This window comes from Typopeltis vanoorti, chromosome 21 (assembly GCF_054136105.1).
Source record: "Typopeltis vanoorti isolate ZY-2024b chromosome 21, IOZ_Tvanoo_1.0, whole genome shotgun sequence".
Taxonomy (NCBI): domain Eukaryota; kingdom Metazoa; phylum Arthropoda; class Arachnida; order Uropygi; family Thelyphonidae; genus Typopeltis; species Typopeltis vanoorti.
Window position 1 is genome coordinate 32841834 of NC_143569.1, and position 1046585 is coordinate 33888418.

The window sequence follows — 1046585 nt, forward strand, 5'->3', positions numbered from 1 at the left end:
CAAATCAAAAAAGCAATAGCATTAGTAACGCAAACCACAGTCTTTCACCCAAGTGGCCGGATCCTTGAAGAAACCATTCACCTAATAAGAGCAAAAAACAAAGCCAGAAAGAGATACCTCAGTACAAGGGCTCCACAAGATAAAACAATTCTGAATAACTTAAACAGATAAGTCCGTGAAGATCTTCAAAAACGTCGCAACCACGATTGAGAAACCAAACTGACTAACTTAACCACAGAGAACAACTCAATTTGGAAATTCATCAGAATCCTCAGAACTAAACGCTAACCTACACTCCCAATACAGACCAAGAAAGGAATTGCTCACACATACAAAGAAAGAGCTGAAGTTGTAATTAACAGCTCTTAGAAACACAATATAACCCTTCCTATGAAAATTTAAATATCAGTCTTATCTACAAGATTCACCACAGCGTCAACCAGGACTAAAGACAACAAAAGGATAATTCAGAACCTATCACACCCACATCTCGAGTAGAAATTTCAAATATCATAATCTATCTGAACAACACATCCACTTAGCTCAGTGGAAGTGACGCTTGCATCCTCTGCACTTGGTCGCTCGAAATTAGACTTAGATTCGAGTCTAGTCGCATACTGGTGGAACTTTTTCTAAGCCTATCCTCGACCAGTTCCAGAGTTAGTCGATCGAGCACAGGCAAGCGGGTTTTCACTCCCGGAAACTCGGATTTTTCGTCCCATAAACTCAAGAAAATCGACCGGAGTACTCACATTATTTCAGACAGTAACATATCCTGTTAGGATTAGGCAACAAGAGATGTCAGCACTTGTTTGCTGGTCTCTTCATCAGTAGCGACCTATAATTAGTGATAGACATGGGCAAGCTATCTCTGATTGGCTACTGGTGGAGATTGAGCTGCCCACTCAGTCTCCAAAAGCTAGATAGGGTATAAAGGCCTCACCTACTCCCTATAACGGAATAAAAGGCGTTAAAAAAGGAAAAAGCTGAACCACAATAACGCTCCAGGTCCAGATGGAATCACAAATAGAATAATCAAACTACTCCATAGAAAAGATATACTGCATCTAGTCAACATAATCAAAGCCATCCTCAGATACCAACACTTTCCCATAACTTGGAAGTCGGCGGATATCACACTAATCAAAAAGATTAGAAAGAACCCTCAACTCCCCAAAAGCTACAGACCTATCAGTCTTCTATCTAGCCTTGGAAAGGTTGCTGAAAAAATCCTTGTAACAAGGCTTCAATCAGCAATGGGTAGATTAGGAATTATTCTGAATGAGTAGTTCGGATTCATAGTACTGTACAACAAATACACCGACTGGTCGAAATCTCCACACAGCTGCGGTCTTCATAGATGCTGCGAATGCTTTTAATAAGGTGTGGCATCAAGGTCTTCTCAACAAACTCATCAAATTCAATATACTAATCAAGCTAATAAAAATAACTATGCATATTTCAAAGGCAGATACATGCAGGTCAAAATAAATGAAACTGAATCAACCAGATGAAAAATCCTAGCAGGTGTGCCACAGGGATTACTTCTCGTCTCCATACTATTTTCCATCTACATAGCTGATATCCCTCTAAACCCAAGTACAACAATCACTGCATTATATGAAGATGATACTGCTTTATTAGCAAGATCTCTCAGCCCCCAACTGGAAATCAGAAATTTCCAAAGTAGTATTCATACACTGGAGAAGTGGTTGATGGACTGGAGGATCCAAGCAATCTCCCCCCCAAATAAAAACGTTTAACCATAATTTTTCCCAAAAGAAGGTCCAGATGAAGGAGGACATACACCTATTCCGAGTTAAGATTCCATAAGACTAAAGTCAAATATCTCGGCGTGTTGTTGACAAAAAAATCCAATTCAGCAGCCATATAAAACACATAGGCTAGAAGAAAGCCAAAGCAATCGAGAAACTCAACCCCATGATCAACAGAAGAAGCAAACTGGATACTCGGAACAAACTACTTATATACAAGATGGTAATACGCCCAGTCATCACTTAAGCATATCTTGCATGCAACCATACATCGAATACAAATAAGCAAAAACTGCACAGAATACAGGAAAAAATGCATGATGATGATTCTGGATGTCCCATGGTTCATTAGAAGCTCTCAGATTTACAGAAGAATCAACATTCCCTACATCCCTCCTCCATGATCAAGCCGAAAAGTTCTTCTCCAAGTCAAGCAATCATCCAAACCTGCTGATCAAGCAAGCTTCAGTCTACAATGAAGCAGAATGCTACAAATACAAAAGTCCCAAGTTAATCCTATGCTCAGCTGAACACAGCTAATCTCACAGCCTTTCCAGGGCGAGCTTAAAGCTCATAACTCTCCACTCAAAGAATATCTCTATCAGACAAATGGGAATATGAAAAGCATATATGCCTCTCCCATCAAACCAGTAACGTTCTGCGTTCTGCATGCACAGAGCTTAATGTTCTTAGTTGGGATCTTTACTTAAGCATCTCTATTCGACAACTCCAGGAACTTTTTTCTAAGGCTTTCTTCGACCGGCCAAGTTAATCGATCTGACATGGAAAAGCTATTTTTTCTTCACGTAAACTCCAGTGTTTCTTCTTCTAAACTCAAGACAATCGGTACTATTTCAGATGCCATATTGTGTTAGGGTTAAAGACCAAAGAGATAGCTGGCCCAAGGCTTAGTAATTCAATCAGCATCCAATGAATAGACGGCAGAGAAGGGAATGCTGATTGAATTATAAGCCTTGGGCCAGCTATCACAGATGGAATGCCATTAGAGACTGAAACACTAGTTGAAATAATGAAATACCATAAGTTGGCATATTGAAAAGAATTATAACATCGGAGGAAAAGTAACATTAAAAAAAAATTCTATTTCGCACTATTTTGTGCATTTCATCGACTTCATAGGTAAAAGATTTTAATTTTTCTCGTGATAATAGTTTTAATAATACTCGTGATAAGCTACTCTAGAACTAGTACTCATAATGTCTGTAATAAGAATAGACAAGTCATCAGTGGTTCCGGCCTTCCTCTAACAGAAGATGAACTTTTTGTTTTACCAGAATGATATAATTTTGCTTTCTCTTCCAATAAGTTACACCTTATTTCCTTTTCTCATAATATATATAGAGGTCTTCGATCCATATCTCAAAAAAGAGATAATATGGATCGATGACCTCTATCTATTCTGATCAAGCAAGATTACTAATTAATACCCCTTATTGACTTTTCTAATAGCATGGATAGAGGTCTTCGATTCATATCTCAAAAAAAGAGCTAATAGGACTCGATTCGAATATGCAAAATTATCTTTAGAGCCATGTCTCCGATTCTTAATCTCTCTTTCTCTAAATTGAAACTAATGAAATCATTGAAGAATAATAATAAGTAATATCACTAAGGCTGACAAAGAAAAGAGTGTTGTAGTTGTTCAAGATAGAAACCAATATGAGAGAAATATGTCTTTATTACTTTGAAACTATTCAACTTACAGGCCCCCTCACATCTGATTTTTTTCTGTTGTAAACTAAACAGACTTGATAATCTTACCGATGATGTTTCGATTTGGGATGGAGGACAAAAGAAAAAGCTTAAAAACTTTCGTTGGTCATCCTCCTAGATTGTATGGTCTTCTCAAAGTTCATATATCAAATAGGCCATTAGTCGTAGACTGTATAGGACGTCGCACTAATAAAATTTCTAAATTCTTATCAAATTTACCTGCTATATTTCAACTAAAAAGAATTGCTACTCACACACACACACACACACACACACACACACACACACACACACACACACACACACACACACACACACACACACACACACACACACACACACACACACACACACACACACACACACACACACACACACACACACACACACACAAAAAACACTTTGGATTTAAAAATAAAATTTCTAATCTTCATTTGAACAATTCAGATATAATTATTTTGGATGCCGTATCCTTGTTACTAATGTTCATTTATCTCACACCATTGAACTACTTCAACAGGAATTTCCTTGAGATGTCGTAAAATTATTTGATTTTGTAACATATTCTAGTTATTTCTCTTTTAAAAACAAATTATATAAACAAATCGAGGGAACAGCCACGCAATCCTATTTCTCTTATTATTGCGAAATTCTCCATGGAACACTTTCAACAATGTATTTTTCATACCTTTTCACGTAGACCTAATCACTGGTTTAGATATGTGGATGATATTATTGCAATTTGGAACGGCACTCCTTCCGAGTTACTTCAGTTTCTTTCTAAATTAAATGCGCTTCATTTCAGGCTCCAATTCACAATAGAAGATGTAAAGAAGCAATTAGTCTTTTCAGATCTTTTAATTCTTCGTCAACCAAATCGTGGACAATATTTTTCACTGTTTTAGAAGAAGACACATACAAACCATTAGGTCACTGGTGAATCTCATCACCATCCTCGTGCTCAATTTTTATTCTTCAGACCAAGAGTTACAATGTATTAATTCCACCTTTTTAATCTAATCCTTTCAAGGACTCTATCATAAAAAAGAGCTTTTAACAGATATAGTATCTCTATCTCTTCAAATACAGAAGAAATAATTAGCATTCCTATCCCTTATGTGATAGACATAGTGAGGCAATGCAAAAGTTTTAAAACCAATAAATATTTGTTGCCTTTCACCCCATCAGAAAAAATCCACCTTTCTCGTTTTTCATAAGGAAATGCTTCCGAATTTCAATTATCCAGCATCAGCCAACCAGATTCCTTGCGCTTGTGGGTTATCCTATTTCAAACTAACAGGAAGGTCCGCTCTTACAGAGCATGCTATAAACACTAAACACAGTCATTGGAACAAGACAAGAGTCCATAAATGTTGATTTCTCATAGAACGCCGTCTTAAAGAAACGTGTGAAACTTTACTTCACCATCCTAACTTAATCAGATCCGATGGTCTATGTCTAACCCCTTTATGGGAGATAGATTTTTAATGATAGCAGACCAAACTTTGTGCAAGATTAAGCCTTGATTTTTGTTACATTGTGTGGGGATCCGTACATTTCATAGACTTCCTTGAACTCTCTTTTGAGATTGAACTGCCCGCTTAGTCTCAAAAAGTTAGATAGAGGTAAAACGGCCTCGCCTTCTCCCTATACGGGTATAAAGAAAGGCGTTAGTTGAATGTTTTTTAACAATTATGATCAATATAAGGCATTTTTGTTTGTTGCCAAAGGACTTGATGGCCTGTGATGGCCTTGATAAGCCAAACTGGACTTATGCTGTATAGCTTTTTTTCGATGTCTCTTACATGTTCAGACATACATCTCCCCCAACCTCCCCGTTTGGCCCACATAGCAAATTCCACAAGAGAAATGGATCGCATAAAAGTCTCTTGTTTTTTTTTCTTGGGATGATGTAGAGGATTTAGTGGATGTAAAAATCTGGAGATTTATGTAATGGTAAAAAAAAATCCTCTTTAATGTTTTACTCATGGAGTAACTTTGCCACGTTGTAGCATTCTTGATGTAGTCTGATTGCTTTCTTAAAATTTTGTTCAATTACATGAGTTGTAGGAGATGTATTAAGAGTTTTGTTGGTCGTCTTGGATTTATAACCGTTGAGGGAGAGGTGATGACTCAGGTAATGTAGTGTTTCATTCCTGTTAATTGACGTAGAGATTATGTTGTATGCTCTATCTCGTACTACTTTAATCATGAATATTTTTTGTAATGGATGATGGTGTAAAGCATCATGTAAAAATATTCAAATTGCAGCTGGTTTGAGGTATGCTGAATAGGATAACATTTTCCGATAGTCTTCAGATATTATTTTAAATTAATTAAGTCATCCATGGTTCCTGATCACATAATGAACATATCATCAATCTACCGTACCCAAATTTTTATCTTATTGTAATGGCAATGAATAGCATTCTTTTAGGAATTTTTCATAAAAATGTTGGCCACTGAGATCAACCTTGTCAAAATTCTCTTGCGGAATTTGCTATATAGGCCAAACCGGAAGGTGGGGGAAGATCCACATGCCTAAAAAAGTAAGAGAGGGCGAAAAAATAATAGAGCATAAATCAGGTTTGGCATCGCATACAATTACCACAGATCAAGTCCTTTGGAAAGGACTTGATGATCTGTGGTAATTGTATATAAATTTTTAATTGTATATAAATATTTTAGTAAATATAAGAAAAGCATGCCTTATATTTACTAAAATAAAGCGCCAAAGGCGTCATTTTTGCGATCCAAAATTATATAAATTAAGGGGATATTAAATCCGACATCATTTCAAAGCCGAATACAGAAACTATAAAAGTTTCGGGCGAAAATTGACACCAGAGCTTGCGGGAATACACCGCCGTCCTACGACGAGTTGCCCTAACCGAACCCTAATAGGAAAAGCACGAACGCTAAACCCCCCCCCCCCTCTATATTGTCTACTGTTATGATGTTGATTTAATATCCACTTAATTTATATAATGCCTAATATTGATGAAAACTGCTATACACGAAATTTCAAAGAAGCCTCTGAAATGCTGCGAATTCCCACACAATGTAACAAAAATTAAGGCTTAATCCTACACCAAGTTTGGTCTGCTGAACTATGATACGATACGCGCGATGGTACAGAACATGACAGCTAGTGTTGCCAAATGTAAATGACTAAAAACAGCTAAATCTTTAAAAAAAATGAGCTAGAAAGAGCTAAAAAGGAGTTAAAAAATAAAAATTTGAAGCTAATATTTTAAAAGTAGTAGCTGATACTTTTAATTTACTAACTTTATTCAAGCTGAAGTGATACTTGCATATAAGTGGCTAAATACATCTTCAATGTGGTCTTCTGCGCTTAATTCATCCACGTTTTCACTTAGATTTTCAGCTTTATTATATGTGGCAATTGTTCCAATATTACTCAGTGTAGATGCTGGTAAATGATAGTCTGTACAGTAATTGTTACGCCTAAGACTATACTTGACTGACAAAATAGCTGTCAGCATTGACAATTCCATCTTGTTTCTTAATTTAGTTTTAACCACATTCATAGAACTAAAAATTCGTTCAATTTCCGCATTAGAATTTGGCAGCATTAATAAATTTATTGCACACTGAGCAATTTCTTTAAATGGATTTATTCCAGATGCATCTTTATATTCTCGTAATTTAGTCCAGAATAGCTCAGTGTTTTCTATATTTGTCCATTTATTTAAGTGGATAGTATTATACTGGTATTCAGCAATAGCGACATCTTTTTCTGTTTACAGCATTATTTCTAAGATGGAAGTAATAGGTTCTTTTATATGTTTTAGGGCATTGTCAACAGAAAAAGAAGAGCTCATTCTTAAAATATTCAAATCTTCAGGCAACCTTTGCTTAAGCTGTTTGAAGAAACCAAGAAGAAACTGTCTTGCTTTACTTCTAAGATTTCGCTCATCATTTTGCGTTATTTTCTTTTCTATCATCAACTCTGAAAATTTTCTTTCAAATCTGTAACAAAGATTTGGATCCAAATAGTCATCAATCTCTGACTCTAGAGGATCGACTGTGATGGTAGTAGAACGAATCAAACGAGAAAAGTCTTCAAATAATCTCATGTTATCTGCAATGTTAGATTCAAAAATTTTGTTAACTTGCTAAACTTGAACTAGAACAGGATGCAAATATAAAAGGCACAACAGATTCCTTTCATCTTTGTACATCTCCCACAAAATTTGAGCATTGTAATATTTATCAGTCACACTCACAACTTCTCAGTGAGTTTTTAATTCCAACCACTGGGTGAGAATTCAGTCTACTGCAGGTTCAATGGAGAGCCACCTTGTTGCACCATTGCTCATAATTTTCAGAGGAGTATCATTTTCGTTGATAGCTTGATTAGGCTCTTTGTATGCTGCTTGTCTTGAAGAAGAATGTGAAAACCACTTATACGTTTCAGCAACTAAAAATTCTAATTTTCTTGGGAGAGATTCTGCACAAGTGTGAGACATTGTCAGTTGTAATGAATGGCATACACATCTAATTAAAATTATGGAGAGAATATATGCCTTCAGTAGTTCATAAACGCCATTACTGACATCAACCATAACACTAGCGTTGTCTGTACCAATTGCAATGAGATTTTTAATGTCCAGTTTTTTGGTCAAGAGCTCGTTTTTCAATGCAGCCACAATACCACACTTTTCTAGAACCATCATGCTCAGAAATGTATGCATAATTTTGTTGAATTTCTTGCTATAATAAAAAGCCATTCCTAAAATCTTACTCACTGTGATATCATTCGATTCGTCTATTAGAAAGCTGAAATTTTCATCTCCAATGTCCACAATTAGATCTTCTTCAAAATGTCCACTTAGAATATTCTTTAAAATTGCAGATCGCTTAGTTTGGTGCATTTTTACCATTGGCATAATTTGACTGTCTGGGATAATATTTTTGCAAAGTTCTACTAGATGATTGCAACTGTCGAATGATGAGTGACAACAAAGAAATAATGCTAACCTACCTTCAGAGTTTCATCAGTCTCATCAGACTTTTTCACAAGCATATTTGTAATAGGAACAGCCTTATATGGAACTGCAGCTAGATGTTTCTTAGTTTAGCGCTACAAAAGGCTACCGTAAGTTTTGCAGATGTTTCACATCTGCAAAACGTATAGCGGGCGTTTGTAGCGTCACCAGGAACTTCACACAACCACTTACTAAATATTCCTATTTGCAACCACTCCCTCCTAAATATTTGCTTGTGAGCTTTATTTTTCTCTTTGTCATTTTTGAAGAAGGGTATATAACTCTATACTGCAACGAATTACGATCAGTCTTTGAAAACCTCCCACTCGCTATCGTAACTACCAACCAGAACGCTTATCAATTTTAAGGTGACAAAATGGTAGGCTGCTTGGGCCACATGACTGACTGACGTCATCATGCATTTAAAACGTGCACGATGCTCGCACCAAACGTACAATACAAATCCTTATCAAATGAGAACATCTGGAAACCTTTCAAAACAACTTCTTTAATAGTAAGTTATAAAAAAACTAAAAAGAACTGAAATTCCTTCCGAAGGAGCTAGATTTGGAACTAGGTGCTAGATTAAAATTTTTGGAGCTAGGGAAGGAAAAAAAGAGATAGATCTAGCTCCAAAAGAGCTAAATTGGCAACACTAATGACGGCAGCAACTAGCATTGTTTCAACTCATATACAGCAACTAATTTAACGTTTTCAGCAGTAGTGGCTCGTGGTCTGTAATCGTGGGGTGCTGCAACTTTCGAAATATACATACACACTGTAATTCCAGTGTATACGTGTTTGGATAAAATATAAAATTGTGATAAAAATTAAAAAAAAATTAAACGTGAAAAAATATTGTTTATTATCGATAAAATTATACAGTTTGGTATAATTCAAAATTACTTAAAAATAAAATATATTCTTCTTTTTTTGTTTCATGAAAAGATATTGTTTATTATCAATAAAATTATACAGTTGTATAATTCAAAATTATTTAAAAATAAAATCCATTCCTTTAATTGTATATAAAGGAATGGATTTGCAATTTTTGGACATTACAATTAAATTCTTTAATTATAATGTCCAAATATTTAAAGAGACTTTGTAAACACGATAAGCACTACGAACACTCTACTACTGCTGCAAACTGCATATAAACAACAGTGGAACTGCGCGACGGACAGCGCGGCATTACGCTAAAAGATCGCATCTCACTATGATGTGCATATGGTTGCGTGCATATCAATATGACACTGTGGTAAACACAGTGCTGCTAGTGTCCTTCACTCTCCTAAGTGCTACAAGATGGATTTTTATTATTTTTTGTACAAAATAAAAGAATTGTATAGGATTGTTGATGATAAAATTAAATATTACAAGCAAATATAAATAAATTAATAAATATAATTATATATCGAGAAAAATTGGGCGTGCTGCGGTTTCGCAGTGCCTATGCACGATTCGCCCCTGGTTTCCATTCTTGTTATTTATTTATATGCATGGACTCAGAAGTTCTCATAACATCTGATATCTGTAATTAACAGTTTATAGTTAATTACAACGTTAGATGTTATTATTTTATTTTAGTACAATATTACAACTTTTCCTAATACCCTAACTATGTGAGTCTCACAACTTATGAAACTTCAGGGTTATATTTTATTAAGCTCGTTGATTATCTTAAAACCTGTGGCCTCGATACTGGAAATTATCCACAGAACTGCTAAATTTCAGAAACTTACGCAATCATTGAACCAGATTATTCAGGGTGGCCATAGTTAGACAGGACGCGAAATAGCGAAAAATGTATTGGACAAAATTCAACCAAAATTGTTTTAAGTATATTATGGAACATGTGGATTTTATTTACAGAATATAAAAAATAGAAAACATCTGGTGCTATAAGCCGGGGTTTGGGATTAATTAAACCGTAATGGCTAGACGAGACAAAACAAATCAATTTTCTTGTTCGTATAACTTACAGATGTCGTTGACGTATCATCCTTTCAGTTGTTCTAAGAATTGAATTCTGTGAGTGACATTTTCTACAGCGGAACGCAGCATATCTGCATCGATCTGCCTCACATGCTATGTTTTTCTGTCTTTGAAGGTTGCAAAATCAGGAATATGTCCTTTATACACCACGAGTTTCAGATGTCCCCACAATCTAAAGTCATAGGAGTTGAGTTCAGCAGACGAGGTGGCCATGCAGTGTGGAACGCATAGCATGGCCACCTCGTCTCACCAAGTTCTTTGAAGTGTTTTCGTAATATTCGCACTACTGGCAATCCAATGTGAGCTGGTGCTCCAGTCCTCCATAATTATTGCAGAGTGAAGGCATCCTCGCTGCTGCAGTTGTGGAATACCGAAAGTTGCACAGCATCTCTCAATACCAAACAGCGGAGATGGCACAAGTCACTGGTCCTGCTGGGCACAGTTTTTCGAAAAAGTACGGACGACAATAAACGATGCAGGAAACGCATAGTACACTGTCACTTTCGGTGAATGTAAATGGGTTTGATGGAATACGTGAAGGTTATTTGCAGCCGAAATGAAGCAATTGTGTGAGATAACACTACTGTTCAAACAAAAATATGTCTTGTCACTCCACAAGATCTTCCATGGCCATGCATCATTCACTTCCATTCGAGCTAAGAAGATTATGGCAAACTGTAGTCCAGTTTGGTTCATTATCATGAAACAAAGCTTGAATATGCAGATCTTGAAGGGGAAAAACCTTAGCATCTGACACAGGATTTTCCACACAGTTGAGTACAGCATGTCCAGGTGCCTTGATATTGCCAGAGCACTGCGGGATCATTGTGCGTTTATTAATTCTGTGTTCCACAACGGCAGTTGCATCTTTCTCAACTTGTTTAGGAATAATCCGTTCTGCTAAAAATCCGCTATTTTCAAATCGTAAAATAATTTTTTCTAAAGATTTGTTATTGTCAGAGAACCTTTTCTCGTATACTTCAAAATCAAGGAATTCGGCATTAGTTACCATGTTGTTGATAGTACAGCTTTACTAGTAACGCACGTTCTAGTATAATGAGATCCATAGCACTTCAGTCTTCGTCATATCCACCAACTCGTCAGTAGAAACAGTGCGATTGTTCGATTCCCGTTGCAGACGTGAGGAATTTGAGGATCTTCCTCAGGCATAGCCAAGTTAGCCGGTCTTGGGTGCGGTCAGTAGGGTTTTTTCCGCCAGTTTAACTACTGGCGTTTTTCATCCCACAAGCAGGCAAACTGGCCCCGTGAACATACGCCTCTATAGTCAAAAAAATATATCCCCCCCCCAGCGGCAGACCAGGCGACAGGTCGGTTGGGAGTAGTACTAACAAGAAGTCGCATCTAAGTAACACGCGGACCCTGCATAGGAAGCGGGAATAACGCGTAGAAGAAGAAGAAGATTGTGCATATAGTACTAAATGTACCCTGGTGGAAGAAATTTGTGCTATTTTTGTCTTCGGTAAATAAAAACTCCATGTTCCAGACTGTACTTACAGCAACTTTGGCTGAACATCGCACAATACATTTTTCGTTATAGGGCTCTGAACACTTCTTCTTTAATTATGGCCGCCCTGTATATCAAAGAACAGAAAATATATTAAGGTACGTAGTGAACCATAGATTAATGTGATCAAAAATTGTTATGAACAAAAGATAAGAAGAAGAGAAACTGATTAAAAGTAAAATATTCTCTAGTAATTTAGAAATGTGTGGAAAACAAAAAGTTCTTCAAAAAAATAGATAGAAGGAAAGTTTGATAATATTGACATGCATGAAGCTTTTATAAAAGCTACCAATTAATAACACACCCTCCTAAATAATACCAGTGCAATTGATGGAATTAACATAAATTAGAATGTAAGAAAATTATTCGAAGAAGCCTTAAGATTGCTCTGAAAGACGAGAGAAATCAAAACGTGTCAAGATCAGTTAAGGTGGATAGAATTCTATAAGATATGTTAAACAATAAGGAAAGGATGACAAGAAATTAGAAAGTTTTTAGAAGAAGAAAAATCGGAATTACAACAGAAAACTACATGAAGCCAACAGGAGTTAGAAGAGAGTTCTACCTAGAACAAAAATAAATTAATAGCAATTTAAGTTAAAAATGGGGAATAATTAAAGACATTGAACAGATAATAAAAAGAACATTATCATTCTTGGCCAAATTATAAAACTTCTCACAAACTTTAATCCAGTATGAAATCAAAAATGTAATACTCGAAATGGAAGGGAACATTTACCCTGAGATTAAGTGAATAAGTTCAGTATGCAATGGGTATCATGTAAAAAGCCTCGTTCGAACAGTACAAACTTAACAAAAATCATTAGCAAAACAAACTATATATTTTCTAAATCCCAGAACAAACAGCATGCAGAAAATAACTACAGCTCTATTGATCATATAAATGTAATAAGATAAGTAATTGAAAAAGAATATCAAATGAATACCAACACCTCAGGACTGGCATTTATTGATTTCGGAAAGACATTTGTTTCAGTCTCTAAGTTAGCAATTCTAAAAGCCCTAAGAATAGAGGAATTTCAAAAAAAGTCTATAAAAAGTGAAATATGAAATGAAATATAAAAATGAAATTTCCTATGATAAAGGGGGTTTTAGAATGAATGTTTTCAGAATGAAGAATGTACTTCTACCTTTTAATAAATATATTAAGCACCTTAACAGGGATATCATATCCAAGAAAACCAACAGACTTGAAAAAGGTTATTTGCAACATGACAAAGTATTGGCCAGATTCTTTTTTCTTTCTTATAAAACTGGAGAAACACTAATATTAGTCCCAATTTTGCACATCAAGTTTATCTTAAAGCGAGTCATTCTATCGCACGAAATTAATTATGGTAGTCTAAAAAGAAAACTTCACCATATTATCCGTGACATTTTACATTAGAATCAGATCTATTTAATGCACTCAACGAACAGTTATGTAATCTGAATATCAATAGTTCTAAACAGTCTGGAAATTCTATTCTACATAAACAAACTCAACATATTAATGATAAATTCAATAATCTAAAGAATGAGCTTGCTAACAAACAAACAATAAGGGGATTATTAATCCCCTTATTGTTTGTTTGTTAGCAATAATCCCTCTCCACGATAAGGGGATTATTAATCTTTAAAATCGTTCACTAATAGAAGATGAATTAAATGTTCTCGCTAGAGGCCAAAATTTCTGTAGTAACAAAACGCTTCCCTGATTTTGGATTTCATGCATATTAATGAACATAACATCTCTCATTTAACATATGATGATAGAAATTAACAACAATTTGAAGTTGCAAAAATTATTCATAATCCTAAACTTTCACCTTTAATCCCATATGGAGAGCTGAATGGCTAACATGATCTTCAAAAATTCTTGTTTTAATTAAAGACAAGGGCAATATTACTATTATATCTGAATCTCCTTCTAAACGGAAAATGAATATATTACTAGGAGATATTAAAACATAATCTTTAATCGGCAGAGACCGTACCAAGCGTCAACTGAATAAACTTAACTCTTTATTAGATATATTTTTGCTTGATCTAGATACATCTCAAAAACTAAAAATATACTCTGGAAGAACACTTAAAATGTAATACCTTACCAAAGATGCATTAACCAGGATATCTTTTCATCTAATCGTGGAGTGCATAGGTACACCTACGTAGAAAATCCCGAAGTTTATTTCATATCTACGCTCTCTCTCTCTTAACTGGACATTCCTTTTCTTATAAAGAAAATATAATGAATTCATATCAATAAAAATGTGAACCATCACTCCACACTTTTTTTTTAATATTATAACACGATGAAAGGCAGAAGAGTCTATAGCAAACAGATTCCATGTGGGGGTTGGGTCAGGAATACAGCAAACTATTGATATTATTTTAAATTGTTGAAGATTGTAGTCTATTGGAAAGGCTTCATAAGAGAGACTGCTCCAAAAAACTGAGATGGAAGGAATGAAAGTTAACTGGGAGAAGCAGGTTTGGCAAGTATGCAATTCGATTGTAAAAGGATGCTGAGCAGCTGTAGTATGAGTTCCTGTAGTTCTAGTAGAAACGTGAGGCATAATGGAACACATTTCTGAAATATGAAACATATTGAATCATAATGGGACTGAGAATGGGCCATGGAGATATCTGTAGAATAGACACAATGCAGAAATTGATCTATGGGACAGTGACTGAAGATAGCCTATAAGAGAAGTATAATTTACCAATCCGATTGCCCTTTTCTGAATGGCATCAAGAATTTTTAGGAATGCTTTAGGTGAACCACATAATACTATATTCTAGATTTCTTCAATGTCATCATGAATTCTAGATATTTCATCTGGAATTGCTGCTAACTTCAATTTAAAACATTAGAAGAGAAAAAGTTTATGATTAATCTAAACTTTCAATATGGGTTCGCTATATGGACAATACCTCTACTGTGTGAAAATTAATCAGGTGAACAACTTTTATAAAAAAGTCTTGTTACAAAAAATTAATAATTTTCATCACAGAATCATTTTCACTATGAAACTTAAATGTATTGGAAGTATATCTTTCCTTGATATTCTTAGAAACAGAAAATTAGATGGTTACTTATCAAATATATTTTTATCATAGCACCTTCTTCGTGTCGATGTATGCATCGGACATCAGCTGATTATCTCTCACAAAAATACGGCATTATTAAATGCCTTCTTTCTAGAGCGCTTACTACTTGTTTTTTGTTTGATCTATTACAGAAAGAAATTTCTAAAATTAATGAAACTGTTATTCTGTTATGATCCCGATATCATTGAGAAGTTCAACCATTTTCCACCACCATCTGTTAGAAGAGAGGACTCACACAGAATTGACATCCTGATTTCTTACTGAATTTCTCATCTTATAAAAGTTTTACGATTACCATAATTTTCAAGTCTATAACTAGCTCGTGGGTACTATCTCCAGAAGATAAAATTCCATCTCAACTGCGACCTGGAGTCACTTCATTTAAATACAACAGCAAATTATTCTACTTTGATCAAATAAATCGAGCTGGTCTGCTACTATACGGCTTTCTGAACACCAATCCTACATTTGCTCTAGGAAATGGAAAAACTTGGGTCGAATAGGACACAGAATTTCTAATACTAGCCGAAGTATCCTTTAGAACGACATCAAATTACTAGATACATGTTCCTTTAAATAAGAGGGTTTCTTTAAAGAAAGATCCGAAGTACTTGAGCTTTGTACAAATTCCAACCTTAATGGTGGACTCTTTATGCCAAAAATCGGGGCATATTTTTATTCAGAAATATAATGTTTAATTATTAATTATATAAGTTTTCATTAGAGGACTCATATGCGCTTCGTTATATATATATATATATATATTTTTGGGTGCTGTAGGCGCCGGGGGGAAGAGCCCCATAGTGTGTGTGTGTGTGTGTGTGTGTGTGTGTGTGTGTGTGTGTGTGTGTGTGTGTGTGTGTGTGTGTGTGTGTGTGTGTGTGTGTGTGTGTGCGTGTGTGTAAAATAAAAATAAAGCAGTTAATGTCTTTTATTTCGTACTAAAAAAAAAAAGGCATTTTTTTTATGTGTAAGAAGATATACATTCGAAGACTTTGTTTCGTTTCGAATCTAGTCGACGACTAGGAGAAATTTTTCTAAGCCTTTTTTCGACCGGTTCCTGATTTGGTCGATCTATAGCACGTGCAAGCGAGTTTTTCCTCCCTGAAACTCGTATTTTTATCCCGTAAACTCAAGAAAATCAACGGTAGGACCCACACTATTTTCTGATATTAAATATAGTGTTAGGGACCACGACATGGCAGCACTTGTTGAGACGTCACTCTTCTCTGCGACGCTTAATTACTGATAACCTTGGACCATCTGTCTCTGATTGGGTACCAGTGGAGTTGGAACTGCCTACTGAGTCTCCAAAAGTTAGATAGGGCTAAAACGGCTTCACCCATTCCCTATATGGAAATCAATTAGCTGATTTATTGATTTTTTTGTCTTTTATTTCATAATAGGGAGCAGGCAGGCCTATTACCCTATTTCACTTTCTGGAGGCTGAGTAGGCAGTTCAATCGCCGCCAGTATTTAATCAGAATTAGCCGAGACTGGGAAACAAGTGCTGTCATCTCTTGGTATCTAACACTAACAGGATATGTTCTCGCTTGAAATAGAGTGGGTTCTACGGTCGATTTTGTTGAGATCATGGGAAGAAAATCCCGAATTTCAAGGGAAACAACGGTTGCCGGTCCTCGACTAACTCGGGAACCGATCGATGCAAGGGTTAGAAAAAGTTTCTTTAATCGGCGACTGGACTTGAATTTAAGTTTCATCCACTGACTTAATGCAGAGGATGCAAGCGTCACTTTCACTGATAAACACAAGCTAACGTTTTTTAATTATTTTTTAATAATGTCCGCACACTTCAGTTAATATTAACAGTATTGTTTCTCATATGGTTATTCCTCTACTGCATATAAGAAGAGATTAATTTATCCGAACTTTTTCTACGTCTTTCTTCGACCGCTTCCCGAGTTAATTGTACTCTGGCAGTGGAAGTGGTTTTTTTTTTTTCCTGGAGACATTGGTTTTTCGTCCGGTGAAATCAAGAAAATCGGCCATAGAACCCATATTAATTCAGACAGTAATACATGCTGCTAAGATTATGTACCAATTGATAGCAGCACATGTTTTCCAGTCCCTTTATTAGTTGCCTCTTATAATTAATGATGCTCTTGGGCCAGCTACTGGTGGTGAGTGAACTGCTCGCTTAGTCTTCGAATTCTCGATAGGATTAAAAAAAAGGCATCACTTACGAGGATGGTCTGAAACGTTCTCGGCCTCGACCATAGATGGAAACACTATCGGAAAGATTTTTTTTCCTAAGTTGATACATCTGTCATAAGCATCTATGTGAAATTGCAAATTATTCTATCAAGCAGTATGTTTTATACAGCGGTATGAAACAAAAATTTTGTCTGTATCCCTTGAAATGGATAAAATTGAGTATCGTGCGACTAGAAATTCTTTGTAAAAGGAGGTTTAATGGCGTCCAAAGAAATTCATTCGAAGTTCACAAAAGTTTATGGGCACTCTTCTTCGTTTTTGACGATTAGGAAATGGGCTGTCGAGTTTAAACGTGGCCGTAAAGCCTTGAAGATGATCCACGTGAAAGACGTCCAAAAAGTGTAACAACACCAGAAATCATTGATCAAGTGTACGATATGGTATTGAATGACTGGCGAATCAACGTGCGTGAATTTGAGACTATAGGCATTTCAAAAGAACGTGTAGGATATATTTTGCATGAAGAATTGCAAATGAAAAAAGCTTTCCTCAAGATGGGTGCCGCACTTGCTCACAGCAGATCAAAAACGCACTCGCATGAAAATCTCTGAAGTGCTTGGAGCGTTTTAAGAAGAACAAAACTGATTTTGTGCGTTGATGTATTACTATGGATGAGATATTACACACCAGAATTCAAACAGCAGTCAAAACATTGGACAGAAGCCGTTTGTTCAGCGCAAAAGAAGACAAAGTTGGTTCCATGAGCAGGAAAGATCATGACATCGGTGTTTTGGGATGATAAATGCATTTTATTTATTATCTTGTAAAGGGTAAACAATATATTGAGCTTTGTTAAAAGATCGGAATATTATTCCTATCTTTAAACCAGTCTAGACGAAAAAAAGCGTGAGAAAAGACACTGTTTGCAGAAGAAAAAAAATCATCTTTCATCAGGACAATGCACCTACCCACAAAGGTGTTTTGGCGATGGGAAAATTAAGGAATTTGCATTATAAATTTTTGGAACATCCACTCTATTCCCCAGATTTAGCTCCCTCTGATTTCTGTCTCTTGCCAACATAAAACTCTTCCTCGCTGCTCAGCTTTTTCTTCGAATCAAGAGGTGAATGCAGCTGTAGAGGAGCATCGCTGGAATAAATTTATTAATCTTAAGGGAGATTATGTTGAATAATGAAAATAATTTTGAAATTAATAATTCCTTTTTTCATTGTTAGGCCAAAAACTTTTCAAACCATCCTCATAAACCCTGGTTCTCCAAAAGATGTGCCAAGGCTGTTCAAATGAAAAACCAAGCAGACCATAACTGGCTCACATCAAAAATGCTATGCTTCTTTAAAGCTCATATTCAAGGCGAAAATAAATGGAAATAAACTATAATTGTTCCATTACAGAGTTCTAAAGAACGAAAAGCAAGAAACAAGCAGCCTGTCCAAATGGCAGCCAAAGCAATTAGTCATAAATTCTATCCAACATTATTGCCACTGCTATCACATCCTGATGGCTCTATTGCATCATCACCCACAGAAAAAGCCAGTCATTTGGCTTTACACTTTGCTTCCAATGCATGCATAACAGACAACAGTAAATTCCCCCTAACCATTCCAAATGCTGAATGTACAATGTTCCCTATATCCTTTTTGTCAGAAAGAGATCAGAAAAATATTGTCCAAATTAGACAGAAAGTCTCCTGGCCCTGATGGCATTCCTCCAATTGTTCTGCAAGTTTGTGTACCAGAACTGACTCCTGTCCTATGTCGCCTGTATATACTGTCTTACTCCACTGCTATCTATAATATAGCCTTTAAATTGGCCTATATTCAACCCATTCCGAAGAAAAGCAACAAAGTACTGCCATCTAATAAAAAAAAAAAAAAAAAAAAAATCGGCGAACGCCTATTTTTCCCCGTATAGGGAGTAGGCGGGACCGTTTACCCTATCATACTGCCATCTCACTAACACCATATCTCATTCACCAGAGTCCTGTCTAAAGTAATGGAAAAAATCATCAATTCTCAACTCCTACACTAACTTGAAGGCACCCACTAATAATCAACCGCTGGCAGTAGCGCACTCGGGATTTAATCTGAGGGGGGGTGGCGTGTTGAGCAGACGATTTGAGAATACACACTATGCATCGCATACGATCTATGACTGAGCATGTGCAATTATCGCTAATTCATAAGCAGCGCGGCTTAACACGGTAAGTAGGCGATGAGTTGCATCGGGACCTCATCGCCAAGGGATGCTTAAGTGAGTATAAAAAATGAAATAAAAAGACGTTTTAATATCAGCGTTTATTAAATGTGGATATTGACTAAATACATTGTAATACCTACTGTGATTTTAATAACATTTAGCAAAAACTGTAAGTTGTTTTTCACTGTGTGGTAGAGAGCTGTCTGAAGAACTAAACGAGCCGGGCGCTTGTCAGGGCGTCATTTTACGTGTGGGTGTGTGTGTGTGTGGGGGGGGGGGGGCGCTTTACATTACCGACTTTCTTTTTTACATACAGCGCGCATTGATCAGTTAGCAGGTGAGCCACGCACGTGTATCCAGCTTAAGCTCTATTACGAAGTGACATTTGGGCATTTTTTGTGAAACAGACCTCACATGTTGTTCGTAAATAAATCATCAAACTGTTGATTCTACACACAATGAATGTGTAGCTAATTCACACTAAGGTAAGTAGACTCAAAATTTAACCTAAGCCTTTACAAATCAGCGAAAAACTTATTCATTATTTATTTATGCAATTATTTATGCATTAAGCGCCTCCTTAGCGCAATTGGAAGAACGATGGTACATTGCGTCCCTCGATTGGAATAGGCCTAAGTTCGATTTTGGTCATGACGGGAGGAATCTTTATGCGGACGTTTTCAATCGAAGGTGAGTTAGCCGATCTCATACGGAGGTAGCAGGGTTTTTTCTCCCGGAAACTCGGGTTTTTCATCCTGCATACAGACAAATCGGCCGTTCCGAACACACGCAATTTACAGACAAAAAATACTAGTGTGGTGGTGGGCGGTAGATGGCGGTGATGGAAATGATTGGTAGTAGTGGTGGAGACAGTTGTATAGTGGGTGTCCTCCCGCGATGAGTGTCCTCCTTGGATGTGTCACGAATAATAATAATAATAATAATTTAAGCATTTATTTTCATTTTTTTACATTTAGTTTTTATGTCTTACCGAATTTTTTGCTCAATAGATTTTTTACTTCAGAATAAATTTGGCCATAATGGAGACGAAAAAAGAATTATCTGGAGCTGCAAATAAAAATAAAAAATAAAAGGGGCAAAAGAACTTGAAAAAGGATACAAAAAGGGCAACTAAATTTCTCAAAAAGTTTGAAGGTTTATCCATGTACCTCTTAGATAAATTAAAAGATTTAAATTTAGATATTAAAAATTTGCAGGGACAAGGATAAGATAACGGAGCGAACATGCAAGGAAAACAGCGGCATGTTCACACCCGTGCACACACATTAAATTTGGTTATCGCTGATGCTGCTGAAGTTACTCTTGGGACTAGTCCCAAATCTAAACAGTGTGGTCAAAGACACTGCCAATTCCCTAGCACTTAATGTAATACTGAAACAGTGATTTTTTTTAGCACTATACAAAAATTTATAATTTCTTTAGTGCTTTGACTAAACGGTGGGATGTACTGCAAAAGTACACCTAAAATTGCACTTAAAATTTTATCTCATGTTGGATAGCAAGGATTGATGCTCTTCGTTCTCTGAGATATAATACTGGAGAAGTTTTAGATTATTTTAGAAATATATCATAATATTTAAATTGACGACAATAGCACAAAATATGAAGCAAAAACATTACATTTGAAAATTAAAGGTTATGGATTTTGGGGTTCATTTATAATCTGATATGAATTTTGTGCAAGATCAATGTAGTGAGTAAAATGCTTCAAAATCCAAACACAAATTTAAGTGAACCTATAAACGCCCTAAATAATGTAATCGACTTTACTGAAAAATTTAGATTGCGTGAAAATTTTAATGCTATACTTGAATCGGCAAAGGAGTTAGCATTAGATTTAGAAATTTCTCCTGAGTTCAAAATTAGTATATTATGCAGACGTAAGAAAAGATTGTTCTGTTATGAATGTTCGGACTAAGTGCCAGTTGATCCACAATCTAACTTTAAAGTTAGATTTTTTTTTTCCAATTGTGGACACTATTATTAATTCTTTGGCTGAAAAGTTTGATCCCTTGACAAGTCACTTCAACATATTTCAGTTCTCATGAAATATGTTAAAGTTGCTCTGACTGATGGTAAAGAAAAGGATATTTGTGCCACCGAATTACATAATGAAATACAAATTGTAAAGGACATCATACAGGACAATGACAACTTCGACCCACTGAAAACATTGCAAATAATTTAGATAACATTTTTGTTAATTTAACAATTTTGTCGAATATTTTTGAAACTTCCAGTTTCAGAAGAAAGTGGCGAATGATCATTTTCAAGGCTGAAGCTAATTAAAACATATCTATTTCACAGGAAAGACTGATTGGACTGTCAATGACCGCAACAGAAGGTGATATCTGTGAGAAACTCGAAACAAGTGAAATTTTGGATGATTTGCTTCTATAAAATCAAGAAAAATTAACTTTTAAATTATTTAATTTTTTTTTCATACATTTCTTTTTCCATTAAAAATTAAATTATTCTTATCATTGCACAATTTTTGTGGTCTGCATTTCTAGTTATAATTGCTTATAGTCCAGTAATCGGCATTTTATGTATCTGTAATTCTAGTCTGCGTTTTTGTGTTTTGTGATTTTTGTTGTGTTGTTAATATATGTATTTTTAAAAGTGCACGATTTTTCATAAAATATGTGATTTGAGTTTTTAATCTTTGAATTTTAACTACATTTTTTAAAAAAAGTAAAGAGCGCTCAACTTAAATTTGCATCAGAGGGAGCCAGAACCTTTAGAGCCTGCACTGTTCATAAGTAGTATAGAAATAGAAGACACAACACAACATAAATAAATAACTAAAAATGAATTTTAATTAGGAAAAGATTTTCGGAAAATTTTCTAGCATTTTTTTTTCCCTTTTTCTTTGGGGTGCCAGGGCCACTGACCACTGGTATGGATACCGTCACTGCTGATTAACAGGATATCTGCTAACATGTCATCTATCTCTGGACAAATGCCATGGAGAAGTTTGATGAATCCTATGTGGTAGCACTTGATATCTTGAAAGCTTTTGACTTGGTCTGGCACAAAGGCTTACTAAGCCAACTACCATTGTTTGGCCTGTCTCATGATTTCTATAGTTGAATTGTCAGCTTTCTGTCTGGATACACAGTGTGTGATGGTGGGTGGTTTCTTACCCTCTCAACATTCAACTAATGCTGGGGTTCCAAAAGGTTCTGCCCCCTCATCAACCCTCTTCCTGCTATATATATCAATGATCTACCCCAGTTGACCTTCAAATCAATACAATTTTGTAGATGACAGCACACTGAACTCCTTCCTTTCATTTAATAAAACTTACTCCATGCAACTCACCTTAACCACCACTGCATTCAATTCTGATCTCCAAGCCATCCACCTATGGGACTCAAATAACCTTCTCAATTTCAATGTTTGTAAAACTTCTCTCTTATTTCTCACAAAAAAAAGAACAATTTTCTCTAAAGTATTATTTTTGATAACACTCAAATTTCCAGACAAGATGAGATTTCTCTTCTTGGAATTACCCCGACATCAAGCCTCTCCTGGCATAAATACATCACAACTAGTGTTTCCAAATTACCGACATTTTGGAACCTTCGGGAATCGAGAATGGGAAATCGTATTTCCCGAGAATTCCTGAAATAATCTTTTTTATTTAATTTTCGTGGATCATCTGTAATAATGGCTATTACAGTAAATGTTAATAAACAGAAAAGCTGTAGAGAAGGTGGGGCAACCTGGGTTCGTGGCCCCGCCTCAGTCTTTCAGAGGTTTCGAGACACTCCTATATGTAAAAGGTCGAAGCAAAAAATGAGTAAATTAAATTTCCTAAATGGAGGTCGACCGGAATTTCATGACTAGTGCATCTCTTGCCCTGAGCGCTAAACAGGGGATCACTACGGTATCAGTTTGGCTAGGTTTCTGTTATATTTCAGGTTTTCTCAAAATATATACAATGTAATTAATGCAAACTTTATTTAAAGAAACCTTATAGTATACAGTGAGTTTTTACATATATCACACAATGTATTAATATTCCCAATCTCATTTAAATGTTTTATTTATTAAATTAAACATTAATAGAAAACAAATGCAAATATCATTCGTTTGAAAGTAAAAAATATTTCAAATAGTTTTTATTTGTCATTTTAAAAATGAAACTTTAAGAAACATAGAGCATTAATTGCCCGATCAGACAATCGTGATCTTCGCTTTGTAACAAATATACTTGATGTGGAAAAATTTCTTTCATTTTCTGTAGATGTTGCTCGAATTGCTAAGAGTGCGTCTAAAAGTATCTTTAAGTTGGGAGTGAGAGAATGCGCTGCTTCATATAAGCTCATTTTCTTCCTTAGAGAAGCAAATATTTTGTCTGCATGCATAGGGCTAGGCTTTGATGTCGAAATTGATATTGCTTTAGTCAATTCACTCTTCAGATCAGATTCTGATTTAATGTCAGAACTCTCTGTAAGGATATCCTTTATTTCTTTTATTAAAATTTCTTCTCCTGTAAATGTTCCTTTAAAAAGTCTTTCCATTAATGACTTCACCAATCGTGCAATTTCATTCTTACATGGCAAGGCAAAACATTCATCCTCTTCCATCTCACATAAACAACTAACGTTGCTCACGTACATTGTGAGAGACACAAGATCTCTATTTCTACGTTAACCAATTCAAATTTTATTTCCTTTAAAAGCATTTGGTTCATTGAAGAATTCTATTTTTCTAAATTACTGAACAGGAACTTTAAAATTCCTTCACCTGTGAGAATATTAGCTTCTCTATTGCTTAAGGCTTCAACTCCTAATCTTACAGGTTGTAAGTGGGGTTGCCACTTGTCCCGAAATAGGCTTGACATCCGGAATTTTAAGAATATTTCCAGCTTCCCGAATTACACCTAAGCGGGACAACTTATATGGCGAGACGCCAAATTATCCTAAAGACTTACAAAATATGCGAAAGAAATTCTTAGTGAGCGTTAGCGACATTTGTAAATTTGTATCCATAATGTGTACCATGCAAAAATATCTGTGTTTTGGAGGTCTCATTGGTCAAATTCTGCTCAGATGACATAGATTCCCGTAGATTGTAACGCTTGTTGTGATTCGATTAACTTATAATCTTTACTTGTAATATGAAATAAGCGCGTTCATGTCCTACGTAATGTGTTTTTCTCACCATAATTATTGCATGTTATGTTGGCAGCAGTGAAATCACTGTTAGTGATGTTATACATTATCATAGTCTTCTAGAATCTAGATACATATGACTTTGCTCAACGTCAACGAATGAACGCTACGAGTTAGTTGTTTTTTACGTCGAGTTTGATATGAATTTTCATCGTTTAAAGGAGTTGTGACATTTTTTTCAGAGGAAGAGGTAAGTTATTATTATGATCGATGATTGAGAGGTAGCGTGTTCTTAAGTTGCGTGGTGTGAGATAATACTATTTTTTTTTTTTTCCAGAATTGCTTTCCGTACAAATTTAGTCACCGATAGTGAACTGGAGTATTGAACAACATTAGTTTCACGATGTCTAGTTCCTGAAGCGAAAGTGAAAAAGAGAAGAAAAGCAAAAAAAAAAAAAAAAAAAAAAAATTAAGCGCTGATGTAAGTACACAAATGTTTGGGAAGGGAAATATCCATGGTTGAAGCCATGAGGAAGAAACTCTTTTAAAGCATTCTGCAATATTTGCTTCCGCGAATTCAGTATTGCACATAGCGGAGAAAATGACGTTTAAAAACATTCAAACAGCGATATCCACACAAAGAAAGATAACAAACAGTAGCAAATAGGGAATGAAATTAGAAAGTTTTTTCGTATCATCCGAAACGGAAAGAAAATCAGTAACAGTCTCATAATTAGGTTTGGTTTATCACACAGTGAAGTATAATTTTTCATATTCAAGTATGGATTGTATCAATAAAATGTGTCCTGTTATATTTAGTGACTCTGAAATTGCTTTAAAGGTTCAATGTGGTAGGACAAAGGCTGAAATGCTTGTCTGCAATGTAATGGCCCCTGAATCAGTCTCCGCAGTTACCAGAGATTTAAAAAAAGTAGGTTACTTTTCTGTAGCTACTGATGCAAGTAACAGAAGAAAAAGAAAGCTGTGGCTTCTGTGTGTAAGATATTTCACAGCTGTAAAGGGCATTGAATGTAAGGTTCTTGATTTTCATGAGGATCCAGAAGAAACTTTAGATTCAGTTTTTTTAAATATCAAAAGTAGGCTTCAAGAGCATTCCCTGAGCCTAGACAATGTTACAAGCTACAGCGCAGACAATGCCAGTGTTAATTTTGGGAAGAAACATTCACTGTATCAGTTATTATCTAAGACAAATAACAAAATAATAAAAGCCAATTGTTCAGCCCACATCATACATAACACGTATAAGCAAGCATGTGATGCACTAAATATAGATATAGAAACAGTTGTTCTCAAAGTTCACAACCACTTTTCTTGTTCCGCCAAAAGGAAAGAAGAGTTGCAGAGTTGTTTTGAGTTTGTTGATTTAGAATAGCAAGTGGTTCTGAGGCATGTTTGTACTAGATGGCTTTCCTTGAAACTTGCAGCTGATAGACTTTTACTTAACTGGGATGCTATTGAGAGCTAATTGAAAAGCATTGAAGAATGTTATGTTTTTCTGAGGAAAATATTTGACGACAAGAAGGACATCCAGCAAGCCAAACTCTACTTTTTATTTTTTTTCAAATGTTTCAATAATTTTTGAAGAATGTATTAAACTCCTAGAAAAAGAAGATTTGAGTGCATCAGAGGCATTTGAAGTAGTCTGTTTTACGAAATAAACTTCTTAAAAGACAAGAGGACTGGTTCTTTGGAAATGCCACTGAAGAGGTATTAGAGGCCATGATCCCTCAGCGCAAGTCAGAATTTCTTAAGTTCAACAAGAAAGCTTTAAGCCATTTGGAGAAATCATTTGACTTCACAGAAAACAATCTTTTTAGTCTGCTGAAGAACTTAAACCTCCAAAGTGAATTGTCTTTCAAGCATTTGAAAGAGACTGTGAAGGCACTTAATCTAGAATCCGACATTAACCTGGATGAGTTATACGATGAATTCTGCTTGAGTTGTGACAAAATAAATACCACTAAAGTGGACTACACAGCAGGCGAGAATATTTAAATATTTTCATAATTCTCGTACGCTGCTAGTTGCTGAAGATTGATCATCTCGCAAATCATACTGACCAGCTCGGGCCACACCATCTAACTCAGATTCACTGTTATCATCTTTATCGTATTCAGAATCTGTATTGAATTCACTATCACTGCTACAAGTCACTGATGCTTCACCTTTCAACTTTTTAACATAAAATACTTTTGTTACAGCTAGATGTAGTGCATGGTTGTAGCAGTACTGTGGAATCGGTGATAATCTTTCGAATTTTTCCATAACAGCTGCACCGTCACTTGCAAATGCAACCGCATCACTTTCAAGTTTTAACTGAAAGTTTTCTAATCTTTCCTGAACCAAGGAAAACACTTTTTTCTCCAGGACAGTTCCCATGTATTCTTATTAAACCAAAGTTCATAGAGCTCTCATTGCAGTATACGTGAACATTCATGTATCTGCGATTCTTGCAACTGGTCCACTCGTCCATTGAAATGTTCAGTTTTTTATTATCACATTTGAATACTTTCACTTTCTGGATGTACAGTTGTTTCACTTTACAACAATAATTATGTATTAGTGTCATAACTGAAGATGGATTACTTGGCAACTGCATTCCTTTGCTTGTGAAACTTTCCCTAATAAACTCACTTTTTGTGATGGTGTTGACTAACATCTCATCCAAGGCTGCTAATTTGCTTACGGTTTCTTCTAATTCCAGTCCCTTGACATAATGTAAAATTGTCGTTTGTCTCTTAGAAGATGAAAGCATTGGCTCATCATTATTCAATTCAGACTATTTTTTCACGTTCATTCCATGAATGTATACCAGGTGCCTATGTAGAGCGCTGGTTGCTGATGCTTTGCATTGCAAAGTTTTGGAGCATATCTGGCAACGATCTGATTCGTTATCTTTATCTTTTCTAAAATATTCCCAACATTCGTTATACTCTTTACTCATTGTGACGGCAATCTATAAACAAATATTAAAATATGATTTATGATTTAATAAAAAATAATTTATTAAATATTTTCCCGGTTTCCCGAATAAATTTTCTCGGGATTCGGGAACGAGAAAACGAAAAAAATTCCAGAGAACGAGTGGGAAGGAATTCCAGCCAGGAAACCCTAATCACAACCATTGCGTCCTCAGCTTCTAAAAAAACTAGGATTTCTCTTTCACTAAAGACATTAATTCACCTCTGAACAGCTGTTAACTTATACAAATCACAAATCTTCCCAGCTATCGAATATTTCTCTTACATTTTGCATATGGCCCCTAAAATTTCCCTCAAAATGCTTGACTCAATACAAAGGAGATCAATAAGACTTATTAATGACCCATCTCTTACCAACTCACTCCTCCCATTTTCGCATATATGTTTAGTTTCTGCAATGTGTATTCTATAAATATTTCCATGGGAAGTGTTCATCTGAAATAGCATTGATAATTTCCCACTTAGTACTAAGCTTGTTGGAACACATGCAGATGCTGCTGAACATCCCTTCACAGTACACCTTGAAATGCACAAAACAAGTTTCTTTTCCTCCTACTTCTTCATCCCTGCAATATTGCTGCATTGTGAAAGTCTTACGCCTGATGTGTTTCCCAAGGAATATAGTATAGTGTTTTAAATCAAATGTTCCACTTTTCCCAACCCCACTACCCATATATGGTACTAATGTACTATAGGTTGATCAACAACTTCTCATGTATGGATTCAACATATATATATATATATATATATATATCTTAAAGATACCAAGCAATTTTATAAGGTAGTTTTTTTAATCCTTTTTCCCAAGTAAGCAAACAGACAAGTAAGTCAAGTTTACGGTTGCACGTAGTGCAACACTAGGCAACTCGTGGTAAAGGTGGAGCAAGCTGTGATCACTTTCCTTAGAATTTTCCCCTAAAGCAAAGCACATTTCCTTGCGGAAATGTATGATGCTATGCATTAAGGTAATAGTCACTACCCATACCGGTTTCGACCTTTATTGAGGTCTCGTCAGTAGGTGTCAGACTTAAAAATTGCCAAGAGTGAAGTAATACAGAGCTTATTTTACCTATACAAGTTAGCATTAGGTGCTTTGACCTCATTAAATAAAAATCTCAGTATTAGAGAAATATGTAGAAAGTTCTTTACCTTGGGTATATATTATGTTAAAGATACCAAGCAATTTTATAAGCTAGGTTTTTTAATCCTTTTTCCCAAGTAAGCAAACGGATAAGTAAGTCAAGTTTGCGGCTGCACGTAGTGCAACACTAGGCAACTCGTAGTAAAGGTGGAGCGCGCTGTGATCACTTTCCTTAGAATTTTCCCCTAATAAAAAGTACATTTCGGTGTGGAAATATACTTGAGGTGGTACGAAAGAAGACACAGAGAGGAAAGGTAGTGTGTGTTGCCTAGTTATGATAATGACGAATGAGCAGAAGAGTGGTAATATTGAATGACATAATAGCTAGAGTGTGTGACAAGAGAGGACTGGAATATGTGGATGCTTGGAGTGCGTTTGAGGACAGAGAGGAATTGTATGCAAGAGACCACTTACATTTAAATGAGGAAGGACGTAGGCATCTGGAGAGAGAGATTGCTGTTCTGAAAAAGTCAGTGTTTCCCCGGGAGAATGGTAGCAGGGGTGGCCTCTTGTGGGAATGGGTACTTGGGAGAAAGGGGATAACATCAGGTAACACTGAGCCCAGTGGAGTCTAGAAGGGGATAATGCTGGGTATAGAAATGATATTTATATGCTATATACTAATGCCAGGAATATTCGAATTAAAGGAGAGGAATTGATGGTGCAGATAGTATCAGCCTGGCCAAAAATTATTGGGATCACTGAGACGTGGTTGACAGAAGAGGATATAATAACAGGAATAGAAGTCGCTGGGTACAGCATTTTTCGGCAGGATAGGAAGGGAAAGCGTGGTGGTGGAGTACTGCTTATGATAAGTGACGACCTATGTCCTCTGAGAGTGGAGACTTTGGAAGGCAGTGACACTAATGATTTTGAAAGCATATGGTGTGAGGTAGAGGTAGGCAAGACAGGATATTTAGTGGGGTGTTGCTACAGACCCAGGAGCACAGAGGGTGGGGACCAGGAAATGTTTAGACAGTTGAGTTTGGCAAATGCAAGAATGATTGTTATGGGAGATTTTAACTACAGTAGTATAAACTGGGGGGAGGAAGATGATATAGCAATAAGGGAATGGAATTTCTAGAATTCTTGAGGGACAAATATCTTAGGCATCATGTAATAGAGGGAACAAGAAGTTCAAGAGTTTTGGATTTGGTTATAGCAATAACTGAGATGACGTCTCTCAAACCAGTTGGAGAGAGTGACTATATGGTTTTCACTTGGAAAATGAATCGGCATGCAGAAGTATTAAAGAGACGGGAACGTATGTGGAATTATAAGGCAGGTGATTATAATAATCTAAGATATCAACTTGGGGAAGTTTCATGGAGGGAGGAATTGGCTGGGATATCATTACTGCGTGGGAAATTATGAAAGAATATCTGTTAGCAGCAATGATAAGTTGTACACCACGAGTGAACAAGAGGACACAATTTGGAGTAAAGTGGATCACAAACAATATTAATCAGGAATTGCATGCGATAAAGAGGCTGTGGAAGAGATATAAGGAGACAGGAGGAGAGAGCATGCATGAAGAGTATAAGACACAGGCCACGAGAGCGACTAGTATGGTAAGGAAGACGAAACTGGAATATGAGAGGAGATTAGCCCTAAGATCCAAGAAAATCCTAGGGATTATTTTAAATATGTGGCCAGTAGCAGGAGAAATAACTGTGGAAGAATGATATTGTAGGATAAAAATGGGAATAGAGTGACTGATGCAAAGGACATAGTAGAATTGTTCAATGAACACTTTATTGGACTATTTCATCCTGGAGGAGTCAGTTTTAATGCTAGAGGGATAGGGCAGGTTCGAGGTTTAGAGGTACAGGAGGAGAGTGTGTTTCAAATACTGAGGACTCTGGATGTCGGTAAAGCTGTGGGACTGGATGGTATTTAACTACGTGTTTTGAGAGAATGTGCTAGGGAACTGACAGTGCCTTTGACCGCTTTTCAATGAAAGTCTGGCTGCTGGAAAGGTGCCCATGGAATGGAAGGAAGGTAAGATAGTGCCATTGCATAAGGGCGGTAGCAGAATGGAAGTGTTTAATTATAGACCAGTTTGTGTGTGTCATCAGTAGTTAGTAAGATCTTGGAGAAAGAAGTGAAGGACAGTATACAGCATTGGGAAGATGAGGGTAATGTTATCTGTGAGAGTCAACATGGATTTGTGAAGGTGCACTCTTGTTTTAGCAATATGCTAGCCTTTTATGATAAAGTTACAAGACATATACTGCCATTTTCTTAGACTTAGCGAAGGAATTTGACAGGGTGCCACATGACAAACTGATATTTAAGTTGCAGCACATCCATGTGGATCTGACATCCAGATCCACATGGATCTGGATGTCAGATTGGTCAACTGGATTCAGAATTAGATGTCCGATAGGAATCAGAGTTGAGTATGATGGGGAAGTTTCAAGGAAGCAGAGCGTTACAAGTGGGGTCCCACAGGGCTCAGTACTGGGTCCTATATTGTTTAACCTTTATATCAATGACATTGTCAGTGGATTGCAAGGGGATATTCAGTTGTCTGCAGATGATGCGAAGCTGGGAAGGATTATTAGTAATAGTGCAGATGCGGCAGCCCTGCAAGAGGATTTCAATAAGCTAGATAGATGGGCAAATGAATGGGGGTTTCGGTTCAATGCAGCAAAATGTAAGGTCTTGAGGTTTGGGAAACATCGATGAGACACTGCATACTCTATGGGAGGAGTTATAATGAAGGAAGTACGGGAGACAAGAATGGGGTTGATGATTGATAGAAACCTGAAATTTAGGGGAGATATTGCAAAAGTGGTGAAGGTAACAGTGAGGGTTGCTGCAATAATGAGAAGGACGCTGCCCTGCAGACATAAAAGAGTTATCATTCCATTGTATAAGACGCTGATCAAACAGATTATTGTTCTCAGATTTGGTCCCCAGGATTTGAAGGGGATAAATTAACTGTGGAAAGGGTACAAAGGCAGATAACAAAGATGGTTTCAGGACTGTACAATGTTAGTTATGAGGATCAGCTGAGGGAATGTGGACTGCAGAGTTTGGTGGATAGAAGGAGAGGTGATATGATTGAGACTTTTAAACTGTTGAGAGGTGGTTACAGGGTTGACACTGGGGAGTTCTTTCACTTGGTTGAACAGCGTGAAGGAGTGATGACAAGGGGCCACCCCTGGAAGTTACAAATGGAAACTGTGAGCAAGAGGGTGAGGAGTGGTTTCTTTGTGTGGAGGGTGGTTGAACCATGGAATGCATTGCCTGATGGAGTTGTGAGAGCGAGGACGGTCAATGAGAGGTATGATAGACTTTGTGTTTCTTAGGAAGGATCTCCCACAATGAGTCTTTTGACTCCATGGAGGCCTGAATAATAATAATAATAATAATAATAATATGATGCTATGCATTAAGGTAATAGTCAATATCCATACCAGTTTTGACCTTTATAGAGGTCTCATCAATGGGAGCTAGACTTAAAAATTGCCAAGGGTGAAGTAATACAGAGCTTATAAGTATTTTAGCTATACAAGTTGCCATAAGGTGCTTTGACCTAATATACCCAAGATAAAAAACTTTCTACATATTACTCTCATCCTGAGATTTTTATTTAATGAAGTCAAAGCACCTTATTTCAACTTCTATAGGTAAAATACTTATAAGCTCTGTATTACTTCACCCTTTGCAATTTTTAAGTCTGGCACCTACTGACGAGACCTCAATAAAGGTCGAAACCGGTATGGGTAATGACTATTACCTTAATGCATAGCATCATACATTTCTGAAGGAAATGTGCTTTGCATTAGGGGAAAATTCTAAGGAAAGTGATCACAGCTTGCTCCACCTTTACCACGAGTTGCACTACGTGCAGTCGCAAACTTGACTTACTTGTCTGTTTGCTTACTTGGGAAAAAGGATTAACAAACCTAGCTTATAAAATTGCTTGGTATCTTTAACATAATACATACCCAAGGTAAAAAACTTTCTACATATATATAAACAACCTGCTATCAAGCTTTGCTGACAGTAGACTTAATTCCTCCTTTTTATTTGACAAAGCTGTCAGTGCTCAGGTATCAGAATCCTCAAAATCTACCACGACCAGGGACCTGAACTTAAATCTTCTAGCTATGTCCCAGTGGGGCAAGGACAACCTTGTAAACGTCAATGCCACCAAAACTCAGTTCTGTCTGATCTCTCGAAAGAAAGAGCTTGTATTATTAATACTCTCAGTATTACTGACATATCCAAACACAATCAGATTTCTCTTTTTAGACTGACTTGCATTTCCAATCTTTCCTATCATAACCATATTTCAAGTACAGGTGAAAAAAACTTGGTGTACTTTTTCACAAGACACTACTATACTCCTTCATAGCTGCTAACTCTATAGAAAGCCCAAATCTGCCCAGTCATGGAATGTTGCCCCCATATTTGGGGTGGTGCACCAAAATCCTCTAAGATTGCTCAGTTAAATCCAGAAGAGGGCAATCTGGCTAATTAATGATCTCTCTCACACAGATGTTCAGTTTCTGGCTTATGCTTCTTCTACATATACTTTCATTGACAGTGCTGTGCTGAATTGGCCACTGTTATTCCTAAAATCATTGAAACAAGAGCTGTTGCTAACCAACATCCTTTTATAGTCCGTCTTAAAACGCTGAACCAACTTTGCTGCCTTCTCTATTATTCCTCCAACTTCTGTTCTTTGGAACAGTTTGCCGCAAAAGATAACCACCATCAGCTGTTCAAGAAAAATGTGAACAGACACCTTTCTTCTCTTCAGAAACTGTTTTTGGTCAAGATTTTTCCAACGTCTTTCTGACAAGGTCACAGGGTAAATGTGATATGTTTCAGGTAAAGGAAAAGGAATGTGTTAATTATGTAGACTTGGGAGAGGACTCTATCTGGACAAAAGTTGCATCTAACAGCTTTTGTGGAGTTTCTATATTTAGCTATTTCAATGTGAGACTGTGAATGAAGAATTTTCAGCTCTGCAGACTTCAGTATAGGTATATATATATATATATATACACGATACACGAGGGCTGTTCAATAAGTAATAAGACTAATTTTACTGTCGCGAAATCACTGATCACAATATTAATTTTCAGCCCTGCAGACTTCAGTATATATATATATATATATATATATATATATATATATATACATATATATATACTGAATAAATATTTATCATTAAAATCTTTATATGTTATCTCGGTCTTGGAGTCATTAAATCTATTTTTTGAAATATATATATACATATACATACATGAGGGCTGTTCAGTAAGTAATAAGACCAATTTTACTGTTGCGAAACCACTGATCACAATATTAATTTCTGTGGAATAAAGAAATGTTGCTGTCTGTATTAACAAAAGAGGTTGATAGATGGTGTATACGGGCTGATGTGCCAGAGTGTCACGTGACTAAACGCAAGCTTGTTTCGGCGCGCCTAATTCGTGACCAGTCGTCGAAATGGAAGAGTCCTTGGAACAGCGTTATGCGATTATAAATTTTGTGCGCGTTTACAAAAATCGGCATCGGACACTTTTAACATGATACGCGAAGCTTTCCACGATGATGCAATGTCGAAGGCAAGTGTTTTTCGCTGGCATAAAACTTTTAAGGAAGGCAAAATGCGGAAGATCTTGAACGTAAGAGAAGACCTTCAACGTCCATCACAGAGACAATGATCAAAACAGCAGCGATTATCATCAAGGAGGATCGCAGAATTACAGTACGCCAGCTGCATGTTGTCCTGAATATTTCTGTGGGAAGTGTTCAACTCAATCATGGCTGAACATTTGCCACTGAAACGTGTTTGCGCTCGATGGATTCCCAAACTCTTGACATCGAAGCAAATGCAGCATCGAGTGGATGTGCACACAGAATGGAAAGAAAGACTGGAACAAGAAGGCGACAACTTCTTGAAACTCATCATTACAGCAGATGAAGCTTGGTTGTATCACTATGACCCTACAATGAAATAACAAAGCAGTGAATGGAAGCATCCGTCTTCGCCTACTCCCAAGAAAGCAAAAACTGTAAAATCGGCTGGTAAAGTTATGACCATAATGTTTTTGACTACGAAGGCATTGTTTACCAACACGCAGTAGAACCTGGGAATACTGTAAACGGCTCATATTACGCAGATGTTTTACGGACAATGTTACAGCATATCAAAAGGAAGCATCCATTGCTGAAGAATGGCTTCTTGTTGCACCACGATGATGCAAGGCCACATATTGCTGGTTGTATAGTGGACGTTTTGCAGAAGAACAACACAGATATCCTACCACACCCTCCATATAATCCTGATCTCGCACTGTGCGATTTCTGGCTGTTTCCTCAGCTCAAGAAACCACTAAGAGGCCGCCATTTCGAAAGCAACAAAGCATGTCTAAAAGCTGCAGAGGTGGTTTTGAAAGAACTCCCAAAAAACAGACTGTCATGTGTTTAAGAAGTGGACGCAACGTTGGGACAAATGCATCGCTTCTCACGGTAGTTACTTCGAAAAAGACCATGTAAATGATGACGATTAAAGGTAACCTGTTTTCTGTATAAATATAAATATAGTCTTATAACTTATTGAACAGCCGCCGTATATATATATACACCTACAATGAGTGTCTTAAGCCATTTACAATAAGCTGTTCCTTCTTGGACCATCTTGCTCTTTTTTTGGAAAACCATGGCTTGGATATATAGGACAAGAATTTTGAACTGAAAGGAATGAAGACCTTTGTTCAAACATGGATAATTTCTTTAACAAGATCACAAGTATCTGGATCTGGAGAATTGAAAACAATAGTTTATGGAAAGGAAGAGCAAAAGTCAAGAGGATATCTTCCAACATGACACTATTGTCAAAGTTCATGGGATTGTGAATGGAATGTGTTCCATTACAGATGAAACTTAGATGAGATTGTGATCTGAATTACTAAGAGCAGTCATCTCAACATTGTATCTGGAAGGGGAAACTGGTTAAGAAGATCTAAAGTATTTTGGCTGAGTGGAGAGGACTGTCAGATTCTGGTCTAGAGATGAACATTTTCAGTTATTGCTTACCGAAAAATCTTTGCTTCTCTTCTATCTTGGTCAAGAAGAACTGGAAAAAAAGGAGTCAGGTGTAAAGTCACTAAGAAAGATGAGATCACTGTTAGGGAATGTGGACTGAAGGAAATCAAGTGTAAAGGAGATAGCAGATGAATGCTACATAATGAGTCAAGGAAATTTAAGCCACAGAAGGTGAAAAAGGAAAGATTCAAGTATTCTTTTGCAAGGAATACTGGATCACACAAAAGTACAAGTACTACCCAAGTCAGCAGATTTCAGGTTCAGTCAAAAACAGAAAATTAGGTTTGAATGTCTGCAGATAATAGTGCAGATCATTTATGAGGGTGATCTGAAAAGTTCTCAGCCTAACAATGAAAAAACAAATTTATAATTTCAAAATTATTTTTTTTTTTCAACATAATCTCCCTTAAGACTAATACATTTATTCTAGCAATGCTCCAGCCATTATCGCGTCCCTGTAGTGGTTCTCAGTAAGATCTGCAAAATAACCCTCTACAGCTGCAATCACCTCTTGATTCGAAGAAAACCACTGACCAGCGAGGAAGAGTTTAAGTTTTGGCAAGAGACAGAAGTCAGAGGGAGCCAAATGTGGGGAACAGGGTGGATGTTCCAACAATTCATAGTGCAGATCCCTTAATTTTCTCATTGCTAAAATACCTTTGCAGGCAGGTGCATTGTCCCGATGAAAGATGTTTATTTTCTTTTGGATTCCGGTATGTAATGGTGAATCCAGGTCTCATGCATAGTAATAAATCGATGCGCAAAATCAGTTTTATTCTTGTTAAAACGCTCCAAACACTGTTCAGAGATTTTCATGTTAGCATTTTTCATTTGCTGTGAGCAAGTGCATCTTGTGCAAAGCTTTCATTTGCAATTCTTCATGCAAAATATATCCTACACATTCTTTTGAAATGCTTATAGTCTCAGCAATTTCATGCACTTTGACTCGCCGGTCATCCAATACCATATTGTGCACTTGATCAATGATTTCTGTTGTTACACTTTTTGGACGTCCTTCACGTGGATCATCTTCAAGGCTGGTATGGCCATGTTTAAACTCAGCAGCCCATTTCTTAATTGTCGAAAACGAAGGTGACGAGTGCGCATAAACTCGAATGAATTTCTTCTGGCATTAAACCTTCTTTTATAAAGAATTTTATATAACTGCATAATAATCAATTTTATCCATTTCAAGGGATACAGAGAACTTTTAATTCAGACAGCTGTATAAAACAAACTACTTGATAGAATGCTTCGCAATTTCACATGGATGCTTATGACAGATGTACCAACTTAGAAAAATAAATAAATCTTGCCGATAGTGTTGCCATCTATAGTCGAGGCAGAGAACGTTTCAGACCACCCTTGTAGGTTGCTGTTTATACCACAAATGTTGGTGATATCAATACAGAAGAAATTTAATTTTTTAAAGACTTTCTGAGTAATTTTTTGAGAGCGGTTTGTGTTTTATTTTAAATGCAATGATGAGAAAAAGAACAGCAGAAAACAATGCGGGAGGAAATACTCTTAAGATATGTTGCCCAAACAGAGGTGCCTTGACAGTGTCTCTCCCATAATGTTACACAACTTCCCTACAGGCATGACTGGCAGTAGATGACAAGATTATGTACCAGACAATCCAGAAAGCCTCCTACCAACGTCAAAATTTTGTTCTGTCCTGGTAGCGAGTCTACAGAGGTCTGTATCCTTGAAAATTGGGAAGATCTTCACAGTATGTTTGGATTACTGCAATGCAACTTGACGAATTTGGGGGAGGGATGGAGGGCAAAAAAAAATAATGGAACCCTTACTCTATGAATTAAATATGGTAACAGCCACTTCAGACCTCCAATGAACAAGGCAGTGATTTTTCAATGGGTGATGGTCATGTAACACCTAGTAGGTGTAATTAGTATTTCCTCCAACTAAACAACATATCTTAAATTAAAGATACCAAGAAATTATATTCTTGGTTTAATCCTTTATCTAAATGTAGGCAAACAAAGTTTGCATGTGAGGTAACTTCTTGACTGAGCTACTTGTATATAGAGGCTAATGAATTCACATTACTTGCCTTAGTATCCCATAATGCAAAGCATATATCGTTACAGACATGTATAGTGCTGTGCATTATGGGAAGGGTTATTATCCAGACCAGTTTCGACCTTTGTATAAGTAAAGCGGGCTCTAAAAATAAGACGATCCCAAAATATCACCCAACTCAGCACTGTTCCACTCAGTGACAGACTCACCCTGTCACCGAGAAGAACTTTTCAGCATTGGTTCTACCCCCACCACCAAGCAGAGCCATAATCTCAGAGGTGGCCCCCACTCAGAGACAGGCAAAAATCTACCTCCAAGCAGAGCCTCTCAGAGCCAGACCCAGATGGGTTTCGACCTTTGTTGAGGTCTCGTCAGTGGGAGCCAGACCCAGAAGTGATACCAAGATTGAGGTAATGCAGAAGTCATATTTCCATATACAAGTAGCCAAAAGGTGTCACACCTTATTACTAATGTATTCTGGATTAGAGATAATGTTGAAAGTTTTTCACCTGGTTATACTATAAATTAAAGATGCCAAGAAATTATATTCTTGGTTTAATCCTTTATATAAATGTAAGCAAAGTTTGTACATGAAGTAACTTCACAACTGGGCTACCTATATATATATAGAGAGAGAGACCAATGACTTTGTATCACTTGCCTTCAATCAAATAATGCAAAGAACATATCTGTATGGACATTATACATGTCCATACAGATATGTTCTTTGCATTATGGGATACTATGGCAAGTGATGTGAAGTCATTAGCCTCACACACAAACTTTGTTTGCTTACACTTAGATAAAAGGATTAAACCAAGAATCTAATTTCTTGGCATCTTTAATTTATAGTATAACCAAGTGAAAACACTTTAAACAGCATACCTGGTAAATGTTTACTCAATAATTCAACTTTTTTTTCTGCTGACAATTTCATCTCCATTCATTAGTTATCCTTACACAAATTCCTTTTCTGTACTTGAGATTCCTGTTGGTCAGTCCAGCTAATTTCCTCTCATAGTCTGATTCTGCCTTTCATACCATGCTTGTTAAGTTTTGTAAATATTAAACAGCCCGAAGAAAAAACTAGTAATGCCTATCGTATTGATGATTTCACAAGCCAAGTCTTAAAATCAAATGTAATAATTCTATATTTAAAATATATTTATTACATATTAATTTTTTTTGTTACTGTAACACATTATAGTAGCTGGTCTAGTTTGCTGAGTGGTTGGCATATCTGTTCTTCAAATCTGATTGCAACCATGGATATTTTGTGAATGTATTTAGGTGATAGATGAATTTCATTATCCAATGTGAGAATACAGCTCTACTCTACAGTGACTTGAAATTCTGATGTACTATAGGCAAACTACCTTTCATGGGTGTGATTCATAAAAAAAAAAAAAAAAGAAGTATTATTTTTAGCAGAAATAGTAACGAATGGCAAGTAAAGCATTAATAGGTTCAGTTTGATTCAGGATTTTGGTTCAGTTCACACATATTCAAGCTTAATATCCACACACACACACACACACACACACACACACACACACATTAGGGCTAATACTTTTGGATGCATTTATTCTGGAGAACCAGTTTGGGAGAAGCCTTTGCCATTTAACAAAATTTTAGTCTTGTCAGTCTAGTGTAGCATGACTCGACTATTTTGCTTTAATATATTATTATTAAATTATTTGACACCTCCACGGAGTCCAAGACTCATCGAGGGAGGACACCTATTCTACAGTACTCCACCAACCGCAATTACCTTCATCATCTACACCAACGCCATCTACCGCCAACCACCACCACTACTATTTTTACAATCACAAACATCCATGCCCACAGCGGGATTTGAACTCGCAGGCTGGAGAGCAGATAGGCTAACCACTTGGCCAACCAGGCTGGCAATATTTATAAATTATATATACATACATACATAAAGTTTCTCTCTCTCACACACACACAATGTTCATGAACCATATATGTTTAAACAGTATTAAAGAAAAATAAAATTCAAAACCTGGAAAAAATTGCTACTGCATTCATGACAATTGTTTCTTATCTTTGTTATCAATGACATATTTGTTAGTTGCATTATATTTACTGCAAAATTAAAATAATAAAGACAAATACATTTAGAGACAAATATTTTAGTGTGTTTTGTGTCTAAAATTTTATTTTCAACTCAGATAAAGCACATTAATGTGCACATTGCAGTTCTGAGATGCCGAAGATAGTCTCTGATTTAAGAAGTGAAATATATATTAAATAACAAAAAAGTAGCAACATGAAATATAAAATTAATTAATGCTTATAGTACAATAGTATAAAATACCTCTATTAAAAGTATATTTACAATTAAAAGTATGTTATATCCATATTCACATATCATAGGCTTCTCCAAAGTGTTCATTTTTTTTAAACATTGACAAGAACAAATTTATCCTTTTTTTTTTTTTTTAAATTGCAAATTAGATTTCTCAAGATTGAAAAAGAAATGCCATAAATTTAAAACTATCATTATATATTTCTTTATTTGAGGTGATGTATTTTATAGATACACATCTGGATTTTTTAAAAATAATAATCAGCTGAACAGCTTTAATGGTCAGTATCATAAAGATTTAGTTTAGCATAAATTTGTTTTGTAATGATGATATAGGAATTTTATCCATAGTGAAGCTTAAACTCACTATTGAGAATTTTCACTATAAATGTCATCAAACATCTTAATATGTAGCACCAGATTTGCACAGTCAATTTTATAAATAAAAATTTACAAATTCTGAAGACAATACTACTCCTTCCATTTTTTTTTTTGCCATTTTATGCCAATATAAAATATCAGATGAAGCACCATTTAGTAAATCTGAGTGATCTGTTTCCTTTCAACATGTAACAAATATTTGTTTTCTAACACTTCTTATTAATAATTTAAAAATGTGGTGTTTCATACAAATTCATAATTATGTGGCACATAAAGAAAGGTAGTTTAAATTCTAAGGAAATATACTGAAAACTGGAGTAAGGATTACTGTCACACTTCTGAGAGGCATCCAAAATTATTTATACATCTCAGACTTATGAAAAAGAAAGGGAACTTCATTTCCATTGTTTTCAGTGATAATTCAAGATACAGTGTCTGAACAAGAAAAACTCTGGCATGACAATATTATTTACAATGTACATTCATGGAATGAGTATTTCAGCTTATATTTAATACAACAACGAGAACACAGATTTCTCTATCAAAGACTAGCTTCTGAAATATCTACAAGACTTGGGTAATACTCTAAAAGTACCCCTTAGCAATTTTCAAAATGTACAAAAGTTCTTTCATCAATGTAGCAACTTTTATAAAAATCTACAGCAATTTGCGATTATGCTTGTACAAGTAGTTATGGAAGTAAGCATAAAAAGCACCTGTTCTATTAATAAAGTTGCTCTTAGTCCTCTATATTTAAATCCACATTTGTAATGACTAATTTTGGAAATGTAATCATGTTAATATACATTATGAATAAGAAGTACATAAAAACTTCATACAGCATAAAGAAAGACTAAAAATTTGAATTTATCATTCGTTCCATATTATCACCTTGACTTGAAAAATTTGCACCACTCACATTATGAATTAATAATTTATGTTACATATTTCTACAATCCTCATTAACATATCATGAATAAAATAAAAGGAACAGGAATTTTTGATATAGCAACAAAATTATAACTTTGTGCTTCAAGCATATACCATTTTGCCACTATAGTTCATATGAGGAAGTGTGGCATGTTTGTTATATCTTAAATGATTAAAGAATTATGCATATTTCACTCACAGAAATGAAGACAGCTGACTAGTAAATCCAGGCTGGAAATGCTGCCTATTTCATTATTGTGAAAATATTATGATAAAGCTTCTTCCTGATATTCTGTTGCTTATTGGTCACTTCTGCTGAATGTATATCATGCTGATAAGTAAATTTAGGTAGACTAGCCACAGAAGGTAACAATATAGTGCAATATTTGATACTACACATAACTAGTCACTGGCAGTAATGCATATACTGTAGGTAGAAATAAGTTGTTGCGGTGTGAGCTTTGAGCATCAGTTTTCAAGCACACTGTATAGAAAAAAGCAGGTGAGGATACAATAGAGAACACTGCTGCATCCTTTAGGTACTGCCATGTCAAGTGGAAGACCTCACATAGGACTTCAACCCATCACAGGGCAAAAGACCAATAAAATTATGTCTAGATAATGCTTCGTTCACTTGGTTTTTAAGAATTATTCTTTTAAAACATGAACAAAGCTAGAAGGAAAAACACCTTGTCTTTCTGGTTGTCCATCAATTACACCCTCCATCCAATCTTCATCATCTGTTGTCTCACTAATAATAATAATAATTTCTCCTTCTTTAAAAGACAGTTCATCTTCCCGATCTGCTTCACAATCATAGAGAGCACGGCAACGTCTAGGTTTGATACTGTCATGCCGCTATAAAAAAAATAATAATAATATGAAAGAAAGTCATATAGATATTATACTTAGTACATTCCTCTTAATGGTTTAATATAACCAAATTAAATTAAAGCTTGTAATATTTAAGTGGAATTTAAAAATTCTAATTGTGATTTTTGTATTATACATAAGAATTTTAAAAGTGGACAGTGTGCTCAGGTAATGTGTATCAAATGCTCATTAGTGTGAAGTAATGACTCATTTAGTTTGTTTGTTTTTTTAAATTAAAACTACACTACTGAAGGATGCGAAACTGTAGTTAGTACCATGAGTGGGATAATGGTTATATACTCAGGGTATCTGCTCTTTAGGCCCAACATTGTCAAACCATTTCAGGCCTCCAATAAGCAGTATGGTAGTCTCACATTGGATGGTGAGAATCATTTATCCCTGAAAGGATAAATAAAGAAGGATTGCATGTGTGCATGCATAAAGCATGGCTAATTCTATTGTACAGATGATGATGTTTTAAAGACAAGTGCATAATTTCTAACAAATTGCACTATTAAAAATGTAAATTAGCATGTCATAAAAGAAACGAAGAAATTATGAAAGAATTAAACCAAGAATCAATAATAGAAAAAATTAAAAAATATAAACATAAATGGATGGAACACGTTCAAAGAATGAAAACAGAAAGATTATCAAAACAAGCCTTAAAATACAAACCATTAGGAAAAAGAAAACCAGGACATCCTCTTAAATGATTCAACGATGACTTCTAAGGCCGGAACAGGCCACGTTAGGCCTAAATCCTTGATATACATGATGATGTTTTAAAGAACATGTCAATGCATCAAATTCAGCCCAAATATTTGGAAAAACTGCTTCTGGAATCTATGAAATGTATAAGAGAGTTATTATCATCACCACTACCAAGACCTCCATGCCTGTCAGGATCTCTCACATTGAGTAGAAGATCCACTGTGAAAGGTCCTAACAGGTTCATAGAATGCTCACAAAACCGAACCTTACACTCTTCAATGTTTCTGTAGTCACTATGCTTCCATTCCCATGTGTCATCTTCTATCTAGGAGGTTGGCTACCATGATGTGACTCATGGCTGACTATGGGTGTAACGACATGTGGTGGGAACCCTATCTCTTCCATGTATTGTCGTATGTATTCATGGCTGTAAATACATGTGTGTGTGTGTAATAAATTTAGTTTAATCCTTTATCCAAGTGTGAGCAAACAAAGTTTGCACCTGAAAATATCTTCAGGACTGGGGTAAGGTAGTATAACACTGGGCAACTCATAGAAAAGGTGGAGCAAGCTAACATCACTCCTGTCTCAATATCTCTCATAATGCAAAACACATCTCCTTGCGGATATGTATAATGTTATGCATTAAGGGAAGGGCCATTACCCAGACTAGTTTCGACCTTTATTGAGGTCTCTTCAGTAGGAGCAAGGCCCAGAAGTGGATATACCAGGCAGAAGCAATGGCGAGGTCATCTTTACCTATAGGAGTTGCCAAAAGGTGTGCCACCTTTTTATTAAATTACTCTGGATTTAGAGAAAGATGTTGAAAGTTTATTAACCAAGTGAAAAATAAACTTTCAACATGTGTGTGTATTCACAGAGCCAGTTTCACGAGGGATGAAAAATCCACCTTTTCGGGCGGAAAAAAAAACCTCTACCTCCGTATGAGACCAGCTAATTCACCTTCAGTTGAAAGAGACCAGATGAAGCTCTTCACGTCATGGACGGGAATTGAGTCCAGGTTTTCCGACCAAAGGGCTTCGTCTATACCGACTGAGCTACAGAGGCTCTACTCACTACACTAAGGCAATGTAATCAGCTCATCACTCATTTTCCATGAAAAAAAAAACAAAAAAACATGAAAAATGATGCTCATGCCATTTTATACTGCTTCTAGAGTTGGCTATGTGTTCTATTTACTTCATTCTACAAAACTTTTTTTCTACATCAATCTTGGAACACTTCTTACCAATTAATATCATAATGTACACCAGGCTCTAGAAATGGCATTTCTCTGTTCTCATATGCAACATTTCGGAGACCTAATACTACTTTAGTTACTTTTCTCTCTGGATGCTTTCCAAGAGATCTTCATCCCTTTGAAAATCAGGTGACCAAATCTGTACACAACAATTGATATGTGTGCCTGATTAAGGCTTCATACAACAGAACCATAACCCTAAAAATTACAGCATCATTATTATTATACAGGTATCTCCACTGAGTCAGAAGACTCCATGACATACATCCCCTCTGTCCAAAAAGAAACCGAACTCTTCGAAAATAGAAGAAACTAGTGGCGCCATCTGTTGTATCTTTTTGTTGTCAAAAGCGGAAATCTTCATTAGTGTTGTGTCAACTGTTTATGAGATTTGTTTCATTAGAAGCTGAGTTATAGTGCTAAGAGTGGCAGTGTGTTTTGACGAACGGTTGGAAAATGAGTTTCAAACAGAGAGCTGCGATTGACTTTTGTGTTAATTTTGTGTTTGAAGCATCAAATGCTTCAAAAAGCATACGGTGATGAATGCTTATCCTGTACTCAAGTTCACGAGTGGTTTAAGTTATTTCAAAGTGGTCGTGAGACGCTTGAGGACGACGAAAAGCCGGGCCGTCCAAAAACTAGACTGAGCGAAGTTAACATCCAAAAAGTACGTGATTTCATCAAAGAAAACCCGAAATCGTCCATGAGATTGATTGGAGATGAATTGGGGATTCCAAAATCAACTGTGCACAACATTTTGACCGAGAGTTTGGGCCTTCATAAATTGAATTCACGATTTGTTCCCCACAAGTTGACCGACAACCAAAAAATGTATCGAATTAAACACTGCAAGGACCTCATTAAAACCCCTTGTAAGGACTCAAACTTCCTTGAAACGATTGTTACTGGTGACGAAACGTGGCGTTTTGAGTATGATCCCGAAACAAAGCGCCAGAGTGCTGAGCAGAGACCACCAGAAGAGGGACATCTGAAAAAAAGTTTCTTGGAGAAGTCAAAAGTAAAGACAATGCTGATTTCTTTCTACAATTTCAAGGGCATTATCCACAAAGAATAGGTAGAGATGACCTGCTAATGCTTCTGCCTGGTATCTCCACTTGGGCCTGGCTCCCACCGAAGAGACCTCAATAAAGGTCGAAACTAGTCTGGGTTGTGGCCCTTCCCTTAATGCATAACATTAGACATGTGTTGTGCATTACGGGAGATACTGAGATAGGAGTGTTGGTAGCTTGCTCCACCTTTGTAAGGAGTGCCCTGGTGTTGTACCACCTAACCCCAGACCTGAAGATACTTTCAGGCGCAAACTTTATTTGCTCACACTTGGATAAAGGATTAAACTAAATTTATTATACTCTAACCAAGTGAAAAATAAACTTTCAACATCTTTCTCTAAATCCAGAGTAATTTATTAAAAAAGGGTGGCACACCATTTGGCAACTCCTATAGGTAGAGATGACCTGCTAATGCTTATGCCTGGTATCTCCACTTGGGCCTGGTTCCCACTGAAGAGACCTCAATAAAGGTCGAAACTAGTCGGGGTTGTGGCCCTTCCCTTAATGCATAACATTAGACATATCCGCAAGGAGATGTGTTTTGCATTATGGGAGATACTGAGATAGGAGTGTTGGTAGCTTGCTCTACCTTTGCAAGGAGTGCCCTGATGTTGTACCACCTTACCCCAGTCCTGAAGATACTTTCAGGCGCAAACTTTGTTTGCTCACACTTGGATAAAGGATTAAACTAAATTTATTATACCACCAATTTTTGATCCCCAATAAACCTAGTTGACCAAATCTGTGCACAGTACTCAAGGTGTGACCAAACCATACCTTATAAAGAGGACAATAACCTCTTATCTCATCATGAAATTGCATGAAAAACACACCTATGCAATGTTCATGCAATTAATTTAATTAATTGCATGAACATTGCATAAGTGTGTTTTTCTGCAATCCAGTACCATCAATGCAGTACACAGTATATAACCTTTTCAACCCACATACATTAACCTTACATTTTGCAACATCAAATTAACAATCTTTATCTTTTGCCTACAATGGCAATTTATTTAAATCATAATGCAGGATATCTGCATCACCTTCATCAACTATTGTCCTTGCGAATTTTGCATCATCAACAAGCAACTGAGTATTCTTACCTTCCTTAAACTTTCCCCTGTATCATAAATACATATATTAAACAGCACTGGCCCTAGAACAGCACCCTAAGGCATTCCACTAGTCACCTTTGTTCTCCCAGATTCAACTCTACCATATATTACTTTCTGGTGTCTGTCTGTCAGCAACTAGCTTTATATCCATTCTCATTTGCTCCAACTTTTCTAATAGTTTTCTATACAGTATTTTGTCAAATGCCTTTGCAAAGTCCAGCAGTATCATGGTGTAGGCATTTCCCTTATTTAATTTCACTGTCATTCTATTGTAAAAGGTGAGTAAATTACTATGGCAAGACCATACGAGGAAGAGGTATACGAGGATTTATAATGCTTGTCTTCAATTCCATCTAATGACTTGCAAACACAGAATGAAGAAAACAAACAGTAGACCAAAAACTACTACAAGAATAATCTTTCCAAAATGTGCTACTATTTATCCTCTACGAAAAAAAAACAATATTGTACTTCAAATATTTCATGATTAATTTAACTGTGTAGTAGTAATAACTTGTTAAGTTACTATGAGTAACCTTTCTTTTAGGCTTGCACGGTGATCCGAATGCATTTTTGGAAATTATGGAGACAACTACCGTGTTTGAATAAAAACTTTAGTTTACTATTACTAAAATTTTACAATTCGACGTTTCGACCTTTATGTTAAGGTCATCTTCTGGAGCGTACAAATATACACAGGAAACAAGCTATACTACAATCATACTGGTTCATTAAAGACACTGACTAACCGCTACCACAATTGTTGGCCTGACCTCTGGTGTGGAAAAAAAAAAAAAAAAAAAAAAATTTATACATCAACGCTAAAGTCCTATTATTTGTGTTGTCTACTATATACATATATTAACATTATATTAACATCATTCCAGCCAGTTGGAGTGGAATGGTTTCTAATAATAGCAGATTGGCTAGAGTCCTGACTTGTGTTGAATCTTTCAAATTAGGTTGGCTGAATGTGTGCCATCCAGATCCTTGGAATTTTCATACCATCTTTATTGTTGATATTTGGGTGGTTTATCAGGATTTCGCAGGATTCTTTAAATTTTCTTTCGTACCATGTTTTTGTACGGTGTAAGGAGCAGGTGCTTTTCCAGTTGATTTGGTGTAAGGTGTTGAGTGCGTGGTCTGAGAGGCCTGCTTCACCATAATGGTTATATTTAATGTGTCTAATGTGTTCTTTTTTGCGTATAGGGATTGTCCGTCCTGTTTCACCAATGTACGGTAAGTTACAGGTGCAACGGATGCAATAGACTCCAGGATGTGCTAATGGGAGGAGAGGGTCCTTAGAGGAGCTGAATATGGTTTTAAGTTTAGTGGGTGGTTTAAAGGTGGCATTAAGGTTATAATGTTGTAGGATTCTGTTGATTTTTTCTGATAACCCTTTAATGTATGGGATGGCTATGGTTTTACTGTAGTCTAGATTCGTTTTTGTTGTGATTTTATAGAGTATTTTATTGACAGTATTTTTGTTATAGCCATTGTTTATGAATGTGTCACTAATGATTTTTAGTTCTTGTTTTAGGGCCTGCTGGTTAGAGCAAATAGTTGTGGCTCTGTTTTTAAGGGTGTTTATGACTCCATATTTTTGTGCTGGGTGGTGATATGAATTCGCATGTGTGTATTGGCCCGTGTGTGTCGGTTTTCGGTAGACCGTGAAGGATAGATTGCCTGAAGGAAGACGTGTAACTAGTGTGTCTAGGAATGGGAGCGAATTTCGGTTTTCGATTTCGATGGTAAATTGTATGCGTTCGTGTTGTTGGTTTAGGTGGCTGAGGAATGTGTTTAGCGTTTGTCGACCGTGCGGCCAGATCGCGAACACGTCGTCAACGTATCTGAGCCAGATTGTCGGTCAAAGCGTGGCGGAATCAAGAGCCCTTTGCTCAAAGGTTTCCATGTAGAAGTTCGCGATTGGGGGGGATAATGGTGAGCCCATGGCCGTACCTTCCTTTTGTAGGTAGAATTTGTTTTGCCACACGAAGTAACCGGACTTTAGTACGTGGGCAAAGAGGGCCGTAATGTCGGGAGGAAATTTGTTCTGTAGTAGGAGAATTGTGTCATTGATGGGGACATTAGTGAAAAGGGCAGAAACGTCAAAACTGACTAATAATTCGTCTTTGTCGAGTGTTATGTTTTTGATTATGTTTATAAAGTGTTGTGTGTTTTTTTATATATATAAAAAAAAAAAAAAAAAAAAAAAAAAAAAAAAAAAAAAACCACAACACTTTATCAACATAATCAAAAACATAACACTCGACAAAGACGACTTATTAGTCAGTTTTGACGTTTCTGCCCTTTTCACTAATGTCCCCATCAATGACACAATTCTCCTACTACAGAACAAATGTCCGGTTACTTCGTGTGGCAAAACAAATTCTACCTACAAAAGGAAGGTACGGCCATGGGCTCACCATTATCCCCCCCAATCGCGAACTTCTACATGGAAACCTTTGAGCAAAGGGCACTTGATTCCGCCACGCTTCGACCGACAATCTGGCTCAGATACGTTGACGACGTGTTCGCGATCTGGCCGCACGGTCGACAAACGCTAAACACATTCCTCAGCCACCTAAACCAACAACACGAACGCATACAATTTACCATCGAAATCGAAAACCAAAATTCGCTCCCGTTCCTAGACACACTAGTTACACGTCTTCCTTCAGGCAATCTATCCTTCACGGTCTACCGAAAACCGACACACACGGGCCAATACACACATGCGAATTCATATCACCACCCAGCACAAAAATATGGAGTCATAAACACCCTTAAAAACAGAGCCACAACTATTTGCTCTAACCAGCAGGCCCTAAAACAAGAACTAAAAATCATTAGTGACACATTCATAAACAATGGCTATAACAAAAATACTGTCAATAAAATACTCTATAAAACCACATCAAAAACGAATCTACAGTAAAACCATAGCCATCCCATACATTAAAGGGTTATCAGAAAAAATCAACAGAATCCTACAACATTATAACCTTAATGCCACCTTTAAACCACCCACTAAACTTAAAACCATATTCAGCTCCTCTAAGGACCCTCTCCTCCCATTAGCACATCCCGGAGTCTATTGCATCCACTGCACCTGTAACTTACCGTACATTGGTGAAACAGGACGGACAATCCCTATACGCAAAAAAGAACACATTAGACACATTAAATATAACCATTATGGTGAAGCAGGCCTCTCAGACCACGCACTCAACACCTTACACCAAATCAACTGGAAAAGCACCTGCTCCTTACACCGTACAAAAACATGGTACGAAAGAAAATTTAAAGAATCCTGCGAAATCCTGATAAACCACCCAAATATCAACAATAAAGATGGTATGAAAATTCCAAGGATCTGGATGGCACACATTCAGCCAACCTAATTTGAAAGATTCAACACAAGTCAGGACTCTAGCCAATCTGCTATTATTAGAAACCATTCCACTCCAACTGGCTGGAATGATGTTAATATAATGTTAATATATGTATATAGTAGACAACACAAATAATAGGACTTTAGCGTTGATGTATAAATTTTTTTTTTTTTTTTTTTTTTTTCCACACCAGAGGTCAGGCCAACAATTGTGGTAGCGGTTAGTCAGTGTCTTTAATGAACCAGTATGATTGTAGTATAGCTTGTTTCCTGTGTATATTTGTACGCTCCAGAAGATGACCTTAACATAAAGGTCGAAACGTCGAATTGTAAAATTTTAGTAATAGTAAACTAAAGTTTTTATTCAAACACGGTAGTTGTCTCCATAATTTCCAAAAATGCATTACTATGAGTAACATGTTCAATGTCAGGTTAAATCTCATGCAAGCTGTACATCAGGCAGGAATTCACTTGACTTTAAAATTATTAATGCCTCTGATAAATAGTAGAATCCAGGAAAATATGTTTAGAAAATGCAAATAACAGAAATTGAGCAAGTGTGTGAAAGAGAGTGGGGTGAATTATTCATCAATCTAAACACTCTTATGAACTAAGTTACATATTTTTAGAAAGCTGTTACGGGCACCACACCAAATATGAGAACAGTATTCAATGGGGTATAGAATTAGGTTTGTGTATTGCAAGGCTTGAGAAAGCCTTCTACTACACAAAAAGTGGTAAAGCAGGTTATAAATAGAATTCAGGAATGAAGGAATGATACTTAATGGGTTGGAAAAAGACACCTCAAATAAAGGTCGAAGCCAGTCTGGATAGTGGCCTTTCCCATAATGCATAAAATTAAATAAGTGGTCTGTAATGCCAGCCTGGCTGGCCGAGTGGTTAGCAGGTCCGCTCTCCAGTCAAGAGGCTGCGGGTTCGAATCCCGCATTGGGCATAGATGTTTGTGATTCCCTGTGGAAATACTAATGGTGGTGGTTGGCGGTAGATGGCATTGGTGTAGTTGCGGTCAGTTGGTGGATTGTGAGTGGTGGAAGCAGAGTTGTAGAGTAGATGCCCTTCCTCGACGAGTCTTTGGACTCCCCGGAGGTGACAAATAATAATAATAATATGTGCATTACATTATGGAATACTAAAGCAACTGATGTAAAGGCATTAGCTTCCATATACAAATAACCCAGTCATGAAGATACTTCACATACAAACATTGTTTGCTTACACTTGGATAAAGGATTAAACCAAGAATATAATTTCTTGGCATCTCTAATTTATAGTATAACCAACTGAGCAAACTTCCAACATCTCTAATCCAGAGTATTTAGAAATTTTAGAAATAAGGTGCAACACCTTTTGGCTACTTGTATATGGAAATATGACCTCAACCTTGGTATCAGTTCTAGGTCTAGCTCCCATTGATGAGACCTCAATAAAGGTTAAAACTGGTCTGGATAGTGACCCTTCCCATAATGCATAGCACTTGGATAAAGGACGAAATCAAGAATATAATTTCCTCGCATCCCTAATATTCAATTAATATTCAATTTCTGTAATACAGTGATAGGTGACTTGGATAAAGGAAAAAAAAAGAAAAAAAGGCAAGTGACCATTGGAGTGCTACAGGGCTTTGTAATTGAGCTGCTGTTATTTAATTTGTACAGTGATGATAAACAAAGGTAATTTCAGGTGGAATATCCAGTTATTTTCTGATTATTCAAAAATGAGGACAGTAATTAATAAAGGTAGTGTAGAGTCCTGCATGGAGGCTGTGTAGCTCACTGGAAGTGGTGTTTACACTCTTCAGTACTAAACTGCCCGAAGAAAGAGCATCACAAATTTGATTCTAGTCACTGGCTAGAGGAACTTTTTCTAAGCCCTTTTTTTTTACCAGTGCTGGAATTAATCAATCTCTGGCATGGGCAAGCAGGATTTTTTCTAACAGAAACTCGAGTTTTTTGTCCCTAAACTCAAGAAAATTGACTGTAGAACACGCAATATTTTCAGACATTAAAAATATTGTGGTAGGGTTAGGTACCACAAGATGGCAGCACTTGTTGTCTCTTCACTGCATGCCACTTAATTAGTGATAGCCTTGGAAGTTCGGGCTAAAATGGCATCACCTACTCCCTACAGGGAAATAAAAAGGCATTAGCTCTTTTTTTTTTTTTTTTTTGAGTGCTGATTGATGATTCAAACAGGCTGACAGTATGAGCAAAGGATAACAGATGCAGGTTTAAAGCATGAGGTTGTGGGATGTCAATATTACAAGCTGTGTAGTATACTCATGAAACTGGATTGCACAAATTTGGAACAGTAAGAGAAAGGAACATATTGAGAGGATATAATGCAAAAGTGAGGAAAATTGCATTCATTATAGAAAACGAATTCTTACATTAGTTATTAATGTTATAACAGATAATCTGAAAGGATTATATCAATTTTAATACACACAAAACTACTGATGATTATACATTTTTACACACCAAAAAAATCTGAAGATGATGAAGAAATTGAAGAATTTTATGAGAAAATAGAAACTATTCAAGATATTTGAGGAGTAAAAGACAGTGTTAATCGTTTTGCAACAGAATTTATTCTGTTGCAGAATGATACAGATTGATCATTTATTATGATCAATAAGCGGTATATGAGGGTGGTCTGAAAAGTTCTCAACCTCAACCATAGATGGCAACACTATCGGAAAGATTTTTTTTTTTCTAAGTTCATACATCTGTTGTAAGCATTCATGTGAAATTGCAAGTCATTCTATCAAGTAGTTTGTTTTATATAACTGTCTAAAGCAAAAGTGTTGTCTGTATTATCCCTTGAAATGGATAAAATTGAGTATCGTGTGGTTATAAAATTCTTTGTAAAAGAAGGTTTAACGCCAAAAGAAAGAAATACGTTCAAAGTTAATAAAAGGATGACTGGCAAGTCAAAGTGCGTGAGATTGCTAAGACTATAGGCATTTCAAAAGAACATGTAGGATATATTTTGTCATGAAGAATTGCAAATGAACAAGCTTTGCGCAAGATGGGTACCACGCTTGTTCACAGCAGATCAAAAACGTACTCGCATGGGAATCTTGAACAATGCTTGGAGTGTTTTAACAAGAATAAAACTAATTTGTGCATAGATTTATTATTATGGATGAGACTTGGATTCACCATTACACACCAGAATCCAAACAGCAGTCAAAACAGTGGACAGAAGCCGGTTGTTCAGCAGGAAAGGTCATGGATTCGGTGTTTTGGGATGCTAAAGGCATTTTATTTATTATCTTGAAGAGGGTAAAACAATAACCAGGGAATATTATTCCGATCTTTTAACCAGATTAGGCGAAAAAATTCGTGAGGAAAAACTCAGTTTGCAGAAGGAAAAAATCATCTTTCATCAGGACAATGGACATGCTCACAAAGGTGATTTGGCAATGGGAAAATTAAGGGATCTGAACTATGAATTGTTCAAACATCCAACCTATTTCCCAGATTTGGCTCCCTCTGACTTCTATCTCTTCCCAAAACTAAAACTCTTCCTCGTTGGTCAGTATTTTTCTTCGAATCAAGAGGTGATTGCAGCTGTAGAGGGGTATTTTGCAGATCTTACTGAGAACCACTAAAGGACAGAATAATGGTGCTGGAGCATCGCTGGAATAAATGTATTAGTCTTAAGGGAGATTATGTTAAAAAATAATTTTAAAATTATTAATTCGTATTTTCATCGTTAGGCCGAGAACTTTTCAGACCATCCTTGTAGAAATGGAATAACAAATGCAAAAGTTATGTCAAGTGCCAACTGACAGTGGATAAGACCACAGACTTGTATGAGAATTACAATAAAGTTATAAAGATTATTATGATTCAGGTCTCCATGGAGTCACAAGATTCATCATGGGAGGACCAGCTTAGAAAACAAAGTCTATCATACCACTAATTGAACCTACTGACAATTTGTGCTCTCCACTCTATCAGGCAATGCATTCCACAGTTCAGTCACCCTCCATGCAAAGGAACTAATACTTACTCTCTTCCTTTCATAACTTCCAGGGATGTTATGAAATGTCCTCACTCCTTTCTGCACCCCCCCCATTCCACGCAATAAAAGAATTCCCCAGTGTCAACCCTGTAACTACCTCTCAACAAGTTCGAAAGTGTCAATCATATCACTTCTCAATGTAGTGTTTGTTATTCAAGGTCACAGTTACACCACCCTTTTCAATGAAGTAGGGTCCAATTATTCTGTGGTTGGAAACCACAGGCCATGAGGTGACCTTCTCAATGCGAAGAGGTTTCTCTTGAACAAAGATCTTGAGAAACCAAGCACCTGCATCATCATCAAAGTGATGGATAGAAGACATACAAGTGGTATGATTGAGAACATTTAAACTGATAAGAGGTGGTTAGAGGACCGACACCAGGGAGATCTTTTGTATGGTAGAACAATTAACCTACTACTACTTGTCAGTGCTCCAATATTGTCATATCTAACATTTCAGTCTTCTAAGGCACTTCTGACCAAATCAATGACTACTATGCAGAGAAAGGATTCAGAGATGAGTGACAGGTTTTTGGTATGCTCCCTATGAGTACAGATTGATGGTGTGTGGGTTGCAAAGTTTAGTTGATAGGCAGAAAAGAGGACATGATAGAAACCCTAAGTTAATCAAGGAGTTCTATAACATATGACAAATAAAGAGAGAGACAGAACCAGGGGTGACCACTGGAAGTTGTTTAAGAGTGTGGTTAGTAATGTATGTAGATAGACTAGATTTTTTCCTTGGAGAATGGTGAATGAGTGGAATGGATTGCCAAAATTAGTTGAGTGCACTGACAGTGAATGAGTTTAATGAGAGGTATGATGAATATTATATGTATAATGGCTAGTGTGGGTCTCATGTGATGAGTCTTCTGATTCCATGGAGATAACTGTGGAAAGAGTACAAAGACAGATAACAAAGATGGTGTCAGGACTGTACAATGTTAGTTATGAGGATCAGCTGAGGGAGTGTGAACTGCACAGTTTGGTGGATAGAAGAAGGAGAGGTGATATGATTGAGACTTTTAAACTGTTGAGAGGTGGCTACAGGGAAGTTGACACAGGGAAGTTCTTTCACTTGGTTGAACAGCAGGAAGGGGTCATGACAAGGGGCCATCCCTGGAAGTTACGAAAGGAAACTGTGAGAAAGTGGGTGAGGAGTGGTTTCTTTGCATGAGGGTGGTTGAACCATGGAATGCATTGCCCGATAGAGTGGTGAGAGCGAGAATGGTCAATGCGTTTAAGGAGTGGTATGATAGACTTTGTGTTTCCTAGGAGGGACCTCCCTCGATGAGTCTTGATAGACTTGTGTTTCTTAGAAAGGACCTCCCACGATGAGTCTTTTGACTCCACGGAGGCCTGAATAATAATAATAGAGACTGCAAATATAACTCAGAGGATAATTTTAATGCTGAAATGAATCTTGATGAATAAGGAAGTTATTTTGGCTCTTTACAAGACATTCATACGACTTCATTTGGACACTCTGTGCAGGTCTGATCTGGTTTCTATGGTGATGCTGATACAATGGATAAATGCAAACGAGAGTGATCAAGATGATGTGAAAGATAGTGGGAGCAAGAGGAGTGACATGATTGGGACTTACAGACCTCTGAAAGGATCATACAAATTCCAGTAGATGGCATTTTTCATTTTTTGAAGGGTGGAGAGAGAGGACCAAAGAATATCCATGGAAGTTAAGAATAAATGCAATCAATAAGGTAGTGAGAGATGCATGATTGAAATGGAGTGTGTGTGCACTAGCCACACAGGTAGTGCAAATAAATTCAACAAATGGCACAACAGCCAGAATGAGTGTGTGTGGCTTCCCCTCAATGAGTTTCTGACTCTCTGGAGGTCTCTCTTAATAATAAGTGTGAAAGAAAAGGGTAAAAAAGAATATGTTTATATACAATGATTTTATTAGTGATGTGATAGACAAACAGACAATGAAAGCATGTTTTTGAGTAATAAAGGTTCATGGCATGGCTGAGTTAAGTGTGATATGTGAAAGCAGGTAGAATAAGTGGAATATATGATAATGTTGGATGGAACAAATGACTTGAAAGTAGAAAAGTATATGGTATAAGAGAAGATATTGAAAGAGCAGATGAATGAGACAAAAAGAAAAACAAAATGTCAAGACTGTTGCTAAGGTATGACATTAGTGAGCTGAAATAGAGATCTGTAATTGCAAATAATTCAATTCACAGACTGTGCAAGAGAAAAGGTGTAAGGAATGACGATATCGATATATACTGTTTATATATATATATATATATATATATATATATATATACATATATATATATATACATATATACATATATATACATATATATACACACACGGAAGGATTTGTATTTATATTCAACTAGAATTGGTGTTAGCTGCTTGGAAAAACTACTGTGCAATGAAAGAGCAAACTCAAGTTGTAAAGGAAACAGGTATGACAGTGTAGCTGTATGACAGCTTGGACTTGTGCACTAAAGTTGAGAGACTGAGAAAGCCATGAGAAAGAAAGGGCTAGAATGGGAGGAATGATCCTGAGTATAATGGTGGGACTTCTTTAGGTAGACAGGAAAAGCAATGACAGAAATGCAGTAAGGAATGTTGATGAATCAACTCAGGTTTTAATAGTTATCTGAATATGCATTAGTCTAATGGTTGGTTATTATTCTTATTAACTAATAATAGGGGCATTAAAACAAATTTTAGCCTTAGTCATGAAAAGAGATAAAAACTTACTGACATGAGTTGTAAGTTTTTCCACTTGGTTATACTATAAATTTAAGATACCAAGAAATTATATTCTTGGTTTAATCCTTTATCCATGCGTAAGCAAACAAGTTTGCGCCTTAACTATTTTCAGGACTGGAGCAACTCATATAAATTAAGATAAGTGATGTGAAGTCATTAGTCCTAAAAACACTAATTCACAGAGCCAGAGGTATCTGTTCCAATGACAATGCTCTTACTGCTGAACTCACTCATGTCACACCTTCTTAGCCAATGGCTATAATCCCCATAGGATAGAAAAAAATAGTAAATGCTCCCCAGAAATTCCCCCCCCCCTTCACCATTGCCTACCACACAACACTACAGCAAAACTGTTACCATTCCATACATTCAAGGCACATCTGGAAAGATATCTCTAGAGTGTATAATAAATATAAGTTTTGCACCGTATTTAAGCCTTATGTCAAATTGGCAACTCTCATACGTTCACCTAAGGACAAACTATCTTCTTTGTTAGAGTTTATAAAGTACCCTGTTCTTGTGACCTGGCTTACTACTATGAACAGACAGGAAGAACTGCTGACATCTGCCTTGGTGAACATAAAAAATATATTCAGCACTATCATTATGGCAATTCGGGTCAAGCAGACCATGCCTTGGATACCCCTTCACACAGGATCAAATGGAAGAAAACAAAAATGGTACACAGAAGTCATTATAAATCAGAGAGATTGTTTTTGGAATCAACAGAAATTTTGAAACATACTCGAAACCTCAACAAGTAGTATAGCTGTATAAATTTACCAAAAATCTGGGAGACAGTCATTGTAAGATCTAATTGTTTTATCTTTTTTTTCAACATAGATGGCACTTAATTAGGACTTCAGTTCCTTGTGTTGTCTATTACAATTTTTTAAACAAGTCCCACTGTTATACCAAACTGTTGTTGTGTTATTACCTACTATGATAAACTGTTTTTGTGCTTGGAAGATACTGGATATGATACCAGCAAAATATCAGCAAATAAATTAGTAAATATTAATTATTTTCTTATCATTCTGTGTTATCATCAATATTGTGAAAATAAAATAACAATCAACTTTCTCAAAAACTTCTTACTTCTTTCATTATCAACTGACCCAAGTCTGCTAATTCATAATTATTTAATGGATAAATGTGAGAATAAAGTAAATTTACATCACCATCTTCAAGATGATTACTGCAAGATCTACAATTCTTTATGCATTCACTGCTTTATGAAGATATGTGTGTGTGTGGGGGGGATGCAGGTGCATAGGCATACCCAGGGGCAAGTCAGTGTAAGAATGACTAAATAAAAATGCAGAATATAGTCTGTCAAGTAACAAAAGTAAATGGAGTAGTCAATACAAGGTATAAAGGTAGTTATAGGCCTAAGGAGATGCCATAGTTTATGGATACACATGCTAGAACAGCATTAGGAATAAAAGAAAGAAATTTCTGGCATGGGCTGGTTCAGATGTTATTATGACGGCAGAATGAGGGATACAGTATCAGAATGGCAGAGAACAGAACAGGGTGTGTGTGTGGGAGGGGTATCTACTGTTGATGATAGCAGAAAGATTGCAAAAAGAGTCTAACGTCCATGAAATCAGACATGTAGAAACCAGTGCATATGAGGCGATCTAGTGGGAGAGACCCCGAAAGAACAAAATATACAGCTAGTGGCTACAACAGGTCTGGAGTGCAGGCCAAGTAAGTATTATAGAGGATTTCAACTATGAAAAACAATCTGAAGGAAAAAATGTTACATGTCAGGAAGGTTGACAAATGTAGAATTTTCAGCTAAAAAGAGGTATGTGGAACAAGCTTAGGAAGTAACTCACAGTGGGGACATGCCATAAGAAGCTGAAAAGGAAGGATGTTTGCAGGAAGAAATATCAGAATGTATACTCAAAGCCAAGAAAAGATGGGGGGGGGGGAGGAGAGTTTTGATAAACACGAAGAACAAAAAATAATATTAAAGCAACTGATATAACCATAAGAAAGAACATGTCTTAAAACTATGTTTCATCAAATTGTAATAATTTGTTCTTTTTTTCTTTTAGGATATATATATAAGAAGACATGTCAGATGTTTTGAAAAAATTCAAAGATGCAGAAGTGCAGGCCTTCATCAAATTTTTCGTGCTGCAAGAAAAGTCCACAACTGAGATTCATCAAACTTTATATGAGATTGTAGGGGAATGTACCAAGAATATCCAACAGTTGCCAGAGGTCAGGAAGACCTTCCACAGCGATCACACCTGAAAACATCAAGCCATGATCCTTGATGATAGACGAATACCAGCCAAAAAAATTACAAAGACTCTGGGGATATCCAGGGAATGAGTTGGAGTCATTATCTGATGCAGAAGCTCTCAGCAAAGTGGGATCCCAAATGTTTGAATGCTGACCAAAAGAGAAAGTGTGCTATTATCTCAAAGGATTTTGGGTAATTTTGAGAAATCAAGATTGTATTATTATTATTATTATTAATATGTGACACCTCCAGGGAGTCCAAAGACTCATCGAGGGAGCGCAACTATTCTACAACTCTCTGTCTCCACCACTCCATCCACCAACCACAACTGGGTTGCCTTCATCATCTACATCAACACCATCTATCGTCGACCACCACCACTAGTATTTTCACAGACAATCACAAACATCCATGCTCATGGCAGGATTCGAACCTGCAGCCGTTTGGCTGGAGAGCGGATACATTTACCACTCGGCAAACCAGGCTGGCTATTGATGAAACATGGCTTCACCGCTATGACCCATAGACACCAAATAACAGTCAGTGGAGTGAAGACACAAAAGGTTCTCCAAGGCCAAGGAAGTTCTGAATCTAAAAGTCAGCAAGGAAGGTTCCCATCATTGTCTTTTGGGACATGAATGGTGTAATCTTTACCAAGTATCTCAAAAAAGGTGAAACTGATACAGCAGCAGTTTATTCAACAGCTCTGAAGAAACTGAAGGAGATATTGAAGGAAAAATGAAATGGGAAACTGAGAAGAGAAGTGCTGCTTTTGCAGGACAAGGCACCAACTCACATCGCTCATGAAACCCAACAGACAATATACAACTTGGGCTTTCAAAGTCTGCCTCACCCACCCTATTTCTTCAGGCCTGGTCCTATCGGACTAGTTCCTATTCCCAACTTTAAAGAAATAGTTGAACAAAATTTACCACAGGTGATGAAGTCATAACTGCAACTGAGGAATGGGTTGTGCAACAAGGGAAAGACTTTTTTTTCTCTCAGAAGATTACAAATGATGCAGCAACATTGCAACAAGTGTATAACACTTTGGGTGAATTGTAGAATAACGTGCAAGTATATGGTTCTACCCCAATTCCTTCATGGTGATAATCACAACTTTTTCAGCACACCCTTCTATATCACATAGCAGTTAGATGGATGAGTAGCATCATTTATCAGGAGGTGAAAAAGAGATGTTGTTGAGGGTATATATAACAGAAAATGTGAATATTAAGCTTACAAGCAGTACAAGGCTGAGATAAGAAGGAGGACCAGCAATGTAAAGAAAGCAAATCAGATTATGAGAGGAAATTAGTTCAGCATGCTAAAGGAAATCTCAAAGAATTCTATTACTATGTGGTGAGTAAAAGGTAAAATGGCAACAGAAGAATAACCTTAATGAATGCCAATGGTAGGCATGTCAAAGAAACACAAGTAGTAGTTGAGTTATTAAATGACCACTTTGCAAGGATCTATCATTCAAGCAAAGATATTGCCATGACTGTTATAATAGGAAGTCATGTGGGTGATGATTAGTTGATTAGCAAGTTATTTCAGATATTGCAGAATATCAATTCAAGCATGGCCATGGGATTAAATGGGATATAAGCCTATGCATTTTCAAAATGTGCAGAGATGCTGATTTTAGAGTAATTATAGACCGATAAGTATATTATAGTGATAAAAGGTATCAGAGAGAGATGTTAGTCTAACACAGAATTAAGTGAATAAGAATATGATACTCTATGGGGAAAGGGAGTCATCTTGGTTTTGTGAAGGATAGCTATGTCACACCTTAGTAATTTACTGACTGCTGAACTGCAAAAGGGGTTCTTAAGGGTCAAAGCTGTATAACTGAGAGGAGACCTCCACATAGCCTTTAAAGGAATTCAGAGAACCAACCAGGGCTTCTAACCTAATATCTAATCCTCACCTTCTCGTGGATATCCAGTTAGGTATCTAACTGGATATTGAACAAACGAGAATGGGCTGACAATATAGGATTTAGCCAACCAAATTGTATTCTTATTGGCTTAAATCAAAATATAAAATGATGGTACAACATGACAGAATTTCATGCTGACTGGGGCATCACCAGCTTTAAACAAGGCCCCCCCATTGTTTTTCCAGGGAACCAGGATGAACAGTAAAAAATCAACTACTGGAACAAATCCTAAAACACACTCAACTCAACATCAGAGTTCAAGATCGGTACTATCAACATAAGAAACATGAATGGCAAAGAAATGGAGCTAGCTGAGAAAATGGATAAGTACCAACGGACATAATAAGAGTGACTGAAACAAAAAGACAAAACTGCTGAGATCTTTATGAGCAATAAATATAAAATGTTATATTCAAGCAATGACAATCAGGGAAAAGGAGTAGCAGCTATAGTATTCAACACTAAATATGAGGCTAATCTTATTGAATGGCAGGCAATATCGGTACTATCAACATAAGAAAGAGTTCAAGATCGGTACTATCAACATAAGAAACATGAATGGCAAAGAAAAGGAGCTAGCTGAGAAAATAGATAAGTACCAATGGACATAATAAGAGTGACTGAAACAAAAAGACAAAACTGCTGAGATCTTTATGAGTAATACATACAAAATGTTATATTCAAGCAATGACAATCAGGGAAAAGAAGGAGTAGCTATAGTATTCAACACTAAATATGAGGCTAATCTTATTGAATGGCAGGCAATATCAAGTAGAATGATGTGGTCAAATATCAGAATGGGAAACTGGACAATGAGATTTATTTGTGCCTATGGTCCCCCACAGAAGGTTCTACTAGGGTAGAAGTGGAGGGATTTTTTGAGAAATCAACTGACACAATGAAAAAGGAAAACTTGGTCCCTGTTGGGAATCTAAATAGCAGAGTAGGAAATGATTGTCAGACATATAAAAATATTTTTGGGAAATTTGGAGAACAGAGCAAAGCTAATAATAATGGCAAATACCTGTCTGCTCAGGACGTGGACTGGTTATTACTAACACCATGGTCCAAAATAAAAATGTGCACAAATTCACATGGAGAGAAGAGGCAAGGAATAAGAAAAGTCTTATTGACTATGTAATTGTTGATAGTGATGTTTTCTCATTGGTGCAGAACACAAGAGTGTACAGAGGATTTAAAATTGGAACCTATCACAATTTAATGTTAAGCAAGATAAAATTGAATTTCATATTGAAAAGAAGAACATGAAAGAAATTTTAAAGCAAAAAAAAGTTGAACAGCTTTCAGATGTGAACTGTAGACTAAAATACACAAATATGATTGAATCAAAAATGAAAGAGTTTCAGAACAGGAACCAAACCTTGAAGATTCAGTGGCAAATCTAGAAGAAAACATTGATTGATTAAGCCAGAGAGGCATGTGGTGAAGTTGTCTGCAAGGGTAGAAAAATCAGAACTTCAAGGTGGACACAAGAGGTTAAAGATGCAGTGAAAGAAAAGAAGAAAGCATATGAAAAGTTCCAGGTAAAATAAACCAGCTTGTGCTCTTAGAGAATACAGAGGCAAATGCAAGAAAGCTAAACGCTCTGTAAAACTTCATGTTAGCAGTTTAATGGAATATTAACAGCACTGAGAAAGGATTAAAACTAATCTTAATACTTCCAATATTTCATCTCAGTCACAGAGACATCTTTGGGGATTACAAAAACTTTTTTGTAACAACACACACACAAATACAATACAAAGTGAAACTAAAGTCCTATCTAGGTGGTGCGCCATCTATGGGCATTTGCAGGTAGCCTGGGATGTAAAGATGGATCTCTGATAATTAAAGTTTCCCAAATTTTGGGAAGTTTAATCCAACCGTATTTGTTTAAATTAGGTTGATTCCTGAGTGCAGATGCAGATTCAAAGAATAGTCTTTCTTTTTTCAATTTACTATGGTGGAGCATGGTAGTTTTTTTCCCAGGAGATCCTGTGGGATGTATCCAAAACATGGTCTGCAAGGCCAGACTGACCATAATCGTGTTTGCAGATGTAAGAACTGTGTTCTTCTAACTGGATGGATGCTGACCTGCCTGTTTGTCCGAAGTAGGCAAGTTTACAGGAACAAGGCTCTATATACACCAGATCCTGAAAGAGGACGGAGCTGGTCTTTAGTGGAGCGGATAAGGGTAGCAAGTTTACGGTGGGGCTTAAAAGTTGTATGGAGGTTGTAACTTTTTTAATGATCTGGTTATTTTTTCTGAAGTCCTTCTGAAGAGATGGTCGGGGAATGGGGAAGGACTTGATTATTTTTTTAATTCTGTAGTCATTATAGCCATTGGAAAGGAAGGTGTTGTGTATGTGTTTGAGTTTGGTTGAAAGAGCAGTTTTACTAGGAACAAAGATTGTGGGCCCTATTGGCCAGAGTTTTAATAATGCCATATTGCTGGGAGGGGTGGTGGTGGGAGTGTTTGTGAATGTATCTGCCTGTATGAGTAGGTTTTCTATATACAGAGAAAGAAAGGCTACCGTTAGGAAGGCATGTTACTAAGGTGTCTAAGGAAGGGTATGATGGAAAAGGAAAATAACAACAGTTTACCCTTTCTTAGCCTTTCTTTCTCTGTATAGAGAAAACCTGCTCATACAGGCAGATACATTCACAAACTCACCCACCACCACCCCTCCCAGCAATATGGCATTATTAAAACTTTGACTAATAGGGCCCACAATCTTTGTTCCAGTAAAACTGCCCTTTCAACCGAACTGAAACACATACACAACAACTTCCTTTCCAATGGCTATATAAGTACAGGATTAAAAAAAAAAAAAAATCAAGTCCTTCCCCATTCCCCGACCATCTCTTCAGAAATGCCCCATTCCTTATATCCATAGTACTTCAGAAAAAATAGCCAGATCATTATAAAAGTACACCTCCCCCACCCTAAACTTGCTACCCTTATCCGCTCCACCAAAGACCAGCTTCTTCCTCTTTCAGGGCCTGATGTATATAGAGTACCTTGTTCCTATAAACTTGCCTACTTCGGACAAACAGGCAGGTCAGCATCCATCCGGATAGAAGAACACAGTTCTGACATCTGCAAACACGATTAAGGTCAATCTGGCCTTGCAGACTATGTTTTGGATATATCCCACAGGATCATCTGGGAAAAAACTACCATGCTCCACCATAGTAAATTCAAAAAAGAAAGACTATTCTTTGAATCTGCATCTGCACTCAGGAATCAACCTAATTCAAACAAATACGGTTGCATTAAACTACCCAACATTTTGGGTAACTTTAATTATCAGAGATCCCCTCTTTACATCCCAGGCCACCTGCAAATGCCCATAGAGGGTGCACCACCTAGATAGGACTTTAGTTTCACTTTGTATTGTATTTGTGTGTGTGTGTGTGTGTGTGTGTGTGTGTGTGTGTGTGTGTGTGTGTGTGTGTGTGTGTGTGTGTGTGTTGTTACAAAAAGTTTTTGTAATCCCCGAAGATGTCTCTGTGACGGAGACATCTTCGGGGATTATATTCAGACGAAATATTGGAAGTATTAAAATTAGTTTTAGTCCTTTCTTAGTGCTGTTAATATTCCATTAAACTTCCATGAATTCTTCACAGCACTTAAGCCTCAACACACGTACTCTGTAAAACTAGCTAAACAAAAGTGACAGGAAGATTTTGGTAAGAACATTTTATCAAGAAGATGACAAGATATTCTGGAGGTTGTTGAAAAAGCTTAGAAAGAGGAAAGAGTGCTGTGAAAGGAATTAAAGATGATAAAAATGACATGAAAACTGCTAAATGAAACAAGCAGTGATGACAGTACAGTAAAAAAAAAAACACTCAACATGCAAGCAGAAATACATATCCATATTTGAAGTAGAAAAAAGCCATCAAAAGCCTGAAATATGGAAAGGCAGCTGCAGTAGATGATAGTGGCTGCACTGCATAGTTCAGAAGGCCTGGACAGTGTGATGAATTCCAGATGACTGGAATAGAGCTCTCAGAGTACCCACATACAAAAAGGGAAATAAAACTGAATGTGAGAATTACAGAACTAATTCCCTACTGAGTGTTCCTGGTAAGATATATGGAAGTATATTTGAGAATCAGTTGATAAGGATTGTGGAAGGGAAGCTTGGTGAAGAAAAAGCTGGATTCAGGTTAAATAGTCTGTCAGGATCAGATTTTCACTTTGCGACAAATAGTTGAGAAATTACGGGAATATAACGAAGACCTGCATTTGAGTTTTGTAGATCTGGAAAAGGCATATGACAACTCAGTAGTTAGAATTGAAGAACGTACAGGAAGATGATTTGATGTTAAATCTGGTGTCATACAAGGATGTACATTATCTCCTCTGTTATTTATTATCATTCATAATCCTTGCTGAGAGCAAGGATTATGAATGATAATCCTTGGCTCATGATAATAAGGCTCAGGGTGGACAGGGGTACACAGCGTGAGAAAGGTGGATGCTCCAAGATGAAAATGAAGCAGCACAAAGGGAAATGGCCCCAGTCCAGCATGGAGAGATCACATCGAGTGAGTGGTATCAGTGGAACTAGCTGTAGATCCAGAAATGAGCTGTTGTGTTTGTATACCAATGCTAGAAGTATAAGAAACAAGGTGGATGAAATGGTTGCACTAATTGCGTCTGTTCACCCAAAGATTGTCGGAATAATGAGACATGGTTAGATGAGGACGACAGCCTGACAGGAATAGAGATGGAAGGGTATGATATGTTTCGTGAGGATAGAAGGGGTAAAAAGGGAGGGGGAGTGCTATTGATGATAGAGAAAGAGTTATGTCCATACAAGGTAGAGATGCAAGAGGGAAATAGGGCCAGTGGTTTTGAGGCAGTATGGTGTGAGATAGAGGTGAATAGAATCAAATACTTTATATAGAAAACCTATTTATATAGGCAGATACATTCACAAACTCTCCCACCACCACCACCCCTCCCAGCAATATGGTGTTGTGTCGGAAAAAGTGATGCGTCATCCCTTTTTCCCATCCAACATTAAGTTACCTCAAAAGCAAGGGATAAGGACATGCTTGTGCCTCGGATGGGAAGTATACTGTATAATATCCTGAGAAAGTGTAAACAACCAAATGTGTAAATTCCAAACATTGTTAAGATAGTCCATGAGTTTATTAAGATAGTAATTATGTATGAATTAAATTAGAAAGTTATGTAATATTAACAGATAAATGTGCATAAGCTTAGTACAAGTTTAAGGTTTGTAAAGGCAGTTTGTAGCGAGGGCATCCAATCGGCTGCCGCCGTATGCGTGATGACACCGCCGAGTGAGGGAGCTGTTCCGATGCATAAAAGTTTCGGCAGGAGTTTGAATCGCCCTCTTTTCTCTCGTCTCTTACCCCTGAGGTTAGTCGACACCAAGTTTCCCGTAGGAGAGCTATGTAGTGCTTGCCGCCACCTGTAGCAAGGATTTCCCCTTGTTACGCATGTTACATCGGTCAAAAGCAGCAACTACAGGAGAAAGAGCCGCTGATGAAATTCACGTCAGCGTACAAATCTGTGCATGAGTGCTTTCAGTTCGTGTAGAACAAAGCCCGCCATCAGAGAAGGTATAGTGAACAGATCAGAACACCCAGTCAAAGCAAGAATGGTAAGCGAAGATTTTCTTATATTAATGTAGGATTAGAGTATCAATGGAGCAAAGAACTAGAAGTTAAGAACACACACTATTTATGTTGTGCCACGAGAACAGTCTACAATTTTGGACACTTGTGTCTACTGTTAAGAAGAGAACATACTAGGCTCCAGGCAGATAGGAGGCCGAGCTCCGAACTGCTTATGTGTTTTAAGAAAAATAATGTCATATGCTCAGGAAGTAGTTAAGTGTTAACAGATATTTTGGGGGAAGGAATTAAGTAGAAATAAGTATTATTGTCCCAGAGAATTACATGTCAGATTTACTGAATTGTCTAGTGCAGTGCTTCCCAAACTTCTGGATGTCAGGGCCCCCTTTGCAAAAATTAAAATATTTCATGGCCCCCTCGAAAAGAAATCGTAATAGAGATATATTATTATAATATTTATTGTATTTATATTCAATACAAAACACACACAGCGAATATTGCAAAAATCAAATGCATATATTACATTTTTTGCCTCTTACCATTTGGTTCTGAAGACGATGCGGGGGCAGTTCTGATAAAATATGAAAAACTGTCCTTTTTTTTTTTTTGAGTCTGTTTCTGCTTCTTCTGATTGTTCGCAGGAATTTTTTTTAATTTTTTTATCAGCCACTTATCCATCTCAGGGTTAAATTTTTTAACGTAGAATAGATCAAATAATAGCACCACTTACCGATACTGGCACACCACAGACTGATAACATGAAATTAGTGAATATTACCTGAATAAGGGAATCCCCGGAACAGGAATATTTTTCTTTTTTGTGACTTTTCTCCCTTTACGGTAATTAAGCCTAACGCGAAGCAGACAGCAAAGGCAGGTTATTAAAACGCACATATGATTGGTGCAGTATTAACAAAAGATCGCGCAACCGAAAGATAAAAGCATAGCTGACAATTGAGTTGAAATGCTAACTCACTTCAACCGAATTCCATATGTGAAACTGCCATGACATTCATTATATATATATATATTACTTAGTTTTAACACTTTTACGAATTTTAACACATTCGGTTGAATTTTATTGCTGCTTGGGAAATCGAACTCACACACATCTAATTAATAACAATGGTTTTTAGTTAGATATTGTGTTTGCCCATGCAACATATGGTTTTGTTTCAGTCTATACAGCATAGTTTCTGTATGAGGGGACATGTGATTCATTAATTGGTGTGTTTTTATCCCAGTTGTCTCTAATTGCACTATTTGTTGAGAAATATATTACACAGACTCCTCATACCTTATTCACTGGCATAATAAAAGTACTTGTTTTTATTACCTCTGCAGTATAGTGGCTGTTAGGGAGGGCGTGTTGTTTACCACTGCAAGCGAGTTACTATCTCCCCACATGAACTTGTTTAAGCTTTTTTTCATGTGTGAAGTATATGCGAAACTTTTATTGGTAACAGAAAACTAGCTCGGATGACAATGATAATATAAAACGAGTTTTGATATGTATATAAAGTCAATATCAACAGTCCCTGATTACGAACGTGTGATGAAAGGGACAGGAAGAGTTGGAGCTTCCCTGGAGAGCATTCGAAGTAAATACAATTAACCACTGCTTTGAAATGAAACATATGAATAAGCAATATTTACTAATATTCATTAAGCACTGAAATACGCAGGAAGCAAAGTTTGTGAACCAACACCAATGTGTGAATTTTTGCATTAAAATATAAAAAATAACAAAAAAGAAATAATAAATAAAAGGTAAATGCATTTCTTTTAAAATAAAAAAAATCTACTTAGTCTTAAAACATTTTAAATTTGTTTTCATTCTTTCACGGCCCCCTCAACAAAACCTACGGCCCCCAAGGGGGCCGCGGCCCACAGTTTGGGAAGCGCTGGTCTAGTGTTTATGTATAATGTTTCATGTATGATATTATCAAGTAACTTAATTGTGAGAGTCTGAGGATAGATATGTACAGAAGTGAGGAATTTATGCCCAGTAAGAGATCATAGTGCAGAAGTTTAAATGTGTGAAATTAAGTAAGGGGAACCCAGACTCTCTTAACTCTTTTAAGGTTTAAGAATTTAAATAACATGTATACTTGTCTTTGGGAAATAATAAATGTGTTTTCTTTTACATAATCAATTGAGTTTGTCATATCTTCTGCGGATTTGAATTACCGTTTGGAAAAACTTCGTACCTTGCATTTTAAGGGGAAACCATTAGTGATATGTGAATAGGGACCACGACTGCATACATACCCTGATCCCTACATTTTCGTTGAGTAATGGATATTGTATCAGAATTTAGTTGCTGGCTGGTGCAACCTTTAACATATACAAATTTGTCAGCAACCAAAGTCTGAGAGTAAGAGATACAAAAGTTTAATGTTAAAAGTAAAAGGAAGTAAAGTAAAGTAAAATAATTATAAATGTAAGAAAACGGGGACATAACAATGGCATTATTAAAACTCTGACCAATAGGGCCCACAATCTTTGTTCCAGTAAAACTACCTTTTCAACCGAACTCAAACACATACACAACACCTTCCTTTCCAATGGCTATAATGACTACAGAATTAAAAAAAATCAACTCCTTCCCCATCCCCGACCATCTCTTCAGAAGGACTTCAGAAATGCACCATTCCTTACATCCGTGGTACTTCAGAAAAAATAGTCAGATCATTAAAAAAGTACAACCGCCATACAGCTTTTAAGTGTCACAGTAAACTTGCTACCCTTATCTGCTCCACTAAAGACCAGCTCTCTCCTCTTTCAGGGCCTGGTGTATATAGAGTACCTTGTTCCTGTAAACTTGCCTACTTTGGACAAACAGGCAGGTCAGCATCCCGGTTAGAAGAACACAGTTCCTACATCTGCAAACACGATTATGGTCAATCTGGCATTGCAGAACGGTTGCATTAAACTTCCCAAAATTTGGGAAACTTTAATTATCAGAGATTACTCTTTACATCCTAGGCCACCTGCAAATGCCCATAGAGGTGCACCACCTAGATACGACTTTAGTTTCACTTTGTATTTACAAAAAGTTTTTGTAATACCCAAAGATGTCTCTGTGACGCAGACGAAATATTGGAAGTATTAAAATTAATTTTAATCCTTTCTCAGCGCTGTTAATATTCCATTAAACCTCTAACATGAATTCTTCACAGCACTTAAGCCTCAACACATGCTTTTAGATTTATTATGCTATAAATGGCACAGTTTTTCCAAAGTGCTGGTAATTCCTATATAGATTTTTAAAAAAAATCACAAAATGTCAATATGACGTATAGGGAAATAAATTAAAACACTATGTTTATTTTTTAAGTAAAACTTTAATTCCAACATTCTGAAATGTTATTTTTTCTTGCGTTTCTGTTCGCAAAATCATCGATGACATTGTCGAAGTCTATTTCATCACTCAGTTGCTGTTTTATAGACAGTATCGCAAGATTTCTTAAACACCAAAAAAAAAAAAAAAAACCTGCTGCCAGGAGTGGATTTACCCCCCCCCCCCCCCCCCCCCCAGCCAACCCTCAGTAACTTAGCGGTCCGTAGAATTGTGTTAGGCATTTTACTGGTCCTTAGGTTTAGAAAGGTTGAGAAATGTTCATCCATATGGTCACATTATGAAGGAAAGTGGTATTAAACCTGATATCAAATTGCAGATTGATCTCAGCTCTTTACTTTATGCAGATGATGTTATATTTCCAAATAAATCCGGTACAAGTGTGCAAAATTCCCTGACTAAATTGAATAACTGTTGTACTAGATATGGTATGAAGATCAGCAATAACAAGACAAAGACAATGAAATTAGGCAGAAGCACTGAAAATATCAACTGCATTGTGAATCGAGACCCCATAGAACAAGTAAAAGAGTTCAGCTACTTAGGCACGATTTTTAGTGAAGATGGTAAATTAAATATGGAAATAGACAACAGAATCAACAAAACTTTTATGGTAGGAAGTCAACTAAATAAATTTATATGGAATAAGAGAGACATTAGTAAAAACACTAAATTACCTGTGTGCAACACTGTGTTTAAGTGAATTTTAACTTAGATCTAAGAGCTGGGTTAGAAATCAAACACTTGTCCAAGACATGAGAGTCTGAGAGCCCACAGATATGAGAGTCCTGAGAAAGATTAGGGGTGTGAACAAAAAGCATCAATGTCAATATCATATTAAAAACAAGGATATTTGGAAAGAACTTGACATTGTTAGCATCCAGGAATGCGTTAGCAGAGCTAAATTTCAGGTGTTATGGTCATTTAAACAGAATGGGAGAGGAAAGATTAGCAAAACAAATGTTCTCTGCCAGGTTGGCAGGAAAAAGAACCAGAGGAAGACCAAGATGGACTGATAAAGTAAAAAGTGCCCTAGAAGATAGAAATATAAGATCTGATTATGTTGGAGTCTTGACTGGTAACACATTGATATGGAGGAACATTGTAGATAGAAAGTTAGTGATGATGTAAATATGATGTAAATTTTTCATGTAGTACTATCATATTCTGTACATCCATCCCTTGAGGGTACATGTCAGGAATTTGATGATGATGAACTGCAAAGAAAATGGCTATCTATATATATATATATATATATGATAATATTTCTGGAATTTGCAAAAGGCATTTGACATGTACCACATGGAACTCTACTGAAGCAAATGAGGATGGATATGAAGAATGGTGATATGAAAATGGAGGTGACTGTGGGACAGTTACCAAATAGTATATAGGAGTAGAATCAAGGAAACGGAGATGTTGTTGGATGTTGGTTGGACTAGTCATATTTGATTCATACATCAGTGATACAGGACATGATTTGAAGGAGATCCTGGAGATTCCTTACAAGGATTGAGTTGTCTGTCAACAATGCCAAAATTGGGAAGTGTAGTTAATTAAGGCAATGTAGAGTGCCTGTAGAATGATTTATATTGGCTGACAGTACGAACAAAAGGTAATGTAAATCAGTCAGTTTAATGTGAAAATGTGTAAAGCTATGCATTCTGGGATGAAAACATTTACGCATTGCCCTACAATGATGGAGCTGTACTCTAGGAATCTGAAAAAGATAAGGATTTGAGAGTGCGGATGGAGTACAGAGGACATGCTGCAAAAATATCCAGAGCAGCTTATAGGATTAATTGGTTACTGAAGAACAAACTAATGTTTAGAAATAATGAAGTTATCATTCCCTTTTTTGGCTTTGATATGACTATAGATACATCTGGATTTCTCTGCATAGGTTCTGGTCACCTGTGTTTCATGAGGATGATAAAGTGGTGGAGAGGATTAAGAGGTAAGTGGTCTGTGGAATGTTCCTTAAAAGCAGGGGCGACTTGTGCATAGGCACTACAGAACTGCAGCACCTCCAATTTTTCTCAATATATAAATATATTTATTAATTTATTTATATTTGCTTGTAATATGGATGTGAACTTGGATGTGAGTTCCATGTTGCAAAATGTAAGGTTTTAAAATTTGGAAAACAAAGATGGGATGCAGAATTTATGCTTGGTGAGGATACATTGTTGGAGGTGGAAGAAATAAGAGATCTGGGGATCTGGGGATAGTGGATAAGGATCTGAAATTTAGGGGACACATAGCCAAAATTGTAAAGACAACACAAAGGCTTCTGGGAATGATGCAGAGGACACTGACGTGTAGAAGTAGAGAGATTCTTGTTCCGTTGTATAAGGCTTTGATTAGGCCACACATGGACTATTGTGCCCAGATTTGGTCACCTGGTTTTCAGAAGGATGAAGAGATGTTCGAAAGGGTCCAAAGGCGACTGACTAAGGTGGTTTCTGACCTCTGGAATGGCGAGTATGAAGAAAGACTGGGGATATACAATTTGCAGAGTCTGGTGGACAGGAGGAAGAGGGGAGATATGATAGAGAGCTGCAAGTTGGTAAGGGGGTTGTTAGAAGATCAATGCTGGAGAAGTTCTACAGAAAATAGTGAGAGATCGGGGGAGAATCAGAGGTCATCCCTGGAAACTGTATAAAGAAGGTGTGAGTAGGGGAGTGAGAGGCAGGTTTTTTCCACGCAGAGTTGTAAATAATTGGAATGCCCTGCCTGAGAGTGTGGTGTCTGCAGGGAGTTTGAATGTGTTCAAAGCACGGTATGATAAGCTGTGTGTGTGTGTGATAAAAGGACCTCCCAGATGAGTCTTTGACTCCGTGAGGTCTTGGGTAATAATAATAATAATATTTAATTTTATCATCAACAATCCTATACAATTCTCTTATTTTGCATAAAACAATAATAAAAATCCACTTAGGAGGGTGAAGGATGCTAGCAGCACTGTGTTTACCACAGTGTTATATTACTACGCATGCAAGCATACGTATGTCATAGTGAGATGCAAGCTATTAGTGTAATGCGGCACTGTCTGTAGTGCAGTTCCACTGTTGTTTATGTGCAGTTTGCACCAATAGTAGAGTGTTTGTGCTTATCATATTTACAGAGTAAACACGACATATCCGATGGCCGACAAAAAAAAAACTTGAAACTGAACTTCAAGTATTCTACAGTAGACCTGACATGCATGATTATCGTAAATTAATTGGCTTGTTAAAATTTATAACAGAAAATAATTTATATTGTGTTCTTAGTGAAATTACATTATTGATAAAAATTCTGACAATTCCTGTGACTACATCAGAGCCTGAACGCTGTTTTTCAACATTAAAGAGAATAAAAACATTTCTAAGGAGCACTATGAATTAGGATAGGTTAAATGCACTTGTGATGCTTTCAACAGAGAAAAAATTCTTCAACAGTCACACAAACACGAAGGAAAAAGTTATTGACCTGTTTGCTCGAACAAAAAACAAGAAGAATGGATTTTATTTTTAAGTAATTTTAAATTATACCAAACTGTATAATTTTATCGATAATAAACAATATTTTTTCATGTTTAATTTTTTTTAAAACAATTTTACCATAATTTTGATATTTTATCCAAACACATATGTTACAGTGTGCATATTTCGAAAGTTGCAGCACCCCCAAGATTTCAAGCCATGAGTCGCGATTGTTACAAGGATAGATTGATTCTGTGGGCTTCACAAGGAGGTTGATAGGCAGAAAAGATGGAATATGATATAAACATTTTCAGTTACTAAAAGAGACTGGTGAGTGAGGGAGTGGAATGACATGCTAGTCTGCTGTCAGTCCTTTCTCAGGGAATGTGCTTAATGAAAGGTAAAACAGGTATTGTGTAGGGAGTCTGGACCTCCCACAATGAATCTTTGGGACCCCTGGAGATTCCATGTAATATCATATTCATTATAAGTTTGTTAAATTCTTCAAAGTCTAGCATACAGATTCTGAGTATAAATTTTTCCAGCAACTATTCATTAAAAAATAATATATATCACCCTAATATTCACCAATCATCAAAATACTAAAATCTCTCCAGAACCGCTGCACAATATTTTTATTTTTGGCAATCAATTTTCACAACACAGTAGCATAAATACCAGGCTTTGAAAACACTAATGATACAATGGTCCATTGGTTGCATACCTGAGGGTGTAAGAGGTGAAAGAAACACTGACATTACGGTGCCAAGGAAATAAAACCAAGCTGTATAACTGAGAGGAGACCTCCACATAGCCATAAAAGTAATGCGGAGAACGGACCAGAGCTTCTGACCTAATGTCCAATCCTCACCATCTCGTGGTGCACCCGCTTGGGTATCTACTTGGAACGACGATGGGCTGGCAATTTGGGATTTAGCCGACCAAATTGTATTCTTACTGGTTAAACCAAAATAAAAAATGATGGTACAACATAACAAAATTTCATGACGGCTTGAGTGTCGCCCACTTAAACAAGGGCCCCCGTTATTTATGCCAGGGAACCAGGGCAAACAGCGAAAAGTCAGCTACTGGAACAAATCTGAAAACACACCCTAACTCAACATCACCAGAGTTAAAGATCACTACTATCAACATAAGTATCCTGAATGGCAAAGAAATGGAGCTAGCTGAGGAATTAGATAAATACCAGATCGACACAATAGGGGTGACTGAAAGAAAAAAGATAAAAACTGGTGAGATCTTTCTGAGCAATAAATACAAAATGTTATATTCAAGCAATGACAATCAAGGAAAAGAAGGAGTAGCCATAGTATTCAACACAAAATACGAGGCTAATCTTCTTGAATGGCAGTCAGTCTCAAGTAGAGTAATGTGGGCAAATATGAGAATGGGGAACTGGACAATGAGAGTTATTTGTGCCTATGGTCCCACAGAAGGTTCTACTAAAGTAGAAGTGGAGGAATTTTTTGAGGCTTTAGAAAAAGCAACTGACACAATGAAAAAGGAAAAGTTGGTCCTTGTTGGGATCCAAATAGCAGAGTAGGAAATGATTGTGAGACATACAAAAATAATTTGGGAAAATTTGGAGAAAAGAGAAAAGCTAATAATAATGGAAAATATCTGTTGGATTTCTGCTCAGGACATGGACTGGTTATTACTAACACCATGTTCCAACATAAAAATGTGCACAAATTCACATGGAGAGAAGAGGCAAGGAATAAGAAAGTCTCATTGACTATGTTATTGTTGATAGTGATGTTTTCTCCCTGGTGCAGGACACCAGAGTGTACAGAGAATTTGAAATTGATCACTATTTAGTGTTGAGCAGGATAAAATTGAATTTCACATTGAAAAGAATAACATGTAAGAAAGTTTTAAAGCGAATAAAAGTTGAGCAGTTCTCAGATATGAACTGTAGACAAAAATACACAAAGATTATTGAAGAAAAAATGAAAGAGTTTCAGAACAGGAATCAAACCTTTGAGATTCAGTGGCAAGCTTTGAAGAAAGCCCTGATTGATTCAGCTATAGAGGCATGTGGTGAAGTTGTCTGCTAGGATAGTAAAATTAGAACCTCCATGATGGACACAGGAAGTTAAAGAGGCAGTGAAGGAAAAGAAAAAAGCATATTAAAAGTTACTGGCAAATAAGTCAGCTTGTGCTCTTAGAGAATACAGAGACAAATGTAAGAAAGCTAAACACTGTGTAAAACTAGCTAAACAAAAGTCATGGGAGGACTTTGGCAAGAATATAGAAAATAAATATCAAGAAAGTGGCAAAATATTCTGGAGATTGTTGAAGAAGCTTAGGAATGGAGGAAAGAGTGCTGTGAAAGGAGTTGGAGATGATAAAGGTGACATGAAAACGGGAGAAAAAGATATCCTTGAAGTATGGAGTAATTACTTTGAAAGACTGCTAAATGAAACAAGCAGTGATGATAGCACAGTGTTAAAAACACTGACCAGGCATGCAGTCAGGAATACATATCCATACTTGAAGAAGAAAAAGCCATCAAAGGCATGAAATGTGGAAAGGCAGCAGGAGTGGATGATAGTCGACCAGAAATGCTGAAGTATGGTGGTATAAGAGTCTTACAGTGGCTGCACTGCATAGTTCAGAAAGCCAGGACAGAGGGACAAATTCCCGATGATTGGAGTAGAGCTCTCATAGTACCCATATATAAAAAAGGGAAATAAAACAGAATGCGAGAATTACAGAGGTATTTCCCTACTGAGTGTTCCTGGCAAGATCTATGCAAGTATACTTGAGAAGCAGTTGAGAAGAATTGTGGAAGAAAAGCTTGGTGAAGAACAAGCTGGATTCAGGCCAAATAGAGGCTGTCAGGATCAGATCTTCACTTTACGACAAATAGTTGAGAAAGCATGGGAATATAACAAAGATCTGTATTTAAGTTTTGTCGATTTGGAAAAGGCATATGAAAAGGTGCCAAGAGAGAAGCTATTCAATATGCTACAGTTATATGGTGTCAATGGGGCATTATATCAAGCAATACTTAGTCTTGATTTGAGTTGCAAGTCAGTAGTTAGAATTGAAGGATGTACAGGAAGATGGTTTAATGTTAAATCTGGTGTGAGACAAGGATGTACATTATCCCCTCTGTTATTCATTATCTATATGGATCACATTATGAAGGAAAGTGGTATTAAACATGATATCAGAATTTCAGATATTAATGTATGTTCTTTGCTTTATGAGGACGATGTTATACTTCTAAATAAATCCGCTACAAGTCTGCAAGATTCTCTGACTAAATTGAATAACTGTTGTATTAGATATGGTATGAAGGTCAGCAATAAAAAGACAAAGACAATGAAAATAGGTAAAATAATTGAAAATGTCAACTGTGTTGTGAATGGAGAACCTGTGGAACAAGTAAAACATTTCAACTATTTAGGCACGATTTTTACTGAAGATGGTAAATTCAATATAGAAATAGACAACAGAATCAGCAAAGCTGGCATGGTGGGAGGTCAATTGAATAAATTCTATGGAATAAGAGAGAAATTAGTCGGAACACTAAATTAGCTGTATACAAGACAGTGTTCAAACCAGTTTTAACTTATGGATCTGAGAGCTGGGTCAGAAGTAAAACACTTGACCAAAGACTAGAGACCGCAGATATGAGAGTCCTGAGAAAGATTAGAGGCGTGAACAGATGGCATCAATGGCAATATCATATTAAAAATGAGGATATTAGGAAAGAACTTGACATTGTCAGCATCCAGGAATGCGTTAGCAGAGCTAATCTCTGGTGGTATGGTCACTTAAACAACATGGGCGAAGAAAGATTAGCAGAGCAAGTGTTCTCTGCGAGGTTGGCAGCAAAACAACCCAGAGGAAGACCAAGATATAGGTGGATTGATACAGTATAAAGTGCCTTAAACGATAGAAATATAAGATCTGATAATGTTGGAGTCTTGACAAGTAACAGACTGATTTGGAGGAAAATTGTAAATAGGAAGTTAGAAATGATGTAATTTTTTTCATGTAGTACTATCATATCCTGTACACACCTTGAGGGTACATGGCAGGAATTTGATGATGATGATGTCTTTTTTTATAACATTTTTTTGTTTCATTTCTGGAACAAGAGTTAACAAACTAGTCATGAAAAATGTACCAGGTTACCCATGCATTTCTGTGTGTAATTTCCATATCGCTAGTAAGGAAGACCGATAAATTTTAATGCACAAGAATTTTCACGTTAATAGTACACTAGCATCAATCATAACTTCTTATTGCCATTTGTATTCCCCAAACACAAAATGCAAAGTAATATTTTTTTTGCCTTAAAAAAATTTGTTAGAGTCGAAGATATTCCAGACATCATCAGAGTCGAAGACATCTGATGATGTCTGGTACAGCACAATCTGCTTCTATAATCTTAAATCCATCTGAAACTTCAACTACAGTAGTATTGACACAAGAAATCCCTCCCTGTATCTTTACTCTTGAATCCATAAAAATTTGAATTTGATGAAACCAACCTTTTGAAGCAACAAATTTTTGTTTTTTCTTCTTCAGCCTATTTCTGTACATCCTCATGGAAGCTTAAACTTTTTTTTCCTGGATGGGGATCTCTATCTACACTGTATTTCACCTTCCTCAAGTAAATTTTACTTCAGAAAGCATCATTCTTTACTTCATAATCTAGCATTCTTAAGAACAGCATGAACTGCCATCTCTGAGATGCAAAGGGCACAGAACACATCTTTTATTTGCTCATCACTTTGCTTATGCTAAATTATAATATCTATTTTAACATACAGTCCACTACTGGTGTGCTTTCTTTTATGGCTGCCTTACCTTTAAGATCCATAAATATGGATACAATAATAATAGGCAAAATAAATCGCCATATCTAAATGAAACTGTAATATAGTAATCAATTTATCACAGATCCAAAGACACTACATGGCTCAAGTAAACAGTATTAGGAGGGGTTGAGGTAGTGTGGGGAAGGGATACATTGGAGGGATGTAAGGAAAATATTTTGGCATGCATTGTCATGAAAATCACGAACACGAAATTGTGTATTTCTTCAATTTCTAGGCCTCATAGGGGAGAGAGTTAAGGAAGGCTCCTTGAATGAGGGTAGTACAAATGTTTTTCCACTTCAAGGCTCTTTGAAGTGGGAGAAATACCCATATTACTAAATAATAATATGTTAGATTTAGGCAAACAGTGATCATGGAAATTAAGTAGATATAGTATTCAACATTAAACAGAAACAAACTTCTTGAATGTTAGGTAGTTTCAAGTAAGTGATGTCGACAAATTTCAAAATTAAAATTTTTATCTGTTGATTATATGAAGAGCCAAAGGCTTCAATTCGGCAACATAAACTTTCTCATCTTTCTCAGGACTCTCATATCTGCAGTCTCTAGTCTTTGGTTAAGTGTTTTACTTCTGACCCAGCTCTCAGATCCATAAGTTAAAACTGGTTTGAACACTGTCTTGTATACAGCTAATTTAGTGTTCCGATTAACCGCTCTCTTATTCCATATAAATTTAATAAAAAGACAAAGACAATGAAAATAGGTGGAATCGTTGAAAATGTCAACTGTGTTATGAATGGAGAACCTGTGGAACAAGTAAAACATTTCAGCTACTTAGGCACGATTTTTAGTGAAGATGGTAATTTTAAATATGGAAATAGACAACAGAATCAACAAAGCTGGTTCAATTGACTTCCTATTGTACCAGCTTTGTTGATTCTGTTGTCTATTTCCATATTTAATTTACCATCTTCACAAAAATCTTGCCTAAGTAGCTGAAATGTTTTTCTTGTTCCACAGGTTCTCCATTCATAACACAGTTGACATTTTCAACAATCCTACCTATTTTCATTGTCTTTGTCTTTTTATTGCTGACCTTCATACCATATCTATTACAACAGTTATTCAATTTAGTCAGAGAATCTTGCAGACTTGTAGCGGATTTATTTAGAAGTATAACATCGTCCACATAAAGCAAAGAACATACATCATCATCATCATCAAATTCCTGCCATGTACCCTCAAGGGGTGTACAGGATATGACAGTACTATATGAAAAAATTACATCATTACTAACTTCCTATCTACAATTTTCCTCCAAATCAGTCTGTTACTTGTCAAGACTCCAACATTATCAGATCTTATATTTCTATCGACTAAGGCACTTTGTACCGTATCAATCCATCTATATCTTGGTCTTCCTCTGGGTCGTTTTCCTGCCAACCTGGCAGAGAACACTTGTTTTGCTAATCTTTCCTCTCCTATTCTATGTAAGTGACCATACCAACTGAGATTAGCTCTGCTAACGCATTCCTGGATGCTGACAATGTCAAGTTCTTTCCTAATATCCTCATTTATAATATGATATTGCCATTGATGCCATCTGTTCACGCCTCTAATCTTTCTCAGCACTCTCATATCTGCGGTCTCTAGTCTTTGGTCAAGTGTTTTACTTCTGACCCAGCTCTCAGATCCATAAGTTAAAATTGGTTTGAACACTGTCTTGTATACAGCTAATTTAGTGTTCCGACTAATTTCTTTCTTATCCCATATGAATTTATTCAATTGACTTCCCACGATACCAGCTTTGCTGATTCTGTTGTCTATTTCTACATTTAGTTTACCATCTTCAGTAAAAATTGTGCCTAAGTAGCTGAAATGTTTTACTTGTTCCACAGGTTCTCCATTCACAACATAGTTGACATTTTCAATGAGTCTGCCTATTTTCATTGTCTTTGTCTTTTTATTGCTGACCTTCATACCATATCTATTACAACAGCTATTCAATTTAGTCATGAATCTTGCAGACTTGTAGCGGATTTATTTAGAAGTATAACATCATCCGCATAAAGCAAAGAGCTGACATTAACATCTCCAATTTTGATATCAGGTTTAATACCACATTCCTTCATAATGTAATCCATATAGATAATGAATAACAGAGGAGATAATGTACATCCTTGTCTCACACCAGATTTAACATCAAGCCATCTTCCTGTACTTCCTTCAATTCTAACTGCTGACTCACAACTCAAATAAAGACTAAGTATTGCTTGATATAATGCCCCATTGACACCATATAACTGCAGTGTATTGAATAGCTTCTCTCTTGGCACCTTGTCATATGCCTTTTCCAAATCGACAAAACTTAAATACAGATCTTTGTTATATTCCTGTGCTTTCTCGACTATTTGTCGTAAAGTGAAGATCTGATCCTGACAGCCTCTATTTGGCCTGAATCCAGCTTGTTCTTCACCAAGCTTTTCTTCCACAATTCTTCTCAACCGTTTCTCAAGTATACTTGCATAGATCTTGCCAGGAACACTCAGTAGGGAAATACCTCTGTAATTCTCACATTCAGTTTTATTTCCCTTTTTATATATGGGTACTATGAGAGCTCTACTCCAATCATCGGGAATTCGTCCCTCTGTCCAGGCTTTCTGAACTATGCAGTGCAGCCACTGTAAGACTCTTATACCACCATACTTCAGCATTTCTGGTCGAATATCATCCACTCCTGCTGCCTTTCCACATTTCAATCGTTTGATGGCTTTTTCTACTTCAAGTATGGATATGTATTCCTGACTGCATGCCTGGTCAGTGTTTTTTTATCACTGAGCTGTCATCACTGCTTGTTTCATTTAGCAGTTTTTCAAAGTAATTACTCCATACTTCAAGGATATCTTTTTCTCCTGTTTTCATGTCACCTTTATCATCTCTAACTCCTTTTACAGCACTCTTTCCTCCATTCCTAAGCTTCTTCAACAACCTCCAGAATATTTTGCCACCTTCTTGATATTTATTTTCTATATTCTTGCCAAAGTCCTCCCATGACTTTTGTTTAGCTAGTTTTACACACTGTTTAGCTTTCTTACATTTGTCTCTGTATTCTGTAAGAGTAAAAGCTGACTTATTTGCCAGGAACTTTTGATATGCTTTCTTCTTTTCATTCACTGCCTCTTTAACTTCCTGTGTCCACCAGGGAGTTCTGATTTTTTTATCCTTGCACACAACCTCACCACGTGCCTCTCTGGCAGAATCAATCAATGTTTCCTTCAGAGTTTGCCACTGAATCTCCAAGGTTTGATTCCTGTTCTCAAACACTTTCATTTTCTTTTCAATAATATTTTTGTATTTTAGTCTACAGTTCACATCTGAGAGCTGCTCAACTTTTATTCGCTTTAAAACTTTCTTACATGTTATTCTTTTCAATATGAAATTCAATTTTATCCTGCTCACGAATAAATAGTGATCACTTCCAATTTCAAATCCTCTGTACACTCTGGTGTCCTGCACCAGGTAGAAAACATCACTATCAACAATAACATAGTCAATGAGACTTTTCTTATTCCTAGCCTCTTCTCTCCATGTGAATTTGTGCACATTTTTATGTTGGAACATGGTGTTAGTAATAACCAGTCCATGTCCAGAGCAGAAATCCAACAGATATTTGCCATTATTATTAGCTATGCTCTTTTCTCCAAATTTTCCCAAAATATTTTTGTATATCTCACAATCATTTCCTACTCTGCTATTTAGATCCCCAACAAGGACCAACTTTTCCTTTTTCATTGTGTCAGTTGCTTTTTCTAAAGCCTCAAAAAATTCCTCCATTTCTACCTTAGTAAAACCTTCTGTGGGACCATAGGCACAAATAAGTCTCATTGTCCAGTTCCCCATTCTCATATTTGCCCACATTACTCTACTTGAGACTGACTGCCATTCAAGAAGATTAGCCTCGTATTTTGTGTTAAATACTATGGCTACTCCTTCTTTTACATTAACATCTGAAATTCTGATATCATGTTTAATACCACTTTCCTTCATAATGTGATCCACATAGACAATGAATAACAGAGGGGAAATATACATCCTTGTCTCACACCAGATTTAACATTAAACCATCTTCCTGTACTTCCTTCAATTCTAACTGCTGACTTACAACTCAAATAAAGACTAAGTATTGCTTGATATAATGCCCCATTGACACCATATAACTGTAGTGTATTGAATAGTTTCTCTATTGGCACCTTGACATATGCCTTTTCCAGATTGAGAAAACTTAAATACAGATCTTTGTTATATTCCCATGCTTTCTCAACTATTTGTTGTAAAGTGAATATCTGATCCTGACAGCCTCTATTTGGCCTGAATCCAGCTTGTTCTTCACCAAGCTTTTCTTCCACAATTCTTCTCAACCATTTCTCAAGTATACTGGCATAAATCTTGCCAAGTACACTCAGTAGGGAAATACCTCTGTAATTCTTACATTCAGTTTTATTTCCCTTTTTATATATGGGTACTATGAGAGCTCTACTCCAATCATCAGGAATTCGTCCCACTGTCCAGGCCTCCTGAACTATGCAGTGCAGCCACTATAAGACTTTTATACCACCATACTTCAGCATTTCTGGTCGTATATCATCTCCTGCTGCCTTTCCACATTTCAAGCCTTTTTCTACTTCAAGTATGGATATGTATTCCTGACTGTATGCCTGTTGAGTGTTTTTTTTTTTTTATCACTGTGCTATCACCGCTTGTTTCATTTAGCAATTTTTCGAAATAATTACTCCATACTTCAAGGATATCTTTTTGTCCCGTTTTCATGTCACCTTTATCATCTCTAACTCCTTTTACAGCACTCTTTCCTCCTTTTCTAAGCTTCTTCAACAACCTTCGGAATATCTTACCACCTTCTTGATATTTATTTTCTATGTTCTTGCAAAAGTCCTTCCATGACTTTTGTTTAGCTAGTTTTACACAGTGTTTAGCTTTCTTACATTTGTCTCTGTATTCTCTAAGAGCACAAGCTTACTTATTTGCCAGGAACATTTGATATGCTTTCTTCTTTTCCTTCACTGCCTCTTTAACTTCCTGTGTCCACCATGGAGTTCTGATTTTTCTATCCTTGCAGACAACCTCACCACATGCCTTTCAGGCTGAATCAATCAGGGTTTTCTTGAAGGTTTGCCACTGAATCTCCAAGGTTTGATTCCTGTTCTGAAACTCTTTCATTTTTTCTTCAATAATCTTAGTGTATTTTAGTCTACAGTTCACATCTGAGAGCTGCTCAACTTTTATTCGCTTTAAAACTTTCTTACATGTTATTTTTTTCAATATGAAATTCAGTTTTATCCTGCTCAAGACTAAATAGTGATCACTTTCAATTTCAAATCCTCTGTACACTCTGGTGTCCTGCACCAGGGAGAAAACATCACTATCAACAATAACATAGTCAATGAGACTTTTCTTATTTCTTGCCTCTTCTCTCCATGTGAATTTGTGCACATTTTTATGTTGGAACATGGTGTTAGTAATAACCAGTCCATGTCCGAGCAAAAATCCAACAGATATTTTCCATTATTATTAGCTATGCTCTTTTCTCCAAATTTTCAAAACAAAGACCAACTTTTCCTTTTTCATTGTGTCAGTTGCTTTCTGTAAAGCATCAAAAAATTCCTCCACTTCTACCTTAGTAGAACCATCTGTGAGACCATAGGCACAGATAAGTCTCATTGTCCAATTCTCCATTCTGATATTTGTCTTAAACAAATTTAAACCTCACCATTCAAGAAGATTAGCCTCATATTTTGTGTTGAATACTATGGCTACTCCTTCTTTTCCTTGATTGTTATTGCCTGAATATAACATTTTGTATTTATTGCTCAGAGAGATCTCACCAGTTTTTGACTTTTTTGTTTCAGTCATCCCTATTATGTCAATCTGGTACTTATCTAATTCCTCAGCTAGCTCCATTTCTTTGCCATTCAGGCTTCTTATGTTGATAGTACCAATCTTTAACTCTGGTGATATTGAGTTGGGGTGTGCTTTCAGATTTGTTTCAGATATATACACACAAGGTGTGAAAATCAAATTCCCAGAATGCACAAGTAAAAACTATATTTGCTTAACTATAGACTAGTGGCTGTTATCACCTTCAAAGAAATTTCCTTGTGCAGCAATGCTCTTGATTAGATGATGCTACTCTTGTTTAAATCATTTCTGGAACTCATCTGGAATTTTTTTTGTTACACATAAAGTTGTGATATTAGAGATATAGAGGATAAATATAGAGGTATGGGGAATGGTCCAATTTTGTGATGTCATCATCATCATCAAATTCCTGCCATGTACCCTCAAGGGGTGTACAGGATATGACAGTACTATATGAAAAAATTACATCATTACTAACTTCCTATCTACAATTTTCCTCCAAATCAGTCTGTTACTTGTCAAGACTCCAACATTATCAGATCTTATATTTCTATCGACTAAGGCACTTTGTACCGTATCAATCCATCTATATCTTGGTCTTCCTCTGGGTCGTTTTCCTGCCAACCTGGCAAAGAACACTTCTTTTGCTAATCTTTCTTCGCCCATTCTGTTTAAGTGACCATACCACCTAAGAATAGCTCTGCTAACGCATTCCTGGATGTTGACAATGTCAAGTTCTTTCCTAATATCCTCATTTTTAATATGATATTGCCATTGATGCCATCTGTTCACGCCTCTAATCTTTCTCAGGACTCTCATATCTGCGGTCTCTAGTCTTTGGTCAAGTGTTTTACTTCTGACCCAGCTCTCAGATCCATAAGTTAAAATTGGTTTGAACACTGTCTTGTATACAGCTAATTTAGTGTTCCGACTAATTTCTTTCTTATCCCATATGAATTTATTCAATTGACTTCCCACAATACCAGCTTTGCTGATTCTGTTGTCTATTTCTATATTTAGTTTACCATCTTCAGTAAAAATTGTGCCTAAGTAGCTGAAATGTTTTACTTGTTCCACAGGTTCTCCATTCACAACACAGTTGACATTTTCAATGAGTCTGCCTATTTTCATTGTCTTTGTCTTTTTATTGCTGACCTTCATACCATATCTATTACAACAGCTATTCAATTTAGTCAGAGAATCTTGCAGACTTGTAGCGGATTTATTTAGAAGTATAACATCATCCACATAAAGCAAAGAGCTGACATTAACATCTCCAATTTTGATATCAGGTTTAATACCACATTCCTTCATAATGTGATCCATATAGATAATGAATAACAGAGGAGATAATGTACATCCTTGTGTCACACCAGATTTAACATTAAACCATCTTCCTGTACTTCCTTCAATTCTAACAGCTGACTTACAACTCAAATAAAGACTAAGTATTGCTTGATATAATGCCCCATTGACACCATATAACTGCAGCGTATTGAATAGCTTCTCTCTTGGCACCTTGTCATATGCCTTTTCCAAATCGACAAAACTTAAATACAGATCTTTGTTATATTCCTGTGCTTTCTCGACTATTTGTCGTAAAGTGAAGATCTGATCCTGACAGCCTCTATTTGGCCTGAATCCAGCTTGTTCTTCACCAAGCTTTTCTTCCACAATTCTTCTCAACTGTTTCTCAAGTATACTTGCATAGATCTTGCCAGGAACACTCAGTAGGGAAATACCTCTGTAATTCTCACATTTAGTTTTATTTCCCTTTTTATATATGGGTACTATGAGAGCTCTACTCCAATCATCGGGAATTCGTCCCTCTGTCCAGGCTTTCTGAACTTATGCAGTGCAGCCACTGTAAGACTCTTATACCACCATACTTCAGCATTTCTGGTCGAATATCATCTACTCCTGCTGCCTTTCCACATTTGAAGCCTTTGATGGCTTTTTCGACTTAAGCCAGAAACTCCTCAACAGTCATTCCATCATGTGCAGGGGCATTGTTGTGATGAATGATCTAATTGTCCAGCCAAAGTTTGGGTCTCTTCTTATAAACAGCTTCACATAACCTTGATAGCATTTCTATATAACAATTGTGGTTCACTATTTGTCCTTGTACTAAAAGAACCAAACACAAAAAAATTCTAAATATCATTTCTCAAGGTAAGTTTACACTGACAAAAACATCTTTATTGTTTTTCTCTATCTTTAAATCTTCATACATATGCACAGATGAACTTGATTTTTTAAATCAGTCAAACCAACCAACTTTCTTTCTTTCACTACGCATGTCAAACTAACCAACACTTGCATTAAATGTTTTTTCTGATTTATTATTTTTTCTTTCACTCTCTTAAACAAATTTAAAGCTTTTGTCTGAATGGTTTCTCTGCTAAGGGGAATGAGTTTTTGATTGTAATCCTCAATCCATACATTTGTAATAATACTTAACGGTATAATCAACACCAAGAGGAAACATGCATTTATTTTCTACTCAGCATCATCAGAGCACAATGATAACTGTGACGGGCATACAGTACTAAATCAAGTAATCGTAGAAACAATTTAAACTGTTACTGACAGGTATCTGACATACAGAGTGCACCATGTAAGGACATTAGGTGTCAGTTACAATTAAAATTGTTTCTACAATTACCTGATTTAGTACACAGTTATCATTGTGATCTGATGATGCTGGGTAGAAAACCAGTGAAATATTAGTGTTTAATAAATGCATTTTTCCTCTTGGTGTTGGTTATACTGTTAACCATTATTATGAATAATGAACACCCAAATGTTTCTTTACATATTGAATCCATAGTTAGAAGATGCTCTATTTTTATCATCATAACACTTCTATATCTTGATGTTTGCAAACCATAAAAAACTGGCACAACTTTATTTTTTATTTCCCATGAATGTTTTAAAACATTCCACACCATAGATTCAGGCATTCCAATATCTCATCCTATTTTAGAGTTGCTATGACCATGTTAATGTCACTCAATCATATCAAATTTTTGCTCTAATGTAATAACCAATCTCTTCTGTTTTGTGATTGTAATGTTTTTATATAAGGAATTTTCCTTTTGTCCATTTTGTTATGATTACTTCTTAAAACGATTAAAACAAATCCAAAAATGAATGTATATTACAGCAGGGAACAGCTCAAGCACACAGAAAGATAAACAAGTGTAAACTGAAGTAGCAGTGTCTAAAACTCTAGTGGTAGCCTCAACTATGCATGTGCATATTAACATGTGCATATTATATTAACTGAATTTTGGTTCGCATGAGGAACAACCTAGTATCATCATACAACTTGCACTAAATCGAATATCACATTATTCAAACTTGTATTAATTGCAGCCAAACTGTACTTAACTGTCTGCACTCTTTCCATATTTTGGCATGTTCAATGAGTTTGTGGTTTCCCAGTTCTATTGTCACCTCTATATTTCCATACCTTTTTGAACCTTTTATGCCGCTCAAACTACAATTGTTTCATTTTTGATAACTTTGCATAAAAGTTTATATAAATGTGCTGTTCTATATTCCATTTGCTATTATTTTTTTTTTACCAAAATCAACAAGAATGCATGCATGCATGCAAACTCTATCAGAGCTTTTCAACTAATGGGTTGATTGTTTTGATATAGCTTGAGGCAAAAGCACAGATCTGTCTGAACACGGAGTCATGTGAATCTGCCTAACTTTTCATATATACAATAGTACGAAGCCATTCCAGAAATTTAATTGTCACAATTAGAATGTGTATGCATTCTAATTCCACTGATCATCTTAATCTCAAAACTAACAATCACTAATATCCTTATTGACACTCTTTTTTGCACTGTCTCTACACTGTAGCAGAATCGCAACAGAAACTAGGAGACCAGACCTAAGCACAATAGTCCAAGTGAGGTCTTATCATGGCCTTGTAAAGAGGCAAAATGACATTCTTATCTTTATATGTGAAAATTCATTTCAGCATTGCAATTATCTTTTGAGTTGTATTTGCAATCTTTGCTACATGGCCCCTGAACTTCAACTTCCTATCTACTAACACTCCAAGATCCCTAGCCTGATCAGTTTCTTCTAGCATAACACCAATATAATACGACATTGGATATCTAATCATGCCAAAGTGCATGACTTTGCATTTACTGACAATGAACTTACATCCATTTTTCCATGCCCACATTTCCAACCTATTCAAATCATTCTGCAAGTACTGCATATCAGCAGCATTCCTGATTACCCTACTTATCCTGATTACCTTTGCATCATCAGCAAATAGATGTATGTCGCCTGTCAAATCCTTCCTAATATCATTAATGTATAGATTGAATAACAGTGGAGCAAGGAGTGAAACTTGTGGTACACCACTAGTTACCTTAAATCTTACAGACTCACATCTCCCGTATACCACTTTTTGATATCTGTCAGTCAGCCATCCTCTTATCCACGCAGGAGTGTTCGTTGAGAGCTCCTGATAAGATACGTGTTATTTTAAGTTATCATTGACAGACTTACTTGAATATTACGTAGTTTTGTTTGCTTTGCGTATCTTAGTGTGTCTGTTTTTGGTGTTTCAATTATTAATTTGATAAAGTACAATAGAAGTGAGTATGGCTCCCATAAGAAGGAAAATGGCGGCTAGTAATAATGGTTCGTCATCTTTATTCAATAACTGTAACATAAAGGAAATTATTCAGTGTACTATCTGTGAAATGTATGCTTTGCGGAGTGCAGTTGGTGTATGGTTAGATGATAATAAAAGAGTGAATGTGTGTAGAAAATGTAAGGAAAATGAGGAATTAAAGTGTATTTCAGGTCGTGAGTGTGATATTTTTGTCAAACTTCAGAATGAAGAAAATAGTGATATGACAAGAAATGGAGAGGTTGTACCAGAGAACTGTGAGGGCATGAATGTAGAAAGTGTGAATGATGGTATTAATACAGAGCAAATTAATGGTTTAACAGAAAATAAAAAAGATGAGAAAGATGCTATGAGTGAGATTGCGTTGCTGAGTGGAGTGATACAAAGAGCAAAGCAGCAGCTAGAGCGTATGAACAAAAGTCTACTGAGTGTACCAGCCAATAATAAAAATATGATAGGAAAAATAAGAGTATGAGTGGGAACTTAAACAAAATGAAGGAGAGAGTGCTGTATGGAGATTCGTTAGTACAAGGTGTGTTAGGATTTGACAAAATCGTACCAACCTGGTGCGACCATCAAGGACATAACTGAGTCTATTAGAGAGCAAAAGGAAAGAGTGAAAGAAATGATTGTTGTGGCAGGTACGAATGATTTGAAAGGAGATAAAATGGAAATGATAGAGGACCTGAATGAATTGTTTGAGATAGTAAAAGAAAAGAGTGAGAGAGTTAGGATGATTAGTCTTTTGCTGCAGCATGACAGTGAAGTGTTTAAAAGGAGGGCCATAATTGCAAATGACTTTATGCGTGGGTTATGTATGATGAGTGGTGTGGAATTTGTGGACGTGTGGAGTGAGTTCGATGGGCAAAAGGATCTATATAAGATGGATGGCTTGCATTTTGAATGGATTTGGTGTAAGGAGACTTGAAAAAGTGTTGTCGAATGAAGTGGATGTGCAGAATCAGGGAAACTAGATTTATTAAAGGGGGGGGGGAGAGTAGATATGCAGATCTTAGGGAGGCAGTTGAGTGTATGAATGAGTATAATATGCCCGAGCGAATAAGGACAACAAATCAGAATGGGATAGTTAGTATAAGGCATTAAGGTAGGGGTGGGGCTAATGGGGGTCTGAAATTCATGCACACTAATGCTAGGAGTATTAGGAACAAGAAGGAAGAATTTTTGGCCATGATTGGCACTTCCAGACCACAGTTTATTGGCATTACCGAAACATGGCTGACTATAGATGATATAGCTAGTGGGATTGAATGTGATGGGTATAGTGTGTTCAGGAATGACAGGGAGAATAAAATGGGAGAGGAGTATTGTTGATGATAGATGATGAGCTGCAGCCAAGGAGAATAGAAGTTGAAATGCAGGATAGAGAAAAGAGCACATTTGAGGCCATTTGGTGTGAGATGGTGGCTAGCAGAACAAAATATACAATTGGGTGCTGCTATAGACCAGGTGATGGAAAAGATGGTGGTGACAGTATGCACAAGCAAAAGAAATGAGTGGAAGGAGGGTGATTATTATGGGAGATTTCAACTATGGTCGCATTGATTGGAGTGAGGAGAGGTCACACGGGAGGAAGGAATTGGATTTTATGCGGTTATTAAGGGATAACTATCTGCGACAGCATGTAATGGAAAATACTAGGGGTCAGAGAGTGCTTGACCTAGTAATTACATCTGAGGATTTGGCTGTAACAAATATGACCACATTGCCACCAATCGGTGAGAGTGATCATAGGGTCTTGACTAGGGAGGTGGCTAAAAGTGTGGAATTTACAATTAAGACAGGGTACATGTGGAATTATCAGGCTGGTAAGTATGACAAGCTTAGCAGTTTGATTGGTTCAGTGCCATGGCATGTAAAACTGCAAGGGCTGTGTGTTGATACTGCATGGGAGGCGGTTAAGAAGTGTTTACAGAAGGCAATGGCTGACTGTATACCTAGAGTACGAATAATATATCAAGTAGGTAAAGAGTTTTTGCTGTGAGGCCAAATAGTAAAGATGTCATCTATATATCTTACCCAAAAAGATGGTTGAGGGAAAATGGATGAGAAGAGGACTTTTTTCTAAATGTTCTAAATACAAGTTGGCTAAAGCAGGAGAGAGAGGACTTCCCATGGCCGTTCCTTCTACTTGGCTGTAAAATTTATTTTGACATACGAAATATCCAGAATGTATTATGAAATCGAATTGTTTTATAATGTCTTGAGGAAAGATGTCAGCAAGTAATTTTAAAGTTTCCTTGAGAGGTACATTGGTATATAAAGATTCTATAGCAAAGCTAACCATAAGATCTGTAGGTTGTAATGAGACATTTTTTAATTTTTCTAAGAAATCTGAGGAGTTTTTTAAAATAGAATTAGAGTTGCCAATGTAAGATTTCAATAATTTAGCTAGATATTTGGCTATACGGTAAGTAGGAGAATCAATACAATCTACTATTGAACGAAGAGGATAGTCAATCTTATGCATTTTTGGAAGGCCATAAAATCTAGGAGGTCTTGCAAAATGAGTTTAAAGTCTTTCAATTTTGTTCCCATCTAAACCAGGGGTCGCCAAACTTCTTTGACCGTCGACCCCTTGAAGAGTTTCTTGCTGTTTTATCTATTTTACTATTACGTAATTATAATAGGACAAGCGAAAAAGACGCTTATGTGAGATTTTAGATTGTTTATTTTATAGTTACAGTGTTTATTGTATGTATAATATAGTATATATTATTATATTACTATCACTAGTAATATCACTGGTGTTACTAGTGATATTAATATACTGGTATTAATATCACTGGTATTACTATCAGCCGTTCTCAATTCTTCAACATAGAGAAGTTTTCGTGAATGAATAATGATTGAATTATGATATTTATGTTGATTAATCACTTGTATGTCGATGGCAAAAATGAGACTGGGATCGAATACGTGTAAGTATAAGTAAATAAGCAACCGCGCACGTGTTGCCATCTCACTCCCACCACGCTGGCCGGGCGGGAACCACCGACATCCGTTTATTGGTAAATACGTCATTTTGGCCTGCTTGATTGGCCTCCGTAATTATTTTCATGACCTTGCTCCATCTTACAGGTCTTACTCATGTCACTGTTCCTACTATTCACTCTTAATTGCATTGTCATTCAGGATGGAGATAATCTAAATTAACCGAATTAAATATTACCCATATAATGATGTCTTATATTTTTCTGTCGACCTCTGGGGGTCGATATCGACCACTGATCTAAACTGATGACCTCATCTAAGAGAGAATTTAATTTCTTTAGTTGTCTGTTGGTTGGATTACAATCAATTTCTTGATATGTGGAGCGATCTCGAAGCAAAAGAGAAAGTTTTTTTCTATAATTTGCGGAGTCCATAACTACTGTTGCTTTTCCCTTGTCAGCTTTGGTGATAATGAGGTGATTATTTTTTCTCAAGGACTGTAATGATTTCATTTCAGAAGGAGATATGTTGGAAGGAGGATTACTGAACTACTAAATTATTGAAATTGGCAACTCTAATTCTTTTTTAAAAAACTCCTCAGATTTCTTAGAAAAATTAAAAAATGTCTCATTACAACCTACAGATCTTATGGTTAGCTTTGATATAGAATCTTTATATGCCAATGTACCTCTCAAGGAAACTTTAAAAATTACTTGCTGACATTTTTCCTCAAGACATAAAACTATTCAATTTCGTAATACGTTCTGGATATTTCGTATGTCAAAATAAATTTTACAGCCAAGTAGAAGGAACGGCCATGGGAAGTCCTCTCTCTCCTGTTTTAACCAACTTTTATTTAGAACATTTAGAAAAATGTCCTCTTCTCATCTATTTTCCCTCAACCATCTTTTTGGGTAAGATATATAGATGACATAATAAATTTAGTTTAATCGTTTAAACTAAATTTATTTAGTTTAAACACATTTCCTATGCATAACATTAGACATATCTGCAAGGAGATGTGTTTTGCATTATGGGAGATACTGAGATAGGAGAGATAGTAGCTTGCTCCACCTCTGCAAGGAGTCACCCTGGCGTTGCACCACCTAACCCCAGTCCTGAAGATACTTTCAGGTGCAAACTTTGTTTGCTCACACTTGGATAAAGGATTAAACTGGGATTAGGTGGTGCAACACCAGGACGACTCCTTGCAAAGGTGGAGCAAGTTACTATCACTCCTATCTCAGTATCTCCCATAATGCAAAACACATCTCCTTGCAGATATGTCTAATGTTATGCATTAAGGGAAGGGCCACTACCCAGACTAGTTCCGACCTTTATTGAGGTCTCTTCAGTGGGAGCCAGGCCCAAATGGAGATATCAGCCAGAAGCATTAGCAGGTCATCTCTACCTATAGGAGTTACCAAATGGTGTGCCACCTTTTTAATAAATTACTCTGGATTTAGAGAAAGATGTTGAAACTTTGTTTGCTCACACTTGGATAAAGGATTAAACTAAATTTATTATATTCTAACCAAGTGAAAAATAAACTTTCAACATCTTTCTCTAAATCCAGAGTAATTTATTAAAAAGGTGGCACACCATTTGGTAACTCCTATAGGTAGAGATGACCTTGCTAATGCTTCTGGCTGGTATCTCCACATGGGCCTGGCTCCCACTGAAGAGACCTCAATAAAGGTCGAAACTAGTCTGGGTAGTGGCCCTTCCCTTAATGCATAACATTAGACATATCTGCAAGGAGATGTGTTTTGCATTATGGGAGATACTGAGATAGGAGTGATAGTAACTTGCTCCACCTTTGCAAGGAGTCTCCCTAGTGTTGCACCACCTAATCCCAGTCCTGAAGATACTTTCAGGCGCAAACTTTGTTTGCTCGCACTTGGATAAAGGATTAAACTAAATTTATTATATTCTAATCAAGTGAAAAATAAACTTTCAATATATAGATGACATCTTTACTATTTGGCCTCACAGCAAAAACTCTTTATCTTCTTTTTTAAACGGCATTAATTCCTTGCATCATCGTATAAAGTTTACTATGGAAATAGAAGAAAACAACCAGTTATCTTTTTAGACATTCTCCTCATCCAGTCACCTTCAAATATTCTTACAACTACAGTATACAGGAAACCAACGTTCGCAGGTCGTTATATTCTTAAAGAATCAGCCCATCGTCCATGTCAAAAAACAGGAATTATAAAATGCCTCATCAGAAGAGCCCAAACTAATTGTTCTACTTTTGATTATCTACAGAAAGAACTTTCTACTATCCAACAACACATGAAACTCAATGGCTTTTCTAAAAAAAGTACTCAACATCTTCTCAATTCTTATAATCTTCCACAAAACAACAAAGTTTCAATACGTCGAGTGACTATTCCTTATATCTCCAGTATTTCAGAACCTATCGCAAGAATTTTAAAGAAATATGATTTAACAACTACGTATTCACCTATTAACAAATTGTCTTCACATTTTCCTTCTCCTAAAGACAAACACTCAACTTTATCTCTTCCTGGAGTTTATCAAATTCCTTGCAACTGTGATCTCTCCTATTTTGGACAGACTGGACGTTCTCTTGAAAAAAGAATCCAAGAACATCAATCCTCCATTCTTCACAACAAACCTGAAAAGTCTGGATTGGCTCAACACGGGATTGAAACTGACCACAGCATCTTTTGGTCCAGGACTCGCCTCTTAAACAGATCCCGTTATAGGTTCGAACGCTTGTTCAACGAAAGCGTGGAGGCCTTGCTCCATCGTCCCAACCTGAATCCTAATGATTGTATATCTATATCAAAAATCTGGGAATGTCTAATCAAGATTACTCATTAATTTTTTTTTTTCATATTTTCTACTATTGAAATATTTTCTACTTCAAAATATTCTGTTTTATACTTAATACTTTGTGATATAACATCACGCGCCATGTTCTATTTTTAACAATCTATTGTTAGTATTCTAGATTGTATTTTTTTAAAACTGTTCTTGTAATACCACTGAGGATGGTCTGCTATTTCCAGACCGAAATAATTGGTTAATTAAATATCTTTCTTGTGTTTACGTGCATATATCATTCAGTATATCACATTGGTGGAACCGTACTCCAGGAGGTTGATGAGGCCAGGGATTTGGGAGTGTTGGTGGATAGGGAATTGAAGTTTAAGGGCACATTGCAAAAGTGGCTAAATCAGCTCATCAAATCACTTGGCTTCTGAAAAATACTTTAACAAGCAGAGACAAACAAGTTATTGTTCCTCTGTATCGAGCCTTGATAAGACCCCATCTAGACTACTGTGCTCAGATATGGGTGCCAGGGTTTCTTCTTGCTGGGGAGGAGGTGGAGAGAATCCAGAGAGACGAGTGACCAAGATGATAGCAGGTCTGTGGAATGAACCTTATGAGAACAGGTTGAAGATCTGTGGTTTGCAAAAATTGGTCGATAGGCAGAAAAGGGGTGATATGATTGAGACATTCAAGTTGCTGAATGGTTTCTATAAGATTAATCCAGAAGATATTTTTGAGAATAGGACTGGTGGTGGGAGGACTAGGGGCCATACATGGAAGCTGGGCAAGAATGTGGTTAGCATGGGTGTTAGAGCTAGGTTTTTTACTTGGAGAGTGGTGAATGAGTGGAATAAGCTGCCAGAGTCTGTTGTGGGTGCTATGATCGTGAATGAGTTCAAGGCGAGGTATGATAGATGCTGTGTGAATGTCAAATAATGGAGCAGGCCCTAACATCATGTTCTTGATGCTAGGGCCTCCCTCAATGAGTCTGTGGACTCCTTGTAGTTGCCTGGGATGATGATGATGATGATAATAATAATAATAATAATATTTTATAATCCAAACCCATATTCTCCAATTTATGCAACAGTATTCCATGATGTATTCTGACAAAAGCCTTAGTAAAATCCAAAAGTATCATGGTGTATCCATTCCCCTTATCTAATTCAATGGTAACATTATAGAATGTGAGCAAGTTGCTAAAACATGGCCTTCCCTTAGTAAATCCATTTCTGAATTTGAGCCCTATCCAAATTTTCCAAATCTTTACCACTACTCTTGAGATACTTGATTGGTTGATAGTTGGATACATCAATCTTTGCACAACCACCCTTGTGCAATGGGATTGCCATACATTCTTTCCATTCCTGCAGAATTTTCCCTGTTCTGAGACTTTAAATTATATAGCCTGATCAAAGGAACAGCCAATTCAGCTGAACTCTCTTTTAGCACCTGTGCCAATATCCCATTATCAGTCCCTATTGCTGAATTGTTATTCAGTTTGTGCAACAGCTCTAATACCCCCTCCTCCTCCTCATACACCTGAGTTTCTTCATTCAGTGAAGTGGTAGCAGTGAACTCAATGTTGTGCACCAAGTTCATAGCTTTTAGCAAAATGGGCACTCATTAGTTGTAAACCTCTTCTGCATCTGTCACCCTCACCGTCTTCATTCAAAAGAGTTATACTTTCTTTCTTTCTTTTACTTGCAGTATATCGATAGAATTCTTGTAGGCTGTCTTTAGCTTGCAGAGCAAGTTTCTTTTCATACTCACACTAAACTCACTTTACAACAGTTGTGACTATTCTAGCCTGCTGCTTATACTTTTCATAATGGACATCATCTTTATGCACACGGTATTCCTTCCACATCATCACTATCTTCTTCCACCTTTCTTTGTCGTACACATTGTCTCAGTTTCTGTACACCGATTCCACACCAGTCTTTTATGTCATCTATCCATTCTCTGTATGGTCTATCTCTTCTGTTTACACCATCCATAATACCAAATATGAATGTCTATCTTCTGGTCCTCACTCATTCTGCGGATGTGTCCAAATAATTGCAGCTTCTGTTTTATAATCTTCTGCATTAGATTCTTCTTTGGTTGTATCTTCCGATAGAGCTCTTCATTTGCAATCTTCTGTACCCATCCTATTCTTAGAATCATCATATAACAAGTTCTTTAAAATGTCAAAATTCTTTCTTGATTATTTATCACTCACGTTTCAGATCCATACAGTACACCACTAAAGATGCATGTTTCCAGCACTCTTAGTTTTGTTTGCAGGCTGATCACTTTACTTTTCCAGATGTTATCCAGAAGATTTGTTCTTCCCTTTGCAATCCTGATCTTTATTTCTTTTTTACAGTCCAAATCATGTCATTTTACTTCCCAAATGCATGAATTGTTCTACATTTTCTATATCAATTCCATCTGCTTGTACCTTTTGTTTCATGTTCTTCTCACCAAATACCATTGCCTTTGTTTTTTCCAAGTTCATAATAAGTCCAAATCTCTTTCCTTCCTCATTTAACAGTTTCCATGTTTTTTGTAGTTCTCTTTCATATTCTTCAATAATAACAATGCTTGTTCATTTTACTCTGCTTTTGTAGTTCTCTTTCATATTCTTCAATAATAACAATGCTTGTTCATTTTACTCTGCTTGTTAATTTTACTTCCCAAATATGTGAATTGTTCTACATTTTCTATATCAATTCCATCCACTTGTATCTTTTGTTTCATGTTCTTCTCACCAAATATCATTGTCTTTGTTTTTTCCAAGTTTATAACAAGTCCAAATCTCTTTCCTTCCTCATTCAACAGTTTCAGTTTTTTTTTTTTGTAGTTCTCTTTCATCTTCTTCAATAATAACAATGTCATCTGCAAATCTCAGATTGTTAATTTTCATCCCATGTATTGTTATTCCTTTTGCATCTGCCTTCATTTTATCCATTGCTCTTTGTAAATGTGTGATGAAAATGCTTGGTGATATTGGGTCTCCCTGTCTACTACCTATGCCCTCTACTTGTTCTAAACCATTTCCCCAAATCATCACCTATTCTAACTGCTGCAACTGCATTCTTGTACACATCTTTTAATATAGCTATTAGTTTTTTTATCAATTCCATAGGATTCTAGCACTGCTAATGTCACTTTCTGGTTGATACTGTCAAATGCCTTCTGAAAATCAACAAAGCAAGTATATATGTTTATGTTTTTTCTCCTAGCTTTCTCTGCTATTAACTGCATTGTCAAAATCTGTTGAATTGTACTTCTATCTTTCCTAAATCCTGCTTGCTCATCTGCAAGGTATGCTTCCAATTGTGTTCTCAATCTTTCTGTTAGTATCATCATCGCCACCTCACCAAGGTGACTTGTCAAAGGAACTGTACTTCAGCATGTTCACTGAGCATGCTAAAGTAAAAATTCAGGAAAACTTAAGAAATTAGGGTGGAATCAGATGAGTTTGTGTGAAGGCACCCACGAGGTGAGTGAGTGAGAGAATAACCAAATGCAGAATCTAGTCTATCGAGCAAAAATATATTAAAAAAAAGGATAGTCAATTCAGAAAGTAAAGGTGGATGGAGGCCTGAAGTGATGCTGCAGTTTGTGTATACTAAATCCAGAAGTATCAGGAATAAGAGGGAGGAGTTTTTGGCAATGGTTAGTGCAGCCAAGCCAAAAGTTATGGGCATTAGTGAGACATGGCTAACAGCAGATGATGTACTTACAGGGACAGAATGTGAAAGGTTTACTATTTTCAGGGAAGATAATATGGGGGAGGGATTGTGCTGATGATAGCAGATGAACCGAAGCCAAAAAGGATAGGAGATAGGCGGAAGGGTGGCTGTTCATTTGAAGCAGTTTGGCATGAGATCAAGGCCAGTAAGACAAAATATACAGCTGGTTATTGCTATAGGCCAGGGAGTTCCATGGATGATATGGAAAACATGCGTCACCAAATTAGTACGAGTACAAGTTGAGTGATTATTATGGGGGACTTCAACTATGGAGATATAGACTGAAAGGAAGCAAGATCATATGGCAGGAAGGAAATGAAATTTATAACCTGCTGAGAGATAATTACTTGAGGCATCATGCGATGAAGGGGACTAGGGGAATGAGAGTACTGGACCTGGCCATAGGATTACAAGAGCTATCCCATAACCAAAATGATCACATTGCCTCTGATTGGCAAAAGTGACCATTAAGTCTTGACTTGGAAGATTGTAAAACACGAAGAATTTTCTGTCAAGAAGGGGTATATGCAGAAATAGAAGGCAGGTGATTATGACAAGCTTAAGAGGAAGCTTAATTCTGTGCCATGACATAAAACAGTGCAGATAAGAATGTTAATAGTGCATGGAAGATAGTCAAAAGTCTTTATATCTAAAGGATGCAATAATAAATTGTATACCTAAGGTAAGGAGGGTTAATCAGGTAGGAGTTAGATGGATGAGTAATATCATTAAAAGTGACATATAGAAGGAGAAAATGCTGTGGAGAGTATATGAGGAGAAAGGTGACCAGTATGGCAAGGAAGGCAAAATCAGTTATGTGGCAAATAAAAATTAGAATGACCATGAAAGATTAACCTTAATGAATGATGATGATGCTCATGAGGTGATGACAAGATGATGATAAAATAGTTAAGTTACTACGTGATCACTCTGCAAGGGTATATCATCCAAGTGAGGTTACTACTTTAACATATGTGGGAACAGAGGTGGATGAATTGGAGGTTCTTAGGATATTGCAGAATCTCAATGTGATTAGATGGGATATCAGCTTAGGATTTACGAGAATGTGGAAGGGAACTGGTAATGCCTCTGACTAAGCTCTTTGAGTCTCAGCTCAGTTACAGTTCCAAGGGAATATAAAGAGGACAAAATAATTCCCTTGTATAAGGGGGGTTCTATGACTGCAGTAGTAAATTATAGATAAATTCGTGTCTCAGGCATGGTGGTGAAGATACTGAAAATGTTCGTCAAAATGAGAATTCAAGAATGGGAATATGATACTGCATGAGGGGCAGCATGGCTATGTAGCAAATTATTAAGGTAATGCCTTAGTAATTTGCTAACTTTTTATAATGGGGTAACAGCTGAGTTGGATAGGGTAACATGGTAATTCTTCTAGATTGCACAAAGGCATTTGACAGAATATCACATTGAACTCTGTTATGCAAATTAGAACAAATGGGAATGGATGTGATACTGGTTATGTGGATAAGAGGGTGGCTGCTGGACAGTTATTAAAAAGTGGTATATGGAGATGCAGATTCAAAGAGAAAACAGGTGACAAGTGGTGTGCAGCAAGGTTCAGTGCTGGGACCACTACTGTTTAATTTGAACATAACAGATATAGGAAATAACCTGAAAGGAAATATTCAGTTGTTTGCTGATGATGTGAAATTAGATAGAGTTAATCAAGGCAATGTGGAGAGTTTGCAAGATGATTTAAATAGGCTCTCAGTATGGGCAAAAGATAATAGGTGTCAGTGTAATGTAGAGACATGTAAAGTTATGCATTTTGGGATAAACAGATTACAAGCTGTGTACCACAGATTGTAATCTATTTATCACCTAAAGATTAAGGGGTGGTGATAGAGAGTTAAAGGTTAGAGGACATATTGCTAAGATTGCTCAGGTAGCGCATAAGATAACTTGGTTATTGAAGAACACATTAACAATTAGAGATATGGAAGTCATTCCTCTTTACAGGGCCTTGATACATCTGCACCTAGATTACTGTGCTAAGATCTGGTCTATAGAGGAGTAGAGGCTATACAAGAATACAGAAAAAGTAGAACATAAAGAAAAATACAAAAAATTAAAAAATCTGATACCAAGAAAATGTAAGCAAGCAAAAGAAGAATACCTCCATGAAGAATGTAAGAAGACAGAACAATTGTTTAATAAAGGAAATCTAGAAATAGCTTATACCAAATAACAAAAATCAGCAACAAACTGAAAAAAGGCCACACATAGCAGGGTTTTTTCTCCTGGAAACTCGGGTTTTTCATCCCACATACAGACAAATCGGCCCTTCAGAAGACACCCAATTTACAGACAAAAAATACTAGTTGTGGTGGCGGGCGGTAGATGGCGTTGATGGAGATGATTCATAGTAGAGGTCCGGTGTAGTGGTTGAAACAGCTGTAGGTGTCCTCCCACGATGAGTCTTCGGACTCCTTGGAGGTATCAGGAATAATAATAATGCCTTAATAAATGAGAATGGTAAACTAATTATTTATTCTGAAGAAATATTACAAGAATGGAAAAAATATCTTGAACACCTGTATCAAGGAGAAGAACAGGAAGAAAATGACACAGAAGCTGAAGACAATAGTGGACCATCAATAATAAAAGAAGAGTTTGAAAAAGTACTTAAAGACTTAAGCCAGAAGAAAAGCCCAGGAATCGATAACATCCCAAGTGAAGCCCTTCAAAATCTGGATGAAGAAACAAAAAATTATATATTTGAACTAATAGCTAAAATATATGAAAATGGAGATCTCCCAGAAACTTCACAAGATCCCTGATAATACCAATCCTCAAGAAAGCAAATGCTCTCCAATGTAACCAACACAGAAACTGAATATATAAAATAATAGATTCACAACTAGAGGAAGACCAATATGGATTCAGGAAAGGAAAAGGAACAAGAGAAGCAATACTGATCCTGAGAACTATAATCAAGAAAAGAATGGAGCTAAACCAAAAAAGATATATATGCTTCATGGATATAGAAAAAGCATTTGACAAAGTTAATTGGAAGATGATGTGGAATATTATGAAGAAAAGTCACATTGACTATAATGATAGAAGAATAATCAAACAGATATATGTAAGACAAATGGGATACATAAGAACAAATAATAAGGAAGAAACTGTACATATTAGATGGAGTAGGACAAGAGTGCATATTATCGCCCTTGCTCTTCAACATATATATTGAAAATGCCATCAGAGAAGTTATTAAAAACAAGCAGTAGCATAAAGATTGGTGGAGAGAGAATATTTTGCCTCATATTCACAGATGATATTGCATTCATAGCAAAAAAGCAGAAGACTAAAAAAGTTAATCAAAACAACAAATGATATTTAATAAATACCAGATGAAAATAAATGTTGAAAAAACCAAAATTCTACTGGCAAGCAAGAAACCAAAGACCATAAAGAAAATTAAATTAAATGGGAAAGAGATAAAACAAGTAAAGAATTACAAATACCTAGGGAGTACAATAAATGAGGAAGGAAGATCAAAAGAAGACAAAGATAATAATTGGCATAGTAAAAAACTAATTCAATAAAACGGAAAAGGTATTAAAAGAAAACTTAAGTCTAGAACTAAGGAAAAAACTAAAAACTTATATATATAGAGTATAGCACTTTATGGCAGTGAAACATGGACAATGGGAACAGGAGATATTAGAAGACTGGAGGCATTTGAAATGTGGTGTTGGAGACGAATGCAAAAGATAAAATGAACAGACAAAAAATCTAATGAAGAAGTGCTTAAGGAAGTAAATGAACCCAAAACACTATCAGTGTTTTGGGTTCATTTACTTCCTTAAGCAAAGACATCTTTACTTCCTATATCAAAGACATTAATAACAAGAAGAGACAGATGGACTGGACATCTCTTATGACATGAAAATCTGATGAGAAGAATAATAGAAGGCAAAATCAAAGGAAAAAGAGAAAGAGGGAGACCAAGGTTATAATTACCAAGGAAAAGATACTTTGATCAAATAAAACAAAGCACTGGACTTGAAACATACTATGAAATAAAGAGGAAAGCAAACAGAAGAGAAGAATGGAAGGAAATGTTGCTGAGCTACCAGTCATAAGACTAATGCAATAGAAGATATATTAGATGGAAGATATTTTCCCCTCCATCCTAGCATTCAATTAATTATGGCAGTCAATTTTATTTGGCAGATACAAAGCGTTTTAAATATTTCAGAGGGTTTTAAAATTAAACACAGCCTATTTCCAGATTGTCCAATTTTCGATTTTTTACTCCAGTTTTAATGCTAAAGGTTGCATACCACACTTTTTTGATTTCTGATGAATTCCCCCCCCCCAAATTGTAGCCGTTCTTTTTTATCCATTTTGAAATCTACCCTGCAGGTCTTAGGTGAATCGACAAGCCTGATTTTTCTGCATTTCATTTAGATATGTAGTTGAATGAGCCTCTGTAGCTCAGTCAGTATAGACGAAGCCCTTTGATTGGGAAGACCTGGGTTCGATTCCTATCAGTGATGTGAGGAACCTTTATCTAGTCTCTTTCGATGAAAGGTGAGTTAGCCAGTTTCATACAGAGGTGGTGGTGGTGGGGGGGGGGGGGTTCACCTGGAAACTGGGGTTTTTAATCTCCCAGAACTGGCACACCAGTCGTGTGAACATGCACTTCTACAGACATAGGACACCTCCAGGAATAAGGAGTAACCAACCTATTCCGCAGGATTTTAGTTCCAAATGCCTACACAGTAAAATGTGTAGGTCTACGCATGAGCATAAATTAGAATAGGATGTAGTTGAATATATGTGCCCAAAATACATTGACTGAAGCCTTTATTCTATGAAAAAATATACCTCAAAGTTGACAAAAAATTAAAAAATGAATGACTTTCTAGCTCAAAAGAAAGTTACTTCATAAAAGTTCAAAATTTTTATGGTAGATAGGTAGTTTATACCACCTATCAAGGGCATCTGATTACATTGTTATTTTCATCCTTTCAGTTTTTTTTTTAAACAGCCTTTTGAAAATGAAGACAACCATAATTTTTTTTTTTTGCATCAGTGTACAGTGGTGCCTTGTACTTCGAACGCTTCTACCTTAGAATGTTCCAGAGTTCAAATGCTTGAGAACGCAAGAAATTTGATTCACAGTTCGAATGGCATTTCTAAGTTAGAACTATAGTCCAGAAACTCAAAGTCATATAGCATTAGACAGATTGGGCATGCTTCTCCCAGACTAATTTCTCTCACTCACTCACTTCCCCATGCCTGTGCAATGGGTATCAGTCTCAGTCTGCTGTGCATTGTCCCTTACTTTACACAGCCCAGTCATTGCATGATACGTTTCTGAGAGAATTTTCAACTGTTTTTGGCATTTTTTTATTGCCCATGGCATCAAGAATGTAGAAAGAACAAAACCTAAAAGAAAAGTTGTATTATCGACAATTGAGATGAAAAAAGAAATTATCATGAAACACGAAAGCGGTACAAGTTTGACGGATCTGGCGATGATGTTTAAAAATGTCAACAATAAGTAGCATTCTTAAGAATAAGGAAGCAATAAAAGCAGCAAATGTGGCTAAAGGTGTGACAACATTGACCTCAAGGAGATCACATGTTATTGAAGAGATGGAAAAACTCCTTTTAGTGTGGATAAACGAGAAGCGATTATGTGGTGACGTTATTACTGAGAGAATTATTTGTGAGAAAGCCAAACATCTGCATAGTGAACTTAAGAAACGCACACCTGAGATCAGTACTGAAAATGGGGAGTTTAAAGGAAGTAGAGGCTAGTTCGATAAATTAAAAAAACGAACTGGGATCCATAGTATTGTCATGCACGGAGAGGCGGCGAGTGCCGATGTAAAAGAAGCAGACAAATTTGTAAAAACCTTTAAGGAGTACGTGGATAGTGAGGGATTTGTATCTCAACAGGTTTTTAATTGCGATCTTTTTTTTTGGAAAAAATACCTAAAAGGACCTATATCATAAAAGAAGAAAAGACGGCACCAGGATATAAACCTATGAAAGATAGAATTACTTTGCTGCTTTGTGGTAATGCTAGTGGAGACTGTAAGATAAAGCCTTTGCTCGTTTACCATTCTGAAAATCCACGTGTTTTTAAAAAGAACAATGTCATAAAGAGCAAATTTGGTGTTATGTGGAGGGCCAACATGAAAGCGTGGGTTACCAGAGAGTTTTTCACTGAGTGGATTTATCAAGAATTTGCTCCCACTGTAAAAGCTTATCTTACTGAAAAAAATCTACCATTAAAAGCTCTTCTAGTGATGGACAATGCTCCTGCTCATCCCCCAAATTTAGAGGAGGATTTAGTTGGTGAATTCAGTTTCATCAAGATAAAGTTTTTGCCGCCCAATATCACGTCTATCATACAACACATGGACCAGCAAGTGATTTCAAACTTCAAAAAACTGTATATTAAAGCTATGTTTCAAAAGTGCTTGGAAATAACCAATGCCACAGAACTGACTCTTAAAGAATTTTGGAAATAGCATTACAACATTCTTCATTGCTTAAGGATCATCGATAAGGCATGAAAAGAAGTTTCTATTAAAACAATGATTTCTGCTTGGAAAAAAACCATTATGTGGCTCCCACCCATGAAAGTTTTCTTGTTGTAAACGTATAGCATTCGTACTGTGGATGGGCTAAGAATTATTTATTTTATTTTATTTATTTATTTTTTTTACCTAGTCCAGAAACTGCTCTAAAGACAACATGAACTTTTTCAAGCCACTTCAGGTCTCCAATAAGTGGGATGTGGTCTCATAATGGGCACTGAGATTCATCTCCTACCTAAAGACAATCACAAACATCCATGCACTAACATAAACATGGATGTTTATGGCTGGATTTGAACTTGCAGCCTGTTGGTTGGAAAGTAGGTACACTAAATACTTGTTCAACCAGGCCAGCTGAGTTCACTCCCCTAACTTTTCTCATAACTCTCATTCTGTGGTCTCTATTTATTTCTAACTCATCTCAGATCCATAACTTAAAACTGGTTTGAACACTGTCTTGTATGCTGCTAGCTGGTGTTTTGGTTAATTTCTCTCTTATTCCATATAAATTTATTCAGCTGGGTCCAATAAGAACTGTGCCTAAATAGCTGAATTATTTTACTTGTTCTATAGGATCTCCCTTCAGAATGCAGCTGAAGTTTTCTATGGTCCTGTCTATTTTCATAGTTTTGGTCTTTTTTATTGCTGATTTTCATGCCAAATTTGTTACAACTGTTATTCAATTTAGTCAGAGAATCCTGATGACTTTCATCCGATGTGTTAAGGAGTACAACACTATCTGAATAAAAGGTATCACTTGCATAAATCAAGGTATTAAATGCAGAATGTATAACTTTGAAATTTTTTAATTTCTTAACAGCTTGAGTATTATTTATCAGTACAGTAATTCTGTGTTTTTATACTGGATTTAAGTTTGAGAATTTTATAACTTGTTTCTTTTACTTCATGAAAAACAGTTACTGCTTCTGTATTAAACAAAATGTAACACATTCATGAATTAAGCACTAAAAAACATTTCAAACCACATGCTGCCGGTGAGATTTATACAGGGTGGAGGTTTTGAAAATGAGTTAAATGAAAATGATAAAGAAATGCAGTTAAATTATTGTTAATTTACTACTAATAATTCAATGGCAACAAAAAAGACAGATATGCTTACCTTCCTAGGTGGTGGAACTGGTGTTTGATTCTGATTACTATCAGTATCGGATGTTAAGGATAGCAAACTTTCAGTAGACTGGCCATTACTTAATTTGTCCTGCTGATTAGTAAGAGGTGCTGAAATAATAGGAATTACATTTATCATTATTCATATAACACTTTTGTGCATTAACAATACAAAGAAATTCTCTAATTTTCTTCTTTAATGTGTTAATCTCAATAAACTATCACAGGCATCGTTTATGCCAGGTATAACAGTGATGAGTTTGATGCAGAGATCATGAATTGTATATTAGTGGAGATGTGTAGAGAAAGGAGTGAAGTTTGTGAATGTGTGGGATGAGTTTGAAGGATGAATGGAACTGCATAATGATGGGTTGCATCTGAATGGTTTTGGTGTGTCATCTGAAGAGGTTGTTTCTGGAAGGAAGATGGTGCCACTGCCAAGAATGGATCTGAGCAAGTAAGAAGCAATGTGGAAAAGCAAAAAAGTAAGGTGGACGGGATTAAAGGAATGCTTATGAATGGAGAGGTGAATAGCATGAGTGAGGAGAATGAGAGGAGTACAAGACTGACAGGAAAATTGGGGGGGGGGGGTCAGAGTGGACATGGAACTCAGTGTGAGAAATGCTGATGTTGGAAGAGAAAGGAATGAGACAGTCTAAGATGTGGGAGGGGACATATAGGTCTAAGGAGGATTCTGATATGGAGAGACAGAGAGAAAGAACTAACTGAGGGGGGGGGGGATTAAGGAGTCAATTCGAGAAGAGATATCAGCAGAACTTATAATAGAGAAAGAAATGAACTATTATGTCTGTATACAAATGACAAGTATCAGAAATAAGGAGAAAGGAATTGTTACATTGATTGTGTATACAATCACCAAAAATCGTTTGAGTTAAGTGAAATCTGGTTGGATGATGTTTTTCCTGAAGACAGAAAAGGCAAAAAAGGAGGTGCAGTGCAGCTAATGATAGAAAAGCAGTTGTGTCCATGCAAGGTAGAAATAGTGGCAAGTTCTGAGGTAGATGTGGATAGAATGAAATACTTAGATGTTGCTACAGACTTAGAAATGTGGAAAGTAATGACCCTGAAATGTATAAGCAAATTAGCCAGGCAAACAGGAAGAGGGTGATCATTATAGATGATTTAATTACAGTAATATAGGCTGGGTAGCATCCAGAAGTACACAAAATGAAATTCTTGAGTGTTTGTGAAACAACAACCATACAGTACATAAGAGAGCAAGCGAGGATTGAGAATTTGATCCCATCAGAGGCTGTCATTATACACGAGGTGTTATCTTGCTCCAGTTGGTGAGAGTAACCATGAAGTGATTACCTGAGTAGTTGTCAGTTATATGAGAACTTCTCTGAGGAAAGTATATATACGGAACTACAAGGCTAGTGATTATGAAAAGCCCAGGAGACAGCTTACAGAAATATCATGGAATGAGGAGTTGGGTGTAAACGAGATCAATGCTACTGGGGTGCTATTAAACTGGCAGAAGTAATGTCTGAATGCATTACAAAGGTCAGAAGGCTAAATAAGGTAGGTGTGAAATGAATGAACAAAGGGATTATTAGGATATAGCCTGGAGAAAGAAGGCATTATGGGGGGGGGACATAAGTGGTAATAATTAGTTACATGAGGGGTACAAAGAGCAGGCAAGGTCAGTTGCTTGTTAAGGGTAGCAAAAGTGCACTATGAGCAGAAGATAGTTAATGAAGCAAAAAAGTTAGGGAGTTCTTTTGGTATGTAGCCAGCAGAGGAAAGGGTCAGTGAAAACAGTAAAAGGATAACCACTGTGGAGGATATAGCTGAGACATTAACTGAGCAGTTCGTAAAGGTATTTCATCCTTGTGAATATGCCATCATGAAGAGTCTGAGTGTAGCAGCAAGGGAAGAGGAGGGACTGACTGTGAGTGAGCAGAAAGTAGTTTTACATTGGGCCAAGTTCCAAAGTGGAAGGAAGGAAGGCAAGATTATGTACTGCTTGTACGTAATCTTGTACAAATTGCAGGCCGATCATTGTGTCAGGTGCTCAAGAGGTTAGTGAGGACCAAAACTGTTGTCAACTGGATTAACAACAGTGACATACTCTCTGATGACCATACATAGAAATATATGGGTTAGCTAAAAGAAAGATCATGTTTTAGTAATCTGCTTACTTATTACAATAACAGCTGCATTGGAAAAGGAAGATGCATGCATATACAGTGATATAGTAAAATTTTACAAAGGTTTTTGATATTTGATAGATGGCCAAATAAGTTGATTGTTAAACTGGAATGGACAAGGCTGAATAACAGATTAGTACACTGGACTGGAGGGTGATAAATATCAGGAAGTTGTGTATTATTATTATTAATATAGAGAGGCCTGGTTGGCTGAGCGGTTAGCATATCCACTCTCCAGCCAAAAGGCTGTGGGTTCGAATCCTACTGTGGATATGGATGTTTGTGATTGATTGTGAAAATACTAGTGGTGGTAGTGGGCAGTAGATGACGTTGGTGTCGATGAGGCGGTTCGATGTAGTTGGCAGATATGAGTGGTGAAGATGGAGAGTTGTAGAGTAGGTATCCTCCCTAGATGAGTTCTTGGACTCCTTGGAGGTGTCATGTAATAATAATATTTGACCTCCATGAAGTCAGACTCATTGAGGGAGGTGCACACTATCACACAAAGCTCATCCAACTGTGCCTTAAACTGATTCAATGTGTCTACATTCAAAACACACTCAGGCAATGTATTCTCCCTCCTCCCATTCTATGAAAAATTTCTTTCATGTCAACCTGGCAACAATCCCCACCAATTTATGTGTCTCAGTCATACCCCTCCTCCTATTCATGAGGTTTTGCAAATTACATTCTTTCAATCTGTCTTCATACTCCACATTCCAAAGACCAGATACCATTTTTGTGATTCTTCTCTGTATCCTTTCTAACATATCCTCATCACCATGAAAACCAGGTGACCAAATTTGTGCACAATAATCCATATGAGGCCTGAACAAGGCCTTATGCAATGGAATCATAACCCCTTTCTTTCTGCATGTCAAGATCCTCCACATCATTGCTATTATTCAATGTGATGACTTACAACTTATGCAATGTAGCCTGAATTTTAGGTCCTTGTCCACCACTACTCCAGGATCTCTCATCTCTTCTATCGCCTTAAATGTTTCCCAACCAAGTGTATACTTTGTATCCCATTGCTGCTTACCAAATTTCAAAACTTTAAATTTTACAACACTGAACTGACAGTTCCATCTATCTGCCCATTCATACAATTTATTCAAGCCCTGAAATGCCATAACATCTGCTTGACTATGCATTGCTCTCCCCAGTTTTGCATCACCTGCAAATAGTTGTATATATATATATATATATATATATATACCAGTTAAACCCATCCCAATATCATTAATATACAAACTGAACAACAATAGTCCAATAAGACCCTGCACCACACCACTAGTGACTTTCTTCTTTTGAGATGCTGCCTCCCAAATACAACTTTCTAATACCTATTTCTGACAGTCAGTGACTGATCCAACTCACTGCTATGTTATCCAATTCCATCTGTTTCAGCTAATTTAACAACTTGTTGTGTGGCAATCTATTACAAGCTTTTGCAAAATCTAAGTATACTACTGTATATGTCTCCCTTGTCCAAGTCATACGGCACCTTGTTGCAGTACATAAATAAGATGGTAAAATATCTCACTTCAACAAACAATGCTGACAATTACAGAGAATACTGTTAACTTATTTCTGCATCCTAGTTCTCACTAATCTCTGATACCTTAACCACAACTCCAGATATACAGATTGGCCTATAATTTGTAGCTACAGCCTTATCACAACTTTAATGTGGTGGAACAGTTTTACCTTCTCCCCTTTTGAGACCTGTGCAGTTCTAAGACTTATTAAACATGCATACTAATGCTACTACCAATTCCCTTAAGACATGTGGTGATATATCATCAAATCCTAATACCTTATTGATATCAAGTTTATTTATTTACTCATGTATTGTACCTCCTGTTCACACACAATTAAGCCATCCTCTTTTATTTCCTCAAGTTTCTCATGATTTCATCCTGATGAGGATGAAACACCCTTATTAATTGTTCATTGAATACTTCAACTATGTCTAAGTTCAACTATGTCCAATGGTAGAATGGCAGTTACCATTCTACCTTTTTCACTCATTAACATCAATTTTACTATAATCATTTCTTTCTTCTAATTGCCACATATCTAGAAAAAAAAAAAAAAAACTCTCTAGGGTTTTTCGTGGCCTGATTTGCTAATTTCTGCTCATGTGGTTTAGCTGTTCCAACCAACTGAATTACCTTCCTGGCCTGCTCTTTATATTCTACATGCAATTGATTGCTACCATTATTCATCTTGGGCTGCCTCCACAGTATCCTCTTCGTCCAAATTTCATGATTAATCTCTTCATTCATCCATTACTTTATTCAGTCTTCTGACCTTCTGAATACATCCGCACATCAATGTTGTTAAATATCTTTTGGTCACTTCCCATGCAGCATTTATCTCTTTCGTACTTAAAACCTCATTCCATGCCATAACTCCAAGCTGTTGATAATCACTAGCTTTGCAATTCCACATGTATCCTTTCCTCACAAAAGTTTTCATATGGCATCATCCTTCCCTTGTTCACTAACCCATTGCTTATATATTTCTTCATCACCATCCACCACACTCCCTAGAGTATGGAGGGGGGTGATGAAGAAACTAGTGTTTCTCAAAGTGTGGTATGTGTACCCCGGAGGTACGCGAAAGGTCTTCAAAGGGGGTACGTGGCAATTTTTGGCTATTCATCATTAACGCACGAAATCATTATTAAGAAAAAAATAATTATTTTAAATGTATATATTTCTCAATAAATTATATATTATGTATGAATTCTCCTACTCAAATTGCGAGTAGGAGAATTAGTAACTCGCTCCCTGCGGTAAACAACATGCCCTCCCCAACAGTGTCACTATACTGAAGATGCAAGAAAAACAAGTAGTTTTTATTGTATCACTGAATAAGGAACAGAGACATCAGTCTGTGTAATATATTTCTCATCAAATAGTGCAATTAGAGACAACTGGGATAAAAGCGGCACTAACTAATGAATCACATCTCCCTCCAACAGAAACTGCTGTATAGACTCAAGCAAAACCATATGTTGCTGATGCAACATATGGTTTTGCTTCATGACATCCCCACCGTGAAAGTGTTAAAACTAAGAAATATATAGTGAACATGTTTCAGATATTATGGAATTCGGTTGAAGAGAATTAGCATTTCAACTCAACTGTTGGCTTGCCTTTGTCTTTGGTTCATGTGATCTTTTGTTAATACCGCACCAATCATATGCACTTCTTCATAGCTGCTCTATCTTTACTGGCCATTGCCGTGTTTCGCACTCTGGTTTTACTTCTCATTAGTCATTTGTGAAGGATTGTTCATTGCATATCTCAAATCTTATAAACTACTGGTAATTTTTGCTTGAAATAATGTGAAAGAAGATGAAGCTATTTGGGTAGATGACTTTGACAATGCACACAAGGAAACTGTTCTCGATGCCAAAAGTAGCGATAGCAAATAGGAACTTCTTGGTAAGTCACACTATTTTCAGTTTTTTTCTGAAAAAACTTTATTTTTCGAAAATCTCCGCATATACCTCGCACCTCGATTTTTTAGCTTTAATTTTGGGAAAAAAGTGCGAGTTATATTTGAGTAAATATGGTAATTTTTCTTAGCTTTCAAATTCTTAAGTATGGATCATTAGCTAAAGACTGGATTTATAAAACACACAAAGAGAGCAAAATAGCAAATACAAGTAGCTGTAAGCAACAAGAAAATGTTGATATCGTATCTGGATCAAATGAAATTGATAAGGGTATGTCGCCTGACATCTCTAGAGAACCAACTAGGAAGAAGATGAAAAATCTTCGTATGATATGAATTACTTGAAATGTGGATTTTCATGGATAGGAAATGAAGAGGAACCTATTCCAAATTTTGTTCTATTAAAAATAAATCATATTTTTTGTTTACATGAACATATAAATTCAAATAAAATAGACATTTACAATGAAATATAGTTTATTTATTTATTATTCTGATAAAGGGGTACTTGGTAATAATGAAAATTTAAGAAGGGGTACACAGATATCTGAAGTTTGAGAAACACTGCCCTAGACTATAGCAGCATCTGACTAAATATCTTTTCTTATCAACCTCCACACTATACTGACTCAAAACCACTGCCACTATTTATATCTCATATCTCCATTTTGAGCAGATATAATTTGCCTGCTATCATCAACAGCACCCCACTCTCTTCTTGTCCTTTCTATCCTCACATAAAACTTCATACCCTTCTATTTCTATTCCTGTCAAGATATGATCTTTATCCAACTATGTTTCACTTATTCCAACAATTTTGGGATGAATAAACTGTCAATGAAACCATTTCATCTCCCTTATTTCTGATGCTGCTGCCATTTGTGAACACAGAAATTCACTCTTAGGTCTATAACCAGTCCTATCCATGCTACTTGTAGCATGGGTAGGACTGGTTGTGGGTTGTGACAGACTGGTTGTAGGTTGTGATTTCCTCACCCCAATTGTCTTTATCACCACTTATCCTATCTATCTCTTCAGACTCAACTACAACCAGTCTGTCCTTCCCATTCCATTCCTATACTTACCATCCTCATATATGCACAATTACTATTCCAACATCCATTCTCCTTATACTGTCTCCTATAGAATATATGAGACAGTATAAGGAGAATGTATCCTATATAGTAGTATCCTATATTCTATAGGATACTACTATTCTCATTTACAACCACGTCAGTCAGTCAAACTAGTTCCTCTCTCACCTGATCTTTTGCTTCACTTCTTACTTCCTGTACTCTTTCTTGATCACATCAAATCTATTTAAATGCAATCTGTTACTTTTGCACATTTCCATCCTTCCCTCAAATACATCCCACACATTTATAAACTCCACTGTCCTCTTCACAGAGCTCTGTCAACATGCCATTCATGATCCTTGCTTTCCATCTCAACTCACCATTATCATACCTCGGCAGCACACTGATTACCAGTACCATCACACCGTTCTCTTACACTCTCCTCAACAACCTCTTGATATCCATCCTCAGTGTATAGGGTAGCAATATCTCAGAAGAGTAATATCACTAGTGGTATGCCTCAAGGGTCTATTTAAGGGGGATCACTGCTGTTTAACTTTTATTTTAATGATAATGGGGAGGATCTGAATGGGAATATTCAGTTGTTTGCAGATGATGTAAAGTTAAGAAGAACTCTGAGTACATCAGACATGGCTTTACAAGAGGACATGAATAGACAGAGTGAATGAGCATGGGGGTGGGGTTGCCAGTTCAATAACACAAAGTATAAGGTTTTAAAATATGGAAAACAATGATGGGATGCAGAGATAAAATTAGCAAGGGTATATTGGAGGAAATGAAAGAAATAAGAGACCTGAGGATGATGGTGGATCCAGATAAATTGTGAGGATATCACAATGGATTCTAATGATACACAGGATGTCAACTTGTAGAATTAAGGAGATTATTGTTCCATTGCATACATCCTTAATTAGCATACAGAATATTGTGCACAAATTTTGTCATTTGGCTTTCCAAAGGAAAGAGACATTGGAAAAGATCCAGAGGCAACTGACTAAAGTTCTGGTCTCAGGAATACAGAGTATGAAGAAAGGTGAAAAAGTCTAGTGGATATGATAGAGATGTATAAGTTGGTTAGGGGTTCTTATCAGACTAATGGGAAATGTGGGGGAGGTTATTACTGAAAACTGTACAAGTAAAGTGTAAGTAAGGGAGGAAGAAGCAGATATTTTGCATGGAGAGTGGTAAATTTTTATTAATACATTACTTAACAGTGTGGTGCATGAATGCATGTGATGCAGAGAATGTGAGTGCATCAGATGGAAGGGCCACTACCAAGAGTAGTCTTTGAGTGCATGAAGGTTTGATAATTTTATATATACTATGTGCAAGGGAATTGGCAATGCCTTTAGCTATTAATTTAAATCACAGCTATGGTAGAGTTCCACGAGAGTGGAAAGAGGACAAAATAATTCCTTTGCATAAGTAGATTCTAAGACTGCAGTAGCAAATCCCAGACCAATCAGTATCTCAGGCATGGGGGTTAAAGTACTAGAAAAATTGGTAAAAACGAGAAAGAATGGGTAGATAAAAATATGATACAGCGTGAGGGTCAACATGGCTTTGTGAAGGGTTATATATGTAATTTACTAACTTTTTATAATAACAGCAGAGCTGGATAAAGGAAATGGCTACATGATGATTTTGCAAAGACATTTGACAGAGTGCCACATGTAACTCTGTTACATAAAATAAACAAATGGAGATGGATACACCACTGGTTAAGTGGATAAGAGGGTGGCTACTGAAGAGATATCAAAAAGTGGCATATGGAGGAGTGGAATTGAGGCAAAAAAAAAAAAAAAAAAGGTGACCACAGTGGTGTGCTGCACGGTTCAATGCTGGGGCCATTGCTGTTTAATTTGTATATAAATAATATAGGAAATAATCTGAAAAAAAATATTCAGTTCTTTGTTGATGATGCAAACTTAGGTAGAGTAATAGTTAATCAAGGTGATGTGGAGAGCTTGCTGGATGATTTAAATAGGCTGTCAGCATGGGCAAAAGATAATGGATATCAGTTTAATGTGGAGAAAAGTAAAGTTAAGCATTTTGGGATAAACAGATTACAAGCTGTCTATCACATTGATGGACTATACTCCAGAAAATAGATGAAGCTAAAGATTTAGGAGTGGTGGTAGACAGAGAGCTAAAGTTTAGAGGACATACTGCTAAGGTGGCCTATAAGATTACTTGACTATTGAAGAACACATTAACAAGTAGAGATAAGGAAGTTGTTGTTCCTCTTTATATGCCCACATCTGGATTGCTGGGCTCAAGTCTGGTCCTCTTGGGGATGAGGAAATGGCAGAGAGGATTCAGAGGTGAGTGACCAAGCTGGTGAGGGGCCTGTGAAATGTTCTCTATGAGGATAGATTGTGTGGATTGCAGAAGTTGATTGATAGGAGAAAAAGAGAGGATATGATAGAGACATTTAAGTTGCTTAGAGAGTTTTATAGGATGGATGCAAGAGAAATATTTCAGCATTTGGCTAAAGGGACCAGAACAAGGTCATCCCTGGAATTTGAATAAAGGTGTGGTTAGTATGGGTGTGAGGACTAGATTTTTTTGCTTAGAGAGTTGTAAATGAGTGGAATGGGTTGCCATAGTCATTTGTGAGTGTTTTGTCATTTAATGTGTTCAAGGAGAGGTATCATAGATTGGCTCTCCCACAATGACTCTTTGGACTGCATGCAGTGCCCATTTAATCTCATCTCATTTTCCTTTTATTCTCTTTTACCTTGCAGTGTCAATGGTTTATTAATCATCAGCCCCTTCAACCATTCACAGGATAAGGTGGTCAGCCTTATTTTACTATTATACCTGAAGAAATAATATGTAATTAGGATTTCTTCATTTCATTAGTATATTGTATTTAATTTTAGGAATCATGTGAAGTCAGGAAACAATTAGGGGAGTCTTGAATAGGAACGAATGCAAAAATATAATATCAATGATACTGCCATTCCATGAATGTGCACAGCACACCTAGCACATCCAGAATAATTTTATAATTTACCGTATTTGCCGGCGTATAAGAAACACTCCCTTTTTTGTACATATTTTTTAGGAAAAAAACTTTATCACTGAATATTATAATGAATTTACAGCATTTCAAATATAAAGTAATAAGTACCTAATCTAATTAGGAAAGAGTACCCACCTTTTAATCGTCAAAACCCAGAAATTCATCTCCAGAGCTAAATGAAGAGACAATTGAAACCTCTTCTAAATCAGAATCTGAATCCTCATACAAAAAATTGTCCTCTGTACCATCCAGTGCATTACTAATTCCACACTTCTTAAATGATTTAACCATTGTCTCAGTTTTCACAGCATCCCATGAAGCTTTGACCCACTGACAAACTTGCAAAATGCTAGGTCTCTTCCTTCTTCCTGATGGCGTAACCTCAAAGTCTGAAGACTGCATCCAGCTGTTCCACTTCTCCTTTATAAATCCCTTAAATGGTTTATTAATACAGACATCTAAAGGTTGAAGCTGACTAGTTAGACCTCCTGGAATTACAGTTGAGTTTTCAATTCCTTGAGTTTATTTGTAACATCGTCTGTTCTGTGAGAACAAAACTGATCCCCTAATAGCATGGCAGGATTCTTCAACAGTCCACCACGGCACCTAGATGAAATTTTATCTATCCATAACTTCATTCTTCCTACATCCATCCAGCCTTTTGTGTGAACATGTACAAACACTCCTTTAAGCAGCTTTTCTTTGGGTAGCGTCTTCCTTTTAAAAATCAATAGTGGTGGCACTTTTGTCCCATCAGCGCAGCAGGATAAAACAACGGTGCAGTGAGTTTTTTTTGGAATCTACAATTTTTTTTTGAGGGCACATCAAATGTCAGTGGAACCTCGTCCATGTTTCCTATTTGCGCAAGTTCAAAATTTTCACGTTTCCTTGTTTTAATGATGAATCGATGAAATTCAATAATTTTTTCTTCATATTCAGCTGACATCTTTTGTGATATTTTTGTTTTAGTCCACACACATAGCTGATTTCTCTTCATGAATCTTGAACACCATGTTGTTGATCCAGTAAAGTTGGTGATCCATCTTTTAGTGGCTATTGCTTTCGCTTGATGAATAATCATTTTTGTAGACAATGAAAGTCCTGCTTTTCTGTGGTCTAAAATCCAAGTATTCAGTTCTATCCATTTTGTAGTTCCACTTCGTAGTTTATATTTACTGTGAGTTGCCTTTTTTTAGACCCTCTTCCTGATTCCGCCAAGTTCTTATCATTTTCTCAGTTGGGGTAGCCCGAAATGCCTCTCTGCAACCCTGTTTCCATGTTCTTTAGCATACGCAATCACACGTAGCTTATATGCAATACTGTAACAATGCCGACATTTTTCAGCCATAATTTGCCAAGAAACTTAGAGAAAATTAAACTGCAGAAATTTATCACCATTCACAACTGCGACAACAACTGGAAAGTTTAAACGAACAGGACACAGCTGTGATCGTCGATGACAGTGCATGCGCATCCACTGAACTCTACATTAGTGTTTCTCAAAGTGTGGTGCATATCCAGGGTACATGAAAGGTCTTCGGGGGGGGGGGGGGTCTGTGGCAATTTTCGGCTATGCATCATTAATGCATAGAATAAAATTCAATGTATCCGTGAAGTTCAAGATCGTAAAACGTTCCTATTTTATCACTGAATAAGGTACAGAGACATCTGCAGGCTGTGCAATATGTTTCTCAACAAACAGTGCAATTAGAGACAATTGGGATAAAAATAGCACTAACTAATGAATCACATATCCCCCTCTCACAGAAAATGCTGTATGACTCAAGCAAAACCATATGTTGCCGGTGCAACATATGGTTTTGTTTGAGTGAATGTGTTAAAACGAAGAAATATATAGCGAATGTGTTTCAGATATTATATAAGGAATTTGGTTGAAGAGAATTAGCATTTCAACTCAACTGTTGGCTTGTCTTTGTCATTTAGTAGCACGATCTTTTGTTAATACCGCACCAATCATATGAACGCGGATGTCTGAAGTTTGAGAAATACTGCTCTACGTAACTGGAATGCTCTCACACACACCGCAAGGAAGCAATAAAGAAATTGCATAACTCAGAACAGAGAAAATTTCCAGAAATGAAAATAATAAAAAACTGAGTATTGGCGTATAAGACGCACCCTGTTTTTCAAACCTATTTTCAAAGGAAAAAAGTGCATCTTATACGCTAGTAAATACGGTAATTAAATAAAATAAAAAAAAAAAAAATATATATATATATATATATAAGGCAGAAAATTGGAATAATATGTTGTTTCTTTAGTTTTAAATTAAATTATATAAAATTATTCTATATATATATATATATATATATAATTATTCTGGGTGTGCTAGGTGTACAGTGCACACCCATGGAATAGCAATATCATCAGTGCACACCTATGGAATAGCAATATCATCGATATTAAATTTTTGCATTTATTCCTGTTCAAAACCTCTAGCTTCACGTGATTCCTAAAATTAAACACAATATACTAATGCTTCATGAAGAGGACACTTTTCAACGTATAAGCAGTGCATCACATTTGTGTTAAAAGCCCAAGTTTGCAGTCACAATTATGGACATCTTTAACATACAGATAGCACAGAAGATCAAATTCTTAGCGTTCCAGTGGTTTTAACCACCCAGAAGGTGCACTGAGACAACAGCACTCAGAAATCAGTGGCTGTGATTGGTTATTGTGTCAACCAATCCAATTGAACTTTGTCATTTGTCACGAGTTGCTGTTTATTTTCTGACTTTCATCTGTTTTGCGTAACTGAAGTGTTTAAGACACCGATATAGACAGGTTTTTAATATATAATTTTCTATAAATAAGTTATATATATATATTTTTTTTTGCACATATTTACAATGGGAAACAGTGGTGACAATGTTAGTTCAGCCTTTCTTTGGGTCAGTTCCAAAAAATAATAATTTCCCAAGTGATTACTTTTTCTGATTTCTGTGTGTGGCTGTATTTAAAAATCATACGTTTGTGACATGCAAAATTGTAGGCTGGATGATCTCCCTGACAGTCGACACATTTAGCTCATTTTGAAGAGCAAGATTTGTCATCATGCTCTTTACTACAACACTGGGCACAGGTGGTAGTGCCACGAAAGGCAGTTTGGGTATACCCGTATTTCTGACATTTAAAGCATCTTAGTGAATTAGGGATGTACAATCTAACAGGATGGTTGAGATAACCTACTTTCACAGATGTTGGAGACATAGGTATACCAAAAGTATAGAACCAGGTGACTATCCCTACATATCAGGATGTGCCTCACACCTGTCACTCCTTGATCTTTAAGCTCTGAACATATTTCCTCATCAGGGACATCAAAGAGATCAAATTCTCATATCACTCCTCTACAAAAATCGAGTGTTTTATGAGGTGTCATAGTATGCCCATAGTTTGTAGATCTCTGCTTGGTGACTTGCCAAGAATAGTCGATTCACTGAAGAAAGTACGAATTGGATGCCAACATGCGAAATCACGTGCTTTATAGGTAAAATTTTTCAACTGTTATACAAGCAACATAGTTAACAACAAGGATCATAAAAGAGAAGTTAATTTTCCGACGTGTAACAATAAATAACTCATCCCACAATACGGACTGATTACCCTATTACCAAAATGGATCTGTTCACAGAAGTGTCGAAGGGTCTCGCATCTGTGGGTGTACTATACTGTGATTGGTATTCCACCCATTAATGCACCCAGAAGTTTCTCGGAATGTTGCTGACAAGTTTCCATAAGGATATCACCAGAACATAATTTCTTAACAGTTTTGAGAGATCCTGCCAGTCCTAAACCCTTTTGAAAAAAGAAGGATGATTAAAAATACTGGTACATTTATACTAGTATCATATATCTTTTGTTTCTTACTTCTGTTACCAAATGCTGTATCTACAGCATCAGTACTTGGTTTGGACTTTGTTAGGGCCCTTGAAATGTTAGAGAATGAAGAATTCATGCTCAAGGGGGGGGGGGTTGGTACAGTGCCAGAGCTCCCCCAACCAACAATGACTGGCAAGCAATAACTGTGTTTATTATAGAGGGAATGCCAGGGCTACTATGGACACTATACCAGCACCACATCAAGCCTTGGATCCTGATCCTAGACCATGGGGGGTGAGAGACACACACTGTAACGCTACTAACCCTTGCAGGCAATCCCACTAGCTGATTGATCCTGGTCAGACCATCCAGGACTGCCTGTCTCGCTGAAGCAAAAGCCAAAGTAGCGCAAGACAACCTGGATCCTCCTGTCTGGATATCCATGGGTTGTGCTGCATGGCAAACACAGTGGCATGGCATTGGATTCCATTGATGATGGTGGTCTGGAAGAAAGGATATGGGGAAAAAAAGCAAAGAAAAAGAAGGAAGAACGAAAAGGGCCGGTACGATTACTGGGAGGCGGTCCCCTCCCACAAATTTCTCCACAGATGACATCAATGACAGTATCATATCAATAAATGAGGATATTAGGGAGGAACCTGCTATTATTAGCATTCAGTAATGTTAGCAGAGATAATTTCAGGTGACATGATGACTTATGTGGACTTGCCTCACTAGGGAGTGAGGCAAGTCCATGTCCCTGTTGTGCTCCCTGGGACCTTCCATAGGGTGAAATGTGCAGAAGAATCTTCAGAGTAAACCTCTATAAACAACCTGGGCTCAGCTGGCTCTAGCTGTCGGTACCTGGTTGGGCCCCCCCCCCCCCTACCTAGGAAAATCAAAGGATTCAATCCTCTGACAAAGGGAAGCAGCTTTGCCAGTACTGATAAGGTTGAAGTCTCATGATGACGGGAAAGCTTGTGAGTAGAAAATTGCAGATGGTAATACAGTTTATTGTGTAAGTTTGTAATAACGTGAAGCAGAAAGCAAATGGAGAAACTACTGCTCTATTCTTTCCAGACTAATCACCATTGAGAGAAAATCTACAAAAATGGCCCTGAGTTCCTGGCATCCCTTAAATAGGACAGGAGCATGAAGAATCTCTGGGCTCAAAATGGTGTGTCCATTAAAACTAGGAACCTGGAATGTCAGATCCCTGTATGAAACAGGTAAGCTAAGAAATGCTATCCAGGAAATGAAAAGACTTGGAATTAGGATTTTAGAAATGAGTGAAGTTAGGTGGCCAGATCAGACAAAACTCAAGATAATGACATGACAATGTACCACTCTGGAATTAGTGAAAACAACCATCAAAACAGAGTTGGAATAATATTAAATAAAGATGCCAACAACTGTTGAGCTTCATCCCTACTCAGGATGATGTCATTAAAACTGAAAGGTCAACCACTAGATATTAATCTTATACAGATCTATGTCCCTACTGCTGACAAGAATGGTACCGAGATTGAAGAATTTTATGATCAATTAAAAGAACTAATGAAAAACACAGAGAAACATGATATTAATCATCATGGGTGATTTCATTGCTAAAGTTGGGAAAGGCAGAAGTGGAGATATAGTTGGAAAACATGGACTGGGAACAAGGAATGACAGAGGAGACAGTCTTATTCAATTCTGCCAAGAAGAGGAACTAATAATCACAAACACAATTTAAGCTACCATCCCAAAGGCTATATACTTTGTGATCACCACAGGATAATAATACAAATATAGTCAGAAACCAAATTGATTAGTTAATAAATCAACAATTTTGAAGTTCCATAAAGAGCAAAAACCTATCTTAGTGCAGATATTGCTTCTGATCATAATCTACTGGTGACAGAGTTAAAACTTAGAACTGAGCTGTTAGAACTAAGCTGCAACCTTAACAAACTAGAGAAACTGGCCGTCAAATCCTTAAAAAAATAACAAAGACATTGTAATCACAAAAGCAGATAAAGGTAATGCTACCATTGTCCTAGATCAGACAGCCTACCTAGAAAAAATGAACCATTTGTATCAGACCACAATACTTACCGAATGGTGAACTAAAACCCCACTAAACGCATCAAAAAGAAAACAACAAAATTAAATCCGTGATCCAGAAGAAATAACCAAAAAACTAATACCTCATTATGCCCACGCTCCCAGAATTTATGACATGCCAAAAATACACAAAACAAACACACCACTATGTCTGATAATTGAAGGAATTGACAGCCCAAATTACCACTTAGCCAAGAAATTAGTGGCCACACTCAAGGAGTTGGTAGGTCATTCCCCCTCTTACATAAAAAATACACATTTTATAAACTTTGATTTTTTAACGATACTTGTGACATAATGATTATGATTAACTGTTGTTATTATAATAACAACAGTCAACTCATCATTACTAAAGCTGACAAGGGGAAAGCGACAGTAATTATGGACTCTTCAAACTATAGAAGAAACTTTCCCTTTTACTTCGAGATCGCTCAACATACTAAGAACTCAATTACGATCCAACCAACAGACAACTGAAGAAATTAAATTCCCTGCTAGATGAGGTCATAAGTTTGGATGTAGACACTATCGAAAGACAAAAAACTCATTTTGCAAGGCCTCCTAGGTTTTATGGTCTGCCTAAAATATGCAAGATGGATATTCCTCTTCGCCCTATAGTGGATTGTATTGATTTTCCTACTTATCGCATAGTCAAATATCTATCTAAATTATTGAAATCACACATTAGCAACTCACGCTCTTTTTTGAAAAACTTTTCTGATTTCTTAAATAAATTGATAAACATCACTTTACAACCTACAGATCTTATGGTTATCTTTGATATAGAATCTTTATATACGAATGTACCTCTCAAAGAGACTTTAGAATTACTTGCTGACATCTTCCCACAAGATATTATAAAGTTATTTGATTTCGTAATGCACTCTGGATATTTCTTATGTCAAAACAAATTTTACAACCAAGTGGAGGGAACAGCCATGGGAAGTCCACTCTCTCCTGCTCTTGCCAACTTTTATTTAGAACATCTAGAAGAAGTCCTGTTCTCATCTATATTCTCTTAACTATTCTTTTGGGTTAGATATATAGACGACATCTTTGCTGTATGGCCTCACAACAGAGACTCCTTACATTCCTTTTTAAGCAGTATCAATTCCTTACATCCTCGTATAAAGTTTACCATGGAGATCGAAAAAGACAACAAGTTATAATTTTTAGATGTCCTTCTCATCCGTTCACCTTCAGGTAGTCTTACAACAACAGTTTACAGAAAACCAACTTTCACAGGTCGTTATATTCTAAAAGAATCTGCTCATCATCCTTGTCAAAAAACAGGAATCATAAAATGTTTAATCCGACGAGCCAAAACTAACTGTTCAACTTCTCATTTATTACAGAAAGAACTTTCGACTATCAAACATCACATGAAACTAAATGGCTTCTCCAAAAAGGGTACACAACATCTTTTCAATTCTTACAATCAAACAGCAAAGATTCAATACGTTGAGTTCCAATTCCTTAAATTTCCGGGATTTCAGAACCAATTTCAAGAATTCTAAAAAAATATGATTTAACAGCCACTGATACACCTATTAACAAATTATCCACCCATTTTCCTTCATCTAAAGATAAACGTTCAACTTTGTCTCTAGTTCCTTGTAATTATAATTTGTGTATCAAATTCCTTGTAATTGTAATCTTTCCTACTTTGGGAAATGTTCCATAGAAAAAAGAATTCAAGAGCATCAATCATCAATTCAACACAACAAACCCAAGAAATCTGGATTAGCTCAGCATGGATTAGAAACAAGCCACAACATCCTCTGATCCAAGACTCTACTCCTATACAGATGTCACTACAAATTTGAACGTTTATTTAAAGAAAGTGTGGAGGCCTTACTTCAACGTCCTAACTTGAATCGTAATGACTGTATATCTATATCAAAAATTTGGGAAAGTTTAATCATGATAACGCATTGTTTTTTTTTTTTTTTTTGTAAATTTCCTATATTAGTCTAATGTTATTTAAGATTATTATATGCATTTCTGAATTAGTATCTTTAATTATGACTTTAAAAATGTTTACTCTTCTAATACTTAGCGATATGACATCACGCAGCTCGTTCTGTGTGTGTGAATGATCAACTGTTTGTATTCCACCTTGATTTTTTTAAAACTATTCCTATGTAGCCACTGAAGATGGTCTGTAATATTCAGACCGAAATATTTGGCAAATTAAACATTATTCTTGTGTAAACGTGTATATATTTCTAAACATTTCATAAACAAAACCAAAAACATCACATTCAATGACCAAGATTTATTAGCTTTGACATAACTGCCCTTTTCACCAATGTCCCGATCAATGATATTATTATTCTCCTACAGAACATATTTCTGCCTAACATCACGGCCCTCTTTGGCCATGCTTCGGGTATTTCATGTGGTAAAACAATTTTTACCTACAAAAAAGAAGGTATGGGATCACCACTTTCACCCCCAATAGCTAACTTTTACATGGAAGATTTTGAGCAACGAGCTCTAGATTCGGCCAGCCTAAAGCCAAAAGTCTGGCTCAGATATGTCAATGATAATTTTGCCATTTGGCCCCATGGCTGCGAAACATAAATACATTCCTCAGCCACCTGAACAAACACGAATGTATCCAATTCACCATTGAAATCGAAAACAACTACTCTCTTATTTTTCTAGACACTGTCGTCACACGTCTTCCCTCTGGCTGTCTTTCCTTCTCTGTCTACTGCAAACCTACACACACACACACACAGGCCAGTACATACACAAAAATTCATACCACCACCCAACACAAAAACTAGGAGTCATAAGCACCCTCAAACACAGAGCACTAGCTATTTGCTCAAATGAGCAAGCTCTAAACCAGGAATCCGAGATCATTAATCATACATTTATAAAAAATTGCTATAATAAAAAAACAATTCACAAGATCCTCCACAAAATCATCACTAAAAACAAAAAAGATTTTAAGAATGCCATATCCATACCATATGTCAGAGGCATTTTAGAAAAAATAGACAGACACTACACAAATACAACATCAAGACTACCTTCAAACCAGCAACAAAATTAAAGAAGTCTACTCAGTTCTTTCAAAGATCCTCTTCCACATCTGGCCCACCCAGGGGTTTACAAAATCCAGTGTACATGTAACCTATCCTACATAGGAGAAACAGGACACACTATACCAATCAGGAAAGAAGAACACAAATGACACATTAAATACCTCCATTACAGAAAAACAGGCTTATCAGACCACACACTCCATACATAACATAGAAATGACTGGAAAGGCACCAAGTCCCTACACAGCACCAAAACCTGGTTTGAGAGGAAATTTAAAGAAGCACGTGAAATGATTAAACACTTTTAAAATCTGAACAAAAATGATGGACTAATCATTCCAAGAATGTGGAGGACCCATCTGCAACCAGAACAAACTCAGAAGGAAATCTCAACACGAGAGGACTTTCTTCTTCTTCTATTGGCACTACAGCCCCCATATGAGGCTTGGCCTCCCATTTTTGGGTTTCATAACTCAAAAGGTGGGGTCATTACCCCCATGCTCAACCATTATAGCAACTGGAACAAACCCAGAAGGAAATCTCAATACGAGAGGACTTGCTTCTTCTTCTATTGACATTACAGCCCCATGTGGGGCCTTGGCCTCCCATTTTTGGGTCTCATAACTCACTACGAGGTGGGGTCATTCACCCCCCCCCCCCCCATGCTCAACCATGTGTAATTGTCTGTGAAGAGTTGTGTTCTTAAGACTGGTTTGCCTGCTTGAGGTAGGAAAAACCCCAGATAAACTGGGGAGAAAAACCCTGCAGTTCACGCCCAAGACTGGCTAACTTGGCTATATATGAGAAAGATCTTTAAGCTCCTCATGTGAGCGACGAGAATTGAATGCAGAACACTCCTTTCCCAGGCATATGGTTGCAGAGCACGTAACCACTCGGCTAACCGAGTGGATGCGAGAGGACTTTTATTGTAGTTCTGTTTGTAATTTTTTTTAAACTTCATTTTTATTTTATTTTATTATTATTTTTAACTTCTTTTTTTTTTTTCACTAGAGGTCAGGCTAGATAACAGATTGATAAGCAGCTTAAATTATTTTTACCTTTGTAGAGTACAAGCGCATGTAGCTGGTTTTCTTATACACATGCATTTTTCTGATGATGACCTCAATACAGAGGTCGAAATGTCAATTGTTACTTTCTTAGTATTAAGTAAAGTATTTATTTTAACACGTGTGTTTTGTCTCCCTAAATTCTCGTTCTCAGGAATGCTGATCACTGTGTAACCTTAAAAGAAAGAACTACCCTATTTATTCTTTGTACTCTTGTTACATACTGTGATATCGCATCATTTAAGTATTGTTCCCATGCAATGTCGATATTCTTCCCATCCATCAACCGATCCCATTCCACTGAACTTAGTATATTCCTTAGCTTGTCATAATTTCCTGCTTTATAGTTCACAGCATGTAACCTTTTCTGAATGAACATTCATAAACTTAGTCACTTCCCAAGTGAGTACTGCATGATCATTGTCACAAACTGGAGGCATAAGAGATGCATCTTTAACTGAAATGCCGTCTGACACTATAATCAAATCTAACACTCTTTGACATCGAGTTCCTTCTGTCACATGCAGCTTGAGGAAGTTGTCCCGCAACAGCTCAGTAAAGGCATTTTCATTCTTCTCACGAGATTCTACTGCTACCCAATCAATATATGGATAATTAACGTCTCCCATTATCATGACTCTTTTCGGGCTCATCTTGTCTATTTGGTGATGCATTTCTTCATCACTAGCAACCGATCCATTACGTCTGTAACAACACTCCACTATGTAATTGATCTTGTTAGATTCCACCTCACATCAGATGGCTTCAAACTCCCTGTCACATGAAATGCTGTTAGTAGTACTATAATCATAGGTATCAACTCTAACTGGATTCAAGTCATCCGATATCATTAGCAGCATGCCCCCTCCTCTCCTATCTTTCCTAAAAATAGTGTACCCTTTAGACTCAATACTAGTTAGTATGTCTAATTTTGATAGCCAGGTCTCACTAATGCCTACAATCTGAGGTCCCAACATATTGACTAAGGCAACAAACTTTACTTCTTTGTTTCTGATACTCCTAGCATTCATGTACAGACATTATTATTATTATTATGTGACACCTTTAGGAGTCCAAAAGCTCATCGAGGGAGGGTACCTACTCTACAACTATGTTTCCACTACTCAATCAACAAACTGCAACTACACCAATGCCATCTACCACCCACCACTACCACTAGTAGTATCTTCACAGAAATCACAAACATCCACACCCATGGCGGGATTCGAACACGCAGACTTTTGGTTGGAGAGCAGATATGCTAACCACTCGGCCAACCAGGCTAGACATAATAATCTACCTGCATATTCTTTTGTATACTTGTCTGAATCAAGGTAATTCAGGGTATATTATCAGTTTGGTTGATCAAGTAAATAGCATATCTGCCCTCCAACCAGTAGGCTAGGTTTGAATGCCACTGTAGATATGAATGATTGTGAATACTTTTTAGATGGTAAATGAATTTCACTGTTTGATGTAAGACTAGCAGCCTGCTTATTTTGAGGACAGAAGTGGCTTAAAAAAAGTTCATATTTGGTCTCTGGGGCAGGGTTTTTCTAAATTATCTTCCCTTTAGTCTGCCTATGGTACTGCATGACAGGTTTACATTTTGTGGGATTCATATATATTTAGAAATATATATGAATGACATAATTTTGATAAAAAAATATGAAATAATCAGATTATTTTTTACTATTTTATGCTGAAAAATGACTTTTCTTTCTTTTGACACAAACGTGATCACAGCTTCTTGATCCAATTCTGCAACACTCCTCCAATATATCTTTTACCTACCCTTGATGTAGGTCTATCCTTGTATTGGCCTCATTCCAACAATAAGGAAGCATATACATTAAAATTTTCAAAATTCTGATTTAGTTTAATTATTATTATTATTATCTAAGACCTCTAGGGAGTCAAGGACTAATCGAGGGAGGCTGTAAAGTACCCAACCCAGCTATCATACCTACCCTTGAATTCATTCACACTAGATGCACTCACTACCCATAAGGGCAAATTATTCCACTCACTCACTGCTCTCTGGGAGAAAAACCTAGCTCCTAACCCTTTCTTGACTGAGAACAACCTTAACTTCCATGGATGTCCCCATGTTCTCTCCCCGCCTTCCATATAACGAAAAATTTCATCAGTTGAAATGCTATAACACCCATTCAAAAGTTCATAGACCTCTATCATATCACCCCTCTTTCTCCTGTTAACCAGAGTATGTAATCTGTCCTCATAATCTAAATCCCATAATCCGGATATAATCTTTGTAACTCTTCTTTGCACCCTTTCCACAGATTCTTTATCCCCTTGGAACCCGGGAGACCAAATCTGTGCACAGTAATCCAAGTGTAGTCTAATCAAAGCCTTATAAAGAGGCAAAATTACTTCTTTATCCTTACATGTCAAGGTTCGCTTCAACATAGCAATTATCCTCTGAGTTGTATTTGCAACTTTTGCTATGTGACCTTTGAACTTTAATTCTTATCTATCAATACACCAAGATCCCTTGCCTCTTCAAGGGATCTTGGTGTATTGATAGATAATACACCAAGATCTCTTCAGTTTCTTGTAGCATAACCCCGCTAATATAATATGCTGCTGGAACTCTAATCATGCCAAAGTGTATAACTTTGGCATGATTAGTGTTAGTAAGTATAACTTTATACTTACTAACATTAAACTGACAGCCGTTTTCGTTAGCCCAGATTTCCAGTCTGTTCAAATCATTTTGTAATTTCTGAATATCAGTAGCATCCCTGATTGCCCTACCTATCTTTGCATCATTAGCAAACAATTGCAAATCTGATGATAGACCCTGCTTGATGTCATTAATGTATAGATTGAACAATAATGGCCCAGGGACTGAACCCTGAGGTACACCACTGGTTACCTTAAATCTGGAAGATTTACACCCCTGTATACCACTTTTTGATATCTGTCTGTCAACCATCCCCTGATCCAAGTCAATAGATTATGTTTTAGTCCCATTTGATAGGATACCACACAACAGCCTATCGTGTGGTATCCTATCAAATGCCTTAGAAAATTCCAACATTATCATAGTGTATCCATTCCATTTATCCAACTCTGCCATAACATTGTTATGAAATATGAGCAAATTGCTAAAACATGACCTTCCTTTAGTAAACCCATGCTGTTCCCTACATAGTATAGAACGCTGGTCTACCCATTTCTGTATGCGAGTTCTTACCAACTTCTCTAACATCTTCGCTACCACACCAGAGATACTAATAGGTCGGTAGTTAGACACATCAGTTTTTGCACCACTCTTGTGCAATGGAACTATCATACATTCCTTCCATTCCTGTGGTATCATTCCTGAGCTGAGACTCAAGTTATACAAATGTGTGAAAAGCCTAGCCAATTCAGTTGAACATTCCTTTAACAAACAGGCAGATATTCCATCTGTTCCTATTGACAAATTCTTATCCAGGTTATGCAAGAGCTCTTCAACCTCATTTTCATCAACCCGTAACTCTTCATCTAACGTAGCAGTAGCACCATGCTACATACACCTGGTTGATATATCTTAGCAAAGTGAGCACTTATTAACTGAACAATCTCCTTAGCTTCCGACACTTGTGTAGCATCTGCATTCAATAAAGTTATTTTCCACATTCATTCTTTCATTTGCTTGAGACATAACGATAAAATTCTTTTGGATTGCCTTTAGCTTGCATGGCCAATTTCTTTTCATACTCCGTTTTAGCTTTTCTCACAATACTCGTTACTTTTCTGGCCTGAGAGTTTTATATATTTCATAACTCCTCTCATTCTCACGATATTCTTTCCACATCAACTTCTTTTTGTGGATCTCTAGTTGAATAAGGCTGCCTTGCATATCCATTTCACTCCCAACCTATTTATTCTTCGAACACTAGGGATACATTAAGATACTGCCTCATTCAAGCACTTTTTCAAAGATTCCCATGCATTGCTGACATTTTTTCCATTCAGTAACTGATACCATGGGACCAAAGATAGTATTCTTCTAAGTTGATCATAATTTCCAGCTTTGTAATTTAGCATGTAGCCTGATTTAATCGGAGCTCCAATACAAGTAGATACTTCCCAAGAAAGAACAGCATGATCACCGTCACCAATTGGTGGTAAAATAGCCATATTCTTAACAGAGATCCCTTCTGATGCTATGAGCAAATCCAACACTCTTTGACCTCGAGTTCCTTCTTTCACATGCTGCTTGAGAAAGTTATCTCACAACAATTCAATAAATTCCTGTTCTTTCTGATCATGAGATTTCTCTTCTACCCAGTCAATGTTTGGAAAATTAAAGTCACCCATAATGATCATTCGCTTGGTTGCCAGTTATGCATCGACAATTTAGCCATAAGGCTAAATTAGTGATGCATTTCTTCGTCCACTACAACTGAGCAGCCAGGTCTGTAGCAACACCCCACCATATATTTCATTCTGTTAACCTCCACTTCACACCAAATAGACTCAAACTCATCGCTATATGGAACATTGTTATCCTCATTGTTTTCTTGTATTTCTACCCTAACTGGACTTAAGTCATCTGATATCATTAGTACATAGGTTGCCAAACTTTTTCGGGCCACCGCCCACTTTGCAAGACATAAATTTTGTAACACCCCCCATTATAACAGTTTGAATAAAACCATATTTCAAATATTTTAGACTGAATAAAACCATATTTCAAATATTTTAGACTGAATAAAACCATATTTCAAATACTCAGTACTGTACTGTCGACATTTCTTCTTATAGTCAGACATAATGAAGAAATAAAATTTGCAAAAATATTCACAAAATAAAATATTTAATTTACACTTTGTATGACTCCACTTATCTATCACACGTTCAACTGATGATTGTTGGCAAAGCACACAAAAAATAATGAAACTTATTCCTAAACCACTGGTATTTATAGATTTGAAATCTAGCCCAAATCGACTTGCATGCATTGCCATGTTTGCAATACCATCATACTCATGCTTTGAACAAGTCACTGCACGCACCCATATTCCTATAATAAATTTAGTTTAATCCTTTATTCAAGTGTGAGCAAACAAAGTTTGCACCTGAAAGTATCTTCAGGACTGGGGTAAGGTGGTACAACACCAGGCGACTCCTTGCAAAGGTGGAGCAAGATACCAACACTCCTATCTCAGTATCTCCCATAATGCAAAACACATCTCCTTGCAGGTATGTCTAATGTTATGCATTAAGGGAAGGGCCACAACCCAGACTAGTTTCGACCTTTATTGAGGTCTCTTCAGCGGCAGCCAGGCCCAAGTGGAGATACCAAAAATCCCAAAATCACGAAAATAATTAATTTTTAAATATATATTATTAATTTCTTCTATCAAGAGCCACTGACACCTAGACTGCCTGAATGCCCCCAAATGCTTCTGATCCCACTATAGCTCTCCTAGAAGGCTTCAGTGCCCACTGGGGGGGGGGGTACCACCCACTTTGGGAACCTATTCATTAGTAGCACTCATCCTGCTCTCCTATCTCTTCTGTCATTCCTAAAAATAGTATATCCGTTACACTCAAGCCCACTTATCATATCTGATTCTGATAACCAGGTTTCACTAATGCCAACAATCTTAGGCCACATCGTATTCAATAAAGCAACAAACTCAACCCCTTTGTTTCTAATGCTCCTAGCATTTGTGTATAGACATAATAAATTAAGACCTAGCCTATTCTTATAATTAGATATGCAATGTATTTGGTTTTGTTCTAGAATCTTCTCCTCCACAGATATACTTAAAAGGTCTGAACCCAAAGCATTTTTTCCACTCCTTCGCCACATACATAGCCATGTTCAAAGGCATTCATATCTTTATCACGTTTGTATACCATAGTTGAACTTTCACACACATTTTCCCCATTCCTCCCTTGATGATCTAGTTTTCCTGACTCTCTGCATTAAGTATCATATCAAGAAGTAATTTCTCCAGGCTTCTGATGCCAAATAAATTCAAGTGCAGGCCATCATTCTTATACAAATCTTTTCTGCCATCAAACACACCCTACACATCTAAAAACTCACATCCATATCTTCTACATAGCCTGTGCGTGAAATCATTTGCTATCATCACCCTCCTTAACTTAGTACTATCATATCTAGGTAGTAATTCCACAATTTTTACTCTTTCACATTTCTTTCTCGCTTCTTCAAACAGACCTTTCATATCTTCTCTCATACTATGTTTGTCACCACTTAAATTATTTGTCCCTACCAGCACTACCATTTCTTTTACATTTCGTTTTCGGTTTTCAATTACATTTGTCATATTTTTAATTTTTGCTCTCGGGAAACTAGAAGTGGTGATTCCTTCGACAACTGCAAATTTTAAAATTGAGTCACCATACCATATTACCTCTTTTTTCTTAGATATTAACGGACTTACCTTGTTGTTTTTATCAATATTTTGATTACCAAGTTCAGTATTTTCCTGCCTGTTGTTGTTCTCATCCTTTTTCTTATCCTGTCAAAGTTTAAACATTTTTCCATCTTTTCCAATTCCCTGGTCGATTTCCTAATAATTTCTTTTAACTGAGCTATTTCTAATGTCAGCATATCCTGAGATAAATTATCATCATCACTGCAGCAGTGTTTTTATTCAGGACAAACACTCTCCTTAGTAGCAACTTTAGCTTTAGTCACTGCCTTGTTACGACGAGTTTTTGGTGCCATTTTCAAGAATAGTAAAAACTAATAATTTCTCTGAAATTATGTTATAAAACACTTTAGTACAATAACTACACTAATAAAACTACAATAATATACTAAAAATACACAATTAAATCTAAGAAAATACTTAATAAATCAACAAAAATCACAAATCTCTCAGGAGCTCTCTGACAGAACGTCTTTTCACCTGCTAGCCTTGACACCAGAATTAATAAATAAGTAATCATTCTAATTTCGGTAATTTCTAATTAATAAGCTGCAGCACACGGGGATGGATATAGCGTTGGTGAGATGGATAACAGGGTAGTTGATGGAGAGATATCAGAGAATAGTTTATTCACGAGCAGTCCAGAAGAAGGCTTGTGACTAGTGGCATGCTGTAGGGCTCAGTTCTTGGATCATTACTGTTTAATTTGTACATTAATGATACAGAAAAGGATCTGAGAGGAACTGTTCAGTTGTTTGCTAAGGATGCAAAGTTGGGTAGAGCAACAGTTAATACAGGTGATGTTAAAATTTTGTGGGATGATGTTAAAATTTGCCAGATGGATGTCAGTTTAATGGGGCAAAGTGTAAGGCTAAGCAATTTGGAATGAAAAGATTACCACTGTATGCTACTTTGATGGAACTGTACTTCAGGAAATTGACAAAGCCAGAGATCTGGGAGTTCAAGTTTAGAAGGCACATAGCAAAAGTGGCTAAAGCATCTCGTTATATTACTTGGTTATTGAAGAATACTTTGATGAGCAGAGACAAGCAGATTATTATTCCTCTTTATCAAGCCTTGAGAATAAAAACAGGTTGGAAATTCGTGGGTAGAAACTGGTTGACAAGTAGAAAAGGGGGATGTGATTGAGACATACAAATTACTGAAGGGTTTCTACAAGATTAATTCAGAGGAAATTTTTCAGAACAGGTCTGGTGGTGGTGGTAGAATGAGGGGCATTCCTCGGAAACTGAGTAACAGTCTAGTTAGCAAGGGTGTTAGAACTAGATTTTTTGCTTGGAGAGTGGTGAATGAGTGGAATAGGTTGCCAGTCTCTTGTGGGTGCCATAACTGCGAATGAATTCAAAACAAACATAGTGAAGAATTCATGGAGACACAATGCATGTGTTAGAATAATTATTTTACTTATAATAATAATAATAAAAATAACAACATTAAAAATTAAATCACAAAATAACATAACCTTTTCATACTAATATACAGATACTTAAAAAAAAAATTATAGTGGAACTACATTAAACATTTCTAAAGCCCTCTCATATTAGAGAGGGCAAGAACTCATACAAGAACAATCAGAAGAAACAGAAGAAAACCCCAAATGAGAGGACTTCAGAATTTGTTTAATGTAGTTCTACTATAAAGTTTATATATATTTAGAAAGATATTTAATGACTGAAAAACCGAGAATTAATTAAAAGCTTTAATGATAAAAAAACACAACTAGTTTTGGCTTTTTACAGCCTTCATCAGGTATCTTTTTAGGAAGAGGAAACAATAATAAAAACTGAAGATTCTAAAAAACTGAGAAGCACAGATAAATTGCAGTACATAATTGAAATAAAAAATGCTGTATTAACATTCTTGTTCTATTTTACATGCCATTGTTTGTTGTATGCGTGGTAGCAGACTCTTGAGAACGCCAGTAGTGAATAACAGCAGTATGGCTATCAGTGATGTTATAGCTTAAATTGTTGTTTAAATGTTCAGGATTAAGGACGATCTCCCTGGATTCCACTATCTTTCTTTCAAATTCATCATGGCAGCGGAAAATGTTTTCAGATCTATTCCAGGAAATTGAGTGACCTTGAAAATTACCATGAGGATTCTTAGAGAAGAGAATATGACTGGATAAGGCACTAGCATGTGATTTTTTTATAGGAGATGTCTTTTATGCTACTCCATACGAAGTTCAATAGACTATTAGTCTGACCATAATAAGGAACATTACAGCCACACCATAGTTTATATACAGCAGGATATTTCAGATTGTGATGCTTAGGCTTAGGATGGCTTATAAGAGATCAAATTTTTAGAAGTGTAGTGAATAACGTCCTGATGTTGTACTTCTTAAGGACTTTTGCCAATTTTTGGGAGACCGAACTGATGTATGGAATTGGGATGCTACCTTCAAAATTGGTAGTTTCTGTATTGCAGTGCCTAGGAGGATCTATAAGAAATTTCTTAGTAATTTTTTTTAAATATCCATTTAGTTCAAAGACATGCGAGAGGTGATTAATTTCTTTTTGAAATTCATCTGGATCGTTTAAAAGAGAGCGTGCTCTGTGTCCCAAGGTGGAAATAGTTCCGAGTTTTAAAAGTAGCATCTCAATCCCATACATCAGTTCGGTCTCCCAAAAATTGGCTAAAGTCCTTAAGGAGTACAACATCAGGACATTATTCACTACACTTCCAAAAATCCGATCTCTTATAAGCCATCCTAAGCATCATAATCTCAAATATCCTGGCGTATATAAACTATGGTGTGACTGTAATGTTCCTTATTATGGTCAAACTAATAAGTCTATTGAACTTTGTATGGAGGAGCATAAAACAGACATCTCCTATAAAAGATCACATGCCAGTGCCTTATCCAGCAATATTCTCTTCTCTAACAATCCTCATGATGATTTTTCAAGGTCACTCAATTTCCTGGGATAGATCTGAAAAACATTTTCCGCTGCCATGATGAATTTGAAAGAAAGATAGTGGAATCCAGGGAGATCGTCCCTAATCCTGAACTTTTAAACAACAATTTAAGCTATAGCATCCCTGATAGCCATACTGCTGTTATTCAGTACTGGCGTTCTCGAGAGTCTGCTACCACGCATACAACAAACAATGGCACGTAAAATAAAACAACCTCAATGTTAATACAACGGATTTTATTTCAATTATGTACTGCAATTTATCTGTGCTTCTCAGTTTTTTAGAATCTTCAGTTTTTATTATTGTTTCATCTTCCTAAAAAGATACCTGATTAAGGCAATAAAAAGCCAAAACTAGTTGTGTTTATTATCATTAAAGCTTTTAATTAATTCTCAGTTTTTTAGTAATTAAATATCTTTCTAAATGTATGAAAGTAACCGAGTCAATGCTCATGAATACACACACACACACACACACACACACACACACACACACATATATATATATATATATATATATATATATATAGAGGTGCTTAATGGTCAAAGCTGTATAACTGAGAGGAGAACTCCACATAGCCTTTAAAGGAATGCGGAGAACCGACCAGGGCTTCTGACCTAATTCCAATCCTCACCTTCTCGTGGTGCACCCTGTTGGGTATCTACCTGGATACTGAACGAACGAGGATGGGCTGGCAATTTGGGATTTAGCTGACCAAATTGTATTCTTATTAGTTAAACCAAAATAAAAAATGATGGTACGACATGACAAAATTTCATGCCGGCTGGGGCGTCGCCCAGTTAAACAAGGCCCCCGTTGTTTTCACCAGGGAACCAGGGCGAACAGCGAAAAGTCAGCTACTGGAACAAATATGAAAACAAACCCCAACTCAACATCACCAGAGTTAAAGATCGGTACTATCAACGTAAGAAGCATGAATGGCAAAGAAATGGAGCTAGCTGAGGAATTAGATAAATACCAGATCGACATAATAGGGGTGACTGAAAGAAAAAAAAAAGATAAAAACTGGTGAGATCTTTCTGAGCAATAAATACAAAATGTTATATTCAGGCAATGACAATCCAGGTAAAGAAGGAGTAGCCATAATATTCAACACAAAATACGAGGCTAATCTTCTTAAATGGCAGTCAGTCTCAAGTAATGTGGGAAAATATGAGAATAGGGAACTGGCCAACGAGACTTATTTGTGCCTATGGTCCCACAGAAGGCTCTACTAAGGTAGAAGTGGAGGAATTTTTTGAGGGTTTAGAAAAAGCAACTAACACAATGAAAAAGGAAAAGTTGGTCCTTGTTGGGGATCTAAATAGCAGAGTAGGAAATGATTGTGAGACATACAAAAATATTTTGGGAAAATTTGGAGAAAAGAGCAAAGCTAATAATAATGACAAATATCTGTTGGATTTCTGCTCAGGACATGGAAAGGTTATTACTAACACCATGTTCCAACATAAAAATGTGCACAAATTCACATGGAGAGAAGAGGCAAGGAATAAGAAAAGTCTCATTGACTATGTTATTGTTGATAGTGATGCTTTCTCCCTGGTGCAGGACACTAGAGTGTACAGAGGATTTGAAATTGGAAGTGATCACTATTTAGTCTTTAGCAGGATAAAATTGAATTTCATATTGAAAAGAATAACATGTAAGAAAGTTTTAAAGCGAATAAAAGTTGAGCACCTCTCAGATGTGAATTGTAGACTAACATACACAAAGATTATTGAAGAAAAAATGAAAGAGTTTGAGAACAGGAATCAAACCTTGGAGATTCAGTGGCAAACTCTGAAAGAAACATTGATTGATTCTGCTAGAGAGGCATGTGGTGAGGTTGTCTGCAAGGATAAAAAAAGCAGAACTCCCTGGTGGACACAGGAAGTTAAAGAGGCAGTGAAGGAAAAGAAGAAAGCATATCAAAAGTTCCTGTCAAATAAGTCAGTTTGTTCTCTTAGAGAATACAGAGACAAATGCAAAAATGCTAAACAATGTGTAAAACTAGCTAAACAAAAGTCATGGGAGGACTTTGGCAAGAATATAGAAAATAAATTTCAAGAAGGTGGCAAAATATTCTGGAGGTTGTTGAAGAAGCTTAGGAATGGAGGAAAGAGTGCTGTAAAAGGAGTTAGAGATGATAAAGGTGACATGAAAACAGGAGAAAAAGATATCCTTGAAGTATGGAGTAATTACTTTGAAAAACTGCTAAATGAAACAAGCAGTGATGACAGCACAGTGATAAAAAACACTGACCAGGCATGCAGTTAGGAATACATATCCATACTTGAAGTAGAAAAAACCATCAAAGGCTTGAAATGTGGAAAGGCAGCAGGAGTAGATGATATTCGACCAGAAATGCTGAAGTATGGTGGTATAAGAGTCTTACAGTGGCTGCACTGCATAGTTCAGAAAGCCTGGACAGAGGGATGAATTCCCGATGATTGGAGTAGAGCTCTAATAGTACCCATATATAAAAAGGGAAATAAAACTGAATGCGAGAATTATAGAGGTATTTCCCTACTGAGTGTTCCCGGCAAGATCTATGCAAGTATACTTGAGAAACGGTTGAGAAGAATTGTGGAAGAAAAGCTTGGTGAAGAACAAGCTGGATTCAGGCCAAATAGAGGCTGTCAGGATCAGATTTTCACTTTACGACAAATAGTCGAGAAAGCATGGGAATATAACAAAGATCTGTATTTAAGTTTTGTCGATTTGGAAAAGGCATATGACAAGGTGCCAAGAGAGAAACTATTCAATACACTACAGTTATATGGTGTCAATGAGGCATTATATCAAGCAATACGTAGTCTTTATTTGAGAGTCAGCATTGAAGGAAGTACAGGAAGATGGTTTAATGTTAAATCTGGTGTGAATTGAAGGAAGTACAGGAAGATGGTTTAATGTTAAATCTGGTGTGAGACAAGGATGTACATTATCCCCCTCTGTTATTCATTATCTATGTGGATCACATTATGAAGGAAAGTGGTATTAAACATGATATCAGAATTTCAGATGTTAATGTATGTTCTTTTTTGTCATGTTGTACCATCATTTTTTATTTTACCAAAATACCAAAATAAAAAATGACTGTACACCCCTTGAGGATACATGGCAGGAATTTGATGATGATGATGTATGTTCTTTGCTTTATGCAAATGATCTTCTACTTCTAAATAAATCCGCTACAAGTCTGCAAGATTCTCTGACTAAATTGAATAGTTGTTGTAATAGATATGGCATGAAGGTCAGCAATAAAAATACAAAGACAATGAAAATAGGCAGAATCATTGAAAATGTCAACTGTGTTGTGAATGGAGAACCTGTGGAACAAGTGAAACATCACAGCTACTTAGGGACGATTTTTACTGAAGATGGTAAATTAAATATAGAAATAGACAACAGAATCAGCAAAGCTGGTATGGTACGAAGTCAACTGAATAAATTCATATGGAATAAGAGAGAAATTAGCCGGAACACTAAATTAGCTATATACAAGACAGTGTTCAAATCAGTTTTAACTTATGGATTTGAGAGCTGGGTCAGAAGTAAAACACTTGACCAAAGACTAGAGACTGCAGATATGAGAGTCCTGAGAAAGATTAGAGGCGTGAATAGATGGCATCAATGGCAATATCATATTAAAAATGAGGATATTAGGAAAGAACTTGACATTGTCAACATCCAAGAATGCGTTAGCAGAGCTAATCTCAGGTGGTATGGTCACTTAAACAGAATGGGCGAGGAAAGATTAGCAAAAGAAGTGTTCTCTGCCAGGCTGGCAGGAAAACGACCCAGAGGAAGACCAAGATATAGGTGGATTGATACGGTACAAAGTGCCTTAGATGATAGAAATATAAGTCTGATAATGTTGAAGCCTTGACAAGTAACAGACTGATTTGGAGGAAAATTGTAGACAGGAAGTTAGTAATGATGTAATTTTTTTCATGTAGTACTATCATATCCTGTACACCCCTTGAAGGTACATGGCAGGAATATTTGATGATATATATATATATATATATATATATATATATATATATTATTATCTGTATATTAGTATGAACAAGTTGTTATTCTGTGAATTAATTTTTAATGGTGTATTTTTCTCCCCTCACCAGAGGTTGGGCTAGGATAAACGATTAACAAGTATTTAGGTTCATCTTACTTTTGTGTAGTGTAGCATTATGTAGCTTGTGTCCTGTACATGTCTGTTTTCCTGATGATGACCTCAATACAGAGGTCAAAACACTGAATGTTACTTTCTTAATTATAAGTAAAATAATCATTCTAACATGTGCTGTGTTTCCATAAATTCTTCACTATGAATGCTGACCACTGTGTAACCTTAAAAGAAAGAATTCAAAGCAAAGTATGATAGATATTGTGCAAATGTTGGATAGTGCTTGACATGAAGTGAAGTTTAGGGCCTCCCTTGATGAGTCCAAGGACTATAATACTATAATAATTCTATAAACAATACTATAATAATTTCTCTTCATAGTAGCAAAGAATCTATACACCAACAAAAATCATTTCTGTGTTACCTCAAAGAAATTCTTTTTCTTCATGAATGCAGTCAAAGAGAAGCATAAAAACCATTGACAATAACTTGATTTAGGAAAAATTTAGGTTTCTCACATCTGAACAGTTCATTGCAAAATATGATACTTTTTGCCCATCCAGCTACTAACTTTGTACAATTCCCAAATCAGCTCATTCATAATTCTTCTGCTTTCTGTTGAGACTGTTAAAACAAGAATAGCATCTGCCCAACATCTCGTTTCAGTCCAACTGTAAACACAATAAATCAGCTTTTTATCTTCCTCAACACCCTTCTTTGTGAAGTCTTTCCCAACAACTACAACATCAAATATTTTACAAGAAAATATCCATAGATTTCTTCTTTCCCATTTCTCACCTGTACCCTATAAATGGCCTACGACAGCATTGTTAGAGGTTCTTCCGTGTCTAATATTTGGGGAAAAAAAAAACAAAAAAAAACATATGTGTGTGTGCCATGAGAGAGAGAGAGTTGACTAATACATAGTGTTAAGGACTAACAAGATGATAGTAATTGTATACTATATTGGATGTCAAAACTATAGATAGGCAGTTCAACTATCTGTGCTTTCTATATGCAGGAGACTACTGTTTACCTCTTTACCCTCTCCTGTTTACTAAATTTACCTCTCTTTAAAGGTACTGAATATCAAATGCACGGGGTGCTTAAGGGTCAAAGCTGTATAACTGAGAGGAGACCTCCACATAGCCTTTAAAGGAATGCGGAAAAACGACCAGGGCTTCTGACCTAATGTCCAATCCTCACCTTCTCGTGGTGCACCCTGTTGGGTATCTACTTTGATACTGAACGAACGAGGATGGGCTGGCAATTTGGGATTTAGCCGACCAAATTGTATTCTTATTGGTTAAACCAAAATAAAAAATGATGGCACAACATGACAAAATTTCATGCTGGCTGGGGCGTCGCCCGGTTAAACAAGGCCCCATTTGTTTACGACAGGGAACCAGGGCAAACAGCGAAAAGTCAGCTACTGGAACAAATCTGAAAACAAACCCAAACTCAACATCACCAGAGTTAAAGATCGGTACTATCAACGTAAGAAGCCTGAATGGCAAAGAAATGGAGCTAGTTGAGGAATTAGATAAGTACCAGATCGACATAATAGGTATGACTGAAACAAAAAAGACCAAAACTGGTGAGATCTTTCTGAGCAATAAATACAAAATGTTATATTCAGGCAATGACAATCAAGGAAAAGAAGGAGTAGCCATAGTATTCAACACAAAATACGAGGCTAATCTTCTTGAATGGCAGTCAGTTTCAAGTAGAGTAATGTGGGCAAATATGAGAATGGGGAACTGGACAATGAGTCTTATTTGTGCCTATGGTCCCACAGAAGGTTCTACTAAGGTAGAAGTGGAGGAATTTTTTGACACTTTAGAAAAAGCAACTGACACAATGAAAAAGGAAAAGTTGGTCCTTGTTAGGGATCTAAATAGAGTAGGAAATGATTGTGAGACGTACAAAAATATTTTGGGAAAATTTGGTGAAAAGAGCAAAGCTAATAATAATGACAAATATCTGCTGGATTTCTGCTCAGGACATGGACTGGTTTTTACTAACACCATGTTCCAACATAAAAATGTGCACAAATTCACATGGAGAGAAGAGGCTAGGAATAAGAAATGTCTCATTGACTATGTTATTGTTGATAGTGATGTTTTCTCCCTGGTGCAGGACACCAGAGTGTACAGAGGATTTGAAATTGGAAGTGATCACTATTTAGTCTTGAGCAGGATAAAATTGAATTTCATATTGAAAAGAATAACATGTAAGAAAGTTTTAAAGCGAACAAAAGTTGAGCAGCTCTCAGATGTGAATTGTAGACTAAAATACAGAAAAATTATTGAAAAGAAAATGAAAGAGTTTGAGAACAGGAATGAAACCTTGGAGATTCAGTGGCAAACTCTGAAGAAAACATTGATTGATTCTGCCAGAGAGGCACGTGGTGAGGTTGTGTGCAAGGATAAAAAAATCAGAACTCCCTGGTGGACACAGGAAGTTAAAGAGGCAGTGAAGGAAAAGAAGAAAGCATATCAAAAGTTCCTGGCAAATAAGTCAGCTTTTACTCTTACAGAATACAGAGACAAATGTAAGAAAGCTAAACAGTGTGTAAAACTAGCTAAACAAAAGTCATGGGAGGACTTTGGCAAGAATATAGAAAATAAATTTCAAGAAGGTGGCAAAATATTCTGGAGGTTGTTGAAGAAGCTTAGGAATGGAGGAAAGAGTGCTGTAAAAGGAGTTAGAGATGATAAAGGTGACATGAAAACAGGAGAAAAAGATATCCTTGAAGTATGGAGTAATTACTTTGAAAAACTGCTAAATGAAACAAGCAGTGATGACAGCACAGTGATAAAAAAACACTGACCAGGCATGCAGTCAGGAATACATATCCATACTTGAAGCAGAAAAAGCCATCAAAGGCTTGAAATGTGGAAAGGCAGCAGGAGTAGATGATATTCGACAGAAATGCTGAAGTATGGTGGTATAAAAGTATTACAGTGGCTGCACTGCATAGTTCAGAAAGCCTGGACAGAGGGACGAATTCCCGATGATTGGAGTAGAGCTCTCATAGTACCCATATATAAAAAGGGAAATAAAACTGAATGTGAGAATTACAGAGGTATTTCCCTACTGAGTGTTCCTGGCAAGATCTATGCAAGTATACTTGAGAAACAGTTGAGAAGAATTGTGGAAGAAAAGCTTGGTGAAAACAAGCTGGATTCAGGCCAAATAGAGGCTGTCTGGATCAGATTTTCACTTTACGACAAATAGTCGAGAAAGCATGGGAATATAACAAAGATCTGTATTTAAGTTTTGTCGATTTGGAAAAGGCATATGACAAGGTGCCAAGAGAGAAACTATTCAATACACACTACAGTTATATGGTGTCAATGGGGCATTATATCAAGCAATACTTAGTCTTTATTTGAGTTGTAAGTCAGCAGTTAGAATTGAAGGAAGTACAGGAAGATGGTTTAATGTTAAATCTGGTGTGAAACAAGGATGTACATTATCCCCTATGTTATTCATATATGGATCACATTATGAAGGAAAGTGGTATTAAACCTGATATCAAAATTGGAGATGTTAATGTCAGCTCTCAGCTTTATGCGGATGATGTTATACTTCTAAATAAATCCACTACAAGTCTGCAAGATTCTCTGACTAAATTGAATAGCTGTTGTAATAGATATGGTATGAAGGTCAGCAATAAAAAGACAAAGACAATGAAAATAGGCAGAATCATTGAAAATGTCAACTGTGTTGTGAATGGAGAACCTGTGGAACAAGTAAAACATTTCAGCTACTTAGGCACGATTTTTACTGAAGATGGTAAATTAAATATAGAAATAGACAACAGATTCAGTAAAGCTGGTATGGTGGGAAGTCAATTGAATAAATTCATATGGAATAAGAGAGAAATTAGTCAGAACACTAAATTAACTGTATACAAGACAGTGTTCAAACCAGTTTTAACTTATGGATCTGAGAGCTGGGTCAGAAGTAAAACACTTGACCGAAGACTAGAGACCGCAGATATGAGAGTCCTGAGAAAGATTCGAGGTGTGAACAGATGGCATCAATGACAATATCATATTAAAAATGAGGATATTAGGAATTAACTTGACATTGTCAGCATCCAGGAATGCGTTAGCAGAGCTAATCTCAGGTGGTATGGTCACTTAAACAGAATGGGAGAGGAAAGATTAGCAAAACAAGTGTTCTCTGCCAGGGTGGCAGGAAAACGACCCAGAGGAAGACCAAGATATAGGTGGATTGATACGGTACAAAGTGTCTTAGACGATAGAAATATAAGATCTGATAATGTTGGAGTCTTGACAACTAACAGACTGATTTGGAGAAAAATTGTAGATAGGAAGTTAGTAATGATGTAATTTTTTCATGTAGTACTATCATATCCTGTACACCCCTTGAGGGTACATGACAGGAATTTGATGATGATGATGATGAATATCAAATGCACAGCTTGTGCATTTGATATTCAGTTTCTTTAATGAGAGGTATGGTATAACAGAATGCATTTAAAATCTTCTATATAAATCATTACATATAACCATCTGGTCTCAAATGCCTATAAGACATTTGAGACCAGATGTCTTATAGGCATCTGGTCTCAAACAGTATTGAACAGACCAGTTCAATACTAACATTTCATCCACTATGTCATGTGCAATTATATAAGAGGCAGTTAAAAGTTCCACATGCCCAAATTAACCAAGTCCAAGTTTCTGATTTCATATCCATATATGGAATAGTTTATGTTCCTTACATAACTGATAAAAAAAATTCCCCCTAATATTCTTCATAATACTGCTTTGTAATTTTTCCTTTCAGAAATTTAAATAGCTTTTAGCTTGGCTGAATGAGAAGGATGCAGTTTTAATCAGTGGAATGTGTTGCACTTTGGTATGCAGATGCATGTGATGTGTACTGTGTTGGTGTGAGAAGTAAGGATGAAATGTTCATGCCATTGTATAAAGCATTAATCAAGCCATGCACAGCATATTTTGTCTATGGCCACCTAATTTCAACTGTGATTTGGAAACTTTATAGAGGTGGGGGGGGGGGTATCAGAGAATTGTAACTAGGACGATATCAAGCCTCTGGAACGATGGTTATGGGATAGGATGAAGGAATATAAGGAATGAAGGATGTAAATTTCTGGGATAAAAATGTCTTACTATCAGTTTAATACATCTTTCTGAAAGAACAGATTTTGTAAAAGGTAAAATGTATATTTTTTTTGTACATTCTACAATGTAAAAAGATATGTAAAAACAAAAGAATTGATATTAATGATATTTCAGTTAGTAAAAAAAAAAAAAAGATTTTACCAGAATAATAGAGATTATGCACAGACTGGAAGGTGGGGGGGAGGAGGTAGCACTAAAGCATCCAAAGAAGATGCATATAGGTAGAATGAAGAGACAGAGAGAGGTGGGTAAGCAGAATACATTGCCAGAACAACTGTGAATGCTAGGTGTGAAAGAGTTTAAGGTTTAATTCAACAAATATGCTGTTCATGAAATAAGACCTTCAGATATCCCATGAAAAGTTCATTGTTTTATGTTATTTTCTATTAGTTCAATATATCTTTCTGAAAGAAAAGATTTTGTGAAACATAAAATTGTGTATCTTTCTTGTATGTTCAACTAGATATCAACTTACCTGCTGGGGTAGGAGGTGGAGGACATTTGGGTCTTTGCAATGTACCATAGGTCTGTACAGCTGTTCTTTCTGCACTGAAAGAAAAATAAAAGTATCATATCATAACAGGGACTAGAATGGCTTATGTTTTAGATTGCAAAGAAAATAATGTACCAATATGAAAAATAGAAAGTCATATCATTTCTTATAGCTGAATACATAGAAATAAGGATTAAAAATAAGTTTCTCACAGAAATCAGATATATATAATAAATATATTTAAATTAAGATGCAAGAAGAGAAATACAAAAAATAAAAATATATCTTAGGAATTTCTTTTTTAGCCAATGACTATCTTTTTATGAAGCAAGATGTACATTTCTGCCTATTTTCAGTCTACTTTCTCACAGCATCAATGAAATTCATTTATATCATTCCAATGGCTCTTGCTTTTAAATGAAGTATTGGAGCAATTTTTTCAAATAATTATTGCATATTTAAGATTAAACTTTTTTTCAGAGCAGTCTGCACTGTGAACTTCAATATTCACCAATCAACACATTAACGAACAACCTAGGTCAGCCCATAATCCACCCATCCATGCGGTATACATTCATTGCTGGGTACCAGAAATACGATGATTAAGAATGACTCATACATTGCTATAAAACATTATCCTAGATTTATATATCTGTTCATTTTTTTAATGTGAATTGTTTTTAATTTATTTGAGCAATGTTGCATTTGTAGATGAAAGGAAAAAGGAAAATAAAAAGCAAATTTTATAATGCTAAATTAAATGTAAAAAAATAAATGTACTATTAAAATAATTACAATTATTAAATATTTATTGGCCTATGGTTTGCCTTCTACCTGTTGCACTTAAGTAATCAGGTTCTTCTCTAGTCACTTAATACCTATTAGGGTTCCTTTTCCTCAGATTTTCCTAGAACCTCTTTAAGCAACTCATTTCGTTACATAAATGACTTCACATAGCAATGCTGATGAAAGCACTCCAACTTTTACATCTGACCAACCTTGTAGTGTTCAAACATTCTAAATTTTAAGATCTTCCATAATAATTAATGATATGAAAAGTATGCATCAGCAAATTGAGTAATTATTATGGAGGCCTCAGTAGATGTACATTGGAATGAGGAAAGATCACATGGCAATAACGAAGTGGAATTTATTCAGCTACAAAGACAGATAACTACTTGAATCAGCATGTGATAGAGGGGACTTATGGTTTGAGAGTGATGAATCCGGTCACTGAACCAGATGATCTGTCCATAATCAAGGTGGCTGCAGCATTGTCTTTGATTAGGGAAAGTGATTATGTGATCCTGACTTCAAAGGCTCTGAAATGTGAAATTTTTAGTTAAGGAGGAGTATATATGTAGAACTACAGGTGAGAGGAAGCCTGAAGCAGTGTCATGGCATAAGAATTTGGAAGGAAAGGATGTTATCAATGCATGGGAGTTAGTTCAAGTGTATCTGAAGGAAGCAATATCAAATATACCCACGGTCAGGAGGATAAATCAGGTAGGTGTTAAATGATGAGTAGCATCATCGAAGTAAGAACTGAAAAATAAAATAACACTGTGTTGAGTATATAAGCGAGTGATCAACTGGGTTGTGGCTAGCCATATGAAGACTTCTGTGAGGAAAGGATATATGTGGAAGTACAAAGATGGTGATTTTGACAAGCTTAGGAGACAGCTTGGAGCTATAGCATGGAATGAGGAGTTAAGCAGTAAGGAAATAAATGCTGCTTGAGAACTGACAAAGAAATACATAACAGCGTCAATGTGTAAATGTATTCTGAAGGTCAAAATGCTGACTAAGGCAGGTGTAAAATGGATGAATGAGAGGGAGGGGATTAAGCATGAAATATGGACAAAGAAGGAACTTTGAAGGCAGCACACTATAAATAATAATAATTATTATTATTATTATTATTACGTGACACCTCCAGGGAGCCCAAAGACTCATCGAGGGAGAGCACCTACTCCACAACTCAACGAATTGCAACTACACCAAAGCCATCTTCCACCACTAGTATTTCTACAGACAATCACAAACATCCATACCCATGTCATGTTGGAGACTTAATGGATTTTTTACAACACTCAGAAAGGATTAAAACAGAATTTAATGCTTCCTATATTTCATCCTAGTCACTAGGACATCTATGGGGATTACAACAACAACTAACGTAACATTAACACAAATATCATACAGTACTAAGCCCAACCACGTGGGTGACACTAAAGTCTTATCTAGTTGAGTGCCCTCTAAGGGCGGTGTAGGTGGCCTGGAATGTAAGGTGGGACCTCTGGTGATGAGTGTTTCCTAAATCTTCGGAAGTTTAATGCAACCATATCTATTAAGATTTGGTTGATTTCTGAGAGCTGCTGCTGCTGCTTCTAAGAATAATCTCTCTTTCTTGAATTTGCTGTGGTGGAGCATGGTGGTTTTCTTCCATGATATCCTGTAGGTGGTGTCCAAGACATGGTCAGTCAAGCCTGAATGACCATAGTTGTTTTTACAGATGTAAGACTTGTGTTCCTCCAGGCAGATGTATGCTGATCTGCCTGTCTGTCCAAAGTACGCCAGCTTACAGGAACAGGGTACTTTGTAAACTCCAGGCAGAGAGAGAAGAGGGAGCTGATCTTTTGTAGAACGGATAAGGGTATCAAGTTTGCGGTGGGACTTATATGCTATGTGTAGGTTGTACTTTATTAGAATCTTGGCTATTTTTTCGGATGCGTCACGGATGTAGGGTATGGTGATGGCATTTTTAAAATCTTGTTGACGAGAAGGACAGGGAATAGGTGAGGAACTGATTATTTTTTTGATACTGATTTTTGATACGGTGGGGCTTATATGCTATGTGTAGGTTGTACTTTATTAGAATCTTGGCTATTTTTTCGGATGTGTCACGGATGTAGGGTATGGTGATGGCATTTTTAAAATCTTGTTGACCAGAAGGACAGGGAATAGGTGAGGAACTGATTATTTTTTTGATACTGTGATCGCTGTAGCCATTGGAGAGGAAAGTGCTGTGTATGTGGTTAAGCTCAGTAGTGAGGGCGGTTCCACTGGAACAAAAATTGCGGGCTCTCTTGGTAAGAGTTTTAATAATGCCATTTAAAGCCCTCATTTTCTATGAGGACTTTAAAGTGGGTTGAGTTTTTTTTTATATAGGAAGTGGACCTTCCAGTGAGGGGGGGGGGGGTCAGAGAGTTGGCCAGCTGTTTATACAGTCTGTAGCAGATGCATTGGTGGCATCTACTATAGGTCTGAGAAGGGAATTGGGTTTGTGGATTTTTGGTAAACCATATATTCGGGGGGGGGGGACAGGAGCGGAAAGGTTTAAGTTTTTTTGTAATGTCAGGGGGCCAGGAAGATACTTTTTTAAGTAAGATTTATAGTTTCTTAACTTGTGTTCTTGTGGGATCGTGTTCTAGCAGGATGTAGGTAGGTCCACTTCCTATATAAAAAACTCGACCCACTTTAAAGCCCTCATAGAAAATTTAACCTTGGATAACGCAGACATATTGGTAAGCTTTGATATTTCCTCTTTGTTTACCAATATTCCCTTAACTAAAACCTTATCTCTCTTAGAAAACGTTTTTCTGTCTGACATCTTAATCTCTTTTCCTTTGCCATCAACTCTGGGTATTTCTCTTGGCAGAACAAAATCTACAAGCAGATATAGGGAACCGGCATGGGTCTCCCCTCTCACCAATTTCTATAAGGAAGATTTTGAAAAATGAGCCATAGACTCAGCCCCACTCAAACCTTGTATCTCGCTAAGATATGTAGATGATGTGTTCTCTATTTGGCCTCATGGCCCAGACACGTTAGACTTCTTCCTCAGTCATCTCAATAGCCTACATCAAAGAATCCAATTTATTATGGGGAAAAGAACAATTGTTTACCCTTCCTGGACACCTTAGTTACATGCCTACCTAATACACTTGCCTTCACTGTATACAGAAAACCCCCCCACACACAGACAGATACATTCACAAACTCTCCCCCCACCACCCCTCTCAACAATATGGCATTATTAAAACTCTTACCAAGAGAGCCCACAATCTTTGTTCCAGTGGAACCGCCCTCACTACTGAGCTTAACCACATACACAGCACTTTCCTCTCCAATGGCTACAGCGATCACATCATCATCATCATCATCATCAGCATACGTATCAAGGATTTAGGCCTAGTATGGCCTGTTCCGGCCTTAGAAGTCATCGTTGAATCGTTTAAGAGGACATCCTGGTTTTCTTTTTCCTAATGGCTTGTACTTTAAGGCTTGTTTTGGTAATCTTTCTGTTTTCATTCTTTGAACGTGTTCCATCCATCTATGTTTATATTTTTTAATTTTTTCAATTACTGGTTCTTGGTTTAATTCTTTCATAATATCTTCGTTTCTTTTGTGATCAAATAGGGTATACTTTGCAGTTTTTCTCATAAACTTCATTTCTGCTGTTGTTAATCTTTGTTTGTCTTTTTGTTTTATTGTCCAGAATTCGCTTCCATACATTAAGACCGGTAGGGCTGTATTGTATACTTTTAGCCTGGTTTGTTTTTGAACTAGGTTTGGTTTAAATATAGAGTTAATTACTCCTGTTATTTTTAAATATTTTGCAATTTTTATGTTTATATCTTTTTCATTTTCATAAGTGATCATACATCCTAGGTAGTTAAATAAATTCACCTGTTCTAAGATCTTGTTATCTAATACTATTTTAGTTCTTGCTGGATCTTGTCCTTTAAAGGCCACAGTTTTTGATTTTTCTGTTGATATTATCATACCATAATCTTTGGATATCTCATTTAGATTTAAAATAGCTTTCTCTAAGTTATCTTCAGAATTTGTAATTATTATTTGGTCGTCTGCAAAGAGGAGAGTGTTTAAGTTAACTGTAGGTGAAAGTTTAATTCCTTGATGTAAATTTTTACTCCATTTTATTATTATTTCATTTAAGTAGATATTAAAAAGAGTTGCTGAGAGGGGACATCCCTGTCGGACCCCTTGGTTTATCTCTATTGTATATGATAGCTCGTGATTTAATCTTATTTGTATTTGATTATTTTCATATATCCTTGTGACAGCTTTTAGGATATTATTTGGTATTTGTCTTTCTTTTAATATGTTAAATAATATGTTTCTTTTAACTTTGTCAAATGCTTTTTCAAAGTCAATAAATGCAATATGTGTTTCTAAATTATATTCTCTTCTTTTCTCTATTATTAATTTTAGGCAGAAGGCTGGGTCTATACATGATCGTCCTTTTCTAAATCCATTTTGTACCTCTAGAATAAAGTTTTCGGAATATTTCATTAGTTTGTTATTTAAGATTCTGCTGTATATTTTGTAACATGAATTTAGTATACTGATACCTCTATAGTTTTTAGGGTCATCTCTATTACCTTTCTCAAAGATAGGAATCACAATTGCTTTTTTCCATTCTATTGGGGGGGGGGGGGAGGATACCAGTTGAGTAAATTTTATTTAAAAATAATAAGAGTCTTCCTTTGAATCTTGTTCCTGCATATTTATATAGTTCTGAACCTAGCTTATCTTCTCACAGCAATCATCTTCTCTACATCTCTTTATCTTCTCTACAGCGATCACAGTATCAAAAAAATAATCAGTTCCTCATCCATTCCCTGTCCTTCTCGTCAACAAGATTTTAAAAATGCCATCACCATACCCTACATCCGTGGCACATCCGAAAAAATAGCCAAGATTCTAATAAAGTACAACCTACACATAGCATATAAGCCGCACCGCAAACTTGCTACCCGTATCCGTTCTACAAAAGATCAGCTCCCTCTTCTCTCTCTGCCTGGAGTTTACAAAGTACCCTGTTCCTGTAAGCTGGCGTACTTTGGACAGACAGGCAGATCAGCATCCATCTGCCTGGAGGAACACAAGTCCTGGAGTTACACAAAGAGACAGGAGAGTGACTCAGTTGATAAGGGTAGCAAAAGTGCAGTACAAGCAGATTAGCTGATTGTCCTGATGAAAGATGATTTTTTCTTCTGCAAAAACAACTATGGTCATTCAGGCTTGGCTGACCATGTCTTGGACACCACCCACAGGATATCATGGAAGAAAACCACCATGCTCCACCACAGCAGATTCAAGAAAGAGACTATTCTTAAAAGCAGCAGCAGCAGCTCTCAGAAATCAACCAAATCTTAATAAATACGGGTGGATTAAGCTTCCGAAGATTTAGGAAACACTCATCACCAGAGGTCCTACCTTACATTCCAGGCCACCTACAACCACCCTTAGAGGGCACTCAACTAGATAGGACTTTAGTGTGACCTACGTGGTTGGGCTTAGTACTGTATGATATTTGTGTTAATGTTACGTTAGTTGTTGTTGTAATCCCCGTAGATGTCCTAGTGACTAGGATGAAATATAGGAAGCATTAAATTCTGTTTTAATCCTATCTGAGTGTTTTAAAAAATCCATTAAGCCTCCAACATGATGTCCTCACAGCACTTAAGCCTCTACACTCGAAGCCATGTCCACGGCTGGATTTGAACCTGCAGCCTTTTGGCTGGAGAACTTGGCTCCAGCCAAAAAGATGTTTAACCACCTGGCTAACCAGGCCAGCTCAGTTACACAAAGAGTAGGACAGGAGAGTGACTCAGTTGATAAGGGTAGCAAAAGTGCAGTACAAGCAGATTAGCTGATTGTCCTGATGAAAGATGATTTTTTCTTCTGCAAACCGTGTCTTTTCTCACGAATTTTTTTGCTTAGTCCGGTTAAAAGATCAGAATAATATTCCCCGGTTATTGTTTTACCTTTTTCAAGATAATTAATAAACAAAATGCCTTTAGCATACCAAAAACACCGATGCCATGACCTTTCTGCTGATGGAAGCGACTTTGTCTTCTTTGGTGCTAAACAACTGGCTTGTGTCCACTGTTTTGACTGCTGTTTGGATTCTGACATGTAATGGCAAATCCACGTCTCATCCATACTAATAAATCTATGCACAAAATCGGTTTTATTCTTGTTAAAATGCTCCAAGCACTGTTCAGAGATTTACATGCGAGTGCTGACCAGCGAGGAAGAGTTTTAGTTCTGGGAAGAGATAGAAGTCAGAGGGAGCCAAATCTGAGGACTAGGGTGGATGTTTCAACAATTTATAGTGCAGATCACTTAATTTTCCCATTGTCAAAATATCTTTGTGGGAAGGTGCATTGTCCTGATGAAAGATAATTTTTTTTCCTTCTGCAAACTGGGTCTTTTCTCACGAATTTTTTCATCTAGTCTGGTTAAAAGATCGGAATAATATTCCTGGGTTATTGTTTTACCCTTTTCAAGATAATTAATCAACAAAATGCCGATGCCATGACCTTTCCTGCTGACAGAACTGACTTTGTCTTCTTTAGTGCTCCTACTTCTGTCCACTGTTTTGACTACTGTTTGGATTCTGGTGTGTAATGGTGCATCCAAGTCTCATCCATAGTAATAAATCTACACACAAAATCAGTTAAAACTGATTTTGTGTGTTAAAACGCTGTTATTCTTGTTAATGCTCCAAGCACTGTTCATAGATTTTCATAATTCGTTTTTGATCTGCTGTGAGGAAGTGTAGCACCCATCTTTTGCGAAGCTTTTTCATTTATAAATCTTCATGCAAAATATATCATACACGTTCTTTTGAAATGTCTATAGTCTCAGCAATTTCATGCACTTTGATTCACTGGTCATCCAATACCATATTGTGCACTTGATCAATGATTTCTGGTGTTGTTACTTTTTGGACTTCCTTCACATAGATCATCTTCAAGGCTGGTATTGCTACGTTTAAACTCGGCAGCCCATTTCTTAATTGTCGAAAATGAAGGAGAAGTGTGCCCATAAACTTTTATGAACTTCGAATGAATTTCTTTTGGCATTAAACCTTCTTTTACAAAGAAATTTATAGTTAGAGTTCCACACATTACTCAATTTTATCCATTTCAAGGGATACAGACAACAATTTTGCTTCAGACAGCTGTATAAAACAAACTACTTGATAGAATGACTTGCAATTTCACATGGATGCTTATGACAGATGTACCAACTTAGAAAAAAAAAAATCTTGCCGATAGTGTTGCCGTCTATGGTTGAGGCCAAGAACCTTTCAGACCACACTTGTATCCCATGCTCTAGCTTGATGTTTTTTGGCTGCTTGGCACTCTTGGTTCCATAATGGCTTTGGATGGAGTGAAAATCAGATGATGTTTTTGGAACTGCTGTGGTTGCAGCATGGACAATACAGTCTGTTACATGCTTCACTGCTTCATTAGTGAGTTTTTAGGTGACATCTTTAGTATTCAATTTCTCATGATATATATTCCAGTCAGTCTGATCCATTATCTACATGGGCATCCATGTAGGAAGAAATGTTCCTATGAAGACAGTGCTGATAAGAGGAAAATGATTGTTTCTATATATGTTTTCATCAACATCCCATGTGAGCAGTGGAAAAAAGGCATGGGAGCAGATTGTAAGTGCTAAATAAGGGTACGTAGGTATGTGTAAGAAGATATTTGCTCCATTATTAATAAGGGTGAGATCATGGTTGTTGAGCATTCGCTTAATGATATGACCTTGTCTATTCGTGTTGGCACCACCTCACCGAGTATTATATCCATTAAAGTCACCCAGTAGGAGTATGAGCTGAGGTATTTGCATTATGAGATTATCAAGTTCCATTGCATTTAAATCGCAATCTGGTGGTAAATATATTGTGCATATTGTGATTGGAATCTTCACACATAGGTGAATTGGTACTGCTTCCAGAGCAGTATAACGCTGAACATGACGGAACTCAGTATGACTGCAAACAAGAATATCTACTCCACCATGTGCAGGACCATATTCAGTTCTGTTCTTGTCTACAAGAGTGCTATTCCTGAGGCTAAGATCCTCAACTGGGTTTTAAATAAGTTTCCTACTGACAGAAACAAAAACGTTTGCGCTTCTGTAGCAGTTCCATTGTAAAAATTTTCTCATGGCTTTGTCTGATTTCCAGGAAGTTGAGGACTTACTTCTGTTAGGTTTATATTTCTCATTACATTTTGGGGAGTATGGACAATCAGTGTCCATCTCTTCCTCTGGAAAAATATCCAACACATCAGATGTGTCAGGATCACTGGGTAATTTCAAGTTACTTTCATTGGATACTGAAGTATCCATTTTTTTCTGTAAAAGGGTCTGGTGGTTTGTCTTTAAGCGATACCCTTGCTATAAATTTTTGAACAAGTGGGTTCTTATCGAATGGAACCTTTATTGGAGTGGGATCATACATCATGCAAATATCAGCATAAGAGGATCTCAGAGGCTAACTTTCTTTCTTAATCCTGATATGTTTTGTTCTGTTTTTTACTGTTTGTATTTCTTCCTCATCTTTCCACTTCTGATATGTGTGGGAGTATGCTGGATGATTTCCCTGATAGTTAAAAATTTAGCAAAATTTAAAATTTTGTCAGAGCAAGACTGATTACCATGCTTTTTATTATCACATCAAACACAGGTGGTAGAGTAATGATAGGCAGTTTGGCTATGTCTGTATTTCTGGCATTTGAAGTATCTTAATGGATTAGGGATATACAGTCTAACAGGACAATTGAGACACCCTGCTTTAATAGATGTTGAAGGTTTAGGAGTATCAAAGGCAAGGATGATGTTCCTGGTTGGAACCAGGTGAACTATCCCTACAGATCAGGTTGCATCTCACACTTGTCACCTCCTGATCTTTCAGCTCTGAACATATCTCCTCATCAGGTACATCTAGGGAATCCCATTCTGTGATCACTCCTCTACAGGAATTGAGTGTCTTATAGGGTGCAACTGTTATTGGTATTCCACTCACTGATGTAGCTCTGAGTAGTTTTTCGGAATGTTGTTGACACGTTTCTATGAGGACATCACCAGAACATAGTTTCTTAACTGTTTTGGGAGAGCTTCTCAGTTCTTGTAGACCCTTTTGAATAAAGAAAGGTGACATGTTCCCTATTGGCTCTTCACATGTTGCATGGATGGTTAGAAAAACTGGTACATTTATACTGGTATCATATTTTTTGCATCATTTCTGTTACTGAAAAGTGTATCAATGGTATCGTTACTTGGATGGGACTTTGAAAGGGCTCCTGAAACAATTGAAGATGAAGGATTCATTCTTGAAAGTTTTTTTTTTTGTTTGGTGCCACACATGGACACTCACTCACTGGCAAGCAATGACTGTGCTCAGGAGTAGAATACCAGGGTTATGCCAGATGCTATACGAGCACCACACCATGCCAAGCTTTGGGCAATGTCCTCAGACCATGGGGAAGGAGACTTACTGTAGCACTCTTGACCCTTGCAAGCAAGCCTACTAGCCAACTGACCCTGTCTAGGACATCCAAGACCACTGTCTTGCTGAAGCAGAGGCCAAAGTAGTGCAAGACTACCAGGATCCACTTTCCCAAACATCCAGGGGTTGCACCACATGGCCAACATGACAGCAAGGTGTTGGATGCCAGTGATGGTAGTCTGGAAGAGGATAGTAAAAAATTACTCAGGAGCAAAGAATACTGAAGGAAAAGCAAAGAAAAAGAGGAGACTTAATGGTGAGCAAACAAGAGGTATGTGAGGAGTAAGCAAGCTAGATGTTAATAAGGCAATAGGACCTGATAACATATTACCATGTCTTAAGGGAATGTTCTAAGGAGTTAGCATCAGCCTTGGCCTAACTGTTTAGAAAGAGTCTTGCAACAGCACAAGTCCCCAAGGAGTGGAAGGAAGGCAAAATTGTTCCACTTCACAAACGTGCTGAAAAAGCTAAGGCAACAAATTATAGGCCAATCTGTATATTAGGAGTTGTAGTTAAGGTATTGGAGAGGTTGTTGAGAGATAGGATATAAAAACGTGTTGATAACAGTAGCATTCTTTGTGCTTATCAACATGGGTTTGTTAAATGGGAGGTCGTGTTTTGCCAACTTGCTTATGTTTGCAATTTTGCATTTCGGCGATGCAAAATTATATAAATTAAGTGGATATTAAATCCAACATCATTTCAAAGCTGAATACAGAAACTATAAAAGTTTCATGTGAAAATTGACCAGAGAGCTTAATTTATATAATTTTGCATCGCTGAAATGAAGCCTTTGGCTCTTTATTTTAGTAAATACTTTACGCACCGACCGAGAGTTCGCTTATGGAAAATACACCTCCTCGACACTTCAAGTTCCCTGATACGAGAGTTTTTGCTCTCTTAGGTTTCTGCCTAGTCTCTGATGAAAATCAATGAGTTTGAAACAGCTGTCAGACTAGTGAAAACTATCAAAATGAACCAATTGAAGGCAATATACAGGCGGTTTTAGCGTTCGTGCTTTTCCTATTAGGTTCGGCTAGGGCAACTCGTAGTATGGTGGCAGTGTATTCCCACAAGCTCTCTGGTAAATTTTTGCACGAAACTTTTAGTTTCTGTATTAACTTGTGATATACAAGTATTTGTAGATGTTGCATCCTTACAGGAGAACGTGAATAGATTGTATGAGTGGGAAACAGGGAAACAGTAAGGAAATGTCAATTCCATGTTACGAAGTGTAAGGTTCTGAAATTTGATAGGCAACAATGGGAGGCAAAGTTCTTAAACGAATAGTAAGGCTTATGTGTTGGCAGTACATAACAGTTTATTTAACTTATTTGCTAATATTTGCTGGTATTTATCTAGTATACCTTCACAGCACAAACTCAATTTGTCACAGTAAATGAAACCACAACAATTTAGTATAGCAGGGGGAATAGTTTTAAAAAAAAATAATAACAGACAACCAATAAAGTCCTAATTGGTGCCATTTGTTGTTGTTGGATAAAGAGAGAAAAAAAAACAAGTTAATTTGATCTTAAAATAACTGTCTCCCAGATTTTTGGTAAACTGATACAGCCATACTTGTTGAGGTTTGGAAAATGTTTTAAAGCTGCTGCTTATTTCAAAAATAATCTCAAAAACAAACAAAAACCAAACACTGGCTTTTTAGCCAATGGCCATAATTCCCAAAGAATAGAAAATATACTAAATGTTCTCTGGAAATCCACTCTACTGCCTAATACACAAGGCTACAGCAAAACTGTTACCATCTCATACATTCAGGGCACATCAGAAAAGATATCTGGAGTGCTTAATAAATATCACATTTAAACCATATGTCAAACTGGCAATTCTTATCCATTTACCTAAGGATAAACTCTCCTTTATCACATTCAAGAGTATATGAAGTGCTCTGTGCTTGTGACCTGGCTTATTATGGATAGACAGGAAGAGCCTGTTGATATCTGTCTTGGAGAAGATAAAAAAATATGTTCACCACCATTGTTATGGCAAGTTGGGACTAGCAGACCATGCCTTGGATACCCCTTCACACAGGATCAGATGGAAAAAGCAAAGTTGCTACATAGAAGCCATTACGTGTATGTGTGTGAGAGAGAGGGAGAGAGAGAGTGTTTTCGGAATCAGCAACAACTTTAAAACATTTTCCAAACTTCAAGAAGTATGGCTTTATCAATTAAAAGACCAAATTAACTTGTTTATTTCTCTCTTTATCCAATTACAGATGACACCAATTAGGATTTTAGTTCCTTGCACTGTCTATCCTACTGTTATAAAAAAATGTTGTGGTTTTGCTGTGACAAACTGAGTTTGGGCTGGGAAGATGCTGGATATAATACCAGCAAAATATTAGCAAATAAGTTAAATAAACAATAATTATTTTCTTATATTTTGTATTGTTAATTAATACCATTAAGTAAATTGCCATAGGATGCAAAGTGTATAAACTTAGTGGGAAAATTTTGCAGGAAGTTGAGGAGATAAGACCATGAAGTGGTTGTGGACAAGGATCTGAAACTCAGTAGTTGTATTGCACAAGTTGTGAAGATATCCCATCAAATTATGGCAATGTTGCAGAGGACCACCTGACTTTGTAGAAATAAAGAGGTTCTGGTTGCACTGTACAAGGCCTTGATCAGGCCTTGTATGGATTATTGTGCATAGATTAGGTCCTCAGGTTGTCATGGTGATGAGGATATATTAGAATGGGTTCACAGAAGACTAAGGTCTTAACTGACCTAAAGAGTTCTTTTGCTATATGACAAGTAAAAGGAAGAATGATTATGGAAGGATAACTTTAAAGAAGGCTGGTGGTTTTAAAAAATATGACCAAAGCAAACAAAATACTTGAGTTATTGGGTAATACTTTGCAAGAGTCTATCATCAATAATGATAATGTGTCCTAACAAAGAATGCAATACCACCTCTTTCCTTACCAGGTATCTATCAAATACTCTGTTCATGTCATCTTTCCTATTTTGGACAGACTGGCTGTTCTGCCTTGATTAGAATTGAAGAACATCAAGACTCATTTTTGGAATCTGAAAATTCTGTGCTTGCTTCTCATGCTATTGACACTAGGCACAGAGTTCTATTGAACCAAACAAAACTTCTTCATTCTAGCAAGTTCAAATTTGATCATCTTTTCCTTGAAACGCTATGAAATTGTCCGAACCTAAACTGATCAGACTGTATGCCAGCATCCAAGTTTTGGGAGGTGATCACTATTAATTGTTCATAATTTTAATTTTTTTACTATTTTTCATTTTTTATAATTAATAAATATTTTAAATAATTTGTCTATTCAACTTACTACAACTGTTCCTTTGAATTCTGATAGCGTCATATACTTCAGCTGCGATCAAGACATGAGCTAATATGTGCATGATTTATGAATCATTATTTTGATTCATCTTTTGAATGTGTTGGCTTGTTGCAAATGGCCGATTTTAAGGACGATTGAAAAGAAGAGAATAAAAAGAAGAAGAATACCTGTTTAATCAAAGTAATCTCCAGTAGCATCGATGCATTGTTGCCAACATGTGGCAAGGTCATTTATACCACATTTGTAAAAATCGGTGTCTCTGGAAGTGAAGTCCTCCACTGCCTGATAAATTGATGCATCGTTGGCAAAGCATTTCTTGGACAAAAAATGGCTCAAGTGCTGGAAAAAATGGTAATCTGTTGGGGAAATGTCAGGAGAGTATGGAGGATGAGGCACAATTTCGTATCCCAAATTGTTGATTTGCTGTATGGTTGACACTGCCATATGTGGTCGGGCGTTATTCTGAAGCAATAGGACTCCATGTCTATTCACAACTGGTTGCTTAAGGCACAATTTGTCATGCATTTGCCGCATATCTGTACAATATTGAGCTGCATTTATCGTTTCACCTGGTGGAAGGAATGAGCAGTGAATAACGCCAGCAGAAGACCCATACAGTAAACAACATCTTCATGCAGAGGTGCCTTTAGAGTCCTTCCTGGAGCGTCTTTCACTCCCAACCACTGCGACGAACGTGTACAATTGTTGTAGAATATCCACTTCTCATCCACAGTCACAATTCGTTGCAGGAACCTTTCTTCTTTACTTCTTAAGAGAGAAGAGCACACTTCCAAATGCCGTGCTTTGTTTTCATCAGTGAGTTCGTGGGGCACCCACTTGTCGAGCTTCCTTACTTTTCCTATTATTGCCAGGTGCCGTGAAACAGTTGAGAAGTGTACACTTAGTCTAGGCGATCTCTCGTACAGTTTGTCGTAGATCTGATTTGATTAAATCCTTTAATTCATTCGAATCAATGGAGGAAAGACGATGGCCACGGGGTTCGTTTTGTAGCTTCAAATCTCCTGAGCGAAATTTTGCAAACCAATGATGAGTGGAACTCTCATTAGTTGTTCCTCCACCGAATGCATTATTGATGTTTTTTACTGCAGCCGCTGCAGAATTTCCCAATTTGAACTCGTAAAGGTATAGCAACCTTAATTGACTGGGTTCCATGATTGACTTGGTGTAGGTAGTATTCAATGTTTAATGCTCATTGAATGAAACAAATACTACAATTGCATCACCCACATGCGACGCTGTCACATGACATAAAAAATCTGCATATACCTCAGTGCTTGCTTTCTTCAGCAACCAGTAGAAACCTGACACAACGGCCATTTCATTTGCAACAACTCAATAGTTAACGGTCTATCTCCCTGACAATGGTCATGTAATGTTGGATAAAATATACTGAAGTTTCTGAATAAATTCTATTTAATTTTCATACATGTGTAAGCTGTGAAAGTTATTTTAATAATGGCATCTTTTGTGCATCTATTTAACATGAATCATGCAACAAGGAAAGTCCAAAAGGAAAGGAAGGTTGGCAAAATTGTTCCACTTTGCAAGGAGGGGAGGAGTAGAATAAGACAAACTACAAATTTTAGGCCAATCTGTGTGTGTGTCTGAGGTTGTTGTTAAAGTGTTAGAGAAGTTAGCACTACAAATCAGAAGTGGAATGATAATAGTAATGTTCTTTATGATGGTCAACATGGGCTTGTTGGGGGAGGGAAGTCATGTGTCAGCAATCTACTTATGTATTACAACAAGGTGACAAATTCACTTCATAAAGGAGATGCATATACAGTTTTGTACTTGGATTTTTCAAAGGTCTCTGATAGACTGCCACATAACAAGCTAGTAATTAAACTAGTAAAGTAAAGAATCTAGTAAAGAAACAGATGGGGATTAGATAACAGACTAGTGAGTTGGATAGCTAACTGGCTGCCAAACAGGTATCAGCAGGTTGTGTATAGAGGAGTGGTATTCAAAACGAGGAAGGTCACTAGTGGAGTGCCACAGGGATCTGTTTTAGGACCATTATTGTTCAACGTTATATTGGGAAGGCTTAACTGGTGATGTACTGCTGTTTGCTGATGATGCAAAGTTGAGAAGAGCTATGAGAAGTAGAGCAGATGTAGCCTTGCAGGAGGATCGCAATAGAATATGTGAGTGGGAAAGGAAGTGGAGTCACCAGTTTAGTGTTACGAAGTGTAAGGTCTTGAAATTTGGCAGGCAAGGTTGGGATGAGCAGTATACAATTAATGGGGAAATTTTGAAGGAGATGAAAGAGATGAGATATCTGGGAGTGATGGTGGACAGAGATTTGAAGTGTAGTGGGTCACACTGCTGACATTGTAAAAACATCCCAAAAGATAATAACAGCAATATGAGGACATGACATGCAGAAGCAAAGAGGTTATGGTTCCCTTGTATAAGGCTTTGATTAGGCCACATGGTTTATTGTGCACAGATTTAGTTGTATCGAAGAAGGTCCAGAGATGGTTTACTAAGTTAGTGTCAGGTCTATAGAATGTCAGATATGAGGAGAGATTGAGAGAATGCAACTCACAGAGCCACATGAATATAACTAAAAGAAGAAGATAGGATACAACTGAGACATAAGTTCGTGAGGGAGTGATACTAGATTACCCTGGAAGAGACTTTTCATAGAGTAGAGGGGGACAAAGGTAGAACTAGAGGCCATCCTGGAAACTATAGAAGGTTGTGAGCAGAGGAGTGAGAATACCTGACAAGGAATGCGATGCCTGAAAGTTGGTAAGTGCAGAAACTGTGAATGGGTTCATGGCATGGTTCGATGATTTTTTTGGCATGAGAGAGTATGGACCTCCCATGATAAGTTCTTTGACTCCATGGAGGTCAGATAATAATAATAATAATAATAGGATGAAGAAAGTTATTATGCATATGGCTTTGATCAGGTCACAATCTGGTCTAGTGGGCATAGATATGGTCATGCAGCCATGCAATAGTCTTGGGAAGTAGAAGTGGTGGAGAGGATTAAGAAGTAAATGACTGAAATGGTGACTGGTTTGTGGGTTACAAAGTTTAGCTAATAAGCTAAAAAAAGAGGGTACGATAGAAACAAACACATAAGTTAGTAAAGATGTTTTACAGAGGAGATGCTGTAAAAATACTGAGTAGATGACAGGATGCGAGAAAAAAAGGAGTCACCTCAGGAAGGTCTGTGACAATGTGGTTAGCAAGGGTGACTGAATAACTTTATCAAGTTATGTGACTTTAAAGAGATGCTCATGCAATAATAATAATAAGAACAACATTTAGTGATAACTGATAACCTGCATGGAAACATCAAGAAACTAGTGTGGGGGAGTGAAAATGTTATAAGCAGAGAAGGCAAGAGGAAGTTTGTTTTTGATAGGAACTAAACTTGAAAAGTACAATGATATTATTTAAAATAAAGAGCCAAGAGGCTTCACCTATTGGTACACCTTCTTGGCAATTCGTATAGCAGAGTATATGCAAGTTCTGTTCACTACCATCTTAGTATTATTCAGGTCTACCTACTCACTGATGAGACCTCAAAAAAAGGTTGTAACCGGTCTGGGTAGTGACCTTCTCTCATAATGTAGAACAGTAATACATCTCCTAGGATCTGTTGTTTTACATTATGGGTAAATACTAAGAACAGTGATCAGAGATTGCTCCACCTTTGCAACAAGTTGCCGCTGGCTTTGCACTACCAGGTGTTGGCTCACGCTTGGACTCGCCGAACTTTATATAGTTTCTATATTCGGCATGAAACTCTTAGATTAGATTTCTATCTTTGAGTTTCTTATTTGCCTTTGAAATAATGTGGGATTTAATATCCCGTTAATTTAAATAAGTACAATGATATAATATTTACAAAGACTAAGGACACTGGTTGAAGTTTAATTATGGAATAAAAAGACCAGTGGCCAAACAGAGCTTAATACTGTTTCATAAGGACATCAGTTTCAACTCTTTATGAAACTAATTTCACTAAATTCAGTCTTTTATGCTCTGTTTGGCCACTGTTGGCCACACAAGGTAAGAGCGGTTTTTCTGTACTTAACTGCAAGTGACGGCAAATTGAACTGATTTCTTTTTAATGGCTACATTAAAAGGGAAGAGTGAATGCTGACTTTGTAAACTAAGATTATAGGATTTATTATCATTTGGATGTTTGTAAATTAAATTTATTTACAAATGTGCCTCTTTCTTAAAGCATTGAATTACTACAACAGGAATTTCCTTCAGACATTGTAAAAGTATTTGATTTTGTAATACATTCTGGTTATTTTTCCTTTAAAAATAAGTTGTATCAACAAATTGAAGGAACAGCAATGGACAATCCTCTTTCTCCTGCTATCTCCAATTTCTTTATGGAACATTTTGAACAACATATCTTTGACATCATTTCTCCCAGACCTACTCATTGGTTCAGATATGTCGATGACATTTTTGCTCTATGGAATGGCTCTTTGGATGAACTTCAACAATTTCTCACTAAGTTAAATGCACTTCATCTTAGGATCAAGTTTACCCTAGAAGGAGAATCAAATAAGCAGTTAGCCTTTTTAGATCTTCAAATTCTTCGCCAACCAGATGGTAACCTACATTTCTCAGTTTATAGAAAGAAGACTCATACAGGCCATTATATCCATGCGGAATCTCATCACCATCCCAGTCAAAAGGTAAGAACTATTAAAACACTGGTTCATCGGGCCCACTCCTTTTCTTCAGACGATCTTTTTACAGAAAGAACTACAATATATAACTTCTTCCTTTCTATCTAATGGTTATAAGAACTGCTTCATTAAAAGAACTTGGAGTAGTTTTAATATGTCTTCCTCTTCAAACACAGAAGAAATAATGCGCATTCCTATTCCTTATGTAGAAGGCATCAGTGAACGTATAGCAAAAGTTTTAAAACCACTGAATATTTTTGTTGCCTTTCGACCGTTTAGAAAAATCTCCACCTTTCTCACTTCTCCTAAGGACAAGCTTCCACATCTTAATCATCTAGGTGTCTACCAGATTCCGTGCTCTTGTGGATTATCTTTTTTTATTTTTTACTATATAATTTAAGGAAATTACGTCAACTAGGATATACTAAAATAAATTTTAATATACTTCAATATTTCAGCAACGTCACAATGCCATTTTCAAGAAACTTAAGAACAAGATACGTGCACGCAGGCACAACAAACAGTAAGTGAAGAAGAAGCAGGAAGCTATTATTTCTCCTAAAGTCCTGATGGTGCCCCCTAGTGGGCAATATTGGTATTCTTGGGCGATTGAAGGTCTTCTTATGTAGGTTTCCCAAATTTGAGGCAGTCTCATGCAGCCAAATTTGTTGAGGTTCCTAAAGTTCTGATGGTGCCCCCCCTAGCGGGCATTGGGCGATTGGGTTGAAAGTCTTCTGATGTCTGATGTAGGTTTCCCAAATCTGAGGCAGTCTCATGCAGCCAAATTTGTTGAAGTTTGGATTGTTTCTTAGGGCTGAAGCTGATTCCATGAAAAGCCTTTCATATTTGTATTGACTATGGTGTATTATTGTGGCTTTCTTCCACCATATTCTATGGCAGGTATCCAGCGCATGGTCAGCAAGACCAGAGTGGCTGTATTGGGATGTAGTCCTTGTGTTCTGAAATTCTGATATTTGCTGTCCTGCCTGTTTTGGCCAAAGTAGGACAGCTTACAGCTGCAAGGGACCTGTTATATACACCAGGTAGGTCTGGGGGGGGGGGGAGCTTGGTCTTTAGTAGAGCGGATAAAGGATGCCAATTTTTTATATGGTTTGTAACAAGAAGTTAAGTCATGATTTTTTTAGGATTTTTTCCCGAGGTGCCTCAGATATAGGGTATGCTGATGGATTTAGAGTAATCCTTGTTGTGAGTGGTGGTGGGGGGGGTTGTGGTTTACTGGTTTCAATATTTTTTGGATTTCTTTTGGGGGAAGGGTAGCCATTGGCTGAGAAAGTGTTGAGAATGTGGTTTAGTTCTGTGGTTAGGGCATTGTCATTTGAACAGATAAGTTTAGCCCCATTGCGTAGTGTCTTAATGACTCCATATTGTTCCGAGGAGGGGTGGTGGGATTGTTGGTGAATGTATCTGCCTGTATGGGTGGGTTGTCTATAGACTGAGAAAAACCAGGTTCCATCAGGCTGGCAGGTGACTAGTGTGTCTAAGAAAGGAAGGCAGTTGTTTTTTCTTCTTCCAGGGTGAAATTGATTCTGGGGTGTTGGTTGTTTAAGTGTGTTAGGAAGGAGAGGAGTGCATCGGAGCCATGTGGTCATATAGCGAACACATCATCAACATAGCGAAGCCAAATGGTTGGTTTTTGTGGGGCAGAGTTTAAGGCTTTCTCTTCAAAAGTCTCCATATAAAAGTTGGCCAAGGGTGGGGAGAGTGGAGAACCCATGGCTGTCCCCTCTATTTGTTTGTAGAATTTTCCTTGCCAAACAAAATAGCCCGAGTTCATTGTGAACTGAAATAAGGCTGTGATATCGGGAGAAAATTTAGCTTGGATTAGCTCTAAGAATTCTTTGAGTGGGACATTTGTGAATAAGGAGGAGACATCAAAACTGACCATTATGTCACTGTGTTTGAGTGTAAGGTTTTCTATGCTGGCTTTGAAGTGGGCTGAGTTTTTTATGTGTGAAGGTGTGTTGCCAGTATAGTGTGAGAGAGCTTTAGCCAAATGTTTAGCTAGTTTGTATGTGGGGGAATCAATGCCATCCACTATGGGACGTAATGGTACATTTTCCTTATGTATTTTTGGGAGTCCATAAATACGGGAGGGGGGGAGTTAAATGGTTTTATGGTTTTAATTTGTTAATGATTTCCCCACCCCCCCCCCCCCCCACCCCCCCCCCCCCCCACCCCCCCCCCCCCCCACCCCCCCCCCCCCCCACCCCCCCCCCCCCCCACCCCCCCCCCCCCCCACCCCCCCCCCCCCCCACCCCCCCCCCCCCCCACCCCCCCCCCCCCCCACCCCCCCCCCCCCCCACCCCCCCCCCCCCCCACCCCCCCCCCCCCCCACCCCCCCCCCCCCCCACCCCCCCCCCCCCCCACCCCCCCCCCCCCCCACCCCCCCCCCCCCCCACCCCCCCCCCCCCCCACCCCCCCCCCCCCCCACCCCCCCCCCCCCCCACCCCCCCCCCCCCCCACCCCCCCCCCCCCCCACCCCCCCCCCCCCCCACCCCCCCCCCCCCCCACCCCCCCCCCCCCCCACCCCCCCCCCCCCCCACCCCCCCCCCCCCCCACCCCCCCCCCCCCCCACCCCCCCCCCCCCCCACCCCCCCCCCCCCCCACCCCCCCCCCCCCCCACCCCCCCCCCCCCCACATTAATCGAATATAATAACCTATGGGAAAATGTATAATTCGTTCCTCAAATTTCTTTTTTGACCCTTAATTTTTTTTATAAAAGAATTAGGGTATGTCTCACGGCCTAGTTAAAGTCAAACCATGAAGCTGAAAGACAATAAAACATATTCGGAATATAAATTTTTTATTCTGCTTCTTAACAAAGAATTGAGCTATTATAGTTTGGCAGACATTCTGTTTCTTTTTTTCATACAACTGACGGTACGGCCCTATTGCCTCTTCTGCAAATTTTTCTGGTTCTCTCTTCACCAGGGTCATTCTCTAAGCATTGCTGCTTAAAAACTTCGATTGTACGAAAACTGTTTTCAAATTGTTTCTGTGAAACCTCTTTGGGCTTGTCAGTGATTTAATTTTCTTCATATTCTTCAGGATCTTCCCGCTGTGCATCTAAATTTAGCAGGTCAGAATCACTCAACTTCTGAGAATGAGATTTAATTAACTTAGATTCATTTCAAAAGCTTCTAAAATCATTTGCACAATGTGGAAGAATGTGCTTCCAAATGGCTCACAGATTGCTAGCAGTAATTTCATTTGACTTTATAACCAGGCTCAGATTTCTCTGATTTGGCTAGAAAAGTCTTGGAAGACGTTCACTTCCAAAAAAAGGCAGGTTTCATTGACATCACAACAGTCCCCTTTCTTACACAATTTTCTTCAAAATCTCTGGATATCTCGTTATCTGCACTTGCAGCTTCTCCTGTGATTAGAACATTATGTAGGTTATTTCTCTTTTTGAAACACCCAAATCACCCAGCACTAGCATGGAATTCTTCTTCTTTTCCATCATTGATAGCCCTTTCTTTCTAGGTTACAAAGAGACTTAATGCTTTTGATTTAATAAGGCCAGTTTTTAGCGGGATCCGTTTTTTGTTACAATGTTCGACCCATGTAAAAAGAAGTCTCTCTAATTCAATCATTATAATACTTTGATTTTCAGAGCATGCATGATGAACTTCAAGCAACCTTACCTTTCTCTTTGTATTTAGCACTCGATTCATCCATTTTTGTGTTCTTGTCCTATCTTTGCTCTGGACTCGCCTTTTTCATTTTGCTTTATTATTTCAAGTTATTCTTCCAATTAGATTACTTTTCGAATAATTTTCACACTTCTGTTTTTCGCTCACTAATTCTTTTACTGATGATTAAAGGTTAGGAAAATAATTTAAAATAAAAAAGTAAGGAAAACAATTGCGAGATATGATCAGCAAAATGCTATGTAAAGCAGACGACATAAATTTTGGCGATAAATTTGAAACATAGCATGCATCGAAATAGTGTAGCATGCGATTAAAAAATAACTCTGTAAAATGTTTCAAATCAGTAATAAAATTATTTCATCCTGGTGAGTGATTTTTTTAAAATAGTTAGCCATAAAAAACGTATAGATCAAAATATTTTAAAATCCGTAACATTTATTTTTAAGATGTATATAGGTGCACTAATCGAATTTGGGTATCGAAAAAAAATGATGCACTAATCAGGGGCACATTAATTGAGGAATTGCTGTAGATAACAGAATAAGCAAAGCAGGGTATGCTGGGAAGCCAGCTGAATAATATATCATATTTATATGATATAAGAGAGAAATTATCGAAAACACTTTCTAGCAGTCTACAAGACAGCATTCAAACCATTTTAATTTATGGAGAGCTAGAAATAAAACAGCTGAACAAAGATTAGAGACCACAGACATGGAATTCTAAGAAAAATTAGGTGAATGAGCAGATCGCATCAGTGATAGAATCATCAAAAATGAAAAGAGTATAAAAAATTTATATTAACAATTAGATGAATTTCATCACTTGGTGTGAGACCACCTCCCTGCTTATTAGAGACCTGATATGGCTTGAAAAAGTTTCATGTTTGGTCTCTAGAGCAGGGTTTCTGGACTCTTTAAAAAATAAATAAAAATACAAAAAATATATATATATGTAGTAGTATACCATGATACTACTCTAGTAGTATCATAGTATACATTCAATGGAAAACTGTCATATCCCACACAGAGTGAAATGTATCCAAACCAAATGAGGAGGTCAATAGGCAGATGTCAGGCTTCCCAACGATGTATCGCAATCGACAAACATGGGTAAATGTGGCAATCTTAGGCAACTTTGATTGTGGATGTATTATTGGCACACAATAGATGGATCATTCTATCACCCAAGTGGTAAGAACCCTAGGGTTCTTTAGGGCAACTATCAAGAGTCACACAGACCAACTGCAGGGCAATGGTGGCACAAATCACATCCAGTTTCAATACTGGAGGTTCAAGCAGCATCAGCAAGAATGGTCCAGTGCACCCTGCATACTATGAGATATAGGAGCTGACACCCTAATTATGCATTACTGTTGCCAGCTCGTTACTGGGCATTGCATCTCACCTGGTATTGGGACCATCAAAACTGAACCTCTGCAGAGTGGTCTAGAGTTGTGTGGTCTGATGAATTCCGTTATCAGTTGTACTGAGCTGATGGGAGGGTGCAGGTGTGGTGCTGACAACATGAGGTCATGGCTCCATTGTGCCAGGTCGGCTCAGTTCAAGGAGGTGGTGGCTATGTGATGGTTTGGGGAGCCTTCTCATATGACACATTAGGTCCCTTAGTGTGTCTGGAGAGGTCCTTAAATGCTGCATGCTACCAGAATGTGCTGGCTGATCACCTACACACTTTCATGGTCTTCACGAATCCTGCAGCCAATAGTCTGTTTCAGGAGGACAATACAGTGCTCCACCAGGCCACAATCACCCAGGTATGTCGAGGAACACTCATCTGAATTTGGGACCATCCAGTGGCCACCAAGGTCCCCAGATTTAAATCACATTGAATCACTCTGGTATACCGTGGAGCAAGACATCAGATCCATGTATCTAAGACAGATTTAAGGTGCTGTTGTGGACAATGTTGCAGCAGGCATGGCTGGAAATATCTCTTGAAACTCTCCAGCATTTGATGGAGTCAATGCCTCAGAGAGTACAGACTGTTATTCATGCGAGAGAAGGACTGACATGCTGTAAGATAGGTAACTTTATTGTTTTGTCTATTGAGTGTACTGTACTACTACACTCAATATATCACCTGGTTTCATCCGTTATTGAAGTGTAAGCAAACAAAATTTGCACAAGAAGTAACTTCACAACTTTGTTTGCTTACACTTGGATAAAGGATGAAACCAAGAATATCATTTCTGGGCATCTGTAATTTATAGTATAACCAAGTGAAAAAACTTTTCAACAGTGGTATCAGAGTATACTGTAAATACCTACAGAATACATATTTTCAGAAATTTGACAAAAATATAAAATATTTGCAATTAATTCCTTTAGTTTTTTAATTAAAGTGTTATAATATTGAAATCTTTCCACATTCAAATTTTTAAGGAATAAAACTTGTTTAAAAAAAAAAAACCGTATACTCACAAGAAAGAAAAATATTTTATCACTGAAAATTTATGCTTTGTGGTTACTAAGATATTTTCAAGGTCAGTCACAAAATAATTACAAAGGCACGAAAAATTCCATGCATGTCATCTGACGTTCTGACTACTGCTATACAATGAACAATAGCTAGTTTTTCCCCCCTCCTTGTGGCATTTTTTTACAGTCAAATTTATTTAAATTCAAAAGTATTCTGTAGAATATATGCTGATTCCAGAATACATTTCTGTTTTGAAGCTGAGTTTCTTTAGGATAGTGATTTTTCTTCATCTTACTGTATGAAGAACCTAGCATGGCTTAAAAGATAATTTTCACTTATGTTTTTGCTTCAAGAAAGAAATGAAAAGTAACTAAATAACTTTCTTTATTAAATTATTAACTGACATTTCACCTTGGTCACCAACAAACTTTCATATACACAATAATATATGCATGTGCACACATGCATAACCCACAAGGCAAACACACACATTTTATTCAAAATGAAATAAATGGCTAAATGATGCCCTCTATGAGCAATGTAAGGATATCTCGATTGATCAGCTGCTGGTCTCATGTTGATAATTTTGGTAGGTGAGGCAGCCAAATTTATTTAGATTAAGTGAGTGTTGTACAGTTGTGGAAGATTACAAAAACACTGTCATATTTGTATTTACATCTGTATATCAGTGAGGTTTATTTTCAACAGCATCTGATGACTGTGTCAATGGCATGTTCTCCAACATGTTCTCCATTGACATGTTGGAGAACATGCCAATGGAGACGAGACATCATCATGTGTCATCTCCATCCAGGAGGCTGATTACTATGTCTCTCCACCAACTTAGTGCCTCTTTGCATGCCTCGTTCTCTCTATCATTCCTTCCAGGACCACTTTTTGTAGGCTATCATGTCTTAGCAAATGTTCGAAGTATTTAGCCTTTCTTCTTTTGACAGTTTTTAAGAAGACTTCTTTTTCCTCTCATCATTTGTAGAACTTCTGCATTCGTTTTCTACTGAATTCATGATATCTTCACAATTCTTCTTAAAATCCACATCTGAGAAGTTTTAATTTTATCTTCTGCTTCCTTTAATATTGTCCATGTCTCAGCCCCATATAATAGTACTGACCATATATAGTATTTTGTCAAACTTATCATTTTTATACTCAAATCTCTGGATGTCAGGACATTTTTCATTGTATTGAATTTCTCTCTATTTCAATTCTTCTTTTTATTTCTCATACTTCTTCCATTCTCTGTTATTAAGGTGCCAAGATACGTAAATTTGTCTACTTGCTGAATAGGTATGTCATCTACTTTTATATCAATTTTAGGTGTTGTTTTTTCCTAGTTATTGCCAAGGTCTTGTTTTCTTGGGATTAAAAAGCAAACCATATTCCTTACTCATAACTCTTACTTTGTTGATTAGATTTTCTAGATTTTTTTTATTTTATGCCAATAGAACTGTAACGTCAGCATATCTTAGATTATGTTCCTTCCTCCTATTGATACTCCTTTTATGTTTTCAACTTCCTTGTATATTTCTTCAGTATATAAATTACAGAGTATTGGAGATAGTATACATCCTTGTCATACACTTCTTTGGATTGTAAATTCTTTAGACATTGCATTGTCAACTCTTACTGCTGCTGTTTGTTCTCGGTACAGATTTGTTAACAGCTTTATATCTTTTCCATCCATTCTGATTTTACTGTACATTCCAATTTCACTGTACTATGCAGATGTAAATGCAAGTTTCAGAGATTGCTTTACTATGTGCTATAGGTCTGCACCACTTGGCTAATCTATATAAATTTGGCTGCTTCACACTACTAACAATATGGGAAATTATCAACATGAGGCCATCAGCTGAACTATCAAAATTCCCTTGTCTTCTGGCATCTGAAGTGATGCCCATAGATGGCACCAGTAAGGATGCTAGGAATTACACTTTTAATTCAGAGCATGTGTATTCTCTTGTACCTTCAGCTCTAGACAACAATGGAAACACAAATCCTTGTCTACAGCAGGATTCAAACCAACAGCATGCTGAGTGGAGTGTGCTATCCACTTAGCCAACCAGGCCAGCAAAGTTATTTAAGCAACACTTTTCTATGATTCCACTAATTTTACTTTCTTTTCAATGTCATCCAAAACTTACTGCCAAAAAACTACACTATGTTGTGTTGCAATTTCTTCCCCTATATGGTTACCATATTTTAATTCTTCCTTTAAATTTCCCGAACATACAGTTTTTTTGGTGGTAAAATGAAGTATTCAACCAAAATTGATATGTAATAATGAAAATATTTACTTGATATTTTTTAAAATCTTAATGAATAAAGAATATCCAGTAAAAAAAAATGAAATATTGGAGGGGAAAACTAACCTTTTAATATATAACTGAGAAATTTCTGTTGTTTTTGGAAGCACCAGTTTAGCACCAGCTATAAAAAAAAAATCCAATAAACTGCACTGAATATAAAAAAAGGAAATTCATTTATCAAATATATAAATATATATATATAAAAAGCATAACTTCATTGCATATAGCAAAATTAGCAATAATTTCTGTTTAAATTTAATATGAATAAAAGTAATCTTTAAATTCTTTTCTTTCTGAAAATAGCACTGAGTTATCACAAAAAAAAAGTGTTCAGTATACATTTATTCAGTGTAACTATAGTGATCGCTCATAACCTATTAAGTGTCAGTTACTTGAGGGTCAGTAATCTGACCCTCAAGTAACTGACACTTAATAGGTTAGTGTATCAACTGACTTCTCGTGTACTCCAGGTACATTGAAAATGATGAGGTCAGGATTTGGGGTATTAGTGGATAGGTAGCTGAAGTAATGGCCCAATGATGACAGACTGAGGGTTTGTGGGTTGCAAAAGTTGGCCGATAGGCAAAGGAGGGAATATGATAGAAACATACTAAAAGAGGTTTTATGAGATTGATGCAGAGGAAATATTTCAGCAATTGGCTAGAGGGAACTGTATAACGATAGCTATGAGGATTGAGTACATGCAATTGCAGAGTATGGCCCATAAAAGGAGAGGTGATATGATTGAGACAATTAAACTGTTAAGAGATAGTTACAGGGTTGACACTGGGGAATTCTTTCATATGGTAGATCAAGAGAAAGTGGCAAGGACATAGTGCCCCATTCCTGAAAGTTACAAATGGAAGTGATGAGTAAGAGTGAGAGTGGCTTTTTTGCATAGAGGATGGTTGAATTGTGGAATGCAATGCCTGATAGGGTAGTGAGAGCAGGAATAGTGAATGAATTATATTATTATGCGACACCTCCAGAATCCAGCTAATGAGAGAAAAAGCAAATAACAATCTGTCTTTTCTAGATAATAAACATGTCTTTCTCTCTACATAACAATGCTCTTTCTTCTTTTTGAGATCTACAAACTTTTCAATCTTCCAGACAACTATATGATATGATAATCCTTCTGGAGAGACAAACCTCTGTTCAAACTAAGCATCCCTGATAGAAACATACTAAAAGAGTTTTATGAGATAGATGCAAAGGAAATATTTCAGCACTTGGCTAGAGGGAAATTAATGTGTAACATAAGTGTCCACTCTACTTGTCAATTGCTATTATCATTCCCTATAATCAGGACTCATCAGAAAATATAGCAAATATAACTTTAAGAACAAATAAGCTTTGCACTACTTTTAAACCTCATATGCTGGCTGCCCTTCACTTAGGGCCACCAGCCTTCAACTCCCTCCTTTCCCTTCTCTACTCTATATTCCAGGTGTATTCAAGATTCTTGTTCTTGCAACTTGTTTTATGGACTGGAAGTTCTGCCAACATCTGTCTTGAAAAATGCAAGAAATATATCTGGCACTAGAATTATGAACAGTCAGGTCTAGCTGACTATGCCTTGGACATCTTACACAAATTCAAATGGTAAAAAAAAATTCATGTTTGTATTGTATTTCACCAAAGCAAATGCAAACATGAAAGGTCATTTTTTTTAAAATTTTTGGAATCAGCAGCAGATTTAAGATTGTGTGACACTTCTCAAGATTTGGGAAACATTCATTTTTAGATCACCTGGCTCAAAAACCAAGGCTGCCAACTGGCACCACTGCAGAGTGCCTCTCTTAGGACTTTAGGCTCCCAGTTTAATAATTTCCACTTATTTTTTCTGTAGTTTGTGTGCATTAACCCAATTCTTATATTGTATCCCAGATGATATCTGTGTGAAAGATGAAATATTGGCACCATTAAACCTGAACATGAGTCATCAGGATCAGAAGACTTCTTTATATCACACCTACACACAAGAAGCTGCCAAGGCTATATAACAAATAAATGCGGTGTGTGAGCTGGGGTAATAAAAAAGTAATCTGTTAATATTCCTCTTGAAGAGCTAAAAGTTGTAATTTCTGTAGAAGGATGTTCCACAGAAATGAGAGAGAATGAAAGACAACTGGAAGTAGCTGGACTGGTGAATATGTAGTTCAGCTGTAAAAAGGCTGTTGTACAACTGTTGCTCATGATGCAGTAGGTTTAGCAGAAATGGGGGACATAGATGTTAGTTCTGATGAACAGTGCAGTGCCAATGGAAATATCTGCAGAAGAGACATAATGTAGAAATTGATCTGAACAGCATCAAGAATTTTTAGAGAGGTCTTAGGTGCACCACAAATGTGAGAATAGCATTCCAAGGTTGGGTGGATTTGGAATTTGTACAAGAGTAAATCATTTACCAAGTCTGTCTATACAATAATGCAAGAAGAATAAGAAACTAGAAGATTGGCTTTTTTTCTGTGGGAAATAGTGCACACAATGCAAGTACTATTCAAGTGTAACTACTGCTAAAACCAGTAGCTTTGGCAAGAGGTGAAAGAATGAATGATGGTTAACTATGCAAGTTAGCTGCTTTTTAGCCCATTCAAAATTAGTTTTGAATGTGTTAATAGTTTTCTTCATGCATTAAATGTTTTAGTAGCTTTGGTATAAAAAGAAAAGGAAGAATGACTTTTCTATTTATTTAGTTTTAATCTTAATGAAAGCCAATTATGATATGACCCATTCTTCCCTTGTACAGTCTTAACACAATTTTTGACAAACTAAAACAAGGGATACATATTTAAAGTGGATGGGAAATAAAATTTCAATGTCAATAACAATTGCTTCTGATATATCTTCACTGCAAATGTTTGGATCAAATGACTGAAAACAAGAATCCAAGCAAAGAACTGAGCACAAATATCATGAAGTCGCACACCAATCTGTTTGACATTCTTATAATGCCAAACCAACATACAGATGATGAGAGTGGCTGCATAAGTATTGCTTTATGGGAGAAAAAAATCAAGACTAAACTGTGGTATAAATTGCCTAGAAAACATAGATCCACAGTATACTGAGAAAAGTTGCTAGAGTGTTTGGAGATGTGGTTAGGGTTATGATAATATTCTGGTAGGCAAGTAAACATCTCATCTCATCTTCTTTATAGGCAAGTAAACAATATGTGTAAAATAATGTGCTGGTAAATGTTCCCTTATCTGTACTACCTGTTTAATTCATGTGTTTGAGAGGAAAGTCAGCTGTAGCTGTAATCATTAAACCTCAAGAAAGATAATCTTGCTATTAGAAAATGGCACTGGAGAAAATTAATGCTGAAAGAAAGGAAGTCATAAAAGTTTTTTTTTTCAGGAGAAATTTGTTTTGTGGGTTTGGAGTTGAACTGTGAGAGGGTTGGTTAGCTGCTGCATGCATTTGGATTGATTTGCAAGAGGGTGAGGGAATTATTGATGCCAATTCTGATGAACAGCAGCCATAGAAGCATTTATAGAAAATGCAGGCTACGGAGACTGAATGTGCATGTGCGAAAGTGAGTGAGTGAGTGGTGTGTATTAGTGCATATTAGCCAATCTAACTGCTCTTTTCTATATAGAATCCAGTATTTTCGGGGAGCTCTTAGGAACAGACCTCAGATATGAGAGTATTATTTAATGGTTCGGTGGATTTGTATAGGTAAGGAGCTATTTGGAGTTAAAGTAATATCTCAAGCAAAAGAGAAAGCCTAATGTTTTGAATGCAGAGGAGGCAATATTTGTGATACGTTTGCAGCAAGAGAGAGATTTGAGGTTAGAGTTATTCCAAGAAGGTGAATCTCATCTTGAATAGAGATTTGAGTATTGTCAAGGGTAAGACTGGAACAAATGGGTTCCTTTTCTGTGGGAAATAATGCAGAGCTGTGTTTTGCTAGCACTGAAGTTGATAATGTTATCCAAACCCAATATTTGTGATACATATGTGCCAAGAGAGATTTGAGGTTAGAATTATTTGAAGAAGGTGAATCTCATCTTGAATAGAGATTTGAGTGTTGTCAAGGGTAAGACTGGAACAAAAGGGTTCCTTTTCTGTGGGAAATAATGTAGAGTTGTGTTTTGCTAGCACTGAAGTTGATAATGTTATTCAAACCCCACTGATGAATGAAGATCAAAATTTAAGGTAATAAAGGTCAGAGTTTTGGAGGTTGTGACAATTTGTGCTCTGCAGAGTTTGTCAAATGAAAAGGAGGAGTGCAATGTGCTATCATCAGCAAAACTGTGTACTGAATTGGCAGTCAGCTGGAGTACATCATTTATGTATAGAAGGAAGAGGATGGGTGATGCCTTGTGGGATCCCAGTATTAGTTGCATAGATAGAAGATAAGGAGGCAACTACCATCACTAGAAGTGAGTGACCTGCCAGAAAGCTGACTACTCAATTGCAGAAGTCAAAGGAAAGACCGAATTATGGGACTTTTTTTAATATCTTTGTGTCAAACTCAGCCAAAAGTCTTGGAGATATCAAGAGCAGCTACTTGAGATTTGCCAAACCTTTCCATGGTGTTTGTCGAGAGATGGGTGACGTAGGTTAGTAGATCCCCTGTTGATTGACAGTGACAGAATCCATACTGTCAGTCATTTATTAGATGAGAGTCTTCAAGGTAATGTAAATGGCTGTTGATGGTTCTTTCCATAACTTTAGAAAGAATTGAAGTGAGAAAAATTGGATGGTAATTTGAAGGTAAAGATTTGTCACCCTTCTTATGAATAGGTTGTATATGGGCTACTTTCCAGACTGCAGGATAGATACCAGTGCAATAAGAAAGTGTAAGTAAGCAGCATAAAGTAGGAGTCAAATATGGGATATAGACCTTTTGAACAATTGGAGGGATGCGATCAGGATCAAGAGATTTTTTTAGTATCCAGTTTGAGCAAAATTTTGTGATCTCTTTCCGGTGAAAGATCAAAATGGTATTGAGTGTTTGGAATGGTTGGAGGGACATTTACCATGATCAGATATACAAAAATTGGAGAAGTAGGAAGCAAGGAGGTTTCCTTTTTGTGAGTGATGATGCAATAGCGCTATCTGGGTGTAATACTGATGGAAGTAGTGACGGGCAGAAGTTATAGGCAATAGCTTTAGCTAGAGCTCAGAAGGCATGGCTGCCGTTGGGGAAGGATGCACTGCTCCTGTTTTTAGCACTCTCAAAATGTTTTCAATGCAGTGATAATTTTCTTGCAGCTGTTTTGCACTTTGGTATAGGCTGTATAGGAAGATGGAATTTTGGATGCAAGCCAGTTGTGGTATGCCAGACTTCTTTTGTACAGCCTTGGCACACCTGTGAGCGAACCAAGGCTTAGATAGGAGACAAGAATTTAGGGTGGAACGAGGAATAAATATTTCCATGCCAATAAAAATTATCGGCATGGCTCAGGTGGCTAGAAACAGTAATCTGACCAAGAAAATGAGACACAGAAGTTGAGAATACTGTCCCACTTGGCTTTCTAGTAATGCTGTACAATGTGTGAATGTGATTTGTTGCATATGTGTTGCTCTGTGGGGGAAGAGATCTACAGAAAGAATCAGGTGAGATCATTTATGAATGCAAAAGTCTCGATCACTCTGTAATGCTTGTTTGCCATTTGGAGAGTTGGATTGTAGAAAATAAACATTTAAAGAAAGGTGATTTGAGGAGTTCAGAGTAGTTGTTGGCAGACTGAGGTAGGGTAATTTTTAGCCAAAGGAGGTCAAAATTAAGAGAGATTCCAGGGTGGATACTCTCTAGCATGGTATATTAAAGTGAATATATATAAAAAGTGTGTAGTTGGGAAAGTAGAGATGGGTAATGTTTGAAGAGGTTGAGATTTGAGTTTCTGTCAGGAAGAGTAAGTGGGGTTTTGAAGACTGGGTGAATATCATTAAAGTTAGAACTGAGACCACATATTTGTGAAATGGATCTGGAAGGTTCTGTGAAGTTTGCTTTTGACCACATGGGTCCCAGACGTTCCCTATGCAGTATTTATTTGGGATCAGGTTTCCACACTGGTTATTTACAGAATTTTATTTTTTCACTAGTACCTTTTCTTTATAATTGTTCATGGTTCATCTTCATCCTGATGTTTTTCTTCCAGTTCTTTTCATAATTGCCATCTTTTTTTTTTTTTTTTTGCAATGTGCATACGTCACATCTGGTAAGCCTTGTAAGTGTGATACAGGGCTGGTGCCTGCCAACATTCATGGCTGATGAATGATGATCTGATTATCAAAGTATTGCAGGTCACTTTTATTAACCCTTTGATCATTACAAATGCACAGAGTGTTTGTTGATATCGTTTCTTTAGTGTTACAAATGCTCGGAGCATATTTCCATAATCCTTTTCATTTTATAATCGTATAACTGCACTAGATGCATTTATGATTTAGTTTTCTTGCTTACACATAGATGCCGATAGTTGCCTGTGAGAAAAGAAATTTGTTTACTTCGTTAGAGACGAAAGTATGTTGAAGGACGAATGTGGTGTTAAAAATGGCTTCAACATTGGGTTCAGAAGTGAAAGAAATCTGGCAGTTTTATTTGGAAGAGATTCTGATAGTGAATAAGATGAATATGTTGAAGCATTCTTTTCAGATGTAAGTGATGACAGCAATGTTGATGTTTCATTGGAGAGTTCTGATAGTGATGAAGACAGTTTTAGTTTGTCCCAAGCTAGGAGATGATGATGTATACTGGCTGAATTGGTATATGTTGTTATTGCATTTCTTTTATGGGAACACCTGGTATTTCTAAAGATATCCCAGTTCCCAGTAAGTAACTGCTCATTGGAAATGTTTGAATTATATTTTGATGAGGATATAATGAACATTTAAGTTGAGGAAATGAACCACAAAGCTATTCAGTTAATTGCTGCTACAACCTTCAAAAGTTTTTTTTTTTTGTTGTTGTTGAAAAGGCACAAACAGAAGTGAACTGAAGGTGTTTTTAGCATTATTACAAGGCATAGTTCAGAGATCAGAAGTAAAAGTATTGGTCTAAAAAAAACAGAATGATTGAGATACCAAAGTTTGCACCTGAAGTATCTTCAGGACTCGGGCAGCTTTGTTTGCTTACACTTGGATAAAGGATTAAACCAAATATATAATTTATAGTATAACCAAGTGAAAAAACTTCCAACATATTTCTCTAATCCAGAGTAATTTAATAATAAGGTGTGACACCGTTTGGCAACTCTGGGTCTGGCTCCCACTGAAGAGACCCCGATAAAGGTCTAAACTGGTCTGGGTAGTGACCCTTCCCATAATGCATAGCATTATACATGTCTGCAAGGAGATGTGCTTTGCATTACGGGATACTAAAGCAAATGATGTGAAGTAGTCCCTTTGCCAAGAGATGCCCCAGTCCTGAAGATACTTCAGGTGCAAACTTTTTGCTTACACTTGGATAAAGGATTAAACCAAATATATAATTTCCAGGTATGGTTGTGCATGCATCACCATACTTCAAAATCTTCCATACGATTCTAAATGTCTGAAAAAACGTCACTGCATGTAGTTATCATAGTTATTGTTGCATGTATAAAAATCATTTATTAGATAAATATTCTTTTTTAGTTACTATCATTGATAGCTTCTCTATAAAAAATAGTAAATCTTAGGAAAAGTTTAGAGAAACTTATACTTTTTTTATACCTAGTTAATCACATAGTCTTGAAATTAGGGAGAAAAAAAAAAACCTTGGGGAAGAGCACCTGAGACTGTAACCTAATGGTCAAAGGGATAAGCATGAGAAGTTCATTCTGTCTCTGTGTAATTGTGGGCCCAAAGAAGTGACACCTGACAATTTTCTTGGGGTAAAAGTTGCATTGTTCAGCAAGTGCAAATGTCATCATTTAGCATTGCATCGGTTTCTGAATGAAAATGCAGGATGATGGCATTGTATTTTTTTATTTCTGTCTCAATCGTGTTTCGAACTGATGAAGCAATGAGATCGTGAAGCATGTTGGCATTGTCTATGGTAGGCATGTTAGCTTCAAGATGCACATTGTGGACTGCTTTGAGCTTTTTCTTTTTGATTGTGACAATTTTTTAAGAGAAGGTTTCATTGAGCATAATAAGGCGCTGTTCCAGGCTATGCATGCACTTGCTGAGGTTTAGGAATTGTTTAACAGTGGGGAGGCACAGGGAACAGAAAATTGGTTGACTGAGGTTGCTGAGGAGTTTGAGCAGATTTGTCTATTTTAGCACGATTGCTATGCATCCACTGGCAATGAAATTTGCAAAGTAAACCCTTTTTAATATCCATTATGTCATGTTTGCAGCTTTGATATTTTAAAGCTTCAAGAAGTCTATCTGCAGTAGTAAGACTCAAAGTGTATTTCCATCATTCTGTTTCATTCCCACCATTTTTGCTTCATGCTGCAGACCTACACGTTAGCTGCTAATGTTTGCTATGGCTTGTATTAAAGAACAGGAAAACTTTTTTTTTGAAATGTTGAGTACTTATGGTTAGTTTAGTGACCTTCAATCCCTCAAGAACTATTGCTAATTTACATTATTGTTACTGGCATTAGGAGAGTGACAGAGACAGAATATCAATTCTATAAAATTAGGGAGGAAGATTTTTTTAGAGAAAATCAAAAAACAGGATATTCTAAATTGGAAAGTATGACAGCATATCAGAGTGAATATGTGAACAAATGACACCTCTGAGATGAAAAGAATCAAAGTGTACAATTGCAACCACAACAGTGAAGCTATCTTCCTCGATGACTTGAATGTCACTAATACCTACAAGTCCCTTTTTCCAACTCCAGTGACCAAACGGAAGAGAATTAGAGGTATTTGCAGTAAGCAACAACCTAAGGCAAATCATTTATCTCCCAACCAGAATTCCACTCCGCTCAGCCAACACTCCAGATCAGGGATCGGCAACCTTTTCAGACTCACGAGCCACATCCAACTTTTATTTTTAATAATCGGGCTACAAGCCTTTATTTAAGAGAAAATAGTGAGTGAAAAAAAACAACTTAAGTTATTAATTTTTATTATGTCAATCTTAAAAGACAGAAATATTTAAAGTACGAAATATGAAACAAACATTAAAATGAAAAACAACGAAAAATTATTATCACGTAAAAACAAATTAATATAGTGTATCCATCACAATATGTACGTATGTCTCCCTACTTAATGAGACTTTTGTGATTGTTTTCCCTTAGCCAGATTATCTAGATCCACTTTATAACCTGAGGTGCAAATTCGAATCGAAGCATGCAAATATTCATCAGTCAGTCGAGAAGTTTTTCTTTACTTTTTCTAAAACTCGTGGCAGAAAATGCTTATTCACAAATGTAGTTGCTTCCAAATGCGACTATCATCTTTGTGAAACTGATTAATCCTTCAAATTTTTTTTTTTTTTTTGGTAAGCATCGATCAATGTCGACATTAAAAGTGTTCAAACATAATTGCATTTCGATGCTATTTTTTTATGAAAATTCACAAATCTTGTTGAAAATTCTGTTTGTAAATCTTGAATAATACCAGCAAAAGTTTCCTTTTGTTGGTATTTCCAAGTTGCATGGGAGATATCACAAAGTATATTATTCATATAATTCAACATATGGGCCACATGCCATGTAAGTATGGTCAACCTTTTATGGGCTGCCAAAAATGCACGTTTGGGCCGCATGCAGCCTGCGGGCCGCCAGTTGCCGACCCCTGCTCTAGAGCTCTCCTTAACCAATTCTTCTAGATACACTACTGAGATGACTACTCCCTCTTGATAACTGAGATAACACTCTCATCTCAAGTGGAACATCCTCCTCTGAGCCACTCACAACCTTGTGCACTTTGGCACTACAAAAATTCTAAAGAAGTGGAAAGATCTGAGATTTTTATTCTTTCTTTCTTTCCATGGTCAGAATACTATTTCTCTCTAAGTGTAGATAATTAATTGGCTTATAAGTGGTTTGAGGCAAACTCCAGCTTCATTAACAATCTATACTTAATGTTGCAATTTTTTTTCACTTGGTTATACTATAAATTAAAGATGCCAGGAAATTACATTCTTGGTTCAATCCTTTATCCAAGTGCAAGAAAACAAAGTGTTTGCGTGTTAAGTTACTTCACAACTGCGCTACTTATATATAGAGGCTAATGACTTCACATCACTTACCTTCTGAGTAGTAAATGCAGATCTCACCTATATTATCTACTTCTGGCAAATCTTAGGAAAAGTTTAGAGAAACCTATTCACACAACAAACATTCAATGCCAAAAACATCAAGATCTACCATAAATTCAATGAAGATAACAAGATGGGGCAACAACAATCTGGTCATCTTCAGTGTTTGGAATACTAGAAATACTGCATTCAAAATGTGAAAGCAGTATTCCAAGGTTAGGCAAAGTGATGCCTTGAGTGAAAGACGATGCTATAGAAATGACATGATTATGCCAGGAAAGGCTATAAACAAGAGTCAGCCCAAGAAGAGACATCTAAACTGTTAACTTGAAAATACCTATATATATATATATATATATATATATATATATATATATATATATATATATATACAGGGTGTTCGGGATAAATTTGACATATTTATAATTAATTATATTTTTCCGTAAGTTACATGTATTAACACACACTTCTCTTCATTTAAAAGTTTGGACCCTTCTTCATTCATATACAAGATGTCAGAAAGGATGGATAGCTGGAACCCACCTGAATCATGGAAGAGAATAACTTGTATCATGATGATTCGTGCCCGCCATCAAAATAAGGATATTACGACTGCTGCGCAATGCTCCCTGAATACAGTAAAAACAATCAGGCATGAACTAGAGACTTGCAATGGTGACTACGAGGATGTAGCAAGAAGAAAGATCCCTAGCAGACGATCTGATTGCATTCGTACAGCAGAATTCCTCGCAAATCTGCAGGAACAGGTGTTGAAGAACCCTGGCATTGGAATTCGGGCTTTGTTCGTGGAGTTGCTAACTGTAGTCAAGCCCTGGATAACAAGGGTAGCCAATGGTAGGTCGTATGTATGGCAGCAGGATTCGGCCCCTTGCCACACCTCTGGGAAAAGTCAAAAATGGTTGTCTGAAAATTTCTACGACTTCACCAGTCCAAATGTTTGGCCTCCAAACTCCCCAGGCCTTAACCCCATGGATTATTTTGTATGGGGCGCAGTTGAAAAAGACACCAATCGCACTTCCAGTAATACAAAAGCCCAGTTAATGGATAAAATTAAAACAGTTTTTGCGGCCCTTCCCAGGGAGACTGTAGCATCAGCTTGTTCGAGGTTCCGAAGCAGAATTGAAGCTGTGATCGATGCTAATGGTGGTTATTTTGAGTAAATCTTGTTGATAGTATTGTAATTAACTCTGCCTGTAATGTTTTTTTGTCAATTCATTAAATTTAATAGATACAAAGAAGATTTTCTTTTTCCTTACGAAACTGTCAAATTTATCCCGAACACCCTGTATATATATATATAAAAGACAATGTAGAAACAGGGTATCTATGAGACATCAAATGAAGGAAGTCCACAAGAGAAGCATCAATTATCAAGTGGACTGCCCTCTTCTGAATTCAAATGAGCATTCTTAGGAAATTTTAGGTGCCCACACTCCAAGTGTGAGAATAAAATTCCCAAGTTAGGAGATTTGGGATTTATAAAGTGTTATGAGTTGTACAGGAAAGTAGTGTTTTTGTATTTTGAATAAAAAAGAATACCAAGTTTTTGGAGCGTAAGGATGCCTTGGACGTGATTTGCATGTGCTAAGATATACCAAATATGAAAGTAAATGCAAGAAAAGGAAAATATTCTTGACTGAAGGTTGAAATATTATCAAAAGTAAGGAAGGTGAAGAAAGATCTTTCTTCCAAGAAACAAGATAGGCCCATCTCCTGAAAGCAGTGAAATTCACTAGATTATCTGCTTTCACTTCACAATGGTGTAGAGATCAGTTTTAAAAGCACTGGCCATGGAGAATTCTCAAGTCTGAATCATTTGCGCACCACAATGTGTTGTGAATGATGAAGAGCAATGGCATGCACGGCCATCAGCAAAGTGGATAGGATTTGTTGTTAGTAGAAATGTCATCAGTGTGTGATGGGGAGAGTGCAGGTAAGTAAAGCACTGGGATATCCCAGTATTAACTGAGAAATCTGAGGAAGCCATTCACCATGACAGGCACTAAATGACTAGAGAGAAGATAATAATCTAATCATACCCTTTTCTGTGTGGCTTGTGTCCAAAAGTGGTTAAGGCTAGCCAGGAGATCAACTGTGGAATGAGAGCAATGTAATCCACAATGGCAATAACCAATTGACTGATACCTTCCCCCCCCTGCTCTCAAGCAATGAAGAAATTGGTTGACAATGACTTCATTACTTTCTAGAGTAATGAGGCAAAGGCAACAAGACAACAGACTAATGGTCGACTCCACTTCCTTTTTTTTGGGGGGGGGGAGTGGAGTGGAAAGGCTGGATAAAGGCATGTCCCCACAACACTGAGCAGATGACTAATAAACATTACAATCTATATGTTTGTTAGGCATACAGGATGGACTAATTCTGGAGTACAAGTTCCCAGCAGAACAGGAGGGGCACCATTTGTTTCCCTTAGATATTACTTGACATCCTTCCCTTGCAACTTCTTATGCCATGACATTACTATAGTAAACATGTTCAACCAACCTATAGTTTTTTCACATAATCACTGACTTTGGAGTTACACCTCTTCTTAACTGAAACTTCCAAGTGCTTAGCAACTTCCCTGGTCAAGAGTGAATGATCACTGTTTTCCAAGTTAAGTTACAGTGATTAACTTGGTTTACACTGATTATCACCAGATTATCAAACCTCAGGACTCACGGTGTTTCAAGTAATTATCATGTAGTAATTTCACACACACTTCCATTTCCTTAACTTTACCATGTGCTCTTTCCTCCTCCTCCTTCAATCTATGGCTGCAAGAGTTGATGTCCTTCTACAACAATTACTTGCCTTTGTGCTCAGAAACTAACTTGCCAATGCATGTCATCCACATCCTTTTGCTTTACCTGGCCATATTGGCAGCAATCATATATTTTTTCATGGATTTTAACCCACACCATTTTAACAGCCTCAGATGTACTGTTTACTTCGATCCTTCTACCTTCCTGCTGAACATCTAAATCTTGTTGGTTACATCACAGGAAACACTTTTCTTTCCATTCTTTTTTATATCTTCACTGAAAATATAATATTTCACACATTCTAACTGCTATAACTATATCCTTCTTTTCTGTAAACAAAGGTTTGCCAATACCTATAATTTTTGGCTGAGTCAAGCTAATTAATGCTAAACACCCCTCATGATGTTGCAATATTAATACCTGCACTGCAATATCCCCTTGGGCCTACAGTACAAGTACTTGCATCTTTTAATCACTTGCCCATCCAGATTTGAGACCTATCTGAGGAATTGCATTCTTTTATCTTTTTCATTATCACACTCACTCACGTCACAAGTTTCTGCAGGTGATCATTTATGCAGGCACCTAAAGGAACAAAATGAGCAAGGAGAAGTATTGTCCAAGGGTGTCTGTAAACATGTTCCTCTGCATCTTCTGCAGTCACTACCCCTCAAATGTTTCATTTCTTGAAAAAGACACTTAGATATGCAATTTCTTCTTTTATGAAGATGATGCATAAATATGTTGTAGTGCAAGAAATTTTAAGCAATTTCTGAGAGGATGAGGGCAATATGAGAGAGTATCATTTCTCAATTCAGCAATAATTTGTCTTCCTCCCAAACTTAATTTTTATAATCTTTTTTTTTTTTTTCCATTTTGGAAATTACTGAAAGAGTTAGGTACACACAAGACATCACATCCTAAAGCTGAGTTGAATCAAATAAAATACAAAAAAAAAAAAATAAATAAATTCTTCAAAGTTTTTTAAATCCTCATAGGGAGTAGGCAGAGCTCCTTTAGCTCTACTTTACTTCTTGAAGGAGGCATTTCCCATCCTTAAGCTTTCCCTGGTAGTAAACTGAAGTTATCAATGAATCCAGACTTTGAATTCAGGAGAGATTATGACAACTGTCCCTATTTCATGGTGCTAAACCCTAACACTCATATTAGTCTGCAATAGTGCAAGTTCTACAGTGGATGTGTTGGAGATGTAGGGTGCAAAACTTGAAATTCAGAGAGAGAGAAATTCCTACTTATGCCAAAAGTCAACTAACTTGGGAAATGGCCCAAGGAAGGCCTAGAAAAAGCTCCTGTAGTCGGCAACTATCAGGTAACCAAAAAAGTTTGTGTGGTTTTTGGTAGAGTTCTCTGCAATGATTTGTTTTATTTTGTAGTGGTTTGCAGAGAGCAATTTTCTATGTGCATCATAAGCAACAGAGGAATTGGTATTACTTGGATGTGCACTTTTTTTCTGCAACTTTGAACCCTTTTAAAAGGGTTATTTCAGGCTTATTTGCTTTACAAATTTAAACTCATTTCGAAGGCTTCAGAAGCATCCTGTAAGATATGTGTGGCATTTGGAAAAGATGCAGTAGCAGAATGTACCACGCAGAAATGGTTTAAAAACTTTCTTTCTGGTAATGAATCACTTGAAGACGCATCATGTTATGGAAGCCCCTCCATTATTGATAATGAAGAATTGCGTGCCGCTCTTGAAAATAATTCAAGATTAACATGTCAAGAACTTTCACAAATGTTTAATGTGGGTGGTGAAATGATTTGTTTATATTTGCATCATCTGGGGGAAAATCATGGGAGCTAAGTAAATGAGTCCCACATGCATTATCAGATGACAATAAACTTCAAAGGCTATCAATTTGTTCTTCACTTTTTTTCACGTCATAAAAACAAGCCGTTTTTGGATTACTTGCTCACTTGTGATGAAAAATGGATTTATACTCTACCAGGAAGCAAACTTTTTTTCCATTCTTTACATTCATTTGTTGTCACCAAACAATCCAGTACTGCACACTTCATCTCCACAAGACTATGCTTTGTGTGTGGTAGACTGTAGCCAGTATTGTCCACTACAAGTTTCTTGCTGCAGGCCAAATAGTTATGGCCAAGATCTACTCTATGCAACTTGAGCATGTGCAGGATGTATTACTTCAGAAACAGCCAGGATGAGTTAATCAGAAGAAAGTGCTATTCTTATAACACAACACAAAACTTCATACTGTAAAACTAACCCATGAGAAGATTTATGCTTTAGGATTGGAGATACTCCCTCATCCTCCATATTCTCTTGACATTTCTTCTAGTGATTATCACTATTTTTTTTTTTTTTTTGCATTAGACAATCACATGCGAAATAGACAGTTCTGCAATAAAACAGAGATTGAAGCAGAGGTTGCTAGGTTTATTACTTCTAAAGACAAAATGTTTTATAAAAGCAGAATTTACAAACTTGTATCTCGTTGGGAAAGAGTTGTAGATTGTGAAGGTGCTTATTTTAATGAATAAAACATTTTCTGAAATATTCTGCAGTTGATTAATTTTTATTATTAAAAAAAGCATGAATTTTTTTGGTTACCTGATAGAACTGAACCTATAAGTCTTTCTTTGATAAGCTAACATTATGGAAGCAAAATCCATTTTCACAAGACTACACAGGAATTATAAAATAAGACAGATTATGGAATCTGCTACTGCTGTCTAAAACAATATACTGTTTAATGTAAGAAATAATGAAAAGTTTAAAATACATATTAGTTATGGCAAATGAATTACACATAATGAGCACATAAAAGATGAAATTTTTAAGCAACATGGCATGTTGGGCTTCAGCATAATAAATACATGCTTTCATGAGCCATTTGTTTGCTTTATTTCAAAAATCAAACACAGATTGTCTACCCTCTATGCTGACCACACTGAAAAAAAGCCAGAGCTACAAGGAATGATCCTTAGAACATTCCCTATAGAGATGGTAGATAAGATGAAATGTTAAATGCTACACATATACAAGAGTGGATGATATTCAGAAGGCATAAGACAAGAAGTATTGCAGTAATGAGGACAAATGAAGAAATTTATTTTTTATTTATTTATTTTTTTCCTGTTCACAAATTTAGTCATCTGTATTTTGGAAAATGAGAAACAAAATTCGGAAGTTTTTAAAGAGTAATGCTTTACAAAAAAAGAAGAAATGGCAGTTAAATGTAGCATATATACAAAAGTGGGAGATGATAGGGCAATATGTTAATAAAAGGTTGTTTTGTCAATATATATATATATATATAGAAAGTTTTTTACCTTAGGTATACTATACGTAAAAGATGCCAAGCAATTTTATAAACTTGAATTTTTCACGAGAATTTATAAACTTGGTTTTTATCCTTTTTTCACAAGCAAACAAGCAGGTAAGTCAAGTTTGCGCATGAAGTATTTTCAGGTCTGATATATATATATATATATAAAATATATAAACAGTAGCAGTGGCAGCATGCTGTTGACAATTTGAAATTGCAGCCAAAGCAATGGTATAAGGTGAGTGCGGTGTCTGTTAATTGCATGTCTTCTCTAGCAAGATGCTTGCTTTGAAGATGAAAAACCCTCTCACTTTCACATGAGACTGGATAAATCACCTTTAGTAGAAAAGACCTAAGGTTCTTTACATTCCAGATGGGTTTCAAATATTGACAGGATCTTTACAGTAAGAAAGGAATTATTTTTTTTAAATAGCATAGTGCATGAGAAAGGAGTTAATACACTTGCTTCACACCTTACTTGCTAAAGCAACTAAAGTATGAAGCAAGAGCATTAACTCTCCTTTCAAGTGTATTATATTTGCAAATTGCATTTGTTCTCATGCTGGTTTAAAATTAATGTACAGTGTTTGAAAATGCTTGTCTGTAATGTGAGAATTTTTAGTTGACAAGTAAAAAAGGAATCTAATTGTCAGTTTCATTTATGTAATGCTGATTACGTCATCAGTATATTGTACTTTTACTGTTCATCTTCATCCTTTGGACATACTCGTAATCAACAACCATTTTGTTGATTACGAGCGACTGATTTTGTCATAATGGAGTATGACCAATAAGAGGTAGGTATGCAGCCATCATAAAAATATTTGAGAGAGCTTAGGTATAACACAAAATAACCAACTATTTGTGGTATGGTGAAATGTATTTTATTAAATTTATTTTTACAGTAATATAAAATAGAAATAAGCCAATTACTGATAGCACTTATTTTGTACTCAATGATGTTATATGGAAACTGAGCAAGAGTGCTAGAACTAGGATTTTTACTTGGAGAGTGGTAACTGAGTGGAATAAGCTGCCAGAGTCTGTTGTGGATGCCATGACTGTGAATGAGTTCAAGGCAAAGTATGATAGATACTGTGTGGATGTTGAATAGTTGTTCTTGACGTGATGTTTAGGGCCTCCCTTGATGAGTCTAAGGACTCCTTGGAGTTGCCCGTAATAATAATAATAATAATATTGCAAAATTTGAACCTTTAATAGTGGATATTAAAACTTGGAAAGATGAGAAAGAAGTATTACAGATTTCTTATGTTTTTCCAATATATAATTTCTATATATATTGATTCTAAAAACAATTATTTTTTTACTTGAATGTTTCTCAATTCCAATTTGTGTTATATAACAATGGCATCAACATTATCAATATTTTGGAACCAAGCAGAATTTAGAAAACAGACTCATGCACTTAAATCTGTGTGCAAACATAAGATATATTTTACTCAGTGTTTTTATATTGATTTCAAATGCTTTTAGCCTAAACATCATTTGTTTAATAATATCAGAGAAGAAATTATTTGTCTTGAATAACTTATATGAAAAAAAAGACAAATTTCTTCTGTGATATTAACTTCAACATTTGTTTATAATATCACAAAAGAAACTGTTTGTCTTATACCACTTCTGTGATATTATAAATAATTGTCAAGGCTAAAAACATGTTAGAACTGTGTGACAATGATCATATCATTAATAAATACATAAGTGGTTATGTACCACTGATAAAATTTCTGAGTATTTTGTTTCATATCTCACTGATTGATAAACACACCAATATGAAAGTGGTTGACACACTGGCTTCAATACAGGTAGTTACACAGGTTAAAAATTAACCACAGCGTTAAATCAAAATTAAAATTAAATCATCAAAACCACAGCCAAAAACTTTTAAATTGACTACATCGATGATTCAATTGTTCACATGCAACTACATCAGGCAATCCAGATTGAAAAATTACTTGTGACATAATAAATTTAGTTTAATCCTTTATCCAAGTGTGAGCAAACAAAGTTTGCGCCGGAAAGTATCTTCAGGACTGGGGTAAGGTGGTACAACACCAGTGCACTCCTTGCAAAGGTGGAGCAAGCTATCAACACTCCTATCTCAGTATCTCCCATAATGCAAAACACATCTCCTTGCGGATATGTCTAATGTTATGCATTAAGGGAAGGGCCACAACCCAGACTAGTTTAGACCTTTATTGAGGTCTCTTCAGTGGGAGCCAGGCAGAAGCATTAGCATGTCATCTCTACCTATAGGAGTTGCCAAATGGTGTGCCATCCTTTTTTAATAAATTACTCTGGATTTAGAGAAAGATGTTGAAAGTTTATTTTTCATTTGGTTAGAGTATAATAATTTTAGTTTAATCCTTTATCCAAGTATGAGCAAACAAAGTTTGCGCCTGTAAGTATCTTCAGGACTGGGGTAAGGTGGTACAACACCAGGCACTCCTATCTCAGTATCTCCCATAATGCAAAACACATCTACTTGCGGATATGTATATATATAATGTTATGCATTAAGGGAAGGGCCACAACCCAGACTAGTTTCGACCTTTATTGAGGTCTCTTCAGTGGGAGACAGGCCAAAGTGGAGATACCAGGCAAAAGCATTAGCAGGTCATCTCTACCTATAGGAGTTGCCAAATGGTGTGCCAATGTTTTTTAATAAATTACTCTGGATTTAGAGAAAGATGTTGTTTAGACATATCCGCAAGGAGATGTGTTTTGCATTATGGGAGATACTGAGATAGGAGTGTTGGTATCTTGCTCCACCTTTGCAAGGAGTGCCCTGGTGTTGTACCACCTTACCCCAGTCCTGAAGATACTTTCAGGCGCAAACTTTGTTTGCTCACACTTGGATAAAGGATTAAACTAAATTTATTATACTCTAACCAAGTGAAAAATAAACTTTCAACATCTTTCTCTAAATCCAGAGTAATTTATTAAAAAAGGGTGGCATACCATTTGGCAACTCCTATAGGTAGAGATGACCTGTTAATGCTTCTGCCTGGTATCTCCACTTGGGCCTGGCTCCCACTGAAGAGACCTCAATAAAGGTCGAAACTAGTCTGGGTTGAGACCCTTCCCTTAATGCATAACATTAGGCATATCCGCAAGGAGATGTGTTTTGCATTATGGGAGATACTGATATACTAGTGTTGGTAGCTTGCTCCACCTTTGCAAGGAGTGTCCTGGTGTTATACCACCTTACCCCAGTCCTGAAGATACTTTCAGGTGCAAACTTTGTTTGCTCACATTTGGATAAAGGATTAAACTAAATTTATTATACTCTAACCAAGTGAAAAATAAACTTTCAATACTTGTGACATAATTTCTTGACAGGTGAACAAGTATACAATTTTCAAGCCTGCTTATTATTATTCAGGCCTCCATCGAGTCAAAAGACTCGTTGTGGGAGGTCCTCCTAGGAAACACAAAGTCTATCATACCACTCCTTGAACTTACTGACTGTTTTTTGCTCTCACCACTCGATCAGGCAATAGATTCCACGATTCAACCACCCTCCATACAAAGAAACCACTCCTCATCCTCTTGCTCACAGCTTCCTTTTGTAACTTCCAGGGATGGCCCCTTGTCATCACTCCTTCTCGCTGTTCCACCAAGCAAAAGCGCTCTCTAGTGTCAACCCTATAACTACTTCTCAACAGTTTAAAAGTCTCAATCATATCACCTCTCCTTCTATCTACCAAACTCTGCAGTCCACATTCCCTCAGCTGATCCTCATAACTACATTGTACAGTCCTGAAACCATCTTTGTTATCTGCCTCTGTACCTTTCCACAGTTAATTTATCCCTTTCAAATCCCGGGGACCAAATTTGAAAACAATAGTCTAAGTGTGGTCTGATCAGGGTCTTATACAATGGAACGACAACTCTTATCCCTGCAAGTCAGCATCCTTCTCAGTATTACAGCAATCCTCTGGGTTACCTTCAATACCTTTGCAATATGTTCCCTGAATTTCAGGTTTCTATTAATCATCACCCCCCCAGATCTCGCCCCAGCTGCATCCTCCAGTACAGCTCCTTCAGTATGCGGCCTCCTATCGATGTATCTCAAACTTCAAGAATATATTTTGCTGCATTAAGCCAATACCCCATTCATTTGCCCATCTGTCCAGTTTATTCAAACCTCTTGCAGGGCTGCCACATCTGCACTATTACTAATAACCCTTCCCAGTTTCACATCATCTGCAAACAACTGAATATCCCCTTGCAATCCAATGACAATGTCACTGATATAAAGGTTAAACAATACAGGTCCCAGTACTGAGCCTTATGGGACCCCACTTGTAACCTTCTGCCTCCTTGATATTGCTCCACCATACACAACTCTGATACCTATCAGAAATCCAGTTGTCTAACCCCACATCTAAATCCATGTGCTGCAACTTAAATATCAGCTTAGCATGTGGCACCCTGTCAAATGCCTTTGAAAATCCAAAAATTTCTTCCATTCCTTGGGTACCTTTCCCATAGCCAGACATTCATTGAAAAGCCAGGTCAAAAGAGCTGTCAGTTCTTTAGCACATTCTCTCAAAACCCGTGGTGAAATACCATCCAGTCCCACAGCTTTTCTGATATCTAGAGGAACACACTCTCCTCTTGCACCTCTAAACCTCGAACCTGCCCTATCCCTCTAGTATTAAAACTTACTTCTCCAGGATGAAATCCTCCAATAAAGTGTTTAGTGAACAAATATGTTCACTAAACACTTTAGTGACTGATGCAGAGGACTGTTATGTCTAAAAATGGAAATAGAGTGACTGATGGTCACTCTATTTCAATTTTTATTTCACAATGTCATTCTTCCACAATCATTTCTCCTCCTACTGGCCACAGCTAAAAATATTCTCTAGGATTTTCTTTGGATCTTAGTGCCAATCTCTTCTCATATTCCAGTTTTGCCTTCCTTACGATACTAGTCACTCTCTTGGCCTGAGTCTTATATTCTTCATGCATCTGCTCTCCACCCATCTCCTTATATCTCTTCCATAACCCTCTTTTTCACCTGCAGTTCCTGTTTGATATTGTTTGTCATCTACTTTACACCAAATTGTGTCTTCTTCTTCTTCACTTGTAGAATACAGCTTGCTATTGCTGCTAACAAATATTCCTTCACAATTTCCCAAGCACTAATGATAACCCAGCCTTCCAATTCCACCCACCATGGAACTGCCCCAAGTTGATATCTAAGACTATTATAATCACCTGCCTTATAATTCCGTGTGTGTTCTCTTTTCTTTGATACTTCTGCATGCCTATTCACCTTCCAAATCAAAACCACATGGTCACCTCTCTCCAAATTGGGGGGGGGGGGATGTCATCTCAGTTATTATCAGCTCTTCTGAAGCTATGACCAAATCCAAAACTCATGAACCTCTTGTTCCCTCTATTACATGTTGCCTAAGACATTTGTCTCTCAAGAATTCTAGAAATTCCATTCCCTTATTACTACATGCATTTTCCTCTTCCCAACTCATACTGCTGTAGTTAAAATCTCCCATAACAATTATTCTTCTTGCACTTGCCAAGCTCAACTGTCTAAACATTTCCTGCTCCCCGTCTAAACATTTCCTCGGATCACCCTCTGTGATCCTTGGCTTGTAGCAACACCCCACTAAATATCCTGTTTTGCCCACCTTTACCTCACAGCATATGCTTTCAAAACTATTAGTATCACTGCCTTCCAAAGCCTATACTCTTGGAGGACATAATTCATCACTTATCATAAGCATCACTCATCATAAAAAAGAGCCTGTGTAGCTCAGTGGATGTGGCGTTTGCACACCACCGCGCTAGGCCGCACGAAGGAAGTCTTGGTTTCGAGTCTAGTCGGCGACTAGAGGAAATTTTTCTAAGCCTTTTTTCGACCGGTTCCCGAGTTAGTCGATCTCTGGCACGGGCAAGCAGGTTTTTCCTCCCGGAAACTCGGGTTTTTCGTCCTGTAAATTCAAGAAAATTGACCGTAGAACCCACATTATTTCAGACATTAAAAATATATTGTGTTAGGGTTAGAGACCACGAGATGGCGGCACATTTGAGCCGTCTCTCTTCACTGCGTACCGCTTAATTAGTGATAGCCTTGGGCCATCTGTCTCTGATTGGGTACCAGTGGAGATTGAACTGCCCACTCAGTCTCCAAAAGTTAGATAGGGCTAAATGGCCTCGCCTACTCCCGTATATACGGGAATAAAAAGGCGTTAGCTGATTTTTTTTTTTTTATCCTGCTGAAAAATGCTGCCCCTTGTTACTTCTATTCCTGTTATTATATCATCTTCTGTTACCGCATCTCAGAGATCCCAATAATCTTTGGCCAGGCTGATGCTATCAGCATCACCAATTCATCTCCTTTATTCCAGATACTCCTGGCATTAGTATAAAGCATAAAAATGTCACTGTTTCTATACCTATCATTATCCCCTCCAGACTCCACTGGACTCAGCATTACCTGATGCCATCCCCCCCTTCCCACAAGCACCTATAATATATAATGAAAAATCTGAGTTCCTGGGGGGGGGGGGAGTGAGGAGATAAGTATACATAGAACAGTCAGTCAGCTCTAGAAGTTGAGAGAAAAAGTGTAGTCAACAAAGATGAAAAAAAGCAATGAATACAATCAGAATTATGCATATAATCATATATTTACATGACATCAAAAATAGTAAATGGATGAAGCACACCAATGTAGTGTCTTGAGAATTAAAAATAGTATACAAATGAATAGAGAAATTTATGCTTTATTATTTTCAGTTGGTAACAGGTTGATTTAGGAAAATACGCACATAACTTTAAAGGCTTATAGCAGAGGATGTTCAAAATAACTTCATACAAATATGATTTGATTAATATAATTAATTATATTCTAATATAATTCATTATAATAGAATTTCAAAAATACCATCTCAGCCTTAATATAGCTCATCTGCGAATGGTATGATATAGCTAGTATTCCTAGCAGCTGTACTTTTGTAAGGACAATAGCACCCAGATGTGATCAAGAAACGTATACTGTATTCTTACTTTTGTGAGTGGATCAGCCAGCTGGTATTATACTGGCTGTCTGATCCACTCATAGATATATTGTAACTGGAGTTTGGTATTGAGCCAATAACAAAATTCCATCTGTTGTGCCTGATCCCTGTGGTTCAAGATGCTGAATATATTATCAGATCTTCATGGAATCCAAAGACTCAATATGGGAAATCCTGCTCTCACACACACATCATCATCCTCACATTGAACCTTAAATGCATTCACTATCTCTGCACTCACCACATTCTTGAGCAATGCATTCCAAACACCACCACTCTATGCAAAAAAAAAAAAAGAAACCCATCCCTCACTCCTCTCCTTATATGGCACTCAGTGATGGTCTACTGCCCTCCCTGTTTCTCCCATTCATAACCTCATCCAAACTGATATGGTAATAACCCCCTTACCACCTTATATGTTACAATCATACATTCCTTCTCCTCCTATCCACCAGACTGCAAATTGCATCCTTTAATCTCTCTTCATACTCAACATTCCAGAGACCAGCAATTACTTCTGTCAGCAGTTTGAAAGTCCAAAGTTTTCTATCCTATTTGCAGAAACAGAATGGATGAAATCTTTTGCATAGCTATGTGAGTTACTTGATATACCACTGCTTGATGAGGTATCAAGTAACTCACATAGCTATGCAAAGGAGTTGATCTTTTGTGTGTGTTTGTTTTTCTTGTTTGATAACTGTTCTTAGTCAAACACACACAAAAGATCAACTCCTTTGCAATTTCTGGAAAACAATATTTATAATTTATGATAATGATACTGTTTCCATTAAAAAAATCACAAAGAGAAGACCACATCAGCACATTCAGCATTAGAAAATATGGAGGTTGATATCCTATAAAATTATATGTTTTATATGATCTATAAAAACGGTCTAGGTATAGTGAATAAGCAACTTTCAGTGTTTCAAGGTGGTTGCAAACTACACCCTCTGTCCAAAAAGAAACTGAACTTTTTAAAAATAGAAGAAACTAGTGGTGCCACCTGTTGTATCTTTTTGTTGTTGAAAGCAGCAACCTTCATTAGTGCTAGGTCAACTGTTTATGACATTTGTTTCATTGGAAGCCAAATTATGGTGCCAAGAATGACAGTGTGTTTTGAGGAACGGTCGGAAAATGAGTTTCAAACAGAGAACTGCGATTGACTTTTGTGTTAAACTTTGTAAAAGTTTTAACGAAATGCATCAAATGCTTCAAAAAGAATACGCCGATGAATGCTTATCCCATACTCAAGTTTACGAGTGGTTTAAGCGATTTCAAAGTGGTCGTGAGATGCTTGAGGACGACGAAAGTTTTTCGATGACGGGTCGTCCAAAAACTGGACTGAGCGAAGTTAACATCCAAAAAGTGAGTGATTTCATCAAGGAATACCCGAAATCGTACGTGAGATTGATTGAGGATGAATTGGGGGGATTCCAAAATCAACTGTGCACAACATTTTGACTGAGAGTTTTGGCCTTCGTAAATTGAATTCACGATTTGTTTCCTACAAGTTGACCAACGACAAAAACACATATCAAATTAAACACTGCAAGCACCTCATTAAAACCACTCGTAAGGACTCAAACTTCCTTGAAACGATCATTACTGGTGGTGTCATCAAAACTTGGTGTTTTGAGTATGAGCCCGAAACAAAGCGCCAGAGTGCTGAGTGGAAACCACCAGAAGATGGGCATCCAACTTCTAAGATTCCAAGGACATTATCCACAAAGAATTCATTCTGCCTGGCCAAACGGTCAATGGAGAGTTTTTTCTTGAAGTTCTGAATCGATTGATAGTGAAAATTCGTTGCGTATGGCATGAATATTGTGATGCAGACAGCTGGTCACTTTTGCACGATAATGCACCATCTCATTGTTCGAACATTGTTAGACAGTTTTTGAGCAAAAACAAAGTTTGTGTGTTGGATCACTTGCCGTATTCACCTGATTTAGCATCCTGTGACTTCTTTCTCTTCCCCTGATTTCATTTGCCGATGAAAGATAAGCAATACGACACCATTGAAAACGTTCAAGTGGCAGTAACCATGACCCTCAATAGTATCCCAAAAACCGATATAAAAAACTCATTTAACAAATTAAATGATCGTGCCAAACGCTGTATCGAAGCTGAGGGAGAGTATATTGATCGAAATAAATGATTTGAATAATTATAATTGGTCTGTGTTTTATTTTCTATCAAAAGTTCTTTTTCTTTTTGGACAGAGGGTGTACACACAAATATATACCTGGGTACACTGTACTACATATTGAAGCCAAGTGTGTCATTACAAGTGTTTTACAACAGTATTCTCAAACCTACTGCAAGTAAGAATTGAAAATTGTTGGATAAACATTTTACAAGGTGTGTCTACTTGTTCTTACATTTTTATCATTAAAAACTTCACAATTTTTCTTTTGATAAATTGAAGCGAGCCATAGATCAGTAACTATTCACTATCAGACCAATACTTGTATCACTGAAAAAGAGCTGTTCTAATCACCTGACGTTATGTGCATTCATTCCCCTCTTCACTCACTTGATATATTACACATATATGCAAGCGAATCAAGCAGGTACTGTTTTAGTAAGTGATATCAGAAGAGAAAGTTTGATAGCACTGCAAATACTATTTATTTTTGATTTTTACAGAAGGAGAATCAAACTAATTTTGAGATAACTGGTACTTCAATTTATTCGACACCGAATTAACCTGACTTTTATAAATATAACAATATTTGATTACTATTCTGTTTTACTATTTCTCATTTAATTATTAATTATACATTGTAATTATAAAGCAATGTTTTAAACTGCATTATACTTTGTCTTGCATGCACATGCATTCATGCACACACGCACACAGTTAAAGAAACTTAACTTTCACAACTGATAAACAGCAGCCTCCTACCCAGGGTAATCCCGGATGACAGTACCCGCACAGGCGCATTGCCATTACTGTTAGGGTCTACTGTTCTGCCAACAGGGGTGACTCCACCTGAGGAGCTTGAATTGTTGTTACAGTGAACATTACCACTAGAGATAAGATCTGTGGAGCGATTTCGTCGATGAACAGCTCCTGAAGGAGACTGAGAAAGCCCTGGGTCTGAGGGTGTTCGGGAGTGACCTGAGTTGGCAGGACCATGAGAACTAGCAGCATGGGTGGGAGGTGGGGGTGCAGCTCGCTTCTTGATACTGCCATGGGAGTTGAGCCCAGGGACTGCAGGGAAGAAAAGCAGGGGACTGGTTAGAACTACAATAGTTAGTAGGTTTCAGAGATTAATGGGATAAATCTTTATTATGAGCAGGGAAAGCAATTTAGAATTAAAAACAGACACTTACTATATATTATAAATCAAAATTTATTTATGTGAATAACATATAAAATGATTCACCAAAAGGATAAAAACTAAATCATATTTGAATATTTACAAATAAAGTATTCAATATAGCAGAAATAAGAAAAAATAATAAAGTACTTACAAATCTCTTTAATTCACAATGTAATTAAATGAACATTATCCATCTGAAATTAACTCTATATTTTATATATGAAATTAAAACATTAAAAGTCCAATATAATGCAGTTCACTACACCACATATTGGAGTGGTCTATGAGTAAAGTTATATGCCTCTTGGACATGTGACATAAGAAGTTTGTTCAAACACCTCAAGCTTAGTGTAATCAGGAATGAGCAGCTATCACTGACATGAGTATATTCATGATTAATCACTAGATAACAATATGAAAAAGCTATCGGTAATACTACCAGAAGAATCAGTTGCTGTAAAATTTTGCCATTTCCATGCAACTTAGGCACTAAAAGTATATTTCAACTACTTATGTTATAACGATTCCTCCTTATTTGCAAGTTATCAGGAGTAACTGACATGAATGTATAACAATGAAGAACGAATTCCTTAAATTTCCATTAGTTGCTCAACTGGTAAAATGCAATGGCAGATGCCAATGAAATCAGCATTAAAGAAGTCTGTTTCTTCTTTACTGATAATACACTAATAAAACAAGGCTGTATAGGTTAACTTACATGCAGTGGCAGCTGGTGAAATTTTAAGTGGGGGTGCTGCCCATACAAAATAAAATAAAAAAATTCTTTTTTTCCTGATCAGTAACCAATTTATTAATAAATTGCAGCACCCCCATTTAAAATTTCACCATCTGTGGTCAATGCCAGTTCTTTCTTAATATTGAAGTATTGGAAGGAAAAAAAAAAAGACATGCATACCAACATGAGTCATAAAGATCTACTCAGTTTTTTTTTCCTTACTTTTCAGAATTAAGAATGATACTTGCTTCTCTAATTCCAGGAGTCAAAACTTTTTCTCTCTTAATGAATCTCTTAAGGTGCACCATTTCAACACTTTAGCACAGAAATGAAATATATTTTTCAGTAATGGGTTTTTTAGCAAAAGCCCAATTCCTGCTTAATTATGTATATATCTTTAACCAGCTATCTGGTGCAGGTAGTATTGAACAACTATTTTTGTGGATGCTGAAAGATTTTCCCTTATCTTCTAGTAAAAGTAGCCAATGAGTCATTAAAGAACTGAAATGGTTAAGATCCAGAAGGTAAAATTTTTCTTTTTTGGGGGGGAGGGGGAGTAGGGAGGGAGGGAGGAATGAAACAAAGTAACTCACAAATAAAATCAAGTTATGTTCATTACGTAAAAATTATGGAACCACCATGTTGATGTAATAACTTTGCTTTACATTAAAATAATTGCTTGAAATTTTAGCTTTCATATTGAGGTTATCATCAGTACAAATGCATATATCATATACACATGGACACAGACTACATAATGATTCACTACAGCATTACCACTTTGGTCAACCACTGACCATAGCCTGACCTCTGTCAAGAGAAAAAAAAAAAAAAAAAAAAAAAAAAAAAATCAGAATACTAAGTTGTGCCAGACCAGACTTTTGAAGTTTCATGTATTCGATATAATATCAATGTTCTTTAATTCTTTTTTTCTATAGAATGAATGTAATATAACAAAGTATGTTAGATTACATTCATAGTATTGACACTAAACACAATATCCAGTGGGATAAAGCTTATCTTCTCCATAGATGCAGGTTTAAATATGAACGCCTTTTCAAAGAAAGTTGTGAAGCCCTTTTACATCAGCCAAATCTGAATTGGAATGATTGTCTCTCTCTGCCAAAGTTTGGGAGATTCTTATCTTATGTAACCATCAAAAATAGTAGATTAATAATTTTAATAAGATTATTTATTAATACTAATTTCCAGCATGTGGCAACAGTTTTTAATTGGTAAACCACTGACTGCTGTATATACTTTGTAATCAGTTCCTTTGATTGCTTGTTTCTACACACTGATGATGTACTGTTATTTTCAGTATGAATATCTGCACTTTCATTTCATTCAAGTTAATTACTGTGGTTATCATGTAATTTATTATTTAAAAAATCAGAATAAGAATCATAAACAGATAAATACCATTTATACATATAAGTGTAATGGTATCAATAGCTCTTGGCTAGGACTATTTTTCAGTCCTGGTTTTGTGTTCTATTTGCTGTCTGATGAACTCTGGTTAAGTCATTTGCCCATAGTTGCATTTTTGCTGGTTTCTGTATCCAATATATAGTTATTTTGTGCTTGGAATTCTGGTCTTTAGGAATTGCTGAAATCCTACAGTCATGTTCTTTTATTATCTTTTTTAACAGATGTTAAGTGGGTTGCAGATGGACCATCCATATCCCTGGGATTCTTAAGCCATCATTCTTGTTGCATTCATACTAGGTTATGGTAGTACAATGCAAGGAATGGACATTTTGCCATTCAACATTCTTCAGCATTTCTAGTGTTCCTCAGACAAAAACAGAACTTAAAAATAACAGGATTAGAATACAGTCCTAGCCAACAGCTATTAATATAGTTCACTTATATACAAGTTTTATTTATTATTATCTTTATTTTGTTTTCTTCTGTCCCTTGCCAGAGTCAGTCTAGAGTCAATGGTTGATCAAAGTAGCCATGCTGTAGTTAATCACTGTGCAGTTTATGTCCTTGTGTGTGTGTATATACATGAATTTCTGATGATGAACTTAATATAAAGGTCGAAATATCAAGTAATTATTATATTTTAAGTTACTGATAGTGAAGCAACTGCACAGTTTCTGAATTCAGTTAATAGGAGCAACAAGAGAATTGCTGAACAGTCATAACTAGAGAAATGGGAGAAGACTTCCATGTAGCCTATGTATGCCACTCTATCTTAGTTTGTGATAGTGTAACATAATCAGATATGATGGCTTAGGGTATAATGAAAGGCAGATAACGGACCAACAACAGAACTGGAGTATTAATAGGCAAAAAGTAGAACTAAAATAAGATTGTAATGGACTGGGTGGAATTTACAGGTAAAGCATCTAAGCCAGTGTATTATATATATGTCAGTTCATTGCACCTGACAAACTAGGAGAAACCTTTGCAAAATGAAACAGCAGAGATTCTTAATACACACACACACACACACACACACACACACATGCAACTTGATTAAAATGATTAAGATTTAATCATTTTGTAATAATATCCTAAGCCATCATATCTGATTATGTTACACCATCACAAACTAAGATAGAGTGACATACATAGGCTACATGGAAGTCTTCTCCCATTTCTGTAGTCATGACTGTTCAGCAATTTTCTTAAAAAACATAATAATAGAAAACAATTTCTTGGAAAGAGTCTCTTCATATACATACTTAGGTCATCTCATTGATCTAAACTGTGGACTCCAAAAGGAAATAAATAGGAGAGTTCAACTTGCCTGGGTGCATTCAGAAAATTGAAAAGCATTTTTCAAAACAATGATGTCCCACTCTGTTTAAAATCGAAGATATTTAACCAATGTATACTTCCAGTCATCACATATGGTCGTGAAACTTGGTCACTAGCAAAAGCACTGGCAAATAAACTAACAACAACTCAAAGAAAAATGGAGAGGTTGATGCTATGCATCACATTAAAAGATAAGAAGTGAAACACCTGGATAAGAAGCCAGACTCACATCACTGACATCATTCTTCACCATAAGCGACTAAAATGGAAATGGGCCAGACATTTATCCAGGAGAGAAGATGCGCAATGGACCACTATAGTAATGAACTGGATTCCAAAAGAAGGAAAACAAGGCTGATGATGTCCTAAAAGAAGGTGGAGTGATGAACTCTCAAAATTTGTTGGGAAAAATTGGTCAACCATTGCCAAGAACAGAGAAAGGTGGAAAGAACTGGAGGAGGCTTTCATCCAGCAGTGGACAGAAAATGGCTGAAAAGAAGAATATGCAACTTATATGATACAATCTACTTCACCCTTCAGGTGGGAAAAAACCCTCAAGTCCTAGACAATATGTAGGCTGACCATATTTCCTTGAGACCAAAACAGCTCATTGGGATTGCAAAAATGGGATGGGGGATTATGTTCTGGAGTCTAAATTGTTTACAAGATTTTCAATGTTTATGGCTACTTCTGTAGATGAAATATTATCTTTTTCAATTAAGCTAATGTATGTTTGTAACGTAGACACTCGATCTCTGGCAAATGACAACCACAATTTCAAACAGGGGTCTTTGAATAATTTTCACAACATAACAGGGCATTTTTTTTTGAGAAAGAAAATGAATATACATAAAATGAATAAAGAATATACACAGTCTGTGTATATATTGGTAAACAGTCGACAGCACACTGGAGACAACTGTGTATAATGTGTGCACCACAACCAATACTGATAATCTGCCTCTTCAGTTCGGTTTCAAGTTTTTGCCACACATTATTTTTGTCAAGTCTTTTGCAACCACCAAAGTTGGTGTTCGTGTTATCTGCACACAAAGCAACAATTTTGTTTTGTAAGGCAAATTTGTCACTTAGTTCCTTCAACATAGTACACTGTAAGTCAGATGTTTCACCAGGTAAGGAAATAAAGTATAATGTTGTCTTGAACACCACAGTTTGGCAAAAAGTACCTCACAACGATTTGAAAAAGTTTGATGTCTTTTTTTTTGTTTGATGCATCTAAACTGACTATAATGCTTTTTTTGTTTTCATTCAAATTCTCTATTACTTCGCGCAATATGTATGGTGATAAAACATTGGTAATTACTGCTTCTGATTAGGTACGCGCTGAAGAAAATTTTTGTCAACATTGATAAATAAAATTCATAAATTTTATTTATCAATGTCGACAAGCAATCATCTGCGTGAAAATTTTGGCCGTGATGCATAGTATGATAAGCAACAAGAGCATCAATTGCAATTTTATCACTTTTGCTATCACCATCACGTCTACCATAAACGAGCTGATGTTTTTAACTGAAGCCAGAGTCTTTATAGCATCCTTATGTTTCTGGCTACATAGAGGTTGTTTGATGTTGCTTATACCTCCATGAGCAACAGATTAATGGACATTACAATGTTAGCATACCACGTTTGTTCCATCACTACACACCTTGTCCAGTTAAATAAATTTGAATTCTTTCAGGAGATCGTCATTAAAACTGCAGTTTTGCCTCTTTGACATTGTAAGGACAGACTTAAAGCTTTCAAAAATAAGATTAAAACTTAAAAAAAAAAATCAAATTTAAACCACCGGCATTGAACAACCAGGCCACCAGTTAGCATACAGGCAAAACAAAAACCTAAGGCTACAGCAGAACAGATGGCATGTCTGAGACATGCAAGTGTTGCCAAACATGTATTTAAAAAAAAAAATTTATTTTTCTCTGAATAAATCACTGCAGATATCGATATTTAGTATCGAACAATGCGACTCCATGGTTATACAAATTACTGGTATCCTTGATATTGATATACGATTATAGGTTATGAATAATAATTTATGATTGACTAATATTAAAGTATATTTATAGTTTTTATTAAAAACAGGACAAAAATTGACATTTTGTTAAAACGACGGGATGGCCGAGAAATATGAAAAAATGGTACTGTCCCGTTCAAAATGGTATGTATGGTCACCCTACCTATCTGCTAGTCACACATTCTCATGACTCTTAGAGAAATTAGAAAAATATGTTGACAAAATCAGTGTTACTGAAACTAAGAATCCCAAATCGACATCATTCTAAAGAAGTAAAATATAATTCATCTGGACACTAGAGATCTGGGAAATGAGGAATTACTGTCTTTAATGTATTCAACATTAAATGTAAAGATAAATTTCTCAGATGAAATCAAACTCCAAGTAGGGCAATTTTGGCACATTTCAAAATGGAAAATCGGAATGAAATTTATTTGTACCTAAAAAGATTCTGGTAGGAAAGAAGCAATAGTAGAGAAGATCTAGTAAGGCAGCAAAAGAGGAACTTTTCACATCATAAGGGAGCGAGCAGTTGATATGAATTAAGAACTGGTTCTTGATGAAGACCTAAATCCATTCACCAACCATTCTCCATGCAACAAAGCTGTTCCTCAAGCTGTTACTCCCTTGCTCACCCCACCTCCTTATACAGTTTTTGAGAATGGCCACTTGTTCCATCCTCCACTCCTTTTCTATGAAAAATTTCTTCCCCATTAATCCAGTAACAATCCTTTACCAATTTAAATATCTCAATCAATCCTCTCTTTTCTATTTGCAAATTGCATTCTTTCAATAGGTCTTCATACCATACATTCCAAAGACAAGCTACCACCCTGATCAATCTCTTCTGGACCCTTTCTAATATCCTCATCACCATGAAAATCAGGTTACCAAATCTGTGCACAATAATCCATAACCTCCTTCTTTCTGTATGGCTAAGGCCCTCTGCATTATTGCTGTAATCTGATGTGATGACTTCAAAAGTTGTGCAATGCAATCCCCCAAACTCCAGATCCTTGCTCACCACTACTAGATCTCATTCCTATAACTTCCTTGAAAATTTCCATGCCAAGCATACAGTTCCACTCATTTACCCATTCATACAATTCTATTCAAGGTAAGGCCCAATATCTGCCTGATTTCTCAACCATTCTCCCTAATTTTGCATCATCCACAGACAGTTCTATATCTCTAGTTAAACTTATTCTCAATATCATTAATATACAAGTTAAACAACAATGGTCTCAAAACAGATTTTTGTGGCACACTACTAGTAACTTTCCTTTTTTGGGATGCTGCATCTCCACACACACTTTTATTATATCTAATTATACACAACTTTCCGATACCTATCTAACAGCCAATTACCTATCCCACTAATTTAGCACCCAATTCCATCTGCTCCAGTTTAGTTGCCAACTTATTATTTCATGACACCTCCAAGGAGTCTGAAGATTCATTGAGGGAGGACACCTACTCTACAGCTCTCCGTTTCCACCACTACACTGAACTTCTACTACCCTCATCATCATCAACATCAATACCATCTACTGCCCACCACTAGTATTTTTTGTCTGTAAATTGCATGTGTTGTGAAGGGACGATTTGTCTGGATGCAGGATGAAAAACCAGAGTCTCTGGAAGGAAAACCCTGCTATCTCTGTATGAGATTGGTTAACTCACCTTCAATTGAAAAAAAAAAACGTGTAAACATTCATCTCGTCATGACGAGAATCAAACTTTTTCAATTAAAAGGAATAACAATCCGTTGTTCTTCCAATTGTACTGCAGAGGTGCTATATTGCGTGGTATCTGAGGTTATTGCGTGGTAATCTATTACGGTTTGCAGTAATGTTTGTTTGTTGTTATGTTCCATCTAGTCGTTAACTCCTGGTGATTCTATAATGTACATTCTTCATTCAGATCTGCTCCTGACCATATCTTTCAGAATTTCCAGCAGCATTCCAGTTGCTTCTTTAACCCATCTAATTCTTGGTCTTCCTCTTCTTCTGCTTCCATCAACTTTAGCAATCATCATCATCTTCTCCAGACTGTCATTTGTTCGCATAATATGTCCAAAGTATGATAATTTTTGCTTGATGATCATAGCTTCGAGGGAGCAATTTGGCTTTATTTTGTCTATCACTGATTTATTGGTTTGCTTTGCAGTCCATGGTAGATGCATTATAGAAGATAATGCAGCTATCTTCCAACTTTCGCATCCATACAGTACCACAGGTAATACTATTGCTTTCACGATTCTGATTTTTGTTGCGAGGCTAATATCTTTATCTTTAAAGATCTTTTTTAAATTTGTCATTGCTTTCCTTCCAAGTAATAATCTTCTAACTTCTTCAGTACAATACCCATCTTTATCAATTCGGGATCCTAGGAGCACAAAATTGTTAACTACTTCCATTTTCTCCCCATCTACTTCAAAATCATTAAGTTTACATTGTCATAATTTTTGTCTTTTTGAGGTTAAGTTTAAGGTCATATTTAGCACTTTCTTCTTTAACTTTCATAAGTTAAACAGGTATTTTCATAAGTTAAACAGTAGCTTCTTGATCACAATAAAGATTCCTCAGAAGGATACAGAAATGCTCTGGTACTCCCATTGTTCTTAACACATTCCACAGTTTCACATGATCTACAGAGTCAAAAGCCTTACTATAGTCAAGGAAACAAAGGTAGACATTCTTTTGATATTCCTATGCTCTTTCTATTATCCATCTCACATTGGAGATCTGATCTCTTTTGTCCTCTGCTTTTTCAAAATCCGGCCTGTTCATCTGGCATTTCTCTCTTCATGAATGGTTCCAATCTTTTCTGAATGATCTTAAGTTAGACTTTACTTGCATGAGAAATCAGTGCTATAGTTCTGTAATTTTTGCACTCTCTTGCATTGCCTTTCTTCAATAAAGGTATATAAATTGATTTTTTCCATTCCCTACACCATGTAGTTGTAATCCAAATTCGTTGACATAAAGCTGTTAAAATTTTAACTGCCTCTTCTTGTAGGGCTTTGAGCAGCTCAATAGGTATTCCATCCCCTCCTGGTGCTTTCTTACTGGATAGCTGTTGCAATGCCCACCTCACTTCACTCTCCAGTGGTAATAGCTCCTGTGTATAATCCTGCTCTTCAAATTTTTCAGTAATTTTGGAGTCCTTTCTGTAAAGGGCTTCTGTATATTCTTTCCATCTTTTTTTGATGTCTGCTGTTTCTGTAAGATATCCTTTGTGATTACTTTTCAATATTGTCACCTTGGCACTGAACTTCTCTGTCAGTTCCCTGAGCTTTTTGAAAAGATATCTTGTTTTTCCTTTCTTGTTTTGGCCTTCTATTTGTTGGCATTCCTGGTTAAAGTATTTTTCCTTGTCTCTGATAGCTTGTTGTTGAAACTCTGTATTGCAATGCCATACTTCCTGCAAATTTCCTCCTTTCCTGAGCAGATTTGATGGCATCCTCTGATAGCCATTTGAACTTCTTCTTACAAATTGTTGGAATATTCTTCTTTGCTTCCATTTTAATTATATCTTTAATTTCTTCCCATAGTTCATCTGGTTCTCTTTCACACAAATTGAGCATGTTGAATCCGTTCTGTATACTAATATTATATTCGGCGGGTATGTTTCCAAGATCATATCTGATTGGCATTCGTGTTGGTATCAATTTCCGTAATTTTACATGTATCGTATCCACTAATAATTTATGGTCTGTTCCACAGTCAACACCTGGAAAAGTCTTGACAGACTGAATTACACTTCTTCATCTTCTTTGTCCAACTATATAATCGATTTGATTTCTGTATTGCCCATTGATATCCATGTGAAACAAAGAATTCTCAGTACAAAACTCAACTAGTCTCTTCCCTGCAGTGTTACGAATACCTAAACCAAAATGACCTATTATTCCTTATTCCTCGGTTTCTCCCACTTTTGCATTCCAATCTCTGATAAGTAGCCATAAATCTTGCTTTGGTGTTGCAATAATATAGCTGATTGTAATATTTATGTGCTCTGTGATCATCATTCTCATCACTCTAAATATAACAGAAATCAAGGCAACCAATACTTGTATAGTGGATAAAATTGATTTTTTTTGTCTAAACAGTTGCAACTGATTAACAAAAAAAAAAAAAAAAAAAAGTTATAAATGTGTAATTAACATTGAGCCTACTCATTTTTAACAAAAATAAATAAAATAAAATAAAAACTCATCATACTTATCATTCTTAAGGTTAATAAAATGCTGGTGCATGTTTAAGAAGATTTTATATCCTTATAAATTAGTTTTATTTTTCTATTCTTAGTTTGAAAAACAGTTAAATAAGGTAAGCAGTGATGTGTAGGATATCACTATTAAAATTCAGATATCATCCCACACAATAAATTAAAAAATGAATTCAGTGTTATGCACTTTATTATAATATGCATTATTTCATAAATATAAATTTTATTTAAAGCTATGTTTCTTTTTGTATGCTATGAATCAAATGTTTTGGGATGTAACATTTTTGTGTTTTAATCATCTTTGGCCACTTAGGTATAAACACATTTTGATAACTTTAGTGAGTAATTGTATATTGGATTTCGAAAGAAATGAGAATAAAAAACCTGTAATATACATAGTAAGCAAGCAACAAAGTCTGTTTCATTAAAATGTCATGACATTCTTAAAGCCAAAAACTAACTGTTAGCTAGCTGCAAATTCCTCCTAATGTTTTTTGTGAAACATTAGGAGGAATTTGGTTGGTCCAAGATTATTTGGGAATTGAGCTGGTTTCAGAGTACAGAGGAGTGACTTATTTGGTTTAATTGCCATGAGGGAGATAGTAAATAAGGTCTTTTAATGTTTATATCACACTGGGTAGTTCTTATTGCTAGCAAATAAGAACAATGTAATTTGGATTCATTCTCCAGGAAATTGATAATGATAACTTATTCGATTTCAGGGATATGTTTAGATTGTATTGCATGCAAGGATATTTCTGGAGTATAATTTTTTTGTTTCTGGTATGTTTCTGTTTTTCCCTTTTTTTTCTTTTTTTGCAAGGATTAGGATTTTTGTTATTTCTGGTATGTTTTTGTTTGTTTTTTCTTTGTGGTTTTCTTTTTCAAAGTAACATGTTTCAAAGAAAAAAATCAAACAAAAAAACTTATCAGAAACAACAAAAATCCTTGCATGCAATAGAATTGAAACTTACCCTGAAATCAAAAAGGTTATCATTATCAATTTTTCAGAATGAATCCAAATTACATTGTTCTGAATTGCTAGAAATAAGAACCATCCAATGTACCATAAACACAAAAAGACCCTATTTATGATCTCTTTCATGGCAATTAAACAAAATGATTACTCCCCTGTACTCTCAAACCAGCCCAACTTCCAAATGCTCTCAAACCAACCAAACTCCTAACACTGTGATCTTGGACAAACTGGATGCTCCCTTGAAAAAAAAAAGAATCCAAGAACATCAATCCTCCATTCATCACAACAAACCTGAAAAATCTGGATTGGCTCAGCACAGGATTGAAACTAACCACAACATCCTTTGGTGAAAAACTCGCCTCTTATATAGATCCCACTTTAAATTTGAATGTTTATTCAAAGAAAGCGTAGAGGCATTACTCCATCGTCCTAACCTGAATATCTGTATCAAAAATCTGGGAAAGCCTAATCAGGATAACTCATTAATTCATATTAATTTTATGTTATTTAATATTATTAATTAATATCTTTATTTCAATCATGTGTCTGCTTAATAATATTCCCTTTAATACTTAGTGATATAACATCATGCAGCTTGTTCTATTTTTAAATGATCTATTGTTAGTATTCCACCTTGTATTTTTAAAACTGTTCTTGTAGTGCCACTGAAGATGGTCTGCAATTTTCAGACTGAAATATTTGGCTAATATTTCAGTCTGATTTGGACACTTTGTGTTTATATAAGCATGTAAACACAAGAAAGATATTTGGCTAAAATATCTTTCTTGTGTTTACATGCTTATATTATTCAAACTCCTAACACATTTCACAAAGAACCATGCTAGCTCACAGTTCTCAGCTTATTTCATCTGATGATGTTTTAACAAGATGGCCAGCACTCGTCATGTTTGTTGCTGCTTAGTATGCATAGAACAGGTTTATTTATTCTCACTTCTTTCAAAATCTAAAATTTACATAATTCATCCTTTTCGGTGTTAACTTTTTCATTATTGGTTTTTAAGTTTTTTATCTTAATGTATTTTCTGCACTCATTTGCTGCTATCTTGTGCTCACCATTTTTAACTGCATACCGTCGTGGCTCTAATCATGTCTATTGTGAAGTTTTCACCATCTTTACCTTCAAGGTATGTTAATTAATATCCTTCGATTAAAACCATATTAAATTTAACCTTTAAGCCCAGTTGTTACATAGGATATTCTCCATGGCCATAAAAGGTTAGATTTTATTTTCTACTATAAAAGAATAATTTTCCTGCGCTACAAAAAGAACTTTATCATCATTTCAAGAAATATGATAGAACCAGTAATGAAGATGCATAGTAGGAATGGAGTGAAAGTTGCTTTGTGGCTCTAATCATGTCTATTGTGAAGTTTTCACCATCTTTACCTTCAAGGTATGTTAATTAATATCCTTCGATTAAAACCATATTAAATTTAACCTTTAAGCCCAGTTGTTACATAGGATATTTTCCATGGCCATAAAAGGTTAGATTTTATTTTCTACTATAAAAGAATAATTTTCCTGTGCTACAAAAAGAACTTTATCACCATTTCAAGAAATATGATAGAACCAGTAATGAAGATGCATAGTAGGACTGGAGTGAAAGTTGCTTTATTGTATTTCTAAGCATTCAGATAAATGAAGAAATGCCAACAGATGCCACAAATTATTAGCTGTTTTAAGAGAATTGTGGTGGTGGTGGCTATAACTTAAGAATATGAAGGCTGAACAGAAAGGTTAGGATTTATGGATTTTAAACCCTATATGACTATCTCCACTCTATGAACTCCTATAATGATCTCTGCCAAACTGCACGTGTGCTGCAATGACGGTTAAAGGAGGTCCAACAAAGTATTAAATAAAAGTTTCTAATTCAATGGTTGGTATAGAGTCAGTCACTGTATACTGAGAAATGCATGCTCTGTCTAGCTACCTCTGTAAATATATTTAATATGTTTTGTACTCTTTTAATACATATTCAATTCCTTGAATTTGAATAAACAAATACTTCGCAAGTGTCCCACTTTTTGGTATGATCACAGTATATTCCATTCCTGTTCTAATTTCACTCTGCCTTAATTTTTCACTGAAAATATTAAGGTTGTTTATGTTATGCTAACTGCTCCACAATTTTGCAAGCTCACCTCTGATGGTAAAATATTACCTATCAGTAAAGGCATGGGACCTAGTGGGTTAATGCCAGTAAAGTTAAAGAAATGCTGCTCTAGACTGCAGGTTAAATCCACAAGTCCGGTTTTTTATTATTTTTTATTTTTTTATTGTATCTTATATGTACATGAGTAGAATAAGAAGTATTTCCAATTTCCATAAAAAAAAAATGAATTAAAAAAAATTAAACAGCTGATTTGAAGCTCAAAAACTTTGTGGTGACTAAACAAAAATTTTATTTTTTTTGAGATATTCTTTGATAAATGACTATAAAACAAATATGGTATTATTCAGTTATTTTCATCTTATCAACCTAGATAGCCTTTTGAAAATGAAGAAAAGTGCTTTTTTTGTTGCACCATGTTGTGCATGGGTCATTTTGTGAAATCATCAAATTAAATGAAAACCACATAATTTCACATTTTGATGAAATGTTAATTAATTATCCTACCATTTCAATGGAAGAAAATATTATTATATAATTTTTTCCTATCATCTGGATTATTAATAAATACAAATAAACAAGTTTAAAAATACATATATATATTATCAAGTAACAAAATTTAAACCAGTATATATAATACTATAAAAGACAAACATAAATAAATTACAATTATGTAAGATTTTTACGATATTACAACTGCACTAATTTCTCCCTTGGACTGAAGCATTATCTGACTCTTTGATGTCAGAATTTATTTACAAGTACTACAAATCCTAATTCCAAGTGTATGATTCTCGAAAGTAGTACTCCTGAAAGTTTTATCCCAACACTTCAGTCAATACAAAAATATTAAAGAAATATGCTGATTAAACACAAGAATGGCGAGGACAAGAGAAAATTCTGTTTAGAATGTTGTTCAGTAATACCCAAGTTCCAAAAAAGGAAATTATTCATCATCTTAACATAAACATATGCAGCTCTGCACTTAAATAAAAAATAAATAAATAAAATTAAAAATTAATAACATTGATTTATCAGGTGAGAATGGAAAAATTCCCGAATAAGCAAAGGCTATATACAAAATATATAGTTGATTGCTGCTATATGCCAGGAAGTCATGGATGATGCACAAGCCATGCATATCAAATTAGTACACGAGTGCTGGTCGAGTAATTATTATGAAGGACTGCTCTAGTGAGAGAGAGAGATTGGAAGGAGGAAAGATCACATGGCAGGAAGAAAATTTAATTTATACACCTACTGATTAATCACCCAAAGCAGCATTGAGATGGAGGGGACTAAGGATATAAGAGTACTGGTTTTGGTCACAGGATCAGAAGATTTGTCCATAGCAAAGGTGACAACACTGCTTTTGACTAGAGAAGTGATCATTGAAAATAAGGAATTTTTAGTTAAGAAAGGGTGTAGGTTGAACCTCAAGGCAGATGATTATGATAAGCTTAGGCAGCTTGAAGCAATGTCAAGGCACAAAAATCTGCAAAAGAAGATGTTAGCAGTGCATGGGGGGATAGTCAAGTGGTATCTGAAGGAAGCAATATTACACTGTATGCTCAAGGCCAGGAGTATAAATCAGGTAGGAGTTAGAGGGATAAGTAGAATCATTTTGAGTAGGCAAAATATGACAGGTATTGACAGTTGATATTTAACTGTGTTGATATTTAACTGTGTTGATATTTAACAGGAGGTCCATTTTTTAAATGGACCTCCTGCGACGAGTCTACAAATTCCATGGAGGTCTTCACATGTGATAATAATAAATATTTACTAGATGGGGGAGGGGGGGATTGTTATGGAGTGTGCATTAGGAAAAGGCAATCAGCAAGCTAGTGAACAGTGCAAGGGTCAATAAGGGTCAGCATAGTAAGGAAGGCAAAATCTGATATGAGAGGAAATCAGCTAAGCAGGCTAAAGGAAATCCAAAAAAGAGGTTAATTTATTAGGTTGAAAGTAACAGGAAGAATGATAGAAGATAAATTTAACGAGTGCTGATGATAGTGAGATTGCAGAAGAAGAAGAAGACGACGACAAAATAATTGATAATTTTTGATATATCACTCAAATGAGGATATTGCTATGACAGATGAAAAGGGATTAACGAGAGAACAGAGATTGATAATTTGGAAATAGTACTTATGATATTGCAAAATCTCAATGTAAATATGGCCTGGGATTGGATGAGATGCTAACTAGCACTTTATGAGAATATGTAAAATAACTGGCAATGCCTATGACTAGGCTGTTTAAGTCTTGGCTATGGCAAAGTCCCAAAGGAGTGGAAGGTAAAATAATTCCTTTGCATAAAGGAGGTTCTAAGACTGCAGTAGCAAATTATAAATCGATCATTATCTCAGGAGTAGTGGTAAAAGTACTGGAAAAGTTATTTAAATAGAGAATTTAAGAATGAGTTGATAAGAATATGATATTCTATGAGGGGCAGCACGGATTTATACAGAGTTGGTGATGTGTTAGTCTTGTTATAATTGAGTGACAGCTGATTTGGATAAAGAGGGTGGCTACAGGATTTTGCAAAGGTGTTTGACAGAAAAACACATGGAAGTCTGTTAAACAAATTAGAACAAATGGGGATGGATATGAAACTGATTCTACAGTTACAAGATTGGCTGATGAATAGATATCAAAAAGTTGTATATGTAGGAGCAGAACAGAAGAGAAAGCAGGCAACTAGTGGTGTGCCATAAGGCTCTATGCTTGGATCACTACTGTTTCATTTGTACAAAAATTATGCTCTTTCTTTTAACACTTATGTGTAGAACAACACCATACTGTGCAGGATTTCAAAACTAGATCTGATGGAATACAGTGATTAATCTTTATTCCTGTAGTCTTCTATGTTTGTATATTGTGTACACTCTTCATAAATAATAAGCATAAATTGTACAGGTAATGCTTTGAAGAGAAATATTCAGCTGTTTGGTAATTATGAAAAATTAATGGTAAAAGTTAAGGCAATGCGAAGGGTATGCAGGATGATTTAAATAACTGAGAGTGTGGGCAAAAGATAATTGCTGTCCATTTAGTGTGGAGAAATGTAAAGTTAATGTAAAATTCCATCGATGTGATACTCTACTCCAAGAAATTGATGTAACTAGGGATTTAGGGGTGAGTGATAGTAAATAGAGAATTGAAGTTTAGAGGGACATACTGCAAAGGTAGCCCATATTATTACTTGGTCATCTGCAGAATATACTGACCAGCAGAGATAAGGAAGTTCTTATTTCTCTTTATAAGGCCTTGATACCACCATCTGGATTACTACAGAGTTATTTTGCAATGTGGCAAGTAAAAGGGTGAATGACTATGGAAGTATGAGTTTAAAAACTGCTGATGATGGGAAGGTAATAGAAGCAAACCATAGAGTTGAATTACTGAATGATCATTTTACAAGGGTGTACAATCTAGGTGTTGATGCAATGCTGGATGTGCCATTGTTTGATGGGATAATAGAGGTTGAAGAAATAGAGTGCTGTGCTTAGAATATTGCAGAACCCTGACGTGAACAAAGTCATGATATTAGGTGGCATATTGGTCCATGTTTTACAAGGATGTGTTAGGGAATTATCAGCTCTTCTGACCAAACTGTTTAATTTAAACTGCGGTACTGAGAAGGGGAAAAACAGCTCAGCCCCACTGCATAAAGTAAGCTATAAGACAGAAGGAGCAAATTATAGGTCAATCAGCATCCCAGGAGTGGTAATTAAAGTACTGGATAAATTGGTAAAAGAGAGAGAGAGAATTCAGAACTAGATAGATAGGAATATACTTAAAGTGGCAGCATGGTTTTGTGAAGGGTAAGTCTTGCCTTAGTAATTTGCGAGGAGGAATAGCTAAACAAGCATTCAATAGCTAAACAAGCATTCAAGATGACACCAAGTGGAAAGTGATCTAGAGGAAGACAACATCCAAAAAAAGGCTTAACCATGATAAGTATCCTAAACTGGAATGGAAGAGCTAAAGACATAAAAGAGTGGAAGAAGACTGTGCTTGTAGCAAAGAATATTTAGGGTTCAGCGAGCCTAGAGAGAGATATAGGAAAAAAAAAAGAGATTCTGATGAGGTAAATAACATAAGAGATGCTCTTTTCCGATTATAAATTTTTTTATGATTGCTTTTTGAACTTTCATACTTTATTTTGTAATTACATCATTCTACTGTAAGCTCATATGAAAATCTTTTCCTGTTCATTAAAACTAATTACAACATGGATGATATCACATACTACAAGAAAGTGATGAAGATTTCTTTAGAGAGTGCTCAGATAAGTAGGTGGACTTATTCAAGATAAGCCATGCAGTGTGTTCTGACATGGATCAAACTATATTGAGTTTATATAAATTAAAGATGTCAAGAAATTATATTCTTGGTTTCATTCTTTATCCAAGCATAAGCAAACAAAGCTTGCATCGTCACCTTCCTCTTCTGGGACACTGCACTTTCATTTACAACTGGGCTACTTGTGTATATATATATGTATAGAGGCTAACTGCCTTAGTATTCCATAATGCAACACCCATATCCTTATGGACATGTATAATGCTATTCATTATGAGAAGTCTGGTCATCTGTTATGAGGTTTCATCAGTGGGTGACAGACCCAGACGTGTTACCTAGTTACTGTTAACTTTTGTGGCTGGATGGATGACAATCCTGTGGATTTTATCCCTTCGTTGCTAAAGGAGTTCGTTAAATGAATAAAAGATTATTGAGCACCTGGCTCACCCAATTTAGGGCGGTGTGGGAGCGCTTAGTTTTACCAAGACTGAAGTAGTGGAGAAGCCATATTTCCATATACAAGTAGCCAAAAGGTGTCACAACTTATTACTAAAATACTCTGGTAGAGATAGATGTTGAAAAGTTTTTCACTTGGTTATACTATATATTAAAGATGCCAAGAAATTATATTCTTGGTTTCATCCTTTATCCCATAATGCAATGCACATACATCAAAGTGTATGTGCATTGCATTATGGGATACTAAGGTAACTGATGTGAAGTCATTAGCCTCTATATACAAGTAGCCCAGTGGTGAAAACAGAACCCTGTGGTACTCCACTCGTCACCTTCCTCTTCTGGGACACTGCACTTTCATACACAACATGCTGGTTCCTATTAGTCAACAATCCCTGTAGCCAAGTTACCAAATGACCATCCCCATCCTGCTCAATTTCAAAAGCAGTTTATTATGTGGTACTAGATCAAATGCTTTGGCAAAAGCCAGTTAAATCATTGTGGACTGTTAGAGTGAACAATAAGGAGAGCATTAAGTTACTAACCTATGACCTCCCCTTAACAAACCCAAGCTGCTCTCAAAATGGAAATCTTTTGAGATTTCCATGCTCATCAATCCATATTTATATTCTGTTTCCAACCAGCCTCTAATACTTTCACCATTACACTCAATATACATACAGGCCTATAGTTTGATGCTATTGACTTGGATTTTCCTTCATGCAGTTGCACTATTTTTCCCCTCTTTTGGAAGTGTTCCTGTTGCCACTTTTCCACTGAACAACAAAGTCAATGACACTACCAGCTTATTCGTACATTCCTGTTATACATGGTGATATTCCATCCATTCCCACAGCCTTATTAATGTCAAGGTTACTTAATATTCTAAATACTTCCCATTGTTAAACTAAGTTTTCTGTTCTCCTTCCTAATGCTATTCAGCACCACTTTTCAACTCCCTATACGAAATACATTAACAAAATATTCATTGAACATTTCCACTATTTTCATTATTAAACTTATTGAACATATCTCCACTATCTTTAGTAGATTTGACCCATTCATATTCACCCTTTCTTCTACTACCAACATAACCGTAGAATTTTCTAGGGTTTAGGGTGAAGCTTTACTGCTTCTCCAATTTCTCTTTCCTTACTATACTCATCACCATCCTGGCCTGCAACTTATACTCTTCATGCTGCTAAGGGTTATCCTGTTCTTTATGTTCTCCATAATGTCCTCTCTCTCTCTCTCTCTCTCTCTCTCTCAGAAGCTACTGCAGTGTTGCTAGTGAACATAGCAGTATATTTGAGCTGTGATAAGAAAAGTGTTTTTAAATAGTGTGACTTTTTATCATATAATTCTGATTCATTTTTTAGGCTGGATACAAGTGCCCTTCAGTAGGGGTTTGTTGATGGAATTTTGTTTATTTATGTTTTGCTACATATTTGTTCCTATTGCTTCTACTTTGTGAAAATGACATCTGTAAAGAAGTGCATATTTGTGACATAGTAAGCTTTGGCACAAAGATTGAGTTCTGTTCTGGATTTTTCTCAGAGTGTGTGTGTGAAAATTGCTTCAGGTATGCACTGAAAAATGAAACATTTATGAACTGTTAGAGTGAACAAAAAGAAGGAAAGCATTAATGTATGTGAAAAGTGTATTGAAAGGTTCCAGCATTTGGAAATGGGAGCTAGAGTTGGGGTTGTAGTAGAAGAGTTTAAGCAAGAGTTGATGAAAACGAAAAACGAAATGAAGCATCCAGAGGATAAGATTAAACACCTAAAGAAGAGATTGGCTGATGTAAATGAGAAAGAGTTAAATGATAATCATATATTATTGTACGGAAGTCATTAGAGGTGTGATGATTGATAAAGTACACAAAGTACCACTGTTATTTAACTTATGCTTTCCTGCTGGAACAAGGAAACAAATAACTGATGCTTTGCAGAGAGGGAAAAACAGAGTTGATGATTAGCAAGATGGCTAAGTAGTATAAAGGATGTTCAGTTTGGGAATCTGTTAAGTGAATCTGAAAAAAAGTTGGAACGGTCTGAATTTAATGGATTGAATTTCAATGGGTTTGACTTTGGGCATTTACAGGCTACTGTTTGCTGAGAAGACACAGAATCAAGAAGTCAGTGTAGCTAAACAATCAAAGAACAAGTGACGCAGGACAGTACAGCCAAACAGGTTGTACGAAATGAGGAAGATGGATACAAGGTTGAAGATGTGGAATGGAATGCATATAGGAGATGAGACAGGTATGAATGGCAATCACAGTCAGGTGAGGTACAGAGGCTAGAGTAGAGAATGTTGATATTGGTGGAATGGCATCAAAGACACAGGGATTATTATGTTTATACATATGTAAGGAGTATTCAAAATAAGAGCTGAGTTTGTTGCAGTAATTAAGTAAGTTTGTCCAAAGATAATTGGCATAAGTGAAACTTAGTTATCTGAGGATGATGTGATGTCGGGAATAGAAATGGAAGGATATACAATTTTCCAGAAGGATAGGAAGAAGAAAAGAGGAGGGATCACCTTCTAGTGATCCTGATGGGAAACTTTAATTACAGGAATATAGTACTGAAGGGGGAGATAGGGTAGGATAGGGAAATATGGAGAGTGAGTGAGTTGAATTTCTGAGGGATAAATTTCTTAAGCAGCATGTCACTGAAGCAACTAGAGAGCTTAAGTGTTATGCGTTTGGTAAAAACTTCACAAGATGTACTTGTTAATGAGGCATTAACACTGCCACCAATAGTGAAAATGATCATGAGGAATTTGTTTCGGAAGTGATGAAACAAGAAAATGCTACTACAAATGGGATATATGTGGAATTATAATGTGGGTAATCATGAGAACTCTGTAGTCAATTAGCATCAATGTGTTGAGTAAATGAGTTGTGCAGAAAAGATGTTGAGCGTGAAAATTAATAAGGCAGTATCCGACACAAGTAATATATAACTCATGTCAAAGGATTAATGGAGTGAAACAGAACATAGAAAGGATTAAAAATCATATTAAATTCTTCCAATATGTCATCTCAGTCACTGAGACATCGTCAGGGAGTACAACATGAGACTTTTAACACACACATAAAGAAAACCAGTGGCGGCTTGTCGCTTGAAATCGTGGGGGTGCTGCAACTTTTGTTTGGATAAAATATCAAAATTATGGTAAAAATTAAAAATAAACATAAAAAAATATTGTTTATTATTGATAAAATTATACAGTTTGGTATAATTCAAAATTACTTAAAAATAAAATATATATTCTTGTTTTGGTTCATGAAAAATTGCTTATTATCGATAAAATTATACAGTTTAGTATAATTCAAAATTACTATAACAAATGTTATGTCTTTAATCGTAATGTCCAAATATTTAAAGAGACGGAGTAAACACGATAAGCACTATGAACACTCTACTACTGGCGCAAACTGCATATAAACAGTGGAACTGCGCAACGGACAGTGCTGCGTTACACACGTAGCAATATGACACTGTGGTAAACACAGTACCGCTAGCTTCCTTCGCACTCCTAAGTGCTACAAGATGGATTTTTAGTATTTTTGATTTTTATAAAATAAGAGAATTGTAGAGGATTGTTGATAAAATTAAATATTACAAGCAAATATAAATAAATTAATAAATATATTTATATAACAAAAAAAAAATTGGAGGTACTGCAGTTCTGCCCCTGAAGGAAACACAAAACTAAGTGAAACACATGGATGAAAGACCAGAGTCTTCACTAGGTCGGGCACTTTGTGAGCAGCCAAGGACGTAAACTGGGATCTCGATGTATCAGTGTTTACCATATTTTGGGAAGTTTAATGCAATCATATTTATTTAAATTAGTTGATTTCTGAGGGCAGCTGCAGATTCCAAAAATAGTCTTTCTCTTCTAAATTTACTGTGATAAAGCATGGTGGTCTTTTTCCAATTGATTCTATTTTTTTTTTACTAATTGTATATAAATAAAGCAAGGTCTGCAAGACGTGATTAACCATAGTCGTGACTGCAGATGTTTTTTTTCGTGTGTGTTCTTCTATGTAGATGCTGTGCTGATCTTCCTGTCTGTTAATAGCAGGCCAAGGAACAGGGAACTTTTATATACTCCAGTAGTAGTAGTAGAATGTTTACACATTCTACTACTACTGTAGTAGAATGTGTAAAGGTAGAAAGCTTCTGTTGAAAGCCAAGCAGAGATCACATTTTTAAAAGACTTTGGCTTTTTTTTTTCTGAAGTGCTTCGGACAACAAGGAATGATATCATTCTCTGGATGACAGCATTACTAAAATCATTCTGAAGAAAGCTAAGCATAGGGGAGAAGGATTGATTATTTTTTTGATACTATGGGAACTGTAATAACCATTAGATAAGAAGATGTGGCATATTGTTAAGTTCTGCTGTAAGAAAGGAGTCATTGGAACAAAGGGTATAGGCTCTATTGGTTAGTGTTTTAATGATACCATATTGTTGAGAAGGTGGGCGATGGGAAAGTTTGTGAATGTATCTGCCGGTGTGTGTAGCTTCCAGTATGCTGAAATGGAGAGGTTACAATTGGGTAGGCATGTCTATAAAGGCTAAATAGTATATAGGAAGACCACCCATATAGGCAGATACATTCACAACAATGTGGTATCATTAAAACACTAATCAATAAAGCCTATAATCTTTATTTCAACGAGTCCTCTCTTGCAGCAGAACTTAATCATATACACCACCATCTTATCTACAGTTCTTAGCCATCCTTCTTAGCTACAGTTCCCACAATATCGAAGAAAAAAAAAAAAAAAAAAAAAAAATCAATACTCCTCCCCAATACTCAAAATTCTCTTCAGAAAAAATAGCCAGTCTTAAAGAAATACAATCCCTGCATAGTTTTCAATCCAAACTGAAATTTTGTTACTTTTGTACTGATTGTTACTTTTGTACATTTCACTAAGATCAGTTCCCATCTCTCTCTCTCCCTCCCTGTGCCTTTAGTATAAAAAAAGTGCCCTGTTCCTGCAAGTTGGCCTACTGTGGACAAGAAGAAAGATCAGCCAACATCCACGTAGAAGAATACAAAAAAATACATCTGCAGTCATGACTATGGTCAATCGGGCCTTGCATACCATGCTTTAGATATGACTCACAGAATCAACTGGAAAAATTTCACCATGCTCAATCGCAGTATTAGAATTGAAAGACTATTTTTAGAATCTTAAGCTGTTCTCAGAAATCAGCCTAATTTAAATAAATATGGTTGCATTAAGCTTCCCAAAATATGGGAAACATTAATACTTTGAGATCGCAGTTTACATCCTAGGCCGTCAACAGGTGTCCCACATAATTAGAACTCTAGTCTTTCATCCATATGTTTTATTTAGTTTTGTGTTGCCTGTGTGTGTTACACGTCTAATATTGTACTCCCTGATGATGATGTATCACTGACTAAGACGAAATACTGGAAGAATTAAATACAGGTATCCCTCGCTTAATGCTGGATTTGATTAACGCGGTGAAATTAATTGTGACAGCCCCTTTATATACGCGGTAAGAGTTTTAATTAATACGCCTATAAATTTACCAAAATTCCACCAAATACGACATCATTGCTACAACCCATGGACATGAACATCATTGCAACTTTCAAATCTTATTTTCTTAAAAAGACATTCTCAAAGGCAGTAGAAACAACAGGAGAAATGCGATTAGGCTCCAAGAATTTTTGGAAAAATTTTAACATTAAACATGCAGTTGAAAACATTCATGGCTCATGGGAGCAAGTATATTCTAGCTGTATGAGAGCTGTTTGGAAAACCTTTTGCAGAATGAGCTGATGACTTAGGTGGTTTTCAAAATTCTGTGAACAACGTGGTTGAAGAAATTGATGAAGACATTGGTTTTGATGCAGAAGATGTTAAAGAATTATTAGATTCAAACTGAAAAGATTTCAGTGACAACAATCTTCTTGAAATTGAATAATGCACATATGAAGACAACAAACAAATGAAATGTGAAGGTGAAGTTCCAAAGGAGATAACAATTAAAGAACTGGATGGATATTTCACAGTTTAGAATCACTTAAGCAGCAAGTAATGGATATGGATCCAGATGTTAATTGAACAATGCTTGTTTGCTGAGTCTAGAGAGTCATTTTGCTTATTATCATAGAACTTATGCTGACAGGAAAAAACTAAAACTGTTCAAACGACTTTTGATAACTTTTTTTGATAAAAAAATTGCACTAACTAATGTAGGTACAAACATTTATTAAACATTTACTTTGCATTCATTTTTTATCTTTTATTAAAAACAAATTATTAATATAATAACCGATCATGGACAAATTGTAATTTTTAGCACTGATTATTATATTTGATTAACGTGATTTTGATATACGCGGTAACATCGAGGGATTAATTAATCGCACTAATCAAGGGATACCTGTATTTTAAATTCTTTCTCAGTGCTGTGTCACTTCATTAAGCCTCAAACATGAGTTTCTTCCAGAAATTAAGCCTTAACGCATAAGCACATACCGAGGGATAAGTGAATGTACACAGTAAGAGTGAAATGAATGAACAATGAAATCAAGTAAGCAGTGTTGGTAAAGAAAACATTCTGGAGGAGATACAAGACACCTGGTGGCAATTGGATCCATGAAGAGTATAAAGTGCAGGCTGGGAAGGTGACAAGCATGGTAAAGAAAGAAAAGGTACAGTATGAGTCAAGATTGGCTGGTCAGGACCAAGGTTAATTCAGCAGAATTCCTCCACTATATGGCAGACAGGAGGAAGAATAATTATGGCAGGTTGACATGGGTGAAGTCATGGCAGCAGAGTGACTATTGCAAAGGATATATAGTGGAATTATTGCATGAGCACTTTATCAGCATATATCATATGGTGCAAATGATGTAGTGCAATACGTAGAAGGAACACAAGGATTAGGAGAACTGGAAGCGAGAGAATCAGGTGTTGACTAGGTTAGATGTTAATAAAGCAGTGGAAATGGATGACATATCACAACATATTTTTTAAGGAATGTGCACAACAGTCAGTTATACCTTTGACCTGGTTATTTAATGAAAGTCTTGCATTGGGTACAGTTACTAAGGAGTGGAAAGAAAGTAAAATAGTACCACTCTACAAACATGGTTCTAGGACAGAAGTTTCCATATCAACCAGTATGTATAACTGCAATTAAAGTCAAGGTATTAGAGAGATTGGTTAGGAATAAAATACAAGGTGAGGTTGATGGATATGTGATTCTTTATGATGGTCAGCATGGATTTTAGCAATTTACTTGCATTTTATGATAAAATAATAAGTATGTTAGATAAGAGATAATCATATACAGTGATATTCTTGGTCTTGGAAATGGCATTCGAATAGATTACCACATGATTAGTTGGTGTACAAGCTGCAGAGGATGGAAATAAATAGAATATAGAATAAAAATAGAATTTTTAGATGGATTGGTGATTGGCTCTTGAACGATACCAGCAAATTGTGTATGATGGGGCACTGTCTCAAAAAAAAAAGAAAAAAAAAGTCACCACTGGCATGAGCAATGAATCTGTTCTTGGGTTCCCTACTGTTTAACTTGTTTGTAAATGATATATCATGTGGGCAGACTGGGGATCTTCAGTTGTTTTTGATGATGCAAACTTGGGGAGAATAATAGATAGCACTGATGATGTTATCCTTCAGGAAGATTTGAGTAGACTTTTTAATTGGACAAAGGAGTGGGATTGAAGTTTTAATATTAATTAGTGAAAGGGGTTGCATTTTTGAATGCAATAATAAAAGGCTGTATACTATATTGATGGCACTGTACTGCAGGAAGTGGATGAGATTCAAGTAATGGTTGACAGTAGACTGAACTTTAGAGGGCATATTATAAATGATGCAGACTTCATGTTGTAGTGCTGCTAGTATGCTAATGTGTATGTATAAGGTGGTTGCACCACTGTATTAACGACTGGTCAGATCACACTTGGACTACTGTGCTCAGATTTAGTTACCTAGTTTTCAATGATTATATAGAAACATTGGAGAGGATGCAGAAAAGAGTGACTAAGAGAACATCAGGAATCTGGAATGCTGCCTATGGAAAGAGAGAGGTAGATTTCAGAGTTTTGGGAATAGAAGGAAAAAAGGTGATATGATAGAAATGTTTAAGTTGGTGAGGAGATTTACAGTCCTTCTGGATTAATCCAGAAAGGATTATAAAACAAGTAGAAGGTGAGAGCAGAAGAACCAAAGGCCATTTCTGGAAGTTATATAAGAGTATGGTGAAGAGGGATGTGTGTGTGTGTGTGTAGTAGTAGTAGAGTTTTTACATGGTGAATTGTGAGTGAATGGAGAGCATTGACATAATATGTTGTTAATGCAGGGAGTATTAATGATTTTAAGATTCAGCATGGTAAATATGTCATCAGTTGACTGAACCACTCACAATAAGTCTGCTGACTCCTTGGCAGGTGTACTACTACTAATAATAATAATTTGATGATTCATTCATTTTACTCTTACTTTATTTATCCTCTGAACCTTAGAAATACAATTTGACATGGCCATAAGTAATTGATTCTGGACCAAGTTCCATGCACTGCTGATTACTTTCTCCTTCAACTGATTAAGCGACTACACATCACCAATCATCTCCAATTTTGATATCAAATTTAATATCACTTTCATTCATAATGTGATCCATATAGATAATGAATAACAGAGGGGGGGGGATAATGTACATACTTGTTTGTAACTGACACCATACAACTGTAGCATTTTATTTAAATAGCTTCTCTCTTGGCACCTTGACATATGCTTTTTACATATCTATAAAACTTAAATACAGATCTTTGTTATATTCCCATGACTTCTCAACTATTTGTCATAAAGTGAAAATCTGATGCTGACAGCCTCTATTTGGCCTTGAATCCAGCTTGTTCTTCAGCAGCAAGACAAAGACAATGAAAACAGTCAGAAGCATTGAAAATATCCACTGCATTGTGAATGGAGAACCTATGGAACAAGTAAAACATTTTAGCTACTTAGGCATGATTTTTAGTGAAGATGGTAAATTAAATATGGAAATAGACAAAAGAATCAACAAAGCTGGTATTAGGAAGTCAACTGAATAAATTTATATGGAATAAGAGAGAGAAATTATTCAAAACACTAAATTAGCTGTATACAAGACAGTGTTCAAACCAATTTTAACTTATGGATCAGAGAGCTGGGTTAGAAGTAAAACACTTGACCGAAAACTAGAGACTGCAGATATGAGAGCTCTGAGAAAGATTGGGGGGGGGGTAAATATGCAGCATCAATGGCAATGTCATATTAAAAATGAGGATATTAGGAAAGAACTTGACACTGTTAGCACCCAGGAATGTGTTAGCAGAGCTAATCTCAGGTGGTATGGTCACTTAAACAGAATAGGAGAGGAAAGATTAGCAAAATAATTGTTATCAGCCAGGTTGGCAGGAAAAAGACCCAGAGGAAGACCTAGATATAGGTGGATTGATATGGTAAAAAGTGTGTTAGAAGACAGAAATATAAGATCTGACAATGTTGGAGTCTTGACAGGTAACTGATTTGGAGGAAAATTGTAGATAGGAATTTAGTAATGATGAAAATTTCTCATGTAGTACTATCATATCCTGTACACCCCTTGAGGGTACATGCCAGGAATTTGACAATGATGACTTCACCAATCTGTTTCCTTAATTTATCATTGTCTCTTGCTCTGTAATTCCATGTCTCTTTTGCTGTGCAAACCTTGCACTTGCCTAGCTACTGCCCATGTTTATTCTACCTAGTTGGTCACATCATGGCAACATCCTCCTATGATCACTGTATGAGACAATATTAAGTCTAACACTCGTCTCATAACTTTGTTTGACTATATGCCTCATAAGATATTATTACCAAATAGCTTAGGGAAATAACAACATAGACTAGAATATACATTAAAATAAATTTTTAATATACTTCCAATATTTCGGAAACGTCACATTGCCATTTTCAACAGGAACTTGTGAGCAAGACACATGCACTCAGGCACAGCAAACAGTAAATGAGGACGAAGCAGGAAGCTATTCTTTCTCCTAAAGTTCTACTAGTGCCCCCTAGTGGGCAATGTTGGTATTCTTGGGCGATTGGGCTGAGGTCTTCTGATGTAGGTTTCCCAAATTTGAGGCAGTCTCATGCAGCCAAATTTGTTGAGGTTCGGATTGTTTCTTAGGGCTGAGGATGATTCCATGAAAAGCCTTTTGTACTACGGTGAATGATCATGACTTTCTTCCACCGTATTCTATGGCGGGTATCCAGAGCATGGTCTGCAAGACCAGTGTGGCTGTATTGGTGGAACCGGATGTAGTCTTTGTGTTCTGTAATTCTGATATTGGCTGTCCTGACTGTTTGGCCAAAGTAGGACAGCTTTGGACAGCCAATATCAGAAACAGATACCCCTTTTCGAGTCATCAGAATTCAAGAAGAACAGGCCTACCAGTCCGGAACTTGGGGAGGGGGGGGGGTTGAGTGCCGTAAGCGTCAGGGGGCAGAGCCCCCAAGTATAAATATAAAAGAAATGTATAGATGGATTCAGTTTTGAGAAAGTCACACACATACAAGTACTGTATTATATATTAATGTATATACAATAACATAGTTCAATATACAGTATTATAACCAGGTTTATATTCTTAGTCAGACATATAATAAAGCTCACTGATAAGGATCCTTTTCCATTAACAATATTTTCACATCTTTATAGTTAGGAAAGACCATATTGATATAAATATTACATTATTTTTGTATGCACACATAGTCATTCCTACCTCCCCTTTCCCCAACAACACTACTTAAAAAATGAAGTTCAATGCTTCTACTTACTAACTGGCTTCTTACTCTGAGGAGGTGGTGGTGGTAATGGGCGTGGAGTCAGATGTGGACTTTGCTTTGCTCCTTCACTAATGGAACTTGACCTGCTAGTTGGTGATTCATTACCTACAACACTTGATGGGCGTGATCTAACTCTGCGTTCAGGAGTCACCTGACCACCCTGTTTAAAAGTTGCAGCACAATTTTTAATATATAAGTACACTTTCAATAATTCTTATGATTATTTAAAATATTTTGGAAACATAATTTTAACATAATAATAACTAAGTTCTGATCTAAACTTCCATAAGTAGCTAAAGATATCATAAACATCTGGTTGTTCATATTTCTGTACTAAAAAATTTCAAAGAATGAAAATATCAGTAAACTAAACCTTGCTAAGACAGTTCTAAAGTACGGATGCTTTTTTTTTTTTTTAAAGCTGAGCCCATACACGAGAGGTTGGTCGATCAACCTATAGTACATTAGTACTGTATATGGGTAATAATGCGTATATTTACAATAATAATAATAATAAAATTAAGCTTCAAAATTGACCTAAACAAAAATGATGAGTCAAAAATGAAAAATAAAATAAGATTCATTTTTTTTTATATATAGCCAATTTCACTCAATAGCACTGCTAAAAAGAGACTATTGCATCTTTTTCTTCTAGTAGCACTACTTACTTGAATACTTTTGAATCTTTGCCATCCAAGTTGGTGAAGTGGATGGTATACCTGCTCTGACCAACAGGATGTGGGTTTGAATTCCAAAGCCACATGGATGGATGTTTTATGAGTGTCTTTAGGTGGGATTCACATAAAAAGTTTATAGATGAATTATGTTGGCCGTGGTAAGCTGGATTTAGATCCCATAGTGTCATAGATATTTGCAAAACTTTACAGCTTGGAAAATTTATTGGAATTGCTTCCTAATTCCCCCCCCCCACACACACACAAAAATCACTAGGTAATAGATGATTCTTACTGTACCATGACAATGTACCTTTCTTAATGGGGGACCAGAAGAAACATTAAAGAAAACTGTGCAAAATATTTCTAGTTTTATGCTGAATAAACAGATGTTCATGTGAGAAGTAATGTACATTTGTCTCTGGAACAAAAGATATTATAAGTTGTGGTTCCTGAGATGTGGTGAGCATATGCTAAATGTTCATATATATTTTCAATGGAACAAGTTGGAAAGAAAAAACACCACGATGCATCATGTTTAGACGGAGATGAATTTCATTGCCCAGTGTAAGACCATTCTCCCTGCTCATTGGAGGCCTGCAGTGGCTTGAAAAAGTTCCATGTTTGGTCTCTAGAGCAGAATTTCTGGACTATTTTTTTTTTTTGGTAATTTTTTACAAAGTATATATAAAAATCATAAAAATGGCAAAAAAAAAAAATTCCTTTCTCCCACTTACAGTACAAAATGTACTATAGGTTTGTCAGTGGGAACCACACATAAAATAAAAAAAATACATACAGTAATGCCTCAATTATCCAACCACAAGCAGGAGATCAATTTAACAGTTGCATAATTGACAGTACAATTATATGTTGCAGCCAGATGACAGTTGACACATTAACCCATTCAAGTGCCAGTTAAATAAAGATAAGTTCATTTGAAGGCTGAATACAGAGAGATGAGAATTGTAATGAGAAATATGAGACTAGCTGACTCACTATTAGTTGCAAGCCCTTATAAATATTCCTCTATTACAATGCGAAATGAATCCAGATCCGAACCAAGTGGCAATTTTACTACTGAATGGCTTCAAGTTATCTTACACCAGAAGAATATTAGAGAAAGAGGAAAAGATACCTTGAACAATCAATTTATACAACATCTGAAGAGTTTCTCTACTGGCTTCATATTTGCCTTCTATCAAAGATCAACTGAATCTATCTTAACAGGTATTTACCAATCTCCAGCTCATCTAATTTCTTATACTTTAAGTAGACTTGCAAATCTAGAGCAATGCAAATACATAAAAGTATAAAAATCAAGACTACATTAACTATCTTGAACTAGAAAAATTACAATCACTTCTATACCATATGAATAAGATTTACATAAGATGTACCATATAAAAGTAGGATTTTTTGTTTGAAAGTCGTGGAACCTGTGACACAGTAGGAAAGAGAGAGGGATCATCAGTTAACTAAACTACCCTATTCTAGACAGCATCAAGAATTTTTAAAAGGGTTTTAGGAGGGCACCATCCCAAATGTAAAAACAGTATTCCAAAATTGGAGAAATTTGGGATTTTTAAAGTTACTAGCTAGACAAATGAAAAGTAAAATCTTGAGTGCAAAAGGATGCCAAGTTTTCCTTTTTTTCTTTTTTTTATTTAAACCAAAGATATTAAAGAAATTATGTGTTATCAATTGATGAAGAGAAATCTGGTCTTCACTGTTGAATAAAATCAAAGGTAAGCAAGAGAACTAAGGTATTTTTTGTGGAAAAAAAAAGACAAAATTATATTTTGGAAGTACTGAAGGTGACTGGGTTGTTATCAAACCATTGAAGAATGGTGTGATCACTGTTTAGGACTCTGATTCTAGATAATCTTGAAGCTTGAATTTGTCATGCAAGTAATGCTTGAGCAAAAGAAGAACTACAAATTTTCTGGATGTCAAGGAGACAAAAGATATAACGTGTTTATGCCAAGAATGGCTTGGTATCAGATAGAGTTATTTCAAAATCTCACCTTGTCTAGAAATCTGTGATTGTCAAAAGTAAGAGAGAAGATTTAAGGAATTATGGCAGAACTTTTCACTAGTGTTGAAATTGACATCTGACCCACTGAAAAATGGTTTGGAGATCAGAATTAGGGAAGCAGAGGTTAATGCTCTGTAGACTGTGGTGATTTGTGTAGTACAAGGTTTGTCAAGTGAAAAGGAAGAGTGTAATGCACTGTCATTAGTAAATCTGCATTTGATTGGTCAACTGGAGCAAGTTATAATAAAGAAGGAAATGGATGGGTGGGAGAAAAAAGCCCTGCTAAATCCCAACATTACTTGCAGAGATAGAAAATAAGGAATCACCCACTATTATGCAACTGGGCTGCCAGCTTTCTGGCAGCCCAGTTGCATGAGACAGACCAAATACAAGAGCTTACTCAACAGACCCTTGAGCCATACCCAATCAGAAGCCATGAAGATATAAAGAATCCCCTTTTGAGATTCATATTATAAGTGACATAAATAAAAAAATATTTATATTGGCAATCATTTATTAGTTGAGAAAATTCAAGGTAGCACAAGAGTTTTGTTGGTTTTCTGACCATTACTTCGGAGAAGATTGAGATAAGAGAAACTATGCAGTAGTTAGATGGTAAGGGCTTGTAACTCTTCTTGGAATTACATACATAAGCTAATTTCTAGGCTGTGGTTAAAAATACTAGTGGAATAAGAAAACATAAAAAAAGGCAACACAGACCAAAATTCAACATTCAGAGTGCAAACCTTCTAAACATCAGGACCAGGAGAGTTTTCAGTATCTAATTTGGACAAGATTCTTTCAATCTCATTATGGCAAAAAGTCAGATAGAGCACTGTTAATCTTTCAGGTTGAATCAATGTAGAAGTCATACAGAAAATATGACTTGTACATTGATTCAACCTTGGTATCTTCCTGAAGCTCTCTCCTACTGGTGAGACCTCAATAAAGGTCAAAACTGGTCTAGGTAATGACCATTCCCATAATGCACAGCAATATACATTTTCAAATGAAGCATGCTTTGTATTATGGGATGCTAAGGCAACTGATGAGAAGTCAACAGTCTCTACATACAAGCAGAATGGGTGAAGTTAATTCACATGCCACACCTGGGTGAAGATTAAAAAAAATATATATAATTTTTTGTCAAGTATGATATAAGGCTATGTGGCTAGTGTATGCCTGTTTTACAGGATGCAAAAACCCAAGTTTCAACCACCTCCATATGAGACTTCAGCTAATGCACCTTCAGTTGAAAAGCTCTTAAGCTAAATTAAACTTGTGAAGAAATTATATTCTTGTTTAATTCCTTATCTAGGTGTAAGCAACTAGCACTTATTAAGATTCTTTACATCCTGGAGAGCATCTGAATTCAGATCTTTCCAAACAAAGAAAACATTATTATCTTTACCACCAGAAACTTCTAAGGTCTCATCAAGGGAGGCCACATATCACCCACACCAGCTGTCATACCTTTTCTCCATTTGTGCACAATATTGTTGTTGATGAGGTCATATCAAGGCTTTGTAAAGGGGCAAAATGACATTCTTACATATCAAGATTCATTCCAGCATTACAATTATTCTTGGAATAAAATTTGCAATCATTGGTATATGGCCTCGGAACTCAACTTACTGTCCACTGTTTGGACTTCAAAAAAAAGCACACTCCAATATTAGTTTCTGATCAGTTTTTTATATCATAATTCCACCAAATATGATACACCAGTGGATACATTATACTCAAGTGTGTAACTTTACATTTACTAACACTGAACTGACAGTCATTTTCACATGTGAGCACTAACAGTTTATAATCTAATCCCATGTTCTCCAATTTATTTAATAGCTTTTCATGCTATATCCTGTAAAAAAAAAAGCATTAGAAAACAAACATGGATTTCACACTCATTAGCAAAGTAATATAGTATGCAATTGAGGGAGAAAACAAAAACAAAAAAAAATTGACAAAACCTTAACCTTTGCTTGAAAGCAATGCAAAGCTGCATGCACAACATGTGACAGTGGGGATCTGTCTATGAATAATGTCTTGCCTATTGAAAAGATGAATATTCTATTACAGGTATACAACAACAACATACCCTGTAAAGGAGACAATGCTAGATTCTGAGGATACTTCAGATATCAAATAGTACGAAGTCTCATCACTTTTCAAAAACAACCTTGTGCATGCAGAGTTCGATATAGATGGAATTATGGCCAAAGCGACCCAAGTTAGGAGTCCACAACAGCATGTCTATTAATTCATGTAGTATCTAGCTAGCTGCTTGCTTTTAAGTACAATTCCTATGCATCCACAGATTCTTGTGAGTTTGTGGAGGCATGGAAATAGTACTAAAAGCAAAACTTATCAACAGAACTCTACAGACCACAATGCATATCATACTTTAGCTCAAACACATTCAAAGTATCTGATAAGCTCCAATCATCAACTTATTCTGTATATAAGTAACACACGGTGTTGAAAAATTTAATTAAGATAGATTAACTATAGATATATCGATTCATGCATTGGCAATCACCATCAGTACAATACAACTGGAAATCAAAAATTATTCATATCACAAATTAAATTTTAAAAAATCAAGCAATAATGAAGGTAATATGAAGAATGCTCTCTCTCCCTTTATATGCAATTGAAAGACAGCCAGGTAAAAAACCAATACTATTAGGATCAATTGAAGTGTGCATGTCTACGAATAAAAAAAAATGAAGTGCATGCATACATGTAATAAAAACTTACAAAATCAAACAGTATAGTTCTTAACAATAATTTCCCCAATTTTTCACATGGAGAGTCATTGTTAAGGTTGAGATCTGGATGATGCCAAAGTATTACAGAACTTTCTTTAGAGACACACTCATATTTATGGGAACATCAATGTTGCAATTTGGTGTCATTCTAAAGGATGCTGTGGCTAGTATTAGTAATCCCATGTTCTTCTAGACCAGAATGGTTCCGTTTCTTGCTGGAAATGTAATGTTTTCCAAAGTAGAATAACTTGCAGTCGTGTGTGTGGGACTGAATAGACTTCCAGCAGAGATGGAATTTTATCTTTTGCCTTTCATAGTTGGTGATATCAGGAATCTGATTATAGAGCAGATGCAAGTGGTGAGTAGAGTAGCACAGAAGATCTAAAATGAGGGTTCTCACCTTTCTTAATTCTAATAAGTTCATGCGAGAGCATTTTTAAATTTTCATTTTTTCAGTATGGTCAAATAACTTAAGTTTTTTATAAGTAATTAATACTACATGGCTCTTGAACTTCAACTTCCAATTTACTAACACTCCAGGATCCATAGCCTGATCAATTTCTTCTAGCATATCCAATATAATACGACACTGGATATCTAATCATGCCAAAGTGCATGACTTTACATTTACTGACATCCATTTTCCCACTGCAATCTGAATTGTTTTCATAAGTGCATAGTTGAGCAAGAGAATTTCTTAGGAGGTATATAAATGGCAGATGATTAAAAGGAACTGTTACATTTTCTTAAAAACTTCATAAGAACAAAATTCTCTGGTTACAGTGTTCAAATTTCCATAATCTCCTTGTTTTTCTTATTACCATGCCAAACACACTCTCTTTCAGCTGTCAATCACCCATCAATCTCCTCGGTGAGCATGTGCACTTCAAGTAAATGTAGAGTTCCCATAATGTTTTACTAAAATCTGGGACATTCCGAAATTTTTACTTAAAAAAACTGGGACGTTTTGTAAAAAAACAGGGCATGTTAAAAATTAAGAAAACCAAAAATAAAACTATTATATATGTTGCACTTTAAATTAAATACTGCTATAAACATACATTAACATTAAATCCAATTTAAAAAAGGATTATTAATCACAAACATATTTAATTAGAAAAATATTTATCAGATTTATGGACCTGTTCAAGAATTTTTTTTTCTTTTGATATTTGATCATAGAACTCAGCACAAGAGAAAATCTTAAATCTTAAAATATGTCTTTACAATAATTAACACTTTTACAGTCTCAATTTTAAGTCTGTTTTTTTCATCTGTCCAGAGTGCATTTATTACTGAAAAAACATGTTCAACGCTGGCATTAATTCCTGGCAGTGCTAAACAAAAAACTAACTAGGTATTTAATACACCCAGAATTTATTATTATTATTATTTAGGCCTCCAAGGAGTCAAAAGACTCATTGCGGGAGGTCCTTCTTAGGAAACAAGTCTATCAAGACTCAACGTGGGAGATCCCCTCTTAGGAAATACAAAGTCTATTATACCACTCCTTAAACTCATTGGCTGTTCTCGCTCTCACCACTCCATCAGGCAATGCACGGTTCAACCACCCTCGGTGCAAAGAAACCACTCCTCACCCTCTTGCTCACAGTTTCCTTTCATAACTTCCAGAGATGGCCCCTTGTCATCACTCCTTCACGCTGTTCAACCAAGCGAAAGAACTCCCCAGTGTCAACCCCTGTAACCACCTCTCAACAGTTTAAAAGTCTCAATCATATCACCAGTCCTTCTTCTATCCACCAAACTCTGCAGTCCACATTCTCTCAGCTGATCCTCATAACTAACATTGTACAATCCTGTAACTTTCTTTGTTATCTGCCTCTGTACCCTTTCCACAGTTAATTCATCCCCTTCAAATCCTGGGGACCAAATCTGAGAACAATAGTCTGTGTGGTCTGATCAGGGTCTTATACAATGGAATGATAACTCTTTTATCTCTGCAGGTCAGCGTCCTTCTCATTATTGCAGCAATTCTTTGTGCTACCTTCACCACCTTTGCAATATGTCCCTTGAATTTCAGGTTTCTATCAATCATCAACTCCAGATCTCTTCTCCTCCCCTACTTCCTCCAGTATATTTCCCTCAATAGAGTATGCAGTACCCCATCGATGTGTCCCAAACCTCAAGACCATACATTTTGTTGCATTAAACCGACATCCCTATTCATTTGCCCATCTGTCTAGCTCATTCAAATCCTCCTGCATGACTACCACATCTGCACTATTACTAATAACCCTTCCCAGTTTCACACCATCTGCAAATGACTGAACATTTCCCTGCAATCCACTGACAATGTCATTGATATAAAGGTTAAACAATATAGGTCCCAGTACTGAGCCCTGTGGGACCCACTTGTAACCCTCTGCCTCCTTGAAACTGCACTATTACTAATACACAACTCTCTGATACCTATCGGACAGCCAATCCTGAATCCAGTTGACCAACCTGACATCCAAACCCATGTGCTGCAACTTAAATATCAGCTTATCATGTGCCACCCTGTCAAATGTCTTCGCTAAATTCAAGAAAATGGCAGTATATGCCTTTCCCTCATCTACTGCTCTTGTAATTTTATTATAAAAGGCTAGCATATTACTAAAACAACAGCACCCCCTATATCCTGTTTTATAAAATGAGCAAATATTTCACACCATTTATCACTGACACTTTGATCCTTCTGTTCACTCCACACTTCAAATTTGCTTTCACAATATTTTTTCACACATACAAACTCATCAAATAAGTCCTCTTCATTCACAGTAGTATCCTTTCCCTTAAAATTAATCCAATCCATAGACTGAAGAGGTGTGAGAAATGATGTACACCACTCCTGAATATATTCAATACAGGTGCAGTAGAAATCTACTGCATAGCTTTCAAACTTTTCAACTGTTATGTGTCCTTCTTTTTCTAATTCCTGCAACTGTTTTCTCAGAGTAGTTGTAAAAAACTTTTCTGCCTTCCTATAATTTAATCTTTCCACCAGTTTGTTTGTTTCATCCTTCACTTCAATTACTGTTATATCCTGCGTTTCAATTCCATTTAATGATATCATAAAAGGTTTTTAACTGGCTGGCAAGAAAATGCAGGAGTGTAATTGAAAGTGGATTTTCAAAGAAATTTTTGCGACTGAAAGGACATTTGTCAATAGAAAGAAAATATGACTCCAATGAAGGGAACATGTCAATAACCCTCTGGATTGCAGGCAAAAGAGAGAGCCATCTTGTCTTGTTGTTACCTAAAACAGTTTTATACTCTGTGTTTGTGAATTCACAAAATGATTTAAGTTCCTCAACTCATACATAATATATATGGAAATGTTGGTAAATCTTGTTAATTATTAACTGAAGATCAATAGGTAAGCAATCTGAAGCAGTCTGCACAGCATTATGTATCACATCTGCAGGACAACCAATTCCAATTAAATTGTTCACAGTGCTTTCTTGCATTTTGAAGTGCAGATTATCCTTTCCCTTTCTCTTCTTTCCACCAAAGTTTGTATTTGTATTATCTGCTAATATAGCAATAACCTTTTTCAGGAGTAACTTCCGTAACACTTCCAACACATAAGAAAATAAAAGTTCTATAGTTTCACCACCTAAATTAACGAACTCCAACACATTCACCTTCACACCTTTTTCTAGATGATAGTATCTAATGACCAGAGGCACTAATTTTAATCTTGGAGGGGGGCGAGCACTCAAGATTTAATCTTGGGGAGGGCGAGTTGAGTAGACTATTTGAGAATACACACTACACATTGAATACGACCTATGACTGATTATCTGCAGTGATCGCCAATACATGATATCCATCCTCTGGCAAACTAGTGCTTGGTCTGCCAGAGCACTACTTCGTTCGCCTTGCGTTCACAGCGGCCGTGATTCTGAGCACTATAGGGTATTCTCACCTTATGTGACCGCTAATTCATAAGCAGTATAGAAATAGAAAACACAACACAACGTAAACATAAAAATGAATTTTAATTAGGAAAAGATTTTTGGAACATTTTTGAGTATATTTTTCCTTTTCTTTTAGAGGGGCCAGGACCCCTTGGCCCTCCCCCTGGGTGTGCCACTGAATCGATCAGTACTGATATAAAACAAACTTCTTTTAGCTCTTCCCCAATCTGCTTTCTTGCGAATGGCGCATATTGCCTTGGACTTTGTTTGCGAACACCTGAATTTATCATTGAAAATTTTTTTCACAATGGTTGTTGTGCAGTCCTTGCACAACAACAAGCTGTGGTTATGTACCGCTGTGTGATACGTGAAGGTAGCTTCCTGCACTGCCAGTGACAACTCTTTTTCCCTTTCACTCATGGTTTTCACAATTAAATAATTACTTATACTGCAGTTGGAAGCCTTACTTCAAACAGCAGCTTTATTTTTTCGTTTTCATGTGGTTGACTAAATCTGACCGACCACCATGCGAAATGCAAAATTTACAGTTACATAAAGTACATTCCACATTTTCATCTACACCTTTAATGAAAGGAAATTCTCTTCTAATATTATCATTAATACTGCACTTACATTTCAGCATTATAGGGATAGAAAACAATAAAAATTATAACACACAAAGTATTGATCAAGTAAGATACTGTTATAACAGAAGCATGGAAAAAAAGAACATCACCGTTAGTTACTATTAGTTAGTTATATTATTTATAATACTAATGATTATTATTATAAATAATAAATAAAATATATTATTATTATCAACACTGTAATAGAAATTGCTACTAAAAACGAGATAAAATCCGTTTATCCATTTTTTCCAAAAGGATACTTAAAAAAAGGGACTTTTGGAATTAACTCAGGACATTTTTATAAAAAATGGGACTGTCCCGGGAAAAATGGGACGAATGGGAACCCTATGTAAATATCAAGTGATGAGAAGTTACGTAGTAATGGTTGACACGTTGTCTTTGTCAGCATAAACAGAATGTCTTCACAAAGAAAAAAAAAGATATCTCAACACTTAACAAATATGAATTACAATAAAAAAAGACTGAAATTATTACAACTATCAGAATATAGCAAGTATATCAAATCTCAAATGCTTCACATTCATTTTAACAATAATAATATCAATAACAGACACATTACAAGTGCCAATCATACATGATACAAAACCAAAACTAATAATATATTAGGATAGAGAAACAATTGTGAAAAGATTCGTAATTTAAAATTATGATTATTTTTACAATATTATATGAACGATATTGACTTCTGAAAAAAACGTAATTAAATTTTCCTTGTTGTCAAAATGCAAGTAAACATAGCATAACAAAATAAAAAAATAACAGATATGGTACATTCATGTATATTAAGCATAATTAATTTAAATAGTACTTAAAACTTAAAAAAACAAATGGCAAATAATGGGCTGAAGGCCAAATTGGACTGAAGTTGTTTTTCCCCCATACTCTTCATATATTATCAGTATGGCATCAATGAGTAAAATGGTGACTAAAATGTCTTTTGTTGGGGAAGTTTAACATGAAAATTTTTGTTCAGTGCTATGTATGTACATTTGTGTGAAATGTATTCACTACGAAAGGCAAAAAATTTGTGGAAGGAGTATGACTGGTGCACAAATACAACAGAAGCATTTTGAGAATGACTGCCATTTGTGTGTGTGTGTGTGTGTGCAGTGAGTAGGACACCTAATGTCTAATAGAATTATGGATGAATGATTGTGTGATTAAGAAAGTTTTTAAAAGAACCAAAGTTCAGCAGCTTTCAGAGGCAAATTCTAGATTCAAAATTTATAAATATTATTCAAGAAAAAATTGAAGACTTTGAAAACAAGAATCAATCCTTTGAGAATCAGTAACTCAGACACGGAAGAAAATACTACCCAATTCAATTAGTATTGGCATGTGGTGAAGTAGACTGCAAGGACGAAAAAATCAGAACAACTCCATGGGGGGAACTCAAGAAGTTAAATATACCGAGTTGTGGAAAAGAAGAAAGAATACCGAATGTTTCTAGCAAGTAAATCAGCATATGCCCTGAGAGAGTACAAAGAAAATATAAGAAAGCAAAGCAACGTGTAAAAGCAGCACAATTAAGTCATGGGAAGATTTGGTAACAACATAGAAGAGAAATAATAGGAAGGCAGCAAGTTATACTTAGAAATGCAGTACTGATAATGGAGCAAGAGTCAGGACCATAGTAGAAGAGCTTAGGCAAGAGTTAGTGAAAATGAAAAGTGAAATGAAACATCTGGAAGAGGTTATTAAACATCTAAAGAAGAGAGAGAGAGAGACTGGCTGATGAGAATGAGGAAGTCAGTATTACAAAGAAAGAATAGTCATATATCCTATACAATGATATATGACTATTCTTTCTTCATCTTTATTCATCACAACTCTAATGATTGAGTTGTGATGACAAAGTATACAAAACATGCTTTCCTGGTCGAACAATGAAACAAATAACTGATGTGTTGCAGAAAAGGAAAGACTGAGCATCAAAATTATTGGTAGTCGTGGGAATGAATGACTTAGTTGGGGAAAAGAAGAATGTCAATAGAGACTTGATGAAGCTGTTGTGGCAGGTAAAGAATAATACTGTTGTTGGAAAAGTTGTCAGTGTATTGCCTAGATATGATAATAGTGAATTGAGAAGGAGAGCAGGGATAATGAATAGCAAGATGGCTGAGTTGTTTGAGCCAAAGGGGGGGGGGGGTTCAACTTAAATCTATGCAGTGAATTTGAAGGAAAGTTGGAATGGTTAAAAGTTGATAGACTGCATTTGAATGGGTTGGGTGTTGGGCATTTAGAAAGGCTTTTGTTTTCTGAGAAGGCACAGAGTGAAGAAGTTGATTTAGTAAAGGAACAGAGTTTACTTGTGAAGCAGGATAGCATAAAGTGGGACAGTGAGAAGCACCTCTCCTGGCTGCCTGTTCTAACTAACACTGCTCCACCACACATGTGGAGAAGATAAGCCTCGATTAAGGAATTTAATAAAGCAATGAGCAACCCACTACCACCCCTACACCAGACTCTCATAAACCCACCTAGTCTTCGCCTCAAATCTAGAAACCCTCTCTGGTCCATGGACGAACTCTCTTCAGCTGCGCTGCCATCAATATCTGACTTATGGAGAGAATACTGGTCCAAATCTCCCAACAAACGGCTTCCTGGTAGAAGATCCCTGTGCTCCGCAGCCTGTTTCTGATCTTCCTAGGAAGATTTGGTCATCCATAAATAGGATCAGAACTAGTCAGGGCAGATGTGGCTATCTTCTACATAAATGGGGGCTGTCGGATCACCCTTATTGTGATTATTCTCCCATGGCTCAGACGATTACTCATATTGTGTACGACTGCCCAAGGTGCCAATTTCACGGTGGTGGCCTACAGGATTAAGTCAAGGTTAATTCAAGAGAATTCTTGAACTATATGGCCAGCAAGAGAAAGAATAACTATGGCAGGTTGACACTAATGGACAGCATTGCAGCAAAACAAACAGTTGCAAAGGATATAGTGGAACGAGGATATTATTGAACGAGCACTTTATCGGTGTATACCAAACTGGTGTAAATGATGCGGTGCAATATATAGAAGGGAGGCAAGTATTAGGAGAACTGGAAGTGAAGGAATCTGAGGTGTATCAAATGTTGATTGGGTTAGATGTTAATAAGGTTGTGGGAATGGATGACATTTGACCACGTATTCTTAAGATAGGTGAACAACATTTGGCTATGCACTTGACCTGGTTATTTAATGAAAGTCTTGCAGTGGGTAGGGTTCCTAAGGACTGAAAATAAGGCAAAAATAGTACAACTCCACAAGCATGGTTCTGGGACATATGTTTCCAATTATAGACCAGTCTGTATAACTGCAGTCGTGGTGGTCAAGGTGTTGGAGAGATTGGTTAGGAATAGAATACAGGATTGGGTTGATGGACATAGCATTCTTTATTATGGTCAGCATGGATATGTAAATTGTAGGTCCTATCTTGGACTTTGCAAAAGCATTTGATAGATTACCACACAAGCTGATGTACAAGCTACAGAGGATGGGAACAGATAGTATAATGGTTAGATGGATCAGAGATTGGCTCTCTGAAAGATACCAGCAGGTTGTGTATGATGGAGCAGAATCTCAAAAAAGGAGGGTAACCAGTGGCATGCCCCATGGTTCTGTTCTTGGGGCCCTGATGTTAACTTATTTGTAAATGATATATCATGTGGACTGACTAGGGATCTTCAGTTGTCTGCTGATGATGCAAAGTTGGAGAGAATTATAAGTTGCACTTCTGATGTTAATTCCCTTCAGGAAGATTTGAATAGACTTTTGACTTGGACAAACTAGGGGATTATAGTTTTAATATAAATAAGTGGAAGATGTTGAATTTTGGAGTGCAAAAATATAAGGCTGCATACTATACTGATGGTGCAGTACAGTAAGACGTGGATGAGATTCAAGATTTGGGAGTGATGATTGACAGTAGATTGAAGTTTAGAGGGCATATTGTAAGTGCTGCAAAGACTGCACATCATAGTGCTGATATGATAAGAAGTACTCTAACATGTAAGGATAAGAAAGTGGTTGTGCCACTGTATAAAGCACTAGTCAGATCACACTTGGACTATAGTGCTCAAATTTGGTCATCTGGTTTTCAGTGTGATGTGGAAACATTGGAGAGGGTCCAGAGACAAGTGACTAAGACAATATCAGGACTTTATAAGGCAGGCTATGGAGAGAGGTTGACGAAATGTGGATTGCAGAGTTTGGTGGATAGGAAGAAAAGAGGTGATGTTGTAGAGACATTTAAGTTAGTGAGAGGATGTTATCGGATTAATCCAGATGGGATTATTAGTGAGAGGGGAAAAACTAGAGGCCATCTCTGGAAGTTATGTAAGAGTGTGGTGAAGAGGAGTGTGAGGAGTAGATTTTTTACATGGAGATTTGTCAGTGAATGGAATGCATTACCGGAATATGTTGTTAATGCAAGGAGTGTTAAGTACAGTGGTTTCTCGCTAATCTGAACTAATAAAAACCGTGTTCATTCGGATTAACGAATTTCCCCCAAGAAACAACAATAACTAGCATTTAAGAAAAAAATAATCAGATTCTAATGGTAAATCAATTTAATTCCATAAATAAATTAACCTAGAGAAAAAAGCTACTGTACTGTAATGTAAAACAAAAAAAAAATACAGTATACACAAGTTTATTTTAGTAAAAAATTTAATTTGTATGTACCTGTATTGTTGAGGATTCGGATTTAATAAAATTGCATAGTTCAGTACGTAACTTAATTTGTGTAAAAAATATCACTTTCTTGTACACAACACAAAAAAAAGTTTCACAAAATAACACAAAAAAAGTTTTTTATTTCTTTGTTTAAAAAGTCACCGATTTTCTTTTGCTTCTTGGAAAACTTTATTCGAATGCTTCTTCTCAGAGTTGCATTAGCAACAAAATTTTGTGGAATGGCGTATCACTCTGCTTAGCACATTCTATACACATATTAAACTGTCAGCTTCCTCTTCATGTTTACTCATTTTTCTTTGAGTTCTTCATCATCATCATTGTCTTCTAATTCATTCTGTAGCATCATATTTATAATTTCAGCATCTGATTTGATTTCGAATTCACTTTCGGTTCTACCCATAATCCATTCCGTAACATCTGTTTGTGAAATTTCAACATCTGGATTTATATTTTTAACCAGATTATGCACGTTTTGAATTTCCTCTTTTTTGTGTATATTCATGATTCATGCCAACAATCTAGTACATACTGTACAGTATAAAAAAGCAAACGTGAAAACATAATAAATCAAAATAGGCCTCCAGTATAACTGTACAATAGACAGTATGAAAAAAATACTCTACTGTAATAATAAAAAAATAAATAATAATAGTTAAAATAATAATTCTTAATTAAAAATAATAGTATGTAATAAATAAAAAAACACAAAATAATAATATGTAATAAATAAAACTTTTCTTTCAAACTGCAGCTCGGATTACTGGAGGGTTCAGACTAAAGAGGTTCGGATTAGCAAGATATCCCTGTATTTTAAGATTCAGTATGAAAAATATGTTATCAGTTGAATGAACCTCCCACGATGAGAGTGCCAACTCCATGGAGGGCGCAATTATAATAATAAAGGAACCTGAGAGAGAGAAAATTATAATTGACATGGAAACTGAAAATAAGAATAGTCTGGAGTAATTATTTTAAAAGACTTAAATGAAACAAGAAGTATCAGAAAGTGGGAAATATTCAAAAGGAATGTAATCAACAGTATATCAAAAATCTAATTTTAGCAGGAAATAAGCTATCAAAAATCTAAAATGTAGAAAGGCAGCTAAAATAGATTATATTTGACAAGAAATTCTCATATATGGAGGTATAAGTTTTACAGTAATCACATTGAATAATTCAGAAGGCCTGTTCAAATGGTCAAGTAATGGATTACAGGAGTAGAGTTCTCATAATATGCATCTATAAAATGGGAAATAAAGCACCTGAGCATTTTCCTACTGAGTGTTATGAAAGCACATTTGACAAGAGGCAAAGAAAAATTGTGGAAGTGAAACCTGGAGAAGAACAAACTGGGTTCAATCCAAATAGAGGTTGTTTGGATCTGATGTTCACTTTAAGACAAACAGTTAAAAAATCATACGGATATAACAGGATATGTATTCAAGCTCTGTACATCAGGGAAAGGCATATGTTCTAGGAATGAAGGGACTTGTTCAACAGCTTCAGTTATATGGTGTAATTGTGAAATTATATCAAGCAACATATAATGTATAAGTTGAACAACAGCAAGGAAAGAAAAGTAAAATCAGACAAAATACAAGGGTGCAATGCTATCTTCACTGTTATCTATATGGATTACATTATGAAGGAAAGTGGCATTAAGTCTGATATCAAAATTATGTTAATTTTAGCTTGATACTTTATGAAGATATTAAACTCTTAACTAAATGCAATCCAAGGTCTGCATGATGCCTGAATTAAACTGAATAACTGCGATAATGAATTTGGTATGAAAATTAAAAATAAAAAGACAAATGCTATAAAAATAGACAGAAACCTTGAAAATATCAGCTTCATCTTGAATGGGAAAGATATAGAGGTAACATATTTTACTGTTTAGACACTTGCAGTGAAAATGAAAATTAAATACAGAAAGCAGAAATAGAATTGCCGAAACTGGTATGGTAGTGAATCATCTAAATAAATTTATGTGGAATAAGAGAGTCAGTCAAAAAAATTAAAGCAGTTGTAAAAAAGAAGTAAAGTGATCAGTAATGTGGGTAATAAATAAGGAATCAAGAAAAAGAATTTTGGCATTTGAAATAACTCGTTACAGGAAGATTCTAAGAATAGGATGGGTACAGAAAATCACAAATGAAGAGATCATTCAGAAGATACAACCAAAGAAGAATCTAATACAGAAGATTATAAAAATGGAAGCTGCAATTATTTGGACACATCTTCAGAATGAGTGAGGACCAGAAGATAAAGACATTCATGTTTGGTACTATGAATGGCATAAAGAGAAGAGATAGATCATACAGAGAATAAATAGACGACATAAAGGAATGGTGTGGAATGGGTTTACAGAAACTGCGACCGGACAAAAAAAAAGTGGAAGAAGATAGTGAAGGAGGCATCGGAAACCAATAGGCAGTGAGCCCATGATTTGTGATGATGATGAAAGTAGCAGTGTTCAAAACAGTGGTGCCATGTTGTGCCCATTTCTTGGCTTGACTTGGTTGGTACAAATGATATGAGAGGCAAGTAGTGTTCTATGAGGGAGGATGTAAAGGAATTGTTAGAAGAGTCAAAACTGAAGAGTAAGAGGGTGAAGATTGTAAGTCTCCTACCATGGAGGCAAACTGAGAAGGAGCAGGAGGGTGTTAATAGCCAATGTGTCTATACATAGATTGAGCAAAAGGAATGATATAGAATTTGGATCTGTGTTTGATGGAAAGAAGGATTTGTGCAATGCTGACAGACTGCATCTAAATGGTTTTGGTATTAGGCATCTGGATGTTCACTAAGCATGTGGAAGAACAAATTCAGGGAAACTTAAGCAACTGGAGGAGTATTTATTGGGGAGTATTTATGGATTACCAAAAATCCACAAAACTAATATTCCCCTACGCCCCATAGTTGATAGCATAGATAGTCCCACATATAAACTGGCCTGGCATTTAGCCAAGTCGCTTGCACCCCTTACTGGCAACTCCTCTACTTTTGTAAAAAAATTCAATCCATTTCAAAACACTGGTTAAAAATCTAATCCTAAAAGATTTAGACATAATGGTTAGTTTCGATGTCACCTCCTTATTTACCAATGTACCACTTATAGACGCTCTTGATTTAATTAAATCTAAATTTCCCCCAGATATTTTTGAATTATTCAATTTACCATGAATGCAGGTTACTTTACATGGGGGGGGGGAATTCTACAAACAGATTAATGGTACTGCTATGGGTTCTCCCCTCTCTCCCCTGTTAGCAAAATTTTTACATGGAACACTTTGAAAACAAAGTACTTACCACAGCTACATACAAGCCACAAGTGTGGTTACGCTATGTAGATGATGTGTTTGCCATCTCGCCCCATGGACAAGATGGCAAACAAGGTGACAAAAGCATCCAAAGGGATGCTTTTGTCACCTACCTAAACAGCCAACACCCCAAAATTCACTTCACTGTAGAAAAAGAAACAAATAACTGTTTACCATTTCTTGACACATTAGTCACCCGCCTTTCAGATGGATCACTATCTTTTCTATTTACAGAAAGCCTACACACACAGGAAGATACCTACATAAACAATCACATCATCATCCAGTCCAACAGTACGACATTTTAAAAACACTTACACACAGAGCCAGAGCCATTTGTTCTAACGATACAGCTCTGACCACTGAACTCCAATACCTGCGCCATACGTTCTTAGCCAACGGCTACAATCCCTACAAAATAGATAAAATACTACATAGGCCCATTACTCTGCCCTCCCCTAATACACAAGAATACAACATGACCATTTCTATTCCCTATATCAGAGGTACATCGGAAAAGATAGTCAAAATATTGTTGAAACATGGCCTTCTCACCACTTTCAAACCTCATGTCAAGCTGGCAACTCTGATTCGCTCGCCTAAGGATAAACTTCACCCTTTAGCACACCCAGGAGTGTATGAAGTTCCGTGTGACTGTGACTTGGCCTATTATGGACAAACAGGAAGATCAGTGAACATCCGCCTGGAAGAACATGAAAGATACATTCGCTACTATTACTATGACAAGTCGGGACCGGCAGACCACGCTTTGGACACTCCTTCACACAGGATTAGATGGAGGAAAACGAATGTGCTATTTAGGAGTCGTTATAGATCTGAAAGATTATTTTTTGAGTCAGCAATGGCTTTGAAGAATTCTCCCAACCTTAACAAATATGGTTGCATTAATTTGCCAAAAATTTGGGAGACGGTTATCCTAAGAAAAACTCCTGGATAACTGTTTTTTTTTTTTTTTCTTCTTTCATTAGAGGGTGGCAAAAAATAGGACTTTAGATCTTTTGTGTTTTGCAATTATATTGTTTCACTCACTCACTGTCGCGTTTACATGTGTGTTGTGCTCTGATGATGCTGAGTTGAAAATCAGCGAAATATAAACATTAATAAAACATCTTTGTTGATAAAAGTGTTTGTGGTGTTGTTAATACTGTGAAAAATAAGTCATGAAAAGATAAGCAAAATGTTCCGAGGGTTACTGAAAATGCTTAGACATAAAGAAAGCGTACTGTAAAAGAAATAAGAGATGAAGAGGGTAACATAAAAACTGAAGATAAGGTTCTGGATGTCTAGAGTAATTACTTTTAAAAATTTAAATGAGATAAGCAATATCAAATCTGTCATAGCAAATATTCAAAAGGAATACAATCAGAAGCATACATCAATAGTCAAGGTAGAAAAAAGCCATCTGAAACCTGAAATGCAGAAAGGTGCTGAGTGGATGATATCTGGCAATTAATGCTCACATAGTGGCTACACTGCATAATTCAAAATGCCTGTTCAAAACTCAAATTTCAGATGGGGGGGGGGAGAGAGAGATATCTCATAGTAAACAATCTATTTAAAAAAATGAATGAGAATTACAGGATTTTCCTATTGAGTGTTTCATATAAGGTTTATGTAAGAATATTTGTGAAAAAGAAAAATTGTGGAAGACAAACCTTGTAAAGAAACAGCTGGGTTTAGGCCAAATAGTTGTCAGGAACAGATTTTTGCTTTTAAGAAATAGGAGAAAATTCATGTGAATATAGTAAGGATCTGGATTTAAGCATTGTAAATTTCATAAAGGCATATACGATAAAGTGCAGGAAGAAAAGCCATTCAAAATGCTAAAATTATGTGGTGTAAATGGAACATGATACATTGTGATGAGTATTTCTATGAGCTTGTTATGGGAGGTCAATTCTCAATTTGTTACAGCAGACAGTTTGCTATATGGAATTTCCTTTAAAACAGCATTTTATCTATGGATTTTGGTTAGAAATTTTCAGTAATATGTTATGGATACAGTATGTTAAATGGAGAGAATTTGTTACAGTAGCATTCGTCAGAGTTAACTACATAGACGATACTTAAGTTATAAACAAGCAGTCAGAACTGAAGGAGAAACAGAAAGATATAAGTAGTTTGATGTAAAATCAGATGTAAGACAAGAATGCACATATTTCCACTGTTAATCAACATCTTAATAAGCGCACATTTTGATGGAAAGTGGCGTTACACCTAACATCAAAATCAGATATATTCAATTCAGCTCTTTATTTTATAACGATAAATAAATCTAGTAAAAGTCATCAAGAGTGAATAACTGAATAACGTAACAAATTTGCTACAAAAAAAAAAACTGGCAATAAAATGGAAAAAACTACGTAAACATGAGGGAACATGGAAAAATTGCATTATCAATAGAGAATCCAAGAACAAGTTAAAATAGTTCAGATACTAGAGCACAATTTTTAGTGAAGTTGACAAATTAAACTTGGAAATAAAAACTAGAATAAGCAAAGCACATGTACAGCAGAGAACAAAACTAGAAGTATACAACAGTGTTCAAAGCCAATTTAAAGTCATGCATCTTTGAGAACTGAGAAGTACAAGCTAATCAAACACTACAGATAACAGATAGGAAAGTTTTGGAGAGGTAAAAAAAAAAAAATGTATATATATATATATATATATATATATATATATATATATATATTAGGGTTGCCAGATTTTGGAAAACCAAATACAGGACATGGGTGAACCAAAAGAATGATGCTGCTGCTGCTTAATACCATGAAATTCCACAGTTATTTTAGCAGCATTAACTTTTTTTTCATTGCTGGTATTTGCAAATGCAATATATGTACAGAATTATAAAATGCATATACTAAATAAAAAGCGACCAATGAAAGGGACCGTCGCTGCCGTAACTGTAAACAATTGTGCAATACTAAACATTCGTCTACAGAATTTTATTTCAAAAGGAAAACATAACAACTTCATTGTTATGTTTTCCTTTTGAAATAAAATTCCATTCTTTTGAATAATCATCATTAAAAATGCACTTTCATTTTGGCATTGTTAAGGGCTTAAAGAAAAGAAACAAAATTTAATTTACCTTTAATTATATATTTTATGTATTAACCAAATATCACACATTCGAAAGAGGTGAGATATTTTTTAACAATTACTGAAATAACATCCACGTACTGTACCAATGTCGCACTGCACAATGTCCAAATAAGAACTGTTTGAAAATAAGCAAATTATAAATAAAATGCTTATACTAAATAAAAAGTGACCAATGAAAGGGACTGTTGCTGCTGTAAACATGATTATTTTCCTCGAATTGTCAGTTTTTATGGCTTACAAATAAATTTAAGTTGGATTATTCGAAAAGAATATTGAAAATTATAATTGCTTAACATAATATCTTTTCATTAAAAGTGCGGGACATTAGGCTGTCCCTACAAGTATAATACAGAACAGAAAAATTCGACATAAAATATGGGACAGTCCCATATATACAGGACGTCTGGCAAGCCTAATATAATATATATACACTCAGGTCTCTTTTTCTGCATATCTTTTTTATGTGGTTTTCAAGTTATGCACTGCATAACTTCAAAACTTATGTACCGTTGTACATAATGATCAGCATGTTGCAGCACATTCTGGCGTAATGTGAGTAACGGGCAAGCAGTGAGTGTCTGTGAAGTTTAATTTTGCATGTGAGTAAGTGTCTGTCTTTTCATTATTAAGTCTAAATTTTGCTAATTTTTATTTTAAAGATTTAATTTGGCCCAATGGAGAAAAAAAGCACCAAAGAAAAGCAATTTCTTTGGAAATGAAAATTGCAATTTTAGATCGCTTAGCAAAAGGAGAGGGATTTACAATTACAATTGATAAACATTTAATTCAGGCAAATCTACTATAAGAGCAATTAAAAAGAATGGAGTCGCAATAAGAAAATCTGTCCTTTCTGGCACAAAACTAAGTGTCAAATTATCATCGTACTCAAGAGATGTGTTATTAGAAAAAACGGAACGAGCACTCGTAATTTGAATTGAAGAATTAACTCAAACAAGAATTCTATAGGTGGTTATTTAATTAAACAAAAAGCACTTCGGTTTTATGAACAGATGAAGCAATTGGAGCCATCTACTTCCGCTTCCCAGGCTGATAAAAAACTTTTGACTAGCAGAGGTTGGGTAGCCAGGTTTTTAGAAAGGAATGCACTTCATAATGTGAAGATTACAGGCTATGTTGCAGCAGCAGATGAAGCAGCCACCAAAAATTTTCAAGAGAAGTTAGCCAAAATTATTGAAAATAGTGGATATTGTCCCAATCAAGTTTTTAATGCTGACGAAACAGGATTGTTTTCGAAGAAAATGCCTAGTCGAACTTGCATCGCAAAGTCTGAGAAAAAAGCAAGTGGGTTTAAAGCAAGCAAAGATTGAGTAATGTTGTTACTTTGTAGCAATGCATCAGGGGATCAAAAGTTGAAATCCCTCCTAGTAAATCGATCTCTAAGACCACGTGCTCTAAAAGGCAAAGATCTAAGATTTACAAAGCAATTATTGAACCATTCAGTAAATACAGCAGTTATTACCCAGGCCTTTGTATTTACTGAATAGTCAATAATTGCTTTGTACAAGCAGTGGAAACATATATGAAGCAAAAATCTGTAGATTTAAAAGTTTTATTAATTGTTGACAATGCACAAAGTCATCCACATTTAGAATATCCAAATGTGCAGGCAGTGTTTTTTCCGCCCAATACAACTAGCATTATTCAACCATTAGATCAAGGCATAATTGCTACTTTTAAAAAAATATTACGTTAAGCACACTTTTCAATTTATATTGGATAAACTAGAAAATGAATCATTAACAGTAACCAATGTTTGGAAAAAATTTTCTACTTTGGACTGCTTAAATCATGTTGCATCTGCTATTGCTTAAATAAGAGCGCAAACTTGAAATGCCTGCTGGAAAGCAGCTTGGCCTGGATGTGTTGCAAACAGTGCAACTATTCAAACATCTACATTATCAGCTGAAATCATTACTTGGGCACATGAAATTGGTGGAGAAGGTTTTAATACATTTAGCCCGAATGATGTAGACGAATTGCATGTGGATAATGCCTTAAGTGACGATATTATTGGATATCAATTAACTTTAGATATCGTCGAAGATCCAGAAAATGATAGTGAAGAGGAAGAAAAACCTGTCCCCCCCCCTTTGCAAATATAATTCAAAAAGATTGAATTATATTTTATGTTTTGAATTGTGCAATAAATTGGAAAATCATTTTCTTGTTAATGACACAAATTCTGAAAGAGCCTTTAAATTCCAATGTGAACTGAAGGACTGTATGTCTGGATATCACGAGATGTATAAAAAATTAGTAAAATCATCATCACAAAGTTTAATCACTGATTACATTGTCAGAAGAAAAAAATCAGCACAGAACGAGGGTGAAGCTAACTCTGTTTGTGAAGAATCGTTGCCTTTACCAAACAGTTCTGATGCGCTGACTATCTCTTCTGCTGAGCGACGATAATTCTGATGAAAAAATGTAAAAAAAATGTTACTTTTTAATAAAATTAAATGAATAAAGCTTAAAACAAACTTAGGCATTCTTATTTTCCTGTTTTATAAATCTTTTAGGTTCATTTTAATTTATTGGTTTTAATTATAGGTTTTAGAAAATTATGGAACGTATCCATAATTTTTCAATGTAAGTTAGGTCTTTTTTGTGCAATTTTTTTATATGCGGTTTTCTGTGGAACGTATCTACCGCATAAAAAGAAACCCAACTGTGTATATATATATATGAAGGTGAAAACAGATAACATCAATGGTAGAATCATACTAAAAACAAAGATATTAAAAATGAACTTAATGTTAGCATTCAGGAACATGTGAGAAGAGCTAATCTAAGGTGATATGATCACTCAAACAGGAGGATTAAAACAGGTATTTGATGCTAAGGTAGCAGAGAGAGAGAGAGAGAGAAAAAGAGGGTGAATTAATGCAGTTCATCATGCCTCAGAAGAACAAAATAAAATCTAATTAATGGCATCAGTGTTCTGAAAAATAAGAGAATCGTTCAGGTTAAAAAAAAAAAAAAACTGACAATAAGAAGCTGGTAAAAATGATGGTTCTGTAGTAGTAATATTTTATTCTACATATCCCTTTAAGGGACATCCCAGGAATATGATGAAAATGAATGCACTAGAATTAACCTATATTAATTTTTATGCATTACCGTTCTTTGTATATCTTTATAGAATGATAATTCTTGACGCATTAATTTATTACATACAGATTGATAAAACTGATAATGATTTTCATCTACCATAACACTGCCACAGTGGAATAATCTAGCCCCACCCAGTTTAGAGAGTGGAACCCTGATCTGCAGAGCAGAGTTCCGATTATTTAATCCAGAATCCACCATCCATGTATTAAATGTATTTGAGGTTTACAACCTTTGTGGATGGGAATGATTTAACAAAAGACCCCCCCACCCCACACACACACAAAAGGCTGCAGAACCTATCCCACAATGATGCCACATGTAGGCAAGAATTAATGGATGAGTATTTTTTTTAAGAGCTGGAAAAGTTGTAGTTCATGGGAACATTCGTGGAAAAGGACAGGAAGTTTTCTTATTATACAGGTATCTCAATGGAGTTGGAAGACTCATCGCAGGAGACCCACACTAACCATTATTCACACAATACTTATCATACCTCTTCCTTAAACTTATTCACTGTCACACAGCACTCACACCAACATCTGGCAGTCCATTCCAGTCATTCAACACTCTCCCAGAAAAAAATCTACCTCTCAAACCCTTACTCACTCCTACACAAATATCATGGGTGACCCTTAGTTCCCTAGCTACTTGTCATGTATTGAAAAATTTCTTTTATATCAGCTTAGAGAACCTCATTTAGTAATTTACAATTTTTGATCATATCCCTTCTTTTCTGCCTGAACACTGCAATCCACACAAGTTCAATATACCTTCAAGAGACCATTCCAGTGACCTGTCACCAGATTGATCACTTGTCTGTAGATCAACCACCTTCTGATCCCCAAGAAAACCCAGGTGACCAAATCAGAGAACAGTTGTCAAGATGTCATGAAATCATAGTTTTTATAAGACTATGACTTGGCCTATGACTATAAAATACCCCTCTGAATTTTAACTGTCTACCATCACCAATAAATCCCTACCCTTGTCAAAATTACAAAGTACAAACCTTTACATTTTGCAACATGAAATTGACAATCACTATCCTCTGAATATTTTTGAATATGTTGAGTGCTTCCACCTTCATCTACCTCAATTCTCACAACAGTCAATGTCACATCAGCAACTGCAAATGGATCAGAGATCCTTGCTAAGTGATCACTTAGTAGCTCAACCATTCTTCTGTTTCTGTCACTTTCCTATCATTGATAGTGATTAAAGTTATCCTTCCATAATCATTCCTACTCTTAGTCATCTACATGGTGAAAGAAACCTGGATTATTACTTTCGCCTGCTTAGCTAATTTTCTCTTATAGTATGATTTAGTCTGATAAACTTTCTAGCAGTAGTGCATGTGACTAGGTTATCATCATCTCATTGAAGAACAACATCAAGGCTTGTGTTTAAAGCATTGGTTGTAAGAAACATTAAAGTTTGGAATGTCGGAATAACATGATGTTTGTCAGGTAAATAGAAAAAATGAAGTGTATAGTGATCAGAGAAGCATGGCAAGAGATAATTAGTTGGTGAGAAAAGACAAGAGAAATAAAGAAGGAAGGTAACAGAACAGAGACATTCTTGCATTGGCATGAAAGGGAAATCAAAGGGTGGCAATTTGCTGAGAAGGTCTTGAAAGACTCAATCAAACAGAAATAGATCTGGAGTAGCAGAATGCACATTAATGATTAATTGGTGGGTTTCCAGATGGTAAAGAGGTTGATAATTGATTACTCTCTCTCTCTTCATTATTTCAAAAAGAACTGAATTGACAACAATTGATAATTTGCCATTTTAGAACAGGCTGAATATAAGAGTGCTTCCATATCCTGGAATAGATGCTGGCTTTTTTTTTGAGTTGGGTGGCCTTTTTGTACCTCCAGGCTTCCAAAGGTTTTGGAAAACTTGATCATACTGTGGGTGGTTTCAGAGATTTTTTTTTCTATTATTATTAATTTTTTAATACATTTTTTGTATTTTTATTTATTTTTTATACAGGAAACCCTGGTTTAGTGACAAAACATGGAAATTTTTTTCCAAACCATTTCCAGCCCTCAAGTAAGTGCTCAACTCACACCAGACACTGGAATTCATTTACTGCCTAAACACAATCACAGACATCTATGCCCATGGCAGGATTTAAAGCCATAGCCCAACTTTTGAATGCAGCTGGAAAGGTATTATCAGGACAAGTGGACTTTGGTATCCAAGTTATTTGAGATTCTTCTAATGTCCTTCTGGAAAGATCAAAGGGAGACAGTGGTGCACTATTTCTGATATTGTTCTCCATTTGGCCATTTCAAAATCAGATTTCAGTTTTTGATGGTTGTTTTCAATTTGTTGTGCTTCAGTAGAAGATGACAATGTGGCTAAGCTTGTCTATTAAGTCACTTACAGAATGTTGAATTTTTTTCTCTAGGACTGCCCTGGAACACTTGATGTTAAGCCTTGGCTTAGACACTGGGTGGGAATTTTAAAACAAACAAAGGCTTTAATTCCAGCAGAGAAAATTTCAGTAACTCATGCAAAACAAATTTTAGATCAGGAGACTCGGAGTGGTAATCTGGCCATGGAAAAGAAAAGTAGAAGTGACAGAAATCATCCCATTTGGTGCTATTGTAGTGCTAAAGAACAAAAAAATTGTAAATAACTGAGCAAACTGCTAGCCTGGTTGGCCAAGTGGTTAGAGCATTTAATCTCCAACAGGCTCTGTGTTCACATCCTGCTTTCGGCATGATGTCCGTGATTGTCTTTAGTTAGGAGACAGACAGTATCAGGTGTGAGATTACTGCCTCACTTCAGGGAGGTCTGAAGTGCCATGTTTGGTTTCTAGAGCAGGATTTATGGACTATACAAAAAAAAAAAAAAAATTCCTCAGCCCATCCACAGTACTAATGCACTATAGGTTTACAACCTCTCTTGAGGTTGGGAGTTACATTTAATATTTTAAAAAAACATCTTGTGAAAGAGGAAGCTTGTAGAAGATTATGGTCTGAGTGACCTCTATACTTTATTTGAAAGGAGATCTGATTAAGAAGAGATCAGAAGTGTAGGGATCGTTATCTGTTATGAGTGATAGATGAATTGTGTTAGATAACTGCAACCACTTCAGCATCTCTTCAGAAAAGGAAAGCCAGTTAGAATAAAGGACACTGAAGTCACCTAAGAAGATTATTTCACTGTTGGGTAGTTGGACTGCAGATAGTTGAACACCAATGATATAAAGTCAAAGAGTTTAGCATGATTTTCAGAATTTTGAAAACAATAGAGAAAGTAGACTGATGTAACAAAGTAGGACATGGAAACTTTGAGCCACCCCTTGAGGGTACATGACAGGAATTTGATGATGATGATGATGAACTTTGAGCCAGAGAAAGTTAAAAACAGATGTCCAAATTTGGTATTTTCTGGCTTTGGACATCAGAATGAATATAGGCACAAAAGCTGCTCTCGTGTAAAAAGAATTACACAAAGTGTAGTTTGGACAATTGAGGGATACAATGGTTATCAAGGTTAACATTTGAGACTATTAAAAACAGGTCAGATCTGAATGTCTGTATGTGGTGATGAATGGTTGTGCTATTCTATGAACATTGATCAGGTGAATGTGGAAAAAACATTTATAAGTCCATCTGATATTTTTCAGGGAGTTCTAGTGACACTATAGAATGTTTGATATTCTGTTCATTATGATGACTGGGTGGGGAGGGGAAAAAAAAAGCAGGGGCATGTAATATGGAGAAATACTCTTGAATGCACTCTGAATGAACATGTCACCCATAAAGAAAGCATCCAATATCCTAGCTTTGACAGTGACTCAAACACCTATCTGGATTTCCTTCCACCACGTAGCATGCTACCATCAGGTGTTGTCAGTGTACTATGCTATTTGGCATCCAGCCTGCAAAATGATTTTAGTGCTGTAGTCTTGGATAGAGATGGTTTTAGATCTACAAAGTATGTGTCAGGCCTTTGAAAGATATAATTCATACAGCATGGAAAAGAGGTAGATAGAAACTAGATTCTTTGCTGTGGTACCAAACATATCATCAATCATTTTTAAACCATTAAAGGGATATGAGGTGGAAAGTACTGATATACATCAAAACATTTGTAAAAAAAATAGCAGTAACAAAACTACTTAATCTAAACATATGGTGCAGTTATTATAACACAAATACTGATCTCTCACACATTGGGATGTTAGAGATGGAAAACTGTAATCCTCAATATTTTGGCTATATTTCAGTATCTGTTCCAAAGTGGTTGTAAGTTCATGATAGGAAATGAAATAGGAATAAAGCCTGTACACACTGGGATGGTTACAGTAATGCAACTAGTCTCATATCAACAAAAGTCACTGTTACTTCTGTGTATGGTGGTGTGAATAGGAAGCAGTCTTGCAAAATTTCCACATAACTGCTGATTTCTCCCCATCCCAAAACACCACCATACTTTGTCGATATAAAAAGGCATATTATATATATCTGACAATTTGAAATGATCTGCTGATGATCAAAACAGAAAGAAAGTTATCCTTTCTCCATATACAGAAAACTATTTATACAGAATGTGCTAGGTCATTTCATCTGGCTCAAAAACGGGTATGATCAAACTCAAGATTTAAAATCAAACTACATTACTGCTTGGAGAATAATATATCAGCCATATACAACACAGACAAAAGGAATGTTACCAATTTAGGCCACATAATAATGGCAACTATGAGAGGTTTTTAAGGAGCTAAGTGAATCACATTTCAATTTGAACAGGAACAAGTTACATCTGGAATAGCATAAAAATGAAATAAAATAGAAGCTGAATATGTGAAAAACTGTACAGTGATATTACACACAAATGACATTGCAAATACAACATTCCAAAGTTATTCCTAAACACAAAGAGGGATGAAAATATAAATCAGACAACTGCAAGTGACTTTTACAGTAACAGATTATGAAAATTCCTTAATGAATCTACCAGCATAAAGTAGTAAATAAAATGCATAAGATTTAAGGTAAAGTAAATTAAATAACCTGACAGTTGTATAATTTTTTCTAGCTGATGACTTTTACTAAATCATAATGGTTTTCTCTTGCACTGAAAATTGTACATAAGTATGACCAGACACTACATACTGCAGCAATTTGTAAAGCTTAAATTAAATATACTGTAATACACAAAAATAAGTCTGATGCATGCAGCTAAGGCATGCTAAGAAACTGTCTATAGTTACCACAGCTGATATGATTCTTTCATTGCTCTCTCTCTGCTCCATCGAGCAGAGAGAAAGCTTCCTGACTCGAAGAGTATGGCGAGAAGTACCATTTACTGGGGCTTTATGTGTACTAGTTCCCATTCCCCAGTACTGGAAGGAAAAATATCCCATGTGTAAGTGGCAGGAGGGAGATATTGGTGAGTGAATACAGGATACTTAGTGTTAATATCACTCACACAACTCAAATTAAATGCTAGTACTTGAGAAAGTGTATATGAACTAATATGAAATTCAAATGCAGTACATCCATTCATTTAATAGAATAAACACTAAATACAAGTTTAATTTGTATAATAACTAATGTGTAATGTACTATAATTAGGAAATTTTTAAATATTAATGATTATTTAAAATACTATAATTAAGCAATTTTTCCTGCTTTTCCCAAATTATAACTTCTTTCCCACTGCAAGAATCCTCATAACTTAATATGCAAGGATGCTTTACTGTTACTTACTGACTATTTGAATATAAATGAAAGAGAGAGAAAAATAGGAAACTTATTTGAAACAGTTTAATCTAATAGAATTTCCCTTTTTTATTCTTTGGTAGGCAGCATAAGAAAAACGTGCAAAACAAGACAGGTAGACAACCATATCATCAAGTGAAATAGTTCAGTCAGATGCTATGCAGTGGCAGATCCAGATGGGTGAATGTCCTCTCCTATAGAAATCAATCTTCATTACATTACTGAAGAAATCTATATGCATGTTTGTTTTTATTTATTTATTTATTAATTAGAAGGATGATTAAGAACTTGAAATGCAAAATAAATTCATCAGTGAAAAAAATGAAATGAATTGTATTAATAAAATATGAAATATTAAAAATCAAATAAGTATTTTTGAATCATCTCCCAAGTAATATCTGAATTGCCTCTCCTAAAAAACCTAAAGTTTAGATCTGCAACTGCACATATTTTGGTGGAAAAATTAAAAAAAAAGGTTCAAAATGTTTTTAATTAAAAGCTAAAAGGAGACTGCCTCAATTAAGTAACATAAAAGCAAGTGTATAAAAATTATATACATAACTTTACAATTTTATAACAAAACCATTATTATGCCTTGTTCAGTACACTTTTTATGAAATGAAAATTATAAAACAGTGATCTAAAAGTTTTTGGAATTGGCTATTTATGATCTATTTTAGTTTTTTCTTGTGCTAATGAACAATTATATTCTGTTTTGTATAAAGTGCTTGTTCTTGCAACACAAGAACACTAGAAATCAAATTATGCAAAGTGAACTTTTGCATTCCAAGGACATAATCGCTAGCATCATTGTAAAGTCAACAGAAGCTTCTAAATGTTGAAAGTACTGATTTGCCAGGAAGAAAAACTTTTCTGCTTCCATATGAGATTGGTTAACTCATCTTTAACAGAAATGTCCTTATAAAGGTTCCTCACATCCTATGCAGTAATACAGTTTATATTACTGCATAGTTTGAATATATACAGTAAGAAACATATAGGCATTGTGTGTAAAATATGGCACTGTGTTTTGGCGGCACTAAAGGTGATTAGGTTATCTCATCCCATTAAACTCATATTGAGAACTGATTTAAGGCTTGGATGCAAAAGGTATTGATGCCTGAGATACTAGAGAACTCTAATATGTTTATCAAATGAATAGATGAGAGTATATCCTCATAATTAAAACTGTGGATAGGATTGAGGACAATAAGATAAGGTCATTTATGTATAGGAGAAAGAGTGGAGAAAGAGTGTAGATGACACACCTATGGGGCATTCTGACATTGGTAGAAAAGTTTCCTTTTCAGACTTATCTACCAATGCCAGAGTTCTTTTGTGCTATGTCAAATAGCACAAAATGATGAAAGTGGTGGTGGCTGATAATCGTTAATTTATATTTCTTTACAGCCAAAGGTAAAAGTGATGATTTGAATAGACTGATATGGTTGACAAAGGATAATGGTTACCAGTTTGAGATACAAAGTATAAAGTTATGCACTTTGAGATGAAAATAATACAAGCAGTGTACCATGTGTATTTTTGGTTCCTTTCAAGTGTTTAAATTTATTTAATCATAGTAATCAATTCCTGATATGTTAGCTAGAGGGGTACACAGGATACTATAATAGTTCTAGAAGATTAAGATTATATTACTACTAATATCTTCTATCAACAATTTCTGTCCAAAGTAGCCTATTACTTGTAAACATTTCATAAACTGTCACACCTAATATTTATCTTCTAGGATACTTTTGAATGAATCAATCCCCATGGATCTTAGTCTTCCTCAGTCTTTTTCCTGCCATCTTGGCATCAAGCACTTGCTCTGCCAATCTTTCCTTTCAAATTCTGTATAAGTGACCATACCACTTGATATTAGTTCTGCTCACATATTCTTGAATGCTAGAAATCAAGTGCCTTCCTAATATTTTAATTTTTAATATGATTCTGTCATCTGTTCACTCTCCCAATTTTTCTCAGAACTTTTATATCTGTAGTCTCCAGTCTCAGATCAACTCTCAGATCCATAACTTAAAACTAGTTTGAACCCTGTCTTGTATACTGCTAATTTAGTGTTTCTGCTGACATCTTCTCTTATTCCATATAAATTAATTCTAAATTAATTCTCCTGGCTACACACCATATCAGCTACACTTATTTTGTTGTCTATTTTCATATTTAATTTACCATTTTCACTAAAAACTATTCATAATTAGCTAAAACATTTTTCTTGTTCTATAGGTGCTTCTTCAAGAAGGCAGTTGAAGTTTTTCTACATTTTTCTGCCTATTTTCATAATTTTGGATTTTTTTATTGCTGATTTTCATGCCAAATTTGTTACAGCTGTTAGAGTTAGAGATTTAGTTCTGGAGACTTTTAATATATTTAGGATTACATGACATCAAATGCACAAAGCAAAGTTTTTGATATCTCCAATTCTACTATCAGGTTTTATGCCACTTTCTTTGATAATGCAATCCATACAAATGCTAAATAAGAGTGGAGATATATATTGCTCTCTACAATGCTCCATTTACCCATATAATTGCAGTTTTGAAAAGCTTTTCTTTGGACATCGTCACATGCCTTTTTCCAGAACTACAAAAGTTTGGTACAGATTGTTGTTATATACCCACAATTTCTTAACTATATGTCATAAAGTGAAAATCTGATCAAGACAACTTCTATTTTGGTGTGAACCCAGCTTGTTCTTCTCCAAGTTTCTCTTTCACAATTTTTCTTAGTCTCTACTCAAGTATTCTTGCATAAATCTTCCTGGAAAATTTAGTAGAGAAATTCATTCCTCTGTAATTCTCACATTTCTCTTTTTACAGATGGGTACTATTAGAGCTCTACCCCAAACATTTGGAATTAGACCATGGCTAATATAAAACCTTTATACCTCCAAATTGATTATTTTTGGTCGAACAACACTCCAACTGTATTTTCCACATTTTAGGCTTTTGAAAGCTTTTCTATCTCAAGTATTGATATGTACTCCTGTTTGCATTTCTCCTGAATAATATTTTCTACTAGTGTACTGTTGCTACTTGTTTCATTTAACAGTCTTTTGCAGTAATTGCTCCAGACATTTAGAATTTTTTTTTAGTTTTTTTTTCTCTTTTACCATTATTATCTTTGATACCTTTTACGAGGGTGGTCTGAAAAGTTCTCGCCCTCAACCATAGATGACAACACTATCGGCACGATTTTTTTTCGCTAGGTTTGTACATCTGTCGTAAGTACGCATGTGAAATTGCACGCCATTCTATCAAGTAGTTAGTTTTATACAGCTGTCTGAAGCAAAAGTGTTGTCTGTATCCCTTGAAATGGATAAAATTGAGTATCATGAAGTTATTAAATTCTTTGTAAAAGAAGGTATAATGCCAAAAGAAATTCATTCGAAGTTCATAAAAGTTTATGGGCACTCTTCTCCTTCATTTTCGACCATTAAGAAATGGACAGCCAAGTTTAAACCTGGCTGTTCTACCAGCCTTGAAGATGGTCCACGAGAAGGACGTCCAAAAAGTGTAACAACACCAGATATCATTGATCAAGCACATGATATGGTATTGGATGACCGGTGAGTCAAAGTGCGTGAAATTGCTGAGACTATAGGCATTTCAAAAGAACGTGTAGGATATATTGCATGAAGAATTGCATATGAAAAGCTTTGCACAAGATGGGTGCCATGCTTGCTCATAGCAGATCAAAAATGCACTCGCATGAAAATCCCTGAATAGTGCTTGGAGCGTTTTAACAAGAATAAAACTGATTTTGTGCATCGATTTATTACTATGGATGAGACCTGGATTCACCATTACACACCAGAATCCAAACAGCAGTCAAAACAGTTGAAAGAAGCCGGTTGTTCAGCGTCAAAGAAGACAAAGTAGGTTCCATTAGCAGGAAAGGTCATGGCATCGGTGTTTTGGGATGCTAAAGCATTTTGTTTATTAATTATCTTGAAAAGGGTAAAACAATAACCAGGGAATATTATACAGATCTTTTAACCAAACTAGATAAAAAAATTCATGAGAAAAGACATGGTTTGCAGAAGAAAAAAATCATCTTTCATCAGGACAATGCACCTGCCCACAAGTGTTTTGGCAATGGAAAAATTAAGGGGTCTGCATTATGAATTGTTGGAACATCCACCCTATTCCCCAGATTTGGCTCCCTTTGACTTCTATCTCTTCCCAAAACTAAAACTCTTCCTCGCTGGTCAGTATTTTTCTTCGAATCAAGAGGTGATTGCAGCTGTAGAGGGCTATTTTGCAGATCTTACTGAGAACCATTAGAGAGATGGGATAATGTCGCTGGAATAAGTGTATTAGTCTTAAGGGAGATTATGTTGAAAAAAAAAATAATTTTGAAATTATAAATCCATTTTTTCATTGTTAGGCTGAGAACTTTTCAGACCACCCTTGTACAGTACTCTTTCCTACATTTCTAAGTTTTTTCAGTAACATAATTGTTGCCACCTTTTTTGATATTCATCTTCTCTATTCATAATAAGTCTTCCCATGATTTTTGTTTAGTTATTTTTACAAATAACTTAGCTCTTTTATATTTTTCTCTGTTATTTTAGGGTATCTGTTGACTTATTTTCTAGGAACTTTTGATATGCTTTTTTCTTTTTCAGGAATACTTCATTAACTTCTTTGTTCACCGTAGTATTTTTACTTCCTATCCTTGCAGACAACGTCACTAGAGGTTTCTCTATCTGAATCAATCATTGTTTTCTTCAGGGTTTGCTAATGAGACAGACTCCAAGGGTTTGGGTTGGTTTTCAAACTGTTTCATTTTCCTTGAATTATGTTTCTTATTTATCTCACCTATAGAAACATAATTCAAGGAAAATGAATACATTTTTAATAGTTGCTCACCTTTAATTATTTTTAAAACTTTCTTACATATTCTTCTTTTCAATGTGAAATTGATTTTTATCATACTTAAAACTAAGTAATGATCACTTCCAGTTTCAAATCCTCTGTATATTATTATATCCTGAATCAGCATGAAGATATTGCTATCGACAATAACATAGTCAATGAGGCTTTTCTTATTTTTTTTGTCTTCTCTCCATGCAAACTTATGCACATCTTTATGTTGTCTCATGGTATTAGTAATGACAAGTCTGTATTCTGATGGATCTTCATGTTTTAAATTAATCAATTGTTCACATTCTACCTTGTAATTAACTATCACTGCCACTGACGATGGCCTGTAATATTCAGGCAGAAGTATATGGCTTTAAATAAATGTTATTTACTTAATTCCTTGTGTTTTCTTGTGAAATAAGACAGAGAAAGTAAAACTTTGTGAAATAACTCGTCACCTCATACATGCAACAGCATTGTTTCTGTTATTCTGAAAGCTGAAAATTTGGATTATAGAAATGTTGACTTATACGAGAGATGAGAGTTAATAAACTATTTAAAAAAAATGCAGCTATAAAAGGAAAACTATTTCTTCTTTATAGACTGTATTACTTAAAATAAAGACCCATGTCACAAGTACAGCAAGCAATGAAGGAGAAGATGGCTGTTGCTAATTATCCTGCCATTATGCACAGTGGACTGTACTGGGTGTTACTGTTATATGTTATATTATTGTTGTTAGTGCTTTATGCTGGATTTAAGTTTTTGGAATTCATAGGAAGTTATTTTAGCTGGGGCGAGTATTTAGTCAGTATTGCATAAATCACAACTACCTTTTATTTCCTTATGAACAATATTATACTGCCTTAGTATCCCACATAAAGTAGGCAATTCAATCTCCACCAGCAGCCAATCAGAGATAGCTAATCTAAAGCTATCACTAATGATAAGCAGCAACCAATGAAGAGACTAGCAAACAAGTGCTGCCATTTCTTGGTACCTAACCCTAACAGGATATGTTCTTTTTTGAAATAGTTAGGTTCTACGGTCAATTTTCTTGAGTTTACGGGACAAACAACTTGAGTTTCCAGGAGAAAAAACCTGCTTGTCCATGGCAAAGAGTGATTAAATCGGTAACTGCTCAAAGAAAGTATTGCATATTTCAACAATAAAATTTATTATTTTTATCTCATGCATTTAAATTAAAAATGCCAAGAAACTATATTCTTGGTTTCATCCTTTATTCAAGTGTACGTAAACAAAGTTTGTGCATGAAGCAACTTCATGACTGGGCTACTTGTATATAGAGACTAATGACTTCACATCAACTGCCTTAGTATTCCACATAATGCAAAGCACATATCCTTGCTAACAAGTATAATGCTATGCATTATGGGAAAGGTCACTATCCAGACCTGTTTCAACCTTTATTGAGGTCTCATCAGTGGGAGCCAGACCCAAAAGTGATACCAAGGGTGAAGTAGTAATGCCAAAGTCATATTTCCTTATTCAAGTAGTCAAAAGGTGTCAACACTTATTATTAAAATACTCTGGATTAAAGATAGATTGATGTGAAGTCATTAACCTCTATATACAAGTAGCCCAGTCATGAAGTTACTTCACATGCAAACTTTGTTTGCTTATACTTAGATAAAGAATGAAACCAAGAATATAATTTCTTCACAATTTTAATTTATAGTATAACCAAGTGAAAAATCTTTCAACATATATCTCTAATCTAGAGTATTTTAGTAATCAAAGGAATTACACCTTTTGACTACTTGTATATGGAAATACGATTTTGGCATTACTTCAACCTTGGATCACTTTTGGGTCTGGCTCCCGCTGATGAGACCTCAGTAAAGGTTGAAATTGGTCTGGATAGTGGCCCTTCCCATAATGCTCAGCATTATACTTGTCTGTAAGAATATGTGCTTTGCATTATGGGATACTAAGGCAATTGATGTGAAGTCACTAGCCTCTATATACAAGTAACCCAGTCGTAAAGTTACTTCACATGCAAACTTTGTTTGCTTACACTTGAATAAAGGATGAAACTAAGAATACAACTTCTTGGCATCTTTAATTTATCCATGCATTGAAATTTATAAAATATGCATAGTATTTAGATTCTTTATGACAGCAAGTATCTGAAAAGAAGTAACATTACCATAAGTTATGATTCCTGGAGGAATGAAATATCATATTAAATATATGCCCATTTACATAAACAGTACTAATATTTCTCGATCAAAAAGAACTAGCAGCTTTATTCTACTTCAGACACGCTTCAACGTACATTCCAATCACTTAAGTCAAAAGACGTAATTGACAATGAATTAGTGTGTACCTTTTAATTTGTTTGAAATACGAATGAATATTGTGCACTGCTGCAACTGTTATCATCTACACAAAGATATTTACACTGGTTAAGTAGTAGTAGTAGTATGATTTCTCCCCTGCCCTGTGAAAAGTGAGGGAAAATTTTACATCTGTATAAAATTCATAATACTAAATCATGGTATGCAGTTTGTTTCAAGTGAACATGCAATGCTTGTCGCTGTAGTCAAATAGAAGTTTTAGTAGTGCTAATTCTTAAAATAACTGAAAACAGTAGAATGAAATAAAACTGAAATTCCAACTAATGTTGATGACCTTAAAATTTATTAGTGTAACAATAAAAACAAAATTAATACATTAAATTTCTGCCATTTTCTTTAATGTTAAATATCCACACTTATTGGTCCTCACTCAATAACATATCTTTTGTTTTCTTCTTTTTTATCTAATCTATTTTGTCTTTTGGACAAGTTTCATCTGCATCTATCCTAACTATAGTACTTGCATAATGATTTAGCCTAACAGCAATATACTGGAATACAGTAAGTTTTTTCTCCCTCACAGCCTTGAACTCATCAGTAGCACTAGTTTACTGTAAGCAGACTAGTAACATCTACTTTCAATATCTGAGATTATCATAAGTTATATTATGTAAAAGAATTTCTAGAATGTGTCATCCTTAGAATGATATGTTTATCATCTAAAGCTGTCATTTTAGAATGATTAACAATTGCCAGAAATGAACAGGTTATTGCTTTTTCTTTTTTCCTATAAAAAGAATTCAAATTTCATTGATGTGTTACTGAAACAACTGAATACTCATACAAAACAAAATGACAATGTGATTCCATCAAAATATATTATATATATATATATATATATATATATATATATTATAGGAATTTTTTCAAATCAAAAAAAAGTTAAAAAAAAAGCTAGCTCACCTTTTCATCAGCAAATTCTTCATCACTAAAATCAGTTAAGCCATCTTCTTGTGATAATCCCCAGTCAGTGCTGACATTTTCAAATAATGTTTTTTTATTTTGCAATGCATGCTCCAACTGAAGAAGAAAAATCAAAGTCACATAGCAGACTTAATTATTATTCATGTTATTTTATTTTTTTAACAATTTGTCCCTGTATGGTGTAGCGAGTGTTAAACTCAGAACACCATATAACAATCAATATAATATAATATTATATTGTTTTTAATATCATAAACCAGGTCCAATGCTAGCCTATATGACACCTTTGTGTAAATTAGAAAAAGGTGTACTTTTCTCAAGTAAGATTTTTTTAAAGTTACTATATTATTTTTTCCTCAATAATAAAAATTAACAAACAAACTTATTCTATATAAATTATGGTTGGTTGGTTTATTGGCAAAAGGACATAAAATGTCATACGGCACCACCGTAGCAAAGGTTACAGCAGTACACAAGGTATTAATAAATAGTGAAAGATAAATCAGTAAATCATATGTATATATAAAAGTTATGTACATATAAAAAAAATTATAATCAGGTATGTTTGTATAAATTAATAATTTTACCTATCTAGCCAAGCCATGTATATGGCTTGGCTAGATAGGTAAAAATTTCATTCCAAATCTCTTATGTTAAGTGCTGGCACTCCATCAGAATATGAGAAATGGTAATACACTCGTTGCATTTTTCACATAGATGGTCTTCAGCCCTCAGTAGATAATAATATGTAAGATGACTGTGACCTATGCAGAGCTTGGTCACAGTCATCTTGCAATGAAGCAATATTTTTTTAGAACAGTGCAATTAAAATAACATTTTGTTCAAGCCCACATGGGAAAATTTTAAAACAGAATATTAACAGTTCTTTGCACATTTTATCAGATGGTCCACAAGAATAGATGTAATAAAGACATTTGCAATTCATTTACCTGGGATAAAAAAAAAAAGCAATTGAAACACTTTTGTGTCTATTGATTTAAGTGTAGAAACTAGGTCAGATTTGAAAGGAATTTTAACATATATTAATTCTATTTAAATTAAGGAGATCCCTTAATTTAAATAATGTTACATCGCCAAAGTGAAGCCTACTGGCTCTTTTATTTAAGTAATATATTAATTCCTTTGAGTAATGTCTGGTTTAAAGTGTCGATGGCAATACATTATAGAAACAAAATTTTGCAAGAAATGAATGTAACAACTGATGTGGAAGAGCAAATCATCAAAAGTTTACTTTTGAATTAAAAAAGACTCATTTAAAAAGAGAAAAAAAATGGAGTGATATATTTACTGAAAGCAAACTTATTATTGATTACTAGGAAATAAATGTAATGAATTTTTCAGAAAAATGGTGCAAAAAGTTATACATTCAGCAAATGTTGGAGAAAATCACTTTCTCAGTTGTTAAACAAAATAAGAAAATTACAAGCAGAAACAGAATTTTCAAACATTTTATTACTTTAAGAGTATTTTGCACAGCACTAGCAATTGTGGCCCAAGTAGACCATTCTGTGCAATTAATGTCTTAATGTGCCAGAATTTAGGTATTCTTGAAGCAGCTGTATAAAGGCAATTAGATCTGGATGATGCTATTAAAATGTTCGTTAATAAAAAAAAAAGTAGCAGAGCACCATTGTAAAATATGTATAAATTTAAAAGTTACCAATCACTCAAAATATTTTTGTTATTGTGAGGAAAATTGCATGACAAAATAAATACAATATTAATGTATCAGAGATGGTCGTGGTTTCCCACCCACCTTATCACTTCAGAGGACCTGGTAAGTTCTGTTCCCTAGACCTAGCATTAGTTGTCAACACCTCTGTGTCCAGAGCTGTCATCGTCATAACCCACCAAGAAACTACAGCAATGCCTAAGAGTGACAAAGTTTGGAGGGTAGCAAAACTGTAACTCAAACTTAAAAATGGCTTTTTTCTTTTACTTGAATTTAGGGGCAGGATCATCAGAATATCATCTTTATCCAACCATGTGTTGGATAAAGTACTTATTCCAATAATTTCTGTGCAAATACGTGAACAATTTCATCTCCCTCATTTAAAAAAATTTTAAAGATACCAAGAAATTATATTCTTGGTTTCTTAGTATCCTATATTGCCTTAGTATCCCATAATGCAAGGCACATATCCTTATGGACATGTATAATGCTATACATTATGGAAAGGATCAGTACCTAGATTGGTTTCAACCTTTATTGAGTGGGAGCTAGATTCAGAAGAGATAACGAGGTTGAATTAATGAAGAAGTCATATTTCCCATAAACAAGTAGTCAAAAGGTGTTGTCACACCTTTTGACTACTTGTTTGCATTTGATAAAGAATGAAACCAAGAATATAATTTCTTAGCATCTTTAATTTATAATGCTTATTAAATTACTTAAGGAATTTACAACATACAAATAATATAAATTAAAATTAAACTTTAATCTATATTCCAATAATTTGGCAACATCACGTAATAAATTTTCACAGGAACTTAAAATAAAGACACGTGCACGCAGGCATTACACACAATAATTGAGGACGAAGCAGGAAGCTGTTGTTTCTCCTAAAAGTTGGGCTATGTAAGTATTCTCAGCCGTTGAGCTGAAGAAGCTTCAGCCCCAACGGCTGAGAATACTTACATAGCCCACTAGGGGGCACCATCAGGACTATTAGGAGAAACAACAGCTTCCTGCTTCATCCTCAGTTACTGTGTGTAGTGCCTGCGTGCATGTGTCTTTATTTTAAGTTCCTGTGAACATGGGCATGCCAAGGGTATTTGCCGCCCCTTTTACTGGCCATCCCTAATACTGCATTGTATAATCCAAATTAGATATTAGCTACATAAAATGCCGCCCGGGTGCGGTGCATCCCTTGCACCCTCGCGTTGGCACGGCCCTGCCTGTGAAAATGGGAACATGACGTTGCCGAAATATTGGAATATAGATTAAAGTTTAATTTTAATTAATATCATTTGTAGGTTGCAAATTCCTTAAGTAATTTAATAAGCATGTATAACCAACGTCTAAGGCTTTCTACGAGAATTTAATTTATAATATAACCAAGTGAAAAAACTTTCACCATCTAGCCCTTATTTTTGATGTTTCTGGCATATGCAAACAACACAATTTCATTTTTAGGATTGTAACAGTACTATCCATGCAATCTCACAGATGTGATTTTTCCAGATCTACCCATGCTCAATCAACGTATATCATTGTTTACTCCAAATATTTCCTCAGACTCAACTACTCCCTTTACTTCTTAGGCTAACCCATTCCTATGCTGGCCATTCTTATTTTTAACACTTTCACTGCCGTTTCCAATATCAGTTCTCCTCATTCCTCGTCTCCTTTTACCCCCCCCCCACTCTACATCTATTCACAAACACTTAAGTGACCTGTTCCAATCTCCAGATCTTTCACATTACCTCTTACCTTCTCTGATCTCTTGTTCGTATCGCTCTTTTACTTTATTCTGGCAACAGCCTCTCTAAATGACTTACAATTTCCAAGCACTGCAAACCTGTCAGAAAATTAAATGAAAAGGCACCAAGTCTGTATCTTGCATCAAAACCACAAAACCTGATTTGAAAGAAAAATTCAAGGTAAGAACTTGGTGCCTTTTCATTTAATTCTCTGATTATCTGAGATGCTGATTCATCATCAGAATCTCAACAAGAACTATAGATTAGCAATTCCAAGAATCTGGAACACCCATCTGCAACCTATATAGCAGAACCCCAAAAGGAAAATCCTAAGACAACAGGACTATAAAGATGCATTTGATGCGTATTTTTTTTTATTCTCTGTAAAATAACATAAAACATGTTATTTTATTTTATTTAATTATTTATTTTTTATTGTATTAATTTTTTTCATCAGAGGACAGGATTGTGTTAACAGTTAGCAAAGCAGTTACATTTAGTGTACTTATGTGTTGTGTAGTTTGTATCTTAATTATTATTTTTTCAGGAAATAACATATACTAAACTATTAATTAAATAGTTAATTAAATATTAATATAAATTTTGAACACTCCAAAATTAATTATAATTTCAACAACATTACATTGCCCTCATCAAGGATCGCAAAAAACAAATGATATGTGCACACAGGTACCAACACTGGGCAAATGAGGCTGAAGAAAAGCAACCAAAGTTGGGCCTAGTGTCCTAAATAGTTCCTCCTCCTAGTGGGCTAAATTGGGCGGTCTTGGTAGTTCGAATGAAGATTTGAGGATGAGTGCTTCCCAAATTTGGGGAGTCATGAGTGGCTGTAATACTGCAGCCGTATGTAGTCCTTATGTTTCAGAAATTCTGATATTGGCTATCCTGACTGTTTGATCACAGCAGGACAGTTTGCAACTGCAAGGTCTAGGTCTAGGGAATGAGGTTGGTTTTCGGTGAAGCAGATACCAATTTTTATGTGGTCTGGCCTGCAAGCGGTAGTAAGGTTGTATTTCCTTAGGATGTTTGTTAATTTTTCAGATATGTCCCGGATATGTGGAACGATGATAGGTTTCGTGTAATCTCTGTTCTGAAGGGGGAAAGAAGGTGGGTTATAGTTAGAGGAATTTTTTTTTTGGGGGGGGGGATTGTAGCCATTAGCTAAGTAAGTGTTCAGAATATGGCCAAGTTCAGCAGTTAGGGCAATGCTTCAGAACTGATTAATTTTACCCTGTTATATATGGTTTTGATAATCTCATAATGCTGAGAGGGGGTGGTGGTGTGACTGCTGGTAAATGTATCTATCAGTATGTGTGGGTTTTTTGTAAAAAGAGAATGCCAGAGATCCATCAAGCTAGCATGTAATCAGCGTGTCTTGGAATGGGAGACTATTGTTTTCCTTTTCTATATTAGAAGAGATACTGGGCTGTTGATCATTTAGAACATCATCATCATCAATTTCCTGATATGTAGCAACAAGGGATGTTCATTCAGGTCACTATGACAGCACTAAATGATTAAGTTTACATTATTATTAATCTCCTATCAACAATTTTCCTCCAAATCAATCTATTACTTGTGAGCACTCCAATATTGTCATATTTAAAAGTTTGTGCATCTAAGGCACTTCTGACAAAATCAATCCACCTAGACCTTGGTCTTCTTCTGTGTCTGTTTCCTGCAATTTCTTCTTCTTTTTAGCACTTCCATGGAGTTCAAAAACTCATCACCAAAGACCCAATCTATCATACCTCTCCTTGAACCCATTAACAGAAGAAGCACTCACAACAGACTCTGGTAACCCATTCCACTCATTTACAACTCTCCAAGCAAAAAATCTAGTCCTCACACCCCTACTAACCACAGCTTTATTTTACTTCCAAGGATGATTCCTCATTCTGGTCCCTCTAGCCAAGTTCTGAAACATTTCCCCTGCATCTATCCTATGAAATTCTTTAAGCAACTTAAATGTTTCTATCATATCCCCTCTTTTTTTTTCTCCAATCAACCAACTTCTGCAATCCACACATACACACCCTCAATCCATCTTCATAAGGAACATTCCACAGGCCATTCAACATCTTGGTCACTCAGCTCTGAATCCTCTCCACCACTTCCTCATCTCCAAAAAACACAATAGTAATCCAAATATGGGTATATCAAGGCCTTATAAAGAGGAATAACAACATCCTTATCTCTATTTTTAAGGTGTTCTTTAGCTAAGTAATCTTATGGGCTACCTTAGCAATAGGTCCTCTAAACTTTAACTCTGTCTACCACCACCCCTAAATCTCTAGCTTCATTTATTTCTTGGAGTACAGTGCCATCAATGTGATACATGGCTTGTAATCTATTGATCCCAAAATGCATAAATTTACATTTCTCAACATTAAACTGATAACCATTATGTTTTGCCCATACTGACCTATTTAAATCATCTTACAGGCTCTCCACATCACCATCATTAACTATTATTCTACCCAATTTCACATCATCAGAAAACAACTAATATAGCAATAACCTTTCAGGTTATTTCTTATACCATTTATGTATGAGAGAAGTCTGAAAATTTCTTGGCCTCGACCAAAGATGGCAACACTATCCGCAAGAAATTTTTTTTTCTAAGTTGGTACATCTGTCAATAAGCATCCATGTGAAATTGCAAGTCATTCTATTAAGTAGTTTGTTTTATATAGCTGTCTGAAGCAAAAGTGTTGTCTGTATCCCTTGAAATGGATAAAATTGAGTATCATGTAGTTATTAAATTCTTTGTAAAAGAAAGTTTAACGCCAAAAGAAATTCATTCAAAGTTAATAAAAGTTTATGGGCACTCTTCTTCGTTTTCGACAATTAAGTAATGGGCTGCCGAGGTTAAATGTGGCTGTACCAGCCTTGAAGATGATCCACGTAAAGGATGTTTAATAAGTGTAACAACACCAGAAATCATTGATCATGTACACGATATGGTATTGGATGACTGGCGAGTCAAAGTGCATGAAACTGCTGAGACTATAGGCATTTCAAAAGAATGTGTAGGATATATTTTGCATGAAGAATTGCATATGAAAAAGTTTTGCACAAGATGGTTGCCGTGCTTGCTCACAGCAAAATGCACTCGCATGAAAATCTGAAAATCTCTGAATAATGCTTGGAGTGTTTTAACAAGAATAAAACTGATTTTGTGCATTGATTTATTACTATGGATGAGACTTGGATTCACTATCACACACCAGAATCCAAACAGTAGTCAAAACAGTGGAGAGAAGCCAGTTGTTCAGCACCAAAGAAGACAAAGTAGGTTCCATCAGCAGGAAAGGTCATGGCATTGGTGTTTTGGAATGCTAAAGGCATTTTGTTTATTAATTATCTTGAAAAGGATAAAACAATAATGAGGAATATTATACAGATCTTTTAAGCAAACTAGACAAAAAATTTCATGAGAAAAGACATGGTTTGCAGAAGAAAAAAATCATCTTTCATCAGGACAATACACCTGCCTGCAAGTGTTTTGGCAATGGAAAAATTAAGGGATCTGCACTATGAATTGTTGGAACATCCACCCTATTCCCGAGATTTGGCTCCCTCTGACTTCTATCTCTTCCCAAAACTAAAACTCTTACTCGCTGGTCAGCATTTTTCTTTGAATTAAGAGATGATTGCAGCTGTAGAGGGATATTTTGCAGATCTTACTGAGAACCACTACATGGACAGGATAATGAAGGTGCAGCGTTGCTGGAATAAATGTATTAGTCTTAAGGGAGATTTTTACGTCGAAAAATAAAAATAATTTTGAAATTATAAATTCGTTTTTTTCATTGATAGGCAGAGAACTTTTCAGAACACCCTTGTACAAGGTAAACAGCAATGGTCCCAGCACTGAACTTTTGCGACACGTCACTAGTCACCAGTTTTCCTCTTGAATCTGCCCCCTCCATATACCTCTTTTTGATATGCATTCAGTAGCCACCCTCTTATCCAATTAACCAGTGTCATATCTATCCCCATTTGTTCTAATTTGCATAACAGAGTACCATGTGGTATTCTGTGAAATGTCTTTGACAGAATACCACATGTAGCCATTTCCTTTATCCAACTCAGCTGTTACCCCATTATAAAAAAATAGTAAATTACTAAGGCATGACTAACCCTTCCCAAAGCCATGTTACATTGAGATGCTGCAATATCCCAAGAATCTCCAATTCATCCAACTCTGTTCCCACATTAATGTTTGTTACATATGTTAAAGCAGTAACCTCACTGGGATGATATACCCTTGCAAAGTGGTAACTCAGTAACTCAACTATTTTATCTACTTCTGTCACCTCCTGACCATCACTCATTAAGGTTAATCTTCAATAGTCATTCTTCTGCTTACCACATAACGAAAGGACCCTGTGGGATTTCCTTTGGCAGCTTAGCTAGACTTCTCATAATCTGATTTTGCCTTTCTTGCAACTGTTCATGAGGTTACTGGTGATGTTTCTCTTTATATACCCTCCACAGCATTTTCTTCTTCAGCAGCTCATATTACTATAAGTTTCAGTAAGGAAATACCGTGAGTAGACATATTACTAACTATTATAATAAAGGAATTAACTCGCGTAAATTATTCTTTATTCGTAGAATTTTCACCTGAGTATCACAGGCATCATCAGTACAGGTATAAGGTTAATTAAACGATAACTGTTATGTTCACAAAGCGCCACCTAAGTAGCTAAGGTTAAATTTCCTAAATTTATTTAATTATTATTATTATTTATTTATTTTTAATAATTTAAATTTAATTATTCATTATAATAATTAAAAAATAAAAAATAAAATAAAATAAAAATAAAATAAATATTTTTTTTTTCTTTTCTTTTTTTTTTTTTTATAAATATATATGTGTGTACAATTATATGTTAGGAAAGATTTGCTGCTTTATAAAGTACTATCTCCCACAAGGGGGAAAGACGTAGACCATTGGATCTGTTTAGGTTAGGGGAGTGAAGTAATGTTTCACATGTTTCTTTGTATAGCCGTTCCATTAGGAACAGACTTTTGTGAATGACTTTTGTCTTGTTCCACTTAACTCTATGTCTGGTGTTGATGGCATGTTCTGCAATTCCAGACTGTTTGGGTTCAAGGTACTGGATGTACGACTGGTGTTCTTCTAACCGGACCTGAGCAGATCATCTTGTTTGTCCGAAATATGATAATCCACATGAGCAGGGAATCTGGTAGACACCTGGATAGCTGAGATGTGGGAGCTTGTCCTTTGGAGACATTAGGAATGTAGAGATTTTTCTGATGGGTCGAAAAGCCACACAGATATTTAGTGGTTTTAGCACCTTAGTTATGCATTCACTAAACCTATGTACATAGGGGATAGGTATACGTGTAGGTTCTTCTGTACTTGAAAAGGATGCTGGAGCACGACTACTTAAAGCTCTTTTTATGAAGGACTTCTTATAGCCATTGGATATGAAGGAGGAATTAATATACTGTAATTCTTTTTGTACAAGTTCTTCTGAAGAACAAAAGGAATTGGCTCTATGAACTAGTGTTTTTATAGTACCTGCCTTTTGGCTGGGATGGTGATGTGATTCAGCATGGATGTACTGGTCTGTATGAGTCTCTTTCTTATAGACTGTGAATTATAGATAACCATCTGGTTGGCGAAGAATCAAGAGATCTAGAAAGGCTAACTGCTTATTTACTTCTATTTCTAGGGTGAACTGGATCCTTGTACGAAGTGCATTAATTTTTGAGAGAAACTGTTGTAGTTCTTCTGAGGTGCCCTTCCATATGGCAAAAATGTCATACACATATCTGAACCAAATGTTAGGTCTGGGTGTAATGTTGTCAAAGATATGCTGTTTGAAATGCTCCATGAAGTAGTTGGCAATAGTAGGAGATATTGGATTACCCATTGCTGTCCCTTCGATTTGTTGGTATAACTGGTTTTTGAAGGAAAAATAACCAGACTTTATTACAAATTCAAAATAATTTGATAATGTCTGGAGGAAATTCTTGGTGTAGCAATTCTATACTGTCCGCCAATGGAACATTCGTAAATAGCAAAACAACAACTAGACCATAGGTTGCCAAACTTTTTTGGGCCACCGCCCACTTTGCAAGACAAATTTTGTAACACCCCCATTATAACAGTTTGAATAAAACCATATTTCAAATATTTGAGACAGAATAAAACCATATTTCAAATACTCAATACTGTACTGTCGACATTTCTTCTTATATTCAGACATAATGAAGTAATAAAATTTGCAAAAATATTCACAAAATAAAAGATTTAATTTACACTTTGTATGACTCCACTTATCTATCACACTTTCGACTGATGATTGTTGGCAAAGCACACAAAAAATAATGAAACTTATTCCTAAACCACTGGTATTTATAGATTTAAAATCTAGCCCAAATCGACTTGCATGCATTGACATGTATGCGATACCATCGTACTCATGCTTTGAACAAGTCACTACAAGCACCCATATTCCTGTCAAAACATGCTGAATTGAGTGAATTACCTACGTAATAGTTGACCGACATACTACTAATTAAGACTCGTCTGCTGCGTGGATAGACTAAAGGCTGTGTGGCATGATCAATTTTTACAATAGCAAAATATGAATACATTTTTTAAGTATATAAAAAATGGAAGTTAAAATATCCTGTATGACATGTTCAATTTTTTATTTTGCACGCAAGCACATTTTGTTCATCCAACCACGACATTGTCCGAATAATTATAAATAATAATTAATAAATAAAATAATTACACAAGTTATAAACAACAAACCTACAAAACATAACCACAGAAAACAGTACAATAAGTTTCGAATAATATTTGCTATGTTTTTTCCCTCTAGTTAGCAATATAAGTTAGTGCTAACTAGGCTAACTAAAATTTACGATTTTATTTCTTTCTTGCCATTATTATTTTTTACTCGTAATATTAAATTACATAAAATTGGGTTTATTTTTGTACAAATCAATTAGAAAAGTGGTTTTATATATTTTGTATATATTTTGAAATGAAATATAACGAATATATTTGCTACTGTAAACATAACCTATTATACACACATAGATACATGCTCTATTTTCTCATTGACATAGAAAATTGACATCTATTTCTATCTGACATGGTAAATTTTCAAATGATTAAATAGTTGAAAGAAAATTGATAAAAAAATTGATCGTGTAAGACGGGCATAAGATGAATTAAAATGCAATTGAATTTTAAATGATTATCTAATCGCAAAATCATGAAAATAATTAATTTTTAAATATATATTATTAATTTCTTCTATAAAGAGCCACCGACCCCTAGACCGCCTCCAAATGCTTCTGATCCCACTATAGCCCCCCTAGAAGGCTTCAGCACCCACTTTGGGAACCTATGATCTAGACTAATCATAATCTCCGAATCGTCTAGATGCAGAGCAGAAATTTTATTTCTGAAGTCCACAGAATTTTTTATATATGTAGTAGTTCTTCTAGTTGAAGAAGTGAGTAAATTTGACAGAAATTTTGATATTTTGTGGTGAAAATTCAAGAATAAAGAATAATTTACGTGAGCTAATTCCGTTATTATAATAGTTAGTAATGATATTACTCATCTATCTAACTCCTAACTGATTAATCCTCCTTACCCTAGGTATACAATTTAATACTGCTTCTTCTAGATGACCCTCAGCCATATCCAATGCACTACTAACAACCTTACCCTACAGTGTTTTATGTCATGGCACAGATTTAAGCTTCTTCCAAAGCGTGTCATAATCACCTGCCTTGTAGTTCTCCATATATTCCTTCTCGATAGAATATTTCTCATATTTTACAATTTCCCAAGTCAAGACCATATGACCACTTTCACCAATTGGAGGCAATGTCACATTGGTTATGGATAGCTCTTCTTATCCTATGATCAAGTTCAATACTTTCCACCCCTAGTCTCCTCCATCACATACTGCCATAAGTAATTATCTCTTAGCAGGTGTATAAATTCTATTTCTTTCCTGTCATGTGATCTTTCTTTCTTCCAGTCTATATCACCGTAGTTGAAGCCCCCCCAAAATAATCACTTGACCTGTACTCACTGTAACTAATTTGGCGATGCACATCTTCCAGGCCTATAGCAACAAAATATATATATATTTTGTCTTAAAGGTCTTATAATAAATTTAGTTTAATCCTTTATCCAAGTGTGAGCAAACAAGGTTTGCACCTGAAAGTATCTTCAGGACTGGAGTAAGGTGGTACAACACCAGTAAACTCGTTGCAAAGGTGGAGCAAGCTACCAACACTCCTGTCTCAGTATCTCCTATAATGCAAAGCACATCTCCATGCGGATATGTCTAATGTTATTCATTAAGGGAAGGGCCACTACCCAGACTAGTTTCGACCTTTATTGAGGTCTCTTCAGTGGCAGCCAGGCCCAAGTTGAGATACCAGGCAGAAGCATTAGCAGGTCATCTCTACCTATAGGAGTTGACAAATGGTGTGCCACCCTTTTTTAATAAATTACTCTGGATTTAGAGAAAGATGTTGAAAGTTTATTTTTCACTTGGTTAGAGTATAATAAATTTAGTTTAATCCTTTGTCCAAGTGTGAGCAAACAAAGTTTGCGCCTGAAAGTATCTTCAGGACTGGGGTAAGGTGGTACAACACCATTTATTATACTCTAACCAAGTGAAAAATAAATTTTCAACATCTTTCTCTAAATCCAGAGTAATTTATTAAAAAAGGGTGGCACACCATTTGCCAACTCCTATAGGTAGAGATGACCTGCTAATGCTTCTGCCTGGTATCTCAACTTGGGCCTGGCTCCCACTGAAGAGACCTCAATAAAGGTCGAAACTAGTCTGGGTAGTGGCCCTTCCCTTAATGCATAACATTAGACATATCCACAAGGAGATGTGTTTTGCATTATAGGAGATACTGAGACCGGATGGCTGGTAGCTTGCTCCACCTTTGCAACGCGTTGCCCTGGTGTTGTACCACCTTACCCCAGTCCTGAAGATACTTTCAGGTGCAAACTTTGTTTGCTCACACTTGGATAAAGGATTAAACTAAATTTATTATACTTTAACCAAGTGAAAAGTAAACTTTCAACATCTTTCTCTAAATGCAGAGTAATTTATTAAAAAAGGGTGGCACACCATTTGGCAACTCCTATAGGTAGAGATGACCTGTTAATGCTTCTGCCTGGTATCTCAACTTGGGCCTGGCTCCCACTGAAGAGACCTCATAAAGGTCGAAACTAGTCTGGGTAGTGGCCCTTCCCTTAATGCATAACATTAGACATATCCGCAAGGAGATGTGTTTTGTATTATAGGAGATACTGAGACGTAGTTTGCTCCACCTTTGCAACGAGTTTCCCTGGTGTTGTACCACCTTACCCCAGTCCTGAAGATACTTTCAGGCACAAACTTTGTTTGCTCACTCTTGGATAAAATATTAAACTAAATTTATTATACTCTAACCAAGTGAAAAATAAACTTTCAACATAATGGTCTTAATCTCACACCAGATTGTTTCAAATGAGCAGTAACCCTCCCACCTTTCCCACCTCCTCTCCTATCATCACCAATGCTCCTCCTTCCACCCCATCCTATCTTCCCTGAAAATACTAAACCATTCAAATTCAATCCTTTAACTTTTGGTGAGGTGGCATGAACCCAGAGGAGTGGGGAACGTCTCCCCCATGGGCTGTATAAGGCCCACGAAATCATTTGGTCTGGCCTTGCCAAGGCAACTGCAGGCGAGACTCGAAATTCGATAAATCTAGGATCTTTTTTCATCTTCCTTCTTGAATATTCTGCAATCGATTAGGTTCTTCTCTTAGTAGCAAAAACTTTCTTCCACTCTCTTTTGTTCTGAGCCTTCTTTTTCAAGGTTGTGTACTTGTCTCCATTCAGCATGTCATCTAGCATTGTTTTCCTTACTCTTCCTCTGGGTCTTTTCCATCTATTTTTCTAAGATATCATCTCTGATGATTCCATTCCCTCTCAGAATATGTCCGATCCAGTTTCCCTTTCTTCTTTTTATCCTTCTTAACAGACTTCTTTATTCTTCTACTCTTTTTAGGACTTCTTCATTAGTTATTTTATTTGTCTATTTGATTTTTTCCATCCTTCAAATCCACATCTCTCCAAAATCTTAATTTCTTCTTACTTCAATGTCCAAGTTTCAGCTGCATAGAGGGCAACACCCCACACACATAACATTTTATTAGTCTTTTCTTTAAGTTTCTATCCATTTTACTTCTGAATAAATTCCATTTTCTATTAAAGGCATCTCTTCCCATCACTATTCTTGCATTTATGTCACTTTTACATCTTCCATCACTGCCAATCACACTTCCTAGATATTTTAGATATTTAAATGTCTTTACTTGATCAATTTTTCCCCATTTATTCTGATATCCATATTTGCCTCTTTCCTTGCTATTTTCATTACCTTTGTTTTTCTTATCCTTTCTTTTAGTGTTACACAGTGATCAGCATTCATTTTCGCAATTATGAATTCTACAACCGTGTTATGTTAAAAACTCTTTTTATTATCCCAACATTTTGTTCTTCATATCAAGATCATCATCTGGAGCATACATAAATATACAAGACAAGCTACATTATATTTCAAACAGTAAGCTAGAGAAACAATGATTTGATCACATACTACTCACTGGCATGACCTCTGGGGGGGGGGGAATTACATTAAGCTAGATTTAATTTATGATTACATGAATAAACATTCTTGCTTACAGATGGTTTTCCTTCCTGTAACAGTGATGTCCTATTTCTATTATTACAATTGTTATGTTTGATTTAAAAAAAAAAAAATTATAAATTAAAACATGAATAAACATTCTTTCTTATAGATTTTTTCTTTAACAGTGATGTCCTATTTTTTAGTATTAAAGTTGTTATTTTAGATTTAGGATCCTGCGTAGATTTTCTATAGTCCTATTTATAGTTGTTCTTAGGGAGGAAGGATTCATAGGATGAATATATGCCTTCCATATGCATGGGATTTTTAGACCATCATTATTGTTTAGATTGGGGTGGTTGATTAACACTATTAACACCAAAACAGTATTAACAAAATTCTCTAAAAGACCTCAATAAAAAACAAAGACAAACCAGGCTACAGTAAAACTATAACCATTCCCTACATTAAAGGGACATCAGACAAAATAAACAGAGTACTACAAAAATACAACCACAAAGCCACCTTAAAACTCCTGCAAAATTAAAAAGCTTACTCAACTCATCCAAAGACCCACTCCCTCCGCTGGCCCAACCTGGAGTATACCGTATTTACTGCACCTGCAACATACCATACACAGGAGAAACAGGACGCAAAATTCCGATCAGACAAAAAGAACATAAATGACACATCAAATATAATAATTATGGTGAAGCTAGCCTTTCTGATCATGCCCTGAACACCTTACATAGAATTGACTGGAAAAGCACTAGTTATCTACATCACACCAAAACATGGTATGAACGCAAATTTAAAGAGGATTGTGAGATCATTATCAACCACCCCAATCTAAATAATAATGATGGTCTAAAAATCCTGTACATATGGAAGGCATATATTCGTCCCACGAATCCTTCCTCTCTAAGAACAAGTATAAACAGGACTAGAAAATCCAGTATCCCAAATCTAAAATAACAACTTTAATACTAAAAAATAGGACATCACTGTTAAAGAAAAAATCTATAAGAAAGAATGTTTATTCATGTTGTAATTTATAAATAATTTATTTATTTTTTAAAATCAAAAATATCAATTGTAATAATTAATAGAAATAGGACATCACTGTTACTGTGAGGAAAAACCATCTGTAAGCAAGAATGTTTATTCATGTAATCATAAATTAAATCTAGCTTGATGTATTTTTTTTTTTTTTCATTAGAGGTCATGCCAGTGAGTAGTATGTGATCAAATCATTGTTTCTCTAGCTTACGGTTTGAAATGTAACGAAGCTTGTCTTGTGAAGCAGATGATGTATGCTCCAGATGATGATCTTGATATGAAGATTGAAATGAAATGAATTGTTTTTCTTATGTTAATTTTCATTCCATAACTGATACAGGATTCCAGTAATCTGTTCAACAGATGTTGTAGTCCTGTTTCAGTATTTGATAACAATGCCTTGTCATCTGCGTATCTTATTGCAAATATCTGTAGACCTCCAATCTTTGTTCCTTCTTCCGAATTCTCCAGTCATTGCTTTGGAATACATGTTAAACAAAATAGGTGACAGAGAACAGCCTTGTCTTACTCCTCATCCAATGATACCTGGTTCTGTTGTACAATATGCCTCTCACCATGGCAGTTTGTCCCATATATAGTGAAATAATTAGCCTTCTGTCTTTCCAATCTATACCAATCTTTGGCATTACTTCCACCATCTCATCCCATTTTACAAAGACAAAAGCTTTTTCAAAATCTATATAACAGATATTAACTTCTTTATTCATAGCAACATAAATTTATATTACATTTTGAAAAATTATGGAGACAACTACCGTGTTATAGAGTAAAACTTTAATATAAACCAAAATCAACACTCAACGTTTCGAACTTCATATCAATGTCATCATCTGGACCATATACATTATATTCAGAGAAACAAGCAGAACTATAATCTACATGGTTTGCTACAGTTACTGACCAATCGTTACTGCAATTTCTGGCCTGACCTCTGTAGGAAAAAAAAAAAAACACGTTTACTACATCAAAGCTCGAGTCTTATTATTATTATTATCTATTAGGTTACAAAACTAAGAGTTGGGCTGTGTATATATATATATATATATATATATATATATATATATATATATTTTATATATAGGCTATATATATTTTATAGGCTATGCCCTGGTGTTATACCATCTTTAGACTTGAACTTTGTTTCAGGCGCAAACTTTACTGTTTGCTTACTTGGGATTAGGAGTTCAATAACCAAGCTTATAAAATTACTTGGTAACTCTAATATATATATATATATATATAAAACAATGTGATTATACATATAAACTTCAACCAATTGGTATAGAATAGTTTCCTAAAGTATGCTAAATACCAAGTGGGCTGAATATGTGCCATCTAAATTCTTGGAATTTTTATGCTACCATTATTTTTGAGATTAGGGTGGTTAAATCAGAATTTCATAGACTTCTTTAAATTTTCTTTCATACCAGGCTTTTGTATGATGTAAAGAGCGGGTATTTTTCCAATCAATTTGGTGTAGGGTGTTGATAGCATGATCTGAGAGGCCTGCTTCACCAAAATTGTTATATTTAATGTGTCTTTTGTGTTCTTTTTTATGTATAGGGATTGTTCGTCCAGTTTTACCAATATAAGGTAAGTTACAGTTCTGCTTCGGCTGATAGATGAAAGAATAGATAGCCCTAATTATCACCTAGCCAAGAAATTAGCATCTACACTCAAGGAGTTCGTAGGTCATTCCCTCTCCTATATAAAGAACACACAACACTTTCTAAACAAAATTAAAAAACATAATACTCTGCAAAGATGATTTATTAGTCAGTTTTGATGTTTCTGAGATTGTCATAAATGTCATAATCAGTGACACAATTCTTCTCCTACAGAACAAATTTCTGCCTGACATTATGGCTCTCTTTGTCCACATACAACGTTCTAGTTACTTCGTGTGGCAAAATAAATTTTACCTACAAAAGAAAGTACGGCCATGAGCTCACCACTATCCCCACCAATTGCTAACTTTTATATGGAAGCGTTTGAGCAAAGGGCTCTTAATATTCCATCTCTAAAACCTACACATTGTGGCTTAGATAAGTTGACGATGTTTCCATTATCTGACCACACGGTCAACAAACATTAAACACATTCCATAGCCACCTGAACAAACAGCATGAAGGCATGCAATTTACTATCGAAATTGAAAATCAGAACTCGCTCCCGTTCCTGGATACACTGGTCACGTCTTCCCTCAGGAAGTCTATCCTTCACAGTTTACCACAAACAGACACATACTGGCCAATACATACATGGTAACTCATATCACTGCCCATTGCAGAAATTTGGAGTCATTAACACACACCCTTAATAACAGAGCTATAACAATTTGCTCTAATCAACACGCTCTTCAACAAGAATTAAAAAATATTAGCAACACATTTATAAATAATGGATATAAAAAAAATACTATTAATAAATTTCTTCATAAAACTTCATCAAAAAAGAATATAGATTACAGCAAAACCATAGCCATCCCAGACATTAAAAGGTTATCAGAAAAAATCAATAGAATCCTACACCATTATAATCTCAATGACACTTTTAAACCACCTATAAAATTATAAAACATATTCAACTCCTCTAAGGATCCTCTCCTCCCACTGGCACATCCTGGAGTTTATTGCATCTACTGCACCTGTAACTTACTTTATATTGGTGAAACTGGACGTACAATCCCTATACGTAAAAAAAGAACACAAAAGACGCATTAAATATAACAATTTTGATGAAGCAGGCCTCTCAGATCACGCTCTCAACACCCTACACCAAATTGATTGGAAAAGTACCTGCTCTTTACATCATACAAAAACCTGGTATGAAAGAAAATTAAAAGAAGCCTGTGAAATTCTGATTAACCACCCTAATCTTAACAATAATGGTAGCATAAAAATTCCAAGAATATGGATGGCACATATTCAGCCCACTTAGTATTTAGCATACTTTAGGAAACTATTCCATACCAATTGGTTGAAATTTATATGTATAATCAGGTTTTTTTTTTTTTTTTTTTTGAAAACGCGAAAGGGGGAGGGGGTTCCCCCTTTGAGTTTTAAAAATTCGAGTCATCAGAATTCAGGGAGAACTGGCCTAACAGTCTTGAACTCAGGGGATTGGGTGCCGCAGGTGCCAGGGGGCAAACCCCCCACCCCTTTTATATCTTTCTCTTTATTTTTATGACATATGCCGACTTATTTGCTAAGAATTTTTGGTATACTTTCTTCTTCTAGAACTGCTTCTTTAACTTCTTGTGTGCATCATGTTGTTCTTATTTTTCTATCTTTGCAGACAACTTCACCACATAGTTCCCTAGCTGGATCAATCAAGTCTTCTTCAGAGTTTGGCACTGAGACTTCAAGGTTTGGTCCTTGTTTTAGATTTGTTTCTTCAATAAAATGTTGGTATAGTCGAGCCGACAATTTACATATAAGCTGCTCAACTTTAATTCTTTCTAAAGCTTTCTTACGTACCGTGTTTTTTTTTTTTTTTTCAATGTGATATCCATTTGTACCCTGTTTAGCATTAAGTAATGGTCACTTCCAATTTCAAATCTTCTGTACACTATTGTATCTTGAACCATCATGAAGATATCATAATCAACAATGGTGTAGTGAATGAGGCTTTTATTTCTTGTGTTTAGATTATTTAGATGTGTTAAGATAATGTTGAGCATATCAAGGCCATGTGGCCAAATGAGAGAACACATCATCTATGCAGCATAGTCAGACAGTGAGTTTATTATTATTATTATTATTCAGGCCTCAATGGAGTCAAAAAGACTCATCGTGGGAGGTCCTTCCTAAGATACACAAAGTCTATCAAGACTCATTGAGGGGAGGTCCCCCACCCTAAGAAACACAAAGTCTATCATACCAATGCATTGCCTGATGGAGTGGTGAGAGCGAGAAGGGTCAATGAGTTCCATGATTCAACCACCATCCATGCAAAAAAACCACTCCTCTCCCTCTTGCTCACAGTTTTCTTTCGTAACTTCCAGGGATGGCCTCTTGTCATCACTCCTTCCCACTGTTCAACCAAGTGAAAAAACTCCCCAGTGTCAACCCTGTAACTATCTCTCAACAGTTTAAAAGTCTCAATCATATCCCCTCTCCTTCTTCTATCCACCAAACTCTGCAGTGCACATTCCCTCAGCCGATCCTAATAACTATCATTGTACAGTCCTGAAACCATCTTTGTTATCTGCCTTTGAACCCTTTCCACAGTTAATTTATCCCCTTCAAATCCTGGGGACCAAATCTGAGAACAATAGTCTAAGTGTGGTCTGATCAGGGTCTTATACAAAGGAATGATAACTGTTTTATCTCTGGTCAGTGTCCTTCTCATTATTGTAGCAATCCTCTGTGTTACCATCACCACCTTTGCAACATGTCCCTTAATTTCAGGTTTCTATCAATCATAAACTCCAGATCTCTTGTCTCCCCTACTTCCTCCAGTATAACTCCTCCCATAGAGTATGCAGTGTCTCATCGATGTTTCCCAAATCTCAAGACATTACATTTTGCTGCATTAAACCGACTCCATTCATTTGCCAGCTTCGCATCATCTGCAAACAACTGAATATCCTCTTGCAATCCACTGACAATGTCATTGATATAAAGGTTAAACAATACAGGTCCCAGTACTGAGCCCTGTGGGACCCTACTTATAACCCTCTGCTTCCTTGAAACTTCCCCACCACACACAACTCTCTGATACCTATCGGACAGCCACTCCTGAATCCAGTTGACCAATCTGACATCCAGGCAAACTGAAATCAGCTTATCACGTGGCACCCTGTCAAATGGCTTCGTTAAGTCTAAGAAAATGGCAGTATATGCCTTTCTGTCATCTAATGCTCTTGTAACTTTATCATAAAAGGCTAGCATATTGCTAAAACAAGAGCACCCCCTTCACAAATCCATGTTGACTCTCACAGATAACATTACCCTCATCTGCCCAATGCTGCATACGGTTCTTCACTACTTTCTCCAAGATCTTACTAACTACTGATGACAAACAAACTGGTCTATAATTAGACACTTCCAGTCTGCTACCAGCCTTATGCAATGGCACTATCTTACCTTCCTTCCATTCCATGGGCACCTTTCCAGCAGCCAGACTTTCATTGAAAAGCCAGGTTAAAGGCACTGTCAGTTCCCTAGTACATTCTCTCACAACTCGTGGTGAAGTACCATCCAGTCTCACAGCTTTACTGACATCCAGAGTACTCAGTATTTGAAACACACTCTCCTCCTGTACCTCTATAACTTGGAACTTGCCCTATCCTTTTAGTTAAAACCAACTCCTCCAGGATGAAATACTCCAATAAAGTGTTCATTGAACAATTCTACTATGTCCTCTGCATCAGTCACTCTATTCCCATTTTTATCCCACAATATTATTCTTCCACAGTCATTTCTCCTCCTACTGGCCACATATCTAAAAAATTCCCTAGGATTTTCTTTGGATAAGGCTAATTTCCTCTCATATTCCAGTTTCGTCTTCCTTACCATACTAGTCACTCTTCTGGCCTGTGTCTTATACTCTTCATGCATCTTCTCTTCACCTGTCTCCTTATATCTCTTCCACAGTCTCTCTTTCACATGCAATTCCTGTTTAATATTGTTTGTCATCCACTTTACTCCAAATTGTGTCCTCTTGTTCACTCGTGATATACAACTTACCATTGCTGCTAACAAATATTCTTTCATAATTTCCCATGCACTAATGATATCCCGGCCTTCCAATTCCTCCCTCCATGAAACTTCCCCAAGTTGACGTCTTAGACTATTATAATCACCTGTCTTATAATTCCACATACGTTCCTGTCTCTTTCATACTCCTGCATGTCTATTCATTTTCCAAGTCAAACCCATATGGTCACTCTCTCCAACTGGTGGGAGAGATGTCATCTCAGTTATTATCAACTATTCTGATACTATAATCAAATCCAAAACTCTTGAACCTCATGTTCCCTCTATTACATGTTGCCTAAGATATTTGTCCCTCAAGAATTCTAGAAATTCCATTCCCTTATTGCTACATGCATCTTCCTCTCCCCAGTTTATACTACTGTAGTTAAAATCTCCCATAACAATCATTCTTCTTGCACTTGCCAAACTCAACCATCTAAACATTTTCTGGTCCCCGCCCTCTGTAGTCCTGGGTCTGTAGCAACACCCCCACTAAATATCCTGTCTTTCCCACCTCTACCTCACACCATATGGTTTCAAAATGATTAATGTCACTGCCTTCCAAAGTCTCCGCTCTTAGAGGACATAGGTCATCACTTATCATAAGCAGTACTCCACCACCACGCTTTCCCTACCTTTCCTGCTGAAAAATGCTGTACACAGCGACTTCAATTCCTGTTATTATATCCTCTATGTGAGGCAGAGCTGAAGGTTTTTTCTTCAAAGGTATGAAGGTATGTTGGCAGTATATTGCTTGAGAACTTTGGTTAAATGTTTGGCTAATTTGAATGTGGATGAATCAGTGCCATCTGCAATGGGACATAATGGCACATTTTGTCTATGGCTTTTTGGTAGCCCATATATCTGGGGGGGGGGGGGGGAATCTACAGTTAATATGGTTTTGTTTGTTTGCGACTTCCACAAGTCAAGAGGTGAACTTTTGAAGGAGCCTATGGAATGTTCTGACCTACAGAAAGGTAGGTAGAGCTATCTCGAAATAAGGAGTAAAGCTTACCTGTGTAATCTTTTTTGTTTTAAACCACAGTGGCATTTCCTTTATTACTATTCTGTTGTTGTTTTTAATTTCTTGCAGAGATATTCACAGCAGACTACCAAAAATATTATACATATATAAAATAATGGAAAAAGAAGAATCGGAAGACCAAGAAAGAGATGGCATGAGACAGGGGAAGGCCACCTGGTCTAAAATCCATGTTAGGAAGAAGAAGCTTCATATTCTTTTCTAGAGAAGTAGCTTTTTGGTGGTTTAGCATAAGTACACTGGCTGCATCCAGTTGGATGTTGTTGGGGATATGGTTGGGAATTGTGAGGAACATCATTTTACTTGGATCATTATTTCTTCAGCAGGAATTTTCTTAGGTACTAGTGCATAGCTGTGGCTATGAGCAAGTGCATTAACTGCTTCTGGCTTCAGGGTGAAGGACAATAAGTTTACCACTGTGTTAGGAGGTAGCTGTGCCTTGAAAGCTGAGTTTTTTTTTTAGTAGATTTTTATATTTCTTGATGTGCCAACATGTTATTTTTGGAAATTTATTGTCTGCTGAAGCATTCAAGATGTCAAAAAGGAACATCCAAAAGATCAATGTTTAGCATATGGATAGCTTCATTAGCATTGGCATGGAGAATGCAAGATAGTGGTGCCAATCTGTTTCCATAAAAGAGCAAAGCTAGTGTGTCTGAAAATGCAGAGAACCTTGGGTGAAGTAAATCAGTGTTTCAATTTAACACAATTTGAAATGACGTTATTATCCCAGCAGCATTTTACAAAGGCTAATCTATTCAGTTGTCTGGATATCTTCAACTTCAGTTTACTGTATTGATGAGCCTTGTGTGCAATGGAATCCATGGGAGAAAATATGGCTTGGATGAGGTCTAAAGTGTCTTTGAATGAGACATTACTGAGTAGAGAGACAATATCAAAACCATTATATCATTATAGAGTGTGAGGGTTTTCTATACTGGCTTTAAAGTGGACCACAGTCTCATGTGCCCAAATTTGCTAAGGTTTGGAAAGTTTCTCAGCACCCAAGGCAGATTTGAGGAATAGCCTCTCATATTTGTATTTGCTACAGTATAATAGAGTGGTTTTCTTCCAGTGTATCCTATGGTGGATGTCCAAAAGATGGCCAGCAAGTCTTGCGTGGCTGTAATAGTGGAAATGGATGTAGTCCTTGTGTTCAGAAATTCTGATACTGGATGTCCTGCCTGTTTGGTCATAGTAGGAAGTTTATATTATAATTAATATTTTTGTTATATGTTATTTCCTGAAAAATAATAGTTATGAGTAATCAATGTATAAGGCTGTCTACCAGAATTAGCTTGTGTGTTTTTGTTTTTGATATATATGCTTTCCTGATGATGACCTAGGTATAGAGGTCAAAATGATGTGTTATTTTCTTAATCGTAAGTAAAATAATTGCTCCATAAATAATACAGAATGATTCCTTAAATGCAATCCATCAGTTTTGTACAATTCCATCCTTCATTCAACACATCCAAATAAATCCAAACATGATTGACACTGACTTCTCTGATGCCTGTGCCATTTGAATGACTTAAACGCTAACAGCATAGATTTCAGGTTGCAGATTGTCCATAATACCAGAGTTTACACTGACAGAAAACTCCTAACATAAAAAAATGGATAAAAAGAACTTGATAACATCTATAATTGTGTTTAAATCAATAAAAAAAAAATTGGCCACCTCTGAGAGGGCACAGTCAAAGGTAACCCAGTCACTTCCTAATATACTTTCTATTTCTGTCTCATACTTCTTGTATAGATGTTTTCCTGCAATGTTCGGCTGAACTGTCTACCATCATTCCCCTTTTCTTTAAGTATGTAACAACAAAAACAGCTGCTGTATATATCCATATGAGGTTTAGCATCAAATCTGCTGAACTAACTTCCCATCCTCCTCTTTAATTCTATCCTAGTATTATAAAGTAATTTTTTGTGTGTGGGCTTGATTAAACACACATATATATAAATATATATACACATATATATATATTAAAGATATCATTCATATATATATATATAAATGATATCTTAGTCCTCATTTCAAAAGTGTGAAAACAGAAAATCTTTTTTCATGAATTTTGCATTAATCAGTGACACATAAAGTATGTGCAAATTTCAAATGCCTTTAATTTATTCTAAAAAATTCTGAAAATATTTTTCTTTTGGAATAACCTTATACTGAAGATAATTCTCTCTCTTCCTGGATTTATTGTTGATGTGTCACTATTCTAAACATGTCATCTTCTGTTAAAAAACACTGCATCTCTTCACTCCTGTTTTTCCAGGATAAATAAATTCTCCTCTATTTAAGTTTTTTATTTTTTATTTTTTTAATAAATTCATCTATGAGTGAGTTTATCTTGGGCATCTTGGAAGTACAGGTAGGCTTTCTGTATACCAAAGAACTGAGTTTGTTTTCTTTGGAGACCTCTAGGAGTAGGTACAGAAATGATAGAGTTTAGTTGTTTCCAAGTTCCTTCAGGTATTTATTCTGTGAATTCTGTTGTTCCATTAAAACTTTGCCAGATGACGAAAATATCATCTGCACGGTGTATCCAAATTTTGGAATTTTGACTTTTTTGTGCCACCAGAATAATTCCATGAATAAATAGGCTGGAAGCAAAGCGTGATCTAGCACGACTCTGTTACTATTCATAGTATTTTTCTTGAAACTGGAAGAGTGACACTCAGAAAATTCATGAGACAAAGAAAACTAAAATGTGAGATCCTGCTAAATAATAAATTTCGAATTTCTATGAAAGGTTTGAAAAGCAAGTAAGAAAAAAGATTTTGAAGTAAGTTTCCTCTTTGAGGACATATGAAAACATATTTGAAGATGTGGTGGTTCTATTTGTCATCCCCCTCACCAATGAAATGTGAATTTTTTTTAACATGCAGTGCTATTAACAATGTTGGAGAAATTGGGTGAATTTCTAGTATTATATCTACAATGGATCTCAAAGCTTTATGCATCACTGGGATGCTGTAAGGACAAGCAAAAAATGAAATGATTTTTCATTTATATAGTTGAGCATTGTTTATATACACAACATTTATACAGCATGCTAATTTTTAATGAAGTGAATTTACTTATTTTAAGTTGGTGTGTCCAAAACATGAATTCTGAATATGAATTTAATATTTTGATGTGTTTAAAACATATAAGTAAAAAAATGTAATTATTTCATTGAAAGTCTGAGATTTTACCACTTTCAAATAAATTGCCATGAAGATAACACATAATGGTGGTTCCTTTTCTCATTTCATGACTGAAGCAGAACCCATGAGTTGTGTGTCCTGGAACATGTGAATGAAAAAAATATGGTAACTAGGTAAACAGATTGGGCAGCTGTATGCAAGATTTGATTCCGATCTTTGAGTTTCTTATTCGGTTTGAAATAATGTGGGATTTAATATCCCCTTAATTTAAATAACGTTACATCGCTGAAGCCTATTGGCTCTTTTATTTAAGTAATTTATGGGTGCCCCTTTTTGACAACTTGTATAGCAAAGTACATAAGTTCTTTTCGCTATAATGTCAGTATTATCTGGTCTACCTACTCACTGATGAGACCTCAATAAAGGTTAAAACTGGTCTGTAAAGTGACCTTCCACCATAATGTATAATATCATACATCTCCTAGGAGATGTGTTTTACATTATGGGTAATACTAAGACTAATGATCAGAACTTTACCCACCTTTGCACCGAGTTGTCCTATGTTGAACTACGTGCTTTAGCTTATGCTACAATCTGCCGAAACTTTTATAGTTTACTATATTCGGCATGACACTCTTTGATTCTGATCTTTGAGTTTCTTATTTGGCTTTGAAATAATGTGGGATTTAATATCCCCTTAATTTAAATAATGTTATGTCGCCAAAGGGAAGCCTATTGGCTCTTTTATTTAAGTAAGATATGGAAGAATTTTTGGAGCAAGTTAGAGGAAAGTTCCATTAATAACAGTCGTCTTATATACAGAAAGAAAGATGTTTAAATGTTTCAGCTGTTATATTGCACAGATAACTGGAAAAACAATGATGAAAAAAAAATCAAAGAAATTTTGGAACTCGATATTTACATTAAGTTATTTTTTATAGGAGGAATGTATAAATGATATTTCAAGTTCTATAGAACAATAATGGCTCTGTGACTGTTTTTTGGAGATTAAACATGGAAGTATATTTTTAAATATTTGATAATTTTTATAGGGATTTCCAAGTAGCAAATTCCTCATAGGAAAACATTATGAATCTTGAAGAACAAAGGGGGAAAAAAACTTTCTTGTGACTTTTCTAGACAGCATTAAAATGGAGGAATGCTGTAGTATTTGAAATTGAGGATTTATTGTCCCAGTCTGAACTTTCCTATATCTAACTATAAATAGAAATTTTTTCTGCCAAAAAGTAAAGAAGTTGCTTCATTCAATCTTTTTGAAGTACAACTGAATTTGAGAGAGAGAATGTCATTTTTAGCTGGCACATTTTGGGTCCAGATAAGATGCTATTTACTTAATTATATCATAAGACAAGTTTCTGTTGTTGTTGTTAAAATTTATTTCAGAATGTCAGATATTTCTTTTTTTTATATGGAAGAGTGAAGTTTATTTATTTAATTATTGGAAGATGAAATTTTAAGAAGGGAATTATTATAGCAGTATACACATAACTTGATAGCAAAAAACATCAGGGGAAAAGCATTTAACATTTAACACTAAACACGAAGATAAAATTTTTGATTATTAAGCAATTTCAAATGTTGGAAAATTTCAAAATAGGGAACTGGACAATGTAAATTTTTTGTGCTTATGGTCCAACAAAAGGTAAAGAAAAAAAGTGAAGGAATTTTCTGAGTCATTAGAAAAGGCAGCTGACGAGGAATATCTATAGGCTGGTCCTTGTTGGTGATCTAAAAAGTAAGATAAGAAATGAATACCAGATATAAAGGAAAATTTGAAGAAAAAGACAAAATTAATAATAATGGTCAATAACCATGTTTTACAGTATAAACAACAGAAAGAGGAAAAATATACATTTATTAAACTCAGTAATATTTCACTAGTGTTCCACCCAGCATCATCAGAGCACAACGATAATTGTGATAGGCCTACAGCACTAAACTAAGTAATTCTAATTCAAAGAAAAAAGTGCATATAAGATGCACTTTTTTTCTTTGAATTAGGTCTGAAAAACAGGGTGCGTCTTATATGCCGATACTCAGTTTTTCATTACTTTCATTTCTGGGAATTTTCTCTGTTCTGAGTTACGCGATTTCTTTCTTGCTTCCTTGCAGTGTGTGAGAGCATTCCAGTTACATTAGTTATGTATTCCAGTTATGGATAGATAACATTTGGTCTAGGGGGGGCCATGTTGAAGAAGCCTGCCCTGCTAGTATGGGATCAGTTTCGTTCTCACAGAACAGATGTTAAAAATAAACTCAAGGAATTGAAAACTAAGTTAGCTCTAATTCCAGTAGGTCTAAGGAGTCATCCTCAACCTTTAGATGTCAGTATTAATAAATCATTTAAGGGATTTATGAAGGAGAAGTGGAACACTGCATCCAGAAGCATGAAAATCTGAAGACTGCATGAAAACATGCAGTCTTCAGATTTTGAGGTTATGCCATCAGGAAGAAGGAAGAGGACTAGCATTTCACAAGTTTGTGAGTGGGACAAAGCTTCATGGGATGCTGTAAAAACTGAGAAAGAGAGAGTGGTTAAATCATTTAAGAAGTGTGGCATTAGTAATGCACTGGATGGTACAGAGGACAATTTGTTGTATGAGGACTCAGAGTTTCAAGTGTCCCTTATTTAGCTCTGAAGAGGAATTTGGTTCTGACAAAGAAGATTAAAAGGTGGGCACTCTTTTCTAGTTAGATTAGGTATTTGTTGAAAGTAGATCTACTTATTACCTTATATTTGAAATACTGTAAATTTATTATAATATTCAATGATAAAGTTTTTTTCCTAAAAATGTGTACAAAACAGGGGGTGCATCTTATAGGCCGGTGGCTCTTATACGCCAGCAAATATGTTAATTGTAGAAACAATTTAAATTGTAAGTGACACCTAATGTCCTTACACGATATCCTCTATGGGTTGGATAACTACAAAATTAATTTAGCGAAGTCTGGCTATCAGGTCTTGAGAGTCTCCCAAATTTTTGATAAATTAATGCAACCAGATCTGCAATGGCTTCTATATAATACAGATTGTTGGAAGTTTTTCCACTTGGCTATACTATAAATTAAAGATACCAAGAAATTATATACTCGGTTTAATCCTTTATCCAAGGGTAAGCAAACAAAGTTTGTGTTTGAAATATAATCAGGACTGGGCAGCTTGTATATACAGGGTGTTCGGGATAAATTTGACATATTTATAATTAATTATATTTTTCCGTAAGTTACATGTATTAACACACACTTCTCTTCATTTAAAAGTTTGGACCCTTCTTCATTCATATACAAGATGTCAGAAAGGATGGATAGCTGGAACCCACCTGAATCATGGAAGAGAATAACTTGTATCATGATGATTCGTGCCCGCCATCAAAATAAGGATATTACGACTGCTGCGCAATGCTCCCTGAATACAGTAAAAACAATCAGGCATGAACTAGAGACTTGCAATGGTGACTACGAGGATGTAGCAAGAAGAAAGATCCCTAGCAGACGATCTGATTGCGTTCGTACAGCAGAATTCCTCGCAAATCTGCAGGAACAGGTGTTGAAGAACCCTGGCATTGGAATTCGGGCTTTGTTCGTGGAGTTGCTAACTGTAGTCAAGCCCTGGATAACAAGGGTAGCCAATGGTAGGCCGTATGTATGGCAGCAGGATTCGGCCCCTTGCCACACCTCTGGGAAAAGTCAAAAATGGTTGTCTGAAAATTTCTACGACTTCACCAGTCCAAATGTTTGGCCTCCAAACTCCCCAGACCTTAACCCCATGGATTATTTTGTATGGGGCGCAGTTGAAAAAGACACCAATCGCACTTCCAGTAATACAAAAGCCCAGTTAATGGATAAAATTAAAACAGTTTTTGCGGCCCTTCCCAGGGAGACTGTAGCATCAGCTTGTTCGAGGTTCCGAAGCAGAATTGAAGCTGTGATCGATGCTAATGGTGGTTATTTTGAGTAAATCTTGTTGATAGTATTGTAATTAACTCTGCCTGTAATGTTTTTTTGTCAATTCATTAAATTTAATAGATACAAAGAAGATTTTCTTTTTCCTTACGAAACTGTCAAATTTATCCCGAACACCCTGTAGAAGCTAATGACTTCACATCACTAGCCTTAGTATCCCATAATGCAAAGCACATATCCTTATGGGTATGTATAATGATATACATGATATAGAAATCTTGTCAGTGGGGGCCAGATCCAGAGGTGATACTAAGGTTAAAGTAATTCCAAAGTCATATTTTCTTATATGAGTAGCCAAAAGGTGTCACACCTTATTATTAAAATACTCTGGATTATAGATAGTTGTTGGAAGTTTTCCCTCTTGGTTATACTATAAATTAAAGATACCAAGGAATTATATAATTGGTTTAATCCTTCATCCAAGTGTAAGCAAACAAAGTTTTTGCCTGAAATATAATCAGGACTGGGCAACTTGTATATAGAAGCTAATGACTTCACATCACTTGTCTTAGTAAGAATGTGTGCTCTGCATTATGGGATACTAAGGCAAGTGATGTGAAGGGATGAGGGGGGGATGCATACAATACTTTATATATTTTATATGGACTGTAGCCATTGGCTAAAAAAGGTGTTGCAAAGGTCCCTGAGTTCAGTTTCAAGGTCTATGTCATTGGAACAAATAGCCTTGGCTTGAAGAATAAGTGTTTTCAGGATGCCATACAATTGGTATGGCATCCTGAAATGGGTAGTGGTATGATTGTTTATCTAAATACCTTCCAGCATGAGTGAGTTGTCTGTAGATGGAGAAGGATAATAAGACATTACGAAGTTATGTCACTAGTGTATCTAAAAAGGGGAGATTATTATTATTTTCTTTATGTACTAATAATAGCAAATGCCTACCAGATTTCTGTTCAGAACATAGACTAATCATTACATAAAGAAGTGTACAAATTCACAGAGATAAATAAGAAATAAGAAAAACACAAGAAATAAGAAAGAAAATTTTATCACTTTGTTATACTATAAATTAAAGATGCCAAGAAATAATATTCTTGGTTTAATCCTTCATCCAAGTGTAAGCAAACAAGGTTTGTGCCTGAACTATTTTCAGGACTAGGCAACTTGTATAAAGAAGCTAATGACATCACATAATTTGCCTTAGTATCCCAAATAATGCAAAGCACATATCCTTACGGATATGAATAATGCTATACATTATGGGAACAGTCATTACCCAGACTTGTATATGGAAATATGACTTCTGCTTTTCTTCAACCTTGGTATCACCTCTGGGTCTGGCTCCCACTGATGAAACCCCAATAAAGGTGTGTGAGACCTCTCTCGCACACTTTTTTTCTGCTACTTCTAGTAACTTTTTCATATTATCTATCATACCATAAAGACTAATCATTACATAAAGAAGTGTACAAATTCACAGAGATAAATAAGAAATAAGAAAAACACAAGAAATAAGAAAGAAAATTTTATCACTTTGTTATACTATAAATTAAAGATGCCAAGAAATAATATTCTTGGTTTAATCCTTCATCCAAGTGTAAGCAAACAAGGTTTGTGCCTGAACTATTTTCAGGACTAGGCAACTTGTATAAAGAAGCTAATGACATCACATAATTTGCCTTAGTATCCCAAATAATGCAAAGCACATATCCTTAAGGATATGTATAATGCTATACATTATGGGAACAGTCATTACCCAGACTTGTATATGGAAATATGACTTCTGCATTTCTTCAACCTTGGTATCACCTCTGGGTCTGGCTCCCACTGATGAAACCCCAATAAAGGTGTGTGAGACCTCTCTCGCACACTTTTTTTCTGCTACTTCTAGTAACTTTTTCATATTATCTATCATACCACTTGTCATCTTTGAAATTGTTATTTATCAGATGATAAACTCCTTCACCTTACCTCTTTGCATCTTAATATGCTTACCAACAGTGTTAATCTTTGTATGGAGAGAGAAGTACTGTAGAAGGGGACAGGAAGTGATAATAGTGACAAAAATTAAAGATATTCTGGATGTCTGAAGTAATTACTTTGAAAGACAAATGAAACTAGAAGTGACAGAACAGTCACAGAATATCTGGCCTGTGGTCAATTTTAAAGGTTTTTACTTGAACTGATTATTTAACTATGAAATTATAAAGGTATAACTCTAAAATGCAAACTATAGCTGTAATATGCCTGTCTCTCCAAATAGTGCATCACTTATTTCATATTTTATACATTTAAGCCCCCCCCTGCATAGTATTATATTTTTACTGAGAAAGGGGACATGGAAGAAAGCAGTTGATTTCCAACTGCTTTCTTCCATGAAAATTTTCTGTTTCATAATCATACATATTGTGTGATTTATGTCACATTCAGTTTATAAGATGGATTTACCTAGGTGTGTATTGTGTGTGTTATTTAAATTTTTTTTTTTTTTTGGTATTGCAGGTAGGTATCAGGTATTACATATATCCGAAAACATAGCAGGGACAATGGCAGCAACCAAGATATGTGCAGGGAATTTAGGAGGGATACTGTGAATTGCATTCATTATTGATGGTGAGAAACTTTGGATAGAAAGTGTGCTGGAAGTGAGTGCAAAAAGTGTTATTTGTGTCAAAGTAAGAGGGAAGTGCAGCGAATGTTGGTAGCGAAAGTCAAGAGTAAAATGAAATATGAATGATGGTGAAGAGGAAGGAAAGCAACAAAAAAGATGAGCAGAATAGCAAAGTGGTCATAAATAAAGAGAAACAGAACACTTTAATACAGTCTTTCATAAGTCAATGCATGAGAAGAAGAGAAGCATTTGGTTTGGTGTGCATGTGTGTGTGTGTGTGTGTGTGTGTGAGAATTCCATGATTGGGAGGGGTTGCTCAAGTATGTGATGGAAATATTTTCCTGAAAACTAAAGGTATTAGTGCTTATTAGAATGCAAAGATATAAGAGAATTGAGAAGGACAATGAATGAAAATGATCAATGCATAGGCTCTGCAGAAAGAATAACTTGCATCTCTAATTTAACACTCAACTTGCAAAGCAAGTTGAGTGTTAAATTAGAGATGCAAGTTGGTTGTCACCTGTTTGTAATACCTCTTCATTCATATTCACAGATACATAGATAAATATTCCTAGCTTCCTCATGGAGTGAGAGATATTTTCCTTTCTGCCACCAAACCAGAGAAGCAGTAGCAGCTACTCAACATATACACTAGTGATCAAAATTGTGGAAACCTTTTGGGAACTACTGTATTTTTGAGGTTTCATGGCTCATAACACCACTTTTTTTGGTGTAATATCATAAAATTATATAACAATGGAAAGATAATTTAATCAAGAATGCAACAAAGTTTGTTCAATTATCTGTATTCTGTGAAAAGTTATAGCCAAATAACCAGAAAAAAGAAGCACAACTTGCTTAGGTTGATATGAAGTAGCTTTCCTTCATTTGAATGTAGCCAATGAGCATAAGTGTTTAGAGAGCCAATCAGGTGTCATCTTGTTTTGGCAATGAGCCAATAAGTTCACATTAGGATTCAGCTATTAATGCCATGTCTTGGAGTTGAAAGGAGGGCATTTGTCAGTGTGTTATGTGATTGCTGTCAAGTTGGTTGGTTTTTTTCGTGTTCTTTCATTTAGTGAGCTTGTGAAATGTAATAAAATTAAAGAAATGGTACAAAGAGTCGAGTTTGACTGGTCACCCAGAAAGCGATGTAAAATAGCACTATTAAGTGAAAAGGCTACAGTTATGAAGAAATTAGAAGAAAAATTGGTGGAAACTTAACCAAAGGTGGCATTTCTAAATTTTTGAAGAGGTATAAGGAGACTCAGTCACTCCAAAACCAGACTGGTAAAGGCAGGAAAAGGTGCACAACAGCAAGTGATGATAGAATAATTGAGAGACTGCCTACGTGAGAGCAGAAAATCATCGGAGTGTATACAAGATGAAATGGCACAATACAATGTGAAGTTGAGTGCAAGGACTGTTCATAGCAGACTGCAGGAATTTGGTCTAAATGCTAGAATTCCATGAAAAAAGCCATTTTTATCTCTCAAACAAAGGTTGAAAAGATTAAACTGGGCTAAAACCTATGTTAACTGGATAGCAGAACAATGGGACAGCATTATTTGGGGGTGGTGAGACCAAAATCTCCTTGTTTGGTAGTGATGGCATAAAATATGTAAGGAGAAGAATCGGAGAAGATTTGCATCCTGATTGCATTACACGTACCATGAAACACCCACTTAGTGTTATGATCTGCGGTTGCATGACATCAAAAGGTGTGGGCAGAATTTGTGTGATTAATGGGAATACCCCAAAATACATAAACGAAATACTCGAGACCAAACTGAAGCCTTCCGCACGTGATCTTTTCCAAGATAATGAAGCATTTATATTTCAACAGGATTCAGCTCCATGTCATGTTGCTGCTGTGTGCAAAAAGTGGTTTCAAGATAATCATATTCCACTGCTGGAATGGCCTGGGAATAGCCCAGACCTTAACCCAATAGAAAATCTATGGAGCCGACTAAAGAAACTTGTTAGTCAGAAGCAACCCACCAATAAAACCCAATTAATAGAAGCAATAATTCAATCTTGGTTTCACATTATAACAGCTGCAGAACTAAAAAACTTGGTTCACTCCATGGGAAGGTGTTGTAAGGCCGTAATTAACGCTAAAAGTTACCCAACTAAGTATTAACTGACATTGTGAGAATTTTTGTATATCTCGATTTTTTTCTATGAGTTTCACTTTTCTTCTTTATAACTACAGTTCTAATAAAAAATCCTTCATAAAAGTTATTTCATTACATTCTTGATTAAATTATCTTTTCATTGATATATAATTTAATCGTATTACTCAAAAAAAAAAGTGGTGTTATGAGCCATCAAACCTCATTCTGAGGTTTGATGGCTCATAACATCACTTCCACAAAATTGTGGAAACCTTTTTCCAAAAGGTTTCCACAATTTTGGCCACTAGTGTAACAAAAAGGAGAGACTTAAATATGAATAAGTAGATAGTCTTCAGTATATTTCACTAATGGGTAGTCTTGTATTAAAGAAGTGCAAATTACTGAATTAGAGCTGATACTTTGTGCAGTTTGATAAATACTATTATTATTTTGCTTGGCAGCAAAAGAACTAAGAATAAAAATAAATTCTACATACCTTCCTGCAAAATTGCTAGCATAAAGAGAGGGAATGTACATCAGACAACTAATTCTCTTTGTATATTTTCCAGTTTGACCATAATATAATAAGTTGCAAGAACAAGGAACCCTAAAAACACTAATGCCAAGAGTATTCGGAATAAGGAGGAATTTTTTGCTTTGGTTAGTTCTTCCTGGCCACAGGTTATTGGCATTAGTGAGACATGGCTAACAGAAGATGATATAGTTAGTGGGATAGAATGTGAGGGGGTACAGGGTGTTCAGGAAAGACAGAGAGAAAAGAATGGGAGAAGGAGTGTTATTGATGATAGCTGATGAACCGCAGCCAAAGAGAATAGAAGTTCAACTTCAGGACAGTGAAAATAGAACATTTGAATCTATCTGGTGCGAGATTGAGATCAGCAGAACAAAATTTATAGTTGGGTGCTGCTACAGACCAGGCAATGAAATAGATGATGGAGACAGTATGCATAGGCAAATAGACTCAATGAGTGGAGGACAGGTAATTATTATGGAGGATTTCAACTATGGTAATATTGATTGGAGGGAGGAGAGGACAAATGGGAGGAACGAAATGAATTTTATGCAGTTACTAGGAGATAACTACCTGAGACAGCATGTAATGGAATATACTAGGGGTTCGAGAGTGCTTGACCTAGTAACTACATCTGAGAAATTGACTATTATGAATATGACCATATTGCCACCAATTGGTGAGAGTGATCATAAGGTCTTGACCTGGGAAGTGGCTAAATGTGTGGAATTTTCAATTAAGACAGGGTACATGTGGAATTACTGGGCTGGTAAGTATGACAAGCTTAGTAGATTGCTTGGATCAGTGCCATGGCATGTTAAACTGCAAGGGTTGGATGTTTATAGTGCATGGGAAGTGGTTAAGGAGCGTTTGAAGGAGGTAATGGCTGACTGTATACCTAGAGTCTGGAGGGTAAATCAAGTGGGATTAAATGGACGAATAACACCATTAAGCTTGAGCTGCAAAAAAAAAAAAAAAGAAACAATTGTGGAGGGAATTTAAGGAGAAAGGTGACCTGCAGGCACACAAACAGTACAAAGCACAGGCCAAAAGGGTAACTAGTGTGGTAAGAAAAGCAAAAGCAGATTATGAAAGGAAATTAGCAATGCAAGCTAAAGTGAATCCCAAACAGTTCTTTCGATATGCTGCAAGTAAAAGAAAAAATGTATACGGTAGAATGATTCTAAGGAATGCCAACGGCAGGGAGGTAACTAAATCAGCTGGAATAGTAGAATTACTAAGCGAACACTTTGCAAGAGTATATCATCCAGGCTGTGATATTGCAGGAATGAGAGAATGAATGGCTGATACAAGAATCGAAGTGAATGAAATCGAGGTGAATAGTATATTACAGAACCTTAATGTAAATACATCTGTGGGATTGGGTGGTATACCAGCTCGAGTCTTACGTGAAGCGGCAAAAGAATTGTTAGTTCCCTTGACCATATTGTTTAATTTAAGTCTCAGCTCGGGGTTAGTCCCGAGGGGTGGAAAGAGGGGAAGATAGTTCCATTGCATAAAGGAGGTTCCAACACTGCTGTTGTAAATTACCGACCGATCAGCATATCAGGAATTGTTGTTTTGGAGATATTAGTCAAGAGCAAAATACAGTAATGGATAGATGGAAATGGGATACTGTATGGAGGACAGCATGGTTTTGTGAAGGGTAGATCATGCCTCAGTAACTTGCTCACGTTTTATAATACAGTGATACTGCTGGACTTTGCTAAGGCCTTTGACAGGATACCACATGGAATTCTAATTCCATGTGGTATTATTGTGTAAACCGCAACACATGTGGATGGATATAGGGTTGGTGAGCTGGACAGACATCAGAGAGTAGTTTATTCAGGAGTGGAGTTCAAAAGAAGGCCTGTTACCAGTGGTGTGACGCAGGGTTCTGTTCTTGGACTACTGGTATTTAATTTGTTCATTAATGATATAGGAAAGGATCTGAGAGGAACTGTTCATTTATTTGCTGATGATGTAAAGTTGGGTAGAGCAATAAGTGAATGCACATGATGTCAAAATTTTGCAGGACGATTTGGCTAGATTGGCTAGATGATTTGGCTAATGAGAATGGATGTCAATTTAATGTAGTAAAGTGTAAGGTTATGCATTTTGGGGTGAAAATATTAGCAGTAGTATATTACATTGGGGGAACCGTAGTCCAGGAGGTTGCCGAAGCCAGATATTTGGGAGTGTTGGTGGATAGGGAGTTGAAGTTTAAGGGCACATAGCAAAAGTCGCTAAATCAGCTCATCAGATCACTTGGTTACTGAAGAATACATTGACGGGCAGAGATAAGCAAGTTATTGTTCCTCTTTATCGAGCCTTGATAAGACCCCATCTTGACTACTGTACCCAAATCTGGGTCCCTGGGTTTCTTCTTGATGGGGAGCAGGTAGAAAGGATCCAGAGGCGAGTGACCAAGATGATAGCTGGTTTATGGAATGAACCTTACAAGAACAGGTTGAAGATCTGTGGGTTACAGAAATTGGTTGATAGGCAGAAAAGGGGTGATATGATTGAAACATTCAAATTACTGAAGGGTTTTTACAAGATTAATTCAGAGGAAATTTTTCAGAACAGGTCTAGTGACAGGAGAATTAGGGGCCATCCATGGAAACTGAGCAAGAGCATAGTTAACAAGGGTGTTAGAACTAGGTTTTTTACTTGGAGAGAGAGGTGAATGAGTGGAATAAGCTGCCAGAGTTTTCTGTGAGTGCCATGACTGTAAATGAATTCAAAGTAAAGTATGATAGATACTGTGCGAATGCTGAAAGTAGTTCTTGATATGATGTTCAGGGCCTCCCTTGATGAGTCTAAGGACTCCTTGGAGTTGCCTGTAGTAGTAATAATAATAATAATAACAACAACAATAATAATAATAAACACCTGGAAAAGAGAGAGAGAGAGAGAGAGAGAGCAAGCAGAGGATCCTTAGGGGAGTGGATGGGGACAGCCAGCTTCAGATGAGGTTTGAATGAAGTGCAGAGATTGTATTTTTAATGAAAGTCTTGCAGATGCTTAAGAAATATATACTATATGTGATACATACTTTAAAAAGAATTAAATTTGAGCAGCATTCAAATATGATCTGCAGACTCAAATATACAATTATTATTGGTGAAATTGTTAAAGAGTTTTGAAACCCGTAAAGACCTAATATCAAAATAGAAATGTATAAAATAACTTCAGATCTAATGTAAACAATGATTGAATCAACCAGGAAACTTATTTTCCTGCCAATATCAATATCTATAAATTGTGCCCTTTGTTTTTAAAATAGTGCTTTTAAATACACACTTTTTCCATAACTAACATTTTGCATTTTGTTTACTTTACTTGTTTTTCTGCCATTACTGATTATTTTTCGTGTACCCCTGAACAGCCCAGCACGTACCCTCGGAGGTACGCGTACCACTGGTTGGGGACCGATGATCTAAGAAAATACATTTGCTACCATAAGTATGGTCAGGTCTAGCTGATCATGTATAGTATACCTTGCACAAAATCAAATGGAACAAAACTATTATCCTTTACCACAATATATACAAATTTGAAAGACTTTTAGAATCGGCAGCAGATTTAAAAAACCAATCTAATCCTAAAGATTTGGTACTCTTTAATTCTTATACCTCCCACACAACAGCATCCAAGGAGGGCAACCCTCATAGAACTTTGGCTTTCAGTCTAATCTTTTCCACTTATTGTTTTGTGCATTTTTGTGTGTGTTTTTACAATTTTAATATTATTTCTCTGATGATGTCTCAGTGACAGAAGAAACATAGGAATGATTAACCGCGTGTGTTTAATTATTTATTTGTGCTTTTTTTATTCCATTAAACCTTATAATGAATTCCACCCAGCAGGTCAGACTAAATAGTTGGAAGTTAATGATTCTCACTTTCCATGTAGTACTTATCATAATATCCTATATATCCTCTGAGAATACATATCAGCAATTTGATTATGTTAAAGAAAAGTCATGGAAAAAGGATAAAAAGAAAGATACAAAATTTTCTGAAAGTTAAAGGAAAAGTTAAGAGCATAGTATAATGGGTATCAGAGATTATATATATATATATATATATATATATATATATATGTTTGTGTGTGCGTGCACGTACAACAAAAACATTAGTAAGGATATTCTGGAAGGATGGAGTAATTAATTATTTTGAACAACTGCTAAATAATATAAGTAGTAACAGAACATTGGTACAAAATATTTAAGAAAAATGCAAAATTTGGAAAGCCAGCTAAAAAAGATGAGCTATCTGATTTAAAATGCTCAAATATGGAAGTATAAAAGTTTGACAGTGATAACACCATATAATTCAGAAGACTTTGTCAGAAGGTCAAACTCCAGATGACAGGAGCAGAGTAATAATAGTACCCGATTATTAAAAGAGGAATAAAACTGAATGCAGGAATTACAGAGGAATTTCCATCCTGAACATTCCAGGTAGCATTTATGCAAACATAGCTGAGAAGAGGCTAAGCAAATTTGTGGAAGATAAATGCAAGAAAAAACTACATTCCAGCCAAATATGTAAGCCTGGTTGACAAAGTGGTTAGCATATTCTGGCATGGATATTTTGTTTATGTCTTTAGGAAGATGAATCTATTGCCTACCATGAGAACAATATCATGCTTATTAGAGGTCTGAAGTGACATGAATGGGACTCCCACGAAGAAGATCCTTCCTCCATAATGTCTGGTTCTCAGATAAAGCACATTTCCATCTAAGTAGCCATGTAAACAGGCAAACCTATTGGTTACTCCAAACCTGAATTTGTTCACCTTCTCTTCACAGTGAGAAGGTCACCACATGGTGTGTGGTTTCTGGCCATGGTATAATTGGAACCTACTTCATTGAAGAGGGTGACGTGACCTTGAATAGTGAATGCTGCAATGAGAATGCAATGTAGCATTTGCTATTCATCATCCAGCCCAACAGTACAGTTAGGTTGGATGATGGCTTATGTTAATATTTCCCAGACTGTGCTGGCATTCTATAAACAGAAAAAAAAAAGAAAAAAATGAAACAGATAATATAAATTAAGCTGCAGAAATACAGATGAATAACGGCTAGCACCTAAGCTTCTCTAATATCAGATTAATATATGCATATAACCTATAAATGAAGAACCCAGTGTAGTCCCATTTCACTAGTTTATATTCTTCCTTTCCATGAAAAGTAATCCGAGTATATAGTGAATATAACCAGGCCTTGCACAATGTAAATTCGATTAACATGCTTTTCAGTGACCATGATTGGAAAAAAATTATACCACATTTTACTTTACTTATGATGCAGATTTCCAATCAAAGTGATCTTTTTTATGTGAAATAGGAAAAAAGATTTGAATTGCATGCTAAGCTCACTGTATGTTGGGAGATATTAACACAAGCCAGTGTGTTCCACCAATCACTGGAAGCAGTGATTGATGGAACACACATGCTACTTGCTTGTCTTCTGCTATTAAATTCATGTGAGCTGCACATTGAGCTTACTGCACAGGACAAGAAATAATGAAGCATTTGCTCACTGCCTGTGTTAGTTTCTTTCATCAACCATCAGAAGCAGGGACGTTACTTTTTTTTTTTGTCTCTCACTAATAAAATTGCAGAGAATCCCAAACAAAAGGTAATGGATGTTGATTTTAACACTGAATGAAGCATCATATATCACTAGAGCCCAGAAAGGTTGCTATCAGCTATCAGAAATTGTTTGATGAAAAAAAAAAAAAAAAAAAAAAAAAAAAAAAAAAAAAAAAGGAAATCCAACACTATTCAAATGAACATGCTAAAATATTTTTGTAACAAAGTTTCTTCATTGCATCTTTTATTCAATAAACAATTAATTCTATAATTAGCTTATTTTCATTATCTTTAACATGATATAGAGTGAAAATATCATTTAAAAAGTATTTTTTAAATTCTTTATGGGCATATTGTTCTTGATGCTCACAGACCAATTATAATTTTTTTTTCCCACTGATTATTATATTTGTTTAACACATTTCCATTTTGTGCAATATGCTTGCAAGACAAATTGCGTAAATCAAGGCCAGCCTGTAATTTACATATGTCAGAAGGGAAAAGTGGCTTAAGAACAAAGGTATTTGTCAATGGTACACTGGTGAATAATGAAGTAATAACAGATCTGATCATGATGTGTGAATTTTTAGGTTAAGACTGGCGGTAAAGTTTTACAGTCGACAGAAATAGAATAGAAGAGGAAGAGTTGCCTGTGAGGGGAGAAAAGCAAAAACGGATCATCAATGGTATCAACTAAAAGATGCAAGATATTGGGCTTGCGAATTTTTAGGGCTCATACATCCTGGGTGGTTTTTAACATGGTAAGGTTTTTATGTTTTGATAATTTCTCTGGGCATAGCACTCAAATGAGGTTGTTGCCTGGAACTTCTACATACAAACTGTATATAGAAGTGTATATAGAAGTTACAAACCCTACTATCATGTGTTGTTATTGTAGTTGTGGCTGGAATGTTTATCACTATTGGAGAGAAAAACCAAAAGTGTCAACAGAAGGCACCAAGTGGCAGAATCATGTTAAAAATAAGGATATTAGAAAGTAACTCAATATTTTTAGCACCCAAGAATGGGTGAACAGAGCTAATCTAAGGTTAAATTTAAATTAAAATAAGCAAAATAGATGTATAATGCCAGGACAGAATGAAAATTATCCAAAGGAAGAGATATATGGGCTGATGCATTTAATAATACCTTATAAGACTGAAATGTAAGATCTAATAATGTTGTAGACCTGAAAAACAGATTAATTTACAAGAGAATTGATAGGGAGATGGTAATAACATGAATTTAAATTATGCAATACCATCATGGCATGGTATTATGCAATATCACAGCTAAACCCCCCCCCCCAACACACACACTACACCCACAAGGATACTAACACATAAGGAAATAATAAAGATAGGAATTATTGTCTAAATCCATGGAGAACAATATTAGTTTTGAAATCATGTTTTGACTTCTCAAACTTGTCATATAACTCAGAACTTGTAACAAATTGTTGGATTCTGATTATGTAGATATTAGAGTAATTATTATTTGCTTCAGAATCCAACATGATCTTCCATCACAAAGGCTACATTTGTAAATATTATTTAATGTAAATAACTTAAATTATAATTTGATATCATGTAATTACCTTAATTATATCTAATATTTAATTGTTTAATCAAAGATATGTGTTAATAGTAATAAGATTCTGTATTAAATATTATTAAGCTATTTTATTTATTGTTATGTCAATATTATAAGAACTTGTATTTGTAATTTAACTACGCATTTATTGAAATGCAAATATTCTATTTATTCTTGTTTGTGAAAGTTTAACGTTATGTAATAACTAAATGTAGTGGTATAACCTTATGTAACGTTAGCGAAAATGTTTACGTTTATTTGTTGTCATGGAAACACGTGAAATAAACAAGCACGAGTGGAACAGAGCGAGGGCTGGAAAAAGAATAATAAAAAAATATAAGAGGTAACAAGAGAGAGTTGGGAGGGAAACTTGGAAGTGAAAGGAAGCAAGGACATAAACTAGAGAAGTAGAAGTAAATGAAAGGTTCTTAAGGGCAGGAGTTAAGAGGATAATTTTTATAAGTAAGCAAGGACGAAGTGAATTTTATAGTTAGCTGAAAGTAAAGCCAGCAGTAATAATAAAAGGGAAATTGATGCTGTAATCGGATAATATAAAAAGCTGGACGTTCAAGGAAGAATTCTGAATAAACCCAGCTGGTCTAGAATTGCGGCTTATTTCCGATTTGCCCTAAGGAGAACCGCACAGTGTTTTAATTAGTTTATGAGTGGTAACAAGGATAGTTGAAGTACCCTGCAGTCGATGTCTGGATTTCTGAAGCGCGATTGATAGTGTTTTAATTATAACTGTGGATAAGTCTTGTAGATGTGTTCTTAAGTGAAATAAAAATAATTTAAAAGTTTGCTCACAACGTATTTGATGTACTAGGAACTATTTCCGGTAAGGACTATCTTAGTGTATTATTTCAATGCTTGAAGAATTGAGTGTTAATTACGCTACGCTTAACCTAACCTCAACTGTGGAAACTCTTCGTGATTGAGAGTTGAAGTTAAGAATTGTTAGAGAGATATTTTCAACTATTAGTGCCTGCGATATTTTGAAGTGTGTGAAAACTGATTAGATAGGAAGTTCTATTATATTTATATATGTGAAGGAACTTTGTAACTCAGAAGCTGAGAAAGTGTATGTGAAGGCTTGGAAGGTTGAACTAATGTGATTGACTTGGCTTAATGTTTGACTTGATTTTATTGTTTAAATTAGAAGTAGAATTTATGTATGTGTTATATAGCTTATATTAAATGTTTGTTTTTGTTAATCAAAAGTTGTATTTTGCCTGAATCTCTTTTACTGGACCATTCATAAAATATTCGAACCAAAGTGGGTAAATTAAGTAAGTCAAATATACTCGGCCAGTATATATATTAAGGAGAAATAGTTGAGGGTTGATTTTTCTTCAATTCTTGAACTAATTCAGATATAGAGTGGCGCAGTCTTTAAATATAAATTTTCTCTATATTTGAATTAGAAACCAACTAGCAACTATTTTTAGGTTAAGAACATCGTAGTAAATAACATGTCGGATCCAAGGTACAGATTAAGACGAAGTAGGATCCAACAAAGTGCTTGTATACTGGGGTCTTAGTTCTTTAGACAGAGAAATGATTTTTTGGCTTGTACAAGCTTTGTTCACTCACACACACAAAATTGTTTCCAAATTGACATCTCTCAAGGATTTTAGTTAAAAAAATAATACAACATCATAATTGGATTTTTGAATTTTTATTATCCTAAGCTTGTGAGAAAATTTTCAAAATATCAGATAAGAAACATTGTTTCTAAACCAACCTTCTAAGTGAAATAATGCTTTTTAAAATTAGCTGCATATATAAATGTTTATCTCTAGTGTTTTAGCCTATCCTAAATTCATGCATTCAGATATATACATAGAAGTTCTAGTCTTATCATGATTGCTTATAAATGACCTAATTACTTTCTTTTCAATTTTATTTTTATTACTATGGATTTATTTTTTACAACTTCTGTGTGTCACTCAAATTTAATAATTTGAAAATGAATCCATCATGCTCTGTACTTTTTGTAGTGAGCAAACAAAAGAACAGATATTAGCTTTCAATAGCCAGAAGACTACAGATGAAATAAAGGACTAAAACATGATTATCTGTTTATGTCAGGGCATTGGAGTAAGACAGAGTGTTTAAGATGTACAGTGCAAAAATCTATGTAATTATGTATGGAAGAATGAATATGATGAAAACAAAAAATACTGGTATAAAAGAGGTAACGAAAGACCCGCAAGTGGTTGTATGGTGATTCAATTATTAGAAGTGTGCTGGATGAGAGGATGCACAAGGTTTGTTTTCCTGGAGGTAGAATGAGTAGAGTGATTGAGGCATTGGATATGAGAAGCAAGCAAGCAAAAAAGTTCATAGTTGTAACAGGGACAAATTACTTGACTGGAAACAAAGAACATGTCAAATTGGATAACAGGAGGTTGTTGAGACAGATGAGGTGTCAAATCATGAGAATAGTGTAATAGGAAAGGTAATAAGTGTGTTGCCCAGGTATGACAGTGGTGAGATGAGGCATAGAGTAAGGATTATCAATTATATGCTAGCAGAAATTTGTGAAGAAAAAGGAGTGCAGTTTGTTAATGTGTGGAATGAGTTTGAATGATGAAGGGAACTATATAAGAGTGATGGACTGCATCTGAATGGTTTTGGTGTATGCGAGTCATTTGGAGAGATGGGAGGCAGAGGATGAATCTGATCAAGTGGGAAGAATGGGAGAGTAAGACTGGAGAGACTGAAGATGTAATATGAATGAAGAAGTGAGCATGAATATAGAGAATGAGAGAACAGGCGTGCAAGACGGGGAAACGGGGAGGCTCAGGGTAGATAGGGGGAATACAGCGTGAGAAGGGTCGATGATCCAAGATGTGAATGCATGCATAGACAAAGAGGGTAGGGGATAACTTGGAATCGAGGAAAAACAGTTGGATTTGAAGAAGGTTCTAAGATGAATAAGGAGAAAAAAAACAAATGGCTCAAGTTAATCATGAAGAGGTCACATCAAATAAGTGGTATCAGTGGAACTAGCTATAGATCCAGGAATGAGCGGTTATGTTTGTATACAAATGCTAGAAGTGTTAAAAACAAGGCAAATGAAATGTTTAATTGGGTCTGTTCACCCAAGAATTGTTGGAATAAGTGAGACATGGTTGGATAATGATGACCTCCTGACAGCAGATGGAAGGGTATAATGTGTTTCGTGAAGGTAAAAATGAAAGTGAGGGATGTGCTATTGATGACAGAGAAAGAGTTATGTCCATACAAGGTATAGATGCAAGAGGGAAATAGTGACAATAGTTTTGAGAAAGTGTGGTGTGAGATAGAGGTGAACAGAATGAAATACTTAGTTGGATGTTGTCATAGATCTGGTAATGTAATGCGGAAGGCAGTGGCCATGAAATGTATAATCAAATTAGACAAGCAAATAAGAAAAGGGTGATCATTATGAGCAATTTTAATTATGAAAATATAGACAGGGATGATGAGATAGCAACTGGATGTAAAGAAAATGAATTTCTTAAGTTTTTGAGGGACAGCTACCTCAGACAGTATGTAACAGAGGACACATGAGGACGGAAGGGTTTGATCATCTCATCAGAGGATGTAATTATAAATGAGGTGTTAAATCACCCTCCAGTTGGTGAGAGTGACCATGAAGTTTGATTTTTTAACGATACTTGTGACATAATGTCACAAAATGTTTAATCCGACTAGCCAAAATTGACTGTTCAACTTCTCATTTATTACAGAAGGAACTTTCGACTATCAAACATCACATGAAACTAAATGGCTTCTCCAAAAAGAGTACACAACATCTTTTCAATTCTTACAAACCAACACAGCACAACCAAGATTCAATATGTCGAGTTCCAATTCCTTACATTTCCGGGATTTCAGAACCAATTTCGAGAATTCTAAAGAAATATGATCTAACAGCTACTTATACACCTATTAACAAATTATCCACCCAGTTTCCTTCATCTAAAGATAAACGCTCAACCTTGTCTCTACCTGTGTGTATCAAGTTCCTTGTAATCTTTCTTACTTTGGACAAACTGGACGTTCCATAGAAAAAAGAATTCAAGAGCATCAGTCATCAATTCAACAGAACAAACCTGAGAAATCTGGATTAGCTCAGCATGGATTAGAAACAAACCACAACATCCTTTGGTCCAAGACTCTCCCTCCTACACAGATGTCGCTACAAATTTGAACATTTATTTAAAGAAAGTGTAGAGGCCTTACTTCAACGTCCCAACTTGAATTGTAATGACTGTATATCTATATCAAAAATTTGGGAAAGTTTAATCAGGATAACACATTAAATTTTTTTTTTTTTAAATGTTTACTCTTCTAATACTTAGCGATATGACATCGCATGGCGTGTTCTATGTATGAATGATCAATTGTTCGTATTCCACTTTGCTTTTTAAAACTATTCCTATGTAGCCACTGAAGATGATCTGTAATATTCAGACCGAAATATTTGGAAAATTAAACATTATTCTTGTGCTAACGTGTATATATTTCTGACCATGAAGTGATTACTGGGTGGTTGCCAGCAGTGTGAGAACTTCTGTCAGGAAAGCATATATGTGGACAATACAAGGCTTGGTGATTATGAGGAGCTCAGCAGACAGTTTGTAGGTGCAGCATGGAATGAGGAGTTCCATGGGATATGGAAAGATAAAGGGATATTCAAGAACTGTTTAGTAGAAGCAATGTCTAAATGTATTCCAAGGGTCAGGAGGTTAAATAAGGTAGGTGTGAAATGGATGAATGATGAGATTAAGCATGTGATACAGAGGAAAAAGGCATTATGGAGGCAGCATAGGAGGAATGGTAATTATCAATTGCATGAGGATTACAAAAACAGGTGAGGAGGGTGATTAACTTGATTGGTAAGAGTAGCAAAAGTGAAGTATGAGCAGCAGTTAACTAATGAAGCCAAAAAGAATTGTAGGGAGTTGTTTTGATATGTAGCCAACCAAAAAAAAAAAAAAAATGAAACTACTGTGGAAGATATAGTTGAGATATTTAATGAGCAATTCATAAAGGTCTTTCATCCCTATGAATGTGATATCACTGAGAGTATGAGAGCAGTTGATGATGAGAAAGAGGGGCTGATTAAGTGAGCAAGAGGTATATGAAGAATTGAGCAAACTTGATATTAATAGGGCTGTGGGACTTGATAATATATCACCACATATTTTGAAGGAATGTGTCAGGGAGTTGGCATCTGCCTTGATATATTTTGTTAATATGAGTCTTGAACGGGGTCGAGTTCCAAAAGGAGCGGAAGTAGGGCAAGATTGTTCTGCTTCATATGGGAAGTGATAAAACTCGCACATCAAATTATAGGTATATCTGTGTGTCAAATGTGTAGTTAAGGTGTTGGAGAAGCTGGTGAGAACCAGGATCCAGAATTTGGTTGACAACAATGGTATTATTTTTGATGAACAGCATGGATTTACTAAAGGGAGGTCATGTTTTAGTAATCTACTTATTACAATAAGGTGACAGCTTCATTTATCAGAGGAGAGGGATACATAGTAGTATACTTAGATTATACAAAGGCTTTTGATAGATTACTGCATGATAAGTTGATAGTCAAACTAGAACAGCTGGGGTTTGATATTATATTAGTGCACTGGATCAGAGACAGGCTATCTGATAGGTATCAGCAAGTTGTGTATGGTGGAGAGGAAATAAAGAGAAATATCCCGTTAGAGGAAAATCCCTAGTGGTGTACCTCAGGATCCATTACTGTTTAACCTGTATGTTAATGATATTGGCAAAGATTTGGATTGGGATATTTAGTTATTTACAGATGATGCAATGTTAGGAAGAGCTATGAGAAGTAGAGCAGATGTTGTGGCCTTACAAGAAGACTTTAAAAGAATGAGTGAATGGGCACTAGAATGGGGGATGTCAGTTCAATGTTGAAAAATGTAATGTTTTAGCATTAGGGAAACAAAGATGGGATGTAGAATTTATACTTGGTGGGGATATATTGTTGGAGGTGGAGGAAATAAGAGATCTTGGGGTGATAGTGGATAAGAATCTAAAATTTAGAGGACACATTGCCAAAATTGTGAGGACAAGACACGAATTCTGAGAATGATGTGGAGGACAAGGACTTGTAGAAGTTTGGAGATTCTTGATCCACTGTACAAGGCTCTGATTAGGCCACACATGGACTACTGTGCATATATTTGGTCACCTGGTTTTTCAAAAGGATGAAGAGATATTGGAAAGGGTCCAGAGATGACTAACTAAGGTAGTTTCTGATCTCTGGAATGTCAAATATGAGGAAAGGTTGAGAAGATGCAATTTACAGAGTTTAGTGGATAGGAGGCAGAGGGGTGATGTGATAGAGACATACAAGTTAGCAAGGGGTTCTTATAGGATAAATGCTGAAGAGGTTTTATATAAAATGGTGAGAGAGAGATCAGGGAAGAACCAGAGGTCATCCCTGGAAGGTGTGAGAAGCAGTTTTTGCATGCAGAGTTGGGAATGATTGGAATGCCTCGTCTGAGAGTGGTTTATGCAGAGAATTTGAGTGTGCTTAAGGTGCAGTATGATGAGCTATGTGTGTGTGTGTGTGACAAGATGACCTCCCAGATGAGTCTGACTCCATAGGGTCTTAGGGTAATAATAAAAAAATAATAATATTAGTAATAAATCTATTTAAGATTTTTAAAAAAACTATTTCCTTTTAAATTAACAAAATAATAATTAAAAAACCTACCAGTTCTATGCAAGTGAAAAAATTTTTTTCACGGGCAATATCCAAAGGAGTTTTCCCTTCTCTGTTTTCGATTTGAGGATTAGCTCCACTACGCAGAAGTAGTTTCATGCACTCCATTTGGTTGTGTAATGCACATACATGTAAAGTGGTACATCCATCTTTAGTCTGCTTATCTAAACTGGAACTGTTAAATAAACATTGTCACTATTTACCCCTAGCACAACATACATCTACAGCCAAATAATTGGAAACACTATTGATTTTAAATATATTAGTGTGCAAAGTGCTTTGTTTCAAATTGCAAAATACATTTTAAAAGGTTAAAACAAATCCAGAGTTATCTATCTGTAAATATGTATGTATGAGAATCAACTGAAAATTCTGCCCACTAATTTCCCATTGTTAAGCTAAACATTCATTTACCATAATACATTTACATCATCAATATTATCTTCATTCTGCCTTACGATGGTTGTCCAAAGTTTGGACAAGTCTGGTATTCTTTCCAGCAAACCCTTTTATTATTATGTTTATTTTATTTATTTTTCTTGTTCATGCATTTGTGATAAGCTGCATTATTACAGCAAATCACTCCTCACCAATGTTAGTGAAGCACTTTCTATAGTGTGTGTGATTCTTGCAACTTAAGAAAGATCAAAATGGGTCTCGACTTCATGTGAGGTGTTCACAGAACTCTATGGGAGGGGGAGGACAAAAGGGTTTTACTGAAGGGTCTGGCTTACAAGCCTTGTGATGGCCAGTAGATAATCGCATCACCACACTGGCTGAATATGAAGAGAGCAAAAGTTTTAAAATGACCCTTGTAGCATCCACGTCAATGCAATTAATAAACTACGTAATCTGAAATAATTATATAGATAACAGAAATAAGATGATGAATAAAAAAAAAGCTTCCTCACACATGATTTTAATAATGTTTTTGAATACACACACTATTACATGTTATAAATATACACTGGTCATTGCAATACATAAATTCAATGTCCTTTTTTCCTTATTCAACTTTGTCCAAACAATCTATTAACTAAATTGTTTGGTCATTGCAATACATTTGCAGTATGCAAAATTTGATTATCGCTATAATATCACTTTTCATACCAATCTTGTGAAGTGACTATGGTTGTTTTGAATTGCAGGCAAAGCAAAACTAAGGTCAGTGTGCCTGCTATCACTGTTTTCTCATGCATCTCCATGGAGTCCACACTAACCATTATTCACATAAGCAATCATACTGCTCCTTGAACTCATTCACTGACAAATCAATAACAACCTATGTAAAAAATGTTAAAAATAAATAAAAATTGATAAAAAAAAAATAACAAAAAATTTAGCCCATCCATAGGTTTATTATAGGTTGACAACCTTTTGTGAACAAGAGCTATATACAAAAATCTCCTCTATTGCAGCCATTCACCACTTTCTAAGCAAAATCTCATTCTAACACCTTTGTTAACTGCAATTTTAGACAATTTCCAAGAAGGAACTCTTGTTTTCTCCCCTTCCTGTTATCTACTGGGGAAGAAAAAAAAAGTCTTCAGTTTTAATCTTATAAAACTCTTTTAATACCATTTATCTAATATGTCTCCTCTTTTTTTATTTATTCACTAGTCTGTAATCCATAAGTCTTCAATCTGCCCTTATAGAGAATTCCAGAGATCTGCAACAATTTTGGTCACTCACCTCTATCCTCCCCCCCCACCACCACTCCATCTGCATAGAATCCAAGATGGAATTCAAACCTAGTCGTTTCATCCATAACTCATCACTGACATCAGCTAAGCTATGGAAGGCCCTTTCAGTTTAAGGAAAAAATATTCCATGATGGCTAAATAAACAATTTGAATCAATACATGCCAAACGCTTGTTTGGCATGTATTGATATCTATGTCTGAAAATTATAATGATGGGGGAAAAAAGCACAACATAACTTATTTTTTTTATTTAATGGACCATTTCAATGTTGGAAATGGTAAAATAATTCTATTATTTCCTGTTATTAGACAAATAAAAATAAGAAATAAATAAATAATAAACTTTTAATAATAAAAGTTTATTATTAAAGAATTTCTGATCATATCTCATGACCATTATCAATGTAAGATAGGGTTAAAAAAGAGAACAGAATGACAAATGAAAAAATAAAACATGTATCTTACAAATATAAGGAGAGTTCTACTTTCTACCATTAGAGTGTAGATTAAAAATATTAATTTGTTATAAGGCTTGATTAATCATAGTCATGATTACAGATGTATATTTCACATTCTTCTATGCAGATTACTTTGTTTTTATTTATACAATTTTTTTTTTTTTTGACTAATATTTAAAGTGAATTCTCATGCTTAAAAACCACCTTACCCCAGTCCTGAAGATACTTTCAGGTGCAAACTTTGTTTGCTCACACTTGGATAAAGGATTAAACTAAATTTATTAGTTCTCATGCTTGTTACTTTATGATTTGGCATAAGAATCTCATTTTTTAAATTGTTATTTTCTTCCCTTTTTATCCATAAATAACACTGATAATAGCCATAAAACAACTGAATATTCTGTTGAAAATAAAACCTATTATTTCCCTTCCATGTTTTTATTTATTAATGTTATATCTGTCATATTTCCTGTTATGCACATTACCAACTTATTACCAGTTTTCGGACTAATTGGTGTATGTATTAATCATCAGATCTGACATGAACAACTTTGGATCTGAAAACACTTTTTACTGTATCTGTTCATCCACAATTCAACCTTCCTCGGGCTTATCCATTCTCAATTTTGCCAGTCTCACATTCTGTTTACATTGCCATAGAATCTTGATTGGTATGCAGGTACATTTTTAATGTGATACAGCCATTCAACCCATTGGTTCACTTCCCTGATTTTCCTAAGAAATCACATATCAGAAGTCACTATTCTTAGACAATGTTTATTTCTAACTTAAATCTCGGATCGATATGCTGGCTTGAGTATTTTATTTTTCTTTTGATATAATTCTATTCAAGTGAATATAAATGTTTATTGCTTTCTATCACATAAAATCTGTGAAAATTGATAGAAAACATGAAAAAATATATATATAAATATATACACATGTATTTAAATATGTATATTATCATCAAACCTCTATGAAGTCAAATGACTCATCGTGGGAGGTCCAGTGCTCACAGGTGCAGCACATCATACCTAGAGGTAAATGCATTCACTGTCTCTACATTCACCATACTAGGTGATGTGTTTCAATCACATACCACTCTGCATTCAAAACATCTACCTCACCTCTCCTTATACAGCTTCCAGGGAATACCTCATGTTCTCCCCCGTCTCCAGATATTTTATGAAAATCTTATCCGCATTAATCTAGTAATTGTCTCTTACGAATTTACACATCTTGATCATGTCTACCCCTCTCCCATCTATCCACTAGGCTCAGCAATTTGAATTCTCTCAATCTGTTCTCATACTAATCATCGCAGAGATAAAAAACAGACTATCATCTCTAACCCTCTCCAACAATTCATTACTTCTTGAAAACTAGGCAACCAAATGTGTTTACAGTAATCCACATCAGCCTTATCAAGGCTGCATATGAATTAGAGGTGCAGAAGGAGAGTGTGTTCCAAATATCGAGTACGCTTGATGTCAGTAAAGCTGTGGGACTTGATGGTATTTCACGAGTTTTGAGAGAATGTGCTAGGGAACTGACAGTGCCTTTGACTTGGCTTTTCAATGACAGTCTGGTTGCAGAAAAGGTGCCCATGGAATGGAAGGAAGGAAGGCAAGATAGTGCCATTGCATAAGGGCAGTAGCAGACTGGAAGTGTCTAATTATAGACCAGTTTGTGTGTCATCAGTAGTTAGTAATATCTTGGAGAAAATAGTGAGGGACTGTATACAGCATTGGACAGATGAGGATAATGTTATCTGTGAGAGTAAACATGGATTTGTGAAGGGGTGCTCTTGTTTTAGCAATATGCTAGCCTTTTATAATAACGTTACAAGAGCATTAGATGAGGGAAAGACATATCTGTCATTTTCCTAGACTTAGCAAAGGCATTTGACAGGGTGCCACATGATAAGCTGATATTTAAGTTGCAGCACATGGGTCTGGATGTCAGATTGGTCAACTGGATTCAGGATTGGCTGTCCGATAGGTATAAGAGAGTTATGTATGGTGGAGCAATATCAAAGAGGCAGAAGGTTACAAGTGGAGTTCCACAGGTCTCAGTACTGGGACCTATATTGTTTAACCTTTATATCAATGACACTGTCCGTGGATTGCAAGGGGATATTCAGTTGTTTGCGGATGATGTGATGGGAAGAGTTATTAGTAATAGTGCAGATGTGGTAGCCCTGCAAGAGGATTTGAATAAGCTAGATAGATGGGCAAATGAAAGGGAATGTTGGTTTAATGCAGCAAAATGTAAGGTCTTGAGGTTTGGGAAACATCGATGGAATGCTACATACTCTATGGGAGAAGTTATACTGGAGGAAGTAGGGGAGACAAGAGATCTAGGGTTGATGATTGATAGAAACCTGAAATTTAGGGGACATATTGCAAAGGTGGTGAAGGTAACACAGAGGATTGCTGCAATTATGATAAGGACACTGACCTGCGGAGATAAAAGGGTTATCATTTCGTTGTATAAGTCTCTGATCAGACCACACTTAGACTATTGTTCTCAGATTTGGTCCCCAGGATTTGAAGGGGATAAATTAACTGTGGAAAGGGTACAAAGACGGATGACAAAGAAGATGGTTTCAGGACTGTACAATTTTGGTTATAAGGATCGGTTAAGGGAATGTGGAGTGCACAGTTTGGCAGATAGAAGGAGAGGTGATATGATTGAGACTTTTAAACTGTTGAGAGGTGGTTACAGGGTTGACACTGGGGAGTTCTTTCACTTGGTTGAACAGCGGGAAGGAGTCATGACAAGGGGGCCATCCCTGGAAGTTACAAAACAAAACTGAGAAACAGGGTGAGGAGTGGTTTCTTTGCGTTGAGGGTGGTTGAATCATGGAATGCATTGCCTGATAGAGTGGTGAGAGCGAGAACGGTCAATGCATTTAAGGAGTGGTATGATAGACTGTGTTTCCTAGGAGGGACCTCCCTCGACGAGTCTTGATAGACTTGTGTTTCTTAGAAAGGCCCTCCCATGATGAGTCTTTTGACTCCATGAGGCCTGAATAATAATAATAATCAAAGCATTGTAAATTGAACCATAATATCCTCACTCTACAAGTCGGTGTTCTCCACATCATTTCCATCTTCTGCTGGGATCTCCTCACAATTTTAGCAAAATGTCCATGAAATTTTATGTCCCTATCCACCATCAATCCTATACTCTGCATCCCATCTTTGCTTCCCTAAATTTTAAGACCTTACACTTTGCTACATTAAACTAACATCCCTACACACTCACCCATTCAGAGAGTGTATTTAGGTGTTCTTGCAAAGATCTATCTGCTCTACTTCTCATAACTCTTCCCAACTTTGCATCTGCAAACTATTGTATCACCATTTAAGCCCTTTGTAATGTTTTTACATAGAAATTAAACAATAGCCTGAAAACAGATCTCTGGGGCACACTACTAGTGATATCTTCTGGGATATCACTTCCCCCCCATACACAACCTGCTGATACCCATCAGACAACCAATCTCCAATTCAACACACTAATCTACTATCGACCCCATCTGTTCCAGTTTAGCTACTAGTTTGTCATGCAGCAATCAGTTGAATGCCTTTACAAAATCTAAATATACTACTGTATATGCATCCTCTTTTCCAATGTACTGGTCACCTTGTTATAAGAAGTAAACAGACTGCCCAAACATGATCTTCCTTTAGCAAACCAATGCAGTCCATTAAAGAGAATTCTGCTGCTGTCAACCTAGTTCTGAATCCTTGTCCTCACTAACTTCTCCAACACCTTTACCACAACTCCATACAAGCTAAGACTTTGAACCTATAATTCAAAACCTTACTCTTATCACCACTTTTATGAAGGGGAATAATTTTGCCATCATCCGACTCCTTTGGAACTTTGGTCAATCTAAGATTCATGTTAAAAAGGTAGTTAAAGCTGTTAACTTCCCAAAACATTTCCTTAAGACACATGGTGACATACCATCAAGTCCCATGACTTTGTTGACTCAATTCCTCATATGCCTCCTGCTCACTGACCATCATTGGATCCTCCCCATTCCTACTGTTCTTAAGTTCTGCATTATGTTACAATCACATGGATTAAATGATTTAATCAACTTATTTTACACCTCTACTATATCCTCCTAAGTGTTTATTTTCCCATTATCACTGAGGTGACTAACACATCCCCCATAATCATTCTTTTTTTTACTAGTCACATATCAAAAAAAAAACTTCCTAGGATTTCTTTCAGCCTCACTCAGTAGTTGCTACACTTTCACTACCTAGCCAGTCAACTTCCTTTGCTTACTCTTTGTATTCCTCATGTAAACGATTATTGCCACTCATCTTGTGCTGCCTCTAATGCCTTTTTTCTTCCAGATTGCATGCTTCATCTCTTCAGTCATCCATTTTACACCTACCTTATTTAATCACCTGATCTTTGGAATACTCTCAGTCATTCTATCCGATAGTTGCTGAGTAGGGGCCAAGTAGCACTGCTTTCCTCCCCATCCAATTCCTCATTCCATGATATCACTACAAGCTGATATTCAGAGGATTAGGAATTTGTCATAATCACCAGCCTCATAGTTCCACATATAATCCTTTCTTGCAAAAGTACTGATATCGCTGACTACTACTGAAGTGATCACTTCATGGTCACATCATCAACTGGAGGAAGGTATGACACTTCATTTACAACAGTATTTTCTGATGAGATAATCAAATCAAAGACTCTTGATTGATGTGTAGCCTCTGTTACAGATTGCTTAAGATGGTTGTCCCTCAAAAACTCATGAAATTCATTCTTTTTGATATCAGATACTGTCTCTTAAATCCAGTGTATTACCATATTACCATAAATGAAATAGACTACATTGATCATACTTTTCTTATAAGTCAGACCAATTTGCCTAAACAATTGCATCTACAAATACAAATCCCTCTGCTTTTCACATTATGAGGTCTACAGCAACATCCTACTAAACATTTTATTCTGTATACCTCCACATAACTGTACGTACATATGTATGTACACACACAATTTCTATGTATATAAACTGCTTGGAAAGAAGTCAACCACCACCATAATGTGAGGAACAAATAGCCATAGCACCCACCTTAACACAATGTAGGACCCTCCTTTCACTGCAATGACTGCAGCAATCCTTTGAGCATACTTCACACAAGAATATGATAGCAATCAATGAGAATTTTGGACCATTCTTCCTGTAGACATGTAACGAGGTTCTGATCCAATGCTCCAGTTCATCCCACAGATGTTCAATAGGGTTGAGATCAGGGCTCTGTGGAGGGCAGTCAAGTCTGGCGACATTCATGTTCACAAACCATGCAGGTACAACAGCAGCCAGACACAGTGCATTATTTTCCAGAATGTTCAGATACTTCTTGGAGTTCAGTGTTCATGGCACCAAAAACAGCAGTTTGAGGCCAGACCAAGAAAAACACAACCATACTATCAAAACTGCCACTTCCAAATTTTATAGTTGAGGTTACACTGTGGTAAGATGTTCACCAGGTATCCACCACACCCTTCCATCAGCTCAGTAGAGGGTGTAGCATGATTCACCAATCCATAACACAGCTTTCCAAGCTTCCATGTCCCACTGTACGTGCTCTTTGCACCACTAAAGACGATGCTGCATGTTGGTTCAGATAATGTGGGCTTGCATATTACAGTTCTACATGAAAACTCATGCTGTAAGCGTTGGTTCTGAATGGTTTTGTATTTGTGTTCCAGTTGATGCCTGGAACTCTGCATTCAATGTGTCAGTAAACGAATGGTGAATTTTGCATATTATTCTTTGTAGAACCCTATAGTCATTTTTGGCGATTGTGATGGATCATTCACTGCAGGTAGCACTTGCACTTGACTCCCTGCCATTGGTGCACCCAGGGAGAGGGCCAAGGGGCCCTGGTCCCTCTCCAAAAGAAAAAGGAAAAAAAAACACTAGAAAAATTTCCAAAAATCTTTTCCTAATTAAAATTCATTATTTTTTAAAATTTATGTATATTGTGTCGTGTCTTCTATTTCTAAGCTGCTTATGAATTAGCGGTCACATAATCTGGGAATACCCTATAGCTCTCGAGAATCCTGGCCGCTGTGAACACAAGGCGAGCGAAGTAGTGCTCGGGTGTTACTTGTTTGCCCGAGCTGGGCCAGAGAAGATCACGAGTATCATGTACTAGCGATCACTGAAGATGCTCAGTCATAGCTCGTATGCAATGAGTAGTATGTATTCTGAAATCGTCTACTCAACTCGCCTCCCCCTCCCAAGATTAAATCCTGAGTGTGCCACTGCTCCCTACACCTTCATTTTATATGAACTGGCCATTCCTTTGAACCAGGCTGTTTAATATGAGTCTCAGAACAGGAAAAATTCCACAGTAATGGAAGGAATGTATGGTAATTCCATTGCACAATGGTGGTGCAAAAACCGATGTATCCAATTATCGACCAATTAGTATCTCAGGAGTGGTGAAGATTTTGGAAAAACTGGTTAAGGCTCGCATTCAGAAATGGGTTGACAGTGAATCTCTATTTTGTAATGAACAACATGGGTTTACTAAAGGAAGGTCATGTTTTAGTAACTTGCTCACATTCTATAACAATGCTACCACTGAACTAGACAAGGGGAATGGATATACCATGATAATTTTGGATTTTGCTAAGGCATTTGACAGAATACAGTATGGAAGACTGCTGAATAAATTGGAGAAAATGAATTTGGGTTACAGAACTTACGCTGGATAAGAGGATGGCTGAATGACAAATATGAAAAAAGTGGTCTACGGGGGATGTGAGTCTACGAGATTTAAATTATCAAGTGGTACCACAAGGATCAGTGCTTGGTTCACTGTTATTCAGTCTATACCATAGGTTCCCAAAGTGGGCAGTACTGCCCCCAGTGGGCGTTGAAGCCTTCTAGGGGGGGGGGGGGGCTATAGTGGGATCAGAAGCATTTGGGGGCGTTCAGGTGGTCTAGGGGTCAATGGCTCTTTATAGAGGAAATTAATAATATATTTAAAAATTAATTATTTTCATGATTTTGCGATTAGATAATCATTTAAAATTCAATTGCATTTTAATTCATCTTATGCCCGTCTTACACGATCAATTTTTTTTATCAATTTTCTATTTCAATTATTTAATCATTTGAAAATTTACCATGTCAGATAGAAATAGATGTCAATTTTCTATGTCAATGAGAAAATTGAACGTGTCATACAAGATATTTTAACTTCTATTTTTTATATAGAGCCTCTGCTACTAATGACAGTTAAGTAAGTTTGAGCACAGTTAGTAGTTGGAAGGGTTCCAATCGTTCAATGCTGTTGGCACACTCTCCCTCGATTAGTCTTTGGACTCCCTGGAGGTGTTAAATAATAATAATAATAATAATATACTTAAAAAAAAAATTTATTCATTTTTTGCTATTGTAAAAATTGATCGTGCCATACAGGCTTTAGTCTATCCACGCAGCAGACCAGTCTTAACTAGTAGTATGTCGGTCAACTATTACGTAAGTAATTCACTCAATTCAGCATGTTTTGACAGGAATATGGGTGCTTGCAGTGACTTGTTCAAAGCACGAGTACGATGGTATCGCAGACAAATCATTGTATGCAAGTCGATTCGGGCTAGATTTGAAATCTATATATATCAGTGGTTTAGGAATAAGTTTCATTATTTTTTGTGTGCTTTGCCAACAATCATCAGTCGAAAGTATGATAGATAAGTGGAGTCATACAAAGTGTAAATTAAATCTTTTATTTTGTGAATATTTTTGCTAATTTTATTACTTCATTATGTCTGAATATAAGAATGTCGACAGTACAGTACTGAGTATTTGAAATATGGTTTTATTCTATCTCAAATATTTGAAATATGGTTTTATTGAAACTGTTATGAGGGGGGGGGGGGGCGTTACAAAATTTATGTCTTACAAAGTGGGCAGTGGCCCGAAAAAGTTTGGCAACCTATGGTCTATACGTTCATGATATCAGGAAGGATTTGACAAGTGATATACAGTTATTTGCTGATGATGCAAAGATAGGTAATGTAATCAAGAATGCTGCTGATATGCAGTACTTGCAGAATGATTTGAACAGGCTGGAATTGTGGGCATGGGAAAATGGGTGTCAGTTTCCCCCCCCCCACACACACATTTGACATCTGTAGACGCCATATGGTCACTGCTGTATCTCACATGGTTTGGAAGATGTCTTCTGCTAGAATAAGTGGAAGGGTCACAGATTCCCTTTCCACACACAAAGTTTGTAGGACAATCACAAACATCCATGCCTACGGCGGAATTCGAACCCCGCAGCCTCTTGGCTGAGAGTGGACATTCTAACCACTCTGCCAACCAGGCTGGCTGGTGTCAGTTCAATATCAATAAATGTCAAGTCATTCACTTCAGTGTGATTAGATATTCAATGTCATATTATATTGGTGGAATTAGGCTAGAAGAAACTAACGAGGCTAGGGATCATGGAGTGTTAATAGATAGGAAGTTGAAGCAAATACAACTCAAATGATAATTGCAATGCTGAAACAAACGTTCATATGTAAAGATAAGGATGTTATTTTGCCTCTTTACAAGGCCTTGATAAGACCTCACTTAGACTATTGTGTGCAGGTCTGGTCAGTTGTGATTCTGATATATATTGGAGAGAGTACAAAATAGAGTGTTAAAAATGATATCGGGATTGCGGAATACTGATTATGAAGACAGATTGAGAATTTGTAGGCTGCAGACACTAGCAAACAGGAGAAAGAGGAGTGATATGATTGAGACTTATAAACTTCTGAAAGGGTCATATAAGATTAAAATTGATGGAATTTTTCAATTTATGGAGGATGGGGAAAAGACGAGTGGGCATCCTTGAAAGCTAAGTGAAGGCAGCTAAGAAGAGGTGAGGACTAGATTTCTCTTTCTGAGGGTGCTGCATGATTAAAATGGATTGCCATCGGATGCGAGTGCAAGCAGCGTGAATGAATTCAAGAATAAGTATAATAGCTGGTGTGTTTGTAGCATGTGGCCTCCCTTGATGAGCCTCTAACTCCCTGGAGGTCTCTCTTAATAATTTCAGCATGGCATCACTGATTGTTAATCTGGAACAGTCCAATTTGTCAACAATTTGCTGAACAGATAGGCATGCAACATGGCATCCTATCACAAATGATCAGTTCCCTTCTCATAGCTATTTCATCTGGAAACAGTTGCAATGACTTGGAAGGATAATATTCCTCCAATTTATACTGGCTACAAACATGTCACATAGTATGATGTACCTTGCTCATTGGGGGGGGGTGTCTACTGACTTCTTTCCAAGCAGTGTGTGTGTGTGTGTATGTATGTATGTATGTATGTATATATATATATATATAAATACATGTACAGTAGTATTACAATCAACACTGTAATATTCCAAGCAGTGTATATATATATATATATATATAAATGCATGTACCTTAAAAGTTTTTGAAAGGGTTGCATTGAACTACTGCCCTATTATTAACTGACCACTTACTTTTATAAGCATCTTTTCTGATGGAAAGCAACTGTGTAAATCTATTTAAATATGATAAACATAACTGCAGTAAAGATATGTTAATAAGATTATACTGCAAAATACAGATATCTTGTTTGTGTATCACAGACCATCTTCCATGCAGAATAAATAATAATGAAAAATTCAAATAAATAGATTAAAACTGCTATGATGTTATGAACAATAGTTTTTTTTTTGTGTGTGTGTACAGTTACATTTGATAATATTTGGCTGAGTAGCATTAACAAGTACCGCTTAGCAGAAGGAATTGTTCAAGATGTCGTCATCATGCATATCAAAGATTTAGGGTTAGCGTGGTCTGTTCCGGCATTAAAAGTCATCGTTGAATCTTTTAAGAGGACGTCCTGGTTTTCTTTTCCCTAATGGTTTGTACTTTAAGGCTTGTTTTGGCTTTCTATTTTCATTCTTTGAACGTGTTCAAAGAATCCATTTATGTTCATATTTTTTCATTTTTTCTATTACTGATTCTTTGTTTAATTCTTTCATAATTTCTTTGTTTCTTTTGTGATCAAGCAGGGTATACTTCGCAGTTTTTCTCATAAACTTCATTTCTGCTGTTATTAATCTTCGTTTGTCTTTTTGTTTTATTGTCCAGATTTCACTTCTATACAATAAGACTAGTAGGGCAAATGTATTGTATACTTTTAGTCTGGTTTGTTTTTGAACTAGGTTTGGTTTAATATAGAGTTAATTACACCCATTTTTTAAAATTTTTTGCAATTTTTACATTTATATCTTTTTCATTTTCATATGTGATCATACATCCTAAGATCTTGTTATCTATTACTATCTTAGTTCTTGCTGGATCTTGTCTTTTAAAGGCCATAGTTTTTGATTTTTCTGTTGATATTATCATACCATAATCTTTGGCTATCTTATTTAGATCTAAAATAGCTTTCTGTAAGTTATCTTCAGAATTTGTAATTATTATTTGGTCATTGGCAAAAAGAAGAGTGTTTAAGTTCACAGAAGGAAAAAGTTTAATACCTTGATAAATATTTTTATTCCATTTTATTATTTCATTTAGGTATATATTAAAACGAGTTGCTGAGAGGGGACATCGCAGTTGGACCCCTTGGTTTATCTCTCTCGTATATATAATAGCTCATGATTTAATCTTATTTGTATTTGATTATTTTCATATATACTTATGATAGCTTTTAGGATATTATTTGGTATTTGTCTTTCATTTAATATGTTAAATAAAATTCTTCTTTTAAATTTATCAAATGCTTTTTCAAAGTCAATAAATGCAATATGTGTTTCTAAATTATATTCTCTTCTTTTCTCTATTATTAATTTTAGGCTGGGTCTATACATGATCGTCCTTTTCTAAACCCATTCTGTACTTCTAAAATAAAGTTTTCTGAATATTCCATTAGTTTGGTATTTAAAATTCTGCTATATATTTTGGAACAGGAATTTAGTATGCTTATACCGCTATAGTTTTTAGGGTCATCTCTATTACTTTTTTTAAAGACAGGAATCACAATTTCTTTTTTCCATTCTATTGAGGGGTTACCAGTTGTATAAATTTTATTTAAAAATAATAGGAGTCTTTCTTTGAATCTTGTTGCTGCATATTTATACAGTTCCGAACCTAGATTATCTTCTCCAGGTGATTTTCCGTTTCTTGTTTCTTTCAGGCTGATTTCTAATTCTTCTTTAGTATTTCCATTTCATTTTCATTAAGTGTTTGCCAATTGTCTTTTTTAAAATATTTATCTGTCCACAAATCTGTGTAGAAATTCTTCTAATTTCAATTCAGTGTTTAATTTTATGTTTTCTTTAGTATCTGCATTTAGGCACTTCAAAATCTTATATACATTGGGTCTTATTTTATATAAATCATGTTCTAAATTAGAAACAAATTTGATTCTGTGTGTCTTTTTCTGACTTCTCTTTTAGATATGGCTCTTATTCTTTTATATTCTATTTCATCTTCTAATCTTGTACTGCTTAACCATTTATGATAGGCTTCTTTTTTCATTTTGATTATTTCTTCGATTGTATCATCCCATATCTTCAGTTTTTTTCTTTTATTGAATTTTTCAGTCTTTTCTAAGCTTTCATTTGTGCTGCATTTAGTATCGTTTTTATATTAAGCCATTCTATTTCTATTTCTTCATTTTGTTTTATTTTATCTAGATATTGGTTAATTCTTTGTTCATATAGCCAGTGTATATTTGTGTCATTTAATAGTCTAGTATTATAAACAAATGTTTTAAATTTTCTTTCTGTTCTTGTTACTTGTAGCCATTTAGGCGGTAATCTTAATTTTATTTTAACGAGGACGTGTTCACTGCTTATTTCACATCCTCTGTGAACTCTAACATCTAACGAAAACTTTGATGTCTTTTCATTTAAGACAAAATAAATAATTTAATATTGATTTCCATTCTCTTGCTGCCCAAGTATATTTATGTATTGCTTCATGTTTATAGAAAGAATTCATTATTTTTAGGTTATTATAAACTACAAAGTCAATCAATTTTTTACCAATTCCTGTTTAGAGTATGTTCTCCATATATTCCTATATTATTATTAATTTTCATGTTTTCAATTCTTGCATTTAAGTCTCCTGCTAAAATTACATAATCATTTTTATTTATATTATTATATATATTTTGTAGCTGCTTATAAAATTTAATATTATATTATTCTCTTCCTTCTTCTGGGGCATATAAACCAATTATTGTTAAATAACCTCTATTTTTATTCTAGCTTCTATTATTCTTTCATTCCATAATTTATAATGTTTTAACAGTTTTGAAAGGGAGTTATGAATCCAAATCATGACTCCTGCTTGTGCTCTTTGGTCTCTGTCAACTCCACTGTATATCACATTAAAATTTTCAGTTCTCATTGTTCCTTTTAATTTCTTTTTTGTTTCAGTGATTACTGCTATTTTAAAATTTCCTTCATTTAATATTTGGTCTAATTCCATTTCTTTATATGCTATTCCTCTTACATTCCAGTTTGCTATATGTATTATATTTTGTTTTACCTTTTCCATTCCAGGGTCATTTTCCATAGATTCATTCCAATTATCTTTTTCTGTCAACTTAAAAGTAGAATTATGTTCTCCATGTAAGGTGACTAGACTGACGATGGATAGTTCAGTGGTAAGGCTGCTACCTTAAGGCTTCTGAACTAGCCTTCTTCTAAATTTAAACCCATAGGAGGAATAGGGTATATTGAAGGAGAAAGAGTAAATTATAGGAGAATAGAGTAGAATTATAGTAAAGGTTTATAGAGGGGGCATAGTTGTAAGCCCAGAAATGAAAACACCACATGGCCCTCGAGTATTCTAATAGCATAAGGGTCATAAAATAAAAAGAGTTGGTTAATAGGCCTTATAGGAAAGATTAAAGTTAGAGGTTCTTCCTCAAAGTAGAAGAAGAAGAGGATATATCCAGCTAGAGGTCCATGGGAGTGCCACTTCCTTTACAATCAAGATTATGGCCCTGTTGGTCCACGAGTCCTTATTCAGTATATTCGGACCACCCCACCATATATACATATACACACATGTACATGGTGGGCTCCCCCTATCTGCCACCCAGGGGATGCGCTCTCTAGGGGGTTACAGGGTCCCTCTGAGAGTTGTTCAAAATGTAGTTTGAACAAATCAGAAGCAAGTGAAAATAACTGGCATGAGTTATTTTCACTCTCTTCTAAGAGATTTAGAGGAGAACAAAAATAACTTATGCCAACTGTGATGAACAATGACCTTAGGAAATATTTGTAGAATATGCAAGCAGCAGAAGCTGAACTTATGCAGAAAAGAGAATCTAATGCACTGGTGAGAGACATGCCATTAATCTAACTGCAGACTTTGCAAGGAATCAAGAAATTTTAGGGAACTCTTAGGGACACTGCTCCATATGTGAGGAGAATATTTAGTTGGATGTATTTGCAATTTATGTAGAGTTAAGAGTTGTTCAGAGGTAAAGCAATACCTTGAATTAAAAGAGAAAAGCTTATTTCTTGGATGCAAAGGAGGCAATATTTGTAATATGTTTATGCAAAGAAAGACTCTCATAGACAGGCTTATACGTTGGTTATGCATTATTAAAACACTTAAGGAATAGAACAACGTAGTTAAGAATATAAATTAAATTAAACTTTAATAAATATTTTCCGATATTTCGGCAATGTCACATTGCCATTTTCTAAAGGAACTTACAAAAAAGTTACATGCACGTAGGCACTACAACACAGAAACTGGGAATGAAAAGATGAAGCTATTGTTCTCCTAACAGTCCTGATGGTGCCCTCTAGCGGGCTAAGTAGGTGTTCTTGGCCGTTGGGCTGAAGGTCTGCAGATGTAGGCCTCCCAAATTTGGGGCAGTCGCATACACCCAAATTTGTTGAGGTTTGGAGAATTTCTCAGGGCTGAGGCTGATTCCATAAAGAGTCTTTCAAATTTGTATTTGCTACGGTGTATCACTGTAGCTTTCTTCCACCGTATTCTGTGGCGTGTATCCAGAGCATGGTCCGCAAGCCCAGAGTGACTGTATTTGTGAAAACGGATGTGGTCCTTGTGTTCCAAAATTCTGATATTCGCTGTCCTGCCTGTTTGGCCAAAGTAAGACAGTTTACAACTGCAAGGGACCTGGTAAACACCAGGTAGGTCTAGGGAAAGTGGTTGGTCTTTAGTGGAGCGGATAAGGGATGCTAATTTTCTGTTAAGGTTTGTAACAGGAGTTCAGGTCATGTTTTTTTAAGATTTTGGTAATCTTTTCCGAAGTGCCTCAGATGTAGGGAATGGTGATGGATTTAGAGTAATCCTTGTTGTGGGGGGAGGGAGGGGATCTGTGGTTTGTAGGTTCTAATATTTTTTGGATTTTTTTGGGGGGGTAGCCATTGGCTGAGAAAGTGTTGAGGATGTGATTTAGTTCAGTGTTTAGGGCCAAGTCGTTTGAACAGATTAGTTTAGCCCTGTTGTATAGTGTTTTCACTACTCCATATTGTTGTGAGGGGGGGGGGATTGTTGGTGAATGTATCTGACTGTATGGGCGGGTTTTCTGTAAACTGAGAAAACCAAGGATCCATTAGGATGGCGAGTGACTAGTGTGTCTAGGAAAGGGAGGCTGTTGTTTTCCTCTTTTTCCAGAGTGAATTTGATTCTGGGGTGTTGGTTGTTTAAGTGTGTTAAGAAGGAGAGAAGTGTTTCAGAGCCATGTGGCCAAATAGCAAACACATCATCAACGTAGCGAAGCCATATGGTTGGTTTTTGTGGGGCAGAGGCTAAGGCTTTTTCTTCAAAGGTCTCCATAAAGAAATTGGCCAAGGGTGGGGAGAGTGGTGAACTCATGGCTGTCCCCTCTATTTGTTTGTAGAATTTTCCCTGCCAAACGAAATAGCCTGTGTTCATTGTGAACTGAAATAAGGCTGAGATGTCGGGAGAAAATTTAGCTTGGATTAGCTCTAAAGTTTCCTTGAGTGGGACATTTGTAAATAAAGAGGACACATCAAAGCTGACCATTATGTCAATATGTTGGAGTGTAAGGTTTTCTATGCTGGCTTTGAAATGGGCTGAGTTTTTTATGTGTGATGGTGTGTTGCCAGTATAGTGTGCGAGCTCTTTGGCCAAATGTTTAGCTAATTTGTATGTGAGGGTATCAATGCCATCCACTATGGGACGTAATGGCACATTTTCTTTGTGTATTTTTGGGAGTCCGTAAATACGGGGGGGGGGGGGGTTAGAGTTAAACGGCTTTAATCTGTTGGTAACTTCTACAGGCCAAGAAGTGACTCTCTTAAGGAGCCTGTGAAGTTTTATAATGTGAGAGTTGGTGGGATTGTAATTGATAGGGAGGTAAGTGGCCCGATCTAATAGAAGAGCATTCAGCTTACCTGTGTAGTCCTTTTGGTTAAGTAATACAGTTGCATTTCCCTTATCCGCTTTGGTGATAACTAATTCTTTATTATTCTTCATTTCCTGTAGAGCTTTATATTCCTTGTTTGATATGTTGGTTTTTGGTGGTCTTGCTTTGGAAAGGACACAGGCTGCATCCAGTCTTACATTGTTGGCGACTTGATGTGGAAGGTGGCGGATTCCGCACTCGATCTGGATCATAATATCCTCACTAGGTATTTTATTGGGAGCAATGGCGAAGTTGTGTCCACGTGCCATTGCGTTGAGTGCTTCAGACTTCAGGGTGACTGAAGAAAGGTTGATTACCATGCTGGTAGCAGGTTTTGGAAAGACGGTAGAGTTCTTTTTTAATTTTTCAAACTTTTTTATCTGTCGGCCTCGTATTTTTTTAAATTCTTTTTCGGCAACGGTACATGAGACGTCATGTAAAATCGACCAAAGTTTGTGGTTCAAAGTGCGCGAAAGACAGCGAATATCAAAATTTTGGAACACAAGGACTACATCCGTTTTCACAAATACTGTCATTCTGGGCTTGCGGACCATGCTCTGGATACACGCCACAGAATACGGTGGAAGAAAGCTACAGTGATACACCGTAGCAAATACAAATTTGAAAGACTCTTTATGGAATCAGGCTCAGCCCTGAGAAATTCTCCAAACCTCAACAAATTTTTGTGTATGCGACTGCCCCAAATTTGGGAGGCCTACATCTGCAGACCTTCAGTCCAACGGCCAAGAAAGGTGTTCTTGGCCGTTGGGCTGAAGGTCTAAGTAGGTCCTGATGGTGCCCTCTAGTGGGCACCTACTTAGCCCGCTAGAGGGCACCATCAGGACTGTTAGGAGAACAATAGCTTCATCTTTTCATTCCCAGTTTCTGTTTTGCAGTGCCTACGTGCATGTAACTTTTTTGTAAGTTCCTTTAGAAAATGGCAATGTGATATTGCCGAAATATCGGAAAATATTTATTAAAGTTTAATTTAATTTATATTCTTAACTACGTTGTTCTATTCCTTAAGTGTTTTAATAATGCAAAGAAAGACTAGAGGTTAGAATTATCGCAAGAAGAGAAATCTCACCTGCTGCTGGTTACTGTAAAAAATAAGACTGGAACAAATGGGGTCTATGCAAGAAATACCATAAAACTGAATTTTTAATTGACTGAACGCAAGTAGGTAGACATTTATTTTAATGGTATTGATTCACAATATAGAATAATAATTAATATTTATTAACTTATTAGCTGATATTTCGCTGGTATTATATCCGGCATCTTCAGTGCACAAGAACAGTGTCACAGCGAAAAAGATTTCTATTTCTGCTTACAGACATCCTGTAAGGATTTCTATAAACAGAAAAGAGAATGAATCATCAGGAAGCCAGTTGATTAATATATCTAGGAAGGGCAGACAGTCGTTAGTTTTCTGTTCAATTGTGAAGTGAATTTCAGGGTATTGGCTATTTAAATGCATTAAAAATGTATCCAATGTGTCTGGACTGTGAATTCATGCTCCTTTTTCTTAACTGGTGGGGATCATTATCAAATAGGGGAGACATAAATGAAGAACAGTAAGATATAAGTAGGATATAGAAAATTTGTATATACATGTTTCTATGTACAGTTCACCACTCGACTTATGTCGGAGTTCCACTTCATCAGGCAGGAAGTAAGTCGATACATTAAATCAACAGAGTTATAGGGGCTAGGGACTTAACTGTAATAAGTATACTATCATTTTAATTTTTAACCATATTATAAAACTGTACTATGCATTACTGCCACTATTAAAAAACAGGAGAATAAACAACCAAATCTTCCTCCACATCTTCATTACCTTCCATATGTGAAGAAGACCAGGCTGTGGCTCTTCTAGTGTAACTTTTTTTTTTTTTTTTTTTTATGAAAATGTCCAAAGTGTTTTGCTTATTCCTCTTCTTCTTTTCATCATAAATTTGTTTATAGCAAGCAAACACATAATAAAATTTCGTTTCTACTAATAAGTAACGTTCAACATTGGGGTCCATGTCTTTAGCCATTTTGAGAACATCACTAACTGCAGAGAACATTTCTGCAAGATCCTTCACTGTAAATTGTTTAACTACCTCTTCTTGTTTCTTTTTTCCCTCTTCCTTTTCTTGTTCTTCCTCTTCGGCAACACGGTTCCTCCAGTTATTATTATGTGACACCTCCAGGGAGTAGAAAGAATCATCGAGGGAGAGTGTGCCAACATCAAACAAGCGCCCCTTCAAACTACTAACCGTGCTCAAAATTGCTTAACTTTTTGCATAAGCCATTAGTAGCAGAGGCTCTACCAATCGACCAACCTTTGCTGGTGATCGAGTGAAAAGACTTGCTACAACTATCACTCATTCAGAATACTTTAATAATATTGTGAAACCTGAATTTGCTAAATATTTAAGGAAAATATGATTTTTGACATCAATTTAACTCTCTGTATCTACAAGAGCCTAGCTCCCATGGATGAGACCTCAATAAAAGTTAACACCAGGTCTAGGTACTGATCATTCCCAGAATGCATGGAAATATTCATGTGTGAAATGTGCAGTGCATTATGTGAAACAACAGTAATATGATGTATTGCCAAGTGTCTCTATATACAAGTATCCTAATTATGTGAAGCTACTTCTTATGCAAATTTTTGTTTGCTCATGCTTGGGAAAAGGATAACAAAATATAATTTCTTGTCAAGTAAAAATTTCTAACAACATCAGTCTACCTAGATTTTGGTTTTCACCTAGATCTTATTCATGTTATAAAAACACCTGTTTTGCTAACATTTGTCTCATGCTGTTTTAGCTAATCATACAACCCTGGATTACTTGTGCTCACACACTCTTAAATGCTAATGTAATGTTCCTTCCTAATATATTCATTTTTAACATGATTCTACCATTGACCTATTAGTTCATCTCTCTAATTTTTCTTGGAAATGTCACATCTATAGTCTGGTTGTTTAGCAACTGCTTTACTTCTAATGCAAATTTCTTATCAGTTAAATGGAAAAGTTGAAATTGATTTAAATATTGTCTTGTAGTAGAGCTGGTTCAGAGCTCTTGCTAAGTTCTCTTAAGTGATTCTCCCCTTTTACATAACTCCCAGGGATGACCTCTGATTCTTCCCCTCTCACCTTCTACTCTTTTTATAATCCCCTCTGGATTAATCTGATAAAATCCTCTCACTAACTTAAATATTCATTTGCAAGATCACTGCCTCCACACTTCACCAGCTTATTATTCTTATTCTGTCTATTCAATATTTAATTTATCTCCACTAAAAAGTGTGTGTGTGTGTAACAATTTACTCATTGTGGATTCTTCACTGACAATGCAATTGGTTTTCCATTTTTTCTACTTAACTCCATAGTTTGTCTTTTTGCTGATTGATGTTTTCATGCCAACTTTGTTTCTTCTTCTTTCTCATCAGTTAGATGATGGGTTTAGTTCCCCCCCTGCCCCCCTGAACAAATCTTTGCTATCTGGCCATTTCTGTCATCTCTTTGAAGCTCGATAATTGTGCCTTTCCTTCAAAGACTGTAGCCAATCTCTTTCTGGTCTTCCTCTTGATTGTCTTACTTCACTGATTCAAGACTATATTTGATAATCTCTGAGGGTGTCCAAACCATCATAATTGCTCTTTAAGAATTATAGCTGTAATAGTTTCATTTGCGTTTGATTTGCCAATTTGTTTTGACCAATGAATCTTATTTCCTTTTAAATGCTCTGATTTTCTGTATTTCTTTCTGATTGAGTTTCCATGTCTCAGGCTCTGGTTGCTGTTGGCAGTGATTCTTAACCCGGGGAGGGGGGGGGGGGAGCACAGAAAACTTACAGAACGTTTCTAATTATTACAATTTTGAAAATTTCTTAAAATAATTTTTTATTTTGATAATCTCCAATTATTTCAAACTTGTATCATTTTGTATTAGTAAACTGATTTATGAAGTTTAATGCAGTAGTTTCTTTTGTGATGGCATCACAAGTCGACTTTTCGCTGCTGGCAACACTGCCAGTCGTAACATCTACCTATTGCAGAGGTCGGCAACCTTTTCACTAAAAAAGCACCCCGAATGGCTGGCTTATCACAAAGGGCACTTTACCTTAATTTTTCTGGAGGGGAAGTTGTAAGCTTAAAGTACATTCAATACATATTTATTTTAAATGAATTTATTATTACAAAATTCCTTGCAATCTCTAATTTAATTCATAAATTTTCCTGTTAAATCAACAAGAAATCCAAGATCAAGTAACCATGCTTTGTCTTCTAACTGTAAGCAAGATTCATTCCTCGACATTAGAAACTCATTCACTTGAGGTAATAAATTTAAAAACCTCTTGAGTATTTTTCCTCTACTAAGCCATTGCACTTCTGTATGCATAAGTAGATTGTCAAATTCCGCATCCTCTTCTTGTGAAAGTAATTTAAATAATCTGTGTTGCATTGATGCAGCTCTTATCGAATTTTGTATTACACATCGAAAAGGTATTACTTTTGCACATAACATTTCTTGGTGGATAATGCAATGATACAATGTAAAATTTGGGAATGAACGGTCTTGTTTACATAATGCAATAAATCCATGTTTTGTTCCTTTCATTGTCGATTGTAATTGTGGTCAACTCTTGCATTGTATAACAAGCATACATATTTTCCCTTAAAATAAATAACACCAAATTGTTCTTCCACTCTATGTTAAAGTTATAAATCCTTTTCTTTTTATGTTATCCATCATGGGTTGTAAAATATCTAATATAAATATATAATTTGAAACACATCAAATAAACAACTGATTGTCACTTTGTCGCTCTAGAAAAGAATTCAGGTTACTAGCCTAACATGACAGAAATGCGTAACCCATAACTGGTGATGTGCAGTTAGCATGTGCACTAAAAAATTTGAAGGTTGTTCGATGCTTTAATATCTGGCACAGTGACGGGCACTTTAAAAATGCTTCGAGGGCACTTGGGTGCCCGCGAGCTCTGTGTTGCCGACCCCTGGCCTATTGAATTTGTAAGCATGTGATAGAAGTGATTCTCTGAAGTTTTAAACAATACTAGTACAAATGCACAGAACTTAGTTAAGTGCTACTTGAGGGCAATTACTTTTCGAAACTTTCAGTGCTGTAATACTGATTTGTTATTTCTTAAAATTTACCCCCCCCCCTTATAAAATGAGCAAACAAAGTACATTATTTGATTTCCTAAATATAAATACACCTGGTAGTTCAAAAAGAATACGTGAAAGTAGTGACAGTGATAATTCCACTGATGATGTAAATGAGTGTGAAACAGAAAATAATGCTAGTCGCAAACGTAAATAAATAAGTAAAAGTAAACAAAGGAAATTTGATATGAATTATATAAAATTCGGATTTATTAGTGTAGAAATGGGTGAAATTCAAAAACCGCAATGTGTTGGATGTGTTTGTGATATAGTCCTCTCAAATGGATGTCTGAAACCAAATAAATTAAGAAGGCATTTAGAAACAAAGCATCAGCAATATAAAGATAAATCAGAAGAGTTTTTTTAATAAGAAAAAAGGATGAACTGAAAAATCAGAAGTTCTTCATGACTGCATTAACTTAGAAAGAAATCGTCAGTTAAAGCTTCGTTTATAACAGCTTTGCATATTGCAAAATCAAAGAAACTGTTTATGATAGGCAAAAGTTTATTGAAGCCATGCATGATTAATATTTGCGTTCAGCTATTTGGAATATCAGAGGTTACTAAAATCAAAGAAATACCTATGTCATAGAACTACACTACAACGGTGGTCTGAAAAGTTCTCGGCCTAACAATGAAAAAAAGGAATTTATAATTTCAAAATTATTTTTATTTTTCAACATAATCTCCCTTAAGACTAATACATTTATTCCAGCAATGCTACAGTGCCATTATCCCATTATTGTAGTGGTTCTCAGCAAGATCTGCAAAATACCCCTCTACAACTGCAATCACCTCTTGATTCGAAGAAAAACATTGACCTGCGAGGAAAAGTTTTAGTTTTGGGAAGAGATAGGAGTCAGGGGAGCTAAATCTGGGGAACAGAGTAAATGTTCCAACAATTCACAGTGCAGATCCCTTAATTTACCCATTGTCAAAACACCTTTGTGGGCAAGTGCATTGTCCTCATGAAAGATGATTTTCTTCTTCTGCAAAACGGATCTTTTCTCACAAATTTTTTCGTCTAGTCTGGTTTAAAAGATCGGAATAATATTCCCCAGTAATTGTTTTACCCTTTTCAAGATAATTAATAAACAAAACGCCTTTAGTATCCGAAAACACCGATGCCATTACCTTTCCTGCTGATGGAACCGACTTTGTCTTGTTTGGTGCTGAACAATCGGCTTCTGTTCACTGTTTTGACTACTGTTTGGATTCTGATGTGAAATGTGAATCCACGTCTCATCCATAGTAATAAATCGACACACAAAATCTGTTTTATTCTCGTTAAAACACTCCAAGCATTATTCAGAAATTTTCATACGAGTGCATTTTTGATCTTCTGTGAGCAAGTGCACACCCATCTTGAGCAAAGCATTTTCATGTGCAATTCTTCATGCAAAATATATCCTACACATTCTTTTGAAATGCCTATAGTCTCAGCAATTTCACGCACTTTGACTCCCTGGTCATCCAATACCATATCGTGCACTCGATCAATGATTTCTGGTGTTGTTACACTTTTTGGATGTCCTTCACGTGGATCATCTTCAAGGCTGGCGGCCACGTTTAAACTTTGCAACCCATTTCTTAATTGTCAAAAATGAAGGAGAAGAGTGCCCATAAACTTTTATGAAATTCAAATTAATTTCTTTTGGTGTTAAAACTTTCTTTTACAAAAATTTTATAACCTCACGATAATCAATTTTATCCATTTCAAGGGATACAGACAATACTTTTGCTTCAGACAGCTGTATAAAACAAACTACTTGATAGAAGGATTTGAAATTTCACATGGATGCTTATGACAGATGTACCAACTTATAAAAAAACAACAACTTGCCGATAGTGTTGCCATCTATGGTTGTGACCGAGAACTTTTCAGACCACCGTTGTAATTGCGGACGATCTCCAAAGGCATTTAATTCAAAACATTAACAATTCTCTGTGGTTTTCACTACAAATAGATAAATTAACTGATGTTTCCAACAAGAGCATCTCTTTGAGATACGTGCGATATATTGACCATAATAAGGAAGATACATTTGAAAAAAAAGGTTTTGTTTAGAATTAGAAACTGATATAACAGGTATCAGTATATTTAACAAAATAAATTTTCATTTTTCACATCCAATGACTTACAGTGGCAAAACTGTGTTGGAATCTGGATAGTGTGCAGCCACTATGACAAGTCATCATATCGGTGTTGTCTCTTGAATAAAACAAATTGCAAATTCTAATATAATGATGACTCATTTTCACATACAGAGAACAACTAGCTTCTATAGAAATAAGTCTGGAATTACACGAGATAATGACGGTTGCTGTAAAAGTTATAAATTTTATAAAAAACAAATGCTCTTAATTCAAGACTGTCTTCTGCTCTTTGCATAGAAGTTAGTGGCAATCATATATCGTTTCTACTTCATACAGAAACTAGATTACTGTCGAGAGGGAAAATTCTTGCTCATTTATTAGAATTAAAAACAGAAGTCAAATTATTTTTAAATGATAAAAATCCAGCCTGGCCATTTATTTCGATGACAAAAATTGGATAGCAAAACTTTCATATTTGGCAGATATTTTCTCTATTCTAAATGAGCTAAATTTATTTTTACAAGGAAACCAGTCTAACATTTTCTATGCAAGATAAAATAGAGGCAATGAAAATCAAACTGCATAGATGAATTCAAAGAGTACATCCAGATGTTTTTGTTATGTTTCCGAACAATTCGCAAATGATTTCAGAATACAATTTTAAATTTGATAAACTACACATAAATTCTTTAATTATATGTCATCTGCAGAGATTAATTGAAAATTTCGATAAATATTTTCCAAATAATGAACTTGATTGTAGAAAATTGTGGATTCAAGATCCATATAATAACTTGAAAATACAAATTAATCACCAATGGACGATCACACGCTACTGAAATTGACAAAGGATTTAAGTCTGATCTACGTTTTCAAGAAGAAAAATTTGGTCCAATTTTGGATACATATCCAGAGGGAATATCTGCAGCTGTTTACTGTTGCCATTCAAAATTTGTTGTCTTTTGTTTCAACATAGTTTGTTTGAAAAGGGATTTTCCACAATGGTAAATATTAAAATGAAACAACAAATCCGAATCCAAATAGATTCTTGCATGTGAATAGCAATTGAGTAACAGAACTGAAGCAAGAATAGACAAGTTAGTAAAAAAAAAAAATCAGCTAATGCCTTTTATTCCCTTATAGGGAGAAAGGGAGAGGCCTTTATACCCTATCAGCTTTTTTTGGAGACTGAGTGGGCAGTTCAATCTCCACTGGTAGCCATCAGAGATAGCTGGCCGATGTCTATCACTAATTATAGCCGCTGCTGCCGATGAAGAGACTGGCAAGCACGTGTGCCATCTCTTGGTACCTAACCCTAAAAAGATATGTTATGTTACTAAGAAAGATTCCGGTAATTTAAACTTTTTTTAAAGGATGATGTGGAAGTTTTGGGGGGGGGGTAGAAAAAAAACCAGGTGTATATAATATTCATTGTTCCTGTGGCATCTGCTATGTAGGCCAGACGGGAAGATCAGGGGAAATTCATATGAGCGATCACCAAAAAGACGTGCAAAAAAGAAGAGAACACAAATCAGGATTAGCATATCATACAACTTCCACCAGCCCTAATGTACTCTGGCAAAAAAAAAAAAACATGCTTTACATTGAAAAAAATTGTTTCATAAGGAAATTTAAAGAAGCTACAAACATGCTTAGAATTCCAATGCAATGCAACGAAAACCAAGGCCTAATTCTACACCAAGTTTGGTCAGCATTGATAAAACACACCCAAGTCAGACCTCAGACAATGTGAACGCGAACAACAGAATGTGACAGCATCCAGCATTGTTCAAACTTCGCATTGCACTAAATCTACATTCGGATATTCAATTTAATGAACAGCTAGACAACTGCATAGAATGAACTATTTTGAGTAATTTCTCATTTTTGTGTTTTAACTTTTAGTTACCTTTGACCCCTGAAGATGTAAGTCATACGACTTACGAAACTTGTTGTGTTGTGATTTATTGTAATAAACATGTGGTCCAATTAACGGAATCTTTCTTATGAACTCCTTTCTTTTAGTGTTACACGGTGATCAGCATTCATTTAACAATTTTATGGAATTTACAACAGTGTTAAAAAACTTTTTTCTTATCCCTCTTAAAAAAATTTTCTTTTTTTTATCACAGTTGTAAATTCCATAAAATTTTAAAATGAATTTCTTATGAACTGATAAACCACAGAAACCTTCACATACAAGATATGTTACTGTCTGAAATAATGTGGGTACTACGGTCGATTTTCTTGAGTTTACAGGATGAAAAATCCGGGTTTCCGGGAGGGAAAAACCTGCTTGCCCATGGCAGAGATCGACTAACTCAGGAAACGGTCGAAGAAAGGCTTAGAAAAAGTTCTTCCAATCAGCGTCTAGACTTGAACTTAAGTCTAACTTTGAGCGACCAAGCACGGAGGACGCAAGCGTCATTTCCACTGAACTACAACAGAGGTCTCATTAAAATCCATTTAAGTTAATTTCTGTTTTCTGATTTTGTTTGGTCATTATATTCTGTAAGTAAAACCACTATTTAAAAAAAAAATGTTTAATTATTACTATTATGTTACTACAAACTAGGAGCCACAAAAATATTTTAGGATACTTAGGGGGCCATGACTACTTAAAGGTTAAGAACCACTGGCTGTAGTTATAACAATGGTTTTATAGAGTTTTAGTTTGAGGCTTTTGAAATGCTATTATTTTCCCATATTTTGTTTAATTTATTCATATTAGACAATCCAATGTTAAGTCTGTATTTTACTGTTTCTGTGTTGTCAAGACAGCCAAGTAATGAGTAATGAGACTGCCAAGATAAGTAAATTGCTTTACTTGTTCAAGTATATGATTTTCTAAGTTTACTGAAATCTTTTCCTCATCTCTTCCAATTTTCCTTGTTTTAGTTTTGTTTACACTGACTTTCATTCCATAAGATTTGGACTTTTCCTTTAAAATTTTTATTGTCTTTGCCAATTTTGCTTTAGATTCTGGAAGAATAATAATATTGTTTGCACATTTAATGAGGCTGATATTCATGTCATTTATGTGTATGCCTGGTTCTTCAGCTATGGATTTGCATATTTCTTAGAGACAAACAGTAAATAAAATTGGTGAGAGTGGGAAACCCTGCACGACTCCCTTTTCTACTTTGAGCTTGTCTTTTTCTTCTTCTCTTCAAGAATTAGGTATTTGCCTGTTCTGGCTTCATTGGTCTTTTCATCTTGCAGCTGAATATCTATTCATCTCTTTTGGTAATTGATATCTATCCATTTCTTTTGGAAGTCAATGTTTCCATCCTAAAAAGTTTATTAAATTTGAAGGATGCTTTGGTATCGTTATAATAATTTATAATAAAGGTGTATAGTTCTGAATCTAGCATCACAGATTTTAAGATGTTTATCATTATGTTCCCGTCAATGGAATCAAATGCTTGTTTGAAATCAATAAAACTGCAGTATATAGGCAAGTTGCATGCCCAGTACTTTTCAACCATGCTATTACCTATAAAAATGTGATCTATAGTAGATCTTCCAGATCTACTATAGACCACAGCATTTCCCAAACTATGTTCTGCGGAAAGTGAATAAGTGTTCCGTGAAAAATTATCAAAAATAATATGAGCCTGGAATGGTCTTAAATGCTGCGACAAGTTCAAACATGTTTGTAAATCAGGTGCTCCTCACTTTGCGTGTGGATTGTGCTATTAAGGCCAGTGCATGCTAGCCTTAATGCACAACCTTAATAGCCTTTGAATAATCAGAGTGAAGATTTTCAAGCTATGACTCAGTGGGTCTACAATTTTCACACGTTCATTTATCTCCCTTTTTGAAAATTGGTATTATGATTCCTGTTTTCCCATCACCTGGAATTTCAAAGTGTATAGTATTTGGTTAAAAAGTTTAAGCAGGAAATTGATGACTATGATGCAAGTATATTTCCACAGGTCAGTATTTAATTTAGTATTTAGTTAAAGAATGCTGATGATCTTGGTACATCATTATGTCTATGAAACAGAAAATCAAATTAAGATATATCAAATTTAATGCCACTTTCCTCATAATGTGATCTATGCTGGCAAATAAGAGTACATACAGCATGCACCCTTATCTTATACCCGATTTTATGTCAAACCATTTTCCAGTACCATAATCAACCATAACTGACAACTTGAGTATTTGCAATATATTCATCCATTATTGCCAATAATCAGTTATATGATTTATGCACCATATAACTGTAGCATTTCAAAGAGCATTTCTCTTGGTATCTTAATCCTTTTTTTAGTTCCACAAAACTTGGGTACAGATCCATAATATATTTCTGTGATTTCTTGACTATGTATCTTAAAAAGAAAAATCTGATTCCTGACACTCCTGATTTGGTACAGAAAACGGCCCACATTTTTTTTTTTTACCAAAAAGGAAACCTCTCCTCAAGTATGATTACATAAACCTTACCAGAAACACTTAGTATGGACATTAATCCATAATTACCACATTCATTTTTGTCCCCAATAGTCTCTTTATTTATTATTTTTTAAATGGGTATTATGAGAGCTCTATTCCAATCACTGGAGTAGCGATCTCATGATACCCATTTTATGCTGTGTTAAGATTAAGAGACAAGAAGTGTACTGATGTTCTGTTTTGAAGAGATGGAAGTTATAGTCATTGGACAACTACTTCATGGAGAAGGGTCTTCCAGAAGACAAACGTATAAAGAAAGATTCATGGAGTACCAGGTTAGATGGATTTACAATCAACTGTAAATGGATATTCAGCAGCTGATCTTTTTTTGTAACTTTAGCAAAAACGGAAATTGCAGAATGATGGATTCAAGTTCTCTCAAAGAGTGCTTTAAGAGGTATCTGTAGAAAAGATCACATGAAAATACACTGTATGAGACAGTGCTAGAGAAAGTTCCGTGAGGTCAATATTTAGATGAAATGCCTTCTGGCAGCATCTTTATCACCCCAAATGTGATAGAAGCATTCTAAGATTAAGAAGATTGGAGATTTGTAGATAAAAACAAAATTATGACTACCAGCAGTTATTACAAGAAACTGGGTATTTTAATTGCTCACTTATCATCCTTAGGTTTCATTTACCATGAAGAAGCCACAAACACATCTATTGGTGGTGAAACTAAGTATAACTGGGAGATGCCAGTAGTAACAATAGAAGGTACAGTAGTGAACAAATTAATCTGAACAAGCAGAAGTTATGTCAAGTTTTTAGATTTGGTTTGGTTTGGTTTTTGTTTCACTTCACAATAATTTTGGTTTCAGTTTACTATTTTCGGCTTTGGTTTTAGTTTACTATTTTGGCTGAGTGCTGCATGTTTTAATTGTCTCAACGATGTTTATTAATAGTGTAAACAAGTTGACATTTGTAGTGTTTTATTCATTTTGTGTAGCTATGAAATGGATATATCTCCAAGAAAGCATTCAAAAATATGTACTCTTTCTCAACACACATCCATGCCTCCAAGACAAATTGTAAATGAGTGTGGTGTTCATTTTGGTACTGTTAATGTGATTTTAAAGAGGTTTAGGGAGACAAATACCTACGGCTGCCGCCTGTTAGATCTCACCCTGAGGCAAACAATTAAATATCGCCCCTGATGGATTATAAGACAAAAATATAAGAAAATCTCCAATTGCTATTTCGATTTTATTACAAGAGAAACATTAATGCAAAATGATTACATAATATTAATTAAATGTTTGCTCTATGGGGATATCACACAACAAAACCGTTTATAAGCTCTTCTAAAATTTCTATTATAAGCTATGTCCGTCTCTATCGATATAGTTGCCAGACCACCCAATCTTTCTTGGGTCATTGAAGTTCGCAAATAATTTTAATCAGTTTAAGCTTGGGAAAACTTCTTACCGCAATTGCTATGCTTAGCAACGGCACCTACTGCAATTTGGTTGAATGAGCACCCTTATTACTCCGTGCTGTGAGGCAGACTGCCTCAATGCTACACCCTGTCGACAGTATACTGCAAATACCTTTTCTCCTGACAGAAAAGGAAAATGTGGGTGAAAAAGGAAAACTACACTTACTCAAAGTTATTTACTAGTTCGGAAAAGCAAAATGAATCGAAGGTTCCATGGGAATCTTGGATTCATTTTGGATTAAATCTCCAACCTGATGTCCTCCCAACAGCTTAACTGCTGGGAGGACATCAGGTTGGAGATTTAATGAAATATTTACATGCTGTAAATATTCCACTTATTTATTTATTTATGCTTATGGCTACATGAAAACTGGTAAGTGAAAAGTATGATCGCAATTTCCAGAAACAAATGATGAAAATCTTAACATATAAAAGTTCATTACATAAAAGGCACAACCTGCTTTCTAAGTCTTTCCTTTTTTTTAAAAATATAAAGCAAAAGTAACCTGTCATAATTAAGCTAGGGATAATTATCGTCCTGCTGCACCAAGTATGACAAAGGCTGCATGTTCTCACAACATTTCACAACATAAAAGTAGCTGTATTCCGAGGTTTAAGTAGAGAGCAGTTGTGTCTTGCGTGAGAAAACTTGATCTATTAGAGGAGGCCCATTTCACACTGTATCATCATCTTCTAACATGAGGAGGAGCTCTGCTGATACTATGACGAGGACTATGAGAGTAACTACGAGAATAACGTCTTCGTGGTGAGACGGGACCATGATCTTCTGTTTCCTCCATAACCGGTGGTTATGGAGGAAATCATACCAACTACAGGTCAAGGTCCAGGCTGGAAAGCCAATTCAAGGCCTCATCTGTCACCTTATGGATGTCCTGTAGGCCACCACCATGAAATTGGCACCTTGGGCAGTCGTACACAATATGAGTAATCGTCTGAGCCACGGGAGAACAATCACAATAAGGGTGATCTGACATCCCCCATTTATGTAGAAGATAGCCACATCTGCGCTGACTAGTTCTGATCTTGTTTATGGATGACCAAATCTTCCTAGGAAGATCAAAACCAGGCTGCGGAGAACAGGGGTCTTCTACCAGGAAGCCATTTGTTGGGAGACTGTTGAACCAGTATTCTCTCCATATATCAGATATTGATGGCAGCACAGCTGAAGAGAGTTTGCCCATGGACCAGAGAGGCTTTCTAGATTTGAGGCAAAGACCAGGTGGGTTTATGAGAGTCTGGTGTAGGGGGTAGGAGTGGGTTGCTCATTGCTTTATTAAATTCCTTAATTGAGGCTTATCTTCTCCGTATGTGTGGTGGAGCAATGTTAGATAGAACAGGCAGCCAGGAGAGAGGGGTGCTTCTCACTGTCCCACTAACTGTGCGCATGGTAGAGTTCAGCTGGGTGTCTATAATGTTAGTGTGTGTACTTCTTTCCCAGACAGGGGCACAACATTCTGCTGCAGAGAATGCGAGGGGCTAGTGCAGACGACCTTAGAACTTCTGCACCACAACCCCAGGTTGTTCCAGCAAGCCTTGAAATGATGTTATTTCTGGTTTTCATTTTATTTGAGAGATTGATGATGTGCCTTTTATAGGTTAGGCTTCTGTCCATGCTTACTTCTGTCCTTCTACCATTTTTCCACAGGAAAGGCTGAGTTGCCGATTCGCCTCTGCATTGTACAGGTGAAATACCGAGGACACTGTTTTCATTGGGTTTGGCTTCAAGTACCACTGCTTGAAGTACTCTTCCAGGATGTTCAGGTCTGTATTCAAGGTTGATTCTAGGTTCGTAAAGGAGGTGGATTGATGTAAGATCGCTAGGTCATCGGCGTACATATACTTGCTTGATCTGGTCTGAGGTAGATCATACATATAGATGTTAAAAAGTATAGGGGATAACACAGAGCCCGAGGAAGACCGTTGTGAAGGAATCTGGGCCTGCTCTTTATTTCGCCAATAGGACCCGGATCTTTCTGTTGGAGAGAATAGATTCAAAAAGTTGTAGATATTTTTTTACACTTTATAATATTCCCTAGTTTTAGGAGGAGGCCCCTGATCCAGATAGTGTCATAAGTAGATGTTAAATCAATGAAAGTGGCTCCAGATTTAAGTTTCTTCTGGAAGCCATTAAACCTCTAACATGGAAGTCTCCTACAGCAGACAATCTTGGATTGGCTGCTGTAGACTTAAATACTTGTATTTAGTTAACGTGTATAAAAGGCTATGCAGAAAAAGAGGCTCCAGTGGGCAAAAGATCACAAAGATTGGACTGGTGAGAAGTGGAAGAAAGTCGATTCTCAGATGAGAGCCATTTGTCCAAGGAGAGAGAGAGTGAGTACCCTATGTTTGCAAATCAGTGGCTCCCTTCAACAAGCACCCAAACCAGTTAAAAAGATGGTGGGATTGTTTTATACATGATGGTCCTGGATCACTTGTGCCTGTTGATGACAAGATGAAAAGTGGCCAATACATAAAAACATAGGAGAAAAGGGTGGTTCTACTAATTCAGAAAGACAAAGAGCTCACCTTCCAACAGGATCTTGCTCCATGCCATACTTCAAAAAAAGTGAGACTTCCTCAAAAATCACAACATTCAGTTACTTCAGTGGCCAGGTAACTCTCCTGACATTAACCCAATAGAAAATTTGTGGACCATGGTGAAAAAAAAGACTTGGAAAATTAAATTGCGATACAAAGGATAAAGGATAACTTAATATAATCCATTATTAAAGTATGGTTTCAAAATGCATAAATAAGAAAAATTATTATTATTATTACATAACACCTCCAGGGAGTCTAAAGACTAGTCAAGGGAAGGTACCTACTCTAAACTCTCCATCTCCACCAACCGCAACTACCTTCATCATCTAAAACAGTGTTTCCCAACATGTGGTCCACAAGTAATTCAAAGGGGGTCCACGGGATAGCTTATTTTCATTAAACTTTATCTTATCATGTTGCTCACACCTGGGATATTTGCAAAGTATATCTCTGGCTCAAGGCCCTGGTTTAAGTAAAATTTAACACGAATGTTGGTACCGTTACTGCTTCCCTTTGTAAAGCAGAGGTGAATAACCACCCCTTTGTAATTTAATTTAATTTAATAAATTATAATTTATAATATTATATTGGGTTTGAGATAATTTATAATATTATATTGGGTTTGAGATTTATATTATAATTTATATTAGAAATAAATTTTATAATATTATACAAGTGTGTTTTTCTCAGTTTAATATTCAGTTTTTCTTCTTTTGGTCAAATAATTGAGTTCACAATGAAACTTCTGATTTTCAATTTGTTCATGATCTTATTTAGATATGGATCAGTGGTTAAAGTGTGGATCGTTGAAATGCAAGACAGACAATAATCCAAGTGGATCTAGTGTTGTCGAAAATAGTACTAGTGCAGATAAAGTTCCTTCCCTCAAAAGATCATGCAAATATTGTCCATCCTATTCGCAAATGGGATTTTCCATTTTGAATAAAGATGATGAAGACAGACCACATAGTGCTCTTTGTTACAAAATGTTATCAAATGAATCTATGAAACAGTCGAAGTTGAGACGCCACCTTGAAACAAAACATGGCAAATCAGTTAATATGCCAATAGAATATTTTCAAAATAAAAAACTGCAACTTTGTGGTTCACAGAATTTAGTTAACGACATTGTGTGTGGAACAAAAAATGAAAAGGCTGTTCTTGCCTCTTACGAAGTCGCCCTTCTGATCGCTAGAAATGGACAACCTCCATACAATTGGGGAAGGTTTAATTTTGCCTGCGACAAAAGCTATCACAAACAACTTCTTTAGTGAAAAAGATGTCAACAAGGTGTCTCTAATATCGTTATCTGACAATACTGTGAAAAGAAGAATTGACGAGATGGCTCAAAATGTGAAAGATATTTTGCTAGAACGTCATAGTGAATATTTTGTGTTGCAGTTGGATGACAGCCACAATATTTCAAATGATGCTAATTCGCTAGCTTTTGTATGATATGAACACGAAAATAAAGTTTGTGAAGAACACTTTTTGTTCTGTGAATACAACCTCTTCATACAACTGTTGAAGCCCTTTTCAAAGTTGTCAATGACTTCATAACTACAAATAAACTACAATGGCAAAAATGTGTAGGTATCAGCACAGATTGTGCTCAGGCAATGTCGGGAATACATAAAGGTGTGGTCACACATATTCAGAAAGTTGCACCTCTTGTGAAATGGACACATTGTTGTATACACCGCGAAGTACTAGCTACACGCCATATGCCCTCCAAAATGAAAACCATTCTACACGAGGCAATAAAAATTGTCAATTTTATTAAAGCCCATCCTCTTAACAGCTGGTTATTTACTGCACTTTGTAATGAAATGGGAAGTGATCATGAACACTTATTATTGCACTCAGAAATCTGATGGCTGTCCCATGGTAAGGTTCTGATGTGGTTGCTTGAGCTTCGTGATGAAGTAAGGTTGTTCCTCGTAAACTCCAAATTTGAGTTAACACACTATTTAAATGATTTCACATGGCTCTCATCTCTTGATTACTTGGCAGACATTTTTAACATCTTGAATACTCTTAACTCGAGCCTTCAAGGTACATCTGTCGGCGTGTTTTCTGTGCAAGACAAGATAGAGGCAACAATCAATAAGTTAAATTTGTGTTGCAACCGTATCAAAAAAGGAAAATACAATTCCTTTCACACCCTGAGTGATTTCATTGATTTCAGTGAACAACACCTTTTTAGCGATGTTGCTGAAAGTATGATTGAACATATGAGGTCATTGGCATCTCAACTACGTCTGTATTTTCCGGTTTGTCTTGAAAAAAATGACTGGATGAAAACTCTTTCTAGACTCCGAATATGAACTTCCTTCTGTCAAAGCAGAACAATTTATTGAGCTATCCCGTGATTCAACATTCAAAATGCTGTTTCCTTTGTTACCGTTACTGGAGTTTTGGTTCCAAGCTAAGTCTGTTTCCAAAAGGGCTGTAAGACATCTGCTGCCATTTGTCACTACATATCTTTAAGAGACAACATTTTCTCATCTTGTATATATGAAAAACAAATACAGGAACAGAGTTAACGTTGAGCCAGATCTACGTCTGAAATTATCAAGTTTGTTGACGTCTGAAAAACAGCACCAGCCATCACATTAGGTGAGTATTAAATTTATAATATTAAGCCTAATTGATATGTTCATATTCTTCCGAATATCTTCATTTATAACAATATTGCATTGTCATAAATGACAAATTTAGTGATGTAAAATTGTAATTTATTACTTCATCTTTATGATATGTAAAATATAAAAAATTTCCATTTCGGATTTTATGGGGCCACGGTGAATTAACGTTCGCCACGGGGGGGGGGGGTCTGCGCCATCAAAAAGGTTGGGAAACACTGATCTAAACCTACGCCATCTACCGCCAACCACCACCATTAGTATTTTCACAGACAATCACAAACATCCATTCCCACGGCAGGATTCGAACCCGCAGCATTTCGGCTGCAGAGCGGATACGCTAACTACTCGGCCAACCAGCCTGGTTGGCCGAGTGGTTAGCGTACGAACTTGTTACAAACAGAGGAGCATGTAAATTATGAGGTAAAGTTGGAGCTTAATTTTTGGTATTCATTTTCTTGAGAAATTAAAATTTTTCTTTAAAATGTGAGTGTTTGGATTAATTTGTTCGCTACTGTATATAATGTACTGTAGGCAGAGCAAAAGGTGATGTGCTTTAGTCATCTATGTGAATCTATTTATCTATGGAAAAGAACAATCGTATCAGACAATCAGTCAATATTGATTGTTAATACCAGAAAGGTTTTTCTTGATGGGGAGGGGTATGCGAATTTTGAAGACTCGAAAGCGGAACCCCCCCCCCCTTTCGAGTCATCAGAATTCAAGGAGAACTGGCCTACCAGTACGAAACTCGGGGGGGGGGGGTTGCAGGATAATCTATTCTGAAATGTGATCTTGTCACATTTCAGAATAGATTATTTTCACACATGAAATTCAATTTTTTTTATTTTGGGGAATAGACAATAAATAAACTGTGCAGCAACAAGTTCAAATCTTGGAGCTCTCAAATCTCAAAGAACAATGAAGGAAAAATAGTATATTTTAAGTCAAGTGACACAAAGGTCATTATAATTAATTCACTAATGGCTCTACAATCATCATTAAAGGATTAACAGAGAAGGCCAATTAGATGCCAACAAGGCAGAATGCCACTCATACCTTGATCCATGAAAAATCCAAAGATAGTCTGAATATTTTATCCACTTCAACCAGTTGGGTTAATACATAGTATTTTTATATAATATATTTTATTTATAGTTAATATATAATATTTTCATTCCATTCATAATCCTTTACCTAAACGGTGAGTTTATTTAACATCATCCTACAGGATATACGTATCACCTGTATTAGCTACTATCCTCCACACATTGCACCCTAACAACTAGATAATATCACCCTCCCAAATTATTCAAATCATTAATCTACAAATTAAATTGCATAAATCCAAATATAGAGTTCTATGGCACACCACAGCCACAAGCCTTCTCCTAGATTCAACTCCACCATATAATATCCTGATGTCCATCAGCTACTCTTTTATTCAGCTTTATATCCATCCCAATTTGTTCCAATTTATATAAGGATTGCATTATCTATCCTGTCAAATGCCTTTGCTAAGTCTGGAAATATCAAAATATAGTGCTACTTTATTGTAGAAAGTGAGTAAATTACTAAGATGAAATTAGATGAAAATAAATTACTAATTTTTTCCAAAGATCTCCTTCAAAAAGCTATACTGTTCCCCACAAAATATAATTTATTCATCCATTCCTAACTGTTGCTCTTAACCAACTACTTAAATAACTTTACCACCAACTGCCCTGCCAAGATAGTGATTGGGATATTTTCTACCTCTATCTTTGTGCCTCCTTCATATAAGAGAGTTTTTATGTCTTTCAGTTTCCTTTGGGGCCTTACCTATGTTGAGACTTAAAACAGAGACCTGGTCAAGGACACTGCCATTTCTATTGCACTTTCTCATAATACATTGGGTGAGCCAATATCTCACAAAAATCACAGCTGTAATCTACACTTTTATTGTCATATTGATCCTGTCAACTTTAGTCACTGCATTATCTCTAAATGGATGCTATTATGCAAGTGTGTATAGTGATAGTTCAGTAACTAATTGCTTTGATTTTGTCTACTTGCTAACATCAGCATTTATTAAAGCTATGATTCCAAAATCATTTTTGCTTTCACCTGCTACACAGTGAAAGAACTCCTTTGGTTTGCTCAGTTAATTTCCTTCCATAACTTGAGTTTGCCTGCATTATGTAATGAGCTTGTCAATCACACTTCCCTTCATACTCATTCCTTTTTTTCATAGCTCCTACTGATGATAATGCTATTCATTCATTCAACAAAACATGATTTATCCTCCTAATCCTGGGAATATAGTCTGAATGCTTCTCTCACCATCCTCCACCTCTCATAAATTTCTGATGTATTGCTAATATCTGTCCCTTGCACTTTATGTAATGACACTGCTTCAAGCTGTGCCGTTATAGTGGTGATCCTATCAGGTCACCACTAACAGCTAAGCATGATCACTGTCTTGTCAGTCAGAGACAAAGTAATTAACTTTGCTAAGAAAAACCTCTAGGACCTATCAGAATCCTCATGCTGAAACTCTAGGTTATCTCCATAATGTTTTTTTGATAATAATTCATCAGCAGCTGCATATATTTTATTTTCTTTCCTCCAGTTCATATAATGGCATCTTGCTGCCAATGTTTTATTCATACTGTAATATTATGCATGTCTTATTATCTAATTATTTAATCAAACATTACTTTTTCTGTACTTCAAACAACTAAGTTAGCTGCTTAATATCCTGAAAATAGTTTCAGACAAGAGAGAAATACTGATAAAGAATTATTATTTTTTAATCCATAAGAGATTATTAAAATGCTTCATTCAAACACTAAAAAAATGAAACCTTGCTTTGTATGATGCAAAAGGCATCCCATTCACAACTGGTTTTTAGGTTTTTATTTCCTTCTCTGACATTTTTTTAGAAGTTTACAATGTATAGTGAACTTCCATCTTCTTGGGCTACAGAGAGAGAGAGAGAGAGATTAGTGAAATGCTTCATTCAAGCATTAAGAAAATGAAATATTGCTTTATATGATGCTGAAGATATGCTACTGAACTGGATGTTTTTATTTCCTTCTTTGTCTATTATTATTTAATAGTAATATATTTAATTATATAATTCAATGATAAGATAAGCACCCTTGTTGTGATACAGGATATTTCATTTGGATCATGGAAACTGCAGAAAATATCAGAGAAAATTTTTCTTTTTAGTTATGTAACAGCTATGCCACAGCTGTTACATAATCAGAGAGAGAGAGAGAGAGAAAGATTATGTGATACCCAGCAAATGGGCTCAGCAACATTACACTACCTAATTTTGAATTTAGTGTAATGCTGACGAGGTTATTCCTGATGTAGTTAATATATAAATATCATCGACTTCTGTGGTTTTCATTACTGATACATTCAGAGACTTTTAATCTACCACTGAAACAAACTACAGTTGCCTCAGATCACAGCAAACTTATGGAATGCTAGACTGTACCAATGAGGTTTAGGTTAAACTTTCTAGAAGTTTGTTATAGTGAGCAACTTTGTTATAATAGTGTTTGCTATACCAAGGATTGCCTGTATTATTAGCTTAATAGTACCTGTTCTGCACTAAGAAGTCTACAATATGTAGTGAACTTCCATCTTCTTGGGCAACTGCTACATGAAGACTTGTTTCGCCATTTAGCTGTAAAAGTTAGTTAAGAGTTAAAAACATGAACTCCTAAAATACGAATTGAATTTTCCTAACAACTTTATTGTTATTAGCATTTCATAACTACATTTATGATCAATGAACTTAAAAATGAAACAGTTCCTGTTTTAACCTAAGTGAAAAAGCTGAAAATTATAAACTGGCTTGAAAGTAAAATGCCATCCTTTTTAGACAGTTAAAAAAATCTTTTTCAGACATAACAGATAATGGAACATATAATTTAATTATCTTACAATCAGGAGTTGATCATATTCAGTTAATGATTATAAGATAGAAAACTGATAAGACTGATTCTATAATATAAAATAGAATTGCTTATTTTTTTATTCAAGATATAGTTAATATTGAATTTGACCACAAAATTATATACTATTATTAATGCTATGGAGTCAAAAGACTCATTGTGGGAGGTACACACTGTTACATACAAAGCCTATCAAACTGTGTTTTAAACTCATTCAATAAATTTGCATTCACCATAATGTCATTTCACTTACCAACCACTCCCCATGCAAAGAACCTGCCCCTTATGCCCCTGCTCACACCTTCCTTATAGAGCTTTTCAGGGATATTTGTTCCTCAATTCAATGAAAAATTTCTTCCACATTAACCTGGTAACAACCCTTCATATCCCCACTCTTCCTCCTATTCACAAGGCTTTGCAAACTGCATTGCTTCAATCTGCCTTCATATCTTATATTCCAATAGTTATCATTAGTCAGTCCTCTGGACCTTTCGAATATATCATCATCACCATGAAAACCAATCTGTCAAAAATAATCCATACGAGGCCTGATCAAGACCTGATACAATAGAACCAGAACCTCTTTATTTCTGCATGTTAAGGTCCTCTGCATCATTGCCATAATCTGATGTGATGAAATCACAACTTGTGCAATGTTGCCTCTTAACTTCAGATCCTTATCCACCACCACTCCAAAGGTCTTGTTTCTCCCAACTTCCTCCAACATGTGTATACTTTGTATCTCATTGTTGCCTACCAAATTTCAGTAACTTACACTTTGCAACATTGAACTGACATGTTCCATAGTGCTGCCCATTCATAAAATCTATTCAAGGTCTCCTGTAAGGCCACAACATCTGCTTGATTCCTCATCATTGAACTGACATGTTCCATAGTGCTGCCCATTCATAAAATCTATTCAAGGTCTCCTGTAAGGCCACAACATCTGCTTGATTCCTCATCGCTTTCCCCATTTTGCATAATTTGCAAACAGTTGTATATCACCAGTTAATCCATCCCGATATCAATTAAATATGCAAATTAAATAATAATGATCCCAAAACAGGTCCCCGTGGCACACCACTAGTGACTTTTCTCTTTTGGAATAATGTACAACTTGCTGATACCTATCTCAGGGCCGGCTTCCTATCCAACTCTTTATTATCCAATTCCATCTACTTTAGTATAATTAAAACTTGTGGTGTGGCAATCTATCAAAAGCCTTTGCAAAAATCTAATTATGTCAATGTGCATGTCAATCTCCAATCTCCCTTGTCCAATACATTCATCATGTTGTTATAGTATATAAGTTTTAAAACAAGACTTCCTTAAAAAAAAACAAAAAAAAAACATGCTGACAAGCACAAAAGAATACCAGTGTTATCAACCTATTTTTGTATCCTGTCTCTCACCAACCTCTCCATACCTTAACTCCAGATATACAGATCAGTCTATAATTTCTAGCCTTATCACCACCTTTTTGAAGTGGAACAATTTTACCTTCCATTTTTTTGCGATTTGTGCTGGCGCAAGACTCTTGTTAAATGGGTAGGCCAAGGTTGAGGCTAACTCCTTGGAACACTCCTTTAAAACATACGATGATATGTCATCAAGTCCTATTGTTTTATTGAAATCTAGATTACTTATCTCTGTCTATATTTCGTCTTCTCTAATTACATTCCCTACACTCGCGTCTGATTTCACACGGAGGATGAAACATCTAAATGAAATGTTCACTGAAGACCTCTACTATGTCCTCTGTAGAAGTTAGCAATCTCCCAATTTTACCCATTAACATTATCTTACCATTATCATTCTTCTTTCCACATTGGAAATTTTTTTCTATGGTTTTTATTGGCTTGATTAACTAGTTTCTGCTCATACTGCACTCATAATGAGTCACTCTCCTGGCCTACTCTTTGGCAATTTACTATTACCATTATTCCTCTTTTGCTGTCTCCAAAGTACCTTCCTCCATATTTCATGCTTAATTCCCTCATTCATCCATTTGACATCTATCTTATTCAGCATTCTGATCTTCAGGCTACATTCACACATTGATGACTTTTTTTTTTGTCAGTTCCCTAAGAGTATTTATTTCCTTTCCACTCAACTTCTCATTTCATGCTATAGCTCCAAGCTGTCTCCTAAGCATGTCTTAATCATTAGCCTTGTACTCGAATATCCCTTTTCTTCACAGAAGTCTTAAAATGATCAGATCTAAAACCCTCGATCCTAGCATGCCCTCATTTACATACTGCCTAAGATACACTGTTTGGAAAGAAGTCAGTAGACACCATAGTGTGAGGAACAAACAGACATGGTGCCCAGCTTAATAAGATATAGGACCTACATTCACTGAAATGACTATAGTAAACCCAGAGGGCATATTTTATACAACTGCGATACATGGGAATTTTTGGACCGCTCTTGTGAAGGAATGTAATGAGCTCAGTTCATCTCACAGATGTTCAATAGGGATGAGATCAGGGCTCTGTGGAGGCCAGTCAAGTGTGGTGACATTCATGTCCACAAATGAGCAGCCTTATGATACAATGCACTGTCTTTGTCTTGTTGAAAGAGATAATGGTCATTTCTGCAAAAATGCCACAAAGTAGGAAGCATTGCTTTTTCCAGAATGTTTGGATACCTCTTGGAAGAGATACCACTCTGAGTTCAATGTTAATGGCATCACAAACATCTAAGGACAAACCAGGAAAAACAGAATCATACCATCACATCAACACATCTGAATTTCAAAGTTGGAGTTATGCACTCTGGTAAGAGATGTTCACCAGACATATGCATATCAGTCCATCTGCTCATTAAAGGGTGTAGTGTGATTCATCACTCCATAAAGCAGATTTCTAAACTTCCACATCCCACTGTAGATACCTTTTGCACCACTGAAGATGATGCTGCATGTTGGTTCAGATAATGTGAGGCTTGCATATTGCAGTCCTGCCATGGTAAACCATGTTGCAAGCCTCAGTTCTGAATGTTTTTGTGCAGATTAATGTTCCAGTCGATGCCTGAAACTCCACTTTGACATGTTCGGAGTTTTGGCAATGAATGGCAGTTTTTATATATGATTCTTCATAGCACAATACAGTAATGTTCAATGAGTGTGGTGAGCATTCTACTGTGGGTAGCAGTTGACTCCCTGCACTTCCATCTCAGAATGTTATTATTATTATATTAAGGGCAACTCCAAGGAGTCCTTAGACTCACTGAGAGAGGCTCTAAACATCATGTCAAGAACTATTCAGCATTTGCACAGTCTATTACTCTTTGCTTTGAACTCATTCACAGTCATGGCACACAACAGACTCTGGTAGCTTATTCCACTCATTCACCACTCTCCAAGTAAAAAACCTAGTTCTAACACCCTTGCTCAGTTACCATGGATGGCCACTAGTTCTCCCACCACCAGACCTATTCTGAAAAATTTCCTCTGAATTAATCTTGTAAAAACCCCTCAGTAATTTGAATGTCTCAATCATATCATCCCTTTCCTGCCTATCAAACAATTTTTGTAACCCACAGATCTTCAACCTGTTCTCATAAGGTTCATTCCATAGACCAGCTACCATACTGGTCACTCGCCTCTGAATCCTCTCTACTTCCTCCCCATCAAGAAGAAACCCTGGCACCCAAATCTGGGCACAGTAGTCAAGATGAGATCTTATCCAGGCTCGATAAAGAGGTACAATAACCTGCTTGTCAAAGTATTCTTCAGTAACCAAATGATCTGATGAGCTGATTTAGCGACTTTTGCTATGTGCCCTTAAACTTCAACTCCCTATCCACCAACACTCCCAAATCTCTGGCTTCGACAATTTCATGGAGTACAGTTCCACCAATGTGGTATACTGGTGCAAATCTTTTCACCCCAAAATGTATAACCTTACATCACATCAACACATCACATCTTACCACACTAGTTAACCTTACACTTTTCCACATTAAACTGATATCCATTCTCCTTAGCCCAGTCTGCCAATCTATCCAAATCATCCTGCAAAATTCTGACATGATGTGTAATTACTATTGCTCTACCCAACTTTGAATCATCAGCAAATAAATGAACAGTTCCTCTGCTATATCATTAATGAACAAATTAAATGGCAGTGGTCCAAGAACAGAACCATGCACAGGCCTTCTTTTGGACTCTACTCCTGAATAAACTACTTTCTGATATCTGTCCATCAACCACACTCCTATCCATCTCACCAACCCTATATTCATCCCCATGTGCTGCCGTTTACCTATTATTATTGCATGTGGTATCCAGTCAAAGGTCTTAGCAAAGTCCAGCAGTATCACTGTAAACCCATTACCCTTATCCAGTTCAACCGTCACTGTATTATAAAACATGAGCAAGTTACTGGGGCATGATCTACCCTTCACAAAATCATGCCCCCCCCCCATCTATCCATTCCTGTATTCTGCTCTTGACTAATATCTCCAATATCTTGACAATGACTCCTGATATGCTGATCAGTCGGTAATTTGCAGCAGCAGTCTTGAAGCCTCCTTTATGCAATGGAACTATTTTCCCCTCTTTCCACTCCCTCGGGACTAACCCAGAGCTGAGACTTAAACAGCATGGTCAAGGGCACTTTCATTCCTTTGTTGCTTTATGTAACACTCGAGCTGGTATACCAGCCAATTCAGATGTATTCACATTTAGGTTATGTAATATACTATTCACCTCCATTTCGTACCCCTCAATTACTGTATAAGCCATTGGTTCCCTCATTCCTGCAATATCACCACCTGGATGATATACTCTTGCAACCTGTTCACTTAGTAATTCTATTATTTCGACTGATTCAGTTACCCCCCCCCCCCACCACCATCAGCATCCCTTAAAATCATTCTGCTGTATAAATTTTTTCTTTTACTTGCAGCATATCAAAAGAATTGTTTGGGATTTTCTATAGCTTGCGTTGCTAATTTCCTTTCATAATCTGCATGTGCTTTTCTTACCACACTAGTTACCCTTCTGGATGTGCTTTGTACTGTTCGTGTGCCTGCAGGTCACCTTTCTCCTTAAATTCCCTCCACAATTGTTTCTTTTTTTTTTTTTTGCAGCTCAAGCTTAATGGTGTTATTCATCCATTTAACACCCACTTGATTTACTTTCTGGAACTCTAGGTATGCAGTCAGCCATTACCTCCCTCAACCACTTTCCATGCACTATCAACATCCAGCCCTTGCAGTTTCACATGCCATAGCACTGAACTAAGCAATCTCCTAAGCTTGTCATACTTACCAGACCTGTAATTTCACATATACCCCCATCTTAGCTGAAAATTCCACACCTTTAGTTATCTTTCAGGTCAAGACCTTGTATGATCACTCTCACCAACTGGTGGCAGCATGGTCATATTCGTTATAGTCAAATTCTTAGATGCAATTATTCAATGTTATTCTCTCGAACCCTTGGTATATATTCCATTACATGCTGTCTCAGGTAGTTATCCCTTAATAACTGCATAAAATCTATTTCCTTCCTCCCATGTGTCCTTTCCTCTCCTCCATCCAATCAATGTTACCATAGTTGAAATCCCCATAATAATTACCTGTTCTCCACTCATTGAGTCTATTTGCCTATGCATACTATCTCCATCATCTACTCCATCACCTAGTCTACAGCAGCACCTAACTGTATATTTTGTTCTGCTGGCCTCAATCTCACACCAGATAGCCTCAAATGTGCTATTTTCACTATCCTGCAGTTGAACTTCTATTCTCTTTGGCTGCAGTTCATCAGCTATCATCAATAACACTCTTCCCCCCAATCATTTCTCTCTGTCTTTCCTGAGACCTATCTTGATGCCTTATACTAACTATCCCATTCTGGTTTATAATTCGTGCTAACTCAGGCATATGATACACATTCTTACACACAACTGCCTCACTGATGTATGCATATCCACCAACCCCCCCCCCCCCCCCCAAAAGCGCTGGTTTCCCTGATTCTGCACATCCATTTTCACTTCATTCAGCAACAATTTTTCCAGTCTCTGAACACCAAATCTATTCAGATGCACAGCACCCTTCTTGTATAAGTTCTTTCACCCATCAAACTCACTCCACACCAATCCTCTTGCATAACCTAAGCATAGTCATTCACAATTATGGCCCTCCTTCCTCAATTCTACTCTGTCATATCATGGCAACAGACTCACTATCTTAACTCTCCCTTTTCTTTTGCCACTTCCTGTAATTCTTTCAAATCCTCTCTCATAGCATACTTTTTGCCTTTTAAATCATTCATTGCAGCCACAACAATCATTTCTTTCACCCTATACTTCTGTGCTCTAATAGCCTCACTTACATCATCAATTTGCTCTCAAACCAAACTCCAGCCACTCTCGGAAAAGCATATATTCCACGGACCTTACACTGGATGAAGTTCCTTTGATTAAATTCTTTAAACAATGACGATGATTTGGACATCATTGTTCTACTTCGCAGTGGTGCCATGTGCTACGCATCTTATTGTATCTTATCAAAATACTAAATTAAAAGGCATTTAAATTAACACTATTGATAAACTTTTTAAGCTAAACTAATTAACTCCACAATATACTCTAATTCTAGCACAATTTTTAAACTAATAACGCTATTTTTTTAAAACTAAATAACTTATCTTTTGGAGCTCTTCAAACACAGTCCCACCATCAAACATGCCACCTGACCCTATCACTAATCACTGACTGTTGACCTGTAATGACAAAATTTGTCAGCAATTTGCTGAACAGATATGCCTGCAACATGGCATTCTATAATAATGCCTCTTTCAAACTCTATCAATACCATTCTTGCAACAATTTCACCCGGACACAGTTGCACTGACTTGGAAGCATCATATTTCTCCAATTAGCGTGTTTGTAGCTGGTATAAATTGGCAGAATATGATGCTGTGATATCTCCACCACACCTGCTTAATCACCTTCATTGCTGATAACCCCATATATCCACTCAGTCACAAATTTCCCATTCACATCCTGATCCATTTAATGAATGTATGCATAAGAATTGATATTTCAATATCCATTCTCCCTATTGGATAATGGAAGGAGATGTACATGATATTGAAAGTAGATGTAGATATGTAAATGGCAGACATGAAGACATTGCCATATCTCCATGTCCATCATATACATATATGTTAATTCCATAATCATACTCTACTATAAATTAGGGACCGTAATGACACACAAAAATATTTCCCTAAGGATATTCAAGTGGTCTTGATATAACATTGGGTAAAAAAAAACAGAAAAAATTAAAAAAAAAATCCCCATGGAATTATAAAGATGAACATAATTATAAATTATTTTTACAGTTCTTTAAAGAGGTGGTCTTGAACCTCTCACCTGCTGCCAGGAGCATATATTCACTACTTGAAAGACTTTGTGGGCCACAAACAAAATCTGTTGTCCCCCCCCCCCTTTTTTTTTTAAATAGAGAGAGTTAGTCAAATTATGCCCTCAGTGTTGGAGATGGAAGCAGGATAAAATACTTGAAAATGTACTAGTAAACAATAAAATTTAGGGAAAATGGATATGTTGCGCCCACTGGAAAATTGAGATGGTCAGTAGATATACAAAACAAAAAATAAAATGTCATAGTCAAAAGATAAAATTAAACTTATGAAATTAATACATTAATTTATTAAAAGATATACATACATACATACATTCAATGTGATATTTGAGGCTGCAAATTATTAGAAAGTTCATTAATATTTACTTCAATGTTCGTGACATGTAATTTTAAAATATTATGCAAATGATCATTTGAAAGTCTTGTTCTACACTTTGATTTGACTGTTTTCATTTTTTAAAATTTTGATTCACAAATATATGTGCTACCAAAAATGAAGATAATGGCTGCAGCAAATTGCTTTATTATTATTATTATGTGACACCTCCAGGGAGTACAAAGACTCATCGAGGGAGGTGTCAGCAGAATCAAATGATTGATCCCTTCCAACTACTAATTGCACTCAAACTTGCTTAACTTTTTGTGAGCCATTAGTAGCAGAGGCTCTACCAATCAACCAACCTTTGCTGGCAAAGGTTGCTTTAGATTTGCAAACATAAGAATATACTGAACGAGAATTTCATAGACATTATTTACCAAACTATCTCATTTGCATGCAGAATAATAATAATCACTTTGAGTTGGACTCTTAAAATAATGAACTCTGATTACCACAGTCTATAATCACTACCACTGGATACACATTAACTGATAAAAGTAATAAATAAAAAAAAAACCAACAAATCACCCATACCTAGACCCAAGACATTATGGAAGAACTCAAACACTTTGCAAAACGTATCTGGCATATGTCTCTATGGGTACTGACTGAAAGAGGGAGGGGGGGGATGAATTTGCACTTATGATTGGCTTCATTTGGCCAGTTTTGACCTGTCTTAAAATCAGCTGTTTCTCACAGTTTTTTACCTCCTCTCATGTGCAATTTTCTTCAGAATGGCAATGAGACTGCGTGACATTCCATAGGTTGTTATAATGTTTTTTTCTTTTTTTTGTGAACATCAACCATCCTTTGTGCTTATAGAATAATTTTATGTGGGGGAGAGGGGGTTGAGGAAGTACCGTAAAGAAAATGTTAAAAACTCTTCTGTGCAATTGAACTTTAAAATATGCTGTAGCATTCTTTGAAGACAATGATAATACTGAATATGCTTATGTCAGCTGTGGCAATTTTATGAAAGCTGATCTGATCATGCTTATCATTACTGCAGTTTAAAAAATAATTTTCACTGTTTGGTGAAAAGGATTTGAAAAACACAATTCTTGAATAGTTTTATTACTATTATCACATTAGGCCATTGTTCTCCTACATTTTTATGTATTGATATAAATTCATTATCTCAATTATAGGATAAGAAAAAGTAATCTTTTACTCTCACATTATACTATTCCAAATTCCATATTTAATGAATGGGAAGAAATAAAATACAAAATTTCACCCAAAGTTTTAATTATCTAATCTGAGTTTGAATGAGATCTAATAGTTAAAAGTTAAAATTAAAACTTTTGTTCATTGAATTATGATTATGAGATTTAAATTGTCTTATGTACTTTGTTAATAATGTACTATAATGAAAAGATCACTAGAAAAGTGGAATGGAGGCATTAAATTAGGTGGCCAAACAATCACTAACCTACAATACGCAGATGACAATAGCAACAAATCAGCAGGAATTAAAATCCATCCGAAATCAATTAGAATGGGAAAGCTTAAGCCATGGTTTACGAATAAATCATGACAAAACCAAAATAATGGTTTTAAACAATGCAGAAGAGATAGATGTAGAAGGAATTGAAATTGTCGACAATTTCAATTAACTTGGAGTGATAATAACAAAAAAAGATGGATGTAAAAAAGAGATAAGAAGAAGAACAGCACTAGCAAAGAAAGCAATGACTGCTTTAACTAAGATCTGGAAAGACAGGCACATCTCCGAAAAGACCAAAATTATGCCTGTAGAAACCTTAGTTTATCGATATTTCTCTATGCTTCTGAATCTTGGACAATGACAAAATATGACAGAAGAATAATTGAGGCATTCAAGCTCTGGTGCTGGAGAAGATTGTTAAAAGTGTCTTGAACAGAAAAACAAACAAAAGTATCCCAGAAGAACTGAATATCCACACAAGATTGATAAACATAATTGACAAGAGAATAGTGCAATATTTTGGACACATATGTAGAAGGGAAGGCAACTGCCCGGAAAAAATAATCATCCAGGGTAAACTGTGTGGAAAAAGAAAAAGAGGAAAACGACCCTACAGGTGGATTGATCAAATATCAAGAATCACTGGACTTAAACTAGAACAAGCAATAAGAGAAGCACAGGACAGAAAGAAATGGTGACGCATCATCAGGAAGGTCATGAGTCCTCAAGGCATGAGGAGATCCAAGAGAAAGAGAGAGAGAGAGATGTACTTTGTTGATTTTAAATATCAACTAAAAGTTATGAATCAAAATTCACATATACAATTTATTTCAATCACAGATTTGTGTAAATATATTAAAACTATTAATACATGTCTGGTCACCAGGATTCTGTGGTGAGGATCCAGAGATAAGTGACAATGATTGTGGCAGGTTTATGGAAAACTTCCTATGATAATAGACTGAAGGTCTTTGGGGTTCAAAAACTTGCTGATAAGCAAAAATGGGGTGATGCAACACAAGCATATAAGTTATTAAAGGGTTTTTATAGGATTGACATAAACCTGACAAACATTTCACCCAGACCAAAAAATTATGGAAAGTTCAAAGCTATTAGAAGATCTGCTACCAGGAACATTCCAAGAGGCTGTAGAACATGTTACATTCCAGGTTTGACAGAGCACAACGTGGAAATATATGAAAGATATTGAGACCTATATGATAAAGATCCATTTTCATCAGAAACAACTGATGCAGGAGAGGAACTTATAGCAGCACTGTCTGAAAAAAGAAGTCAACAATGGGCAGAGAAAATTAAAAGCTTAGATATGAAGCATAGTAGCAGGGAAGCCTGGCTCTTACTCAAAAAATTATCTGGTGACCCCCACAACAGCAGGTAGTGAAGTTAATATAAATGCCAACCAAATTGCAACTCAGCTATCTCTGAATGGTAAACCAAGTACTGAAGGAAAAATACCTAAAGATTATATTAAAAAAGTAAGGGATTCAGAAAATAATCTCCTTGAAGCACCATTTAAAAACTGCCGATGTAGATATCAGAAACGAGATACTAAGGAATCTGGGAGAAAAGGCAACAGAGTGGTTATTAGAATTTTTCAACTTTTGTTGGAAATTTGCTAAAATACTCAGCATATGGAGGAAAACGAAAGTAATACCTATCCTGAAACTGGGTAAACCTGTTGAGGATCCAAAGAACTATAGGCCTATAGCTCGGGGTGCTAGCCGTTGGCTCACACCCCATCAACCCTCTCCCTGGCCCCCTTTTCCCATAAACCCTTCCCCTTCCTCTAAAAAACCAGTTACTATTTTCAGCCCCCTTTTTCATCATTTTCCCACCCTACAAAAAAGGGCTCCGCTCACCCGTAAAATTAATATATGTATATATTATACAAAAAAAAATGGTATTTTCATATTAATTCTCCCACATTGCCCAAGACTCCCCCCCTTTCAACACCATAATAGCAAAAGGATGTTGTTGCCTGTCATCTACCACAGAAAGATGACAGGCAACAACATCCAAGAAAAGGTATGTGTGAATTTTCTTTTATCATGCTAGATATATTTGTCTCTAAAATACATCTGCAATGCCCTAAGAATTCTGGAGTAAAAAGCCAATGACATTAAAACAGAACCACTCCTAAACAAAAGCAGGCAAAATAGCCATAAAATTAATAGTTTTTAAGAGGAGTAACATGGGAGTTTTCCCAGAAATAATACCTATAATTTAGAAATATTAGAGATGATTGGAGAAGATGGGAATCTATTGAAAACTATTAAGAAAAGGAAAACCACCTACCTTGGTCACATACTAAAGAATGAATCCATACAAAAAACACTTCCAGAAGGAATGATACAAGGAAAAAAGAAGAAGAGGAAAACAAAGAACAGATTGGATGGGAAATATTAAGGACTGGACCTTTTTGTACTATGAAGAATGCAAAAGAAAAGCACAAAACTGTACATGGTGGAAGTCCATGGTAGTCAACCTCCTGGAAGGAGATGACATCTGACAAGAGACAAGTATAATAATACTTTCATCTCTAAACCAGATATGGGAGCGGCCTATATTAATCATACAGTATGGTGCAAAAGAAGTACAGAGTAACACATCACATAGTGCATGTACTGAAGGGAGTGCAAAGTTCACTATGTTTTTTTTTTTTTTTTGTGTGCGCGTGCAGGCATGTGCCATACTGCACTTTAAAAATTCGTTCTGTTTTATTTTCATCCCAATGAAGAATAATCTTCTTCCTTTCCAGTAACTGGCCTAAGGCAGTAGGGCAGTTATCACCTGAAGTTCCTTTAAGATATCGCTATTTCTTTTGAAGTCAAATCTGTTGTATCCAGCTGTTTTGCATATGAATCTCAATTTCAGAGAAAGGTTGTTTCTTTTAAAATAAAATAAAAAAAATAAAATTTCTCTCTTTCATAAGATAAGTAATAACCTAGATATTTTGTGTGCTGTTCTATAATATCAACGTTGATGCAAATTATGCTTCTTATTGGATCTCGGCCTTTACATGTCATGACTTTAGTTTTGGAAGTGGAGATATCATTACTGTGTGTTTTTGCTATTTCATTTAATGAAAGGCTGCTTGCTGTAGTGAATCTTCATTATCTTCAATTAGAACCTGATCATTGGCAAATAAAATTGTATCAATGTTGGTGCAGTCATTTATTTCAATGCCTAAACTGGTTGGTTCCCTCCACTCTCTTATAATATTATTAATATAAATATTAAAGAGTGGTGGTGATAGACTACATCCTTGTCAGACACCTGCATTTATGTTCAGTGATTCAGATTTTTGTGCAGTTTCTTTATTTTAATTTGGTTATTATTACATAAATTGAAAATTGCTTTAATTAACTGGTTAGGATTGTTTTCGACCCTTAAAATTTCCAGTAGCTTATTACAATTGACTTTATCAAAAGCTTTTTTTATAACTGATGAATAAAATATAAAACAATATTGAAAAAATTGAAAAATAATAAACTGGTTAAATACTAGTGTTGGAAAGAAACCTTACAAAGAAATTTAATTTATGTAGCTGATTTGTATCAACCTTTTTTGTTTGAAATGTCAATGTCTAAGTAAACTGAATGTGATAAATGATAAACCATGAGAGGTTTCTTTTAATTAACATGAAAAACAATAAATAAGTAAAAGGAATTCTACTTATTTAAGGCCATATATTTTTAGCCTGAATATTACAGGCCATCATCAGTAGCAACAATAGTTAATTATAAAGTAGAATGCAGACAATGGATTGATTTGAAAAAGTAAGAGCCGTGTGATATTATACATGCAGCAATGCAATGGTATAACTGAGGAATATTCCAATATTGATTATTCACTAGCTATTAAAAAAATAAAATATTGATGTGCGATTAGGATAAGACCTTCTCACATCTTATAGCAAGGGTCAGGAACCTTTTTGAACCAAAGAGCCATTCCACCAAAAAAATTAATTGAAACAAAATTTTTGGAGCCGCAACTTCAATTTGATTTTTTTTTCCTGGTAGCTCAAAGTGGCAGTAAGTTCAAACTTAGGTAAATTTGTTTTTAATTCAGTACTTCCAGATATCAAATACCACTTTTATGTTTGCATATAAATTTTTTATATGTTCAATAAATAACACAACATTAAGTTGGATTAAGGTTTTAATCACAAACATGTTTAAGTAAGTATAATATTGCAAAAAAGTCAGAAATTGTATTGCAAAAAGAATTAGTCCGAACAAAAATACAATATTATATATTTTAATAGATATCTGATTGTTTTAATTTAAAATTCACTAATGAGACTTTTGATGTTGCATCTTCTCAGCCAATTTACTTAAATCTGGATTGTATGTCGTGTACTTTAATAGTAATTCGGCTTTCAAACTTTCATCAGTCAATTTGTTCCTATACTTATTTTTAATGTAATTCATTGAAGAGAAAAATTGTTCGCAATTGTACATTGAACCGAAAAGAGTTAAAACCTCAAAGGTAAGTCGTCTGTCATTTGAATAATTAGTTGGGAAAGAATTCCAACATTTAAATATAACTTCCTGTGGTGTTTCTTCCATAGTTTCCTAATTTTCTTCAATTTGTGCTACCATTTGCTGAAGTTTTTGTACCCAGATGCTTTTATTCTGAATTTCCGGAAGTTCCATTTGAAGTTCTGCAATTGATATTCCCGAAAAATCTTCAATATCTATTAATTTTAAATTGCAATTTAACAGATGTAATATAAATTTTATCATCTCCTGATGTTTTTTAAAATCCTGAAATCTGTTTGTAAATGAATCTAAAATTAGAGTAATCATTTCAGTGAATATTTTGCAATCAACTTTTTCTTGATTTAAATTCAATCTATAATTTTTTATATTTTCAAAATATATAAATTTGTCTTCAGTAACATCCTCAAAAAACACTCTTAGTTTCTGTTCAAAAGGTAAGGACTTCTTCTAGTAATTGTAAGGCTGTGTTTCCCTTCCTTTGCAACTTCAAATTTAGCTTATTAAAATGTTCTGTCATATCAAGCAAAAAATAAAAATTTTTTATCCATTCCAGATTACTGAGAAGTTCCACATGATTTGCGTTATAATTTTTATTGGTTAAGAAAACTATTACTTCTTTTAAACACTGGAAAAACGTTTTAATGAATTTCCTCTTGATAACCATTGTACAAATGTAAATATCACTAAATCTTTATGTTGCCTACCTAGTTCCTCTAAAAATGTGTCAAAAACCCTGTGATTCAATGCCTGAAATCGGATGAAATTAATCATTTCCACAACAACATCCATCACTCATTTTAGTTGTGGTAATAATCCTGAAGAATTTGCAACTAAAGCTTCTTGATGCAAAATGCAATAACTCCATGTGGAATATGAATGGAGAATAATTTAACAAACCCCTTATTTTTCGCAATCATATAAGGTGCGCCATTGGTCGCAATTCATACTACATTATTAATATTTATATTTTTTTCTGTAAACTTGTTAGAAAGTTTTCTCAAATATTTTGACCTGTAGTGTGTCCTTTAAGTGTTAGCATATCAAGAAGTTCTTCTTGAATACCGGAAGATGTGATATATTTAACTATCACACAGCATTGTGCCATATTGAAAATATCATTTGATTCATCTACTGCAATAGATATAAAATTGGCAGAATAAATATCCATAATTTGCATATTTGAAACTTCTGCAGAAATTATTATAATCCATTCCTTGACAGTTCCAGTGAAAGAGGTATATCTTTAATTTTTTTATATATCACGTCCTTATTTTTCATATCTTTAAATAGAATTTCAGGGACATTATACATGCAATTTTTTTAGAAATTCACCATCGGTAAAAAAAGTTTTCCCGCTTTTGCTATTTCAAGGGATAACAAAAAAGTTACTTCAGTAGTATTCGATGAAGATTTCATCCAAGTTGACAAATTTCTTTGCTGAAGCAATGTTTTCTTTTGTAATTCTTCAATTGCCTTTTTTCTATTATCACCCTCAGGATATTTTTTTACTGAAGTCTAAATGCTTTCCTCGAAAATGTCATTCGACATTATGCGATTTGTTATTTTGAAGTCGTAGATGGCAAACTAAATATTGCAGATTTCCAGTAACTTATATAAATGCAAATTTCTCTATCCACATTTTATTGAATCCACTGTTTTCTTTGATTATTTTTCTTTTTTTTGAACTCATATTAGGAGGGTTATTATCACAAACTGATCTGCAAGTAAAACACAAATTCAACATAATAACATAATAAAAATTATTTTGTGCATAACATTACCTATCTATCTATCTATATGTTCACTGAGCATCTACAGATGCTGTATGTCCACTCGATGCTCGGTGATGTGCCACACCAGGCTTCGCCATGTAGTCCTGTTGTTTGCTTTTCTGGTGGCCTCAACCCTCTGAAGATCAGTCACTCCACACACACACCACCGATCCATCTCATTGATGGTCAACCCATTCCTCTTGTTTCAGGAACTTTACCTTCTATTACTATTCTGGGAAGTCCCTCTTCTATCCTTTCTATGTGTCCAAAATATTTTAACTTTCTTCTGTCGATATCCTTAAGGAGCCTTAAAGTTCTACTGATCTTTTCTAACACCCATTCATTTGTACACCTTTCAGTATATGATATCCTCAACAGCCTTCTGTAACATCACATCTGAAAAGTAGATATCCGTTTCTTATCCGACTTCTTTAGGTTCCAAGCCTCGCATCCATAAGTCACTGTTGGAAAAACAACTGCATCCAAAATCCTCAACTTTGTTCCCAGAGAGAGAGAGCTATCCTTCCAGATTTTTGACAGGTCTCTGACTGTTGTTTTAGCCATTCCTAACCTTCTTCTGATGTCTTCCGAACAGCAATTCTTCACATTAAAAACTTGTTTCTCAAGAGCTTCTCTGTTTGTATTTCCTTTGAGAATCATAATCTTTGTGTTGCTAGGATTGCATTGAAGTCCTCTGTTATTACTGATCTTGTTAACTTTGTCAAGAATTAGTCCTAGTTCTTTCATGTCATTATAATGCTGATGATACAGTACAAAGGAGTACTGTATCATCAGCATATGTCAGATTACTGATCAATCTACCTCCTATCCTAATTCCTGTCCTGAGCTCATCTAATGCGTCACTCATGATGTCCTCCGCATATATACTAATCAAGTGAGGAGAAAGTAAACATTGTTTAGTTGAAAAAAGTTGTCAGTTGTTCATGTCATAAAATTTCATGCATAACACACGTCACATGCATAGTATCTAGCGCCACGAAAAGGCCATATCAAAACACAATATTTAGTTGTTTGTATTAATTATGCATTCTTTAATTCAATATAAAAGAGCCGCACTTTGTTCAGCCAAGAGTCGTATGTGGCTCCGGAGCTGCCGGTTCCCAACCTGTCTTATAGGAAGAGGCAGTTGTTCCAATTTAAGTTCAGACAGTGAAATAAGCGTGTTTCAGACTATAAGATATTGCAGTCCTGAAATCTGGCGCACAGTACAGAATAGATATAGACCACAATATCCTATGGTCTGAAACATGCTTACTTCATCTATCTCACTATAAATTTGACATCACACATCAACTATTTTTTTTTTTAATAGTTAATAATTACACTTAATTTTGTCCATTGAGTGTACTATGTAGTACACTCAATGGACAAAGCATTAGAGATACCTACCTAATAGCATGTAGGTTATCCTCTGGCATGAACAACAGCCTGTTATTCATGCTAGAGGAGCACCTACACGGCTGGAATTACCTCTGGCATCTAGTGGAGTTAATGTCTGCCATGCCTGTTGCAACATTGTCAACAACTGTGCTTTAGACATCAGTCAATCTAGATACATGGATCTGATCTCTATGGCATCCCAGAAAAATTCGATTGAATTTAAATCCAGAGACCTTAGGGATCACTGGAAGGTCCCAAACTCAGATTAGTTTGGGACCTTCCAGTGGGACCAACTCAGACGAGCTGACGAGGTGGTTGTGGCCTGGTGGGGCGGCTCTGTTCTGCTGAAACAGATCATCGGCTGCAGAATGTACAAAGGCCATGAAAGTGTGTAGTTGATCAGCCAGCCCATTCTGGTAGCTTACAGCATTTAAAGACATTTCCAGACACACTAAGGGACCTAATGCGTCACATGAGAAGACTCCACAAACCATCACAGAACCATCACCACCTTGAACAGAACTGACCTAGCACGACAGGCCAAGGCCTCATACTGTTGACACCACACAGCACTCTCTGGTGAGTTCAGTACAACTGATAATAGGATTCATCAGACTACACAACTCTGGTCCACTCAGTGGAGGTCCAGTTTTGATGATCCCAACACCAGGCAAGGCACAACACCTGATGATGAGCTATCAGCAGTGCCATGTAATTAGGGCATCAGCACCCATAGCCCATGCTATGCAGGGTACATGGTACCATTTGTCTGTTGACACTACTTGGACCTCTGATATTGAAACTGGATGTCATTTGTGCCACTGTTATCCTGCAGTTGGCCTGTATGAGCCTGGACAGTCTATGTCAACCTCCAGTCATCAATGGTGTGTGGTCAGCCACCACTTGCTCACTGGGCACTGGTACATCCGTTGATGGTATACTCATGATAGATGACCCTTGATACGGTTGTCCTGGAGAACCCCTAGGTTCTTACCCTGGATGACAGAATGACCCATCTGTCTTGGCCCAATAATACATCCACGATCAAAGTCGCTAAGATTGTCACATTTACTCATTGAAACATTCCTCAGTTATACCATTGTCTGCATTGTTTTGTGTATAATGTCACATGGCTCGACTTTCTCAGATAAACCCATTGATCAAATTCTATTTTGCATTTAACTATTGTTGCCACTGATGAGGATGATATTCAGGCTGAAATATATGGCTTTAAATAAGCAGCATTACTTATTCCTTGTGTTTTTCATGTTAATTAAATTAATGTGATAAAACTTATTTTCATGTCTGGTTTAGAAGAATACACATGCAAAAATTAAAGATGCCAAGAAATTATATCCTTGGTTCAGTCCTTTATCCAGAGGCTAATGACTTCACATCAACTGCATTAATATCCCATAATGCAAAGCACACCCCCTTTCAGATGAGTATAATACTAAACATTATGGAAAAGGATCACTACCCAGACCAGTTTTGACCTTTATTGAGGTGTGTTAAAGTGCAGGGATATCTCTCCAAAAACTCTGAGTGATCTACAAGATAACTCTAAACCTCACTGAGTTCTTTTAAAGGATCACTGCTAAACTCATTACTCCTGGCCTGAATCACTTCAGGACAGAAAACTCAGCATTGGCTCCACTCGATAACAAGCAAAAAACCCCACTGAGCAGATTCTTTCTATCCCTCTAGGAATCAAGCAAGTCCAAAGATGAACATCACTAAATGCATCAGCGGGAGCCAGACCAAGAAGAGATGCCAACGTTGAAGTAATGCAGAAGTCATGTCTTTCTCATATACAAGGAGTGAAAAGGTGTATCACCTTATTATTAAAATACTCTGGATTAGCAATAGATGTTGAAAGTTTTTTTTCACTTGGTTATACTATAAATTAAACATACCAAGAAATTTATATTCTTAGTTTAATCTTATATCCAACTGTAAGCAAACAAAGTCCAAAGATGAACATCACTAAATGTCATCAGTGGGAGCCAGACCGAGAAGAGATGCCAAAGTTGAAGTAATGCAGAAGCAGCAGCGTTGCTATAGCTTTTGCTGTCCAGGGTGGTCCCCGAGTTTGCTGCCCCTCCCAATACACATCAAAAATACTACAGAAAGTCAAAACGATGTATAGCGTAAGGTTTCAAAATGCTGCCCAGGGCAGACCCCCCCCCCTAGCTACACCACTGTGCAGATCATATATTTCTCATAAACAAGGAGTGAAAAGGTGTATCACCATATTATTAAAATACTCTGGATTAGCAATAGATGTTGAAAGTTTTTTTTCACTTGGTTATACTATAAATTAAACATGCCAAGAAATGTATATTCTTGATTTAATCCTATATCCAAGTGTAAGCAAACAAAGTTGGCATGTGAAGTACCTTTATGATGAAAGTCTGAGTAGTGGCCCTCTCCCATAATGCTTAGCATTACACACATCTGAAGGGGGTGTGCTTTGCACTATGGGATACCAAGACAACTGATGCAAAGTCATTAGCATATATATATATATATATATAAAATGAAACATGTTTCATCGGATTGTCCGACTTTTTCAGGTGTGGGAACTAACACTATAAGAAACATTGTATCACTATAAAAACGACTATTATAAAATTCAGTTAGCTTTGAACTGTAGCTACAGTCCGTGTTGAAGTTCTATTGTTGGGCATCTGTGTGCGTCTGACTTCACGAGTGTGCCAATATCTGATAGCAGAGCTAGTGTTTTTTATTTGCTTTCTATGTTCCCATGTCTGAAGAAGCCAGACAATCCGATAAAACATGTTGTGTTTTGAATAAATTTAATTGTTTTTTCTAGTTCTCGGATCTAAGTCAGTGTGTGTGTGTATATATATATATATATATATATATATATATATATATATATATGTGTGTGTGTGTGTTAAAGATTAAAAGCTATTTTAAACCTGGTTTTACTCCATTTCCCAAGTAAGCAAACAGACAAGTAAGTCAAGTTTGCACCTGCAAGTATTGCAAGTCTAAGTGATCCCACACGTAGTGCAAGGCAACTCATGGTAAAAGGTGGATAAGCTCTGATCACTATTCTTAATATTTACCCTTAATGCAAAGCACATCTCCTGGAGGAGATGTATGATGCTATTAATTAAAGGCAAGGGGCCACTATCCAGACCGGTTTTGACCTTTATTGAGGTCTCATCAGTGGGAGCCAGGCTAGAAATACCAAGATTTTAGTAATAGAGAGCTTAAGTGTTTTACCAGAACAAGTTACCATAAGGTGTTTTAACCTTATTAAGTAAAAATCTCAGGAGGAGAGATAGATGTAGAAAGTATTGTACCTTGGGTATAATAAATGTTAAAGATACCAAGTGTGTGTGTGTGTGTGTGTGTGTGTGTGTGTGTGTGTGTGTACACACACACACACACACACAAGTAGTTCAATCATGAAGACACTTCACATGCAAACTTTGTTTGCTTACACTTGGATAAAGGATTAAACCAAGAATATAATTTCTTGTTTCTTGGCATCTGTAATTTATAGTATAACCAAGTGAAAAAAAACTTTCAACATATGAGCAAAATAAACAACAATGAAATCCAAATAAGAACCATTAACCACACTACCGGCCAAAACGTCTATAAACATGAAGGTTATCATGGATGCATATTAAAATTGTAATACCATTGATATTACATTGAAATATATGTGGATACGAATCATATGAGGATGCGTATTTTATCCATAGTGGCCGGTTAGGTGGTTAAACTGAGACAGGGGGAAAAAAAAAAGTACAGCATTAAGAGTGCAAGAATATTTAAAATAATCATGGAATAATGAACTCACTCGAAATATTATACGTGATACATTATTAAAGAAATTTATTTTAAACACAAGTTACACGCGTGCACAAAAAATAAATAATAAAAGAATTACACATTTACTTTCACGTGTTACTTCCAAGGCATATAAGTGCTAAAAATTAAAGCGGATGATTTTTAAAGTAAAATTAAGTACACCAGATTTTAGTTTTATGCATATAAAGCAAAATTTCAATTATCTGACTATAAATTAATGATGGATTCACAGTATCCACTATTTCTATTCCAAAATTTAAGTTAATAAAAATCAAAGAAGTGCCAGTTATCTACTAGAATGGAAGCAGGTTTCTAATTTTATCGTGATCTCGATGGAGTCAAAGCCTCATCAAGGAAGTCATCACTGTTATTTAAAAAGCCTTATATCATGTATTAGCATCTTGTTCTACTCAACTTCCATATTCTACAAAAAAATTTCCTGATATTAATCTAGTAACAATGGTTACCAGATTAATATCCTTATACCTTACAGGGGTGCTTAAGGGTCAAAGCTGTATAACTGAGAGGAGACCTCCACATAGCCTTTAAAGGAATGCGGAGAACCGACCAGGGCTTCTGACCTAATGTCCAATCCTCACCTTCTCATGGTGCACCCTGTTGGGTATCTAATTGATACTGAACGAACGAGGATGGGCTGGCAATTTGGGATTTAGCCGACCAAATTGTATTCTTATTGGTTAAACCAAAATAAAAAATGATGGTACAACATGACAAAATTTCATGCCGGCTGGGGCGTCGCCCGGTTAAACAAGGCCCCCGTTGTTTTCGCCAGGGAACCAGGGCGAACAGCGAAAAGTCAGCTACTGGAACAAATCTGAAAACAAACCCCAACTCAACATCACCAGAGTTAAAGATCGGTACTATCAATGTAAGAAGCCTGAATGGCAAAGAAATGGAGCTAGCTGAGGAATTAGATAAGTACCAGATCGACATAATAGGGGTGACTGAAACAAAAAAGACCAAAACTGGTGAGATCTTTCTGAGCAATAAATACAAAATGTTATATTCAGGCAATGACAATCAAGGAAAAGAAGGAGTAGCCATAGTATTCAACACAAAATACGAGGCTAATCTTCTTGAATGGCAGTCAGTCTCAAGTAGAGTAATGTGGGCAAATATCAGAATGGGGAACTGGACAATGAGACTTATTTGTGCCTATGGTCCCACAGAAGGTTCTACTAAGGTGGAAGTGGAGGAATTTTTTGAGGCTTTAGAAAAAGCAACTGACACAATGAAAAAGGAAAAGTTGGTCCTTATTGGGGATCTAAATAGTAGAGTAGGAAATGATTGTGAGACATACAAAAATATTTTGGGAAAATTTGGAGAAAAGAGCAAAGCTAATAATAATGGCAAATATCTGTTGGATTTCTGCTCAGGACATGGACTGGTTATTACTAACACCATGTTCTAACATAAAAATGTGCACAAATTCACATGGAGAGAAGAGGCTAGGAATAAGAAAAGTCTCATTGACTATGTTATTGTTGATAGTGATGTTTTCTCCCTGGTGCAGGACACCAGAGTGTACAGAGGATTTGAAATTGGAAGTGATCACTATTTAGTCTTGAGCAGGATAAAATTGAATTTCATATTGAAAAGAATAACATGTAAGAAAGTTTTAAAGCGAATAAAAGGTTGAGCAGCTCTCAGATGTGAACTGTAGACTAAAATACAGAAAGATTATTGAAAAGAAAATGAAAGAGTTTGAGAACAGGAATCAAGCCTTGGAGATTCAGTGGCAAACTCTGAAGGAAACATTGATTGATTCTGCCAGAGAGGCATGTGGTGAGGTTGTGTGCAAGGATAAAAAAATCAGAACTCCCTGGTGGACACAGGAAGTTAAAGAGGTAGTGAAGGAAAAGAAGAAAGCATATCAAAAGTTCCTGGCAAATAAGTCAGCTTTTACTCTTACAGAATACAGAGACAAATGTAAGAAAGCTAAACAGTGTGTAAAACTAGCTAAACAAAAGTCATGGGAGGACTTTGGCAAGAATATAGAAAATAAATATCAAGAAGGTGGCAAAATATTCTGGAGGTTGTTGAAGAAGCTTAGGAATGGAGGAAAGAGTGCTGTAAAAGGAATTAGAGATGATAAAGGTGAAATGAAAACAGGAGAAAAAGATATCCTTGAAGTATGGAGTAATTACTTTGAAAAACTGCTAAATGAAACAAGTAGTGATGACAGCACAGTGATAAAAAACACTGACCAGGCATGCAGTCAGGAATACATATCCATACTTGAAGTAGAAAAAGCCATCAAAGGCTTGAAATGTGGAAAGGCAGCAGGAGTAGATGATATTCGACCAGAAATGCTGAAGTATGGTGGTATAAGAGTCTTACAGTGGCTGCACTGCATAGTTCAGAAAGCCTGGACAGAGGGACGAATTCCCGATGATTGGAGTAGAGCTCTCATAGTACCCATATATAAAAAGGGAAATAAAACTGAATGTGAGAATTACAGAGGTATTTCCCTACTGAGTGTTCCTGGCAAGATCTATGCAAGTATACTTGAGAAACGGTTGAGAAGAATTGTGGAAGAAAAGCTTGGTGAAGAACAAGCTGGATTCAGGCCAAATAGAGGCTGTCAGGATCAGATCTTCACTTTACGACAAATAGTCGAGAAAGCATGGGAATATAACAAAGATCTGTATTTAAGTTTTGTCGATTTGGAAAAGGCATATGACAAGGTGCCAAGAGAGAAGCTATTCAATACGCTGCAGTTATATGGTGTCAATGGGGCATTATATCAAGCAATACTTAGTCTTTATTTGAGTTGTGAGTCAGCAGTTAGAATTGAAGGAAGTACAGGAAGATGGTTTAATGTTAAATCTGGTGTGAGACAAGGATGTACATTATCCCCTCTGTTATTCATTATCTATATGGATCACATTATGAAGGAATGTGGTATTAAACCTGATATCAAAATTGGAGATGTTAATGTCAGCTCTTTGCTTTATGCGGATGATGTTATACTTCTAAATAAATCCGCTACAAGTCTGCAAGATTCTCTGACTAAATTGAATAGCTGTTGTAATAGATATGGTATGAAGGTCAGCAATAAAAAGACAAAGACAATGAAAATAGGCAGAATCATTGAAAATGTCAACTGTGTTGTGAATGGAGAACCGGTGGAACAAGTAAAACATTTCAGCTACTTAGGCACAATTTTTACTGAAGATGGTAAACTAAATATAGAAATAGACAACAGAATCAGCAAAGCTGGTATCGTGGGAAGTCAATTGAATAAATTCATATGGAATAAGAAAGAAATTAGTCGGAACACTAAATTAGCTGAATACAAGACTGTGTTCAAACCAATTTTAACTTATGGATCTGAGAGCTGGGTCAGAAGTAAAACACTTGACCAAAGACTAGAGACCGCAGATATGAGAGTCCTCAGAAAGATTAGAGGCATGAACAGATGGCATCAATGGCAATATCATATTAAAAATGAGGATATTAGGAAAGAACTTGACATTGTCAGCATCCAGGAATGCGTTAGCAGAGCTAATCTCAGATGGTATGGTCACTTAAATAGAATGGGAGAGGAAAGATTAGCAAAACAAGTGTTCTCTGCCAGGTTGGCAGGAAAACGACCCAGAGGAAGACCAAGATATAGGTGGATTGATACGGTACAAAGTGCCTTAGACGATAGAAATATAAGATCTGATAATGTTGGAGTCTTGACAAGTAACAGACTGATTTGGAGGAAAATTGTAGATAGGAAGTTAGTGATGATGTAATTTTTCATGTAGTACTGTCATATCCTGTACACCCCTTGAGGGTACATGGCAGGAATTTGATGATGATGATACCTTGCAACACAGAATTTTTTTGAAAGTGAATTGGAGCCCAATTCACTTGCAAAATATGAAATTTCTCATTTAGAGCCTTTAACATCTGCTCTGCTCCCTAGAGTTCACTCCAACATTACATAATCTACAAATTCATTTATTTATTATGCGACTCCCAACCACAAAAAGTTATAAACTTATAGTACATTAGTACCATTGATGGGCTAAAGATTTTTTCTATTTTTATTAATTTTTCTAATTTTTTTTTATGTTTCAATTAATTTTAACCAGGTCTAGCAACCCTGCTCCAGAGTAACTTTTTCAAGCCATTTCAGGCTTCTAATAAGTGCATGTGTTGGGGGCAGGAGTGGTCTCACACCAGGCATTCATCTATGGCTTACAGAATATCAAATACATCTGTGTTCATGATGCTACTGGAACTCACAGTCTGTTGGTAGGTTGGAGAGAAGATATGCTAACAACTCATTCAACCAGGCCAGGAAACAACTGTATATTCTCATTCAAAATTCCTAGAGAAACGCATCCAGTATTTTTTTGATATCCAATTTGGACAAGGATCTCCTGCAATATGAAGAACACACAACCAGAATTTTAGACTTCTCTAGATTACTTCTCATTAATGGGAAACCATGCAACTTCCCCTTAACGCATAATCATAAACCATGTGGCAACTCAGTTTGTACTCTTTATACCTAATCATGATTCTCACAGAATGGCTAGCACAGCATTATATTGCCGGGCCAGTGTATCTTTTATTAGTTTTGTTCCTTTTTTTTGTTTTCATTACTTAATTCTTATTCTTTGAAAACCTATAGTCCATTTGATTGCTCATCTTTGTTTACTAGGTTTTTTTATTCAAGTTTCTTTTTTGGCTCTTGAATATACATATTTATGTTCACATAACTGTGCTTTATTCTCAACACTCTGTCTTCTAAAAATATTGAACCAGGTATGTCCTTTTAATTATTCTTAATATAAATTTTAAGAAATCTATATTATATTTAAATTAGCCTTTGGTTAGAAAGTATAATAGCTTCACAAACAAATAAGTCTTGCTATATCTTGATATTGCTTCAAATTAGGAGCAACGTTAAATAACATTTCATAAAATTTCTTATTTCTCTAATTAAACATTCAAGAACTAACATTTCTGTGTCTCACAAAACATTAGTATGTAATGAACAATGGAAATTCCAAACCTAACAGATTACAACTATGTGCTATAACAATGATCAACTCTTTCTGATGCAGTCAGGTGAAAACAGTAAACTCTCATTATAGCAGACCCAAACAAACCAGAGAAATAACTTGTCATTGTGCAATGTTCACTATGGAGAATTTTGAGCAAACAAGACTGCCTCTCTTATCCATTCCTGGAAAATAAATACTAAGAAGGTATTGAAATTCAGGTTGATGGGTTTTTTTGAACTTATCTCACACCAAGAGTTGAGCTACTGGAAAATTATAACCTCCAATCTTACTAGATATGAAAGTGATAGAATTATCATACAGTTTTTCATTATACTGCATTAATATTAACTCTATTCAATCACATATTCATCTAATGATAAGTGCTCAATCCTTGATTCTGCATAGACAAAAGGATTTGGGTTGATTAATGACTTATTTATTACTGATTCAGTCTACCCTTTAAAAATGTGGTACCTGGCTAAGATTATTACCAACAGTCAAATGGACAAAAATAATACCTACAAGTTTATCATCTAATCCTAGTAGTTTTTAGAGATACAGGAAAATAGTATCAGAAATAACACAAATGCAAAGAGTACTGATATATTACATGCTATATGTAACTGCAATGTTTTTCTTTCTTCCTTCCTTCCCCCTCCAAATCAGCTATTTCGCAATAATTGCTGACAAGTGTTTTTATCACTCCTACAGAAAAATAATTGAGATATGAAGTATTACAAGCTAATAAGTGGAATCAACCTTGGAACGCAATTTGCATCACTTGACCAAGAACCAAATTGATGTTTTTGGAAAAAACATCGATTTGGCGATTGGTGAAAAAGGAACTTATTCCATTTGGCATTTAGTTCTTTGAAACAAAACTGTGAAAATATAGACTCATGCTTAGTCTCAATTATTTTATAGGTAGGTTACATCATTCATTATACATAAGATGGCAAATTAATCTCTAAATTTGGCGCTTGGTAAAGTGATGCATAACACGGTTCCATTTAAATGAAGACATAAAACAATGTTATTGAACTGTCTTTCAAATATGACATAATAAACTGAGTTTCACTTCATGGTGTAGTTTATAGACATGGCATAGATACTTTAACATCTCAACTGCTCATTTATAAGCTACATTACCATGAAATTCAAGCTTTCTCATTTGGGAGAACAGTAATATTTTTGCAGGGAAAAGTAGATTTTGTAGACAACAGGGAACTGTTTTAAAAATTGCCACCTTCAGGTTTTGGGCTGATTTTCGATGAACTATAACATTTAAATCTTTCTAGTAAGGAAGCAAAATGAGTAGAAATCTCATCTAGGTATGGTTAGGGAGAAAGACTATCTGAAATCTGCATTTGATTTAATGCCTTTTGTGTATAAAATAACTTATATGCAGAGATAATGAAGTCAACTCTCATTATGGCAAACTTGTAGGAACCACATGAACAGTTTGTTATAGTGGATTTCTCTTTTAGCACAGCATTGTGCATTGGTCAGAACTTTTCAGTAGCTTAATAAATTGAGAGAGCTTGTTAAAGTGAGAGTCAATTGTGTGTGTATGTGTGCGTGTATACACATACAAACACAGTATACTTTTTAAATAAAAAAAATAATAATAATAACTAAAAATAAAATAAGCACCAGTACTCATTTTTTGCTAGCAGGAAAAGTTTAATATTCAAGGATATTATTATTATTACATGACACTTCCATATGAAATGAAAACTAAAAAATATTTACTAATACTGCTACTTCGTAGTGTGATAATGTTTTTGGAATAAGAAAAACAAATTAAGTAGATGACACGTGTTATTAATTATAAATCTATTGTATAAGTATTTAAAAAAAATAAGTAAAATGAATATGAATAAGAAAATAAAAGAGTTTTAAGAAAAAAAACGTTTTAATATAGCACTAAATACAGTACAATGAGCTTATAACATAGTGCAAAATATCACATTTACAGGAAACTGGTTCATTCGTATGTACTTCACTAGGTGCAGAAACTGACTGGTTAATTTACATAAAGAAAACTTTCAAAAAGTAAAAAATTTTTATGACTTTTGCATTCAAGATTCTATATAATATTAATTTGTAATTTGTAAAAATGTGCTTGCCTTATGGGAAAATGCAATTAAGCAAGTTCCTGCTTGAAGTACAATCACTTGAACATAACCTTATTATCATTACTTGCTATATAAAGTTTTATATAGCAAGTAGTGATAATAGATACAGTTCAAAAAATGCATATTTCATTAAAACAAGCTTATTTGAATAGTAGGTAAATGTCTAAAAATTAAATGAATATTAGAAATTTCTAATGCACAGCATGTAGATATATTGTGTCACTATATATACAAATGTGTATATGTACATATATATATGTGTGTATTTGTGTACACACACACACACACACACACACACACACACACACACACACACACACACACACACACACACACAGAACATCCATATCAATTTATGACCTTTTAAATAAGTGAGATTATCATGAAAACACTGTACACAAAAAGAACTGTGAACAAATTTATGTTAAGAGTGACCATATTTACTCGAATATAACTTGCACTTTTTTTTTCCCCAAAATTCAAGTTAGAAAATTGTGGTGCAGATATATGCAGGGATTTTTGGAAACTAGTTTTTCAGGAAAAAACTGAAGATGGGTATGACTTACCAAGAATCTACTATTCACTATTGCTATTTCCTGGTGTGCACTGTGAAAGTCATCAACCCAAATACCCATCTTCTCTCCCATCCAGGACAATTTAATGAGAAAACTGAATGACCAGCAGGGCATGAAACGGACAGCAATGGTAGACCAGTAGAGATAGGGCAGCTATGAAGATGTGCATATGATTGGTGAGGCATTAGCAAAAGATCATGTGACTCAACGACAAAGGCAAGTGACAACTGTTGAGTTGAAATGTTGATCCTCTTCAAATGAATTTCAAAATATCTGAAACTATCTTAACAACATATACTACTAAATGGACGAAACACCACCATGCTGGGGTGGTGTTTCGCCCATTTATCAGTCTGATGTTAATGACATCAAAAATTTTAAATGCAATCAAACAAACACTTCTTTCTTTTAGGGTTAATATTCTGTATCATAAATATTCTGTAACACAATTTTACAGAGTTTATAGATAAGATTGTTTTAAAAATTGTATCCCACAAGAAGATTTAATTAAGATATTAGCAAATATCACATATAGTAAAATCAGAAAAACTTACACTGTTGGGCAAAACAGAAACACTTATTTCATGAAAATTTGGACAAATGTTTGGATGATAGTTTTTAGTTAGATACTGTGTTGTTTGGTGGTACAACATATGGTTTTGCTTGAGTCTATACAGCATAGTTTCTGTGGGAGGGGACATGTGATTCATTACTTAGTGTTGATTTTATCCTAGTTCATTAATTGCACTATTTGTTTTACTTGCATCTGCAGTATAGTGGCTGTTGGGAGGACATGTTATTTACCGTGGTGAGCAAGTTACTATCGATCCAATGTGAATGTGTTTAAACTTTTTTCATCTACAAGGTGTATGCAAAACTTTCCAATTTCTTTCTTCATGAATTAAAATCAGGGGCATGAGTTATATTCGGGTAAATATAGTATTCTTATAAATAGAACATACTGAAGTTGAAATGTTAATTTACTGATTAGCATGTTATGTTTTGTTATCTCATCTCAAGGATATGGTAACAAGCCAAAATTTCTTTTTCGGAATTTTCAACAATAAAAAGGAACTTACTATCTGCTTTTATCCTATAACCATCACCTTTTAAAACCTTGAATTGCCATTACATTTTTTTTTTATCATTATATTAGTGAATGTAAAATGTTCATAAATATTCTGTAACACAATTTTACAGAGTTTATAGATAAGATTGTTTTAAAAATTGTATCCCACAAGAAGGTTTAATTAAGATATTAGCAAATATCACATAGAGTAAAATCAGAAAAACTTACACTGTTGGGCAAAACACATGTTAGATCTACACCTTCTACAAATGCCTGAAGTAACTGATAAAGGTGCCTGGATGTAACTGCATGTTCTAAATCATTTTTAAGATCATTTTCATCAGAACATGTCCTCAATGCAAACTTCTTTTCAAGATATTTTGCCCTGATAAATTCATATCTTTCCTCCCTAAATTGGGAAGAATTTTTCAGTCTATATTAACATTTCAAAAATTGTACATAAAAAAAATTTATAATTTTTTTTATATGTATAATGAGATTTAAAGCGAGACAACAACTCACAATATTTAGATAAAATCACCTGTTTTAATAGAATAAATGTAAATAGGCAAAAGGTCTTCAATAAAGCTAAAGAACATTCAGAAATGGGGAGGGGCGGGGATCAGAATAATTATAAAATACGGAAATGTAATATATATATATACATATTGCAGCTGAGATTTGAGGTAATAAATGAACTATTCATGACTACTAATGTAGAAAAGCTTAAGCATTGGTTATATTCATTAACCTTTTAATGGTATTAATCTGCAACATTAAAAAAAGTATGTAGAGGTTGTTATAAATTTAATAGGCAATTTGTTATTATCCTAAGATCACAGACTCATCTAGGAGGTTCCTTTCATCATACACACAGCTCATTATACCGTGGCTTAAAACATTCATATTCTATGCAGATACCATGCTCTCATGAAATGCATACCAATCATTCACAACTCTCCATGCAAAAAACCTACTTTTTCACTCCCTTGTGCACACCCTCGTTATACAGTATCCAGGGAAGACCTCTTGTTCTCCCCAATCTCCCACCATTTTATGAAAACCTCTTCAACATTGATCTCATAACAACCCCTTATCAACTTATATGTCTATCATATCACCCCTCTTCCTCCTATCCACTAGACTCTGCAAATTGCATCTTCTCAACTTCTCTTTATATTCAACATTACAGAGATCAGAAACTATTTTGGTCAATCACCTCTAGACCCTCCACAACATCTCTTCATCATTTTGAAAACCTGGTGATCAAATCTGTGCACAGTAGTCCATATGTGACTTAATCAGAACCTTTTACAAAGGAACCAGAATCTCCTTACAGTCAGTGTCCTCTGCATCATTATCAGAATTCATTCTATTGTTCTCACAGTTTTGGCAATACGTCCTCTAAATTTTAGATCCTTATCTACCATCATCCCAAGATCTCTTATTTGCTCTTCCAACAATATATCCCCACCAAGAGTAAATTCTACATCCCAACTTTGTTCCAAATGTTGAAACCTTACATTTCACAATATCAAACTGGCATCCCCACTAATGTGCCCATTCACTCAGCCTATTCAAGTTTCTTGTAAGGACAGAACATCTGCTCTTCTTCTTCTCATAGGTCTTTTCAACTTTGCCTCATCTACAAACAATTAAATATCCCCATTCAAGTCTTCCCTATCACTAACAAATAGGTTAACCTCCCTACTGGCGAGGTGGATCAAATAGTGAGACCAAATTGAACTTCTTATCCATGTTATACAATGGGTGTCACAGAATCGTATCCATTTTTAGCTAGATGTCTATAGACGTCATGGTCAGTTGAGGGAGAGGGGGGGGAGGTTAAACAGCAATGGACCTAAAACAAACCCCAGAGGCAAAATACTAGTGACTTTCCTCTTGTGGGATATCGGTGTTCCACACACAACTTGGCTGACATTATCAGAATGTCAATCTGCAATCCAATGCACTAATCTAATATCAAATCCCCATCTGCTCTAGTTTGATTATTAACTTATCATGCAGTAAACCATCAAAAGCCTTTGCAAGGTCTAAATATATTACTATGTATTCATCTTCCACTTCCAATGCTGCTATCCAGGGAAAACCTCTTGTCCTTCCCCCAAAGCATGTCCCACAATATTGCAATAAGTAGAGTACTAAAACATGACTTCCCTTTAGCAAATCTGTGCAGCCCACTAAAGATAAGACCATTGTTGTCAATCTAATTCTGGATCCTGATTCTCACCAGCCTTTCCAACACTTTAACCACAATGTCTGACACACAGATTGGCCTATAATTTGATGCTATTCTGTCACCTCCTTTATGAAGAGGTACATCTTCCCTTCTGATACCTGACCCAATGTAAGCCTCATATTAAACAAATATGTCAAGGCAGATGTCAACTCCCTGGCATATTCCTTCAAAATATGTAGTTTATTTCTGCATGCAAAAAACATGCTTCTCACTGCCTTGTTCACACTCTTCTCATACAGCTTTCAGGGATGACCTGTTGGTTCCCATTAGACTCTGTAAACTGCATCTTCTCAACCTTTCCTCATATTCAACATTCCAGAGATCATACCTCTGGAGCCTTTTCGAACATCACTTCATCCTTTTGAAAACCAGGTGAACAAATCTGTGCACACTAGTCCTTGTGTGACTTAATCAGAGCCTTATACGATGGAACAAAAATCAGCTTACTTCTACAAGTCAGTGTCCTCTGCATCATTCCCAGAATTCGTTGGGTTGTCCTCACAATTATGGCAATTGTGTCGTCTAAATTTTAGATCCTTATCCATCATCACCCCAAGATTTCTTATTTCCTTATATTCCCACCAAGCATAAATTCTATATCCCATTTTGTTTCCCAAATTTTATAATCTTACATTTTGTTATTGAACTGGCATCCCCACTCCTGAACCCATTCACTCAATCAATTCAAGTATTCTTGTAAGGCACAAAATCTGCTCTACTCCTCGTAGTTAATCCCAACTTCGCATCATCTGCAAACAACTGAACATCTACATTCAAATCTTCCCCAGTATCATTAACATACAGGTTAAATGGCAATGGCCCTAAAACATACTACTGAGCCACACCACAAGTGACTTTCCTCTTCCAGGAAATTGCCCCCCCCCCATACATACACAATTTGTTGATACCAGTCAGACAGTCAATCTCCAATCCAATGCACTAGTCTATTACCCAATCCCATCTGCTCTAGTTTGACTCTAGTAATCTATCAAAAGCCTTTTCAAAATCTAAGTATATTACTGTGTATCCATCTACTTTGTCCAATGAAGCCATCACCTTACTGTAATAAGTACGTAGATTACTAAATCATGACCTTCTAGCAAATTCATGCTGTCCATCAAAGATAATACCAATGTTGTCAACCCAAATCTGGATCCTGGTTCTAACCAGCCTCTCCAACACTTGAATCAACAACAACAACTTGCACAGAGATAGGCTTATAATTTGATACTTGAGTTCTGTCACCTACCTTATGAAGTGGCACATCACTTCATAAGGTAGGCTTGCCTTCTTTTGAAATGTGATCCAGTGCAAGATTCATATTAAACAAATACGTCAAGGCAGATGCCAATGCCCTGGCACATTCCTTCAAAACCCGTGGTGATGTATTAGCAAGTCCCACAGCCTTATTAACACGTCCATTGCCAAGCTGAAAATTGGAATTTCATGTGGTGGCCAATTTTTTTTTACTTGATAGGGACGGTCACGCGATAATGCGTGTGTGGCCGACCGGTGAGAACTCACATCACACGATATCGCGTGATCGGCAATGAACGTCCTGGGGTGCCGTTTACTCAATTCTTCATATACCTCTTGCTCACTTACAGTGAATCTCTCCTCTTCCTCATCAACTGCTCTCAAACTCTCACTGATGTCACATTCACAAGGATGAAAGACCTTCATGAACTGCTCATTAAACTATATGTTCTGCAGTAGTTGTTCTTATACTATTTTCTCCAATCAATGTCATCCTTCCATAATCATTATTTATTTATTTTTCTGGCTACATATCAAAAGAACTCCCTTGGATTTTTTTTTTTTTGGCTTTATGAGCTAACTGCTATATTTCCTCCATAATGTCTTTTTTTTGCTCTCTATTACATGCTTAATCTCTTCATTCACCCATTTTGCACCTACCCTATTTAACCTTCTGAATACATTTAAACATTGCTTCTACTAGATAGTTCTTGAATATCAAATAAGCAGCAATGATCTCCTTACCATTGTTATGTCCTATTCTTCTTATTATATAATTATGTGTTGTATAGTATACCTTGGATGTCACGTGGTACTATTGAGAACACAAAGGAATTGCCTCAGGGATGAGCCAATTCCTAGGTGACAAAGCCTCTGAAATATGCCTCTTAAAGTTCTGTGAAAATTTGTTTTTTATTGCCAATGATCCTTTATACTTGTTCCTTCAATTCTTGATTCTTTTTCTCCAAACTATTTCCTTTCTGTCGGTTTTACAGCTGGGATTCCTGCGATCGTTGGTTGGTCTACACGTTGCTAGTATATCGAGCCTATGTCAAGAACGTTCTTGGTGAAAGGTGATTCTGCATTCATGTAGCACGCTACCGAGTCGCTGAATTTACACTCCTATCTGTGTAAAACGTCCATCCTTTCATCATAGGGCTGAGACCCCAAACCTTTTCAACTACTATGCGGCATCTCCGACTGCTACTACTGGGAGTGAGAGCAGAACTCCCTGCGAATTGCACGTCCAGACGATCAAGAAGAGAATACCACAAAAAAGCCTTGTGGGGGAGGGGGTTCCTAACCCTTTTATACTAACCCCTTACCAGTACTCTCTGTAACCTAAGTTGTTCACCCATCACGATTTTATTTGTACACGTGGGTCTCGCTTCCGTATCTTCTCTGAACAGTTTAGGTCTCCACATGCCGTATGCGCGTGCGATACCGCTTGGGGAAACTTCTTAATCCAATGGTTTAACCCTTGTAATATGACAGTGGTGTTCAACCTTTTTTACTACGTGAGCTACTTTTCTATAAAAAGTTATTCGGCAATCTACTCACTTATATAGATCATGTTCCCCCAACCTGATATCTGATTATGCACAAATAAACAACTAAAAAAAAATACACAACTAAAAACTTTATTTGTGTATTTAAAAATTTATTTATCACTTTTAATTATTTTAATTAAAAAAAAAATATTGGAATAAAATATTTATTTCTCTATTTTGGAAAACCAAAGTTAGAAAAAACAACAGATTGATTACAAACTCATAAGTTACAGGAAATGCTGGTTGATTAAAAAAAAAAAGAAAAATTAATGTGGAATTTGGCATTGTTTGGACCTTGCAATATTTTCATAGTCAAAGTTTATTTTTCACTAGGTTAGAATATGATAAATTTAGTTTAATCCTTTATTCCAGTGAGAGCAAACAAAGTTTGCACCTGAAAATATCTTCAGGACTGAATATAGTGTTGTACTATCTTACCTGGGTAAGCAGTACAACACCAGGCAACTCGTTGCAAAGATGGAGTGAGTTACCAATATGTATACTGTTATGCATTCAGTGATTGGCCACTACCCAGACTAGTTTCGACCTTTATTGAGGTCTCTTCAGTGGGAGCCAGGCTCAGAGTTGGAGATACTAGGCAGAAGCAGTAGCAAGGTCATCTGAATACATAACAGTATACATATCCATAAAGAGATGTGTTTTGCATTATGGGAGATACTGGGATAGGATCCTGGTAGCTCGCTCCACCTTTGCAACGAGTTGCCTGGTGTTGTACTACTTACCCAGGTAAGATAGTACAACACTATATTCAGTCCTGAAGATATTTTCAGGCGCAAACTTTGTTTGCTCTCACTGGGATAAAGGATTAAACTAAATTTATCATTTTCATAGTCAAGTTGATATGAAGAAGTGGCCAATCGCAGACAATCATCCAAATGATCATTTGTAATTTGGTTTCTTAATTGATTTTTTATGAAGGTCATATTTGAAAAGCGGATTCTCACAAGTAAGTCGATCCGAAACACGACAGAATTTTTCACGCAATATCAGTCAATATTAGGAATTTTTTATATGCATGCTTCCAAATGACTTCATTGTTTATTAATTTTAAATGTAAACTATTCTGAATATTTATTATCTCAAGTTCTACTTCAGCTTAGTTTATATCAAACAGCTCACTAATTTTATTCGAAATTTCTGTAATGTTCAAGTTTTCTTGAAATGGATTATTGATAAAAGATACAATCATTCAGTTTTATTAAAATCTTTAAATCTTGAATTTATTTTTTCCTCAACTAATTCTATTTCACAAATAAATTCTTTTAAATCATAACGAAGCATTTCTTGATTTTGTTCAAAAAATTTTAATAAATATGGGAGATGTCTAAATTCGCGGTCATTTATATTTTTCTTCAATAAAAGTATAAAAATAAACAATAGCAATACACTTAAAGCAAATTAAAAATAATACAAAATAATGATAAATAAAATATTATGTTTTCAGTTTTAATTAAATTTGTAAGTAAGGAGGAATACACAAGATATCGACCAAAAATCGCTCCACGATCGGCAGGTTGAACACCCCTGTACTATGTATGACCTTGTTTTCTTACTTTGTTACATGCAATTTATACAGCAATTCATTGTGTATCAATCTTAACAAGCAATATAAAATTTACCAAACTTCACTATCAAATATATAATCTAGTAGAAATTCTTTTACAGTGAAATATACATCATTTTTCTTCTTAATCACTGTATCCTATATTTGTCAAGATATATATAATATATACTAGGATGCAAGCATATCCTTTCAGGGTTTAACTTGTTAAATTGTGATTGAATAAATTCCTAATGAATTTTATTCATTCAAAATTCAACACCACCCAACTCCTCATTCCATGCTACAGCTACAAGCTGTCTCTTGAGTTTTTTATAATCACCAGCCTTGTAGTTCCACATATACCCTTTACTCAGAAAAGTCCTCACATGGTTGGCAACCACCAATATAATTACTTCATGGTCTCTCACACCAACTAGAGGTAGAGTCAACACCTCATTTATAATAATATCCTCTGATGAGATGATCAAATCCAAAACTCAAGTCCTTGTGTGCTCCTTGAGGTAGTTGTCCCTCAGAAACTCATTTTCTTTAATTCCAGTCGCTATCTTGTCATCCTAATCTATATATTCCCATAATTAAAATCACTCATGATGATTACTGTTTTCCCATATAGCAGAGAGTTCTCTGCTATACTCAATCCTGAACTTTGGTCTATTCTCCTTAGTTTTCCCATATACTTGGCTAATTTGCTTATACATTTCCTGGTTACTATCCTCCACATTACCATGTCTATAGCAACATCAAATGAAGTATTTCATTCTATTCACCTCTATCTCACACCATACTGCCTCAAAACCACTACCACTATTTCCCCCTTGCATGGATATAACTCATTTTCTGTCATCGATAGCACTCCATCTCCCTTTTTACCGTTTCTATTTTCAGGAAATACAGCATGCCCTTCCATCTCTGTTCCTGTCAGGATGCCATCCTCATCCAACTATGTCTCAGCTATTCCCACAATTTTTGGATGAAATAACTCAATCAATGCAAATCTTTCATTTCTCTGTTTCTCATACTTCTAGCATTCGCATACAAACATAACAGCTCATGCCTGGATCTATAACAAGTTTCATTGATACAACTTATTAGATGTGACTTTTCCATACTTTCCACGAGTCACTTCTTTTTCTCCTTGCTCATTCCAGAACCTTCTTCGAATCCAAATTCCTTCTCTACATTCCAGGTCATCCCCTTCCCATTTTTATCTACACATATGCTACCCATTTCATCATTCGAAAGCACCCTTCAACTCTCCCCTTCTTTACTCTCCTGCTCATCACTCCTTTCTTGCTTAGAATCATTCTCTGCACTCATTAAACTCCCTTCCAGCAGTCGCTGCAGATGACTCGCACCAATACCATTTCTGGAGTTAACATCTGTAATGAGCCATTTATGTAATTTCAACATGTATGCCTGTGTTAATTTGTCCAAAATTTGGTAGAACATTATCATAAAATAACCAGCCCTCCATTAATCACATGCTAGTCTGTGCAAATTCAGCAAAAAAGCTGTTTGACTGAAGTCTTACTTGACTGCTAAGATTTTAGTTCTCTCTTAAGAGGTTCCATTGCAATTTAAATTCTGCCCATTAATTGTCTGTATTCCAAAAATGGTTTGAATCCAGCAAAATATCAGAGCTTAACGAATTTCCATTATTTTTCCTTTCTTTTAATTCTAATAAAGGGACAGAATGAGTATTTATGACTATTTTCACTTTAATCAGTGAAGACTGATTATCTATCAAATATTTCGTTATCCATTCCGAATACCAAAACAGTGAGATCAATTTTCTTGGGGGAAAATTCAATATTCACAACTAAGACAAGCTTATCTTTTTGAACAGCTTGGATATCAAGACTTTTCATCCTATGCTATCACCACTTCAAATGTAAAACTGTGTTTCAAAATTAATATCCATCCAATATCATTTTTACAATCTTTCATACTCATCTGGTCTACCCTACAGCATGGAACAATCAATTTAATGATAAAGACACTGAAACTATGCATTAACTCCTTCACAAAATAACAAGCCAAAACTTGTTATTTTATACCTGTTTAAGGCAGCAAGAGACAAATTGGCTGGAATGTCACAACAGCATATTGTTAAATTGTGAATGAAGATATTCTGTATATTATAATACTTCATTCGTATTTAACATAATCCACCATGTCATAAGCAAGACCTGTATTATTTGTTATTAGACTTTTACTTGTAATATATTATTCATATAAATGCTTTGAGTTTTGTTTGTTATTAATTAATTGTATAACCTTAGGATATGTAATAGTAATAAAAAGACTCTGTATAAAAATGACATTCAATTTATTTACTCAATTTTGTAAAAATTTATTATAAGAAACTGTGTATATGTAAATTTAAATGTACCTTATGTGAACCATGATATATATTTTTTGTGATTTCTATAAGTAAAGGTAATTTTATGGAATTCTACTGATGGGATTTGATTGGCTACTGATGGAGAAACAGAGTTTGTTTTAGTTAGCTCATGCTGAGAACGTGAGCTATTGTGTATAAAGAGAAAAGCCAGTTGATATAAGCTGAACGGGTTAAAACCGGATTTTGGCAGGAAAAGAAGAACGTAGTTGACTGGAAAGAAAAAGTAAAGAGAAGCCCTGGAGACAGCACAGAGATCAGTAGTGAGTGGCAGAAGGGGAGTTGATATATGCCGAAAATCGTCTAGGAAAGGACAAGGAATTAATAGGCATTTGGAATTACTTCTATAGGAATTCTGATACTTCAATAATTTCCTAATGGTTAGTGGAAGAATAGTGGTGCAGAACTGAAGTCAATACATAGAAGAAAATAAGGAATCAGTAAATAACTTAAACCAAGTGCATCAAGTCTTATGTATTTCTGTGTCTATAATTCAGTTATTATACTGGAAGATTTCTTTTAAATTGTGTTGCCATAAAGTAAAAGTCAATAAGAAATCCAATTGTGCCTATGCGAATTCAATACTTAGAAGTGGTAACCTGGTAAGAGAGTTGTCCTTTCTATGACTTGTGAAGCAATATCAGTTAATTCCGTCAGATATATTTTGACCTTAGCTGTGGTATTATGTCAATCAATGGTCAGATGTTAGATGTACTGAAGTACTTTCCCTTCGAAGTAATAAGTGTTATGGTGTTCTATTAAGTGTTAACTGACTGAGAAAGAATACAGTGTAGCCTGTCATAAGATTAGTTATTGTAACATTTGGAAGCTTAAACTTTTAAGAACTAATCTCAACTTGATTGACTGAGCATAAAGAACTGAGAAATGAATTTTTGATAGTTAATGGATTGTAATTATTCTGAATACTTTAAACTGAGCTAATATATTTATGATATGATTCATCCAATTGGATAGAGAGAACTTTGCAAAAGAAATACTAAAGCTTTAGAATTAAGAAATGTTAACATTAGTCCAAATCCACAAACCTAACTTAGAAGTTACTAATATCTGAATATGTATTCTTGTAAATTTTAATTGGATAACTTTTTGCAGATAGTTATATTTGTATGTTTATGTTGTACCATTCCACATTAAATGTTTTCTTTTGTTGAATTAAATTTGGTGTTTGCCTGATTTTCTTTCATTGCGCCGCTCATAAAATTATTCGGACCTTTGCGGAAGCCTTAAATGCTATTAACAACCTCAGCCTGAAAATAAAGTGATAATATAAATATAGTTGATGATTGATTCTTCTATATTATTTGGACTAATCTGAATATAGGGTGGCACAGTATAATATAAATTTCCTTATATTCAGATGAACATCAATCAACAACTAACAAAGAAGAAGAACAGAATTTAAAGAGGTAAAAATAAGTTTAACAAACAATCATAATTGGAACAGTCAGTTAAGTGGGATGTTCCAACAATATGATATAAAACATATCATGTGATATTAACGATCATTTCAAAGATGGAAAAATATACTTAAATGAATACTTGATTGTAAAGAGGAAACACCTACTGTATGCAACCAAGAAATATAACCAGGAAAAAAACAATAAGCATCTCTGGTCAAGGATTTGGTAAACTCTTCATGAGAAAACATTACACTCTGCACATATGATAGATAAGGTGTGAAGAATATCTCTAAAAATTGTTTAAAATAATGAAATACATAACTGATTAATGATGATGTTAAGAATACTGATCTAATATAATTAAGAATTTGATTTCCAGTAATGAGCCTACTCCAAAAGTTTTGAATTTAAATATTATTATTACGGACAACTATTAGGTGTCATTAGACTCATTGAGGGAGGCCCTGAACATCATGTCAAGAACTATTCAGCATTTGTGCAATATCTATCAAATTTTGCTTGGAACTCATTCACAGTCATCGCACCCACAACAGACTCTGGCAACCTATTCCACTCATTCACCACTCTCCAAGCAAAAAGCCTATTTCTAACACCTTGCTCACTACGCTCTTACTCATTTTCCATGAATGGTCCTAATTCTCCCACCAACACACCTGTTCTGAAAAATTTCCTCTGAATTAATCTTGTAAAAACCTCTCAGTAATTTGAATGCCTCAATCATATCATCTTTTTTTCCACCTATCAACCAGTTTCTATAAACCATAAATTTTCAACCTGTTCTCATAAGGTTCATTCCAAAGACCTGCTAGCACCTTGGTCACTTGCCTCTGGATCCTCTCCGACTACTTCCCATCATCAAGAAACCCTGATGCCCACATCTGTGTGCAGTAGTTAAGATGCGGTCTTATCAATGTTCAATAAAGAGGAACAACAACCTGCTTGTCTCTGCTCATCAAAGTATTCATCAGTAACTTTTGCTATGTGCCCCCTAAACTTTAACTCTAACTTATTGTAAAACTTGAGCAAATTACTCATGATCTACACTTCACAAAACCATGCTGCCACCCCCATACAGTATCTCATTTTCACAGATAAACTGACACATTTAAGGCTAATATTAAACAACTTAGATTATAATGTAGACATCTCTCAGTTCTTACAGAAATATGTATTAAAAGGACAAACTGACCAAACAACTCAGAAGGTTATAAAAAATATTGCAAATGCAGGGATTATAATAGCTCTTAGTGTAAGAAGATGTTTAAAAGTTAATCATATTAGTAATTCCATAAAGAAAACAGCCAAGAATGTTAATATTTACTTAGGGAATTACAATTACTACATAATGGATATTTACAGATCTCACTGTTACTTGCCTTATTATTTCACATAAAAACTACATAGCAGTCTGCATGACATCAATTATAATAATGTTATTATAACTGGTAACATAAACATTGATTTGTTGGAACAGCCATTATCTTCTGGATGACATTTACTTATGTATGTCTTCAGCAATATGTGAATATCTCAAGAAGAGAATTCAATGGCTTTGCATTGTGGCTGGATCATACCAGTCAGGAAAGAATGCAAATTATATCCAAGCTGCATGTGTTAAATCAGTCCATCACAGATCCCTTTGCAATGACCACCAAAATCACTATGATTTAACAGCCTCCGATTCTAAGGTATTGCAGTATTTGATATCCTAGAATAAACTACAGAGTATTAAAAAACTAAGTGCCAATTCCTGAGAACAGATGGGAACCCAATGTTGATGAGGCCAAGAAACTTATTAATACATTATATATTAAATGCTGGAAAGGAAACTCGAATGTACTTCATGGAAACAGATTCAGACCAACCAATCAGAATCGGCCATGGATAACTCAAGACATACCACCTTATATAAAGTTAAGGGATAAGATGCATAAAAAAAATCAGAAAATATGTTCCTGTTAAATAATAAGAGCATAGCTTGAAATATTATATGAAATAGGTCAGCTATACATATGAAAGAAGGAAGAAAAAACAATTATACTATAATAAATTTTTTAAATGTAAGGTAATACAAAAAAACAGTGATTTGTAAACAGCTACAGTATACTTAAGAATCCATCAGAAAGAGCATGATAATTAAATCATTTAGATTTAAATGGACAAAGAACTTGAGCAGATAAACTTAATAATGACTTTGAAGCAGTCAATGAAAATTCTGTACATAACCAGTTGGTAAACTGTCCTGTTCAACCATGTTGATGTTTAGTAGAATAAAAAATGCATTTATAAATGCTGACTAAGTTTATTTAGTTAATAAATTATTATGCCAATATTTTGTCTTGGTCACCAGAGTACACTGGGAAGAAAGCAAACAGACTGAGTATTAATGGTAGGATCCTACAATCCTAACTTATATATATATATATATATATATATATATAGCTAATTCTCTTTTTACAAGGCTTTTTTTTTTTTTTACATGATTTCGAAATAACACAGTTTAGAAAACAAAAGCAATTCTATTTTTATACTGTATTTTTGATTTAACACTGTTCAAATGGCACTTATTTTTAAAATTTCTGTTTGAATTCAGTTCTGCTAAAAAGGGTATTTCCATTATAATTTCCTAGTACAATACATATATATTTAAACTTGAATTTTGGAGCATCCCCTCAATGTATTAAATATCAGGGATTACTCTACAGTACAGAATGTAGACAAATGCCAAGTAGAACTTATATAGCAAAATCACAAAAAAGTGTTTGTGGCTTTAAAGCAGCTAAAGATATATTAAAACCATTACTCATTAATCGATCCCTAAGACCACGGGCAATGAAAGGTGTGGAGTTTAGCACATTACCAGTGCACTGGCAGGCAAATAAAAAAGGCTGGGTTACAAAAGAAATTTTTAATGAACGGTTCCATTAATGTTTTGTTCCAAAAGTTAAATGCTATTTGATGGGAAAAAAATCTCGACTTTAAAGTTTTATTGATTATAGACAATGTGCCTGTCCATTAGAACACTCGAATGTGGAATTTTGTTTTCTGCCACCTAATACAACATCCTTAATACAACCACTAGACCAGGGTGTGATCGCTACCATCAAAACTTTTTTACATAAGAAGAACATTCCAATACATTTTGGATAAACTAGATAAGGATAATTTACTGACAGTTATTGATGTGAGGAAGAAATTTTCTATTTTGGATTGCATCAAACTTGCTAAGTTGGCATTATCAGAATTGAAACCATCAACTTTAAGTGCATGGAAAGCTACTCGGCCAGAATATGTGAAAAAGAAAAACCTGTACCTTTGTATACAATTGAATATCCCAATATCATCAGATTAGCACATGCAGTTGGCAGAGGATTTGATGATTTTTTTTTGTCTGTAGATATTGAAGAATTGATGGCTGAAAGGCTGTTGGTAACGATGAAATAATAGAAGCTGTCCTTGAGAATCTCAATGAAAAAGAAAAAAAAAATGATGAAGAGATTCTACTTACAGCAGAATTAAACAAAGAAGAGCTACAAATGGCTAGTAAAACTGCAAAGTCATTTTCTTACACATGATCCAAATACTGAACGAGCTGAACAGATTAAACATGAACTGAAGTCATGTAGGATGCGTTATGAAGAATTATACAAAAATCTAGTCAAAACAGAATTGCAACAATTAATCACAGACTTTGTGGTATTAAAAAAAAAAATCAACCTTCAGAATTATTGGAAATTAGTGCTAATTTAGTTCCTTTTACTGAAGAAAATGTTTTGCCATTGTAGTATGAACAGGATGGCCAAAGTGTTTCAAAGTGATGGAAGCGATTTAATTCCAGTCTCACAAAAGAATGCGGATACTGGCAGAAAGTGACTGCAAATAAAATTTAACTAATAACTATATGCACGGGTGTATTTGGACCTTTTTGAATTCCTGTCTTATTAGTGACACACTATTTTCTTTAAGAGATGCATATATACTGTATGTATGTTTTGTTTGAAAATAACTTATTGTTCGTATCGGGTTTTCACATCTGGAACAATTCTTCTATTTTATATGCACTGTATTCTTTTTTTACAAGGTTTTCATTTACACAATTTTTATTGGAACCAATCTACCGTATAAATGGAGAATTGGGTGTATATGTATATATATAAAATCTGATCACACACATGAAAGGTCAAAAGACCTATAGCACATTAGTGCCATGTGTGGGCAAGAGGAATAGAAGAAAGGAGGAATCTGTTCACATTTTGCTTGAACAGCTGGCATTTATAATCTTTGGAGAAAGTAGAGTGGGAGAGACTGTTCCAAAGTACAGATGCAGATGGAATGAAAGAGGAAGCAGTGAAGTGTTTTCAGCGAGTTTCAAGATGAACTGTAAAAGACTGTTAGTTAGCAGTGGCTTTTGTTTCAGTGATTTTGGAAGAGACTGAAGGAATAATAGTGGCCAATTCAGCAAAACTGTTCCCCAAATATGGAAGCAGTATTCCATGGATGGGAGGATTTGTATAGAGTTAGGAGATGTAAAGTAGTGTCTTGTGGGAAAAATTACATCAAGTTTTTTGGTGGCTGCAGAAGCTAAAGTTAAAATCTGGTTGTGCCAGGAAAGATAAGAGGTGCAGGTCAGTCCAAGAAGAGATATTGAAACATGATCAGATTTCTGTATTACTGAAGTTAAGGGGAAGAGATGCAAGTTCTCTCTTGCAAGCAATCAGACAAGACTGAGTTTTGGTGGCAGAACTCTTACCAACTCTTTCCTCCAAGATAGTAGCCTTATCCAGTTTTATAATGAACTATGATATTTTACATCGCAGGAAAAACCTACAAGTAGACTAAAGGTACAGCTATGGGATATTTTCCCCTCCCAATCTCTTTATCTGCTTACCAAAAGATCCCCTCTATCATCCAGACCATCCTGGGATATACTGCATTTCTGCTGAGAATAAACAGGAACAGTTAATAGCTGCTTGGAAGAACACAGGAATTATGTTGATTAACTGCATTACAACCCATTTTGGAGGTACAGACCATACCATGGATATGGATCACAGGATTCAGTGGGGGAGAAACCCACCCTCTTATACAGGAACAGATAAATCTGAGAGATTCTTCCTAGAATCTGTCTTAGCTTACAACATATGACAAATCTTAACAAATATGGCTACCTAACTACTTTGCAAAACACTGGAAGACCATCATTGTGAGACCTTCAGCAAGTTTCCATTATTGGATCCATAGAGGGTCAATTAAAACTGTAGGATCCCCACCATGAACACTCAGTCTGTGCTTGCTTTTGTGCCAGTGTGCCTGACTGTATGTGCTCAGTGTTTATCTTTGTGCCCATGAAGATGCCTTGGTGACCAATGCAAAATAATCTACAGACATGTTTATTCCATTCAACATCAATATGAGTGATAATCAATGTAAGCATCCATATCAGATTAGAAAACCAAACTTCCCCTGTTAGACAGAATCCCATATACTCCTTGTCCATTTGCAATCAAGAAATAAACATTATAATCAGAGTTTAAAATTCTTCTAATTCAGGTCATGTGATGGTATAAATCTCAGCATTGTGCACCAGTGTCGAATATATTTTTAGATCCTTGGATAGTTAAGTTGAATGAAGGAATGGGATAATGATCTTAAAAATTATATAGTGATTTCCTTTCTTTTGGGCTTTTCTGAAATATTACAGAAATTGGTAAAAAAAAAAGTAGATTAAATTTCTTTATTTAAAAAACACTGTCTCTCCAAAGAGTTTGGATACTGAGAGAAAGTACAGAATACCCAGTGCTGACCTTCATAAACTTAATTTATTCATTACAAGATCAATATAATCTAAATTCCTAAATTTACAGGAAGCTTTTGACAGTGTATTCTAATATATTTTGATTAAAAAACTGGAAACTATAGCTATTAGAGGTAATGTTCTTGACTGGTTGAAAAGTTATATTTAACTTTCAGATCACAAACAGTAAAATAAACAAAAGCAACTGCAATTTACTTAAGCTAAATAACTGAGTTCTCCAAGACTCTCTGCTCAGACCACTTTTGTTAATAATATAAATCAGCAATTCTGTAGTCCAGAATTGTGTAAAATAAACACTTTGCAAATGACACTGCACTAATCTTTACTGAAGATTCTGTAAACAAGAAGCAAAATATAGTAAATAGAGATCTAAAAATAGGTACTAGTAAAAACTATGTTCTCTAACAAACTTACTACAAATGCTGAAAAAAAAAAAAAAAATTAACTTCAAACAAGGGAAAAAAAATAGTGAGTATATGAATGACGGAATTCATTCATATACTCCTACACAACCGGAATTGTAAACGTAACTTAATTTGTAACTTCATGGAAATTGAAAACATTAATATTAGTAACATATTTAAACCATTTTAACAAACCAAAGCAGTTACAATTTGAAGTCAATTCAAAGTCAGGTCAAATTTGAAACAATTGAAACTCAGAGAAATAACTGGGCAAAAAAATATTACATATACTTACATAGAACTTGAAGGTGTAAGCTTTTCACTTAATGTTGCCTCCATTACATCATTAAAACCTACATTAGTCATCATTCTAGCCAACTAAAAGAAGAAAAAAAATAGAACCACTCTTTAAAATATATTAGTATACTAAATTAAGAGAGAGTTCATACAAAAATTACAGATAATGAAGCTCTGGAAATGAACAAATTATTATTACTACAATTTATAAGGGTGTCTTGATGGGGTCAGAAGACTCTCCACGGAAGACCCATACTAACCATTATTCACACAATACCTACCATCCCCTTCTTATACTCTTCACTGTCAGGGCACTCATAACTACCTCTGCAATCTATTTCACTCATTCACCACTTTCCAAGCAAAATATCTAGTCTTCACACCTATACTAACCAAACTCATACATAACTTCCAGAGATGTTCTCTCTCTACTCATCATATATTGAAAAAAATTCTCGTGTCAATCTTATACAGTAAGGCCCCACTTTACAATGTTTTGCTTTATGATGCTCTGCTCATACAACCATTTTCGATTATAGACGTTGCCCATTCATAGGATTGTTTCCATGATATCACACTATTGTGAATCAACCGATGAACACTTTTCATGGACTTGGTTTATGATAAAGTATTTAGGCTTAAGTGCTGGTTTACATTCATGATGCACTTTAATTGAATAATTTACAGCACAAAGAAAAATATAAATAAACAACATGTTTAATTGATTTCAATACTTCATCTCAGTCAAAGAGATATCAGGAATACAATGTTAAAATTGTAATAACACACAGAAAAACATAAAAGTAGCAATAAGTGGAAGAAATTAGGTAAAATAAATAAAGGCTAAATTCCTATGAAAGACCCTCTATGGGTACTGTTGGCTAGCCTTAGATGTTGCACAGGAGGTCTAAGAATTAAAGTTTGCCAAATTTTGGGAGGCTTAATGCAATCATATTTATTAAGATTAGGCTGCCTTTTTAGGTCTGCTGCAGATTTTAAAAAGTCTTTCAAGTTTGTACCTGTTGTGATGGAGCATGGTGGTTTCCTTCTGTCTCATTCTGTGTAAGACATCCATGCATGGTGCTAGACCTCATTGATCATAGTTGTGGCAGCAGATATATTTTTGTGTTCTTGTAGGCACATGTTAGCAGATCTCCCAGTCTAACTATAATATGACAATTTGCAAGAACTCCGTTAGGAACCTTGTAAACACCTGGAATAAAGAGGGGAGGAAGCAGATTCTTAGGAGAGGAGGGAGAAAGGAAGCCAGCTTGAAACGAGGTTCAAAAGCAGTGCAGAGATTATATATCTTCAAAGTTCTGGCTATTTTTTCTGAAGTGCCCTGGATATAGGGAATAGAAATGGCATTACTGTGGTCTTTATGTTAAGAGAGATGTGAGCGAGTGGAAGGGGCAGATAATTTGTAACTTTTTAGCATTGTGACCATTGAATAGGAAGTTTTGGCAATGAAGGCAAGTTCTGTGTAAATGAAGCTTCGGTGGAACAAAAGTTGGAGGTTCTGTTGATGAGGGTTTTGATGACACCATGCTGTTGAGAAGGGAGATGATGGGAAAGTTTATGTATGTATCCACCTGTGTTGGTGGGGTTTCTATATATGGTGAAAGAGAGGTTACCATTTGGAAGGCGTATCACTAACATGTCTAGGAAGGATAGACTATGTTATTTCCTTATCTGTTCCACTGAAGATCAACTCCCTCCTCTCTCAGTGCCTGAAGTATATAAAGTACCCCTGTTCCTGCAAGTTGGCTTACTTTGGACAGACAGCTGGATCAGCCACAATCCGTATAGATGAACACAAAACTTACATCTGCAATCATGACTATGGTCACTCTGGTGTTGAAGACATGTATTGGATACCACTCACAGGATCTTCTGGAAGAAAACTATCATGCTCCATCACACAGTAAATTTAAAAAAGAAAGACTGTTTTTGGAATCTGCAGAAGAAGAAAGAAATCAACCTAATTCAACAAATACAGGTGCATAAAATTTTCCGAAATGTGGGAAACAATAATTATCAGACCAATTTACATCCTAGGCTGCCTAGAAACACCTATAGCGGATGAACCACCTAAATAGGACAGTAGAGTTTTCACTACATATTATGTTGTCTTTGTGTGTCTGTTACAAGTGTTATTTGCATTCCCTGAAGATGTCTCAGTGACAAACAAAATATTGGAAGCATTAAAATTACATTTTAATCCTTTCTTGTTGACTAAACTTCCAACATGACCAAACTGTTATACATGGAGACATCACAGAAGAGGAAACAGAAAAGCAAGTAAGACATCCAAACTAGTATCCAGATAAGATCATCAAACAGAAAAGATGCACCGATAAAAAAATATTGATGATAAACAGAATACATTAAAAGACAAACTAAAAAAATTAACAAAATCTAAAAGGAGAAGAAATGATAAAAAATGTACAGATGGAAATCATGAATCATCATGATTCCCATCTGTACATTTTTTTATCATTTTCATCACGTTCATCCAAAATCTAGAAGGCAAAGACTTACCAAATATATTTCACACTAATCATATTATTTCTCTTTCCAATGTCTCATTAAATGTAAGGATTCCAGTTAAACAAGCTGTATAGAAACTTATGCTATGTTATAATATCAGGTTTTTATTTTCCCAAGAAACATATTTCTGCAGATATAAAAAAATAAAAAAAATTAAACAGACATATCTACTTCTTTCTTATTGGAGCTTTTAAAGGTTTAACAGGGATGGAGTAGACGGTTCTTATTCTTGCCCCATTCTGTAATTATCCAAATGTATGCAGAAGGAAAAATCTTAACAGACTGGAAATACCATGAATGTACAACAAGGTTAATAAGTGTTTATGCTCCATCCAACGCAAGTTAGACAACACTTTTTCCAGGAATTGCAGCCCTATTTATATGGTGCCGATACATTATAGCAGCTGGTGATTGGAACATTATGGAAAACCCAACATTAGACAAAATAGGAGGATACCATCCTATTATAAAGTGGAAAAAGTAAGATATGTATGGTAACAAATATCGTTGTTTAAGAGATACATGTGTCATGAGAGGTTTCTTTAAATTAACATGAAAAAACACAAGGAATAAGTAATACTATTTATTTTATGCCATATATTTCAGGCTGAAATATATGGGGCCTGTAATATTCAAGCTTAAATATATGGCCTTAAATAAACAGCATTTTATTCCTTGATTAAAATATATATCTTGACGATACTCAACTAGAAGACATATAGAGGATTCACAACTGTTAGTTATTTAACAGATTAATTTATTCTCATTCTAAAACTTAACAGATATCATACTAAGCTTAATTAACAACTGTAGCCTTATTTCTCTATCTAATACTGACCACAATATATTTTTCTGCATTATCGATAATAGGCTCAAAGTATGATGAGATACATAAGCAAAAGCAAACAGGCATATGGAATACCAGGCTCAGCAATTGTATTTAATCTGTTTCTGCTACACAATCTACACTGCCTAGATTATGTGAAAAAGCAACCATTTTGAGTACTTTCGATGAATCTCTCAAGCATTTGATGATGTCTGGCATCCCTTTCTGTTCCGCATCTTCCAGCAAACTGGTGTTGAGCAACAGGCTACTATCCCTCATTAACACAGCTTATATGAATACAATTACCTACCTCCTAGTTAATGGGTTCCTATCAGACCTGGTAAAAATTCAAAAATTAGTGAAGAAAGATTGTTCCCATAGTCCATTGCTTTTAGCATTGACTCTTGAACCTTTTTTTTGGAGGAAGATGACAATTCGTATGCTGTACAAGGAATAACAGTTCCCTCAAGCTATGAAAGGAAAAGTATTAGTATATGCTGACAATGTTGTAGGCACTTTACAAAATAATGATTCTATATACATCTTTTTAGGCATTTGGAAAAATTCAGCAAAATCAATGAATTAAGACAAAATTAAGTTTTTGGAAAGTGGGATCTTGGAGGCATTTGCTTTCAACTAACTCCTAAGAGAGAGAACCCTTGGCGACTTATTTTTAATGGTATTAACAACACCAAACGGATCAAAAGATGATTTATTAGCTGTTTATATTTTGCTGAATTTCAAATCAGCATGATCAGAGCACAACAATGGACAAAAGATCTAAAGTCTTATTTTGGCACCCTCTAATGTTGTATTAAAAAAAAAAAAGCTTACAGCTATGGGAGTTGTTCTTAAGATAACAGTCTCCCAAATTTCTGGCAAATTAATGCAAGCATATTTGTTCAGGTTAGAAGAATTCTTCAAAGCCATATCTCACTCAAAAAAATAATCTTTGAGATCTGTAACAACTTCTAAATAGCACATTCATTTTCTTATGTTTAACCCTGTGTGAAGGGATGTCCAAAGCATGGTCTGCCAGTCCTGACATGCCATAACAATAGTAGAAAATGTATATTTTATGTTCTTCCAGGTGGATGTTAACTGATCTTCCTGTTTGCCCATAGTCACAGGGAACTTCATGCACTCCAGGGTGTGCTTGGGGGTGAAGTTTATCCTCAGGCGATCAGATCAGAGCTGCTAGTTTAACATGAGATTTGAATGTGGTGCATAGGCCTGTTTCATCAGTGCTTTGGCTATTCTTTTCTGATGTACCTCTGACATAGGGAATAGATGTGGTATTGTCATGTTCCTGTGTATTAGAGGAGGGAGGAGTAATGGAACTATGCAGTATTTTAACTATTTGTAGGAATTATAGCCACTAGCCAAGAACGTATGACACAGATATTTGAGTTCTGTAAACAGAGCTGTATCATTAGAACAAATGGCTCTGGCTCTGTGTGCAAGTGTTTTTAAAATGTCACACTGTTGGACTGGATGATGATGTGATTATTCATGCATGTATCTTCCTGTGTGTGTGTGTGTGTGTGTGTGTGTGTGTGTGTGTGTGTGTGTGTGTGTGTGTGTGTGTTGGCTTTCTGTAAATGGAAAAAGAAATAGTAAACAATTATTAGATTCTTTTTCAACTATGAAGTGGATTTTGGGGTGTTGGCTGTTTAGGTAGGTGACAAACGCATCCAAAGTGTCTTGTCCATTGGGGCAAATGGCACATCATCTATATAGTGTAACCACACTAGTGGCTTGTATGTAGCTGTGGTAAGTACTTTGTTTTCAAAGTGTTCCATGTAAAAGTTTGCTAAAGAGGGGGAAACCCCATAGCAGTATCATTAATCTGTTTGTAGATTTTTTCCTCCTCATGTAAAGTAACCTGCACACACAGTAAATTTGAATAACTCAAACATATCGGGGGGTGGGGGAGGAGATTTAGACTTGATCAAATCAATAGTGTCTATAAGTGGTGCACTGGTAAATAAAGGGGTGACATCAAAATTAACCATTATGTCTGAATTTTTAAGGATATGATTTTTAACTAGTAATTTGAAATGGACTGAATTTTTTTTGTTTTTTACTAAAGTGGAGGAGTTGCCAGTAAGGGGGACAAGCAACTTGGCTAACTGTTGGGCCAGTTTATAAGTGGGACTATCTATGCTATCGACTAAAGGACATGGGGGGGGGGGATTATTAGGTTCGATTGTTTTTTAGGAATCCATAAATTTGGTGTGGTTTAACTGAACTGGTTTTATTTTTTCTTTTGGCCAGGAAGTCATTTCTTCAGTAATTTGTAGACTTTTTCCTTTGAGACATAATGTAGTCTTGATCTATTATTTGGCATGTGAAACTGTCACATAGAAGATCTTGCATTTTTCTGTTATAATCTTCTTGATTCAAGATCCATCCAAAAAAACTAGGCATTCTATTCTGCTCAAGATGCTGTTAATATTCATAGCACTCAATATAATAAATAATATTATTTACTTTCATCACAGTCTCACTGCATCAATGTGATTTAACTCTTAAATGGATAAGTGGGGTTATACTTTTCCATTTTTCTATCATCATGGCAACTGCTTCAGTACTATTTTATGAGAGAGTCTAATGCAGCATTGCCATATTGGATACTATGCACCAGATTTGGTACAATTTTGACTACTGAAGTATGGAAATGGTCATAATACATGGTAATAGTAACAAATCTGGGGTTCAAACTCTACTCAAAAAATATAATTCTAATCTATTTGTTCAAAGTTTCATTTGGAATTCGACACATATATGTGCATACATAGGAATACAGAGTTAGCAGCTTACCTGATATTTTTTTTTATTGTATTTTTTAGTCATTAAGTCTGGTACATTGAAAAGAAAAATTTTTTGGCAATGCTGATCTAACAGTTTATTCGTCAGTATACAATAAATATTTGCTATGTATGTATAGGTGGTTTTTGCTTAAATGTTTTTTTTTTTTTTTTTTTTTTTTTTTTTTTTTTTTTAGATATAGGCCTAATGGGGTAAAATATTACCCAATATTATTATTATTATTTTCAGGCCTCCATGGAGTCAAAAGACTCATCGTGGGAGGTCCTTCCTAAGAAATACAAAGTCTATCATACCACTCCTTAAACTTATTGACCATTCTCGCTCTCACCACTCCATCAGGCAATGCATTCCATGTAAAGAATGCCACTCCTCACAGATTCCTTTTGTAACTTCCAGGGATGGCTTCTTGTCATCGCTCCTTCCTGCTGTTCAACTAAGCGAAAGAACTCCCCAGTGTCAACATTGTAGCCACCTCTCAACAGTTTAAAAGTCTCAATCATATCACCTCTCCTTCTTTATTTCCACCAAACTCTGCAGTCCACGTTCCCACAGCCGATCCTCATAACTATCATTGTACAGTCCTGAAACCATCTTTGTTATCCACCTTTGTACCCTTTCCACAGTTAATTAATCCCTTTCAAATCCTGGGTACCAAATCTGAGAACAATAGTCTAAGTGTGGTCTGATCAGGATCTTATACAATGGAATGATAACTGTTTTCTCTGCAGGTCAGTGTCCTTCTCATTATTGCAGCAATCCTCTGTGTTACCTTCACCACCTTTGCAATATGTCCACTAAATTTCAGGTTTCTATCAATCAATCCCAGATCTCTTGTCTCCCCTATTTCCTCCAGTATAACTCCTCCCATAGAGTATACAGTGTCCCAAATTTATCTATCTATCTAGCTTATTCAAAAAACCCCATTTATCTAGCTTATTCAAAGATCAACTTTGAATAAGTTGATCTTTGAATAAGCAATAGGATTTGATATTCAAATCCTATTGCAGGGCTGCCGAATCTGCACTATTACTAATAATCCTTCCCAGATTTGCATCATCCGCAAACAACTGAATATCCCCTTGCGATCCACTGACAATGTCATTGATATAAAGGTTAAACAATATAGGTCCCAGAACTGAGACCTGTGGGACCCCACTTGTAACCCTCTGCTTCCTTGAAACTGCCCCACCATACACATCTCTCTGATACCTATCGGACATCCAACCCTGAATCCAGTTGACCAATCTGACATTCAGACCCATGTGCTGCAACTTAAATATCAGCTTATCATGTGGCGCCCTGTCAAATGCCTTCGTAGTCTAAGAAAATGGAAGTATATGCCTTTCCCTCATTTAATGCTCTTGTAACTTTATCATAAAAGGCTAGCATATTGCTAAAACAAGAGCACCCCTTCACAAATCCATGTTGACTCTCACAGATAACATTATCCTCATCTTCCCAATGCAGTATATGGTTCGTCACTACTTTCTCCAAGATCTTACTAACTACTGATGACATACAAACTGGTCTATAATTAGACACTTCCAGTCTGTTTTCTGACTTTCATCTTATGCAATGCCACTATCTTATCTTCCTTCCATTCCATGGGCACCTTTCCTGCAGCCAGACTTTCATTGAAAAGCCAGGTCAAAGGCACTGTCAGTTCCCTAGCACATTCTCTCAAAACTCGTGGTGAAATACCATCCAGTCCCACATCTTTACTGACATCCAGTGTACTCAGTATTTGAAACACACTCTCCTCTTGTACCTCTAAACCCCGAACCTGCCCAATCCCTCTAGCATTAAAACTGACTTCTCCAGGATGAAATACTCCAATAAAGTGTTCATTGAACAATTCCACTATGTCCTCTGAATCAGTCACTCTATTCCCATTTTTATCCCACAATATCATTTTTCCACAGTCATTTCTCCTCCTACTGGCCATATATCTAAAAAATTCCCTAGGATTTTCTTTGGATCTTAGAGCCAATCTCCTCTTATATTCCTGTTTCACCTTCCTTACCATACTAGTCACTCTTCTGGCCTGTGTCTTATACTCTTCATGCATCTTCTCTTCACCTTTCTCCTTATATCTCTTCCATAGCCTCTTTTTCACATGCAATTCCTGTTTAATATTGTTTGTCATCCACTTTACTCCAAATTGTATCCTCTTCTTCACTTGTGGAATACAACTTACCATTGCTGCTAATAAATATTCTTTCATAATTTCCCACGCACTAATGATATCCCAGCCTTCCAATTCCTCCCTCCATGAAACTTCCCCAAGTTGACGTCTTAGACTATTATAATCACCTGTCTTATAATTCCACATACGTTCCTGTCTCTTTCATACTCCTGCATGTCTATTCATTTTCCAAGTCAAACCCATATGGTCACTCTCTCCAACTGGTGGGAGAGATGACACATCAGTTATTACCAACTCTTCTGATGCTATAACCAAATCCAAAAGTCTTGAACCTCTTGTTCCCTCTATCACATGTTGCCTAAGACATTTGTCCCTTAAGAATTCTAGACATTCCATTCTCTTATTGCTACATGCATCTTTCTCTCCCCAGTTTATACTACTGTAGTTAAAATATCCCATAACAATCATTCTTCTTGCTTGCCAAACTCAACTGTCTAAACATTTTCTGGTCCCCACCCCTGTGCTCCTGGGTCTGTAGCAACACCCCACTAATTATCCTGTCTTGCCCACCTCTACCTCACACCATATGCTTTCAAAATCATTAGTGCCACTGCCTTCCAAAGTCTCCACTGTTAGAGGACATAGGTCGTCACTTATCATTAGCGGTACTCCACCACCACCATGCTTTCCCTTCCTATCCTGCCAAAAAATGCTGTACTCAGCAAGTTCTATTCCTGTCATTATATCCTCTTCTATCAACCACATCTCAGTGATCCCAATAGTTTTTGACCAGGCTGATTCTATCTGCGTCACCAATTCCTCTCCTTTATTCGGGATACTCCTAGCATTAGTATACAGCATATAAATGTCGTTGTTTCTATACCCAACATTATCCCCTCTAGACTCCACTGGGCTCAGTGTTAGCTGATGTCGTCCCCCTTCTCCCAAGTACCCATTCCCAAGAGGCCACCTCTGCTACCATCCTCCCTGGGACACACTGACTTGTTCAGAACAGCAATCTTTCCAGATGCCTACGTCCTTCCTCATTCAAATGTAAGCGGTCTCTCGCATACAATTCCTCTCTGTCCTCAAATGCACTCCAAGCATCCACATATTCCAGTCTCACACATTCTAGCTATTATGTCATTCAATATGACTGCTCTTCTGCTCAGCTCGTCATTATCATATCTAGGCAACACACACACACACCATCTTTCCTCTCTGTGTCTTCTTTCGTATCACCTCAAGCAAGAATCTCATATCTCTCGCTGCCCTATTTACACCACCACTCAAGTCATTTGTTCCCACCATCACAATCATCTCATCCACCCTTTCACCTCTCTTAACTGCCAAAGCCACACTTTCTATTGTTCCTCCTGGCAAACAATCCTCACGCATCCTATCTTGAACATCACAGATCAATGAGCCCCCCATACATTATATCTCTTACCATTCACTCTCTCAATTCTCTCTTCTCGTATACCATTACAAGTTACGTGATTATTTTTTATAATAGTAATAAGCAAAATTGAAATAGCATAGATTTAGAGGTTCAAATTATATATATATATATATCTCCCTTAGTTTTGATATCACAACTTTATTTTTTTGTCTTTTAGGTAATATTTACTATTATTTTGTCTAATAAATTAAAATAAAATTGCTTGTAAAAAGATTCTGAAGGACAATGATTGGTTATTTTGCCTTGAACACAATTTACTGGCTCTTTTTATTAGATAACTGATAACTAATATGTCAACTCTGCAAAGATCACCTTTATAATATTACTCATATTATTATTACCACTACTACTACCAGTACATCTAATACTACTAAATTATTAGTATATAATATTTTTTGTCTTATTGTCTTTTTTTTTCCTTTTTTCAGATATAAAAGTATAAATTGTAAATCATCTTTCCAAAATGTATTCTCAGAAATCAGGAGTCCAGAACAGAAAAGACAAGAAAGAACGAGAGGAAGAAAAAAAGGAGCAAGATCAACAAACATTCATTCGATTTGGATTAAATGAAGTTTCAAAATTTTTTTCATTGACCTCACCTATAGAATTAAAACAAGAAGAAACTGGTGGAAACGACATCCCCAAACAAAGAGCAGGTTGATTTGGGTAATCATGCACAGTATTTTGATGAAGAGGCAAAGGCAGAAAATGAAAAACAGAAAGAAGCAGATATACAGATGAATGTGGAAGTGAATTTAGAAGATTAGAGGAGTAATCATAATGTAGGCCTTGATATTAGATGTATCACAATCAAGTTTCTATCTCAAAAGGAAACAGAAGAGTATGTTATGAATGGTCACATTTCTAACAGACACCTGGAATGAAGTTTTTCCAGAAAGCATACTGAAATTTCAAAGCACTAATGGAGAACTGCATGTAAAAACTGGCTGGTCTGGAGGTCAAAAAACAAGCTTTATATTGCTTTCTATGTCGATTATTTTGACACAAGACAGTCAAGACTACCATTTCTGTGTCTAAGTTTGCACTGGTATCTGCTGAAGGATGGGATTCTACTAGGAAGTGGCAGAAAATTGTCTATAGGATCCCAAAACATGAAAAGGCAAGTCACAGAGAATGTTACCTAGCTTGGTGAGAACTAGAAAGGCACCTGCTGTCTAGGGACAGGAGTTGACATCACCTTAGAAGTGTCAATCAAAACTAAAGCTGTGAAATGGTACAACCTTTTAAAACACATCATTGATTTTGTAATCTTCTTGGTAGAATGTCATCAAGCATTTATTGGTTCATCCCATCAAACTGGTGATTCAAATAATGAAACTTTTTGGACTCATTGAACTACTCTGGTCAAGTCCAGGTGGGACCCAATCCTTTAGGAACATGTGCTAAGTGTAGCAGAGTCACAGAAAAGGAGTCATTGGCTTAAAGTTCATCTGTCCCCTAACTCACAAAATAAATTTATTGCAGAATGCTTGAATCTTGTGAAACTACACATTTTGCTTGAGAGGTAATCTGCAAAGTACTTTGTAGTAATAGTAGATTCCACACTAGATTCTTCTCATATTGAACATTTAACATTTTGTTTGCAATATGTATTTTAAAAGAAATGAAGTATGAGATTATTATTATTATTATTATTCCTGATACCTCCAAGGAGTCCAAAGACTCATCGCAGGAGAACACCTACAACTGTCTCAACCACTACGCCGAACTGCTACTACGAATCATCTCCATCAATGCCATCTACCGTCCACCTCCACCACAACTAGTATTTTTGTCTGTAAATTGCGTGTGTTCTGAAGGGCCGATTTGTCTGTATGCAGGATGAAAAACCCGAGTTTCCGTGAGAAAAAACCCTCCTACCTTCGTATGAGATCGGCCTTCAATTGAAATCGTCCAGATAAAGATTCCTCCAGTCATGACGAAAATCGAAATTAGGCCTATTCCAATCGAAGGGCGCAATGTACCGTTGTCCTTCCAATTGTGCTACTGAGACATTTGTCCCTCAAGAATTCTAAAAATTCCATTCCCTTATTGCTAGAAATTCAAGAAAGATTTCTTAAGTTTGCAGATTGTAGCAACAAAAGAGAGGAAGAGATTGCTCAGTTGATAACTGATGTTCTTTCAATGCAAGTTATTCCTCTTAGTGATTGTAGAGCTCAAGCCTACGATAATGGGGCAAACATGGGCAGAAAATATAAAATGGCACACAAGCAGAAATAAAAGAACAATGCCCAATAGCAATTCTTTCAGCTTGCAGTGGTCACACATGCAACTTATGTGGAAAATGCTGCTTAATGCATACCTGAAGCAATAACCTTTTTTGGAACAATTCAGACTGTGTACCACATGTTCAGTTCCAGCCTTAAGAGGCGAGAATGACTACAAAACAGTATTGGTTGTTGTCTTCATGGTATGTCTAAAATAAGATGGTCAGATCGTGTTGAATGTGTAAAGTCTTTTGCAGTTCACTTGCCTAGCATTAAATTACTCATAGCACTGGAACACCTCCTAGAACTAAATTTGATGGCCAAACAAGAAATGAAGTTCATGGAGTTTTATTATATGAGACATCTTTTGCCTGTATGTTAATGTTAGCTGCATGGTACAAAATATTTAGCTAGCATAGATATTTGCAACAAGGTCATTCAAGCTAGAGATGCCACACTGGATGTTGAAATAGCAAACATAGAACTCTCCTCAGAGCTGAAAAAAACTTCAAAACAATTGGAAATGCATGTGGAATGAAGCCACATTGCTTGTGTCAAACCTAAGTATAGAAATAAAACTCTTCCATAGATGTGATGGAGTTAAGTGCAAGAAGGTAAGGTCACATGAAGACAGCAGACCTAATGTTAACTTGGAAGAAATGAATGGAACAGATGATACTCCAGAAGAGGCCTACTTCAGAATGTGCATGTGTTTTACGTTTTGTTAGACAATGTTATAGCAGGATTAACTGTCTGCTTGAATGCTGTTAAGCATTTAGCAGAAAAAGTTGATTGCTTGGAAATTATCTCACCATGTGTGAAAACAATGTGGAGAGAAAAGATCTTAATCAGAGCAACATTGTGCTGACTTTAATGGTGATGCTTTTGGAAAAGAATTACAACATTTATCCTTGGTATATAAAACAAATGAGTCTCCACAGCTCAGTCAGTATAGCCTAAGCCCTTTGGTTGGAAAGACCAGAGTTTGATTCCTGTCAGTGACGTGAGGAACCTTTATCTGGTCTCTTTTGACTAAAAGGTAAGTAAGTCAGTCTCATGTGGAGGCAGGGGCTTTTTCGGCCTGGAAACTCAGAATTTTCGCCCCCCAAATCAGGCAAACCGACCCATAAACACAAGCTTCTACAGACATAGGACACACCAGGAGGCATCGGGATAACCACCTTATCATTAATATGGTAGCGATTAAATGTAGAAAATCCTTAATACCACAAGGTAAAAGAGGAGGGAAGGAATAATGTTGGATCCTACTTTCTACTCCGATGTGTATTCTAGTTGTTGATTGACTCCTCATTCGAACACAGAGAATGTTTATTTTATACTGCGCCACTCTATGTTCAAATTTTGCATGAGCAACATTGAGGAATCAACCATCAACCAATCGCTATTATTACTAACTTAATTTTAGGCCGAGGTTCTCTTTATTATATAGGGTTCCCGCTAAGATTTGAATTATTTTAACGAGTGGTGCAATGAAGAAATTAGGCAAATACAAGATTCAATTCAAATAAAATTATTTAATGCAGTGTCGCATAAATTTACATCAAAGCAAAGATTTCTAGTTGGGAAAATACAGTTAAACAATAATTAAGTTTTCATTGAGATACTAGCAAACTACTCAGCTGAGTATAATAATTACGATTAGAACTTATGCTTAGAGATTATATTCTTCTTATTATCAAGGATTCCTATCACAACTTCACTCTTATCAAAGTTATTACTATTCAATATAGTTTAAATATCAACTCAGTTTAACTATTCAGAACAGTTATAAAATATACACCATCAGACATTCATTTGAAGATTTCAAAGTTCAATCAACCCAGCAAAATAGTTTACAGAATTTTCAGTATCCAATATTACATTAAGTTTCTTACAACAGGCTTCTCTATATCACACTTTCAGTCTTGAACTATTAATCCAAATGGAACAATATTTAGGACGTCAAGATGGAAATGTCTCACTATATCATACATTTGATCTTGAATAGTTAAATACAGCAATAAGGATTAAATATGTTCCCTGGAAATAAGTTCACTACTTCACACTAGGCATAGAAAAGATAATCTTACTGGTATAAGCAGTATAGCTTCTTCACATCGAAAATCCTATGAACACACTTAAATTCTTGTTGACTTTGACTTTGAGACTACAGAAACTTAAAAGATTCTTCTGTTTCTGTAACTGATTAATAGACTCGGGAGAATATATCCTTTTTCACTAGTCCAACTTAACTTCCAATCAAAGTGTCAAGCAATTCCCAGTCCTTATTTCCATTTACACCATGTTAATCGGCCACCTTCCTTGCCTGCTTCCCTACTCCCATGTGTCTAACTTTCTCATGTACTGCTTATCAAATCCTACTCTCCTTTCCCGCCAAAATCTGGTTCTAACTGGTTTTGTTTATATCCAACTGGCTTTATGCATCCTGTACAGTCACACACTAGCTAAAAGTAGCATCATATCTCATAGCAGCCAATCTTAAGGAATTTCCTGGATACATTAAAAATTCACATATTACAGTTTTTAACATTATATTAAAGGAAATTAAATTCACAAAATAATTGATATTTTTAATACAGCTTTTCATAACTAATTTATCCCAAAAATTTATAAATAAATAAATATTGATTAACATAACTTAAAAGAAATTACATAAAGAGCATATTATGAACATGAGACTATTAGTTATAAAAAAACAAATTTTGCTTAGGGAATGGTATTGGACTCTGAATGATGTAATAACAATTTCCATTTACTCTTCATTCAGAATCCAACAATAAGATATAGAGCAAATTTTGGAAATGCATAATTAAAACCATTAGATCTGTTGAACTTGTTAATGGATTACAGACTTAGTGACCTGTTTCCAAATGTTTGTGTTAGCTTAAGAATACTATTAACAATATTTACTGCACTGCATGCCTCTCTGGCTGAATCAACATTTTCATTCATTTGCAAATGAATTTCCAAGATTTGGTTCTTGTTTTTAATCTTTCATTTTTTTCTGGAACAATGTTTGTGTATTTGAGTCTAGTTCACTTCTGAAAGAAAGATGCTCAACTTTCATAAATCTTAAAAGTTTTTTATGCACTCTTCTTCTTCTTTTCAATATGACATTCAGTTTTATTCTGCTCAAAACTAAATGATGATCCCATCCAATTTCAGATCCTCTGATATTCTTGTGATCTGAAACAGTGGGAAAACATCACTATTAAAATATCATAGCAAGAAGGTTAAAAAAAAAAAATTTTTTTTTAACCTTCTTGCATCTTTTCTCCATGTAAATTTATTCACATTTTTATGTTGGAGCATGGTGTTAGTAATATTTATCCCATATCCTGAAAAGAAATAAATCCAGCAGGTGCTTATTATTCTTATTAGCTTTACTTCAAATTATTCTTCAAATTTTCCCAGAATATTTCTAGATATCTGGTAACCATTTCCTATTCCACTATTCAGATCTCCAACAAGGCCCAACTTCAATGCCTCAAAAAAAAACATTCTCTGACTTCTTAGTAGAACCTTCTGTGGAGCCATAAGTACAAATAAGTCTTGTTGCAACCCATTCTGATATTTGTCCACATCACTCTACTTGATACTGCTTGCAATTCAAAATTATCCTTATACTTAGTGTTGAATACTATAGCTACTCCTGCTTTACTTGGATTTTTATTGTCCAAATATAACATCTTGCATTTGTCACTTAGAGAGATCTTACATGTTTTTGTCTTTTGTTTCTTCCTTTAAGAAATTAAAAGAGTGAAGGCATACCTATACATATACTTGTATATCTAAACAAAAAGGTTTTTTCTTTCATGATCAAAATACAACAAAAAATAACTGATAATATGCATTCAGAATAAGAATTCATAAGAATATTTTTTGTTTCTAATGATCTACATCTCTTACAATGTCCCCTCCCCCTTTTTTTTTGACAAGGAGGTATATACAATAAGCAAAAAAATAGCAGTGCAATACTTTTTTTTTTTTTTTGAATACTGCTATGCATGAACAAACAAATTAACTTATAATGGATCCATATATCTAATTAAAGCATCTGCTTTGCATATTATATCCAACTTATGGATATAAATTTTTTATTTCACTATTCAAATATCACTGAACTATTGTCACAGAAAAGGCAACACATATTTGAACATTTCAAGTAGTCAAAATGTAAAGATTAATCAACTCAGTAGTCTTACAAACTTACCAATAGCTGTGATGTTCCTATGTTATCTAGAGTGAGAGACTGAATACGAGAAATGTGAACCCCTAAATCTCTGTGGATACCTGAACATTCAATGCATGTAAGAATTCCATAATTGGTAGAAAGCCATGTGGGATCTGGAAGGATTGTTAACATAATTTTTTAAATGGTTACTATTGTAGATCAGTTTCCAATAATTAAGATAATAATGCGATACACTTTGAAATTTCTACGGTGGTTTAAATTTTCCTTAAAAAAATTATGCACCAAAAAGTAGTAAACAATAATAAATGAATTTCTACCATCAATTAAGCTAGAAAAAGGTTTCAGGTCACTTTTAATTAAATCAGTGATGAACAAATATTGATTGTAAGGATCTGAATCAGGTCTTGATGGAACCTTGGTAGCTTGATGGAATCTGATAGCTGAGCTGCTTGATATATTTGTTCTAGATCAAAGTGTGTCAACAAAGGACTTAATATTTTCATACTTAGTAGTGAAGAAGCCGCTTTTATTAGCAACAAATCTCTAGTTGGGTCAATGGTCATTTAGTTGCAAAAATCCCCATTCCCATGTTGAAATTAGTATTATTCTCAGAGTCCAAATGCTTTTTTTTCCTGACATCTTTTCAATTACTTATCTTCAAAATCCCTGAAATTACATTTTGTGGATTTTGGAGATAAGTAATCGAATTGTATTTTGACAACTTATTAACTTCACTCCCATCAAACATCACATAACAATTGATATCTTCAAGCCACTCTTTCCTATTATGTAATTATGTGACATTGCTAAAATCATCCTGCTTTCTATTGATTATTTTGAAGTTCTGCTATTGGATAAAATGGAAGATAATTTGTTATCTGTCTTGTAAAGTGACAGATCTTTGAAATCACAGATTTTTGGCAGCTATGACAGCATCTTTGTAGTATCATACCACCCAAAACCATTTGATATTCCCAAAAAAATTTACAAATTTTGCATATTTTATTAAATAACTTTTATTAAAAAAATAAAAGTTGATTTCAATACTAGATATATATGTAAAAAAAAAAAAAAAAATTTTGGATATTACAAATTTCTAAACGTACCCCATTATCTGTAGGTGACACATCACTGTTAATAAAGATGCCATACTCTTGCATGCCATTTTAAAAGAAATGCCCAAAGGTATACTCTCACTACACATGCAACTATTAATATAACACTCTCCCACTGCAAAAACTATTGAAAATTTCCAACTAAAGTCCAATGCTACTAAAGAAAATTCACTACAGTAAACTATTCTTGTGGTCTCTATGAGTTCTCTGCATTCCTCTTCAGCCATTTACTGTCCACTGCTGGATGAAGGCCTCCTCCAAATCTTCCATTCAGTCTTATTTTGAGGCTTTCTATGCCAATGAGTTCTAGTCTCTTTAATCTCATCCTCCCATTTCTTTGATTGTCCTGTATCTGTTTTTTCATCTCTGGGAAATGTAATATAGCTTGCCTCTGTATATAATGTGTATACTCCAGATGACATTAACATGAAGGTCAAAACGTTGGGAAATAAAAGTAATTATTTCTAACATAGTTGTCTCATTAATTTGTCTGAAATTAATGCTAATCACCGTGTAAAACTAAATGAAAGAATAGTGCCATTTTTTTTTTTCTGAACCCAGCTTGTTCTGGGGTTGGCAAAATCTAGTCTGTTTTGCATTCTGTTACTAATGATTTTTGTAAAAAAAAAATTGTTGAAATGGGACTGATAAGGCAGTAATGTTTAATATTTTCTTTGTCTCCTGTTTTTTAAAAACCAACAATAAGGATAGTATTATTCCAACTCTTGGGTATTCTCTTCTGTTTTAGGCAGCATGTATAAATTTTACTTAACATAATCATGACTGGTATGCCACCAGTCTCTCTCTCTCTCCCTCCACTGCTCATCATGCTACCTATTGCATACTGAATTTTTTTCAAAACTCAGGGCATATTTCCTTATATTCCATTTGGGATATTGCATTTTGTTTTCATATTGGCTTCAAGTCTTAGGAATCATCATATAATTGGTATAGAAGGATTCTATTCTTATCATCTGTCCTCAGTTAGTACTTCGTTTTCATCTTTAACAGATATTAATGTATTTTGTTCTATGGACAATTGTCTTCTCACTGCTTTTAGGTGCATACTGTTATCTATTGTAATTCTCTGTACTGAGAGTTGATAATTCCAAATTACTTGATTGAAACTGTTATGAGTGGTAAACAAGCACACATGGTTTAGAAATTGCAAATGGAAAGCAATCTTGAGATTTTTTTTAATAACAAATAATAAAATAGTGATGTGAAAGCAGTCAATTCCATCTGCTTTATAGGATCAAAATGGAGAAAAACATACTAATAGAAAAAGGATAGAAGAAATTGTGCAGAATTTTATAATGATCTCTATGCAACTAAGTGCCAAGTCTCAGAACCTATCATTCCAAAACCAAGCAATATACCAGATGTACTTCCAGAAGAAATAGAACATGCCCTTAAAAAAATGAGTAAAGGTAAAGCCTCAGGACTTGATCATGTTAAGGCTGAAGAAACCCAACAAGGTGGACCAATTATTTTCAAAGCGTTGGCTGCCAGATTCACGTGGTACTTCAAAGAAAGAAAGATTCCAGAGGAATGGAAGACTTCAAAAACCATACTTCTATTCAAAGAAGGGAACAAGGAAGACAAAAAATTATCGTCCAATCTGTCTACTCTCTCACATATATAAAATCATGAACAGAGTAATACTGAACAGAATCCAAAACACTCTTGAAGACAACTCCAGTAGAGAACAGGCAGGATTCAGAAGAGGCTTCTCCACAACTAACAGAACAATGCAGAGAATACCGAATCCCTCCATGTTTCCTCTTTATTGATTTTAAAAAAGCATTTGATACCATAGAACACAATGCAGTCACATCAGTGCCTTACTGGAAATAAATGTGGATCCTACTTACATTCACATGATAAAAGAAATTAACAAAAATCAGACCACACAAATAACCCTATTTGATCAACCTATAAATATAGATATAAAGAGAGGGATGTATCAAGGCGATGTAATCTCCCCAAATCTATTTACCAGCACTTTAGAATACATTCTGAAAAAAATAGACCTAAAGAGAGGAATAAGCATAGATGGTGAAAAACTATAAATCCTTATGTTTGCCGATGATCTAGTACTGATATCCCACAACCCAAAAGACCTAGAAGAAATGGGTGAAAAAATATACACAAACAGCAGTAAGATAGGCTTAGAAATGAATCTAGAAAAAACAAAATGGATCAAAAACATTTACACAAGTGACAGTCACCTATGTATTGATGGCATCCCTACAGTACGGGATGACTCCTACAATTACTTAGGACAAACAATAAAAATGAATAATGATTTATCTGAAGAACTAGCAAAAAGAAAGAAAGCTGCATAGCTATCATTCAACAGACTAAAAGAAACACTTACTGATCCAAATCTCTGTGAAGGCAAAACTATTTAATAGTGACATTCTTTCATCACTCACATATGGATCAGAAACATGGAACACGACAAGAAAAGAAGAAGAAACTCTCAGAATAACTCAGCGTGCAATAGAACGCAGGATTTGTAACATCAGCAAAATGGAACATGTTAGAAACACAGAACTAAGAAAGAGATCAGGCATAAAAGATGTGGTAACTGCAGTATATGAAAGCAAGATGAGATGGGCAGGTCACATAGCCAGACTCAGGGATAACAGATGGACGTATAGAATACTCAACTGGCAACCAAGAATAAAGAGAAAAGCAGGAAGACCACCTACAAGATGGGAAGATCCACTAATGAAATCTATGGGTATAAAATGGAAGAGAGGCTCAAGATAGAGATTGTTGGAGGCATCTTTGTGACCTGCACTCATGGAGAAATCTTGAGTGAAACACAGGTCCATCAAGGTAATCAAGTGATGTGAAAAAGAAATGAAACTAGCAAAATAAAAAAAATCAGGTTTGACAGTTGATTTCTGCAGTAATAATACAGTACTATTGTACTGTATTATTACTGCAGAAAACTTTAGCTGCATTCTGAATGGAGATCCTATAGAACAAGTCAAGCATTTCAGCTATTTAAGCATAGTTTTTAGTGAAAATGGCAAGATAAATTTGGGAATAGACAACATAATAAGCAAAGCTAGGGCGAAGCTAGCTGAATACAGTTATATGGAATAAGAGCGAAATTAGAGCCAAAACACCAAACTAGCAGTATACAAGGCAGTGTTCAAACCAGTTTTAAATTAGGGATCTGAGTTGAATAAGAAATAATGCACTTGATCAACTAGAGACCAAAGGTATGAGGAGTTCTGGAAAAATTAGGGGAGTGAATGATGGCATCAATGGCACAATTATATTAAAAACAAAGATGTTAGAAAAGAACTTGACATTATTAGCATTCAAAAATAAGTCAGAAGAGCTAACCTAAGGTAGTATGGCACTTAAAAGAATAGGCGACGAGAGATTAGCAAAACAGGTGTTTGATGCCATGATGGCAGGAAAGTGGCCCAGAGGAAGAGCAAGGTCTCAGTGGATTGATTCAGTCAGAATTGCCTTAGAAGCATGAAATGTTAGATATTACAATACTGGAGTGCTCATAGGTAATAGACTTATTTGGAAGAAAATTGCTGAAAGGAGATTGACATTATTGTTAATGTCAACTTAATCATGTAGTGCTGTCATAGTAACCTGAACATTCCTCAATTATTGTACAGGAACCTCCTTGGATCCCATCATGGGAGACCCAAACTATCCATACAATCTATTATACCTCTCCTTGAACCCATTAACAGACAAAGCACCCATAAGTGACTCTGGCAACCCATTTCACTAATTCACAACACTCCAAGCAAAAAATCTAGTCCTTATACCCCTACTAACCACACCTTTATTCAACTTCCAGGAATGATCTTTGTTCTGGTTCCTCTAGCCAACTGCTGTATTATTTCCACTGTATCAATCCTATAAAACCCTTTATGCAACTTAAATGTTTCTAATATATTCCCTCTTTTTCTGCTATCAACCAACACATGCAATCTACACACTATCAATCTATCTTCATGGGCAACATTCCACAGACCACTCACTGGTTTGTTTGCTCCCTTCTGAATCCTCTCCACAACTTCCTCATCCCCAAGAACTCCCTAGATGACCAGACCTGGGCACAGGAATACAGATGTGGACATATCAAGGTCTTATAAACAGGAACAACAACTTCCTTATCTCAAACAAGCTAGTGTATTCTTCAATAGCCTAGTAATCTTATGGACTACCTTAGTAACCCTAGTAATATGTCCTCTAAACTTTAACTCTATCTACCACAATCCATAAATTTCTAGCTTCATCTCTTTCCTGGAGTTGAATTCCATTAATGCAGTACACAGCTTGTAATCTATCCCATAATACAAAACTTTCCACATCGCCTTGATTAATTATTACTCTACCTAATTTTTTTATTACTGGCAAACAACTAAATATTTCCTTTCAGGTTATTTCCTGTATCACTTATATACAAATTAAAGAGCAGTGGACCAAGCACTGAACCTTGTGGCACACTCTCCTAGTCACTTGTTTTTGCCTTGATTCTTATATGCCACTTTTTGATATCTGTCCATCAGCCACTCTCTTATCCACATAACCAGTATCATATCCATTCCCAATTTAATCTAATTTGCATAACAGAGTTCCATGCGGTATTCTTTCACGTCTTTGAAAATCCAGCAGAATCATTATGTAGCCATTTCCTACATCCAACTCAGCTGCTACTCATTATAAAAAGTCAGTAAATTACCAAGTCATGACCGACCCTTCACAAAGCCATGTTGTCCCTCATGTCAGTATCATATTTTTATCCAATCATTCTTGAATTCTCTTTCTGTACCATTTTTTCCAGTGCTTTAACCACCATGCTTGACATACTGATTGGTCTATAATTTGCTACTGCAGTCTTAGAACCTTTCTTATGCAAAGGAATTATTTTGCCCTCTTTCTACACCCTTGGAACTCTACCAGAGCTGAGACTCAAAGAGCCTAGTCAGAAGCATTGCCAGTTCCCTTGCACATTCTTGCAAAACCTGAGTGGATATTATCTCAATCTAATCCCACAGCTGTATTTACATTGAGATTCTACAATATCCCAAGAACCTCCAATTCATCAACCTCTGTTCCCACATCAGTCTCTATCACATAAATTACAGCAGTAACCTTACTTGGGTGATATACCCTTGCAGAGTGATTACTCAGTAGCACTACTATTTTATCTGCTTCTGTTCACCTTTTGACCATCAGCTTTCCTTAAGTTCATTATTCCTCTTACTTGCCACATAGTGAAAGAACTCTTTAGGATTTCCTTTGGCCTGCTCAGCTAGTTTCTTTTCAATCTGATTTTCCTTCATACTGGTCACCTTTCTTGCCCAAGCTTTGTACTGTTAATGAGTTTGCTGGTCATCTTTCTTCTTAAATACCCTCCACAGCATTTTCTTCTTCAGCAGCTCATGCTTAATGATATTACTCATCCATCTAACTCTTATCTGATTAATCGTCCTTACCCTAGGTATACTATTTAATATTGTCTCCTGTAAATGACCACCTTAAATATCTCCCATGCACCACTAATAACCTTAATCTGCAGTGTTTTATGCCATGCCATAGATTTAAGCTTCCTCCTAAGCTTGTCATTGTCACCTATCCTTTAGTTCCACATATACCCTCTTCTTGCAGAATATTCCTCATGTTTTACAATCTCTCTCTCAAGTCAAGACTGCATTGTCAATTTTGCCAATTGGAGGAAATGTGGCCACCATGGTTATCGATAGCTCTTCTGATCCTATGACCAGGTCCAATACACTGACCCCTAGTCCCTTCCATCACATCTCTCTCAAGTAGGTGTATAAATTCCATTTCCTTCCTGTCATGTGATCTTTCTTCCATTCAGTCTATATCTCCATAGTTGAAGTACACCATAATAATCACTTGAACTGCACTCATTGTATTAAACTGCCAGTGAGTGTCCTCTAGATCATTAGTGGAACCCCCCTGGCCTATAGTAACAATCAACTATATATTTTGTGTTACTGGCCCTGATATCACACCAGACTCGCCCAATTATCTCCAATTCTTTTTGGCTGCAATTCATCCTCTATCCTCAGCAGTAACCCCCCTCCCTCCCTGCCATCCTTCTATATTCTCTATTTTTCCTGAAAATACCAAACCCTTCACATTCTATCCCTGTAACTACATTATCTGCTGTTAGCCAAGTCTCACTAATGCCTGTAACTTTTGGTGAGGTTGCACTAACCAATGCCAACCATTTGTCCCTCAGGAACCTTTTGTTCCTGATACTTCTGGCATTAGTATATAGAAACTACAGCATTCCTTTAGCCCTCCCCCACCACCACCCACACTTACTTCCTGAATTGCCTGTCCTATTCAATATTTTTGCTTGAGAGACTAGATTCTGCACTTGTTGGTCATTCTCACACCCATTTATGCCATGGGTGCCTTCACAAAATCACCTGATTCAACCATAATTGCTTAAATTTTCTTCAATTTGCACTTTACCATGCTCAGTGAACAAAGCTCTCTCTCTAGACACCTAACACCAAAACCATTTAAGTGCTGTTCAACAGCATTATACAAATCCTTCTTTCCATCAAACACAAACCACAAATCCTACATCACTCCTTTTGCACAACCTACATATTGATTAATTTGCTACCGATGCTGCCCTCCTCAGTTCACCTCTCTCTTAGTGTAGGAGACTTATCTTTGCCTTCTCACTCTTCAATTTTACTTCTTGTCCATGACTGCTTTACATCCTTTATCTTCTCAACCCTGCTAATCTCTTGCTGCTGCTTCAAGTTTTCAATTTCACACTTTGTTGTGTGAAGGATAACATTCAAGCCTAGTATTTCTTTATTGAGTTCTCCTCTATTTCCACGATACCACATTCAACATTAATTCCAATATTTTCCAACTTACCATCAATATTTTCCACTCTACTAACATTTGCTCCATTCTCATAACTTAATAAGCACTCACTCTCTCCAGTTTCAATTTCCTTTCACATATCCTTTAATTTCCATTACGAATATATTTCACACACAATGCACTGCACAAAATCTCGCAAATTCAAATCACCCAACAGCATGGTCTTTGCTGCCACTGTTCTACCATGCACTGGTGTCATACCAACAATATCATATTTAAACACAAACTACAAGGTTTACTTAGAAACTAAATAACTCAGTCGATAACACACCAGTTTAAAACTAAAGCTACAAGTTAACCTAATATTATCAATTAAAATTACATCCATCTGGAGTGCTAATAACCATACATCACACACAATGTGTCCAATAAGACAAAGATTAACTTATTAAAAAATGAAAATCATAGTGCTAGACAATGTCAATTAATGCAATCACTCATATCATGTTATACCTTGTATTGTCATTTGCTATTGGGTTTTGAAGGATAGTTTGTTAAAAATTTCAGAAAGGATATGATAAAAGCTTGGAAATTAAAACAACTAAAGTCAGCCCACAGTTGTGAGAACCTTAGCTGGCACAGTGCTAAAAAGAGTCAATTCATGTTGAAGGAGAGAAAGGAATAAGGCGAGGTACGAATTCGTCACCAACATGCAAAATCACATGCTTTATACTTATCATTTTCCAACTGTTATACAAAAAAATAGTTTACTTTAATAACTAGAATGTTCATAAAAGAAAAGCTAATTTTCAGAAGTGTAATAATAAACAGTCATCCCACGAAACACATGGATTACCCTATTATCAAAATACATTTGCCTTATGACATGCACAAACGTGTTAAAAGGTCTCGCATCTGTGAACAAATTAAAATATTTTATTATTCCAATATTTTGTGAATGTCAAATTAGCATCTTCAAGGAAATACATACAGGTAGTGCTAGTTAACATGTTCAATGATTATAAGAATCACGTCATATAAAAGGCACAATAGGTAGATTAAAATATTCTAAATCTATATTATTATTATTGATGCTTTTTAAAATCAATTTTCAGATTAAAAACGAAATCAACAAAAATAAAACCGAATGGCTGAAGGATATATCCTTCAAAAGGTAATAAAACTGCCTCTTTCATCTTCACTTTGGTATTCCATTGACTTATCCTACTACTATATATTATTACTGCTCAAATTTAATTGATTTAGCATAACAATTTATATATGTATACAATTTCATTATCATTTTTCTAGTATTTATCAGAGGGATGTAATAAATATGACAAGTGCCACAATTATAATTTCTTCGTTAGTTTCAGATTAATAACTTTCTTTAATGTTTTATTTTATTTATTATGTTTTTTTATGGTCTCTGATTTCATCACTTTTTTTTATTTATATTTTGATCTCTAAGTCACTACTAACTGCACCAATTTACTTGTTGTGATCATCCGAGTCCTTTTCCTGCCATTTTACTTTCAAATACTTTCTTCATTAATCTTTACAGCTTCCATTCTGTTTAAGTAACCATAGTACCCCATTGTGCAAATCGCATCCCCCCCCCCCAGATGTGTACAATACTGTGCATTATGGGAAGGGCCACTACCAAGAGAACTGATCTTGGTAGTGGCCCTTCCCATAATAGTGTAGCCCAATCGTGAAGATACTTTAATGCACATTATGTTCTGAAGGTGTACCATAATGATAATATCATCTAAAGTAGCTCTGTCTTCATACTCTACTCACTATCGATAGTTTGGTATATACTGTACAAACTGTAAAGAGCTAAAGGTATGAGAATATCTCCTGTCTGTGTGTTGCAGGAATTGAAAAGAATTGCGATAATATAAAGGATTTCAAGGCCTACTCATCTTGGGTTTTTGGATTTATGAAGAGAAACAATTCAAGTGTGCGCACCTCCACTAGTGTTGGACAAAATTTGCAGTGCAACTGGGAAGCGAAAGTAGCTAAATTTCATTTGTTTCTGAGAAAAAACTTGTGTGTGTGTGGGGGGGGGTTGATGCTTGCCACTTTGGGAATATGGATGAGGTTCCCGTAAGTTTTGACATGACTAGTTCTAGAACTGTGAAGCTGAAGGGAATAACTGCAGATGGTTCCAAACTGCCACCGATGATGATTTTCAAAAGAAATACTATTCCAAAAGGTTGTGATTCCAAATATATTATTGTTACTGCTAATGATAAAGGTTGGATAAATTCCGAGGTTATGAAATTTTGGTTGGAGAATGTGTGGCGAAAGAGAAAAATGGCAGTTTTCAACCCAAAATCGTTGTTAGCGTTGGATTCGTGTAGGGCACACACGACAGCAGAAATTAAAACAATTGTAAGTAAGTATTCCAAACTGGCCATCATTCCAGGTGGTTTAACAAAAAAACTCCAACCCCTTGATCTTGCAATAAGTAAACCATTCAAAGACAATTTGCAGGCTAAGTGGGAAGACTGGATGATGAATGGCATCCATGAATATAACATAACAGGGCAGATGAAAAGAACGTCATATAAAGATATAGTTACGTGGATTGTAGAAAGTTGAAAATTGATTCTTTCAATATTGAGTCTGATAAAGAATATTTTTGATTTGAATAGTGTGATGTTCAATAAATATTAAGTAATACTTCTACCTTCGTTTTGTTATTATATTTGATTTACCTCTCGTACCTTTCAAATGTATACTACGCATGTTCATTTTTAATGAAGTTATACTTTTTTGTATAGATAACGCACGCATTATCTATCTAAAAATACAGTAATTGTTTTTTCTCTTGGTTGTGCAGTTTAGCATCTGTTGAGGTTGCCAAGTTTTTTAACAGTATAGAGACATTTTTATTCTAGTATTCGGAAACAACAGACAGTTCAAAAATATCTAAAAAAACACCTGAATAAAAATGAATATTCTGTGTATTATAAGACATTGTTGATCTACAACAAAATACCAGCATATGCGAGTTTGATAAGACTCACATATGCTGGATTCCAGAAAGTGTGGATAATTCTGATGTTATGTATACTAAGTCTCAGTAAACAAAAGAAAATTCTTGGAAAATGGAGTGAAACATACACAAACCATAGAAATACACATATGTGCAACAAATTTTACAAGATGATTTGCTGCTCAATCAAACCATATTTATTCCTACCATACTCTGTAAGTTTTTTTGTTTTTTTTAATTATGCCATCATAAATTTATTTATTCATGACTAGACTTTATAAAATCGTGCTATTCACTCTACCCAGCAACTTATAGGACACAGATATCACAAATGTTAATTATTAATAATTCGTTTACCATTAATGAAAGTATTTCAACTCACACTTATTCTTTCCTTTCATTTCCTATTCTTACGTCTTATAAATGATGGTCCACATATTTCCATCTTTGAGTATTTCAAATATACCATTCTCCTTCATTGTTTTCTAATAAATCCTAAAACAAACAGATTGTTCCCCCACTCTACAGAAGTATTCAAAGTTATCCTGCAATTAATTGCATTGGATCAATTAAGATGAGCTCTGATGTGCTATGCACTCTCAAAACTTTCATATATCGATAAAAATGCAATCACACAGTCATGGGCATCCGCAGAGGGAGGGAAAAAAGGGCACTACCCCAGGATTGAGTAAAAAATTCCACAAATTATAATCATAAAAGTGATTGAGATATGTAGCCTTACACCCTTGACCATGGGATGCTTTGTCTGTCTTAAAATTTTATTATGGGTTGGCATGTTTTGGCCCAAGTCGGTGTACCCATAGAACACGTTTTATTGCAGCAATAAAGTACGTCTTCCTGTTTTTAGTTGATCTTTTTCTGATTTGTGAAAAACATTTTCACTACTGTGTGAACAGCATCCAGTTCATTTTCCCTCTGTGTCTAGTGAGTCACTGAGTGAAGTGTGAATTGTAAATTTATAGTGAAACAAATTTAAACAGAAAAATTATTTTTAAAAAGTAAGTGTATGTAATTTAATATTATTTTACTCGTTAGTTTTATGATTTTTTTTGCTTTTAAATTGAAATAATTTAATTTAGGATTTTGGGATTAATTAATTAGTTGATTTTTAATAAAATATGCCAATCAATTGTTTTATATATGAAATTGTGCTAAAAACTATTAATTACAAATACTTCCCCCCCCCCCAAGAATTAAAGATCATTAAAATCAGTGTAAAATGAAAATAATGTATTTATAGTTTACATCGACATATAATTACATAAAAAAAATGCTAAAAGACGTTAATTGATGTAATTATTTAATTAAATCAATAATTTAAAAATTTATTGATGTAATTATTTGTCTCCAAGTTTTGTCCCCCCCGCCAGGAAAATTTTCTGCGGACACACTCGGTCAAAATTGACGAGAAATTTGTGCGGGTTATGCAACTCATGCTACAACAGCCCAACAGAAATGGGCACACGATACCATTGCATTTTATCATTTTTTTTCGCCACAGGAGAAAAAGAAATACAGAAATAATATTGTTGAATTTGTCGAACTTTATTGTAGTGCAGTTGGAATTTTTTTCGCTTGATTATACTGTAAATTAAAGATATCAAGAAATTATATACTTGGTTTAATCCTTTATCCAAGTGTAAGCAAACAAAGTTTGAGCCCGAAGTATTTTCAGGACTGGGGCAACTCGTATATAGAAGCTAATAACTTCACATCACTAGCCTTAATATCCCATAATGCAAAACACATATCCTTACTGACATGTATAGGACAGGTCACTATCCATACTGGTTTTGACCTTTATTTAGGTCTCTTCAGTGACAGCCAGATCCAGAAGTGATACTAAAGTTGAAGTAATGCCGAAGTCATATTTTCATATACGAGTTGCCAAAACATATCCCAACTTATTATTAAATTACTCTGGATTAGAGAATGCTGTTGGAAGTTTTTTCACTCGGTTACATTATAAATTAAAGATACCAAGAAATTATATACTTGGTTTAATCCTTTATCCAAGTGTAAGCAAACAAAGCTTGAGCTTGAAGTATTTTCAAATATTTTCTGGGAAGTGACCCTTCCCATAAAGCATAGCATTATACATACCTGTAATGATGAGCTTTGCATTATGGGATACTAAGGCAAGCGATGTGAAGTTATTAGCTTCTATATACGAGTTGCCCCAGTCCTGAAAATACTTCAGGAGCAAACTTTGTTTGCTTACACTTGGATAAAGGATTAAATCAAGTATATAATTTCTTGGTATCTAATTTATTGTAGTGCAGATGCAACCTTTATGACCTCTTGACTTGAAAAACATTGAAAACGCTAAATGAAACAGATTATTATTATTACTGGTATTTGTAGAGTGTACATTTCAATAATAAGAATTCTGCTAATTAACCATTGTAAAATACATACATGATGACATTATCTGAGCCCCTGTCCTAAACAAATTTCATTTAAATTTTATGTTCAATTTCAAGTATTCCAATCACCCGACCATCACCATGACTGCCAACAGTAACTGAATTATAAATATATACTTTTTTATTCTTCGTATTTCATACTTTGTGCAGCTTGTACTTCACATTTCAGTATCTGAAATCTACAACTTTATCTTACCTATTGAGAAATGAAATAATTATTCTCTTATTTGTCTATATCAATACCATTTCTGTATGATTATTAGTTCAACCACTACTTTACATTCTTTCTGAGTCCCAGTATTCAATAATTTAGAGAATAGTGATAAGCTAAAATTGTTGTAATTTTTACTAATACATTACATGTTATTGTACATTCTTAAAATGTCTTATCTTTATCTCGTGAAAGTTAACGAAGGTTAATATTTTTGGACCTTAAAAAAAGGAAGGAAGCTGAACTGCGTGAAATAATTTTCCTGCATTTCTGTTCCATCCAGTCATATTTGACTCTTGGTGATGCTGTGAATAAAGGCTCTCCATCCCACTTCGCTTCTTGTTCATTCTTTCAGTAATTCCAAGTTCAAGTTGGTAAGTTCTTTTATGTTGTCCATCACTGCTGTGGTCTTCCTCTTTTTCTCATTCCCTCAATTTATTTAGCAATCATTGCTTCCAAAGAGCATTCTGTCTTTATATTTTCTAATACCTTATTCACCATTCTTGCAGTCCATGAGATTCTTAATAGTCTCCTTCACACCCATCATTCAAATGAATCAATTCACTTAATATCTTTCTTCTTAATAATCCAACTTTCACATCTATACATCACTAATGGACATATCACTGCTTTGACGTCTAACTTTTGTGGTCTTACTCCACTTCTATCCTTCATAATTTTTGTCAGGTTTAAGATCGCTTTTTTCCCCAAGACTATCCTTTTAATTTCATCTTCACATTTACCATTGTTTCTGATTCTGGACCTCAGTAAAATTGTAACTTTTAACATTTTATCTCTCTCTCTCTCTATTATGCCAGCCTGGTTGGCCGAGTGGTTAGCATATCCGCTCTCCAGCCAAAAGGCTGCAGGTTCAAATACCGCCATAGGCATGGATGTTTGTGATTGTCTGCAAAAACAGTAGTGGTGGTGATAGGAGGTAGATGGCATTGGTGTAGATGATGATGGTAGTTGCAGTTCGTTGTAGTTGGTGGACTGAGTGGTGGAGACGGAGAGTTGTGGAGTAGGTGTCCTCCCTTGATGAGTCCTTGGACTCCTTTGAAGTGTCATGTAATAATAATAATAATAATTAGAAACCCTCTCTCTATTATAAATTCATTTAAATTGCCAGAAGCCATCACTTTTGTTTCGTTGAGGTTTCAATTAAGCCCGGCTTTGTTACTTTCCATCTTGACCAATAAAATCAACTGCTCCAGATCTTCCTTAGTCTGCTATGAGGATTGAATCATATCTTAAATTATTTTTTTGCCACTGATGTTAATTCCAGCTCAAAACATATTTACTATAAATATTAAACAAGGTAGAGTGACAGTATACAACCCCGCTGCATCCCTTTTCCCACTTGAACACTGTTTGTTTCTCCAAATACTGTTTTTACTGAAGCTTCTTGGTTGTCATATAGCTCTCTTATTAAAATAGATTCAGGTATTCCCCATTGATCTTATTACAATCCACAGTCTGTTGTAATCCACACAATCAAAAGCTTTCTTATAATCAATAAAACAGATGAATATTTCCTTCTGAAATTCTTTCATTCTTTTCATAATCAATCTCATGTTTATTATTTGGTCTCTATTTCCTCTACTTCTCCTAAAGCCTGCCTGTTCTTCTGGCATTGCTTTATTCACATGAGTTCCAACCTTTGATTGACCACTTTCAGCATTACTTTACTTGCATGTGAAATTAAAGTGATTGTTCTATAATTCTCACAATCTCTGGCATTTGATTTTTTTTTTTGGATTCGGATGAATACTGATGTTTTCTGATCTCTAGGCCAGAATATTTTCTTCCAAACCTGTTGACAAATTTCAGTCAATATATTCAGTACTATCTCCAGCTGCTCTCAATAATTCCACTGACACACCGTCAGTTCCAGGAGCTTTTCCTTTTGGTAACTGTTCCATTGATGATATCACTTTTCATTATTCCCTCATTATTCTATTCAACAAATTCTCTCATTTCAAGTTCTCATTCAATATTATTATCTATCTTGCAAATCCTCTACATACGATTTCCATCTCTTTTTTTCATTGCTTCTTCTCCCATCAGACATTTACCTGCATTACCTTTTACAACTCCTGATCTAGGAATAATGAGCCTCCATGGCTCAGTCAGTATAGACAAAGCCCCTTGGTCGGAAAGATCTAGGTTTGATTCCCATCCATTACGGGAGTTAGGCACTCTCATATGGAGGTAGAGGGATTTTTTCATCCAGAAAACTCAGTTTTTTTTTGTCCTTAGAACAGGCAATCTGGCCCCGTGAATGCACATTCACGGAGCCAGATTGCAGAACCCATCCTAAAGGGATGGATAAGAAGAGGATAGGAATAAACTTCCCTGTAACATTATTTCTGTTTATACAGAAACAAATATTAATGCTACTTTGAAAATTTTTAATATGTGGGACACACTGCTATGAAAATAAAATTTAATAGACAGTTTTACTATGGCAGACTGTATTCTTATTTACTAAAAGTCTTATAATAGGCAAATTTTAAAAACCAGTTTCATTAGGTGGAATTGTGGTACACGGAATGTCTCAAAAATTAAGAAATAAAACAGCTCAGATAATGATTTAGTCTATTATTCAGAAATGTTTGGAATATAATTAAGGTATCACACATACACACACACATGAGAAATCTGGAACCAGTATCACATCAGTGCTGTGTGGGAACAAGGGAAAAATGTTCACATTATTTTTGGGTGAAATAATTTACTTTTCAATTTAACATGTTTTTGCCTGATAAAAACTGAGATTTCACGAAAAACAAAAATTGGAGTATTATGAGATAACATGAGCATCTTCTGTAGAGGTTGCTCTGTAGGTATTCAGAAACTTGCATGTTCTAATAGTAACTGTTTTTTTTTCTTTTCCATTAGAAATAAAAATTTGACAATAACAGTAATGGTTAAGCTTATTTTATTTGTTTTTAAGAAATGAGCGAGAATAACAGAATATTATTGTTATGTAACTACTGTTATTATCACTATGCTCTTATTATACAATACAATTTACATTATGATAGCACAATACATTTTCTGATATAAATTGATATGTACATAAAGGGTTCCTTTATCCCATTTTAAGTAAAATATTACAACAATAATAATAATAATAAGGGATGCTTAAGAGTCAAAGCTGTATAACTGAGAGGAGATCTCCACATAGCCTTTAAAGGAATGCGGAGAACCGACCAGGGCTTCTGACCTAATGTCCAATCCTCACCTTCTCGTGGTGCACCCTGTTGGGTGTATTTAATTGCCAGACCATCCTCATTCATTCATACTGAACGAATGAGGATGGGCTGGCAATTTGGGATTTAGCCGACCAAATTGTATTCTTATTGGTTAAACCAAAATAAAAAAATGATGGTACAACATGACAAAATTTCATGCAGGCTGGGGCGTCGCCTGGTTAAACAAGGCCCCTGTTGTTTTCGCCAGGGAACCAGGGGAAAAGCGAAAAGTCAGCTACTGAGAAAAATCTGAAAACAAACCCCAACTCAACATCACCAGAGTTAAAGATCGGTACTATCAACGTAAGAAGCCTGAATGGCAAAGAAATGGAGCTAGCTGAGGAATTAGATAAGTACCAGATCGACATAATAGGGGTGACTGAAACAAAAAAGAACAAAACTGGTGAGATCTTTCTAAACAATAAATACAAAATGTTATATTCAGGCAATGACAATCAAGGAAAAGAAGGAGTAGCCATAGTATTCAACACAAAATACGAGACTAATCTTCTTGAATGGCAGTCAGTCTCAAGTAGAGTAATGTGGGCAAATATGAGAATGGGGAACTGGACAATGAGACTTATTTGTGCCTATGGTCCCACAGAAGGTTCTACTAAGGTAGAAGTGGAGGGATTTTTTGAGGCTTTAGAAAAAGCAACTGACACGATGAAAAAGGAAAAGTTGGTCCTTGTTGGGGATCTAAATAGCAGAGCAGGAAATGATTGCGAGACATACAAAAATATTTTGGGAAAATTTGGAGAAAAGAGCAAAGCTAATAATAATGGCAAATATCTGTTGGATTTCTGCTCAGGACATGGACTGGTTATTACTAACACCATGTTCCAACATAAAAATGTGCACAAATTCACATGGAGAGAAGAGGCTAGGAATAAGAAAAGTCTCATTGATTACGTTATTGTTAATAGTGATGTTTTCTCCCTGGTGCAGCACACCAGATTATACAGAGGATTTGAAAGTGGAAGTGATCACTACTTAGTCCTGAGCAGGATAAAATTGAATTTCGTATTGAAAAGAATAACATGTAAGAAAGTTTTAAAGCAAATAAAAGCTGTGAACTGTAGACTAAAATACAGAAAGATTATTGAAAAGAAAACGAAAGAGTTTGAGAACAGGAATCAAACCTTGGAGATTCAGTGGCAAACTCTGAAGAAAACACTGATTGATTCTGCCAGAGAGGCATGTGGTGAGGTTGTGTGCAAGGATAAAAAAATCAGAACTCCCTGGTGGATACAGGAAGTTAAAGAGGCAGTGAAGGAAAAGAAGAAAGCATATCAAAAGTTCCTGGCAAATAAGTCAGCTTTTACTCTTACAGAATACAGAGACAAATGTAAGAAAGGTAAACAGTGTGTAAAACTAGCTAAACAAAAGTCATGGGAGGACTTTGGCAAGAATGTAGAAAATAAATATCAAGAAGGTGGCAAAATATTCTGGAGGTTGTTGAAGAAGTTTAGGAATGGAGGAAAGAGTGCTGTAAAAGGAGTTAGAGATGATAAAGGTGACATGAAAACAGGAGAAAAAGATATCCTTGAAGTATGGAGTAATTACTTTGAAAAACTTCTAAATGAAACAAGCAGTGATGACAGCACAGTGATAAAAAACACTGACCAGGCATGCAGTCAGGAATACATATCCATACTTGAAGTAGAAAAAGCCATTAAAGGCTTGAAATGTGGAAAGGCAGCAGGAGTAGATGATATTCATCTACTCCTGCTGCTGAGAGAAATGCTGAAGTATGGTGGTATAAAAGTCTTACAGCGGCTGCACTGCATAGTTCAGAAAGCCTGGACAGAGGGATGAATTCCCGATGATTGGAGTAGAGCTCTCATAGTACCCATATATAAAAAGGGAAATAAAGCTGAATGTGACAGTTACAGAGGTATTTCCCTACTGAGTGTTCCTGGCAAGATCTATGCAAGTATACTTGAGAAACGGTTGAGAAGAATTGTGGAAGAAAAGCTTGGTGAAGAACAAGCTGGATTCAAGCCAAATAGAGGCTGTCAGGATCAATCTTCACTTTACGACAAATAGTCGAGAAAGCATGGGAATATAACAAAGATCTGTATTTAAGTTTTGTAGATTTGGAAAAGGCATATGACAAGGTGCCAAGAGAGAAGCTATTCAATATGCTGCAGTTATATGGTGTCAATGGGGCATTATATCAAGCAATACTTAGTCTTTATTTGAGTTGTAAGTCAACAGTTAGAATTGAAGGAAGTACAGGAAGATGGTTTAATGTTAAATCTGGTGTGAGACACGGATGTACATTATCCCCTCTGTTATTCATTATCTATATGGATCACATTATGAAGGAAAGTGGTATTAAACCTGATATCAAATTGGAGATGTTAATGTCAGCACTTTGCTTTATGAGGATGATGTTATACTTCTAAATAAATCCGCTACAAGTTTGCAAGATTCTCTGACTAAATTGAATAGCTGTTGTAATAGATATGGTATGAAGGTCAGCAATAAAAAGACAAAGAATGAAAATAGGCAGAATCATTGAAAATGTCAACAGTGTTGTGAATGGAGAACCTGTGGAACAAGTAAAACATTTCAGCTACTTAGGCACAATTTTTACTGAAGATGGTAAATTGAATATAGAAATAGACGACAGAATCAGCAAAGCTGGTATGGTGGGAAGTCAATTGAATAAATTCATATGGAATAAGAGAGAAATTAGTCGGAACACTAAATTAGCTGTATACAAGACAGTGTTCAAACCAGTTTTAACTTATGGATCTGAGAGCTGGGTCAGAAGTAAAACACTTGACCAAAGACTAGAGACCCCAGATATGAGAGTCCTGAGAAAGATTAGAGGCGTGAACAGATGGCATCAATGGCAATATCATATTAAAAATGCAAATATAAGGAAAGAACTTGACATTGTCAGCATCCAGGAATGCGTTAGCAGAGCGAATCTCAGGTGGTATGGTCACTTAAATAGAATGGGAGAGGAAAAATGAGCAAAACAAGTGTTCTCTGCCAGGTTGGCAGGAAAACGACCCAGAGGGAAGACCAAGATATAGGTGGATTGATACGGTACAAAGTGCCTTAGACGATAGAAATATAAGATCTGATAATGTTGGAGTCTTGACAAGTAACAGACTGATTTGGAGGAAAATTGTAGAGAGGAAGTTAGTAATGATGTAATTTTTGCATGTAGTACTGTCATATCCTGTACACCCCTTGAGGGTACATGGCAGGAATTTGATGATCATGATAATAATAATAATGCTATTTTCTCTGGTCTATATTCTGAAAGTAGCTATATTTCTTGTTTTTCCTTTCAAGTAATGTTAAACTTGAAATTTGGTGTGTGCTAGGAACTATTCCAAGTCTTACTTTTGCATTTGCTAGTTGTGGAAAAAACTAAGAATTTCACAGCTCACACAGAAAACAATGCTCTGTAAGAACTGTGACTAACAGATTTTGATTTTATGAATGCTGTTTCTAAAACAATAGAGAAATTATCCCAATTTTATTCCTTCTTAATTAGGACTCTTTCCCATGCAAAACAAACAAATCAGTCAGCAAAAATGTGTTTCACAGATATCAGGTACATAGTTATTCCTCTAAAGCAGATGTGAGGAGAGTGTAACAGATTTCTTTGGTTAGAAAACCTGGGTTTGAAACATATGTAGTACTATGAGAGCCTTCATCAGATCTTCTTATGTGAAAATAAGTCTCATATTGAGATGATGGTTTTCCCCTACCAGGAAGTTGTTTTTCAGCAAACAGGCAAAGAACAGGAAAATATCAAGTACACAGTGTACTTGCCTCATAGTTACTTCTGCCATAATTCCAATCAAAACAAAATCATAGCCATAGTCGACTCAACCATTTTCCCGATTGAGATAAGCAGGCTTTGGTAGCCAGCTGGAGAAGGTTGTTGCCTTTTTTTTTTTTTTTACTAAGTTGCTGCAGAGTAGTATCTTCAATACTGACATGAATGCTTATGAAAATATTTAGTTGGGAAGATGAATTTGGTTCTGTAAATAGCATAGTGCAAGGCCATCACCCAATTTCTTGGAGACTTGAAAAAACATGTTTAGTCTTATCTCTGATGTTAATTACCTTACCTATAGCATTAACGTATTACAGATCTACAAACTTTGTGGTTTTGGACATAAAAAAAGTGTTTGCACCTAGAATGCATGTGTTCTGATGGTCCTTCTTATTTTTATTTTATTCCCTCAAAAAAACAAAACAAAAAAAAAAAAAGTACTGTTATTAGCCACTCTGAGAGGAACAATAATATACAGAATAATATTATAAAATTCAATAAATTCCTCTTTAAGAGGAATTGGAATCAATACAGTCAAGGCATCTTTCTATCAATATTTGTAATCAGGAAAAGGCCTGTTTTGATGGCCCTGAAAGGGATCATTTTTGTTTTCATACTGTTCTAAATGGGAGTGGTTGAGGGTCAAAACTGTATAACTGGGAGGAGACCTCCACATAGCCTTTTAAGGAATGTGGAATGACAATCACTCATCTTCTGCATGAAGACAGAACTACAGGAAAAATCACTTTCTTCGGAGATAGAAAAACTTCCTTGATCACTGTCAGTAAAGTAACAGCTACTTGCAAGGCAAAGGCTCCAACTTTTCTGCATCTCCCATACTTTTCATTTTTACCCCTAATGTTACTGCTATTTCCCATCTCAGAAATGAATTGCGTCTTAGATATACTTGCTAATGTTCCTTTCTGCTCGAGTAACAATCCGTAAGCTAACAGAGATTACTCAGAGAGGAAAGAACATGTCCACCAAAACCGCAACATCACCCCATGAAAAAACCAGGCATCTATGATATTCATTGTTCTTGTGGCTTGTTATGTAGGCCAGACGGGAAGGTTGGGAGAAGTCTGCATGTCTGAGCTTGTAAAAGATGTCGAAAAAAGAAGAGCGCACAAATCAGGTTTGGCATTCCACACAGCCACTACTGGCAATCAAGTACTCTGGCAACAGACAAACATGTTATACAGTGATAATTGTTACAAGAAAATTTAAAGAAACTGTACAAATACTTAGGATCCCTACACAGTGCAATAAAAATCAAGGCTTGATTTTACATCAAGTGTGGTCTAACTTCTTCAAAAATTTAGCTGCCACGGACCTATGATATAGCACATGTGGAGCATGGAACGTGACAATAACTGGTAATGTTTCAGCATACATACAGTAATGAATATATCATTTGTATTCTGGTTTCTCAATTATTTAACAGTTGTGAAGATATTAAAAATATCTAATATGTGTAATTAATTGTCAATAAGCTTGTGTTGTATAAAACTTTTATGTACCATTACTCCTGATGATGCAAGTCTTACGACGTACGAAACTTGTTGGGTGTTTTAATTTTTAATAAACTTTTTATATTAATATGTGGTCTCAATACCAAAAACTACCTACAAAACTTGTTTTGTGGTTGATTAACAAATATTCAAAACATTTTATTCTGGTATTGCTTTTGTAGGATGTCAGCGTCTTTTAAACATTAATTTCCTTAGTTACCAAATATCACATAATTTATAATAATCAAGAAATAATATAAATGAGAAAATATACAAAATTCACTAATTTATATTGTGTGTGTTTTAGCAGTTTTAACAGGGGGGGGGGAGCCATTAAGGCTGAAATACAATTTTAATTCTATTATGAATATTTTGGAAATGAAAACTTTTGAAGCATGTAACTGTTTTGAATGATAAACTATAGGGAACGTATCGCTACTTCAAAATTGCTGTATGAAAAATGTGTATACATAGTTTACTTCATAACAGTCATTTATTTCAATTTGTAATGAGCAAATCGTGGAATCAAGAAGTTGAAGTGAAAAGAAGTGCTACAGCTTACGTTATAAAGATCATATATTACATGATATAATTCATGATTTATGTATACGAGTAGTTCTCTATAAAGCAAAATTGTAAAATTGGAAACCTTTACACAATCAGTCAAGTAATCTTCCGAACTAAGATTATGAACAAAAAATAAAGAAAACAAAAGTGGGCTGTATTTCTTTAAGATGTGAATTTTCATTAATTGTTTGACAGAAATAATTACCTTGAATCAAGTTCTGAGAGAATAAAATGTATTGGCGACTAAGAAGATTAGCAAAAAAATTTACATTAACATTGGTTTTCCAAGGTGATACAATAGTGAAATAATTATCAAAGGATCTTTTATTTTGCACTGGCATTAAAACTATAATTATATGATAAAAAAAAATTGAAAAAACAAATAAAACTTGTAGGTATTTAGTCGAATATAACTAAGATTTCGGTTACCAAGCAAATGTGAAGCAACTGTGTTTCTTGCTATAGGTAACTAAATGTAATTATGTACGTGAGGTAATCTGGTTAAATGTTTTCGTCAACATGAAGGATTATCACACCCATCCAGTGGACATGATAGCCAAATTGCACTTCTTATCCATGTTATTTCAATAGTTAGTATGAATTGTATCCAGGATTTGCTAGATGTATATATACTTCTTGGCCGGGAGGGAGGTTAAGACTAATAAGTGTTAAAAGCGAGAATGTAGAGGGAAAATAGTATTAATTAAAAAGATATAATAATAAAGGGTCATGTATCACTTATAAAAGGCATGAATATTTCAAACTAATAAACAATATTTAAAGAGGTAACATGTCTGCTTCAACACTGGTAATATAGGGTAAAAATTGACCATAGCATTAGCAAAATCTTATAACGGTGGGCCAAGCTCTCATTACAAGTAGTGATGAGAACTTGGTTCACCTTTACCATGAATTGCCTCAGTCCTGAAGAAACTTCAGGTGCAAACTTTGTTTGCTTACACTTGGATAAAGGATTAAACTAAATTTATTATAGTTTAACCAAAATGGAAAAAAATTCCAACATCTTTCTCTAAATCCAGAGTAATTTAGTAATACAGTGAGACACCTTTTGGCAATTTGTATAGGTAAAGATGACTTCTCCATTGTTTCCACCTTAGCATCACCACCTCTGGGTCTGGCTCCCACTGAAGAGACCTCAATAAAGGTCGAAACCGGTCTGGGTAGTGGCCCTTCCCTTAATGCAGAGCATTATATATGTCCACAAGGAGATGTGCTTTGCATTATGGGAGATACTGAGACAAGGAGTGATGAGAGCTTGGTCCAGCTTTACCATGAGTTACCTCAGGCAAGTTACTTCAGGCACAATACTTTGTTTGCTTACACTTGGATAAAGGATTAAACTAAATTTATTATAGTCTAACCAAATGGGAAAAAACTTCCAACATAACGAAACCAATCTGGTGATGAATGGATGAGAAGAAGGTATCTTCCAGATTGTTCAAAAAACAGTGTGCCAAAGGTAGAGACAGAGGGCTACCCACGGCAGTGTCTTCAACTTGTCTATAGATCTTGTTTTTACAGCTGAAATATCCTGATTCTATAACAAATTCAAAAATCTTTGCAATATCAGGAGGGTAATCATCACATGTAATAAATTAACAACGTCAGATAATGGAATGTCGGTAAAGAGGGAAACAATGTCAAAGCTGACTAACAAATCAGACTCTTGTATTTGAATATCCTTGATTTTCTCAAGAAAATGTGTGGAATTCTTGATGAATGATTTGGATTGTCCAGTATGAGCAGTTAATAAATGTGAGAGAAATTTAGCAATTCTATAGGTGGGAGAATCAATACAAATCACAATGGGTCTTACTGGATAAGATTATGAATTTTTGGGAGGCCATATAAATAAGGAGTTCTTCTGAAATGAGTGCACAACTTTTCCAAAGTATTTTGATCCCAACTAACAACTTCATCAAGCAGCTTATTTAACTGTTTAATATGTGTTTTTGTGGGTTATAACTAATTTCTTGATAGGTGGAAGTATCCTGTAAAAGGCAGTCTATCTTCCTCTCATAATCGGCCTTATCCGTTACCACTACAGCTTTTCCTTTATTTGCTTTCAAAATAGATATATTGCCCTTTTCTCTTAATGAAAACAGCACACTAGTTTCAGTACTGGATAAATTACATGGAGGTAATTTGCTTTTAAAAAGTGAAGCAGCAAATTCAAAGAGTAGTTTATTAGCATTTGTGCTGGAAAGTTCTAACAGACTGTGGTCAATGTTATGCAAAAATCAAGATGCAGGATGCATTTAGGTATCAGCAAAGTCATCGCCCTTTAGCCAATACAATAGTTTCAGCATCAGACAACAGGCACCCAGAAATTTTCACAATCCATTTATTAGTAGGAGTGTTACCAGAAGTAATTTTTTGGTTATGGTATAAAGATTCATATTTTTGCATCAGAATGCAGAAATGTCTTTCATAAGAATGGGCTAAAGATTGTTTAGAAACACGTAGAACGATATCCAGTAATTTATCATCCAGGGTAGCTGAAATCCTTCTTTCAAGACTAAAATAGACTGAATATTACATGCTAAATCTTTTTTTATTCAAAGTTGGTTCTGTATCAAAGAAAAACTTGTGCAAATGTAAATTTCATGAACTCCAGGTGACCAAATAGTCCCTCTAAATCTACCAAACATAGGAATAACTTTTGTATCGCAACATTTTTTGAGAAAGGCAATCCAAACGCAAGGCTTACCTTGTAAAACTGATAATTTTCCTAATTTGCCTGTTTGTTTAGTGAAATATCTGTACTTTCATTTCATTAAAGTTAATTACTATGATTATCTTGTAATTTATTGTTTATAGTCATGCCACAGGTACCTTTAAAGATTAGATATAAGCTTCTATATCACTTTCTTTAATAATATGGTTCATATACCATCATCAGTCACTATAGAGAACTCCAAAAAGATAAAAGGAATAGTTTATTATGGCAAACAGCTTAATATATTGGATTTCATTTAGAATACCAATGTGTTCTGACAAACTACAAAAGGTCTTGACTGTGTCTTGACAAACTACAAAAGGTCAAGACCTTTTGTAGTTTGTCATAGCAAATGAGTGCTATAAAAGTGCACAGCAGAGTGAGAGTCAATTATGTATTGTAAGTAACAGTGGTAATAGCATATAACCCAGCCTTATACCTGATTTAACATTAACCCATCTTCTTAACCTCAGCATTCAATTCTAATTACAGAGCCATAACTTTACCAGATATGCTTAACTCTGTAGATGGTTACATTTAGAATATGTAAATTCAGTGACTTGAACAATAACATTTAATTATTAATTTATTAATAATTTTTTAAAATTAATTATTAACAATAGCATTTCAATGACTTTTATGCTTGCTAATACTTAGATCAACAAATCTTAGATAGTTCCTTATCATATTCTCATAATTTCTTCACTATCTGCCATAAGTTAAAGTGATCTTGGCAACATCAATTTACAAATTCTTCACCAATTTTCACTTAAATATTTCTTAGCTTTTTCACAATATATTTGCATAAACACTTCCTTAAATATTCATGTAAGTAATTCCTCTATAATTATCACATTGTTTTATTTCATTTCTTTCTATTTTTAATAAAATAGTATGATGAGAGAGATCTGCTTCAATTATTATGAATTCAATGTCACACCAAACCTTCTTCTGGATTCTATAAGACAGTCATGCAAAAATTCATACTACCATATTACAGCATTTCAGGTCTTATCTACTTCAAGGTTCCATTTCAGATTTTACATTTCTAATTGCATTTACTATCATCATCAATACCGATATTTACTCCTCATTGTATTCTACCAGTGTTTATTACCTCACTGAAATGTTATTGAAAAGAATATCACGAATATCCTTAGCTTATTAATATGACCTTGATGATCTTACCTTGTTGTACTCTATCCTTCATTTTTAGGCAAATATTTTGCAAAAGATTTTGCCACCTTGATATTTACACCTTCAATATGTTTTTTGTAAAATTTTCCCATGACTTTTGTGTTAGTTACTTTTTCACATAGATTTCCTACATATTTTTCTATGTCTACAGACAGTATATGCTGATTTATTAGCTAGGAACTTTTTATTTGATTTCTTTTCATGGACCTCTGTGAAGGAAACAATAACACCAATTTTAGAAAACTTTCCCATGTCATTCAATCCTGAATCAGAATATTAACTGGATTTTCAAACATGAAACTGTCACCAATTTATATGTTGCGCAGATTAGATATTTAAAAAAAAAAAAAAAAAAAAATCCAAATATATGAATGAGGACGCCATAGCAAAGCATATACTGTTTCTAGATGTAACTTCACATGATAAATGCTGAGAACAAAATTACAGATTACCATTATGGGTCAAGAACTTGAATTAAGGCATTCTGAACAAATCAAGACATTAGTTACAAGATTCAAGATACAAGATTTAATTGTGAATGACTTTATGCGTGGGTTATGTATGACGAGTGGTGTGGAATTTGTGGACGTGTGGAGTGAGTTTGATGGGCGAAAGGATCTATATAAGATGGATGGCTTGCATTTGAATGGTTATGGTGTAAGAAGACTTGAGAAAGTGTTGCTGAATGTAGTGGATGTGCAAATTCAGGGAAACTAGATTTGTTAAGGGGGGGGGGTAGATATACAGTCCTTAGGGAGGCAGTTGAATGTAAAAATGAATATAATATGCTAGAGCAAATAAGGACAACAAACCAGAGTGGGATAGTTAATATAAGGCATCAAGGTAGGGTTGGGGCTAATGGGGGTCTTAAATTCATGTACACTAATACTAGGAGTATTAGGAAGAAGAAGGAAGAGTTTTTGGCCATGGTTGGCACTTCCAGACCACAGGTTATTGGTATTAGTGAAACATGGCTGACTGTAGATGATATAGCTAATGGGATTGAATGTGATGGGTATAGTGTGTTCAGGAATGACAGAGAGAATAAAATGGGGGAGGAGTATTCTTGATGATAGCTGATGAACTACAGCCAAGGAGAATAGAAGTTGAATTGCATGATAGAGAAAAGAGCACATTTGAGGCCATTTGGTGTGAGATTGTGGCTAGCAGAACTAAATATACAATTGGGTGCTGCTATAGACCAGGTGATGGAAAAGATAGTGGTGACAGTATGCACAAGCAAATAGAAGAAATGAGTGGAAGGAGGGTGATTATTATGGGAGATTTCAACTATGGTCGCATTGATTGGAGTGAGGAGAGGACACATGGGAGGAAGGAATTGGATTTTATGCGGTTATTAAGGGATAATAACTATCTGCGACAGCATGTAATGGAAAATACTAGGGGTCAGAGAGTGCTTGCCCTAGTAATTACATCCGAGGATTTGGCTGTAACAAATATGACCACATTGCCACCAATCGGAGAGAGTGATCATAGGGTCTTGACTTGGGAGGTGGCTAAAGGTGTAGAATTTTCAATTAAGACAGGGTACATGTGGAATTATCGGGCTGGAAAGTATGACAAGCTCAGGAGTTTGATTGGCTCAGTGCCATGGCACATACAACTGCAAGGACTAGAAGTTGAGAGTGCATGGGAGGTAGTTAAGTGCTTGCATGAAGCAATGGCTGACTGTATACCTAGAGTCCGAATAATAAATCAAGTAGGGGTTAAATGGATGAATAACACCATTAAGCTTGAGCTGCAAAAAAAGAAACAACTATGGAGGGAATTTAAGGAGAAAGGTGACCGGCAGGCACATGAACAGTATAAAGCGCAGGCCAGAAGGGTGACGAGTGTGGTAAGAAAAGCAAAAAAGGATTACGAAAGAACATTGGCCATGCAGGCTAAAGAAAATCCTAAACAGTTTTTTAGATATATAGCAAGTAAAAGGAAAAATGTACATGGCAGAATGATTTTAAAGAATGCCGATGGTAGGGAGGTAACTGAATCAGTTGAGATAGCCGAGTTACTGAGTGAGCACTTTGCAAGAATATATCATCCAGGTGGTGAGATTGCAGAAATGAACAAACCAGTAGATTATACGGGAATTGTGGTGAATGAAGTGGAGGTGAGTAGTCTATTGCATAACCTCAATGTCAATACATCTGTGGGATTGGATGGTATACCAGCTCGTGTAGTACGAGAAGCAGCTAAAGAATTGTCAGTACCCTTGACCATTTTGTTTAATTTGAGTCTCGGGTCTGGGTTAGTCCCGAGCGGGTGGAAGGAGGGGAAAATAGTTCCACTGCATAAAGGTGGTTCCAAGACTGCTGTTGTAAATTACTGACCGATTAGCATATCAGGAATCATTGTCAAGGTCTTAGAGAAATTAGTCAAGAAAAGAATACAGGATTGGATAGATGAAAATGGGATATTGTATGGGGGACAACATGGTTTTGTGAAGGGTAGATCATGCCTCAGTAACTTGCTCACGTTTTATAACACAGTGACGGCTGAACTGGATAGGGGTAATGGGTTTACAGTGATACTACTGGACCTTGCCAAGGCCTTTGATAGGATACCACATGGAACCCTAATCAGTAAACTGGAGCAGATGGGTATAGATATAGGGCTGGTGAGATGGATAGGAGGGTGGTTGAAGGAGAGATACCAGAGAGTGGTTTATTCAGGAGTGGAGTCAAAAAGACGTCTTGTGACTAGTGGAGTGCCGCAGGGCTCTGTTCTTGGACCACTGCTTTTCAATTTGTTCATCAATGATATTGGAAAGGATTTGAGAGGAAGTGTTCACTTGTTTGCTGATGATGCAAAGTTGGGTAGAGCAATTGTGAGTGCACAGGATGTCAAAATTTTACAGGATGATTTGGATAGTTTGGAGGACTGGGCTAGGAAAAATGGATGTCAATTTAATGTGGCAAAGTGTAAGGTTATGCACTTTGGGGTGAAAAGAATAGCAGCAGTATATCTCATTGGTGGAACCATACTCCAGGAGAATGATGAGGCCAGGGATTTGGGAGTGCTGGTGGATAGGGAGTTGAAGTTTAGGGGGCACATTGCAAAAGTGACTAAAACAGCTCACCAAATCACTTGGCTTATGAAAAATACTTTAACGTGCAGAGACAAACAAGTTGTTATTCCTCTGTATCGAGCCTTGATAAGACCCCATCTGGACTTCTGTGCCCAGTTATGGGCACCAGGGTTTCTTCGTGATGGGGAGGAAGTGGAGAGGGTCCAGAGATTAGTGACCAAGATGATAGCAGGTCTGTGGAATGAACCTTATGAGAATAGGTTGAAGATTTGTGGGTTGCAGAAATTGGACGATAGGCGAAGGAGGGGTGATATGATTGAGACATTCAAATTACTGAAGGGTTTTTATAAGATTGATCCAGAAGATATTTTTGAAAATATGACTGGTGGTGGGAGGACTAGGGGCCATGCATGGAAGCTGGGCAAGAGCGTGGTTGACAAGGGTGTTAGAGCTAGGTTTTTTACTTGGAGAGTGGTGAATGAGTGAAATAAGCTTCCAGAGTCTGTTGTGGGTGCTACGACCGTGAATGAGTTCAAGGCAAGATATGATAGATACTGTGTGAATGTTGAATAGTTGTTCCAGACACGATGTTAGGGCCTCCCTCGATGAGTCTGTCGACTCCTTGGAGTTCCCCGGAACAATAATAAAATAACAATTCTGTACACAAGCCTGCTAATATAAATGAACAAGCATTTAAGGAGTAGACAGATGGATATACACTGTCCAGGTTAGTACAATATGAGATAAAGGTACTGTTTAATCTGTCTCTAATAATTCCTACAATGAAGAAGGTGGTATAGACAATGATGAAAATGAAATTAGACCAGAATGAATGCCATCAGAAAAATAATGTATGAAGTGACTATCATAAAAGTTACTAATGGGCACTGCTGAGTATTCTTGGCTGTAGGTTTCACACTGAAAACATCAATTTAATCTGTTCATTAGTTGAATGAAACCTGATTGTAGTCAGTAGAATCCATTACTTGCCATAAGGCCTCAGCATTCCCAAGTGATCATCAGGAATAAATAGATCAGTGACAAAGGAATTTTTGATGCTTATTAAAGGATATCCTTTAATAAGCATGTTCCCTCAAAATGTCAATTTGATTTTGATGAAATGTCAGAATTCAGGTGTTTAGTAACATCCAATATCTTATACTAGCATTGCAGTAATAGATAAAAGAAAGTAATCACATGGATTAGGAAAGCTTTACCATCACAGCACAAATTAAGAGATAAATAGATCTGGGTATGATATGATGTAAGGATAAAAGATAATAACAGATAGTTGAATTGATTGGTTATCAAGAAAACTGAAGACAGAGAAAGAAGAACCAAAAGAAGATGAGACAATGAACAGTGAAAAAATTATCTGGAGAAATGCTGGAAGATAGTTTTGCAGATGATAAAAAAAAAGGTAGATAATGATATTCAATGGCGATCTGCCACTTCTTTAAAATAACAGAATAGTTAATAACCAAAATACAAGTTTATGCATGGGAATAGATTTTTTTTTTTTTTTTGCATGTGTATATGGTGTGTGGACAGTATAGCAGAAAACTGTCATTTCTGAAAAATCAATACTACTTCCAACTGCAGTGTAATTTGATTAGTTAACTAGGAAATACTCATGCAGTTATTAATGGGAAAAGAGGAAGAAAGGGACTATATAGTCACCTTTGGTAGAACTACAGTCACAACAACGATCATTGCCGGGTAACCTTTGTACATGCCGAATTATGCTCTGCTGTAGTTCAAGAAGACTCTGATTTAATTTATCTCCACCTATCTGACCTGAATCATCAAATGCTTTCCTCAATGCTCCTTCTTTACAGTTTACTAGCACTGACATCCAACTGCAAAACAATCAAATGTCTGTTAATCAAAATGAATATAAATAATTTTTTTTCTATTTTCACAACAAAAATTACATCGAATAAAATGTTTCTGATGAATTAACAAACTATATATACTTCAATAAATTTCTATAGCACACTCAGTACAATAATTACATTTAGTTAGAAAGAGCTGGGTTCATATTTCATTACAGATAGAAAAAAATATAAAGCTAATAAACCTAACATACTATTTGGATAAGGTTACTTTAAGTGCTACACCGATTCCAGGTTTCTGCATAACTGTCAAGACGGGGTTGGTTGGTAAAACAATTAGACTGACAATTAAATGCAAAAACTGGAATAGGATAATTGCTGTTTGACCAACAGTGAAGACTTGACCATTGTGACAAGTGTTAAATTCTGAATGAGAACATTTATAAGACAATATTATCTCATTCAGATTTTAACAAGATCTCCCATTCCCAAAGCCAATTTTGTCATTCAGAATTAATGTGAATTATTCCTTACTGTTGTGTGTGTCACAAAATTGTAAAATAAGTACAAATATTTCTAGTTATAAATTGTGCAATTCTTGCAAATGCCTGGTAATACACATACACACCATGTAAACTATACACGGAGACCTTGAAACTTAATCCTATTATTGCCTAGGGCAGGATACGTAAGCTTGTAAGCTAGTCATACAGGTAACAATCTAAATTTTCACCAGTCCTATTTGGCGTTGATAACCAAACGATGCTTATGGAGACGTCCACCAGCGCACATTTTGCCGCCAGAAGTTAGGGAGACATGCGGTGTTGAAAAAGAAATGAACCAATGGGAAATTAGAGCATGAGATACAAAACGGAATTGCAGGGCCTACATCGTTCTCTTCTCTCTTGTTTACTGACTCATGCCTCCGGGCTCGTTCCCTTGATCTTCTATGATTCCGTAGTCGTGGAAGCTCAGCGGAAGCTTTAGAAGTATCCAGCATTATGGTCATCAATTTTACCAGATATATCCGTTCCAGAGCCAGTCAGATGAGATGTGGCAATACAGGGCCATGCTGTACTACGATGACCAGAAAACTGAGTAATCTTTTCGTTATGCTGTAAAAGACAAGCCTTCTTATAGATGCAGCCAGAGCCGACTGAATGTTTCAAGGTAGAAGTCCTAGGAAGAAAGATAGGTGCCATCCAAAGCACATGACGTCAAGAAAAGTATGTCTACTGTTCCGGTAAGATTTCCAATTCTCTATCTTACGAGCATGTGAAAAGGGAAGTGTAATGTATATGAGAATATTCTTAATTGAAATTGTAGTGATTCAGAAATTGTTCCTAAGGAACATATTCAATTTAGATTAGGATATTAGGATATTTGTTCCAAGAGAACGTGTGTAGTATTGACTTTTGTTCATAGCGGACATGTAAGAATATAACAATAGTTCCTAGAGAACATGTGTATATGAATTAATAATTGTTCCTCAGTATACGTAAAAGATATCAATAATAGTTCACAGAGAACGTGTGCGTAAGAATTTAAGAGTTAATGTTAGTACCTGAGGAATATGTTCTGATTTAGATGATTTATGTAGAGTTATGTGACAAGATTGAGGAACCTTAGGAACTCTGAATGTTAGATTGTATAATGTGCTGCATATTGAATTGAAAGTTAAGTAAGGCAGCAGCTAATTAATGTAGGGTTCCGATTTTTTTATTGCCAATGATTATTCCTTAATAGAAAAGTCGTGAGCAGAGTATGATCTTATGTTTTAGATACTTAAAAATGTGTTTGATAATTTAAGTGTAGCTATATATCCATTGAAATCAATTGAGAGATCTTAATTCATGTTTTATTCAAGTTTCTAATTTCTTGTCTTAGTAAAATAAATGTCCTTGTTTGATTGTAATCACGTGCTTGCATGTTTTATTCTCATTTCACCACTTGCTAAAATAGAATCCGAGTGTGAAACTGAAAATTTATATAGAAGTATTGAATAGAGGACCATGATTGGTGTATGTTTAAAAGTAATTATTGATTTAGAGAACCTATATTAGGTAAAAGGTGACATTATACTTACTGATTGTTATTTCGCTGATGGTATGCGTGCAACTGTCTAGATGAGGAGTGGTGTAGCATGAACAAATAAATTTCTCTGCATTGAAAAGGAATTAATAATAAGTGAGAATTAGAGAACTTAACCCTTTTCAGAGATTACTTCCTTACCATCCTCGTATAAGTATAATGTCAATTTGATTCAAGAGTAGGCTTAAAGACGATTGAAGACTGCATGTTTAAGATATATAAGAGAGATAAAGTAATAAGTAAAGAGGATACCTTGATATAAGTTATATACGAGTCATTACGGAAGCATCACAAAATAAAGTACGATTAAAAGTTAAAATAAGAAAGTAACGATGTAACACAAGGATGTTTACAGTAGTCTTGTGGGACTACCGTAAACATATTTGCTATCTGGTTTGAGTTGATCATGATGTTCCAAAGCAGACTGAAAAGTTTTATGTTTGGTCTCCAGATATTTGGTCTCTTCAGTCCTATCACATAAGTCCTAACACCTATAACATATAAGTGCCATGTGTGGGTAGATGGTGAGAGAGAGAGAGAGATGAACGGAATTTGTCAATGCATTTTTTGATAAGTTGAAGGTTGTAATCACTGACGAAAACAGTTTGCAGACGATTTTTACAAAGAGCAGAGATAAAGAGACTTAAGTTAATTTGATAAGACTGAGCTAAACTGCATATAAGTGTTTTGTGAGCAGCTGCTTGTGTTCATATATGATTACAGCAAAGTGAAAGAATGGTAGCTCTACATCACTACAGTTCAGAAGAACAGTAGTGATGGAAATACTCATTGAAAAGATATAATGGAATAATAGAGCCTCTATAGGAAAGTGACTGAAAGAAGTGAGAGAGAGAATTAAAATGCTTCAGTAATGTTTTTATACTAAAGTTAATCACTTTTTATAAATAAGTGATAGCTGAGTTAAATGTAAACACTACACTGTGATACTGTTGACTTAAAGGCATTTGATAAGATTCTACATGAAATTCTGTTATATAAATTGCAGCAAACTGGAATGCAGATGAAGTTGGTAACATGAATAATAGGGTAGCTAATGGGATGGAGAGATATCAGATTACAGTTTATTCAGGAGTAGAGTCCAGTAGGATTGCAACCACAGGGCTCCATACTTGGGCCAGTGCTATTTAATTTGTACATTATTAATACAGCAAATGATCTGAAGGGAAATGTCAGCTATTTGATCATATATGTAAAGCTGGGTACAGCAACAGTTAATAAAAATTATGTAGAAATCTTGCAAGATGATTTAAAAAGACTATCAGTATGGGTAAAGGAGCTGTCATGGAGCAAAGTGTAAGGTTATGCATTTTGGAATGAATATTTTGTTTTCTTTTGGATAAAACTGCAGCTGAAACTATTGTTATGCTTCAGCAAGCCTTTAAGGACGCTTTAGGTACAACACAGGTCTACACTACAAGTGGCTTTCCCATCTCAAAAATAGGAATATGTAAGTTGAGAACAAACTGCGATCTGGTCAACCTACGACAAGCAGAAATGATGAAAACATCAAAAAGGTTTGCCAGGCAATCAACGAAAATCATCAAAAGACCATTGAGCAAGTTTCTGAAGATATGAATTTGTCATGGAGTTCATGCCAGTGAATTTTAACAGAAGATTTGCAAATGAAATGTGTGTCTGCTAAATTTGTGCCTCATTTGCTTACAGAGGATCAAAATAAAATTAAAAAAATTTTAATTAAATAAATTAAATTAAAAAAAGCATGTGAATGTTTGCTGCGATTTGAGGGAGCAAGTTCTTAATGACCAGAAATTTCTTTCAAAAGTTGTAACTGGGGATGAGCCTTGGTGCTATGGTTATGATCCAGAAACAACACAAGAATTATGCCAATGGAAACATGCAAACTCACTGAGATCCAAGAAGGCATGTCAAGTTCGATAAAACTTGAAGACAATGTTGATTTTTTTTTTAATTTGATGTGAATGGAATTATACACAAAGAATTTATTCCTCCTGGACAGACAACAAACCAACATTTTTGTCTCAATGTTTTGAGAAGACTATATGACAGTGTGTGTGATGAAAATGAAAAGTTGCTGCACCACAACAATGTCCCAGCTCTGTCCAAGAGTTCTCGATGAAAAACGGCCGTTCCCCATCCTTCCTACTTGCATAATCTCTCTCTCTCTCCATGTGATTTTTTTTTTTTTTATTCCCATGAACAGTATTCCAGTTGAACAGTTCCAGAACTGTTTCTAGCAGTGGAAAAAACATTGGGACAAGTGCATTGACTCACATGGAGAGAACTTTGCAGGAGTTTAGAATTGAGTATTATAAACTTTCATAATTTAAAAAAATAATAATAATAATTCTGGTTATTTCTAGGTGCCCCCTTGTATATTATTTTGGAAATCACTCTTTAATGATATTTCTTCTAAACCTACAATACGATACATATATTTCGATATATTTGTAATATGAAATGGTTCTCCATTAGATTTGAAATTGGCTCAAAAATAAATAAGATTCATCATAGAGTTCAGTTCACTCTAAAAGACTAGAAAAACTGTCAGGCTGACAAAGAATCAATAAATCCAGAAAGATCAGATGGTATTACATTTATATTGGAATGTTACTTATTATCCCAATCAAGAAGCCAGAACCATTAACAGTTGATTACACTGAAGACCTCCTACACAAAGAATTGAATTACGGCTAAAGATGCTAATTTTTTTTTTTTTTTTTTAAACTAATAAAGCATTTAACAGCTCTAGGCTCCTAATCTCTATATCTCAAGAAGAAATCTGATTCCTCTTCTGTATATTAAGAGAATATCTGAACACACTGTTAAAGTTCTAAGGCCTCTCAACATTGTAGTATCCTTTTGTCCTATCAGGAAGATTTTTACCTTCCTTTCCTCATGTAAAGACAAACTTTCTCCACTCAAATTTCCAGGTGCCTATTAGATCCTTTGATCTTGCAGCTTATCTTACTTCAGGCAGTCTGATAGATCTGCATCCATGCATTGTGAGGATCATACATGATTAGTCAGCACCATGAAACTGACTAATCTTGCTTAGAAGTATTTTGAGGAAAAAAACAAAGTTTTGACACAAAAGAGAATTTCCTGTAGAATGTTTATATACCAAGAGCTGTGAAACCTTTCTACTGCATCTGAATTTAAACATAATCAATGGCTTTTGGTTATTCCCTTTATGGGTAACATTGTATTAATCTTCTGTAAATTCCTATATTTTTCTTTTTCCCATACTTATGCTACATGGTTTTTTTTTTATTTTTTTTTTATTTTTTATTTTTTTTAAATACTTGTTATTTGCGTTTTGATTGTTTTCCCCTGTCAATGAAGATGCTTTAGATACTAATGCAAAAATTTTACATCCATTAAGTTTATTTCCATGGAAGTGTTCATCTTTAATTTCTACAAACATGATAGTTTGCGTGTATTTTGAAACAATGATATGTATGTAAGCCATGAGTAACAGAGGAGTCCTCTCATGAGTCAATAGCCTTCTTGAGGTGTTCACATAATAAGTGATCAAAAAGTACATGTTGGTTTTCTAAAATGAACTGTTACATTTTATCTATATGCATTTTTGTATTCAGAATCCCAGTGACAGTATTGTTCTCATCCGCTTTGGTGATCGTTATCTCTTTAATCCTATTTAAAGACTCAATACAGCTGAACTTCTATGCTGCATTATTAACTGTACTACTTGTAATGCATACTGAGCATACTGAATACTGCTGTTAAATGGTAATAATTCTATATGGTAGACTAATCTGCAAGTGACTGTCTATTTCTATGTGGTATATTACATTTATATTTCAGAAGATCATAGGATTACTATCAAACTATTACTATATACAAATGATGTATTACACACAGAAGTTTACAATCACCCTTCAATTAACCGAACCATGGATATCAACTGAATTCTAGCACAACATCGTGTAATTATGCTTCAATTATCTGATCCTTCAAATATCAGAATAACAAACTGCCTTCCTGATATAATGGGAATAACAGTAATTACAGTTATTTATTAAGTAAATTAAATTTACATTTAAGTTCTGACATGAAAGATGGGCCATGCAAATTCTAAATGATGCTTGAATTGGGCTTTTGATTTTAAAGAAGTTGAATAAACATTTTTTTTTTTTTTAAGTAAAGAAATTTTAGGTTAATCCAAACTCCTACATCCCCCCCCCTTACCCTTCTCCACATACATACACAATCACCCAAGACCTGGTATGTAATGCCTAAAGTTATACTTACGCTTCCATTTCAGTTTCATCATCAGCTTGAAAATGGTATGTCCGACTATCTGTAAAAAAGATTCACAACATTTGTATTTGATTCAGTTTCTATATCTTAAGAAAAAATACACTTAAATTAGACAAACTTTTTTTGACACTTAAATAAAGCAGGAATACAGGAAAAAAAAATTAAAATTGAACCAAATAAATTCAATTCCAAACGAAATTAATTTCTATACAAGATGAAGGTGGAATGCAGTACTGAGGGAGAAAGATGGAGAGGGAGAAAGGCAAAGACAGATGTCACTTGCATTTCAAGAACAGAATAATATGACCACCCACTTACATAAGAAACACAAAATATTATTATTATTATGTGACACCACCAGGGAGTCCAAAGATTCATCGAGGGAGGACACCTACTCTGCAACTATCTCCACCACTCAATCCACCAACTAATGAACCGCAACTACACCAATGCCATCTACCGCCCGCCACTGATATTTTCAAAGACAATCACAAACATCCACGGCGGGATTCGAACCCACAGCCTTTTGGATGGAGAGTGAATACACTAACCACTCGGCCAACCAGGCCAGCACCATATTTTAGAATTCTGAGTGGTGAGGAATTTTAAATTTTTAGTAATGTATTTAAAAATAAACTGAGTAATAACAGGTGTAAAGCTAAAGAGTGTAATTAATCCCCTCATCACTCAACATTCTACAAATATTTTAGAATGCTAAGTGATGAGGAATTTCAAATTTTCTATGATGTATTTAAAAATAAACTAAGTAGTAATAGGTGTAAAGCAGAACAGTGGAATTAAACCACTCAACAATACATAATAAAAAGGAATACACTGCAATAAATATTTCCTATTTTGATGAAGAAAGCAGATGTAAAGTGAGCATATCAAATTTCGATGGAAAAGAAAATTTAAAGAAAGAAGTAACATCATTACTTATTATTGCAGCCTGAACAGAAATGATCCTCAAGAATCAGGAATGATAGTACCTAACCTGTACTACCATAACTGTCTCCTCAGAGCACAGAATTACAGCAGCTAGTGAGAATTAAGAAACTAGTGTTTTAGAATGATTCTAAGATGCTAGTTTTGGCTCTTAGCAAACAACTGGATCATTGAAAAATTACCTAGTTTCAGCTGAGAAGAATTCAGGATTACCTACTTTTCTGGGGAGATCCTATAATCAATTGTAGTTTACAATTCAAAATGAAGAAAATTCCCAACTCAATGTTATGTCATTTTCATCAACAAACTACACTGCTCAAAAACAATTAGGGGATATTTTAGTTTCTGTCGGATAATTATAAATTTCTACAAATAATTAGAACAATTGGGTATTTTATACATGAATAAATATTTCTTACTTATGGATAGGATGTAATTGATGAGATATTGTTTAAATAATTGATATTTATTACAAATTTAACAAATTATACATTTTAGCATGAAATAATTTTAACAAGAATAGCCAAAAACGCTTTTTTAAATTTTTAATAGGGCATATGGACTCCATTAACAGTGGTACATCTTGATTGAATGGGCCAGATAAGATGATCAAACAGTTCTTGTGGGATATTTCACCACTCTTCTGTGAGAGCATTTCAAGCTCGTGAAGCAATTGTGGTGGCACCAGTTGAGCAGAAACACAGCTACCTAAAGCATCCCAGGCATGTTCGATTGGATTACAAGGTGAACAGGCAGGCCAGTCCATTAGCTCAATACCTTCTTCCTCAAACAACTCTTGTACCAAATTTGCATGGTGTGAACAAGCATTGTCATCCATAAAAATGAATTCTTGGCCAATTGCAGCAGCATATGGATGAACTATAGGTTCCAAAATCTCATCGCAATATCTTTGGGCTGTTAAGGAACTGTTTCTGATAAAATAGAGATCAGTATGGCCACCTATACTTATCATCTATACCATCAAACTCCCACCTTGATGTTGGGGTCTTTCACGAACAAACTGTGGATTAGTTCTTGTTCCACTTTCATGCCATATCAAGATACATCGGTTATCTGGTTGCAGACTGAACCTGAACTCTTCACTATAAACTACATGAGCCCAATTCTTATTTGTCCAATTGCGGTGTTCCTGTGCCTAAATTCTTTGGGCTCTTTGTGATTTGCAGTAAGTGGAATGCAAACCATTGATCTTCAAGCATATAAACCTATGGCATGAAGACGATTTTGAACATTTCTCGTCTCCAGAAAGCAATTCGAAAGTCGCGAAATAATGCTTTGAGATACACAACATGCTTGAGCTACAACTTGCTGTGTTTGTCCAGCTTCTAATCAATAAATGGCTATCCAAGCCATGGATTCCAGGATATCATGTTGCTCTGCCATTTTTATCAAAATAATGAGTGGTAGGTAACTTTACAAGTTAACAATTGAAGTGATAATTATGCACTGTGAAAGTGAGCACAACAAGTCATGCTTTTATACTTCCCAGATGCTAATACGGCTAAGGCATGTTTTGACAAGTCTTAACATGATTTTATATGCAGTTGCGTGTTCTACACTGCTGTATATTAAGAATATTTTAAAATATGTGTTACATTTGTAAATTATTTTTATAACTATAAATTACAAGAAAACCAAATTATCCTCTAATTGTTTTGAGCAGTTTATAAGACTAGGAAAACTTCAAGGCCATTCTATACTTGTAAACAATTGTGCTTGCAGGAGAAGAAAGACCCGAAGAAGATGATAGATTAGACTATTAAAGTATTTATTTTTTTTAATACATCCACCAGACGACAGGGTCTTCCACTGCAAGTAAACAAAGAAATCTTATTAGGGTTCTGGGTTGCTATGCCGATAACTTATGCTGCTGCACACAGATTATATATTTACTTATGAGGATGGCCTAAACACAAATGCTGAAATATGATTATTATTATTATACGGTACTCCATGGAGTCTGGAGACTCATCGTGGGAGACCCAAACTAACTATTATACACACAAAAGATATATCTCTTGTTAAACTTATTCACTGTCAGGGAACTCGCAACTAATTCTGGCAACTGATTCTACTCATTCACCACTCTCCATGCAAAATATAGAAAAGCTTTATTTGTAAAAAAAAAAAAAAAAATGGTAGTGCTCTGTAAATCATACACAACTGCTGAATAGAATTCAAAATATGTGCAAAAAGAATGAATTCAAACTTCCATTAATAAAAGACAATCAAAATTCACAGGGACCAGAAAGCCAGTTTACTGCAAAGATCTGTGGAATGCTCCCTATGATAACTGATTGAAAGTATGTGGGGCTACAAGTTTAGTTGACATATGAAAGAAATGGGAATTAACAAACTTGTGTTACTAAAGTGATTCTATAAAATTGACACAATGGAAATTTTTCAATACATGAGTAGGGATAGAACCAAGACCCACCCTCTGAAAATTGTGTAAGAGTATGATCATTAAAGGTGCAAAGGCTAGATTTTCTGCTTGGAGAGTGGTCAATGTGTGGATTGGATTGGCAGAGGTAGTTGTGAATAAGTTTAAGGAGAGATACAACAAATTTCGTGTATAATGGTTAGCGTGGGTCTCCTGAGTCCATCAATATAACCATATAATATAATAATACTTTGGAAATAAAAAGATTTTTCTTTGACCTGCTTCTTTACAATAAATTTTCTTAAAAGTATGTTTGATGAAATAACCTCAGCTTTCCAGGTTTTAGTCATTAAAGCTCCATCTAATGCACCCTCTGTGCACTTTAATTAGGCCTGCAAAACTTTTTTTCTAGCTGCATTCTTGCAGACTTTTGTGACATGGTAGTTATACATTGTGTTGTCATCATTATTATTATTAGCATTAACATCTGACCTCCATGCAGTCAGACTCATCGTGGGAGGTACACACTATCATACATAAAGTTCATCCAACTGGGTCATAAAATGATTCAATGTGTCTACATTCACAACACACTCAGGCAATGCATTCCACTCACCAACCACTCTCCATGTGAAGAACTGCTGCTCATGCCCTCTTCATACAGTTTCCAGCAATGACTTCTTGTTCTACTCCTTCTCTCCCATTTTATGAAAAATCTCTTATGTGTAAACCTGATAACAATCCCTAACTAGCTTATATGTCTCCATCATACTGCCTTCCTTCTTCCTATTCACGAGGCTTTGTGATTTACATTCTCTCAATCTGTCCTCATACTCCACATTCCAAAGACTGCTGACAACCTTTGTGAATCTTCTCTGGACCCTTTGCAACATATCCTCATCAGCATGAAAACCCAGCAACCAGATCTGTGCACAATAATCCATATGAGGCCAGGCCTTATGCAATGGAATCATAACCTTTCTTTCTTTCTGCATGTCAAGGTCCTCCATATCATTGCTATTATTCAATGTGATGATTTACAACTTGTGAAATGTAGCCTGAATTTCAGGTCCTTGTCCACTACTACTACTCCAGGATCACTCATCTCTTCTATCTCCTTTAAAGTTTCCCCACTAAGTGTATACTTTTGCATCCCATCATTGTTTACCAAATTTCAATACCTTAAATTTTGCAACTTTGAACTGACAGTTCCCCTTACTTGTCCATTCATGAAATCTATTCAAGTGCTCATGCAAGGCTATAACATCTGCTTGAACTCTGCATTGCTTTCCCCAATTTTGCATCATCTGCAAATAGCTACATATCACTGGTTCTTTATACTCTTCATGTAACTTATTATTACCATTATTTATCTTGTACTGCCTCCAAAGTGACTTCTTCCAGATTTCATGCTTAATACTCTCATGCAGCCATTTTACACCTATCTTATTCAGCCTTTTGACCTTCAAAATACATTCATACATTGATGCTGTTATGCATTTCTTTGTCAGTCTAGCAGCATTTATTTCTTTTCTGATCAACTCCATATTCCATGTTATGGCTCCATACCTGTCATAATCATCAGCCTTGTACTTCCACATATATCCTTTCCTCACAGAAATTTGCATATGCCTAACAACAACCTAGGAGATCACATTATGATCACTCTGACCAACTGGTGGAAATAGTGAAACCCCACTCATAATTATCCTCTGATGAAATGATCAGATCTAAAACTCAATCCTCATGTGTCCTGCTTTACATGCTGCCTGAGACAGTTGTCTTTCAAGAAATTCATTTTCCTTATTCCCAAATGCTGTCTCTTCATTCCAATTTACACTGCCATAATTAAAACTGCCTGTAATAATCACTCTTCCTTTGTTCACTAACTCAAGTTGTTTATACATTTCTTCATTAACATTCTCCACATTTCTTGGCCTATTGCAACATCCAACTAAATAAGTCTTCCTGTCCATCTCCACACCACACTGCTTCATAACCATCACCACCATTTCTCTCTTTCATGTCTACATGTGGACATAATTTCTCTGCTATCATCAGAAGCCCCCTCTTCCCTTCTTGTCCTTTTTATCCTCATAAAAAATACTGTGCCCTTCAATTTCTATTCCCATTAGGATATCATCTTCATTCAACAATTTTGGGACAAATAAACTCAATCAGTGAAACCATTTAATCTCTCGTATTTCTGATACTTCTGACATTTGCAAATAAACACAGCAGTTCACTTTTAGGTCTATTACCAGACTTACCCAAGCCACTTGCTGATTGTGAATTTCCTACCACACTTGCCCAATCACCTTTATCTCCACTTACCACATATCTGCCCAGTCAACTTGCCACCCTCAGCCCGATCTATTCCATTTCTATGCTGATCATTCCAATACATACATACATTCAATTCCTATGCCATGTCTCCCTGTTTATCTTGCATTCCCATTCTCTCTTCGTCTCTCACATTACTACTGTTACCTTTACCAAGCACTCGTGTCTCTTCAGTACCACTCTTTGAATCTTTCACTTCATCTCTTACTTCTGATCTTTTGCTTGCCCTCACACGATGCACTTCCATTTAGCAACAGTTTCTTCAGTGCACGAGTGGACAAAGCCATTCATATTCAATCCATTACATCTGTATAATTCCATTCTTCCCTTAAATACATGTCATACATCTACAAACTGTACTCCCTTCTCTTCACACAGCTCCACTAGCATGCCATTCATGATTCTGGTATTCTGTCTCAACTCATCATTGTCATATCCTGGCAACACACACACTGACAATCCTTCCCCACTATACTGTTATCTTTTACTCACTTCAATAACCTCCTGATATTTGCCCATACATTCTCCTTATGTCCACTTAAATCATTTGTCCCCACAACCACCACTAATTCTCTTGCTCATTTCTTCCTCATGTCTAAAGCATGAATTATTTTGCTCATTCTCCCTCCTAGATAGCAGACCTTATGGCCTCTCTCATTAACCAATATCCTGACAATGTAATCTCCATACATTGCCATTCTTGAATCACTCGTCACTTCTTTTACCCTTTTTTCTTTCATTCTATTCTTTTGCACACTTTCATTTGTTTCCGTTACACATCTAATATCACTCTGCATATTCTTCGTTTCATTTTTCATTTTGAAAAACTGCTTCATGAAATCTTGCATTCCAATAATTTCACTCTCTGTCACATCCTCATTTATACTTCCTTTAGCTCCTTTATCACTAATTTTTGCTTCTACACTGCGTTTCACTCCCTCAGTCTCGCTAGCTTTTGTTCCATTTCTTTCATTTCTTCAGCCTGTTTTGCATTTGTTAACTCATAGCCAAACAAAATATCATGCTTCCTAGAAATCCATACTTTCATCTCCTGTTCAATCTGTCCGAATACACATCTATCAAAATTTGCCACGCATACATATTACACTCATGACATCAAGCCATTTTTGAAAAGTTTATTGTTAATGGCACTTTATTTTCACGACACTCACATAGTCGTGCTGGTCGATGCCTGCATGGTTGATCTTATGAATACTGTCACTGTGTTCTGTTCAAGAAGGCAAGATTCAAAATTTTAATTAATAAAGTCAGTAATAATTTTCCAAGGCCGAAAATCATGCTGACACACTATATTATCGAAAATAAATGAAACTATAAAAATTCAAGCAGCATTGCTAATTATTACACAAAATAGCACTTATCTTTTGCAGAGCTCTTTTCCAATATTACGCATATTGCTGCCCTCTAGTGGCCAACTGGTGCATGTATTATTTAAAGCTTTGTACACATTCTTTACCATCATTTCATTTGATATTCAGCAGCATTTCAGTATTTTAATATATTCAAAATTTATTTCTTTACTCTATGTTTGGTGTAAACAGTTTGTACAATTTTTGATACACTATTGCCAATCCTTGATTTGAATTTTAATAGATGTTAAGCAGAGATCCTAGAGAAAGTAATTAAAGATCCCCTCCACCTTCTCTCCTTTCTCCAGAAAAAAAAAGAAAAATTGCTCTATAGTAGTGACATAAAAAATAAATGCCCACGAGTAATTTTCCGTTTAGGCAGTGTATGATATATGTTGTCAATTATGAGTAACGTTTTTATTTTGAAGGCACAACACTTTTCATCAAAACAGCAAAAATAATTTTTTTTTTTCTGTGCAATCTTCATGTAATGTGATATGCAATCTAAGATTACAATTCTGACAATTAATTATAGTTAAAGATCACAATTATTTCACCCTTAGCTTCACCCTTTCACTTCTATGTAAGATGCATTGGTACAATAACACATCGCAGTGTTATAGTACCAGAAATCAGACAGCATACAATGTCATATTCAGTTCATAACACTACCATATTAGTTTTATGCATTTCTCTTTCATTTCTGGCTGCTTCTTCCTTAGCTCTATTCATCACTACAAGACTAACATTCTGCATGTCATAAAGCCATGCTTTCATCTGATGTTTTGACTCTGTACTATTTTACCTGATAACATTGGGGGGAAATAGTATAACATGCTATTTGAAATGTGAAAATAATTTGCACTTTTAATTAAAAATCACTGCACATGTCAAACATGAATAGTAGTGACCTGGCTAAATGGTGATATCATCCTGTTCTGCAACCAACAGGCACTGACTGAGCTATATGGGAATGTCAGTTTGGAGTTTCATTTTTATAAAAGCATATAGTAAAGTTGAAGAATAATGGTAACTAATTCATCAGAAAAGTGCCCATAAAAATATTACAGAAAAGGAGAAAAAAATCCTTTTCACAGATATATTCCACTCACTTCCTCACACAATACCTGAGGAAATGAGTGAATCTAAGATTGCTTAGATTTAGATGATGGACAAATGCTTTGCAGGATTCTTTGAATAAATACTGATACAGAAGATTGACCATGTCTCACTTATAGGTCATATGGTTTCACTTGATTATATGAACTCTAGCAAAACTATTATAATTTCATGAAATTACATATAGTGAATATTGAAATTTCGTGTAATTATAATAACTTTAAACTTCCAATATTTTGGAAACTAACACTTGGTAAATGAAGCTGAATAAAGAAAACGAAAGTTGTGCCTATAGCTCTAAATGACACCTGTAGAGGGCCAAAATAGGTGGTCTTGGCTGTTGGGCTGAAGATCCAAGGATGAGTGCTTCCTAAATCTGGAGTAGTTCATGCACCCAAATTTGTTGTGGTTTAGAAAGTTTTTCAGGGCTGAGGCAGATTCCAGGAATAGCTTCTCATATATACGTATATATTTGCCGGAGTGGAGTAGAGTATTCAAGCATATCCTGTGGTGGGTATCCAAAGCATGGTCAGCAAGTACAGAGTGGCTGTAACAGTCAAACTTGATGTAGTCCATATGTTTAGAAATTCTGATATTGGCTGTCCTGCCTGTTTGGCTTTTGCAACTGCAAGGGACCTGGTAAACACCTGGCAGGTTTTAGGAATGTGGCTGGTCTTTGGCAGAGTGTATAACTGATGTCAATTTGTTGTTATGTGGTCAATAAGCGATTATAAGATTGTATTTCTGTAGGATTTTTGTTAATTTTTCAGATGTGACCAAGATACATGGAATGGTGATAAATTTTGTGTAGTCTCTGTTCTGAAGGGAAAGGAGGGGGTGCTTTTAAAGGGAGGAGGATAATATATTTTTGGATTTTGCAGTGGTTGTAGCGATTGGCTTAAGAAGTGTTGAGAATGTGGTCAAGTTCAGTAGTCAGAGCACTGTTTTCAGAACTAATTAATTTCCCTGTTATATAAGGTTTTTATAAGCCCATATTATTTAGTGGGGATAGTCCATTTTTACTAGAAGTACTTTAGCAAAGGAATGATCATCTAAAACAAACTTAAACATTGAAGAAATCAATACCATACACTTTTCTCTTCATGCTTCAGATGATAGTCCACTCAAGTCTATAGTAGTTAAGTTTACAAGTTCATGAGATGCTGTATACAGAAAAAAGCAAAAATGAATTTTACCCTTTAAAAACAGGCAACATTCAGAGAATCATCAAGAAAATGCCTGAGTACTCTACATACATAAGGATCATTTCAATATTTTCCCATAACACTTTCAAAAAAAAAAGTAAAGTTCAACTCGTGGAAAGGCTTATACACTGACTGCCATCATCAGGGAATTACACTAAGTAATGAAGATAAAGCATGTCAACTGAGAGTAGGCCTAAAGTCCTAAACAGTGCCCTTTAATGGGATAAATTGGGCATCATCCTTGGCTGTTGGACTGAAGTGCAGAGAATGAGAGCTTCCCAAATTTATGACAGTTTCATGCAGTCAAATTTGATGAGGTTAGGATAGTTTCATAAGGCAGAAAGCAGATTCAAAGAAAAGTCTTTCATATTTATATTTGCTGCAATGGAGTAGAGCAACTTTTTTCCAGTGTATTCTATGGTAGGTGTCTAAAGCATGGTCAGTAAGTCCTTAGTCACTGTACTTCCTTATCTCTAGTCACTGAAACATCCTAAAGTTGCTGCCTTTCAAAGTAACATTTGGACTGCCACACTTGTGTCCAAAAAATACCGAACAAGTCCAGATACATTAGCATCTTCCAGATTTTCATTTGTTGAAAGTTTCCTTGACAAATTTCTCAAACCATCACCATGAAATTTCTCTTTGATCACTTGTCCCTGTGGATTGTTCAATCACACAATAAAGGCCAATAACTTAACCTTGGTTTACTACCACGTTCCTGTGAATGTTTATTATTATTATTATTATTGTTCCGGGAAACTCCAAGGAGTCGACAGACTCATCGAGGGAGGCCCTAACATCATGTCTGGAACAACTATTCAACATTCACACAGTATCTATCATATCTTGCCTTGAACTCATTCACGGTCGTAGCACCCACAACAGACTCTGGAAACTTATTCCACTCATACACCACTCTCCAAGTAAAAAACCTAGCTCTAACACCCTTGTCAACCACGCTCTTGCCCAGCTTCCATGCATGGCCCCTAGTCCTCCCACCACCAGTCATATTTTCAAAAATATCTTCTGGATCAATCTTATAAAAACCCCTCAGTAATTTGAATGTCTCAACCATATCACCCCTCCTTCGCCTATCGTCCAATTTCTGCAACCCACAAATCCTCAACCTATTCTCATAAGGTTCATTCCACAGACCTGCTATCATCTTGGTCACTCGTCTCTGGACCCTCTCCACTTCCTCCCCATCACGAAGAAACCCTGGTGCCCATAACTGGGCACAGAAGTCCAGATGGGGTCTTATCAAGGCTTGATACAGAGGAACAACTTGTTTGTCTCTACATGTTAAAGTATTTTTCATAAGCCAAGTGATTTGGTGAGCTGTTTTAGTCACTTTTGCTATGTGCCCCCTAAACTTCAACTCCCTATCCACCAGCACTCCCAAATCCCTGGCCTCATCAATCTCCTGGAGTACGGTTCCACCAATGCGATATACTGCTGCTATTCTTTTCATCCCAAAGTGCATAACCTTACACTTTGCCACATTAAACTGACATCCATTTTTCCTAGCCCAGTCCTCCAAACTATCCAAATCATCCTGTAAAATTTTGACATCCTGTGCACTCACAATTGCTCTACCCAACTTTGCATCATCAGCAAACAAGTGAACACTTCCTCTCAAATCCTTTCCAATATCATTGATGAACAAATTGAAAAGCAGTGGTCCAAGAACAGAGCCCTGCAGCACTCCACTAATCACAAGACGTCTTTTTGACTCCACTCCTGAATAAACCACTCTCTGGTATCTCTCCTTCAACCACCCTCCTATCCATCTTACCAACCCTATATCTATCCCCATCTGCTCCAGTTTACTGATTAGGGTTCCATGTGGTAATCTGGATTACCACATGGAACCCTAACCATATGGAACCCACATGGATGAATCCATTACAAATTATCTTGACGATTTCCTTGTTGCCCTTCTGTTATGAAAAGTTACAGAAATATGAAACTGCCAAAAAGTTATGATTTTATCTGTATATTATTAGGGTCATAGTTTAAGGGAAGGTAGGTTGAGCGATTTTTGAGTAAAGAAGTAAGTTTACTTCTTTACTCAAAGTTTACAATTATAATAGTTTAGAATTACTGCAGCATTTTCCTTATCAGATTACTAACTACTATCTTATTTTTATTCTTGATTTCCAATAGTGCTTCGTGTTCTTTAGAGGAAAGGTTACTTTTTGGAGGTTTTACTTGAATTAGTATGTTGGCAACATTCAGTTTGATGGCAACATGGGCAGGAATGCTGAGAATTCCATATTCAGTCTGTATCATAATTTCTTTGGTAGGAATTTTTATAGGTGCAAGAGTGTTGTAGTTGTGGCCAAGAGATAGTGCACTAATTGCTTCTGGTTTGAGGGTGAAAGAAGTTTTTTTTTTTTTTTTAATGTTGGGCCCAACGAGAGGTTGGCTAGTCAACCTATAGTACATTAGTACCGTATATGGGTGGTGGGTTGGGAAAGGAAAAACTTGTTTACATTTGATTTAAACGCCTGTATGTTGTATTCCTTGGGAAATATGTCAGAGGGAAGACAGTTCCACAGTACCAGGGATGAATGAGGAGGAAAAGAAACTTGTTCTGTGGGTTTCAAGATGTACTGTGAAAGGATGTTGGGTGGCATCTGTACGTGTTCCAATGGGCTTAGTACAGAGTGGGAGAATTATTGATGCTGTTTCAGATGAACATTTCCCATGGAAATATTTATAGAATATACAAATTGCAGAAACCAAGCATCTATGTGAAAGTGGGGGGAGTGAGTTGGTGAGAGATGTGTCATTTATTAGTCTAACTGCTCTCCTCTGTATTGAGTCAAGCATTTTGAGGGAGCTTTTAGGAGCCCCACTCTAGATGTGAGAGCAGTATTCAATAGCTAGGCAGATTTGTTATTTGTATAATGTTAACAGCTGTTTAGAGATGAAGCAGCGTCTTGAGCGAAAGAGAAAACCTAGTTGTGATGTGTTTATGCCAGGAGAGGCTTGATGTCAGGGTAATTCTGAGAAGAGAAATTTCATCTTGTCTGGGAATTTTAGTGTTATCGAAAACAATGCTGGGGGAAAATGGTTCTTTTTTGTGAGAAATAAGACAGAACTGGGTTTTAATAGCATTGAAGTTGACAAAGTTATCTGAGCCCATTGGGGGATGGCTTGGAGGTCGGAATTAAGGGCAGTGGTGGTTGATGTTCTGTGGGTTGAAGTGAGTTGTGTGGAGTAGGGTTTGTCAAATGAAAGGGAGGAATGTAATGTGCCGTAATCTGCAAAACTGTGTATTAGGTTAGAGGTAAACTGAAGTAGGTCATTGATATTTAGAAGGAAGAGGGTCAGTGAGAGAACTGAACCTTGTGGGACCCCAGCATTAGTTGGATGGTGAGAGGATAGAGAGCTGTCTACCATCACACATAGTGCGCGTCCAGACACGAAGCTGGCAATCCATCTGCAGAAATCCTGAGGCAGTCCAAATGATGGGAGTTTGCTTAGTAAGCCTTTGTGCCAGACTCGGTCAAAGGCTTTAGAGATATCAAGTGATACTTGGGATCCACCGAATTTCTTCGTGGCATTTGTCCAGTGATGGGTGATGTATGAGAGTAGATCGCCTGTTGAACGGCTTTGACGGAATCCATACCGGTGGTCGCTTAATAGCCGGGTATCTTCGAGGTAAATTAGGAGTTGAGAGTTGATGGTTTTCTCCATTACTTTAGATAGAACTGAAGTGAGCGAGATAGGGCAGTAGTTAGATGGCAGTGATTTGTCACCCTTTTTTAGGAATGGGCTGAATATAGGCCAGTTGCCAAGCTTTGGGATATATACCAGTGGAGTAAGAGAGTGTGTACAGATGGCATAGGATAGGAGTCAGTTCCAGTGCACAGACCTTCAGGATAATTGGAGGAATGCCATCAGGGCCAGGAGACTTTGTGTCTAATTTAGACAACAGGTTTTTGATATCTTTTTGGCAATAGGATACAGGGGGCATTGTATGTTGGGTAGTTGGAACGACTGGATGGCATTTACCATTGTCAGTTGTGTGTGCATTGGAGGCAAAGTGTGAAGCCAGGAGGTTAGCTTTTTCTATGGGTGATGTTGCAATTGAGCCATCTGGATATTATAGATGGGAATAGTGTAGGGCAAAAGTTACAGCCAATTGCCTTGGCAAGGTTTATTAGTGTTTACTTGATATTATTGAAGCTTGACAGCAGAGTCTTTTCAGAAGTTGAGCAAATTTGTTGATGTTCCCACTTTTTCTTTTTAGAAATTCTTTGGCAGCTGATGTATTTCAGAAAAGATGTCTTAAAGGACTGTCCAAAGGTCAGTAATCAACTTTGCAGAGAGCACTTCTACTAGTGCATGAATAGCTTCATTAGCTTAAGCAAGTAAATTGTAAGTAGTGTCAATCTGTTCATGTAAAAGAGTGAAGCTAGTGCATCTGTATATGTGGAGAGCCTTTGGTGAATTAAGTCGGTGTTTCAATTTAACATAATCAGGGATGATGTTATTGTCTCGGCATTGTTTTAGATAAGCTAATATATTTAGTTGCCTAGAAAGCTTTAATTTCATCTTACTGTAATGATGGGCTTGTACACTATGGAATCTTCATGAATTATAGTAAGTCTGATGGCAAGACATATTCACAGCTATATTTTATTTAAGGAAATCACAATGTAGACTACAAGAGTCTCCAACGTAGACTCTTAAGACCAAGACTCTACTGTGACCAAGCAGGACTCCAGGTGGCTGATAGGGAAATGGCCATCAGAAATGGAGGTTAGCTGCAAATACCCAATAAGCAGTCCTGGGCCAAAGCTGGCATGTCTGGAGGCCCTACGATGGCAGCCACATCAACAGACTAGGCTGCAGATGGTTGGTAACCAGTCCAGCTGACAAATTCTTATACTTGCAAATTTCAAGGGAATGAAAACCAGACAGCCCAATCAGATAATGAAACGAAATTGGAAAAAAGGACTGTGAAATGGATAAGGATCAGAACAGTAAACATAAGAGGTATCAATCACAAGATCGAAGAATTACAAAAAGCCCTAACAGAGATGAAAATAGAAATAGCAGTAATGTCAGAAACAAAGAAAAAATCAAAAGGCTCTGCATAACTTCAGGACTAGAGTTTAATATACAGTGGAGTACCCAACAAAAAACAAGCAGCTGCAGATATAGCCATCATGATCAGTAATAAATGGAAAGACAAAACTGAATCATATAACTGGATCTCTGAAAGAATAATAAAGGCATGACTTAATTTAAATAAGAAATTTATTACAATCATAGGAATATATGCACCCAAAGGAGGGAAAAAATCTGAAACAGAAGAATTCTAGAAAAACCTCCAAAATTAATTCAGAACATAAAGATTACTTAATCATTGCATGAGATTTCAATGCTAGAATTGGATCAAATACATTTAAAGATTTAATCTCCCAACTGGCTGAGGTAGATGAAATAGCCAGACCAACCTAGTTTTTTCATGGATCAAAACTTCATCACTATTCTACCTTTTATCGTGACATTACCTCTCTCCGCCGTTGATCCTTTTACGGCTATTCTAGAACCATTAGTGAATTAACTGTTAGTGAGTGACCTTTGTGTCACCTGTCTTTACCTCTACTGTGTTACTTGGAATTTCCTTTACTATCCTAATATATTTGACCCTTTTTGACTCAAAATTGATTTATTGCATCTCTTCCCAAAAATTGAAACAAATTTCATATGTGCAAAAATAATCAATCCTGAAATGACCACTGATCAGCCATTACAATGAATCTATTTAGTAATAGTAAATTTGCAGTATTTTATTCTTCAAATCAATGCAATGGAACAGTTGCACTGATTGTTCTATCACTTTATTTATAATACAGAAACAATTTTTTTTACAAATTTTCAATGTTTGCATTGAAAATATTATGTGAAATATTTATATTTTAAATAAGTATGACCTTTTGCTTTCTTTCTTAGCAAGATACCTTTATATAGATCATCACATTTCAGGTTTAGAAACAAAATTTGTTTTTGTTTTGTTTTTATGAACAACAAATGTTAAATTTCATTACTCAGTTTCTGATTGCGAGTCTTTTTGGTATCAGAAATTTATATCCAATGATAATAATAAATTTAGTTTAATCCTTTATCCAAGTGTGAACAAACAAAGTTTGTGCCTGAAAGTATCTTCAAGACTGGGGTAAGGTGGTACAACACCGGGAAACTCGTTGCAAAGGTGGAGCAAGCTCACAACACTCCTATCTCGGTATCTCCCATAACGTAAAACACATCTCCTTGCGGATATGTATATATATAATGTTATGCATTAAGGGGAGGACCACTACCCAAACGAGTTTCGACCTTTATTGAGGTCTCTTCAGTGGGAGCCAGGCCCGAGTGGAGATACCAGGTAGAAGCATTAGCAAGGACATCTCTACCTACAGGAGTTGCCAAATGATGTGCCACCTTTTTATTAAATTACTCTGGATTTAGAAAAAGATGTTAAAAGTTTATTTTTCACTTGGTTAGACTATAATAAATTTAGTTTAATCCTTCATCCAAGTGTGAGCAAACAAAGGTTGTGCCTGAAAGTATCTTCAGGACTGGGATAAGGTGGTACAACACCGGGCAACTCGTTGCAAAGGTGGAGCAAGCTCACAACACTCCTATCTCAGTATCTCCCATAATGCAAAACACATCTCCTTGCAGATATGTATAATGTTATGCATTAAGGGGAAGGCCACTACCCAGACTAGGTTCGACTTTTATTGAGGTCTCCTCAGTGGGAGCCAGGCCACATCTCCTTGCAGATATGTATAATGTTATGCATTAAGGGGAAGGCCACTACCCAGACTAAGTTCGACTTTTATTGAGGTCTCCTCAGTGGGAGCCAGGCCCGAGTGGAGATACTTTCAACATCTTTCTCTAAATCCAGAGTAATTTAATAAAAAGGTGACACACCGTTTGGCAACTCCTATAGGTAGAGATGACCTCGCTAATGCTTCTGCCTGGTATCTCCACTTGGGCCTGGCTCCCACTGAAGAGACCTCAATAAAGGTCGAAAGTAGTATGGGTAGAGGCCCTTCCCTTAATGCATAACATTACACATATCTGCAAGGAGATGTGTTTTGCATTATGGGAGATACTGAGATAGGAGTGTTGAGCTTGCTCCACCTTTGCCACGAGTTTCCCAGTGTTGTACCACCTTACCCCAGTTCTGAAGATACTTTCAGGCGCAAACTTTGTTTGCTCACACTTGAATAAAGGATTAAACTACATTTATTATAGTCTAACCAAGTAAAAAATAAACTTTCAACATCTTTCTCTAAATCCAGAGTAATTTAATAAAAAGCTGGCACACCGTTTGGCAACTCCTATAGGTAGAGATGAACTTGCTAATGCTTCTGCCTGGTATCTCCACTCGGGCCTGACATCCACTGAATAGACCTCAATAAAGGTCGAAACTAGTCTGGGTAGTGGCCCTCCCCTTAATGCATAACATTATATATACATATCCGCAAGGAGATGTGTTTTGCATTATGGGAGGTACTGAGATAGGATTGTGTGCTTGCTCCACCTTTGCAACGAGTTGCCTGGTGTTGTACCACCTTACCCCAGTCCTGAAGATACTTTCAGGTGCAAACTTTGTTTGCTCACACTTGGATAAAGAATTAAACTAAATTTATTATACTCTAACCAAGTGAAAAATAAACTTTCAACATCTTTCTCTAAATCCAGAGTAATTTATTAAAAAAGGGTGGCACACAATTTGGCAACTCCTATAGGTAGAGATGACCTGCTAATGCTTCTGCCTGGTATCTCCACTTGGGCCTGGCTCCCACTGAAGAGACCTCAATAAAGGTCGAACCTAGTCTGGGTTGTGGCCCTTCCCTTAATGCATAACATTAGACACCTGCAAGGAGATGTGTTTTGCATTATGGGAGATACTGAGATAGGAGTGTTGGTAGCTTGCTCCACCTTTGCAAGGAGTCGCCCTAGTGTTGTACCACCTTACCCCAGTCCTGAAGATACTTTCAGGCGCAAACTTTGTTTGCTAACACTTGGATAAAGGATTAAACTAAATTTATTATAGTCTAACCAAGTGAAAAATAAACTTTCTATATCCAATGATACAAAATTTTTGCTCATTTTGAAGATTTTCTAATGCTTAACCACCCCTCCCTCCTCTTTTGGAACTACATTTCATAACTACTCTAAATTTCTACAGGTTTGAAAACTTTTCTAGACAGTATTCAGAATGTTGGAAGTTTATTTTGCACTTGGTTAGACTATAATAAATTTAGTTTAATCCTTCATCCAAGTGTAAGCAAACAAAGTTTGCGCCTGAAAATATCTTCAGGACTGAGGTAAGGTGGTACATCTCTCGGCAATTAAATAATACCTCTCCATGCCTTGTAAAAATGTAAAAAACCATATTCCATTGGCAAAAAACTCATTAAGCCTTCTTTGACTGCTGCTTGTAATGAAGTATTAGGCCAATATGCGGCAAGTAAAATGAAAGACATTCCGTTGTCAAATGACATAGATGAAAGGCGGATATCTGATATGGCAGAAGATACAGCAACTTAACTCATTGAAAAAAATTTTAAAAATCGAAATTGTTTGTATTACAATAGGACAAATCTACAGAACAACAGCACTTTATTTACCATATTTGCCGGCATATAAGACGCACCCCCTTTTTTGTACACATTTTTTAGTTCCTCTTCCTGATTCTGCCAAGTTCTTATAATTTTTTCAGTTGGGGATGGCCCGAAATGCCTCTCTGCAACTCTTTTTCCATGTTCTTTAGCATACGTAATCACACATAGCTTGAATGCAATATTGGCCTAATACTTCATTACAAGCAGCATAATATTGCTACAATATTGTAGCAATACAGACGTTTTTCAGCCATAATTTGTGAAGAAATTCAGAGAAAATTTAACGGCAAAAATTTATCACCGTTCACAACAACCTCGACAACAACTGGAAAGTTTAAATAAACAGGAACACAGCTATGATGTCAATGACAGTACATGCGCATCCACTGAACTCAACGTAACTGGAATGCTCTCACACACTGCAAGGAAGCAAGAAAAAATTACGTAACTCGGAACAAAGAAAATTTCCAGAAATAAAAGTAATAAAAAAACTGAGTATCGGCATATAAGATGCCAATACTCAGTTTTTTTTATTACTTATATGCCGATACTCAGTGAAAAACAGACCTATTTTGTTTGAAAATAGGTCTGAAAAACAGACCTATTTTCAAACAAAAAAGTACGCCTTATATGCTGGCAAATATGGTATATATATACAATATATTGACCATGATGAAAGCAACACAAAGGAAGGCATTTCAAGTGTTTCTGAATTACCTATGCACACTATTAGAAGTGAAATTTTCAAATTTTTAAATGGTTTCATTGAAAAGAGAGGGTCTTGAATGGAAAAATTGTGGAGATTTTACTGATGGTGCTGCCTGTCACACAGGAAATTCAGGTTTAGTCACTAAAATTAAGGATATGGCAGGCAATACCTTATTGTCAACGTATTGCTACATTCATAGGCAAAACCTGGCCTCCAAAAAAATTGAGCTTAATGAAGTCCTGTCTCAATCTATTAAAATTATTAATCATATAAAAAACAGTGCTTTAAATACAAGACTGTTAAAAGCATTGTGCAATGAAATGGGCTCTAATCATCAAAATCTTCTTTTCCATTCGGAAGTTTGTTGGCTGTCTCACAGTAAAGTACTCAAGAAGAGGTTATATGAATTTTAAAATGAAGTTGAGCTGTTTCTAATTGATAAAAAAGTGATCTGTCCCATTATTTCCAGGATAAGAAATGGGTAGCCAGGCTGACATATTTTCTTACATAAATGAGTTGAATTTAAAACTTCAAGGTCCAGATGCAACAATATTTAATGCTTGAAACAAGATCGAATCATTCAAAAAGAAACAAACTCTGGCTTAATATGATTGAAGAAAGAAATAATGAAATGTTTCAGTCATACTCAGATTATATTATGGAAGCAGATGAATCCTATTCACAGAATTCAGTTTCAAATATTATTGCAGATGTTGTTGAACTTGAAGATGTTTTGTAAAAGTATTATCCTAAACATGGGGACCCCCTGAGTAAAAATATGTGGATTGTGAACTCCTTTGTTGAACACAAAGAGACAGCTCTTTTCCATGAAGAAATCCTTCAATTTACTGAATTATCAGACAAAGGACTGGAAAGTACTTTTAATTCTATGAGTGATTCGAAATTCTGAATAAAAATGAAAACTGAATATCAAATTTACACGAAATAGCAATGAGATTTCATCTTTGATTTTCCACCATGGCTTGCTTAAAATGAAAGTGGAACCGCCTGCAACTTTCCGACTGTCCCTGTTTGGCTATCACTTCAATTCATCCCAAAATTACTGTAAAATCTTGTATAGAAAGAATTTTGTGCAAATTTCTTATATACCAATTTTACTTGAGAAAGAAAGTCAATACAAAAATACTTGTAGTTTAATTAACATTTCTCATAAGTGTTTTATGTAATTTGGTAAAATATTAGAATGAATTGCTAAATTATTTGACCCCCAATATTGTACAACCAAAGCGATAGCCCAGACAGGAATTAGAAATGTAGACCTGAGGCTATCGCCAGTGAAGAACCCAATGGTAGAACATCCAGGGAACTCGATCTGAAGTCCCAAGGTCATGAAGGTAGAATAAAAAGGAGACAGGAGCTCTGCTCCTAGTTCAGGCTCTCTGTTCCTGACTTGTTCTGGTGTTGTTTCGAAGAGGTTCCTGGGTCCAGCTGTTCCAAGGATGGGGGAAGGATATCCCGCTAACAGTATTTTGACAATGATAGGAGATTTTTAACGGCGGTGTCGTCCTGTTGGAAAAGTTCCATCGCGAAGTTCTTTAAGTGATCTCCGAGAATGCCGTAATGTCATATCCGTGAAATAGTGTCTGTTTGCAGTTCTAATGGGAAAGAAGAAGATTATATTCGTGATCTCTAGGATCTTGAATGCTGAACTGGCTGAGACAGGTTTCAAGTAAGATTAATGTAGAACTGTTATGGACTGTGAACCTTAGAGCAAGGAATATTGATAATATAGTTTAGTTGCTAACATATTATAGTTATGAAGTTAGAAAACCGTACTTCTAAATTATTGTGAGATTGTTATCTGCAGAGTGATGAGCATTTGTTAATGTTGGAAGTGAGATTGGATATGAAGCTTAGTTAAGCATAATTTTGTTAATGATCTAAGTTAAATGGAGTTGAAGTGTGTGTGAAATTGACCACATGTCTGATGTATATGTGAATGTATAAATTTGTCTTTGTTTTAAGCTAAAGGCTAAAATCGTTGATTTAAGTAATTTGAGAAACAGACACGTGCATAGCGTTGTTACTTAGCTGAATTGAAAGGAACCAAATAATTTTGATATGTGTGAAATCCTATCTCCTTTATGTTGTAATTACGATGTCTCAGTATGAATAAATTGTTTTATTTGTTAATAAGTTGCCTGATTTCGACTTACCAATGCACTTCTCATAAAAATATAGAACTTGTATGTCCTTAAAGTTAAAATTAGCCACGACTGACAAAATTTAAGTATCTAACATTGCTTGAATTAGAATTGAATATTAGAGATAATTCCATGTTCCACTGAGCATTTCTCTTACATGTATAGGAAAGACAAACAATTCCTTTACGCAATCTTTAATGGCACAGTCATTATACAAATAAAAGTTTAAAGATCATTGTAAGAGAAAGCCAGCTAGTTAGACAAAGGAATTGGATCCAGCCAGAGGCAATTCCTGAATCTATACTCCACACACGTGAAAGTAGTGTAGTTATGACCTTGAGAGGGGGGGGGGAATTGTTGACTAAAGGATTAACTAGCTCAAGTAATGATTACAACTCGGAGTTACAACTGACAAGAAATTAATAAGATAAGATAAGAAAAAAAATTTCGAATAAATTTAGAATCAAGAATAGATAAAAAAATTAAAGTAAAAAGTCTTTATTTTTACATTACTAATGGACAGAAAGCAGCAACAAAAGTCTCACTAGCCTCACTAAAACCTTCAAAAACTCAGTTGTAATAAAAGAAACTAAGTTTAACTTTTTCAATAACTTATAATTGCTGTATTAAAGAGCTGCATTTTTAAATTCAAAACATTAATTAGTGTTGGAACTAGTGTTTAGAATTGAGAGATTCATACATTTTGATTTATTAAATTACATACTTTCCAAGAAATATTTGGCATGTGTATGTAATAATAAGTGTTTCACCAACAAGTTGATATTCTTCTGCTGAATTCTATAGAGAGTTACAATTCAGTACAAATTAATTTAAAGATATTGCCCTGCAATATGCTACAAAATTTCATTAGTCCAGTGACTGATAACTAATTTAAATGTAATTTTATATTTGTCAACATGCCACACCATATACATAAGTGTATTAATACTCTTTATGATTATGTCATAATTAATTATTAATACTTATATTAGTTTAATGTGTGAACTTTCAAAAAAACTGGAAAAGTATTTATGAGTAAATTTGTTGGGATGAGGCCCTTCGTCATATAACGAAAGAATTTACCGGGCTGCGGTCTCTAAAGGTTGAGAACCACTGACCTACAGCATCCTGTGACCCATAGAAACTAAACTTTCTGAAAGTTTTTCCACTTGGTTATCTATAAATTAAAGGTGTCAAGAAATTATATTCTTGGATTAATACTTTATCCAAGTGTAAGCAAAAAACATTTGTGCGTGAAGTAATTTCACGACTGGGCAACTCGTATATACAGGCTAATGACCTCACATCACTTGCCTTAGTATCCCATAATGCAAAGCACATATCCTTATGGACATGTATAATGCTATTGATTATGAGAAAAGTCACTACCAAAATTGGTTTCAACCTTATTGAGGTCTTCCAGTTGTGAAATTACTTCACTTGCAAACTTTGTTTGCTTACACTTGGATAAAGAATTAAACCAAGAATATAATTTCTTGGCATATTTAATTTCTAGTATAACCAAGTGGAAAAATTTTCAACATCTATCTCTAATCCAGAGTATTTTAGTAATAAGGTGTGACACCTTTTGGCTTGGAAATATGACTTCTGCATTACTTCAACCTAAGTATCAACTTCTGGGTCTGGCTCCCACTGATGAGACCTTAATAAAGGTCAAAACCAGTCTGGGTAGTGACTCTTCCAATAATGCATAGTATTATACATGTCCATAAGGACATGTGCTTTGCAAAATGGCATTATAGAATACTAAGGCAACTGATGTGAAGTCATTAGCCTCTATATACGTGCAAACTTTGTTTGCTTACACTTGGATAAAGGATTAAACCAAGAATATAATTTCTTGGCACCTTTAATTTATCCCATTCTGCAACAGCAGATTTCTAAGCTTGGAAAGAAAGGATGTACTCCACATGTTCTGATCACCAGATGTCTACAATATGACCTGTCTAGCCAAAGTAAGATAGACTGCAGGAACAAGGAATCTGATATACTCCCAGATGAGCCAAAAGAAGAAGTTTAGAAGCCAAGATAGAACAGATCTTGCTTACTGGTAATCTTCTTTAGTAGGGTGTAATTCTTGAAGAAAATCAGTAAACACCTCTAACAGAAACAATTAAGAGTCAGTTGAAGTGACTGGGACACTAATATTAACATTCAACCTCACTACATCCAGTGCTCTTGCTCTGTACAGCCAAACTAATAGACACAGAGACAGGACAAGAAAACTGTTCTGGCAATAAATGAGTAAAATCTTTTTTGAAGATGATACTCATGTTAAATGATACTCTTTAAAGTGGGCACATAACAGCAACTTCACTCATTTTCACTTAATAGACTATTTCCATTAGATGTGATACATATTTCTTATATATTTCTCTATTCATACTTGAATAGATGATAACGATAAATAAACAAATATATATATTTATATACATATATATTTTTTGCATATACAGAGTGTGTCCATTAAGTAATGAGACAATTATTATATCAAAACAAAGAACTATATTTGGAATTGTCAATTAGACAGATTCAAAATGATCTCCCTCCAACTCCATACAATGTTTACACCTATTGTACAGGTGTTCCAAAGGCACAATGGGAAGTCCTGAACAGGAGCCTCCTTCAGTCTCTGAGCCACACTGCATTGGATGGCTTCAATGTTACTGAAGCACTCCTGTTTCAAGGCATACTTCATCTTTGAGAAAAGAAAATGTCTGTCAGGGCCAAATCTGGTGAATACGAGAGATGTTCAATCACATAGATCAACTTCGAAGCCAGAAACTGCTTCACAGGCAATGCAGTGCACAAGTGCATTATTATGCAACAGTTCTTTCCTGACGTGTCGGCATACAGACATTGCATTATCATTAACAATACTGATCATTCACTGTGGTGGCCTCAGGAACAAACTCAGAATAGATAATTCCAGCAGCATTGTAAAAAACAATGACCATTGTCTTGAAAGGCGATTTTTGCAACCCGACTTTCTTCTTCTGAGGAGAAGATATTCCCCACCATTCCATTCCATGCTCTGGCATTTCATTTCCAGATAAAACTGAAAACAACAACTTTCATCACCAGTGGCAATTCTTTGCAACACATCACGATCAACAGCATGGATGAAATTTTGACAACATGCAACTTGGAGCTTTCTCTGTTTGTGCATCAACATATGGGCACAAACCTCAAACAAATCTTCCTCTTGTGCAAATCTCTTTGCAAGATTAATCTGGCCATTTCCTTACTGACACTAAGCTGTACATGGGCAATACTTTTCCTAGCTTTCACCACATTTTCACTTGTCTGTGCAGAAACTGGCCTTCCACAGTGTGGCACCACAGGTGAACACCTGCGCATGGCTCAGTCAGTCTTCAGTGTAAACTTTTTTTTTTTTAGGTCTTGGTACACTTCTGTAGCAGTTTTTCCTCATTTACAGTAAAATTTTATCACAGTTCTTGTTCCATGACATGGCATGCTCCATTGACACACATTTACTTTAATGGCTGCCACACAAAAACTGCTGCATCACCCAACTTCTAAGTTGCAACTACAATTACAACACACTAGCAGTCAAAACTATAAACACAATTGTTAATTTTATTGAAAGCACTGCCGTGTAAAAAAATCAATCTCATTACTTAATGGGCATACTGTGTATATGTCTACACTTCACATATACATGCATTAGTAATAGAAAATTTTCAAGAGGAATGCAAACAGAAGTACATATCAATACCTGGAGTAAAGAAAAGCTACCAAAAACTTGAAATGGGGAAAGGCAGTGAAAGTGGAAGATATTTAATCAGAAATGCTCAAATATGGAGGTATTAAAGTTTTGCAGTGGTTTCAGTGCATAATAATCAATGGGCCTGGTCAGGGACCAAATTCCAGATGACTGGAGTAGAGCTCTCATAGTTTCCATCCATAAAAAAAAAGAGAAAGTTGAATGTGTGAATTACAGAGGAAGTTCTCTGCCAGGTAAGATTAATGCAGCAAGCATACTTGTAAAGAGATTGAGAAAATTCATGGAAGAGAACTTGGAGAACCCAGCTTGAAGTAATATTTATTACTTCAAGCTGGGTTCAGGTGAAACATGTTGTCAATATCAGATTTTCACTTCATAACAAATAGCTGAGAAATGATGGTAATATAACAAGAATCTGTAATTAAATTGTGTAGATCTGAAGCAAGGCATATAAGTTCAGGAACCATACTGCAAATACAATTTAGAGGATAACAGTAATATCAAAAATGAACATTGGTAAAAGAAGTCATTTTACTTCTTCACAATGCCATGGTACGACCTCACCTGGAACTATTGTGTGCAGGTCTAGTCTCGTAGATTCCAAAGTAACACAGATATGATGGAGAGGATGCGAAGGAGACTGATAAAGATTGTAGATTATGAGAACATATTGAGAATTTGTGGTCACCAACAAACAGGAGAAAGAGAGATGATATGATATGATAAAGAAATAAAAACTTCCAAAAGTGTCATAAGAACACCAACAGATAGAATTTTTCATTTTATGGAGGGCAGGGAGAGGGTGAAAATGCATCCACAAATGCAATCTAGATTATTTTTCTCTCGTAGAGTGGCAGACAATTAGAATGACTTCAAGAAAAGATGTAACTGGTGTTAGTGATATGTGACCTCTTTCTGTTAGTAGGGTTTCTAATTCCTGGAGCTCTGTGGCAATAATAATAATAATGTTCCTGGTTAACAGTTAATGCTCAAAGTTGTCTTTTTATAGCTATTTTCATAACGATTTCATTAATGATAAATATTCTGAATGTATGGAATATCATTCAATTTAAATAAAAAATCCTGAAGACTTGTGAATATAATGAGGAGTATAACAATGTGCATAGAGTAAAAGCACTGAGCTTTATATCTCCAATTGCTGCTTTTCTTCATAATGTGATTTGTGTAGAAAATAATGTTAGCACCCAGCCCTTACATCCAATTTTACATCTGCACCACAGTAAATTCCAACTGATGTATTACACTGCTGGAATGGTGCCCTCTAGCGAGCAATGTTGGTATTCTTGAGCGATTGGGCAGAAGGTCTGATGTAGGTTTCATCAGACCTTCAGCCCAATCGCCCAAGAATACCAACATTGCCCACTAAGGGGCACCATCAAGACTTTTAGGAGAAAGAATAGCTTCCTGCTTCGTCCTCATTTACTGTTTGTTGTGCTTGCATGCACGTGTCTTGTTTTTAAGTTCCTGTGAAAATAGCAACGTGACGTTGCCGAAATATTGGAAGTGTATTAAAATTTATTTTAATGTATATCCTATTATACGTTGTAATTTCTTTAAGCTATTTAGTAAAAAAAAAAATAGACTTAAATTAAACAAGTTGAAGCTTGTTTTAGTTTAACAATTAATCAAGAAGAGAGAACTATGTCAGAAAATATTCATTTGTTGTATAATGAAACTTGTGGAGCATTCATGGCTAATATACACATGTAACCACAGTAATAAGATTTTTTTAATAAGTAAATATTTCGTCCTAAGTATCATAGGACATCGTCAGTACAGTTAATTCAAATATTTAATGTAATGTTTTTTTTAACATTAAAAAAACATTACATTAAAATGAGATAACATATATAAAAATTATTTTACACAATTTAGGATGACAATTTCCCAGATTTTAGGAATAGTAAGAACATCATCATGGTTCAAATTAGGTCTGTGACGTAGGGCTTCAACACTTTCTTTATATAAACATTCATGTTTATATGAAGATCTATGTAGAAGTTTGGTCTTCTTCCAATTCGATCCTATTGGTTAGGGTTTTCAATTCCATGTTGTGCGAGGCCAGATTTCTGCGGTTTTGATAAGATATGATTTTGATGTTCTGAAATGCGCTTGCTAATGGACCTACCTGTCTGTCTGTAGTAGTAGGACAATTTACAGGAGCATGGGACTTCGTACATGCCAGGTAACATCAGAGGTGAGAGTTTGTCTTGAGGAGAAGGTAACCAATTGTAGATTTGGATGATTAGTTTGTAGGTAGCATCCAATTTTTATTTCTTCATTTTTAAGATCCATTCAGAGATGCCTTTGACATAAGGTATTGGGAATCCTAAATGTCTGGGGAAATGACAGATGATTTTTTGAGTTGTGTTTGGATTGCATCCATTTTGTATAGCTGTATTTTTGATTGTTTCCAATTTTTGGTTTAAGGATTCTTTGGAGGTGCAGAATCTGTATGCTCTAGATACTAATGGTTTAATGATGCCAAATTTTTGAGATGGATGATGAGCCGAAGAATTGTGAATGTAGAGTCCTGAAAAGTTGGCTTCCGATAGACAGAAGTGGAGATGGAACAATCTTCTTTTCTTTGGATGTGTACATCCAGGAAGGAGATACCCTGTGGAAATTCTTTTTCTAGCACGAATTTTATGCGAGGATGAAGGAAAAGGAAGTTGATTTTTTCTGTGTAGTTCTTGTTAATAATGACCCCAGACAGCAAAGACATCAATGTATCGTGGCCAGATTTTTGGTTTTGAATTAAAACGTGATTTACTTATTTATTTATTTTTTTTGGAACACCTTGAAGAAATAAACATGAACATTTTTTCTTCAAGGTTTCCAAAAAATAAAAAAATTTTATTACTGTGGTTACGTGTGTATATTTAGTCAGAAAATATTCAAGAGGAATGCAAGCAGGAGTACATACCAGTACTTCATTTTGAAAGAACCATCACAAACCTGAAATTTGGCAGGCAGCTGGGCGGGGGGGTACATGATATTTTACTATAAAATGATTAAATAGTCAAATATCACGTGATAAAATGTGGATTTATTTATTCCATGTTTTACAGTGGAATAGAATGGAATCTGGAATGTTAGAAGTATGGACCAAGGTAAGCTGGAAATAATAAAGATGGAGTGCAAGAAGGTGGATATATTGGGAATAAGTGAACTCAGATGGACAGGAATGAGCCATTATCAGTCAGAGGACCATATGGTGTATTATTCAAGACATGAGACAAGTTGTAAAAATGGAGTATCTTTCTTACTCAAGAAAAATATGGCTAGGTATGTATTAGGCTATAATCCAGTGAGTGATAGAATCATATCCTTCAGAGTCAGTGGACATCCAATGAATATGACCATCATAAAGGTTTATGTATCAACTACAGAGGACCAGAAGAATTTTATGGCAAGTTATTATTTATTTAGTTTTGGGCTAAGAAGAATACATGCATATGCTGCCACCACCAAACACACACACACACACACACACACACACACACACACACACACACACACACACACACACAAAGGATGCACAAGACAATGAAATGCATAAAAGATAAATAAAAGAATACAATAGTGTGAAGTGACACTAGTCATATACATAAAAATATACAAATAATCATAAAATTAAAACTGAATGTCAAAGTTTGACAGCCAATCAATAGCATCCATAGAAACTGTTATAAAGTCAGTTACAGGTCCCGTGTAGGCTCTGTGAGGATATTATGAGCAATGTGCTCTAGATTCCTCTCCTTTAAAGCCCAAAGACTAGCTTAGATAAGGTGATGTTTTTGCTATCTGGTCCCATGGCCACCAGACATTAGACACTTTCTTCAGCCACCTAAACAAACGCAATACAATTCGAAATTGAGATTGAAATGCAGAACACACTTCTAGATACGCTTGTCACACATCTTCCTTCTGGACCAGAAACTGACACATAATGGCCAATATATAAACTCCTACCACCACCCAACACAAAAATTGGTGTCGTTAATACTCTAAAAAACAGGGCTTCGAAGATCTGCTCCAATGAACATGCGCTGAAAGATGAATTTAAAGTTATCAGCAATACTTTTCTAAAAAATGGTTACAGCCAAAACACTATTAACAAAATTCTCTACAAGACCTCAGTAAAAAACAAAGATAAACCAGACTATAATAAAACTATAACCATTCCTAACATTAAAGGGACATCAGATAAAATAAACAGAATACAACCTCAAAATAAACAAAAAACAAAATAAAATACTATCAACAAAATTCTGTACAAGACCTCACTTAAAAACAAAAATAAACTAGACCACAATAAAACTAACTATTCCATACATTAAAAGGGATATCAGATAAAATAAACAGAATACTACAGAAATACAACCTCAAAGCCACCTTTAAACCTCCTGCAAAATTAAATAACCTACTTAACTCATTCAAGGATCCACTCTCTCTGCTGGCCCACCCTGGAATATACCTATTCATTGCACCTGAAATTTGCCCTATATAGGGGAAACAGGACTCACAATTCCTATCAGAAGAAAGGAACATAAATGACACATTAAATATAATAACTATGGTCAAGCTGGCCTTTCTGATCATGCCCTGAACACTTTACATAGAATTAACTGGAAAAGCACCTTTGTTTACATCACACCAAAACATGGTATGAATGTAAATTTAAGGAAGCCTGTGAGATTCTTATCAACTACCTTAATCTTAACAATAATGATGGTCTAAAAATCCCAAGAATATGGAAGGCACATATTCTACCCACTTAATCTTTCTTCCTAAGAGTTAACTATAAATAGAACCAAAGGTAATCCTAGATCTTAAATCTAATATAATTGTCATGTTAAATTACATGATTACATCATTTTTACTGTAATAAAACTATCTACATGAAAGAATGTTTCTCTGATGTTGTGGTGTAAATAGAATACAGCTTTGATGTAATTATTTTATTTCTTTTAATTTAATTTTATTTTCACTAGAGGTCATGCCAGTAGAATAATCATTGATCAAATCATTGTCTCTTTAGCATACTGTGTGAAATGTAATTTAGCTTGTCTCTATATATATGTGTGTATACTCCAGATGATGACCTTAACATGAAGGTCAAAATGTTGGGAAATTGAAATAATTATTCATAACACGGTTGTAGAGTTCATAATTTGTCTAAAATGAATGCCAATCACCGTGTAACACTAAAGGAAAAGACTCAGTGAGGACACTCAAATGTGATATGTTGTATAGTTTGGGTATCCTCACCACAGTCACAAGATGAGTTTGGTCTTATTTTCCAAGTAAATAAAGAAGTTCTGCACCTACCATGGTTGGTGCGAGCACTGTTTAGGGAGGTCCATATTTTTCGAGGTAGGTTGAACCCTGATGGAGAGTTGTTTGGATTAAAGACAGTCTGCCAGATTATTGGGGCTTGGGAAGTCCATTCTGTCTGCCATGTTATGGCAAGTTACAAGAAGTGATAGATGCAACACCAGGGCAAGATTTATGACTACTTATTGGAGAATGGAGCGCAAAAGTGAGAAAAACCGAGGAACAAGGAATAATAGGTCGTTTTGGCTAAGGCATTCGTAACACTGCAGGGAAGAGACTAGTTGAGTTTCATGCAGAGAATTCTTTGTTTGTTGCTAACACCTGTTTTAAGCAACAGAAACGGAGATTGTACACACTTGATGGACAATACAGAAATCAAATTGACTATACACTATATACTTATCCAAGTTATCAGTTTATACTCCCATCCTATTTCCATGTTCAAATTTCTGTAGCTGTGCAAATTATCACGCTGAAGTTTCTGGAACTACATGAAACATAAATGCAAATAAATTATTTATTGATTAAAATTAATTACTTACAAGCTGCAATTATGGCAGCTCAAGCTAGCATTATTAAAGGCATTTAAACAATACACAACTGGTGAAGACAGGGAATGATGACGTGAGAGCAAGGACAATCGTGCATGAAGGGTGATAGTGGTGCTCTCCATGGTAATTTGTGTTATTAATACTAACAGGAAGATAGGGGAGTGCACCAAAATTTATTCAAGATCTCACTATCAGTTCTAATGCAGTTCATCTGATTTTGTAGAACTTGTGCTACATCCAGGAACAGTCCTTGATTTGTCTCTGGAAATTGGAAACTTTGTTCAGAGGTGTGTATACTGTTTCAGGAGGGAGTGCAGTTTATCTATTGTACCTTTAATATAGGTTAAGATATGATGTACATATAGTCTGATTAAGGGTGGGGGGGGGGATTCTTTTTAAGAAATGTACCAACATGTGTACAGTATCCCCCTATTAAAGTGGAACTGAATATTTTGGACAGAATGGATCACCTTGGTCAGAAAAAAAAAAAAAAAAAAATATATATATATATATATATATATATATATATATATGTAACCAGTATAGACAACCAAAGAAACAGACTAGCACAATAAGTTTTGAAGGCTGAACAAAAGCCAGGCTACTTCCCAAATCCTAGTTTAAATCAGAGACTGTTCCTGGAAGCAGCACAAGTTCTACAAAACCCAGTTAACTACAATAGAATTGATTGTGTGAAGGGATAAACTCATTGGTCAAGTGGTTAGCATACCCATTCTGCAAGCAAGAGGCTGTGGGTTCGAATCCCACCATGGGCATAGATGTTTGTGATTGTCTTTGAGCAGGAGATGAATTTCATTGCCACATGAGAGACCACCACCCCACTTACTGGTAGCCTAAAGTGACTTAAAAAAGTTCCACATTTGGATTCCAGAGCAGGGTTTCCAGTCTATGTAAAAAATAAGCTAAAATATACAAAAAATAAATAAAATAATAATAATTATATATATATATATATATATATATATATATTGTAAAATGAGTTGAATGACTTAAACCGAGAGTTAGGTTAAAAAAAAAAAAAAGGAGGGGGGGGGGGTTAATAGTAAAACACGACTAGTTTTGGCTTATAACAGCCTTTATCAGGTGACATTATAAAAGAAAAAACACTAAACACTGAAGGTTAAAAAAACTATGAACAACATAGAGAGTCGCTATACATAATTAGCATGAAAACGTTGTAGTTGTATTTAAAGTTGTTCTTTCATTTGTTGTATTGTTGGGAGAGTGCGTGCTTGCAGCATCACATGAACGCCAGTATATGATTACAGTTGAATGACTATCTGGGAGGTTGTAGCTCAAGTTATTATTTAGATGTTCAGGGTTGAGGATGATTTCCCTAGATTCTGCGATTTTTCTCTCCAATTCATCATGGCAACAAAAGATGTTAGTAGATCTGTCCCAGCGGACTGTATGATTTGGGTTTTCATCATTAGGATCAGCCGAGAAAAGGATATGGCTTGATAAGGCACTGGCTCGCTGTTTCTTGTAAGCAATGTCCCTCATGTGTTCCTCCATACGTAATTCAATAGATTTGTCTGTCTGGCCAAAATAAGGAATATCACAATCACACCATATTTTGTACACACCAGGAATATTATTAAGATGATGATGACATGGTTTTGGGTGGCTTATGAAGGAGCAGATTTTTGGAAGTGGAGTGAACAAAGTTCTGATATTGTATTTTTTTTAGAACCTTGGCTAATTTTTGTGAAACTGAACTTATGTAAGAAATAGATATATTGCCTTTAAATGTATTTATTTCTTCTGTGTGATGACTAGGAGGAATAAGAAGGAATTTTTCAATAATTCTTTCAGAATATCCATTAAGTATGAAAGTAGTTTTGAGTTGATTTCTTTTTGAATTTCATTTGGGTCATCAAGAAGAGAGCGAGCTCTATATCCCAAGGTAGAAATTATTCCAAGTTTTTGGGGAGGGAAGTGATGGGATTGACTATGAAGATATCTGTTGGTATGTGTAGGCTTTCTATACATTGAAATTATAAGTTTACCAGAAGAGCGGGTTGGTTTTACATCTAGAAAAGGCAAGGAACTATCAGTTTTAAGCTCTGCTGTGAACTTTATACTTGGATGTTGACTATTGAGATGTTCCAGGAAATCCATTAGGGAATCATGTCCATGGCTCCAGATGAGGAAAATGTCATCCACATAACGTTTCCAAACTTTAGGTGTTAAAGCAAAGGAAGAGATAGCCTTGGCTTCAAAATCCTCCAAGTAAATATTTGCAAGAACAGAGGATAAAGGATTACCCATCACCAGACCATGATTTTGCTTGTATATAGTATCTTGGAATCTAAAGTAACTGGACTTGATGCAATGGGTAAATAAGGCCAACATTTTTTTGGATAACTTGTCTTTGAGTAATGTTATGACTTCGTCTGTTGGGATATTAGTGAACAAGGAAATTATGTCGAAGCTAGCCATGATTTCATCTTCATTAACTGTCACATCCATAATGTATGAAACAAAGTCTGCTGTGTTTTGATAAAGGATGAGGACAATTAGGATTTTGCAAGATGTTTAGAAAGTTTGTACGTTGGAGAATCAATACCTTCCACAATAGGACGTTTTCCTTATGGATTTTTGGAACTCCATATATGCACGGAATAAGAGGGATGGAGAGAGCGTAGAGACAGGCGAACGTTTCGAGACAGTTCAGAGGTAGTTTTTAATAAGTTGTTGGTATGATTTTGAAGTTCTCGAGTTGGATCTCTCTCAAGTATTGAGTAGGTATCACTTTGTAGTAATTCAAGCATCTTATTTTAGTAATCTTCAGAGTTGAGGATAACAGCAATGCAACAGTTATCCTCAACTCTGAAGATTACCAAATAAGATGCTTGAATAATAAGAGAAAATCAATCGTGAAAGGATACTGGAACATTACCAAAAATAAATGGGGGTTTAAATTAGGATCTTTCTTGCAGGTAATAAGACAGGTCTGAGTTTTAATAACATTGAATTTCACTAAGATTTTACCTCATTTGAGAATGATGAAAAGGATTTTAATTTAAGCCATTAGTCAGAATTTAAGTCGTTTAGCTGTTGAAGAGCTTGAGGTTTTAATGTTTGAGTTCAAATTAAGAAGAGGCACAGTACTGTCATCAAAAAAATTAGGAACAGGATTTGAAGCCAGAGAGAGAGAGAGAAAGCTGGTCATTAATGTAAAGGATGAAGACTGTGTATAAGAGTAGAACCCTGGGGTACTTCAATGCTGATGTAGAAATCTGACGAGGGGAAGCCATCTGGCATGACTTGACATGCAGCGAACAACCCGAGAGGATGCCGGCAATTGAACTACACAGGGCATAAAGGAGACCATAGGATGGTAACTTGATCAGGAGGCCTCAATACCAGACATCATATGTCTTTGAAATATTGGGAATTACTACACTGATTTTGCCAAATCTTTCCATGTCCTGTGTACAAAGGTAGGTGAGGTTAGTGAGGAGGTCCACTGTAGAACAAGAATGGTTGTTCCAAGAATTTGGTATCATTGGTGATCGCTAATTAACTGATGAATTTCCAAGGTACTAAGAAAGCCGGCTGGTGATGATCTTCTTCATCAGTTTTGAGAGTAACTGAGGTGAGAGTAATGGAATAATAGTTTGAGGACTGATTTTTATCTAACATTTTAGGTACAGATTGGATAAACGCTTGCCTTCCATGCTACTGGATAGATGCCAATTGAACATGACAGCTTACATGAGCGATACAGATCAGTTTTACTTCTGGAGAAAAAGTTTTAAGCACAACTGGAAGAATACCAGCTGGACCAGGAGCCTTATTGGCAACAAGATTAATAAGGTTTTTTTGTCGTTGTTGTTCTGGCAAAAGATCAGAAGAGACGCATGCAGTGGGCAATTTATGGTAATGCAGGAGGTGGTTTGCCTTGGTCATCTAAACAACAGTTGGAGCAAAAAACTAATGCCAAGGGATCTGATTATCGTTGGGTAATGTTACGGTGGTATCATCAGAGTATGAGAGAGGTGGAAACAAGATGTCTAACAACTTAGTAATGGACCAGATTGCTCGATGGTAAGCTTATTGCATTTCATTCATATGTTCAGCTTACACTACAGCTTTTTTTCAAGCTGTAGTGTAAGCTGAACAAGAAGCTGGAGTTCTGATTTAAGCCATTAAACAGATGCTGCATTTTTATCATGGAGTGCAGTGGCACAATTTTATATATCTATGGTTTAGATAAAGGAGAGGGTTATGCAGTGGAGTGGGGAGTGCAGGCAGTCATTCCAATTCAGTGCAAATATTTAGATCAGGAGAGCAAAAACAGTAATCTAACCATGGAAGAGGGCTTAAAAATTTAAGAAGTCATCCAAGTAGGTACCCTTGTAATGCCATACGATAAGAGGCTTAGACTGGATGGAAAGAGAAAGATCTGTAAAAAAGAAGACGAATAAGATTATGGTCAGAGTTGACAAGAGGAAATCAGACATCCATAGTGTATTTGGAGGGAGAGAGATGGTTAAGAAAAGGTCCAGAGTAATGAATTAATGATGAGGATCATCTGGTATTCTGGTCAGTAGGTTAAGTATTTTTGATAGATCATGACTGGTGGCAAATTTTTCAGCTTCCCTTATGACTTCATCTGTGAAGTTATAGGAGATGAACCGGTTTGTGTTATGAATGCCAAGGTCTTCTAGGAAGACAATTTTGCAATTTGGATAATTAGAATGTATGAAATAAACTTTTTAGTGACAGTAAAAAAAGTTTGCATAGTTGTCCGAATTAGGGAAAGACAGCAATTAGGATATAGAGTGAGGTAAAGAAATCTTGAGCCAGAGTAGATTAAAAAAACAGGGATTCTAGGATGGATACCAGAGAAGTATCCGATTTCAAAAACGCGCATATTCTTCCATTTATGTAGAATGCATCATACAGCATGTAGTTTGAATAGTTAAGATGGATTGTAGTCATGAAGGATGACAACTGAGGTTCAGTTAGGAACAGGAGATTGTGTTTTGCTGTCTATAAGTGGTAGTGTATATCATTCATGTTTGTACTGATGCCTAGAATGTTGGTGAAATAGATGTGAAGCGTTTGTTTTTATAGAAGGAATTTTGGAATTAATTGAGGAAGAGGATATTTTGATTTTTTTAAAATTTTTTTTTTTCATATTTTTGTTGCTTTTTTGTTCTTTTTGATGTTTTTTTTTTATTCAAAGATTTTATAATTTATTATTATAAAGCTCAGGCATTAAACATTGGTAACAAGCACAGCATAGCAATATACCAAAAATAATTAAGTAATAACTGAATCAGCAAAGAGAAGAGCATTAATATAACAGGTTTTAGCACAATGCATTGAAATGATGTAATGAAACCATTTAATATGATCAAATGAATTGACATAACCTACTAGTTCAATGCCAAGATGCATTTCAAACAGACCACAATCACAATTAAAAATGAAAACAAAAACAAAAAAAAAATTAGATAATTATCTTTACATTTTTTTTGTTTTTTTTTTTCATTTCTAATCCTTTTTATTTTAATTGTGACTGTGGTCTGTTTGAAATGCTTTTTTTTTTTAATTAAAACTTATGTACGTGGAGGTTTTTATTTTTTTTAGGAAAAATAAAATTTTGTTTGCACATTTCTTTCTTTGTTGATCTGCATACATGTCTCTGTAAGAACTGAATAGTAGTCACTTAATCACAATTACATCAAAAGTATTTTTCACTAAACAAATGGATATTTGTTTGATAGAGAATTCTTTTCGAGACACTATTCAGCATCATTGTATCTAAATTTTTCTTCCTCTTCTTAGTACACACATGTAGTTACTCAAGATATTTTGCCATCAAGATCATTTGAATGAGTTAAACATTTATGGAATCCAAAGTTTTGAATCCTAGATCTTTTCCCATCATCACAATGTCTTTTACAACTATATGAATCTGTGATTTAAATCCAGTGAAATCATTCCCACCAATAGAATAAAATATGCTGCCACACAGATCTCATTGCTGGCTGTTACTTCAAGTCATGATGTACTACATGAAATATCTAGAAAATAGATTTTTATTTATTTTTTTTTTTTTAAATACATACATTTTTGTAATGCTAATGCTCAGAAATGCAAAACATCTGAGACTCCTTTTGCAATGTTCAGAAATGTTCACCTTAATATTATAACACATTGATGCTCCAATGCAATAAATAACTATCAATGTAAAATGCAATCATATAACTGTCTTTCTGAATAAATTACAGTAGAGTACTGTAATGCATTTTATGTTAATTACAAACTGCATTACAGTGAAATTATGCTGTTTGAAAGATGTTTAAAACTGCATTATACAGGGTATTGCTGTATTTGATGGCAAAATCCAAAATACTTTTTTTTATCTATACGTTTGGCTGCAGTGTACCAACAGTTCCTAAAGTAGAAGTGATCTCAGTACTTATATATATATATAAACAGATTCAACACTACTGATGATAACATTACAATTCAATTAGCGGAAATCACATGTACACAAATTCAGTAATGAATGCAGATAGCCATACATGCATGCAGATGTATTCAAATATATCTGCAGTCAAAATCAAGTGAAAATAATATTGTGTTGGAATTCTTCTGAAAGACAATATAATATGAATAAAAATATATACAAGTACACATACTTATTGCAGGTTTTAACTTAATGAAAAAAATTATACATACATGATATTAGATCAAAACACCGTTTTTCTTCTGGAACAACCTAGTAGAGAAAGGGGGGGGGGGATTCTGTTAAAATATCTTTGGAATGAGTATAAAACACATAAATCACTGACCATTATGTACAAGGCTAAAACTAAATATTTCTATACATACAATCAACCAATCCAGACAGCCCTGTTATTTGAAGTTATAGAACATTCTAGGTTTGTTAATAACATAAAAACCTGTGAACAGATAGTAGGAAGCAGAATTTCATAGTAGCAGTTGAATATAAGTGGTATGGCAACTAGACGGGAACTCACCGACTTCGAGAAAGGTGTCATCATGGATGTCACATTGGTGGCAGCCCATGGAGCAAATGAAGCATCCAAAATCAACAGTTGGCAATGTGATCAACAAAAGGAGACGTTCTGGCATCACTAGTGCAGGAAAACACTCAGGGCAGCTGCCAAAAATGACTGACAGGGACAGAAGGGTGTTAAAATGGGTGGCATGCAAAAACCAGCTACAATTGGTGCAAACCATTCGCGATGAGTTCCACAGTGCCAATAACATCACAGCAAGCATGAATACTGTAAGAAAAGAGTTCCATTTATGGTTTTCCATGGAAAAGCAGGATCACACAAGCCGAGCATCACAACAACGAACAAGACAGCTTGTATCACCTGGCGCAAGGAGCATGTGAACTGGACAATTGACCAGTGGAAGATTGGAGCGATGAATCAAGAGCCTAGTGAACTTTTGCGTTACCATAATTTGGTGGTGGAGGAGTAATGGTGTGGGAGTGCATAAAATGGGACCGATGGTTGTTGAACGTGGTTTCATGAAGGTAGCTCAGTACCTTGATATTCTGGATAATCAGGTGCTGCCTATACTGTGGAGTTTTTATGGAATGGACCCCGTGTTACTATCAAGATGACAATGCCCCATGCCACAAAGCTGCAGCTGTTATGGAATGGTATGAAGAGATGGGTGTTAAATGACTATCCTGGCCTGTGCAGCACGTCTTCAATCTTTTGCTGAACTCAGTGCTGCTCTGATGGAGAAATGGAGACAAATTCCACCTGATGTCCACCACACATTGGTGGAAAGCCTTCCTTCAAATGGTGTAGAGGTGATCAAAGCCAAAGTTGAACATACCCAATATTAGGGTTCACCAGTTGGTGTCAATTGTAAATTGCTGAAGTGTCCGGACAATTATTGGTAGATAATATATATGTGTGTGTGTGTGTGTGTGTGTGTGTGTGTGTGTGTGTGTGTGTGTGTGTGTGTGTGTGTGTGATTTAATATTTACTTTACAAGATATTGTTTACCAGATACATAATAATGCATTACATAAGAATGTATTACACACTTGTACATGCAGTTTAGAACTAACATATGCAACTCGAACAAATAAGCAAAAGAGCAGTTATGGTTGTTTATGTTTTGAAATGATGATTTCACAACGGTCAGCTATCAACAAAATATGAACATTTTTCACAAAGTGTCTTAAAAAAATTTCCTCATGAAACTATTAACAATACTCTACATCCTTTGAATACATCTAGATGTGAATCAAACACAGACAGTAAATTTAAAAAGAAAAATTGTAAGGCATCCTCACAGTTAACAAAACAAAACTTTCAGATATTTGAGATTAAGCATTTCCTGTCTTCGACAATTCCTTGGTCTGATATAGAATTAGTGACAGTGGGTGGTGGTGGTGGGGGGGGAGATGGTAGACATTTTAAAAGGAATCCAAATTTGCCTCAACACAGAATATATTTCAAATGTGAATATAAATATCAAAACAAAAGGAAGAATGAAGATAGGCATCCCTATTTTCATTTGACAACATACACTTCATTCCATCACTCGGTTGGTTGGTTTTTTTTTTTATTTGATGACCTGTCGAGTAAACAACAATTCCATTATCTGAATTCATATCAAACAGAACCAAAAACATTTCTAAATAAGATTAGCTCCATCAGCAGAGCATCCAGTTTATTTTTCAAATAAATTTAATAATTGAATTCCATTCCTAGACCTGCTCAGACAAACAGATTACAGCCTTCAATGATGAACTTACTATATATGTAAATTATGCAGAACAAAATAAATCATATTTTGTGATGAGTATCTCACCATGCAAGAACGAAGACACTATGGACAGACAGTTACATGAAACGAGAATGGAATAACAACAAACAGTACTTTCTTTCAGCTGATCTCCAGCCTGTCCATACTATAAACATAACAAACTGCAATAAACTGCAAGGTTTGTTACAGGAATGTAAAAACATATGTAAAGAGGTTTAAAAAGAATAATTTATTAAAATATTTATTAAAATAAAATGAAATTAAAATCTTAAAATTGTTTACAGATTATAGAGTTCATAAATAGAAAACTCGATCCAAATATTGTACAAAAAGAAACATGCTTGCAAATATACAATACTTGAGCAGTGCCTACATTATTATTTGGCACCAAAATTTGGACAATAAAGAACAAAAGAATGAAGACATTTTAAAAAAAAACTAAAAATAAAATCAGCTGAATTAAAACTAAACAGTTACAAACAAAATTGGACAGAACATGTAAACTGAAGGGCCAACACCCAATATCCTAAACAATTAATAAAATATAAACTAATTGAAAAGAGAAGGCTAGGTAGACCTAAAAAAAAAAAAGGGATATTAGATGGATAATGAGACTGAAATAGACCAATATGGTCTATATCTATAATTAACATTATGATGACAATTAAATCATAGCAATTGCATATACAATAAGCAGTTTTCACATAAAGTAGATATAAAAAAGTTATGTAAAGGAAAAAATTAATGAATAAATAACTAACCACCTTACTCCTTACACCCTTCTTTATACAACTTCCAGGGATGGCTCTAAAGATATTATGATGGCAGTTCTTCCCATCTTAACATCCACTCTTATGTTTTGTATTTAAGTTATGTGTGTTTTTTAAATTAAAATAAGACATGCTGTGTTCATTATTCTGTGATTATTAGAAAAAGATGATTTATTAGTCAGTTTTGACGTCTCTGCCCTCTTTACGAATGCCCCAATCAATGACACAATCCTTCTTTTACAGAACAAATTCCCTCCAGATATCATGGCACTCTTTGCGCATGTATTTTAGGTTCTGGTTATTTTGTATGGCAAAATGCTTAATACCTACAAAAAGAAGGCACAGCCATGGGCTCGCCATTATCCTCCCCCCCCCTCAATTGCTAACTTTTATATGGAAGATTTTGAGCAACATGCTCTAGATTCCTCTCCTTTAAAACCCAAAGTCTGGCTTAGATATGTTGACGATGTTTTCGCAATCTGGTCCCATTGCCGCCAGCTAGACACTTTCCTTAGCCACCTAAACAAACAACATGAACACATACAGTTCACAATTGAGATTGAAAAACAGAACACACTTCCGTTTCTAGATACACTTGTCACACGTCTTCCTTCTGGCAGTCTTTACTTCACTGTTTACCGGAACCCAACACATACTGGCCAATATATACACATTAAACTCCTACCACCACCCAACACAAAAACTAGATGTCGTTAATACTCTAAAAAACTGGTGTTTGAAGATCTGCTCCAATGAACATGCGCTGAAAGAGGAATTTAAAGTTATCAGCAATACTTTTCTAAAAAATGGTTACAACCAAAACACTATTAACAAAATTCTCTACAAGACCTTAGTAAAAAACAAAGATAAACCAGACTACAATAAAACTATAACCATTCCTTACATTAAAGGGACATCAGATAAAATAAACAGAATACAACCTCAAAGCCACCTTTAAACCTCCTGCAAAATTAAAAAGGTTACTCAACTCATCCAAAGACCCACTCCCTCCGCTGGCCACCCTCGAGTACACCGTATTTATTGCACCTGTAATATACCACATATAGGGGAAACAGGATGCACAATTCCTTTCAGACAAAAGGAACATAAACGACACATTAAATATAATTACTATGGTGAAGCTGGCCTTTCTGATCATGCCCTGAACACTTCACATAGAACTGACTGGAAAAGCACCAGTTGTTTACATCACACCACAACATGGTATGAATGCAAATTTAAAGAAGCCTGTGAGATTCTTATCAACCACCCCAATCTGAACAATAATGATGGTCTAAAAATGCCAAGCATATGGAAGGCACATATTCTACTCATGGAACCTTTCTCTCTAAGAGTTAACTTAAACAGGACTGTAGATAATTCAGAATCCTAAATCTAAATTAACAATTGTAGTGTTAAAAATAGGACATCATTGGTACTGAATAAGAAAGAATGTTTTTCACATGTATCTTAAATAGAATTTAGCTTTGATATAGTTTCTAAATAATTAATTTGCATTTTTTTTTTTCACACTAGACGTCATGCCAGTAGAATAATCGGTGATCAAACCATTATTTCTTTAGCTTACTGTGTGAATGTAACTCAGCTTGCCCTTGTATATTTGTATATACTCCAGATGATCTTAATATAAAGATCGAAACGTCGAGAAATTAAAAGAGTTATTTATAACATGGTTGTAAAGTCCATAATTTCTAAAATGAGTATAACAGATATTATTTAAGCACAATCAATGCTTTAAGATTTTGCCATCATTGACAATGTCTTGGTAATTGTTTTCAAACTTACATTTTTTCATTTCAAAGATGCAATGTCCATACACATTTTTCTTTTCAATGTGGTACTCATTTTTGCTCTGCTCAAAACTAAATTACATTATTATTACGACACCCTCCAGAGAGTCCAAAAACTCATCAAGGGTGGACACCTACTCTACAACTCTTTCTCTCTCCATCATTCAATCCACCAACTATAATGAACTGCAACTACACCAATGCCATCTACCACCAATCACCACCACTAGTATTTTCATAGACATTCACAAACATCCATGCCCATGGCGAGATTTGAACCTGCAGCCTTTTGGCTGGAGAGCAGATACGGTAACCACTCTGCCAAAAAGGCTGACTAAAATAATCGCTTTATATTTCAATATCATAATAAAACTTATTTCTTGTGCACCTTCACTCTGTGTGTGTATGAATTTATGCACATTTGCATATACACTGGATCATAGTGTGATGAAAAAAATTCCAGCAGCTACTCATACTACTGTTATCCCTGACTTTTACCCAACTTTTTGCAGAACATTTTATTGGTTTACTATTTAGACCTCTAACAAGAACTGTCTTTTTTGTCCCCCTTTTTGTCAGGGTTCCCTCTAATGATACAAAAAATTCCTTTACTTTTTCATGAATAGCATAATTCAGGGGAAACAAACATTTTCAAACTGCCCATTCTGAAATATATTCACATTACTATTTGATTCTGACTGTCTTTAAAATGTGATGAGTGTTGAATATTATAATACTCTTTCCTTTCTCTGATCACTATAGCATAAATAAATCATATTGCTGTTTCACCTGTCTTCATCCTGGTGTAAAATACTTGCACAATAAGTTAAATAAATTAACTTGTAAATATCGAATTTTACAGATGTTTTCAGACATTTTTATAATAAAATTATGAAGTAATTGAACAAATATTTATTTTATTGTAATATGCATTCATTAAATCCCCTGAAGGTCGTATGTAAACCCAAAGAGAGGGGATTAACTGAGATTAGTATGATGAGTAAGCAAAACAAATGTTCACAAAGTCTTGCGAATGGTAAATAAGCACCCAAGAGGGAGATACTTGAATGGAGGGTGCCGATGTGACGTCATCTTGTTGACGAGTAATCCTGGATACTGTAGCATTGGGACAAAGGATTGGAAAAGATATTTAAGAGGACTAAGACTTGGACAAGACTATCACTTTTGGCTCATAGTTTTCCTACTTTGAGGGACCCAGTTCCAGGTGTGTGGAGATAAGGTTGTAATTTGGATGCATGGACGTGCCAGGAGAATGCAACTACCCACAGACATAATGGAGACTTTGGCAGACCTTTCCCAGTAACCCGATGAGGAATCGCAATGGCTGTGTTGATGGGAAATCACCCCGACTGTATTGGCAGTTTCCATTGGAAGAACCAGCACATCGTCCAAGTGAAAATTGTAGCCTAGGATGAAGACGCAGAGTCAAGCTATCCATGTTGAAGCTTTGTTCAATTGACTGGACTGACAATCTAAAAGAATACTGTAAGTGAGCACATTTTGTTAATGTTTAAGATATGTATAATCGGAATTAGCATGTTTAACAAAAGTGCTTACAGAAAAGTGTTAGTGCAATGTTTGAAATAGTGTTAAGGTTATGTATCAGTGAAATAATTGTATAATTGAACATAAGATTGAAGCATTTACTGTAAGTTGTAACTCAAGGGACAGCTGACCATTTATTGTATATAGTTTATCACTATGATGAGGCTAAGTGAATGTTATATGTAAAATAGTCAATTGTGTATTATACATACTAAGTAATATTTTCCCCTTTTGAGTATGTGTATTGTAGTCTCTTTTCAATCAAAATAAAATGTTATGTTTGATTAATAACCTTGCCTGATCAATTGCCATTGGACTATCTCTAAAAAAAATTTAGCAAACCTGTATGCCAATTGAATAGGGAACTGCCATGACCAGCTGCATGAATATATATTTTTTAACTGTGATCTTGCCTGTGTTCCTTTCCTAAATTCTCAGACCATAATTAAATTCAATCAGAATGGTGCAGTCATAAAATCAAATAAATTTTTCTGATTGAGAAGTGTGAGAGTTTTGGTGACATAGATAGGCTAAAGCATGAAGTCTGTTTACTTATTATTATTATGTGACACCTCCAGGGAGTCCCAAAGACTCATTGAGGGAGAGTGTGCCAACAGCATCGAACGATTGATCCCCTTCCAATTACTAACCGTGCTCAAACTTGTTTAACTTTTTGTGAGCCATTAGTAGCAGAGGCTCTACCAATCGACCAACCTTTGCTATTTACTTACAATAAGAACAAGGGATAAGATTAAGAAGGATTAACAGAGATATATGTTAGGTGGATTATAGTTACTAATATAACTATAATCCACCTAAGATCTATATATTATGGATTAGGTGGATCTATAATCCACCTAATCCATCTATATAAAAGTAAAACAGAGTTAGATAAGGCATAAGGAGCTGGACTAGTAACGCATATAAGTTAACAAGCTACAATCGAGTCTTAAATAAAATCAATAATTAAGAAACAAATAAAAATATATGTAAAAGAAAATAAAATAAAGAATAACAAAAATATTACAGTGGTACATCCAAATTATGACCAAGTATTAAATATTTCTGCTAGTTCTACCTCTTTTCCACTGATGCTTTTTAGATTACCTAAGTAGCGGATTTTTTTTTGTCACCCGACAAACGTCACAGGGAGGGAATAACTTGGTGGCAATACTAAGTTAGCACAACATCTGATTATAATGTACCACATGCTGTGTGATTTAAGCAACAGAGAATACAAACAGGGTAACTAAGTCTGTCAGTACTGGTCTGTCTTCATTCATTCGGCATCTATGTGGATGCCTACTAACAATTGCACCACATGAGAATAAGGAACAGATACTGGGTTAGAAGCTTTCAGTTTTTTTGCATTCTTTACAAGCTACATGAAGGTCTACCTACTGTCAGTTAATATCTGACATTAAATTGCTTAAGCAATCTAATATAATTAATTTATTTCAATATCTCCTTAATACTTATTAAACTCTAATAATAAGTCAGATCTAACTCACAACCTATGATGTTACATGAATCACAGGTCATATTTCATCTATTTTGAATATCTCTCACTGCATCAGAGATGGCCTTGATCCATCGTAAAAATTTTTCTGATCAAAGAATGATCTAAACGATATCTGTCAAATATAAACTATTACACTTTTTTTATAATGTTAGTCAAGTGGCTTTTTATTTTATCGTCCTACATGTTTCGCCGATTTTTCTATCGGCATCTTCAGGGAATACAAATTAGTAAGCTATATGACGGTAACAGACTAGGTTATAACTGATGGTTCTAATTCATACAAAAAATTAGTATTGTGCGAGACAATGCGCTTGTCTCGGGAACGTGATTTATTTGTTATGACACACGATGTAATTGGCGTGAAAGTTCATTTCCTTGATGTTTAATGATCTGATTAATGCTTTCCAAATTTCTGGTAGGGTTAGACCTTGATTCTTGTTTAGGTTTCCAGTTGTGTGGGCAACTGTAGCTGCTTCCTTGAAGGTTCTTGAATGGTAGTTCTCTTCTATATAGGGCGTATGGCTCTTATCCCACTCAACGAGATGGTTGGTAGAGGCAAAGTGGCAAGAAAGGTCTGAAATATCTTGTCTGTTGTTTCTCACATATGAAGAAAGAAAGAAAAAAGAAAGAACCCTATGTGTCCTTTCTTTCTCGTTTCGAAGCTTCTAGAGGGCTGACCAACATAACTAATACCACATGAGCAAGGTATATTATATACTCCAGAGTACTTATAGAATGGATGAGAGTCTTTCGGTGATTTTAAAAATTTCCGAATAGTGTTGACCGGCTTGAATGCTACTCTGATATTATGTGGTTTTAGAAGGTTAGCCATTTTTTTGGAAATGCTGCTGACAAATGGAATAGTAATAGTACTGATGTATTGAACATCATCACGTTGTCTTTGTGGTATATCAACTACAAACCGTCTCTACCAGATAACCAAGTGATAATTAACCTATCTAAACAGGTTTTAACAAAACCTGAGATCTCAATTCTCAAAAAAGGATTCAATTTTGCCTTAAAACCTACTGCTATTCCTAAAATAGAGTTCATCTGCAACTTAGCAAAAGCCATCTCATTGTTACCACACCCAATAGCTAATGACTTACGACTAAAAAGCAGCATAATCCTTTCCACTCCATCAAGATCTCCTAACTCCAACTCTAACCAAATGGAAAGAAGAACACTGCTCAAATTAAGGAATAATAAAGACATCATCATACTTAAAGCTGACAAAGGCAACAATACAGTTATAATAAATACTAAAGATTATGAAGAAAATATTAAAAATCTATTATCTGACACGTCTGTCTATGACATTCTCAATACTGATCCTACCCTAAAAAACCATAACGACACCAATGAACTATTACGTGGAATGACTAACTGGCCTAGAAAAGTAATAAGAAAGCTAAAATCAATGCACCCACTAACTCCAAGATTGTTTGGAGTTCCTAAAATCCACAAAGAAGGTATACCATTACGTCCAATAGTTGATGGAATCTATTCTCCTACTTGCCAACTGTCCAAGTACCTTGCAAAGATTATACAACAATACATTCACATCTCAGATACTTATATTAAAAACTCACAACATTTTATAGAAAAATTAAAAAAATCCCTATCTATGAAGATGATATATTAGCAAGCCTGGACATTACATCTTTGTTTACAAACATTCCAGTTGTTGAAATCATCAACATCTTAGACAACTTGTTCCCAAGAAACATCACTGCTTTGTTCAATCACTGTTTAACTTCTATTTCATTTGGCAAAAAACTGTCTACAAACAACTCACCGGATTAGCCATGGGTAGCCCCTCTCCTCCTTGTGCTGACTTATTCATGGAAGATCTAGAAGAAAAAAATCTTATCCCAAATCACCCCAAAACTGAAAATTTGGTACAGATATATTGATGACATCTTTCTCATTTGGAATCATACGAAAGAAGAACTAATAGATTACCTCAACCAAATCAATAGTTTCCACCATACCATCAAATTCACATTAGAAATTGAAAAAGATGAAAAATTGCCATTCCTAGACATCCTAATAAAGAAACAAACAAATAACAGTATCAACCTATCTGTGTATAGAAAACCTACAAATACTGGACGTTACCTCCATTTCAACTCGTCTCATTATATATCCCAGAAACTTCACATTATCCATATGCTCAAGAAAAGAGATATACAGTACACAACAGACCAAGATGACCTACAAAAGGAATTAACTATGATATCCAGAGAGCTATCTTTAAATGGCTATCCAAAAAGACTCTGCAACAAGATTCTCTTTACTGATATACCACAAAGACAACGGGATGACATCCAATACATCAGTACTATTACTATTCCATTTGTCAGCAGCATTTCCAAAAAATTGGCTAACCTTCTAAAACCACATAATATCAGAGTAGCATTCAAGCCGGTCAACACTATTCGGAAATTTTTAAGATCACCGAAAGACCCTCATCCATTCTATAAGTACTCTGGAGTATATAATATACCTTGCTCATGTAATATTAGTTATGTTGGTCAGACCTCTAGAAGCTTCGAAACGAGAAAGAAAGAACACAGAGTATGTCAGACACAACAGACAAGACATTTCAGGCCTTTCTTGCTACTTTGCCTCTACCAACCATCTCACTGAGTGGGATAAGAGCCATACGCCCTATATAGAAGAGAACTACCATTCAAGAACCTTAAAGGAAGCAGCTACAGTCACCCACACAACTGGAAACCTAAATAAGAATCAAAGTCTAACCCTACCAAAAATTTGGAAAGCGTTAATCAGATCATTAAACATCAAGAAAATGAACTTTCATGCCAATTACATCATGTGTCATACCAAATAAATCACATTCCCGAGACATGCGCATTGCCTTGCACAATACCAATTTTTTGTATAAATTAGAACCATCAGTTATAACCTAGTCTGTTACCTTCATATAGCTTACTAATTTGTATTCCCTGAAGATGCCGATAGAAAAATCGGCGAAACATGTAGGACGATAAAATAAAAAGCCACTTGACTAACATTATAAAAAATTGTAATAGTTTATATACATTATAGTCAAGAAAGAATACCACACAATATCTGTCAAATATTTCATTACATCTTCACTTGATGTTTCATTAAGTTCCTGCATATAAGCAGTAGAGTAATGCCACAGAGTTTTAGTAACAACATGTTTCAGAAGGGAAAACTCTGTGCCACCTCCATATGAAACAAATACTTATTTTCAGATGATCAGCCCTTTCAAATGTTTCACAGATCTTAAATGGAATTAGAAGCAAAGTCTTTATAATTATTCTTTTTATTGACCTATGGAGAAATGTTAGACATAGGAAAAAGTGTGGGTTAAATTAAAGAAAATAAGAACATAATGATATTCACAACTGATGAAACTAACTCCACCATTACTCTTGGCAATTTAAACAAAAAATCAATTTTACAAGATACTTTAATCTATATAAAGTTAGACAATGAGTTTATATAAGTGGAGTATAGACTGAAAAACTAATGAATTAATCAACAATATCGGCATCTGGCTACAGAAAGCTTACACTAAACTACACTAAAATCCACTTGTTTCTTCATTGATTTTATTTTACAGGATGCCTGAAGTAAATAACAAAATATACATAGCAAGGGCATCAGGCAATATGTCAATGCACATAAAAACTCAGAACAGTTAACAGAAAAAAAAAAAAAAAAATTAAAAATAAAGATAAACATTACACATACTGTCTAACTTAGATTCTTTATTGTTCTTTATAATTATGCCAATGGATAAAGTCCTGGGAATACTAAGTGATTCTTCCCATGAAACATGATCTCTACAAATCATTTATGTTCTAGTTGCTAGAAGTACAGGATGGCCATAATTAAAGAGGACGTGTTCTCTGTCTAGGGTTGAAAACTTGATGTTACACCAAACCTGATGTAAGTACACTCTGGGTTTTTATTTACAGAAGATAAAAATAGTACAAAATTCTGCCACCAGGGAACATTTGGTGCTATAAACATGTGATATTTGCATAATTTCACTGTTTCTACAGACGAGGTGGTGGAAATAAGAAGACTTAAACGTATTTGCATCATTCTGATAAGACTGAAGTGTTATGGATAGCACTTTACTGGAACATATGTTGCCAGTCGACCTTTATCATCAACAATGAGGTAATGCTAATACCACCTTGCAAGAATTCTGGCATTTGAAGTATAGGAGAAAAGGTCCAATGACAATAACAAATCTCATAAAAATGATTTTACAATTTGAAAATAGCGGATCTTTGGCAGTGAGGCCAGGACAAGGGCACAAACAGATTATTCCTCAACAAGTTGACGAAGTTGCAGCTGCCGTTGTAGATACAGAATGAATAACACACAAGGGTCCATCAGTGCTCAGGCAACATCAAGGCAACTGGACATGCTGTACACAACTGTGTGGAAAATCCTGAGTTAAATGCTGAGATTTTTCCCCCTACAAGATCTCCATTAATCAAGCTTTGTTCATTATTATTATTGTTCCGGGAAACTCCAAGGAGTCGACAGACTCATCGAGGGAGGCCCTAACATCATGTCAAGAACAACTATTCAACATTCACAAAGTATCTATCATACCTTGCCTCGAACTCATTCACGGTCGTAGCACCCACAACAGACTCTGGAAACTTATTCCACTCATTCACCACTCTCCAAGTAAAGAACCTAGCTCTAACACCCTTGTCAACCACGCTCTTGCCCAGCTTCCATGCATGGCCCCTAGTCCTCCCACCACCAGTCATATTTTCAAAAATATCTTCTGGATCAATCTTATAAAAACCCTTCAGTAATTTGAATGTCTCAATCATATCACCCCTCCTTCGCCTATCGTCCAATTTCTGCAACCCACAAATCTTCAACCTATTCTCATAAGGTTCATTCCACAGACCTGCTATCATCTTGGTCACTCATCTCTGGACCCTCTCCACTTTCTCCCCATCACGAAGAAACCCTGGTGCCCATAACTGGGCACAGAAGTCCAGATGGGGTCTTAACAAGGCTAGATACAGAGGAACAACAACTTGTTCATCTCTGCATGTTAAAGTATTTTTCAGAAGCCAAGTGATTTGGTGAGCTGTTTTAGTTACTTTTGCAATGTGTCCCCTAAACTTCAACTCCCTATCCACCAACACTCCCAAATCCCTGGCCTCATCAATCTCCTGGAGTATGGTTCCACCAATGCGATATACTGCTGCTATTCTTTTCACCCCAAAGTGCATAACCTTACACTTTGCCACATTAAATTGACATCCATTTTTCCTAGCCCAGTCCTCCAAACTATCCAAATCATCCTGTAAAATTTTGACATCCTGTGCACTCACAATTGCTCTACCCAACTTTGCATCATCAGCAAACAAGTGAACACTTCCTCTCAGATCCTTTCCAATATCATTGATGAACAAATTGAAAAGCAGTGGTCCAAGAACAGAGCCCTGTCGCACTCCACTAGTCACAAGACGTCTTTTAGACTCCACTCCTGAATAAACCACTCTTTGATATCTATCCTTCAACCACCCTCCTATCCATCTCACCAACCCTATATCTATACCCATCTGCTCCAGTTTACTGATTAGGGTTCCATGTGGTATCCTATCAAAGGCCTTGGCAAGGTCCAGTAGCATCACTGTAAACCCATTACCCCTATCCAGTTCAGCCGTCACTGTGTTATAAAACGTGAGCAAGTTACTGAGGCATGATCTACCCTTCACAAAACCACGTTGTCCCCCATACAATATCCCATTTTCACCCATCCAATCCCGCACTCCCTTCTTGACCAATTTCTTTAAGACCTTGACAATGACTCCCGATATGCCAATCGGTCGGCAATCCACAACAGCAGTCCCGGAACCACCCCCATGCAGTGGAACCATTTTCCCCTCCCTCCACCCGCCGGGGACCAACCCAGACCCGAGACCCAAACCAAACAAAATGGCCAAGGGCACTGACAATTCCCCAGCTGCCCCTCATACCACACGAGCTGGTATACCATCCAATCCCACAGATGCACCGACATTGAGGCCATGCAATAGACCACTCACCTCCACTTCATTAACCACAATTCCCGTATAATCCACTGGTCCATTCGCCTCTGCAATGTCACCACCTGGATGATATACCCTTGCAAAGTGCTCACTCAGTAACTCAACTATCTCAACTGATTCAGTTACCTCCCCACCATCAGCACTCCTTAAAATCAATCTGCCATGCACATTTTTCCCCCTACTTGCCACATATCCAAAAAACTGTCTAGGTTTCTCTCTAGCCTGCATGGCCAATGTTCTTTCGTAATCCTTTTTTGCTTTTCTTACCACACTCGTCACCCCTCCGGCCTGCGCCCCATACAGCCCATGTGCCTGCCGGTCACCCCTCTCCTTAAATTCGCTCCATAGTTGTTTCTTTTTTTGCAGCTCAAGCTTAATGGTGTTATTAATCCATTTAACCCCTACTTGATTTATTATTCAGACTCTAGGTATACAGTCAGCCATTGCTTCATGCAAGCACTTCTTAACTACCTCCCATGCACTATCAACTTCTAGTCCTTGCAGTTGTACATGCCATGGCACTGAACCAATCAAACTCCTAAGCTTGTCATACTTTCCAGCCGATAATTCCACATGTACCCTGTCTTAATTGAAAATTCTACACCTTTAGCCACCTCCCAAGTTAAGACCCTATGATCACTCTCACCGATTGGTGGCAATGTGGTCATATTTGTTACAGCCAAATCCTCAGATGTAATTACTAGGTCAAACACTCTCTGACCCCTAGTATTTTCCATTACATGCTGTTGCAGATAGTTATCCCTTAATAACCGCATAAAATCCAGTTCCTTCCTTCCATGTGTCCTCTCCTCACTCCAATCAATGCGACCATAGTTGAAATCTCCCATAAAATCACCCTCCTTCCACCCATTTCTTCTATTTGCTTGTGCATACTGTCACCATCATCTTTTCCATCACCTGGTCTATAGCAGCACCCAATTGTATATTTAGTTCTGCTAGCCACAATCTCACACCAAATGGCCTCAAATGTGCTCTTTTCTCTATCCTGCAATTCAACTTCTATTCTCCTTGGCTGGAGCTCATCAGCTATCATCAACAATACTCCTCCCCCATATTATTCTCTCTATCATTCCTGAACACACTATACCCATCACATTCAATCCCACTAGTTATATCATCTACAGTCAGCCATGTTTCACTAATACCTATAACCTGTGGTCTGGAAGTAACAACCATGGCCAAAAACTCTTCCTTCTTCTTCCTAATACTCCTAGTATTAGTGTACATGAATTTAAGACCCCCATTAGCCCCAACCCTACCTTGATGCCTTATATTAACTATCCAACTCAGATTTGTTGTCCTTATTTCCTCTGGCATATTATATTCATTCTTACATTCAACTGCCTCCATAAGGACTGTATATCTACTCCCCCCCCTTAACAAATCTAGTTTCCCTGAATTTGCACATCCACTACATTCAGCAACACTTTCTCAAGTCTTCTTACACCGTAACCATTCAAATGCAAGCCATCCATCTTATATAGATCCTTTCGCCCATCAAACTCACTCCACACATCCACAAATTCCACACCACTCGTCATACATAACTCACGCATAAAGTCATTCGCAATTATGGCCCTCCTTTTAAACATTTCACTGTCATACCGTGGCAAAAGACTAATCATTCTAACTCTCTCACTCTTTTCTTTTGCTACCTCAAACAATTCATTCAGGTCTTCTATCATTTCCATTTTATCTCCTTTCAAATCATTTGTACCTGCCACAACAATCATTTCTTTCACCCTTTCCTTTTGCTCTCTAATAGACTCAGTTACGTCCTTTATGGTCGCACCAGGTTGGTACGATTTTGTCAAATCCTCTACTAACACACCTCGTACTAACGAGTCTCCATACAGCACTCTATCCTTCATTTTGTTCATGTTCACATTCATACATCTATTTTTCCTGTCATACCTTTTATTATTGGTTGGTTCATTCAGTCTACTTTTGTTCATGCACTCTAGTTGCTGTTTTGCTCTTTCTATCGCACTATTCAACAACGCGATCTCACTCAATTCATCTATCTCATCTTTTTTATTCTCTGAGAAACCATTTATACTATCATTCACACTTTCTACATTCACACTCTCACAATTTTCATGTACAACCTTATCGTTTCTTGTCTTTTGCTTCATAGTGATGAAGCAAACTCGATTGCTGTTTGCCTGATGTTCTTAGCTCAAATGTAGGTGGATGATGCATGGTTGTGGAAGATCTTGTGGAGTGATGAGGCACATTTTTATCACAAAGACAATCGATGAAACTTCTCTCATGGAAGCAAACTATAAGCTTATTGTATGGCTAGTTAAAGTAGACACTTCAAGAATTTACCAAAAACATACCACTTTTGTCAGAAGAAATTAAAGGAAGAAAAACAAATGGATTTCTCATTTAAACCACTAATCCTTAATGAATATGCTAAAGAGTTCCAGGAGAATGGATAGGGGATGTGCACTGGGTTCATTAGAGTTTTAATATTTTAATAACTGTTATTGGAATACTATTTGTTTTATCATTAGCATCTGCTGAAGTACATTAGTGTTTGATGGACAAGACACATCCATCCACCTATCTGCCATAAAAGGCAAAAAATGATGTGTGTACACATATGCCATATGAGCAAGGAATAACTGATGCATACCTATCAGCATTCTGACCCATTACTTATCCTTTTGTGCCTCATGATACATAAGGCACGAGCTCCATTTTTTTTCAGATACCTCGGTCTTGTGCCACTCATTCAGCTTCTTTCCTCATTTCCCAACAGCCCTTCTTCTTTCCTTTTCAGTCATTCCCTGAAAATTTAATTAAGGTCTTCTACTTTTCCTTTTTCCCTCTAGAATCCAGATCATAGCTACTCTTAGAATTCTCTCTCTCTCTCTCTCTCTCTCTATGCTCTTCATTCTTGGAATGTGTTCAATCCATTTCTATCTGCATTTTTTTTTTTATTTCACTGATGATATTTTTTTGCTCAGTCAGATTATATAACTCATTGTTATACGTTATGGCCTAAATATTTTTAACATTCTACGCAGACATTTTATTTGAAATCTTGAATTCTGTTCCATTAGAAAACAATAAATTTGCATATAAATGCCTCGATTAATTTTGGGAATATTTAATATGATTACCATATTAAAGAGTTTATATGTGAGTGAGGATTAATTTTGTGTGCTTTAGAAATGGGAATCATTTTTGTAGCAGAGTTTATAGTTACACTGATGATGTCGGCAAAGTTCCCTCCTCCCCACCAAGAATGGCTCTCTCAATGTGACCCATAATCTTTCATCAAAAAGAAATCTTAAGAATCATTGACAACCTGAACACAAAAAAGGCATCTGGTCCTGATGGTAATCCACCTATTGTGCTAAAAAATTGTGCCCCAGAACTAACATCTATACTGTATCAATCTCTCCTATTCAGCTGGCACCTAGTATAAAACAAGCAAAGAGGCCAACGTCCAGTCCATCCCAAAGAAAGGTGATAAAAGTCATCCAACAAACTACAGTCCAATTGCTCTCTCACTTCTGTTTTCTCTAAAATTATGGAGATCAACAACCAACTTTTGAACCACCTAGAGACCTAGCAACTAATCACTAATTGCGATGTACAGTTGATCTTCTTGCTTTCACCACCCACCTATGAAATAAAGCCATGGAAAAATTTGGAGAAACTCACGTGGTTGCTCTCAACATTTCAAAGGCATCTGATTGGGTTTGCCACAGGGACTTACACAACAAACTGCCATCCTATGGTCTGCCTTACACACACTGCAACTGGATCGCCAACTTTCTCACTGATCACTCGCTACATGTGCAATGGTGAATAGTTCCCTCTCCTCAGATTTCCCAACGAATGCAGGAGTACTTCAGGGTTTTGTTCTTTCACCCGCTCTCTTCCTCTTGTACATAAATGAGCTGCTCTCACAGACTTCCAATCCTATCCATAGCTTTGCTGATGACGGTACACTCCATTCCTACTTTTCATTTGACAAACCTTGTAATACTCAAGTATTAGAATTCTCAGGATCTACCATGACCAATGACCTGAACTCAGATCTCCTACTATATCCCAGTGGGGGCAAGGACAACCTAATATACTTCAATGCAACCAAAACGTCCTGTCTGATCTCTCGCAAAAAAAAGCTTGCATGCATCCTCCCCCCTCTTACCTTCACAGTGATACTGAGATATCCAAACACAATTAGATATCTCTACTTGAAGTGACCTGCACCTACAATCTTCCCTGGCACAACCACATTTCAGCTATAGCTTCTGCAATCACCAAAAAACTTGGTGTGCTTTTTCCCACAAGACACTACTACACACCTCTACAGATGCTAATTATACAAATCCCAAATCTGCCTGGCCATGGAATACTGCTCTCATATTTAGGGTGGTGCACCAAAAATCCTCTCTAAGATTGCTCGATTATATCCAGAAGAGGGCAATCCAGTTAATTAATGATCTCTCTGCCACACATGCACTTCAATCCTCTCTCACAGATGTTCAAGTTTCTGTCTTGTTCCTCTTCTATAGATACTTTCATATACAGTGCTCTGCTGAATTGGCCAGTATTATTCCTCCACTCCCCCTCCAAAATCATTAGAACAAGAACCACTGCTAACCAGGATCCATTTACAGTTCCATCTTGAAACTCACACACAGCACTAATGTACTATTGGTCTTGTGACCTTTTGTGTGTAGATCAGATATAAAAATGAATAAATAAATATAGCACCTTTGCATCTAAGGACATAAGAATATCTTTTTAGATATGAAATGGAAATATGAGAACAGTATTCATATATCCCTTACAAATTTGGTTTCTAAGGAGTCTGATTCAAAACAAATTTTTACTAATGGAGAAGTAGTTGTATTTATCATAATAAAGCTTATTCCTCATTTTCTCTTCATTTATCATGCTATATTTATTAATGAAAAAAAAAATATTTTTTTTTCATTAATAATTCCCAGTTACTGAAGTCTGCAGTTGTGTAAAGCAACTATGACTTTTCTTTTATCCCTTTGAACCTCAGTCAACTCATAAGGCAAGAGTACCAGAAGTTTTCAAACTTTAATAGGTGGATACTCAATGTAAAATAATTCACTTTCCTATAAAATATGCATAAGTCTATCAATCAGTTCCTTAAAAGTACTCTACTATTTTTATGGGCAACTCATCCTGCTTAGGTTACAAAATTTAAGCTTCTTCTACAACTGAATTTCATAAATATTCTGAATTGAGATAAATTTTAAAAATGTATAATTTGTTTATGCAGATTTATTAGATATATCAGCATCTATTTCCAGAGATACAAAATACCATCTTACCTTAACTTGACAGGTAAGCAGATTGAGCTTTGTGGGTGGTTTGGTTTCCTTGAAGAAAAACAAAAAAAAAAAACATGCTTTAGTAAAATAAATCCATATCAACTAACAATTTTTAAAATACTTATTGTAATTTACCATAATCCAGGTTTCAAATAAGGAGACTTGCTATTCAGGCAACTTGTAAAACAACTGCTCAGAAATATAATACTCATAACGTCTTTGTTTAGCTGTTAAAATTTCTAAAACCTCTCAGTTACTTGCATGATATGCTTTTTATATTATGATATAAAAACTTTTATATTATTATATAAAATTTCTAAAACCTGGTCTCAGTTACTTACTTTCATGATAGGCCTTTTATATTATTATATAAAAGGCCTATCACACATAATTTCTTTGCTATAACCACAATAAAATAACTTACTCTTAACTAATGCCCAAGATATTTTCAACAAACTTTTTATATGAAGGCAATACCTATCTTATAGATAAACTGATATCTTTTCATGGTGGAGAGGTTTGCATGTTCTTATAAGAGAAATGGTACTGGGAATTTGTGTATATGGGCAAAGGGAGGTAACTAAATGCAATCCAAGAAGATACAGGAGAATGGGAGATCCATTCTTACCTATAAATGCTGCTCAACTCCAATTCTTTTTAAAACTTTCTTACATATTGTTCTTTTCGATGCAATATTTCATTTTTCTACTTAAAACTAAGTGATGATACTTCCAATTTCAAATCCCCTATATATTCTTGTATTGTGAAGCAACATGAACATATTGGCATAAATAAGTGAATGAGGCTTACCTCATTATCTGATATCTTCTATCCAAGTGAATTTGTGCACATCTTTCAGCTGGAACATGGTGTTACCAATGATCCATGTCATGAACAGAAATCCAGCATGTCCTTACCATTATCTGCCCTTTTGCTCCAAATTTTCTCAAAACATTTCCATATACCTAGGATTAATTTCATACTCTGCAATTTAGATCTCCAAGAAGGAACAGCTTTTCCATTTTCTTTATGTCAGATGCATTGTCTAATGACTCAAAAATTTCCCGCATTTCTTTCTTCAGAGATCCTTCAGTGGGACCATAAGTAGAAAGAAGTTTTATTTTGCGATTCCTCATTCAAAAGTGTCAACATAACTACTTGAAACTCTCTTCCAATCAAGAAGTTTATCTTCATGTTTGATACTGAATGCTCACTACTCCTTCCTTTCTTTGATCATTATTGCTAAAATATAACATCATACATTTAATATGTAGAAGGATCTCATTTCGGTCTTTTTTGTCTGGGTAACAACAATTATGTCTACGTCCACATGGTACTTCTCTAATTCTTCTGCAAGTTTAATTTTGTTTCCACAGAAAATGCCTGATAATTCATATGTTGATGGTGCCTATCTTCAATTTTGCTAACTGAGTTTTTTCAAGATCAACCTTGATATGGGAATATATTAATTAATCTCACTGTTGACATCCAGATATGATTATGATTAAAAGATGGATAACATTGGTACAGCAGTGTTGAACTTTTCAAGGATTGAATATAAATTCGGATCACAGCTTAGTGATTGCAAACATCAAGTTGAAATTAAAAAGAAAATATAAACCCCATCATCAGAAACAAAGAGATACAGCAAGAATAAGTACAGCAGAATTAAGAAGGTACAGAACAGTGTTCAAGGAGAAACTAAAAAGAGTGGACAAAGAAAAAATTCAAATCTAAGAGTGAAAGGATATTGATGAATAAAGATAAAATTGTACAGCAGTGGAAAAGATACCGTAGTGAGCTATATGAAGAAAAACTAAATTTAGATGGAGTTGGAAAATTGATTGAAGAATTGAAGCACATATCAACCACCAGGTAATGAGTATGACATGCACATTTTAAGAGGAGAGGTAGAAAAAAAGCAATAGGATAGCTAAACCCCAACAAGAGTCCTGGTAATGATAACATCACAGGAGAAATGACTTAATAAGATCATTTTAATCATTGGTTAAAAAAATGCACCACCTATGTAATATGGTATGGAAAGAAGGAAAAATGGCAGAGAAGTAGGTGAAATCGATATTAGTGACATCATACTTGTACAAGAAAGGAAATAAGCTAGAATGTAAAAATTATAGAACAATTGCTTTGACAAGTCACACTGGTAAGGTGGTGATGATATTGACAGAAAGACTGAGAACACAATTGGAAGCATACCTTGCAGATGAGCAAGCAGGATTTAGGAAAGAAGCACAATTCAACAGATTTTGATAATGTGTTAATAGTAGAACAAGTCGACGTACTAGACAGGAGGGAACCAATACCACCAAGCATTTTCATCATACATTTAGAAAAATCAATAGACAAAATGAAGAAAGATGTAAAAGGAATATCAGTACATGGAATGAGAATTAACAATCTGAGATTTGCAGATTACATTGTTATTATTGAAGAAGACAAAATAAAACTACAAAAAAATCACTGAAACTGTGAAAAGGAGAAAGGGAAGAGATTTGCACTTGTTATGAACTTGGGGGAAAAAAACAAAGACAACAGTATTTGGTGAGAAGAACATGAACTCCAATATACTGAAGAGGCTAAAGACTTGAGGATGCTAGTGAACAGATAGTTGAAGGTCAGAGGGCATAGTGCTAAATTCCAGACTCATACATTTTTGGCATCTCTGAACCAATCACAAGAATCCTTAAAAGCTACAATCTAGTAGCTGCATTTTTTCTTTCAATAAACTCTCCTCACAGTCCCACCTTCTAGACATAAACAATCTCTACTTTCCCTCTCCCCTGTTACTTGTGATTGTTATGTTCCTACTGTGGACAAACTGAACATTCTTGAAAAAAAGATTACAGGAAAACCAATCTTTAAGAAATCTGACCTAGCTCAACATAGAATTGATACTGACCACAACATCTTCTGGTTTGACACATGCTCTCCATTGTTGCTTCCACAATTTCTACCATTTATTTAAAGAGAGTGCCAAAGCATTATCCATTATCCGTACTTAAATTGGAATGACTGCCTCTCATTCCTAAAGATATGGGAAAGTCTCATTCAAATTGAACATTAATACACAGACACACACACAAATATATATGAGGGTGGTCTGAAAAGTTATCTAGGCCGATAACTTTGAAAAAGGCCTAACAATGAAAAACGAATTTATAATTTTAAAATTATTTTTTATTTTTCAACATAACCTCCCTTAAGACTAATACATTTATTCCAGCACCATTATCCTGTCCCTGTAGGGGTTCTCAGTAAGATCTGCAAAATACCCCTCTACAGCTGCAATCACCTCTTGATTCAAAGAAAAACGTTGACCAGCAAGGAAGAGTTTTAGTTTTGGGAAGAGACAAAAGTCAGAGGGGAATAGGGTGGATGTTCCAACAATTCATAGTGCAGATCCCTCAATTTTCCCATTGCCAAAACACATCTGTGGGCAGGTGATTTGTCCTGATGAAAGATTTTTCATCAGGACATGAAATTTTTCTTCTGCAAATAGGGTCTTTTCTCAAAATTTTTTTTCGTCTAGTCTGGTTAAAAGATCGGAATAATATTCCCCGGTTATTGTTTTACCCTTTTCAAGATAATTAATAAACAAAATGACTTTAGCATCCCTAAACACCAATGCCATGACCTTTCCTGCTGATGGAACCGACTGTCTTCTTTGGCGCTGAACAACCAACTTCTGTCCACTATTTTGACTGCTGTTTGGATTCTAATGTGTAATGGTGAATCCAATTTTCATCCATAGTAATAAATCTACACACAAAATCAGTTTTATTCTTGTTAAAATGCTCCAAGCACTGGTTCAGAGATTTTCATGCGAGTGCGTTTTTGATCTGCTGTGAGCAAGCGTGGCACCCATCTCGCACAAAGCTTTTTCATTTGCAAATCCTCATGCAAAATATATCCTGCACGTTCTTTTCAAATGCCTACAGTCTCAGTAATTTCCCTCACTTTGTCGCTGATCATTCAATACCATACTGTGCACTTGATTTCTGGTGCTGTTACAGTTTTTGGACCTCCTTCATGTGGATCATCTTCAAGGCTGGCGCTGCCACGTTCAAACTCGGCAGCTCATTTCTTAATTGTCGAAAACGAATGAGAAGAGTGCCCACAAAGTTTTATGAACTTTGAATGAATTTCTTTTGGCTTTAAACCTTCTTTTACAAAGAATTTTTATAAGATGTATAAAACAAACTACTTGATAGAATGACTTGAAATTTCACATGGATGCTTATGACAGATGTACCAACTTAGAAAAAAAAAAATCTTGCTGATAGTGTTGCTATCTGTGGTCGAGGCTGAAACCTTTCAGATCACACTCGTATATGCATATTTTTTTAAATATCTAATGCTTCTGTAAACCTGTTAATGACTTGCACAGTTCTATTTATACTGTTATGTGGCTCTTACTGTTTTAAATAATCGACTGTTCACATTCTACTTTGAACTTGACTAGCTTTATGCCATTGATAATGACTGATTTTCAAGTTAAAATATCTGGCTATTAAAGTTTAATACTTTATTCATCCTTATCCTTGTAGGATAAGGATGAATAAAGTATTAAAACTCTCAACCGGTAGGGACTTCAGGAATAGTTTGCTATAATAAATTGTGCAATGCTCTCTCTCCCTCTCTCTCTCAAAACCCATGGTAAATGAAAACCAATTCAGATTAATGTATATCTCTATGTACTGGCCAGATAAAAATAAACTTAGCTTTGAACAATTGCTCAATGTATAGTATACTGAAAGTTTTTCCTTTGGTAATGCAATACTATAATTTAAAATTTAAAAATGTAATATTTAATATTAATTAATATTACATATCATAAAACAAACTAGAATGCATATTCAATTCATATACATCATTAGGCACAAAAATTACACCAAGCCATTAAATTTTTTACTAAGAAAGTTAGGAGAAAAAAACAGAAAAAGACTGAATAAATGAGCTCTCACCGATCTCAAATCTTATTCTCAGTTTTGCTGATGCCAATATAGACGATATATTTATTTCACAAAATATAGCTCAAAATGATACAAGATAATCGATAACCAATGTTTTTAAAAATCTATCTCCCTAGCCAATCTCTAGAATAGTAAGGAACAAATTAATGAAAGTCAATGGTGCCAAAACAGCTATTTCTGTTAAAGTGTTTCAACTTTACTTCTCCTTACCTTCAATAACACTCCAGTTTCCAATCAAAATCTTATTACTTTTTTGGCATGACTTACACCGCTAGCCTTCAGTGACACAAACACATTAGTCCATTATACAATCTTCATAAAACTAAGCATCTTCTGTTCATGATTACTTCTCTCACCTGTATACCTATGAACCCCAAATCTGCCTCACCTGGGAATGCTGGTCAGACATGTAGGATAAAACACAAAAAAAGCTTCCTTAAGAATGCTAGATGTTATCTAGAAGAGAGCATTCCTATTAACTGATGATCATCTCTCTCTCTCTCTCTCTCAATCTCACATATTTACTAAACTCATACTTGCATCATTTCTTATACCTCTTCCATAGGTATTCAAAAGAAGAGCAATTAACTATCATTTTCATAGAAACATCCTGCTGAACTAGCTGTTATTATTCTCCCACTTCCTTTCAAGATTATAAAAATTGAGAAGCTGTTAATTGACATTGATGTCCAGCTTGAAAGCTACTGAAGGAACTTCTCTTCCTCCTCTCTTTCATTCCAGCTATCTCCATTGTTTGGAAAAGCCTCCATCAATCGTTCTTCATACACTATGACTCCAGAAAATCATAAAACATTAAGAGATTGATATTTTCCTTTAACCTTTTTGTGTATACATAGATATGCTAAATGCCTTTCAACTTTTTATATGCAAGACTGATATCTTATATATATATATATATATATATATATATATATATATATATATATATTGAAAGTGAAGGCTAGGAAAGAATGATTTGAACTCAAAATGAAAGAATGGTTTGTAAAACTGGTCTTTTTCAGGATGAGAAGCAAAAGACTCAAAGAAAAGTCAAGATCAAGGAGGACTGATGGAGTTGGAAATGCAGTAGAAGATATAAATATTATGTACTCCGATATTATCAGATCTGATAATATCACCATCCTGACAAATAACAGATTTCAGAAAACTTGTCTTTGAAGGAAGATGGAAATGATGTAAACCTGAATAATGTGGTACTATCATAGTATTCTATAAACCCCCAAAGGAAATAACTTGGTGATTATAATATATATCTTTTATTTCAGCATTTTCTAAAAAAGAGATGAGCATTATATTTAAAGTATTAGGATTATCAGCTTTGATATACATATTACAACATATTTATTACTTACATCTGAATGTGAAATATACAAGTATCCTTCTCGTATCTCGCATCGACGCTTCTGCCATACTTTCCGCATTTTTCCATCAGATTTCTTAAGAAGGTGACCGATTTTGTTATAACCATAATGTTTATTTCCCTGAAGTTGATGAAGGCTATAACCTGACTGTAATGTAGATATGGGCTACAAGTGGGAGAAAAAAAGAAGTTTCTAAGGAATACTGAAAGAAGGAAAATAAATATTTCAAAAGTTTTAAGTACAACAGATTTTTTTTTCTTGCCACATTTCTAATTACAGCCTGAAATAACATGAGCATCATGCTTTATTTCCTCAAAATGAATCCAATATGTGAATACTATTCACCATAATATATTCTTTTAGAATATATTATGATGAATAGTATTCACCAGAAGTTGAGTGTTATTTTCTTATAAACTTCAAAATCCAAGAGAACATCAATATTCAAGAGGAGTCTGATCAACATCACTACAAATAAGAACTTTGTTGCATTTGTTACCTTAATAAGAAGTCATATTATCTTGGTACACACGAAGAACTAAACTAACATAATTGCTATTGCTGAAACAAAGTCTTACCAACTATTATTGTTGGACAGGATTATCGTAATGAAAATTCAAGACGCAATGTTACTGAAATAGAAAACAATCACCATTTAGCTTTGAACAGCATATAAAGGCAAATTTCATACTGAAAAGAAAAGTATGTGCAAAAGTTTTAAAAAGAATTAAATAATTTAATTATTTAATAATTGAATAAATACTTAATTAAATAAACTGAGAGGTGCTTAAGGGTCAAAGCTATATAACTGAGAGGAGACCTCCACATAGCCTTTAAAGGAATGCGGAGAACTGACCAGGGGTTCTGACCTAATGTCCAATCCTCACCTTCTCATGGTGCACCTTGTTGGGTATCTACCTGGATACTGAACTAACGAGGATGGGCTGGCAATTTGGGATTTAGCCGACCAAATTGTATCCCTAGTGGTTAAACCAAAATACAAAATGATGGTACAACATCACAAAATTTCATGCCAGCTGGAGCGTTGCCAGGTTAAACAAGGCCCCCGTTGTTTTAGTCAGGGAACCAGGGCAAACAGCGAAAAGTCAGCTACTGGAACAAATCTGAAAACACACCCCAAACATCATCAGAGATAAAGATCAGTACTATCAACATAAGAAGCCAGAATGGCAAAGAAATGGAGCTAGCTGAGGAATTAGATAAGTACCAGATCGACATAATAGGGGTGACTGAAACAAAAAAGACAAACTGGTGAGATCTTTCTGAGCAATAAATGCAAAATGTTATATTCAGGCAATGACAATCAAGGAAAACAAGGAGTAGCCATAGCATTCAACACAAAATACGAGGCTCATCTTGTTGAATGGCAGGCAGTGTCAAGTAGAGTGATTCAGGCAAATATCAGAATGGGGAACTGGACAATGAGACTTATTTGTGCCTATGGTCCCACAGAAGGTAATCCTAAGGTAGAAGTGAAGGAATTTTTTGCGGTTCTAGAGAAAGCTACTGACACAATTAAAAAGGAAAAGTTGGTCCTTGTTGGGGATATAAATAGCAGAGTAGGAAGTGATTGTCAGACATACAAAAATGTTTTGGGAAAATTTGGAGAAAAGAGCAAAGCTAATAATAATGGCAAATACCTGTTGGATTTCTGCTCAGGAAATGGACTGGATATTACTAACATTTGAATTTGTGCACATACAAATATGCACAAATTCACATGGACAGAAGAGGCAGGGAATAAGAAAAGTCTCATTGACTATGTTATTGTTGATAGTGATGTTTTCTCCCTGATGCAGGACACCAGTGTACAGAGGATTTGAAATTGGAAGTGATCACTATTTAGTCTTGAGCAGGATAAAATTCAATTTCATATTGAAAAGAATGACATGTAAGAAAGTTTTAAAGCGAATAAAAGTTGAGCAGCTCTCAGATGTGAACTGTAGATTAAAATACACAAAGATTATTGAAGGAAAAATGAACGAGTTTGAGAACAGGTACCAAACCTTGGAGATTCAGTGGCAAGCCTTGAAGAAAACCCTGATTGATTCAGCTAGAGAGGCATGTGGTGAAGTTGTCTGCAAGGATAGAAAAATTAGAACTCCATGATGGACACAGGAAGTTAAAGAGGCAGTGAAGAAAAAGAAGAAAGAATATCAAAAGTTGCTGGCAAATAAGTCAGCTTGTGTTCTTAGAGAATACAGAGACAAATGTAAGAAAGCTAAACACTGTGTAAAACTTGCTAAACAAAAGTCATAGGAGGACTTTGGCGAGAACAGTGAAAATAAATATCAAGAAGGTGGCAAAATATTCGGGAGGTTGTTGAAGAAGCTCAGGAATGGAGGAAAGAATGCTGTAAAAGGAGTTAGAGATGATAAAGGTGAAATGAAAACAGGAGAAAAAGATATCCTTGAAGTATGAAGTAATTACTTTGAAAATTTGCTAAATGAAACAAGCAGTGATGACAACACAGTGATAAAAAACACTGACCAGGCATGCAGTCAGGAATACATATCCATACTTGAAGTAGAAAAAGGCATCAAAGGCTTGAAATGTGGAAAGGCAGCAGGAGTAGATGATATTCGAACAGAAATGCTGAAGTATGGTGGTATAAAAGTCTTACAGTGGCTGCACTGCACAGTTCAGAATGCCTGGACAGAGGGACGAATTCCCAATGATTGGAGTAGAGCTCTCATAGTACCTATATATAAAAAGGGAAATAAAACTGAATGTGAGAAATACAGAGGTATTTCCCTACTGAGTGTTTCCTGGTAAGATATTTGCAAGTATACTTGAGAAACGGTTGAGAAGAATTGTGGAAGAAAAGCTTGGTGAAGAACAAGCTGGATTCAGGTCAAATAGAGGCTGTCAGGATCAGATCTTCACTTTATGACAGATTGTGGAGAAAGCATGGGAATATAACAAAGATCTGTATTTAAGTTTTGTCGATTTGGAAAAGGCATATAACAAGGTGCCAGAGAGAAGCTATTCAATACGCTACAGTTATACGATGTCAATGGGGCATTATATCAAGCAATACTTAGTCTTTATTTGAGTTGTAAGTCAGCAATTAGAATTGAAGTAAGTACAGGAAGATGGTTTAATGTTAAATCTAGTGTGAGTCAGGGATGTACATTATCCCCTCTGTTATTCATTATCTATATGGATCACATTATGAAGGAAAGTGGTATTAAACATGATATCAAAATTGGAGATGTTAATGTCAGCTCTTTGCTTTATGCGGATGATGTTATACTTCTAAATAAATCTGCTACAAGTCTGCAAAATTCTCTGACTAAATTGAATTGCTGTTGTAATAGATATGGTATGAAGGTCAACAATAAAAAGATAAAGACAATGAAAACAGGCAGAATCATTGAAAATGTCAACTGTGTTGTGAATGGAGAACCTGTGGAACAAGTAAAACATTTAAGCTACTTAGGCACGATTTTTAGTGAAGATGGTAAATTAAATATGGAAATAGACAACAGAATGAACAAAGCTGGTATGGTAGGAAGTCAAATTAATAAATTCATATGGAATAAGAGAGAAATTAGTCGGAACACTAAATTAGCTGTATACAAGACAGTGTTCAAACCAGTTTTAACTTATGGATCTGAGAGCTGGGTCAGAAGTAAAACACTTGACAAAGACTAGAGACCACAGATAAGAGAGTCCTGAGAGTGGCATGAACAGATGGCATCAATGGCTATATCATATTAAAAATTAGGACATTAGGAAAGAACTTAACATAGTCAATATTCAGGAATGCATTAGTAGAACTAATCTCAGGTGGTATGGTCATTTAAACAGAATGGGCGAGGAAAGATTGGCAAAACAAGTTTTCTCTGCCAGATTGCCAGGAAAACGACCCAGAGGAAGATCAAGATATAGGTGGTTGATACGGTACAAAGTGCCTTAGAGGATAGAAATATAAGATCTGATAATGTTGGAGTCTTGACAAGTAACAGACTGATTTGGAGGAAAATTGTAGATAGGAAGTTAGTAATGATGTAATTTTTTTTTCATGTAGTACTATCATATCCTGTACACCCCTTGAGGGTACATGGCATGAATTTGATGATGATGAAATAAATTAAAAAATATTATTCAAGAAAAAATTAAACATTGAACTGAAGTTATTTGCAAAGAGAAAAAAAAAAATCAGGACTCCATGGAAGACTCGAGAAGTTTAACTAGGCAGTCAGGGAAAAGAAGGAGGTTGATCAAAAGTTCACAATAAGTAAATCAGCATATATATGATTTACTTATTGTACCTTACCGCAGTCCTGAAAATATTTTCATGACTGAGGTAAGGTACTTTGTTTCCTCACACTTGGATAAAGGATTAAACTAAAGTTCTTATAGTCTAACCAAGTGCAAAAGAAACTTCCAACATCCTTCTCTAAATCCAGAGTAATTCAATAATAAGGTGGTACACCAGTTGGCAACTGGTATAGCTAAATATGACCTCTCCTATTGCTTCTGCCTTAGTATCTCCACATTTGGGTTTGCTTTCCCACTGACGAGACCTCAGTAAAGGTTGAAACTAGTCAGGGTAGTGGCCCTTCCCTTAATGCATAACATTATACATATCCGCAAGGAGATGTGTTTTGCATTATGGAAGATACTGAGATAGGAGTGATGCTAGCTTGGTCCACCTTTGCTACAAGTTGCCCGATGTTGTTACTACCTTACCCCAGTCCTGAAGATATTTTAAGGTGCAAACTTTGTTTGCTCACACTTGGATAAAGGATTAAACTAAATTTATTATAGTCTAACCAAGTGAAAAATAAACTGTCAATATATAACTGTATCATATTGAATAGCTTCTCTCTTGGCATCTTGTCATATGCTTTTTGCAGATCTACAAAACTCAAATGCAAACCTCTGTTATATTTCTATGATTTCTCAACTATTTATTGTAAAGGGAAGATCTGATCCTGACAGCCTCTATTTGGCCTGAATCCAGCTCTTGACCAAACTTTATTAGTTCTTCACCAAACTTCTCTTCCACAATCCTTCTTAACCATTTCTCAAGTATACTTCCATAAATCTTACTGGGAACATTCAGTAGAGAAATACCTCTGTAATTGTCACATTCAGTTTTATTTCCCTTTTTATATATGGGTACTATGAGAGCGCTACTCCAATCATCCCAAATTCATCCCTTTGTCCAGGCCTACTGAACTATGCAGTGCAGCCACTGCCAGATTTTTATACCTCCATACTTGAGCATTTCTCGTTGAATATCATCCTGCTGCTTTCCACATTTCAGGTCTTTGATGGCTTTTTCTACTTCAAGTATGGATATGTATTCCTGACTGCATTCCTGTTGAGTGTTTTTTTTTTTTTTTTTTTTTTTTTACTACTGTGCTATCACTGCTTGTTTCATTTAGCAATTTTTATGAAGTAATTACTCCATACATCAAGGACATCTTTTCATCAGTTTTCATGTCACCTTTATCATCTCTAATTCCTTTTACAGCACTAGTTCCTCCAGAACATCTTGACTAAACAAGCACACGTAATAAGTTTTAATAAGTAAATATTTCATCTTAAGTATCTTAGGACATTGTGAGTACAGTTAATTCAAAGAATACTAGGAATAACATACAGTTAGGGCACATGGTTACAATGCAATCCCAATATACGCACCGTAGTATGTTATAGAATTAAATTAAAATATATCTGGAGGTGGAAAAAAAATAGATTACATTAAAAATAAGATAACATATATAAAAAATTACTTTACAAAATCTTGTATGATAATTTCCCATACTTTAGGAATAGCAAGAACGTCATTATGGTTTAGATTTGGTCTGTGAAGTAGAGTTTCAGCACTTTCTTTATATAAACGTTCATGTTTATATAAAGATCTATGTAGAAGTTTGTTCTTTTTCCAATGGATCCTATGGTTAGGGTTTTCAACTCAGTGTTGTGCGAGGACAGATTTCTGCAGTTTGATAAGATGGATATGGTCTTGATGTTCCGAAATGCGTTTATTTATAAATAGATCTACCCGTCTGTTCATAGTAAGGCAATTTATAAGAGCACGGAACCTCATACACACCAGGTAGCATCAGAGGTGAGAGTTTGTCTTCAGTAGAAGGTAACAAGTTATAGATCTGGTTGATTGGCTTGTAGGTAGCAGCAAGTTTGTATTTCTCCATAATTTCTGAAAGACATTCAGAGATGCCTTTGACATAAGGTATGGGAATCCTATGGGCTTGTTCTTGTCTAGGTTGATGTGTGGGAAAGTGACTGATGATTTTTTGAGTTGTTTTAAGATTGTATCCATTTAGTATAGCTGTATTTTTCATTATTTCCAATTCTTGGTTTAGAGATTCTTCAGAGGAGCAGAATCTGTGTGCTCTGGTTACTAATGATTTAATGATGCTACATTTTTGAGATGGATGATGAGTAGAATCCCTGATTAAAATCCCTGAGGATTCTAGACAAAAGAATCCACAGGGTATCTCCTTTCTGGATTTACACATCCAAAGAAAGAAGATGGTTCCATATCCTCATCAATTTTTAATTGATAAGGCTGAGTGGCCTATATGAGGACAGAGAATGTTAGATAAAAATCTTGATAATTTGTAATTTGGCCTGCTAATACATTCCACGACGAGTCTGAGTGGAACGTTATTCCTTGTGAAGCTTAGGTAATCAATATATTCTAGGAGACCTAGCATGGTATGCCCTGGGTTTTATTTATTATTTCTTCATCTAAGGAAGTGGTTTCATCAAGTAACTTGTTGAGTTTCTTGAGCTGTCTTTTTGTAGGATCATAATCAAGTTTGGTGTATGTATTTCGATCTCGGAGAAGTAAATTCATTTTTCGGTCATATCATATGGTATCTAGAACTACAATGGTATTGCCCTTGTTGGCTCTGGTGATGATTATGTTTTTATTACATTTTAAGGAGGTAATAACTTTCAATTCTGATGGTCAATATTCAAGTCCGAAGGTTTGGTATCATATATTATTTCCAAGAATTGGAAATAATCAAAAATACAGCCATACTAAATGGATACAATCTTAAAACAACTCATCAGTCACTTTCCCACACATCAACCTAGACAAAAACAAGCCCATAGGATTCCCACATCTTATGTCAAAGGCATCTCCAAACGTCTTTCAAAAATTATGAAGAAATACAAACTTGCTACTACCTACAAACCAATCAACCAGATCTATAACTTGCTACCTTCTCCTAAAGACAAATTCTCACCTATGATGCTACCTGGCATGTACGAGGTTCAGTGCTCCAGTAAATTGTCTTACTATGGACAGACAAGTAGATCTATTCATAAACACATTTCAGAACATCAAGACCATATCCATCTTATCAAACCGCAGAAATCTGGCTTCACACAACACTGAGTTGAAAACCCAAAGCATAGGATCCATTGGAAAAAGACAAAACTTCTACATAGATCTTTATATAAAGATGAAAGTTCATATAAAGAAAGTGCTGAAGTCTTACTTCAGACCAAATCTAAACCGTAATAATGTTCTTGCTATTCCTAAAGTATGGGAAATTGTCAAACAAAATTGCGTAAAATAATTTTTTATATATGTTATCTTATTTTTAATGTAATCAAATTTCCCCCCCACCAGATATATTTTAATTTAACTCCATAACATGCTACTGCATGCATATTAGGATTCCATTGTAACCATGCGCCTGAACTGTGTTATTCCTAGTACAATAGTATCACGCTAATCCGAACTAATGAAAACCATGCTCGTTTGGATTAGCAAATTTCCCTCCAAGAGACAATAACTAGCATTTAATTAGCGTAAAAAATATCACTTTCTTTTACATAACATAAAAAAAAAATAAATAATACAAAAATAAGTTTTTTTTATTTCTTTGTAAAAAAGTCACTGATTTTCTTTTGCTTCTTGAAAGCTAAACTTTTTAGAATGCTTCTTCTTGAAGCTGCATTAGCAATAAAATTTTGTGGAATGGCATATCATTCTGCTTAGCCCATTCTATACACATATTAAAACTGTCAACTTCCTCTTCATGTTTTATTTATTTATTTATTTTTTTGAGTTCTTTATCATCATCATCGTCTTCTAATTCGTTCTGCAGCATCATATTTATAATTTCAGCATCTGATTTGATTCCGAATTCACTTTCAGTTTTACCTGTAATCCATTCTGTAACATCTGTTTGTGAAATTTCGACATCTGGATTTATATTTTAAACCAAATTATGCAAAACGTTCCTGTCAAATAAGTCAGCTTGTGCTCTTAGAAAATACAGAGACAAATGCAAGATTGCTAAACACTGTGTAAAACTAGCTAAAGAAAAGTCATGGGAGGACTTTGGCAAGAATATAGAAAATAAATATCAACAAAGTGGCAAAATATTTTTGAGCCTGTTGAAGAATCTTAGGAATGGAGGAAAAAGTGCTGCAAAAGGAGTTAGAGATGATAAAGGTGACATGAAAATGGGAGAAAAAGATATCCTTGATGGATGGAGTAATTACTTTGAAAAACTGCTAAACGAAACAAGCAGTGATGACAGCACAGTGGTAAAAAACACTGACCAGGCATGCAGTCAGGAATACATATCCATACTTGAAGTAGAAAAAGCCATCAAAGGCTTGAAATGTGGAAAGGCAGCAGGATTAGATGATATTCGACCAGAAATGCTGAAGTATGGTGGTATAAGAGTCTTTCAGTGGCTGCACTGCATAGTTCAGAAAGCCTTGACAGAGGGATGAATTCCCAATGATTGGAGTAGAGCTCTCATAATACCCATATATAAAAAGGGAAATCCACTGGCAAGACTGAATGTGAGAATTACAGAGGTATTTCCCTACTGAGTGTTCCTGGCAAGATCTATGCAAGTATACTTGAGAAACGGTTGAGAAGAATTGTGGAAGAAAAGCTGGGTGAGGAACAATCTGGATTCAGGCCAAATAGAGGCGGTCAGGATCAGATCTTCACTTTACGACCAATAGTCGAGAAAGCATGGGAATATAACAAAGATCTGTATTTAAGTTTTGTCGATTTGGAAAAGGCATATAACAAGGTGCCAGAGAGAAGCTATTCAATACACTGCAGTTATATGGTATTAATGGGGCATTATATCAAGCAATACTTAGTCTTTATTTGAATTGTAAGTCAGCAGTTAGAATTGAAGTACAGGAAGATGGTTTAATGTTAAATCTGGGGTGAGACAAGGATGTACATTATCCCCTCTGTTATTCATTATCTATATGGATCACATTATGAAGGAAAGTGGTATTAAACATGATATCAAAATTGGAGATATTAATGTCAGCTCTTTGCTTTATGCAGATGTGTTATACTTCTAAATAAATCTGCTACAAGTCCAAGATTCTCCGACTAAATTGAATAACTGTTGTAATAGATATGGTATGAAGGTCAGCAATAAAAAGACAAAGACAATGAAAATAGGCAGAATCATTGAAAATGTCAACTGTGTTATGAATGGAAAACCTGTGGAACAAGTAAAACATTTCAGCTACTTAGGCACGATTTTTAGTGAAGATGGTAAATTAAATATCGAAATAGACAACAGAATCAGCAAAGCTGGTTTGGTGGGAAGTAAATTGAATAAATTCATATGGAATAGGAGAGAAATTAGTCAGAACACTAAATTAGCTGTATACAAGACAGTGTTCAAACCAGTTTTAACTTATGGATCTGAGAGCTGGGTCAGAAGTAAAACACTTGACCAAAGACTAGAGACTGCAGATATGAGAGTCCTGAGAAAGATTATAGGCATGAACAGATGGCATCAATGGCAATATCATATTAAAAATGCAAATATAAGGAAAGAACTTGACATTGTCAGCATTCAGGAATGCATTAGCAGAGCTAATCTCAGGTGGTATGGTCACTTAAACAGAATGGGCGAAGAAAGAACAGCAAAACAAGTGTTCTCTGCCAGGTTGGCAGGAAAACGACCCAGAGGAAGACCAAGACATAGGTGGATTGATACGGTACAAAGTGCCTTAGACGATAGAAATATAAGATCTGATAATGTTGGAGTCTTGACAAGTAACAGACTGATTTGGAGGAAAATTGTAGATAGGAAGTTGGTAATGATGTAATTTTTTTTTCATGTAGTACTATCATATCCTGTACACCCCTTGAGTGTAGATGGGAGGAATTTGATGATGATGATGATGACCAAATTATGCACATTTTGAATTTCCTCTTTTTGTGTATCACCCATAGTTATACTGTACTGTAGTAATAATAAAATAAATTATAATAGTTAAAATAATAATTATTAAATAAAAATATATTACACAAAATAATAGTACGTAATAAATAAAACTTTTTTTTCTCTTTCAAACCGCAGTTCGGATTACTGGATAGTTCGGACTAAAGAGGTTCAGATTAGCAAGATACCACTGTATTGTTTGAATTAACTGTACTGACTATGTCCTATGATATTTAGGGTGAAATATTTACTTATTAAAACTTATTACTGTGGTTATTGTGTGTGTTTGTTTAGTCATGAATTTTCCACAGGTTTCATTGTACAATAAAGTCCAGAACATCTTGCCACCTTCTTGATATTTATTTTCTGTTCTTACCAAAGTCTTCCCATGACTTTTGCTTAGCTAGTTTTACACAATGTTTAGCTTTCTTACATTTGTCTCTGTATCTCTAAGAGCACAAGCTGCTTTTAGAGAATACAGACATTATTTGCCAGAAACTTTTGATATGGTTTCTTCTTTTCCTTCACTGCCTCTTTAACTTCCTGTGTAAACCATGGAGCTCTGATTATTTCTATTCTTGAAGACAACCCCACCACATGCCTCTCTGGCTGAATCAATCAGTGTTTTCTGCAGGACTAGCCACTGAATCGCCAAGGTTTGGTTCCTGTTCTCAATAATGTTTGAATAATGTCTACAGTTCACATCTGAGAGCTGCTCGACTTTTATTCGCTTTAAAACTTTATTACATGTTCTTCTTTTCAATATGAAATTGAATTTTATCCTGCTCAAGACTAAATGGTGATCACTTTCAATTTCAAATCCTCTGTACACTCTGGTGTTCTGCACCAGAAAACATCACAATCGACAATAATATAGTCAATGAGACTTTCCTTATTCCTTGGTTCTTCTCTCCATGTGAATTTGTGCACATTTTTATGTTGGAACATGGTATTAGTAATAACCAGTCCATGTCCTGAGCAGATATCCAACAGGTATTTGCCATTATTATTAGCTTTGCTCTTTTCTCCAAATTTTCCCAAAATAATTTTGTATGTCTCACAATCATTTCCTACTCTATTTAGATCCCCAACAAGGACCAACTTTTCCTTTTTCATTGTGTCAGTAGCTTTCTCTAGAGTCTCAAAAAATTCTTCCACATCTACCTTACTAGAGCCTTCTGTGGGACCATAGGCACAAATAAGTCTCATTGTCCAGTTCCCCATTCTGATATTTGCCCACATCACTCTACTTGAGACCACCTGCCATTCAAGAAGATTAGCCTCGTATTTAGTGTTGAATACTCTGGCTACTCCTTTTCCTTGATTGTCATTGCCTGGATATAACATTTTGTATTTATTGCTCAGAAAGATCTCACCAGTTTTTGTCTTTTTTTTTTTTTTCAGGCCCCTCTGTTATGTCGATCTGATACTTATCCAATTCCTCAGCTAGCTTCATATCTTTGCCATTCAGGCTTCTTATGTTGATAGTACCAATCTTGAACTCTGGTCATGTTGTGTTGGAGTGTTTTAGGATTTGTTCCAGTAGCTGACTTTTTGCTGTTCACCCTGGTTCTCTGACGAAAACAACGGGGGGGAGGTCTTATTTAACCAGGCAATGCCCCAGCTAGCATGAAATTCTGTCATGTTGTACCATCATCTTATATTTTGGTTATATTTTGGAAAAGAGCAAAGATAATAATAATGGCAATAAGAATACAATTTGGTTCGCTAGATCCCAACTTGCCAGCCCATCCTCGTTCATTCAGTATCCAAGGAGATACCTAATAGGGTGCACCATGAGAAGGTGAGGAATGGACATTAGGTCAGAAGCCCTGGTAGGTTCTCTGCATTCCTTCAAAGGCTATTGGGAATCTCCTGTCATTATACAGCTCTGATCCTTAAGCACCCCATAGAGAGAGAGAGATAAAGGTAGCATGAAAACTAAAGATATTATTTATATAGTAATTATTTTGAAAGACTTAAATGAAGCAAGTGACAAAATAGTGGGAAAAAAATAGTGAAGGGAAATGTAAGGATTAGAGTCCCTATTGAGAATGCCAGTTAGATTTATGAGAGCATAAATATCTACGAGGCTAAGAAAATCTATGAAAGAAAAACTGGGAAAACACGCTGGGCATCAAAGAGTTTTTGGAATCAGATTTCCATTTTAAGATATATAGTTGAAAAATCATGAGAATATAACAAAGATCTCTGGAAAATGAATATGACAAGGTGTCATGATAAAAGCTGTTCAAAATCCTACAGTTCTAAGTTGTAAATGGGACAAGAGAATTGTATTCAACAGTACTGCATACATTCAAGTTTCAGTCAGCAGTTAGCATTGAACGAAGTACAGGAAAAAGGTTTGACATAAATCACATGAAAGACAAGGGTGTACGTTATATCCATTGTTACTCATAACCTGTGAATCACATTATAAAGGAACATGTCATTAAACCTGACATAAAAATGGGAGATGTTAATCATGGATGACTTAAATAATCCAGCATGTCTGGAATTCCTTAAACTGAATAACACTGTAATAAATATATGACATTTAGCAATTAAAAGAAAGGCAATGAAAATCAGCAGGAACATTAAGAAGTCTCATTGCAGGAGACCAACATTACCCATTATTCACACAATACTACCTCTCCTTAAACTCATTCACTGTTGTGGGACTCAAAAACTACCTCTGGCAATTCATTCCACTCATTGGCCACTCTCCAAAAAACAATCTGGTCCATACATCCTTACTAACTGCATAGAAGTTAAATAATATAGGAGAAAGAACACAGCCTTGTCTGACACCCTTCTTTACTGGTAATTCCTCCAAGATTTCTCCTGATATTTTTATTGAGGCAGTTTGCTCCCAATATAGATTTATCAGTAATCTGGTATCTTTATCATCTACTCCTAAATTTCTGATGCATTTGATTAGTTGTTCATGTTGTATATTGTCTAAGGCCTTTGTGTAGTCAATAAAACATAAGTAGACTTCTTTCTGCTTCTCCAGATATCTTTCTATAATAGTTCTAATGTTGAAGAGTCCTTCTCTAGTTCCTTTATTTTCCTGAAAACCAGATTGTTTCATTAATTTCCATTTTGATTTTATGTTTATTTCTTTCTAGGATGATATGTAACATAACTTTTGCTATCTGACTGATCAGACTGATTGCTCTGTATTCTTCACATTTGATTGTCTAAGATTTTTTTACATATTGGTAGGAAAGTTGAGTGCTTAAAATCTTTTGGTAGGTGTCCAGTTTCGTATATTTTGTTACATATGTCAGTCAGTGATCTTATAGCCTTATCATCTAAACCCTTTAGATATTCTGCCATAATTCCATCCATTCCTGAAGCTTTTCCTGGTTTCAGTTTCCTAATGGCATTTGTTACTTCCCAGGTAAGAATAGTAGGCCCCCTCCAAATCTTCTTGCATTGGATTATCTATTCTATCATGATTGTAGAGTTCCTTTGAATACTCTACCCACTATCCCTTATTTTTTCTTTCTCCATTAGGATGTTTCCACTGGTATCTTCAATGCAATGAGAGCCTACCCTTTTGCAAGATTTGTTAGTTAGCTCCCTAACTTTTTCATGAAGTTCTCTGGTTTTGTGCTTTTTGGCCAGAAGTTCAATTTTCTTGTATTTGTTGTTGAGCCATAGTTCTTTTGCAATTCTACATTCTTTCCTGATCGCCTTGTTTAAGTTGTTGTATTCAGGACGATTTTTGTGTTTCTTTCTTTCCTCCATCATTTTCAGTATCTTGTCATTCAACCATTTACTCATTTTCTTCTCAAATTTGGGAATTGTTTGTTTTACTGCCTTTTTTATGCCCTCTTTAAATTTCTGCCATCTATCCTCAATCGCATCTTTAGAGTAAGGATACTTGGTGGGATCAGGAACATTAACAGCAGCGGATTGTGCCGGTTCCTTTAAAAATTTATCTTGTATTTCTTGATTTTTAAGGGAGCAGAGATCATATTTTTCTATGTTTAGAGGTTTCATTGTTTTCTTTAATTTTATTGCTGCTTTAATGACCACAGGGTTGCGGTCTGATCCAATATCAGCCCCTGGGCATGTTTTGGCCTTTAAGATGTTATTCCGGAATCTTTCTTTAATCATTATATAGTCCATCTGGTTTCTACAGCTGTCTCCGGGACTTTTCCATGTGTAAATCTTCTAGGAGGGTGGCTAAATGAAGTAGCTAAATGATGAAGATGAGACTCTCCTAAATCAGGTGAAAGAATGCTTATCTTGACAATGGATATCCAGTCATTGCAATTTAAGCATAAGCAGCATAGAAGTACTTCAGCACTTTCTTTAAATAACCATTCATATCCAAACGAGCACAGATATAAAAGGTGAGCACTGGACAAGGGGATATGGTGATCAGTGCCCATTTCAGGCCTTGCTCGGCCTGAAATGGGCACTGATTTTTACTGTTAAGGATAGATATTGTTGTAGTCTTATAATCTTCCATAATAATGTTTAATAATATAATAATAATAATAATGTTTAATAATCTTTACTGTGTCACAAGTGCCATTAAAACTCAAAAATGACCTCCTGGTTCTATCTCTATACATCACATGTTGAAAAATTTATTTTTTGTCAACCTTATAGAATCCCTTTAGTAACTTAGAAGTTTCTATCATGTTCCCTCTCTTCTGCCTGTCAACTAAACTCTGCAACTTACATACTCTCAATCTATTCTCATAAGGAGCATTCCACACACCATATTATTATTATTACACGGCACTTTCAGGAAGTCCAAAGATTCATCGAGGAACGGCATCTACTCTACAACTCTCTGTCTCTAACTATAACGAAGCAAATACGCCAACACTACCTACCGTGCATCACCACCACTACTATTTTCACAGACAATCACAAACATCCATGCCCACAGCGGGATTTGAAACCTTAGCCTTTTGGCTGGAGAGCAGATACGCTAATCATTCGGCCAACCAAGCCGACAATGTTGGTCCCTCCTCTCTGAATCCTCTCCACCTCCACTTGACCCCACCCCCAAGAAGCCTAGGTGACCAAATCTGTGCATAGTATTCAAGAAGTGGCCAAATCATACTTAATCCTGTATATAAGACCATTCAAATCATACTTAATCTTAACTCATCAGTGTTCATCAACATTCAAATGATCCTTTAAGCTATTTTTATAACTTTTGCAATATGGTCTTAACAATTTCCTGCAATGTAGTACCATCAATATGATACAAAGTATGTAATCTTGTCATTACAAAGTGAATTACCTTGTATATTGCAACATTAAATTGAGAGCTGTTCATTGTCCTTTGACCATGCTGCCAATTTATTTAAATCATCGTGCAGGATATCTACATCACCTTTATTAACCATATTCCTCCCCAGTTTTGCAATTTCAGCAAACTGAATACCCTCCTCTAAATTATTCCCTATATCATTAATGCACAAATTAAAGAGTAGTAGTCCCCTAGTACACAGTCTTAGGTACTCCATTAATCATACTTGATTCCACTCCACCATATATTATTCTCTGGTGTCTGTCACCTGATTCTTATTCATTCCCATTTGCTTTAACTTTAATACTTTTCCATGCAGTATTCTGTGAAATGCCTTTGCAAGGTGCAGAAGTATAGAATAAAAAAAGCTGGTATGGGTGCAGAGTCAACTAAATACATTCATATGAAATAAAAGAGAAATTAGTCAAAAACACGAAACTAGCCTGTATATAAGACCATTCAAATCAATGTTATCTTATTGATCTGAGAGTTCAATTATAAACAAAATAATTGATCAACACTAGAAAGCATAGATGCAGAAGTTTTCAGAAAAATTAGAAGATAAACAGATGGCAAATAAAGGGTAGAAATAATCAAAAATGAAGAATATTAGAAAAGAACTTGACACTGTTAGCATTCAGAAATACACGGACAGCACTAATCTTAAGAAGAATGAGGAGGGTCTGAAAAGTTCTTGGCCTAACAATGAAAAAACGAATTTATAATTTTACAATTATTTTTGTTTTTCAACATAATCTCCCTTAAGACTAATACATTTATCCCAGTGATGTTCCAGCACCATTATGCTGTCCCTGTAGTGGTTCTCAATAAGATCTGCAAAATACCCCTCTACAGCTGCAATTACCTGTTGATTCAAAGAGAAATGCTGACCAACGAGGAAGAGTTTTAGTTTTGGGAAGAGACAGAAGTCAGAGGGACCCAAATCTGGGGAATAGGATAGATGTTCCAACAATTCATAGCGCAGATCCCTTAATTTTCACATTGCCAAAACACCTTTGGGCATGCATTGTCCTGATGAAAGATGATTTTTTCCTTCTGCAAACCGGGTCTTTTCTCATGCAATTTTTTGTCTAGTCTGGTTAAAAGATCAGAATAATGTTCCCTGGTTATTGTTTTACCTTTTTCAAGATAATTAATAAACAAAATGCCTTTAGCATCCCAAAACACCGATGCCATGCTCTTTCCTTTTCATGGAACTGACTTTATCTTCCTTGCCACTAAACAACTGGCTTCTGTCCACTGTTTTGACTGCTGTTTGGATTCTGTTGTGTAATGGTGAATCCAAGTATCATCCATAGTAATAAATCGATGCACAAAATCAGTTTTTATTCTTGTCAAAACGCTCTAAGCACTGTTCAGCGATTTTCATACAAGTGCATTTTTGATCTGCTGTGAGCAAGCGTGGCACCTATCTTGCACGAAACTTTTTCATTTGCAATTCTTCATGCAACATATATCCTACATGTTCATTTCAAATGCCTATAGTCTCAGCAATTTCATTTTGACTCGCCTGTTATCCAATACCATATTGTGCACTTGATCAATGATTTCTGGTGTTGTTACAGTTTTTGGATGTCCTTCACGTGGATCATCTTCAAGGCTAGTACAGCCACATTTAAACTTGGCAACCCATTTCTTAATTGAAGGAAAAGAGTGCCATTAAACCTTATTTTTCAAAGAATTTTATAACCGCACGATACTCAATTTTATCCATTTCACGGGATACCGAAAACACTTTTGCTACAGACAGCTGTAAAAAAAAACTACTTGATAGAATGACTTGCAATTTCACATGGAGGCTGATGACAGATGTACCAACTTAGAAAAACATAATCTTGCCGATAGTGTTGCCATCTATGGTTGAGGCCGAAAACTTTTCAGACCACCTTCGTATACCCTCTGAGAGTTAGTCTGTTTTGATGATGCCCTTTAGTTAGAAATACCTAGGTTCAAATCCCAACTAGAACATGAAAAATCTCATGAGGCTAAATGAGCTGGGTTTGTATGGAGGTGGGAGGGTTTTCCCTCTTAGAATTATAGGTTTTTCCTCATTAAGTACAGACAAACAGACAAGAGCAAAATCAAATGACAGCCGTAATATAGTATGCAGCAGAATAAACTGTCCTTTCAGGACATTAATAAGGTTTCAAAGAAGTCAAGTTATGTGGTCATGAAAAGCCACTAAGCATAACAAACAAGGGAAAATGTGCCAGGATTTATAAATTAGTTTTTTTGGTGTACAATTCATATACAACTGGAAAAAACTAGTCTTTTCTAGTAATTTCATTATCTTCTTGTCATTCATAATATTTAATGACTCCCTCTGAAAATTTCATCTGGACATTCACAATAACTACAATACATACCATATTTTAAATTCATTAACAGCTTGCAGAAGTGCCCTGCTATACTTTCTGCAACACATTTTACATAATTTCAACATTCTCCATGCAAAAAAACATTTCATTAATTTATGCAACACACCCAGAGCTATATAACATACAAGATGAATGTATGAATTCTAATTTTATTGTGCAATATTTTAAAATGACTTTGGAAGGTACTTGAAAAAAATCTTATTTTTTTAAATTAAATTTTAAATTATAAAGAAGCCATTTATTTTCATTCACAGCATAAAAATTGTGCAGACAAACTTCCATATTATATATAAAAAGTTAGAAACATCTAGTGATATTTTATCTTAAGTTTTAAGTAAAGTAATTCCTCCAACATGGAAGTTTGTCCCATAATTGCTACACAATACTACTGATCACTGTGTAACTATAAAATAAAAAAAAAGCTACTTTATTATGGAAAGATTGCTAGGATTATGTATCCATAAGATATTCAAAGTGAGATAACCAGTCTTACAACACATTTTAAGGATAAGAACATCTTTAAAAGAAATTAGTTCCATAACAGAACAACTTAATTACAAACCTTCAGTGGAATTAGAATGTATAGCTATTAAGGAAATACTCAGATATAATTATGAAAGGTTTAAATAATGATTATGATAAAGTGTTAAATAATATTTTAATATTTTACAATATAAATGCACAACCACATTGAAACAGATCATTCCAAGAGAAATAAATCAGAAAGCTGAAGACTGCTGCAAAATTTTTGGAAAAGGAATAATTTTGTCACTCTGAAAGAGAATTTTTTTTCCCAATAAATATTAAATATCTTAATGCTTTTTATGCCTCAAAGGGAGTAACACAAAGTTATGTTGTAGCATTAACATTTGAAAACTATTTGGGGGGGGGGGGGGCAATCTTCACCCTTAACCAAAGATCATCAATGATCCTGTGACCCCTAACACTATATTACTTTCTGAAATAGTAAGTTCTACCAGAAGGGCGTATAGTAAATAAATGCCACGTGTAGACAAAGTTGAGGAGCAGAGTAATCTGTTGATGTTCTTCTTCAACTGCTGGAAGTTGTAATCATTTGGAAAAGCTTCAAGGAGGAGCTGATCCACAAAATTGGAGTGGGATCGAATGAAATATCAAGAGTAGCAGGTTTGGTGAGTATGCAGTTTGACTATAAAGGGATGTTGAACAGCTGCTGCGTAAAATGAAAGGTATAACAGATGCTAGATCTGCTGAACTATGGGCATGGAAATATCTGCAAAAGAGACGATGCAGAAATTGAGCTTCTATAGGAAAATGGCTGAAGAGATTCTCTAAGAGTCCAATCCCTTTTTCATGGTTACAAGGTGGTCAGCTACACAAAAGTGAATTAAATCTAATTCCATTGTCAATTGTTTATGCTAGCCTCACCTCTGTTGAAAGAAACCAAGAAAAAATAAAATAATAAAAAATATAAATAAATAAATAAAAATAAACTAAAAATCAATAAATACTTTTTATACATAATAAGCATAATCACATACCAATAATTATATATATATATATATATATATATATGTGCAGATTGACTTGGTTTATGAACATGTTCAATAATTTTAATGACTTAAACCACCGAGATAATTAAAATAAAGTTTAATAAGGATACTACTAGTTTCGTTGGTAAGCCAACTTCATCAGGTGTCAAAGTACAAAGGTATATACAAAAAAGACCAACAGAAACATTACACACTAACAACAACAGAGTTATCAAAAACTGTAGTTAAGTTTAAATTGGAGTCCGCACTTCAGTTCTAGCTAAATTTATATGCGTGTGTGTGATCTCACGAGAATGCCAGCACTGAACAGCAGAGTTATGCGAATCTGGCAAATTGTAGCTGAGGTTGTTATTCATGTGGGTAGAATTGAGGACGATTTCTTTTGACTCCAGGATACATCTTTCAAGTGCATTTTATTTTCCCCAGTGCTAACAAACATATTTCTCAAAGACTTGGAAGAAAAAAGCAATTTGTTTGGCCACACTGAAACCTAAAATCTGGCTCCGTTATACTGACGCTGTTTTTCTTATATGGGAACCGGTCCAGATAACCTCAAAGTTTTCTTGGAACATCTAAATAACTTTCATCACAACATCAAATTTGCCTCTGAGCTAGAAGTTAACAATTTTCTTTCTTTTTTAGACATAAAGCTAACCAGGAGTTCTGATAATATTAAAACTAAAATCTTCAGGAAACCAACACATACAGATAGATACCTTCATGGGTTCATCACTATCCTCCACAGAAATATGGCATTATATCTACTCTTGCACATCGGGCCAGATCCTTATTATCAGACAACGAAGAACTTCAAAATGAACTTAATTTCCTCAAAAGGACCTTTATCGATAATGGTTTCGCTCCAAAAAATATTGAGTAACTTCTTTTTCACCATCGTCAACAAATTAATGAAGATTCTACTACTCCCATAGCTTATATCTTGCCTTACATTAGTTCCCTCTCCACCAAACTGGCTAGAATTTTAAAAATTCACCTAAATTCCAATCTATCCTTAGTCAGCCTAAAGAAAAACATCACCATCTTCAGTTCCCCAGAGTATACAGAATTATTTGTAGTTGTGGTAAACCTTACTACGGACAAACAGATAAATCAATCCTTCTCCGTCTTGAAGAGCACAAAAGAGACATCTCCTATAATAGAATCCAAGCCAACGCCTTCGCTAGCCAAGTCTTCTTCTCTGTAAACTCTGATGAAGGCCGCCAACACCAAATAGACTGGAATCAAACTTCTAATATTCACAAATGTTATGATGAACTTGAAAGACGTATCCTGGAGTCAAAAGAAATCGCCCTCGATTCTATAGCGAATACATCATCAACATAGCGAAGCCATATGGTTGGTTTTTTGGGGGCAGAGTTTAATCTTTCCTATAAGGCCTTATCAGCCAACTCTTCTTACTTTATGACCCTTATGCTATTAGAGTACTCGAGGGCCATGGGGTCTTTTCATTTCTGGCCTTACAACTATGCCCTCTCTATAAACCTTACTATATTTCTTCTATAATCTACTCTTTCCCCTTCAATATACCCTATTCCTCCTATGGGTTTAAATTTGGAAGAAGGCTAGTTCAGAAGCCTTAAGGTAGCAAACCTTACCACTGAACTATTCCATTGTCAGGCTAGCCCCCTGACATGGAGAACATAATCCTACTTGTAAGCTGACAGAAAAAGATAATCGGATTGAATCTATGGGAAATGACCCTGGAATGGAAAAGGGAAAACGAAAATGGAAACGACAAAATATAATACACATAGCAAACTGGAATGTAAGAGGAATAGCATATAAAGAAATAGAATTAGACCAGTTATTAAATGAAAGAAATTTTAAACTAGCAGTAATCACTGAAACAAAAAAGAAATTAAAAGGAACCATGAGAACTGAAAATTTTAATGTGATATACAGTGGAGTCGACAGAGATCAAAGAGCACAAGCAGGAGTCGTGATTTGGATTCATAACTCCCTTTCAAAACAGTTAAAACATTATAAATTATGGAATGAAAGAATAATAGAAGCTAGAATAAAAATAGATAGAGGCTATTTAACAATAACTGGTTTATATGCCCCAGAAGAAGGAAGAGAACAGGATAATATTGATTTTTATAATCAGCTACAAAATATATATAATAAAATAAATAAAAATGACTACATAATTTTAGCAGGAGACTTAAATGCAAGAATTGGAAACACAAAAATTAATAATAATATAGGAATACATGGAGAACACACTCTAAACAGAAATGGTAAAAAATTGATTGACTTTGTAGTTTATAATAACCTAAAAATAATGAATTCCTTCTATAAACATAAAGACATACATAAATATACTTGGGCAGCAAGAGGATGGAAATCAATATTAGATTACTTCATATTAAATGAAAAGACATCAAAATTTTCACTAGATTTAGAGTTCACAGAGGATATGAAATAAGCAGTGACCACTTCCTTGTTAAAATAAAATTAAGATTACCACCTAAATGGCTACAAGTAACAAGAACAGAAAGAAAAATTGAAACATTTGTTTATAAAACTAGACTATTGAATGACACAAATGTACAATGCCTATATGAACAAAGAATTAACCAATATCTAGATAAAATAAAACAAAATGAAGGAATAGAAATAGAATGGCTTAATATAAAAACGATACTAAATGCAGCAGCAAATGAAAGCTTAGGAAAGACCAAAAAATTCAATAAAAGAAAAAAACTGAAGATCTGGGATGATACAATCAAAGAAATAATTAAAAAGAAAAAAGAAGTCTATCACAAATGGTTAAGCAGTAAAAGATTAGAAGATGAAATAGAATATAAAAGAATAAGAGCCATAGCTAAAAGAGAAGTCAGAAAAAGTCAGAGAATCATGGAATAAATTTGTTTCTAATTTAGAACATGATTTATATAAAATAAGACCTAATGTATATAAGATTTTGAAACACCTAAATGCAGATACCAAAGAAAACATAAAATTAAACACTGAATTGAAATTAGAAGAATTTCTAAATTACTACACAGAAACTGTGGACAGACAAATATTTTAAAAAAGACAACTGGCAAACAATTAACGAAAATGAAAAGGAAATAACTGAAGAAGAATTAGAAATCAGCCTGAAAGAAACAAGAAACGGAAAATCACCTGGAGAAGATAAACTAGGTTCAGAACTATATAAATAAGCATATAAATATCACAAGTATATATGAAAATAATCAAATACAAATAAGATGGTTCAGCTCATGAGGAGCTGAAGGATCTTCCTCAGCCATAGCCAAGTTAGACAGTCTTGGGCGTGGACAGCAGGGTTTTCCCCCCAGTTTATTCTGGGGTTTTTCATCCCGCAAAAGCAGGCAAAGTGGCCTTGAGAACTTAACACTACACGCCATAGGACACACCGGGGCATAGGGCTAACCACCTTATCCTGTTAACGGAGTGAGGTCCGATGATCAATGGACCCTCGACACTGCAAGGTAAAAGAGGGTAAAAGAAGATGACATGACACACAAATAAGATGAAATCACGAGCTATCATATACAAGAGAGATAAACCAAGGGGTCGGGTCCGACAGGGATGTCCCCTCTCAGCAACTCTTTTTAATATCTACTTAAATGAAATAATAATAAAATGGAGTAAAAATTTACATCAAGGAATTAAACTTTCACCTACAGTTAACTTAAACACTCTCCTCTTTGCAGACGACCAAATAATAATTACAAATTCTGAAGATAACTTACAGAAAGCTATTTTAAATCTAAATGAGATATCCAAAGATTATGGTATGATAATATCAACAGAAAAATCAAAAACTATGGCCTTTAAAGGACAAGATCCAGCAAGAACTAAAATAGTAATAAATAACAAGATCTTAGAACAGGTGAATTTATTTAACTACCTAGGATGTATGATCACATATGAAAATGAAAAAGATATAAACGTAAAAATTGCAAAATATTTAAAAATAACAGGTGTAATTAACTCTATATTTAAACCAAACCTAGTTCAAAAACAAACCAGGCTAAAAGTATACAATACATTAGCCTTACCGGTCTTAATATATGGAAGTGAAATCTGGACAATAAAACAAAAAGACAAACAAAGATTAACAATAGCAGAAATGAAGTTTATGAGAAAAACTGCAAAGTATACCCTATTTGATCACAAAAGAAAAGAAGATATTATGAAATAGAATTAAACCAAGAACCAGTAATAGAAAAAATTAAAAAATATAAACATAAATGGATGGAATATGTTCAAAGAATGAAAACAGAAAGATTACCAAAACAAGCCTTAAAGTACAAGCCATTAGGAAAAAGAAAACCAGGACGTCCTCTTAAACGATTCAACGATGACTTCTAAGGCCGGAACAGGCCATGCTAGGCCTAAATCCTTGATACGTATGATGATGATGATGAGAGTTTAAGGCTTTCTCTTCAAAAGTCTCCATAAAGAAGTTGGCCAAGGGTGGGGAGAGTGGTGAACCCATGGCTGTCCCCTCTATTTGTTTGTAGAATTTTCCCTGACAGACGAAATAGCCTGAGTTCACTGTGAATTGAAATAGGGCTGAGATATCGGGAGGAAATTTTGCTTGGATTAGCTCTAGGTACAAATAAGGAGGAGACGTCAAAACTGACCATTATGTCAGTATGTTGGAGTGTAAGATTTTCTATGCTGGCTTTGAAGTGGGCCGAGTTTTTTATGTGTGATGGTGTGTTGCCAGTATAGTGTGTGTGAGCGCTATGGCCAAATGTTTAGCTAATTTGTATGTGGGAGAATCAGTGCCATCCACTATGAGATGTAATGACACATTATCTTTATGTATTCTTGAAAGTCCATATAAACGGGGGGGGGGGGGAGTATAGAGTTAAATGGTTTTAATTTGTTAATAACTTAAGACGGCCAAGAAGTGATCTTAAGGAGCCTATGGAGTTTTCTAATTTGTGAGTTGGTGGGATTGTATTCAATGGGGAGGTAAGTAGCCCGATCTAATAATTGAGCATTAAGCTTACCTTGTGTAGTCTGTATGGTTGAGTACTATGGTGGAGATTCCCTTATCCACTTTGGTAATTACTATTTCTTTGTTTTTCTTCATTTCCTGCAGAGCTTTATATTCACTAATGGATATGTTGGTTTTTGGTGGTCTTGTTTTGGTGAGAACACAAGCTACATCCAATCTAATATTGTTAGCGATGTGGTTCGGAAGGTGGCGGATCCGGCGTTCAATCTGGATCGTTATATCCTCGGCTGGTATTTTTCTGGGAGTAAATGGCGGAGTTGTGGCCACGTGAAAGAGCAATGAGTGCTGCAGGCTTCAAAGTGACTGAAGAAAGGTTGACTATAATGTTGGTTGGAAGTTTTGGTTTGGAGGTTGAGTTCTTTTTTAACTTCTCAAATTTCTTGATATGTTGACTCCGTATTTTCTCAAATTCTTTATCTGCCGCAGTGCATGAGACGTCATATAAAACTGACCAAAGCTCATGATTTAATGTGTTAGAAAGCTTTTCTTCAAGCGGCCAAATAGCTTTGTTTGCATCAGCTAAGAGAACCTGCGGGGCAGCAATGTTCCCGTAGCAAAGCATAGCTGGCACAGTTATAAATATGAAGAGGCTTTTGTGAAAAGAAATGGGACTTAAATTTCACACAATTTGGGATTACCTGATTATGGCAGCAGCGTTTTAGGAAGGTCAGACGGTTCAGTTGTCACGATAACTTCAGTTTCATTTTACCGTATTGGCTGGCCTTGCGTGCAATGCAATCTCTGTGGATGATAGTTAGGCTTATACGTTGATTATACATGATTATTAATTAACTTAAGGAAATCACAACGTACACTAGAATATAAATTAAATAAACTTTAATATATATTTCCAATATTTTGGCAACATCACATTGCCATCTTCAAAGAAACTTAAAATAAACACATGTGCATGCAGGCACTACACACAGTAAATGAGGAACGAAGCAAGGAAGCTAATGTTTTCCCTAAAAGTCCTGATGGTGTCCCTCAGGGTTATTTAGGTATTCTTGGCTGTTGGGCTGAAGGTCTCCTGATGCAAGTCTCCCAAATTTGAGGCAGTATCTGTGCAAACAAATTTCTTGACGTTTGGCATGTTTCTTATGGCTGAGGCTGATTCCATGAAAAGTCTTTCAAACCTGAACTTGCTATGGTGTATTATTGCAGCTTTCTTACACCATATTCTGTGGCATGTATCCAGAGCATGGTCTGCAAGATCAGAGTGACTATACTGGTGAAAACGGATGTAGTCCTTTCTTACATCATTAATAACTTCCTATTTACAAATTTTCCTCCAAAACAGTTTGTTGTTTGTCAGGACTCCAATATTATCATTATCAGATCTTATATTTCGATCGTCTAAGGCACATTGTACCGTATCAACCCACCTATATCTTGGTCTTCCTCTGGGTCGTTTTCCTGCCAACCTGGCAGAGAACACTTGTTTTGCTGTTCTTTCTTCGCCCATTCTGTTTAAGTGACCATACCACCTGAGATTAGCTCTGCTAATGCATTCCTGAATGCTGACAATGTCAAGTTCTTTCCTAATATCCTCGTTTTTAATATGATATTGCCATTGATGCCATCTGTTCACGCCTCTAATCTTTCTCAGGACTTTCATATCTGCAGTCTGTAGTCTTTGGACAAGTGCTTTACTTCTGACACAGCTCTCAGATCCATAATTAAAACTGGTTTGAACACTGTCTTGTATACAGCAAATTTAGTGTTCTCTCTTATTCCATATGAATTTATTCAGTTGACTTCCTACCATATCAGCTTTGTTGATCCTGTTGTCTATTTCCATATTTAATTTACCATCTTCACTAAAAATCGTGCATAAGTAGCTGAAATGTTTTACTTGTTCCACAGGTTCTCCATTCACAATGCAGTTGACATTTTCAATGATTCTGCCTATTTTCATTGTCTTTGTCTTTTTATTGCAGACCTTCATGCCATATCTATTAGAACAGTTATTCAATTTATTCAGGGAATCTTGCAGACTTGTAGCAGATTTATTTAGAGGTATAGCATCGTCCACATAAAGCAAAGAGCTGACATTAATATCTCCAATTTTGATATTATGTTTAATACCACTTTCCTTCATAATGTGATCCATATAGATAAGAAATAACAGAGGGGATAATGTACATCCTCCTTGTCTCACACAAGATTTAACATTAAACCATCTTCCTGTACTTCCTTCAATTCTAACTGATGACTTACAACTCAAATAAACACTAAGTATTGCTTGATATAATGCCCCATTGACACCATATAACTAAGGTATTGAATAGATTCTCTCTTGGCATCTTGTCATATGCCTTTTCCAGATCGACAAAACTTAAATACAGATTTTTGTTATATTCCCATGATTTCTCAACTGTTTGTTGTAAAGGGAAAACCTGATCCTGAGCCTCTATTTGGCTTGAATCCAGCTTGTTCTTCACCCAGCTTTTCTTCCACAATCCTTCTCAACCGTTTCCCAAGCATACTTGCAGAGATCTTGCCAGGAACACTCAGTAGGGAAATACCTCTGTAATTCTCACATTCAGTTTTATTTCCCTTTTCATATATGGGTACTATTAGCGCTCTACTCCAATCATCGGGAATTCGTCCCTCTGTCCAGGCTTTCTGAACTATGCAGTGCAGCCACTGTAAGACTTTTATACCACCATACTTCAGCATTTCTGGTCGAATATCAAATACTATACTCCTGCTGCCTTTCCACATTTCAAGCCTTTGATGGCTTTTTCTACATCTAGTATGGATATGAATTTCTGACTGTATGCCTGGTCAGTGTTTTTTACCACTGTGCTGTCATCACTGTTTGTTTCATTTAGCAATTTTTTGAAGTAATTAGTCCATACTTCAGGGATATCTTTTTCTCCTGTTTTTATGTCACCTTTATCATCTCTAACTGCTTTTACAGCATTCCTTCCTCCATTCCTAAGCTTCTTCAACAACCTCCAGAATATTTTGCCACCTTCTTGATATTTATTTTCTATGTTCTTGCCAAAGTCCTCTCATGACTTTTGTTTAGCTAGTTTTACACAGTGTTTAGCTTTCTTACATTTGTCTCTGTATTGTCTGAGAGCACAAGCTGACTTATTTGCCAGGAACGTTTGATATTTCTTCTTTTCCTTCACTGCCTCTTTAACTTCCTGTGTCCACCATTAAGTTCCGATTTTTCTTGCCACCGAATCTCCAAGGTTTGGTTCCTGTTCTCAAACTCGTTCATTTTTTCTTCAATAATCTTTGTGTATGTTAGTCTACAGTTCACATCCGAGAGCTGCTCAACTTTTATTCGCTTTAAAACTTTCTTACATGTTATTCTTTTCAATATGAAATTCAATTTTATCCTGCTCAAGACTAAATGGTGATCACTTCCAATTTCAAATCCTCTGTACACTCTGGTGTCCTGCACCAGGGTGAAAACATCACTATCAACAATAACATAGTCAATCAGACTTTTCTTATTCCTTGCTTCTTCTCTCCGTGTTAATTTCTGCACATTTTTATGTTGGAACATGGTGTTAGTAATAACCAGTCCATGTCCTGAGCAGAAATCCAACAGGTATTTGCCATTATTATTAGCTTTGCTCTTTTCTCCAAATTTTCCCAAAATATTTTTGTATGTCTGACAATCATTTCCTACTCTGCTATTCAGATCCCCAACAAGGACTAACTTTTCCTTTTTGATTGTGTCAGTTGCTTTTTCTAAAGCCTCAAAAAATTCCTCCACTTCTACCTTAGTAGAACCTTCTGTGGGACCATAGGCACAAATAAATCTCATTGTCCAGTTCCCCATTCTGATATTTGCCCACATCACTCTACTTGAGACTGCCTGCCATTCAAGGAGATTAGCCTCGTATTTTGTGTTGAATACTATGGCTACTCCTTCTTTTCCTTGATTGTCATTGCCTGAATATAACATTTTGTATTTATTGCTCAGAAAGATCACACCAGTTTTTGTCTTTTTTGTTTCAGTCACTCCTATTATGTCGATCTGGTACTTATCTAATTCCTCAGCTAGCTCCATTTCTTTGCCATTCAGGCTTCTTATGTTGATAGTACTGATCTTTAACTCTGGTGATGTTTGGGGTGTGTTTTCAGATTTGTTCCAGTAGCTGACTTTTCGATGTTCGCCCTGGTTACCTAGCGAAAACAACGGGGGCCTTGTTTAACCGGGCGACGCCCCAGCCGGTATGAAATTTTGTCGTGTTGTGCCACATTTTTTATTTTGGTTTAACCAATAAGAATGCAATTTGGTAGGCTAAATCCCAAATTGCCAGCCCATCCTCGGTTGTTCGATATCCAGGTAGATACCCAACAGGGTGCACCACAAGAAGGTGAGGACTGGACATTAGGTCAGAAGCCCTGGTTGGTTCTCCACATTCCTTTAAAGGCTATGTGGAGGTCTCCTCTTGGTTATACAGCTTTGACTCTTAAGCACCCCCCCAACAAAATCCAACTAGTAGATACCATTATTATTAGCTTCACACTTTTCTCTAAATTTTCCCAACATTTCTGTGTCTAGTATCCATATCCTACTCTGCAGTTTAGATTTATTTATTATTTTATTTTTTTGAACTACCTGAAATTCAAGGACGTTATGTTTGTGTTCAGTGTTTAGTATTATAGCTATTCCTTCCACTTACTCATCACTGTTGTCAAAATATAACTTGTAATTGTTTCACCAGCATCCATTATGCAAATATGGTTCTTCTCTAATTCTTCTGCCACTTCTATTTTTTTTTCCACTGATGCTCACTTTCAGTTTGTTCCAGTACAAGGGTTGTTTGGTAAATTTCCAATAGACGGTGACACAATTCGTTCATTCATACCAGTGTCGGCAGGTATCATCTTTTTCATGATCCTGGCAAAATTTTAGCCATGTGTGATGCATAGTTCTCGTTTGACATACATGTAAAATGATCATGTTCACATTTTTCATAAAAATGGAGAAAAACGAGTTTCGTGCAGTGATAAAACACTTTTATTTGAAGAAGTGGAAAGCCATGCATATCAAAGCCGAGTGACATGCAGTTCATGGGGGGGGGGCTCTGCACCAGCATTAAAGACTTTATTTTTGAATAAATGAGTTTAAATGTGGTCGTAAGTCCATAGAAGATGAAGTGTGCTCCGGATGCTTGACTGAGGTCACTACGAAGGAAATGATTGACAAAATCCATGGTATCGTTATGGAAGACCACCGAGGAAGGTGCGTGAGATTGCAGAGATTGTAGGCATCTCAACCGAATGGGTGTATAATATCCTCCATGAAAAATTGCACATGAAAAGCTGTGTGCACGATGGGTGCCACGATTCGATTGTTGACTGTCAATCAAAAATGCACGAAAAGACATTTCAACGCAGTGTTTGGCAATGTTTAATTGCAATTCTCAGGAATTTTTGCATCCATTCGTGACTGTAGACAAAACTTGAATCCACCACTATACACCTGAGTCCAAGCAGCAGTCAAAACAGTGGACAATGCCCAGTGAAAGAGCAAAAAAGCGAAGACCATTTTGTCAGCTGGGAAGGTGATGGCCACTTTTTTTTTTAGGATTCCCAAGGAATTATCATAATAGACTATTTGGAAAAGGGTAAGACAATAACGGAATCTATTCTTTGTCATTGTTGGACCATTTAAAAGAAGAACTGAAATAAAAATGGCCAAGATTGGCACACAAAAAAGTGCTCTTTTATCAAGACAATGGATCGTCCCATACATTGGCCGTCGCAATGGCAAAATTGCGCAAATCAAATTGGTTCTACATCCACCGTATTCTCTGGGCCCCCCCCCATGTGACTTCTTGTTCCCGAACTTAAATATTTGGCTCGATGGGAAAAAATTTTCTTTGAACGAGGATGTCATCAAGGCTGTCAATGACTATTTTGCACAATTTGACAAATCCTACTTTTTAGATGGGATGAAAAAATAGGAAACTTGCTGGACCAAATGTGTAGACCTTGATGGAGACTATGTTGAGAAATAAAGGTGATAGGTGATTTTTTCCAAAAAAATGTGTTTAACTTATTTTTTTTTACCAAACTTTTCAAACAACCTTCCTAGTTTACGTTTTACTGTCACATCCCTCTCCCATTTCCTTAATGACAAGGCCTCAGGGACTTGTTTAAACAAGTAATATCTCATCCAGTGTGAAATTCTATCAATTTGTACTATCATTTTCTTTTGGTTTTAGCCAATACAGAATACAGTTCAGTTTGCTAAATCTCAAATGGCTAGCCCATCTTCATTCTTTCATTCGGTATCCAGTTTAAATATCTAATATTTGTGTACACCACAAAAAAATTATGATTAGACATTAAGTCATAAACATCAGCTAGATCTCCTCATTCTGTAAGTTGACAATATCTCATGGGTGGAATACACATAAAAAAAATCAATTCTGACAAGGAGTAGTACAAGTTGATGAGAAAGCATGAGTATTAATAAATTTTGAAATCAAACACTAATAACATATTTAATGTAAATTAATTGTAAATAATATTAATTCTGCATCTTCTTCAAAAGCCTTAACTGACCATTTAGCTCTAATGCTGCCATAACCAGATTTAACCATCTGGAGTAAAGTGTTCATCCAGTTGATTTAGGTCTTTCATTACCAGATCTGTCCATTGTGCAAAGAGTCTTCCTGCAGGTATTTTTTTCAAAAAGGTGCTTATTTGATCAATTAGCTATCTGCCCTCAATTGTATGATTTCTTATAAATGATAGAATGTAGGGATTTTGAAATAGGTTCTGTAGTTCACTGTATCCCCATTCATACAGTTCAGAATTTTCATTTTAAAATGGTCCAAAAATCATTTTTCTCAATACTTTTCGTTCTAATATAAATAACTTCAATTAGTGATATACACCTGGCAGGGGATTAGTGACTAGTTTCAATACTAAAGGTGCACTATTTAATGGCCGTATATAAATGCTAGAGTTCTGGAATAAAGCAATGCCAGAAAATCTGAATAGATTTTCACAAGTGCATTCTTATTCCTAATTCTTTAATGTGCAAACTAATGCAAAAGTATAATCTCCCCATGGATATTTGTGTGTGCTGTTAAGTGGTAGATGAATTTCATTACTTTTTTGTCTGACCACCTTGCTGCTAATCTGAGGCATGAAGTGGCTTGAAAAAAGTTCCTGATCTCAAGAGCAGTTTCAAACTATGTAAAAAATAAATGGTTAAATCTAACTACAAAATAAATAAAAGTATCAAAATATTTTAAAACATTCTCAGTCTGTCCACAATATACTGATGCACTATAGGCTGATAACCTTTCATGGATAAGTTACACATTAAAAATAAATAAGTTTGTGTGTGTGTGTTTTGAACAGGATAGAAGCATAGGCCTGAAAGAGTTCTACTATATGAGATTGCTTCCTCAAAATTGTTGTGAAATCACAAGTATACAGAATTATTGAAAGCAAATTGTAAGATTATTCTCACTGCTAATTTTCAGTCATTAAACACTTAATTCATTTAATGAAGATATAAAATGATTTGGTTCTCATTCAAATTTCATTACATAATCTAAATGATATGAAGTGCATTACCTCTCTGCCGTCCAATGATGGAGAACTACGAAGAGTATTCCGAAGCTCAATAAGTTTTTTCCTTTCTTCATCCTGTTTTTGTCGAATTTTCTGTAACTTAGTTGCTAATTCTGTTATATAACCACTGAAGTGCTCAATTGTTTTCAGCCCATCTTGGAAATAGCTGTTAAACACAATTTTATTATCATCACAAATACATTCTTCCAAAGCATCTAATTAGCATAAAAATATCATTATATTACTGAAATTTTCATTAACCAAATTAAAAAATGCTTCACTGACATTAACTTTTTTCTTTTAAATCAATATGTAGGAATTCAGTTATTCTAAACTATACAAAAACTCTGTTGGTGTCTATATGAAAAAAAGAAAAAAAAATGAAGGTTTTTGCCCCACGTTCATTAATCACTATTTTACCTCTTCCAGGAGATAAAGAGTTAAAACAGAGTTCAGAATGCCTCACATGAAAAGTGCACATTTGATCATGGATGAGTTACTGTTTGTGGAGAGGAAAAAACACCACACTACTACATGGGGAAAAAATGCACTGTTTCAAAATGCTAATTTTGCCATAAAAACCGATACCCCCCCCCCCCTAAAACTGGAATATATATTAAAACCATCAATTAAGCTGAACACAGAAACCATAAAAGTTTCGTACCGAATACAGTTATACACTATAAAAGTTTCGGCAAAGTTTGACCAGAGAGCTTAAGGGAATATACTCGCCGCCATACTATGAGTTGTGCAGAGTATATTTCCATAAGCTCTCTGGTCAAACTTTGCTGAAACTTTTATAGTTTCTAACTATATTTAGCACAAAAATTTTATAGTTTCCATATTCAGCTTTGAAATAATGTTGGATTTAATATCCACTTAATTTATATAAACTAAAATTTGTTTGAACACTAATATTTAGCTAGATACTTTAGCATATTGACTAATTTTGCTAATATTCCATATAAATTTTTTCAGGTAGCTCCTGACCACATCACCTCTTCTTGTTCTGCTGTCTATTTCCATATTTAATTTGCTATCTTTGCAAAAATTCCTGCCTAATAGTTAAAATGTTTTACTTGTTCTATGAAGCCAATGTTCATATCTAAATAGTTCATTATGCCATTACTTACTTTCAAACCATACTTATTGTGGCAGTTAATCAATTTATTTAAGAAATCCTGCAGTCATTCATAGGCTTCATTTAAACAATATAACATTATCTACATAAAGTAATGAGCTAAGATTAACATCTCCAATTTTGATAGATACAAATAACGGAGGAGATGATGTGCATCCTTATCTCCCACCAGATTTTATGTTAAGCTATCTCTTCCTGTGCCATATAATAAATTTAGTTTAATCCTTTATCCAAGTGTAAGGAAACAAAGTTTGTGCCTGAAGTATCTTCAGGATTGAGGCAACTCGTGGTAAAGGCACAAACTTTGCTTACACTTGGATAAAGGATTAAACTAAATTTATTATAGTCTAACCAAGTGGAAAATAACTTCCAACATCTTTCTCTAAATCCAGAGTAATTTAATAATAAGGTGAGACACCTTTTGGAAACTTATATAGGTAAATATGACTTCTCCATTGCTTCCACCTTAGTATCAACACCTCTGGGTCTGGCTCCCACTGACGAGACCTCAATAATGGTTGAAACCTGTCTGGGTAGTGGCCCTTCCCTTAAAGCATAGCATTATACATGTACGCAAGGAGATGTGCTTTGTATTATGGAAGATACTAAGACAAGGAGTGATAAGAGCTTGGTCCATCTTTACCTCAGTCCAGACCAAGTTGCCTCAGTCCTGAAGATACTTCAGGAGCAAACTTTGTTTGCTTACACTTGGAGGATTAAACTAAATTTATTATAGTCTAACCAAGTTGAAAATAAACTTACAACATCTTCCTGTGCCACGTTTAATTGCTGAGCTACAACTTAAACATACACTATACATTGCTCAATATAATGTCCGATTAACACCATATAAGTTTAGTATTATGAATGGTTTTTCTCTTTGCACCTTGATAAATGCATTTTCCAGATCCTGGAACAAAACTTAAACAGATATCCTTATTATATTTCATAATTTCTCAATTGTTTGTCAAAGTGAAAATATGATCCTTGTTCTTTTTCATGTTTGTTCTAAAATTTTTCTTAGCCTCTTGAGAATGTTTGTATAAATCTTATATGGAAAGTCCTATAATTCTTATATTCAATTTTATTTCCCACTTTCATAGATGTGTACTATGAGAGCACTACTCCAATCATCTGGAATGTGATCCTCTAAACCAGGGGTTGCAACCTTTTCAGACTCACGGGCCACATTCAACTTTTATTTTTAATAATTGGGCCGTAAGCGTTTAAGAGAAAATAATGAGTGAAAAAAAAATACTTAAGTTATCAATTTTTACTATATCAATCTTAAAAAACACAGAAATATTTAAAGTACGAGATATGAAACAAGCATGAAAATGAAACTCAATGAAAAATCATCACATAAAAACAAAGTATTATAGTTTATGCATCACAATACGTGTCTCTGCTTAATGTGACTTTTGTGATTGTTCTCCCTTCAATATTAAAACTTCATCTGCAATTTTACGTTTTATTTAACCCATTTTTGAAATTATTTTTAACAAATATATATCCTCTGAAAATACTAGTTGATGTTATTGAATTATATTAAAAGATGGACCAGGGAACGCGACTGCAAAAGTGCACCAAAATCTCAGTTGTCATCGGATGAAGTCGCCTTTGTTATCCTCACTTGATGACTCACACGGTTGACTCCCAACAAGATGCACAGTGATATCACGAAGTATAGGTATAAAATTATTTTTCATTTATTATTCATATTATAAAATGTATTATTTAAATAATTCAACATATGGGCCACATGCCATGTAAGTATGGTCAATCCTTTATGGGGTGCCAAAAATGCACGTTTGGGGGTGCATGCAGACTGCAGGCCATCGGTTGCCGCCCTCTACTCTAAACCAGACCTTCTGAATTATGCAGTGCAGCCACAAAAAAAATTTTATGTCTTTGAGTATTCCTAGTCACATATCCATTCCAGCCGAGTTTCTGCATTTCAGGTTTTTGACAGAATTTTCAACTTTAAGTATTGATATGTACTTCTCATTGCATTCTGCTTAAACATTTTGTACTATTGGTCTGTGAAAATTTTAATTTAGTTAATTTTTTTTAAGAAATTTTTCAAATTGCTCCCAACATTTAGAAAACATCTTTATTTTCTGTTTTCATCTCACCTGATCATCTCATTATTTTTTTCAACAATCTTTTTCAATAGTCTTCAGAATATTTTCCCACCTTCCTGATACCTTATATATTCTTACCAGTCTTCTCATTATTTTTGTTTATTTACTTTTAAAGATATTGAAAAAGGATAGGCTCTCATTGCATTGCAGATGCTAGTGGAAACATCCTAATGGAGAAAGACAAAATAATGGATGGATAGTGGAGTATTCAGAGGAACTCTATAATCATGATAAAATAGATAAACTGTTGCAAGAAAATTCGGAGGAGCCTACTATTCTTACCTGGGAAGTAACAAATGCCATTATGAAACTAAAATCAGGAAAAGCTCCATGAACGGATGGAATTATGACAGAATGTCTAAAGGCTTTAAATGATAAGGCTATAAGATTAGATCACTGACTGACATATGTAACAAAATATATGAAACTGAACACTTGCCAAAGATTTTAAGCACTCAACATTCCTACCAATAATACGTAAAAAATCTTAGACAATCAAATGTGAAGAGTACAGAACAATCAGTCTGATCAGTCAGATAGTAAAAGTTATGTTATATATCATCCTAGAAAGAAATAAACATAATATTAGAAATAGCTCGGTTAAAAGAAATTATTAGGAAATCGACCAGGCATCAGAAATCTGGAGAAATTACTTCTTGGTATGAGACCCAATGCAGAGAGTCAGGGAAACTAGATCATCAAGGGAAGAATGGAAAAAACGTGTGTGAAAGTTCAGCTATGGTATACAAACATGAAAAACATATGAATGCCTTTGAACATGGTTATGTATGTGGCAAAGGAGTGGAAAACTATGCTTTGGGTTTGAACCTTTTAAGTATGTCTGGAGAGGGAAAAGAGAAAATTCTAGAACAAGACAAAATAGATTGCATATCTAATTATAAGAATAGGCTAGGTGGTAATTTATTGTCTATACACAAATGCCAGGAGCATTAGAAACAAAGGGATTGAGTTTGTCGCTTTTTTGAATACGATGTGGCCTAAGATTGTTGGCATTAGTGAAACCTGGCTATCAGAATCAGATATGGTAAGTGGGATCAGTGTAACGGATATACTATTTTTAGGAATGACAGAGGAGATAGGAGGGGAGGAGGAGTGCTACTAATGATATCAGATGACTTAAGTACAGTTAGAGTAGAAATACAAGAAAACAATGATGGTAACAATGTACCATGTAATGGTGAGTTTGAGTCTATCTATTGTGAAGTGGAGGTCAACAGAATGAAACATATGGTGGGGTGTTACTACAGACCTGGCGACTCAGTTGTAGGGGACAAAGAAATGAATCGCCAATTTAGCCTTCTGGGTACTAAGTGAATGATCATTATGGGTGACTTTAATTTTCCAAACATTGATCGGGTAGAAGAGAAATCTCATGATAAGAAAGAACAGGAATTTATTGAATTGTTACAAGACAACTTTCTCAAGCAGCATGTGAAAGAATTAACTCGAGAAAGAGTGTTAGATTTGCTCATAGCATCAGAAGGGATCTCTGTCAAGAATATGGTTATTTTACAACAAATGGTAACAGTGATCATCCTGTTCTTTCTTGGGAAGTATCTACTTGTATTGAAGCTCTGATTAAAACAGGCTATATGCTGAACTACAAAGCTGGAAATTATGATCAACTTAGAAGAATACTATCTTCGGTCCCATGGTATCAGTTACTGAATGGAAAAAAATGTCAGCAATGCATGGGAATCTTTGACAAAGTGCTTGAATGAGGCGGTATCTGAATGTATATCCCTAGTGTTCGAAGAATAAATAGGTTGGGAGTGAAATGGATGCGCAGCCTTATTAAGCAAGAGACAGAGATCGACAAGAAGTGGAAAGAATATCAGGAGAGTAAGAGTGAGAGTAGTTATGAAATATATAAAGCTCAGGCCAGAAAAGTATCGAGTATTGTGAGAAAAGCTAAAATGGAGTATAAAAAGAAATTCGCCATGCAAGCTAAAAGGCAATTCAAACGAATTTTATCGTTATGCCACAAACAAAAGAAAGAAAGAATGAATGTGGAAGAATAACTTCATTGAATGCAGATGGTACACGAGTTTTGGAAGCTAAGGAGATTGTTCAGTTAATGAGTGCTTACTTTGCTAAGATATATCAATCAGGTGTATGTAGCATGGTGCACAGTGCTACTGCTACATTAGATGAAGAGTTAGACATTCATGAAAATGAGGTTGAAGAGCTCTTCCATAACCTGGATAAGAATTTGTCAATAGCAACAGATGGAATATCAGCCTGTTTGCTAAAGGAATGTTCAGCCAAATTGGCTAAGACTTTCACATGCTTGTATAACTTGAGTCTCAGCTCAGGAATCATACCACAGGAATGGAAGGAATGTATGATAATTTCATTGTACAGGGGTGGTAGAAAAACTGATGTGTCTAACTACCGACCTATCAGTATCTTTGGTGTGGTAGTGAAGATTTTAGAGTAGTTGGTAAGAACTCGCATGCAGAAATGGGTAGACAAACATGCTGCACCTTGCAAGGAACAACATGGGTTTACTAAAGTAAGGTCATGTTTTAGCAATTTGCTCATGTTTTATAACAATGTTATGGCTGAGATGGATAAAGGGAACGGATACACTATGATAATATTGGATTTTTCTAATGCATCTGATATAAGAATAAGTTGTAGTACTGGAAAAATGCATGTAAGAAGGATATTAATAGCCAGAATAACTTTTAGAGACTAGTTCTGTCTGGATTTTGATGATTGCATCTAAGAATGAGTATAGATTTGATGATTGCATCTGAGAATGAATATAGCTAATTCCAAGGAAATATTTTAGGTTATGATTTTTATCAACGCCTGTATATAATCTTGTATGAATTTTCTTAACTAAGTTTACAATATGTTGTATTAATCGTAACATGTCCTTAATACCAATTATTCAAGTATTAAGATGTTTGTTAATGATATTTCTTTAAGCTAGAAAGATAACATGATGCGTGCCTTATATTAATTGAAGAGGAATATATGCAGGTATTAAGAAGTTCGTTAAATGATAATTCTTTAAGCTAGTTAGATAACATGATGTGTGCCTTGTATTAATTGAAGAGAGATATATGCAGGTATTAAGAAATTTGTTAAATGATAATTCTTTAAGTATTTCTAAATAACTTAGGAATTGAAACAACGTAGATCCGAATATAAATTAAATTATATTTTAATAGATATTTCCGATATTTCGGCAATGTCACATTGCCATTTTCTAAAGGAACTTACAAAAAGGCAGGTGCACTCAGGCAATAACAATACAGTAACTGAGAATGAAGATTTGAAGCTATCGTTCTCCTAGAAGTCCTGATGGTGCCTTCTGGACGGCTAAGTAGGTGTTCTTGGCCGTTGGGCTGAAGGTCTGCTGATGTATGCCTCCCAAATTTGGGGCAGTCGCATACAAACCAAATTTGTTGAGGTTTGGAGAGTTTCTTAGGGCAGAGGCTGATTCCATAAATAATCTTTCGAATTTATATTTGCTCCGGTGTATTATTGTAGCTTTCTTCCACCGTATTCTGTGGCGAGTATCCAGAGCATGGTCTGCAAGACCAGAATGGCTATACTTGTAAAACCGGATGTAGTCCTTGTGTTCAGAAATTCTGATATTCGCTGTCCTGCCTGTTTGGCCAAAGTACAACAGTTTACAACTGCAAGGGACCTGGTATACACCAGGTAGGTCTAGGGGAAGTGGTTGGTCTTTGGTAGAGCGGATAAGGGATGCCAATTTTCTGTAAGGCCTGTAACAGGAGGTGAGGTCATGTTTTTTTAGAATTTTGGTAATTTTTTCTGAGGTGCCTCGGATGTAGGGAATGGTGATGGATTTAGAGTATTCTTTTTTGTGGAGGGGGGCTGTGGTTTGTAGGTTTTAATATTTTTTGGATTTTTTTTTTTTTTTGGGGGGGGGGGGGGGGGGGGGGTTAGCCATTGGCTGAGAAAGTGCTGAGGATGTGATTTAGTTCAGGTGTTAAGGACTATGTCGTTAAAACAGATTAGTTTAGCCCTGTCGTATAGTGTTTTTACCACTCCATATTGTTGTGGGGGAGGGGGGGATTTGTTGGTGGATGTATCTGCCTGTATGGGTGGATTTTCTGTAAACTGAGAAAACCAAAGTTCCATCAGGCTGGCGTGTGACTAGTGTGTCTAAGAAAGGAAGACAGTTGTTTTCCCTCTTTTTCCAGGGTGAACTTGATTCTGGCGTGTTTTTGTGTCGCTTTTTTGCGACACAAAACGGTGCTTCAATAATCATCCACGGAGATACGATCGCACGGAAGGCTCGCCAATATGGTAAAATGAAGTTGAAGCTGTCTAGACAATTAAATCGTCTGACTTTCCTGAAAACGCTGCCGGGATGACAAGGTAATCCCGAACTGTGTAAAATTGAAGCACCGTTTTGTGTCGCAAAAACCTCTCCGTATATACAACCGCGCTAGCTACGGGTTTACTTTCGCGAACAAATCACCGCCACGCGGTTAGGCTTAGCCGAAATTAACGAAGCTATTCGTACCTCTCGAAGATGAACTTTCAGGCACTTTGAATCAAGAAACTGTGGTCAATTTTACATGACATCTCGTGTACCGCTGCAGACAAAAGAGTTTGAAAAGATACAAGGCCGAGCAGATGAAGAAATTCGATAAATTAAAAAAGAATTCTACCGTCATTCCAAAACTTGCTACCAACACCGTAATCAACCTTTCTTCAGTCACCCTGAAGCCTGAAGCTCTGAACGTGCTTTCACGTGGCCACAACTTCGCCAGTGCTCCCCAGAAAAATACCGAGTGAGGATATTATGATCCAGATTGAAGAGAGGAATCCGCCACCTTCCACATCAAATCGCCAACAGTGTAAGACTGGATGTAGCTTGTGTCCTCTCCAAAGCAAGACCAACCACCAAAAACCAACATATCCAACAAGGAATTTAAAGCTCTACAGGAAATGAGGAATAATAAAGAATTAGTTATCACCAAAGCGGATAAAACCCCCCCCCCCCCCCACCCCCCCCCCCCCCCACCCCCCCCCCCCCCCACCCCCCCCCCCCCCCACCCCCCCCCCCCCCCACCCCCCCCCCCCCCCACCCCCCCCCCCCCCCACCCCCCCCCCCCCCCACCCCCCCCCCCCCCCACCCCCCCCCCCCCCCACCCCCCCCCCCCCCCACCCCCCCCCCCCCCCACCCCCCCCCCCCCCCACCCCCCCCCCCCCCCACCCCCCCCCCCCCCCACCCCCCCCCCCCCCCACCCCCCCCCCCCCCCACCCCCCCCCCCCCCCACCCCCCCCCCCCCCCACCCCCCCCCCCCCCCACCCCCCCCCCCCCCCACCCCCCCCCCCCCCCACCCCCCCCCCCCCCCACCCCCCCCCCCCCCCACCCCCCCCCCCCCCCACCCCCCCCCCCCCCCACCCCCCCCCCCCCCCACCCCCCCCCCCCCCCACCCCCCCCCCCCCCCACCCCCCCCCCCCCCCACCCCCCCCCCCCCCCACCCCAAAATTGATAACTTGGGGACGATAGAGAGAGAGATTCTGTTGTGAAAGATTTAATAACCTACTGGAAGTACTATATTTCTTGCACCATATCGAGGCATGGATGGCGCAGTCATAAAATCTAAATAAATATTTCCATTGCTCTCGGGTAGAAGGAGTATAGAATACAGAAGGTAGGAATCTAGAGTATTAAAAGGGGAAACGTATAAAATTAAGTGCCGACAATACTATACTGTTGCAGCATCACTAGAATATAAAAGAAATAAACTACGATATATTACAATATCGCAGCATCAACACCTGGATATAAAAATGAGTAATAGAAAAACTACAAGATATTACAGTTCCATGGACGCCAAAAAAACTAATTTAGAGATGTTAGAGATGACTAGAGAAGAAAGGACCATTGAAAACCACCTATCTTGGTCACATACTAAGGCATAAATGATGAATCCATATAAAAAACACTTAAAAAGAATGACAAGGAAAAAGAAGAGAAAGACAAAGAACAGATTGGATGGGGAAAAAGGACAGGACCTTTTTCTCTTATGAAGAATGTAAAAGAGAAGCACAAAACTGTACATGGTGGAGGCTCATGGTAGTCAACCTCCTGGAAGGAGATGACATCTGACAAGACAGACTTTTACTGATTACTTTCTTTATTTCAGAGTATTCTTTCAGAGTATCTATTACTTTATTTCAGAGTATACGCAGTCATTTCAGAGCACATGCTGCTTGCTAGAACTTTCGATACTCTTTCTTCTTGTCCATGACTGTCTCTTTAACTTCCTAAGTCCACCATGGAGTTTATTTTTATTATTATTCTGGCAGACAAATTCATTATATGCCTCCCCAACTGAATTAATCAATGTTTTCTTCATAGCATGCCAATAGGTCTCCAAAGTTACTACAGTGTTGAAGTTAATTTTTTTTTTTGAGTAACATTTGTATATTTAAGGTTTTACACACTCACGGAAATATCAATATCAATATTACTGATATATTTTTGCATTTATTCCTGTTAAAGACTCCCCTAATTGATTCCTGGCTTTGCATGATTATTAAAATTAAACACAATATACTAATGCTTCAGGAAGAGGACACTTTTCAAGACTTGAGCACTGCATCACGGTCACATTAATAGCCCAGCAGTCATAAATACAGACATCTTTGATCCCTTTAAACAGACGAAGCAGGTCAAATTCTTAGCATTCCAGTGGTTTTAAAAAACCCAAAAAGCAAGGCAGGATGTGTGCCGAGACAATAGCACCTAGAAATCAGTGGCTGTGATTGCTTATTGTGTCAACCAATTCAATGTTTTGTCATGAGTTGCTGTTTTTGTTTTCTGAGTTCCTGTTTTGCATGGGGAAATGTGAACTAACATTTTTAGGACACCAATATAGACAAGTTTTTGATATATAATTTTCTATAAATAATTTTATAATTTTTTTTTTTTGCTCATCTTTACAATGGGAAACAGTGCTGATGATCTACTGATGACCCTTTTTCTGCCAGAGCTTTGGCAAAGTATATGATTATAGTTGAAGAAGCTTGGAACTTGTGCATAAATAAGTAAAAAAAAAGGAGTTATTTCAGCCTTTCTTTGGTTCAATCTGGAAAAATAATAATTTTCCAAGCGATTACTTATTCCGATTTCTGTGCGTATTAAAAATCATATCAAAATTCAAATTATCCATGTCTCACTCTAGTATTTGCTAATGATAACACAGTCCAACACAATTTTTGCTGACTTTTATATGAGACTTGTTTTTTACTATGTTGTTTATTATTTTAACGGTATAATAGAACACAGAAACTAAGTAAATAATTAATTTATTGACTTGATGCTGATATTTCGCTGGTATTATAAATCATAAAACCAGCATCTTCAGAGCACAAAAACACTGTTTGTCACAATACGCGAGACTAAAACAACATGGTGTACTTAACCAAAATTGTAGCAGCAACACAAAGACTAGAGTCCTGATTTTGGCGCCCTCTATCTGAAAAAAAAAAAAAAAAAAAAAAAAAAAAAAAAAAAAAAAAAACGCTATCATATATTACTAGAGTCCTAGAAAAGTGCTAGTTTTTTCTTAATATGACTGTCTCCCAGATCTTCGGCAAGTTAATACAGCCATATTTGTTGAGATTTGGAGTGTGTTTTAGGGCTTCTGTTGCCTCTAAGAACAATCTCTCTGATTTATATGGGTTTCTGTGTAGTACTTTTGTGTTTTTCCAGTTGATCCTGTGTGCAGGGGTATCCAGAGCATGGTCTGCTAGGCCCGACTTCCCATAATGATATTTCCGGACGTATCGTTTATGTTCGCTGATGCGGATATTCACAGTTCTTCCTGTTTGACCGTAGTAGGCTTGATTGCATGAGCAGGGTACTTGGTAGACTCCTGGATGTGATAAAGGAGGAATGCTGTCCTTGGGTGAGCGGATGAGGGTGGCTAATTTGCTATATGGTCTGAATGTAGTGCGTAGTTTATGTTTATTGAGAATTCTTGAGATCTTTTCGGATGTGCCTTTAATGTAAGGGATGGTGACTGTTTTGTTGTAGTTCTCTGTGGTGGATGGTGGGAGGGGTTTCTTGGGAGTGTTCAGTATTTTGTTTATTTTTTGTGGATTGTAGCCGTTGGCCAAGAAGGTGTGGCGTAAGTGAGTCAGTTCAGCAGTCAGAGCCTTGTCATTTGAACAGATTGCTCTCGCTCTATGGGTTAGCGTTTTTAATATGCCATATTGTTGAGAAGGATGATGGTGTGATTGTTTGTGTAAGTATCTGCCTGTATGTGTGGGTTTTCTGAAAACTGAAAATGATAAGGAACCATCTGGGAGACGTGTGATGAGTGTATCCAGGAAGGGCAGACAGTTGTTGGCTTCCAGTTCCATAGTAAAGTGGATTTTTGGATGTTGGCTATTTAAATGTGCTAAGAATGTTTTCAATGTCTCAGGGCCATGTGGCCAAATAGCAAGCACATCATCAACATAGCGTAGCCAAAGTGTTGGTTTGAGAGTGGCTGTATTGATTGCTTGTTTTTCAAGGTGTTCTATGTAAAAGTTGGCTAGGGGGGGAGAAAGGGGGGAGCCCATGGCTGTCCCATCAATTTGTTTGTATATTTTCCCTTTCCATGTGAAATATCCTGCATGTATTGTGAATTTGAATAGTTCAAATATATCAGGGGGGAAGTGTGACTTCAGTAGATTGAGGGTTTCTATTAGTGGTACATTTGTGAATAGTAAAGTGATGTCAAAGCTTACTATTAAGTCTGAGCTTTTTAGGGTGAGGTGTTGTAAGATGCTTTTTAGGTGTGCTGAATTTTTGATAATGGAGGGAGAATTGTTAGTGAGAGTGGCTAGTAGCTTCGCTAAATGTCTAGCCAGTTTGTATGTGGGACTATTTATGCTGTCCACAATTGGGCGTAGGGGTGTGCCTGGTTTGTGAATTTTTGGTGATCCATAGATCCTCGGTGTTTTAACATGGAAAGGTTTGAGTTTGTTAACTGTGTCTTTGGGCCAGGAAGTGACTTTTTTTAATAATTTTCGTGCCTTATTCTTTTGTGTGTTGGTAGGATTGCGATCTATAATTTTGTATGTTGACTGATCTTGTAATAGTGTGTGCATTTTGTTTTCATATTCAGTTGTGTCCATCACCACGGTTGCATTTCCTTTGTCTGCTTTTGTTATGGTAATCTGGCTGTTGTTGTGTAGCTCTTTTATAGCAATGAATTCCTTATGTGGGATATTATTTTTTGGAGGCTTGGACTTGATTAGGATGTTGGCCACATCTAAACGTATGTTGTTAGCTATTGTTGGAGGCAGGTCGTAAATTCCTCGTTCGATGGACGCCACTATTTAGTAAGCTTTGACATCACTTCACTATTCACAAATGTACCACTAATAGAAACCCTCAATCTACTGAAGTCACACTTCCCCCCTGATATATTTGAACTATTCAAATTCACAATACATGCAGGATATTTCACATGGAAAGGGAAAATATACAAACAAATTGATGGGACAGCCATGGGCTCCCCCCTTTCTCCCCCCCTAGCCAACTTTTACATAGAACACCTTGAAAAACAAGCAATCAATACAGCCACTCTCGAACCAACACTTTGGCTACGCTATGTTGATGATGTGCTTGCTATTTGGCCACATGGCCCTGAGACATTGAAAACATTCTTAGCACATTTAAATAGCCAACATCCAAAAATCCACTTTACTATGGAACTGGAAGCCAACAACTGTCTGCCCTTCCTGGATACACTCATCACACGTCTCCCAGATGGTTCCTTATCATTTTCAGTTTTCAGAAAACCCACACATACAGGCAGATACTTACACAAACAATCACACCATCATCCTTCTCAACAATATGGCATATTAAAAACGCTAACCCATAGAGCGAGAGCAATCTGTTCAAATGACAAGGCTCTGACTGCTGAACTGACTCACTTACGCCACACCTTCTTGGCCAACGGCTACAATCCACAAAAAATAAACAAAATACTGAACACTCCCAAGAAACCCCTCCCACCATCCACCACAGAGAACTACAACAAAACAGTCACCATCCCTTACATTAAAGGCACATCCGAAAAGATCTCAAGAATTGAATGATATAATCACGTAATCACAAGAAAGATATTTATTTAACCAAATATTTCGGTCTGGAAATAGCAGACCATCGTCGGTGGTATTACAAGAACAGTTTAAAAAATATACAAGCTAGAATACTAACAATAGATCGTTGAAATTAGAACATGCCGCGTGATGTTATAATTTCAACGATCTATTGTTAGTATTCTAGCTTGTATATTTTTTAAACTGTTCTTGTAATACCACCGACGATGGTCTGCTATTTCCAGACCGAAATATTTGGTTAAATAAATATCTTTCTTGTGATTACGTGATTATATCATTCAGTCTTATGTCGCAAGTATCCTTAAAACAACAAATTCTTATCTCAAGAATTCTCAATAAACATAAACTACGCACTACATTCAGACCATATAGCAAATTAGCCACCCTCATCCGCTCACCCAAGGACAGCATTCCTCCTTTATCACATCCAGGAGTCTACCAAGTACCCTGCTCATGCAATCAAGCCTACTACGGTCAAACAGGAAGAACTGTGAATATCCGCATCAGCGAACATAAACGATACGTCCGGAAATATCATTATGGGAAGTCGGGCCTAGCAGACCATGCTCTGGATACCCCTGCACACAGGATCAACTGGAAAAACACAAAAGTACTACACAGAAACCCATATAAATCAGAGAGATTGTTCTTAGAGGCAACAGAAGCCCTAAAACACACTCCAAATCTCAACAAATATGGCTGTATTAACTTGCCGAAGATCTGGGAGACAGTCATATTAAGAAAAAACTAGCACTTTTCTAGGACTCTAGTAATATATGATAGCGTTTTTTTTTTTTTTTTTTTTTTTTTTTTTTTTTTTTTTTTCAGATAGAGGGCGCCAAAATCAGGACTCTAGTCTTTGTGTTGCTGCTACAATTTTGGTTAAGTACACCATGTTGTTTTAGTCTCGCGTATTGTGACAAACAGTGTTTTTGTGCTCTGAAGATGCTGGTTATAATACCAGCGAAATATCAGCATCAAGTCAATAAATTAATTATTTACTTAGTTTCTGTGTTCTATTATACCGTTAAAATAATAAACAACATGTTCGACGAACACATAAGTCTGTCCACACGTTTGTTTTTTACTAATTTCAGTGTGCTGATTTCAAATATCAAACTCATTTTTCTGTATCACGTCAGGTTTTTCCTCTATGGCATTTTCTTTTTGCTAATTTGTAAGTTTTTGATAGTTTTAAGGAGGCAGTACTATTTAGAGAATCAAAAAAATCGATTTTTTAATATTATTTTCTGAAAGTATGTACTTTTAAAAATCTGTTCCTAACTTTTAATCAAGAATTTCGAAAAATTCTCAAAGATATAGCCTATTATTCAAAGTGGTGCGCAGATCAGAATCGGAGCGCTCACCGCTCTTGCTTGTTAGTAAACGAATAAATGCGTAAGAACCTGCAATGGCATGTACTGCCGCTCTGAATGCGAGAGAAGCCGATAATTAGATACATAACTACTTAACAATATTCATTAAAAATTACAATAAATTTTATAAAAAAATAACAATTTTACTTACACGAGTTTCAGGGAATAAATTTTTGTTTATAGCAATTTCTGCTGTGTATTCTGTTTTGGCAATCCCTTTGAATACTCCAACAGTAATCATCCATCATGTGAGAATCCCATCTTCCTTGGTACCGATCTTCCATAGTTTTTAAGTCTTGATGAAATCTTTCGCCTTGTTCATCGCTTACAGCACCTAAATTCTCAGGAAATCTATCAAGATGACTGTATAGGAAATGAAGCTTTATGCTCGTGTTGCAACCTAGGTGCTGGAAATTTTCAAGCATTGTTTCCACTAGATCTTTGTAATTGCATGTTTTTTTGTTTCCAAGAAAATTATTCGCAACCATCGTAAATGAAGTCCAGGCCTCTTTCTCAATTTCATTCATAGAGTTGATGGAATTTGGATCCCTCGTTAAAGTTCTAATTTGCGGTCCATCAAATACACCAGCTTTAATTTTTTCATAACTAAGTCCTGGCAATTTTTCACATATGTATTGGAAACAGTCAACTTGTAAATCTAATGCTTTAACATACTGCTTCATAAGACCTAATTTGATGTGTAGAGGTGGAAAAATGATTTTTTCTCTGTCGATTAAAGGTTGATTTATAACATTCTGTTCTCCAACATTTAAGGATATTCTAAGAGGTCAATGTTTCTGATTTCAGTGTTGGTTTCTAGCTCCACTATCCCAGATGCATAGAAAACACGGAAACTTTGTATATTCTCTTTGAAAGCCAAGTAAAAAGTTCAACATTTTAAGATCCACACAGATGATCCAGTTATGGTCTGTATATTTTAATAACTTCAGAACCTTTCTAATGTCCTCATATATTTCCTTTAAATGGACTGAATAGCCAATAGGAATTGAGCCATATACATTCTCATTGTGTAGTAAGACACACTTGAGACTTCTGCTTGAACTGTCGATAAATAAACGCCACTCATTTGGATGATATTGTACAACACTCATTTCAGTTAGTAAACCTGACACATTGTTACAGTAAACAAACCCACACTCGTGTTTAAAATATTGTACAAGATTACTTTCCCTGCTACGATAAAAAGTTATCTTCATATCTTGCTCCAGTAAGTTTTTTTCATTTAATCTTGAAGCTAACAATTCCGATGATTCCTTTGACAGGGTCGTTTTCCATATATTCAAAATGAATCTATGGAAAACGACCCTGGAATGAAAAAGGTAAAACAAAAATTGAAACGACAAAATATAATACACATAGCAAACTGGAACATAAGAGGAATAGCATATAAAAAATATAATTCAATATTAAATAAACTAAATTTTCAAAAAGCAGTAATCATTGAAACTAAAAAGGAAATTAAAAGAAACCAGGAGAAATGAAATTTTTAATGTAGTATACAGTGGAGTCAACAGAGAACAAAGGGCACAAGTAGGTGTTATGATTTGGATTCATAATTCCTTTTTAAAACAGTTAACATATTATAAACTATGGAATGAACAAATTATAGAAGCTAGAATAAAAACAGACAGAGGTTATTTAACAATAACTGGTTTATATGCCCCAGAAGAAGGAAGAGAAGATGATAATATTGAATTTTACAATCGATTACAAAATATACATATATATTAAAATAAATAAAAATGATTATGTAATATTAGCAGGAGACTTAAATACAAGTAATGGAAAATGAAAATTAATAATAATATAGGAATACATGGAGAACATATTCTAAACAAGAATGGTAAAAAACTGATTAACTTTGAATTTATAATAATCTTAAAATAATGAATTCTTTCTATAAATATAAAGCCATACATAACTATACTTGAGCAGCAAGAGGATGGTAATCAATATTAGATTCCTTTATCTTAAATGAAAAGACATCAAAGTTTTCTAAAGATATTAGAGTCCACAGAGGATATAAATAAGTAGCGATAATTTCCTCATTAAAATAAAAATTTAAAACATTCTTTTATGAAACTACATTAAATGACACAAATATACAATGGCTATATGAACAAAGAATTAACCAATATTTATATAAAATAAAACAAAGTGAATAAATAGAAATAGAATGGCTTAATATAAAACAATACTAAATATAGCAGCAAATGAAAGCTTAGGAAAGGTCAAAAAATTCAATAAAAGAAAAAAAATTGAAGATATGGGACAATACAATCAACAAAATAATCAAAATGAATAAAAGAAGCATATCATAAATGGTTAAGCAGTAAAAGATTAGAAGATGAAATAGAGTATAACAGAGTAAGAGCCATAGTTAAAAGAAAAGTCAGAAAAAGAGAATTATGGAACAAATTTGTTTCTAATTTAGAACATGACTTATATACATTGGGTCATATTCTATATAAGATTTTGAAACATTTAAATACAGATACTAAAGAAAGCATAAAATTAAGGGAGATAAATCAAGGAGTCTGATAATGATATCCCATTTCAGCAACTCTTTAATGTTTATTTAAATGAAATAATAAAATGGAATAAAAATTCCCATCAAGGGATTTATCTTTCTCCTACTGTAAACATAAACACTCTCCTTTTTGCTAATAATCAAATAATAATTATAAATTCTGAAGATAACTTACAGAAAGATATTTTAAATTTAAATGAAATAGCCAAAGATTATGGAATGATATCAACAGAAAAATTAAAAACAATGACCTTTAAAAGACAAGATCCAATAAGAACGAAAATAGTAATAGATAATGTAAAAATAATCATAATTTAAAATTATGAATATTTTTACAAATTGTTTATGCTAGTATATTATTAGCTTTGGTTTCATAACACATGTCGACACTTGCAATGTGCCCATTATCAATATTATTGTCAAAATAAAATGTAAACCATTAGAAAATTGATGTACTTACCAGATCCTGAGAGTTGTGTTATTTTTTATCGTCATTTAAAATTATTCAGTGTTGTGTTTTGAAAAGACATTTTTGTTATGCTAAGACACAACACATGTTAGCCTTAGCTTCTCGCTTGCTATTTACGTGGAGTGCACATGCTCGCTGAAGAGTTTGATGGATGATTGACAGCTGACAGAGAAAGCATTCAGTATCTGGTAACAAGAATAACAAAAAAGAGAGCTAATGGAAGTTTAAGAACACAGATCAGAGAAATTTTGTTCTTAGGAACTTTTTTTTAAGTTTTATATGACAGCTGGAAGAATATTAATACAAGATTCCAAAAAGGAATCTTAAAACTGTAAGACTTTAAACTGGAAGAGTTGAGACTGTCGACAAGCATTTAGTAAACAAAAGAAGATATTGCAGTCAATGTTCTAATTGAATGTTCAAGGAAACGCTGATTAAAAAAGTTTTATCAGTTTTAAGGATGTGGGATCTATTTATTATTTCTACTGGAAAAGGCGACAAAATTAGTTCAACTTAGATATGTAGTTTATGAAATAGTAGAAGAAACTTTTTTTTCCTCCAGTACAAAAAAAATAATAAATTGCGCATCAAACTGAACTGCAAGAGGTAAGAGTATTTATACTTCATGAGACAGGAGAAATAATATTGTATGCTGCATAAAGGTGATAAGAAAGGATCCCACAGAAAAGAAGAAATTTTTTATATTTTTGGAAAAGGCCCTAACAAGCAAAATGACTCTGATGAACATTTTTATTATTGTGAAAATACGGTGTTTAGTCCATGGAAGATGTGATTAAGTATATGTCAAAGAATCCAATAATAAAAAGAGTCAGAGAATGAATGATTTTAATATTTTTGGATAAGAAAATCTCTCAAGTGTAGATTTATTTTAGAAAGCCTTAGATCCAGTTTATTTTGTAGTTATGTAATTTTATTTAAAGTGTATATGTTTTAGTTTTATTAAATGTGTATATTTTTTTTGTATTTAGTCTTGAGTCAGTGATTTCCTGATTCTAAAAGAAACAGTTAAAAATCATTGCACCAATTGGAATTGAACCCAGGCGTAATTAACACTCCGAGTATAATAAAAATTTTCTTTATACAGACAATCTCTTTACAGATTATGGAATTATACTTTCTCCTGCTGTAAATGTAAACACTCTCCTTTTTGCTGATGATCAAATAATAATTAAGAATTCTGAAGATAACTTACAGAAAGATATTTTAAATTTAAATGAAATAGCCAAAGATTATGGAATGACAATATCAACATAAAAATCAAAAACAATGGCCTTGAAAGGACAAGATCTAATAAGAACTAAAATAGTAACAGATAACAAGATTTTAGACAAGGTGAATTAATTTAACTACGCAGGATGTACGATTACATATGAAAATAAAAAAGATAAATCTAAAAATTGTGAAATGTTTAAAAATAACAGGTGCAATTAACTCTGTATTTAAACCTAATCTAGTTCAAGAACAAACTAGATTAAAAGAATATAATACATTAACCCTACCTGTCCCATTTATGGAGGTGAAATCTGAACAATAAAACAAAAAGACAAACAATAAAAAAAATAATAATAACAAAAGACACACAAAGATTAATAACAGTTGAAAAAATTTATGAGAAAAAGTGTAAAGTATACTTTATTCGGGGATCAGTAATAGAAAAAAATAAACAAATATACACATAAATGGATGAAACAAGTAGAAAGAATGAAAACATAAAGATTACCAAAACAAGTATTAAATTACAAACCATTATGGGGAAAAAAAACAAGGATGTCCTCTAAAGAGATTGAATGATGACTGAGGCTGGAACAGGCATTGTAAGAATTGAACCTACAATGCCTGTTTTCCTAAATCCATGAAGAGTATGATGATAATGAATTCTTTGTAAAAGTTAAAAACATCATGCAATTTGTCTGAGTTTGATAACATCTGTCAGATTGTATATGGCTTGGCTAGATAAGTAAAAAATTCATTCTTCTTGTGAAATGTTGACACTTCACCAGAATATGACAAATAATAAGATGTGTATTGCATGATTCACACATAGATCGACATTCACACATGAATATAAGGCACTAAGAAGAATAGAGATCTACAAGTTGTCCAACTGTGTCATGCAGACTGTAGACAAGAGTATACAAAAGAACATGCAGGTAGATTATTATATCTGTACAAGAATGCTAGTAGTATCAGAAACAAAGTGGTAGAGTTTGTTGCCTTAATTAATATGTTGGGACTCAGACTGTAGGCATTAATGAGACGAGACTAATGATATCAGAATCAGACATACTAACTGGTATCGAGTGTAAAGGATACAGTATTTTTAGGAAGGATAAGAGAGGAGGGATCATATTGCTAATGATATTGGATGACTTGAATCCAGTTAGAGTTAAGATCTATGATTGTAGTAGTAGTAGTACTACTACTAACAGTATTTCATGTAGCACTGAGTGTGGAGCCACCTGGTGTGAGGTTGAATCTAATAAGATCAACTACATAGTCAGGTGTTGTTACAGACCTGGTGGATCAGTTGCTAGTGATGAAGAAATGCATCACCAAATAGAAAAGATCAGCATGAAAAGAGTAACCATAATGGGAAACTTCAATTATCCAAATACTGATGTGGTAGCAGAAGAATCTCATAAGAATGAAAATGCATTTATTGAGCTGTTGCAGGACAACTTCCTCAAGCGGCATGTGACAGAAGGAACTCGAGGTCAAAGAGTGTTAGATTTAATTAGAAGAAACACACATATAAACCACAGGGAAAATTATTTAATTGTAAATATTTCATCCTAAGTATCTTAGGACATCATCAGTACAGCATTTAAACAAAAATTAGGAATAACATACAGTTAGGGCGCACGATTACAATAGAATCTCATGAAAATGTGCATAACATGCTAAAGTAGTACAAAAAAAAAAACGTTAATTATTTAACACAGTTTTGTATGATAATTTCCCATACTTTAGGAATAGTAAGAACGTCGTTGCGGTTTAGGTTTGGTCTGTGTAGTAGGGCTTCAGAACTCTCCTTGTATTGCAAACGTTCATGCTTATATAAAGATCTATATAAAAGTTTAGCCTTTTCCCAATGGATCCTATGGTTTGGATTTTCAATTCCGTGCTGAGAGAGGCCAGATTTCTGCGGTTTAAGAAGACGAATGTGGTCTTGATGTTCCGAGATGCGTTTCTGAACAGACCTAACTGTCTGTCCAAAGTAAGATAATTTGCATGAGCATGGAATCTCATAAACACCAGGTAACATCAAGGGTGAGAATCTGTCCTTAGGAGCAGGTAATAAGTTGTAAATTTGGTTGATAGGTTTGTAAGTAGTGGCAAAATTGTATTTCTTCATAATTTTAGAAAGACGTTCTGAGATGCCTTTAACGTAAGGTATGGGAATCCTATGCACTTCTTCCTGTCTGGTTTGATGTATGCAGAAGTAACTGATGATTTTTTGAGTTGTTTTGGTATTATAACCATTTAGGATGGCTGGATTTCTGATAACTTCTAATTCCTGGTTTAAAGATTCTTCAGAGGAGCAGAATTTGTGTGCTCTGGAAACTAGTGATTTAATAATGCCAGATTTCTGAGATGGATGATGAGCAGAAGAATTGTGAATGTAGCGACCTGAGAATGTAGGCTTGCGAAAGACGGAAGTGGCGATGGAACAGTCTTCTTTTCTTTTGATGTGTAAATCCAAAAAAGAGATACCCTGTGGAGATTCTTTTTCTAACGTAAAGTTGATGCGATGATGAAGAAGGTTAATTTTATCTAGAAACAGTTGTAATTCATGTTCGGGATGATCCCAGACTGCAAATACATCGTCGACATATCTTAACCAAATTTTTGGTTTGGGTTCAAAAGTGAATATTTTTTCCTCAAGGTGTTCTAGAAAACAAGTTTGCTAGGTTTGGTGATAAAGGAGATCCCATTGCTGTTCCTTCTTTTTGCTTGTAAATTTGACCTTTCCAGGTGAAGTAACCTGATGAAATAACGAACTTGAACAATTCAACTATATCAGACGGAAATTTTTGAGTTAGTAATTCTATTGTTTCTTTATGGGGAATGTTTGTGAAGAGGGAGACAATGTCGAAGCTGATTAACAAGTCAGTTTTTGATAGTTGAATGTCTTTAATTTTTGTGTGAAACTCAGTAGAATTTTTGATTGAAGAGACTGAGTGGCCTATGCGAGGGCAGAGAAGGTTAGATAAGAATCTTGATAACTTGTACGTTGGACAGCCGATACAGTCTACGACAGATCTAAGTGGAACATTAGTTTTGTTTAGCTTAGATAAGCCATAAATTCTAGGCGGTCTTGCATGGTATGTCTTAAGTTTTTTGATTGTTTCTTCATCTGAGGAGGAAGTTTCATTAAGTAGCTTATTTAATTTTCTGAGTTGACGATTCGTAGGATCAAAAATTCTACTGAGTTTCACACAAAAATTAAAGACATTCAACTATCAAAAACTGACTTGTTAATCAGCTTCGACATTGTTTCCCTCTTCACTAACATTCCCCATAAAGAAACAATAGAATTACTAACTCAAAAATTTCCGTCTGATATAGTTGAATTGTTCAAGTTTGTTATTGCATCAGGTTACTTCACCTGGAAAGGTCAAATTTATAAGCAAGAGGAAGGAACAGCAATGGGATCTCCTTTATCACCAAACCTAGCAAATTTGTTTCTAGAACACCTTGAGAAAAAAATATTCACTTTTGAACCCAAACCAAAAATTTGGCTAAGATATGTCAATGACGTATTTGCAGTATGGAATTATCCCAAACCTGAATTACAACTGTTTCTAGATAAAATTAACCTTCTTCATCATCGCATCAACTTTACGTTAGAAAAAGAATCTCCACAGGGTATCTCTTTTTTGGATTTACACATCAAAAGAAAAGAAGACTGTTCCATCGCCACTTCCGTCTTCCGCAAGCCTACATTCTCAGGTCGCTACATTCACAATTCTTCTGCTCATCATCCATCTCAGAAATCTGGCATTATTAAATCACTAGTTTCCAGAGCACACAAATTCTGCTCCTCTGAAGAATCTTTAAACCAGGAATTAGAAGTTATCAAAAATACAGCCATCCTAAATGGTTATAATACCAAAACAACTCAAAAAATCATCAGTTACTTCTGCATACATCAAACCAGACAGGAAGAAGTGCATAGGATTCCCGTACCTTACATTAAAGGCATCTCAGAACGTCTTTCTAAAATTATGAAGAAATACAATTTTGCCACTACTTACAAACCTATCAACCAAATTTACAACTTATTACCTTCTCCTAAGGACAAATTCTCACCCTTGATGTTACCTGGTGTTTATGAGATTCCATGCTCATGCAAATAATCTTACTTTGGACAGACAGGTAGGTCTGTTCAGAAACGCATCTCGGAACATCAAGACCACATTCGTCTTCTTAAACCGCAGAAATCTGGCCTCTCTCAACACGGAATTGAAAATCCAAACCATAGGATCCATTGGGAAAAGGCTAAACTTTTACATAGATCTTTATTTAAACATGAACATTTATACAAAGAAAGTTCTGAAGCCCTACTACACAGACCAAACCTAAACCGCAACGACGTTCTTACTATTCCTAAAGTATGGAAATTATCATACAAAACTGTGTTAAATAATTAACGTTTTTTTTTTTTTTTTTTTTGTACTACTTTAGCACATTATGCACGTTTTCATGAGATTCTATTGTAATCATGCGCCCTAACTGTATGTTATTCCTAATTTTTGTTTAAATACTGTACTGATGATGTCCTAAGATACTTAGGATGATATATTTACAATTAAATAATTTTCACTGTGGTTTATACGTGTGTTTCTTCTAATTATGAACGCACCACAGGTTTCGTTATTTAAAAAAGTGTTAGATTTGATTATAGTGGCAGAGGGTGTATCAGCTAAAGATGCAACTATTCTGCCTTAGGTTGGTGACAGTGATTGTGCAGTACTCACTAGGGAAGTGACTAAGTTTATGAATGATCAATTCATAACCAACTGAGAAATATACCGAGTTCAGTAGAATGTAATTGGTTGCTGAATAGGAAGCATTTAAACAATACTTATATGATGCATATCAGAATGTGTCCCAAAAGTTCAAAGAATAAACAGGGTAGGAGTCAAATGGATATGTAACGGATTTGTAAGAAAAGGATGATGTGGAAGGAATACTACGTGCAGCATAAAGATCATGTTGGTTAAGAAACTTATAAGCAGCAGGCTAGAATAGTCACCTGTTGTACAGAAAGCAAGGTCTGAGTATGAAAAGAAACTGTCTCTGCATGCTTAAAAAAAAAAACAAAAAGAATATGAAAGAATAACTCTTCTAAATGCATATGGTGTGAGGGTTACCAATGCACAAGAGGTTGTTCAACTAATGAGGGCCAATTTTGTTAAAAGATATCAACCTGGTGTATTCGACATTAAGCTCATTGCTACCTCTTCACTGGATGAAGGAGTTCAGGTGTATGTATTAGAGCTGTTGCACAAACTGAATAAGAATTCAGCAATAGGCACTGATAGGATATCAGCATGTGTGCTAAAAGAGTGTTCAGCTGAACTGGCTATTCCTTTGACTAGGCTGTTTAATATGAGTCTCAGAACAGGAAATATTCTGCAGGAATGGAAAGAATTATTGTAATTCATTGCAAAAGGGTGGTGCAAAGACTGATGTATCCAACTATCAACCAATTAGTATCTCAGGAGTGTGGTGGGGATTTTGGAAAAATTGGTTAGGGCTTGCATTCAGAAATGGGTTTACTAAGGGAAGGTCATGTTTTAGCAATTTGCTCACATTCTACAACAATGTCACCATTGAACTAGACAAGGGGAATATAAATATTGAGAAGGATTTGACAAGTAACATACAGCTATTTGCTGATGATGCAAAGGTAGATAGGGTAATCAGGAATGCTGCTGATATGCAGTACTTGCACAATGATTTCAATAGGCTGGAATTGTGGGAATGGGAAAATGGATGTCACTTCGATGTCACTAAATGTAAAGTTATTCACTTTGGCATGATTAGACAATATCCAATGTCATATTATATTGGTGGGATTATGCTAGAAACAACTGATCATCATTATGCATATCAAGGATTTAGGTCTAGTGTGGCTTGTTCCAGCTTAGAAGTCATCATTGAATAGTTTAAGAGGACGCCCTGGTTTTCTTTTTCCAAATGGCTTGTACTTTAAGGCTTGTTTTGGTAATCTTTCTACTTTCATTCTTTGAAACAACTGATAAGGCTACGAATCTTGGAGTATTAATAGATAGGAAGTTGAAGTTCAGGGACCATGTAGCAAAGATTGCAAATACAACTCAAAAGATAACTGAAATATGCTGAAATGAACACTTGCATGTAAAGATAAGGATGTCGTTTTGCCTCTTTACAAGGCCTTGATAAGATCTCACTTAGACTATTGTGTGCGGGTCTGGTCTCCTGATTTCCGTTTTGATTATGATATATTGGAGAGAGTGCAAAGTCAAGTGTTAAAAATGATATCAGGATTGTGGAATATTGATTATGAAGACAGATTGAGAATTTGTAGCCTGCAGATACTAGCAAACAGGAGAAAGAGGGATGATAGGATTGAGATTTACAAACTTCTGAAAGAGTCATACAGGAGTTCAACTGATGAAATTTTTCAATTTATGGAAGATAAGGAAAGGACAAGAGGACATCCTTGGAAGCTGAGAATAATGCTGCTAAGAAGGGGGGGGGGTGAGAACTAGATTTTTCTCACATAGGGTGGTGCATAATTGGAATGGATTGCCATTGGATGTTTTGAGTGTGAGTGGAGTGAATGAATTTAAGAGTAAGTATAATAGTTGGTGTGGCCTCCCTCGATGAGTCCCTGACTCCCTGGAGGTCTCTTTTAATGATAATATGTTTTATTGTCTTTCAGCTTCATGGTTTTCTTTAACTAGGCCCTGAGACATACCCTAATTCTTTTATAAAGGAAAATAAGGGCCAAAAAAGAAATTTTGAGGAATGAATTATGCTTTTTCCCCATAGGTTATTATATTTGATTAGTACACCTATTTTAAAGAAATATGTCGTCTGTATCATTAAAACAGATAATAGTCTGATAGAAAAACCTCCTGTTTGTGTATTGGATAGAAATAGAAGATGTAGCATATCCATATGTTATACGCAGCACCAGTACCAGAACAGGTCTTGAGAAATTCTGTAGCATGACTGCGTAGATTCAAAAAAATTAGAAATGGAAGAATAAGAAAAGAAAACATCTGAAAAATAGAGCTGTGAAGTATATTATAATCATATGTATCCATATCATGTGATCAAAAGATGCAAAAGAGATTAATTTATGTTGCTGTTATACAGATATGAGTAGTTTCTAAGTCAATGCTTTTCTGCATGAATTCGAGATAGTGTTATTGGAAGAAAATAAAAATTTCACTATTTTGTAAACAAAGAATACAGACTGTTAGATTATATAACTGAAAAGTGGTATTTTAGATAAAGTGACTTTCATTTCATTATTTTGTTATGATGTAAAATATATGCTCATGACTGCATAGTTAAGTACTGATGATCTTATGTTATACATAGGGTTTTTGTACATTAAACTTTTTCTAGAGAAAATTATAAATATGTCTGAAGTCTTAATTTTTCATCATCAAATTCCTAACATATACCCTTAGGGTATATGTTAGGATATACAGGATCATATGATAGTACTACATGAAATGATACATCATTACTAACTTCCTATCAACTATTTTCCTTCAGATTAGCCTGTTATCTGTCAACATTTCAATATTATCAATCTTATATTTCAGTCTTCAGAGGCACTTACATCTTGGTCTTTCTCTGGCTCTTTTTCGTGTCATCCTTGTAAATGCCTGTTTCGCTAATCTTTCCTCTCCCATTCTGTTGTGGCCATTCTGCCTGAGATTAACTCTGCTAACATATTTCCTGAATGATAACATCAAGTTCTTAAATAAGAGCCTTGTTTTTAATATGACAATGTTACTGATACCATCTGTTCACTCTTCTAATCTTTCTCAAAACCCTCATATCTGTGGTCTCCAGTCTTTGATCAAGAGTTTTATTTCTAACCCAGCTCTGAGATCCATAAGTGAAAATTGGTTTGAACACTGTCTTGTATACAGCTAGTTTAATGTTTTGACTAATATCTCTCTTATTCCATAAAAATGTATTCAGTTCACTTATACCATACCAGCTTTGCTAATTATGCTGTCTATTTACAAATTTAATTTACTATCTTCACTAAAAAAGTGTGCTTAAATATCTTAAATATTTTACTTGTTCTATAGGTTCTCATTCAGGAAGCAGTTGAGGTTTTCAATGTTTCTGCCTATTTTCATTGACTTAATTTTCATACCAAATTTATTACAGCAGCCAGAACCCTGCAGAGTTGTCCTAGATTTATTTAGGAGTATAACATCATCGGCACAAAGTAAAGAGCTGAGATTTAATGGAAAGTAAAGGGCTAATGATATCAGAAAACTTGAATCCAGTTAGTGTTGAAACCTATGATTGTAATACTAGTAACAGTTTTTCATATGACAGAGTTTGCAGCCATCTGGTGTTAGGTGGAATCTAACAAGATTTAATACATAGCAGGGTGTTGTTAAAGATCTTGTGGATCAGTTGCTAGTGATGAAGAAATGCATCATCAAATAAAGATGATGGGTGCTAAAAGAGTAATAATTATGGGGGACTTTAATTATCCAAACATTGATTGGGTAGCAATAAAATCTCATGTGAAGAATGAAACTGAATTTATTTAGCTGCTGCGAGACAACTTTCTCAAGCAGGATGTGAAAGATGGAACTCTAAGTCAAAGAGCATTAGATTTGATTATAGTATCAGAAGATGTTTCAGTTGGTGACAGTGATCATGCAATATTCACTTGGGAAGGATGATGTGGAAGGAATACCATGTGTATAAGGATGATGTCGGTTTTGCAAATGATAAGCAGCAGCCTAGAATAGTCAACTATTGTACAGAAAGCAAAGTCTGAGTATGAAAAGAAGCTGGCTTTGCAAGCTAAAGATAACCCCAAAGAATTCTATTGATATGCTGCAAGTAAATGAAAGAATGAATATGACGCAGATGGTGACAAATGCAGATGAGGTTGTTCAACTAATGAGTGCCCATTATGTTAAAAGCTATCAATCTAGTGTACACAACATTGAGCTCAATGCTATCTATTCATTGGATGAAGAAACTGAGGTGGATAAGGATGAGGTATTAGAGCTGTTGCACAAACTGAATAAGAATATCACAATAGGGGCTGATGGGATATCAGAACAGGTGCTAAAAGTGTCCAGCTGAATTGGCTATTTCATTAACCAGGCTACATAATTTCAGTCTCAAATTATGAGAGACTCAAATTGAGTCTCAGGGTTGAGTTCGTTGTTTTATTGAATATATATATTAACGTAGTCTAAGATTGTTGGCATTGCTGACATCAGAATAACCTGGTATCAGAATCGGATATGGTAAGTGGGATCGAGTGTAATGGATATACTATTTTTAGGTATGACAAGAGATAGGAGAGAAGTGCTACTAATGATATCAGATGACTTAAGTCCAGTTAGGACAAAAACATGAGAAAACAATGTTGGTAACGATGTCCCATGTAGCGGTGAGTTTGAGTCTACTGATGTAAAGTGGAGGTTAACACAATGAAATATATGGTGGGGTGTTGCTACAGACATGACAGCTCAGTTGCAGGATGAAGAAATGCATTGCCAATTCAGCCTTAGGTATCAAACGAATGATCATTATAGGTGACTTTAATTTTCCAAACATTGATTGGATAGAAGAGAAATCTCATGATAAAAAAGAGGAATTTATTAAATTCTTGCAAGACAAGTTTCTCAAGCAACATGTGAAAGAAGGAACTCGTGGTCAAAGAGGTCGAATTTATTCACAGCATCAAAAGGGGTCTCTGTCAAGAGACCCCTTTTGATGCTGTGAATAAATTCTGTGAACTATTTTACCACCAATTGGAGAGAGTGATCATGTTGAACTTCCTTGGGATGAATTGAATTGCATTGATGCTCTGATTAAAACAAGTTACTTGAACTACAAAGCTGAAAATTATGATCAACTCAGGAGAATATCATCAGCCCATATCTTTGGTCCCATGGTATCAGTTACTGAATGGGAAAAATGTCAGCAATGCATGAGAATCTTTGAAAAGTGCTTAAATGAAGCAGCATCTGAATGTATCCCTAGTGTTCGAAGAATAAATAGGTTGGGAGTGAAATGGATGTGCAACCTTATTAAGCAAGAGATCCACAAGAAGATGATGTGGAAAGAATATTGTGAGAATAAGAATAAGGAAAGCTAAATCTGAGTATGAAAAGAAATTTGCCATGCCAGTTAAAGGCAATCCAAAAATCCAATCCGGTGTGACCAGAAGGATCGTCTGAGAAATGACTATGTGAGGGGAACAGTGAAAGTTACGAACTTAGGAGTGAAGATACAGGAGGCAAGGTTGAGATGGTTGGGTCATGTGATGAGGAGGGAGGACGAATATGTGGGAAGAAGGGTCATGCAGATGGATGTGTAAGGAAGGAGGACGTGTGGACGGCCAAAGAAGAGATGGAGGGAGCTGGTAGAGGAGGACTTGAGGAAACAATTGATGGTGTAGAAGAGGACTTGAGGAAACTTGGATGTGGTGACAGCCCAAGACAGGAGGATGTGGAGGAGACTCATTATCAACAGTGACCCCACTTAAGTGGGAGAAGCTGCAGAAGAAGAAGAAGTTAAAGGCAATCCAAAAGAATTTTATTGTTATGCTGCAAACAAAAGAAAGAAAGAATGAACGTGGAAGAATAAGTTTATTGAATGCAGATGGTACACAAGTGTTGGAAGCTAAGGAGATTGTTCAATTAATGAGTGCTTACTTTGCTAAGATATATCGATCAGCTGTATGTAGCATGGTGCACAGTGCTACTGCTACATTGGATGAAGAGTTAGAGGATCATGAAAATGAGGTTGAAGAGCTCTTGCATAACCTGGATAAGAATTTGTCAATAGCAACAGATGGAATATCAGCCCGTTTGCTAAAGGAATGTTCAGCCAAATTGGCTAAGACTTTCACATGCTTGTATAACTTGAGTCTCAGCTCAGGAATCATACCACAAGAATGGAAGGAATGTATGATAATTTCATTGTACAGGGGTGGTGGAAAAACTGATGTATCTAACTACCGACCTATCAGTATCTTTAGTGTGGTAGTGAAGATTTTAGAGAAGTTGGTAAGAACTCGCATGCAGAAATGGGTAGACAAACATGCTGCACCTTGCAAGGAACAGCATGGGTTTACTAAACTATGGTCATGCTTTAGCAATTTGCTCATCTTTTATAACAATGTTACGGCCGAGTTGGATAAAGGGAATGGATACACTATGATAATGTTGGATTTTTCTAATGCTTCTGATAGGATTCCACACAATAGGCTGTTGCGCAAACTGGAGAATATGGAATTGGAATATAATCTATTGCCTTGGATCAGGGAATAGTTGACAGACAGATATCAAAAAGTGGTATGCAGTGGGTGTGAATCTGCCAGATTTAAGGTGACCAGTGGTGTACCTCAGGGTTCAGTCTTTGGGCCATTATTGTGTGCAGATTTGGTCTTTTGGGTTTCAAGGGGATAAAGAAGCTGTGGAAAGCATGCAGAGAAGAGTTACAAAGATTATATCCGGATTATGGGATATCAACTGATGAATTTTTTCGTTATATGGAAGGTGGGGAGAGAACACTAGGCCATCCATGGAAGTTAAGTTTGTTCACGGTCAAGAAAGGGGTAAGTGCTAGGTTTTCTTGCTAGAGAGCAGTTAGTGGGCGAGTGGAATAATTTGCCCTTAGGGGTAGTGAGTGCACCTAGTGTGAATGAATTTAAGGAAGGTATGATAGCTGGATTGGGAGATTTATAGCATCCCTGATGAGTCCTTGACTCCAAGGAGATCTCAGATAAAAGATTCTGCAGGAGTAGAAAGGATGTATGGCAATCCCATTGCACAAGGATGGTGCAAAGACTGATGTATCCAACTATTGACCAATCAGTATCTCAGGAATGGATGTGAAAATTTTTCGGAAAAGCTGGTTAGTGCTTGCATTCAAAAATAAGTTGACAGAGAATCTCTACTTTGCAATGAACAAAATGGATTTACTAAGGTCACGGTTTAGCAACTTGCTCACATTCTATAACAACATTATCATTGAATTAGACAAGGGGAATGGATACACCATGATACTTTTATATTTTGCTAAGGCTTTTGAGAGAATACAGCATGGAAGACTTTGCATAAACTAGAAAATATGGGTTTGGATTATAAAATATTAACATGAATAAGAGGTGCAATAAGAGGGGGGCACATAGTGGAAACGAGTTTACAAAATTTAAGGTAACCAGTGGTGTACCATAAGGATCAGTCCTCGATCTATTGTTATTCAATCTTTACATTAGTAACATTCATTAGGAAGGATTTGACAGATGGATCACGTTTGTGATTCTGATATAGTAGAGAGAATGCAAAGGAGTGTATTAAAAATTATATCAGGATTGTAGAATACTGATTATGAAGACGGATTGAGAATTTGCAGACCACAGATACTAACAAACAGGAGAAGGGGTGATATGATCGAAACTTACAAACTTCTGAAAGGGTCATACAGCATTTCGGTTGATGCTGTCAAGAAGGCAGTTAATATGTGATTTTTCTCTCAGAGTAGTGCGTGATTAGAATGGATTGCCATTTGGTGTTGTGGGTGTGAAAGCAGTGTGAATGAATTCAAGAAAAATTATGATAGCTGGTGTGTATAGTATATGGCATCCCTTAATGAATTCCTGATTCCCTGGAGGTCTCTCTTAATAACAGTAATAATAATAATTAACATCTCCAATTTTGATATCATGATATCAAGTTTAATACTGCTTTCCTTCAAACATGATCCATATGGATGATGAATAACAGTATAGACAATGCACACCCTTGTAGCACACCCGACTTAACCTCAAACTATCTCCCTGTACCTCCATCAATTCTAATTGCTGATTTACAATGCAAATATAGACTAAGTATTGCTTGATATAATGATGAATTTATAATATATAACTGTAGCATTTTGAACAGCTTTTATCTTGGCACTTTGCTATATGCCTTTTTTTTCAGATCTACAAAACTTGAATACGAAACTTAAACTTAAATTCATGAAAAAATAAAAGAAGTCAGTCTGTGCATATGCTATGCAAAAGAAATACTTACTTGTTTTGTGCGTGATAATATTCCACAAGGTGCTGTAACAATTCAACTCCTTTCTTGGTTTTTATTTCGTTAACTTTAATCAAATACTGTAAAAAAAGTGTACTGTATTAAACATTACACTGAACTTTTAAATGTACCCTGTAAATAAACAATGCATAAATATAAGAAAAAACTGGCAATAAAAGTTAAACTGTATTGATTTTTTAATGATACTTGTCACATAATGATTAGAAATACATACACGTTTACACAAGAATAATGTTTAATTTGCCAAATATTTCGGTCTGAATATTACAGACCATCTTCAGTGGTTATATAGGAATAGTTTTAAAAAACTATTTAGACAGGAATAGTTTTAAAAAACTATTCCTATGTAACCACTGAAGATGGTCTGTAATATTCAGACCAAAATATTTGGCAAATTAAACATTATTCTTGTGTAAACGTGTATATATTTCTTAAATTGTATTAGATTAAATAGTATGTCAATATCCACTCCAGGAGTAGAGTATATTAAGATACTATACAATATCTAAGTATCCTCTACTCCTAGAAGTGATCATCAGAATACTGATATGTAATAAATATTCTGTTGATCAATTAACATTAAAGCTCTGCTCGATTCACTTTAATCTTCAAAGAGCTGGTGATATTACTAGTGAAATGGTGAGTGGTCTGTGGAATGCTCCCTATGAGAACATGTTGAGGGTTGGTGAACAGGAGAATTTCATTGATAGGCATAAAGGCAAGGGATATGATAGAAACATTTCATTTACTTAAAAGCTTTTATAGAATTGATACACAGAAAACGTTTCACACTTGGTTAGAAATGAGAAGAATAAGCAGTATCCCTGGAAGGTGGGTAAGAGTGTGGTACCAAGAGTATCAGGACTAGATTTTTCTCTTGGTGAGTGGTGAATGGAATGGATTGCTGAGTCAGTTTATCTGTTAATGATTTCAAGGAGAGGTATGATAGATATTGTGTTGATAATTTGGGTCTCCCACAATGAGTCTTATGACTCCATGGAGGTGCCCATTCAATAGCAATAATAATAATAAATTTTTTTTTTTTTTTGCAACTGTTATTGTTGTAACAATCTCTTGTAGTAATTTAACTTATCTAACTCTAATCCAGAGAACTAATATCCACCTAGAATATATACCTTACTAAAGTAAACACTTATTTCAGCTATGTCTTGTGCATGTGACAAAGTATCTGCATTCACTAAAGTCATTCTCCAATTGTCATTTCTTCTTTTTCTTACTACATAGTAATAAAATTCTCTTGTATTCCCCTTTGACCTGTTCTTCTTTTCATAATCCAATATGGCCATCTTTCTCCTGAAATCTCTTTATAGTGCTCCAGAACTTCTTTATCCTGTTTTCACAATATCAGATCCAGGCATTTCAATTACTGATTGAAGATAAACAAGGCATAAGATAAGGGGATGTAGTTTGTCTCCAAATGTATTTAACACATACGAGAATGGTCTGAACAGTTCTCTGATTCAACCATAGATGGCAACACTATTGGCAAGATTTTTTTTTAAGTTCATAAATCTGTCATAAGCATCCATGTGAAATTGCAAGTCATTCTGTCAAGTAGTTTGTTTTATACAGCTGTCTGAAACAGAAGTGTTGTCTGTATTCCTTGAAATGAATAAAATTGAGTATCGTGTGATTATAAAATTCTTTCTAAAAGAAGGTTTAACTCCAAAAGAAATTCATTCAAAGTTCATAAAAGTTTATGAGCACCCTTCTCCTTCGTTTTTGACAATTAAGAAATGGGCTGCCGAGTTTAATGTGGCCGTACTAGCCTTGAAGATGATCCACATGAAGGACATCCAAAAACTGTGCAACACCAGAAATCATTGATCAAGTGCACGATATGGTATTGGATGACAGGCGAGTCAAAATGAAGGAAATTGCTGAGACTATAGGCATTTGAAATGAATGTGTAGGATATATTTTGCATGAAGAATTGCAAATGAAAAAGCTTTGCACAAAATGGGTGCTGCGCTTGCTCACAGCAGATCAAAAACACACTCGCATGAAAATCTCTGAATAGTGCTTGGAGCATTTTAACAAGAATAAAACTGATTTTGTGTGTCGATTTATTACTATGGATGAGACTTGTCACCATTACACACCAGAATCCAAACAACAGTCAAAACAGTAGACAGAAGCCAGTTGTTCAGTGCCAAAGAAGACAAAGTCGGTTCCATCAGCAGTAAAGGTCATGGCATCAGTATTTTGGAATGCTAAAGGCATTTTGTTTATTAATTATCTTGAAAAAGGTAAAACAATAATCGGGGAATATTATTCCGATCTTTTAACCAGACTAGCCGAAAAAATTTGTGAGAAAAGACCCGGTTTGCAGAAGAAAAAAAAAATCATCTTTCATCAGGACAATGCACTTGCTCACAAAGGTGTTTTGACAATGGGAAAATTAAGGGAACTGCAATATGAATTGTTGGAGCATCCACGCTATTTCCCAGATTTGGCTCCCCCTAACTTCTATCTCTTCCCAAAACTAAAACTTTTCCTCGCTGGTCGGCGTTTTTCTTCAAATCAAGGTGATTGTAGCTGTAGAGGGGTATTTTGCACATCTTACTGAGAACGACTACAGGGACGGGATAATGGCATTCGAGAATAGCTGGAATAAATGTATTAGTCTTAAGGGAGATTATGTTGAAAAATAAAAATAATTTTGAAATTATAAATTCGTTTTTTCATTGTTAGACCAAAAAACTTTTCAGACCGCCCACGTACTGATCAAATTATAAAATGGAAAACAATAAAACATGGTATCTAGCAAGATACCATGTTTTATTGTTTTCCCATACAACTAGAAGAACAATGCAATACAACAAAAGAAACGCCTATATGTTGGTAGTGTATATTGAGTTTTTATTATTATAGTTTAATTCACAACATATGGCGCTAATACGAAAAAAGCGTATATTTATTTAATTATCTACTGATATTTCACTAGTTTTCTACCCAGCATCTTCAGACCAAAAAAGTATGCATAGAGCAACAATTAGTTGATAGTGGGAAACAGTTTAAAATTGCAACAGATAATAAAAAGAACTAAAGTTCCTAATTGGCTGCCATCTACTGTTGGAAACAGAAGTTGACATATTAATTCGATCTTAAAATAACCATCTCCCAGATATCTGATAAACTGACACCTTATTGAGATTTGGAGTCAGTCTCTGACTGTTTTACGAATCACCAGCTAATTTAAAACATTCCGCAAACCTTAATGAGCATGGCTGTATCAGTTTACTAAAAATCTAGGAGACAGTAATTTTAACAATAAATAAATATCTGTCAACCTCTGTTGTCAATGACAGATAGTAGTAATTATAACTTTATTTTAATCTGTTCCCCAGTATTAATTAATTGTTACTGCTTGCATACTATGACAAACTGTTTTTGTGGTCTGAAGATACTGGTTAAAAACCTAGCAAAATATGAGCAACTAAGTAAATAAATATTTCTTTATTTTCTTAGCAACACCCAATGGCCATTTCCACTGTATGATATGGTTCAGAAATATAGACTGTTAAAAAGAAAGACCAAAGTAGAATAGATGCAGCAGAAATGATATTTTTACGAACATTTAAAGGATGCACAATATTAGACCATATAAGAAATGAAGACAACTCGAAGAGAGCCAAATATCTAGAGTTTATATGAAAAGATCAACGAATATAGGGATACAGAAAGAGCATTTATATAGGATGGAAAGATTGGCTGCTAAAAGAAATGATAAATATAAAACAAATGGAAAGACAGAGAGAGGAAGACCATTTTAAAAAAAAATCGGAAAGACCTAATGACATCAAGACAGACAAACAATCCTTCATGAGGAGAATCTCCAGGAATTTATTGCAGGTCTAGCTTTAAAGTGTTATTCTTCCATTTAAATCAAAAGCCATTATTTTCCTGAGTGTAAAGATGCAATCACATATAGCAAATATATCTATTTAGTTGATATTTGCTATATGTGATTTTGCAAATTTGAGTTGAACATTATTCACAACTTATTTTAAAAGTATTTAAAATAAGTTGTGAATAATGTTTTTGGTCGTAAAATGTTACAAAATGTAAGACTTATTGTTAAACTGACCATAGATTTTTAATTCATACGTATGTTCGTACAATATTGCCTACCGGTTTCGCTAGTAACTGACTAGCTTTCTCAAGGCTTGGAAAGACTTTTAATGGGATTATATTGATCAAGTGCATATAATAAACAACTATGTTATACCAACTAGTTTCACCAACTAAGGCTGTTGGCATCTTCAGGGTACATAACTGATGTAAGTCACTAAAAAGTAAAAAACTGTTACAACCTATAATCAACCGATTCCAATTATATTAAACAAAGAACAGAGCGCGTACAATACATGCATAGAGCGGGCATGATATCACTTATTATTTAGAAACGTTCTATAGTTGGCACTATAATTCAGTTCTGGTGAGTTGAAGGATCTTATAAGGGGGGGGTCTTCAAGATCATGGGCAAGATTAGTCCTTGGTTCCTGATAAGGTTTTGTATACAGCGGGCAACTGTTGTGGCCTCCTTAAAAATTCGGGAGCAGAAGTCCTCCTCCATGTAAGGAATTGTGCTTCTATCCCACTCTATGGTATGGTTCGTTCTTGAGAAATGAAAAGCTAACCCTGATTTTTCTTCTATGTTATTATTGTGTTCTTTTTGCCTAATTTCAAGGCTCCTTGAAGTTTGGCCAATGTAATTCAAGCCGCACGAGCAAGGTATGTTATAAACTCCAGCATATTTAGAGAAAGGATGGCTATCTTTTGGAGATCTTAAGAATTGTCTAATCATTTCTGTGGGTTTAAAGGCCACTCTTATTTTATGTGGTCTAAAGAGTCTAGCAATCTTATTGGAAACTGTCCGTAAGTATGGAATGACGATGGTAGAAATATAACGTATATCATCTTGTTGTCTTCGTCGGGGTTCAGAGAAAAGTATCTTGTGGATGAGTCTTCGAGAAAATGCATTCATGGTAAGGTTGGTGAATATCAGGGATAGTTCTTCCTGGAGGTCTTGTTGATCTGTTGTAAGGAGAGAGGCACGGTTCTTCAACACGTGTACAATACTAAGTTTCTGAGAAATGTGGTGGCAGGAAGTGAAATGTAAATAACGTCCTGTGTTGGTAGGTTTGCGGTAAACTGAGAGATTGATACCACTTTGGAAGCTTCTTAATTAAAGTGTTCAGAAATGATAATTGGTTATCATTTTCAAGTTCTAGAGTGAATTTGATTGTGTGGTGTAGAGAGTTGATTTTGTTAAAAAAGTCGAACAGGTCCTTTTTTGTGTGGTTCCAAACGATAAAGATATCGTCCACGTATCTCCACCATACTGTGGGTTTAGGGTCTGTTTGAGTTGAGATTTTACTTTCAAAATCCTCCATAAAGAGATCAGCACAAGATGGAGAGAGGGGACTATCCATTGCAAGGCCAGTCAATTGCTGATATATGGTTTTATTCCATAAGAAAAAGTTTGATGTTAAACAATGACAGAACAGAGAACTAATGTCTAGTGGGAGCAAACTTCCTAAAATGGTGATGACTTCCTCCACAGGGATGTTAGTGAATAGAGATGTAACGTCCAGGCTGGCGAGTAAATCCACATTGGAGATAGAGATGTTGTTCAGTTTCTCCAACGAAATGTTGCGAATTTCGTATATAAGTATCCGAATTATGGATGTGTGGTTTGAGGAGGCCTGCCAGGTGTTTAGATAACAGATAAGTTGGCGAATTGATTCCATCCACACTCGGGCGTAGTGGTATTCCATTTTTTTTCTCAAGGCTTGCAGAGTACAAAAAAATGGTAAATGCAAAAAAGGTTTAAGAATACAAAAAAACGTTATACATGTTAGGTAGCTAAGGTAACACGTTCGCATGACATTTTTACTCAGTATCATGAACATGCGTTACATGCAAACGCCTAATATGATTATTCGCATACTGTAGTTCTGTTGAACTGAGGGAATTAATTAGATTTTTCCAAGTATCGTTCGTTCAGTATGGCCCCTTGATTTCTGTTTTGGTTGCTGCCTGTACGTAGCACTACTGCTGCATCTTTAAATAATCAATGTCTGTAATCTTCGTCTACGTAGGGCATAGAGCTGTTATTCCAGTCTATAGTGTGGTTCGAAGTTGAAAAGGGATGTGCCAACCCGGAGGTGATCGTTCTGTTGTGATTTACATCGCCAACATGTTCTTTCTGTCTTATTTCCAGGCTTCTCGAAGTTTGCCCAATGTAGGAAAAACCGCACGTGCATGGAATATTACACACACCTGGTTATTTATAAAATGGAACACTGTCTGTAGATCTTAGAACCTGTCTGATGCTAGTAGTTGGTTTAAATACGACCCTAATGTTATGGGCCTTTAACAATCTCACAATTTTGGTGGAAATTGAACCCATAAAGGGGATGACTGCTGTTGAAATTTGCTGGGAGACTGTTCTTTTTTGTTCGTTATCTTGGTATAGAAATTTGTTGATGACGTTTCGAGGATAACGATTTTGTGTGTTATCTTCAAAGAACCAATCTTCAAAGTTTGGTTCTTATTTTCAAAGTCTTTCAGTGTTTATTTATTTTTTTTTTTTTTGAAAAACTGAATGATGATCCAACATGAAGGGTAAATCAAAATTTCTAATTTGACATGCGATTTGAATGGGTGTAAAGGTTATATTATATTAGTACTTTGGCTATCTTTTCAGATGTATAATATATGGAATAGTGGAGTTTTGTTCTTGTGTATTTGAGAGGAAGGAAGTAAAAGCACCATGTAGTATTTATCTATTTTGTGAGAGCTGTAGCCACTGACCAGAAAATATGGTGAAGATAGTTGAGCTCTGTGTGTAACTGTTTTTAGAATTCCATGTGTTGGACTAGATGATGTGATTATGTAGATATCTTCCTTTGTGCATGTACTGACTTTCTATAAATGGAAAAAAATAAAAATAAAAAATAGCGAATCATCTGAAAGGTGACCGACTTATGTGTCAAGATAGGGCAAACAGTTATTTGATTCTTTTTCAACTGCGAAGTGAATTAATGGGAGTTGGCTGTTAAAGTAATTTATAAAAATATCCAAAGTATCTTGCTATGGGGCAAATGGCAAACTCATCATCAAAGCATAATCATACTAAAGGGTTTGTAAGTCATTGTGGTATTTTGTTCTCAAAGTGTTCCATGTAAAAGTTAACTCAAGGGGAGACCCACTACAGTATGGTAAAGATAGTTAAGCTCTGTGTGTGTAAGTGTTTTTAGAATTCCATGTGTTGGGCTGGATGATGTGATTATGTAGATATCTTCTTTTGAGCATGTACTGACTTTCTATAAATGAAAAAAAATCTGTTTGTAAATTTTTTTCTTGCCAAGTAAAGCAATCTGAATACATAATAAATTTGAATAATTCAAAGATATAAGGGGAGGAAAGTTAGACTTTATAAAATCAGGAGTGTCATTAAGTCTGAATGTTTAAGGATATGCTTTTTAACTAGTGATCTGAAATGGAAAATTTCTTTTTTCTAAAAGTAGAGGAGTTACCAGAAAAAAAATAAAGGGGGGGGGGAGAGGAGGGAAGGAAGTGACTTAGCCAACTGTTAAACAAGTTTATGAGTTGGACTGTCTATACTATCAACTATAGAACGTAGGGAATATTCTTCTTCTTCAACCTTCTGGTTCTGTCCACTGGTGGACGAAGATCTCCCCCATGATTTTCCAGATCACTCTGTTTTCTGCCTCTCCCATCCATCTCACTCCTGCAATTTGTTCCAGTTTATCTCTCCACCTTCTTCTGGGTCTTCCTCTTTGTCTTGCTCCATCCATTGGTCTCCACTCTGTTGTTTTTCTAGTCCATCTCCCATCACTGCATCTGGCAATATGGCTAACCCATCTCCACTTAGTCTGTTTAATGTATTTTACAATATCCATGACACCTGTTTGAGATCTTATCCAGATATTTGTCTTCCTATCTCTTAATGTTATTTTTAGCATACTTCTTTCCATGCGATGTTCTCAGCTTTTTGTTTAGGGCTTCTGTTAAAGTCCATGTTTCTCCTCCATATGTTAGGACAGGAAGTATGCACTGGTCGAAAGCTTTCCTTTATAGACTCATAGGGATATCACTTCTGAATATGTCTCTCATTTTCCCATAAGCCATCCATCCAAGGTGAATTCTTCGTTCAATCTCTTTTCTTTGGCACTCCTCAAAGGATAACAATTGGCCCAAAATATACATATGAAGTAACTTGTTCTCTTTCATGGTTTTCAACTTTGATAGTTGTATGGTTTATGAATTTATTCATCATTATTTTCTTTTTTTTCTCTATTTATTTTTAATTTATTTTTCTAAGGGAATATTAGATTTATGGATTTCAAGTACTCCATAAATACAGAGTGGTTTGACAATTTTTATTTATTTATTTTATTATGTAGTTCCCACTCATGAATAGTGGTGGGAACTACATAATTCTGCAATCTATAGTATATATGTACTGGCATTTTTTATTTATTTTTTACATAGTCCAGAAATCCTACTCTAGAGACCAAACAGGGAATTTTTTAAGCCCACTTCAGGCCTCCAATTAACAGGGTGGTGGTCTCACACTGAACAGGTTTAATTTTCTTGATGATTTCTTCAGGCCAAGAAGTAAATTTTTTCAATAATTTAGGAACTTTTTTCTTTTGAGACAGAGTGCGATGTTGGTCTATGACTTCGTAAGTAGCACTGTCATCTAGGAGATCCTGCAATTTTCTGTTGTAATCCTCTTGATTCATGATAAAATTAGCATTACCCCTATTGGCTTTAGTGATAACAATATTTTATAACTTTTTAAAAGCAGCTGTTTCATTCTTATGGTATTTTCGGTGGCTTACATTAAGTTAGGATGCTTATTATGTCTAAAGAAACATTTCTGGCAGTTGAAGGTGGAAGATTGTAGATGTCCCATTCTGTGTTCATCATATTTCTAGTGTTGAAACTTGTTTAGGCAGAACAGTGAAGTCATGACCTTGACTAAGCGTTCGTAGTTTTTTTCCCATAAGCACTTGTGAGTATAAATTCGTAACTGATATCTCAATGAAGTTGATCACAGAGCGTAGTACATAGTGAGCTGAAACTAAAATAGGCCAGACCAGGAAAACTAAAAGTTAGCCTTCCTCAAATGTTTTTGCAGGATAGCATTACAATTCCTGCTATCCAGAAGAAGCTAAGCAGAGTTTCAGTCAGGGTCATAACTTTGCTATTACACCTAAGAAAATTCCAAATTATAATATGGGATAGTAATACATTCCTGCTTTTCTCAAATTCAAAGAAAGTTTTATTCGGCTAAGGCACTGTGTTCACAGAGAGGCAATTTAGTGCTGCTAAGCAAACAAACTGCTACTATTTACAGAGGCTTACCAAATTAACAGCATTATAATGGCTCTACATGAACTATTTAATGTTTAAATTCTGAACTGTGGACTTTCCTATATCAAAGTGTCAAAAATAAAATAAAATAAAATAAAATAAAATAAAATAAAAAAATAAAAATTTGCAAAGATTAAAAGCAAGCATCTGAAAAAATTTGAATTCCTCCAATGCTAGCATTTTTTATTTCAAGTTTGGTGCTGTAATACCATTAAAATATGTATAGCACATGTACTTGAATTCCTCTGCTATGCAGTTTCTCATGCCACCACTTTAAGCTGGCTGCCTGATCAGTTTATTATAATCCCTAACTTTATAGTCTCAGATACAGATTTTCTGATGTTATTACTAGATCCAATATCCTTGTACCAATGAGTCCTTTCCATCTTGTGCTGCTTAAGGTAATTATTACTGCATAATCCTATAAATTATTATCTCCCTCAACTTGGAGGCTTTCTCCTCCCACCAATCTATAACTCCCATAGTTGAAATCACCAATAATGGTAGTCCTCTTTGCATCCAAATTTTTGACTATTATGGATGCAAAGATGGATGCATATTCATCTAAAATTCTATGCAGTTCACAGTGCTCTTCAGATGAGCCTAGTCTATAGGCAGTACCCAAATTATTGCTACTATTAATTTCAATCTCACAAACAGCCTCGAAACATATTGCTTACATTACTCATGCTACCACTGCTAGTGGATATTTTTTCACTGATTGGATTTATCTTTTGTAATCTATGTTAAACTTTTCCACCCTTTCTGTCTTCGCAGAGTGCACTAAATCTATCACATTCCATTCCTATAACAATATCCTCCTCTGTCCTAGGTTCACCAATTTCAATCTTTAGTTTCTAATACGTCTACCAATGTAAAGAACTACTCAACTTTATATAACCTAAACCAATGATTTTCAACCTTTTCTTGTTACCAATCCATGATAAGAAAAAGATTTTACATCATGACCTAGGGTACATGCATGCACAGAGTTTAAATAAATTGATTAAAATGTTAGAAATGTAGCAAACTTGAAAAATGTCGCACTTGATAATGACCTCTCCCAAAAATGTACTGATGATTTGTAACTGGCATAGGACTGACAGCCAAATATATATATATATATTTTTATTTTTTTTAATGTTTATAAGGACAGAAACCATGAAAGGTCTCTGGTGAAAGCAAATGTCACACACATTAGCAAGTGCAAACACTTAAGTGTGGTGTCCATTTATGTTTTACAGATAATTTGAACATTTGTACGAAATCAAATCATAGTGTTTTAAAGATAAGAAATGTGTGAAATCCACTCTGATATTTTCTATTCTATTTCATTTTAAAAAAATGCTGATAGCAACCCACTAAACTGATTTCATACCCCACTAATTGGTCACAAATCACAGTTTAAAAAACACGCACTAAACAAACTTAATGGTATGGTATTATTATCATTTCTTAAACTTCTTAAACAGTATAATGCAATAAGTTTAACCACTAACGGCTCGGCCATCCGGCCCGAGTGGTTAGCATATCCGCTCTCCAGCCAAAAGGCTGCTGGTTCGAATCCCGCCATGGGCAGGATGTTTGTAACTGTCTGTGAAAAAACTAGTGGTGATGGTCAGCAGTAGATGGCATTGGTGTAGTTGCAGTCAGTTGGTGGAGACAGAGCTGTAGAGCAGGTGCCCTCCTTTGATGAGTCTTTGGACTCCCTGGAGGTGTCAAATAATAATAATAAAAAAGTTGGTGTTATGAGAGAAGCGCTAAGATGTACAACCTTTGCTTTTCCATTCTGTGTATACATGGTTCAATAACACATAAAAATATACAAAAATTATAAACATAAAAAATGGACTTTCATATTTGTTTTCCACTCATGTAATTCAATACATGATACACCTAGTGTAATACCACTAAATTTTACAGTTATATTCTGAAAACAGCAAAAAATTCAAATGAATTAAGTGAACAGAATTAGTTTTACCTCACACATTTGAAGCTGAAACATTTTTCTTTCTTTTTCCATTTCATCAGCAATCTGTAAGATGAAATAAAATAAGCAAAGAAAATTTCAAGACTATTGCAAAAACAGAAATAAATAATTATTCTTAATACTAATTTTAAATAGCATATATGAAAAATACTACAATATTCACTTTAAGTTATGAATTATTCAAGTATCACATCAAGTGACATAACGAATATGGCTGGTCTGGTTGGTTGTGGATGATCGCCATTCTCAAAGCAACAGCCTGAGTTTGAATCTAATGATGTGGATGTGCATGTGCATGAAAGTTTTTAGGTGGTAGATGATTTTTGTTAACCAGAGTGAGACAACCAGAAACCTACTTAATGGAGGGCTAAAGGGAATGAAAATTTTCAAGTTTGGTCTCCAAAGAAGGAATAAGAAATTCTGGATGATTTAATCCTTACTTTCCTCACAGAATTAAATATGATATAGTTTACCAGTTTATAAAATTTTTGTGGGATTCCAAACAAAATGTATGGAGTCCAAAGATAAATTCATTCTGGTAGTAGGATAATTGCAATTCATTTACCTTTCTGCTCTTTTTGATGTTACTCTCATCTATAAAATGTTGACAACCTATAATACATTGGTACTGTGGATGGGCTAAGGGTCTTTTCCAATGAACTTCAGATCTCCAAGAAGCAAGGTGGTGATCTTTCATCACGTCATGAAATTCATCTTCCACCAAAAATATTGACAAACATCCATGCTCATGGAAGGATATGAATCCATGGCCAGTTGGAGAATGGAGAAGCTCTTAACTTAGCCAACTAGACCAGAAAATACTTGGAGTTTGTGTTATTCATTCAAAACATCATATGGAAGCTAATGTAAAATAATTGTAAAATAATTTCCCCACGTAGAACCTAAGAAAACTGTGAGACTTCAATGTTCATAACACAAACTAATTCCCCCTTCTTAAATGCCCAGATCTAGCCAGAAGAGAAGAATAATCAAGCAAGTTTCACTATCAAATTACAAATTTTGAATTTATCCACATAGCTACTTGAAATTTCATGATCATTTTTGTCTAAAATATAGCATCCCATATTTATTATTGGCTTAAACCAATATACAAAATGATGGTAAAACATGACAAAATTTCATGCCGGCAGGGGGTCACTCTGTTACACAAGGCCCCCCGTTGTTTTCACCAGGAAACCACGGTGAACAGCGAAAAGTCAGCAAATGGAACAAATCTGAAAGTACATCCCAACTCAACATCACCAGAGTTAAAGATCGGTACTATCAACATAAGAAGCCTGAATGGCAAAGAAATGGAGCTAGCTGAGGAATTAGGTAAATACCAGATCGACATAATAGGGGTGACAAACAAAAATGACAAACACTGGTGAAATCTTTCTGAGCAATAAATACAAAATGTTATATTCATGCAATGACAATCAAGGAAAAGAAGGAGTAGCCATAGTATTCAACACAAAATACGAGGCTAATCTTCTTGAATGGTAGGCAATCTCAAGTAGAGAAATGTGGGCAAATATGAGAATGGGGAACTGGACAGGGAGAGTTATTTGTGCCTATGGTCCTACAGAAGGTTATACTAAGGTAGAAGTGGAGGAATTTTTTGAGGCTTTAGAAAAAGCAACTGACACAATGAAAAAGGAGAAGTTGGTCCTGGTTGGGGATCTAAATAGCAGAGTAGGAAATGATTGTGAGACATACAAAATTATTTTGGGAAAATTTGGAGAAAAGAGCAAAGCTAATAATAATGGCAAATACCTGTTGGATATCTGCTCAGGACATGGACTGGTTATTACTAATACCATGTTCCAACATAAAAATGTGCACAAATTCACATGGAGAGAAGAGGCAAGGAATAAGAAAAGTCTCACTGACTATGTTATTGTTGATAGTGATGTTTTCTCCCTGGTGCAGGACACCAGAGTGTACAGAGGATTTGAAAGTGGAAGTGATCACTATTTAGGCTTGGACAGGATAAAATTGATTTTCATACTGAAAAGAATAACATGTAAGGAAGTTTTAAAGTGAATAAAAGTTCAGCAGCTCTCAGATGCAAACTGTAGACTAAAATACACAAAGATTATTAAAGAAAAAATGAAATAGTTTGAGAACAGGAACCAAACCTTGGAGATTCAGTGGCAAACTCTGAAGAAAACATTGATTGATTCAGCCAGAGAGGCATGTGGTGAGGTTGTCTGCAAGGATATAAAAATCAGAACTCCATGTTGGACACAGAAAGTTAAAGAGGCAGTGAAGGAAAAGAAGAAAGCATATCAAAAGTTCCTGGCAAATAAGTCAGCTTGTGCTCTCAGACAATACAGAGACAAATGTAAGAAAGCTAAACACTGTATAAAACTAGCTAAACAAAAGTCATGGGAGGACTTTGGCAAGAACATAGAAAATAAATATCAAGAAGGTGGCAAAATATTCTGGAGGTTGTTGAAAAAGCTTAGAAATGGAGGAAAGAGTGCTGTAAAAGGAGTTAGAGATGATAAAAGTGACATGAAAATGGGAGAATAAGATATCCTTGAAGTATGGAGTAATTACTTTGAAAAATTGCTAAATGAAACAAGCAGTGATAGCACAGTGGTAAAAAACACTGACCAGGCATGCAGTCAGGAATACATATCCATACTTGAATACATATCCATAATCAGGAATACATATCCATAAAGCCATCAAAGGCTTGAAATGTGGAAAGGCAGCAGGAGTAGATGATATTCGACCAGAAATGCTGAAGTATGGTGGTATAAAAGTCTTACAGTGGCTGCACTGCATAGTTCAGAAGGCGTGGACAGAGGGATGAATCCCCGATGATTGGAGTAGAGCTCTCATAGTACCCATATATAAAAAGGGAAATAAAACTGAATGTGAGAATTACAGAGGTATTTCCCTACTGAGTGTTCCTGGCAAGATTTGTGCAAGTATACTTGAGAAATGGTTGAGAAGAATTGTGGAAGTTGGTGAAGAATAAGCTGGATTCAGGCCAAACAGAGGCTGTGAGGAAGCATGGGAATATAACAAAGATCTGTATTTAAGTTTTGTCGATCTGGAAAAGGCATATGACAAAGTGCCAAGAGAGAAGCTATTCAATACTCTACAGTTATATGGTGTCAATGGGGCATTATATCAAGCGATACTTAGTCTGTATTTGAGTTGTAAGTCAGTAGTTAGAATCAAAGGAAGTACGGGAAGATGGTTTAATGTTAAATCTGGAGTGAGACAAGGATGTATATTATCCCCTCTGTTATTCATTATCTATATGGATCACATTATGAAGGAAAGTGGTATTAAAAATGATATCAGAATTGGAGATGTTAATGTCAGCTCTTTGCTTTATGCGGACGATGTTATACTTCTAAATCAATCCGCTATAAGTTTGCAAGATTCTTTGACTAAATTGAATAACTGTTGTAATAGATATGGTATGAAGGTCAGCAATAAAAAGATAAAGACAATGAAAATAGGCAGAATTGTTGAAAATGTCAACTGCATTGTGAACGAAGAACCTGTGGAACAAGTAAAATATTTCAGCTACTTATGCACGATTTTTAGTAAAGATGGTAAATTAAATATGGAAATAGATAACAGAATCATCAAAGCTGGTATGGTGGGAAGTCAACTGAATAAATTCATATGGAATAAGACAGAAATTAGTCGGAACACTAAATTAGCTTTATACAAGACAGTGTTCAAACCAGTTTTAACTTACGGATCTGAGAGCTGGGTCAGAAGTAAAACACTTGACCAAAGACTAGAGACCACAGATATGAGAGTCCTGAGAAAGATTAGAGGCGTGAACAGATGGCATCAATGGCAATATTATATAAAAAACGAAGATATTAGGAAAGAACTTGACATTGTCATCATCCAGGAATGCGTTAGCAGAGCTTATCTCAGGTGGTATGGTCACTTAAATAGAATGGGCGAGGAAAGATTAGCAAAACAAGTGTTGTCTGTCAGGTTGGCAGGAAAACGACCCAGAGGAAGACCAAGATATAGGTGGATTGATAGGTACAAAATGCCTTAGACAATAGAAATATAAGACCTGATAATGTTGGAGTCTTGACAAGTAACAGACTGATTTAGAGGAAAATTGTAGATAGGAAGTTAGTAATGATGTAAATTTTTCATGTAGCACTATCATATCCTGTACACCCCTTTAGGGTACCTGTCAGAAATTTGATGATGATGATGATATTTATTATTTACAGGATCTCACCTATATTAGTATTCTTCATCTCTTCATTCATTCATTAAGGAAAACTGCAATTAAAACAGGGTAAGCTACGAGCTAGAATATCTTTTTTAAAATAGTGCAGATGTGATAATCTTATTCCAACCTTTGCAAAACTGAAGGAAGCCATCAAATCTCCAGGCACCCATAAAATCTATCAAAAAGCAAGTCATTCCTTACTACTCAATCAGTTACGAGTGTCTAAGCATGAACTAGCAACAAATAATTTAAATATTACAGAACTAGAAACAGACTTGTCAAATACGTTAAATCGAGAATTGCTACAATTAATTATAACTGTCTCAAAGAATTCGGGAAAAAAAGCTTATGATAAAAGCAATAGTGCTCTATATATTAAATACCTTAATCTATTAAATCGATCAAAAAAGAGCGATAACAAATTACCAACGGAAAAATGGGTAGTCAATTTATCTAAACGTCCACTAACAAAAGATGAATTAAATGTTCTAGCAAGAGGCCATAAATTTGCGATTTCACCAAAGTGTTTCCCATATTTAGACTTAATACATAATATAGAAAGAAATGTCAAACATCTCTCCAGTATTGAAGCCAACAGACTTCAATTCGAAGTAGCTAAAGTGATCCACAATGCCAAACCTTCAGAATTAAATATCCCACCATCAGAATTGAAAGCTATTATTTCCTTAAAAACGTAACAAAAATATAATCATTACTAGAGCTGATAAAGGAAATACCACCTGGTTCTTGATACCAATTCATATGACCGTAAAATGAATTTACTTCTTTGAGATCTTAATACTTACGCCAAATTGGATTATGATCCTACGAAACGTCAACTCAGAAAATTAAATAAGCTACATAATGAGTAGCTTATTTAATGAGTAGCTACTTAATGAGTAGCTTATTTACCTCTAAGGAGGAAAAGTAACCTCAGGTTACTTTTCCTCCTTAGATGAAGAAACAATCAAAAAACTTAAGACATACCATGCAAGACCTCCTAGAATTTATGGCTTACCTAAGCTACACAAAACTAATGTTCCACTTAGACACGTCGTAGACTGTATCAGCTGTCCAACATACGAGTTATCAAGATTCTTATCTAATCTTCTCCGCCCTCACATAGGCCACTCAGTTTCTTCAATCAAAAATTCTACTGAGTTTCACACAAAAATAAAAGACATTCAACTATCAAAAACTGACTTGTTAATAAGCTTCGACATTGTCTCCCTCTTCACAAACATTCCCCATAAAGAAACAATAGAATTACTAACTCAAAAATTTCCGTCTGATATAGTTGAATTGTTCAAGTTCGTTATTTCATCAGGTTACTTCACCTGGAAAGGTCAAATTTACAAGCAAAAAGAAGGAACAGCAATGGGATCTCCTTTATCACCAAACCTAGCAAACTTGTTTTCTAGAACACCTTGAGGAAAAAATATTCACTTTTGAACCCAAACCAAAAATTTGGTTAAGATATGTCGATGACGTATTTGCAGTCTGGGATCATCCCGAACATGAATTACAACTGTTTCTAGATAAAATTAACCTTCTTCATCATCGCATCAACTTTACGTTAGAAAAAGAATCTCCACAGGGTATCTCTTTTTTGGATTTACACATCAAAAGAAAAGAAGACTGTTCCATCGCCACTTCCGTCTTTCGCAAGCCTACATTCTCAGGTCGCTACATTCACAATTCTTCTGCTCATCATCCATCTCAGAAATCTGGCATTATTAAATCACTAGTTTCCAGAGCACACAAATTCTGCTCCTCTGAAGAATCTTTAAACCAGGAATTAGAAGTAATCAAAAATACAGCCATCCTAAATGGATATAATCCTAAAACAACTCAAAAAATCATCAGTAGTCACTTCTCCACACAAACCAGACAGGAAGAAGTCCATAGGATTCCCATACCTTATGTTAAAGGCATCTCAGAACGTCTTTCTAAAATTATGAAGAAATACAATTTTGCCACTACTTACAAACCTATCAACCAAATTTACAACTTATTACCTTCTCCTAAGGACAAATTCTCACCCTTGATGTTGCCTGGCATTTATGAGATCCCATGTTCATGCAAATTATCTTACTTTGGACAGACAGGTAGGTCTGTTCAGAAACGCATCTCGGAACATCAAGACCACATTCGTCTTTTTAAACCGCAGAAATCTGGCCTCTCTCAGCATGGAATCGAAAATCCAAACCATAGGATCCATTGGGAAAAGTCTAAACTTTTACATAGATCTTTATATAAACATGAACGTTTGCAATACAAGGAGAGTTCTGAAGCCCTACTACACAGACCAAACTTAAACCGCAACGACGTTCTTACTATTCCTAAAGTATGGGAAATTGTCATACAAAATTGTGTTAAATAATTAATTTTTTTGTTGTACTACTGTAGCAAGTTATGCACGTTTAATGAGATTCTATTGTAATCATGCGCCCTAACTGTATGTTATTCCTATTAATGTTTAAAACTACTGTACTGATTATGTCCTAAGATACTTAGGATGAAATATTTACAATTAAATAATTTTCACTGTGGTTAATACGTGTGTTTCTTTTAATTATAATTCATTCACTCAGTATGTAGTGAATGCCCTGGATAGTTTTCTGCATTTATTAAAGGTTATGCAGAAGTGTCTTCACAGTTAATCTAGTTCTGACTTTTAAATTATATAATATATAATTCAGTGGATCTGAATTATATATTATAATTAGTGTAATAAAAAACAAATTGATTCTTTGCTATATAATCATCTATTTAGAATTATTTAAGGTACCGTATTTTCTGGTGTATAAGATGCACTTTTTTACCTTAAAAATTCATCTTAAAAATGGGGTGCGTCTTATATAATGAAGGTAAAGATTGTTTCCTCTTTTCAAAGTCATACACACTCCCTTTTATGTTCCAAAATCTTTGTAGGTGGTTAATGGTGCAATCAAATTGATGCGTGACCTTCACTTGACTTCTAGCGGGTCATTGGCTAAGAACTTGGCATGGTCAGAAGGAGATTTTGTACAATTTGCATAAAGAAAAGCGCGCGGAACGTGGAAAAATTGCAAAGTGGCCAGAACTAGAGACCGAAGTTTTGAAATGGGTGCAAGAAAAATCAGCAAAATGGCATTGCCATTTTGCCGATTTTCAAAAATGAAATAAATGAAACAAAAATGATTCATACACATGCAGTCAAAGTAGCCTGTGAGCATAACATTGAAGATTTTAAAGGTGGTGCGTCATGGTGTTACCGTTTCATGAAATGCAGCGGACTTTGTATGCGTACAAAAACAAAAATCAGTCAAAAAATGCCAAAAAGAATATGAAGACAAAATTATTTCTATATTATAAGAAATTAATGATAATAGAGAAGAGTCAGATAACAGTGACATGGTTTTTGCAGGTTTCTGAAAGGTCAGTTTACTATTAAAAATTACCTATTATTTTATCCATTTTTTTTTTTTTGAATCATACTTTAAAGTTTAGGTTTTTTCCAGAAAATTGTATTAAATTTCTTGGGTGTGTCTTATACATAGGAGCGTCTTATACACTGGAAATTACGGTAAGTGGATTGTGCTATATTCAGCCTTTAAAAATTAATTAAAGTAAGTGTATTATAGTTATTGCATATGTGTCAGCCAGTATGAGTAGCATGTATGTGAAAGAGTTCAAAAGATAGTTTTAAATGAGAGTGCAGTGATTATTGAATTAGCCTGTGTTATTTAAATCTTTATTAATAGTTATATTATTATATTGTAGCTAATGACACCAAGACATACAGGGACAATGGTGACCAAAACATCATTATTCAGGGAATTTAATATGAGGGTCTTGTGAGATGTAACCTGTGCAATGTATTCCTTATCAAAAGTGAATAAAGGCTTCAGATTTCTTTTACAAAATCATTTGTAACAAATTTTTAAATTGTCTAGAACTAAATTGTATCCTTAGGTTGAAAACAGCTTCATCACCATTAAAGCTTTGCTATTTTTTTTTGTCCCTTGTGAGATACAATCCTTCACAGGATAATGCTTCGCCAGATAAAAGGAGAAGCATCTTGCAAGTGATAGAGCAGAGAAGAGGAAGAAAGGAGAGGTGAGAAAAAAAAGAAAGAGATGAATGAGCAAAACAGAAAGATAAGACACATTTCATGGTGATTCCATTATCAGGATGCACATGGTGAATGTGCAATAAAATTATGTATTCCTAGTGTTGAAGAAAGATGTTAGTGATGTCATTAATGAAAGTGGAGTGTAAAAGAGTTAACAGCTGTCATAGGCATGGTTTTAAAAGACACATATGAAATGGGAGAGAATATAAAAGAGTTACTGGAAGATGCAAAAAACAGAGAGAGAGAGAGAAAAGAGTAAAATCTGTCAACTTGTTGTGAAGATATGATACAAGCAAACTGGGGTGAGGGGAGGAGCATTTATGAGACAAGTGTGTTAGAATGGAAGGTATCAAACAATGCTGAATGCAAGTTTCCAGGTCTCAAATCTGACACTCTTTAAAAGATGCAAGGTTACACATAAGGTTAAGAGATAGAAATTCAAGAATGCCAGAAGCATATAAAGAATTACAGGCATTAGCAAAACTTGATGGAAGAGGATATGCAGTTATAGAACAATATAAATGAAATTGCATTTTTAGGAAGGACAGAAAGAACAGGAAGGGAGAAGGTGCATTTCTGAGGCAGCAAAACAGAGATGCATGAATATCTGAGGCAATCTGATGAGATTGTGTCAAGATATTTATTTTGTGTGTGAAATATTTATTCAGTTGTTGTGATAGGCCAAGGTATGAAAAGGAATAAGATGATACATCAGCAAGTTAACTGAGTGAGCACAGGGTATGCAATTAGGATGGCTGACTTTACATCAAAATGATCAAGAGTGGAAAGATGAAATGACTATGGGGAAAATGAAATTTATACTGAAAAATGACCTTAAACAGCCATTTGATGGTAAGGATGCAGGATTTGAATATAGTCAATCAAGTATTGTCCACAACCAAGGTAACCACCACTCTGCTCCAAATGGAAGAGTGAGATCATGATTTGATAAAAAAAGGTTGCTGTGCATTTGGAAATTTCCATTAAGAAGGAGTTATATGTAGCACTATAGAGGCAGTAATTGTGAAAATTGGAAGCCACTCATGGGAAGGATGCTAGCAGTGCAGAGGAAATTATAGGGATTTTTGATGAAAGCAGTATCAGAATTCATGAGCAGGGTCAGAAGAATAAATTGGGATAAAATAATGAGTAACATAAAGGCAGGATCTGCAAAAAAAAATGCTGCATAGGGAATACAAAGAGAAATATAACCAACAAGCTCATGAAACAAGGTAAGCAGCATGATTATAAAAGAAAAATCAGGTTTTGAGAAGAAAAAGGAAATCTCAGAGTTCTACTGCTATTTAGTGAGTAAAAGGAAGATGATAATGGTAGTAAAACTTTAATATAAATGGTAAGCAGGTGACAGAAACAGAAAAAAATAGTTGATTTACTACATCACAAGGATTAAGGGTACATCAGGGAAATAATGCAGTGGCTCCAAACTTAAACAAATTCAGCTGCATCACACTGCCAAAATCTGGGAGACCGTTTTGGGACCTTTGGCACGACTCCATCCATCATTGCACTCAAAAAGGGATCAGTTAGGACTCTAGAAGTCTATCTTTTACTATTAGTCTGTGCTGTGCCCATAAAGATGCCTCAGTAACCAAGGTGAAATACTGGCTTAGTAATCTAATTAGCTAAACAAATTTAATTAAGTATAAGATTTAGATGTGTTTTCTCAACTAAGCATCATGAGTGACAATTAACATCCAAGCATCCATACCAAAAATCCATAGAATCCATACTGTAGCAGTCATTTGATAGCATGATAAATATGTACAACATTAATATAATCCATATTTTATATATCTACTTGGAAGCAGTTTTACAATGTGAATAATGTACAATTTGCTATAGAGGTATTTGAATTTGATACTAGTGTAGAGTGTATAAGTCATTTTCCCCAACACAATATGTTTAAAGAACAATTATTTAATTAAATAAAATAAATGTACAGTTTCAGTACTAATACAATGTTTCCATTATGAAACACATTACAAGTTAACAAACAAAATGACAGCTATTAACTATTAAGACTGCATATACATCTCTCAAAAGATCTGAACATGTTTATTTGAGGTGAGTAACTTCTATATTAAAACAAGGACATAAAAGAATACAAATGGTTTCTAGAGCCAAGTGGGTATTTTCACAGCAAGTAACGGCAAACTATTTAAGACAGTGTGCACTCGATCATTACAAAAAAGTGTGCAGTGCAAAGGTGGGCAACTGTAACTGGTATTATAGTTGCAAGTTTAGAGTAATAATAGGTTAACTGAGCAGTTGCAAATTATTAGTGTGTTGTTTGATATCAGTTGAAAGCATACAAGATATTGTCACTTTCCATTAAAATATGTTTAAGGAATGAAAAAGGACAAATTTCACTGGTGAAATTATGTCTTCATTATGTAATGCATTATATGTTAATTAAAGCATTTAACAGCTATTAAATAAACTATCACATGCAAGCGCACACACACACATTTCTATAATTGGTTTTGTGCAGTTTGAAAGTCATAATCATAGCCAAGTTTACTATCATGATTACTATCAAACTGTGGAACTAAGTGGTGATAACAGTAGGTACCTGCTTTCAATATTTTAATTGAAGATATCAATGCAAATTGAATATATACTTAAGTACGAAGTATCTATATGGTAAATTTCTTCATCAAGTAATTTGAAAAGTTTGGTTTTGTGTCAGTACTATGTTTCATTAGCTGAGTGAAACCTCACTGGAGTGTATTACTGGCAGTAAAAAAACATCTGAATCATTTCAACCTTCAGAGGACACAATCCATGCTTATCTCCATATCATCATAAAAAAAAATGTAGGCAATTTCTATGTGAAATAGGAACTCTAACTCTGGGTTGTGTGTTCTTTCTGAGGAACTGGGTAAATATACAACAATTCCAGCGAAGAAAGGTTGTAAACCTATAGTATATTATAGTGTTATTAACAAATGGATGATCAGGAACTCTATTTATGTAAAAAATTAAATTGTGGAATAACAACTTGCACTGGAAAATATTATTTAGTATTAGCATAATTTTAGCCATATTTTGCAACCATTCTTAATGCACACAGGAAAAAAGATAAACAGGAATACCATGATATTAAAGCATGTGTTGTAATGCATGATATTAACTGTGGAGGCAAGAGTTCATCTATAAATAAACTATCAGAATTCACAGAAACAAAAAAATAAATCACTTACACAATAATGAGGAATATTGCTAAAGATAGCCTCCCAAAATTGGAAAGAACTCAGTCAATTTTTTTAAGGTGCAGCCAATAGATATTGGGCTTCACAGCATTCTTTACAGAAATGTTCTTATTAGAAAGACTCTATAAAGATAATAAATATTAATTTTTACCAACCTAAGTTCTTCCAAGTATGTGTCAATTAGGAACAATGCTTCAGATGACATTAATTTTTCACGCCACTTTAGGCCTCCAAATAAGCAAGGTGGCATTCACCAACCTTAATGTCGCGGGTGAATTTGTATCCACAGTCTGTTAGGAAGGCACAGATACTTTCCACTCAATATACTAGGCAAGCTGTATAAACATTCTACTCTAAAGACAGTCATGGATTTCTTAATCTTAGTCATACTATTATATGGTAGTGTAATGATAACAAGTAAGAGTAGTTGCATATTACAAATTATAAAAAATGGTCAGTTAAAGTCATGCTTATCTATAGAAATAACTTTATCAGTATACTAAATATGATTTAAAGACCTTTAGAGATTGTTGAGAATTTCTCTGTGCTCTGCATAACATGCAGTCATATCTGGTTCACTTCAAGTTCCATTTAAAAAGTAATGTATGCTTTTTCAACATCAAAGTGAGCTCAGCACAATATTTTTGGTTTCAGAATTAAATAATAAAATAGTATACTATCTAATTATGTGAAGCAATTTAATATAGTCAATGCTGACATGTATCTCTTCAATATATTTACACTTTTTATTTTTTTCAATAAACAGCATTTTCCTTATATTCATAGAAATCAATTTTCTGAAAACTAATTTTCTCTCTCTGACATACATGCACATCAAAGGATCTGACTTCAGATATATATGAAATAATGAAATTACACAATCATATGTGTTTGTATTACCTCAGCTGGAGAAATTTCTGTTCGTATTAATCCTGCCTCTTTTGCTTGTTGTTTTTTTTCTTTTTCAATTTTGGTCCTAAAAGAAAAATAATTTACTTATATGAATTAAATGAATGAACAGCCAGAAATATTTGTAACTCTGACATCTGTTTGAAAAAAAAAAAAAAAACTCCTTATAGAGTATGTTTCTCTGACAGTGTCTTAGATTTTTTTTAAACCAACTGATGTCTGATTTCAAGAAAGGAATCTCAAGCAACTCAAACAACTAAATACAACAGACAGTTACAAACAATTTATTATTAAGATTGGTTTCATTTTATACAGATATTAAATATTACACATGAAAGTTGTAGACCTATACAGTGTATTGATATTATGGGTAAGCTTAGGATTAGATAGTATAGACCTGCTTAAGGCCAAATATGGTAGGTTTTTCAACACCCTCTAGGACTTCTAATAAGCAAGGTAATGATCTTTCTAGGCAAGAAATCATCTTTGTCTTCCTCTGGATCTTTTTCCTGCCAACCTGGTAAAGAACACTTGTTTTAACCAATGTTAAGTTCTTTCCTAATATCCTCGTTTTTAATATGATATTGCCATTGATGCCATCTGTTCATGGCTCTAATCTTTCACTTGTTTTAACCAATGTTAAGTTCTTTCCTAATATCCTCGTTTTTAATATGATATTGCCATTGATGCCATCTGTTCATGGCTCTAATCTTTCTCAGGACTCTCATATCTGCGGTCTCTAGTCTTTGGTCAAGTGTTTTACTTCTGACCCAGCTCTCAGATCCATAAGTTAAAACTGGTTTGAACACTGTCTTGTATACAGCTAATTTTGTGTTTTGACTAATTTCTTTCTTATTTCATATAAATTTATTCAGTTGACTTCCTACCATACCAGCTTTACTAATTCTGTTGTGTATTTCCATATTTAATTTACCATCTTCATTAAAAATCATGCCTAAGTAGCTGAAATGTTTTACTTGTTCTATAGGTTCTCCATTAACAATGCAGTTGATATTTTTAATGCTTCTGCCTATTTACATTGTCTTTGTCATGTTACTGCTGGCCTTCATACCAAATATATTACAACAGTTATTCAATTTAGTCAGGGAATCTTGCAGACTTGTACTGGATTTATTTAGTTTTCATTTGAAATGAAAACTCACTTTATAATTTTCAAATCCACCCAACTTTCCAATACTTTTTCCATATTAGGGACGCTGCATCAAAACCTCGTAGAATGCTAAATTATATTAAGAAAATAACTATTCACTCAACAAATGACTTCTTCACATTTGGGATGATGCATCAAAATCTCCCTTAGAAAATGAGTATATCAAGAAGAGAACTATTTACTTAATAGCTGAACTTTCTCACTCACCATTCCATCTGCTTTCCCACAGATGCTATTTCTGCATTATGTCTTTTCAACAGATATTTCCATAGATGCTGCGCCAATGAACTGGCCATCAACAATATTCTCCCACTTTCCTGTAATCACCAGGAAATTGCTAAACCTAGTTCTCACCCACTTTTTTTCAATCCATATACCTTTCTCCTTCCCCACAGCGTTTTTTCCAATGTAAACACTTCCAGTTGTTCAAAAGAACTGGAAATGAAAAATATGGCTCTTTAAAAGAATAGATAAAAAAAGATAGCTGTTTCAAAAAATATATATAAAAAATTTAGCTGGTCCTCCTAAAGAATATGCATAAAGAATTTTGCTATATTCTTTGGAACAGTGTTGCTTAACTTTCTTTTCCAAAAAATTAATCGTCAGCAGTAAGAAATAAGCCCAGCAGTTTCATTCTTTATTATCAACTCTCCTGATCATACATAGCACTAATAGGCTATAAGTATTGCAACTATTCCTGTGTAGGTCAGATATAAATAATTAAATAAAACACTGATTCAAACAAACCTTTCAGGATTCAATGTTTCTCTGCATTTTTTAGAGTAGTCTTCATATGGTCTGTTCTACTTAGTTGATGGTACAGCTATTTTATTTAATAATTGATGCTTATTTACCAATGTCATGGTGGAATAGCAACCACCATCCTACTCAGATGAAATCTGTAATGGCTTGAAAAATGACAACAGGAACCAGATTATTTTAATTTTAGCCTACTCATCATCCCAATTTTCTGAGTGGTGACCTAAAGGGATATTCAGACTACTATAAGAGCACTAAATTGATTAAGTTTACATTGTTAATTTTGCATCAACAATTTTCCTCCAAATTAGTTTATTACTTGTTAACACTGTTTAAGTGAATCAATTCACCTAAACCTTAGTCTTCCTCTGGGTCTTTTTTCTTGCCATCTTGGCACCAAATACCTGTTTTGCTAATGTTTCGTCTCCCAATCTATGTAAATAAACATACCACCTTCTTAGAATAGCCCTGTTCGTTATATTCTTGAATGCCAACAATATCAAGTTTCTTCCTAATGTCTTCAATTTTAATATAAGTCTGTCATTGATTTAAGTCTGTCAATCTATTCATGCCCCTAATTTTTTGCAGAAGAATCATATCTACATTCTCTAATCTTTGGTCAAGGGCTTTATTTCTAACCCAATTCTCAGATCCATTACTTACACTGATTTAATAGTTTTAATGAAACATGTGCAATAAATATATTAAATTAAGTTCTCTGGTAACATACTAAACTTTTGGTTGATGAATTACAGATGTCAAATGTCGTCATTTGTATGTAATGTAAATTATATATACAGTCATACCCCAACTTACATGAATCCGGAGTTACACGATTTCTTATATGTACATATTCTAGTCCCATCTCACCACTAGTCGCATCTTTCCGCCGCTGGCCGCATTCGCCAGTGTCGCACATGCTGTGAACAAGCACTAACGTGTTTTGTGCGATCTCCATTCATACACAATTTTTATAGTCTACAAACCTTGCGATTGTTTTATGTTATGTTCTTGATAAAAATTTTATCACATAAAAAATAATAATGTCATCCAAAGGAAGCAAGTCCAATTCTTCTACAGCTAGCAAGAAAAGAAAAACGTTGACTTTGGAAACAAAACTCAACATTATTAAGGATTTTGAAGGCGGAATGAAAATTTGTGAGCTAGTAAAGAAGTTTGATCTACAGGAATCCATAGTAAGAACAATCGTAAAATAAAGGTTTACAGATTTTGGAGGATATAGATTCTAACGAGGAATGAATTGTAGCCACAAGGTAAGGAATAAAAAAATCATTAGCTTGCTATGAAGAAATTTTGTGCGACAGGAAAAAGACATTATGCCATCAGACGAATCTATTAGATTTTATGAAACCATTGACTTTCTTTTTTTTTTATGTGCGAAAAACTACAATTATGATTATATTTCTTAAAAAATATAGGTGTTTTTGTAAACCTTTGGTCCCAATTAACTAGTATTTTGTATATATAAATTACATGCAAAATTATACCCCGAGTTACGCGAATTCGACTTGCGTGCTTTTTGTTGGTCCCACCTACCGCATAACTTCAGGGTATGACTGTATATACAATTTAGTTCAATTACACTACATTAAAAAAAAACTAAGATAAAACATTTTCATTAAAATTAAAAATTACTTATTTTGATGCCCTAAATTTAGCAAAAGAAACCCATCTTTCCCATGTCCAACACTGTGCTTAAGAATGAGCAAAGATTGATTGATAGATATAGTAATCTATAATGGAATTGTCTGACTTAGCTTTGTCCTTCTTGTTCCCTTTAATAAGCACACTGAGGAAGATAACAGTAAAACAATGATTTTATACCTGAAACATTTTTTCATATGAATGACATTTTTTACTATGATACATTCATTAACCAATTGAGTGCTGGGATCACACAATGTCAAAAGTTCATCTAGAAAAGCATCTTGCACAAAGAAAAACTCCTGAAACAAATGCACAATTTTTATCTCTAATCACTCTTCTTTATCTCTATTCTTTATTAAAGAATATAAAATCTAACCTTGGATCTGATTTTTTTTTTTTAACCTAATAATGCAATGTTCAATTTGAAAACTAAATTGGAAAGCACCAAGAACTCTTTCTAATTATGTCTTTCTAATCATGAATCAAACATCATAATTAGTGAAAAACTGTACTGTTTCTTCAAAAACTGAAATAATCGAATTTGTTCTTTTTAAACTATCATGTTGGAGGTATAATGAAATATTTATAACACTAGGAAAGGATTAAAAGCTAATTTTATGCTTCCAATATTTTGTCTCAGTCACTGAGATCTTCAGGATTATAACTAACTCTTGTAACATACACACTCAAATACAACACAATACTAAGTGAAACATGTCGGTGACTCTAAAGTGCTATCTAAGGGGTGTTTGTAGGTGGCCCTCTATGGGCATTTGTAGGTGGCCTAGGATGTAAAGTGGGATCTCTGATATGTTTCCAAAATTTTGAAAAGTTTTATGCAACCATATTTATTTAAATTCAGTTGATTTCTGAGTGTCGCCACAGATTCTAAAAACAATTTTTCTTTTTTGAATTTACTATGGTAGAGCATGGTGGTTTTTCTCCAGATTCTGTGAGTTGTATCCAAAACATGTTCTGCAAGGCCAGATTAACCATAGTCATGACTGCAGAGGTATGATTTGTGTTCTTTTAAACAGATGGGTGGTGATCTACCTGTATGACCAAAGTAAGCCAGCTTGCAAAACAGGGTACTTTATATACTCCAGGCACTGAGAGAAGAGGGAGCTGATCGTTGGTAGAATGGATAAGGGTAGCAAGTTTATGGTGCGGCTTAAAAGCTGTGTAGATGTCCTTAAAAAAAGTGCCTGGCGCTAATTTTTCTGATGTGACATGGATGTAGGGGATGGTGATGGCATTTCTGAAATCCTTCAGAAGAGATGGGTGGGGAATGGGGGAGGAACAGATTATTTTTTTTTAATTCTGTAATCACTGTAGCCATTGGAAAGGAAGGTGTTGTGTATGTGGTTGAGTTCATTAATTATCAGAGATCCCACTTTACATTCTAGGCCACCTACAAATGACCATAGAGGGCACACCACCTAGACAGGACTTTAGTCACCCACATGTTTCACTTAGTATTGTGTTGCATTTGAGTGTGTGTGTTACAAGAGTTATTTGTAATCCCTGAAGATGTCTCAGTGACTGAGACAAAATATTGAAAGCATTAAAATTAGTTTTTAATCCTTTCCTAGTGCTGTAAATATTCCATTATACCTCCAACATGATGTCCTCCCAGCACTTAAGTCTCAACACATGGATTCTTTTTAAACTAGTCTCTGCTAATTCCAAAAAATTCAGTTCACAACTCTTTAATTTTTTTTTTTTTAAACAAACCATCGGGCATCACTTTTTTGACAATCACCAAAATGTTGGAACATTGCTTAACAGATAAGGCAATGTTTATTGAGATGGTATTTTCAATTATCATTACAATCACATGTGGACCAATCAAAATTCACATTCAGTTATTCATTCAATATATCATCAGCAATTCTCAATCGATAACTGGGCAGATATCTTTGGAAACAGGTTATTGGAACCATATGTTTTGCCAAGCAGGCTTTGACAGGAATTTTTTTTTATTGTGACCTCTTGCAAAAACCTAGTAGAACACATTTTTCAAAATGTGACTGATAATATTCCTTTACAGAAAGTAGAGAAACGTGGTTAATGCATGATAGAGCCCCACTACACTTCAATCATGGTTGCAAGACATCCTGATCAAAAGTTTCCTGAAAGATGGATTTTAAATAATAAATTACACGATAAACTTTTGATCTAACTTATTAACTAACTTATTAACTAACTGGGATGTATCAAGTCTGTGAATCCTTTCCTATGAGGATAAATGAATGTTTTTTGCACTGTAAAATTTAGTAGAATGGTAGAAAAGAGCTGATAACAATATAAATTACTAAAAGGGATTTCATAAGTGAGAGAGAGAGAGAGCAATTTTTCAGCACGTCAGGAGAGGTGATTAAAAAAAAAAAAAAGACCATATATGGTCTTTTATCTTTAAAATCACCTCGCCTGCCAAAGAGGGAAACAATGTCAATAAGACCCATCATGAACTGAACTGACTCTCCCACCTATAGAATTGCTAAATCTTTTTTCAAGACAATCAAGATCAATCATCAAGAATTCCACACATTTTCTTGAAAAAATCAGGGATATTCAAATACAAGAGTCGGATTTGTTAGCTTTGACATTGTTTCCCTCTTCACCAACATTCCATTACCTGACACTGTTAATTTACTATATGATGATTATCCTCCTGATATTACAAAGATTTTTGAATTTGTTATACAATCAGGATATTTCAGCTAAAAACAAGATCTATAAACAAGTTGAAGGTACTGCCATGAGTAGCCCTCTGTCTCCACCTTTGGCAAACTATTTTTTGAACCATCTAGAAGATACCTTGTTCTCATCCATTCATCCCCAACCCTCTCTTTGGTTTCATTATGTTGGTGATGTCTTGCTATTTGGCCTCATTCTGAAAATGAACTTACCATTTTCCTACAACAGATCAATAGCCTTCACCCACACATTGAGTTCACCATGGAAAAAGAAAAGGCTGGTAGTTTACCATTCTTGGACAACTGCCTAACATGCACATCCTCTGGTAATTTATCAACAGACTGCAGGGTTCCAATCCCTTATATTTCTGGCATCCCGGAATCGATTGGTAGAATTTTGAAGAAGTATCATCTCATTCCCACATTTTCCAATCAACAAAATTTCTCTGATTAATAATAAAATAATAACTTCACGTTTCGACCCCTGTATTGAGGTCATCTTCAGAAGGATACATTCAGAAGTATAAGAACAAGCTACATGTTGTTGCACTCTATACAAGTAAATTACATCTACGTTGTTAACTAATCTTTTTTCTTAGCCTGCCCTCTAGTGGGGAAAAAAAAATTAAAAAAATAAAAAATAAATAAATAAATTAATTAATAACTACAATAAACTCTACTAAAGTCCTGACATACTAGGATTCTTCTGGAATTATACAGTTATATTACGATTATCTTTTGGATTTGTACAGTACATGCTGCTATTGAATGTTCAAGGGAAAAAAAAAAAAAAAACACTTCACTAGGTCTTGTATTGAGATTTTTCTTCGTGGTTGCTAGAAAGCTGCAAGAAAAATCTCAATACAAGACAGTGAAGTGTTTTTTTTTTTTTTCCTTGAACATTCAATAGCAACATGTACTATACAAATCCAAAAGATAATCGTAATATAACTGTATAATTCCAGAAGAATCCTAGTATGTGAGGATTTCAGCAGAGTTTATTGTAGTTTTTAATTAATTTATTTTTTTTTCCACTAGAGGGCAGGCTAAGAAAAAAGATTAGTTAACAACGTAGATGTAATTTACTTGTATAGAGTGCAACAACATGTAGCTTGTTCTTATACTTCTGAATGTATCCTTCTGAAGATGACCTCAATACAGGGGTCGAAACGTAAAGTTATTATTTTATTATTAATCAGAGAAATAATCTTTTCAAGTGTTTTGTGTCCCTAATTTAACAAATATGAATGCTGATCACCGTATAACCTTAAAAGAAAAAAATTTCTCATCTGTTGCACTTTACAAAAGACAAACTGTCACCGCTATCATTAGCTGGCATTTACCAGATACCTTGTGAATGTAATCTAACATACTTTGGACAAACAGGCCGTTCTGTAGAAAAAAGAATTAAAGTACATTAATATTATATCGAATACATGAAACCACCAAAGTCTGGTCAGGCACAACATAGTATTGACATTAAAATAAATGTCCAGTGAGATAAAGCTCATTTCTCCATAGATTCAGGTTTAAACATAAATGACTTTTCAAAGAAAGTTGTGCAGCCCTTTCACATCGGCCAAATCTGAATCGGAACGATTGTCTCTCTCTTCCAAAAGTTTGGGAGATTCTTATCTTATATAACCATCAAAAATAGTTTAATAATACTATTTATTAATACTAATTTCTAGAGCATGGCAACAGTTTTTAATTGGTAAACCACCGACTGCTGTATGTACTTTGTAATCTGGTTCTACGCACTGATGATATACTGTTATTTTCAGTACGAAATGTGTATTTTCATTTCATTAAAGTTAATTACTGTGGTTATCATGCCACAGGTACCTTTAAAGATTGAAAGACGGATTGGTCAAGAGGGATCAAATTCAGAGCTTACTGGGTCACCTAACCTAAATTTTGTGGTTTTTATTTATGGGGTCATCTGATTCACTGAAATCATTAGCATAATATAACAGCAGTATGATTGGTAATGGAAGCCATTCTGAACATCCTCTGAAGTCTGTTCATCCTACAATGTTTCTTCTTTTGCCAGCTACAAAGGTATTTTTATAATTATGAAATGGTTATTTTTGACCACAAGAACTATAGGAAAGATAGACTTCTATTTGGGTTTGTAGGCCAGATTTATTATAACGAAGTTACCAACTAGTTTCGCCAACTATAGCTGATGGCTTTGTCAGGGTAAAGAAATATAGATGTAAAACCACTTAAACGCTAAAACTGTTACACTAAAACTGTAAAAGAACCAAATATAATTGCATTTTTACAAAAAACAGAAGAACGCATACATCACACGCATAGAGCATGTATGATTTCACTTGTTATGTAGGAACGTTCTATAATTTGTAGCAAAATTCAATTCTGGCAAGTTCAAAGATCTAATGAGGGTCTTCCAAATCTCAGACAGAATTAATCCTTGGTTTCTATTTAGGTTTTGTCTTGAACGAATAACTGTTGTGGCTCCTTTTATCATTTGGGAGCGGAAATCCTCCTATAAGTAGAGCATGGCACTTTTGTCCCATCCTATGGTATGGTTTGTCCTAGAGAAATGAAAGGCGAACCCCAATTTGTCTTCTCTATTATTGTTTAGATCTCCTATGTGTTACTTTCTCCTGATTTCAAAACTTCTAGAAGTCTGGCCAATGTAGTTCAAACTGCATGAGCAAAGGCTATTGTAGACCCCAATACAGATCTTCTGGCAAGCCTGGATGTTACATCCTTATTCACTAACATTCCAGTAGAGGAAGTAATCGACATTTTAAGAAGCCTCTTCCCCCAAGACATTACTTCTCTGTTCCATCATTGTTTAAAATCCAACTTTTTCCTATGAAATAAAACTATTTATCAACAAGTATCAGGCCTTGCAATGGGAAGCCCTCTTTCACCACCTTGTGCAGATCTCTTCATGGAGAAATTTGAGAGTAAAATTTTATCTCAACTATACACTAAACCTGCAGTGTGGTTGGAGATATGTGGATGACCTTTTTATTGTTTGGAAAAACACTGAAAAGGATCTGTTCGAGTTTCTAAGCAAGATCAACTCTTTGCACAACAAAATTAAATTCACTTTAGAACTTGAGAAAGAAAACCAATTACCATTTCTGGACACTTTAATTATGAAACAAACAGATGGACGCATCAGCCTTACAGTCTATCACAAACCAATACAGGTCGATTCTTGCACTTCACTTCTTCACACCACATTTCTGAGAAACTTAGCATTGTACACATGCTAAAAAATAGAGCCTCTCTTATTACGACAGATGAATAAAGACCTCAAAGATGAACTCTCCCTGATATCAAATAACCTTACAAAGAATGGATATTAGAAAATTGATCCACAAGATACTTTTCTGTGACCCCCCACAAAAATAACCTGAAGATATACATTATAATTCCACTATCGTAATTCCTTATATGGGAACAGTTTCCAGTAAGATTGCCAGACTCCTCAAGCCACATGGAATATGAGTGGCTTTTAAACCTTCAAAGACCATCTGCCAACTCTTAAGATCTCCAAAAGACAGTCAATCTTTTTACAAATATGCCAGAGTCTACAATATCCCCTGCTCATGTGGTTTGAACTACATTGGCCAGACTTCTAGAAGTTTTGAAATCAGGAAAAAGTAACACATAGGAGATCTAAACAATAATAGAGAAGACAAATTGGGGTTCGCCTTTCATTTCTCTAGGACAAACCATACCATAGGATGGGACAAAAGTGCCATGCCCTACTTATAGAAGGATTTCTGCTCCCAAATGATAAAAGCCACAACAGCTATTCGTTCAAAACAAAACCTAAATAGAAACCAAGGATTAATTCTGCCTGAGATTTGGAAGACCCTCATTAGATCTTTGAACTTGCCAGAATTGAATTTTGCTACAAATTATAGAACGTTCCTACATAACAACAAGTGAAATCATACACGCTCTATGCATGTGATGTATGCGTTCTTCTGTTTTTTGTAAAAATGCAATTATATCAGGTTCTTTTACAGTTTTAGTGTATCAGTTTTAGCGTTTAAGTGGTTATACATCTATATATCTTTACCTTGACGAAGCCAACAGCTATAGTTGGCGAAACTAGTTGGTATAACTTCGTTGTAATAAATCTGACCTACAAACCCAAATAGAAGTCTATCTTTCCTAAAAGTATTTTTACTTATTTCCTTGATATTTTACCTTCTATCTGTATTGCAGGTTTTCAATGTTCATGATAAAAAAAAAAAAAATTTTCAATGTTCATGATGTCCGCACGGTTAGCCTAGTGGCTGTGCACTTCTCAACCGTATGACTGGGGAAGGAGTGTCCCAGGTTTGATTCCTGTTGAAGGCGTAAGGAATTTGAGGATCTTCCTCAGCCATAGCCAAGTTAGCCGGTGTTGGGCACAGGCAGTAGGGTTTTTTCTGCCAGTTTATCTGGCGTTTTTCACCCCACAAGCAGGCAAACCGGCCCCGTGAACACACACGGATCTACAGCCATAAATACTTAACCCCCCCATGAGGGGTCTCAACTCGCCCTAATAGGGACGGGGGAGAAAAAGGGAGAAAACTCCATACAAATAAATAAATAAATGTTCATGATGCCACTACAAAGAGCTCTATCTCAGAAATGTGAGGTTTTCAGATCCATGTTTAATGGAGCCTTTTCGATAATTTTCAGGTGCAGAACATGACTTTAAATGTTTTTGACAGGAGTATGGAACACTATGTATAAATGACAATACATTGTATAATTTAGAAAACATCATTTTATGAGAACCTCCATGTAATCCCAAGACTCATCAAGGAAAGCCTGCACCAACCCACAGAATATATATCTTTCCTTAGATTTGAAGTGAATGAGTCTAAATAAAGATATGACTATCTGACAACTCATTCACTGCTCCAAGCAAAAAATTATCCTTACCCATTTGCTACCTACATTCTTATTCAATTTCCATATATAGTATTTTTTTTCCTTTTTTTTTTTTTTATCACTTCTCCTGCCATGTGCCGAAAAAATTTCTCTCTCTCTCTCCTATGAAATCCCTTTTAGTAATTAATGTTGTTATCAGCTCTTTTCCACCATTCTACTAAATTTTACAGTGCAAAAAAAAAAAAAAAAAACAATTTATCCTCATAGGAAAGGATTCACAGACTTGATATATCCCAATTTCCTATTTCTGAATACTCCCTACTTGCTCATCTGTACTGAATGAAAAACAGAAATACTTACTTTAAAAGCAACACATAGAAACTTCCTTAGCACATAGAAATTAACAGATCCTGCTCCTGAACACACATTTAACAGTATGAATAAAATTTGTGACAAATATAACAGATCCATAGAGCAGCAATGAAAATATGAAGGGACATGCACTCTTTGAATGAAAAAGACCTGGATTTGATCTTTGTCATGACATGAATCATCCTTATACATTATAAAAACTTTTGCAACTGAAAGTAAGATAACTATTCTCAATATGCAGGTAAGAGGGGGGGGTTCTCCCCTCCCTGAAACTCATGTTCTTTCTCCAGCAAAAATAGCCAAACTAACCAGAGAGCACATATCATTAAGGCAAAAATATAATGCATAGCAGTAGTAGTAGGCGATGTAGTGTATATACAGTGCAGATGGTGAATCTTGCAGTATTTAAGGGTCAAAGCTGTATAACTGAGAGGAGACCTCCACATAGCCTTTAAAGGAATGAGGAGAACCGACCAGGGCTTCTGACCTAATGTCCAATCGTCACCTTCTCGTGGTGCACCCTGTTGGGTATCTACTTTGATACTGAACGAACGAGGATGGGCTGGCAATTTGGGATTTAGCCGACCAAATTGTATTCTTATTGGTTAAACCAAAATAAAAAATGATGGTACAACATGACAAAATTTCATGCCGGCTGGGGCGTCGCCCGGTTAAACAAGGCCCCCGTTGTTTTCGCCAGGGAACCAGGGCGAACAGCGAAAAGTCAGCTACTGGAACAAATCTGAAAACAAACCCCAACTCAACATCACCAGAGTTAAAGATCGGTACTATCAACGTAAGAAGCCTGAATGGCAAAGAAATGGAGCTAGCTGAGGAATTAGATAAGTACCAGATCGACATAATAGGGGTGACTGAAACAAAAAAGACCAAAACTGGTGAGATCTTTCTGAGCAATAAATACAAAATGTTATATGCAGGCAATGACAATCAAGGAAAAGAAGGAGTAGCCATAGTATTCAACACAAAATACGAGGCTAATCTTCTTGAATGGCAGTCAGTCTCAAGTAGAGTAATGTGGGCAAATATGAGAATGGGGAACTGGACAATGAGACTTATTTGTGCCTATGGTCCCACAGAAGGTTCTACTAAGGTAGAAGTGGAGGAATTTTTTGAGGCTTTAGAAAAAGCAACTGACACAATGAAAAAGGAAAAGTTGGTCCTTGTTGGGGATCTAAATAGTAGAGTAGGAAATGATTGTGAGACATACAAAAATATTTTGGGAAAATTTGGAGAAAAGAGCAAAGCTAATAATAATGGCAAATATCTGTTGGATTTCTGCTCAGGACATGGACTGGTTATTACTAACACCATGTTCCAACATAAAAATGTGCACAAATTCACATGGAGAGAAGAGGCTAGGAATAAGAAAAGTCTCATTGACTATGTTATTGTTGATAGTGATGTTTTCTCCCTGGTGCAGGACACCAGAGTGTACAGAGGATTTGAAATTGGAAGTGATCACTATTTAGTCTTGAGCAGGATAAAATTGAATTTCACATTGAAAAGAATAACATGTAAGAAAGTTTTAAAGCGAATAAAAGTTGAGCAGCTCTCAGATGTAAACTGTAGACTAAAATACAGAAATATTATTGAAAAGAAAATGAAAGAGTTTGAGAACAGGAATCAAACCTTGGAGATTCAGTGGCAAACTCTGAAGGAAACATTGATTGATTCTGCCATAGAGGCATGTGGTGAGGTTGTGTGCAAGGATAAAAAAATCAGAACTCCCTGGTGGACACAGGAAGTTAAAGAGGCAGTGAAAGAAAAGAAGAAAGCATATCAAAAGTTCCTGGCAAATAAGTCAGCTTTTACTCTTACAGAATACAGAGACAAATGTAAGAAAGCTAAACAGTGTGTAAAACTAGCTAAACAAAAGTCATGGGAGGACTTTGGCAAGAATATAGAAAATAAATATCAAGAAGGTGGCAAAATATTCTGGAGGTTGTTGAAGAAGCTTAGGAATGGAGGAAAGAGTGCTGTAAAAGGAATTAGAGATGATAAAGGTGAAATGAAAACAGGAGAAAAAGATATCCTTGAAGTATGGAGTAATTACTTTGAAAAACTGCTAAATGAAACAAGCAGTGATGACAGCACAGTGATAAAAAACACTGACCAGGCATGCAGTCAGGAATACATATCCATACTTGAAGTAGAAAAAGCCATCAAGGGCTTGAAATGTGGAAAGGCAGCAGGAGTAGATGATATTCGACCAGAAATGCTGAAGTATGGTGGTATAAGAGTCTTACAGTGGCTGCACTGCATAGTTCAGAAAGCCTGGACAGAGGGACGAATTCCCGATGATTGGAGTAGAGCTCTCATAGTACCCATATATAAAAAGGGAAATAAAACTGAATGTGAGAATTACAGAGGTATTTCCCTACTGAGTGTTCCTGGCAAGATGTATGCAAGTATACTTGAGAAACGGTTGAGAAGAATTGTGGAAGAAAAGCTTGGTGAAGAACAAGCTGGATTCAGGCCAAATAGAGGCTGTCAGGATCAGATCTTCACTTTACGACAAATAGTCGAGAAAGCATGGGAATATAACAAAGATCTGTATTTAAGTTTTGTCGATTTGGAAAAGGCATATGACAAGGTGCCAAGAGAGAAGCTATTCAATACACTGCAGTTATATGGTGTCAATGGGGCATTATATCAAGCAATACTTAGTTTTTATTTGAGTTGTGAGTCAGCAGTTAGAATTGAAGGAAGTACAGGAAGATGGTTTAATGTTAAATCTGGTGTGAGACAAGGATGTACATTATCCCCTCTGTTATTCATTATCTATATGGATCACATTATGAAGGAATGCGGTATTAAACCTGATATCAAAATTGGAGATGTTAATGTCAGCTCTTTGCTTTATGCGGATGATGTTATACTGCTAAATAAATCCGCTACAAGTCTGCAAGATTCTCTGACTAAATTGAATAGCTGTTGTAATAGATATGGTATGAGGGTCAGCAATAAAAAGACAAAGACAATGAAAATAGGCAGAATCATTGAAAATGTCAACTGTGTTGTGAATGGAGAACCTGTGGAACAAGTAAAACATTTCAGCTACTTAGGCACAATTTTTACTGAAGATGGTAAACTAAATATAGAAATAGACAACAGAATCAGCAAAGCTGGTATGGTGGGAAGTCAGTTGAATAAATTCATATGGAATAAGAAAGAAATTAGTCGGAACACTAAATTAGCTGTATACAAGACTGTGTTCAAACCAATTTTAACTTATGGATCTGAGAGCTGGGTCAGAAGTAAAACACTTGACCAAAGACTAGAGACCGCAGATATGAGAGTCCTGAGAAAGATCAGAGGCGTGAACAGATGGCATCAATGGCAATATCATATTAAAAATGAGGATATTAGGAATGAACTTGACATTGTCAGCATCCAGGAATGCGTTAGCAGAGCTAATCTCAGATGGTATGGTCACTTAAATAGAATGGGAGAGGAAAGATTAGCAAAACAAGTGTTCTCTGCCAGTTGGCAGGAAAACGACCCAGAGGAAGACCAAGATATAGGTGGATTGATACGGTACAAAGTGCCTTAGACAATAGAAATATAAAATCTGATAATGTTGGAGTCTTGACAAGTAACAGACTGATTTGGAGGAAAATTGTAGATAGGAAGTTAGTAATGATGTAATTTTTTCATGTAGTACTGTCATATCCTGTACACCCCTTGAGGGTACATGGCAGGAATTCGATGATGATGATGAATTCCCACTGTGAGTCTTGGGATGGCATCAAAATGTCACGTGATAAGTTGTTTGATATGTGATAAACGCACCAAACTAACCTTTCTCTCATGGGGATTATGCAATGATCAAAATGGGAATGCAATGATCAAAATGGGAATGCAAAATCAAAATGGGAATGCAAAATCAAAAAAAGATCTCAAGTCCTATTGATCAGGGAGAGGGACTAGGACTAATCAAAATGATCAACAAACTATAGATTTGTAGTTAGAAAATGAGGAAGCTGTATAAAAAATATAGAAGCTGCAAGTAACTAAATCTTGATTCCTTAAACAAGTCTAAGATGAAAATACTGAAAATAGCATTGTTATTTTCATTACACCTTCAATACATTCATCAACTGCCTAAGCACTAACACATGCAATCTACAATACAAATTCAGAGCTTTATCATTCTTAGATATGTTATGATTCACCATTCCATAGGTCTTTCACTTTGAAAGTGATTATTCACTTTCAAACCTACACATGCCAGTAAAAAAAAATTACTGAAAGAATCAACCCTGAATTTAGCATACATTCATAAAAATGAAGATTACCATAAAGTTATAGCTATTTCCTACGAAAAAATGCCTATCAGAAAAAAATAAAGATGTGCTTTATTTTAAACTACTTTCAAAACCCTTATCAAAATAAACAAATCTGTTTTAGCTCTATAAAAGACCCATCCCAATTTACCAAATTAAATTTAGTAAAGTGGTAAATTTGCATTTACTAAATTAAATGTGCAACCTGCCAATGGGTGCAGTGTTATACAAAACGATGAACAAATATTACATTCAGTTTATTCACCATGTCAAATGGGCCTGTCTGATCATGGAATGAAAACTGATCACAGGACAAAATGGAAAGGTACTGACAAATAACTGACCTTCACCAACAGATGATATGAAACCAAATTTAAAGAATCCTGTGAGGCAATTAATTAACCAGCCAAAGCCCATCTTTGCTAATCAACCCACAAGCTATAATTTATATCCTACTGTGATATATTAATTTTAATGATCAATATAAAACCACCATCCTGATTGCTTTAAAAAACTGAAGCAACCTGAAAACTCAACCCACAAGCTATAATTTATATCCCACTGTGATACATTAATTTTAATGATCAATATAAAACCACCACCCTGATTGCTTTAAAAAACTGAAGCAACCTGAAAACTTGGCCAACACACATGACCAATTTAATTATCTACCGATACAGTTAAGATGATATATTTCAATAATCATTCTTCAGTATTCCTAATAACCAGTAATCTGAATACTTCCAGAATGAGGAGCATATTACAAGTCCCTAATGAATTTAGGGACAATTCTGAAGTGTCAGAAACCAAAATAGATCTTTTTAGCAGAACTCCTGATAGCCACAGAACTAACTCTATAAGAACAGCTGTCTACAAAAAAGGTCTACCAAGATGAGTTCATTAACAGATCTGCCAATAGGATTACGACTAATAACTTAGAACTGTAAATGAACAGGTTCTGCTGTTGTTACTCTTAACAGCAGAACTGTACTACTGTCTACCATGGTTATCTTAGAGCGTATATAAAAATTATCAAGGGCATATATGTTCTTGATAATTTTTGATGTAATGCTTTGTTCTCTCCATAATTAACAGGACTCGAGGTCTTTCTCCAAATGTATGCCTGTAATTTGATCATTTTTAAATGTTCCCTTGAGTGGTTGACTAATCTGATTAGCTTAGCCTAGTATTTATTATATATATATAATTATTATTAAATTGAAGGCTTACTTGGTTTGATAACATTAAAATTTATTTAATGACTAAAAACTGAGGTTTTGAGTAAAAAAGTTTATTAATACACACGACTAATTTCGTCTGAGAACAGACTTCATCAGGTGTAAGTGAAAAGGACATAAAAAATAGTGAAAACCATACGGATACTGGATTTCTACACTGCAGAATGTATAAAACAACAGAGGGTAATGTTTAAATGGAAGAAAGAATTTTGGCTGTAGCAACATGGCCATGCGGTCGTATAAGGTCTCGTGATCTCCAGTATTGAATGGCAGAGCTGCGAGAGTCTGGCAAACAATAGCTCAGGTTGCTATTGATATGGACAGGATTAAGAATGATTTCCTTAGATTATAGAATCCATCTCTCTAATTCGTCACAAGATCTGTGAATGTTGTTGGATAAATCTCAGCGTATTTGATGTTGTAGGCCTTCTTCATTAGAGTTTGCTGAAAATAATACATGGCTGGACAAGGCACTGGCTCAAGTTCTGTTGTAGGAAATGTCTCTTTTGTACTCTTCTAGCCGGAGTTCGATGGAGTTTTCCGTCTGACCGCAGTACGGTTTGCCACAATTGCAGAGGACTCTGCGATTGCGGCAAACCAGGATATTGGAGATTATTATGTCGAATGATCTTTTTTGAAACCTTGTCCTTTGCACTACTATCACACTGTGTCAAATCAGGATTTTTTAAATTCGAAATCTATTTACAGAACTCCGGTTTAGCAATTGGAAGTCCATAATCTCCAGTCCTTGCAAACATCTATCTTGAAAACTTCGAAGAAAAAGCAATTTCTTCCTCTACGTTAAAACCGAAGATATGGGTCTGCTACATAGATGATATATTCTTGATTTGGCCACATGGCCTAGATAACCTCAAAATATTTCAAAATCATTTAAATGATATTCATCAAATATTAAATCCACATATAGCTAGAAGTGGAAGACTCTCTTTCCTTCTTGGATATTCTACTAACCAAGTCAGCTGAACATATTAAATTCCCCATTTTTAGGAAGCCAATGCATACTGATATGTACGTTCATGCTGACTCACACCATCATCCACTACAGAAGTTCAGCATCATCTCAACTCTTGGTCACTGAGCAAGATCTTTATTGTCAGTCGAACAAGAACTTCAAAATGAACTCAAATGCCTTCAAAATACTTTCAAAAACAATGGATACTCTAGAAGTACTATAAATAGAATACTGTTTAACTGTCACCATCAACAACACAATGAAGATACAACTATTCTAAAAGCTGCATTTCCTTACCTTATATTAGCTCTCTATTCTGAGTTTTAGCAAAGATTTTAAGGAAATATAATATCAAGACTTTTTTCACTACTTTACCAAAAGTCTGCTCAATCTTAAGCTATCCAAAGGATAGATATAATAATCTCCAATATCCTGGCGTCTACAGAGTCCTCTGTGATTGCAGCAAACCGTACTACGGTCAAACGGAAAACTCCATCGAACTCTGGCTAGGAGAGTATGAAAGAGACATTTCCTACAACAAAAACTCAAGCTAGCGCCTTGTCCAGCCATGTATTATTTTCAGCAAACTCTAATGAAGAAGGCCTACAACATCAACGCCTGGATTTAACCAACAACATTCGCAGATCTTGTGACGAATTAGAGAGAGACGGATTCTAGAATCTAGGAAATTGTTCTTCATCCCGTCCATATCAATAGCAACCTGAGATATTATTTGCCAGACTCTCACAGCTCTGCCATTCAATACTGGAGATCATGAGACCTCACACAACCGCATGGCCATGTTGCTACAGCCAGAGTTCTTTCTTCCATTTAAACGTTAACCTCTGTTGTTTAAATGTTCTGCAGTGTAGAAATCCAGCATTCGTATGGTTTTCTCTAATATTTTTATATCCTTTTCGTTTACACTGATGAAGTCTGTTCTCAGACAAAACTAGTCATGTGTATTAATAAAGTTTTTTTTATTCAAAAACTTCGGTTTTTAGTCATTAAATAAATTTTAATATATATATATATATATATATATATATATATATATTTTTTTTTTTTTGCTTTTTAATCAGAGTATGGAACATCTAAGAAAAAATTCCATAAGCAAACATTACATTACCAGGCATATCAAGCACACTCAAAGCAGTCAGAATATCATCTGATGTATGCAGAAAGCTTTCAAATAGCTATTTTTTCAATCCTGTAAGTCTGTAATTCTAAAATGGGGGACTACTTAGGGTTCAATCTAAATCAGAATCATGCTTAACAAGGGAGTGATAACTTGAAGATTATTAACTACATAATATGTGCTCAAACAGGCACCAGTTTTATCTTCTTCAATCTTCAATCCACTTTTATTTTCTTTTGAATAACAGAGTTGTGAATAATTTTGCACACACAATGGAAATAAAATTGCTTTAGCTTTAAAATCACTTTTATTAGCATTATTATTAAGAATTTATAAATAAATTCTTAATAAATAATTTAATAAATAAATAATTTAAAATAAGTTATTTTTACTCTAAACTGTAGTCGTTTCCACAAATTTCATACTGGTCATCATTAAATCATGATGAAAAAAATACTTCTTTTTTGTTTCAGAAATTTAAGTAAATCACTATCCAATTCTTGGTGTGGCTCAATAAAGCCAATAACTTTCAACAATCAAAAAATATAAGGAACTAAAGTGGAAAAGAAAAAATATATATATTCATCACAATATCTTACATTTTTGTTTCATAATCTCTCCAGGCTTTATCAAATGGCTTTTTCAGATCCTGAAATTAAATAAGCAAAAACAAAAATCATAAAAAACTCTGACCACATCAAAAAAAAAAACTGAAGAAGTTATTTAAAAAAAAAAAAAAAAAGGCTGATTATCTTACCCCTTTAACACCTCTAAGATCTCCCTTTAAAAGATTATCAAGAGGAAACATTATTATGTTGTTTAGGTTTTGCATCTAAAAGAAAAAAAGGAAAAAACTATTATAAAAATGAAAACTTTACACAATGGTTATGAATTATAATGAATAAATATTTTCTTGTTATGGCAAAGAACTGTCAAGCACAAATATTTAAGTTTGTTCATCCCATCCCCCTTCTCATTCAAGTGCCATCTATCCAGGAGGTTGACTACCATTATGTGACTCATGGTTAACTATGGGCATAAAGACATGTGGTGAGGACTATCTCTTCCACATATTGTCATAAGTATGTAAGTATTCATGGCTGTAAATCTGTGCGTGTTCACAGGGCCAGTTTGCCTGTTCTGAGGGATGAAAAACTAGAGTTTCTGAGTGAAAAAACCCTCTTCCTCTATATGAGACTGGCTAACTCACCTTTAGTCAGAAGAAACCAGATAAAGATGCCTCATGTCATAGACAGAAATCAAACCCAGGTTTGTTCATCCCCATGGTAAAAAATATACTGTGAGGCTAAAGACAGGCATATTTCTATATTATAACATTTACTAAATAATGAGTACATAAGTTCATTTGAGCATAGCACATGCTATATATTTATTGCAGTATCAAAACATTATAACACAACATTACAGTAATGTAATATGATTAAATTCATACATATGTAAAGTAGAGAGCTGAATGGCTTCAAAGTGTTTTATGCTGGGGTCTATAAAGCAATGGTGTAAATCATTGCATTGGGGCTGAAGGTTAAAGATTATTTAACCTTTAGCCCCAAAACACTAATAAATAAGAAGTTTTCGACCTGATAAAGACGTGCAAAATAGTCCTGCATATGCTGGCCTGGTTGGCCGAGTAGTTAGCATATCTGCTCTCCAACCAAAAGGATGCAGGCTCGAATCCCACCATGGGCATGGATTTTTGTGGATTGTCTGTGAAAATACTAGCGGTAAATGGTGTTAGTGTAGTAGATGATAGTGATAGTTGTGGTTTGTTGTACAGTTGGTGTATTGAGGGGGTGGAGACAGAGTTTAGAGTAGGTGCCCTCCCTTGATGAGTCTCTGGGCTCCCTGGAGGTCTCACATAATAATAATAATATATATAAATGTAAGGCCATAAGCATCTAAAAGTCACCAGCCTCCTTTGCTACTAAAGAAATAAGCCACCATAACTTAAGAATCCACAATAAAAGAAGGTACTACACATGGTGAATTTTGGTGCTGAAAGATAAGTTCTTTTTGAAAGTATTTAGCAATAATTATCACCTTCTTTGTGCATTATTATATTTGAGTGTTTATTTAATTTAAAGTTAGTATATACTTAATTTTGTAGTTTTAAAAGCTTTGATTTTTGTTTTTTTGTATGCTGCTTTGTACATCATGGTATTGATGCATAAAATAATGGTGGACAATTTCAGTATGTGATTCTGTTTGCTGCAGAATAAGAAACGTATGCACTTCATAGAACAAGTGATTTATGGAAGGAAAACAAAACTGGAGAGCATGTTTGTCAGTATTTCACAAGTGATTGCCAGAAGTGTGAAAAGAATAAGAATAATAGGAATGAGCTGAAAGACAACATGCATTAAAATGTGATTGGTGGGGTTGATGTTACAAGTGTCTGTAAGAATGAGACAGTGGAAAATGAAGAATACCCAGATGTTAAGGAAAAAGATGGCATGCTTATGTGGACCACAGAGAAAAAAAAGTCAAATTAAGTGATGGGAGACATGCTTAGCAGATGGTTATGACACAAGAGAGAAAGGAGGAAAAGAAGAAACAGAAGAGAAAGCAGAGTACGAAAGGGAAAAAGCATGAGAATCAGGAATGAATATTGTATGGTGATTCACTGACAAGAGGAGTGCTTGAGGAGAGACTGATAAAATCCTGTTTTCCTGATGCCAAGATTACGGATGGAGTTATGGATGCAGTGAGTGAAAGATAAAGATAGATTTATTTTGGTTGGTACAAATTATTTAGCAGGTGACAAGTGTAGCATGAGAGTAGATATGAAAGAGTTGCTACCACATGTGAAAAAGAAAAGCAAGAAAGTAAAAGTTGTGAGCCTGTTGCCACTGTATGATAGAGCTATAATCATGAATGAGTCTGTGCACAGATTATGCAGGAGGAATGGTATGCAGTGAGTGTGATGGAAGGAAGGAATTATATAAGGTGAATGGCTAACATTTCAATTGATTTCGTCAGGAGTCTTGAGAAAGTGTTGTTCAGTGAGAGTACGGAAGTGCAGAGGCAGGGAAACTAAAATATTTTGGCAATGGGGAGGATTCAGGGTTCAGGCAACTTAGAGATAAGTGGTTAGGTGAATGCAAGATGCTAAATGTAGCACCCCAGGTTCTTAACTTTAGTGGACTAAGCAATACAAGGTATAAGAGAGGATGTAGGCATATAAACAAGGGCGAGAAGTTTTTGGTATTGGTTACCTCAACTCAGCCGAAAGTTATAGGTATTAGTGAGACTTGGTTGACTGAGGATATTATAGTTATAAGAATAGAATGCAAAGGGTATGGTATCTTCAGAGAGGACAGAACGAACAGGATTGAGAGGGAGGGGGACTAATGATGCCAGAAGAACTGAAGCCAATAGGAGTAGAAGTACATCAGGGATACAGAGGGCAGTTCATTTTAGACTATCAGGTATGAGAAAGCCAATAGGATGAAACATAATTAGTTGCTACTATAATCCAGAGGTATAAAGGAAAATTAAATGACATGCATTTCAACTATGAGGACATACATTGGGAGGACGATTTTATACAGCTGCTGGAAGATAATTACCTGAGGCAGCATATAACGGAAGGGAACCTAGGTTTGAGAGTGATGGACCTGGTCATAGCATCAGAGAACTTAAGACACTGCCTCTTCTTGAGAAAAGTGATCATGTAGCCTTGACCTAGGAGATTGCCAGACATGCAGAATTTTCTTTTAAGAAAGGATATATGTGAGATTACAAAGCAGCTGATTATGACAAACTGAGGAGTGAGTTTTCAGCAGTGCCATGGTGTATAAATTTGAAGGAGGAGAAGTGGTGGTCAAGAGGTTTTTGGAGAAAGCAACCTAAGTAAGAAGGATAAGTCATGTAGGAGTTAGATGGATGAACAGCTTCATTAAGCAAGTAGGAGTTATATACAAAGAAAAAGCTATTGAAGGAATATATGATGCTCGTATGATTAGACTGCCACTGAGCAGGCTATGGCACAGGCAAGAAGGGTGACCTATATAGTAAAGAAGAATAAAGCTAATTATGATCGAAAGCTAGCTGATGAGGCTAAAAGAAATCTTGAAGAGTTCTTTCGCTACGTAGTAAGTAAAAGGAGGAATGACTATGGAAGGATGGCTAAAAAGTACATATGGCAGGAAGGTAGTAACAGAAAACCAAACGGTTGAATTACTGAATGAGCATTTTACAAATGTGTACCATCTATGCGAACACAGCCATGGGATTATATGGCTTATCAGCTACTGTATTATGAGAATGTGCAAGGGAATTATTATCTCCTCTGATGAAGCTGTCTAATTTAAGACTCAGTACTGAGAAGTGCCAATAAAATGAAAAAAAAAAAAGCAAAACAGTCCCACTGCATAGAGGAGGCTCCAACACAAATAACAAATTATAGGCCAATCAACGTTTCAGGAGTGGTGGTGGTTAAGGTATTTGAGAAATGGGTAAAAGACAGAATTCAGGACTGGGTGGATAGGCATATGATACCTTATAAGGGACAAGAGTTTTGTGAAAGATGGATATTGCCAGTAATTTGCTTACTTGTTATAATAAAATGAGAATGGAGTTGGATAAGGGAAAAGCCTGCTCAGTGAAGTATCACTGAATCTAGTAGTAGCTAGACTATGCAAAAGCATTTGACAATTCTACATAGAACTCTGCTGAATAAATTGGAACAAATGAGTATGGATATGAATCTGGTGATTTTGTTTACAGGATGGCTGATGGACAGATATCTAAGAGTGGTTCATGGAGTGGTGTATTACAGAGCTCAGCACTTGGTCTGTTGCTTAATTTTTGCATCAGTGATATGGGAAATTATATGATGGGAAATATTCAGTTGTTTACTGATGATGCAAAACTTGGCAGAATGATCTTAAATAATTAAGGGGATGTATAGATAAATGAAACAGACTAGCAGTATGGGTAAGGTAAATGGCTGCCAGTTCAACGTGGCCAAGTATAAGGTGATGCACTTTGAGAAGAAGAGATCACAAGCTATTCACCATACTGATCATCAGATTATATAGTTGTTGAAGAACACACATTAACAAGCAAAGATAGAGAAGTTACTGTTCCCCTTCATAAAGCTTCATCTGGCCTACTGCAAGCAAATCTGGACATCTGAATTCCATGTGGATGAAGAATTGGTGGAGAGGATATAGAGGCATGTGACAAAATTTGTGGCTGGTCTGTGGGATTCTCCCCATGAGAAAAGACTGCTGGTCTATGGGCTTCAAAAACCGAGACAAAGGAGAGAAGACATACAGAAGCAAATAAGTTATTAAAGGTTTTTTTTTTTTTTTTTTTTTTTTTTTTTTTTTTATAGGATTGACATTAAAGACTGTTTTCAGTACATGGCAGGAAGAGAGTGGATGAGGGATCACCCATGGAAATTGTGTAAGAGTGTCAGTTAGCAAGGATGTGTTAGGACCAGATTTTGGTTTTAGGATGATGAATGGGTTGCCAGATGTGGTTGTGAGTGCTTTATTCAATGAATGAGTTTAAGGAGAGGTATGTATGATAGTTATTGTGTGAATAATGGATCTCCTGTGATGAGCTTCTGAATAATAATAAAATCCATGATACATGACCTAAAGAATAAAAGATGACCAAATTTGAAACATGAACCACCAAATTCTGAAAGAAAAATAACTATTTGCAGATTGAAGTGTACCACAAAGAGCTGACTAAATTTGCACCATGGAAACTGACTGCAATTTGGATTAAATGAGAAAAGTGTGCTACAATTCATGTTCAAAAATGAACAGCAGTGAGACTTCAACAGATAATAACATGATGAAATCCATTACCACACACACACACTAATTATTCAACTGTGCAGCTGGATAGCCTCTTATTTTCCTCATTGATACTGACCCAGAAACTAATTATCAAATGAGAAGTCTGATAGCTCCTATGGAATGTTTAATACATTTGCCTAATTCTCCTAGTGAACCAACCAACTTCTTTCAGTAGTGAAGCATAACTGAATAGGTCCAATTCTGATAAGTGAAAATTTAAGAAAAAGAAACTGAGAATGAATAACTGGTACCAGAAGCATCTGCTCTCAGTAATAATTCCAGGGTAATATAAAAATTCTTTTATTTGGATTGAAGCATGCCTTCCAACAATATATATATATATATATATATATATATATATTTACAAAATCACATGTAGCCATTGGTAAGGTATCCATCCCGTTTCTCATTCTTAATATTGTCACTCCGAAAATTCAAAAATCTCTCTTTGTATGGTTTCATAGTAATCTGGCAAGTGAGGAAGCACTTGTCTGTTTTATGAAATGTAAGATAGGCATTTCATCTGAAAAATTAATCTATTACCCTTTCCCTTCAATGTTACACTGTCTCCAAAACTCATTGTGAAAAACTTCTGGAGATTATTATGTTTGAATAACTTTAATTAAAATAAACTTAGTTACTACATTTTTCAATATTTACAAGATCATCAAGAATATAGATTAAACAGAACATAATAATCACTCCAACTATTAAATCCTTGCTGAATAGCCCCTTTTAATCAAAGAGGCTCTGGCAAGCATTCCAGCTGCAAAAGGAAGACCTTGTTTGAAGGAAATATCAATTAGATGAACTAGTTGATAGCTAATCACTGACTGGTGAAACACGGACTTTGATTATTTAAGGCTGATGCATATTGAGTCTCTGGGCAGAGGTTCCAAATCCGACTCAACCTCTTTTACATGCAAAATAATACTTTCAAAGGGCATGACAAAAACACCATAAAGAATCAATAATCATATGTTTAAGCTAAGGTGTTGGTTATAACTTATGCTGAACATTGATGGAATAAGAGGCTTCATTCTATTACTTCAACGTCGATGCCATACAGTGGGGGGGCTGAAAAGTTCTGATAAACATCTAGAATAAAAATGATATTAAAGCAACTGATAATCATAAGAAAGAGCATATCTTTAAGCCCTTTAACCCCATGTTTCATTGAATTGTAATAATTTGTTCTTTGTGTTTTAGGATACATAAGACACGTCAGAGGTTTTAAAGAAATTTGAAGTGAGATTCACCACCACTGAGATTAACCAAACTTTGCATGAGACTGTGCCCCAGCATATCCAACAATTGCCAGATGGGTGGCCAAGTTTAAAACTGAGAAGCCTGAAACAACAGATGCCCCCAGGTCAGGAAGACTTTCCACAGTGATCACACCTGAAAACATCGATGCAGTGCATGCCATGATCCTTGATGATAGATAAATATCAGCCAAAAACATTCCAAAGACTTTGGGGATATCCAGGGAACAAGTTGGGGTCATTATTCACCAATATCTGAACATGTAGAAGCACTCAGCAAAGTAGGTCCCCAAATGTTTGAATGCCAACCAAAAGAGAGAACATGTGCTGTTATATAAAGGAATTTTGGGTCATTCTGAGAAATCAGATGCAAATTTTTGGCTCGTATTATGACTATTAATGAAACATTGCTTCATCATTAGAACCCAGAGACCAAACAACAGTCAATGGAGTGGAGACACAAAGGTTCTCCATGGCCAAAAAAGTTCCGAACCTAAAAGTCAGAAAAGACGGTTCTTGCTATTGTCTTTTGAGAATGTGGATGGTGTAATCTTACTAAGAACTTCAAGAAGAGGTGAAACTGTTACAGCAGCAAGAGTTTATTCAACAGCTCAGAAAGAACTGAAGGAAAAACACACCATGGGAAACTGAGCAAAGAAGTGCTGCTTTTATGGAGAACCTTTGTCTCAATGGCCAAATAATTTCCAAAACTAAAAGTCAGCAGGGAAAGTTCTTGTCATTGTCTTTTGGTATAAGGATGGTGTAATCCTTACCAAGTACCTCAAAAAAAAAGGTGAAACTGTTACAGCAGCAGCTTATTCAACAGCTCTGATGGAAGTGAAGGAGGTAATGAAGGAAAAATGCCATGGAAAACTGAGTAGAGGCATGTTGCTTTTGCAGGACAATGCAGCTGCTCACACTGCTCACGAAACCCAACAGGCTATACACAATGTGGGCTTTCAATGTCTGCCTCACCCACCCTATTCACCAGAACTGGTACCATCTATTTCCTATTCTGAAATTTAAAGAAACACTTGAATGGAACAAAATTTACCACAGAGACAAAGTCATATCTGCCGCTTGGGACTTGTTTGTACAACGAGGAAAGACTTTTTTCTCAGAGGATTGCAAATGATATAGCAGAGTTGTAACAAATGTATAACATTTCGTGGGGAATATGTAGAATAACGTGCAAGTTACATGGTTCTACCTCGTTTCCTTCATGGTGATTATCACAACTTTTCAGTCAACTCTTGTAGAGACCTAGAACCGTATCATTTGAGAGCAGAGTAGTGAAGCAGTTCCAGAGGCTGTTGGCAAGATACATTTTTTTCTACCTATCCCCCAGTACATGCACTGAGGGTAGGTGGAAAGTTGAGGAGCAAGAAGAAACCTGTTAACATTGGATTTGATACCCTCTAGACAGCATTCTTTAGGGCAGTAAAAAGAATGATGAAAATGAAGAAAATTTGTTCAACAGATTCAGAAGATAGAGGGAGGGAGAATTAACAATAAATAGAAATCCTATCTTGTCCAAGAACTTGGATGTTAAAAGCTAGTGTGGAAGAAAGGTCATTTTGGGGAGAAATACAGCAAATTTCAGTTCAGCTAGCATTGCAAGGTTATCAGCACTTCCAATGAAGAATGGTTTGGAGATGGGAAATCAGAATGATAAAAATTGATATTCTCAAGTTTTGTGGGGATACTTTTCAACACATAGACTTTGTTTGCTTACTTTTAGGTAAAACGATTAGTAAGAATATAATTTCTTATCAAGCATGACTGTGTTGTGCAAGGTGTGTTAAATGAAAAAGCAAAGTGCAATGTACTGTCATTAGAAATCTGTACTCTGGATTTGCAGCTAACTGGAGGTTGCTAATAGACAGAAGGAAGAGGAAAAATAAATTAGAATCTTTTGAAACCCCAGCATTGGTCTCAAAGTTCGAACTTAAATAGTATCATCCATAATCACTCAATGCAAATACAGACATGTATCAAGCAACCCAGATGTAGAAGTCAAAAGACCAGCCATATGTGGCCTCACTTTACAGGCCTTTTTGACAAACATGATCAATGTATGAGGGATATTAAGAGGAACCACTTGAGATTCCCTGAATTTATCCAAAGGTGAATGACATAAGCAAGAAGATATACTGTTTGATCACCAGTAAGAGAATACATACTGATAATTGTTTAGAGAATTTCAAGATGGCATAGAAGTTAATGTGAATGGTTTCCTCCATTACACTGGAAAGTACTGAAGTAAAAGAAATATTGATGTAATCTGATGGAAAGATCAGTCACACTCCTTAGAAATGGGCTGATTATAGACTAAAGAACAGATGCCAGTGGAAAAGGAGAGATTAAACATCTCTGCTATTCCACTGGTATTAAAGAGTGGAGAGGCTTAGAAAGAGGTCAACTGCAAAGCACAAACCTAAAAATTAATTGGAAAAAATGTCATCGGTGCCATGAGACATTTTGATATCATGTTTGGCCAGGATTCTCCTGATCGGTTTTTGCCAAAAAAAATTAAAGGGGGGAATAAATTTTTAGCGTATTATTGTAGTTTTGAGTGTATTTATTGTATATACTACAGCATTTATTAATATAACTATAGAAATATTATTAGTTTTTACCACTCTTAAGAATGATGCCAAAAAACTTGTCACAACAGGGCAGTATGTAAAGCTCAAGTTAAAGTTATGACTACCGAGGAGAACATTTGTCCCAATGAGCAAAAGTTTTGCTGCAGGTGCCTGGAAAAATTAATTATTGGTGTGAGACCAATAAACTCTTGACTTAGATCAGTGGATGGTTGACAGACAGATATCAATTTTTGATATATGGTGGGTATGAATCGACCAAATTTAAGGTGACCAGTGGTGTACCTCAGGGTTCAGTCCTTGGGCCATTATTGTTCAATCTATACATTAATGACATTAGTCAGGATCCAATATAAGATGTACAGGACAATCAGGGATGCTGCTGATATCTAGCACTTACAAAATGACTTGAGTAGGCTGGAAAATTGGGCAAACGAAAATGGCTATCAGTTTAATGTAAGCGTAAAGTTATGCACTTTGGAGTGATTTACAGCAGTATATTATATTAGCAAGGTTATGCTACAAGAAACTGATGAGGCTATGGACCTTGGATAAAGAAGTCATTTAGCCTCTTTATAAGGCCACACCTGGATTACTGTTTGCATATTTGGTCGCCCAGGTTCCAAAGGGTTAAAGAAGCTGTGGATAGGTAGCAAAGAAAAATTACAATGATTATATCAGGATTATGGGATTTAGATTATGAGGACAGATTGTGAGTATGTGGATTACAGACTCATTAATAGGAGAAAGTGGAGTGATATGATAGAAGTGTATAAACTTTTGAATGAGTGTTATAGGTTATCATCTGATGAAATTTTTCATTATATGGGAGGCGGAGAGATAGAGAACAAAGGGGCATCTATGGAAGTTTGTTCGCAGTTAAGAAAGGGGTAAGAGCTAAGTTTTTCTCTCACAGAGCAGCGAGTGGAATAGTGATTGCATCTAGTGTGAATGAATTTAAGGGAAGGTATAACAGCTGGTTTGGGTGATTTATAGCTTCCCTCAATGAGTCCTTGACTCCCTAGAGGTCTTAATAATAATAATAATAATTAAAAATTAAATAATATGCTGAAAAAGTAAAGAATGCTGTTCAAGACTGTTTTTGTAAATGCTCTATTCTGCTACTTAGGGTCTAAGAATTGGAAAAAAGTAAGAATCCCGGAGATTCCCTTTCTCTGTAGATTATCAGAAGCAATGAAACCATTAAAGTGTAAGAGGAGACATAGGACTGGACAATAGTTCCAATAGATTTGATAAGAGAACAAAGAATGACTACCATTTTGATGTGATGCAAGATCACTGTATTTGGTTCTTTCAAAATCAGTTCTGGGTGTGTTGATATATGGTAAGTTTTGGTATAAACAGAAAAGAAGGTTGAGATTTTGACAAAAGCCAAGGATTAGATAAGGGATGTGAATTTTAAGTGAATAGAGAATGAATGCATCCACACCAATAAGAATTGTTTCACTGATAAGTTCAGTGCACATGTTTACAATCAACACACATCACTGAACATGATCAGAAGGTTGAAATCAATAATCCAGCTAAGAAAATCAGGCATAGAAATCTTGAAGATCCTTTCTTTTAGTGTTACACGGTGATCAGCATTCATTTTAGAAATTATGGACTTTACAACCGTGTTATAAATAACTCTTTTAATATCCCGACATTCCAATCTTCATATTAAGATCATCATCTGGAGCATATACAAATATACAGGACAAGCTAAGTTACATTACATACAGTAGTAACCTACACCGTTTTAAAACCTACAGTTTTAAAACAGTGTAGGGACAGCAACGTTATTCCAAATTGCATCAAACTAAAGAGAAAATTCACCTCAACAAAGGCTAAAAGATCAACAAAACCAGCGGCCATATTCAAATCTCTCCACAGTGAATGATAACCAACCAGAAGCAAGAAACAACAGGAGCCACCAATTGCCTACAGGTAACAGTAATGTAGTTAACCTATCCAACCACGCTTTAAACAAAGACGAACTCTCGGTACTAAATAAAGGTCTAAATTCTGCAGTAGCACCCAGGCCGATAAACAAACTTGAATTTATTTGTAACATAGAAAAAGGCTTAAGATTCATCCCAAATAACATGGCAGACAAAATACGTTTAGAAACCACCAACATTTTAAAACATAACAAAACAATAACAAGCAGCTTAACAAAACACGAATTAACAGCGGTGAAATCATTAAAGTCAAATCCGAACACTATAATAACTAGAGACGATAAAGGAAGTGCCACTGTTATTTTAAACTGAACCACTTATGTGGAAAAAATTAATCTGCTAGTCTCGGACTTTAACACATACCAACTCATTAACTACAACCCAACCAATAGAATAAAAAAGAAAACGGAGAAACTACTTAAGTCAATTACCACATGGCCCGAAGATACGGTCAAAAAACTATTACCATACTATGCTCGTTCTCCAAGAATTTACGGGCTACCGAAAATACACAAAGAAAACACACCACTACGGCCTATAGTTGAAGAAATAAATAGCCCGAATTACCACTTAGCCAAAAAATTAGCAGTAATGCTCAAGGAGTTGGTAGGTCATTCCCCCTCCTATATCAAACACACAACACTTCATAAACATCATCAAAGACATTACATTAGAAAAAGATGATTTATTAGTCAGTTTTCATGTCTCTGCCCTCCTTACGAATGTCCCAATCAATAACACAATCCTTCTTTTACAGAACAAATTCCCTCCAGATATCAGGGCGCTCTTTGCACATGTATTGCATTCCGGTTATTTTGTATGGCAAAACGCTTTCTACCTACAAAAAGAAGGCACAGCCATGGGTTCGTCATTATCCCCCATTTGAGCAACTTGCTTTAGGTTCCTCTCCTTTAAAACCCAAAGTCTGGCTTAGATACGTTCACAATGTTTTCGCGATCTGGTCCCGTTGACGATAGACACATTCCTTAGCCACCAAAACAAACAACACAAACATATATAGTTCACAACGGAGATTGAAAAACAGAACACACTTCTGTTTCTAGATACACTTGTCTTCCTTCTGGCAATCTTTCCTTCAATGTTTACCAGAAACCGACACATACTGGCCAATATATATACACATAAACTCCTACCACCACCCAACACAAAAACTAGGTGTCATTAACACTCTAAAAAAACAGGGCTCTGAAGATCTGCTCCAATGGACAGGCACTAAAAGAATTTAAAGTTATCAAAAAAAAACGGGTACAGCCAAAACACTATTAACAAAATTCTCTACAAGACTTCAATAATAAACAAAGACAAACCTGACTACAATAAAACTATAAACATTCCTTACATTAAAGGGATATCAGAAAAAATAAATAAACAGAATACTACAAAAATACAACCTCAAAGCCACCTTTAAACCTGCAAAATTAAAAAGCTTACTCAACTCATCCAAAGACCCACTCCCTCCGCTGGCCCACCCTGGAGTATACTGTATTTATTGCACCTAAAACATACCATATATAGGAGAAACAGGACGCACAATTCCTATCAGACAAAAAGAACATAAACAACACATTAATATAATGCCGGCCTGGTTGGCCAAGTGGATAGCATATCTGCTCTCCAGCCAAAAGGCTGCGGGTTCGAATCCCGTCGTGAGCATGGATATTTGTGATTGTGTGTGGCAATAACAGTGGAGGTCGGCGTTAGATGGTGTTGGTGTAGGAGACGGAGTTGTAGAGCAGGTGCCACTCCCTCAATGAGTCCATGGACTCCCAGGAGGTGTCAAATAATAACAAATAATAATTATGGTGAAGCTAGCCTTTCTGATCATGCCTTGACCACCTTACACTAGTGGCCAAAATTGTGGAAACCTTTTGGAAAAAGTGTATTTTTGAGGTTTGATGGCTCAAAACAGCACTTTTTGTTTTGGTTTACGTAATACCATAAAATTATATATCAATGGAAAGATAATTTAATCAGGAATGTAATGCAATGAAGTTTGCTTAATTATCTATATTCTATGAAAAGTTAGAGCCAAATAACCAGAAAAAAGAAGCACAACTTGCTTAGGTTGATATGAAGTAGCTTTCCTTCATTTGAATGTAGCCAATGAGCATGAGTGTATAGAGAGCCAATCAGGTGTCATCTTGTTTTGGCAATGAGCCAATAAGTTCACATTAGGATTCAGCTATTGTCGTCACGTACTGGGGCTGAGAGGAGGACATTTGTCAGTGTGTTATGTGATTGCTATCAAGTTGGTTGGTTGGTTTTTGTGTTCTTTCACTAAGTGATTTCTAAATCACTAAGGGAATTGAAACAACGTAGATCCGAATATAAATTAAATTATACTTTAATAAATATTTCCGATATTTCGGCAATGTCACATTGCCATTTTCAAAAGGAACTTACAAAGAGGCAGTTGCACACAGGCACTAACAATACAGTAACTGAGAATGAAGATATCGTTCTCCTAGAAGTCCTGATGGTGCCCTCTGGCAGGCTAAGTAGGGGTTCTTGGCCATTGGGCTGAAGGTCTGCTGATGGATGCCTCCCAAATTTGGGGCAGTCGCATACAACCAAATTTGTTGAGGTCTGGAGAGTTTCTTAGGGCAGAGGCTGATTCCATAAATAATCTTTCGAATTTATATTTGCTCCGGTGTATTACTGTAGCTTTCTTCCACCGTATTCCACCATATTATAAATTCGAAAGATTATTTATGGAATCAGCCTCTGCCCTAAGAAACTCTCCAAACCTCAACAAATTTGGTTGTATACGACTGCCCCAAATTTGGGAGGCATACATCAGCAGAACTTCAGCCCAATGGCGAAGAACGCCTACTTAGCCTGCCAGAGGGCACCATCAGGACTTCTAGGAGAACGATAGCTTCATATCTTCATTCTCAGTTACTGTATTGTTAGTGCCTGTGTGCAACTGCCTTTTTGTAAGTTCCTTTTGAAAATGGCAATGAGACAGTGCCGAAATATCGGAAATATTTATTAAAGTATAATTTAATTTATATTCGGATCTACGTTGTTTCAATTCCCTAAGTGATTTAGAAATGCATAACCAACGTATAAGCCTGTCTACGAGAATCAACATCATCCACAGAGATACGATCACACGGAAGGCCCGCCAATATTGTAAAATGAAGTTGAAGCTGTCCAGACAATTAAATCGTCTGACTTTCCTGAAACGTTGCCGGGATAACAAGGTAATCCCGAACTGTGTAAAATTGAAGCATCGTTTTGTTTCACAAAAAGCGCTCCGTATATACAACCGCGCTAGCTACGCGTTCCTTCGCGAACAAATCACCGCCATGCGGTTAGGCTTAGCCGAAATTAACGAAGCTATTCATACCCTCAAAGATGAACTTTCGTGCACTTTAAATCACGAACTGTGGTCAATTTTACATGACATCTCGTGTACCGCTGCAGACAAAGAGTTTGAAAAGATACGAGGCCGACAGATGAAGAAATTCGATAAATTAAAAAAGAATTCTACCGTCAATCCAAAACTTGCTACCAACACCGTAATCAACCTTTCTTCAGTCACCCTGAAGCTCTCAACGTGCTTTCACGTGGCCACAACTTCGCCATTGCGCCCAGAAAAATACCAAGTGAGGATATTATGATCCAGATTGAAAGAGGAATCCGCCACCTTCCACATCAAATCGCCAACAGTGTAAGACTGGATGTAGCTTGTGTCCTTTCCATAACAAAACCACCCAAAACCAATATATCCAACAAGGAATTTAAAGCCCTACAGGAATTGAGAAATAATAAAGAATTAGTTATCACCAAAGCGGATAAGGGAAATGCAACTGTAGTACTTAACCAAAAGGACTACAAAGGTAAGCTGAATGCTCTTCTATTAGATCGGGCTACTTACCTCACTATCAATTACAACCCCACCAATTCACAAATTAGAAAACTTCACAGGCTCCTTAAGAAAGTCACTTCTTGGCCTGTAGAAGTTACCAACAGATTAAAACCGTTTAACTCTATACCCTCCCCCCCCGTATTTACGGACTCCCAAAAATACATAAAGAAAATGTGCCATTACGTTCCATAGTGGATGGCATTGATTCTCCCACATACAAATTAGCTAAACATTTGGCCAAAGAGCTCACACACTATACTGGCAACACACCATCACACATAAAAAACTCAGCCCACTTCAAAGCCAGCATAGAAAACCTTACGCTCCAACATACTGATATAATGGTCAGCTTCGACGTCTCCTCCTTATTCACAAATGTTCCACTCAAGGAAACTTTAGAGCTAATCCAAGGCTAAATTTTCTCCCGATATCTCAGCTCTATTTCAGTTCACAATGAACTCAGGCTATTTCGTTTGGCAGGGAAAATTCTACAAACAAATAGAGGGGGACAGCCATGGGCTCACCACTCTCCCCATCCTTGGCCAATTTCTTTATGGAGACCTTTGAGGAAAAAGCCTTAGCCTCTGTCCCACAAAAACCAACCATATGGCTTCGCTACGTTGATAATGTGTTCGCTATTTGGCCACATGGCTCTGAAACACTCCTCTCCTTCCTTACACACTTAAACAACCAACACGCCAGAATCAAGTTCACCCTGGAAAAAGAGGAAAACAACTGTCTTCCTTTCTTAGACACACTAGTCACCCGCCAGCCTGATGGAACTTTGGTTTTCTCAGTTTACAGAAAACCCACCCATACAGGCAGATACATCCACCAACAATCCCCCCCCCCTCACAACAATATGGAGTGGTAAAACACTATACAACAGGGCTAAACTAATCTGTTTTAACGACATAGTTCTTAACACTGAACTAAATCACATCCTCAACACTTTCTCAGCCAATGGCTACCCCACCCCCCAAAAAAAATCCAAAAAATATTAAAACCTACAAACCACAGCCCCCCCTCCTCCCCCCCCTCAACAAAAAAGATTACTCTAAATCCATCACCATTCCCTACATCCGAGGCACCTCGGAAAAAATTACCAAAATTCTAAAAAAACATGACCTCACCTCCTGTTACAGGCCCTACAGAAAATTGGCATCCCTTATCCGCTCTACCAAAGACCAACCACTTCCCCTAGACCTACCTGGTGTATACCAGGTCCCTTGCAGTTGTAAACTGTCATACTTTGGCCAAACAGGCAGGACAGCGAATATCAGAATTTCTGAACACAAGGACTACATCCGGTTTTGCAAGTATAGCCATTCTGGTCTTGCAGACCATGCTCTGGATGCTCGCCACAGAATACAGTGGAAGAAAGCTACAGTAATACACTGGAGCAAATATAAATTCGAAAGATTATTTATGGAATCAGACTCTGCCCTAAGAAACTCTCTAAACCTCAATAAATTTGGTTGTATGCGACTGCCCCAAATTTGGGAGGTATACATCAGCAGAACTTCAGCCCAACGGCCAAGAACGCCTACTTAGCCCGCCAGAGGGCACCATCAGGACTTCTAGGAGAACGATAGCTTCATATCTTCATTCTCAGTTACTGTATTGTTAGTGCCTGTGTGCAACTGCCTTTTGTAAGTTCCTTTTGAAAATGGCAATGTGACATTGCCGAAAGATCGGAAATATTTATTAAAGTATAATTTAATTTATATTCGGATCTACGTTGTTTCAATTCCCTAAGTGATTAAGAAATGCATAACCAACGTATAAGCCTGTCTACGAGAATTTCACTAAGTGCGCTTGTAAAAACATAATAAAATCAAAGAAATAGTGCAAAGAGTTGACTGGTCACCCAGAAAGCGATGTAAAATAGTACTATTAAGTGAACAAGGCTACAGTTATGAAGAAATTAGAAGAAAAATTGGTGGAAACTTAACCAAAGGTGGCATTTCTAAATTTTTGAAGAGGTATATGGAGACTCGGTCACTACAAAACCAGACTGGTAAAGGCAGGAAAAGGTGCACAACAGCAAGTGATAATAGAATAATTGAGAGACTGTGCCTACGTGACAGAAGAAAATCATCTGGGTGTATACAAGATGAAATGGCGCAATACGATGTGAAGTTGAGTGCAAGGACTATTTGGAGCAGACTGCAGGAGTTTGGTCTAAATGCTAGAATTCTATGAAAAAAGCCATTTTTATCTCTCAAACAAAGGTTGAAAAGATTAAACTGGGCTAAAACCCATATTAACTGGACAGCAGAACAATGGGACAGTGTTATTTGGAGTGATGAGACCAAAATTTCAGTTTGGTAGTGATGGCATAAAATACGTAAGGAGAAGAATTGGAGAAGATTTGCATCCTGATTGCATTACACCTACCGTGAAACATGCACTTAGTGTTATGATCTGGGGTTGCATGACATCAAAAGGTGTGGACAGAATTTGCGTGATTAATGGGAATATAAATGCCCCAAAATACATAAATGAAATACTTGAGCCCAAACTGAAGCCTTCCGCACATGATCTTTTCCAAGATAATGAAGCATTTATATTTCAACAGGATTCAGCTCCATGTCATGTTGCTGCTGTGCGCAAAAAGTGATTTCAAGATAATCATATTCCACTGCTGGAATGGCCTGGGAATAGCCCAGACCTTAACCCAATTAAGAAGCAACCCATCAAAAAAACCCAATTAATAGAAGCAATAATTCAGTCTTTCAAATTCAAACAGCTGCAAAACTAAAAAACTTGGTTCGCTCCATGGGAAGGCGTTGTAAGGCCGTAATTAACGCTAAAAGGTTACCCAACTAAGTATTAACTCACATTGTGAGAATTTTTGTATATCTCATTTTTTCTATGTGTTTCACTTTTCTTCTTTATAACTGCTGTTCTAATTAAAAAATTTGTTGACAAAGCATGATAGACATGCTTTGTCAACAAGGAGTGATGCAAAATCAGAATTATTCATTTACAAATAATAAAACTTCGTGCCTTAATTGAAATAACCTTGTTAGTACTTGGCCCCTGGAAATCCAGCGAATTTCAGAATGAAGCAAAAGTTGTATATATATTCACTGCCCATTCCATCGCAGAGTACTGAAAATAACCTGTTATTTAATGGTCGAGCTTTAATCAAATTAACTAGTTTTACAGCGTTATATAGCACAGTTTTAAATTCTGGTGGCATTCCTTTGGAGGCTAACACTTCCCTATGTATGAAACAATGTACCCAATTCATATCCGGAGCTACACTAACAGGCACAATTTCTAGACCATAGAAATTGTGCCTGCCTGTAAGGGCGTGAGCTCCATCCGAACAGAAGCCTATACATTTTTCCCACTGGATCCCTTTGTGTATTATGTAATTATTGAGAGTGTGAAATATTTCTTCTCCAGTTGTTCGGGATGGCAAAGTTCTACAAAACAGAATATCATCATGAATGTTATCATGCGCATATCTTATGTAGCATATTAACTGCGCAGCATTTGTAACATCAGTTACAATTACAGGGAATATTATTTAGATTAACTGAGATTCTACATCACCTGCCATATCATTAATTCTGCAACCAACAGTGTCATTTGAAAGAAGAATCAAATCAACATCTTTTAGTAACTTGTTGCCAAACATCGTTTTTACCACATCTTTTATAGCTGGAAGTAGCAAATTTTCTCCGATAGAATGAGGTTTCCCTGTTTTCGCTATGCGCAAACCTAAGAGATAGGATGCTTCCAGCGCCTTGCTATTAATGGAACTAATGGACAAAACTATATCTTTCCCATAATTTAATGTCCCTAAGAGTCACTGAAAAAATTCAATTGGAGTATTTTTCACATCACAATGTTTAGTTTCTAAATGTCGGAGTTTCGCAGGTTTCATTCACTCGTTCAACAACACTTCATTATACAAAACACATTGAGGTTTCTGTTCAGAACAGAACTTCACCCCTCTTTTATTATTGTGATTCTGCCGCTACAAATTTAGCAGCAGAATGACGAATAATAAAAAGGGTGAAGTGAACAACAATATAGTTTTATTGTTTCTGCCTTTCAACATTCTGAAGATATTTGTTGTTTTTTTTCAGTCTCCATTTGATTTCAATAATTTTTACTTACTTATTCAATTTTAATTTGTTTAGATAATTAAAACATATTATAGTTATTTAATTAAGTCTGCCTGTGGACCACCTGTCCCATCATCGCGGACCACAGGTTGAGAAGCACTGCTCTAACCCATTCCAACTTAATACACACTAATTAGTTAGTTTTAGCCTACACCATTGTAGGCAAAATTATGCTAATTTCAGCAAGATGGAGAGATAAATTTGTTTAGTATGTCTATTGTCTACACAGTACAGACACTTGAATAAACAGTGATGGATTTTCATAACTACATGGATTTAAGCAAATTAATTTGTAGCATGCTACTGCATATAGTCTGAGACTGGTAACTTGAGCATAAAATATTTTTCTCTCACACACACACACACACAGGCCAGCAAAAATTACAGGGAATATTGGTTGTGTAGCAAGTAAAAGAATGAATGCGAAAGAATAACTTGTCAATGCATATAAGATCAAGAGCAATAAGAGAAGCAAAACACAGGGGAGAAAGAAATCATCAGGAAGCATGAGTCTTCAGATATGAGGAGATCCGAGAGAGAGAGACCTTATAAGATCAACTTGATGTATGCAACTTAGAACTGAATGCTACCTCTGCACTGGAGGAAATAACACAGGTATATGAGGAGGTACTAGAGCTGATGCACAAAGTGAATAAGAATTCAGCAACAGGGACTGATATTAGCACAGATACTAAAAGAGTGTTCAGTTGAACTGGTTGTCCCTTTAACCAGGGTACATCATTTGAATCTCAGAACAGAGAAGATTCCACAGGAGTGGAATTGCCCCATAGCCCTTTTAAGTGCAACCTACAAATTGTTGGAGAGACTAATATTGAACAGTATCAGTGATAAAATTTTGGAACGTGTTCCAATAGAACAAGCAGGGTTCAGAAGAGATCGCAGCTGCACAGATCAAGTTCTCAGCTTAACAACCTACATCGAAGCAGGATTTCAAAGATGCCTGAAGACTACTGCAGTCTTTATTGACTTAACAGCGGCTTACGATACTGTTTGGAGGGAGGGACTCATAAATTTTTTAAGGTCATCAGATGAAAAATATTGGGTCATCTCCTAAACAACTTACTGTGTAATCGATATTTCATGGTAGTCATTTTTTCACCAGTACAGCCGCTCTGGGCTGGCAGACCATGCCTTAGATACCCACCATAAAATTCATTGGAAGAAGACAAAAATAATCCATCGCAGCAAGTTTAAATACGAAAGATTATTCAAAGAATCTTCAGCAGCTCTAAAAAACGTTCCTAACCTCAACAAATTTGGGTGCATGAAACTGCCCCAAATTTGGGAGACTTTCATTATGAGAACTTCAGCCCAACGGCCAAGACTACCAAATTAGCCCGCAAGAGGGCACCATTAGGACTTTAGGAACAAAATTAGTGTCTTAATTTCTTCCTCATTTGCTTTGTTAGTTCCTTTAGTGCACATACCATATCTTTATGTTCCTGAAGATGACAATGTGACATTGTCGAAATATAGAAGTGATTCATTAAAGTTATCTTTAATTAATTTACTTTATATGCGTTGTGAATTCCGTAAATTAATTACCAGTTATGTCTAACCAACGTATAAGTCTTACCACTAGTATCATGATCATCCACGGAGATGCAATCGCACGAAAGGCCCGTCAATACGGCAAATTGAGGTTAAAGATATCGAGGCAAATAAATCACCTGACGTTCCTAAAACGCTGCCGGGATAACAAAGTGATCCCCAACTGTGTCAAATTGAAGCACCGTTTCACTTCCGAGAAAGCTCTACGCATTTATAACCGCACTAGCTTCGCCCTGTTAAGAGAACAAATTACCGCGACGCGCGTTCTCCTTGCCGACGAAAACAAAAACGCACGGGCGCTAGAGGAAGAGCTTTCTAACACACTCGGCCTTGATCTATGGTCGATACTCCATGACATATCATGCACATCGGCAAGAAAGGAATTCGAAAAAATACGTAGTCGGCACGTAAAAAAATACGAAAACCTGACCAAGACTTCTACTTCTGTACCCCAGCCACCACTTAACACAGTAGTCAACCTCTCGTCGGCAGTTTTAAAGCCTGAAGCACTCACCGCACTTTCACGTGGTCACAATTTCGCCCTAGCTCCAAAAAGGTTTCCTGCTGAAGAAATCATGATCCAAATAGAGCGTGGAATTCGCAACCTGCCTATCCATATCGCCAACAACGTGAGACTGGATGTAGTCGGTGTTCTCATTAAAGCCAAACCTCCAAAATCCAACTTATCCAAAAACGAATATACAGCCCTACAAGAATTAAAAAACAAAAAAAAAATAGTAATCACCAAAGCTGATAAGGGAAGAGCCACTGTGGTACTCAATCAAAAAGACTACAAAGGTAAGCTAAATTCTATAATACGAGACCGTACTACTTACCTCCCCATTGAATATAATCCGACCAGCTCTCAGATTAGAACTATCCACAGACTCCTTAAGAAAGTCACTTCTTGGCCTGTGGAAGTCACCAACAAGCTTAAACCTTATAACTCTAGACCCCCCCCGATTATATGGACTCCCAAAAATACATAAACAAAATGTGCCATTACGTCCCATAGTGGATGGCATTGATTCCCCCACATATAAATTAGCCAAACATTTAGCCAAAACGCTCACACACTACACTGGCAACACACCATCACACATAAAAAACTCGGCCCACTTTAAAGCCAGTATAGAAAACCTCACACTCCAACACACTGACATAATGGTCAGTTTTGACGTCTCCTCCCTATTCACTAATGTCCCACTCAAAGAAACCCTTGAGCTCATCCAAGCCAAGTTTCCTCCCGATATCTCAGCCCTATTTCAGTTCACAATGAACTCAGGCTATTTCGTTTGGCAAGGAAAGTTCTACAAACAGATAGAGGGGACAGCCATGGGTTCACCACTTTCCCCACCCTTGGCCAATTTCTTTATGGAGACATTTGAAGAAAAAGCCTTAAACTCCGCCCCACAAAAACCCACTATTTGGCTTCGTTATGTGGATGATGTGTTTGCTATTTGGCCACATGGCTCAGACTCACTCCACTCCTTCCTAACACACTTAAACAACCAACATCCCAGAGTCCAGTTCACCTTAGAAAAAGAGGAAAACAACACCCTCCCCTTCCTAGACACTTTAATCACCCGCCAGCTTGATGGATCTTTGGTTTTCTCTGTTTACAGAAAACCCACCCACACTGGCAGATACATTCACCAGCAATCCCACCACCCCCCCTCACAACAATACGGGGTGATAAAAACACTATACAACAGGGCAAAATTAATCTGCTCAGATGACAAGGCCCTGACTATGGAACTAAACCACATCCTCAACACTTTCTTAGCCAATGGCTATAACCCCAAAAAAATCCAGAAAATACTAAAACCTGAAAACCACAACCCCCCCTCCCCCCCTCAACAATAAAGACTACACCAAGTCTATCACTATCCCCTACATCCAGGGCACCTCTGAAAAAATAACTAATATCCTCAAGAAATATGACCTTACTTCCTGTTACAGACCATATAAAAAGTTGGCATCCCTTATCCGCTCTACCAAAGACCAACCACTTCCCCTAGACCTACCTGGTGTATACCAGGTCCCTTGCAGCTGCAAAGTGTCCTACTTTGGCCAAACAGGCAGAACAACAAATATCAGGATTTCAGAACACCAAGACTACATCCGGTTTCACCAGTACAGCCGCTCTGGGCTGGCAGACCATGCCTTAGATACCCACCATAAAATTCGTTGGAAGAAGACAAAAATAATCCATCGCAGCAAGTTTAAATACGAAAGATTATTCAAAGAATCTTCAGCAGCTCTAAAAAACGTTCCTAACCTCAACAAATTTGGGTGCATGAAACTGCCCCAAATTTGGGAGACTTTCATTATGAGAACTTCAGCCCAACGGCCAAGACTACCAAATTAGCCCGCAAGAGGGCACCATTAGGACTTTAGGAACAAAATTAGTGTCTTAATTTCTTCCTCATTTGCTTTGTTAGTTCCTTTAGTGCACATACATTATCTTTATGTTCCTGAAGATGACAATGTGACATTGTCGAAATATAGAAGTGATTCATTAAAGTTATCTTTAATTAATTTACTTTATATGCGTTGTGAATTCCGTAAATTAATTACCAGTTAGGTAGTCATTGGAGGAAGCATCAGTAAACAGAGTGCTTAAGAATGGATTACCTCAGAGCTCGTACCACTGCTTTTTAGTCTTTACATCGCAGATATTACTGAAAAAGCCAGCAGGAAGTTTGCTTATGCAGATGATCTAGCTTTGGCGATCAGCGACGTCTATCAAAAGAAGTGAAGAAATATTGACAAATGATCTGTTTGTTTTATGGCAGATCTTATAAAAAAATGGAGATTAACACCAAATTCTGGTAAAACCGAATGTTCTTGCTTTCATCTGAACAATCATCATCATCATCAAATTCCTGCCATGTACCCTCAAGGGGTGTACAGGATATGACAGTACTACATGAAAAAATTACATCATTACTAACTTCCTATCTACAATTTTCCTCCAAATCAGTCTGTTACTTGTCAAGACTCCAACATTATCAGATCTTATATTTCTATCGTCTAAGGCACTTTGTACTGTATCAATCCACCTATATCTTGGTCTCCCTCTGGGTCGTTTTCCTGCCAACCTGGCGGAGAACACTTGTTTTGCTAATCTTTCCTCTCCCATTCTATTTAAGTGACCATACCACCTGAGATTAGCTCTGCTAACGCAATCCTTGATGCTGACGTCAAGTTCTTTCCTAATATCCTCATTTTTAATATGATATTGCCATTGATGCCATCTGTTCACGCCTCTAATCTTTCTCAGCACTCTCACATCTGCGGTCTCTAGTCTTTGGTCGAGTGTTTCACTTCTGACCCAGCTCTCAGATCCATAAGTTAAAACTGGTTTGAACATTATCTTGTATACAGCTAATTTAGTGTTCTGACTAATTTCTTTCTTATTCCATATGAATTTATTCCATTGACTTCCCACCATACCAGCTTTGCTGATTCTGTTGTCTATTTCTATATTTAATTTACCATCTTCAGTAAAAATCATGCCTAAGTAGCTGAAATGTTTTACTTGTTCCACAGGTTCTCCATTCACAACACAGTTGACATTTTCAATGATTCTGCCTATTTTCATTGTCTTTGTCTTTTTATTGCTGACCTTCATACCATATCTGTTACAACAGCTATTCAATTTAGTCAGAGAATCTTGCAGACTTGTAGCAGATTTATTTAGAAGTACAACATCATCCGCAAAAAGTAAAGAGCTGACATCAACATCTCCAATTTTGATATCAGGTTTAATACCACTTTCCTTCATAATGTGATCCATATAGATAATGAATAACAGAGGGGATAATGTACATCCTTGTCTCACACCAGATTTAACATTAAACCATCTTCCTGTACTTCCTTCAATTCTGACTGCTGACTCACAACTCAAATAAAGACTAAGTATTGCTTGATATAATGCCCCATTGACACCATATAACTGCAGCGTATTGAATAGCTTCTCTCTTGGCACCTTGTCATATGCCTTTTCCAAATCGACAAAACTAAAATACAGATCTTTGTTGTATTCCCATGCTTTCTCGACTATTTGTCGTAAAGTGAAGATCTGATCCTGACACCCTCTATTTGGCTTGAATCCAGCTTGTTCTTCACCAAGCTTTTCTTCCACAATTCTTCTCAACCGTTTCTCAAGTATACTTGCATAGATCTTGCCAGGAACACTCAGTAGGGAAATACCTCTGTAATTCTCACATTCAGTTTTATTTCCCTTTTTATATATGGGTACTATGAGAGCTCTACTCCAATCATCGGGAATTCGTCCCTCTGTCCAGGCTTTCTGAACTATGCAGTGTAGTCACTGTAAGACTTTTATACCACCATACTTCAGCATTTCTGGTCGAATATCATTTCCACATTTCAAACCTTTGATGGCTTTTTCTACTTCAAGTATGGATATGTATTCCTGACTGCATGCCTGGTCAGTGTTTTTTTATCAGTGTGCTGTCATCACTGCTTGTTTCATTTAGCAGTTTTTCAAAGTAATTACTCCATACTTCAAGGATATCTTTTTCTCCTGTTTTCATGTCACCTTTATCATCTCTAACTCCTTTTACAGCACTCTTTCCTCCATTCCTAAGCTTCTTCAACAACCTCCAGAATATTTTGCCACCTTCTTGATATTTATTTTCTATATTCTTGCCAAAGTCCTCCCATGACTTTTGTTTAGCTAGTTTTACACACTGTTTAGCTTTCTTACATTTGTCTCTGTATTCTGTAAGAGTAAAAGCTGACTTATTTGCCAAGAACTTTAAATATGCTTTCTTCTTTTCCTTCACTGCCTCTTTAACTTCCTGTGTCCACCAGGGAGTTCTGATTTTTTTATCCTTGCACACAACCTCACCACATGCCTCTCTGGCAGAATCAATCAGTGTTTTCTTCAGAGTTTGCCACTGAATCTCCAAGGTTTGATTCCTGTTCTCAAACTCTTTCGTTTTCTTTTCAATAATCTTTCTGTATTTTAGTCTACAGTTCACATCTGAGATCTGCTCAACTTTTATTCGCTTTAAAACTTTCTTACATGTTATTCTTTTCAATATGAAATTCAATTTTATCCTGCTCAAGACTAAATAGTGATCACTTCCAATTTCAAATCCTCTGTACACTCTGGTGTCCTGCACCAGGGAGAAAACATCACTATCAACAATAACATAGTCAATGAGAATTTTCTTATTCCTAGCCACCTTCTCTCCATGTGAATTTGTGCACATTTTTATGTTGGAACATGGTATTAATAATAACCAGTCCATGTCCTGAGCAGAAATCCAACAGATATTTGCCATTATTATTAGCTTTGCTCTTTTCTCCAAATTTTCCCAAAATATTTTTGTGTGTCTCACAATCATTTCCTACTCTGCTATTTAGATCCCCAACAAGGACCAACTTTTCCTTTTTCATTGTGTCAGTTGCTTTCTCTAAAGCATGAAAAAATTCCTCCACTTCTATCTTAGTAGAACCTTCTGTGGAACCATAGGCACAAATAAGTCTCATTGTCCAGTTCCCCATTCTGATATTTGCCCACATCACTCTACTTGAGACTGCCTGCCATTCAAGAAGATTAGCCTCATATGTAGTGTTGAATACTATGGCTACTCCTTTTCCTTGATTGTCATTGCCTGAATATAACATTTTGTATTTATTGCTCAGAAAGATCTCACCAGTTTTTGTCTTTTTTGTTCAAGTCACCCCTATTATGTCGATCTGGTATTTATGCAATTCCTCAGCTAGCTCCATTTCTTTGCCATTCAGGCTGCTTCTTATGTTGATAGTACTGATCTTTAACTCTGGTGATGTTGAGTTGGGGTTTGTTTTCAGATTTGTTCCAGTAGCTGACTTTTCGCCGTTCGCCCTGGTTCCCTGGTGAAAACAACGGGGTCCTTGTTTAACCAGGCGACGCCCCAGCCGGCATGAAATTTTGTCATGTTGTACCATCATTTTTTATTTTGGTTTAACCAATAAGAATTACAATTTGGTCGGCTAAATCCCAAATTGCCAGCCCATCCTCGTTCGTTCAGTATCAAAGTAGATACCCAACAGGGTGCACCACGAGAAGGTGAGGATTGGACATTAGGTCAGAAGCCCTGGTCGGTTCTTCACATTCCTTTGAAGGCTATGTGGAGGTCTCCTCTCAGTTATACAGCTTTGACCCTTAAGCACCCCTCACCTGAACAATAGTCTTGAAAATCAAAAACCAGAGATATATGATGATGGAACATTAATTTCGTTTAATCCGAAACCTAAATATATGGGAATAACTCTGACATATAAACAGCATATGATTAATATCGCTGCTAAAGTTCGCACCAGAAATAACATAGTTTAGAAGCTTTGTGGTACTATATGGGGCTCAAGTGCCACAACTCTGCGGTGCACTGCAATGGGTCTAGTTTACAGTGCAGCAGAGTATGGTGCTCCTGTTCGGCTCAATAGTTTCCATATCGATAAAATAGATACTCAACTTAACTCCACTCTGCGTTTAATAACAGGCTGCTCTCGTGGAAAGGCTTAGATGTTGGTTATGCATTTTTATTAAATAGCTTAAGGAAATTACAACGTATACTAGGATATACATTAAAATAAATTTTAATACACTTCCAATATTTCAGCAATGTCATGTTGCCATTTTCACAGGAACTTAAAAACAAGACGTGCACGCAAGCACAATAAACAGTAAATGAGGACGAAGCAGGAAGCTATTCTATCTCCTAAAAGTCCTGATGGTGCCCCCTAGTGGGCAATGTTGGTATTCTTGGGCAATTGGGCTGAAGGTCTTCTGATGTAAGTTTCCCAAATTTGGGGCAGTCCCATGCAACCAAATTTGTTGAGGTTTGGATTGTTTCTTAGGGCTGAGGCTGATTTCATGAAAAGCCTTTCGTATTTGAATTTACTACGGTGTATTATCGTGGCTTTCTTCCACCGTATTCTATGGCAGGTATCCAGCGCATGGTCTGCAAGACCAGAGTAGCTGTACTGGTGAAACGGGATGTAGTCCTTGTGTTCTGAAATTTCCCCCCAAAAAATCCAAAAAATATTGAAACCAATAAACCACAACCCCCGCCCCCCCCTCACAACAAGGATTACTCTAAATCCATCACCGTACCCTATATCAGCAGCACCTCTGAAAAAATTACAAAAATCCTAAAAAAACACGGCTTAACTTCTTGTTACAGACCATATAAAAAAATTGGCATCCCTTATCCGCTCTACTAAAGACACCCCCCCCCCCCCAGACCTACCTGGTGTATACCAGGTCCCTTGCAGCTGTAAGCTTTCCTACTTTGGCCAAACAGGCAGGACAGCTAATATCAGAATTTCAGAACACAAGGACTACATCCAGTTTCACCAGGTACAGCCACTCTTGTCTTGCAGACCATGCGCTTGATACCCGCCATAGAATACGGTGGAAGAAAGCCACGATAATACACCGTAGTAAATTCAAATATGAAAGGCTTTTCACGGAATCAGCCTCAGCCCTAAGAAACAATCCAAACCTCAACAAATTTGGTTGCATGGGACTGCCCCAAATTTGGGAAACCTACATCAGAAAACCTTCAGCCCAATCGCCCAAGAATACCAACACTGCCTGCTAGGGGGCACCATCAGGACTTTAAGGAGAAAGAATAGCTTCCTGCTTTGTCCTCATTTACTGTTTGTTGTGCTTGCGTGCACATGTCTTGTTTTTAAGTTCCTGTGAAAATGGCAACATGACATTGCCGAAATATTGGAAGTGTATTAAAATTTATTTTAATGTATATCCTAGTATACGTTGTAATTTCCTTAAGCTATTTAGTAAAAATAACAGGTTGCATTAGGAGTACACCCTTACAATGGCTCCCCACTTTGAGCCATATTGCTCCTCCGGAACTGCGATGACAGGAAGCCTTGCTTCGTGAATATAAAAGAATTTTAAATAACCAAAATCTCCCAATACATGAATTTATTCCAGATGCTTTATCCAATAGACTAAAATCCAGAAGACCTGGATTTTAGTAATAATAACCGCCCGTAATCTACTTAGCCAGAATGACAGTATGGTGAGTAGGTGGGATGTACTGTAGTCCCAAGCAGTATCACCTGAAGTTCGCAATCACATACCAAAATCCATCTGGATTTGACCTGCCCAAGAATATATGGACGACGGCTAACAGGATTCGTAGTGTATGTGGAGACTTACTTTCAAAGTGGGGTAAGATACAAAATTCCCACTGTCCTTGTGGAGCCGAGACCCAAACCATTTACCATATCATACAGGAATGAGAGCTGACAGCATATCCAGGTGACTTTAAGAATATCTTTAAACTATCCCCAGAGGCGATCAACTGGATCAAAAACCTAAATGTTAAAATATGACTAATCTTCTGTCTGATGCTTGTCATAAATTTCATATTTGTATTTGCCTGAATGTATACTTTTTTTTTTTTTTAATCCTATGTGTATCTTATCTATACTCATGTGTATATCTTATTGTCTTTTAACCATGTGTACAAGCCGTACGATAAATAAATAAATCAACAGGAGTGGAATGAATTTTTCATAATCCAATTACACAAGAGGTGGGTCACAGACTGATGTATAACTATCAACTTATCAATATCCTCAAGAATAATGATAAAATTTTGGAAAAGTTCATTATGAGATCATATCCAGAAAGGGGTTGACAGAGAATCTATACTTTGCAATGAATGGCATGAGTTAACTAAAGGAGGGTCAATCTTTGGGTAACTTGGTTACAATATATAATAATGTGATGGCTGAGTTAGAAAAGGGGAATGGATACACCACGATACTTTTGGATTTTGCTCAAGCTACATTCCTGGCAGGTAGGATAGTCAGGAATGTAACTGACATGATTTACTTACAGTGTTGGATTCTGATTATGTAGAGATTAGAGTAATTATTATTTGCTTCAGAATCCAACATGATCTTCCATCACAAAGGTTAGACTTGTATATATTATTTAATGTAAACAACTTATTTTACAAATTAATATTCATATAACTACCTTTAACTTTATTTAATATTTAATTATTTAATCAAGATATATGTATTAACAATGAAAAGGCTGTATTAAATATTATTAAGCTATTTTATTTATTACTATGTTAATATTATAAGAATTTGTATTTGATAAATTAAATGCGTATTATTTGAAATGTAAATATTCCTTATTTATTCCTGTTTGTAAAGTTTAACGTTATGTAATAGCTCAATTTTATTATATTTTGTTTTGTTGTCATGGAAACGTATGTAAGTGAGCAAGCACGTTTTGGAACACCACATGAGGTTTATTCAAAAAGAGTTTTAGAAAGAAATGACGTGAGCAATTTAGGGGGAAAAATGGATATATAAGCGACGAACGCTGGAATTATTAATTAATTAGAGTTTAGAGATTTATTAGAGAGAGAAGGATTGGCATTAGGTTGGAATCGGGCATTCGGCAATCACAGTGCGATAATAGTGAGCCAGCAAGTCACTCGAGCAACTAAATAAAGTCTACAAGTTGAGAAGCAGTTAGCTAATAAGTTTCTGAATAACAAATAAAGCAACGGAAGACAGCTGAGTGACTACTGAATGACTAGCGATATTTTAGTTGAGATTTATTTTCAGGGGCTGACCTTTCAAGGACACACTGAAACGTGAAGCATAGTAAGAAGTAACTAGAGAATAAATAGAGGCAACAGGGTTGTGTTTAATGATAGCGGTGTTTAGAATTATAGTGCCTAAAGAATTATTTGAATTTGAAAGAATTATATAAAACCCCAAGTTAAAGAATTATATAAAACCCCAAGTTAAAGAATTATTGTGTATTGCCCTAATTCAAGAGTAATCAGTAGTGCTTCATACAAGAACATCTGATTATATGTATTGTGCCCGTAAATTAATTCAGTTAATGCTAGAAGATTAATTTTAACGAGTGCTGTTTATTGTTAAAAGTGTTTGTGTGTATAACTAAGATGAAAAGCCAAAAGGCTATTTTTTTCTAGCGAGGTTGTTATAAGTTAAGGGGATAAAAATCCCTTCTTGTTTTTTCAGCCAGTAAGCGAAACTAAGATCGAACACTACGATCTGTAACGTTTCATGCCGACGAACTGTCAGCGTATCCAAGCGTAAGTGACCACTTGGTAGTGCCACACCACGGCAACTCGTTGCAAAGGTGAAGCAAGCTTCCTCACTGTTCTTGATATTTTCTCATAATGTAAAACACAGCTCTTAAGAGATGTAGTACTGTTTTACATTATGAGGAGAGGTCACTACCCAGACCAGTTTCAACCTTTTTTGAGGTCTCATCAGTGAGTAGCTAGACCTAGTTAATATCAGAGTTTAAGTGAAGAAAACTTACATACTTTTGCTATACAATTGACCGAAAGGTCAATCGTATAGCAAAAGTATGTAAGTTGCCGTGGTGTGGTGGTGTGGCACTACCAAGTGGTCACTTACGCTTGGATACGCTGACAGTTCGTCGGCATGAAACGTTACAGATCGTAGTGTTCGATCTTAGTTTCGCTTACTGGCTGAAAAACAAGAAGGGATTTTTATCCCCTTAACTTATAACAACCTCGCCAGAAAAAAATAGCTTTTTGGCTTTTCATCTTAGTTATACTATGTTATAATGAAACATAGTGACACACCTTTCGGTCAATCGTATAGCAAAAGTATGTAAGTTTTCTTCACTTAAACTCTGATATTAACTAGGTCTAGCTACTCACTGATGAGACCTCAAAAAAGGTTGAAACCGGTCTGGGTAGTGACCTCTCCTCATAATGTAAAACAGTACTACATCTCTTAAGAGCTGTGTTTTACATTATGAGAAAATATCAAGAACAGTGAGGAAGCTTGCTTCACCTTTGCAACGAGTTGCCGTGGTGTGGCACTACCAAGTGGTCACTTACGCTTGGATACGCTGACAGTTCGTCGGCATGAAACGTTACAGATCGTAGTGTTCGATCTTAGTTTCGCTTACTGGCTGAAAAACAAGAAGGGATTTTTATCCCCTTAACTTATATGTTTGTGTGTATGTTGATGAAAAAGAAAAGATTAACGGTAAGATTATTCCAACCTTAATATTACTGTACAGAGAAGTGTGTGAGTTTCATCTTAGAATTCCCTGATACTAACACTAACTATTGCGGAGAATTAGCGGAAGTATCAAATTAAAAGTGTTTGTTTGTGAAGAGGTGTTACTACAAATTTTATTGTATTAAGGAACTTTATTAAATAGCTTAAGGAACCATGAAAAGACTGTGATATAGAGATAACAGATTTGTCTTGTTGGAGTTTGATTGTACTTATCAGAGAAGCTGAAGTGATTGTGATATCTTAATTACTGATTTGAAGTTAAGTGTAAAATTTATGATTTTAAAATTAAATGTTTGTTTTTGTTAATGAAAAGTTGTATTTTGCCTGAATCTCTTTTACTGCACCATTCATAAAATATTCGAACCAAAGCGGGAAAATTAAGTAAATTAAACATACTCGGCCAGTATATATAATAACATCATATAAAAGAGGATAGTTGTGAGTTGGTTTTTCTTCAATTCTTGAACTAATTCAGATATAGAGTGGCGCAGTCTATAAATATAAATTTTCTCTATATTGAATTAGAAATCAACTAGCAACTTATAATTTTGCTTAAGAACATCATAGTGACTAACATGTCGGATCCCAAGTAAGGATTGACAAGAAGTAGGATCCAACAACAGAATGATCTGATTAAGCTGGAATTGCAGACATATGAAAATGGCTATCAGTCCAATGTCAATAAATGTAAAGTTATGCAGTTTGGTATAATGAGTGATCCAACTGAATATTATACTGGCAGGATTATGCTAAAAGAAACTGACCAGGGTATGGATCTTGGAGCTTTAGTACAGAAGGAATTTAAAGCTCACAGGCCATATACCAAAAATTGCAAATACAACTTAGAGGATAATTGCAATACTGAAATGCACAAACATGTTAGAATAAGAAAGCCATTTTCTTTCTTTCTTTACATGGCTTTGATATGACCTCATCTGGACTGTTGTGTACAAATCTGGTCTCTTAGTTTTCATTGTGATATGATATGATAAGAACCATAAACTTCTGAAAAAGTCATACAGGATACCAGTAAATGGAATTTTTTTTTATTATTTTATGGAGAGTGGAAAGAGAAAGGAGAGGACATCCACTGAAGTTGAGAACAAATACAGTCAAGAAAGGGGTGAGAGCCAGATTCTCTCATAGAGCAGCACATAACTGAATGGCTTGCTTTTAGAAACTGAGTGCAGATAGTGTGACTGTATTCAAGAGAAAGTATGACATGTTAGTGATATGTTGCCTCCCTCAATGAGTTGGCTCTTGGAGGTCTCTTGTAATAATAATTACTATTCTACATTTCTTTGGGTAACTTGGTTACAATGTAAAACAGTAATACATCTCCTAGGAGCTGCGTTTTACATTATGAGAAAATATTAAGGTAGTGATGGATCTTGCTCCACCTTTGCTCCGAGTTGCACTACCCAGGTGTTGACTTATGCTTGGACTCGCCGATAGTTCTTCGGCATGAAACTCTTAGATTTCGATCTCCGAGTTTCGTATCCGGCTTTAAAATAATGAGGGATTTATTATCCCCCTTAACTTAAAATAACGATTATTATTATTAGCATCAGACCTCCATGGTGTAAAAAGACTCACTATGGGAGATCCCACTCTCATATACATCCCATCATACTGCAACATAAATGAATTCACCGTCTCTGCACTCAACTTTTTTTTTTCAGGTAATGCATTCTAATCACATACCACTAACCATGCAAAAATCTTACTCTTCACTCCATCTCTGACACCTTCCTTATACAGCTTTTAGAATTGGCCTCTTGTCTCCTCCTCCACCTCCTTCCATTCTATTAATGTGGTAATAACCTCTTACCAAATTATGTCTCAATCAACTGCTTTCCATCAATCCACTAGACTCTGCACACTGTATTCTCTCAATCTCTCTTCAGTGTCTTTACACTCAATATTCCAGACCAGAAACCAGCTCAGTTAGTCAATCTTCTCTGAACCTTTTCCAACATTTCGTAATTTTTTGGAAAACCAGGCGACCAAATCGAAGCAGCTGATCAAAGCCTTCTCCAATAAAACTAGAACATTCTTTCTTCTACAGGTCAATGTCCTCTACATCATTGTCACAATCCACTGCTCTTCTCACAATTTTAGAAATTTCATCTTCAGGTTCTGGTCCACCATCATTCCTAGATCCCGATCCTCCTCCACCCCTCCAAGAACTCCCCACCAACTGCATACTCTGCATTCTACCTATACTTCCTGAAGTTTAAAACTTTACTCTTTACTACAATAAATTGTTATTCCCACTCACTTACTCATTCACCCAGTCTATTCAAGTCCTCTTACAAGGCAACGACATTAATTCTACTTTTCATAACTCTATACAATTTTACATCATCTGCAAATATTCAAGCCCTTCTTGATATCATTTACATACAAATTAGACAGCAACAGCCTCATAAAACAGACTCTTGGGACACACTACTATCGACTATCCTCTTATTGGATATCACTTCCCCATACACAACTTGCTGATATTTATCAGACAGTCAATTTCCAATCTAGTACAAGTACACTAACCTCCATCTTTATCTGTTCCAATTTAACTACCAGCTGTCATGTTCATTCTATCAAAAGCTTTTGCAGAATCTCTTCATTTTTTTGAAAACTAGGTGACCAAATCTGTGTGAAGTAATCCATATGCAGTTCTGATCAAAGCCTTATACAATTAAAAGGAGAACTTTTTTTCTACATGTCAGTGTCCTCTGCATCACTGTCATAATCTACTTGTACTCACAATTTTAGAAATATGTCCCTAAAACTTCAGGTGGCAAATGGATAATGAAATGCATACCACTGTGTATGCATCCCCTTGTCCATTTATTATATATATATATATATATATATATATATATATATACACACACACACACACACATATACAGGGTGTCTCAAAAAAATGTATACACACTTTGAATGATCATAAAGTTGGTATTTATTATAATACAGTTAACTTTCATATTGTAAAGTACACTACATAAATGTACTTGTCATCCCTCAATGTCTGTATTCAAACTGATAACCGTCCTGGTCCAGGCACCGCTGATAACGTGCAGCAATGGAATTGCAAGCACTGAGAATCGTTTCATCTTGTAGCTGGGCACATTATCTTTCGATTGCTGCTTTCAAGTCATCGACTGTTGACAGTTTTGAAGTGCAAACTTTATCCTTGATAAATCTCCACAAGAAGAAGTTCATTGCTGTGAGGTCTGGTGAACGCGGGGGGGGGGGGGGGGGGGTATTCTACAGAACCTCTTCTTCCAATCCATCTGTTGGGTAGAGTCTCATCAAGATAGGCCCTGACATCTCGATGGTAGTGTGAGGGTGCTCCATCTTGTTGAAAATAAAAGTCCTCATCCTCAAAGTCCTCTTGAATATGTGGCATGACAGCTTCATGCAGCAAGTTCAAGTAATTGGCACCAGTTACAGTACCATCGAAAAAGAATGGTCCAATTAATCCGTGTGCTGATAAGTCGCACCACACCATCACTCCTGGAAAATTTACATGATGTTCCTCCATTACATGTATTCTCAGGTGCCCAGTAAGTGCAACTGTGCTGATTAATTGACCCATTTAATTTAAATGTGGCCTCATCACTCCACACAATTCTTCTTGGAAATTGTGCATCCTCTTCACATTTTTCCAAGTACTACTCACAAAACTGCATTCTCCTATCCGGATCATCTTCGTTGAGAGCATGTACTCTTCTTGGAATGTAACTTTTCCAATGACTGCGCTTCGACATGTGATGGACACTTGATTTTGATACTCCTATCTCACGAGACGCTTGTCGCACAGATTTTCTTGAACTTTGATGATACATTTCAATCAACCTTTCTTCTGTTGTGGGCCTCGTAGTTGTTTCGTGGTCTTCCTGAACGTTGTTTATGGACATTTTGAACAGTTTCATCTTCTTCAAATTTATCTCTAATTCGAGTGATAGTAAGTCTCGTAAGTGGATCTCGTTGAAATTCTCTTCTAAACTGTCTTTGCACTTCCACTACGTTTTCATACTTCCAGTAGTATTTTAGGATAAATTTTCTTTCCTCAAAGCTTAGTCTGGTTTCAGCCATTATTTCAAATCCGTTAAACCTGCAAAATAACAAAAATTACGCGAGTTATTAGCTGTTGAAGTGTGTATACATTTTTTTGGGACATCCTGTATATAACATGCATATTTAGCATGGTCTTCCTGTAGCAAATCAATGTTATCCATCAAAGTGAAAGCTGCTGCTGTCAACTCAATTCTAAATCTTGGCCCTCAGTAACCTCTCTAACACTGACTACAACTCTAAACCGACTGGCCTATAATTGAAAGCCAGAGTCTTATCACTTCCCTTATAAAGTGGAACAATTCTGCCCTCTTTCAACTCCTTTGGAACTTGGCCCAATCTAAAACTCATGTTAAAAATTGCACATCAAAGGTGTTGTGATACTGGAAGAACTGAAATAGTTTTAATCCTTCCTTTTGCTGTTTATATTGCAATAAACCTCCATTACTCCTAGAAACATGATGTCCTGCCAGCACATTAACCTTAATATGCAGATACATTAAACACCATTTGAAAGCTTAACTGCTGAAGTTTTTTATGGAGTGCAGGTTTTTTCTCAAAGTCTGACATAGCCACCATCATGTGAGACACATTGTTCAAGCTGATTTTAAAATTCTGGGAAAGCAATTAGCTACTGCTGCTCAGTGGCTGAATAGATCACATTTGTAATCCTAACTCTAATACAATCCAAAGATGAGATTTTGATGCATAGGAAACAATTTTGGCATGAACCCAAAAAACAGTTCAATGGAATCAGATCAGGTGACTGAGATGGCCAAGAAAGAAGCAAGTCTCTACCAATCCACCTGTCAGAGAAGGTGTCATTCGGAAACTGTCACACATGCAAAGCATAATGTCAGGGTGCCCCATCTTGCTGAAAGATATTATTCAAAAGATTTAACCTCTCTAGTTCAGGAATAAAGAACATCTGCAGTATTGCCACTATTGATTGTTGATTCTTCAAAAAAGAAAGGAACAAAAATGTAAGACTTCCTGAGGACACACCATAAAATAAATTATTAGTATAAATTCACAAAACTAATGCATAAAAAAACTTCGAAAATCAAGCTTTGGAATGGTGTTTACTATAAGTTTCTAACAATCGTACATTTTAAGCTAGTTTAAAATGGCATAATGACTTTTGAGATAAACTTAGAGTTTTGAAGGGAAGATTCTATTATTATACCCTGGAGCACTTGGACGAACACACTATTCATTCATGTGACCCTGTGCACTTAAAGCAATAATGTTTAGCTATAGAGATAGTCAATTCTTGCTACAGTAAACTCACAGGAATTCCACAAATATTTTGTTATAGTAGATAACTTACAGTGGCAAATTTCTTTACATAACATAACAGCATTATGCCAATGGATTTACTGAACATGACTTTTCAACAGTTTCCTTTGGTGAGTGGGTGTTTATAACAGTGTTTGCTATAGTGAGAGATGACTGCAGTTGTATATCTGTCTAAACAGTTCACAGAAAATTCATGGCTGATGAGTCATCATGCTGTGGACAATTCATTGTGGGGAAAATTCACTGCACGAGCTATTCATTGCAGGAAAAAAAATCATCGTGCAAAAAATTCTTGGAAAATGTTATTCGCTAGAAAATTGAAACGATATTGCATTGATATCCACATATGAAAAGTAAATGCAGTAAAAGATATATTTCACAAAATATAGTTTATGTATTTATAATTATTTATTTAGGTTTTCATATTTTAATTCTTATAAAGGGAAATAATATTTTATTGATCGGTGAGTTTCCTTAATCTCTGTTTTGTATTAAAAAGTTATATTCTTTTTTATTTAGATACTACAGGTATATTGGATATTAATCTCACGTCATTTCATCTTCCTTTGACCCTCTTTTATCTTGCAGTGTCAAGAGTTTATTAATCATCGGACCTCACACCGTTCACAGGATAAGGTGGTCAAGCCCTAAGCCCCAATGTATCCTATGTCCTGTAGTGTTGAGTTCTCAAGGCTGGTTTGCCTGCTTTGCGGATGAAAAACCCCAGGATAAACTGGAGGGAAAAACCCTATGCTCCACGTCCAAGACCGGATAACTTGGCTATGGCTGAGGAAGATCCTTCAGCTCCCCATGTCACCGACGGGAATCGAACCTAGGACACTCCTTCCCCAGGCAAATGGTTGCGAAGCACACAGCCACTAGGCTAACTGCGCAGACTTAAATATTAATTTTTACAAAAATGGAATAGGGTGGTTTAGGGACAAAGGGCACCATATTTAAAAATATTTATCTTTCTAACCATGCACTATTTTCTGTGCACTTAGATACCCATCCAAATGTGATATATATATATATATATATATATATATATATATATATTTTGTCTGAATTAATTCAGATGAAGAGATGTTTGTTATTGAATACATGTATTTTGAAAATAACTCCACTTTTCTTGCATAGGAAAGATATGTTGTGTGCTGTTATCATTTACAGAGCTAGTTTAAGATCATTGGTGCACTTTTGAGTAATTATATTAAAGAAAATTATAATAAAATGGCATAAATCCTATCATCGTGATGTAAATCAGCTTCACCATAAAGTTTGCATTCATGCAAATCATTTCCATATATTAAAAATAGGATAGGTTATAATACTGAACCCTGAGGTACTATGTATTTTATTATTTCTGCTGAGTTATCGAAGGTCCCTTCGCTGATATGGTGTTCTGTTATTTAAACAAGATTTATGCAAGTATACTTGAGAAACGGTTGAGAAGAATTGTGGAAGAGAAGTTTGGTGAAAAACTACCTGAATTCAGACCAAATAGAAGCTGTCAGGATCAGAATTTCACTTTATGACAAATAGTTGAGAAATCATGAGAATACAACAAGGATTTGTTTTTGAGTTTTGTAGATCTGGAAAAGGTATATGACAAGGTGCCAATAGAAAAGCTATTCAAAACACTACAGTTGTATGGTGTCAATGGAGCATTATATCAAGCAATACTCAGTCTTTATTTGAGTTGTAAGTCAGCAGTATAATTGAAGATTATTCATTCTCATAGTCAGCAGTTAGAATATTCATTATCTATATGGATCACATTATGAACGAAAGTGTTATTAAACCTGATATCAAAATTGGAGATGTTAATCTCAGCTCTTAACTTTATTCATATGTGTTATACTTCTAAATAAATTCAGTATAAGTCTGCAAGATTCCTTGACTAAATTGAATAACTGTTGTAATAGATTTGGTATGAAGGTCAGCAATAACAAGACAAAGACAATTGTCTTGTTATAATATAACAAGACAATAGGCAGAAACATTGAAAATATCAACCGCATCGTGAATGGAGAACTTATAGAACAAGTAAAACATTTCAGCTACTTAGGCACAATTTTTAGTGAAGAAGGTAAATTAAATATGGAAATAGACAACAGAATCAACAAAGCTAGTATGGTAGGAAGTCAACTGAATAAATTTATATGGAATAAGAGAGAAATTAGTCAAAACACTAAATTAACTGTATACAAGATAGTGTTCAAACCAATTTTAACTTATGAATCTAAGAGTTGAGTTAAAAATAAAACACTTGACCAAAGACCACAGATATGAGAGTTCTGAGAAACATTAGGGGCATGAACAGATGGCACCAATGGCAATATTATATTAAAAACAAGGATATTAGGAAACAAGTTGACATTGTTAGCATCCAGAAATGTGTTAGAAGAGTTAATTTCAGGTGGTATGGTCACTTCAACAGAATGGGCAAGGAAAGATTAGCAAAACAAGTGTTCTCTGCCAGGTTGCCAGGAAAAAAAGACCTAGAGGAAGACCAAGATGTAGGTGGATTGATACAGCAAAAAGTGCCTTAGAAGACAGAAATATAAGATCTGATAATGTTGGAGTCTTGACAGGTAACAGATTGATTTGGAGGTAAATTGTAAATAGGAAGTTAGTGGTGATGTAAGTTTTTCATGCAATACTATCATATCCTGTACACCCTTGAGGGTACATGTCAGGAATTTGATGATGATGATGATGAGATTTATGGCTCTAGGTCCATAAATTTCCTATCTCCAATATGTCAGAGGACCAAAGTTATAGAAAAAAAAAAATAGACATGTAGTTGATCCTCATATCAGCTCACAACCACACATATACAATAAATGTGATAATTATCAATAGAAAGCATCTTTGCTTAAATTAAAGAAAAATTTCTAAATACTGATTTTTTTTCTTGCATTTTACATAACAGTTTTTTGCATACTGTTTACTGACTGAAAAGGGTTTAATAGTACACCAAAGAATTGGTTTCACTGCCTCCTCTTCATTCTTGACTAAAACACAATGCACAGATGAGATTAATACTCATTCAAGGTTGGCAAGACTGTTTACATGGGAAAGAAGTGCAGAGATGGATTTATGGTGTAGAAGAAAATCCAACAGGCCATTAAAATCCATAAAGCAACGATTTTATGATATGCAATCAGTCACTTTTATTGTAAGGCATACATCAGAAAACAAGTAACAAATAAGTTGTTCTTTTATTCAATTTCATGTCATAAAAATGAATAACTATTCTGTAAACTACTCCTGACAATTTCATTTTGATTAAGAAAATCCACTAAATAAACATATTGATATTATTATTATACCCTCCATGGAGTCAGTAGACTCATCATGGTAAGTTCATTCAAATGATCAGATATCCATCATTGTGACATGGAAACACTAGAGAGGTCCAAAGATGAATAACCAAAGTGATATCAGAACTCTGGAGTGTTTGTTATGAAGAGCATTTGAGAGAATGTGGATTACAGAGGTTGGTGGATAGGAGGAAAAGAAGAAATAGAGACATTCAAGTTAATTAAGGGATTCTATCAGATTAATACAGAAGAAATGATAAAAAGAGTTGATGTTAAGATGGGAATAACAAGAGGCCATCCCTGGAAGTTGCATAAAGATGTGGTGAAGAAGGGTGAGAGTAATTTTTTTTTTACATGGAGTAGAATGCATTGCCTGAGTGCAGGTAGTATAAATAATTTCAAAGCACATCAAGATAGACATGTTGCTGGTCGAGTGGTGTACCATGTTGAGTCTGTTTACTCCATGGAGGTTACAAAATAATAACTATACTGAATCTCAAAATCCTTAACACTCCCTGCATTAACAACATATTCCAGTAATGCATTTCATTCACTGACAATTCTCCGTATAAAAAATCAACTCCTTACACTCTTACACAACTTTGGGATAGCCTCTGGTTCTTCCACTCTCTCGCCTTCTACTCTTTTTATAATCTCCTCTAGTGATTATAAAAAGAGTAGAAGTCACTCTTCTCTGGACCCTCTCCAATATTTCCACATCACAATGAAAATCAGGTGACCAAATCTGAGCACAGTAGTCCATGTGTAGTCTGACCAGTGCTTTATAAAGTGGCACAACTAATCTTCTGAGATAGCTGTGCCACCTGTTATCCTTTGCCCATACCACCATTCTATTTTTCATCTCAAGATCTCTACATCTTCATTGATTGTTCTCTTCCAAGTGTTTCATCATTGGCAACTAACTGAATATTTCCTTAAGTCATTTCTTATGTCATTGATGTACATATTAAATGGCAGTAGACTACAGAGTCCTGTGGTACATCACTTATCATCTGCCTTTTCCTTGATTCAGTTACCCAATCTACAACTACTCTTTTATATGTCCATATAAAGGAGTAGATTGATGTCCATCCATCAACCAACTTATCGAAATACCAAGCTTCATACACATCTCCATGGAAGTATGCTAAACTGTAAAATAATACAGAATGCATAATATAACGGGGAAAACAACTTTACAGTTAAAAACAGTCGATAATAAAATTCCACAAAAACGTGTTACGTTTTTGTGAGATTAACAAAGATTTACTATTTGATTTGGCTATCAAATATCAAGAAATATCATTGTGGATTCTTCTTCTTTAATAAACTATTATTTTAATTTATGCAACAAATTAAAAGAATTTACATGCAACCCTCTTTTTAACCCTTGGTGTATCCTTCACTCTGCAACATTAAGAAAATTCATGAATTTCATCCAAAATTACTTGATTGCATGACATTCATGCATGGATCAAAATTAACTATGTAAGAATTTTTGAAGGCTTTCAAGAAAATAGGCAAATATGGGTTACTCAGCTACAAGCGTATTAAATGCTTCAGAGGCAGTGCACTATAATGTTATTGACAACCCAGTTAACAACTGAATTTAACATGATGATTGCTTCTACTGCAGAACTGATGAAGTGAAAATTATCAATCCAGCTGCAAACAACGAGAAAGGATATAAATGAAGAGGAGAATGGAATCAAGACTAAACAGAGGTTTTTGGTTATTAGATAGAAATAAAAAATGTCTTTAGTCATCAAAAATCTATGTCTGTAAAGTTTAATCTCTATTTCATGCATATTAAGAGCTAGTATGAAACATTGCTTCTGGAACTGAAGAATCTTCAGTAGATTCATTCACCTGCATTTTTAATGCCAAATCTGCTCTAGATCTCTCAGTTATCAATTGATCAAAAAAAAAAATATAATAATAATTAAAAAATAATAATAACATGCATCTTACAAATATTCTTGCTACATATTGCATTTCTTCCTTGGACATCTCCATGGAGTTCCTTATAAGGTTCATACTATACCTATCACACTTTATGAACTCAATATAGAAAACAATTCTGATATGCAATTTTAATATAATATAACCCAACAATAAACAATATTTAAAGATTTTATTGAGCAGGATTTGAAGGAGGATAAATTAACTGTGGAAAGGATACAAAGGCGGATAACAAAGACGGTTTCAGGATGTAAAATGTTAATTATGAGGATCAGCTGAGGGAATGTGGACTGCAGAGTTTGGTGAATAGAAGGAGAGGTGATATGATTGAGACTTTGAAACTGATGAGAGGTGGTTACAGGGTTGACAGTGGGGAGTTCTTTCACTTGGTTGAAGGAGTAATGACAAGGGGGCCATCCCTGGAAGTCACGGAAGGAAACTGTGAGCAAGACAGTGAGGAGTGGTTTCTTTGCATGGAGGGTGGTTGAACCATGGAATGCATTGCCTGATACAGTGGTGAGAGCGAGAACGGTCAATGAGTTTAAAGTGTGGTATGATAGACTTTGTGTTTCCTAGGAAAGACCTCCCGTGATTAGTCTTTTGACTCCATGGAGGCCTGAATAATAATAATAATAATAAAAATGCATGAAGCAAGCACTATAATATCAAAAGAAAAAAGTTCATGATAAACAGAAAATATATCAATGAAACTGTGAGGAAAACTGTGAAAACGGAAGGAAACTGTGAGCAAGACAGTGAGGAGTGGTTTCTTTGCATGGAGGGTGGTTGAACCATGGAATGCATTGCCTGATAGAGTGGTGAGAGCGAGAATGGTCAATGAGTTTAAGGTGTGGTATGATAGACTTTGTGTTTCCTAGAAGGGACTTCCCACAATGAGTCTTGATAGACTTTGTGTTTCCTAGGAAAGACCTCCTGCGATTAGTCTTTTGACTCCATGGAGGCTTGAATAATAATAATAATAATAAAAATGCATGAAGCAAGCACTATAATATCAAAAGAAAAAAGTTCATGATAAACAGAAAATATATCAATGAAATTTTTAACAGGCCGTAATTACAAACATTGATTTACCAGTGTTTTCATTAATGCTGAAAGTTCTTTGGTAACAATAGAAAACTTTATGAAGGCAGCACCTGAAAAACAAATTTAAGAATAATGATAACTACAGCATAAAAAGAAGTATGGATATGATCCAAAGAGACTTGTATCATATCCATACTTCTGACATAAAATGGTCATAATATTGCAAATAATTATAAAGATTAACATCTTTAGAGCATTTCTGTACAGAAACATCTTTATCACAAGTGAATCTAGTGTGTCATATATACTACAGACAATTTTGTTTGGCATAATTTTGTCATTAATATGGTTGAATTAAAAATAAAATTGAAATTGCTTCAAATTTTAATAAATCTTAAATAGGAATGTTGAATTGTTGTGTTCAAAGGATCTGTTCTATCACGCTACTAAATTTGAATAAATGCATTGTCTGAAAGTGTTTATGAAGTTAATATTATTATCTATCACTATTCAACCTTTCAGGAATTACAACCAAAATCTAACTATATTGAGAGAAACAGTTCCAGACCATTATACTTCCATAACCAAATTTCACAGTTGAGATAACCCACTTGATTATGGTTATGTTGGATACCTGGGAATACTTTTAACTCAAGCATCCAATTAAGAGGGTATAACATCATTTGACACTCCATATCATAAAGTAACATTCTGCTGTACTTACTGTTAATGTTTTCTGCACCACAGCATAGTCTGCAATGCTGACTGACATTTTTTTTTGTTCATACTTCTTAATGCCTTAATTACTCCTACTGTTATAAAACTTGCCATATGAACACATGAAGCCAACAAAACAGTTAAAGTATATATTACTGTAGCAGATGTTTGATGAGCTTTGTGTGTTATAGCATGTAATTCCCAACAAGACTTTGACTTCATGATTTTGCAGCTCTTTACATGGTGTCCTACTACTAACCTGAACCCTGACAGACTTGTATTTATGTTGTTTCCATTCACTTTTCCAAGCACACTAGTACCTTCTGGTCTTCCACTCCATTTCTGGATTAAAGTAAGCACACTTACATTTCCAATAGTTCATAATGTCCACAGAATATCATCAACAGACAAAACACTAATATGACATATTGCATTCAAAGTCTACAAATTCTTCTCTATGTGCCCACTGACAATAGACATCTGTACAGTGACCACTGGAGATAAACCTGTTGGCCTTATAGTACTATAGGTGATGCCAAAAAGTTTCTTCCCAGCATGTACTTTATATATAGCTTAATACAGAATACCATTTTGTGTGGTATTAAACACACAAGTCCACACAAGGACACTGTACCATCAACAAAATTACATGCAAAAGCATGACGTTTCAGAAAATCAATTCCAAATATTACTTGTACATTTGGATTAGAGGATTCTGGAAGAACTATTAATGGATGACAAACTTTAAAAGGAAAACAAGAAATTGAAATAAAAGCATTTATTTGCTTATCAGCTGAAATCTGTTAATCAAATATACCCTTCAGTTTAATTGGATAACTTAAAATTAAAATATCATTTGGAATTAGAGTTTTAATTTTATTGAACAAACTATAAAAAATGAGTGAAAAATGTGCACCAGTGTCAAGTAAGATTTCACAAGGCACATCTTCAATAAATCCTTGTAGAACTGTCAAAGGATTATCTCCATTAGCATAAAGAACTAATGATACATCAAACTCTCTTTTAGGGTTGGAGCTGTCTTTAGCTTTACCCATGTTTATTGAGTAGTTTGACATTTCTGTCCTTGCCAGTATGATATTGGAATAATAATTATTTCCAGATTTTCCTTTATTCTCAGATTTCTTATATAGAAAACAAGATTTATTTGTTTAACATAACAGTCTTCAGCAAAATGACCAGGTTTATTGCATCTAAAGCATTTTGGAACATATCTCATTTGAGATGTTTTATTCCCATCAATATCATTAGATTTACAAAAGAAAGATCAATTATCTGTTGGATTCTTGGATACTGTTAAATCAGATATCATCTTAAACAGAAATTCCTGTCCTTTTACTATTAGTCTCTGTTGTCTTTCTATTTCTTAACTAAGAAATGTTTTCAATTCCTCTAATTTTCCCAAATCATGTGATTGTACCTTGGACTCAGATTCTGGAACATTTTATGTTAGATTTACAGAAATTTCCCTAGATTGTTTCTTTTCCCTAGCATCTTTTAATTTTTGAAACTTTCCTTATCTCACTTTATCTGTAGCCACTGTGTTATGAGAATAAGTTTCATTATACTGAAGAGTTTACCTGTTTATTATTTGTGGAATGAAATATATCTCTAAGTCTCTCTTCCTTTTCCTTAACAATTTGAAAACACTGTTCAAGATTTTTAACCTTTTTCTTGTATGCTGTTTCTTTCAAATTATCTTTAAGGTCAAGCCGAAAATGATTAAACATCAACCATTCTAAAGAGGATCTCTCTTCAGATGAAACATTAAATTTATGAGCAATGCTCCAAAGTCGTGGTTATACTCTGAAACAGACTCTCTATTACCTTGAATGCACTGTTGAATTTTCCAAATGTTAGGCCCTAATTCTCTTACACTTGAAAATTCTGATATTAGCAAACTTTTAAATGTTGCATAACTATCAATGTCTCTCAGTAAAAGGAGATGTGTTTTAAGAATGTTTTGGCTTTGCCCAATAATTTATTACGAAGTATAATTAACAAATGAAAATCTGACCATTTTCTTAAATCTCTAATTTTTTCTGCATATTTAAAAAATGTTTCTACACTTTCACCACTATCTCCTGAGAAAGAAGGTATTACTAAAGTTGGATTAATTAACTTAAACAATTCCTTATCTTTAAATAAAGAAACTTCACAATTAGAATTACTATCTCTCTCTCTCCTGTAGCCATTTTACTTGAGTCAAGATTTACTTTCTAAAGTCTAAAATAAAGTAAGTCGAAGATCTCTGTTTGACTGCGGCATTTGTTTAGATATGATAATATTATTAATTTTTTTTCAATCTATTCTCATTTTTATGAGATTTTCTCTATAACAATTATTTCTATTTCCGAGTGTATTTATATATGCACAGAGGTTCACTCCGATTGGTGCAATGACCTTTTTGCTGTTTCTTTCAGAATCCAAAAAAATCACTAACTCAAGACCAAATACAAAAATTAGACATTTAATAAAACAAAAACAATATATATACACTTCAAACAAAATTACATAACTACAAAATTAATTGGATCCAAGGCCTTTTAAAATAAACTTACACTTAAGAGGTCACCCATTTTCTAACTCATTCTATTACTGATTTGTTTAACATATACTTCATCACATCCACTAGACTAAACACTCTGTTTACACAATAACAAAATGTTCATAGCCAGTTTCTCTGTTAAAGCTCTTTTCTGAAGATATAAGACTCTCTTCTTTTTCATAGGATCCTTTCTCATCACTCTCATGTAGCACAGATTAATTTTTCCTGACTCAATTCTGTCTCCTTTTCCAGTAGAAATAACAGCTAGATCCGGTGTCCTTAAGACAGATGAAATTTTCCAATCAGCGTTTCGTCAAACATTCCTTTAGAATGTCAATTGCAATATCTTCTTTTATTTACCAATACTTATTGACAGTCTTAATTCCTCCACTTTAAAAAAACTCACAGTTCTCGATTCCCTTTTCGGAATCTACTATTAATCTTCCAATCAACAATTCCTCAAACATTCCTTTAGAACGTCAATTGCAGTATCTTCTTTTATTTACCAATACTTATTGACAGTCTCCCACTTTAAAAAACTCACAGTTCTACGATTCCTTTTTCAGAATATACTATTAATTTTCCTCTGACTGTCACATAAAAAAAAAAAATTAATTTTTTCCTCAGAACCCAAATATCTGCCGGCCTGCATTCTCTTTTCTTCCCAAATGCTCTCTTGTCAATCACCCACAAACTCCTCAGCGAGCATGTGCACTCCATGAAAGTGTCAAGCGAGAAGCTAAGCATAATGGCTGATATGTTGTCTCTGTTAGCGACAAGAAAATGTCTTCATAAAACATAACACTTAACATTTTAAACTACAATAAAATTTATAAAAGTAACACAACTATCCAAATCCAGTAAGCACATGAATTTTTTTTTTTAAATGCTTCACATTTCATTTTGCAAAATAACATCAATAACAGGCACATTGCAAGTGCCTCCAATGCGTGTTATGAAACCAAAACTAATAAACGTACTAACATAAACAATTTGTAAAAATATTCATATTTTAAATTATAATTATTTTTACAGTATCCTGTCCAACGCCTTTGCAAAATCCAGTAGTATCATTGTGTAGCCATTCCCTTTATGACTTAGCTGTTACTATTATAAAAAGTTAATAGATTACTATGGCATGACTTACCCTTCAAGAAGTCATGCTGTTCCTCAGAGTATCATAATCTCATCTACCCATTCCTATATTCTCTTTCTGGCCAACTTTTCCAGTACTTTACCACCACTCCTGAAATACTAATTGGTCTAATTTGCTACCACAGACTAGATCCTTCTTTATGCAAAGGAATTAGTTTGTCCTCCTTCCACTTGCTTGGGACTTTTCCAGAGCTGAGAATTAAATTAAACAGTCCAGTCAAAGGCATCATCATCAGGTTCTTCTGGCTGGTTCATCAGACTGATCCAATCTCACAGCTGTATTTAAATACAGATTCTACTGTAAAATATTTATGTGGCTCTAAAAGTCCAAATATTTTCACATAAAGTTTACCAAGGTCGAGCCCAGTAAGACCTGTAACTTGTAAATAGTTGTATGTTATATGTAAATAATCCCAATGGGAATTTGTATGTGCTCTATGCCAAATAAGGGAATATTCTAGAAGGTGTAGTATTAAGGCAATACCTTGTCATTAGTAAAGCAGTATATTTTTAGATTTTTGTAAAGACATCAAACTTTGTGTGTGTTCTACATGGGAAGCTCAAGGTCAGTGCTAGGTGGACTGACAAAAGCATCAAACGAATGTCCGCTGCCAGAACGAATAGGATTTAGGGAGTGTAGGAGAAAACCAAAGGAAGGGTCAGTCAGAGAAAAGGATCAAGGGATTTCGCCAAAATGTTCGGGGTTCACATATCTCCGCACAAGGATTTGGAAGTGACCGAATAAAAGGCGTAGGTGAAAAGATCGCAGCATCGGTTCGAGAAATTTTCATCAGTGATCCAGAGGTCGTGATCTGGAAGTCACCAACGGTTGTCCGGCAGATGTAAGCAGCCATCGAGGACGCGATGTCAGGAGAAATCATGCCAGTGATCTGAAAGAAAGATGACGAGGAGCTGATCCGCCAGGCAAAACTGATAGTTGATGACGAATTGACGAGTCTTCGCCGGGAGCTGTTGTCAGAGGGAAGAAATTGCTCCGTTAATCCAACACGCATGCAAGCATTCCACAAGCCGATAATCTTCGCCCGAAGTGCGGCAGGACAGAGTATCCTAGAAACATCAGTAGACCTAACGCCGACATAAAGAGGGATTGAAAAACCTGACACGGAACGGAAGTCCAGTTCGAAGCCAAGTACAGAGGGTAGCAGCTATAAAGCGAGTTGACCGGTTTGTTAAATTTCCTTGAGTGATTAAGTGTCAGGAATTTTTAGTTTGAAATAAGTCATAGTGTAACTGTTTGCTGAAACTTGCTATATAATATTCCAAGCATAGAAAGGAAAGAGCAATTGTGTGTAAAAGATATTGTTTATGTGTTCGATGAGTAAGAGTTAACATTTAAGAGTAATAAGTACCATTGCTCAGTATAAAATGATTTATGTGTTATTAAGAAAATTAGTTAAATATGTGATATGATTTGTGTGAGAAAATGCAGGAACTTAACTAGTCTATTTATGCAGATTTGAATCGTGATGTTTCTTTTTATTATTGAAAATGCAGTGTAAAATTTGTCTTATGTGAATTAAATCTTTGTTGTTTAAATATTAATAGAGTGTTGCCTGATATTTTAATTCTTTGATGCACTGTTCTAAATAAAACAACAACCGAGCTTGTGAGCGGGGAAGAGAGATAATTAATACGAGAATTAGATAAAGGGATAGTCACGACTGTATATAAGAGTAAGGAATGATGTCTACCGAAAGCAGTAATATTTAATACCATAAAAGGATTTCCTGAGGCGCAGTCACTAATTCAAATAAATATCTAGAGATCCTTGGTATAATAAAAATAGGAATATTGGAGGTAAAAATAAGGAACAGGAGGATATAAGCTTAAAGTTAATAGAGTTGTATAAGGGAAAGAGATATAAGTTAAAGTTTGGGAATTGACGATAAGATATATAAGATATAGAAGAGAGATAAATAAAATAGAAATAAAGTTAATATAGATAAAATAAAGGATATCAAAATACATTAAAAACACCACACATTTACACTACAATATATACAGTATAGTACACCCACAGATACGAGACCCTTCGACACTTCTGCGCATGTCAAAAGAACGCGAATCCATTCAGATAATAGGGTAACCAATTCGTATTGTGGGATCTGTGTTTATTATTACACGTCGGAAAATTAACTTCTCTTTTTACATATACTTATGTATACGTAAAAAGAGAAGTGGTAGTGGCAGGAGTTTATGTGTATATAAGTTTTAATAATGGCAAACCGTGAGCAGACATATAAATACAAAATTAATAACGAAAAACTCATGTAAAAAGATTATTTAATAGTATAATTTTTGCCTGTGTGTCACAGGCATCTTCAGTACATTTTAAGCTCAAATTAAACAATAACTGACAATTCCAAAAAGCGCCACCTAAGTAGCTAGTGTAAGATAACTAAAAAGGTCAATAAATTTCCTAACAAAAAAAAAAATAAAATAAAAAAAAATTATATATACAATAAAAAATTAGGAAAGATTAGCTGAATTATAAAGTACTTTCTCCCATAAAGGGGATAGACGTAAACCATCAGATCTGTTTAAGTTAGGCGAGTGAAGTAAAGTTTCACGTTTCTTTATAAAGCCATTCCATGAGGAACTGACTTTTGTGAAGGACTTGTCTTTTTCCAATGAACTCTATGTCTAGTGGATTGTCTTATTTCGGACAAACAGGAAGATGTGCCTCAATTCGGCTAGAAGAACATCAGTCTTATATTCAATACCTTGAACCTGAACAGTCTGGACCTGCAGAACATGTCATCTTCACTAGACAGAGTTCATTGGAAAGAGACAAAAGTCCTTCACAAAAGTCAGTTCCTCATGGAACGGCTTTATAAAGAAACATGTGAAACTTTACTTCACTCGCCTAATTTAAACAGATTTAAACAGATGTCTATCCCCTTTATGGGAGATAGTACTTTATAATTCAGCTAATCTTTCCTAACTTTTTATTGTATATATAATTTTTTTTTTTTGTTAGGAAATTTATTGACCTTTTTAGTTATCTTACACCAGCTATTTAGGTGGCACTTTTTGGAATTGTCAGTTATTGTTTAATTTGAGCTTAAAATGTACTGATGATGCCTGTGACACACAGGCGAAAATTATACTATTAAATAATCTTTTTACGCGAGTTTTTTCCATTATTAATTTTGTATTTTTATGTGTATTATTGGCCAGTATGTGTTTTTTTTTCTGGTAAACAGTGAAGGAAAAACTGCCAGAAAGAAGATGTGTGACAAGTGTATCTAGAAACAGAAGTGTGTTCTGCTTTTCAATTTCAATTTTGAACCGTATGCGTTTGTGTTGTTTGTCTAGGTGGCTGAGGAAAGTGTCTGTCTGGTGGCTATGGGGCCAGATAGCGAAAACATCATCAATATATCTAAGCCAGACTTTGGGTTTTAAAGGAGAGGAATCTAGAGCACATTGCTCAGAATATTCCATATAAAAGTTAGCAAGAGGGGGGGAATAATGGAAATCCCATGGCTGTGCCTTCTTTTTGTAGCTCGAAAGTTTGCTCTTACCATAAACTCCTACCACCACCCGACACAAAAACTAAGTGTCATTAATACTCTAAAAAACAGGGCTTTGAAGATATGCTCCAATGAACAAGCACTTAATGACAAATTTAAAGTTATCACCAATACTTTCCTAAAAAATGGTTACAGCCAAAACACTATTAACAAAATTCTTTACAAGACCTCACTAAAAAACAAAGATAAACTAGATTACTATAAAACTATAACCATTCCTTACATTAAAAGCACATCAGATAAAATAAACAGAATACTATAGAAATACAACCTTAAAACGAACTTTAAACCTCCTGCAAAATTAAAAAGCTTACTCAACTCATCCAAAGACTCACTTCCTCCACTGGCCCACCCTGGAGTATACTGTATTTATTGCACCTGTAATCTACCATATATAGGGGAAACAGGATGCACAATTCCTATCAGTCAAAAGGAACATAAACGACACATTATATATAATAACTATGGTGAAGCTGACCTTTCTGATTATGCCTTGAACACTTTACATAGAATTGAGTGGAAAAGCAACAGTTGTTTAGGTCACACCAAACCATGGTATGAACGTAAATTTAAGGAAGCCTGTTAGATTCTTATCAACCACCCTAATCTGAACAATAATGATGATCTAAAAATCCCAAGCATATGGAAGGCACATTCTACCCACGGAACCTTTCTCCCTAAGAGTTAACTATAAACAGGACTGCAGATAATCCAGAATCTTAAATCTGATATAACAATTGTCATGTTAAATTAGGACATCATTGTTTCTCTAAGAAAGTTCTCTCCATGAAAGAATGTTTCTCTGATGTTATCTTAAATAGAATATAGCTTTGATGTAGTTTCTAATTCATTAATTTTTTAATTAATTAATTTAATTACATTTTTAATGGTCAAAGCTGTATAACTGAGAGGAGACCTCCACATAGCCTTTAAAGGAATGCGGAGAACCGACCAGGGCTTCTGACCTAATGTCCAATCCTCACCTTCTCGTGGTGCACCCTGTTGGGTATCTACTTTGATACTGAACGAACGAGGATGGGCTGGCAATTTGGGATTTAGCCGACCAAATTGTATTCTTATTGGTTAAACCAAAATAAAAAATGATGGTACAACATGACAAAATTTCATGCCGGCTGGGGCGTCGCCCGGTTAAACAAGGCCCCCCGTTGTTTTCGCCAGGGAACCAGGGCGAACAGCGAAAAGTCAGCTACTGGAACAAATCTGAAAACAAACCCCAACTCAACATCACCAGAGTTAAAGATCGGTACTATCAACGTAAGAAGCCTGAATGGCAAAGAAATGGAGCTAGCTGAGGAATTAGATAAGTACCAGATCGACATAATAGGGGTGACTGAAACAAAAAAGACCAAAACTGGTGAGATCTTTCTGAGCAATAAATACAAAATGTTATATTCAGGCAATAACAATCAAGGAAAAGAAGGAGTAGCCATAGTATTCAACACAAAATACGAGGCTAATCTTCTTGAATGGCAGTCAGTCTCAAGTAGAGTAATGTGGGCAAATATGAGAATGGGGAACTGGACAATGAGACTTATTTTGTGCCTATGGTCCCACAGAAGGTTCTACTAAGGTAGAAGTGGAGGAGTTTTTTGAGGCTTTAGAAAAAGCAACTGACACAATGAAAAAGGAAAAGTTGGTCCTTGTTGGGGATCTAAATAGTAGAGTAGGAAATGATTGTGAGACATACAAAAATATTTTGGGAAAATTTGGAGAAAAGAGCAAAGCTAATAATAATGGCAAATATCTGTTGGATTTCTGCTCAGGACATGGACTGGTTATTACTAACACCATGTTCCAACATAAAAATGTGCACAAATTCACATGGAGAGAAGAGGCTAGGAATAAGAAAAGTCTCATTGACTATGTTATTGTTGATAGTGATGTTTTCTCCCTGGTGCAGGACACCAGAGTGTACAGAGGATTTGAAATTGGAAGTGATCACTATTTAGTCTTGAGCAGGATAAAATTGAATTTCACATTGAAAAGAATAACATGTAAGAAAGTTTTAAAGCGAATAAAAGTTGAGCAGCTCTCAGATGTAAACTGTAGACTAAAATACAGAAATATTATTGAAAAGAAAATGAAAGAGTTTGAGAACAGGAATCAAACCTTGGAGATTCAGTGGCAAACTCTGAAGGAAACATTGATTGATTCTGCCAGAGAGGCATGTGGTGAGGTTGTGTGCAAAGATAAAAAAATCAGAACTCCCTGGTGGACACAGGAAGTTAAAGAGGCAGTGAAGGAAAAGAAGAAAGCATATCAAAAGTTCCTGGCAAATAAGTCAGCTTTTACTCTTACAGAATACAGAGACAAATGTAAGAAAGCTAAACAGTGTGTAAAACTAGCTAAACAAAAGTCATGGGAGGACTTTGGCAAGAATATAGAAAATAAATATCAAGAAGGTGGCAAAATATTCTGGAGGTTGTTGAAGAAGCTTAGGAATGGAGGAAAGAGTGCTGTAAAAGGAATTAGAGATGATAAAGGTGAAATGAAAACAGGAGAAAAAGATATCCTTGAAGTATGGAGTAATTACTTTGAAAAACTGCTAAATGAAACAAGCAGTGATGACAGCACAGTGATAAAAAACACTGACCAGGCATGCAGTCAGGAATACATATCCATACTTGAAGTAGAAAAAGCCATCAAAGGCTTGAAATGTGGAAAGGCAGCAGGAGTAGATGATATTCGACCAGAAATGCTGAAGTATGGTGGTATAAGAGTCTTACAGTGGCTGCACTGCATAGTTCAGAAAGCCTGGACAGAGGGACGAATTCCCGATGATTGGAGTAGAGCTCTCATAGTACCCATATATAAAAAGGGAAATAAAACTGAATGTGAGAATTACAGAGGTATTTCCCTACTGAGTGTTCCTGGCAAGATCTATGCAAGTATACTTGAGAAACGGTTGAGAAGAATTGTGGAAGAAAAGCTTGGTGAAGAACAAGCTGGATTCAGGCCAAATAGAGGCTGTCAGGATCAGATCTTCACTTTACGACAAATAGTCGAGAAAGCATGGGAATATAACAAAGATCTGTATTTAAGTTTTGTCGATTTGGAAAAGGCATATGACAAGGTGCCAAGAGAGAAGCTATTCAATACGCTGCAGTTATATGGTGTCAATGGGGCATTATATCAAGCAATACTTAGTCTTTATTTGAGTTGTGAGTCAGCAGTTAGAATTGAAGGAAGTACAGGAAGATGGTTTAATGTTAAATCTGGTGTGAGACAAGGATGTACATTATCCCCTCTGTTATTCATTATCTATATGGATCACATTATGAAGGAATGTGGTATTAAACCTGATATCAAAATTGGAGATGTTAATGTCAGCTCTTTGCTTTATGCGGATGATGTTATACTTCTAAATAAATCCGCTACAAGTCTGCAAGATTCTCTGACTAAATTGAATAACTGTTGTAATAGATATGGTATGAAGGTCAGCAATAAAAAGACAAAGACAATGAAAATAGGCAGAATCATTGAAAATGTCAACTGTGTTGTGAATGGAGAACCTGTGGAACAAGAAAAACATTTCAGCTACTTAGGCACAATTTTTACTGAAGATGGTAAACTAAATATAGAAATAGGCAACAGAATCAGCAAAGCTGGTATCGTGGGAAGTCAATTGAATAAATTCATATGGAATAAGAAAGAAATTAGTCGGAACACTAAATTAGCTGTATACAAGACTGTGTTCAAACCAATTTTAACTTATGGATTTGAGAGCTGGGTCAGAAGTAAAACACTTGACCAAAGACTAGAGACCGCAGATATGAGAGTCCTGAGAAAGATTAGAGGCGTGAACAGATGGCATCAATGGCAATATCATATTAAAAATGAGGATATTAGGAAAGAACTTGACATTGTCAGCATCCAGGAATGCGTTAGCAGAGCTAATCTCAGATGGTATGGTCACTTAAATAGAATGGGAGAGGAAAGATTAGCAAAACAAGTGTTCTCTGCCAGGTTGGCAGGAAAACGACCCAGAGGAAGACCAAGATATAGGTGGATTGATACGGTACAAAGTGCCTTAGACGATAGAAATATAAGATCTGATAATGTTGGAGTCTTGACAAGTAACAGACTGATTTGGAGGAAAATTGTAGATAGGAAGTTAGTAATGATGTAATTTTTTCATATAGTACTGTCATATCCTGTACACCCCTTGAGGGTACATGGCAGGAATTTGATGATGATGATGACATTTTTAATTTTTAAAATTTAATTTTTAAATTTTATTTGTATTTTTTATTTAATTTTTTTAACATATATATAATAGGCGAGCTACGCACCCCTGGCACCTACGATTTTTTAGGATTTTTGTAATTTTTTCAGAGGTGCCGCTGATATAGGGTATGGTGATGGATTTAGAGTAATCCTTGTTGTGAGGGGGGGGGGTGGTTTATTGGTTTCAATATTTTTTGGATTGCTTTGGGAGGGTAGCCATTGGCTGAGAAAGTGTTGAGAATGTGGTTTAGTTCTGTGGTTAGGGCATTGTCATTTGAACAGATAAGTTTAGCCCTGTTGTGTAGTGTCTTAATGACACCATATTGTTGTGAGGAAGAGTGGTGGGATTGTTGGTGAATGTATCTGCCTGTATGGGTGGGTTTTCTACAGACTGAGAAAACCAAGGTTCCATCAGGCTGGCGGGTGACTAGTGTGTCTAAGAAAGGAAGGCAGTTGTTTTTGAATTCTTCCAAGGTGAATTTGATTCTGGGGTGTTGGTTGTTTAAGTGTGTTAGGAAGGAGAGGAGTGCATCGGAGCCATGTGGCCAAATAGCGAACACATCATCTACATATCGAAGCCAAATGATTGGTTTTTGTGGGGCAGAGTTTAAGGCTTTCTCTTCAAAAGTCTCCATATAAAAGTTGGCCAAGGGTGGGGAGAGTGAAGAACCGATGGGTGTCCCTTCTATTTGTTTGTAGAATTTTCCTTGCTAAACAAAATAGCCTGAGTTCATTGTGAACTGAAATAGGGCTGTGATATTGGGAGGAAATTTAGCTTGGATTAGCGCTAAGGATTCTTTGAGTGGGACATTTGTGAATAAGGAGGAGACATCAAAGCTGACCATTACGTCAGTGTGTTTGAGTGTAAGGCTTTCTATGTGGCTTTGAAGTAGGCCGAGTTTTTTATGTATGAAGGTGTGTTGCCAGTATAGTGTATGAGAGCTTTGGCCAAATGTTTAGCTAGTTTATATGTGGGGAATCATCAATGCCAACCACTATGGGACGTAATGACACATTTTTCTTATGTATTTTTGGGAGTCCATAAATACAGGGGGGGGGGTTATGGAGTTAAATGGTTTTAATTTGTTAGTGACTTCCACAGGCCAAGAAGTGACCTTCTTAAGGAGCCTGTGGAGTTTTCTAATTTGTGAGTTGGTGGGATTGTACTCGATAGGAAGGTAAGTAGCCTGATCTAACAATAGAGCTTTTAGCTTACCTGTATAATCCTTTTGGTTTGTCATATCCCGCGTTCAACTTGTATCATAATATCCTCTGCAGGTATTCTTCTGGGCGCAATGGCGAAGTTGTGGCCATGCGAGAGGGCGTCGAGTGCTTCAGGTTTCAATAAACGACGAAAGGTTGACTACCGTTTCGGTAGGAAGTTACGGTTTCGAAATTGCGTTCTTCTTTATTAAATTTTCAAATTTTTTGATGTGTCGATCTCGTACTTTTTTAAACTCTTTCTCCGCTGCAGTGCACGAGATGTTGTGCAAAATAGACCACATTTCATGGTTTAAGGTGCTTGAAAGGTCATCTTCGAGTGCCTGGATAGCTAAGTTAGCGTCATTCAGGTATAACAGTGGGTATCGATTTGTTCCCTGAACAACGCTTGGCTGGCAGAAAATAAATGTGAAGAGAACCGGTGTTTCAATTTAACACAGGAATTACCTGGTTATCCCGGTAGCATTTTAGGAATGCAAGACGATTAAGTTGTCTTGATAGCTTCAACTTCATTTTACCGTAATGGCGGGCTTTACGTGCGGTAGAATCTCCGTGAATTATCGTAATTCTAGTGGAAAGGCTTAGACGTTGGTTATGCATTATTACTAAATAGTTTAGGGAAATAACAACGTAGACTAGGATATACATTAAAATAACTTTTTAATACAAATCCAATATTTCGGCAACGTCACGTTGCCATTTTCAACAGGAACTTGTGAGCACGACATGTGCACGCAGGCACAGCAAACAGTAAATGAGGACGAAGCAGGAAGCTATTCTTTCTCCTAAAGTCCTATAGGTGCCCTTAAGAAGGTCACTTCTTGGCCTGTGGAAGTCACTAACAAATTAAAACCATTTAACTCCATACCCACCCATATTTATGGACGCCCAAAAATACATAAGGAAAATGTGTCATTACGTCCCATAGTGGTTGGCATTGATGATTCCCCACATACAAACTAGCTAAACATTTGGCCAAAGCTCTCATACACTATACTGGCAACACACCTTCATACATAAAAAACTCGGCCCACTTCAAAGCCACATAGAAAGCCTTACACTCAAACACACTGACGTAATGGTCAGCTTTGATGTCTCCTCCTTATTCACAAATGTCCCACTCAAAGAATCCTTACAGCTAATCCAAGCTAAATTTCCTCCCAATATCACAGCCCTATTTCAGTTCACAATGAACTCAGGCTATTTTGTTTGGCAAGGGAAATTCTACAAACAAATAGAGGGGACACCCATGGGTTCTCCACTCTCCCCACCCTTGGCTAACTTTTATATGGAGACTTTTGAAGAGAAAGCCTTAAACTCTGCCCCACAAAAAAACCAACTATCTGGCTTCGATATGTAGATGATGTGTTCGCTATTTGGCCACATGGCTCCGATGCACTCCTCTCCTTCCTATCACACTTAAACAACCAACACCCCAGAATCAAATTCACCTTTGAAGAAGAAAAAAACAACTGTCTTCCTTTCTTAGACACACTAGTCACCTGCCAGCCTGATGGAACCTTGGTTTTCTCAGTCTATAGAAAACCCACCCATACAGGCAGATACATTCACCAACAATCCCACCACTCTTCCTCACAACAATATGGTGTCATTAAGACACTACACAACAGGGCTAAACTTATCTGTTCAAATGACAATGCCCCAACCACATAACTAAACCACATTCTCAACACTTTCTCAGCCAATGGCTATCCTCCCAAAACAATCCAAAAAATATTGAAACCAATAAACCACAATCCCCCCCCCCCTCACAACAAGAATTACTCTAAATCCATCACCATACACTATATCCGAGGCACCTCTGAAAAAATTACAAAAATCCTAAAAAAACACGGCTTATCTTCTTGTTACAGACCATATAAGAAATTGGCATCCCTTATCTGCTCCTAAAGACCAACCTCTCCCCCCTCCCCTCCCTAGACTTACTTGGTGTATACCAGGTCCCTTGCAGCTGTAAGCTGTCCTACTTTGGCCAAACAGGCAGGACAGCCAATATCAGAATTACAGAACACAAGGACTACATCCGGTTTCACCAATACAGCCACTCTGGTCTTGCAGACCATGCTCTGGATACCCACCATAGAATACGGTGGAAGAAAGCCACGATCATTCGCCGTAGTAAATACAAGTACAAAAGGCTTTTCATGCAATCAGCCTCAGCCCTAAGAAACAATCCAAACCTCAACAAATTTGGCTGCATGAGACTGCCTCAAATTTGGGAAACCTACATCAGAAGACCTCAGCCCAGTTGCCCAAGAATACCAACATTGCCCGCTAGAGGGCACCAATAGGACTTTAGGAGAAAAAATAGCTTCCTGTTTCGTCCTCATTTACTGTGCCTGCATGCACGTGTCTTGCTCACAAGTTCCTGTTGAAAATGGCAACGTGACGTTGCCGAAATATTGAATTTGTATTAAAAAGTTATTTTAATGTATATCGTAGTCTACGTTGTTATTTCCCTAAACTATTTAGTAATAATGCATAACCAACGTCTAAGCCTTTCCACTAGAACTCGCTATATCTATCTGCATTTCAGTGTTTCACTGTGATTATATACTGTTTATAACTTATTTTATTTATTCTTTTTAATAATGATAGTTAGAAATTGAAGAAAGGTATAACTTCCAGGGAAATGAAAATGCATAAATGTATTACATTAGATTCTAAGATAAAAAAAATTATTATATTTAGTGACAATGGTGTATTGAACACAGATATGCTGCAGGCTAAGCTTATCTCACTTACCTTTTTTGATAATTATTTATATTAATTATTAATAATTAAGCTTACCTTATTGATAATCATTATTTATATGGGCACTCACTCCATGGAGTCAAATGACACATCGTGGGAAGCCCACTATCCATTAACACAATACCTATCGTGCGTCTTCTTAAACCTATTTAACTATTGGGGCACTAACAACCACTTCTGGCAATCCATTTCACTCATTCACTCTCCAAGTAAAGAACCTAGTCCTCACACCCTTACTAACCACACTCTTAAACAACTTGCAACCCACATACTGATAAATTTCCTCTGTGTCAATCATATAGGATTCTTTCAGTAACTTTTAAGTTTCTATCATATCCCCTCTTCCCTGCTGTCAGCTAAACTCTGCAACCCACACATCCTCAATCTATCCTCATAGGGAACATTCCAGAGTCACCAGCTTTGTCACTCATTTCTGAATCCTCTCCACCTCCTCTCGATCCCCAAGAAATGTGACAAATCTGTGCACAGTAGTCAACATGTGGCCAAATTACAGCTTCATAAAGAGGGATAATAACCCCTCTATCTTTACAAGTGAATGTGTTCTTCAGCATCCAAGTAATCCTCTAAGCTATTTTGACAACTCTTGCAATATGTCCTCTGAATATCCCACTTCAAATCTTCTGCTATATCATTAATGTACAAATTAAATAGTGGTCCTAGTACAGAGTCCTGGGGCACTCCACTATCCATGTCACAAGCCTCATACACATTCCCACTTGCTCCAACATGTATAATATCATATATCACAGTGGCCAAGAATTAATTTCAATTATTTAAACCATACGTGGCTGATGTTTGCACTTACTGCTTCTGAAATTGCAGCAATGCAATTCTGAAATCAAAAGTAATTTTGAAAGTAATCTTTAATGCTTGTACTGAGGTGTAATAAGATAATGATGATATTCAGCCTGTTGTCTACTCATTACAGGGTGAACGCCTCTCCCATTGTGGGAGGGTTGGATCTACTACCCCCATGGTGATCCAGTCCATCTTGGAGAAGTGTTTATTCACTTGTATGAATGAATGTATGAAGGTGAAAGACGATCACAAACATCCATGCCTAGGCAGGATTCAAACCTGCAGCTTATTGGCTGGAGAGTGGATACGCTAACCACTTGACCAATCAGGCTGGCAATATAAAATAATACTGAGGTGTAAAAAAAGATATTTTAGTAAAGTTATAAAAAGTTATTTACCTCTAGACAAAGGCATATGTTGGCAACAATACAGCCAAGCACAGAATTGAAGAATATCTGGTCGATGCCATCCACATGAGATCACATAATGCATGTTGATTGGCAACAAGAGAATACTAGAAAATAACAGCTGGAAGCAGAGAGAGGGCAAAGTGAACCTCTTTTACAGTACTTCTTTATAGGACAAAGTATGAGATCGAACAATTGCAAAAATATTAGCCAACTGGTAAAGCTGAGAAAAAGCGGTGTAGGATAAAGAAAGAAATACAGGAACTATAATTAAAAGGAGAGTAAAGAGAAAATTTTCATGTTGATTCTGTGATGAGAAGTACTTAATGAGAGCATGATAAAATGTTTCCCTAGCACAAAATAAATATTATCTGTTAGGATGTTAAAAAAAAGATGAAAGAACTTAGTATTTTGGATGGCTCTAATAACGTGTAAAGTGAAAAATATTGCACTGGAAGATATGAAAGAGTTACTACAAAAAGAAAGAAAAAGAAGTAAAAAACAAGGTAAGAGAGTACAGATAGTATGCTATGCTATGATAGAAACAAGTCAAGGAGGTCAATGACTGCAAATGAATCAATGTGTAATTTGTGGAGGAAGGAATAGTGTGCAGTTTAAGGACACATATGAAGGCTGTTCGATAAGTCCATGCAAAGTCTAAGAGATGGCACGTGTCAAGGTTATTTTTAGTGGCTGGCAACTGTTGGAGGATCACACACTAAGTTTCAGTCAGATAGATCTATTACTGGGTGTTTGGCGTTCATTTGAATTAATCGAGTACCGTGATTTGTGAAAAATGGATGAGAAAGAACTGTGTAGTGATTAAACATTACTATTCAAAAAAGGCAAAACGGATCAGGAAACCAAAGCTAAGCTTGATAAACATTATAGTGAGTCTGCACCTTCGATTAGAACAGTTTATAAGTGGTTTAGTAACTTTCGAAGTGACCATATGAGCACAAGTGATGCTGAATGTTCTGGATCCTCTGTTGAGGTTACTACTCCAGAAATTATTGAAAATTCCATGATATAGTGATGGATGATAGAAGAATGAAGGTGCGTGAAATTGTTAAGGCTGTGGGCATCTCAAATGACCGCATACATAATATTTTGCATGAACATTTACATATTAGAAAACTATCTGCAAGATGGGTGACGTGTTTGCTCACACTGGATCAAAAGTGTCAATGTGTGAACTGTTTCAACGGAATCCAGAGGAATTTTTGCACCGTTTCATAACAGTGGATGAAACATGGATTCATCACTACCAGCCCAAAACCAAGGAACAGTCAAAATAATGGGTTGCAAGTGGGGAATCTGCACCAAAGGAAGCGAAACAGCAGGAAAGGTTATGGCCATCGTCTTCTGGGATGTTCGTGGCATAATCTTCATAACCTCTTCGAAAAGGGCAAAACAATTACTGGAGTATATTGGCATATTTGCTGGATCGTTTAAATAATGGAATAAAGAAAAAATGACCGCACTTGACAAAAAAGAAGATTAATTTTCACCACGATGCACCTGCTCATTCTTCTACAATTGTGACTGCAAAATTGTTCGATTTATGCTATGAAGTCCTTTTGCATCCCTACTTTCCAGATTTGGCTCCCTCGGACTACTGTCTGTTTCCAAACACTAAAAAATAGCTGGCAGGAAAGAGATTTTCAAACGATGAGGTTATTGCCGAAACAACTGTCTATTGTGAAGAGTTGGACAAATCATACTATATGGATGGGATCAAAAAACTTGTTGGACTAAGTGTATAGACCTCAAAGGAGATTATGTTGAAAAATTAAAAATGTTTGTCCCAAAAAAATTATTTTGTTTTCTTCATTTTTGCAAGGAATTATCGAACAACCCTCATATAATGGATCTCAAAGAAGTGGAAAGTGTGGAAGAACAAAGTTAGGAAATTTAAAACTATTAGAAATGATGCAGTTGAGTATGTATTTAAGCACCAATGAGATGAGTCTCTCAAGCACCAAAATCAAATGGGATAATCAATGCATGGTATAAAGGTAAACGAAGGCCCAAGGAGATGCTATAGTTTATGTATACTAGTGAAAGAAGTTATCAGTTATAAGGAGGAGTTTCTGGCACTGGGTGATCTCTATGTGATGTGATACAAAGGCCAACAGGGCAAAATATATAGTTGGTTGCTGCTATATAGGCTAGGGATGCAAGGGAGTAATAAAAGATATGCATACATCAGCAAATTAGCACAATGAGTGATGGTTGGGGATTTTGACTACAGGCACATTTGGAAGAAGCAAATGTTCAGATTGGAGGAAGAAAATGAAATTTATGCACCTACTAAGCGTAATTACTTGAAACAGCATGTGATGGAGTGGGAATCAGGTTTTGAGAATGCTGGATCTGGTCGGAGGATCAGAAGACCTGTCCATAACCAAGATAGTCACAATGCTCCTGAATGAGGAGTGTGAATATGCAGTCATGACTTAGGAGGTTGCCATACATATATTTATTTAAGTTAAAAGGCCATATGTATAGAACTACAGGGTAGTTGATTATGACAAACTTAAGGAGGCAGCTTGAAGAAGTGCAATGACATAAGAATCTGCAAACTAAGGATGTTAAAAATGAATGGGAGATGCTCAACGGGTATCTGAAGGAAGCAATATCAGATTGTCTACCCAAGGTTTTGCTAATCTTGCCTCTCCCATTCTGTTTAGGTGACCATACCACCTGAGATTAGCTCTACTAACACATTCCTGGATGCTGACAATGTCAAGTTCTTTCCTAATATCCTTGTTATTAATATGATACTCCATTGATGCCATCTGTTCATGCCCCTAATCTTTCTCAAGACTCGCATATCTGTGGTCTCTAGTCTTTGGTCAAGTATTTTATTTCCAACCTAGCTCTCAGATCCATAAGTTAAAATTGGTTTGAACACTGTCTTGTATACAGCTAATTGAGGGTTTTTGACTAATTCTCTCTTATTTCATATAAATTTACTCAATTGACTTCCTACCATTACAGCTTTACTGTTTCTGTTGTCTTCACTAAAAATCGTGCCTAAGCAGCCAAAATGTTTTACTTGTTCTATAGGTTCTCAATTCACAATATAGTTGATATTTTCAATGCTTCTGCCTATTTTCATTGTATTTGCCTTGTCATGATGACCTTCACACCATATCTATTACAACAGTTATTCAATTTAGCCAAGGAATCTTGCAGACTTCTAGCAGATTTATTTAGAAGTATAACATCGTCTGCGTAAAGCAAAGAGCTAACATTAACATCTCCAATTTTAATATCAGGTTTAATCCCATTTTCTTTCATAATGTGATCCATATATATAATGAATAACAGAGGGGATAATGTACATCTTTGTCTGACACCAGATTTAACATTAAACCCTCTTCCTGTGCTTCCTTCAATTCTAACTGCTGGCTTACAACTCAAATAAAGACTAAGTATTGCTTGATATAATGCCCCACTGACAGCATGTAACTGTAGCATATTGAATAGCTTCTGTCTTGGGACCTTTCCATATGTCTTTTCCAGATTTACAAAACTTAAATACATATCTCTGTTACATTCCCATGATTTCTCAACTATTTGTTGTAAAGGGAAGATCTGTTCCTGACAGCCTGTATTTGGCTTGAATCTTGCTATTTCTTCACCAAGCTTCTCTTCCACAATTCTTCTCAACCGTTTCTAAAGTATACTTGCATAAATCTTACAAGGAACATTCAGTAGAGAAATACCCCTGTAATTCTCACATTCAGTTTTATTTCCCTTTTTATATATGGGTACTATAAGAGCTCTCCTCCAATCATCCCAAATTCATCTCTCTCTCTCTCTCTCTCTGCCCAGGCCTTCTGAATTATGCAGTGCAGCCGCTGCAAGACTTTTATACCTAAATACTTAAGCATTTCTGCTCGAATATCATTACTCCTGCTGCCTTTCCACATTTAGGCCTTTGATGGCTTTTTCTACTTCAAGTATGGATATGCATTCCCAACAGCATCCCTGTTGATTGTTTTTTTTTCAATCACTGCTTATTTCATTTAGCAATTTTTTCGAAGTAACTACTCCATACATCAAGCAAGGATATTTTTTTTCAACAGTTTTCAGGTCACCTTTATCATCTCTAATTCCTTTTACAGCACTATTTCCTCCATTTCTGAGCTTCTTCAACAACTCCCAGAACATCTTGCCAAATTCTTGATATTTATTTTCTATGTTCTTGCCAAAGTCTTCCCATGACTTTTGTTTAGCTAGTTTTACACACTGTTTAGCTTTCTTGCATTCCTCTCTGTATTCTTGAAGAGCACAAGCTGACTTATTTGCCAGAAACTTTTGATATGATTTCTTCTTTTCCTTCACTGCCTCTTTAACTTCCTGTATCCACCATGGAGTTCTGATTTTTTCTATCCATACAGTGAATTGAGAACCAAATCACCACATGCCTCTCTGGCTGAATCAATCAGTGTTTTCATCAGGGCTAGTCACTGAATTTCCAAGGTTTGGTTCTTGTTCTCAAACTCTCATTTTTTTTGAATAATGTTTGTGTATTTTAGTCTACAGTTCACATTTGAGAGCTGCTCAACTTTTATTCGCTTTAAAACTTTCTTACATGTTCTTTTTTTGCAATATGAAATTCGATTTTATTCTGCTCAAGATTAAATGGTGATCACTTCCAATTTCAAATCCTCTGTACACTCTGGTGTCCTGCACCAGGGAGAAGACATCACTATCAACAATAACATAGTCGATGAGACTTTTCTTATTCCTAGCCTCTTCTCTCCATGTGAATTTGTGCACATTTTTATGTTGGAACATGGTGTTAGTAATAACCAGACCATGTCCTGAGCAGAAATCCAACAGATATTTGACATTATTATTAGCTTTGCTCTTTTCTCCAAATTTTCCCAAAATATTTTTGTATATCTGACAATCATTTCCTACTCTGCTATTTAAATCCCCAACCAGGACCAACTTCTCCTTTTTCATTGTGGCAGGTACTTTCTCTAAAGTCTCAAAAAATTCTTCCACTTCTACCTTAGTAGAACCTTCTGTGGGAGCATAGGCCAAATAAGTCTCATTGTCCAGTTCCTTATTCTGATGTTTTCCCACATCACTCTACTTGTGACTGCCTGCCATTCAAGAAGATTAGCCTCGTATTTAGAGTTGAATACTATGGCTACCCCTTTTCCTTGATTGTCATTGTCTGAATATAACATTTTGTATTGATTGCTCAGAAAGATCTCACCAGTTTGTCTTTTTTTGTTTGAGTCACTCATATTATGACAATCTGGTACTTATCCAATTCCTCAGCTAGCTCTATTTCTTTGCCATTCAGGCTACTTATGTTGATAGTACCAATCTTGATCTCTGGTGATGTTGAGTTGGGGTGTGTTTTTAGGATTTGTTCCAGTAGCTGACTTTTGCTGTTCACCCTGGTTCCATGGTGAAAACAACGAGGACCTTGTTTAACCAGGTGGCGCCCCAGCTAGCATGAAATTCTGTCATGTTATACCATCATTTAGCTTTCTTACATTTGTCTAAATATTCTCTAAGAGCATAAGCTGACTTATTTGCCAGGAACTTTAAGTCAGGTAGGAGTTAGATTGATAACTAGTATTATTAAGGAGGAGCTGAAAAAAAGCTGCAGAAGATATATAAAAAGAAAAACTTGTGAGTAATACCTGGCTCAAGAAAGAAAGAAAGCCAACGTAGTAAGGAAGCAAAGATCAGATTATGAGAAGATATTAGATGAGCAAGAAAAAGAAATTCTAAAGTTATTTTGCTGCATGGAAAGTAAAAACAACAGTGACTAGAATGACCATGGAAGGATAACTTTATAAATTTAAGATACCAAGAAATTATATTCTGGGTTTCATTCTTGATCCAAGTGTAAGCAAAACTTGCACATGAAGTAACTTCATGATAGGACTACTTATATATATATATAAAGGCTAATAACTTTACATCAATTGCCTTAGTATCCCATAATGCAAGGCACATATCCTTGCAGACAAGTATAATACTATGCATTATGGGAAGGGCCACTACCAAGACCAGTTTCAACCTTTATTGAGATCTCATTAGTTGGAGCCAGACCCAGAAGAGATACCAAGGTTTAAGTAATGCAGAAGTCATATATTTCCCATATACAATTAGTCAAAAGGTATCGCACCTTATTACTAAAATAGTAATTTTATAAAATTTTGTAACAACTTCTAAAATAGTAATTCAGAGTATTACTAAAATAGTAATTCAAAGTATTTTAGTACGACTTTCAAGATCTTAGCAGGATGATGATCATACAGAGGCAAAGCCATCATCAATCTAAAAGTTAAGCTGTAACTATGAATTATGTAAGCTGATGTAACACAAAACAATAATAGTGGATGTTCCCAAAGAACATTAGTATTAATGCATACTCAATCCACAGAATGAAATAATCATTCAAAAATGGTCGTTTAGATTAGTCATTTAGATAACTGAATCCCCTAAGAAGTATACAATATCACAGTTAACAATCTATGCATTACTGAGAATATCTAAATGTTTCATCTAAAATCAGAATATCTAAAAATGTTTCATCTAAAAATCAGTTCCAGTAACTTGCCTATATCAGGTTCTTGGTCCTTAGTTATAGCATTGGCCCCTAATCGATCTAGAGCTTTAGAGAGGTAGTCTTCATTATCTACATGAGCTAAACAAACAAACAAAAGTAAATAATTTACACACACACACAATGTAAATATTTATACAGAATATGTATATATACTTAAACACACACAATCAATCAATGCAATTTTTTCCCTTCCCAATATCTATGCTTTGATTTATGAATGACTACACACTAGACCAGGGGTGGAGAATCCTTGGCACACCAACGACTTTTTTTTTCTGGCACACAACCCAGGGCTCACCTTAAAAATAATTAAATAAATAAATACATATCCAACATTTTCTGATAGGTTTCACTGCATTATACATGAGGATGACTATGTGCAAAAGCTGGCCTAAAGGAACTTCAAGAAGTGATGCAAACAGTAACCAAGGTTGTTAATTACATTTCTGCACGTGCTTTGAATAAACGATAATTTCAGAATCTATTCAATGGGGTGGATTCAGTGCACAAAGGATGTACATTTTGTACGACATTGTTCATTGACTTAGTCTAAGTCTTGTTCTGAAATGATTTGTTGAATGCTTGGATGAGATAATCTCTTTTTGACTAATCAACAAATGTCTTAAAGAAATGTATGACATCCTGCAGGTTTGTAAACTAGGAGGTTTTAAGAGGGATATAGACAGTGAGAGATTTAGATATTTTCCAAACCTAAAGTAATACATCAATGATCTCTAAAAAAATGACAAAACAGACCGCCAACGTAATGTCTTCAAAAGCTATTTATAAACATCAACTGTTGAGCAGTTTTCTCTAAGATTTGTTAAGTTCAGAGAATTAGAATAGACTGCAAAATTCATTAAATTTCCTGACACAATAAAACTGGATGAATTAGATTTGCAGCTGTTTTAGTGGTTAAATATGGATGATTTTGAAATGCAGTTGACTGATTTTCAAAGTAGTAACAGAGAGAAAGTGCAGAAAATGAGGTACTAAGGACTTGGAATACTATTCCAGAAACTTTTGTATGTTTAAAAACCCTTGCAACAGCATTGCTATCCATTTTTACACCTACATATTCTTGTGAATCATTGTTCTCAGTGATAACTTTGTTAAGTCTTGTAATAGGAATAGCCTTACAGACGAAACTAGTAGCGCATGCATAATCTCTAAAGGTTACAAAATATAAGCCTCATATAAATTATCTGTCATCAGTGATGCAGCAGCAGAAGTCTCATTGATGCTAAATAAATAAAACGTCCCTTATTTTTTTTACTCTAGTTTTGATTTGATGTTTTCTGTTAAAAAATGGTAAAGATTAACTTCTGTTTAATACATTATGTGGGTAAAATAACATTTTATTTTTATCTGTAATTTTAATGTATTACTCGTAATGGATTAAGAATTAATAAAATAATATCTTTAATTTTATTTTCTCTTATTCTGCTTTAGTCAAGTAAAATGATTATAAGATTGTACACTGTAATACACTGAAAAAAACTTATTATTATTATTATCCAGGCCTCCATGGAGTCAAAAGACTCATTGTGGGAGGTCGTTCTTAGGAAACACAAAGTTCATCATATCAGTCCTTGAACCCATCGACCGTTCTTGCTCTAACCACTCTCTCAGGCAATGCATTCCACGGTTCAACCACCCTCCAAGCAAAGAAACCACTCCTCACCCTCTTGCTCACAGCTTCCTTTCATAACTTCCAGGGATGGCCCCTTGTCATTGCTCCTTCCCACCATTCCACCAAGTGAGAGAACTCCCCAAAGTCTACCCTGTAACTGCCTCTCAATAGTTTAAAAGTCTCGATCATATCACCGCTCCTATCCACCAAACTTTGCAGTCCACATTCCCTCAGTTGATCCTCATAACTGACATTGTATAGTCCTGAAACCATCTTTGTTATCTGCCTCTGTTCCCTTTCCACAGTTAATTTATCCCCTTCAAATCCTGGGGACCAAATTTGAGAACAATAGTCTAAGCGTGGTCTGATCAGGGTCTTATACAATGGAATGATAACTTTTATCTCTGTACGTCAGCGTCCTCAGTATTGCACAATCCTCTGGGTTATCTTCACCACCTTTGCAATATACTCCCTAAATTTCAGTTTTTTATCAATCCCCCGCCCCAGATCTCGTCTCCCATACTTCCTCAGTATAGCTCCTCTAATCGAGTATGCATCCTCCCAAGGATGGATCCCAACCTTCAAGACTTTATACTTTGTTGCATTAAACTGACACCCCCATTCATTTGCCCATCTGTCTAGTTAAAATCCCATTGCAGGGTTGCCACATCTGCACTATTACTGATAACCCCTTCCCAGCTTCACATCATCTGCAAGCAAATGAATATCCCAGCCCCAGATCTCGTCTCCCATACTTCCTCCAGTATAGCTCCTCTAATCGAGTATGCATCCTCCCAAGGATGGATCCCAACCTTCAAGACTTTATACTTTGTTCCATTAAACTGACACCCCCATTCATTTGCCCATCTGTCTAGTTAAAATCCCATTGCAGGGTTGCCACATCTGCACTATTACTGATAACCCCTTCCCAGCTTCACATCATCTGCAAGCAAATGAATATCCCCTTGCAGTCTATTGACAATGTCATTGATATAAAGGCTGAACAATACAGGTCCTGGTACTGAGCCCTGTGGAACCCCACTTGTAATCATCTGCTTCCTTGATATTGCCCCACCATACACAACTCTCTGATACCTATCAGACAGCCAATCCTGAATCCATCTGACTAACCCGACATTTAAACCCATGTGCTGCAACTTAAATATCAGCTTATCATGTGGAACCCTGTCAAATGCCTTTGCAAAATCCAAGAAAATGGCAGTATATGCCTTTCCCTCATCAACTGCTTTTGTCACTTTATTATAAAAAGCAATCATATTATTAAAGCAAGAGCACCCCTTAACAAATCCACGTTGATTCCCACAGATAACATTACCCTCATCTGCCCAACGCTGTATATAATCCCTCACTAATTTCTCCAAGATCTTAACTACTGATGAAACACACACACTGGCCTATAATTAGATGCTTCCAGTCTGCTACCACCCTTGTGCAGTGACACTATCTTACCTTCCTTCCATTCCTTGGGTACCTTTCCTGCAGCCAGACACTTTTATTGAAGAACCAGATCAACGGAGCTGTCAGTTCTTTAGCATATTCTCTCAAAACTCGTGGTGAAATACCATCCAGACCCACAGCTTTACTGGTATCCAGTGTACTCGGTATTTGGAACACACTCTCCTCTTGCACCTCTAAAAACCTTCTTCTCCAGGATGAAATACTCCAATAAAGTGCTCGTTGAACAACTGCACTATGTTCTCTGCATCAGTCTCTCTATCCCCATTGTTATCCTGCAATGTCATTCTTCCACAATCATTTCTCCTCCTACTGACCACATAGCTAAAAAATTCCCTAGGATTTTCTTTGGATCTTAGTGCCAATCTCTTCTCATATTCCAGTTTTGCATCTTATATTCTTCGTGTATCTGCCCTCCACTCCTCTCCTTATATCTCTTCCATAATCTCTTTTTCAACTGCAGTTCCTGTTTGATATTGTTTGTCATCCACTTAACATCAAATTGTGTCCACTTCTTCACTCGTGGAATACAGCTTACTATTACTGCTAACAAATATTCCTTCACAATTTCCTAAGCACTAATGATATCCTGGCCTTCCAATTCTGCTCTCCATGGAACTGACCCTAGATGATACCTAAGACCAGGCCAGGGGTCGGCAACCGGCAGCCCATGGGCCACATGTGGCCCAAACGTGCATTTTTGGCAGCCCGTAAAGGGTTGACTGTACTTACATGGCATTTGTCCCATATGTTGAATTATTTAAATAATACGTTTTATAATATGAATAATAAATTAAAAATAATTTTATATCTATACTTCGTGCTATCTCCCGTGTAACTTGGAAATAAACAAAAGGAAACTTTTGCTGGTATTATTGAAGATTTACAAACAGAATTTTCAAAAAGATTTGTGGATTTTCATAAAAAAATTGCATTGAAATACGATTATGTTTGAACGCTTTTAATATTGAACATTGATCGATGCTTACCGAAAAAAAAAAAAATTTGAAGGATTAATCAGTTTCGCAAAGATGATAGGTGCATTTGGAAGCACCTACATTTGTGAATAAGAATTTTCTGCCATGAGTTTTAGAAAAAATAAAATTACTTCTCGACTGACTGATGAACATTGGCATGTTTCGATCCGAATTTGCACCTCACGTTATAAAGTGGATCTAGATAATTTAGTTAAGGGAAAACAATCACAAAAGTCACATTAAGCAGGGAGACATACGTACTAGTAGCGTCGTGTGCCCATTTCGGTTGGTTGTGCTGTCATGTGGGTTAATTAATTAATCCACAAATCCTAAATTAAATTATTTCAGTTTAAAAGCAAAAAAATCATAAAACTAACAAGTAAAATAATATTAAATTACATACACTTACCTTTTAAAAATGTATTTTTCTGTTTAAATTTGTTTCACTATAAATTTACACTTCACTCAATGACTCACTAGACACAAAGGGCAAACGAAACTGGTCTCGCTGTTCACGAATCAGAAAAAGATGAACCAAAAACAGGAACACGTGTTTTATTGCTGCAATAAAACATGTATTCTATGGTTATCCCGCAATGGGCCAAAACAGGCCAACTCATAATAAAATTTTAAGACAATCACTTTTACGATTGTAATTTGTGGAATTTTTTTACTAGAGCCCAGGGGAGATTCCCTGTTTCCCCCCTCCCTCTGAAGATGCCCATAACTGTATGATTGCATTTTTATCGATGTATGAAAGTTTTGAGAGTGCATAGCACATCAGCGCTCATCTTAATTGGTCCGATGCAATTAATTATTATTATTATTATTTGTCACCTCCAGGGAGTCCAAAGACTCATCAAGGGAGGGCATCTACTCTACAACTGTGCTTACACCACTCACAATGCACCAACTGACAGCAACTACACCAACGCCATCTACCGCTGACCACCACCATTAGTACTTCTCAGACAATCACAAACAACCTATATAGGGTGAGGAAACCGATTGTTACCCCACCCTACATAGGTTGGTATATATTATATAAGTTGGTATATTTGAAATACTCAAAGATGAAAATATGTGAACCATCATTTATAAGACATTAGAATAAGAAATGAAAGGATAAGTGTGATTAGAAATACTTTCATTAATGGCAAACGAATTATTAATAATTAAAATTTGTGATGTGTGTCATATAAGTTGCTGGGTAAAGTGAATAGCACGATCCTATGAAGTCTAGACAAGACAAGGCAGGAATAAATATCATTTGATGGAGCAGCAAATTATCTCATAAAATTTGTTGCCCATGTAATGGGTATTTCTCTGGTTTGTGTATATTCTGCTCCATTTTCCAAAAAATTTCTTTTGTTTACTGAGACTCAGTATACATAGCATCTGGTCATTATCGGAATTATCCACACTTTCGAGAATCCTACATTCATCAGATTTTTATTTATTTTTATTTTTAGTATCAGGAGTTCTTCTGTCTTATCTCACATATGCTGGTATTTTGTTGTAGATCAACATCTTATAATACACAGAATATTCATTTTTATACAGGAATATATATTTTTTACTGTCTGTTATTTCCGAAGACTAGAATAAAAATGTCTCTATATCGTTAAAAAACTTTGAAACCTCAACAGATGCTATACTATATAGCAAGAGAAATATTTAGTTTATTTATCCTAACATTCCACTTTTAAATTTTCAGTTCCAGAAAACATGTAACAGCTATTTGTAATAAAGCCATCAGATATAGTAATCGCTCAACTCATGACAAGTGACAACATTCAATTGGATTGGTTGACACAATAACCAATCACAGCCGCTAGGTGCTGGGTGAGCTCAAAATTTTAGCTCGCCCAGCCCCGCCTTCTCAGCGATTTAAAAATATTAGAAAGCTAAGAATCTGACCCGCTGCACCATCTTTTCAAAGGACGCAAAGGTGTATGCATTTCGAAAGCATACCCGGGCTATTAACGTGAATGTGATGCAATGTTTACGCATCGAAAAGTGCCTTCTTCATGAAGCATTAATGCTTTATTATCCTCATGAAGAGGACAATGAAGTATTAGTACAGTATATTATGTTCAGTTTTAGGAATCGCATTAAGTCTGCAAACAATTGGGGGGGGGGGGGGTCTTTAACAGGAATAAATGCAAAAATATAATATGGGTGATACTGATATTTCGTGGATGAGCACCGTACACTTAGCTCACCCAGAATATTCACCCCTCATACATACATATGGTGATGGATATACTATATTACTTTGTTTTTACGTGATAATAATTTCTCATTGTGTTTCATCTCATACTTTAAATATTTCTGTGATTTTTAAGATTGACATAATAAAAATTGATAACTGAAGTATTTTTTTTCACTCACTATTTTCTCTTAAATAAATGCTTGCGGCCCGATTATTAAAAATAAAAGTTGAATGTGGCCTGCGAGTCTGAAAAGGTTGCCAATCCCTGCCTAAGACTATTATAATCACCTACCTCATAATTCCACATACGTTCCCTTTTCTTTGATACAACTGTATGTCTATTCATCTTCCAAGTCAAAACCACATGGTCACTCTTTCCAACTGGTGGGGGAGTTGTCATCTCACCATTATCAGCTCTTCTGATGCTATGACCAAATCCAAAACACTTGAACCTCTTTTCCCTCTATTACATGTTGCCTAAGACATTTGTCCTTCAAGAATTCTAGAAATTCCATCCCGTTATTACTACATGCATTTTCCTCTTCCCAGCTTATACTGCTGTAGTTAAAATCTCCCATAACAATCATTCTTCTTGCACTTGCCAAGCTCAACTACCTGAACATCTCCTACTCTTCACCCTCTGTGTTTCCTGGTTTGTAGTAACACCCCACTAAATATCCTGTCTTGGCCACTTCTACCTCGCACCATGTGCTTTCAAAACCATCAGTGTCACTGCCTTCCAAAGCCTCCACTCTTAGAGGACATAAGCCATCACTTATCATAAGCAGTATTCTACCCATGTTTTCCTTTCCTATCCTGCCGAAAAATGCTATACCCTTCTACTTCAATTCATGTTATTATATCATCCTCTGTCAACCACGTCTCAGAGATCCCAATAATCTTTGGCCAGGCTGATGCTATCAGCACCACCAATTCATCACCTTTATTTCGGATACTCCTGGCATTAGTATAGAGCAGCGATTTTCAACCGGTGTGCCACGAGAGGTCTTCAGGTATGCCGCAAGATTTATGCAAACAAATTAATTGAAAGAAATAATGTCGTAATTTGCGCATTTATTTATTAGTGTCTGGTCTTTCATCTTCTTGTGTGTGTAAATCAATCAAAATTATGCCTATTTTTTGCCAGATCATCAAAAAAATTAAAAGGATATAATTCTAGTGTCGCAGAATTTTAGTAATTAGTCTAGGTGTGCCGTGTTATGAAAAAGGTTGAAAATCTAGTATAGAGCATAAAAATGTCACTGCTTCAATACTTATCACTGCCCCCCCCCCCCCTCTCGACCCCAGAATGCGTCACGATTTTGCATGTCATCCTTGCAGAGGGGGGGGGGCATGCTAATCTTCTCTGTAGATCTTCTCGCCAGCCTGGTTGGCCGAGTGGTTAGCGTATCCACTCTCCAGCCAAAAGGCTGCAGGTTTGAATCCTGCCGTGGGAAGGATTCAAATTGTATTTTCACATACAATTGCAAACAGATGTTTGCAATTGTATGTGAAAATACCAGCGGTAGTGGTTGGCAGTAGATGATGCGGTCTGATGTAGTTGGTGGATTGAATGATGAAGATGGAGAGTTTTAGAGAAGGTGCTCTCTCCCTCGATGAGTCCTTGGAGGTGTCACATAATAAAAATAATAATAGTATCGTTCCAATTTTAGTATATGTACTGCCAAAGCAAGTACGTCTGATTGATCTTTATAAAAGAACAAAAACAAAAAAATTCAGAATTATTTACTCTTTTGCTGATGTTAAAAATTGCTTCTTTAAATTGTATGGCTATATAAGCTAGAATTACACTTAAAGGCAAATAAAAAATATCCATGTTATCAACAGGGTAGAAGGACTTTTAAGTAAAAATTCTGTCACTATTTATATTCATTCAACTTTACATCATTTACAATAATCACTCTCATAATATTCTTTGATTTTACTACTCTAGTGTGATTTTTGATTATTTGTTCTCCCAATACTTAAGACACCAAATAACAACATATTCCCCCCAAATTTCAGTTGACATGTGAGAAAATTTTGGATCCAAGATTTGGCGATTTTGGCACACACACTTAAAAAGGTTGCCAACCCCTGCACTAGACAATAAGTGTTCATTGAATTTTTACCTGGTCCTAAAGAATATAACAAAATATTGCTTTAAAACCACCTGTTTACGTAAAGAAAACCATCAAAGACATGCATGCATTCCAACATTCCAAACAGTATGGAATTGCATAACACACAATTCTTTAACAAATGCTAAATGTATAATAACAGCCACCAAATTGCTTATTACTTTTATGTACATGAACAGAAAAATAAGCCTTTTTTTTTTTAATTTAGTTATTAGGTTAATTTGTTGTAGTTTATAATTTTTGAGTGTGCAGCTTTCAAGAAAGGTTCTACATTTTATACTATACTAATGCCAAACTACATATTGTTGGTATGATAACAATTCAAAATGGTCAAGAAACAATATCAAACTGTATATCCAGAATCAAGAGGATAAATCAAATAGCAGTTAAATGGACGCGTCATCAACCATCTAAATGCTGCTCTATTGTATTCTCTATTTGACCTCATGGCCCAGACACATTAAAATGCCTTTCTCTGTGACCTCGATGGTCCAAGAATCCAGTTTCTGATTTTATTTATTTATGGGTTCCCCCCTCTTTCTCCCCATCCTTTAAGAGGAAGGGGTTGAGCCCTCCTGATGAAGGATTAAGTGTGTGTGTTTAAAAAAAAAAAAAATATATATATATATATATATACATCTTATGACTGTAGGTCCATATGTGTTCGGAGGGGAAGAGAAGCTGGTACTGAGGGACAAAAAAAAAAAAAAAGTCCAAGTTCTTCTTCCTTTCCAGGTTTATAGGCCAAGTGGCCTGTTCCGGACTCAATTCCATCTTTTTAAGGGTCTTCCTCTGCATCCAGTACCTTTTGGGTGGTAATTTAGAATTTGTTTAGGTATTCTGCTTCTATTCATTCTTAGTATGTGTTCTTTCCATTTTTCTCTATAGCAAATCACTGTTTCATTTAGGGAGGTTGTAATTCCAAGTTTTTTTCTGATTTCGCTGCTTTTCATTTTGTCCATTATTGTGACTCCTTCAGTCCTGTGCAGAAATTTCATTTCAGATGATTCAATTCTTCTTTCATCTGCTTTTTTTATTGTCCATATCTCACTGCCTTAAAGTAAGGTTGGTTTAGCAACTGTATTGTACGTTCTTACTCGTGTGTGTTTTTGTACATAATTGGGTTTAAAAATTTTATTTATAATGCCTATTACTTTTAAAAAAGTCTGATATCTTTGGTTCTATATCAGCTTCATTTTCATATGACATTGTGCAACCTAAATATTTGAATGTATTTAATTGCTCTATTATTTTGTTGTTTATTACTATTTTGCTTCTTATTGGATTAGCACCTTTGAAGGCCATGACTTTTATTCTCATCATCATCATCAAATTCCTGCTATGTACCCTCAAGGGGTGTACAGGATGACAGTACTACATGAAAAAATTACATCATTACTAACTTCCTACCTACAATTTTCCTCCAAATCAGTCTGTCACTTGTCAAGACTCCAACATTATCAGATCTTATATTTCTATCGTCTAAGGCACTTTGTACCGTATCAATCCACCTATATCTTGGTCTTCCTCTGGGTTGTTTTCCTGCCAACCTGGCAGAGAACACTTGTTTTGCTAATCTTTCCTCTCCCATTCTGTTTAAGTGACCATACCACCTGAGATTAGCTCTGCTAATGCATTCCTGGATGCTGACAATGTCAAGTTCTTTCCTAATATTCTCATTTTTAATATGATATTGCCATTGATGCCATCTGTTCACGCCTATAATCTTTCTCAGGACTCTCATATCTGCGGTCTATAGTCTTTGGTCAAGTGTTTTACTTCTGACCCAGCTCTCAGATCCATAAGTTAAAACTGGTTTGAACACTGTCTTGTATACAGCTAATTTAGTGTTCCGACTAATTTCTCTCTTATTCCATATGAATTTATTCAATTGACTTCCCACCATACCAGCTTTGCTGATTCTGTTGTCTATTTCTATATTTATTTACCATCTTCAGTAAAAATTGTGCCTAAGTAGCTGAAATGATTTACTTGTTCCATAGGTTCTCCATTCACAACACACTTGACATTTTCAATGATTCTGCCTATTTTCTTTGTCTTTGTCTTTTTATTGCTGACCTTCATACCATATCTATTACAACAGCTATTCAATTTAGTCAGAGAATCTTGCAGACTTGTAGCAGATTTATTTAGAAGTACAACATCATCCGCAAAAAGTAAAGAGCTGACATCAACATCTCCAATTTTGATATCAGGTTTAATACCACTTTCCTTCATAATGTGATCCATATAGATAATGAATAACAGAGGGGATAATGTACATCCTTGTCTCACACCAGATTTAACATTAAACCATCTTCCTGTACTTCCTTCAATTCTGACTGCTGACTCACAACTCAAATAAAGACTAAGTATTGCTTGATATAATGCCCCATTGACACCATATAACTGCAGCGTATTGAATAGCTTCTCTCTTGGCACCTTGTCATATGCCTTTTCCAAATCGACAAAACTTAAATACAGATCTTTGTTGTATTCCCATGCTTTCTCGACTATTTGTCGTAAAGTGAAGATCTGATCCTGACACCCTCTATTTGGCTTGAATCCAGCTTGTTCTTCACCAAGCTTTTCTTCCACAATTCTTCTCAACCGTTTCTCAAGTATACTTGCATACATCTTGCCAGGAACACTCAGTAGGGAAATACCTCTGTAATTCTCACATTCAGTTTTATTTCCCTTTTTATATATGGGTACTATGAGAGCTCTACTCCAATCATCGGGAATTCGTCCCTCTGTCCAGGCTTTCTGAACTATGCAGTGCAGCCACTGTAAGACTTTTATACCACCATACTTCAGCATTTCTGGTCGAATATCATCTACACCTGCTGCCTTTCCACATTTCAAGCCTTTGATGGCTTTTTCTACTTCGAGTATGGATATGTATTCCTGACTGCATGCCTGGTCAGTGTTTTTAACCACTGTGCTGTCATCACTGCTTGTTTCATTTAGCAGTTTTTCAAAGTAATTACTCCATACTTCAAGGATATCTTTTTCTCCTGTTTTCATGTCACCTTTATCATCTCTAACTCCTTTTACAGCACTCTTTCCTCCATTCCTAAGCTTCTTCAACAACCTCCAGAATATTTTGCCACCTTCTTGATATTTATTTTCTATATTCTTGCCAAAGTCCTCCCATGACTTTGGTTTAGCTAGTTTTACACACTGTTTAGCTTTCTTACATTTGTCTCTGTATTCTGTAAGAGTAAAAGCTGACTTATTTGCCAGGAACTTTTGATATGCTTTCTTCTTTTCCTTCACTGCCTCTTTAACTTCCTGTGTCCACCAGGGAGTTCTGATTTTTTTATCCTTGCACACAACCTCACCACATGCCTCTCTGGCAGAATCAATCAATGTTTTCTTCAGAGTTTGCCACTGAATCTCCAAGGTTTGATTCCTGTTCTCAAACTCTTTCATTTTCTTTTCAATAATCTTTCTGTATTTTAGTCTACAGTTCACATCTGAGAGCTGCTCAACTTTTATTCGCTTTAAAACTTTCTTACATGTTATTCTTTTCAATATGAAATTCAATTTTATCCTGCTCAAGACTAAATAGTGATCACTTCCAATTTCAAATCCTCTGTACACTCTGGTGTCCTGCACCAGGGAGAAGACATCACTATCAACAATAACATAGTCAATGAGACTTTTCTTATTCCTAGCCTCTTCTCTCCATGTGAATTTGTGCACATTTTTATGTTGGAACATGGTGTTAGTAATAACCAGTCCATGTCCTGAGCAGAAATCCAAAAGATATTTGACATTATTATTAGCTTTGCTCTTTTCTCCAAATTTTTCCAAAATATTTTTGTATGTCTCACAATCATTTCCTACTCTGCTATTTAGATCCCCAACAAGGACCAACTTTTCCTTTTTCATTGTGTCAGTTGCTTTTTCTAGAGCATCAAAAAATTCATCCACTTCTACCTTAGTAGAACCTTCTGTGGCACCATAGGCACAAATAAGTCTCATTGTCCAGTTCCCCATTTTCATATTTGCCCACATTAATCTACTTGAAACTGACTGCCATTCAAGAAGATTAGCCTCGTATTTTGTGTTGAATACTATGGCTACTCCTTCTTTTCCTTGATTGTCATTGCTTGAATATAACATTTTGTATTTATTGTTTAGAAAGATCTCACCAGTTTTGTTCTTTTTTGTTTCAGTCACCCCTATTATGTCGATCTGGTACTTATCTAATTCCTCAGCTAGCTCCATTTCTTTGCCATTCAGGCTTCTTATGTTGATAGTACCGATCTTTAACTCTGGTGATATTGAGTTAGGGTTTGTTTTCAGATTTCAGATTTATAAAGAAATAATATACAATAGAAATTAAATACGTTTCTTTTAAGATTAAAAAAAAAACTACTTAGTCTTAAAACATTTTAAATTTGTTTTCATTATTTTACGGCCCCCTTCAACAAAACTTGCTCCCCCAAGGGGGGGGGCTGCCGTCCACAGTTTGGGAAGCACTGGTGTAGAGGATCCAGAGGCAAGTAGTCTATGCAATCCTCTGTTTGCACTAAAAAAGACTGATGAAGATAGTAAACGGACAGACTTTTTTGGTAATGAACTGGCTTGTAATAAGGATTCGAGATGAAAATTATCGAAAACAAAAAAAAAGCAAAAATACACCTATTGGAATATATCCACCTGGAATTTGTTTAAGCGCTGTTCTAGAGTGATGTTTTCCAAGTTATCAGAGATGTTTACAAAGGGCAGTTTTCTGTTTTGAATGTTTCATCATACCACAGATCTTGGTAGTGATTTTGCCATGTTTCTATTTTAATGGTATTAATATCAGCTTTTACTCTAGTTTCATTGCTTAGATCTTTGAGGATTTTATATGCATTAGGTCTTTTGAGCATACAGTCTCTCTCTAATTTTGTTACAAAATTGTTCCATCTGTTTCTTTTTATTCTCCTGCATGCTGCTTTTGCTATTGCTTTTTTTTTCTGTTGTATTCAATTTTTGATTCTATTGTTTTTAGGTTGAGCCAGTTTTTATATGCTTTTTTCTTTTCTTCAATAATGCATTTAATTTCATCATCCCAGTCCCTAAGAACTCTTTTTCTTTTCCACTTTTTCTTTGTTTCTAAACTTTCTTTTGCAGCTTTTGTCATCATGGTTTTTAGGTTTGACCATTCTTTTTCTATGTTCTGATTTTGTTTTATACTTGTCATCCAGTTCTTTATTCATTTTTGGTATAAGTCTTTAAAACTACTGTCGTCCAAAAGTCTAACTTTGAAAGATTCAAAATTTCTATTTTCCTTGTGTTTTTTTGTTGTTTTCCATCTTGGTTCCCATTTTACTTTTCCAATTAAAAGGTAATGATCTGATTCTATTTCAGATCCTCTGTATACTCTTGTATCTATTATCATTTCTGACATTTTGATATTGCTGATTATGTAATCAATAATGCTTCTTGTATCTCTTGCTTCCCAGAAGCAAGAGACACAAGAAGCATTTTTGATTTCATAATCAGCAATATCAAATATTTAGAGATACAAGAAGTTTGAAGAAGGTGTTCATTATTTTAAGGTTATTGCTTATAGTAAAATCTCTTAATCTATTTCCATTTCTATTACAGTTAAGTTCACCGATAGGTCCTATGTTTGGTTTATATGGTTTATTGCCAATTCTTGCATTGAGATCTCCTATTACCAAAATGTGATTCTTAGGATTGGTCTTATTTAATATGTTCTGCAGTTGGGTGTAGAAGTTTTCTGAGTCCTCTTCTTTTCCTTCTTCAGGTGCATAAGTTCCACTTACTGTCATATAGCCTCTGTCTATTTTAATTCTCATTTCTATTATTCTATCGCTCCAAAAGTTGTAATGGATTATATTAATATAATTACAGCTATTATAGCCTGTTTTTGTTTAGGAGTGTCCCTTATTTTAATACATTGGCTAACATTACTCAAAAAAGGGGTAAATATATTTTTTAGGACATTATGGGTGAGTATAGAAGGCAATTATGGCAGAATAAAAGAGGTGGAAAAATTTTGTACATACCTTGTTTTTGGTTCTATGATGCCTTCCAATTCCAAGATCCTGCTGAAGGTTGTTTATAAACTGGGGGGATGAAGGGGAAGGGTATCCTTATGTGGAAACTGGGACAGGGGTTAACGGGGTGTGGACCATTTCGGTCGTCGTCTGACCATCATCGGAACCTTGTCGGAATGAGCGACTCATCACACTCATTCCGGAAAAGTTCATCGGAGCTGGGACAGGTTCCAATGATGGTCAGACGACGACCGAAACGGTCCACACCCCGTTAACCCCTGTCCCAGTTTCCACATAAGGATACCCTTCCCCTTCGTCCCCCCCCAGGTTTCCAAACTTATTTGCCGCGTCAAAACACCCCCCCCCCATTTATAAACAACCTTCAGCAGGATCTTGGAATTAGAAGGCATCATAGAACCAAAAACAAGGTATGTACAAAATTTTTCCACCTCTTTTATTCTGCCATAATTGCCTTCTATATCTATACTCACCCATAATGTCCTAAAAATATATATATACCCCTTTTTTGAGTAATGTTAGCCAATGTATTAAAATAAGGGACACTCCTAAACAAAAACAGGCTATAATAGCCGTAATTATATTAATAGTGTTTAAGAGGAGTAACATGGGAATTTTCCCAGAAACTATACTTAATGGATTATATTGTTTCTAAGAGATTTATGTAGAAAGATCATTACACCAGATTTAGCTCTCTCTTCTGCTTTTACCTCACTGTATATATAGATATAATTTTCAGTTTCGTCTGTTCCTCTCCGCTTTTTTTTAGATTCTGTAATTACTGCTATTTTTACAATTTGTTTCTTCTAGTGCTTGGTCCAGTTCTATGATTTTGTGGTGGATACTTCTCACATTCCAGGTGGCTATATTCCAATAGGTGTATTTCTGCTTTTTTTTTTTGTTTTCGATAATTTTCTTCTCGAATCCTTATTCCAAGCCAGTTCATTACTAAAAAATTCTGTCCGTTTACTATCTTCATGAGTCTTTTTTAGTGGGTTAAAATTTTGACTGAGAGGGTTACTGGCCATCTGCAGTCTAGCTTGGTGATGGGGCTGCCATCTTGAGGCCTTCACACTTGCCTTAAGTGGTAGGAGAGAATTTTAAAGAGAAGACATAGAGATTGAGTAGAGATAGAAATAGAATGACCCATAGCCCTCGATTACTCTAATAACATTAGGGTCGCGAGTTACAAGAGTTGGGCGAGGAATGCCATATAGGAAAGATTAAAGAGCAAGGGGCCTACCTCAAAGAAGAGGGAAGAGAGAAAATAGACCCAGCTAGGGGACCATGAGAAAGCCACTTCCCTTGCTACCAAGATGATAGCCCCCTGTGGCCCTGTTGGTCCACGAGTCCTTATTCAACATATTCGGACCACCCATCCATATCTGGTGGGCTCCCCTATCTGCCACCCAGGGGATGCACTCTCTAGCAGTTACAGGGTCTTCTGAGAGAAAAGTTATTTTTCCGGCACCAGGAATTGAACCCAGGCCTCCTGGGTGAGAACCAGGTATCCTAACCACTAGACCACGCCAGAAACCCAAGTTTCCAGGTGAAAAAAACCTCTACCTCAGAGTGAGAAGGACTAACTCACCCTTAGTCAAAAGAGCCAGGATAAAGGTTCTTCATTGTCATAGATGGGAACTGAACCAAGGTCTTTCTGAACAAAGGACTTCACTATACTGACTGAGCTACACTTTATGATGGAAAAGAAAAATAACAATAGTTTACCCTTTCTACACATCTTAGTGACATGCTTTCTGAATGGTAAAACTCTCCTTCACTGTATACAGAAAACTCTCTCATACAAGCAGATACAGTACATTCACACCCTTTCCCACCATAACCCCCTCCCAACAATATGGCATCAATAAAATTAACCAACAGAGCTCACAATCTTTGTTACAGTGGAACCTATCTTTCAACAGAACTCAAACACCTTCTTATCTAATGGTTATAACAGTTACAGAGTTTAAAAAAAATAATCAATCCTCTCCACACACACAACCCCCCAATACTCGATCATCCCTTCAAAAGGATTTCAGAAATGTCATCACCATCCCCTAAAAATGGGGTAAATCAGAAAAAAATGACTAGGTCTTTAAAAAAGTGCAACCTCCAGACCTTATCCATTCTACCAAAGACCAGCTCACTCCTGTCTGAAGCACCAAGAGAGGAGGGAGTTGCAAGTTGGCTTACTTTGGACAAATAGGTAGATCAGTCACCATTCATTTTGATGAACACAAAACTTATATCTGAAAACATGACTATGGTCAATCTGGTCTTGCAGACTATATATTGGATACAACTCACAGAATCATCTGGAAGAAATCCACCGCGCTCCATCACGGTAAATTTATAATAGAAAGTTTCTTTTTGGAATCTGCAATGGAAATCAACCAAATTTAAACAAATATAGGTGCAAAAAACTTCCCATGGAGAGCATTGTCAGAGGTCCCAATTTACATAAAAGGCCACCTACAAATGTCCTTGGAGGGCACACCACCTAGAGAGGACTTTAGGGTCATCATAACCAACATTTTTCATTTTTCGTCGAGTATTGTGTTGCCTTTGTGTGTGTTATAAGTGTTATTTGTACTCCCTGAAGATGTCTTAGTGACAAGATGAATATTGGAATCATTAAAATAGTTTTGAATCCTTTCTTAGTGCTGTCAATACTCCATTAAACCTCCAACATCATGTTCTCCCAGCACTTAAGCCTTAACATAGAAACTGAAGAGAGGTATCTTCATTATCTACATAAGTTAAACAAAAAAAATAAATAAAATTAAATAAAAATACACACACACACACACACACACACACACACACACACACACACACACACACACACACACACACACACACTCCTGGTCAGCAATCATCCCCCAGTTCCTAGATTGTGGGCAAGCTGATCACCTTTTTCTATATAATCCATCAACAATCCCTGCTTAACGAAGCTATTCATCCATCTAACTCCTACCTGATTTATCCTTCTGACTAAGTATACACATTCTGATACTGCTTTCTTTAAACGCTCCTTGACCACCTCCCATGCAACACCACCACCACCTCATTTCCTTTCTTCAAATTCTTTTGACATGGCACTGCTGAAAGTTGACTGCTCAGCTTGTCATAATCACCTGCATTGTAATTCCACATATACCCTTTCTTAACAGAAAATTCTGCATGTTGGGATAATTTCCAGTTCAAAACTACATAATCGCTTTCTCCAAGTGGAGGCAGCACAGCTATATTGGTTACTGTTAATTTCTCTGATGCTATGATCCGATCCAGTACTCTCATACCTCATGTCCCCTCCCTTGCATGCTGTTTCAGGTATTCTTCTCTCAACAGGTAAATGAATTCCATTTCCTTCCCTCCCTGTGACCATTTCTCCTCCCAGTCTATATTCTCATAGCTGAAATCCCTCATAATAATTATTGAAGCTGCACTCATCTTGCTAATTTGCAAATGCATGTCACCTATATTGTCCCTTATACTCTGGATTATAGTAGCAACCAAATACATATTTTATTCTGTTGGCCTCTGTCTCACACCTGAATAGCCTCAAATGAACTGCGCTCTGCATCCCTGTCCCCTGATGTACTTCTACTCTTTTTTTTTGACTTCAATTTGTCTACAATCTGTTTGCAAAGCCCCTTCTCCATCCTGTTCATTCTATCCTCTTTGAAGATACTATATCTTAAGCATTCTATTCCTAAGACTATATCATCCTAAGTCAACCAAGTCTCACGAATGCCTATAGCTTTTGGCCAAGTTAAGTTAACCAATGGCAAACACTCATCCTCATTTCAAACACTTTCGGCATTAGTATACATACACTGCAATATCCCCTTAATTCTACAACCTCCTTTACACCTTGTGTTGCTTAGCCCAATAAATTTAAGAACCTGGGATGACATATTTAGCATCATGTGACCACTCTCCCACTTACTAACCTCTAGGTTGCCTGGACCCATACTCACCTGCATCCTCCCTAAACAATCTAGTTTTCCTGAATCAGCACTTCAGAGCTTTTCTCAAGCCTCCTGATCCCCAATTCATTCAAATTCAAGGCCACCATATATAAATCTTTCCTTCGATCAAACTCGCTCCACACATCCACAAACTCTATACCATTTCTCCTGTGCAATCTGCACACTGACTCATTTGCAGTTATTGCTCTCCATCTCAGTTTGCCTCTATCATACCATGGCAACAGACTCACAACTTTCAGTTTCGCATGCACTAGCAACTCTTTCATATCTTCTTGCATACGACATTTGTTACCTGCTAAATGATTTGTACAAGCCAAAATAAACATCTTTTAACTTCACTCTATGTCCTTACAGCATCATTAACATCCTTAATCTTAGCACCAGGAAAACATGATTTCATCATACTCTTCTCAAGTACTCCTCTTACCAGTGAATCAACTTTTTCTACTTTTTTGAAGAAAAGTGATTTTGTAGAAAATGATTCTACTTTTTTGTAAAATCTCTAAGACAGAAGTAGGAGAAGAGGTCAAAGTATTAAGTTAGTCAATGACAAAATTTAGAAATAAGTGAATAGGAATATGATCGTCTATGGAAGGGGAAAGCATGATTTTTGTGAAAACTGGTTATGCCTCAGTAATTTTTTTTTTCCAATAGAGTGAAAATCAAGTTTGATAAATGATTAAGATGATTGACTGATTTTGAGTTTAATGGAGCGATAAATGAAAAAGATGCAGATAAAATGTATAAAAACAAATTTAAATGGGTACAAAAACAAGTGCAAATAGGTATATATAAAGCAAGAAAAAAAAGGAGATAAAAAGTAAGTGTAAAAAAGCATAAAAGGATAAAAACAACTATGTATTAAAAGCCCATTAAGTAAAAAAAAAAAACATTCATTGAATAAAAATAATATGTATATGATCTATGTATAGTGGAAAATGTTTATTTCTTGCAAAAATTTAAAAGACAAACATTTAGTGAATCTGATGAAATCTCATTTAGCCATATTCATAATCCATCTGAGCCTGTTAGGGCTCAGATGAATTATGAATATGGCTAAAATAATGACTGTGCTCATTGGCAAAATGAGAGCAGTCAATTAAAACATGACTGGTGGTGAGATTGATATTACAGAATTCACACATAGACAGGCATGTCATCACACTCTCAATAGGAAAGAGGGCGTGTGAGAGAGATGACCATAACCTGGTCATCTGGAAATGAGCAAGAACAACTTCCTCTTAATCTTAGAAAAAATAAAAGAACCCTGTGCAGACTAAACTGCTGCAATTTAATTTCAGGTTTAATTCAATAGAGTATAAATTTTGACCTATGTGTGTGTGAACAGGTACAAAATAAGAATATCCAATTCCGAGTTTGACAAAGCTTCTAGTAGACAACAGGAGAGATGGAAAATTTGGGTAGCCTGAAAATAGAAAAGCATATGGTAATATGTGTATACCATGGGGGGCATCATGTGTTTAGTGGCATCTGAGCTATGTTATATACCCCAATATCTAGACCTAGTAGAAGACCTTTTATTCACAAATCGAAGGGTTGTATGGCAGTATGATGGGTGTTGTAAAGATTCTCCCACATTGGATAAAAAAACAGTTGACTATGTAAGATGGTAATGGCAATGACTTTATTTTTATAAGATACAACAGAGACAACTATATGAACAAAGCTGAAAATGCTCCAGCTGCAATTCTTATGGCTTGATAATGAACAGGTTTAGCAACTGGCAGAAGGTTAAGACTTCAGACCTATACACAAGTTTCAATCTTATAAGTATGCAATACTGAACAAAGAACATCTATCTGCAGCCCCAAGAAGTGAAAGATAGGGTGTGAAGGATGTTCACTGATTTATGATAATTATCACATAATTGAATTATGTGAGGTAGGAAACTGAGTTTGTTATCAAATGCGAGTCCCAATGTGGTTTCTGGTGCAACTGGGATTAATGTTTGTCCTAGTTTCAGTTCTGTATCAGAATGAAGACCATGTCTGCAGCAAAAATGAACCGTCACCTGATACAAAAATCTAAACCTATTTGCAAGTCACATTTTAAAGATGATCATCAATGGCTTGCTACAAATGTCTTTTGATGACTCTCAATATTACATAAATGACAGAAAATTATAAAGTCATCCACATAGAGGGCATTACTTAGAGTTGGAGAGAGATGTTCAGTTACTGAGTTGGCAAAATGAGAATTGCAAAAAGCATGATACTTAAAACTGAACCTTGTGGGACTCCCTTCTCATGGATATGTGGTTGGGAGGGTGATTCTCACTCAGAAGATTCAACTAGAAAGTTCTTGATGGAGGAAATCTCCCTCTGAGAACAAAATTGTGTAGGTCTTTCAGTATTCTAAATCTCTAAGCAGTGTTGTATGCTTTTTTCCATATCAGAGAAAACAAAACTCAATTTCAGGAAGGGATCCCTAATGGATGTTTCCAGACATAATACATCAGTTGTTTCATGATTTTTTTATGGAAGCCAGACTGTTTTGTGGAAAAAAAGGTTGTTTCTCTCACAGTGGAAAAGGGAGAGAAGGTAGACAATTAAATCAAATGAATCTTGGGGGTAGGCATGTGAAAAAAGGTATTGCTTCCCATCTTCAACAGGAAGGGATTATTGTTGTAGAGCATATGTTTGACATATGCTCTTCCTCTGATGATTGTGCTGGCACTACTACCCAAAGTGTTGTGTCCATTTAAATCCCCCATTATAAGTAGGGGAGATGGTAACTTAATCTCAAGATGAAGGTCGTCTTGAGAAATATATATATAGCAAGAGGAAGGTAGATACAGCATACTGTTATTAGAGTTCCATCGAAGAGTCAGATAGCAACTGCTTCTACATTAGTATTAAGCAGGACTTGCTGAAAGCAGGTATGGTTGTCCACAAGGATGGCAGCCTACCTTTCTATGGTCAGTTCCATCCAATGGCCTTACCCTCGAATGATGGTAGCATTTCGTAGTCCCAAGTTCTCACTCAGCTTCAAGTATGTTTCCAGCAAGCAGAAGTATACTGGTTTTATATTTTGGCAAGAGAGCCTCGTTGTCATCGATATTTCGATGGAATCCACAACATTTCCATTATAAAAATGTTCTCATTATTTCGTTTTGGTGGTATCATCTCGCTTCCAATGTGGAGGAGTTTTGTTTTCATTAGCCTTGGATTTTTTTCTTTTCTGTAGAATTCTGAACAGCCAGTGTATATTATTTCTTTATTTAGAGGAACAGAAGTATCCTTTCCATCTGATGATAGATCATCTATTCAAGGTTCTGGAGGCATGTCTTTGAACTTCCATGAAGCACTTTTCATTATTATTATTTTTTTTTTTTTTTTATTAGTGGATGTTTGTGAAACGGAACTATTTTTGGCATGTTTTCTGGAATGAGCCTATGCCTTTTTTTTAAAAATTTTTTTATACACTTTACGGAGACAGCAAGCAAATCATACTATTCAAAGACGTTGTGGTTATGAGAAGGTGAGATTGATATATGTCTCAAAGTCACTACTGATGCTTTCTTTAGAGTTGCCTTCATCATGAAGTTTACTACATTTTGCTATATTTGTGGAATACTGCTTCCTCACCTCTTGATATGTGATGTACTGCTCAGTTTTTATTTTTTGGAACTCTTTTTTTCATCCTTCCATCTTTGGCACGGTCAGGAGTAAGTAATGTGATCTCCCTTGTAATTAAGACATTTTGGTGTTTTGCGCTTACAGTTCTTGCTCTTGTGGAATTTACTGCCATATCTGGCACAGATTGCAGAGCCACATACTAGCAATTCAAGAATAACCATACTTTTGACATTTAAAAAAATGCAGAGGATCAGGGATGTAGAGTCTAACTGGACTGTTTAAATATCTAGATTTCACAGATGGTGATTTGGGTTTGTTAAAAGTAAGGATAATGTTCCTGGTGGAAACCAAGTGATCATCCCTATGTATGAATATTTTCTTCGTGGCTGACATGCCTTGATCTTTCATTTCAGAGCAATCTCTTTGTCTGAGACATAGAGGACGTCCCACTCTAATATCACTCCTTGAGGTTAATTCAAGGTTGTGTGGGAGGGGAGTAACCAAGACTGGCATTCCCCCAAAAAAGATATTACCCTATGACACCATGAAGTCAAAGACTCATCTAGGAGGTCCCTTTGTCATTCTCACAGCTCATCATACCATGCCTTAAACACATTCAAATTCTCTGTGGACACCACACTCTCAGGCAAGACATTCCAATCATTCACAACTCTGCATGCAAAAAACATGCTTCTCACTCCCTTGTTCACACCCTCCTCATACAGCTTCCAGGGATGACCTGTTGTTCTCCCCTGATTACTCAGTAAACTGCATCTTCTCAACCTTTCCTCATATTCAACATTCCAGAGATCAAACCTCTGGAGCCTTTTTGAAAATCATTTCATCCCTTTGAAAACCAGGTGACCAAATCTGTGCACACTAGTCCATGCGTGACCTAATCAGAGCCTTATACAACAAAACAAGAATCAGCTTACTTCTACAAGTCAGCGTCCTCCACATCATTCCCAGAATTCGTTGGGTTGTCCTCACAATTATGGCAATTGTGTCGTCTAAATTTTAGATCCTTATCCATCATCACCCCAAGATTTCTTATTTCCTTATATCCCTACCAAGCATAAATTCTATATCCCATTTTGTTTCCCAAATTTTAAATTTTACATTTTGCTACACTGAAATGGCATCCCCACTCCTGAACCCATTCACTCAATCAATTCAAGTATTCTTGTAAGGCCACAATATCTGCTCTACTCCTCATCCCAACTTTGCATTATCTGCAAACAACTGAACATCTACAGTCAAATCTTGCCCAGTTTCATTGACATACAGGTTAAATGGCAATGGCCCTAAAACAGACCACCGAGCCACACCACGTGACTTTCTTCTTCCAGGATATTGCTCCCCCATACACAACTTGTTGATACCGGTCAGCCAGCCAATCTCCAATTCAATGCACTAGTCTATTATCCAACCCCATCTGCTCTAGTTTGACTCTAGTAATTTATCAAAAGCCTTTTCAAAATCTAAGTATATTACTGTGTATCCATCTCCTTTGTCCAATGAAGCCATCACCTTATTGTAATTTCAGTATGTAGATTACTAAAACATGACCTTTTACCAAATATCCATGCTGTCCATCAAAGATAGTACCAATGTTGTCAACCCAATTCTGGATCCTGGTTCTCACCAGCCTCTCCACCACTTGAACAACAACAACTTACACACAGATAGGCTTACAATTTGATGCTTGAGTTCTATCAAGTATCTGATGAATTAAAATGTGGGTGAATTAAGTGCAGAAGATCACTTGGAAGATATCTTTAGCCACTTATATGCAAGTATCACTTCAACTTGAATAAAGTAAGTGAAAAATAAAAATGATTTTTATTTTTAACTCCTTTTTAGCTCTTTTTTTTTTTTAAACATTTAGCTGTTTTTAGTCATTTTCATTAGGAAACAGTATATAGGCATTTCAAAAGAACAAGTAGGATATATTTTGCATGAAGAATTGCATATGAAAAAGTTTTGTGCAAAATTGGTGCCACGCTTGCTCACAGCAGATCAAAAATGCATTCGCATGAAAATCTCTGAACAGTGCTTGGAGCATTTTAACAAGAATAAAACTGATTTTGTGCGTTGATTTATTACTATGGATGAGACTTTGATTCATCATTACACACCAGAATCCAAACAGCAGTCAAAATGGGGGACAGAAGCCGGTTGTTCAGCACCAAAGAAGACAAAGTCAGTTCCATCAGCAGGAAAGGTCATGGCACATTGGTGTTTTTTGGGAGTTAAAAGGCATTTTGTTTTTTAATTGTCTTGAAAAGGGTAAAACAATAATTGGGGAATATTATTCTGCTCTTTTAACCAGACTAGATGAAAAAATTTGTGAGAAAAGACCTGGTTTGCAGAAGAAAAAAATCATTTTTCATCAGGACCTGCCCACAAAGGTGTTTTGGCAATGGGAAAATTAAGGGATCTGCACTATGAATTGTTGGAACATCAATCCTATTCCCCAGATTTGGGCTCCCTGTGACTTCTATCTCTTCCTCGCTGGTCGGCGTTTCTCTTCGATTCAAGAGGTGATTGCACCTGTAGAGGGGAATTTTGTAGATCTTACTGAAAACCACTACAGGGACGGGATAATGGCGCTGAAGCATTGCTAGAATAAATGTATTAGTCTTAAGGGAGATTATGTTGAAAAATAAAAATAATTTTGAAATTATAAATTCATTTTTTCATTGTTAGGCCGAGAACTTTTCAGACCACCCTCGTATAAGGATAAGGAAGTCACTGTCTCTTTACAAAGCCTTGATACAACTAAACTACAGTGTGAAGATCTGGTCTCCTGTGTTCCAAATGAGAAAAAAAAAAAGCTGTGAAAGGCTGAAAAGAAGAATAAGAAAGATGACATTGTGATTACTGAATGCAGATTACAAGGACAGATCAAGATATGTGGAATGCAGACACTGGTAAATATTAAAGGTGGACAGAGGACAAGGTGCATTCAACCATGGAAGTTAAGTTTGTGTGTGGCTAAGAATGGTAGAGAGCTAGATTTTTCTTTCACAGAGCAAAGAGTGTGGAACAATTTGCTTGCTGAAAAGTGAGCACATTCAGTGTGAATGAGTTTAAGAGAATGTATGACATTTGGTGAAGGTGGCCTTGCTCAATATCATCAGCTGGGTTTCCATCATCTAGCTACTTCTCACACTTGCACATATATTTTTCCCTAGCCTAAGCAACTGTCCTCAATGGTGTGTGTGAGTGTGGTGGGAGGATATTCTTATGATAATACTATTACTATAGTGTTAACAAAAAAATACCATACCAGTGTCTGGTAGTATTATACAAAAGTAAATTAAGCTTCACAATACATCAAAAGTACAATTCACAAGTGTATTGGGAGAGTATCAAAAATGTTTATATTAAATGCATTCTGTATTGATTGAATCAATCACCTAGATCAGTGATGGCAAACCTTTTTACCCAGGTGTGTCAAGCATCTCTTTTTTTAAAATATCGACGTTGTTGATGTGCAACTTTAATACATGTATTATAAATTTAACTACATAATCATAGATGGTGACATACATATCATATTAGGCTATTTATTTAATAGGACATTGATATAAAATCTATGAATTTATATTATACAATTAATTTAATAAAGGGAAATTACAAACTTACATTACATTTAATGACTTTTCTGTTGCTGAGTACTGGTAGAAAGTTGCTTTATAGAAGGGCAATAGTGTGTACATTTTAATGCTACACAGGCAGCGCTCAAATCATTGCTCAATTTATTTCTCCCTTTCGATTTGATGTCCGCACGGTTAAACTAGTGGCTTTGCGCTTCACAACCATATGCCTGGGGAAGGAGTATCCTGGATTTGATTCCCGTTGCAGACGTGAGGAACTTAAGGATCTTCCTCAGCCATAGCCAAGTTAGCCGGTCTTGGGTGTGAACAGCACGGTTTTTCCTCCAGTTTATCTAGGGTTTTTCCTCCAGTTTATCTAGGGTTTTTCATCCCGCAAGCAGGCAAACCGGCCCCGTGAACACACACAGATCTACAGACATAAATACTTACCCCCCCCATGAGGGGGCTCAACTCGCCCCAATAGGGACGGGGGAGAAAAGGGAGGAAACTCCATATGAATAAATAAATAAATTTCGATTTGATATTATTTAAGGTAGAAAATAGAGTTTCACAAGAGTATTTAGAAGAGAAAATTGTTAGAAGAGCTTTAGCAAAGATTTTTAAGAGCATGAAAGTTTTTCAGGAAGGCTATTCCACACGCTTAGAATTTCACAGTCTGAATTTTTACATGCGGTATCATGCAGACGTTCCCACTCAAGTTCTTCTAATTCATTTCTAAGAGCAATAAACTTTCTTTTCCAGATAGGATTACACTGGAAATTGGCTAGTTGCATTTCTAGATCTTTTAAATCCAACCACTCAAAGCCATTTAATTTAAGATCCATGAATTCTGTTTCATCAGGGTACTTTATGAATTGGATTGTTTGTTCCAACATTCGAAATTGCTCAAATCTAGAAGAAAACTGCTCAGTTACTGACTTCAGAACTTCGATAGATTAGTTGATATGTTGTTCACGATTTTTGGGGCTGGTTTCATTAAAAACAATTTTCACTCTTGGGAAATACTTAAAAATTGTTACTTTCTAAATTACATTGAAATATTTTGAGTTTATTCTCAAAGCTCCTGATCGTGCCAAACATAACATCGACAGATTTTCCGAAACCTCACAATTGTATATTAAGTTCATTCAGCTGTGAAAAACATCAGCTTACTGAGCCAAGCAGAATCATTCAACTGAAAAAATTTGTGCTCCATGCCCATCGTATTTAGATATAATTTAATTTCATTTAAACATTCAACAAACTGTTCAATTACTTGGCCACAACTCAACCATCGAATATTATTGTACATTAATAGACCATTGTACACTGATTCAACTTCGCTTAAAAGTGAATTAAATTCTCATTTGTTTAAAGCCCTGGCAGCAATAAAATTAGTTAACTTTGTCACAATTCTCATCACATCATCCAAATCCTTTAAGCCTGATTTTGCACACAGCGTCTCCTGATGTATAATACAATGGAAACAAACCAGGGAATGACCAACATATTCTGTAAATTGTTTGATAAACCGACATTACGGCCAACCATATTAGGCGCGCCATCAGTTGTGATCGAAAATATTTTCGATAAATCTATCTGTTTCTCATGGAACACTTTAACAGTCGCATATGTCTTTACCTTTTTTTTTTTTCTGAGGTAAATTTTCTAACTTTATCAATTCCTCGTGCATAGAATCACTGTGAGCATACCTTGCAATGATAGCCAATCGAGCTAATGACATAATATCTGTAGTTTCGTCGAGACAAATGGAAAAACAATGGCATGAGTTCAAGGCTTGTTGTATTTGATTTTCTATACTAGCATTCATTGATATAACTCTGTCTTTAATAGTATTCCTACTTAATGGTAACTCTTTCATGTGCTTTACAATAGCTTCTTTATTATGAAAGTCCTCAAATAAAAATGGTGCACACTTTACGAAAGCTTCTTTAATATAATCACCATCACTAAGTGGCTTCCCATGTTCAACAATAGTATGTGAAATACTGTAACTTGCAGCTACTAAATTTGAAGGTCCTGAAACAAATTTAATTAAAGTCCCTGATTGTGATTCTGTCAGTTTTAGATGTTGCGATATGTATTCTTTGCGTTCTTCAAGTTTTTTCTAGGAGCCATTTGTGTTTAGTTTCAAAATGTCTTCTTACATTCCAAGTTCTACTCACAGATAGCTCATCACACAATTTACAGAGAACTTTTTCGCCACTATCAACAACAACACCATATTGTTCAGTCCAGGCATCTTGGAAATTTCTTCCACTTACTTTCTGTGATAATTTTAGTTTTTTTATTAGTGCTAGCTGCCATTGTAAAAGGGTTCACAATTATATACAGCAATAATAATTAATAAGAACTAACAATTACTGGAAATGAATTATACACCAGCAACTCAAATTACTTAAGTGGCAGACCATGCAAGAACTACTACTACTTCTTTCAGCATGGTTGCCAGATTTATTACCGGTATGTTCGTAGCAACCTTGTTACGTTTTACTCTCTATCATGCTACTAAACAGCAGCTATTTAGTAGGTTTTGTTGCGACATCATCATAAGTTGTTATAATTTGCATTATTTAACAAAATTTACTAAATTTATTGCAACTATAAAATGTTTTCATTATTTACTGAGATAAATTCAATATTTAATGCTGCGAATTATATTTTCTGTTAAAGTGATTTTAAATATGTTTAGAACTTGTATTACTCAGTCGAGAGACTTGGAATGCATACATGAACGAATTTCACACAGAAGTCAAATGAAAACTATAAAGCACGTATTTATAAGTTTGTATCGTATAATATTGATAATTTTTATTTGTTTTTATAATATCATATGACTATGCAGAAATTATAATGATTAATAAAGAAAACAAACTTAAAAAGGCTCATTGTTTATAGGCTAGTTACAAAAAAAAAAAAATAGAAATAAGCTAACTACAAAATAAAATAGAAATAGGCTAACTACAAAATATAATTCTTTCAATGAACCGAAACCTACCTTCGCCTTAACTAAGGGCAATCTTACACAATTTATCGCAGTTTTTTCATCAGAATACCAATATCTTTCAACATCCAAGGTGTGTCACCTGAAACCCTCAAGTGTGTCAGTGCTGACACACGTGTCATAGGTTCACCATCACTGACCTAGATTTTGGTCTCTTTCTCTCTCTCTGGATCTTTTTCCTGCCACCTTAGCATTAAACACCTATTTTGCTAACCTTTCCTCTCCCATTCTGTTTAAATAACCATACCACCTTAGATTAGACCTGCTCACACACTATATCATATCTGCAATCGATATAAATTTATGCTCTGCAAACCATATCATGCACTGCTCTGTTATGGACAACTAATATCACTTAGTAAATTATACAATTAAAAAGGTATGTTAACAAGTGAGTGTACATTCCCTTCAAATACATTTCCACTGCGTGAATTTTTAATACATATTTGCATGCAACTACTATAAACAAATAAATGTCCACTATCTTCTTAAAGACATACGTAGCATTTACTGAGCATCCTTATACTATCTGATTTGGAACAAAGCGAAGTAACCTTTTCATCCCTTACTTATCTACATCTAAACATGAAGTAATCAGACATGAAATATTATACTAAAAAATTTAACATTTCAGAAACACATAAATGTTAATATGATATCTTCTTAAGACAATCAATTGTACAGTATTATAGGTTTATTAACTGTTTCATGTGTGGGCTTACTATAAAATAAAGTGTCTCACACACACACACAAAGGAGTACATGTTTCTTTCTCATACTTAGCCATGGAAGCATACCATTTCCACTATTATAAATGGCTTTTACAGCTTTTTTCATTTTTGTTAACCCATCTCGATCAAAGTCTAGAGTCTGAAAGTAAATAAAATAAATAAATAATTAGGTATGAAGAAATAAACATGAAATAAACAACTAAATAAAAAGACATATCATCAAAAGACATTAAAAATTATTCTAAATGAATTTATCTTATAAGCTATAATATCAATTGATCATTTAGCTCATGTACTGATATACAAATGCCTACATGAAATAGTGACTTTTGCTAGCTTGCTCACCCAGTGATAATTTTTTAGGAACTGAGGAGGGCAGGGAGAATTAAGTATTATCTAATATTTGCATTTTACTTCATTCTGATTTATAATGTTATATGCAATAAGAAACATTTTTACAGACTGAACATTTATCATCACCCCATACAATAAGAAGCCACATACTGTCAAATTCCATATACTGCAGAAGGTCCTCACAGTGCTACAACAATGCCTTGAACTCATTTACTGTTCCACCCCCTAGATCTGAAGATCTGTTGGCCATTCTTCAACCAATAAGCTACAGGACTGAATATAACCATGAGCATGGATTTTGCTTTAGATATAGAACTTCGCTGCTCAATGTGAAATCACCATTCTGCATATCGAAAGCATGAAGTGGCTTAAGTTCATTTTCTCTGTAGAGAATTTTCAATATAATCTACTTCTTAGCCCATTGCACATGGTGCAAAATATATACTTCCAATCATCTCAATCCCTGTCAAATGAATACGGCATCATACCCTTGACTTGCCGATTTCAAAGCAGTGAATTCTTAATGCCATTAATGTTTTCATATAACCAATTTATTTAAATTCTCATGGAAGGCTCTATCTTAATTTTCACACAGCTCTCCCCAGCTTTGCAGCATTTTTAAACAACCACATATCCCCATTTAAGCCTCTGCTTTGCTGAACCTAACTTTGTGATAGTTATCCAAAAGCCTTAAAAAAAAGTAACCTAATATCAAATCCTGTCGTCCGAAATTCACGTACTAACTTGTTATTATGGCAATCTATCAAAGGACTTTGAAAAATCAAAATTATACTACTGTATATGAATCCTATTTATCAATGAAGTCTGTCATCCTGCTACTGGATTGCTAAAATGCAATCCAGCTTAAACCAACAATGACCCAGAGAAACCTGTCTCGTATCAACCCAATCCTAGATGTTGGCTTTTCCGGTGATCTAGGAATTGACTGGATCGATCTAGACTAACTTAATTTGAAGTCAGCCTTGTATCTTCCAACTTTGCAAAGTGGATTTTTTGACATTTCTTACTAAGGATCTCGCTAAACAAGGATCATTACTCCCAAGGAACATTTCTCTTTCTTATGACATGAAGATCTTTCACTGTTAACATCAAGTTTAATTTAATCCCTGTAGACCTCCAGCATATTTACTACAAGCCCTTCCCCAATCTTTCCTGGCTCATTAGACTGTTCACAAACAGTGATCTCACAATTAATCCTACAATATCAGAAGCCTCAATTTACTGACTTCTGAATGGGTGCATCAAGCAAATTATGATACAGTACCGTCTAAACTGTACTTACAATCAAGTGATCCCTTCAACTATCAAACCGATTTATCAATATATATATATAATGTTTATCAATACCTGTGTATTGATAAACATTTTGATAAAATAATATCATCCCATAATTTTAATAGGTTGGTGATGTACAATATATATCCTTTCCCAGTTAATTCAGTACTGTGGTGGGCTGTTTCCACAAACAGGGCTCTGGAAAACGCATATTGTCATCTTATATGCATATCTTCCCAAGTTAGAAGAAATGGCAACTAGATCTCTAGTTGGCATATGTCTTTCATCATCCAGTGAAATCTCACTGCCCTGCTTATTCAAGGCATGAAGTGGAGTCTGCCATGTTTTATCTCCAGAGTAGGATATTCGTTTTTTGCTCAACCTCTCTTTTTCTCACGTGTGGGTGATGGCTTTATTGGACGCAATCAACACACTTAATGAATTAGGGAGCCATCACTTCAATTTGAGGGTACACCAGTAAAGCAGTTTCTACAGGCTGGCCAATAGATGGTACATGGGACTGAACCTGATAGTAATGCATCTGCTCGAGACTTACTTATCACTGGTGAATAATCCTGCTACTGCTTATCCTGCCTGGAATGAGAGTATAGCGGTGTGCAGAGAATACTTTTGCACCCACTCTACAATGTAAAAAACCAAACAAATGGCAGCATAACTGCAGATGTAAAAAATCTTGAAAAACTGAAAAATACAAAAAATTCAAAAATAAAAACACCAAAATTTCATCCCATAAAAAACACTTCTATATCTAATTTCACTAACATCTGGTTTTCATTATCATTATGTTAATTATGGATACAGACCATGTTGGTTTGTATGTCTCATTATCCATCTAATATCCTCTTTTGAAGTCTTCTGGGCCTTCTCTTTCCAATTGGTTTATATTTTATTAATTGTTTAGAATATTGAATGTTGGCCATTCGATTTACATGTTCGATCCAATTTGTTTTTAACTGTTTTTCTTATATTGATTTTATTTTTAGTTCTATTAGAATATCTTCATTCTTTTGTCTAATAATGTGTATTTTGCAGTTCTTCTCATGTGGAGATATTTGCACAAACAGTTACACCATCATCAAGCTCAACTCAACAGTATGGTATCCAAAAAAAATATTTTAACTCGAGCTAGAGCTATTTGCTCTAATGACAATGCTCTTATAGTTCGCCCACCGATTTGAGGTCCCTCGACACTTCTGCGCATGTCAGAAAAAGGAGAATCCATTCCGATAATAGGGTAATCAGTCTGTCCTCTGGGATGTAATAATAAACAAACTGAGTTTTTTATTATTACAGGTCGGAAAATTTAGCTTTTCTTTTACGAACATTGCTGTTTTTAAAGTGTAACTATTTTGCTTGTATAACAGTTGGAAAAATGTACGTAGAGTGTTAATAAAATTAAAAAAGCTATAGCATAAAACAAAAATGTAATAAGTTTATTTTTAAGAAAGTTTTCTATAAAATAAAAAGAATTATACAGAAAAACAGAAATTATTTCAAATGAACTTAGATATTCCAAACTTACAGTTGAGAGAACTGAGGCACTTTAATGTCCTAAACTGATTAATTATTTATGAGTTGTTGTGACTCTCAATAGCATGCAAAAAAATGTTGGAAAAAATACCATTGTCAAATTCTTTTACTCTTCAGAGTCATCTGAATCGGTGTCCGAATCGCCATCACTTTCACTTAAACTGATCACCAAAGGTTCGCACAATTCTTCGATAATTCCGTCTCTATCCCAAAATATATTTTCCAATGAGGTGACATGAGAGCAATATTTTCCCCACTTTTGAACTGTAATACTTTCAATCGCCTGTTCTGAAAGCTTAAAAAGTTTCGACATGTCAATATCCCCAGTTACATTGCGATGGCGAATGAAACTTTTCACTTCTGCCCAAACATACTCAATAGCATTAATATCGCAATGATATGGTGGTAGCCTCAAAGCTAGAAATCCATGCTCTTTGAGCATCGTGTCGAATTTAAATAGTTTAGTTGTGGGCGAGTTTCTTTTGACCAAATTAAGCAATTCAATTTTTCGCATATCTGGGGAATGAGAAATGTTATTTGCAGAGAGCCAATCCATAAGAACTTGCTTCTTATTAGACCAATTTGGAACTTTGTTTAATCGAATAGAGTGATATGAAGCGTTATCAATTATAACAACAGCATTTTTAGGAAGGTTTGGAATCAGTTTTTCTTCTGCCCACTTTTCGAAAATCGTAGAATTCATTTGCCCATGGTAATCTCCAATAGTTGAATTGGCTTTGTATAGTAAGTTTGAATTCGCTAAAAAACCCATTTCTCCACCCGCACACATAATTATTATGCACCGCGAGGCATTTCCGGTTTGTAGCACTCCACATTCTTCTTTAGACTGCCAACATTTTCCATAAGTTAAATTACTATTAATCCAAGTTTCATCTAGATATACAATCGGTCTTTTCTCCTCCCTGAAACGTCTTATTGCTCTCAAATACTGCGTTCTAGATAAAACAATGTCACTTCGCTCCATGATAAGTTTCCTTTTATTCTGGGACTTTTTAAAACAAAATCCGATTTCATGAAGTATTTTCCTTAAAGTTTCTCTTTTCCAAGAAAAATTAATTTTTTCTTTAAGCACAGGAATCAATTTCAGAACAGTTGGCACTCTTTTCTCGACCACGTAAAATTCGTGAATAGTTCTTCTTATAACGTCTACATCAAAATCATTCAAAGCTACGGTTTCGATGGTTTTCTTTCTCTGGCGCTTTTTTTTAGGAGATTTAAATTTTGGCTTACCTTCACCTTTTGATTCCCTACGAATTCTTTTAACAGTCGACCCCGATACGCCCGCAATTGCACTTGCACGTTTTATGACTTGAGAAAGGGGAACAAGAAGACGGCCTTCTGACGATTCTTTTTCGCAGAATGTCAGCACATTATTCAATATTCTTTTGCAAGAGCTACTGAAACGTGTAACAATAGAACTTGTTGACTGTACTGGATCCATCATATACAAATTAATAATAAAAAAATAATGCAAAAAGAGAACAACAAAAATCAAGCTAGTACTAGTACAGCGACAGACAAGAAAGCACGTGATTTCGCATGTTGGCGACCAATTCGTACATCCTTCATTTCTTTCTCCCCTTCAGCATGAATCGACTATTCTTGGCACAAAGCCAAGAAGGGACCTAGAAGTGGTGGGCAAACTATACTACTGAACTCACTCACATCACACCCTACTCTAAATGCTCTCCAGAAATATCCTCCATTGTCTACCACACAAGACCACAGCAAAACTGTTACCATCCCATATATTCAAGGCACATCTGAAAAGATATCTAGAGTGCTAAATAAATATAAGTATGCACCGTATTTAAATCTTATGTCAAATTGGCAACTCTCATCCGTTCACCTAAGTACAAACCCTTCTTTATCACATCTAGGAGTTTATGAAGTGCCCTGTTCTTGTGACCAGGCTTACTATGGACAGACAGGAAGAATTGTTGAGATCCACACTGGTGAACATAAAAAATACATCTGGCACTATCATTATTGACAAGTCAGGTCTAGCAGACAATGCCTTGAATATCACGTCACACAGGATCAATTGGAAGAAAACAAAAATGCTACACAAGAGGCATTAAAGTCAGAGAGATTGTTTTTGGAATTAAAAGAAGATTTTAAATATACTCCAAACCTCAACAAGTATGGCTGTATAAAGTTACCAAAAATCTTGGAGACATTCATTCCAAGATCTAATTAATATTTGTTTTCTCTCTCATTTCTAACACAGATAGTGCCTAATTAGGACTATTTCCTTGTGTTGTCCGTACAATTTTTTTTAAACTAATCTCACTGTTATACCAAGTTGTTGATGCTGTGAACTGTTTTTGTGCTATGAAGATGCTGGATATAATACCAGCAAATAAGTTAATAAATATTATTTTCTTATCATTCTGAGTTGTCATTGATACCATGAAAATAAATAAGTTCTAGTGAATCTCATTTCACTTATTTTTATTCTTTGTTTATTGTCCAAATTTCACTGCCATATAATAAATGTATGCACTGCTAAAGTATATTTTTCATGCATATAATAGATTTAGTTTAATCCTTTATCCCAGTGAGAGCAAACAAAGTTTGCGCCTGAAAATATCTTCAGGACTAAATATAGTGTTGTACTATCTTATCCAGTAAGTAGTGCAACACCAAGGCAACTCGTGGCAAAGGTGGAGCAAGCTACCAGGCACTTCTTTATCCCAGTGAGAGCAAACTTTGTTTGCTCTCACTGGGATAAAGGATTAAACTAAATCTATTATAGTCTAACCTAGTGATAAATAAATTTTCAACATTTTTCATGCATGTTTCTTTTTGTACAATATTTGAATTGAGTGTTCTATTTATCAGGCATATAATCTGTAAACATTCTGAAGTTTTCAATTTTGTCTTTTTCTCCTTCATATGATATTTCATATCCAAGATAATTGAAAGTATTTATCTGTTCTATTATTTTATTATTAATGACTATTTTACTTCTAGCTGAAGTTTGTCCACAAAATGCCATTGCTTTATCGATGGATATTTTCATTCCAAACTGTTCTACTATAACGTTTAAATTATATATTGCTCTTTGTAAATTGTCTTCCTTATCTGATATTATTACCTGATCATCTGCAAATAATAGCATATTTATTTTGTTATTCCAGAAAATTTCTATACCTGAATTGCTTAAGGTGTTCCACTGTATTAATATTTCATTAATATAAATAGTAATGAAATATTAACAAAATCTTTCCTCTTTCATCCTTCAAAGCATTGCTTTTTATCCTTCTCTTCTTCCCTGAAATCAGGTTCAAGCCTTCATAGACTTTTCTCATATCCTTTTCTGTATCGTTTTCCTCTATTTCCTTGCAGACCTGATTGAGCCAATCTTCCTTTGCCTTTTTAGCCAGAATTTTTACTTGCTTATTGATCTCTTTATACCTGACTTGGGCTTCATCACTGTTCTTATTCTTCTATTTTCTTCTTTCGTCCATTTTTTTCTATCACCTCCTCAGTAATCCAGGGCTTCGTTACTCTTCTCTCTCTGCCTCATCCAGAAGACCTTTAGCACATTCCTTGATTTTCTCTCTTAGATCCATCCAGATTACTTCTAGGGTCTATCAGTATCAATACTGCTGATCTTATTTTCTAGTTCAGTTTGATATTTCTCTCTTATATCTTTTTCTTTTTAGTCTGTCAATTCTTATTTTCCTAGTTGCATTTTCTTTATTTATTCGTTTTAATCTGATTTTTACTTTAATTGTGAGCAGGTTATGGTCATTATTGCAGTCTGCTCCAGGATAAGTTTTTGCATTTTTTATTACATTTCTATATCTTGAGTTAATTAATATATAATCCATCTGATTTCTTCACCTCTCTGTCCAGGTGCTCTCCAAGTATACAGTCTTCTCTCATGTTGTTGAAAGTGTTAGTCACTATCAATTCGTGTTTTCTGCAAAACTCCACCAGTCTGTCTCCCCTTTCATTTCTTTCTCCCAAGTCCCAAGGGCCCACCAGACCATCCTCTCTTCCTTTCTCTAGCTTTGCATTCATATCTCCCATTACTATCAGTATATCTCTGTTATTCTTCAAATGTAAACATTCCTCTATTTGTTGATAGTTCTCTTCAACTTCTTCATCCGTATGATCTGTTGTTGATAAGTATACTTGAATTATGAAAATATTTCTAGGTTTGCCTTTATTTTCAAAGCAATCACTCTTTCAGATCTCTGCAAATATCCCTCCACCATATTGGCTATCCTTTTATCCAACATTATTCCAACACCCCTTTGATGTTCATCTCCTTGAGTAAATAAATCTAAATCCATCATTTGTTCTTATATCTCCTTTCCACCTCTGCGAGTCCAAGAACTGATATCTTCATTCTTTTCATTTCTCTAATCACAATGGCCATCTTCCCTGCTTGATACATTGAATTGACATTCCAGGTGCCCATATTTGTATTTTCTTTGAGGTTCATTTTCTTATGTTGTGTCCTTACATTAGCTCTAGAACTTCCAGGAGGCTTTGATCTGCAGCATCATTTGAGGCCTTATCCTCCTGGGACTCCAACATAGATCTACCAACCCCCTCCCTGGTAGCATACTGCACAAGATCAGACCCAGGGTTCCATCTGTTCTTGTGCATATATTTCATTCTTCCATATCGACTTGTTCATCATTACTTGGAGAAAAAGAATGCATGGAGGTGGTTCTCAGTTGCCTTCCATGCAGCTTGGTGAGTTCTTGAAAAGTTTGAAATTCTTAAAAGATGCCCCATAAGAAAGGGTGTGAGGCAAGGGTGTGGGATGTCCCGCTTCCTTTTTAATGTCTATAGTGAATGGATGATAAGCGAGGCCTTGGAAGATCTGAAGGATGGATAAAGATAAATGGACATCTGATAAATAATATAAGATATGCAGATGACATTGTATTTATGAGCAATTGTATTTGTATTTATGAGCATTGTATTTATGGCTGTTCAGTCTGTTCAAAATTCAAAGAATTTTGAACAGACTGAACAGGTTTGGAAATGAGAGATATAAAATGAAAATAAACATTCAGAAGACAAAAGTGATGAAGATTTCAAGTAAAGGAAATGATGGAATGGAAATCACTTTGAACAACCAAAGAATAGAAACGTAAAAAGTTTTGAATACCTTGGGAGTTGGATAACAGAAGACAATATATCTAATTATGAAATTAAGAACAGAATTAAAAAAGCAAAAGCAGCATTTTTCCAAATATACCACATATTAGGAAACAGAAATCTGAACAAACAGTTAAAAGTAAGAATCCTCAAGACAATGATTTGGAGTGTGGCGACGTATGGATGTGAGTCCTGGATGACCAATAAGGAGATGAATGACCAATTGAATGCATCTAAAATGTGATGTTTGAGAAAAATGGATCGTATCAGCTGGACTGAAAGCATGAGCAATGAAGAAGTTCTTAAAAGATTCAAAATGAAAAGAGACTATATGGCTAGTATCCAAAGAAGAAAAATAACATTTGCAGCACATTTGATGAGGGGTTCTTCTGGAGAGCTTCCCAGAATAGTATTGCAGGGGATGATGGAGGGAAGACCCTGACTGCAATGGAAAGACAACATCAAAGATTGGACGGGCAAGAATCTTATAGAAGCAAGAGATAGAGAGGCATGGAAGTGGACTGTTCATCAGCTGCAACCCTCTTAAAGAGGAGGCCACAGGATTAGATTAGATAAATATTAAAGTGTTGGAGACAGAGGGAATCCCTGTCTTACTCCTTGATTTATAGATTGTTTTTTTTCAGACATTTTTTTTTTCATTTATTTCATTATCTTTGTATATATTCAATACTGCATGTAGTAAAATATTAGGTATATTCATTCTTTATATATCAAACAGTATACAACTTTTTACTTTGTCAAATGCTTTTTCATACTCTATAAACAAAAGAAAGATGATTTTCTAAATTAAATTATCTTTTTTTTTCCTCTTAAATCGTTTTAAACAAAAAGTTGCATTCATTGTAGAGTGTCCTTTTCTAAATCCATTTTGGTATTCTAATAATATTTGTTCAACTTTTCATTAATTATTCTACTATATATTTTGTAGCATGTATTCAATTAACTAATACATCTAATTAGCAGGTTTTGTTCTATCCCCCTTTTTAAATATAGGTATCATACTATACTTGTATTCCATTATATGGTATTGTCTGCTTGTATATATTTTATTTAAAAATTTTAATAATCTCTAATGAAATTTTTTTCTATCAAATTTATACGGTTCGGAATTTATACCATCTTCTCCTGCTGATTTACCATTTTTAATTGTACCTTTAATTCTTTCATTGTTATCATATCATTTAAAGCATTTTGTCAGTTTTCGGTGTAATTTTTTTTTATGTTAGTATTATTTGCATGGCTTCTACATCCTGAAGTGGGCCCCAGGCCAGGATTTTTGGCAGGCCCACTACCTGTCACTCAGGTTAAGGACAACGAATTGCTATACAGTTTCCATGGTTTAGGATCAATTAGTTTAAATGATAACACAAACGTAATATTTATTTAAAAAACTATCAACATCTACATAATACAAACTAATAATAATATTCAAAATTACTTCGAAGGATATTTTCTAGCTTTTGTCAACGCAAATTTATCAATAATGTCAGTAAAATCAACTCGCTTAGCTAAATCATTTTCAATGCACAAAATTGCTGGGTGATGAACTCGTTCTTGGCTACTTGTGCTTCTCTGCCATGTTTTCAATGAATTGGCCAGTCTGCTGAATGATCTCTCAGCTGAAGAAACAATAACCGGTATTGTGTAAAATAGTTTAATGGCGAGGCAGATATTGGCAAATATACCTTGCAGGTTTTTGTCATAAATTGTGTTCAGAAGTCTCACTAGACTTGTTTCTGTGCCAAAAACTATCTGATGAATACTTTTAAGGTGAAAAATTTCATTCAATAACTCTTCTGACAGATCTTTTTCACAAGTTTTGCTGCTTCTGCGATAAGTTGACCATCATCCAAGTTGTGGAAATTTAAAATAGGCGAAATAATTCACATATATTATCTGCTGCTTCAAACCTTGTTTTTAAATCATTCATAATGGGTGTCCTCCCGCGATGAGTCTTCGGACTCCTTGGAGGTGTCACGAATAATAATAATAATGAAATCCTGTACTAGATAAATTACGAAAATTTCGAAATCTTGTTCAGGTTCTAGAGTAGTTTCTCGAAATTGAGCTTACAGACTGATTTCGATAACTTCAATTTCACTAAATTGAGGTTACACACTGATTGTTTCAGCAACTACTTTTGCTTCTTGGACAACACTTTCCCACGAGTCACGTAAGCGTTGTATCTCTTGCACTAATTCTCTTATAAGTGCGGACTCGATCTCAAGAGATATTCCTTTACTTTGTATAATAATGTTCTTATTGTCAATATTTGCTAATATTCTATGCCAAAACATTGTCATACCTTTATAAGATCTGAAATATTTTTTCAAGCTTTTAATTGTGTTCAGTGTTGAAGGAGAAAGCGAGACAGGCGAACGAAAACTGAAAACTAAAGTAAATCCTTTCGAATGGGAAGTTCAGAAGAGTAACCGTAAGTCTGAGAAGATGGATAATGGGTTGGAAACGATTGCAAAAGCTAGTAGTCCTCTCAGCACATATTCATTCATATTTTATAAAGTTTCTTTTTGTCTTTTGTTAGTCTGACTTAACTGGCTGACCCGACTAGAGCCCTCACCCTTGTGGCGGCCATGATTATTTGTTCAAAGACCTATAAAGTAATCCAAGAATTCTTTTAAATCTATTTTGCAATTTATATTTGCAGCTTCTTTTATATCTGCGTTCATGTGCTTCAGTATTTTATATGTACTGGGTTTTCTTTTGTATATATATCACTATCTAGATATGATACAGATTTTCTCAACTTTTTCTGTGTGTATTTCTGGTTTCTTTTTTTTTTTTTTTTTTTTGCTACTTTTAACACCTTTTAACAGCAAGCTTTTTTTTTTAATTTTCAATTATGTGTTTTTATTTCATTGCACCATATAGATAATTTCTTTGTTTTTATATGTTTTGTGTGTTCCTAGACTTTCATATGCTGCTGATATAATAATTTTTTTTTATGTTATTCATTTCTTTCTTGATGTCTTCATTTTCTTGTATTTTTTTCTAAATAGTTATTAATCCTCTGTTCTTATACTTAAATCATTTAGTAGTCTTGCTTTGTAATTAGATTTTCTTTCTCTAGTTTATTTTTTTGTATTTTCTGTAACAAATTTGGTGGAAACCTTAATTTTGTCTGAACTAAATAATGATCTATATCTATTTCTAACCCTCACCTGACTTTAACATCTAGGAAAAGGTTTGTTGCTTTTTCATTTGCTATAAAGTAGTCAATTACTGATTTTTATCCTCTTGCACACCATGTATATTTTTATGTTTATAGAATGGGTTCATTACTTTTAAATTATTATATAATCAATGAGTCATTTTCCATTTTTGTGATGTTGGTTCTCAAAATGTTTCCATATTGTTATTATTCATCTGGGACATTCGGTTTTGATGTCTGTAAATGGTATATATATCAATGATATACACCACTTACATCAAAACCAAATCTGCTATTCCTAACTGAACCCCACTGGCATCTTTGGTGACTCCAGTCTACATCTAGCATGATGCATTCTTAAAAAAGGAAGGAATGCGTGCCTTTATTAAATCAGACATTCCTTGTCAAAGGCTATCAAATCTGGAATCCTCACTTTCCCATCTGCTCTTGATCCAGTCACCATTTCAAGCTTTCATTTGCTGCCCTCCTTGATTACTTACATCTAAAAATATAAAGAGATAAGTAAAAATTGCCATAATTGCCTTAATACAATAATAGCAGCAGTTATAAATACATCATAATTCTATGTTACTTTGAATTATATAATCTATACTAATGCAAAAATTAGTAAAGGCTCCATACTATATTTATTGGGGCTAATTTCAAAACTAATTATCTTTTTTCTCTAATTCCTATAAGAGTGCAATGGTGATTGAGAAGAACAAGCACTTTACTTGTAAGATTGTATGAAGCGTTTGCTGGTGTATATTTGCTAGTATATCAAAATAATAACCTAACATTTTGCACTGAAGATGGTCAAGGCCAAAAATTCTGCAAATAAAGTTTATCCAAAGTCGAATCTTGTAAATTTTTGTATAATGCCCATCACTTACATTTAAAAAACTTCATGGCTTACACATGTAACAAAAAGTATGTAGAATTTTATTAATAATTCAATTATTTCACCCAATGTTATGTGTACATCATCAGGGAGACAAGACTATCAACTACATTCAAAACATGAATCACAATAATGAATCATAAAAGTATGAGTATACTAGCTCATGTCTCAGTCACAGCTGAAGCATATGATTACACTATTAAAAGTTCAAAGGAACAAATGAAAAGTTGTGTAGTCATAGTAACTTTAACATCCCTTGGGGATATATATTATTATTATTGTGACACCTCCAGGGAGTCCAAGGACTCATCGTGGGAGGGCACACTACTCTACTTCGCTGAATACATCTCAACCTTTCCACCACTACACAATTCTCCAACTATGACACTACTACCATCAACACCATCTATTGCCTATCCTCACCAACAACAGTATTTTTTGTCTGTAAATCGAGTGTGTTCTGAAGGTCAATTTGTCTGTATGTGGGATGAAAAATCCCAGTTTCAGGGAGAAAAAACCCTGCTACCACTGTCTGAGATCGGCTAATTCACCTTCAACTGAAAAGCCTATATAAGGATTCCCCTTGTCATGACGAGGATTGAACCCAGGTCGTTTTGAATCGAAGGGTGCAAATGTTGCGCTATTCTTCCAATTGTGCTACGGTGGCTTAATATATATTAGGAATTTAATGATGATGACTAATAAAATGCGAATATGTGGATGCTTGGATAGTGGTCATGTTCTTTTAAGAAGTGCATGTTAAAGCAGCTTCGATGTCTAGAATTGTATTCTCATACGCGCTGGTCAAAATGATGAAACTTTCATAGTTTCTGCCAACATTTAGCTTTGAAATAATGTTGGATCTTTGGAGAGGAAGAGTTAGCAAAACAGGTGTTTAATGTAGGTAAAAGACCAGAAGAACAATATGATCTAGGTGGATTTATGCAGTTAGAAATATCTTTGAAGACTTCAATATCTGATAATATTAGAGACCTGACATAAAAGACTAATCTAAATAAAATTGTTGATAGGAAGTTAGTAATTTAAACTTATCATGTAGTACTGTTGTAATATCCTTCATATTTCTAGAGGATACATATTAGTAACTTGATGAAATTTGATATAGCTAATAGCAACAAATTTTGGTTAATGGTGTCAAAATAATGTTGACACCATGATAATTTTATAAATTATACTTGACAAATATGCCAATTCACATAGAAAATTGTTGCTAGAAACTATAAATGAAACTCACTTATGCTGAGTGTAATATTTGGTGCACTATGCCTTGATGATGTATATTGAAAATGTAAGCCAGAGAGATTATATGAAAGTTGTCGAGTGAAGCAAATGAGTCAAGATTGTCAGCCTGTTGACATACACTTTGTATGGGTTGGGTTTGTGCAAATAGAAAGATAAAAATAGAAAAGTGTACACACATACACTAAAACTATATGCTAAAAATCACAAATTTAAGTTCAAATTGTCTCTAATCCAGTGGATTGCATCTAGGGTAACCTGGAACAGGTCCATCAATGTGCCCTGAAAACTCTGCAATGGGCAGTCCTAAATAATATGATTGACAGTCTGTTGATCAGCACCACAGTCACATGTTGGGATTGATGCAGGCCCCACTTGTACATCATGGTATGGCCTGCCCTCGGGTGGATGAGTGTGCTCCATTGGCGTCTGGGCAGGTCAAAGACGGGGGGGGCCTATTGTCGGGTCTGTAATGAGGTGTCCATTTTTTATTGTTGAAGTAAGCCAGTGATTCTTCCATTCAGTTTCAGAATATGTATCTGGTTGCTGATTTTTTCAGATCAGGTTGCGGAACTTTAAGCGAATAGGTGGTAGATTTTGAAGTTCTCATGGATGGGTAAGCTATTATTTCCCACTATTATTTCATTTTATCCACTGATTGTGTTGGTAGCCACTCAACAGGTATAGATTTTATGCAACCTGTGATGATTCTCATGGTATCATTAAGTTGCACATTGACCTTGTTAACATGATGACTCAAATACCACACTGAAGCACAGTACACGAGGGCATAGGCAGCAGATTTTAAAGTGTTAGCTCCTAACCCCAGCCCAAACACACAAGCTTTCTGATGATATTATTCCTAGTTTTTAGATTTTGGCAGACATTTTCCAGGTGTTTCTTGAAGGTTAAAGAGCGATCTAAGGCAACTCAGAGATATATTGGGTTGGGCTGTGTTTCAAAGTCTCCCTTCTGAATGAGTCCTTCAGCCATTTACCAGCTTGATGATTGTTCAAGTGAAATGTGCAAACTTCAGTCTTAAATGGATTTGGACAAAGATGCCATTTGGTATAATAATTGTACAGAACTTCAAGGTTGGAACAGAGCACAGGCTCAGCCTCTTTCAGGTGTTTAGTCTGAGTTGCCAATGCCAAGTCATCTGATCTTTACCTATACCAGTTGCCAAAAAGGGGCACACCTTATTATTAAACTTCTTTGGATTAGAGAAAGTTGATGAAAGTTTTTTTACTTGGTTATGCTACCAATTATATATTTGGTTTAATCCTTTATCCATGTGTAAGCAAACAAAGTTTGCACCCGAAGCATTTTCAGTAAATATGACTTCTCCATTACTTTCACCTTAGTATCATCACTAAATAGGCAAGTGATGAGAACTTACACCACCTTTACCACAAGTTGCCCCAGTCCTGATAATACTTCAGGCACAAACTGTTTGCTTGCACTTGGATAAAGGATTAAACCAAATATATAACTGGTAGCATAGCTAAGTGAAAAACTTTCAGAAATTTTGCATATCTTATCTTTGAAAAAACTTTTCAAAAATAAGATATGCAAAATTTATCTTCCTATTACAGATCAGATTCCTTATCTGATGAGCACTTGCAATCATTTGATGAGTGGGGAACATCAAATTTGAATCCAAAATTAGGAGTAATTATGTCTTATAAAAAAGAATTCTGTGTTTCTCACTAACTTCCCAAAAACTTTTTACACAATTATATTCTGTATTTTGTTAATAAAAAATTATGTAAGTTTTGTTTTCTATCTCACATGTAAGTACATGACACCCTCAATTTTACTTCTTGGCCAGAGAAGCCTACAATATTTACTATCTGGCCCTTCTCAGAAAGTTTGCTGATCATTGATATAGATGAAGAATAAGAACAATGATCAGCAACCTTTCTGATTTTAGATCAAACCATCTTAATGTACCTCCTCCAATTCTAACTGCCGATTTAAAATTCAAATAGACTATATATTGCTTTATATTATGTCCTATTTACTATACAACTGTAGCATTTTAACAACTTTTCTCTTGATACCTGATCCAATTCCTTTTCCAGATCTAAAAAAAAAAAAATTGCACACAAATCCTTATCATTATATTGTTATCATTATATTTTTTTTGACTATGTCCTAAATTAAAAATAAGATCCTGACAAATAATATTTGGTCTCAAACCAGCTTGTTTTTTCAAAATTTCTCTTCAATAATCTTCCTTAGCCTTAAGTATGTTTACACTAATATTACAAGGAACACTCGGTAAAGAAGTTTTTCTGTATTTCTCAAATTGTTTTGTTTTACTTTCAATAGGTAATATCTATATGGTAACTATTCCAATCATCTAGAATTTGTATTTCCGATCATGCCCTCTGATTTATGGTCCAGCCAATGAGAAACTTTTATACCCCTATATTTGAGTATTTCTGGTCAAATATCACATCTAGCTGTCTTTCCAATTTTCAGATTTCTGGTTGCTTTTTCTACTTCAGCTCAATGAAATAGGAGTGCTCGACTTTTCTGAACACTGAACTCTGTACCATTCCCTTTGATATTTCAAAAGCCTATGCTTGGAAAGAATTCTTAAAAATAAAAAAATAAACAGATCAAAATGTACCACAGACTTCTGGATTCTAAACTCACACCTCTAGTTCAACCTCTTCATACAGTAGTTATCATGTCATCAAAAAGGCTTAGCAATGCTGTCATCAGTGTCATCATTACCCTTAGTCTAAGCCATAATTTTGCTGTTGCTCCAAAACAAGTACTAGCATCCTAAAGTTCAACATCAAATGCAATATCTGTAATTTAGCTCTGGAAATGGGTAACAGCATTTGGTTTGACATTTCCAGCATTCTTTCTTGATCATCACCTCCTAAAAGAATTATCTTGCCAAATCAGTACCCTCAAGTAACTATGCTAAGATTGCAGTATATTAATCACCAGAGCTGATAAAGGAAGTGCTACTGATATTCTTAATACCAGTAAATACAATAGAAAAATTTATCATTCTCAGAGACTGCTCCACCTACAGACTTTTAGATTTAGGTTATGATTTCCACAAAATCTCATATAAAAAAACTGAAAGGTCTGCTGACAAAAAAAAAAAAAAAAAAAAAAAAAAAAAAAAAAAAAAAAAACTTCAGTTCTTACCCTGTCCCCAGATACATGGATGACCAAAAATACAGATTACATTATATAAATTCCATATGCTATAAATTGCGAAACAGTTAGCATTCTTCTCCCCATCCCCCACTGGTATCACAGGTGCAACTTTTGAGTTAGGTGAGACAGCAGTTTTTGTGTGGCAACTGTTGAAATCCTGCACCACTCTTTGAGAAAAAATCTAGTTCTCACCCCTTTCTTGACAGCATTCATTCTCAATTTCCAAGGATGCCCTCTTGTCCTTTCCCCACCGTCCATAAAATAAAAAATTTTTTCAACTGAAATCCTGTATGCCCCTTTCAGAAGTTTGTAAGTCTCAATCATATTACTACTGTTGCTAGTGTCTGCAGTCTATGAATTCTCAATCTGTCTTCATAATCAGTATTCCACAATCTTGATATCATTCTTAGCACTCTCCTTTGAGCATGCTCTCTCTCTCCAACATATCAAAATCACCACAAAAACCAAGAAACCAGATCCATGTGCAATAGTTGAAATGGTCTTATGAAGGCCTTGTAATTCTCGTAGACAGGCTTATACGTTGGTTATGCATTTCTAAATCACTTAAGGATTGAACAATGCAGATCCGAATATAAATTAAATTACACTTTAATAAATATTTCCGATATTTCGGCAACGTCACGTTGCCATTTTCAAAAGGAACTTACAAAAAGGCATGTGCATGCAGGCACTACGACACAGTAACTGAGAATGAAGAGATGAAGCTATTGTTCTCTTAGAAGTCCTGATGGTGCCTTCTATGGGGCTAAGTAGGTGTTCTTAGCTGTTGGGGCTGAAGGTCTACTGATGTATGCCTCCCAAATTTGGGGCAGTCGCATACAACCAAATTTGTTGAGGTTTGGAGAGTTTCTTAGGGCTGAGGCTGATTCCATAAATAGTCTTTCGAATTTGTATTTGCTACGGTGTATTACTGTAGCTTTCTTCCACCTTATTCTGTGGCGTGTATCCAGAGCATGGTCTGCAAGACCAGAATGGCTGTACTCGTGAAACCAGATGTAGTCCTTGTGTTCAGAAATTCTGATATTCGCTGTCGCCTGTTTGGCCAAAGTAAGACAGTTTACAACTGCAAGGGGACCTGGTATACACCAGGTAGGTCTTTGGTGGAGCGGATAAGGGATGCCAATTTTCTTAATTACCAACACCGTAATCAACCTTTCTTCAGTCACTCTGAAGCCTGAAGCACTCAACATGCTTTCACGTGGCCACAACTTTGTCATTGCTCCCAGAAAAATACCTAGTGAGGATATTATGATTCAGATCGAACGTGGAATCCCACTTTCCACATCAAATCGCCAACAGTGTAAGACTGGATGTAGATTGTGTCCTCTCCAAAGCAAGACCACCAAAAACCAACATATCCAACAAGGAATTTAAAGCTCTACAGGAAATGAGGAATAATAAAGAATTAGTTATCACCAAAGCGGATAAGGGAAATGCAACTGTAGTACTTAACCAAAAGGACTACAAAGGTAAGCTTAATGCTCTACTATTAGATCGGGCTACTTACCTCCGTATGGAATACAATCCCACCAACTCACAAATTAGAAAACTTCACAGGCTCCTTAAGAAAGTCACTTCTTGGACTGTAGATGTTACCAACAGATTAAGGCCATTTAACTCTATACTCCCCCCGCTGTATTTACGGACTCCGAAAAATACATAAAGAAAATGTGCCATTACGTCCCATAAGGATTGGCATTGATTCCCCCCACATACAAATTAGCTAAACATTTGGCCAAAGAGCTCACACACTATACTGGCAACACACCATCACACATAAAAAACTCAGCCCACTTCAAAGCCAGCATAGAAAACCTTACACTCCAACATACTGACATAATGGTCAGCTTTGACGTCTCCTCCTTATTCACAAATGTCCTACTCAAGGAAACTTTAGAGCTAATCCAAGCTAAATTTTCTCCCGATATCTCAGCCCTACTTCAGTTCACAATGAACTCAGACTATTTCGTTTGGCAGGGAAAATTCTACAAACCAATAGAGGGGACAGCCATGGGTTCAACACTCTCCCCACCCTTAGAAATTTCGTTATGGAGACCTTTGAAGAAAAAGCCTTAGCCTCTGCCCACAAAAACCAACCATATGGCTTCGCAACGTTGATGATGTGTTCGCTATTTGGCCACATGGCTCTGAAACACTCCTCTCCTTCTTAACACACTTAAACAACCAACACTCCAGAATCAAGTTCACCCTGGAAAAAGAGGAAAACAACAGCCTTCCTTTCCTAGACACACTAGTCACCCGCCAGCCTGATGGAACCTTGGTTTTCTCAGTTTATAGAAAACCCACCCATACATTCACCAACAATCCCCCCTCTCTCAACAATATGGAGTAGTGAAAACACTATACAACAGGGCTAAACTAATCTGTTCTAACGACATGGCCCTAAACACTGAACTAAATCACATCCTCAACACTTTCTCAGCCAATGGCTACCCCCCCCCCCAAAAAAAAAAAATCCAAAACATATTAAAACCTATAAACCACAGCCCCCCTCCTCCTCCCCTCCACAACAAAGATTACTCTAAATCCATCACCATTCCCTATATCCGAGGCATCTTTGAAAAAATTACCAAAATTTTAAAAAAACATGACCTGACCTCCTGTTACAGGCCTTACAGAAAATCGGCATCCCTTATCCGCTCCATGAAAGACCAACCACTTCCCCTAGACCTACCTGGTGCATATCAGGTCCCTTGCAGTTGTAAACTGTCTTACTTTGGCCAAACAGGCAGGACAGCGAATATCAGAATTTCTGAACACAAGGACTACATCTGGTTTCACAAGCACAGCCATTCTGGTCTTGCAGACCATGATCTGGATACACGCCACAGAATACGGTGGAAGAAAGCTACAGTAATACACCGTAGCAAATACAAATTTGAAAGACTATTTATGGAATCAGCCTCAGCCCTAAGAAACTCTCCAAACCTCAACAAATTTGGTTGTATGCGACTGCCCCAAATTTGGGAGGCATACATCAGCAGACCTTCAGCCCAATGGCCAAGAACACCTACTTAGCCCACTAGAGGGCACCATCAAAACTTCTAGGAGAACAATAACTTTATCTCTTCATTCTCAGTTACTGTGTTGTAGTGCCTACGTGCATGTTCCTTTTTGTAAGTTCCTTTTGAAAATGGTAATGTGACATTGCCGAAATATCAGAAATATTTATTAAAGTGTAATTTAATTTATATTCGGATCTACGTTGTTCAATCCTTAAGTGATTTAGAAGGCCTTGTAAAGAGGCAAAATTACATCCTTATCTTTACACATCAAAGTTCATTTCAGCATTGCAATAATATTTTGAGTTGTATTTGCAATCACTGATATATGACCCTTGAACTTCAACTTTCTATATATTGAAACTCCAAGATCCCTAGCCTGATTGGTTTCTAGATAACACCAATATAATACAAGGCTGGTTATTTAATCACAGCAAAGTTGCATAACTTTACATTTACTGACATTGACATAACATCCATTTTCCCATGTCCACAATTCCAGCCTATTCAAATCATTCTGCAAGTACTGCATATCAACAGCACTCTGATTACCCTACTTATCTTTGAATCATCAGCAAATAGCTGTACATAGTATGTCAAATCCATCCCAATGTTATTCATGTACAAACTGAATAACAATGAACCAAGGACTGATCCTTAGGCAGACCACTGGTTACTTTGAATCTTGCAGATTCATACACCCCATATGCAATGATACAAAGAAAAGATACAGCTGTATCAGTAAAATGGATCTCTGTGAAGCAGCAAAGAATATTATCTGATCCGAAAAAAAGTTTGAATTGCTTTAAATTACACATTTCAATTTAAAGCAAGTTTTGGGTAGTTTAGGTGTTTTAAGAACAACATGATAGGAATCAAATCACCTAATAGGATTTTTGTCTACTACAAAAGTAAACTCTCGCATACATAATTAACAATAAATTAACAATATACTAGTGATACAGCCTCAAGTACTTCAACAATAATTACAACCCAACCAAATCCTCTGATATCCCAACTAATCCCTAAGCTAATTTCATAATTAGCTATTCTCTAAAACTACAGTCTGGATCTGCCGTAAGTTGGAATTTTGTGAGATGTGTAAGATTTTGATGCAAAGATGGGCCAGATAACATTTGTAATGCAGCTTTAAAGTGACAACAAAAGCAGGAGAGTAAGATGAAAGATCTGTTGGTGTATAGCAGGTCAAATATAAGATATGATGGGAAATATTACAGTTGCAGATAATAATTTTGATCCATAGATGCTGATTTGACGGGAAAAAAAAGGGGTGGCCTGATCAACACAGATTAAAAAATACTGACACCTCTGTATAAGAGACATTAGTTCAGCTACAATAGGCTAGGAATGACTGCGAAACAGTTTGATTCAAATGATGAAACATGATTTTATTGAAATGTAGAAGACTCATCATGGATAAACTGCCTTTTATTTATTTATTTATTTTACTTACATGAAAGTTATACAGAAATCAATGGAAGTAGTTTTTGTACCACACAAAGATGATGAGAATCTAGATGATATAGAGTTAAACTGTATCACTTATGATACATAGATTACATGAAAATATTCAAAACTATATATGAATGAGTATATGCAAGTATTTGCCAAAGATGATAAAGGATGAAATGGTTTAGGTTACAGTACTACATTCTTAGATGTACAAAGAACAACTCCACATAATCCAAAATATCTGATAATACCATTGCTTCCCTTATTAGATATTTTGGATACTTTTAGTGTACATCTTATGAAAATTATTCATAAGATGTACACTAAAAGGAAGTATCTGTCCCACTGTATAAAGCAGTGGTCACAATCATACTTGGACTACTGTGCCCAGATTTGGTCACCTGATTTTCCTGGTGATGTAGAAACACAAGAGAGAGTCCAGAGATGACTGAAAGACAATATCAGAGCAATGGATTGTTAGCTATGAACATAGTTGGAAAGAATATTAATTGCAGAGTTTGGCAAATAGGAAGAAAAGAGGCAATATGATGAAGATTAAGTTAGTGGGGGAGATTCTATATACTAATGCTGGAAACATGAGGAATAAGAAGTAAGAATTTTTGGCATTGGTTAGTACAACCTCCCCAAAAATTATAGGCATTAGGGAAGTGATCATGTAGTCTCGACTTGGGAGGCAGCAAAACGTGAAAATTCCAGTTAAGAATGGTGTGTGTGTGTGTGGGGGGGGGGGTATGTGGAACTACAAAGCAAGTAAGGTGATTATAATACTCTTAGGAGGCAGCTTGTAGCAGTACTAGAGCATAAAGATCTGCAAGGGGAAAGATGTTCATAGTGCATAAAGGACAATCAAGGATATCTAGACAAAGCAACACTATACTGTATACCGAAGGTCAAGAGGGTAAATCAGGTAGGAAGTTGGATGAGTAGTATCATTAATCATGAGCTGCAAAACAGGGATAGGTTGTGGAGAATATACAGAGAGAGAGAGAAAGGTGACCAGCTAACTCATAAACAGTACAAGCAACAGGCAAGAAAAGTGACCAGAATGTAAAGAAGGCAAAATTGGATAAGAATAAATTAGCCAAGAAGGCAAAAAGAATTCCCAAAGAGTTTTTTCAACATGTAGCAAGTAGGAGGAATGACTATGGAAAAATAACTTCGATGAGTGTAAATGGTAGAGATAACAGAGGCAAAATGGTTGAACTACTGTGTGACCATTTTGCAAAGGTATATCAACCAAGTGAAGATGCTGTTATGGCGGAAGTGACAGGGAGTGATATGAGAACAGAGGGTGATGAATTGGAGATACTTAGAATAATACAGAATTTGAATGCAAATATAATGAATGTGGGATAGGATGGGATATCAGCTCATGTTTTAAGAGAATGTACAAGGAAACTGGTGATTACTTTGACTAAGCTGTTTAATTTAGGTGACCGTGGTGTTGCAAGGCTCTGTCCTTGTACCACTGCTGTTTAATGTGTACATAAATGACACAAGAAACAATTTGAAGGGAGATATTCAGTTGTTTGCTAATGATGCAAAGTTTGGTAAGGTAATAGTTAATCAAGGTGATGTAGAGAACTTACAGGATGATTTAAATAGTATGAGAATATGGGTAAAATATAATGGATGTCAATTTAATGTGGAAAAGCATTAAGTTATGCATTTTGTGATTTGTTGTTACGTGCATCCAGTTGTTTTCAACTCAGTAACCTCTGGAACAAAGGCTCTCCATCCCACTTGGCCTCTTATCCCTTTCTTTCAACAACTGTAAGTTCAAGTTGGTAAGTTCTTACCAACTGCTCCAGGTCTTCCTTAAATTCTGCTATGAGTGAGGGTTGTATCATTTGCATATCTTGGAAGTTTATTTTCCACTTGGTTAGACTATAATAAATTTAATTTAATCCTTTACCCAAGTGTAGGCAAACAAAGTTTGCGCCTGAAGTAGTTCAGGAGTGAGGCAACTCGTAGCAAAGGTGGACCAAGCTCTCATCACCCCTTGTCTCAGTATCTCCCATAATGCAAAACACATCTCCTTGCAGACATGTATAATACTATGCATTAAGGGAAGGGCCACTATCCAGACTAGTTTCGCCCTTTATTGAGGTCTCGTCAGTGGGAGGCAAACCCAGAAGTGGTCACATTAAGGCAGAAGCAATGTAGAGGTCATATTTACTTATACAAGTTGCCAAAAAGGTCTACCACCTTATTATTAATTTACTCTGGATTTGGAGAAAGTTGTTGGAAGTTTATTTTAATAAATTTAGTTTAATCCTTTACCCAAGTGTAGGAAAACAAAGTTTGCACCTGAAGTAGTTCAGGACTGAGGCAACTCATAGCAAAGGTGGACCAAACTAAATTTATTATAGTCTAACCAAGTGGAAAATAACTTCCAACATCTTTCTCTAAATCCAGAGTAAATTAATAATAAGGTGGTACACCTTTTGGCAACTCGTATAAGTAATATGACCTCTCCATTGCTTCTGCCTTAGTATCACCACTTCTGGGTCTGCCTCCCACTGACGAGACCTCAATAAAGGTCGAAACCGGTCTGGGTAGTGGTTCTTCCCTTAATGCATAGTATTATACATGTCTGCAAGATGTGCTTTGCATTATGGGAGATACTGAGGCAAGGAGTGATGAGAGCTTGGTCCACCTTTGCTATGAGTTGCCTTAGTCCTGAACTACTTCAGGTGCAAACTTTGTTTGCCTACACTTGGGTAAAGGATTAAACTAAATTTATTATACTGCATATCTTAAATTATTTATTTTTCTGCACCAATCTTAATTCCAACTGGGTCTTCATCTAAGTTAGCCATTTTAATAATATATTCACTATAAATATTAAAAAGATAGGGTGATAGTGCACCCCTTTTTCCACCCAAGCACTGTTTCTCCAAAGAATGTTTTTAGTGAAGCTTCTTGGTTGTCCTACTCAAGTATTCCATTACAATACACATTGATTTCTAATAATCAATAAAACACATGAATACTTCTTTCTGAAATTCCCTTGTTCTTTCCATAATCCATCTCATGTTTACTATCTGGTCTCTGGTTCTTCTACCTCTCCTAAAATGTGCCTGTTCTTGTGGCATACTTGCATTTTGGGATATAAACATTATATATAAACTGTATCACATTAAGGGAACTGTACTCCAGGAAATTGATGAAGATAGCGATATGGTGGTGGTAGTAGTAAATAGAGAGTTGAAGTTTAAAGGGCACAGTACTAAAGTAGCTCACAGGATTACTTGGTTATCAAAGAACACACTAACAAGCAGATAAGGGAGTTATTCCTCTTTATAAAGTTGATATGACTACATCTGGATTACTATGCTCAGGTCTGGTCACCTAGGTTTCTTGGGGATGAGGAAGTGATGGAGAGAATCCAGAGGCAAGTGGTCTATGTAATGCTCCCTGTGAGGATAGATTGAGGGTTTGTGAGTTGTAAAAGTTGGTTGGCAGGCAAAAAAATAGGGGATATGACTAGAAATATGTAAGTTACTTAAGGATTTTATAGGGTTAATGAAGGGAAAATGTTTCAACAGTTGGCTAGTTATCCAACTTCCAGGTCATCCCTGGAAGTTGGATAAGAGTGTGGTTAGCAAGTGTGTGAGGATTAGATTTTTTTTTTTGCTTGGAGAGTGGTGAATGAATGGAATGGGTTACCTGAGTCAGTTATGAGTGCTTTGTTAATAGTTTCAAGGAGAGGTATGACTGATATTCCGTTCAGAGTTTGGGTCTCCCGATAAGTCTCAGCACTCCATGGAAGTGCCAATAATAATTTTATTGGATTAATTCAGAGGTGTTTATGAAAACACCAGAAGACAAGAACCAGAAGTCATTTCAGAAAGTTATGTAAGTGATGAAGCTATGTAAGTGATGTAGCTGCCAGGATGGCTCAGTCAGTAGAGCATTAGGCTTTTAACCTAAGGGTCCAGGTTTCGAGTCCCTGTTCGGGCGTTATTTTTTTTGCCCATGTGGTTAGTCTAGTGGCTATGCGCTTCGCAACCATATGCCTGGGGAAGGAATGTCCTAGGTTCGATTCCCGTCAACGACGTGAGGAGCTTCAGAGGTCACGTGAAAATTTCTGACAAGAGACCATCCCTGGAAGTTACGAAAGAAAACTGTGAGCAAGAGGGTGAGGAGTGGTTTCTTTGCATTGAGGATGGTTGAACAATGGAATGCATTGCCTGATGGAGTGGTGACAGTGAGAACGGTCAATGAGTTTAAGGAGTGGTATGATAAATTTTGTGTTTCTTGGGGGGGGGGGACCTCCCACTCGATGAGTCTTGATAGACTTTGTGTTTCTTAGGAAGGATCTCCCACGATGAGTCTTTTGACTCCATGGAGGCCTGAATAATAATAATAATAATTATCAAGATGGATGTGAGGAGTAGATTTTTTTTAGATGGATAACTGAGCACATTACTGGAATATATTGTTAAAGCAGCAAGTGTCAAGGATTTTAAAGATTATATGATAAATATGTTGTCAATTGAATGAACTTCTCATGATGAGTCTGCTGACTTCATGGAGGTGTGAAAATATCTGTGTTAACCAGTACTCTTAAGAACTTGGAAACAAACTGATTGAACTTCAAGTACTTTTTTTTCTTTTTTTTTTTTTTTTGTGAAGTTATACATTGACAATTAAAGCTACATTATAACATGTGGACAATTGGCCTCATTGTTTTGTGACTTCACATTAACCCCTATCCATTTTATTTATAGTGTCATTAAGCTTGCATCATCATCAAAATTCTGCCCTGTATCCTCAAGGGATGTACAGGTATATGATAGTACTACATGAAAAATTTACATCGTTACTAACTTCCTATTACAATTTTCCTCTAAATCAGTCTGTTACCTTTCAAGACTCCAACATTATTATTACGGGCAACTCCAGGGAGTCATTAGACTCATCGAGAGAGGCATCAAATCATGTTCATCACAACTATTCGACATTCATACAGTATCTATCATACCTCGCCTTAAACTCATTCACTGTCACAGCACCCACCACAAACTCTGGCAGCTCATTCCACTCATTTACCACTCTAAAAGTAAAGAACCCATCTCTAACACCCTTACTAACCACACTCTTGCCCAGCTTCCATGGATGTTCCCTAGTCCTACCACAACCAGCCCTGTTCTCAAAAATATCATCTGAATTAATTTTATAGAAACCCTTCAGTAATTTGAATGTCTCAATCATATCTCCCCTCCTCTGCCTATCAACCAATTTTTGCAACCCACAAATCCTCAACCTGTTCTCATAAGGTTCATTCCACAGACCTGCTATCATCTTGGTCACTCGCCTCTGGATCCTCTCAACCTCCTCCCCATCAAAAAGAAACCTAGGTGACCAAATCTGGGCACAGTAATCGAGATGGGGTCTTATCAAGGCTCGATACAGAGGAACAATAACCTGCTTGTCAACGTATTCTTCAGCAACCAAGTGATTTGATGAGCTGATTTGGCCACTTTTGCAATGTGCCCCCCTAAATTTCAACTCCTTATCCACCAACACTCCTAAATCTCGTGCCTCATCAATTTCCTGGAGTACAGTTCCACCAATGTAGTAAACTGCTGCTAATCTTTTCACCCAAAAATGTATAACCTTACATTTTGCCACATTAAATTGACATCCATTCTTCTTAGCCCAGACCTCCAATCTATCCAAATCGTCTTGCAAAATTTTGACATCATCTGCATTCACTATTGCTCTACCCAACTTTGCATCATCCGCAAACAAATGAACTGTTCCTTTCAGATCCTTTCCTATATCATTAATGAACAAATTAAACAGCAGTGGTCCAAGAACAGATCCTTGTGGCACACCACTAGTCACAGGCCGTCTTGAGGACTCCACTCCTGAATAAACCACTCTTTGATATCTCTCCGTCAACCACCCTCTATCCATCTCACCAACCCTATATCCATCCCCATATACTGCAATTTCCTGATTAGAATTCCATGTGGTATCCTGTCAAAGGCCTTAGCAAGGTCCTGTAGAATCACTGTAAACCCATTACCCTTATCCAGTTCAGCCGTCACTGTGTTATAATACGTGGGCAAGTTACTGAGGCATGCAGTATCCCATTTTCATCTATCCAATCTTGTATTTTCCTCGAGTATTTTCTCCAAAACCTTGATATATTATGATCTTATATTTCTATCCTCTAAGACACTTTTTGCCATATCAATCCACCTATATCTTGGTTTTATTCTGGGTCTTTTTCCTGCCAACATGGCAGAGAACAATTGTTTTGCTAATCTTTCCTCTCCCAGTCTGTTTAAGTGACCATACCACCTGAGATTAGCCTGGAATGCTCACAGTGGCAAGTTCTTTCCAATTATCCTTGTTTTTAATATGACACTGCCATTGATGCCATCTGTTCATTCCCCTAATTTTTCTCAGGCAACTCATATCTGAAGTCTCTAGTCTTTGGTCAAGTGTTTTACTTCTGACCTAAATCTCAGATCCATAAGTTAAAATTGGTTTGAACACTAACTTGTAATTTATAGCTAATTTAGTGTTTTGACTGATTTCTCTCTTATACCAAATAAATTTATTCAATTGACTTTCTACTATAACAGCGTTGTTGATTCTGTTGTCTATTTCCATATTTAATTTACCATCTTCACTAAAAATCATGCCTGGCTGAAATGGTTCACTTGTTCTATAGGTTCTCCATTCACAATGCAGTTGATATTTTGAATGCTTCTGCCTATTTTCATTGCCTTTGTTTTATTATTGATGACCTTCATACCATATCTATTACAACAGTAATTCATAGTCAGGAAATCTTGCAGACTTGTAGCAGATTTATTTAGAAGTATAACATTGTCCACATAAAGCAAAGAGCTGAGATTAACATCGCAAATTGTGATATCAGGTTTAATACCACTTTCCTTCATAATGTGATCCATACAGTTAATGAATAACAGAAGGGATAATGTACATCCTTGTCTCATACCAGATTTAACATTAAACCACCTTCCTGTTCTTCCTTCAATTCTAACTGCTGACTTACATCTCAAATACAGACTAAGTATTGCTTGATATAATGCCCCATTGACACCATATAACCGTAGCATATTGAATAGCTTCTCTCTTGGCATTTTGTCATATGACTTTCCCAGATCTACAAAACTTAACTACAGATCTTTGTTATATTTCCATGATTTTCAACTATTTGTTATAAAGGGAAGATCTGATCCTGTCCTCAATTTGGCCTGACTCCAGATTTATCTTTATGAAACTTTTCTTGCACAATCCTTCTCAACCGTTTCTTCAGTATACTGACATAAATCTTATCAGGAACACTCAGAGAAATACCTCTGTAATTCTCACATTGTTTTATTTCCCTTTTTATATATGGGTACTATGACAGCTCTACTCCAATCACCCGAAATTCGTACCTCTGTCCACGCCTTCTAAACTATGTAGAGAAGCCACTGTAAGACATTTATACCACCATACTTCAGCATTTCTGGTGCAATATTATCTACTCCTGCAGCCTTTCTACATTTCAAGCCTTTGATGGGTTTTTCTACTTCAAGAATGGATATGTATTACTGATTGCATGCCTGGTAAGTGTTTTTTTTTTTTTTTTACCACTGTGCTATCACTGCTTGTTTCATTTAGCAATTTTTTGAAGTAATTACTCCATACTTCAAAGATATCTTTTTCTCCCGTTTTCATGTCACCTTTATCATCTCTAATTCCTTCTACAGCACTATTTCCTCCATTTCTGAGCTTCTTCAACAACCTCCAGAACATCTTGCCACCTTCTTGATATTTATTTTCTATGTTCTTACCAAAGTCTTCCTGTGACTTTTGTTTAGCTAGTTTTACACAGTGTTTAGCTTTCTTACTCTCTGTATTCTATAAGAGCACAAGCTGATTTATTTGCCAGAAACGTTTGATATGGTTTCTTCTGAGGTTTGGTTCCTGTTCTCAAACTCTTTGATTTTTTCTTGAATAATGTTTGTGTATTTTAGTCTACAGTTCATATCTGAGAGCTGCTCAACTTTTATTAGCTTTAAAACTTTCTTATATGTTATTCTTTTCAATATGAAATTCAATTTTATCCTGCTCAAATGGTGATCACTTCCAATTTCAAATCCTCTGTATACTCTGGTGTCTTCCACCAGGGGGAAAACATCACAATCAACAATAACATAGTCAACAAGATTTTTCTTATTTCTTGCCTCTCCTCTCCATGTGAATTTGTGCGCATTTTTATGTTGGAACATTGTGTTAGTAATAACCAGTCCATGTCCTTAGCAGAAAACCAACAGGTATTTGCCATTATTATTAGCTTTGCTTTTTTCTCCAAATTTTCCCAAAATATTTTTCTGTCTGACAATCATTTCCTACTCTGCTATTTAGATCCCAACATGGACCAACTTTTCCTTTTTCATTGTGTCAGTTGCTTTTTCTAAAGCATCAAAAAATTCCTCCACTTCTACCTTAGTAGAACCTTCTGTGGGACCATAGGCACAAATAAGTCTCATTGTCTAATTCCCCATTCTGATATTTGCCCACATCACTCTACTTGAGACCACCTGCCATTCAAGAAGATTAGCCTCGTATTTAGTGTTGAATACTATGTTTACTCCTTTTCCTTGATTGTCATTGCCTGAATATAGCATTCTGTATTTATTGCTCAGAAAGATCTCACCAGTTTTTGTCTTTTTTGTTTCAGTCACCCCCATTATGTCGATCTGATAGTTATCTAATACCTCAGCTAGCTCCATTTCTTTGCCATTCAGGCTTCTTATGTTGATAGTACCAATCTTGAACTCTGATGTTGAATTGGGGTGCGTTTTAAGATTTGTTTATCATTTTTTTTCTTTAAAATTCAACATTAACACCTCAAAACACAACAAAGACCTCACATATATATCTGTGTATATACAGAAACACGCTATGGTAAGGGTTTGGGTTTAGAAACCAAATGTGGAGTTTTTTCAAGCCACTATCTTCAATAAGCAGGGTGGGCAATGGTTTCAAGCCAAGCAATGAAATTTATAACAAAGTATTCACAAACAGTGGGACAATAAGTACAGCCTGCTGATTGAAAAACAAGGATATTATCCACTCAGGTAAACCTGGTTGAAAAGCAAAAAATTTTTTAGTTATACCCAATAATTTGGTAAGTAACTTTTTCATGTTCAGGGAGAATTAGAAGGCACAACAAAAAAAGACTAGAGGACCACTAATTATAAAGGACACAGGACCGCAAACATTCAAAAGCAAAATAAACAATTTTTATACATGCACATTCACAAGTAGATTGTGTGCATATATATAGAAACTGATTATGTAAATACTTGGGGATTTCATTCTTTTTAACCAATCTGCACAAAAGAGAAGACAATGTATGACTAATTCATGCCATAGGTTCTGCAATGAACACTGCAAAGAAAACTACTCGTGAGAATTGAAGAAGATGCAATAAAGTAGGATGAGACACAGGTTTAGTTGGAGGCTGGACCATAAAAGATGTTGAGAAGCTGCAACTCATATTTTAGCAAATGCAAGCTAAAGTGAAAGAATGATAGATGCCAGTTCAGTGTCCATGGAAGTACCAGCAGAAAACACAAAGCTGAAAGATAATGTGCAAGATTGTGGTTGAAGTGAGTCAGTGAGAAAAAGATTCTGTATTAGCAAAATCACTCTCCCTCTCTGGACAACCTCAAGAAAATTTAGAGAAAGATTTGGTACACTGCCCACAAACATGTTAACAATATTTAAAGGTTGAGCAGATTTGGAATTTTGTACACCAAAACATCTTTAAAGGTCCAAAAGATAAGATCATGCACATAACAACAAACCAACCATACTACATTCCTAATCAGAGTTCTCTCTACAGACATGGTAAGGTGATTTTAAATGTTGGACTGAAGGTTTCATAAGAATGGTCATTCATATTGTTGATAGTGTCTGGAGCAGTCTTATTTGTTGAAGTTCATGAAATGTTATAGAGCCAAAGTGGACTACATAAACACTGAATTAAATCTGCATTTTCTATCAATTCCCACCCATTTAAGTTTCATTAACTATAAGCATTAATTAAGTAGTGTAGATAAGCCAAGGGTCAAATAATCTGAGAATATGAATATGGTTTGGAAGCGAGGTTCATCACTTATTGTTAATGATTTTTGCAAACATCCATACCATGGTGAGATTAATCCACAGTCTGGTTGCAATGTACAGATGTAAACCACTTAAACACAATCTGCATAATGAATGCTTCCAACAGTGTGGATAACCCCCCCCCTTTTTTTTTTGGAATGTTCATTCATGAAGATCTACACCATTCTTCTAGCCTGGTCATGGAGCATGAACTCCAGTATATAACTGGGTAATCTCAATGAGAGATTTAGGAGGCCCCTTATCAAACAGCTGATTGTTGGTGGGCTTGAAGGAAGTATTATTATTATTGTATGGGCAACTCCATGAAGTCCGAAGACTCATCGCAGGAGATCCAAACTATCTACAAAATTTATCATACCTCTCCTTGAACCCATTAATAGATAAAGCACTCACAACTGACTTTGGCATCTCCTACTAAACACACTTTTATTCAACTTCAAAGGATGACCCCTGCAGAGGAAATGTTTCAGAAGTGCCGAAACATTTCTCCTGCATCAATCCTATAAAACCATTTAAGGAACATTCCACAGGCCATTCACCTCTGAATCTTCTCCACCACTTCCTCATCCCAAGCTAGACCAGACTTCAGCACGGTAATCCAGATGCGGATGTATCAAGGCCTTATAAAGAGAAATGGCAACTTGCTTATTTCTACTTGTTAATGTGTTTTTCAATAGCCAAGCAACCTTAACAACATGGCCTCTAAACTTTAACTCTATTTGCCATCATCCCTAAATCTCTAGCTTCACCTATTTCTAGGAGTACAGCACAATCAATGTGATGCACAGTTTATAATCAATTTATCTCAAAATGCATAACTTTACATTTCTCCACATTAAACTGGCACCCAATATCTTTTGCCCATACTGACAGCCTATTTAAATCATCCTCCAAGCTCTCCACATTGCCTTGATTAACTATTACTCTATTTAATTTCACCTCAACTGAATATTTCCTTTTAGGTTATTTCCTATATCAATTACATACAAATTAAATAGCAATGGTCCCAACAGCAAACCACATGGCATGTCATCAGTATCCTCTTTTTGCCTTGATTCTGTTCCTACATACCACTTTTTGATATATGTCCAGCAGCCACCCTCTTATTCATTTAACAAGCATCATATCCATCCTCTTTTGTTCTAATTTGCATAACAGAAGTATGGATGTTCCTCAAAAATGCTTCTACTTTTTCTTTTCCAATCACAGTAGCATAACAATTAAATTTAATTACTTACTAATCGAGTCTGTTACTTCTTTGAAATGAGCAACAACATGATTGTGCATATCAATTTATTAGGAGGACTGGTCGCAGACCAACAAATGGATTGTTACGCTTATTTACGAATGCCAACAGTATCAGAAATAAGGGAGATTAAATTGTGGAATTGGTAGAGTTTGTGTGCTCCAAAATAGTTGGAATATGCGAAACATGGTTCAATGAAAATAACATCTTGATGGGAATAGAAATGGAAACATGGTTCAATGAAAATAACATCTTGATGGGAATAGAAATGGAGGGATATGATGTTTTTCATGAAGATAGGAAAGGTAAGAAGGGGGGGGGGGGCTACTGATGACAACGGGAGAATTATGTCTGTGCAAGATTGTGGTACAAGAAGAAAAAAAGTGACAGTGGATTTGAAGCAGCATGGTCTGAAGTAGAGTTGGTATCTGATGGTGTTCCTGCAGACCACGGAATGTGAAAAGTGGAGACAAAGAAACATACAGGTAACCTGGCTTGGTGAGCAAGCCAAGGGTGATCACTATGGGTGATTTCAATTATGGTAATATTGATTGGAATGAAGAGACAGCGTCAGGGGTAAAGAAGAATGAACTTCACGAGTTATTAAGGGCCAACAATCTTAAGCAGCATGAAACGAGGGCACACAACAGTTAAGAGTCTTAGATCTGGTTACATCATCAGAGGATATGATTGTGAATAGTGTATTTAATCATCCCCCCAGGTCGGTGAGATTGTCCATGAAGTGATCATCTGGTTGGCAGTCAGTCATATGAGAACCTCTTTAAAGAAGGGATATATCTGGAACTACAGAGCTGTTGGTTATGTCAAGCTTAGAAGACAACTAGGAGCTATAGCATGGAAAGAGAAGTGGGAAGGAGACTAACACTGCATGGGTATTGATAAAGAGCTATTTAACATCTGAGTGTATTCCAAAAGGTGAAATGGCCAAACAAGGCAGGAGTGAATTGGATGAATATAGGGTTAAGCAGGAAATCTGGAAGACAGCAGCACAGTGGAGACAATGAGATGAATGTTAGTAATGATCAACTGCAAGAACAGTATAAAGAGACGGCCAGAAAGGTGGCTCACTTGGTAAAGACTGCAAAAAGTGCAGTAGGAGAAGAAATTAGTCAAGCAAGCTAAGAAATATCCAGGTGAGTTCTTTTGATATGCAGCAAGTAGAAGGAAAAATGACTATGGGAGGATGATACTAGTTGATCCTGCCAGATTGGTAATCAATGTGAAGGATTTAGTTGAAGTAATCAATGAGCAGTTTATTGGTATAATTCGTCCTTGTGAAGGCAACATCAGGAAAGGCTGGAGTGAAGAGGGTATTGTGGACCAATCTGTGTGTCTAGGGTTGTTGTTGCTAAGATGTTGGAGATATTGGTGAGGACTAGGATTCAGAAATGGGTTGATAAAGGCAGTATTCTAATGGTCAGCATGAGAATACTGCCATGGGAGGGTCATGTTTCAGCAATCTGGTTGCATATTACTATAAAGTGACAAATTCACTTGATAAAAGAGATGAATGTGCAGTAGTATACTTGTATTCTTCAAAGATCTTTGAAGAATACAAAGACATGATGGTAGCTAAATCGAAAGAGATGGGATAAAATAACAGAACAGAGTTGGAGAGTTGACTAGCTGTCAGATAGTATCAGCTGGTTGTGTATGAAGGAGTGATACCCCAAAGAGGAAGATAACTAGTGGAATGCCACAGGAATCTATTTCGGGACTGTTATTGTTTAACTTGTATGTTAGTGATAACTGGCTTAGCTAGTAATATGCAGCTGTTTGCCAATGATGTAAAGCTGGGGGAGAAGCATAGCATGTCGTGAACTATGCAGGATGATCAGCATAGACTACGTGAGTGGGCAAATGAATGGCACTACCAGTTTAATGTTGCAAGGTCTTGAAATGTGGTAGGCAGGGTTGGGATACAGAGTATACAATTGATGGAGATATTTTAAAGGAGGTGGAGGAGATTAGAGATTAAGGGTAATGGTGGACAAGGATAAAGTTCAGGGGTCACACTGCTAAAATTGTAAGAACATTCCAATGGATTATGGCAATTATGAGGGCATTGACATGCAAAAGCAAAAAGATTATGGTTCCCTGTATAAAGCTTTGATCAGGTCATATATCAACTATTGTGCATAGATTTGGTCACGACCCCTCATGAACCTACAGATTAACGTGGAACAGATTTTTCATAGAAGGGTAGAATTAGATGCTATCCCTTTATAGGGAGGGTGTGAACAAGGGAGTGAGAAGCAGGTTCTTTGCATGGAAAATGACTGGTGAGTGGAATGCATTACCTGAAAGTGTGGCTAGTGTGAAAAATGTGAATGGATTTAAGGCATGATTTGATGTTTTTTTTCCGCATGAGACTTTCTAAGATTGGAGTTTTTTTCTCCTCTCCAAATTCTAAAAATTTTGCATGTGCTTACACTATTCACTAAAATCTTAATAACTTGAAATTTTCAAAACTTTTTTTGCAAATCATCCCAAGCAACTTCATACCTCGGCAATATTTCATTTCTCTAGTACAAAATGACAACTACAACATTGACTTCCTCCAAAATCCCTATCTTCAAATATTTATTCAATACTAGTTAATCACAGCAACATGTCACAAATTCTTAAACATCTTGACTACTAAAAAATAATCAACCAAATTTCTGTAGTCACCAATCTTATATCAGATTATCTAATATCAGTTCCATCATTCATCAGCACTATCATTAAAAAACAATCATAATTAAAAGGAACCTGCTCTTTTTCTATCTCAATTCCTTAACTTCCAAAACCGTAATTTTCTTTTTGAAGCTTCAGAAAATTAAGGTATGGTCTTAAATATTTAAAAGAAAAATTTAACGATGTATGTAAGAAATAAGCTATGAACTAACAGGTAACTCCATTTTTAATATTACATTGTAATTCTTGATCTACCATGAAAAAGTAAACATAAATGCGTACATCATTCACTGTAAATATATGCAATTAAAAAAAATCTCTCTCTCTCTCTCTCTCTCTCTCTATATATATATATATATATATATATATATAATAGAATTGTCCTTTTGTGTTCGTGTTATATGGAATCTCTCGTTGAAGATTTAATAACTTTCATTAAATAGCATCACTTCAGGAAGAAGCATTATCATCTTTTATGGAAATCGTACGAAAGGTCACTGTGCGAAAATAAATAAATTTAACAGACATGTGCCATTTAAACTTCACTACACCCACCTTGAAAAACACTTGGCAACCCACAAATAGCCAACTCGTGGTAACTAAGATTAAATATAGCGAAAAGAAAGTGGCATGCTCACCTCTTCAAGTGATCCCACTGTTTGTCTGCATTGTGGCATCTTACATACAAAAGATGATGTTGTTGGAGAATTATAATCTTCTCGAGTCTCCGCCACAAACTCTGCCACGCTCATTAACCCCGGCATGGCTGAGTTTTGGACGAAAATCACACCAAAACAAACCCCTAGATGCACTCTGACAGGAAGTGTACCATCTACGGTACCCTCCCTCCCAAGACCTTTCAAACCTTAACACTGCTTCGCAGTTGCGAATAAAATACGAAGGTTGTGCCAAGTACTCCATGAATAATACAAGGTAAAGAAAATTAACATTGATAAGAATTTTATTTGTTATGAAATAAAATTCTATGAATGAAAAGAAAAATTTAAAATTGCAAATATATAATTTTAAAGTGCGGGATACTTCGAGAAAGTTAAAAATTGCGGTTTGTTGTGGTATGAGTACTTAAATGTCATGTGATTTTGAATTAATATCGCGTGTGTATGTTTTTAAAGTTTGTTCTGCGACTTATAAATTTGGACATAACTCCGTAAGTGTATCAACTGCATTTCAGGGTTTTTTTTTTCTTACACTGTATCGTGTAAAATTTTAATGCGGTATATTAATGTATTAGTCACATCATTTCGAAATGGCGTTTAAACTATTATATATATATATATATATATATATATATATATATATATATATTAGCTGTGGTTCAAAATGTAGAAAAAATCTGTTGTTATTTACTATTTATAATAAATGGTTCTAGCTTCTGATTTTTTTTGTTTAATTGGAATCTTCGAAAATAATTCATGTCCCAGTACAATTAACCTTTGTAGTAATGAATCAGGAAGTTTGGTATGTTCAGTTGTGAATCGTGCATTGCAAATTGCACAGGTGTGTTGATTTGCTAGCTGAATTTATAGAAAGAGATGTAACCGAGAAATTACATAGTATAATTAAATTATTGGTATTCGGGGGAAGAAGATACCGCTGATATGTTATCTGCAAAGGTTCGAGGAATCAAAAGCTGATCAAGAAGAGATTTACATAACTAAAAATAATGTGCGTTGTAGTTGGTGCAGACGGAGAGTTGCACAGTAAATACCCTCCTTCGATGAGTTTTCGACTCCTTGGAGATGACTCCTTGTAAATGTTTTCTTCAAAGATTTGATAAGGATAATTAGGAAGTATTCCTTCACTACCGTTGAAATCCCTGTTGAACATATGTCATAAGGGGAAAGTCATTTCATATAAAGCACTTTGGAAGTAATTTAGGAAAATACAGGGAATTATTCTTCAAAGAAAAACAAAAAAGGAAGGAAATTCTTTCACTATATAACAAGCAAAAGGACAAATAATTATGAAGGATGGCACTGGTAGGCTGACAAGGATAAAGGATACATGTGAAAAGTAATGTTTTTGATGAAGTAATTGATGAGGCTAAGGATTTACTCCCAAATCCCTAGTCTTATCAATTTTTTGCAGTCCAGTTTCATTTATGTAACACAGTATGTTGTTTTTTCATCCTAAAGTGCTTAACTTGACACTTTGATGCATTGGCAGCCATTATCCTATGACTGAACTACCAATGTATTTAGATCATTCCATTCTGCAGGATCACTCTATCCTTTATTGACTATTTTTCTCTCTAGTTCTACATCATTGGTAAGCAGCTGGATTATTCTCCCTCAAATCATTTTCAATATCGCTGATGCACAAATTGAATTGCAGCAACCCAATTACTAAACCATATGGCATGTCATTGGTCAGCTACCTTTTCTAAAGTGTCATTTCTTATCACCATTCCAGAATTTTGCTCTTAATCTCCACTCCTGGATACAGATTTGTTGTCTCTTGTATCCGTACCTCTTATGTAATAGGACTATCGTAATACTGTATTCATATCGAGTTTCATTAATATCCTAAAGTCTGCTCCTCATATCAATCTTGCCCCGTTATTACATTATCTCTATTTGGATGATACTTGCAAAATGATCATTAACTAATTCAACTATTTCTTTTTTTGCTCTTGTCACATGTGTGTCATCATTGTTTATTGAAGTTATCTTATAATCATTCTTTCACTTGTTGCATAGCAAAAAAACTCTGATTTCTTGTGACTTGATCAGCTAATTTCACTTAATGGTCACCCTTCTTGCCAGTGTTTTATATTGTATATCACAGTTCTCTTTATATATCCTCAACAATATATATATATATATATACATACACGAGGTTGGTCGGAAAAATTTTCGGCATAACAATGAAAAAATGAATTTATAATTTCAAAATTATTTTTATTTTTCAACATAATCTCCCTTAAGACTAATACATTTATTCCAGCAATGCTTCAACTCCATTATCCCATGCCTGTAGTGGTTCTCAGTAAGAGCTGCAAAATACCCCTCTACAGTTCCAATCACCTCTTGATTCGAAGAAAAACGCTTACTAGTGAGGAAGACTTTTAGTTTTGGGAAGTCAGAAGAAGCCAAATCTGGGGGACTAGTGTGGATGTTCCAACAATTCATAGTGCAGATCCCTTAATTTTCCCATTGCCAAAACACCTTTGTGGGCAGGTGCATCATCCTGATGAAAGATGATTTTTTTTCTTCTGCAAACCAGGTCTTTTCTCATGAATTTTTTCATCTACTCTGGTTAAAAGATCGGAATAATATTCCCCGGTTATTGTTTTACCCTTTTCAAGATATTAATAAACAAAACTTGGTGCTTCTTTGGTGCTGAACAACCTCCCTCTGTCCACCATTTTGACTTCTGTTTGGATTCTGGTGTGTAATCGTAAATCCAAGTCTCATCTAGTAATAAATCGACACAAAATCAGTTATATTCTTGTTAAAACGCTCCAAGCACTATTCAGAGATTTTCATGTGAGGGCGCTTTTGATCTGCTGTGAGCAAGCATGGCACCCATCTTGTGTGAAGCTTTTTCATTTGCAATTCTTCATGCAAAATATATCATACATGTTCTTTTGAAATGCCTATAGTCTCAGCAATTTCATGCACTTTGACTCACTAGTCATCTATTACTATATTGTGCATTGATCAAAGATTTCTGGTGTTACACTTTTTGAACAATCTTCATGTGGATCATCTTCAAGGCTGGTATGGCCATGTTTAAACTCGGCAGCCCATTTCTTAATTGTCAGAAACGAAGGGGAAGAATGCCCAGAAACATTTATGAACTTCGAATGCATTTCTTTTGGCATTAAACCTTCTTTTACAAAGAATTATATAACTTCACGATACTCAATTTTATCCATTTCCAGGGATACAGACAACATTTTTGCTTCAGACAGCTGTATAAAACAAACTACTTGATAGAATGACTTGCAATTTCGCATGGTTGCTTATGGCAGATGTACCAACTTAGAAAAAAAAATCTTGCTAATAGTGTTGCCATCTATGGTTGAGGCTGAGAACTTTTCAGACCACCCTCATAATATATTAACAGATCCTTTTTAATGATGCTACACATGCAGATAACACCCACCCAATTTACCCTTCTGGGCCCGAATGTACCTTCTAATACTGTTTTCCTTACCACTTGACTATTTTCCCCTGCACTACTGGCATCCTGCCCTAATAGTTATTTATGCCATCGCATTGCTGTACGCTGCCTCCTGAGTTTCTCATAATCACAGTTTTGTAGTTCTTTTAATCCTTGTTAATTCAAAATTCTGCATGTTTAGAACTGAAGTTCACATGGCATATTGCAAAAGTAAGTAGGCAAAGTAACTCAAAAGGATTACTTGAATGTTGAAGAGCACATTGATAAGTGAAGAAAGATTATTATCCCTCTTTATAATGCTATGATTCTGCTCCATCTTGACTGCACAGATTTTTGGGATAAGGAGGTAGTTGAGAGGATTCAGAAATATGTGACCAAGCTGGTGACAGGTGTGGAGTCCTTGCTCCTGTGAGGAGAAATTGAAGGTGTGTGGGTTGCAGCGTTTGTTTGGCAGGCCGAAGAGAGGGCTCATATCAAAACTCATTAAAAAGATTCTATGAGATTGACACAAAATAAATTTTTCAGTACATGACAAGTGGGGAGAGAAGGTTAATTAGATTAAGTAACTAATTAAAATAAATGCAATGTCCTTTTCTTTTCCTTTGCGAAAAGAAATAAAGTACAGTACATATTGCATAGCTGTTAGTATATGACTGATATAAAGTTTTTAATTTCAGATTAATTTATCAATATTAAAATAATTGTGTCCTCCATACAAAGAAACCACTCCTCACCCTCTTGCTCAAAGCTTCCTTTCGTAACGTCCAGGGATGGCCCCCTTGTCATCGCACCTTCCCACTGTTCCACCAAGCAAAAGAACTCCACAGTGTCAACCCTGTAACTTCCTCTCAATAATTTAAAAGTCTCGATCATATCACTTCTCCTTCTTCTAATCACCAAACTCTGCAGTCCACATTCCCTCAGTCGATCCTCATAACTGACATTATACAGCCCTGAAACCATCTTTACTGCCTCTGTACTCTTTTCACAGTTAATTTATTCCCTTCAAATCTGGTGACCAAATTTGAGAACGATAGACTAAGTGTGGTCTGATCTTTTATATAATGATTATCTTTTATCTCTGCAGGTCAGCGTCCTTCTCAGTATTGCAGCAATCCTCTAGGTTACCTTCACCACTTTTGCAATATGTTCCCCGAATTTCAGTTTTTTTCTATGCCCAGTCTTGTTTCTATTGAAATCTTTTTGCCACTTCTAACACTTTAATGACACAAAATAAATTTTTCAGTACATGACAAGTGGGGAGAGAAGGTTAATTAGATTAAGTAACTAATTAAAATAAATGCAATGTCCTTTTCTTTTCCTTTGCGAAAAGAAATAAAGTACAGTACATATGCATAGCTTTTAGTATATGACTGATATAAAGTTTTTAATTTCAGATTAATTTATCAATATTAAAATAATTGTGTCCTCCATACAAAGAAACCACTCCTCACCCTCTTGCTCAAAGCTTCCTTTCGTAACGTCCAGGGATGGCCCCCTTGTCATTGCACCTTCCCACTGTTCCACCAAGCAAAAGAACTCCACAGTGTCAACCCTGTAACTTCCTCTCAATAATTTAAAAGTCTCGATCATATCACTTCTCCTTCTTCTAATCACCAAACTCTGCAGTCCACATTCCCTCAGTCGATCCTCATAACTGACATTATACAGCCCTGAAACCATCTTTACTGCCTCTGTACTCTTTTCACAGTTAATTTATTCCCTTCAAATCTGGTGACCAAATTTGAGAACGATAGACTAAGTGTGGTCTGATCTTTTATATAATGATTATCTTTTATCTCTGCAGGTCAGCGTCCTTCTCAGTATTGCAGCAATCCTCTAGGTTACCTTCACCACTTTTGCAATATGTTCCCCGAATTTCAGTTTTTTTTCTATGCCCAGTCTTGTTTCTATTGAAATCTTTTTGCCACTTCTAACACTTTAATGATCAAATCTTTGTAGTTTCTCCATGTTTCAAGGCTAATAAAAAAACAAACAGTATATTAATGTATACCATTCAGATTTTTTTTATTATCCTTGAAATTCATGCACACTGTTAACATGCCACCACTGATATTGATATTACACCACTCTAGCTCATAACAGAGCATAGTTTCACTACTACTAGTAGTGAAACCATTTTTCAGATTCCCCTCCAGGCATGAATTGGCAGAGTGTAAGGGTTGAATTAATGCATTAGATCAGCGTTTCTCAACCTTTCTAAGCCCAAGGACCAGTAAAATACTTAAAAACAATTCTGCAGACCACACTAAGTTAGAGAAGCATAGCTGGTGGGGGGAGATCCGCCCCTGACAGCACCTTTTTTGGCATTTAAAAAATCTTGCCTTACTGTCTATAAAACAGCAACTGAGTGATGAAATAGACTTCGACAATGTGATCGACAATTTTGCGAACAGAAAAGCAAGAAAAATAACATTTTAGAATGTTGGAGTTAAAGTTTTACTTCAAAAATAAACAGTGTTTTTAATTTATTTCCCTATAAGTCATTTTGACTTTTTGTAATTTTTTTAAAAAACCTACGTAGGAAATACCAACATTTCGGAAAAACTGTGCCATTTATAACATAAATCTAAAAGCATGTTTTGAAAGATATGGCAACATAACTAATTAAATTGGAAGTAAATGATTAAAAGCATATCATCATTGAACAAAATTTTAATTTTTATTAAACAAATAAATAAGATGATATAATTATGTTACTACTTACTTTTAATGAGATGGTTGAGCTTCTCGACCCTTGCAGAGTTGCTGGATATCTGGCTCAATATTGGTCAACTTAAGTCGAAGATCGGCACACACACTAAGACGATTTCTCTATTTTGTTTTTATTTGAAGGAGCAATGAAAATCCTTTCTCACAAAGATAGGTTGTAGAAAACTGCAGGACGATTTTCAATGCTTTTTTCAGATAATTCCGGAAATAGTGTCTCGTCTTCTCACTGAAGACGAGATTCAAAATCAAGCAAAACCAAGATCACAGAATTGCATTTTAAGCCCACTGTCACTTGAAAGCTCAATTAGCTGTTCAGCTCAATTGACTGCAAGCCTGAAATGGATCGCAAACCCAAAGAAATTTCTTATAAAAGTTATTCGGAAAATATGTTTCAAAATTCCGTTTCAGATTTTTGAGTGGAAAAATATTATTTTCCAAAAAAGGATTCCAATGTTGGAAAAAGTGCAAATTGTGTGTCTTTTACATAATTAATCCATAAAGCCATTTTTTTCTCGAATGCCTTTATTTTGTCATAGGCATCAAGAAGTTAAAAAATTTCCCTGAAGGGAGAGATTTAGTTCATTTAATTTCGAAACAATGTCTGAAAGATAGGATAGTGTTGATAACCATGCTTCATCAACAAGGAGTGATGCAAAATCAGAATTACGTTCATTTACAAATAATAAAACTTCGTGCCTTAATTGAAATAACCTTGTTAGTACTTTACCCCTGAAAAGCCAGTGAATTTCAGAATGAAGCAAAAGTTGTGTATATTCATTGCCCATTTCATCACAGAGTACCGAAAATAACCTGTTATTTAATGGTCGAGCTTTAATAAAATTAACTAGCTTGACAGCGTTGTATAGCACAGTTTTAAATTCTGGTGGCATTCTTTTGGAGGCTAATGCTTCCATATGTATGAAACAATGCACCCAATTCATATCCAGAGCTACTTCTTTGATTAGAAACAACGCCACTATGCCTGCCTGCCTGCCTGTAAGAGCGTGAGCTCCATCTGAACAGAAGCCTGTACATTTTTCCACTGGATCCCTTTGTGTATTATGTAATTATTGAGAGTGTGAAATATTTCTTCTCCAGTTGTTCTGGATGACAAAGTTCTACAAAACAGAATATCATTGAATGTTGTTGCCATGCACATATCCTACGTAGCATATTAACTGCGCAACATTTATAACATCAGTAGTCTCATCTATTTGTAACGCATAATAAGGGCTCTTCTTAACTCTTTCGATTAACTGAGATTCAATGTCACCTGCCATGTTATTAATTCTGCGACCAACAGTATCATTTGAAAAAGGAATCAAATCAACATCTTTTAGTAACTTGTTGTCATACATAGTTTTTACCACATCTTTTATAGCTGGAAGTAGTAAATTTTCCCCGATAGAATTAGGTTTCCCTGATTTAACTATGCGCAAACTTAAGAGATAGGATGCTTCTAGTGCTTTGCTATTAATGGAACCCATGGCTGAAATTATATCTTTCCCATGATTTAATGTCCCTAAGCATCGTTGAAAAAATTCAATTGGCTTATTTTTCACATCACAATGTTTAGTTTCTAAATGTCGTCGGAGTTTCGCAGGTTTCATGCACTCATTCGACAACACTTCATAACACATTGAGGTTTCTGTTCACTTTCATCTCCACACCAAGTAAACCCGAATTCCAAATATGAACTGTTATATTTCCTACTGTATTTTTCTTTGAACTGCTTGTTTCTTCTACTTTAATAGTATCAGATTTACTGGCCATTACAACTCGTGTATTACAATTAGGGTTAGCATTACCTGTTTCATTTGTTCTTTTTTTCCAAGTCCAAGTTCTAAGCCACTTTTCCATTATTAAAAAAACGTTTCCGAAAAATATATAAATACTGGGGTTAACTCATGACACACTTTGTTCAAGTATCACTTAGCACTTCTGAAGATATACTGAGCCTTGGTTGAAGGAAACCTTCAATAATAAAAATCAATATACAACAAGCAATTGGTTGAAATGTGGATAACACATGTTCACTTCAAATCTGACAAAACAGCAAAGGGAAGGTGGAAGTAATAAAACTATATTGTTTTTCACTTCACTCCTCTTTTATTATTCATCATTCTGCTGCTAAATTTGTAGCTGCAGAATGATGAATAATAAAAGAGGGGTGAAGTGTAAAACAATATAGTTTTATTGCTTCCACCTTTGAACATTCTGATGCTATTTGTTGGTTTTTTATAAGGCTCTATTTGATTTCAATAAATTTTACTTATTCAATTTTAATTTGTTTTTGTTTGGATAATTTAAAAAAATTTATTTAATTAATTTAAGTCTGCCTGCGGACCACATGTCCCATCGTTGTGGACCACAGGATGAGAAACACTGCATTAGCTGATCAGAGAGGAATACCTTCCAACACATTATCAGAGTCAGCCCTATGTATTATCAAGCTGTGTGTCTGCTCTACCCTTAATTGGAAAAGATCTTAACACAGTGTTTAACAGCTCCTTGAAAATTATTATACTTTTATAAAGAAAAAAAAAGGAGAAAGGAATGCTAGGCTCCTGATCTCGGAGACTAATATAGAACTGGCTGAGTCAAACCTATTTGACATCATTTTAGCATAAACCTGAGTTAATCAATTTATATTTAATTTCCAGAGCAAGAACATAGCATCTGTTCTCCCCTCCACCCAAAAAAAAAAAAAAAAAAAAAAAAAAAACATCATATGCTATTTCCACCTCATCTTGATAAAAGTACTTATATTTTGGAATGATCCAGAGAGCTATGCCAGCAGTAAGACAGTTACTGGCGGGGTTTCCCATTCTGAGTAAGAAACCAAGAGAGACATCATCATGGTCCTCCAAGCTAGAGAATTACTACACTAGACTAATATAAATTACAAAACCACAAACTGGATAGTTCACAGTGGCATTTGATCAGAACTTAGCTTAGTGTTCATTGGGCTTGAACAATGTGTAAATTTTTGAAAAAAAATTTTCACCATATTTTTCCTAACGTGATGAAATTTCTCTGTGCCCACTATCTTAGATTTGATATCTTTCTATGCTTTTCCCTGTGCATTTATTATTGATTCAAGGTAATTAAAATTCTCCATTGTTTCTAATATTTCACCATTTATGCTTAAAGATGACCCTTAATTCTTTCATGCAAAAAATCCATTAACACATTTCCATTCTCATTTATATTATTATTATGATTCAGACCTCCATGAAGTCAAGACTCATTGTGGGAGGTCCTTCCTAGAAAACAGTATCATACCACTCCTTGAACTCATTGACCATTCGTGCTCTCACCACTATGAGGCAATGCATTTCACAGTTCAACCAGAAACCATCTTTGTTATCTGCCTTCTCTTTACCCTTTCCACAGTTAATTTATCCCCTTCAAATCCTGGGGATGAAATTTGAGAACAATAGTCCAAGCGTCGTCTGATCAGGTCTTTATACAATAACTTGTTTATCTCTGCAGGTCAGCGTCCTTGTCAGTATTACAGCAATCCTTTGGGTTACCTTCACCACCTTTGTAATATGCTCCCTGAATTTCAGTTTTCTATCAATAATCACCCCCAGATCTCTTGTCTCCCCAACTTCCTCCAGTACAGCTCCTCCAACAGAGTATGCTGCCTCCCATCAATATATCCCAAACTTCAAGACTTTACATTTTGCTGCATTAAACTGACACACCCTCCCAAATTCATTTGCCCATCTGTCCAGTTTATTCAAATCCTCTTGCAGGGCTGCCGCATCTGCACTATTACTAATAACCCTTTCTAGCTTCACATCATCTGCAAATAATGAATATTTCCTTGCAATCCACTGACAATATCATGGATATAAAGTTTAAACATTACAGGTCACAGTATTGACACTCATCACCAGGTGGCATCTGTGAGTAAGCTACCATAAACTAGTGCTCCCACATTTTATCGCTATTCCAAGAGTTTCCCATTCAAATTAAACATCAAACAGAAATCTTAACAGCAGGTACTAAGGAGCAGAAAACTCCAGCAGAACCTGTAAGTACTTTTAGTGCATTAAACCAGTTATATTTCGATCTAAAAATCGGCCACATGCAAGTGCCTGCTATGCCTACCGTGCGAAGATTGCCGACAAACCCATAAAGTGCTGCTCCTGCAAAATTGATATCAGTGATAAAAAAAAAGTATAACGTTCAAATTCTGTTGCCACTGAATACATGCTTCATGCTCAAAATTGGACAAATCGGCACACAAAATATATATCGACCTTAACCCCTATTTCTGTTCGCTGTGTCTCCTGTATGTAAAACAGCTCCTGAGCTTAGGGCAATTGAATTTAAAACCTCGGACAGCACATCACTGCTATGAATGAAACACTTTTCTCCAAAATACTAGCACTAGAAACCAAGCTCAAATCAACTGATGATCAACGCCGCAACGCAAGTTCACCCTTCCCCTTGAATGAACTCCGTGCAATAATCGCATCAACTGTGCACGACTCGATGGAGGCCAGAAACAAAAAATTCAACATCGTCGTTTTGAACTTTCCAAAAGAAAATGGAAAAGCACTAAAAGAAGATGTCATCAAATTAGCAGAAGAATGTGACATCAATCCTAAAAATATTCAGGCGCCATCATTTCAGACCATCAACAAAAGAAAGGACATAAACAAAACAAAAGAACTTTCCACACCTCGTAAGAGTGACTTGCAACAAGCACATCAAAATTAATAACAGCGATCATAAACAAGTTCAAAGACATTTGTCCACAATCATGCATACATGCTCAATCAGATTAATCATTTGCACAAAGAGAACAAGGATGCCAGCTTTGAAGACAACTTGCAGAAAAATGTCGAAATGGTGACTACAGCTGGACCATCGACTACAGGCAAGCTAAATTTGTGCAAATACCGAGTGATGCTACCATGATGCAGGCACTGCATAGGAAATATGCAAGACTGCTGGGGTGAAACATATGAATCACAAAACCCTACAATTCCACTTCACCAACATCCATGGCCTAAACTCCAACCTTAATAGTGTCCACTACCACCTGCAGTCTACCAAACCCCACCTACTCTTTCTGGTAGAAACTCAAATCTCACCTCCCTCCAGCACTATTCACCTTAACTTTCCAAACTACTCTTTAATCCTTTCGGTCCAAGGGTGGCATCTGTGCATACATCTGCTCTAACATACCTTGCCAGAGAGCACCCAACCTAGAATCGCCCAACTTTGACCTTCATTTGATGGAAATATCCCTACCCAAAAATGAGTCAAATTCTTATGCTGTCTCTATCCCTCTCCTAATGCAACCAACCACTCTGAGCTCTTCAATTTCCTCTTGTTAAAAATTGTCTTTCTCCATTCCCACTTTCCCAACAGCAAAATCATTCTCCTAGGAGATTTTAATGTCCACAACACCAACTGACTTTCCTTCTCCAGCTGTACAAATCTTACAGGCAGAGATGCTGAAACATTCGCCATCATCAGTGACCTACCACAACTAGTTCATATGTTAACCAGAATACCTGATAACCCAAACCACTCTCCAAATACCCTAGACCTCTTCCTGACCAATGACCCTTCCAAGTACACTGTGAATGTAGAAAGCCTGCTAGGCAATTCTGACCACAACCTAGTGCTCATCTCCTCCCCCATGCAACAAGCTTACACAGCCACTCCCATTGAAGAGTAGTTTGGCATTATAACAGTGCCTGGGACAGCCTCCGCAACTTCTATGCCTCATTCCCATTTGTAGACTATTACTTCCAAGCCAAACATATGCATCGAACTCATAACCAATGTCATAATCCTCACTGGCATGGAATCATACATTCCCCACAGTACTCTGACCTGACATTCTCTAACAAAAGGTGCACTAAGGCTGTACAAATGGAAAACCAAACATACCATTACGGGCTCAAATCAAGAACCCCCATCCTCCTTTAGAGCTTATACCCAAGCCCGAAATGAATGCAAAAAATAATAAAATAAAAATAAATGCTTCCAAACCAGAGTTTGAAAGAGCAAAAAGCAGAAAATTAGCAGCCTGTCCAAATGGCAGCTGAACCTTTTGGTCCCTCGCCAAAGCAATCGGTCGTAACTTCTGCCCAACACTATTCCCACCTCTATCCTACCAAGATCATCACCTACAGAAAAGGCCAATCTCCTGTCCTCACACTTTGCTTCCAGTGCACTCATAATTGGCAATGGCGAATGTCCCCAACCATTCCCGATGCCCAACATACAATGCCCACTACTATATCCTTTTGCCAGAAAGAGATTAGCAAAATACTGTCCAAATTAGACAAAAAAAAAAAAAGTCTCCCGGCACTGATGGCATTCCTACAATTGTCCTGAAGGTTTGCACACCAGAACTGTCTCCTGTCTTATGTCACTTATATATACTGTCTTACTCCACTGGTATCTATCCCACAGCCTGGAAATTGGCTTATATTCAACCATTCCCAAGAAGGGCGACAAGTCACTGCCATCTAACTACCGCCCCTTCTCGCTCACCTCAGCCCTGTCTAAAGTAATGGAAAGAATCATCAATTCCTAACTCCTGCGTTACCTCAAAGCTACCTGTCTAATAAATGACCACAAGTATGGATTCTGTCTCTGCCGATCAACAGGAGATCTGCTCGCATATGTCACCCATCTCTGGACAAATGCCATGGAGAAGTTTGCCGAATCTCAAGCATTTACACTTGACCGGGTCTGGCACAAGGGCTTACTAAACAAGCTGCCATCATTAGGTCTATCTCTCAAGGATTGCCAGCTTTCTGTCTGGATGCACACTGTGTGGTGGTGGTGGTGGTGGTTGGCTCCTTATCCTCTTGCCATTCAATACTGGGGTTCCTCATGGTTTTGTCCTCTCTTGAACCCTCTTCCTACTATATATATCAATGACCTGCTTCACCTTTCCTCCAACCCAATACACAGTTTTGCAGATGACAGCACATTGCACTCCTCACTTTTAATAAACCTTACTCCACACAGCTCACCTCACCCTACAGAACAGCAACCACCGCTGCCTTCAATTCAGACCTCCAAGCCATCCTCCAATGGGGTTCAGATAACCTAGTCAATTTCAATGCAAATAAAACCCAGTACAGTCTCATTTCTCATAAAAAAAAAAGAATCATTTTCTCCCGGTATTACTTTTTGACAACACCCAAATATCCAGACAATCTGAGATGTCTCTTCTTGGAATTACCCTGACATCAAGCCTCTCCTGGCATAAACACATAACAACCATTACATCCTCAGCTTCTAAAAAACTAGGATTTCTCTTTCACTCAAGACGTTACTTCACCCCTGAACAGCTGTTAAACCTTATACAAATTGCAAATCCACCAACCATCGAATACTGCTCCCACATATGGGGTGGAGTCCCCAATAGCTCCCTCAAAATGCTTGACTCAATACAGAGGAGAGCAATCACTTATTAATGACCCATCTCTTACCAACTCACTCCCCCCACTTACACACAGGCGATTGGTCTCTGTACTATGTGTCTCCTACAAATATTTTCATGGAAAATGTTCATCCGAAATAGCATCAATAATTCCCCCACTTAGTACTAAGCTCGTTGGAACACGGGCAGCTGTTGCTCAACATCCCTACACAGTGCTGCTTGAAACCCACAGAACAAGTCTCTTCTCCTCCTCCTTCATTCTTGCAACTGCTATGCTATGGAACAGTCCTCCTTGGTGTGTTCCCTAAGGAATACAATATACAATCATTCAAATCCAATGTGAACAAGTACCTTCTTTCCCAACCCATACACGGCACTAATGTACTATAAGTTGATCTACCACCTCTCGTTTATGGGCTCAACATTAAAAAAAAAAATTGAGTTCTATGGGATCCCTCTTGTAACCTTCTGTCTCCTTAAAATTGTCCCACCATACACAACTCTCTGATACCTATCAGATAGCCAATTCTGAATCCATTTGACTAACCTGACATCTAAACCCATGTTCTGCAACTTAAATATCAGCATATCATGTGACAACCTGTCAAATGTCTTGCAAAATCCAAAAAAATGGCAGAATATGCTTTTCCCTCATCAACCACTCTTGTTACATTATTATAAAAGGAATTCATATTATTAAAGCAAGAGCACCCCTTAACAAATCTATGTTGACTCTCACAGATAATGCCTCATCTGCCCAATGCTGTATATGGTCCCTTACTAATTTCTCCAAGATCTTAACTACTGATGAAACACAAACTGGTCTATAATTAGACACTTCCAGTCTGCTACTGTCCTTATGCAATGGCACTATCTTACCTTCCTTTCTTCCTTTGATTCCTTGGGTACCCTTTCCTGTATTAAGACATTCATTGAAAAGCCATGCCAAGGGAGCTGTCAGTTCTTTAGCACATTCTCTCAAAACCCATGCCGAAATTCCATCCAGTCCCACAGCTTTATTGACATCAGAGTGCTTGGCATTTGAAACGCACACTCCTCGTGTACCTTTAAACCTCGAACCTGTCCTGTCTCTCTAGTATTAAAACTTACTTCTCCATGATGAAATCCTCCAATAAAGTGTTCATTGAACAACTCCACTATGTCCTCTGCATCAGTCACTCTATCCCCATTTTTATCCCACAATGTCATTTTTCCACAATCATTTCTCCTCCTATTGGCTACATAGCTAAAAATTTCCCTAGGATTTTCTTTGGATCTTAGGGCCAATCTCTTCTCATATTCCAGTTTTGCCTTCCTTACCATACTAGTCACTCTCCTGGCCTGTGTCTTATATTCTTCATACATCTGGTCTCTACCCCTCTCTTTGTATCTCTTCCATAATCTCTTTTTCACCTGCAGTTTCTGTTTGATATTTTTTGTCATCCACTTTTCACCAAATTGTGTCCTCTTCTTCATTTGTGGAATACAACTTACTATTTCTGCTAACAAATATTCCTTTACAATTTCCCAAGCACTAATGATATCTCGTCCTTCCAATTCCTCCCTCCATGGAACTGCCCCAAGTTGATATCTAAGGCTATTATAATCACCTGCCTTATAATTCCATGTATATTTCCTTCTCTTTGATATTCCTGCATGTCTATTCATCTTCCAAGTCAAAACCACATAGTCACTCTCTCTCCAACTTGAGGAAGATTTGTTGACATCAAGGTTATTTATTTCCTCAAATACCTCCTGCTCATTTACGATTAAACCATCCTCTCGTATGTTCTCTTAAGTTCCTCATGATTCCACTCTGATCAGGATGAAACCACCCTTATAAATTTATCACTGAATACCTCAACAATGTCTTCTGTAGCAGTAACCATTCCACCATTTTTATCCATTCTTCCTTCTACTTACCACATATCTAAAAAACACTAGGGTTTTTCTTCACTTGATTTGCCAATTTCTCTCATACTGCACTTTTGTTTTCCTCACTGAGTCACTCTCCTGGCTTGTTCTTTATTCTTTACATGGAGCTGATTATTACCATTATTCATCTGTACTTCCTCCAAAGTACCTTCTTTTTTCAGATTTCGTGCTTAAGTCTCTCATTCGTCCATTTTACACTTACCTTATTCAGCCTTTTGGCTTTCAGAATACATTCACACATTGATGCTGTTATGTATTTCCTTGTCAGTTCCCATGCAGCATATATTTACTTACCACTCAACTCCTCATTCCATGTTAGTGCTCCAAGCTGTCTCCTAAGCTTGACATAATCACCAGCCTTATAATTCCACATATATCCTTTCCTCACAAAAGTTTGCATATGACTAGCCACAACCCAGGTGATCACTTCATAATCACCTATCCTATTCTATCCCAATGGCTTTAACAGGCCTTTAAGGCCCACAACCTTCCAAGCATGCTTGGATTTCGTAACCGAAATACGAGGATAGAATGGTCACTCCTATGCCTCAAGGTATTCTTGGCTGTATCCCTGTGTGTTCAAGGGTCTGGTTTGCCTGCTTGCGGGATGAAAAACACCAGATAAACTGGCGAAAAAAACCCTACTGCCCGCGCCCAAGACCGGCTAACTTGGCTATGGCTGAGGAAGATCCTTCAGCTCTTCACGTCTCCGACGGGAATCGAACCTAGGACACTCCTTCCCCAGGCATATGGTTGCGAAGCGCAAAGCCACTAGACTAACTGCGCGGACACTTCATAATCACCAACTGGAGAAAATTGAAAAATCCCTCTCACAATTACATCCTCTGAAATGATCAGATCTAGAACTCTCAATCCTAACATACCCTCCTTTACATGCTGCCTGAGATAGTTTCTCTCAAGAACTGAAGAAATTCATTTTCCTTATTTCCAAGTGCTATCTCTTCATTCCAATCTATACTGCCATAACTAAAATCATCCATAATATTTACCCTTTCTTTGTTCACTAATCCAAGTTGTTTATACATTTCTTCATCACCACCCTCCACATCACCTGCCTATAGCAACTTCCAACTAAATATGGTGTCATCTTCCACGTTACATCACACTGCCTGATAACCAGTGCCACTATTTCCCTCTTTCATGTCTACCTTATGTATACTTAATTCCTCCACTATCATCAGCAGCATTCCCCCCTCCCCTTCTTGCCCTTTCTATCCTTGTGAAAAATACTGTATTCTTCCGTTTCTTATTCCCGTTACTATATCTTCATTCCACCATGTTTTACTTATTCCAATGATTTTGGGGTGAATAAACTCAATCACTGAAACCATTTCATCTCTCTTGGTTCTGATACTTCTGTCATTTGTAAACAAACACAGCAGTTCATTTTTATGTCTGTCCTATCCAAGCCACTGATTCATTATGATTTTTCCACCACACCTGCCCTTTCCCAATCACCTTTATCACCACTTACCACATATATCTGCTCAGTCTCAACTTCACCCACATTGCAATATACTCCATCTCCATACACACATTCGCTACTTTCTCCATCCACTCTCCCTATGCCATGTCTCCCTTCTAGCATTTGTAAACAAACACAGCAGTACATTTTTATGTCTAATAACCAGTCCTATCCAAGCCACTGATTCATCATGATTTCTCCACCACACCTGCTCTTGCCCAATCATCTTTATCACCATTTACCACATATATCTGCTCAGTCTCAGCTTCATCCACATTGCAATATACTCCATCTCCATACACACATTCACTACTTTCACCATCCACTCTCCCTGTTCATCTTGCATTCCTGTTCTCTCTCCTTCTCTCACACTGCAATCATTTCCACTACCAAGCACTTCTGTCTCTTCAATACCACTCTTCTAATCTTTCATTTCATCTCTTACTTTTGGATCTCTTGCATGTAGTACATACTGTACTTCCATCTAGCAACGCTTTCTCCAGTACACTCACTCCAAAGCCTTTTAAATGCAACCCATCACACCTGTATAATTCAATTCTTCTCTCAAACACATGCCATTCATCCATAAACTGTACTCCCTTCTCACACAGCTCGGCTAGCATATGATTCATGATTCCAGCTCTACATCTCAACTCATCATTGTCGTTCTCGGCAACTTACTGACACCCTTTCCCCCTTTACTGTTTTCCTTCACTCTCCTTAATAACATTCTTATATTTGTCCTGACATTTTCCTAATGTCTACTTAAATCTTATGTCCCCACAACAACCACTAAATATCTCGTTTCCTTCTCATGTCCAAAGCATGAATTATCTTGCTGATCCTCTCTCTCCTGGATAGCAGACCTTATGGAATCTCCTAACGCTGTTATCCTAGAGTCATTTATCACCTCTTTTACCCTTTTTTTCTTTCATTCTATTCTTTTGTATGCTTTCATTAGTTTCCACCAAACGTCTCATATCACTCTGCATATTCTTCATTTAATTTTTCATTTTCAACAACTGTTTCATCAAATCTTGCATTCTAACTATTTCACTCTCTGTCACTCTTGTAGCCTCGTAATCTCTTGTTCTGCCATGCGGTACTTCAGTTTCCTCATTCATACTTTCTTTTCCTTCCTTATCACTAACTTTTGATAACTTTCTCTTTTATATCCGTGCATTCTTTTACTCCCTCAATTTCACTTTCTTTCATTTACACCAACTTTTATCTTTTCGGTCTGTTTCACATTCATTGCCTCATGTCTAAATAATGTATTGCACTTCCTGTAAATCAAATCCATACTTTCCCTCGTCTCCATCCATTCTCTCTCCGCAAACGCATCCCTTACACTCTGGCATGCATACATATTACACTCATGACATTGAATCAATTTTAAAAGTCTCTCTTTAAATATACTGGTGAATTTCTTTGAAAATATTTTAATAGAATGTTAGCAAGTGTAACAGTTACCCATTTTTATGCCATTTTAAAGGAAATTGGAAGAATGATTGTTGCCAGTTCAATAGAAGTATTTTAAGGAGATGTTTGGTGTACTGCTGTTTGAAATGTGGGAATATTATTCCACAGTTGGAAAATTTGTGATTTACATAATGTTAGTATAGGCTGAAAAGACTAAGAATACTATGCATTTGTGCTAGGGTAGTCAAGAGGGTGTGAGTCAGCCTGAAAAGAGGAATTCCAGTCTTGTGTGGGAAACTGGTTATTGTGAGGGGGAAGTGACGAGGTCTTTCCTGTGAGAAATAAAACAGAAGTGTGTTTTTGGTAGCATTGGAGTTTGTCCAGGCTAACCTTGATCCATTGAAGATCAGCAAAGAGATGGGTGTTGAAGGCATATTGTGTGGAAAATCTTGATGCTTAGAATGATTTTTGTTCTACAAGGTTTGTTAAATGAAGAGGTTGATATCAATTATGGTTATCTCCTGAAAAATTAAATGTTTCTGGAGACATAATATGGGAGTTTGACTTCATCTGTGTTCCTGATGAGATCTGCTGTGAACTGAATGACCAAGGAATGATACTCATAAGGAGAATGCTCATACTTAGAGATAATGTATGCACCAGGTACTTACAGTATCTGGTTATCTTGACGGTAACAATATCATTGTTACCTTCCACTCACCAAAACCACCATCTGTCAAAGCTAGTTTATCTCAGCTGCCCATTAAGGTTTATAACCCAAATCCTTTGTGTAGCTTTAAATATCAAAAGTATGCTTGTTCTTAAATTGCCTGTCATGTCTCAGCCTGTGCCTGATGTGGCAGTAAAGATCATGAGAACAAAGACTATAAAGTAGAACATTGAAATATCCTAATAGTGAGGGAAACTGCCCAGCATACACCTGAGCATTATAAAGCTGGGGAGAACAAAAAGGAGAACCAAAAAATAAAGACTGAACAGTGCATCACTGATCGGGAGGCAAAGAGGCATTACACCACAAAGCAACTATACCATCTGGTAAACCCTGTTACACCGAGAAGGCAACTGTGTAACATGATTGACATGCATGTTAACAGTAGGGATGTTAACATGCATGTCAATCATGTCTTCTCATAATGACAACATCCCAAAATGGTATGATTTGCTTGTTTTTTCTCTAGAGTACATAAAAGAGAAAAACCGATATAGGCTCACTGCTGAGGATATGCCAGAAATAGCCCCGTGGAATGTGTACCACAAAGATATGCATCAGACCCTTTAATAGATAGCCCATAAACATATAGCATGGATTCCTTCATTACCCACAAGAAAATAAAACAATTAATAAATCTAGTCCCTAAAGGGAGACCAATTTGACATTTTGGATATTTATTCTTCCTAATAAAGGAGAAATGTGCTCCCAAAAGAGAAAATCCTGCTAATGAAGAAGAAATGAAAACATTTTATTATATAAATTTATTATATTTTTTATATAAATTATATAAAGGATAGTGACTCCCCATCGACCTGCCCACAGGAGAGTCACTATCCTTATGGGTAACCATATCCCTTCTAGCAATCCTACTTAATACAAAGATCTCTTAACAGTATGCTCTACAACTCTCAGGATGATCTTAATGGTCTCATTATTATTATTATTACATGATCTCTCCAGGGAGGGCACCTGCTCTACAGCTCTGTCTCCACCACTCAGTCCATCAACTACAACAAACTGCAACTACCATCATCATCCACTAATGTCATCTACTACCCACCACCACTAGTATTTTCACAGACAATCGCAAACATCCATGCCCCCAGCCTTTTGTCTGGAGAGTGGATATGCTAACCACTCGGCCAACCAGGCCAGCAATATGGGAAATTTAAATGGACACTGTGGGAATAGTGCCTGAATTAACTTCAGAGGAAGAGTTGTTGAGTATATGCTTAACAATAACTTGAACTGTCATCAACTTAACTGTGTGCTCACCATCCCTTTCCCACTCTTTAAATGTGAAACTGATGCCAACTTGTTTCAATGTGGTTTATATCCCCATAATATGCATTTTTCTGATTGATGGTCATGTTCTACATCACAAATGTCACAATAGAAATCAAGAAAGTTGACTGGCTCATCTTGTCCTCCCCAGCAGAGTTTGATTCTGTTATGGTCAACTCCTCTCCTCAGTAATTGCACAGCAGCTGAGGAAGCTCTAAAGAAAGCTTGGAATACCTTTTACGAATACCCCCCCCCCACACACACACACAACAACAACAACAAACCTCATTGCTTTCAAATATTAGTGTTCTTTGATGGAAAAAGCATGCAACACTACTTGAAGATGTGGATTATTGAAAGACTTGTACAAGTTTAATCTCAGAGGGGGAATCTCCCTCTCTTCATCAAGAACTTTGTATACAATGGAATCTTCGAAGTCAGAGTAGGAACGACTGTCATCCAAGAGGAGGAAGTCCCACAAGGTTCAGTTTTACTGTCACACTTAGAAAAACAGCTGCAGCTACTGACTGTCTTTCAAAATGGGCTCTTGCAGATGAGTTTGTATTTTCACACAGAAGATAGTTTTTTGCATGTTTGCCAGACATCTTCATCCTGACCCATGACTCAGACCAGGTTAAACTTTAATCCCAGTTGTACCAGAAGCCAGGTTCTTGAGACTGATGTTTAACCATAATTGCTTCCTCCCTGACATATGCCAGTTGCGAGAGACGTGCTGTAAAGTGCTGAACATCCATCACACCATCATTTTTCCACCTTGTGGTGTGTTGACAGCAGGGTCTGGTTTCAAGTTGCTGCTTCCCCTAAGCTGTAACGTTTAAGAGGCACCTATCTACTGTTACATTTTACATTATCTATATGAAGGCAGGTTGAAGATTACCCAGAAGAAAATGGAAAATCATTACTCTGTATTACCATTCTAGATAGAAAGTGCAATATTTCGATCAGAGCTCAGACCTGAGAGACATTATAGTAGCCATTAAAATATCCAGTTGGCACTGAGCAGGTCATATTGCAAGAAGTAACACTCAAAAATGAACAAAAAAGTTTATCAGAATAGTATCCTAGAGATGAAATAGAACTACAAGAAGACCAAAAAGATGGTGGGAGGATGAGATTCAAGAGATGGCAGGAACTCAGTGGCATTGAAAGGCTAAAGATAGGTATGAATGGAGCACTTTGTGGGAGGTCTTTGTCTATCAGTGGACAGAAAATAGCTGATGATGATGACACCAAGGCAGTGGCCCTTGTAATAAGCCAGACAAGCCCTAAACTTATCTAGCTTATTCATAAATCCAGCCCTAGATAACAGATGTTCTTCATTTGCATTTGTACCTGGAGGCACTGATTACATCAAAAATTTGATTGTGTTTCAAGACTATGCCTCTGCCAGAGACACTACCATTTAATGGTTGGGTGTTGTCCACCATCAAGCCATAAGAACTACAGTTGGAGCATTTTGAACTTCATCGATCTTAGTCTCTTATGCAAAAGAACCACCTTTGTTCCTTAGCCATCAACAACTGTCTGTTATATACTGTGAAAACCAAATACCACATGATCCAACATTTCTTTAGTCCACTACAGGAGAATCTGCACAACACTCATCAGACTGCCACATGATGACCCTTTTGTCTATGAACAAAAGCTCTCTTATAAGATATTGGGGTAGACAACATATCATACATACCACCATGCTGCTTTTCTTTCTGCAATTTATCCAAACATTCCATACCGCCTGTTGTGCACCAGCAGCTCTTTCAAGCACATAGAAGGGAATATAGTGATTTTGTATCTGTCTGTGCAGGTGGTTCAAAATCAGAACTAGTTGAATCCTTTGCTGTCTTCCTGACAGAATATATGCTTAGATCCTAATGGAATGTGACAACTTTCACTGATTTCTCAAATCCAAGATGTCCTCTCTCGGTTATGGCTCCACCCTGTGAGTCACTTGTTCATAATGGAGGGGGACCTCCTAGTGATGGATGCATTGGCCCTTTTTTCTTCTTCTTTTTCTTTTCTTCCCATATTCTTTGCTCTACTTCTAAGTCTTTTTTACTATTCTTTCTTCCAGACCATTATCACTGGGATCCAACACTCTGCCACTGTGTTTGCCATGTGGTGCAACCCATGGACATCCAGAAAGGGGTCCCTGGTAGTCCTGCACTAATTTGGTCTCTGCTTTGGCAAAACTGATGGTCCTGGATGACCTAACAGGTAGGCTGTGGGATTTCCTGCAAGGGTCACCAGTGTTGCAGTATGTCTCTCTCTGACATTCCACTTCTGAGCACAGTCATTGCTTGCTAGTCAGTGGGCATCCATGTGTGGCTCTGTGGTAGATGGGAATGTATATGGCTCAATTCCTATTGGCTATTCAGTCCACTTAAAGGAAACATATGAGGACATTAAAAAGGTTCTGAAGTTATTAAAATATACAGACCATAACTGGATCATCTGTGTGGATCTTAAAATGTTGAACTTTTTACTTGGCTTTCAAAGAGGATATACAAAGTTTCCGTGTTTTCTATGCTTCTGGGATAGTCGAGCTAGAAACCAACACTGGAGTCAGAAACATTGGCCTCTTAGAATATCCTTAAATGTTGGAGAACAGAATGTTATAAATCAACCTTTAATCGACAGAGAAAAAATCATTTTTCCACTTCTACACATCAAACTAGGTCTTATGAAGCAGTATGTTAAAGCTTTAGATTTACAAGTTGACTGTTTCCAATACATATGTGAAAAATTTCCATGACTTAGTTATGAAAAAATTAAAGCCGGTGTATTTGATGGACCACAAATTAGAACTTTAAAGAGAGACCCAAATTTCATCAACTCTATGAACGAAATTGAGAAAGAGGCCTGGACTTCATTTATGATGGTTGCGAATAATTTTCTTGGAAACAAAAAAGCGTGCAATTACAAAGATCTAGTGGAAACAATGCTTGAAAATTTCCAGCGCCTAGGTTGCAACATGAGCATAAAGCTTCATTTCCTATACAGTCATCTTGATAGATTTCCGGAGAATTTAGGTGCTGTAAGCGATTAACTAGGCGAAAGATTTCATCAAGACTTAAAAACTATGGAAGATCGGTACCAAGGAAGATGGGATTCTCACATGATGGCCGACTACTGTTGGAGTATTCAAAGGGATTGCCAAAACAGAACACACAGCAGAAATTGCTACAAACAAAAATTTATTCCCTGAAACTCGTGTAAGTAAAATTGTTATTTTTTTATAAATATTCTTGTAATTTTTAATGAATATTGTTAAGTAGTTATGTATTTAATTATTGGCCTCTCTCACATTCAAAGCGCCAGTATGTGCTGTTGCAGGTTCTTACGCATTTATTCGTTTACTAACAAGCGAGAGCAGTGAGTGCTCCGATTCTGATCTGCGCACCGCTTTGAATAATAGGCTATATCTTCGGAAATTTTTCGAATTTCTTGATAAAAAGTTAGGAACAGATTTTTAAAAGTACATACTTTCAGAAAATAATATTAAAAAATCGATTTTTTTGATCCTCTAAATAGTACTGCCTCCTTAAAACTATCAAAAACTTACAAATTAGCAAAAAGAAAATGCCATAGAGGAAAATCCTGACGTGCTAGAGAAAAATTGATTTGATATTTGAAATCAGCGCACCAAAATTAGTAAAAAAACAAATGTCAGATCATAATCAGCAAAAATTGTGTTGGACTGTGTTATTATTATTACATGACACCTTCAGGGAGTCTAAAGACTCATTGAGGGAGGACACCTACTCTACATCTCTCTGTCTCTACTAATTACAACTAACCGCACCTACACGCTATCTACCACTTGCCACGACCACTAGTATTTCCACAGACAATCACAAACATCCATGCCCATGGCGGGATTTGAACCCACAGCCTTTTGGCTGGAAAGCGGATATGCTAACCGTTTGGCCAACCAGGATCCCCAGCCACATCAGAATTTAGGGAAATGAGACTGCAGATGAAGCTACTAGATCAGCTCATACTTTCTTCACATACTGTTTGACAACCATATACAGACTACAGACAGTTTATAAGATCAAAGCCAATTGCTGAATGACAGTCATCATGACAGGAAGCATTGGCATTCTAGTTCAATGCAGAAAGCGTCTTCTCTTTCCGCATTGTTCTTGCTAGGCTCTGCATAGGTTACAGTCATCTTGCACATTCTTATTTACTGAGGGCTGATGATCCCCATGTGTAAAAAATGTAATACTAATCTTACTATTTGTCAGTTTGGTGGAGTGCCAGCACCTTAAACGAGAAAGGAATGAAATTTTTACCTATCAACCCAAGCCATATACACTCAGGCAGATGTTATCAGACTCAGACAGATTGCATGATTTTTTTAACCTTCCACAAAGAATTAATTTGTACAAACACATTTGACTTTAATTTTGTTTATATGTAGATACTACATTGCTTAACTTAATTTTTGTATATGCATATTATTTACTTATTTCTCTTTGACTATTTATGTACTGCTGTAACCTTTGGTGCAATTTTATTTATATTAGATACTGCATTGTTTAACTTCACATTTGTACATGCACATTATTTACTGGTTTATATTTGACTATTATGCACTGTTGTAGGTAGCTTCTGACCTTGTGTAATGTAGATACTGCATTGCTTGGCTTGGTTTTTGTATTCATATTGTTTACTAGTGGTCTTTGTCTTTGACTATGTACTGCTATAGCTTTTGACCTTGTGTATTGCTGTAACTTTTGCCATAATTTTGTTTATATGTAGATACTGCATTGTTAATTTTTGTGCATGTATATTGCTTACTAATTTCTGTTTGAAATTAGTAAGCAATACGGAAGCATTCAACAGTTTTAATTCTACCTGTTTGACTTCCATATAGTGTTATTTTCTCATTAACACTATTTACATTTTTCTTGTCACAAGAAGTAACTGAAGTTCTGAAATTGACTTCAAAATTTCATCCTCTGTCTTTTTGAAACAACTAACATGTTATCAGTTATTCCCTTTTCTAATTCATGTTTGTTTTTCAAAATTGCTTATTATTATTTCATTATTTCAATAGCCACGCCGTTAGAACTAGCATAAGAATGAACTCTGGATTTACATAGCATAGAAAAACTTGATTCATCAACTACATTCACAGATTTAGCTATGTTTGGACACAAACTCTGAATAAATGATTCTTCTCTTTTGAGTACGTTCAAGAGCTCTTTTAATACCGGTAATCTCTTGTTTGTATTAAAAGAAATCTTTTTAATTCAGGCTTCAATCCATTTCAGAAATTAGTAAAATGAGTTCTTTTCAAAAATTCCATCCTAATCATCTTCTTTCAATTTATAGACTAAAAGCATGTTTCAGCATCTGAAAGACCATACTTTCATTCTCTTCCGAGGATTTGTTATCTCTTCGAAGCCCTTTTAGGTTTTATATTTTATTACTTCTTTTGGTACCCTTCCTTCCTCCATTTGTTGTACATGTTGTTCTCTCCAGTTCTTTAGGTGTTCTTTTATTTTATCATTTATTACCTCTATTTGTAATTCCTTCCTTATTTTATATTTTGTATTCTATGCATTTTGTGAAGAATGTATAGAATCATAATCATCAGTTTTATAATCATATAATAGGTGAGTTAACTTATCATGAAATTGAGAAACTGATTCTTTTTGCATCTGTATACATGGTTGCATACTCCAAAGATTTGGGTCAAGTTTTCTTGCCTTTTGGAAATTCCTCAATCAACCTGCATATATAAGTTGTGTAATCTGAAGGTAATCTTAACCTATTGGAATTCTGGTCAAAATGTTTAGCTTCTCTTCAAGTCTGGACTTGAAAAGCATCTCCATAGTGAGTGAATGAGTTTATGGTTGAAGAAGTTCATAGCATAGTTAGAGCTTTGTTGTTGATGGTGAGGACCTCCCAGATACCCAGAGATCTTGTGATGATAATAACATAAACATGCTTTGGGGGAAGGGGTGGGCACTTAGGAATTTGTGATGATGATAAAAAAATAAAATTTTAAAAAAATGTTTGTGGATGAAAAAACATTATTTTTATGATAGATGATATCTCAACATGGCCAGTTTAGAACATGATTTAATGCAACTGGAAAATATGAAGTCTGATATTGTAAATGGAATAAATGCTGCAAAAGCAATAGCTGCTGACATCTCCAGGATGGAAAAGAGTAAGTTTATTTTTAATCTTTTCATATAATGAATTACAGAACTTCCTTTCTGATCAGAATGGTCATTAAAAACATAATCTGCATTTGCACACCTTTTTTGAGAGTGAGAAATGAAAAGATTTTATCTTACTGCTCTCATCTTGCTTTCTTTCATGAAAATGTATTTTAAGTTATTTATCCCTCTAAAAATAAAAATTTAAAGTTATTTTCTTTTTAAATAGAACTATAAAACAATAATGGAACATTATACAGAGCAATGTACAGAAAGGTGGATTCTTGTGAAATCAGGCAATACTAAGTTGCACTCGTGGGATATTAAACATGAATTTCAAAATTAGCAAGCTTAGTTCCTTATTCTATGCAGATAACATTTAATCTCTTGAATAAATATGATTAAAAAGCTTTTAGTCAAATTAAATAATTGTTATGACAAATTTGGTATAAAAATCCTTAATAAAAATATTAAAACCTACAAAAACAGGAAAATAGAAAACATAAACTACATTCTCAATAATTCAACCATAAAATAAGTAGCATATTTCAGTTGTTTAAGCACAATTTTTAGTGGAGATAACAAATTAAATACAAAAAGATAAGAGAATAACCAAAACGTGGGAGATTTCTTTCAGTGAACATTATCTAACATATTGAACCTTAAAAAAACTCATTTATACTCCTTGCATTCATAATGCATTCCATGTTATCCTACTACAGCATGTTCCTGCTGTAGTAGGAATACATGCTCCTCCACCACTCTTCATGTAAAAAAATTATGCTTCACCACACCTTCCAGGGATGGCCCCTTCTCTCTCCTCTCATTCCACATATCCTTTGTGTTAATTCTGTAAAATCCCATCACCTTAAACATTTCTAACATCTTTCCATTTATCCACTCAACTCTGCAATTTACATTTGACAAAATCTAGGCAAAGTAGTCCATGTGTGGTCTGACCTGTTGTCTTATACATTAACACGGTCATTCTATTCGTCAGTATGCTCCTTATCATTCTAACAATAATGAGCTGTGTAGCTTTCACCTCATGAAGCAGAGTTCTTCCAACACAGTACTGTGTACTATATTGGTGGATATCCTAATACCTTATACACTTTTGTATTGCAAAAGTGCAATACCTTGCACTATTAACATTAAAATGGCAACTCCCACTTGTTCATCCAGATGTAGTCTTCCTGAAGGAGGATGACATCAGCATCACTTCTTATAATTCTTTCCAGCTTTGCCTCATCAGCAGACAATTAATATCCAGATAAACAGTAGGTGGAGCCACAGAATAGAACCATGTAGTATACTGCTTGTTACTATTACTTTCTTGGGCCCCTACTCTCCTTCCATGAACAACTTTCTGGTATTGTTCAGAAAGTTAGTCTCCTCTCCATCACATCAACCAGTTATTCATCTCCAGCTTTTACAACCTTGTTATGTGGTAGCAGCAGTCTATCAAGTGATTTTGCAACATCAAAGAATGCTATTGTTTAGAACACATTATTATATTGTACCCTTAATATCTGTAACAGATATGAAATATTAGTCATTAAACTTTAATTCTTAGCTGCCTTCATTTCACTAAACCAAAAACCAGCACTTAAGTGTTAATTATATAGTGGCAGCTTACTAAATGAAGAAAGAAAGAAACAAATTTCCCAACACACAAAATTGTGTTCAATTATAAATTGTGGGTCTGAAAGTTTGAACCACAGGTATGGCTGTTCTTTGAAAAAATCAGGGAAGTGGACCATTCTGATTGGCATTAGTGGCAGAATGATATAAAAATGACCTTTTAGAAAGAAACTTGGCATTGTTAACATTCAGTAATATGTGGAAAGAGTTGATATTAGGTAGTATAGTCACTTGTAACAATGATAGAAGAGTTAGCAAAACAGGCGGTTGTGGCAGGAAGAAGACTCCAGAATAACAACAAAATGTTAGTTATGTTATTGATGATAATCTGTAAATTTGCAAATCAATTGTAAAAAAAATTCTTGCGAAGAAGGTATAATATGTAAACTTTATGTGAACTGTCATTAGTATCCTTGAATCAAAAGTATATGTTGGGAAATGATAGCCATGATACTAATAAATGCTTCAGTTTAATATTATAAGGAATGTTGGATGGTTGACAGACAGATATCAAAAAGTGGTATACATTGGGTGTGAATCTGCCAGATTTAAGGTAACCAGTGGCGTACCTCAGGATTCAGTCCTTGGGCCATTATTGTTCAATCTATACATTAATGACATCAAGCAGGGTCTATCATCAGATTTGCAATTGTTTGCTGATGATGTGAAGATAAGCAGGGCAATCAGGGATGCTACTGATATTCAGCAATTACAAAATGATTTGAATAGACTGGAAATCTGGGCAAACGAAAATAACTGTCAGTTTAATGTTAGTAAGTGTAAAGTTATGCACTTTGGCGTGATTAGAGTTCCGGCGGCATATTATATTAGCAGAATTATGCTACAAGAAACTGAACAGGCAAGGGATCTTGGTGTATTGGTGGATAAGAATTTAAAGTTCAAAGGTCACATAGCAAAAGTTGCAAATACAACTCAGAGAATAATTGCTATGTTGAAGCGAACCTTGACATGTAAGGATAAGGAAGTAATTTTGCCTCTTTATAAGGCTTTATTAAGACTACACTTGGATTACTGTGTGCAGGTTTAGTCTCCCAGGTTCCAAGGGGATAAAGAAGCTGTGGAAAGGGTGCAAAGAAGAGTTACAAAGTTTATATCCTGATTATGGGATTTAGATTATGAGGACAGATTGTGAGTATGTGGATTAAAGACTCTGGTTAACAGGAGAAAGAGGGGTGATATGATAGAGGTCTATAAACTTTTGAATGGATGTTATAGCATTTCAACTGATGAAATTTTTCGTTATATGGAAGGTGGGGATAGAACCCGGGGGCATCCATGGAAGTTAAATTTATTTGCAGTCAAGAAAGGGGTAAGAGCTAGGTTTTTCTCCTAGAGAGCAGTGAGTGAGTGGAATAATTTGCCCTTACTGATAGTGAGTGCATCTAGTGTGAATGAATTCAAGGGTAGGTATGATAGTTGGGTTGGGTAATTTACAGCCTTCCTCGATGAGTCCTCGACTCCCTGGAGGTCTCAGATAATAAAAATAATAATATATTTTTATATAAGCCTGTTGTTGGTGTTATTAACATCTGACCTCCATGGAGACAAAGGACTCATCTTGGGAAAATCTATACTCTGTTGAAAGTTTTTTTTTAACTTGCTTTTACTATAAATTGAAGATTATATACAAGTAACCCAGTGGCCTTTATTCAAGTGTATGCAGACAAAATGTGGATGTGAAGTTTCTTCATGACTGGGCTGCTTGTATATAGCAGCTGATGACTTCACATCAATTGCCTTAGTATCCCATAATGCAATGCACATATCCTTATGGACATTTCCCATAATGCTATGCATTATGGGAAAGGTCACTAACCAGACTGGTTTTGACCCAGTCTGGGTAGTGACCTAATAATACTCTGGGTTAGAGATATAGATGTTGATTTCTCTTAGTTAGACTATAAATTAAAGATGCCAAGAAACTGTATTCTTGGTTTAATCCTTTATCCAAGTGTATGCAAACAAAGTTTGCTCACGAAGTCACTTCACAACTGGGCTACTTGTATATAGCAAATAATGACTTCACATCAATTGCCTTAGTATCCTGATAATGCAATGCACATATCCTTACAGACATGTATAATGATATGCATTATACATTCACAGCTTCTGCACTCATCACACTTTCAGGTAATGCATTCCACTCACCAGTCATTTTCCATTCAAAGAGCCTGCTTCTCACTCCCTTGTTCACACCCTCCTTATAAAGGGATAGTCTCTAGTTCTACCCTTGCTTCCTTCTACTGTATGAAAAATCTTCTCCACATTAATCTGTTAACGAACTTATGACTCAATCACATCCTTTCTTCTATTCACAAAACTAAGTTAAATTTCTTGAATCTCTCCTCCTATCTGACATTCTATAGATCCGAAACTAACTTAGTAAATTTTCTCTAGACCCTTTCAAATATATCCTCATCTCCCTGAAAACAACCTATGCACAATAGCTGATATGTGACATGATCAAAGCATCAGACAAGGGAACCATAATCTCTTTGTTTCTTCATGTCAATGCCCTCATAATTTCCATAATCCATTATGTTGTTCTTACAGTTTTAGTAATGTAACCTCCTAAACTTCAAATTTTTGTCCACCATCACTCCTGATATCTCATCTCCTCCTCCTTTAAAATTTCTCCATTAATTGTATACTCTACATCCCAACCTTGCCTACCACATTTCAAGATCTTGCAGCATTAAACCAATAGCACTGTTCATTTGCCCACTTACATAGTCTATGGAGATCCTCTTGCAAGTCCACAACACGTGCTCTGCTTCTTATAGCTTTTCCCAACTTTGCATCATTGCCAAATAACTGCACATTCCAGTTAAGCCAGTCCCAACATCATTAATGTACAAGTTAAACAATAATGGTTGACTAGCTGTCAACAATTCATTACTACTCAACTCTCCAACTCACTAGTCTGTTGTCTTATCCCATCTGTTTCGATTTAGCTACCATCATGTCACATGGCAGTCTATCAAAGGGCTTTGTAAAACACAAGTATACTACTGTATATGCATCTACTTTATCGAGTGAATTTGTACCTTATTGTAATATGTAACCAGATTGCTGAAACTTGACCTCCCCATGGCAGTATGTTGACCAACAGAATACTGCTTTTATCAACCCACTTCTGAATCCTAGTCCTCATTAACTTCTCCAACACTTTAACAACCCCAGACACACAGATTGACCTATAATTCTTAGTCTCTTCCTTATCTCTCTCTGTGCGAAGTGGAAAGTTTTCCCCAATTACAAGACTCATCTTAAACAAGTGTGCCAAAGGTGTCATTAATTCCATAGAGCAATCCCTCAAGACATGTGGTGATATACTGTTAAGTCCTATTGCCTTATTAGCACCAGATTTACTTAATGCCTCATATACTTCCTGCTCATTCACCATCCGTCTTTCCTCCATCATCCCTTCTTCACTCTAGCCATTCCTCATGGTGCCTTCATGATGACGAAATATACTGATAAACTACTTGTTGAATACTTCAAGTACATCCTCCATAATGGTTACCAATCTGCCAGTATCATCCTCCCATAGTCCTTTTTTTCTTCTACTTGCCACATATCGAAAGAACTCATCTGGATTTTTCTTATCTTGATTGGCTAATTTGTTCTCATACTGCACTTTTTCAGTCTTTACCAACTGAGTGACCTTTTTGACATGCTCTTTATACTGTTCATGCAGCTGATCATTACCAACATTCATCTTGTTTTGTCTTCACTGTGCTGCCGTTATTTCAGATTTCCTGCTTAATCTTTTCATTCATCCATTTTACTCGTGTGTTGTTTAGCCATATCACTTTTGGAATACACTCAGACATTGCTGCGGTTAAATTGCGCTTGATCGATGCCCATGAAATTTCAATCTCCTTCCTACTCAGCTCCTCTTTCCATTCTATAGCTCTCAGTTGTGTCCTAAGCTTTCCATAATCACCAGCCCTGTAGTTCCAGATATATCCATTCTTTATAAAAGTTCTTATAAGACATGCTGGATTTGTAATAATAATTTGTTTTTCTGAGTTTTTATGTCATGAGTGCTATGTTTATCAGATTTTTTTTTTCTCCTCTACGGAATAAAAGATGGTGTGTGTGTGTGTGTGTGTGTGTGTGTGTGTGTGTGCGCACGTGCGCTTTTATTTGCTTGTAAACAATTCTTTCATTACTTGTTTATTACTAGTATTATTTGATCAAATCAGTAATTTAGGAAAGATGCTAGAGTTGCTTTTCTGGTTGTTTAGAAGTCCAGATATATTTGTTTGTGTTCTTTGGAACAACCTTCTTTATTGTGTTCCCCTTCCTCCCATTACTAGAAATTCTTTGTAAACAATTCTTTCATTACTTGTTAATTACTAGTATTATTTGATCAAATCAGTAATTTAGGAAAGATGCTAGAGCTGCTTTTCTGGTTGTTTAGAAGTAGAGATATATTTGTTTGTGTTCTTTGGAACAACCTTCTTTATTGTGTTCTCCTTCCTCCCATTACTAGAAATGGTACTAAGCATGTTTACATAAAATTAAGCATTTTTAGGATCACCATTATATTACTACTTTTTTTGAAGTTGGTTAAAATAAATAGTTGCACATCAACTTCAGTGGACAATCTGGTTAATAATGACCACTTTTTTCATAAATTCTGTCTATATGTTTTACTTTAAACTTGGAAAAAATACAAACGTTTGTTGCTTGTATTTTTTCATTCTTGTTCTCATTCTTGACTTTCATTCTGCCTACCTGTGTTCTTTGACACAGCTTTCATTACCTGTTTTTTTTCCATTGATTACTGTCTCCAGTTGTTCAGGAAACAGATCATTATCTTTATTGTGAATCCTGTCCACAAAAAAATAATAAAATTTAAAAAAAAAAAAAAAAAAAAAAGATCGTTAACCTGTTGTACACTACAAGTATTGTAAGTGAATTAATGGCAAAATAATCCAGAAGTCTTTATCTAGAGGCCAAACATAAAACTTAATGAACAACATACACTTTGGTAGTTATTTTTAGCAGTTCTTCATAATATCAGCAACATTAAGCAAGAAAAGAAAATACTTCATCATCATCAAATTCCTGACATGTACCCTCAAGGGGTGTTCAGGATATGATAGTATTACATGAAAAATTTACATCATTACTAACTTCTTATCTACAATTTATCTCCAAATCAGTCTGTTACTTGTCAAGACTCCAACATTATCAGATCTTATATTTCTATCATCTAAGGCACTTTGTGCCATATCAATCCACCTATATCTTGGTCTTCCTCTGTGTCGTTTTCCTGCCAACCTGGCAGAGAACACTTGTATTGCTAATCTTTCCTCGCCCATTCTGTTTAAGTGACCATACCACCTGAGATTAACTCTGCTAACGCATTCCTGGATGCTGACAATGTCAAGTTCTTTCCTAATATTCTCATTTTTAATATGATATTGCCATTGATGCTATCTGTTCACACCTCTAATCTTTCTCAGGACTCTCATATCTGCAGTCTCTAGTCTTTGGTCAAGTGTTTTTCTTCTGACTCAGCTCTCAGATCCATAAGATAAAACTGGTTTGAACACTATCTTGTATACAGCTAATTTAGTGTTCCGACTAATTTCTCTCTTATTCCATATGAATTTATTCAATTGACTTCCTACCATACCAGCTTTGTTGATTCTGTTATCTATTTCCATATTTAATTTACCATCTTCACTAAAAAATTGTGCCTAAGTAGCTGAAATGTTTTACTTGTTCCACAGGTTCCCAGTTCACAACACAATTGACATTTTCAACAATTCTACCTATTTTCATTGTCTTTGTCTTTTTAATGCTGACCTTCATACCATATCTATTACAACAGTTATTCAATTTAGTCAGGGAATCTTGCAAACTTGTAGCAGATTTATTTAGAAGTATAACATTGTCCGCATAAAGCAAAGAGCTGACATTAACATCTCCAATTCTGATACATGTTTAATTTTAGTCTACAGTTCACATCTGAGAGAGCTGCTCTACTTTTATTCGCTTTAAAAACTTTCTTACATGTTATTCTTTCAATATGAAATTAAATTTTATCCTGCTCAAGACTAAATGGTGATCACTTCCAATTTTCTCCCTGGTGTTCTGCACCAGGGAGAAAACATCACTATCAACAATAACATAGTCAATGAGACTTTTCTTATTCCTTGCTTATTCTTTCCATGTGAATTTGTGCATATTTTTATGTCGGAACATGGTATTAGTAATAACCAGTCCATATCCTGAGCAGAAATCTAACAGATATTTGCCATTATTATTAGCTTTGCTTTTTTCTCCAAATTTTCCCAAAATATTTTTGTATGTCTGACAGTCATTTCATACTCTGCTATTTAGATCCCCAACAAGGACCAACTTTTCCTTTTTCATTGTGTCAGTTGCTTTTTCTAAAGCATCAAAAAATTTCTCCACTTCTACCTTAGTAGAACCTTCTGTAGGACCATAGGCACAAATGAGTCTCATTGTCCAATTCCCCATTCTGATATTAGCCCACATTACTCTACTTGAGACTGCCTGCCATTCAAGAAGATGAGCCTGTTGAATACTATGGCTACTCCTTCTTTTTCTTGATTGTCATTCCTGAATATAACATTTTGTATTTATTGCTCAGAAAGATCTCACCAGTTTTTGTCTTTTTTTATTTCAGTCACCCCTGTTATGTCAATCTGGTACTTATCTTATTCCTCAGCTAGCTCCATTTCTTTGCCATTCAGGCTTCTTATATTGATAGTACTGATCTTTACCTCTGGTGATGTTGAGTTGGAGTGTGCTTTCAGATTTGTTCCAGACTGATTTTTTGCAATTCGCCCTGGTTCCCTGGTGAAAACAACAACAGGAGTCTTGTTTAACCTGGCGATGCCCCCCCAGCCGGCATGAAATTTTGTCATGTTGTACCATAATTTTATATATTGGTTTAAGCCAATAAGAATACAATTTGGTCAGCTAAATCCCAAATTGCCAGCCCATCCTCATTTGTTCGGTATCCAGGTAGATACCCAACAGGGTGCAGCATGAGAAGGTGAGGATTGGACATTAGGTCAGAAGCCCTTGTCGGTTCTCCGCATTCCTTTAAAGGCTATGTGGAGGTCTCCTCTCAGTTATACAGCTTTGTCCCTTAAGCACCCCTTAAGAAAATACTTCAAGTTACTAATATTTCATGAAATTCACAATGACATCTTCAGAGGAGAAATTAGCCATTGTAAAAGACACTGCACTCAACTGGTTGTTAGAGAAATATTTCAAATTGCAACTGTAACAGAACTGGTATACTATATGGCACTGTTTATTTATTATTTAAAAAATCGTTATTAGAGATTATTAATGTCATTAGAGAAATATTTCAAATTGCAACTATTACAGAACTGGTATACTATATGGCACTGTTTATTTATTATTTAAAAATTCCTGTCAGCTGTACCAATGTTATTATATCATCATTATTCCAATTGTTGCAGTATCTTTTAACTCTATTTCTTTTAGAATCCAGAAAATTATTTACTGCAGTACCAAATAAAAAATATATAATGAAACTAAAACATTATATTGGAAGTTTTTTTTTTTCACTTGGTTAGTCTATAATAAATTTAGTTTAATCCTTTATCCAAATGTAAGCAAACAAAGTTTGTTCCTGAAGTATCTTCAGGACTAAGGCAACTCATGGTAAAGGTGGACCAAGCTCTCATCACTCCTTGTTTTAGTATCTCCCATAATGCAAAGCACATTGCCTTGTGGACATGTATAATAGCATTATCATACACTTGTTTGTAGTGATGGTCCCAGGGATGGTACTGGCACTTTTCATTCTCCCTCTTTTATTTCCTGTATTCTTTGCTCTACTTCTCTTGTGTCTTTTTTTACTATCCTTTCTTCCAGACCACTATCACTGGGATCCAACACACTGCCACTGTTTGCCATGTTAGTGCAACCCATCTTCTTCTTTCGCTATACCTTATCTCGTGTTAAATGGGGTCGGCGTTTCATCTTTAATCTTCTTCTTCCAGATTCTCTGGTCTAGGGCATCTTCCTGACTCCATCCCTAAGATCCTTTGACATCTTATCCCTCCATCTGAGTTTGGGCCTGCCTCTTTTCCTCCTTCCCTCCACCTCTATATGCTCCACTTGTTTACCAACATACTCCTCGCATCTTCTCTCTACATGACCGAACCACCTCAGCCTGCTTTCTTGTACCTTCTTACCGATCAGTCCCATCTTGATCGTCCCTCTGATGTAGTCATTCCTTATCCTGTCCTTCTTTGTCACACCACTCATCCATCTCAACATCCGCATCCCCTCCTGTGCCTTTGTTATAGGCCACGTCTCTGCACCATGGAGCATTGCTGGCCTCACCACCATCTTATACAGCTTTCCTTTCATCTTACAACTCACTCTCTTGTCACACAGGACCCCACTCATCTTCCTCCAGCTCATCCAGCCGCATGTTATTTGGTACTGTATTTCCTCATCCAGGTCACCATTCCTCTCGACGACTGACCCGAGGTACTTGAATTTCTTCCCTGAAGTTAGCCTTTCACCCTGGAGTCGTATGATCATATCCTCGTCACTCCCCGTTGATATATATTCGGTCTTTACCCAGTTAATTTTCATGCCGCTCTCCTCCAGTACCTTTCTCCACTCTTCTAGGGTCTTTTCAAGATGATTCGCAGAGAACAATATCATCGGCAAACATCATGCTCCATGGCGCCTCCTTCTTGACGTCCTCCACTAGTACATCCATTACCAGATCAAAGAGGTAGGGGCTCAGAGCTGATCCCTGATGGAGCCCTACGGCAATGGGGAACTCCTCTGTCATGCCAACACTAGACCTGATCTGAGTTTTCGCTCCCTCATACATCTCCTTCACTAACCTTGCGTACTTTTCTGACACCCCCCCTTTCTTCCTCATACACCTCCATACCTCCTGTCTGGCCACTCTGTTGTATGTTTTCCAGGTCTATAAACATCATATGTAGCTCTGCCTGCATCTCCCTATATTTCTCCATCAATCGCCTTAGCACAAATATTGTATCCGTTGCCCTCTTCCTGGCATAAATCCAAACAGCTCCTCACCAATTTTTGTTTCCTGCCATATCCTTTCTTCAATTACTCTTTCCCATATCTTCAATGTGTGTGACATCAGCTTGATCTCTCTATAGTTTCCACAATCTTGAACATCTCCTTTTCCCTTGTAGATTGGGACGAGAATGCTTTTCCTCCATTCCTCTGGTATATTTTCCTGTTGGGCTATTTTCCTCATCAGATCCCATAACATGTCTATGCCCTTGCTGTCCATTCTTCTCCACACTTCTCCAGGTATCTGGTCTGCCCCGACAGCCTTTCCATTCTTCGTTTTTCTCAGTGCCCAATACACTTCCTCTCTGTTTATGTCCTGCACAGATCCTTCGTTTGCCTCTCCATCCTCGCACCTATCTCTCTTGGATTCTCCTCATTTAGTAGATTACGAAAATATTCTTCCCATCTTCCTCTGATTTTGTCCTCCTCTTGTAGTACTACTCCTGTGGCGTCCTTTGTCTGCTTAACTGATGTTATGTCTTTCGAGGCCTTATGTGAAGCTAAGTTGTTGAGATTAGCTTTCGCTATTCTGAACAACTTAGCTTCACCACCATTTCTCTCCAGTACTTCATAAACCTCTTCAACTGCCCTTGCCACAGCTCTCTTTGCACTTTTCTTCGCTAATCTATATGCCTCCTTGTCGGCTCTGGTTCCAGTCATGTCCCATTTTTTCTTTGCCTCTTTCTTTTCCCTGATCTCCAACTGTATCTCCTCATTCCACTACCATGCCTGTTTATCCTCGGGCGGCCCCTTTCCTGATGTTATACCGAGCACCTCTTCTCCAATTTTCCTAATATTTCGACTGTTTACATCCCACCATTCTTCCACATCCTCTGGTAACTTCATTCCTTCCAATACCTTTTCTTTAAACTCATTCCTTGGACCTTCCTTTTTCAATTTCCACCACTTTATTTTCCTATCTTTCTGCCACTTCTGTCTATTCTTCTTTTCCCCTTTTATATCACAGTCTACCACAACCAATCTATGCTGTGCCGCTACACTTTCTCCATTAATCACTTTACAGTTTTTCACCTCCTTCAGATGTTTCCTTCTGCACATAATATAGTCAATCTGACTCATCCTATCCCCGCTCTTATCAGGTGTCTGACTCTCTTCTTAACGTGTTAGCTATAGTCAGGTCGAAGGCCAGCATGCTCTACGATTCTTTTACTTCTTCATTTCTTTCACCACTACTCCAACCCCCGTGCACCCTTTCTTCACCACTTCATCACCTTCCTACATGCCCATTCAGGTCTGGTCCGATGATCACTCTCTTGCCATCAGGGATTCCCATCACTACCAGGATGCCTCTTTCTCTTCCTCATCACAACCTACTTGTGGAGTGTATCCACACACTATCACAGCCATGCTTCCTCCAATTTCAAGCTTAACTCATAATCCGATCGTTCTTCTGGCACACCTCGCAGACTCCACCCTTCAGCTCCTTGTCGATGATGATTCCAACTCCGTTTCTTCCATTCTTATTCACCCCGCTGTAAAACAGTTTATATTCTTCCGCCAGCTCCTTTGCTTTATTGCCCTTCCACCTTGTCTCCTGCATGCACAAGATCTTCAGCTTCCTTCTTTTCATCATGTCTACTATCTCCCTACTCTTCTCATTCATTGTACCCACATTCAGTGACCTGATTCTTACTTTACACACTCTGTCTTTCTTTTGGACTCTCTTCTTTAGCCGAACCTGTCCTTGGTTCAGTAGCCCAAGCCCACTTCTCACAGTCCTCAGTCGATAGAACTGTGCGTTGCTTATGGGGGACGCCCTAGCCGCTGTCCTTTCTCTGTTATTCGATATTTCATCCCTGGTTTTGGCATGTTTCTTTATGGCTGGATGCCCTTCCTGACGCCAACCCTCCCCATTTATCTGGGCTTGGGACCGGCACCGAGGTGGGCTAATTAGCCCTACCCAGTGGCTGGGCTATGTTAGTGCAACCCATAGACATCCAAATAGGTAGTAATGCACATACTTATGTTTACATAATTTATGTATGAAGTTGTTTTGAAAGAGTTCAGTGAAATATTTGGATATTTTTTTTTTTTTTTTGGAAATATTGCTTTTTAATCCAAGTATCAATGAATCCAGAGATTTGGAGAACAGTACTTTGTTTTCATTGACCACAAATTTACCCGATGATTATCAGAATAATTCCATGAAGCACAATGTAGATTTAATTTACTTAATTCATTTCATCACTTGAGTTCCAAATCAGGGTGGGAAAAAAAATTAATTATAAATTCATAAAAGCAATATTATGCACTATAATAAATTTAGTTTAATCCTTTATCCAAGTGTGAGCAAACAAAGTTTGCGCCTGAAAGTATCTTCAGGACTTGGGTAGGTTGGTGCAAAACCAGGGCGACTCCTTGCAAAGGTGGAACAAGCTACTAACACTCCTATCTCAGTATCTCCCATAATGCAAAACACATCTCCTTGCGGATATGTATAATGTTATGCATTAAGGGAAGGGCCACTACCCAGTTTCGACCTTTATTGAGGTCTCTTCAGTGGGAGCCAGGCCCAAGTGAAGATACCAGGCTGAAGCATTAGCAAGGTCATCTCTACCTATAGGAGGTGCCAAATGGTGTGCCGCTTTTTTAATAAATTACTCTGGATTTAGAGAAAGATGTTGAAAGTTTATTTTTCACTTGGTTAGAATATAATAAATTTAGTTTAATCCTTGTTTGCTCACACTTGGATAAAGGATTGAACTAAATTTATTATATTCTAACCAAGTGAAAAATAACCTTTCAATATTATGCACATAAAGTAAATTTAACTACAGCTGTATTTAACCATAGGAAACTAATATCAAAAATAGTTTATTGTGAAAGACAGCAGTCTTTTGTTTTGGTAGTATTTTGCAGGTGTTCCGAAAACATCATTTTCATGAAATTTATGAGTAATTATCATTTAGGTATGTTTCCCAATTTTTTTCTTTTGTATCATTCACATCAGAATATCATCATTTTGCAATTTGCAGAGTGTAACTACTTAAATCCATTCAGTTGGTTCACTGATAACAGTATATCATCTTGGATGTTTCATTGCACAAAATCTTACATTTCTAATTAAAGCAATCTAATAATAATTATTATTATGTGCCATCCACACACCAGTTTAGGCCTGACTTTTACTGAGATTTGGTATTTGAAATCACTACAAATGTTTACTGAAACATTCTCGTTTTCATTTTAACTATTCTCAGACTGACAGAGGATCAGAATTATATATTGCAACAATTTTCTGACTGTGGAATTTGGGAAATGTACAAGGTTGTCTGTGCAATTCAGTTTTGGTTACAGTGGGTTCACTTTTATAGAAAAATTTTGGCAAAGTCATTCAGAAATAATATTCATAATTCCACTGTTTCTGGATGAAATTTAATGAAATGCTGTAGTCATGATTTCTATTAAAAATTTGTCAGTTTTAAGTTCAATCTGACCATTATTGTTCTGAACAAATTAAGTAAAATAAAATTTTATGTCAAGAGATGAATCACCATTTGCACTATGAACTAGCAGGTACGCTTACTGAATAATGTTATAAAATAGACTTAATAATTAAGTCTCATTAACTGCTTGCTTATGTTGTCTGCCCCTATTATTGTAATGCAATCTTGTAAATCACAAAATATAATGTTAACCACCTTTCAATATTTGGAAAGAAATTTACTCCATCGACAAATTATCAAAAATTATATGTGAATCTTTTTTCAATCAACTTTTGTGACAAATTGTCTCATTATTGTTTTTCAATGAATTGACATGTAATGGAACAAGCTATTTTTCCTACTGAAAACCTGAACCACTTAGTGAGTGGTTCAGGTTTTCAATAGGAAATAAAAAGTGTGTGTACACTTCTGCAAAATAAGGATGGGATAAACTCTTATCCAGATAGCAAGTATGGTTACAGAAATGCACCAACTATGTAATATGATATGGAAGGAAGGGAAAATGCCAGAGGAGCGGGTGAAATCAATATTAGTGACATTATACAAGAAAGGAAATAAGCTAGAATGTAAAAATTATAGAACAGTTACTTTGACAAGTCACCTTGGTAAGGTGATGATGATATTGACAGAAAGATTGAGAACACAACTGGGAGCATACTTTGCAGATGAGAAAGCAGGATTTAGGAAAGATAGATGTACAATTCAACAGATTTTGACAATGCAGTTAATAGCAAAGAAAGCTAGGAGAAAAAAACAAAAACATATATACTTGCTTTGTTGATTTTCAGAAGGCATTTGACAGCATCGACCAGAAAGTGACATTAGCCGTACTAGAATCCTATGGAATCGATAGAAAACTAATAGCTATATTAAAAGATGTGTATAAGAATGCAGTTGCAGCAGTTACGCCAGAAGAAGATACAATAGGTGTTCCGGGAAATGGTTTATTATTATTATTCATAACACCTCCAGGGAGTCCAAAAACTCGTCGAGGGAGGTTACCTACTCTACAGCTCTCTGTCTCCACCAACCGTAACTATCTGCATCATCTACACCAATGCCATCTACTGCTGACCACCACCACCACTAGTATTTTCACAAACAAACATCCATGCCCATGGCGGGATTCAAACTCGCAGCCTTTTGGCTGGAGAGCGGATACGCTAACCACTCGGCCAACCAGGCCAGTTTAGAACAAGCAGAGGTACTAGATAGGAGGATCCAAAATCACCAAGCATTTTCATTGCACATTTAGAAAGAGCAATGGATAAAATGAAGGAAGAGGCCAAAGGAATATCAGTATATGGGATGAGAATTAACAATCTGAGATTTGCAGATGACATTGTTATATTGAAGAAGATGAAAGAGAACTACAGAAAACACTGAAACTGTTAAGTGAGGAAGGGAAAAGATTTGGACTTGTTATGAACTTGGAAAAAAACAAAGACAGTGGTATTTGGTGAGAAGAAATGAAACAGAAGATACAAGTGGATGCAACTGATATAGAAACTTTACAACAATTCACATATTTGGGAAGTAAAATGACATACGACTTGGACTGTAAAAAAGAAATAAAAATCAGGACTGCAAAGAGAAGAACAAATCTGAAGGCCATGGATAACATCTGGAAAAGTAAAACGATCAGCCTGCAGACAAAATTAAGAGTACTAGAAACATGCATCTTTAGCAGTGTACTATGTGGATCTGAAACGTGGGTAATAAATAAGGAATCAAGAAAAAGATTTTTAGCATTTGAAAAAGCTTGTCACAGTTAGATTGTAAGAATAGGATGGGTACAGAAAATCACGAATGAAGAGCTCTTTTGTGAAAGATATAACCAAAGGAGAATTTAATGCAGAAAATTATACAGTGGAAGCTGCAATTATTTGGACATATCTGCAGAATGAGCGAGAATCGGAAGATAAAACATTCGTGTTTGATATCATGGATGGTGTAAATAGAAGAGGTAGATCATACAGAGAATGGATAGATGACATAAAGGACTGGTGTGGAATGGGATTACGGAAAGTGCGATACTATGCACTTGACAAAGAAAGGTGGAAGAAGGGAATTGAAAGAGGCATCGGAAACCAACAGACAGTGTGCCCAATGTTCATGATGATGATGAAATAGCAACACGAGCCAAGTTCTTGGGCTTAATTTTTGACAGAAAGCTCTCTTTCCACATATTTTGTCAACTAAGAGGTAAGCAAGAGAGCATTGTATGATCTTCTGAATGGGTACTGATTAATGTTCCTTGCTTTGTCTTTATTGTGCATTTATTTGGCCAAAACTTCATTGTAGTTTCAAATTTACTTTAAATTTCTGCAAGGAAGAGTACCCTATAATGGTTGGATCCTGTCCATCATCAAGCATATGAATAGCTACTAGTGCATTTCATGCATCGCCCAGTCAGAGCCTTTATGTCAAAGCAAATGAACATGCTCTCTTGCTTCTATAGAAACTCTTGTCACTTAATTATGCCCTAAAAATAAAGGCTCTGCATAAGCATCCATGAACTAGTATTCTTTCTCAGATTGGAAGTTCAACATTGCCCACAGCAGACTGTCATTTGCCCTTTGCTATGCAGTGTGACAGATTATAGACGCTGTTGACAAGAATGTTAATAACATTACTTGCACTGAACATGGTAATATTTCTCCATGGTAGGTTTGCACCCCGTCATACATTCCACCCCCCCCCCCCACACACACACACCTCACTGTACTAGTTAAAGAAGTAATGCACTCCATCATCGATCTACCTGCAGCTGTTTAATGCACACAGAGCAGACTAAATTTCTTACCTGTTTATATCAATGTTTAATGATTTTAAACTTCTGTTGGGTGTGCAGTTGTTTGTCCTGACCACATTGTCTGTTAGATTACATTTGAATGCAGTAATAACTATACATGCTTAGCAGCATGTTCACCTCTAGTGCTTTATGTTCTGCAATTATTCTATGAAATGATGACCATTAATTTCAGTGTTGAATTCATGCTGGATTCCCAGCTATATTGTAATTGAGAGAAATGACATTGCAGATGCATCAACTAGATCAGGTCATAATTTCTCTAATTGACTAATCTCATCTAACCTCAAATAGACTGCTGAAGGTTAATAAGATCAATGAATCAGTGGTAGTCATTCTGTTCTGAAACACTAACAATTAAATTGCATGAAATTAAGTAGTGACTAGTCCAGTCTACATAACAGAAAAGAGGAAGTTGTTCTCACTAGGCTCTGCATAGGTTAATCATCTTACACTCTGTCAGGAGCTGATGAACAATATATGAACAATGTAATACTCATCTTACCATGTGCCATGTTCTGGTGGAATGTCAGCACTTTGAGAGAGGAATGCAGTTTTTACTAATCTGGCCAGGCTATATATACCCTCAGACATATCTTATCAAACTCCGACTAGCTGCATGAAGTTTTTTAGCTTTTACAAAGATTTAATTTATACAAAAATATTTCATCGTGAATGCAATTTATATATATAATTATGGCATTGCTCAGTTTTTTTAAAAAAAGTTGGTTTTCTTGTATATAGCATGTAGTTTGGTTATTTAGCTATTTATTTTTGTTTACCTAATCATTGTAATGCATTTGTATGATCTTTGCTGTCCTTACACTGATAAACTCCAAACCAACCAACCAACTGATCGTTAGCGTGTTTTTTCCTTAAGAATTTGGATCTTGAGAGATGTTCACTAGTTTCTAATTTACTAAGAAAGTTATCTCATCTAGTTTTCAATAGTTCAGTTGGGATTCCTTGTGAAGTTGGAGGATTTCATTACAGCTTCAAATTCCTCTTTGTAACTGTAAAAGTTCTGTGTAAGATTTGTGCACAGCAGTCAAGATGAGCCATATCATAATCTTTAAAGAATATTAATAATCTCCCCATGTCTTCTTGACAGCATTCAAGTAATCCTGTGATCTATTTCACCAACTTTTGTATTTACTCTGAATTTCAACTCCCTGTTTCACTATCATCCCTAACTCCCTTGCCCCAACAGTTTCTTGTTTTCCAGTATCATCAAGATAATAATACACATTATGTAATCTTTTCATTCCAAAGTGCATAATCTTACACATGCCACATTAAACTGACTACTAATCTGCCAGGCGGCGTCAGTGAATAAGCTACTACAAGATCGTGCTCCCTAATTTACCGTTATTGCGAGTGTTTTTCCATCAAAATTAACCAACAAATGGAAACCCAACAGCAGGTGTTGAGCAGCGGAATACTTCAGTACAACTTGTAAGTACTTATAGTGTATTAAAACATATATCCTTCCAATTCAAAATCAGCCACATGTAAGCGTTCACGATGCCTACCGTACGCGGCAAAAGCCAACGGCGAATGAGCACCATGTGTCTCGACAGCACAGTGTCGTGGACCACCACTGACAAGCCTATTAGTAATAGGTTTTGCAAAACCGGTGCCACGGACAGAAAAAAGGGCATATACTGAGAGTTCTTTTGCCACTGGCTGCACGCTTCGTGCGTGAAAATAGATGAAGCTGCGCATAAGCTACTTATCAAACTTAACCAGCCGTTCTTTTGTTCACTGTGCCTTCCTTCAGTAAAACAACTTTTGAACATAGGTAAACTTGTCGAAAATGTCGAACAGCACATCAGAGCTTTAAATGAAACTTTTACCGATAAAATACGTGCAGTCGAAGCTAAGCTTGAACAAATTGAAAACCAGTGCAACACACGCTCCACTCCGCCAGTGAAAGAACTTTGCGATCTAATCGCATCAACGGTAAATGACTTGATGGAGGCCAAACACAAAAAACTCAATGCCATCATTTTGAACTTCCAGATGGAAAACGGAAAATCATTACAAGAGGACATCAACAAACTAGCCAAAGAATGCAACATTGATCCTGAGAATATTGTTAGTTGCCATCGTTTCCTGCCTATAAATAAAAGGAAAGACGGTACAAACTTTCCACGCCTAGTAAAAGTGACTTGTGACATGCTGACAAGCACATGAAAAATAATAACAGCGATCAACAACAAGTTCAAGGACACCTGTCCCCAATCGTGCATACGTGCACAACCAGACCTAACATTTGCACAAAGAGAACAAAGACGCCAGAAGAAAAACATCAAAATGGTGACAACAGTAAAACTGGTGAAAAAACCAAGTGATGCCACTAGCAGCCACCATGGAGACCAGCATGCAGGCACCGTATAGGAAATGTGCAAGACCCATGCGGTCCAACATATGACTCACAAAACCCTACATATCCACTCCACCAACATCCATGGCCTAAACTCCAACCTGAATAGTGTCCACTACCACCTACAGTCTACCAAACCCCACCTACTCTTCCTGGCAGAAACTCAAATCTCACCCCCCCCCCCAGCACCACTTATCTCAACCTTCCAAACTACTCACTCTTCAACAACTTTTGCCCCAAGGTCTGTGCATTCATCTGCTCTGACATACCTTGCCAGAGAGCACCCAACTTTGACCTTCTTTGGTTGAAAATATCCCTTCCCCACTCAGTCCAATTCATCTGCTGTCTTTATCGCTCCCCCAACACAACCAACTGTCCTGAGCTCTTTTCCTCTTTCTAAAAGTCGACTTTCTCCAATCCCACTTTCCCAACGGCGAAATCATCTCCTAGGAGATTTTAACGTCCATAACACTAGCTGGCTTTCCTCCTCCAGTTGTACAGATCTTGCAGGCAGAGATGCCGAAACATTTGCCATCACTAACAAACTTGTCCAGATGCCAACCAGAATACCAAATAACCCAAACCACTCCCCAAACATCCTAGATCTCTTCCTCACCAATGACCCTTCCAAATTCACAGTGAAAGTAGTGAGCCCCCTGGGCAATTCTGACCACAACCTAGTGCTCATCTCCTCCTCCCATGCAACAACATTTACACAGACACTCCCATACAAGAGTAGTTTACACAGACACTCCCACTTGGCACTATAGCATTGGCAAGTGGGACAGCCTCTGCAACTTCTATGCTGCATTCCCATGGTTGGACTATTGCTTCCGTCCTTCCAACCCAAACATATTCACTGAGCTTATTACCAAAGTAATCCTCATGGCATGAATACATACATTCCACACAGCACTCTGAACTACCACTCCCTAACGAAACCCTGTTCTTTAAAAGATGTGCCAAGCCTGTAGAGATGAAACACCAGACATACCACAACTGGCTGAAATCAAGAACCTCATCCTCCTTCAAGGTTTACACTGAAGCCCATAATAGATGCAAAAAAACAATCGACTCATCCAAAACAGAGTTGGAAAGAGCAAAAAGTAGGAAACTAGCAGCCTGTCCAAACGGCAGCCAAGCCTTTTGGTCTCTCGCCAAAGCAATTGGCCATCACTTCTGTCCAACACTATTCCCACCCTTATCACATCCAGATGGCTCTACTGCATTCATCACCCACAGAAAAAGCCAATCTTCTGGCCTCATACTTTGCTTCAAATGCATGCATAACTGATGATGGTAAATGTCCCCCCAACTATTCCAGACACCCAACATACAATGCCCCCTATATCCTTTTGCCAGGATGAGATCAGAAAAATACTGTCCAAATTAGACACAAAAAGAGTCTGATGGCATTCCCCTAATTGTTCTCAAAGTTTGTGCTCCAGAACTGACCCCTATCCTATGTCACCTATATATATACTCTCCTACACTACTGGAATCTACCCCACAAACTGGAAATTGGCCTATATTCAGCCCATTCCCTAGACGGGTGACAGGTCACTGCCAGCCAATTACTGCCCTATCTCTCTTACCTCAGTCCTATCAAAGGTAATGGAAAAAATCATCAATTCCCAACTCCTACACTATCTTGAAGACACTCACCAAATAAATGACTGCCAGTATGGATTCCGCCACTGCCTATCAACAGGAAATCTACTCACATACGTTACCCATCTCTGGACAAATGCTATGGAGAGGTTTGGCGAATCTCAAGTGGTTGCATTAGATATCTCCAAAACCTTTGACTGGGTCTGGCACAAAGACCTACTAGGCAAACTACCATCATTCTTTCTGACCCAGGACTTCTGTACGTGGATTGCCAATTTTCTGTCCGGATGCACACCGTTTGTGATGGTGGACGGCTCCCTATCCTCTCACCACTCAATTAATGCTGAGATCCCACAAGGTTCTGCCCTCTCACCAACCCTCTTCCTGCTTTATATCAATGACCTACTGCAATTGACCTCCAACCCAATACACAGTTTTGCAGACGACAGCACACTACACTCCTCGCTTGCATTTGATAAGCCTTACCCTACAGAACATCGACCACCACCACCCTCAACTCCTATCTCCAAGCCTTCCTACAATGGGGTTCGGATAACCTCATAAATTTCAATACCAATAAAACCCAGTTCTGTATTATTTCCGATAGAAAAGAAAAAAAAAAGAACAATTTTTCCCCAGTATTTTTTTTGATGATACCCAAATTTCCAGAGAGTTTGAGATCTCACTCCTTGGAATCACCCTCACATCAAGCCTCTCCTGGCATAAACATATCGCAAACATTGCATCCCCAACCTCAAAAAAAACTAGGATTTCTCTTTTGTTCAAGCCGTTACTTTACCCCCCGAACAGCTATTAACATTATATAAGTCACAAATCCGCCCAGCTATTGAATACCGCATTTAGTTTATCACTAACAATGAAATTAGTCACATTTGTCCTTGTAAATTTAAATTCAGATAATTGTCTTCCAAAAATATGAACTAAATAGACAACCATCTAACTTCATTATGCAGTAGTAGTTTCTTGTGATCACTGCCCATCTCTTAGCATACAATTTTGAACATTCACAAATTTAGTGCATGAGATTTAATGAAATTAACAATCTTAACAACTGATCTAAAACAGTTTTCAGTTGTTTGGGCACTTTTGCAACCAAGGCTTCATGGTGAATACTGTTGGTGAGTAAACTTAGCTTTAGGAGAAACTCTCTTTATTGTAGCCATAACACCACTATGCTTTCCTGTGAAACCCCAAGCACACATCAGCATACATTTCCATGCAGTTCTTCAAAAGAATATTGTGTTATGTCATAAAGTTGTCTCAATTTTTTAAACATTTCATTTGCATTTGTTTTGCCAGGAAGAAGTTCATGGAACAAAAATTCTTTATTTATTGTAACTCTTCAAATTGAATTATCAATAATTGAGGAAAGCTTGTTATGTCTGTACTTTAATCAATTGTAGTGAAAAATACTGACTTTTTTTTAGCCTTTACAGAATCTGCCATTTCATGGATACATCTGTGTACACTGAATAGAATCAAGTTTGGCAGCTGCTTTCTTATCAGATAATGATAAAGCAATATCTTTAGCTGCTGGTGAAATTTTCTCCAGTAGTGTGTGGTTATTTACCCGTTTTTAGCAATTCTTAACCTTACAGGATAAGAATTGCGAATGAATTTCAGCTAAAAAGAATAAAGCCAAAAACAGGGTGTGGTTGTTCATTGGAGGCAGTCGGATGTGAGATAAAGGCCAGTGAGACAAAATATACGGTTTGTTATTGCTGTGCATCAGGGATTTTCTAGGTATGATCTGGAAGACATGTATCAGCAAATTAGTACAATTGAGTACAGGTGAAGTAATTATTATGGGGGACATCATCAACAGTGATATAGATTGGAAGAAAGAGAGGTCACATTGCAGGAAGAAAATGGAATTTATATACTTACTGAAAGATAATTTTTGAGGAAGCATATTAAGTAGGAGACGTGGTGTGCAAGGGTATTGGACCTGATCATTGGATCAGAAGAGCTATCTATAACCAAAGTATCTACATTTCTCTGATTAGGGAAAGTGACCATGCAGTCTTGACTTGGGAGATTGTAAAATATGAAGAATATTCTATCAAGAAGGGGGTATATGTGGAACTACAAGACAGGTGACTATGAGGTTGGGGATGACTTACATAAACTGTCAGTATGAGCAAAATATAATGGGTGTCAGTTTAATGTGGAGAAATGTAAAGTTATGCATTTTGAGATAGTGTACAAGCTGTGTATCACACTAATGGAACTGTACTCTAGGAAATAGATGAAGAGACAGAAAGTTGAATCCTTTCTTTTAGGGTTACACGGTGATCAGCATTCATTTTAAAAATTTTATGGAATTTACAACCATGTTAAAAAAACTTTTTTTTTTTATTATCCCGACGTTTCGATCTTCATATCAAGATCATCAATGGAGCGTACATAAGTATACAGAACAAGCTGAGTTACATCATTAAATGTAAGCTAGAGAAACAATGATTTGATCACATGTTATTCTACTGGCATGACCTCTGGTGGAAAAAAAAAAAAAATATATATATATATATATATATATAATAAAATAAAAAAAATAAATAAAATAAAATAAAAAATAAATTTTTGCATCAAGCTAAATTCTATTTTTACAATGACAGGAATAAATTCTTTTAGATGGCTTTCTTTCAGAACTAATTGGTGTCCTATTTTTAGTACTATAATTCTTATTTTTGATTTACAATACTGGATTTTTCTACAGTCCGCTACAGCTCGCCATTATCTGCCCCTATTGCTAACTTTTACATGGAACATTTTGAGCAACTTGCCCTAGATTCCTCCACTCTAAAACCCAAAGTCTGGCTTAGATACGTTGACAATGTTTTCGCGATCTGGTCCCATGGCCATCAGACATTAGACACATTCCTTAGCCACCTAAACAAACAACACAAATGCATACAGTTCACAATTGAAATTGAAAAACACAACACACTTCCATTTCTAGATACACTTGTCACACGTCTTCCCTCGGGCAATCTGTTTACCGAAAACCAACACATACGGGACAATATATACACATAAACTCCTACCACCACCACCCAACACAAAAACTAGGTATCATCAACACACTAAAAAACAGAGCTCAGACGATTTGTTCCAGTGAAGAGGCACTGAAAGACGAGTTTAAAATTATCAGTAATAACCTACAAAAAAAACGGATACAGCCAAAATACTATAAACAAAATTCTCTACAAAACCACAATAAAAAACAAAGACAAACCAGACTACAGTAAAACTATAACCATTCCCTACATTAAAGGAATATCAGACAAAATAAACAGAGTACTACAAAAGTACAACCTCAAAGCCACCTTTAAACCTCCTGCAAAATTAAAAAACTTACTCAACTCATCCAAAGACCCACTCCCTCCATTAGCTCACCCTGGAGTATACCGGATTTATTGTACTTGCAATACACCATATATAGGAGAAAGAGGACGCACTATACCTATTAGACAAAAAGAACATAAACGACACATTAAATATAATAATTATGGTGAAGCTGGCCTTTCTGATCATGCCCTGAATACCTTACACAGAATTGACTGGAAAACCACCAGCTGACTACATCACACTAGAACATGGTATGAACGGAAATTCAAGGAAGCCTGTGAGATTATCAACAACCACCCCAATCTGAACAACAATGATGGTTTAAAAATCCCAAACACATGGAAGATATATATTCGACCTTCCTCACCAAGAACAACTATAAACAGGACTGTAGAAAATCCAGTATTGTAAATCAAAAATAAGAATTGTAGTACTAAAAATAGGACACCAATTGGTTCTGAAAGAAAACCATCTAAAAGAATGTTTATTCCTGTCATTGTAAAAATAGAATTTAGCTTGATGCAAAAATTTATTTTTTATTTTATTTTATTTATTATATTTTATTTTTTTATTAATTTTTTGATATATATATTTTTTTTTCACCAGAGGTCATGCCAGTAGAATAACATGTGATCAAATCATTGTTTCTCTAGCTTACATTTAATGATGTAACTCAGCTTGTTCTGTATACTTCGTACGCTCCAGATGATGATCTTGATGTGAAGATCGAAACGTCGGGATAATAAAAAGAAGTTTTTTAACACAGTTGTAAATTCCATAAAATTTTTAAAATGAACAGAAAGTTGAAGTTACTTGGTTTTTGAAGAACACACTAACAGAGATAATTTATCATCCTTTTTTTATAAGCCCTTGATCTGACCACATCTGGACTAATGTGCTAAGGTCTGGTCTCTTGGGTTTCTTGGGAATGAGGAAATGGTGCAGTTGTGGAATAAAATAAATTAAAAATGCCAAGAATTATATTCTACTTAACATCACCAGAGTTAAAGATCTGTACTATCAACGTAAGAAGCATGAATGGCAAAGAAATGGAGTTAGCTGAGGAATTAGATAAGTACCAGATCGACATAATAGGGGTGACTGAAACAAAAAAGACCAAAACTAGTCAGATCTTTCTGAGCAATAAATACAAAATGTTATATTCAGGAAATGACAATCAAGGAAAAGAAGGAGTAGCCATAGTATTCAACACAAAATATGATGCTAATCTTCTTGAATGGCAGTCAGTCTCAAGTAGAGTGATGTGGGCAAATATCAGAATGGGGAACTGGACAATGAGATTTACTTGTGCCTGTAGTCCCACAGAAGGTTCTACTAAGGTAGAAGTGGAGGAATTTTTTGAGGCTTTAGAAAAAGCAACTGACACAATGAAAAAGGAAAAGTTGGTCCTTGTTGGGGATCTAAACAGCAGAGTAGGAAATGATTGTGAGAAATACAAAAATATTTTGGGAAATTTTGGAGAAAAGAGCAAAACTAATAATAATGGCAAATATCTGTTGGATTTCTGCTCAGGACATGCACTGGTTATTACTAACACCATGTTCCAACATAAAAATGTGCACAAATTCACATGGAGAGAAGAGGCAAGGAATAAGAAAAGTCTCATTGACTATGTTATTGTTGATATTAAGGTTTTCTCCCTGGTGCAGGATACCAGAGTGTACAGAGGATTTGAAATTGGAAGTGATCACTATTTAGTTTTGAGCAGGATAAAATTGAATTTCATATTGAAAAGAATAATATATAAGAAAGTTTTCAAGCGAATAAAAGTTGAACAGCTCTCAGATGTGAACTGTAGACTAAAATACAGAAAGATTATTGAAAAAAAAATGAAAGAGTTTGAGAACAGCAATCAAACCTTGGAGATTCAGTAGCAAACTCTGAAGAAAACATTGATTGATTCTGCCAGAGAGGCATGGGTGAGGTTGTCTGCAAGGATAAAAAAATCAGAACTCCCTGGTGGACATGAAGGAAAAGAAAAAAGCATATCAAAAATTCCTGTCAAATAAGTCAGCTTGTGCTCTTAGAGAATATAGAGACAAATGCAAGAAATCTAAACAGTGTGTAAAACTAGCTAAACAAAAGTCATGGGAGGACTTTGGCAAGAAAATAGAAAATAAATATCAAGAAGGTGGCAAAATATTCTGAAGGTTGTTGAAGAAGCTTAGGAATGGAGGAAAGAGTGCTGTAAAAGGAGTTAGAGATGATAAAGGTGACATGAAAACGGGAGAAAAAGATATCCTTGAAGTATGGAGTAATTACTTTGAAAAACTGCTAAATGAAACAAGCAGTGGTAAAAAACACTGACCAGGCATTCAGTCAGGAATACATATCCATACTTGAAGTAGAAAAAGCCATCAAAGGCTTGAAATGTGGAAAGGCAGCAGGAGTAGATGATATTCGACCAGAAATGCCGAAGTATGGTGGTATAAAAGTCTTACAGTGGCTGCACTGCATAGTTCAGAAAGCCTGAACAGAGGGATGAATTCCCGATGATTGGTGTAGAGCTCTAATAGTACCCATATATAAAAATGGAAATAAAACTGAATGTGAGAATTACAGAGGTATTTCCCTACTGAGTCTTCCTGGTAAGATCTATGCAAGTATACTTGAGAAACGGTTGAGAAGGATTGTGGAAGAAAAGCTGGGTGAAGAACAAGCTGGATTCAGGCCAAATAGAGGCTGTCAGGATCAGATCTTCGCTTTACGACAAATAGTCGAGAAAGCATGGGAATATAACAAAAATCTGTATTTAAGTTTTGTCAATTTGGAAAAGGCATATGACAAGGTGCCAAGAGAGAAGCTATTCAATACACTGCAGTTATATGGTGTTAATGGGGCATTATATCAAGCAATACTTAGTCTTTATTTGAGTTGTAAGTCAGCAGTTAGAATTGAAGGAAGTACAGGAAGATGGTTTAATGTTAAATCTGGTGTGAGACAAGGATGTACATTATCCCCTCTGTTATTCATTATCTATATGGATCACATTATGAAGGAATGTGGTATTAAACCTGATATCAAAATTGGAGATGTTAATGTCAGCTCTTTGCTTTATGCGGATGATGTTATACTTCTAAATAAATCCGCTACAAGTTTGCAAGATTCCCTGACTAAATTGAATAGCTGTTGTAACAGATATGGTATGAAGGTCAGCAATAAAAAGACAAAGACAATGAAAATAGGCAGAATCATTGAAAATGTCAACTGTGTTGTGAATGGAGAACCTGTGGAACAAGTAAAACATTTCAGCTACTTAGGCACGATTTTTACTGAAGATTGTAAATTAAATATAGAAATAGACAACAGAATCAGCAAAGCTGATATGGTGGGAAGTCAATTATATAAATTCATATAGAATAAGAGAGAAATTAGTCAGAACACTAAATTAGCTGTATACAAGACAGTGTTCAAACCTTTTCTAACTTATGGATCTGAGAGCTGGGTCAGAAGTAAAACACTTGACCAAAGACTAGAGACCACAGATATGAGATTCCTGAGAAAGATTAGAGGCGTGAACAATGACAATATCATATTGAAAACGAGGATATTAGGAAAGAACTTGACATTGTCAGCATTCAGGAATGCGTTAGCAGAGCTAATCTCAGGTGGTATGGTCACTTAAATAGAATGGGAGAGAAAAGATTAGCAAAACAAGTATTCTCTGCCAGGTTGGCAGGAAAACGACCCAGAGGAAGACCAAGATATAGGTGGATTGATACGGTACAAAGTGCCTTAGACGATAGAAATATAAGATCTGATAATGTTGGAGTCTTGACAAGTAACAGACTGATTTGGAGGAAAATTATAGATAGGAAGTTAGTAATGATGTAATTTTTTCATTTAGTACTATCATATCCTGTACACCCCTTGAGAGTACATGGCAGGAATTGATGATGATGATGATGATGAGAAATTATATTCTTGGTTTAATCCTATCAAGTGTAAGTAAACAAAGTTTGTGTGTGAAGTAACTTTATGACTGGACAACTTGTATATAGAGGCTGATGACTTCACATCACTTGCCTTAGTATCCCCTAATGCGAAGCACATCCTGTTGGACGTGGGTCTGGCTCACACTGATGAGACCTCAGTAAAGGTCAAATCGGTCTGGGTAGTGACCCTTCCCATAATGCATTATATATGTCTTCAAGGATATGTTCTTTACATTATGGGATACTAAGGCAAGTGATGTGAAGTAAGTCTGTATATATGAGTTGCCTAGTCATGAAGTTGTTTCACACACAAACTTTGTTTGCTTACACTTGGATACAGGATTAAACCAAGAATATAATTTCTTTGTATCTTTTATTTATAGTATAACCAACTGGGAAAAACTTTCAACGGTCTGTGGAAATGTTCCCTATAAGTATAGATTGAGAGTGTGTAGACTGCAGAAGTTGGTTGTTAGGTGAAAAAGAGGAGATGTGATAAAAACATTTAAGTTAAAGGGTTTTATAGGATTGATGCAGGAGAAATGTTTCAGGGGCTGAACAAGAGGTCATCCTTGGAAGTTGAGAAAATTGTGGGTAATAGAGGCACAAGGAATAGATTTTTTGCTTGGAAAGTTGTGAATAAATGGAATGCCAGAGTCAGTTGTTAGCACTTTGTCTGTCAATAGGATCTAGGACAGATATGGTAGATTGTGTGGATAGTTTGGGTCTCCTACAATGAATGGTTGTACTCAATGGAGGTGTCCATATAATAATATTGATAAATAGAAGCTTCTAATACTTTTTCATTTGGGGTAACAAAGGTTTTGAAAATCTTCCCTTAATGCATAACATTATACATATCTGCGAGGAAGTGTGTTTTGCATTATGGGAGATACTGAGATAGGAGTAATGTTAATTTGCTTCACCTTTTCAACGAGTTGTCCGGTGTTGTACTACCTTACTCCAGTCCTGAAGATACTTTCAGGTGCAAACTTTGTTTGCTCACACTTGGATAAAGGATTAAACTAAATTTATTATAATTCTGGAAATGTTTATTGTAATGAAACCGAAGACTAAATTTTTACTAGAAATGTAATCATAATATTATAGTGACAGAAATTAGAAGAAGCCAAATGAAAGGAAATGTTGATGTAATTTAATTGAATGACTACATGCAATTTAATTTTAATCCATGTCTTGTGTGCTTGAGCATCAGCCACACAAGACATGGATTATGTTGATTGATGCATACCTTTATTAAATCCTCAATGCTGCACAGCAACTTTAATGAAATAACAGTGTGTACTGACAGTACACACTGTTATTTCAATTGCCATGCAAGAGTTTTGCTGGAAGGAATAGAAAATAATACTAGCTTGTTATTTCAGTTTTCTGAGAAATATATAGCTATTCGCTTGGAAATTGAACAGCAAAATATTTGAAAACGAACATATGATTTGTCAACTCTGATAGATTTAAAAAAGATAGATAAAGCATGCAATTATTTATCTTTGTTATATTTTATTTTTCATTAATTTAAAAAATTGAGAAATGCTACTCTAGTTAAATATAAGGGGAAAAGTTTTCTTGTTTAGGTGATGTCATTCCTCTAAAAGAACTTGATAGAGTAAAAGAATCCTTGTCGATTTTATTAAAACAAGAATGGAGAATAAATCAGTTTCAGAAAACTTCATCACTTGCGAAGCAAGAGGTAAACTTAAAATATAGTGGTAGTCTATTAAAGCTTAGTTTTTGTTGTGTTAATCCACAATTTGATTATGTTTTTGATATGTAGGTCTTGAGTGGGTTACATCTTTTTAAAAAAAATGTAGTTATAGCTGACAAAAAATTATATTCTTCATTCCAGAAGGTGCAAATTTGATCACCTTTTTCTTGAAACATGAAATGCTACAAAATCATCCGAACCTTCACCACTCAGGCTGTGTATGCCAATCTCCAAGCTTTGCGAAGTGATTACTATTAATTGTTCATGTTTTTTTTATTATTATTTTAATTTATTTTTTATCTATGCAACTTTTACAATTGCTCCTTTGAACTCTAATAGTGTAATTATATCACCTTAGCTGTGACCGAGATGTGAGCTAGCACATGCTTCTTGACTTATTCTTATGATTCATGTTTTGAATTTGGTTACCAATCTTTCTCCCTGATGATGATGTACATATCACGTTGAATGAAATACATTAAAGTTTTTGAATAAATTTATATTTTTTACATGTGAAAATTTTTGAAATTTTTCATATGTAAATATAATATAAACATTTTATATTTAGTTTTCACATTGCCTTTATCATCCTTGACCTTTAAACACTCTTGTCTCCATTTCTAAGTTGTTTTTTTCAATAACTCCAGAACATTTTATCACTTTCATGATATTTACTTCTGTATTCATACCTCCCCTCTTCTTTCCATGACTTTTGTTTAGCTTTCTTACATTTTTTCTCTCTCTCTCTCTGTACTTTGAAGGCTGACTTCCTTACCTAGAAGTTTTGAAATGCTTTCTTCTTTTCCAGGATTACCTCTACTTGAGTCCACCATGAAGTTCTGAGTAGTTCTGTTCTTGCAAACAGCCTCACCATATGCCTCCTGGCTAAATTATTGTTTTCTTCTGAGTTTGCTACTGAGATGTCAAGGAAATGCTTACTATAGCAAACCCTTATGTACCACAGAAATAGTATATTATAGCAATAGCTTCACTATGGTGAATTTAGGGTAAAAAGTTTGATTCTCCACTTTACTCTCATGAGACAAAGGCAATAGCAGAAAATCCTAATGATAAAAGAATGTTTATGTAGATGTAGGGACTGTGTGTGTGTGTGTGTGCATGTGTGTGCGCACAAAAAAAAAAAAAAAAGAAATGGCAGAAAATTAAACAGAACAAATCATGGAAAATAGAAATAAAAATGCAAATAGTAATGTGAGAAGCACTAGAAGAGTATGGAAGTATAGAAATGAAATTAATTAATCAATATTTAAATTTCAAAATGTTATGCTAGCTTAAATTAATACTACCTGAAATCTTTATAATAAACTAAATATGTGCAGTCTTAGCATTAAGATTAAAATAACCTTATAACTTCAGTAATTTGTCAACTTTATAATTGGTTACTGCTAGTTACAAAGATGGAAGGAGCATGAGCAGTAAATGTCAGTCTACTTTAAGGGGCAAGGGAAATTGAATGCACTTCTGGTGCGAAGAGGTCAGCTTCCTAATTAGACAGACATCCAATGATGGACAGCTTCATAAATTCATACTGTTTACTTGGAATTTAAAAAAATTACACAATATGCAGTATTTCTTCAGTTCAAAGTTTAATTAAAAGTTATTATGCGGGTGACTGCTCTCATTTTGTGTTTGAAAGATTCTTGATATATTAGGTTAAAAAAAAAAACTAATACATACACCATTGGTTGATGTAAGCTGTTAAAAAAGGTAAGTATTAGTAGTAAGGAAGGGATTTAATGTGTTTGTTTAATTATCAACACTATTCTTTAAGTTTGTGCTATTGAAATTGGTTTGTGTGTGTGTGTGTGTGTGTGTGTGTGTGTGTGTGTGTGTGTGTGTGTGTGTGTGTGTGTGTGTGTGTGTGTGTGTGTGTGTGTTTAATTGTTGTGGTCTTTTGTTAGGATATTATTTTCTTTATTTTCTCAATATTGTATCTAGTTGTATTGATTATATTCACCATTGCAGCCACCAATTCTAACACGTCACCCAGCTCACCACCATTTAAAGATTATATTATTCTTAGCATAATTGATGATTTCATAGCTTGCTACACATGCAATGTGTACACATCCCATAGTTCAAAAAAGTGGCAGGTGAGGAAAAAAATGCATGTGCACAAACTGTAGACAGCGGGAAGCACTAGGAGACACACATAGTATGATCTGAGGATTTAGCGGTGTTAAAATATCATTATTTTAATTAAAGCATCTTATTAAAATCTTTTATTATATCTTATTTTCTCTTATTAAAATCTCCCTTTAAATCCTACTTTATCTCACTTAAACTTTCCTTCTTTACCTTGTTATACATCTGACTTATGGCTGCAAATAATAAAGCTCACTGTGCAAAACTTACAGAACAAAGAAATCGCTTGTGGCTGGAGCCAATCTCTTTGTCTGACCTACTGGTGTTTATTCTCAACTGAATTTGCAAAATTTATTTAGTTTCCAGCTGCGCCACCAAATTCGTGGGTGGGAGTTGAATCTCCCTTTGAAAAATAACACACAGTAAACCACACGGAACTTTTCTCTCTTAATTCTAAGTAAATCTAGGAACTTAACTTTTCTGTTATGCAGTCGTGACAATATCTACCTTAAGGCTCACAGATTCGAATTAATGAGTAGTGCATTGGAAATAGAAATCAGGCAAGTTATTTAAACAAGAAAACAATTTATTTAACATAAATGAAATGTACAATGGGTCAATTTTAAGTACTAAGAAAATTAGCTTCTATGCTTCAAATCACAACTAATGACTACGTTCATAATTTAGTTCCTTATGATAATCAATTCTAGTAAGACCACGTGTCTATAATTTTCTATCGTTAAACTTGGTAATACTCAGATCAATTTTTACATAACATTCTGCAGGTTTAGGCAATAGCTATAACATTAAATACACGATGTTTCACCTTAAATTTTAGCCAGACCTTCTCTCACATATAACAAAATACTTCAAATATCAGCATAAGGCCTAAAGTCCTCAGGTATCATTATAAAACAAGTCCCTTAAGTAAATCACCGTCACAATATTTTTCTCTAGCTAAACAATGAAAAGATCTTACTTGAACAAAAGTCTGTACTTCTGAATGATCCTTGAAATCATCTCCTTCTGTTCCCGTTTGACTTTAGCATTGAACCGGGGTACCTTTTTCTGGGACTTGTAAGATCCTTCTTAATTATCAGCGGACATCAGTAACTTGGCGGCATGGAAACCCGGCATCTAAATTCTTCTAAAACAGCTTATCTTAGTCGCAACGGTCCCTCAGCATTTTTCTATCTGGAACACGTCTCCGATGGCGATTACAAATTATCTCCGACAATGCCAGCAAAACTCCGCTGCCGTAGCGTACATCGTAACTTCGAGTCGGAACCCCCACATGACCTCGAAACTTCTCGCTGACCCGAGAACGTGACCGGACGAACTTGAACTCCACGAACTGCCCTGCCAGAAACCAAACTGAATCACTGCACTGAACTCCCTTTCTCGCCATCGTAATCCACTATTTATCTGGCTCCAATGACCTTGGGGTTAGCTTACGTCAGTACTTCAGTGGTCTGCACCCGCCACCCTCTTCGGTCATTGCATTCAGACAGGAAACCCTGTGCACTCTTGACCCTCGAGGTTGCAGTTGCCCCAGGTCGTTTGTTAATACCTTAATCCATCTGGAATTACCGGTGACTAAGAGGTTTCTTTAGACAATTAATCTTACACTTATTTTTCTGTTCTTTTGCAAAACCCTTTAAGGTGACAATATTCAGTAATATACAAAAAAATTATTTCCAAATTAAAAATATGAAAATTTCTCCACTTTACCCACAAGTATTTTTAGTGAATTTTGCTTACCAGTAAAGTCGGTATACAAGAGGTTTTTGAATAAAGTTCCTCGAATACAAGATTTTACTGCAGCAGTGGGGATAATGCCTTGAAGATGGGTGAATGTCTGTTTGTGGATACCAGTCAGGTGTTGGAAGGCAAAGAAAACGTTTAAGATGTACATATGTTGTTTTCTGGACAAGCGACTATGTGTCAGTGAAGGAAAACTAGAATTGCAAGGATGGAATATAGCAGGAATTGTCTCATGATGAATAGCAGCGATAATGATGATGAAAACAGAGTGTGTACACCATATACCCTTCAAAGATTGTTGTATCAGTGAAATTTGGTTAACCTGAGGAGGGTGTTCTAACAGCATTAGAAATGGAAGGTTTTAGCATGTTTTCAGCAAGGTAAGCGTGGTGTTGTTACTTATAATAAGAGATAATTGTGTCCTATCAGGGTGTGGAGAATGTCAGTGGAAATAACACTAATGGCTTTGTAAGTGTATACTGTGAGACGTTTATAAGACAAGATATTTAGTGGAATGTTGCTATAGATAGAGCAGGAAATGTTTAGGCAAATTAGTTTGGCAAGTGCAAGGCGAGTGATCATTATAGGAGGGTTCAGCTATAGCAATATAAACTGGGCAGAGGAAGCAACATGCATTACTAAGGGAACTGAATTTTGGATTTTTTGAGGGACAGCTGTCTTAGGCAACATGTGATGGAAGAAACACAGGGATGAGGTGTTTTGGATTTGGTCATAGCATCAGAGAATCTGATTGTGAATGAGATGTCATACTTGTCCACAGTTGGTTGTGACTGAGATGTCATATTGCCTCCCATTGATCATGTTCCTAATTTAGAGGGTAAATAAGCTTGTAAAGGTATCAAAGCAAAGGGAATTTATGTGGAATTATAAGGCAGGCAACTATCATAGACTTAGAAACCAGGTGCTGCAATAACTAGATGAGAGAATCTAAAGGAAGAGAGGTTAGTAGTGCACAGGTGATACTTAAGGAAAGATAAAGCTATTTGGAGTCAAATGGATGACAAGAGAAGTTAGAGGAATTACATGTGAAAAAGAAATTATGGAAGAGATGGAGAGAGGTAGAGAAGAGTTACATAAGGAATATAAGGCTCAGGCTAAGAAAGCAACTAATATTGTAAGGAGAGAAAAATTAGATAATGAGGGAGACTAGTGCTGCAACCCAAGGAGAATCCTAAAGAATTTTTTTTTTTGCAATGTGATAAGTAGGAGAAAAAATTATTTATCCTCTAAATTTTAGATCCTTATGTGCCATCACCCCATGATTCTATCTCCAACAATATATTCCCACCAAGAGTAAATTCCACATCCCATCTTTATTTTCCAAATTTTAAAACCTTGAAATGATATCCCCTACTCCTATGCCTGTTCACTCAGCCTATTCAAGCCTTCTTTCTTTCTCTGTGCTTGGTATTTTTTAGTTAAATTTTCATTGTAAGGCCACAATATCTGCTCTACTCCTTATAGTTCATCCCAACTTTGCATCATCTGCAAACAACTGAATATTCACATTCAAATCTTTCCCAACATCATTAATATACAGGTTAAATGACAATGGTCCTAAACATGCCACTGAGCCATACCACATATTGCTCCCCCATACATAACTTGTTGATACCTGTCAGACTGCCAATCTCCAATCCAGTGCACTAGTCTATTATCCAACCCCATCTGCTCTAGTTTGACTTTCAACTTGTCATGCAGTAATCTATCAAAAGCCTTTACAAAGTCTAAATATACTACTGTGTATCCATCTTCCTCATCCATTGTCACTGTCACCTTATTCTAATAAACTAAGCATATTACTAAAACATGACCTCCCATTAGCAAATCCATGCTGTCCATCAAAGATAATACCACTGTTGTCAAACCAATTCTGGATCTTGATTCTCAGTAGCCTCTCCAACACTTTTAACTGCAACACCTGACACACAGATTGGCCTGTAATTTGATGCTCGAGTTCTGTCACCTCCCTTAGGAAGTGGTACAATCTTGCCTTCCTTCCACTCCTTTGGAACTTGACCCAATGTAAGAGTCATATTAAACAAATATGAAAAGACAGATGTCAACTCCCTGGTACAGTCATTCAAAATATGTGGTAGTATAACATCAAATCTCACAGCCTTATTAACAAAGTTTGCTCACTTCTCCATATACATCTTGCTTACTCACAGTCAGTCTGTCCTCATCCATTGCTCTCAAACTCTCTGTGATATCATATTGACAAGGATGAATTACTCATTAAATATCTCGAAGGGCGAAAGGACTTATACAAGATGGATGGCCTGCATTTGAATGGACTTGGTGTGCGGAAACTGGAAAGAGTGTTGCTGAATGAAGTGAAAATGGATGTGCAAAACCAGGGAAACTAGAACTACCAAGGAGGGGGAGGGGAATGGATATGCAGACATCAGTGAGACAGATGAGTGTAAGAATGTATATAATGTACCCGAGCCAGCACTAGGGACAAAAAATGGGAATGGGTCATTTAGAATAACGTATCAATATAGGGGTGGGACTAAGGGATCACTGCATTTCATGTATACTAATGCCAGGAGTATTAGGAACAAGAAGGAAGAATTTTTGGCCTTGATTGGCTCTTCATGGCCACAGGTTATTGGCATTAGTGAAACATGGCTGACGGAAGAAGATATAGTTAGTGGGATAGAATGTGTAGGTTATAGTGTGTTTAGGAGGGACAGAGAGAATAAAATGGGGGGGGGGGGGGTATTATTGATGATAGCTGATGAACTGCAGCCAAGGAGAATTGAAGTTGTATCGCAGGATAGTGAAAGGAGTTCATTTGAGGCTATTTGGTGTGAGATTGAGACTGGCAGAATAAAATATACAGTTGGGTGCTGCTATAGACCAGGTGATGAAATAGATGGTGGAGATAGTATGCATAGGGAAATTGATGAAATGAGTGGAAGGAGGGTAATTATTATGGGGGATTTCAACTATGGTAACATTGATTGGAAGGAGGAGAGGACACATGTGAGGAAGGAAAAGGATTTTATTCAATTATTAAGGGATAACTATCTGAGAAAGCATGTAATTGAAAATACTAGGGGTGTGAGAGTGCTTGACCTGGTAATAGCATCTGAGTTTGACTGTAATGAATATGACCATGTTGCCACCTATTGGTGAGAGTGATCATAAGGTCTTAACCTGGGAGGTGGCTAAAGGTGTGGAATATTCGATTAAGACAGGGTATATGTGGAATTACCGTGCTGGCAAGTATGACAAGCTTAGGAGATTGCTTGGATCAGTGCCATGGCATGTACAACTGCAAGGGCTGGATGTCGATAGAGCATGGGAAGTGGTCAAGGAGCATTTACAGGAGGTAATGGCTGATTGTATACCTAGGGTCCGAATAGTAAAACAAGTAGGGGTTAAATGGATGAATAACACCATTAAGCTTGAGCTGCAAAAAAAGAAACAACTGTGAAGGGAATTTAAAGAAAGGGGTGACCTGCAGGCACACGAACGGTATAAAGTGCAGGCCAGAAAGGTAGCGAGTGTGGTAAAAAAAGCAAAAGCGGATTATGAAAGGAAACTAGCTTTGCAAGCAAAAGAGAATCCAAAACAGTTCTTTCAATATACTGCAAGCAAGAAAAAAACTGTACACGGTAAAATGATTTTAAGGAATGACAATGGTAAGGAGGTCACTGAATCAGTCGATATAGTGGAGTTACTGAGCGCACACTTTGCAAAAGCATATCATCCAGGTGGTGACATTGAAAAAATGAAGGAACCATTAGTTTATATGGGAATAGTGATGAATGAAGTGGAGGTGACTAGTCTATTACAGAACCTTAATGTGAACACATCTGTGGGATTGGATGGTATACCGGCACGGGTCTTGCGTGAAGCGGGTAAAGAATTATCATTGCCCTTGACCATGTTGTTTAATCTGAGTCTCAGGTCTGGCTTAGTCCCGAAGGTGTTGAAAGAGGGGAAAATAGTTTCACTGCATAAAGGAGGATCCAAGACTACGGTTGCAAATTACCGACCGATCAGCATATCAGAAGTCGTTGTCAAGGTCTTAGAGAAAGTAGTCAAGGGAAAAATACAGGAATGGATTGATGAAAACGAGATACTGTACAGGGGACAGCATGGCTTTGTGAAGGGTAGATCATGCTTCAGTAACTTGCTCAAGTTTTATAACAAGGTGACGGCTGAACTGGATAAGGGAAATGGGTTTACAGTGATACTGCTGGACCTGGCAAAGGCGTTTGACAGGATACCACATGGAATTCTAATCCGTAAACTACAACATACGGGAATGGATATAGGGTTGGTGAGATGGATAGGTGGGTGGTTGATGGAGAGACATCAAAGAGTAGTTTATTCAGGAGTAGAGTCCAAAAGACGGCCTGTGACTAGTGGAGGCCGCAGGGTTCTGTTCTTGGACCACTGCTGTTTAATCTGTTCATTAACGATATAGGGAAGGATCTAAGTGGAACAATTCATTTGTTCGCTGATGATGCAAAGTTGGGTAGGGCAATAGTGAATGCAGAAGATGTCAAAGTCTTGCAGGATGACTTAGATAGATTGGAGTTCTGGGCTAAGGAGAATGGATGTCAATTTAATGTGACAAAATGTAAGGTTATGCATTTTGGGGTGAAAAGATTAGCAGCAGTATACCACATTGGTGGAACTGTACTCCAAGAGATTGATGAGGCCAGGGACTTGGGAGTGTTGGTGGATAGGTAGATGAAGTTTAGGGGGCACACTGCAAAAGTAGCTAAATCAGCTCATCAACTTACTTGGTTGTTGAAAAATACCTTGACAAGCAGAGACAGGCAAGTTATTGTACCTCTGTACCGAGCCTTGATAAGATCTCATCTCGACTACTGTGCCCAGATTTGGTCACCTCGGTTCCTTCTTGACGGGGGGGAGGTGGAGAGGATCGAGAGGCGAGTGACTAAGATGATAACAGGTCTATGGAATGAACCATATGAGAACAGGTTGAAGATTTGTGGGTTGCAGAAACTAGTTGATAGGCGGAGGAGGGGAGATAAGATTGAGACATTCAAATTGCTAAAGGGATTCTATAGGATTAATTCAGAGGATATTTTTGAGATCAGGACTGGTGGTGGGAGAACTAGGGGACACCTATGGAAGCTGGGCAAGAGTGTGGTTAGCAGGGGTGTTAGAGCTGGGTTCTTTACTTTTAGAGTGGTAAATGAGTGGAATAAGCTGCCAGAGTCTGTTGTGGGTGCTATGACGGTGAACGAGTTCAAGACAAGGTATGATAGATACTGTGAGAATGTAATCACATAGTTGTGTGGACATGATGTTTAGGGCCTCCCTCGATGAGTCTAAGGACTCCTGGAGTCACCCGAAATAATAATAATAATCTCAGCTATATCCTCTGCATCAGTTGTACTTATACCATTTTTTCCAATCATTGTCATTCTACCATACTCATTCTTCTTTCTTTTCCTTTTTTTTTTTTTTTTTTTCTAGCTACATGAAAGAACTCCCTAGGATTATTTATTTTTTTTTTTACTTCAGTAGCTAACTTCTGCTCATAATACACTTTTGCTATCCTTACCGACCAAGTCAACCTTGTCTCTTCTTTGTACTTCTCATGAAATTGACACTTCTGACCCTTGGAATACATTTAGACATTGATCTCCTTTCCACCTAACTTCTCATTCCATGATGCCCTTGATACTAGGGCAAAAATTTTATATTAATAAAATTATACTTAAGGTAAATCCATTTTATGTTAATTTTTATTTAGAGGAGTAACATGGAAATTTTTAACTGTGTCTCCACTTTGTTTCCAGTTCTTTGACAGTGCTTTGTTGCACTGTGTTTTTGGTTAAAAAAAAAATAAGGACAAAATATGTTGATACAGAATATTATTTATGGTGGACATTGGAAATGCATTTTTCATGCATAGTAAAATTAGAGATGCTGGAATGATCTAATATTATTGTTAGTTGTTGATCTATGGATAGCTTTACTAGGCTATATTATATGTTGCCAGTTTCATGTTACACATGCAAAACTCCATATTATGGGAAAGGGGAGAAACACTGTTATTATACTGGAGAAGGTGGAAGACCATGCATCTTCCTAGCTCAAGTTCCTCTTTGCTCATCACATGTCATCACAGGATGATCTATATCTCATAGGTTTTAAAAAAGGTGCACGCCAAACCAGAAAATTCAGCAACTATTATCTGAAAAGATCCTTTTCAACCTGTCTTCAGTAATCACCCCCCCCCCCCCAAAAAAATGACATTTAGTCAATTTTTTTTCTAATCTCCCCTTAACAAAATTTAAAGAATATTGTGCCATTTTAATTCAGTGGTTTCTCTGTGTTTGGTGTTTTTTAGCTAAATTTTCATTGTTAGCTGTTAACCTGGCATTAGTAAGGTGAAGTGGGTTAAATAGCATAATTTTTGTCTCAAGTTGAATATTATTATTATTTCGGGCAACTCCAAGGAGTCGACAGACTCATCGAGGGAGGCCCTAACATCATGTCAAGAACAACTATTCAGCATCCACACGGTATCTATCATACTTTGCCTTGAACTCATTCACAGTCATGGCATCCACAACAGACTCTGGCAGCTTATTCCACTCATTCACCACTCTCCAAGTAAAAAAACCTAGCTCTAACACTCTTGCCCAGTTTCCACGGATGGACCCCTAGTCCTCCCACCAGTCCTGTTCTCAAAAATATCCTCTGAGTTAATCTTATAGAAACCCTTCCATAATTTTAATGTCTCAATCATATCACTCCTTTTCCGCCTATCATCCAATTTCTACAATCCACAAATCTTCAACCGGTTCTCATAAGGTTCATTCCATAGACCTGCTATCATCTTGGTCACTCGTCTCTGGATCCTCTCCACCTCCTCCCCATCAAGAAGAAACCCCTGGTGCCCATATCTGGGCACAGTAGTCAAGATGGGGTCTTATCAAGACTCAATACAGAGGAACAATAACTTGTTTGTTTCTGCTTATTAAAGTATTTTTCAGCAACCAAGTGATTTGATGAGCTGATTTAGCCACTTTTGCATTGTGCCCCCTAAACTTCAACTCCCTATCCACTAACACTCCCAAATCCCTGGCCTCGTCAATCTCCTGGAGTACAGTTCCACCAAGGTGATATATTGCTGCTAATCTTTTCACCCCAAAATGCATAACCTTACACTTTGCCACATTAAATCGACATCCATTTTCCTTAGCCCAATCCTTCAAACTATCCAAATCATCCTGCAAAATTTTGACATTCTGTGCATTCACTATTGCTCTAACCAGCTTTGTATCATCAGCAAACAAGTGAACACTTCCTCTCAGATCCTTTCCTATATCGTTAATGAACAAATTGAAAAGTAGTGGTCCAAGAACAGAACCCTGCGGCACACCACTAGTCACATGCCGTCTTTTGGACTCTAATCCTGAATAAACCACTCTCTGATATCTCTCCATCAACCACCCTCCTATCCATCTCACCAACCCTATATCCATCCTCATGCTGCAGTTAACTGATTACAATTCCATGTGGTATCCTGTCAAAGGCTTTAGCGAAGTCCAGTAGAATCACTGTAAACTCATTACCCTTATCCCATTCAGCCATCACTGTGTTATAAAACGTGAGTAAATTACTGAGGCATGATCTACCCTTCACAAAACCATGTTGTCCCATCATACAGTATCGCATTTTCATCTATCTAGTCCTGTATTCTTCTCTTGACTAATATCTCCAAGAACCTGAAAACGATTCCTGATATGCTAATCGGTCGGTAATTTACAACAGCAGTCTTGGAACCTCCTTTATGCAGTGGAACTATTTTCCCCTCTTTCCACTCCCCTCTGGACTAACCCAGACCAGAGACTCAAATTAAACAAAATGGTCAAGGGCACTGACAATTCTTTAGCCGTTCACGTACGACACGAGCTGGTATACCATCCAATCAGATGTATTGACAATGAGGTTTCATAATAGACTACTAACCTCCACTTCATTCACCACAGTTCCCGTATAATTTATTGGTTCATTCATTCCTGCAATGTCACCACCTGGATGATATATTCTTGCAAAGTGCTCGCTCAGTAATTCAACTATATCAACAGATTCAGTTACCTCCCTACCATCAGCATTCTTTAAAATCATTCTGCCATATACATTTTTTCTTTTACTTGCAACATATCGAAAAAACTGTTTGGGGATTCTCTTTAGCCTGCATGACTAATGTTCTTTCATAATCCGTTTTTGCTTTTCTTACCACACTTGTTATTGTTCTGGCCTGTGCTTTATACCGTTTATGTGCCTGCTGGTCACCTTTCTCCTTAAATTCCCTCCATAGTTGTTGTTTTTGCAGTTGAAGCTTAATGGTGTTATTCATCCATTTAACCCCTACTTGATTTATTATTCGGATTCTAGGTATACAGTCAGCCATTGCCTCATGCAAACACTTCCTAATCGCCTCCCATGCACTATCTACATCTAGCCTTTGCAGTTTTACATGCCATGGCACTGAACCAATCGAACTCCTAAGTAAGCTTATCATACTTACCAGCCAGATAATTCCACATGTACCTGTCTTAATTGTAAATTCTACACCTTTAGCCACCTCCCAAGTCAAGACCCTATGATCACGCTCACCAATTGGTTGCAAGGTGGTCATATTCGTTACAGCCAAATTCTCAGATGCAATTACTGTGTCAAGCACTCCCTTAATAATCACATAAAATCCAGTTTCTTCCTTCCAATCAGTGTTACTATAGTTGAAATCACCCATAATAATTACCCTCCTTCCACTCATTTCTTCTATTTGCTTATCCTTACTATCTCCACCATCTATTCCATCACCTGGTCTATAGCAGCACCCAACTGTATATTTTGTTCTGCTGGTTTCAGTCTCACACCAAATAGCCTCAAATGTGCTCTTTTCTTTATCCTGCAGTTCCACTTCTATTCTCCTTGGCTGTAGCTCATCAGCTATCATCAATAACACTCTTCCTCCATTTTATTCTCCCTGTCACTCCTGAACACACCCCTCACATTCAATCCCACTAGCTATATCATCTTCTGTCAGCCATGTTTCACTAATGCCAATAACCTGTGGCCTGGAAGTGCTAACCAAGGCCAATAATTCTTCTTTCTTGTTCCTAATACTTCTGGCATTAGTATACATGAATTACAGAAGCCCATTTATCCCATCCCTACCTTGATGCCTTATACTAACTATCCCATTCTGATTTGTAGTGTTTCGTACTCGCTTGGGCATATTACACACATTCATGCACTCAACTGTCTCCCTAAAGTCTGCATATCTACTCCCCCCCCTTTAATAAATGTAGTTTCCCTGAATCTGCACATCCACTTCCACTACATTAGACAACACCTTTTCGAGTCTCGGTACCAAATCCATTCAAATGTAAACCATTCAGCTTATATAAATCCTTTTGCCCATCGAACTCATTCAACACATCCACAAATTTCACACCACTCGTCCTGCATAATTCACGCATAAAATCATTTGCAATTATGGCCCTCCTTCTATACTCTTCACTATCATACCGAGGCAACAGACTCATCATCCTAACTCTCTTACTCCTCTCTTTTGCTACCTCAAGCAATTCCTTCACATCCTTACTTATAACCATTTTGTCTCCTTTCAAATCATTTGTACCTGCTACCACTATCAGTTCTTTCACCCGCTGCTTTTGCATTCTAATTGACTCTCTTACATCCTTAACGTTCACACCACGTTGGTACGATTTTGTTAAATTCTCAACTAACACACCTCTTACTAAGGAATCTCCATACAACACTTGCTCTTTCATTTTGTTTACACTCACTATCATACTTTTGCTGTTTATCAGTCGTCGCTACGCTCGGTAAACATTTTTGCCAACGCTCCAGCTGCCGATTTGCCCTGTGTATTGCTCTGCGTAATCGAGCAATCTCACTCATTGCATCAGTCTCATCATTTTTATTCTCCGATAGTTCATTCATTCCTTCTGTATGTTTATCTTCATTTTCACTTTTAACGCCACTCTCACAGATATCTGGTACTACTTTGCAAATATCACTATTTTCTAGATTCTCACTTTCAACAACGATACCACTCTCACGACCTGAAACACTCTTTAAATCCGCACATTCTTTACACTTTCTGCACACATTCACTCCACTATCGTTGTTTAACCAGACTCCAACCGCTCGCTTCAATGCGTACATTTCACAAACGGTACACTGAATCAAATCCTTTAAATTAAAATTTTTAGATAAAGATGGCAACCTGGACGCTATCGTTGTTGTATTCCTCTTTATCGGGGCCATGTGCACGATAATCGTATCTATCAATTTATTATTTAAAATACTCAGGAAACACCCAAATATCACCCAGACATGCTAAAATGCGAAAAGTAATCAGTACTATGTAAATACTATGCAAATTCACCAATTATTACTCAAAATGACATTTATCTGTTCAGGAGCTCTCTACAAACACTACACACCATGTAGCCCTCTAGTGGCTACCTTCGAGAAATATACGAGAAATAGAAATGCAGAAATTGATATATTAAAGGAATATATTACCTCAAGGGCTCACTTTAGTGAGTACGGGCATGGCGAACCCGAGGTACCAGATGCTGGACCATACCTTCATGTAATATATATCTGTTATATTATTCTGTAGACTGGTCCCCCCTCTTCTTTCTTTGCTTCTTTCTCCTTGCTCCTTCTCCCTGATGCTATTAGAGTATCCGAGGGCTATGGGTGAGTCTTTCCTATCTTGCTAAGTCATTTCGTCTTATGCAGCCACCGAAGGAGGCAAGCTAGCCTTAATAGGTGCCGGTCCCAAGCCCAGATAAATGCAAGGGTTGATGTCAGGAAGGGCATCCAGTCGGAAATCTTCAATGCCAGCTCAAACTATGATATGAGTCAAAGAGAAAATGATATAAGGGCTAGGGCGTACCCCTTAAGTGATGCGCAGCCACATCGTCCTACAGCTGCAAGAAGTGGACGAGGGCTACCGCATCAAGGGCGGGTGCGGTTAAAGAAGCGAGCCCAGCAGGTGGAGAGGATGTTGCGAGTGGGAACACTGAATGTTGAAAGCATGACTGGAAGGGGAAGAGAGGTGACAGACATGATGAGGAAGAGGAAGTTGGACATTTTATGTGTGCAGGAGACAAGGTGGAAGGGGGGAAAGGCAAAGGAACTGGGAGATGGATATAAATTGTTCTACTCTGGAGCGAATAACGAGGGAAGAAATGGTGTAAGAATTGTGGTGTGTGGCAGAATGAAGGGTGAAGTACTGGAAGTGGGTAGAAGGAACGACAGGATCATGCGAATGAAATTGGGTCTTGGAGAAGAGCAGGTGGTCGTATTATGTGTATATGCCCCACAAGTTAGTTGTACAGCAGAGGAGAAAGATGAGTGCTGGAATGTGTTAGATGAAGAAATGAGGGAATTGGAAGAAAATGAGATGGTGATTGTCGGAGGAGACTTGAACGGACACATAGGAAGACAGAATAGAGACTATGAAAGGGTGCATGGTGGCCATGGAGTGGGAATGATGAACCAGGAAGGAGAGAGGGTTGTGGACTTTGCAGTAGCGTTTGATCTGGCAATTGTGAACTCGTTTTTCTACAAGAGGGAAGAACATTTGATAACGTTTAGGAGTGGTTCACAAATTGACTATATTTTGACTAGAAGAAAACATCTTAAGGTTGTGACAAATTGTAAAGTAATTCCAACAGATCAAGTAGCACAGCAACACCGACTGCTGTGCTCAGACTTTAAAATAAGATCGAAGATAAGAACCTCTGGATGCCATGGGATGAAAATAATTAAGTGGTTTCGCTTAAAAGAGGAGAGTGTGAGGAATCGTTTTAGGGAGAGGGTGTTAGAGAGGATTTCAGATGGGCTGGAAAGTGTACAAGATTGGTGGAAACATAATTCAAAAGTAATCCTGAGCTGTGCAATCGAGGTGCTTGATAAGACATCTGGAAAGATTAGCGAGCAGAAGGAGGGTTGGTGGTGGAATAATAATGTACAAGTGGCAGTGATAGCTAAGAGGAAGGCAAAGCAGAAGTGGGATGAGTCAAGACCGGAAGAGGACAGAGAGGTGTACAGAGAGAGAAAGCAAGAAGCCAAGAGAGTTGTGGCACAGGCGAAGGCCATGGCATATCAAAATCTGTATGATCAATTAGAAACAAAGGAAGGACAGAGAAAAATTTACCAACTAGTGAAATGTAGAAATAAAGTAGCAAAGGACATCTTACATGTGAGGCAGATCAAAGACGCTGAAGGAAGAGTATTATGGAGGGATGTGGACATAAGAAACAGATGGAGAATATACTTTGATGCACTTTTGAGTGAGGAAAATGCAAGGACTCACAGAGAAGATGGGCAGCCTTCTGAGGGGATGGTGCAGAACATCAGTAGAGTGGAAGTGACGGAGGCCATGATGAGGAATGGAAAATCGGTGGGCCCCAACAGGATTCCAGTGGAGGCATGGAAGGCACTGGGGGAAGAGGGAATTGACCTGCTGTGGGACCTGTTCATGAAAGTTTGCCAACAGGAAAATATACCCGAGGAATGGAGGGAGAGTACTCTTGTCCCCATCTACAAGAGTAAAGGGGATGCACAAGACTGTAAAAATTACAGAGGAATAAAGTTGATGTCCCACACAATGAAAATCCTAGAAAGGGTTCTTGATGGTAGATTGAGGGAGGAGGTGGAGATTACAAAGGAACAATTTGGCTTCATGCCTGGTAGATCAACAACAGATGCTATCTTTGGGTTACGGCAGATGATGGAAAAGTATCAAGAGAAACAAAGGGAGCTACATCTGGCATTTATTGATCTGGAGAAAGCATACAACAGAGTGCCAAGGCAAGAAGTCTGGAGGTGTCCGAGGGAGAAGAAGGTGCTGGAGAAATATGTCAGGTTGTTGCGGGAAATGTACAGAAATGTGAAGACAAGTGTTCAGACCTGTCTGGGACAGACAGAAAGTTTTCAAGTAACAGTTGGCTTGCATCAAGGGTCAGCATTAAGTCCGTTTCTCTTTAATATTGTGATGGAGGTGGTTACAGAGGAGGTGAGAGAAGATGCAACTTGGACAGTGTTGTATGTAGATGACATCTTGCTGTGTGCAGATTCAAGAGAAGAAGCGGGAACTAAACTAGAAAGATGGAGAAAGTCTTGGAAGAGAGAGGCATGAGACTGAGCAGAAGTAAGACAGAGTATATGTGTTGCACAGTGGGCGGTGGACAGGAGACAGATCTGGAGCTGGAAGGAAATGTCATCAAGAAGGTGAGAGACTTTAGATACTTAGGTTCAACAGTGGAAGAAGATGGAGGAGCTGAGAAGGAAGTGGGATGCAGGATACAAGTGGGTTGGAGGAACTGGAGGGAGATGGCTGGAGTGTTATGCAATAAGAGGGTGCCGATCAATCTGAAAGGCAAAATCTATAGGAGAGTAGTGAGACCAGCTATGACATATGCTATAGAAACTGTGGCCCTGAGGAAAAATAACATCAGCAGGATGGAAGTAGCAGAGATGCTTAGGTGGATGTGCGGTGTGACCAGAAAGCACCGTCTGAGAAATGACTATGTCAGGGGAACAGTGAAAGTTACGAACTTAGGAGCGAAGATACAGAAGGCAAGGTTGAGATGGTTTGGTTATGTGATGAGGAGGGAGGACGAATATGTGGGAAGAATGGTCGTGCAGATGGATGTGCAAGGAAGGCGGAAGCGTGGGTGGCCAAAGAAGAGATGGAGGGAGCTGGTAGAAGAGGACTTGAGGATGAAGAACTTGGATGTGGTGACAGCCCAAGATAGGAAGGTGTGAAGGAGACTCATTATCAACAGTGACCTCACTTAATTGGGAGAAGCTGCAGAAGAAGAAGAAGAAAGGAAGACTGTTAGGCGCACAATTTTCTCATTCTTGTTGGATGACATATATCAAATATGGTGATTTAAAAAAAAAAAAAAAAAAAAAAAAGCTGTGCATCTTTATATAAGGAATATACATGCATATATGGTTGAAATGTATTCCATGAATATATTTCACCCATACATGGTGCTAATGTACTATGGTTGACCAGCCAACCTCTCATGTATAAAAAAAATTTTTTTTTTTTTAAATACAGCTTGCATCAAGAGGATATTCTGTTATTTATTTAGTTTTAAAAATTAAGTGTATATTTCCTCATTTGTTATTTATATCCATTATCTTTTATGTGGAAGCATTAAATTTTTGGCTGGTGTGATTCCTGTTTTTTCCCTGCCAAAATCTAATTTTTGTCCCCACAAAGAAACAGTTTTATTTCCTTCCAGAAGGTTATATCATCCCCAAGAAACATTGGTCTAGACCTTTCTGGGATTGCCAGTATCCTTTGCCCCTGTAGACGTTTGTATTTTGGACATATAAGAACTACCAATATCAGTTTGGAGTAATAGACCATGCTATGGATATCAATCACTGTATCCAATTGAACAAAACGTCCCTTTTATACAGGAACAGATATAATTCAGAGAGATTATTTCTAGAATCTGCCAGAGCATTACAACATTCACCAAATCTACAATTTCAGCTACTTAGCTTTAGCTAAAATATGGGAGACTTATCTTGAGAACTTCAGTAAGCTTCCATCATTGTAACCTTTCATGCCCTTTCTGTGTTTCTCCTCTTGTGGGCATGCCTACATGCATGCATTTAATTGTATTTCTTTGTGCCATGAAGATGGCTTGGTGACTAAAACATAATATTGGCATAATAATTTATTAGCGGGGTGCTTAAGGGTCAAAACTGTATAACTGAGAGGAGACCTCCACATAGCCTTTAAAGGAATGCGGAGAACCAACCAGTGCTGCTGAACTAATGTCCAATCCTCACCTTCTCGTGGTGCACTGTGTTGGGTATCTACCTGGATACTGAACGAACAAGGATGGGGTGGCAATTTGGGATTTAGCTGACCAAATTGTATTCTTATTGGCTTAAACCAATATATAAAATGATGGTACAACATGACAAAATTTCATGCCGGCTGGAGCATCGCCCGGTTAAACAAGGTCCCCATTGTTTTCGCTAGGTAACCAGGGCGAACATCGAAAAGTCAGCTACTGGAACAAATCTGAAAGCACACCCCAACTCAACATCGCCAATGTTAAATATCAGTACTATCAACATAAGAAGCTTGAATGGCAAAGAAATAGAACTAGCTGAGCAATTAGATAAGTACCAGATCAACATAATAGGGGTGACTGAAACAAAAAAGACAAAAATTGGTGAGATCTTTCTGAGCAATAAATACAAAATGTTATATTCAGGAAATGACAATCAAGGAAATGAAGGAGTAGCCATAACATTCAATACAAAATGCGAGGCTAATCTTCTTGAATGGCAGGCAGTCTCAAGTAGAGTGATGTGGGCTAATATCAGAATGGGGAATTGGACAATGAGACCTATTTGTGCCTATGGTCCCACAGAAGGTTCTACTACAGTAGAAGTGGAGGAATTTTTTGATGCTTCAGAAAAAGCAACTGACACAATGAAAAAGGAAAAGTTGGTCCTTGTTGGGGATCTAAATAGCAGAGTAGGAAATGATTGTGACATACAAAAATATTTTGGGAAAATTTGGAGAAAAGAGCAAAGCTAATAATAATAGCAAATACCTGTTAGATTTCTGCTCAGGACATGGACTGGTTATTACTATCACCATGTTCCAACATAAAAATGTGTACAAATTCACATGGAGAGAAGAGACAAGAAATAAGAAAAGTCTCATTGATTATGTTATTGTTGATAGTGATGTTTTTCTCCCTGGTGCAGGACACCAGAGTGTACAGAGGATTTGAAATTGGAAGTGATTACCGTTTAGTCTTGAGCAGGATAAAATTGAATTTCATATTGAAAAGAATAACATATAAGAAAGTTTTAAAGCAAATAAAAGTTGAACAGCTCTCAGAGGTGAATTGTAAACTTAAAATACACAAAGATTATTGAAGAAAAAATGAAAGAGTTTGAGAACAGGAACCAAACCTCGGAGATTCAGTGGCAAGTCTTGAAGAAAATCCTGATTGATTCAGCCAGGGAGGCATGGTGAGGTAGTCTGCAAGGATAGAAAAATAAGAACTCCATGCTGGACACAGGAAGATAAAGAGGCGGTGAAGGAAAAGAAGAAAGCATATCAAAAGTTCCTGTCAAATAAGTCAGCTTTTGCTCTTAGAGAATACAGAGACAAATGAAAGAAAGCGAAACACTGTGTAAAACTAGCTAAACAAAAGTCATGGGAGTACTTTGGCAAGAACATAGAAAATAAATATCAAGAAGGTGGTAAGATATTCTGGAGGTTGTTGAAGAAGCTTAGAAATGGAGGAAAGAGAGCTGTAAAATGAGTTAGAGATGATAAAGGTGACATGAAAACGGGAGGAAAAGATATCCTTGAAGTATGGAGTAATTACTTCGAAAAATTGCTAAATGAAACAAGCATCACTAGCACAGTGGTAAAAAACACTCGACAGGCATGCTGTCAGGAATATATATCCATACTTGAAGTAGAAAAAGCCATCAAATGTGGAAAGGCAACAGGAGTAGATGATATTCGACCAGAAATGCTGAAGTATGGTGGTATAAAAGTCTTACAGTGGCTGCACTGCATAGTTCAGAAAGCCTGGACAGAGGGACGAATTCCTGATGATTGGAGTAGAGCTCTAATAGTATCCATATATAAAAAGGGAAATAAAACTGAATGTGAGAATTACAGAGGTATTTCCCTACTGAGTGTTCCTGGCAAGATCTATGCAAGTATACTCGAGAAACGGTTGAGAAGAATTGTGGAAGAAAAGCTTGATGAAGAACAAGCTGAATTCAGGCCAAATACAGGCTGTCAGGATGAGATCTTCACTTTACGACATATAGTTGAGAAAGCATGGGAATATAACAAAGATCGGTATTGAAGTTTTGTTGATCTGGAAAAGGCATATGACAAGGTGCCAAAAGAGAAGCTGTTCAATATGCTACAGTTATGTGGTGTCAATGGGGCATTATATCAAGCGATACTTAGTCTTTATTTGAGTTGTAAGTCAGCAGTTAGAATTGAAGGAAGTACAGGAAGATGGTTTTATGTCAAATCTGATGTGAGACAAGGATGTACATTATCCCCTCTGTTATTTATTATCTATATGGATCACATTATGAAGGAAAGTGGCATTAAACATGATATCAGAATTGGAGATGTTAATGTCAGCTCTTTGCTTTATGCGGACGATGTTATACTTCTAAATAAATCCGCTACAAGTTTGCAAGATTCCCTGACTAAATTGAATAACTGTTGTAATAGATATGGTATGAAGGTCAGCATTAAAAAGACAAAGACAATGAAAATAGTTAGAATTGTTGAAAATGTCAACTGTGTTGTGAATGGGGAAACCTATGGAACAAGTAAAACATTTCAGCTACTTAGGCACGATTTTTAGTGAAGATGGTAAACTAAATATGGAATAGACAACAGAATCAACAAAGGTGGTATGGTAGGAAGTCAATTTAATAAATTCATATGGAATAAGAGAGAAATTAGTTGAATCACTAAATTAGCTATATACAAGACAGTGTTCAAACAGTTTTAACTTATGGATCTGAGAGCTGCGTCAGAAGTAAAACACTTGACCAAAGACTAGACACTGCATATATGAGAATCCTGAGAAAGGTTAGAGGCGTGAACAGATGGCATCAATGGCAATATCATATTAAAAACGAGGATATTAGGAAAGAACTTGACATTGTCAGCATCCAGGAATGCGTTAGCAGAGCTAATCTCAGGTCACTTAAAAATCAGAATAGGCGAGGAAAGATTAGCAAAACACGTGTTCTCTGCCAGGTTTGCAGGAAAACGACCCAGAGGAAGACCAAGATATAGGTGGATTGATATGGTATAAAGTGCCTTAGATGATAGAAATATAAGATCTGATAATGTTGCAGTCTTGACAAGTAACAGACTGATTTGGAGGAAAATTGTAGATAGTAAGTTAGTAATGATGTAAATTTTTCATGTAGTACTATCATATCCTGTACACCCCTTGAGGGTGCATGTCAGGAATTTGATGATGATGATGATAATTTATTAGCTAAATAAGTTTAGTAAGTAATTATCTCTAGATTTATGTTTTTGCCAATAAACATTAACATGGGTAAGCAAGACAATTTGAAAAGTTCTTTTGATATCTAGCATGTAAGTTTTTTAAAGCAGCCCTAATGAATTTATTTAAAGTTCTCAGCATATTTGAGAATACTTTCACAAACATCTTGTACAGTAAAATTTTAATGTGATGAATACATAAGAGAGACTTTTTTCCCCTCAACCAGTGAGAGTGGCATAAAGTTAATAAAATGTTAAAACACTATCAGAATATTGTTTTGTGATTTTCAATGTTTCATGCCTTATTGAATTTAATAAGAAAGGAATATTTGAATACCAGTTGTAGCTGTTAATGAATTCTTCTTTTGTTTCAGTTAAAAAAAGGCAATGGAAATATTGGTGAATTCATTCATGGAAAACTTAAAGAAACTGCAAGTTCAAAACAAAGTGAAGAATATATATGCAACCATATTGCTTACAAAGATCTGAATTCTATCATTGCCAAAATCAGTAAAGGTTAGTGAAGCTATTGAAAATAAGTAAAGTAAATATGAAACTGAGTTATGTAATAGGGTTGGATGGAACTATTTATTAATTCGGCATCTGAATTAGGAATGTTTCGCATGTCGATTGTGTATTGAACAGTCATTAATACTTTGAATCTCATTAATATATTACTCTTCAGTTAAATGTTAGCTTCTAATCAACCAAGCATTTGTTTGTTCTTAATTATCAAGTGTTAATGATTCAGTAATTAAGAAGAAAATAAGTAAAATTAAGTGAAAGCCATAGCTTAATATTCTATAAAATTTATGTACATTGAGAATTTACATATGCAAATATGTTAGTGTGCCATTTTAAGAAAGGAAGTATATCAGAGAGAAATGTGATCTTTTGATTCCTCTTGCTTTTTCTTCTAGATTTCTTCAGTCACAAGGATAATCAAAAGTTTTTGAATTTCAAACATGTTTATCTATCTTAACATTGCATAAAATCACAATTTAAAGAAAAAACAATGCAGTAAAATATAGTCAAGGTGTTCTCTGGTCTTAATCCATCTTTCTATAAACAGTTTTCAATCCCTCTATTATACTAGTCCTAGAAAGCAAAAATTTCAAAACAGTCTTGACTTCTACATTGAACTAACACCATCCATTTGCAAGTGAACCATTAGTGAATCAGTTGATAATCAAGTGGTGCCATATTGGAATAGTACACAGGGTAAGGGAAAAGCTTCATTTTTAATTGATTGTTTTCCCCATTCACATTTCTAGATGCAATTCGAAATCTTGTTAATGATATTCTTTCACTTGTTTATTGAGCACTTGCTCTACTTATGAAGACTATACCTTTTTGGAATTATCACAAAGTGGACTGTGCCTCTGAAATTCAGCGGAGGCATAACATTACTTCATTCTCAAGTTCTCTTGTGAATCACAATTACCTCTCCACTTAAGTTGATCAATTGTGTGTGTGTGTGTGTGTGTGTGTGTGTGTGTGTGTGTGTGTGTGTGTGTGTGTGTGTGTGTGTGTGTGTGTGTGTGTGTGTGTGTGTGTGTGTGTGTGTGTTGAAGTACACCCACTTTACACTGTCAATTTATTTCAAACAAATTGTGTGATTACAATTTTTTTGACATGTTCATTGTGAGGATTCTTATCTTCAGATGTTTGTGCACCAAGCTTGTTATGGTGTTAGTTAGGAAAAGCATGTTGGCAGTTTGTGTACCTTGACCATCATATAAAGTGGACGTATCTTGGTTTCACTTGGAATACAGAGTTTGGTTGATAACACTACAAATACTAGTGACTACATTAGATGCTTTGGCTTAAATCAGTGTTTGAGATCAATTAGAAATGGCAGTAAGGAACAAGATTGGTCTTTGAAAGTGATGATGCCAGCCTTGAACCAGCATTCTGCATTATAGCCAAATTCAAACAAAAAGTAAAAGTTCTCAGATTAGATAATTTTGATGACTCATTCAAAGCTTATGTATTAATAGGAATGATTTATATATCATTTTTCTCACAAGAATATGGTCTTTAATTTGCTTTTTCCAGTAATTCATTTATAACAAGAAATAGTAAAATATATGCATTAATGTAATATTATTATATTGTATTTTAATGTAGTGCACTATTACTGTAGTAATTTCTAATGACAATAAAATAAAAAAAAAAATTGGGGATTTTTAAGTTCAATTTTAAAGTTACTTTTAGTGTTTAAACTTGCATGTCTTTATTTAATTATCTGAAAGATGTTATTAAGTTTTCTAGATCTTGTAATGAATATGATATAGGTGCTAAGAGGAAAACTGTTCAAGATACTAAAATTATCTGGCCTAAATGAAACCTTATACAGACCTAAGTTGTATGTCGGTAGTGAAACACATACATAAATATACTGTAAAATCTTGCATAGAAGGATTTTTTTGATAAAAAAAATTTTAATTAACTTGTGGTTAATTAGCATTTTTTGTAGTTATGTAATACGGAAGTATTTTAAAGTGAATTGTTAAATAATGTAACCACCAAATTAACGTAAAGAACAAAGAAAGTTAAGTGAAAATTAAATTGTAACAAAAGAAAGTTTCAGACAAAGAAATATTCCAGACGAATTAACTGATGACCTAAGGCAATCACTATCGCGCAGGTCAAGTATGTACGGAGTTTTCCTGCCTTAAAGCAACGGCAAAAAAAGGTGGCAGGTGTAGATCCACAAAGTACCCAAGGGAATTAAATCATAGCAGGACCCCAAGGTCAAATGAGCAAGATAAAAGGGGGATACAAGGTCATCACAGGAGTTGGACAGAGAGAGAGTCCTGGTATTAGTCATCGAAAGTGGTTCGTGGTCGTCAGCGGGTTCTTCACAGGTCAATCGTCTTCTGGCAGGTGGCCACAGAGAAAGATGGCCATATCGATGTTCATGGCAGAATAAGTTCGTCTTCGTTCTGTTCTGGCTCCAGGCTCAGGAAAGTTATGCCGATTCAAGGTCAGAGACCCACATTCCATCCAACAGAGCCTAAAGTGCGAGATAACTTGTCTGATTTTTTTTTGAAGAAAGGCATTTTCGAAATTCAAGCTGCCACTTTTCCAGATGATCTCAGAAATAAAAAGTGATCTCATCATTCCCGGAAAAAAAGGTACCCATGTGAGTTACCAAGAAAGGGAAAGTAGCAGCTGAACGTTTAGCTAATCATTGAATTTACTTCTTCAGATGCATGAGATAGAATAGCATAAAATTAAGGTGAAATTTAATATGCTTAACACTGTTTATTAGCTAAGTCTGCCCTTTGTTTAGCATATGTAAAATTGCTGTGTGTGTGCAACTAAATGATAGCTAAAGTAGTACTATAGACGAGTTGTGTTAACAGAGAATTGTTTACTTAAGAGGATTAATTATAATTCCCAATATATCTTGCTGTAGAAGTATAGAGCCTGAGAAATATTTAGGTGTTTAGTATTAACCCTTTTGTACATTCAATTTACATGAATAAATTGTCTTATTTGTTAAATAATTTGCCTGATTCCTGCATACCAATGCACTGCTCATAAAAATCGAATCTGTGTGACCTTCAGTATTGAGTAGCCACAACTGAAAATTAGTAATTTTGCGTTGTTAGATTTAGTAATAAGTAAGAGAGAAAAATTCCCTGTTTTTCTTCGGAAGGATATTCAACTCCTATCTACGAATTTTGATGATGCAGTCGAAAAACAAATAAATTTTCAGAATTTAATTTAGAAAAATGCCAGTAGTTCAGACAAAGAGATTGGCTCCAGCCAGAGGCAATTTCTTAGTTCTAAAGTTTTGTGCACGTGAAGAATCATAATTACAGCCTTGAGATGGGGGGGGGGGGGGTTAAAGTTGAATGTGAGGATTAAAAATAAGAGACAAAATCAGGCAACGTATTAAGAAGACTGAGTTGCGACTGTTAAGGTTAAATTAAAGTTGAGATAAGTTTTGAACAAAGAATAAAACAATTGTAATAAAATTTTACAATGGCACAGACAACAAAGATTTAATATAATCAAAAGTAAAATTAACAATACTTGGGCAGCAAGAGGATGGAAATCAATATGAAAATAAAGTTATTCCTTGTTATAATAAAAGTAAAATTACCACCTGAATGGCTATAAATAACAAGATCAGAAAGAAAATTTAAAGCATTTGTTTATAAAACTAGATTATTAAAAGACACAAATATACAATGGCTATATGAACAAAGAATTAACCAATGTTTAGATGAAATGAAGAAATAGAATGGCTTAATATAAAAATGATACTAAATACAGCAGCAAATGAAAACTTAGGAAAGAATAAAAATAAAAAAAAACTGAAGATATTGGATGATACTGTTATAAAGATATTTGATCTCTATTACCATTTGTTATAATGAGGGGAATTATTTATTATCAATCCTCATTTGTTATGAGATTTTCTCTATAACGATTATTTCTATTTCTGAGTGTTTTTATTTATATGTACAAGGGTTCAATTCCAGTTGGTGCAATGACTTTTAACTGTTTCTTTCAGAATCCGAAAAATCATTGACTCAAGACCAAATACAAAATATACACATTTAATAAAACAAAAATAATATATACACTTGGATCCAGTTAATTTTAATTGTAAAATTAACTACAAAATTAACTGGTTCCAAGGCCTTTTAAAATAAACTTACATTTTAGAGATCACCCATTCTCTGACTCATTCTATTACTGGTTTGTTTAACATATACTTAATCATGTCTACTAGACTAAACACCTTGTTTACACAATAACAAAATGTTCATAGTCAGTTTCTTTATTAAGACCTTTTTCCGAAGATATAAGATTCTCTTCTTCTTTTTCCATAGAATCCTTTCTCATCACCCCTATATAGTAGCACACATTATTCCTCCTGACTCTGAAGTAAGATATTCTGAATTCACTGAAGTATAGGTACTCTTACCTCATGCAGAACAATTTTTTGTTAATTTTTGTACCAGCAAAAAAAAAAAGTTTCTTCTACTGCTTTATCTAAGTTGCCAAATTCCCTCTCCTTTTCCAGTAGAAATCACAGATAGATCCGGCATCCTTAAAACAGAATGAAATTTTCAATCAGCGTTTCCTTAGACATTCCTATAGAACGTCAATCGCAATATTTTATTTACCAATACTTATTTACAATTTACAGTCTTAACTCCTCCACTTCAAAGGCTCGCAGTTTTACGATTCCCTTTTCGGAATCTTCTATTAATATTCCTCCTACTGTCACATACAACTAAATAAACTTCGTAAGAACAAAATTCATCCATCTGCGTTCTTAAACTTCCATTAGCTCTACTTTGTTTTCACTCCGTTGCTTCCACACCAAACGCTCTCTTGTTGTTTCCATTACCTCAATACCGAATGCTCTCTCTGTCAGCTGTCAATCACCCATCAAACTTTCCAATAAGCATGCGCACTCCATGAAAGTGGCAAGCAAGAAGTTATGTATAATGGCTGACATGTCGTCTACGTTAGCGTTACCAGAATATCTTTACAAAACACAGCACTTAATAATTTTAAACCACAATAAAATTTCTGAAAGTAACACAATTATCCAAATCCAGTAAGTACATCAATTTTTTTAAATGCCTCACATTTCATTTTGACAAAATAACATCAATAGCATGCACATCGCAAGTTCCGACAATAGTATTATGAAACCAAAACTAATGTACTAACATAAACAATTTGTAAAAATATTCAGAATTTTAAATTATGACTATTTTTACAATGCAATCAAAGAAATAATCAATATGAAAAACAAAGCATATCATAAATGGTTAAGTAGTAAAAGATTAGAAGATGAAATAGAATTTAAAAGAATAAGAGCCATAGCTAAAAGAGAAGTCAAAAAAAGACAAAGAAACCCCTCCAGGGAGGTAATTTAGAACATGATATTATATAAAATAATACCCGATGTATATAATATTTTGAAACATTTAAGTACAGATAGTAAAGAAAGCATAAAATTTAACACCGAATGGAAATTGGAAGAATTTCTATACAGAATTGTGGAGAGTTAAATTTGGAAGAATTTCTGTACAGAATTGTGGAGAGTTAAATATTTAAAAAAAAGATAACTGCAAACATTTAGTGAAAATGAGAACGAAATAACTAAAGTAAAATTAGAAATCAGCTTGAAAGAAACAAGAAATGGAAAATCACCTGGAAAAGATAAGTTAGGTTTAGAATTCTATAAATATTCAGGAACAAGGTTCAAAGAAAGACTCTTATTATTTTTAAATTAAATCTATTTAAGTAACCCACCAATAGAATGGAAAAAAGCAACAGTGATGCCTATCTTTAAAAAAGATAGTAGATATGACTCATGCAACTCTCACTTATGGCTCCAAGTAGCTGGTCGAGTGCACCAGTGGCCACACCCTGGGACCATGCCTCGACTGGCATGCAAAACTAAGTGAGGTTATCAGCATTTTATACTGTAGCGAAGGAGAGTGTCTCCTCCATGGTGCACTTGAAGACTGGAATGGCAGAGTTAACAGATGACCAAAATTTAATTTGACAATGGTAACGAAGGCATGACAGCAAACTGTGTGACATAGTCCGGGCACACTCAGAGACAAAACAGAGATGTGGCCAGTCACTGTGGAAGAGACAGGAACCTCACCACGTAACTTTCCATAGTAAACCATGACAGATTTAAGCAATAGAGACAGGGTTGGACCCGCTGCAACTTTTGTCTCTTGGATACATTATAGGGAAGAAGAGAAAGAAACTAGGGAATGTAAAACAAATACTATGAAAATAGCATATGAAGAAGATACCTTAAACCCTCCAGGGAGGATATCTCCTGATCCTTCACGTCTGAAAACTAAGAATCTTCTCTTAAGGCTTGCAGCTTGGAATGTAAGGACCTTATATGAAGCTGGGAAGTTAGATAACCTTATACAAGAACTTGAAGCAATGAAAATTGACATTGCTGGTATCAGTGAAGTCAAATTGACTAATAGTGGAAAAATAAACAGAAAGTCATTTAATTATATACTCATGTGGAGACAATCATAGGAATGGAGTAGCATTTGTACTAAAAAATAAGATTGCCCAATCCTTACTTGGATTTTGGCCCATAAGTGATAGAGTGAGTGCATTAAAAATTGCAGCTCAACCTTTTAATATTTTTATTGTCCAAATATATGCACCTACATCTGATTCCCCAGATGAAGATTCTTTGAAGGCATTCAAAATGCACTTAACAGTGCTAAATCAGATGACATAACAATTGTTATGGGAGAACTAAATGCTAAAGTAGTCTCAGAAAAGATATCTTCTGGCATGGGGAAACCAGGGCCTGGGACATAGAAATCCAAAGGAGAAAGATTAATATAGTTCTGTGAAGAAAACAGTCTGGTAATAACAAATACTTTTATTTAGCCATCCTCCTAGAAGACTTTGCACATGGAAAAGTCCCATAGGAGTGAGATTGACTATATAATGATTAAAAAAAGATTCCAGAATAACATCTTACAAGCCAGACCTTACCCAGGGGCTGATATTGGATCAGACCACAACCCTGTGGTCATTAAAGCAGCAATAAAATTAAAGAAAACAGTGAAACCTCTAAACATGGAAAAATATGATCTTGGCTCCCTTAAAAATCAAGAAACACAAGATAAATTTTTAAAGGCACTTGCACAATTCACTGCTGTTAATGTTCCTGATTCCAGCAAATATCCTTACCCTGAAGATGAGACTGAGGATAGATGGCAGAAATTTAAAGAGGACATAAAAAAGGCAGTAAAAAAAACAATTCCCAAATTTGAGAAGAAAAGTAAACCCTGGATGAATGAGAAGATACTGAAAATGATGGAGTAAAGAAAGAAACACAAAAATCGTCCTGAATACAAGAACTTAAATAAGGAACTCAGGAAAGAATGTAGGATTGCAAAAGATCTATGGCTCAACAACATATGCAAGGAAATTGAAGTTTTGGACAAAAAGCACAAAACCAGTGAACTTCATGATAAAGTTAGGGAGCTAACTAGCAAATCTTGCAAAAAGGTAGGCTCTCATTGCATTGAAGATACCAATGGAAACATCCTAATGGAGAAAGACAAAATAAGGGATAGATGGGTAGTATTCAAAGGAACTCTACAATTATGATAGAATAGATAAGCCATTGCAAGAAGATTTGGAGAGCCTACTACCTCGGAAGTAACAAATGCCATTAGGAAATTGACACCAGGAATGGATGAAATTATGGCAGAATATCTAAAAGCTTTAAATGATAAGGTTATAAGATCACTGACTGACATATGTAACAAAATATAACGAAACCGGACGCTTGCCAAAAGATTTTAAGTACTCGACATTCCTACCAATACCAAAAAAATCGAGTCAGATAGCAAAAGTTATGTTATATGCCATCCTAGAAAGAAATAAACATAAAATCAATTTGGAAATTAATGAAATGCAATCTGGTTTTCAGGAAAATAAAGGAACTAGAGAAGGACTCTTCAACATTAGAACTATTATAAGAAGATATCTCGAGAAGCAGAAAGAAGTCTGCTTATGTTTTATTGACTACACAAAGGCCTTTGATAATATACAACATGAACAACTAATAGAATGCATCAAAACTTTAGGAGTAGATGGTAAACATATCAAATTACTGATAAATCTATACTGGGAGAAAACTGCTTCAATAAAAATATCAGGAGAAACCTCAGAGGAATTCCCAGTAAAGAAGGGTGTCAGACAAGGCTGTGTTCTTTCTCTTATATTGTTTAACCTCTATACTGAAAATATCTTCCAAGAATTAGAAGAATTTAAATCTTCCAAGAATTAGAAGACTTTAAAGGAGTCAGCATAGAAGGCAGAAATATAAACAACTTAAGATATGCAGACGATACAGTACTGCTAGCTCAAAATAAAAAAAGATCATGAAACCTACTAGAAGAGACGCTGAAACCAAGTGAAAAATATGGACTTAATTTCAACTTGTTAATGGTTGAAACCTTTTCTTAATGGTTGAAAACCATTAAGAAAAGGAAAACCTTGGTCACATACTAAGGCATGAATCCCTACAAAAACATTTCTAAAAGGAATGATACAAAGAAAAAGAATAAGAGGAAGACAAAGAACAGATTGAATGGGAAATATTAAGGACTGGACCTTTTTGTCCTATGAAGAATGTAAAAGAGAAGCACAAAACTACACATGGTGAAAGCTCGTAGTAGTCAACCGCCTGGAAGGAGAAGACATCTGACTAGCAGAGATGATCACTAAACATTATAGAGGTATAAGTATTCTAAATTCCTGATACTAAATATATGGCAGAATTTTAAATAACAAACTAATAAAATATTCTGAAAGCTTTATTTTAGAACAAAATGGATTTAGAAAAGGATGATCATGTATAGACCCCAGCAGCCTTTTGCCTAAAATTAATAATAGAGAAAAGAAGATAATATAATTTAGAAACACATACTACATTTATTGACTTTGAAAAAGCATTTAATAAACTTAAATATAAAGAGCCAATAGGCTTCATTTCGGTGATATAAACATTATTTAAATTAAGGGGATATTAAATCCCACATTGTTTTAAAACCGAATAAGAAACTCAAAGATTGGAATCAGAGAGTTTCATGCCGAATATTCGGCATGAAACTCTACAAGAACTCTACACACAAAAACAAGAATTGCACTGTCAAATGCTATGTATGGTCAACACTGCTATATGGAGCAGAAACATGGACAATATCAAAATATAGTGAAAATAAACTAAAAGCCTTTGAGATGTATCAGTCTCACGGCTTTTATAGTTTATAGTTTTTTTTAGTTTACTATACTTTTATACCGATACTTTTATAGTTTACTATACTATATTCAGCATGAAACTCTCTGATTCCAATCTTTAAGTTTCTTATTCGGTTTTGAAACAATGTGGAATTTAATATCCCCTTAATTTAAATAGCATTTAATAAAGTTAAAAGAAGTATTTTATTTAACAGATTAAAAGAAACACAAATGCGAAATAATATTCTAAAAGCTATTATATCCGATAGAGAGATAAACCAAGGAATCTGACAGAGATGTCCCCTTTCAGCAATTCTTTTTAATATTTATCTGAATGAAATAATAAAATGGAATAAAAATTTCCATCAAGGTATTAAACTTTCACCTACTGTAAACTTACACTCTCCTTTTTGCAGATGATCAAATAATAATTACAAATTCTGAAGATAACTTACAGAAAGATATTTTACATTTAAATGAAATAGCCAAAGATTACAGAATGAGCCTTTAAAGGACAAGATCCACTAAGAACTAAAATAGTAATACATAACAAGATTTTAGAACAGTTGAATTCATTTAACTACCTAGGATGTATGATTACAAATCAAAAAGATATAAACCTAAAAATTGCAAAATGTTTAAAAATAACAGGTGTAATTAACTGTATTTATAACTAACCTAGTTCAATAGCAGAGTAGGAAATGATTGTTATACATACAAAAATATTTTGGGAAAATTTGGAGAAAAGAGCAAAGCTAATAATAATGGCAAATACCTGTTGGATTTTTGCTCAGGACATGGACTGGTGATTACTAATCCCATGTTCCAACATAAAAAGGTACACAAATTCACATGGACAGAAGAGGCAAGGAAAAAGAAGTCTTATTGACTGTGTTATAGTTGATAGTGATGTTTTCTCACTGGTGCAGGACACTAAAGTGTACAGAAGATTTGAAATTGGAAGTGATCATCTATTCAATTATTCAAGAAAAAATGAAAGAGTTTGAGAACAGGAATCAAACCATGGACATTCAGTGACAACTCCTGAAGAAAACATTGATTGATTCAGCCAGGGAGCATATGGTGAGGTTGTCTGCAAGGATAGAAAAATCAGAACTCCATGGTGGACACAGGAAGTTAAAGAGGCAATGAAGGAAAAGAAGAAAGCATATCGAAAGTTACTTGTGAATAAGTCAGCTTGTACTCTTAGAGAATACAGAGATAAATATAAGAAAGCTAAAGACTGTGTAAAAGTAGCTAAACAAAAGTCATGGGAAGACTTTGGTACCATGGAAAATAAATATCAAGAAGATGGCAAGATATTCTGGAGGTAGTTGAAAAAGCTCAGAAATGGAGGAAAGAATGCTGTGAAAGAAATTAAAAATGATAAAGGCGACATGAAAACTGGCGATAAAGATATCCTTGATGTATGCAGTAATTACTTTGAAAAATTGCTGAATGAAACAAACAGAGATGACAGCACAGTGGTAAAAATCAGTCAAACAGATATGTAATCAAGAATACATATCCTTACATGAAGTACAAAAAGCCATCAAAAGCCTGAAATGTGAAAGGGAGTTGGAGTAGATAATATTCAACTAGAAATTCTCAAGTACCGAGGTATAAAATTCTTGCAGAAGCTGCGATGCATTCGTCCCTCTGTCCAGGAAGGCCTGGACACGAATTCCAGACGATTGGAGTAGAGCTCAAATACTAACCATAAACAAAAAGGGAAATAATTCAATGCTACAGTTGTATGGTGTCAATGGGGCATTATATCAAGCAATACTTAGCCTTTATTTCAGTTGTAAGTCAGCATTTGGGATTGAAGGAAGTACAGGATGATGATTTCGTGTTAAATCTGGTGTCAGACAAGGGTGCACATTATCCCACCTCTGTTATTCATTATCTATATGGATCACGTTATGAAGGAAAGTGTTAAAAATGAGAATATTAGGAAAGAACTTGACATTGTCAGCATCCAGGAATGTGTTAGCAGAGCTAGTATAGTCACTTTAACAGAATGGTAGAGGAAAGATTTAGCAAAACAAGTGTTCTTTGCCAATTTGGCAGGAAAAAAGACCCAGGAAACTAATATATAGGTGGATTGATATAGTAAAAATCAGATCTCATATTTCTGTCTTAGAAGACAGAAATATGAGATCTGATTATGTTGGATTTTGATAGGTAACAGATTGATTTGTAGGAAAATTGTAGATAGCAAGTTAGTAATGATGTAAATTTTTCATGCAGTACTCTTATATCCTGTGCACACCTTGTGAGGGTACATGTCAGGAATTTGATGATGATGGTGAACTTAGTTCAAAAACAAACCAGACTAAAAGTATACAATATGTTAGCCCTAATAGTCCTGTTGTATGGAAGTGAAATCTGCACAATAAAACAAAAAGACAAAGATTAATAACAACTGAAACGAAGTTTGAGAAAAACTACAAAGTATACTCAATTCTATCACAAACGAAATGAAAAATTATGAAAGAATTAAATCAGGAATGAGTAACTGGTAATTAATTTACGGAATTAACAACGCATATAAAGTAAATTAATTAAAGATAACTTTAATGAATCACTTCTATATTTCGACAATGTCACATTGTCATCTTCAGGAACATAAAGATATGGTATGTGCACTACAGGAACTAACAAAGCAAATGAGGAAGAAATTAAGACACTAATTTTGTTCCTAAAGTCCTAATGGTGCCCTCTTGCGGGCTAATTTGGTAGTCTTGGCCGTTGGGCTGAAGTTCTCATAATGAAAGTCTCCCAAATTTGGGGCAGTTTCATGCACCCAAATTTGTTGAGGTTAGGAACGTTTTTTAGAACTGCTGAAGATTCTTTGAATAATCTTTCGTATTTAAACTTGCTGCGATGGATTATTTTTGTCTTCTTCCAACGAATTTTATGGTGGGTATCTAAGGCATGGTCTGCCAGCCCAGAGCGGCTGTACTGGTGAAAACGGATGTAGTCTTGGTGTTCTGATATCCTGATATTTGTTGTTCTGCCTGTTTGGCCAAAGTAGGACAATTTGCAGCTGCAAGGGACCTGGTATACACCAGGTAGGTCTAGGGGAAGTGGTTGGTCTTTGGTAGAGCGGATAAGGGATGCCAACTTTTTATATGGTCTGTAACAGGAAGTAAGGTCATATTTCTTGAGGATATTAGTTATTTTTTCAGAGGTGCCCTGGATGTAGGGGATAGTGATGGACTTGGTGTAGTCTTTATTGTTGAGGGGGGGAGGGGGGTTGTGGTTTTCAGGTTTTAGTATTTTTAGGATTTTTTTGGGGTTATAGCCATTGGCTAAGAAAGTGTTGAGGATGTGGTTTAGTTCCATAGTCAGGGCCTTGTCATCTGAGCAGATTAATTTTGCCCTGTTATATAGTGTTTTTATCACCCCATATTGTTGTGAGGGGGGGGGGATTGCTGGTGAATGTATCTGCCAGTGTGGGTGGGTTTTCTGTAAACAGAGAAAACCAAAGATCCATCAAGCTGGCGGGTGATTAAAGTGTCTAGGAAGGGGAGGGTGTTGTTTTCCTCTTTTTCTAAGGTGAACTGGACTCTGGGATGTTGGTTGTTTAAGTGTGTTAGGAAGGAGTGGAGTGAGTCTGAGCCATGTGGCCAAATAGCAAACACATCATCCACATAACGAAGCCAAATAGTGGGTTTTTGTGGGGCGGAGTTTAAGGCTTTTTCTTCAAATGTCTCCATAAAGAAATTGGCCAAGGGTGGGGAAAGTGGTGAACCCATGGCTGTCCCCTCTATCTGTTTGTAGAACTTTCCTTGACAAACGAAATAGCCTGAGTTCATTGTGAACTGAAATAGGGCTGAGATATCGGGAGGAAACTTGGCTTGGATGAGCTCAAGAGTTTCTTTGAGTGGGACATTAGTGAATAGGGAGGAGACGTCAAAACTGACCATTATGTCAGTGTGTTGGAGTGTGAGGTTTTCTATACTGGCTTTAAAGTGGGCCGAGTTTATTATGTGTGATGGTGTGTTGCCAGTGTAGTGTGTGAGCGTTTTGGCTAAATGTTTGGCTAATTTATATGTGGGGGAATCGATGCCATCCACTATGGGACGTAATGGCACATTTTGTTTATGTATTTTTGGGAGTCCATATAATCGGGGGGGTCTAGAGTTATAAGGTTTAAGCTTGTTGGTGACTTCCACAGGCCAAGAAGTGACTTTCTTAAGGAGTCTGTGGATAGTTCTAATTTGAGAGCTGGTCGGATTATATTCAATGGGGAGGTAAGTAGTACGGTCTCGTATTAAGGAATTTAGCTTACCTTTGTAGTCTTTTTGATTGAGTACCACAGTGGCGCTTCCCTTATCAGCTTTGGTGATTACTATTTTTTTGTTGTTTTTTAATTCTTGTAGGGCTGTATATTCGTTTTTGGATAAGTTGGATTTTGGAGGTTTGGCTTTAGTGAGAACACCGACTACATCCAGTCTCACGTTGTTGGCGATATGGATAGGCAGGTTGCGAATTCCACGCTCTATTTGAATCATGATTTCTTCAGCAGGAATCCTTTTTGGAGCTAGGGCGAAATTGTGACCACGTGAAAGTGCGGTGAGTGCTTCAGGCTTTAAAACTGCCGACGAGAGGTTGACTACTGTGTTAAGTGGTGGCTGGGGTACTGAAGTAGAAGTCTTGGTCAGGTTTTCGTATTTTTTTAAGTGCCGACTACGTATTTTTTCGAATTCCTTTCTTGCCGATGTGCATGATATGTCATGGAGTATCGACCATAGATCAAGGCCGAGTGTGTTAGAAAGCTCTTCCTCTAGCGCCCGTACGTTTTTGTTTTCGTCGGCAAGGAGAACGCGCGTCGCGGTAATTTGTTCTCTTAACAGGGCGAAGCTAGTGCGGTTATAAATGCGTAGAGCTTTCTCGGAAGTGAAACGGTGCTTCAATTTGACACAGTTGGGGATCCCTTATCCGCTCTACCAAAGACCAACCACTTCCCCTAGACCTACCTGGTGTATACCAGGTCCCTTGCAGCTGCAAATTGTCCTACTTTGGCCAAACAGGCAGAACAACAAATATCAGGATATCAGAACACCAAGACTACATCCGTTTTCACCAGTACAGCCGCTCTGGGCTGGCAGACCATGCCTTAGATACCCACCATAAAATTCGTTGGAAGAAGACAAAAATAATCCATCGCAGCAAGTTTAAATACGAAAGATTATTCAAAGAATCTTCAGCAGCTCTAAAAAACGTTCCTAACCTCAACAAATTTGGGTGCATGAAACTGCCCCAAATTTGGGAGACTTTCATTATGAGAACTTCAGCCCAACGGCCAAGACTACCAAATTAGCCCGCAAGAGGGCACCATTAGGACTTTAGGAACAAAATTAGTGTCTTAATTTCTTCCTCATTTGCTTTGTTAGTTCCTGTAGTGCACATACCATATCTTTATGTTCCTGAAGATGACAATGTGACATTGTCGAAATATAGAAGTGATTCATTAAAGTTATCTTTAATTAATTTACTTTATATGCGTTGTTAATTCCGTAAATTAATTACCAGTTATGTCTAACCAACGTATAAGTCTTACCACTAGAATCAGGAATGAGTAATAGAAAAAATTAAAAAAAATAAAATAAATGGATGGAACATGTTGAAAGAATGAAAACAGAAAGATTACTAAAACAAGCCTTAAATTACAAACCATTAGGAACATGCAAACCAGGACATCCTCTAAAGCGATTCAAAAGTGATTTCCAAGGCTTTTTCTGGCAAAACAAGTGTTCTTTGATTCTGGGCCTAATTTGAAAAGCATGATGATGATGGCCTAGTGCATAGATGGCGAACCTCTGGAACGCCTGCCAGAGGTGGCACGTCCGAGAATTTTGCTGCCACGTCAACGATTTACAGGTGATAACCTTTTATACGCTTATAAATTCAACTTTTTTAAAAATTGTTACAATACGTACAAATTAAATTTTGTTTTACACGAGAGAGCAGCTGTGAAGACGTGCATATGATTGGTGCTGTGTTAACAATTCCCTTCAACCGAATTCTATAATATCTGAAACTGTCATAACAACATTCGCTGTATATTTCTTAGTTTTAACACATTCATGATGGGGTGTCGTTTATCGTTTTGACGGAACTTCCCATTACTCACACAAAATTTCAACCCTTGGTTGAATTTTATTCCTGCTTGTTTTTTGCTTTTGAGCTGGAAGGTGAACTCACACATGCATTATATGTACAGTTACCATATTTTATTGGAAAAAATCAGAAATTGTTTCATAATAAATAAATAAAAACAGGTTGCGTTTATTTGTTTCACTAAAACTAAAAACTTTATAACATTCATTGTAAAATATAAGCATATACACAGCATTTTAAACAATCGTAGTATTACTTTAAAAAATTTAATTTTGATACTTTTCACAAGAATGAACGTTTTTTAATAAATCAGATTCTTGTTTTAAAAATTCATAAAACTGTATTCGATTCATGTCAAAGTTCCATTTGGTATAAACGTATGCTTTCAATGTTTGGAATTTTAATTGTTTTTTTTTTTTTCACTGGTTCACGTTTTGTTCACTAATGAAAATACTCGTTCATTGGGGGCATTAGATCCAGGGAGACATAAGCAAAATTCAAGAATTTTTAAAATGTTTTTTATAAGTTATGTGTTTATTTGTGCAATATTTAAAAATTTCAACCCATCTACGTCGGCAGGACTCGTCATTTTGTCACCATTCTTCGATCTTTACACTGGTGACATAACCTTTAATACACGAAACTTCATCAAATAGTTCACTGTCATTTTTGTTTAAGTTCCAGTGACTGGAAGTGAACAAAGCACTTTCCTCGATCTTCGCCTGCAGAGGGATTTCTCGTAGTAAGACCCAAGCAAATACTTCCATTTTCACAAAAGAGCTGTCCCAGTTATTTAAATAATCAAATAACAGGTTTGGTAAAATTTATGAATTGCATCTTTAAATATGTTGGCATCAATATTCAATTTACTATTTCAATTCACAAAATAAAGCACAAAATGGCCATTTTAGAAAAAAAAATCTAAAGGATTTAGCAGTGAAATAAAGGACTATCCTCTGAAATAAAGGACGTATGGTCACCGTAATTATATAGCATGTTTCAATTCATGGTAGAATTTTATTTGCAGTTAGCCCTCGTGATCTGTCGTAATGACATCCAGAATTTCAAATGCAATAAAAATAAACGCTTATTTCATGTAATTGAAAAATTGGACAATAGATGTCAGTTAGATACTGACATCTATTGCATCGTATGGTTTTTCTTGAGTCTCTACAGCATAGTTTCTGTGGGAGGGAACAATAATACTGCAATTAGAGACAGCTGGAATAAAAACTGCTCTAACTAATGAATCGCACTATTTGATGAGAAATACAGGGTGGCCATAAAATAACATTCCCTCTTTGGAGGCATCTGTAGCTAAAATCAATATACGGAATGAGACCAAATTTTATATTGAGACTTTTGAAGGCATGGGGAGATGATTTCTGCAAAAAAATGATTTAGTATGAAAAGTCGCCCACCCATAGGGGAAATTTTGGCACTGGTGAAGCTGAAAACAAGCGGATAATTACATTAAAGGCAGATAAAATGGAATAATAACATTTTGACGATGTTAGCGACATCCACGTCATTCATTCCAGCTGGATATGTGGCACATTACAATGATAATAAGAATAATAATAATTAAACTAAAAGAACAACTTGCGAGAGACACAGAAATTAATGTAGTGATGGAACTCACAGGAAATAATGTTTTTTCATCTGAATCAGGGTTCCCAGGACCATGTACACAATTTTAAATGTGCTGACCTTTCTTGTGTACAACAAATTGCATTTTATCTGATTTTAATTTAATTATCTGCTTGTTTCAGCTCTGCCAGCACCAAAATTTCCCTTATCGTCGACTTTTGGGACTAAATCTTTTTTTGCAGAATTCATCTCCCCATGCCTTCAAAATTCTCAATATAAAATTTGGTCTCATTCCGTTTATTGGTTTTAGTTACAGATACATCCAAAGAGAGTAAGTTATTTTATGGCTTCCTTATATATTACACAGGCTGCTAAAGCTTCTGTAGCTTATTGAGGGATACAATAAAACTACACTTCTTTTTCTTGTATCTGCAGTATAATGGCTGTTGCGGAGGACATGTTGTTACCGCAGGGAACGAGTTACTATCACCTCAGTGTGAATATGTTTAAACATTTTTTGTGTTCGAGGTAACATGCAAACTTTTTTGATGTATTTTTTTCGTAAACTAAAATCAAGGGTGCGAGTTATACACAAGGGCATGTTATATTTGAGTAAATACGGTCAGCATTTCTCCTACAAGTTGACATCCTTCTGCTGCTTCCCTGCTCAGCTGACTTCTATGGTAAGTTACAATGCATAAATATTTTTCTCACTACTGCTTTTTTTTTTCTAACCAACATCATTAAAATCAATTTAATAATACAATAATCAATTTTACACTGAATAATATTATAAATTTATATATAAATGTTATAAATAAAATAAAATATTATTTATAAAATTATAATTATAGGGAGCCTGTGTAGCTGAGTGGATGTGGTGTTTGCACACCACAGTGTTTGACTGAATGAAGGAAGACTTTCTTTTGAATCTAGTTGGCGACTAAGGAAAATTTTTCTAAGCTTTTTTCAACCGGTTCCTGAGTTAGTCAATCTCTGACACGGATGAGGGTTTTTCTCCTGGAAACTCGGGTTTTTTCATCCCGTAAACTGAAGAAAATCGACCGTAGAACCCACATTATTTCAGACATTAAATATGTTGTGTTAGGGTTAGGGACCACGAGATGGCTGCACATGTTGAGCCGTCTCTTCACTGTGTGCTGCTTAATTAGCCTTGCTTAATTAGATAGCCTTGTGCCATCTATCTCTGATTCAGTACCAGTAGAGATTGAACTGCCCACTCAGTCTTTAAAAGTTAGATAGGGCTAAATGGCCTCGCCTACTCCCTATGTATGGGAATAAAAAAGGCATTAGCTGATTTTTTTTTCTAAAATTAATATTATTTATAAAATATTATATAATATGAATTTATTAATTAATTTTTATTAATTTCCCCCTCTACTAAAAACTTCCCGGCACATCAGCAACTTGATATGTAAACTTTTGGCACGCGCTGGCACGACAACAACTCAGTTTGTAAACTTTTGGCACACGCACATAAAAGGGTTCGCCACCACTGACCTATTGTAACCATAAATACTGTTACAACTTGAACAGCACATAAACCTTTTATCTATCTGTAAATCATTTACAGGGGTTTGTATATGCTTTCAACACATACAAATCACATGTATAATGTGCAACCTGTAGCATTCAATATTCAAAATGTGATTTGGCCTTCACACACATTGTCCAAAGTCCGTGAAACCACATATTGATAGCAGCATGCACAACATCCAATATAAATATAAATTAAAGATGGCAAGTTACTTCATTACTCATGAAGTAACTTCATGAGTGGGCTACTTGTATATAGGCACTAATGATTTCACATCAGTTGCTTTAGTATTCCATAACGTGTTGTTGTATTGTATTGTTCCATTGTTGTATTGTATACAATACAATGGACATGTATAATGTGATGCATTATGGGAAGGGCCACTACCCAGACTGGTTTCAATGTTTGTTGAGATCTCATCAGTGGGAGCCAGTCCCAGGAGTGATGAGGTTGAAGTAATGCAGAAGTGAACTTATAGTAGTTATAAGAAGTTAATTTATTGTATAAATAAGTGAAAAAAACGTTCTACATCTATCTCTAATCTAGAGTATGTTAGTAATAAGGACACCTTTTGGCTACTTGTATATGGAAATATGACTTCTGCATTACTTCAACCTTGGTATCGCTTCTGGCTCCCACTGATGCACTTTTGCACTGAAGAGGGGAAATTCATTGAAGTAGTTTCCACGAAGGTAGTGCTGCTGAAGTGGACGTTTTCCATGAGGTATAAGTGGCTCTGCTTGATGGTAGGGTGAGCCTGTCGTTGGGCAGAGCCCCCACTGAGGGTTTCCTTCATGGTGGAGGAGTGAGCCTGCCGTTGGGTGGAACCACTGCTGAGGGTTCTCGTTCGTGGAGTGAGTCTGTCACTGAGTAGGACTAATGCTGAGTTAAATGATACTTTCGGTTATTCATTGTTGAGTGGTCTGGGAGATCGCACAAGTTTTTGGAGAGGTATCCCCACACATTAACATACCTCACTAAAGGTTGAAACTGGTCTGGGTAGTGGTCCTTCCAGTAATACATTACATTATACATAAGGAGATGTTTGTTGCATTATTGGATACTAAGGCAATTAATGTGAAGGTCATAGCTTTTATATACAAGTAGCCCAGTTGTGAAGTTACTTCATGCACAAACTTTGTTTACATTTGGATAAAGGATGAAACCAAGAATATAGTTTCTTGGCATCTTTAATTTATGGTATAACCAAGTGAAAAAAAATTTAAACATCCAACAGAAACACCTCCACTGCTGGCTCCAAGTCCACCTTCAGGCTGGTGATGTTGGGGTTTTGTTTCTTGTGGGCTACTCTCTTAAGCTCTAACCACAATTTGAATTCCAGTAGATTCAGATGAGGACTTCCAGACAGCCAATCAGATGGTAATATGTGGTCAGGCACATTCTCCTACAACTGCTGTTGTGTGGTCCTCATCTTGTGTGCAGGGGCTGAGTCTTTTTGGATGGTCCGCTGCCTTCTGTGAAACAAGGTGTTATTCAGGGGGCCATACCACATATTCAAGCACAGTGGCTTTATGCAGTTTGGCAGAGGTTTTGACTGCTTTCTTGCAGAAATGAAACTTAGATACATCACCTTCCACCAAACCATCACTGATTTGGGGTGATGACCTCTCTGAGTCTTGGATTCTATAGCAATGGCACATGCTGTGTGACCATCCAGGACATATACCTGATCGTTCTGGCAGTTAAACAACTCTTCAATGGTGAAAATCTGCTTTTCCATGAAGAGGATATCTCTGTGTCTTTGTTTACTTACTGCTGGAGTTGTGCCTTTTGATTTTATTACCCTCTGCCACATAAGTTGTGGTGTTAGGATGTGTACAGGCAGATGATAGGCTCTCACTCCCAGGTCATTAGGTAGTACATGCAACATCGTTCTTTTTGAAATGTTCATCTCTCACGACATCACTTTCTTCTTTCTTGCAGGATTATGGCGAACACTTGCTTTCACAACCTGTTGCATCCTAATGCAGTGTGGTCGACTTGTTATTTGGCAGTCAAATACATCTTCTGTATTGTTATAACAGTTCATAATCCAATTTGCAATAATCCTAGTACAAGCAGCCCTCGGTTTATGCCTCAGTTCTGTTCCTGGAAAAACGGGCATAAACCGAATCGGCATAAAACGAACCCAATTTTAATGGGAGGTATTTATGTTCCGCGCAGTCAAAAAATATGCACATGAAGTATGTGTAACATTATTATATTTAAAGCTTTGATAATACATACATATATATTTGTTAAAATAAAATTATTAATAACAAAAACAAAACAAAACAAAATTACCGTATATACAAAAAATATGAAACTTCGAAAAGATATTACATATTTCTATGTTGAAGTTCCTGGTTTCAGATGACCCATTTTTTTTAAAAAAAATATCCAGTGTTAACTGCCTTGATTTTCTTTCTTTAAGAAGTTCAGTGAAAGGTCAAATAGATGCGATTACAGTCCTTTTTGCGTTCGCACTCCGTTCCCAATCGTGGTCCATTTTGCAGAGTTCATCAGTCAATGTCTCTATGCTTGCAAGGATACACTGTAAATTGGCCGTTTTCATATCTCTCAGAGGACCTTCTTCATTTTCTTTCTCCTCCGTTGGATGTTGATTTAATTGTTTGGCTAATTCTTTTAAGTCTTCATTTGAAAGTGGTTTATCATGGCTCTCTAAGACTTCTGTCACATCGTCAGCTGTAATATCGTACAATCCCACTTCTCGCGCAAGCTTGATAACATCTTCAATAACATTCTCCTCTTGCTCTAATTCCTCGAAGTCATGCATAAATGCTGGAAGAAGTTTTCTCCATGCTCCTTTTAAACACTTTGCTGACACGTCGTTCCAAGCCGCCTCGATGTTGTTAATGCCCTTCAAAATATTGAATGATTGCCAATAGCCTTTAATAGTTTTTCATGAAGTGTCCAAGACTCTTACCATTTCCATAAATGTTATACAGAGGTAATAGGCTTTGAAGATTGATATAATCCCCTGATCCATTGATTGCAAAAGCGATGTTGTGTTTGGGGGCATGTAAACAGCCAAGAGAAGCAATGCCTTGGCTGGCAAATCATTTTCTTTACAGAAGCAAAGCATGGTAGGACAAAAATAATTTTTGTGCCAATCTATAAAAACGTCTTGTGTAACCCAAGCTTTCTTGCTCCATTTCCAATAGAATGGTACACCAACATTGGTTTAAGCTTCAAAGTTCCGGAGACATTTGCACCCAACCAAAGCATAAGTCTATCTTTGGAAGCTTTAAAACCTGGAGCAGAACATTCTTCACAGGAAATGAAGGTGCGTGATGGCAATTTTTTCCAGTAGAGCCCAGTCTCATCAACATTAAAAATGGGATCAGGAGGATAACTTCCTTGTTCTACACAGTCTTGAAATTCTTTAGGAAAAGCAGCCACTGCCGCACATCTGCACTTGCCGCCTCGCCACATAATTTGACACTATGGCACTTACTTCGAGACTTAAATCTCATGAACCATTGCTTCCTAAAAATGTTTCTTCACCTCCATCTGTCTTTTTAAATTGTTTTTGCTTTCTCAGTTATAACAACCTACATCAGTGGAATGTTTTTCTGATTCAAGTCATCCACCCATAATGATAATAATTTTTCCATTTTTTCATGAAGTTTACCCCTGCTATGACTTACATGTTTTGCATTTCGTACTGCCGGATTGTTGCGCAGACTGTTTTATTCTATCTGCATTTTTCATAATTGTAGTAACAGTCGATGGAGGTAAGTTCATACTTCTACAGACATTAGTACGTGTCTGCCCATCTTCCATTCTTCGAATTACCTCCATCTTCTTTTCAAGTGTGATTGATTTCCGCGCCTTCTTAACACCAAGTTCTGCTAATTTTTCTGCACTTCTATTATCAGACATGGTATGTAATTACGTACTTTATCAATTTAAATACATATGTACATCAAAAAAATTAAATAGAACAATTAGGTAGATTCAACATTAAAACTAGGTTTGATGCATATACATCGTAGTAGCTTGGTAAACACTCAAACACTATAGTGTGAAGTTCTGAATGAAACTGAAATTGTATTAATTTATATTTTCTTCAGAACTTAACATGCATCTTACATTTTGGCATATACTGATATATCAGAAGTTACTTGTAGATTACCAGAAACATTAATAATTAAGAATATATTTGTCTACACTTCATGTTGTAATGCATTTACTAAATAGTTCATTGTTTAAACTTTGCTAAATTTGTATAAATACTTGTATATTGCTGGGAGAAGGCTAATCGGATTAAGTACCGATAGCCAGGAGCAAAACACGTATGCCAAGTACACGTGCATGTTGGAAGGAGAGCACGTTCCCCCACCACCACCGAAGAGCATGCTAGGGGAGATTATGGCGCTAGGTGCCGGGAGATGTAAAGTGATGTGAGCAAAGAGGGAAAAATTTAATGATAGCAAGGAATTATTGGGCACGGGATTTAAAAAGCAAAGCTTTTTAAATCGACGTTTAAACCAATGTTCATCCCCATTCCTTGGAAGGATCGTCGAAGCAGAAAGTGTGGGAGAATGCCAAGGAGTCCTTGGGAGATCGCCGGCTAAGGAATTGCCCAGCGGAGCTGAGTTCCTGATTACCACAGAGACAGCTAAGCCTTGCCGAGGCAGGTAGACAGCGAGCACCTGCCTTCGTCGTCGGAGATATATCCAGTCTGGACCATTCAGTGAGGTAATGCTGACCAAGCAGAACGGAAGGTGGACCTGGAGGTGATGTTATATCGTGATATGTGTGATGTTCTAATAGTTCCCCAGCAATTGGTAAAGTAGAAACTTTAATCTGTTTAATGAATGTATAAAAGAAGAAAGACTGATTATTAGTTGGACATTAAGCTTAGAAGGTTGTGAATTTTATGCAAGGACTTTAGAGATATAGTTTAAGAGGGCAGTGTAACTCTGAGACATGAAGGAAGAAATTGGGGTTAATTTTAATGTCAATGAATGAATAATCTTTACTATTGTGGAGTTTAAGCTCATGATTTACCTCTGATAGAATGTTTTAACTGAACTGATACTTATACATGCTAAGAGAGAGAGAGTAAGAAGGGTTAGATAATTATGTTTTTCATTGAGATTGATATTGAAGCAAGCATGTACCAAAGTTTATTTATGATATGTAATCTGACTAGAGTTTAATTAAATTGTTACACTCTAGTCAGAATGTTTTTTTACAACTATTGAATCTAAAGAAATTTTCTTTAGATTCAATAGTTGATTTACCTGATTTTGTTTTCTATTGCACCGCTCACAAATAATCGAACCACGGTGGGAGGTAATTTATAGGGGAGCCTACGACTGCAAACTAAGTTAGAGATAGATGAGATTTGAACTCCTTCATATAGTTCAAGAATTTAAAGATAGTGTGCTATGCTTATTCAAAAATCTAGGATTCAGGGTGGCACAGTATAATAGAAATTTTCCCTGAATCCAAAGATAGCACCAGCAAAGAAACAAAGGAATTCTCATTGTCCATTGGAAATCTCTTTATCTTCTGCCCACATGCAATATCCTTAAAGTTGTTAGCGGCCAGAGTAGAAGTTGAGCCTGCATAAATTAATGAGTTAGTGAGGTATAATTAAGATTCTGATATAAAGTTAGAATTTATGAGATAAATAACGATATAGATACGAAGTAAACTATATGAGCCAAGTAAGAAGAATTATAAGGAAAGTGGGGACATAACAAGTGCCTGCTAGCATCGTTTCTCAGTAAACCACACTACAGTAAGAAAGCATGCACAGGCAACTAGCGCTATTGTGAATCAGCGTAAATTGAACTGCCGTAAACCAAGGGCTGCCTGTAATCCTTAGTGTTTTTAGCATGTTGAAAATAACAGGTGTCTGCATTCCAACCTTGTGAAGTACTATTACAGCTAGACAACTCTCTGTCTCTCCACTGATGAACACACTAATGTTGGCTATGTGCAGAAGTTGTAACATTATGGCAAGACTGTACATTAGGTTTCTGTCATACCTCTTACATTAAACCTTATGACTAATTTAGAACTAAAGGCATTTAAAAAAAAAATAAAACATATCAAATTTCACATTATTTTACATTTAGAGATTTCATCACATGGATTATTTTATTCTCTTATTTTCAGAAAAAATAAAGTCAGAACCTGATGTATCTGAGGAGGATCTGATAATGACAGAAGAAAAAAGAATTTATAAGGATCCTATTACTAAAAAGGATATAATTGACCCTGTAAAAAACAAGTACTGTCATCATATATATGAAAAGACGTCTATCTTGCAACACATAAAGTCCAAAAGAAATGCCAAGTAAGCATTTATGTTGCTTAATATATTCTCCATGTATAGCGTTTTTGTTTTAATCAAACAAAAATAGTATTTAAATACAGGGTTATTCTTTTTTCTTTATATAAAATATTGTTTTTAGACCAGTTAATAGACAATTTTTTGTAGTGTTATTGAAAATTATCTTTTATAACTGCGGTGCTTAAGTTATAAAAGATAATTTAAGAATCAAAGCTGTATAACTGAGAGGAGACCTGCACATAGTCATTAAAGGAATGCAAAGAACCGATGATGGCTTCTAACCTTATGTCCAATCCTCACCTTCTTGTGGTGCACCCTGTTAAATATCTACCTGGATACTGAACGAACGAGACAATTTGGGATTTAGCCAACCAAATAACATTCTTATTGGCTTAAAACACAATATACCATGATGGTACAACATAACAGAATTTCATGTCGGCTGGGGCATTGCCTGATTAAACAAGCCCCCCCCCCATTGTTTTTGCCAGGGAACTGGGGAGAGTAATGAAAAGTCGGCTATTTGCTGATGATGCAAAGATAGGTAGGGTACTCAGGAATGCTGCTGATATGCAGTACTTGATGATTTGAATAGGCTGGAATTGTGGGCATGGGAAAATGGGTGTCAGTAAATGTAAAACCATTCACTTTGGCGTGATTAGATATCCAATGTCATATTCCGAGAGTGGTCTGAAAAGTTCTCGGCCTAACAATGAAAACACAAATTTATAATTTCAAAATTATGTTTATTTTTCAAAATCATCTCCCTTAAGACTAATACATTTATTCCAGCAATGCTCCAGTGTCATTATACCATCCTTGTAGTGGTTCTCAGTAAGATCTGCAAAATATCCCTCTACAACTGCAATCACCTCTTGATTCGCAGAAAACCGCTGACCAACCAGCAAGGAAGAGTTTTAGTTTTGGCAAGAGATAGAAGTCAGAAGTAGCCAAATCTGGGGGATAGGGCGGATGTTCCAACAATTCATAGTGCAGATCCCTTAATTTTCCCATTGCCAAAACACCTTTGTGGGCAGGTGCATTGTCCTGATGAATGATGATTTTTTCTTTTGCAAGCTAAGTCTTTTCTCATGAATTTTTTTGTCAAGTCTTGTTAAAAGATTGAATTAATGTTCCCCCGGTTATTGTTTTACCCTTTTCAAGATAATTAATAAACAAAATGCCTTTAGCATCCCAAAACACCGATGCCATGACAAAGTCCATTCCATCTTGCTGATGGAATGGACTTTGTCTTCTTTGCTGAACAACCAGCTTCTGTCTGCTGTTTGGATTCTGGTGTGTAATGATGAATCCAAGTATCATCCATAGTAATAAATCAATGCACAAAATCAGTTTTATTCTTGTTAAAACGCTTCATGCACTGTTCACAGATTTTCATGCAAGTGCGTATTTGATCTGCTGTGAACAAGCGTGCCACACGCATGTTGCGCAAAGTTTTTGAAATGCCTATAGTCTCAGCCATTTTACACACTTTGACTCTCCGGTCATCCAGTACTGTATCGTGCACTTGATCAGTGATTTCTGGTGTTGTTATACTTTTTGGATGTCCTTCACGTGGATCATCTTCAAGGCTGGTACAGCCCATTTCTTAATTGTTGAAAACGAAGGAGAAGAGTGCCCATAAACTTTTAAGAACTTTGAATGAATTTCTTTTGCCATTAAACCTTCTTTTACAAAGAATGTTATAACCTCCCGATACTCAATTTTATCCATTTCAAGGGATACAGACAACACTTTTGCTTCAGACAGCTGTATAAAACAAACTAATTGATAGAATAACTTGCAATTTCACATGAATGCTTATGACAGATGTACCAACTTAGAAAGAAAAACAAATCTTGCCGAGAACTTTTCAGAATGCCCTGTATTAGATGTTTTGATAACTTCACAACTGTTACATATAATTAATAAACCAGAATAGAAATGGTAAATTTGTTAGTGTATGTGTGTTGGAACATTACTAGTTGTTTCTATCAAGTCTGTGGTATCATGCATGTTATATCCTAGGTCCGTTGCAGTTACATTTTTGATGAAAGCAGACCATATTTGATGTAAAATTAAACCTTGATTTTTATTGCATTGTGTAGGGAACCATTGCATTCACATCATCATCATCAAATTCCTGCTATGTACCCTCAAGGGGGTGCACAGGAAATAATAGTACTACATGAAAAATTTACATCATTACTAACTTCCTATCTACAGTTTTCCTCCAAATAAGTCTGTTACTTTTCAAGACTCCAACATTATCAGATCTTATATTTCTATCGTCTAAGGCACTTTGTACCATATCAATACATGGATGCTGACAATATCAAGTTCTTTCCTAATATCCTCGTTTTTAATATGATATTGGTCTAGTCTTTGGTCAAGTGTTTTACTTCTGACCGAGCTCTCAGATCCATAAGTTAAAATTGGTTTGAACACTGTCTTGTATGCAGTTAATTTAGTGTTCTGACTAATTTCTCTCTTATTTCATATGAATTTTTCAATTGACTTCCTACCATACTAGCTTTGTTGATTCTGTTGTCTATTTCCATATTTAATTTACCATCTTCACTAAAAATCATGCCTAAGTAGCTGAAATGTTTTACTTGTTCCACAGGTTCTCCGATCACAGTGCAGTTGACATTTTCAATAATTCTGCCTATTCTCGTTGTCTTTGTCTTTTTATTGCTGACCTTCATAAGCATTCACAAGGTTTCTTTAAACTTACATGACATTTTTTGTTTGTTGCCCAAGTACTTGATGGCCTAGTATTTGTGTGAAATGCCAAGCCTGATTTATGCTCTCTTCTTTTTTTTGACACCTTTTATGTATTCAGACATGCAGATCTCTCCTGACCATTCTGTCTGGACTATATTTTGTCATGTTGTACCATCATTTTGTATTTTGGTTTAAGCCAATAGGCTTTGTGCTTTCCATGTGCTTTGAAATGCCTTTCAAAGCACATTTCAAATGCCACAAGAGCAGTGAATCTCATAAACACCTGTTTTTTCATGGGATGAGAGGTTTTGGTGGATGTGAGAATCTTGAATTTTTTTTTGTAAAGGTAAAAAAAGCTACTTTTATGCTTTTATGTTGTATACTTGCAGAGCAACAGCCACTTGGTCTGTGACATTCTTGATGTAAGGCAACATGATTGCATTCTTGAAATCTTGTTTAAGTAAGGCAGTTGCAGGAGATGTATTAAGAATTTTTCTGATCATCTTGGTTTCAAAACCATTAAGTGTGAGGTTCTGTTTCAGGTACTGCAGTTCTTTATTCCTTTTAATTGACATGCTTGATATGTTGTATATGCTGTCTCGTAAAGTTTTAGCCAGTCTCTAAGGAGGTAGAGGGTTTTTTCACCCGGAAACTTGGGATTTTTGTCCCTCAGAACAGGCAAACTGTTCAACGTGGATGTTCAACGATAACCATGGATGCTTATGACAATATGTGGAGAAAATTGTATGCATAGGGTCCTCACCACATGTCAACCATGACTATGGGTGAGTCATACACATCATGCTAGCCAACCTCCTGGTTAAGAGATGACACACAAATGGGATGGGTGATTTAAGATAATTTAATTACAAAAAGTTTTAATTAATACTGATTGGAGAGAGAGTTTCTGGTATTGATTCACATGTTTTAAGATAATGATTTTAAAAAAATATTTCAAGTTTCGCATGTCAAAAAGACTTATTCCCTGATGATGTATTAACAAAGGTGGTATAGAAAATAGACTATAAATAATTAAATACACATATTAGATGTTTTATCAGAACTTCACAGTTGGTACATATAAATAAATAACCAGAATAAAAATGTTAAATTAATTACTATATCCATGTTTTAACAATGCTAGTTGCTACTCTGCTGTCAGATGCTGTAGCATGTGCCTGTTGAATTCTAAGTCTTCAGCAGTTAGACTTTTAATAAAAGCAGACCAAACTTGGTGTAGGATTAAGCCTTGATTTTTGTTACATTGTATGGGAATTGCTGTGGATTCACACACAATGTAACAAAAAGAGCTATGATTGCTAAAATAGGAAATGAGTTTGTTTTGGTTATCTGTGTAGGGACTGGAGAAGAAAATAATGCTGGGAGATGAGCTTTATCATCAAATAATATCCAATGGGGCCTTATGTATGTGAATAAATTGGAAAGATTGCAGAAAAATTAAGCTGAAGCACTTTGTTGATACCACAAGACAAAACTGCTGTTTGTATGCATATGACCTTTTCAAATGCCTAGTATTTTTTGCTTAAGGGTCAAAGCTGTATAACTGAGAGGAGACTTCCACATAGCCTTTAAAGGAATGCAGAGAGCCGACCAGGGCTTCTGACCTAATGTCCAATCCTCACCTTTTCATGGTGCACCCTGTTGAGTATCTACCTGGATACTGAACGAACGAGGATGGGCTGGCAATTTCAGATTTAGCCGACCAAATTGTATTCCTATTGGCTTAAACCAAAATACAAAATGATGGTACAACATGACAAAATTTAATGCCGGCTGGTGCATTGCCCCAACTCAACATCACCAGACTTAAAGATCAGTACTATCAACATAAGAAGCTTGAATGGCAAAGAAATGGAGCTTGCTGAGGAATTAGATAAGTACCAGATCGACATAACAGGGGTGACTGAAACAAAAAAGACAAAAATGGTGAGATCTTTCTGAGCAATAAATACAAAATATTATATTCAGGCAGTAACAATCAAGGAAAAGGAGTAGCCATAGTATTCAACACACAATACGAGACCAATCTTCTTGAATGGCAGGCAGTCTCAAGTAGAGTAATGTCAGAATGGGGAACTGGACAATGAGACTTATTTGTGCCTATGGTCCCACAGAAGGTTCTACTAAGGTAGAAGTGGAGGAATTTTTTGATGCTTTAGAGAAAGCAACTGACACAATGAAAAAGGAAAAGTTGGTCCTTGTTGGGGATCTAAATAGCAGAGTAGGAAATGACTGTCAGGCATACAAAAATATTTTGAGAAAATTTGGAGAAAAGAGCAAAGCTAATAATAATGGCAAATACTTGTTCGATTTCTTCTCAGGACATGGACTGGTTATTACTAACACCATGTTCCAGCATATAAATGTGCACAAATTCACATGGAGAGAAGAGGCAAAGAATAAGAAAAGTCTCATTGACTATGTTATTGTTGATAGTGATGTTTTCCCTGGTGCAGGACACCAGAATGTACAGAGGATTTGAAATTGGAAGCGAACACCATTTGAGCAGGATATAATTGAATTTCATATTGAAAAGAATAACATGTAAGAAAGTTTTAAAGTGAATAAAAGTTGAGCAGCTCTCAGATGTGAACTGTTGACTAAAATACACAAAGTTTATTGAAGAAAAAATGAAAGAGTTTGAAAACAGGAACCAAACCTTGGAGATTTGGTGGCAATTCTTGAAGAAAACCCTGATTGATTCAGCCAGAGAGGCATGTAATGAGGTTGTCTGCAAGGATAGAAAAATCAGAACTCCATGGTGGACACAGGAAGTTAAAGAGGCAGTGAAGGAAAAGAAGAAAGCATATCAAAAGTTCCTAGCAAATACGTCAGCTTTTGCTCTTAGAGAATACAGAGACAAATGTAAGAAAGCTAAGCACTGTGTAAAACTAGCTAAACAAAAGTCATGGGGGGACTTTGGCAAGAACATAAAAAATAAATATCAAGAAGGTGGCAAAATATTCTGGATGTTGTTGAAGAAGCTTAGAAATGGAGGAAAGAGTGCTGTAAAAGGAGTTAGAGATGATAAAGGTGACATGAAAAACGGGAGAAAAAGATATCCTTGAAGTATGGAGTAATTACTTCGAAAAATTGCTAAATGAAACAAGCAGTGATAGCACAGTGGTAAAAAAACACTCAACAGGCATATAGTCAGGAATACACATCAATACTTGAAGTATGAAAAGCCTTCAAAGGCTTGAAATGTGGAAAGGCAGCAGGAGTAGATGATATTCGACCAGAAATGCTGAAGTATGGTGGTATAAAAGTGTTACAGTGGCTGCACTGCATAGTTCAGAAAGCCTGAACAGAGGGATGAATTCCCGATGATTGGTGTAGAGCTCTAATAGTACCCATATATAAAAATGGAAATAAAACTGAATGTGAGAATTACAGAGGTATTTCCCTACTGAGTCTTCCTGGCAAGATCTATGCAAGTATACTTGAGAAACGGTTGAGAAGGATTGTGGAAGAAAAACTGGGTGAAGAACAAGCTGGATTCAGGCCAAATAGAGGCTGTCAGGATCAGATCTTCGCTTTACGACAAATAGTCGAGAAAGCATGGGAATATAACAAAGATCTGTATTTAAGTTTTGTCAATTTGGAAAAGGCATATGACAAGGTGCCAAGAGAGAAGCTATTCAATACGCTACAGTTATATGGTGTCAATGGGGCATTATATCAAGCAATACTTAGTCTTTATTTGAATTGTAAGTTGGCAGTTTGAATAGAAGGAAGTACAGGAAAATGGTTTAATCTGGTGTGAGACAAGGATGTACATTATCCCCTCTGTTATTCATTATCTATATTTCCACATTATGAAGGAAAGTGGTATTAAACATGATATCAAAATTGGAGATGTTAATGTGAGCTCTTTGCTTTATGCAGACGATGTTATACTTCTAAATAAATCTGCTACAAGTTTGCAAGATTCCCTGACTAAATTGAATAACTGTTGTAATAGATATGGTATGAAGGTCACCAATAAAAAGACAAAGACAATGAAAATAGGCAGAATCGTTGAAATTATCAACTGCATTGTGAACGGAGAACCTGTGGAACATATAAAACATTTCAGCTACTTAGGCACTATTTTTAGTGAAGATGGTAAATTAAATATGAAAATAGACAACAAAATCAACAAAGCTGGTATGGTAGGAAGTCAACTGAATAAATTTATGTGGAATAAGAGAGAAATTAGTCGGAACACTAAATTAGCTATATACAAGACAGTGTTCAAACCAATTTTAACTTATAGATCTGAGAGCTGGGTCAGAAGTAAAACACTTGACCAAAGACTAGAGACCGCAGATATGAGAGTCCGGAGAAAGATTAGAGGCGTGAACAGATGGCATTAATGGCAATATCATATAAAAAACGAGGATATTAGGAAAGAACTTGACGATGTCAGCACCAGGAATGTGTTAGCAGAGCTAATCTCAGGTGGTATGATCACTTAAACAGAATGTGCGAGGAAAGATTAGCAAAACATGTGTTCTCTGCCAGGTTGGCAGGAAAACGACCCAGAGGAAAACCAAGATATAGGTGGATTGATACGGTACAAAGTGCTTTAGACGATAGAAATATAAGATCTGATAATGTTGGAACCTTGACAAGTAACAGACTGATTTGGAGGAAAATTGTAGATAGGAAATTAGTAATGATGTAAATTTGTCATGTAGTACTATAATATCGTGTACATCCCTTGAGGGTACATGGCAGGAATTTGATGATGGTGATGAGTATTTTTTGCATGTGGGCTTTTCAAATGTTTGGTATTTTTTGCAATTGTTGGTTGTTCCATTGTAAAATGCATCTAGATTTGCCTAGATGCCATGCATCTAAAAAAACAATTAGGAAACTTCACTCTAGACTGGAAGTAGTGATAGCAAATAGGAGATTCTTGGTAAGTCATATCCATTTTCAGTTTACATGGTGATCTTATGATTCCGAAATGATAAAAGAACAATTAAGAATGAAACTGTTTTAAGTTAATTACAGATGCAGTGTCGCTAAACATTCAAATATATTGTGTGATGAATGTGAACGGCTGATGCATAAATAACGTTGATAATTGAAATTTGAATGCATTCATTTTATAAATAATATGAGCAAATATAAATTATAACGAATACTGAGGATTTATTTCTAAACGTTAGTTTAGTTTTTTTGGTTTTCCCCTGAAATCGTTTAGTTTCTGAAAATCCCTGCATATATCTAGCACCATGATTTTTTAACTCTAATTTTAGGGAAAAAAGTGAGAGTTATATTTGAGTAAATATGGTACTACCTTATTTCTAATTCTATGATCCTAGATCAGCCCTATTTGGGATCATATTTGCAGCATATCTCTGGTAGTTTATTATTATGGTCAGTCATACCATCAAGCCCATCGTAGTTAGAGAGCCAGAAAATAAATATCTGATTGCATGCTTAGAGGCACTGTGAGTGCCTTTATGGGCCATCCCCTCCCGACTATAGCAGTATCTACAGTAGTCTTAGCTGTAAGTAATAGGCACACATATTCCAGGTTACCAACTCCACGTTTCTAAGGGTAGCAGTCAGAATTCCCCTCTACAGGATCCTCTGTAAAGAAAGGCATGTCGGATCAGCTCTTTTGACAGGAGTTTGAAACACAGCCTATCTTATTTGACCAACAGTACCAGAACTCAACTGAGAGTTGTATGTCTCACTGAGAGTCATGTTCAGTTCACTCCCATTCATCCATAATCGTGATGTTCTATCAATCAGTAATAATATATTCTATTACTTAAACATTCGCAACAATAGGCAGGGATCACATGGCAAAAATACCTCAACAGCCATTGTTTTAATTAGACAGCCAGATTTCCCTGGCCATTGTCAGCTGTTAGTTGGCAGCCAAACTGATCACATCTGATAGGCCATCTGGCAAACTACACTGCTGAGGCTTTCCACAAGAAGGCACCAATACTGGTCCAGGCACAACTGATTGCGCTATAATATTCTACCATAGACTCAGATTCTGCTTTATTCGGAGGACTTATTTTGTCCCCCCCTCCACTCTCTTGGGACTCTGCCAGGGTCGAGACAAACAGTTTAGTCAAAGGCGTCACTAGTTCCATTACACATTCTCATAAAATGCAGCTCAAAACCCATCTGTACTTCCAATTATTCAACCTCTGTTTTCTCATGAGTTACAGCAGTATCCTCACTTGGATGATATACCCTTTGCAAAGTAGTCACTCAGTTATTCAATTATTTTGTCTACCTCCATCACCTTCACTACCTTGAGCACTGATTCAAGTGTTCCTTCCATAGTTATTCCTCCTGCTTGCAACATAATAAAAGAACTCTTTGGGATGAGATGTGATAGCCTTTACTACTTTCAGTATTGAAATATACACTTAATTGTATTTTCTTTTAAACCATGTTATTTTCTATTGGCTTCATAATTTGATAATTTTTCATGAATTTCTTAATTCTTATATTTCTATTATAACAGATAACTTCAAATACTTACTTAGCTGAGTCAGTTAGAATATTCTCCAATAATATTTGTATGCTTGTGTCCATGGTTAATTAATACTTGAAAGTTGTCAGTTCTTTTTAATTTTTTTTTTTATAGTGACATCTCCAGGGAATCCAAAGACTCATCAAGGGGGGGCATCTGTTCTACAGCTGTCTCCACCACTCAAATCCACCAATGCCATTTACTGCCCATTTCATTCACATTTCCTTTTTATTGCGATAATCATTTTTATTCTGCTCAAAACAAGATGATGTCAAATGATACTGCCATTTAAAACTGGTTATTTATATCCTAACCAGTAATCATCTCATTTATTCAGCCACCAAGTAGATACTTTGCATCACGATGCGCTGTCAGAAATGAGAAATTAACATTATCAGGTGCCCGTGTCAGTTTTTCACATTTCTTTTCTAAGATATACAGAAGTTGAATTCGTAGCTTTTCTTTCTAGTTAACTAAATATTTAGTTATCTTCTTTAATGCAACTTTGTGTTAAAATCAATAATTGATTTTGTATAATGTAAAATATAATAAATAAAGTATAATTACAAATAAATATAGTTATTCAAATAAGTAAACTTTGCATTTCAGGTGCCCTCACATGGCCTGTGCTAATACAAATAGATTAAGAAAAGAAGATCTGGAACCATGTTTTGAACATTGAGCTTTTTTAAACATATATTGTCATGCTGAAAATGTACACACTCAGATGTTTTGTTAATTTTAATAAAATTACTTTTAAAATTTTGCATTTGATCCTTAAGGTATATGTGCACTTGAAGCAGTTACAATAAGACACTTTCAGCTTATTTAGTACATTGTTTCACATATATTGTGCTAGTTTCTTATTTAGGTGGTGACTCAAAGCATTATGGAGTAGCTATGATATTGAAGACAATTCAGGCAAGAATCCTTCGTAGTTATAACCCCATTAATGACAGGATGCTTTGTGTTAAACTTAAGGTACATCCTATCAATCAATATTGTGTCACTCATGGTAAGCCCTCTTCACCAGGAAAGATGTGCTTTACACCTTAGGGGACTTGAATGCAAAAGTGGAAAAAAAGTATGAGTGCGGAATGTTTAGTCTGGGTGAGTGTAACACCCATGATGAAAGACTGTTGGAATTTGCTAGTGCTAACAGTTATTATCAATACCTGCTTCGAAACGCCCATGACGGACCTATACTTGGATATCTAACATGGATAGGTCAAGGCACCAGATTGATTATATCCTGTCTCTCCATTGGTGGAAGACAAGCATCTCTAATGTGCATACTTGTCCTGGAGCATACTGTGATACAGACCATCAGCCAGTATTTTATGTTAGAGTATTTCCTAGTGGGTTCACAGAAGAAACATTAACTCGGTTGGATGGTTTTTTGGAGACTAGTGAGAACTCACCAGAAATGCTTTGGGAAGGAGTCAAGGTTATAATACAGGCAAGGAGTATCTCAGCATCCTTGCGGTTAGCGGAGTGGCTATGCGCTTCGTAACCATATGCCTGGGAAAGGATTGTCTTGGGTTCAATTCTCGTTGTCAACATGAGGTGCTTAAGGATCTTTCTCAGATATAGCCAAATTAGCTAGTCTTGGGCATGGACAGCAGGGTATTTCTCTGCAGTTTATCTGGGGGGTTTTCTCCCACAAGCAGGCAAACTGGCCTCATGAACACACGGATTACAGTCAGGAATACTTAAGCCCCAGCCATAGGCCTGATTCATCAGCTATGCTGTTCCCGAGCCTCGATACAATTTGGGGCCTCATGGCCGATATATCATCATACACTATAATAAGTATCTCAGCCTAATAAGAAGACCAAACCAAAAGTCCTATGGATATCAGATCAACATGGGATCTAACCGAAAGAAGACAGTTTGAAAAACAAAGAGAGACAGGAACTGAAGAATATAAGAGATTACATAGAGAAGTCAGAAGAGCCATTGTGCAGGACAAGGAAAAGTTTTATACTAATTAATGTGAAGAGATAAGTTCCAGACAAGTAGGCACAATTATAAAAGGATGTTTCATTTAGTTTGTGTCCCAAGGCACTAGTTTAAGCCCAAATTGAATGTCATCAGAGACATGACATGGAGGACTACTAACAGAACTGGAAATCAAAAACAGATGGAAAGAATACTGCAAGGAACTGTACAACACAGTAGATAAAGAAAATTTGGAGGAGCCCTCTCACCAGAAAATTTCGATTTGGAACCTTCTCCACTTTGGCATGAGGTTGAAACAGCAGTTAAACAGCTTAATAGCAATAAGGTGCTGGGTACAGATGGAATCTCTGTACTATATGTTCACTGGGCATCCACAGATGCCGTATGGTCACTCCGATGCTCAGTGATGTTCCACACCAGACCTTGCCATGTAGTCCTGTTGTTTGCTTTTCTGGAGACCTCAACTCTCTGACGATTAGTCAATCTACGCACACCATCCATCCATTTCATTGATGGTCTACCCCTTCCTCTTTTTTCCAGGAACTTTACCTTTTATTACTGTTCTGAGAAGTCCTCCTTCCATCCTTCCAAATTATTTTAACTTTCTTTTGTCAATATCTTTAAGGAGCCTTAAAGATCTACTGATCTTTTCTAACACCCATTCATTTGTATGCCTTTCAGTATACAATATCCTCAACAGCCTTCTGTAGCACCACATCTCAAAGGCATCCATAGGTCGCTGTTGGGGAAAAAAAAAAAAAATGCATCCAAAATTCTTAACTTTGTTCCCATGGAGATAGATCCATCCTTCCAAATTTTATACAAGTCTCTGACTGTTGTTTTACAAATCCCTAACCTCCTTCTGAACAGCAGTTCTTCACATTAATAATGGATCTCAGATACTCAGAGTTGCTGACTTCCTCAATTCTTTCTCCATTAAGGTACACTTGTTTCTCAACAGCTTCACTGTTTGTATTTCCTTTGAGAACCATAATTTGTCTTGCTAGGATTACGTTGAAGTCCGCTATTATTACTGATCATGTTAACTTTGTCAAGAATTTGTCCTAGTTCTCCCATGTCATTACAAATGAGTACCGTATCATCAGCATACCTCAGATTACTGATCAATCTACCTCCTGTCCTAGTTCCTGTCTTGAGCTTATCCAGTGCTTCATGCATGATGTCCTCAGTATATATACTAAACAAGTGAGGAGAAAGTAAACATCCTTGCCTAACTCCTTTTCCAACCTGAAGGCAATCAGTCAATCCAACACCTGTTCTTACCATGGCTTCTTGCTCACTGTACAAGTTGGCTATCAACCTGATAGCCATCTTATCAATGTTGTGTTGAGGAAAACCCATTCTTTTCATTACTTCCCATAGTTTCACATGCTGAACACAGTCAAAAGCTTTAGAGTAGTCTAAGAAATGTGTTACCAGAGGGAGTCTGAATTCTTTATATTTTTCTATGATCTGTTAAGGCAAAGGATCTGAACTCTGGTGCCCTTACCTTTCCTAAATCCTGCTTGTTCCTCTGGCATCTCTGCCTCAGCTTTGGCCTCAATCCTATTTAGCATGATCTTCAATAAAATTTTACTTGCATGAGATATTAAACTAATAGTGCTTTAGTTCTTGCAGGCTTTCATATCTCCTTTCTTATGTAGTGATATGAATACAGACTTCTTTCAGTCTCTCGGCCATGATCCTGTCTTCCAGATCCTTGTAATCAATCTATGAAATGCTCTTATCCTTCCATCCCCCTGCAGCCTTAATTAACTATGCTGGGATTTCATCTGCACCTGGTGCCTTGATGCTATTAAGCTGCTTAACTGCACTTTCAACTTATGCCTAAGTGGAGGAGGTTCCAAATCAAAATTTTCCTGGTGTCTCTTTGTTTTTCCAACTGCCTTCTTTTGATTCCATGGGTCTCTTGGTCTTCTTATTAGGCTGAGATACTTCTTGGCTGTATCCTGTGTTATTACCTTGACTGCTTTCCAAAGTAATTCTGGTGAGTTCTCATTAGTCTCCAGAAAATCATCCAACCGAGTTGATGTTTCTTCTGTGAATCCACTAGGAATTACTCTAACATCCAATCTAGTGGAATATGCCTGACTTGGAAGTTTTCAGAGTCTTAGTCTTACTGATGGAATCCCAACACAGTTAGTTAAAGCTACAGGGGGATGCAGGGATAAGAGTACAGTGGTACCTCGTAGTTCGTATTTAATTCATTCCAGAAACCCGTTCGAAGTCCGAATCAAGATTTTACATAAGAAATAATGGAAAGCGAAATAATCCATTCCCATATCCAAAAAATTTCAATAATTTTTTTTTATTTTATCTATTTTAGGTTTTTTAATGTTAATAACTTAGAAAAAATTAAACAAAATAATCTTATCTTTATTTTATTAATTTTAATTATTACAACATAAAAATAACAGTGAAGAATATTTTTTTAATATAAAAATCACAAAGACGAAAATAATGCTCCCATTGTTAAGCATCGTCTTTCTGCTTCTTAGCTGGAGTTGTGAATGCTGATTCACTTTTCATAATTCTCGTTTGGAAGTGCACATGCGTTAGTCAGAATCCGGTACATGACCACGTATTGTGTGGTTTTTCGCGTATTGTAGTTCTGTTAAGCTGAGAGAACTGAGAGATTTTTCCATATGTCTTTAAGAATAGCTCCCTGATTTCTGTTTTAATTGCTGCCTGTGCGTAGCACCACTGCTGATTCTTTAAAAGTTCTGTGTCTGTAGTCATCCTCGATGTAAGGCACAGAACTTTTTTTCCAGTCTATGATGCGATTTGATATGGAAAAATGGTGAGCTAAACCTGATGAGATTATTCTGTTGTGATTTACGTCTCCCACATGTTCTTGCTGTCTTATTTCAAGACTTCGAGAGGTCTGTCCAATGTACGATAGGCCACACGTGCATGGAATTACATATACTCCGGGATGTTTGAAGAATGGGACTTGATCTTTAGGTGATCTTAAGACCTGTCTGATTGCAGTAGTTGGTTTAAAAACCACTCATGTTATGAGCTTTTAACATTCTAGCTAATTTTGTGGATACCGAACTAATATATGGAATCACTGCTGTGGATACATATTGGGAATCAGTTACACGTTGTTGGAGGTTGTCTTTGAATAGAAATTTGTTTAAAATGTTGGTGCGGTAGCCATTCAGAGATAGTCTTAGCTATTTGTGACAGTTCTAACCATACATCATCTTCTTTTGAAATAAACTTTAAGGCTCTATTGCAGAGCATATGAATGATGCTGTGTTTTTTGTGATCGATGATGGTTTGACGAATGATTTCTTAATAATGATGAATAATATATTCCTGTATCTGTGGGTTTCTTGTAAATGGACAGTTGGACATTGTTATGTTCTCTCTTCACCAGTATGTCAAGAAAGGGTAATTCATTGTTCTTCTCTAGTTCCATAGTAAATTTGATCTTATTGTGAAGAAGTGTGTTGATTTTATTAAGAAACACTAGAAGATTTTCCATGATATCTTTCCATATGATGAACAGGTCATCGACATATCTCCACCATATCGATGGTATAGGTGAAATGTTGGAAAAAATATCTTTTTGAATAGAAAAAACTTGAAAAAATATTTTTTCCAACATTTCACCTATACCATCGATATGGTGGAGATATGTCGATGACGTGTTCATCATATGGAAAGATACCATGGAAAATCTAGTGTTTCTTAATAAAATTAACACACTTCACAATAAGATCAAATGTACTATGGAACTAGAGAAGAACAATGAACTACCCTTTCTTGACATACTGGTGAAGAGAGAATATAACAATGTCCAACTGTTCATTTACAAGAAACCCACAGATATAGGAAGATAACTACATTATTCGTCAAACCATCATCGATCACAAAAACACAGCATCATTCATATGCTCTGGAATAGAGCCTTAAAGTTTATTCAAAAGAAGATGATATAAGGTTAGAACTGTCGCAGATAACTAAGACTCTGTCTCTGAATGGATATGCCACCAACATTTTAAAGAAATTTCTATTCAAAGACAACCTCCAACAACGTGTAACTGATTCCCAATAGGTATCCACAGCAGTGTTTCCATATATTAGTTCAGTATCCACAAAATTAGCTAGAATGTTAAAAGCTCATAACATGAGTGGTTTTTAAACCAATTACTACAATCAGACAGGTCTTAAGATCACCTAAAGATGAAGTCCCATTCTTCAAACATTCTGAAGTATATGTAATTCCATGCACGTGTGACCTATCATACATTGGACAGACCTCTCAAAGTCTTGAAATAAGACAGAAAGAACATGTAGGGGACATAAATTACTCACATCATTTTTAGCTCACCATTTTTCGACATCAAATCACGTTTTAGACTGGAAAAACAGTTCTATGCATTATATCGAGGATGACTACAGACACATAACTTTTAAAGAATCAGCAGGGTGCTATTCTTAAAGACATGGAAAAATCTCACCAATTCTCTCAGCTTAAAAGAACTACAATACGCGAAAAACCACACAACACGTCATGTTCCGGATTCTGACTAATGCTGATTCATGTTTTCTTTTTTCTCCAGAGAAAAATCTATCTAATGTTGTTTGGCGCTGGCGATTTTCTTTGATATTTTTAAAATAACCAATCACGTTGTCATCGAATAAGTTGATATATCTGGTCACTACTGTCTTATTAGGGTACCATTTTTCCACAATAGTATGTGTTCTAACCCAAACAGAGAACAATTCTTGATGGTCTGCATTGGAGATACATCCTTTGGCGTAATGCTCTTTCCAAAATTCTTTAAGAGTCAGTTCTGTGACGTTAGTTATTTCAAAGCACTTTTGAAACATAGCCTTATTATACAATTTTTTTGAAGTTTGAAATCACTTGCTGGTCCATTTTTGTATGATAAAAGTGGTATTGGTTAACAAAAACTTTATCTTGATGAAACTGAATTCACCAACTAAATCCTCATCGAAATATCGGGGATGAGCAGGAGCATTGTCCATCACTAGAAGAGCTTTTAATGTTAGATTTTTTTCAGTAAGATAAGCTTTTAGAGTGGGAGCAAATTCTTGATAAATCCACTCAGTGATAAACTGTCTGGTAACTCACGCTTTCGTGTTGGCCCTCCACATAACACCGAATTTGCTCTTTATGACATTGTTCTTTTTAAAAACGCATGGATTTTCAGAATGCTAAACGAGCAAAGGCTTTACTTAGCCTCCACTAGCATTACCACAAAAGCAGCAAAGTAATTCTATCTTTCATAGGTTTATATCCTGATGTCGTCTTTTCTTCTTTTGTGATATAGATCCTTTTGGGCATTTTTTTTTTTCCCAAAAAAAAGACCTGTTTCATCGCAATTAAAAACCTATTTAGGTACAAATCCCTCACTATCCACGTACTCCTTAAAGAATTTTTCAAATTTGTCCGCTACTACATCGGCACTCGCAGCCTCTCCGTGCATGGCAACACTGGATCCCAGTTCGTTTTTTGAATATATCGAACCAGCCTATACTTCCTTTAAACTCCCAATTTTCAGTATTGGTTTTAGGTGTGCGTTTCTTAAGTTCACTATGCAGATGTTTGGCTTTCACAAAAAAATTCTCTCAGTAATAACGTCACCACGTAATCGCTTCTCGTTTATCCACACTAAAAGGAGTTTTTCCTTTTCTTCAATAACATGTGATCTCCTTGAGGTCAATATTATCACACCTTTAGCCACATTTGCTGCTTTTATTGCTTCCTTATTCTTAAGAATGCTACTTATCGTTGACTTTGATATTTTAAACATCGTCGCCAGATCCATCAAACTTGTACTGCTTTCGTGTTTCGTGATAATTTCTTTTTTTTTTTTTTTTATCTCAAATGTCGATATTACAACTTTTCTTTTAGGTTTTGTTCTTTCTACATTCTTTTATGCCATGGGCAATAAAAAAAATGCCAAAAACAGTTAAAAATTCTCTATACAAACGTATCGCGCAATCACTAGACTGTAAAGTAAGGGACAGCGGACTGAGACACACACACTGCGCAGGCACGGGGAAGTGAGTGAGTGAAATTAGTGGGGGAGCAGCATGCCCAGTGGCGTGCCGAAGCTGTCTAATGATATATAACTCTGAGTCCCTGGACTATAGTTCAAACTTAGAAATGCCGTTCGAAATTCGAATCAAATTTCATGCGTTCTCAAGCGTTTGAACTCTGGAACATTCGAAGTACTAGGCACCACTGTATTTCATAGGCTGATTTCAAGGATATGGAAGACGGGATCGTGGCCTAGAGACTGTCGGCCACGATTTTTACACCACTGCATAAGAAGGGATATATGAAGTATTGCAAGAACTATTAGTTTAATATCTCATGCAAGCAAGACTTTATTGAAGATTATTCTAAATAGGATTGAGGCCAAAGTTCAGGAAGCGCTGTCCGAGGAACAAGCAGGTTTTAGGAAAGGTATCAGAGATCAGCTCCTTTACCTTACATCATAGAAAGTACAGGCAAACCCAGTTACGGACAATATGCGTTCCAGATAATGTCTATTATTACTATTATTACGGGCAACTCCAGGGAGTCATTAGACTCATCGAGGGAGGCCCCAAATCATATTCATCACAACTATTTGACATTCATACAGTATCTATCATACCTCGCCTTAAACTCATTCACTGTCACAGCATCCACCACAGACTCAGGGAGCGCATTCCACTCATTCACTACTCTAAAAGTAAAGAACCCAGCTCTAACACCTTTACTAACCACACTTTTTCCCAGTTTCCATGGATGTCCCCTAGTCCTCCCACAACCAGCCCTGTTCTCAAAAATATCTTCTGAATTAATTTTATAGAAACTCTTCAGTAATTTGAATGTCTCAATCATATCTCCCCTCCTCCGCCTATCAACCAATTTTTGCAACCCACAAATCCTCAACCTGTTCTCATACGGTTCATTCCACAGACCTGCTATCATCTTGGTCACTCGCCTCTGGATCCTCTCCACCTCTTCCCCATCAAGAAGAAACCTAGGTGACCAAATCTGAGCACAGTAGTCTAGATGGGGTCTTATCAAGGCTCGATACAGAGGAACAATAACCTGCTTGTCTCTGCTTGTCAACGTATTCTTCAGCAACCAAGTGATTTGATGAGCTGTTTTGGTCACTTTTGCAATGTGTCCCCTAAATTTCAATTCCTTATCTACCAACACTCCTAAATCTCGTGCCTCATCAATTTCCTGGAGCAGGGTTCCACCAATGCTGTAAACTGCCGCCAATCTTTTCACCCCAAAATGCATAACCTTACATTTTGCCACATTAAACTGACATCCATTCTCCTTAGCCCAGACCTCCAATCTATCCAAATCATCCTGCAAAATTTTGACGTCATCTGCATTCACTATTGCCCTACCCAACTTCGCATCATCCGCAAACAAATGAACTGTTCCTCTCAGATCATTTCCTATATCATTTATGAACAAATTAAACAGCAGTGGTCCAAAAACAGATCCTTGTGGCACACCACTAGTCACAGGCCGTCTTGTGGACTCTACTCCCGAGTAAACCACTCTCTGATATCTCTCCGTCTGTAGGTCAGATATGTATGTAACTCGGATTCCTGATGAACAACGCATGTACGGTAATAATAACGATACTATGTCTCATATGTGGCAATAATAATGCAGTGTAATATTGTAATAATAATAATATCCCTGTTCTATTTTAAACTTTTTTAATATTAATAACTTAGAAAAAATTAAACAAAATAATCTTATATTTATTTTATTAATTTTTTTTTTATACAACTACCTTAATGAACTTAATTTGAACCTGCAGGACCAAGGTAAATTACTAGCGGAACTGTTTTCTGACATGAAAGCTTTTGAAGGCAAACTGTCTGGTGAAGAAATATATGATGGAAGAAAATCTATTGCACATCATTATATTTGTTGCAAATCCATCTACAGTTGGATGGCAAACACAAAAGGAAACTTATGTTGATGACATTGAAGATTTACAAACGGAATATTCAATAAGATTTGTGGATTTTCATAAAAATAGCATCGGTATGCGATTCTTTTTGCACCCTTTTAAGGTCGACATTGATAACGTACCAAGCCGACTGCAGATGGAAGTTTTAGAACTACAACACAATGAAACATTAAAGAACGCATTTCGTTAGAAAATATCCAAAAAATTTATCGATACTACCAAAACATTTTAAAGGATTTATCAGTTTCGCAAAGAAGATGATAGTTGCATTTGGAAGCACATACATTTGCGAACAAGCATTTTCTGACATGAGTTTTAGAAAACATAAATGTTCTTCTCGACTAAATGATGAACATTCGTATCGTGTCGTATCGAATTCGAATCGAAGCATTCGAATCGATTGCTTTGATTCGAATTTGTACCTCAGGTTATAAAGTGGATCTAGATAATTTGGCTAAAGGAAAACAATCACAAAAGGCACATTAAGCAGGGAGACACACACGTATTGTGATGCATAAACTATATTACTTTGTTTTTATGTGATAATTTTTCATTGAGTTTAATTTTCATATCTCCTACTTTAAATATTTCTGTGTTTTTTAAGATTGATATAATAAAAATTGATAAGTATTTTTTTCATTGACTATTTTCTATTAATAGGCGTCTGGTCCCGATTATTAAAAAAAAAGTTGAATGTGGCCCGTGAGGCTGAAAAGCTTGCCGACACCTGCTCTAATAAATCACATCATTTTCATTGATGTCCAATTGCAGTGCATTTTCACTATCCACCACAACTTTTCTGGTTTCGATATCTTCTGTGAAGCCACGAAAATCATCACAGAATTGATGATTTTCGTGCTACTTTTGATTACTTCCTCCCAAGAATCAGCGTTTTTGATGGCATCCTTTAAAATTGTTCCGATAGTCAAGCCGCTAAAGCCTAATGCTTTCACAATGAATCATGGCATCAGGCCTCTCTCTCTCTCTCTCTTTCTGAAAACTTAATTATTTCTACTTTCGTTTCCATTGTAATCACATTTCTTTTCGCTGCAGGCTCACCTGGACTTGCAGTGGACTTTCATATTGCAGGCGTGGTCATAAGGCTAATCACAGACTCACAAAATCAAATAAAAAAGTTAAAATGAAAATGTGCATAAGCAACTATATAAACAATGAGACTGGACGCTAGCATAAAGATGCTGCGCCAACGAACCGCTTATACCAAGCAGGTTTGTTTACATGCGCAGAAGAAACTAGTTACCGAATTATTAATTATCCTTATGGGGAGCCTTTAGAGCTCCCCGTTCATAAGTACAGAACGCCGTAGTCGGGACGTCTGTAACCAGGGGACTGCCTGTATAAAGAATTAAGACTCTCTATGGTGATCTGTTTCATAAACTATTCTAAAGGCTTTTGACTGTTCAGCATGCAAAACTGTATGAAGTAATGAAAAGAATGGGTTTTCCACAACACACTTATCAGGCTGATAGCTAACTGTACACAGAGCAAAAAACCATGGTAAGAAAAGATGTTAGATTAACTGATTGGCATCAGGTTAGCAAGGATGTGAACTTTCTTCTCGGTTGTTTAGTATCTATATTGAGGACATCATGCATGAAACATTAGATGAGCTCAAGACTGGAATTAGGATTGGTTATAGATAAATCTGTAATCTGAAGTATTCTGATGATATAGTATTCATCTGTAATGACAAAGAACTAGGACAAATTCTTCACAAAGTTAATGACATCAGTAATAACAGATGACTTCTGCTCAATCTTAGCAGATAGAAATTATGATTGTCAAAGAAAATACAGACATGGAAGCTCCTAAGAAAACAAGTGTAACTTAATGGAGACAGAATTGAGGAAGTCAGCAAGTTCGAAGAATTGCTGACTTCCTCAATTAATGCGAAGAATTGCTGTTCAGAAGTACCTGGGATCCATTATTAATGCGAAGAATTTCTCCTCAGAAGTACGAGCATGGTATGAAAAGTTGTCGGCCTCGACCATAGATCGCAACAGTATCGGTAAGATTTTTTTTCTAAGTTGGTTCATCTGTCATAAACAATCATATCAAGTCATTCTATCAAGTAGTTTGTTTTATACAGCTGTAAGAAGCAAACGTGTTGTCTGTATCCCTTGAAATGGATAAAGTTGAGTATCGTGTGATTATAAAATTCTTTCTAAAAGAAGGTTTAACTCCAAAAGAAATTCATTCAAAGTTCATAAAAGTTTATGAGCACCTTTCTCCTTCGTTTTTGACAATTAAGAAATGGGCTGCCGAGTTTAAATGTGGCGGTACCAGCCTTCAAGATGATCCATGTGAAGGATGTCCAAAAAGTAACACCACCAGAAATCATTGATCAAGTGCACGGTATTGTACTGGATGACCGGCGAGTCAAACTGCGTAAAATTGCTGAGACTATAGATATTTCAAAAGAACGTGTAGGATATATTTTGCATGAAGAATTACAAATGAAAAAGCTTTTCGAAAGATGCGTGCCGCGCTTTCTCACAGCAGTTCAAAAACGCACTCGCATGAAATTTCTCAACAGTTCTTGGAATGTTTTAACAAGAATAAAACTGATTTTGTGCGTCGATTTATTACTATGGATGAGACTTGGAGTCATCATTACACACCAGAATCCAAACAGCAGTCAAAACAGTGAAAAGAAGCTGGTTGTTCGGCAGCAAAGAAGACAAAGTCGGTTCCTTCAGCAAGAAAGGTTGTGGCATCGGTGTTTTGGGATGCTAAAGACATTTTGTTTATTAATTATCTTGAAAAGGGTAAAACAATAACCGGGAAATATTATGCCGATCTTTTAACCAGACTAGACGAAACAATTCTTGATTAAAAGACCCGGGTTGCAGAAAAAAAAAATCATCTTTCATTGGGATAATGCATCTGTCCACAAGGATGTTTTGGCTATGGGAAAATTAAGGGATCTGCACTATGAATTGTTAAACATCCACCCTATTCCTAGATTTGGCTCCCTCTGACTTCTATCTCTTCCCAAAACTAAAACTGTTCCTCGCTGGGCAGTGTTTTAGTTCGAATTATTTAGTTCGAAATAGTTTAGATTGCAGCTATAGAGAGGTATTTTGTAGATCTTACTGAGAACCACTAAAGGACAGGATAATGGGCTGGAGCATCGCAGGAATAAATCTATTAGTCATATGGGAGATTATGTTAAAAAATTTGATATTATAAATTCATTTTTTCCCCATTTTTTAAGCCGAGAACTTTTCCGACCACCTTTGTAAGTGCAGTTAGGGAGTGTAGATGTAATAATTGTACTAATATCAATGAACACGGTCATGAATCTGCTATCTTTGGATTCTGGTATTTTGAGTGAGTGGGGGGAGATAAAGTTTCTCAACTGGGCCAAACAGACTACAGATTTAATTATATGAAAGGTGAGGAAGAAAATTGTGTCTATACTGAAATAAAATGGATGAGTTTGTTACTTTGATGAATACGTTACATTTTAAAATTGTTGGCATTTGTGAAACCTGGTTTTCAAGCTCGGATGCTGTAACTGCAATCAAGTGCAAAGGATATAGAATTTTTTAAAATGAGAGAGGTGAGGTGGCGGGAGAGGATATACTACTAATGATATATATCAGATGAATTGAGTCCAGTTAGGATAGAGAAACATGAAAGCAATAATCGTAATAATATTCTGTGTAGTACTGACTTTGAAGCTATATGGTGAGAAGTGGAAGCTAATAAGATGAATTAAATGACTGGATGGTATTACAAAAACGGAGATTGAGTGTTGGGGATCAAAAAGTACCACTAAATTATCCTGATGAGTACTAAATGAATTACTACTATGGGTGATTTAAAATATCCAAATAATCATTGGGTAGCAGACATAGTTCATGGTTAGGTTGACCATACGTACCATTTTGAACGGGACAGTACCGTTTTTTTTTCATATTTTCCGACATTCCCGTCGTTTTAATAAAAATGTCAATTTTGTACGGTTTTTAATAAAAACTATAAATATAATTTAATATTGGTCAATCATAAATTATTATTCATGACCTATAATGGTATATCAATATCATGGATACCAGTAATTAGAATAACCATGCATGGCATTGTTCGATACTAAAAATCGATATCTGCAATGATTTATTCAGAGTAAATAAAAAATACATGTTGGCAATACTTGCGCCTCTCAGACGCGGATCTGTTCTACTGTACCGTTAGTTTTTGTTTTATTATTCAATAAGACTTTATTATTCAATAAAGAAATACAGGATAGCCTGAATGAGGAACTCATCACGCGCACAGAAACAGAAGACACTCGTGTATTCGATCAGTGGACCCTCATAATATCCATAATTGTGAGGCAGTATGATACATCGAATAAAGAAAACCATTCCTATATCTGATAGATGGTTACAGATTTTTTCTGAAATAAGTGAAAAACGCCTTGACTTTGCAGACTTTTGTAATATTGTAAAGTTTATTCTTTGGAAGTACTTTTAATGGGATTACATTGATCAAGTGCATATAATAAACAACTATGTTATACCAACTAGTTTCACCAACTAAGGCTTTTGGCATCTTCAGGGTACATAACTGATGTAAGGGCACTAAAAAGTAAAAAACTGTTACAAACTATAATCACCCGTTTACAATTATATTAAACAAAGAACAGAGCGCGTACAATATATGCATAGAGCGTGGATGATATCACTTGTTGTTATTTATGAACGTTCTATAGTTGGCACTATAATTCAGTTCGGGCGAGTTGAAGGATCTGATAAGGGTCTTCCAGATCACGGGCAAGATTAGTCCTTGGTTCCTGTTAAGGTTTTGTATACAGCGAGCAACTGTAGTGGCCTCCTTAAAAATTCGGGAGCGGAAGTCTTCCTCCATGTAAGGAATTGTGCTTCTATCCCACTTTATGGTATGGTTCCTTCTTGAGAAATCAAAAGCTAACCCCGATTTTTCTTCTCTGTTATTATTGACGTCACATATGTGTTCTTTTTGCCTAATTTCAAGGCTCCTTGAAGTTTGGCTGATGTAATTCAAGCCGCACGAGCAGGGAATGTTATAAATTCCAGCATATTTGGAGAAAGGATGGCTATCTTTTGGAGATCTTAAGAATTGAAGAACCGTGCCTCTCTCCTTAAAACAGATCAACAAGACCTCCAGGAAGAACTATCCCTGATATCCACCAACCTTACCATGAATGGATTTCCTGGAAGACTCGTCCACAAGATACTTTTTTCTGAACCCCGACAAAGACAACAAGATGATATACGTTATATATTTACCATCGTCATTCCATACTTAGGGACAGTTTCCAAAAAGATTGCTAGACTCCTTAGCCCACATAAAATAAGAGTGGCCTTTAAACCCACAGAAACGATTAGACAATTCTTAAGATCTCCAAAAGATAGCCATCCTTTCTCCAAATATGCTGGAGTTTATAACATACCCTGCTGGTGCGGCTTGAATTACATCAGCCAAACTTCAAGGAGCCTTGAAATTAGGCAAAAAGAACACATAGGTGACATCAATAATAATAGAGAAGAAAAATCGGGGTTAGCTTTTGATTTCTCAAGAACGAACCATACCATAAAGTGGGATAGAAGCACAATTCCTTACATGGAGGAAGACTTCCGCTTCTGAATTTTTAAGGAAGTCACAACAGTTGCTCGCTGTATACAAAACCTTAACAGCACCCAAGGACTAATCTTGCCCGTGATCTGGAAGACCCTTGTTAGATCCTTCAACTCGCCAGAACTGAATTATAGTGCCAACTATAGAACGTTCCTAAATAACAAGTGTTATCATCCACGCTCTATGAATGCATTGTACGCGCTCTGTTCTTTGTTTAATATAATTGGAATCGGTTGATTATAGTTTGTAACAGTTTTTTACTTTTTAGTGCCTTACAACAGTTATGTACCCTGAAGATGCCAACAGCCTTAGTTGGTGAAACTAGTTGGTATAGCATACTTGTTTATTATATGCACTTGATCAATATAATCCCATTAAAAGTATTTCCAGAGCTTTTTGGTCAAGAAAATTAAACGGTTTTTAACAAGTTTATTCTTTGTCTTCCAGGAAGTACAGCGCCTGTTGAGAGAATATTTTCTGTTATGAACAGTAAATATTTGGTCAAAGTGTGGTCAAATGAGAAATACATGGAATAAAGAAAACATTCCTGTGTGTGATAGATGGGTATAGATTTTTTCTGAAATGAGTGAAAAACGCCTTGACTTTGAAGACTTTTGTGATATTGTAAAGTTTATTCTTTGTCTTCCATGAAGTACAGCGCCTGTAGAGAGAATATTTTCTGTTATGAACAGTAAATATTTGGTCAAAGTATGTGGTCAAATGAGAAATCTAGATTAAGTATTGAGAAAATGAGAGCTATGTTAGTTGTAAGACAAAATTGTGTCAGGGAGTGTGAGAAGTTTTATGATAAAGTCTTGAAAGACCGAAATTTGCTGCGTAAGATCACTTCATCAGAGAAATATTCATTTCAAGATCGTGATGAAATACAGTTCCCCTTTACGTCTACCTAAATTTTTGTATGGGTTCTGTCACTGAAGAATAATGGTATGCTCAATATGTTTATGTAATAAAACGTTTTTTATCGTCTTACTTTTTCATGAATACAGAATATTACATACAACCCCGTCCCGATTTTGTCTAAAGGAAATATGGTCAGCCTACTCATGGTAAGAACAAAGGAGTGTTTATTGAGCTCTTGCATGACAACTTTCTCGAGCAGCAACTTGAGAACAAATAGTAATAGATTGATTACAGCACCATGTGTCTCAGTTAAGGATGTGACTGTTCTACAACTAATTGGTGACAGTGATCATGCCATAGTGACCTAGAAGCACCAACTATAGAAATGTTCCAATCAGGACAGGGTATTTTGTTAACTTTAAAACTGGAAATTATGAAAACTGAGAATATGGGGTCGTTGAATGGGAAAGATATCAACAGTGCATAGGAAGCTTTAAACAGATACTTAAATGATGTGGTATCTTGAAGGCATTCCGAGAGATCGAAGAAAAAATAGCATGGAGGTGAAATTGATGTGCAGTCTCTTTAAACAAGCAATCAGAAAAAAGTTGATGTGGGTGTAATATCGTGAGAACAGGACTGAGAGCAATTTTTAAATATATAAAGTATAGGAAAGAAAAGTTACAAGTCGTGGAAACCTATGTTCGAGTATAAAAAGTAACTGAATGAACAGGTAACGGCAACCCAAAAGAATTTTATCATTATGCTGCAAATAGTACTGAAGAAAAATTTTCTGAATGTGTACAGTAGTCTGGTATCAGAAGCAGATGACGTATTTCAAATGAGTGCTCACTTCACCAAAATCTGTCAACCTGTTATGTAACAATGTGCAGTGAAACAACAACATTGGATGAAGGGATATAGGTGCATGAGAAGTAGGTTACATAGTTGTTCCACAGCCTGGACTGGATAATAATTCGAAAATTGGAACAGATGGGGACGTCAAAACGTGTACTAAAGGAATGGTTAGCGCAACATACTAGGTTCATGTTTGTATAATTTGTGTCTTAAGTCAGGAAATATCCCACAGGAATTTAAAAAATGATTGATAAACCCATTGCACAAGAGGGGTGCAAAGACATATGTCCAACTATCGACCTATTCAGTGTCTCTGGAGTAGTACAGTAAAGATTTTATAGAAGTTGGAATGCACACACATACAGAAATAGTGGCTTAAAAAAACAGATTTATAAAGGAAGGTCATGTCTAAGAAATTTGTTCATATTTCATAATAATGTTATGGGTAAGTTGAATAAAGCGAATGAATACACTCTGATACTGTTTTACTTTGCTAAGATGTCACATGAAGGGCTGTTGCATAAACCAAAACAATAAGTTTAGCTGGGAGACTGATATAAATTTGAATTTCCAAAGTCACATTACAAAAATTGCAAATACAACTCACAGGATAATTCAGTGTCGAGACGAACATTGACATAAGGATATGGAAGTGATTTTACCTCTTCATAAGTCCTCGATGCAACTGCATCTGGACTGCTGTGCACAGATTGGACACCTGTGCTTTAAAGGGACAAAAAGCTGTGGAAAGGCCGCAAAGAACAGTTACAAAGGTGATATCAGGATTATGAATTGTAGAGTACGAAGATGGACTCTATCTTCGTCATCTACAATTGATTGAGATCTGTAACTTTCGAGAGGGCGTTAAAAGATATCAGCTGTTAACAATTATTCATTATATGGAAGGTTGGGAAAGGGCAAGAGGTCATCCTGGAAGTTGAGTTTGTGTATAGTTAAAAAAAAGTTAAGAGCTAATAGCACCCTGGGTAATTGGAACAGTTTGTCTGTTGTCTGTAGTGAGTGATTCTAGTGTGAATGAGTTTAACAGATGGCATGACCCAGAGGCGTAGCTGGGGCGGTCCTCCCCGGGCGGAACTTTGAACCTTTTTGAACTTTTACAGTTAATTCTAAAATACAGTCTCGAGAACTCGGTTCCAAATATTGTAATGTTACCGCGAATTTTCCTCATAATTGCTGTAAGTGTTGCTAGTCGTGAGAGGATTTCTAAAAAAATTGATTAAGAATTACCTACATTACTATGAAATAGACTTCGCCAATGTTATCGACGATTTTGCTAACATAATGCATAACGCATAACATTACTGGCTGGATGGGTGAAGCAAAGATGCTTTTCGTTTTCTCCTTGGTTTCTAAAGAAAGTGTTTTGAGTGGATTGTTTAATGAGCTTTAGGCTCGCCCCGTGATGGCAGTGAGTTTAGCTGGACGGAGGATGGACTTGAGCCTTTCGTGTTTGTATATTTCCTCTTCATTATATTCTGAAGCTTCCTTGATCAACGGGTTTGGGTGGTTGCTTGTCTCGGTGAAGAACTTCTCAGCTAGATCTAGGAGTAGGGAGGAGATGTAAGGGATGTTCATTTCTCTGTGGATTTGTGAGTTTCTAATGTACCAAGGGCCATCTAAGATTATCCTCAGGCATTTTTTCTCTATTCTCTGTAGTTTTTGGATGTTTTTATTGATGATATGATTCTATGCGCGGGATGCGTATGTGATAACCGGGCTTATTACCATCTTGAATATGAGTAGCTTGGTTTTTGTATCCAGTTTGCTTTTCCTGTTGATCATTGGGTAGTGATGGACGATTACTTTCGATGACTTTGAGTCAGTGTGTTTTATGTGATTGCTGAACTGGAGTTATTTATCGAGTATGACTCCGAGATATTTGATGTCAAGATGACATCAAATATCATCGTCTTGACCATGGGATCTTGACACCTAAAAGATGAATATCATTCATGTTGTGGACTCTCGTTCTGGAAAACAGTACGGCTGAACTTTTTTCGCGGTTTATTTGGATCCTCCAGTCTGCCCGCCAGTTTTATAGCAAGTGAATGCTACTTTGTAGTTTTCTAATTGCCAGATTTCGACTCATAGATCTTGCCAGTATTACAGTATCATCTGCATATAATGCTGTGGTTGTTGTTCTTGGATTCCGAGGGATGACTTCTATGAAGATTGAGAACAGGAGAGGTGCCAGAAGGGAGCCCTGAGGAATACCTGACGATACCTTTCGTCTGGATGATATTGTTTCATTGATTTTGATTTGCATATTTCTGTCTTTCAGGTATTAGTGGATGATTTTTGTTAACTTAACTGGCATGTTAAATTTTATGAATTTATGCAGGTCTTGATGCCATACTTTGTCGAACGCCTTTGCCGCATCGATTGAGATGGCAGCTGTATGTTGTTTCAAATTGTAGCCTTTTGTGATGATCTCCACTAGCCGGTGTATTTGTTGGACAGTGCTATGGCCATTGCAGATGCCGAACTGCTCATTCATAAAATTCCCATTCTGTTTGTTTCTGCTTGAAGCTTTGTGAGTATCACTTTCTCGGTCACCTTTCCAAGGCTGGATAACAGGTTGATTGGTCTGTAGCTTTCGGGATATTGGGGGTTCTCTCCTGGCTTCTTCAATGGTGTGATATTTGCGATCTTCCAAGCTGTGGGGAAATGCTGGTATCTGAAGATAGCGTTGGTCATGTTGATGTACTATGGCCTTTCGTAGAAATAGTTTTATTATTCGGTTGGTTATGCCAACTGGGCCTGGAGCCTTTTTGCTGTTTAGATGGGTTATGATGTTTGTTATTTCTGCCGGAGTAGTGGGAGTGATGGGGTCCGAGTTATCTCTCTGCTGTCATAAGGTTGTCTTAACCTGCCGGTGTATCTTGTATACAAAGTTGATGCATAGGTTTGAATAAGATGAATTGTACCATGATTCAAGGTTATCTATTAGTGCTTCTGCTTTCTCTTTGTCTGTGTACCATTCCTATCTTGGTTTGTATGGGGGGGGTATGATTTATTGTTTGGTGCAGATGGCTCTTAGAAATTTCCAGACAGAGTGATCTTCAGCATTGATGTTGGCCAGTTTGTCTTCCCATTTTTGATTTCTGTGTTTTTGAAGAGCCTCTCGGACCTGTCTGTTTAGGTTTTTCAGTGCTCTTTTCTCTTGTGGGGCTCTTGTGTTTTGAAATAGCTTTCTGGCTTTGTTCTTTGCTCTTATTAGATCCATTATTTCCTCCGGGATGCGGCTGGTTGGGCGGGAGACTGTGGTTTGCCTGACTGCTTCCACTGCTTTCTGGATTTGGCTGGTTAAGTTGTTTACTGCTGTGCCTATCTCTTGCTTTTTTGCGGATGATTGGAACTGGACCAATATGCTCCAGAAGGACCTTGGCTAGCTTTTCCCATGGTATGAATGTGTGTGGAGAAGAGAATATGTCTGATGAACTTAACTGGAGCACTATGGGATTGTGGTCCGAGGATAGTTCGTTTACTGTTTTCAGTTGGTATTGGTATCTAATATTTTTAAGAATGACTATGTCTAGCACGTCCGAGCTGCCTGTAGGGCTGTAGTGGGTGGGTTCGGTGGCATCAGCCACAACCAGAGATTTGAGCGTTGAATAGTTGAATAGCGTGGTGCCCTTGGTGTTATTTGATGAGCTGAACCAGGATGTGTGTTTTGCATTGAGAACCCTTGCTATGATAATGGAGGCATTGGATCCTAGGATGGAGTCCAGATCTCGTGTCAGTAGAGGAATGCTCGGTGGGTTATAGACGGCATAAATTTTGATGCTGCTAGCTTCCATTCCTGTTACTTCCAGGTTCCTGGTTTGGGGGGTTGGGTATTATGTTGTGATTTAAGTAACTTTTGATGCATATAGCAGTACCTGCTCATCCTGCCAAGTCTATCATTTCTGTATGTAGTGTAGCCACGTATTTTTGGGTTATTTGCTGGCCTTTAGTGTGACTCTCCGATTAAGATGATGTCAGGACTATGTCTGGTCACAAATTCTTGAAGTTCCAGAACTTTGTTTGTCAAACCGTTTACGTTCCATGCTACTATCTTCAGTGATTTTGGTTAAAATTTTTTACTCATCGCATGTGGCTATTATGGTAGTTTGAGTTCCACGAAAGAGTCTCTTTCTGGAAGGTGGTGAGACTCTGGACAATTATTTTGCCGAGTTCCTGCACCATAGAGAACAGCAAAACTGTTAAATTGTTTTCTTGCAGCCTCTCCATAAATTTTGATCTTGGTTGTGGGTCTTGTGCCTTCCTGTGTTGACGTGTTTCTGGCTGAGTGGTGGCCTGTTTCATTGCTTTTGGTGTAATTGTGGGGAGGAACTGGGTTAGTTCTTGCTGATTCGCGATTCTTTGTAATTGGGTGCCTCTACCCAAGTACAAAGGGTAGAGGCACCCTTTGTAATTGGCTGAGTGAGGTCCTCTGCAGTTTGCACAACATGCAGGAGTTGTGCGTGGTTTGGTGCAGGATTGGTCTGGTGTGCCTCGTCACACTTCAGACACCTGTATGCTGCTCTACACAGTTTTTGTGCATGTCCGAACTTTTGGCATCTGTGGCATTGCCCTGCCGATGTCTTTTTCCTTAGCGGCTCAGTTGTTATTTTGAGCCTGCAGATTAACAGAAAAGCAGGAAAATTCACATTTTAGAATGGTGAAATTCAAGTTTTACTTCGAAAATAAACATAGTCTTTTAATTTATTTCCCTAAACGTGCTTTTGACTTTTTGTAGTATTTTTGGTGTGTATTGAGAGGGGCGGCAGACTCAGGGACCGCCCCGGGCGGAAAAAGCTCTAGCTACACCACTAGTATGACCGCTTGTGTTAGTGTTAGATTGCCCTTTCTCGATGAGTCATTTGGCTAAGAGTTAGTCAAATTCTGGCACGGACAAACAGGTTTTTCCTCCCGGAAACTCGGGTTTTGTGTCCCGTAAACTCAAGAAAATCGACCGTAAAATCCACACCATTTTTAGACATTGAAAATATCGTGTTAGGGTTTGGTACCACGAGATGACGACACTTATTGGCCATTTTTTTTGCTGTGTGCCACTTAATTAGTTTAATGAAATATCACCTTTATGTATAGCACTTAATGTAACACAGCAATAAAACATTTAATATCGATTTCATTTAGCACATAATTACGGTATTACAATTACTGGAGCGTAAATGCTGTTGCACACCACGAAAAGACTGACTTCACCCACAGGATCTGGGTCAATTTAACCAACGTTCTCGTGGATCAGAAATTTTATCCTATACACAGTGTTCTCAAAAGCAGTACATAACGTGTCTGAAGGAATGTTCATCACAGTCCATGATACATTGTTCTTTAACGCTGCCAAGTTCGAGATACCGCCACAATAGATGTTGGCCTTCGGGTAACCCCACAACCAAAAAATCGCATGGAGTAATGTCACGGAAGCGAGAAGGCCATGTAGCTGGAAAGAAGCAACTAATACCTCTTTTTTTCTGTGGAATGATGCTGTAGAAGGTGCTAACGGTCGTAAAATGGGGAAGTGCCTCATTTTGTATAAAAATTGTCTCGTCCCGACTTTCTTGTTGCTGAAAATGCGAAATGACGAAACTGGTCACGAACTGATCATGTCAGAGTGGTGACCTCAAAAAAGAATGCCCTTATCATAAAATCTGCTGTACAGCCACTCCGAGCGGTAATTTTCGGTGATTGTAACGTTAGTTCCTGGAGCAAATGAGTAATTCGGAAGCCCAAATTTTGGTATTTACACTCTTCCCCCCCCCCCCCAAAAAAAAAGTGCGTCTCATCTTCCCACAAAATTTTCCAAGGCAAGCATTTCCGACTTCCAATCTGACTGGAAAAGTCTGAGCAAATGTCATTCGCTTATCAATATCATCGTATTGCAGCTGCTGTATGCTTCTGATCTTGCATGGGTAACAGGAAATAATTTGAGCAAGACTTTCCATACCGTGGAATAAGACATATCCAATTGTCGCGCTACTTCATGCGCGCTGCAACTGCCAGCTGCATTTTCGTGGGATTTGTCGACAATCGCGGTGGCAACTTTAATTACCCATGATGGAACAGGTTTCCGTCCTTTTCCAGGTCAAACTTCCAAAACTCTGTTTCTTCAGACTTCTGAATCATCAGCTAACTGCCTTAACTGACAAAGGATCTTTATCCAAGTTCTAGTGGGTTCTTAACTCATGAATTGGGACTGATGCAGTGTACTCTTAGGGAACAATACAAGTATCAATAGGAATGCGTTTGTGAAGTTTTCCTTTTACTTTATAGTGCTTATATTGCGAGCAAAACAGATCTTCAACTTCGTTTTTTGCAAATTTTCGGCATCCTAGGCTACAAAACGCCATATTCCCCCTATCGTCGACTTTTGGAACTGAATTTCTTTTTTTCACAGAATCCTTCTTTCCATCTCTTGATTAGCTACATAGTTATATTACCTCTGAACAGGAAAAGTTTAATTTTTGCCACTCTGAGTGGTTAAATTCAGCTGAATCCCAGTCCTGGAACTTTTTTAATGCACCAGGCCCGGATTCGGAGCATTTTTCTGTTATGTGACTTTTTTCCCTTTATGGTAATTATGCCTACATTACTGTGTTATTATTCAACAATTGTTTTCAGTTTTGAATATGTATATAAAGTCAATATCAACAGTCGTCTGATTACGAAGGCGTGATGAAAGGGACAGGGAGGTTTGGAGCTTCCTGTAATGCATTATTTCATTATTATTGTTATTATTACGTGACACTTCCAGGGAATCCAAGGACTCGTCATGGGAGGGCACACTACTCCACTTCGCTAAATACATCTCATCCTCTCCACTACCACTGAATTCTCCAACTACGACACTACTACTATCAACGCCATCTATCGTCAAACATCACCAACCAATCTTGCAGCGATTGACTAGCAAACATTATTGCAGCGTAGTATAGCAGAATTTTGACTGACTCATAGCGATATTTTGTGCACCTTCCTGTACATTTCACTAGTTATATTTTGACTGACTCATAGCTATTTTGTGCACCTTCCTGTACATTTCACTAGTTATATTTCAGATTTAAATTACTGATATGAGTAAACGCATATGCACAGTATTATTTTACATTTTACAGCATATTCATTCAAATGTCAATATCAATAAGGCAATAATTAGTTCAGTGTTTCTACAGTCTAAATAAATTAAATTAGAAATTTACTAAGGCATTTAAATTATTTCATCATTATTGTATTTCCATTTTTTTTCCCTTTTCTGCATTTACGTAACAAGCTGAATAGGCCTACTGTTTTTTCATCACTCATATAACCTAATGTTATCTTAAATTGAATTATCTTTTATTATGTTAGGAGTATTATATTAATTTGTAATTTTGTATTTGTATCTGTATTTGTATTTAATGTTTCCGGTGGTGTGAAAGAAGGCCTGATGGCTTTAACTCCACCAAAATATGGGTATGGCAAATCCATGCCCATACTTTTAAAGTGAGTCGTTGAGGAACTCCATAACCCCCTAATCACATTTTTTCAGACAGAATAGTTGTTTGAATATACTTGTTTGAATATATCAGGACCCTCTGCCGAAGCCCTGAGAGCAGCTCTCATTATTCTGCATGACAACCGATGCAGCATGAGATGTGTTATAAGGCACAACCATATTAGCATTTTGGAGTGAAGTCACAGCAAGAAGAAAGTGGTAGGGTTTCAGAGGCCCTTTCCACATAAGACGAGATGAAATAGCAAAATAGGAAAGATTCACTCCTAGCGCTCGAATACTCTAATAGAATTGATGGGGGGGGGGACAGGAGAAAGAAGAAAAGAAAGAAAAAAAGGGGAGGGACCAGTCTACAGATAATATAACAGATATATATATTAAGTGAAGTAAGGCATGGTCCAGCATCAGGTACCTTGGGTTTGCCATGCCCGTACTCACTAAAGTCTGCCGTTGAGGCACTCCATAACTCCCTAATCACACTATTTCATACACCAATAGCTGTTTGAAATAGCGTAATTAGGGAGTTAGGTTCGATTAGCCTAGCACCATGGACGCTCACGCTACTTCCATTAACACTAAGCCATACAGGTTGTTTTAGTTATTTGTTTATTTTTTATTTGTTTATTATTGAACTGGGTGGGCAGTTCAATCTCCACTGATACCTAATCAGATATAACTGGCCCAAGAATATATTTAATGTGTGAAATAATGTGGGTTTTATGGTCGATTTTCTTGAGTTTACGGGACGATAAACCCGAGTTTCTGGGAGAAAAAACCCGTTTGCCCGTGACAGAGATCGACTAACGCTGGAACCGGTCGAAAAAGGACTTAGAAAAAATTCCTCTAGTCACCGACTGGATTCGAAAGCTAGTCTTCTTTCGTGTGGTCAAGCGTTGTGGGTATGCAAATGCCACACAGGCTCTCATTTTTTATTGATTTAATTATTTTATTTTATTTTTTGTATTCGTTCCGATAAATTGTGAAAAATATCGGAATTAGAATACTGCATTGCAGAACTCCTGGATTATTTTTGAAACTTTAGATTACTGATTGTTGAATTTCGCTCTGAGTGTGGTTATTACTATTCTTTTCTCCACTTTATTTAAATACCATTGATGTGTTTGATGTTCTCTTTTAAAAGTCAATGTAAGCAGATGGCGTTATCTAGAATATGATGAGGCGTGGTTGTAGTTGGATACCGGTTGTCAACGTCGGAAAATTAGGTTACAAAGTAAATGTGAAGTGTTCGTTCAGTTAACAATTCCGGTCATTTTAAAATGTGAATTAAGGAGTATTAGTATTATTTATTTATTCGGGTTTTGATTATTTGAATAAAGTTGTAGTTGACATGGCTTTACGATTCGGATGCAGTGCAGAAATGAAATGCCAAAGGAACCAGAATGACTCGGAAAACAGCGTATATCGGTTTTCCAAGCCAAAATGTCAGGATAATCTTTTACTGTTAGAAGAAATTCCAGAGCATTTACAGTTTAATCCGTTCGTATTTACTGGTTACCGTCCCCAGATGACGGCTTGGGGTTGCGTAAAAAGCCTGGTGTATATGCACAACGAAACCATCAATATTCTTTCTCATGGTAGGAATGTATTGATCAGCTTTCTCCTTCGCTTTAATGGAAACTTATTTAATGCATTCTCCCTTTAAAAGATATGCATGCGTAGTATGTTTTATGACATATTTTGAATTATTATATGTTAATGAAAAACAAATGAAACCAAAGAAAGATGCAAATATTTATTTATTTGCTTCTTTTTTTTTAATTTTGGGAATATTTCTCATTCTTTCATGTTCAAGGGAAACATTTAACATAAAAGAGCACAGCCCTATGCCTATGCTATCACAGTTTCACAGAAGTTCAGCCAGCCAGAAAGTTTTTTTTTTTCCAGTGATACCTAGAGATACCCAGTGATAACTTAAGAGTGTGTTATTAATTGGAGGAAAATCATTGATGCTTAATGTGGCTAATGTGAAAAATATCGTCATCATCATCACCATGTTTTTCATGGATTTAGGCTTAGAAGTCATTATTGAATCTCTTTAGAGGATGTCCTGGTTTTCTTTTTCCTAATGTTTTGCAATCTAAGACTTGGTTTGGTAATCTTTCTGTTTTTCATTCTTTCAATGTGTTCCATCCATTGCATAGGTTTGTGCATTAATAAAATACTAAGTCTGCACTTTTCCATTGCCATGTAAAATTTAAAAACTGATTAATGTAATATTATTTTTTATGAAGAATTTAAAAGCAGAAATAACTTTCACATCAAGGAAATAAATATGGTACCACTGAAGGATCTTGGTTGGATTGGGAAGTTAGTTTTCCAGTTTTAGTTAAATCTCACTTCTTTCCCATCAAAAGTATACTTTTGCATATGCAAAAGTAAATAGAAAAACAGAGAATGATCTGTATTAAGAAACAATAAATTATGTGACATGATAAAACTTTCAACTGGATTTTTTCACGCAATCCCCCACCCCACCCACACCTGTTTTCCAGGATGGCAGTAGAAGGAATGAAGGGGAAGCATAATTAACAAAGTTAGTTTGAAGCAGTACTGTAAATTGTTAGTGGCTGATTGCAGTTTGAGTGTTTGCAGCTTTCAAGGAGTGTGTTGGATCTATAAATGCAAACCAGAATAACATTGCTCATGGAAGTAAAGTGTACTATGAGCAGACTTTACTTCCATGAGCAATGTTATGGAAGTAAAGTCTGCTCACAGTACCAAGAAGAGTCAATTCATGTTGAAGGGAAGAAAGGAATGTGGCGATGTATGAATTCGTCATGAACACTCAAAATCATATGCTTTATACGTAAAATTTTCCAACTGTTATAAAAGCAAAATAATTACCACTTTAAAAACGGAATTTTCATAAAAGAAAAGCTAATTTTCTGATGTGTAATAATAAACACCCATCCCACCTAACATATTGGTTATTGGAATGTATTGGAATTATTGCCTTCTTCTGCTATAGAAAAAAACATGTAAGAGTTAATCAGCCTGACTATTTTTTTTAACCAGGATTCGTGATTATAGCTTTTTTTTTTTTTCATATATGGAAAGAAATATTTCATAACCAGATAGATCTAAACAGCAGCACTGTTGTGGGTAGCTGAGCTCTTTTGAATGGCACGATTACAGTCGCATTTTTTTCAACATTGCTTTTTATTCTGTGGATTTTTATATATATATATATATATATATATATATATATATATATCAGTTAATGAGTGCATATACAGTAAAGATTATATGAAGTGCCTTGTAAATGACCACTTTTGTTTCAACACTAAATGAAGTGTTGAAATGATGCATAGATGTTATGCTCAGTGTAACTGCTTCTGAAGAATGATGTCGATTGTATCATAGATTTCCTATAAATGCATATGCAGCTATCACAATATGTGGTCCTTGTTTTGAGAAGTACCTATAGATCATATGATGGAATAAACCTGGAAACCATGATGGATGTAGCTAGGTTATTCCTCTCCTGCCCATACTTGTTATGCCCAGAGGCTTGTCATGGCCAAGTAACTTAGCTTCTTCAAAATGTAATTAACTCTCTGATAGAGTGGTTAATCCTATCTTTACAGCATTATGGCTGTCAATTCCATGTATTGTTTTGGTTGGTTTGCCTGTTTTGTGGGATGAAAAGCCTGAGTTTTCAAGAGAGGAAAATCCTGTCCTCATTATTAAGTTTAATGGAATGAATACAACACAGATAAATAAATTAACATAAGTTTAATTGAGCATTTAATTTATATCATCAGGGATGTAGTATTAAAATTATAAAAATACACAAAAAATGCACAAAACAATAAGTGGAAAAAATTTAGACTGAAGCTGTTGAGTGAGATCCCTATCTTGGAAAGTTTAACACAACTGTATTTATTGAGATTTGGTTTGTTTTTTTAAATCTGCTGATGATTCTAAAAAAAAAGAAAAAAAGTGAAGTTTGTAATTGTTGCGGTGAAGCATACAAATTTGAAAGTTGTTAAATAATTGTAGATTTCTTATTCATAGTAATGGATACAAAAAACAATCCTCAATTTCGAACACCGGCAAGCATTCCCTTCAAGTACTTTTAGAAAAATTACATAAAACATTCCTTCTTTCTCCTTCATAATTCACAACATTTTTCCTCTTCCTATATCAAAGATTTCCAAGGGAAATGATCAAACAATTAAAATTTTACTTCCTAAATCTATTTTCCAAAACAGCCTTCAAATCATTACTCTTTAAATGGATCTAATAAGTATTTCCCCTTCTGCATGAGAAACTTCATTTATCAAGTTCCAGTGATCATTTAATTTCTTTCACAACTGTTATTTCAGTTACCTGTATAGCATAATAGCTAAAATATTAATAAACTTCTAACTTTATGCCACAGTGATGTGTTAACATAAAGGTGCTTTGCTTGAAAGCTGTAAGAACTCACGCTTTCAGTAAAATAATTCTTTTAACTTTATGTATTCTAACACAGGGTTCCAAGAATCCCATAGGCAAGTTCTCAAAGATAAGTGGCGAGTGAATTTTTAGTCTTGTTTGAAATGATTCAGAATTTCAAAATGCTTTTTTTTTTTTCATTACACCTTTTTTTTTTCCATTTAAAAACATCCCATTCGTTAAGTTATTTGATCATTGGTGTCCCCCACCACCAACCCATAACATAATAAAGAAGTTTTTATTTTCAACCAGGAGATAGTATCTTGTGTAATTTATTTAATAAGTTAATTCCTTTGTATACTGTTTGTCCCATCCAAAAGTTTGCACGAAAATGCTCTCACTTTTGTAATGTTTCCCAAATGTGAAGTAATTCTGACCTATGACAACAGTGTGGCACTAATCATTTCTCACTCTCTGTTAAAAGTAAAGCCTTTCCTGCATTTGCAGATTAATTTTGATGTAAACAGTGACGTATTCTCAAACAACATTTTATTTCGCATAACTTGCAATTCATCACTATTCTTATTAAAATTTGGGAGATGCTCTTAAAAATTAACTCAAGACCTTTATTTTATTTTATATTTATTATAAAAATTTTAATTATTTTACTAGCAGCTGTAGTTCTTACAATACCCTCTTTAACCCTTAAGTAAGTACATTAATACCCCACCTTATGATGCTTCTCTTTATGCAGATCCACTCGTACAATGTAGTATTTGTTCATCCAACAGTTTTTACCTTTTACCACAGTTCATACTATGGGTGAGTAAAATTTTTTGTGACCAGTTGATTTAACTGTGTTTTCTAGAGCTCTGTTCAATCATATCCAAAACATTAAACTGTAATTCTTATTTTAGCCATACGAACTTCAACATTTCCAACTTCACTTCACTAACATCACTATTTCATGTAGTTGTGATACACATACCAGCCACTGAATTAGAAACTTTTATTTAATACTGTGTTGGACTTTCTTTAGCCCAACACAGTATTAAAGATTTGACAGAAGAGGACTTTGCTCCCAAATCTGTTTTTCTAACATGTACTATACATTCTCAATAGGGTTCAAATCCAGACTTTGTGATGGCTAGGGAAGATGGTGAAGTCACCATCACGTTCACTTAACCACTGCTGAACAATTCTTAGACGATGGACAGTAGCATTGTTGTCCATGAAACAATTGTCACCTGCTGGATAAACAGTCAACATGGCAAGATGGACTTGATTGGCAACAATGATAAGATATTCCTTGGAGGACACCCAACTTTCCGACAATATCATGGGACCCATTCCATACTAACAAACATGCCCCGCACTATGACAGCATCTCCAGAACCCTCAGTTGTGTTCACAAGGTAAACTGGGTTCATTGCTTCATGGCAGCTGCCCACCACTCTCTGCCTACTGTCGGTAAAGGACAAGGTCTACTGTGACTTGTCGGACCACAACTTTTTTTCCAGTCTTCCAGTTTCTAGTTACGACCTTCTTGTACACAAATTTTTCGGTTCTTGGCAGGAATCAGTGGTTTCCATACAAGAATGCGACTACCAGTACCAGTCCTCTTCTATTCCTTGCATATAGTTGAATAATATATGGTCCAGGAAATCTTTCATAAAATGCTTTGGTTAATTTCTGCATACAGGAAGTTCTGTTTGTTTGTTTGTACAAGCTTTTTCCGACAGTTGCGATCTCATTTCTAACAGACTATCTTAGAACCACGTTTGTGCCTCTTTGACAAGCAAGTGGGTTATTTTTCCACTGATTAAACACCTGCCAGATGCATCCGCAATAAGCCCTTTATCGAACTCTGATTCCTATATATATCTATCTATCTATCTATATATATATATATATATATATATATATATAGGATATAGAACTCTGACACACACACACATATATATATATATGTGTGTGTGTGTGTGTGTGTAGAAAGTTTTTTTACCTTGGGTATATATTATGTTAAAGATACCAAGCAATTTTATAAGCAAGGTTTTAATCCTTTTTCCCAAGTAAGCAAACAGTCAAGTAAGTCAAGTCTGAGGCAACTCGTGGTAAAGGTGGAGTAAGCTCCGATCACTTTCCTTAGTATTTTCCCCTAATGCAACGCACATCCCCTTGCAGAGATGTATGATGCTATGCATTAAAGGCAAGGGCCACTACTACCGAGACCGGTTTCAACCTTTATCGAGGCCTCGTCGGTGGGAGCCACACCCCAAAAATGCCAAGGTTGAAGTAATGCAAGCTTATAAATTTTACCTAAACAAGTTGCCACAAGGTGCTTTGACCTTATAAATAAAAATCTCAAGATGAGAGTAAGATGTAGAAAGTTTTTTTTACCTTGGGTATATACTATGTTAAAGATACCAAGCAATTTTATAAGCTAGGTTTTAATCCTTTTTTCCAAGTAAGCTAAAATGGTCTGAGCAATAAATTTATTATAGTCTAACCAAGTGAAAAATAAACTTCCAACATCTTTCTCTAAATCCAGAGTAATTTAATTATAAGGTGGTACACCTTTTGGCAACTCGTATAAGTAAATATGACCTCTCCATTGCTTCTGCCTTGGTATCACCACTTCTGGGTCTACCTCCCACTGACGAGACCTCAATAAAGGTCGAAACTGGTCTGGGTAGTGGCCCTTATTGCATCCTTAATGTATAGCATTATACATTAAGGAGATGTGCTTTGCATTATGGGAGATACTGAGACAAGGAGTGATGAGAGCTTGGTTCCACCTTTACTACAAGTTGCCTCAGTCCTGAAGATACTTCAGGTGCAAACTTTGTTTGCATTCACTTGGATAAAGGATTAAACTAAATTTATTATAGTCTAACCAAGTGGAAAATAAACTTCCAACAACGTCTCATAATCTTGACAAGTAACAGACTGATTTGGAGGAAAATTGTAGATAGGAAGTTAGTAATGATGTAAATTTTTCATGTAGTACCATCATATCCTGTACACCCCTTGAGGGTACATGGCAGGAATTTGATGATGATGAGCGAAATTTTTTTTTTTTCTCTAAGTGTTCAAGAAAAAAGTTGGCTAAGTTAGGTGATAAGGGTGAGCCCATTGTTGTTACTTCCTCTTGTTTATATATTTTATTTTTCCATGTGGAAAAATAAAATATATAAACAAGTTAACAAATATAAAATTTGGGGGTTTAACAATTCTATTGTCTCTTTGTGAGGGATATTAGCGAAGCGAGGGAGAGACAATGTCTAAGCTTATTAACATGTCTGTATCTAACAATTTAATGTTTTTTATTTGGAATCCAGAGCACATAAATTTTGTTCCTCGGAAGAATCTTTAAAACAAGAATTAGAAATGATCAAAGACAGTCTCAGTAAATGTATCTAATCCAATAACAACTCAAAAAATTATTAGCCATCCTCTAAAACATTGACCTAGACAAGAGTCCCACAGGACTCTTATACCATATATCAAAGGCATCTCTGAATGTTTGTCAAAAATTTTGAAGAAATACAAACTCGCTGCTTCCTATAAAACAATAAATAAACCAAACTGACAATTTGTTACCTTCTCCAATAGACAAACTCTCACCACTGTTGCTACCTGGCATATACGAAGTGCCATGTTCATGTAACTTGTCTTACTGTGGACAAACAGAAAGATCTGTAAATAAACACATCTCTGAACATCAAGACCACATCCATTTTATCAAACCTCACAAATCTGGTCTCGCACGACATGCAGTTGAAAATGCCAACCACAGAATCCAGTGGCAACACACCAAGCTACTACATCGATCCATATATAAACATGAGCATTTGTATAAAGAAAGTGCTGAAGCCTTATGGCACCAACCCAGTCTTAATCGTAACGACTGTCTCGCTATCCCAAAAGTTTGGGAAATTGCTATCCTCAACTGTATAAAATAAATTTATCAGTTTTGATTTAATTAAATTACAGCCCCCCCAATAGTATTTAGTCCTTAAACATGCTACCGTATACATAGAGGGATTCCAATGTAAGCATGCACACTGTGTTTTTTGAATGTAATTCCTATTGTTGTTTATTACTGTACTGATGATGTCTTATGATACTTAAGATGAAATATTTACATATTATTAAAAAGTTAATTACTGTGGCATACGTGTGAATTTATAGTTATTGCTGCAGCTCGTCCAACCCTAACACCAACTCTGAATGAAATTATCCACTTTCCGAGCCCTGGTTCAACAGAAAGTGTATGAGAGCAGTCAAAGAAAAAAAATTACTGCAGGTTGCTCACATTGAGAACTCCAGCTTCATGCATTGCCTATACCAAAACATGCAACAAATGCAAAACAATCATCGGTAGATCTAAATCCAATCTTATAAAGGCCAATAGCAGAAAACTTTCCTCTTGTTCAAATGGAAGCCATGCCTTCTGGTTCATTGTTAAGACTATTGGATGTAACTTCTGTTCACCTGTACTTCCACCTCTCTCTTTCTCTCTCACACATCCTGATGGCACCACTGTTACTTCACCCAGTGATAAAGCTGATCTCCTAGCATCACTCATTTCCACAAACTCCTGCATTGATGACTAAAGGAAGTTGCCTTCTACTATACTGGAATACGAGTACTATATGCCTCCTGGTTTTTTGTCAAAAATACATGAGAAAATTACTAAATAACTTAGACACTAAAAAAGTCTCCTGGTCCTAATGGCATCTTTCCATTTATTCTCAAACACTTTGCTCCAGAGCTAACACCTGTCCTGTATTGTCTCTTCAGTCTATTATACATAGCTTGATACTTATCCCAACATGTGGAAGCAATCGCATATCCAACCTATTCCAAAAAAGGAAGTTAGAGGTCTACTGTCACACTACCAACCAATTGCTTATCACCTCAGTCCTCTCCACTACCTATAGTCCAACCAATTAATCAGTAACCAGTATTGATTCTGCCATTTAAGATCCACAGCTGACCTCTTAGCTCACATCATCCACCACTACTGGACATACAATGGAAATGTTTGGAGAAATTTCTGCTCTTGCTCTGGATCATTTCCAGAGCTTTTGATTGTGTCTGGCATCGAGTCCTGCTAAACAAACTGTCACCTACCACCCTCTGTAGTTGGTTGCCTGCATCCTCTCTGTTCGTTCACTGCATGTCATAGTCGATGGCTCCCTCTCTTCAAGCTTCCCCACCATTATAGGAGGAGTACCTCAGAGCTCTGCCCTATCACTTCCCCTCTTTCTCATTTACATAAATGACTTTCTTTCCATTCATCCTACTCATTTGACAAACCATGCAGTACACAAATATCCCAAGCATCAAGATTAAACTACAACTAGTACCTTAAACATTGACCTACGTACTATCCCTCAGTGGGTCAAGGACACATTTAATTTTGCCAAAACTCAGTCATGCCTCTTCTCTGACAAAAGAAATTTCAGCTCACGTTCCTTTACCCTCAGTAATACACAAATCATCAGGCAAGATGAGATCTCTCTCTCTCTGCTTGGACAAACAAATCACATGAATAACATCCAGAAAATTAGGCATTCTCAAGATGTCATTTTGCACTCAGCCAGCTCTTAACTATAAGCAAATCCCAGATATGGAAGTGCTTAGAATACTGCTCACATGTTTGGGGTGATGCACCTAAAAATTCTTGATTCTGTCCATAGGAGAGCAATTCAGCTCATGGACTTCTCTCTCTTACAGATTCACTTCAACCTGTCTCACAAATGCCATATTTCAGCTCTGTCTATTCCACACGTATTTACAGTCATTACAGTGAAGTTATTACAGTCTTATTTACAGCCATATCGTTTAGTAATTTTTCCACTCCAGTATTACTCTACCCCATTCTAACTTAATACATATTATCAGTTACTTTTAGACCATGCTGTCTGTGTGGGTGAATTGATGCTAACATCAACAAGTTGCAGAGACATTTGTTTAGAGCAGTGGTCACCAAAGTGGTCGATATCGGCCCCCAGGGGGTCGATATAACATTGTTAGGGGTCGATAGAAAAATATAAGGCATCATTGTACGGGTAATATTTAATTCGGTTAACTTGGATTACCTCCATCCTGAATGACAATGCAATTAAGAGTGAATCGTGGGAACAGTGACATGAATAGGACCTGTAAGATGGAGCAAGGTCATGAAAATAGTTATGGAGGCCAATAAAGAAAGCCAAAATGATGTATTTGCCAATAAACGGATGTCTGTGGTTCCAGCGCGGCGGGAGCAAGATGGCAACACGTGCGCAGTTGCTTATTTACTTATACTTACACGTATTCGATCCCAGTCTCATTTTTGCCATCGACATACAAGTGAGCGTTAATGTTCTAAAATTCATCAACATACATATTATAATTCAATCGTTATTCATTCATGAACTAAACTTCTCTATGTTGAAGAATTGAGAAGGGCTGGTAGTAATACCAGTGATATTAATATCACTAGTAATACCAGTGATATTACTAGTGATAGTAATAGTAATATAATAATATATACTATATTATACATACAATAAACACTGTAACTATAAAATATACAATCTAAAAACTCACATAAGCATCTTTTTCGCTTGTCCTATTATAATTACGTAATAGTAAAATAGAGGGGGTCGACGGTCAAAGAAGTTTGGCGACCCCTGGTTTAGAGTATGTACTGTCTAGACAGTAGTCATTGAACTTGTGCAAATGGTAATGGGTTTTTATAGCTATGCAGATTTAAGTGAATTAATTTAGTGCTTGCAATTTTACAGGTTATAGCTAAACAAACAACAAAAAAGCAACATTAATATGAGAAATGTTACATTAGCAGTTTTAGTGTGTTGAATCTTCAAAATGTTACTGTTAAAGTGGAAAGGAACTGCAAATTTGTTTATATTTCCATGGCAAAAGAAATGTCCAGACAGCAATGTCAACATTGAATCTGAGACTGGAAACTTGCACACAAAATGTTTTTCACATGCATGTGATATGGCAAAAATTGGAGAGAATATTGGTTGCAATGTATAAATTAATATATATATATATATATATATATATATATATAAAAGGAAATGAAATGACTCTATACCGAGAATGACAAATTTAATGTTAAGATACAACTAGTTTCATTGAATATATCAACTTCTTCAGGTATCACAGGCAAAGAATTAAATAAAAAATAACAGAGACATGAAAAAATACATTAACAGATCTAGTATAAAACACAAGTACATTTACATTTAAAAGAGGAATGTGTGCTTGAGTTCCAACGAAGTTGACTACGTGCGAGAGCTGGCGTGAGTGTGCCAGTATTGGATAGTGGCAACGTGTGCATCTGAGTTATTATAGCTAAGGCTATTGTTAATATGAGATGAATCAAGCGATATTTCTCTAGATTCAATTATTTTTCTTTCAAGTTCATCATAGCACACATGGATATTAGAAGTTAGTGGCCAGTCTACGAGGTGTTGGCGGCCCTCATCCGAGTTGATAGAGAAGAGAACATGGCTAGAGAGAGTGCTGACTCTGGTTCTGTTGTAGGAAATGTCTCTTTTATGTTCTTCCATGCATAAAAGAATGGATTTAGCTGTCTGGCCGTAGTATGGTCTGCCATAATCACACAGAATCTTCTGGACTCCTGGATACTGAGTAGGGAGATGTTTCATTTTAGGTCTACTGAGTATGGAACGAAGTTTAGGAAACGTAGTGAAGCAAGTTCTAATGTTGAATTTCTGGATCATTTTAGCAAGTTTTTGGGAGAGTGAGCTGATGTATGGTAATGAAATAAAAGCTCTTGGTGGAGAAGAATCTTCAGCAGCAGTTGAGCGGCGGACAGAGAGAAATTTATTAATCTTCTTAAGGGAGAATCCATTGTTAACAAAAGACCTTTTGAGAAAATTCAGTTCGTAATCAATTTCTGTTTCATCTGTAAGTAACGGTCTGGCTCGATAGTGCCAGGGTTGAATTGATACCAAACTTTTGCGGAGGGTAGTAATGGGAAGAAGCATGAAGGTATCTGTCTGTGTGAGTGGGTTTCCTAAAAATGGATATTTTGATATTTTCAGTGCAGCTCGTAAGTTTTAAGTCCAGAAAGGGGAGACAGTCGTTGGATTCAAGTTCATGGGTGAAATTGATTTTCTGATGAAAATTGTTGAGGTGGTCTAGAAAAAGGTTGAGGCTGTCGATGCCGTGTTCCCAGATGAAGAATACATCGTCAATGTAACGATACCATATTTTAGGTTTAAGACTCGAGGAATTAATAGCTTTTCCTTCAAACTCCTGAAGAAATATATCAGCAAGAATCGGAGAGAGCAGACTGCCCATAGCTAAACCTGAGTTTTGTTTATAAATTTTGTTATCATATTTGAAGTATCCTGAGTTCACACAGTGAGAGAGTAAGGAGAAAAATTTTTTGGACAGTTTCATCTGGAGAAGGTTAAGAACCTCTTGAGTAGGTACATTCGTAAAGAGGGAAACAATATTGAAACTTGCCATTAAATCTGATGTGTAGAGTTTGATGTCTTTTATTTTGGAGACAAAATCAGCCGAGTTTTTTATATGAGAAAAGGAAGTACCACAAAGGTTTTTTAAAAAGGAGGCAAGATATTTTGAAAGGTTGTAAGTAGGGGAGTTTATGCCTTCAACGATTGGTTGTAGTGGAGAGTTTAATTTATGGATCTTAGGGAAGTCCATATAACCTAATAGGGATTAGAGGATGAATCGACCTAAGGGAAAGACGGATGTTTCTTGGTAACTCTGAGCTGGTTTTCAGTAAATTCTTCTGACAACAGAGAAATGTTGTCAGAAGGCGGTCTTGCATGATTTATGGTGAAAATAGCTTCCATACGAAGAAGGTTTGCCTTGTGGATAGGTAATGAGGATGCTGCTTTTTCTATCTTAGTTAAGAATAGTTCTTTAGGTATTGAAGTAGGGGTGATAACAAAATTGAGACCTTTAGCAAGTACACTTTCTTCTGCTGTAGAGAGTGGATAGGAAGAATTATAACTTTTTTTATGAATGCAGAATTGAGATTGGAAGTGCAACGATCTTGCTTACATTTTAGAGAATTAAATTTTCTGATTAGATTAATTTTATTTGTGTTCTGGACTTTAGAAGCTCGTAGAGCACTAATATCTTTTAAATTGTCCCAAGATGAAGAGTCTAAAGAAGTAGATAAACGGCCTTCAAGAGCGGTCTTCCTAGCAAAATAAGCAGCCAGACTCCATTTGGTATCAAAAATCCGTTCGGACAAGAGTTCCAATTTAGCTTTGTGGAAAATTCTTTGAGCTCTAGTTGTTGTTGTAATGGACTCTTTAAAATTAAGAAAACAGGGAATAATAGAATGGAACTTACATCTTTTGAGAAATACTAGTCTGTTAATGAATAATTCAGTGGTATTATATATATATATATAGCAATTTGTAGTATTAACTCGGAACTGGGATATGTTCATATTTATATATACTGACTATAACCGAGACTAGAATAACAATTAAATTTATTAAAACGTAACGTGTTTCATCGGATTGTCCTACTTCTTCAGGCGTGGGAACATAGAAAGCAAGTAAACACTATAAGAAACATCGTATCACTATAAAACGACTATTATAAAATTCAGTTAGCTTTGAACTGTAGCCACAGTCCGTGTTGAAGTTCTTTTGAACAATAGAACTTCAACACGGACTGTAGCTACAGTTCAAAGCTAACTGAATTTTATAATAGTCATTTTATAGTGATACGATGTTTCTTATAGTGTTTACTTGCTTTCTATGTTCCCATGCCTGAAAAAGTCAGACAATCTGATGAAACGTTGCGTTTTGAATAAATTTAATTGTTATTCTAGTCTCGGTTATAGTCAGTATATAGTAAAGGTTAATAAAGTTATCAAACCAGAATATTTCATAATGAGGAAATTGGTTTTTTTTTTGTTTCTATTATTCAGTGATTAGTTCATTTTGTTATGAAATATTTGGGTATGCATGTTTGCTTCAGTATGCGAAAATGTATTGCATTCTATATGGCATGAAGTATTTAGTTTGTTTTATTTATTTGTTATTATTTTTTTTTCCAGTAAACATGTTCATATCCTGATTCTCATTTATTTCAGACAATTTAAACAGAAAAACATTTTGGAGCAGGTGGAGGTTTAGCTTATTTTATTGTGAATGCTTAAAAAGATTTGTATATGCATGTTTGCATGGTACTTTGCTTGAGTTTATCAAAGCATACAAAAAATGTATCTCACACACACACACACACACACACACACACACACACACACACACACAGTGAAGTATTGTTTCTTTTTTATAAATTTATTTATTACACACACACACACACACACACACACACACACACACACACACACACACACACACACACACACACACACAATCGGTGAAGTATTGTTTCATTTTTATAAATTTATTTTGTTATTTTATTTTTTATTTTTTCCAATAAACATTTTTATATACTCTGTCTGATTCTCATTTATTTCAGTGTCAGTTTTAACAGAATATATATTTTTGAAGAAGGTGCATAGCTTTTTGTCTCCCAAAATTATAATACTTATCACAAATTTTGAAATTACTATTTCTTTATCCAGGAAATTACAATGTATAATCAATATTAATTATAATTTTAACACTTCCTATATTTTGGCAACATTACATTGCTATCATCAGGGATCACAAAATATGGGCACACTAGCATTAACACTGGGTAAATGAGGCTGAAGAAAGGCAACTAGAGTCAGGCCTAGAGTCCTAATTGCTACCCCCCCCCCCTTAGTGGGCTAAATTGGATGGTCTTAGCTGTTGGGCTGAAGATCTGAGGATGAATGCTTCCCAAATCTGGAGCAGTTTCATGCACCCAAATTTGTTAGTTTGGTAAGTTTTTCAGGACTGAGGCAGATTCCGCAAATAGCCCCTCATATTTATATTTGCTGTAGTGCAGTAGCGTGGCCTTCTTCCAGTGTATCCAGTGGTAGGTGTCCAAAGCATAGTCATCAAGTCCAGAGTGGCTGTAATGGTGGATCTGGATGTAGTCCATGTGTTCAGAAATTCTGATATTGGCTGTCCTGCCTGTTTGGCCATAGTAGAACAGTTTGCAATGGCAAGGTGACCTGGTATGTCTAGGGAATGTGGCTGGTCTTTGGTGATTATCGTAATAAAATTATTTAAAATTATCATAATTAATATTGATTATATGTTGTAATTTCCTGGAAAATAATTAGTAATGTATAACCATATATTGTGTAACCCTTTCCACCAGAAAATTTTGAAATACAACACATTTTCAAAAACTACAGTGGAATTAATGCTTTAGTGATTTTATTTATGTATCTTGGTGATACTGTATTTTAAGTTTTTTTTTCACATGCGGTATCTGTACATATTTGTAAGCATGTGTAGAATGATTTTTGAAGTTAACTTGGGTGCATGAATTTATTAAACCAGAGATGGAGAGAAGACACAAGTAGTAGTATTATAACATTAATAACTTTAATGTTTCACTTGTCTCAGTAAGCATTATTGATACAAATTATCAAGTTAGAAAGACTCGTATCATGCTATTTAAAGCTGGCAGTACAAGAGAAGAGTTTGTGTTAATTAGAGTGTTAGCTGCTTTATGAAATTTTAAAATACATTAAGCATTGTTAATCCATCTTTATATTGTTAATATAAAGTTAAATAGTAACATACTGCAGGATTGAACCCTATGGTATTCCATTGATCATTTTTATTTCCACTCACTCTTCCCCTCCAACTTACTGATATCTGTCTTGCTACTCACATATCCATGCAACTAGCCTGTATAATTTAGTTTATATAATCTGTAACTTCTGATTATATATGTAGATTTCTGTATATAAAAAATAATTTTTATGATTTTTTTTTAAATGTTAGCTCCATTCATTTAAGATGAGATTATCTATTATAATCTATTATTAGTGCACTACTGATGTGAGTATGCTGACTGCCCTAGAAACAAACATTTTTTATGCCACTACACACACACACACACACACACACACACTATATACTAATGCTAGAAGTATCAGGAATAAGAGGGAGGACTTTTTGGCACTGGTTAGTGCAACCTCACCAAAGGTTATAGGCATTAGTAAGACAGCAGATGATGTAGTTATAGGGATGGTATGTGAAGGGTTTAGTATTTTCAGGTAAGCTAGAAAAGATAGGGTTGGGGGGGGGATACTGATGATGATAGCAGATTAATAGGAGATAGGTGGGAGGGTGGCTATTCATTTGAAGCAGTCTGGTGTGAGAATTAATGCCAGTAAGACAAAATATACAGCTGGTTGTTGCTATAGGCCAGGGAGTTCTGCAGATGATCTGGAAGACATGCATCACCAAATTAGCACAATGAGTACAGGTCGAGTGATTGTTATGAAGGGGATTTTAACTATGGAGATATAGACTGGATGGAAGAAAGATCATGTGGCAGGAAGGAAATAGAATTTATACACCTTCTGAGAGATAATTGCTTAAGGCAGCATGTGATGGAGGAGACTAGGGGTGGGAGGGGTATTGAGCCTAGTCATTGGATCTGAAGAGCTATCCATATCAAAGTTGACCTCCAACATTGTCTCCAATTGGTGAAAGTGATGCAGTGTTGTGTTGGGAGATTGTACAACATGAGGAATATTCAGTAAAGAAGAAGTGGTATATGTGGAACTACAAGGCAGGTGATTATGACAAGCTTGCAAAGAAGCTTTAATGTGTGCCATGGCATAAAACACTGCAGGGTAAGGGTGTTAGTAGTGCGTGGGATATAGTTAAGGGTCATATATGAAGCAGTATTAAATTGTATACCTAGGCTAAGGAGGGTTAATCAGGTAGGAGTTAGATGGATGAGTAATATCATTAAGCCCAAACTGCAGAAGAAGAAAATGCTGTGGAGGTTATACAAAGAGAAAGGTGACCAGAAAATTCATAAACAGTGCAAGGCTTAGGAAAGAAAAGTGACCAGCATGTCAAGGAAGGCAAAATCAGATTATGAGAAGAATCTAGCCAAGCAAGCTAAAGGAAATCCCGAAGAGTTCTTTCACTATGTGGCAAATAAGAGGTAGAATGACTATGGAAGATTAACCTTAATAAGTGATGATAGTCACAAGGAGACAGAAACAGATAAAATAGTTGAGTTACTGAGTGAATACTTTGCAAGGGTATATCATCGTAGTGCGGTTACTGTTTTAACCTATGTGACAGACACTAATGTGGGAACAGGTGGATGAATTAGAGGTTCTTAGGATATTACAGAATCTCAATGTAAATACAACTGGGGGATTAGATGGGATATCAGCTGGGGTTTTGTTAGAATGTGCAAGGGAACTGGCAATGCCTCTGGCCAGGTTTTTTAATTTAAATCTCAGCTCTGGTAGAGTTCCAAGGGAGTGGAAAGAGGGCAAAATAATTTTCTAAAATTTCCTTGCATAAGGGAGGTTCTAAAACTGCAGTAGCAAATTATAGACCAATCAGTATCTCAGGCATGGTGGTAAGAGTACTAGAATAATTGGTCAAAAAGAGAATTCAAGAATGTTGAAAGTTTATTTTCACTTGGTTAGACTATAATAAATTTAGTTTAATCCTTTATCCAAGTGTGAGCAAACAAAGTTTGCACCTGAAAATATCTTCAGGACTTGGGTAGGGTAGTACAACACTGGGCAACTCATAGCAAAGGTGGACCAAGCTAACATCACTTATGCATTCTGGGCCTGGCCCCCACTGAAGAGCCCTCAATAAAGTTCGAAACTAGTCTGGGTAGTGGCCTTTCCCTTAATGCATAACATTATACATATCCACAAGGAGGTGTGTTTTGCATTATGGGAGATACTGAGATAGGAGTGATGTTAGCTTGGTCCACCTTTGCTACAAGTTTCCTGGTGTTGTACTACCTTACCCCAGTCCTGAAGATATTTTCAGGTGCAAACTTTGTTTGCTCACACGTGGATAAAGGATTAAACTAAATTTATTATAGAATTCAAGAATGGGTAGATAAAAAATAAAAATATGATACTGTATGAGGGTCAACATGGCCTTGTGAAGGGTTGGTCATGCCTTAGTAATTTACCAACTTTTTATAATAGAGTAACAGCTGAGTTGGATAAAGGAAATGGCTACATGGTGATTTTGCTAGGTTTTTGCAAAAGTATTTGACAGAATACCACATGGAACTCTGTCATGCAGATTAGATCAAATGGGGATGCATATGACACTGGATAAGGAGGTGGCTGCTGTACAGATATCAAAAAGTGGTATATGGAGCAGAAGAATCAAGGCAAAAACAGGTGACTAATAGTTGCAAGATTCAGTGCTGGGATCATTGCTGTTTAATTTGTACATAAATGACATATGAAATAACATGAAAGGAAATATTCTGTTGTTTGCTGATGATGCAAAATTAAGTACAGTAATAGTTAATCAAGGCAATGTAGAGAGCTTGTAGCATGATTTAAATAGACTGTCAGTGTGTGAGCAAGAGATAATGGGTGTCAGTTTAATGTGGAGAAATGTAAGGTTATGCATTGGATAGATAGATTACAAGCTGTGTATCACATTGATGGCACTGTACTCCAGGAAATAAATGAAGCTAGAGATTTAGGGACAGTGGTAGATAGAGTTAAAATTTAGAGGACATACTGTTAAGGTAGCCCTTAAGTTACTTGGCTATTGAAGAACACATTAACAAGTAGAGATAAGGAAGTTGTTATTCCTCTTTATAAGGCCTTGATATACCCACATCTGGATTACTGTGCTCAAGTGTGGTTTCTTGGGGATGAGGAAGCAGTGAAGAAGATTCAGAGGTGAGTGGCCTGTGGAATGTTCTCTATGAGGATAGATTGAGAGTGTGTGGATTGCAGAGGTTGGTTGATAGGAGAAAAAGTGGGTATGTGATAGAAACATTTAAGTTGTTTAAAGAGTTTTATAGGAAATGTTTCAGTACTTGGCTAGAGGGACCAGAACAAGGAGTTACCTTGGAAGTTGAATAAAGGCATGGTTAGTAGAGGTGTGAGGACTAGATTTTTTTTTCTTAGAGAGTTATGAATGAGTGGAATGTGTTGCCAGAGTCAGTTGTGAGTGCTTTGTTTGTTGATGGGTTCAAGGAGAGGTATGATAGATTATGTGGATAGATTGGGTCTCCCGCATTGAGTCTTCGGATTCCATGGAGGTGCCTGTATAATAATAATTGTATATTAAATTGTATATTAAGTAAGTTAATAACTACTTATTATATATATATATAGAGTTCAGTATTTGGAACAACTAGACTCTTAAATTTAATATTTGCTTAATATTTACTGATGGCATTTTTGGAGAACTGCCTAAGAATAAACATGCAGAAAGGCTTAATGGTATTTATTTATTATACTGTTTAATAGTATGAATGAAGGGAAAACACCACAAGAACAAAATATCTAAGCTGATTTATTACTGCTAATGTTTTGCTTCATTTCAAACTGGCATCTTTAGACCACAAAATCTGAGTACTTAAGGTACAGACCATCAACTAGTGGTAGAAGTTCAAAATTGTAATAGACAAAAGAATTGATATTTTGTCCATCTAATGTTAAATAAAAAAAAGTAGTTGTTGAGCTGGTCTTAAAATGACTGTCTCCCATATTTTTGGTAAATAAATGAGATACTAAACATAGTATCTCAGACTCATAATAACTTGTGTAGAAGAAATTGCAGTACTTGTATATCATAATTTCTTCCATTTAATCTTATGTAAAGCTTTGAAAATATTGATTCATCGTAATGATGGCAGTGAGCACTTCTTGTCTATCTACAGTAAGCCAAGTTATAGATAGTTTATACAGTCCTTGATGTGCCAAAAGATAGTTCACTTTTAGATGAAAAGATAAGGGGTTTCTAGTTTGATACATGATTCAGCACTTGCATAGCTTTACAGATGTACCATTAATGCTGTTATACCACTGAACAGAAAGATTCACCCAAGAATACTTCACATTATTGAAAAAGAGATCCATGACACTGCAGTGTGCCATTCCTGTATTTGCTAGTTCAGTTAAGTCGGCCGTCTGTGCTATTATCCTTCTTATAAATATGGCTAATTATAATGCTAGTTTAAACCAGTTAACAATAGCTAATTTTAATCCAAGTGATATTGACTTCCAGGATTATTCATATCACATCAGTAAGAAAAATTCTTCCTACTACAAAATTCAACACTCCTTCAAGTGGATATAATGGAAGTACAGTCTTGCAATCTTTGCAGACAAACATTAAAAATGGACCATACTGAAGATCTCAGTGACTCTCCACTTGGCACTTATCATAGGATGCTACCTGTGCAACAACTCAGAGCCTAGTGGCTGTGTGCTTCGCAACCATATACCTGTGGAAGGAGTGTCCTAGGTTCGATTCCCGTTGATGACATGAGGAGCTGAAGGATCTTCCTCAGCCATAGTTAGCCCATCTTGGACATGGACAGTAGGGTTTTCCCCCAGTTTATCCTGGGGTTTTTCATCCTGCAAAGCAGGCAAACCGGCCTTGAGAACTCAACACTACAGACATAGGATACGCCAGGGCATAGGGCTGACCACCTTATCCTGTAAACAGTTTGAGGTTCGGTGATTAATAAACCTTCTACATCACAAGGTAAAAGAGGGAAAAAAGGAAGATGAGATGAGATAAGATTCTCCAATCAACTGTAAGTGATGCTACTGTGAAGTGAAAACACCTAGGAGCAACAATGACACAATCGTGACCCTGTAAGCCACATAAAATTGTGGAGCAGGACTGATGAGTATTGAAGCATGTGGTTCAAAAAAATCGCCTGTTCTCAGTTGAAACACTCACTCCCAAGTTTCAGTATGCTTCTGCAAGCAATGTCAGCACAACAGCTATTCACTGGGAGCTGGAAAATATTCGTTTCCATGGTCACACAGCTGCACACAAGCATGTCATCAGCAAGGGAACTCCAAGTGTAGTATAAAGTTCACTGCCATTGCACTCTGTCAAAGTGGAAACACATTCTAGTGAGGAATGATATTTCGCCATTTGTCAGTATGATGGATAAGTCTAGGTTTGGTGGATGCAAGAGATCACTGTGTCAACATTTTTTCATGGTTCATGCTGGATCCACTCCTCCTTGTTCCAGTGATGGGAATTGTTAACATTGTGGCATATAATGACATTCTGGGCATTTCTGTGCTTTCAACTTTATGGCAATAGTTTGGTGAGGACCCTCCCTGTATCAACATAATAATATCCCATTCACGTAGGTTTGATGGGAATGGGTTGATGAGATAGATGTTGAACTTGACTGACCTGAACACAGAGCCCTGATCTTAGTTCTGATCTCTGAGGGGATGAATTGGAAAACCAGTTGTAATCCAGGCCAAATCACTTAATAGGAATCACCCAACTCACTTATGCTCTTCAGGAAGAATGCGAAGGATTTACTGCAACAACATACCAAATTCTAGTGTAAAGCCTTCCCAGAAGATCAAAGATGGTTATTGCAGCAAAAGGTGGATCACTTCCATATTAATGCCTTTCATATTAGAGTGAGAGTTGGGATAAGCAGGTATCTGATTTTTGATCAGATCGTGATACTCCATATTCAGAATGCCTCTGAAAAACATGAATATGAACTGCACTAAATAGGTCCTTAGAAGTAAATGCAAACCACCAATACAAAAATCTGTTGTTATGATTTTCCCATCAGCATGACCTTTGCATTTCTAGAATGTATAGAGCATCTTGCAGGTTTATCATTTTTTGATTTCGTCAAACAGCTTGTGTAATTTTGATAAGTCGGATAAGCTCAAAAGATATACTAGATTTAATTAACATGAGAGATTTTTTAGTCAAAATACATATGACAGCAAGTAAATGTTTGCAGCTGAGAATTTTCAAAGTATTTTTTGCATCCTAAATAACCAAGATCTCACAGCCTAGAGCTATTAGGCATTGAAATTCATCTCTCACCTAAAGACAATTGCAGACATACATCCATACCTGCAGTGAGATTTAAACTCACTGCCTCTCGATTAGAGAGCAGATACACCAACCAGCCAGGCTGGCAATAGAAATACATTCTATTCAGAATAGAATGTATTTCAGAAATACAGCCAGATCTGATCACTTGCAAAACTGAAGTGGATTGAAAAAGTGCCGTGTTTGGTCTCTAGAATAGGAGTTATGGTTTATGTTAAATACATACATATATTTATGTATATATATATATATCAGTGATTCCCATACTGGCTTCTGTAAACTCTCTTCAGGGGTTCCACAAGAATTATATAAGAACAAAAATTGTAATAAAATATTTTTTACTGCATCAAGCACAAACAAATTTGGCATATTAAAAAAAAAAAAAAACAGTCAGCTTTTTTTGAAAAAATTGCAGTTATTCCAACTCTGATTTATAGGTGGAGCTTGATTATTGTTGATTACCGTTACCAAATGATAAATCATAGCATGCCAGCCATGCCCACAAGTTAAATGTGTGCATTGCAAATTTTTTAACTGACAGCTTGGATGGACCACTTGTATTTTTCCATTGAAAATTTTCAAAACTTCTACCATTGTGTTCTCAGCATTATTTGTGAACAAAAGTGAAGCAGTTGTGCTTTATTAGAAAAATATTTTTCTCTGGTAAAATAGCAGTTTATTAGTAACCCAATGAGAAGGTTTTGAAAAGAATGTGTCGGTGAAGCAGATAGTGGTGAACATGAAAACATACAATTATCAGAGATAACAATTATCAATTATTAACAGCCTAACTCATACAGTTATACGAGTTAGGCAAGGAGAGAGAGGTGACTACTACTCAAAAGCCCATCTTTACGGTGAAAGTTATTTAGCCATTTGTAATCTTTTTTGGAAATGTTATTAACATTATTTCAGTTAATATTTATATTTGGCTTAGATTATAGAATCTGTTTGTGTTAACACGTTTCTATAAATTGACAGTTCATTGGTGAACATGAAAAAATTAGGGGTTCTGCCATAATAAAAAGTGTGGGAATAGATGATATATATATTATATACAGTAATCTACCACTTATCTGACACTATAATTATCAATGGTAAGTTCTGATAATTGAAGGGTCATATAAATGGTAGATCTCTCTCTCTCTCTCTGAAAGATTTTAAAAATTAAAAAAATATTCTCAGCCCAATAAGGCACTAATGTACTATAGGTTTATAACCTTTTGTGAGTGGAAGTGACATAAAAAAGAAATCATATTATCTACCCTAATTGAAATACAACTTTTCATGTGATAATCTGTCTAAGGCATTTGCAGAATTTCCTATATATTCCAGTTGTTCAATTCATGTAAATAAACTGCTAAAACACAACACATCTCTCTAACAGATCCATGCTAACTCATATAAGGAATTCTGCTGCTGTCAACTGATTACTAGGATCCTAGACTTCATCAGTTTTTGGTGTTTTACCCACACAGGGCCAAATACAGAGCACACTATAATTCGAAATCTAGTCTTATCATTCACTTTGTTTAACAGAGCAATTTTAATTCTACTTTCACTCTTTTGAAATTTTAAATTAACAGCATGCTTGTTAACAGTGCCATTAACTATCTGGAATATTCCCTTAAAACATGCAACAGTACTTCATCAAACGCTGTTGCCTTAATAACATGAAGTCTACTTAATTCCTTGTATTATTATTATCTCGGGCAACTCCAAGGAGTCGACAGACTCATCGAGGGAGGCCCTAACATCATGTCAAGAGCAACTATTCGACATTCACACAGTATCTATCATACCTCGCCTTAAACTCATTCACGGTCATAGCACCCACAACAGACTCTGGCAGCTTATTCCACTCATTTACCACTCTCCAAGTAAAAAACCTAGTTCTAACACCCTGCTAACCACACTCTTGCCCAACTTCCATGTATGGCCCCTAGTCCTCCCACCACCAATCCTATTCTCAAAAATATCTTCTGGATTAATCCTATAGAAACCCTTCAGTAATTTGAATGCTTCAATCATATCACCCCTTTGCCACCTATCAACCAATTTTTGCAACCCACAAATCTTCAACCTGTTCTCATAAGGTTCATTCCACAGACCTGCTATCATCTTGGTCACTCGTCTCTGGATCCTGTCCGCCTCCTCCCCATCAAGAAGAAACCCCTGGTGCCCATATCTGGGCACAGTAATCTAGATAGGGTCTTATCAAGGCTCGATATAGAGGAACAATAACTTGTTTGTCTCTGCTTGTTAAAGTATTTTTCAGCAACCAAGTGATTTGATGAGCTGTTTTGGCCACTTTTGCAATGTAACCCCTAAACTCCAACTCTCTATCCACCAACACTCCCAAATCCCTGGCCTCATCAATCTCCTGGAGTACAGTTCCACCAATCTAATAAACTGCTGCTAAACTTTTCACTCCAAAATGCATAACCTTACACTTTGCCACATTAAATTGACATCCATTTTCCCTAGCCCAGTCCTCCAAACTATCCAAATCATCCTGCTAAATTTTGACATCCTGTACACTCACAATTGCTCTACCCAACTTTGCATCATCAGCAAACAAGTGAACACTCCCTCTGAGATCCTTTCCTATATCGTTAATGAACAAATCGAAAAGTAGTGGTCCAAGAACAGAACCCTGCGGCACACCACTAGTCACAAGCCGTCTTTTGGACTCTAATCCTGAATAAACCACTCTCTGATATCTCTCCATCAACCACTCTCTGATATATCTCCATCAACCACCCTCCTATCCATCTCACCAACCCTATATCCATCCCCATCTGCTCCAGTTTACTGATTAGAGTAACGTGGTATCCTGTCAAAGGCCTTGGCAAGGTCCAGTAGAATTACTGTAAACCCATTACCCTTATCCAGTTCAGCCGTCACTGTTTTATAAAACGTGAGCAAGTTACTGAGGCATGATCTACCCTTCACAAAACCACGTTGTCCCCCATACAGTATCCCATTTTCATCTATCCAGTCCTGTATTCTTCTCTTGACTAATTTCTCCAAGACCTTGACAACGATTCCTGATATGCTAATCGGTCGGTAATTTACAACAGCAGTCTTGGAACCTCCTTTATGCAGTGGAACTATTTTTCCCTCTTTTCACCGTCTCGGGACTAACCCAGACCTGAGACTCAAATTAAACAAAATGGTCAAGGGTACTGACAATTCTTTAGCCGTTTCACGTACGACACAAGCTGGTATACCATCCAATCCCACAGATGTATTGTCATTGAGGTTTTGCAATAGACTACTCACCTCCACTTCATTCACCACAATTCCCATATAATCTATCATTTCATTCATTTCTGCAATGTTACCACCTGGAAGATATATTCTTGCTCAGTAATTTAACTATATCAGCTGATTCGGTTACCTCCCTACCATCGGCATTCTTTAAAAATCATTCTGCCATATACATTTTTTCTTTTGCTTGCAACATATCGAAAAAACTGTTTAGGATTATCTTTAGCCTGCATGGCCAATGTTCTATCATAATCCTTTTTTGCTTTTCTTACCACACTCGTTACCCTTCTGGCCTGCACTTTATACCGTTCATGTGCCTGCAGGTCACCTTTCTCCTTAAATTCCTTCCATAGTTGTTTCTTTTTTTGCAGCTCAAGCTTAATGGTGTTATTCATCCATTTAACCCCTACTTGATTTATTATTCGGACTCTAGGTATACAGTCAGCCATTGCTTCATGCAAACACTTCTTTACTGCCTCCCATGCACTATCAACTTCTAGCCCTTGCAGTTGTACATGCCATGGCATTGAACCAATCAATCTCCTAAGCTTGTCATACTTACCAGCCCGATAATTCCACATGTACCCTGTCTTACTTGTAAAATCCACACCTTTAGCCACCTCCCAAGTCAAGATCCTATGATCACTCTCACCAATTGGTGGCAACGTGGTCATATTCGTTACAGTCAAATTCTCAGATGCAATTACCAGGTCAAGCTCTCTCTCTAACTCCTAGTATTTTCCATTACGTGCTGTCGCAGATAGTTATCCCTTAATAACCTCATAAAATCCAATTCCTTCCTCCCACGTGTCCTTTCCTCCAGCCAATCAATGTTACCATAGTTGAAATCTCCCATAATAATTACCCTCCTTCCACTCATTTCTTCTATTTGCTTATGCATACTATATCCACCATCTATTCCATCACCTGGTCTATAGCAGCACCTAACTGTATATTTAGTTCTGCTAATTTCAATCTCACACCAAATAGCCTCAAATGTGCTCTTTCTCTATCCTGCAGTTCCACTTCTATTCTCCTTGGCAGTAGCTCATCAGCTATCATCAATAACACTCTGCCCCCCCCCATTTTATTCTCCCTGTCACTCCTGAACACACCATACCCCTCGCATTCAATCTCACTAGCTGAGTCTTCTGTCAGCCATGTTTCACTAATGCCAATAACCTGTGGTCTGGAAGTGCCAACCAAGGCCAAAAATTCTTCCCTCTTGTTCCTAATACTTCTGGCATTAGTATACATGAATTGAAGAAGCCCATTTATCCCATCCCTATATTGATGCCTTATACTAACTATCCCATTCTGATTCGTAGTACTCGCTTGGGCATATTACAGACATTCACACACTCTACTGTCTCCCTAAAATCTGCAAATCTACTCCCCACCCTCCTTAATAACTCTAATTTCCCTGGTTCTGTAACTTCACTTCTACCACATTCGACAACACCTTTTCAAGTCTTCGCACACCAAATCCATTCAGATGTAATCCATCGATTTTATATAAATCCTTTCGCCCATCGAAGGTTTCCTTACTACTAGCTTCTGCTTCACTTTTCATTTTCATTCAAACTTTGTATGGTATACTCACCAGCAGGAAATACATTGCTTCCTTTTTATAAAAAAAAAAAAAAAAAAAAAAAAAAAAATTATAAAAATTACTCCTGCATTTGCTGATGTTATAAGACAGCCGTCCGCGCGGTTAGCCTAGTGGCTTTGCACTTCGCAACCATATGCCTGGGGAAGGAGTGTCCTAGGTTCGATTCCCGTCTACGACGTGAGGAGCTTAAGGATCTTCCTCAGCCATAGCCAAGTTAGCCGGTCTTGGGCGTGGGCAGCAGGGTTTTTTCCGCCAGTTTATCTGGGGTTTTTCATCCCGCAAGCAGGCAAACCGGCCCCGTGAACCCACAGGTTACAGTCATAAATACTTACAGCAAGGAAGGCAACGGGAAACCACCTTGCTCATAATCATCTTTCCCTAGAATGGTAGCATATAGCTACCCTCCCGCGGCCGTATGGCAGATGGGAACCAGAAGATAAGACAGTCATTTGCATTGAGATTAGTCTGATGTAAGAGTGTCAAGAGTTTCTTTAAATTTTAATATGCAAATTCTGTTTAAATGAATTGGATGATGTGGCAGCCAGTCTTAATATCTGCAGATCTGCTAGTTTGTTCATAGTATTTAAGGTAGGGTATTCTGTGTGCTCTGTGAGAACCAAAAATGGTGTTCATAGAAATCCAGTTTCATTGGTGTGTGTGTCTGTCCCATCTTCCTTTTCATGTTAGGCTCAATGGCTTATCATGGTCATGTAATTTGGCTTCTAAAAAACTTCATACTGCTTATAATAGGCACTTAATCTTATCTGCATTGTCTGCTATGGATGAAAATTGCATATTTCTGGCTGTGATTTACTCATTTTTGCGGAATGAGAAACCCAAATTTCTGGGAGGAAAAATGCTACCATCCCTATAAGAGACTGATTAACTCACCTTTATTTGAAAAGCTCTCATAAAGGTTCTTCACATCTAGATGGGATTCAAACCCAGGTTTTTCCAGTCAGAGGGCTTTATCTATATTGACAGGTATGGATACTATGTGTATGAGTGTGAGAAATTAGGTATAAATTATAATGTAATACATTATTTGCTCATCAGATACTCTGCTTGCACAAGAATATTAGCATATCCTGATAATCTGGTGCAAGCAGTCAGGCTTTACAGAATGGCTATAAGTCTGCATCGTAAAAAAAACGTTACTTTATAACAACAGCAACAAAAAAAAAAAAAAAAAATTAACCCAAGAAATATTCTGTGCAACAATTCCTTAGATAAAAGATAAATATGACTGCACATATCCTTAAGAACATAGCTAATACTTTCTCTTCAGTACAGAATCTTTGTACACTTCTATCATTCTTAAAGAACAAATCATCCTGAGCTTCCTCTAGGAGGCATCTTACCTTCTAGTCTTAACTACTATGAACAAACTGGAAGACCTACACAAATGCATATATGAAATAAGTCTTAACACTAAATTAAATTCACTGGAGTGAGTTGACTTTGCTACATCACTGTGGTTATAAATATTTAATGAAGCTTGTAAAGAACTCCTACATCAGCTAATCCTAACAAAATAGTCTTATAAACTCTCAGCAGTGTTAAAGTAATCTTCAAAAAGAGAAATATAAAAAAAAAAAATTTTTTTTTTAATATAAATTATATAATCTACTTGGTGATTATTCTTTATTAGAAGAGTGATAAAGAATGTTACTGATATGAAAGCCTTTTGGGATGAAGCAAACAGATTAGTGCTATGAATTGGATAAATGATATCAGTGTAATTTCAGTGTTGCAAGTGCATTGTTATGCATTTTGAATTAAATACTAAACACTGGAAAAGATTTCCTGGGTTAAACTTAGAAAAATTTCATTTCTTGCAAATTTCCATCCATTATTAATGCATGCAGATGATTAGAATACAAAGATGTCATAACAAAGTAGAATTGAATATTTATTGTTAAATTATTATGTTGATATGCCATCACCATAGAGTACTACAACGTACAGTTTTTTTCACAAATTTCTTTATATGATAATTTCTTCTATTCTCTGGCCCATTTAGTGAGAGGAAAAAATCATGTTGCCAGGAGTGTGTGTGTGTGGGGGGGGGGGATGGGAAGCCCTACTACCTTCATATGGCTAACTCAACTTCGTTTAAACAAGCCCATATAATGATTTCTACATTAATACAAGAATCTAACCAAGGTGTTTTCCAACCAAAGGATAAATGTTTATTATTCTTCAAACTGTGCCATGCAGACAGTTAAATGTATAACGATAAAACTCATGATGCAATATGCATGGAGTTACACATGAAGAGTTAGGTTTGAAATACTGTTATAATATTGCTGAAAGTCCAATTGAAATTGAACAGAAAAAAAGTTAGTTTAAAAATAGAATTATATTTTTTAAAAAAAATTCTGAAGTTGACTACTTATCAAAATCACTTCCCAGAATTGAAAAAAAGTGTTCAAGTTTAGTCTATCTATTATTATTATTATACAGTGTCTCCATGGGGTCCAGAGACTTAAACTAACTATTATACATACAAAACCTATCATACTTTCCCTTAAACTCATTCACTGTCGGGGAACTCGCAACTAATTCTGGTAATCCATTCCACTCATTTGTCATTCTCCATGCAAAAAATCTGGTCTGCACACTCCTACTAACCACACTCTTACATAACTTCCACAGATTGCCCCTAGTTCTCTATTTGTCATATATTGAAAAATTTCCTTTGCATCAATTTTATAAAACCCCTTTAATATCTTAAAAGTTTCTATCATGTACACCCACAAACCTTCAACTTGTTCTCATAGGCAGCATTCCGCAGACCTGTCACCAGCTTAGTCACTTGTCTCTGAATATTCTCAACCATCTCCTGGTGCCCAAGAATCCAAATGACCAAATATATACACAGTAGTCAAGATGTGGCTGAGTCATAACTTTATAAAGAGGGGATAATAACTTCCCTGTCTTGACCTGCTGGCATGTTTTTCAATATCTAAGTAATCCTTTGAGCTATTTTACCAACTTCTGCAATATACCCTCTGAACTTCAACTCTCTCCACCATTATCCCCAAGTTCCTAGCCTCATCAGTTTCCTGCAATCTAGTACCATCAGTATGATACACTGTACACAGCCTTTTCAACCCAAAATGCATGACCTTACATTTTGCAACATTAAATGAACAATCAATTTCCTTTGCCCACAATGCTGATTTATCTAAATCATCCTGCAGGATATCTACATCATCCTATCAACTATTGCTCTCTGCAGTTTTGCATCATCAGCAAACAACTGAATACCCCCCCCCATATCACTGATATACAAATTAAAGAGTAGTGACTCGTTAGTCAATCTCATTCTCCTAGATTCCATTCCACCATAACTACTCTGTGATGTGTGTGTGTGTCTGTCTGTCAGCCACTCTGCTATCTATGCTACTAGATTGATATTCATTCCCAAACATTTGTAATAGTTTGCCATGTGGTATTCTGTCAAATGTCTTTGCAAAGTCCATCAATATCACCAGTTCTGCTGTCACTATAAAATGTGAATAAATTATTAAGACAGGACCTAACCTTTACAAAGCCGTGCTGCCCACTATAGGGTATTGCATCCCTATCCACCCAGTGTTGAATTTTACCTTTAACCAACTTTTCAGTACTTTAACAACCATTCCTTGCATATTAATTGGTCTAGTGTCCGTGCGGTTAGCCTAGTGGCTTTGCTTTTTGCAACCATATGCCTGGGGAAGGAGTGTCCTAGGGTCGATTCCCGTCAACGATGTGAGGAGCTCAAGGATCTTCCTCAGCCATAGCCAAGTTAGCCAGTCTTGGGTGTGGACAGCAGGGTTTTTCCGTCAATTTATCTAGCAGACAAGCTATTTATTTATTTAGCAGACAAGCAGGTCCAAGGACACACATGGATTGCAGTCAGGAATACTGACCCAGCCATAGGTCTAATTTCTCAGCCTATGCCGGTTGCGGAGCCCGGATAAAATTTGGGAGGACTAGATGGTACCGTGAACTCCCATATAAAGGGGGAACGCTGTATCATCGCACGGAATTTATTTATTTATTTGGTCTAGTTTGCTACCACTGTCTGGGAGCCACCTTTATGCAATGAAACTACCGTACCCTGTTTCCACTCACCTGGAACCCTGCGAGTCACTTAGACTGAATGACTCCATCAGAAGCAGTGCCAGTTTTCTTGTACATTTATGTGGTACACAGGCTGACATGCCAAACAGTTCCTTTTCATTTACCTCAGTTTTGATATGCATCTCTTTCACATCAGCAACTGAAAAATATTCAGCTGGATGATACATCTTTGCAAAATAATCACTCAGCAACTCAACTATTTCTTTTGCTCCTATCACATTCCTACCATTAACATGGTTTAAAGTCATCCTACCATAGTCATTTTTTCCTCTTGCCTGCTACATAACATAAAAACTCTTTTGGGTTTACTTTATCCTGCTTAGCTAATTTTCTCTCATAATCTGATTTGTCCTTTCTTACCAAACTATTCACCCTTCTTGCTTGAACTTTGTACTACTCATGAGTATGCTGATCACCTTTTTCTTTATATTCCCCACAGGTTTTTTTTTTTTTTTTTTTCCCCAGCTCTTGCTTTATATCTCTATTTATCTACTTAATTCCCACATGGTTTATCTTCCTGACCTTGGGTACGCAATCTTATACTGCTTCTCTCAAATGATCTCGAACCAGTTCCCATGCACTACTGACATTCATTCTTTTTAGCTTCTCAAGCCATGTCACTGCTCCAAGATGACTCCTAAGTATGTCATAAATACGATTTTTATAGTTCAACATAAACTCTTTCTTCACAGGGAACTCCACATTTGGCATTTTCCCAGAACAAGGTTGCATGGTCACACTTCCCTGGAGGCAGAGGAAAAAGAGGAGGCAGAAGATATATCCATACCTTAATTATGGATATATCTTCTGATGCTGTTATTAGATCCAACACTCTCAGTCACCTTGTCCTCTCTATAACATGTTGTTTCATGTAATTATCCATTAGCAATATAAATTCCACTTCATTCAGGCTGAACATAATTGTTCAGCCTGCATTCATTGTGTGCTGATCTGCCAATACATGGCATCCACATATTCCTGTGTAATACCCCCCCCCCCCAATCTATAGCAGAACCCAACAGTATATTTTGTCCTATTGGTCTCTATTTCTCAGCAGATGGCCTCAAATGAACTCACCCCCAGACCTAAAATTATCTTTAACTTCTAATATTGTTGGTAGTAAATCTTCAGCTATCAGCAGCAATACCCCTCCCCCTGTCCTATTCTCTCTATCCTCCCAGAAAATACAATACTCTTTACATTCTATCCCTGTAACTATCATTTTCTGTCAACCAGGTCTCACTGATGATTATAATTTTTAGCTAAGTTGAGCTGACCGATGCCAAAACTCCTCTTCTTTATTCCTGATACTTCTTGCATTTGTGTACATGCATTTCAACACCTCCTTGTAGCCACAATTATCCTTGTGTAATGTCATTACCAACCCATTTGAATTGGAAACCTGTGAAATTGCATTTAGCATTGTATAATCATTTCTGTACACATGCTCATTTATCATATGCTTGATTTCATTCTCCCTAATATCTGTGAGTTTCTCTAGTTTTGCACTGCCTGACTCCTGCTAAACACTTTCTCCAAACATCTAACTCCCAAGCCATTTAAATGTAGTCTATCATGTACATATAAGTCCTTTTATTATTATATTATTATTATTACTACGTGACACCTCCAGGGAGTCCAAGGACTCATCGTGGGAGGGCACAGTACTCTACTTCGCTAAATACAATTCATCCTCTTCACTACTACTTAATTCTCCAACTACAAAACTACTACCATCACCGCCATCTATCGCCCATCATCATCATCACCACCAACAATAGTATTTTTTATCTGTAAATTGCGTGTGTTCTGAAGGCTGATTTGTCAGTACGTGGAATGAAAAACTCGAGTTTCCAGAAAAAAAAAAATCCTGCTACCACCGTATGAGATCGGCTAACTCACCTTCAACTGAAAAAGCCCATATAAGGATTCCCCTCGTCACGACGAGAATTGAACCCAGGCCCTTTCTAATTGAAGGGCGAATATTCCATTGTTCTTCCAATTGTGCTATGGCAGCTTACATTTGTCCATCAAATTCACTCTATACTTCAGTAAACTGCACAATCTTCTGATGGACTCATTATGAATCATGACCCTTCTTCTCAACTCTGTCTTCTTGCAACAACTCTTTCATATCTTCTCTCATTGCATATTTCTCCCCTTTCAAATCATTTGTTCCTGTCATAACAATCATCTCATTCACTTCTCCCTTCTGCAAACTAACAGTGTCACTAACATCCCTGATTTTTGCACCCAGGAGACATGCTTTTGTCACTTGTTCATTTAGTATACTTCTTATCATCAAATCTCCATATAATACTGTATGCTTTCATATTTTCTTTCATTCTCCGATCTGCTGTATCACACGACACTAATTTCTCCTGTCGCTTTAGTTTGCGTTTTTGTCCTGTGAAGGACAACATAGACATGCTATTTCACTTCATCAGCCTTTCATGCTCCACTTCCAAGTATTATCATTCACTACTTCTGTGTTCGCCAGACTAATTTTGCTGTCTTTCTTTACATCATTAGCATTCGACAATTTTGGTTTATTCTTATTAAGTCCAGCTTTATCAGCTGTTGCTTATGCAATGTTTGTATCATCTCTAGCTTCCAGCAGGGAAGCTAGAGATGATACATAGGGTGAAGTGGCATTTGAGTGATACATAGGGTGAAGTGGCAGCTGGAACGATTACAAAATTGTTTACTGAGTGCATCAGCTAACTGAAAGAAGCAAATGTGTGATAAGAAAATTTGAGAGCATGACCCGGAGTGTAAGAAAAATGAAGGTGCGAGTATTGTGCGGCGATTCAATACCATTCAATAACAGGTGTAATAGATAAGAGTTTGACAAAATCGTACTTACCGGGTGCGAAAATTATGAATGTAAGTGAGGCTATTAGAGCGCAAAAGCAGAGGGTGAAAGAAATGATAGTAGTGGCAGGAATGAATGATTTAAAAGGTGAAAAATTTGCTATGAGAGAGGAGTTGAAGGAATTACTAGAGGTAGCAAAATAAAAGAGTGAGAGAGTTAAGATAGTGAGTCTGTTGCCACGGTATGACAGAGAAGAGTTGAGAAAGAGGACCATAATTGCAAATGACTCTATGCGTAGGTTATGCAGGAGGAGTGGTGTTGAGTTTGTGGACGTGTGGACTGAGTTTGATGGGCAAAAGGACTTATACAAGATGGATGGTTTGCATCTGAACGGATTTGGTGTGTGGAGACTGGAAAAAGTGTTGCTGAATGAAGTGAAAGTGGATGTGCAGACGTCGGTGAGGAAGTTGAATGTAAGAATGTGTATAATATGCTTGAGCTAGTATGAAGGACAACAAATCAGAATGGGATAGTTAGTATAAGGCATCAACAGATAGGAGCGGGACTAACGGGCTTCTGTACTTCATTTATACTAATGCCAGGAGTATTAGGAACAAGAAGGAGGAATTTTTGGCCATGGTTGGCTCTTCCTGGCCACAGGTTATTGGCATTAGTGAGACATGGCTGACTGAAGATGATATGGTTAGTGGGATAGAATGTGAAGGGTACAGTGTGTTCAGGAGGAACAGAGAGAAAAAAGATGGGGGGAAGGAGTGTTATTGATGATAGCTGATGAACTGCAGCCAAGGAGAATAGAAGTTGAACTGCTGGATAGTGAAAAGAGCACATTTGAGGCTATTTGGTGTGAGATTGAGACTAGCAGAACAAAATATACAGTTGGGTGCTGCTATAGACCAGGTGATGGAATAGTTGGTGGAGATAGTATGCATAAGCAAATAGAAGAAATGAGTGGAAGGAGGGTAATTATTATGGGAGATTTCAACTATGGTAACATTGATTGGAAGGAGGAGAGGACGCATGTGAGGAAGGAAATGGATTTTATTCAATTATTAAGGGATAACTATCTGAGACAGAATATAATTGAAAATACTAGGGGTGTGAGAGTGCTTGACCTGGTAATAGCATCTGAGAATTTTACTGTATTGAATATGATCACTTTGCCACCAATTGGTGAGAGTGATCATAAGGTCTTGACCTGGGAGGTGGCTAGATGCATGGAATTTTCAATTATGACAGGGTACATGTGGAATTACCGAGCTGGTAAGTATGACAAGCTTAGGAGATTGCTTGTTTCAGTGCCATGGCATGTAAAACTGCAAGGGCTGGAGGTTGTAGTGCATGGGAAGCCATAAAGGAGCGTTTGAAGGAGGTAATGGCTGACTGTATACCTAGAGTCCATATAGTAAATCATGTAGGGAAACAACTATGGAGGGAAGAAAAAAAAAAAGAAACAACTATGGAGGGAATTTAAGGAGAAAGGTGACCTGCAGGCACACGAACAGTATAAAGCACAGGCCAGAAGGGTAACGAGTGTGGTAAGAAAAGCAAAAGCGGATTATGAAAAGAAATTAGCCATGCAAGCTAAAGAGAATCCCAAACAATTTTTTCGATATGCTGCAAGTAAAAGAAAAAATGTATATGGCAGAATGATCTTAAGGAATGCCGATGGTAAGGAAGTAACTGAATCAGTTGATATAGTGGAATTACTGAGTGAGCACTGTGCAAGAGTATATCATGCAGGTGGTGATATTGCAGGAATGAAGGAACAAATAGCTTATACGGGAATTGAGGTGAATGAAATGGAGGTGAATAGTATATTACAAAACCTTAATGTGAATACATCTGTGGAATTGGATGGTATACCAGCTCGGGTCTTACGTCAAGCGGCTAAAGAATTGTCAGTGCCCTTGACCATTTTGTTTAATTTGAGTCTCTGGTCTGGGTTAGTCCAGAGAGGGTGAAAATAGGGGGAAATAGTTCCACTGCATAAAGGAGGTTCCAAGACTGCTGTTGCAAATTACCGACCGATCAGCATATCAGGAGTCATTGTCAAGGTCTTAGAGAAAGTAGTCAAGAGAAAAATACAGGAATGGATAGATGAAAATGGGATACTGTATGGGGGACAGCATGGTTTTGTGAAGGGTAGATCATGGCTCAGTAACTTGCTCACGTTTTTTAACACAGTGACGGCTGAACTGGATAAGGGCAATGGGTTTACAGTAATACTGCTGGACCTGGCAAAAGCGTTTGACAGGATACCACATGGAATTCTAATCAGTAAACTGCAGCATATGGGGATGGATAGGAGGATGGTTGATGGAGACATATCAGAGAGTAGTTTATTCAGGAGTAGAGTCCAAAAGACGGCCTGTGATTAGTGGTGTGCTGCAGGATTCTGTTCTTGGACCACTACTGTTTAATTTGTTCATTAACAATATAGGAAAGGATTTGAGAGGAACTATTCATTTGTTTGCTGATGATGCAAATTTGGGTAGAGCAATAGTGAATGCACATGATGTCAAAATTTTGCAGGATGACTTGGATAGATTGGAGAACTGGGCTAAGGAGAATGGATGTTCAATGAAAAGATTAGCAGCAGTATACCATATTGGTGGAACTGTACTCCAGGAGATGGATGAAGCCAGGAATATGGGAATGTTGGTGGATAGGGAGTTGAAGTTTAGGGGGGGGGGGGCTCATTGCAAAAGTAGCTAAATCAGCTCATCAAATCACTTGGTTACTGAAGAATACTTTGACAAGCAGAGACAAGCAAGTTATTGTTCCTCTGTATCGAGCCTTGATAAGACCTCATCTTGACTACTGTGCTCAGATCTGGGTGCCAGGGTTTCTTCTTGATGGGAAGGAGGTGGAGAGTATCCACAGGCTAGTGACCAAGATGATAGCAGGTCTATGGAATGAACCTTATGAGAACAGGTTGAAGATTTGTGGGTTGCAGAAATTGGTTGATAGATGGAAAAAGGGTGATATGATTGAAACATTCAAATTACTGAAGGGTTTCTATAAGATTAATTTAGAGAATATTTTTGAGAACAGGACTGGTGGTTGGAGGACTATGGGCCATCCATGGAAACTGGGCAAGAGTGTGGTTAGCAAGGGTATTAGAACTAGGTTTTTTACTTGGAGAGTGGTGAATGAGTGGAATAAGCTGCCAGAGTCTGTTGTGGGTGCCATGACTGTGAATGATTTCAAGGCAAAGTATGATAGATACTGTGGAATAGTTGTTCTTGACATGATGTTGAGGGCCTCCCTCGATGAGTGTAAGGACTCCTTGGAGTTGCCCATAATAATAATAATACATGCTTACACTATTCCTCTCATAATACCACTAACTTATTTCTTAATCCATTCACTATGGCAAACCATTGTAATGTTTGCTGGTCAGTAACACAAATTTACTTTGTTTACATATTTTATTATTCTATAAAATTTAAGTATAAGGAGTTCATAAATTCTATATTCTGCTTTCAGTGGTATTTCTTAAAGTAAAAATGTAACATACAGTACTTCCACCTTCTGTTATAAAACTCCCTTGCTCATGCCATTTCTCATATCTTTTTTGTTTTACTTTTAATTTATTTTCCCATTTATTAAAATTTCACAAAATGTCAATATCTGTTAAATTGTGAAATTTTACAGATACTGACAGTAGATTAATTCCCTCCAATTTTCACATTTAATGAGATCACCTTTCTTTGGAAATATGGTTAATATTGCTTCTTTCCATTTTCTGGGTATTTCAGTCCTAGCACAGCATTAAAGATCACATGCAATTTATCAGCAGAAATTTCTTCAGTTGTCTTAAGCATTTATATTGCTATATTATCATGGCCACACTGCTTTTCTACTTTTCATTTTTAGTTATTGGTTCTGATGTTATATTTAAATCTACATTTACAAGAAGTTTTTCATTGATTGTACTTCTTATTATGCTAGTTATATTTTCTACTTTTAAAATCTCAAAGTGCTCTCTCCATCTTTTTAACAATATTATCCTCTTCATTTAACCACACACCATTTTTATCCATTATGGCATTTACTTGCTATCTTCTTTCAAAGCATATTTTCCTTGTCACGTCACATAGTTTTCTAATGTGCCCTAATATTGCCTTTTGTTCTTCTTCAGATATGTAATCCGTGTAATTCCTCTTATCTTCTTTTGCTGATCTTTTAACTGCCTTGTCTTACTATCTGTAATTTCTCATTTGATTTTTTTTAAATTCTATGAGAAACAGCATTTTAATTTTGCATTTTTTCTGTTAGTTTCCTGGTATTATTTAATAACTAACTTTTGTTCTTTTTCATATTTTCAGTCTTATTTCATTTTTTTTAATTTATCATTCTTCTTTTCTGTTTCTGATTCTCTCCAAAATTTGAAGTCCATTCTTTATCATAATTGAAAAATTTTCCTTTATTTCATTTGTGTTTATCTCAGACATGTGATATCTTATCTTTCCATTTTGATTTTTAATGTTAGATGTCACTAATTAATGATCAGATCTTTCATCTGCTCTTCACCTTGCTTTAACATCGAAGAGTAAGCTTTCAAAGCTACACTAGATTACACTGTGATCAATTTGGCTTTGGTTTTTACCATCTAGTGCTATCCAATTCATTTTATATATGTTTTCATGTTTAAATAAGCTTCCTTGTATTGCAAGATTTATTCAACAGAATGGCTCTAGTATATTAATCATTCATCAAGATGAGTGGGGAGACTGAAGAAATATATGTGGTAAGTTGTGATAAAGGTGATTTGGCAAGGGTAGGTGTGGTGGGAAAATCACAACCAACAAGTGTCTTGGGTAGGACTGGTTATAGACCTAAAAGTGAATTGCTGTGTTTATTTACAAATGCCAGAAGTATCAGAAATAAGGGAGATGAAATGGGTTCACTGATTGAGTTTATTTGCCCAAATTGTTGGAATAAGTAAAACATGGTTGAATGAAGATGATATCTTAATGGGAATAGAAATGGAAGGGTACAGTGTTTTTCGTGAGTATAGAGAGGACAATGAAGGAGGAGGGAGTGCTGCTGATGATGGCAGGGGAATTATGACCACATAAGGTAGATGTGAAAGAGGAAACTAGTGACAATGGCCGTGAGGCAGTGCTGTGTGAGGTGGAGGTTGACATGAAGAGATATTCAGTTGGATGTTGCTATAGCTCAGGGATTGTGGTGGATGGTGATGAAGAAATGTATAAACAACTGGGGTTAGTGAACAAAGGAAGAATGATTATTATGGCCAATTTTAATTATGGCAGTATAGATTGGAATGAAGAGATAGCATTTGGGAACAAGGAAAATGAATTTTTTGAGTTCTTGAGAGACGACTATCTCAGGCAGCATGTAAAGGAGGACATATAGGATCGAGAGTTTTATATCTCATCATTTCATCAGAGTATGTAATTGTGAGTGGGGTTTTGCACTTCCCTCCAGTTGGTGAGAGTGATCATGAAGTGACTACCTGTTGTGGCTAACCATGTGCTGACTTTTGTCAGGAAAGGATATATGTAGAAGTACAAGGCTAGTGATTATGACAAGTTAGAAACAGCTTAGAGCTATAGCATAGAATGAGGAGTTGAGTGGTAAGAAAATAAATGCTTGGGAATGGACAAAGAAATACATAACGGCATCAATGTATTCTATGAAAAACAATGTGAAAAAGCTGAATAAGGTAGGTGTAAAATGGATGAATAAGCTTGAAGAAGGCACTTTGGAGGCAGCACAAGATGAATAATGGTAATAATTAGTTGCATGAAGAGTGTAAATAACAGGCCAGGAGAGTGACTCAGTAAGGACAACAAAAGTGCAGTATGAGCAGAAATTAGCAAATCAGGCAAAGAAAGACCCTAGAGCAGGAGTCTTCAATTCATTGCCTGCGGGCCACCTATGGCCCCTGGAACTTTTTGCCATGGCCCACCAACCATTTTGAAAAAATAACTACCGTATATGTCGGCGTATAAGACGACTCTCAAATACTACAGAAAACCCCTCAAAATCATGGGTCATCTTATATGGCAAGTATAAGGGAGCTTAATTTCTTGGATGAACATTTAGGTAGTTACAATACATCGTTATATAAGAAAATAGGCAGTGTTTATAAACAAATCCGATTAATTTTTGTTACATAAATTTATTTAAAATATTACAGTAGATGTAAGTCTTAAGAAACAAATAATTAACCTCAATTTTCATGTTAATTTTCTTCATCATCTGATTGTAAATAATTCTTCAGATTCATTGTTTAAATGATCGTCATATGAATCCCAGTTCGATTCCAGTGAATTGATTTCGTTTTCATCGTCATCAGTGTCCCACAACAGATCAACTTCCGTACCATCCATAAGATTAGAGATACCAGACTTTTTAAATGATTTTATTACAGTCTCTACTTTTTCTTTATTCCATGCTTTGATCACAAAATTGCACAACATATCAAGTGATGCAGCATGCATAGATCCACCATTTGTAAATGATTTTTCACCAGTCAATATCAAATTATTTCACTCTTCTCGCATGTGATCTTTAAATGGGTTGTTCAACCAGATGTCTGGTGGTTGCAATATAGAAGTTAAACCACCTGGTATAACAGCAATTTTTGTGTTATTTTTTTCTAGAAGACTTTTAGTATTCTCAGTTAAATGACTGCGAAACATATCCCATACTAATAAACTGTGTTTCTTCATTATATCTCCTGGTCGCTTGTTCCACACATTATTTATCCATATTTTCACACCATTTTTATCTATCCATCCTTTTTCATGAAAATGTACAAAAACACTTGAAGGAAATTTTATCTTAGGTTTAGTTTTACGCTTGAAGATGATCATTGGTTTTAACTTGGTTCCATCAGCCAAACATGACAACACAACTGTAAACCTTGTTTTTTCATGACTTCGAACTACCACACTCTTACTACCTTTAGACTCCACTGTTTTATTGCTTATCGTGTCTGTTCATAAAACGATTACACCATCCTGAAGTAGATTGAAATTCTATACTTTCATCCCAATTCAATCTTGACCGTTTCAGTTCATATGCTCTAATCATATTTCTTGTAACAAGATAACCATTCTGCCTTTGTTTGAATACCCATTCTGCAACGTGAGGTGATCTCCATTCTCATTACACATTTTTTCTTTGGCAATTTTTTTTTAAATTGCTTCTTTCATCCTCCATTCTCTTACCATCTTCTCGGTTATTATTATTATTATTCCTGACAACCTCCAAGGAGTCCGAAGACTCATCGCGGGAGGACGCCTACAACTGTCTCAACCACTACACCAAACCTCTACTATGAATCATCGCCATCAACACCATCTACCTCCACCACAACTAGTATTTTTTGTCTGTAAATTGCGTGTGTTCTGAAGGGCCGATTTGTCTATGCGGGATGAAAAACCCAAGTTTCCTGGAGAAAAAACCCTGCTACCACCGTATGAGATCGGCTGACTCACCTTCGATTGAAATCGTCCAGTAAAGATTCCTCCCGTCGCGACGAGAATCGAACTTAGACCTATTCCAATCGAAGGGCGCAATGTACCGTCGTTCTTCCAATTGCGCTACGGAGGCGCTTATGTCAAACTTACTTGCAGCAGCACAGTTATTAGTTTGCTTTGCCATTTCAATTACTTTTATTTTAAATCGAACTTCATACTTTCTTAATTTTGTTGCTGGTTCCATGATTTTAAATGATAATTTTAATAATCTAAAATTTAAAAAAATGCAAAATTAATAATTAAAATTGGGGCTAATCACTTTTAATTAGGGTAATTTGCGTAATACCAAATCTATGGTATGCAAAAAAATAACGGATATGCATAGATATAAAAATAATGGATATAACAACAATACCTAATGTTGCATTAATAGAAGAAATTGGGGGGGTCATCTTATACAACTGGCATAAGCTTAAAACCTAAAAATCACCTAAAATTTAGGCTTCGTCTTATACGCCGACATATATGGTTCTTAACATTAAAACGCGATTAAATAAAAATAATTTAAATGAAGTCCGCGGGCCACTAAGCTATACTGCGGTATTTAGAATTGTAAGATGCTTCCCAGATTCACAAGGAATGCTGTGCATTTGATAATTTACATAAAATCCTATAAAAATAAATATTAAATAGACATGCTTCTTCAGCCATCTACCAACTAGTAGTACTAACGTCGCAAGTAGATGGCTGAAGCAGTAGTTCGTTCGAGTGCACTGATGTCTACTGCTTTCCAGATCCACAGTCAGTCAATCGTGAACAGTGTGATATTCGTGTATAAGCGCACGCAGGTTCGTCGTGTCAGCCATAACCTATTGTGGTTTTATATTGCCAGACTTTTTTCATTACTGTGAGACATATTCAGTGGATAATAACCGTGACACGGCCATTTTGGATCATTTTTTGGGTTCACTTTCCATTACTATGGCATCTACGAGTAAAAAGCGTAAATCAAGTGATTCTTGTCGGATTTTGAATGAAAAGTGGACCAATTCGTACTTTTTTGTGCCGATTGACGATTAGCCAGTGTGTTTAATTTGTCGTCAATCAGTGTCAGTATCAAAAGAATACAATAAAAATCGACGTTATGAGACAAAACATGCGTCCAATTTTGATCGCCTTCAAGGGCAGCTTCGTACGGACAAAGTGAAGTCTCCAAATTGATTTAAAATGCCAACAGGATATGTTTAAAAGGCAGAGGGAAGAGAGTGAAGCATGCATCAAAGTAAGTTATGTAATAGCTGAAAAAATTCCTAAAAAAATCAAAAGCCTTCTTGAACAGCGAGTTTGTGAAAGAGTGTCTCATTGCTGCTGGGGAAATGCTGTGCCCAAATAAGGAGGAAGTGTTTAAAAAACCGAGTTTGTCTGGGGTAACTGTAGCACAACGTGCCGAAGAACTTGCCAATGACATTGAAGGAACTTTAAAAAAACGGTCATCCGAATTCACGTCATATTCATCTGCTTTAGTTGAGAGCACAGATGTGAAGGATACAGCACAACTGGCTATCTTTGTCCGTGGCACTGATCAACAATTCACTGTGACAGAACTGCTAGCGCTTGTACCTATGAAGGGAATGATGAAAGGCATTGATATTCTTGAAGCTCAGCTTAACCAACCTTAAGGGTGTGGTGACTGATGTTGTCCCTGCTATGGTGGGACAGAACGAAGGGTTTGTTGCGCTGCTACGGAAAGAACCGGAACTAGAAGGAAAAGATTTCGTCCATTACCACTGTTTAATCCACCAGGAGAATTTGTGTATAAAAACTATTGGATTTGAGAATGTGATGAAAGTTATTGTGACTGTCGTCAACATTATTAGGGCAAGAGGATGAATCATCATCAATTCCAAGAGTTTTTGACCCAAAAGTGCGAAGCGGATCACGACGATGTGGTTTATTATAGTGATGTGCGTTGGTTGAGCAGAGGGAAGGTTCTTAAAAGAGTTTGACTTAAGGAGTGAAATACAGCAGTTCATGGGGAAGCCGATTGCGGAATTCAGCGATCCGAATACAACGATCATTTAACGATATGACAGACTTTGCCTTTGTGACCAACATCTTGTTGCATATGAATGGCCTAAATACATAGCTACAATCCAAAGATCAATTGGTGCACACTCTGTTGATCACATCAAAGCTTTTGTGGCCAAGCTCAAACTTTGGGAGGCACAACTCGCAAAAAAAGACTTCACTCATTTTCGGCTTCTCTCTGAGTCCAACTGTTCGTCGCTTGATGAATATGCTACAAAATTAGCCGTGTTGCAAAGTTAGTTCAAAAGGAGATTTAGTGATTTCACAACCAACCGTCTTCTTTAGGTTTATTTTCAATGCCATTCAGTGTCGATGCTGCCAAAATGCCAGGCTCAGTATAAATGGAGCTGCTTGAACTCCAAAACAATTCTTTGAGAGAAAAATTATTCAATGTGCCCTTGCTTACATTTTACGAAGACTATATTTCTGAGGACCATTCCCCCAATCTTTGCCGGCATGCTTTGAAGGTGTGCGCTTTTATAGAAAACACATACCTATGTGAGCAGTTCTTCTCCAGAATGAAGCATGTGAAGTCCAAAACAAGAACTCAGATTACTGACCAGCATCTCGAATACTCTGCTCATAGCGACTTCCAACATTGATGCCAACATCGACAAGCTGATCAAGGAAAAGCATTGCCAAGTTTCCCATTGACTTTATAAAAAATTAATGTTTTCTTCATTAAATTATCTTTTTTCAAATATTGATTGTATTTACTTATCATGAACCCAACTCCTTCCCACACTCTTAAAGCTGAGTTTGTTTATTTTTATAGGATTTTATGTAAAGTATCAAATGCACAGCATTCCTTGTGAATCTGGAAAGCATTTAACAATTCTAAATATCGCAGTATAGCTTAGTGGCCCATGGGCTTCATTGAAATTTTTAATGCGGCCCGCACTATCTGAAAGGTATAAGATCCCTGCCCTAGAGAGTTTTTTTATATATCTGGCAAGTAGAAGAAAGAATGACTGTGGTAAGATGATGTTAATGGATGAAAATGGTAGAATGTTAACTGCTGCAGAAGATTTTGTTGAGGTATTCAGTGATCAGTTTATATGGGGGTTTCATCCTCATCAGGGTGAAATCATAGAAACTTAAGTGTAGAGGACATAGGATGGCTTCATTGTGAGTGAGCAGGAGGTATATGAGGAAATAAATAACCTTGATGTCCATAAAGCTATAGGATTTCGTAACATATCACCACAAGTCTTAAGTGAACGTTCCAGGGAATTGGCATGACTATTTAATAAGAGTCTTTCAACAGCATGGGTTTCAAGGGAGTGAAAAGAAGGTAATGCCACAGCCTTATCACCACTGGATAAAGGTTATAACTTCTGGCTACAAATTATAGGCCAATCTATATATCTGGAGTTGTGAAGGTACTAGAGATTGTTGAGAACTAGAATAAAGAAATGGGTTGATAACAGTAGTATTCTCTGTGATTGTCAGCATGAGTTTGTTAAAGGGAGATAATGTTTTACTGGCTTACTTGTGTACTACACCTCCGAATCAAAAAATAATCAAAGAAAATGTGTTGGACGATTTGCAATTCTAATTTATTGCACAGAAAATAATAATTACCAAATATGAATTGGTATCATCTAAATCTATGTACTTTGTAGATTATATAACCATGTAAACACATAAAAATGTAATGTAGATTATAAGACAACTTATTTAAAAACATTCACAAAATTAAAATCATTTTTAACATTGTTCAAAATATTAGAATTTTCCGATTGGTTTTGAGGAGAGCATAGAAATAGCATATATTTCAGTAGCTGTGGGACTGACTTGTGTGTGAGGAATCGTTTGCATGTGGATTTCAGTTATTCATTTGCTAAACGTGGGTCGAACGATTTGACCCATGTTTTGTATTCTAATAATACAACCAATTCGTTTTCTGATAACCAGAGCTTTCAAATTAATTGCTGTAATAGCAGTCAAAATGTAATAACTACGTCGTCAAGAGATGAGAGGAGATTGAAAAATATTGCAAAGAAAAACCGTTTCTGATGTGTAAAGTATTTTCACAGGAGATGGAAATAACTAAGTATGAATGTGTTCTATGACATTGAGACTTCACAAATTGGGTTTTAAATCATGTATGTCTAAGACAGCCACTCATGACTTCCAAGTAAAAAGCAGCTAGAGTGTGATGGTCTAAGCAAAGACTTGTGGTGTTAAGAGGACTGGAAAAAGGTACATTTTAGTGATGAAAGTATGTTTTGTGTGTCCTATAGTCATCAAGGGATACGTGTTTGGCATCTTAAGCAAGAAGCATTTAATAAAGAATGCATGAAACGTTCAGTGAAATTTGCAACCTCTGTCATGGTATGGGCTTACATGACTGCATCATCATGTAAACATATAAAAATGTAATGTAGATCATAAGAAAACTTATTTGAAAACATTCACAAAATCAGAATAATTTTAAACATTGTTAAAAATATTAGAATATTCCGAATTTTTCCGATTGGTTTAGAGGAGAGCATAGAAATAGCATTTATTTTAGTAGATGTGGGACTGACTTTTGTGTGAGGAATCCAGAGGATCCAGGTAGGCTGTCTATTGTGTTTGTGTATAAAAGAATGAATTCCAACGTGTATCAAGAAATTATTGAGCACTTTGTGATTGGCATCGGAAGATTTATATTATGGTGATTTCCTTTTTCATCAAGATTCCGCTTCTTGTCACACTTCCAAGACCACTACTAGAAGGCTCAAAAAAAGGCAAATCAATTTAATTCTTTGGCCAGCAAACTTACGAGATTTAAACTACATTGAGAATTATGAAGAAACATCTTCAAGAAGTTGCCCCAAGAGACAAAAATGAACTTGTTTCTAGTCTGCAGATCGCAGGGCATGTTTTGATAAAAAGATTGTGAACCGCTAGTAAATAATATGCCCAACAGTTTACGACGGTCATAAAAGCTAGGGGGGGGTGCAACAAAGTACTAATTGTCATATTGCTTTTAATTTTTGTGCATTTATTTTTGCATTATTCTAATATTTTGAGCCGCTTTAAAATTATTCTAATTTTGTGAATGTTTTCAAATAAGTTTTCTTATAATTTATATTACATTTTTATGTGTTACATGGTTATATAATTATGAAGTATGTAGATTTAGATGATACTAATTCAAATTTAGTAATCATTATTTTCTATGTAATAAATTAGAATTGCAAATCATTCAACACATTTTCTTTGATTATTCTAATTTTTTGATTCAGAGGTGTATGTATAACAAGGTGACCAAGATATTGGTCACCTTGTTTCAGAAGATTTTGCAAATGCTAAAGATAGACTGTCACATGACAAGCTGTTCCATAAATTGAAATGGATGGAATCGGATAACAGACTTCTGAGTTAGATCAGTGACTGGCTGTCATATAGGTATCAGAAAATTATTTATGGGGGTGCAGTAATCATGAAAAAGGAAGGTCACTGGTGTAGTGGTTAATTTTGGGACCATTGTTGTTCAGTTTTTATATTAATGATATCGGGATGGGTTTAACTGGTGATATGCAGCTGTTTGCAAATGATACAAAATTGGACAGAGCAGTGCATTATATGAGGACTGAGTAGATTGCATGAATGGGCAGGTAAGTGGAACTATCATTTCGTTGTTGCAAAATGTAAGGTTTTGAAATTTGGTAAGCAGTGATGGAGTCCAAAGTATTCACTTGGTGGGGAAACTTTAAACGAGGTAGAGGAGATGAGAGATCAAGAAGTGGTGGTTGACAGTGACCTGAAATTCAGGGGCCACATTGCACAAGTTCTGAAGACATCACATGGGATAATGGCAATGATGTAGAGGACCCTGACATGCAGAAATTAAGATTTAGAAGTTATGATTGTCATTGTATATGGTCTTGATCAGGCCTCATATGGATTATTATGCACAGATTGGGTCACCGGGTTTTCATGGTGACGAAGATATATCAGAAGGATCCAGAGAAGATTTACAAAACTGGTCACTGCTCTTTGGAATGTTGAGTATGAGGACAGATTGAGAGAATGTAAATTGCAAAGCCTCATGATTAGGAGGAGAAGGGGGGGGGGATATGATTGAGACATAAGTTAGATAGAGCTTGTTATCAGGTTAACATGGAAGAGATTTAAACATGAATAGAATCCATGGGGAAACCAAAAGAAAGGTACACCGTTTTGAACTCCTTAAATGTAAAAAAGCCAAACTATTAAACCACCTCACTTTTTTGAAAAGATGTCGAGACAACAAGATTTTTTTCAAAGTTTCTATTTTTAAAAGAACAATTCCATTCAAGACGAGCGAAACATGTTTATTTTGAAACATCTTTGGCACTTCTACGTGAACGGATACAGCATACCAGATTTCTTTTAAGTCAAATAGATTTAGACTGTTGTCAGATTTATGACGATATTTCTAGTACTTTAGACCAAAATATATGGTCGCATTTGGACAGAATGGTTACTATTAGCTACGATAAAGCCTTTACAACAAGCAAACGAAACCAAATAAAAAAAATTTAACGATCTTTATACAAAACGTTTTAAGTCAAAACCTTCTCTACCAGACAGCGAAGTTATTTTTAATTTATCGGAATTTAACAAAACCAGAGATCAATATATTTAAAAAAGGTTTCAATTTTGCGATAACACCTCATAATGTTCCTAAAGTGGATATTATTTGTAATATAGAAAAGGCAGTCTCGTCGTTACTGGAACCATAGCTAATGATATTAGATTAAAAAGTAGTATCATCCTCTCATCTTCCAGAACTCCTAACAAACTCATCACTACTCTGGAAAAAAGAACATTGTATAGTTTGAAGAAAAAGAAAGACATTATCATACTGAAGGCGATAAGGGAAATTCAAAAGTGATTTTAAACACCAGTGATTACGAAGATAAGATTAACAGCTAGTTGTCGGATATATCAACCTGCCGTGTCCTAGTCGCAGATCCAACACTTAAGAACCACAATGACACCAACGATTTAATACGTCATATGGTGAACTGGTCTATAGACTTAAAACGAAGATTGAAATCCATGCATCCACTAACACCAAGACTATATGGCGCTCCTATGGTACATAAAAATGGAATACCACTGCACCCGATTGTGGATGGAATCAATTCGCCAACTTATCTGTTATCTAAACACCTGGCAGGCCTCATCAAACCACACATCCATAATTCGGATACTTATCTCTACGAAATTCGCAACATTTCGTTGAGAAACTGAACAACATCTCTATCTCCAATACGGATTTACTCGCCAGCCTGGATGTTACATTTCTATTCACTAACATCCCTGTGGAGGAAGTCATCAACATTTTAGGAAGTTTGCTCCCACAAGACATAACTTCTTTGTTCCATCATTGTTTAACATCAAACTTTTTCTTATGGAATAAAACCATATATCAGCAATTGACTGGCCTTGCAATGGGTAGCCCCCTCTCTCCATCTTGTGCTGATCTCTTTATGGAGGATTTTGAAAGTAAAATCTTAACTCAAACAGACCCTAAACCCACAATATAGTGGAGATACGTGGACGATATCTTTATCATTTGGAACCACACAAAAAAGGACCTGTTCGACTTTCTTAACAAAATCACCACATAATCAAATTCACTCTATAACTTGAAAAAGATAACCAATTATCATTTCTGGACGCTTTAATTAAGAAGCTTCCGAATGGTGATATCAACCTCTCAGTTTACCGCAAACCTACCAATACGGGGCGTTATTTACATCTCACTTCCTGCCTCCACATTTCTCAGAAACTTAGTATTTTACGCATGTTGAAGAACCATGCTCTCTCCTTACAACAGATCAACAAGACCTCCAGGAAGATCTATCCCTGATATCTACCAACCTTACCATGAATGGATTTCCTCGAAGGCTCGTCCACAAGATACTTTTGTAACCCCCGACAAACACAACCAGATGATATACGTTATATTTCTACCATCGTCATTCCATACTTACGGACAATTTCCAATAAGATTGCTAGACTCCTTAGACCATATAAAATAAGAGTGGCATTTAAAACCCAAAGAAACGATTAGACAATTCTTAAGATCTCCAAAAGATAGCCATCCTTAATCCAAATATGCTGGAGTTTATAACATACCCTGCTCGTGCGGCTTGAATTATATCAGCCAAACTTCAAGGAGCCTTGAAATTAGGCAAAAAGAACACATAGGTGACGTCAATAATAACAGAGAAGAAAAATCGGGATTAGCTTTTGATTTCTCAAGAACGAACCATACCATAAAGTGGGATAGAAGCACAATTCCTTACATGGAGGAAGACTTCCGCTCCCGAATTTTTAAGGAAGCCACAACAGTTTCCCGCTATATACAAAACCTTAACAGGAACCAAGGACTAATTTTGCCCGTGATTTGGAAGACCCTTGTCAGATCCTTCAACTCGCAGAAATGAATTATAGTGCCAACTATAGAACGTTCCTAAATAACAAGTGTTATCATCCACGCTCTATGAATGCATTGTACGCGCTCTGTTCTTTGTTTAATATAATTGGAATCGGTTGATTATAGTTTGTAACAGTTTTTTACTTTTTAGTGCCTTACATCAGTTATGTACCCTGAAGATGCCAACAGCCTTAGTTGGTGAAACTAGTTGGTATAACATAGTTGTTTATTATATGCACTTGATCAATTTAATCCCATTAAAAGTCATTCCATGGAAGAGATTTTTTATACAATACTAGAGGGAGGATAGAAAAGAGGCCGTCCCTGGAAACTATAAGGAGGATGTAAGCAGAATAGTGAGAAGATTCTTTGCATGGAGAGTGGAATACATTGCCTGTGCTTGTTGTAAATGTAGACACTTTGAATCCATTTAAGGTACAATTGGATGAGCTTTGTGTTTCTGATAGTGTGCACCTCCCATGATGAGCTTCTGATTCCATGGAGGTCCGATGTTAATAATAACACCCATTAGTATCTCTTGTATGGCGTTGAAGATTTTAAAGAAGTTGGTAAGAACTTGCATACAGAAATGGGTAGATAGACAAGTTATATTCTGCAAGGAACAGTATGGGTTTTGAAGGGAGGCCATATGTTAGCAGTTTGCTCATATTTTATAACAATGTTACAGCTGAGTATGATAAAGGCAATGGATACACCATGGTACTGTTCGATTTTGCCATATCATTTGATAGGATACCACAAAGAAAGGCTGTTGCATAAACTGGAGAATGTGGATTTGGAATATAAACTCCTGACTTGGATAAGAATGGGTGAGGAAAGGTTAGCAAAACAAGTTTGATTCCAGGATTGTAGGAAAGCGACTCAGAGGAAGACCAAAGTCTAGATCGATTGATTCAGTCAGAGGTGCCTTAGAAGAACAAAATATTAAATGTGACAGTATTAGAGTACTGTTCGATTTTGCCATATCATTTGATAGGATACCACAAAGAAAGGCTGTTGCATAAACTTACAAGTAATAGACTAATTTGGAGGAAAATTGTTGATAGGAAATTAATAATAAAGTCAACTTAATCACATAGTGCTGTCATAGTTGCCTGAATACTCCTTGAGGGTGCATATCAGGAAATTTATGATGATTTGCATGCGTGGATAGTTAACAGACAGGTATCAAAAAGTTGTATATAGTGGATGCAGATGAACCTTGAGTGGTCCACAGAGTTCAGTCTTTGGACTATTGTTGTTCAATCTATACATTAATAATATTAGGAAGGATCTAACAGATGTTTAAACAGAATGATTTGAATAAGCTGAAATTAAATTAGTGGTGTTATGCTACAAGAAACTGATGAGGCTAGGAATCTTGGCTTAATGAGAATAGGAATTTGAAGTTCAAAATCACATAGAAAAAATTGCAAATACAACTCGTAGGATAATTGCGATAGTGAAGCAATACTTAACATTTAAGGATAAGGAGTCATTTTACCTCTTTACAAGGCCTTGATAAGACTGCATCTAGATTGCTGTGCAGATTTGGTCTCCTGGGTGGGGATAAAACAGCTTTGAAAAGGGTGTAAAAACTTAAGTCTTTTCACTTAAATGCCACTGTTTTTTCATGAGATCTTGAATAGAGTACAGTATTTGATATCTACCTACAGTTCTCACTTTTCCAAAGCACCTCTGTCTTAGTTATTCCCAAAATATCTGTTTCTGCTGTCTCATTTCTTTCATAACTTTTTTGTGTCTTTTTCACTATGAAACATAGTTCTGACACTCCATGTTGCAATTATTGTTTTTCTGTTTAGGTGAAAGTTGTGAATCTATTTCAGATATTCCTGTAAGCTTTGCCCTTGAAGTTTCATCCATGCATTATTCACTTACTAGCATAAATAACCATCATCTGGGATCCTGCAGTTCATCGCACTTGGTGTACCAGGTTACTTGAGCCCTTGGTTTTCAGAATTGGGAAATTTGTATTTAGAAAGGTGTTGAGCCTTTCACTCAACCCTCCTGAATTATCTGAACTTGGTTCTAGTATGGGATAGTTTTACTCAAGATGGACCTTTATTGTACATTGTTGACCTATTGATGAATTCCTACAAAAATTAGCTGTTTTCATTATACTTCATTTAGAAAAGTACACTTTAAAAATAAAAATAATGTAGATTTTTTTTCTTACCTGCTACTATCATCACTATATGAAAACCTGCACATCTGTTTTTTTTTTTAAACAACATATTCAAACATGATTAAAACCACCTTACCGGCCATTATGGATCAAATTTATGAATTTTATGAATGTCTGGGATGAGTTTGATAAAAGGAAGGAGTATTTTAAGAGAGATGGTTTGCACTTAAATAGATTAGGAGCTTGGCATTTAGAACATTTATTGATAAAGGACAGAGTAAAGGGTCATAAACAGGGAAATGGGATTTGCTAGGGAGGCAGGTGATAGAGTTAGCCGTAAATAGTACTAAGGTCATTAATCGTTGTGAAACTGGGATTAATTGTTCGCAGAATGTTAACAGTAGACAGAGTGGGGTAATTCGCACACAGGGATATTATGGGAGGAAGGGTGTATTGCAGTTTATGTATACCAATGCTCGAAGTATTAGGAATAAGTGTGAAGAATTTTTGTCATTACTGAGTACAACATGGCCAAAAATTATAGCAATTAGCGAAACTTGGTTAACCAAAAATGATATAGTTATTGGGATTGAATGTAAGGGGTACAGTATTTTCAGGCAGGACAGAGATGACAGAATGGGGGGAGGGGTTTTATTAATGATAGATGAAACATTAAAGCCAAAAAAGATAGAAGTACCTCACTGTGACAGGTATGTAGAGGGCAGTTCATTAGAGGCTGTTTGGTGTGAGATAGAGATTAACAAGGCGAAATATGTAATTGGTTGTTGCTATAATCCAAGGGGAATAAGGGAGAATGTACATAGCATGTATTGGCAAATTAGCACGATGAGTAAAGGTCAAGTAATTATTATGGGGGATTTTAACTTTGGGGACATAGATTGGGGGAAGGAATGGTCACAAGGAACAACGGAAATGGAGTTTATACATTTGTTAAGAGATAATTACCTGAGACAGCATGTGATGGAAGGGACAAGAGATCCTAGAGTGTTAGATCTGGTCATAACATCGGAGAACATATCAATAAGTAATTTAGTTACAATGTCTCCACTTGGGGAAAGCGATCATGTGGTCTTGACCTGGGAGATTGAAAGACGTACTGAATATTCTAATAAGAATGGGTATATGTGGAATTACAAGGCTGGTGATTATGGCAAGCTGAGAAGTCAGCTTTCAGCTGTATTATGGCATGAGAAATTCAAGGGGAGAGATGTTGATGGTGCGTGGGAGATTCTCAAGGAGTATTTGAAGAAAGCTGTATCAGACTGTATTCCCAGAGTCAGAAGGAGAAATCAAGTAGGAGTAAAATGGATGACTAATACTATTAAACAAGAGTTGCAGATAAAGAAAAGGTTGTGGAAGACATATAAAGAAAAAGGTGATGAGCGTTCCAATGAGCAATATAAGGTACAGGCAAAGAGAGTAACCTGTATGGTAAGGAAAGCCAAAGCTAATTATGAGAGGAAACTAGCTGATGAATCCAAAAGAAACCCTAAAGAATTCTTTCGCTATGTGGCTAGTAAAAGGAAGAATATCCATGGAAAGATTACTTTAAAAAGTATTGATGGTAAGGAAATTACTGAAGCTAATCAAATAGTTCAGTTGCTTAGTGATCATTTCGCAAAAGTGTACCATCTTCGTAGTGATAGTGCAGTGTCAGATGTGCCATTGACTGATGAGAGTATAGAGATAGATGAAATTGAGGTGCTTAATATATTAAAGAGCCTTAATGCTAACACTGCCATTGGGTTAGATGGCATATCGGCCCATGTGTTACGAGAATGTGCAAGAGAATTAGCAACTCCTCTAACCAGGATGTTTAATTTAAGCCTCAGTTCTGGTAAAGTGCCAATAGAGTGGAAAGAGGGGAAAATAGTTCCATTGCACAAGGGAGGCTCTAAGACTGATGTTGCAAATTATAGACCAATCAATATATCTGGAGTGGTGGTTAAGATTTTGGAGAAATTAGTTAAAATTAGAATTCAGGACTGGGTGGACAGCAATATGATACTTTATAAGGGGCAACATGGTTTTGTGAAAGGTAGGTCTTGCCTAAGTAATTTGCTTACGTTCTATAATAAAGTAACAGTGGAGTTGGATAAAGGAAATCCTTATTCAGTGATACTGCTTGACTTTGCAAAGGCTTTTGACAGGATTCCACATGGAACTCTGTTACATAAATTAGAGCAAATGGGTTTGGATCCGAAGATGGTGATTTGGATTAAAGGATGGCTGGCGGACAGATATCAAAGAGTGGTTTACGGAGGAGCTGAGTCCAGGAAAAGGCAAGTGACTAGTGGTGTACCTCAGGGCTCAGTTCTTGGTCCTCTATTGTTTAATTTGTACATCAATGATATTGGAAATACCTTGAATGGAAATATCCACTTGTTTGCTGATGATGCAAAATTGGGAAGAGCGATAATCAATTCAAATGATGTGGATATTTTACAGGATGACTTAAATAGGCTGACGCTATGGACTGAGGTAAATGGCTGTCAGTTCAACGTGGCTAAGTGTAAGGTGATGCACTTCGGGAGGATGAAATCGCATGCTGTTTACTATATTAACGGAACTGAACTGCAGGAAGTTGATGAGATAAGAGACTTGGGAGTTATTGTGGACAGAGAACTTAAGTTTAAAGGGCATATTGCTAAGATTGCCAAAACATCACATCAAATTACATGGTTGTTGAGGAACACACTAACAAGCAGGGATAGGGAAGTTATTATTCCACTCTATAAGGCATTAATAAGGCCGCATTTGGACTATTGTGCACAGATCTGGTCGCCAGGATTTCTTGGTGATGCGGAAGTGGTAGAAAGGATTCAGAGGAGGGTTACAAAGATTGTTGCAGGTCTGTGGGATGTTCCCTATGAGGATAGATTGATGATCTGTGGGCTCCAAAAACTAGCTGATAGACGTAGGAGAGGAGATATGATAGAGGTATTTAAATTGTTAAAGGGATTTTACAGGATTGATACTGATGATATTCTTAAGACCAATGCAGGATGTGAGTGAACGAGGGGGTCATCCCTGGAGATTGTGTAAGAGTGTGGTTAACAAGGGTGTTAGGACTAGATTTTTTACTTGGAGGGTTGTGAATGGGTGGAATGCTTTGCCAGAACTGGTTGTGAATGCTTCAACTGTGAATGAATTTAAGGAGAGGTATGACAGGTATTGTGTAAATAATGGTTAGTGTGTCAATGTCGGGTCTCCCGCGATGAGTCTTTTGACTCCATGGAGACACCGTTAAAATACTAATAATAATAATAATAATAATAAATACGCATCGTCATATGTTTCGTATCCATCATATATTTCAATGTAATATCAATGGTATTACAATTTTCATATGCACTTCGCATTCCTTGATAACCTGGACGTATATATACGTCTTGGCCGGTAGCGTGGTTAAAGATCACTCTGTTTAGTTATAAATAAAATAAATAAATTCTTATAGGTCATAGTTCCTATATTTTATCATTTCTGATGAAAACTGAAAAATCATGCATTGCTATATTCTGATTACTTGCTTTTCATAGTGATGTTAGTATGAAACTTTCTTCATTTTAAGTTTAACACAAGCAATTATTATTATTCCTGTAAACCTTTTATCTTCTCAAATAAAGAGAAATGAAAACAAGCAACAAAAAGCCTACTGAATAAAATTGAATCTGCTGAACTATGCAAAACAGTAAGAAAACATCAATAATAAACTCATGATCATGACTAAGTGTAAGGTGATGCACTTCGGGAGGATGACATCGCATGCTGCTTATTATATTAACGGAACTGAACTGCAGGAAGTTGATGAGACAAGAGACTTGGGAGTTATTGTGGACAGAGAACTTAAGTTTAAAGGGCATATTGCAAAGATTGCCAAAACATCACATCAAATTACATGGTTGAGGAGGAACACACTAACAAGCAGAGATAGGGAAGTTATTGTTCCACTCTATAAGGCTTTAATAAGGCCGCATTTGGACTATTGTGCACAGATCGCCCGGATTTCTTGGTGATGTGGAAGTGGTGGAGAGGATTCAGAGACGGGTTACAAAGATTGTTGCAGGTCTGTGGGATGTTCCCTATGAGGATAGATTGATGATCTGTGGGCTCCAAAAACTAGCTGATAGACGTATGAGAGGAGATATGATAGAGGTATTTAAATTGTTAAAGAGATTTTACAGGATTGATACTGATGATATTCTTAAGACCAGTGCAGGATGTGAGAGAACGAGGGGCCATCCCTGGAGATTGTGTAAGAGTGTTGTTAACAAGGGTGTTAGAACTAGATTTTTTACTTGGAGGTTGTGAATGGGTGGAATGCTTTGCCAGAGGTGGTTGTGAATGCTTCAACTGTGAATGGATTTAAGGAGAGGTATGACAGGTATTGTGTAAATAATGGTTAGTGTGTCAATGTCGGGTCTCCCGCGATGAGTCTTTTGACTCCATGGAGACACCGTTAAAAAATAATTAATATTAATCATTATAATATTAATTAATATTACTAAATGATGGGATGTAATGTTTTTTCCGATGATTTTCACAGAATATTCAACATCACTATGAATCTGAAGTTAATGGTTCTTTTATCAATGTTTTACCTGTTTGATTATAAATACATAAAAAATCTTAAAGTGCTTAGTTTCCATATTATGTTCTTTATGATAAATAAATCTGAAAAATGGCATTGCGATGTTCTTAATCTGGTTTCTTCCTTTTCTTTGTTGACAAATTGGACAAATTCAACTTGTTCCATCTCAGTCAGTGATACCATACTGAGATGGAACTGCAAGTGCTACCCATAGCAGATGACCCACAACACTCACCAAACATTACTGTAGGGTGCTAGAAAGGATAATATATAAAATTTGTCATTCGTTGATCGACACGTTGAATGCAGAATTATGGGCATCGACTGAACACGAATTTGCACTAAAACATTCAGAACCAAGGCTCATAACATGAGTTTCCCTGGTAGGACTGCAATGTGCAAGCCCCACATTACCCAAAACAAGTTTTTCCAGTGGTTTCATGTAGAAGTTGGCTAAGGGGGGGGGGGACTAACTATCAATACAGCCACTCTCAAACCAACACTTTGGCTACGCTACATTGACGATGTGCTTGCTATTTGGCCACATGGCCCAGGGACATTGGAAACATTCGTAGCGCATTTAAATAGCCAACATTCTAAAATCCACTTTACAATGGAACTGGAAGCAAATAATCTGCACTTCCTGGATACACTTATCACACATCTTCCAGATGGTTCCTTATCATTTTCAGTTTTTAGAAAACCCACACATACAGGGAGATATTTACAAAAACCATCACCCTTCTCAACAGTATGGTATTTTAAACACGCTAACCCACAGAGCAAGTGCAATCTGTTCCAATGACAATGCTCTTACTGCTGAACTGGCTCAATTACGCCACACCTTCTTGGCCAGTGGCTATAATCCCCATAAGGTAAACAAAATACTAAATGCTCCTAAGAAACCCCTCCCACTATCCACCACAGTGAATTACAACAAAACAGTCACCATCCCATACATTAAAGGCACATCAATAAAGATATCTAGAATTCTTAATAAACATGAACTATGCACAGTACTCAGACCGTGTTTCAAATTAGCAACTCTCATCCGTTCACCCAAGAACAGCATCCCTCCTTTATCACATCCAGGAGTCTATGAAGTACCCTGCTCGTGTGATGAAGCTTACTACGGTCAAACAGGAAGAACTGTGAACATCCGCATCAGTGAACATAAAAGATACATCCGACATTATCACTATGGCGAGTCGGGCCTAGAAGACCATGCTTTGGATACCCCTGCACACAGAATCAACTGGAAGAAAACAAAAGTACTGCACATAAACTCTTACAAGTCGGAGAGATTGTTCTTAGAGAAGCTTTGAAACATACTCCAAATCTCAACAAATGTGGCTGTATAAATTTGCCTAAGATCTGGGAGACAGTCATCTTAAGACATAACTAGTACCGGCTTTTTCTCTCTGTTTTTAGGACTTTAGTCTTTGTGTAGTAACTGCATTTTTTTCAGATAGAGGGCGCCTAATTAGGACTTTAGTCTTTGTGTTGTCGCTACAATTTTGTTAAACTAGTCCGTTGATTACACCATGTTGTTGTAATCTCGCGTATTGTGACAAACTGTGTTTTTGTGCTCTGACGATGCTGGTTATAACACCAGCAAATATCAGCAATAAGTCAATAAATTATTATTTACTAATAATTTTTTGTTCTGATATATACCGTCAAAAATAAAACAACATGTACAACGAATACATAAGCCTTTCTACACGTTTACTGTGTGTGTGTGTGTAGATATGTATATATACACACACATAATATGAAAAAAAATTATCTTATCTTAAAATTTTGCTTAGAAAAGCCAATCTGGGCATGACATGGGCATTCCCTTATTGTGTTTTTGATTTATGACGGAAGGTAATAAGGCCCTCAGGTCAGTACGTTGTAGATTTAAATTGCAAGTGTTGTTTGGCCGGTTTGCAAGTTTTGTGGTCTGAAAAACCTGTTTCTGGGAGATAAATTCTTCTTCCTCCATTAGAAGAAAATCACATATAAAGACTCTTTGCTTCCTAGTGAATCGATCCCATACCTTTCATCGTTTTAAAGGGATATCATCGATACCAACTGAACGATGGAGACTCTCGTAGGCTCTAAAAGCATGTAACCACTCCGGAGTGTTATTGTCTTGTTTATCGTAGATGTTTCTTAACAACAATAATAATAATAATAAATGTAATCATAAGCTATTTTGGCCACATATACAGAATGTCCACTATTATCACCAAACTCCGATTGATTAGTTTCCTCCAATCCATTTCCGTGAGCGTAATACACGCTTTCTGATCTTGCCATCTGAAATTGCCAAACTTTGTGCTTTATCATTAATATACAAATCAAATACCAGATTGGCGCTGATCTGAGTGATGGGCAGAATATCGGCTCTTTTGCCGTTAATAATTGCAGTGACAATACTAAGACATTCCTCCAGCAACGTAAGATAAATAGACTAGAATAACCAATATTTTAAAGGGATATCATCTTTTTGCATAAAGATATTTATATGTATTCTTAGATCTCACTTGATGGTATTCACAACATTACTGATTATAATTTAATAAATAGTAGGAATTAGACATGTCCTCTGTGGAAGACTAGGACAAACAGAGGTGAAAATATATGATCTGACCACTGCCTTATGAAGAGCGCTGCTACAACTAAAGCTCATAGAAATTGAATCCTGTCGTACATAACTTTCTATCGCAGTTACCCGCTAGCTGTCAGCAACATACCTAACCCTGTAGCTTGCTCATGTGCAGAGGTAATTCTTATAAATCAGCTTCTAATAGAATTAATCCTGTTACTAATGCCTTTCCCCAAAATGTCTCAAAGACGAGTCATTTATGGTAGCCCATAATATTGCTTGCTCATTCGATGATGTTGAGAGTAAGATGATTGCTTCTGTGCAAGGGGATTTTTAATAGAGCAATATGTGATGTGCAGATTTTTCCAGTTTTGAAATCATACAGAAACAAAGTGCATAATGTATTTTAAAGGGATATCATCTTTTTGCATAAAGATATTTATATGTATTCTTAGATCTTATGAATCACCATAAGATCTAAGAATACATATAAATTCTCCGAATTCTCCTTATTTATTTATTTTTTCGAGGCAAAAATACAGGGGTTTTTGTTATGCTATATTAATATAAAAATATAAAAATAGGAAAGTATTCATCATGGTGTGCGAGGAACTATAAGAGTAGTAACTATTCATCCGGTTGCATATGAAAGATGCAGTGATGTAGGATGAAGGTTTTTTCTTTTTTTTATATTTCTTTTTCCCCCATTATAACATATAATCAGACGTAAACGCAAAGCGAAGGTCTTATGTAAAGCGAGAAACTAGAATCCATGACGATTGTACTGATTTGATCTACACGATTATTGTAGATCAAATAATAGATACTTGAACTAGTCAAGGAGTTTACTATAGATTTATTATCTTTGAAATATCTGAAGCCATGTTTAAGATATTTCTTATTTCATATTTAAGATATTTCTTAAATATTGATTTGTATCTCTTAAGAATCACCAATATAGACTAAATTTCAAGACAGGATCTATGCCTTAAGAATAATCGAGTTCAAAATTGCGGCAGAATAGAATTAGTTTCTCACTGAACTTCCTACGGGGCTATTAGTTCGAATTCCATTTCTGAAACAAAAGTTCTAAAAGTTTTTAGCTGGTAGAAAAATTTCATCGCCGATGAAATTTACAATACAAAATACAATCCCTCCAATTGTTTGCAGATCTGAATTAAGACTTTCCGGGGCCCTTACCACTGAAGATAATTTGATACCTCCCTTCCTAAAAGATGAAACTTATAAAAAAGATAGAACCAACCCTGTACTGATTATTGGGGAATCTGAAAATTTCAAAGTTTATTCCTTAAAGGGCAAGGTTTCTTTTCTAGTCCATATATTTCCCACAGTTCAGTACGTGCTTGTTGTCAGTCATTTATGTGTAATTCACACAAAAATTGACAATTCGTGAGACCTAATTATTGGGCAAATGCTTCAGGAAGTTTCCTACCAGCTAGTGAATAATCTCGCTGCTAGTTATGAAAGGAATTCACGTGTATTGGAACGAGAGACGTACCATTGGCTACACACTGTGGCTGGCTGGCTCTCTTTTATGCTCTCTCTCTCTTTCTCTCTCTCTCTCTCTCTCTCTCTCTCTCTCTCTCTCTCTCTCTCTATATATATATATATATATATATATACACACAATGGGTGATTATAAAATAAGGTCAAATGTTCAGAGCCCTCTAGCGAGTAATGTATTGGACGAAACACACCAATATTCGGTTCACGTACACAGTGTAACATAGGGATTCGATTTAACGAAAAAAAATAGTACCAAAAGTCGCCAACAGGGAAAATTTTTGCGCTGCAAATTAATTTTAGTAGGTGTGATTAATGAATGATTAAATGGCAAATGAGAGACAGCACACATCAATTTCATGACGTTTATTGCTAATTACAAATGCGATTCAATATGACACATTCTGATGTTCCAGAAACTGCATACGGTGCACGACATTTTCCACAGTGGCTCGCAACATATCGGAATTGATTTGTCTCACTTGCAGTGTTATTCGATCTTTCAAAGTTGGAATATCGGGTACATGTCCTTGATACACAATGCTTTTAAGAAATCCCCACAGCCAAAAGTCACAAGGATTGAGATCAGGCGATCTCGCTTGCCATGGCGTGGGAAATGCGCGACTAATGATTCTTCTCTCAGAGAAATGTTGTCACAAAACACGCTGTACCTGATGCCCGATGTGGGGAGGTGCACCATCCTGTATGAAGATGGTCGAATCGAGACATCCTCTTTGCTGCAGTTGTGGAACCACAAAGTTCTGTAGCATATTGGCATACCTGTTAGCATTGATGGAACAGGTCACTGGTCCATTTTGGTGATTTTCCTCGTAAAAGTATGGACCGATGATAAAAGATGCCGTAAATCCGCACCACACTGTGACTTTGGGCGAGTGGATAGGCATCTGCAGACACACATGCTGATTAGTTGCAGCCCAAATGCGACTGTTGCGTGTGTTAATATCGCCGTTCAAATAAAAGTGCGCTTCGTCACTCCATAAAATCTGCCACGGCCATGCATCATCCACTTCCATGCGCGCTAAGAATCTCAAAGATAAGTTAAGTCGCATCCAGGCCGCAATTCTTGAACATAACTGATTTTATAGGGGTAAAACTTCAACATCTAATGCAGGATTTTCCACACCGTTGTGTATGCGATATCCGTTTGTCGGGATATTGCTCATACACTGCTGGTACCCTGCACATTCGTCATCTCCTGTTCCACAATAGCAGTTGCAACTTGTTCAACTTGTTGATGATTGATTGGTCTGCGTCCCCTGCCTACCTGCATAGCTAGAGTTCCAGTAGTTTCATATCGCGGAATCAGTTTTCGTAAGTTTGTTACGCTAATCGGTTCTTTTCGTAAATATTTCATATGCTGAAAATCATGGAGAAAAGCACTGGCATTATTGTTCCGCTGATAATAGAGTTTGACTAACAAAGCACGCTCACGTAAGGTAAGGGGCATCGAAAAGCAGTTCATCTACGAATGATAAGAAATCTCACAGGCTTCCTTTTATTGCATGATCGTTCACAAGAAACGCGATAATGCAAATTAACCCCTTAACGTACCAATTAAAAATCAGAAAGCGGTCGTTTTTCTGCCAATTTTTTGGGCGAGGGTGATTTGCTGGATCAAATTCATCATTATTTGAAATATAATGATGAATTTGTGCAAACGAAATAGCCGATACACGCCGTTGGCAACTTTTCTTGGCAGAAAGGAAATAGGCACAAGATTGTCTAGCGTCTATATTCAGTTGTATTTATATGTGAAACCAAAATTCAAAATGAATTTTGGTGCAATAACAAAAGACGTGTCACAGACGTCTTTGTATGTTAAGGGGTTACTGCAATTTACTCGGCAAGCAGCGCCAAAATTTCTCCTGTTGACAACTTTTGGTACTATTTTTTTCGTTAAATCGAATCCCCATGTTCCACTGTGTACGTCTAACGAATATTGGTGTGTTTCATCCAATACATTACTCTCTAGACGGCTCTGAACACTTGACGTTATTTTATAATCACCCTGTATACACACACACACACACACACACACACACACACACACACACTAAGGCAAGTGATATGAAGTCATTAGCCTCTATATACAAGTAGTTCAGATGTGAATATATTTCACGCGAAAACTTTGTTTTGTTTACTTGGAAAAAGGATTAAAACCAAGTATAAAATTTCTTGGTATCTTTAACGTATTTTACACCAAACGTGAAAACCTTTCTGCCTCTCATCCAGAGTTTTTTATTAAGAAGGTCAAACAACTTTGTTTACTTGTATATGAGATATATATGACTTCTGCATTAGTTCAACCTTGGTATCTCTCCCACTGAAGAGACCTCAATAAAGGTCGAAACCGGTCTGGGAAGTGGCTGTTCCCATTATGCATTGCATTATACATGCCTAAAATGGGATGTGCTTTGCATTATGGGATACATACTAAGACAAGTGATATGATGTCATTAGTCTCTATATGCAAGTAGCTCAGACATGAATATATTTCATTCGCAAAACTTTGTTTTGCTTACTTGGGAAAAGGATTAAAACCAAGTATAAAATTTCTTGGTATCGTTAACATATTTTACACCTAAGGTAAAAAAACTTTCTATATATATACACACACACACACACTGTGTGTGTGTAAACCTATATATTATTATCAGCCACTGTTAATCCACTGCTTTCTAAGTTTACTCCAAAACTGTCTGTCCGCGGCTCCCCTTTCCCATGTCACTCTCCTGCAAATTTAATGATATCATCAAATCACCTGATTTAGTTAGGGGTAGTGGTTGCTTTTCCTCTCTTGTGTTCCAGTACTTCTTTTGTCCATCGTTGACCTTGTCTTATGATGACCTTGTCTCTGATGTTTCACTCTTCATATGAAGAGTGAAACATAAGAGACTTTCGTTTAATTTCTTATCCACATATTCCTTTTGTGATCCAGTCTTGTGATACCAAGCATACTTGTTTCCATACTGAATTGTGTTGTTCTTAATTTTTGAATTTCCTTTGCATTTAGTGTCTACGTTTCACAGCATATAGTCAATATAGAAAAAATACATTGGTTAAAAACTTTTTTCTTCAGGCATAATGCTAGTTGGGTTTTGAATACTGAATGTAATTTTCCAAATGCTTTCCATCCAAGCATCGTGCATCTTTTAATTTCGTCCATGATATTTTTCTTCAATTGATATCTCCTAAGTATATGTAATGATCTAATTGTTTAATTTCATCATTAATCATTATTGGTTTTTATTATTATTGGCTCAGTGGATGTGGCGTTTGCACACCACGGCGTTTGACTGCACGAAGGAAGACTTGATTTCAAATCTAATCGGTGACTAGAAATTTTTTCTAAGCCTTTTCTCGATCGGTTCCCGAGTTAGTCGATCTCTGGCAAGGGCAAGCAGTTTTTTTTTTCTCCCCGAAACTCGGGTTATTCTTCCCATAAACTCAAGAGAATCGACCGTAGAACCCACACTATTTCAGACATTAAATATACTGTTTTAGGGTTAGGGATGTCGAGATGTCGGCATTCGCTGAGTCGTCTCTTCATTGCGTGCCGCATAATTAGTGATAGCTTTGGGCCAGCTATCTGTGATTCTGTACCAGTGGAGATTGAACTGCCCACTCAGTCTTCCACCCATTCCATTTGAATGAATTGCTGCTGTTGCATTGGTGTATGCTGATTGATAGTCCTGAAGTTTGGCTTCTCCATCTGTTGGTTTAGTATTTTTTTAAGTATTGCACACGTTTTTACGAAATCAAAGGCTTTTTCATAATCAGTAAAACGAACACAATGGTAACTGATATTCATTACACCGTTCGATAATCTGTTGTACATCTTGAATATGGTCCATTGTACTAAAGCCACTTCGACAACCTGCTTGTTCTTTTGGTTGTGCTAGGTCTAGATTTGTGCAAAGGCTATGACTTTTGTGAACACTTTGTAAACCACGGATAGTAGACTGCAGGGTCAGTATTTCATCAAGTCATCTACTTTATCTATGTTATGTATGAGAATTAGAGAAGCCTGATTCCACGTTCTTGGTGCATCATTTTTCTTCACACATAAGGTAAATAGTTTTGCTGACATTTTGTAGATAATTTCTCCACCTGCTTTTAAAAGTTCAGCTATAACTCCATCCTCACTTGCAACTTTTTCATTTTCCAAGCTTTCGAAGCTCCCCATAACTTCTGGTAGAATCTGTGGCACTTCAGTTTTGTAGTTGTCTTCATCTTCATTTAGTTCGTCATCCTGATATAATACTAAGTAAAACTCTGCAATTCTTTTTACTGTAGTATAGCTATTTCTGGTTATGGTCCCATCTTGTAGTTTAACTGCAACCATCTGTTTATTGTTGTTTGGCTTTTTTGAGACTATGATTGTTTTCAATTCTTTGTTGTATGAATTTACAATTGAATTTTCTTATTTCTTCTGTGATACGTTTTCAGAAATTTTGTCTTATTTCTATACTTTGTTACCAGATGTTTCAAATGAGCATTTTAAAATGTTTTGGGTAATAATGTCATTACTTTCTGATCGATCAGCATTGTCATCTGTAATAAAATGTTTTGAATCTATTGTTAGTTCATGTTTGAATATATCTTTCTAATGTTGGGTTTGTACATCTATGTTTTGTTTTGATCTTTGAAACATTTCCTTCTTTCTTTTTTTATCAGTTTATTTGAATCTTACTAAGTACCATATAATGGTCATTTCCAATATTGAAGGTGTTTATAACAGAACAGTCCTGGAAGATGTATTTCTTATTGCTGAGGATAAAATCAATTTCACTAGTTTTTCCATTTGGATTTTTCCATGCCCACTTCCTATGTGTTGTTTTCTTTAAAACGTATTCATGATGTACAGGTTTTATTTTTCTTCACATTATATTAGCCTTGCTCCTCTGTCATCTCTCATGCCATATCCAAAATTTTCCACTGAGCTTTCATCTCATTGTTGTATAGCAATTCTATCATTAAAGTCTCTCCCATTAACATTCTGAAATGATGTTTTCCTTTATTGTAAAGTTGGGACATCATGATAGAAGTCAATTTCTTAATCAGTATGGCTTATTGTTAGTGCATTGACTTGGATAATCTTAAGAGTGTGTTTATTTTTTGATATTTGAACAATAATACTTGCTATTTGATCAGATATACTGTCAAATTGTATTATGTTGTTCTTCAATTTTTTGTTAATCATGAATACAACTCCACTGATTCTTTCCTTATTTTGGCCTCTAGAATACAGTGTCTCCGTTTTTTAATTGAAGAATTTCTTCATCATTAAGTCTAACTTCACACAGTCGGAGAATGTCCTATTTTAGTCGCTTTAACTCTTCAATTAGTTCAGTTAGCTGGGTTCACTGCTCAAAGTACTACAGTTTAAAGTTTCAAAGTCTGTTTTCCAATGGAGCGTGATATGGTTACCTCAGGATGTTTAGCACCCTCTGCCTTCATGTTTAACAGCCTGCTGCCTTGGGTAGTAACAATCTGGCTTCCAGGGAATGAACGCCTTTTTATTCCTGTTTGATTCATCTTGGAAGATGGGCCATAATTCACCACGATTACCCGCTGAGGGTTGGTAAATATTTACACATGCAATTGCCAGTCCCAAAACCACTGGTCCCTGATATCGAATGGATGGTAGTCAGGATTTCCCCTTTTGAAATTATAAATCAGAATTTATAATTTCAAAATTATTTTTAATTTTCAACATAATCTCCCTTAACACTAATACATTTATTCCATCGATGCTCCAGCGCCATTATCCGGTCCCTGTGGTGGTTCTCAATAAGATCTGCAAAATACCCTTCCACAGTTGCAATTACCCTCTTTATTCAAAGCATAAATTTGAAGTATCGGTTCGGCAAAACGCTGACCAGCAAGGAAAATTTTTAGTTTTGGGAATAGATAGAAGTCAGAGGGAGCCAAATCTGGGGAATAGGATGGATGTTCCAACAATTCATAGTACAGATCCCTTAATTTTCCCATTGCCAAAACACTTTTGTAGGCAGGTGCATTGTACTGATGAAAGATGATTTTTTTCTTCTGTGAACTGGGTCTTCTCTCACGAATTTTATCGTCTAGTATGGTTAGAAGATCGGAATAATATTCCCCGTTTATTATTTTACCCTTTTCAAGATATTAAACAAAATACCTTTAGCATCCGAATGCACCGATGCCATGACCTTTTCTGTTGATGGAACCGACTTTGTTTTCTTTGCCTCTGAACAACCGGCTTATGTCCACTGTTTTGACTGCTGTTTGGATTCTGGTGAGTAATAGTGAATCGAAGTCTCATCCATAGTAATAAATCGACGCACAAAATCAGTTTTATTCTTATTAAAATGCTCCAAGCACTGTTCAGAGATTTTCATGTGAGTGAATTTTTGATCTGCTGTGAGCAAGCGTGGCACCCATCTTGCGCAAAACTTTTTCACATGCAATCCTTCATATCCTACATGTTCTTTTGAAATGCCTATAGTCTCAGCAATTTCACACACTTTGACTCTGGTCATCTAATATCGTGCACTTGATCAATGATTTCCGGTGTTGTTACACTTTTTGGACGTTCTTCATGTGGATCATCTTCGGGGCTGGCACGGCGACGTTTAAACTCGGTAGCCCATTTGTTAATTGTCGAAAACGGAGAAGACGGCCCCATATACTTTTATGAACTTCGAATGAATTCCTTTTGCCGTTAAACCTTCTTTTACAAAGAATTTTATACCCGCACGATACTCCATTTTATCCATTTCAAGGGACAACACTTTTGCTTCAGACAGCTGTATAAAACAAACTACTAGATAGAATGACTTGCAATTACACATGAATGCTTATGATAGATGATCCAACTTAGAAAAAAAATCTTGCCGATAGTGTTGCCATCTATGGTCGAGGCCGAGAACTTTTCAGACCACCCTTGTATATACAGTATATTTAGAGTATATTTACTGTATATTTAGAGTACATTTACTATGTAATTTTTATGTAATGTTTGTATTTTTAATTTATTTTTATGTAGTCTAGAGTGCTCTAAGGATTTTTTCTACTTTTTTTTATTATTTTTATGTAATTTTTGTATTTTTAATTTATTTTTACGTAGTCTAAAAACCCTGCTCTAGAGACCAAATATGGAATTTTTTCAAACCACTTCACGCCTCTAATAAGCAGGGCAGTCTGACAATTATATTAAAAGACACATTTATTTTACAAGCATTGATTTTTATTTGATTGCTAAGTTATTCGTGCAGTCAACAGCAATGGAGGTCTAACTGGATCGAGGAATTCTTACTTCAAATATATCTGTCAGAGAGTCCAGACTCTCAAGATGCTTCAAGCCCCCATAAGCCAATGTTATTAAGATTTTTTAAATGTAGGGGTTCTATTAGCGTATTGTCAAATCGTCACTGATTCGAGGCCTACTTCTAAACAATTTCTGGGTTACTCAAATATTGTTGAGTGATCTTAATATGACATCAGCATAATCTTGTTCCCATCAAGGTGACCACATCTAGTACTTTCGTACTAGATCTAGTACTTTTTATAAATATTTAGTGTTCTAGTGCGTTTACCAACAGATCTAGTACTTCCTTCCTTCCGAATAATAATAATAACATTAGAGTTAGACATATGAGTTTTAATATTTTTATCTTCTCCCACCTCCCCATATGTCACATTCGGTAACTCAAGCATGATTTCTCTCTTTTTTTTTTCTCCCCCTTCTCACTGTTTGCTAACCTTCTCTTCCCACCCCCCGAACCCATACTCATTTGCTAATGAAAATATATTCTTTGCTATTCAAACACCTCTCGTGAGTTATAAGATCACTACAGCAATGAAAACAAGTGGAAAAATTACATATTTTAATATGAGTAACCACCTTTTATTTATGTACAGCGTAAATTGGACCCCATTGAAAAGATCAATCCAGCCGACAATGGTCAGTTTTTAGAGGCGGTGTTGCTAATCTAGAAGCGTTACGAAGAGCTTGATATGGAATGGTAACTATTGAAGACTGTAGAAGCATTTGAAAAACGTTTTTTTTGGAATAAAGTTTTTGAAATGAAAAATGCTGTAGAAGAACAAATGTTTCCTAATTTAACAATATTAGTTAAAGCTGTACTGTGCCCTCCCTCATTCATCAGCAGCAACTGAAAGAATATTTTCAGCAGTGACAATAAATAAGAATAAAATAAGGATTCAACTACAAACTCCCTTGATGAATGGACTCCTTTTGACAAAAGAAAAATTGAAACTTTCATCAGCTACAGATTTTACTATTTCTGAAGAGTTAATTAATTTAGCAAAATCTGTTAAAAATAACGAATAAATACTTCCAGTATTTTTCGTGTGAATGGGCACCCTGCATATATGTAAATAGCATATTAAATAACTGAACATTTTAATGTTACATTATTTTAAACACTAAAAATATGCATTATATTATTTTAAACACTGAAAATTATATATTAAATTAATACACATATTAACTGCTAGAGTTACAACTGGGACTTCTGTTATGATGAATGACAACTGCAGCTCTTGGACTCATAGATGACTACAGCGAGATGAATTTTGACTTTGTTCTTTTCATTTTTGTCGTACATGTGTTAATTTAGAAGTTTTACATTGAATTCAACTATGATAATAAGGCAGCGATATCGTAAAATGCCCAAAACAGTGAAACGAAAGCAAATAAAAACCTAGTACTTTTTCTTTTTTCAGATTTAGTACCTTTTTCTTGCATTAGTTGGTACGAAATATTTTTGGTGAGTGGTCACCCTGGTTCCCATGCATAAAAAATAATACCAACATAAATGAAGTACGCTGTTACTCCTTTAAACCCGATCCTCTAAATGTAATAAAATCTAGGTTAGGAAATAGTGCAAGCATTGCCATTCTGAACTGTCAGAATTTCTATATACGATTGTTTTCTCTGTTTGGTAAATTTCGTAGCAAATCTAACTCTGAATTTGGTAGTGACACAAGTCAGTACATTATATGTAAAATTTTTAGGCTGATTCGGTCAGCTATCATAAATTTGAAGTATCGATTCGGCAAAGCGCTCATAAATTCGAACTATGTGGAATGGTTCTAGCACAACCCTGTGTATTGAAATGTTCCCCGTTAATTCCACGAGTGTTTTAATGTTCAATAAGACCAGCTTTTCGACCTTTGAAATAAATGTACAGTACCATTTAGACTAGCGGTTTCACGTTTACGTATTGCAGTATTTACTGAATATTTTAATTCGCTTATTACGGTTTAGAATTATATATTACATAGTACATACTGTAATATGTAAATATGGCGTCAAAATGTCATTCATCTTGTCCTGCCAAGCTGTCACCACTGACTGTCTCTACCACTTTATACATACCTACAAATGACGTTGAAATCTTCAAATTTCTGCTTTGAAGCTTATTTATTTTTATCTACATTTTTCCCTTCAACAGTGATGGGATTTCCGTGATGGCTTTATAAAGTCTGTAGTTGTCAACACTCCACACCAAGCTGGAAGAGAAGCCTATATTTTGCCTGCCAGACATTCTTCATTACTTTCGTAACACATTCATTCTTTCGCTCATCAATTGTCCTTTTGTATAGTACAGTATAAACGTAGCTCTCCACTGAATAAATCCCATCAATCAGACCTTGGTAGAGATGTTTTCTACTACGGAACATTTCTGTCACTGAGCCTCCTGTCATGTCATTCTAAATAAGATGACCTTTGCAGTAGGATTTAATCTTGGGGGGGGGGGGGGGGAAAGAGTTGAGTAGACGATTTGAGACTGAGCATATGCAATGATCGCAAATTCATAAGTAGTATAGAAATAGATGACACAACACAACCTAAATAAAAAAATGAATTTTAATTAGGAAAAGATTTATGAAAAAGTTTCTAGTGTTTTTTCCCTTTTTTTTGGGGGGGGGGGGGAAGGGTCCCCCCTTAGCAGAGCCCCTGAACCTTTGTGACATGTCTTCTCATCTTTTTCCTAGTTTTCATTCTTTTGATCCAAGCAGTTATCATGAATAAATGGAGCATACCAAAGTAGTTGAAATTTACACCAATTTTCTTCTGACTAAATGGTTCAGTAGCGTCACTTAGAGACTGCAGTCGAAATGTGCTGGTGATATCACCAAAATAAATCAATTCTATAAACATGACCTTTTTCTATATTCAATGTAAAATTCAGAATATTAAAACAGAGATTTTTATATTTTTCAATTTTTTTTTTATATTGATTTAATTATGTCTGATGAGCTATTTGTTTTCGTGTTTCAAATACAGGTTTACCATTTCTCTATGCAATATGGTCCTTACCACATTTGTTGCCATGGCAGCAGATCAAGCTGCCTATTCTCCCTTACTTCCATGCAGCCGCCACAATTTCTCCTTGGCTAGGAAGCTCAATTTATCATCTCTTCATGAACCATGAAAGTGGGAGGAACACATATGAACAGCTTCTTCAATGGGATGTTGTTGGTGTATGGGTGACCCAAAGCTGTGGTAAGTATCAAGATGAAATATATCTTGGTTCAGTTGAATTTTGAAGTGGAAGCGCTTGAGATACTTACTGTTGCCAAGGGCAGTAAATATGAGCACTATAATACATAATCGAGCAGCACATCAGCATTTTTTTTTGCACAAAATAAAATAATATACATATTCTCTCTGTATATTTAAAGCAATTCAAGGTTAATTTAAAAATCCACTGATCCCTTTTATTTCTTAAAGGGTTTAGGGGAAACCGTTTTGTCCTAATAAAATTCCAAAATTTCATTAGGACAAATGCCTTTCTTTGACCGGTTCCTGAATTAGTTGATCTCTGACATTGATAAGCAGGTTTTTTCTTCTATATATATATATATATAGAAGAAAAAAATATATATATATATATAATGAACCTCCTCATTCATAGAGGAAGCTCATCATATAATTTCGGAAATGCCTTTCCGAAAGATGTTTCTTAAGGGGGCTGAAGAAATGCAAATGTAAAGGCACTGTCTTGGCTGTGAGGGGGATGTGGCAGAGTTTCCCAATGATTACAGTGTAACCACTCACAAGGGTGTGCTCGGTGTGAGGAACAACGTTATCATACACCAGAATTACACCATCCTAAGTCCTGTCGTTTGTGTCAGATGTTGGCTTTCAGTTCATCCGATGTTGCACAGCAAGGCTCTGCATCAATTGCCCCTCCTTTCGGCAAGAAGCCGGCTAGCAGAATGCCTTGGCAATCCCAGAATACCGTAGCTATGATTTTTCTGACAGCAGAAACAGTTTTGAATTTTTTTGTGCACAGGAAACTGTGGATGTTTCCAGGTCATGGATTTTTTTTTCCTCTTGTGATGAACCTATGTTTCGTCTCCTGTGACTAGGCTAGCAAGAAATTCTCATCTTTGTTGCTGTAACACAACAGATTCTCCAGACATATCTCCATGCGTGTTGCCTAGTGCTCCTCTGACAATTATCCGGGCACCCAAAGGGAGCACACCTTTCGAAAGCCAAGAATATCGTAAACCATTTCATAAACAGTGGACTTACTCAAGTTCACTATTTGTGCAATTTCAAGCAGTTTCACTTGTGGGTTTCAAGAACGAAGCCCTTAATGTGTGAAATGTTGTCTTCCGTTTTCCTCAATAAAGGCCCGCTTGCCCGATGTCGATCTTCAATGTCACCACAGCCCGTTTTAAATTTTTAAATTCATGGCACCAAAAACGCCTGCTTCTTTGACATCACCTTTTATCTATACTCAGCTACCAGTTCATGGTGAATGTCACTTGGTGAAGACTCTTTTGCTTGCAAAAAATGAACAACTTCACAGACACCCATTTTGGACCACCCTTGCACAGTAGGCGGCATCTTACACCTAGAATTAGCTGTGAGTTGACAATAGCTCCACTTTCCAGTGGTGGTCTTTTTGAATGTTATATCGCTTTTATGTATCCACCATGTTTTATCTCATTCCATTTTACCATTATTAAGAAGAATGTATTTACCTTACCTTTTCGAAAACACTTGTTATATGATCAGTTCCAGAATTCCTCCCCCCCCCAAACAAGACATCCTGAATTAAAGTGCGGAGTGGGACAAAAACCTCTTATATTTCAAAAATTCTAAATCATTTTTAATCTTTTTTATTATTTGTAATTTGTGAACACTTCCCTAACATGGTATATGTTCACTATATTATAAGATTCATTATTACTATTATTATGGGCGACTCCAGGATGTCCTTAGATTCATTGAGGGAGGCCCTAAACGTCATGTCCACACAACTATACGACATTCTCACAGTATCTATCATACCTTGCCTTGAATTCACTCACCGTCATAGCACCCACAACAGACTCTGGCAGCTTGTTCCACTCATTTACCACTCTAAAAGTAAAGAACCCAGCTCTAACACCCCTACTAACCACACTCTTGCCCAGCTTCCATAGGTGTCCCCTAGTTCTCTCACCACCAGTCCTGATCTCAAATATATCCTCTGAGTTAATCCTATAGAAACCATTTAGCAATTTAAATGTCTCAATCATATCTCCCCTTTTCTGCCTATCAACTAATTTCTGCAACCCACAAATCTTCAACCTGTTCTCATATGGTTCATTCCATAGACCTGCTGTCATCTTAGTCACTCGCCTCTGGATCCTCTCCGCCTGCTCCCCATCAAGAAGGAACCTAGGTGACCAAATCTGGGCACAGTAGTCGAGATGAGGTCTTATCAAGGCTCGGTACAGAGGTACAATAACTTGCTTATCTCTGCTCATCAAGGTATTTTTCAACAACCAAGTGAATTGATGAGCTGATTTAGCTACTTTTGCAATGTGCCCCCTAAACTTCATCTCCCTATCCACCGAACACTCCCAAGTCCCTGGCCTCATCAATCTCCTGGAGTACAGTTCCACCAATGTGGTATACTGCTGCTAATCTTTTCACCCCAAAATGCATAACCTTACATTTTGTCACATTAAATTGACATCCATTCTCCTTAGCCCAGAACTCGAATCTATCGAAGTCGTCCTGCAAGATTTTGACATCTTCTGCATTCACTATTGCCCTACCCAACTTTGCATCATCAGCGAACAAATGAACCGTTCCTCTTAGATCCTTCCCTATATCGTTAATGAACAAATTAAACAGCAGTGGTCCAAGAACAGAATCCTGTGGCACACCACTAGTCACAGGCCATCTTTTGGACTCTACTCCTGCAGTTCTACATGCCATGGCACTGATCCAAGCAATCTCCTAAGCTTGTCATACTTGCCAGCACGGTAATTCCACATATACCCTGTCTTAATCGAAAATTCCACACCTTTAGCCACCTCCCAGGTCAAGACCTTATGATCACTCTCACCAATAGGTGGCAAATGGTCATATTCATTAAAGTCAAATTTTCAGATGCTGTTACCAGGTCAAGCACTCTCACACCCCTAGTATTTTCAATTATATTCTGTCTCAGATAGTTATTCCTTAATAATTGAATAAAATCCATTTCCTTCCTCACATGCGTCCTCTCCTCCTTCCAATCAATGTTACCATAGTTGAAATCCCCCATAATAATTACCCTCCTTCCACTCATTTCATCAGTTTGTTTATGCATACTATCTCCACCATCTATTCCATCACCTGGTCCATTAGCAGCACCCAACTGTATATTTTGTTCTGCCAGTCTCAATCTCACACCAAATAGCCTCAAATGAGCTCTTTTCACTATCCTGTGATACAACTTCAATTCTCCTTGGCTGCAGTTCATCAACTATCATCAATAACACTCCCCCCCCCCCCATTTTATTCTCTCTGTCCCTCCTAAACACACTATAACCTACACATTCTATCCCACTAACTATATCATCTTCCGTCAGCCATGTTTCACTAATGCCAATAACCTGTGGCCAGGAAGAGCCAATCAAAGCCAAAAATTCTTCCTTCTTGTTCCTAATACTCCTGGCATTAGTATACATGAAATGCAGTGGTCCCTTTGTCCCATTCATTATTCTAACTATCCCATTCCGATTTTTTGTCCTTAGTACTGGCTTGGGTACATTATATACATTCTTACACTCAACTGTCTCACTGATGTCCGCTTATCCACTCCCTCCCCCTCCTTGGTAGCTCTAGTTTCCTTGGTTCTGCACATCCATTTTCACTTCATTCAGCAACACTTTTTCCAGTCTCCTCACACCAAATCCATTCAAATGCAGGCCATCCATCTTGTATAAATCCTTTCGCCCATCAAACTCATTCCACACGTCCACGAATTCCACACCACACCGTCTGCATAACCTGCGCATAATGTCATTTGCGATTATAGCCCTCCTTCTAAACTCCTCTCTGTCATACCGCGGCGCGGCAACAAACTCACCATTCTAACTCTGTCACTCTTTTCTTTCACTACCTTTAACAATACTTTCAAGTCCTCTCTCATAAAAAATTTATTTCCTTTCAATTCATTCGTACCCACCACAACTATCAATTCTTTCACCCTCTGTTTTTGCGCTCTAATACTCTCACTTACATCCTTAAATTTCGCACCCGGTAAGTACGATTTAGTTAAACTCCCTCTATCACTCCTCTTAATAACGGGTCACCATACAACACTCTTTCCTTTATTTCAGAAGCTCTCCCACTCTTACGCTTATTTTTCCTTTCAAACAATTGTTTATTTACATTAGCCGAATCACTCTGGAAAGAGTTTTGCAGGTGCTCTAATTGCCGCTGCGCATTTTGTATCACTGCACGCAACCTAGCGATCTCACTTGATACAAATAATTCCTCATTTTTTTTCATCATTTAAACCATTTTCTCTCTCTGTATAGTTGTTTTCACTCTTTCTTTGATCACCACTCTCATTGCCATCTTGTACAACATCGCAATTCCCTATCAAGCCACTATTTTCACTCACATTCTGGCTTTCATCAACCATAACTATCTCACAACCTGACACATACTTCAACTCCTCACTTTGCTTACACTTTCTGCACATTCTCCCACCACTATCACTTTCAATCCAAACTCCAGCCTCATTCAGGAATACATACATCCCACCCACCCACACATCACATTGGACAAACTCCCTCACATTACAGTTTTTGAACTAAGGCGTCGTATTTTTGGACACCATTATCTTATGTCGCATTGCCGCCATGTGCTATTCTATGAAATGTATCGTTAAAATACTAAATTAAATAAAATGGAATTCACACCAGAATCACACAGACACAACAAGCTAACAGAATTAGACAATATTACGTTATGATTTAAACCTATATTCTAATTTTCACTCAAAATTATACTTAGCTTTCGGGAGCTCTCTGAAAACACTACACACAGTGTGATTATTGCCTCATTGCAGTCTTATGATTATATCATAAGACTGCAATAAGGATGTCATTATAAATATTATACTGTAGCATACATTAACTTGCATTATAAATTTATAGTTGAATGTTTTATAGAAGAACAAACTTATGTACATAATCAGAAAAATTAACATACTTATAGGAACATCATCAGCATCTATGACAAATCGAATAAACATAGCACAATATTGAAAATCTCATTAAACATTAAAGTTCATTTTACTTCCACCTTATGCTGTGACCTACACCATTTTTAGAAATTCCTCCAAGGGCTTCCTCCCAGTCACATAGTCCACACATAGGTTCATCATGCGTTGTTGAATGCTTCTTTGAGGCAAATTTGACTTGTTTTCTTGGAGGCTCACCACACGAATCTTCAATCAGGGCTGTTGATAAAAGAGCCTGAACTTTTCTGATACTTTCAATGGCTCCACATAGTTGGGTGGTCATGTTCCAAAAAGCCCATGGAAAGAAAAATTCCATCTCTTGCATAGGTTGTTGGTGTGAGTCCTCTCATCAATGGTTGCTTGACAGACATTTCATAATTGTGGTGGAAACAAGGGGAAGGGATTTTTTCCCAAGTGTACTGAGAGAAGTGTTCCATCAGGAAGCGCTGTTGGCTGGATGCGATGACAAGTGTTGAATACATAGGTGTTATTGATATAGCCCATAAAGGCTTCCAATTCTTCAATATCAGGTATATTCTTCATCAGATAATCATCCCATTAGCCACTTTATCTATTGGCAGAAAAGGCAGTCCATTCTACATTCCACAGAAATGTGTTATCAGCTCATCATTCCTGTATGCAGCAATAAGCTCAAAACTTTGCACCTTTCTCCATATACTTTGGATCCGATGGTAAAAATAGCCATCATATGGCACATACTATCCAAGAACTAGAAGTAGCATTGACCACTGTGATGATCAGAATTGACCATCACAAATCCCAAGATTTCCCAGAGGAGTTCTTGATAGATTTATTGTCACTTTGCAGACAGAAAGGCACGCACGCACGCACGCGCGCACACACACACACACACACACACACACACACACACACACACACACACACACACACACACACACACACACACGTTATAATAGATAGAGATCAGATGGTGCTGGAATAATCTTGGGGCTGTTGCAAAAGTGGCCCATCCATAAACCATGTGTTGTTGTGGTCCAAATATTCAAATGCTTGGTTTGTTTCAATCACTATAATCACTATAATTCTCTCTGTCAGCTCAGATCCATTGCCATAGATTAGGAAATTTTGGTGTTCTGGAGCCCCTGCGGTTTTTCCATTCACCAATGATGACCTCCGATTCTAATAGGAATGTTGGATTTTTTGGCAATGCATCTTCCTCTAGATGGTGAACATTATATTTCAAAGACTGGAGTCTGCCAATGGCAGAACTGACTTCAAGTGATTGTTGACATATTGTGTCTGCAACAATATGTGCAAGTCTAGCCCTGTTGGTCAAAGCACTTGCCTTTACAGTGTTTATTACTTTGGCTGCTTCAACCTTGTAAGGATCTCAGTTATGTCTGTGTATACAAGAAAAAGCATTCCTCTGGGATATTCATAACAACATATTTGTTTACTGTTGGAACTCTTCTTGGTGCATAAGTAGCCTTCTGCACACAGTTTATAACCTTGTTTATTGTTCTTAGTAATCTCCAGGAAGAGAAGATAGATTTTTTTTTGGCCACTCAGAGAATATGACAAATGATTAAAAATACTCAACATTATATTTCTCACAGATGTTAATACCATGGTGACTGAAGTGAAAGTGCAGCCTTATTACATACCTTGTGACTTCAGGTTAATTCTTATTTAATCAAAACTGACTGCTAAGATATAGTATTAGGGCTTCGTCATATGATCATTATAGTAACCTCAGTGCTACATTGAAACAATGATTATAATATTTTTGAGGATTAATTTATTATTACATTTACTTAAATATATTATAATAAATTAATTAAATATTAATTCATTATAATATTATATATGATATATTATTATATTTTCTGTAAATAATATATTTTCTGTTCAAGTCTTAAGAATTGAGAAAGCATGATTTTGTCCTATGCTCATATATATATATATATATATATATATATATATATATATATGAATATAGAACAAAATCATGTTTAAAAAAAAAAAAATATATATATATATATATATATATATATATATTATTATTATTATTACCTACCCCAAGACCTCATGGAGTCAAAGACTCATCTCGGAGGTCCTTTTATCACACACACACACACAGCTCATCATACTGTGTCTTAAACACACTCAAACTCCTTGCAGACACCACACTCTCATAAATATATAAATCTAAACCTGGTTTTTTACTCCATTTCCCAAGTAAGCAAACAGACAAGTCAGTCAAGTTTGCGCCTGCAAGTGTTTCAAGTCTAGCTGACCCTGCACGTAGTGCAAGTCAAGGCAACTCGTGGTAAAGGTAGAATAAGCTCTGATCACTATTCTTAATATTTACCCTTATTGCAAAGCACATCTCCTGGAGGAGATGTATGATGCTATGTATTAATGGCAAGGGACCACTACCCAGACCGGTTTCGACCTTTATTGAGGTCTCATCAGTGGGAGCCAGGCTAAGAAATATTAAGTTTTAAGTAATACAGAGTTTATAAATATTTTACCAAACCAAGTTACCATAAGGTGCTTTGACCTTATTAAATAAAAACCTCAGGATGAGAGATAGCTTGACATCTTTAACATATATTATACCCAAGGTAAAAAACTTTTTACATCTATCTCTCATCCTGAGATTTTTATTTAATAAGGTCAAAGCACCTTATGGTAACTTGTTTTGGTAAAATATTTATAAGCTCTGTATTACTTAAAACTTAATATTTCTTAGCCTGGCTCCCACTGATGAGACCTCAATAAAGGTCGAAACCGGTCTGGGTAGTGGCCCCTTGCCTTCAATACATAGCATCATACATCTCCTCCAGGAGATGTGCTTTGCATTAAGGGTAAATATTAAGAATAGTGATCAGAGCTTATTCTACCTTTACCATGAGTTGCCTTGACTTGCACTACGTGCAGGATCAGCTAGACTTGCAACACTTGCAGGCGCAAACTTGACTGACTTATCTGTTTGCTTACTTGGGAAATGGAGTAAAAAACCAGGTTTATATTTAAAATAGCTTGGTATCTTTAACATACATACACATATATATATATATATATGTGTGTGTGTGTGTGTGTGTGTGTGTGTAGGACAAACTCCACAGGACAAAAATTCCCTACATACATACATACATACATACATACATGTAGGGAATTTTTGTCCTGTGGAGTTTGTCCTACACACACACACACACACACACACACACATATATATATATATATATATAGAGAGAGAGAGAGAGAGATCCACCATATTAACCGCTTCTTTTGAAGAAAAACTCGAATTTTCATATGAGACTAGCTAACTCACCTGTTGATAAGTCCATATAAGGGTTAAAATAATAGAAAGTGATCATCATTTAAGTTTCGACAGGATATGTATACATTAATTCATATGCAGAAAACATACCCCAAATAAGAAAACTCATAATACTGTTCATAGTGATATATTAGACTGGTTCAGGATACAAGAGTATATAAGAAAACTTAAATAAGAAGTAATCACTATTTAATATTCAGCAGGATAAAAAATGAGTATCACATTGAAAAGAAAAAATGACCAAAGACTTAAAATATATATATATATATATATTAATGTCAATGTTGAATAGTTACTGGATGTGAATGCCAGACTCAGAAAAAATTAAACGGCTTGTAACAAGACCTCAACGGAGATCACTATCTCAGGAGTGGTGATTAAAGTACTGGAAAAATTAGTTAATAGATGGAAAGGAATAGGAGTTAAAATCAAGATCAAGTAACTTGTGATGTGACACTGTAATTCATGTGATGTTGTTTAATTTGTATATTAATAAGTTGTCTGCAGTTTATAAACAAAAAAAAACAAAAAAACACTGTTCATTCGTTTCAGTAAGGAATGATGTTATTATGCCACAATGCTACTGCAAAATCCAGTTTTATTCTTATTTCAGACAAATTCTATGTCAGATATTAATTTAATTTTTTTTAGTATTTTTAGTAATTTTTAAAAAATTATTGGGATCACTGAGATGTGGTTAGAAGAGGATATAATAGCAGAAATAGAAGTCGCTGGGGTAGAACATTTTTCGGCAGGATAGGAAGGGAAAGTGTGCTGGTGGAGTACTGCTTATGATAAGTGACGACCTATGTCCTTTAAGAGTGGAGACTTTGGAAGGCAGTGAAACTAATGATTTTGAAAGCATATGGTGTGAGGTAGAGGTGGGCAAGACAGGATATTTAGTGGGGTGTTGCTACAGACCCAGGAGTACAGAGGGCGGGGACCAGGAAATGTTTAGACAGTTGAGTTTGGCAAGTGCAAGATGAATGATTGTTATGGGAGATTTTAACTACAGTAGTATACACTGGGGAGAGGAAGATGCATGTAGCAATAAGGGAATGGAATTTCTAGAATTCTTGAGGGACAAATGTCTTAGGCAACATGTAATAGACGGAACAAGTGATTCAAGAGTTTTGGATTTGGTTATAGCATCAGAAGAGTTGATAATAACTGAGATGACATCTCTCCCACCAGTTGGAGAGAGTGACCATATGGTTTTGACTTGGAAAATGAATAGACATGCAGTAGTATCAAAGAGACGGGAACGTATGTGGAATTAAAAAGCAGATAATTATAATAGTCTTAGATGTCAACTTGGGGAAGTTTCGTGGAGGGAGGAATTGGAAGGCTGGGATATCATTAGTGCTTGGGAACTTGTGAAGGAATATTTGTTAGCAGCAATGGTAAGCTGTATTCCATGAGTGAAGAAGAGGACACAATTTGGAGTAAAGTGGATGACAAACAATATTAAACAGGAATTGCATGCGAAAAAGAGGCTGTGGAAGAGATATAAGGAGACAGGTGAAGAGAAGATGCATGAAGAGTATAAGACACAGGCCAGAAGAGTGACTTGTATGGTAAGGAAGGCGAAACTGGAATATGAGAGATTAGTCCTAAGATCCCAAGAAAATCCTAATGAATTTTTTAGCTATGTGGCCAGTAGAAGGAGAAATGACTGTGGAAGAATGATATTGTGGGATAAAAATGGGAATAGAGTGACTGATGCAGAGGACATAGTGGAATTGTTCAATGAACACTTTATTGGAGTATTTCATCCTGGAGGAGTCAATTTGAATACTAGAGGGACAAAGCAGGTTCGAGGTTTAGAGGTGCAGGAGGAGAGTGTGTTCCACATACTGAGTACTCTGGATGTCAGTAAAGCTGTGGGACTGGATGGTATTTCACCACGAGTTTTGAGAGAATGTTCTAGGGAACTGACAGTGCCTTTGACCTGGCTTTTCAATGAAAGTCTGGCTGCTGGAAAGGTGCCCATGGAATGTAAGGAAGGTAGTGCCATTGCATAAGGGCGGTAGCAGACTGGACGTGTCTAATTATAGTTTGTGTGTCATCAGTAGTTAATAAGATCTTGGAGAAAGTAGTGAAGGACCGTATACAGCATTGGGCAGATGAGGGTAATGTTATCTGTGAGAGTCAACATGGATTTGTGAAAGGCGCTCTTGTTTTAGCAATATGCTAGCCTTTTATGATAAAGTTACAAGAGCATTAGATGAGGGAAAGGCATATACTTCTATTTTCTTAAACTTAGCGAAGGCATTTGACAGGGTGCCACATGATAAGCTGATATTTAAGTTGCAGCACATGGGTCTGGGTGTCAGATTGGTCAACTGGATTCAGGATTGGCTGTCTGATAGGTATCAGAGAGTTGTGTATGGTGGAGCAATATCAAGGAGGCAGAGGGTTACAAGTGGGGTCCCACAGTGCTTAGTACTGGGACCTATATTTTTTAACCTTTATATCAGTGACATTGTACGTGGATTGCAAGGGGATATTCAGTTGTTTGCGGATGATGCGAAGCTGGGAAGGATTATTAGTAATAGTGCAGATGCAGCAGGATTTGAATAAGCACGAGGCTTTGAATAAGCAAGAGGCTTATTCAAAGTCCTCTTGCTTATTAATAATCTGCAAGAGGATTTGAATAAGCTAGATAGATGGGAAAATGAATGCAGGTGTCAGTTTAATGCAGCAAAATGTAAAGTCTTGAGGTTTGGGAAACATCGATGGGACACTTCATACTCTATGGGAAGAGTTATACTGGAGGAAGTAGGGGAGACAAGAGATCTGTGGTTGATGATGGTTGATGTGGTTGATGATTGAACAGTATGGAGTGATGACAAGCGGCTTCCCTGGAAGTTACAAAAGGAAACTGTAAGCAGGAGGGTGAGGAGTGGTTTCTTTGCATGGATGGTGGTTAAATCAGGAATGCATTGCCTGATGGAGTGGTGAGAGCGAGAACGGTCAATGAGTTCAAAGAGTGGTATGATAGACTTTGTGTTTCTTGGGGGGGGGGGGGACCTCCCCTCGATGAGTCTTGATAGACTGTGTTTCTTAGGAAGGACCTCCCACGATGAGTCTTTTGACTCCATGGAGGCCTGAATAATAATAATAATAATAATAATGATAATAATAATAATTTTCATTTAATATTTTAAATAAATGCAGACTGCATTTTCTAATTTATAGGTTGATAGAGTGATTGAATAATTATTTTGTTCTCTCTCTCTCTCTCTCTCTCACTTGTAGTTGTGCAAGTTAGTTTTCATTCCAGCAGTGATGTGTTTATCTTTGAAATACCCCCCCCCCCCTCCTCATATGGAATTTGTATATTTTTAGAAGATCTTAGCAATTTTGGGCACCACGTTTTTGTGATATTTCAAATGGCCTTTATTGCAGTTTATCTTTTCTGCCATTTTGATTGTGTACAGATTGCCTTGCCATTTGCATTTGGAGTTAGTAGTAGAAAGACTAAGGGAGATGACAAAGTTAACTGGGATAATTAATGATTACTTAATTATTAGGATTTCAATTCCATACTGGTAAAACAGGCTTCAACCCCCCTTTATCCCTCGATGAATAGAGGGATAAAGAGGGGGTGAAGGATTAGAGATGAATGAAGAGGAGGTGTTCTGAATACTGAGCATTCTAGATGGCATTAAGATAGGGGAATGAGATTGGATTTCATCATTTATTTGAAGAGAATGTGTAAAGATCATACATTAACCTTGCTGTTGAACTAAATTCTTGCAACAAGACAAGTTAATGAGGAGTGAAAAGAGGGTGAGATAGAGCCATTGCATAAGGGTGATGGTGGATTGGAAGTATCAAGCTGTAGATTAGTTTCTATTTCTTCTGTACTTATTAAGATTTTTGAAATGGTAGGAACTTGATACAGCTTGGACTCCCTGGAGGTAGAAACACCTCCAGGGAGTCCAAGGACTCATCGAGGGAGGGCACCTACTCTACAACTCTCTGTCTTCACCAACTACAATGAACTGCAACTACCATAATCATCTACTGCCCACCACCACCACCACCACTAGTATTTTCACAGACAATCACAAACATTCATGTTCACAGTGGGATTCAAATCCGGAGCCTTTTGGCTGGAGAGTAGATACACTAACCACTCGGCCGGAAAATTGCATAATAGAGTAATCAGAGCACTGTATGAGGATAAGGAATACACTGCCATATTTTTGGATTTTGCAAAGGCATGTGACAGGGTGCCACATTACAAGTTCATAATTTCAACATATTGGTTTGGATATTAGGTTAGAAGTGGAAAGAGCAAGGGATCTTGGGTGACTGTAGATAGACATTTTATGTTCAGAGGACATATTGCAAAGGCTGTGAACTCAACCCAGAGAACTGCTGCACTATTGAGTAGGACGTTGACAAGTAGAGATAAATGGGTGGTAGTTCCATTGCTCTGATCAGACTACATCTGGATTATTGTACTCAGATCTAGTCACCAGGATCTGAAAGGGATGAAGTACGTAACCTTGGAGAGGGTTACGTACTTCATCCCTTTATGTACTTGGAGAGGTTGCAGAAGTGGATAACAAAAATGATATCAACTGTATACAATGTTGGTTATGAGGATAGACTGAAGGTATAGAAACTATAGTTAGGTGGGCAGAAGACAAAGATGGAATATGGCTGAGATATTTAAGCTTTTGATTTGTATTTATTGGATTGATACTGGGAAGATTTTTTCACATGGTAGAAAGAATGTAAATAACAAGGGACCATCCCTGGCAATTGAAAAGACAGTTAGTGAGTAGGAGGGTAAGAAGTAAGTTTTTGGTACTCTGTTTTTTTTAAAGTTGATTATGACTTATTTTTTAATTCTCTTATGCTTGTTACTTCAAGCTATGCTGAAATTATTACCATACATTTTTCTTTAAAGGTGGATTTACAACAGTCTTTGTTGGGGTGTCATGCTTGCCTTGGTTTTTCCGTTATCCTATTCTTGCACTATACTTATACTTTGCTATGAAGGCACTCTATGCAGCAGTATTTGCAGAAGGTCCATGGGAAAGACGTAGCAGCTTTGCAGCAATGTTTTTGATGCGTACAGCAGTACTCTTTCTGCGTATGACAGTATATGGTGGTGGACACCCAGAGGTATGTCAGCTAAGATAAATAACCTGATACATATATATATATATATATATATATCATATTCCTGAAATCTTAATCATATTGTTAAAAATAATGTTGAGAGGTTCATTCTTAATATTATTTTCAGTGTGTCACATCCATTGTGTCTTTGCATATTACTGGCAAATATTATTACTGTTATTATGTGACACCTCCAAGGAATCCAAGAACTTATTTTGGATTGAAAGGGGGGGGGGGGAGACGTAGCCGATTAAAAAAAACAAAAAACAAAAAAAAACATTAAGACCATTTATGTATTTGTTTTATCCCTTCTAGAAACACTTTGAAATGCAGCTTTTGTTGCCACTGCATTTATGTCTCAGTATTAAATATCATTAAGGTCATCATTATTAGATATCATTATCATCATGGAGTGTGAAGCATATAACACTGTACAACTCTGTTTGGCAAAAGAGCTGCAGCACAAGTTTAGTTTTGTACAGGAGCAGTGTCATAAGTGTGCTTTCCAATGCTGTAAATCCACTTGTACTATAAGAAGTTCTCATGTCTTTATATATATTCCAAAATTGTTAGTCCTTTCCTAACACTTGCACACTTTATCCTACTGAGTCTTCATTTCTAGCAATTTAATATAGGTTTGTCACTTTTGCATTTGCCTTACAAAACAGCAATTCTATTTAGATTTTTGCATATATTAAACATTTTATTTGCCTTCTTACTGATGTTATAAAACTTACTGCATACACATTTTTTGTTGTTCTTATCCATCACAAAATATGACACATAGTAGCAGTATACTTATTTTCAAAATTGATTAGCACAAAAGTGCTAAAGTTAAATGCGAACTGTGTATGTGTGACAGCAGTGTTGTCTGAACAAGTTGCAGATTGGCTCAGACAGCACTGCTGACTGGATATGTGTTCAGACAACAGAGCAGTATCATCTGAACAAGCTGGAAATTTTTTCAAATGACACTGCTGACTAGTTTATCCCTCAACTACTTTCTTTTTATTGTTTGACACTCATTCTTTGCAGTTTCTCTTTTCAGGCACTACTTCATGCTTAGTTTACCACAATTCTGTGATTGAAATTCCCATAAATAAATAAAAATCACCTACTTTTTAGTTCCATATGTATCTCCCTTTTTTAATCAAATGTCCCACATACCCAGCCACTTCACCAAGTCAGACCTGAATGGTCACTGTCACTAATTGGACATATAATGGCCATGTCATTTATGGATACATGCTCAGAGGCTGTTACCAAATCCAACACAATTCCTTATTCTTGTACTCATTAGTCTAATGAATACAAGCCTTCCTCCTCTGAAGTCCATAGTAAATTATGCACAGAAACTAAACAATGTGAGTAAACATTAAATACATAACTGAGTGTTTCTATAAATAGTGATACTCTGCTATGTATTTTGCCCTGTTAGCTTCTATATCACATCAGCCTCAAGCGCACTGCTTGTAAGATCCATAGTAGTGGCTTCTTTATTATTATTTATTATTATTATTATTATGGGTATCTCCATGAATTCAATAGACTCATCGCAGGAGACCCAAACTATCAAAACAATATCTATCATATCTTTTCTTGAATTCATTTACAGACGAAGAACTCACAACTGAGTCAGGCAATGCATTCCACTCATTCACCACCCTCCAAGCGAAAAACCTCGTTCTCACACCCTTGTTAAGCACACTTTTCCTTAATTTCCAGGGATGACCTCTTGTTCTTCCATCACTATCACACAGCTGAAATATTTCCCCTGCATCAATTTTATAAAAACCTTTTAGTAATTTAAATGTTTCTATCATATTCCCCTCTTCTCTGACTATCAACCAACCTCTGCAATCCACAAGCTCTCAATCTATCAATGTAGGGAGCACTTTTTACATCACTCACCAACTTAGTCACTCTCCTCTGAACCCTCTCCACAACCTCCTCATCTCCAAGGAATCCAGGTGACCAGATTTGAGCACAGTAATCCAAATGTGGAAGTATCAATGCCTTATAAAGGGGAATAATAACCTCTTTATTTCTGGATGTTATCTTCAGTCCTGAAGATATTTTCAGGTGCAAACTTTGTTTGCTCACACTTGGATAAAGGATTAAACTAAATTTATTATAGTCTAACCAAGTGAAAAATAAACTTCCAACTGTAACACAGAGGATTGCTGCAATAGGAACTTCTTACCAAGAAGTTCCTATTGTTCTCAGATTTGGTCCCCAGGATTTGAAGGGGATAAATTAACTGTGGAAAGGGTATAAAGGCAGATAACAAAGATGGTTTCGGGGCTGTACAATATTAGTTATGAGGATTGGCTGAGGGAATGTGGACTGCAGAGTTTGGTGAATAGAAGAAGTGATATGATTGATACTTTTAAACTGTTTAGAGGTAGTTACAGGGTTGACACTGGGGAGTTCTTTCGCTTGGTTGAACAGCAGGAAGGAGTGATGAGAAGGGGCCATCTCTGGAAGTTGCAGAAGGAAACTGTGAGCAAGAGGGTGAGGATTGGTTTCTTTGCATAGTGGGTGGTTGAATTTTTGTGGAATGCATTGCCTAATACAGTGATGAGAGTGGTTAATGAGCTTAAGGAGTGGTATGATAGACTTTGTGTTTCCTAGGAGGGACCTCCCATGATGAGTCTTGATAGACTTTGTGTTTTTTAAGAAGGACGGCCCCCCGGGATGAGTCTTTTGACTCCATACAGGCCTGAATAGTAATAATAATAATAAAAGGTAGAATGCCGATGAAGTTTTGATCCATGCAAAATGCTATGGTGGTCTCGATATTTCATCCACCTGCTGGTAGGAAGGTGAACTTGTTTGTAAATGATATATCATATGGACTGACTGGGGGATCTTCAGTTATTTGCTGATGATGCAAAATTGGGAAAAATTATAAGGAGCACTGCTGATGCTGAATCCCTTCAGGAAGATTTAAATAGTCTTTTTACTTGCACAGAAGAGTGGGGGTTGTAGTTTTAATATCAATAAGTGCAAGGTGTTGCATTTTGGAGTGCAGAAATATAAGGCTCTGTACTATATCGATGGTGTTGTACTGCAGAAAGTGGATGAGATTAGAGATTTGGGAGTGATGGTTGACAGTAGACTGAAGTTTAGAGGACACATTGCTAAGGTTGCACATCGTAGTGCTGCTATGATAAGAAGTACTCTAACATGCAAGGATAAGGAAGTGGTTGTTCCACTGTATAAGGCATTGGTCAGACCACACTTGGACTATTGTGCTCAGATCTGATCACCTGGTTTCAATGTAATGTGGAGACATTGTAGAGGGTCCAGAGACGAGTGACTAAGACAATATCAGGAATTTAGAATGCTGGCTATGAAGAGAGGTTGAAGAGATGTGGATTCCAGCATTTGGTGGATAGGAGGAAGAGAGGTGATATGATAGAGACATTTAAGCTAGTGAGGGGGATTTTATCAGATTAATCCAGAGGAGATTATAAAAAGAGTAGAAGGTAAGAGGGGGGAAGGGCCAGAAATCATTCCTGGAAGTTGTGTAAAAGTGTGGTGAAGAAGGGTGTGAGGAGTAGATTTTCTACATGGAGAATTGTCAGTGAATGGAATGCATTGCCAGAATGTGTTGTTAATGCAAGGAGTGTTAAGAACTTTAAGATTCTATATGATAAATATGTTGTCAGTTGAATGAACCTCAAACGATGAGTCTGTCAACTCCATGGAGGGTGTAATAATAATAATAATATTTTATTTGAATTTAGATGTACATGTAAACAAAAAATATGATTTATTTTTATCATTAACATTATTAATATTTGACCTCCATGGAGTCAGGGACTCATTGTGGGAGGTACTCACTATTGCATACAATACTCATCCAACTGCAACTTAAACTGATTCAGTGTGTCCATATCCACAACACACTCAAGCAATGCATTCCGCTCACCAACCACCCTCCATGCAAAGAACCTACTTCTCACTCCTTTGCTCGACCCTCCTTATACAGTTTCTAGCAATGGCCTCTTGTTCTACTCCCATCTCCCATTCTATGAAAAATCTCTTCCATGTCTACTTGATAACAACCCCTGACCAGCTTATATGTCTCAATCATATCCCCCCCTTCCTCCTATTCACGAGGCTCTGCAACTTATATTCTCTCAATCTGTCCTCGTACTCCACATTCCAAAGACCACTTACTACCTTTGTGAATCTTCTCTGTATCCTTTCCAACATATCCTCATCACCCTGAAAACTCGGCGACCAAATCTGTGCACATTAATCCATATGAGGCTTGATCAAGGCCTTATACAATGGAATCGTAACCTCTCTATTTCTGCATGTCAGGTTTCTCTGCATCATTGCCATTATTCGATGTGATGTCTTCACAGTTTGCATAATGTAGCCCCTGAATTTCAGGTCCTTGTCCACCATCACTCCTAGGTCTCTCATCTCCTCTACTTCGGTTAAAGTTTCCCCACCAAGTGTATACTTTGCATCTCATAGTTGCTTACCAAATCTCAAAACCTTACACTTCACAACATTGAACTGATAGTTCCACTTACCTGCCCATTCATGCAATCTATTCAAGTCCTCTTGTAAGGCATTAACATCAGCCTGGCTGTGCATGGTTCTCCCCAGTTTTGCATCATCCGTAAACAGCTGGATATCACTAGTTAAACCCAATCCAATATCATTAACAAACAAATTGAACAACAATGGCCCCAAAACTGATCCCTGCGGCACACAACTGTTCGAGATACTGCACCCCCATATACAACTTTCTGATATCTATCCAACAGCCAGTCACTGATGAGCATAGAAGTCTGTTATCCATTCTCATCTGTTTCAATTTATTTAAGAGGCTGTCATGTGGCAATCTATCAAAAGTATTTGCAAAATCCAAGTACACCACTGTATATGCATCTCCCTTGTCCAAGGTTTTTGTTACCTTGTTATAGTACATAATTAAGTTAGTGAAACATGATCTCCTCTTAACAAACCCAGGCTGATAACCACAGAGAATACTGATGTTATCAATCCATTTCTGTATCCTACTTCACACCAATCTCTCCAGGACCTTCACCACAACTCCAGATATACAGACCTATAATTTTAAGCTACAGCCTTATCACCGCCTTTATGCAGTGGAACAGTTTTACCCTCCTTCCACTTCCTTGGAACCTGTGCTGTTGCAAAATTCTTATTAAACAGGCATGCCAGTGCTACTGCTAGTTCCCTGGAACATGCATGGTGATATGTCATCAAATCCTATTGCCTTATTAACGTCATTTTAATAGAACAAAATTTATAAAGATACAATATATTTTTACTTAATTTAAATAATTTATCATCAATGAGAGATACAATATCAATGTTTTCTTGTTGCTTACAGCTACTTGTATCTGCTATATTGCTCTCTTTTGTGCGTTTTATAAATCCAGGTCATTAACCAATGATCCATACTCATGCATTTGAAAGCTAAGAAAGTTACCATATTTATTGGAATATAACTCGTATTTGCATTTCTCCCCAAAATTAAAGCAAAAAAATCATGGTGTGCAAGATATATGTGGGGATTTTTGGAAACTAAAGCTTTCAGAAAAAAACTGAAAATGGTATGACTTACCAAGAAGTTCCTATTCGCCATCACTACTTCCAGCCTCGAGAGCAGTTTCCTTGTGTACATTATCAAAGTCATTTACCCAAATGCATGCATCATCTTTTTTCCATTATTTCAAGCAGAAATATCCAATAATTTACAAAACTTGAGATACATAACGAACAATCCTTCACAAATGACTAATAAAAAGTGAAAGCAGAGTGCGAAACACGATTGTAGGCCAGTTGAGATAGAGCATGAAGACGTTCATGTGACAGCAGCTATGAAGACATGCACACATGATCCAATGACAAAAGGCTGTGTAACAGCCTTTTGTCTTTGGATCACACAGTATTAACAAAAGATTGCGTGATCCAAAGACAAAAGCAAGCCGACAATTGAGTTGACTCTCATTTCAACAATTGAGTTGGAATACTAATTCTCTTCAACCAAATTGAATGGCAGTCAGTCTCAAGTAGAGTAATGTGGGCAAATATGAGAATGGGGAACTGGACAATGAGACTTATTTGTGCCTATGGTCCCACAGAAGGTTCTACTAAGGTAGAAGTGGAGGAATTTTTTGAGGCTTTAGAAAAAGCAACTGACACAATGAAAAAGGAAAAGTTGGTCCTTGTTGGGGATCTAAATAGTAGAGTAGGAAATGATTGTGAGACATACAAAAATATTTTGGGAAAATTTGGAGAAAAGAGCAAAGCTAATAACAATGGCAAATATCTGTTGGATTTCTGCTCAGGACATGGACTGGTTATTACTAACACCATGTTCCAACATAAAAATGTGCACAAATTCACATGGAGAGAAGAGGCTAGGAATAAGAAAAGTCTCATTGACTATGTTATTGTTGATAGTGATGTTTTCTCCCTGGTGCAGGACACCAGAGTGTACAGAGGATTTGAAATTGGAAGTGATCACTATTTAGTCTTGAGCAGGATAAAATTGAATTTCATATTGAAAAGAATAACATGTAAGAAAGTTTTAAAGCGAATAAAAGTTGAGCAGCTCTCAGATGTGAACTGTAGACTAAAATACAGAAATATTATTGAAAAGAAAATCACTATCACTATCAACATTCATTTTGTAATGAATATGAACCATGCTGTTGCCAGTTGGTGGCAGCATGGTCATATTTGTTACAGATAAATTCTCAGATGCAATTACTAGATTCAGCCAAATCCAACCAACTTTAAAATATTATTCTCATGTTTGGAGTAGTACAACCTCTCTAAGAATTTTTTTATTGGATACAGATGAGGGAAATCTACCTAACAGATGGCCTATCAAACTCCCTCCAGTCATTTTCTCACTGGCTCTCTGTTTCTGCATTATGCTTTTTTTTATAGGTACCATGGGCCATTGCATCACTAAACTGACTGCCACCATTTCTCTGCTTTGTGCTAGTTCTTACATAATTATATTCACTGGCCAACATCTGTATACAGTCCAACTCCAAACAGTTTGAACGAGTTTCTATCTACCTCTATTCTTTGAAACAGACTTCTCCAATAAGTATAACACCAAGTCCCAGCTTTCAAGAAACGTGTTAAAAGATTTCCTCTTTCTCTTCAACCACTTGCCCTCATGCATGACAATACTGTGTTATAGGTCGTGTGACCTCTCATTTGTGGGTCAGTATATATGTATAAATGCAGTTGCCTCACACTGGGTGATGAAATTTATCTCCCACCTAAAAGTGAATACTTAGTTTTATCATGCCTATCTATCTGAATAAAATGACTCAAGAATGGTTGAACTGGTTTTGATGAAGCTTAATATTTAAGGCTTTGAGGATAAATTGGTGAAACATTTTAATAGTGATTAAAATCAGGCAAAGATAATTACCACTTTACCTGAACACCAGAATAAAATTTTTACTGTGCCACTAATATCATATGCACTGGACTTATCCTTGAGTGCTGTATATTAATTATTCTTGGTGAATACCTAATTTTCCACTATTCTACTTGCATTTTGTCTATTAACTCTTTAACTGCTGATTTTATATTCTACTGACATTGTCCCATGTGCTGAATTAATTTTGCAAAAAATTTATAAATAAAATCAATTAAAATTCTTACTGAAGTAAGAAATCCAGACAGCATCATACATTCTTGATATACACTTGTTCACTCACGGAAATGGCAATAATAGTGTTTTATAAAATTTGCATAATCAAGGGGTGTCCACTTGATTAAGCAAATTACACACATTAATTTATGTAGAATCACAAGGATCTTCTTCATCTAAAGTACACAATTCACTTAACTCGGACAATTCTTCTCCTGACTCATTTGTTGTTAACAATACATCAATTTGATCATCAGTAAGATAACACGGCTATTTACTGGTAGATGCCATATTGTGACATCATGGAAATCCCCACAGTCACGTGGTTTATGCATCGTGCTGCATATTATTATTATTCATGACATCTCCAAGGAGTCCGGAGACTCATCGCTGGAGGACACCTACTGTACAACTCTCAGTCTCCACCCGAACCTCTACTACCAATCATCCACATTAACACAGTCTACCGCCCTCCACCACAACTAATATTTTTTGTCTGCAAATTGTGTGTGTGTGTTCTGTAGGGCCAATTTGTCTGTATGCAGGATGAAAAATCGAGTTAAATCGATTTTTCATCGATCGAGTTAACTCAACCGTAGCAGTTAAAGGGTTAAGCAATTACATGTCTTAATACCTTGAATATGTCTGCAGTGCTATGATGTGTACATTTTGTACATTTCTGAACTATTATTTCTTACTCTGTCTGCTACTTCCTGCAGTTTCCCATTAATATGATTATAGTCCATGAATCCTCCGCTTTTCTAAAGTGACAGATTATGTTTCGGGCCAATGTTTAACCCCTGCCAAAACTTTCAGATAAACTCGAAATTACCTCTCTACTGTATTATATTGCGTTCTCTCTATTCTCTCTGATATTATTCTCTCTGTCATTCTTATACTCTTGTTACAGTTTCGATCTTTGCATTATCTGCATGAGTTTTTAGTTATAGTCAGCGCTTCCTGTCCACAAAGTGAGGTCTGGTTTGTCAGGAATGGTTTGATGAGATGGATATTGAAGAACTTGAATCACCTGCACAGTGTCCTGATCTCAACCACATCAAGCACCTGTGGGATGAATTGGAATGCAAATTGTGAGCAACGTTCTCTCTAAAAGCTGTGCTGCATGTACAACTAGTAACTGCGCACGCACACATACACATTTTGCTTCCAGAATTTCTAATTTATAGTCAATAATTTTGAACATGCTATAAAAACAAATTATGTGAAAAATCATGCTTTCTTAATATATTCTAATCAGTTCATTTTAATCTGCACCATTTGGGTGAACTGATGTTGATTTTAGCAAATTGCAGAGTCTTTAGAGTGTCTACTGTCTAGACAATACAATCATTCAACTGATGATGGATTTTTGTAACTATGCAAATTAAAGAGAATTAATTTAGTGCTCACAGTTTTACAGGTTATAGCTAGATGAAAAATGGAAATTTTTAATATAGGAAATATTACGTTAGCAGTTTTACGTTCATCATTATCATCATCAAATTCCTGATATATATACCGTCAAGGAGTGAACAGGATATTATTATTCTTATTATCATTTCACACCTCCAGGGAGTCTGAAGACTCATCGCGGGAGGGCACCTGCTCTACAACTCTGTCTCCAACACTCAATCCACCAACTGACCGCAACTATACCAACGCCATCTACCGCCGACCACCACCACTAGTATTTCCACAGACAATCACAAACATCCATGCCCACAGCAGGATTTGAACCCGTAGCCTTTTGGCTAGAGAGCAGATACGCTAACCACTCGGCCATAAAGGGTGGCTTTACTTCCTATCTACAATTTTCCTCTAAATCAGTCTGTTACCTGTCAAGACTCCAACATTATCAGATCTTATATTTCTATCTTCTAAGGCACTTTTTACTGTATCAATCCACCTATATCTTCATCTTCCTGTGGGTCTTTTTCCTGCCAACCTGGCAGAGAACACTAGTTATCTTTTCTCTCCCATTCTGTTTAAGTGACCATACCACCTGAGATTAGCTCTGCTAATGCATTCTTGGATGCTGACAATGTCAAGTTCTTTCCTAATATCCTCGTTTTTAATATGATATTGCCATTGATGCAATCTGTTCATGCCCCTAATCTTTCTCAGGACTCTCATGTCTGCAGTCTCTAGTCTTTGGTCAAACGTTTTACTTCTCACCCATCTCTCAAATCCATAAGTTAAAATTGGCTTGAATACTGTCTTGTATACAGCTAATTCTAATTTCTCTCTTATTCCATATACATTTATTCAATTGCCTTCCTACAATACCAGCTTTGTTGATTCTGTTATCTATTTCCATATTTAATTTACCATCTTCACTAAAAAATTGTGCCTAAGTAGTTGAAATGTTTTACTTGTTCCACAGGTTCCCAGTTCACAACACAATTGACATTTTCAACAATTCTACCTATTTTCATTGTCTTTGTCTTTTCATTGCTGACCTTCATACCATATCTATTACAACAGCTATTCAATTTAGTCAGAGAATCTTGCAGACTTGTAGCGGATTTATTTAGAAGTATAACACCATCCGCATAAAGCAAAGAGCTGAGGTTAACGTCTTCAATTTTGATATCAGGTTTAATGCCGCTTTCCTTCATAATGTGATCCATATAGATAATGAATAACAGAGGGAATAATGTACATCCTTGTCTGACAACAGATTTAACATTAAACCATCTTCCTGTACTTCCTTCAATTCTAACTGCTGACTTACGACTCAAATAAAGACTAAGTACTGCTTAATATAATGCCTCATTGATACCATATAACTGTCGAATAGCTTCTCTCTTGGCACCTTGTCATATGCCTTTTCCAGATATATGAAACTTAAATACAGATCTTTGTTATATTCCCATGATTTCTCATTTAGTGCATTAAACTCTCAAAATATCACTGTTGTAATTAAACTGGAAAAGAACTACAGATTAGTTTAAATTTATTATTATTATTAATATTATTATTCAGGCCTCCATGGAGTCAAAAGACTCATCACAGGAGGTCCTTCCTAGGAAACACAGAGTCTATCAAGACTCATTGCGAGAGGTTCTTCCTAGGAAACACAGTTCATCATAGCACTCCTTAAACTCATTGACCGTTCTCGCTCTCGCCACTCTATCAGGCAATGCATTCCATGGTTCAACCACCCTCCATGCAAAGAAACCATTCCTCACCCCTCTTACTCACAGTTTCCTTTCGCAACTTCCAGGATGGCCCCTTGTCTTCACTCCTTCCCGCTGTTCAACCAAGCGAAAAACCTCCCAGTGCTAACCCTGTAACCACCTCTCAACAGTTTAAAAGTCTTCATCATATCCTGTCCTTCTTCTATCCACCAAACTCTGCAGTTCACATTCCCTCAGCCGATCCTCATAACCAACATTGTACAGTCCTGAAACCATCTTTGTTATCTGCCTTTGTACCCTTTCCACAGTTAATTTATCTCCTTCAAAATCCTGGTGACCAAATCTGAGAACAATAGTCTAAATGTGGTCTGATCAAGGTCTTATACAATGGAAAAAGTTATCAGAAATTTTTGAATTGTCATTGAATCTAAACCAATCATTTGATGTGCAAATTATTGACCTTGAAGAGCTTTATTTGCTTACACTTGGATCAAGGATTAAACTAAATTTATTATAGTCTAACCAAGTGAAAAATAAACTTCCAACATCTTTCTCTAAATCCAGAGTAATTCAATAATAAGGTGGTACACCTGTTGGCAACTTCTATAGGTAAATATGACCTCTCCTATTGCTTCTGCCTTAGTATCTCCACGTTTGGGTCTGCCACTACCTAGACCGATTTCAATAAAGATTGAAATCGGTCTAGGTAGTGGCCCTTCCCTTAATGAATAGCAGTATACCTGTCCACAAGGAGATGTGCTTTGCATTATGGGAGATACTGAGACAAGGAGTGATGAGAGCTTGGTCCACCTTTGCTCGGAGTTGCCTGGTGTTGCACTACCACAGTCCTGAAGATATTTTCAGGCGCAAACTTTGTTTGCTTACACTTGGATAAAGGATTAAACTAAATTTATTATAGTCTAACCAAGTGAAAAATAAACTTCCAACACCTTGAAGAGCAGATGATAATTTGTGAATTGTTATCTAATGGTTCCTTCCCGTCTACGTATTAGGCTTGCTGGCCTGTTACAGAGATAACATTAGCTCTTCTAAGTCGTACCCATCCCGAGGATAAGGTGACTAGCCCTATGTCTCCTGGTATATCCTGTGGCTGTAGCTCGTGTGTTCATGGAGACGGTTTGCCTGCTTGTGGGAAGGAAAAATCCCAGATAAACTGGGGAGAAAAACCTTGCTCCATGCCCAAGACCGGCTAACTTGGCTATGTCTGAGAAAGATCCTAAGCTCCTCACATCGGCAACGGGAATCAAACCTAGGACACTCCTTTCCCAGCATATGGTCACGAAGAGCATAACCACTAGGCTAACCATGCAGACAAGTGAGTGACTAGAAAAATATTGAGTGATATTGACTCACATTGGGTGAGTGACTGGAGAAATATGTTGAAGCATTGCCAGCATCAAAGAACATCCAATTCTATAACACATAATTTGTTCATAAACTGTTGCATATGTGCTATTTAAGTAGCTGAAGAAGGAAGCATTAGGTTGCATTTTTATAGAAATATTTAGCATGCAACATATAAGATCTTTTAACAAAGATATTGTTACCAATTTTAGACATATCAAATTAAGAGTTTGTGGCTTATGACTTTCACTACCGTGAGCACAGGCTACTGCACACACTGGGTCTGAGACTAGAAACTTGCACACAAAACGTTTTTTATATGCACGTGAACCAGCAGAAATGAGGGAACATTGATTGTGAGCCAGATTGAATTGCCTGGTATCAGTGACCAATCTCACTAATGCCCTTCTGGAAGAATGAAAGGCTTTTCAGTATTACATTGCTGTGGTAATTACATTACACTACATTACCACAGCAATGCAATGTAATACTGGAAAGCCTTCCCAGAAGATTGAAGGCTGTAATAGCAGCAAAGGGGTGAACCAACTCTATATTAATGCCCTTCATATTAGAGTCTGGATGAGCAGCCATCCATATATTTTTGATCAGATAGCATAATTTAAGAAGCAGTAAGTTAGTTTCAAGTTTGCTCTTCTGGGGGGGGGGTGACTTTTTGTTATCTGTTTTACCTGTATTTATTATAATGGGTTCTTTATTTTATTAAAAAAAAAATTAAAGGTTAGCACATTTTCTCTACTAGGCCTTAATTCATGTTTTCATGCAAGACTTGTGGTCCCTCATCGGTGCAGTCATAAGTGCTTCTCTTGTTCCAGAACGTTGGTTGCCAGGAAAATTTGATTTTGCCTTTAACAGCCATAACATAATGCATGTGATGGTGGTACTTGGAGGAGTTCACATGCATTGGGCAGTTGAAAAGGACTTTATTTGGCTGAATAATATGCAGTGTGGATAATATAAAGACGTCATTACAAAATGGGTGATAATTTTTGAAATTTAGAATATCATTATTAGTAATTGTATATATAATATCAATATATATATATATATACACACACACACACATAATCACATGCATGTATCTATGTATATAGTTATAACCACACATGCATTCATATATATAATTCATAATTATTTTCACCTTATTGTAAGAAATGTTTTGTACCATCTAATATAGGTACAGTTTATAGGAAAAATGATATTTTAGCATTGTAAATACTTATTTTGTTATTTTCTTCTTTTGCTGATTTATTATTATGCAAGTTTTTTAAAGAAAAACCTTATTTATTGTGCCTGATGAAATATCATATAGTAGGTTAAATTGACTAGTCAGCTTTTTTATATTACAAGCAACTTTCTCTCTTTGTAACAAATCTGTAGAGACTGCAAGAATAGTTTGTTATAGTGGATAGTGTACTACAATGAATTGCTTTAGATTAAGGGTTTCCACTGGATCTTTCATCGGGTCTTTTTTTGTTAGTTTGATATAGTAAATTTGTTATAACAGTATTTGCTTACAGCAAGAGTTGACTGTATTTCAAATCTCATAATATACTTTGAGATTAGTTTTATAGAGACTAATTTAAAAAAAAAAAACAGAATTCATTACTTTGTGAATAATCATAGATTAATATAGTGAGTAAATAAGTAAGTGACACTTAGATTGAATGCCCTTGTGTTTTACCTGTTATCACTGATGTCCTACTTCATAAGCAAATACTCAGATGCTCGAAAACAATATTTATATAAACAATTGTGTATACTTTATTAAAAAATATGAAATGTTTATTGAATAAAGTCATACTCTCTTTTGCAATGGAAATAATGGTTACCCCTCCGCTCCTCATTTTCATAATATTACTTCAAGCTGCAATGAAAATTTAATGGCAGGAATTTGCCCTTTAAAAACAGTCAACATAGTATTACTTAACTTGTAGCACTTGCATCAATACGTGCTTTGGTACATATACTAAAACTGGAATGATGCAGAGAAGATTAGCTTGGGCCCTGTGCAGAGATAACATGAAAAACCATGAAGCATTCCACATTTGTACTATGTTATTTTCCATTGTAGTATGTTTTTCAATAATGGAGGCTGCTATTCAGCTTGCTTATGCATTATTATCCACCCTGCTGCAATTTAAAGGCTACATTTTACACAGTATTCTACAAGATTTTGTATCATATGGTACTTGTGGCATGATTGTATCCTGAGTAGTTGGCTTCATATGAGAGATGGGGATTGCATGTCTGCGTAAAATGTAGCCAATAGAAATAGCTGGATGATGTCAATATAAGCATTTCTGGTTGTGTTAACAGCAGAAATGAGTGATTGCTGCAGAGAGTAGCATGATTGAGGGTGAGGAAGGCAAGTATGACGTGATGATGAATATAACATTCGGAATTGTAGCAAACTTGAAGGATGGCATTCATTGGTAAATGAATGTTGAGCAAGAGTAGGATGCTTGGAGAGACATACAGTACTGAGGGAAAAAAGTGGAAGATATATATTAAAAAAAAATGAGTCGAGAGATGTGAAGGGAGAGATTAGAAGCCTTGGAAGGCTAATTGATGTAAGATGAACAAGAGCAGGAGTGAGAGAGAGAGGTAATGACAGAAAAAATCATGATAGTGCAGGAACAAGAGACTGTGAGATGAGAGGAAGGCAGATAAGTGAGAGAAAAAGGAGAGAGAGAGAGAGATGTAGGTGAGAAAATGAATAGATCAGTGAGAGGTTTAATGTATGTATGTAGAGTCAATGATTCATGAAGTGTAAAATAGAATTCTAGAGGCATGCTTGCCTGGAGAAATGATAGAGAGTGTGACTCTGACAAATTAAGTGAGGTGAGCATGTGATAAGGAGTAATGACAATGGACTGTTCCTAGAAGTTGCAAATGGAGGTGGTGAGGAGGAGAACGAGAAGTGAAGTTTTTGCATGGAAGATGGTTGGACCATTGGAAAGTACTACTAGATAGGATGGTGAGAGAATGACCAGTGAGTGAGTTTAAGAAGTAGTTTGATAGATTTTGTGTAGTCTGTCATGAAACTTCTGTGATGAGACCTGTGACTCCATGTAGGTCTTGAGTGATAATAATAATAATAACTGCTGACTTTTTCTTGAGTAACCTCAAATTATAAGTAATAAAGAAATGTACATTGTTATTACTACACCACATCATTGGGATTATGGCCAAAGCAACTAAGAATATGAGGCCATTGTATTATGTCAATTAATTTGCATGCATTCTTCTAGCTGGTTTGTATTACTAGACCAAAGCCATCAGCAGCATTACTGATGAAAAGTAGAGTGGAGTGTGTGTATAAATTTTTGATAATCATTCATTGATGTTAATGCATACAGTATCTACCATTTATCTGACCTTCAAAACAATGACCCTTCAATTAACCAACCCTTGCATGTCAACTGATTTCTGGTACATCATCATGTAATTGTACTTCAATTATCAGAATGGCAAATTGCCTTCTTGATGTAGTTTGATAAATGGTAGATTACTGTATTATATTATATTATATATTATTTAGTATCTAGAGCTCCATAGGTTAGTCAGCCTGAATAATCATCTCTAGTTGGAAAGATCTGGTTTGAATCCGTCTAAAACACATAGGACATTTATCAGAGCTTTTCAGTTAAACATGAGTTACCTGGTGGAGATGGCAAGATTTTTCCTCCTGGAAATGCCGATTTTTCATCTTGCAAAATAGGCAAACCAGCCAGAACACATGCAATTTGACAGCCATAATACACCATGTGGATAGGATTAACTATCATATAAGAGCATTAATTTAAAGAAACCAAATTATATGTTGTGAGAGGCCATTGAGCCTAACACACAAGGGAAAATAGGGGAAAAAATTATTTTACAAGTTGATTTGAAGGAGACAGCCATATTCTTTAAATTGAGATATATGATAATTACTGCAGTAGACGATTAATACAGTCTAGATTAAGCACAAAGAATAATAGCATATCTTATTTAAATTAAGACATAGAATGGACGAAGCAATTAGCTATAATCCCAGTGAAAAATAAGTTTTTTCTTTTTAAGACTTCTTTACATGTCGATAGTAGAAATCCTTTATTCCTGCCATTAAATTTTTTCCTAATATCCTGGCTTCTAACTTTTGTAATGTTAATGAGTCATGCATCACTCAGCTTTTGGAGCGGTCTTCTTTAAACTATATTGCAATTGTTCTTTTAAAATTATATGGTTCTCGTTCACAGGCCTCTATAGAGTCTAACTGAACCATTAATGTATCTGCTATATTACACGTTAAAACTCATTCACATTCATAACATCATCTGGTATTTCACTCACCATGTAAAAAAATTGACTCACTCCCTTGCCTGCCACATTATTCTACTTCTGGGAGTGACTACTTCTCTTTCTCTCCACTCTATAAATAATATCTTCTGTATTAATTGGGTAAAATTCCCTTACTAAATGCATCTATCATATCACTTCCCCCTCTGCCAAACCTCAATCTATGCAATTTACATTTCACCATTTTCTCCTTATAAACCAGTGTTCCAGAGTCATGATATTGTCTTAATTACTCATACACCTTGGTATACTTTTTCTACACTTACCAGTGTTTTCCTTATCATAACAACTATTTGCTATTTTGATTTCATGATTCTTGCAATGGGTTCTGTGAACTTTGGGTCCATTTCAACTTTCATCTCTAAATCCTGAATTTCCTCCACCATCTGGAGTACAAATTTCACTAATACAGTACAAGTGGCTATACTTCAGAACTATGCACAGTCACTTTCCCCTCTGAAGCAATGTGAGATCTTGGTTATGGGTAGATGCTATGATGCTACCATATCCAGCACTGTTTCAAGTAATTATCTCTTAGTGGCTGTAGAAATTCTATTTCCTTCTCTCCATGTGATCTCTTTTCCTTCCAACCTGTATAGCTACAATAACACAGATTACTGGTATGTCTCCCATAAATAATTACTTGGCACTGCAGTCATTATGTTAATTCATTGAAGTATGTCATCCATATTATTTCTTGCACCCATGATCTATAGCAGCAACTGACTATAAATTTTGTTCTAATAACATCTATTTCACACCAGCCTCAAGTATTATTAAATCACTTAAGGAAATGAACAACGTAGATATGAATATAAATAAAAGTACACTTTAATAAATATTTCCGATATTTCGGCAACATCACATTGCCATCTTCAAAAGGAACTTATAAAAAAAGGCACATGCACATAGGCACTACAACACAGTAACTGAGAATGAAGAGATGAAGCTATTGTTCTCCTAAAAGTCCTGATGGTGCCCTCTAGCGGGCTAAGTAGGTGTTCTTGGCCATTGGGCTGAAGGTCTGCTGATGTAAGCCTCCCAAATTTGGGGCAGTCGCATACAGCCAAATTTGTTGAGATTTGAAGAGTTTCTTAGGGCTGAGGCTGATTCCATAAATAGTCTTTCGAATTTTTATTTGCTACGGTGTATTACTGTAGCTTTCTTCCACCTTATTCTGTGGCGTGTATCCAGAGCATGGTCTGCAAGACCAGAATGGCTGTACTTGTGAAAACAGATGTAGTCCTTGTGTTCAGAAATTCTGATATTCGCTGTCCTGCCTGTTTGGCCAAAGTAAGACAGTTAGCCTCAAGTATTTTGCCTTCTACATCTCTAACTCTGCTGATAGCAACCTACTCTCTTTTTTTTTGGCTGCAGTTCATTTGCTAATATCAGAAATACCCCCCCCCCCCCCATCTTATTCTCTGTTCTTTCTGAAAGTACTATTCCCCTCACACTCTGTTCCTATAACTATACCATCCTCCGTCAACCATATTTTACCATTACATATAACTTCTGGCCAGGTTGAACCAACCAATACCAAAAATTCCTCCCTTTTAATCCTCATGTTTCTGGCATTAGTATCATAACTGCTCTATCCCTCTTTGACTTACAATTACCACTAGACCTTATGTTAGCAATTTCATTGAAATTCATTACATTCAGCATTGTTTTCTTCATTCTGATACTGACTCAGCTCAAGAGTGCTTGCATATCTGCTCACCTTCATTTCAACACCAATAACTTGAGTGTACCTGAGTTTTGCACTTTTACATTCCCACTGAATAACACTCTCCATACCTAACTCCATATCCATTCAAATGCAATCTGTTTGTTATATATGTCATTCTGTCCATCATATTCATTTCACATATCTACAAACTGCATGCAGTCAGGGCCAGATCGATGGTATGTGGCACCCCTAAGGCAAGTTTTATCAACTCCTTGTAAGACAAGACAGGCATCATAAAATTCTTTATTGTTAAAAGCAGTTTGTAGTTATTGCCAAAAAAAAACAGTGCGTATAGAGCATTCAGCATATCAAAAAGTAAGAATTCTTTGTTTTAATAGGCATGTATAAATTAGTTTACAAAGGCCTATTAATCCAGTCAATTGCTTAGTTAACTAATACTTAATTGATTAACCGGTTATTTAATTTTTCTAGTTTATTGAATGCCCCATACTGGTTCACAGCTCTAGCGTCATAAAATGGAGTTTGGTGCAAAAAGTAAAATAGGTGACCCAAAAATAAAATTTTTGATCAAAACGGAGCCCCATGTAATACGGCACCTGGTACAAAAAATCAAATAGGCAAACCAAAAACAAAAAATGCTAAAAACGGCATCCCTTGCAATATGGCTTTTGGGTGGGTGTGGGGGGGGGACACTGCTCATACTGCCAATGCTTTCTATTACTTTTTTTTATGATGTTGGCACCCCAAAGCCATTGCGACCCTAGGCCAGTGCCTCTTGTGCCTAAGCCTAGAGTCAGCCCTGCATGCAGTTCTTCCTTAAGCATATATTCATTTGCAATCATGGCTCTCCTTTTCAGCTCATGTCTGTCAGTTGTATAGCAGCAGATTCCCACTGTTTACTCTCTCAGACTCTTCTTTTCTTACTTCTTCCATTAACTCTTCCATATCTTCTCTTGATAAAAGATATTTCTATTAAACCGTCCTTTTATTGAGGATTTTCATACCAAATTTGGTATAGCAATTATTCAATTTGGTTAAAGAGTCCTGAACTTGTGTTATTTAGTTATTCAAGTTATTTAGGAGTTCATCTTTAGGTTTGATGGAATGAAAACAGCACAATTAAATAACTAAACACAGTTTCTAGTATTTCAACTCTGTCACAGAGACATTATCTGATATACAATATAAAAAGTTGTAATAAGACATACAAAAGCACACAAACAATAACCGGAATGTTAGACTAAAAGACTGATGTCATAAGAGGGGGATCCCTCTATAAGTGCTAGTAGTTAGCCTTGGCAGCTACCATGATTTACAAAACCAACCAAATGTAAATAAATATTGTTATGAAACTTCCCAAGATTTGGGCAACAGTAATTCTTAGACTTCCTGCCCAATAATTAAGGCTACAGCAAGCACCCATAAAGGATTACCCTCTTAGGACTTTAGGCCTCTATTCTAACATCTGGAAATAAGATCAAGGATGTTAGTAGGGATACATACAGGGAAAGTGAAAGAGATGATTATATATTGGTGTACAAATTGAACTGGCAGGCAACAAGTGTGGTATGTGTGTGTGCAGATATGAAACAGTTGCTGGCACAAGAAAATGAGAAGAGAGAGAGAGTAAGGATTATGAGTATATTCTCATAACGCAATACAAGCAAATTGAGAAAAAAGGTCATGATTGTGAATGACTGATTGTGCAGAAGGAATAATGTGAAGTTTGTAGATGTCTGGAGTGAATTTGATGGATGATATATAAGGTCGATGGTTTGTATTTAAATGTAATTTTTGTTCAGTGAAAGTTCAGAATAGCAGAGGCAGGGAAACTACAGTTTTTAATAAGGGAATCAGGTGTGTGTGTGGGGGGGGTATCCTTGAAACAAATGATCAGATAATGCTGAAAGTAGATCCACAGTTTAGAAAATGAATGGACCTAACAACCTGTGTTGTTTGTTCCATTCAATTTCTGAACTGTGGATCTACTGTCATGCGGAATTACCAAAAAGTGATACTCCAGTTTACTAATGCCAAACATCCAGAATAAGGGAGAGAAGTTAGTGGTATTGGTGAGACTTCATTGATAGAAAATGATAGTGTTAGGGACAGAATGCAATGGATGTACTATTTTCAAAGAGGAGAAAGAGAACATAATGGGGAAGAGGTTTTGCTAATGATAGCAGAAGAATTGAAACCAAAAAGAGTAGGAGTTTAGTGCAGAAAGATGGAGATGCAGATGGTAGTGCATTTGATTGTCTGATGTAAAACAGAGGCCAACAGAATGAAACATACAGTTAGTTGCTGCTATAAGCTAGGAGAAGGAGCAAGGGAGAACGCAGATAACTTGCATCAGGTAATTAGCACAAATGAGTGCAGAACAAGTAGTTATTATGGGAACTTCAACTATGGGAATATAGAGTGAAAGCAACAGATACATGGAAGGAAGGAAACGGAATTTATACAGCTGCTAAAAGATAATTTCTTGAGATAACTACATGTAATGGAGAGGATTAGAAGTGCAGTAGTTCTGAATCTATTGATAGCATCAGAGGACTTGGATGTGACCAAAGTAGTAGTGACATTGCCCACAGTTGAGGAAAGTGATCATGTGGTCTTGACCTAGGAGATTGCCCTGTCATGTGGAATTTTCAAAGAATGACTATATGTGATAACAAAAAAGCAGGTAATTATGAGCAAACTGAGTAGCTGGTTTGGAACAGTCCCATAGCATAAGAATCTGAAGGTTAAAGATGTTAGCAGAGCATGAGAGAATATCAGGAGAATAAACCAGGTAGGAATTAGATGGATGGATGAATATCATTAAGCAGGAGTTGCAGAATGAGAAATAGCAGTGTAAAAAAATCTGAGCAGGCTTCTTCTTCTTTTGGTGCTATCTTCTGTCGAAGGTCAGCGACCATCTTGGCGAACAAACTGCGTTCTTGCGTTAATCGGAGCAGTTGTGCTCTGCTCCTTCCTGTCCACGTCTTGATGTTGTTAAACCATGATATTCTTTTTCTTCCTCTAGTTCCCTTTGCACATCAATTCTTCCTACCAAAATAGTTTGTAGAAGTTGGTATTTGCTGTTTCTCATGATGTGGCCAAGATATGATGTTTTTCGTTTCTTGATTATTTGTACAAGATCTTTAGCTTTGCCAATGGATTTTAAGACATCTTCATTGGTAATTTTTTCTGCCCATGATATCTTTCTTCTTCTTCTTCTGTATAGCCACATCTCAAAGGCTTCAATTTTCTTGAAAGTTGTCACCTTCAATGTCCATGTTTCAACTCCATAGAGCAGAATAGACCACATGTAGCATTTCAGCATCCTGCATCTGACTTCCATGTTTAGGTCTTTATTGCAGAATAATGTTCTCATTTTCATGAAGGACTGCCATGCAACTTCACGACTGCCGTGCTGAGCAGGCTAAAGAACATCAAAAAGAATTCCTTTCCTAATTAGCAAGTAAAAGGAAGAACAATTATGGAAGGATAACTTTAACAAGTGCCAGTGATAAAGAGATAACAGAAACAAATGAGAGAGTTGAATGATCATTTTTCAAGTGGATACCATCAAGGTGGAGATATTGCAGTGCCAGCGTGACATCGACTGATGCAAGAATAGAGGCAGGTGAATTGGAGGTGCTTGAGATATTGCAGAACCTTAAAACGAATGTAGCCATTGGATTAAATGACATATTAACAAAGAAATTTGAAGAATAACTGCATAAAAGAAGGCTCAAGACAGTGGTAGCAATAGAAAGTTTTTTAACTTGGAAACCAAGTAAATTATATTCTTCTTTTAATCCTATACCCATGCATAAGGAACAAAGTTTGTGCATGAAGTATCTTCACGACTAGGCTACTTGTATATAAAGGCTATTGACTTCACATTAACTGCCTTGGCATGCAAAATATACACTGCTGACACTGGTTCGACTTTTATTAAGGCCTCCTAAGTGGGAGTTATACCCAACAAGATACTGAGGTTAAGTCAATACAAATTTCATATATTTTCCATATATAAATAGTAAAATGGTGTACTATATTTTAAAGTACTCTGGATCATAGATAGTTGTAGAAAGTGTTTTTCTTTGTTAATCAAGAAAATTATAATAGACCAACAAAGTTTGTGAATGAAGTATTGTCACAACTAGGCTACTTATATATAGAGGCTGCTGACTTCACATCAATTGCCTTAGTATTTCATAATACAATACACGCTTCCTGTATATATATATATATATATATATATATATATATATATATATATATATTGAGGTCTCTTCAATATAATTCCCACTAAGGAGACCTCAGTAAAGGTCAAATCTAGTCTAGTTTTCTAAAGCACTTCTAACTGCATCAATCCACCTTTTCTTGATCTTCCTCTATGTCTTTTTCCTGTCTGCCCATTCTGCCTAATTTCCTCACTTCTAATATGATTCCACACTGATGCTATTTGTTGACTTGAATTTTTCTCAGAATTCTCATATCTGTGGCCTTCTATAGTCTTTGATTAACTTTTTTTATTTCTAAACCATCTCTCAGATCCATAAGTTAAAATTTGTGTGAACTTTATGTAATTTATAAAGGGTCAACATATGTAAAGAATAATAGAATTTATAAGCTCCTGTATATTTCTTCTTTGTTACAAGGACATTATCTGAGAGAGAAGAAAAGATCAGTTAACAAATTTTGAGATATTATTATTATTCAGGCCTCCATGGAGTCAAAAGACACATCATGGAAGGTCCTTTCTAAGAAACACAAGTCTATCAAGACTCATCGAGGGAGGTCCCTCCTAGGAAACACAAAGTCTATCATACCACTCCTTAAATGCAGTGACCGTTCTCACTCTCACCACTCCATCAGGCAATGCATTCCATGGTCGAATGCATCAGGCAATGAAACTCCATGCAAAGAAACCACTCCTCACCCTCATTCTGACAGTTTCCTTTCGTAACTTCTAGTGATGGCTCCTGGTCATTACTCCTTCCAGCTGTTCAACCAAGCGAAAGAACTCCCAAGTGTCAACCCTGTAACCACCTCTCAACAGTTTAAAATATTCAATCATATTACCCCTCCTTCTTCTATCCACCAAATTCTGCAGTCCACATTCCCTCAGCCGATTCTCATAACTAACATTGTATAGTCCCGACACCATCTTTATTATCTGCCTTTGTACCCTTTCCACAGTTAATTTATCCACTTCAAATTCTAGGGACCAAATCTGAGAACAAAGTCTAAGTGTGGTCTGATCAGAGTTATAAACAACGGAATGATAATCCTTTTATCTCTGCAGGTCAGTGTCCTTCTCATAATTGAGCAATCCTCTGTGTTACTTTCACCACCTTTGCAATATGTCCCCTAAATTTCAGGTTTCTATCAATTATCAACCACAGATCTCTTGTCACCCCTACTTCCTCCAGTATAGCTTCTCCCATAGAGTATGCAGTGTCCCATCGATGTGTCCCAAACCTCAAGACCTTACATTTTGCTGCATTAAATTGAAATCCCATTCTTTTGCCCATTTATCTAGCTTCTTCAAATCCTCTTGCAGGGCTACCACATCTGCACTATTACTAATAACCCTTCCCAGTTTCGCATCATTCACAAACAACTGAATATCTCCTTGCAATCCACGGACAATGTCGTTGATATAAAGGTTAAACAATATAGATCCCAGTACTGAGCCCTGTGGAACCCCACTTGTAACCTTCTGCCTCCTTGATATTGCTCCACCATACACAACTCTCTGATAACTTTTGGACAGCCAATCCTGAATCCAGTTCACCAATCTGACATCCAGACCCATGTGCTGCAACTTGAATATCAGCTTATCATGTGGCACCCTGTCAAATGCCTTCACTAAGTTTAGGAAAATGGCAGTATATGCCTTTCCCTCATCTAATGCTCTTGTAACTTTATCATAAAAGGCTAGCATATTGCTAAAACAACAGCACCCTTTCACAAATGCATGTTGACTCTCACTGATAACATTACCCTCATCTACCCAATGCTGTATATGGTCCCTCACTATTTTCTCCAAGATCTTACTAACTACTGATGATACACAAACTGGCCTATAATTAGACACTTCCAGTCTGCTACCGCCCTTATGCAATGGCACTATCTTACCTTCCTTTCATTCCATGGGCACCTTTCCCGCAGCCAGACTTTCATTGAAAAGCCAGGTCAAGGTCACTGTCAGTTCCTTAGCACATTCTCTCAAATCTCGTGGTGAAATACCATCCAGTCCCACAGCTTTACTAACATCCAGAGTGCTCAGTATGTGGAACACACTCTCCTCCTGTACCACTAAACCTCGAACCTGCTTTATCCCTCTAGTATTCAAATTGACTCCTCCAGAATGAAATACTCCAATAAAGTGTTCATTGAACAATTCCACTATGTCCTCTGCATCAGTCACTCTATTCCCATTTTTATCCCACAATGTCATTCTTCCACAGTCATTTCTCTTTCCTACTGGCCACATAGCTAAAAAATTCCCTAGGATTTTCCTTGGATCTAAGGGATGATCTTTTCTCATATTCCAGTTTCACCTTCCTTACCATACTAGTCACTCTTCTAGCCTGTGTCTTATATTCTTCATGCGTCTTCTCTTTACCTGTCTCCTTATATCTCTTCCATAGCCTCTTTTTTGCATGTAGCTCCTGTTTAATATTGTTTGTCAACCACTTTACTCCAAATTGTGTCCTCTTCTTCACTCATGGAATACAGCTTACCATTGCTGCTAACAAATATTCCTTCACAATTTCCCAAGCACTAATGATATCCTGGCTTTCCAATTCCTTCCTCCATGAAACTTCCCCAAGTTGACATCTAAGACTATTATAATCACCTGCTTTTTAATTCCACATACATTCCTGTCTCTTTGATACCCATGCATGTCCATTCATTTTCCAAGTCAAAACCATATGGTCACTCTCTCCAACTGGTGGGAGAGATGTCATCTCAGTTATTATCAGCTCTTCTGATGCTATAACCAAATCCAAAACTCTTGAACCTCTTGTTCCCTCTGTTACATGTTGCCTAAGACATTTGTCCCTCAAGAATTCTAGAAATTCCATTCCCTTATTGTTACATGCATCTTCCTTTTCCCAATCTATACTTGGTCTGTAGCAACACCCCACTAAATATCCTGTCTAGCCCACCTACACCTCACACCATATGCTTTCAAAATCATTAGTGTCACAGCCTTCCAAAGCCTCCACTCTTAGAGGACATAGGTTGTCACTTATCATAAGCAGTACTCCATCACCACCACGCTTTCTCTTCCTATCCTGCCAAAAAATGCTATACCCAGCAACTTCTATTCCTGTTATTATATCCTCTTCTGTCAACCACGTCTCTGTGATCCCAATAATCTTTGGCCAGGCTGATGCTATCAGTGCCACCAATTCCTCTCCCTTATTCCGAATACTCCTGGCATAGGTATAAACCATAAAAATGCCATTGTTTCTATACCCAGCATTATCCCCTCTAGACTCCACTGGGCTCAACGATACCTGATGTCATCCCCCCCCCCTTCTCCCAAGTACATATTCCCACATGAAGCCACCCCCTGCTACCATCCACACTGGGACACACTGACTCGTTCAGAACAGCAATCTCTCCAGATGCCTACCTCCTTCCTCATTCAAATGCAGGCGGTCTCTCGCATACAATTCCTCTCTGCTCTCAAACGCACTCCAAGCATCTACATATTCGAATTCTCTCTTCTGACACATTCTCGCTATTATGCCATTCAATATCACTGCTCTTCTGTTCAGTTCGACATTATCATACCTAGGCAACACACACACACTATCTTTCCTCTCTGTGTCTTCTTTCGTACAGCCTCAAACAAGAATCTCATATCTCTCGCTGCCCTATTTACACCACCACTCAAGTCATTTGTTCCCACCATCACAATCATCTCATCCACCCTTTCACCTCTCTTAATTGCCATAGCCACACTTTCTATCATTCCTCCTGGCAAACACTCCTCACAATCCTATCTTGAACACCACGGATCATTGAGTCCCCATACATTAGACCTTTTACCACCATGCATCCCTCACTCTCTCTCTTGTAACAGTTTCTTTCTGTGCTCCCCTATTTACCTGCCTTCCTGACATCACTCTATCTCTAGTCCCTGTGCTCCCTTGCATTCTTCTCATTCCTGCTCTCCTGCTGTTTCCATTCTGACACTCATTCCCTCTCTTCCACTTATCCTATTCTCACCTCTTCTATCATTCATACAACTCTCTCATTCCCTCTCTTCTACTGTTCCCATTCGCTCCTCTTCTATCACTCCCATAACTCTCTCTCATTCCCTCTCTTATACTGTTCCTATTCTCTCTTCTTCTGCCATTACCATAACTCTCTCTCAATCCCTCTCCTCAACTATTGTTCCTCTTCTCTCATTCCCATAACTCTCTCTCACTCCTCCTCTGATTTGCCTTGCATTCGTCTGCATATGCATGCAATCACAATGGTTAAGATTCAGATGGCATCATAAAGTTTCACAAATTTCAAGAAACAGACAATTAATCGAATTTAAATCAATTTAAGTGCAAAATTTATTTTTATTTTAAAGAACTCTGTGTATAGTGTCAGTGACAATAGACACAAAGTTCAGGTGGAAGCTAAGTCAGACATCAGATTTGATGAAGTCGTCTTGTTAATGGATTGTAATCTCAGCAGATTTGCCCATCTGTTCAAAATAACAGCATTGACATGAACAGGATACTTGCTAACACTGAGCAAGGAGAGTGAGGTGTTAATTTATCCTTGGTTGGTAGTAGAAAAGAAGACAATTTCCAAAATGGTTGGAAGCTGGTGCATAGATTATGCTTACAAAGAACATGCTGCTTTTTTATGTGACTCCCACCCATGAATGGTGGTAAACCTAGGATTTTGTTTTTTATTAAGTTTTATTAATTATATATTTCTTGGTATTTTTTATTTCCATTTTTTTTTTAAAGACAAGCTCATCCAGAGCAGGCTTTTACAAACATCCATAGCCAAGGTTGGATTAACTCATAATTTGCTGGTTAAAGAATGGATAGCATATTTGTCTATTATTTATATATCTGTCTATTGTTATTAATTTATATTTTAAAATTGATTTGTTCTGATATGCCTTTAAAGCATATAGAAAACCATATGTCCAATTGTAGTTTGGTTGAGTGGTGATATTTATCAATAATTTTCCAGATGGCAGCTTGGTTATCCATTAAGTACATGATGATTTTTATTTTATTTCATTTTTCCAACAGAAGGGAATCAGTAGAACAGATGGAGTGAGCTCAGTGTGTACGAGTTTTTGATAATACTTGTCTTCGGTGATGGATAATGGTGTGATGATGTATCTGTAGAAAAGCAGATTAGCAAAGCATCCAATAAGGAAAGACTCTTGTGAGATTCACATTCAACATCGAACTTGATGTGGGAGAACACGGGGTTTATTAAATCCAGAAAATGAAGAAATTATGTCTCTGAGTGTGGCTAATAGTGAAGTTATTATTATTATTATTACCCAAGACCTCATGGAGTCAAAGACTCATCTGGGAGGTCCTTTTATCACACACACATCTCATCATACCGAGTCACACTCAAACTCCTTGCAGACACCACACTCTCAGGTAAGGCATTTCAATCATTCACAACTCTGCACAAAAAAACCTGCCTCTCACTCCCCTACTCACACCCTCCTTATACAGTTTCCAGGGATGACCTCTGGTTCTCCCCTGATCTCCCACTATTCTTTGTAAAACATCTCCAGCATTGACCCTATAACAACCCCTTACTAACTTGTAGGTCTCTATCATATCTCCCCTCTTCCTCCTGTCCACCAGACTCTGCAAATTACATCTTCTCAATCTTTCCTCATACTCGACATTCCAGAGGTCAGAAACTACCTTAGTCAGTCTCCTTTGGACCCATTTCCAACATCTCTTCATCCTTCTGAAAACCCGGTGACCAAATCTGGGCACAACAGTCCATGCATGGCCTAATCAAAGCCTTATACAACGGAACAAGAATCTCCCTACTTCTACACATCAGTGTTCTCTGCATCATTCCCAGAAGCCTCCGTGCTGTCCTCACAATTCTAGCGATGTGTCCCCCAAATTTCAGATCCCTATCCACCATCACCCCCAGATCCCTTATTTCCTCCACCTCCAACAATATATTCTCACCAAGCATAAATTCTGCATCCCATCTTTATTTTCCAAACTTCAAAACCCCACACCTCACAACATTGAACCCACATCTCCATTTCTGTGCCCAATCACTCAATCCATTCAAGCTCCCCCCCCCCTGCAAGGCCACAACATCCTCACCACTCCCTATGGTTCATCCCAACCCTGCACCATCCGAAAACAACTGAACATCCCCATCCAAATCCCCGCCAACATCACTAATACACAAGTCAAACAGCAATGGCCCCAAAAGAGACCCCCGAGGCACTCCACCAGCGACCCTCCCCCTCCCGGACACCGCACCCCCATACACAACTTGTTGATATCCATCAGATAGCCTGTTTCCAATCCAATGCACCAATCTAATATTCAACCCCACCTGCCCCAGTTTGACTGTCAGCTCATCATGAGGTACTCTATCAAAAACTTTTGTGAAATCTAAGCATTCTACTGTGTATCCTTCCCCTCTGTCCAAGGAAGCAGTCACTTTATTGTAATAAGTAAGTAGATTACTAAAGCCAAATATGAGCTGGGAAAAGATCCTACCAACAATTGACTTTCCAGGTGTTTACAAAATAAATCAGCCAAAGCTGGAGATAGGACTTTCTGTGGCTGTTTCTCTACTTGTTTGTACAACTTATTTTACTACATGAAATAGTCTTCATTTATGATAAATTTAAATAAGTTAAGCAAATAAGCAAAGTGGTATATTGGTGAGCAGGAAAACTGCATCAAAGGAAGTCATCATTTGGTTGTCCAGCAAAATAGATCTTTAATAAGCTTATCTCTGAAGACAGTGTTTAACATAGCTCACTTGTTAGATTCATTGTTCATAGTTGGTTTAAGATAGTCAGTGGATGGCTTGGTTACAGGGATGGTTGACTAATAGGAGCCAGCAAGTTTTGTATGGAGATTCAGTGTCCCAAAAAATTTCTAGGACCACTGTTGATTAATTTATACATTCAATGAAGAGGCATAATTGAATACATAAATTAGAAATGGAGAATGCTGATGGAGTTAGATTAGGTAAAGCAATGTTAAGAGCAGTGACAGGATATTGTTCCAAGAGGATTTGAATAGGTTAGTGCATTGGGCTGAAGAATGGGAAGTCAAAGGAGCTGTGAGTTCTTTAGCACATTCTCTCAAAACTCGTGGTGAAATACCATCCAGTCCCACAGCTTTACTGACATCCAGAGTACTCAGTATTTATTATTATTATTATTATTATTATTAAACAAGACCTCATGGAGTCAAAGACTCATCTAGGAGGTCCTTTTATCTTACACACACATCTCATCATACCGTGTCTTAAACACATTCAAACTACTTGCAGACACCACGCTCTCAGGCAAGGCATTCCAATCACTCACAACTCTGCACGAAAAAAACCTGCCTCTCACTCCCTTACTCACACCCTCCTTATACAGTTTCCAGGGATGACCTCTGGTTCTCCCCTGATCTCCCACTATTCTCTGTAGAACTTCTCCACCATTGATCCTATAACAACCCCTTACCAACTTGTAGGTCTCTATCATATCTCCCCTCTTCCTTCTCTCCACGAGACTCTGCAAATTACATCTTTTCAATCTTTCCTCATACTCAACATTCCAGAGGTCAGAAACTACCTTAGTCAGTCGCCTTTGGACCTTTTCCAACATCTCTTCATCCTTCTGAAAACCTGGTGACCAAATCTGGGCACAATAGTCCAAGTGCGGCCTAATCAAAGCCTTATACATTGGAACAAGTATCTCCCTACTTCTACATGTCAGTGTCCTCCGCATCATTCCCAGAAGTCTTTGTGTTGTCTTCACAATTTTGGCGATGTGTCCCCTAAATTTTAGATCCTTATCCACTATCACCCCCAGATCTCTTATTTCCTCTACTTCCAACAATATATTCTCACCAAGCATAAATTCTACATCCCATCTTTGTTTTCCAAATTTTAAAACTTTACATTTTGCAACATTGAACTCACATCCCCATTTGCTTGCCCAATCACTCAATTTATTCAAGTCTTCTTGCAAGGCCACAACATCTTCACTACTCTTTATGGTTCGTCCCAACTTTGCATCATCTGCAAACAACTGAATATCTCCATCCAAATCTTCACCAATATCATTAATATATAAGTTAAATAGTAATGGCCCTAAAACAGACCCCTGAGGCACTCCACTAGTGACTTTCCTTTTCCTGGATATTGCACCCCCATACACAACTTGTTGATACCTATCAGATAGCCAGTCTCCAATCCAATGCACTAATCTAATATCCAACCCCATCTGCTCTAGTTTGACTGTCAACTTATCATGAGGTACTCTATCAAAAGCCTTTGCGAAATCCAAGTATATTACTGTGTATCCTTCTCCTCTGTCCAAGGAAGCAGTCACTTTATTGTAATAAGTAAGTAGATTACTAAAACATGACCTCCCTTTAGCAAATCCATGCTGTCCATCAAAGATTATACCATTGTTGTCAACCCAACTCTGGATCCTAGTTCTCACAAGCTTCTCCAACAACTTAACCACAACACCTGACACACAGATAGGCCTATAGTTTGATGCTTGAGTTCGATCACCTCCTTTATGAAGTGGCACAATCTTGCCCTCCTTCCACTCTTTAGGAACTTGACCAAGTGCAAGACTCGTATTAAAAAAATATGTCAACGCAGGTGTCAACTCTCTGGCACACTCCTTCAGAATACGTGGTGATATATTATCAAGTCCCACAGCCTTATTTACATCTAGTTTACTCAACTCCCCAAACACCTCTTGCTCACTTACAGTCAGTCTCTCCTCCCCATCATCAACTGCTCTTAATCTCTCCATGAAGTCACATTCACAAGATTGAAAGATCTTTATGAATTGCTCATTAAGTATCTCCACAACACATTCTGCAACAGCTGTCTTTATACCATTTCCTCCAATCAATGTCATCCTTCCATAATCATTCTTTCTTTTGCTGGCTACATATCGAAAGAACTCCCTAGGATTCTTTTTGGCTTCATTAGCTAACTGCTGTTCATACCTCTCTTTAGCTACTCTCACCAACCAAGTCACCCTCCTTGCCTGGTCTTTGTAGACCTCATGAAATTGGTTACTTCCACTTCTCTTATGCTGTCTCCACAATGCCTTTTTTTTCTGTATTGCATGCTTAATCTCTTTATTCATCCATCTCACACCTACCTTATTTAACCTTCTCACCCGTGGTATACATTTAGACATTGCATCTACTAAATAGTTTTTGAAAATCCCCCAAGCTGCATTGATCTCTTTTCCAGCTAACTCCTCATTCCATGCTACATCTGCAAGCTGTCTCGAGCTCTTCATAATCACCCCCCTTGTAGTTCCACATATACCCTTTTTTCACAGGGGTCCTTGCACTGCTGGCAACCACCCAGGTAATCACCTCATGGTCACTTTCACCAATTGGTGGATGATTTGACACCTCATTTATAATTACATCCTCCGATGAGATGACCAAATCCAAGACCCTTAATCCTCGTGTGCCCTCTGTTACATACTGTCTGAGGTAGTTATCCCTCAAAAACTCAAGAAACTCATTTTCTTTACTTCCAGTCGCTATCTCTTCAATCCAGTCTATATTGCCATAATTAAAATCACCCATAATGATCACCCTTTTCTTATTTGCTTGGCTTATTTGACTATACATTTCACTATCACCACCATCCACATTACCAGGTCTATAACAACATCCCACCAAGTATTTGATTCTATTCACCTCTATCTCACACCATACTGCCTCAAAACCACTGGCCCTATTTCCCTCTTGCATCTCTACCTTGTATGGACATAACTCTTTCTCTATCATCAATAGCACTCCCCCTCCCTTTTTATCCCTTCTATCCTCACGAAACACATCATACCTTTCCATCTCTATTCCTGTCAGGATGTCGTCCTCATCTAACCATGTCTCACTTATTCCAACAATCTCTGGGTACACAGACACAATTAGTGCAACCATTTCATCCGCCTTGTTTCTTATGCTTCTAGCATTGGTATACAAACACAACAACTCATTTCTGGATCTACAGCTAGTTCCACTGATACCATTCACTCGATGTGCTCTCTCCATGCTGGACTGGGGGCCATTTCTCTTTCTGCTTCTTCATTTTAGAACCCTTTGCAACAACATCTGTTTCCTCTTGATCCCTGGTCATCCCATTACTTTCCTGCCTACACATGCTCTCACCTCCTCTTGGAGCATCCACCTTTCTCACGCTGTGTATCCCTGTCCACCCTGAGCCTCCCCGTTTCCCTGCTCCTCTTGCACACCCATTCTCTCATTTTCTATACTCATACCACTCACCTCTCCATTCATTTCCACTTCTTCAATCTCTCCTGTCTTACTCTCCTGCTCTTCCACATCACTCCCCTCTCGATCTGATTCATTTTCTCTATTCACTTCTCTACCTTCCAGCAGCAGTCTCTCCAAGCGACTCACACCATAACCACTCAAATGCAGTCCATCGCTCCCATACAGCTCACTTCGTCCCTCAAACTCATTCCACACATTAACAAACTGTACACCCATCTCCTCACACATTTCAGCCAGAATACCATTCATAATCCTTGCTCTCCGCCTCATTTCACCACAATCATACCTAGGCAACACACTGACCACCCTTCCTGTCACACTATTCTCTTTTATCTTTCCAAGCAGTCTCTTGACATTCATTTTGACATGCTCTTTGTTCTCTCTCAAATCATTTGTACCAATTAATACAATTAACTCTTTTGCTCGCTCCCGCCTCATATCCAATGCCTCAATCACTCTACTTATTTTACCGCCTGGAAAACATACCTTGTGCATTTTATCCTCTAGCACACCTTTAATAATGGAGTCGCCATACAACGCCACTCGCTCATCTTTCGTTAACTCTTTCATGCCATCATGATTTATTTTAATAGTTTTGACCTGAATTCTCTTAATTTCATTCCGCATCCATTTCATTTCTTGCCTCATCCAATCTAATTCACTTTCCGAACCTCGCGACACATTCTCTCTATCATTAAATCTTTCTAACTTTCTAACTCTCGACCCCCTCTTCTCACATTCCCTCTCATTCATCCTTCTTTGTTTCCGTACTTTCGGTCCAACATATGTCCAACTTTCACTATCATTCTTCTCACTTTCACTCTCATTTATCTTTCTTTGTTTCCGTACTTTCGGACTAACATGCGTCCAACTTTCGCTATCATTCTTCTCACTTTTACTGTCATTCATCTTTCTTTGTTTCAGTAGTTTCGGTCCAACATGCATCGAACTTTCGCCATCATTTATTCTTTCGATTTTTTTTACTTGCGATTTCTGCATTACGCAAGTTCTACTTTCATTCGTTCTCTCAATTTCGTTTCTTTCCACCTCACTTTCGTCCCTTTTAACATCCGTTACGGTTGTCAAATCGCTCTTTTCTTTTTTTCTGATTTTTTAACATTTTTTTGCTTCTCTTGCTCACCATCCATTTCTTTCAAACGTGCAATCGCGACACAATCAGTACTAGCACTTTCTGTCATCAATTTCATATTCGCATTCATTAGTTCTTCGTTCAGGTCACACTTCGCACACACCCTTCTTCCATCCGCACTAAACATCCACAAATCATTTATGTAATCGAAGGAATACATATAACAGACCTCACACTTAACGAAACGACTGAAATCTACATTCAAATCATGGAATGACAATGCCGCCGCCATTTTTTTTTTTTTTCTCTCTGCCGGTTACTAGGTCTAATAATAACGATTTCGTAATTTAGTTTAGACAAGAAAAAAACCCACACTAATAATACCGGTAGCGTACAACGTTTACAGCCACTCTTACTCAAACAATTACGAATATATACTTAATTATTCCTAGTAAAAACTTATCTGAATCAGGAGCTCTTCAAAACACGTCCGCAGTACTTGGCCCACTAGCGCCCCCTCTTTTTGGAACACTCTATTCTGGCACCTCTAAACCTCGAACCTGCCCTATCCCCCTAGTATTAAAATTTGCTCCTCCAGGATGAAATAATCCAATAAAGTGTTCATTGAACAATTCCACTATATCCTCTGCATCAGTCACTCTATTCCCATTTTTATCCCACAATGTCATTTTTCCACAGTCATTTGTCCTTCTACTGGCCACATAGCTAAAACATTCCCTGGGATTTTCTTTGGATCTTAGATCCAATCTCTTCTCATATTCCAGTTTTGCCTTCCTTACCATACTAGTTACTCTCCTGGCCTGTGTCTTATATTCTTCATGCATCTGCTAATCACCTGTCTCCAGTGGTGTAGCTAGAGCTTTTGCCGCCCGGGGCAGTCCCTGAGTTAGTTTGCCATCTCTCTCAATACACACCAAAAATACTACAAAAAGTCAAAATGACTTTTTGTAGTAATAATAATTATTACTGTTGCTCAGGACTCGTTATTGACCTCCATGAATTCACTGAAGGAGGCCCATGTTAAACAACACAAGTCTATCATACCATTCTTTAAACTTGTTCATCGTTCATTCTCTCGCCATTCTATCAGGCAGTACATTCCATGGTGCAACCATCCTCCATGGAAAAAAGTCACTTCTCACCCACAGTTAGCACATGAAGTATTTTTATGACAATATAAGAGGCTGCTTATATATAGAGGCTGCTGACTTCATTCGCTGCAGTACCTCATAATAATGGGAAATTCACTACCCAGACTGGGTTTGATCAGCTTGTATATGGAAATATATTAGTTCTTCAGTGATTTAATTTTAGTATCTTCCTGAGTCTAGCTCCCACTAATGAGCCCTCAATAAAGATTGAGACCAGGGTGACCTTTCCCATAGTGTAATGTCTGAAATGCAGTGGGCTTTGCATTATGGAATATTTTCCTTGCACTTGGATAAAGGATTAAAACAAGAATATAATTTCTTACCCTTCAGAATTTTTGAATATTTTAAATTTCAGTAACTTTGACTGAGTATTTAATTTTCCATATCAAAACACAAATAATCCTGTTACGCTCATTTGAGGCACAGCATTGAAATATGAACAGGTTTAGTGAAAGTTATCTGATTACATTAAAAAAAAAGATTTTTTTTATGTAATCAGATAATTCCTCACTCTTTCTCTCCCCCCCCTCCCTCCACACACACAGCAAGCAATGTGAGAGAAAGAGTGATGGACTGTGGACCAAAAATGCACATGCTCTATTTTACACACAAAAAAAATAAGTAAATACTTTTTGTAATTTTAGTTAATATTAATTCCTTTTATACAGTATACAAAAAACAAATTTATTTCACATGGTTTGTGATAAACTAGAAATTATTCTCAACATGTCCAAAGAAAAATATAAAAAAATAAAATAAAAATCACTGTCCAATAAATTTGTGTTCAGATGCTCACATAATGAATTTTGGTCATCATTCCTTTAGAGCAGTGCTTCCCAAAATTATGAATGTAAAGGCCCCCTTGGAAAAATTTAAATATTTCATGGCCCCCATCGAAAAAAAACTTGTAATGCAGACATATATTATTATAATATTTATTGTATTTATATTCAATACAAAATATACACAGCAAATATTGCAAATCTCAAATGCAAATATTACATTTTTAGCATCTTACATACACATTTGACATGGCACACTTAGTCTTAAAACATTTTAAATTTGTTTTCATTATTTCACGGCCCCCTTAACAAATCTAACAGCCCCAAAGGGGTCCGTGGCCCACAGTTTGGGAGGCACTGCTTTAAAACATTGGTTCCCAACCAGGGGTATGTGCTGGGGCATTCAGGGGTACAAGAAAAATAATCAATAATGGCAGAAAAACAAGTAAAGTAAAAAAATGAAAACATTAGTTATGGAACAATAAATGACAGTATTTAAAAACAGCTATTTTAAAAACAAGGGGTACAATTTATAGAAATAGGTTTAAAAGAGATACACAAGTGGAAAAAGTTGGGAACCTCTGCTTTAGAGGATTTCCAGTCATAAAAATTATTATTGTGTTTCAGTCATGAAATTTTTTACACTAATTAATTTTGCATTTTTATAAACTGATAAAGATGTTTTCATGTGTTGTGAAGTATTTTATTCCTTATTCCTGGAGTGGGAGGCAGAGCAGATTTCAAAGCTGTATTGAGAAAGTAAATCCATATCATGCTATTCAAAAAAAATTGCAGAAAACATATGGCCATTACTACAGTGCCTCATAAAATATACAAATTATTCACAAGGGATGTAGTTTTTTTTTACAAGATGGTGATGAAGTCACTGTTTATTACAGTTGATAAATTAGGCACAAAATGTTCACACTCAAGCTGTCTTTAATGGAGTTTACTAAAGCATGATTATATATAATTAAGGGAACTCACAAGCATGTAACAAAAGAAATAAGTGATGTACAAAACAGTTGTACTCATCATCATCATACCTTGAGTAACAAGCTGCAAACTAGGTACTATTGACCATATTCAGCATTTTAGTTAACAGGAATAGTGTTTTATGCTGTTTGTGGATTATTGACTTTAATATTACATCGTTTTTCATCTTCAGCTTAATTCATAAGACTCAGTGGCTTATATCTGTTTCTCAAATATTTTTCTTTAAAGTTATATTCTTAGGTATCTAATTATGAATACATAAAAATCTTGATTTTTAAAAAAATGATTGTATTATATTCTAACTTAAGATGCATTTTTCAATTTACATGCATAATTATACAACAAAAAGAAAAGAAAAGAGAAACTTGATTACGGGTTAAAAATGAATTTCAGGCATTTTGTGATTCCTTCCTGTAAACTTAAATGTGTCATCATCAGATTACAATTTCAGTTGTGTTAATTTGTTATTTAGATATAACATGGATATACAGGTGGATTTTTAGGTTTGTAATGAAGTGATATTGGGTCTTAACTTACTGTTTTTATATACCATAATTATTGTTTGTTAGATTTATAATTTAATTTCCTCTCATTAAATGAAGTGCACTTCCCAGTAGATCCCAAGCAGAGTAATCTTTATAACTTTACTTATATCCCTGTGTTCACTAAACTAAAACTACTGATTTCTTGCAGCTATTTTTATATGGACCATCTGTTACTGTATGTTGTATCATCATAATTGCCATTCATCCATCCATTAATGCCAATAGTTTAATAGATAAAGAAATGTTTATTTCATTATTGCACAAATATTCATACTGTAAAAGGAATATAAACTTGTTAAATAATATAAATATGTGTCAAATTAGTATACATTTACTTTTTTATATTAAAATATGCTGCAAGCTGAATACATCACAGAATAATTTCTCCAAGGTTTTAGCTTAAGGTGAAAATTTTAAATACAGTATTAGTCTTGTTGATCTTATTTTATCTGTTATGGAATATAATATGTGAAAAACTAAAATATCTGTAAATAATGATAATTATAATTCTTGAACTAGACAATAAGGGTCTAATTTGAATGTCAGTTTATCTGTTTTTAAAATACAATTCTTTATGTCATGGATGCACTTTTATATAACTTCTGTAATTTAATGACAATATATAAAAGTGTGAACTGTATTTAATATTAATTTTTTTATTACCATTATGTTTTAATAAGACAATATATATGATAAGTGGACATGAAATGCATAAGGATTATATAATACAAATTTTCACTCACACTGGCGATAAGTGTTCTGTTTTAAATTTTTCCTTAGCTTTATAACTGAAACCCTTATATGAGGGTGGTCTGAAACGTTCTCAGAATAACAATGAAAAAACAAATTTATAATTTAAAAATTATTTCTATTTTTCAACGTAATCTCCTTTAAGACTAATACATTTATTCCAGCGATGCTCCCAAACCCATAGTGGTTCTCAGTAAGATCTGCAAAATACCCCTCTACAGCTGCAATCAACTCTTGAATCGAAGAAAAACACTGACCAGTGAGGCCCAAGAGTTTTAGTTTTGGGAAGAGACAGAAATCAGAGGGAGCTAAATCTGGGGAATAGGGTGGATGTTCCAACAATTCATAGTGCAGATCCCTTAATTTTCCCATTGCCAAAACACTTTTGTGGGCAGATGCATTATCCTGATGAAAGTTGATTTTTTTCTTCTACAAACCAGGTCTTTTCTCACGAATTTTTTCATCTGGTCTGGTTAAAAGATTGGAATAATATTCCCCAGTTATTGTTTTACCTTTTTCAAGATAATTAATAAACAAAATGCCTTTAGCATCCCAAAACACTGATGCCATGACGTTACCTGCTGATGAAACCGACTTTGTCTTCTTTGTCGCTGAACAACTGGCTTCTGTCCACTGTTTTGACTGCTGAATCCAAGTCTCATCTATAGTAATAAATCAATGCAAAAAAATCAGTTTTATTCTTGTTAAAACGCTTCGAGCACTTTTAAAATTCAGAGATTTTCATGCGAGTGCATTTTTGATCTGCTGTAAACAAGCGTGCAAAGCTTTTTTATTTGCAATTCTTCATGCAAAATATATCCTACACATTCTTTTGAAATGCCTATAGTCTCAGCAATTTCACGCACTTTGACTCGCCGGTCATCCAATACCATATCGTTCACTTGATCAATGATTTCTGGTGTTGTTACACTTTTTGGACTTCCTTCACGTGGATCATCTTCAAGGCTTTCCTCAAGGCTGCTACAGCCATGTATAAACTCGGCAGCCCATTTCTCAATTGTCAAAAACAAAGGAGAAGAGTGCCCATTAACTTTTATGAACTTCGAATGAATTTCTTTTAGCATTAAATCTTCTTTTACAAAGAATTTTATAATTGCACAATACTCAATTTTTATCCATTTCAAGGGATACAGACAACACTTTTGCTTCTGACAGCTGTTTAAAACAAACTACGTGACTTGAAATTTCACATGGATGCTAATGACAGATGTAACAACTTAGAAAAAAAAAATCTTGCCGATAGTGTTGCCTTCTGTGTTCGAGGCAGAAAACTTTTCAGACCATCCTCATAAGAATAAGTGAGTATTAAGTAGAATTTGTATAACATTTAAATATATATACATATGAAAAAAGCTTGATTTTAATTGTGTGAAGTCTCTGTTTTGGTTATTATTCCTTATCACTAAGTCAATACATTTCTGAAATAAGCGTAATTTAAACTGATGTAATAAAAATTCGATCTGCTATATTAGTATATTCATTATTAGGTTTTGGGGTAAAGAGTACTGGCAATGTTATTTATTACTCTATTTTTCATTGTATTGAAATACAAAAACCTAGTAGAGCTGTATATATATATATATATATATATATATATATATTTATTTATAACCACCCAGAAAAAGTGCTATGAAAAATAAATAAATGAAACATATAAATATGCATAGCAGTAGCATAATAATAAAATATATATGAATAAAACATTAGTTTGGTATACCAACAGATTTTAAAATCATATGTAAATATACATTGGTCAGCACATTTCTAGACATTAATAACAGCATATCACAAATCTTTGGATTCAAAATCAGTATGTGTGCTATCAGATTATGTACTATATGTTTCTTTAGCCATCCAACCATCCATGTTGGGTGAAATATAATAACCATCCTAAATTTCATATCCATATAATTTTGATGTACACTTTGTACAAATTGAGTGGTACACTTTACATCCATATTTTGCATGGATGTGAAGGATATGATGGATAAACACATCATGACCATTTGGGTGGTTAATATGATTAAGCTATCTAACATGAAGATATTTTAAGCTGTAATATGAATGCTATAACTTTTTTATTATATCTCAAGAAATGGTTCCTTGATGGGAATTTTATACAGCAAGTAAGAATCATATTTGAATTTATTAATGCAGTCACACATTTTAAATAAGCAGTACCATATTAATGCATATATTTTATGGATAAAGATCGAAACTGATATTGTCAAGATTGTTAAAATATAAGTGTTTTTATAAGGTTTCTAAGAATAAGGTTTGAAATGAAACATTAAGGAAACACATTTCAGGCATTATCTGATCTTTGTTTTGTTAATCATTAACTAAACGAGAAAAGTGCCATTGATAAAGAGGAGAACTTCTTAAATTAATTTACACTATATTGCTAAATTATCATATAGTAGTAATATTATAATTATAATTATTATTATTATTATTAACATTTGACCTCCATGGAGTCAAAGACTCATCATGGGAGGTACTCACTATTGCATACACTGCTCATCCAACCACGTCTTAAACTGATTCAATGTGTCCACATCCACAACACACTCAGGCAATGCATTCCACTCACCAACCACCCTCCATGCAAAGAACCTACTTCTCACTCCTTTGCTCGCACCCTCCTTATACAGTTTCTAGCAATGGCCTCTTGTTCTACTCCTATCTCCCATTCTATGAAAAATCTCTTCCATGTCTACTTGATAACAACCCCTGACCAGCTTATATGTCTCAATCATATCCCCCCCTTCCTCCTATTCACGAGGCTCTGCAACTTACATTCTCTCAATCTGTCCTCGTACTCCACATTCCAAAGACCACTGACTACCTTTGTGAATCTTCTCTGTATCCTTTCCAGCATATCCTCGTCACCATGAAAATTCGGTGACCAAATCTGTGCACAATAATCCAAATGAGGCCTGATCAAGGCCTTATACAATGGAATCATAACCTATTTCTGCATGTCAGGGTTCTCTGCATCATTGCCATTATTCGATGTGATGTCTTCACAATTTGCATAATGTAGCCCCTGAATTTCAGGTCCTTGTCCACCATCACTCCTAGATCTCTCATCTCCTCTACTTCTGTTAAAGTTTCCCCACCAAGTGTATACTTTGCATCTCATTGTTGCTTACCAAATCTCAAACCTTACACTTGGCAACATTGAAATAGTTCCACTTACCTGCCCATTCATGCAATCTATTCAAGTCCTCTTGTAAGGCATTAACATCAACCTGACTGTGCATTGCTCTCTCCAGTTTTGCATCATCCACAAGTGGTGATGTGTCATCAAAATATGTATGATGAAATCAGTACATTTTATCTCAAGCAACATTATTAGAAATAGTCAGCCATTACATACATGAAACTTATTTTTACCTGCAGGTAATTACTATGGACATATTTCAATACACAAAGTATTTTTTATTTAACGAAAACCATACAATACAATTCAAAAACAAAACAGAAAAAATAATTATTTATTGCTGCAAGGTTAACTGGCATGAATGTTGTTACAGGATCATATTGTTTACAAAAATTAACATAGACTAGATAATAACTAAAAATATTTAATTATTACTTCCTATATTTTGCCAAAGTTAAATCCACATCTTCAGGGATTAATACATTTGTATTAAACACATGCACGCAAGCATACTTCAGTAACAAAGATGGAACAGGAGAGATACAGGATAACCTAAAATCCTATGATTATGCCATCTAATTGGCTTTGGTTGAATGTTCTTGGCTGCTGGGTTGACTGCCTGCTTGATGAGGGTTTCCCATATGAGAGGCATTTTATAAGCCTAAATGCTAGGATTGTTACATGAGGTCACTTTTAGATTTACACTTGCACCTTTTTAATTAACATTTTGTTTTACCTGCAAGTTTTTGTAACTTTAACTTTCGGAAAGCCACTGCAAAATTATCTCACTTTCCTTCCCTTAAAACTTCATCACTGGAAAGTAAGTTTTCAGGGTGAACCATTAATTGCTTTTAATGTATGCTTGAGGTCGATTTCCATAATCTTTGCTGAATTTATAAAATTGTTTATTTTTGCTGGTAGAGAATGATTTGTTTGAGTGAAATAAGCTCAACAATTAACCTGTTAACTGCTGACTTTATATTCTACTGACATTGTCCCATGTGCTGAATTAATTTTGCAAAAAAATTATAAATAAAATCGATTAAAATTCTTACTGTAGTAAGAAGTCCAGACAGCATCATACATTCTTGATATACACTTGTTCACTCACAACATTTTTTTTTCCTTACAGATTCTTTTTACTTATTGCTTTTCAAATTATACCAAACACTCTTTATCAGATCATCTTTTCTTCACACTCACCATTATTTCTTTAAAATCCTCTCTCAGTTTCCAAATGTAGTATGGTCTCAGTAAGCAAAGAGAATGAAAAAAAATCCAACTTTAATTTCACAGCCAAACCCTACTGTTTCTATATATTATTATTATTATTATTCAGGCTAAGTAAGTAAGTCTAAGTAAGGCCTGTGTAGCTCAGTAGAAGTGGCGTTTGCACTCTACAGCGCTTGACCGCATGAAGAAAGGGTTTGGTGGTTCAAATCTAGTCGCTGACTAGAGGAAATTTTTCTAAGCCTTTTTTCGACTGGTTCCTGAGTTAGTCGATCTCTGGCACGGGCAAGCGGGTTTTTCCTCCCGGAAACTCGGGTTTTTCGTCACGTAAACTCAAGAAAATCGACCGTAGAACCCACATTATTTTCAGACATTAAATATATTGTGTTAAGGTTAGGGACCACGAGATGGCGGCACATTTGAGCCGTCTCTCTTCACTGTGTACCGCTTAATTAGTGATAGCCTTGGGCCATCTATCTCTGATTGGTACCAGTGGAGATTGAATTGCCCAATCAGTCTCCAAAAGTTAGATAGGGCTAAATGGCCTCACCTACTTCCGTATACGGGAATAAAAAGGCGTTAGCTGATTTTTTTTTTATATTATTATTATTCAGGCCTCCACGGAGTCAAAAGACTCATTATGGGAGGTCCTTTCTAAGAAACACATCTTTCTAGACTCATCGAGGGAGGTCCCTCCTAGGAAACACAAAGTTTATCATACCACTCCTTAAATACATTGACCGTTCTTGCTCTCACCACTCCATCAGGCAATGCATTCCATGGTTCAACCACCCTCCATGCAAAGAAACCACTCCTCACACTCTCTCACAGTTTACTTTTGTAACTTCCAGAGATGGCCCCTTGTCACGACTCCTTCCTGCTGTTCAACCAAGCAAAAGAACTCCCAAGTGTCAACCCTGTAACCACCTCTCAACAGTTTAAAAGTCTCAATCATATCACCCCCTCCTTCTTCTATCCACCAAACTCTGCAGTCCACACTCCCTCAGCCGATCCTCATAACTAACATTGTACAGTCCCGACACCATCCTTGTTATCTACCTTTGTACCCATTCCACAGTTAATTTATCCCCTTCAAATTCTAGGGACCAGATCTGAGAACAGTAGTCTAAGTGTGGTTTGATCAGAGTCTTATACAATGGAATGATAACCATTTTATCTCTGCAGGTCAGTGTCCTTCTCATTATTGCAGCAATCCTCTGCGTTACCTTCACTACCTTTGCAATATGTCCCCTAAATTTCAGGTTTCTATCAATCATCAACCCCAGATCTCTTGTCTCCCCTACTTCCTCCAGTTTAACTCCTCCCATAGAGTATGCAACATCCCATCGATGTGTCCCAAACCTCAGGACCTTACATTTTGCTGCATTAAATTGAAATCCCATTCATTTGCCCATCTATCTAGCTTATTTAAATCCTCTTGCAGGGCTACCACAGCTGCACTATTACTAATAACCCTTCCCAGCTTCGCATCATCTACAAAGAACTGAATATCCCCTTGCAATCCAAGGACAATGTCATTGATATAAAGGTTAAACAATATAGGTCCCAGTACTGAGCCCTGTGGAACCCCACTTGCAACCCTCTGCTTCCTTGAAACTGCCCCACCATACACAACTCTCTGATACCTATCGGACAGCCAATCCTGAATCCAGTTGACCAATCTGACACCTAGACTCATGTGCTGCAACTTAAATATCAGCTTATCATGTGGCACCCTGTCAAATGCCTTTGCTAAGTCTAGAAAAATGGCAGTTTATGCCTTTCCCTCATCTAATGCTCTTGTAACTTTATCATAAAAAGCTAGCATATTGCTAAAACAAGAACGCCCCTTCACAAATCCATGTTGACTCTCATTGATAACATTACCCTCATCTGCCCAATGCTGTATATGGTCCCTCACTACTTTCTCCAAGATCTTACTAACTACTGATGACACACAAACTGGCCTATAATTAGACACTTCCAATCTGCTACTGCCCTAATGCAATGGCACTATCTTACCTTCCTTTCATTCCATGGGCACCTTACCTGCAGCCACTCTTTCATTTTAATCTTAGCTTTTTTTGAAGACTGAGGGCCAATCGATTTCCACTCTTAGTCATTATTGATAGCTGGCCTCTGACTATCAATGATGAACAAGATGACGGACAACTGCTGCTTTCCCATAATTCCTAACACTGTTATTGTAAATAGTGTGTTCACAATCAATTTTCTTGATTTGGAAGGTTAAAAACCCAAGTTTCTTGAAGGTGGGAAGTCCTACTTGCCCATGTTATTATTAACTAATTTTTTTTGCTGGTTGCATACTATTTCAAACTGTACTCTGTAGATACTGGATATAAACCAGCAAAATATTAGCAGCTAATAATAAATTAAAGATCTTTTTTCTTTTTTTGTTTTTCTGTGTTGCAAAAATCAAACATAAAGATATAAGAGAATTAAATGAGAAAAACAAGAGTATTATTTGTTTGCAAACAATGCATATAAAAAAAAAACTTCTTTGAGCATGTATCCAAGATTGAAATAGAATACAAATGAGCAGATGCAGAATTAATTGTTTATTTCGTATATTGACTGATAATACCCTTAATTAAAATTTTCATTTTAGATTTGATATATCTAAATATGAAAATGAACTCTTTTTTTTGCATCCTGCATTGCTCTGGAAATCTAATAAAATAAGTTAAGGATATGTTTACCTAAATCTTTATTTATACAATTTATTTTATTTCATCATTGTAATTTTAAAAAATTCAAATAGTTGGTATTAAGTTGCTAGCATCATACAATAAAACCTCAACTTTTAGACCCCATATTTTGGGATTCTCCACAAATCCATAGTCCTGTATACTTTACTATGTAATGACATCTCACAAATCCAAACTCTTGCATATTTGGATCTGGACTGGCTGTTTACAGTCTGTGCTGAAGAATAACTTTCAGAACAGTTCAAACAGTCATCAAGGCCTGTGCATGTCTCCATATAAACTAGAGACTGCACAACTGCGTGTAAGTTTGAGACAAGACCATTATTGCATATATTGAATGCATTCATTACAGCTATTATTATTATTCCAGATCTTCATGTGGTCATAAAACTCACCAGGGAAGGTCAGCTTAGATAACATAAAGTCTGTCATACCATTCCTTAAACTCATTCACTCTCTTTGCACTTTCGCCATCCTCTCAGTCAAGCCATTCCATGCTCCTGGCACTTACTTACTTCTAATATCCAGGAAATGAGCTCTTGTCCTTGTTCCTTCCTCATGTTCTACCATATGAAAAATCTCCCCAGTGCCAATCCAGTAAATACTTCTCAGCAGTTTAAATATTTCACTCATATTGCCCTTTCATTTGTTGTCCACCAGACTATGCAGATAATGTCTTCAGTCTCTATTCTCATAACCAATGGTCTGCAGTGCTAATATCATTTTGGTTATTCACCTCTGTACCTTGTCCAAAGTTACTTTAACTCCTTCAGATCCTGGTTACCAGATCTGAAGCTACATTGATCCAGGTATGATCATCAGCACTTTACACAACAGAGCCACCACTCTCTTATCACTGCTATTCATCATCTTCATTGACCAGCACTGAAGTATAAGTATTAGGCTGTAACATGGGCTACTACTTCAAAGCAAATATGAAACAATTTGACTTTGGAAAGGTAAAATTTTATTTGGATAAAGGTTAAAAATTTGGATCTGGACTGGCTGTTTACAGTCTGTGCTGAAGAATAACTTTCAGAACAGTTCAAACAGTCATCAAGGCCTGTGCATGTCTCCATATAAACTAGAGATTGCACAACTGCCTGTAAGTGTGAGACAAGACCATTATTGCATATATTTTTGGATATTTGGATTTGAACAATGATAAGTCTGTTAAAGATATTTAAAAAATGCTAAAACAATTCTGTGTTAAAAAGCAATGTAGCATGTTTATTTTTTTAAAAATGTATGAAACAAAAACAAATCATTATTATGATGAATGCATCAGGCTTATTTGAAAATGCATGCTTACCATAATTTAAATTTAATGACTGATAAACAAGAAGTTTAAAATTTTAAAGCCAAAAATATTTTTAGTCATTTTAGCAAAAATTGGAATTTTTCTCTGTGTGAGCATCCTCTGAGCAGCATGCAAAGCCTATTTTGTTTTGTGTGTGAGTATGTAAAAATAAACTCTCTGATTTATAAGTTTTTTAGAAGTTGCAGAAATCTGGAATCCTGAAATTGATCTGATTTTTTCATTCTACAGAAGTCAATGTTTCACTGTATAATCGAACAGCTGCAGTTATTTTAACTTTATTCTATACATCTCTATTCTGACATTAAAAACATTGTTAGAGCAAATTTTAATGCCCAGCTTCAAATTATTCGTAAAATGCATAACTGTTTTTTTTTTTTTTTCTGTGTGTTTGATATTCAACAGAACGTCTTCGTGTTTTGTTGAATATCAGTGAAATTGGGCAGGGAAACTAAAATTGAAAAGGTTCAGTGTAAGAGGGAGAAACTTATGCAGTGAATGTACTATTTGTTGATCCTTATTCGTGGAATAAATTACAGAATAAAGTGGATAAAAATTGGCAAGGGACTACTGAAATTAGTGACATGTATATCAGTTCTAAAACTGGTACAAGAACTAAAGGGAATAATTTTTGTATACTAATGCAAGAAGCATTCAAAATAAGAGGGAAGAATTTTTGGCATCAGTCAGTGCAATCTCACCAAAAGTTGTAGGTATCAGTGAAACTTGGCAGTCAGCAGAAAATGTAGTTACTGGAATTGAATGTGATAGGTACAGTATTTTCAGGGAGGATAGAGAAGATAGAATGGGAGGGGGAGGGGAGTACTGTTGATGATAGCTGATGAGTTGCAGCTAAGGAAAGTAGTATATCAAGAGGATAGACGTGAACGATAGTTCATTAGAGGCGGTCTGGTGTGAAATAGTGATGAACGCAACCAAATATATAGTTGGTTTCTGCTATAGGCCATGGGATACAGTAGGCGATATTGAATTCATGCATCAGCAAATTAGTGCAATGAGTGCAGGGCTAGTGATTATTATGGGGGATTTTAAATATGGTGATATCAATTGGAAGGAGGAAATATCACATGGCAAAAAGGAAATGGAATTGATACACCTTCTAAGAGACAATTACTTGAAACAGCACATAACTAAAGGGACTCGTGGTGTGAGAGTGTTGGACCTGGTCATTGGTTCAGAGGACATATGCATAAGTAAGGTGTCCTCGTTACCTCCAATTAGTGAGAGCGATCATGTGGTATTGACTTGGGAGGTTGCAAAATTTGTGGATTTCTCTCTTAAGAAGGGGTATATATGGAACTACAGGTTAGGCAATTATAACAAGCTTTGGAGTTAGCTTACAGCCGTCCCATGGCAGAACATATTATAGGGGAAAGATGCTAGCAGTGCATTGGATAAAATCAGCGGGTATCTGAGGAAGGCAATATCAGAATGTATTCCCATGGTTAGATGGATGAGTAATAGTAACAGGTTTGATCTGCAAAAAAAGAAAATGTTATGGAGAATTTATAAGGAAAAAGGTGATCAGTACACCCATGAGCAGTACAAGGCTCAAGCTAGGAAGGTTACCAGCATAGTAAGAAAAGCTAAATCAGATTATGAGAAGACCTTAGCCAAGGAGATCAAGGGTAATCCCAAAGAATTCTTCTGCTATGTGGCAAGTAAAAGGAAGAATTACTTCGGAAGGATAACCTTAGTGGATGCTGATGGTATTGAGGTGACCAATTCAGTCACCCAAGTAAGGATATCTCTGTACCTGTAGCAATAACTAATGTGAGAATTGAAGTTAATAAATCAGAGGTACTTAGTATATTGCAGAATTTAAATGCAAACACTGCTGTAGGTTTAGATGGAATATCAGCTCTGGTGTTGTGTGAATGTGCAAAGGAAGTACATAAATGATATAGGAAATGGCTTGAAGGGAGATATTCAGTTGTTTGCTGATGATGATGCAAAGTTGGGTAGCACAATAAAAAATCAAGCTGATGTTGAGAGTTTGCAGGATGATTTAAATAAGCTGGGGATGTCAGTTCAATGGAAAAGTGTAAAGTTATGAATTTTGGGATTAAAAGATTACTGTACTACATTGATGGAATGATACTCCAAGAGATTGATGAGGCTAGGAACTTAGGGGTGTCGGTGGATAGGAAGATGAAGTTCAGAGGACACATTGCTAAGGTGTCCAAGATTGCACATAGGATTACTTGGTTATTGAAGAACACACTAACATTCAGAGATGTTAGTGTGTTCCTCATTATATTCCCCTTTATAATGAGGAGATTGTGGAGCGAGTTCAGAGGAGAGTGACTAAGTTGGTGAGTGATGTAAAAAATGCTCCCTACATTTATGGATTGAGAGCTTGTGGATTGCAGAGGTTAGTTGATAGTCAGAGAAGAGGGGATATGATAGAAACATTTAAATTACTAAAAGGTTTTTTCCTTAATTTCCAGAGATGTCCTCTGGAAATTAAGGAAAAGTGTGCTTAACAGGGGTGTGAGAACGAGGTTTTTCGCTTGGAGGATGGTGAATGAGTGAAATGCATTGCCTGACTCAGTTGTGAGTTCTTCGTCTGTAAATGAATTCAAGAAGAGATATGATAGATATTGTTTTGATAGTTTGGATCTCCCGTGATGAGTCCACTGATTCCATGGAGATACCTGTAATAATAATAATAAATTATACTCTCTAAAAAAAGTCCTAGTCTCCTAAAGAAATTAGGACTGAAATATGCACGTGGGTGGTCTGAAAAGTTCTCGGCCTAACAATGAAAAAAACTAATTTATAATTTGTCGAAAATTTCCTTTTCGTAAAATTGAGAATGGCAATTAGAAAAACAGTTTATTATTATTATTATTATTATTATTATTATGTGACACCTCCAGGGAGTTCAAAGACTCATTGAGGGAGAGTGTGCCAACAGCATCAAACGATTGAACCCTTCCAACTACTAACCGTGCTCAAACTTGCTTAACTTTTTGCTGAGCCATTAGTAGTAGAGGCTCTACCAATTGACCAACCTTTGCTGGCAAAAATAGCATTTTTGTATATAGCATTTGGCTAAAAAAAAAAAAAAAAAAAAAGAGAGAGAGAGAGAGAGAGAGAGAGAGAGAGAGAGAGTGGTTTTGAAGCAGTATGATGTGGAGTGGAGATGTGGACAGGATGAAATGTTTAGTAGGGTTACTATAGACTTGGTAATGAGGAAGGCAATGTGCAGGAAATGTTTAGAACAAATTGGTCTGGCTAATAAGAAAAGAGTGATCATTATGGGCAATTTCAATTATGGTAATATAGACTGGAATGAAGAGACAGCATCAGGAACCAAAGAGAATGAATTTCTTGAGTTTTAAGGGATAACTACTTTAAACAGCCTAACAGAGGACACACATGGATCGAGGGTCTTGGATTTGATCAACTCATCAGAAGATATTGTTGTAAATGTCATATCTTCCTCCAGTTGAAGTGATCACTTGGTTGGTGGCCAGCCATATCAGGACTTTTGTGAGAAAGGGTGGAGCTATAAGGCAGGTGATTATGGCAAGCTCAGGGGGCAGCTTGCAGTAATAAATGGAATGAGGAATTGCATAAGATGAAAATCAGTGCTGTTCGGGCTCTACTCATGAAGTATCTGGCAGAGGCAATGACTGAGTGTATTTCAAAGGTCAGGAGATTAAATAAGGTGGGTGTTAAAATTGATGAGTGAGGAGATGAAGTGTGCAATCTTGAAGAAAAAGGCATTGTGAAGGTGGCACAAGATGTGTAGAGATAATCAGTTACATGATGAGTACAAAGGACAAGCAAGGAAGGTGACTTGCTTAGTAAGGGTAGCAAAAGTGGTATGAGCAGCAGTTGGCAAATGATGCTAAAGGAAATCGTAGGGAGTTTCTTTGATATGTGGCCAGCAGAAGGAAGAATGATTATGGGAGGATGATGTTGGTCAGTGAAAATGGGAGAATGATAAACACTGGGGGGGGGGGATGTAGTAGAGGTGTTAAAAATGGGCAGTTCATTAAAGTAATCCTTGTGATTGTAACATAATGCAGAACTTGAGATAGTGGGAATGGGAGAGGAACCAGTGATGGTGAGTGATCAAGAGGTATATGAGGAATTTAGTTAAATTTGATGTCAACAAGGCCATGGGACTTGATGGTGTATCGCTGCATATCTTGAGGGAATGTCCTGGGGAGTTAAGAATAGCTTTAACTTGCATTTTTAACATGAGTCTTAGATTAGCCCAGGTTCAAAAGGAGTGGAAAGATGTCAAAATTATTTTGCTTCATAGAGGGGATGATAAGACTAAGACTTCGAATTATAGGCCAATTTGCTTGTCTCTGGAGTTGTGGTCAGGGTGTTGGAGAAGCTATTGAACACAAGGATCAGAACTAGATTGGCAGCAGTACAATTCTCTATTATGGACAGCATGGGTTTGCTAAAGGAGGTTCCTGTTTTATCAATCTGCTCACATATTATAACAAGATGATGTATACATTGAACAAAGGGGGGGGAGGGCACATACAGTAGTAGTATATTTCGATTTTTGCAAATGTTTTTGATAGATTGCCACATGACAAACTAGTAGGTAAACTGATGGGATTGTATAGAAGATCACTGTGTTGGATTGGCTGTCAGATAGGTATCAGCAGGTTGTTTATGGAGAGGAATGATATCCCAGAAGAAGAAAGTCACTAATGGCATGCCCCACGGATCTGTTTTGGGGCCATTATTGTTTAATTTGTATGTAAAGGACATTGGAAATGGTGATATATAGTTGTTTGCAGATGTTGCATCTTTATAAGAGGACCTAAATATATTGTCTGAATGGTGAGTGTATGTGTGTGGGGGGGGATGTCATTTTAATGTTGCAAAGTGTAAGGTTTTAAAATTTGGGAAGCAAAGATAGGATGCAGAGTATTGGATTGGTGGGGATATTTTAGAGGAGGTGGGGGTGATGGTGATGGTGGATAGGGACTTGAAATTTTGTAGACATTTTGCTAAAATTGGGAAAAAAATATAGCAGATTATAGAAATGATGCAGAGAATGCTGATATGTAGAAGTAAGGATGTTTTGATTCCATTGTACAAGGCTTTGATCAGGCCACACATATGGATTACTGTGCACAGATTTGGTTGCCATGTTTTCAAAAGAATGATGAGATGTTGGAGAGGATTCAGAGACAATTGAATATTCTGATCTCTGAAATGTGGAATATGAGGACAAATTAAGAGAGTGCAAATTACAGAACCTAGTGGATAGAAGAAAGAGGGGAGACATGATCAAGATGTATAAGTTGGTAATGGGTAATTACCAACTTTTTTTTATTAATGTGGATGAGATTTTTCATAGAATATCTGGAGATGGGGGGGGGGGAACAAGAGACTACCCCTGGAAGCTGTATAACGTGGGGATGAGCAAAGGAGAAGAGGTTTTTTTGCATGGAGAGTGGTGGGTGAGTGGAATTCATTGCCTGAGATTGTAGTGAGTTCAGGGACACTGAATGCATTTATGTCGAGTTATGATTAGCTGTGCATGTGAGAGTGGGACCTCCCATGATGTCTCTTGACTCCACGGAAGTCAGTTGATAATACTAATAATAATCATTATTATTATTATTACATAACACCTCCAGGGAGTCCAAGACTCATTGAGGGAGGGTACCTACTCTACAACTCTCCATCTCCACCACTCCACCAACCGCAACTACCTTCATCATCTACACCAATGCCATCTGCCGACCACCACCACTAATACTTTCACAGATAACATTCATGCCCATGGCGGGATTCGAACCTGCAGCCTTTTGGCTGGAGAGCGGATATGCTAACCACTTTGCCAACCAGTCCAGCTGCGGGTTCGGACCTAAGCATCTGAATTCCTAAGAACTTTAGTTTTTCATAAGCCATTTATATTATTTTATATTAATATACAGTAATCTACCATTTACCTGTCTTCAATTAACTGATCTTTGTATGTCAACCGACTTCCTGTAGAGCATCATTTAATAGTACTTCAAATGATTGTCTACCAGAGGTCGGTAATCTGACCCTTCTGATAACTGAATGGGCCAGATAAATGTTAGATTACTGTATTTCATTTTATAATTTATAATATATTATAGTAAGTCTTTCATGGAAATGAACATATATTTTATATTTTTATATTTTTTATATTTTAATTTTTTACTTAATCCATCAACCTTGCTCTAGAGACCAAACATTGAACTTTTTTTTTCAAGCCCCCTTCAGGCCTCCAATAAGCAGGGTGGTGGTCTCACACTGGGTGATGAAATTCATCTCCCACCTAAAGACATTCACAAACATCCATGCCCATGGTGGGATTCGAACCTGCAATCTGTTGGTTGGAGAGTGGTATGCTAACCACTCGGCCAGCAGAGGCTGGTTTGAAGGTATAATTACATAGTACTGTACCAGAAATCAGTTGATACACTAACCCATTCAAAGGTCGGTTAATCGACAGTTCATTTGAAGGTTAAACAGTTGAGAAATTACTGTATATATATGTACACACATACATATTATGTTAGGAAGAGTCTTAAATTCAAATCATTTGCAAGCCCACAGATATCCCAAAGTCTTACAAGTATTAGCCTACACTGCACATGTTTTCTCCTTTAGAAAGTGTCTCCTTGCCTTTCATAGTGCACTCTAGTTCTCACTATGCCTGTTATATCTTTCCTTAAATTTGGTTAGTGTCTCAATATTCCACTGATAATCCATTAATGAAAAAATCTATTTCTTGCTGACCACATTTGCCAACTTCTTGCCCATCCCTTCTGTGTTTATATATACACACAGACATACCATCACCCTTTCCCTCCTGTTACATTTACTGACCACGGTTACTCATCATAGTTGACATTCAAAAATTACCTCGCCTTTTTTATTAGATTCTGATCTTCCACTTGCTTATTATGGAGTTTACGACTGAAAAGACTATTATAATTAAAAATTTATTTCATTTTTCCATTTCTAATTCTAGTTGTAATGTCTACTAATGTCTCTGATCTTCATCATATTTTCGTATTTAATTCATTATGTCACTTGCTTATATTCTGGTAAAATCTAGGATATGCATCTCACAAAAATCCAGGTGACAAAATCTGCCCTGCTAATAGCATGCATAGGTGCCCTTCCTGTATCCATTATTAATCCTCGGATCTCTTCTCATTTACTTCCTGCAGCCTAATTTAACAAGAAATGTGAAGAGATGCTACATTATAATCATTATAGTAATTTCTTGCCACTCTTCCCAGTCCTGTATCATCAGCAATGAACAAGATATCCTCTTTAGAATTCCTCAGAGATTTAATATACAGACTAAATAGCAATGATCCAAGGATAGAATAAATGCAGTTTCCCATAAAGTGTTCTTTGATATTAGTCATCTAACCACTCATCTTATAGACTGATGGTATCCAACTACTTTGAGCATATTAGTGATATTTCATGTGAAAAATAATTGTGGGCTGTGTCATTCATATGTACAAAATTGGGAAAGGATATATATTCTTTTTTTTTTAAAATGTGAATCCCACTCACAGAAAGTTGGAAATATAATTGTGAATGGGCTAAGGGTTAGATAATCCATTTTCATACCCTCAAAACTACATGGAATTTTTCAATTTACTTCAGGCCTGCAGTAAGCAAAGTGGTGATCACACACCAGGTGATGACCTTCTCAAACATCCATGCCTGCAGTGGAAAATCAAAACCATGACCTATTGATTGGAGAGTGGAAGTGCTTTCTGCTCAGTCAATCAGGCCAGCATGTCATATGAAGAAAATTGGCAATAAAATACACACACAAATATGGTAAAATGCAGCTGTTTACTGTTATTGTGTTAATTAAATACACATATCAAAGAGATATTTACTTTGTATATTGTGACTTTTTTTTTTTAAACTGAGGTTCCAAGGTTGATAAATCAATTTGCAATAAGCAAGGATGATCATCTGATATTCTATTTCTAGGTTTTAATTTCTTCAGTTTCCCAAGAGAAAAAAAGTTTGCCTGCAAATATAACACAGTAAGAAATTAGAACTAAAATAGCTATATATCAAATCTACACAAACAATTGCACCATCTATAGCACATCAGTACTAATTATGTGGGGAAGAGGCATATTTATATTCAAAAACATACTTTCATCCACAAAAAACCTATAATTAGATGCATAACAAAGCAGAGCATTGATATTTCAAATTGCATGTTCTATCATCTTATGTTTCTGTCAGCATTCTCTTTTGCTGGAAAGATTTTATCAAGGGCATAAACATTTTCTGATGCTGAGATGGTGATTGGGATGATAGAGCTTTTCTCCTGGAAATGCAGGATTTTTACCCCTCTATAAAACACACAAATGAAATTGTGAATGTGCACTATTTGACAGACATCAGACACTCCTCATGAATATAAATGCCTTGTATTATTTTGGTGAGCTAGCCTTTCTACTGTCTAGTTTCTGCCACTTCTGTCATCACTACTTACTTTAGTTGTACTAAAGCCCCTAATCGTTAAGTTACTGTACAATATGGCCTTTATTTTTTTTCTCTTTCTTTTTCTCTCACATACCAGTTACCTTTCAGCTTACTTGTGCCTACTTTCACGTTTTTGATGTAACTTTTTTCCCATACACTTTCATCATGCCATTCTTCTGATTTACTGCCCTCTGCTGATTTATATACTCCAATTTTTTCTACAACCTTCTCTTCCATTCTTCACTCAATTTAGTTCATCTTGGCATCTTATTCATTATTATTATTATTATTATTATTCAGGCCTCCATGGAGTCAAAAGACTCATCGTGGGAGGTCCTTCCTAAGAACATAAAGTCTGTCAAGACTCATCGAGGTGAGGTTCCCCCTAAGAAACACAAAGTCTCTCATACCACTCCTTAAACTCATTGACCGTTCCTCGCCCTCACCACTCTATCAGGCAATGCATTCCACGGCTCAACCACCCTCCATGCAAAGAAACCACTCCTCACCCTCTTGCTCACAGTTTCCTTTTGTAACTTCCAGGGATGGCCTCTTGTCATCACTCCTTCCCGCTGTTCAACCAAGCAAAAGAACTCTCCAGTGTCAACCCTGTAACCACCTCTCAACAGTTTAAAAGTCTCAATCATATCACCTCTCCTTCTTCTATCTACCAAACTCTGCAGTCCACATTCCCTCAGCCGATTCTCATAACTATCCTTGTACAGTCCTGAGACCATCTTTGTCATCCGTCTTTGTATCTTTTCCACAGTTAATTTATCCACTTCAAATTCTAGGGACCAAATCTGAGAACAAAGTCTAAGTGTGGTCTGATCAGAGTCATAAACAACGGAATGATAATCCTTTTATCTCTGCAGGTCAGTGTCCTCCTCATAACTGAGCAATCCTCTGTGTTACTTTCACCACCTCTGCAATATGTCCCCTAAATTTCAGGTTTCTATCAATTATCAACCCCAGATCTCTTGTCACCCCTACTTCCTCCAGTATAGCTTCTCCCATAGAGTATGCAGTGTCCCATCAATGTGTCCCAAACCTCAAGACCTTACATTTTGCTGCATTAAATTGACATCCCATTCTTTTGCCCATCTATCTAGCTTCTTCAAATCCTCTTGCAGGGCTACCACATCTGCACTATTACTAATAACCCTTCCCAGTTTCGCATCATTCACAAACAACTGAATATCTCCTTGCAATCCACGGACAATGTCGTTGATATAAAAGTTAAACAATATAGATCCCAGTACAGAGCCCTGTGGAACCCCACTTGTAACCTTCTGCCTCTTTGATATTGCTCCACCATACACAACTCTCTGATACCTATCAGACAGCCAATCCTGAATCCAGTTGACCAATCTGACATCCAGACCCATGTGTTGCAACTTAAATATCAGCTTATCATGTGGAACCCTGTCAAATGCCTTTGCTAAGTCTAAGAAATTATTATCTCTTTCACTACCTCATATTTCTACTCCTTTGTTTCTTTTGCTCTAATTGCAAATATATCCATACTGCAGTTACATTTCTCATACCAATGGAGAATTATAGTATTTATTATTATGATAATTGTGAGCCTAATTAGCCAAGCAGTTAGTGTATCCAGTCAACTATCTGTTGGTTTGAATCCCATTGTGGACATTAATTTTTATGAATGTCTTTAGATTGGCAGATGAATTTCTTTGCCCAGTGTGAAACCACTATCACCACCAAAAATTCCATGTTTGATTTGTAGAAAGCAATTTTCAGATTATCTAACCTTTAACTCATCCTAGGTACTATACCACCCATGAAAGGATAACAGCTTTTCATTGGTGTGATTCAAATAAAAAGAATGGCACATAAAACAACTATTGGAAATGAGTTCTTTGGAGTAGAGGACAAACTAAATCTATAAAGAATAAGTAGGTGGGATTGGTAACTATAAAGAGGAACGAACAGGATGAGGTATGAAAGAGTTATATATGAGAAGTGGTGTCTGTGGGGCTTGTTATAGAATCAGAAATTAGCTGTATCTATTATGTTTCATTATGAATGCTAGAAGTAACTAAAATAAGGGGAACAGAATTGTTGAATTGATCAAGTTCATTTGCACAAAAATTGTTGGAATAAGTCAGACATGGTTGGATGAAAATGAGTTCCTAACAGGAATACAAATGGTGGACAGGTATGATGTTTTTCATTAAGATAGGCAGAGAAGAAAAGGAGTTGATAATATGTTGTTGATGATAATAACAGAGGAGTTATGCCCATCCAGTGTGGGGATGCGAGGAACAAACAACAGCAGTGGTTTTGAGGCTGTATGGTATGAGGTAGAAGCAGACAGGATAAAAAATATAGTTGGATGTTGTTATAGACCTGGTAATGCAGAGAGCAAATGTGAAGGAAATGCAAAGCAATAAACTAACAAATAAGAAAAAGGTGATTATTATAAGTGATTTTAATTAGTAGTACAGATTGGAATGAAATTTGGCATCTGAGATGGTAGAGGATGAATTTCTTGAGTTTGTGAGATACAATTATCTTAGGTAATATGCAATCAAGGGTCTTGATCCTTGCATGCCCTCTTTGTATAATTACCAGACTTATAGTTCCACATATATCCCTTTCTCAAAGAAGTCCTCATATTGCTGACCCCCACCCAGGTAATCACTTCACAGTACTCTCACCAACTGGAGGAAGATTTAACATGCCATTTATAATAACATCCTGTGAAGTCCAAGACCCCTTGATCTTCTCATTACAGGATGTTATTATAAATGGGGTGAATATTACTCCAATTGGTAAGCATTACTATGAAGTGACAACCAGGTTGGGGTCAGCAATATGAGGACTTCTGTGAGAAAGGGATATATGTGGAACTATAAGGCTAGTGATTATGAACAGCTCAGTAAAGCTGCAAACTGTCTCCTCAGCTTTTATCATGGAATGAGAAATTTAATAAAAAGCAGATTGATTTCCTTTCTATTCAAATATTGCCTCTGCCAAATAGATCTTGAACAGGACCCATCTGGCAGAGGCATTGTTTGAATGTATTCCAAGGGACAAGAGGTTAAATAATGTAGGTGTGAAATGGATGAATGAAGAGGTTAGGCATGCAGTCTGGAAGAAGAAGAAGACATTATGGAGACAGCACAAGATGAGTGGTAGTAATCATTTGCATGAAGATTACAAAGAGCAGGTGAGAAACCAACTTGCTTGTTTTAAAGATAAGCAAAAAAGTGCATATGAGCAAAAGTTAGCTAATGAAGCCAAGAAAAAATCCCTGAAAGTGATAACCACTGCAGAGGATATAGTTGAGATATTAAATGAGCAATTCACACAAATATCCCATCCTTTTCAATGTGACATCATACAGAATTCGAGTGCAGTGAAAAGTGTAGAAAGGAATTGATGGTGAATGCATAGGAGGTATACAGGGGAATTGAGTAAACAATGTTAATAAAGCTGTAGGGTCTTATTCCCTCAAATCACATGATGGTATATCACCACATGCTTGAGTGAATGTTCTAGGGAATTAACAGCAGCATTGAAATAGTTGCTCGACATGAGTTTTACACTGGACCAAGTCATAAAGGAGTGGTAAGGGGGGGGGTAACATTGCTTCACTTCATAGGCAGAAAGTAAGACTCAGAGGCATGTTAAGCTGTTGTTGTGGTTAAGATATTGAAGAAAATTCAGAATTGGGTTGACAGCAGCATTCTTTTTGATGGACAGTATGGTTATGTTAAAGAAAGATCGTGCGTTAGCAATCCACTTATATATTATAACAAGGAAAGAAATGTATTGGACAAGGGTGATATATACACATTAGTATATTTAGATTTTGATATCAAAATGGCAATTTTGATAAGTTGCCACATGACAAGCTGGTAATTAAACTGGAATTGATGGGGTAGAATAGAAGATTAGTATACTGGATTGGAGATTGGCTGTCAGTAAGTTGTGTATTGGGGAGCAATATTTCATAAGACAACAGTTATTGATAGTTTGCCCCAACAAACCTTGCCCAGTATCACTGTTAGTGATACTGGGCAAGGTTTTAATGGTTATATGCAGTTATTTGCTGATGAAGTAAAGGTGGGAAGAACTATGAATAATAGAGCAGATGTAGCATTACAAGAGGACTTGAGTAAGGCAATTTTGGTTACATTGTACAAGGTCTTCATCAGGCCAAAGGATTACTCTGCACAGATTTGGTAGCATGGTTTTCAAAAGGATGAAGAAATACTGGAGAGGATCCAGAGATGATTGACTAAGGTAGTTTCTAGTCTAACTTTATTTGCTGTTGCCCTCCTAGTTTAATATCATCAAACAAACAAATGGATATTACCCTTCAAATTCTCTCCAATATCATTAATGTACAAATTTAACAGCAGGAGTAGCCCAATACAGAGACCTGCAACACCCCATATTTGAAATAAAATAATATTTTCTTATTATCAGACCTCTCTGGAGTTGCATGATCCACAGTGGGAGATTAATGTTCATTAGTTGTTGTTGTTTTTTGTCACACTGAATTTACTATGCATATCATCATCTTTCATGTTAGCTCCAGCAGCTTGTTATGGTTAAGTAACTTAACTTTGATAACCTAATTTTGTCTGGGTTGAGATGGTTAATCCTGCCTCCATATTTTGCGTGAATTTTTTAATGCAAATCCCATCCATGAAAGGTTGTAAATCTGTAGTGCACAGTACTGCAGGTAGATTAAAGGTTAGGTAATCTGGAAAAATCTATAATGCCCCAGAACCAAACATGGAACTTTTTCAAGTCTAAGCATATCAGTTAACGAAAATTGGCATAATAAGATTTTAACTCATAGCCTGTTGGTTGCACAGCTAAGATAAATTAAAAATACCAAGAAATTATATGCTTGGTTTAATCCTTTATCCAAGTGTAAACAAACAAGTTTACACCTGAACTATTTTCAGGACTGGGGCAACTCAAAAACTAAAGAAAAGCTAATGACTTCACATCACTTTCCTTAGTATTCCATATCCCATAATGCAAAGCTCAACTTCTTGCAGACATGTATAATGCTATGATTTTATTATTATTATTATTATTATTACGGGTATCTCCATGGAGTCAGTAGACTCATCGCGGGAGACCCAAACTAGCAAAACAATATCTGTCATATCTCTTCTTGAATTCATTTACAGATGAAGAGCTCACAACAAAGTCAGGCAATGAATTCCACTCATTTACCACCCTCCAGGCAAAAAACCTTGTTCTGACACCTTTGTTAACCACACTCTTCTTTAATTTCCAGAGATGACCTCTTGTTCTTCCATCACTATCACACAGCTGAAACATTTCCCCTGCATCAATCCTATAAAAACCTTTTAGTAATTTGAATGTTTCTATCATATCCCCTCTTCTTCGCCTATCAACCAATCTCTGCAATCCACAAGCTCTCAATCTATCAATGTAGGGAGCATTTTTTATATCACTCACCAACTTGGTCACTCTTCTCTGAACCCTCTCCACAGCCTCCTCATCTCCAAGGAATCCAGGTGACCAGACCTGAGCACAGTAATCCAAATGTGGAAGTATCAATGCTTTATAAAGGGGAATAATAACCTCTTTATCTCTGGATGTCAGTGTGTTCCTCAACAACCAAGTAATCCTATGTGCAATCTTGGACACCTTAGCAATGTGTCCTCTGAACTTCATCTCCTTATCTACCAATACCCCTAAGTCCCTAGCCTCAGAAAATTTATAGGAAGGGTCACTGCCCAGACTGCTTTCAACCTTTATTGATAAGGTGTGACACCTTATTTAATAATAAGGTGTCACACCTTATTATTAAAATACTCTGGATTAGAGAAAGTTGGGTAGTGACCCTTCCTATAATGCATAGCATTATACATGTCTGCAAGGAGATGTACTTTGCATTATGGAATACCAAAGCAAGCAATGTGAGGTCACTAGCTTCTTTATATGAGTTGCCCCAGTCCTCAAAATAGTTCAGGCACAAACTTTTTGCTTACACCTGGATAAAGGATTAAACCAAGTATATAAATTCTTGGTATCTTTAATTTACAGTATAACTAAGTGGAAAAACTTCCAATGCACAGCTAAGATACTATCCGTTTGGCTAACTAGGGCAGTACATTTGTGTGTGTGTGCGCGCTCTGGTTTGCATGTTGTTGCAGATGGTGTTTGGGGAAGGGCTGTTTCTTGAGGGAAAAATCTGCCATCTCCAAGTAACGTAATATCTTCTTGTAAAGCCCTTGTAAATGTTCTTAGGATCTTGACAACTAAAGAGAACATGTTAATCTTTCAACTTATTACACTTTTAAACTACAATTTCCTCCTGAGGAATTATCTATAGTGATTTAATGACTTTAGTGATTGCACATAATACAATAAAGTTGCCATTTATCTTTCCTAAGTTTTGGATCTGAAGAAAGATGAACTTCGTATATTATCAGATATGAATATACACTAGTAGCAGAATAAAGTTTGAATCCTGCCTTAAACTATCACTGTTAATATCAGACCTCCATGCATTCATAAGCTTCATTGTGAGAGTCATTCATTTTTACCATACATTCACTATATGTGCACACTGATAATGTAATTTTTACTTTTGTATAGGTATAAGTAACAAGTAGTGGTATTGATGTTGTTTTCCTGGGGGGGGGGTCAGGGAAAGTGTAAATGACTCACAGTTATTGTTGGTATAACTGAGCTTTGATGTGAAATAATTTTAAGCCTAGATTTTGTTCTTGAGGATTTCATAGTTATGTCATATTGATGATTTTCAATATCAAACAGTTTAACTTCTAACTTTTCTTGTGTTCATTATAAAATTAGAAAATGAAAGGAGGGCCTCTAAATGAAACAATATTTCTAGAATACTTATCTCTCAATTGGAGAATGACAATTTTTTATTAATCTCATGGAAATTATACATTTTCAGAGGTTTGTTTGATTCAGGAGTGAAATAACAAGTCATAGACAGTATGCTGCCCATTATTGAAAACTCTTATGTTTCTATCGGTCAGTTGTATTTATTGTTAGTTCATTTGTTTGACACAGATTGTTTATAGAAGTATATATGTTTATAGAAGTTCATTTGTTTAACATTATTAAGTGAATTCTTAAATACTGAACTGTGCCAAAGAATCTGAATGTATATATATATATTATAATATATATAATATATAAATTATATATATATATATAATTTTACTAAATTCACTTGGTTTTAAAATCATACTAAAAATGTTATTACATAATATTTAATTATGAAATATATGATGGGGACATTTAATAGCTTATATACAAATAAAAGTCTGAAGAATAAATGAATTTAGAATTTATGTTAAATGTACTCCTGGAATTATCAGTACATTTTGACAAGCGGGGGGGAGCAACTTTATTAAATTAGATGTATAATGTGTTGAATTATATAAGCATTCAATTAAATCACCTATACTGAACTTTTAATGTCATATCTACTGCCATAATGTAGAGAAGCAATAATTTTAGAAAGAGAAAATTTACTTGTATTGAAAGTTGCAAGCATTCCTTCATTCTAATTCCTGTCAATATTCTGGTACTATTCTTGTTAATCACAACAGAATTATGTAAATATATACACTCTTTCATATTCTTTTTAACAGTATTTACTAGTTTTTAACTAGAGATTGCATTTTAACTAGTTACCAATAAAATAAATAAATAAAGGCATGATTTGTGGTCTTGTATTTTTTTTATTTGTTATTGTGTCTTTATGAGTACTATATTTAGCATAATAATAATTATTTTTAATTATAAATTTATATTGTTATTATTATTATGATGATTATTATTATTACAGGTAACCATGGAGTCATAAAATTCATCAGGAGAGGTCTGCCTTATACAACAAACACAGAGGCTATCATCCCTTTCCTTAAACTCATTTACTGCCTGCACTCTCATCATCTGCTCAGGCAATGCATTCCTCCACTCTCCATACTAAAACTTACTACTCACTACTTCCTTTTGTAACTCCCAAGGAGATATAGTCCTTTGCCCTTGTTCCTTCCAACTTATAAACCTCATACACCTCCCCAATAACCAATTTCTAATCCAATTCATTAGCCAAATATGCACCTATATATATTGCATTTTAAATATCAACTCATCATGCGGTACCCTATCGAGTGCATTTGCAAAATCCATAAAAATTCACTGTCCTTGTTACTTTATTATAAAAGGCAACCAGATTATCAAGGTCTAGAGCACCCCCTTCACACTGGTCTTTATAAATAATGTTACCCTCATCTGCCCAATTATTTATATAAGCACTTACCAATTTTTCCAAAATCTTAACATTTTAACCTTATGCGAAAGTGCTGTCTCGCTCTCTTTTCACTCCTTAGGAACTTGCCTTGTGTCAAGACTCTCATTGACAATGAAGACAGTGGCAGGAATGAGTTTCCATCTCTTTCTGCTGCCATACTGACTTCTAGAGTGCTCAGTATTCAGAATACATCCATCCTCTTCATTCAATTCTCATCTTTCAACTCTCCTATACATCTAGAAATGAAAACACCCTAATAAAAAATTATCATTAAATAGCTCTAACTATATCATCTGCATTGGTCATCACCCAACTATCATCACCATCCAACAAGTCATCCATCCACAATGATTCTTCTCCTACTACTGACTCCATTATAAAAGAATTTCTTAAGATTTTCTTGGATCAGACAGAGAGAAAAATTAATTCATTTAAAATATTGAATATTTTACAGGAAATGTAGTTTATATTATTAATTATGCATTAATACTTAGAAAGAATGCTTGTGTGCTGTCCCACGTAGTCCACATTGCGATCATGGTAACTGTGAACTATGGTAAGAATCCGTGCATTTGAATCAGCATACTTCTTTCTTGGAGTTTGTGATGGATGACTGGCCAACATTTGAGTGCAGTAAACTTGTTGTAATGCTTGTTCTCTTTGGAGAAATCCAATAAATTTCCAATTGGTGGGATGGAAACTTCCAACATTGGACTGGAAACTTCTGTGCCATCCTTCTACTGAATTATTTGTTTTTGGTAATTCATCTTCGGATTGTTGATACATATTCCACATATTGATGGCATAAGTTGGTTGCCATCGTCCATGGCGTTGTGGTCTTCCAATGTAAGAATCTTCGAAATAATTTGCGACTGGTAAGCTCTCTGGAGGTAGAAAATTCATACAATTCTTCAAAAGCACCAATAACTTCATCTGTTGGAACAAATGCAACAGCCGGCATCATTCTTAGTTTCAGTGCAAAGTCGGAATCTTCTTGGTAACGTTGTTGCAAACCA

The 1046585-nt window shown here is 36.0% G+C and overlaps 3 protein-coding genes, 1 non-coding gene and 1 pseudogene across 7 annotated transcripts; 3 read left to right on the plus strand and 2 right to left on the minus strand.

The window, feature by feature from the left end:
* Positions 1 to 40116: 40116 nt before the first annotated feature.
* On the minus strand, positions 40117 to 758855 carry Asap (ArfGAP domain of ASAP). 3 transcript variants are annotated; one of them, XM_090411444.1, is made up of 27 exons: positions 758698 to 758855; positions 722583 to 722655; positions 693070 to 693156; positions 669052 to 669113; positions 625648 to 625722; positions 625490 to 625539; positions 605679 to 605754; positions 593186 to 593239; positions 581743 to 581828; positions 549595 to 549757; positions 517532 to 517705; positions 511165 to 511212; positions 491968 to 492007; positions 454635 to 454683; positions 448114 to 448292; positions 416676 to 416809; positions 400396 to 400478; positions 383615 to 383795; positions 353443 to 353528; positions 313812 to 313995; positions 265477 to 265593; positions 227235 to 227388; positions 198235 to 198543; positions 172055 to 172112; positions 145149 to 145222; positions 106132 to 106250; positions 40117 to 42455 (listed from the first exon to the last, which is right to left on the minus strand). In XM_090411444.1, exons 1-27 carry the CDS (start codon positions 758821 to 758823, stop codon positions 42246 to 42248), a joined length of 3051 nt encoding a protein of 1016 aa, XP_090267570.1. In that variant the 5' UTR covers positions 758824 to 758855; the 3' UTR covers positions 40117 to 42245. The 3 variants fall into 3 exon arrangements, with proteins under 3 accessions (XP_090267570.1, XP_090267569.1, XP_090267571.1); XM_090411443.1 differs by having other exon boundaries at positions 227220 to 227388; XM_090411445.1 differs by lacking the exon at positions 198235 to 198543 and having other exon boundaries at positions 227220 to 227388.
* Positions 709024 to 709095, minus strand: TRNAE-CUC (transfer RNA glutamic acid (anticodon CUC)). The gene has a single exon. It is a non-coding gene; the product is annotated as a tRNA-Glu (tRNA).
* Positions 758856 to 758860: 5 nt separating the features above from the next.
* Positions 758861 to 872938, plus strand: LOC150094725 (E3 SUMO-protein ligase NSE2-like). 2 transcript variants are annotated; one of them, XM_090411448.1, is made up of 6 exons: positions 758861 to 758992; positions 785314 to 785438; positions 815391 to 815506; positions 837905 to 838046; positions 862753 to 862933; positions 872781 to 872938. In XM_090411448.1, the coding sequence occupies exons 2-6, from the start codon at positions 785327 to 785329 to the stop codon at positions 872851 to 872853; spliced, it is 624 nt and encodes a 207-aa protein (XP_090267574.1). In that variant the 5' UTR covers positions 758861 to 758992; positions 785314 to 785326; the 3' UTR covers positions 872854 to 872938. The 2 variants fall into 2 exon arrangements, with proteins under 2 accessions (XP_090267574.1, XP_090267573.1); XM_090411447.1 differs by lacking the exon at positions 758861 to 758992 and adding an exon at positions 759117 to 759227.
* A 25291-nt stretch (positions 872939 to 898229) lies between these two features.
* On the plus strand, positions 898230 to 911691 carry LOC150094726 (uncharacterized). The gene is made up of 3 exons (XM_090411218.1): positions 898230 to 898612; positions 902173 to 902240; positions 911554 to 911691. Exons 1-3 carry the CDS (start codon positions 898366 to 898368, stop codon positions 911560 to 911562), a joined length of 324 nt encoding a protein of 107 aa, XP_090267344.1. The 5' UTR covers positions 898230 to 898365; the 3' UTR covers positions 911563 to 911691.
* Positions 911692 to 996314: 84623 nt separating this feature from the next.
* LOC150094727 (U6 spliceosomal RNA) lies at positions 996315 to 996414 on the plus strand (annotated as a pseudogene).
* The last annotated feature ends 50171 nt before the right edge of the window (positions 996415 to 1046585 follow it).

Coding starts and splice junctions, on each gene's coding strand:
- Asap (XM_090411443.1), bottom strand. CDS start 758,823: ATGCCGGGGTTAATGAGCGTGGCAGAGTTTGTGGCGGAGACTCGAGAA. Junction 605,755..625,489: donor AGAGATTATGAAACAAAAAT/GTAAGATATTGT, acceptor TTTTTCTTTTAG/GACCAAAATTGAAAAAGAAA. Junction 593,240..605,678: donor CAGAAATTTCTCCAGCTGAG/GTAATACAAACA, acceptor TTCATCTTACAG/ATTGCTGATGAAATGGAAAA.
- LOC150094725 (XM_090411448.1), top strand. CDS start 785,327: ATGGCCAGTTTAGAACATGATTTAATGCAACTGGAAAATATGAAGTCT. Junction 815,507..837,904: donor CATCACTTGCGAAGCAAGAG/GTAAACTTAAAA, acceptor CTTTTGTTTCAG/TTAAAAAAAGGCAATGGAAA. Junction 838,047..862,752: donor CATTGCCAAAATCAGTAAAG/GTTAGTGAAGCT, acceptor TCTTATTTTCAG/AAAAAATAAAGTCAGAACCT.
- LOC150094726 (XM_090411218.1), top strand. CDS start 898,366: ATGGCTTTACGATTCGGATGCAGTGCAGAAATGAAATGCCAAAGGAAC. Junction 898,613..902,172: donor CATCAATATTCTTTCTCATG/GTAGGAATGTAT, acceptor CTCTTTATGCAG/ATCCACTCGTACAATGTAGT.